This window comes from Rhinopithecus roxellana, chromosome 20, assembly GCF_007565055.1.
Source record: "Rhinopithecus roxellana isolate Shanxi Qingling chromosome 20, ASM756505v1, whole genome shotgun sequence".
Taxonomy (NCBI): Eukaryota; Metazoa; Chordata; class Mammalia; order Primates; family Cercopithecidae; genus Rhinopithecus; species Rhinopithecus roxellana.
Genome location: NC_044568.1, coordinates 13,633,567 through 14,786,999, shown reverse-complemented (window position 1 = coordinate 14,786,999; position 1,153,433 = coordinate 13,633,567). Strand labels below are relative to the sequence as shown.

The 1,153,433-nt window shown below is 42.3% G+C and overlaps 8 protein-coding genes, 2 long non-coding RNA genes and 1 pseudogene across 20 annotated transcripts; 7 read left to right on the top strand and 4 right to left on the bottom strand.

Annotated features, from left to right (window-relative positions):
• Positions 1 to 183,917: 183,917 nt before the first annotated feature.
• LOC115895278 lies at positions 183,918 to 197,165 on the bottom strand. Its single transcript, XM_030925412.1, has 5 exons — positions 197,143 to 197,165; positions 196,975 to 197,111; positions 196,185 to 196,342; positions 192,841 to 193,041; positions 183,918 to 184,179 (listed from the first exon to the last, which is right to left on the bottom strand). The coding sequence occupies exons 1-5, from the start codon at positions 197,163 to 197,165 to the stop codon at positions 184,069 to 184,071; spliced, it is 630 nt and encodes a 209-aa protein (XP_030781272.1). The 3' UTR covers positions 183,918 to 184,068.
• On the top strand, positions 196,450 to 199,907 carry IRX3 (iroquois homeobox 3). The gene is made up of 4 exons (XM_010378499.2): positions 196,450 to 197,430; positions 197,601 to 198,717; positions 198,893 to 198,959; positions 199,464 to 199,907. Exons 1-4 carry the CDS (start codon positions 197,164 to 197,166, stop codon positions 199,516 to 199,518), a joined length of 1,506 nt encoding a protein of 501 aa, XP_010376801.1. The 5' UTR covers positions 196,450 to 197,163; the 3' UTR covers positions 199,519 to 199,907.
• Positions 199,908 to 211,749: 11,842 nt separating this feature from the next.
• On the top strand, positions 211,750 to 238,385 carry LOC104674238. The gene is made up of 3 exons (XR_749615.1): positions 211,750 to 212,111; positions 236,821 to 236,942; positions 238,133 to 238,385. It is a non-coding gene; the product is annotated as an uncharacterized LOC104674238 (long non-coding RNA).
• Positions 238,386 to 362,688: 124,303 nt separating this feature from the next.
• Positions 362,689 to 773,521, bottom strand: FTO (FTO alpha-ketoglutarate dependent dioxygenase). Of its 3 annotated transcripts, XM_030924926.1 has the most exons (10): positions 773,254 to 773,521; positions 665,572 to 665,649; positions 649,509 to 650,136; positions 635,127 to 635,270; positions 601,187 to 601,266; positions 594,769 to 594,912; positions 585,305 to 585,424; positions 539,951 to 540,075; positions 536,415 to 536,460; positions 535,919 to 536,001 (listed from the first exon to the last, which is right to left on the bottom strand). In XM_030924926.1, exons 1-9 carry the CDS (start codon positions 773,404 to 773,406, stop codon positions 536,451 to 536,453), a joined length of 1,482 nt encoding a protein of 493 aa, XP_030780786.1. In that variant the 5' UTR covers positions 773,407 to 773,521; the 3' UTR covers positions 535,919 to 536,001; positions 536,415 to 536,450. The 3 variants fall into 3 exon arrangements, with proteins under 3 accessions (XP_010356591.2, XP_030780787.1, XP_030780786.1); XM_010358289.2 differs by lacking the exons at positions 535,919 to 536,001; positions 536,415 to 536,460 and adding an exon at positions 362,689 to 365,353 and having other exon boundaries at positions 773,254 to 773,516; XM_030924927.1 differs by lacking the exons at positions 535,919 to 536,001; positions 536,415 to 536,460; positions 773,254 to 773,521 and adding exons at positions 362,689 to 365,353; positions 698,141 to 698,153.
• On the top strand, positions 773,485 to 875,327 carry RPGRIP1L (RPGRIP1 like). 3 transcript variants are annotated; one of them, XM_030924923.1, is made up of 27 exons: positions 773,485 to 773,683; positions 773,897 to 773,930; positions 776,763 to 776,854; positions 779,111 to 779,255; positions 783,055 to 783,353; positions 787,441 to 787,543; positions 789,176 to 789,319; positions 800,791 to 800,896; positions 803,194 to 803,340; positions 804,628 to 804,701; positions 811,248 to 811,387; positions 817,646 to 817,752; positions 818,060 to 818,110; positions 818,913 to 819,092; positions 819,970 to 820,087; positions 824,009 to 824,461; positions 828,018 to 828,169; positions 831,099 to 831,477; positions 835,703 to 835,893; positions 836,065 to 836,148; positions 838,260 to 838,361; positions 838,821 to 838,980; positions 840,116 to 840,189; positions 855,945 to 856,128; positions 864,100 to 864,184; positions 869,586 to 869,719; positions 873,040 to 873,778. In XM_030924923.1, exons 3-27 carry the CDS (start codon positions 776,770 to 776,772, stop codon positions 873,150 to 873,152), a joined length of 3,810 nt encoding a protein of 1,269 aa, XP_030780783.1. In that variant the 5' UTR covers positions 773,485 to 773,683; positions 773,897 to 773,930; positions 776,763 to 776,769; the 3' UTR covers positions 873,153 to 873,778. The 3 variants fall into 3 exon arrangements, with proteins under 3 accessions (XP_030780783.1, XP_010356572.1, XP_030780784.1); XM_010358270.2 differs by lacking the exon at positions 773,897 to 773,930 and having other exon boundaries at positions 873,040 to 875,327; XM_030924924.1 differs by lacking the exons at positions 773,897 to 773,930; positions 783,055 to 783,353; positions 787,441 to 787,543; ... (19 more) ...; positions 869,586 to 869,719; positions 873,040 to 873,778 and adding an exon at positions 779,949 to 780,222.
• Positions 875,328 to 911,406: 36,079 nt separating this feature from the next.
• LOC104658284 lies at positions 911,407 to 922,558 on the bottom strand (annotated as a pseudogene).
• A 65,386-nt stretch (positions 922,559 to 987,944) lies between these two features.
• Positions 987,945 to 1,000,214, top strand: AKTIP (AKT interacting protein). 5 transcript variants are annotated; one of them, XM_010358251.2, is made up of 10 exons: positions 987,945 to 988,114; positions 990,910 to 991,021; positions 992,633 to 992,838; positions 995,885 to 995,949; positions 996,038 to 996,138; positions 996,603 to 996,691; positions 996,771 to 996,869; positions 996,959 to 997,066; positions 998,502 to 998,562; positions 998,736 to 1,000,214. In XM_010358251.2, exons 2-10 carry the CDS (start codon positions 990,980 to 990,982, stop codon positions 998,841 to 998,843), a joined length of 879 nt encoding a protein of 292 aa, XP_010356553.1. In that variant the 5' UTR covers positions 987,945 to 988,114; positions 990,910 to 990,979; the 3' UTR covers positions 998,844 to 1,000,214. The 5 variants fall into 5 exon arrangements, with proteins under 5 accessions (XP_010356553.1, XP_030780381.1, XP_030780378.1 ...); XM_030924521.1 differs by having other exon boundaries at positions 987,988 to 988,110; positions 998,736 to 999,560; XM_030924518.1 differs by having other exon boundaries at positions 987,988 to 988,110; positions 998,733 to 999,560.
• On the bottom strand, positions 996,517 to 1,056,888 carry RBL2 (RB transcriptional corepressor like 2). 2 transcript variants are annotated; one of them, XM_030924517.1, is made up of 23 exons: positions 1,056,554 to 1,056,888; positions 1,052,199 to 1,052,329; positions 1,048,500 to 1,048,700; positions 1,044,427 to 1,044,491; positions 1,039,704 to 1,039,832; positions 1,037,946 to 1,038,106; positions 1,037,788 to 1,037,852; positions 1,036,724 to 1,036,910; positions 1,031,620 to 1,031,786; positions 1,029,415 to 1,029,524; positions 1,028,602 to 1,028,705; positions 1,026,900 to 1,027,037; positions 1,025,952 to 1,026,116; positions 1,024,072 to 1,024,183; positions 1,020,884 to 1,021,153; positions 1,020,398 to 1,020,678; positions 1,020,134 to 1,020,310; positions 1,011,839 to 1,011,910; positions 1,011,074 to 1,011,179; positions 1,010,289 to 1,010,494; positions 1,009,262 to 1,009,426; positions 1,000,959 to 1,001,130; positions 996,517 to 996,659 (listed from the first exon to the last, which is right to left on the bottom strand). In XM_030924517.1, exons 1-22 carry the CDS (start codon positions 1,056,791 to 1,056,793, stop codon positions 1,000,960 to 1,000,962), a joined length of 3,423 nt encoding a protein of 1,140 aa, XP_030780377.1. In that variant the 5' UTR covers positions 1,056,794 to 1,056,888; the 3' UTR covers positions 996,517 to 996,659; position 1,000,959. The 2 variants fall into 2 exon arrangements, with proteins under 2 accessions (XP_030780377.1, XP_030780376.1); XM_030924516.1 differs by lacking the exon at positions 996,517 to 996,659 and adding an exon at positions 999,602 to 1,000,744.
• LOC115895200 lies at positions 1,032,778 to 1,055,717 on the top strand. 2 transcript variants are annotated; one of them, XR_004055351.1, is made up of 3 exons: positions 1,032,778 to 1,032,851; positions 1,052,963 to 1,053,105; positions 1,054,231 to 1,055,717. It is a non-coding gene; the product is annotated as an uncharacterized LOC115895200 (long non-coding RNA). The 2 variants fall into 2 exon arrangements; XR_004055350.1 differs by lacking the exon at positions 1,032,778 to 1,032,851 and adding an exon at positions 1,051,440 to 1,051,498.
• A 68,385-nt stretch (positions 1,056,889 to 1,125,273) lies between the features above and the next one.
• On the top strand, positions 1,125,274 to 1,126,644 carry LOC115895299 (U3 small nucleolar ribonucleoprotein protein MPP10). Its single transcript, XM_030925547.1, has 2 exons — positions 1,125,274 to 1,125,871; positions 1,126,300 to 1,126,644. The coding sequence occupies exons 1-2, from the start codon at positions 1,125,602 to 1,125,604 to the stop codon at positions 1,126,438 to 1,126,440; spliced, it is 411 nt and encodes a 136-aa protein (XP_030781407.1). The 5' UTR covers positions 1,125,274 to 1,125,601; the 3' UTR covers positions 1,126,441 to 1,126,644.
• Positions 1,126,645 to 1,129,261: 2,617 nt separating this feature from the next.
• Positions 1,129,262 to 1,145,395, top strand: LOC104658317 (golgin subfamily A member 6-like protein 1). Its single transcript, XM_030925411.1, is given in 14 exon segments — positions 1,129,262 to 1,129,351; positions 1,130,837 to 1,130,978; positions 1,135,655 to 1,135,860; positions 1,138,461 to 1,138,592; positions 1,139,688 to 1,139,738; positions 1,139,827 to 1,139,920; positions 1,140,016 to 1,140,122; positions 1,142,250 to 1,142,308; positions 1,142,638 to 1,142,779; positions 1,143,103 to 1,143,882; positions 1,144,190 to 1,144,304; positions 1,144,307 to 1,144,398; positions 1,144,463 to 1,144,538; positions 1,144,974 to 1,145,395. Coding segments are annotated over 14 exon segments (2,508 nt in total).
• The last annotated feature ends 8,038 nt before the right edge of the window (positions 1,145,396 to 1,153,433 follow it).

Genomic DNA, 1,153,433 nt, shown 5'->3' with positions numbered 1-1,153,433 from the left:
CTCCAGGGCTGGTGTTCAGAAGTCCCTCAGCCCAAAATGGGACATAAGACATTGAGGGAGGGAGCCATCACCCCAGTGGAGAGCCCCACCCTCAGGCAGCCAGGTTACAACGTGGGACCAAGACTGTCCATGTAGAGGGGTGAGCAGTGTCGTTGGAATCAGATAGATCTGAGTTCTAATCACAGCTCTCTTATGGACGGGTTGGTTGACTTTGGGCCATTGGATATCAGTTTTCCCATCTGGAAAATGGGTATAATACATATCTTACATCTTACATGGCTGATCAGAAAAATGAATGTTTGTAGAACGCCTGAAACAGAGTAACCACTTAACAAAAGGTAGTTCTTACTGCTCTTATTAGTGCTGTTTACTTACTACTGTTCTCTTGTGTTTAAAATCCAAACCCATTTCTGTGCCTTCAGCCCCCAAGCAGCAGAGCTCTGTCCCACCTTAGGGCCTTAGCACTCACTGTTATTTCCACTCCACTTGGGATGCTGGTCCCACTTCTTCTGCCTCCCACTGTGGCATGGCTGGTTCTTGTTTCATGATTGGGATGTCAGCTCAAATGTCATTTCTCAAAGAGGCCTGCTCTGATGGCCTCGTCCAAAGGAACTGCACTCTAAGCCCTTTCCACCAGGTTATTCCGCTCTTCATCCTTCATGACTCCTCAGCCTCTGACACTGTCCCATTTGCCTATTTGACATTGATTCTTTTTCCCTTGTGCACCTGCAGCCTATGAGCTTCCTAAGAGCCAGGACCTTCCTCGCTTTTCTCATTGCTGTATCTCTAGCACCTGCCACACAGCAAGTGCACCACAAAGACGTGTTGAATGCAGGTGTAGGTAACAAATACACCTACATGAAAACAACTCCCCAAAAAGACTGACAAGAACCGAGAACAGGACCAGCTATATAATTGGCAGAGCCCAGTGCAAAATGAAAACGCAAGGCCCCTTCTTCAAAAGTATTCTAAATTTCGAAATGATGAGAGCAAAGCGTTAGACCAAGAGCAGGACCCTTCCATGCAACCACACAGGTCTCCTTCCCGTGAAGCCAGCCCCACCCGGAATGCCATGGTAGATAGCTAGAGAAGTTATTTTGAGGTGGGCAAGGCCTGGGAATCACACCATGGAGCCAGCCTCAGCAGACACTGTTCAGGCTGCACTTTCTCCTGCATCTCTTCCTCCTCTTACCCCACCTTCTAGACACTCCAGAAAACTGGTTCCAAGTGGGTCCCATTCCTGCTCCCAAACCCCTCTGTGTGACTCTTCCCATCTCTAGGACCCCTTTCAGGGTATTACTTCTGAGTATAGTCACATTATGAAGAGCTTTCAGAAGGGTAATGAGCGAGAAAGCCTTCACACCACAGAGGACAACAGCTTTGAAACCACTGGGATGGCAGAAGAGAAGGGGAGCCCAGGAACAGGGCAGCCACAGACAGATGTATATGTCACACACTGCAAAAGGCCCTTCTGAGGGATGAGCAAGGACTAAAATCCAGCCTGTGCTGCAGTTACCAAGCAGTGTACCTATTACAGGGAGGCACTTGCCAGGGGCAAGGACACTACTGTTCGCTTGAGAAGCTATGTGTCTGCCTGGAGTGGGGCATCATTTTCTAATTTGCACAAAAGCATGGTATAGTTTACACAAAGGACGCTTTCCAAGCAGCTGAGAGAACTTAAGAGTGTAACCAAAAGCAAAAAAAGAAAGGAAGAAAACAATGCAATAAAAACAAACACTCTTCCATTTCTTCTAATTAGACTGGTCTGCTCACTGCCCAGAGGCAAGTGGAGACACAAACATGAAGATCGTCGGCAAGATCCACATACGGTGGCTATCAGTACATGACGTGCAACTGGAAATGGAGTGGCTCATTTCCCCCTGCTGGCCCCCAGGACACGGCACATATTCCTTCAAACCTTGGCAGAGGGCCCAGTGGTGGCAATTTTCTGGGATCTATTTGGAGGTGGAGTTGGGAGCCAGAAAGAGTGAGAGAACACTGGTACAGATTGAGATCGAAATAGGGCTTTCTGGGCAGCTTGTAGTGTGGGAGCTGATACCCAGGTTTCACTGGCGCTTGCTTTTGTGTGGCTTTGAAGGATTCTTTGAGCCCTGGTGCACTTGCTGGGAGGGATCTGTCCTCTCCTCTCGGCTGGGAACTTCCCAGGACCACTAGCAAAGGGAAGGAAGTCCTCTCTCTGTTCCCCTTGGAAGTCTGGCATGGCGACTCTGTGGACAATGGTAGCTGGTGCCCAATGGCAACTTCCCAGGAACAGGCAGGATTCTTCTAACAGAGGCCCCAGGGACTCTTATCCAATGCCCTTGATAAAGCATTACATCCTCTCCACCAGGAGAGGGTCAAAATGGAGATGTGATGCCTGGATCCCTCCTCAAGAAAGAACTGGCCACCTCTATTAGTCCATTTTTATACTGCTATGAAGAAATACCCAAGACTAGGTAATTTGAGGAGAAAAAGAGGTTTAACGGACTCACAGTTCCACATGGCTGAGGAGGCCTCATAATCATGCCAGAAGACAAGGGAGAAGCAAAGGTACATCTTACATAGTGGCAGGCAAGACAGCATGTGCAGAGGAGCTGTCCTTTATAAAACCATCAGATCTTGTGAGACTTACTATCATGAAAACAGCACTGGAAAAGCCTGTCCTCATAATTCAATGAAGTCCCACCAGGTTCCTCCCATGACACAGAGGGATTATGGGAGTTACAATTCAAGATGAGATCTGGGTGGGCACACAGCCAAACCATATCATCACCCTTTCTTTAACTGCCTTTAAAAAGTCTCTGGTTTTAAGATGGGACTTTTACCCAGATCGCCAGAACTGAGGAAGAAGAAATGTGGATTTTGGTATTTGATTTTGGTTTGAAGTACCCAGTTCCACCAGTTTACAGTGGGATAGAGGGATGACGCGGAAACTGGGGGGATACTCTGGTGTTTGAGTGAAGTGCTTTGCAACCATGGTATCAATGAATTCTCACAGCATAACTACCCAGTGCTTTATAGAAACTGAGGCCAAGAAAGAAACATTTATCTTGTCAACTCTCCCCTGAGCAATACAGTAGGTTGCTCATCTCATGTGTTAAACAACCCTGCTGGATGGCTGTTATTATTCATTTCCATTTTACAGATGAGGAAGCTAGAGTTCTGAGCAGTCAAGGAACAGACCCAAGGTTTATAAAACCAGGAAGTGGTATTCCTGGGATTCAAACTCAAGAATCAGATTCTTTCAATTCTGCTGCTCTCTCAAGGTGAGCACTCCCTACAGCATATGTTCTGGGCTAAACTATAAAGGCCCAGATTCCATGTGAAAGGACAGGGAGCATTTTCCCACTCTGGATGAAGGTATAAATGGACAGAAAGTTCTTTTTTTTTTTTTTTTTTTTTTTTTTTTGATGGAGTCTCTGTCGCCCAGACTGAAGTGCAGTGGCATGATCTCAGCTCACTGCAACTTCTGCCTCCCAGGTTCAAGCGATTCTCCTACCTCAGCCTCCTGAGTAGCTGGAACTACAGGAACGCGCCACCATGCCCAGCTAATTTTTGTATTTTTAGTAAAGACAGGGTTTCACCATGTGGGCCAGGATGGTCTTCATCTCCTGACCTCGTGATCCACCCACCTCAGCCTCCCAAAGTGCTGGGATTACAGGCGTGAGCCACCGTGCCTGGCCTACAGGAAGTTCTTTGTTAACATGTTTCAAAAGTCAAGTGGTAAAACTTCCCAGCCACCATCTGGGTGGGAAAAGCCTTGCCCTCCCACGCCGTCCATGGCAACCGGAACTGAGCAAAGCCAACAAGTCGATGGCAAACACATCCTTAACCTCCTCCCAACCCACACACACCCTGAACCATGAGATTTGCAACTGCCAAGGGCCTCGCCTTGGCTAGAAACCAGCCCAGCATCATGATCCAGGCCTCGGAGGCTAAACCCCTGGGTAGGGAAAAAATCCTGCCCTTTACAAGTTCGTTCCTTTCTCAGTTTTATTAACCAGAAGGCTGAGAGCTGACTGTGGGTTTGCAATACCAGTTACCAGCTGGTGGAATCAGAGAGCGAAGCCCTTTCTCCTGGTACCAGCCTCAAGGCCACGCCAAGCCACCAGATGGGCAGTAAAATCCTTTAAACAGCTGCTGTCTACGGCTATGCCACTACTGGAGTTGTAAGTTGATTTTATAGGGATTGTAGGCAAACAGAGCCCTTCAGACTGAAATCAGAATGACCATCTTACAAAAGCTGGTTCAACTTCCCAGCATCTTAGGAGTGTAGCTGCTCCATGGAGTTTAGCTTGGGGAACCCTAGGCTCTTTTATACTCTGGGGCCAGAATGAGGAACTGTTGCCAGTAAGAGAGAATTGCACAGCAATGACAACATCCATGGATTGAACGCTTACCATGTGTTTAGCAGGTGTTGTCTCATTTAATCCTCATGACAACCGTGTAAGTAGGCAATATTTGATCCATTCAATAGATGGGTATTTTAAGGCTTAGAGGTGTTAAGGATTCACCCAGAATTACACACCTGGAAACTGGTAGAGAGGGAATTTGAATCAAGGTATTCCTAATGATAAAACCTAGGCCTTTACCTTTGGGGATATTTCCCCACTCATAGTGATTCCCATCCATCTGTGGAACAACACCCACCCTTGGAACAAATAAACATAAAAGAAATGAGTAACTCAAATAGAAAAAAGGGTCTAGGGCTCAGTGCTCAGTAACACATGGCTACACAGCCTCCTGGGTCTTCTGACTCCACAGTCCATGTGCTGCCTCAGTTTCCCCAGCTATAAAATGAGGATGGTAAGATTATCCCTTCATTGGGTTATGTTGAGAAGTGATAAGATAATAAATGTAAAATGCTTAGCATGAAGCTTGACCTATATTTAAGAATCCAATCAACGTTGGCTCTTCTTATTATTTGTCTTATTACCATTATCTATAAAAGGATATAGGGCATCCCTTTGTTCTGTTCCCTTAAGACCATTTCAGTGCATGGATCATGTCTGTACCGGGAAGAAAAACGTCTGAGAGTTCTGCCTCGCTTTGTTTTTAGGAGCCAAACTAGTCCCCTCTTTCTTTCACCATATTGGTAGAAAGTTCATAACATTCAAACCAGATCCTGTTTAACCTTTTGCCCAACATAGCTTTAACTACTTCAAACCCCTTTGGCTCTCTGAGGCCTGGCTTCCTTCAGGCTCAGGCTGTAAATGTTTGACTTTGATTTGAGATACATGACAATAAATTAGGGGACATTTATCAAAGCTGCTTTTTGCATAAATTACTGCATTATACAAATACACTTAGCAGGATCCTGCTTCTTTGATGTTGGGAGCAAAGATTTATGTGCAATGGAGTTTTTATTTATCTGCCCTGTTCACCTCTACAAGAGCTGGACATATTCCTCAATTAGTTCCATACTTCTTGAAATGACATGTATCTCTTGCAACTTGAGTAGAGGGAACAAAGACACTTAAACGCCATCTGAGTGGCCGTTTTAAGGAGAGGAGAAGCATTATCTGACCGAGAGTGTCTCTGAACTCTTTCTCCTGAGAGAGGATTGAAAGACATTCAAAAATCTGTTGCTCTGGAATTCTCCCCCACCATTTAAAAAGAAAAAAGAGGAAGGCATTTACTCCTTAACATTATTTATTATTATTATTCTCATCATTACCATCATCATTATTAAGAGGGCCACAGAAACATAAGTATCTATTTTCAAATTCAAGTAGGTTAAGCAATACAGAGATCTCCTTGTTGTGGTCTTCTGGTTTCTGACCCACTGAGTAAATTTCATGGAGGAAAGGTCTGTGTGGCCTGGGGAATGGGCCAAGATTTTTAGGTTCATTGGCCATTAAACTTTTTTCATGCATTCATTAAGGTGATTACCCTAAAATTACCTTTTTTTCCTAAAGAAGAACATTTTGAAAAGGAAAATTACCAACTCCTGTTGCAGTTATTTCACAAAAGATGATGCAGTTGTCAGAACACAGGGCTTGAAGTAGAGACATGGTCATGGCCCGGAAGTGTAGCAGCCTGAATGGAGCGGGACAGCCCCTTCTGTGTAGCTCCTGCCCGTTTTCAGAAATGGGCTCCAGGGTTGCTCCTAGTGGAATTCTAGGAATACCATATGGGTAACCCTCTGTCCCTCAGACAGCAGCCACCACTCTGAAGACAGGGAAGATGAGACAGAGACCTGGGGCGAGAAAGCTTCATGAGTGTCACCCCATGCAGACAGGAGGAAGTCTCTTAGGCTCTGTGCTACAGTGCAAGCAGGCAGGCTGGAAGACAGGGACCCACACCAGCAGCCAGTGATGGGAAGCACTGTCCCCACGCCGACAGCTGTGACTCATGCCCTAGGCAGCCCCCTCTGGCGCTAGAAATCAGGGGGAAAAGCAGTTCTCTACCTTAGCAGCAAAACTACACCTCCATCCTTCCCTCAAGCTGCTGGAGAACATTCCTCACCTTACCTCATTTACCACTTACCTCGTTTGCAGCCCAGCATCTTGTCCTTATTCTCAGTGGAGTCATCCATAGTCCATGAAGCCCCTACAATGTGTAGACAAAGCAGAGAACACAAGTTTAAAAGGCCCAACTTAGGGAAGGATTTGGCTGAGTGAAGATGAGAAGAAATGGCCCTTCAAAATGGAGAGAGAGTCAGATAGAGGAGGCAGAGTTATTTAGGAATAATAATGCTATTATAGTAATGTTTGCATTTATTGAGCACCTGTTCTAGCCATGCACTAATGTACTGTGTCACCTAACTCTCCCACCACCTAAGGGATTGAGACTGTTGTTGGCTCCATCTTACAGATGAGCAAACTGAGGTTCCAAGAGATTACATAGCTTTCCCTATGTTACTCAACTTGTAAACTGCAGAGCTGGGATACAAACCCAGTCTGACTGCAGATATTCCTACTGGAGGAAAACCAGCAAGGCTAGAGTGGCTGTGTGGGCACTGGGATCAGCAACAGCACACGTTCATTACTAGGCAGCTGCACAAACACACAGCATAGAAGGGCATCCATAGAGGCATAATTCCAGTCCCGCTCTCAGCAGGATCACAGCACCTAGTGGGAGAAATGATAGCAAAAGGCAGAGTTTGGGTTTCTAATTAGGAAGGACTTGAACACCCTATTAAAGAATTTGTGAAACTTCATGAGAAACAGTGGCCATGCAAGAGGGGCCTAAGACTTTCTGGCCACACCTATCTGCAGGCAGCACTTGAATGGTCTCCCTTGCCAAAGAGTCTGCTTATGCAGTGACCTTGCGCTGACCGTGCAAAATAATAAAAACAGAAAGGCCCTTCCTATGTGTCTGGGAATCACCTCAACGTTGGCTATTCCGCTACGCCGTGGACTCCACACCACCCTATGTCCAACCACGAGGCCTCCACCTCAAGGGTATTCAGTTGAAAGTCACTGCTAACTCTTTCAGACACTGGACAGAAACACCCTCCCATCCCAGTCCACCACACAATTGGTGAAGAGAGTGGAGGTCAGAGAGTTCACGATAATTTATTGAGTATTTTGGCGGAAATGCACAAAAAGTGTATTTCGAACTCTAGACTTTGTAGAATTCTATTCTTCCCATAATAGCTATCTGACTTTGGACAATTTTCCTACCTTTCCACTCCTTTCCACATCCAAAAAAGGTGGATTACACTACATTTCCTATAAAGCTCTTATAAAGGTTAAAAAGCTCTTGCTCAGGGCAAAGCAAATCTTGCCCAGTCCCTGATACATACTAGGTGCTCAGGTTAAGCTAACATCATTCTCCCCAAGTCTATTCCAACTGGCAAGTCTTGTTCTTTGACGAAGACACATTTTTAAGTAAACTTTATTTTTAGATTTGCAGAGTTATCATGAAGATAGTGAGGCAGGAGAATAGGGTCTGGAGGTAGGGAGCCTAACACTGTTTCACGCTGACTTCCTAGAACTAAATTGAAAGGAAAACTCCAACTTTCCCTGACTAAGTGACAAAAGGATTAGAGGCTACTAATTTCGATACTGATTGCAGGCCACCACTTCACTTACATGAGGTAAGCCCCATGGCCAGGGGGTACTTGGACCCAAGAAGATTCTGTACATGGGTCCCTTGAGCTGCTGCTCAGCCCATTCCCACAGTATGGAGTGTACTTTCACTTTCAAGAAATCTCTGCTTTCATTGCTTCACTCTTTCCTTTCTTTGCCGTGCATTTTGTCCAATTCTTTGTTCAAAACACCAAGAACCTGGACAACTTGCAGTCCAGACCATCTACCAGTAATGACGGTATAGAGAATTCCTACATATTCCATACCCAGTTTCCCTGTTATTAACACTTTAACATTAATATGGTACACGTGTCATAATTAATAAGCCAATAGTAATACATTATTATTAACTAATGTCATTTTTCTGTTTCAGGATCCCATCCAGGACCCCACATGGCATTTGGTCCTCATGTCTCCTTGGGCTCCTCTGAGTTGTGACCATTTCTCAGGCCTTCCTTGTTTTTGATGACCTTGGCAATTTTGAAGAGGACCAGTCAGGTTTGTGCAGAATGTCTCTCAACTGAAATTTTTCTGATATCTTTCTCATGGTTAGAGTGGGATGATGTGTTTTGGGGAGGAGGATGACAGAGATAGAGTGTCATTCCCATCACATCATATCACGGGACCACACTGCCAACATGACTTACCACTGTTGATGTTGACCTTGATCATCTGGCTCAAGTACCATCGTGAAGTGATTCTTTCTTTTCTCACTTTTCACACAGTGCTCTTTGAAAGAAAGTCACTATGTGCAGCCCACCCTTAAGGAGTGGAGAATTGTCCTCAACTTCTTTAAGTGCAGGGTATCTACATAAATTATTTTGCATTCTTCTGCACAGAAGATTAATGTATTCTTCCCCATTTATTTATTTACCCAACTATTTATTTATATCATCATGAACTTGTGGGTATTTATTTTATTCTTTAGGTTATAACCCAATGCTACTTTATTGTAATTGCTCAAATTGCTCTAGCTCTGGCCATTGGGAGCTTTTTGCTGTATCTCTCGGACATAGTCCCATCATTGGGGGTTTGGTCTGATGGCTTGATTTGGGTTTGGTTTTGTCTTGCTTTTAGCACTTTCTTGCTTTCTAGTACTATAAGATGTTTCTAACTTATAGATTTGTTGCCCCAGATCTAGAATCCTAGAATCCGCCATTTCACTAAAGCCTGATTCCATTTATTGGAGAATGGTATTAGAAACCAAGATCAGGGAACTAGACATGGACATCACAACTAGATATGGGTATCACTACTTCTAAGCCCTTTCAGCTGGCAGTGCAACAAGACATAGATATGTATACTAACCTATGAATACACACATACGTATAAAAATGTCTACATGTAAATATGTTTCCATATCAAGCTAAACATGAGTCCACCGTGATGTCTCTAACTGTAAACCATTACTATATGGCTTTATTTTAACCTCAGACCCATGTCTGTAACCAACCACTCCAATCATGAAAATCTTGGCTCCCACCCTCTGCCATTGTTTACTTAATAGTTCTGCTCCAATGCACATGTCTAGTAATTTCCAAATTGCTAACCTCTCCCTTTGTAGGAAACAACTATATCAACTAGAGTACAGTGCTTATGTACGTTTCCCTTGTCTTATAGACTCCCCTCATTTTCAGTTACTTAAGCCAGCATCTTATTCTCCCATCTATTTCAGTGAAGTTGGTTTATACATTTGTAATATAGTTAGGTTCCTTTGTCACATTCGGCACTCTATCTTGGGATTCCCCAACCTCTTAAGTTATTATTTTTTAATTTGCAGACATTAAGTTTTACTCTTTGCCCTGTAAAGGTCTGTGGGTTTTGACAAATGCGTCATATTCATCATTACAATGCCATACAGAATAGTTACCCTCACCTAAAAAATCTACCGTGCTTCATCTCATCAATCGTCCCCCTGCCTCACCATGAATCCCTGGCAACCACTGATCTTTTTACTGTCTCTGTTATTTTTACCTTTTCCAGAATGTCATATAGGTGAAATCACACAATATGTAGCTTCTTCAGATTGACTTTTTTCATTTTGCATTGTCTTTTTGAAGCTTGCTAATTCATTTATTTTTATTACCAAAAACAATAAAACTGTGGTATGAGCATGCCACAATTGATTTATTCATTCACCTATTGAAGGACATACTGGTTGCTTTCAGTTTTGGGTAATTATGAATAAAGCTACTATAAACATTCGCATGAAGGTTTTTGTGTAGCTGTGTCTTCAAGTCAGTTGGGAAAATCCCTAGGGGTTGAACGGCTGGATCATATAATCAGATTAGGTTTAGCTTAATAAGAAACTACTAAGCCAGGTGCAGTGACTCATGCCTGTAATCTCAGTACTTTGAGAGGTCAAGGCAGGAGGATTTCTTGGGGCCAGGAGTTCAAAACCAGCCTGGGCAACAAAAGGAGATCTTAGCTCTACAAAAAATCAAAAAAAGTTAGCCAGGCTTATTGGTTAGCCACACACCTGTGGTTCCAGCTACACTTGAGGCTGAGGCAGGAGGATGGCGCTTGAGCCCAGGAGGTCAAGGCTACTGTGAGCCATGTTTGTACCACTGCACTCCAGCCTGGGTGACAGAGCAAGACACTGTCTCAAAAAAAAAAAAAAAAAAAAAAAAAAAACTACCAAAATGTCTTCCAAAGTGATTGCACCATTTGCATTCCCACTAGCAATGAATAAGAGTTCCTGTTGCTGCATAACCAGCAGTTGGTATCATCAGTTTTTGGATTTTACTCCTCCTCATAGATGTGTAGTGGTGTCTCATTGTTATTTTAATTTGCAATTCCTTAATGACACATGATGCCAAGTATTTTTTCTTACTCCTATTTGCTATCTGCATCTCTTTTTTTAGTAAGGTATTTGTTCAAACCTTTTGCCCATTTTTAAATTGAGTCATTATGTTTTCTCACAATTCAATTTTAAGAGTGCTTTGCATATTTTTAATAAATTATTTTTTTCTTATCTCTGTCATACTTTTGGGGCCAGCTCCATTTGTGTTGTCCCACCTCCCTGCATCTGAATCATTCTGAGTTTAGAATACATGAAAGGTTTCATGTCCCCAACCTTACATACCAAAGCTCAGAGAATTAAAAAGGAGCAGTTTCCCAGCTGTGACCACCACTTAGCTGCCTAAGAGTCCTGGCTGAGCCTGAAAAAGCTCAGTCAGACTGAGCCCACCCCTTTTGGACATCCCCAAGACCCCCAGTAAACTTCAGAAATTGCCCATGTACCTCATGAGATGATATGCGTTGGGGAGCTCCCCTCATCCTCATCCCAGAGCTGCCTCAGCAACAATTTCAAAGCAATGCACCCAAAGGCTATGATGTTTTAAGCTGCAAGTGTCCTTGAAGACCATTTAGTTCATTTTACAAATGAACAAACTGAGGTTCAGCTCATAGACGTTACTAGGTATTGCACCAGATGAAGGCAAACAGATTTTCATATATTTAGGATTAATCACAGTTAAACTCTTCAATTCTTTGCTATTCAAAATGAAAAAATATCAGCATCACATCGGAGCATATGAGAAATGCAAACTCTTTAGCCCCCAGTTCATACCTGTTGAATCAGAACTTGCATTTGAAGAAATGCCCCCTCCACAGTTTATTTGAATGTTCACTGAAGTTTAGGAACTTTGTCTTAAGTCAGTGGTTTCTCAAATCATTATCGAGTATTTACTACAAGTTTTTCCCACCTGTGGCCCATGGGCTGCATGTGGCCCAAGATGGCTTTGAATGTGGCCCAACACAAATTCGTAAACTTTCTTAAAACATTTTGAGATTTTTTGTGTGTGATTGTTTTTTTCTTGTTTTCAGCTCGAGAGCTCTCATTAGTGTTAATGTATTTTATGTGTGGCCCAAGACAATTCTACTTCCAGTGTGGCCCAGGGAAGCCAAAAGATTGGACGCCCCTCATCTACTACATGGCAGGCATTGTGCCGAGCATTAGGGATTCATCACAAGACAGATAATCGCACCTGATCTCATGGAGTTAGTCTTGAGTGGACACCGACATCCACAAATTACTTCTCAAGTAACTGGTTCCTTGGCTACATTTGTGATGTATACCATAATAAAAGAGTGTATTTAAGAATCAGAGACCTGGAGGATGGATGGGTAGGCTAAGCCTAGGCTAAAGACAGCATGGAGGATGAATCCATGTGCATGGCGAATCATGAAGAAAAGAGAGCGTAATGGCAAAGATTCCCAAGGATTTTTGATCCTGGCATCCTGCAGAGCATTGCATAGCACTGATGTTCTGCAGAGCAACACCCTTTAAAAAGCACTGCCCTAGAAGTTACCTGACCCTCCCCAAGACCTAAAAGGATGGTGGAGTGGGAGCTCAAACCCAGTTCTTCTGTTTCCTAAAACTAAGGCCTTTCCGTCACACCAGGCGACCCTGTCCGAGTCACTGAGAGGACCCCAGGATGACAGAGACTGAGGCCCTGGGCATCCGGTTGGCTGCCAGCCAGGCTGGACACACATGCGAGTTATTTTCATGGGGCAGCAAATTCTGGAAAATATGTGGTTTAGAAGCAACATAATTATCATCCTCTAAAATTAGGCTCATAGTCTAAACAACCCCAAGTCTTCCTTCTGCAAAAAAACAAACAATCGCAGGCAGGAAGCCTGCAGTGATGCATGTCATGTTGGCCAACAGGCCTGCTAGTCTCCCTGCTGAGCTGAAAAGGCAAACACCATGCAAAAATGTAAATATTATATTATTTTTCAAATACCACCTTTTCCATTCTCGCCCCAGCTGGCTCTGTCTGTCCACCTCGGCGCCCTCTGGAGACCCCACTCCACCCCCGCAAGCTTTGGCCGCAAAAGACATAGATGCAGTTTTTCAGAAGCCATTATCTAAACTGCTGATGTAATAAGGCCCTAGTATATGAAATTCACTTAATAACTCACGCGTAGTTATTTATTGTGAACCTGGGTGCATTCTCCTTGATTCCATTTCCCAGCGAAATATAAGTGCAGCTTTCATCATGAGCGCCTGAATTTATGGCAAACAGACCAAGTGACATTAAGAAAGCCGCACAATCCCTTCATTCAGTCTTTAATAAGGAAGCCAAGGAAAAATTATCCTAGCTGGTTTGTGGGTGACAGCACAAGAACTTTCTGGAGTCAGAAAGTTAGCACTGCGCCTCCTTGTCAGCCCATTAAAAAGCAAAGCTGGCATGGCATGATATTAGAACCATGTGTGAGAAGGAATTTCTCCTCTGGTAAGACATTCCAAATACTGTCTCCGAGCCAAAGACTTTGGTGTTAGACTAATTTAAGCAGCATGTTGAAATCAGCGCTCAGGACTTTGATCATACGGAGATCGTTTGTTACAAATTGAACTAACCCAGTCTCTATTTCTGGCGGATCAGAACTTTGGATTTGTTGAATTAAATGCCTCATTTAGTGCCGTTTGCACATGAAAAGGAACGCTACACTCAAGAATCTGATAGTGAATTTTTCACCTAACCAACAGGTCTACTTTTTTATTACTTTTAAACCTAATCCATACTCGGTCCACACTGTTCCTAATAACTCCAGGGCTGTTCAGAGTGAAGTTTTAAATCAACTTCCATGTTACTGAGGGCTGGCGGGGGGCGGGCGTTGAGGGGCGGTGGCAGAGTAACAGGGATTTCTGAACCATCCTTGAATTATCAAACCATGTAATAACATATTGAAACCCAGTACCAAAATAACAGAAAAAAAAAAAAAGAAAAGAAAAATAAATTAGTCCTCGTTGTTATTTACTGTCTAAATAACCCAGTTTCCTTTCATGACAACTGTGGGCTAAAAGAGCAAAATGATTTTGCAGACCTGTGATTTTTGTGCTGTTGCCTGTCTGGTCCCGTTGAAACTATTGAGAGAAGAGGGTTAAAAGGGCACAAAATAGACCATTTCCACATATGGCTACACTTTCTTTTCATTTTTGAAGTTATAATATCTTTAACTGTAGATAATGATATTATAAACTGTCATTTAGTGCATTTTAAGTATATTACATACATGAAACAAAGATCTAGAAGGAGCTGCAGCTGAAATCTTAACAAAAACATTGTGACTCAAATCCGCCAAGCAGGAGACAGGTATCGAGTTTGCTGAGAATGTCCCACAGCATATAATCACAAACACAAATTGAGACCTGACTCCTGAGCATAAATTGTGATCCCAGCCAAGGCTGGGTGATGATGATTTAATAGTAATTAACTGTTAATTATTAACACTCAGGGGTCAACAAACTACTACTTTTGGGTAACGTTTTACTTTTGTATTATATGTTTCATCTGTAACTGTTTTTTTCCCATAATTTACTTATTTTTCCCATAATTTACTTCCTGGTGGGGGTGGTAAGGGTGGTGGGGTAGTGGGGATGGTGGGGGCAGAGTGTTTGAGAACTATCTCTGCTTCAGTTGTTAAAAAACGCTGACATCCCCTCAACTAGAATAAAAATAAAAACAAAAACAAAAACAAACACCTATGTTTAGGAAGGGGATTCTTTCTTAAGCCCTGTGTGCAGTTTAATAATAAATATTCACCTGCAGGCTTAAAAAATCCTCTTGAATGAGGACTGCCTTCATATAAAAGAAAAATAATTATTAGTTTTTTAAAATGTTACTGTTATCGCATGCAGAAAAATCAACAGATGATTCCTTAGTTTTATTGGCATGAAAATGAGGTTGATTTTCTCTCCTACTTTGGTGGAAGAATATGGTTACAAAACAGATAACGATAATAAACGTTTTATTGGCAAAAAAAAAAAAGATCAAATCTTTAATGAAATCAGGATGGGCTCAGAGATGAACTCCATCTGAACTCGCCAGGATTCATGGAACTTCAATTAAAACAATTTCAGAAAGACAGCTGACAGCGAGGCGCTTGAAAGTGTAATTAAAATTGAGCAACATTTTAGCACCAGGTTTTCCAGAAGGATCCTGAAACGTGGCCCAGGGGAGGAGGGCAGAGTGGGTGATGGTGTCTGTGGGGAGGGGTAGGGATTCTCTGCAACATAGGTAAGAAATCCCACAGATGCTATTCAGAATCCCCAGGCATCAGCTAACAATATTTATTTTTTAATCTACTATTTTCACCTCCATCCATATAAATGTAGAAAACTGGCTTCGTGGCCTGTAGACTGGCATTTTTAATCTGAAAGATTCTTTCAGAAAAACAACCTTTTGTAAAGTCATGCACAAGAACTCCAGTTAGAAGATCATGAAGACCATATAATAAGACAGTTAAAAGTGTGGACTCTCGAGCCAGCAGACCTGGGTTCCAATCTTGCTTTTCCGTGTGCTAGCTGTGTGACCTTAGGCAAATTCTTTAACTTCTTGGAGCCTCATTTTTGCCAGCTGTGAACTGGGACAGTGATGGCACCTTATTCTTACAGTTGCCAAGACTCTTTAACAAGATGTTCTGGGCAAAGCACTTAACGCAGTGGCCTGGCACCTAGTTTACACCCAATAACCATGGGCAAATACTCTTATTTATTAGGGCTGAGAATTAGGAAAGTTAACTCCTGGAGTTCAGCCTCTCCTTTTAAGAGGCAAAGCCCACTTCCAGATGTGGGAGCAGCACAGTGCAGACAAAATGGAAGTTCTTAGGTGGTGAAATATGGGGCCCCTTAGCCAAGGCTAGGGAGCTTTGTGAAAGGAACATCTTGGCTTCAGGAGTGAGGGCTCATGCTCGCCTCCTAAAGGAGCTGGAGCAGACAAATGTGCAGCGGAGGCCAGGGAACTTAGAGAGACTCTGTCCTGGCCTCCCTCAGTCAAAAAAAAAAAAAAAAGGAGGCAAGAGAAAGGCAGAGAGGAACTAGGAGAAGAAAGGGAGGAAGGAAAGAAGGAAGGAAGGAAGGAGGGAGGGAGGGAGGGAGGGAAGGAAGGAAGGAGGGAGGAGGGAGGGAGGGAGGGAAGGAGGGAAGGAAGGAAGGAAGGAAGGAAGGAAGGAAGGAAGGAAGGAAGGAAGGAAGGGAAAGGAGAGAGGGAGGGAGGAGGAGGGAGGGAGAGGGAAAAGGGGGAAGGAAGGAAGTGATAGGGAAGAGGGGTAGGGAAGTGCTGGGTAGAGAAGGGTGCGGTCCCTGGCTAGGACTTCACCCTGGACCTCTGCCCACGGACCTAGGTGAGGACAGGCATTTCTGTTTTCCTGTCTAAACATTGCATTTCCCAAAACCACCATGGCCTGCCACGCCCCCCGTGCCTATAAAAACTCTGAGACCCTAACAGGCAGAGACACAAGCGGCTGGACGTGGAGAGGAGTGCACCTGTGGAAAAGCACACTGATAGTCGCTGGCAGGCCATTGACTGGCGAAACGACTCAGAGTTTGGCTGGGGCCGTCGGAGGAGAGTCCAGGCCACTGAGCAGCCCGACTCCAGGGAAAACCAACCTCCCTTCCGGCTCCCCCATCTGCTGAGAGCTACTTCCACTCAATAAAACCTTGTACTAATTCTCCAAGTCCACATGTGATCTGATTCTTCCAGTACGCAAAGGCAAGAAACCCCATGTTACAGAAAACCCTGTCCTTGCGATAAGGCAGGGGTCTAATTGAGCTGACTACTGTAAGTTGCCTATAGAAGGCTATACTAAAAGAGCACCCTGTAACGCAGCCCACCGTGGCTTCAGCTGTAAATACTCTCCCCAGACACTGCCATGGGGTCAGAGCCCTATAACCTACCTAGCTACTTGCTCCCCTAGAGGTATGGGCACTGAAGAAGCAAGCCACACCCCCATCACACACCCTACAAGGAGGAGGATGGAAATTTCCTGTGGAAGGAAGGAAGGAGGAAGGGAGGGAGGGAGGGACGGAGGGAGGGAGGGAGGAAAGAAGGAAGGAGGGAGGGAGGGAAGGAAGGAGGGAAGGAAGGAGGGAAGGAAGGAAGGAAGGAAGGAAGGAAGGAAGGAAGGAAGGAAGGAAGGAAGGAAGGAAGGGAGGGAGGGAGAGAAAATGGAAGGGAGGGAAAAAAGGAAGGAAGGAAAGAAGGAAAGAAGGAAGGAAGGAAGGAAGGAAGGAAGGAAGGAAGGAAGGAAGGAAGGAAGGAAGGAAGGACGGGAAGAAGGAACGAACAGAGGGAGGGAGGGAGGAAGAAAGCCATCTTTAGTCTACAACATTCTAGCCCATCTCTGCTCCTTCGCTTTGGGTCCCGTGAGAGTCATATGTCTGCCACAAACCTTCCTCTGACCTGACTTGTCACGAGTGGGCTTCTGTTCCTTGGTCACCAAAAGACCTGTCTCCACCACTCTGAGCAGTCATATAAAGTGTCAGGGAGGGGTTTTCTACAGCATGACCAAGGCAAAGAACCCATGTGCACAGATAGCCAGCTCCACAGAGTGCAGTGGGAAGCAGAGTTTGACACGGCACCCCTAGGATTCCTGAGAATCACCTAGAACAAACCAACAGTGGCCAAATCCAACAGCCAGCACCTGGCCTTTCTCTCTGCCCAGGTTCTGACTTACATGGATCTAAACAGAGGCTTTCTGGGTACCACCCATCTCCTGGAGAAATCTTCTCTCTGACCCCCTGCAAGTGAGTGTTGGGGTCTGACAACAGTTTCCCAAACTTTTAAGTCCCTCTTAAGTTGGAGCTCCATGTTGGCTTTTGGGAACTAGCTCATGATCTTAAGTTAATGCATCCCAATCTGTGAATAATAGGAAAAAAATTAATTACATATTCTTTGGACTGCCTTCTGTGATTTTTAAAAATATGGCTGTAGCAGCAGAAGTACCTTCCAAATTATATTGGGTCCAAGTTATTAAAATGGCTTTCAATTCCCTGAGCACACGGCGATAGACAGCCAGGCAGGGGAGCTGAAACACTGGAATTCTTTCCTTTTTATTATTTTTTTAACTTATTGCAGATAAGCCACATGCAGATAACTGAGAATGGACTGTTTCCATTTCCAATTAATCTATTTCCTCTGGTGTCTGGTATTTACTCCTAGACTTCCCCTGGTTTACAGTACAAGCCAACACTCTTTTAATACTCTAAATCCATTAGACACTTTTCTTTTCCCTTGTGAACAAAGGAGAAATGTTTTCGTGCAACTTTATGGAAGCCATCAATCTCCCTGAGAGGTTTGCCACGCTCAACAGAATCTGCATTATAACTTATGCAAAACAGAGGACGGCAGGCACGGGGGGGGGGGGGGCGGGAATCCCAGTTTCTTTGAGCAGTAGCAATGCATTAAAGAAAACATGCATTTCTGCTGAAATTCATATTGGTAAATGGATTTCCCATCTGAAACATTGTTTTTCACTAAGAGAAGCTTTTAATCCCCTTAAGTTCCTTTCTAATCTGCCTTGGAAGTGCTTGTCTCAGGAATATAACAGTGATGACATAACAGATTTAATTTATTAGAACGAGACAGCAGCCAGCCAGCAGAGTACACAGAGTGCGTGCCCGCCGGCAGAGTGGGGCCGTCATTCCTGGGTGGAAAAAGCCTGTCCAGTCTCCTCCTGAATCCAGCCCCAATTGCACCACCACAATACCCAAGTTCAGATAGCAGCTGCCTGGGCTCTCTCTAGAGCAAACACCTGGCTTCACGAGGTTGAGGTTAAGCCCTTTATTCTCTAAAGGCCAGAAGAGAGCTGAGGAAGGCGGGACCTCAAATGATCGTCCCTGTCCCCTCCCTGCTCCCACTGTTTCATCATCTGGATAATAGACCACAGGGTGGGAGTTGAGACCACTCAGCCTGTGGAGTCCATTGCCTCAAAAACTTGGTGAGGGATCTCCTGGTCTGACGGGCCACTTGGGGTGGCAAATGGCCCCAGTAGGACAAGAGTTGGAAGGAGAGGAGATGCAAACACCACCCTTACCATACCACATACTGTTTCCAACCAAGATGCGGAATGAAATGATACAAAAGCCAACAAGCCTTATTCAATCCAAATCTACTTGATTTCAAGAGGCAGCAAGAAATTAATCCTTTTTTATTTTGGAGCTAGAGTCTCGCTGTTGCCCAGGCTGGAGTGCAGTGGTGCGATCTCATCTCACTGCAACTTCTGCATCCTGGGTTCAAGCAATTCTCCTGCTTCAGCCTCCCAAGTAGCTGGGATTACAGGTGTGCACCACCACACCTGGCTAATTTTTGGATTTTTAGTAGAGACAGGGTTTCACCATGTTGCCCAGGCTGGTCTCAAACTCCTGACCTGAGGTGATCCGCCTGCCTTGGCCTCCCGAAGTGCTGGGATTACAGCCATGAGCCACCATGCCCGGCCAAGAAATTAACTCTTGTGGCTTATCCTGCTTCATTCTGTAATCCAACACATTCAGCATCCTGGTTGACCTGGGACAGTTCCGAGCATGCAATGGCTGAGCCTATGTGGCTGACCAGTGTCCACACCAGCACAATGGCCCCTGGCGGGCGTGTCCACACACAACTCCTTTTCCTCTTCCCCTGAACAAAAAGCTGCTCATTTACCCATTCAATCCCTGCATATTGATGTTCTCACAAGCCAGCCTTTGACTCAGGAGAATAACTCTTCTAGCCCCAGGGAGAAGCATATGACTTCAGCACAAGACCTTGGTGTCACTTTCTAAGTTGGCGCCTCTGCTGTCATGCACAATATCTACTCTAGTGGTTAAGAATGTAACCTCTGGAACCAGAAAAGGCTGGGTTAGAATCCCATCCCCAGGACTTACGTAGCAGGAGACATTGGGTAAGCAAGTCAACCTCACTGAGCTGCTATTTTGTCATCTATAAAATGGAAATAGGACCATTTACTACCAGTGAGGAATAAATGATGCGGTTTTGCAAAATCCTCAGCTGAGTGCCCAGCACATACTAAGTGTTGATTAATTATAGCTATTATTACATGCACAGATTTACCAACAGGCAAATTTACCCTTCTGTTTATTCATTCATTCTCCAAATGTTTATTGAACACCTATGATGGGCCTGGCTCTGCATTAGATACTCTGTTTTTTTGTTTTGCTTTGTTTTGTTTTGCTTTGCTTTGTTTGAGATGGAGTCTCACTTTGTCGCCCAGGCTGGAGTGCAGTGGTACAATCTCGGCTCACTGCAACCTCTGCATCCTGGGTTCAAGCAATTCTCCTTCCTCAGTCTCCAAGTAGCTGGGATTATAGGCGTGCACCACCACGCCTGGCTAATTTTTTTATATTTTTTGTAGAGATCAGACTTTTCCATCTTGCCCAGGCTGGTCTCAACTCCTGGGCTCTCACTTTGGGAGGACAAGGTAAGGTGGGAGGATGACTTGAGGCCAAGAGTTCAAGACCACCCTGGGCAATATAACAAGACCTCCATCTCTACAAAAAATAGGTGTAATAAGTTAGCCAGGCATAATGGTGTGTGCCTGTGATCCCAGCTACTTGAGAGGCTGGGATGGGGGATTACTCGAGCCCAGGAGTTAAAGACTGCAGTGAACTATGATCTTGCCACTGCACTCCAGCCTGGGTGACAGAATGAGACTCTGTCTCAAAAGTAGTAATCATCATCATCATTCTTGATGGAATGCAATTTTGCATTCATTCTTTAATTTGAATTTTATATGCCATCCCTAAAAAAACACACAGTAAATATTTAGAGCAGATATTATTATCCCACTTTACAGAGGAGTGGACTGATGTAGTAAGACTAGAAAGCACGTGGCAATGCTCAAGACAGCAGAGGGTGGGATCTGAGACAAGCCTCCACCCAGACTTTTCCTTGAGTTCGATTTCCCAGAAAATGAGGATCCTGAAACTGGACAATGTAGAACACAGTAACACAAAACCCACGTGTACATGACCCCCACAGCCTCAGGACATACCCCATCCCGCGGCAAGTGTGTACTTAGGTAGGAAACCATATCCCACACTCAGTGGGAGCCGGAGGTCGGCTGTCTTGAGATGCTGAGAAGGAGGCCAGGAAGAAAAAGAGGCTCTGGAACTTGATGCTTATTAAAAGCACTTGCTCACAAGCTGTGTTCAAGCCCACATGGTGCCCAAAGCCTGGAACCTCGGCCACAGCAGGGGTCAGTGCCCCGTCCTGACAGGCATGAGCTGGGGAGTCTGGGCTGAAGATGGATGGGGGCGCGAAACATGCCTGTGACAGCAGTAATCCACACGACCCAGGGAGACAGGCTGGTATTTTGGCCACTTCCCCAACACTTCTTATGTGGGGAGGGAATTTTCATCATTTCAGACATAAATAATTCCAGGAACAGTGTCGAGATCAGACATATCAAAACTAACCACTCCCGGCAACACAAAGCCTCCTACTACTGGGCTAGATTTATTTCTCGGTTGCAGAGCTGCCTAGGGCAGGGCTCCAACGGGCATTGAAACTTGCCTGGCACTTCTATGCTGGGTCCTTGGTGAAGTCCCTGTCCTGCTCAGCAAGACGCTTGCCTCATGCCTTCTCCTCCCTCCTCAGATTTTGTGTCACTTCCTCTCCCCTCACCCTGGGCTGACAACCCTGCCTCATTCTTTATGGAGGGACTGGAAGTGATCGGATTCACACTCTCTCATTTGCCACAAACTTGCCCACACCTGTGCCCCACTCTCCTTTATCCTTCTGGATATAGTGAAAGACATGTTCTTCCTCCCACTATGGGCTACCCTCCACTTGTATCCGGAAACTTCTCCCCTTCTACTAGTCTCCACCCTTCCAGTTACACACTCACATCAACAACTCCCTCTGTCCTGGATCCTTCTCACCAGCAATCACACATACTTCAGTATCTCCCATCTCAAGAAACCAAACCAAAACAAAACATATCCCCTGATCCCTCATCTTTCCCCAGTTAAGTCCTGTTTTGCTATTTCCCATCTTGGCAAAATATCTCACAAGTGTCTCCAAGCCCTGTCTCTCTTTCTTCAACCAAATCCAACTTGGCTTCCTCACCATGCCATGGAAACTGTTCTCGTCAAGCTTATTAATGAGCTCCATTTCCTCAGGTGCAAGAGAATCTTTCTTCTCTGTGTTCTCAGGGGACCCCTTGTTCCCTTTTGAGGCATCTCTTCTCCTTGTTTCTGCTTTCCTGCCCTCTCCTCTCTCTGGCTTCTGCTTCGTGGTCTCTCACTGACCGTCCTTGCCCCCACACTCTAGACGTTGGGGTGCCCCTGGGTTTAATCCTCAGCCCTCTTCTCACTCTTGCTTCATTTTCTCTTTTTTTTTTTTTTTTTTTTTTTTTTGAGGCGGAGTCTCGCTCTGTCGCCCGGACTGGAGTGCAGTGGCCAGATCTCAGCTCACTGCAAGCTCCGCCTTCCGGGTTCACGCCATTCTCCTGCCTCAGCCTCCCGAGTAGCTGGGACTACAGGCGCCTGCCACCTCGCCCGGCTAGTTTTTGTATTTTTAGTAGAGACGGGGTTTCACCGTGTTAGCCAGGATGGTCTCGATCTCCTGACCTCGTGATCCGCCCGTCTCGGCCTCCCAAAGTGCTGGGATTACAGGCTTGAGCCACCGCGCCCGGCCCATTTTCTCTTTAGGTGAGTTCCTTCATTCCATAGTTTTAAATACCATCTATGTACTACTGACTTTCAAATTATAGCCCCAGCCCAGAAGGATCCTTAGAGCTCCAACTTGTATATCTGGTTGCCTTCTTGACATCTCCTTTTGGGTGTCTAACAGGCCTCTCAACTTGACATTTCCATGACTAGGCCGTTCACAGAGCAAGAAATACAACAGGCTTTTTAGACATGCTGAAGGTGTTCAGCCTCACTGGGAGTCAATAAAATGCAAATGAAAACAAAAGTGAGATACTTTTCACCAATCAGTGTAGCCAAGAGAGATCAAAACATTTCAGACACACTGCTGATAAGTATTGGAGGTAAAAGGTGCCTTTGTAAATCAGTGGGGAATATAAATATGTAAAATCCTTTTGTAGAGCAAATTGTCAATGCCTATTAAAATGAAAAACACACATCCTCTCTGACCCAGCAATTCTGCATCTAAGAATTTCTCTTATCTATCTATCTGTAGATAGATATCTCCAATTAATGTTTAATAAATTAATTATTTCCAATAATATTTGTCAAGTATATATATCATATATGATATGATGTATGATATATATATATAATATACATAGTGTCACACATCTGCAAATCAACGTTGAAATCATTCAGGAAACCACCTAATACCAGCAATAGATGGGTGGCATAAGTGAAAATGCAGTTTCACAGAGGAATACCATTTAACTGTTAAAAGAATGGAAGAAAACTTTACCAGCTAGTACAGGAAATTTTCCAGGGTATTATGTTAAACGAAAAACTGAAAGTGCAGAAGGTTGTATGTAATATGCTATTACTGGTTTTTAAATGAAGGATAATAGAGACAGAGATACTGACACATAAATGCTTAGGTAAATAAAAAATACTCCTGGAAGGAGACACATAAAATTTGTGAAGGGGAGGGCAATAAGACTAGGAAACCAGTGTCCCAGGGAATTAGGAATCTTTTCCCGTATACTGTTTTGTGCTGTTAGATTAAAAAAAATGCCATTCCTTACATTTTAAATTTTAAAATAAACTTATTTTTCATATCCTGGTTCCTTCTCATCTTTCAGTACTCAGTTGAAATGCAAAGTCTTCGGCACAGCCTTCCTGGAGGACTCTATGCCAATCACCCTTGTTTTTCCTCTCCCCCTGCAGAGTAGCCCCCCTTTTAAGCTATTGCTTTTTAAGACTGAGTCTCACTTTGTCGCCCTGGCTGGAGTGCAGTGGCATAATCTCAGCTCACTGCAACCTCTGCCTCCCAGGTTCAAGCGATTCTTATGCCTCAGCCTCCAGAGTAGCTGGATTACAGGCACCCACCACCACACCTGGCTAATATTTTTTGCATTTTTAGTAGAGACGGGGTTTCGCCATGTTGGCCAGGCTGCTCTTGAACTCCTGGCCACAGGCAATCCACCCACCTCAGCTCCCCAAAGTTTGGGATTACAGGCGTGAGACACTGAAGCAGGCCTTAAGCTATTTTAAATATTGGAATTTCAAGGAAGATTTCATTCAAGTAAGATCTCCCCCAAAGAGGCTTCCCCGTGCACCCCATCCACAGTAATGCGCTCCCCACAGTCATTCTCACACCCTTTCCCCTGCTTCTTTCTTTTCAATGCATGTGTCACCGCCTGACTTACTATATAGTTTTTCATTTGTTTATCGTTGGCTTTCCCTTATTAGAACGTAAGTTTCAGAAAAGCAGGAATCCTGTCCATCTTGTTCACAGCTCTGTCCCCTGTGGCTAGACTAGTGCTTGGCAAACTGCAGATGCTCATTCAATATTTGTGGAATGAATGAGTAGGTTCCCCTGCTAAGGAAAATAAATAAATAAAAAGACATTTTAAAGGCCACAGATCTAGAAAAGAAAATATCTAATGCCACCAGTTTAGTGCTGGGTCTAAAATCCATGGTTGGGGCCGGGCGTGGTGGCTCATGCCTATAATCGCAGCACTTTGGGTGGCCAAGGTGGGTGGATCCCTTAAGGTCAGGAGTTCAAAACTAGCCTGGCCAAAACATGGTGAAATCTCGTCTCTACTAAAAATACAAAAAATGGCCAGGCCCGGTGGCTCATGCCTGTAATCCCAGCACTTTGGGAGGCCAAGGCGGGTGGATCACGAGGTCAGGAGTTCAAGACTAGCCTGGCCAAGATGGTGAAACCCCGACTCCGCTAAAAATACAAAAAATTAGCCGGGCGTGGTGGCACGCACCTGTAATCCCAGCTACTCTGGAGGCTGAGGCAGAGAATTGCTTAAACCTACAGGGGCAGAGGATGCAGTGAGCCGAGATCATGCCACTGCACTCCAGCCTGGGCAACAGAACGAGACTCTGTCTCAAAAAAAAAAAAAAAAAAGAAAAGAAAAATAAAAAAAAATACAAAAAATTAGCCGGGCATGGTGGCTCATGCCTGTAGTCCCAGCTACTCAGGTGGCTGAGGCATGAGAATCGCTTGAACCCGGGAGGCGGAGGTTGCAGTGAGCCAAAATTGCGCCACTGCATTCCAGCCTGGGCAACAGAGTTAGCGTCTGTCTCAAGAAAAAATAAATAAAATAAAATCCATGGTTGGGTCATACCAGCACCACTCTGTGATTTGTGTTGATGTCAGTTATTTTTGTTTTTGTTTGTTTGTTTGTTTTTCACAGGGTTTTGCTCTATCGTCCGGGCTGCAGTGCACTGGCTTGATCTCAGCTCACTGCAGCCTCTATTTCCAGCAATCCTCAGGCTCAAGCAATCCTCCCACCTCAGCCTCCTGAGTAGCTGGGACCAGAGGCGTATGCCAGGGTGCCCAGCTAATTTTTGTATGTTTTATAGAGACAGGGTTTTCCCACGCTGCCCAGGCTACTCTTGAATTCCTGGGCTCAAGCAATTCTCCCGCCTCAGCCTCCCAAAATGCTGGGGTTACAGATGTGAGTCACCACACCAGGTCAAATGTCAGTTTGCAAAGCAAAGGGCCTGGAGTAGTAACATAACATCAAGTGGCAAAGGGAGGATGAAGAAGATGGGAGGGGGGGACTCTGCAGGAAAAGCCCAGAAGTGTGGAGTGGCAGAAGAAATAACACTGCAGAAAACAGAGGCAGGCAGGAGGGTCCTTAGCAGCTTCCCTGAAGGAAGCGATTTTCCTGGCAGCATCCCCTGTTCACAGGAGAATCAGGGCTGGAGAGAAAAGAGGAACCAGGAAAAACAAAGGGAGGCCCCTGGCCTTCGTGTTATCTTGGGGGAGCTGAGTCCCAGCTTCTGATGGATGACACACAAGGTGTCAGAGCAGATAACTGCCAAGGGAGGGAGGGAATGAATCATTAAATTACTTAAAATCCCAGCACTCTGGCTAAAGGCAGGAAAGCGGTGAGTCAGCAAGGTGCTGGGAATCAGTGATATTAGTGTAAGGGCTGGAGCATGGCAGCGGCCTGGGGAGTGTGTGTCAGGGACCCCGACCTCCAGGTGCCCCACTCCAGACCTATCCGCCCTGGCACCCAGCTCCTCCCAAAGAAAAAGCCCTCTGCCCCTCTTTGCCAGGGAAGGTTTGGGGGCAACACGGTGGCTGGAGCCTCCCACCGACTTCAGAGAACCGTGTTCTCAACCCTGAAGCTCCTGCACCAGCATCGATCCTGCTGGGGCCTCTCGGAACCTCAGGAAACCTCATGTTTTCTAAATTGTACTTTTATGCTCAGCAAGCCCTCAGGCTACCTGGTTAAAAGTTTACGTTAAAAAATCCTTCATAATTGGTTTGTTTGAATGGTGCCCTCTGCAGAGTCATCAAGGCAGGCCGTGTTCATTAGCAGCAGTTCACATAAAATCCAGGCAGTAAAACGTCAATCATTCCAGAGCTTCAAAAACTTCTCCGGGCTTCCCCAAGCCCAACCAAAGGCCAACAGGAATAAATCCAGGCGAGATGAGCTTGGTGCAATACCGTCTACGCTGACGTTTCTCCACCTTGGCATTACTGCCATTTGTTGCCAGACAATTCTTTGGTGTATGGAGGGGGGCAGGGAGTTGTCTTTGCACTGCAAGATGTCTCAGCATCATCCCTGGCCTCTACCCACTAACGCTAGTAGCACCTTCCTACACCAAAAACGTCCCCAAACATTGCCAAGTGTCCCCTGCAGCACAAAAGCACTCTGGACTGAGGACCACGCTTCTAAGCTTCTATCCTCTTGGACAGCTGAAATTTGAGAGAGAAAAATTCAAATAAGGCATTTCCTGCATGTCGACTCTCCGCTGGGCCCTGTGCTAAGCATTGAACAGGGTCAATAATAAGGGGAAGCTGTGGTGTGGTGGCTGGTGCCTATTGTCCTAGCTACTTGTGAGTCTGAGGCAGGAGGATCGCTTGAGCCCAGGAGTTTGAGGCTACAGTGAGCTATGATTGCACCACTACACTCCAGCCTGGGTGACAGAATGAGACCTTGTCTCTGAAAAAGGTGGAGGGCAGTGCATGTGGCCCCTTGCCTTGAAAAAAGGGGGACCAAACACTTAGTTTATCCTCAGTGGTCTAGTTTCAAGTACTAGGTTTTCTGACAGGCAGTGAGGGCAGGGTGAGGTCAAGTTGTTTCATTAGGGAGAGAACGGGTGGGTGAGCACTTGGAAACTCCTCCAAGAGAAGGCAATACTTGTTTTTAGCTCCTCATGTAAATGGATGTCGCCGGCCTTGAAAAGAGCACAATGGGTGTACAGCAGTGAATCATCTAAGTTAATTATAGAGATCATTGCGGAGCCGTGCAAAGCCCGGCTGAGCTTAGCTTGCAACACCAGGCAGCAGCAACAGCCACCGATGATGATGTTCACATTAATAATTGGCAGTGACACAGCCACAAAGCGCTCCCTGCTCCAGGCCTATGCCAGGAAAAATAGAGGAGCAGTCAAGAAAAACACAGTAGCATTTATCACACCCTCTAGTGCAAGGAAGCCACCATTTTCCCCCACTGTAGTCTGGGAGACTGACTGGTGGGCCCAGTGGGGCATTGCTGAGACTGGCAGATGGATTTGTGGCTGGAGCAGGGGGTGGGGAGAGGGGGTGGATTGAGACAGAAGGGGAAATGGAGGCACAGGTATATGCAGTTTCATTGCATTAATTGTTCATTCAAGCAACAGCAAAATGATCCCAAGAACTTGGCACTGACCAAGGCAAGTTCCCCCAGAGAGTGTGGTGAATAAATTCTATAGGCAGCAGGTTTGCAAGACTCTCTCTGGAGCAACCAAGCGTTGTCAGTGTACAATGAGGCAGGAGAATTGTGTTGCCTGGGGGTAATTTCAAGCAGACAGACCTGGGAGTGAATGGAGAGCTAAGAAGAGATGTCAGCTTAGAAGCACTGTTTCCAAAACATGCCACTGTTGTTTCAGGTAGTACACAGATGGTTTGGGGTTTTTTGAGGATGCATCTTTCCTAGTACTGAATCCCATGATTCATGGGATTGGTCCATCTGATGAGGACAAGGACAAAGTCTCAGTTTGGTGCTAAGAGATCTTTAATATCACTTCAACACGTGGTCATCACCTCCCTTTTTGGCAAAGAAAGAACAGACTTTAGGCTCAAGCCTTGGGCAAGCAAGAATACCTGACCAGAATTTAATGACCTTGGTTTTAATTTTTCTTCTGCAAGTCAAGTTTGTCAAAGTAAAATGTACATACAATAAAATTCACCCTTTTTGTAATATGGTTCTATGAGCTTTGACAAACACATACGGTAGAAAAACCACAACCACAATTACGATAAAGAAGATTTCCACCATCAAAATACCTCCCCCATGCTCCTTGATGTCAATTCTCCTCCCTTCCCTAGCCCCTGACACCCAATAATCTGTTTTCTGTCCCTATAGTTTTGTGTTTTCCAGAACTCCATAAAAATAGAGTCATACAATGTGTACTCTTTTTTTTATCTTGTACTTATCTTGAGTTTAGATTTATGAAGTAGCAACTGGTTTTTAATTTAAGGTAGAGTAGTTCCTCCTTATCCATGAGGAATATGTTCCAAGATCCCCAGTGGATGCCTGAAACCATGGATAGTAGACTATGTAGACTGTTTTTTTCCTATACATACACCTGTGATAAAGTTTAATTTATAAATTAGACACAGTGAGAAATTAACAATAATAATCAACAATAAAACAGAACATGTATAAGAATGTACTGTAATAAAGGTTATATGAATGTCATCTCACTCTCAAAATATCTTCTTGTACTGTACTCACCTATTTTTGGACCATGGTTGACTGTGGGTAACTGAAACCTCAGAAAGCAAAACCACAGATAAGAGGGGAAAGACTGTTGTTCTATAAAGTTTTCTTTTTAAATAAATCAACAATTTCAAAGAGAGGTCTGATTTATAGACATATAAAGTAGTAATTGCATAGGTATTCTGCAGACATGCCAAAAAAATCAGAAAGAGTGGATGGGAATAGTTCAGAACTTGAAAGGATCTGAAATTTCATCCTACCTGCAAGTTAAATTCACTTGCCAGTTTCATGGATGCTGGCAGAAGACACAAGACTTTGGGGTCAGAGACAAAGAGTTCGATTACTTATGGCTCAGCAAATTGTGTGAGTACCACATATTTGCAAAAGTTCCTATTGTTCTGAAACGCACAGGAGTGATGCAGATGGCCAGATGGATTTTTGTACATGCAGAGGGTTGCCTCATGGAAGAGAAACCCATAGCTTAGGGAACCAGAATCTTTTATAATGGGCAATAAATATGCCTGCCCTTTGTTTTGGAGGCAGACACTATCTCCATCTTCCAAAGCTGTTTGCTGTACAAACAGCATCTCTTGCTCTCCTTGCAGAGATGACAAAAGCCAGTTAGTACCTCCCTTGCAAGACGCAGAAATGGGAGAGGTCCATGGAGAATTATCTCCCAACAGAAATGACTAAAATCTGGGCCATGCTGGCTTAGATCACAGAAAAAGAAAACCTATGCAGTCAAAAGGTTGTGGGTCCCAAAGGGAGGACATCGGGGCTTGGCAGACTTGAACACTGCATTTCCCTCTAGAAGTCTCTCTGGAGAGGTGAGAGGCCTCAGATTAGTTGAGATTCTACTCCTATTTCTTCCCACTGTGTACTCTCCAAAGTAACCTTCCCATTAAAATTAGTCCTCCCACAAGTAAAAGAGTACACTGCTTTGCCCATGTGACCATACCACATTGTTGGATAGCCATATTTCTGATTGTCATTTAGTTTATAAACATTCAGGTTTACACATCAGACTCCATTCTGGTTAATGTGAGACTATTTCATTCTCCCTTGGCCCATACAATTGAGTTTCTAATCCTAAAAGCTTGAGAACCAGATCCCTAAATTCAGCATGGTGAATTAAATAATAACAAATAGTGTCCAGCGTTTATTATATGTGCTAAACTCTTGCTATTTACAATCTAATTTAATTCTCTACCTAGCCATATACTTGGTAGGCATATCTATGAGTCCCACTTTATAGGAGAGCAAAGTAAAGTATAGAGGGAGTAAATTACTCAACCATGGGCTCACAGGTATGTCAGCAGAGCTGGAATTTGAACCTGATCTGTCTGAAGCCAGAGTCAGTCATCTAACCATGGGTCAATACTGCCTTACCAAGGACATATCGCCTAATTAGGCCTGCTAGGTGAGGAGGAGAGCCAGGCTTCCCCCTGTACCCCTAGACTATACCCGATGTGCTGAGTGTACCAGTGAGTCAGGAGATTCTTGAAGCCTCAGGCTTTCTCTGGGAAGATGCCCTGAGTGCAATTCAAGGAAGGCTGCTAACTCAGGAGGCATGAGACAAAAGCTTCCTCCCCTCCATGCACTTCAGTCCACTCAGCCCTTCCAAGTCAGGCACACTTGAAGATGTTGGTATTGTTTGTTCCTGGAGCCCTTTTCCCTGTCTATATTCCATCTCTAGATTTCCAGAAGGTTCTCAGGAAGCTTTGGTCCTGTTCCAGTTACCACTGTTACACAACACACTGTATCCAAAACCCAGCAGCTTAAAATAACAATTTTATTTTGCTTACAACTTTGTGGGTCAAGAATTTGGAAAGGGCTCAGCTGGGAGGTTCTTCTCACTGGGGGTCTTTTGTGAAGTTGCAATCAACTGTCAGCTGGACTGCACACATCTGAGGGCTTGAGGGGGTTGAACCTCCCAAAAGGCTCATCCACATGGCTTACAGTTGAAGCACAGCTGGGCTGCCGATCTGAGCAATCTCAGCATTTGCATGTGGCCTCCCCAACATGATGATCTCAGGGTAGTCAAACTCCTTGCACCTGTCTGGCTACCCCAAAAGAAAAGTCCCAAGGACCAGGAGGAAGCTGCATAGCATTTTTCTGTCCTCACAACAGAAGTCACATGGTATAGCTTCCACCAGCCCCTGTTAGACAAAGTAGTCCCTAGCTTCACCAGATTTAAGGGACTCTATCTCTTGATGGGAGGAGAGTCACAGAATCTGGGATCTATAGTTTAAAAACTGCCACTGGTCTTAACCAGGTTGCCTTTTCCAGGGTCATATCAGCATCATGGGCCTTCTTGCACTTTCAGAGAAGAAAGTCCAATGTGTGATGCGATAAGGGGATGTATTGGGGATCGTAGAGGATGAAGAGAGCACAATTCACCTCTGAGAACTGTGGGTTGGAAGAAAGACAATGCAACTCTTTACTTCATAAAAGAGTGGTTCATTTGAGGTTCAGCAACCTCAGCTACAACAACCAAGTTTCCAACATAAACAGTGACCTTCAGGAGGGAGCTGAGAGTCATCCATTGTTTGTAAAAATGTCCATATTTCCCAGTGGTGAGCCAGCATGCAGGGCCCCTCTGTACCTTAGCCCCTTGGAGGTCTCTCTGTGCTCACTTCACCCTCCCGTGATGCAAAGACCCAAAGACATACCCAACAGCTCTCCTACTCTCCTTGTTTTTGGTGAAGCACCAGCTTCAGTCTGTAGCGAGAGGTTTTGTGTGTCTCCCTGGTACTTCTCCCAAGCCCCACAACCCCAGGAACACCTTCCCCCCAAGGTCGTGATGTTCATGACCTGAGAATGAGTAGCCACAAATAGAAAGTTGTCACTCAGAGTCACTGTCCTTTCTGGAGCATCTGCACCTCCAGGGAGACCTCCAGCCTCCTGGGATTTTTCCTTGAGCCCCTAAACTAGCTCTCATTGAGACAGTAACCAAATTCTCCACCACGCAAAGGACTCCTTCCTATGTGCAGGAGCTTTGATGTGTAAACCAAGGCATTCCCTATCCCTTGGCAACAGATGATATACCCAGGGTCTACAGAGGGCGCAATCACTTTCACCTATTTAAACACATACTTTTCCATCTAATACATTCCAAATACTTCACACATTCAAACAATTCCCTCCACACTGCTTCAAGCTGCAATTAGGTATGTGACTAAAATCAGGATATGGGACCCAGCAGTCCCAGCAGTGATGGCTCAGGTGTGGCTCTGCTCTTGTCTAGCTATGTGACCTTACTTTAATATGGCATGCCTCAATGCCTTCATGGGGATAATTAAAGCCCCTACTTCACAGAGTCATTGCAAAGATTGCGTGAAGTAACACAATGAAAGCACTTAGAAAAGTATCTGGTATATGGTAAGCACTTCATTTAACTGTGCTTCATGCATTTAAAATGATATTCTCTAAAATAAAACATTAATTAAGTCAACTATTCTTGACTGTCAAAGCTATTACAAAGCATTATGTAACCCCAACAGTTTCTTTCAAAGATTTTGTTTGCAACTATGAAGCCTCTTAATGACCTCCTAAAACCATCACCTGGTGAGAGCATACAGAGTATTCAGTCAGGAGCCCAAAAGTCCTGCAGGAAGTTTTCAAGTGTTGCTCACCTATTTAGGGAAGCCGCTAGTAAGTATACATGAATCTTCAATGTGAGCTTAGCCAAATAATTTTACTTGAAAATACTTGGCATTCCACAGAAGTGTATTTGGTATTTACACTATTTATATAGTGTCCATCACTGTACATGTTTTATGTCTATCCTCAAAACTGCTCAAGACAATTTTTAATAATTTGCAATGATAATTTTAAAAGTACACTATTTTTGGCTTATGTGGTGGCTCTCAGAACCTAACACCCACAGAAGATGAAATTCTCTTGTGTCTCATTTTATCTTCCCAACAGCCCTGATGTGTGGCCATCATTGTCCCAGTTTACAGTGGAGGACGTTTAGTCTGAAGGAGATCAACTATCTAGTTCAATGTCACACGGCTAGTCAGTTGCAGAAGTGGGATGCAAACCTATCCTCCTTGGGATATCCCACCCACCTCTCACAGCAATAACTTACTGCTCTGTAGCCCTTTCTAAGCCATAAGTGAGTCTCACAAGCATTAAGACATCTGAAGCATCTATCAGCCCTTTTAACAGATATTATTACGCCTTCTTTAGAAATAAGAAATTGAGGCTGGGCACAGTGGTGAATGCCTGTAATCTCCGCCCTTTGGGAGGTCCAGGCAGGCCGATCACCTGAAGTCTGGAGTTCAAAACCAGCCTCGCCAACAAGGCAAAAGTCTGTCTCTACTAAAAATTCAAATATTAGCTGGGTTCAATGATGTACACCTGTAATCCCAGCTACTCGGGAGGCATGAGAATCCAAGAATCACTTGAAGCCGGGAGGCAGAAGTTGCAGTGAGCCGAGATCACGCCACTGCACTCCAGCCTGGGTGACAGTGAGACCCTGTCTCAAAAAAAAAAAAAAAAAAAAGACAAAGAAGAAGAAACTGGGACTAGTGAAATAATCATTTACTCACGATCAGAGCTGCTCCCTTGACACTGTTAACTTCAGCCTTTATTTTTCTAGGGCATCCAAGACTTTGTTTTACTCAACCTCTCAGGGTCACATTTTAGGTCCTTTGCTGCCTTCTCACTCACATGCTTATCCCCACATGTGAGGACACTGGGGGTCACTATTATAAATGCCAACAGATGCCAGGCAGGTAATGTCAATGAACCACATGGGTTGTGTGTGAGTTATTAGGGAATGATGGAAACCGTGACAAGCTGAGAGCACAGACTCCTGCTAAGAGGAGCAGCCACATCTCAGCTCCGACCTAGGGATACCACGTGGGAAGGTGGCTCCAACAGGGCAGATCTGCTAACTTTTCCACAAAATTCAGAAATCCAGCATTTTATGATATTTTCCTATTTTAATCTATTGACGACTAATTCTGATGAGTCCACCAGCTCTACAAGAACAGCCTCCCGATCTGGTTTCCAGTATTGTTGACTTCTAGCTATGTGTCTTTCTTCATGGATGTGCTGGGGGTTTACGCATGAACATCCTACCAATTCCCAAAATGCTGCCATTTCTTTAACGTTTTTTTAAAAATAGGAGGCTTGCTATTTTCCCTCCAAACCCATGACTCTCTCATATGTCTCTCTTTCTCCCATCACCCTTCTGGTACCCATGAACCCTAACCCTAGGACACAAGCGTACACTGGAATCTTCTGTGAGTTCTTTTAGAAATGAGGATCATCATGCCCGACTTCAGACCTACTAAAGAAGAGTTTTTAAGAGTGGAACCTAGGAAGCTCCCCAAAGCCACCCATGATCTATCTCTATCGACCCCTATGCCAGGCTCACATCAACCCTCAGAGGATGTATTTCAAATCCCCCCATCGTTAGTTCATCTGTCACTGGTCTTTTCCTGTCCAATCCAGCCCTCTTACCATTGTCTGCTTAGCATCTCTGAAACACAGTTTTGCACGTGACGCGCACATTCCTAAACCTTCAGTGGATGTCCATTGCCCATAAGAAGCATCTTAAAGCTTTAGCTTGACATTCTACCGGCAGCTTCCTCCAAATCTTTCCTAGTGCCTGTCATTCGTATTCCTGATCCTTCCCAGAACGCTGGATTGTCTGTCCCTCTCATTTGGAAACTAGCTAAGTCTGTCTTGGATGGATATAAACATTATTAATATAAGCCCACCTTCTCTCTCTTTGACCCACTTCCTCATTCATTCAATTACTTCATTTGTTCTTTATTGAGCATGCATTTTGTGCAAAGCTACCCTCAACTGGACGACAAGCTCCTGTGTGTTAAGAACATTGTGCTCTCCCCAGACTGAGAGCCTTAGGAGCCAAATGTTAGCTGGCAATGACTTGTTGAGAAGGAGTGGGAAATGACTTACAATGTAGAGAGAAAGGACTGAACAATGAACTGAAAGCGGGATGCGGGATGTGTCAAAGGCAAATTCTAGTGCTATGTGAAGGAAGGTTGCCCAGAGAGGAAAGGAAGGAGAGGTAGGCTGAGGCCACTCTGAAAGTCGTATTTTAGAATGTGGTATCTGTAGTGGGTGATGTGTTTTAGTTAGACCTCTGAGTTGAAAGAAATCCACAAACTCAGTTCAAGATGATTTAAGTAAAAAAGAGAGGTGTATCTGTTCATGTAAATATACATCTTCAGGTATGGGTGGATCCAGATACTCAAGGATATCAGCAGCCTCAATCTTGCCTTTTCTCTCTCTAGCCCCTGTTCTCCTCTGTCTAAGCCATGTCAAGCAGGCTTTCTCTCATGGTGACAAGCTGGCCTCCAACCTCTAAGCTGGCATTCTCACCTCCAGTTACCTCCATGGAAAGAGTGTATCTCTTTCCTAATTATTCCCACATAGTATTCCGGGATCGAATTTCTTTGACCCACCACTGAACTATGCGTCTGTTTCTAAAACAGCGACTATGGCCGATGGATTAAATATTCTGATTTGCCAGACCTGGGTCATGGGCCCACCCCTTAACCAATCACAGGCTGGGCAGGGACTACCCCCTGAACCAATCATGATGGGCAGCAGCCTTGAATACTCTGATTGGCTAGTCCTGGGTCACGTGCAGGGAGCTGGAAGTGGGAACTGTAGAGTCAGCCCTCCCTAGTCACGCAGACTCTGTGTGTGAGAGCTAAAGGAGGAGGCAGGACCCCACACATGTAAACCAGGAGACATCCCTCATAGCCATGGAAAGAAGATTCTGTAACAATGCTGACATGCTGAGGACGGCATTTTAGGAAGACTCATTACACAGACATCTCTGTGCCCCCAGATTCTCTAAAGAGAGGAAGCCACCTCGAGCATCTGCGTCCCATCCCAGCAGACCCCTGACAGCTCTGACCCACTCCCCTGCTCCACGCAAAGTGGCCCACACACCGCCACACACCATGGGAACACTGGGTGCTGAAACTGTCCCCAGCCACCACAGGTTAATGCTCTGAGCTCTGACACTCCCAGTGAATGCCTGCCCATGGCCTCAGAGCACCCACACACCCACTGCAACCAGAAGTCCCGCTTCACAGCTGACCCCTGTCCCTTCCCTCCGGCCCCACAGTCTCTGCAGCACAGCCTAATCTCTGGAACAGGTGGGAGGCCTGAGCCCCGGCTCTCAGCTTTCACGGCCAGGAGCACAGCAAGGGGAAACTCATTACATGGGTTTAACGGGGTTTAAAGGGCGTTAAAGAGTCCTGTGGGCCAAATTAAGAGGCCTCAACTTACAAGCTGAGTTATGAAGAGATCTAAGGCATGTTTAGGCACAGAGCAGGAACCCAAAACTTGGGTCTAGTGCAGTTGCAATGAGAAAAATGTGCACTCCAGGGAATTACTGAACAGAGAAGAAATAACAGGTGCTGGAGGCTGGGGGCTGGCCTGGGGTCTGGGGGATGGAGAATGCCTGAATGCACGACTTTCCTTTCCTCCTCCAAAAATGTCACACACACAAAAACCCAGGTATTATTCACCAAGAGTTAAATAAAAGAAGGTAAGCCTTCATGCTGGAAGACTTCACAACTGTTGAAAATAATGAGAAATGTCTGTAAGTAGTGGCATGGAATATTCTCTAAAAGATATTAGTATGTTAAAAAATAAATAAGATGTAAACAGTGTATATAGCAGGCTACCACTGTTTATACACACACATACCATTTAGATTGAACCATATGAAACTCTCATTTTTGTAGATCAAAAATTGCTATATATGTGTGTGTGTGTGTATGCATGTATATATATATATATATAATTTCCATGTTGGTATATGGAGACCATCTTTGGCATTTTACACGAGACATTGATAACCAGTGTCTTCTCTGTAGATGCCCTCTGTGACTAAGGGGTCAAGAGTAGGAAAGAGTTACTCTTCACTGCATAACATTTTATACTGCTAGAATCCTTTAAGCCTTACGCCAGTTTTACACTTGAGGAAAAAATGTATTCAGGGATACATTAACTGCTTCCATGATGCAAAGTGTTTATATGGACGTCATCATCCCACACAGTCCTCACAGCTGTCCTATGAGGAAAGTACTATCAACAGTCCCATTTTACAGCTAAGAAACTGGAGAAGAGAAGTTAAAGACTTGCTTATGTGGATGTATGGAATGCATAGTCAGGTATGTGTGGCTAAAGGCCAGGTCCTTGACCATAAGGAATGCTATGTTTCCTCTGGCATGGGTGATCAACTCAGACCAGAATCTCCTGGGTTTTTCCCCAGTCCTCCTCCTAGAAACAGCTTCTTTAAGCCCAAAAACCAGCAAAGGGCTCCTCTCTCTTGTTCAGCAGTCACTGTGCCTTTGGAAGGAGGGTCCAATGAAAGACCCATGCCTTCCTGTGATGGAGGCTCACCCCTCAGACAGAGCATCAAGTGTCTACCCCATAGGTCAAAGGAGTGCTGCTTTGTGGTCTCCTGAGACTGCAAAGGCTCCAAATGTACCCCCACCCCAGTGACCATTCTCTTCACAGGCTAGGCCCCAAACATATCTTCAGACCACTGTCGCCTGCTCCTTCTTTGGAGAAGCTGCAGGGCTGTTTACCACAAGGATGGAGTCTGATAATCCCCATAGACTTCCAATAAGAAGTATAGGGGCATACTGTCTGCAGGAACTGTCATAAATGCACAGGCATCACCTCATTTCAGTCTCACAACGGGCCCCTGACATAGATACTATTCATAATCCCATTTCACACATGAAGCCATGGGCACAGACAGGCTGAGTAACTTGCCCATGGAGGCAGAGCCATGCTGCAAGCCTGGGAAGGCCCATGCTGCTAAGCACCCTATAGCACTCTCTACCCAGACCATTGCCTCTGAATGGATCACATCTCACTACATAAGTATGGCTTGATTTGGGGTCAAGGTGTAGGTTCAGGAATCAGTCCCCAACTATTATCTATAAAATGGGGATAATGACAAGGAGAAGACAGATCAAAGAGTCAAACCCTAATCTCCACCTGGTTCCAGAATCACCAGCTTCCCAACATGCCCAGCTTCTCTCAAGAAAAGTAGCAACTGGTGAGGAGACTGGCCACAGAGCCTTCTAGTGGTTGCATGGCTGTGTTTCCCTCTGGGTTCCATGGAAGCTTAGGAAAACATTTCCAAAGCTTGGAAGCTGAAAGACAGGTCCGAGGGATCAGCACTTCTCTGTCTTTAATCCTCAAACCCACCTTCATTGGTCCTGGAGCCCATAAGAGGCCAGGTACTGCTGCCTAAACCTCTGTAGCAAACAGCAATGTCCTTGAACCTCTATGGAAAACAGCAGTGCCCTTGAACCATTTGGTCAACCCAAGGTTATTGGATGGAGCAGGTTTCTGTGCACCAGCCTATTAGACATGTCCTTTCCAGTAAAACAGCTTGTGGGATCATCTAGGAGGCCAAATAAGTATTTACGTACAGTGCCAGTAAAGCAAGACACTACCCTGTTAGTACTGAAAATAATTAAGACTTTGCTAGTTGATTTGTTTTTTAGTGAGAGTAGCTATCATAGGGAAATTGGAATTGTGTTGGACACATTTAATACTTATTTTATACACAACTGGGAAGAAGCAAAGAACATTAACTCTTTTTAGTACCTAGAGCTTCAGTATTAGGATCACATCAGCTGCTGTAACAAACAAGCCCCAAAATGTGTGAGGGTTAAAATACAATAGAAAATTTCTTACTAGTAAAGTCCAAAATGACTGTTACTGGTTAATGTGTAGCTGTCCTCCAAGCAGCAACTCCAGGACCTAGACTTTTTGTATGGTGTTCTCTGCTGTATTTAATGTGGGCCATTCATTGGCCTTAGCCCACAGAAGGGGGAAGCACAGAAGATTGCCAGTGAGGGATGTTTGTGGGCTGGGCTGGAAATGGTATATATATCTGCTCAAATTCCGTTGGCTAAAACTCAGTCACGTGACACAGCTAATTACAAAGGAAACTGAGAAATATGGTCTAGGAAGAGGACAAAGATTTGGTAAAAGCTGGCCAGTCTCTGAAACAACTTCCAAAGGTCTTAATCTGACCCTAATAGAGAAGCTGGTTCATCCTAACTCTAGGCGAGACAGAAGAGGAATAGGAAGGGGATCTCCAACCTCCCACAAAGTAGCTCCTCAATGAAGAATGAAACTACTTTAAATAGAATTACTTTAGCCAAGTGCACTGGCTCATGCCTGCAATCCCAGTAACTCAGGAGGCTTGAGGCCAAGAATTTGAGACCAGCCTGGGTAACATAGCAAGACCTCATCTCCGAAAGAATAATTTTTATTCATTTACAAAATTAGTTGGGCATGGTGGCATGCTACTGTAGTCCAAGCTACTCAGAAGGCTGGGGCAGGAGGATCACTTGAGCCCAGTAGGTCGAGGCTGCAGTGAGCTGTGATTGTACCACTGCACTGGGCAGCAGAGAGAGACCCTGTTTCTAAATAAATTAAATAAATAAATAAATAAATAAAATTGCTTTAAATGTAAAATAATGTCATGAGAGAACTATCAAAGTATAAACTTCTGTTTGATAGAAAGGGACTTTCTACTTCAAATCCTTTCATTTAATAGGTATTTACTTGGCACCTACTATGAGCCAGGCATTCACCTGGGCCCCAGGAATACAATGTTAAACTCATAGGTTTATGAAGGTGACAGACATTAATCAAATAATCTCACAGAGGTACGAACCTCAGGCTTGTCTTGTGTTCCTCCAGAAGCTGTTCTATAGATGAGGATTTAAATGAAGATAGCTGTGCACAGTGGCTCACGCCTGTAATCCTAGCACTTTGGGAGGCTGAGGTAGGATGATCATTTGAGCTCAGGAGTTTGGGAGGAGCCTGACCAACATGGTGAAATCCTGTCTCTACTAAAAATACAAAATAATTGCTAGGTATGGTGGCACGGTTACTTGGGAGGCTGAGACAGGAGAATAGCTTGAGCCATGGAGGCGGAGATTGCAGTGAGCCAAGATCGCACCACTACACTCCAGCCTGGGCAACAGAGCGAGACTGTGTCAAAAAAAAAAAAAAAAAAAAAGGAAAAAAGAAAAAGAAGGTGATATTAAGAAGGGAATCTCAGGATGACTGCTGGGGAGTAAGGATGTGAGGCCAGGAAGAAAAAGGAGCCACTAAAACATACATTTTCAAGGAGGTCGCTACTGTGGGCTCAACCACAGGAGAGAACTCTGGGGATCAGCGTAAAACACCCACCTCAGATTTTTCCCACCAGATAGACAAGGGAACGGTGGTATTGAAACACTGTCATTGGTTGCGAATTTCCCAGCACTTCTACAGTGTTCATTTCCTGGCACTTCTGGTCTGTCGCAAAAATGGGCAGAGTAGACTCCCACGGCAAAAGAAAGCCCTCAAGCAAAAGCATGCAGATACTGGCAGATGAAAGTTGGGCTACCAGTTCACACTGACACAGTAAGAGCTGAGGGCTTCTGTGCAGGGTACTGACAGCACCTGCCACATCACCCAGGTGCCAAGCATAAGAAACACAGGGAGAAGGAAAAGGAGAATAAGACGATCAGGCACAGATGAAAGGGATGTGGGTTCTAGAACCAGATTGCCCGGCTTTAAATCATGGGTCCTCCAACCTCCAGTCATGTGGCCTTGGGAAAGTCTACCACCTTCTGCCTCAGTTTCCTCATCTGTAAAAGGGACATACGATAGTACCCACCTTGTAGGGTGTCTGGGAAGATTGAATGGGACAATCTGCTTGAGGGGCTAATAAGAGTGCCTGGCATGCCCCAGTCAGTGTGCCCCCAAAGCCAGACCCTGATATTTGGTTCTCCTATTTCTCATGAGCAGGTGGCTTCCCCTAGAAGGCAGTTGTCATACCACTGCAAATCAGGTGGCACTTTCCGTCTGTCCTCTGGAAACCAAACTTCCCATGACCTGGGGCCTGGCAAAATCCTTGGCCCGGCCGCCCTCTGTGCTCCATTGATCCCTTGGACATTCGAGAGCTCATTTGTACGTGATGGCATTTACTTCTCCATTTGTTGGATTCCAGTTTCAGGCCAGTTCTGAGCACCCAGCCGCAGGGAGAACAATGCCCTCTCTGTTCCCCCCAGCCATTCATGTCGACTTTTGTTTCAGCCTAAAATAACACCGTGCTAGAGGGTATTTTCTTAACACCGCCAAACCCTGTGGAAAATGTGGTGGGTTGTGGCTGCTTGGGGTCTCCGGCTGATAACGATGTCGTGATGTATAGGTGAACTCCTGCTCCTTCAGGGCCGGGGTGACCCTGGGATTAGAGCTGTGCTTATCTTCCAAGACATCTTGGAGCATCTGGGATTCCATTTCACAACAGAGTCCCTGGGGGCTGAAGTTATGTTATGTGCTTATGAACAAAGTGGACTATTCCTAGGCAGGGCTGGAGTGGATTATGGCTGATCACTGGGCCTAAACCGAGGATATCTGAGAATGTTGAAGAAAGGAAAGGGATTCCACAAACGCAAACAAACATGGGACTTCAAGCGAAGGCTCGGGAACGAAACATTTTAAAAGGCCTGCCTGGGTGAACACAGGTCCTATGAAGAGTAGGTTCCCAGAGTCAAAAGCCTCTTCAAAGTCTCTCACCAACCTGCCGGGAACAGCTCTCAGCACAACCCCTTCACAGTTCCATAAATCACACACCGGCAGCTTTATGCCAAAAGGTGCTATTTTAAAAAATTAAAAATTGACTTGTCCAAAGGGCCTTAAAAAAAAACCCTGAACCCACCACTTTCTTTATTAAAGTTCGCAGAAAATAAATATCAAATTTCTTTCAGCCTGAATTTTCTCTCCAACTATAATCATAGAAACTAGAGACGGAGAGAAAAAAAAAAAAAAGGAGGTTGGGGAAAGGACCCTATTGGGTAACTTTTTCCATCATTTGTTCGGTGAAATTTGTTGCCGAAGTCTGCAAATTTGCTTTCCCATCTGCTCTCAAGAAATCAAACAGAACCCTGAAAACTGATTGTTGAGAGCAATCCAAATTCTAGAAATTTCTAAAAATGTTGCAGAAAAAAAAAATTTAAGAAAAGCATCCCTTTAATTACAGATGAGCTTTCCCCTTCTATTTAGTTCAGCCCAGTCATGAAATAGAATTGAACTTCCTTTCTGATTCATTCTTCAAAACTTCAATGTCGATTTTATCAGAAACAGATCTGACACTCTCATGGCACTGCCTGGGTCAGCCTCAGTCCCAGATCGGCGTCTTCATTAAAGCTCTCTCTGTTTGGTTTGCTTAAGGAGAAATCATAACAGATCGGGTTCGATTTCTTCTTTGTTCATGAAAAAAAAAAATGCACCGACCTTTCCCTTACCTTATTAGGGTATCTGGAGGCGACAAAAGTCACAAAACACAATATTTTCTTAAGAGGGCCCCAAGCCTTCAGCAGAAACTCTAGCAATGAAACCTCCCTGTCTTCTGGATTGCACAGTCCTGGCTACTGTGATGCGTGGGAGAGTTGCTGGCTACCCCCAAAATTTGCCCCATGCTATTGGAAGACACTACAGATGTCCTGAGAGCTGATGACAAACGATGTAAGTGTCCCTTTTCCCCACCCCACGGACCTTGGCATCAGTGTCTCCTTTTCTCACTAACCTTCACTAAGCCACTTAAAAAGAAAGCAGAGGGGAGAATGGCAGAAATCTTTATAGATCACCATCAAAACCTGACCACAAATGGTTCCAATTTGCTGCAGTGATTAAATCTATGTGAGTTTAAGGGTTTTCATTCGGGTCATTTGCTACTTTGGCATTTTGCTGCATGCCTTGCTAAGAAAACGAACTTCTGAGTCACCAGCGAGCATGAAGAAGGAAGAAGGTTACTAAACAAACTCCAAGCAGAGCTTAAGTGGATATAGAAAATAAAGACTCCGAATTCTAAATATGGATTGCAGAGGAGTGTAGAGGGGATTAGAGCTGCCTTTGTGCCCGGTGGGGCAGCCCGGAGCTGGCTTGCCTTTTCAGAGCCGGCAGCCCGGGATCAAAGTAACAGCCACCAGTTTGTCAATATGCTAAGCTGGGTGTTTACACAAAAGTGTCAGTGTGCGCTTTCCACCACAAAGGGGCTCCTACATTCGAAGATTAATTACTTCCAAAACAGAGATTGTGTGTAAATACCGGCTTCTCTGGAGCCCAGCCTCCTCAGGGGTATTTGTTTGGGCCGCAGGCTGAGATGTGCTGCCAAAGACAAGAGAGTTGGGGGACAGCACTGAGAGGTGAACCAAGGCTCGTCTTGATCCCAGGACTTCCTTCTCAGCGCATGAGGTTTCTTGGTATTTTGCTTTCTCTGAAATACACAGGCTGGACTCCAGGTGATGGACCGTCCTATGTGCGATCCCTCTCTTCTCTTCACCTCCCTTTTTCTGTCTCTCTCTCCTATACTTCCATTGTGGGACAGATTTTCTGAGTTGTCTCCATCCTTGCCCTTTCTCCTTCTGCCACCAGCATGTCATGACATGGTTCCCCATGAGTATAGGGGAAATTGGTGGACTGCAGAGTCCCTGGTGAGAGGATCCTGAGACTTGAAACCATTTAACTTCAGAACTGCGTCCTCCTCTGTAGAATGGGGACAAGAAACATGCTTGCCCCATCTACCACAGAGCCCTATTAGAAAATTTAAAGGACAGGAAAGGCATTATAATTGAAAGTGATAGGATAAGGCTGATGACGGCAGACTTCTATGCCAGTGTTCTGATGGGACTTTATCAGACACCTTTATCAGACATTAAAAACTTGCCTAGATATATAGACTGCACACACACACACTGATACACACACACCACACACATACACCACCTCTTCATACCCAAAACCAAGCCTGGGGCCCAAGACCCAGTGTGTGACCCTCAGAGTATGGTGCTCAGACCAAGTATATTAAAGTAACTGGGAATCTTGTTCTAAAGGCAGGATGCCAAGCCCGTCCCCATCTAAGCTTAGATGTTTGGATCTGGGACCTCTCACCCTGGAGGTGAGAGAATCTGGATTTCTCAAAGCTTCCCAGGTAGAAAGCACAAACTCGAGTCAGCTTTAGGCTCTATGAGTGGGTGGTTTCTTGTTCATTAATTCATTTGCTAAAAGGAAAAATGTCACAACAAGAGTGCTGGCAGCAGATTTTGCGGTGTGGCCAACAAGAATCAGCCCTCAAGGGCTGCCCAGGGTTCTAGGAGCTCCTGGCACTGGGGAGAACTTGCATAAAACGTCTTTTTGATGAAAATATGGAGAGAGTGCAAAAGAAAGCTTTCCCCAACCTCTCCACCTGGCATCCCCACAGATTTTCTCTTCTGGTCAACAAATGTGGACATTTGAGTGTAGACGTTTGGCCTAAATCTTCTCTGGGAAGCCTGAAGTCTCACAAGAAAGCCTGTAAGGTCAAAAGATCAAGGAAAAGGATAATATGTTCTTGCTAGTCTCATTCTGATGTCTCAAACAAAGGTCGCTCGCTGGTTCACTCATTCACTCATTATTCAATAAATATTTACTGAAGAGCTGCTGTGTGCCCGGCACTGCTCCAAGCACAGAAGATACTCAGGTGACTACAGATGTCCCTCAGCGCTGTTCCCTGTTAAGAACAAAACTGATGAGACTGATGAGGTTCCTTCCTTCGAGACACTCACAGTGAGGCAGAGTGATGTGGAATTACCTGGTAGTGACATCTCTCTTCTCTCCATCTTTCTCCCTCTCTTTCTCCTATACTCCCATCATCCTGGGGCAAATTTTCTGGGTCACTCCGTTCCCATTCTTTCCTTCCTCTGCCACCAGGTAATAGGAGATAATAATGTCAAGTAAGAAGAAACCAAAAAGGGTGCCACGATAGACTGCGAGAGCCTGGGGACAGCCTTCTCAGGAGTGGGAGTCAGAAGACGCCGTTCTCAGGAGTGGCAGCTGAAGAGCCAGGACAAGTGTTCCAAGCAGCAGGAATGACCAGGGCAAAGGCTTGACAGTCAAAGGCAAGTGTAGCCGCGGGGCAGTCAGGTGGGGAGCCACAGAGGAAGGTGAGCCTCAGAGAGTTGGGTAGAATGGATCGTGCTTTGCCAAGTAGGCCTGGCCAGGTAGGAGTTTGGCCTGCACTCCGAGTAAAAGGATAAGTCATTAGAGGGTTCCAACTGGGGAAAGATGGCATCAGACTGGCATTACAGGACATCCCTCCAGCTGCTGGGCAGAGAGCAGCACCAGTTACACCTGCCCAAGCCACATTGGTCTTCTTGCTTTCTCCCAAATCCCTCAGACACACTTCTACTCGAAGCCTCTTCACTCACTCTCTTCCTCCAGGAAGGCTCTTGTCCCAGAAAGCCACATGACATGTCCTCACCTCCCTCAGGTCTCACTTCCCATGTCCCTCCTTGTGACAGAGGCTATCCTTGTCAACACTCTAAAAAGCTGGGCACGGCCGGGCGCGGTGGCTCAAGCCTGTAATCCCAGCACTTTGGGAGGCCGAGATGGGCGGATCACGAGGTCAGGAGATCGAGACCATCCTGGCTAACACTGTGAAACCCCGTCTCTACTAAAAAATACAAAAAAAACTAGCCGGGCGAGGTGGCGGGCGCCTGTAGTCCCAGCTACTCGGGAGGCTGAGGCAGGAGAATGGCGTGAACCCGGGAGGCGGAGCTTGCAGTGAGCTGAGATCCGGCCACTGCACTCCAGCCTGGGCGACAGAGTGAGACTCCGTCTCAAAAAAAAAAAAAAAAAAAAAAAAAAAAAAAAAGCTGGGCACAGGGCTCCCTGTCCCTCTAGTCTACTTCATTCATCTGTAGCACTTAGATATTATACAGGATATATAGGTTTGTGGTTTTTTTTCTCCTCCAGTCAAATGTAACACCACTGGTACACAGTGAGTGCTCAACAGATAGTCTATAGTCTCAATACACACAGGGTTCTGTGTGTACATGGGTTCCACATTTGTGGATTCAACCAAACCAGTATCAAAAACATTCAAAAAAGCTGTATCTGTACTGAACATGTGTAGACTTTTTTCTTGTCATTACTCCCTAGAGTATAGAAACTATTTGCATAGGGTTTACATTGTAGTATGTATTGTAAGTGATCTGAAGGTGATTTAAAGTATACAGGAGGCTGTGCATAGGTTATATGCAAATATTATGTCATTTTATATCAGTGACCTAAGCATCTGCTGATTTTGGTGTCTGCAGAGGTCCTGGAACATCCTCCATAGATACCAAAGGACAACTTAATTTATGGAATGCATTGAGTGATAAAATGGACTTGGGCCACTCTCTTAACCTCTCACAACCCAAGTTTCTAGTGGTGTCAAAGAGGTTTCATAGTACCCCCTCCAAAGGTGACTCACATCCATCCAATTATTTACTCATGTATTAATTTATTCACCTACTCATTATTTAAGAAGTACTTAGTGAGCATCTTGCTAGTGCCAGGCACCGTACTGGAATTAAATAAAAGGATGCATCAAAGTAGCTAAGTAATAGTCAGTGTGTTACAGTTAATAGATAATGGATTAAAGGAACCAATGTGGCAACTACTGTGTACTACTAGCATCTCCTAGGCAGGTGACACAGGAGGACAGCCAGCAGCATCACTCACACAGCCAAGGGGGACTTCCATCCCAGGACCAGGCAATGATGTCATTGTCCCCCAACTGTGCTGCTCTCCCCACTTGCCATGTATCCCACATCCATTCTCTTCCCTGCTTTGCCCGACCCTGTGTTGTATGAAGCTGCTCCCATGGATGGCACACTCAGACCTCCATGGGCTCTTCCCAGTTGGCCAATGGGATGCCCCAGCAAAAGAATCAGGAAGAGGACGGGACAAGCTGTTCCTCTCTCTTCTTGCTTCAGGTGGTGTTTGCAGGCAGTGGCCATGTCCCTCCAAGGCTCCAGCTCCTGGTGGCCAGTGCTGCTCCATGGTCTCCACCCTCATAGAGCCCTGATGTCCCATTTCCTCCTGTGCCCCTTCAGACCTAGAGGTAGTCACAACACCTTACTAGTTTCTGGGGTTCTTGTCATCCCCTGATCATGCCCTTAATATCCCCCAAAGCAGGCCCTTCCTTAAAGACCTTTGGACCATCTGAGTTGGAATCTATTTCCTGCAGTGACTCCAATCAGTGAACCAACCACATCAAATAACAGCTCAGAAAATGGTCATGTATATTAAAGAAACAATTTATATAGGTCTATATGGATATATACCAACAAATATTTGTGTTATTTTATATCTACTCCCTGCCTTTCCCTCCTAGCTCCTAGTATTTGGAAATACCACAGGGCTGAACTCATGGCACCCCCTCACCCATGACACCCCCTTTCAACCCTGCCCCACTTCTCTCTTCACCAGTACTGCAGCCCCCACATGTCTGCAGAGTGAATGGCTGACATCAGTTCATTAAGAACACCTATGCACAGTGCCCTACAGAGTTCTCTGGAAGCGACAACAGTCACCAGCCTTTATTGCCTTATCTCATCCACCCACAGCAAGAGCTGTACTCACACCTCAGGACTAAACTGCTCAGCTTCCTTTCAGCTTATAGATTGCAACTTGTCCTTAGGCCTAGGAAGGAGGTGGGAGCAGGATAGAAAGTAGACTTGCGAAATAAACTGGCACCCACGGGGGAGTGCTGGGGTGTGTTTGTTCTCTAGAATTTATTCATTCAACATTTGTCACAGGTCAGGAGTAGGCTGAGCCCAGCACCAGGCTTTCTGGGGACCCAGAGGTGAACTGACCAGAGACAGACTGAGGCTTTGAGAAGCTCTGTTGTGGGGAGAAAGAGAGAGGTACAAATACAAACCAGTTTGCTGAGCCCACATTTTTTGGCAGGAGGAGGAATTGCTCGAAGGGGAACAGAAGGTTCCCTTCACTCCAGGATGGCAAGAGCCCCAGGTGAAATTCTGCAGAATTGGGCAGGCCCTGGGATGGTATCTGAGGACCATCACCATCCAGCCAGGAGCTCTGAGTCACCATTGGCTGCTAATTGCAGGGCATTGTTCCTAAGGGGTCCTAGGAGAGCACTGAGCGCTAGCACCGCAGAGAATGCTATTAGCATGGTTAATTACAGGGTGATTGGTAAGACAACTACTGGAGATAGGACATGTTGTTCAACAAGAAAACGGATTTGTATGGCCTTACTGCTGTCCAGGGAGTTGGTTCCAGGTTGCGCCACACCTCTCCCTCGCCTTATCTCCCATCTCAATCATGTCCACCATTGCAAAACAGAGGAGGTATTATCACTCTCATCTGCCCACGGCATCTGAGATATGACCGAACAAATCAGTTTGCTGAGTACAGCTCAGTGCTTGGAAGCTCACTTCTGGGTACAGGGTGCTCAGTAGCAGGGCAGAGCCTGAAAGCCTCACACAGGCAGTGATGGGGAGAGCCGATAAGAGGGTTGGTTCCTGTAATCACAGTATGTTCAGAAACTCCCTGGTGGTCATAGATGTGGAGAAAATTCTCACCCTCCCACGTTGGTTGTAGCAATGTCTCAGGTCATAGCTAGGGAGGAAAACTTTGAAAAAATTTTTACATTGTGAGAGAGGTGTAGTGAAAGCTCACCTAAGACATGGGGGGCTGAAAGCTATGTCAAGAGAAGAGGGAGGTGCCAATGCTAGCAGAAGAAGCAAACACATCAGCCTAGACAGTGGCTCTCTTCTAGATCCTCCTGGCCTCTGTAATTTAATTATTCGTGCAAGTGAAATGTAAAATAGAATAAAGAGATACAGTCAGGTAGGTTTCATACAGCTGCTTGCTTTGTGAGCCAAGGGGCAGAAGGAGAGAAGGAAAAATGATATTGACTCAATAATTAGAAGTTGCGAGTAAATATGGTCAGTGTAAACAACTCGGCTTTTAAAGAGAGCATTTCACCATTCCCTGGGCACCCATGGAAGCTGGGAAGAGGAAAATAGAATGAGCATAAATTGCTGAAGGCACCTTTCCTATCTTCATTCCATCTTTAGGATTTCTTAGCCTGGCACCAAGAGGAGGTCCTGACTACTTTGCAAAAGCAAGAACTTGTTTGCAAATTTATGTCCCTTGTACCTATGTGCACTTGTCTGACTTTTGTAAGCATTCATGACCTTCCCACTAAGATTTAGAAAAGACTCATCTTTAAGAGATACAAAAATCAGTGATATAGAACCAGGTAAAAATAGTCATTTTGGTCAATGAGGGCTAGAACTACATTGTTGTCAGTTGCCACTGAATTTCATGTAACACACAGCCTGGCTCAGAGGAGGTACACAATAACTATAGGAGTGGAAACAAACAAGCAAGCCAACAACAGGCACCACACTGATGTAGCATCAGCCAATATTTCTTGGGCAGCTTTTAAGGACTCCACGAATTAACTCATCCCACTCTCTCTGCAACACTGCAAAGCAGACAATGTTATGCCCATTTTACAGATGAGGAAACTGGCCTGTATTGAGGCTAAATGACTTGCCCTGCCACCAGCTCATTAGGAGCAGCAGGATTTGACCTAGAGCCACCTGCTCAGAAGGCTTTAATTATCCACAGCTGAGAGCAGAGGACAGGACTAAGTTATTCTTTAAAGGAGGCCTCATGAGTCCAGGCCTTTAAAATCTCAGTCCCAGATGCTCAGCCTGATGGATAGGTAGCAGACCACAGGCCAAGGCTAGGAGGAAAAGCCCATTCCTTCTCCATGTGACCTGCTGCTTTCAAAAAAGGACAAGATAATTTCTCAAACTTCACTCTACCATGGGCTGAAGCTAAGGGGAATGGAATGTGCCCCAGGGTTTCCCAAAGAGCTGCCCAGCTCTCCCATAAGACACCCAGGTGATCGTGACCCGACAAACAATGCTGCAACTGCTCATGAAAACCACAAAACAGGCTGGTGCTGAGGGTCATGCCCTCCTGGTCATGGGGGGCGGCTCCGGAGCTGGACCTTGAACTTGCTCCTTACCGACTTCATGGAGAACCTTTCAGGAGTGAGTAAGGTAAGGTGCTTGATGACAGCGAGGCTTGAATCAATGGGATCTGCAGGAATCTGTGTGGTTTTTCTCTCCTCCCACTCTCCTGTCCAACACATGCACACCAAAGCCCCACAGTGGCTGGAGGTGGCAACCAGGTATAAATTATATAGACAGCTGATGGAGCTAAGTCACATGCGTCAGGAGGATGGTGGCCTTGCTTGTCCCACCACCCAGGGGAAGGAAGTTGTCAGGGCTCCAGAATTGGACGGGACACATATATTACACCTCCTGGGCTCAGCAATGCCTAAGTGGGTGCCCAAAACGGGCGGTTTGCAGAAAGAACCAGATGGTACACAGATGAGCTTAAAAAAACTTTGATATGTATATATTATTTGTGATTTATTAATATGACTTAGGAAAAAAAATCAACCTAACCCATATCTGACTCATTCCTTAAGAGGCAGCCTGTTTCAGGGTCTGGTGCCAGACACGGCATGGGTTTGAATCAGTGAGACTTTGAGCAGGTAATTTATAACATCTCTGTGCCTCAGTTTCCCTGTATGTTAAATGGGAGGAAATAACACAAAATAGAACCACCTCAAGGGAGTCGATGTTGACCAGAGTAATCTATTTGATTACCTACAGCAGTGCCTGGCATATCATAAGTGTTCTCTGAGTGTTACGTGTGATTATTACAGATATTACCGCTTTTAAAAATGCTAAATTTATGTTGAAAAAGTGGTTCAAATATATATGTATGTTGTATGAGCATGTGTGTTCATGTGTGTGTGTGTATATATATAATATACGCTAGTGCAGAGACTCACGCCTGTAATCCTATGATCGCTTGAACCCAGGAGTTTGAGACCAGTCTGGGCAACATAGCAAAACTCCATCTCTACAAAAAATGTAGCTGGTTGTGGCAGTGTGTGCTTGTGGTCCCAGCTGCTCAGGAGGCTGAGGTGGGAGAATCACTTGAGCCCCGGATGTTGAGGTTGTGGTGAGCCGGGATCGCACCCCGGCACTCCAGCCTGGGCGACAGAGCCAGACTCTGTCTCAAAAAAATAAAAATAAATACATAAATAAATAAAATGTGAAGGCCAGTGCAGAAGCTGGAGGATATGGGAGGCCTGGACAGGTAGTATAGAAATGACTGTAATCTGGGAAACACTGAACCATCACATAACTGGTTTAGTCAGTCTGCCTCCCTGCCTGCTATGCCCACAATCCCAGCATGATTCTCCTTGAGCTGCATGTCCCCATGTGATACCTTGTGCCCAAGGGCCTTTACCAAAGGCAGCCAGACTCTCCAGGTGGCCTCCCTGCCACCGGAGGCTTGCAGGGGCAGGGGAAGAAGATGTCCATTATTCTCCAGCAAGCTCCCCATGCTATCTCAGCTCCAACTTGGCCCATCTTATCTCTCCTGCCTCCTACCAGAAACCTAGAGGGAGCTGACTGATAAACACGACCTGACTGATCAGAAGTTGAATGGCAAGAGGTTCGTGGAAACATCACCCCTTCCCACTCTCTGCCCACATCTCTGGCCCTGAGAAAGGAGTTTGAAGTGCCTAAATCCGGTGTGCCTAGCACAGCCTTGGAGATAGTCATGGAGACTCTGTGGGCCCACAAAGCTGCTGGCCAGCCCTGCCCCAATGGGCCTATTCTGTCTTCCTTTGGTGCCAGGTCACAGCCTGCAACAGGTGGCCCCAGCAGCACTCCACATACCCTCTGCAGAAATACAGAGGACACTCTATGACTGCCTCCAGGGTCTCCTGCTGCAATGAACTTTGAAGGGATCCTGTTTTGCATGTCAGTACCAAATGTCCTTGGAGGGGAACCAAGATTAACTTGCCTTATCTTGAATTCTGCCTCACAGTCAACTGGGTTATGGCAAAGTTCCACTGCCGGCAGAGAAATTCAAACCATCCCAGGGCACCTTAACCCCCAACACATCTTTCTGAGGCAAGAACAGCAAAATAGCCTCTTGGTACCCCAGCCCTGCAGCAGGCAGAAGGTGCCCAGCACTCTTGGGTTCTGTGCAATCTCACAAACATGGCCTGGGCCTTCTTCACCAACCCAAACTGAGACCCCTGAATGCTAAACTCCCTTGGGAAAAGGAGAGATGGGAGAGTTTTAGGGAGCCTGGGGAGCATCCCCTATCCTTGTAAACAGTTGAAAAACTAACAAGAGCCTGGCACAGTGGCTCATGCATGTAATCTCAGCACTTTGGGAGGCTAAGACGGGCAGATCACTTGAGGTCAGGAGTTCGAGACCAACCTGGCCAACATGGCGAAAAACCATCTCTACTAAAAAATATCAAAAAAAAAAAAAATAGCAGGGCATGGTGGTGGGCACCTGTAATCCCAACTACTCAGGAGGCTGAGACACAAGAGTCATCTGAACCTGGGAGACGTAGGTTGCAGTGAGCTGAGATCGCACCACTGTACTCCAGCCTGGGCAACAGAGGGAGACTTCATCTCAAAAAATAAAAAAATTAAAAAAAAAATAAAAACACTGACAAGGCACTAAGCCAGAGCACAGCCCCTTGCTTAAGGTGGGTGAGGTCTAAGCTAAAGTGGTCAACACTGTGGAACTGGCATAGGAATAAAGAAAACAGATCAAGGGAACAAAAAGGAGGCCCCCAAACAAGATGCATTTATCTGTGGAACACTGAGTATGATACTGGTGGATATTAAATGATTGTGAAAAACACTGTCTCTTTAATAAACAATACTGGGGAAACTGGTTAATCATTTGTCGGGAGGAATAAAATAAAATTATTACCTACACTATACACACACACACAGACATACACACACAAATAAATTCCAGGTGGATTTAATGTCTAATGATTTTTTAAATTATATGAATGTCGCATTTAGTGAAAGCAGTCAGTTACTAAAGGACAAATACTAAATAAATTCCACTTGCATGAGTTACCTAGAGTAGTCAAATTCTTGAAGACAGAAAGTGGCATGATGTCTACCAGGGCCTGGGGGAAATGGGGACAGGAAGTTATTGTTTAATGAATACAGAGTTTCAGTTTTGTAAGATGAAAAGTGTTCTGGATTCAATTGTTACACATTGTATATATGCATCAAAACATCATCACAATGTACCACTATAAATATGTACAATTATCATGTGTCAAAAATATGTTTTTTGAAAAAGAGCTCCAGAAATGGATGGTGGTGACGGTTTTGCAGAACAATGTGAATGCCCTTAATGCCATTGAACTATACTTTTTTTTTTTTTTTTTTTTTTGAGTCTGAGTCTCGCTCTGTCGCCCAGGCTGGAGTACAGTGGCGCGATCTCGGCTGACTGCAGCCTCCACCTCCCAGGTTCAAGCAATTCTTTGCCTCAGCCTCCAGAGTAGGTGGGATTACAGGCGCCCTCCACCACTCCAGGCTAATTTTTGTATTTTTAGTAGAGATGGACTTTCACCATCTTAAAAATGATGAAGATGGCAAATTTTGCATTATATGTATTTTACCGCAATTTAAAAAATAATTTCTCAAAGTCGTATTTTTAAATGTTATATGATCATCAGAGAATATGAGATCCTACTTTTTCATAATCTTAGGGTGGGAAAGGGCTTTTTGTTGTCTTAAGTAAAACATAAAATACAGAATTCATAAAAGAAAAGGTTGACAGAGTTAAAGTCACAATTGCATTAAGACTGACACAGATTGCTAAGGAATGTTTCGATGACAGTTAAGAGAACAGGAGAATAAAGACAGACCCCTTGCTCGGGGCAGTGGAACTCCAGTCCAGGGCTTCCCAAACCTCAGCCATTCCTTTACCGCCTTTATGAGTTTTGCCTCTTCATTCAATACGTACCTTATCGTTTATCTGTTTTTCCTTTAAAGTCTTATTTTAATTAACTTAATTTGGGTGTACTTTACATACCATAAAATGTACCCATGTTAAGTGCACAATTCCACGAGTTTGGACAAACCTATATACCCATGTAACCATCGAGGCCATCGAGAGAGGCCTTTTACATCATCCCCAAAAAGCGCTTCTCAGCTCCTTTATCTCACTCCTCTCTTCTCATTCCAGGGACCAGCAAACTATTGTCACTACATTTTGCCTTTTCTAAGAAGGTCATAAAAGTGGAATAATGGAATGTGCAGTCTTTTTTTTCTAATTTCTCTCACTTAACATATACTTTTTTTTTTTTTTTTTTTTTGAGACTGAGTCTTACTCTGTCACCCAGGCTATAGTGCAGTAGTGCGATCTCAGCTCACTGCAACCTCCGCCTCCTAGGTTCAAGTGATTTTCCTGCGTCAGCCTCCTGAGTAGCTGGGATTACAGGCATGCACCACCATACCCAGCTAATTTTTGTATTTTCAGTAGAGATGGGGTTTCACCATGTTGGTCAAGCTGGTGTCGAACTCCTGACCTCATGATCTGCCCGCCTCAGCCTCCCAAAGTTAACATATACTTCTGAAATTCATCCATGTTGTGGTGGACCTTCATATTTTGTTCTTTTCTATTATTGGGTAGTTCTCCATCATGGGGGTATGTCATAATTTCTTCATCTGTCCACCTGTTGATGGATATTTAAGGGGTTTCCAGTTTGGGGAATTTAAACCAATAGATTTATTATTTATAAATAATATTGCTATGAACATTCGCATGTGTCTTTATGTCGACATATGCTTTCACCTCTCTTGGGTAAACACCTAGGAGCGGAACAAATGTCAAGTGTAATTGTTGTTGTTATAATAATAGTATAAACTACTAGTACAAAAGGTGCTCCATGGACAAAGGAGATTATGAGTCATTCCGTCAACAAATGGCCATTGTCAAATAGCTACTGTAGGCCTGACACTGTCTTAGGCTCTGCATCCCCAGTGGTGGAAAAGGAAAGACAGGTCTGCTCCTTCCCTTCATGAAGTTTCTACTCAGAGGGAGACAGAAAAAAAGACATGGAAACAATAGATCAGCTAATTTCAGTTCCCAGTAAGAGCTAGAAGAATGAACAACAAGAATAATTTGATACAAAGAAATGGTGTATATGTGGTTATATCAGCAAGGGTCTCCCTGAAGATCCTGAAGCTGAGACCTAAACAATAAAGAAGGATCAAAAGAGTCCTTGAAAAGACAAGGGTCACAGGGAGAAGGGTGGAGTGAGTTGAACTTTCCAAGCTGAAGGAACAGCATGTGCAAAGGCACTGAGTTCATAGGTTTGAGAAGCAGAATAGGTCAGAGGTGAAAGGTTAAGGGAAGACCTGATCATGCAGGGCCTGGAAAGTTCTCCTAGAAGCTTGTATTTTATTCTGGTTGGAACAGAAATCTTTTTCTTTTTCTTTTTCTTTTTTTTTTCTTTTTTGAGACAGAATCTCTGTCGCCCAGGCTGGAGTGCAACGGCTCGATCTCAGCTCACTGCAAGCTCTGCCTCCTGGGTTCACGCCATTCTCCTGCCTCAGCCTCCCGAGTAGCTGGGACTACAGGCGCCCACCACCACGCCCGGCCATTGTGTGTGTGTGTGTGTGTGTGTGTGTGTGTGTGTGTGTGTGTGTGTGTGTGTGTTTAGTAGAGAAGGGATTTTACCCTGTTAGCCAAGATGGTCTCAATCTCCTGACCTCGTGATCCACCCGCCTCAGCCTCCCAAAGTGTTGAGATTACAGGTGTGAGCCACCTGAAATCTTTTCCTTAAAGCCAGGGAGGGATGTGATTGGATTTGAGTTTCAGAAAGATCACTCTGTCTGCTGTGCAGAAGACAAACCACATTTGGAGATGAACCCAATTTGGAGGCTGCTGCAGGAATCCAGGCAAGAGATGTTTGCGGCTTAGACTTGGCTGGACACAGTGCAGATGGTGAGACGAGGGCCTATACAGGACATATTTTGAAGGTAGAGGTGACAGACATGCTGATGGATTAGCTACAGAGTGTGAAGGAATGAGGGAATCGAGATGGATCTTAGGTTTCTGGCTCCAGTAATTCGTGAACAAGATCCTGCAGCCAGAATCTGCATCCTCCATATAACTTTTTGTCCAGAGTTCCACACTCTGTCCCTCGCCCAGAGTAGGAATTGGAGGAACTCGCTGTCCTAGTCCATACCAGTCGGTCAGCCTGTGCTCCGCCTCCCCCGTGCCCCATTAGATGAAAGGGAAAATGGCCCCATCAAACAGAGCAGATATGTGAATTAACAAATACCAGTGCCTCCGGTGCCCACAATAGCAAAAAGAGATCCAAGAAAACACTGATATTTATTTATCTTCTGTTTTCTTTCAGATCTAGCAATGTGACAATAACACGTGTCACTGTCAGCCCAGGCCCTGCTGGCAACACCTTGAAAACTACGCAGAGGTTTAGAAAATAAACAGCAGTCTCTCTGATTCCAGTGATAAAATACCAGTGTAAGGAGAGCCTCCTGAGATCCATAATCTGGAATTGTCAGGGGATAAGAATTGTCTGTCTTTTTGATAAAAGATGTCAGCTACCCTTCTGGGTTTTAAACAGAGAGAAATACTTCTGATTATGAGACTGGCTGTGTATCATGAAGTCTGTTGAAAGAATTTGTGTGTGCAATAAATGTGCTTGCCTTGCCCATCAATGTCCTTAAAATTTCCTTATCAGAAGGAAATTCAGCCAAATCAGAGGCACGAAAAGTACACAACTCTAGAGTGGCTTGTTTTTGTCTGGGAGCTTGCTTCGTGAAGGCTGTAGTTTCCTGATTACTATTCAGCTCAAAAAGCCTTCAAAGACCACTCCAGAATTGGCAATTATTATTTTTTTAAGGCTTAGGACTAATTAGCCTCATGAAAGACTGTTTTGTTGCTTGTGGTCTGTGGTTGTTATATGGCTTGTTTTGCCTTGAAAAAATGCTGCAAGTGCTTTATTCTTTCTCAATTGAAATCCAACAGGGGAAAAAATAGCCCAATTACAAATCATCAGCAGACTGCCGCACACATGATAAGCCCCAAATAAATAAATATTTATTGAATGAATGAATGAGTGACTGAATATTAAACAGCCTCACTGGCTAGGGCACACTAAAGATCCAAAATAATAACATAAATAGCCATCAATACCTGTTGATCAAGGCAAGCTAGAAGACTTAGTCTTATTAATACTGGTCAAACTCTCAATTGACCTTCAGAACATAGTGAAAGGTCAGTTATTCAATCCACAAACATCCATGGAGTGTTCGCTTTCCTCCAGTCTGCTTGCTAGGTGCTGGGGGTGCAGCAGGGAGCAGAATGCCACAGTCCCTGACCACCTGCAGCTCCTCCTCTAGTGGGGGAAGGCAGGCAAAATACAAGTACACAAACGAAAGAAAGAATTTAGGTTTAACTCAATACTGCAATTGAGGTTGACAGGAGTTAACCTACTCTGGTTAGGGAAGTCTGTGAGGCCACTCTGAGGAGGTGTCATTTAGTCTGGAGCCCTGGAGTATGAGAATGCATCAGCCAGTCAGGCTCCATGGCTCTTGCCTTTAATCCTAGCACTTTGAGAGGTGGAGGCGGGAATCTCACTTGAGGCCAGAAATTCAAGGTCAGCCTGGGCAACACAGAGAGACCTTGTCTCTACAAAAAATAGTAAAAATTAGCCAGGTGTGGTGGCACATGCCGGTAGTCCCAGTTACTCAAGAGGCTGAGGCAGGAGGATCACTTGAGTCCACGAGTTAGAGGCTGCAGTGAGCTATGATTGTACCACTGCACTCCAGCCTGGACAACAGAGTGAGACCCTGTCTCTAAAAAAATAATAAACAAGTAAATAAAAATAAATAAATAGATAAATAAATAAATAATGTTTTTTAAAAAGAGAACACATCAGTCATGTGAGATTGTGGGTGTTTGTGGCATAGGAAGGAAATGATGCTCAGAATGGATTTGTTTCCTGAGGCTACTGGAAACTACCAGAAACTTTGTGGCTTAGACATGACAGAAATTTCTTCTCTTACAGTTTGGTAAGCCAGAAGCCCAAAATTAGTATCCCCAGCCTGAAATTACAGTGTCTTCAGGATCACACTCCATGGGAGGCTTTCCCTCCCTTGCTCCTCCAGCTTTGGTGGCTGCCAGCGTTCCTTGGCTTGTGACGGCATCGCTCCCGTTTCTGCCTCCATCTTTACTTCCTCATCTCCTCTGTGTGTGTGTCTTCTTCTGATCCCTCCTCAGAAGCATCTTGAATGTCTATTACTTCTGCCAACAGCCTGGTTGAGAGAATCTAGGGGTTTCTTTTTCCCTCATGCACCTTAAAATTCTTCCTGTTTCTATCCATTCTTCAATTCCAAAGCCACTGCCACATTTTTCAGCTAATGTCATGGGGGCATCTCACTTCATTTAGTCAGCTGAAAATCTCATCAATGAATAAGATATTTGTCATACAGGCAGGCTTGGCTATCTGGCTGGCTCAGGGGCCATTTCATCAGAGGTTATGGGATGTGTTCCTTCTTTGCACCAATTTCTTTTTTATCTTAACCATTTTGTTTGGCAATACACCTGCAATGTACTCTATTGTTCAATAGTTCAATATTGTATTTTCTTTGTTTTTTTTTTTTTTTGAGGTGGAGTCTTGCTCTGTCCCCAGACTTCAGTGCAGTGGCATGATCTCGGCTCACTGCAGCCTCCACCTCCTGGGTTCAAACGATTCTCCTGCCTCAGCCTCCCAAGTAGCTGGGACTATAGGCGCACACCACCACGCCCAGCTAATTTTTGTATTTTTACTAGAGACAGCATTTCACCATGTTGACCAGGATTGTCTCGATCTCCTGACCTCATGATCCGCCCACCTCGGCCTCCCAAAGTGCTGGGATTACAGGGGTGAGCCACTGCGCCTGGCCCAGCATTGTATTTTCTAGAACAAATAATGCTTACTATAATTTTATCTTTTCTGGCTAGCCCTGAGGTCATGAGGATAAACTTCTGTTATTGCAGGACAGCAAAACCCGGCCCAAAGACAACGGAGTGTGGTGCTGGTGACCACACACTAAACGTTCCCCCATGCTAGCTTTTGTGCCTAAAAGTCGAGGTCTTCCCCATATTGCTTGGCTCATTCACTTCTTTTGCACTTGGGTCTTCTCCTGGGCTCTTCCTGTTGATGATAAAATGCAGATTGCAACACCCAGAGTCTCAGCCTCTTGAGTTTCTGTGTTGGAAACATCTAGCCCTTGCTTGAAATTCTGCCATGAAAAAAGGAGATTGGGCCGCTGTGATCTTTGCCAAACACAAATGGGTAGGTCACCACCCTCCCCGCATGTCCACTCTCCGCCCCACCTCCACATGCTTAAAATCATGTAATGGCTTCCCATTGCTTTTGTGATCAAGTCCGTCATTGTACATGGTGTTGGCGTCATCAACATGACCCAGCCTAGTGTGGTCAAAGCGGACCTCTGCAGACCCACCCCTGACTCTGTCCTCCAGCCACCCCTCATATCTTCACGCCTCCTTAGTCCTTCACGTCTGCGATGCTCTCTTCTGCCATGGATCCTTTGCACTTGCGGTTCCCTCTGCCGGGAATGTTCTCTTCCTGTCTCTTCCTTGTCTGGTGAACTCTTCTCATGCTTCAGGTTTCAGCCCCAGTGTCCCCTTCCTGGGGAAGCCTTTTCTGACTTTGCTGACCAGGGTTTTTTGCCCTACAGGCTCCCAAAGCACTGGGTTGCTCTCCTCTCCAGTTCTCATGGCAGATGAACATATTTTGCCCTTGCTGATGTGCTGCTGTAACCGCCTCCCTGTCGCCTGGATCATTCGTTCCTGAGAGGCTGCATCTGTTCTATTCATTGCTGCGTCCCAGTGCATTGGAGAGTGCCTGCTCCATACGGGCTGAATGAGTGGGTTAGTGAGTGAATGAATGACCTGCTAAAGTCCTAGATCACCAATGAAAATGATAACCTCATGTGGGGAACGGTGGCTCATGCCTGTAATCCAGTACTTTGGGAGGCTGAGGCAGGTGGATCACTTGAGGTCAGGAATTAGAGAACAGCCTGGCCAACATGGTGAAACCCCGTCTCTACTAAAAATACAGATTAGCTGGGTGTGGTGGCAGGTGCCTGTAATCCCAACTACTCTGGAGGGCAAGGCAGCAGAATCGCTTGAACCCAGGAGGCAGAGCTTGCGATGAGCCGAGACTGTGCCACTGCACTCCAGCCTGGGTGAGACCCTGAAAAAAAAAAAAAAAAGAAGGAAGGAAGGAAGGAAGGAAGGAAGGAAGGAAGGAAGGAAGGAAGGAAGGAAGGAAGGAAGGAAGGAAGGAAGGAAGGAAAGAAAGAAAGAAAGAAAGAAAGAAAGAAAGAAAGAAAGAAAGAAAGAAAGAAAGAAAGAAAGAAAGAAAAGAAAGAAAGAGGAAGGAAGGAGGAAAGAAAGAAAGAAAAGAAGGAAGGAAAAAGAAAAGGAAAGGAAAGGGAAGGAAAGAAAAGAAAAGAAAAGAAAAAGAAAGTGATGACATCCCAGAGCGCAGTCCTTCTCTACTCTAAAAGAAGGTCGATCACCTTTCTTTCCTGGCTCTCTGTTTCTAGGGAAAATTGGGCCCTACCTCCACTTTAGATCAGTCTTTTACAACTCACACAAGTGCCCCTGCTTGAGCAGGCCTAGGTCTGTCATTCTGCAAGAAAATTATCTGACTTCTTCCATCCTATGTTACCCAAGAAGACAGGCCCACAGCTTGTGACCAAGGAACCAGTTCCACCATACCCTGGAGACACCCGGTTCCCTGGAGCTGGGTCCACAGCCTTGTGAAGAAGCACAGCTTCGTGTGTTCCCATTGCCCTCATGCTCCCAGCCAGGCTCCTGGTCTTCCAGGTGGGCTTCTAGCTCCACACACTCCTTGACAAGAACGGGTCTTCCAGCCACGCTCACCGAGGGGCAGGAGCCAAAGCCTCCCAGCTTCCTCCAGCAGAGCAGGGCAGGAGCACCCACACCTGGGGAAGGACAGGGTCTCCGGCTGATCACTGGCTCTTTGGAAGCAGGTTCCTCCGGGTGTCAAGTAGGATAAGCCTCCTTCCCAGAGTACTGGGCACAGCCCAATGCCAGCCCGCAGGACCATCTCCCCAGGTGAAAGGGAAGGGCTTGACTTTGTGCACCAGGCAGTCCCTACTGGGGGCAACACAGGACTTCCATGGCCTCACCCATATCCACAGTTGTCAGGACATAGACTCCAGACTCTGGCTCGGTGGGTCCCCATGCCATGGTGTGACCTTCAGCATTTATTTAACCTCCAGTGCTTTTGTTTCCTCATCTGAAAAACGGACTTTTTAAAAAGAAGTTCCTGTCTCCTAGGGTCGATGATAAGATCAAATGAGTTGATACAGGCAAATACTTCAAACGGGGCCACATAAATAGTATGAGTGCTGCAAGGGTCACTGTTGCTATTACTAGTGGCACTGACATGCTGTAAATACCACCTCCTCTTAAGCATTGGAATGGTCAACACATAAGGTGAATGGATTAATCCAATTTTCTGGGTTACGCCAGATGAAGGGGCAATCCCTGTACATATCAATTTTCAAATAATGCACCATCATAAAATAACAAGCAAGCTGGAGGGAATGGAATCGACCTCTTTGGTGAGTCAGAAGGATGTTTCAGACCCTACAAGGCTCAGGGGTCCCCTGGGAGTCCCTGATGCAGGCAGCACCGTGTGAGGTTAATGTTGCAGACCCCGGAACCAGGCTCACCTGGGTTCAAATCCTGGTGCTGCCTCTTTCTGGCTTCCCTGCACACTTCCATGATCCCCTCGCTGTTCTCATCTGGAAAATGGGAATAATACTAGGGTCATTGTGAGGACTTAATAAGATAATTGACTTAAAAGCCTTTAGCCTCTGTCTCAGCACAGAGTAAGTACTTGATAAATGATTGCTTCTATTTGCTAGGATTGGACAGAATTCAACACTGCAAGGCGCAGGGGCCACCCTCCTAGATCCTCAATGGCTGACAATGTGCAAGATGCATGCTGGATACTGTAGGGTTTTTAACTAAAACCCTGATGTTCTCTTATATTTCTGCTACTTGTCTTGTTCTTAAAAACCAAGAACTAGCAAATACTGGGTGACAGGCGTCAGCTTGCTGCCTGGGTTCTGCCTTAACAGGAGTTGACAATACTGCAGCAAATCAACGCTACACGCTTTGGACAAAACAGCAGCCCTGCCTTGCTACTGTAAAGGGCATTTGCCATGTTATTTGCAGCAGAGGGATGGTTTCCCCTCTCCTTCTGGACTTGCACCTCATTCTGACCGGAGTGTGTACCAGCTGCCTGCCCCAGACTGTCCCAGCAGCCATCTATCTAGATGAGAAGCAATTTCATAAATTCAAACGGGGCACGTTTCCTACACAATTTATTTAGCTTAACAAGTTAATCAGAGTCCACGAGCCCAATTTGTCACTGTGCTGTTTTCTTTTGCCGGCTGCTCTAATTGTATAAATATGCCCAGAGGTTTGATGAAACTTCTAACACCTCAAACAATAAATGGCCCACTTACAGAGTGTACTCGTGGCTATTTTGAAGCAAGGCATTTCCCCTCCTGAAGCTGGCAGCTCCTACCCATCTAACGGCCTGGCACCGTGCTGGCAGCTCCTGCCCATCTACCAGCCTGGCACCGTTTGGTTACTGGTCTTTTGCTTTTTTTTTCCTTCTTTTTTGAGAAGAGGTCTTGCTTTGTCACCCACACTGGAGTACAGTGGTGCAATCCACAGCCTCAAACTCCTGGGCTCCAGAGATCCTCCTACCTCCACCTCCCAAGTAGCTGGGACTCAGTTGTGCGCCATTATGCCTGGCTAATTTTACAAATTTTTTTTATAGACAGGGTCTCACTATGTTGCCCAGGCTTCTCTCAAACTCTCGGGCTCAAGTGATCCTCCAATCCTGACCTCCCAAAGTGCTGGGATTACAGGCACGAGCCATTTCGCCCAGCCTGGCCCTTTGGATTCACTCCCAGCACCCAGGACCTGAATGGCAGCAAACAGGGGCAAGGTGGAAGGATGCCACAAAATGCAGCTGTCTCTGACTCCTGGTCTAATTCCAGAAAACACCACATCATATCCTCCGCCAGGTCTTCTCCCTCTTTGGGATTAGGCAAAAGGGCAAATGGCCAGACTTGGGGGCTAAAGAGCTTGCTTTCTCTGAGATGTGGGCCTCTTCCGTCAAATTCGCATCTGAACTGCTTTCAGCGCCTGATTTATGAAGAGGCACGCAGTGAGGCTGTTCGGCTGGTCCCTGGAAACCGATCATAAATCTGAGGCCTGTATCACAGGTGGTAGACTTCTCTGAGGTGATGGCCGAGAGAAGTATAGGAAACCGAGACGAATGTGTCTGCATTGAGTCCTGGAAGTGTGCATTTCCAGGATTTCCTTTTTATTCATTTTGAATTCTCTCCTCTTGGATTTAAACCTTCTGTCTCCTCTGTGTTCATGTGAACATTTCAACCTATAAATTTCATTTTAATAAAGGAGGTGTCCAGCGAGGAGATAAAACGTTTTTTAAGACAGAAAACTTCTGCCCCTACCCCACCCCCATCTTTCACACATTTTGTCCCTAGTCGCAGATGTTTCCTCTGCCTTATCAGTGTGCAGAAAAGAAACGTAATACGCTGGGCTTTCAAATTTTCCGCCACGGAAACAAAAGACAACAGGAGGGGAGAGGGGCCTCGCTTAACCTGGAGGGGATAGGCTAAGGGGAAATGGAAAAAGGCCGGTGCCCTGGGAGCAGAGTTGGCAGAGCCAATGCCACAGACTCCTGTTTCCTTGGTTCAGTGCTGAAAAGCAGTCAAGTAACAAATGCTCCAACCTCCTGTCCTGCGCCACCGCAGATGCAGCCCTGATGTCACCTTCCTCAGGATCTCAGGGCTCCAGCTTCAGGCTGTGTTGGGCTTGTGCACAGGGGCCTGGTAGAAGCAGCCCTCCCAGCCTTCTCTCTGCTCTTCTGCTGCACTCGCTGGGAATTTCCACGTCCCCATGATGTTAATTGCATGCTTCCTGAGCCATAGCCCTTTCTATCACGTCCAGGAAGTCAGTGACCAAGTCCTCTGCCCCACCCTGCCCTGCTAGCTCAGGTGTAACCTAACTCTCAAAAGCACTTTCTTTAGAATTTTAACTTGAATGTGCACTGTGGACCCTCTCGTGATGCCCACAGCCTGCACCCAGGTGTGTGAACCGTGTCACTAATCATGCAGACCTCAAGCGATTCTGAGGAGGCCATTGCCACATGCCAGCCAGCCACGACATCATCCTCTTGCCAAAACCCCCTAAATGGGTGTCCAGAGTGTCCCCTCTTATCTGTCAGCTACCACCACCTTTGTTCCCACCTTCACCTCTCTTATTAGACTCCCGCATGGGCAAATGTTTTATTTTAATATTACAGTTAGATGTTTATTTTAATGGGCAATAGAAAATAAATTGGGGTGGTGCATGATGGCTCATGCCCATAATCCCAGGACTTTGGGAGGCTGAGATGGATAGATCACTTGAGCCCAGGAGTTCAAGACCAGCCTGGGCAATGTAGGGAGGCCTTATCACTACAAAAAAAAAAATGTTTTTAATTAGTTCAATGTCATGGTGCATGCCTGTGGTCCCAGTTACTCAGGAGGCTGAGGTGAGAGGATAACTTGAGCCCAGGAGGTCGAGGCTGCCGTGGACTGAGATTGTGCCAATGCACTCCAGCTTGGGTAACAGAGTGAGACTCTGTCTCAAAAAAAAGGAAGAAAATAAGTTGCTTTTTCGTTTTATAGTAACAATATAAAGCTATCTTTTCAAGTAAGCATATCTAAATAAAGAAGTAAGTTCATTACTTCATTGCGCCGGGCATGGAGGCTGAGGCGGGCAGATCCCCTGAAGTCAGGAGTTTGAGACCAGCCTGGCCAACATGGCAAAACCCCATCTCTACTAAAAATACAAAAATTAGCTGGGCGCGATAGCACATGCTTGTAGTCCCAGCTACCATGGGGGCTGAGGCAGGAGAATTGCTGGAACCCAGGGGTGGAGACTGCAGTGACCCGACATCGTGCCACTGCACTCCAGCTTGGGTGACAAAGTGAGACTTCATCTCAGGAAAAAAAAAAAAAAAAGAAGTAAGTTCATTTACATTTTGAAAAGTTAAGACAGGCAGCTTGTAGCATGCAGATAGAGCAAAACAGAGGCCACGTGATGTGCTAGTTGAGGACTCAAGCCTGAGTCTGAAGCCCGGCTCTGTAATTGGCTAGCTGTGTGACCTTGGGCAAGTTTCTTAACCTCTCTGTGTTCCTCCTAGGGTTGCAATGAGGTTTAGGTGAGTTACTGCTGGACTGAGCAGGGTGACTGTCGCACAGTGTTGCCTCCTCACCACTGGGGAACTCCAGACTGTTGCACCAGGCTTCTCCGCGCCTCCTGGAGGAATGGTTCCAAAAGCTTATTCTCATCTTGTCATTTCTCTGCTGTAAACTCTCCCCATGATGAAGTCCTAACTTCTCACAATGGCCCCCAGGGGATTCTGTGATCTGTCTCCAGCCGATTTCTACAACTTCTTGCTCTGCCATTTGTCATTTGTCCTCAATGACACAACAATGTCAGCCTCATGACTGCCCCCCAGATGCACCTCGCTCATTCAGGCTCCTGTGCAGTCCCATGCTGCACCCTCTGTCAGTCCTGCCTCTCCCTCATCTTGTCCATTGATGGGCAAACTTCTCTTCCTGTGTCCAGGCTTGTTCAAATATCAGCTCCTCAAGAGAACTTCCTTGATTCTTTCTCCATGGACGGGGTTAGGCACTGAAACAGCAGAAATGTGCTACCTGTGCCTCTACTTAAAATCACAAAGCTCAAACTACTTAAAATTCAAGGTTATTTTTTAAATTATGAAAAAAAAAAAAGGATTAGAGGCCAAGCGTGGTGGCTCATGCCTGTAATCCCAACACTGGGAGACCAAGGCAGGTGAATCACTTGAGGTCAGGAGTTTAAGACCAGCCTGGCCAACATGGTGAAGTCCCATCTCTCTATAAAAAATAATAATAATAATTAGCCAGGTGTGGTGGTACACACTTGTAATCCCAGCGTTGGGAGGCTGAGGCGGGAGGATCACTTGAACCTGGGAGGCAGAGGTTGCAATGAGCCAAGATCACACCACTACACTCCAGCCTGGGCGACAGAGCAAGACTCTATCTCAAAAATAAATAAATAAATAAACAAGTTATGAACAAAATATCATGTTAATAGTGAAAAAGGGTTTGACTTAGATTTCAACTTGATAAATGAATACAAAATTACTTCAAAATACATTTATCTGATTTTTAAGCACATTTAAGTTACCATCACAACTATGTGCTAATTTTGAGAACTAGCAAGGAGTAATTCCTGGCCTCCATTTATAATTCCTATATAATTATGTGATAAATCAATATGACAGTTTGATGTTTGGCTTTGGTAGCAAGATTACTTAGAAAGGTCATTTCGTGAAGCTATCAGAGAGTTTCATTCATTTTCTCAAGAAACTCTCAAGATCTTGATATTCAACCCATCCTCTTGTCATGCAGTTACTGTGCTATTATCCCTGATGATTTTCATCTTTTTCATTTGCCAACTACTCTACCATAGCCAGGTCTTCCTTTAATGCTGGCTTTGAGAACTATTCCAAGTAGTCCTGCAATATTGCTTTCATCTGCTTCATGAAACCCACATCTTTGGCAAGACTAGTGATTTCAGTTTGCCATTGATTTGACTCAGGTGTGTTGAGATGTTTGGAACATATGACAATCACAAAGGACCTGAAGACAAAGAGATTTCTGCAGACCCTGGAGGGGTGTTCTGAGGACATTTGCCTCTCCCTACAACCCGAGACTTCAGAGACTCCAAGACGGAATACTCAATAAGAACCTCCATCTCTCTTATAGCCCCTACAAGTGACTGATTTATAATTGAACATGTGTGCCTTCAGCATGCACCCAAAATGTGCCTTCAGCAGCCTGTATTCATCTTTCTGCATCTGTCCCCCACCTCTCTCTTCTCCAACCTCATGCCTCCATCACCACCCTGACACACGCAGACAACTACACACACCCTTCCTGTCTTCCTCCCATTTTCATTTTCAAACACTGGATGTTGAGAAAGGTGATTCTTACTGATACCATCAGGCAGGAACGGCAAATACATTTTAATTATCACGTTAAACCTTATCAGTTCACATAGCTGCCCTGGAGCTATCTATGGGACAAGAGTCTAAGACCAAGTAATGCTTCCGTGGGAAAGGCCAACACTGTGGTTGATTTCTGTCTGCCCTGAACCCAAGTGGAGAGTGGCAAAGAATGCGGATGGGCTCCCAGTCTTGCTCTAGGGTGGATTTTAAGCACATGGATCCTCTCCGGGACTCTTCACATCAAATTCCTTTGCTCAGCCTGTTTAGTCGTCTAGAAACCATCCCTGAAAACACTTCCGCATGCCGGGACTTAGCCCAGAGCCCTGACGAAGGAACAGCTTGGGCTGCTATCCAGGAATCTCATGTTGCAGATGGGGTTGGGAGCAGGACACAGTCCATATTCTTAACATTTTGCAGACTGTACGTACAAATGGTAATTTTTATTGTTCAAGTCATATGAAACATGTTTCCTGTTTTCTGTTGTCTGTTGGCAAAGTTTTTTTCTCTGCCAGAAATACCTACCACCCCAAGATACCCACTTCTCTAGTCCCGAAGAAGAATGTGAGCCACATCTTCTACTGGGCCCAAAGAGGTCACAGCACCCCTTGAAGCCTCGAGAAATACCAGAAATGGGTCATCAAGGGACAAGATCTTGCTTTGCTTCAGTGGAACCATCCATCTATCCATCCATTCATTTCGTTATTCAGTGAATGAGACCACCAGTCTCTGCCCATGATACAGAGGGCCAAAGTCAGTCAAGTTCACCTTGGGGAAGAGCTGGGCACATCAAAAGAAACTCTTAGAAGGAGCCATATCTCAGTGAGATCATCGCTTTTATAATACCAATTGTATTATTTTTAATTTTAAATTTTTCTTGTAGAGAATGTGGACAAACAAGTTGACAGAAAATAACACACCTCCACGTATCCTTCCTCCAATTCCATCAGTAAATTCACTTTTAATTTCATAAATAGCACAAGAAAACATTCATTTGTAAAAATCGTTTTCAGTTGATACAAAGCTCAATATCTTCTTAACCACCTCCCGCAGTCTCATACCCTATGCCAGAGGTAACTATTATTATTTGGAGGGTTCCCTTCCTGGCCTTTTTCTACAGAGTTTTATGTATCTATGTACTTTTAGGAATACATTATATTGCTTTGGGTTTGTTCTATAATTTTGATTGTATGTTGTATGTTGTTGCTCCTATATAGTTTATTTCATACTGGATCTTTCTGTGTATTGATTATTTTCACCAAACAGTAAGTCTTAGAGAGATTTCCAAATCTGTGCATTGAGTTCCATCCCTTAGTCATCACTGAGAGTTCATGCTGACCACAGGGGACTGGGGACATGAAATCAACCTGGAGGAGATAATGGCTACCACAGGACCGTGCATGTTTGAACTCTGGAGAAAAAGTTAGGTTGTTTCCAATTGCTGGCTAAACAATGCTGCCATGAACATCTTTGTGCCAAGTGTCCTTGTTTCATGTACAAGGACTTTCCTGGGGGTAGATAGTGATAACTAGAGGTGGAATTGCTAGGGGGTCAAGGAGGATCTCCATGCACATTATTAATTTTTGTAAATACTGCCAAATGTGCTCATGTCATATTTCCACTGGAAAAAGAAAATGTGCATTTTCCCACATTACACAATATTGAAATGATTAAACTTTAAAATTATTTGTAATCTTATGAGTGAACACATGTATGTAACTTTTTTTGAACTTTTAAGTTCAGGAGTACATGTGCAGGATGTGCAGGTTAGTTACCCAGGTAAACATGTGTCATGGGGGTTGATTGTCCAAGTCATTCATCACCCAGGTTTTTGGCCTAGGATCCACTAGTTACTTTTCCTGCTGCTCTCCCTCCTCCCACCCTCCATTCCCTAATTGTACTTTTTATTTTAATTTGCATTTCCCTAATAAGTGATGGGTCTCATTTATCTCTTCTTTCTTACTTTCTTTTGGTCATTTTTATTCTCTTATGTTGTTCAATGAAGAGAAGTTCACTTGAGGTAAAAACACACCCCCAGGATGGTCACCACTTCCTCAGAATTCATCTCATGCCTCCTGTCCCTCCAGTCACCACAAAACCTAGGAGATTACAGGCTTGAGCCACTGTGCCTGGCCGAGACCGGCGGATCACGAGGTCAGGAGATCGAGACCATCCTGGCTAACACAGTGAAACCCCGTCTCTACTAAAAAAATACAAAAAACTAGTCAGGCGTGGTGGCGGGTGCCTGTAGTCCCAACTACTCGGGAGGCTGAGGCAGAAGAATGGCTTAAACCCGGGAGGCAGAGCTTGCAGTGAGCTGAGATCCAGCCACTGCACTCCAGCCTGGGCAACAGAGCGAGACTCCATCTCAAAAAAAAAAAAAAAAGTAATAAAAAAATAAAAAATAAAAAAATAAAAACCTAGGAGATGCTGAGTAGTCCCCCTGGTTGCACCTCACCACCTCTGTGGTTGGGGGTTATAATAGGAATGAGGGCAGAGACCCTGCCTTCCAGGACCTGAAGTGAGTTCAGAAAAATGAAGCTTTTCCAACACTTTTAACCAGAGAAGTCTTCTTCAGGGAGAAATTGGAGTGGCTGGGACAAGAGGCTAGGACAATCCTGGGAAGAGCAAGCTGAGAGGTCATGGAACCAACATGTGAGTTCCCAGCCCTTGCACTTTGCCCTCTGTCCAAGACCCTGTGCTAAGCTCTCGGGCCCACTGACAGCCTACCCCATCAGGACTTGGCTTCAGAACCGGCACCAGCCCCAGCAGAGGGCACAGCTGTGAAAGAAGCTAATGTTACAGGTAATTTTGGCCATTAAGACTCATGCCCAATTAAACAGATGTGTATCATGTTACTTGGGAGGCCCAGCAGTCTGGGGTAGGTCCTGAGCAGAATCCAGCCCAGAGAACTCCGAGCTCCAAACCTAGCCCTTCCACGGTCTTTCTCATCCAAAAATTTCTTTCCTACTCCCTGCCTGAGAGTTGCAGCAAGAAACACTTGACCAGGGGACTCCCTGATCCACTTCCCTATGGATCTAAACAGAGCATGGCGCAGCATCTACAGTGAAGATGCATCTTTACAATGACCCTTCCCATTCTGCAGATGAGGAAACTGAGTCTGAGAACTGAAGAATCTTACTAAGCCCACACAGCTCATAAAATAACTCAAACCCGAAGATTCTGATTTAAGGTTTACACCTCTCTCTCATAGACCAGTACTTACAGTTGGTTTTGTTTGGTTTTTGGTTTTTTGCTTTACTTATATGTCATCGGTACCATTATTTACTTCATCTTTTTCTTTAAATCATATGTTTAAATCTATGTTTAAAAACATACAGACCTTACTCTAGCAGGAATACCTAGGAAGTTTGGTGTATAAAGTCTCCATGTTTGCTTATACGCCTACCTATGGAAAAAAAGAGAAAATTTATTTTGTGTACCCCTCAGATGTCACTTTTTGGCAAACCTCCAGGATACTACTTTTGTACCTCACCTTGGAAATGCCACCTGACACCAGGCAGCTTCCTTGTGGAGGGCGGGTCCTGCTCTTCCATCTCTGGCCAGCCTTCTGGTTGGGGGCTGGAGTGTGAGGGAAGCATAGGCTCTGGGGTCAGCCAGACCTGAATTCAAATCCCGGCCTTACCACTTACCAGCTTTCAGAACTGGGCCCAACTTCTTCGTGTCTCTGAGCTTCAGCTTCTGTGTCTATAAAATGGTGCCATTAAGAGCACCCATCCACCTTGCAGGGCTCCCAGGGTAACTGAATGCAATAATGCATATGACGAGCTCAGCGCTGGGCAGCTCGTATAAAGTTCTGTGGCTGCTGGGATGGAGAGGAAGCAGAGCAGTGCCTAGATCCAGCCTGCCAGGGGTCAGGGCAGGGGTCAAGTGCCTGACGCTCTTCTGTGACTGATGGTCACACCTCTGGGCAGATTGCCCCTCCAGATTCTGAATTCAGTGTCTTCAGGCCTTGGGTTCAAGCCTCTTCTTGGTTGAACTTTGAGCTCAATCCAAGCTGATAAAAAATAATGACCCCAGATCAGCAGGTTGGGCTGCTCCCCCAGCCAGAGCAGCAGGAGGCACTGCCCTCCCTAGAGACCCCCTGAACAATCCAGGGCACATCTACCTGCTTTTGTAGTGGGCTCCATCTAGGGTCCCCAGGAAGCTGACGTCTCCATATATACCTAGGAGTAGGAGAGTGTAGATAGAGCCACATTGTAGCATTGTTTGTGGGCCTTGAGCACTTTTGCCCTTGTGAGCATCTTCCTCCATTAAAAAAAAAAAAAAATTAAAACATATTTTACAACTCTGTTGGTATAAAGACAAATGGAAAAATAGGTTCCAGGCTGGATTCATTATTATACCTTTATTATTGTTTTAGCCTTTTTTCTTCTAATTTTAAACGAAATTAACATTAAGATGTTTTCCTGGACCCCTAGAGGCACCATAAGCCTAAACCATGTACCCACCATGCCTGAAGGATGAGCCGTGTCAGGGTGGAGAGGATCAGCCTGGCTGTACCCAGGGGCTGAGTCTGGAGGAGAAAATGTCCTTGGAGAAGAGGCTCCCAAGCTGACTTTCAGGTACTCCAGGATAAGCCCAAGTTTCCAAAACAGCCTGGAAAGGGCAGTCATTACCTGGCATTCATCACCTGGATGGTGGAACCAGACCAGAGACTGGAGCAAACCCCCAGGCTATGGCCTAGGGCACAGACACAGGATTCCTGCAATAGCTTGAATGTCAGGGGTGGCAGGAGAAACCCATGCAAGATGAAGCAGTCAGAGCAACACTCCAGCCCTAGGAACAAACTCCCCACCCAAAGCCCACACAGCCCTTAACAGACTCCCATATTCTCCCCAAAATCATACGCCAGATACAACTTAATGTTAGGATCAGCCTTCAGCACATGCCAGCTCAGTGCAGAGGACAACATTGTTGTTTGAGGCAGAGCTTTTGCTTGAAAATGACAAATCCAACCCAAATTACTTACCTTAAAAGAGGGAATTTATCACAAGGCTCCAGAGTGTCTCGGAGAAGCCAAAGGCAGGAAAACACTGCTCCTCTGGGACAGACTGGAACCTGGAACTAGAGAGCCTCCGAGAGTAGCTCTCTCTCTCTCTTTTCCTCTTGCCTGCCTGTCTCTGCACATATTCTTTGCACATGCCCAGCAAGTTAGCTTCCTCTGCAATCTGGCCCATGCGGCAAAATGCAACTCCCAGGTCTCTGAGTTATCATAGATACTGCCCCATAGTAGATACTGCCATGGGCACCCATAGATACTGCCATCCTGTCTATTTGACTTGAATTCCTCACCTCCAGGAGAGAGGTGATCAGCCCAGCATAGGTCAGGGCTCCTGCCAGGGAGACGGAAACACCCAATGCCAACAGCACTCCCCAGTGTCCTTGCTCTTTAGATTTTGAAGGGCAGTTTCCATAGAAATTTGCAGTGGGGTGTCACAGGGAGCTGGGAGGCCACCTTGATAGGCATCTTTACGACCGGTTAGTCCATCAGAAGCAGAAGGAGTGGAAGTTGAGTGGGTGGCAAAAACGTATCCAGTTTGCCAGTTGATGCTAACCATGGTGGATGGTTGGTGAGCAGAGCATTGTGGCACAGCTGCCATCATTGATGTCACTTACAGTCCCTCAAGCAGAGTGTGATATTTACCCAACAGCTGCCCCTGGGTCTCTGTCACAAACACACAACCAGGAGCAGCCCACACATAGCTCTGGGGCTTCAGGGTTCCCTGTCTGTGCCTGGACTCAACACATTTTCCAAGCTGAGGACGTTGCCTTCCAACACCCCTTCTCCACTGGCCCCACGTGGGAGGCAGCAAGAGGAAAGCAGATCAGGGCTGAGTGGGCCCCAGATCCAGGCGTCCCCACGGTTCCCATCCCATAACTCAGCTCTGGGCAGTGGCGGAGCCCTCGAGCCAAGAGAAGTTGCAGCCAACATACCAGCATCCCAGACGCCGGGCAGATGATGCTGCTCCTCTGCCATCTCTCCCAGGGAGGCTGCCAAGTCCCCAGACCTGGCCAGTGCTGACATTTAAGCAAAGTATGTGTCAACCATATTAAACAATACACCAAGCTGTGTGTTATTAAGTGCAGGGTAAATTGACCACAGCAATTAAACTGAGATTAGGGAGTGATAAAGCCAGGGTCCCAGACTGCAAAGAACGCTGTAACATATGGAGGCCTGACTATTACAAAGTGTGAAAGCCACAGCAGAAGCTTGGTGACATGGCCCTCCAAAGAAACTCGCTGAGGCCCCCACCCCACCCCCGGGTCCCCAACTTTACTTGACTTTTCTTCTTTTGACAATCTGGTATTCTCAAGAAGGCATGTCTCACGCTCGGCATCTAGGTATTTCTGGAGACCGCCAGGTAGGGCCATGGGGATGTGTCCTCAAAGAAATGCCTGGTCCTTGTGGCTGGATGCTGCCTGCCTCCTCCCTTCCCAGTTTAGATAATTCACAGACCTGGGTGGGATGCTGAGAGTTCCAGGGGCAGGGAAAGGAGCCATTCTCGGCTCCCCAATGCCAGGCCCCCTGTTGACACCAAGCAGCCTCAGAGCAACATCTGAAGGCCCCAAAGGAGAAACCAGCAGGAAGATCCCAGAGAGGGATCCAGCCCCATCCAACACAACCACCCAGAGCCTAAAGGCAGAGCAGAGGCGTCCCAGCACTGGGGACACCCACTATATATTTTGAAATGAGCACACACTGCCCTTTGAATCACTGGCTCGAGTCCTCTGGGCACCCCTGCCATCGTCTTGCCAATAGCCCACTGGCCCGTTCCTCAGGCTTTTGGCCAGCTCCAGATGCTCAGATGCTACTTGGAGTGTGGACTGGTGTTCAGAAGAGGCTCTTCCTATAGGTCTTGATCTCATCCCTAAGTCCTGCAAAAGCTGCCTTTTCTTCCCAAGGATTCCCAATGCCAGGAACTGGCTTTGCTCTAGAGTCCATTGCCCCAGGAGCACCAAGGTTCAGGGCTCGGCGGTGGACAGAGCAATTCAAAATTCCAGTCCTGCTTCTTGCTCACCCTATGACCTTGGACAAATGAGTTGCCTTTACTCAGCCTCAGTTTCCTCATCCACACAATGGTCCAATGACAGCCCCCTGAGTAAGTATGCACACATACGTATTTAGAGTTGGGGAAGGCATTCTGTGGTGGTGGTGATCACTGCCATTGTCACTGTTGTTGTTATACTTCCAGGAGAACCTGACACTGAATTTTGCTATTCCCCTTGACCATTAGGGTGAGTTTCTTTCTTTCTTTCTTTCTTTCTTTCTTTCTTTCTTTCTTTCTTTTTTCTTTTTTTTTTTTTTTTTTTTTTTTTTTTTGACAGCATTTAACTCTTGTTGTCCAGGTTGGAGCGCAGTGGTGTGATCTAGGCTCACCACAACCTCCACCTCCCGGATTCAAGCGATTCTCCCACCTCAGCCTCCCAAGTAGCTGGGATTATAGGCACCCACCACCACACCCGGTTAATTTTGTATTTTTAGTAGAGACGGGGTTTCTCCATGTTGGTCAGGCTGGTCTCGAACTCCTGACCTCAGGTGATCCTCCCGCCTCAACCTCCCAAAGTGCTGGGATAACAGGCGTGAGCCACCATGCCTGGCCTAGGGTGAGTTTCTATACTGGGCTCTCATATAACATCTTGTCCAATGATTCCTTCCATGGCCAGTGGCCTGCTTTGCAAACAGATCTATGGATCATCCTGCTGCTCTACCCCATAGTGGGGAGGAGAGAGGGAGATCCTACAAGCTCTTTGTGGATCCTAGACTCCCAAAAAGCCTGGCTTCTCAGTGGAATGAGCTGATAAGAGGCCTCAGTGGGCATCTGCAGGGTGAAAGAAGGGAAAAGTCAGGGTATGTCTCCCACCAGTGTTCTCTCTGCCTTGGGTGGTTTTCAGAAGAAACTGCATCCCCTCTGTGGCTCAGGCTCCTTCCAGAGAGTCAGGCATGCCTGCAGCCTCCACCAGCTGATCCTGATCCCCGGAGTTCAGAGACACAGCCTCACCGCTTTGTACCACCCATCTGGAGGGATGGGTGTGGTGGCTGCATCCAGCTGCTACTGATCTCCAAGTGACTTCACTGTCCCCTCCTTGGCATCTCAGCCTTCCTCTCTCTGTAAGTGATCCCTGTGTTAATTTCCCTCTGTTGAAAATGCTTGAAGCCTTCACCTGTTCCTGCCTGCTGCGCTCCCTCTCCAAAGCACCTTTCTTATGTTCATACAAGCTGAGGTCCTGGAGAATTTCTTCACATTAATATTTTTTTCTTTTCATCTTTTTTTTTTTTTTTTTTTTTTTTTTTTTGAGACAAGGTCTTGCTGTGTCACCCAGGCTGGAGTTCAGCAATGTAATCACAGCTCACTGTAACCTTGAACTCTTGGGCTCAAGCAATCCTCCCACCTCAGCCTCTCAAGTAGCTAGGACTCACAGGCAACTAGACGCATGTGCCACCACACATGGCTACTTTTTAATATTTTTTTAGAGGTGGGTGTTTCACCGTGTTGACCGGGCTGGTCTTGAACTCCTGGCCTCAAGTGATCCTCCCATCTTGGCCTCCCAAAGCACTGGGATTACAGGCATGAGCCGCTGTGCCTGGCCAGCATTTAGCTTTTCATAGATGCTATGCAAACACACAAACTGGATAGTAAGCTCTACCCAGTGAGGATCTGGGACAGTTTTGTTAACCCTTGCATTCCCAAAGCCCAGAAGAGTGCAGACACACAGTAGGCATCCTATAAATATGCATGGAAAGAATAAACCAAAGAAATGAAGAGATAGCCCATTGGGAGGCAGCCTCCTCTTAGGGGAAAGTGGTTCAATGATCATCGTCAAGTTATCTGAGGAAACAAGCACATACCCCTGTCTCTACTTCAGCTGTTTCTTCATTAGTACCAATAACACTGATAGTGTTTGGAGGATTGGTCAGGGAAGCAGATTCCATCAATGTTTCCAGAAAGGCTGAAATTGTCCCCAGGATCAAGTCAAATGTGCATACTGTTAGGTGAGATTCATGAATTAATGGACTGCCCTTTTGGGCCTCAGTCCTAATTGAACAGTCTACCCTACTCTAATTTTTTTTTCCCCTTCCTTTGTTCTTTAAGGTAAGGAGGGTGGGAGAGGAGAGATAGGGAGACCATCTTGTTTTATTTAACTTCTCCTTATAAACTGCCCAAAGTCCTTTCCAGTTGGAGGCAGAGCTGAACTAATGAATGCAATAATAATGTAACCCAGAGATGCTGCGGGCTGGGGACATGGTTTCACCCAATGCACTGGCCTATTTGCAGATGGGCCTCTGAGGTTAAGGCCCCACTGACCACATTTTTAGAGCATTTTTTGGTTCTGAGTGATCAGGAAGGATGAGGAATCGCTGCCCAAAAGTGAATAGATTCCAAATTATAAATGTCTTGGCTGAACTGTAAGGAGGTATGAGACATGTATTTGGTGTCTCTGGAAAGTTAGGAGGGACAGTCCTCAAGCTGCCTCTGGCTTCTCAGCTGCCCTATCCCCACCACACCAAGCTAATTTAGGTAGACCCCAAGCTCAACCTCTACTGTATATCATGATGCATCTGCCCCTTGACCTTCACAGCAGAGCCCTTCCCTCAGCTAGCCAGCACAGTGGAAATCTTTACATAAACAACTTCATACTAAAGTGTGAATGGTCCTATGTGGGCTTAATGTGTTTGCATGGGAATGTGAAAAGTACCTTTATCCAGGTCCATTGGGAAGGATTCTAGACACAAGCAATAAGGCTCTAATCTGGGCCCTTCTTGGAGGAAAGCCTCCCCACTGATGGCCATTGATGAACCTGTCGAGTTGCCCCTTCTTGGTTATAGATCAGCCACAGTAGGGCCTTGAGCAACCTACATTCTCTGCCTAAGACCTTGGTTATACACCCGATGCTTGAGTGAGTTGAATGAAATGGCCTCTTAGGTTTCTTTATCCCAAAAGTTGATTCCTTAAATCCAAATTTCTTAGGTCAACATTTAAATCTTTCCATCATATGACTTTCAACTCAGCATTAGTATCCATTACGTGCCTACAAAAACCAGACAGACCCTACTAACAATGCCAACAGTAACAATAGCAATAAATTACTAGTGTTTCTTGAGCACTTATTATGTGCCAGCCTTTATTTTAAACACTTTTGCCATTTGATCATCACAACTCTAATAATACCATTCCCATTTTATAGACAAGGAAACAAAGACTCAAGGCACTTGCTCATACAGAAAGTAAAGGCTGGGGCTATTGCCCAAAGCTGGGTTGTCCATACCTTAAACCATGACATCATGTTTGGGAAACTTGCTTCCTGAACAAGCCACAGGTACCTCTCTCATTGCACAGATGTGAAAACTAGGCTCAGAGAGGTTAAGTAACTTGGTCAAGGTCATACAGGCAGTAAGTGGCTTCTGAAGCACTTCCCTTGGGCTCCACCCTGTTCCCACTGGATCCAAAGACCTTAGAGCTGCCTTGCAAGTCTCTCCCTCTCTCCTATCTGTTGCCCTCAGCCCAAGACCCACATCATTTGGCTAGAAAATCCGGAGAAGGCCAGTGCAAGAAGGAGAGAAGGACTCTGGGAGATTCAGCAAATGCAACAAGTTACTCCTCTTTCACGAAAATAAAAGTCAAGGTAGCGAAAGTCTTTGAATCTGACCCAGAAAATAAACTTCCTTTCTTCTGGGATGGGGAAAGAGATTCCAAGTTCCACTTCAGGCCTTTAAAAAACAAAACTAAACCAAACACTACTAAGCCTTAAACCCCACTATGATTCCGTTTATAATAAAAACATCAACTTCCCTTCTTCCCTGGTGGGGCAAATTGCTGTGGTTGAAGAAGCTGTTTTCATAGTCAGCTAATTACCCCCTTAAAAGATGGCTGATGATCTCACTTCCTGCCCTTGACTTGGCCTGAAAGTTCCCCAACGTGGCTCCCAAAGGCTAAATGCAGGAGAACTGCGCACTCGGGGAGCAGGGTTTGGTGATGAGAAAGGACAGGGACGGAAGCCCTCGGAACTCTCACCTCTCAGAGCCCAGAACAGAAAACCTACCTTCCACATCTGCCTCTCCCAGCTTCCGGCTGCATGGGCGATTTTATCTTCCTGGGGTTCAGTTTCCTCATCTGTAGAATGGGGACACCACTACCATGAGAAAGTGAGTGGAATGCAAAGGGTCTGGCTCAATAAATGCTAACGATTCATCTCTTGTCTGTCTTATATTTCCTTTCCTTCCTAGACCACCCACACTGAAGAGCCTGACTAGGCAGTCCCTATTTCCAGCATGTTCTTCCTCAACAATACTCCTAATAATCATAATAAGCATGTAGCAAGCACTACCCGCCAGAATGTGCATTTGGTGGTTTAGAGCTGTTATCTCTTGAATCCTAAGAACAACCCTAGGAGGCAAGTCCTGCTATTTTACCCATTTTGCAGAAGGAACAGTGGAGGCTCAGAAATGTTACCATACCAGGAAGCACTGGAGCAAAACTACACCTCAGTTGTTAGATTCCAAAGCCCATCAGTCTCATATGGGGGCTTCCATAGAAGTCAGAAGAGTTTAACCCTTCTCATCTCCCTGGAGGATGGCAGACTGGGGCCTTGCAGAGAAAAACCAAGGCTTCCTTATCCCAAGGCTCTGGGCTGGTGATGAATACAAGAGCACAAGGCAGAGGCTGCATTCTCCACTGAAGCACCAGTTGAGTTGAAGAGAGAGGGCACTGTAGCCCAGCTGAGATATAATTTGGTCTCACTGAAAAGGGTATACACCTGCAGTTTTCCAAGGGTTCCATTTAGAGGGAGAAAGAGGGAAGAATGAGGAGGAGGCTTTTCCTTTATAAGTTCCCGAAAATTACTCATTAGAGTTAGAGTTATAGGGGAAACCAGCAAGAGACAGAACTAGAAAAAAAATATATGGCTGTCTGGTGCTTCCTTCAGGGAAGGCCTCTCTGAAGAGGTAACACTGTAAGTGACCCCCAAAGGCAGAGAGAGAATTAGTTATGGGAAAGTAGAGATGCACATTCCAAGAAGAGGGAAGAACACGAACAGAGTCCCCTAGGATCACAAGAGCTCAGTGTTTTGAGAGGAACTGATGAAACCTATGTGGCCAGAGACAGCTGAATAAGGAAGAAAGGGCAGCTCAGCTCACCCAGGATGCTGGGAGGCAGGAAAGGAGGTTGGATTTTATGCTACGTGCAATAAAAAGCTGTCAAATTTTGGACAGGGAATGGGTATGATCTGAGACATGGTATACTCTTTTATTAAATCAATATTCACATTATTTTGAATTATACAAATATTTTCCAATGAGGAACTAAGGCACGTGCTATGGCTCAGTTTATGACATTTTTATTTACTCAGTGTTCTAAAAGCAATGCTAAATATTCCTTCTTTCCTCCACTGTACCTCTCCCCAACCCCAGCAACCTCTCGATACAGGTTTTCATTCTCAAACTTGTATTTTTCCTGAATATTGCCCTCCTGGAGCCTCCATCCTTGCAGTCTAGGCCAGGCTGCATGCTCTGCAGCCCTGCTACAAAGATGTGTTCCTGGGGCTTCCCTTTGCCTCTCTCTCTGGTTTCCTAGATTCCTTATCTTCCTCTGTTTTGGTTTACGTTGTTATAGAATGAATGTTTGTGTCTCCCCAAAATTCCTATGTTGAAGCCATAATCCTCAATGTAACTGTATTTGAAGATAGGGCCTGTAAGGTGACAAAGATTACATTAGGTCATAAGGGTGTGGGCCCTAATCTGATAGGGCTGATGCCCCTAACAGAAAAGTAAGAAACACCAAGTCATGGTCCCTTCACTAAGTGAGGATACTCCAGGAAGGTGGCTATCTGCAAGCCAGAAAGAGAGCCCTCACCAGAAACCAGCCCTGGCAGCCCCTGATCCAGAACTTCTATCCTCCAGAATGGTGAGAAAGTGAATTGATGTTGTATAAGCCATCTAGTCTATAATTTTTGCTGTGGAATCCCAAAGTGACTAATAACAACCCTCACTTTGCTAAAATAAATCTTTGAGTGGCTTCCTGGGAGATCATTGCATCTTTTAACTTTCCACTTCTTTAAAAAAAAACTTGAATAAAATAGTTGCTGGTTATAGTATTCTAGGATTAGAAAGACCTGTCTCAGGGTTTTCTCAGGGTTCTCCATTGTCTTCTCACTTCTGCTGTAGCAATTGAGATGTCTCATGTAATTCTTATTCCCAGTCTTCAAGTATGGACATTTTTTTCCCTCTGAAATCTTTAAAGACCCTCTCTTTATCTTTGACATTCTTAAAATTTCACCACTATGAGCCTAGTGTCAATTTTTTTTTTTTTCATTCATTGCACTGAAAAACCAGTGGGTCATGTAACTTGAAGACTTCTGGGCAGTATTCTTATAGTTTTTCTTTGATAATTTCTTTGTCTGTATTTTCTGTTTGCATTCTTTCTAAGCTTCCTGATAGTGGGATAAAGAACACATGGATTTGACCTCTATATTTAAAAGCTCTTTTCCTCCTAATGGTCATAATTTTGTTCTTTTTTAAAACTTGATCTTTTGAAATATTTCTTAATTTTATCTTCCAACTTCTGTATTAATTTATTTGTACTTTTGTTACATTTTCAGTTCCCCAAAACTCTTCCTTGTTATGTATTTGTTGACTTTTATAGTCTTTTTTCATAACTATAATACATTATCATATAACTCTAAAGATATTATAGGTTTTTTAAAATCACCTGGATCCTGTGTTGTCTTTATTTCCTGCCTTCATTATTTTTGTGGAGCAGAGTGTCTCTTTTTTTCATGGTGAAAACTTCTCAAATGTCTGAAGATTCTTGCCTGTTTATATTTAAGAGAGAGGTGCTGAGAAGCAAATGGGAAGTTCTTTGTATTTTGATCATCAGTCAGAGGCCATATTTTGTTTTGGGGAGCTCCCATAAGTCAATATCTAGTCATCATTCCTTGGGAGACATTCCTATTCTCCAAAAAAATATCCTCTGATCTCTTGAAGGGTAAGAGTGGGGGAAAAACGGAGAGATAGTCAGAGAGCAAGCAACGGAAATTTAAGCAACGAGAGAGGATCAACAACTGAATATTCTGAATGTAATGTCTTAAGTCAGTCTGGGCAGCTATAAAAAAATATCATAGACCAAGTGGCTTAAACAACAAAAATTTATTTCTCACAGTTCTGGAGGCTGGGAAGTCCAAGTTCAAGACACCAGTAGATTCAGTGTCTGGTGAGGGCCCGCTCACCAGATGGCTGTCTTTATGCTGTGTCTTCATATGGCAGAAGGTGGCGGAGCTCTCTGGGGCCTCTTAGAAGGGCATGAATTCCATTCACCACCCACCCCCACAAAACCCTCTCTTCCAAATACCATCACATTGGGGGTTAGGATTTCAACATATAAAATTTGGAGAGACACACATATTTAGTCTGTGGCAGATGTGTTATTGTGATCTTCTGGGAAGTCACTGGGAACAGGGAGAAGAAAAAAATGGATAGGCAGGGGGGATACATCTTACTGATGTCTTGGCTAAAAGATATTCTTGACTGAAAACGTCAACACTTTAATCTACACATTCTGTGTTTCAATTTCATCTCAGATAGCATCTAGTAGGTTGTTAGATTTCTGCTGCATTCTCCCCTTGAAACTTTTCCTAGAGGTATGAATATTGGACGCAAATATTACTAAATGTTTGAGTGTTATTTCTTTACCTTTTCACCTTTAAAAGGGATAGTTTTGATATTTAAACCCAATAGTTCATTGTTTTCTATTTTAGGCTTTTTCATTATACAAGTAAAAGGTGCTCCTTGTACATAACCTAGACCAGGAGCCAGCAACATTTTCCTGTAGCAAATATTTCAGGTTTTGTGGGCCGTATGATCTCTGTTGCACCTACTCAATTCTGTTGGTGTAGCGTAAAAGTAGGCATAAATGAATAGGCTTGGCGGTGTTTCAATAAAACTTTATTTATAAAAACAAATGGAGGCCAGGTGCGGTGGCTCAAGCCTGTAATTCCAGCACTTTGGGAGGCCGAGACGGGCGGATCACGAGGTCAGGAGATCGAGACCATCCTGGCTAACGGTGAAACCCCGTCTCTACTAAAAAATACAAAAATCTAGCCGGACGAGGTGGTGGGCGCCTGTAGTCCCAGCTACTCGGGAGGCTGAGGCAGGAGAATGGCGGGAACCCGGGAGGCGGAGCTTGCAGTGAGCTGAGATCATGCCACTGCACTTCAGCCCCGGCGACAGAGGGAGACTCCGTCTCAGAAAAAAAAAAAAAAAAAAGGAAGTCAAAATTTGGCTCACAAGCCATACTTTGCTGACCCTTAATATAGAGAATATAGACTAATAAAATGAAGAAAACAAAATTACCTGGAATCCTACCACCCAAAGATAACTAATGTTAATATGTGGGTGTGTTTCTTTCCCATCTTTCCACCATGCATATATATTTTATTTCCAAAACAGAATCATTATCTATAAGTAATTTTAGCCTGTCTTCCCCACTTAATATCGAAACAGTATTTATGCTATTGAGTATTCTTAAATAACACTATTTTTAATAGCTGTGAAATATTTTATTACATAGATGTAAAACGAAGCATTAACTTTTTTTTGTAACATTTTTCACAGCATTGTGAAAACAATTTCAAAAAGGCTATACCAATATTTAATCCTACCAGCAGACTAGGAAAGTATCTCTTTTCTACAAAGGATCTTTTTAATAAGAAAATTTCACCAGTTACCAGGAATTTTTAAACTCATAAGTAATATCCTGCATTAATGCAATCTATTCTCTCTTTCTTGAACATTGCATTAAGTAAACTCTCCCAAACACATCCCAGGCATGTGGACTTCAACTTAGCCTTTCCCCAAAATGTGCTCTCTGGACACTCATTGCAGGAGGTGAGCTGAGCAAAGAGGATTCTGTGGTCAAATAAATAAATGTAGGACATGGCTAAGTACTGTCATCCCCTTCTTTGAGAGTCCCAGAGCTCGCTGGCATGTTAAAAGCATTAAATATACTTGCATCCCATTTAGAACCCCTGAGCTCTTTAACCCAGAATTTGCCAAACCAAATTCTTTCTTCAAGTAATGCCTATTTGAGATTCAACCAACTAGTTCTTCAGAACAACTTTGGAGAATCTGGTCTAATGCAAGGCCAAAGAGCATCATCTTGTCATTGTAAATGTTAGTGTTCCCATCCAATCCAATAACCTACTAAACAGCATGGCAAACATAACTAAAAAAAAAAAAAAAAGGAATTAAGGTTGTTCGCAAATGATATAATAATTTTATATGAGAACAAGCTTTAAAAATGATGACCTACTTTGGGAGGCTGAGGCAGGCAGATCACTTGTGGTCTGGAGTTCGAGACCAGCTTGGCCAACATGGTGAAACCTCATCTCTACTAAAAATACAAAAATTAACCAGGCATGGTGGCGGGCTCCTGCAATCCCAGCTACTCAGGAGGGTGAGGTAGGAGAATCACTTGAACCCGGGAGGCAGAGGTTGCAGTAAGCTGAGATCGTGCCATTGAACTCCAGCCTGGGCGACAAGAGTGAAACTCAGTCTCAAAAAAGAAAAATAAGAAAAGAAAATGAAGACCACACATTCTGGAAGGAGGGAAGATGAAGGGGATACAACACAATGGGCAAGGTGACCACCATATCCTGAAATAAAATAGACAGCCACAGAGCTTGAGGGACACCATTTAACCTTCACAAGGACATGACAAAGTTAAAGAACTCATTATTCCATAAAGTTCAAGGAACATTTAAGCTAATTTGTGGATGTCAGATTCAGAATGGATTATTTGAAGCAAGCTAAGGATCTGGGGGAAGAAAACATTCCTGACCTTTTGGAAGCTGACATCATAGAAGAAAATCACCTTGTTCCTTCTTTCTAAGCAAGTCATCACTTAGTCCCCTCCAAAGGGCGAGTTCCTTGATCCCTTAATCGCTCACCTCATGCTGGTCCATCATTAATTTCCAAGAAAGATTACTCTCATGCCCACCAAAACTCCTTCTTTTCCCCTTCCCACCTGAGCTGAAAAATAATAATCTAGAGTTTTCTCTTCTTTTATTTATCAATGTAAAAAGAGGGGGGGCGGGCAGTTGGAATGTGGGGAAGAAATCTCACTCTTACCGTTGATTTTCAGTAATCTTCCAGGGTAACATTGAATTTTGGAACTTTTAGCAAAACGTGCTCAGTATTCACACTCTAACAACTCTCCAAGATGCCCTTCTGTTTTCAATGATTTCTGAGTACTATAAATTCTATTAAAACAGTAGATATTCAAGATATATGTCCCCTCTCCAGAGGCCTCTTCCATGACAGGACATCCCACACCATTACCAGCACCAAACAGCCCTAAGTTTCTGGGCATCATGGTCACACATTGATAAACTAAGAGACCTCTCTGAAGGTCAGCATCCCAAGGCTTCTACTGAACTTGTTAACTTACTCAACTTTGACAGAGAAGACGGAGCAGGTAGGAAAACTGATCATTCTATCATAGAGAAAAGAATATCTTGTCCAACCCATTCCATTTCATATATGCAAAAAATGAGCCAGAGATAGGGAGAAATTTGCCCAAAGCTGCAAAGTGATTGAGTTGCATGGCTGGGATTAGAACCCTGGGTCTCCTTCAGCAGACAGGTCTACCCGTTTCCTCCTGTTTCTCTCTATACTGAACATTTTTTATCAATCTTATAAAGCATAGTTGATGGGTCAGAAGAGTCTAAGGAGATTCCTCTTACGAAGATGAAACTCCTGAACTTAGAATCTGCAGAAATAATGGATATTCTTTCCTGGATTTTAAGGTCTTTGTCCTATTTGTGTTAAGAGTTAAACCTTTGGCTGGATGTGAACCCTTTCAGAATGCACTCTCCAAATGCCTAACAAGATCCTTCCAAAAATGCCCTCCTTAATCAAACTGAAAGCACCTGAAAGCATCTTTCTTGCTAGGTTGCCAACGAATATAAAATTATAGGAAAAAAAGTAAGAAAAAAAAAAAAAAAAAACCAGCAAAACCGGGACTTGTTTTCTTTTCTTCCACTGACTGTACAGTCTTAGTTTGGTTTTAAATTTCTCCATTCTCCATGGGTATTGGCAAGGCTGGATTAGTAATGCTAAAAAATTTATCTTTACAACCTATTGTCTTAGGTAAGATTGTATCAACAGCTCCAGATGGACCAATCTCTAAGAATAATTTCACTTCCCCTTATCATTGACAGGAATCACATTTACATATTCTACTGGTGAGCGAGATAATGCAGAAATGATTAATGTCCCTTGATGTACAGATACCTGTAGACTGTTTGATCAATGTCTCCCCAAGAAAGTGTCTTTCATTCTGGATGCTCAAAGTCCAAAAATGTTCTGTGATTAATGTAACTAAATGTTTGGGGTCGGCGGAAGCTGCAGGCTTCGTTTCTCGTCCCCGTCACACTAAAGAGAGGTCGCAGGAGACTGGATTAGTCATGTGGAGAAAAAGTCTATGGGGCTCATGTGTGCATGGGATTTCAAATGTCCTTTTAAATAAAGAAGCAGAATCCCCCCTGAAATGTCTCCTCCAGAGTGTCTGTAGAGAGAACAACACGCTTAGTCTTTTAATGCAAATCTGATTTCCATTTAGAAAACCAAGTGGGTCTGATTCTGTGTGTTGTATTGGAGTTGGGATATTTCCTGATTTATTTCACATAGTTTATTAACTGGGAATAATCTGGCTTCTGCAAGATATCCCTGAGAGAGGCACTAGAACCAGCTGGAATAATGGGGAAAAAAGGTATGAAGAACAGATAGATACTGCCAATTGTCTTCTTAATCCTCCAGATTTGTTCAGACATTTTCTCTGAGATGCCTTTGATGATGACTCAAAGTTGGGATGCTAGTGCCTGGAGCCAGGAACGCAGAGAGGTTAACCAGGGAACTTGGGGTCATCCTGACCTGTGTTACATGCCAGCTCTTTCCCCAAGCTGGATAACCTTAGGATACGTTTCAAGCCTCTGTGCCTCAGTTTACTCATCTGTAACCTGAGGGTAATGATTGTAAGCACTCTAGCGTTGTTGAAAAACTTAAATGAGAAAACATTTTTAATGTGATTAGTTCAGTGCTTGGCACTCAGCAAGTATTTAATAAATTCTAGCTATTGTTATTATCATTATTAATTCTAAAAATAGCTTGTTGAAATGTCTCATGCATGCTTAGTGCAAACAATGAAGCTTTCTTCAGGTACTGCCTGGCTGGGTTCCCTTTGCAAGGAGATCTATTTTCCAGTGGAAAATATTTTTAAGGAAATTATATTCAATTCAACCACATTTACATAATAATATGCATATCTAAAAACCGACTCAGCCAGGCTGCCCCTAGCTGTGGGAGCTGAAGAGGCCATATTTAAGAATACAAATTACTTCTGGAATACGTTTCCATGCCCTGGACTGCTCCCAAGGAAGACATGTGGGTCATGATTAAATGGCAAAATTGGAAGATACTAGATGAATTGAAAAATAAAATCCAGAACCCCATACAGTGGTCAAATGCAAAAGATGGATTTGGAGAAGGATGAACCTGAGATGAGAGTGGCTCGAATTTCTCAAAGAATAAAGTAGGTCCTGGGGAAAATCATTAAAACTATTCATTCGTTCATTCATTTATCCATTCAAAAAAACACGTACAGGAAGTCAGATGCAGTTCTAGGTGTCAGGATCATGCAGTAAACAGGTCAGACCAAGTTCCTGCTCTCATAAGTTTTACATCCCAGCAGAGAGAACAGACAGAACAATAACGAAGGTCATTTAGGCCAGGCATAAGTGCTATGAAGAAAATGGAGCTGGTCTTGTTTCTCCCTCTCAGAGCAATGAGGAGATACTTCCCAGAAAAGCAGCTCAAAGACAAAAGCCACTTGTGGAGCCTGTATTGCACCCTTCCCTTTTTTGTCTTGTATGACTTTGGAAAATATCACACATTTGCTGAATCTTTTTTTCTCTTTGGAATATGAGGCCAATAATTCCAAGTCCCCAATATGGAATTTTTTTGAAAGTCAGGTTGTCCAACAGCTACACAATCTAGCCCAGGTTTAGCATATGCTCAATAAGCTCACTGTCCAGTCTCTGGCCTGTTCCCATGGCAGACATCACCAATCTATGGAGATCTTGCCTCAGACTCAGTCTAACTCCAGGCAGACCCAATCAATCCATCAGAGCAGGCGCTACTAAACTAGCCCTTGGCCTTTACACAGATGAGATTATGAAAATCTAAGAAGATATTAGCTTTCTTTGCTCATTGGTACATTCAAAAGATGTAGAGACTGAACTGCATACGAAAGGAAGAGGCTGATATATGGTGGTGTGCATCACATCCGAGCTTGTCTTTCAACAGCCACATCTCTGTTCTGTACACATCCATACCCACCAATGGCAGCACACGGCTTTCCAGTTGGGGCACTCAACGACCTGCAAGGCCGGACATGGTGACCTAGCACCTTCCTCAGAACCACACAAGCATCCCTCCCTGAGCTTTCATCACAGAGGCAGCACTGTACAGACTTTGGAGTTAGGCAAACTCGAGTTTAAATCTTGACTTTGTGTGACCCTGAGCTCTTTAAACGTTAGTTTCATCCTGTGGAAAATGGAGAAAATGATAGTGTTCAGCTGGCAGAGTGAGCACTAAGTGAGCTTATACTTCCAAAGCCCAGCACAGAACTCTCGATAAATGGCATGTATTATTGTTGTTGCTGTTGTTATCTATTTAAATAAGTATACCACCTACCCTGAAGATGAGAAAACACAAATGTGGCTGGCACATAGTAGATACTCAATAAATGTTATACTTTTCCTTCTGCAGCCCTCTCCAGTCCTACCTAGCCAAAGATTGTGAGGAAAGGAAATGAGAGGATGCACAGTTTAAGAAAATTGGAGGGCCGGGCGTGGTGGCTCAGGCCTGTAATCCCAGGACTTTGGGAGGCCGAGGCGGGCAGATCACGAGGTCAGGAAATTGAGACCATCCTGGCTAACATGGCAAAACCCCTTCTCTACTAAAAATACAAAAAATTAGCCAGGCGTGGTGGTGGGTGCCTGTAGTCCCAGCTACTGGGGAGGCTGAGGCAGGAGAATGGCGTCAACCTGGGAGGCAGAGCTTGCAGTGAGCTGAGATGGCACCACTGCACTCCAGCCTGGGCAACAGAGTGAGACTCCGTCTCAAAAAAAGAAAAAGAAAATTGGAGAAAGGAGAAAGAACAGAATCAATTCTGGATGGTAGATCTGAGAGAAAAGAACCTACTCCTACTGCCCAAGTTGAAATGCTTCCATCCAAGAGGGTGCGTCTCAACGTTTCACCAGTGAGGGTTCCCTGTGAGTGCATTCCTTTGCCATGGAGTCCGTCTACTGCAAGAGAGCTTCAGTCAGTACCATCCCTGGGACAAACACGCGTATGGCCTGCTAAATAACGCAGGGGACTTGTCGTTTCAGATGGAGGTTTAGAAGAAAGCTGATATGATTTTGCATGTTTCTCCAACAGAGAGAGCCAGGAAGGAAGGTGGAAACATGAGGGCTTGTCACTAGTAAAAAAAAAAAAAAAAAAAAAAAAAAAATGCACACACACATTCAATAAACAGGAAAATTATTTAAATAAGCAGTCCCCAGGAAAAAAATACAAAAGCCAATTTTATTCATAAAACATCTGATTTACTGCATTCTAGCTAAAAGCAGCTTTTAACTCAAGCCTCTGAGATTCTATTTATTATTCAACAAAATATTCAAGATTATTTAATAAAGGTATCTTTAATACTAATATAGCAGCAAGAGCTAATATATGTAAAATAATTATTATGAAAAGTATTATCAATATTTTGGGGAAATAATGTACATGCATAATGAATGAATTTTGCCCCTGGGTTTATGCTTATATCTTGGCCCGATTTTGCGTGGAGAAATTCTGCATTATAATGAAAAGCAAAATGATCACACATTATAACTGCGAGTTTTTTATCACTGCTTAGAAGAATCCTAAAACTGTCACCTAAACAGGAAAAAATATATATATTCCATATAAGTGTGCATATGGTGAGTTATAATTTTCTGAGTACTGGAAAACACTCGAACACCCAATTGCTTTCAAAATGACAATTATTGGCCTCGAAGAAATAAATGAAAAGTTTTTGATAGCCAACTATCCCAAAAATACTGCTAAATTCTAAGCAAATGAAGGTTTGTGCAGATCTATTTTTCTGTTTAAAGATTCTTGAAGTTGAAGTTCTCAGACATTTCTCAAACAGCATACACAAACTAAATCAGATAAAGAACTATTTTTATTTTCCTGAGCCAATGAGGAATTTTCAAAATTTAAAAGAAGCTCTTTCCCCAGGTTTACCCCCACCCTAAACTTACAGAGTGAAAAATCAAATTCTTTTCAACAAATATATTAGCATTGCTCCTTGTGCCAAAGCCTGTGATAATACAAAGAAAAATTAAGGAGGATTCTTCCCCCTTTAAAGCATAGAATCATAAAATAGAATGTGAAATAACTCAGCAACAGTAATCTATTCTCTTATTTTAGAGATATGGAAACTGGGACTTAAACATAGCAAACTCATTCAAGTCTACATTTCCTTATATCTAATGCAGGGAACTTTCTAGAACCTCCCACTTCTGCCCACCAACTTTACCAGGGCAACCAAAGAAGATTCAGTGTCCACTGATGATGTCAACTATGTCCACATAAAATCTGCATATCTTCCACTGAGGCAGTTCTGAGGCACTTTGGGGACCCAGCTTAAGTTACCCTTTGCCACGCTTAACTTAGACCCCAGTTTGAACAACAACTCAATTGACCATTATCTGGCACCTACTATGCACAAAGCATGATGCTGGTCACACTCAACGTCCTCCGTTCCTCTCTACTGAATTTTCAGGAGTGAAGGTTCCCACCTAAAATGATTCCCAAGATAAGACAGGCATGTTCAGCATCATCTAAAGAAAACAAAAGTTTCCAAACATTTGCAAGCTCTGGAATTTATGCGTAAGAACTAATGTTTGAGAGGGTTTTTTGTTTTTGTTAAATGACTACACTATAAATCTCACAAACTGCATAAATCAGACTTGACTCCAGCCCCACAAGTAAGGCTGGGACCGATTTATGGCGAGGCATGAGAGAAGAACAGTGTGTTTTATTTACCACCTGACATTTACACACAGAGGAGCCTTGTGGGGGTTGGCCTATGAGGGCTGGGAAGTAATCCACAAGGTTACAATAAATCCACCTGTGAATGGCAACCTACCTTGGGTTAAAAACTTGGTCTCAAATAACCTCAAAGTAATTCTGTCTGGTGGAAGATTCTTTATCCTGATCAGGGATAATGTCGAATTGGAAGTCCAATGTGACAACTGCCACGCCTTTCTTAGCTTTAAACACTGCTGATTTATTATTATTATTATTACTATTACTAGCATTAGCATTAGAGAGCATACGTTATGGGTTTTCTCCACCTTCACTGTTGGTATTTGGAGATTTGAGGTCAGTATGAAATGTTTTCAGGGACGTCTTATGAACTTTGAAATTACGAAAATTTGTCCTGAAGAGTTATTTGAAAATGTGAAAATGTGTCTTCAAGAGTCTCTAGTCATTAAAGCTCTCTCAATGAATCTTGTCATGGGGATTAACCAAATATTTAATGAGCATCTATTATGTGGCAGGTATGTCACCTCATGGAGGGGACAGAAAATAAATAAATAATAGATCAGAAAACAAGAAGTGATACAGAGGAAAATTAAGCAGAGTGATGGGGATGCTTTAGTAGACAGGGTGGTCAGGAAATGTCTCTGTGGTAAGGTGGCATTTAATTACAGACCTGAATAGAGTGAAGGAAGAAGTCATGCAGACAAAACAGTTAGAACATTGAAGGCAGTCGGGCGCTGTGGCTCACGCCTCTAATCCCAGCACTTTGGGAGGCTGAGGCGGGCAGATCACGAGGTCAGGAGATTGAGACCATCCTGGCTAACACGGTGAAACCCTGTCTCTACTAAAAATACAAAATATTAGCCAGGTGTGGTGGCAGGCCCCTGTAGTCCCAGCTACTCAGGACTCTGAAGCAGGAGAATGGCATGAACCTGGGAGGCAGAGCTCGCAGTGAGCCGAGATCACGCCATTGCACTGCGGCCTGGGCGACAGAGCGAGACTCCGTCTCGAAAAAAAAAAGGCAGGAGAACAGCCAGGGCAAAGGCTGGAGGTGGGAAGAAGATTTCAGAAACACTAGGGAGATGGGAGTGGATGGAGTGGAATGAGTGAGAGAGAGTCATATGACACAATATCAGAGAGGAAACCAGGAACCAGATCCCATAAAGCAGGGGTGTCCAATCTTTTGGCTTCCCTGGTCTACTGGTCCATTCTCACACTGCTATAAAGCTACTACCTGAGACTAGGTAATTTATAAAGGAAAGAGGTTTAATTGACTCACAATTCTGCATAGCTTGGGAGGCCTCAAGAAACTTACAATCATGGCAGAAGATGAAGGGTAAGCAGGGTATCCTGCAGGAGGAGAGAGAAAAAGGCAAGTGTCAGACACTTACCAAACAACCAGATCTCTTGAAAATTCATGCACTATCACAAGAACAGCAAGGGGGAAATTCACCCCCATGATGCAGTGATGTCCTGCCAAGTCCCTCCCCTGACACATGGGGATTATAATTCAAGATGAGATTTGGGTGGGGACACAGCCAAGCCATATCACCTGGGCCACAATGGAAGAAGGATTGTCTTGGGCCAATGCATAAAATACACTAATACTAATGATAGCTGATGAGCTATTTAAAAATGCATAAATTTTATAACCCTTTAGGAAAGTTTACAAATTTGTGTTGGGCCACATTCAAAACCATCCTAGGCCACATGGAGCCCACAGGTTGTGGGTTGGACAAGCTTGATATAAAGCCTTGCAAGCCTTGGGAGGGGATTTAGGAAGCATAAGAAGGTTGAGCCAACGAGGAATAAGTTGTGATCTATGCTTGGAAGGCCTCACTCTCTTCATGAGGATGGTATTGGGAGGCAAGGATAGAAGCTAGGAGACCAGTTAACATACTATTGCAATAGTCCAAGCCAGAGTTAATAGCAATGGATGACAAATCCCTCACTCACTCTACTTTAATCTCAACTCACTCTGCACACCCCACGTGAATGTCTTACTAGCCATTGAACCTATTTTAAGAAAGACAAAAATCAGTTAAATCTAGAGCCTGGGAGCTCTGGATAATATGGAAAAAGTGCAGTTTCTGAAAAGTTGTAAGTCCAGAGGATATAAATAAGTCCTTTCATTTTTGAGACATGCCAAGGATAGTGCAATTGCTTTCATCAGGTGATCCATTCACTAGGATAAGGTGCATTCTACAATGGTAGAATTCCTTCCGATAATGTACCTAAGGCCAATTTGATGCCCGGTAGTTCTAGCTCCTGGGGAAAAGTCCACTCTAAGCCTATTTACCAATGTGTCAAGAAAATAGTACCAGAGACCTCATTGGACTTAATTAAAGCCAAACTAGACTTCATAGAAAGAAGGGGAAAGAGCGTACCAGAGAGAAGGAGAGAGGCTGGGGGCTGCTCTGCCATATTCTTTTCCAGCAAATTGGTTTCTGGCTATGTGAGCATATTGGGAAGAACACTTGGGAGTGATTATAACAGAGGAAGGTTGTGGGGGGTGCCACCAGCAAGACAGTGAAGAATGGGGCCAAATGGGAGGGAATGGACAAATTAATGATTAAGGAAGATTTCTTTTCTTCTAGGAGTCGTGTCCAGCCTGGCCTCCCAGATTTGAGCAATCTTTCACTGTCAAGAGAGGCTGGGAGATTGATTCAGTTAAGATTAGCAGAGCTGGAAAAATGGCAATGGGTTAGTTTTGATTAGTATTGTCTTCTCTCTCATCTCTTGGTGGTGGTGGCCTGAACACAGGTGGAGTCTGGCTCTATCAGGTCACAGGGAAGGCAAGGCCGACTTCCAGAGTGGGGTTCGTGGACCAGGCTCTGGGCTGGAGGGGTGGCATTTCCCCAGTATTTTCTTCTGAGGTCTCTTCCATTTGTCCTTCCAGGGTATGATTTTCTTATAATTAGCTACTTCTTCTGAAGAAATGCTAAGGGGATGGGAAAAGTCTGATATATGGGGTCAGTGCTGAGTATAATTCCTTGGAGCAAATAAATGTAATTGGAGGTCTCATTAATTCCGAGGCCATGCCCAGGTGCCCTCTGTGATCCATTGGAAGGGTGGGAGAACTTTCCTGGAGAGGTGAGCATGTCTCAAACAAAGAGGGGCCGGCAGCCCCGGCATCTGCTGGCAGAGAATCTCACAAGGCTTGAGGTCCCGGGGTGAAGAGAAGGGAGGGAATAAATCACTCTTGCCTCATCCCACTGCCGCACCAAGAAACCCAGATGCACCCGAGCTGTTGATTTCTGCCCAGTGAGTCTTTGCCTCTGAGAGCAGCTGGCAGATGCTTAAAATAAATGTGCCTTGCAATTTACCACCACCTCTAAATTCATATTCAGACACTGTTTCTGGATAAGTTTAATGAAAGTGGTACTTTCTGCAAGGTCCCTGGTGGCATTAGTTCACATTACAAAATCATTATACATAATTTGACACTATTGTGCACCGTTCGCTTAGAAAAAGAGCTTGTTTTACAGCTCTGGGGACAGAGGTCCCTCCAGATAAGGTTGGGCTTATGAGAGAGTGAGAGGGGAAAGAAATACCTCCCTCTGCTTAGTAATGGGAACTTTGATGTTCAGTGTGGTGACTCCCTTACACTCATCAAGACAGATATTTAGTCCAATGAGGAAAAAAAACACCAAGTTACTCTCTTAAAAGGCAAACACAGACCTGTAATCCTAGCACTTTGGGAGGCCAAGGCAGGCTGATCACGACGTCAGGAGATCGAGACCATCCTGGCTAACACAGTAAAACCCCATCTCTACTAAAAATACAAAAAATTAGCCAGGTGTGGTGGCGGGCGCCTGTAGTCCCAGCTACTCGGGAGGCTGAGGCAGGAGAATGGTGTGAACCTGGGAGGCAGAGCTTGCAGTGAGCCGAGATCGCGCCACTGCACTCCAGGCTGGGCAACTGAGGGAGACTCAGCCTCAAAAAAAAAAAAAAAAAAGCAAAGCAACCACGGACCGTGCACTGAGTCTTAATACTTTTAAAAGCAAATATTTAATCTGCATTTTAAAGGCCACTCCCAACACCACCACCCCAATTGATTTTTGGCTCGATGACATACTGTTCCTGGTGGCTTAGCACAACTTGCCACATGTAGCCCACACAGGGCTGGAATTTGTGGGGTCTGTACAAGTGAAGCTTTATCAAGTTGTCAGAAGCTAAAATATTTCCATGCTAGTCGGTAAATACATTGGTCCACTGCCTGGACACCCTACTCTTCCTAGGATCTCCAGATAACCGTATACCTAATGTCCAGCACTCCAGGGACAGGCAAGCTAACATGGACTGAACTGTGTCCTCCTCAAGATATGGATGTTGAAGCCCTGACCTCCAATATGACCAGATATAGCACTGTTAGGGAGATAATTAAATGAGGTCAAAAGGGTGGGGTCATATGTAAATGAGTCCTATTGGGACACCAACAAGACTGGTGGTCTTATAACATGAGGAAGACTAACTAGATTGTGTACTTTCTCTCTTTCCACCCACCTATAGAGAAAAGGCAGGCAGGATAGCGAAATTATCAGAGTTCTAGAAAAGTTGTGTTGACTACAGAGAGGTGAGTAGGTGGGAAAGAGAAACCCTGGAGTGGGAAGCCCAATTTTTGTTATTGTTTTTGTTTTTGTTTTTGTTTGAGATGGAGTCTGGCACGGTCACCCAGGATGGAGTGCAGTAGTGTGATCTTGGCTCACTGCAACCTCTACCTCCCAGGTTCAAGTGATTCTCCGACTTCAGCCTCCTGAGTAGCTGGGATTGCAGGCACCCACCATTCCACCTAGCTAATTTTTTTGTAGTTTCAGTAAAGATGGGGTTTCACCATGTTGGCCAGGCTGGTCTCGAACTCCTAACCTCAAGTGATCTGCTTGCTTTGGCCTCCCAGAGTGTTGGGATTACAGGCATGAGCCACTGCGCCCGGCCTAGGAATCCCAGTCTTTGAGAGGCTGCCATATGAGGACACAGCAAGAAGGCACCATCTACAAGAGGAGAAAAAAGACCTCAACAGAAACCAACCCTGCTGGCACCTTGATCTCTGGCTTCCAGCCTCCAGCACTGTGAGAAAATAAATTTCTGTGTTTGAAGCCTCCATGGTCTATAGTATTTCAAAATGGTAGCCCGAGCTATTCTGATGGTTTGGCTCGCACACCTTGTACCAATCCGTCAGTACTTTCCTTATCACCTGCTGGCACCTTTTGCTATAAAAAGAGCTCACCCACTTCCCTCTAGCTAACTTCCAGAGGTGACTGTTTCAAAATCAAAATCAGTTCACAATGATCTACCCATGTGAACTTTTGGTCCTCTCTCTTCCTTGAACCTTTGGCCAATCAGTCAGTCACCCAGCACCCTGGTGCTTACCTCCTCTTGGTGTCTAGAACCTGTCCCTCCTCTCTAACCGCACAGATGCCCCCTTGGCTCAGAGAGTGATATCTGTCACCCAGACTACCCTGTCAGCCTCCTAAAGATTGCCTTTCTGCCCCCAGGCTTTCTCCTTCCCATCCACTCACCTCTCCACAGTCAACACATCTTTCCTAGAACTCTGATCATTTCACCGCTCTGCTTGAAACTCCTCCATCACCCTTGGGATGAAACTTGACCCTATGTGCAAGGTCCCACATGGTCAAAACTTGGTCTCCCAGCTTTCACACACGCTGTTCTTGTCCCTAAAACTATCCTTCCAAGCCCTTCCCCTGGCCAGCTCTTAGCCTCTTGGTAGGGGAATTACCTGCACAGATCTGGTAGGTTGTCATTCTGACATCCCTGAACACTTCTGCTGCTGGGGAACTCAGCTCTTCATGTGGAATCTTGTCTCATTGGGATAGCTCTTTTTGTGGGCAAGTCTGATAACTGGTCTGAAAACTGCCTCCCTGTAAACTCTCCTCACTGATTTTCCTCATTCCTTCTCCGTGTCCCCCAACTCTCCTTCTTTCCATCTAGACTTTTAGATTTCCTTACTTCCATGGGAGCTGAAACATTATTCTTATTCACTGATGCATTCAGTGACTGCACTGCCTAACACATAGTTGGTGCCAAGTAAATATGTATTGAATAAATGAATAAAGGAATATTGAAAATTGACTATTAAAGTTATTATAGAAGAGGCCTTAGGGAGTTCAACTTCTTCATTTTACAGAGGACCAAACAAGGGCTTAGGCAAGGAAAGGGAATGGCCCAAGGTCACACAGCAAGAAAGTGGCCAGACCAGGTCAGAATCTATAGATCTTCATCCCTCTGATAGGACCAAGAGCAAACTGGCAAGCTCAGTCCATTTTCAGATTATCCCAAGCAGGAAGTCGATTGGTCTTTTTCCCAAAGGCATCACTGGGATAATGCAAACTTAAGCAAATGTCCATGCCAGGTTCCATTCCCATTTATTCAAGGGAGTAGGATGCAAGATTGATAAGATTTTAAACGGTGTCGTGTTCTGGGCATTCATAACTTGGACTGGAGTGCAGGAAATCCTGTTTGTCTCACAGAGGGAGACAAATGTGCTCTGGAAAATTCCCGGAGGGAAGGAGGACATCGTGGGGAATCTCCATCTACATAGGCAAGTCTGGCCTCACTCAGGCAGGAGAAAGAAGGCCCAGGGTGGTTCCTTAACATTCCAGAAGTTTCCTGGGTAAATCAGTGTGTGGTGGACTAGGCATTTCACATGGCACAGAGGCCCCAGGCTCCCAACCACCAGAGAATGGCTTCACCCCAAAATGCCTCCCCTCTCTCCATCCTTGAGGCCCCACCTCCTACGATGAGGAGGAAGAAAGGTTGCATCCAGAGATTCAAAGGAAATCACACACTCCCCAACCAAGAAAGAGGGAGGAGGGAGATTCCAAGAAACTCAGAGAGGGAAAGATAGTGTCTAAGAGACAGTTGGACACACAGACTCTAAATAACCCAACAAAGAGATAGAAAGTGAGACCGAATCTCAATGGCTCTAAATGTAAAATTAAAAAGGAAAAATTAATTCCAAAAGAACCTTGAACAGGGCAGGGTGCAGTGGCTTATGCCTGTAATCTAAGCACTTTGAGTGGCCAAGGTGGGCAGACGGCTTGAGTCCAGGAGTTTGAGACCTGCCTGGGCAACATAGAGAGACCTCATCTCTACAAAAAAGAAAGAAAGAAAGAATCTTGAACGAAGGAAAAACAAGATAAGAGTGCACATTATTTCTCTCTTTCTTCCTCTTTTTCTTTCTTTTATTTTCTCTTTTATCTTTCTGAATCAAAGAGCAGACTTCATAAGGAACACAGATGAGGAGAGGTGTTCAGCTCTTTAAAGGAATGGTTTTAACTGCAGAGATAAAACACCATGATGATAATAGTCATGATGCCTGATGTTTATTGAGCGTTTATAAGTTCTGTTGTAAGTTCCTTGCATAGATTTTCTCATTTAACCCTTGTGACCCTAAGCAGTGGGCACTCTGATTATTCCTCCAGTACAGATAAGGACACAGAGGTTCAGAGAACTCATCTTCTGCCCAGGGTCTCAGAGCTAGTCTTGCGTGGAGCCAGAATCTCTCCCAGTCCCTAGAGCCCTTCCTCCTAACCCTATATGGAACTTGGGGCTACAACCTCGGGAATCCCCAGCCATCTCAGCTTGGGCTCACCCTTCTGTGTTAGTCTATTCTTGCATCACCATGAAGAAATACCTGAGGCTGGATGATTTGTAAAGAAAAGAGGTTTAATTGGCTCACAGTTCTGCAGGCTGTACAGGAAGCATAGCAGCATCCACTCGGCTTCTGGTGAGGACCTCAGGAAGCTTCTGATCAGATAGAAGGCAAAGGGAGGGCAAGTGGTGTCACATGGCAAGAGCAGGAGCAAGAGAGAGAGAGGAGGGAGGTGCCACACACTTTTAAACAACCAGACCTTGTGTGAGCTAAATGAGTGTGAACTCAGACGTTACCCCAAGGAGACCACCAAGCCATTCACGAGGGATCCGCCCCCATGACCCAATACCTCCCACCAGACCCTGCCTCTAACATTGGGGATCACATTTCAACATGAAATTTGGAGGGGACAAACATCCAAACCATATCATCCCCATTTATGCCTACATTTACAGTTTACAGTGCATTTTCTCACTGATGTCCCCAGTAAGATCTGGGAGCTCCATTTGGAAGACCAAGAGGATCCTTGGTCCTTATCTGTCCTTATCCAACCAGTAAGCTAGCTCAAAAGGATTTCAAGCTGTTCTCATGCCATGCGACTTGGAGGATCCTACACTTATATTCAAAAGCCTCCCTATAGGCAGAGGGGAGGGAACAGTAGCTCCGCGAGATCTTGGGGGTCGTGGAAAGAGCCCAGTGGCATACAGAGCAAATGTCAAACTTCCATAAAGTCTCATTTTTAATCTGAAAAATTCACGGGGGTTTTGTATTCTACTGCAAAATATGTTGCTAAGAAAACAGAAAAATAATTTGCAATTACTTGCCCTGGAATGAAACAGACAATCTCAAAAGATGACCCATGTGTCTCCTGGCTTTATCCCAAGGCAGAGAAGAGCCCAGTCTGAGCAACTCAAAATTAGTCCAAGCCCCATCCAGCCTTACTGTTTTTCAGCTGAGAAGCCTGAGGCACAGAGAGGTAAAGTGTTTTGTCCAAGGCTGCACAGCAGGGTAGGATCTAGGACCCACACCTGCTGAAGCCTAATCTAGGATCCCTATACCGCATGGGACACAATGGTTGAAGGCATAGGCAGTCGAGCTGTCGCGAATCCCAGCAGGGCCACCAAGCTGCACAATTGCAGGAGATGTCACTCACAAGTTAATAGATGTGTTCGGCACCCCTTGGGGTTGGGCCGTGCCTGCATGCCATCCACATCCCCCTTCTTTGCACTTCAGTTTTCATAGTATTAATTCTTATAAAACAGGAATGATAACAGTATCGATGCCACGGGCATGAGGATTAAGTGAGATACTGCATGTGCCTAGCACACAGTAGACTCAAGACAATGAAATTTTTAATGCTACCATCGTATTTAGTTAAGAAAAAAGACACCCCTTCTCTTTCCATGGTTCCTTTCCAAGTCAGGCCATGTGGGGGAAGTTTAACAAGAGTGCCTTTTCTAGCTATGTATCATGCTAACCTACCTCCATGGGTTGGTGTGAAGCTTAACTAAGTTAACACCTGCAAAAAGTCTGGAACAAGGCCTGGTACAAAATGAGTGTTCAGGCCAGGTACAGTGGCTCATGCCTGTCATCACAGCACTTTGGGAGGCCAGGGAAGGAGGATTGCTGGAGGCCAGAGTTCAAGACCAGCCTGAGCAACACAGTGAGATGTCATCTCTACAAAAATTCTTTTTAAAAATTAGCTGGACGTGGTGGCACATGCCTGTAGTCCCAGCTACTCAGGAGGCTAAGGTGGGAGTTGGAGGCTGCGGTGAGCGGTGATCGGGCCACTGCACTCCAGCCTGAGTGACAGAGGGAGACCCTGTCTCTAAATAAATAAATAAAATGAATGTTCCATAAGAGCTGCCTATTTCATTATAGAAAGCTATATACATACATATATGCATGATTGCTATTTTATTTTATTTCATTTTTTTGAGACGGTCTTGCTCTGTCACCCAGGCTGGAGTGCAGTGGCATGATCTCGACTCACTGCAACCTCTGCCTCCTGGGTTAACGAGATTCTCCTGTCTCATCCTCCCGAGTAGCTGAGATTACAGGCATGCACCACTATGCCCATCTAATTTTTGTATTTTTAGTAGAGACTGAATTGCACCACTTTGGCCAGGCTGGTCTTGATCTCCTGACCTCAAGTGATCCACTGCCTCAGCCTCCCAAAGTGCTGGGATTGCAGGTGTGAGCCACTGTGCCCAGCCATGATGAGTCTTTAATCCAATAAGCATTTCTATATCTATGAATAACTTTCACCTCCTTGTATGAAGCCTTATCTTGCCAACCTTCACTTCCCGAAATGTGAATTGGGTTGTTGCTCCTGGTGGATCTCATTTAAGAATGGAGGAACGAGCACTAGGAAGATGACACCAGTAGATCAGTTCTTTCTGATGTCACAGGGGAGACACTTCTTAATCCAGACCAAGCTGACTCTTCCCCTCAGATCAGCTCAAACCCCCTCTCCTTGAAGGCGCAGCAAAGGCAGGCTCCCAGAGCCTTCTGGCTCCATTCAAAATCCCCTTTTCAGAGCTTTGGCAGTTTTATGGCCTTTAATGACCCCCTATTGTACCCTGATTGCCAATCAGGGCACACGTAATGACCAAGCAGCATCACTTAGCCCTTATTCCGATGACAATGGCCAGAGCGGCCAGCTTGCTGTTTTGACATGAGCCGGGTCACAGGGAAAGTTTTCGGGCGGGTGACTTAAAGAGCCCGGACCAGCCAGCACCCTCAACTCCTCAGTTGCTAGGACTTGCACAAAAGAATGAACTCTGAACTTTTCCTTTGACGGATAGAGGTCATTAAAACCACGGAGGGGGCGCCTTCAAAGGCAGGTGTAGACCAGGCCGTCCCTCAGAGCGCCTAATAAAGAGAGAACAGGCGATTGTGTGGGATTCAGAGGAGGGGAACTTCTGAGAGATTCACTCAAGTGGTTCAAAGAAATCAATGGGCTGCCCCAGCCGATTGACAGGGGCCAGAAGTGCCGTGGCCGTCTCTCTGCCACCCATTGAATGGGTGGCTGCTCCAATTGTTCCCAAATAGGGGCTACCACAATAAGTGCTTTGGGTTCTTTCATAGATACCCTGGGCCGTGGGGCTTTAGACCAACAAGAGAATCTGGAAAAAGCTTCACCACCGACTCCCATTTTAAATTCCATCCATTTTAATAAAGTGCCAAGAGACCTCCAAGCAGCTTAAAATATTAAAGGTTTCTTTTAAACATCTGGAAGATAACATCTAATTACTAGATAGTGCTCCAGGTTATTAATATGTAGTCAGAGCTAATCCCACTCAACACAAACAGCAAACAAAAGCACTATCCTAGAAGTATCATCTTTGCAGAATGTGAAGCTCCAGTGCAAAAGAAGAGAGCCCCCAACGTAGCTTCCAGACAACACAGCCACCCCCCACCCCACAAGCCCCCATTCCCACCACAGCACAACCAGCTGGGACCACATGCTGCCCCTGGAGGGGCAAAGCCAGAAATGTTGACCTCCTGGCAGTCAGCAGGACAAGTCAGCGAAATAGATTGACTGCAAATGACTTGAGTCATCGAAGTTCAACCATGAAGGGAAATGAAAGCTTGGGGAATTTCACCTCCCTCTCCTGTTTTTTTCAAAAGGTGTTTTTGCTTTTCACAGAAGGGTCAGGAATTTTGATCCCAAAGGTCTGAGCGGGAATATAAATGGATTTGGATAAGCTGGAAGCCGGGTCTGGGGGGAGTGGTGTGCTGAATGCATCATTAGGATCACTTGCTCGGCACATTACACACGCAGGCACGCAGGAGACGGAATTCGGCACTCCTCTCCCGCCAGGGCGATGGTTATTAAGGGTAACGCGATCGGATGAGAAGGCGGCGAATGGGTAACCACAAAGCCCAGAGGAAGCAGCTGTGGAGACAAATAAGTGAAGGTCCCACCTCCCTGAAACGTACCCACAAGACAGAGCCACATCCTCTGCATTGTCCAAGGACAAATCATCGCGGGTTCCTGGGCAGTTGGTGGTGTCAGCGTGGCTGAAGGCAAAAGTGATGACTTGCAGACCTCCAGGAGGGGCACCGCAAGCGCCTGATCTGGGGCAAGTCCACTTTAACCCTTCCCTACCTCCTTCTGCCACAAGGAAATGGAGGCAATGGAGCAGTGTCATCATCACTGAGCCACATAAAGGAAAGAATAAAGAGGCCACGAGGAATCATAAGGATTTTCCCTCTCCAGATCCCCAAGGAAAATGTTCTGACTCATTCTCATGATTCACTGCAGTGTCACAAACATCTCTTGAGCATCTACAAGCGGGGTCCTGGGTGCTGGCGTGATGGGGTAAGCAAGACAGACAGCCCCCATCTTCACTGGGAAGGTGGAAATTAAACAGATAATGAGTATTTTGAAAGATGATACAAAGGGAACATGAGAGTGCTCTGAGGACCTAAAACAGAAAGATCTGCCCCACAGTCCAGTAGGTCAGGAAAAGCCACGTCCTGGGAGCCTGGGAGGCAAAGAGGGTGCAGATCTCAGTAGAAGTGGTTCTTGCAGCAGAAGGGACACATGGAAAGGCCCAGTGGCAAGAGGGATATGGTTTGGACTTACCCAACAAGGATAAGATGCCCAGGACAGAGTATCAAATGGCAGCACCTAGAACACTGCATGTAGATGCTCAAGAGATGTTTGTGGCTGGGTATGGTGGCTCACGCCTGTAATCCCAGCACTTTGGGAAACCGAGACTGGTGGATCACCTGAGGTCAGGAGTTCGAGACTAGCCTGGCCAACATGGCAAAACCTCATCTCTACTAAAAATACAAAAACTAGCCAGGCATGGTGGCAGGCGCCTGTAATCCCAGTTACTCAGGAGGCTGAGGAAGGAGAATCACTTGAACCCGGGAGGCGGAGGTTGCAATGAACAAGGATGGCGCCGTTGCACTCCAACCTGGGCAACAAGAGTAAAACTCCTTCTCAAAAAAACAAACAAAAAAAAGATGTTTGTAACACTGCAGTGGATCACAAGAATGAGTCAGACCATTTTCCTTGGGGATCTGGAGAAGGGGAAAGTCCATATTCTTCCTCGTGGGAAGAATATTTCATTCTTTCCTTTATGTGACCAGGACAGGGTAGCAAGGAGTGTCCATCCCAGCTGCCTCAGTTCCCTTGCATAACTGGGGTTGGGGAGGCACACAGGGCAGGGAATGGAGGGACAGGCTACTACGTAATGGTGGATTCAGGACTTTGCTGCAGAGCCACCTTAAAAGAAGTACAATGGGCTGGGCACAGCAGCTCATGCCTGTAATCACAGCACTTTTAGGAGGGCGAGGCGGGTGGATCACAGGGTCAGGAGTTCGAGACCAGCCTGGCCAACATAGCAAAACCCTGTCTCTACTAAAAATACAAAAATTAGCTGGGCATGGTGGCAGGCACCTGTAATCCCAGCTACTCGGGAGACTGGGGCAGGAGAATCTCCTGAACCCGGGAGGCAGAGGTTGCAGTGAGCCGAGATCATGCCATTGTACTCCAGCCTGGGCAACAAGAGCAAGACTCCATCTCAAAAAAAAAAAAAAAAAAGTACAATAACAACAACTTGAGAAGCAAACCAGTTTGTCTAGCAGATTCAACTCTGTCAGGGGTTGGGGCAGAAATATCTGAAAGCATCTAGAAATACCTGGAAGATGAAGGTCTGTCCAATTCCTGGGACTGAGGAAAAGCACTGAAGAACAACTTCAGTCATGAGCTCATCAGATGCCACCTCCTTGGATCTGCAGAGCAGAGGGATGTGACAATCAAACCTTGCTGTCACAGCACTCAGTTTAGGGATGGCCTATAACTAGTTCCTCTAACCATCTATTCCTAAGCAGTTTTGTTTACTGAAAGGTAAAAGTAACATTTGATAACATTGTCATCATTATTATGAGATGGTTATTATAGTCTCATAATTATTAACAATTCTAGCATTTTCTCACCATTTACCATGGGTCAGGCACAGGACCACAATGTAAGCCTCTAACGCTCATAACAACAGAACAGGAGATACGTGTTATTACTATAACTATTTTATAGATGAGAAAACTGAGGCTCAAAGGGCTACTTGATCAAACTAATCCAGTTTAGAAAGATGGATCTGGAATTTGTATCCAGGTAGTCTGGTTCCAAGAATTTTTTATTTTATTTTATTTTCTTGTAAAGATATGGGATCTTGCTCTGTCACCCAGGTTGGAGTGCAGTGGCAAGATCCTAGCTTACTGCAGCCTCAAACTCCTGGGCTCAAGGGATCCTCCTGCCTCAGCCTCCAGAGTAGCTGGGACTACAGGCATGTGTCACCACCTCCAGCTAATTTTTGTATTTTTTTTGTAGGTCTTGATCTTCTGTCCAGGCTGGTTCTGAACTCCTGGGCTCAAGGGATACTCCTGCCTCAGCCTCTAGAATAACTGGAACTACAGGTATGCACTACCACTCCCAACTAATTTATTTTTAATTCTCATGGAGGCTGGGTCTTGCTATGTTGCCCAGGCTGATCTCGAATTGCTGGGCTCAAGCAATCCTCCCACCTCAGCCTCCCAAAGTGCTGGGATTACAGGCGTGAGCCACCATACCCAGTTCGGGAATCCTTTCTTTTAACCACTATGCTACTCTACCTTTTTCCTAAAGATATTAAATAAGAGAGATTCTGCTCTTTCCACATCCCCCTGAACTCCGATGTCTGTTTGGATCAAGATGGAGAAATGTGGTTTACCAAGAGACTGCAAATATGGGGTCTCTTTCTGAGCCACATGGGGGGGCAGCCTCCAGGTCATAGGACACTGCTGCTGGCATCTGGAAGGGCCACTGTGCGAACGTGCTCAGGGCAGCCCTGCGTTTTTACAGGAAACATCTCAGTTAAATATGCAAGCGTGTTTAATTGCAGGGGCTCAGGCAACTTGTTTATCTTCCTTAAACACTGCCAGGGTGGCTCTCGTTTGTTATCTGGGGTGTGAAATGGAGGCTGACAACAATTAATACCTCCTCCCAGGCAGCTCGGCGGCGCTCTGACGGGAAGCTGTGTACTTCCGAGCAGGCGGCTGAGGAGGTGGCGGGCTGAGCCGTCACTCAGGATCCGAGGGGGGAAGAGTGACAGCGGCAGCTGACCGCCCCTCCCGCCGCCTCCTGAGAGGCCCCCATGATAAAGCATCCTGCTTTGTGGTGTAATCAACTTGCCATACATGCATTACCTCCTAATGAGCGCCGTGTTTAAACAAGTGTATAGAACACATCTGTCCGGGCCTTGGGACTCGAGGCTGTGTGACCAATTTCAGCATCTGAAAGTTAAATTAATGGTAAAGGGTTTAATTGTGAGTAAACAATACCACATTAAGGAGCAGTAAACACAGCAGTGGGGACCCACCGACCCGCTCTGCCATCACAGATGCGGCCGCCTCCATGTGATCGTTAATAGTCCCCACCGCCTGGACGTTCTGACAGTGCCCTGAAGCCCATTTGTCATCTAAATGGTCCGTCCCCTTCTCAAACATCATTTTGGCCCAGGGTCCATTCATGGGGCCTGCCGGGTGTTCCTGGGAAGATGGGCAGAAAATCCCAAGGCAAGTGGGAAAAGCCTGGTAAAGTTCCAGCTTCTCCATGGAGGTGCGGGAGGCGGGTGAGGGGGATACATATTCCCTGATATCCAGGCAACCAGAGTCGGTCCATAGAAGTGAGTCTGCCTTAGACTCCAGGCTTCAATGGCAATGATTCCAAAACCTGGTTTTAAAACACCCTAGGGTGTCGCCAACGAACAAAGGCTGCCTCAAAACCAAATTAAGTTCCCTTTAATTAAAGATCATAACATACGCCACAGAACACTCTGTCACGGTAGGGGGAAGGAAGAGACTGTCACATAAAATAAATAGGGTTCCGCAACTCACAAAAATTAAGCATCTCACAGTGAGAACTCTGCACTTTGCTGATTTGTGAACAGCCATCCTCATTGCCACCTTGGAAACCGCTTGTGAGAGGCAGAGTGGGGATAAAAGAGAGGATAGGTTTCTTCCCATAGGAGCCAGGCACAGGTCTTTTCCATCACTGTCCAGGTTGGAGGACATCTCCATGGACCAGGCCCTCAAATAGGGAGTTTCCATCCAATCACAGGAGCATGGGCTGTGCCTTCCGAAGAGGGGCTGGCCTGTGCCTCTGCATGTAACTGTCTCCATCTCAGAGGGCCTGTATCTCAGCCACAGAGAACATTCCTCTTGTTTCCCTTCCTTGTAATCTGGGCAAAGGGAGTGTGCCATGCGGCCCAGCCTGTCCCAGCAGAACACTGAACTGGGGCTGCTGGGATTGAAGCCTCAGCTATGAACAGAGCAGCCCTGTGCCTGCTCTCAGTGCACGGTTCCTGGAGACCCCATGAGACAGAGCATTGATCATGGCCAAGATCAAGCCTGGAAGGTTCCAGCCTTCAGGCTTCTCTCTCTTTTTCTCTCTCTCATCCTTTAAATGTAGACTGATGTGGTTACAAAGACAAAATAGTCTCAGGATTACACACCTAGACTCGAGTCAGAATCCAATCCTGGCTCTACCACTTTCACCTGTTTGAGCCTCAGTGTGTTCATCTGTGAAGTAAGTACATGTCAAAGGCTTTGAACAGTGTGCGGCCCAGGGTAAACACTCATTAAATGTCAGAAGCTATTATGACTTGGGCACGGTGGCTCACATTTGTAATCCCACCACTTTGGGAGGCCATGGAGGGAGGACTGCCTGAAGTCAGGAGTTTGGGACCAGCCTGGGCAACACAGCAAGACCCCATCTCTATTAAAAAAAAAAAAAATTCAGCCAGGCGTGGTGGCTCACGCCTGTAATCCCAGCACTTTGGGAGGTGGGCAGATCACGAGGTCAGGAGATCAAAACCATCCTGGCCAACATGGTGAAACCCCATCTCTACTAAAAATACAAAAAAATTAAATGGGCGTGGTGACACATGCCTGTAGTCCCAACTACTCCGGAGGCTGAGGCAGGAGAATTGCTTGAACCCAGGAGGCAGAGGTTGCAGTGAGCCAAGATATTGTGCCACTATACTCCAGCCTGGCGACAGAGTAAAACTCTGTCTCTAAAAACAAAAGTAAAATTCAATTTAAAAATTAAAATAAAATGAGAAGATATTATGATGGGCATGTGACGGATTCACCCCCCTAATCCCCCGCTTTTTTTTTCTTTTTTTTTTTTTTTTTTTTGAAATGGAGTCTTGCTCTGTGGCCCATGCTGGAGTTCAGGGGTGTGATCTTGCTCACTGCAACGTCTGCCTCCAGGGCTCAAACAATTCTCCCACCTCAGCCTCCCAAGTAACTGGGATTACAGGCACACACCACTATGCTCAGCTAATTATTATTATTATTATTTTTGATAGAGACAGAGTTTCACTGTGTTGGCCAGGCTGTTCTCAAACTCCTAACCTCGAATGATCCACCTGTCTCAACCTCCCAAAGTGCTGGGATTGCAGGCGTGAGCCACCATGCCCAGCCTGGAGGCCCCTTTTGATAACACCTAATCAAACTGACTTGTAGAAACAGCTCAAGGAAAAGTTGGACCACTTTTGCATCCGTCTCAACCCAAGGTTGCTGAGTTAGGCCAGGGCATGGATAGAGATTTTTCTCTGCACTTCCAGGTCCACTTATCTCAGAAGCCAAGTGAATACAGCACCCCCAGGCCCTTGGAATACTGGCTGCTTGACAGGAAGGTAGATTCAACATCGCTGCTGCTGGTTATAGGGAGATCATCCACAACTGTTCAGAGCTTCAGGTCTCCGTTCCCACCAGGAGGCTCAGTATATTCCCTCCTCACGAAACTAGCTAACTGCCAGCACCAGCTCTCTAGCTCCGAGTCAACTTTTCAGCGCTACATTTCTTAGAAAGTTTTCCCAACACGTTGGCTGCTTTTGTATGTTCGAAATACAGGTAAGCTCGAATTTCTATTCCTCTTGCCAATGAGATTTTTACTAACCCTTAGTGGTTTTCTATATTTGGGCTGGGCAAATCAGTCTGCCACTCAGAGACTCCAGAATTGCTAAATAGGAAGTGTCTAGTGGTAACAAACTCATAGAAAGAGGCTGCTAGGAGACCTGTCTAGATCTGTGTGGCAAGCCCAAATCTTACTTTGATTTTTTTAGGCGGGTAGAGGTGGGAGTGGCTTTGGCAGAGAAAGATGTCAATGACTGGGATTGCCAAAGAAGACTCTTCTTTCGGCCGGGCGCGGTGGCTCAAGCCTGTAATCCCAGCACTTTGGGAGGCCGAGACGGACGGATCACGAGGTCAGGAGATCAAGACCATCCTGGCTAACACGGTGAAACCCCGTCTCTACTAAAAAAATACAAAAAACTAGCCGGGCGAGGTGGCAGGCGCCTGTAGTCCCAGCTACTCGGGAGGCTGAGGCAGGAGAATGGCGTAAACCCGGGAGGCGGAGCTTGCAGTGAGCTGAGATCTGGCCACTGCACTCCAGCCTGGGTGACAGAGCGAGACTCCGTCTCAAAAAAAAAAAAAAAAAAAAAAGAAGGCTCTTCTTTCTCCTTCCTCTTCTAGGCCACCAGTTAGTGCCAATAAACAGAAGGTCTGGTTTCTTCAAAAGAAACACAAGAAATTGTTTCCCGGTTTTGCACAGAGATTGGGTCACAGAGTGCCACCTAAATGGTATTACCATATTTGTGGTTTGATACAATCATCTCTTGGTTTGAAATTTATTCCTGGTATGACTTGTGTCTCCCCTCGTTCCATCTCTGACACCCAAGTCCATGAGATGACAACCCAGGCTGAGATGTCCCATGTGTCACAAAGGAGTCCTTCAGTATTTCCAGGAATAGTTAGAACCAGCACTCCCTCCCCTACCTGGACCTGGCACCTTCTCTACTCTTGTCAGTTCTACACTAATCACAGGAAGAAGGTGGAATTAGTCCAAGCTGGGTTTTCAGAAATAACTTGTAGACATGCAACAGATGTTTATAACCCTCAGAAGCGGAAGGAAACTTGGAAACCCTCTTTCGGTGATTTTTTTTCTAATGATTGTCTCTGCCATGAAATTCTAACTTGAAATGAAATCTTTGGCAAGAGCCCAGGGCTGTTCTGTCAAGGTTCAGCTGCAGGACCAGAGCCCCTTCCACCTAAACCCCACTCCTATCCTGATGCTTCCTGAGGCACATCTGCTGTGGTTTCTCACCAGAGAACAGTCTGCAAAATCACTGCACCTTGTCCAACTCCATTTTCCAACTGAGAAGACTTGGCCCAGAGAAGTGCACAAACTTAAGGGAAGTAACATAGCAATCAGACAGACAGACATCCCCAAATATACCTGCTACGGTCCTGGGAGAAAATAGAGACTCATCCCCAAATATCATCATCCTCACCATTCTCTGTAGCCCAATCAAATGATGCTCCAGGCCTGAGATTTTATCCAACGAACACTCTGTACATCTTTAAAAGAGATATGTACTTGTCTTCTTCTCCCTTCTTTTTTTTTTAAAAAAAAAAAAAACACAGGCCCCAGATCCAGTCATTCTAAATAGGAAGGAAAAACATAACCCATTGAGGAAATGGATGCTGTTTCTCTCCCTCCTCTGTGACTTCAGTTTGCCTTTAAAGTCCATTTTCACCATTTATTGATTTTAGTTTTCTACTTGTCTATGAATGACAACTTGAATTAAGACAACAGAAACTGAAAAGCCACTAGGCAGTGCTAAATGGACAAGCTGCACTTCGTGGCAGAATGTTTCATGACCGTGCTGCCTTCTGCCTAGCCCCATTCTCTGGAGGGGCTGTGGGCAGACCGACCCCCGCCTGGCCGCCTGGCATGGGGACTGGTTAAGTCAGATCGGAGCTCTGAGATAAGGGTGAGCCAGGCCGTGATCATTACCACTGCGAGCCTCAAAGCCTCTTTACTGACCTGGAGGAGATCTGTGTATCGAAGGGGGCCAAGTCGTTCAATAGCACTTCCAGAAGAGGCCAAAGATCTGTCTCTACTTCAGCCTCCACTGGGCAGAAAACTAAGCCTATTTGCTCTAGGCCCTTCAGACTCACTCTTGGAGAAAGAAAACTCACCGAGTCAGCCCTTATGTAACTCCACTCTCCTCTCTTCCAACCCGCCTTGCTTTGGACAAATATTTGACAGAAAATGCTCTTTTACGATGTCTTAAAAGTTAAAAAAAAAAAAAAAAAAAAAAAAAAGGATGCATCTTATCCTTTAATCTGTATTGTAAATAAAAAATATTAACACAAACCGTTTAACCCAGAAATTCTACTTTTACAAATCCATCTTAAGAACATAATCAGGTAAGCACCTCATGTTTCTATCAGGACACTTATTGCAGCGCTGTTTCTAATAGACAAAAGTAGAAACCACCTAAATACCAAGCAAGAAGGGATTGCCAAATACGGTAAATCTAGTCAATTAAATATTATTCAGTCATTTAAAGTGATGATGCCAAACAATACTTATTCACATGGAAAGATGTTTACAATGTATGTTACTATGTAAAAAAAGAAAAATAAGAAATAATACACATAGTTCCCTTCTTAAATTTTTTTTAATTTTCCTGGATATCTTTCTATTGTTATTTGCATAAGAAAAAGAATAAAAATTGAGGTAGGCCAAAATGTGAAGATTTGGGAATGTTTCACCTTTTTTTTTTTTCTTGAGACCGGGTCTCACTCTGTCATCCAGGCTAACTTGCAGTGGCGCAAACTGATTTCGGCTCACTGCAACCTCTGCCTCCTGGGCTCAAGTGATCCTCCTGCCTCAGCCTCCCAAATAGCTGGGACCATAGGCTCAAACCACCACACGCAGCTAATTTTTTGTATTTTTCGTAGAGACCGGATGTTACCATGTTGCCCTGGCTGGTCTTGAACTCCCGGCTCAAACAATCTGCCACCTAGGTCTCCCAAAGTGCTAGGATTACAGGCATGAGTCATGCGCCCAGCCTTCAATCTTTTCTGACTGATTTATGAATGTATTGATTTATAATCAGGAAAAAAATGATAATGTGATTTTCATGGTGGGTAGGTGGAGTTGAGCAAGTCAAAAACATGACCGTGAATAGTGCTCCAAACTGTCCAAGGTCACCCCAAGAGCATTCCCGTTGGGCCATATTTCTCCATCAGCAGCAGTACAGCCTGTGCAAGGCGCTGCCTACATCCTCATTACTTCTAACACACAGTGGCAGACTCTGTACAAGCTGTGCTTATTTAGAAAGCCCACTCTTACACTAACTACTGGAAGCAGAAAGTTGATGAGCATTTTTTTCTTTTGACCAAATGGGCAGAGAAGACAAAGACCCAGGAAAGGAGGTGAAAAGAGAGAGAGAGTTTGACCCGACATCACACCATGCACCAAGAGCCAAGCTCATCCCAATGGCTTCCTCGCATTCCCAGAATCAGAGACTCCTGCCTGAGAGTCACATTCCCAAAACCAGAGACTCCTGCCTGAGAGTCAAACCCATGAAAGACCTCTGCCATTTAAGAAGCTCCTGATCTCTTGAAGCCAGGAGTTTGAGACCAGTCTTGGCAACATAGGGAGACCCCATCTATACAAAGAAATTCAAAAATTAGCTGGATGTGGCAGCACGTTCCTATAGTCCTAACTACTCATGAGGCTGAGGTGAGAGTGCTTAAGCCCACGGTTCAAGGCTGCAGTGAGCTACGATTGTGTCTCTGTGCTTCAGCTTGGGTGACAGAGCAAGACCCTGTCTAAATTAAAAAATAAAACAAATAAAATTAAAGGTATAAAGGCGTTCTTGAGAAAATAGTTCTAACCCACTCTGGGGTCATGGACAAATTTGAGAATCTGATGGAAGCTCTAACCCTCTCCCAAAAAATACATGTAAACATAATTTTGTACACATTTCAAGGGGATTATGGGTGGTGCATGGTCCTGAGTGATCACAGGCCGGGAACTCATGGGGAGCTCCACTCCCTGGGGTAGGAGGGTGCAGGTCTCCATTTTCAGCCCAGCCCCAGCCTCGGGTTTTGATAAGGGCTTCTCTCCACCCTTCATCCACTCCCATACTCATCACCAAGTTCCAAACTCCTTGAAGACAGGACACAGAGACTCCCTGGAGCAGGCCATGTGATGGGGAGATGGGGGAGTGGGCAGTGAGCGGAAGGTGTGGAGACAGCAAGGTCCCCACCAGGACACCTCCGCTCCAGATAAGGAGGGTGCCATCTTGTGACCCCAAGCCTGCCTGGCAGGACTTCCTCAAAAGCAAGGACATCTTCTGTGTTTTGCAAGGGTGTTAAAGGAGGTAATTAAAGGGTCCTACAAGTCAGACCTCACACACACAGATGGGAGGCCCTGCTTTTCTGATCCTCTCAGCTGGTACAGAACTGAGGCCAGCAACAAAAGGTGTTAATCGCCGGATGAGGAGTCCATGCTGATAGATGACCCCTTATGGTGATCACTCTTGTGCGAATGGCAAATAGGTTTGATCAATTAGATTTTAATGTAAAGTGGGGCCTGGGGGGGAAAAACAGCAACCAGGAGAGGGAAGACCCTTTGTTGCTAATGTGTCTGAAAAAAGCACTTAATTGAGGTCATAATAATATTAGCAGTTCTCATCATCAATAATTCAGCCTTATTTATTACTCCCCGATAAAGTCTGTCAGGTAGGGAATGCAGAGGGCTTTTGTTAGAGACAGGATATGTAGCTTCTCTCTCTCTCTCTCTCTCTCTCTCTCTCTCTCTCTCTCTCTCTCTCTCTCTCACCAGCTTCTGGGCCACAGAATATCAAGATTTCTTTCATTCTCAAAATGTTTTCTGGCTACAGGCTTCATATGTAGAAATAGACGACTGTAAAGATAGAAGTTTGCAATAAGATGTAATTTAACCCTCTCCCATCCTTCCTTGCTCCAGTTTAAAAAAAAAAAAAAAAAAAAAAAATTCTCATTGAAACAGTAGCGAACTACTTTTGCTTAAGAAATCTATCAGGAGAAAAACAATTTTTATTCTTGCATGATTTAGTACCCTAAAGAATGACATAAATTCGGTCTTTTCACATGCCTTTGGTCACCTGTGGTTTTGTTATCTTTTAAAGCAAAAAAAAGACAGCGAGAGACAGTGTGTGCCAAATGAATGTATAATTGTACAATTAAAGATGCTAGCTCCAGTGTTAAAATTTAAAATGTATTAGTCTCATAAAACCGCCTCATTAGTCTCTGTGTCTTAAAGGACATACTTGTCCATAATGAGGCGAATGCAGGAAATGGCGCAGGGTGAGAGCAAGGGGAAGAGGGGACAGCGGAGCTGGCTGCCATTTCGTTTTTCAGAAAGGGGGGAGGAAAAACACTTAATAAAGATAATTGGGCTGGTAGTGTCTGTTCCCATCTGGAATCGCAACTCAGACAGACCCCGGGGCAGACCGTCGGTCATTAACCAGGAAAATAACCTATTTGGAAGGGATCCGTTTGTTTTATAAACGATGCTCCACTTTAGAACAGCTTAACCGCAATCATAATAAAAGTTCCTCGAAACCCCAGCCAGGGGATGGTGCTGAAATATCGATCTGGCTTCTGCTGCTGATGGCCGGACTTGGCTTCCGCCCTGCTTGCAGGAAACAGCTTTTGAAGTTTTGCTCTCCCCCTCCCCACCCCTTTTTAAGTCTAAATAGAATTTAAACTGCCCTTCGGTGATCAGTGGCTATTAGCAGCATTGGTTAGGAAGCACAGAGTCATGGGGTCAGGAGAGGCGGCCCAGGTGGAGGGTGGAAGGGGGGAGAGAGGAGGCCCCGAGCTAAGGGGAAGAGAGAGGTCAGCTGTGAGCTCAGCTTGGTGGGAAAAGGATTGCTGCGATGGGGCCGCCCTGGCCTGCGAGGCATCCAAGGGACAAGGACTGGGAAGAATTAATGCACCCCACCCCCAGCCCCAGCCTGGCCACAGCGCTCCCCGCAAAACACACACACACACACGCGCGCAAACACACACACCACACAAGGCAGAAGCATTCAGAAAAGTCATTCATCAAGGCAGAACTGGAATCGTATAGATTAAGGCAGCAAGGAGAAGTCTAGCGCCTTATCCGACTGCCCTGATGGTGAAGACGAGAGGGAATAATTACTGTAATTGGAAAAAAAGGTTTCAATGGCAAAGCTCCTCTGATCCACCTATTTCCAAGGAAGGTTGCTCTTAGCTGCTTAGGAGGGCGTGTGAAAGTGGGGTCTTCTCAGACAAAGGGAAACGGGGAGGAGGAGCCATAACCCGCATGAAACCTGCCTTTTAAGGAAAATGAGGAATCCAGGCTCTGAAGGATCCATGTCTATTTCAGCGTTTCTCCACTGGGGTGATTTTGTTCCCCTGTGAGATATCTGCCAATGTCAGGGGACATCTGAAGTTGTCATAATTGGGGAGGAAGTACTGCTGGCATCTGGTAGGTAGAGTCTGGGATGGTGCAAACCCTACAACACACAGGATAGCCTTGCTACCCCCACCCTCTCCCCTGAGCATGCGTGCGCGCACGCGCGCGCGCACACACACACACACACACGACAAAGAACTATCCAGTTCCAAATGTAAGCAGTGCCCAGGTCAAAAGCCCTGGTTTACTCCAATCACACTCACCGAGTAAAGATCCTACTCTTTGCTTCACTCTGTTCCCAGAATGTCAGTTCCCACCCTCATACCCCACTGCCTCTCCTCCCCTTTAGTGCCACTGGTTAACATGTTCCAGAGAAACATCTTCCCTTAGAATGTCTTAAGAATGACATTCCAAACCAATTTCTTCCTTTAAGGCATTAGGTCTCAGTCTGCCAGCTAGAGGGAAAGAGAATGAGTGTTTAGGACTCAGCAGCAAGGACTTAGTGGCAAATCCTGATGGAACTTTGACTAGGCTCCCAGGCCCGAAGTTAGCCTCAATGTTCACCTCTGTAAAATGGGTGTAATAATTTCACTGTCTCATAGGGTTGGAAGGAGAAAATGAGAAAACATTTAGCCCAGTACCAGGCATGTGTTAAGTGCTCAAAAAGGAATCGAGCGAGAGAGAGAGAGATGTTTCAACTGGTGTCAGGCACCATGGCGGCCAATGGTCACTGCCACCCCAAACCCCATGGGAAGAGGAGAACATCCATCACTATCAAGAAATGACTGCCATTTTGTAATTAAAAAGAATGAAGCTACTGCACAAAGCTCTTTAGAACTATCAGCCCCCTCATCTGCAAAGCTTAAGTGTCTGTCTAAGCAGAGCCCCAGTCACCTTTCCCCCCATTTCCCTACCTTGATTCTAGAAAGAGAAAGGGGGGCAGGGCAGGGCCTTACCAAATTTCTCCCCGCACGCTCAACTGTTTCCTCCTGACAGCGTTTGACTGTGCTTATTATTTCCAGCAAAGCCCTTATCATTTTCAATGTGAATTTCAAATCACACTGATCCAGCCCTTCTTAGCTAAAGTCAGCTTTATCAACCACAAGAGATGTGGGATTTGAGAGAGATCTGAGTAAATTCACATTGTTTGGATAAACTCATTCAGGGAGCTCAACAAATCAAAGCCGAAATGGATATGTATTCCAAGGAGACTGAGAACTGCTGGGGGAAAAAGGAAAAAAAAAAGTTGCCATTAACATTTTTATTTCTTAAAAAAAAACACACACACATAGCAATCCCTTTTTAATGAGCGTGTTCACAACCTCTCTTTGAACCTTTACCAGGGCTCCTTAGGACAGCAGGTGAAGCGATAGGAGCTGCGAGGTTGTTGACAAGGGAAGCAAGTTGTTGGAGAAAATCGCTTCACCGGCTGCCCCCACCTCCCAGCTTTGGTCAGCGAGGCTGCTATCAAATATGGTAATGGGTGAATTTATGCATTATCCCATAATTTAAGGAACTGTGTGTATCATGTATATTTAAAACTATTTCTCTGTAGTTTTAATTACCTCAGTCTGCAGGGGCAAAAAGAAAAAAAGCAGGCAGCTCCCTTGCCTGAGACCAAAATGAAAGCATTTGCCTGCTGACAGCTAGGACGTCTGTCCTAGCTGGTTGAGATTTCCTATAAAATTTGCATTGGAAAGGCAGCTTTAAGTATACTTAAAATAAAAAGGGGGCATTTGCATCTAATTTGCTACACTTGCAGTATTAGAGTTTTATCTGAATAAAGACACGTCAACTGGATTTATATAGTTAAGCTGATAGCTGAGAAAGTCAACAGCAAAAACATCAGCTAAATTCAACAAAGTTGGAGAGCAGCTAATACTATTTACATGTTGTTGTGGGGTTTTTTCCCCTCCAGTGATGACTTTAAAACTATAGCAAATTATCTTCTTTTTACACAAGTCTGGTAATTACAAGGTTTTAATGAAAGGCATCTTTATAGATGGACCCCTATTCCCCCACCCCCCTCCCAGTGCACCCAAGCGTGTTTATAAAATGGTGTGAATATAAAATGTGGTGTCATTGTGAATTCCAGCAGCTTTGGACTCAGGCAGGTCTTGATTCGAATCCTGACTCAGCTACCCACTGGCTATGTGACCTCAGGCTTAGTACTTCTTGGCCTTAGTTTCTTCATCTGAACAATGGGTACCATGTTGCTTGTTATCCAGGGACACGATAGTTGTGTGGTCTGTGGGCTGCCCAAAGATGCTCAACCAAGGCCACTGGGGGCTGAGATCCAGTCCATATCACTTGACCACATCTCATTCACACTCAGATGTTGTGTGGTTAGCAGCCTGATCCAACCTCAAGGAGGCTATGAGCTTTAAAATCGGACAATATAAGCTAAGGACTAGAGTAGCATCTGCTATATGGTAACTGCTCAGAGAAAGTGAGCGTGAGGTTGCTAATGATGACAATGATGACAAGAATGATGATGATGATGCTGATATGTCAATGAAATGTCACACCGCTGATGTAGCTCCTACTCCAGAGGAAGGACTTCAGCATTCCTCCGCTCATCTTCACCAATTGCCATTCAATTTCACCATCATCAAGGCCTGTCCTATAAGAGGCAGATTCTGGTGCAATCCAGCCCCAGGTGATTCTCTCTGTTCCACAGATTGGCCCCATGACCCCAGCATGGGAGGAGGCAAGGGTGTGCCCGATGCCTTTTAAATTTGGAATGCCACTGCTTGGAGTACAGTAAATCCCAGGCTCTCAGCACAGCCTCGCACAGCTGGGAACAGATTCCTGCATGCCTGGAGGCCTCTTCGAAGGCTACCTTTCCTCTCCCCTCTGCCAGCTTTGAAGGAACTACCCACACAAGAAGGAAGGGGACACGACGCACCCCTGTGTTGTCTCCCCGGCCTCACTGTTCCCTGAGAAGCCCACTCAGCCACTGCCCAAAAAGTCACACTCTCAAGAGCCCTGCTGCCTCTCTCCAAGGGAAAAGAGAAGGAGAGGGACTTCCACCAGGAAGCTCTCTGAGCAGCACCACTGTCCTTGGAGCTCTGCCCCGGACTCCCATCTCCTTCCTTGCCTCGGAGTCACCCTGGCTGCTAACTGGCCTTCCCCTTACCTTCAGAGTCTACTAGGGCAAGTCACTTTCCCATCCAGAGCCTCTGTTTCATCATCTGTAAAATGGGAGAAGTAAGAATACCCACGTGGCAAGGTTGTTGTGGATTGCAGAGCACTTAGTGTGGCATGCAGAGTGTGATAAATAGTAGGTGATGGAAAATCACCGAGAAGAGGATAAGCCAACCTTGTACCAAGTCCCAGCCATGGAGAACCGGCCCCTACCACTCAGCCGAAGACCAATGGCCAAAGTCCTGACCACGGCTGGCTGCGCTAGGCCCACCTCCATCCATTTCAGGGACAGGTCATAGAGCCCCTGCTTGGGTTTGCCTGCGTAGATGGGAGGAAAAGGGCTCCCACCCACTCAGGCCAGCCAAAGCCTACCATCTGGGGACACCAGCCAACTGGCTGCAAGTTTCAGTGTTTTAGCAGAAAAAAAATGTTAAAATTCATTGCCATTTCACAGAGCAAGATCTGCAGGTCAAGAAGTCACTGCCACCCAGCTGGCAGCTTCATGATGGCACATGGGCTGATGTCGCCAGGCAAGGATTCTGCTATTTAAACACAACAAGCAGTATGATTCCAATACTATATCCCTTACCCCAATAAGCCCAGTGTCCTGTTATCCCCAAGCAACAAAGTGACATCTCAGAATGGGGCTTGGAGCATCCCCAAGGCGATGTACAATGGGAAGCAAACCAAAAAGGGCAGGTATTGAGGTGGATGCATGCCAGGGACAGGGTTCATCATAGCTCATTTCCCTTCCACTCCTAGGTTGGGCCTACCCCCAAACAATTCAGACTGAGACAAGAATCCAGGTGCACATGTGGATTTGGAAGGTGACCTCAGGAAGCACAGTGAGACGGCAAGGAAGTGAGACAAGGAGGAAGAAACGTCTTTGCAGGGTTCATTAAGGAGCAGTTTCCCAGGATGGACAGCTGGGCTTAATCTTGCTGGCAACCCTCTGAGAGGCTGCAGAAGACAACACAGGATGGTCCCCCCAAGGGGAAAGAATCTGAGGCATTTACTCACCATCTCCCAGTCCTCTTTGGGTGAGGGTCTTTCTTGAAACTTTAATTTTCCAAACTGTTCCTCTTGCAGTTCTCAAGAATATTCTCAGGCAGAGCCCGAGATGCAAAGCCATTGGCAAGTAGGGGAACTGACAACAGGGGACCTCTCAAGTGGGGCAGGGGGTTATAGTCAGCACCCCAACAATGTCTCCTGCACTCCAGGAAGCTCTGTGAAACTGCTATTCTTCATATCCCCATTTTGCAGGTGAAGAAGCTGAGACTCAGGGAGACTCACAGTCACACAGGTGGAAGGTGGAAAAGCTGGGAATTGTGCTCAGGCTCTGACCTGGTGGGCTACACCACATGTCCCATGTCACACTCTCCAAACAGAATGCAATGAAAAATGATGTAAGATGAAAATGAACTCTAATGGCATTCAAAAAAGAAAAATAAGAATAAAAGAATTATCAGAATAAAATAACTCCTGTCTCATTACCGTGAAACAAGTGCTTGACACACAACAAATGCTCAACAGGAGTTAGTTTCTATGCTTCCAACTCTTTGACCCTCTTTTCTAACTAATATGCAAGCAATCACCCATTGGAGGAAAAGGCACTGGCTCAGAACTAGGAGCCTGGCACACTCCTCCCCAGCAAGTGGGACAAATGCCGCAGAGATGAAGGCACTCCAGATCCCCATCCCTAGTTCCTGTTCACCCAGCTCTGGAACCCAAGAGTCCAGATCCCAACCGGGAAAAGGCTAGAGGGGACTGCACCATGGAGCCCACCAGACCAAACTAGGTTGGGGAGTGGGGCTGGGAGAAAAATAAAGAGGGATCAGGACACCCAAAGGAGGGGAGGCACACCATGGGAGCATTCCCTGGGTGAGTCAGGAAGCCTAGTTATGAAGCTACACTCAAAGAACCTCCCTTTGTAATAGCCTAATGGCCTGAAATGTTCCATCCACCAAGATTTCTTCCCCTGGGATGTTCCCTATGTCTGAACTGGCACATTTATGATATCTGAAGATGCTCAATTAAGCAAATGACACCTTTCCATGTGGCCATCTCTACCTCCCAAGAAGCCAATGAGACAGCCTAATCCTGTGTCCAGCCTGGATCCTAGCTCTAAAGCTTGGCCGTTGTTTGCCTTGCAGGCACCAGCCTTGGCAACTGACCAGGTCCTCTCAATAATGTGATTGCTCTATTGGCCCCGAGACCTGGAGTGAAACCCAAGCCATCCTGGACACCAGCTTCAGCAAGTGTCATATTTACTGACATAGGCACCAGGGTCACAGGACCTGGATCTAAATCTGCTTCTGCCATGTATCAGTTGGGCAACTCTGGATGTGTTGCTCATCCTCTCAGAGTCTCAGTTTCCTCATCTGTAAAATGGGGATTTTCCTGATTACTAACCTTGAGGGTTTGTTTCCAGGATTAAATGAGATATTGCATATAAAGAGCTTGTTTACCTGGCCCAGCATGATAGCAGAATAGATGTTAAGGGAAAACCTTCCTGCTACATAATAGGCATACATACACAGACACGTTGGATATAATATTTTTTAAAATGCATGGGTGAGCTGGTAGGAAAATCAGGTGCAACCCTTGGAGGCCAGAAACAATGAGAAAGTACTCTCAAAAGCGGAGAGTAAGTAAGCATGAACTAGTGTTTGCTTGGGGAGCAGCTGCTAACACCTGGTGGACTTTACCCTTGTAAGGGTCTCTGATGTGTGGAGGGGTGAAGACAAGGCTTGGGAACCTAAGCAAGGTGGCTGTTTAGATTGGGACCCTTTGCATATACCCAGAAACGTGACCCCCTCATTGAGTTAATTAACATGAAAAACATCATCCCGTACCTCAATAAAGATGTTACTAGAAAAATAAAGGGAACAAAAACAAAAAGCCACCATTCCACACAGGAGAGATCATGGGACTTTTGCCAGTCCCCACTGTGAACTCCTACTCACAAGCTTAACTTGGGTTTGGGGTAAGAATCCATTTACCATACCTATATATATAGCACCAAAAGCCCCAAGCCATTTGTTTTAACGTGGTCCTTTGCTGGTGACTAATCAGGAAGTCTGGCAGGAACAAATGCAAATTTTCTCTAGAGTCATGCCCAAGAAACTAGACGTCAAAAAATTTCTACAGATAAAGGGCCAGAGAACATGGCTTCAGAAGCCCCAAATCACAAAACCACAAGGGAACAAACCACCATGAGAGTAAGATGTACAAAGTCTGCAGATATTTAAAGAAACACAAACAGAATACTAAAACCAATCATGTTCCTCATGTTTTAAGAACTAAGTGAAACTCCTAGATGCCTAGATGTTGATAATATACACAATATTTTTGAATCTTAAAAACTTACTATTGGCCAGGTGTGGTGGCTCACACACCTGTAATCCCAGCACTTTGGGAGGCCAAGGCAGGCACATCACTTGAGGTCAGGAGTTCAAGACCAGCTTGGCCCACATGGTGAAACCCTGTTCCTACTAAAAATACAAAAATTAGAAAAGCGTGGTAGTGCATACCTGTAATCCTAGCTACACAGGAGGCTGACACAAGAGAATCACTTGAACCCGGAAGGTGGAGGTTGCAGTAAGCAGAGATTGCACCATTGCAACTCAGCCTGGGTGATAGAGCCAGACTTTGTCTCAAAAAAATAAAAAACAAAAAATAAAAAAAATACTACTGAGTAAAGTCAGACACAAAAAAGTGCAATCATATTATTCCATGTATGTAAAGTTGAAAACAGGCAAAACCATCTATGGTGTTAGAAGCCAGAAGAGTCATTTCTGTGGAGAAAGTAGATGATGATAGGAGGAGCACGTATCAGTTTCAGAGATGCTGACCATGTTCTGTTTGTTCACCTTGGTTAGGGTCCTGTATGTATGTTCATTTTGTGAAAATTCGTCAAGATGTAAACCTATGATTTTTACACTTTTCTCTATGTAACTTACACTTCAATTTAAAAGAAGAAATGGATGGATTAGATAAATTAGACACAGTTGAGGGGAAATTAGTGCTCCGGATGACAAGTTTAAAGGAAGTAGAGTAGTTCCTCCCTATCTGCGGTTTTGCTTTCCATGGTTTCAGTATATGCTCTATAAAACATAGTATACATAAAGTTTGGTACTATTCGTGGCTTCAGGTATCCACTGGGGGTCTTAGAATGTATCCCCAGTTAATATCCCCAACACGGGAGGACTACTGTTCAGACTGTAGCACAGTGAAAAATAGAGGTGAAAAGCTTGGAAGAGAGGTTAAAAAAACAGGGAAGTTAGAGGAAAAACATCTAACATACATCTAATTTGAGTTCCAGAAAGAGACTGTAGTGAGGGGGCACAATATTCAACAAAAGTGGTTTGGGATTTTCCAAAACTGATGAAAGTCAGCAGTCCTGAGATTCAGGAACCCCAAGCTGAATAAATAAATAAACATTGACATCTAGACATACCTTAGTAAAAGAACACCAAAGACAAAGAGAAGATCTTAAAAGCATCTTGAAATTTTCAAAAATTACCTGCTTAGGAAAATCGACTACAATAATAACCAACATCTCAACAACAATATAGTAATGGCACTCAGTGAACATTGGATAAATAGAAACTATCATTATTAGTGCTTGTAACGGTAATGATAGTAGTAGAAGTATTCAAATCAGCTCTGCCACTGTGTTATTGAGGAACATGGAGTAAGTCACTTAACCTTTAAAAGCCTTGGTTTCCTTGTCTTTATTTGTTTTTATTTTTGAGACGGAGTTTTGCTCTTGTTGCCCAGGCTGGAGTGCAATGGCGTGATCTTGGCTCACTGCAACCTCTGCTTCCCAGGTTCAAGTGATTCTCCTGTCTCAGCCTCCCGAGTAGCTGGGATTACAGGCATGTGCCACCGTGCCCAGCTAATTTTTGTATTTTTAGTAGAGGCGGGGCTTCATTGTGTTAGTCAGGCTGGTCTAGAACACCTGACCTCCAGTGATCCGCCTGCCTTGGCCTCCCAAAGTGCTGGGATTACAGGTGTGAGCCAGCGTGCCCAGCCTCCTTGTCTTTAGAATAGGGTTTTAGTAAAAATGAAATAGTATAAGTATCTGGCAGTTAGTAAATGTTCAATTACTGTTGGCTACAAAATCTATCCCCTGTGAGGCCAGAGCAGGAACGATGAGAGTCACGTTCATCTCCAATTACTTATGGAGGCAACTACCCAGGATTCTGCTTTTATAGCTCAATGTAGCTCTTTGCCAATAGAAAAATTTATATGGACAATGCCAGCCAAGGGCAGACATAAAAGGAAGTACCAGGAAAGAAAATTGAATGGAAACTGATTCCAAAGAATTGGTCCCAGACCACTTTCATCGCTAGGGATCACACCTTCCTACACACCCACACCCAATATGCCCATGAGATAAAGAAACATGAATCTAATAATATTCCTGGCAATTATATTCTGCTTATCATTGTACAAAATGACACACTATGACCACAGCGGAGCCTCACAGAGACCTTGTGTAGTTGTGAAGTTGGCAGTTGAAGTTAAGAAGAGACTCAAAAGGATGCATGACCTATCCTGAGATGTGGCACACAGAAACAGCAGGCCAGAGCTTGAATCCAGGGCTCCCGGCTTACCCTGCTGTCTCTTCTGGGGCCTAGCCTTGGACTCCTGGTGGCCTCCCCTGAAATCTTGAAATAAATGTCTCTTTCTCGTCTTTCAGGTGTCAGCTCAAATGTCCCTTTCACAGAGAATTTCTCCCTAACCACTGCCTTCCAATGTAATTTTCTACACCCCTGCACCCTTTTCACTTCTAAAACAGCACTCTTCACTATTCCTCATTACATACTATTTATTGCCTGTTCCATTTAATGCCTTTCTTCACCAGTGCCTTACCCAGTTCCTAGCAGAGTGCCTGGCACATGGTAGCCATTATATAATGATTGTTGAACGAATAAATGTAAGTTGAAGAAACTCACAAAGTTGGGTGACTCATTTATAGTGTTTTCTCTAATTATATAAACAGAGCTTTTTTGTGGGGTTTTTTGTTTGTTTGTTTTGTTTCGTTTTGAGGTGGGGACTTGCTTTGTCACCAAGGCTGGAGTACAATGGTGCGATCTCAGCTCACTGCAGCCTCCACCTGCCAGGTGCAAGCGATTCTCCTGCCTCAGCCTTCCAAGCAGCTGGAACTACAGGTGCATGCCACCACACCCAGCTAATTTTTGTATTTTTAGTAGAGACAGGGTTTCGCCATGTTGGCCAGGCTGGTCTCGAACTTCTAGCCTCAAGCGATCCGCATGCCTCAGCCTCCCAAAGTGCTGGGATTACAGAGATGAGCCACCGTGCCTGGCCTATATAAACAGTTATAGCATCACTTAACAGGGATCAGAAACTAAATGTTCTATTTCTTCTTACAACCCTTCCCTATCCCACACTTAATAATCCCCACCAGACAAAAAATGAATAAAGACAACATCTAATGAATATGACCATAGATCTCTCCTGCCCGCTGCCTTTCCTCATTCTGAACCACTCCTGGAAAGTGAGAACCAAGATCACTAAGAATTAGAATAAATCCATCCCTGGAAGCTTCACGAAGTCATTCAACAAAAAATCCACTGGGCACCTGGGTTGTGATAGGTACTTGTGCTCAGTTCTGGGGATCAAGGAAGATGCAGCCACTGTCTTCCCAGTGGGGATAAGCATTAAACAAGCTATAAATATAAACTACAATGTGGGCTGTAAACGGGAAAGCCACAGAGCAGTGGGGACTGGGCGAATCCCACCTGCCAGTCACCATTCTAAAAGCTTCTTCCTGCTTCTCTGCCTTTATTTTCTGGCTCTAGGACATTGCCAAGCCTCATTCTATCTCTGCGTACCAAGGAGGATACAGGAGAGAGGACAGAGGGGAAGGAGGTGGAAATGCATTAAAACAAAAAAGAGAGAATGAAGCAGTGTAGGATTGGTCACACATTTGTCATTAAGTCAAAGCTGAATGCCAGTGTTTGCGTGAGGTGGAATTATCTCATTCTTTTAGCCTGTGAGTCTCTGTGATCCACCAGTCAAGTATGTGATTGGATTCTGCCTCAACAAAACCTTAAATTACACACCTATTGTGCCTGAGCTAAGCACAGTTTCACAGCGGTGAAGAAGGCATCTCCCAGCTTTCTCAGCAGTGTTCGATCCAGCGCCTGCTCTCATCTGCTGGTTGATGAATGAGTAATAGGATTAGAGAGTCTCATCTCAAGCCACACTGTGATTGTCATGTTGGGTGCAGGCACAAAGGCTGGGGTGATGGATAGGGGATGCACTGTGGAGATGGGCCTGGTTCCCCTCCCCGGTGGGCTATTGGTGGACAGAACACCACTGCATCCTGGGAAGAGGCCTGCTGGCATTTACGAAGGGTTTACCGCGGTCAGTGACTGTGGTCGGCACCTACACAGAAGGTAGTTGTCTTATTGAATGCTTCCTGAGGGGGAGAAGGGGACCTTCCCAGTGTCTATTCCTCACTCCTGGATATAGGACCTCTTACATGATTTGGATACTTGTCCTCTCCAAATCCCATGTTGAAATGGGATCCCCAGTGTTGGAGACAGAGCCTGGTGGGAGGTGTTTGGGTCGTGAGGGCAGGTCCTTCTTGAATGGTTTGGTGCCTGCCTGGAGGTAATAAGTGAGCTCTTGCTCTCTTCATTCACAGGAGAGCTGGTTGTTTACAAAGAGCCTGACATCTCTCTTGCTCCCTCTCTCACCAAATGACACGCTTGCTCCCCCTTCTCCTTCCACTATGATTGGAAGCTTCCTGAAGCCCTCACCAGAAACAGATGCTGATGCCATGCCTCTCGTACAGCCTGTAGAATTGTGAGCCAAATAAATCTTTAATTTATAAATTACCCAGCCTCAAGTATGCCTTTACGGCACAGCAAAATGGACCAAGACAACCTCCCCCCGGCCCCATTTTTCCACTGGAAACCAACCAGTCCCCACTTTCAGGGAAGGTTCTGGTGAAGCTAACTCCAGCTCCCAGAGAGGACATGTGAGCAAGCCAAGCCAGGCAGAGCCACTGACATTCACCATAGAACTGTCGCCAGTGCCACCAGGAGACAAGAAGCTCTTTCCACTGGGCTGAACATTACACAGCAGGGGAAGAAGAAACATCATTCACCTGGGGAAATGGGAGCAAGTTGGGCAGTGGAATTTGGAAAGGCAGGGTCTGTTTTCCCTTTCTACTAACACCCCTACCTCTAAGGGGAAAGCCAGGTCTAAGGCTTAAATTTTTCAGTAAATAAAAGCCCACACATTCCCTCCTTGGCTCAAGATAGCCTGATATGGTGTGTTAGTCCATTTTGCCTTGCTCTACCGGAATATCTGAGACGGGGTAATTTATAAAGAAAAGAGGTTTCTTTGGCTCACAATCCTGCAGGCTCTACAAGAAGCATGGCATCAGCATCTGCTCAGCTTCTGCTGAGGTCTCAGGAAGCTTTTATTCACGGTGGAAGGTGAAGCAGGAGCAGGCATGTCACATGGCAAGAGTGGAATCAAGAGAAAGAGGAGATCCCAGTTTCTAACCATCAGATCTCACATGAATCATTACTGCAGGGAGGCACCAAGACATTCATGAGGTACTTGCCCCCATGACCCAGACGCCTCCCACCAGGCCCCACCTCCAACTCACTGGGGAGCATACTTCAACATGAGATTTGGAGGGGACAAATATCTGAAATACATCGCATGGGTTTTCTGCTCAAATGAGTTCTCATACATTTTACAAATGAAGAATCAAGTTTCACAGACCTTAAGCCATCTACCCAAGGTCACAGGGCCAATGAAGTCCTAGGGAAGAGCTGAGATTCAAGCCCCAGCCTTTTTATTCCAAACCTAGTGTGTTTTCCCCTACAAGATCCCTTCCCAAGAGACTGCTGTGCACCTGCTGTGTGGAAGGGCCCAGAGACTGATTCCACAAGGCAAGAAAAAAACCCAGGAGCCTGGGACACCCAGGGCACATGTTAGGGTTAAAAAAAAGTTGAGACATGTTTTTCCTTTCTGTAAAAATCTCTATCTGGCTGTAGGTCACATATTTTTCCACTCTGAAGCCAGAGTGGGCAGAGGCTTGGAACAATGAAAAGAACAAGGACTTTGGAGACAGACAGACCTGAGTTCAAATTCTGACACATCCAGTTATTCTAGCTGTGTGACTTAGGACAAGTACCTTACCTTCTCTGAACACCAATTATATCATCTAATGTGGAAATAAGTATACCTCCCCCCAAAGCCATGATAAGAATTAATCAGAAAACACACATGTCAGCTGGGTGTGGTGGCTCACACCTGTAATCCCAGCACTTTGGGAGACTGAGGCAGGTGGACCACTGGAGGTCAGGAGTTTGAGACCAGCCTGGCCAACATGATGAAACCCTGTCTCTAATAAAAATACAAAACTTAGCTGGGTATGATGGCAGATGTCTGTAATCCCAGGCACTTGGGAGGCTGAGGCAGGAGAATCGCTTGAACCCAAGTGGCAGAGGTCGCAGTGAGCCAAGATCACACCACTACATTACAGCCTGGGTGACAGAGCAAGACTCTGTCTCAACAAAAAAAAGCAGAAAAAGAAAATACGTGTGTCGATTATGATTTGGGGCTGTAAAGAAGAGAAAATTCCATTTACTGCAACTTAAACACAGGGATATATATTTTCCTCAAATAACGAGACATCGGGGCAGGTAGTACCAGGGTTAACTCAGTGGCTTTGCCATCAACATGGCTTTTCCTTTAGGCTTGCAAGGTGGTTCTGGCAACCCTAAGTGCAGAACCCTCTGTATAAAGCCTTTCATTGCCACATCTCTCTCATTTTTAAAACCCCTTTCCTGTTTAGAACAAAAAAAAAAAAAGTGCTGCTGACTGCCAGTGCAGTATTCTCTGGGAAAACGGAAAACGCCTTAAAAGATCACCCAGCGGGGGGCAGAGCAAGATGGCCAAAGAGGAACAGTTCCAGTCTCCAACTCCCAGCGCGAGCGACACAGAAGACCGGTGATTTCTGCATTTTCAACTGAGGTACTGGGGTCATCTCACTAGGGAGTGCCAGACAATCGGTGCTGGTCAGCTGCTGCAGCCCGACCAGCGAGAGCTGAAGCAGGGCAAGGCATCGCCTCACCTGGGAAGTGCAAGGGGGAAGGGAATCCCTTTTCCTAGCCAGGGGAACTGAGACACACAACACCTGGAAAATCAGGTAACTCCCACCCCAATACTGCGCTTTAAGCAAACCGGCACACCAGGAGATTATACCCACACCTGGCCGGGAGGGTCTCACGGCCACGGAGCCTCCCTCATTGCTAGCACAGCAGTCTCCAATCTAACAGCAAGGCAGCAGCGAGGCTGGGGGAGGGGCGCCCACCATTGCTGAGGCTTAAGTAGGTAAACAAAGCCGCTGGGAAGCTCGAACTGGGTGGAGCTCACAGCAGCTCAAGGAAACCTGCCTGTCTCTGTAGAATCCACCTCTGGGGACAGGGCACAGCTAAACAAAAACAACAAAAAAGCAGCAGAAACCTGTACAGACGCAAACGACTCTGTCTGACAGTTTTGAAGAGAGCAGTGGATCTCCCAACACGGAGGTTGAGATCTGAGAACGGACAGACTGCCTGCTCAAGTGGGTCCCTGACCCCTGAGTAGCCTAACTGGGAGACATCCCCCACTAGGGGCAGTCTGACACCCCACACCTCACAGGGTGGAGTACACCCCTGAGAGGAAGCTTCCAAAGTAAGAATCAGACAGGTACACTCACTGTTCAGCAATATTCTATCTTCTGCAAACTCTGCTGCTGATACCCAGGCAAACAGGCTCTGGAGTGGACCTCAAGCAATCTCCAACAGACCTACAGCTGAGCGCCCTGACTATTAGAAGGAAAACTATCAAACAGGAAGAACACCTATACCAAAACCCCATCAGTACGTCACCATCATCAAAGACCAGAGGCAGATAAAACCACAAAAATGGGGAAAAAGCAGGGCAGAAAAGCTGGAAATTCAAAAAATAAGAGCGCATCTCCCCCTGCAAAGGAGCGCAGTTCATCGCCAGCAACGGATCAAAGCTGGTCAGAGAATGACTTTGACGAGATGAGAGAAGAAGGCTTCAGTCCATCAAACTTCTCAGAGCTAAAGGAGGAATTACGTACCCAGCGAAAAGAAACTAAAAATCTTGAAAAAAGAGTGGAAGAATTGATAGCTAGAATAATTAATGCAGAGAAGGTCATAAACGAAATGACAGAGATGAAAACCATGACATGAGAAATACGAGACAAATCCACAAGCTTCAGTAACCGACTCGATCAACTGGAAGAAAGAGTATCAGCGATTGGCCGGGCGCGGTGGCTCAAGCCTGTAATCCCAGCACTTTGGGAGGCTGAGACAGGTGGATCACGAGGTCAGGAGATCGAGACCATCCTGGCTAACACAGTGAAACCCCGTCTCTACTAAAAAATACAAAAAACTAGCCGGCAGAGGTGGCAGGCGCTTGTAGTCCCAGCTACTCGGGAGGCTGAGGCAGGAGAATGGCGTAAACCCGGGAGGCGGAGCTTGCAGTGAGCTGAGATCCGGCCACTGCACTCCAGCCCGGGCCACAGAGCAAGACTCCGTCTCAAAAAAAAAAAAAAAAAAAAAAAAAAAGAGTATCAGCGATTGAGGATCTAATGAATGAAATGAAGTGAGAAGAGAAACCAAAAGAAAAAAGAAGAAAAAGAAATGAACAAAGCCTGCAAGAAGTATGGGATTATGTAAAAAGACCAAATCTACATCTCATTGGGGTGCCTGAAAGTGAGGGGGAAACTGGAACCAAGTTGGAAAACACTCTTCAGGATATCATCCAGGAGAACTTCCCCAACCTAGTAGGGCAGGCCAACATTCAAATTCAGGAAATACAGAGAACACCACAAAGATACTCCTCGAGAAGAGCAACTCCAAGACACATAATTGCCAGATTCACCAAAGTTGAAATGAAGGAAAAAATCTAAAGGGCAGCCAGAGAGAAAGGTCAGGTTACCCACAAAGGGAAGCCCATCAGACTAACAGCAGACCTCTTGGCAGAAACTCTACAAGCCAGAAGAGAGTGGGGGCCAATATTCAACGTTCTTAAAGAAAATAATTTTAAACCCAGAATTTCATATCCAGCCAAACTAAGTTTCGTAAGTGAAGGAGAAATAAAATCCTTTACAGATAAGCAAATGCTTAGAGATTTTGTCACCACCAGGCCAGCCTTACAAGAGACCCTGAAGGAAGCCCTAAACATGGAAAGGAACAACCGGTACCAGCCATTGCAAAAACATGCCAAAATGTAAAGACCATCGAGGCTAGGAAGAAACTGCATCAACTAACGAGCAACATAACCAGTTAATATCATAATGGCAGGATCAAGTTCACACATAACAATATTATCCTTAAATGTAAATGGACTGAATGCTCCAATTAAAAGACACAGACTGGCAAATTGGATAAAGAGTCAAGACCCATCAGTCTGCTGTATTCAGGAGACCCATCTCACATGCAGAGACATACATAGGCTCAAAATAAAGGGATGGAGGAACATCTACCAAGCAAATGGAGAACAAAAAAAAGCAGGGGTTGCAATCCTAGTCTCTGATAAAATAGACTTTAAACTATCAAAGATCAAAAGAGACAAAGAAGGCCATTACATAATGGTAAAGGGATCAATTCAACAGGAAGAGCTAACTATCCTAAATACATATGCACCCAATACAGGAGCACCCAGATTCATAAAGCAAGTCCTTAGAGACTTACAAAGAGACTTAGACTCCCATACAATAATAATGGGAGACTTCAACACTCCACTGTCAACATTAGACAGATCAAAAAGACAGAAAGTCAACAAGGATATCCAGGAATTGAATTCATCTCTGCACCAAGCAGACCTAATAGACATCTATAGAACTCTCCACCCCAAATCAACAGAACATACATTCTTCTCAGCACCACATCGCACTTATTCCAAAATTGACCACATGATTGGAAGTAAAGCACTCCTTAGCAAATGTAAAAGAACAGAAATTATAACAAACTGTCTCTCAGACCACAGTGCAATCAAACTAGAACTCAGGACTAAGAAACTCAATCAAAACCACTCAACTACATGGAAAATGAACAACCTGCTCCTGAATGACTACTGGGTACATAACGAAATGAAGGCAGAAATAAAGATGTTCTTTGAAACCAATGAGAACAAAGATACAACATACCAGAATCTGGGACACATTTAAAGCAGTGTGTAGAGGGAAATTTATAGCACTAAATGCCCACAAGAGAAAACTGGAAAGATCTAAAATTGACACTCTAACATCACAATTAAAAGAACTGGAGAAGCAAGGGCAAACACATTCGAAAGCTAGCAGAAGGCAAGAAATAACTAAGATCAGAGAAGAACTGAAGGAGATAGAGACACAAAAAACCCTCCAAAAAATCAATGAATCCAGGAGTTGGTTTTTTGAAAAGATCAACAAAATTGACAGACCACTAGCAAGACTAATAAAGAAGAAAAGAGAGAAGAATCAAATAGATGCAACAAAAAATGATAAAGGGGATATCACCACCGACCCCACAGAAATACAAACTACCATCAGAGAATACTATAAACACCTCTACGCAAACAAACTAGAAAATCTAGAAGAAATGGATAATTTCCTGGACACTTACACTCTTCCAAGACTAAACCAGGAAGAAGTTGAATCCCTGAATAGACCAATAGCAGGCTCTGAAATTGAGGCAATAATTAATAGCCTACCAACCAAAAAAAGTCCAGGACCAGATGGATTCACAGCTAAATTCTACCAGAGGTACAAGGAGGAGCTGGTACCATTCCTTCTGAAACTATTCCAATCAATAGAAAAAGAAGGAATCCTCCCTAACTCATTTTATGAGGCCAACATCATCCTGATACCAAAGCCTGGCAGAGACACAACAAAAAAAGAGAATTTTAGACCAATATCCCTGATGAACATCGATGCAAAAATCCTCAATAAAATACTGGCAAACCGGATTCAGCAGCACATCAAAAAGCTTATCCACCATGATCAAGTGGGCTTCATCCCTGGGATGCAAGGCTGGTTCAACATTCACAAATCAATAAACATAATCCAGCATATAAACAGAACCAAAGACAAGAACCACATGATTATCTCAATAGATGCAGAAAAGGCTTTTGACAAAATTCAACAGCCCTTCATGCTAAAAACGCTCAATAAATTCGGTATTGATGGAACTTACCTCAAAATAATAAGAGCTATTTATGACAAACCCACAGCCAATATCATACTGAATGGGCAAAAACTGGAAAAATTCCCTTTGAAAACTGGCACAAGACAGGGATGCCCTCTCTCACCACTCCTATTCAACATAGTGTTGGAAGTTCTGGCTAGGGCAATCAGGCAAGAGAAAGAAATAAAGGTATCCAGTTAGGAAAAGAAGAAGTCAAATTGTCCCTGTTTGCAGATGACATGATTGTATATTTAGAAAACCCCATTGTCTCAGCCCAAAATCTCCTTAAGCTAATAAGCAACTTCAGCAAAGTCTCAGGATACAAAATTAATGTGCAAAAATCACAAGCATTTTTATACACCAGTAACAGACAAACAGAGAGCCAAATCAGGAATGAACTTTCATTCACAATTGCTTCAAAGAGAATAAAATACCTAGGAATCCAACTTACAAGTGATGTAAAGGACCTCTTCAAGGAGAACTACAAACCACTGCTCAGTGAAATAAAAGAGGACACAAACAAATGGAACAACATACCATGCTCATGGATAGGAAGAATCATTATCATGAAAATGGCCATACTCCCCAAGGTTATTTATAGATTCAATGCCATCCCCATCAAGCTACCAATGAGTTTCTTCACAGAATTGGAAAAAACTGCTTTAAAGTTCATATGGAACCAAAAAAGAGCCCGCATTGCCAAGACAATCCTAAGTCAAAAGAACAAAGCTGGAGGCCTCACGCTACCTGACTTCAAACTATACTACAAGGCTACAGTAACCAAAACAGCATGGTACTGGTACCAAAACAGAGATATAGACCAATGGAACAGAACAGAGTCCTCAGAAATAATACCACACATCTACAGCCATCTGATCTTTGACAAACCTGAGAGAAACAAGAAATGGGGAAAGGATTCCCTATTTAATAGCTGGGAAAATTGGCTAGCCATAAGTAGAAAGCTGAAACTGGATCCTTTCCTTACTCCTTATACGAAAATTAATTCAAGATGGATTGGAGACTTAAACGTTAGACCTAATACCATAAAAACCCTAGAAGAAAACCTAGGTAGTACCATTCAGGACATAGGCATAGGCAAGGACTTCATGTCTAAAACACCAAAAGCAACAGCAGCAAAAGCAAAAATTGACAAATGGGATCTCATTAAACTAAAGAGCTTCTGCACAGCAAAAGAAACTACCATCAGAGTGAACAGGCAACCTACAGAATGGGAGACAATTTTTGCAATCTACTCATCTGACAAAGGGCTAATATCCAGAACCTACAAAGAACTCAAACAAATTTACGAGAAAAAAACAAACAACCCCATCAAAAAGTGGGCAAAGGATATGAACAGACATTTCTCAAAAGAAGACATTCATACAGCCAACAGACACATGAAAAAATGCTCATCATCACTCGCCATCAGAGAAATGCAAATCAAAACCACAATGAGATACCATCTCACACCAGTTAGAATGGCAATCATTAAAAAGTCAGGAAACAACAGGTACTGGAGAGGATATGGAGAAATAGGAACACTTTTACACTGTTGGTGGGATTGTAAACTAGTTCAACCATTATGGAAAACAGTATGGCAATTCCTCAAGGATCTAGAACTAGATGTACCATATGACCCAGCCATCCCACTACTGGGTACATACCCAAAGGATTATAAATCATACTGCTATAAAGACACATGCACACGTATGTTTATTGCGGCACTATTCACAATAGCAAAGACTTGGAATCAACCCAAATGTCCATCTGTGACAGACTGGATTAAGAAAATGTGGCACATATACACCATGGAATATTATGCAGCCATAAAAAAGGATGAGTTTGCGTCCTTTGTAGGGACATAGATGCAGCTGGAAACCATCATTCTTAGCAAACTATCACAAGAACAGAAAACCAAACACCGCATGTTCTCACTCATAGGTGGTAACTGAACAATGAGATCACTTGCACTTGGGAAGGGGAACATCACACATCGGGGCCTATCATGGGGATGGGGGAGGGGGGATTGCACTGGGGAGTTATACCTGATATAAATGACGAATTGATGGGTGCTGAAGAGTTGATGGGTGCAGCACACCAACATGGCACAAGTATACATATGTAACAAACCTGCACGTTATGCACATGTACCCTAGAACTTAAAGTATAAAAAAAAAAAAAAAAAGAGCACCCAGCACACCTCCCCCTATATTTCATTGGCCAGAACTAGATCACATGACCACCACTCCTAGCTGCAAGGGATGCTGGGATGGCAAGCCAATTATACTTTATGCTCTGGTCATCTATTAAGAGAAATAAGTAGGAAAATGACCTCCAGGGAGACAACCAACAGAACAGCAGTTGCCAGATTATATAAAGCACTCTGGAACCAGGTGTGGTGGTTCATGCCTGTAATCCCAATACTTTGGGAGACCAAGGCAAGAGGATTGCTTTAGCCCAGGAGTTTGAGACCAGTGGAAAGCATAGTAAGGCCCCACCTCTAAAAAAAAAAATAAAAAATAAAAAAAATTAAATATTAGCCAGGCATGGTGGTGCTCACCTGTAGCCCCAGCTACTCAACAGGCTGAGCTGGGAGTATTATTTGAGCCCTGAAGGTAGAGCCTGCAGTGAGTCATGATCACACCACTGCACTCCAGCCTGAGTGACAGAGTTCTTGTCTCCCCAAACAATAAAAAAGCACTCTGCATTCTGGGCAGAATCTGGCACATATAAAATACTCAGTAACTGGAAGTGTGTTTATGATTAAGCTAAGCTAAATGTGCTGCCATTCACACAGAGGGTGGCTTTTCCAGCACACGCTCCCTCCTCAGTGCTGAGCTTCCAGAAGACACAGAGCCCTCAGACTTCCAGCTCAGCATCTCCCCTGCACCCATGTAGCCATACCAGGAAGAGCCAGGTAGTTCATCCCAGGAGGATGTGCAGCAGGAGACTAGCTGCTCTCTCCCCCGCTGCAGAAAGCAATAGTCACAGCAGTCTGCAAAGAGAGATCTGAAGAAGACAACAGAGAAGAGATCTGAAACTGAGAATTACCATGGAAAGCAGGTTTGAGAAGTCAAGTGTGACAGAAGAACAGCTCAGAGGGCACTGAGGCCTGGGTGGAGCTGTCGTGCTCAGGGTTGTTTTAGCCACAATTCACAGCCTGCTGCTTCCACACTGCAAGCTCTGTCCCTCCCCACTCCTCACTTCTCACCGGCTTCTTTCCCTCATTTATAAGAAAGAAGGGAGGCCAGGTGCAGTGGCTCATGCCTGTAATCCTAGCACTTTGGGAGGTGGAGGCGGGTGGATCACCTGAGGTCAGGAGTTCAAGACCAGCCTGGCCAATATGGTGAAACCCCATCTCTACTAAAAATACAAAAATTAGCTGAGTGTGGTGGCACGTGCCTGTAATCCCAGCTACTCGGGAGGCTGAGACAGGAAAATCTCTTGAACCCAGGAGGCGGAGGTTGCAGTAAGTGGAGATCATGCTACTGCACTTCAGTCTGGGTGACAGAGCAAGATTCTATCAAAATGAAAAGGAAGGAAGGAAAGGAAGAAGGAAGGAAGGAAGGAAGGAAGGAAGGAAGGAAGGAAAGGAAGGAAGGAGGAAGATAGGAGGGAAGGAAGGAAGGAAGGAAGGAGGAAGGAGGAAGGAAGGAAGGAAGGAAGGAAGGAAGGAACGAAGGAAGGAAAGAAAGGAAAGAAAAGAAAGAAAGAAGGAGGGGAGAAGGAAGGAAGGAAGGAGGAAGAAAGAAAGAAAGGGAGGGAGGGAAAGAAGGAAGGAAGGAAGGAAGCAAGGGAAGGAAGGAAGGAAGAAAGAAAAGGAAGGGAGGGAGGGAAGGAGCTGCATCCATCCCAACCACAAAAAGACTAAAGATGTGACACAAAGTGGGTATTTCTTTCGTGGAATGTACAAGAGAGTGACCTGGCCCTTCTGCTACTTCCTTCATGCTCACCAGGTCTCCAGTGACTGGGGCTTACATGCATTAATTCAGTCAATCATTTATTCAACATACAGTGGAGTGTTTACTAGTGTAGGCTTCATGCTGGGTGCTGGGGCTATGAGGCTGCCAAACTCTCCTCACCTTGCATGAGACGTGTGCCCAAATCTCACAGGAATGTTACTTGGGACTTTCCCAACATCCCAATTCCTCCCCGCAATCCACACTCAGGTCATCCTGATTGCATACGTTACCCTGAGTCTATTTCCAGCCCCCCACTTCACTCCCACTAGGATGCCTATAATCAAAACAACAGACAATACCAAATGTTGGTGAGGATGTAGAGAAATTGGAACCCTTGCACACTGCTAGTGCGAGAATGTAAAGTGGTGCAGTTGCTTTGAAAACAGTCTGGAAGTTATTCAGGAGGTTAAACATAGAGTTATCATAGGACCCAGCAGTTCCATTCTCAGGTATCTACCTGAGAGAATTGAAAGCATATGTTCACACAAAAACTTTTATACAGATGTTAACAGCAACATTGTTCATCACAGCCAAAAAGTGGAAACAATCCAAATGTCTACAGACTGATGAAGGGAGAAACACAAGGAGCTCTATCCACACGTGGAATATGATTCAGCCCGAGACAGGAACATAGTACTGGGGCATGCAACAGCACAGATGAACTCTGAGAACATCGTGCTAAGTGAAATAAGCCCATCACAAAGGACCACATAGTGTATGATTCCACTTATATGAAATGAGCAGACAAATCCATAGAGACAGAAAGCAGATTCATGATTATCAGAGGCAGAGGGGATAGGGGAGTATGGAGTAACCACTAATGAATATGGGATTTCTTCTGGGGGTAATGAAAATTCTTTTTGGGCCGGGCGCGGTGGCTCAAGCCTGTAATCCCAGCACTTTGGGAGGCCGAGACGGGCGGATCACGATCGTGGTCAGGAGATCGAGACCATCCTGGCTAATACGGTGAAACCCCGTCTCTACTAAAAAATACAAAAAACTAGCCGGGCGAGGTGGCGGGCGCCTGTAGTCCCAGCTACTCGGGAGGCTGAGGCAGGAGAATGGCGTAAACCCGGGAGGCGGAGCTTGCAGTGAGCTGAGATCCGGCCACTGCACTCCAGCCTGGGCGACAGAGCGAGACTCCATCTCAAAAAAAAAAAAAAAAAAAAAAAAAAAAAAAGAAAATTCTTTTTGGAGTGATGGAATTTGACAGTAATGATGGTTGCATAATGTTGTAACTTTCCTAAAAACCATAAATAATTTAAAGGAGTAGATCTGGCCAGGAATGGTGGCTCATGCCTGTAATCCCAACACTTTGGGAGACCAAGGCGAGTGGATCACCTGAGGTCAAGAGTTCGAGACCAGCCTGGCCAACATGGTGAAACCCCATCTTTACTAAAAATACAAAAATTAGGTGGGCATGACAGTGGGAGCCTGTAATCCCAGCTACTCGGGAGGCTGAGGCAGGAGAATCGCTTGAACCTGGGAGACAGAGGCTGCAGTGAGTTGAGATCATGCCATTGCACTCCAGCCTGGGCAACAGAGCAAGACCCTGTCTCAAAATAAATAAATAAATAAATCTTACAGCATGTAAACTATATCTCAAAAATTTAAAAATAAAAATAAAGGCCGGGCACGGTGGCTCAAGCCTGTAATCCCAGCACTTTGGGAGGCCGAGGCGGGTGGATCACGAGGTCAGGAGATCGAGACCCTCCTGGCTAACACGGTGAAACCCCGTCTCTACTAAAAATACAAAAAACTAGCCGGGCGAGGTGGCAGGCGCCTGTAGTCCCAGCTACTCGGGAGGCTGAGGCAGGAGAATGGCGGGAACCCGGGAGGCGGAGCTTGCAGTGAGCCGAGATCGTGCCACTGCACTCCAGCCTGGGCGACACAGCGAGACTCCACTCTCAAAAAAATAAATAAATAAATAAATAATAAAAAATAAAATAAAATAAAATAAAATAAAAATAAAAATAAAAAACCCTCCCCAGCTCTGACTGCAATAAGGAAACAAGCATTTAGCTGGAGGGGCAGTGACTGACTTCTTTTCTTCCTGTCTCTCCTGGCATCAGCCCAGACTCCGAACTCCTTGGGAAGGCTGGTGCTGCATGCTAAAGCCCTGCCTGCCTCCTGCAGGCCCTGACAGCCAGGGCTAGGGAGGGGCCACCCTGCCGAGGACTGGCTGCTGGCAGCCAACGCCTTGCCTTCCACTTTCCTCTGCCCTGAGTTCATTGCCTGACAAGGGAGCCATGTTGGACAGTGGGCATGTCCTTGGGAAGGACACTGGAGCGGAGGCCTCCGCAGCGTCCTGTCACTGACCAGCTTTGCCTGACTGTGTGATCCCAGGGGGGAGAGAAGAAGAGCCCGGAGCAGCCACCAGGGCCAGTGAAGGTGACTTTTGTCATGACCCTTGCCCCCATCAGAGCCATCACACCTGTGTGGAAGAGTCGCCAAGGGGTCGAGCATCAGTTCCTTTCCCTTTTCTTTTAAAAATTACTCTAGTGAATCATGCTGTCATTAGAGAAGCGACCAGGTGGAATTTTCTTTCATGTAGAAAAACTGGGATGGAAACACCAGGGAGTCCTCAGCCGGTCACTTTTCTAGGAAGCCAGTTAACAAGACCTGTCCTCCATGGACGTCACTAACACTTTTAAGTAGCATTTTGTCCCTTCCTGATAGATGCATCATCTTCGTTTTTTATTCTCTAGCTCTCCTGGGAGCTAGAAAAAAAGCCCAGTCCCACATTCCCAAGGTTAAGGACTTTGTACTCCACGACAGTGGCTCTGCTCATTCCCTCTTCAACGCACCACTGCCCTTCACTGCTCAGCCCTCAGGCTTGTGTGAGAATCTCCCCACCCCTTCAAGGCCATGAAAATCTGGTGTTGTGGGGAAGGTTGGTGGGTGGAGAGGGCAGTTCTAATGACTGACCAGTTCCCTGAGGACAATATAGCCCCAGAGTCTAATGGAGCCCAGACTTAAGGCAGGTGAATGCCATATTGACATGGGCTGTGTTTGAACCTGGGAAGTGATACTGTCAACAATAATTGACAGCGACCCATGAAGGACCCTAAGCAAAAAAGACTGTTGTTCCCCAATGGGACTTGATCAAACTGGGGAAAGGATGCACGATAAGAGTAAAGGGCTCCAGCCCCATGTAGAGAAGTGTAGTTGGCCTTGGACTCTGCCATTGTCCCCAGGCCACCACAGAGCCTCGGTGAAGAAACCTGATCACAAGGGGTGTGGTGGCTCACACCTGTAATCCCAGCACTTTGGGAGGCCCAGGCAGGTGGAACGTTTGAGGTCAGGAGTTTGAGACCAGCGTGGTCAACATGCCAAAACCTGTCTCTACTGGAAAGACAAAAATTAGCCAGGCACTATGGTGGGCACCTGTAATCCCAGATTCTCAGGAGGCTGAGGCAGGAAAATTTCTTAAACCCAGGAGGTAGAGGTTGCAATGAGCTGAAACTGGGCCCCTGCACTCCAGTGGGGTAACACTGAGACTCTGTCTCAAAAAAAAAAAAAAAAAAACCTAATTGACACCTCGCATCTCCAGCACCCAGGGAGAGGGTCCTGGTTGGAGGGTCAGGTAGCCCAGAATTCTCACTGATTCCACATGAGTTCCTGTGAGACACTGACTTCAGAAATGAATCTCCCAGCATCAAGGGGTCCCATTTATAAGATGGGCTCTTTGTACACCTGATTTATTCACCTCACAGGGTAAGTGTGAAGATCAAGAGATATCACAAATGGGAAGCATATGAATGTTCCAGAATGCCATGAAAATCAAAAGAAGGAATGTCAAGAAGGAAACATGTAAAAACAAAACAAAACAAAAACAAAACTATCGTGTTGACTTGGGTCCTTCTCCGACTCTGCTGTCTTGTGGATGTGCTCTATTCTCTGGATGTTCCAGAGTAAATTTCTAGAAGATAAAACCTACAGATACCCAGGCATCCAGCTGAGTTATTACAATTTAAGATGCATTTGTTCTTCAAATATTTATTAAGCACCTACTATATGCCAGTCCTAAGCCAGATACTGACCTATGAATATGAGTCACACACAATCCCTGACACCAGGGAGTTTCCTATCCAGGTTGACAAATAAACAGACACTTAAACAAAATAACAAGTAGATAATAATACGAAAAATTAGCTGGGTGTAGTGACGCACACCTATACTCCTAGCTACCCGAGAGGCTGAGGCAGGAAGATCACTCGAACCTGGAAGGTGGAGGTGGTAGATGACAGTGGCGGAGACCCCGGAAGGCGGCTCAGGGTTTACGGGGCACACAGCTACATGCTAGGAGTGAGGAAAAGCTTCAGCGAGCAGCACAGGACTGTTGCTGTCAAGAAACTGAACTCTGGGGTTACACAAACCTTGGGGTGAACAGCAACTTAACTGCTTGGGTGTCTTGGGGCAAATGACTAGCCTGGATTTACCCATCTGTGAGATAGATATGATATCATTGCAAAACTATTGGGAAATTTTTTTTAAAAAATGCACAAAGCATGCTTACAGCGGTGCCTGGTACATAGTAAGTTCTCAATAAATGGCATCTGAGACATGATGCTACACTGACTCTTGAAAAATTACTAAGGGGAGAGGGGCAATGGTGGGTAAGGAAAAGGTATATGACCAGGAAACACGCAGAAGCCTGGTGCCCCTGGAAAATGGTGAATTATTTAAGGGGACTTCCTTCCCGTAACACTACCTGCCCACAGGCTTCTGTTTGTTCAGTTTTCATACCCAGAAGGCAACAGGTTGGCACCCACCACACTGACCTCTGCCTAAGGAAGACTCCTCCAGAGCTCTGAGTGTGTCACCCCACTGGAAGGGGTGACAGTCCCTGCCTCTAAGGGACTGGCTTCTTGACTCCATCCACCCTGCCTGCACAGTAAACCAGGCCATATACCTCATGGAACAGCTCACTGGCTTAAAGTCCAAACTGGCCCTGCCTCTGCCGGGCTGGCGCATGTGCCCGTGAAGCCCCACCCCACAACCCCTCCAGGTGGCCTGGAAGCCACCACATAATGTGGTCCAGCAAGTGATGTCCAAAGAATGTGACCAGATGGCTGAGGGGTACCTGGGAGTGGCAGGAGGCTAGGCATCCCTCACACACAGAGATCCTCCTTCCTCACAGCTTTCATAGAATGAGAGGCTATTTTCACTGCTAAATAACTTCCCTGAAGAAATTCTTCTGGGATATTTCGCCATCACCAGCTGGTATTTCTTGGCAACTGAAACAGCACCCATGGCCTTGTAGGAACAGGGCATGACTTGTCACCTGTTCGTGCCTGCGCAGCCTCCACCTCTGCTGTCCCATATTTCCACCCCCCTCACCCTTAGGACAGCTCACTCCTGGGCACCTTGACACCAGGCAGAGGGGCCGTGGGATAGTGGGGAGTGGGGCCTCTGAGCCAGCCCCTTGTCAGGTACGAGGACTCCCAGAACCAATAATCACCAGGTGCCCCCAGCCCCTGAAGCACCACACCCCATCTCCTCCCCCAGGAGCCCCGCCCATGCTCCACTCCTCCCAGGTGTACTTAGACACATTTAAAAAATCTGTTTAATAAATTACCACCTTTACATGACCTGACAATAGCCACAGATAATCCACGGCTATTAGAAGCCTTGTTTACAACTCATGTAATTCTAGGTTGTGCAAAGCCCAACAAGTTAGGCAAGGTGTCAACCTTCCCTCTGTTAATGGCACAACTTGTATTCACAAATTACATGTAATTGATCCAAAGATGTTACAGACATTTGAAAAACAAAGGGCATGGGCCTCCACCCTCCCATTCCTTCCTTCTGGGAACTTACCCCCAAGGAAATTACCCTGAACTGTGGGCAAAAAAAAAAATAGCATTGGTATGTTTGGCGGTGTTGTTTATAATAACAAAAACTTTAGAAACAACCTACCTATTCAACAATGGGGAATTAGTTAAACAAACTTCGGAGCATGCAGACAGGGAGCTACTGGGCAACGATTTAAAATAATATTGCAGGAGAATACACAGTAACATGGGGAGCGTGTTAACCATCTGCTGTTAAATGAGGGAGAAAAAGTAAGTTACAAAGCAATAACTGGAATTAACTCCATTAAAAGACTTTATATAAATATATTTACTTGAATAGTGCTAGGGAGGTAGGGTGTGTGATCTGCAGGCAGACAGATGGGTTTGGGGTTCTAATCTTCCCGGCCCTGTGACCGTGTACAAGTTACATAACCTCTATGCTTCAGCTTTTTCGTCTCTAAAATGCAGAAAATACCTACTTCACGAGGCTGTTGCAAACATTAAAGAAAATTACCTGTGTAATGTGCTTAGCGTTGCCCCAGCATAAAACAAATATTCAATTGTTGTAGTTACTGTTATTGTCGTATAAAAATGGTTAACTCTGGGTGGTAGGATTACAAGTATTTTTCTCTTTGAATATTTGGTTGTTTTTCCTTGTCTGTTTCCTAGAAGGTACTGCCATTGCAATGACAAATATATATATATATTTGAAGCTGATAAAGTTACTGGGTTGTGGGGAGGGAGTTGTTGCTTTTAAAGAGGGAAACTTGGATGCATCAAAGGCGTCACTCAGCTGAGGTTTGTGACCTCAGCAGGTGAGGACTACGTTCTGATAGATCCTACCCCCAAGACAAGAAGGGCAAAAGAGGGCAGGACTCTCTTGGATGCATATTGGAAAACAAAGTGGATATGCCTGGCTCCTCCCCTCGCTGTCCCCCCCCCCCCACCACCCATCTCACCCCCCACTGGGATCTAGGCATCAGAGCTCTGGGTGGGTTAAGAAGGGGCTGGGGTGGAAAGAGTTATTCCTCAACTAAGTAAAAGGAGGAGCTGAATTGGGGGAGGAGCTCTGAATGCTGTTCCTGAGGCTTAGGGGGAGTGGCAGTGGGGCGTGTCCCAGAGAAAGGGAAGTGCCAGGAGCTAGTAGAGGCCACAGAGTTACAGAAAACACAGATTTGATGGCCTTGCCTTGTCCAAAGGACCCACAAGGTCAGAGATACAGTCTATGGCTCCACAGGCCTGGCCCATTTGCTGAAAGTGCACCAGCCCCACACACAGGGCCCACCATTTCCCAGAGCCAGGGCAGGTCGGTGGGGTACTGCTGCGTCTCCTTAATTAAGCACGGTCTTCTGGGTTACATAGGGTGTGGCAGCAGCACCTAGGAATTAGGAGAGGGCTTGGGGCCCTCAAATCCAAAACCAGCCTCCACTCAGCACAGGATGGATCCAGTGATGGGACCAGAGGGTTTGTCTTCTCATAGACAGGGAAGCAACACATGGACCAAAACTGGGTTCGAACCCAGACCTGCCTTAGTGGCTGGGCTTGATTCTGAGGCAGAGAAACCCACTGGGCTGGGAGAGCTGAGGAGGGGGCCCTGGCCTGCTGCTTTGCAGGAAGACTGAGGAAGGAGGAGCTGGCCTGAGAGGAGGTTAGGTCCCTTGCTAGGTGAGCATGGCTTGGGTCTCCTTACTCCCTAAGGCGGGAACTCAGCAGCTGCTGAAAGGAGACCCAAGAGCTTTATATCCAAATTCCCGGCAGCTCCAGTGTGGCCTGGCCTTCCAGACCACGTACTGTCTTAGGGACAGCAATATGGTGGAGGAAAGGCAAAACCAAAAGGAGACAGTCCTGACTTCCCTCATAGAAGTTCTTTGAAAGTCGGCCTTTTCTCCAGCTCAGGAATAAGGAAAGGCAGACTAGGATGGGAGGGTAGTCCCCTGCTGCCCTCAGAGGTCCCAGCTCTGAAGGAGAAAAGAGGGAGTGGGACTGAAGAGAGGCACACCTGCCTTCCAGAGTTTGGGGTGCAGTGGAAAGGATGTCCAGGCCACACCTGGGGGCAGGCAGCCCTGTGTACAGCTAATCAGCATGACAGGGCCATTTCTCAGGAGTGTGGACTACCCAGGTCCCCAAAACCATCTCCCTTCATACCACTGCTTAAAAATGAACCATAAGATACTGATGCCTACCTACTTCAATGACGATGAACAAAAAATGAAAAGTGTTGTGAGGATATGGAGTAATTGGTAAGTGCATCCCACACTGCTAGTAAGAATGCAAAATGCTGCAGCCCCTTTGGAAAAGTTTGATGGGTTCTCAACATGTTAAACATAGAATTATTAACCCCACATATCAACCAGCAATTCCACTCCTTGGGAGAGACCCAAAAGAATTGAAAACAGGCACTCACACATGTCCATGCGCATGCATGTTCCCAAGAGAGATATTCGCAATACAGGAGGTCAAGATCAACCTAGGCAGCACAGTGAGACTTCATCTTGACAAAATTTAAAATAACAGCAGGACATGTTGGCGCACACCGATAGTCCTGGTTACTCAGGAGGCTGAGGGGGGAGGATCACTTGAGCCCAGGAATTTGAGGCTGCAGTGAGGTATGAAGGTGCCACTGTACTCCAGCCCGAGTGACAGAGTGAGACCATGACTCAAAAAACAAAAAACAAAAATGAAAATTCAACTATTCACAATAGCCAAAGAGTGGGACCAACCCCATGTCCATCAATGGATGAATAGATTTTAAAATGAAATACAGCCATAGACTAGGATTTTATTCACCATATAAAGGAATGAAGTTCTAATACATGCCACAACATGGATGAATCTTGAAAACATTATGCTAAATGAAAGAAGTCGGACACAAAAGGTCACAGATTGCCGACTTCCACTTATCTGAAATATCCAGAATGGGTAAATCTACAGGGACAGAAGCAGATTCATGGTTTCCAGGGACTGGAGTGGGCAAGTGGGGTGCTGGGGAGTGACTGCTCAATGGATATGAGGTTCCCTTTTGGGAGTGATAAAAATGTTTTGGGACCGGGCACAGTGGCTCACGCCTGTAATCCCAGCACTTTGGAAGGCTGAGGCTGGAGGATCCCTTCAGCTAAGGAACTGGAGACCAGCCTGGCCAACATGGCAAAATCCTGTATCTACTAAAAATACAAAAATTGGCCAGGCACGGTGGCTCATGTCTATAATCCCAGCACTTTGGAAGCCCAAGATGGGTGGATCACGAGGTCAGGAATTCGAGATCAGCCAGACCAATATGGTGACACTCTCTCTCTACTAAAAATATGAAAATTAGCCAGACATGGTGGGAGTCCCAGCTACTCAGGAGGCTGAGGGAGAAGAACTGCTTGAACTCAGGAGGGAGAGGTTGTAGTGAGCCGTGATCACGCCACTGCACTCCAGCCTGGGCAACAGAGGGAGGCTCCGTTTCAAAAAAAAAAAAATTAGCTGGGCATGGTGGCACACCTCCTGTAGTCCCAGCTATTTGGGAGGCTGAGGTGGGAGACTTCCTTGAACCTGGGAGGTGAAGCTTGTCATGCTGCAGTGAGCCGAGGTCACACCACTGCACTCCATCCTGATTGACAGAGTGAGACCCTGTCTCAAAAAAAAAAAAAAAAAAAAAATGTTTTGGGACTAGAAAGACTTGATAGCTCCATAACATTGTGGATGTACTAAATGATGCTGAACTTTAAAGCATAAAATGGTTAATTTTATGTGACTTTCACCTTTGTAAAAGGAAATTCATCATACCCAAGAAGCTTCTTTATGCTGGGCCCTGTGTTTCACCCACATTATCTCATTTTGTCCTCAGGACATGCTTATGAGGCAGAGATTTATTACCCCATTTTACTGATGAGAAAACTGAGGCTCAAAGAGGTCATATAATTTGTCCAAGGCCCCATAGCTCATGCTTTTCTTGGGGCAGGGCAGAGCAGAGCATTCTCTTACTGCACAGAGGATGTCTCGGGATTCCCCAAAAGTTCTTTTCTGTTTTAACATGTATTTTTTGGTAGAGACAGGGTTTAGAGACCAGTCCAGGCTGGTCCTAAACTCCTGCCTCAAACGATCCTCCCACCTCAGCCTCCTAAGTAGATGGGATTACAAGTGTGAGCCACCATGCCCAGAAATTCTTTAGAGTGGAGTGAGATGTCTCAGCAGGGTGCTGAGCACAGACATCCTAACCTGGGAGATGAGGGAACAAGGGGTCTCAGTGATTCCATGCAGCTCTGGGTTGCTGAGATGCTGGCAACGACAGCAGGGACTGGTTCAGGGAGGGATGCCTAGTGTTGAACACAGCCCACTGAGAATTGCAGGGTGCTGTGGCAGGGGACAGGCTGTGGGGTTCTGCCCCAGGGAACCAAGCACTTTGGGTGGCAAACTGTCCCTGATCCTTCAGACTAATGCTGCCTTCACTCTCTCCACTCCTTTCCATGAAAACGACTCATAACAAAGGCCACAGAAGGTTATAAAAAGAGTCCTGGCTTTGATGTCATAGATACTGAGTTCTCTGGGTCTCTGTATCCACCTCCTCCTCTACCTTCTTCTCCTCCTCCTCCATCTTCTAGCCCTCCTTCTCCTCCTCCTCTTCCTCCTCCTCCACCTCCACCTTCTCCTACTCCTCCTTCTCCTCTTCCTCCTCCACCTCCTCCGCCTCCACCTCCACCTTCTCCTCCTCCTCCACCTCCTTCTCCTCCTCCTCTACCTCCATCTCCTTCTCCTCTACCTCCATCTCCTCTTCCTCTACCTCCATCTCCTCCTCCTCTACCTCCTCTACCTCTTCCTCCTCCTCCTTCTCCTCCTCCTCTACCTTCTCCTCCTCCTCCTTTCCCTCCTTCTCTTCCTCTTCTTCCTCCTCCTCTACCGCCTTCTCCTCCACCTCCACCTTCTCCTTCTCCTCCTTTTCCTCTTCCTCCTCCACCTCTTCCTCCTCCTCCACCTCCTCCTCCTCCACCTCCACCTTCTCCTCCTCCTCTACCTCCTTCTCCTCCTCCTCTACCTCCTCCACCTCTTCCTCCTCCTCCTTCTCCTCCTTCTCTGCCTTCTCTTCCTCCTCCTCCCCCACATCCCCAAAGTCCTTACTGCTGTGGCAGCTGCTGCTAGGGAAACGCTTCATGCCAGGATGAGTTGGGTCTTAATAGCTGCTAACTGGTCACAAGGCGAAGGGGGAAAGGTATTAACGAGCAAACCATTTGGCTCCAAGTGAATGGACCATAACCCAGAAGGGTTTTATTGGTCTGTCTCTGCTTTTTAAGAGTTTTCATTAAAGGAGTGTCTTGGTCCTAAAATGGTCCACTGGGATCACAGCTTTGTGATAATGGGGGAATATTTGAGGATTACAGGATTCAGACACCAGCAGTCCATCCCTCTCCCATCTTCCTGCCCTCCTGCTAAGCTCGAGGCCACTCTGAGGCCTGAGATGACCCCACCCCCCCCTGGTGTCTCTGGCTCTTCTTATTCATCTCCCTGACCCTCCCAGGGGAAATTACCCCCACTCTAACAGAGGAAGCCACTCTCATTTCTAGGCGGGCTTTACCCAAAATCGTTAGAAAATGGGGGTTTTCTCTTTAACTGAAAATTACCACATCTAGCATGCATGGGATTACTAATGTTTGTTTTTTATTATTCCTTTTTTTTTTAATCTTTTTTTTCACAAGATGGAGTCTTGCTCTGTCACCCAGCCTGGAGTGCAGTGGTGCGATCTCGGCTTACTGCAACCTCTGCCTGCTGGATTCAAGTGATTCTCATGCCTCAGCCTCCCAAGTAGCTGGGACTACAGGAGCCCACCACCTTACCCAGCTAATTTCTGTATTTTTAGTAGAGACAAGGTTTCACTCTGTTGGCCAGGCTGATCTCAAACTCCTGACTTCAATTGATCCACCGCCTTGGCCTCCCAAAATGCTGGGATTACAGGTGTGAGCCACCACACCCGGCCTATATATATATATATATTTTTAGAGGAGTATCTGCTCATTAAAATTCCCACAATACAGAAATACATAAACTAGGAAATGAAATATACTCTCCCCCATAATCTTCTCAGAAATAACCACCATTAACTTTTTGATATATAGCATTCCAGATGGAGGGATAGATAAATCTTATTTTTTATATTAAGTATTTCTGGTGTTAATTCAATGACCATCCAAGAACACAGCACTCAGCTTAAGAAATAAAACATCACAGACAAAATTGAAAGCCACTGTTTCTTTCTTGCATCATGTTCTCCTTCCCTCCCCAAAAGTAATTTATGTCTAGAGGTTATCATTTCCATACCCATTAATCTTCTACTAGTGTTATTTGTATCTATAATAATATGTAACTTTGTTTCGCATGTTATTCTTTCTGACCTATCATAGTGTATGGAACCTTCTACAACTTGCTTTTTCCCCATCCACCTTGTTTCCAGACTTCCCACATTGTTACATTGTAGCATTATTTCATTCACTGGAACATTGTGTCATATTTCACTGTGTAATTATGCCACAGTTTATCAGTTCTCTTCTTGAGAAGTATTTTGAATTGTTTCAAAATTTTCACTATACAAACAGTGCTGCAGTGAACCCAACTCCTTAAATACATATGCAGGAGTTTCTCTGGAATATAGAGCTAGAGATGGAATGTCTGGGTCATGGCATGAGTATCTTCAACTTTACTAAATATTGCCAAATTGCTCTCTCAAATGCTTGTACTAATTTATATTCCCACCATCGAATATAAATTAGTACAACCACTTTAGAGAACAATTTGACACTATCCAAATTTTCAGTACATGAAAATTTCTGTTGCTGTATGTCCTTGCCAACAAAGTGCTGTCAAGCATTCAAATTGTTGCCAATCTATTGAATGTGAACTGATGTTTCATGATTGTTTTCATTGCATTTTCTTAAGTGCCAATGACATTGAGCACGTTTTCTGTGTTTACTAGCCTTTCCAGGTTGCTCTTGTGTGAATTACTTGTTTATACACTTTACCCAGTTTCAACAGAGAGAGAGAGAGATTTTGTAACTTTAAACAAGTTACAAAACAGTATACCATAAAAGTTTTCTGACATATAATAAACATCATATGTAGTCCATATTCTGCTTGATATTCTCCAACATGCTTTTTAAACTCTTACTATAGCTTCTACACCATACCAGACTAGTACTTTTTTATTTGTCTTATAATTGCACAATATACATATACTGTGATTTATAAACCATTCCTCTATAGATGAACATTTAGATTGTTCTCATTTTTTTCCATTATAAATAATGAATATTTTGGTAGCAATATATTTAGTTACAATTGCAACTGTTCCTATAGAAGATGGGCAATTCTCAGTGAATTATAAGTAATATAAAACAAGAGAAAAATAGAATGCAATACAATTACAATCAACTAAGTTCAACATTCCATCTCTTCCAGAGTTAACTCCTTTTTTTTTTTTTTTTTTTTTTTTTTAACAATTCAAGAAGTAACCTGAGAATAACCACTTTAAATATATGTATTTGGCAAGATCTGATAAAGCTAAACATGCACCTGTTTATGACTCAGCAATTCAATTCCTCAAGTACACAGCTAACAAAAGTAAGTTTATATAGCCATACAAAGATATGTATGAGAACCTTCACAACAGCTTTATTCACAAGTAACAAAGCTATGCACCATCTGGGCATGGTGGCTCACTCCTGTAATCCCAGCACTTTGGGAGGTCGAGGTGGGAGAATCGCTTGAGGCCAGGAGTTCAAGACACCTTGGGCAATATAGCAAGACCTTGTCTCTACCAAAAAAATGTTTTTTTAAAAATTAGCCAGGCGTGGTGACATGCGCAGGTAGTCTCAGCTACTTTGGAGGCTGAAGTGGGAGGATCGCTTGATCCCAGGAGTTCAAGGTTACAGTGAGCTATGATCACATTACTGCCCTCCAGTCTGGGCAACGGATCCTTTCTAAAAAGCAAAACAGGCCAGGCACGGTGGCTCACGCCTATAATCCCAGCACTTTGGGAGGCGGAGGGGGGTGGATCACAAGATCAGGAGATCAAGGCCAGCCTGGCCAACATGGCGAAACCCTGTGTCTACTAAAAATATAAAAATTAGCTGGATGTGGCGGTGCATGCCTGTAGTCCCAGCTGCTCAGGAGGCTGAGGCAGGAGAATTGCTTGAACCCGGAAGGGAAAGATTGCAGGGAGTCAAAATCATGCCACTGCACTCCAGCCTGGCGTCAGAGAGAAACTCCATCTAAAAAAAAAAAAAAAAAAAGCTAAACGAAACAAAACAAATTGTGCACCAGTGGATATGCACAATAACACGATGGATCTGAAGGCATGGTGCTGAACTGAAGAAGCCAGATGCAAAAGTGTACGTACTCTATCCTCCCGTTTATATAAAGTTTAGAAACATGCAAAACTAGTCTATAGTATTAGAGATAAGGATCGTGGCTATCTGTAAGGGGTTGAGTATTGTGGAGAAGGGGTAATAGAACTTTCTGGAGTTTTAGAAGTGTTCTCTCTCTTGATCAGTGATTTATAAAAATTCACTGAGTGCCAGGGGCGGTGGCTTATACCTGTAATCCTAGCACTTTAGGAGGTAAAGGCAGGAGATCACTTGAGGCCAGGAGTTAGAGACCAGCCTGGTCAACATGGCAAAACCTCATCTCTACTGAAAATACAAAAATTAGCTGGATGTGGTGACACGTGCCTGTAGTCCCAGTTACTCGAGAGGCTGAGGCATGAGAATCACTTGAACCCGAGAGGCCGAGGTGGTAGTAAGCTAAGATCACACCACCTCACTCTAGCCTGGGTAACAGAGCGAGACTCCATCTCAAAAAAAAAAAAAAAAATTCACTGAGTTTTACCCTTAAATACTGTGTATTTTATATACATTGTGCTATAATTACAACCTGGGAGTGAGGGAGAAGCGGTCAAAGGATACAAAATGTCATTTAGACCTGAGGAATAAGTTCAGAAGAACTAAGGTACAACATGGTGACTATCGTTAATAACAATGTATTGTATGCTTTTTTTTTTTTTTTTTTTTTGAGACAGGGTCTCACTCTGTCACCTAAGCTATAGTGCAGAGGTGTGATCAAAGCTCCCTGCAGCCTCAGCTTCATGGGCTCAAGTGATCCTCCTGCTTGGCCTCCCAAGTAGCTTGGACCACAGGCACTTGCCACCACTCCTGGCTAATTTTTTGTGTTGTTGGTAGAGATGGGGTTTTGCCATGTTGCCTAGGCTGGTCTTGAATGCCTGAGCTCAAGGCATTCGCCTGCCTCAGCTTCCCAAAGTGCTGGGATTCTAGGCATGAACTGCTGTGCTGGGCCGTATTGTACGCTTGAAATTTGTTAGGAAAGTAGATTTTAAATTTTCTCATCACAAAAGAAGAAGGTACCATTGTCAGGTATATGCTAAGTAGCTTGATTTAATCATTTCACAATGTATACATACAGCAGAACATGATGTATATAGCAAATACATACAATTCTGATTTGTCAATTAAGAATAAAAATAAAAACACATTTTTTAAAGCATAAGTGCAAAAAAGTTTATTTCTTAAACAAACAACCTCGTCATTTTAACTGTCTGGATGATTGAGTTCTGCCTACGTAAAAGAAAAGAAAGTGATTTTATTCAGGTGCTAACCTAGGTGCTAGGTGCTAGGTGCTAACCACGGGGCTAACATTTTCATAAATGTTATTTCACTTAATAATGTTTATAGCTACCTCCATGATGTAGCTATGGTTGTTTCTTTGTTTACAGATGAAGAAACGAGCATGAAAAGTTTGGGTAATTTATCTAAGATCACAGAGCCATTCACACTCTATTAATAACCATTAGGATTGTAACTGAAGCTGGGCACAGTGTTTTGCACCTATATTCCCAGCACTTTGGGAGGCCGAGGCAGGAGGATTGCTTAAGCCCAGGAACTCAAGGCCAGCCTCAGGAACAAAGACTCTGTCTCTACAAAATATCAAAAAATTAGCCAAGCATGGTGGTACGTGTCTGTGGTCCCAGCTACACAGGAGGCTAAGGCAAGAGGATCACTTCAGCCAGGGAGGTCAAACTTGCAGTGAGTCATGTTTGCACCACTGCACTCCAGCCTGGGCCACAGAGCAAGACCGAGCCTCAAAAAAAAAGAAAAGAAAAAAAGAATTGTAACTGAAATAGCTGACATTTATCAGGCACACCATACACTGAGAATTATTCCAAATGCTTTACCTGTTTTATCTCATGTAATCTGCAAAACGATCCTATGGGACAGGCACCAGTATCATCCCCATTTTATAGGCAAGAAAACTGTAGCACAGGAAGTCACTTTCTCGGGCCCCACAGCCAGTAAGTGGAGGAACCAAGATCTCCTCGTTTCCATATGACACAAGCCCCAGTTCTGTCTTTCCTAGCCCCAAGACAGTGTGTGGAATTTGTCTCCTACTGGTTGACCCCAGGGATGCTCTGCTCTGCTTCAGTTATGCAGGCAGCTGTTTGCTTTGTTTCAGGGTCTTCTGGTAGAAGCTTATGTTTGTTTGCTGACTTGCTTTTCACACTCATCTATTTAGAAAGTCAGAAAACAGAGCAATTAAGCACCAAGCCCAAACATTCCAAGATAAATTAGCACGCAGGTCTCCCCAAGGCAGAGGCTCCAGCAGAGGAGGGGGGCAGCGACAGGAGGACTCCCACTGTTATCCTGTGCACAGAGCCAGGCCTGGCCATCCCAGACCCCAGGGACCCTGGCACTGATAATAAGCTAGCAACAAGAGGCTTGTGGCTACATGTTTTTTGCAGAATTGGATACCTCCTCGGGACTACATTTTAATGGGAAATACAGCTTGTTGGATAAACTTCAGGGGTTTATGAAGAAATGGCAGAGTAAGTCGATAAGACCAGTTAGCCACTCCAGGTAAGGGAGGAGGGACCTGGAGGAGAAAAGAAGGAAGGGAAGAGGACTGCCCCGCCAGCAGACTGTGGTCCAGTGCCACCACCAATCCTCTAACCTGACCAGCCATGCTGGGCACCGTGTTCCTCAGCTACTAGGGCTCCAGTTCAGGCCACACTCAACCTATTGCCAGTGGAGAAGTCATTTCTGCAGAGGGCGATAAAACACCTCTTCAGATCTACCCAAGAGAGTGGACCACAGGCATGAGCCCCTCTCTCCATCTCAGCAGGGTAGGTAGTGTCCCCCAGGTGCCTCAGAGGGAAGAAATCAGGCTGAGAAGAGAAGAAAGCAGGACCCCAGGGTAGCCTCAGGGACCCTGGGCTCATGAACAAGGGCAAAAATAACAAGCTCAGCCACCAGGAATTGAGCACCTACTATGTACCAGGCCCTTTACACACATCACTTCTATTCCCTTCAATGACCCTACAGGAGATGGATGCTAGCCCCATTCAATTCCCCATGGAGGAAACTGAAGTCCAAAGTGGGTTAAGTAGTCACTTGCCCCATATCTTGGCCTGGCTGACTCCAGAGTCCTTCACTGGTAAGCCCCCAGCCCACCTCTGCAGAAGAGGAAGAGAGAAAGGAAAGAGAGGGTAGGAGAAGCAAGGGCATTGATGCAATGCTTCGTATGTGGCAAGCATTCATGAAATATTGACTGTTAGCACTACAAGAGCTAACACGATGATATACGCCAGTTAGAATTCAGAGTACTTCTAATCATTTCTCATGAAGAGGGCCCCTTCTGAGCCTACCCTTGTCTGGGGTGTCGCCTAGGCTGCACCCATGGCATTTCCAGAAGAAATAATCGCCCCTGGGTGAACACACACTCACTCAGCCTTCTCTGAGAGTGACATGATGAGGGGGGAGTCTCAGCTCCCCCACCCCCAGAGGCCATTGTCAATGTAATGTAGGGGCGGGGAGCTTGGGTTTGAATCCAGGCTGTGCTAACACCTGCAGAGTCTGGGAATCCTGGAAAGTGGAGGAAAGGAGATCTGCAGGTGGTGCTGGTTCAACCTGAGAAGGGGAGACATTTCTTATGACTGGGGAAGTTGACAACGCTGCCTGGGAGGCTTCTGGGTGTCAGGAAGGTGCCTAAGAATTCAGGTGCTGGTGATTTCAGAAAAGCCATATCAGAGATGACCTCCATCTACACACACCCAGTCAAGTCCCCTTGGGTAGCAGGGAATGTCGTTCAGTGATTATAGTGGAAAAGAGTCAGCCACCACTTCCGCCATGGCCCAGCCCCAAGCCACAGTGGGCCATGCATGGTGGCTGTCTAGAGTCCTAGAGAAAGACTTTGCTCCAGTCCCTAGAGGCCAGCACCTGAAGGAACACCACCAGACTATTCCCTGGAGGTAAAAACCTACGTTCAGTCCCTACAGTGTGAAGAAGGAAGCCCCTTCGGGGACATTATTGGAAAGAACTCCAAGAATAGAAAAGGAAAACAGGATTCTCAGAACTGAACTGGCAGAAAACCTGGATTCTAAATACAGAAGTGTTCATATTCGGCACTTCCAAGTAATTATTTACACACAGCAAGGTCATTTATAGACACACAATCACACCTACCTGTTCAAAGGGTCATTTTCAGTTCTGAGCAGCTGGAGTCTGGACCCTGATTATATTAGCTATGGGACCTTGGGCTAGACCTCTGGCCTCACCGAGTCTCAGCCTCCTTGACTTCTCCCATAAACTGCCTTTCCTCTGCTTCACCCTCTCGGTAACTTGTAATGTTATTCTCTGAGCTGCCCAAGCAAAAATTCTGGGAGTTATGAAAGATTCACTCCCCGTGGCGGACTGATGGCCAAAATGGCCCAAATCTCCCACCTTCTCTGTACCCACACTCTTGGCCCAACAAGATATGGAGTCCATTTCCCCACTCCTTGAATCTGGGCTGGCCACGAGACTGGCTTTGTCCAATAGCATATGGCTAAGTGACAGTGTTCCACTCCTTCTGTGTTTTCGTGTTTTGGCTCACTCCTTTGTACCTCTGCATTTCCATGAGAGCATGCCCCAGCTAGCCTCCTGGAGGATGAGACACGGAGCAGTGCTGAGTCCACCTGGCACCTCAGACTTGAGCAAGCCACCCAAGATGGGCAAAGCTACCTGCTAGCCCGTGGCTAACTGCAGACAAGTGAGTGAGCTCCACCAACGAGCTCAGAGCACCAGAACTATCTAGCCAATCCATAGACTTGTGATGACCAATAAATGTTTATTATTATATGTCACTGAGGTTCTCATGATTGTTATACAGCATCCTTGTGGTCACAGACAACTGATATATTCCAGCATACCCAATAAATCACCAAATTGAAGCACACTTGTTAAAAGGCCAATGTCGGAACCCGACTTTCTGGTTTCAAATCCATCTCCACCCCTATCTATGTGACCTTGGGTGAATTATTTAACCTCTCAGTACCTCAGTTTCCTTATCTAAAAATGAGAGCTGATGGTAGAAGAACCTACAGGAAGAGATGCTGTGATGATTAAATGAGTAAATAGTATAATGCTGCATAAGTAGTTTGCATTAGTATATTATCTGATAAACATACTAAGAATCCATTTTCCTCTCTCCCTGACAGACATCCCCCTAATCCAGGGTGTTTTCTGGATGGTTTTTTGCCCCCATCTTACAGCCATTTATCCACTCTCTATAATGAAGCTAGAGGGATCTTTCCAAAGTGCAGACCCCAAGGGAGTCACACTTCGATTAAAGCCTTCAGTGGTGACCCATTGTCCTCAGGACACTTTAAATTCCCCAGGTGATTAGAGAGACCATGCCCAAACCAGTTCCTATTTAATTCTCCACCTCCTCTTCCCCCATCCCACAAATTATTGATTTGCATCAGTAATAATACTAGTAATCATGGCCCCATGCAGAGTTACTCTATGCCAGGCCAACACTAAGCATTTTTCTTGCATTATATGTTTCTTTGAGTCCTCATAACCATCTTGTAAGATAGATACAGTAATTCCCCATTTACGATTAGGAAACTGAAGTGTGACTTGCCCAGGTTCACCTAGCTCATAAGCAACAGAGAAAGGATGAAAGCCCACAGTCACCTCTAACATGAGCCAAGCTGCTCTGGGGAAACAACATCTCCAGAGATGTTAGCCACTCCTCAGGCAAGTTTTCTTTCTGCTCTGCCTCTGGCCTCAGGCCCAGGCCCCACTTGGGCCTCATTCCAGAAGGCACAGGAGGAGAGAGAAACATCCTTGTCATGGTCACGGAGTTTCATTCCATAAAGTGCAAGGAAGTTGGTAGATTAGTGAGCAATCACAAAGAAAAGCAACAGCCTAGCTGACATGGCAGTACTTTGCTGACCCCACAAACCCCCACCCAAGCCCCAGGCTGTCTTGCGACTTATTTTTCTGGGTATCTTGTAGCCTAATATAGTCAAGTTAAACAATTCTTTTTTTTTTTTTTTTTTGAGATGGAGTCTCTCTCTGTTGCCCAGGCTGGAGTGCAATGGCACTATTTCAGCTCACTGCAACCTCTGCCTCCCAGGTGCAAGCCATCTTTCCACCTCAGCCTCCTGAGTAGCTGGAACTACAGGCATGCACCACCACACCCAGCTAATTTGTGTATTTTTAGTAGAGACGGAGTTTCACCATGTTGGCCAGGCTGGTCTCCAACTCCTGACTTCAAGTGATCTACCTGCCTCAGCCTCCCAAGGTGCTGGTATTACAGGAGTAAGCCACTGCTCCCAGCCCGCAATTCTTAGATAGAGCTTACTGTGCGCCCAGTAACTTTCCTAAGCCTGTTACACATATTCACAATGTCATACTGACAATAACTCTGGAAAGTAGGTGTTATCATTGTCTCCATTTTACAGATGAGACACCGAGGGTCAGAGACGTTAAAACATGTGCTTGGAGCCGAATTCAAACCCAGAAAGTCTGGCTGTAGAATCTGTGCCCTTAACCACTATGTTAGACTCTCTCTCAAGAGAATCAAAGACAAGTTCTTCAAAAGGCAATCCTTTGAGAACTATTGAGGGGCTCCCGAGAAGAGCAAAAGCACCTGGACTTGGAGAGGAATCACAAGACAGGATCAAAAATTAAAGGCTCAGTCTGTACAGGTTACTACAGGTCACCTGAAGCCACTTCTCTTCTACTTCCACACACGTAGAGGGTCATAATTCCTTGTTTCTGTGACTAGTCATGGCTGGTGAGGTATGAGCCGTCTTGACTCTCCAGCCATCTCTTCCCAGGATCTGGAAGCTTTGTGTGGAGATGCCAGTGGCATGAGATGGAGGAGGCTTCCTCAGCCCCAGGACCTGAGTGACAAATGATGAAGGGGTCATTTGTCACTCAGGTCCTGGGGCCCCCTACACCCTGACTTCTGCACCAAGCTCTGCTGGATATGAAGTGCATATGAGTAATAAACCTTTGCTTAAAGCCAATGACATACGACATTTGGAGCTCTTTGTTACCACACTTTAATCTAGGCACTCCTGACTCGTACAAGTGAATCAGTCATGTGAGAAAAGAGGCAATTTCAGGTCTCTGACACTCTGGCAATCAGTAAGAGTAGGGAGTGAGGAGGAGGGAAGGGTTCTTGGAAATTGCAGAGTATTGTTACTTAGATTTCACTGGGAAGAGCGTGTTCTTTCTGCAAGTGAGCAGAGAGACCTTTCCAATCTGGCCAGAACACAATCCAAATGTTAAAATTAAAATTAGAAATGAAACTTATCTGCAGAGAGAAATATCAAAACACAACCCCTCATCAGAGCAGGTTGAAGTAGAAATTCCCCACGGCTTCCGTGGTTACTAACCCCCAAGGTGAGTGTTGGCAGCAATGTTCTGTTCAAATGCAGAGCTGATCTGGCTGGGGCCAGGATAAACTCCTACCTCCTACTTCACCACTGCCCTGTGGCAAGCAGAACCATTCTGACCACAATCTGGTTTCCTTTGTCCACCAAGTCTGCCTTACTAATAAATTTTAAGTTGTGCCTTTCAAAACCAAACCAATTCGGGGATATGTTAATATCAGTTTGGAGATGCCATTTCAGGGCTTATCTCAAACTTCTTAGCTGGATAGGAAGGCCACGAGTCTTCTCTCCCTACTCTCTCTTCTCCCAAGATTTCCACCTGTGTCCAACTGTCAGCCAGGTTGGACCTCCACACCCCTGCTTCCCCACCACAGCCAGTGGCTCTGACAGCTGGTACCAAACAGAGGAGATGCTCTAAGAAAATGTTCTCCGTTGAAGGACTACACATACACGAAAAATAAAACCTGGAAGTTTGCAAAAGCTGAAGAGAAGTCATATTTTGGTCTAATTCATTAGTTTTGATATGAGATTCTGGTCAGTATTAGGCCATCAACTGTTTGTTAATTTGGTCTTAAGTAACTGAGCCATAGTGGAACTGACTGATCCAGAAGACTGCAAATACAGAATAAAGGATACAGAAAGGAGAGATCTGAAAAGTGTCATCAATAGAAAAGCAGTGCATAGACAAGGCCACGCAGTGCTTCATCATTCACCTCCCCCTTTATTCCAAATCCTTCTCCACTTCTGGGGTCAGGGAGCAGGATCCTGGTTCTTTTCATGATTTCACTTTATTTTGCTTTTCTTTCCTTTTTTTTTTTTTTTTTTTTTGAGACTGGGTCTCACTCTGTTTCCCAGGCTGGAGTGCCGTGGCACAACCATGGCTCACTACAGCCTTGAACTCCCAGGCTCGAGCCATCTTCCTGCCTCAACCCTCAGCCTCCAAAGTAGCTGGGACCACAGATACACGCCACTACACCTAGCTCATTTCTTTTAATTTCATAGAGACAAGGGCCTTGCTATGTTGCCCAGGGTAATCTCAAACTCTTGGCCTCAAGCAGTTCTCCTGCTTCAGCCTCCCAAAGTCCTGGGATTTGAGCTAAGCTCTGACTCAGGTGGAATGAAGGGAAAGAAGGCTGGTGTCATCTGAAGACTGCAGTGGCTTCCTCTGGGCTTTAGGCTCCCACTTGACTGGCACCTGACCTGCCCTTTATTTTTGTGGCCACGAAAACATTTGCCTAAGAGAAGTCTAAGCACCACTAAGTGGGAGTGTAGCCACTGTGATGGGCTTGTGTGTGCCCAGTGGCACCCTGCACAGTGAGCTGAGGACACGTTCAAGAATCCGTGCACCACTGGCCACAGTGCAGGCCAGTGCTGTCTTTCAGATGGTGTGGAGGCAGCAGCCATAGCCACCCTCCCACCATCTTGGTTTCATATGAGAGTCTTTGATTAATGGCAGCCTCCCTTAGTAGCCTTGGCTCACCACTGTTTCACCAGTCCCCGAGCATTATCTAGGCATGAAAATGGAGACTCAGCTCATTCCCTCCTGAGAGTAAATGAAACTGGAAGAGACTGCAACAAGAGGAGGCTGAGACTAAACCAAAAACCATGGGACAGTGGAGATGCTGGCTGTTTGTGGAGGTTGGCCTGGCTCCCAGGCATAATTGCTTTCAAGGATAACATGATAATTAAATCTTCATTTACCAATATATGATACCTAAATCTTCATTTAACCAATATTTATTGAACACTTACTATTGGCCCCTAACTACGCTAGTTGCGGTGGCTGATATTAATCAAAGAATCACATGGGGGTGACAAATATATAATTACAAACCAACGTTAGTGTTACAAATAAACGAAGAATGTGCTGCAATTAAAAATAAAAAAAGAGTCAAGCACAGTGGTCCATGCCTGTAATCCCAGCTCTTTGGGAGGCTGAGGCAGGAAGATTCTATGAGACCAGGAGTTCAAAACTAGCCTGGACAACATAGTGAGAACTCCCATCTCTACAACAAATTTAAAAATTATCTGGGCATGATAGTACATGTCTATAGTCCTATCAATTTAGGAGGCTGAGGTGGGAAGATCGCTTGAGCCCAGGAGTTAGAGGCTATAGTGGGCTATGATTGGGCCACTGCATTCCACCCTGAGTGACAGCATAAGACCCTGACTCTTAAAAAAAATCAATGGCTGGGCGCAGTGGCTCAAGCCTGTAATCCGAGCACTTTGGGAGGCCGAGACAGGTGGATTACGAGGTCAGGAGATCGAGACCATCCTGGCTAACACAGTGAAACCCCGTCTCTACTAAAAAATACAAAAAACTAGCTGGGCAAGGTGGCGGGCGCCTGTAGTCCCAGCTACTCGGGAGGCTGAGGCAGGAGAATGACGTAAACCCGGGAGGCGGAGCTTGCAGTGAGCTGAGATCCGGCCACTGCACCCCAGCCTGGGCGACTCCTGAGCGAGACTCCGTCTCAAAAAAAAAAAAAAAAATCAAAACTGAGAAACACCTTTAGGGATAAGTCTCAAGGAAGGTCACTTAAGGAAGGGACATTTAGGAGAAAGCCAGGCCATATTGGACTAAAAAGTATTTTAGGAAGAGAGAACAGTTTGCACAAAGGTTCTAAGACTAGAAAACACCTAAGAATTTACAGCAAGGGAGAGAAGAGTTGGGAGAGAGTGACTACAGGTAAGACCAGGGAAGTCTTGGGGACCCAATCAGGCAGAAGTCTTAAGATGCATAAATCTGGAAGGTATCCATGATGGCCCAAAGCAGGACCAGCCCCAGAACCCATCACTGACCTCAAAGGAACCCTGTTCAGCTGCCCAAGTGAATATGTTTCTTAGGGTTTGTATGTTCATTTACCCTAGGAGCAAAGACATGTATTGAACACTACATGCCAGGCCACGAGAATGCAACAGTGAATTATGCATAACTCCAGTCTTCAAGAAGCATCTCACCTACTGGTGGAAACTGTCCAAGAATCAGGATTACAATATAGTGCAATAAGGTGTAACCATCAGATATCAAAGCTGGGAAGAGCATGGAGGGCTTCCTAGAGGTGGAAACATTTCAACTGTGTCTTAAAACACATTTTGGAATTTGTAAAGAGGAAGAAGAGGCCATTCCAGGCAGAAGATAAAGATATTGATAGGCAATCACACTTTGGCTGTGATCTGGGTTCTCAATCTGTCGTACATTAGAATCTCCTGAGAAGCTTTGAAGATTTGGGGTAGCCAAACTTTACCCTCAAGAGATTCTGATTTAATTTTCCTGGGTGTGGGGCCTAGATGATTCTAAAGTGCAGCCATATTTGGGAACCCCTGCTCTAGTTAATCCTAAATTGCAATCAGAACCTTGAAAGAAGGCCAGGCATAGTGGATCATAACTGTAATCCCAGCACTTTGGGAGGCTGAGGCAGGAAGGTCACGAGGCTAGGAGTTTGAGACCAGCCTGGGCATCATAGAGACACCCCCATCTCTACAAAAAAAAAAAAAAAAAAAATGTTTAATTACTCCAGTGTGGTGATGCTTGCCTGTGGTCCCACCTACTTGGGAGGCTGAGACAGGAGGATCACTTGAGTCCAGGACTTGGGAGACTGTAGTAAGCTACGATCACACCACTGCACTGAAGCCTGGGTGACAGAGGAGACGCTGTCTCTAAAAGAAACGAACAAAAAAATAATCTTGGAAGACCTTACCAATTGTCACCTAAGTAGCTTTGTCATTTTGCTATCAGGGTATTTGGGATCTGTCCCCCAAAGCTCAGAGCAGCCACAGCAGACCTCAGGACAAAGTGAGTGCCCCAGAAGCTTCAGGCTGGGCAAGAGAGGTGCCTGCTCAGCCATCTCCCCAGCCATGATTAAGCAATCCTGACTGGGGTGTGCACAGTGAAGGTAGTCAAGGCAAAGAATCAAGAGGGAGCAGAGTGGATGCAAAGGAGCAGTGTGCTGAAGGCCCTGGCCCAGGGCTGTCCCTCCAGGGTTCAGGTGCCCCACCTGAAGATGAAGCGCAGGCATCAATTTCCCCAACTTCAGACATTCAAGTTCCAGCTTCCTGATGTTGCTCTATTCATGCACTATTATTTCCTCACCATTTCTCCTGGCTTAATTAAATGTATTTCAAAAGGAAACTTTGTATCAAGTGGATATTTGGAAATGGAAAGCCAGTATCCTTTGTGCTAAATAGAAGCCACCTAAAAAGTCAAATTAATTTTTTAAAATAATGTTATTAAAGTCTAGTTAGACACCATTGCTTACTAAAACCTCTGTGCCTGAAGCTTGTTCTGTCTTTGTTTTTTGTTTTTAATTTTCATTTTTAGTGTAGAAAATATACATAATATAAAATTTACCATTCAAACTATTTTTAATTGTACAGTTCAGTGGCATTAAGTACAGTTACACTTTATGCAACCAGCACCACCATCCATCTCCAGAACTTTCTTCATCCTCCCAGACTGAAACTCCATATCCATTAAATCACAACCCCACCACCACCATCCTCCTTCCAGCCCCCGGCAACCACCCCTCTACTTTCTGTCCCCATGCTATTTTTGTTTTAAAGAGAGATTTAAAAGAGTTGGAGAGATGTTAAAGGCTTATTAGCACAAATGGAGACTCATTTTGACTTAGCTCTGATTGAAAGAGAGTGGGAAAGGCAGTACAGTTCACTCTCTGGGACTCAGTGTCACAATGTTACCCGATGCCTCTCAATGCATAAGTTGCAAATATTGCACAAATGATCCCTAGGTTTCTCTCCTAGATCTTTGGTCTTGCAGCAAGCACATGATTCAACATCTGGATCTAACACAGTGAGAAAGCAAGCAGGCAAGAGAACCCTCCCAGTGTCCAGGATTTCATTCAATACCCCCAAAAATGCTGAGAGATGGGGATTACTCCTATTTGACCAAAAAGGAATGTAGAGCTCAGCCAGACAGTGACTTACCCAAAATGACACAATTAGCCCATCCCAGGACTCATGGATCCAATCACCATCTCCTGTTCTTCCCACCCCACTTTATTGATTTCCATAGGGCAAGCAACAGGAAAGGCAAAGCCACAGGATATGAAGAATGACAGGGACCCTCAGCAAAGAGGCTGCTCTGTGGCTCTGCAAGCACAGGTGACACTCAGTAAGCGGACTCATAACAAGTTAATCAAAATAAATCGAAACGGCACATGCCTGGGTAACACTCTTCCTGGTGCATAAATGGCGCCGTCACTGTCTAGCCATGGAGCCACCAAGCTGGCCCTTTAATGAATGCACACAGGAGACGCTGGCCACCCGAGGATGTGCCCCTCTGCACATCCCTAGGGGCTGCTCAGCTCCTTCCCAGGCCTTCACACAGGCAAATGGCTGTGCATACTCACTCCGCATTTGAGCATTTCTGTCCCTGCAGGATTCTGATGCAAATGGATTTGACACACACACAGAGCATCTCCCTCCCAGCTGAGCTCCCCTGTTTGCTGATGGGTTTCAAGCATTCTCCCTGGACTGCTTACCTTCATCTTTTGTGTTTGTTTAAATAACAGCCAGGTAGAGACCTTAGTTAAACATCTTCTGAGAAGCCAAGTTGGGGAAGCATTTTGCTCTATGCCACCCCGTCTCCCTGACAGCTGATTGTGTGTTTGCAGTGGCTTCCAGATCAGTTCTTTGGCTGGTCTCCATTTATTTGTGAGGCTGGGATGGCTCCATATGAATAAAGCTTCCACATTAGTAGGAGTCTCATGTATCTCCGGCTGCAGGATGCAGCCAAGCCCCTGGCCTGACCCCTCAGCTGCCTGCATTTACTTGATCACCAATCACCTCCCCAGCGAAAGGCAGATTGTACACACTGGCCTCAGAGTCAACACACACACAGACACCCCAAAAAAGAGTTTGACCATTTTCCTACTTTAAAAGCAATCTACCATTGCCTTCCATCTTCTTTGGGGACAGAGCTATTTCTTACTATAATGAAACTGACTTTTTAAAATGAGTCTGAGATCTAGGATTTGTGCAAAATGAGTTCACCACTAGGTGTTGACGGAATTGCTCTGTCAACCTGTCAGGCGAACGGGGTGGATGAATGTGGCCCTTGGGAGAAAGAACCAGAAATCAGGTCCAAGTCTGAAGGCTCAGGGTGCCTGGCACAGATGGGGCAACAGGAATCTGAGAGTTGAGGAGAACCACCTTCACATACACTCCCAGGGGCTGTGATGGTCACATAATTACATTCTGGAGTCAAGAGCAGGGATCCTGAGGTTGGACAGATCAAAGATACCCCTCCAGGGCCTCTCTGAGCCTCAGTTTTCTCAGCTACCTTCTAGAGGTGCAAAAATTGAAAAACGAATCTACAGTAGGGCAAGGCAGCTCACACCCATAACCCCGGCACTTTGGGATGCTAAAGCAAGGGAGAATCACTTAAGGCCGGGAGTTTGAGACCAGCCTGTCTCACAAAAAAATATTTAAAAATTATCTGGGCATGGTGGTACATGCCTGTGGTCCCAGTTACTCAGGAGGCTGAGGCAGGAAGATCACTTAAGCTCAGGAAGTCAAGGCTGTAGTGAGCCTGATTGTGTCACTGCACTCCAACCTGGGTGACAAAGGAAGACCCTGTCTTTTAAAAGTGAGAAATGAGAGAGAGAGGGAGAGAGAGAGAGAGAGAGAGAGAGAGAGAGAGAGAGAGACCGACCATGCAAAACCCTTCTTAGTTCCTGATGCACGATAACTGCTATGGCTGTTTGATGCCTTCCCTCATCTCTCCCATTCTTTCTTGCTTGCTGAGAGCACTCTGATTTTGTTCAGGGTGGCTGTGTGCCTGGTGCTCAGTCCAGCACCACAGGTCAGCTGCTGGAGAGTCCTTTCCCAGCCTACCCCCGCAACTAAAGACAGTCTTGTGACTTAGATTTGACCAATGGCACCCAAGAGGAAGTGCTCTTTCCCAGTAAGCTCCTTCTCTTCCTACCTTTAATCTGGCAGCCATTTTGTGACCATTCTGCAAATGCCTAAGAATAAAGGGCCAATATACTGGACAGAACAGAAGAGAATATAGAAAGGGCGTGGGTCTTTGTTGATATGGGTGGACTCTTTGCCAAGCTGAAAGTGCTCTTCCATAGACCTCTCATTCTGGAATATGATTAAATGATTGCATTGCTTCAGCATGTTGTTGGAGTCTTCTATTGTATTCTGCTACTTGCAGCCCAAAGCTTTCCTAGCCATGATTACCTCCCAGCCTGGGGCTCCAGGGAAAACCACAGCAATACAGACTTGCAAAGGAAGACAACCTACATTCTTAGGATAATTATTTTCATGACTCAGTAGTTCCAGCTCCAAGATACCAGCTCCAAAACCCAGAAGAGTCCCCAGCCTGGGTGGTAATGAGTCACCTTAGGGTAGCTGAGCAGGTGGGCAAGCTGTGGGCCTCTATGTGGGAAGCTGGCCTCAAGCTCACCACTGTCTGCCCTGGAGCTCTGAGCCAGTAACCTTGGCAAGTCACTTAACTCTACTATATGCCTTTTTTTCTTCGGTTGTAGAAGTGGGAATCATGACACCTACTTTATCAAGTTGTTGATGAGAACCTTCTCCAGATAAGACCCCTTCTAAAACACAAATCAGGTGCCCTGCTGAACCCCTGAATTTTATTCAGAAGACCCTCCACTGTCTAGCACCAGCCAACTTCCTGAGCCACACCTCTGGTCACTCACACATGCCACTGTAGCCCTGCTGAATGCTCTCTCTCCTCAATGCCCTCACAAATGCTGTTCCCCTGCCTGGAACACTTACTCCCCTGCCTTTCTCCTGGCTAGTCCCTGCTCAGTTTCAGCCTCAGCTGAAAAGTCACTTCCTCCTGAAAGCTCTCCTGAATCCCACTCACACAAGCATGCACACACACACACACATGCAAGAATTCTAGAGGTACAAGAATTGAAACCCACACACACACCCTTTTAAAGGTGCTCTGCTCTAAGGTCCCTTCCCCTGAGCCACAGCTGCCTTCTCCACTGGCCGCTGAGCTGTAGAAGGGCAGAGATGAGATCCTTCAGGCTCACCTTTGTACCTCTCGCCTCTAGCACATGCCCGACACAAAGTAGGCATTAATAGACAGGTATTTATTAAAGGAATGAACATTGCCTTGAAGAGTTTAGGGCAACTCCAGGCACTTGACTGACACAAGATAAATTCATATCTACTGAGAAACAGCGCAATGTAGTGCTTAAGTGCCCCTTGCAGGAGCAATCCTGCCTGGGTTTGAACTCCATCTGAGCCACTATTAGCTGTATGATCCTGGGTAGGTTACTTAACCTCTCTGGGCCTCAGATTCCTCATCTATAAATGAGAATCCTGATAATAACAACCTGACATAGTTGTGAGAATTAAAGAAGTTGATATGGGCACAGTGCTCAATGCCTGTGCTTTAAAAGGCAGAGGTGGAAGGATTGCTTGAGGCCAAGAGTTGGAGACCAGCCTGGGCAACATAGCAAGACCCCATCTCTACAAAATTAAAAATTAAAAAAAAATTAGCTGGGCATGATTGCACGTGCCTATAGTCCTAGCTACTTGGGAGGCTGAGACAGGAAGATAGCTTGAGCCCAGGAGTTCAAGGTTGCAGTAAGCTATGATTGCACCATTGCACTCCAACCTGGACAACACAGTGTCTCAAAACAAGAAAAAAAGTTGACAAAAAGAAAGCACCTGGTATATGATGAGGACTAGCTATTATTATTATCAAAGCAATGACTAGGCTAGAGATGTCCACAATGAGGTCTGGAGCAGGCCAGCCCACTCGGGACACCTTCCTGCAGGTTTTCTCCCTTATCCACCTCCACCAATGCCCACTCTGGCCCCCTCTCTGATCAGTACCTCCACCTATCCAAGATTTGCCCTCCAACCGCTCCCCAGCCAGCCTCCCCGTCCACCAGTGGTCACAGACGCACTCGCCTGATTGATAAAGTCCCTATCTGGTCATTTACGATCTGGCCGCTGAAGAGGCAGCTCCTGCCAGCTCGAAAAGCAATTAATCTGCAAACAAGCTGGGCAACAGCAGGCCTGGGCATTGCAGTCTCGGGCTGAGGCTGCTCCGGAGAGCAGATAAGGCTGTAGTCGGCTATTTATTGTACATTTTAATTAAGTGCTTGTTAACGACAGTTATTTTAACAGTCATAAAATTACTGTTGTAATGCATTTTGTTGGAGGGAGAATAGAGGGGCTGCAGGACTTTATGAAAGCAACCACAGATTGCCTTCACTTTAAATCAAAGAATAAATTCTGAAGAGAAGGGACGGTGCTGTGGTCCAGGCCCAGACGCTAATGGTTATTTAATGTGCTCATCAGTGTTTGTAAGTCCCGAGCATACGGCGCGGACACAACAGCCTCCAAACCCTCTTTAACACTTATTTGAGATGACAGGAAAAATGAAACCGTTTGTGCTTTCAATGGAAAAGCAATCATTGGTACATTATATTCGCCTTGCCCTATCATGCTAATGCATGGTAAAAATGTCACCAAATGTATTTAAGGGCCTGATGGACTGTTAACGTTGGATTCCTGGTACTGGACTGATTAATAAAAATCTTCAATTTGTATGTAAATGCAGCGAAGCCTCATATCATCCGCATACCTGCACCCAGGGAAAATAATAAACTGAAGTTTAATGCAGCAATTATCAGCATTTATGGAACTCTTACAGCGGTGGCAGTGCTTGGAAGCAGGCATGGAGGGAGGTGCTGGGGATGGGTGAAGATGCTCCTTTTGGGATGTGTGGGCTTCTCCTGAGGACCGGCATTGGCTAAGCTGGTCACATCACACCGTGCTGTCATCTGAGGAGGGAGCCAAGTAGAGCGGCCCTGGATGGTGAGCTAGAGCGGCTGGCAGAGAGACGTTCCCGGAGGCGGCTCCTCTCCAGCTAACATCTCCTCCTTGGAACACCAGGGCATGTGCCTGTGACTCTCCTTGCTCTGATTTGGAGGAACCTCACTGAGTGGTCAGCCCACCTGCTGGGCCAAGACACATGTGCAATAAGGAGACACACTGCTTGCTTGAAGGGACTCACTATCTTGGTACAAACAGCAACGGTGACAAGCCATTTACTGTGTTCCTGTGTGTCAGGCCCAGAGCTAAGGACTTTACATATTATCTAATCCTCATAATTCTCTGTGCCAGGGACTGGCTTACTCTTCACCAAACCCACTTCCTTTTCCACCCAGCCGTGCAGCTGAACTACATTTCCCAGAGTCCCTTGCAGTTAGGTATGGTCCTGTGCTTTAGTGCAGGCTGACAGAGAAAGAGACACCTAGATGAGATTTGATTTGCAAGTATTTTGTTGGGGTGGGGGGAGAGCAGGAGAAAGCAGGGAGAGCTTTCAGGCTACCTGAAGTTTGACTCCTGGAGGAGCAAAGCAGGGAGAGAAGAGGGTTGTGTAGCAGAAGTCTCAGACTGCATCACACTTCCAAGAAAGCTTCTGCCAGCCCAGTGGGGAGTCTTTGCACCAGAGTTGCCCATTGAAGGTATCCCAATTCTTGGTGGGAGCAGCCAGGGAGAAGCAGGGCCTCCCTTCACGTGAAAGTGATGGTAAATCAGGGTGATGGCAGTTGGCGCTGCCAGTCGGTCACACTCCCCATGGCAGGAGATCTGAGAGGCCGGTTGTCATAGCTGAGGCCCAGTCAATGGAATGTGCAGAGGACTGATGTGCACCCCGTGTAGGCCTGGCCCATGCAACCTCCCACAGGTGGTCCTCAAGCTCATTCTGCCTCCTCTTCCAGATGTAGGCAAGGTGGGGAACTTAGAAGCTTCTGTGTTGAAGAACCAGAGATGGAAGAAATTGTACTCACCACATGAAGAACAGCTACCCACTCACCAGAAACAGCTTCTATTGTGTTCAGCCATGAGACTGAGGGCCTTTCCATTACAGCAGCTAAGCATTAGCCTAACTGATATCACGTATGCATAAAGCAAGTATTCTGATCTCCGTTTTTCAGGTGAGAAAAGTAAATCCAAACAGGTCAGTGATTTACCAAAGTAATAGACTCAGATGTGGCACAGCTGGGATTCCAGCACAGGACTATCTGATTCTAGACACTGTTTCCCTCCTGATTGTCCAAAAACACATAAACCAACACAAACATGCTTTTCCCACCCCTGTGCCTTCCACAACATTGCACTGGTGCACTCTCCTCTCTCCAAGAAAAAATGAGTTTCTAATGGGGCTTCTGGAGGGTAGGAGTCAGTGATCTGGATTAGTAAGGAAAGGGTGACAGGTACATATTTGGGGTGGCAGAGCCTGTCCCCACTTGCTCCTCTCTTCAGTTCATGACTGCCCTACAATTACACTAGCCTTCCAGGCCATAGCCAGTATCTGAAAACCTCATGAGTATAAATTGTTCAATTATCTTGGAATACAATTAGATAATATCTATTAGTATTTTTAATGTGGGTTCTCTTTTAGTCAAGATTTATTTTCTAAAAATTTATCCCATGGACATGCCAGCAGCAGAGTACAACAAATGTTTGCAAACAAACTTACTGCCCGTTGTTTATAGCAGCAAAATACTAGATGTAACATAATGGTCGATCAATAGGGTCCGAGTTATGTGAAACATTGTGTGTTCTCTTACTGACACACAGGGCATCTACTAAGAAAAATGGGATAGAACTGTATGGACTATATGGAAAAATACATGCTACATGGGAAAAAGTTACAGAATATTAATATAACATTATATTAGTTCATTTTCACACTGCTGTAAAAACATACCCAAGACTGGATAGTTTATAAAGAAAGGAGGTTTGGGCGAGGCACGGTGGCCCACGCCTGTAATCCCAGCACTTTGGGAGGCCGAGCTGGGCGGATCACAAGGTCAGGAGATCAAGACCATCCTGGCTAACATGGTGAAAAAATACAAACAATTTAGCCGGGTATGGTGGTGGGTGCCTGTAGTCCCAGCTGCTCGGGAGGCTGAGGCAGGAGAGTGGTCTGAACCCGGGAGGCAGAGCTTGCAGTGAGCCGAGATTGCACCACTGCACTCCAGCCTGGGCAACAGAGCAAGAATCCATCAAAAAAAAAAAAAAAAGGAGGTTTGACTCACAGTTCCACATGACTAAGGAGGCCTCAGGAAACTTACAATCATGCCAGAAGGTGAAGGAGAAGCAAGTACCTTCTTCACAAGGCAGCAGGAGAGAGAGAGGGAGCAGGGGAAAATGCCATTTTTAAACCATCAGATCTCCTGAGAACTCCCTCACTATTACAAAAACAACATGGGGAAAACTGTGCCCATGATCCAATCACCTCCCAGCAGGTCCCTCCCTCGTCACCTAGGGACTGTAGTTCAGATTACAATTCAAGATGAAATTTGGGTGGGGACACAGAGTCAGACCATATCGAATGTGATTCCAAAAATTGTTATCTTTGCTAAAGTGTGGAAAGGTGCTCATCAAACAATTAAGAATGGTCACGGCTGAGGGGGGAGGGACCTGATATCTAAAAGAACTATCATTTCCTGTGCTATAAATCATGATGTCACCACTGTTTACAATAAGCAAGAATCACTGCTATAATCAGAATGGCATTTAAAAGTCATTTTTTAAGTCTCCTAAGTAGACACCATGACCCCAAGAAGTGTAGTGAAGGAATGCGAGGCAGATAGGGAAGAAAACCTAGAAAAGTGGATAACGGTCCCCATCTCACTGGGGAACTCCTGAGACAGTATGTAGAACATATCTCAGAGCGCCCCACCAAGGGGCAAGGAAGTTGGGGTATTCCTCCAGCATCTCCTATTTCTCAGGGGTTGGGGGTTGCTCCTGGAGGTCTTAGCAACATGCCAGCCTGACCCCCAAAGACTGAAGAGATGCCAGAAAGAACCCTTGGGCTGGGTGCTCCAGCTACGAAGCCACTGCCTGTGCAATTGTCTACAGAGGCAGTAGGGGACCTCTGGCGTGGACACTGAGGCCATGTGCCTTTGCAACAATTTGCTTCTCGTGTACTCTACTGCACCTGTCCCACACAGTGCTTAACCCATGCTGGTAACCCAGGAAACATGACATGAGTCCAACTAAATATATATCAGATATATACATATAATATAGAGACACTTCAACTAAACTAGGAACCCCCCTCTGCCCCTCAAACATGAGGAGGCTTTTCTTTAATCCTTTCTCTCAAGTCTCAATAACATCCAGGACTCCAAAACAAAGACATAATCATAATAACATAATTGAAAAAGCCAATGACCACTTTTGGGGAGCTGTTATGTTCTGAATACTTTACATATAGAAGGGAGTCCAGTCCTTCCAGCCTGACTGTGAGGTGCACACTGTCAGCAGTGGCTGTGGTCTTGCCAGTCAGTCACACCTGACAGGCAGGCTGAGCACACCTGTAGGGTCTGAGCAGAGCAGGATCTGGGATCACTGAGAATTAGAGAGGAAAATTAAAGCATTTGATAGACACTCTTTCAAAAGTCATCGAAGTAGGCCTTTGGGGAAAACGTAGGCCCTCACTGAACCCCCTGACACTTTACATAGCAGTTGTGTGCTGAATTGCATTCCTGTGTGTTTTAAGGCACCCACTATTCTTAGAGCTGGGCCTCTAAAGATCTATACGGGGTAGCTGTTGGCCCACCTCTTACTCCAGCCATGGCTGTGGTGGGTGGTCAGTCCCATACAGCAGGGGTCCCCAATCCCTGGGCCAGGGACCAGTACCAGTCCATGGCCTGTTAGAAACTGAGGGTCACACAGTAGGAGGTGAGTGGTGGGCTAGTAAGCAAAGCTTCACTGTATTTACAGACATTCCCCATTGCTTGCATTACCACTTTAGCTCCACCTCCTGTCAGATGAGCTGCAGCAAGAGAATCTCATAGAAGCATAAACCGTATGTGAATTGCACTTGTGAGGGATCTAGACTGCATGCTTCTTATGAGAATCTAATGCCTGATGATCTGTCACTGTCTCCCATCACCCCCAGATGGGACTGTCTAGTTGCAGGAAAACAAGCTCAGGGCTCCCACTGATTCTACATTATGGCAAGTTGTATAATTATTTCATTATATATTATAATGTAACAATAATAGAAATAAAGTGCACAATAAATGTAATGGGCTTGAATCATCCCCAAACCATTCCCCATTCCCAGTCCATGGAAAAATTGTCTTCCATGAAACTGGTCTCTGGTGCTTAAAGGTTGGGGATCACTATCACCATATGGGCTTTGACTAGCTTCTTGGAGCCACAGGTAGACACCCTCTTGCCTTCACTCCACCATATTCATCTTGCTTCCTGTCCCAGAGCTTCTCTGACACCGTAAGACTTTTCAGGCCTGTAGAAACCCATTCAGCATTCACCAGTGCACCCCAAGAATATAAGGGGGTTAATGCCTATGGGACTGCCTTGACCAACAGGGATGGAAACTGATGGGAAAACATTTCCGCTTTCATCTCCTGGGTGGGCAGTCCTGAGATGCATTTCTGCTGCACTTCCTGCCCATGCCCCAGCACTCCCACCCCAGCCTGCACTCCTGGCCCCTGGGATTTTCCCAAATAAATTACCTGAGCAGCAGCCTTTGCCTTGGCATCTGCTTTTGAAGGAGTCCAGGCTAAGGCAAGGTTTTAATCAGAAATCATCAGAGTTCTAGATGGGCTAGAGGTCTGCACTAAGGTTTTTGAGTAAGAAATAGAAATAGCTTGGCAGAGAGAAATGGGATAAGGAACCCTGGAAAGACAGGGAGAAAAATTAAGCTGAAAGAGACAGAAAGAAGAGGAGGAAAAAAAAAAAAAAGAAACCTCAATTTGCCAGTGAGCTCACTGCTTGCCTCTGTTTCAAAGTTCCAAATTGCCTTCACTTTCTCAGAATTCCAATCAGGGCTCCTCCAGAGGAAGCAATTTCTGCTGGAACATGGTCTCCCACCTGCTGACCTAGGAGAATAGCTCAAAACTTTAGCTAAAAGAATCCCAGCAGACATTAGCAAGTCAGCTAGAGAAAGGATCCACAAGTGATGGTGCCGTTATCTTCACCTGCCCCTAATGAGAAGGTGGCCGGGCCATCTATTGGAAGCTCTGTGACAGGGGAAGAGGGAATCAGGGCTCCACAGCAACACACACGCACGAACCAATGGGGCTGCGCCAAAAACACACGGGATTCCCCTTTCTCCCAACACTGCACAGACAATTACAAAATAAGACTTTTCCTCCACATTTTCAAAATTAATCAGTTTCAAAGACCTCCTGGCTGCCTGAGCCACCAGCTCTATCCGACTCCCTCACACTCACCTTCTTCTCAGCGGGGGAGTGAGGACAGGTCTTGGTCATTCACCCCGGACTCCCAGAAGGAGGCAGTGGTCACTGCTATCATCACTGCACCACAAGGTCAGGGCATAAGCAAGAGATGGAGCTGCTGACTGGGGTAACCACAGTCCCCAGAAAAGCAACAAAAGGACTTAAGGAAAACTGAGTCCCGTCGCCTCTCTTTCCTGGGGCAGAAAGAAGGGAACTCTTTTATTCTATTTTTTTTTTTTTTTTTTTTTTGACAGGGTCTCACACTGTTGTCCAGACTGGAGTTCAGTGGCACGATCACAGTTCACTGAAGCCTCGACCTCATGGGCTCAAGCCATCCTCGTACCTCAGCCTCCCAAGTAGATGGGACTACAGGGACAGGCAACCCCACAATATTTTTATTGCGGTAAAATACACGTAACATAAAATTTATCATCTTCATCATTTTTCCGTGTGCAGTTTAACAGTGTTACGTCCATTCACATTATGCGGCTGTCACCACCATCCATCTCTAGAACGTTTTCATCCTCCCAAACTAATGAGCACTAACTCCCCATGCCCCTCTCCTCTAAGCCCCTGGTGGCCACCATTCTGCTTTCTGTCTCTATGAGTTTGACTACTCTTAAGAAACCTCATATAAGTGGAATTACACTGTACGCGTTTTTTTCCATCTGGCTTATTCCATTTAGCATTCATCCATGTTGCAGCAAGTGTCAGAATTTTCTTTCTTTTTTAAGCTAAATAATATTGCATTGTATGGAATCTCTCATTTTCTTTATCCATTCATCTGTTGAGGGACACCTGGGTTGTGTCCACTTTTTAGCTACTGTGAATCATACTGCTATGAACATGGTTGTTCAAATGTCTCTTTGAGACTCTACTTTGCATTTTTTTCAGGTATGTATATATGGAAGAAACATTTTTGTAACTTCAAGTGGCCCCACAACAAGCCTGAGAGAAGAAGGCAGGACAGTAGTTATGGACACAGATTTTACAGTCAAACAGAACTGGTTTCAAATCCTGATTCTACCTCTAACTCTGCATAGAACAAAATAATTAACACCTGTTGGGCACTCAGCATATGCCAAATGTTCTTCTAACCTCTTCTACTTATGTTAGTAGCAGAGGTTAATCCACACAACAATTTTAGAAGATAGGTACTATTCTTAATCTTATTTTACAGAGGAAGACAGTGCATAACAGTTAAACAGTTTACTTGGATTAGAGTAAGTAGTAGAACCAAGATTTGAATTCACTCTGGTTCCAATAACCATATGACGATAACAATCATGATAATGATAATGATGGTAACAATACATGAAGAAGCGGAAGAGGAGGAAACAGACACTTATTAGCACTTAATCCAAGTCAGGCACTGTTAGAGCATCTAAATGAACTAAGTCATTTAAATCTAACTCTTCTCTCAATTAACTCATTTAACCCTAACTACTCTCTCAGGTAAGTGTACTATTTTCCTTGTTTTACTCACAAGGAAACTGAATCTCCAAATGGCTCCATACCGTGTCCAAAGTCACATGGCGACCAAGAAAAGGATCCAAGATCTGAACCTGGATCCTCTGTTAGCCAAGTCCCCCTTTGTTCACTTCATCAACCATCTCTGCTTGAATTTCTCTGCACAGAGTGAGGACAGGCTTGGAGGCAAAGAGCGTTCATTTTCTCTACTCTTCTGCTATATTTTTTGACCAGAGCAGATGTTCCAGGGACCTCTGGCAGAGAGACAATAAAATGTGGCATGTGGGAAGGAGGAAGTAGAAGCGCCACGCAGGCTGGAGATGAGGAACAGATTTAGGGGCAACCACAGAATGTGGGAAAAGGAGAGAAGAGAGGGAGGGGATTTGGGGAAGTGTCTCTCTAAATCACAAATGGAGCTACATAAAGTGCTTTCAAAGTCAGGAGTAAAGATTAGAATCTTTTTAAAATGGGCCTGGTGCATTGGCGGCTCACACCTATAATCCTACCACTTTGGGAGGCCAAGGTGGGAAGACCACTTGAGCCTAGGAGTTCGAGGCCATCCTGGGCAACATAAGGAGAACCCAACTCTACAAAAAAATTAAAAGTTACCCGAGCATAGCAGTGTGCACGTAGACCCAGCTACTCAGAAGGCTGACGTAGGAGGATCACTTGAGCCTAGGAGTAGAGGCTGCCATGAGTGGTGATCATGCCACTGCGTTCCAGCCTGGGTGACAGAGTGAGACCCCTGTTTCAAAAACAATCAAATTACAGTTTTTACTTTGGACTCTATTTTTTCTAAATACAACATGAAGGTAATACTGCGCCACATAAGACCCCAAGTTATATTTGGATTAAACCAGTTGAATGATAAGATTTGTTGCACACTGTCTATGTGCCAGGCATCGGTTTATGGCAATACGGGAAACAGAGATGTTCCTGTATCAGGGCTGCCCCTGCGCAGACCAAGAAGACCATCAGAGGGGTGGGCTGACAGCAGGAAATGGGACTGATTAGAAATACTTGGGGTTTTGAGGATATTACCATTTCTTTCTATTTTTCTTTTCTTTTCTTTTCTTTTCTTTTTTTTTGAGATGGAATCTTGCCCTGTCGCCCAGGCTGGAGTGCAGTGGTGCCATCTTAGCTCATTGCATCCTCCGCTTCCCAGGTTCAAGCGATTCTCGTGCCTCAGCCTCTTGAGTGGCTGGGACTACAGGTGTGCACCATCAGCCCAGCTAATTTTTGTATTTCTTTTAGAGATAGGGTTTTGCAATGTTGGCTGGGCTGGTCTCAAACTCCTGGCCTCAAGTGATCTGCCCACCTTGGCCTCCCAAAGTGCTGGGATTACAGGCATGAGTTACCACACCCGGCCTTCTTTCTATTTTTCTTTTTTACAAACCATGTGACCTTTTTTTGGTGTGGGTGTCTGTCCTCTGGGCCTCTCCTCTGCCCTCATCAATTCCACGTGGCCTGGTTCTCTCTCCCTCCTTTTCCAACCCCTTCACACTCCTGTTGTCCTTCCACTGTGCTGTTCCAATCCTGATGGAAAGTGCAGCATCAGCCCCTTCTCAGGGTGTGACAAGGAGTCTTGCATCCCAGTCCAAGCTTCCCTGGTTCACTGCAGACCTCTGGGCTCCCAAGTTGCCCCCAGAAGAGACTCATGTTTCTGATCAGTCCCTGGTAGCAGTGCAACAAAATGACTGCTGGTTGCCTCCAAATTCTACTCTCTCTCTTCTTATCTTTCCTCTTACCCAGTGCTCTCCAATCTTTCAAAAAATGTTTTTATTTTCTAACAGCACACACTGTTTTTCTCTGAATTAAAAATATTTACATTTACATCAGGCAAAAATTGGAAAGTACAGAAAAGGACAAAGAAAATTATCATCACTGAAACCTCTCTGCCCAGGAATCATCATCATTAGTGCCATCCTGGGGGTGCAACCCTGCAAGAATGCCCATTTTACAGATGTGGAAACTGGCATGCAGAGGGGTAACTTCCCAAACATCACTGGCATAGAAAGGGGCAGGGCCAGGATCCAGGCCTGTCTGATTCCAAAGCCCCTGCTCTGCACATCTCTATACCCTCATCCTCCAGGGCTCCAACCACTGGGACCTGGTATCTTGTGTGGCACAGATAGAGCAGGTACAGAGAGACAGGCTGAAGCCTCCATCTGGCAGGGCTGTCCATCAAAACAGCAACTGGGTACGTGCCCTCAGCTCATGGGAACACACACCTACTCTGGATGACCATTCACCAAAGAGGTATGAGACCCTCTCCTTCGTCTTCACCCAGAGAGCACCTCCTACCCAGGCCTCATGGCAACATGAGAAAAAACCATTTCCCAATGGCTGATACTGTTTATACATTTGTTTTCTCCCAGTCTCAGATCCTTTGGAGGCAGAGAGCGAGTCTAAGGGAAAGACTCTGGAAACCTGTAAAGACAGGTCGCTAGGAGGCTCTGCCTTCTCCCTTTTGCAGAACTTAGAAAAGTGCCTCAGCACTCACCACAGCAGCCATCCTGGCCATTGGTCATAAGCAAATGACTCCAAAGGCACCAGGCACACATCCTTCCATAAAAGCACTCTGCTGACTGGGGGATCATGGCCAGACTGCTCTGAACACTACCCGGTGCCCTGACACAATCTTCTATTTCTCCCTGGGCTACCCAGAGTGACCCCATCCTTCCCACAACAATTTTACATTAAGGAGCTTATTTATGAGGACCTTAGGGAGATATGTATATGACTTACACATATATTTAGAAAGAGAGATGGACAAAGACAGAGAGAGACAGAGACAAAGAAACAGAGAACATAAATACACACACACAGACACACACACATTAACAACCCCTATCTTTGTCTACGAAATGTCATTACTGTGATGTCTCGTTTGGTGCCTGTTTGCCCCGCTTCACGGTGAACTCTGTGAGGACAGACATGGTGTGTGGACCGCCCTTTGCTGCAACCTCAGTCTCTAGCCCAGAGATCACACAGAGTCATGAGGGAACGAGGGAGCCTTCAATCTGCCTTGCCTCCATGCACTCTCCTCCCCTCCCCAATGCTTCAATCATTTCGTCCTTGCCTCACCACAGCCAACATTCTACTCAGTCTCCCATTAACATGCACCACAAAACCTACTGACCACAGCTAGCCTGGTTCCTGCCTTTAGGGAACTTACAGTCCCCCAAGCTGGGGACTAGCTAGGGAGACAGAATTAAAAATATTCAGCCAAATATTAACCCCCTAACATCTGAGTAGATAAATTTGCTGGGCCTCTTGGTCACAAAGAAACAGAAACTCAACTCAAACAGACTGAAGCAAATAAGGAAACCATGTAGATTTCAGGCATGGCTAGATCCAGGCCCTCTAGCACTGTGTAATAATGTCATCAGGCTCATTCTTTCCTCCCCAACCCCTACTCATGTCTCAGCTCTGCCTTTCTCTGTGTTCTTTTCACCATCTTACTCATTGTCTGCCCTGCAGTGATGAGATAGCCATCCTCAGCTCCATGCCATATCCCCTCAGTTCAGCCACTCCTACCAGGAAAGGAGACTCCTTTGCCCAGTGGTTTCAGAGTAAAACACAATAGCAGCAACAGAGATGAGCATGATGGGACTCATTTGAGTCTTGTGCTCAATTTTGAACCCATGACTGTGTCTTGTGACACCAAGTATACTTAGTATGCTTCTTACCAAGGCCTGAGCCACACCCTCACTGCTGAAGCCTGCCATCCAAAACAAGACCTGAGGCTGAGAAAGATTGCATTCCTCAAGAAGGTAGGGATGCTGTGCTCACAAGTGGGAAGGGAAGCACTGTTTGTGTAGTACACACAGTCAGTGTCCACTAGGGCAGGTATCAGCCAGCCCAGCATCCACACTTCACTACCCTTTATTCTTTCTCCATGCTTTATGGTATCTGACATTGACAAGCACATTGAAAAAGTGGAGACGGGGTGTTACGAGGCTCTTGTTATGGGTAGAAGATTTGAGCCTCTGTCTGCAGATGCCCTGGGTTCTGGGGCTGTGCCTGGAACACAGGGCTCCCTGAGATGCTGGGAGCATCCTTGTGGACAAGTCCAGAATTTGGATATTGCAGGGGTCTCAGATCCTCAGCAGCAGTCTCCAGGCCTCAGCTGTTCCTGATGCAGTGGTTGATCTTCAAAGCACAACAGAGATGACCTGGGGTCATAGCCCGATGACCTGATCCAGGTCACCAGCTCATCTGGCTCCCCAAAGCCACCCCAGCCAGCAACCCAGCCAGGCCCTGTGTGAGAGGTTAAACTTTCCTCCCAGGGGGACTTGAATTACAAGAGCCTAGCACTTGGACACCCTCTCCCTTCAAAGCACTCTTCTTTCCTTCCTTCTGGTTAGCACAATGGAGAAAGCCCCATTATCATTAATCACCCAGGGGCCTCCAGGGATGGGAACTGCAAGATTTCTAAGCCATGAAAAGCCCATATCAAAAGCGACTGCTCCACTCGATCCTGATTTGCTCTCACTGAAGCTCCAGGACCAGGTTGAGAACTTGTAAGATGCAAAGAAATGAGGGTGAAGGGGAAGGGGCAGGGGAAACAGAGGCCGTCCTCATTGTTTAGCCACCGAGGGTGTTTTTGCAGGGCAGCTGCTTTGTTCCCACCCCAGAAGAGATGGTGGGAGTTTTCTTCTTTTCTAGAAACCTGAACAATCTGAGAGGGCCAATTATGTGATTGGCAGAACCTGGTGTGAAATGGAAATGCGGGGCCCCTTGTTCAAAAATTATGATGACCTTTAAGACAGCAACAGCAGAGCATTAGCACACGCACAGGTGTGCACGCTTACAAGGCCAGCCCTGCTCAACCACTATTTCCAAGCTTACAAATATGATGTCCTCAAACTGGCTTTCCCTGGGCTGTCTCCAGTACTGCCTCCCTCTCCAAGCACTCATTTTCCCATCCCCTCATTTTACTCTTTTCATTTCCTTATCATGCTCTGAAAAAAAAAAAAATTTTTTTTTTTTAATTTTTTTTTTTTTGAAACAGAGTTTCACTATTGCTGCCCAGGCTGGAGTGCATTGGTACAATCTCAGCTCACTGCAACCTCTGCCTCCCAGGTTCAAGTGATTCTCCTGCCTCAGCCTCCCAAGTCGTTGGGACTACAGGCATCCACCACCATGCACAGCTACTTTTTTATATTTTTAGTACAGATGGGGTTTCACCAAGTTGGTCAGGCTGGTCTCGAACTCCTGACCTTCGGCGATCCACCCACCGCAGCCTCCCAAAGTGCTGGGATTGCAGGTGTGAGCCACCCGGCCTAGCCTGAAAATATTTTTTTAATTTGCTCATGTTCCTGTTTATATCCCCAGGAGAAGGTAAGCTCAGAGAGGACAGGGACCTGGCCAGCCTTGTATGCTACTTTGTCCCCAGTGCCCAGCACATGGCTGGCCACACGCAGAGTGATCAGTCAGCATTTGGCGAGTGAGTGAGTGGATGATCCACTTGATCATCCGTGGCGGATTCTGGGGCTGTTGGGAGGCGCTCGTGCCTGCCCGCACGCTTCCCTCTGGTAGTTTCTGCACTGGCCCCACTGTTCTTAGCTGACAGCATTGCCTCACAGTTCTAACAGTGACACCACGATGCCCTCACAGTTTGCCCTTTCAGCTCACTTAACAGGAAGAGGATATCCTGCAGAAATTAAAGAAAGGTGGGATGTTCAACAAAACCCCATAAATAAGCTCCTGGCATGCCTTGATGACTCGGCCTTCCACTGGGTCCAAATGTCATGTTTTATTTCCAGTCGATGGCCAGAAACGAGAGAAATCACTTAAAAAATGCCCAACCCGGCCGGGCGCGGTGGCTCAAGCCTGTAATCCCAGCACTTTGGGAGGCCGAGACGGACGGATCACGAGGTCAGGAGATCGAGACCATCCTGGCTAACATGGTGAAACCCCGTCTCTACTAAAAATACAAAAAACTAGCCGGGCGACGTGGCGGGCGCCTGTAGTCCCAGCTACTTGGGAGGCTGAGGCAGGAGAATGGCGTGAACCTGGGAGGCGGAGCTTGCAGTGAGCTGAGATCGGCCACTGCACTCCAGCCTGGGCGGCAGAGCAAGACTCCGTCTCAAAAAAAAAAAAAAAAAAAAAAAAAATGCCCAACCCTCCATTTCACTCCCCTACCCCACTGCTCAACACACTGAAAAGCCTCCAGCAAACTGATTGGCAGATGTATCCCCTCTGACCCAGCGGTTTCACTCCTAGGGACACGCCAATCAGAAATGCACCCATCCACCCTCTGAAAGTCATGCACCAGAATGCTCCTAGCAGCGTTACTCACAAAAACTACCCAAATGCCCCTTGATGGTAGAATAGATAAGATAAACGGTAAGTGGAACACTATGTGGTAATAAAAATAAACAATCTACAACCGTGTGCAACGATATGGATAAGTCACAAACATAACATCGAGCCAAAGATGCCAGAAATGAAAGAATGCATACCTCTTGATTTCATTTTCATAAAGTACAAAACCAGGCAAAACGAATCTCTGTTGTTGGAGGTGGGGCTAGCAGCTACCTTTGCGGGTGAGGGAGTGACCACAAGGGGCTTCTGAGGGGTGTTATCATCTGTGTTGAAGGCTGCGTGATGATTCCAAGGGTGTTTTCATTTGTGAAAATGAATGCATTCTACACTCTTTTTTTTTTTTTTTTTTTTTTTTTTTATACAGGATCTGGCTTAGCTGCCCAGGCTGAAGTGCAGTGGTGTGATCACAGCTCATTGCAGCCTTGACTTTCCAGCTTCAAGAGATCCCCCCACCTCAGCCTCCCAAGCACAGGCAAGTGCCACCACGCCTAGCTATTTTTTTGATTTTTGGTAGAGACAGGGTCTCACTATGTTGCCCAGGCTGGTCTCTAACTCCTGGGCTTAAGCTACCCTCGTGCCTCAGCCTCCTAAAGCACTGGGGTTCTAGACACGAGCCACTGTGCCCAGCCCATCCTATGCTTTTGATACACATGCATTCTTCAATAAGAAGTTTAAATTTTTATTGAAAAAGAAAAAACTCTAAATGTCCAGCAAGGCACAAGTTACACATGTTAACAGAGCACCATGATTAAGAGTGGGGTGCCTCTAGGGCAGCATTTTTGAGTATGAACTTTAACTCTGACACTTACTAGCTGTGTGACTTCAGACAAGTTATTTAACCTCTCTGTGCCTCAGTTTTCTTCATCTACAAAATGGGAGAAACAACAGTCTCTGCCTCATAAGGTTGTTTTGAGATTTAAGCTTGGAAATATTTCTAAAAGGCTTAAAATTGCACCTAGAACATGGTGTTATGTACCTGTGAGCTTTTATCAATGGGGGAATAGGATGGTGGAGGTAGTACTATATCCATTCATAATAATAAATGGAAAAGATGCCTTTAAAATATGTTTAAGTCCGGGCGCAGTGGCTCACGCCTGTAATCCCAGCACTTTTGGAGGCTGAGGTGGGAGGATCACTTGAGATCGGGAGTTTGAGACCAGCCTGGCCAACATGGTGAAACACTGTTTCTACTGAAAATACAAAAATTAGGCACACCTGTAATCCCAGCTACTTGGGAGGCTGAGGCAAGAGAATCGCTTGAACCCAGGAAGCAGAGGTTATAGCGAGCCAAGATCGTGCCACTGCACTCCAGTCTGGGTGACAGAGCAAGATACATATATATATATGCACACACACATATATATGTGTGTGTATATGTGTATATATATGTGTGTGTATATGTGTATATATATGTGTGTATATGTGTATATATACATGTGTATATATATGTGTATACATATATGTGTGTGTGCGTGTATATATATATATACACGCACACACACACATTCCCTTAACCAGATGCATATGTATATATAAAACGTTAAATATACGATTATGTGCCTATGCACTTAATTATGTGTTCTAAGAGCTTTACATGTGTGAAGTCATGTCATTCTTCTCATAGCATTTTACAGATGGGGAAACAGAAGCACAGTGAGGCCAAGTCACTTCCCCAAGGCCCCCCAGAGACTGAGAAGCAGAGCTGGGATTTGAGCACATACCCTTAACCAACAGGTTCACTTGTGGTGGAACCTGGATTCTACTCCACACCCACGTCTTGATCACATGTGGAATTGGGGATGGAGGGAAATAAAGGATTCATGCTGGCATCTGATGAGCCAATAAAACAATTCTCCCAACCAAGAAGTAGATTTAATACAGAGAGAGACACAAGCTGCCGTAGTGGGACGCTGCCGAAAAGGTGAACCCACGAGCTGGGAAGAAGAAGGAAAAAGTTACCCAATTAAGATTTTACTTTCAGGAGCAAATCCCCAAATGCAGATGGCATAGACTGGCAAGAACACTGCAAGAGCCTAGCTTTTGTTTTGGTTGGTTTATTTTTCTCTTCTTTTTCCTCAAAGCTGCAAAGAACCAGGGAAAGGGAAGGTTAGAACCCACACATATCCCAGCATGCCAGCCTGTGCCCTGCGGAGCAACTTGACTTGTCTACTGCTTCTAAACAGCTGGAAAAATGTCAACCTGTCATCAGTGATTAAAGGGGGATTTTCCAAAGGTTTCAAAAGTATTTCAGAATTCAAGGCCTTATTCCTCTTGCAGAAAATAAATCCAAGCAGCATTCCCTTAACCGGATGCATCATGGAACCTGATCTCCTTATCCGTTTTCCTCTCCAGGTTTTGATGGTGGTATAAGACACGCTAGGTCCTTGATGTGGCTTCCTTTGTGGCCTCAGGGAAGTCTCTTTGGCTGCTTCAACCCAGCCAAGAAGCATGGGAGCCAGCCTTAGGCCTGGTGTTCCACCAGAATGCCTGTAGCTCTGTGATGTAAAGGTTGGTGGGCACATTAGCTCCTCCGGGCGGATTTGCAAAGCTCCTGATGATCAGAAGTTTGCCATGTCCACTTCTATAAGCAGGACCAATTACATAATCTGTGAGACCCAGTGCAAAATAAAACTGCAAGACACTTGTTCGAAAATTCTTTAGCATCTCAAGATGGCAACAGCAGAGCATTAAACCAAAGGAAGGTCTCTTGCACAGGCCACATGCCCATGAAGCCAGCCTTGTCTGCCTGCATGGAGCCTAGACCAGAGCCAGGAATCTCGTCCATGATCAATGGACTCTTCCTGGTTGGGAGCCGTGGCTCATGTCCGTAATCCCAGCACTTTGGGAGGCCAAAGCAGGTGGATCACCTGAGGTCAGGAGTTTGAAATCAGCCTGACTGACATGGTGAAACCACATTTCTACTAAAAATACAAAATTTCCCGGGCATGGTGGCACATGCCTGTAATCCCAGCTACTTGGGAGATTGAGGCAGGAGAATCTCTTGAACCCAGGAGATAGAGGTTGCAGTGAGCCGAGATCGCACCATTGCACTCCAGCCTGGGCAACAAGAGCAAAACTCCATCTCAATTAAAAAAAAAAAAACAAAAAACTGACAACTCTTCTTAATGTACTTCTTGATATTATTATGACCCCCTCAGAGCATGTTCTTTTGGCTCCTGGACAGTGATCACTCCTTTTCTAACATTTTCTGAGTGCTAACCAGGTACAAGGCATTACTGTTAGCACATCCCTACCAAAATGCTATGGGGTAGGAACCATTATTGTCACAGAGGAGGAAACTGAGGCACACAGGGCACTGAATCACTGGCTCAAGGTCAACCAGCTGGTAAGAAGTGGGGTTGGATTTCAACCATGAAGGTCTGTGTTCAGACCCTCCTGCCAAGTGAGGATTAGACACACTTAGAGAATCAGACGGCCCCTCTCCTTGAGGATGGGACCCACATCTTGTTCCTCTTTGCGTCCTCTTCCCTGTCCACTCCAAAAAGGGGCAAATATTCAATAGATGTCTATGAATTCCATCATGCAGGCAACATTACTGAGCATCCCTGCTGGACAAGCCAGAAGTTTGTCCTGGAACCATGTGCCAATATTTAATCACTAGCATGGCATGGGAACTGACCAATTAGAGTGGCCTTCAGAATTATGGGTGGCCCTGCTGTGCTATACCTGACCCCTTTGTTTACTGGAGGTAGGGCCTTTGGGGCCCTATATTTCCATAGGGTGGGATGGAAACATTTCCATATTTTAACAACTATCAGAACTTTGCATGGAAATACCAGCTAAATGTCCTCCTGCTCCCTGCTCAGCTCCCCATGATTACAGAGTTATCTGTTACATTCCAAAGAGTGTCTTGCTAATTCCAGTCTCTAAAAGCCAACTTAAATCCACAAATATTTGGCAAATCATGCCATAGACCAAGAAAATGCTGGAGGGGACAGTGGAGAAAGAACTGAATGTGGCATTCTGGAATATGATTGAGACCATGCCTGGCACACAGTAGGTGCTCAGTTAATATCTATTAAACGAAGCTAAACTGAAATTAGATGCCCTACCTCAAGACCTGCAAGCCCAGTTAGGACCACTGTTTTGGATTTGAAAGCTATTGTATTCGTCATCCATTGCTAGGTAATTATTTTTCCCAAACTTAGCAGCTTAAAACAGGGATAGACAAACTTTTCCTTAAAGGGCCACATAGTAAATATTTTAGACCTGTGGGCCATATAGTCTTCTGCTGCAACTACTCAATAGCTACTGCTGTTGAAGTATGAAAGCAGCCATAACAATAGGCCATTAACGAACATTACCAAGGTCCAATAAAACTTTATTTACAAAAACAAGTGGAATGTATTTTGCCAGCCCTTGGCTTTGAACAACAAACATTTATTACTTCACAGTTTCTGTAGGTCAGGAATCCAGGTGCAGCTTATCTGTGTGTCTTTGGCTCAGCCTTTCTCCTCAGGTTCAGTCACATGGTCAGCCAGAGCTACAGCCACCTGAAGACTCAGGACTGGAGAATCTGCTTCAAGCTAACCCACATGGTTGCTGGCAAGTTGCAATTCATTGCCATGTGGGCCTGTCCATGTGCTATCTGAGTATTCTCGTGGCACCACAGCTGTGGACATTAGAGAGAGAGTCAGAGAGGGCCAAGACAGAAGCCACAGTCTTTTTTATAACGTAATCTCAGAAGTGGCGTCCTATTGCTTCATTAGAGGCAAATAATAAGTTTAGCCCATACTCAAAGAAAGTAGGCACTACAAGGACATGAGAGTCAGGAGCTCAGGATCATATTGCGAACAGGCTACTTCAGTCACTCATCTTGTCATCCATTCAGCAAAGATTCTTTATGCACCTACTATATACCACTGAGAATACAGTGGTGACCAGACAGGCTGTCCCTGCCAGCCTGGCACTACCAGTCTAAGTTTTTTTTTTCTTCTTTTTTAATTGATCCTTTTGTTATAAAACAGAGAAAGAGAAATAAAATAAGTAAATAAAACCCCCAAAAATGAGAAAGTTCTCCATATAATTAAAAAAAAAAAATTCCAAGGATTCATAGATATCTAACTCAAGCCAACAGTTCCTATAACAGAGATTTAAAACAAACAACAACAAAAATAAAAAAAAAATAATGACTCCTGGAGCCAGGTAGACAGTATAAAAAAGTGAAGACTTTCCCTCTCAGATAGCAAATGTTGTCAACAAAGAGCTTGGGTCCCATCTCAAGGAAGTCACTGCCCCTATTCAAGTCCAGCCTCTTGTGGACTTGTCAGAATTTCAGTTATGTGCTGCCAGATCTGATTTATCAAGAAAAGCTTAACATTGAAATTTTATATTAAACCTTCTAACTTTGCAATATGGGCAAAAGTGGTAGATTGTGTTACTGTCCACCAATTTCCTGTCTGTCTCAGCTTGGTTTCCCTCCATAGTAGGTCCCCAGGCAAAGGCTTACATGCAGGTGGTTTACTGGGGAAATGATCCCTGGGAGTGAGTGCAGGCCCAGGGAGTGAGACAGGGATGAGAGGGAAGCCACAGAAGGATGGGTAAGGATGGGTAATTGGAGTGAGTGCTGCTCTAGGTGCTAGCATCTCAGAACTAACTGCCTGCCCTGAGAATGGAGGGGGACAGTTAGTCATCCATGCCCTCCCCTTTGGCCAAAGATGGCCCCACAGGTGTTAATTCCTCTGTACTTGCAGGTGGCATGTGTGTGAGTGCTCACAGGTTCCTGCTGCTACCCAGGGCACTGCATCAGAAAAGTAAGAGGTATGTAGTGGGTACTGTCAGGCTAATCCTGCTCAAGGCTTGTTGAAGCAGTGGCTGGAATAGAAGGTGGAGCTAAAAGGATTTGAAGGGATGCACAGTAGATGATCCATAGAGTGCCCCTCCCTGCGTGGGGGCATATGCATCCCTGCCCTCTTGACTTCAAGCACGGTTACACAATTCCTTTGGACAATGAAATACCAGCAGAAGTAGCATGGGTCGCTTCCAAATGGAAACTTCAAGAGCCAGTCTGTGGTATGCCATGCCCTTTTGCCCTTGGTCATGGCATTCAGCAACACTCCAGATGGAAGCTATTCTGTCAGCCTGGATCCTGAAGTGCAGAAGGCATGGAATAATGCCATAGCAAACAACATATAGAGTGGGTGATTACCAGCCATGAAGATGTGAGGCTTATTTTTTACTGCAGCAAAGCCCAGCCCAACCTGACTGATACAGCAATTCAATCACACCTAAAAAGAATTGTGAAATCATGCAAACAAAACATGTGGGAGTTAGCCCCAAGATGCCCTTTTGTAAACTCTGTCTTAGAAAAACAAAATTCTAACTTAATAAATGAACTAACCTGGTCCTTCTAGTTCACTTTGCAAGCTGTGGGTTTGGGGAGTCTCTGCTCTATACTGTAACACCATGGCCTTGGTGCCAGCCATCAGCACACAAGGAGGTTTCCGGAGTTAGGCCTAGCTCCATGTCCTTGACACTGTTGAGCTTAGGGAGACGGTGAAATCGACATCCTAAGCAGGAAGTTTGGAGCTGTCTTCTTTCTCCATCTGAGGTCTAAAGGAGCATGTGAGATTGGCAAGTAAGAAGGAGGCATCAGTCTGAAGGGCTGAATTTCATGACCTTGCTCTCTGCTTGAGAAGAAAGGACAAAGATTCATAGACTCCCCCTGTAAGTTCAACAGGGCTTCCCACATCACCTCTCCAGGTCTAGTGACATTAGCAAGTAAGTATCAACATGTAGACTGAGTACAGAACCACCAAACACAGGAAGCTCAGTCCCTACCACAGGGCCTTTGCATTTGCTGCATCTTCTGTTTAGAATAACACAATGCAGTAGAAATATAATATGAGCCATAAATGTAAAAATTTGCTCATATTTCATTGGCCAAAATCTTCTAGTTCCCACATTTAGAAAAGTAAAAAGTAAAATAAATATTAATAGTATACTTTACTTAGCCCAATATATTCAGATGGCCCCTCTCCTTGAGGCTAGGACCCATGTCTTGTTCCTCTTTGCATCCTCCTCCCTTGTCCACCCCAAAGAGTGACATTCAATAGATGACTCATTTGATACTGTTTGGACGTTTGTCCCCACCAAATCTCATGTTGAAATGTAATCCCCAGTGTCAGAAGTGGGGCCTAGTGGAAGGCGTTTGGGTCATAGGGGTAGATCCCTCATGAATGGCTTGGTGCCATCCTTGTGGTAATGAATGAGTTCTCACTCTACGAGTTCACACGAGATCTGGTTGTTTAAAAGAGCCAGGGGCCAGGCACAGTGGCTCATGCCTGTAATCTCAACACTTTGGGAGGCGGAGGTGGGTGGAACACCTGAGGTCAGGAGTTTGAGACCAGCCCAGTCAACATGGTGAAACCCCGTCTCTACGAAAAATACAAAAAGCCAGGCATGGTGGCAGGCGCCTGTAATCCCAGCTACTTGGGAGGCTGAGGCAGGAGAATTGCTTGAACCCAGGAGGCAGAGGTTGCAGTGAGGCGAGATCGTGCCATTGCACCCCAGCCTGGGCAACAAGAGTGAAACTCCATCTCAAAAAAAAAAAAACAAAAACAAAAAAAATAAGAGCCTGGAACTTCCTCGCTTTACTGCTTTTTCTCTCACCCTCTGATGTGCTTACTCCCCCTTTGCCTTCCACCATGATTGTAATCTTCCTGCAGCCCTCACCAGAAGCAGATGTTGACACCATGCTTTCTGGACAGTTTGTAGAACCATAAGCCAAAATAAACCTCATTTCTTGATAAATTACCCAGTCTCAGGTATTCCTTTATAGCAATGCAAGTAGACTAACTCATCATGCAATCATCTCCATGCATAATCAATATTTTAAAATTAATTAAAAGAGGCCAGGTGCAATGGCTCACATCTGTAATCCCAGCACTTTGGGAAGCCAAGGTGGATGGATCACTTGATGTCAGGAGTTCAAGACCAGCCTGGCCAACATGGTGAAACCCCGTCTCTACTAAAAATACAAAAATTAGCTGGGCATGGTGGCGGAAGTCTGTAGTCCCAGCTACTCTACTCAGGAGACTGAGGCAGGAGAATTGCTTGAACCTGGGAGGTGGATGGTGCAGTGGGCCAAGATCATGCCACTGCACTCCAGCCTGGGCAACAGAGCAAGATTCTGTCTCAATAAAATAAAATAAAATAAAATAAAAAAGATATTTTACATTATTTCTGTTCTTCGCAAGCCTTTGAAATCTGGTGTGTATTTCACATGTTCGGCCTATCTTAGTTTGGACCAGTTGCATTTCAAGGGCTCCATGGCCACATACGGCTAGTGGCTACTGCATTGGACATAGCAGCTCTAAAATACACTTCCCTCAGGTTTTTTGTGACTTGTTCCACTTCCACTAAATTGTTACCTCCTCACAAATGCCTCCTGTGATTGTGCCATTTATCTAAAGCCACAGCCCTCCTGCCTCTTCTCACGTCAACTTGGACATTTGTTTCCCAGAGCTGCTATAAGAAATTACCACAAACTGGGTGGCTTAAAACAACGTCTCTACTAAAAAAATACAAAAAACTAGCCAGCGGAGGTGGTGGGCGCCTGTAGTCCCAGCTACTCAGGAGGCTGAGGCAGGAGAATGGCGTAAACCTGGAAGGCGGAGCTTGCAGTGAGCTGAGCTCTGACCACCTGGGCGACAGAGCGAGACTCTGACAAAAACAAAAACAAAAACAAAAACAAAAACAAACAAAAAAAAAAAACAGAGGTTTACTCTCTTGCAGTTCTGGAGGCTAGAATCTGAAATCAAGGTATCGACAGTACGCTGGTTCCTCTGAAGTCGCTAGGGGAGAAGGCTTTCTCACCCCCTTTCAGCTTCTGGTGGCTGCCAGCAACCCCTTGCATTCCTTGGATTATAGCCGTATCACTCCAATCTCTGCCTCTGTCTTCAGGTGGCTGTCTTCTCCCTTGGGTCACAGTGTCTGTATCTTTTCTCTTCTTAGAAGGACACTAGTCATATTGGATTAAGAGTCTACCTCACTCAAGCATGAGATGAAACTTCAGCATCAGCAATGGCCATGTTTTCAAATCAGATCACACCCTGAGGTTCTGGGAAGGACTTGAATCTGGGGAAGACACTATCCAAGCCAGTATACTGTGTGTTATTGTTTGTTTTGTAGAATGTAATGCTATCTTCAGCTGTCCTGTGTGTGTCCCTTTTCAGTATCTGATCACCCCACTAAAATCTAAGCTCCATTAAAACAAGGTACTTCTCTAATTCACCACTGTATCCCCAGCACTTAGCACTGCTCCTGGCACATGGAAGGCACTCTGTAAATACGTGTTGCGAAGAAAAAAGAAGAGGGGTAGAAAAGAAGGGTAATTGCAGATTTTCTGGCTTGACATGTTTAAGATGGTGATTGGGACTCAAGGGAGGGCTGCGCCTAAGTTGGGGCAAATCAAGAAAAAGTTGGGGCTTCCTCCTAACTCCTGTTGCAGGATCTTTCTTCCCATTCTTTTCCCAGGAGCTTGAGAACAGGCTCAGCTGTGATACCTGGATAGTCTCTGGGGAGTCAGAACTATTCATCCCTGTCACTCTTAGACACCTGCCCTCACCCTTACCCCACCATGGCAAAGCAGCTGCCCAGCTAACCAGGAGCATGACAGAGAGAAGAGTCACTTGCCATGTTGACCTAGCATGTGCTATGTCCCTCACACTGGAGGACAGTGTCTACTTGCAAGGGTGTCCCATTATCACAACTGATGATACAACATAGGGCTAACAAACTCAGCTGCCTGAAAGCAATTGAGAGACGTCGGCCAGATGGGGACTGGAGCAAACTAGAGTGTGTCCAGATAGAAGGGCAGCAGCTATGAACTCTAGGTATTTGTTCTCGTAAAGAAGTCTTGTATTTCTTAGCCTTCCAATTTTTTAAACAAACCCTGAGGCTTGGATTTTTAAATGAAATCACCTAATTAGCAAGTGTTAGCAAGCAATTCAATCAAAAAGGGGGGAGGGAGGGAAAGGCCACTATGGAGGCCAAATCAAAAAAAAAAAAGAGATTGTGATCAGAGGCAACCACTGATTCACAACCGCTGGTGTGCTGCAATCCCTCAGTTTGTCTTTAAGAATCTGCAATTTCCAAACAGTGTAAATGAGAACAAGGCAGAACTCGAGTGCGTAGACTCATACGGATAAGCTGAACAAAAACAACAAAGTCAAGAAACAGTTCCAGACATCCAGAGTTAGGCCTAAGCAAACCAGAACACCTTCTTCCTCTCCCTCAACCTAGCCACTAGCAGGGATAATGGATCCTTGACCCCAATTGTATTTCTGCCCAAATCTTCCCCAATATTTGTGGGAAGTGTGAAGATTCAGGGGGATGTACAGTTGGGCAGCCTGATTGCCCCTTTCCTTCAGTCAAATCAGGGACTAGTCTTTCAGCATCTTTCCCCCAAACTCTCAGCATTACCTCCCCAAGCCCCCAAAAGGACTGCTCTCCCTCCCAAAGGGATCATAGTTAAAAATATCAGACAGTATTCTAGCCTGGGCTTTGCAAAACTCTCTAAGCCTCAGCTTCCCCAACTCTAAGATTAGGGTTAGGTCATAACCCAATTTTGTGCAAATTTTGTATAAAATTTGTGCACATGAGAGAAAGGTGCTGTTCCTCCAGTGTGGCCCCAAGCCAAGGTACACATATTGGTGAACGCAGAAGGGCTAGACTTCACACCCTTTTTGCCCTTCGGTGCCGTTGTTCAGTGAACATCCTGTACTACCCCATATGGCCACCCTGGATAGCCTCTCACTTGCAGACTTATAGTGAGTATTAAATATGACACTGTTTGAAAATGCTTAACACAATTATTTGGTAAATAACAACAAATCAACGTTATGTTTTTAATCTTTTTTTTTTTTTTAGATGAAGTCTCGCTCTTACCCCCCAGGCTGGAGTACAATGACCCGATCTCAACTCACTGCAACCTCCACCTCCCCAGCTCAAGCAATTCTCCTCCTCCTGAGAAGCTGGGATTACAGGCACCTGCCACCATGTCCAGCTAATTTTTGTATTTTTAGTAGAGATGGGGTTTCACCATGTTGGCCAGGCTGGTCTCGAACTCCTGACCTCAGGTGATCCGCCTGCCTCGGCCTCCCAAAGTGTGAGCCACCGTGCGCCCGGCCTAATCTTAATGTTTTTATATGCTCCTCAACTGTCCTAAAACAGTCCCGCTCTTGAGGTTCTCAACATTATTTTAGGTAGTGTGCAGTCTGAGGTCAGAGAATTAACATAGAATTAAATGAACATTGAATAGTGAGAAACATTCTCTTTTCAATTGTCTCATTTCTTCTGAGAAAGATTCAGTATTTAACACTTCCAACACTCTCTAATGACACACACACACACACACACCCCTGAGCCTCTAGGAGTCTTTCCACGCCAGTAAAAAGGCTAAAATGTATTAACACTGCTTGGTTTTAGCTGTGTTTATCTTTTACCATTTCCTTTTCTGGTGAGTAACAGCTACTTTTCAATTTACAGTGGTAGTATCAGGTTTTCTTTCCAAAAATATGTACTTTGGTTTTAAAAATGAGTCAATTTATGGAAAAATGTTAAGTAAATAATAAAGGTGGTAGCAAGAAGCTTGAAGTTTGGGAAACTCGACACCAGACAATTCCAGACAAGGCCAGACCTTGATGTTCTCAATTCCCAGCAAGGCTCACTTCGATTCCCCACGAGCTCAACTCAGAGTTTGCTCCTCGAAGCTCCTGACTTTCATAAACCTTCAGCTTACTGAAAGGCCTGCCTGGGTCACGCCTCCTGAGCGCCTTGGACCTTACCAGGGAGGGGCAGTCAGTCCCTCCTGAATGACTGAAGTGGGCTCTGCCCTGGCTGAGCCCAGGCAGGACCGGAGTCCTGACAGCCGAAAGGCCTGCGTACAACCTCCCCTGGCCAAGCGATGCCAAGGCGCCCTCCAAAATTAACGAGGAGTGAGCAGGGTACACAATGTGGTTGTGTTTGATCCCGCGACGTGTCACTTGGAATCTCAATTTATTGCCAATAGACGACTTTGTCAGGCACTAATTTTCTGGTGGCGCTCCATCACAGGCCTCTCAACACCAGGGGAGGGGCTCAGAGGCCGGTGGGCAGGGGGGCTCGGAGGAGCCGTCGCGAGCCAGCCAGGGGTTCCTGTAACGAGGCTTTAATGAGGGGAGCGCGCCGGCCTTTGTCGAGAAACCGGAGGAGGAGGCGGCGGCTGGGTCAGGAGCTCGGCAAGGTCGCTTCCTCCCCCGGCCCTGAGAGCCCGGGAATCCGGAGAGGGTCAGCCGCGGCCGCCAGGCCGGGTGCCTACTGAGGGGCTGTCCTGGGCCCGCACCACCCTCACCCACTCCGAACTGCGAACTGCAGCAGGAAACACAACATTTCCAAGCAACAATGCAAACGCGCTCATTATCATGTCCTCAATATGCATGAAGAAAATGCACAGCGCTGGCCGAGCCCCCTCACACGGCTCTGGCCTCGGCGTCCAATAAGGCGACAAATTCATCTCCCAGGATGAATGAGGAGGGGGCGCCGGGGAGGCAGATCCATGTGGGGGAGGGGACGGATCCCGGAGAAGGAGAGAAGAAGAGAGAATATTTACGGAGAGGAGAACCTGAGAGACAGAACGAGAAATCCAAGGAGGAAATAGGAGAGGATCCGGATGGAAGTGGGGAGGAAAGAAAGAAAATTAAAAACGAGAACTGCGGATGGGGGAAAGGGACACAGTCACAGACACAAGGAGAGGAAAAAAGAGACAGTAAGAAGGGTGTGAGGGAGGGAGCAGAAGGGAGAAAAGTGAACTGAAAAGTGGTCCAGGGCAAAGGCATAAAAACAGCACAATGAGGGAGCGGAGGAAAGAGTGAATGATCTAGAAATCGAAGATAGAGGAAATGGGAAGGCCAGACGGAAGGAAAGAGAAAAACAAAGGCACGGGGGAGGGGGCTGCTTAAGTCAGGTGGAAAACGGCTGATCCGGAAGAGGTAAAGGAAAAGAAAATCATTCCCGCGGAGGGCCAGGTTCTTCCATCCAGGCCACTCAGGGCGCTGCGCCTCTCGGGCCGCTGAGAGACGCCGGGAAGTAAGCCGGGTCGCAGGAGGCGCAGGGGCGGAGCGGGGCAGCTAAGAGCCCACCGCCCTCACGCCCCACCTTGGGCATTCTGACCCGCTCCCGGGTGCCCAGCCCTGGCCCGGGGCCCACCCTGCGCATCGCGGCCCGCCGCCGCTGTTGCACGATTCGGGCCGGCGGCCTCTCCCGCGCCGAGAGCGAAGTTGGCAAAGTTTACCCCTAAGTTTCCCCGTCGCTTCTCCGGACCCAGGAAGGGCCTCCAAGTCCCTGGTGGCCGATGGGGAGCGGCAGCACGCTCTGGAGAGCTCTGGAGGCCCCCGGTCCGCGTCTCCTGGGATGCTCGGAGTCCGGATTTCTGGCCAAATACGAATTCCACCCTGTGCGGACGCCAGGCCACGCTCTCAGGAGTCCGCGGCTGCTAATAGCGGAGAAAGAGAACGCGAAAGTGAGAGAGAGGGAGAGAGAGAGAAGGAAAAAAAATATTCTCAGCTCAATTTAAGTCTCATGGAAAGGGCTTACAACTGTAATTAAATCATTAAATTCTTGTCTACGCTTCACAGAGCGGAGAGAAATTAACTTCCCACCAACCTCATTTTCTATTTGAACATGAAATAATGATTTTCTGCCCGTCTAATTACAAAGCCAACATCTGATCAAGCCAGCATCCAGAGGGGATTATCGCATGCACGAGTATTAGACCTCATTACCAGCTTGAGTGCAAAATTATTACATCTTGTAATTGGATGGTGAGATTTATATACAGATCGGCCCGGTTTCTGTAAGATTGTAATTACAAGCTTCGTTGGTTAGCTACTTATCAGAACTTTGCAGGAAAACAAAACAAATGACTGAGGAAAACGAGCATTTCATTAACCTGTAACCCGAGCGCGAGGGGGAGGGAACGGTAGGAGCGCGCGCCGCAGCGTCTGCAGGAAGCTCAGAGATCGCGGGTTGGCACCGCAGCCCAGGGACTCAGGGCCTGGGAGGGAAGGACAGAAGATGGGCCGGGGCTGGGAGTCCCAGGGCTGCAGCGGCTCCCCTTGACCGGGACGCATGAGCACCGTGAGGCTGGGTGAGAAGGGGGCAGGAAGCGGGCCTGGTGACTCAGCTCTTGTGAAGTGCGCGGCGCAGCCCCCAGAGCTTGGCGGGCGGCGGACCCCGGGCACACGTCGGGCAGCGGCTCCTGGTGCGCAACTGGCGCACGCGCGCCAAGTGTGTGCGAGGGACAGACACCCTCTCTGAACACTCCCCGCTCCCTAGGCAGCATTGAGAGAGCCTGCAGTGAGTCTCCAAAGCGCTTTGTGCGCTAGGAATGTTGAAAGAAGGCAAGATGATGGAGAAGCTTCTGCGTGAAGCGCGTTCGTGCGCGCGACTTTCCCAAATCTACTTCCATGCACCTGCTTTTCTTCCCTGTGCGAGTGTGTCACTCTGACCATTTAATTTGTTGAATTAAAAATCCCTGGAAAAGGTTCAGCTGCCCTCGGACCCTCGAGTTCAGCCCACAGCCAGGCTCCACTGGCCCGGTCGAGTTGGCGGACCAGCGCCACGGTAGGACGCGGCTGCCTGGGATGCTGAGTCTCGACGTGGCGCGCAGATGGCCCGGACAGACCAGGGCTGTTCTCAGTTGGAAAGTAGGGTAGCCAGGAGGCCGCTTCTGCTCGAGGCCTAGGGAGCCTGGAGGGATCTAATATGCGAGGTTCTTGGGTCCGTGTCTGGGTCTGGAGGCTCACCCCTTGGGCTGTGGGCGTCCCCCACCCCCCAGCCAGCGCGACTGAGTTCCTAAGAGCCGCCTGGCCCTTCCCTGGCCTCTTTCTCGCCGCCTGCAGTCCGACGCAGCCAGGTCGATAGCTGGTTAATGCGGAAGGAGCATCTCCGAGGCTCATTATTGTTTTTCTTTTCCTTCTGAAAAAAGCTGAATTAAATATCGGGAGTCTCACTCGATCACTTACAGCGCAGCCCCATTCCCCCCACCTCAGAATCTCGCTCTCCCCCCTGGTCTGGTGCCACCACTTTGTACAAACACTATGACTTCAGGGCCGTCGAGGCTCGAGGTCTGACACCTAGGAAACATCCCGGAAAATAACGTTACTCTCAATTTTGTAATCCCAAGTTTCTTTGGGTGAAAGTTAGCTCAACATTCTCTGTGCTACTCTCTGAGAGGTGTAATGGGAAACGAAATCAGGCCTCGAGGAGATATTTCAAAGCCAGGGCGGCCCCTGATGACGCCTCCTTCGGCTAGGCTCCTGAGAAGGCACCAGGCTCCCCTACACCAGGCTGAGGCGGGAGGGAAGGTGATAGGGAAACTGCTCAGATGCAGTCTGGGAATACCCCACTTTCCCTCATTGCCACCAAACCTGGTCCTCCTCCATGCTTCCTCCCCGTCCCCGCCCCGCCCCCGCAAGGTTTTTGGCATTCACACCTACTAGGGCTGCGGGCCTGTGCCAAGACCCCCGGAAAGAGGTGGGAAGTGGGAGGTGGGCGGTGGGGGTGGGATCAAAACTGGGTGCCTGCCGTGGAAGTGGAAGCATCTTTCATTCCAGAGCTGGGCTCCCCAGTACTGTGCTCCCCAGAGCTGTGATCAGAGACAGCAGGGGCCAAGACCCTCTGATCTCCTCTAATCCCGCCACTCTGGTGGAATTCGAATTCGATTCCTGGATCCATCCATGCAAGGTGACGGTTTCCGCCTCCGAGCTGGGGCTGGCCACTCCACGGCAGAGTCGCCACCCCCGTTTTGTCTCCGGGGCGTGCCCACTGCAGGCCTGGCTGGCTTGTGGGTCGCGGCCGCGGCCTAAAGCTCTGAGCCCCCAGCCGCGGCAATGCTGGGAATTTCAATGCTGCTGTCCACTGCACGCCCTAATCCGTGAAGGTGGGAGCCCGATCCTGGGATTTCAAGTTTGATTCAGGAAATATCCCATCATTAAACCAAAACTCTTGCCTTCCATCCCCACCGGAGGCGGTGGGAGGATCCTTGCTGAGAGAAAAAGGTTAGCGCCGGGACCGGGAGAAGGGGTAGGGGTCGCGCAAGGAAAGATCTCTACAGACGAAAACGCCAATATAGAAACTTCTCGAAGAGCTCTCCAAAAGTTCCTAGCGCCTCCGTGGCCCGGCGCCCTGCTCCTCCCCCATTCCCAGCCGCCTGGGGCGCGGGCCTGCTTCACCGATTTGTGGCCGCTCCCTACCCTTCCAGCGCCCCCGGATTGCCACCCTTCAGCCCCTGGAGCCAGCCCGCCATTTTTACTAAGGGATTCGCACACGGACCCGGGGGCGGCGTTAAGTGGCTAATCTCAGGGTTTCGTCCTCCTGGGTGGGGGGCTGCCTCGCCCCCGCAGGGCCTCTGAAGACGATATTAGGACGCACTCCCTCGCTCCCCACCCCCACGCCGGCTGCTAGCTCCCTCCCTACGCTGCTGAAGGTGGCTGGGAGTCGAGAGGTGCGAACTGCAAAAGGGGCTCGGGCACAGGGGGGCCCCCGGAGCCAGCCTCGGCCACGGTCCCGCGCCTCGGCCTGGGGACAGGCTCGGAGGGGCGGGAGGCGGGAGGGGCGAGCTGACCCTGCACTCACCCAGTCCCCGCGCCTCTCGCTCCCCCGCCCGGCGCGGGCAGGAGAGGGCGGGCAGGGACTCCCGGAGCTCGGGCTCCCGCCCCTGCCCCGCCCCGCCCTGCGCGCGGAATCCGCGGGGGTGGGCGGCCTCGCCCGTAAGGCGCCCAGGCGATTGGCGACTCGAGGAAGAGACGCGGGGAAAAGTCGAATAAGAGGGCGCGACGTCAGACCCGAGATTTGGGGAAGGGCGAGGGAGGGGGTGGAAGGGCGGGGATGGACACACAGACACGGACACACACCCCCCGCGCGGCACCCTAAGTGTCCACAACTTTTGGCTGCCTTAGTTAGCCCAGGGTGCAGAGGCTGGAAAGGTTGGGGGAAGTATCGTGTGAGTAAAGAGAGAGATTTAAAGAATAGAAGTAGTGAGAGAGGAAAAAGTGAAGGGAACGGACCGGAGAGCAAAAGCCATCGTGAGAAAGGGAAAGGGAAGGGGAGAGGAGAAAGAGTTTCATAGCGTCCAGGGCAGTGCAGGAGCCCGAAGGAGCGGAAGCGATCCTTGGGGGAAGAGGAGTGCGGAGAGGGGAGGGGAGAGGAAGGGCGAGGAGGGGGAGTGAAAACTAGAGGAGGGAGAAGGAAGCGAGGCGCGACACTGCTGGGGAGAGGAGGGCAGTGAGGAGCGAGGCGCGGGCAGAGGCAGCTCCGGCGGCCGAGAGGAGGGAGCGCGGCGCAGAGAGGAGGGGCTTGCGCCCCGTAGAAATGTCAATCAGAGCCCGGAGCCCCGGGAATCTCCGCCAATCTGTTCGGACCTGACCTGGCTCCTCGCCGCCGCCGTCGCCGCCGCGGAGCAGATCAATAGGCGAACGCGGAGCACAGCGCAGCGCGGGCGGCAGCGCGGCCCCAAGCCCGGCCCAGTCCCGATGCGCGCCGGAGCCCGCGGGCTGCGCTGAGCTGGGCGGCCCGGGGGCCGGGCCCCCTCTACGTCCGTGCCCCGCGGGCCACCATGTCCTTCCCCCAGCTGGGATACCAATACATCCGCCCGCTTTACCCGTCCGAGCGTCCGGGGGCCGCTGGCGGCAGCGGCGGCAGCGCGGGGGCCCGGGGCGGCCCAGGTGCTGGAGCCTCAGAGTTGGCCGCCTCGGGGTCCCTGTCCAACGTGCTCTCGTCAGTGTACGGGGCGCCCTACGCCGCGGCCGCGGCGGCCGCCGCCGCCCAAGGCTACGGCGCCTTCCTGCCCTACGCCGCGGAGCTGCCCATCTTCCCACAGCTGGTAAGAGCCCGCGGAGCCAGGGAAGGAGGGGTTGGCGCCGGGGCGCAGGGCGAGCTGAGCGCGCGGGGTTCGGACTAGAGGGGTGCAGGCCAGGAGGGGGGAGGCAGCGACGGCTGGGGCTCACCCGCGCTCCCTCCGCGCGTGTCCCTTCCTTCTCCATGTGCCTACAGGGCGCGCAGTATGAGCTGAAGGACAGCCCCGGGGTGCAGCATCCGGCCGCGGCTGCCGCGTTTCCGCACCCGCACCCCGCCTTCTACCCGTATGGCCAATATCAATTCGGGGACCCGTCCCGTCCCAAGAACGCCACCAGGGAGAGCACCAGCACGCTCAAGGCCTGGCTCAACGAGCACCGCAAGAACCCCTACCCCACCAAGGGCGAGAAGATCATGCTGGCCATCATCACCAAGATGACCCTCACCCAGGTGTCCACCTGGTTCGCCAACGCGCGCCGGCGCCTCAAGAAGGAGAATAAGATGACTTGGGCGCCTCGCAGCCGCACTGACGAGGAGGGAAACGCTTATGGGAGCGAGCGCGAGGAGGAAGACGAAGAGGAGGACGAGGAGGATGGCAAACGCGAGCTAGAGCTGGAGGAGGAGGAGCTCGGGGGGGAGGAGGAGGACACGGGGGGCGAGGGCCTGGCGGGCGACGACGAGGACGAGGAGATCGATTTGGAAAACTTAGACGGCGCGGCCACTGGGCCCGAGCTGTCCCTGGCTGGGGCGGCTCGCAGGGATGGCGACCTCGGCCTGGGACCCATTTCGGACTCCAAAAATAGCGACTCAGAAGACAGCTCTGAGGGCTTGGAGGACCGGCCACTATCGGTCCTGAATCTGGCTCCAGCGCCACCACCAGTGGCCGTGGCCTCGCCGTCTCCGCCCTTACCCCCCGTGGGCCTGGACCCCTGCGTTCCCGCACCAGCCCCCGCCTCCGCCCTGCAGAAGCCCAAGATCTGGTCCCTCGCGGAGACTGCCACAAGCCCGGACAACCCGCGCCGCTCGCCTCCCGGCGCGGGGGGGTCTCCACCGGGGGCAGCGGTCGCGCCTCCAGCCCTGCAGCTCTCCCCGGCCGCCGCCGCCGCCGCCGCTCACAGACTGGTCTCAGCGCCGCTGGGCAAGTTCCCGGCTTGGACCAACCGGCCGTTTCCAGGCCCGCCGCCCGGTCCCCGCCCGCACCCGCTCTCCCTGCTGGGCTCGGCCCCTCCGCACCTGCTGGGACTTCCCGGAGCTGCGGGCCACCCGGCTGCCGCCGCCGCCTTCGCTCGGCCGGCGGAGCCCGAAGGCGGAACAGGTGACTGCGGGGCGCGGAGCGGGGGCGGGCTCTGCGGATAGTGCCGGAGCTGGCCGGGACGGGCAGGGTCCGGGAGGCGCAGGGCGCGTCCCTCTCGGCTCCTGCTTTCTGCGGCCCTGGGCGCCGGAACCGAGCGTTCTAAAGGCCCTCCTTTTTCTTCCCCCGCTTCCCTTAGATCGCTGTAGTGCCTTGGAAGTGGAGAAAAAGTTACTCAAGACAGCTTTCCAGCCCGTGCCCAGGCGGTAAGACCCCGAGGTTGGGGGCCTGAGGGGACTGGCTGGCGGGGAAAGGAGAGAACGCGGAGCACCACGCACGGCCTTTTGCCCCGGAATAGGAGGGAACCCTGCTGGGACGCATTTTGTAAAAGGGGACGAAAGTCATTTCTTCGGTCGCCCCTGTAGGCCCTGCGACAGCTCTCCAGGTACAGCCCAGGCACCCCAGGCGCGGCCGGTGGGTACAGCGCCTGTACCTTCTAGGGGAAGCTTTGCGTGGCTGGGCCCACAGGCCACTGGGGCAGGTGGCGGCTCTCTGACGCTCACCTCTTTCCAGCCCCAGACCTTGGGTCCTGACGCCTCGTGCCCACCCTACAGTTAAACCCCCAACACACACATCTACAACTGGACATAATTTTACATTGCGACACCTTCCTGACTCTCGGCCGCAACCCAAGTAGGATCTCCCCGCCCTAGGCAGCCTCTGCGCTCCTGAATCTCACCTTTTTTGCTATTATTGTCTCTCTCTTCCAGGCCCCAGAACCATCTGGACGCCGCCCTGGTCTTATCGGCTCTCTCCTCATCCTAGTTCTTTAAAAAAAAAAAAGAAAGAAAGAAACAAAAACTTTTTTTAATCGTTGTAATAATTGTAAAAAAAAAAAATCACTCTGTATAGTTACAACTTGTAAGCATGTCTGTGTATAAATACCTAAAAGCAAAACAAAAAAAAGGAAAGAAAAAAGAAATAAAACCAGTCCTCCTCAGCCCTCCCCAAGTCGCTTCTGTGGCACCCCGCATTCGCTGTGAGGTTTGTTTGTTCGGTTGATTTTGGGGGGTGGAGTTTCAATGAGAATAAACGTGTCTGCCTTTGTGTGTGTGTATATATATACAGAGAAATGTACATATGTGTGAACCAAATTGTACGAGAAAGTATCTATTTTTGGCTAAATAAATGAGCTGCTGCCACTTTGACTATAACCCGCCTGTCTGCCCCCTCAACGGATCTGTTTGGTGGTTTTTTGTTTTTTGGGTTTTTTCTCCTCTTGGTTGTTTGAAGAATTCGCGGGAAAGGACGAGAGACGAATCAGGACCGAGTAGTCAAACGACAGCAATAGCTGAGGGGGCGCAGAAGTGGTGGGGCTAGGGGCGCCGCAGCAGGAGAAGTGGCTGGAAAAGCACCTGGGGCGGCGGAGAGAACTGGAGCAGGAGACAGGTGGGAGACCCCGGCAAGATTCCCTGCTAAGAGCCGGGAATCTGGGCCCGACCCGCAGTTCTGCGGGAGCAACCGCGGTGACTTGGTTCCTTCTCTGGCGATCTTGCCAAAATATTTAGATAAGGGTCTGGACACAACGGGGTTAGCCTGCGCGGGTGGCGGGAGCGTGTTCTCATCATTCCCCCCCCCCCCCCCGTCCCCATTCTTTGATCGACACAATTGAGGTTTTCTCAGTGTTACCTATAAGAGGTTGTGCGAGCCCAGATTCCATCCGCCTTCCAACCCGGTTGCACCCCTTCCCTCTTTATAAATGTCAGGGTGTGGGGTGACGGTGGAGGCGGATATGGAGAAGAGGGGAGCCTAGGGGTACATATCAACCCTCTAGATGTTGTGTGACTGCCCAGCTCTAGTTGAGAGTTGGGGAGCCCGGGTCCTGGCAGCATCTGTGCGTCTTGGCACCCTGGTGGGTTTTCCCACGTGCCCTAGAAGAGGCATCCTGCTAAGGTCCCGGCGCAGGGGTTGCGGGGGTGTCAGACCCGCAGCACCTTTCCAGCCGGGATTCCGGCTCCAGGCGGGCCTGGGGTGGGCGGACCGGGGAGGCAGCTGGGAAATTTGGGGCTGGAGCTCCCTCTACAGGACAAAGGGGACGCTCGGCGCCTCGCCTCCCTGGCCTCTCCACCGCGCGCCGCGCCCCCTCAGCACCCTCTTTTTCCTCTCTCAGTCAGCCAGCCAACCTTGCCCAAGTTTGACTTGAAGAAGCTGTAGGGAGTGTTTGGGCGAAGTGACACCTCGGGGTAAGAAGGAGAGACACATTTTTTTGCCCCCTCCCCACGTTACTAAAGGTACGATGTGGCCAGATGCGGGGTGTTTGACCCTCAGAGTGGCGCGTGTGACTATCTCCCGCGTTCCAGGGAGGTATGGGAAGCGCGCACAACCCCCGAAGCCACGGAACAAGACATGGCTCAACATTGCTCAACTTCGACGCTCGGCGGTAGCAGAGCAGAGCCCGACAGGACCGGGCCATGCGGGCCCAGCGGTCAGCGCCGCGCCTCGGGAGTGCCTTCCGCGAAGGGGGCGATCAAGGTGCGGCGGCGCCCCATGGGCGAGTGGGGAGGGGGCTGTGTCGGCCTCTGTGTCACTCTGCGGGCGCACAGAGGGCTGGCGAACCGCTAGTGGACACCCGGCAAAGCCGCTCCTCTGCTGGCTTGCTCCTCCAGCCCCTTCCCCAGAGGCCAAAGAGACGTTTCCTCGGCTCCCCAGCGTTCCCTCTCTTTGTTAACGGTGTTTCTGGGGTTCAGGCTCCTTCCCAGTTCGTAAGCTCAAGCTGAGGTTTCGCTCTGGCCCTGCTCACAGCGCCCCCAGACGTGGAGCCCGCTCATCCTCGCGGACTTGCACCTGAGGCCAGAACGCCAGGACCGGGGCAGAGACTGGTTAGCACATTGAATGACTTTACAAGGACAGCACTCTGACACCTCAACAGCTCACGCCTCACAAGCTTAACTGTGGCACCGACTCTGCTCCCACTTACCCCCTGAGAAACCCAAGGCAGACAATTCACTTCTCTGAGCCCTTATCTCCTCATCTGCAAAATGGGAATAATGAGGGCAAAGAGGAAGAATGTCCAGGGCCGACACGAGGTAGGTGGCAGAAGCAATCTTACTCTTTTTTTCTTTAGAGACAGGATCTCACTCTGTTGCCCAGGCTGGAGTATTGCCCAACCTGTTGTCCAGGCTAGTGCAATCATAGCTCACTGCAACCTCAAACTTCTGGGCTCAAATCATCCTCCTATGTCAGCCTTCTACTCACTGGAACTACAGGCACACACCACCACACCCAGCTATTTTTTTATTTTTGTAGAGACAGGGTCTCTCTATGTTACTCAGGCTGATCTTCAACTCCTGGCCTCAAGCAATCCTCCCACCTCAGCCTCCCAAAGCACTGGGAGTACAGGCTTGATCCTCAGCACCTGGTCATTTTACTATTAAAATTACATTTCAGAACCTCCAACTTCACTTTTTAAACTCCCAGCAGTATTACACTCCACCCTTTTCATTAGCAACAAAAGTGAGGTGTCCGCCTTCAGGCATCCCAGAATCCTTTGCAACTCCAGCTCAGCTAAGCAAGAGAGGAAACTTCCCAGGCAGGGGCACAGCAGAGAGGGGGCTGTGATCATGGAGGTGACAGCAGAAGTTAGGTGGCCTCTCTACACTGAACACCACCCAAGAGGAGGCAGGGGATCTGCTCACAGCCAGATGGGTATGGAGAAGCAGGTGGGGCTTGAAGATGCCTGAGTGCAGGTCTCTAGGTCTTTCTCTGGTGGAGACCGTGGAGTAAGGTTAGCTTCTCAGGCCACATCCCAGGGATAATGGTTCTTGCATGAGCCACCTTCTGTCCCCACTGAAAAAGCAGTATGTTTAGGTACCAGAGGAGACTTGGCATAAACCTAGGAGCAGTTCCCATGCATCTGTATTTTCTCTTATCCCATAGAACACATAAGCCCTCAACTGGTCCCAAGCTGACCCCAATAAGATAACCTAATCAAAACAGAAAAAGAATCTCAGCTTCGCAGCTGAAAGAGGGAAGAGGAGACAGTCCTCTTGGCATCTCTTTCACTTGACTGAACTCCCATTTCTTCTCTTCCTCCCAGAACCTCCTCCCTAAGCCCTCCCCTCATCTCCCTCCCCTCAGGGGTCCCTGGAATGCCTCCATCCCTTATTGTCTGTCCTTAAAATCTTAAAGGGAAACCAGGAGGGAGACAAGGAGAGGGACTATGGGAATCTCATCCCTGGTCCTGATTAAGCTTCAATTAGAAATAAAATATGTCAATCACTCCTCCTGGAAGGGGTTTCTGCTGTCGGGGCTGGTTATGCAAAGCGCTCCAAGGTGTGTGGGGATAATCAATTAGGTCAGAGGAGGAGAAGTGTGGCACTGCTTCCCTCATTATCTGCGTGGAGCTGGGGAGCGGGGGAGCATCCCAGAGCCAGGGAGACGGAGGAGAATGAAATTATCTCCCTAAGTGATTGTCCACCTCTGGGACCAGCATATTAATGGTTTCCAATTGAATTTCTCTCTAGGGGAATACAGGAAGGGGGAGGTGGGGTACAGCTGGAAAACAACATGGAAGGACCAGAGGGCAGGTGCAACAGAAGCCAATCACCTGTCCCAGGTGAGGAATGAGGACAGGGCAGGGTCCCACCTACCAGGCGGGCGTTCTCTGAGCACCCGGAGGACAGCCGGGCTCAAAGACTCCACTGTCTTAGCCCTGCCTGAGTTTTACAAGGTCGGCCATAGGGATTGAATGCTTGGGTAAGAATTGGATATCAGACATTTTCTGTTTTAGTTTTATTGGGAGTTTTTGCTGGAGACTTGCTTTGGGCCTAATTGTTTGTATCCTTCTAGAAATGTCCTCTGTATCCTACAATTTCTGGTTGCAGCTACCCTTCACCCTCATTGAGTGAAAATGGACAATTGTTCGTAAAAATTGTGTCTGTGATGAACTAACACCAGCTTGAGTGGAGGCAGGGCTCATACTCTGTCTAGGCCCACTTTTGACATTCATGCAATGGAGGGCTTGGATTAGATGAATTTATCCAAGCTTTCTTCCAAATCCGGTGTTGTCCAGGATTAGGCATAAAGGAAAGAACTGTCAATTCAAAGATAATTGTGGGGGTGAGGGTGCCCTTTGACCTCTCTGGATACTGCCTGTTGATCCTAATTCGCTGCTGTCCTTGGATTCAGCCAACTTGACCAATTAAAAATGCCCGTCTGGTGCCGTGGCTCATATCTGTAATCCCAGCACCTTGAGAGGCCAAAGCGGGCAGGTCACAAGGTCAATAGATCGAGACCATCCTGGCCAAAATGGTGAAACCCTGTCTCTACTAAAAATACAAAAATTAGCTGGGTGTGGTGGCATGCGCCTATAATTCCAGCTACTCTGGAGGCTGAGGTGGGAGAATCGCTTGAACCAGGGAGTCGGAGGTTGCAGTGAGCCGAAATCGCGCCACTGTACTCCAGGCTGGTGACAGAGTGAGATTCTGTTTCAAAAAAAACAAAAACAGAAACAAAAACAAAAAAATCCCTGTCTATTGCGTGATGAACCTAGCTTTGATGCAGTTGCCCCTCCCCTCTAAAGAGGCTCTCCAAAGGCCATCCCAATGGTCTGAATGGAAAACCACCACAAAGGCATCTCTTCTCGAGGTAAGGGCATGACTGGAAAGGGTCTTAAGAGTAGAGCATGGCCGGACGCGGTGGCTCAAGCCTGTAATCCCAGCACTTTGGGAGGCCGAGACGGGTGGATCACAAGGTCAGAAAATCGAGACCATCCTGGCTAACACGGTGAAACTCCGTCCCTACTAAAAAAAATACAAAAAACTAGCCAGGTGAGGTGGCAGGCGCCTGTAGTCCCAGCTACTCAGGAGGCTGAGGCAGGAGAATGGGGTAAACTTGGGAGGCGGAGCTTCCAGTGAGCTGAGATCCGGCCACTGCACTCCAGCCTGGGTGACAGAGCGAGACTCTGTCTCAAAAGAAAAAAAAGAGTAGAGCAGTTGTCCTTAACCAGGCAATTGTGCTTTTCCCTTGCCCCCTCCCTGGGGACATTTGACAATGTCTGGAGTCATTTTTGATCATCAGAACTAGGGTAGGGGTGCTATTGGCATCTCACAGGTAGCGGTCAGAGGTGCTGCAAAACAATCCTCCACTACAAAGAGTTAGCCAGCCCCAAATTTCAGTACTGCTGAGGTTGAGAAAGACAGAGCTGAAGCAGGGAGAGATGTCTAAGGCAGCCACAGCAAGATTTTCTCCTGCAAGCCACAGCTTTGTTGAGAGAAACATTAAAACAAGGTGCTAAGCAGAGCGTTTTTGTTCTTTAACAACTTTTGGCCCTGGAACGGGGAAGTCAGGTGAGAGAGAAAGCAAACAGAAAATTGTGTGAGCCTGAGGAAAACAGAAGAGTAGGTTTCAACTCAGCCTGGTGCCCAGGGCCGGAGTGTCTGGAGGCAGAACCTTCTGGGGTGAAAGAGTGGGAGTCACCCCCAGTGAGACGTGTGTCTGGAAAGCTGGGGCCTGTCTCCCTTGAATCTTAATGTCAGGTGCAGGTTACTAGAAGATTCTAGCAGATGAGAACTTAACTAGTGTGGCTTTTGCCTTGAATGGGTGTATTTATTTACTTGCTTATTTTTCATGTGTGTATGTGTGTGTGCGCGCGCGTGCGTGCATGTGTGTTTGTGTGTGTCCCGTGTCAGGGTGCAGGAAGGAGACAAAGGAAGGGTAAGCTCACACTCTGGGGCCGGGCGGGCCAGGACTGGAAGGCTGTGATTTCATGGCTTTTGTACTGGGTGGCAAGTCTGCATTCTCTCACTGCACCAGGCCGGTAACAAGTGGGCCCGCAGCCCTCCGGGGCCTTTGGAGTGCACTCATCTGAGAGATTGTGCTTTTCCCCGCCGCTCAGATTTATTTTGCCAAAGTTACAGGGCAATTATGGAAATGCGCCCTTTGAAGCTGGGCTGATTTCTCTTTATTTTCTTCTCCCTGACAAAGCAGAGCTTCCCTGCCTCTTGCTGGTCTCTCTGTCCTCTCTCTCTCCCTTTCCTCTTTTTTTCCTGATATTTATTAGATAGCAGGAGTTTCCAGAGGTTATGTGAAAAAATCTTTTAAATGATGATAAAAATGCAGACAGATTAAAATAATGTTACTATTATTTGTGTGTGTGTGTGTGTGTGTGTGTGTGTGTGTGTGTGTGTGAGAAAGGACTTTGATGACCAGGAGGGGAGAAATAGATTCAGAATAGCAGGAGGCAGACTTCTCCTGCCCGGATGGTGGGTGCACCCTAGTCAAGCCTGAGGCCTGCAGCAGCCTGGCTGGCCCACAGGCTGGCAGTGGACTGGTCTGGCCACCTGAGGCCCCTGCTGTGCCCCTGGAATCCACAGCTCCACAAACTGAGCAGAAGTGCTTGTCTGATTCCTCACACCTCTGGAATAAGAGGCCCAGGCTCCACATAGCAGTGTTTTCTGGGTTTGGTACATTATTTATCACTGGAGAATGGAATCTGGAGTCTCCATGTGAACCGGCCCCACTGATTTCGCTTGGCCGCCCCACTTTGCTTGATGCTGGGGCATTGAGGAAAAGTGTCTGAAGCCAGATGGCATCCACCTCAGTGCTGGTGAGGCCCGTGGAGGGGGAGAGTTGGCCCGGATTGCTGGGTGTCCGGGGGCCTCTGTTTCTATTTCTTAGAGTGGCTTTGAAGTTTTCTTTGTCCATATTTTTGTTTGCCCCTTCCTTCCTCCCTTCCTGTCTTTGGGGTGAACGGCTAGTTATCTGTGGAGAAACACCAACAGGAAGTCTTGTCACCTCCAGGAGCTGGCGTTGGCCCCGGTGGCCTGCGTAGAGTGGAGGCCGTTTCGGTGCTCACTTCCTTGGCCTGTTTCAAAATATAAAATGAACTGAGAGTGGTGGCTCAGGCCTGTAATCCCAGCATCTTGGGAAACCAAGGTGGGTGGATCACCTGAGGTCAGGAGTTTGAGACCAGCCTGGCCAACGTGGCGAAACCCGGTCTCTACTAAAAATACAGAAATTAGCTGGGCATGGTGGCGCATGCCTGTAGTCCCAGTTATTTGGGGGCTGAGGCAGGAGAATCACTTGAACCCGGGAGGTAGAGGTTGCAGTGAGCTGAGATGGCGTCATTGCCCTCTAACCTGGGCAACAAGAGCAAAACCCCATCTCAAAAAACAAATAAAAATAAAAATAGAATAGAGTAAAGTATGTGCTGATGATGTGAGAGACCTCTTCTCTGCACTGTCCATACATTTTATTTAATGTTCATAGCCCCTCTATGGACGGCAGTATTATTATCTCACTTTCACAGATGAGGAAACTAAGGCTTGGAGTTGAGCGGGGCAGAAGGATGGGGGTATCAGGAAACTCTTCTGGAAACACAGAGCAATCTCTATGGATTAGACAAAGTCAAGGCAGAACATTCCATAGGGCGTGATGTCATCTGAACCGCAAGGGGAATATGTGTGTGTGCGCGCACAAGAAGCTGGTAAGAGTGGTTCCCTCAGGGAAAGGAGCTGGCAGCTGGGAGTTGACAGAAGGACTGTTTTCCAGGGTTATCCCTCTGCTCCTTTTGAATCATGCGACAGCTCTTTAAAAAGCTGTTTTGTGTGTATTTTTTATTTTTATTTTTATTTTTATGTTTTTGCACGCAGTCTTGCTCTGTGGCCTAGGCCAGAGTACAGTGGTGGGATCTCGGCTTACTGCAACCTCCACCTCCCGAGTTCAAGCGATTCTCATGCCTCAGTCTCTCGAGTAGCTGGGATTACAGGTACACACCACCACACCTGGCTAAATTTTCTATTTTTTCACCATGTTGCCCAGGCTGATCTTTAACTGCGGGATTCAAGCAATCTTCCCGCCTTCGTCTCCCAAAGTACTATGATTACAGGCGTTAGCCATCGTGCCTGGCCTATTTTCCTTGTTTTAAAATAAATAAAATGCATCTGGGAGAGGAGAGAGAAAGAGAAACGCAAGAAACCACCTTCTCCGGATCTCTCAGCGAAGTTGAAAATGACTCACTTGTTGGACACCACAGATATTCACAAAGCACCTGTGTAGGAACATGCACCTCAGGCGTGGTACTCCAGAAGATGGAACCCAGAATCAGACTGCCTTCGTTCAAATCCCAGCTGCATCACGCTCTAACTGTGGAACCTTGGGGTACCAACTTCACCTCTCTGAGCTTGGCTCCCTCCTAAAATAGAAAGAATAATTATATTACCTTTCTCATAGGCTGCTGAGAAAATGAAGTGAGTAAATTCATGCCAAAAGCAACGCATCATTCATAATGCTTGGCCTCATGCATAATCATTAACTAATACATTACATATGTTATTTTTATTGATTATAACAACCACCCTAGGCCATAAGCATAATTGTCCCCATTTTATAGATAGGTAAATCCAAGCTCAGCCACTTGTTCAGCATGGTCCATCAAGGGTGGAGCCAGCACTGATTCAGGGCTTTCTGACTCTGGAATGGACAGGCATGCATTCGTCTGTGCTGGAATCTACACTGGTTCATGCATCGAGATTTGGAGTGCAGTGTTCTGCAGCTGTGAACTCACTTTAATCCCATGCTATCCCTCTACTTGACCTACCTGATGTTCACGGGCGTGACACTGTCTTGGATGGGCCAGGGTCACGTGCAGCCCTAGCACATTGCATCCACCTGCCTCCACTGTGGAAGACAGAATGCAAGGGCATCTGAGAGCTGTGTCAGGAATAACCTGGAATCTGTTGTCCTCTCTCCTCTCTCTCTCTCTCTTTTTTTTTGAAATGGAGTCACCCTCTATAGTCCAGGCTGCAGTGCGGTGGCATGATCTTGGCTCGCTGCAACCTCTGCCTCCCAGGTTCAAGCAAGTCTCCTGCCTCCGCCTCCTGAGTACCTGGTATTACAGGCACCTGCCAGCATATCCAGCTAATTTTTGTGTTTTTAATAGAGACAGGGTTTCACCGTGTTGGCCAGGCTGTCTTGAAATCCTGACCTCAGGTGATCTGCCCAGCCTCAGCCTCCCAAAGTGCTGGGATTACAGGCTTAAGCCACTGCACCCGGCCCTCTCATTTATTCTTTCAGTAGGAACAGGACAGGACAAAGATCTCTGTCCACTCCTTTAATTGCTTCTCATCTTCACTCCTGGTGGAAGGAGGCTTTGGGGGTAATTGCACATTGAAATTTTGCTGTGAGAAGCCATCTACATTAGCAGGAGAAAGGCTTGCTTTCCTTCTAGATTTTCGCTCCTCAATGTGTGGTCCCTGGACCAGCACCCGTAGCATCAGCCTGGGAGCTGGTTAGAAATGTGAATTCTCAGGCCCCTTCCAGGTCCACTCAATCAGAATTTGCATTTTCCTAGGAGTACCTGTGTGATGCCAGTGCAATCTTTTTTATCTTTTTTTTTTTTTTTTTTTTTGAGATATGGTCTCACTCTATCACCCAGGCTGGAATGCAGTGATATGATTATAACATTAGCCTACAGTTAGGCAAAATCATCTAACACAAAGCCTGTTTTGTTTATATTTTATTTTATTTTATTTTATTTTATTTTATTTTATTTTATTTTATTTTATTTTATTTTTGAGACAGAGCCTCGTTCTGTCACCCAGGTTGGAGTGCAGTGGCACGATCTTGGCTCACTGCAAACTTCTACCTCCCAGGTTCAAGCGATTCTCCTGCTTCAGCCTCCCGAGTAGCTGGGACTATAGACATGCACCGCCATGCCCAGCTAATTCTTATATTTTTCATAGAGATGGGGTTTCACCATGTTGGCCAGGCTGGTCTCGAACTCCTGACCTCAAGTTATCTGCCCGTCTTGGGATTACAGGCGGGAGCCAACACACCTGGCCACAACACCTGTTTTATAATAAAGTGTTGATTATCTCTCATACTGCATATTTCCAGCCTGGGAAAATATTACATTGCAATGGTTTTGCACCATTGTAAAGCCAAAAAATCGTAAGTTGAACCATCGTAAGTTTGGAATTATTATTTAAATTAATTGTATCTGTTTCTTTATAGGTTTTAAATGTAATTATTAGAATTTTTTTGAGACTCTGTTGCCCAGGCTGGAGTACAATGGCACAATCTCTGCTCATTGCAACCTCCGCCTCCCAGGATTTTCTCTCTCAAGTGATTCTCCTGCCTCAGCCTCTTGAGTAGCTGGGATTACAAGTGTGAGCCACCACACCCTGCTAATTTTTGTGTTTTTAGTAGAGATGGGGTTTCACCATGTTAGCCAGGCTGGTCTCAAATGCCTGACCTCAGGTGAGCCGCCCGCCTTGTTATCTCAAAGTGCTGGGATTACAGGCATGAGCCACAGCCTCCGGCCAGAAATTTTTAAATGACGTACATGGCACATGTTGTTCCTAGTGGGCAGCACTGACCTCAAAAGACTGAGGTGCAGGAGTCCATATTCCAGCACCACTGTTTGCCAGTTAATGCACCTTGAGCAAATTAGCTTAGCCACACTAAGCCTCAGTGCTGTCCTTTGTAAATAATCATAACTAGCATTTATTGTATAGCTTGCATGTGTTAAGCACATATAGCAATGTATCCAATCTTTACGAGGTCCAATGAAGTAGGTACTACAATTACCTCCATTTTGCAGCTGGAGAAACGGAGGCTCAGGAAGATATAATTCACCAAAGCCACAGCCCCAGGAAGTGGGGGTAGGTATAATTGAACCCAAGTAGTCTGGCTCCCAACACTCTGTTACAAAATCACTATACTGCCATGAACACAGCAATAGTACCTGTTGCACGGGATTGCCACGGAGAATTTCACTGAGGCAATGATGTATGCAAAGCCCTTAGTATTGCACCAGACACCATATCAGTAAGCTCCATAGTGATAGTTGATATTATTTAACAAAGGACTGTTTACTAAAAAAAAAAAAAAAAAAAAAAAATTGTCAAATGATGCTATGCAAAGCACTGACCTGCTTTGGTGGGAGTTACACATTGAGGCACTGTATCAATTATCCATTGATGCATAACCAATGATCCCAAAGCCTGGTAACATAAAACAACAAACATGTATTATCTCACAGTTCCTGTGCCTCAGAAATTTAGGAGCAGCTTAACTGGGTGGTTCTGGCTTGGGTTTTCTCATGAGGTGGCGGTCATGATGTCACACAGGGTTGCAGTCATCTGGAGGCTTGACTGAGACTGGGACATCCACTTCCAAGATGACTCATTCACATAGTTGTGGGAAGGAGGTTTCTGATCATTACCATGTGATCCCCTCCACTGAGCTGCTTGAGTATCCACACAACATGGCAGCCAACTGCCCCCAGAGCCAGTGATCCAAGAGAGAACAAGATAGAAGCCACAGTGTCTCTTATCACCTAGCTTTGGAAGTCTCATTCTGCCATTTCTGCAATATCCTATTTTGATTACACAAATCAGCCCTATTCAATATGGGAGAAGACTACACAAGAGCACTAATGCCAAGAGTCAGGGGTCACTGGGGCCATCCTGGAGGCTGGCTACTTGTCACTGATACATCTATGTAGCTTAATTTAGCTCCTGCTTTCCTTTCTAGGAAAACACACCTCTGGAATTTCAAAAGACCAGGTGCCTAAGAGCCCAGGACAGAAACCTGATTCAAACCTTCCTTTTAAAAGGATGATTTGTTGGTTTTATTAGTTCACACAGCTGAGGAAAACAAACGTGGAAAAATAATAATATCTGACATTTACTGAGCACATATTACATGCTAAGCACATGCTTCAACTCACCTAATCCTTATAAAGACCTTATGAGGCAGGTGCTGAACGTAAAACAGGAAGCAATCCAGGGATCTGAAAGCACTGGTAACTTCTTTATTCATTTCAGCTTCTGTCCCAGTGCTGATCTTCTCTCAGACTCCTCCAGGTGGCAGGTACACAGTCATCATTAACTCAGTGGCCATGGCCTGAGAGTTGCTGATGCAAAGGGAAAGAAATGGTTTCTCTTGCCTAGTTTCAGTTGTGAAATCCCAAGGAAAACTTCTGATTGGCTCAGCTTCCATCATATGTTCATTACTCGGCCAACCATAACGGCCAGAGGGAGTGACAGGAAGTGGCAATTCCTTGGAGAAACTAGGGGTGATTCTATCATAAAAAGGGGTGGGGGAGAGTAGATCAGGCAGACACAACCACTGAAGGAGGACAGTACAGGAGATTTACAGGAAGAAGATCTGTGAAGAGGTTTGGAAGGAATTAAGAAGGGAAAGCAATCAGTCATTTTTCCAAAGGCCAGTCTGCAGGGCTGGGACTGAGCACAGGCTGAAATCAAGGTTGGACCATCTCTCAGCCCTTCTCAAGCCCTCCAGGCCTAGCAGTCTCCATCTGATCCCATATGGGAAATGGGCATGGAAGATGCCACACCTTCTCAAGCTTTCCCTAGGAAAAGGGGTGGGTGAACTGGCCTGAAGAATCTGAGGTCAGACCCAAAGTAGCCCCTCACTGGCAGGAAGGTTCTTTTTGGTCTCACTTTTTGTCTTAAACGTATCAGAGTTTGCATCACACTCCAGGATACTTTACTGTGTGTCTTGTTATAAAGGTAGTTTATTCTGTAAAGACCTTTAAATAAAATGGTTAATTCAGGGCCTATATTCACTCTGTGGCCTTGGTAGCTGCTGGGATGCCGCTGTGTACCATAGAGCTCTCAGTGCCCTGATTCAAGAAGCTTGGGCACATATGGTTGGCAAATCCAGACCCCAATGGCATGGAGTGCGGCAAAGGGCAGAAGGATGGCATTGATGTGGGATACTCCCGGGGGATTCATACTTTGCCCAAAGCCAGCTTGACATTCCCCCTTCTCTTCATTGAGCCTCCATCCCTGTTCTTCATTCACACTTGAACCGGAACTGGGGAGGGGGTGCATCTTGGGGCCGAGAGACTATCCTGGTGCTGGGTACATCCCAGGACCCAGTATTAATAAACACTCAATAGATATTCACCAAATGCATTGCTGCTTTAGAATTCAGCAATAAAGTTAGATATTTCCTAAAAATGTCTTTTAGGTCTTTATGAAAATCACTTTGGAAATATTTCATAAAATAAGAAAAAATGATCAACTACAATCATAAAAAATAATAATTTTGTAAAAATATTCGAATAATTATCAAATATTGTAACTGTTTATATATAATTATAAAATTTAGCAATTATAAAAGACAGTAAGAGTTGTCCTTTGTTCAGCTTTTCCATGTAACAGACTTGGCATTGTTTTCCTATACGAGGTCAGTTTGAGAGTAAGGTTTGAAAACAGCAGTCACTCTATTTTTTATTGCCCTATATCCTCTCCTTGCCACAACTGAGTGCCCTAAATATATATGCAGCTCCTCCTGACCCCCACCCAAATATTAAGTCACCGTCGACTAGCCTTTTGGGAGGCCAAGGCAGGCGGATCACCTGAGCTCAGGAGTTGGAGACCAGCCTGGGCAACAAAGTGAAACCCCATCTCTACTAAAACACAAAAAACTTAGCAGGGCATAGTGGTGCATGCCTGCAGTCCCAGCTACTTAGGAGGCTGAGGCAGAATAGCTTGAACCTGGGAGGTGGAGGTTGCAGTGAGCCGAGACCTCACCACTGCACTCCAGTCTAGGCAGCAGAGCAAGACTTGTCTCAGAAAAAAACAAACAAAAAACAGGCACGATAGAGACTATGGGGTCAGCCAGCAAGGCTGGGACTGGGGTACCCTGACGTACACTCTCAATGATTCTCCTAAGATGCTCTTTTTTTGCCTACATAGTGGTCAAGCCAGGAGGTCTCCACACCAGGCTCTGTTCTTCTGGCAGGCCCCTGACCTTTTGTGTCCTGGAATACAGCAGAAGAGCAGGATGGCACGGCCCTGCTGGAAACAGCACTTGGGAAAAGGCCACAGACTCAACTGCTTGTTCCACAGCACGCACGAGGGCCACTGCCAAAAATATAATTACCCAGAAATGTGGAACTGAGACAATGCAGCAGAGGAGACTGAGCAGGGACAGTAGGGGAGGGACAGAGAGGCTGGAGGAAGTAGGGCTGGTTCTGAGGGACAGACAGAGTCCCTCTCAGTGGCCCAGTGAGCTGTGGCTGTGGAATAAGAGGCCAGGCACCAGGAAAGATGGATCTGCAAACTAGAAGCTTCTAAGGAAGTTGACTTGACTCTCTAATCTTTCTGGAAAGAGAGAAGCCCTTTCCATCCTGCAAAATTGTGAACGGTCACTTTGTAATGGAAGAATCAGGCCATCTTCCCTAAAGAGAAGTAGAGGAGGAACCCACGCAGCTCTCCTCTGCCCACTCCGTGTTAGGCAAAACTAATCTCCCTGCTTCTCAGAGGGGATGGGAACAAAAGGTGGGCTACAAGCTCATCTGTGGAGAAACTATAGAGGAATATTCGCTGAGATCTTTGACCCAGAGGCTTAGTGCAACTGCTAAGCTCATTTCAGGTCGCGTGACACTCTTGTGCCAGTCCTCACTGGTGTGATTTTTCAGCTTTCAGTCCTCACAGAAAAGCTGGCATTCGTCTTTGCTCTAATAATGCCCCTATCAACGTACAATCTATAATAAATGATTATTAATGACAAGTTGTGGGGCACTTCTGAATTGCTATGACTATCTCCAACCCTGAGAATGTGTCCTAACACACACCAATGCATAGATGTGACATTGGAAATATTTAGTGACTGGGGCCTCAACTGCATCAGAACCAGCAACCAACCAGCAGTAAGAACCAAAGGGACAAGGTTCTGAGACATTATCCTGTGCCTGGCATTGACAGGTTGGTTTATGAGTCATGGGAATCTCCAGGAGGTCCCAGGGAAGCGCCAGAGCAGAAGAGGGGACACTTGGGGATTTCAGGGCAGTGCTATTTACCAATTGACATGGAACTATTTCTTTATTTTTAAAACAGAGAGGCCAGACGCAGTGCCTCACGCCTGTAATCCCAGTACTTTGGAAGGCAGAGGCAAGCAGATCACTTGAGGTCAGGAGTTTGAGACCAGCCGGGCCAACATGGTGAAACCCTGTCTTACTAAAAACACAAAAATTAGCCGGGTGTGGTAGCACTCACCTATAATCCCAGCTACTAGGGAGGCTGAGGTAGGAGAATCACTTAAGCCTGGGAGACAGATTGCGGTGAGCCGAGATCTCGCCACTGCACTCCAGTCTGGGTGGCAGAGCAAGACTCTGTCTTAAAAAAATAAATAAATAAAAATAAATTTAAAAAAATAAAAACAGAGCCAACTGAATATCCACATATGAAACCATGAAGTTGCATCCCTTCTTCACACCATGTGCAAAAATTAACTTAAAACGTACCATAGACTTAATGATAAGAGCTAAAACTATAAAATCCTTAGAAGAAAATATAGATATAAATGTTTGTAACCTTGGACCAAGGAAAGCCTTCTTAGACACCAAAAACACAAGAAACCTGGGAAGAAATAGATCAAAATACAAAACTTGTATGCAAAGGATGGCACCAAGAAAGTAGAAAGATAACCAACGGAATGAAGGGGAATATTGGCAAGTTATATATCTGATAAGGGAATCATATCTTGAATGCAGAAAGAACTACTACAGCCCAGAAATAAAAGACAAACAAATATGAAAATGGCAAAGGATCTCAGTAGACATTTCTCCAAAGATAATATACAAATGGCCAAGAAACACGTAAAAAGATGTCCAACAACATTAGCCATTAGAGAAATGCAAATCAAAACCACAATAAGATACTACTTTGCACCTGCTAGGATGGCTATAATTTTTAAAATGAAAAATCATAAGCGTTGGCAAGAATATGGAGAAATTGTCACCCTCATACAATATTGATGGGAATGCAAAATAATATAATGCCTTTGAAAAGCAGTTTGACAGTTACTAAAAAAAATTAAGCAGTTTCCTTATGACCCAGAAATTCCACTTCTATGTATATATCCAAATGAATAAAAATGTGTCCATATAAAAAAACTTGCACATAAATATTTATAGCAGCATTATTAATAATAACCAAAAATGGAAACAACTCATATGTTTATCAACTGATGAACAGATAAGCAATGTTGGTATAGCCATCCAGTGGAATGCTATTTAACCATAAAAAGGAATGAAGCACCAATACATACTCCAGCATGAGTGAACTCTGAAACCATGCTAAGTGAAAGAAGCCAGTTGCAAAAGATCACATATTATATGATGCTGTTTATGTGAAATGTCCAGAATAGGCAAATCCATAGAGACAGAAAAAAGATTAGTGGTTGCCTAGGGTCACAGGGACTGGGAAGAAATGAGGGTGACTGCTAATGGGTACATAGTTTCTTTTTAGAGTGATGAAAATGTTCTAATATTGACTGTACTGATGGTTATACAACTCTGTGAATATACTACATGCTGTAGAACTGTGCACATTAAATGGGTGAATTGCATAATATGTGAATTCTATCCCTGGAAAGTCATTAGATGTGCCACATTGGCCAATACACAAACATGCTATTTAAAAATGTAGACATGAGTGTGCATGAGTGCATGCACAAATACACCCCAAGCAGACACAAACATGAGAAGAAGAAATTGAGAGAAACTGATCAATACGAATGACTGTGAATGTTTTTTACAAGGGTGGCCACAAAGAGTGAATTCTTGCTGCATAGTTTTGGCATAGGAGGTCCTGCTGAAAATACATATAATTTTACCTCCCCAAAAGAATAAGAAGCTTTTGTGCCCTCAAATAATTATGTTCTGAAACTTTCTTATTTGGGCAGTTTCTAGGCGTTGTACCTGTATCCCTATTATTACAGAAATAGGACTCCCAATGGTAATATTTGAAGAGACATCTACATGAAGCTTATAAAATCCTGGTGCTGTTTCCCCCTCAGAAAGAACAGTCTCCCTGCCATACTAGCAAACTGCTTCTGCCTAACACCAACTGATGAGAGGCAGTGGAAGAAGATGCTCTCTGGGAAATTATAATGCAATGATTCAGTTCCATGTCTGGGAAAGATGGAGGCCTTGTAGCTCACATCCAGGCCACGGCAGGGAGCCCTGAGTTATACACTGTGTGGGGACATGAGGGAAGGCTATTTGCCAAGCAGAATAAATCCATGTCTTTCTCAGAGGGGCCTCCAAAGTAACAAATGCACTCACTGATTAAATGCAATTCCAGGGCAGATGAGTTTGGGTTCAGGAAAACAATGTGGCCTGCTCGATGACTCATCTTTTGTGCTGCTGCACACTGTCACCACACTTGACTGTGCTGCCACTACTGATATCTGACATTTGTTGAGCACAATGATAAATACTTACACGCTTATCTCATTTCATCCTCAGAACCACTCAATGAGGTCAATGCCATCATCACGACCACTTTGCAGGTAGAGAACTGAGGTCCAAGGGGGCAGATGAAGTTTTGAACCCAGTTCTGCCTGACACTATTGCCAAGTCATCAGCACTTGTGCTTCAAAAGCAGGAGCTCTGAACACAGGCTTACAAACCAAGAGGGGAGGAACGGCAGAGGAAGGGAGAAGCTTGTTCCTTGTTTTCTTTGGTCATGGCATTGAATTATTGTTGAAATTCTCGAGAGGCAACATTTCTGAATATAAGAAGCATATGAGAGAAATATCCTCATCCAAGATACAGGAAGAAAAGAAATTGGAGAAATTATACTGAAAAACAAAATCTCTCTGCACATGTTTAGGGAAGACAGAAGGAGCAGGGCCAAGTGAGGAAGATAAGACTACAGAGATGCCAATCAAAGACTGGTCCAGGTCCTCTTACCTTAGTCCACTCCACAACACAGACAGAAACCCCTCACCTCATGTTCCAGCAGCAACCAAAAGGTCCTCCTATGAAGGGCACTGCCTCCTTCTCTTTTCCTTCTCCCTGCACTCCATTCAGGGATCCTACCCATAGATGAATGAGAACAGGTTTAGAAAACACATTTGCCCACTGTAGACTTTACCTGAAGTTTCTCAGTAGATCCACACTGAGCCACTGGGAGAAGTCTGTGGGACAAGAAGGAGAACATCAGCTGGGTGCAGTGGCTCACACCTGTAATCCCAGTACTTTGGGAGGCTGAAGCAGGAGGATGACTTGAAGCTGGGAGTTTGAAACCAGTCTGGTCAACATAGCAAGATCCCATCTCTACAAAAGAAAAAATCTAAAAATTATCCAGGCATGGTAGCATGTACCAGTAGTCTCAGCTATTCAAAAGGCTGAGTCAGGAGGATCACTTGAGCCCAGGAGTTTGAGGCTGCAGTGAGCTGTGATTGCACCCCTGCACTCCAGCCTGGGCAGCAGAGCAAGACCTGTCAAAAAAAAAAAAAAAGAAGAAGAAAAGAAGAAGAAGAAGGAGAAGAAGGAGAAGAGGAAGAAGAGGAAGAAGAGGAAGAAGAGGAGGAGGAGGAGGGAAGGAGGAGGAGGAGGAAGAGGAAGAAGAAGAAGAAGAAAAACATTGACTGGGGCCAGAAGGAGTAACTGAAGTTTCAGCACCAAGTCTAATGGGCCACCACTTTGGTTTCCTTCTTTATTTATTTATTTATTTTTATTTATTATTTTTTTTGAAACAGAGTCTCGCTCTGTTGCCGGGCTGGAGTGCAGTGGCCGGATCTCAGCTCACTGCAAGCTCCGCCCCCCGGGTTTACGCCATTCTCCTGCCTCAGCCTCCCAAGTAGCTGGGACTACAGGCGCCCGCCACCTCGCCCAGCTTGTTTTTTGTATTTTTTAGTAGCGACGGGGTATCACCATGTTAGCCAGAATGGTCTCGATTTCCTGACCTCGTGATCCGCCCGTCTCGGCCTCCCAAAGTGCTGGGATTACAGGCTTGAGCCACCACGCCCAGCCTCCCTCTTTTATTACAGATTTTATTTTGACATAATTTCAGATCTACAGAAAAGCTGCAAGAATTGTAAAAATAATTTATAGGATGCCCCAATTAAAAGACACAGACTGGCAAATTGGATAGAGTCACGACCCATCAATGTGCTGTATTCAGGAGACCCATCTCATGTGCAAAGACACACATAGGCTCAAAATAAAGGGATGGAAGAATATTCATCAAGCAAATGGAAAGTGAAAAAAAGCAGGAGTTGCAATCCTAATCTCTGATAAAACAGACTTTAAACCAACAAAGATCAAAAGAGACAAAGAAGGGTGTTACATAATGGTAAAGAGATCAATGCAGCAAGAAGAGCTAACTATCCTAAATACATATGCACCCAATACAGGAGCACCCAGATTAATAAAGCAAGTTCTTAGAGATCCACAAAGAGACTTAGACTCCCACACAATAATAGTGGGAGACTTTAACACCCCATTGTCAATATTACACAGATCAACAAGACAGAAAATTAACAGGGATATTCAGGACTTGAACTCAGCTCTGGATCAAGTGGACCTAATAGACATCTACAGAACTCTCCACCCCAAATCAAGAGAATATACATTATTCTCAGCACCTCATTACACTTATTCTAAAATTGACCACATAATTTGAAGCAAAACACTCCTCAGCAAACGCAAAAGAATGGAAATCATTACAGTCTCTCAGGCCACAGTGCAATCAAAGTAGAACTCAGGATTAAGAAATTCACTCAAAACCTTACAACTACATAGAAACTGAACAACCTGCTTCTGAATGACTACTGGGTAAATAAAGAAATGAAGGCAGAAATAAAGATGTTCTTTGAAAGCAATGAGAACAAAGACACAATGTACCAGAATCTCTGGGACACATTTAAAGCAGTGTGTAGAGGGAAATTTATAGCACTAAATGCCCACAAGAGAAAGCAGGAAAGATCTAAAATTGACACCCTAATATCAAAAATAAAAGAACTAGAGAAGCAACAGCAAACAAATTCAAAAACTAGCAGAACACATGAAATAACTAAGATCAGAGCAGAACTGAAGGAGATGGAGACACGAAAAACCCTTCAAAAAATTCATGAATCCAGGAGCTGTTTTTTTGAAAAAAATAAACAAAATAGATAGACTGCTAACCAGACCAATAAAGAAGAAAAGAGAGAAGAATCAAATAGATGCAATAAAAAAAGATATAGGGGATATCACCACTGACCCCACAGAAAAACAAACTACCATCAGAGAATACTACAAACACCTCTGTGCAAATACACTAGAAAATATAGAAAAAATGGATAAATTCCTGGACTCATACACCCTCCCAAGTCTAAGCCAGGAAGAAGCTGAATCCCTGAATAAACCAATAACAAGTTCTGAAACTGAGGCAGTAATTAACAGCCTACAAACCAAAAAAAGTCCAGGACCAGACAGATTCACAGCCGAATTCTACCAGAGGTACAAGAGGAGCTGGTACTATTCCTTCTGAAACTATCCCAAGCAACAGAGAAAGAGGGAATCCTCGCTAATTCATTTTATGAAGCTAGCGTCACCCTGATGCCAAAACTTGGCAGAGACACAACAAAAAAAGGAAATTTCAGGTCAATATCCCTGATGAACATCAATACCAAAATCCTCAATAAAATCCTGGCAAACTGAATCCAGCAGCACATCAAAAAGCTTATCCACCACGATCAAGTCGGCTTCATCCCTGGGATGCAAGGCTGGTTCAACATACGCAAATCAATAAACACAATCCATCACATAAACAAAACCAATGACAAGAACCACATGATTATCTCAATAGATGCAGAAAAGGCCTTTGATAAAATTCAACACCCCTTCATGCTAAAAACTCTCAATAAACTAGGTATCAATGGAACATATCTCAAAATAATAAGAGCTATTTATGACAAACCCACAGCCAATATCATGCTGAATGAGCAAAAACTAGAAGCATTCCCTTTGAAAACTGGCACAAGACAAGGATATCCTCTCTCACCACTCCTATTCAACATAGTATTGGAAGTTCTGGCCAGGGCAATCAGGCAAGAGAAAGCAATAAAGCGTATTCGCATAGGAAGACAGGAAGTCAAATAGTCTCTGTTTGCAGGTGACATGATTGTATATTTAGAAAACCCCATCATCTCAGCCCAAAATCTCCTTAAGCTGATAAGCAACTTCAGCAAAATCTCAGGATACAAAATCAATGTGCAAAAATCACAAGCATTCCTATACACCAATAACAGACAAACAGAGAACCAAATCATGAGTGAACTCCCATTCACAATTGCTACTAAGAGAGTAAAATACCTAGGAATCCAGCTTAAAGGGATGTGAAGGACCTCTTCAGGGAGGACTACAAACCACTGCTCAAGGAAATAAGAGAGGACACAAACAAATGGAAAAACGTTCTATGCTCATGGATAGGAAGAATCAGTATCATGAAAGTGGCCATACTGCCCAAAGTAATTTATAGATTCAATGCTATCCCCATCAAACTACCACTGAATTGGAAAAAGCTACTTTAAAGTTCATATGGAACCAAAAAAGAGCTCACATAGTCAAAACAATCCTGGGCAAGAAGAACAAAGCTGGAGGCATCATGCTACCTGACTTCAAACTATACTACAAGGCTACAGTAACCAAAACAGCATGGTACTGGTAGCAAAACAGATATATAGACCAATGGAACAGAACAGAGGCCTCAGAAATAACACCACACGTCTACAACCATCTGATCTTTGACAAACCTGACACACACAAGCAATGAGGAAAAGACTCCCTATTTAATAAACAGTGTTGGGAAAACAAGCTAGCCATATGCAGAAAACTGAAACTGGATCCCTTCCTTATATCTTATACAAAAATCAACTCAAGATGGATCAAAGACTTAAATGTAAGACCTAGGACCATAAAAATCCTAAAAGAAAACCTGGGCAATACCATTCAGGACACAAACAACCCCATCAAAAAAAAAAAAAAAAATGGGCAAAGGATCTGAACACACATTTCTCAAAAGAAGACATTTATGCAGCCAGTAGAAATATGAAAAAATGCTCATCATCACTGGTCATTAGAGAAATGCGAATCAAAAGCACAATGAGATACCATCTCATGCCAATTAGAATGGTGATCATTAAAAAGTCAGGAAACAACAGACACTGGAGAAGTTGTGGAAAAATAGGAACACTTTTACACTGTTGGCTGGAGTGTAAATTAGTTCAACCATTGTGGAAGACAGTGTGGCGATTCCTAAAGGATCTAGAACTAGAAATACCTTTTGACTCAGCAATCCCATTACTGGGCATATACCCAAAGGATTATAAATCATTCTATGATAAAGATACATCCACACGTAGGTTTACTGCAGCACTATTCACAATAGCAAACACTTGGAACCAACCCAAATGCCCATCAATGATAGACTGGATTAAGAAAATGTGGCATATATACACCAAGAAATACTATGTAGCCATAAAAAAGGATGAGTTCATGTCCTTTGCAGGGACGTGGATGAAGCTGGAAACCATCATTCTCAGCAAACTATCACAAGATCAGAAAACCAAATACTGCTTGTTCTCACTCATAAGTGGGAGTTGAACAATGAGAACACATGGACACAGGGAGGGGAACATCACACACCGGGGCCTGTCAGGGAGTGGGGGGCTAGGGGAGGGATAACATTTGGAAAAATACCTAATGTAGGTGATAGGTTGAGAGGTGCAGCAAACCATCATGGCATGTGTATACCTATGTAACATAACTGCATGTTATTCACATGTAACCCAGAACTTAAAGTATAATAATTTTTAAATAAAAGAATGTCTACAAGCCTTTCACTCAGATGCCCCATCTCATCTTTCCCTCTCAATTGATAGACAGATATAGATATATACAAGTACATAAACATACACAAGCATTACAAGTAGAGACATATGCATATATACAAATATATGTATACACAGGTATACATACATTCTCTCTCTCTCTTTGTATGTATATATATATATATATATATATATGCACACATACACATTAAAAACCACTGGTACCTTCAATTCCTATTCAACACTGCAGAGCTCATTAGATCTTTCTCTTTCCCATATTGGTAATTCTCTCCCCATCAGTGAGAAACCTGGCTCCCACTACGCACAATATATTTACTTTTTGTCTAATCCCAGAATACAATCAGTATTTTCAGAATTCATCATTTATTCATCTGCAAAATAGAAACCTCCCATCTAGCATTTAAGACTCATTAGTCCCAGGAATTTGAGACCTGCCAGAGCAACATGGCGAGATCCCATCGCTACCAAAGATTGTAAAAATTAGCTGGGTGTGGTGGCATGTGCCTGTAGTCCCAGGTACTTGGGAAGCTGAGGTGGGAAGATGACTCGAGCCCAGGAAGTTGAGGCTACAGTATGCGGTGATTGCGCCACTGCCTTCCAGCCTGGATGACAGAGGGAGACCCTGTCTCAAAAGAAAAACAAAAACAAACAAACAAAACTCAGAGTTCTTTAGTCCTTATTCCAAGCACTGTGCTCCAGTCACTGGTTCAGTCCCCCTCCCACCTCCACCTTCCTTTCAACGTGGTTGCGTGTCTCATCTGAAATACAGTTGACTTCATTTGTTTCTACTTACATCTCATTTTAAGATGTTTTTTGTTCCTCCTTGTTGTATTTTCCTTCCTTTTTTCCTTTCTTTCCTTCCTTCATTCCTTCCCTTCCTTCCTTCATTCCTTCCTTCCTTCCTGCTTCCTTCCTTCCTCCTTTCTCTGTCTCTTTTCCTTTCTTTTTGAATACATGAAATCTTAACAGGGTTCCAAGAGTCAGAACTATATGAAAAGATATACTCAGAGTAGCAGAGTAGGGTCGTTTCCTTTTCATTCCTTCTCTGCTTTCAGCCTCGTTACCACCTACCCCTGTAACTAACCAATCTCATTATTTCTGTCATATCCTTCTAGTTCTGCTGGGTTTTGTTTTTGTTTTTGTTTTTTTCTTGCACAAATGAGGAAATATTTTCTTATTTCCCCTCCCTTCTTACACAAAAGGTAGCACCCTATCTTAACAGTATGCCCTGGGGTCATCCCACATATGTCCATAGATATCATTCTTATTCTTTTTTACAGCGGCATAGAACTCCATTGGGTGAATACACTGTAATCACTTAACTAATCTCACGTGTGTGGGTGTTTAGATTGTCTCCGGTGTTTAGATTGTGTCCACTGTTTTGCAATTACAAACAATGTAGCAATTAATACCTTGTGCATACATATTTTCACATTATGGGAATGTTAGCTACTTCTAAATGTTATGTATCAGTAAGGATTAGATCCAACTTTATGTAATAGAAAACTCAAAATAACAGAAATATATAATAGGTTATTGCTAGCCACACAAAAAAAAGATCCAGAAGCAAGAAGTCCAGGTTGTCACTGTGGCTCACGAGGGAACCTGACTCCTTCTGTCATGCTGTTCTTCCATTCTTAGTATGTTATTTCCATACTTAATTACCTCATGTTCTAAATGGCTGCTGATACTCCCACCATCACATTCATGCTCCAGGAAGGAAAAGAATGTAAGATCAAAAAGGGCTTTCTTCAGCTGTTACTTTTTTATGGAGACATTCTGAAAGTGTCTCCCAACAACTTTCACTTACATCTTATCTTCTAGAGTTCAGTTACATAGCTACAGGGAGGTTGAGGAAAATAGTCTTGCAGCTGGTCACACCACTACCTTCAGTATTGTATTTATTTATTTATTTATTTATTTTTAAACGAAGTCTCACTCTGTCACCAGGCTGGAGTGCAGTGGCGCAATCTCGGCTCACTGTAACCTCCACCTCCCGGGTTCAAGCAATTCTCCTGCCTCAGCCTCCCAAGTAGCTGGGACTACAGGCGTATTCCACCATGCGCAGCTAATTCTTGTATTTTTAGTAGAGATGGGGTTTCACCATGTGATTTCTCTGTCTCTTGACCTCCTGATCTGCCCACCTCGGTCTCACAAACTGCTGGGATTACAGGTGTGAGCCACGATTAGGGTTCTTTAGTTGAGGAGGAGGGGGAAATTGTGTGTTGGTTGGGTAACTAGCAATCCCTACCACATGTTACTACAATTAAATTTTCACTCCTTCCATCACTGCTATACAACCAGTACACCTTTTGTTTATGAGGGTGTCCTAAAAAGTCACTTCTCTCCCCGGAGTACTTTGGGATAATTTGAGGTGCATTCTCCTAGTTCTGAACCAGTATAAGGCCCTCCCTGCTTGGGGACCAGTGGGAGTGATGGCCACCGGCTCCACGGAAATGTCCAGGAGAATGCATTCACTGGGGCCACCCTGTTATATGAACCACCAGGAGGGACAGGTGTTTTCACAAGAAGGGAAAATACAATGATTGCATTAATCCGTTTTCATGCTGCTCCTAAAGACATATCCAAGACTGGGCAATTTACAAAAGAAAGAGGTTTAATGGACTCACTGTTCCACGTGGCTGGGGAGGCCTCACAATCATAGTGGAAGGTGAAAGGCACCTCTTACATGGAGGCAGACAAGAGATGTGACCTTGTGCAGGGAAAATCCTCTTTATAAAAGCATCAGATCTCGTGAGACTTATTCAGTATCATGAGAACGGCGTGGGAAAGACCCACCCCCATGATTTAATTACCACCCACTGGGTCCCTCCCATGACACATGAGAACTGTGGAAGCTACAATTCAAGATGAGATTTGGGTAAGGACACAGTCAAACCATATCAATGATCCTTCAACAAGCAAAGGAGATAAACCCAAAAGCCAGATGCCACTGTCTTTCACCAGAGGTGAAAGTAACAATGTACTCATGTCACCAAGAGAAGCAAATGTATCAAGAGACTTTAAAAAGTGCCCAGGTTAATCCCAGAGGGAATAGGGACTGTCATACAAAATGACGTTACATACTAAAAGAATGATGTCAGGAGTGCCAGTAAAGGCAAAGCGCTTATGTGTGAGTTTGGGAGCGGAGCCTGCAGAGGGATGAGGTTCAGTTGGGTAGGAGGAGTGGGGACTGAGCTGTTGGATTTCTGCTCCAGAGCAAAGAAAAGGGGACTCTCACAGTGGCTCGGTGAAAAGTGCTAGGGTTTTGGAGTGTGATGGAGCTGAGTTCACACCCCAGCTTTATGAGTGACAACCATAAAGTCACTTCATTCCTCTGGGGCCTCAGCTTTCTCATCCACACTCTGCTTTCTAGCATGGAGCTGTGGGGAGAATTGAAGGATAGATTAAAGATTCAGCAAGGCAGTTATTAATCATTAATAGTTACTGCCATGGTTGGGTGTGGTGGCTCATGCCTATAATCCCAGCACCTTGGGAGGTTGAGACTGGAGGATCGCTTGAGCCCAAGAGTGTTCAAGCTCAGCCTGGGCAATACAGCAAGACCTCATCTCTACACATAATAAAAAAAAAAAAAATTAACCAGGCATGGTGGTGCACATCTGTAATCTCAGCTACTCAGGAGGCTGAGGTGAGAGGATTGCTTGAGCCCAGGAGGCTGAGGCTGCTGTGAGCCATGATCATGCCACTGCACTCCAGCCTGGGCAACAGAGCAAGATCCTGCCTCAATTTTTTAAAAAATAGTTACTATCATATCATTTAGTATGAAAGTTCTCAGCCAGTCCTTCCCTATGTGTTCACGTCTGGTTACCAGACCCTTCTCCCACTTGGATGGAGGATTACAGAAAGGAGGAGAGCAAACACCTTCTTGGGAGATGCCAAGCTACAGTCCCCCAGGGAGAAAGGGTAGAAAACCACACGTAAGGGATTTTCCATGCTTCTTAGGGTTGACCCTCCTAACCGTCTGTTAGGTAGAGCCAGACAGCATGACAGGCCCAGGGGCCCACAAGAGGCCACCGCACATCAAGATATGGAAAGTTTCCCTTTTTCATGCCCTAACATGCTGGATCTAAAGGAGTTTTGTCCCCAAGGGGCTGTTCATTAAGGAATCACTTTCCTTACACTCAGGACTCCCGGGATGTCAACCTATAATTTAGTATTGTCCCAGTGACCACTGGCTGTGCAGCCCTGGACACGTCTCAGTCTCTGGAAATTGCCCTCCCTTTCCCCTCAGGGTGTTCTGAGACGCCCACAAAAGCTCTGCTCTGGATGTTTGAAGTACCAGAAAGTGCTCAGGTTGACAAAACAAATGTGTCTGAGTAAGCACCTTAGTTCTTACTCATTCAATTCTTGGATAAGACCAAAAAAAAAAAAACAAAGAAAACAAAAAAACATCTGCCATTAATTGAACACCTACTATGTTCCTATACTTTATATGCATTCTCTCATCTCACCCTTACAACCATGCCATGGGTGTGGGAAGCAGCTATTATCATCCCCATTTTGCTGTAGATGAGATTCAGAGAGGTTATGAGGCTTGCCGAAGGTCACAGAGTCAGCAAATAGCAGATTTAGGATCCAAATATAGTGCTGTCTGACACCAAATCTATAGTCTTAAAAAGTTGGGTGTGGGCCAGAGGTTGTGGCTCATACCTGCAGTCCTAGCACTTTGAGATGCCATGGCAGGAGGACTGCTTGAGGCCAGGAGTTCGAGGCTACAGTGAGCTATGATTACACCACTGCCTTGCACTGTCCACCTTAGGCAACAGAGTGAGACCCAGTCTCAAAAAAAAAAAAAAAAAAGTCAGGTCCTTTGGCAGAAGGTCTTTCAAAAGCTCAAAAGTGCAGCTTGGATGGGAGGGTGTCCTCTGGTGTGGGTCTTCCACAAGTCCCCAGAAGCCTTCATCCTACAAAAGACCCAATCATGTGCAAAGACAGCTGCTGGCACACAGCATTCCCTGGTTGAGATGCAGATTTCCCCCTTTGCTTCTCAGCCACAGTAAAAGCAAAGTTTATTTTCATTGCCCCGCTTCCCCATGTTGGAAGAAAGCAGAGCCTGGGCCCCACATTCCATTCTAAGTAAGGGACGGGAGGGCTGTTAAACCTGATTAAGATGATTTTTGCATTTTGAAAGAAGTATTACACACAAACACTCACCCATCCCCCTAGGTAGAACCTTTGCATCATTTCCAGAATTGAGCTCGATATCAGCCTAGTGCCACACTCACATCTGCCCACAACCATGAATCCATCTATAGACAGGTGGGCAGTCAGCATGTCATTTCAGAGGCTGCTCATTCAGATTTGGTCCGTTGAGACCAACACAATGCCTCACGCCTATAATCCCAGCATTTTGGGAGGCTGAGACAGGAGGATCCCTTGAGCCCAGGAGTTCAAGACTAGCCTGGGCAACATAGCAAGACTCTGTCTTTACAATAAACAATTTTTTAAAAAATTACCCTGGCATGGTGGCACATGCCTGTAGTCCCAGCTACTCAGGAGGCTGAGGCAGGAGGATTACTTGAGCCTAGGAGGTCAAAGTTGTGGTGAGCTATGATGGTGACACTTCACTCCAGCCTGAGTGACAGACAGAGTGAGACCCTGTCTCAAAATAAAATAAAATGAAATAAAATAAAATAAAATAAAATAAAATAAAATAAAATATAAACAAAATATTTGGTTAGTTTGTTGCCTGGGTATGTCTTCTCCCTCCCCTTTGGAAACTTTTTTTTTTCTTTTTTTTTTTTTTTTGAGACAGAGTCTCACTCTTGTCTCCCAGCCTGGAGTGCAATGGCACAGTCTCAGTTCACTGCAACCTCTGCCTCCTGGGTTCAAGCAATTTTCCTGCCTCTGCCTCCCAAGTAGCTGGGGTTACAGGCACCCGCCACCATGCCCGGCTAATTTTTGTATTTTTAGTAAAGACAGGGTTTCACCATGTTAGCCAGACTGGTCTCAAACTCCTGACCTCAGGTAATCAGCCTTCCTCAGGCTCCCAATGTGCTGGGATTACAGGCACAAGCCACTGCGCCCAGCTGGAACCTTTCTGGATTTCCATTGCTCCCTGACTCCCCCATGCTCCATAAAGGAAGGCAATTGTGACCTGTGAGTAACTAAGATTCAAGTCTTGGGAATGGAATAAGAGGGATGGGACGCCACTCATAATGGGCTGTATCTTCCCACTCTGGCCTGAGCAGTCATTGGCCAATTGAGTCAGTGCTCTAAGACTGTCCTTCTCAAAGTGTGATCTGTGCACCAGCATCATCCACATCACCTGGAAACTCAGAAACCCAGGGCCTTAGACTCCACCTTAAGACATGCACATTCATGTCTGTGAAACTCCGCTCCAAGATCTGAAGACCTGGAGCCCTCCCCAACACCCCACCCTAAATCCAAACAGCTTAGCTTTCAGGAATGAGTACCTTGACAAATGAATAAATAGTTCTTCCAGAAGGAAAGTTGGAGAAATATTACATGCCAGGTTCCTCCCGAGTGCACAAAATACATTAGCATATTCATGGCCCTGATAAGTCCTGCATTAAAGCAACATATTTACTTGTGTTTCACTGAATGCTTCCCAAACTTATCTGGCCACAAAATCTTCTTTTCCTAGAACACCCAACTGTAGAATATATTTTGGGAAGCACTGCCTTTACTTGTAAGAGAGGAAACCACAATTCTTTACCTCATCTTTAGGATTAGGCAACTGTGCAAAATATGAGGTTGCATTTTAATAACCAGTTCCAAGACCTCAGGATGTACAAATCAGAAACGTATTTTAAAGGTGACAGGCAAGTTTACACCAATTACCTTTAACTAGAGTCACACCCTCTTATTTCCAGGATTTCAGCCTCAATTCCCACGGTCCCTCAAACTCAACATGCCTAGCCCAATTTCATTACAGAATGTGGCTCTCTGATAACATCGCCATTTTTTCCCTAGGTTCTTCTCTCCCCTACCTGTTAATCCCCTACTCACCCCTCCCAGCCCCCACCCCACCACGTCCCTGCACTGCCTTGGCCTCTCCATCTAATCAATTGCCAAGTTCATTAGATCTTATCTCCGTTATGTCTTTCAACACTTCCTACCCTGTTCCTTCTCCCTATGACTAACCCAGCCTCTTGCCCCCAGGCACCCTCCTGCCTTTATTTCTCTATAATTCATCCTACTCCCTGCAAATAGAAAGATTTCTCAATGCACATATGTGCTTCTGTCACTCATGGGCTCCAGTCCAGGTACTTGCTTAATTCTAATTCTAATAATATTATTCCCATTTTGAAGATTAAGAAACTGAGGCACAGAGAGGCTACGCGACTTGCCCAAGGTCACATATACCATGAGCGGTGGCAGGAGGATTTGAGGTTGGAAATACGGTGCCAGAAGCTGAACGCTTGGTCCCTGCATAAATGCATTCTGCACCATGGCCTCCTAATAGTCCTGCTCATACCTGCTGCCTCTGCCGTGCAATATGGCACTGTGGTGGAATATGGCAACATTCTCCATCTCTAGCTATCAACACTGTCATGAAATTGCTGCCCAAACACATCAAGTGAGGCACCTGAGATGCAAAATTTCAGAAGGCGCTCTGCACTCTCTCCCCAGGATGCTTTTGGGGGAGGGCATCCTCACGTGCCCTCAGGTGGCCAAGCGCCTTCAGGTGGTGCTTTCATGGAGGACATCCTTATATTTTGCACTTTAGGCACCTCGCTTGCCTCACCCTAGTCCTGGCTCCACTCTGCACACATCATCTCATTTACTCCTCAGAAGAAGCCTGTGTTGTAGGCTGGTATCATGATTATCATCAGCAGCATTTTACAGATGGGAAAACTGGCAGGCAGAGAGGGAAAGTGATTTGATTTGCCTAAGTTGAGGTCCAGACTTAAACCCTAGGCCGTCCAACTTTAAAGCTATACTCTAACCCACAGGGCTCTGTGGGATTCGTTTATGGCCCAAGAATAGCATAAATGAAGTCTGTACTTGGCAGAGTGCTGGGGCATCCGTAAGAGGTGCGCTGGATGGGGATCCATAAGAGGTGCGCTGGATGGGGCGCAGGGGCAAGAGCACACTGGGAGGGAGGAAGAGCGCATGGGGAGGTGGCATTTGAGATGAGACGAGAAGCAGCTAGGATTTCAACAGGTGGCACTTCGGGGGAGGGCATGCTAGGAGGAGGGAACAGGAAGTACACGGTCCAGGGGCTAGGAAAGGGCAGGGGCTGTTCCAGGACAGTGTGGAGCTGGGTTTGGCTGGGGCACAGAGCACGTACACAGAAGCCAGTGTGGAGAGGCACTGGCTGGGGACAGGCCAACACCGGAGCACCCCTGGTGTGGTGGGACAGCTTCATCCAGCTACGACCCAGGACAGGGAGACTTCTCTTGGGGCCAGAGTGGGCTTCAGACCCCCACTGGGTCCAGCACCTGCCCACATCTGTGGAACCCAGACGGGAACAAACCTTTGTCTTTTCTCATTGGAGCTGAGTGCTTTGCCCCTGCATAAAGGAATTCTGCGCCATGGCCTTCTAGGAGTCCTGACAGCATGGGAATGGGCCAAGGGCTCTCAGCTTGCCGGGGGCCTCGCTCTATTGTATCTTGGCCCGACTCAGCACGAAATAAGTAGGACCCAGAAAGCTCTCATGGGCCAGGAGCACAGGCGAAGACCCAGGGTGCACAGAGGAGGCAGAGTCACAGGGGCTGGTGTCTGGGCTCTTGCGGAGGTGAGAGCAAGGAGGCAGATATCAAAAGAGGGCTTGGCCACATGCACTGGGGGAGAGGAAATGGTCCATCTTCTCCCTTCCCTCTGCATGTAAAAACACATCTTGATTGCCACCATGCTAAAAAGCCTGGAAACGTCTTCTAAGGAAGACTGGATTGCCCTGGTTTTAGGGACATGGGCTCTTTCTCAATTACTGATGTCCAGGTTGCCCTCTCTGCAAATCCCACCTGGGGAAAACATTAATCCCTTAATGCTGTGGTCCCCACCTTTTTGACACCAGGGACCAGTTTTGTGGAAGATAATTATTCTAGAGACTGGGGTGGGGGGATGGTTTCAGGAAGATTCGAGTGCATTACCTTTATTGTGTACTTTATTTCTATTATGATTACATTGTAACATGTAATGAAATAATTATACAACTCACCATGATGTAGAATCAGTGGGAGCCCTGAGCTTGTTTTCCTGCAAATAGATAGTCCCATCTGGGTGTGATGGGAGACAGTGACAGATCATCAGGCATTAGATTCTCATAAGGAGCAAGAAACCTAGATCCCTAGCATGCACAGTTCACAATAGGGTTCACGCTCCTACGAGAATCTAATGCCTGCTGATCTGACAAGAGGCGGAGTGCAGGCGGTAATGTGAGTGATCAGGAGCAGCTGTAAATACAGATGAAGCTTTGCTCTCTCACCCACCCCTCACTCCTGCTGTGTGGCCCAGTTCCTAACAGGCCATGATCGTGTGGTCAGGAGGTTGGAGACCCATGCCTGAATGGGCTCCACAGCCACCCAGCTCTCTTCCCACTGGCTCCCATCGTACACTTGGTGTGGCCTCCCAGCATGTCTGACTGGGCTCTTCTAAGACACGTGTTCTCAGCTAAGAGAAGCATGTCAGGGCTAGGGTAGAAGCTGCCAAGTCCACAGCTCAGCCCCACATAGCTTCACTCCCACTCCACATCTCTGTCCACATGGGGTGCTTTCTTGGTCCCCAGGAGAGCTCCCCACTGGAATCACAGCAGAGCAGGCCTATGGGTGCCCACAGCTGTGGCCTCCCTGCATGGCATCAAGGAGGTGGTTGGTAAATACTGGTTCAATTGCCTATTCTGGACATTTTGTAGAAACAGAATCACATAATATGTAACATTTTGTGTCTACTTTCTTTCTCTTAGCCTAATATTTTCAAGATTCTTCTGTGTTGTAGCATAATCAGGACTCCATTCCTTTTTATGGCTAAATAATATTTCATTGTATGAATATACCACAAATCATTGATTCATTCATTATCGGACATTTTTATTGTTTCTAGCTTTTGGCTATATGAACAGTACTGGTATGGGCATTTATGTATATGTTTTTGTTTGCACATCTATTTTCAATTCTCTTTGGATATATCCCGGAGTGTAATTGCTGGATCATATGGTAATTCTATGTTTAACTTACTGAGGAACCACCAAGTCCTATTACCATTTCATTCTGGGATGCATACACCTTTATCATAAGACATCTAGAAAATGCATACACACATAAGAACATTAAAATCACAAATAGTCCTGGTACTCGAAGATAAACATTGTCAACTGTTCTGAATGTTTCCCACTAGAATTGTTTAGAATGCCTAAATATATACATATTACTATATAATTAAAAGTGTATACAGAAGTGGGATTGTATAAATGCCATTTAATGCCACACTTTAATGCCACCTTCTCAACGACAAGCCTGATTAAAACCGAACCTCAGTACTTCCTGCTACTTCCCAGTATGATTTTACTCCCTGGCATTTGCCATCTTCCATCTCGTCTACATCGTGCTTATCATAAACAGGATTGCTGACTGTTTTGTGCAATGCCTGGCACACAGAGATGCAATAAGTATTTGTCAAGTGAATTAATATTTTTAAATGAATGAAAAGGCAACCCATTCAAAATTTAAACCGAATTTCAAATGCATTTGCCAATGTGTAGCAGAAATGGTTGTGCATTATTTCCTGTTGGTGATTATCCGCACTGGAATCTCCATGGCCCTCGTTCTTTCTCAAAATTCTTTATCCGAGGCATAAATGTGGTCCCTGGGAATCCTGTTGGCTAGAATCAGGTCATCACCAATCCTTGAGCTTTCTGAGTTTGATTTTGCAAGGAGGCCCCCTCATTTCCATCCCAGGCTCCCAGAAGGGCAGGGGGCTGGGGGTGGAAAAAATCATCCTGAAAAATCTCCAACAGCCAGAGCCCATTTGGTCCTAATTTCAGAACGGGTTTCTTCCGAACTCCAACCAAAGCCAAGATCCCCAAAGGGAGACCATGTCTCTGCCTCCACCTTCCTGTCCATGTCAGAGCAATTCTCCCAGCCACCTTGTCACAAGCCCGCTGTGCTGCTGATATTAGTTACAGATGATGGCAATTAGAAGCCGAATCTCTCTGGCTCCTGGTAGAATATTGAGACAGAGCTACAGCTATTTTAAGATTTTAAGCAGATTTATACTTAGTGCTTCAAAGAAGGCCAGCCAGCAAGGAAAATATGGTAACTGTTGCTTTAAATTATAGCTATCATTACTTCAAAAGGATATTCAATCAGAAACCACTGAAGACTAAAACTATTTACATCTCCTGACACTTAAAAGCAAGCAAGCAGTTTTAGCCTGTCAGCCCTGGACATGTTGGCTACAAAGAGAGAGGTACCTCTCTGGCCTGCAAAGAAAAACATTTTCAAGGGAGCAGGAACTGAGAAGGTACCTTGGGAGTCCTCCTGCTCGGAACTTACCTGCCATCTCTCTCCCACAGCCTGTAAAGGAAGAGTTTGGGATCTGGGGTGTGTGACTCTGCCCAGGTCTGCAGACAGCAGTCTCCAAACCCCTGGAAAAGCTGGCTCTTTAAGCCAGGATGACTGCCCTTTTCTGCCTGGCCTCTGGCTTTCAGGTCCCTGCCCTGGGGAAATCCTGTCTCATCCCATTAATACAATTCCCAGGACAGGGCTGCCTCCTTCTTCTTCCTGGATTCCACTGCCTGGACTGGACAGCAGGGCTGGGTGATATATCGATCAGAATCAGAGCCAGTGGAGCCCTTTGTTAACAGAGAGTGGTCCAAAGCATGGGCTTTGAGGATAGACTTCTCCAGGTTAGAGTTCAGGCTCTTGAATTTACTAGCTTGTGATCTTGGACAAGCCACTTAACTTCTCTGAGACTCAGTTTCCTTGTAAGTAAAACTGGGATGATTCAAATCTCCCTTTCATATGATTTTTGAGAAACTTCAGTGAGATGATATGCAAAAAGCACTTTATTAGTTAGAGTAATGCCAGATACTGTAACAAATAGTCCCAACAATTTCAGTGGCTGAACACAATAAACCTTTTTCCCTCGCCTGACAATTCAAGGAGGGTGTTTCTAGTCAGCAGGCAGCTTTTCTCCCTGTGATTATTTGGGTGGTTTGGAATCCCTCCATTCCACATCTGTCATCTCCTGGGGTTCAAATGTCCTCTGCTTCTAGTCTCAGGAAGGAGAAAGAAGCAGTGGGCTGGGTCCTCTGAATGCAGAGATGAATAACATTTCACAGGTTACCCCAACTCAGTAGATTTGTTAAGGAAAACCTCTTTTGATCTGTGTGTGTCTATACCCTCCCACCCACCAGAACTTTGCATTTGAAGTTAGACGCCCTCCTACTGGCTGCCATAGCCTTGTGCTTACCCGCATCAGCCATGGCCCCTAGAATGTAATTTTATGGGCAGAGTCTGGACTTCCGTTTTTCACAGAACAGAAGAACTCAGCACCTGGCACACAAGAGAGGTTCAATAAATATTGGCTGAAAGAATTAAACAGTAAGGCCGGGCGCGGTGGCTCAAGCCTGTAATCCCAGCACTTTGGGAGGCCGAGACGGGCGGATCACGAGGTCAGGAGATCGAGACCATCCTGGCTAACACGGTGAAACCCCGTCTCTACTAAAAAATACAAAAAACTAGCCGGGCGACGTGGCGGCGCCTGTAGTCCCAGCTACTCGGGAGGCTGAGACAGGAGAATGGCGTGAACCCGGGAGGCGGAGCTTGCAGTGAGCTGAGATCCGGCCACAGCACTCCAGCCTGGGTGACAGAGCGAGACTCCGTCTCAAAAAAAAAAAAAAAAAAAAAAAGAATTAAACAGTAAAATCCAGGACCCTGCTGCATTCCCCAACAGGGCAGGTACAGATTAGTGAATGTTCCTAAATGGGTGATTAGAAAATGTTACTACTTGGCAATCTGGAGAAAGAATATTGTAGGCATTCCCTATACCAGAGGAAAACTATGGCCTGTGGACCAAACTCAGTCCACTGCCTGTTTTCGCAAATGTTTAATGTTTTGTTATGTGTGTATGCATTTTCTAAACGTCTTATGATAAAGGTGTATGCATCTTGGAACAAAGTGGTAATCAGACTTGGTGGTTCCTCAGTAAGTTAAACATAGAATTACCATATGATTACTAAAAAGTCAGGAAACAACAGGTGCTGGAGAGGATGTGGAGAAATAGGAACACTGTTACACTGTTGGTGGGACTGTAAACTAGTTCAAGCATTGTGGAAGACAGTGTGACGATTCCTCAAGGATCTAGAACTAGAAATACCATTTGACCCAGCCATCCCATTACTGGGTATATACCCAGAGGTTTATAAATCATGCTGCTATAAAGACACATGCACATGTGTGTTCATTATGGCACTATTCACAATAGCAAAGACTTGGAACCAACCCAAATGTCCATCAATGATAGACTGGATTAAGAAAATGTGGCACATATACACCATGGAATACTATGCAGCCATAAAAAAAAAGATGAGTTCATGTCCTTTGTAGGGACATGGATGAAGCTGGAAACCATCATTCTGAGCAAACTATCGCAAGGACAGAAAACCAGACACCGCATGTTCTCACTCATAGGTGGGAATTGAACAATGAGAACACTTGGACTCAGGGTGGGGAACATCACACACCAGGGCCCGTCGTGGGGTGGGGGGACGGGGGAGGGATAGCACTAAGAGAAATATCTAACATAAATGACGAGTTAACGGGTGCAGCGCACCAACATGGCACATGTATACATATGCAACAAACTTGCACATTGTGCACATGTACCCTAGAAATTAAAGTATAATAAAAAAAGAAAAAAGAAAATGGACTACTACAAATAAATAACTAAAACAACCCCTTTCCCCCAAAAAAAAGAATTACCATAAGATCTAGAAATTCCCCTCCTGGATATATACCCAAAAGAATTGGAAATAGATGTGCAAACAAAAACGTGTACACAAATGTCCATAGCAGCACTGTTCATAGTAGCCAAAAGCCAGAAAACATTGCTGTTTTGCGCCGGTACACAAGGGGTCTGGGAAATGGAGACCCTGGCTGGGTTACTGCCTCCCAGGGTGAACTCTACACTACGGCAGAAAAAGCTCAACTTTTTGGTGGACAGGTAGCTGCTCTCTGCCTCAAGTACTTAGGGCAGTGTTACTCATTAATATTAATATTTTAACTGTAATTGTTTTCTAATTCAACCTTCCAATTGTACAAATGAGATCCAGGGAGATGAGTGCAAGATTACGGCTAGTCAGTGACAGCACTAGAATTGGAACAGAACCCTCTTGGCCTCTGACCCACCCTGGGAGCCAGGGGAAGGAAGAAGTTCTGACTCAGGGCTATTTGCTTCAGATAGGCGGGGACTTTGGAAAGTTCATTCCCCAAGTCTTAGGAAGCCAACATTTCACGGGTGCTGATAATTTTGTAGGATGGAAGAAGGTCAGGTTTGCTCTTCTCCTGGGCTCCGGAACGTTCCTAACCTGCTCTGCTCACCTGGAGCCCCAGCCCACTGTCACCCCTGCTCTCATCTCCAAACTTTTCTTCCAGCAAGTAAGAGTCACAGCAGGTACCACTCTGGGCGGAGGCCCATGATCTCCAGGTGGGAGGAGGTGACTGCCTGTCCCTGCTCGGAAGCTGTTAAAAAGAACACCTTCTTCTTGCCTTGACCCCATGGCCCACTCTGCCTCCAGCCTGGGGTGGGTAAGGCATGTCCCTTGTTGTCTTGGGCTCACCTCAGCTCCTCCCTTGCCATACAGGCCTTGGGTGGCCTGAGCAGGTACACACAGGCTGTGCAGCCTGAGAGACAGCAAGGTGGGGCAGGTGGTGGCATGGGAGTAAGGTGGATGCTGTGTGTTACCTGGGCAAGTCACTTCCCTCTCTTGGCTTCCACTTCTCCAGTGCCACCTGTTCTGCCTGGCTTGTGGGGCTGTAGAGGGTGGGGTAAAAATCTGCAGGCATGACAATGTCTTGCACAGTGGATGCTTGTTGATTTTTCAACCTCTCCTACTAAATTCCATCTTCTTTTCGTAACAGTAATTGAATTTGTGTGCGAGAATTACCTAACACTCCCCCACTGTGTGTAGTCTTGAAGGACTGTCAATCAAGTTTCCACACCCCTTCCCTGCCCATCTGGGTGCGTACATGACTCCAGATCAACCAATCGGAATCTTCCCTGGGACTTTGAATCTTGAGTGAAGTCACAGAGGACGGGAGAAAAAGAGAGAACAGCTGGAGTTGTTTCTTCCCAGCAGGGTGGCCTGATCCCACCCACTTGTACACACACACGTGTGCACACTCACACACGCACATGGATACTCACACTCACACTGTCACACACACATTCACAGACACACTCACACAGGTACACACTCACATGCTCACACACACAGTCACACACATATTGTCTCTCACACACCATCACACTCACATATTCACACACTCACATGCTTGATAACACAAGCACACACTCACACACTCACACAATCACACATGCTCACAAGCTCACTCACATGCTCACACACACACTGTCTCACACACACACTCTCTCTCACACACACATACTCGCACACACACTCTCACATACACACACTATCACAAACTCGCACATACACACATTTACACTGACATCTGAGTCCTACAGTACTTGCAAATCCTCCCTAAGGATTTGCTTGTTTCTTCAACAAGGCCATTAGCCCCTTAAGGGATGACCTCTTATAATTCTGGATTTTTCTTTTCCCCAGCTAGGCTTGCAAAGCAGGGATGGAGGCATGGAGCGCCAGCTTGTGTCAAGCAGAGCGGGCTGCACTCCCAGCGCCCCGGTGCCTCTGGCTCTTGAGGCTTGTTCCTCATCTCTAGCTCCACAGAGTTGTCCTGAGGCTCACAATGGGACTACATCAATAAATTACCTATTGCATTAAAATGAGTTGTTATTATTATCACAATTGTTATAGACACTTAAACCTGAAGGCAAATAAATGATTTTTAGCTGCAAAATGGATCCTATTCTTTTTGGGGGTATGGCTGGCATCAAGGAAGGTTTTGCTCCGAGAACTAGCTTTTAGGTCCTGAACTCAGATCCCCCTGATGATTTCTCAGCACCCACCATATGCCAGGAGTCACTCTGGGTGCTTTTAAATAAATTTTCTGGAAGCCAGAAGGTCTAAACGATAATAATTTCCTTTCAGTTCCTATTTTTTCTCAAGAACTAGGAGTGTAGCCGAGTGAACCCCTTTTCTAGAAGGGTGTGGTTATCAACTATTTTTCTGGTGGAACTCCTTCATTCTCATGAGGGCATATCCTCAGACTTTTAGGGTGGGCTTGTAAAGTGAAGGAAGCCTCGAATTCTGGCTGTTAAGCCCCTCTCCACGGTTCGTGCCTGTAATCCCAACACTTCGGGAGGCTGAGGCAGGTGGATCACCTGAGGTCAGGAGTTGGAGACCAGCCTGACCAACATGGTGAAACTCTAAAAAAATACAAAAATTAGCCAGTTGTGGTGGTGCATGCCTGCAATCCCAGCTACCTAGGAGACTGACGCAGGAGAATCATGTGAACCCAGGAGATGGAGGATGCAGTGAATGGAGATCACACCACTGCACTTCAGCATGGGCAACAGAGCAAGATTCTGTCTCAAAACAAAAACAAACAAACAAACAAAATCTGTCTGCCTTCTGGGCAGGGGAGCACCACACATTGTCATCAGATGCCCCTGACAGGCAGCCCCGTTGATCTCCTCTGGAAAGAGCCAAAGCTAGGGATGGGAACGCAGCCCCGGGTCAGGTACCTCAATTCAGTGAGCTGCTGGCCTTGCTGGAGACCCCAGAGGCTGGTTCCCACCCACCCAGAGGAGTGTGACAGGGACCTAGGGCATGGAGGAGGAGTCAGAGCTGTGGCAGGCAGGGAAGATAGTTTCCCAAACAGAAGGGCTCTAGGCAGAAACTTACCTGGAGGACATCTGTATCTCCCCTGCCCCAGATCTGCTCTCCCCTTTTCTCCCACTGCTCCGTGGCCCAGGAGGCTCATCTCTGGAAAGAATCAGAGTTCCTATGCCTCCTCCCACCCCAACTCCTGACACAGCTTACAGGAGAGCCAGCAGGGAGCCCTGATAAGAGAGTAGAGGGAGGCAGAGAGGAAGGAGGAAAGCCAGCGGGTGTCTATTCCTGGGCTTCCTCCCTCTGGGGCACCCAGGACAGGCTGTGGCCTCAGCAGATGGCTCTAGGTGGCCCCCTCTATCTGCTTGTCTCTTCTGGATTCTGATAACTGCTCCCTCCCCTTGTTGCTTTAGGTCTAGAGGGGAGCAACGGTTCTGTTGTCATTGGTTTCCCTGCTTCCTGCCCACATCTTCGTAAACAGTGCCTTTTGAAAGCCTCCTCGAATGATCCTGTCTCCTGCTGAGGGCATGACTGCAAGACATAGCCAGCCCTCTGCAGACAATGTTCTCCATCAGCCCCCAGAATGGAGCACCCCCTCCATCCTCATCAGAGAGGTGGCTATGAAGTATATCCACTTGGAATGGGCTTGGAGGGAGACTAGGAACCTCCCATCTGCCACGTGGCCAGGGACTCCAGGAGTTCAAGGAAAGCCCACCTCACGAGAAGCTGATAACCATTCCATCTATTTTTCTTTTCTTTTCTTTTTTAAGAGGCAAGGGTCTTGCTCTGTCACACAGGCTGCAGTGCAGTGGCATGGTCATAGCTCACTGCAGCCTCAATCCCCTGGGCTCAAGCAATCCTCCTGCCTCATCCTCCCAAAGTGCTGGGATTGCAGACATGAGCCACAGCACCCAGTCCAACCATAGATCTTTCTAGTTAAGATTCTGGAGGTATTTCAGCGACAGTGAATGCTGGGGAAGGGAGAGAGAGAGAGAGAGGCAGAGCTGGGACAGGGTAGGAAAAAGGCTGAAAGAGGCAACTAACCCTTACCTAATCTTCTTACCACCCTGGGGAATTCTCTCCATTTCCAAGCGATCATAAAATACTCACCTAATTTAGGAGGAGATGGTGACACAGATGTTTCTCCATGGGCACTTTGCACAAGACAGTTCTCATGATAATTCGTAGAGGATTTAAAAGGTTGCTGACATTTTCCGTTATGTATCTTTTCATTAGAGGTAACTATCACTTTAAGCAAATTGTTTCAGGGCCTGGAATGCTGCAATAAGTGATCTAATTATTGTAGGTTGTAATTTAGGACGGTTCATTATGTCACAGACATTATGACTCCTGGGTATTACTAAAGGACTCATTTGTAGCCCTTGAAATGATTTTCTCATGAACACATATAATGTCACCCATAGGACGAGTGTGGAGCCTTAAGATGATTTGATATATATAAAACTTCAGCTTTCTTGGGGACTAGATTTTGAGACAGTCACAAACAAATGACCAGATAGGATACTAGATTTATGCCTGGTTAAAGGAAAACCCAGTTCTGACTTGAGCAACACTGGACCCTTCAACTCTGTTACCTAACATCAAATAAATCACTTAAGATGAAGGTGACATTAAATGATAACCAAGAAGCTTATTATGTCTAAATAATTTCCATCCTTTAGAGGTAAAATACACCAGAAATGGCTGGCTTTGAGTTTTATTTATTTATTTATTTATTTTGGATCTCACTGTCACACAAGCTGGAGTGCAAATGGTATAATCATGGCTCACTGCAACCCTAAACTCCCTGGCTCAGGTAAACTTCCAACCTCAGTCTCCCGTGTAGCTGAAGCTACAGGTGCACTATCATGACTGGGTAACTTTTGTACATTTTGTAGAGATAGGGTTTTGCCGTGTTTCCCAGGCTGATCTCAAACTCCTGGGCTCAAGTGATCTTCCCGCCTTGACTTCCAAAAGTTCAGGGATTGCAGGCATGAGCCATCAAGCCCAACCAGCTTTGAGTTTTTGTTATTTTCTTCTGTATCCTCCATCCCCCAAAGAAAGCACACCTGTGATATCCACATTCACAAAAATAAAGCATGCTTTTGACTTAACCACCAGGTTGTAATTTGTGTTGCCATGGCGAGGCAGAGGCTATCTTGTTGCTGTCTACCTATATTTTCCCCTTTTCCTCGTGGGCACCCAGCTAGACTATATTTTCCAGCATCCCTTGCAATTAGGGAGCCATGTGACTGCATTCTGACCAATGGCACGTAGGCAGAATGAATGCATCACTGCCAGTCTTCCCATCAAACCTCACCACAATACTCCAGCATTCTCTTCCTGCCACCTGTTGTCAGAATGCAAAGATCCAGTGGGAGCTCAGCAGGTGCAGGGGATGGTGGAGCCACCAGATGGAAAGAACCTGACGCTGAATGTCTGGGGGAGCAGAGTCCCTCCTACCCACTATCAGCAGGACAGTGACATGAAGAAACACTAAACTTTGTGCATGTAAAGCCACTGCGCATTGTGAACTATATTTTCCAGCAGTATTTATACCCTTGACTAACGTCTCCATGTCCAGGGGATTCTCCATTAAATCAGTGTTTCTCAACCCCACCAGCCAAGACCTTGCGTGGCTCTACTTTCTGTAGTTTATAAAAGCAAGGGATTTCTTTTACAGTCTTCCAAATATTTTTAAAAGAATTACAGAAAATGTATGAACTTCCCAAACTTTCAACTTACAAACATTCACAGACTTGAATGAAGCTGAGCATCAGAGTCAAAACATGTCAGATCTGCTCTCCACGAACAATGGTTGTTTATATGGTGCCAGAAAATTGAGTTTCTTTGTTTCTGATTAGATCTGAACCGATCGCTGGGATTAGAAGGATTCAGTGTTCTGATTGGCCAGGCTTGGGCTACATGCCCATCCCTAGAGCTAAGAGGGTAGCCAATTCTCCCAAACAAAATGGCTGGGAGTGGAGAAGGGATGTTTTCTCCATGGAAACCAAGAGATTGCTATCAAAAGAAAGGAGGAATGGATGCTGGGCAGAGAAAAACTAGAGATATCAATTACATGCACATTCAGATGAGGAAACCAAGAAAAAACCTCTAGGGATTGTGCCAAAATCAAACAGCTTAAGAAGGACAATAGAATAAACCATCCTCTGCTATTTCAGCTTTCTCCCCATCACCCCATGTTCATGGGGCATGTTCATGGGGCATTTGATTTTGGTGCAATAACCCCCAATTGCCAGCAACTATAGATAATTACAACCACGGAGGAACCGTGTTCTCTAATGCACGGACCATAAACCCATCAGTTGTCCTGAACCTGAAGAGGGATTTATAAAAGGCCATTCATCTAATTAATAATTGGTCTGCTTCCAACTTAAGTGGTTTGGTGCTGTTAACTGGAAGTATGTTTTTAATGTAAGGAACTTACTCCCATTAGCTGTCTTCTCCTTTGAAAATATGACCAAGTAAAAGGCTGAGATTTCACAAGCTGAGAGAATCACCTGGCATTAGCCGGCCTCTTAAGAGTTTACCTGTGCAGCCAAGTTTATTTCCAACACCAGGCTCCAGAGGACAAAATGCATCTTTCACGGAACAGACATTGAGGGAGAATCCCACAGATGATGCTGGATTTTTTGCAATGGTTTCTGTTCCAGGCCTGCCTACACATCAGAGGCCAGGTGTGGAGTAAGGTCCCCTGAGCGACACTTCCTGGGTGACAGCATTGCCTGCGTGGATGAATAGAACACGTATCTCCTTTGTGCTTCTTAATGCAGAAAACGTTTCTTGCAGATGGAATTTTTGGGAGGCATTTGTGTCTTGGTTTATTGAATGTTTTGATGGTCCCAAGGGATAATTTGGTTAGGCTCTTTTCCACTTGCCAGTTAACCTGCTGAATGCCTTGCAGTTAGGAATGAAATGAATCCTTTTTTCCTTGGGGAACAATGGCAGTAATTCGCTTCACCAGTCTTGCTCTTGGTGATACTTTCAAAAGATCCTCAAGAATATTCTTCTGGGCCAGATGCAAACCCGAATTCCTCCAGCTGATTGTGATTTTAGAATCCGAGTTCTTGAAATGTTCCATTTGGTCCAAAGCTTGCATCAGTTGCTTGATCTGATAAATTGAAACAAAAGGAAAAAAACTTTTTAAATCCTCCTAGGATTTTTCCAGACTTTCTCTGCTTTTGCCAGGCTGTGACCTAATCCTAGAAACCTCTTCAGGACTGTTTGGGCCTAGTTAGAGTTATTTAAGGCAGGCCGGCTGCGCACTTTGCAATGTGGCACTCAACACCCATCAATAATCAGCTGCCTGGGCCCTAGACGCTTATATTTAAATAGCAGCTGCACTTTAGGACCTCAAGTTTGTTTCATCCATCCTATAAACATTTGGACGTTTCAAGAAAGCCCCTTTGCACGGGGAGAATAGAGCTGGTTTGGGAGAATCAATTCGGATAAATCACTTCTCTAAATGTGAACCGGCTTTATAAAGATGTTAAGCACATTAGACATTTTCCCTCAAACATCCGGCTGTTTCTTCTAACTGTTTCCAGAGAACCTAGACAGAACCAGACATGCTCCAAGAGAAAAGGTTCCAGCATCACTGAAAAAGAAAAACAATCCATCCCCTTGCCCCAACTGGAGGGGCCCAGTGTTTTCCATGGCTCCTTCCATGAGGCGGCTGATACACCTGCACAGATGTGCTGTCTGCAGAGGGGTATATGCACCTCTTTTTGCAGCTGGATTGCCCATCACTCCATTCCGCCCACTCTTGCTTGTCTGCACTCAGACCCAGATGTAAAACAGATTACAGTTTCTGTATTTTTAAAGAAAGAAAACAAAAACACTTGTGTCTCTTCAGCATTCCCCTGCAGTGAAACCAAGCACGTTAAAGAGAACCCATGGGAGAATGTAGCCCAGAGAGTCGGTGCCCGACAGCTCGCTTAGGTGATGATGGCTCTGCAGGGCTGGGAACATCTGGAGTGTGGAGACGAGGCTTGTCTCTCCTCGAGCTGGAAAAACACACTCAGCTGAGCAGGCTGCCAGAGACCTAGAGGAAGGCTCTGAACTTCCCAGTTCACCCCAGCCTCCCGAGGTTAATATTTCAAGGGCAAGGACTTCATTTGAGCACCATGTTCTGTCATAAGCTCTTTGCTGAATAACTCACTTGATGCCTTTTAGCAATTTTGAGGCCGGGGCAGAAGAAGTCCTGCAAACAAATGATAGTAAATCATAAAGCAATGATTCTACACATACGGGATGTCATCTACTGGGACAAATGCTTCCAAACCCATTTTCATATGATCCCTTCACTAAAGCTACCCCGAAAGACAGGACAGTGACTGGCATCCCCATTTCTCCATTTTATGGATGAGAAAACTAACTGGCATACAGAGGTTTCTCTTTTTCTTTTCTTTCTTTCTTTGTTTTGTGAGACAGTGTCTCACTGTCATCCAGGCTGGAGTGCAGTGGCACAACCACGACTCTCAGCAGCCTTGTCCTCCTGGTCTCAAGCAATCCTTTCACCTCAACGTCCCAAGTAGCTGGGACTACAGGTGCATGCCATCATGCCTGGCTAACTTTGTGTACGGGTATGGAGACAGTGTTTCACTATGTTGCCCAGGCTGGTCTCAAATTCCTGAGCTCAAACAATCCTCCTACCTCGGCCTCCCAAAATGCTGGCACCCACCAATGTCTACACTCTCCTCCCCTTCCTGGGTACACAGCCACCCTTACAGTCATATGTGGCCATATGACTGAGTTCTGGTCAATGGAAGGTGAACAGAAGTGAATGTGCACCATGTCTAGAGCTCCCATAGCTAATCCTCACTTTTACTCAATGTACCAGCAGAATGACTAAGAAGGGCTGGGTTTCAGCATCAAAGGAACTTAGACCCCTAAATCATTGCATGGAGGAATGATGTGCATTAATCAAAAACATCTGTTTTGGATCATGAATTAGAAATAAATGTATATTACGTTAAACCATTGAAATTAGGAGCTATCTTTTAAAAGTTAGCCTGCCTCTGACCAATGCAGACTCTAATTATGGCAAACTCTAAGGCAGTGACTTAGCCGAGGTCACACAGGAATTCAGGCTTCGACAGCTCTCACCATTCAAAGTCTATTAAAGATACTGTCCACCTGTATGTGAAGTATAATAAGCTCTCCAAAGTTGACTGGTTAGCTGGTTGGCTGGATAGGCTGGTGAATGAATGGGTGGATGGATGGATGGATGGATGGATGGATGGATGGATGGATGGGTGAATGGATGGATTCATTGATGGATGGATGGATGGATGTGTGGGCAATGACCTTGTGGTCACTTACAGACTAAACTGCCATCAATTTACAGAGAAAGAACCAGAAAGTATTTGTTTATCTTGAAAGGTGGGAAGAAGCAATGCGATCAACCCAAAGTTCTCAGAGAGATGGGCAATCCCATTCAAGGTTGTGAGGCCTGAGCAAGGGCCTCCCAGAGCACAGAGCATCGTGAAATCACTAGGGAAATTAACTACACAGACTCACAGAGCTCCTGATTCATTTCTACAGTGGCTGTGTAGCTCAAGACAAGAAGACTAAAGACAAACACGTCCAGATAGTGGAGGTTGGATCTTGTTAGATGGGGGCCAGCCAAATAAGAATAGGGTGTGTTTATCAAAAAAATAGGGGGCTTAATGCCAGGCATGGTGGCTCATCCCTGTAATCCCAGCACTTTGAGAGGCTGAAGTGGGCAGATCACTTGGGCCCAGGAATTCAAGACCGGTCTGGGCAACATAACGAGACCCTGCCTCTACAAATAATAGAAAAATTACCCAAGCATGGTGGCATGCTCCTGTAGTCCCTGCTACTCGGGAGGCTGAGGTGGGAAGATTGCGTGAGCCTGGAAGGTTGAGGCTGCAGAGAGCTGTGATAGCACCATTGCACTCCAGGCTGGGTGACAGAGTGAGACCCTGAAAAAACAAAGGAAAGAAAGAAAAAGAAGAAAGAAGAAAGAGAGAAAGAGAGAAGGAAGGAAGGAAGGAAGGAAGGAAGGAAGGAAGGAAGGAAGGGAGGGAGGGAGGGAGGGAGGGAGGGAGGGAGGGAGGGAGGGAGGGAGGGAGGGAGGGAGGAAGGAAGGAAGGAAAGGAGGAAAGGAAGAAAGGAAGAAAGGAGGAAGGAAGGAAGGAAGGAAGGAAGGAAGGAAGGAAGGAAGGAAGGAAGGAAGGAAGGAAGGAAGGAAAGAAGGAAAGAAAGAAAGAAAGAGCGGGCAAATAGGCATATCAGCCAGCTGGGGCCAGCCCCGCCTACTTGTTCCCTGCTTATCTCCCACGAGGAGTGCCAGGTCACCATGCTGAAGTGAGGAATGCTCCCAGCCTGCATCCACCCAGGACCCTCTTTCTGCAGGGCTGCAGGAGCTGAGCCCCTGCACTCAGCTCTCCTTGGGGATGGCAGGGATGGCTGGGCTTCCCTCCTCCCAGGGACTTGTGAGCGTCTCTGCCTCTGGCAAGCAGGCCCTTTAAGCCTGTCTTTATGTCCTTATCAGGGCTCCACGGCAGGCCCAGGTGCCAGGCCTCATTCAGTCAATTACCGTCTTCGCAGGACACAATGCTCTCTTCTGTGTGCAGATAGAGACACTTTCATGGCAAGGGTTCAGAGCTAAATCCTCTTTTGATACTGTCAGAAACTCCCTGCCAAGCTGACACTGTATGTTAGAGGGAAAAGAGCTCACCGGCGCAGAAAGCTGAAATTAAATTAAACAGGATATTAATACCTAGTAGTTAAGGAAATGATACTTCCTTTTTTTGATTCCTCTCCTTCTCAGTGCTGAAGCCAAAAAATGCATCCCCCTCTTGGCTGAACCAGTCCGGCCCCGGGGTTTCCAAAGCAAAACAGGGACATGATTCCTCTGGCAGGAGAGCCTTCTGCAGTGTTTCCTCATCACCCCCAGCGAGCACCCCAGGTCCTTCCAGTTTTCCTCTGTTCTTCTGAAACAGAAGGTCTGCTTAATCTGTCTGAAGTAGACGGAAATTGAAACTCAATTAAAGAGGCCAGATTGTGGGTGCAGTTTTTTTTTTCTTCTAGATTTTCTAAATTTTAAAAATTAGGGTCACATTACCGTTTATATTAAAAAAACAAAACTCCTTTTGCCCTCTCTTTGAGCGCCCTGTCCTGTGACATTTTTCTATCAAATGCTTGGCTTACAGATCCCATTCGTAACAAGGGCTCCATGGTCACTGCATCATTGTTGAAAGGTGTTCACTCTGCACTTATGTGTGCCAGGCCCTGTGCTCAGGACTCTGTGTGAGTTGTTTCACCTAATCCTCACCACAGTTGTATCAAGTAGGTAAATGTTCTCACTCCTGTTGTTAACATGCATATATACCATGTTGCAGCAGTATTCCTGACAGCCAAAAGGTGGAAACTTTGGCCCAAGTGGCCATTGATAGATAAATGGATAAACACGATGTGGTCTATCCATACAGTGGAATATTACTCAGCCTTGAAAAGGAAGGATGCTGACATATGCTACAATGTGGGTGAACCTTGAGGATTTACATTGAATTAAACAATCACAAAATGACAGATACTGTAGGAATACCTCATAGTGACTTGAGTGGAGTAAGAAAGAGAGAGAAAGAGAATGAGAATGAACTCAGAGACGCGTCTGTAGGGCAGCGGATAGTCCCCTGTAGACTGTGCAAGATGCCTAGAGCAGTCACTTTCCAGAGACAGAAAGTGGGATGGAGGTTGCCAGGGGCTGAGAGAAGAGAGAATAGGGAGTTCGTGTGCAATGGGTGCAGAGTTGCAGTTTTGCCAGACGAAAGAGTTCTGGAGATAGGTTGCACAACGATGTGAATGCATTTAATGTCAATGCTGCAAAAACTGCACACTTTAAACATCATTAAAATGGTAAATTTTATGTTCTGTATATTTTACCACAATCAGAAATAAATAATTTTAAAAAGAAAAGAAATGAGAAAACTAAGACTCAGGAAGGTGAAAGGACTCATCCAAGGACAGTAGCCCCTGAGTGGCAGAACCAGATCCCACTCATGCAAAGCCCCGGCTCACCTTGCCGGGAATGACACTTCCCTGCGATAAAGTTCAGGCGCTGTCATGACAAGTCCCCCTCAGGCTCCAGAATTGCCTCTGGATTCCTGCCACCACGGAACACACAATCCAAGTCAGAATACCACTGAGCAATAAAAAGGAATGAACGACGGGTGTGTGCCACAGCCTGGATGAACCTCAAAAACGTTATACTCAGTGAAAGAAGCTGGACAGGAGAGACCCCACATTATATGATTCCATTTCCAGGGAAGATCCAGAAAAGGCAAAGCTGTAAAGACGGCAGCAAGTAGATTAGCAGCTGTCTGGATGGGGGCAGAGGAGAAAGGGGATTAATTGTACATGTGCATGAAGGATCGTATCGGGGTGATGAAAATGCTCTAACATGGATTTTGAGTGATGGTTGTACAACTTGGTAAATTTACTTTTTAAAAAAAGCATTGAGTTGTACACTTGAAAAGGGTGAATTCCACAATATGCAATATGTGCCTCAATAAAGTTGTTTGTTTGTTTTGAGATGGAGTCTCGCTCTGTTGCCCAGGCTGGAGTGCAATGGTGTGATCCCAGCTCACTGCAACCTCTGTCTCCCAGGTTCAAGCAATTCTCCTGCCTCAGCCTCCCAAGTAGCTGGGACTATAGGTGCATGCCACCACACTGGGCTAATTTTTTGTATTTTTAGTAGAAATGGGGTTTCCCCATGTTGACCGGGCTGGTCTCGAACTCCTGGCCTCAAGTGATTCACCTGCCTTGGCCTCTCAAAGTGCTGGGATAACAGGTATGAGCCACCATCCCTGGCCATTTTTTTTTTTTTTTTTAAGAAATACAATCCAAGTTCTTGCACATTTTACAAAGGCTTATATGTTGCTCTACAGCTGCGTCTCTCAGTTCATTCTCATTCTCTCTCGCGCGCTCACTCTACTCAAGTCGCTATGGCCTCCTCCCTGTTCCTTGAATATACCAAGTGCACTTATGCCCCAGGGCCTTTGCACCTGCTCTTGCCTATCCCTAGAATTGGATTTCCTCAGATAATCACTTGGCTCCCTCACTCCATCCAGATCTCCTCATCCTATCTCCTCTTCCTATCTCCTCCACTCCCTCCCTAGTCAGGCCGCCTCTGCCATGCCCCAGCCAGCCCCTCAGTATTGGAGTCTCAGAGAAATCATGGACATTAGCCTCCCAGAGAGGGTTCCCATCTACATAGCAGGAGGCCTGCCTTTCTGCTGGGCTGAGCACATTCCTTGGCATAACTAACTTCCTGGGCACTCAAAGTCATTCTCGCTGTCCTCCTCAAAGACTCCTATGCTCAGACCAGGAGCTCAGGGGTTCAAAGATTTCCCAGGTCCTCCAGTTCCACCCATGTTCCTGCAAAAGACATGATGTCACTCTTTTGTGTGGCTGAGTAGTATTCCATTGTATATGTATACACACCACATTTTCTTTATCTAAGCATTGTTGATGGACACTTAGGCTGATTTTATATCTGCTGTTTTGAATAGTGCTGAGATAAACATACCAGTGCAGGTATCTTTTTTACATAGTGATTTCTTTTGCAATGAGTACAATGAACACTCTTTGGGTGATGACTACACTAAAAGCCCAGATTTCACCAGTATGCAGTAAATCCAAGGAACCAAATTACACTTGTACCCCCTAAACCTATAAAAATAAAAATATTTCCCCCGTCCATCTCTGCCTTGGAGGAGATTGCAAAGACCTCCTGTTTGCCCTGGAGAGCCTCCCAGTCCTGAAGGATTCCCAGCTGTTCCCTCACTTCCCTGCCTTCTTAGGAGACTGAGCCATAAGCCCAACAAAGCAGAATGACCTGTACTTGGGCCATCCTTATAAAATATCCAGATGCAGAAAGACCTTGGAGAAGATCTCATGGAGCCCAGCATTTCCCACAGTAAGTTCCCCAAGATGCTCTGCCAAAGATGGGCTCCAAATTCTAGGATCTCAGAAATGCTGGATGTATAAGGGCTCTGAGAAGTTCTGCAAAAAGACTTGGTTTGGCTGTTCATCCTAACCTTGCCTAATCCTATTTGACCACAGAACCCTTCTTTTATCTTCCCTTGCCCTGAAACATAAAACATGATTGCATTCCTAGAGTCCCAGGGCAAACTTCAAGAAATGCTAATTCCAACCCAGGCTTCATCTCCCACGTCCCTGAGTCCCAGAGAGAGGAAGAGACTTGCCCAAAGTCACAGAGCTGAGACTAGAAGTCAGACTTCCCAGCTCCCAATCCCATCTTTTCATTATTAACCTTGTTTCTTGATGCCCAACAGATACGAGGCACTGTGCTGGATGCAGAAGAGAATAAACATGCCTCTGTCTCCCAGAGTTCACTCTTGAGAACGGTAGAAGTGGGGAAAAAGAAACATGTGATTCTTTCTGCAGCACTGTGACCTTTCTGTATCAATCAGCTTTTATTAAACACATACTATACACTCTTCTTACCATTTCACACATGTCAATTCTTTCCATCAAACACTAGCCCAGTGAAGAAGTCCCATCTTATAGATGAGAAAACTGAGCCTTGGCCAAGTTAACTCACTAGTCCAGGGCCACGTGGCTAGGAAGTCTTGGAGCTTGGATGACCACGGAAGCTTTATGACTTCAAAGCCCACGTTTTCAGCCTTCAAGTTGCCATGCCCCCTTGGGACCAGCTGACTCTCACCAGTCCCCACAGGAGCCTTCCTGACCTTCTAAAGTTAAGAGCTTTGCAAATCCCTCTTGTTTAACTCTCCCCAGGGTCTGCAAAGGAACAACTCTGGGAAGTTTCAACTGTTAAAATTTAACATCTTTTTATGTGTTCCAGAGGAAAGGAGAGTTTGGTGGAACCTCGGGTGACCTGGGAAAGACTTGTTCGGAAGATACCCCATCCTCGCTTGTGACTATGTGACTTTTATTTATTTTTATTTATTTTTTTTTTTTTGAAACAGTCTCCCTCTCTCACCCAGGTTGGAGTGCAGTAGCACAATCATGGGTTCACTGCAGCCTTGACCTCAAGCGATCCTCCCATCTCAGCCTCCGGGGTAGCTGAGACTACAGGCATGTGCCACATGACTGGCTAATTTTTTTTTTAATTTTGTATTAGAGATGGGTTTCTTCCATATTGCCCAGGCTGGCCTGGAACTCCTGGGCTCAAGCAATCCACCCACCTGGGCCTCCAAAAGTACTGGGATTACAGGGGTGAGCCACCATACCCAGCTGGCTCTGTGGCTTTGGAATAATTACAGGTATAGGAAGTGGAGCGTTCTTCAGCCTCCACATCTGCAAGTGTGCTTTGCTCTCCATCTTTGTTTTCTGTATTCTAATAAAATAAGCTTCTTTGACAAGCTCCTGGCATGGGACCCTGCAGAACCGAGACCAGCAGAAAGATTGACCTTCTATAAATCAGTACAGATCAGTTCTAACCAGCACTGTCAGAGGGGGAGACCAGGGTCTGTGGTTGTTCTGCTCACCCGGCACATCAGATGGTTTAGATTTGCTGTTGTTGTTTTTCATTAGATTTGTTGTTGTTTTTCAAACAACAATAAATCATCAAAATTCATGAAAAATAAAATAACATAAAGCTCCAACTGAATGTAACAGATGGAAAAGGTGTAGCAATAATGATTGGCTCAAGAGGAAATGGGGGAGGCTGCCCTTCCCTTAGCAGCACCTCCCTAGCCCATGTGGCTGACTGCTGCTTCCCTGCCCTGTGCTCACCCACTCCCCTCCTCGCCAATCCCCACCATATTGGGTGCTGTCTTTTCTAAAATGTTGATATTTTGATCAGTGTAGATTTTTTGTATTAATTTTGATTTTTTGAAATATTTCATTAAAATCTTATTTAGCCTGATGCCTGAGGTTTTCTGGTGCCTATTTAAATTTGGTCTCGTTTGTCTCACCCTGATCTCAGCCCTGGCCGAACGAATGCGTGCATTTGTAGCAAGATGAACAAATCTTAGACAAGTGCAGAGTGCTGCTGTGTTAGGTGCTGGCGTTAAGTGCAGGTGAGAAAAATGGGAGCAGCTAGGAGTACAGGGGTGTTTGCTGTGTCCTCTCTCTTCACCGTGAGTCCAGACAACCTCCAGGAAAATTAGCCCCTCTAGGGATTAATTCTCCATTGAACAAGAGAGGGACAGGTAGGAGTACACATCAGACAGCTAACACTTAGTGAGCTCGTACATGTGCTTTGCACTATTGTAAGTGCTTTCTGTGTTTTTATATTATACATTATAATATAAATTATATCATAATTTATTATAAATATATGTATTTATTTATAATAAATTATTTCTTATAGTCAGGAGGTGATGGTGGAAGTGAATACACCCACTATCTATGTGGTGGCTCACTCGGGACAGGTGACCAGAGGGAGCATGGACCACGTTTGCTTCTGGAGGACAGCAGAACTCTGTAGTTCTCTGGTTCTCCCAACATTTGTAGGTGAGGGACACCCAAGCTTAAATTTTCTGGCCAAGCATTGTGGCTCACGCCTATAACCCCAGCACTTTGGGAGGCCTAGGCAGAAGGATCTGTTGAGTCTGGGAGTTTTAGACCAGCCTGAGCAACATAGTGAGATCTCATCTTTACAAAAGATGAACTAAATTAGCTGGGCGTGGTGGCATGCACCTGTAGTCCCATCTACTCAGGAGGCTGAGGTGGGAGGATTGCTTGAGCCTGGGAGCTCCAGGCTGCAGTAAGCCAAAATTGCACCACCTCACTCCAACCTGGGTGACAGAGCAAGACTCTGTCTCAAAAAAAAAAAAAAAACTCTGACTGAAATTTGCCAGATTCTTTCCTAACACCCCAGAGATTACTAGACAGTGGGTAACTCCAGGCCAGAGTTAAGCCATCAAACCACAGCAATAGAGTCCTTGGATGCCCACTCGGCACAGAACCAAAGAAGCACTGGGACTGGTGCACTTGTGGTGCACTCGTCACTAGCAAAGATACCCACCCAGAAGTGAGTGAGGAACCCAGGCACAGGACCAGGGCTTGACCAGTGGGTGTAGAAGCTTGGAAGGTTGAGGTCCAGATGCTCTTTTTAAAATTTATTTATTTGTATAAATGTATGGGGTACACATGCAATTTTGTTACATGCATAGGTTGTGTGGTGGTCAAGTCAGGGCTTTCAAAGTTCGGATGCTCTTTTTAATTTTATTTTTAACTCTACCAGCTTAGCCATGACAATCGGCAATCAATCCCCAAGGAGCCCTGCACTCAGCCTCTGAGATGTAGAAGACGTCCGTGATGGTCAGTTGTATGTGTCAACTTGGTTGGACCATGGGGTGCCCAGATAGCTGGCTAAACAGCATTTCTAGGTATATCTGCAAGAGTGTTGCTGAAAGAGATTAGTATCTGAATTGGTGGACTGAGTAAGGCAGATTGCCCTCTCCAATGTGCGTCGGCATCCTCCAATTCACCGAAGACCTACATAGAACACAACAGTGGGGGAAGGTTGAATTCACTCTCTGCTTGACATCCACTTCTTCTGCTTTCAGTGTTCCTGGTTGTCAAGCCTTCCGATTCCTGGACTGGCATCAACATCATTGGTTCCCCTGGTTCTCAGGTCTTTGAACTAGGAATCCTCTTTCCTGGGCCTCCCACTTGTACTAGCAGATTATGGGACTTTTCAGCCTCCATGATTGCAGAAGCCAATACCTTACGATAAATAAATAAATAAATATATATATAAATAAAATGAATATATAATATATAAAAATACATATAAATAAAATGAAGAGCATATATGTGTGTCAATACATATATATTCTATACTACATATTATATACTGTGTATATAATACACACATATATACTATTAGTATATATAGCATATATAATATATACATATATGTATACTAATAGTATATATACTAATAAGCATAGATAGTATACATATATAGTATATACAGGTACATAATATATAATGTATCATATATAATATACATATATACTATATAATATATATATGTATATTATATGTGTGTGTATATATAATACATATATGTATATATAATATACACATATACAATACATACTACATACGTATGCTATATATGTATATATGTATATATAATATACATATATACAATATATACTATATAGGTATACTAATAGTATATATACTAATAGTGTGTATATATATACCATTATATATAAGTGTACGTATACACTATTATATATACTGTGTACATATACACAATATATACACTATTATATATACAGTATGTATGTATATACTATATATATTTATATACTACTAATTCTGTCTCCCTGAAGAACTCTAACTAATACAACGCCTTAGCTCCCACGTTCTCATGTTCATCCAAATGCAAGCTGATGAGCACAAGATTGCTCCAACACTCTTTCCCTGGTCCTCGAGGGACATCTGGGCCCAAGCACTCTTATCTGATGCAGTGCAGCCTCCCACTAATACTCAGTGCTATTCACATTTCTGATTCAATAGTTAACACAAGGCCTCCACATGTAGCCTCAGCAAGCAGAGTCAAACCGAAGCAAAACTACAAATCTACAATCACCCTTCTTTCTTCCTTTTCCCCCATTCTGGCAGGTGGATGACATGAGCAGGACGTAGGGAGTTAATATGTGAAGCTCCTTCCCTGATAGCACCAGCTCCCCGCATCTCTCTCTTTTGTGCAAGGTTAATAAAATAAATTTTGAATATCAATAAAGTGCGTTCTATTTTTCTTGGCATGTCCCAGCCCTGCTCTGTCCTTCTATTGCAGAAGTCATGCTACAGAGAGATCGCTTTTCCACAGATCATTGATGTGGTGCCATAAGGGCTGCAGATGATTTGCTAAAATGCTCCAAAGGTATTCAAATTTCTTTAAAGAAGAAATTCAATTTATGTGCATTTATATTACAATGTCTGTCAGGAAGAAAGGTTATAATCACCAGCATATTTCAGATTTACATTTTTCTCTGTACATGAGGTAATGGTATTAGAGGGAAATGATGGAGCTTACAGTTGAATTGGACGCATGGTCCTATTTTCATTGCTGCTAAAAGCATGTTTTTGAAGTTCTTGAGGAAAGCATATGTTAGCATATGTTAGGGAAACATCAAGAACAGGAGGTTGGGTGGTTGAGAAGGAAACATTTGTCTTTCCTTCTGGCCTCTCCATGTGGATAGGCTATTTCTCAGTGCCTCTCCCCCTCGGGAAGCCATTTGAGGTTTCAGCATCTGACACAGACTCAAGAACAGAGCTCAGGCTGAATGGATGTGTTCCAAGGGCACTGGCCTTCTCCACCCTGGAAACCCCAGACAGCCAACTCCAGTAGGCTCCAGTAAGGGCAGGAAGAAGTGAAGCATTAACTGATCCAGAAAGCAATCTTTGGTCCTGGATATTTTTAAATTACTTCCAGTGCTTTCTCCTCAAATATTCATCAGCCGTAGGCACCCAGGAAGCTCTACTGATGGAAGGACCAGTGCAAGCAGGGTGACTGATCCCTGTTCCCTGTAAACAAAAGACTGGGGTCTCTTTTCTTGTCCAAGGTCCAAAGCTGCTGGCAAGAAAAAGCAGGATTCCAATCCAGCAGATTTGCTTCCACGAGCCACGTACTAAACCAGTTGCCTTGGGCCATCCAGGTAGAGACTACATTTAGATTTCATGAGCCATACTCTCTAAACAAGGATATCCAGGAATCTGAGTGAATGAATGTCCCTCAGTGATTCTGACCAGGTCTGTAGTTCACTCTTTTGCCCCACAGCAGAGACTCAGATGCCTGGTCTTACTGCTTCCAAATTATATACGTTGAAAACTTCTCTCCTGTGATTACAAAATAAAATGTTTCCTTGGATAATTTTTTTTTTTTCAGACAGAGTCTCGCTTTGTTGCCCAGACTGAAGTGCAGTGGCGCGATCTCAGCTCACTGCAACCTCCACCTCCTGGGTTCAAGTGATTCTCCTGCCTCAGTCTCTCAAGTAGCTGGGATTACGGGCACCCGCCACCATGCCTTGCTAATTTTTGTATTTTTAGTAGAGACGGGGTTTCACCATCTTGGCCAGGCTGGTCTCAGACTTCTGACCTCAAGTGATCCACCTGCCTCAGCCTCCCAAAATTCTGGGATTACAGGCATAAGCCATCATGCATGGCCTTTTTTTTTTTTTTTTTTTTTTTTTTTTTTTTTTTTTTTTTGACAGCGTCTCATTCAGTCACCCAAGCTGGAGTGCAGTGGTGTAATCACAGCTCACTGTAGCCTCAAACTCCTGGGCTCAAGCCAGCCAAAGCACTGGGATTAGTAGATAGGTATGTTTAACTGGATGTGCCACTACCTCCTTTATTGTGTTTTCTCCTCGATACAAAAGTAATAGCAGTTGAGTGTAGAATATTTGGGAACTATGGACAAGCTACAAAAAAGAGAAAATTAAAATCAACCTTGATTTCACCCCACAGAGGTAACCATTCTTAATGGTTCTCTTTATACCATTTTGGCATAAACCTCTCTGCATTTTTTATACATGTAACTATCATATGTATAACATGTATTGTATATGTTTTTATAAAAGTGAAAGCATACTCAATTATTTTATTGATTGATGATATGGTTTCGCTGTGTCCCCACCCAAAAGCTCATCTTGAATTGTAATACCGATAATCCCCATAATCTTCAAGTGTCAAGGGAAGGACCCGGTGGGAAGTGATTGGATCATAGGGGTGGTTCCCCCATGCCGTTCTCGTGAGAATGAATGATTCTCACGAGATCTGGTGGTTTTATAAGCGTCTGGCATTTCCCCTGCTTGTACTCATTCTCTCTCCTGCTGCCTTGTGAAGCGGTACATTCTGCCACGATTGTAAGTTTTCTGAGGCCTCCCCAGCCATGCAGAACTTTGAGTCAATTAAACCTCTTTTGTTTATAAATTACCCAGTCTCAGGTATATTTCTTCATAGCCATGTGAGAACAGACTAATACACTGATATATTGGTTCACAATAGATTATGAGCATCTCTTTATGTCAGAGTCTTCTATAACATAGTTTTAACAACTGCATAGTGTTCCTGCCTTTGGCTGTACCTTAAAATACTTTCCAATCCCCTCTTGTTGGACATTTAGGTTGTTCTGAATTTTTCACTAATATAATTAATGTTGCAAGGTACATCTGTGTAGCTGCTCCTATTCACAATTACTTACTTAGGGCAATCCCTAAAAAGTGAAATGTAGGGGTCATGAGATATAAATATTTGTAATATTTTGGTCAATGTTGCCAGATTGTCTCTAGAAAGATTGCACGACTGCCTCTCCCCATCATCAGTATGTGATTCCAATTTTCCCTGACCTGAGCCCTAATTTAATTGGTTGAGAAAAAAGCCTCATTTGCTGTAAGTTTGATCAGAAAAATAAAAGTAAGAAAAAAGCCTCTGATAAGTGAGTTGCTGCTCAGTCTAGGAGAAATGTAAACAATGGATTTACAGGGAGGTTGGTCCCTTCTGGAGCAATAGGAAAAAAAATCACCTTTAGTTAATGGAGGAGCTGGGGAGAGTTCACGGAGGGGAGGGAGTCCATAGCTCATAAAAAGATATTCAAGTGACAACTATAAGCTTTTTGAGTGATATTAGGCCTATGTTAGTATCTCTAGGTTTCATTTATTTGTTTTATTTTTATTTATTTATTTTTTTGAAATGGAGTCTCATTCTGTTGCCCAGGCTGGAGTGCAGTGGTGTGATCTCGGCTCACTGCAACCTCTGCCTCCCAGGTTCAAGTGATTCTCCTGCCTCGGCCATGTTGGCCAGGCTGGCCTTGAACTCCTGGCCTCAAGTGATACACCTGTTTCGGCCTCCCAAAGTGCTGGGATTACAGGCGTAAACCACCACACTCAGCCTAGGTTTTACTTTCTGATCCTTCAGGAATCTCTAAAATTTGGTAGGATGAAAACTCCTGGCTGAGATCTGACAATAAAAGGGAAGATATTATTTTGTATTTAGAAGAAAAAAAAATCAAATAGAAGGAATCGGTTGGAATAACATAATATATATCCTCCTGAAATCCATGAACACAATGGCAAAGGACTGGAGAAGAGGAGTGTCTGGGTAACTGGAAGGAAAGCCACCTTGACTGGCTGAAAACAACAATAGTTCATGATTTCTCCTGGTTCTGTGGGTTGGCTGGGCAATTCTCCTGTGGCTTCTGCCTGGACTCAGTCTTGCCACTGAAGTCAGCTAGAGGAGAAGCTGGGCTGGGAAGTCCCAGATGGCCCCACTCACACAGGCATTCCATGTGGCCTCCCAGCCTCTAGAAGTCTGGATGGGCTTCTTTTTTTTTTTTTTTTTTTTTTTTTTTTGAGACGGAGTCTCGCTCTGTCGCCCAGGCTGGAGTGCAGTGGCCGGATCTCAGCTCACTGCAAGCTCCGCCTCCCGGGTTCACGCCATTCTCCTGCCTCAGCCTCCCGAGTAGCTGGGACTACAGGCGCCCGCCAGGTCGCCCGGCTAGCTTTTTGTATTTTTAGTAGAGACGGGGTTTCACCATGTTAGCCAGGATGGTCTTGATCTCCCGACCTCGTGATCCGCCCGTCTCGGCCTCCCAAAGTGCTGGGATTACAGGCTTGAGCCACCGCGCCCGGCCTTGGATGGGCTTCTTTACCTGTGATCTTAGGGTAGCCTTTCACAAGGGCCCAGGCAGAAGTGGCAAGGCTTCAAAACCTACACTCCAAACTCGCCCGCCTTCACTTTTTTCTGTAAATTTACTTGTATGGTGGTAAAATATGTAGAACATAAAATGTACCATTTTAACCATTTTTGTGTGTTTGTTTGTTTTAGAGATAGGGTCTCGCTTTGTGGCTCAGGCTGGAGTGCCATGGCATGATCACAGCTCACTGCAGCCTCAACTTCCTCGGGCTTGAGCCATCCTCCCACCTCAGCCTCCTGAGTAGCTGGAACTACAGGTGTGTGCCACCACATGGACTAATTTTGTTTATTTTTTGTAGAGACAGAGTCTCCCTATGTTGCCCAGGCTGGTCTCGAACTCCTAGGCTCAAGCAATCTTCCTGCCTCGGCCTCTCAAAGTACTGGCATTACAGGCATGAGCCACCACACCTGGCCCATTTTAACCATTTTTTAAGTGTGTGGCTCGCGGCATTGACTTCATTCACATTGTTGTGCAACCATCACCAGCATCCACCTCCAGGACTTTTTCATCTTCCCAAACCAAATCCCTGTTCCCATCAAACACTAACTCCCCATTCCCCCATTTCCCCAGCCCCTCACACCCACCACTATAATATCTATCTATGGATTTGATGACTCTAAATACCTCATAAAAATAGAATTGTCCAGTATGTATCATTTTGTGACTTTTTTATCTTGGCATAATGTCTTTGAGGTTCATCCATATTGTAGCATGTGTCATAATGCCCTTCCTTTTTATGGCTGGATAATATTCCACTGTATGCATACTGCCCATTTTGTTTATCCACTCACCTGTCGATGGGCACTTGAGTGCCTTAATCCAGCCTCATTTTCTGCCATGTGCTATGGGATAAAGCAAGCCCCAAGGCCAGCCCAGACTCAAGAGGTTGGTGATACAGACTATCTGTATAGATAGAGATGAGAGGAGCAGCAACGTCACATTTTAAGGGACAAGGATGCAGGAAGACCTGATTCACTGGAGTCCATTTTATAATCCAGATCTACAACAGAACCAAATGACCACAGGGACATCCAAAAAGACCTTGGCAGAAGTACAATGAAATTTAACTGGTTTTGAGTACAAAGTCCAGAACACTGGTTCAAAGAATAACTTGCCTAGGAAGGGCACAGTGAGTGTGCTTGTGACCCATAGATTTTGGGTGAGAGAACCACTGCTTCCTTCCAACTGAAAGATGTAATGAGTTTAGTGCCATGTTTGTGAGTTTAATACAAACAAACCCTGTGTAATGAGTTTAATTGTCTGTGTAGCAGATGAAACGGAAATACCAGAAACGGGGCAGGAATGAAAGCAGAGGCCCTGCGCTCTAGTCTTCTCCATCCGTCAAAGAGAAACTAGCCACGTTACCATAAGTTAATTCCACATCTTCTCTCTGCTTTAGTTTTTCTCAGTAATAGGATGGAAACCATCATATCTATCTTGTCATGAACAGACAATGAACTAAAGTTTGTGAAAGTCATTTTTAAAAAAGGAAAAACATGATGTGCCCTTCCGTCTGCCGGGCGATCTCTTTCAAGCACCCACGTGTTCTTTTCTGGTGTCCAGTTCTCTCTTTTCTTCCCATCTGGGGTCATGGACAATGGTCTTGTCTTTGCTTTATCTGATTTCTCTCTGAAGTACAGCCAGGTGCCCCCAAAAGACTACACAGCTAAGTTTACAAGACGCTTCCTGGTACTTTTCGATTTCAAAGTACACTGCAGGTTCTTAATGCATGTTAAACAGTAACGACCATCACAGCAGAAATGGCCAGCTGCCTCCGTTTTCTTGCCCTTTACTGTCCCTTTTCCTGTCCTTCCTGTGAGGGATGGATGAACAGAGGCCCTCAGAGCAACATCCAGAGTAGGAGGAAGGCAGCCTGCCTTGTCACCACAGTTAGAAGGCCCTGAAGTACAAGGCGGAGGGAAGGAAACCTCTTGCGCCTCAGTTTCTCCATTTGCAAATTGGGGGTGATGTCAGGCCAGGATTAAGGTGGGATGAGTGAGGTCAGATCCTGCAAGTACAGAGAAGGATGGTGTCTTTATTTTAAACGTTGATAATCTGTTCAAGAGGAATTTTTTTGCATTAACTTTGTTTTTTTTAATTACAATGAAATACTGTCTTCATTATTGAGTTTTGGGGTGCCCCTCTAGATTTTGTATGTGGGGCAAATGTTTCTCTTACCTTGCCCCAGTCTCAGTTCTAGAGAATAGTGCCAATCTCATGGGGGTTGTTTCAAATATACACATATATTTTTAAGATGGAGTCTCACTGTGTTGCCCAGGCTGGAGTGCAGCGGTGCTGTATCAGCTCACTGCAGCCTCTGCCTCCTGGGTTCGAGGGCTCAAGCAATTCTCTTGCCTCAGCCCCCTGAGTAGCTGGGATTACAGGTGCCCACAACCACACCCAGCTAATTCTTGTATTTTTAGTACACGGGGTTTCACCATGTTGACTAGGCCGATCTTCAACTCCTGACCTCAAGTGATTCACCTGCCTCAGCCTCCCAAGGTGCTGGGATTACAGGCGTGAGCCACCGCGCCTGGCCTGTTTAAAAGATTAAATGAGATGATGCATTGACAGGCACATAGCAAGTGCCCAACACAGGTGAGCCATGATTATAATTATTACATTCGTCTCCTCCATCTCCCTGCCCGACAAGAAAACCGAGACAGAGAAGTCATGCAATCTACCCGAGATCACGCCGCAGCTGATGCGGGTCTACCTGACTGCAGAAAAGTCCTTTACATCCCTTTTCTTCCCAGCAGATGGAAACACAATTGCAGAGGGTGTGGATTGGATCAGACCATCATTGAGAGGGCAGGAGAGAGAGTGCACTTTTCACCAGGCTACGTGACATTTTCCATTTTATCTTGCTGTTCCCAAGAATGGACTTTACCCAGGATAAACTGGACTGTCCTCCTTGACAGCAGTTGTCACCAGCATGTGACTTCTTGATCACTGTCACCTCCACCAGGCTGGGTCTGGGACTCCTTTCATTTCACTCATGGTCTGTCCCTAATGCCTAGAACAGTGCCTGGTCCAAGTAGACTCACCGAGAGTGTTGATGGAATGAAAGAACCCGTGAGCAAAGGAATGAGAGAACAAAATTTTCCAGATGAGAAAACTGAGGGTCAGAGTGGTCAGGTGACTTGCTCAGGACCACACGCCAATGAGCAGCAGAGCTGAAATTCCAACCAGTTGGGCCTGACTCCAGAACATGTGTCTTCCCCACGACTCTGTGCTTCAAAAATCTTTCCATCTGCATTCCAAACCTACTTGAATAATCTCTGTCTCACTGCATCTCTCTCCACCTCTTGCCCTCCATCCCCCACCAGATGTTCAAGAATGAAAATATCTGAGAAAATAAGCCACATTTCTAAAAACGTACATTCAAATGTCTGAAAAGCTCTTGCATGGGGGATTAAATTAAGAGAAAGTATGCTTAAACAGACAGTGCCCCTGCCAAATTGAATTTCTTGTTTGCCGTGTTGTTCTTGGACGAATAACTGGGCCCTCCATGTGAGGTTAGAGCCGAGATAAGTCTGTCCCCAAGAGCGATGCACGGGGTCTCTGGAGCCCGGCTCAAGGACACGACCTCTACATTTAATTTCTGAAGCTCTCTTGGGAAAATATCTCCCCTTGTGCCATCCAGGGACATCTGGCCACCCCTCTGCAGGTTCCCGAACCCACCGGTGAAGACAAAGAGAAACCAAAGACACCAAGAGTCTGGTCACTGCTACTCAGTGTGTGGTCCGGCACCAGCAACATCAAAACACCTGAGGGCTTGTTAGAAATTTCCATCCTCAGGCTCACCCCCAGACCACTGTATCCAAAACTCCGGGGGTGGAGCCCAGAAATCTGTGTGTTCTCCAGTCCTCCAGGAGACCCTGCTGTCACCACTCTTGTCCAGCACCAGCCTTTGCTGTTTCCCTTGATGGGATTCAATTCTTGAAGGAAAGAATGCACCCTGATTTTGGTCAAATGAGGAATTCGGGATCCAAGAAGGGGAAGGGAGTTGTCCAAATCTTGGATGGAAAATCAGGTAGGAAGGTAGGGATGGAATGGGAAGAACAAGTAGCAAAATGGGAAACTGAGTCAGAATGCGATGACCCGGCAGTACCATACATCCTCACAGGTGAGCAGAAGGCAGAATGTCAGAACTGAAAGGGGTCAACCAACTCCTCTTCCTCGGTCTCTGATCCTTCAGTTCTGCCTGCAAAGCTGTCAAAGAGATCTAAGTCACAGGCCACTTACACCAGTCCTTTCAGAGGCTCCCCACTGACCTCAAGCTAAAGTCTAAAACTGCCTAGCACAGACCCTTCATGACCTGGCCCCTGCTATCTCCCCAGCCTCATCCCCCGCTCACCTAATGCTGAGTACCCCAAGACTACCAGAAATGTCCAGTTCCCCCATTGCACCTGCTCTCTCTGGTCTCTACATTTGGTCTTGTCCCTGTTAATAAGCCCTTCCTACTGCCTGGGCTTATTCACCTACAGGGATGTCTCCAGGCACCTATTCCCAAGAGGTCAACCCCAATGGTCAATGGCAGTCTGTTCCATCCACCCTACCCCCAACCAACTCTAGTGCAAAAGATGTCCATCTGCCTTTGAGTCTTCCTAACCTCAAGGTCAAAGAATGCAAGTTTCAGCAACTCCATGCCATTCAGTGACTGCCACCAGGAGCTATTCAGAAAAAAACCTGGCACCTTGTGGCACACTCAGCAGATAATGAGCAAAGTCGGGAGGTCTGAGGTCTACACCAGAAGAAAAATGATTACCCTGCATCTTAACATTTCAAGCTGCTCTGATATATCACTAGCGTTTGCCTCTATTTTTATACCCCAACGAATCCCTCATTGTGTCGACTGACTTTCTTAATTGCCACCAGTGTTGAGCCTCTGAGTAGCACTGACCTCATTATCAAAAAGCCACAATGCAGCTGGGCATGGTAGCTCAACGCCTGTAATCCCAGCATTTTGGGAGGCTGAGGTGGGCGGATCACCTGAGGTCAGGAGTTCGAGACCAGTCTGGCCAACATAGTGAAACCCTGTCTCTACTAAAAATACAAAAAATTAGCCAGGCATGGTGGCAGGCACCTGTAATCCCAGTTACTCTGGAGGCTGAGACAGAATCGCTTGAACCCAGAAGGCAGAGGTGGCAGTGAGCTGAGATCATGCCACTGCACTCCAGCCTAAGTGACAGAGTAAGACTCCACCTAAAAAACAACAACAACAAAAAATAAAAATAAAAAACTACAATGCATTTTCTAGAAATAAAAATTCAGAAGTTGTACCCCAGTCCTCATTCATGAATAAAGATGTGTGGTCATTATCACACCGTTTGGTTTAATATTTAGCCAATGTCTTGCTCAGGGAGCCTTGTACAACGGCTCTCCACAATCCAGCACTACGATGACATGTCTTTCTAACTTTCCAAACCACACTGGATACATGCTTTGCAGAGTTCACTCATTGTAGCCCAAAGCCACAAGCTAAGCAGTACTGGGAAATATCCAAGGCAAGTAATGGGCATCAGAGAGGACACTGGGTGGCTGGGAGACTCCCAGAGAGAAGAGCCTGAAGGTGGAGGAGAAGGAGCAGAAGTCGTAAGGAGGACGAAACCAAGAGAAGGCCAGCAGCAGAGACAGAGCCGTCAGTGGCGCAGGGGGCAGGCTGTAGGCACGGGGGTGTGCTGCATCCTCTGCCAACTGAGGGTGAAGTGACACATGTTTCTGCTTTAAGTGATCAGTTTTTACTTTTAACATTGAAGATTAAAATTAAGTGCATTACTGTAGATCAGTTTACAGGGATTTGGTACATCTGTTTTGGAAATGAAAAACAAAACTGAGTAGCATCATTATATGTATTACCAGAATTGGGGTAAAGTATCAGTATCACCCCGGGCTGCCTCCACGCTACCTCCACTTTTCAGCATTCCTCGCACTTGGTAGGGAAGACATTTGGTCGGGCCTGGGGAGACAGCTGCCCTCCACAAATGCAAAGAGGTACTGAGTCACAGTCCAGATTCCCTGGTGGCCAGGTCCCAAATACCAGCAACTGCTTCCACCACAACGAGGGGGTGGTAGGGTGGTCAACTGCGTCAACGGCTGTTGCTAGAACCCAGCAGAAGCCCCAATCGTTGGCCCCTGTTCCTGGCTTGACACCCCATAGCCTCTCACTTGCCAAGAGTTTTACACTGACCTCGGATGTCCAGCCATAAGGGAAAAGGCTGGCAAGTTAGATTACTGCTTCAATAATGAGCGAATGGTTTCTGGTTTGCTATTTACACTGCTCTCTGGGAGAGAAAACAAGTCTTCCAACTGAACTCCTCCAATTTCTACTATTTATCCAAGATTACACATATAATCCCATAATAAAACACCGTGCCTGCCCAGAACACAGAGTGATTGCCTACAGATGTGCCCAAACCAAAACATCTGCACATCCAACATGGCCACCGGCATGGTATTATTATTTATTTTTCAGTCTACTCTGGGTTGATAACTGAAATGGCTAATTAACTTCTGAAACTCTCAGAGTGGAAATCCCATCTAGGGGCGGAAAAGACATACGGGTGGCAGGCTTTCGGACGCGCTGCCCAAAATAGGAGGCCAGGCTGTGCCTGACTTCAAGTAACACCTTGTAGGCTGATGAAGTTTGGCCTCAGCAGCATGCCGTCACTGACACATGAAAATAAAATGCTTTCCTAATGGTGGCTGGCACAGCGTCAGGAAAATACCTCATCTGAATTTTTATTCAGCTGACAAATGACGTGCATCTCTGCCTTTATCCGGCTGCTTATATTAAATATCTGAGTGCAGCAAAGATTTCTTAATTTGCTCGTTTCTTTCGGTACCATGTAGAATGAGGGCTTAGAATGAAATCGTATCAAGAGGCAAGAGAGATGTCTACCTGCTCACAGCAAACCCCTGGAAATTGCTGGGCCTCCCTGGATCATATCACATAATCATCTCAGCTCTACTTTGATTTGTCTCTCAATATACTGTTTAAAAATGTAACCCAATCGCCCAGCCCAACAAGCAGTCTGTTTATTATTACTTTTGATAGAAAGGTTCATAACATCCTATAATGTGTGTGCATTTTTTATTCCGTTTGGCTACTAGACATTGAAACCATTTGGGACATTTATTAAAATGCATTCAGCCGCTCTTTAGCATGAGGTTAATGTGGGATTTATGCCTCTGGTGCACTGTGCACAAAGCGATAACAATGCTTGTTTAGTACTTAGTTCACGTACAAAATGGTCAGCTATAAAAATTGAAGAAATACAAAGATTGGCTCAAAAAAGCACAGAGTGGGGAGGGAATTTTTTCAGGCTGCAGGAGGGGGTGCTTATGTAGGAGACCAGATGAGGAGCAGAAATTTATTTTAATGGCAGATCAAGTTCTCTGGTTACATGAGACAGACCAGGGAGTGGGGGCTCCCAGAAGCCTAGTTTGATAAACCCAAGCCTGACAACCTGCCAAGGGAATTTTATGCCACCCGGCTTGGACAAGAGACGCTTTCCCAATGGCCACATTCCTCCTCATGTCTTCCTAAATCCTGTCTATCCCAAAGGCCCATGGTCTGGTCTTCAAAGAGAACTTAGCCGACAGGAGGGCCAGAGGGCTGAGGACAGAGCCAGTCAGACATTTGGGCTTGAGCTCCTCTAGGATCCAAAGCAGATGGACCTAGCAAGATGGGAGAAACATTCCGAGCAACTTCCTAACAGGCGTCTGGGCATCGGGCAGAGTGTGCATGTTTCCCACACATGTTGGTGATGTGCTTGCTTCCAAGAGCGGAAGTGATCCAGAAAACCCCTGGAAACCAGCCCCAGCTCCATCCCCAGGCAAACCTGCTTGTTCAGGAAGCCGCTTTCTAGGCTGGGCAGTTCAAGGCTGGTGTCCTAGTTCCCTGAAAGAAAGCAGGGGCTTTGGGTGCCTGTAAACAGGAGGGTCTTCCCTCCAGCTGCATCTCAGCTGGCTTCACTGAAGCAGGAGGAGGCACAGTGAGAAGGACTCCCATGATGGGAAGATTGAACGGGATGTTTTGCTCTCTGCTTCTCACTAAGTGAGAGTGGGCTGGAAGGGGAAGTCAACAGGGGCAGCCCAAGCTACCGGCAGGTCCTCGCTCTGAAGGTAGCAGGATCCCTCTCCCTGGAGTCCACATTCCACTCCCACCCCCTGCAATCCATTGTCCCACAGTAGCCTCAGGAATCATCTTAAAATGATAAAACTAAAAATCTATTGAAATAAAAATAAAATAATTTTTAAATGCTAAAACTATAAAAATGGAGAACAGATTCATTGTCAGAGGTTAGGGAGGAGGAAGGGAGAAGGGAATCAGGTGTGGGAATAAGAGGCAACATGAGGGACCCTGGTTGTGATGGAAATGTTCTGTATCTCAACTGTATCAATGTCAATATCTTAGTTGCCATGTTATACTATAGTTGCAAGTATAGTTGTTATACTTAGTTGCAAGATATTGCCATTGGGGGAAACTGGGTAAGGGGTACAAAAATCTCTCTGTGTTATTCTTCACAACTGCATGTGAATCTAAAACTACTCAAAATTAAAAATTGAATTAAAAAATAGAAATCAAACCAAGTCACTCTCTCCTCTGTTCCCTGTTCAAACTCTCCTGTGACTTTCCACTGCACTCAAAAGAGCATCCAATGCCCTTCCCAGAGCCCATGGGGCCCTCCGCCAGCAGGTTCCTGCCTCTTCCCATCATGTCACATCCCTCCACTCTTTCCCTAGGTCCCTCTGTGGCAGCTACTCTGGCCCCTTTCTGTCCCTCCACACTCCAGACTCCAGCCTTTCCACACTGTGGTCCCCCTGCCTGGAATGCCATTGCTCCAGTTACTTGCATGGCTGCCTCTTTATGATGTGAAGCTCAGCTTCCATGCCCCCACCCCTTAGAAACCTTATCTTGCCACCCAGTGGAAAGTGGGCCTCGTCATTCCCTGTGACAGCACCCGATTGTGACGATCAGCAGAGCATTTAGTGTTACCCTTTTCCCTTATTTATTTATGTTGTTGTTTATGCATCTTCTCTGTACCAGAATGTACGTTTTTCGAGGCAGAGGTCTTGCCTGCCTTTGTTCACAGCTGTGTGTCCAATTCCCAGAGCAAGGATAGGCACATATTTGTTGAGCTACACTCAACAAATAAAATGTTGCAGATTGGATGAAGCATAGTAGTTACCAAGCACCAGGCAGGACACGAAGAACTTTACAAACATAATCTCACTGACTCCTTGTGATAACCCTGTCCAATTATTACAGTGTACCCATTTTACAAATGAAACAAACCCAACTAGGTAAGGCACTTACCCAAGGGCACACAACCTATCCAGAGGAGGCAGTGACTCAAGCCCAGAGTCAATTCTGACCCTGGAGATGGCATTCTCCACCACTAGGCTAAATGAGTGGATAACCCACCAGGAGGGTGTCCTGTCCCCCAGGTAACCAGAGGCAAAGGCAAGTCGATCTGTGTTATGAGAGCTTCTGTAAGCACTTCCTTGCCTTCCCCACCCCCAGACTCGCCTTGATTCCTGGTCCAGGCTGTTGCCATGTATATATTTAGCTTAAGTGAGATCCAACGAGGCTAATTCAAGAGAGCACATTCTCTTCCCTGCCCCACCCTCTTGAACCCTGAACTTGCCCCAAATCACCTTCCTGCACTAGCCAGTGTTGCTGCCTTGTCTTGCATGCCATCCTCATGGGCACAGACACACAGCCCCTTTCCCCAGGGTCCTGTCAATCCCAACACCCAGCCACTCCCACCCCCACTCCCTAACAACCCCCAAATGAATGACTTTTTAAAATCTCACACAGCACAAACCACAGCGGGTCACAAGAAAGCTATGGAGAGAGGAGTGAGCTTCACTGCCAGTCACAGTTTTGAAAATGGGTCCTCTGGCATCCAATGGCTTTCACTACGTGCCCGTGGCTCATTTGGGGAATTATTCTCGGGTACCATTTTCACTTCTGGCACTGTACCGCCAGTGTATCAGATACGTCCCAAGGCAGGGTGTTTTGCTTAGTTACACAGGATGACGAATGTTTCCACAGCTGCAAACAAGGCACTTTTGCAAAGAAGTTAGGGCTGTTGGAGAAGGCTACCGACCTGATTATATATGGTGTTTGAATAAAGAAAGAGAAGGAAGGTGGCAGGGATTCCTCCGGCAGGATTCCTCATCAGGGCAAATGGCAGGTCTAAGAAAGACAAATAGAGAAAAACCTCTGCTGGTATCTTAACAGGCAAGGAATTTAGCTGGAAATATACCAAGCAATTAAATTGAAATTGGCAAAGCCCTGCTGTGTGCACCACTCTAAAAACAATACTAAAAGCTAGCATGTGCAGAGGGCTTGCTGCATGCCAGGCATATATATTACTTCACTTGATCCTTACAACGGCTTATGAATTGGACATTCTTACTGTTATAGATGAGGACATGGAGGTGCAGGAAGAACAAGAAAATTGCCAGGGCTAGGAATGGAACTGGAGTGCCAAACGACAGCTGTCAAACTCTTAGCTCCTATGCTAAATGTTTCTGTCCTCTATTCCTCATTTTTAGATTAGGAAATGTGCTCTTAAACCCAGCTGCTCAATAGAATCACCTGGGGTGCTCTTTCGAGAGACACCAATGCCCAGACCCCAGCTCAGACCAAGTAAATGCCTCCAGAAATTGGTATTTTTCAAAAGCTTTCCAAAGGTGATTCTAATGTGCAACTAGAATTGAAATCCACTGTCCAAACTAGAGGGGTGGTTCTCAAAGTGGGGTTCCCTGGGCCAGCAGCATCAGTAGCATTTAGAAACGTGTTAGAAATGCAAAGTCCTGAGTCCTACTCCAGACCTATAGAATCAGAAACTCAAATATTGGACCTCAGAAACTGGGGTTTTTAACAAGCCCTGCAGGTAATTCCGAAACAGGCTAAAACTTGAAAACCACTGCTCTTTCTAGAACATAAACTCTGTGAAGGCAGGGATCTTAAACATCTTGTTCATTCCTAAATTCCCAGGACCTAGCACCAAAATACTTACAAGAAAATGAATGACTGCTTACAACGTGATGTTGGTGCTGTTTTCATTACAGTAAGAAAACTTGGACTGGTCAGGATTTAAATCCTACTTTGCAAAGTTAGTTAAGGATTCAATTAGTTATCTATACTGGCAAGATCAAAATCTTTGCAGTCCAAAATTTTTTGTTAGTGTGTGTGTGTGTGTGTGTGTGTGTGTGTGTGTGTGTGTGTGTGTGTTCCCCAACAAATTAACAGCAACCACAGTGGTAATTGCTGGCCTGGCTCCTGCTGTCCTGGTTAAGGAAGCAGGTAGATCACCTGCAAGGCTGTCTTATTTTCTGCTATCACCGCCCAGAGGGTAGGAGCCAGCTGATCTTGACAAAGACAGGAGAATTTTCCTAGCAGTGAAAAGAGTCAATCCTGCATTTTTCTGCCTAGCCCAACACTCAGACACAGCCATAGCTTAATCAGAGAGAATTAACTATCCTTCCAGCTCTATTCATTAAAGGATGGAAATATGTTTTGTCTCTCTGCAGTAGCATGCTGCTCTCACAATTCTCTTTCTGCATCCTGACCACAAGTTTACTGTGTGTGAAAAATGGCTTGGAATTGCAACAGTACTCCAAGTGAGCAATGATTAAATTTGTCCCCACAATTAATGTGTCTGTGACTGGCAGCAGGAAGGGGGCGTGCGTTATAGAGCAATCAACAATCAATGGTGGGAAGGTGACCTGACACCACAATCTTCTGCAATTGTAATCAATATCACTCTGGCTTTATCGGAGCCCTCCTCAAGCTACGCTGCCTCATCTCGATAGAGTTTATTCTTGTATAAATACCTTAAATAAATAGCACAAGGAGAGCACCCAGGGATACTTTAAATTACATCCATATTATGCAAAGGCAAAAGCAAGTTCCAATGGTGAGAATCTGTCTCTCAGAACCAAACAAGCTTCTCCTTTAAAAACCTCATAATTGGTTATTTAACACGCCACAACTTTGCATCTATGCTGTGTCACGATTATCATAAGCATTTCCAATTTGACAGAACCCGACTACAGTGAATATGCAAGCTCTTCTAATTTCCATTGCAACTAACTGGAGATGGTGAAGAGTGATGATTTATTTGTTTGTGATTTGACTAGGATAATGCCTGCACCATCTGAAAGCCAGGGCTATGTTCTGGGAACATGTGCTGTCTTGAAACCCTGGCCGACACTCTTTCAAAATCATAAAAATTATAGGGGCTAAGAATTTTGTTGTTGTTACAGGGTGCTGTATTTCCCACACTCTTGGTCTGGGAGAGAGAAAGGGGGAGGACTCTGTTGAGTAGTTGCGCTGTGGGGAACAGCACAGCCTCAGTGATACCGGTCCAGTTTGCAGGTTGGCGAGAAGCAACATCAATTATGTGCAGATCGATTTAATCACAAACACCAGAGCAGACCGAAGACAAAGGCAACACTGCTAACTCCGGATGCTGCCAGGGCCTGCAGGGAGGCTGGTGTGGAAGGGGAGGCCGTTACCTTTCGGGACCCTTTTGGAGTTGCTCCTGCTAATAAGAGCCTCCCTAGAGGGGAAGGATCCCAGAACAGCCAGCAGCTCCCCCAATAACACATCCTGAATTGGCTCACTTCTGATGACCGCTGCCACACCAAGCCAGCAACACTCAGCCTGGACACGCGGGAGATCCTCCCCAGAGCCTCCTGGTCAGTCACTCTGCTTCTACTTTCACCCACCTCAGTCTGTTTTCCACAAGGCAATCAAGTGATGTTTGTTTGTTTGTTTGTTTGTTTGTTTGAGACACAGTCTCACTTTGTCACTCAGGCTGGAGTGCAATGGTGCGATCTCAGCTCACTGCAACCCGCACCTCCCAGTTTCAAGTGATTCTTGTGCCTCAGTCTCCTGAGTAGCTGCGACTACAGGCATACACCACCACACCCAGCTAATTTTTGTATTTTTAGTAGAGGTGGGGTTTTCACCATGTTGGCCAGACTGGTCTTGAACTCTTGACCTCAAGTGATCCACCCACCTCAGCCTCCCAAAGTGCTGAGATTACTGGCGTGAGCCACTGCACCCAGCCCCGAGTGATTTTTAAAAATTATAAATCAGGCTGGACACAGTGGCTTATGCCTGTAATCTCAGCACTTTGGGAGGCCCAGGTGGGAGGATTACTTGAGCTCAAGAATTCAAGACCAACCTGGACAACATAGTGAGACCCCTGTCTCTACAAAAAAGAAAACAAGTGATAAATCAGGTCTTCTTACACCTGTGTTTAAAACCCTTCCATTGCACTTGGAATTGCAAGCTTCTGCAGGACTTGGTCCCCTAGGCTGTTCTCACACCCACATGTGCTCTACAGAGGGTGTTCCTTTTGTTCCCTGCACACCAAGCTTATTTTAACCTCAGAGAGTTTGCCAAGTCTATTCCTCTGACTGGACTGCTCTTTGTGGGTCCCATGTACGGTTGCACTGCTAAGTATATCTCTATCTATATTTATAGCTATAGCTAAAGATATCTTTCTTATGCCTGCCTTAGCTCAAATGTCACCTCTTCAGAGAAGCCTTCCCTGACTTCCCACCAAAGTTGCTTCCCAGTCTCTCTCTCCATCCTACCCCAGCCCTTCTCTACCACATCACCATGACTTATTTCTTCATAGCGTGATCTCATTTGTGGAAGAGGACATGCTATTGTCCTCTTCCCACCAGAACATTGGCTCCATGAGGGCAGGGATGCATCTCCCTTGCTCAGTGCTCTACCCACTCATCTAGAGCAGCACAGGGCATGAAGTAGGTGCTCAGGAAATATGTGGTGAATGAATGAATGAATTAACTCCAAGATGGATGCTCTGTGACTGGGCACCCATCTGCTCTGTCTAGGTCCTGACTCTATCCACTGGACTGTCAGTCCTACTGTGGAACCCCCAAGCTGTGCACCTCGATCCTGAGCAAAGATGTCAGTAGTGTTGAACACTCACCTCCAGGCCTGCACTTCTGCTTTGTCTTACCCAGCCTCCTCGCACCTCTATTCTGCTGGCTTCAATCTGATGCTCTTTGGAGGCGAACTTGAGACCTATGCAGTCTCCTATATCACTTGCACCACCGAGGTGTCTGGTCTATTTTAGAAGGCCTGGACCCAAAGCTTCCAGAGTAGTGTATAGGCCTTACACTGCCTTTACTTACATAGTCATCACTGCATAGAGAGTCTACTGCCCACTGCCCCCGTGCGTGGGAGCCTCTCTGGCATCCTCAGCTCTCTCCGGTCATCCTGCACATGTGCATCTCTGGTCCCCACTGCTGATAACAAAACAACCAAAAATGACCCCAAGGGATGAGAGCCACTTCTCCAGCAACAGTTTTTCTGCGTTTGGTTTCTAAATTGTATGACGGTTAAGAGCATGGACTCGAATCAGAGAACAAGCAGAATTCTGTCACTGGTAGACTCAGTTCTTTCCCTACTTTTGTATCAGCCAGAAAGAAAGAACACCCAGTTGGTGGCAGGGAAAGGCAAGCAGGATTTGCTTTTTGGCCAGAGAAAGCAAGTGGGCTCTTGCTCCCAAGACACCTCCTCCTCCCTACGCTGTGGGAAGCTGGAGGATTTTAAGGAGTCAGATATGGGGTGGGGAGTTTTGTAAGTTTGTGCAAGAAGGAACTTCAGATTTGCGGGCGCAAATCATTAACATGTCCCTTCTTATGATTCATGTTCAGAAAACAACAGCGATTTTCTTCTATGGGCAGGGATTTTCGAATTATGATGATATGTTAATGATTTAAAGGTAACGAGGAGTCACTGGCTCCTGTTAGCTCTGGTTTTGAACAGGCCTTATCTTCTTCTGATAATTGGCAGGGGGTCCTGAGGTTCCTGGGCCATCTGCAGTCCTTGTAAGCTAGCACACCCACATAGAGATAAAGAGGCTAAAAGAAACTGTTTCTGAGACAATATTAAGCTTTCTCAGCTATCTTCTGCTTAAGAAAATAATGAGCTCTTGCAGCTGTTCTGTTGTCCCAGCTGTTTCTCCAGGACTGCCCAGGTAACGCTCCCACTTACTAGTCATGTGACCTGGGTCAAATTACTTAACCATTCTGAGCCTCAACTTCTCCATCTCTAAAATGGGGATAATTAATACTTAAATGAAGTTCATTTTCATGATGTTTCTAAAATAATGACCCAATATACTGCTCAGTATAAAGGAAGACACACACACACACACATTCGCACTCACACATACACACACACACATACACACTAGATTTCTATTATTATCTCCTGTTAGCATTGATTTGTGATATTTGGTGTCCCTGTATCAGCAGAACTCTTCTGCTTCCCCACAGCTACAAATTCTCAATCTTTCTGCATTATAGCATTTTTATCTTTGAATTTTTCTTGAGTGGATCTAACTATTTGTCTGTTTATTTAATATCATAGTTATCTTCCGAGGACCTTTTTTATGTGGGCCCTGTGCGAGATACTAAGGACACAGTGGGGTCTTGCCCTCTTGGAGCTTCCAGTCCAGTGGGGGAAACAGACCTTAGAGAAGGAAACATACAAGTAAATAGATAACAAATGGAATGTGTGTCATGAAGGAAACATGCAGGGTACAGAGACAAGGGAAACTGAGGCACTGGGTCAGGAGGGGGTCGGTGCTTAGCTAGAACCTTCAAGGTGGGTCCCCAGGTGGGGTGTGTCAAAGTAAGAAGGGAGTGAAGGAATCTCAACCAAGAGAAAGGCAGAGGAAAAAGTGTTCCAGCGGAGGGAATCATGGTGAGAACACCCCAGTGGGAATCAGGGGTGCCCGAGGAACTGGGAAGAGCCTCCATGGGGAGGGAAACTGGACTGCAGGATCATAAGCATGGGGACCATGTCTTCTTGCTTCTGGACATTCTCTAGCACCCAGCTTGCTGAAAGGACAAAGGAGTAAGTGTGTCCTCTGGGGCCCATCAGCCCAAGGACCATCCCCTGACATCCAGGCATGCCCAGGTCCCTAAATCTTCTTCGCAGCTCACTGAAGACCCTCTGAAGGCCCCAGGAGGTGATGCATGGTCCTGATTTCCAATCACAGGTTGAGCGTTGGAGAGAAGAGAGAGAATGCGTGAGAGCGTGCCCTCAGCAAGCACAGGAAACAGAAGCAAAGATTCACAGCCACCAGATCTTGAGAATAAGGCCTCAAAGATGAGGGGCTCAAAACAGAATCAGAGACCTTTTCTCAGCCTCCATGCAGAAGAAAGCAAAGCAGGAGAAGTACCCATCGTAGGCCCATCAGGAGACGCTCAAGTTCCCATGTGTCCACCCAGCCATCTGAGCACTTGGCTTCTCCAGAATTGGAATGTGGCTCCATGATCCCTAGGCTGGGCCAGTTCCCCCATCCACCCTCACAGACCCACTTTCCCCCTCCTTCCCCCATGCTGACCACAAGACTCTGGCTTAATTTCTTCTTTTCTAGACTCTATTCTAGACATCTTTTGGAAAGATAGGGTAAAGGGTACTCTCAACAAATTCAAGGAGATTGTCTGTCCATGTACCTCAGAACTCTTCCCAGTGAAGAAAAGGAAAAAGCACAGTCTAACCCCTCCCTATCAGGGCACATGCCTTCTAAAGACAGGCAGAAATGCAAATTATGGCAACAAGGGCTTGCCTCATGAGTTGCAGGGGAACATATGCCACTCAAGACATAAGCAAACCATCACCATTCTGTCCAATATACTGCTTTGACTTTCCCTGTATTTCACCATTAGGGATTTATTCCTTTGTGACATCCAGGTACAGTACTAAAAGCTTCCCTGGGAGAAAATGAGTAAGTCATGCACTCACCCACTTAAGGGAGAAGAGGCTACGGACAAAGAGTTCTCAACCCTGGCTGCATATTAGAATCATCTGAGATACTTTTAGAAGACACCCAATATCTGGACCATATTCTAGATTCTAGAGTCTAGAATAATGGAAACTAGCCTCTGAAGACTGGACCCAGGGATCTGAAGTCAGTAAATGCTCTCCGATGCAATGTGAGTGCTGAGAATTTCCATGGACACCTCTTTACCTGCTGAAGTATTGTTCCAGGAGACACCCTGCTGATCAGTTCCTCATAGCAAACTGCCCAAAGGAGAAGTCAGCTGCTGTTCAGACTGGGGGCTGTGCTGGTTTCTCCCATGGCTGAGCTCTCTCTGCCTGGTTTGAGAAGGTACTCTAACCTGTGGTTTCTCAGTGCCGCTGTCAGAGGGGCTGGAGCTAAGGGCTCTGGTTATATGGGGGAAAGAGGAAAAGTAGCTGATGAGAAATAAGGGTGGGTTTGTGGCCAGAACACTGAGCAGAAAAATCCCTGGCCAAATGGTAAGATGTTCTAACTTAGAAATCAGAAGCAAGTCACCACGGTGCATTTCAGTGTAACGTGCACATGCCGGTCCCCACTGCCTCGGCCCACAGCCTGCCTCAAAGGATTCAGGAAAAATGAAAATTAATGGGGTGGGGAAGGTAATCAGCAGTGAGTCCCACTTTTGTTAATAAGCACCTTCCATCATGGGTAGAAGGAGACAGAGCTTTCCATTCAAGGCCAGGGTCACCTTGGAAAAAGAGGGTGGGGGCCTTAGAAGGTCTTTCTGCAGCTTGGAGCCTCCCCAGGTCATCGGACTGTCCCTTTTGAGAGTTCATGATCTCAATGTGCTTAAAGACCGGCTTCGTGGTCTTCAACCCCATTAGAGTTGCAGCCACTGCAAGCCGGTGGGGCAGTCATCAACTTCTGGACCCCCAACATTGCCTCCTGAGGCCTCCATACCTAGTCTGATGCTAACTCCCCACTAGAGCTGCAAAGAGCCAACTATCCCAACCCTGCCAGGTACCTACAAATCACAGATCCTATAGATAAACACCTCTCTCAAGTCGGCTCTTTGTTTCCAAAGCCATTTCCATTTTCCCTTCACTTAGCCTCCCCGCAGCACCCCTGTTGCTTGGTGATGGGCGAAATGGGCAAACAGGAGCCTCCAACAATGAGTCTTTGGTGTGTGTGGCCGGGAGCTGGGAGTTGCAGGGCAGTGTGCTGCCTGCTCTGCCCAGCCTGCCATGGAAACCTTACAATGCTGCGAATCCAGCTCACGTGGACTTGGGGCGTGATGGCCAACCCTGCCTGTGAGGTTGCAGGTCAGCAGAGAGAGGGAGGGATTGCAGACATCCCCTGAGCACTTTCAAATGCCAGGCACCATGATAAGCTGCTTGTGTGCAGTGCCTCATTTATTCTGCACACTAGGCTGGTCAAGTGGGTATAGTTTAGTAGTAGGAGCTTGGATTCTAGAGCTAGACTGCCTGGTTTCAAATCTCAGCTCTGCCACTTTCAAGCTGTGTGGCCTTGGGCAAGTGACTTAGTCTTTCTGTGCCTCAAATTCCTATAACTTATCTGTAAAATGCAAAGAACAGTACCTTGGATCATAGGATTACTGTGAAGTTTTAATAAGGTCACACACACACACGTTATTTAAGGCACACGGCATATTCTATGTTACCCATCATTATTACCATCATTACCCCCTTGCGTGTGAGATGTTGAGCCACAGAGAAGCTACAAAATTTGCCCATGGAAGTGGCAGAGGTGAGATCTGAACTCAGGACTAGCCTAACTTTAAAGCCCTTGGCTGTAACTTGATGCTAAATGTTTTACTCTTCCCATGATATCAAAGGCATTTTCCATTTTCTGCCAAGTGCCCCAAGTGCTCTTTGACCAATGGCCACCCCCCGACCCCAGGCATGAGAGAAACTGTCATTATTGGCTGCCTGCAAGGTGAGGCCAGGACGGGGTCAGGTGAGGAAAAAGGAAAGCACACAGCCCAGCGGGACTCAGATACAGCCACCGCTCCTTGTCAGTGGAGCTCCACCTGTCCCCTCAGGGTTGAATGAGGTTCTTCTAGCCTTAATGGTATCAGAAAGGGCCGGAAACATGCTGAGCCCCACAGCTAGGCTTTGGAGTTAAGGCAGGCAGCAGACATTTCTGCCTGCCCGGCACCCATCCCATTATTCTTAAAGCAATAGATGTTGTTTTAAGGAACCACCCCACACACACTGGGTCCACATGGTTTGAGTAGGGCTGGGTCTCAACAATCATGCGACCTTGGTCTGACCGATCTGAGCATCACATCTTCCCAGATATTAGAGTTGATTTAAGGATGGGTATGAGTCCAAATCTTGGCAAATCAGAGAAAAACAGAGTCTGTTCCAGGATTATCATTAGCATTATCAGGGAAGAGACATTCTCTTCACTGAACTTTAACCTGAGGGTACAGATCAGCCTGGGGCAGCTGGCCACCATCGTGCTACTATGAGAATGGCACCAAGCAAAGGAGAGCAGAGCTGAGAGGCTGTGAGAGAAGGGGGTCAGCAGATCTTAATGGCTGAACTCTGATCAGGTACCCACCCACTGGCCAGTAGAAAGAGGTCCAAACAATAGGAGAATCTCATTGGCTAAGATTGACTCACTGCCCCACCCGTTGGCCAACAACATTATGTTAGCTCCGGAATGTAGCTGCTCCTAAAGCCAGAATTCCAAGTTACCTAAGCCAAAATATTTCCTTTCTTGCTACTTGATTTGGGTTTGGTGACTTGAAAATGGTTTTTACAACAGAGAGAAGAAAAAAATTATAATAGCAATTCTGAAATAGGGTTGGAGGATGTTTAGGAGCCCAGCCTGTCCCATGTGCAGGGGATGAGAGAGTCATGACCTTCTCCCTCTCCTTCATGGGGTAGTCTAGTGTTAGCCATCACCATGTTCTAAAAACAGTGGCGTGCTCCCCAAAGAAGTGGGGAGAAATATCGCATCTGGCTCCCAGCAGGAGCCAAAAAGACAATGGGAATTTCAGCATTGCAGTTTGGAGGCACACGATTCTTTATGGCCCAGAAATCAATGCATCCTCCCAGGGAGTCTCCATTTGAGAGGATCATGGCATTGATTTTGAATGAGCTGGGCCACAGATATATCAGGCAGGCCTGACTGATCTCATGGCTGTGTGCTCACCAGAGCCGGCTGGTCAGGAACATTTGATTCCAAGCAGCTAATGATTCAGGGGTCAATAGGCAATCAGAAGGAAGACCAGCCCCCTCTCGCCCCCAAGCCTCACTCTGAGCCAGGGTCAGGGCTAGTGCAGCTGCCCAAGTAGGTCTGGGTGCCATGAGGATCTGGAAGCCTTCAGAGACCAAAAGGAAAAGGAGTGGGAGGCCCCGCCCACCTACATACACTCTGCTTGCCCCTGAGGGTTTGGGGGAACTTTTGGAGAAGAGGAAAGTCGCAGCAAATCCCCTTGGCCGTGGCAGCTCCCCTCCTCCTACCAGAGGCAGCTTCTGCCAGGAAGTTGCCAATGTCCGAATTCAGTGAATCTTGGGAAATAGCTACTGGGAGATAAGACAGAGAACAGAACAATAACAAAATATAAGTGAAGGCAGGAGGAGATCCAAGATGAATCTTAGCACCAGAGCTTGAGTAACAGATTGGGGATTCGTTAAGAGGGCAAAGCTAAGGACCCTCTTAGAAGAGCCTTTCAGGGGTCTGAGGTTGCTCACACAATGTTCCTGACCCCCTTCCCATGATGACTTCCTGTGGGTCACCCCTCACTGTAGGATGAGGGAGAAGAGGGTGACTGAGGGGACAGACAGGAAGTCAGGGGATTGTTCTTCCTCTCTTCATCATGGATAACCCAAGGAGTGCTCTTCGCCCTTGGTTCCACCTCCTTCTTTTAATACCTGAGGGAGACAGGCTGGGCCTTGTCAGGGCTCTTTGGAGACAAGCAACAGAAACTGACCCTGGCTGGCCTAGGCACAGAGGGGACCTCTCTTGAAAGATGTGGGGTAGCTCTCAGAATCAGCCAAAGTGCTAGGCTCAAAAGGGGCAGCTGTGAGGGACCTGGGCAGCAAGAGCCTGTACAAAGTCTGCTGAGATGAGATTGGAACCAAACATCAACCATTCATTTTTCATCTTGAGGCAGTGAATTTTTTTTTTTTTTTTTTTTTTTTTTTTTTTGAGATTGAGCCTTGCTTTGTTGCCCAGGCTGGAGTGCAGTGGCAGGATCTTAGCTCACTGCAACCTCCACCTCCTAGGTTCAAGTGATTGTCTGGCCTCAGCCTCTCAAGTAGCTGGGATTATAGGTGGCCACCACGCCCAGCTAATTTTTGTATTTTTACTAGAGACGGGGTTTCACTATGTTGGCCAGACTGGTCTCACACTCCTGACCTCAGGCAATCTGCCTGCCTTGGTCTCCCAAAGTGCTGGGATTACAGGCTTGAGCCACCGGCCTGGCTGAGATTGTGGATCTTAATGGCTGAGCTCTGACCAGGTACCCACCCACTGGCCAGGAGAGAGAGGCTCAGACAATAGGAGAATCTCATTGGCTGAGCTTGACTCACTATCCCACCCATTGGCCAGGAGAGAGGTTCAAAGAATAGGAGAATCTCATTGGCTAAGCTTGACTTGCTGCCCTACCCATTGGCCAGGAGAGACAGGTTCAAACAATAGAAGAATCTTACTGGCTAAGATTAACTCACGATCCCACCCACTGGCCAGAAGAGACAGTAGTCAAACAATAGGAGAATCCCATTGGCTAAGCTTAACTCCCTGCCCCACCCATTGGCAGAGCACTTGATTGACAGTCCTACCAAGGAGAGGACTGTGGAAAGGCCATTCATTGTTCTCACCATAAATGGAGTGGGGAGACAGAAGGGATGGATGTTAGGCAACAAACAATAACTGGCCACGACAAAGGTCATCAGTGAGCTCAGGAAAGATGATTTTCCTAAGAATCCCACTTTACTCTGTATCTACTTATGCCCTATCAAGTGACTAGGAAGTATCTCTCCAAGCCCTAAGGAGGGAAATAGGTCAGTAGGAACAGCTGCTGCTGTACCTACATTTATGGAGCCCTCACCTTGTGCTGAGCAGTGAACTAAGCATGTTGTACCCGTGATCTCATTTCAACCTCCTAACAGCCATACAAGGCGATGGACTTCGTAGGTGAGGCTCAGCTAAGGGATCTGCACTGAGCTCACGACTCCCAGAGCCAGGATGTGACTGTAGAGCTGTTGGACTCCAAGGTCTGTGCAGTCAAACTCTCCATAACACGGATTCTTAAGACAGAGTGGAAGCACACACGGGAAGAGGGAAAAAAGCAAGAGAAGGAGAGAGTTTAGGGGAAAACTCAAGGCACCAACATGAGGAAGCAGGAACCCAAAGCCTGGAATCTTGGCTCCAGAACAACATACTCATTGTCTCTTTTGCTGCCAGCAAGCACCTCCTTACCATCCGCTCCCCTCGACCTCTTTCCTTTTACCAATCAAGGGCTCTGCCAGTGGGTGAGGCAGTGAGTCAAGCTTAGCCAATGAGATTCTCTAATTGTTTGAATACTGTCTCTCCTGGCCAATGAGTGGAGCATTGAGTCAGGCTTAGCCAATGAGATTCTCCAATTGTTTGAACACCGTCTCTCCTGGCCAAGGAGTTGGGCAGCGAGTCAAGCTTAGCCAATGAGTCAAGGTAGCAGACACATGCACCATATAGTGACTGAACCACAGAGACTCGATGTCTCTGGGGAGGATTGCATTGCAGGTGGATGTCTCTAATGTGCTTGGGGATGGTAGGGGTTGGCAGATTGCCAGCTATCTATGTGTCCAGGTAACCATCATGGAACTTTTTGGCTGCCTTTTACTTTTCCCCCACCCTCCACGAGGTATCTAAAAACACAAAGGTCAAACCCGGGAAAACAGAATGGACTTCCCACTGATTAGCACTTATTAAGGGGCCAGAGGTTTTCCTATGTCATTGCTAAACGTCAGCATGACCTTGAGAGGGGAACCTGCTGATTTCTATCTTGCACATGAGGACACTGAGGGTCAGAAAGACGAAGATGAGCTGGGATTTTTGCGCGTGTGTGGCTGTCAAGGAGAGACACACACTGCAAGAGCCTACTTGTCCCTCCTGCCCTGGTGCCGGGACCAATGGTACTGGGTGGCCCGGCCCCTGCTCTGTCAGCTGGGCACAGGGTCCCCGACACCTGGAAATGTGCCCTCACTAAGTTATGGCCTCACTTATCCAAAGTTTGTAAAAGGGCACCCTGGGAGAAGAAACGGTCTTATCTAGCCAGAGCCCTGCTGAAATCCCAATAAGCCCATTGCGAGCTAGAGATTGAAGTGCGATTTTGGCATCTCTCCTCTGGTGTGGAAAGAGATTACACTGAGTCATATTTCAAAAAGGCGCGACTGACACCGCATAATCTCTGGTCTTAACTCCCCCTGACCTTGAGAGAGCAGCAATCAAGCGGGGGGTGCTGCAGGGGCTGGGAACACAGGTTTAGACGATCACGGAAAAGCTCCGCTGCCAGCAGAATCTCATCAGGACCCTGTCTGGAGCAGCCCTAAAGCCGCGCAGCAGTGGCCTTTGGAGTCTTCCCCTCCCACCACCCCCATTCAGGGACAGGGGCCCAGCCTTGATTTCCTAAGGCCCCAAGCCTGCCAGCCCCAGGCCCCGTGCCCAGCCTGGCACTGCCCCCTCCCCTGCAAGCTCCTCCCCGCCTTCAGACCCTGGAGGACCCACCAGGACCTCTTCTCATCTTCCCTCCACCCCCATCTCTTTTCCAGTGACAATAATGAAGCTGAAAATGTCGCCAGCAAAGACATCGATCTGTTTATCTATCACTCGCTAATCAAAAGTTTCCTGCCTCCTGTTAAAATACCAATGATTTCCTTTGCGGAATCAAACAGGTCTGTTCCCAGAGACTGAGCGCATCAGCAGAGACAGTTTAATTACCATCTTTGATGCTCCCTTCCCTGAATACCAATCTTTCCTGAGTTACGTGATGAACACACATTAGGGGAAGAATTAAATCAAAAAGCAGGGACTGACTAATTGCAGGGCGTCTTGCATGAAACCAGGCTTCCCTGATGTGTGTGCTGACCCTCCCTGGGACTTAGGCATCTTAGAGCAGTCAGCCCCTGAATGCCAGCACGCTCAGAGAGGGGCCTAGAGTTTATACTCTGAGACCCTCTGACGCATAACAAACATGGTGGTTAGACTTCTTGAGATTGAACGTCTGGTGCTACACTCAGTCTCAGCCCGGGCCACTTACTTTGCAGGAGCCTCAGTTTTCATGTGTGTAAAATGAAGATATTGAATATGCCCATAAAAGGCTACTGTGGGGATTAAAGCAAATGATGGAGGCAAAGCCTTGAACATAATGAGAGGTTCATTAATGAAAGCCATTATTATTATTATTATTACCATTAAATAAAACAATAAATGCTTATGATAGACAATATTCTATTTTATTATAAAATATACTACTCAATACTTGTATTTGTCAGTTCTCATGTGGCTAATAAAGACGTACTCAAGACTGGGTAATTTATAAAGGAAAGAGGTTTAATGGACTCACAATTCCACATGGCTGGGGAGGCCTCAAAATCATGGCGGAAGACAAAGGAAGAGCAACTGGACGTCTTACATGGTGGCAGGCAAGAGAGCTGGTACAGGGGAAATCCCCATTATAAAACCATCAGATCTCATGAGACTTATTCACTGTTATGAGAACAGCATGGGAAAAACCCACCCCTATGATTCAATTACCTTCCACTGGGTCCCTCCCCATTACCTGTGGGGATTATTGCAAATCAAGGTGAGATTTGGGTGGGGACACAGAGCCAAACTGTATCCATATATATTTATAATTTTAGAATATTGCTATAAAATATAATAAGCAGACTGTCTCCTTTATACATCCCTGTCTCCCCAGTGCCTGGAACTGTGCTGCCCATAGGAGGTGTTCCATGAATATGGAGAAGGAATTGCTATGACTGGCACAGTGAATGTTCTGAACACTGCACCTTTGCCACCTGACTCTGCAATGAAAACATAGAATAAACATGGTCACTTACATGGAGGTTCAAATCTCCCAAACCCTCCTCTCCACCACCCTGTCCGGGGTCTCAGAAGAGCCTCTGCCTCCCAGGCCATCCTGCAGAGCAGGCTGGGCATCACCTTGCCCTCAATTGGCCCACTTAATCAGCACGGCTAGAGGGGTGGCTCTCTCTCCCTCGCCCACTGCCAAATCCATTTTGATGGGAACAAATGGCTATCATATGATACCATTTATGGAAAGAAATACACACAAAAATAATTTTTAGATTTTTTTTGTAAGAAAAGTGATAAAAGTATTCATAGAAATAAAAATAATTCCCCTCTTCTGTCTGGAGAACAATAAAGTCTGAGAACCCCATATTCCTCCATCACCATCCCTAGGTGTTCATTTCTCTCTCTCTCTCACACACACACACACACACACATTCACACACACATACACACATGCGTACACACACATACACATACATACACACACATACACCCGCGCATACACACACATATGTGCATACAGACACCACACACTCATACACACACTCAAACTTACATAGATGTACATACACACACCCACACCCGCACATACACAGCTGTCTTCCTGCACTGATAATTTCCCACCTTCTCATATGGAGGGAAACTGGGTTACCCCTGCTATTCATCAGTCCCCTACCACTGATGACATGCCAGGCTTCCCAGTCAGGGGGCCAGCTGGAAGCAATGTCCCCAAGTCACTGGCTCTTGCCTTTTGTCATCAAAGACATCAAGAAGCATCAAATTGTTTGAGGTGACATGTGTCCAGGTCAGCCTCAGTGAAGGGCCCTCTCTGTGATGGTCGCATGACAGGCTCATCCCCCTGTGCAGCTGCCTGCCCTCCCGTCCTGCCCAGGGTCAAGAGCAAGGTCAGTGGGAGAGAAGAGGGAGCCCCTGGGACTCTCCCATTGCTGATGCCCTGGAGCACAGGGAACCTCTCCTGTGGATGCTTTACTTTTCCATCCAAAATATGGCCCAAGGGAAACTGAGGCTCAGCTGGTTTATCCCCTCCCCATATTAAACCTCCAGCAGGAACTAGATGCTCTGCTCCTTAAGGTCTTTTCCCCAAATATAAGAAAAAGGAAGAACACCCTTTTGTGGCGACTCTACTAGAGGAGGTTAAATGGTTTCACACATTTCAACAAATATGTCCTACATGCCAATCCCAGATACACACTGATATGGTTTGGATGTTTGTCCTCTTTAAATCTCTTGTTGAAATGTGATCCCCAATGTTGGAGTAGGGTGTAGTGGGAGGTGTTTGGGTCATGAGGGTGGATCCTTCACACATGGCTTGGTGCCATCCCCTTAGTGATGAGTGAGTTCTCACGCACTCCGTTAGTTCACATGAGATCTAGTTGTTAAAGAAGTTAGGACCTCCTTTCTCTTGCTTTCTCTCTCTTGCTTCCTCTCTCTCCATGTGACACACCTACTCCCCCTTGACCTTCCACCATGAGTAAAAGCTCTCAGAGGCCCTCACCAGAAGTAGATGCAGACACCATGCTTCTTGTACAGCCTGCAGAACCATGAGCAAAATAAACCTCTTTTCTTTATAAACTACGCAGCCTCAGGCGTTCCTTTATAGCAATGAAAAATGGACTAACACACATGCAAAGGTGACTCTGCATGCATGTGATGGTGACTAAGATGGGTCCCCACCCTTGGGCAGCACAGAGTCTCCTTTGAGACACAGACACCTTAACAGGCACTTATAGCACAGTGAGACGTCTCAGACAGGGAGGCTGGCACATAGAGAAAGCTCTTAGGAATCTGGTAAGACTTTTTGGAGGAGAAGCTTAGTCAAGGAAAATGCCAGGGTAGGTCCTGGTGTGCTGGACGATCCAGGGTCAGGTGAACCATGCTGAGGAACTGTGTTTTGGACTACTGAGGTCAATGGGAATCCATGGAACTGTTGAACGAGGGAGAGGGGCACGATCCTATGTGCACTCCACTTTGGCCACGTGTAGTATTTGAAAAATGATCCCTCATGCCCCAGGAGGTAAGATGGACTTCTGTGGTGGGAACACCCACCTGGCCACCTCTCCCCTCCATCCTGCCCATCTCCCTCTCTGGACCTCCTCTCCTAGGCCTGTCTTACCTCCCTCCCTCTCTTGTCACTTTCCCCTCTTGCTCTGCCTCTCTCACTCCCCCTCTGTCATCTCCCCTTCATTTCTGCCTCTTCGAGCTTCTCAGTCCCCCTGGATTCACCATCTCCCTGCCCCTTCTGGAGATGCAAACACAGAGAGCTGGATGTCATTTATTTTTGTGATTTTTTCCTCACCCTTTGCACACACACAATTCCCACCCCGCTCATAATGTAAAGATGACCTTTCTGATATTCATTATCAATTAAGGGAACAAATCCTCTTCTCTGAGCACACTCCAAGCAGCGCGAGAGACCTTTCCAGCTGAAGAACACAGAAGGACCGCTCCTGCTGGCTGCCCTATAGCTCGTCCCACATCTCTGGATGGGCTGTAAGGGTGGGTGGGGAGCCTGGTGTAGGCAGGGCAGACCAGTGTGAGTTAGGGATTACACGTGCTGCAAATGTTTCTGCCCGCATGACAATCATGGAGAGTCTTTTCTTCTTCCCTTGCCAGACAGAGGGGCGTGGCTTCTCAGGCAGGGTGTCTCCAGCTGAGCTCTGGCCACTGAGACCCCAGCAGGCCTCCCTGTGGCCTGTCCCAGGGATCATTCTTTCTCTCCCATTGCCATTGCGCTGAGGCGTTTTTACACTGTGTATTATATTATGGTTTCCAGAAGGTCATCTTGCATGGAGCTGCATTTCCTCTGCCTACGCCCACGCTGACCAAAGCTGCCTCTTCCTCCCTTTTGTTTCCCGTCCCTCCTCTTCTCCCTCCTCCTTCTCCCATTCTTCCTCCTCCTCCTTGTCATTCCATCTGAAAACGCACTCGCACTCGCAGCTCTCCCAGGATACCATTCCCATCGCAGCCACACAAAGGCAGCGGAAGGAGGCCAGCGCCTGTGCAGAGGCTTTGACTGGCAAAACTCCTCCCAGGCCCCAGGAAGGCCTTTCTCTCCCAGTTCCGCGGCCAGGGGCTGGGCTCACCTCCAGGTCTGCTGGAGACAGCAGGTCCCCTGGGGAGCAGAGACAGAGCTGGGAGAGGCGGGGCACCCTGCCTGGGATCAGATTCGGGGCTTAGAGCACGTGGTCTCGGGGAACCCGTCCAGACGGTGTCCCTTGGCCTTTCCCACGGCAGCACCCCCAGCGTCTTATCCCAGATTCCCTGGGGCCTGGGCACACAACCGGCCCGGGAAGAAAACACCCGGCCCACGTCGCTCTCACAGCCTCGGCTTAATTGCTGGGTAGGGAGGGGCAGCGACTCTCTGCTGTGGCCCGTGTGGCCTGGGGCTGCCCACACCCGTCTGGGCTGTCAGGGCACATACTGTGTGCCTTGGGGTCACATTCGCGCATTACTGCATGGGGCTGGCGCCTGCCCAAGTCCTCTTCCTATTCCTCCAGCAGTGCCCAGCAGCACCCAGAAGAGGACTGGGGAGGCCAAATCGCTGGGCCAAAGGCACCTTCTGAAAGGGACGTGAGCACAGGCAGAGTGCGAGGGAGGGAGTGGGCAAAGAGAACACTCAGCCGCAAATCGTTACACATTTGGCCTCAGAGTCTCATGTTACTCGCCTGACAATGAATGGCTTCTCAAAACTCAACCCAACGGAGAAAAAAGGGGACAAGGACGTCTCATGACGTCCGGAACTCCTTCCTGTGTTCTCGGCTCAGAACACCGCCGTTGTGTCCTTGCCTCCGATTCCTTTCCAGGTGCCATGGGCGCCCGGTCCGCGAAGGTATTCCGTGGCCGCTTCTCTAGGGCCCGGGCCGCTTCCAGGAAGAAATGCCCTCTGGTGACACCATCAGGCCGCTCGGGGGCACTGCAGAGGGAAAGGCCGGAAGCAGAGGACGAAGAGGAGGGCTCAAAGCTGGCATCCACGCTCCCTAGAGCCAGGATTGGCAATGGCGTGCGACTGGCAGTCTTGCCCAAGTCTCATGGGCCCCTCCACCTGGCTCCACCCCCTCCCAACAACCTTTGTTTACTTAAAACATGACCCAGAGTTGGGGGCTGGCAATGAGGAAGGAACTCCAGGAAGCCTCTCTGCCATCCCCCTGCCTCAGGGCACAATTGTCCTTCTCTGGAGGAGGTGTCTATCTTCTGTTGCCCTCCCCTTACGACTCCTGCACTGCTGTGAGGGGTGTCTCCCCAAATTCAGAAAGTGACGAACTAAAGCACCCTATGTAGATGTCTATTACAAGAGTTTTACACTTTGAATACACTAGACAAAACTTTTCAGTAGACGTTCTTGGCAGCATTCTTCATAACAGCAAAACAACTGGAAACTACCGTATCATCCATCACCAGGGTCTAGTTGAGTCCGGGGTCATGCACCACCCAAGATTAAGCAACACAGCAGGGTTTCCAGCCGTAAAGAAAATGAGGCTCGGCCCCTACCCTCAAGGAGCTCATGGGCCGGCCGGTGTTGGGGGGCGGCCAGGCAGGCGGACCAAGGGATCCTGGTGGGAATGCACCTGCAGATCTGGAAAAGAAAGGAATTACTTTGCTATCCCATATCTATCCAGCATTATATGTTATCCTTTCTCCATGGATGCCTTCCTCTGGCCCTTGAAGGTTCCCTTCACCCAGAGGACACAGCCACATCTGTGTGAGGCAGCTGGCAGCCCAGAGTGAGAAACCATGAGTTGAAGAACTGTAGAGTACAGTATCAGGAGTGTCAGCATGTAGGAATTATTCTGCGAGCTTCCTCTACTCCTTGCTGGAATGAAATATTCCTTAAGCTTAAAGTTCAGCTACCAATGACCCATGCATTTTTTTCATTCTGAAAGAAACATTATTGTCTAGACAGAGGCCAAAGAATGAATCATTTTGGCTATTACAGTAGCTATTTATTTCATCTGCATTATATAAAATATTACCTTGGGGTAATTGTTAAGCCCAAAATGTAGTAGCTTAAACAAACAATCAACGTTTACTATCTCACACAATTTCTCTAGGTCAGGAATTTGAGAGCAGGAATTTGGAGTGACGTAAGTCCAGGGCTTTCTCATGAGGTTGCAGTCATGATGTCAGTGGGATTGCAGTCACCTGAAGGCTCAACTGGGGATGGAGAATCCATTTCCAAGGTGGCTAACTCCCATGTTTGTGGACAGGATGCCTCAATTCCTCACCAGGTGGAACTCTACATAGGGCTGCTTGAGTGTCCTTACAACATGGCGGCCAGCTGCCTCCAGAGCAAGTGATGCAAGTGGAGGTAAGGTAAAAGCCACACAAGAATGCCTTGTATGCCCTAGCCTTGGAAGTTGTATGCCATCATTTGCCCCATATCCTACTGGTTACACAGAACATCTCCGTTCAGTATGAGAGGGATGTCCTTAAAGGCATGAATATCAGAAGGTGGTACTCACTGGGGCCATCTTGAAAGCTGGCTACCACCTTCAAGATGGCCCCAGTGAGCCCCACCTCCTGATATTATGTGGTGAATATTCATAATCAGCAACACTGAACACCACCACTCCTGACTCTAAACCCTTATTCTCCTAGCCACTGGCCTCCCAATCCCTCACCTGTTCCACAAAGAGTCCCACTTGCTACTCCTTTCCTAACTCCTTTTGGAACAGAAGAGAGTGTAATTTGTTCATTAAAGTTATTAAAATAGTGTCTAACCTATCATCCTATATTGAAGATCCAAGAGAATCTGGCTCTAACACCTTCTTGTCTTGTTTCTACCACTTCCCTTCCATCATTCTATGTTCCTTCTAAGCTCAGTGATCTAAAGATCCCTGAAAATGGAGGTCAGCCCTCACCCCAGCAGCATGTTTGTCAAAACCAGTTGTGTGACCTCTGACAGTTTCCTTTTTTGAGACAGGGTTTTGCTCTGTTGCCCAGGCTGGAGTGCAGTGGTGCAGTCACAGCGTACTGCAGCCTCATCCTCCCAGGCTCAAGCAACCATCTTGCCTCAGCCTCCTGAATAGCTGGGACCTCAGGCACGTGCCACCACACCCAGCTAATTTTTTTCTCAATTTTTTTGTAGAGATGGCATCTCACTATTTTGCCCAGGTTGATCTCCAACTCCTGGCCTCAAGTGATCCTCCTGCCCCAGCCTCCCAAAGTGCTGGGATTACAGGCATGAGCCACCGCATCTGGCTGGTTCATTCAATTATTAAAACAGTGTCCACCCTATCATTCTGCATTGAAGATTTGAGAGGATATGACTCCAATAACTTCCTATATTGTTTCTACCACTTCCCTTCTATCATCTCATGTTCCTGCTGAACTCAATGACTTAAAGTTCCCTGAACACCACCCACCCAACTGCATGTTTGCTAAAACTGGCTGTGTGACCTTTGACAGGTGTCTTAACATTTCTGGGCTTCTCTTTCCTCCTTTGTAAAATGATAATAAATAATAAAAATGCCTGCCTCTCTGAGAGGTTATGAGGATAAAATGAGATAATGCGTATCAAGTGCTAAGAACACCACTTGGCATGGAGAAAGCACTGTTCATATTCTCATTCTTGTTGCCATGTTAACACTGTATCCTCCTCCAGGAATCCCTAACTCCTCTTAGAACACCCTACCCACTCTTTCTGTAAAGCCCTTCTGGATCTCTTTGCCTCCCCACCTAGAAGTTATTCTCCACTTCCCTGCCTTTCCCAACCCCTCTTTCCACCTTCCTCAGCCCTGATGACATTCTGCCTTTCGAGGTACCATCACACCCAGGTCTTCATTCCCCATTCTCCACCACTCTCTAACACACCCCCTGCTAAATGTGAGTCCTTGAGGCTCTCCGAAGCCCCCAGCACACAGTGTGGGTGACCATGTTTTGCATTTATAAGATAATCCGTAAATGCTTGTTGAAGAAGTTCTTAGATAAGGGAGCAAGCAGAGACAAGGAAGACATGCCCAAAACTTCAAAAGGTTAAACTTTTATGCCGTCTCCCTTTCTCAGAGCCTGTTTTCTCAATTATAAAAAGGATAAATAACTTTTTAAAAATAGTGGTAAAATATACATAATGTAAAATTTACCATTTTCATCCTTTCTGAGTGTATGATTCAGTAGCATTAAACACATTCACGTTGTTGTGCAACATGATCTATCTCCAAAAGTAACTCTAAAACTTTTATTTTCCCATATTGAAAATGTATACCCATCAAACAATAACTCCCCACTTCCCCACCCCCGGTGCATGGGGACTACCATGCTGCTGTCTTTCTCTCTGAATTTGACTGTCCTGTGTACCTTGTATAAGTGGAATCATATAATACTTGTCCTTTTATGTCTGGCTCATTTCACTCAGTGCAAGGTTTCCAAGGTTCATCCATGTTGTAGCATGGATCAGAATTTCATTCCCTTTAAGGCTGAATTATATTTCATTATATGTATATATCACATATTGTTTATTCTTTCATTGATGGCCATTTGGGTTGCTTCTACCTATTGGCTATTGTGAATAATGCTGCCATAAACATTGGCGTACAAATACAGGTTTCAGTCCCTGCTGTCAATTCTTCTAGGGATACACCTAAAAGTGAAATTGCTGGATCATATGGTAATTCCATGTTTAATTTTTTGAGGATTGGCCATAATGTTTTCGACAGTGGCCACCACATTTTGCATTCCCACTAGCGATGGACAAGAGTTCCCATTTCTCCACGACTTTGCCAACACTTTTTAATTTCTGTTGTGTTTTGTTTTGTTTGGATAATAACTATCTTAAGGGGTGTGAATTGAATTACTCTTATCCTCTTATGGCTGTTATCACCACTGGCCAAAGAAATACATACTGATGCCCCTATTCTTGTACCTGGAACACAGTAGCCTTCTCATTTATGTTTATAACTTTCATTACTTAAAGCTTCAGCTCAAGTAACAATATCACTGAGGGGAAAGGACACTGAAGGCCAGTCATGGGCTCTAGAAGCAAAGACTCCTTCATGTATGCAAAGGCAGATTTCAATGTGTCAACCAGCACCAGCTCCATCACCTGCCTGTTTGTCTCCATGCCAGGTGACTCACACACTACACCTCTGTAGTACACAATACACTTAGGAAAGTGAAAGAGAAGGTGCCATTTTTCTTTGGAGGCAGTTATAGCCAAGTGCATAAGATGACAGGAGGTTTTCAGCAGCTTTCTGAAGAACTTTGCGAATAACTCACTTTGGTACTATAGAAGGAGGTGTTAGGAGCTTCCCAGACTTTCTTGAGAATTATCCGGCCTTCCTAGCAAGCTATTGGAGAACCACTCACTTAAGTGCTTCCGGCTGAGGATTTCACTTTCATTCTCCCAGCTCTTCCAATGGTTGTGCACCCCTCGAATCCCAACATTAAAGCCTCCATATCTTGAGTACCTAGAATGACTTCTGTTTTCCTGGCTAAGTAATCTGTCTTTGAGCACTCTATTCCCTTAGTTGAGGAGAAAAGACACAGATACATCAAACAATGAAAGAAAGTATCATTGGCTTTCATCAAAATTAAGAAAGTGAAATTCACACAACATGCCAAGCCTCGTGAGAGTTCAAAGTAGAAGACAAACAGAACTTGGTGGCAGATGTTGAAGATGATGAGCCCATGCTGGGGACTGAAACTGACCCATGCAATCTGATTTGTGCAGGCCATGAAGCAAGCTAATGGCTAAAACACACACACACACACACACACACACACACACACACACACAATCAAAAAAACAAAACCAATGGCCTGAGAATCCTTTTTTTGGTATCAAAACACAAAAGTCAATGAGAAAATAGTATAATGTTTTCTAAGAACACAGATGTTATATTTGAGACAATCTCTTTACACGTTCCAGAAGAAGTCACTGTTACAAGCCTGGTGTTGTTTAATCCTGCCTTGTATGAAACATCTTCCTCTCCTGGAGACTAGGGGTTAGGGGCTTCTAGAAACAGGTGAAATGAATGAAGCAGGGCTGCCAGCCACACTCATGAGTATTTTAGACCTGGGTTTCACTATGGCTTTGCTCTAGCCCCTTGACTATTTGGGAAAACATCACGAAATTTGTTTCAGCTTGGCTACATGAAAATTAGGAGCCCTCATGAGTTCTCAGTAAGCTTTAAGTAGCATTTCCCAAATTTTATTCAGAAACATGAGTTCTGGAGGAGATTGATCCTTTGTGATCAATCAAGTATTTTGTGATCAATCAAGTCTGGGAATACTGGCTTTAATAGAATTGAATGGGTTTCTTTATTGCAGGACTTTCCAGAGCTTTCGATATGCCTCTGTCCACAGGCAATATCACAGAGAGGAACATAGTCTGCTGTAAATCCCAACCTTGTTTTACTAGGAAATCCTCTTCCTTCCTACCTCTTTTCCAGAGCATCTTGAGAAATTGGTGTTCCAAACTTTGGTAAATGCTAGTTCAATGGATACAGGATTCTTACAGTCCTCAAAACTTCTTGTTTCATCAACAACCTTAAAAATACGTATGCTCAGGAATGACGCTGGCAAGATGGCCGACTTGAAAGCTCCAGGCACTTATTCTTACATGGAAACATTAAACAATTAGAGATTGGCTACAATAACTTTATAGGAGTTCTGGAAATGAATCAAAAATCTACAACAACCAACCAAATGCCGAATCAAGAAAAATCTACATTCGGATGGAAGGAAATGTCATGGTGTTTTTACTCATTCTTTCCTTACCCCCTCTCTAGTGTGGGATGCCATGGTTTGAAAGAAATGACACCGTAATCCCCAGTTCCTGTCTTTAAACCAGAGAGAGCAGAGTGGATCTAATTTGCAATAGTCTAACCCATCTGGGGGCTGCCTGAGGGATCAGTGGCTGTGTCACCTAATTTGGAGCTCAGAAAGCCAACAACAGTACAACCTGGACCTCAGGCTAGAAGAGGCTGCAGGAAGTAGCCAGAATGTCTCATGAAAACAGCAAGGGAGCAAGCAGCCTGCAGACACCTGAAACAAAGATGACTGATGGGTAAGTTTAATAAAATAGCTAAGGTTCAGAGAAGAAATGGGTGAGACTCTTGGGAAAATTAAGATATTTAAAAGCAACTGTGTATACAGGAGAATTGTGGGAAAAAAATCACACATGCAGGCCCAGGTAAGACATATATTCAGAAAAGGCCTTAGAAGACTTTAAGCCTTTATGCTAGGCTGATTCCAAAGCTCAGAACATGTCCTGCTAATTAGTGAAGGCCTTATCCACAAATCTCCAAAGACTAAGAGAGGTAGCTGATTTTTTTAAATGCCCGATTTTCAACAAAAGATACAGAGCATACAAAGAAACAGGAAAACATGGCCCATTCAAAAGAACAAAGTAAATCTTCAGGAACAGTCCTTGAGAAACACAGGCATCAGACTTACCAGGTGAAGACTTTAAAACAAGTATCTTAAACATGCTCAAAGAGCTCAAAGAAAACACAAAGAACTAAAGAAAATCTGGAAAACCATATATGAACAAATTCAGAATATCAACAAAGACATATAAATTATAAATAACAGAAACAACCAAATAAATTGTCAAGCTGACAAACAATAACTGAGTTGAAAAATTCACTCAAGAGCAGACTCAAACAGGCAGAAGGAAGAATCCGTGACCTTAATGAGAAGTCACTTAAAATTATCAAGTCTGACAAGAAAAAAGAATGAAGAAAGGTAAACGAGCCTAAGGGACTGTGATTCACCATTAAGCAGACTAATATATGCATTATGGGAGCCCTAGAGAGAAGGGAAAGAGAGAGGGAGAAAGAGGCAGAGAGATTATCCGAAGAAATAATGGCCAAAATCTTCCCAAATGTGATGAAGAACATGAATGTATACATTCAAAAATCTCAACAAACTCCAAGTAGGAAAATTATAACATGCTCATTCATCTAGAAATATGACTTCTGGGGAATTTTTTTCTTAAGAAAATACTACAATCTTGAACTTGGGTGAACAGTTACCTACAATTATTTATCACAGCCATTTTGTAATTGTGAAGAGTTAGAATAACTTATGTGTCCAACAATAGAACACTTGCTCAACAAATTAAAACACATATATAAGATGGGACATTATGCAAATTAAAACACATATATAAGATGGGACATTATGCAGCCATCAGAAATGATGTCAGCAATGTATAGAATATGTAAGATAAAAGAGAGGATTACTAAATGCCATGTACAATCTTATTTTTGTGATGAGTAGGTATGTTCGTACATGAAAGAGGATTTAGAAAGAAAACCATGAAAGAATTAAGAGTACCTTGTTTTCTGAATGAGATTGAGAGTGTTTTTCTCTTCTTTTGTTTTTATAAAAAACTACAAAACTTTTGTAATAAAAGATAAAACAATCTATTTTAAAATTAGTCACATATCTAGTAAGTGTCAGATGAGACCTGAACTCATAGTGCTTCCCATTAATCCGTGCTTTCTCCTGTCTCAGCACCAAATGTCTGCTCTTAAGTCCTCACTTAGAATGGGCTCTTTCCAGCCGTGGGCAGTGGCTCACGCCTGTAATCCCAGCACTTTGGGAGGCTGAGGCAGGTGGATCACCTGAGGTCAGGAGTTCGAGACCAGCCTGGCCAACATGGTGAAACCCCATCTCTACTACAAATACAAAAAATTAGCCAGGCATGGTGGCGTGCACCTGTAATTCTAGCTACTTGGGAGGCTGAGGCAGGAGAATCACTTAAACCTGGGAAGCAGAGGTTGCAGTGAGCCAAGATTGCACTACTGCACTCCAGCCTGGCGACAAACGAGACTCCATCTTTAAAAAAACAAAAAACAAAAAAAAGAAAATGAATAGGCTCTTTCCCTGGGCTGGGAACACCCCACCACTACTGGACCTCACTGAGTGCCCTAGCTCATGATTGTAGGTACTTTAACAGATCTAAGGAGGATTAGGTTCAGTTGAAGTTTCATCATTCAGTTGCTTCTTATTCTAAAGTATCTGCTATGTCAGGCTTAGCTTCTCTGCTTACGGACACTAAACCTTAACCATCATTTCACTTGCTTGTAAAAAAGCCACTCATACAAAAAATACTCTGGCTCCATGCCCTGTCCACACCTCCTTCACTAATTATGAGTGTAAGAGTCAAGAATCAGGATGACCAAACAGTTAAAGCTCAGTATTTTCATTTTTGAGTTTGTCAAGGTGTCTTAGCAAATTTCCTCTTTAATTTACATGATTTTAGCTAGCGTCATTTCCCCCCAAGGGGCTTTTGGATATCAAGTATAAACAAAAAATACAAGTCAGTTCCCTCACCTCTGCCAAGGCCAAAATGGAATCACATTTAAAAAGTAATAAAATAGAATGAATGATGGTCATTACCCGCCACAGCTATTTCACAATAGCAAGGCCTGACACGTATTAATTCTCAGTGCAGCCACATACATACCCAGACTCTATGAAGCTCTACTCACTTTCGAGGACTATGAGCTGAGAGATTTCCATCTAGAAGAAACTTCACGATTCAAGTCTATGAACTTTGAACTGTGCAATATCTGCAAGAATGAACTTCCACCAGGGAAGGTATTCAGATAGAAGTCAACTGATATAATGGTTCCACTTGGCATTTGCTACTTTAAACAATAAAACAAATCTTATCACAAATCCAGAAATATTTTGCCATCAAGAGTAGAGAAACAGAACCATTGGAAAGTCATGCATTCACAAAAGATGTTAAACCCTTAAAATCATTAGCTTGGGAAATGACAAAGGACTTCATTTTATGTTTGAGGAACAGGCTCTTTTCTGGCATAGACTCTTTGGAGTTTCAAGGGAGCTCTAACATCTGGAGTATTGATGACCTCGGTTGGAAAACCCAACATGAGCTCGGCATGGTGACTCATGCTTGTAATCCCAGCACTTTGGGAGGCCAAGGTGGGTGGATCATCTGAGGTCAGGAGTTCAAAACCAGCCCGGTCAACATGGTGAAACCCTGTCTCTACTACAAATACAAAAAAGTAGCCGGGCGTGGTGGCTTGCACCCGTAATCCTAGCTACTTGAGAGGCTGAGAAAGGAGAATCGTTTGAATCTGGGAGGCAGAGGTTGCAGTGAGCCGAGATCATGCCATTGCACTCCAGCCTGGGCAACAAGAGGGAAACTCAGTCTCAAAAAAAAAGAAAGAAAGAAAGAAAGCAAACCCAACATGAGTCCAGCAAAGCAAGGAGGGTAATTTACCCTGAGCCCTAAGATTTCCTGGGAAAGAATACGTCCCATAGGAAGTGACAAGTCAGCTGCAGACCTGCAGTGCTAGGACAGTGAGCCAGTGTGAGAGAGGAGGACGGTCTACTACTCAGATTACCAGCCTGCCCAGCCCAGGAATCTTCTTCTTCTAGGAAGAAGAAGCCAAAAGAAAGAGCAATTAAAATGTGAAGAGCTGGTTCACTGGTATCTCTGTGAAATACTGAGAGCACAAGTCAGACCTGTTCTTTAATTGATGCACAGAGTGAGGGGGTACAGGAAGGAGCTAATATTAGAGTGGTGAATGGACTCAGAAGAGGCCACTTAACAGGTGGAGAAATGGGAGAGGACTTCATGGGGCAGCTTCAGCAGCAGCAATGGCTACAAAACATTGAGGGTGGGAAACAAGAAAAATGATGGCCTCTTGATGGTAGCTGAGAAGATTGGAAAGTATATGCAGAGGAGACACCTCCAAGAATGAGTTGGAGCGAGTTTAAGAAGTTGGAGAGAATGACCGGGTGCAGCGGCTCAGGCCTGTAATCCCAGCACTTTGGGAGGCTGAGGTGGGCGGATCACGAGATCAAGAGATCGAGACCATCCTGGCCAATATGGTGAAACCCCGTCTCTACTAAAAATACAAAAATTAGCAGGGAGTGGTGGCATGCGCCTGTAGTCCCAGCTACTCAGGAGGCTGAGGCAGGAGAATTGCTCGAACCGGGGAGGTGGAGGTTGCAGTGAGCTGAGATCGCGCCACTGCACTCCAGTCTGGCAACAGAGTGAGACTCCATCCCCCCCCCGCCAAAAAAAAAAAAAAAAGTTGGAGGGAATTTTTGGCTAGGCATCATGGCTCCTGCCTGTAATCCCTGTGCTTTGTGGGGCTGAGGCAGGAGGATCATTTGAATTCAGGAGTTTGAGACCAGCCTGGGCAACATAGCGAGACCCTGTCTCTACAAAAAGTAAAAAATTAGCTAAGCATGTCGGCTCATGTCTTTAGTCCCAGCTACTCAGAAGGCCGAGGCAGGAGGATCACTTGAGCCCAGGAAATCAAGGCTGCAGTGAGCCATGAGCATACCGCTGCACTCCAGCCTGCGCAACAGAGCAAGACCTTGTCTCAGAAACAGTAAGACAGGCTCAAGAGTCCGCAGAACCGGTAGAAGCAGACTTAGGGCAGCGGATTGTTGTTACTCTTATTGGGACCCTCCTTTTAGTACCTGCCTCATTTGGGCAGCCTGGGAAACAGGAGAGTGAACTGCACATACACCTGTCCACGCTGCAAGATTTGGCGGGGTTCTCCTGGGAGTCTGGCAAGAGAGGAACCCAGAAACCCAATCCATCTGTTTTAATAAAGTACCTCCTGAGATAGGTTTTGAGATGCTTTCACTTTGATGAGGCATGAGACCCAGCAGAAGGACAGCTGGAACGATGGAGAGAAAGGGGAGGGATGTACATAAAATTTGCTCACATCAAGACCCAAAACTGGCAGAAATATTCCAAAACCCACTTATTCCAGACCCTTACCTCTTTTGTATCACACATAGGCCTGTTTTTCTTTGACAGGTCCAAATCTTGAAATAACTTGTGACAGACACAAGTTTGTTTTTCTTTGATAGTTACGTCCACCCCTGATCCTCCCCAGCCTCCCTTCACACCTTCCAGGTAGTCTGATTACCTAAATATTAACTGGAATTTGCATTGTAGTAAGAGATTCTAACTACTGTGGTGTAAAATTGTTCAGAACTCAAAGGAATGCAATTTTTCATGGTTGGAAGTCCATACAGGTTGCAGAGAGAAGAAAGTGAGATAATGGAAACAAATAACTTTATGAAACATCTAACCCAAGACCATAGGAACCAACATCAGGCCCTGAGTCTTCAGGTCCTTGTGCCCTAAGGATTAAGATGTGAACCCCAAACTTTTGTTCTAGGTGTCAGTGCTTGGTGCATGGGATGCTCTCCATGACGTTATCCTCCTTGCTATTAACCTTGGTCTCCTTCCCATCACTCCTGCACCCACCAGTCCCACATTCTAATTCAAATCGTTTCCTAACAGAGCAGCTGAAATGAAATCTCTCTAGTAGGACTTGCCCCTTAGTGATACCAGAGTATGTGTTTGTCAGGATGCTTTTGGTTGCAAGTGACAGCAACCCAAGTCAAGCTGGCTTAAGCAAAGTATTCATGTAACTGAGTATATTAGAAGTGGTATGAGTTTATGGCTTTGGATATGGCTGAATCCAGGGGCCCTCATGATATTTATTAAGATTTAGCTTCTCTCGCTCAACCACTTTGTTTTTCTCTGCATTGACTTTCTTGTCAGGCAGGGTCTTTCTACCTGGTGGTTCTCTTAGAAACTCTATAAGCTAATAATCTCTGTATAAAAAGAAAGCTCCTTTTCCCAAATAGGCATAGAAGTCACTGAACCAATAAATGTGACCAGGGCAATAGGATGCTCCCTTTGGCCAGGCCTGAGTCATGTGCCCATTCATTCCTAGAGACGAAGGGACTGAACCAGTGAGGAAGGATGGCTTTCCCAAGGGAAATCTGAGTTCTATTCAACGAAGAACAGAAGAACATGCTAATGAGGCATAAACAACAGAAGCCTAATATAGTAAACCTCTTTGAAAGAAGGAAAATTAAGAAACGAAGGAAGTTCCAGATTTCCAGGCTAAGGTTGAGGAATATGACCCCCTCTTTCCAGTACTAGTCATGACATATGAAATTGAAGAAACTGTCTAGGTGCAGTGGTTCATGCCTGTAGTTCCAGCAATTTGGGAGGCTGAGCAGGCAGATCACTTGAGCTCAGGAGTTCAAGACCAGCCTGGGCAATGTTGTGAAACCCCATCTTTACAAAAAATACAAAAATTAGCTGGGCATGGTGGTGTGCATCTGTAGTCCCAGCTACTTGAGAAACTGAGGCTGGAGAATCACTTGAGCCTGGGAGATTGGGTGACAGAGTAAGACCCTGTCTCAAAAAAAGAAAGAAAAGAAAAGAAATTGAAGGAACTAAAACCAAAGGCTTGAAAGAGTTTAACGTCCACCAATAAAAACCACTTTTTATATTCCAAGGAAACTAAGACTTATAGAAGGGAAAATATTTGAAGCAAACCCATACCAAAATAAGGCAAGGGGAAAAAAGGTATCATTAGACACCTGAGGTATCAGATATCCGGCTGCAGTTCCTTTCCAGCGGCCTATTAAAAATGTTTGAGACCAAAATATATATATATATATTTTGGTTCCAAACTATAAACTTGAAATCAATTGGTGTGTAATTGAATGTCTAAATGTGTGCAATACTTAATACTGTGTCAACTTTAGTAGTGGCTAAATTTAATATTTATAAAAATCTCATTATATTAAAAACAATTGGAAGGATAGATAGTGTTCCCTTTGCAGAAATTCTGAAGTTCACACAATGATTGCCAAGGAAACTCAGCCACCATCAATGAGATAAGTTACTCACAGCCAAATTGCTTCAAAGATAAAATGGTTTTTAAAAATCTTTTCATCAATCGCAGTGAAAATGAGAGGTGGATGCATTTTAACTCCTGTGATGATGTGATGATATGGGGTAGGGTCTCCAAGAGTCAGGGTGCCTGGGTCTCTAAACAGCTCTGCACATGGGACACGGTGAAGTCAGGGAAGCAGCGGCCAAGGGAGTTCTGCCCTGCACCAGCCCCCAGTCCCAGCTCCCAGCGCCTCCCTGGCTGAGCTCCTACCTCTCTTTTAAGCCTCTATCATAGCAACAGCCCCAGGGCCAGACCCCTAATTGCCAGCTTCTTCTAAGTGCCAGGAAAAAAGCCCTCTGCAGCCCTCCACCCCCTCCCCAACACAAGCCCAGGGGGTCAGGCAGGTTCAAAAGGTGAAATAAATGAATCTTTACACATTATAAGGGCCGAAGCAACATTCTCTATGGCATTAGTGCCTGAAACGGCAGCAAGTAAAAGCAGGTGTGCTGGGCGCCCTGTCAGCTAACGACACTGATAAGCCTGCCATGCCTGGTTCTGCTTCATTTCAAACAGTCTGCTGGAAAAAAAAGGAGGGGAAAGCTGGAGCAGAAATAATTGCTGGAGCTTCCAGTGAGCTGAGAGAGCCTGCAGGCAGAGATCAACGGGCCTGATTTCATCCTCTTCCTTTTATTTCTATAACCTTAAACGTTCTGCTATTATAAAAGTCATCATGTCAGCTTTCTCCCCAGCCTCTCCAGCTGCCCATTTTCAAATTGTATCAATTGGTAAGGCTTTTGGGCTGACGGATTTTCATCTTGATTTATGGTTTCTGTGCTTTAAAGAAGAAGCAAACTCCACTGACCTGATTCAGGCACGCAGACATGCCGTCCTGGGCATGTGTTTATCATCAGATCCTCCCAAAACCGCCTAGGAACGAGTGAGGGCTTGGTGTGTGTCTCTTTTTCTTTTTGTTAAAATAATAGGTATTATGGCAAATTGCAAGAGAATAACATTTGTCATGAATCTGCTGGCTACAGTGGGCGAAGGGGAGTCTCTGATTCTTTACGGCTGTTTAAGTTCTTGAAGTTCTTGGTGACCATTGGCTTCAAAACAGGACAACTAAGTAATAAGAGCTTCACAGGCAGAGCGGGGACGTCACATGGGTCCCTGTTACCCACCACTTTTTAAAAATAGATTCAGGGGGTGCATGGGCAGGTTCGTTGCATGGGTGTATTGTGTAATGCTGGAGTTTGGGCATCTAGCGAACCCAGCACCTGAATAGCATCACCCACCACTTTCGAAGTGACAAGGGCTAAGAAACAAGGGCTATGCTGGCCTTTTTAGCTGGAGAACTGCATAAGCAGTATGAAATAAGCATCTTTAAAAAAATACAAGCATAAACTGCCGATTTCAGCAAGTACACACGTTTGCAGGGAGAGCTCACGCATCCGGTGGTGGGTGCTCTAGGAGAGTGCCTTATTAAAATGTTCAGGCGGATGGTGGGAGGGCTGCGGAACAAATACCAACTTCCACAGTCCTCTCCACGCACCGTCCAACGGGAACACTGGAATAAATGACCTGCTGACTTTGTCATGCAAAAAGATGTGGCCCCGTCCAGCCATCCCGCACTGTCCCCATCGAGACAGAAGATAGTAACCAAGAAGGAAGCCAGGTAGTGGCGGAAGAAGCTAAACCAGACACACCAAAAGAGATGAGGCTCTCCACCAGGTCCCCAGACGATCCTCTTTGGAGAGGGATTGGAGCTGTGGAGTGAGTCACAGGCCGTGTGCTGGAGACACGGGGAAGACCACTGCCAAGGCTAGGAATCCTAGGTCAGAGACAGGGGCCCAATGGCCCGATGCAGCCAAAGGCACATCGAAATTAATCAGACACCTACACCATGGATTATCAACAGGGCTCCCAGGGTGGAGGTGGCAGAGATGTATGAGACCCCATCTATGAATGTCCCCGGGAATGGTGACGGAGGCTCCCCGTGGTCCCCTTCCTAATTCTTTCCAATTAATCTAAGTGTGCAGATCACAGGCCTCTCGAGTTACAGCATCGCTGTTCAGGGCCTAGAAAATCACACTTCGCTGAGACTTAAGCCTCTTTCAAATGCCACTAACAGGAGAGGTGGCTCTCCCCCGGCACACAGGTAAAGCCGTGGTGAGAAATAAGCCTCTGTGTTAGAGTGAGAGAGAGGGAGAGAAGAAAAAGAAAGAAAAAGAGAATGCTAATTGTGCCAGGGATGCTGACAGATTTGACAGAAAGTGTCTTCATTGAGAAATTGCCATCTGAAGCTCCCCCTTGTTCCTAGAGACACAGGAGGGGGAGGCATGAGGGAGGCTGACAGGAAGTGAGGATTCGAAACTTCAAATACAAACATTATGAAAAACAAGCAACATCTGCAAACAGTAAGTACTTATTTATATTTTATGGAGTGTGTGCTTGGGATTCTGACAGGTTTTTAAACAGAGACCATATTAGGCCCATTCGAAGGCGAGAATGTCCCTTTTAAAAATGCATTACTCCTCGCTCAGGCAGGTCGGCCCCGCACCGCTGGCCTCAGGTGAGCCCTGACCCCTGCCGACCTGGCCTAACCAAACACACATGCCTGTTTGTGAAGGGACCGTTTACCGCTGCTCAAGGTCAGCGCAGGCGGGCGCTGGAGGGTTAGTATTCAGCAAAGCTTTTCCCTCTGCTGACAGAGCCGCTTTGAACTTTTCCCTTCTGAACAAATAGGAAGGGAAACTGCAAGGAAACAAGTGCTGGGAATCATAGAAAAAAGCGTGCAGCAAATAAATAAATAAACCACAAATAAACAAGTGGCCAGCCTTGTCCCCGGCAAATAAAAAGGCGCACCCTCCTAGGCTTCCAGCGTTTCCGTGCATTTGGCGCATACGAGAAACTTGAAAATAAAAACAATAGAAGAAACCTTCTATCTTTTTTCTTTCCCCCTCCGAAGGACGAACCCTTTATTTTTGACAACAAATAAGAGGCATTTGGCAGGTACGGTGGGCTGTGCACCATGAAATATTTAGTAAGGCAATAACGACTCCCCGGACAGCTTAAGAAAACCACGATTATATTCAGAGAGAAAGCCATGAGCAAACAGAGAGGGGGGAATACAAAGAAAGATAAAGGCAGGCCTTTCATCAGGACTTCCTGTCCAATAATGCAGCCAGGCTTGATCCATATGTTTTGAGAAAAATCAAAGTGTCACAACTATCCAAAATGTCAATAGCTCCGGTAAGGAATATTGTCTAACATTTTCTATTACACCGTTCAAGAATTTGCCTCCCAGCGCAATTTGGAAGAAGAAACTCTTTCATTTCGAGAACACTCAAAGAAAAGAAAGAAGGAGGGGGCGGGGTGGAGGGGGGCAGAACAAGGCGCATTTCAGTGCAATGTGTAATACAATAATGCTCTGGGCTCCCCGGCCATCCTGAAAGTCGATCCTCTGATGAAAGTGAGTTTTCCTCCACACCTCTCCTCTGTTCTGTCCTTTCTTTGCAGACACTCTTGCTCAGGCACTTCCTGGACAGTTGGATATAACTGAGCAATCTCCATGCAATGGGAAACCGGAGAAGCCCAACTTTCAGCAGCCTTAATATTTGGATAATCCTGCATAATGATTTCAGAGTTAAGTCACAGAATGCTCTAGCAGCTTCTCTATGCACGCTAGGTGCCGGGACTGCTGGGTGACCTGCTTTGGGGGAGAAAAAGCGAGGGTCGGGGGAAGATCCCTCTATGTAAACAAACAATTTCTTGCTGCCTTGGCAAAATGTAAACAGAACCCATGCACCTTGTCCTGGGGATCGGCCTGGCAAGATCTAGTTTGACAGAACTTGCTGTACAGCGTCTCCTCGACATCCTGGAAATTCTAGATGGAAAAATCACGCACGAGTTGCTGCTGTCTGTGCCTTGTGGAATCTTAAATAGAATGAAACAGGCCCCCAACAATCAATATTACTGACAAATTAATCTCAGCAAATAAACTGTTGTTACCTTCAAGGCTGTCCCAGTCCCCAGAATAATTGCTTAAATGAAATTGAGGCCTTTTCACCAGTTCGCGGCTATTTTTTTCTGGTTGTCTACCTGTGGGTAGCACTCAGGTTGTCCAGAGGGACTTGGTTTTATAAAATAAAATCATACAGTGGCCCTGACCTTGCTCCGTTAGCTCCCTCAGTGCTAGAGCTCTGTCCCGGCTTCAGAACAAACACTCTTGCCAAATGCTGAGAAGATGCCTGCCCTTCACCTACCTTGAGGGAGGCAGGAGGCAAGAGAGAAGTGGGCAGTGATTGTCTACCTTGCTGCCCAAACCCTGAAGTTTATCAGAAATAGCTTGGAAGCTGGGGGTAAGCGAGGCACTCAATGTCAAGATTGCAAAATTCTAGTTTTTCTTAAGGAATATAAAGGGCACATATAGTCCTGTGACTTCCCCAAGATCCCTAAATTTGTGTGGGAGGAATTGGGGGAAGGGTGTTCATATCTAGAGGTAAAACTCACCCAGTCTGCACCACTATTAAATATTGGTCTGCTTTGTACCAGTTGAAACACAGTCATCACCCCCATCCCCAAGCCCTCTGCTGCCCACAGCTCTGGCCTTTCCTCGGAACTTCCTCCCCTTCCCTTAATTCAGCACCTAAAGGGTTAACATCTAAGGCAGCAGGAACTCCCAGCACCCAGACCCCAGTGCTGACTGGTGGGGCGGTGGGGGGGGGGGGGGGGAGTGGTCAGTGCCCATATTTTGACTCTACCCCTAGCTCACATCCTCATGGGTGCCCCAGCCTGATGTCATTTGGCCTGTCCTGGGTTCTCATGCTGTGACCCTCTGCAGTGCCTCTTCCTGGGAGTGAGAAAGACAGCAGATGGACCAGCTTTTCTGAGCTCATCCCTTGTTAGAATTACAGTCCCAACTAGTCTAGGATCTGAGACACTCAGGAACAGCAGGCGAAACAGGCGAGACTTTTCCCAAGTCACAAACAGTACACAGCTACAGAAATCAACAGTCACAAGGGTCTAATTGTCATTAGTATGTAAATTTTAAAAGCTCAGTCAAAAATATCAATACCTCCCACTTAATTTATTACTATATGAAGATGGATGGGAGTGAAGCATAGCATTGATTTTCAGAGCCCTTAAAAAAAAAAAGGAAGAAAATAGTCAGAGACAACACAAAATGCTGTGCCTCCAAATTAATCAACGTGCTTTTTAAACACACACACAAATTCTGTACCAATAGCCTGTGCAGTTCAATCTTATTTGATTGCCTTTTCTGAAAATGAAGAAATGGAATAGGCCATTTATGTAAAGAGCCCTCTCAGAATGGATTAAATGTAAAGACAGGTTAGCATTTTTACTGTATCGACAGCGAACCATTAGGCAGCCACACTCCAGCCCAGCCACTGAGAGGAAATCGAAGAGAACAGTTCCCCGGCTGGGCCAGGCAGGACAACGTATCAGCTCCTGGTCGCTGTCACTGGTCATCCCAGCCCGGGCTGCGGCTCCTCTCCCTGCATGGCATGACAATGCCATCACCCTCATAGTTACCAAAATGTTGGAATAGTCGTGACCGCTAAAAAGTAAGTAAATTCATCATCAGGTTGAAAACTGTGCTGGAAAGCCTATAATCTGGGAATCGTGTTTGTGTCTGAAATCACACAGAGATCAGAGCAAGATCATCCCCTGTGCCATGAAAAGATGGGTCACCCCTCTGCATGTGACATTTTGAGATGTTTGCATCTGTACAGAGGGAGAAAGAGGGCTGGAGAGAGAAGACGGCCATGAGAGCAAAAAGGAAAAACAATAAAGACGTTGGAGACATATTCATTCTGGAAACGTGTACGGATGTGCCACTCGTTTTGTTTTTGTTTTTCAAGAATTTTGGGTCCACGTCTTTTGAACATGCAGTTTCCTGATTAAAGCAAATGAACCTTTTTTGTAGCCTAGATAGGGGCTATATTTCTCTGCATCTCCCAGAGAGCCAAGCTTTCCAAAAGAATAGGAATGCCCATGTTTTAAAATAACAAAATACAGATATTATTAGTCTCCTAGTTCCAGAATTCCAAGGCCCTACCTCCCACCCGCCTCTCAGCAAACCCTGTGAACTATGGATGATAGCCCTGGGTTTTATTACGGCATCTAGTGAAACTTATTTTTTATAGTGATGTCCCTCCAATAATCAGGCTGCAAGCCAAAAGCAGTACTTCACATTCATCAGACTAGAAATATGCAGCTTCTATAGAAGCATTTTGTCAAGGGAACCCCAGTCTCCAATAAGGGCTCCTCGTCAGGGTCCCCGCTATCAGAGTGATATTTTTAATTTATCGGGATGCTTCAACTACATTAAGCAGCAGCCTGATTCTCCTCACTTTGCTTATGAAGTGAAGCTGTGGTTCAAAACAAACATCGAGTTACTGGCTGTCTTCCTGCTATAATTGGATTTAATTCATTATCTTTCATTTCAATAAAATCACAGGAAAACACAGGGATGGAAATGTGTAGGCTAATTGCTTATGGAAATTCAGGTACCACGCTTGGTATAAATTTACCCTTTGCAAGAGGAAGACACAGTTGTGTCATTATCATAGAATTTTACAACAATATGTAATTATAGAGAGAAGCAGGTGTAATTAGCAAGTCTTTCCACAAAGCAGGTAGCATTCCTGGTTAAATATTTACAGCTGCACAAACAGCCGGTAATAATGAGAGTTTTCTCAGCCTCACGTTACAGAGCACCCAACGAGTACTATGAAAAGTGGTCATTATCAGCCCGGCAAACACTGCTCTGTCGTCTTGCTTGTGAGGAATGCTGCTGCATGGGTTTCAAGACAGAAATCCAGGCTGAATCAGCAGTGCAGTTTCAATGGTGATGAAAACAAGTAACTAAGATCTCTTCTTCCCTTGTTGCTGCAGAAGAGCAATTAAGGCTGCATATTTAGAGATGACATCAGCCAGGAGTCCTTCACAGAGAGAAAATCTCGTTGCATTTTTTTCTTTCTTCCTTTCCCCGTCCCCTTTTCTGTCCAAAGGAAACCCACAGCAAACTGCATAGATGCCGCAGGCACGCAAGCCAACTCCAAACCGCCTACCAAGGGTCAGCTCAACCTGCAGCTGTTGCACAAAATAAAATCAACGCAGCCCACCCCAGGCAAACACCCTCTGTGGCTCGTTATTACCAAATGATATGAACTTTGACCCAACCTGAACAAAATTTAATATTTTCTCCCAAATATTTAAAAAATTCATTCTGGGGCTTGAGTGGAGTCAGGGAGTCTGCGAGCCGTAATTTGACATCTGAATTATTCTGAGGCTAATACGGAAAGCTATTCAGAAGCTTATTTGGAGATGTGTCAATCAAGATATCACTTGTGCAGGGAAGATGGACTCAGGCTTAGGAGTGCAGATAGCTTTCAGGGAATCGCAAAATAAAAAGCAGGCAGGCTCTGATGAATACGTTACGTCTTCATTCTCGACGATGACATTTTTTTTTTCTTCATAGAGAGTACAGAACTAACAGAGCGATGTCCCAGGGACGTGCCTTTTTCCACACCTGTGAAAACATTTTAACGTTTATTAAAAATGATAACCATAAACAACAAACATGGTGTCAAAACTCGCCTGTGTTCATTTTACTGCACTGATTAAGATTTTAAGCAACGCTTCTGAATTAGACCGTCAGGCAGCCATCCTCAATGCAGAGTTGAGGTTCTGATCTCGAGCTAGCTTGTGTGAACACATGGCCTTTCTGGGTTGATTGTGAGCCCGGCCAGCAGCCTTCAATGTTCTTTCATTCATTTTCGATGAGATGGGGAGGGATTCAATTAGCCCTGATTGTCCACAAGATGTGGTCCAAAATAAAACGGCTGGGCTCTGATCGCCTCCTCTCAAGGTATTTCCCAGCTGACAAGTAACAATGTTAATTACCCATTGTTATGATCTGAAAAGACACTAGAATTTTAATTATGTAAATTCAGAGCCATTTTGTTCACAGGAGCAAAAAATAAGCAGACAGTGTTTTTCTTAGAGGGAGCGTTCATCCATTAGGGATCTCTGCAAACTTAAATGCAATACGTGTGATATGTCAGAGAAGAGTCAACTACACGCCTCCCTGAGGGTCTTGGGATGACTTCTTTCTCAAGAGACAAAGAACAGGACATTGTCTTTGACATTCCGTTTCTCTCCGCATCATTCTTGGGAGGCTCTGACAGCCAGTTTGCTAGACCATGCCTGCTAACACAGAGAATGTCTATAATGAATGTCTTCACAGGAAGCAAACCAACACCTCCAACTTCAATACCTTCGAGGACCAAGCAATTACCAAACATAAATATCATCACGTGCCTTCCATAGATTCCCCAAATCAGTTGGAAATGTTTTTTCTACACTGGAAAAATAAAATCTAATTCTCTTCGAAGCTGTGGAGAATTCACGAATCTTCTCGTTTCCCAAGAGAATTCTTTATTCCACAATTGGGTTCTCTGTGGTTGCCTTCATAGCTTATCATCCCCTACCTCATTAGAAATTTGTCAGATGTCCAAGGGGTCCATGGTACCCAAGAAGAGCATTTGGGTGTTTATAACATTCAAGTTGGATTTGATCTCAAGCTGAGATACTCCCATCTCCTGGGGGTGGTGTGACAGGATCCTTGGGAAAACCAATGGGGGAGGGGCAGACTATACAATTTAGCTAGAAGAGAATAAAATGGTATTATTATTTTCTCTTTTCTTTTCTTTTTTTTTGAGACTGAGTCTCACTCTGTCACCCAGGCTGAAGTGCAGTGGCACGATCTCTGCTCACTGCAACCTCCGCATCCCAGGTTCAAGTGATTCTCCTGCCTCAGCCTCCCAAGTAGCTGGGATTACAGGCACCCAGCACCACGCCCAGCTAATTTTTGTATTTTTAGTAGAGACGGGGTTTCACCATTTTGACCAGGCTGGTTTTGAACTCCTGACCTCAGGTGATTCGCCCGCCTTAGTCTTCCAAAGTGCTGGGATTACAGGCGCATTCCACCATGCCCAGCTAATTTTTGTGTTTTTAGTAGAGACAGGATTTCGCCATGTTGGCCAGGCTGGTCTCGAACCCCTGGACTCAAGCAATCCACCTGCCTAGGCCTCCCAAAGTGGTGGGATTACAGGTATGAGCCACTGCACCTGGCCAAAATGGTATTATTATATTAAAATGAAAAGTGATACATTACTAGGACTTCACATTTATTAAAATTTTAAGATAAGCCAGGAGACTTCAAATAAAATACATTCTTGGAGTACATTGCCAAATCCTCATCCCCATCACACCCCAAACCCTAGAAAGCTGGGTGAAAAGTGGTTCAGGTTTACTGTCCTTTACTGGATAATAGTAGTGAGAAAGTTTAAAAAGATCTGGAATCCTCATGGCCCTCAAAGAGTTTTCCAGTCTGGTACATCATTTCCTGCTTCCTACTCTGATAAATAATGAGCCAAATCATGTTGCAGCAGCAGACCTCATCTGCCAATCAGGTCATCTTTAATACAAAGGACCTTAATGAGGGGGAAGAAAAGGCTGGGGCGTGGGGAGAGGGTGGAAGAAGTTGTTCTTTACCAATAGCATACACGACAGCCTAGGAAACAACCAGCAAAACTGTATCTGTAAGGAAAGGGAGCAGCCAGAGACTTCATCCCAAAACCAGTCCTGTTTTCAGTAGGATTTGGCAGAGTTGAGAGAAGAATAACCTATCGACAAGCCTTGCCAGAAGATGCAAAATGAAAGGAAGAAAAGTACCACTAATTGAGCACTTACCATGTGTGAAATTTATCTTCTTCCTTGATCACCATCCCACAAACCCATTTTTCAGATGAGGAAACCGAGTCTGGGAGGAGTGAGCCACTTGTCCAAGCAAACACAGCTAACAAGTAAGCAAGGAGCCTGGGCTCTTCCCAACCTGCCATGGGCTCTTCCCATCCTGCCATGGGCTTGTTTCATGTGTGGTTCTATATTCCAGGTGCTTGAAATCTGGGGCATCCATAGGTCTCACCTGCAGAAAGAAAATGAAAATGGAAAAAATTTCAACTAAAAGATACAACGATGTGTTCTCTATCACTGAATTCAGTCTCCTAACCAGAGCCGCTGCACCCTGTTTGTTCACATCTTCCTTCTTTCTCATCTGCATTTCTTCCTGCTTCACTAATCATTCCTTCCACACCTACTTGTTTCACCTTAAACGCTAGAGCTTCTCAGGGCTCTGTCTCTCCGTCTGGATTTCTCAACCTCAGCACTGCTGATATTTTGGGGTTGATCACTCTTTGCCACAGGGGCTATCCTGTTTATTGCACAGTGTTTAGCAGCATCCCTGGCCTCTACTCACTTGATGCCAGCTTGCCCCCAAAATTGTCATAAGCAGAAATGTCACCAGGCATTGCCAGATGCCCCTTGATGGTGTGGGAATGTGTGTGCAAAATTGGCCCCCTGTTGGGAACCAGTGCTCTAGATGATTTTATCAATTTCCATCTATTTAGCTACCAGCTACACATCCAGATACCAACCCTTTTCCCAACCTGCTTGTCCAGCCCAGACCTCTCTCCCAAGTTTGAATGTATATATTGTCATTTAAAAATTCAACCTGGAAGATCTCACAATCACCTCAAATTCAACAGGTTCAAAACTGAACCTACCATCTCCCCGGATCTTTAAAGCTATGATTCCTCTTTCACATTCCCCATCCCAGAAACAGCAGCAGAAACCTGGGAGTCATTCTTTATTGCTTCCTTTCTTTCAAACTGCACCCCAGTGCCTGGAATCTCATCACTTTGGGAGGCTAAGGTGGGCGGATCGCTTGAGGTCAGGAGTTCGCGACCAGCCTGGCCAACATGGTGAAACCCTGTCTCTAAAAATACAAAAATCATAAAAATACAAATATTTGCCAGGTATGGAGGCAGGCGCCTGTAATTCCAGCTGCTTGGGAGGCTGAGAGATGAGAATCACTTGAACCCGGGAGGCAGAGGTTGCAGTGAGCCCAGATCCTGCCACTCTGCCACTGTGTTCCAGCCTGAGTGACAGAGCGAGACTCTGTCTCAAAGGAAAAACAAAACAAAACAAAACAAAACAAAAAACAACCTCAGCCCTATCCACACACATACAAGCGTACCCCTCCAATCCGTTACTAAGGCCTATTGGTTGTAATTTCATTATCCTGCAACCACTCACTTCTTCCTGTTTCCATGGCCACCACCCTTGTCCAAACCATCAGCATCTTGTGCTAGAACAACTGTTCTAGACAACTGGCTGTTCTGCTCCGTCCTGCCCACTCTGATCCACCTGTACACAACACCCACCCACGGTGACAGATTTGTAATGACCTGACTATGGTCACTTATGACCCTCTGGTGGTTTCCAATTGCTCTTAGAATGAAGCCCAACTTGTCCACCATGGCTACAGGCATGCATGATCTGGCCCTGTAGCCTTGCCAGATGTGTCAGGCCAACTCTCCTGGGCTTAGGGCTGTTCATCAAGCGTGGCCACGGCCGTTCATACACTCAGTTCTGCTGCCAGGAATGCCTGCCCCTCACTTCACTGACCCCTCCCATGCATCCTTAAAGACTCAACTTAAATTTACCCTAAATTAGGTCCCTCTGCCATGTCCCCTGAGTGTCATGATCCTCCCTTCCATCCCTTCTCTCCACTGTGACTTCCATTGCACTATTTTGTTTGCTTGTTTAATTGAGGTTCTTCTCTGCTATGCTCTAAGTGCTGTGAGGACAGAGGTCCTGCTGGCTTCATGCACCACTGTTTAGACCTGCACCCACTGTTCAGAATGGCAGCCATGAGCCACGTGTGGCAACTGGGTACTTAAGTGAGGCAGCCATGAATTGAGATGTGCTATGAAGGTAAAATACACCTGGATTTCAAAAACTTCAAATGAAAAAAATAATGTAAAATGTATTGTGATATTTCAGATATATTGGGTTAAATAAAATATATGAAAGCATATTACCTGGGTTTTCTTACTTCTTTAAATGTGGCTACTAGAAAATTTAAAATTACACACCAGGCACGGTGGCTCAAGAATGTAATTCCAGCACTTTGGGAGGCTGAGGTGGGTGGATCACTTGAGGTCAGGAGTTCAAGACCAGCGTGGCCAACATGGTGAAACCTCATCTCTACTAAAAAAATATGAAAATTAGGAGGGCATGGATTGGCACGTGCCTGTGGTCCCAGCTACCTGGAAGGCTGAGGAAGGAGAATTGCTTGAACCCAGAAGGTGGAGGTTGCAGTAAACTGAGATCACACCATTGCACTCCAGCCTGGGTGACACAGCAAGACTCTGTCTCAAGAAAAACATAAAATAAAATATATAAGATTACACACATGGCCCACATTATGTTTTTGTTGGACTACATCAGTCTAGACCCAGCACAACACTGGTAAGTAGCGGGAGTTTGTTTTTAAGATGCATTAATAGATAGAATGAGCAAACTCATTCTCCATACAGACGATGGAAAATGCAAGTCAGATCTTGTTGCTTTGCTATTTAAAATCCCTCAGGAGCTTCAAGAAGGAATCCCAGCTCCTCACCAGAGCTGGTTCTTCCAGATCTGGATCCTGCAGGTGGCCCCAGCTTTAGGTCTTGCACCCAATGGGCTCCACATGCCAGATACGCAGACACTGGCAGCTCCCAGCTGTGCCAGGACCCCCCCTGCACCTTCATGTACTGGCACATGCTGTTCCTTCTGCCTAGACCCACCCTTCCTTCACTTTACTGCACAACTCTTTGACCTCCCTTTAAGTTCATTTCCAGGAAGCCATCCTTGAGTTGTATGGGAGAAGTAAAGGGCTCCAGCATATTACAAGTCACCCACTTGTTTATTTATTCGTTTATTCGTGATGTTAATGGCCGGAGATCCAAGAGTGTCCTCAGAGAGCTGGACTGGCTCCCCAGTCAGACTCTGGGCTCCTCACAGCCACAGTGTCTTTCATCTCTGAAGCCTCATCCCTAGCTCAGAGCCTGGTATACAATACATGCTCCATAATTCCTTTTTTTTTTTTTTTTTTAAGAGACAGGGTCTCTCTGTGTTGCCCAGGCTGGAGTGCAGTGGCTCGATCATAGTTCACTACAGCCTGGAACTCCTGGGCTCAAGTGATACTTCTCCCTCAACCTCCTGAGTTGCAGAGACTACAGGCACACACCACCATGCCTGGCTATTTTTTTATTTGTATTTTTTGTAGAGATAGGGTCTTACTATTTTACCCAGCCTGGTCTCTAACTCCTGGCCACAAGCAATCCTCCCATTTCAGCCTCCCAAAACACCGGTATTACAGGCATGAGCCACGGCACCCAACCTACATAACAAAATATTGTACACCTCAATGCAACAGGTCTCACACAGAAGCATTCGCCAGGAGGTAGGCTCTTTCTTCCTCCCCTCCCATATAAACCTGAGCCTGGGTGCTGGGCCCACCATCTCCCTCACTGACTGTCCCGGAGGAGCTGGGCTGGCTCAGCCATAGTTACCAGTTAGGCCGTGCATTTGCTCAGGGATTACTGGGCCCTTCCAAGAGAGGATTACCTTGTGTCCAAACCCACTGGGCATGAGAACAGCCCTCTAAATATTTGCTGAGAGTTCCTGACCTTTACCTTCTGTCCCTCAGCCCCGCAGGGCCAGCAGATGAGCTGGGCCTCTGCAGTTGAGTGGCAGCCCTGGGCTCCCCGCTCCTCCCTTCTCACAGCCCAACTCTTTGGTATTCAGACCAGGCTTGGCTGGAAGGGCAGTGCCTCCACTTAGTCATTCTTAATATTACACAGGGAATGCGCAATGCTCCCCATGTTGACTCTGCTAAGACCATTCATGCCCTTGGTGGCATCACTTTAATTTGTGCTCTTGAAGCAAACTGCTGTCGTAGGAGCCCCGGCTGGGAGGATATTACTTATATTAAAGATCAGAATGGAGGGAGAAATCAGCTTTGACCTGCAGCGGTACAGCCAGAGACGACTGCCTGGATCAGAGAGCTCCAGGAAAGATGAGCCCATGATTGAACATCTGGAAGAACACACAGGAGGTAGAGGGAGGGGCCATGGTTTCTGGAAGGTCAAAATTTCCCCCAACCCCTTGCACCAAGATGAACCACTTAACCAGTCCAAAAGACATTGCTTGAGGTTCTCAGTCATGTTGGGGCTCTCCTTGCAGGCAAAGCCTGGGCCACCATGCAACAAGGCCACTGCTAAGGGTGGGACAAAAACAGAAGAGGAAGAGCTGGGCAGAGTCTCAAGCATTCACCCCATGCTATCCAGACTGCTGGTACAGGGAGGGGTAGAGCAGGAGGGGACACCCTGCCCTGGGGGGACCTCCAGGAAACAGGGGACCCATCCAGTTGACCCTGCCAGAAGACATCAGAGCTCCTTCAAACAGTCCTGTGAGCCATGCTGTGCTGGGGACAGGGTTGCCTGATAAAATACATGGGATTCAGTTAAATTTCAATTGCAGGGAAACGGCACAATTCTTTTGTAGTAGTATGTGTTTACACATACTAGAAAATTGATCATTTTAATCATTTTAAAATATACAATTCAGTGGTATTAGGTATATTCACAATGTTGCATAACCATCACCACCAACTGGTTTTAGAACTTTCTTTCTTTCTTTTTTTTTTGAGACGGAGTCTCGCTCTGTCACCCAGGGTGGAGTGCAGTGGCGTGATCTTGGTCCACTGCAAGCTCACCTTTCAGGTTCACACCATTCTCCTGCCTCAGCCTCCAGAGTAGCTGGGACTACAGGTGCCTGCCACCCCGCCCAACTAATTTTTTGTATTTTTAGTAGAGATGGGGTTTCACCGTGTTAGGCAGGATGGTCTCGATTTCCTGACCTCGTGATCCGCCTGCCCCAGCCTCCCAAAGTTCTGGGATTACAGGCGTGAGCCACCACGTCCAGCCAGAACTTTTTTTATCACCTTAAACAGTGACTCGTTAGACAGTCACTTCCCATTGCCCCTCCTCTGAGTCTACGTTCTGTCTGAATGGATTGGCCTATTCTGGACATTTCGCACTGATGGAATCATATGGTACGTGGCCTTTGGTGTCCGGCTTCTTTCACTTGGTATCATGTCTCTGAGGTTCATCTGTGTTGAAGCTTGCATAGGTGCTTCATTCTTTGGTATGGCGGTGCAGTGGTCAGTGTCAGCATCACAGTTCTTCTGTCCAAGAGGCCTTTGGGATAACCATATTTTGCTTATTGTATGGATAACCATACTATGTTTATTGATCATCCATTAATGAATATTATGTTGTTTTCACCTTTCAGCTATTGTGAATAGAGCAGCTATGAACATTGTACATAAGTTTTTGTTTGAATACCTGCCTTCGATACATTTGAGTATATACCTAGGAGTGGAATTGCTGGATCTTATGGTAATTCTATGGTTAACTTTATTTTTTTTAAGACAGGGTCTAGCTCTGTCACCCAGGCTGAAGTGCAGTGGCACAATCATGGCCCACTGCAGCCTCAACCTCCTGGGCTCAAATGATCCTCCTGCCTCAGCCTCCCAAGTAGCTGGGACTACAAGGTGCACACCACCATGCCTGGCAAATTTTTAATTTGTTGTAGAGATGGGGTCCCGCCTTTTAACTTTTTGATTTTCATTGTGACTGCCAATGGATCAGCATTCCAGTAACCCTGCAGGGGGCAGCAAGATAGAGATCTAAGGAGATAAAGGTAAATTTTCCACAGCAGACAGTGACATCACTGTGACTTGCCGATGCATTGACCCTGGGGAGCGAGGGATAAAGCTGTGTCAAGGACATGCCTGACTTTCTGGGTGGAGAGTGGTACCAGTCACTGAGGCAGACATTCTGCAGAGGACAGTGCTTGCGGGTGGCCCATAAGTTGGGTGCTGGCCATGATAGTATTTACAGAGAGCTCGCCCCGTCCCAAGTGCCATTCTCCAGGGTTGACCTCCATTCTTTCTTTCTTTTTTTTTGAGATGGAGTTTTGCTCTTGTCGCCCAGGCTGGAGTGCGGTGGAGTGACCTCAGCTCACTGCAACTTCTACCTCCTGGGTTCAAACAATTTTCCTGCCTCAGCCTCCCTAGCAGCTAGGATTATAGGCACCCACTACTACACCCAGCTAATTTTTGTATTTTTAGTAGAGACGGGGTTTCACCTTGTTGACCAGGCTGGTCTTGCACTCCTAACCTCAAGTGATCTGCCCACCTCAGCCTCCCAAAGTGCTGGGATTACAGGCGTGAGCTACTGCACCAACCCATTATGTCATTTAGTCCTCACCGAGCCATCTGATTTGGTCTGAATGTGCGTCTCTGCCCAGAACTCATGTTGAACTGTAATCCCCAATGTTAGAGGTGGGGCCTGGTGGGAGGCCATTGAATGATGAGAGTGGATTTCTCACAAATGTTTTAGCACCATCCTCCTGGTTCTGTCCTCGTGATAACGAGGGAGATCTCTTGATATCTAATGGATGAAAACTGTGTGGCACCTCCCCCTCTCTGTCTTGCTCCCACTCTGCCATGTGAGATGTCTGCTCCCCCTTCACCTTCCACCGTGATGGAAGCCTCCTGAGGCTTCCCCAGAAGCAGATGCCACTATGCTTCCTGTACAGCCTGCAGAGTTGTGAGCCAATGAAACCCGTTGTTCTTCCATAAATTACCCAGTCTCAGCCAGATGTCGTGGCTCATGCCTGTAATCCCAGCACTCTGGGAAGCCGAGGTGGGTGAATTGCCTGAGGTCAGGAGTTCGAGACCATCCTAGCCAACATGGTGAAACCCCATCTCTACTAAAAACACAAAAATTAGCTGGGTGTAGTGGTGCACGCCTGTAGTCCCAGCTACTTGGGAGGCTAAGGCAGAAGAATCACTTGAATCCAGGAGGCAGAGGTTGCAGTGAGCTGAGATCATGCCACTGCACTCCAGCCTGGTGACACAGAGAGATTCCATCTCAAAAAAAAAAAAAAAAAAAGTACCCAGTCTCAGGTATTTCTTTGTAGCAATGCACAAATGGCCAAATATACCACTTAAATGGAGCTCAGCGAGGATGGAAAGAGCTAGAACAGTGAAACAGCCAGGATTCGAACACACAGATCTGGGATGCCGACCACTGCACCACACCACCTCTCATCAACCTCACCTTGAAGGAAACCTTATTTGTTTCCACCCTAGATGGAGGCTGCATGCAATTCTTATTATCCATCCTCAGAGAGACACCAACTTTCATTTTTGTTGTTTATACAATCCTGAATTATTTAAAGATTCACCAAGACCAAAAATAAAGTGCTTTATTTTTCTAATTAGTACAAGGGTCGATATTTTTTAAAAGAAAAAGGAAAACAACAGCCAAACAAGAGAAGATGCAGTGAAGGCCCAGGAGTCAAGGGGCTTCTGTTGGATGAAAGACCCAAAAGCAGGTGTCCTCAGTCAGGAGATGCGTCTGAGAGCAGATGTGATCAAAGGATGCAACATCGGAAAACACGTGGCGGTGTGAATACTAAGTCACTCTGCTCACCAACACCACAGGAAGGGCTCCCCCTGAAGCTTGAAAGAGGTTGTTTGCGGACAAATAAAAGCAAGCATTACCTGCACAAGATAATGTTGGGGAGTTTTGCCACAACCTCTCCAAATAAAGGCATTGTTATATGTCCCAGCTGTGTTGAAAAGGCGTAGGTTGTAAAGGGAGCCCCGGTTATGCAGAGAACACTGAAGAGGTCCCTGGGGAGTTAAATGTCACTACCCCAGACTTTATTGGTGGCCAAGAGGCAGTGGTAAGGATGCTCTAGTAGCCTCCACCCCAGCAGCAATCATCCCGGAGCTTGTTGAGAGGGACGCAACAGGCCCCGCTTAGACGGAGAGCACAATCCACCCTCAGTCCTCCAAGGACTTGGTGAATAAGGAAAGGTTAGTCCAAAGAAGAAATAAACACTCCTTCACAAGGTAGCACCTACACTTCCAACACTCCCCAAGTTCAGAGTGGTGTTAGAAGAAAGAATAAATGGGTGCAAGGAGGACATGGGCATGATTCCAAATGCCAGAACCATACACGCAGCTTTGTAGGAAGCCGGACTCTGTCCGGATGTGATGTTAGGCTCAGAGGAGACTCGTGCTGTCCCGTGAGAAGGTGTTCCAGGTCACTGGAGGTCATGTGGCCTTAAGTAGGATGGAGTCTGAGCATCAGAGTCCTCTGCTTTATATCAATTCCAGGAACAAGGATGTAGTCCTTATTTATTGCTGTGAAACAGATTACCCCACAGCCTAGCGACTTAAAACAACACACCCGTGTGATCTCAGTTTTTGCAGGTCGGGAATCTTGGCAGGGCTTAGCTGGGTGCAACGGCTCAGCATCTCACAGGCTACACTCAGGTGTTGGCCAGGGCTGTGATCCCATCTCAAGGCTCGACGCGAGGAGGATCCACTTTCAGGCTCACTCACGTGGCTGCTGACAGCTTTCAGAACCTCACCCGCTGTTGACTGCTCCACACAGCAGCTTGCCACGGGGGTCTGCTGGTTTCCCTCGGAGCGAGTCAGGAGAGAAGCAAGAGAGAGCCAGCAAGATGGGAGTCACCATCTTTTATGACCTAATGTCAGACGTGACATCCACCACTTAGATTGTATATTCATTAGAAGTGAGTTTACCAGCCAGGTGCGGAGGTTCATGCCCAGTGCTTCGGGAGGCTGATATGGGAGGATCACTTGAGGTCAGGAGTTCGGGACCAGCCTGGGCAACAGAGCAAGATCTCACCTCTACAAAAAAATGTACAACTTAGTTGGGCATGGTGGTGCATGCCTGTAGACCTAGCCACTCAGGAGGCTGAGGCAGGAGGATCACTTGAACCCAGGAGTTTGAGGCTGCAGTGGAGTTATGATCCTACCACTGCATTCCAGCCTGGATGATGGAGCAAGACTCTGCCTCTACAAAAATAAAAAGTACAAAATTAGCTGAGCATGGTGGTGCTCACTTGTAGCCTCAGCTACTTGGGAGGTTGAGGTGGGAGGATTGCTTGAAGCGAGGACTTTGAGGCTGCAATGAGCCTGGACAACAGAGTAAGACTCTGCCTCAAGAATAGGAGTCAGTGTTTAATGGGTACAGGGTCTGTATTTGGGATGATGAAAATATTTTGGCAATGGATAGTGGTGATGATTACACAATATTGTGAATGTGTTTAATGCTACTGAATTGTACACTTTAAAATGATTAAAATAGTACATTTTATATTATGCATATTTTACTACAATATATAAAAAGTGAGTCACTAGGTTCAGCCTGGTGGAGGGAATTGCACAAGGGTGAGAATAACTGCAGCAGATACCATTGAGAACTTTCTTGAAGGCTGCTGACTACAAGGGGAAGGTAGATTAAAAACAGTTCAAGCTGGTTTTCAGCATTCATTCATTCAGCAAATATTTGTTGAGAATCCAGCAGCATTCAAAGCACTTGGTACATTAGTGAATAAAGATCCTTGCCCCCCGCAGCCTAACCTCTAGTATGATACTGACAGTGACCAGCAAAGACAACAAATATGAACATCATACAGTGTGGGGATTTTGTTTCTTTGTTTAGTTGGTTTTTGTTATTGTTTTTAAAAGACAGAGTCTTGCTCTGTCACCCAGGCTGGAGTGCAGTGATGCAATCATAGCTCACTGCAGGCTTGAACTACTGAGCTCAATCGAAGCTCTTGCCTCAGCCTCTCGATTAGCTGGGACTACAGGTGTGCACCACCACACCCAGCTAATTTTTTTTAAATTTTTGGTAGGGTAGAGATAGGGTCTCACTGTGTTGCCCAGGCTGGTCTCAAACCACTGGCCTCAAGCGATTCTTCCACCTTGGCCTCCTGAGTAGCTGGGATTACAGGTGTGAGCCACTGCACCCAGCAAAAGTATGTTAGAAAAGTGCTAAGTGCTAGGAGAGAGGATGAGTGGATAGAGGCAAAGGGACCAGGAGCACGGGGAGGGAGAGCAGCCTGCAGTGTGGAGGGTGGTGGTGAAGTCTCCTAGGGAAGGTGGATTGGAGGAAAGTCTTAGAGGTGGCGGGAGCCTCACCCACGAGACAATGTTGAGAAAGGAGCAGCAGGCATAGTGGAGGAAGGTGCAGAGGCCCTGGGATGGGGTGAGCCTGGGTGTTGCGAGGAGCCGTAGGGAGGCCCTACGTGGTAGTGGAAGCAGAATGAGTGATGAGGAGACTAGAAAAGCTCAGAGAGGAACTGATTCAGGTCACAGTGTGCCTCAAGGGCCACTATGCAAGCTCAGCCTTTACTCTGAGTGAAACAGAAGCCACTGAGGGTCTTAAGCAGAGAATCATGGTCAGGCATTAGTGTTAAGATCAGACCATCTGGTGGGGTCAAAGATTGGAGCAGGGAGACCCAAGACAAGGCTGCTGAAGCTACTGAGGTACCAAAGAGTGCGATGGCTGCGGTTCAGACAGGGATGGCCGCAAGGGAGCTGTGAGGAGCGACTGGCTGGTGAGCATGTGTGAAGCTGAGAGCCAGCAGGATTTGCTGATGAGTTGGAAGTGGGAGAGGAGAGACAGGAAGAAGTTGGAGACAACGCTAAGGTTCATAAACTAAGCAACTGGAAGGATGGGGCTGCCCCCACTGAGATGGGGAAGTCTGAGTTTGGCAGACCGGGGAGCTCTGCAGTTCCGTGTGGGACCTGAAGGTTTATTAGACAGCTAAATGGGGACATTGAGGAGGCTGTTGGGTAGATGGCTCTGCAGGCTGGCAGAGAGGTTTGGGTAGAAGACACGGGTGAGTCATCTGCTAATAGAATTTAAAGTCACTTGCCTGGTGCAGGGGCTCATGCCTGTAATCCCAGCACTTTGGGAGGCCAAGGTGGGCAGATCACTTGAGGTCAGGAGTTTGAGACCAGCCTGACCAACTTGGAGAAACCCTGTCTCTACTAAAAATACAAAAAGAAAAAATATTAGCTGGGCATGGTGGTGGGCACCCTTAATCCCAGCTACTCAGGAGGCTGAGACAGGAGAATAGCTTGAATCCAGGAGGTGGAGGTTGCAGTGAGCCGAGATTGCTCTACTGCCTGGGCGACAGAGGGAGACTCCATCTGTAAAACAAACAAAAAAGAATTTAAAGCCACGGGAAGGCATTCAATGACCCAGGGAAAGAATGAGAATGGAAGAGAGAAAGGGTGCAAGGATTGAGTCCTGGGGTCCTACAAAGTGAAGAGATTGGGAGAAGCAGGGCCCATGAAGGGTGCTGAGAAAGAGTGGGCCTGGAGGTAGGAAGAGAACCAGGAGTGTGGGGTCCTGGAAGCCAGGGGCAGGTGTTCTGCAGAGGAGGAAGTGACCCTGTGTGTCCGATGGGGTGTGATAGGTCAAGGACACTGACGACTGAGAATCGGATTGAGCAACATACTGGTCACTGGGTCTTCGGTGAGCATAGTTGCTGTGGACTGGCACAACTGGAATGGATTTAGGAGGAGTGGGAGGGGAGAAATTTGTAGACATTGAGAGTACAGACAGAAATTTACCCACTTCTAAATGTGTGGCATGCTCCTCTCTTGACTTATCTTTCTAGGCTTGTGTGTTTGCATGCGTCTGTGTGCCTGTGTGTGCATATGTGTGTGCATGCACCTGTGTGCATGTATGTCTGTGTGCATGCATGCGTGTGTGTGCATGTGTGTCTGTGTGTGTGCACGTGTGTGTGCATGCATGTGTGTGCATGCGTGTGTGTGCATATGCATGTGTGTGTGCCTGTGTGTACGTGTGTGTGTGTGCATGTGTGCACATGTGTCTTTTCTCACCCCTAAGAGTGCAAGCTGCTGGAAGGCTGGGATCTTTCTCTTAGTTTTCTCCCTCATCCTCAGCACATAGAAGAAGCCCTAAAATTAGTACTCGTCAATCACGTTGGCTTAATATGATGCTTGCATTCTGGGAAGCCAGGTGCTGTGGGGCTCCTTTCCAGTTTTCTGCAGGTGACATCCTGATGGTGCCCCAAGACCTACATGTTCCAGGCCCACCTTACTCTGAGCCCCTCTCTTTCTCTTCCCCAGCCAGTTTTTAGAAGGTCCCATGTTTCTTTCTGCTGGAAGACCTTTGTACATGGTAGTGGATCCTGGAATGCACCTCTGATCTAGTGACTGACAGCCACTTCAAAGATTGTGTCAATGAAAGAGAGTTGCCTTGTTCAAGCTCCCACACCCTCACCAGAGTGGCCTGCATTCAGGGACCAGTCACTGTGGTCATCCCAGGTGATATGGTTTTGCTGTGTCCCCACCCAAAATCTCATCTCAAATTGTAATAATCCCCACGTGTCAAGGGTGGGACCAGGTGGACATAATGGAATCACAGGGATGGTTCCCCCATGTCATTCTCATGATAGTGAGCGGGTTCTCACAAGATCTGATGGTTTTATAAGGGGCTTCCCCCCTCACTTGGCCCTCATTCTCTCTCCTGCAGCAATGTAAAGAAGGACATGTTTGCTTCCCCTATGATTGTAAGTTTCCTGAGGCCTCCCCAACCATGCTGAACTATGAGTCAATCAAACCTCTTTCCTTTATAAATTGCCCAGTCTCAGGCAGTTCTTTATAGCAGCGTGAAAGTGGACTAATACACCAGGGGTCATCCCAGCTTCCCAGCTCTCCAGGGTTGGCTGAGGCCTCCTTTGATCCATTCATATTCAACCTCTCCCTCTGCCCAGCTCTCTCTCCTTCCTTCCTTCCTTCCTTCCTTCCTTCCTTCCTTCCTTCCTTCCTTCCTTCCTTCCTTCCTTCCTTCCTTCCCTCCCTCCCTCCCTCCCTCCCTCCCTCCCTCCCTCCCTCCTTCCTTCCTTCCTCAAGCGCTGATCACTGGTGAACTACCTGATAAACCTCTCTTGCCTCAGAGTCACTCCTGGGGAGCCCAGCCTGCTACAGGAATGCCAATGCCTCTTTCTGGAAATCTCTCCTCCACCCCTTCCTCCACCTGTTAGAATACAGTCAGTCATCAATCAGCTCAATCGCCACTTTTTCCAGGAAATCCCCTGGGACTGTTCCTCCTTCCCACTCAGTCACCGTCCCGTCACAATTCACTTCCATAAGACTCCTGTGTCTTCTCCCTAGGACTTACCTTATGATTACACATGCATTGCTGTTTATTTGATAAGTGTCTGAATCCTGCGTTAGCCTACAGGCTCCTCTGGGACAGAAACAGTGCTGGTTTTGTTCACCCCATATCCTCAGGACCCTCACTGCCTGGCATGCAGTAGGCAATCAGGAGACATCTGTCCCACGAACGAGGTCCCTGCAGGTGACAAGGGTGAGGCTCTGACTCAGGTGGCAATTCCTGCCCAATGAAGGTTCAATGAAGGTGCTGGAGGTTAGTGCTTCAATATAGGAATTGGGAGGTGACACAGTTCAGTCCCTAACATCCTCCTAGGCTAGATGCTAAGCTTCCTGCTAACAAGGAGGGTGTGTCTTCAGATGGTTTTTATGCCCCTCACCCTGTTTGGAATGCTGCTAAGTGGAGAAGTGGATCCACAAAGACTTGTGTCATTAAACCTCAACAAGAGGGCCAAGGATGTGTGAATCATGTTTAAGAGATGTGCCTGTCATCCCTGCTATCTCAGATAGCATCTCCATGGAGACCGAATCCCTCCTGTGGGGAAGACCCTTCTTCAAAGGTGAGGTTTTTCTTCTCACTGAAAACATGCCACTTTAACAGCCCTCTTCCCCATGCCTCTCAGGCCAGGAATCCTGTGTCTCTATCCAGCTGGACGTGGGCCGTCTCACCTGGCCACCACCTCCCCACCATGCCCTGCCCTGGGCTTGGCCCTGACACAAAGGCCTTGTTTTTGTTTCTTTGTACACAGGTTCCGGGGAGGCCCAGCCAGGGCTGAGGACTCAGCACCTCTCATAATGGGAGGTCAAATGAAATGAAAACCCACCTCGCTTGCCCCATCATCTGAATTCCTACATTGGCTATGACATGGCTAAGGGGAAAATATTGGATTTATTTTTATGAGTTACTCATAACCCTAAGGCCCTGAAGAGGAACCGTGCGAAGTGAATCCATTCGGAAGGTTGGAAAGGTCGCAGCTAACTTGTAAAAATAAATCCAATATTTTTCGCTCTGTCTTATTAGATTTATATGATGCAGACTCCGAGAGAGGTTTGGCTTTTTTTTTTTTTTGTTATGGTTGTTTTTTTTAATGGTCATTTTCCAGTGCTGTTTAGAGCATTTCTTCTGAGCCTCAACCAAACAGCCACTCCATTGCCAATCATCCAGGTGCATGGCAGTTTCTTGATTTAAAATAAAAATTTTTGAAATAAGTACATGGACGTTACCCCATCTCCCTTCCATCATTTCATCTCTACAGGAAGCAGCATCACCATTTCAGGCCCTAAAGTAGCCAAGCGTGGAGGCTGGAAATAGCTGGAAACAGTTCATGGGTAATGCTAAGGGCAAGTTCAAAAATTCACTTTTCATCTAAAAAAAAAAAAAAACAAAAACCAACCTCAGCAGTGTAGGATCAAATGAACCCACTGTCATCTCTTAAGAAACAAACTGTGCTCCCCACACGTTCTGCCTCGAGGTCCCCGGGCCGGTTCTGCTCAGCCAGGGCCTCTCATGAGGATGAAGGGGCATCGGTCACGCGAGGATCCGTGGAGGGGAGATTGTGGGGAGACATCAGTGAAGGTCCTTCCCAACTCCAGGATCCTTGCTTAAGCCCACTCCCTCTTTTCTCTCTCCTTCCTCTTTATCCAAACATTTATTTTCTGTCGCAACAGTTTGACATTGAATTATCATCATTTTCCACACCTGAACCCAGCCTCCTTTCTCTATTTGTTTGCTTAGGCTGAACAAAGGACCACAGACTGCATGGTTTAAACAACAGAAATTTATTTTTTCACAGTTCTGGAGGCCAGAAGTCCAAGATCAAGGTGTCCACAGGGCTGGTTTCTTCTGAGGCCTCTCTCCTGGCTTGCAGGCGGCCACCTTCCCAATGTGTTTTCATGTGGCTATTTTTTTTTTTATCTTAGTGCATGCACACGCCTGGCATCTAAATTTTCTCTTCTCATAAAGACTCCAGGGTGACCAGAGGAGCACCCACCCTAAAGAGCTCATTTTAACTTGATCACCTCTTTAAAGACCTTATTTCCAAATACAGTCTCATTCGTAGTCATTCGGAGGCACTGGAGGTTAGGGCTTCGATATAGAAATTTGGGAGGGGACACAGTTCAGCCCCTAACATCGTCCCAGCCTAGATGCTAAGCTTTCTGCTAATGAGGGGGGTGTGTCTTTGGGTGGTTTTTATGCCTCTTACTGTGTTTGGAATGCTGCTAAGTGGAGAAGTGGATCCATGAGGACTTGTGTCCTTAAACCTCAACAAGAGGGCCAAGGATGCGTGAATCATGTTTAAAAGACTTGCCTATCATCCCTGCTATCTCAGAGACGCATTTCCTATTTTATTTGTGCGCACAAGTCCACAAACATCACCTCTCTCGGATCACCTTTCTCTACCAACGAAGCCACTTCGGACAGAAAAAGAAGTAACGGGATTAACTGTGATTTTCATCTGCCACTTATGAGTGGTGGAAACACTGACAGTCCCCATGCTTTGTGGTGTTTTGACCTCTCTAAAATGTCACATCATTGCGTGTTCTCAGGAGAAAAGCCATTAGTCTCTACTCTGAAATTCCAAGACCACTCCAGCCTGCGATGAATAACCAAAGCCAGCCAGACGGCCCGCCCTGGGCTGCACGTGTCTCAGCTCACCTGGAGAGAATGTGGGCAGTAATGTCAGCAAACTCTCTCCCAGGCACTCATCTCCCCGTCTTCTGAAGGATTCAATGAAAAGATTGGAGTAGCCTTGTCAGGACAGGTGGCTTGGAGGAAAGTGGGTTTCTGTGTTCCTACAACATATATTTTCCAGTGTTTCGAATTCTTACCATTGTAAGCTTTTTTTCTCTCAGGGATAGGTCTTTTTCAAGTCAAGAAAGCTGATCTCCACACCACTGCATTCCAGCCTGGGTGACAGAGCGAGACTCCGTCTCAAAAAAAAAAAAAAAGAAAAAAGAAAAAAAGAAAGTTGATCTCAGAACTGAGTGCATTGGCTGATACCTGTAATCCCAGTGCTTTGGGAGGCCAAGGAAGGAGGATGGCTTGAGGCCAGGAATTCAAGACCAGCCCGGGAAACATAATGAGACTTCATCTCTACAAAAATAAAATAGAATAAATTATTAAAATAACTAAAAATTTTAAAAATCAAAGAAAAAATGTGTGTGTGTGTGTGTGTGTGTGTGTATAAAAATAAGCTGGGCATGGTGGCACGTGCCTGTAGTCCCAGCTAGTCAGGAGGCTGAGGCAGAGGATCAGTGGAGCCCAGGAGTTTGAGGCTGCAGTGAGCTATGATCACACCACTGCACTCCAGCCTGGGTGACAGAGCAAGAATCTCTGGAAAAAAATAGAAAAGAAAGCTGATGTTTGCTCTGTGTGACTTTAAAGATGCTATTAAAGCCACTCCTTTGACTTAAGGAACTGTTTCTCAAAGTGGGCTCAAAGGAACACTAGGTTCACATAAAGCAATATCTTGGGAGCAGTGGGAAGAGTTCTTTAAGACAAGGAAGGAGTTACATCTTTCTTTCATACCTTGTTTTCCCAGATCCTAGCACGAAGTCTGCCGCATAGTATATTCAATGAATCTACATAGAATGATGGTTTACATGGCCAGATATGCTTGGGAAACACCAGATAAAAGCCAAAATTAAGTCAGTTTTCTTACTTTGGGCTTTCTCAGAGCTTTAGTCAATGAACATACTTTAAGAAATGTCGAGAAAAGGATCTGCTCTGCAAATGTATTTGTTTGGATCTAAAATTCTGAAATGCAGTTAACCAGCAGCTTGAGGTCATCTTGTTCTATGGTAGAGTAGTTTAATAGATTCAAGAGCTTCATCCACTGTGCTGAAGGACACTAAAGGGGAATTGAAGGAGCATAAATTGAAGGCCTTTGGGGTGACTGGAGGAGCAGCTGTCCAGACATGAAACCTGGAGGTTTTGGAAACCCGGACGTCTTGAAGCCCACTGGAGGGAAATGCTGATTGAAGGCCCTGCCTCGAGAAGGTACCCGAGTCAAGACATTTTGGTTACATCAGGGGTGGAAAAGACAAAGGTGTAAAAAGACAAAGGAGATGCTCCAGAGGAAGTCGAGTTGCACGGGTTTGTCACCAGGTCCCCAGCAGAGCAGCAGATGTCCAGGGTCGTGGGGACAGAGGACAAGCAGGAAAGGAGCCAGTAGAACTGAGAACTGGGGCCCGGCAAAGCCACAAAGGTGGGTGAGGAGTGAGGAGTCGGGGGTTCCCAGAGAACCCCGAAGACAGTGACATATATTCAGTCATGTCCAAGTGCGACCCTGCTCCCCGATGCCACCAAATAGACACCACCTAATCATCAAGCAGCTAAGTCCAGTCCTCTCATTCTGGAAAACAGAGGGAGACACAGAGGCTGAAGAGCTCCAGTTTCTCCGAGCTTCAATTTAGCCCTCCCTTTGATAAGCTGCCGCCACGGTGTGCACAAAACGAGTGCAATTTAAAACTCAGGAAACTCGGCTTTCAATAATTCCCCGCTAGGTTTCCGTCTGCTGAAGAGTAAATAACACAACTGCTACAAACGCTGGAAGCAAAATCTCCAATAACAGCTCCATGCTTATGATAACTTTCCCAATTTTCTGCAATCTCCACCGCTTCTCTCTTGACTTGGGTCTGTATCAGATTTTTTTCTTTTCTTTATTGAACATCTGCCTTGGGAGCCACTGTCACAAAAAGTAATAAACACATCAATCCAAAAGAAAAGGAGAGGATTGAGCAGTTCAAACTACTTAACCAATCAAATTGGCAGCTGGCAGAATGAAATGGAGGGGTGAGAGCTAAGAGACCCACTACTTGGAGAATGTTGCTAATGATGGTACCCACCCATGGGGGATGAGGTACCCAAACTGCACGGGGCTTCCTAATAAGTTAATTACAGTTTCTAACACTAATTATAGACTTCAACCTTTGTTGAGATTTCAAGCCCTGGGATTAATTTGTAAGTCATTCATTCAGCTGAAACTTGACAGCTCTTGCTGCTTCTAAAATATAAGGGAACAAGGGAAAGAACTGCCTTGGAATTAAAAAATTCCTTTCCTTAAAACAAAAACCTAAACAATCACGATGCCTTTTCCACTTATTACCCGTGGACTCTGAAAACGTGTACCGCAGAGAGCAATCATTACGTTCTGTGTCCCTGAAGTTCTCCCCCTGACTCCCCACCTAAAGAACAACAACAAAAAATTATGCCTGAAAGGGAAACAAAGCAATTTATGTTTTCTGGTTATCATCCTGGAAATAGCCAAAGATTACTTGCATACCGAACAGACGAAATCAAATCTTTCACCACTGCTTAAAAAAAAATCCTATTACAAATTACATTTAACTCAGGTGTGTATAGTTTGCCAGTTCTTATCCAGTTGTAAATTAGACCAGGGTTGCCTGTTGGGAGGGAAAAGTGGCTTTTGAAACATGTCTTATTGACTGGGTATAAATTACCTGCAGCAGATTTGTGAAGCAAATTTGAAGCAAGAGATGGCTCCAGGCAACATTGTATTGATTGTAGATTGATATTCCGCTGATTTTAAGGTGAAAAATAAAGATTGTTTTAGCAGCAATTTAATTAACAAATCATTGCACAAATGCTAAGAATATTGTGTTGTCTAATACAGGGATTTAAGCTTTAAAAAAAACAATTATCTGGGAAAAGCTTAGCTTCACATGTAGATTAATTGTCTTTACTTATCACTCTAAGTCTCTCTGTGAATTCACATAAAACAAAATAATGGTTATGAGCACCCTGCTCATTTTTCTTGAGCCATGAGAAGTGAGGTTTTCCCTCCTCCTCAAAGCAATAAACACACTTGTCTTCAGCACTGGCAAAAATTTAGTTGTGCTGTTTTTAGCAGAGCCCTTGGAAGCTGGAATGAGTAGGGAGGCCTGACTGTCAAGCCAGCTCTGTCCCCAAGTTGTCAAGTGACCTTGGGCAGATGACTTCATTTCCCCCAGCCCCCGTTTCTTCACGGTTTAGATCACCCCTAAAGTAATGGTGTGCTGGTGAATGTTTAGCAACCAGCTCTAGAGAGGGGAGTCCTGATTTGTAGCATCTGCTAATTGCCATGGTGTAAATACTGTGACTGTGACTGATTTCAAGCTACCAATCTGACATTACTGAATGCATAGTGGGGAAGAGATGCCGCAAGCTACCTCGAGCCAGCCCCACCTGACCACTGCCTCTAAGATCCTCCAAGTTTCAAGAATTGCATGGGTTTATAAATGTAATTTAAATTTAAGTTTAAATGCACATACAGAGAAGAGAATTACACCTCTTTTTGTAATTCAGAAGTTATTTTAGAAACTTCCAGTGTAACAGGATTATAAAAATGAATATTAATATGATTTATCATCAATACCAAGTCTAGAATATCCAGATATTTCTCATTTTGTTTCTTAAAAAAAAAGCGATAGGAAAATCCTCTATTACAGAGATAATGTCTATAAGTGTTTCCAGAAGTCCTCCAATGAACTGCTTTTTCAAAAATTATCACCTTTTTTCTTACTATTAAAGTACTGCATGTGTATTGAAGATAATACAGGCAAATTCGGAAAACTAATATAAAGGAAAACATCTAAATCTCTGTAATTACCTCATCCAGAAATTAATGTATTGGCATATTGTTGTACAGTTATTTCTCTCTCTTCTCTTTCTCTCTTTCCCTCTCTCTCTCTTTCATGCACACACACACTCATACACTCTTATGAATTTTTTGCTTGTTTTGTTTTCGGGTTTTTTTGTTTTTGTTTTTGTTTTTGAGACATAGTCTCACTTTGTCACCCAGGCTGGAATGCAATAGCACCATCTCAGTTCACTGCAACCTCCGCCTCCTGGGTTCAAGCAATTCTCCGGCCTCAGCCACCTGAGTAGCTGGGATGAGAGGCGCCCACCACCACATCCAGCTAATTTTTGTATTTTTAGTAGAGACAGGGTTTCACCATGTTGGCCAGGCTGGTCTTGAACTCCTGATCTCAGATGATCCACCCACCTCGGCCTCCCAAAGTGCTGGGATTACAGGTGTGAGCCACCGCGCCTGGCCATGAATATTATTTTTTTCAGTGGGATCAAACAAGGTTTTGTGACTCTATTTGCTAAATAATGAAAATATTACCATTTCATTAAATATTCCTACATTATTTTTAAGGGCTGCAAGACCAAGCCTTATTTGATCAATCGATCAATCAATCAATCATTCTCCTTGTCTATTTACAGTTTTTTGGGCCCCTTGCTTGTCTGTTTACAGTTTTATGTTAATGTAAAACAACTCTGCCTCCAGCATCACGGATCCACTGTACACAGTCGCAATTACTGCTGATGGATCAGTTGCAAGAACAGGAGTTGCTGTATCTGTTAATGTACTTTTTTAAAAAAGATTAAACTTTTCATGGAAAGAAACTGGTTATGAATATCTTTGTATGAGATCAGAGACTACCTGTAATCTAGGGACAGGCCCAACATCGATTGAGTGACATTATAAGTTTTATTTTGTGTCTCCCACAAGGCAATGAAAACCCAGTAAGGGTTGGCTGTTGTCATCCTATCAGTCAAATACCACTGCTCTTCTTAAGAGTGATCTTAGCGTGGCAGAGAGGGGTGCAGAAGAGCAGATCAAGATCACTGTCAGTTTCAGAGCAGCCTACCCAGAAGCAAGTGGAGAAGACCTTGACAAAAACCCACAGGACTGTCCTTGCTCAGAGGGAGATGGCAGGAAGAGCCAGGGCTCCTGCTACATGGACAGAGCCTGCAGATGTGGGCCCACGGATCTGCAGAAGGAGGTTGCCTGATGGGCGGTAGAAAACATTTTCTTGCCGTACAGACTTACAGCAGGAAATAGACACAGCCTTAGGAAACTTCTGATTTGCCTTTTCAACAACATTCAAGAAGACATTGAATCCAGAAACTAGAGCAAGCAGGGTAAGAAAGAAACCATCTGAGATAAGGGGAGAGTGAATGGAGAGAAAACACAATTGATTAATTAAAAACCCTCATATGAACAGCAGGTTGGAGACTGAAGAAAACCAATTTAATGAGGTAAAAGACAAATTCAAGACATTTTCCATTATACACATGGGAAAGTTTGATAGATACTGATTTATAGTGATAGAGAAAAATGATCAAAGACACGTGAAAAACGTAAAGGTTGTTGTTAGCAGAACAAAAATGGGATCTGTCCCTCTAAATTATTTTTTAATAAAAGGAAGGAAGAAAACATAGTTCATATTTTTTAAAAAGGAATGAAGGGAAATCAAATAAGCCTAAAAATCAAAACAAAACAATAGAAAACCAAACATTACTGTCACCATACATGGATTAACTATTAAATACAAACCCGTACAAATCAGTTAACCCTGTTAAATTCAGAGAGTCTCAAATAAAGTAAAAAAAAAAAAAATGCTATTTAGGTAGATAACCCTAAAACAAAAGGATTCAAGAGTAAGAATATAGACTTATTTGGATAATATAAGGTCATATGTTTATATATTATATATAATATTATTATATAATAATATGCTATTACATATTATATAATTTGTGATCATATAATATATATGTTTGCGATCATATATGTTATACAATTTGTGATAATAAAATATTATATAATAATATGCTATTATATTAGGTAATAATATAATAATATTTATGTAACAAATTGTATCCCATACAAAGAAGACTATATTTTAAAAATTATTCATAGACTATTTACCCAAAAAATTATCTTTTATGTTCTAAGGATGACCTTAATACATTCAGAAAGAACTATATAACTCCAGAGAGGTGGTTTTAACATGGAGAATTGAGTCTGAATGTTATCTCCCCCTAATTTCCAAAATTATATAGAAAAGACATCCAAGAATAAAAAACAGTCTGTAACTATCCTTGAAAACTGAAAAGACTACAACTAATGGACCCCAAATGTTAAAGTACTTCTGGAAGCTGAAGAAGTAGAAATGAAAAATAATCCAAGGAGTGACAAAGAGTCCATTTTCAATGCCAGACATAGAGGAACCCTGAGAAGGATCTGGAAACTCAAGGAACCCAGGAGAACCCCCAATCCGAGAAGGGCAGGGCTTAGTATGCAGATGGCCTGGGCAGCGCATAGGGTGCTCAGGCATAATCCTCTTTGGCTTTGATCCTGGCTCTTCCAGATGACAAGCCAGCTACTACAAGTGGATGGGAATAGTCACCTGGGTGAAAGCCATGTGCTCTTCCTGGTCTGTGATGCTTTCTGTGGCCCCTGGACACTGGTCCCTTGCCCTGAAGATGATGCATTACTCAGCATCAGAAAGTGCTGGCCTAGTCTCAGCACAGTATTATACAAATTAGAACGTCATCTGGCAAAGACCCACAGAAAAGTTGTCTAGAAAGAGATTTTTTTCAGAGCAAGATTTTGCCACAGTCTCCATATGAAAAATGCAACATATTCTCTGTCTTAGTCCATTCCAGTTGCTGTCACAAAAATGCCATAAACTTATAAACAAGAGACATTTGTTTCTCACAGCTCTGGAGGCTGGGAAGTCCAAGATGAACATGGATTTGGCATCTGGTAAAGAGCTCGTCTCCTCATAGACAGGGCCTTCTAATACAGTCCTCACAAGGTGGAGGGTCAAGGCAGCTCTCTGTGGCCTCTATTATAAGGAGACAAATCCCATTCAGGAGGGTGGGGTCCCCATGATTTAGTCACCTCCCAAAGCTCACCTTGGTGATTCGGTTTTCAACATATGAATTTGATAGGGAGGGGCAGGACACAAACTTTCAGACCATAGCATTATCAGATTCTGAAGTGCTGAGTTTCAGAAACTTTTTCTTTAAAAGTTGGAGGTGGGAGGTGGGAACTGGAAGCCAAGTCACATCTCCATTTTGAAAAAGAGGCTGATCCAGTATTCCCATCTCCTTTTTGGCTTTTTTGTTTTGTTGTGTTTTGTTGTTCTATGTTTTTTCAGGAAAAAAAATAACCATGAAATCTGGGGATATTTTTTGAGTTGTTTTCCAAATTCAAATTGAACAAAAATAATATATTCTAATGTTTTACAAAATACTTTGAGACATACATCTCATATGCTCCTCAAACGAACCCGTTTAATCAGGTAACCTGAGTATTATTATACCCATTTAACAGATGACAGAGGGGAAAACAGGTTCAGAACCTCCGAGTCCAGGTCCCATGTTCTTGCTCTTCACCAACAGCCACAAAACCTTGACCTGATTAATTGACAAACTTTTTGAAGGAAGAGTCCTGGCCATGTTCATGGGAGCTGAGATGGTTCTAAAAGAGTGAACATCGCTAATAGGAGCAGCTATTACACGTGAACTTTTCTGCTGAGAGCATGCCCTGATCTTTGACTCATTCTTCTCTTTTAGTAAATGGAAGAGGATTCCGAGCTTCCACAGCTCTGTCCAGCCCCTTCCCCTGCCTCCCTGTCCACTCATGAGAGCTGAGAGGGGGTGTACCAGGCAGCCTATCCCTCAAGCAGGGGCCGCCAGAGTGACTTCACAGGCAGAGGAGCTGAGAACCAGGCAGGCAAAGGCACTGAAAGCGAGGGCATCTGCCCCTCTACTCCGGATGAGGTCTCAGAACCTTTCCCATGTGACATGCCCGTGGCTGAGGATAAGGCTCTCTGAACTCCGGAGTTAGTTGGCTTTTTCAGTCCCAGGCTTGGCACCAAGATTTATGTTCCTAGTGTGACCACACTCACCATCCATCACGATTAGTTACAATAAAATCTCTCTTCGTGTTTTTAAAAGCCCTTCGAGTTACATTCCATTATGCAGTTAACATCTCGCAGATGGTCGGGCCATTGTTCAATCAGGGAACCATTTTCTGATCTCTGAAAAGGAAGGCAGGGGACTAGCGCTTGACCTTCCCAGAGGCCCTTGAGATCCTGAGCCTGGAGTCGAGAAGAGAAAACAAAGAAGGGGGCCCCTGTTCTCCTGCCAAGAACTTGGTGGTTGGACTGAAATGAGTGGATGGACAAAACAGAAGGGCTTGGGTTAACTGCCTTTTTCTTGAGGGAAGTTAACCTGGACACCCTCCGGTCTCAAGAACACCTGGTCTGTGTTCTCTGAAACAGTTTAACCGCATAGGATCGCCCCCTCAGGGGCACACTGTTCTCAGGCGGTCCCAGGCCTGATGCATTCAATTAACATTTGATCCAAACGCTGCTGGGAACTCAGATGACAAAAGGTGAAAGGATGGTTACGGACATGGACATCACCCCCAAACTTGCTGCTCCAAACCTCCTCTCTCTACCTTCCACCCAGGTCCGTATTAGCCCTGTATTAAGCCCCTCCCCCTACCGCTGTTCACCTGGTGGCCTGGGCCCTGTGGTAAATTTTGTTGCTGCTCCTAAATAATCACTGCCCTCCCTGTGGGAGGATCCCACGTCTCTGCTCACTGCCCTGCAACTTGCCATGCATCCTGTGGGAAGAGTTTGCAGTCCTTCCCCTTGACATTGGGCTTGGCCTTTGCTTTAGCCAAAGGCATATGAGTGGACGTGATGTAGGCAGAAGCTTTTTCTTTTTCTCTCTCCTTCCTTTCCTTCCTTCCTTCCTTCCTTCCTTCCTTCCTTCCTTCCTTCCTTCCTTCCTTCCTTCCTTCCTTCCTTTCTCTCTCTCTTTCTTTCTCTCTTCTTTCTTTCTCTTTCTTTCTTATTTATTTCTTCTTTTTCTTTCTTTCTCTTTCTTTCTCTCTTTCTTTTTTTTTCTTTCTTTCATCTTTTTTTTGTCTCACTCTGTTGCTCAGGCTGGAATGCAGTGGTACAATCAATACAATAGCTCACTGCAGCTTTGAACTCCTGGACTCAAACAATACCCTCATCTCAACCTCCCAAGTAGCTGGGACTGCAGGCATGCACTACTAAGCCAGGCTAATTTATTATTATTATTATTATTATTATTATCATTATTATTGTAGAGATGGGGTCCTGCTATGTCACTCAGGCTGTTCTCAAACTCCTGGGCTCAAGTAATCTTCCCACTTCAGCCTCCCAAAGTGCTGGGATTACAGGTACGAGCCATCACGCCCAGCTGGCAGAAGCTTTCAGAGCCATTGCATGTTTCTGCCAGTTCTCTTCCTGTCTTTCAGTCTATCCAGAATAGAAGCTGCTCCTTCTGGCTGAATCCTGGAATGAAAAAGACGTGAAGCAGATGCCACATGCAGCCCACAGCGAATGGTAACTGACATGTGATCTCAGTGAGAAATGAAGCTTTGTGTTACAAGCTACTCAGGGGTTTGTTACTGCAGCAGAACTTAATCAAATCTGAAGAATTTGGGTGCCACAGTGGGGGCTCATCCCTCACACCTTCTTTCCTTCAGCTTCCACACCAATCTAGACCATCCTGCCATCTCTAGCACCAAACTCTATCTAAATCCATCCACTTTCCCATCCCTGCTGTCCCCGCCAGCTCCTGGACCACTTCTGTACTCTGCTCCGAGTTCACTTTCCTGCTGCTCTCCAATCTTTTCTCCACTCAGCAGCTGGACTGGGTTTCAAACAGGGAAAATCTGAGGATGCTACTCCCTAGCTTAAGCCCCCAAGACTCCCCATAGTTGTTAAGAGAAATTCTCAGCCCCTTGCCCTGTGCACGGCCTCCGTTGACCAAGCTCTCCTGCACGTCTCAACGCTGCAGCTTGCACTTCTCCCCACGATGCTCACTAGTCTCTGCCACCCGGCCACCTTTTTATTCCCCTAATATACCAATTTGTTTGCCACCCCCAAGTCTGTGCCTAGAATGTTCTTCCTCAGATATGACCATTTATCCAGGATTAGTATAAACACCACCTCCTCCAGGAGGCCTTCTCTGCCAACCCTGCCTCCTCCAACTCTCTGTTTTAGTGCAGTAGAGGCACACATCACCATTTATAATTATCTTGTTTGGTGGTTTATTTGCTTCCGTTTCTTTTTTTTTTTTTTTTGACAGAGTCTTGCTCTGTCACCCAGGCTGGAGTGCCATGCTCAATCACAGGTCACTGCAGCCTCAATCTCCCCAGGCTCGGGTGACCTTCCCACCTCAGCCTCCTGAGTAGCTGGGACTATAGGTGTGTGCCACCATGTCCCGCTAAGTTCTTTTGTTTTTTGTATTTTTGGTAGAGCTGGGGTTTCACTATGTTGCCCAGGCTGGTCTCGAACTCCTGGGCTCAAGCATTCCAACTGCCTCAGCCTCTTGAAGTGCAGGGGTTACAGGCATGAGCCACCGTGCCCGGTCTATTTGCTTTCTGTCCTCCTGCTGCACACCATACAGGAAGGTAAGCCCCAGGGGAGAAGTCTTCTCTAATGTATCCCCAGTGCCTTGCACATTGGTGATTGATAAATATTTGTTGAATAAATGTCCAAATAAATGTATTCATGTTAACTTTCTCATTTTATGGATGAAGGAATTAACTTCCAATGAGTTTATACCCAGCCAAGACCTCCTCCACCTGGCCCCCTGGCAGAGCCTGGACAGGAACCCAGGTCTTCTGACTCCATCCAACAGTTTCCTCCACTGCCTCCCACCTGCTGTCTTCTTTCTAAAGATCTTCCGTCTCCTTTCATTACTTATTCCCGTACTTAACATCCAGCGATATCAGAAGCTTCCTCCCGATGTCTACTCTATAGCCTTGAAGCAGCAGCTTATACTCCCATGAACTCAACCATCGACCTACCAGAAATCTTGCACAGCAAATGGCTCTGATTCCATTCCTTATCTGTGAAAGTATGGTAAAAACAACAGCTAATGTTCATTGCGTGTTTCTGCATATTAACTCATTTAATCTTCTCAGCAATCTATGAAGTAGGTACTGTTATTATCTTCATTTTATGAAGCATCAGAGACACAGGATGGTTCTTTAACTTGCCAAGGTCACACAGTTGGGGAGTGGTGGACCCAGGATGGGTGCCTGGCCTGGATCTAGAGCCTGAGCACGCTGTGTTCTGCTGAGCAGGTCAGTGGCTTAGTGTTGTGTATTTCTGGTTGACTGTGACTTAGAAGTATACACATTTGCAAAATCCAACCCATATCTTCCTTCTTATCTCAAGGTTCCTGTGATATTATGAAAAGAACACAGACTCTAGCTGGGTGCAGTGGTTCATGCATATAATCCCAACACTTTGGGAGGCTGAGGCAGGAGGATCACTTGAGCCCAGGAGTTTGAGACTGACCTGGACAATATAAAGAGATCCTGTCTCTACAAAAAAAGAAAAAATTAGCCAGGCATGGTGGTGCACATCTGTGGTCCCAGCTAGTCGGGAGGGTGAGGCAGGAGGGTGGCTTGAGTCCAGGAGTTAAGTGCTGCAGTGAGCCGTGACTGTGCCGCTGCACTCCAGCCTGGGTGACAAAGCAAGACTTTGTATCGAAGAAAGAAAGAAAGAAAAGAAAAAGAAAAAGAAAAAGAAAGAAACAAAGAAAGAAAGAAGGAAGGAAGGAAGGAAGGAAGGAAGGAAGGAAGGAAGGAAGGAAGGAAGGAAGGAAGGAAGGGGAAGGGAGGAAGGAAGGAAGGAAGGAAGGAAGGAAGGAAGGAAGGAAGGAAGGAAGGAAGGAAGGAAGGGGAAGGAAGGAGAGAAAGAAGAAAGAGAAAAGAAAGAAAGAAAGAGAAAGAAAGAGAAAGAGAGAAAGAAAGAAAAGAAGAAAAAAGAAAAGAAAGAAAAGAGAAAGAAAGCGAGCGAGCAGACTCTGGGGGAGTCTGCACTGCACCTCAGCTGTCATTTATTGAGAGCTGACTACATGCCAGGCATAGGGCCAAGGACTTAGCATATCTTATCTCATTTAACTCATAAGGAAACGGAGGCTTAGCAGGTTTGGGTGCCCTATATAACCTCACAAGCAGGGGGACTATTCCAGCTTGGGCAGTTTGATCATAGGACAGTGCTCAAGAGACTTAATTCCTCTGAGTTTCAGTTGACTCATCTACAAAATGATACAAACTAATGATACAAATTCACAAAACATCTAGTATAGTGTCTGTCACATAGCGGGCTGTCAGATGGCAGCTACAAATAGCAACGTGGCTTCTCTACCATTGGGCACAATTGCTAGAAATAACTGCTTAGGTTCAACTACTAAGCAGTCACGGATTTCAGGAACTCCTAAGAGAAGTATTGATCCACTAACAACCTAAATCACTAGAAAGCCATCTGCAAACAAAATACCCTTGAGAAATCATCAGTTGTCACGAGCCCCTTAACCTTCATGGCCAGGAGGGTCAAACAGCAAACTTCATTCCCTAATGTTGTGGTTCCTTGCGTCTCTCCCCCATAACCTCCCCTCCCCCACTTCCTGGGCCTCCGAGCTTGCTGCCTAACAGCTTTGGGGAACTAGATGGATGCTAACCTTTCCAAATCCACCACCTCCCAGCTAAAAAGGAATGAGTCCAGTGCTGACCCCAGAGAGCTTGAGATCAGATTCATTTTCTCTAAGTCCTAATAAATGAGAAGGAGGCAGGGTGCTTCATCTCCCACTTTTCAATGACATGATCCATCCTAGGGATGTGGGCGTGAGGCTCGGGAGCATGACAGATCCATCACATTGGCGGCAAATCCATCAAATCCTCCTTCTCCATTTAAAGTGCCGTCTTGGCCAACCCCTGCTTAGCTCTCCTCTTTCTAAGATCTACTCAATGGCACTTCCCATTGGCCAAGCCACAAGGTAGTGGACTTAAAGGCTTCACTCAAAAACCACCAGGGCTTTCCTCTTCGAAGGCCTTACTTCATTTATTTTCATAGCGAATTTGGAAGTCTGGCTGTGTCCAGGCTGCTGGTTGGAAGCTGGCGGAGGGACTTGGACCAGGAGGGGAGAGAACCAAAAATCTGTAATCCCAGCACTTCGGGAGGCCAAGGTGGGTGGACTGCTTGAGGCCAGGAGTTTGAGACCAGCCTGGGCAACATGGTGAAACCTTGTCTCTATTCAAAATACAAAAATTAGCTGGGTGTGGTGGCACGTGCCTATAGTCCCAGCTACTCAGGAGGCTGAGGCACGAGAATTGCTGGAACCCAGGAGGCAGAGGTTGCAGTGAGCTGAGATTGTGCCACTGCACTCCAACCTGGGTGAGAGAGTGAGACTCTAAAAAGAGGGGGAAAAAAAAGCACAGATAGAAGAAAGCAACCATCTGGTTTTAAACCCTACACATCAGAATGTCAGAATGCAGGGATCTTAGTCCAATGGGGAAAGCAAGATGACTTCCCTGAGCAGGTGACAGAAATCCCCCAAATTCCAGAGTGCTAAGATCTATCAGGGCTCCCGTTGGGTCCTTCCTCCTCTGAGACAGACTCGGTTCCCCAAAGGACCCTGTGAGGACTCTGAGTCATTCTCTGAGTGATATCCACCAGGACCTACAGTTGGGCTTTGTTAGAATCAGGAGGGCAAAACCTATCACTGACACAAGGGCTCAGACAGTCTACCCTGCAGAGAGTGGGACAGAGGAAATATCCTTGAATCACCAAGATTAGCAGAATCTGCTGCAGGAGTAGAGGTAAGGGCCAAGTGGGAAGGCCCTTCTGCCACTTCTGCCCCCAAAGCCTGCTGTCCATGGAGAAGAAGATGTCAGTTGGTTAAACCTCAATCAAATGCAAGCCAAGAGACCAGCCAAATATGCAAAAAAGCCCCCAGAGGAGAGCTTGACGTCTGTCTCTGTCTGTCTATCCTTTAAATGTTTTAAAGCAAATAGGAACTACTTGCTCCTCTCAAATGAAATAAAACAGAGTTGAAATTGGATCTCATCATAGCCCACAATTTGTTGCTTGAATGCTTTCCCACCTACCCCTTGGAAGCAGCTGCTCAGCCATGCCCCCATAGTGTAACCCCTCTATGTCCTCCCTTAAGACGGTTTTGGGAGCCCTGATCAGCACAACCAAAAAGAGGCGATACCTACAGAGATGTGCCATTACCATTGCAATGTCACTCAGTATTGTCTTGGACATAAATAAAATAAAGGGGGCTCATAAAAACCCTTGGACAAATAGGACACCAAAAGCATATGCAACCAAAGGAAACAAAACAGATACCTTGGACTTCATCAAAACTAAAAACTTTAGTGCTTCAAATGACATTATAAAGAAAGTGAAAAGACAACCCACAGAATGAGAGAAAATATTTATAGCTGATAAGGGACTAATATCCAGTATATATAAAGAACTCTTACAACTCAACAATAAAAACAGAAACAACTCAATTAAAAGATAAGCAAAGGGCCAGGTGTGGTGGCTCATGCCTGTAATCCCAGCACTTTGGGAGGCCAAGGCGGGCAAATCACTTGAGGTCAAGAGTTCAAGACCAGCCCGGCCAACATGGTGAAATCCCATCTCTACTAAAAATACAAAAATTAGCTGGGCGTGTTGGTGCACACCTGTAATCCCAGCTACTCAAGAGGCTGAGGCAGGAGAATCACTTGAACCTTGGAGATGGAGGTTGTCATGAGCCAAGATTACGCCACTATACTCTGGGTGACAGAGTGAGACTCTGTCAAAAAAAAAAAAAAAAAAAAGATAAGCAAAGGATTTAAATAGATATTTTTTCCAAAGATTATATGCAAATGGCAAATAAGTACCTGAAAACATGCTGTGAAATATATGTTTGGTCTTCATCCCCATTTCCTATCATACAACTCCTGTGCCAGTTATAGGACAGTTATAATAAAAAAGATGGGCAATAATAAGTGTTGGTGAAAATACAGAGAAACTGGAATGCTCATAAACTTCGATTGGGAATACAAAATGGCACAGCCACTTTGGAAAACAGTTTGGCAGTTCCCCCACAAGTTAAATCACAAAGCTACTATAGAACCCAGGAATTCCACTTCTGGGTGTACATCCAAGGCAAATTAAAACATATGTCCACACAAAAACTTGTACATGAATATTTATATCAACATTATTTATAATAGCCAAAAAGTGGAAGCAATCAAGTGTTCATCTGTTGTTGAATAAACAAAATGTGGTCTAGCCATGTAACAGAATATTATTCAGCCATAAAATAGCACCGAAGTACTGATACATGCTACAGCACAGAGGAACCTCAAAAATATTGTACTAAGGGAAAGAAGTCAGATGCAAAAGGCCACATATTGTATGATTCCATTTATATGAAAGGTTTGGAATAATAAAGTCCAGAGAGACAGAAAATGGATAAATAGTTGCCAGGGGCTATAAGGCAGTGGGTATGAGAAGTGACCTGTAATGGGTATGGGATTTGTTTTGGAGGTTATGAAAATATTCTAAAGTTAGATAACAGTGATGATGTTACAGCTTTGTGAATATGCTAAAATCACTGAATTGAAACAAGTCAGGCACAGAAGACAAATATCACATATTCTCACTCATATGTGAGAACTAAAAATGTTGATCTCATGGAGGTAGAGGCAGAATGACGGTTACATGAGGCTGGGAGCAGTAGAAGGTGGGATGAAGAGAGGGTGATTAATGGGTACAAACATAGAATTAGGTAGAAGGAATGAGTTCTAGGGTTTGATAGTGCAGTAGGGTGACTACAGTTGCCAACAATTTGTTGTATATTTCAAAATAGCTAGAAGAGAAGATTTGAAATGTTCCCAAAACAAAGAATGAAAAATGTTAGAGGTGATGGATATCCTAATTACCCTGATTTGATCATTACACATTGTATGCATGTATCAGAATATCACATGCCTCACAAATATGTACAAATGTGTATCCATAAAAAATTTTTAAAAATCACTGACTTGAACACTTTGAGAGGATGAATTTTTTGGTGTATGAAATACATCTCCATTTTTAGAAAGTAACCTCTTTGGCAGTGATAAAAAGGATCAATGTAAGACTTAGTCAAGGCAAAAAGTGCATCTACTAACTTTAGCAGATCCCAAGAGGGTGGTAGGAGTCACTGGGAGGACTTGAGTGGAGGCATGGCACCGATTAGAGCTGGGTGTGAGGGAGATTGCTGGTGCATTGAAGGGGAGAGGGAGAGGGTGGAGATTAGCCAGGATGCTGCTGGCTTGCCAGGCAAATGATCCAGTCACAAATGAGTCAGGCCTGGGTCTTCAGAAGCAGAGGAAGCTCACACTGCTTCCAGCCAACTTAAGCCCCAGTGAGTTCAGGTAAGATGAATCCTTCTGCATCCTTTAAAGCCTCAGGTGCCAACTCCCACTGAGAGCATCAGTTTTGCCGTGATACACATGAAGAACCAGAAGTCAGCAAACCCAAGCACCAGGCCCAGTTGCGACCTCACTAAGCTGGTTGACCTTGGGCAAGTCATATCACTGTTTGAGATCTCAGCCTCCTTCCTTGAAAATGAAGGAATTAGAATAGTTGGTTTCCAAGATCCTTCCAACTCTGGAATTCTAAGACTGTTACAAATTCCCAGAGCAAATGTACTCTAAAATATGGCTCTATGACACGTTTCTTGCTAACTGAAGTCTCTTTTTCTGAGTTGGTCTTTGATTATGAATCACATTGTATTATTTCTATTGTGTTCTTTCTTTCTACTAAAGTGGGTTTATCTGGGCCAAGGTCCTTCCAGGACATAACAGGAGGTGAGGGTGTTCAATGAAAGCCTGTTGGAGAGTGGATCGGACTGTTCATTGGGATCCAATCTAATGATCTGGTTGCTATCTCCCTGCAGCTGTGGGGGCAACTGGCCATTCTGTAGTTGAGAAATAGGAAGTATTAGCAGGGTGGCTTGCAACTCGACTCCAGTATTTCTAAACTCTTGGCAGTTCCAAGGACAGGTCTTTGGGCTGGACTTTTAGGTAACTCCCACTGTGGGAGGGAACCCTTGTGGGGGGCAAGTTAATTCATGCTGACGTTAGGATAAGACCCTCCCTCACTGTCCTGAGGTAGTACAGTCATCCAGAGACACATGTCATAGATGAGACACTAAGACATCTGCTTCTTCATGTCAAATGCTGGCCTCACAAAGAACAATGCTTATCTCTGCAGAAACTATAATGATGTTATCTGATTTTTTAAAAAACATTTTCTTACAAGAGCTCAACAGTCAGGATTTCGGACCAGGAGTGAGGAAAGAGAGGACCATCAGGAAGAGACTTCTTGTCTGGTTCCTGCATTTGGTAGCAAAGTGGGGGATAAAGAAAGAGGTGGCAGACGTAGCCTCCCTTGTGAAGTGGAAGGACCCCTGGTTTCTAGGGAGAGAGTCTGAATTTTAGCATTAGGTTTTCTTTTTGGATGTTGTAGGTCCCTCTAGTCGTCATCAAACCCTTGCTCAAACTTCAGCCTTCATTGCTGTGTGGTCTCAGCTTTCTTATGAGGAATTACAGGATGGGGTCTTGTCTCCTTTTGGAGCAGGGACCGAAAAGAAAATGTCTTTTCCACATGATGGTTCTTCTTCATGGCAAAGATGTAGCCCTGGAGCCTCAGTAGGTGCCCAGGAGCCAAGTGAGAGGCATCCAAGGTGGAGTGGAGAGAGGAGAAGCAGGCGACAGCGGGGCCACACGGTCAGCATGGCTCTTGCCCACAGTACCCCAGAGGAGAGAGGAGGGGGCACTGCCTATCCTGAGCTGCCAACTGCTTCAGAAATCACCTCCACAATCTCCACTCCTTAGACCCGGCTCTATCAGAGTTATCTCCTGTAACAGCCAAGCAGAGCTACTTAGGACCAAATCACTGACCAGAGCTGGGGAGGCCAACCTTCCTGTAGCCTCAGTCTCACCGGCCACAGCTCCACACCCCGACCTCCTACGGGGACAGGAAGTGGCAGCCCCCAGCTTCCATGCCCAAAGGCACACGGCTAAGTAGCCCTGGGGCCACTCTGGCTGTCACTCTGGGGTGCTTCCAGGGCTAATGAGTGTCCTATTTGAAGATGGAATCTGACAAGGCCTGACAGACCAGACATGCTGAGCCTGGGTCTATATCCTGACGCCTTTGCCTCACGGTGCCCAGATCAAGCCTCCAAGATCCTGCATGTAGCCATCGCTTGGTAGAGCCTAAGAACATTCCAGAATGTCAGAACTCCATTTCAGTCCTATTATAGGCTCAACTCCAGTAAAGCTGCTGAATATTATAGTTGGGCTTTATGGGTTCCCAGGGAATCTTCCGGGTAAAGTCATAGAATCATGCTGTTACTTAAATAGCACATCCAGGAGAGCCTAACTCCAAATACAGTAAATCAAACAGCAGCACGATGAATAGGTAGAGCTGTGATTCAGGATGTGGCTTGTGGGGAGGGGGCATCCTTCTTGGGAGGCATTATTGTCCATGGCATTCAATTTCAGGGGTTCCCCACCCCCAAAATATTTCCTCATGGAATTTTGAACTTGCGCCATTGGCAATGGATTCCTCCCTCCCTGTGTTTAAACAGCAAACATTTCTGGGAGGTCTCAGTCTCTTGTTAGTGTAAATGAGGTCCTCAGTGAGGAACAGGGATTGTTCAAAGGGGCATTTGGAAAGGGGCGTAAGACACAGGAAGAAGAGGTAGAAAAGCCTGAATTCATCCATGTCATAATTTTGTCAAGGGGTGCTTTCCTACTTAGAGTCAAACTGAATGTATATTTCCAAACTGTAGAGACAAGGATAACTATGGTTTCATTCCTACTTGGCAAAGAAAGGGTTGAGAAGACACCATCAGGTCCACAGTGAGATATCACTTCATATCCACCAGGATGACTATTATAAAAAAAAAAAAAATAGAACAGAAAACAAGAGTTGGTGAGGATGGAGAAATTGGAACCCATGTGCATGGCTGCTGTAGGAAACAGTATGGCGAATCCTTAGAAATCAAACATAGAATCACCGTAGGACCCAGCACTTCCATTTCTGGTTACATATACAGAAGAATTGGAAGCAGGGATTCAAACAAGTCTCTGTACACCCATATTCATAGCAGCATTATTCACAGTAGCCAAAAGGTATAAAGAACCCTCAATGTCCATTGAGGATGCATGGACAAACAAAATGTAGAATATGGAACAAAATAGACAGTAGCACATGATTCAGCCTTAAAACGGAATGGAATTTTGATACATGCTGCAATGGAGAGGAACCTCAAAGATATTATGCTAAGTGTAATATGCCAGACACAAAAGGACAAATACTATACAATTCCACTTACATGAGGTGCTTAGAATAGACAAATTCACAGAGATAGGAAGTAGAACAGTGGTCACCAGGGGTTGGAGGGATGGGGGAATGGGGATTATTCCTTGATGGGTACAAAGTTCAGAATGAGAAGATAAAAACAGTTTTGGAGATGTATAGTGGTGATGGTTGCACAACCATGTGAATGTATTTGATTTCATTGAGTAGTACACTTAAAAATATTAATAATGATAATTTTTTTATGAGATGGAGTTTCACCCTTGTCTCTCAGGCTAGAAAGCAATGGCATGATCTCAGCTCACTGCAACCTCCACCTCCCGGGTTCAAGCGATTCTCCTGCCTCAGCCTCCTGAGTAGCTGGGATTACAGGCACCCACCACCACGCCTGGCTAATTTGGGTGTTTTTTTTTTTTCTTTTTTTTCAGTAGAGACGGGTTTCACCATGTTGGCCAGGCTGGTCTTGAACTCCTGACCTCAGGTGATCTGCCTGCCTTGGCCTCCCAAAGTGCTAGGATTACAGGCATGGGCCACTGCACCCGGCCTAAACAAACGATAAATGTTATATTACATATTTTTTTTTACCACAAAACATTTTTTTACAAAGGAAAGAAAAGAAATTTGGTAACTGAAAACTAGGCTTCCTTTTCCTTTCCTCCAGGAACAGTTATAATTGGAGTTCAGATTAGATCAGAAGGTGTGTCAGTTGGGCTAGACTAGGTTATACTAGGTAACAAGCACCCCCCATGTTTCTCACTCATGCTATTGATCCATCATGGGTTGTCAAAACGGCTCCTCCTACTCATCCAGGGACTCCAGCTGACCGAGCAGCACATGACAGAGAAAAGGATGTCCAAAGCTCTTGCACCAGCAAGTAAATTCTTTGGTTTGAACACAACCCACGATACTTCTGCTCAAAACTCTTGGGCCAGAATCCATCATGTGTTCTACCTAAGGCCGGGAAGTGCAATCTTACCACATTCTCAGAAGGTGGAAAGCCAGAAGTCTTTGACAAACAGCACTAATGATTACTGGAGAAGTAAGTGGGATAGTCCAGGGGAAATGATGGCTCCATTCCCTTTGAAATAAAAAATGTCCATCTGTTATACAACTGTTCATTCAGCCATCTAATCACAGCATTCAAAGATAAATAATAGACTGGAAAACAATATTTGTGACACATACAACAGAGAGGGGGATAATATCCACAATATACAAAGAGCTCCCACAAATCAATAAGAAAAGGACTGAGATTTTTTAAATGTTGAAAGATCTGAACAGGCAATTCTCAAAAAAAGAAATTGAAATGGCAAATATGCATACAAAATATGCTCAAAGGCCAGGTGCAGTGGCTCCACAATACACAAAGAGCTCCCACAAATCAATAAAAAAAGGATTGAGATTTTTTTAAATATTGAAAGATCTGAACAGGTAATTCTCAAAAAAAGAAATTGAAATGGCAAATATGCATATGCTCAAAGGCCGGGTGCAGTGGCTCACACCTGCACTCCCAGCATCTTGGGAGGCCAAGGCAGGAGGACTACTTGAGGCCAGGAGTTTAAGACCAGCCTAGGCAACAAGCAATACCCCATTTCTAAAGAAAATAAATTTTTTTCTGTATATTTTTTCTTTCTTCTTTCTTTCTTTTCTTTCGCTTCTTCTTTCTGTCTTTCTTCTTTGCTTCTTTCTTTCTGATGTCTTCCGTTATTTATTTCTTCTTCTTCTTCTTTCTTTCTTTGGCTCCTTTCTTTTCTTTCTTTCTTTCTTCTTCTCTTTTTCTTTCTTTCTTGCTTCTTTCTTTCTTCTTTCTTTCTTTCTTCTTTCTTTCTCTTTCTCATCTCTTCTCTTTTTCTTTTTTCTTTTTTCTTTTTTTTTTCAAGGTCTCACTCTGTTGCCTAGGCTGGAGTGCAGTGGTGTGACCACAGCTCACTGCAGCCTCAATTTTCTGGGCTGCAGTGACCCTCCCATCTCAGCCCCCTGGGTAGCTAGGACTCCAGGCAGGGACCACCACACTGTGCTAATTTTTATTTTCTTTAAAGATAGGGGTCTTGCCGTGTTGCCTAGACTTGTCTTAAACTCCTGCAGGATGCGACCCCTCGGCTGGAGGGATGGGGAGCGTGTGATGAGGACCAAGAAGGAGCTGAGGACAGACCCCGAGGCAGCTCCTCAGATGAGAGCAGCTGTCCCAGTGAGAGCAGACCTCAGGGCTGCGGACACCTTCAGAGATGATCATTCATTCACAAGACCTTCCTGTTAATACCTGGCTTGTTTTCAGATTTTAAAGAAAGACCACGAAAAGAAAGAGCTATCACAAAGTAGCGTGGTTTTTTCTGCCAAGGGTCTGTCTGCCAGTAGACTACAATAAATGGAAACCTAGACGCTTATAAAGTATTATCTGGGAAGATATTAGACCAAAAAATAAATGCAAATTAACTATCTGATGCCCTACAAAATAAGCCTTTAAATATTTTGTAGGATCCCTCTTTCCCCAAACACAACCCTTCTAAGCCAGCAGTCTTCTTTCTGTCCTAGCCCCGCTGTCGGAAGTGGACGCTCACGGACCTGAGGTGTTTTTTCTGCAGCCGGAGTCCTAGTTAATGGTGGGTCTGATTCAAATGGTGGTGGTGCTGGCAGAATGAGCTCATCTTCCCTGCACTGATTCCTCCCTCCACCCCCTTAGCAGCTGGGGGCCCTCCTGAAAGAACAATAGATTTATAATATGAGCAAAACAAAGGAGTCGGGAATGAACAGCTCTTGGAAATAAGTAGGTCAAGACACAATCAATTTCCAAATTTAAAATTATGTTTGAAAAATGTACCTTTAATACAGGAGCCCGCTTCGGCCCTGTGGGGTAAAGCATGTAAAGTTTAAAGTTCCGCAATGGCTGCTTTATCAGGTAGCCCGAAGTTTACCCTGGAGGTTAAGCAATAAAATGGAAACAAAAATAATTTAACAGTTTTGCAGTTAGTTTAACCCAGCAACAGCTCCTTAAATAGCTTTCACCTTCCTGGAGCTTGCCATGCTCATAAAGCTACAAGATGCATTTCAAAGCTATGAATTTGCTAAATAGAACTTCATTTCCTCTTCTTATTAGAGGTAATTAAATTTATTAGACGTCAGTAAAAGCCTTGTAAACAGAAAATATGAATGCTTATAAAAGTCTGCCCTTTCTTTTCAACCTAATAATTAAGATGCAACAAGAAAGCAGCTAATAACAGCTCGTAATTTATCAGGTGCCATTCAACCCCGAATCTGAGACATACTGTAGAAGTATTAAACACTGAAATGAAAACCCATTGAAACACATTATTTATTAAATACATAATCACTCAGAGAAATAAACACATTGCACAAAGAACTTGATGTTTCTGATGGAAACACTATATATATTATCTTCTGCTTTAGATATATTACCCATCAAGTCAGATTCTTAAATCAAAGCTGCAGCTCGTTTAAATGCAAACTGCTTGTGGCAGCCCAGCAAACCCCAAATTTCCACTAGATGTTCACCTTAATATCAGTTTTCAAAGACGGAGTCACTGTGAAGTTTTTTTCCTTATTATTGTTTTTAACATTCTCAAAAGAAAAGAAATCCCCCAGCAAGCATTCGAGAAGCAGGAACAGAAAAGAAGTAATTCTAAAAAGAAGAGTAAGAATTATACATTAATGAAAAAAATTCCCACCATCCAATACACATGAACTTAGATGCAACTGCAGATTCAATACCTTATACCCCACCCCAATGTCATCTAATCCCAAATGGAGGTTCAAGAGTGTACATTACATCTTTATGAACTCTCCAGCTGAAATCTGTACTTGGAGCTCTTGAGAATAAATGATTATGAAGACTTTGGATACCGTATTTCATTGATTCAAAGACTCCTTCAATTGTAAGGTACACCATCATTTTATGTATCACTAAGAAAGAAAAAATGAAACACTGCCAGTTAGACTATGACATGCTATCATTGTAAGCTGCATCCTGATGTTAGAGACGTTAAAACTGCAAAAAGGCTGGGCATGGTGGCTCACGCCTATAACACTTTGGGAGAGCAAGGTGGGAGGATCACTTGAGCCCAGGAGTTTGAGACCAGCCTGGGCAAAAAAATAGTGAGAACCCATTTCTACAAAAAATAAACCAATTAGCCAGGTGTCATGGTTCATGGCTGTGGTCCTAGCTACTCAGGAGGCTGAGACGGGAGTCCAGGAGGTCGAGGCTGCAGTGAGCTATGATTGCACCACTACACCACAGCCTGGGCAACAGAACAAAACCCAGTGTTTAAAAAAAAAAAAACAAAAAACATAAACAAATGCACTTTAGAATCCACAAAATACAGTCCGTAAAACTAGATGAGGTGTCTTAACACTGTTCTCTTGGTTGTGGTATGTGAACTGTATCTCAATAAAGTGTTATTAAAAGTGTTCTTGGGGTTAATGTTGAAAAACCCTAATGCTCACTTTTGTAGAGGGCAGTCAAGCAAGGCTCACTTTGAAGGTAACAGAGGAAAGACCTAAGGTAATGAACCCCTGACTGCCTGGAAAAGAGTGTTCTGGCCAAGGGAAGAGCAGGTGCAAAGGCCCTGAGATGGGTGGGTGCCTGGTGTGGGGAAGCAGAGTGAATGGTGCGGACGGAGATGGCAGGAAGTGGGGGCGGGGCAGGTAGGTCACAGGTGATGAGATCAGAGAGGTGCCAGAAAAAACCAAGAGTTTCCTTCTGTGTTCTAGGAAGCTGAACCACAATCTTCAACATTTTCCTAAAAGGAATATTGGGAGAGAGTAGGATTATCCATCAGTTTCACTCCAAAGCCCTCCTTCGTAGCTTCTTGGATAGTTTAAGAATGAGTTTGCCGTGGCATCTCTGCCATCCTTGCAGGTGATCCTCCCCAGGGTCCCTGTCACACATAGGTAGAATGCTGGAAACAGTCCCCTCCTCCGCCTTGGTTTCAGAGACGACATGTTAATCAGATGGCTTCCAAGCTATGAAGGGCATGGACTTACTTTCAAACAGTGGGACTCCTAGATGGCACTTTTGTTTTTCACCAGGGATCAGAAATCGCCCTCTTTTATACAATAGTGCTCATGCAGAAGCTGCCCCCCTCCCCAATTTACCACCCAGAACCCAAGAGCAAAGTTGCTCTCTCGAAAGGCCAGGTGTCCATTCATTAATCATAATAGTTAACATTTGTGAGCAATGAGCATTATGAGTATTGCACTATGCTAAGTATTTCACTTACGCTAACAGCTTTGTGCACTTTTTTTTTTTTTTTACCCTCAAGCAATCCTATGTTAAAGGTGCTGTTAGTAGCCTCATTTTATACAAGGGAAACGGGCACAGAGAGGTTAAGCAATTTCCCTGTGGTCACACAGCTGTCTGTGTGTGTAGTGGGGGACTAGAATCTAGGTGCAATTTACCCCAAAGCTCAAGTATCTAACCACTTTGCTATGGTGCATTGCTCTCAAATGGCAGTGGCTGGAAAGCATTCTGTCTCCTCCCTCTACCACATCTGGTATCTTCTATGCTTGACGGAACCAATCACATGAATGAAATTGAAAGTGTTGCTAAGGTTAAGAGGTTAAATGCTCAGGCTCTGCAACCACAGTGCCTGGGTTTGAAACCCACCTCTGCCAGATACTAGCTGTGTGGCCTAGGGCAAGTTACATAGCCTCTCTGTGTCTAAATTCCATCACCTGGAAGAGAGAGAAAAAGAGTAACGACCGCATATGGTTGTTGTGAGAGTTATGTGAGACAGCAGTGTGAAGCACTCACGACTTTGCCTGGCACATAGAGAACTCTCAACATCTGGAAGCCTAGTTTCCATCCCTGGGTTTCAAAGGACACTTAGGAACGTAGCCTAGGTCAATGTATTCCAAATATGTTTGGTTAAAAGTCCATTTCACACAGGGTTAGCAGTTGTTGCAGCTGGGTGACAGGTCTATTCTATTATTTTATTTTTATACGTTTAAAAATTGTGCAGTCAAATACTTGTATAAATAGGCACAGTTCACCTACAATGCTAACTTGGTTACCTTTGGAAAGGGAGGAAAGGAGAAAGTTACAGTCTGGGCAGGAGTGAAGCTAGTTCTATTTCTCAGTTACGTGAGTAAATCCCATCAAGCCTTACGTGAATGTTTCCGTGTGCATTTCTGTATGCATGTTGCATACCAATAAAACATTAAATGTAGCTGGGCACGGTGGCTCACGACTGTAATCCCAGCACTTTGGGAGGCCGAGGCGGGTGGATCACGAGGTCAAGAGTTCAAGACCAGCCTGACTAGCATGGTGAAACCCCGTCTCTATTAAAAATTCAAAAATGAGCCAGTCTTGGTGGCATGTGCCTGTAGTCCCAGTTACTCAGGAGGCTGAGGCAGGAGAATGGCTTGAACCTGGGAGGTGGAGTCTGCAGTGAGCTGAGATTGCACCACTGCACTGTAGCCTGGGTGACAGAGCGAGATTCCATCTCAAAAAAAAAAAAAAAAAAAAAAAAAAAAAAGTAAATACTACATGTTTGCCCCAAAATATTTTAAAATAAACTAAAAGGACATTTCAGATTACCAAAGGTCCTTGTGACCAAACATCCTACCTCATCTAAAAAAGTCTCTTCCCAATGAATGGGGAAATGAGTGTCCTCCCAGCAGGATGCATGAGGACACAGCAGCAGCAGCCCAGGGAAGTCAATCTGCTTGAACAAAGCGTGGATATGCACTTGTGCTTCCAGAGAGAAGTCTCATCTTACGAGGGCTCCATGCGTGAAGTTATGCACAGTGGAAGCTACTCATGAGAATCCCCTAGGAAGCTGCCAGGTTGGAAGCCAGTAAGCTCTCTCCCGGTCAGTTTCATTGTTCAGTTTTTTATGTTGGAATAATTATAGATTCACAGGAAGTTGCAAAAAATATACATATAGAGAGGTCCCGTGTATCCTTCACCCGGTTTCCTCAGACAGTAACATCTTCTATAACTATAATGCAATATCCAAACCAGGAAACTGACATTGGGACCATCTATAGAGCTGATTCAGATTTCACTAGTTTCACACACATGGTGTATATGTGTGTGTGCACGTGTGCACATACGCACAATTCTACATGACTTTATCCTATGTGTAGATTCATGCAACCGCTGCTACAATCAAGATACAAACTGTTTCACCATCACAAGGGGCCTGTGCTGCTGCTTCTTTATAGCCACGCCCAGCCTCTCCCTCCTTTTCCTAAGCCCTGGCACCCAGGATTCTGTTCTCCAGCTCCAGATTTTTGTTATTTCGAGGAGGTTATGTAAATGGAATTATACAGCATAAACCTGTTTGAGATTGAATCTTTTTCTCAGCATAATTCCCTTGACATTCATCTAATAGTTTATCCTTTTTTATTGCTGAGTAGTATTTCAGGGTATGGATGTACCAAAATTTAACTAATGACTCAGAAGGACATTTGGGTTGTTTACAGCTTGGGGCTCTTATGAAAGCTGCTATGAACATTCATGTACAGGTCTTGCATGGATACAGGTTTCATTTCTCTGGGACAATGCCTGAGAGTACAGTTGCTGGGTCATGTTTAGTTTTAGAAGAAATTGCCAAATGATTTTTCCAAGTGGCGATATCATTTGACATCCTCCCCCGGCAATGTATGAGTGATCCAGCATCTCTGCATTCTCAACAGAGAAAAATTCTAGCCATTCTCAGAAGTGTGTGTTGATTTCTCATTGTGGTTTTAACTCCCATTTCCCTAATGGCCAAGGGTGTTGATCTTCTTTTCATGTCCTTATTTGCCACCTGTGTATCCTCTTCAGTGAAATGTCTTGATAGTTCTTCGTCAGGTGCAGGAGCAGATCGTTGTTCTTCAGTTGAGCACAACGTGAAGTCTCTGGCTTGAGTTAGAAGCCACGTAGTAGCTTCCCAAATGAGAAAACAGAGATTCTCTGTTCTCACATCTTCCCACACTCCAGGCTGTGCAATCCCCGAGTGCAGTTTGGGGATGGAACCCTTATGCTCTTTTGCCTTTTTGTGTGTGTTTGCTGAGCACAGGTAACTGAATTCGTAAGTTAAATATTTACGATGGGGCCAGGTGCGGTGGCTCATGCCTGTAATCCCAGCACTTTGGGAGGCTGAGGTGGGTAGATCACTTGAGGTTGGGAGTTCAAGACCAGCCTGGCCAACATGGTGAACTCCTGTCTCTACTAAAAATACAAAAAAATTAGCCAGGCATGGTGGGTGCCTATAATCCCAGCTACTAGGGAGGCTGAGGCAGGAGAACTTCTTGAGCTCAGGAGGTGAAGGTTGCAGTGAGCCGAGATTATGTCACTGCACTCTAGCCTGGGTGACAGAGTGAGACTCTGTCTAAAAAAAAAAAAAGAAGTGACTCCACCATCTTAGTAGCACAGTGGGATCTGATGTCAGTCCAGTGCCCCAAGTCCATGTCCACCAAGTTATTCCAGTGTTCCCTCAACCTCCATTGGCCAAAGCAGTTTGTCTTTTGTGATTTTGCTCTCTGAGAGCTGGACTGTGGCCTTGCAGTGCCTTGCTTGGAGTGCTTCCTCATACTCCTTTAATCAAGACAGAACAAGACCTTCTGCAGACCCCACTGGCTGCCATGCCCCAAGCACCAGCTCGGACAACTGTCTATCATACCAGTACCTCCTCAGTTAAGTGTCGCTTTGAGACACTAACTTCGCTGACCAAATTCCCCCCAGCTTTGCCCATTCTCAGCTTTCTCCTCTTATCTGCTGCTAAGGTTCCACTGGTATCATGGTCAACTCACCTTACACAGCACTAGTGACATGAAACAACTCAGGATGTGGTACAAAATTGGGTGTAACTGGAACAAAGGTTAGAAGCAAGTTTTGGGAGGTGAAACTGTAAGAGGTGGGGGAAGATTCCAAACAGTCTTGCAAGCTGTGGTCAGAAAACCCAAAGGGAAGGGTAACTAGAGGAGATCTTAAAGCAGGGGATGCTGAGATCAGATCAATTTTGCTTTAGCAAATAATCAGCTAACAAATGTTTATTGAGCACCTATTATGTGTCAGATAAAAGTTAGCTGGATTGACAGTTGTTGAAGATCAAATAATCTGGGGGACATGAAGTCTTGAGTCCTGTGGGATGTCATAAAATGGAAGTAAAAATTTGATCCAGTAAGTCCTGCCCTTTAGTTCCTCTAGTCCAACATGGAAACCAAATTTGGCAAGTAAAATTGTGTTCATAAACACTCTGGTTACAGAACAAATGAAAATCATCAACGTGGAGTATCTTACAAGTGACTTAAGGATTCGAGTCGCAAGAGAGGCAGTAAGGAAGTAAAGATCCAACTAAGGTGCTCCTGGAGAGTGCGGGCAGCAAAGGCAGAGTGCAGAGAGCTCTAAGCACCCTGGGACGGTGCCTCCATGGACAGCGGGGCTCACTGCGCACCCTGGGACGGTGCCTCCGTGGACAGCGGGGCTCACTGCGCACCCTGGGACGGTGCCTCCGTGGACAGCGGGGCTCACTGCGCACCCTGGGACGGTGCCTCCGTGGACAGCGGGGCTCAAGGCGACGGCGCAGTCTGGGACGGTGCCTCCGTGGACAGCAGGGCTCACGGCGACGGCGCAGTCTGGGACGGTGCCTCCATGGACAGCGGGGCTCCCGGCGCACGCTGGGATGGTGCATCCATGGAAAGTCGGGCTCACTTTGTAACCAGCTCACTCCAGGATTCTTAGTTGCAATCATAACACCAAGCATAAATGAGTGATTTCAATTTTTTTATTTTTAATTTTTGTGGGTACATAGGAGGCGTATATATTTATGGGGTACATCTTAATAGAAACTCTAAGAGCCAGGGGCTTCTGGGTAATAAGCACAGAATAGGAAGCTGCTGTGTTTTACTGCCTTTCATAAATAGGACACCCTTTAGTCAGCCTGTGCCTTAGAAAGCATGACACTCAACCCCATCCCATGCCCCACCGAAAAAGAAACCACAGACCAGATTATCACCTTTCCTAATGAGGCGTTGGAATAATCTTCGCACTGTTCCGCAACGCGAAGGGCTCAGGAGTGCTTCGCCCGTTGAGCAGTTCTAACGCAGGGAAGATCAGGCTCAGCCTGCTTCCCTGCAGAGCTGGCCTCTGTTGAGAGGAGACATCTGAACCTGAAAGCCGGGGGCGGGGGGTGACTCTCCATCCTCCTGGGAAGGCTTTCCATGGTCCTCTCACTACCTTACTCCAGCCTCTTTAATTCAGAAAGAGCCTTAGGTTTTGCTCCTGGGTCGATTTTGCTCCTTAATAGCATCGCTCTTTTTTCCATGTTTCTGTACAGAGAGATGCTGGCATGAGTATTTTGGTTTGGATGCCATGGTGATGTTTATCATCGTAATTGATAAATGCTGAGTCATTACCAAGTACTAGACATGACATTAATTGCTTAACAGGCACGACCACAGGTGATACAACAATCCTTGGAGCTAGGCTACAGGTCAGCAAAATTGTTCTATGAAGGGTCAGACAATGACTGTTTGGGGCTTTGAGAGCCCTGTGGTCCTTTGCAACCACTCAACTCTGCCACTGTAGTTGGAAACAGCCACAGATAATACATAAACTGATGAGCATGGCTGCATTCCAATAAAACTTTATAAGAACCGGGGATGGGCCGGATTCGGCTGTGGGCTATACTTTGCTGACTCTAGCTTTTGATTTTACTACGGTGGTTTGTGCTTGACCTGCCAGTGTTCTGAATGATGCATCTTGGCCTCTTTGACGTTAATATCCTGCATCATAAATTTCAGTGGCTCTAATAATATGTAAAATCACCAGTATCTTGTGGATCTTTGTGACCCATGGAAAAAACAATAGTCCACACACTGTTTTCTAGAGTAACAGAGGTTCTCATTTCTGGGCTCAAATTTTGAGGGAGAGGCTGTTCCTGTTCTTGTAAGTGACCTGGAACCATCTTCTTCTTCAACATGCTTTAGGATGTTGAAGGTGAAATTGGGAAGAGGGCTTAAGAATGTTCACAGTCTTCCCAAATCTCAATACATACCAGAAACTCAAAATCCAATTTCTATGATTCACCTGAAATAACTTCTCCCATCTGGACTTCCATTGCCCCATCTATAAAATGGGTGTGACATATTAAAAACTGCTCTTTGGGGTATGTGCCTTTGCAAATGTGGTAACTATTGCTTCTTTCACCATGCTGCACTCCTATCCTCAGGTTCGGTATTAAAATGAGCAAAGGACAGAAACCAGAAATGCTGATTAACCATAGGATTTTGAGGACAGGGACCTTGTGGTGCTAGCAGAGTCTGATTTTTAGGAAGGAATCAACAAGTGTGTTGGCTAAGACTGAAGCGTCAATACTATGAAGAGCTGGCAATATGGCAGTCCAAAGAGGGCCTGTGGCTTTGGCTACCTTCCTCATCTGGCCCTTCCAAGGTACCTTCAGCTCACCAAGCTATGTCCCAGTGAGGATGCCCCTGACACAGCCACACATCTATTGCTTTCTGCTAGGTACAGAGTTTTGCTGGCTCAAGGCTGTCAAATTCACTTTGATTTTGGCCTCAGCTGGGCTTCATGCTTTCAGAACAATTTCTCCCACCGCCTTTCACTTGAGGTCCTTGGCAGGGATGCCTCTCCCATTCTGCACGCACAGCTCACTTAATGGGCACAAAGAAATGGGAGAAAGCTCAGGGAAAAAAGAAATAACAACCCAACCCAGTCTAAACCTTGGGAAATCGAACAGGGTCTGCATCTCTTTGAAAACTATACACAGACATTTCTGGTCGAAGTGAAACCATGCTTCTCGCAGAGGGCTGGAGACAGCAAATGCAGCCTTAGTCATACACAGTTAGTTTCAAACTTACGTTGCTGCTCACAGGGAGAAATCAATGTACGGTATATTAAAAACAATCACTGCAGCCCTTAAATGATCCAATAGTTTAGCTTTGAATGCATTCAAGCTAATGGGGGCCTTAATGGCTTCTGACAGATCATTCCATTGATCAAGGGGCATGTATGAAATATACTGCCTACTAAACTCTGTTTTGATTTTGAGAAAAGAAAACTAAACGTCTATGGTAAACATGGCTTGATTGTTCACATGTTCACTGAGATCCCTCTCAGCGTGACCCTGGTCGGGAACAGAGGAGGGAAGGATAATGGGAATCCTATATACCTGGCTTGCTTCTCTCCTGACTCTAATCAAGGCATAATCAACTAGAAACCTCTGTCTGCAGAGTTGGGGGCAGGGGGAAGGACGGTGACCAGTGGTCCAGTTTTCTGGGTTGGATGAGTTATAAGCCACAGCTTTGGCTGTTCTGAGAAACTGATTCATCTCTTGCAGGCCTTGGGGGTTTGAAGGTTAACTGTGCTGGTATCAACGTGGAAAGCCAAATTCCCTATTTGAAAGGATAATCAGGTTTTTCAGTTGGGGACAGCAGTTTTGCAAAGAAACAAACGAAATCATGCTCCTCTATCCGTGTGTCTGGAGGCTCCAAGATTGTTTTATGAAGTGCTGAACATACCTCTCCTCAGGAAAGGCAGTTTTCACAGGGTGCATGGAGTCTGAAAAACTTAAAAGAGGCCTTAACATGATTCATTGAGACTATTCTTGTGCAAGGGAGGTTTCCATTTCTCCAAGCCCTGGCTGCCTGCTGTGGCTTTAAGAGTGAGCCATATACCGTTCCTGTGTCAGACTGGTCTTGCCTGATCAGAAGTAATGAATGTATATAGAAATTCTTCCATTATCCACCCAAACTAAATTGGTTTCACAAAATGAATAATAATAATTCCTCTCCCTTGGACTTGAGTAGGACTTTAGCATTTACAAGCCCTTCTCCAAATTTTATCTCCACCTGCTAGCTGCACAGTCGTGGTTTTACCTGTGGGGATGGATCTGGCTTGTGGACCTTCTCTCCTTCTCTCGGAGGCTGGGAAGGGAAGAAGGGTGCCCTTGAAACTGGCACCACGAAGAGAGTGATCACGTGTGGTCTTTGTTTAATCTGTAACACCAAGCAAGGCTGTGTGGAGGGCCAGGCATAGTGGCTCACGCTTGTAATCTCAGCGCTTTGGGAGGCCGATGCAGGCAGATCATTTGAGCCTAGGAGTTTGAGAACAGCCTGGGCAATGTGGTGAAACCTCGTCTCTACAAAAAATTAGCCGGGTGTGGTGGCAAGTGCCTGTGATCCCGACTACTTAGGAGGCTGAGGCAGGAGGATGGTTGAGCCCATGAAGTCGAGGCTGCAGTGAGCCATGATCTCACCACCGCACTCTAGCCTAGGTGACAGAGTGAGACCCTGTCTGAAAAAAAAAAAAGACTGCGAAAGAGCTTCATGCCATTATCACTAATGAAGAGGGTCAGAACTACCCGAAGCACACAGGATCTGGAGCCACTGAACTTCTCCTAAACTTCCTGTAGAATGGTCTTGACCCTTTCGGCCCCACCTGTAGGGCACCTTGCTGTCCTAGACCAGTACTTCCCATCTCTCAGCAGGAAACTACTGCATTTACCAGATCAGAAACAAAGGGAAAACCCGCCTGCTAGAAGTGCTTCATTTGTATTGGTGCCATGTTTAGTCAGTGACTTTTGTAAAATTGATGAATTTTGTCTAAAGGCAAGTGCAGACAGGCAAACAGATCTGTATCTGCTGTTATCCATTTAGCTTGACACACATGTGCAGAGGAACTATTTTACCTCAATTCTTTCAGGATTGATGAAAAGTAAATGCGAGCAAAGTCATGAACTGCATCATTGGAAAAGAATCACTGAATCTAATGCTGGAGGTTAATTAATGCTTCCCTCCCCTTGAAATAGACTGACCCTGGTACTTAGACATTCAGAGTCAATAAACAATTGTTGTACACAGATCATCCATTAGAAGGTGATGGCAAGAATTTTTTTTTTTAAGCAAATCTAAAATTGCAATGGGTGACCTACTCCCACTGTAGAAGTGGGAGTCCTAAAGCATCATTTTTCATAATATCTCATTTATAAAAAGTTCCATGCCATCCGCCTCGCGAAAAATGGAAGCTGTGAAGAGCAAATGGGATAATATATGGGATAGTGACACAATATTCTTCTTGAACAAGCCACAGCTATCTTTAGTCCCTTTGAATATTTTGGTCCGGATACCACAGATCATATTTTTCATCATCATAACGTACATGCGTGGAGTGAGTTTTGAGTACCAGACATGATACGAATTGCTTAACATGGATGGTCGCAGGGGACAGAACAATCCAGTGAGCTAGGCATTATCATCATCTGCATTATATAAGCAAAGCCTGGAGCAGAGAGGGGTTTAGTGATTTGCCCCAGTCACAAGGCGACAACTGTTATCACAGGAAACTTCGTTAATAATGATAGCTAGTACCTCACTGAAGACCTGTATATGCCAGGTGCTGTGGGAGGCATTTTAAATGCACATTAACTTATGGAACCTTCACAGCAACCTTAGGTGATGGATTACTACTATTCTATTTTGTAGACAAGAGAACAAAGGTTTGAAGAGGTGGTAGAGTGAGGATCACACATAGAACCAGGACTTAAACTCAGGAAACCTCTTCTGCCACTCAGGAATCCAAAGATTTGGAAAGTCTGATGAATGACAGTGGGATAGAAAGAGCGGAGAGTGCAGAAAGGCTCAGTTTCCAATGTAGGAGGAGGATTTGGACCAGAGAGCAGGAAGGACTTGGCTGACAAGGTTCCCAGAGGTGGGAATTAGGACCGTCCTGGCAGCATGGGGCCGTTGGGACACAGGACTATGGGAGCAGAGCTGCCCGGGAACCAGGGTGGAAAGCTGTCTGGTCCTTCTAGCCGGGATCTGGGGGTCACTCGTGGTTCTCCTTGTTAGTAAGAGAGAATGGAGAAACAGAACTTCAGATACTTTCCTGGAGTTTCCAGGAATCTATCGGGTGTCTCAGGTGAGTGAGAGAACCAGGTGAATGCCTTCTGACAACCCCCCAAACCTGCCTCCCAAACACAGCAGCGGCCCAGGGGTGCCCTTGCTGTCTTGCAGGAAGTCATTCTTAGCCGGCTCCCCTCCTCCCACCCATCCTCTGCAAGCTGCCCGCTTTCCCTACAGCCGCAATCATCACAACACGCCTGTGCCTTCTCTCCCCTTTATGGTTGTCAAATTGATTTCACCACCGCGATACCTATGGCTCCCAATGAAACTTAATTAAAAATACCATTTAATCACAGAGTAACAAAGGCAAACGGGATAAACGGCATTACCACTTCGGCGCATTTTAATCCGCACCGTTCCTCTCCATCTGAATCTGTCTGGATGAGAATTGCCTTTTCAAACCAGAATCCCCTTGTCTTCCATGCACTTGCCTCTGACAGATCTCCAAAATAAACAGTATTTAGCGTGGCATGGATCCAAATGTATGCAATTTGCCCAGTGGTAAAATCAGCCCTAACTAGAGCAAGAAAAAAAAAGAAGTTGCATTTGAAAATACCTTCCTTCCCTCGAAGCATACAAAAAACTGTCTACTAAACGTGGGATCCATTAAACACGGCCTATGGACTCTCAATTCTGGCATCCCTTGATTCAATGAGTGATGGATTTTGAAGCTGATTACTAAAATTGTGTCATCAATGATGCCATGACCCTGCTCTGTCATGTCTAGAAAGCTCTGAGGGGCTGGAGCCTGCCAGTGAGGGCGGCAGGAATGGATCCGCTGGGGTGTGGAGAGGAGGTGCTGTTTAGAGTGAACTCAGCAGGTGGGCAACCTAGAGGGGCTGCAGACCATCTTGAGATCTCACCCAGCCAGGGGGACATCCCCAGTTGGAAAGCTGCTCCTTTGGATTGAGCCGTTTGCTCTCTGAGAAACCCTCTGGAATCCAGATAGAGCAATGGTCTAAAGCATGAAAGTATCTTACCAAGTTACTTCCACGCCCTTGCTGCTTGAAACACTTTCATGCTTCCTGGGGTGTGTGGAATAAAACCCGAGCAGCTCCCGCCTGCTCTGCCCTACATCTCCCCTTCTCCCCTCCTGGTCTTCTCGGCTTTGGGCTCAGGGCCCTTTTCCTTCCTTGGGCACCCCTCCCAGGGCTCTCCTGCCTGGGCCCACCATCCCCTTTCCTGGGAAGCTCTTCCCGACCACCTTTCTTCCCCACAGCCTGATCGAGGTCCCCTTGGGCAGTCACCATCTCCTCCTGTCCCTCTCCCAGTTGGTTCCCTTCCTGGCACTTACAACCAACTGGAACACTCTAGTTATTGGTTTGCTGGTTACTGTCTATTTCCCCACTATGGGGTAAGTTCCTGTTTTGGTCCTGCATATCCCAGGGCATCCACTAGCCTGGGAGGCAGAGATCTGTCTTGGGTCCCCAGGCTTGCCCCACTGCTGAGGCTGTGGTCAACACCAAGAAAGGTTTGCGGGAGGAAGGGAGGGAGGCAGGGCAGTCAGTAGCACCTCAGTGCAAAGAGATCTCTTAGATCATTTTTCTCAAGATAGCTGGGACCACAGGGAGGACTGGCAGGAAACCAGGAGGGGGCTGCTGCTGATGGAGGTGGTCTGTCATCCACATACATGGGGGGAAGGGTGCGATTTCTGAGCCTGTGCTTCCAGGAAAGTCCTCCATATCACAGGGTAGAAGCAAGCCTTCCCTTGACCCTGCAGGATACGAGTGCATTGTCATTGTCCGCACCAGCCGCCTTTTTATTGGATCTTGCCTACCTCCTTCTACCCACCTGAAACCTCCCTGGAGAGAACATGAAATCCTCAAACACATGCTCAGTGAAACTTAGCATTTCTTTTTCTCTTGCTCCGTGGCCCAGGCTGGAGTGCAGTGCCATGATCTTAGCTCACTGCAACCTCCGCTTCCCAGGCCAAGCGACTTGCCTGCCTCAGCCTCCCGAGTAGCTGGGATTACAGGCACACACCACCACACCCAGCTAATTTTTGTGTTTTTAGTAGAGATGGGCTTTCAGCGTGTTGGCCAGGCTGGTCTTCAACTCCTGACCTCCAATGATCTGCCGCCTCAGCCTCCCAAAGTGCTGGGATCACCATTTCTTTAGAGCAAATGTGATCTCACCTTTCGGATTCACTTAAGGTAGTGATTTCTCCAACCCTGGTGCACATCCCCTGACTCCACCCGGAGGACTTTGAGAACTAATTCCACCTGGGCCCCACCCAGGCCAGTGAAGCTGGCTCATCCATGCAAAAGGAAAAAACAGCAGAATCTCTCTTGGCTTATCTCATCCTTTTAATATTTTTATTGGATATGAATATTTTATGATGCACATGACATTAGTACAAGCAGTCTACAAATAGAGTTCAATAGTCACACATATATTGGGGTGAGCACAAAACATTTTGACTAGAGGGGTGTAAGCAAGCAGGTTTGGAGAGCGCTAACATGAAGCGGTGACACAGGTCAGGTTCACAATTAATGATAAAACGGAGAAAAAGAGGGAGTATGGCAAACCATAGGCTGGGTCATGCCCCAACTCGCAGTGGGAAGATGTTTAGCTTGTTGCCATGCGAGGATGGGGGCCTAGGACTACTGGGTGTTCTGAGTTCTAAAGAAAATGCAGACCTTGGCTGGGCGCGGTGGCTTACGCCTGTAATCCCAGCACTTTGGGGGGCCGAGGTGGGTGGATCACGAGGTTGAGATCATCCTGGCTGACATGGTGAAACCCCATCTCTACTAAAAATACAAAAATTAGCTGGGTGTGGTGGCACATGCCTGTAGTCCCAGCTACTCACAAGGCTGAGTCAGGAGAATCACTTGAACCTGGGAGGCGGAGGTTGCAGTGAGCTGAGATTGTGCTACTGCACTCCAGCCTGGTGACAGAGTAAGACTCTGTCTCAAAAAAGAAAAAAAAAAAAAAGAATGAAAATGCAGACCTTTTAATTTTATGTGAAATCTCCCATTTTAAAAATATTGGCACCTAATGGAATATAACAAAAAATGAACATCATAGGGGCTAAAGAAAACACTGGCTGGATGGCCCGAGGGTGCCCCATCTGTGACTTTCAAGCGCCACGCCCTCCTGGTCTATGTTATTTCATTTAATCTCTGTGATGACCCTGTGAGACAGTTCACTTCTCTTTTACCAATGAGGAAACAAAGGCTCAAAGACACCAGGGAATGAATCCAAGGTCTGAGAGACTCGAGTCTCAACACGATGACATCCTGGTCACTTTGCTTAACAAGACATTTCTGTGTCTATTAACTGCATGGGAATGAGTGCAGGCCGTGAACCACTGCAATTCTGGTGGCAGGAAAGAGTTTATTCTCAGTGCACCTTCAACGGGCAAAAGCTCTTCAACTTCTCAACTACTGTGAACACCTACACGAGAGGGCAACAGGCTGGGGAGAGGGGGGCTAACTATTCTCACGATTTCTTGGGACATCAGTGGGCAGGAGCCAGGTCGGAAAGGGAGAGATGTGTTAATGGCATCACAAGACAAAACTGGCGGAGGGGTCAGAAAGATGAAAGCATCTACATCCAGGTCAGTTCACCCACACATAACAGTACTAGAATTTCCTGGATATTTGACTATGTGCTGGAAATTGTTCTAAGTCTGTAACTAGAATCATCTCACTTAATATTCACCTTGGGAGTGGTGCCTTTCATGTATCCCCATTATACAGATGAGGAAACTGAGGCACGTTAACATACCAAAGGACACAAAGCTAGTGGGAGTCTTAAAGCTCAGGTTTTAAACCCTACTCTCGCTTGTCTCTCTGAGTCTCCAATGTCATCAGGATGGGCCACTGAGGCTCTTCAAACCTCAGTTCCACCTGTTATTACATAAGAATGAGGGACTTAGAGAAAAAATAATACTATGCTGGTGAAATCCGCGGAATAATGTAAATAGGGCTGTGTCTCTTTCAAGAGATCAGGGAAACTCCCTAAAGACAGGCTATCAACTTTAGTTTAATTGTTAACATCTCCTTCCTGTGCGCTGAGCACAGAACTCAAAGCTCAGGCTCTTACTTAGGTTCGTCTTAGAGAAAGGAAAGAGGCCAATCTTCAATGAGTCATTTCTCTTTTAGTTTCTTTGCCTTTGGGGATAGAGGCTACAGAGGAATGGAAATGAGAATTCCTGCTCTCAAACTTTTTATACAACCGTTGTCCAATAGGACTTTCTTCGACGATGAAAATGTGCCATATCTGTACCGTCCATACAGCAGTCACTAGTCACATGAGGCTATTAAGCACTTGAAATGTGCCCAGGGCAACTGAAGAGCTGCATTTTATATTAAAATTAAAACTGAATTTAAATTGAAGTAGCCACAGCTAGCTAGTGGCTACCATATTGGACAGCACTTATGGGTGTGGTGAGAAACTGGGATGTCTCTAAGTTCTGTCTTTCCCCAGAGGGCTGGGTCCACTCCAGAGTCTCTGAAAAAGCTTGGGAAAGAGGAAAGTAGGTTAGGCTTTGTCACATGCTGGGCTTGTTCCTGTCGCCTGCCCTGGACCTTGGGGGCTGAATGGCTCACATTTTAAAATCTGAACAATTTTTGGGGAAGAAGGTCCTGTTTAACACCAAATCAGACTATAACACAGGGTCATTTTTAAACATTTAAAAATTCATGGGCACCATTTCCTAGCTGTTTTGGATTGGGACCCGGGTGCTACAATCTAGGGGCCAAGAGAAGTCTCCACTGCCCTTGCTTAGGCCCATGACAACACCGGAGGAGAAAAGCCGATCTCTTTTTCTCCTCTGCCTGAGACTTGTGCTCCTTCTAGGGTTTTGCTTCCAGAAGCTGACCTCTGAGTTCTGAAACGATGTCTGTGAGATCAAACGGCAGAGGCATCGAAATGTCATCCTTTTCCCAGTATGGCCGACATTCTGGCTTCTGATCAGCAGGTAAAGTTCGGGCAATTCGCGACTGGCACCTGGAAGAGTAACAATAGGAAATTAATCCATGGGAGGAAACCCCCAGAAGACCCCAACCCACAGGAAGCTTGGAGGAACACTGGCCAATGCTCCAAAGACAGTCCACTGGGGTGAAGGTCATGGCAATGACTGAATGAGGCTACAGGGGGAACGCAGGTGTTTCTAAGAAGGAAGGCTGTTCCTGATGGTCCGGACTTCCTGTGCTTTGACTCCCAGATTTGTATCATCTCAGGTGGCTGCGTAGAAGCCAATCATCGGGGAAATTCAGTTACTCTGCCTGTAAAATGGTGAATTATTTTTTCATTATCTCAACTGTTATTTAAAGTGTGTGATTAAGCCATTATCAGATTTAAATGTTTGTGGGATTTCAATGTATTACTAGATTACTGGGAAAGATTAAATTGAATTTACTGCATTAAAACGTCCAAGAATAGATTAAACAATATTACAGGCCGGGATTGACTTTGGAGATCCTGGAGATTTACAAGTGTCCCAGCTCTCTGTGCTCAGAAAAAGGCACTCCAAGGAGAGACCGATTTATAAGGATATATGCAAATAGGGGTTAATAATCATTTCCACTGATGAAGAGGTGGGAAAAACTTCCACAAAATTAAATTAAGAGGCTAGCAAGAGTTAGTCCCTAAGGAAAACACTTAAATCACGGTTTTTATTGAATGGATTATTCATCAATAGTAGAGAAATTAATTATCATATGAAGCTAAATTATAGCCTCACAGGAAAAAAATTGGGGCAACGTTCTCACACCTTGGCAGGCACCTATCTCTCAGAGAGACTGGCTTATTTAAAAGTGACCTGGGAAAACTCAGTGGCTTTAGCCACAATTGCAGATAAATTATCTGCAAAATGAGGATCAGAGAGAAGGAAACAGATTGCAATAAGGAATGAACGATTTCTCCACTCTCCTGGAGTACGTGGCAGTGAAAATGTGTGGACCAAAACCAAACACTATGAGGACATTTGGGACATTGCACATGTGCCTCCCTCCACCCCCGCCTTCTCTGCATTTTTGTCTAAATCAACTAAAAAGTCATGCTCACTATATGTCTTCTGACTGTGTAGGACTGACTATGAAGAGATCAAAGAATGGAATATCCTGGCCCCATTTCCAAGCCTGATGGTAGAGAGGGTTCCTAACTGAAATACATCTTCTTCTCTGGGGAATTATTAATGGTGAGGGGATCCCCCCGGGAAAACATACGTCAACTTTACACCTATTTTCGCGTGTGGTTAATTGCTACACCGGCATCCTATGCACTCAATCCGTCGTACATTACACATAACATTCTAATATATCTTTGGCTCTCTGCATCAGGCCCTGATAATAGCGTCTGTTAACATGCACTAAGTACTATTATGTAGCACATCACTTCATAAATAATAAGATTAGCTGACCCCGGGGCCTCAAGAAGAGTAATGTGTTTAAATGTTCTCATTATTTATTTAAAACAAGAATTAAAGCAACAGAAGCTGCTTTTGACAATCCTCTTAGCATAAATATTAAACTGTTTGCACTGATAAGCTACACACTGCACTGAAGAACAGAAGGTGCGTTCTGCAGACTACTTAATCATAGGTGTTTGAGACCATGCCGCTTGCTGTCATGGTTCTGAGGGTGCATCTCTGTAGTTCTAGAGACCGTCTCTAAACCACTTGAAAGGGATGTGGGGGAAATTAATATTCAAGGAAAGCTGCGACTAATTACAAAGGAACTCTGCAAAGCTTTTAAAATTGTGCTTTCTCTCTGTCTCAGAATCCTGGAGTAATGCTCAATTTACTGGGTAGGGAAAGTTATTCCAAATGGAGCATTTCAATCTCACAGTGGATAAATTATCCATGCACACATTATCCTGGCTGGCAGATTAAAGGGCTATGATAAGTGTCGATCCACCTAGAATATCATAAGGTTTGTAGAAAGTCAATAGAGATGCTTTTTCACCTGTCAAATGGGTTTTGCCTCCGTACTTTGTGAAAGTATTAAACACATTGAAGCCTGCTGCAGAGGTTTGCTTATGCTGTGTTGTACAAGTTTCCCAATCCCGATGGCTTTTCTTTTGGGCAAAGCTGTTGCAGGTTTCGGCTGTTGTTCTTCTCATCAAAGGACTGGCTGGGGCCACGCATGGTGACTCACACCTGTAATTGCTTGCATCCTGGTAGGCCAAGGCAGGCAGACCACTTCCAAGAGTTTAAGATCAGCCTGGGCAACAAGGTGAAACCCTGTCTCTACTAAAAAATACAAAAATTAGCTGCGCACGGTGATGCCCACCTGTAATCCCAGCTACTCAGGAGGCTGAGGCATGAGAATCACTTGAACCCAGGAGGTGGGGTTGTAGTGAACCAAGATCGTGCTACTGCACCCCAGCCTGGGCAACAGAGCAAGGCTCTGTTTCCCAAAAAAATAAAAAAATAAAAAAAAAAAAAAAAAAGGAAAGAAAGAAAGAAAAAAAAGACTGGCTGGTATGGGAAGTGGCTCCTTTGCATTCAAGCTCTGACAGACAAGCTGTACACAGTCACTGCATCCATCTGGGTCAGGAGTAGAACCCTTTGTTGGGTTTCTTCAGAGCCTTCATTCAGAAATTTCAAGATTGCTTTAAAATCTTTTCTTTAATGTCCAGTGTTCCTTGCCAATTTCCAACTGATAGTAATAGGGGCCAGGAGAGGGCTCGTTATTGGAGGTGGTGTATTACCCATGAAAAAGGACAGACATCCCTAACTCAAATGACATTGTGTGATTTAGCATCATGCCAGCCTGCAGAACTGATAAAGAGAAGGCTGGGAATTACTTGAAGGCACATCTGTCCCCCTTTAGGCTTTCATTTCTTTTGCTCGGGTCACTCATTCTTCCTTCTTGGATCTCAATTGCCAAAGATGGGAAGCAGGGAGACTGCAGCATGGTGGTAAAGAGTGTGTTCTCTGTATTGCCGGAGTTGCTGCTCTCCAGGGGCATGATATCTTGGGCAGGTTTTGTTACCTCGCTGAGCCTCAGTCTGTCAAGTGGTGATGGCAATAATAGTATCTTACTTATGGGGTTGATGTGAAGATTACATGAATTATATGCAGAAAGTGCTTAGAACATTTCCTGGCAGGTAGCAAGCGCCCAATACCCATTAAATAATCTTATCACTATGGTTACTTCTACTCCAGGTACCAGTGGCAGATGAGAAATGCCAATGAGAGAGCTGCCTATTATACTTGGGCTGTCTCCTTCCTTCATACTAACTGGGTGCGGAGCCTCTAGACGGACTCCTAGGGGAAGCTCTGGGGATACAGGAGCAGCTCTTTCTGGCTTGAATCAAATTGCACCTAAGGCTGGATCCTATCACATTGTGACATCCCAAGACCCTGAGGCTTATGTATTCAAGCTGCTACGACTTTCCAGTGTCAGGCTACAATGTTCAGATTCAGAAGGGATCAACAGTTGTTCCTGAAGACCTAGGATTGATAAAAGGCACTGGCGTCTGGCCTTCTAAGTGGTGGTTGTTCCAGATTGATTTTTGCATTTACAGGAAATAAAGTTGGATTGTTTCTTAGCACACAATACTCTATAGTCTCTTATAAAATAAAGGGGCCCCAAGTTGTCTTATGAAATGGGTGAGGAATACTGATAGGGATGGAAATTTATTGTCCTGTATTTACTCCCACCTTTCCCACCAACAGGATACTAATTTTCCTGTGGGGTACCTGTTCCTTCTGTATCCTTCATGACTTGATGTGGGTGGGACTAGCTCCATCTCTACAGCCAGAGAGGAGCCTTGACGTAGCCTTCAGCTACGTCAGTACATCATGCTCTCCTAGTCACAGGGAGTGGTTTAAGAGGAGGCATATGACCCAATATGAGGCAAAATCAAGAGACTAAATCAGAGGACTGGTATGGGAGCTAAAGGAAAAGACTTTCTCCTCTCCTGGCCTATGAACAATTAGGATGTGTGATGTGGAACTGCCATCAACATTTTGCTGCCATCCAGCAAGGGGTGGATCCTGGACCATGCTGTTTGAGTATCTGGGTCATGCTTCACTTAGATGTTTCAGTTTCATGAGACTTTATTGTCTGAATTAGGTTTTTCTGTAAAGAATCCTAGCTGATATGCTAGCCATGATTCCTTTCTCTCAGTTATTTCCTGCCTTTTACAACATCCATTGCCTTTGCCAAGTGGATTCAGGTAGTCTCTCTAAATTGAGATGTTGTGGCTGATACAGTGTAGTGTGTGCAGAGAATACCTGGGTGTGAACCCACGAAAACACTGACATTTGGTTTTGTTTCAAACAGTATTTCTATTTGGGACAGATTTCTGCCCAGAAAACAAGAGAATGCTGGTCCATCCACACTGGCCTTTGCATGAAAATAAGCCAGTTTTCAGGACTAAAGCTGGATAATGTTGCTAAAGAAAGTTAACAAGATTCCCTTCTCAGTGTCATTCCCAAGTCCTACTGAACCCAGCTAAACAATAAGAAAGTTACAATTTCCCCCTTTCAATCCTGTCCTCTCTAATCCTATCCTAAGGAAAAATCCCATTTTTAAAAATGTTTGTTGGGTTAGCAAATAAACTTGGATCTGTTCAGAAAATACTGCCCCTTTCATGAAGCAGTTCAAGGACAGCAAAGGAAAATAATACATATATACACATAAAATATTGTATACATATGCTTTATATATATACCTATTACTTTATATATATTTCAAATATAATAAATATTATACGTATTTTATATATACATATTTTATACAATATACTTTATTATATATTATATATAATATGTAATGTGAATTTATAATATGAATTTAGGAGGAAGAGAGATAAAGTATATACATAATATAGTATGTACATGTACTTTTAATATATTATATATTATGTATTATGATATATTTATATACGATAATATATTTATTATATTATATATAATAGATGACATACATAAATAATTACATACAATATTGTATATACAATAAGTAATTATATATTTATTAAAATATACAATTATATATTTAATATATTTAATATATAATGATATAACATATATAATTGTAAGAATTATATAATTTTATATATTTATTATATAATTATAATTATATATAATAGTTATATCATTATATATAATACTTATATGATAAATATAAAACATATAATTATATCTAATATATCATATATAAAATAATTATATAATAAATACATATAACTATATACAATATATAGTATATTACATATTATATGTGTATATAAAGTATATATATAATATATATACTTTCGCCTTCCTAAATTCACATTATTTTGACTCAAAGCACTGTATAAACCACCTCCTAAAACTCTCAGCTACTTAGGAGTGGTTCTCCCTGAATGACCTAGTGACGTAACAGGAAGCAGCCGAAAGGTGTCACACTGGCTGGCTGCCAGCAGATTGTCCAGAAGTCTCCCCGACCAAGGTGTAACTCATGAAGGGCTTCACTGCCCGCTGATTTCCCCCAGGGCTGCACTTACATTTAGATGATCGGGATTGCAGCTACATTAGTGAACACTGGTCACCATGCTAAAATTAACCACTTTAGCTAAAGTGTGTGTTAATTATGGGTATGCAAGCAGTCAATAAAAGGTTAATGCAAAAGTCAAAGGATAAATTTCTTCCCTTATTGCATCACTTCACAGACTAAATGACTAACATTATACTTTGTGTTTTTAATCAATAGGTTTTACAGTAATGTGCTGGCCATTGATTTTAAGAAAACATACACGGTCTTCTTCCTTGTCCCTAAATTTTGCAACAAATAAAGAAGGACAGGTAACATTTCCATTACTCCTGATGAAATGATAAAGAAAGATTTCAGGAGAAATGGTTTCTGCTGAAAGATTCATCAGAATAAGCAAGTGTAACACACACACACACACACACACACACACACACACACACACACACACACAGAGACTAGAACTTGATGGAGAAATATTACCAAGCATGGGCCACTGAAAAGATAACAGAAATGAACTCGTAAGAGGGAATTCGTCAATGGGAAAGAGGAGAACAACTCCTAATAAAAATAACAGTTGCATTTTGTACAATGTTTAAATGTCCCAAATAATGTCGATCCACAGTGCTGCTTCTTACTTTCCTAATAACCTAGGAGAGATGTCAGGGGTAGGTATTTGGATCCCCAATTTGAGTGAGGGCTGCCTTACTCAAGGTTTGATGGAATGGTGCGCAGGGGAGCCAGGGCGGGTCAGACCCCTGGACATCTGGCTGGTTGCCCTTTTCACTTCGTTCCATCTTTTTCATGGATTTCCATTTGGACTAAAATGGATCCTGTCCATTGACTAGTCAGCTATTCTTGTCAAATTTAGATATTTAGGACATTCCAAATCATTTCAGAGGAAAGAAGCAAATGTTGTTTTTACCTCCAGCTTCTAGAAGGACTATTATTATGTTAGATGACTGATAAAACCTAGTTTTCTTTTTTTCTTTCTTTTGATGGTGAGGCTCTTACAGCGTAAGTATCTACAGTCTATAGAAATAAAAGATACATGTTCAGCTTCTGAGGGCATAAACTATCTCTAATTATTGATATATTCCCTGGGTGACCTTGAGAAAAATATCTCAACCTCTTAGTTTCCTCAACTATTACACTGAAGTTAATGCTTCTCTGCTTTACTGGGTTATGTGAAGATAAAATCAAAGAACGTATATAAAAGCACTGTAAAATATGTAAAGTACCACATAAATGTATAATTACGCCTCAATATCCCTTTTCTTATGTGATACAAGTCCTATTTTTAAAACCTAGCTGATCACGCAACATTGGCCAGAGGGCTTGTAACGCTCGCAAATAAAAATGAAAGAAATCACACTTCTAAAGAATAGAGCAGTTTAAACAGACAGCTTCATCAGAAAATACGCAATGTTTAAAAGTCTCCTCTTCTTTAAGTCAGTGCTTTTTCTGGAATTTGAATTTAAGGCGTTGACAGTCACTTGGCCTAACGCTGAGTAGGAGTCTGTTTGAGGGCATCAGCTACGTGATAATGCATTCTCCTAATGCACCATAGCATAAGCCAATACCAAGGCTTAAGAGGCCTCAGGAGCCAGGCGCAGTGCTTCACACCTGTAATCCCAGCACTTTGGGAGGCTGAGGTGGGTGGATCACGAGGTCAGGAGTTCGAGACCAGCCTGACCAACATGGTGAAACCCCGTCTCTACTAAAAATACAAAAATTAGCCGGGCATGGTGGTACGTGCTTGTAATCCCAGATACTCAGGAGGCTGAGGCAGGAGAATCGCTTGAACCCGGGAGCCAGAGGTTGCAGCAAGCCGAGACCGCGTCACTGCACTCCAGCCTAGGTGACAGAGCGAAACTCCATGAAAAAAACAAAAAAACCAAACCAAAACAAAAAACCAGGCCTCAGGTAGAAAACACTGGTGTTACATCAAATCCACATGAACCTGCAAAACCCACCTGCCAGGATCAGCACGGAAAAAGCAGGAAATAATGATGTCATAGGGCAACAATCCTCTCAATGGCCTTATGCTTTAAAGGGAGCGTGAGACCAATATGGGACCTTAATGTCCTCTGTTCAATTCAGTATCTTGAGGGTTCATTTCACTCTAATGTATATTTGTGTGGCAACCGTCTTGCCATACAGAGTGATTCAGGGTTTAAAGATAAGTATTTTTCCTATTAACATGGTATCTAAATCCCTGCCAGTACCTGATGTACAAATTGAAGGGATTTCCATGTATAATTCTCACCTCTACGATGCCTACCTTAAGTGCTACATTTAAAATTTAACCTCAAGGAAGAAGCCACTCCATTGCACTGTTTTTCATAGTCTCACTGTGTTTTGCTCCAAATAATCTGTTATAGTGAGTGGTGACAAAACTATGCAGTCTAGTTTATAATAATCTTTCCCTTGACACTCTAAATCCTCTGAAAAGAGAAGAACAAGTTAATGAATTTGTAATGTGTCTTCTTGGACTTTTGTCACTATCATGGCACTGTGGACAACTTTACAAGTAAATGGCCACCCAGTCATACTTACAGCTATCATAACGCTCTACTCGGACAAAGGTGGCCTTATCAAGTCAGCATGTCAAATAACTCAGTTTACCTATTGCAGAACCACTAAACCAAACCAATTCCTAAATGAGTTTTCACAAAAGACATGTTCACTTTTTCTTTGAAAGGCTTTTAACCTCTTGCCTCTGTTCCTCATGTTAATGTTTCCAGATCAGTAAAGTCAACATACATCAGAGAGTGAGGAAAATCCAGACTTTTGCCCAGGGGTCAGCTTTTTTTCCCCCCGGGTCAATACACCTTTTTAGTAGTTAGTGTTCTTCAACCATGACTACTTGAGAAGCCGGGTTTGGCTTAAATTCTAGTTGTATATACACCTACTTTTTGGCCTCACGCTTCTGGGAAGAGGTGAGAAGTCCAATACAAGATAGGCTGTTTAGGTGCTTTAAAAACGCTTTAACTGCCGAATATACCCGAAGTGCTTTCGAACACCAAGATAACGCCATTCAGCCACATAACCATCCATTTTTCAAGAACTCTTTCTTTCTTTCTTTTTTCGAGACAGGGTCTCACTCTGTTGCCCAGGCTGGAGCACAGTGGCACAGTCATAGCTCACTGAAGCCTCCAACTCCTGGGCTCCAGCGATCCTCAGCCTCCCGAGTAGGTGGGAGTACAGGCATGCATCACCACATCTGGCTATTTTTGTTTTTGTTTTTTGTAGAGATGGGGTCTCCCTTTGTGGCACAGGTTGGTCTCAAACTCCTGGGCTCAAGTGATCCTCCTGCCTTGGCCTCTCAAAGTGTCGAGAATACGGGAAAGAGCCACCACGCACAGGCAAGAAATCTTTCTTCCATTTAGCACAGAGCCTGGATCTTGGCCAATCAGTATAATTAGAGTCCCTCCTATGGGTCTGTGCCATCCTGCTGCCTTGGAGAAGGGGACAGTGCGGGCAGTGCCCAGCTGCTGTCAATGGCTTATGTTCTCCGCATTTGTTTGGAGCTCAAAAGACATCTTCTATATAAACAATGGTTTTCACAGTTCCCAATTCTTTTCCTCAGCGCCTACATGACCTACGGTTTGTCTGAAATGTAATATTAATAATACTATATAGTACAATAGCCATGAATGATCAGGGCTTTTTGTTTTGTTTTGAGATGGGGTCTCACTATGTTGCCCAGGCTGGTCTAGAATTCCTGGACTCAAGTGATCCTCCTTTCTCAGCCTCTTATGTAGCTGAGATTACAGGCATGTAAAACAGTGCCCAGCTTATTGTTATTTTTCATGAGATAGAACATTTAGAGTTTCAACTTGGGATTACAAGAAGAGATTTGTTTTGGTAAAGGTTTCCCATCATCCTGGCCATGGAACCAGAGTATCTCACTGTAAATCATGGTTAAGAGCTCCCCTGCTTTTGCTGTGATTGCTTTTGGTGTGTTTGTCATGAAATTTCTGTCCATTCCTATGTTCAGGATGGTATTGCCTAGTTTGTCTTCCAGGGTTTCAAAAGCAAAAGTTGACAAGTAGTATCCAATTAAACTTAAAAGCTTCTGCACAGCAAAAGAAACTATACACAGAGTAAACAGATGACCTGCAGAATGGGGGAAAATATTTGCAAATTATGCATCTGACAAAGGTCTAATATCCAGCATCTATAAGGAACATAAACAAATGTACAAGAGAAAACCCCATTAAAAAGTAGGCAAAGAACATGAACAGGCACTTTAAAAAAAAAAAAGCATACATGCGGCCAACTAGCATATGAAAAAAAAAAGCTCAATAGCCCTGATTATCAGAGAAGTGCAAATCAAAACCACAGTGAGACGCCATCTCACACCAGTCAGAATGGCTATTATTAAAAGTAAAAAAGTAACAGATGCTGGCAAGTCTGGGGAGAAAAGGGAACACTTACACACTGTTGGTGGGAATGTAATTCAGTTCAGCCATTGTGGAAAGCAGTATGGCAATTCCTGAAAGAGCTAAAAGCGGAACTAATATTCAACCCAGCAATCCCATTACTAGGTACACACTCAGAGGAATATAAATCATCATGCCATAAAGACACATGCATGCAAATGTTCACCGCAGCACTATTCACAATAGCAAAGACATGGAATCAACCTAAATGCCCATCAATGCAAGATTAAATACAGAAAATATATACACCATGGAATACAATACAGCCATAAAAAAACAAGATCCACATACACACCATGGAATACAATGCAGCCATAACAACAAGATCATATCCTCTGTGGGAACATGGATGGAGCTGGAGGCTATTTTCCTTAGCAAACTAACCCAGGAACAAATACTGCATGTTCTCACTTATAAGTGGGAGTTAAATGATAAGAATCTATGAACACAAAGAAGGAGACAAGAGACACTGGGGTCTACTTGAGCAGGGAGGGTGGGAGAAACAGGGGCAGCAGAAAAGATAACTATTGGGTACTGGGCTTAATAACTCGGTGATGAAAGAATCTGTACCTCAGACTCCCGTGATACATGTTTACCTATGTAACAAACCTCCACACATACCCCCAAACCTAAAATAAAAGTGAAAACAAAAAACAAACAAACAAAAAAACCCCCAGCTCCTCTGGCCTATGGTAAAGGCTCTATGAAAGAAAAGAGGACCCTGGGTGAGGGGTAAAAGTGCTCAGATCGCACCTCCAGGAGGTCAGAAGATGAGGAGATAAGGGATGCAAGAGCGCCTTGCTGGTTTGGAAGTCAGGGCCACTTTATGGTAATGAAATAGCTCAAAGGCATCTCCACTCTTTCTTCAGGGGTCCAGAGGAGTGCCCTGCCTTTTCCCTTCTACTGTTAGAATGTGCAGTCTCCACCAGGGCACCTCCCAGCCATGTGATGAGCCTGTGTGATCCTCACAGCACTGCCTTTCTCCTGTCCCTCTCAAAACCACCCCTGTAGGTTTATCAGAGACTTCTGTTGACATGGGAGAGATTATAAAGACATTGTACCTCATGCCAATGCTCTTGCGATGACATCTCCTCTCACACCAAAGGGATAATAAGAATACTAATAAAAATCTTTAAAAGAGTCAATAAGGCTTGGCACAGCGGCTCATGCCTATTATCCCAGCACTTTGGGAAGCCGAGGCAGGCAGATGGCTTGAGCTCAGGAGTTCAAGACCAGCCTGGGCAACATAGCGAAACCCCATCTCTACAAAAAATTTAAAAAGACTACTCAGGCATGGTGGCAGGCACCTGAAGTCCTAGCTAGTTGGGAGGCTGAGGTGGGAGGATCACTTGACCCTGGGAAGCTGGGAGGTTGAGGGTACAGTGAGCCGTGATTGTGCCACTGCACTCCAGCCTAGGTGGCAGAGCAAGACCCTGTCTCAAACAAACAAACAAACAAACACAAACCCATAATAATAAAGACGAGTGCTAGGCATTCTATCCATCTTCTATTAAAATGTTTGTCCTCAAAATTGAAACTGAGGCCCAGAAGATTAACTAACCCATCCAAGATTTCACAGCCAAACAAGGGATAGGGTCAGGATGTGAAGCCAAAATTGTCTGACTCCAAATCTTTTTGCATTCTTCCAAAATACAGACATCATGAGTCTCATTTTGGAACCCTGTTAGAAACTGAGTTTCCTAACGGCACCTGGTCCTCAGTCAGACGTTCCAGATGAGCATCCTGGGAATCTTCACTTTCACAGGTGACTCTTAAGATCAGGCCAGTTGGTGAAAACACTGCACTGTGTTAACCTGCCACAAAGGACCACAAAGATGCTCAAAGTGGGCTGTGGTGGCAGGGACATATGTGTGTCTTTGGGTCCAGAAAGAACTAACATTCAATTCAGCTCCATTTCAGAGGAAACCAGACTCAGGGTCAGCTCCTGCAGAGCGGCAACTTGGCTCCCCAGGCAGGCAGCTGGTGACTTCCCAGGGTCTGGCACATGAAATAGGTCTTCTGAAGTCCTCCCCCTACTTCAGGGACTGTGGCAGGCCCTTGGAACCACTTAATATGTGAGACTGCTTGGCCCACCACTAGGGTGTAAACCCAGGAGGCAGAGGGCTGAGAATAATTTTATCCCTAGGTTCATTTGTGGGCTTGTCAGTTACATAATGATAGTGATGAATGGGCTACCTTGACAGCCGAACATTTAGGAGCTGCTGACCTTTGATCTCTGGTCACATGATAGGGTCACCCGAAACTTGCATGACTTCTACCTGCCCAAGGGTAACAATATAAAGGTCAAATGGGCTGGATGATTATATGTATCAAGTCGGAGGCCGCTTGGTTGGACGCTTTAAGAGAGGCCGGGTTGGGTTCCCCAGCACACAATGCTATGGAACCACTGCAGAAATGTGCTCAACAAAAGATATACAATTTCAAAGCAGTCTAGAGTAACTTTCCTTGCAAGGGAATAGAATGAACTCATTATTTTTAAAGGGCAACAATGAAAACAAACACTTTAGAAGAAAATATATTCTGCTAGTGACTCAGCCATTGGGAGGGAAGGCATATAGGTGCATGACTTAATGAATGATAATCATGCTATACCTGCGACATGGCAGCAGGTCCAATTTGATGCAATTACTGGAACAAAATCCCCACCGGGTAGTATCAAGCCCTCCTTTCAGCCACAGAATACGGTCTCTCCACTGTCCTCTGTCACCACAGAACCCCGCAAAGGATCATGATTGACAAAAGATAACCCTTTCCAAATCTCATGACTTCCTGTTGCTTGAAATTTAAGTAAAGTTTGCATGGGACAGTCTCAAACTTCAGAAAGATTCCAGAATAACTTCTGATTAGAAATCCAAGGTGGCTGTGATTTTTAAATGCACTACAACATTTTAAAAACACATTTCTTCTTGCAAATTGGAAGATTGTGCTTTTTGACTATGTGGTTCAATTCCATTTACTCAGAATCAACTTGATTCTGAGTAAACAACAGCAGTCATGTAAGTAACAAATACAGTTAGGAAAATAAAAGCTAAAAAGGAAAAGCCATTGATTTCCAGAATCTAGAAACTTCACAATCTGCGGGAAGCGGCAGACATTACAGAAAAATCTGATTTACACAAAGAGACTGTGTTTCTACAAAGGATTTTCCCCTGCAAAGTCAAAGACCGACAGACAGACTGCCAGTGAGTATAATCCACTCATACTCCTGAGAGATAAGCAAAGCAAGGGACAATGGCTTACAGAATAAAAGGCCAGCTGTTCTGATTTTGGAATGCTCATTTGAGTTGTAAGCTGTGAAATAAATTTGAGTTGATGGCTCCTCCATCTGCTCACCTGTCAGTCTCCTTCCACGGTACTGCTGTTTTTTAGAAATACTTCCGTGTAACCTGCTTAATTGGTTTTTGGATGCCGAGAAACACCTCACAAGCATTTTAACCTTATTCGGAACATGAGCTTCCCGAGCTCTTCTGGATTTCTCTTCTTTAGAAATATTCGCTAACAGGTCACTTAGGGTAGGGAACTCAGTGGCATCCAATACCAACCATGTGACACAGTTCAAATTCAGGATTAGGGAGAAAATGGTGGATCAAAAGAAAAATGCTAATTTATAAAGGTCATATCAGTCTTCTGATGAATTTATGCTTTGCACTGATTTAAAAGCTGAGTCAAAGTCAAAATTCTTATAGTGGTCCACAAGGCCCTCCATGACGGACCCTTTCCTACCCCTGATTCTCTGCCCTCTCCTTGCACTCATTCCATTGTTCACTGTGCTCCAGTCAGACCGGCTTATTTGCCACCTTGAAGAGGCCAAGAGCAGTCTCAGGGTATTAGAACCTGCTGCTCCTTCTCCCTTGAACACTCTTCCCCTAAAATATCCACATGGCTTCCTCCCCCTACCCCTTCAGGCCACTCCTTAATCCAATCGGGGAGATCTTCCTTGACAGCCTTACTCAGGATAGCTAACATCACCCCTCCCTGTCCCCCAACTCTAACACTCCCCATCTTTCTTCACTGTCCTATTTTTCTCTGTAGCACTTGACACCATTTCTGCATGTGCGTGTGTGTGCCTGTGTGTGCACACGTGTGTGAGCTAAGCTCTCTGAAGGCAGGGATTTCTGTCTGTTTTGCTCACTGCTATATCCTCAAAGCCTAGAGCAGAGTTTGACACATGGTAGCAGCAATAAATACTGTAGAATGCACAAGTGATTGAAAGCATCTTGCATCTGAATTGTACCTCCTTAACAGGGAGCTGATTTCCCTGCTACACAGCACTTTAATAACAATGATAAGCCAAAGTAATAGCTGGGCACATAAAAGTAATAGTACCCTGTAGTATCAGCTATTTGGGAGGCTGAGGCAGGAGGATCACTTGAGCCCAGAAGGTTGAGGTTGCAGTGGGCAGTAATCACGCCACTGCACTCCAGCCTGGGCAACAGAGCCAGACCCTGTCTCAAAAGAAAAAAAAAAAAAAAAAAAAAGAGAGAGAGAGAAAGCTAATAACATAACAAGCCAGATGGTATAGTAGGGAGAACACTGGTCTGTGAGTTAAAGACCCAGTTCTGCCACTACTTTACCCTGTGATCTGGGGCAAAACTGTGACTTTCTGGCCATCATTACTTAGATTTGTACAATAAGGGCTTGAGTTAGACAATCCCTATAGGTTTTCCCATCTCTAAAAAACTGTAAATATACACATAAACATTATGGCTTACGTCCATATGCATTATCCCATATGATTCTCGCTTCTAGGGCAGCAAAGAAAGGTGTAATCCCAGTTTTGAAAATGAGGCCACAGTAGTGCCAAGGCCTCAACACATGAGTTCATCTTGGGGCCTCCAGCCCTAGGACAACACAGCTGACACCACTTGGAGCAGTGACAGTCATCTGTTGTGGACTAAATATCTTTGTGTCCTCCTAAAATTCATATCTTAAACTCCTAGCCTCTAGTGTGAGGGTATCGGCCTTTTGGAGGTATTTTGGTCACGAGGGTGGCACCCTTATGAAAGGGATTAGTGCCCTTAAGTGAAAGTGTTGTTCCAGGTCACACGACATAAATAATAAGTCACATTAACTGGGGCTGAAACTTAGGTCATTCACTAGTCCAACCTTTTCAACTCAACTGAACTTGGTAAAACTGGAATTACTACCAGTCACTCTTAAGCTCTGATTCAAAAGCTATTTTTGCAGGCAAGTTCTAATCCTCTGAGCGATATGTGTCATTGACTCCAGTACTTCCTGGGCACTATTTCACTCTAGCCAAAGAACCTATGTAGTCTTTAAGCTGCCGCTTCATTCCAAGGTTACAGACAATAAACTGCTCCATTTGCCTATGGATGTTTTATGACAGGAGCACAGTTACATGTTGGTGCAGCTGTTTTGCAGAAAGGGAGGAAGTCCAGGCCACTGCAGCATCAGGACTGTTGTGTTAACAAGCCCCTGAACTCCAAAGATGTCATAGTGTCCTGGCCTTAAATCCAAAGCAAGTCTGCCTTTTATACACCTAGGAAATGAATGACACTCTTTCTACAGCTAATATTTGGAAAGTAACATTGCTTTGTCTCACATAAATATCTATGCCGCTGGGTCAGTGATCAAGAAGATGCTTGCTAAGTGTCTACTGAAGCCAGGATTTGGGCAGAAGGACTTGTGACTTTTGTGCTTTCAGTATCCATTCATTCAACAAATATTTACGAGGTGTCAGGATCTAGAGATCCAGTAGAGAACTACACCAAGTCCCAGGTTACATTCTAGCAGGAAAGTCAGGTAATAAACACAGGTATCGGTTAGAAACTGCATTCAGCCGCTAGCAAGTGGGACTGGAAATAACAGTGGTCAAAGTAGATGGGAGCTTATTTTTATTTCACATTAAAGAAGTCTAAGGAGCATCACTCAGAAGCAGACCATGGACATCTGAGACCCAGGCTGTTCCATTCACCTTTCTGCTCTGTCATCCTTAGCACATGGCTGCCATCCCTGAAGTCACCTATGGGTTCAGGACTCTCCAGCCACCATATCTAAGTCCCAGGCAGGGGGCAGCAGAAAAAAAAGAGGGCTAAAATTTCCCCTTACCTCCTGTTTGAAAGGAAGACAGGTAACCTCTGGATCTCACTGATTAGAACTTAAGTCACTGGGAAGTGTGGGATTTTAGCTGGACATTGCTCCCTTTCCCTGTCAAAACCAAGACTTTAAGGAAGAAGGAAACAGTGGGACAGGATGAAAAGCTAACATTCTCTGCCACACAATGTAAGCAAATAAATATCAAGATAATTTCTGCTAGAGTTAAGTGTTCTGGAGCAAATCAAACAGAGAAATGGAAAAAAGAAGAGTGAATAGAGAGGCTGAGGGAGGAGTCTAGGCTAGGGTGGTTGTGATGGACGCTTGTCCTGGGGAAGGGCGTTGTAAGTTAGAATGAGTTAGGCATTAGGGCTGGGCGCAGTGGCTCACGCCTATAATCCCAACACTTTGGGAGGCCAAGGCAGAAGGCTCCCTTAATCTCAGGAGTTCTAGACCAGCCTGGGCAACAGAGTGAGACTCTGTCTCTACAAAAAATAAATAAATTAGCCAGGCATGGTGGCATGAGTCTACGGTCTCAGCTACTTGGGAGGCTGAAGTGGGAGGATTGCTTGAGCTTAGGAGTTTGAAACCACCTTGGGTAACATAGCAAGACTCTGTCTCCGCCAAAAAAGAAAGAAAGAAGAGTTAGGCATACTCAGGGGACAGCAAGGGGGCCATTGTGGCTGGCGGAAGGGGGCGAGGAGAGGGGAAGGAGAGGATGGGGTCAGTGAAGTCTAAGCTCTTGGATGCCACTGTGAAGACTGAATTTGACTCTAAATGAGATGGGGAACCACTGGAGGGTTTTAAGCAGGAGGATGATAGGATCTATGTCATGGTGCTCTGCAGAAAGCCTCTAGATTCCTTTAGGAATGGAGTCATCTCATGGGAGTAAACTTCTATGCTCTATCTACACACAGTATTCGTTTGATGAAGCAAAATATCTTAGGCCTCTTTGGTGGCATCCTAGGCCACTCCCGTTCTGGGGCTGGGAGGGAGGGAAGGCTATAAACCTTATCCTTCAAGGCTTTGATGTATTGTTCGCCTTTGCACTGGAATAGAAAAGAAGGAATCACGCCAAAGCCTCCCTGTATTCCCAAGTCCACCTGATGTGTATCTTCAGAACTCAACACACATCCAATTTATGCTGTTCTTTTTCTTTTTGGTGCCGTGAATTCAGACTGAGGAAGAAGGGTAATCCTATATGCTGAGAGCCACGGAAGACTGAACAGGCCTCTGAGTCAGTGCAGGGTTTGCTTCTGAAATGACTTGGTTTGAAAGGAGTTTTAAAACATTGTAGTTCAAATAGGGAGCAGGCTAAGTTCTGAAGTCCTCCGACTGAAGTTTTTGCAGTGCTGCTAGCAATGCCGCCACTGAATAAAGCCCACTGGAGCCTTGGAAAAGAAGGATGAGTTGCCAAAGAGACCGCCTTAGGCTTGCAGTATGGCCTGCAAACTTCAGGTTAACTGGGCGGACTTATTAATTAATCATCACAACCACAAGTTTCCCACCTGGGCATCTTTAAGGAGAAAGCAAGAGGACAGACAGGCCATTATCTATTTATTACTTACTGTCTTGTATTCTCTGGTCAATGGGCTGGTGCAGTGTCACACTTCCGGGCTTTGAAAGCATGGGTCTGTCGTTCCTTCACTGTCTGGGGGTGACCTCATTCTCCCAGCACTAGTGTTTGCTTGTGGGGTGACCTTGGGAAGGGCACTTAGCAACAGCATTTTCTCATCTGTCAAGCTGAGACAGCCACAGGGACCCGAAGTCACGTCTGGTAAATGCTCAAGCATGGGACGGTCCGGGCCACCTCATCTCAAAGTCCCCTGGCTCCGGGAAGAAGGCTTTTTCCAACAGGGAAAATGAGCAAGGCCATGTCCTTGCCACGTGCCTGGTAGAGATGGGGGTGAAGGTAGGGCGGGGTGGAGGACGACAGTAGCTCATTGTAGGAAAGACACCCTTAGGCCCCTCACTGCGGATCCCAGATGCTTTCTCATTTGCCAAAATTCAGAAGGTCATAAGGAATCAAAGGACGACATCTGCTTGTGCAGAATGTCATTACAGAGGAGTCTGGGAACAAGAGGCCTGTTACAAGTCACCTTTCCAGCTCCTGCAAACAGGCCGATGAATGGAGAAGTTTGGCTCCTCACTGAGCATTACAGGAGAGGGGTCAGCTGGGACTGGGCCAGAGCTCGGCGGTGAGTCAGGAGAACACAGCAAGGACTTGATTAGCTGCTGTGACCTCCTGCCCCGTGCCCGGCCTGCCAGGGAGCCGGACTTCTCGGCAGATTGCTAAGTTAGAATTTACACTTTTTGGAAGAACAGTTCTGCAGCCGAGACCACCTGGGAGTTGGCACAGAATACTTTATGGAGGCTCCATTATGCGTTTTCTGCAGCGCTAGCTGATAGGTTAGCTTGGGTGAGACTGCGAGACCTGGAGAACTTGCTATTCCTAATTTAAACTGTTCTTTCTAGCAGGAGACTGACTCGCAAAGTCCTAGTGCCCAAAGGCATCCGCCAATCCGAGGCCAGGGTTGGATGCGTAAGTGCCATCAGCAGGTGGCCTGCCTGTGTGGCATGCATGACAGGTCCCAGAATAGTGTTCCCTCCAGAAACACTCTTGCTCTGGCTTTCAACTAACGCCAGGTAGTCTACCATTAATTCATTTTGTTCAAATGTATGGGGAAAGGAGGGGAAGGTATTTTACAACGCAACTACCTCTAAGGAGGATAACAGTTGAAGTCACCTCTTGCATAGAGCATGCTGCTTCCTGGTGTGAAGAAGGAAGAATCCCATGACCTCTGCAGTCCCTGGGTGAGAAGCAGAGGTAAACTTCCTTACAGTCTCACCTAGGGTTGATCACGTGAATAGCCTTCTGGGAGAGATGAACAGGAGGCCAGCAAATAAAGACTAGAAGCAATTTCATTGGTTTCAAGTTAATGTCCTTTTTCAGTGGGTCTCATGTAAGCGTCTGGGAGTTATGGTTGCTAACTTAAAGTGATTTATAAAGTTCTTTCCCAGGAGAAAGGTCTTTTGAGCAGGCAGCGAATGGGTCTGTGAATTATTTCTCCAAGGTGCATACAGTGGGAGGATGAAGGAACAGGTTCAACTGTAAAGAATCTAGCACTCTTTCCTCAAAGAGAAGCAATTCTCATTTTCCAGCAAGGTAATTTTGGACAGCCATGACTTGCTCTTTTAGACTTCAGATTTGGTAAAGCCTCTGTTCTTGGGAGGTCCTTATCTTCTTTCCTACCCCTTTAGTTTAAAGGCAAGTTTAATAGACTGCTCAACCCATTTGTGTCAAAGTCAGGAGGCTAGAATCCAGATCTTGAGATCCTTAGTTCACTATGGGCCTGCCTGCAAATTTTCCCTTTTCCTCTTAATGTTTTGTTTTGTTTTGTTTTGAGACAGGTTCTTACTCTGTTGCCCAGGCTGGAGTCCAGTGGCACAATCATGGCACACTGCAGCCTTGACCTCTCAGGCTCAAATGATTGTCCTAACTCAGCCCCCCAAGTAGCTGGGACCACAGGCATGTGCCGCCATACCCAGATAATTTTTTAAAATTACTTTGTGTAGAGACAGTGCTCACTATGCTGCCCAGGCTGGTCCTGAACTCCTGGCCTCAAGGGATCCTCCCACCTTGGCTTCCCAAAGTGCTGGGATTACAGGCATAAGCTATAGTGCCCAGCCCTTTTTCTTTTTTTAATGTTGTAATTGTTAATTACTAACATTTTCTGAGCATCTACTATGTGCCAGATGGCACTGTAAGTGCTTTACTCATGTAATAATGCCAGTAATCCCATCAGGTTGCTATGATTATTATCCCCATCTTACAGATGCAAACAGTGAGGTACTGAGTGGTTATGTACTTTGCCCAAGGTCACAAAGATTGTGAGTGATGTAGCCAAGATGTGAACCCAGGCAGACTGGTTCCAGAGCCCATGCTCCAAACCACTCCCCTATAATATGACGGCAGCATGGCCCGCTCACAGGTTTACATCTAATGACATAGAAGAGTTCATAATGAAAAAGCAAGACTGTTCCATTCCAGTCCACCCAACCTGCAGATTTGTTTCGTATGGTAGTTACCTTCTGTATCTCTAACTAATATGCATGTACGACGATTTCTTTGTTTGCTTTTTAAGAGACAGGGTCTCGCTCTGTCACCAGGCTGGAGTGCACAGTGGTGTGACCACACCTCACCGCAGCCTTGAACTCTTGAGCTCAAATGATCCTCCTGACTCAGCCTCCTGAGTTGCTAGGACTACAGGTGTGCACCACCATTTCTGGCTTATTTTTTATTTTTATTTTTGTAGAGACATGGTCTCACTATGTTGCCCAGGCTGGTCTTAAATCCTGGCCTCAAGCAATCCTTCTGCCTTGGCCTCCCAAAGTGCTGGGATTACAACTGTGAGCCACTGTACCTGGCAGACCATTTCTCGATTGATTAATTTTAGATATTATCTGTTGGTTTCCTGTAATGTTTCATAAGGATTTTGCTCTCACTTGTTCTGTGCATATGTACATAGTGTTTGTGGTAACTAGCCTCCAAACGTGGCCCCCAGTGCACCACACCTCCAGCACTCACTCCTACATTCAGCCTGTGCTGGCCCTTTCTGTGACTTGCCTTCAACAACAGATCACAACAGAGGTGACTCTGGGCCATTTCCTTAAAAAAGCCTGGCAGTTTCTGCTTTTGTGCTCTTAGGAGTCTTGAGCCGCCATGTAAGAAGCATGGCTGCCCTGCTGCAGGGCCCACATGGAAAGGCCACTTGGAGAAGAAGAGGCCCTGAGACTACATGGAGAAAGAGAGGCCCAGAAATCTCAGAGTCACAGCAGAACCAGCTTTTTGGTCCCAGCTGCTCCCTGACTATAGTCATGGGTAAGACCCCCAGTGAACCCAGCAGAAGAACCACCTGTCCAGCTGAGCCCTAGTCAACCCCAGAAGGCCAGAGTCTTAGATGAGGAATAATAAACTGTGGTTGTTTTAACTCACTACATTTCGGGATGATTTGTTATGTTGCAATGCATAACTGAAACAGTGTTTTCCGTATTATAAGATCTTTCACTGGATTCCTTTGTAACTGTCGATGATATGCTTAAATACTATATCTGGTTCCATTAACTTTTTTTTTATTGTGACAAAATATATATAACAAAAATATGCCATTTGAATCATTTTTAAGTATATAGTGCAGTGGCATTATTACATTTACATTTACAATGTTGGGCAACCATCATCACTATCTATTTCTAAAACTTTCCCATTACACCAAAGAGAAATGCTGTACATGTTAGGCAATAAACTCCCCATTTCCCCTCTCCCAGCCCCTGGTAACCTATCATCTACTTTCTCTCCATGGATTTGCCTATTCTAGATATTTTATTTAAGTTAAACCATACAATATTTGTCCTTTGTGTTTGGCTTATTTCACATAGCATAATATTTTCAAGGTTCATTCATACTGTTGCACACGTTTCAATTTCATTCCTTAGAATGGCTGAATAATATTCCACTGTATGCATATAACACGTTTTGTTTATCCATTCCTCTGTTGATGGATACGTGGGTTGTTTCCACCTTTAGACTACTGTGAATAATGCTACAATGAACACTGATGTACAGTATCTGTTTGAGTCCCTGCTTTCAATTCTTTTGTGTATTTATCTAGGAGTGGAATTGCTGGGTCATATGGTCATTGTATGTTTAATTCTTTTGAGGACCCACTAAGTTGTTTTTGAAAGGTGCTGCACCATTTTACACTCCCACCAATAATGGAGGAGCCCAATTTCTCCACATCCTTGCCTTGTTATTTTCTGGTGTGTGGTTTTTTTTTTTTTTTTTTTTTTTTTTTTAAATTGTAGCCATCCCAGTAGGTGTGAAGTAGTCTCTCCTTGAGGTTTTGATTTTCATTTCTCTCTTGACTAATGATGTTAAGGATCTTTTCATGTACTTATTTGTCATTTATATATCTTCTTTGGAGAAATGTCTAATGAAATCCTTTGCTCATTTTAAAAATTAGGTTGTCTTTCTGTTATTGAGTTTTAGGCACTTTACATATTCTGGACATTAAACTTTTATCAGATTATATGATTTGCAATATTTTCTTCCATTCTATAGGCTATTTTTCACCTTCTTGGTAACATTCTTGATGCATAAGAGTTTGTAATTTTGATGAAGTCCAATTTATGTTTTTTCCATTAACTCTTAACCGTGTCCCCCAACTTCCCTTTTCATAAGACACAGATATGATGCTCAATATAGAATGAAAGAGTGAGCCCATTAACAGCACGAATTGGAGCTGAAGAAATATGAGATATCCAGTATCTCTTACACTCTGGAAGGACTGTTTCCCTATCTCTGCCATTCTCAAGTCGGTTGTTGGTTTTCACTAAAGCAAAACCTCTACTGACAACACAATTAACCCAACTTTGAGTTATTCCCCAAACTAAAAGTAATTAGTGTGAACTGTTTTAAAACTATTCTAGAATCTTTAATTAAACTCACTCAGATTGGAGGTTTCCATTCTCTACTTGTGCAAATGCTTAAGATCTGGTTAGGTGACTTACTTCTTCCACGAACCCAAAGGCAATTAACTGGTGAGTATCTCAGCACCTATTCAATTCATGTCCAGAGGAATGACAGTACCTGAGATCCCTAGTGAAAAACTTCTCACGGAGTTCGCCCTCAAAACTTCTTGGGAAAATTTTCTCATTCTTCAAAAGAACTTCCTGCCTTCTCCTATTGGATTTGTAAGAGATTTATATTGGACTGAGGGATGGTTATCAAGGCCATGTATGCATATCTTGACTGGCAAACCATCCTTTATGCAATCAGTGACACTTCTTTATAACACGGGTGTTAGCAAACAAGGTAAATGGAAAACTCAATACTGTGTGGAAGGACGCTACTATGAATGAATGAATTATCCCAGAGTGCAGTGGTGGTTCAAGTGACATGGTCTGATCTTTATAACTGAATTTGTGTAACAAGAAACTTGCCATAATGATGTTTTCCTTTTATAACAACCTTTCCTTGGGCATTTCTGACAACAGATTCTCATTTTCCCCCTATTGAAAAACATTTAATTCACTGCCATATTTGGAATATCTGTTTATTTGTGGGGCATTTAAAATATGAAATGTCTCAAAATTGTTTTTGTCCTTACCATCAAAAAAGAAGTGTGGCTTGGTAGAAAACATTAAAAGAGAGTTTTGAATGATCAGGTCAGTAGAAACATACTGAAGAAAACTGTACTTGCAAAAGCTAGTTGAGCACGCCATTAAGACAATTATATGAACTTAGTTCCAACCAGATAATGATATTTTGCAGAATTGCTTATAACCTGAAAACCTGGAAGCAAAATCCATCACTGAAGGAATGATACTAAATTATAGTATATGGACTTCTCTGAAAGAATTACATGGATTTATATGTTCTAACATGGAAAGATTTCCAAACATAAGGCATATTACTGAGTAAAAAAGCAATGTGGGTATTGATTTGTATGGCATAATTACCACTTATGTAAAACAAATAAGGAAAACATATATTTGTCGTTGGGTACATGTATGTCTGTAAATGCACAGAATATTTGGAAGGGCAAGAAGGTCTACGTTTGGAAACAGTGGTCAAAAGACTTTATCCTTATCTATAAAGTTTTAATTTTTACAAAGTGAATGTATTGTGCATTACTTGTATAGTTAAAAATTGATAAAGATGCTAAAAGTGGTGGTGACTAGAACTAAATACCTTAGCTGGGAACATGAATCAGCTGTTAAAGCTTATAACTGCCTTCAATTCTCATTTTCTTTCTAACAAACAAAATTCTGGGAACTTAGCAAGAAGTAAATTCTTTGAAGTCAACCAGGTGAAACAATTTCTTTGCATCTTGCTTTTGTAATTTGTCTTTTTTTTTAGAAACAGGGTCTCACTCAGTTGCTCAGGCTGGAGTGCAGTGGCATGATCATAGCTCACTGTGAACTCCAGGGCTCAAGCAATCCTCCTGCCTCAGCCTCCTGAGTAGCTGGGACTACAGGAACATGCCACCACATCCAGCTAATTTTTACATTTTTGTAGAGATGGGGACTCGCTATGTTTTCCAGGCTGGTCTCGAACTTGTTGGTTCAAGTGATCTTTCCTCTCTGGCCTCCCAGGTGTGAGCCACTGTGCCCAGCCTCCTCTGCATCTTGAGGGAGAATTTAACTACAACATTCCTTGCCACTATAGTAAATGTAGGGTTGTCTGAGGATTGGAGCAGAAAAAGGGAGTTCTTTTGATTGTCTATCTCACCTTCCCCAAACTTCTGCCATCCCAATACAACTGAAGCCTTGCAAGGGGAAGAGTGAAGATAAAGAACCATTTACTATACTTATTTTAAACACCTAAACTTTAGAAGACTTTTTCCTATCTACATCCCTGTTAAGAAAAGTGTCAAAGCAACAAAGATGCAAAGTGGAAACAGATGTTTTTCTAGAAACCAAAAACGCTCTCAGGAATGGTTTTAGGTATTCACGCTTGTTTTCTAAGTAACTGTACCAACCAACTTTTCTTGTCCACTATTCCAGCCCCTGGCATGTTTCTTGTACCCTGCTGGGCACACATGCTCAAACAGGGCCTGGTCATGGCAGCCTAAGTTCCTGGCAAGCCCTTAAGACAGGGGAAGGCCTGGGGCTCTCAGTTTCAACTCAGCTACAGAACATCCAGCACAAGAAGCCCAAGCAAGGCCAAGAGAAAGCAATGGCATCTCATTCTCTAGCTGAGTTTGTTTCTTCCTTTTGGGGGCCGGCAGCCCACTGAACTCCTTTGGGACTTGGAGGGTCTTGGGAATACAAGCTCTCCCCGTTCAGTTCACGACCCCTCCCCTAAGTGTTTGCTTTTAGGCACCTCAGTTTTTAAAGGCATTTAACTTTAATTCCATTTGACTTCAATTGTGTCCAAATTACTATAAAAATGAAGAAGACAACAAGCTCTAAATTGAAGACAGACAGAAAATCATTGAGAATCCTGCCTTTATGAATATTTGATGAAGAAAGGTTAGATCCATAGCTGGTAAATTATAAGAAATTATGTCCATCATGTGACTCTGTCAGCAAAGGTTAATATAAATGGGTTGGGACTTAGTTGGGATGACAATGCAGATTTAAAAAGATTTGTCCTGTCCTCACTGCAATTAGTTTTGCTCCTATTATTAGTGCAATAGAGTTGATCATTAGGATTATGGCAACAGAACAACTGCTCAGTGAAATCATTTTGTTTTTCAGACTACCATTGCATTTTCACCATAAATTTCTCATCTCTGCTAATCTTGTCCTTAATTGTGTGGTTGCTGTGGGCAGGATCCAATTATTAACTCTTTTGATCCTACAGTGCCCTTGCCAGCAAGTACACTGATTATATGCAGACAGAATGGGCAATCCTGTATTTTTCTGCGGCTGGATACATGGATCTTGTGGTTCATTTAGCACGAGCAGAAAAATGGTTATTTTGTTCCAATAACAGCTCCAGTCAGGTGTGAAATTTTATATAATTGTGTTATAGGATTTTGCCCAGGTTAAGGGGTTTCGTGGGGCTTCTATTATGAACCTCATTTCTCAGGTATTTATGATTTGTTTTCCACTTTAAAAAAATCCAAATTAGGCTCAATGTGCTCTGCCTGGAGGCCTTATTGTTGTTGTTATTATTATTTTGCAAAGGGGATTAAAGTAGTTCTCCTGCATTCTTGGTACTGGGGAATGTAATTGAAGTCAAGCATAGTAAGCTGGGATGTAGAAGAAATGGCACTGTGGACCCCAAAAACTGAAGGCATCATTTGTCCAAGTGGCCTCTGGATGTGCAAGGGTGTCTTTAGACCCTTTCAACAAGGCTGAAGAGCTTGGAGACTGGAGCCAGAGAGAGGGTGGGGTGAATAACCAACAACTACAGAGAGACGAGTTGGAGGGTATGTAGGTTTCTTACTATTCCAGACCAAGCTCTAAACAAACAATTTGCAAACAAATTTCAATGCTTATTTGTCATCACTATGTTTATATATCATCTCTATGCTCCTTACTTACAGAAAGTTCCACTGCCTTGGCCTAAGGTCACCTTTCCTTTTGATATCTACACATCATGAATTATATATCCTTCATGAAGTTGCTATATACTTTAAAAATGAGGGACATGGCTGATGGAATGCTTAAAGATGGTATAAGACAAGGAGAAAGGCAAATATGATTTTGGCCATGGAGGGCATGTGAAGGAGGGAAAGATCTAGATAATGGAATGTACTCATAATAAATTTAAAAATAAAAATCTAAAAACATACAGGTAAACCATGCTAATAAATCAAGACACCCTACGGGCCCAATGCAGAAGATAAAGCATTTTTCCAAAATCTAAAGGAAGGCTAGAAAAAATGGATAACTATAGAAAATTTGTCTTGGGAAGGGTTAAATGTCACAGCCAAAAGAATAATTGGAATTGTCATGCCTGTAGCAATCTCACTGTAGAAGCAGTGTCTTAGCAAGGTCCGCTGAGAGTTCTTTCCAACAGAAGTATACACTCTGCCCATACTTACAGTCCTCCAAAAGTAGGAAATTTAACACATCAGGGAGCCTGCTGGATTATCAGATCAACTAATCAATAGCGTTGACAATATTTCCACCTAAAAGCATGGGGGAGCAGTAAGTAAGTCACCAAAGCAGACAGGATCTTTGCCAATACATTACGTTGGACCTTTGACTTCTGCCAAGGGCCCAAGAGGCACATGACTTTTCTTCCCAAGACCTGGGATTTTCTGCCTAAGTGATTTTGACCTGCTTGAGTTGAGTCAATGGCATCCTTCATCAGGAATGGGTACAGAGGACATATGCAAATGGCACAGACCCAGTCTCCCAGGCATCTGAAGCAGCATGGCGGGTCATGCCATTACCCGCTCTCAGCAGCCCTCCCCGCCCGGCCTCTGTAAATCTCAGCTGTGTATGCACAGCTTCACAGGACTCAGTGGGATACAAATGGCTTCTCCGTGTATCTAGATTGCTCCTGAGACTTGAGCCACCTGAAGAGTTCTGTCCCCTCTGTGTGACCTACACCTGGTGGCTCTGAAAAGACATTTTGGCCACTCTCAACTCACTGAATTTAATGCTTCAGGAAGCAACAAGATTTCATCACTGAAGATGAAGCTAACTCAGAGAGACAAAGAAAATACGCTGTGTAAGTCCCCATGTCTGTAAAAGGGCATCTGGGGCAATACAGAACCTAACTTATCCAATCCACACCAAAACATGCTCTGTGGACTCTGACTGTCTCCCCCAAACTACTCCTTCTGGTATAGCAATCTGTATGTAGGCCAGCCCCCAAATATCAGGATGAACTCCATCTCTAGAAATGCATTTGTCCTTGGAAAAGACTAGAACAGGACTGTCAAAGGAAGGGGAGTAACATTTGTCAAGTGCCTACTACTTCGTTTTATCTCACTTAATTCTCTTTACATAATCATTCAAAGTTTACTGATGAGGAAACTGAAGCTCAGAGGGGTTAAATAACATGTTCAAGGACAGAGAGCCAGTACAGATTGAATATCCCTTCTCTGAAATGCTTGGGACAAGAAGTGTTTCAGATTTCAGACTTTTTAAGATTTTGGAATATTTATATTATACTCACTGGTTGATCATCACTAATCCAAAATCCAAAATCTGAAATGTTCCGATGGGCATTTCCTTGGAGCATCATGTTGGTGCTCAAAAAGTTTTGGATTTTGGAGCATTTCGGATTTCAGATTTCAGATTAGGGATGCTTAACCTGTACAGGGAAAGGCTGGGATTCAAATCCAGGCCTGCCAGGCCCCAAAAGCACTACCCCAAACTCTTGGTACCACCCAATGTTGCCTTGCTTCCACCAGAGGAACAAAAGATAGCTTAGTAAAGGCAAACAGACAAAATGCCAGCTCCTCCAAACTTTCCGAAATCCCAGAGAGTCAGATGACTGGGCAGTGGTGCACTTTGGAAGAATGCTGGTGTTGGTGTTGGTCTCTTCTCAAATAGGCTCCATAATGGCGGTGGGGAGGGCGGTGTTGTGTGTAAAAATGGGACTCAAGGCAAAGTGCAGAACTTCTTTGGAAATGGATCCATCGTAGCTCACATCAGTCACTGGGCTCTCTAACCATGACAAAGCCAAGATTTTCTAAAACTGGCATATTATTGTAGTCTGCCTGGCTGTGCTGTAACTATTTCAAGGACTATTAAATTAAACCCTGGAGACAGTTTCCCTTAAGACAAAGAGCATGCTTTTTATTGTGTCATCAAAGGAGACCAGAAAACCTGAAGCTTTCGGCTTTAAAGACAACATAATGAGATCAGAGATTTTGCTTGCAAAGAAATTAACTTTCGGTTAATTAATGAAAGTAACCTTAAACAGCGGGCGTGTTGCCAACAACCAGGACACTATAATAAAAAGGGGGGAGGCGGGGAGATAATGGGCTGCTTTCAAGGGGCCAGGGCTCAGCAGCCCAGAAAAGAAATTCGATGAGGATGCTGCTTGTAAATTTGATCTCAAATTCTTAAGATGAACAAATAATAGTCTTATCTGTAATAAAGTCTCCTACAAATGCTTTCTTTTCCCCCATAATTTTCTGTTCAATTTAGATAGAAGATTTAATTAGATGTTGGTGAAACACCAGTTATTCAATAAAACCCTTAATAAAAATCTAATCTATGGTACATAGAAACCACTGTAACATAATCACAATTTAAAAAATACATTTTAGAGTATTTACTTTTTACAATTAAGAAAATATGTGTCTGTGCCATGTTCTGCTTTCTACTCAAGATGAGAGCTTGGAAAAATCCAAAAGTAATTTCTAAAAAGCCCCCAAATTGTAACCCTTTTCTCTTCCCATAAAGTTTGTTTCTAAAGGGTTTCTTTTGAAGCAGCACGGCAGGTCAGTTGTAACCAAAAGGAGTCCTCGAACCTGGATGAAAGGAATGAAGAATGATCCCTCCTATCTCAAAGTTTTTAAATTAAAGTTTACTTACCACGAAAACTGACATTAAGGATTCTTAAAATTGTCTGAGAAGCCATATGAGGCCCTACATCTGTTTAACCTAACTGCAATTCTACCATCTAGGCTATCAGCAAACCCTGAAGTGGAAGCAGGACTGTCCTCTAAGTCTATGAGAGTACCTAAGTTATAAAAGTCATGGAGCATGTGTGGTCCATAACACATATTAAAGCAATGTTAGGGACAATCTGAGTAACTCCCTAATCTTCTAATACCTTAACCAAAGGCAGATTTCTGGACTGGACACCCCAAGCCCCAGGTTGCACTTGACATGCATTTCTTAGAGGTCAAGTTTTCTACATACTATAACACTTTGGTATTGGTGGGAATGTTGGTTTCCACGGGAAGTTGCTCCTAAGTTCTCAGCTTCTGGAGCAAGAATCAAGTGCAACTGAGATCCAAACTGTTGGAAACATCTGATGGTCTGCTTTCTACAGGTTTATTGGAGGGAATCGGAAAGTGTGGAGAGAGTGACACCACCCTCATTTCAACAGTTAAACAGAATTTCACAAAAGCCATGTCCCTTTACTTGACATCATATAGTTCTCGTAACCTCTTTATGACTATTTAAGTAGGACAATCTGACTGAAGTAATTTTTCAGATAAGCAGGGTGCGGGGCAGAGTTGAACTAAGGGAGAATTATTGCCCGCTGTCTGAAGGGGCAGGTAGATGCTGAGGAAAATCAGGCTGTATCTCTGCTCTGTCCCCAATGACCTGGCACTAGAACTAAAATGCCTATCGAACGAACTCACTTGCGTCCTCGGCCAGAGCCATGTGACATCTCTGTTCTGTTATGATTTGAGAAGGTCACTGTTTAATGCATCTGGATATTATGATCATCCAGATTTAATCATCAGAATGGGGTTCCAGTGGCTTCCACTGTATATAAATTTAAATAATGGCCCATCCTTTCCTGAAGGAAGGAAAGTCCATAGACTTTGCCCATCTGTTCGGTGAGGCTGTTCATTTTGAATTTTTGATTAGGTGCCTCCTACTATTCCTACACATGCCCTATCTCCAAACAATGCCACAGTGTTTGGGGGCATTTAGTAATCTGTACATAGTGCTTGTTATTTTTGCTTCAAATCCGATTCCTCTTTGGCTACTCACACAACGGTTTAGGGTGGACTGAACATGGCCAGTGTCTATTTAGACACACTGTGCATAAGTGGAAGACAGTGGGAGATTCTGAGGTCACACAGACATTCAAGAATGCATCCTGATTGGGTGTCAGGCTGGATTTCATATCTGTGAGTGTAATGCCAAATACTTGCATGGCTAGTTGAGCCAATCACACAAGCCCAAGAAAAACTGGGGACCCGCCACAGGGTTGCTGGAAAATGGAATTAGGACACAGTGAGAAACTATCTGAAATAATATCTAATTGCCTTCTTTGGAAAGGGGGTAGGGCTGTAACCATAAGCCCCTGTTCTCGTATCACTTTCCAACGTGCTCTGACTCTGTCAGTTACCTCTCTTCTCTCTCCCCTCTGCAAGTTGGCTTCTTTGTACCCTTGCCATACCTGGGGACAAGAGACACATTCTTTTGTTGAAAAAAAATGTTGATGCGATTCCAGGTCTGAAAAGCAAAAGGGGGGAAAAAAATCCCAACTCTTTTTTTGGTATAAAGCACAGAGGCAGCCTCTGAAGCTTTCTTAAATATTAACATTATAATTAGGAGACACGGGGTTGTGCTTCGCTTGTGGGTTTCACACAACATCCTGCCTTAACAGGATCTTTTGGAGCTTGTGACGCCTCCAAGCACGAGCTGTTCTTCCAGAGGGATGTTGACTTTTGTGGTCTGTTAAGCAAGCAATGCATAAGTCAAAGTATACTCTTCCAGGAGCAGAATACTGACGCAAATGCTTCAGGCCAAACGGCTCGAGTCAGTCCCTTTTCCCATGAGTTTTGTTAAAGAGAATTCTTCATAACAGGACAACAGTAACGACAAACTCTGGTGTTGAAACAATTACTGATCAGGTAACAAAAACCACCTAACAAGCCTGTTCATCTTTGCTGTGGAAGCTGCCAAGACTCTTGAGTGATGGGTCCTTCAGCCTGAAATTCAAGGCCACCCAGCCTGTGGTTCCTCAGTTTAGCTAACAGAGTCCCCTAATCATCAGCAATTTAGGCTCAGTCGAAGACAGGCTTTGACTGAAGTCCTGACTGTACAACTGAACGTGGGAAAATAATAAAATTTTGCTAAGTTTCTTTATCTGTAGATGCAGGCACAAATATCCATTTCATAGAGCTACTGTGAGGACTCAATGAGATCATGAATGCAAAACGTATAGCACAATGCCTGGCACTCAGTAACTAGCCCAATGACAACTATTATTATTAGTAGAATATTTTCTGAGGAGGTTGGTGTCTGCAAGCTGTGACTGTTTTGTGATAGTCATTCTGTTACTGTCTGTAATATTTAGGAATGCTTCTACTCTTTGTTTTCTTTTCGGAGATAGGGTCTTGCGTTGTTACCCAGGCTGCTCTTGAATGCCTGGCCTCAAGCAATCTTCCTGTTTCAGCCTCCCAAAGTGCTGGGATTACAGCCACCATTCCTGGCCTACTCCTCTTATGATTATTAAACCTCTCTAATAGCCTTAAGCATGAAAACTATCTCATGATTGGTATGGAGAGCCACCAACAGATTCAACTGGAACAGGTTAAGGCTCTGGCTCAGAGGAGACAAAATGGTGGTTCAGGGGCTACATTTAGCCTACAGATATTTATTTATTTTGGCCTAAACAGTAATGACTCTTGCAATATTTTAAAAATGCGAATTAGTTCTTAAAAAGAAAAATAAATTGAGATCTTAATAAAAAGTCCAGATTTTTGACTCTGCTTGAAAAATGGGTAGATCTGCTTATCTGGGGCCATATCAATACTCTGCCATGACAATAAGTGGCCAGAACCAAGTCACGACTGCCTCCTTAGATAGGACATACACGCTTCAGTTTGAAAGCAGTCCCACCTCTCTCTGTGTGGCCTGCTTCATTCCTATTTATGACCAGGTCCTGCTTAGTCCACTGGGCTGTAATAGAGCCAGCCCATTCAGTGTGGCCCCTCACCCTGTGGGTTGCCCATCTATTGCACTTTCTGCAGTTTTAGTTCAGGGCCTTGGAGTTGCTTTACCAAAGTCTCATGCGTTTCCCAATCCCGCAGCAATTACTTGGGTAGCATCTATGTGTTTTTCTTGTAGTGACTGCCATCAACAATAAGTCTGTTTGTCATTTGTTCCTATTCCCTAACTCTAGTAAAATTTACTTAGATATTTTCTTCTGTGGCTTCAGCCCTGGCTTCACTCTGAGGCCAGTTCAGACCCAGAAAATGAAGGAAGATGCCAGTTCATAAAGCTCAGAATCAAGCTTCATTCTTGATTTGGCCGTCCTGTGCTTATATTACCTTATTACCACTGATTACGTCAGCAGGCACTGAACTCACTAGATCTTCATAAATACTACCCCATCTCTAAGGACATACCTAGCATATCTAACAGCTGAAGCAGATTATTTTTTACCTATCTGTCTTTTATAATAAATTATTCCCAATAACAGTCACATAATAATCAGTAATAATGTTTTCTAAAATTTATTATTTAGTTTTAACAGATTATTAAAAAACAATTTTCTAACTATTGAAAAATAAATTTCAACTTAAAAACGTTATGAAAATTCAGCTAAATATTTTATGTAGAGAACTAACATGTTCATTTACCAAATGAAAATATTACACTGAGTAGTTTATAAACTGTTTCTCTGTTTTAGGTTTTTAATTTTTAAATTTTCTTTTTTCTTTTTTTAGTAGAGACAGGGTTTTGCCATGTTGCTGAGGCTGGTCTCAAACTTCTGGCCTCAAGTGACCCACCAGGTGTGAGTCACCATACCTGGCCTTTCTGTTTTAGATTTTAAACTAAAAGAAAAACTTCAAGTGGTCACACGGTAGGGAAGAGCTGAAATACCCCAAATATTGTTTCTTTGTCTTAATCACTATTGATTTTGAATCTGCTGTTCAGATGCAGAACGATGCGGCACTACAGTGACTGGAGACACAAACTCTATCTGAAGTACGCTCAAACAATCCAAATGGGAATGAATTGACTCCAGAAATGAGCACGTGTAGCTGACTGTGTGTGTGTCAACAGCTAACTGTGTAACTGAGAACTCTGCATCCATGAAGAATACAGTGTTTAGTAAAGGATACGTTACTAAAATGTGTTAACTTGAAGTGTGTGCGTGCAAATATGTGTTTACAATTTATGTATATTATAAATATTTATTATTTTACTAATTATATATTTAGAATATTATATATAATTATGTATTATTTTACTAAATAATATATATTTACACGCACACACTTCAAATTAGCACATTTTAGTAACATATACTTTAGTAAAGTTTATATGTTTACATATACATATATGTGTATAGAATTTAGACCAACAGAAGATTTTGTTAGGATTACTACATTGATCACAACTGATGGTGAAAGGGGATAGTAAAAAGCAGACTGACTCTTAGTGTTTATTGTTTGGAAGCTTTTCGACAGACAGTGCACCCCCTTGTCACCAGCATGGATGGGGGTGGGGCCAGGGAGCTAAAATGGACTGCCCTCACTGCCCCATCCTTGGTATGTCACTCTCTTAAGGGCCCACCTCTTAACCTGGTTTCTACTTTTTATGGTTAAGTCATTCTGGTCCAGGTTCCTGACCCCTTTTGAGTTTCTGATCTTTTCTTCCCAAATCCACTAATCTGGATTCTTGATCCAACTGCCTGCCATTCTGGCCTCCAAGCCTTGCCTACCTCTTCCTTCCGACTCAGCTCCCTACCCCGACCTGCCCCCCTGCCATCCGCTTTTCCCAGCTCGCCATTCTTTCCTCTCTGCATTTGATGATTTCTCTGAACACGAACACTTGCCCGCCTGACCGAGGGGGCTCAGGAAGCTTCCTTTCCTGTCTAGCTGAACTTTTGGCACAAACGTCACATTGTCCTACTGCTGCCTACGTCTCAAAGTGGCAATCATATGATACACATCATTTTGGTGTTAGTAGCCTGATGGGGGAGGTGGCTTCGGGATGACTACTGAGCCTTTAGTGTGACTCACAGGTGATGTCAGAGAAAAACTGCTCCAGGGGCACGGATGTGTTACAAACGACAGCCAAGCCTCACCAATACCAGCTAAAAAAGATAACCGTGCAGGTGTTGGGCTTGGTCTGGGGTTTAATGCTTCACTTGACTCCACAGTGTTTACTGGGCTCCCAAAGGCCACTTTGGCATCTGTGATGTCCATTTCCTAGGACAGTATATTGCCCGACAGAATTTATGGTCTTTGGTTCTGAGCTGTCAGTCAAATCACATGGCCACGTGAGGGCTTCCTCCAGTACAGTCCAATATAGAATGCTTATCTTATCCAGGCAAAACATCAGCTTTCCATATCCCACTAAATCTGCAAATCAATCCATGATTTTTAACATTTCTTTGAGGGCAGTCTTAGCCTGGAGTTCCTTTATATATAATGATGATTATGATATAATAATGACGCTCATTACCTCGGTCAGTTAATCACGTATGTCAAATAATCACATAGGCCGATTAACTGAAGTTGTTTTCCTCAGCTTTTGCTTAAAAATTTGACCAATAATACAAGAAATAAGAGCTTTCAAAAAGAGTGGTGGTTATGCCTCATCATTTGGGAAAAGCAAGCCAGAGGTTCAATATTTAATTCGAAATCCTAAGCATCCATTATTAACACAGATGCCTTTACTCATCTGCAGTAAGGAGTAATTACCCTGGCCTTTCATGCCTTTTCAAATGAAATAACACAGGGATGTATTTAAGGTGTAGCTTTGATAGACTAAGATAATGATTATATCCTGTTTATTTAAGTCCCAAAAATCTAACAAAATATCAGTATCTAATCACGTAAGCTGCTTACACCCATGTAATTTATATGTACATAATATATATATATATAGCATATATGTATACACAAATATATGCATATACACACAAACACATATGTGTACATAAAACGCAAAGGACACTCTCACTATTACAGACAGTTTCAACGGGGGTATACATCAGTGTGTTTAAAGAACAGCATTCAAATGATTTCCTACTATTCTTTTCCCTGTATACTTGCTTTGTGGAACTCAAATGTTGCCCATTTCTGCACAGCTATTATATGTTTCTAGGGTGCTGCTCTGAAAAAGTGACTCCTTTATTCTCATGAAGAGGAGAAGGGCAGGTTAATCACCTATTGACTCCTCAGACCTACTGCTAGCATAAAACTCTGGCTTTGCTAAATTTCCTCTTTTTAGTTACCTAACAAACATACATCACCAGGAGGTGCAGGTAAAGATAGAAAGATTAAGTTTTGTCACTCAAATGATAATTAAAAAGAGTATTTTAAACACACTATAAATATACACAAGCCACCATAAAATCATCAAAACCCTGCCAGACCTCACCACCTATAGAGTATATAGATTATCAGGAAGAGGGATATTGATGTTAAGTCCTGCTTGTCTTGGAGGATTGTCATTAACCATCCCAAGCCTGCACTCAGCCAGCCACCTGAGCTAGGGGAAGATGGGGAATCCGGCCTCACATATTCTAGTGACAGATTCACGGGATTTGGGACAAGCACTTTAATATGCATTTAATTGTGATCCTTTCTACTCAACTCTAAGATTCCTTAAAATATGTTATTCTAAGAACTATAAATAAAAACAATAAGCATCAAGACTCTGTTGTCCTGCCTAAAAACCCAATTTCATATATAGTAAAGATTTAGTAAAACAGATTAACTTCATTGAAAAATTTCATTTATAGCATGTCAAAAAAGACACATGAGTCCATGTATATTAGAAGCATGCAGTAACATCACCTTTCATAAAAAGAAAAGCTTGTCATCACAATCTTATTAGGATGTCATGCATTGTTAAACTGGTAAAATATTTCTGTATACTCCAATTAGTGCAACCATTTACTGGCACAGACATTACAGAGAAAACTATCATCTTTTAAAAAAGTCCTTTCCACTGGGAACTAATCCTTTGTTTGACAATTCAGAGAATGTTATTTAGAGATTTTAATTGCTCAGTTGATCTGTGGCTGGATCTCAATAATCAAAACAATAAAATTATTGGTTTTCTTTTTTCTTGACAACTGTAATAAAATGCTGGTGGCGTCCTGGGATAGTTAACGAGAGCTGGATTGACAATGTCAGATTCTTTTTCATATATCTTTTTTATCAGAGGCGAACAAACCATTTTTAAAAGTAAAAAGTCCGTTAATAATATTGCCATTACCAACAGATACTCCAAGTATAACTTAATGTCCACATGAAAAATCCAATCTAGTTATCTCTAACAATCTAATCTGATTATCTATGAAAAAGGGCCACAATTCTTAATTAAAAAGAAAAAAAAAGTTTGAATCAATTTGAAAAAGCCAAACACTCCCCCAAAATGGGTAAAAGACATGAACAAATATTTCACAAACGAAGAAATAGAAATAGCCATTAAAGATAAGAAAATACTGTTACCTCATTCATTATCAAAAGAATGCGAATTAAATCAATGAGATACTGTGCTGGTTTTCTAAACTATCAGACTAAAACAGTTTACACACACACACACACACACACACACACACACACACACACACACACTCTTTCCAGCTCTGGTTAAAGCTACAGAAAAACAGGTATACTCACTGGCTACTTGGGGAGCCTATATAACTGGTTCCGCCTTTTGGAAGAACATTTTGCAGTATGTGTTAGAGCCTTAACAATGTGTGAATCCTTGGCTCGGTAATTCAATTTCTAGGAATCTCTCCTTAGGTGATAAAGAGTCACACAAAATTTTTAGACAAGGATATTCATCCCAGCATTTTATATGATAGGGAAAAAAACAATCTAAATGTCTAATGATAGGAGAAAAGTTAAATAAATTATGGCATATCCATACAAGGGAATTCTAGTTTCCCTTAATAATCATGTTCCCAAGGAATATTTAAAGATAAGAAAAACTGCTCATGATATAGTAGGTGAAAAGGGGCAAGTTATAAAATATTATGATCCTAATATTGCTTTAAAAAGTATATATACAAGTATATATGCATTGAAAACAGACTGGGAGACAACAGACTCAAATATTCCTAGTGGTACTCAAGGTGGTAGGCTTCCAGGAGACTCCTCCTTTCTGTTTTATACTTCTCTGAATTTTCAAAACATGTCTTTAATGAAGAGAGATTACATGCTAATTTAAAACACTGTTAATTGAAAAAGCAAAACCCAGAAACATTTAGCCTCAAAATTATTTCCTAAAAGTTTCTAAATCACTTGGTTAAGGAAAAGTACACTTAGATCTAAGTAAATCTCTGCTTTTTTTGGAGAAGAGTTTGGGGATATCTGCATGATGTCAAATTTCACAGAAGTATGGAAATAAGCAATAAAAAAGTAGTTTTCGAGGGTGGACTTGGCAGGCAGGATGATCAGCCAAGGCCTGAGTAAACAGTTTATTGTACAATGTTAACTCACAGGACAGACTATAGGACACCCAAAACATGACGTTTAGTGCCAAGGGAAATCAAGCCCTTGGGTTTGGTGCAAACAATCGGTTATTAACAACTGCTGATAGAAGAAACACAAATCAGCCCTGAATTTGCACTAATAAAATCAATTTTGATTTTGATATTCTATAGATAGGAGTCTATAAATGAGTATTCTATAAATTTTCATTCTTTAAATTTATAGAATGAAAATTCTGTACATGAGTATTCTATAAATACTCACATTAGAAAGAAGAGTTCCTGGACTGGGTGCAATGCATATGCTTGTAATCAATCCCAACACTTTGGGAGGCTGAGGTGGGAGGAGAGCTTGAGGCTAGGAGTTTGAGACCAACACAGTGAGACTGTCTCTACCAAAAAAAAAAAAAAAAAAAAAAAAAAAAAAAAAAAAAAAAAAAAAAAAAAAAAGGGAGAGAGAGAGGAGAGAGAGAGAAGAGAGAGAGCTCCTCCCAGTAACTACCAGCTTTCCTAATCCCAAAATACACATGGGGGGAGGTGGGACTTTCTGCCTTCCTTTCTTTGGGACTATTTAAAAAAAGCCACCGACTTTAACTCAGAATCACACACATTCCTGAAAACCCACGCCAAGCCTGATCTTGAAGATGAAGACCATTATAAACTTACTTAGGAGAGATGTTTCAAAGTCTTAGAATTTTTCACTCCAAAAGTAAAACTTAATTTGCCTACTAAAGAGTCAGAGAAGAGAGACATCAAATTTTCTAAACTTAATCTGCCTCCTGCCTGGCACCCTTACTTCTACATTTTCTCTTTCCTGCTGGATTCCATTTGGGAAGAAGGGTGTCCCACCCCTTGAGAAGGCCATTTTCTTGAGCCTACTTGAAGGATGGGAAGGCAGAAAATGCCTGAATAGGGACACAACAAGACACGCAGGAGAGGCATAAAGGTGAATTTTTTGGTGGATCAACAATTATTGGTTTGTTGATTGAGAAGCTACTACGTGCCTAATGTTTTACCTCACTTGATTTCGCACATCCCAGAATACCCAACTACAGCCTTATGAAGTCTTTGTCTCTTTAAACTCCAACTAGAATAATTCTTTGTAACTGTCAATATTAAGGAATACTGTAAAACGTGAAGTCTAAGAACTAGTCCAGCCACAGGTTTCTTCATTTTTAATAGCAGGGGATGATTTAGATGTATGTCCAGTGGCAGAAGGTAAAATCAAGGGCCAGCCCTTCTTTCTGACCGAGTCAGAGGGAAGCTCCTTCCAAACCAGAAGCCCCTTGTGGTACTTCCTAGTTAGCCAGCCGAGTGAGGAGGCTGATAGGATGGGGTACAGTGTGAGGATGGGCAGGGCACAAAACTATAGCCTGGGGACAGGAACACGGAACAGTCAGCCTCTGAACCATGCCTTGCACCTAGATTTCAGAGGCAGCTTTTACTTCAAAGCTCAAGATTTTCAAATTCAGATGCACAGCAGAATTCTTCCCCTCCCCCAGCTCAAGGCTGCCAGTAGCCCCGTACGTACTGTTAGCTAAGTGGCTGCAGTATAAATAACTGGAAGGAAGGCTTTATGCTTGGCCACCCCTCCAGCAGGAGAGAACTGGCTTTCTCTGTGGTGTTCAGTGAGCCACCGCTGATGCCTCATTAGAACACGAGACACTCCTGCCAGCCCTGGGCGCTGGCTGCTGGCTGCCTGTGGTCTGCATCTGTAGTCATGACAGACGGCTGAGGCTGTTGCCTTCCACTGAAGACCAAGTACATGATCCACTGCAGTTAATCAATAGGATAATGGAATGAATCAATAGGAAAGATTTTTAGGAGGTCTTAATTAAAGAAACACTTGCAGATACAAATGATGTCTTCAATCTATTGATAGCGCCAAGGTGAAGGGTTAAACACAAACAAAACCATCAACTTTATTTTGCCGGCATGCCTTCCACAAGAGAACAGCCCAGCAGCCTCCTGGCCCTGGGGTCGGCCCATTAATCAGTCCCTTGTCAATCGCACGGCCACATGGTATGGGAAAATTAGTCTATGATCAAAAATTTTAATTACTAAACGGCAACTCAAAACAATAATGAAAAATAGATGTGGATACCTCGTCTGGCCTTCCTTTGCCCCTAACGTAGGGGCGGCACCCCCTATAAAAACCGGTTCTGCAGACAAACTCCCCTACCGATGTGATGCACAGAATTAGAATAATTAAAGAAAGCCTAAATTGATGGATCCCATTTAGGCAGTGGAATTCTCCAGTGGGCCTTCTGCTCAAACATGTTACATCAATATTTTTGATTCCCCAGATGGTCCTGCACTAGGTACTGGTTTAAAGAGACATCAATCTGTGATGTCAGCATTTATCTAATGAACCTTCAAAAATCAATGTCCAGGATGGCCCGTTACATGCAGGCACCCAATTTGTCCACTCTTTTAGCCCTACTGGCTAAACCTACGGCCATAATAACAGTGAACATGGACTCAAGTGGTCAGGTGGGATGGTTACACCAGAAGAGGCTGAGATGATATAATCAGTTTCAGGCCAGAGAGCTCAAATGATACAAGAACAAAACAAGGAAGCCAAGACACCCTCCTAAACGGTTCAAGGGCCTCCTAAGTCCAGACACGCACATCCTAAAACAGTCTGCTTCTTGACCTCACTCCCCCACAAAACTCATGTTTCCCTCAAACCATTCCCATCCCTTTTACTGCTGCCTGACAGGATTTTGGTCCCACTCCTGACAGCTATGGTAATTCTCTGCTTTTTGGGTTACTCAACTGGGACTGCCATTTAGCTCCACTCAACAGGAGGCCTGTGCTAAGTTCTTCTCTTGTTAGTATTTATGCTCAACTCATCCTCACCCTTCTGCTAACAGGACTCCTTGACACTGATATCTTGACACCCTAACAGGCAGAAGAGAGGGCCTAAGTTTGTTTCACTTCTCTTTTCCTCTTTAAAATAAATTGGCCTGTACTGGCTGCCATGAGGCTGAGCTATTTCAAATGCATAACTTGGGGTGACAGCTATGCCATTCCCAATGCCAGTATTTGGCCTGCCTTACAATCTCTGCTTTTGTTCACTGCAGGTCTAGCTCTCTCTCTTGACCAAAAGAGTCAGTCTTGAGAGCAAGTGTGGAGCTTGGACAGTTGTAAGATGTGTTGTGTGGGCTGAATTAGTTGTTGTACAATTCCTGTCTGTTTCTTTGAATACAGCTTTCAGCAGCCCCTCTTGCTGAGTTTGAGTCCAATTAAACTACAATGAAAGGTACCATGATTTCATTTGCTTGGATTGTCACATTTCAGAAGTTCAGTAGCCTGCAAAATGTTCGCTGTCTCTCATTAAGCAGGATCCAGCAACTGTGTAAACTCTCTAATTTAGCTGCTTTTTATAGTCTGCTTTCGGTTCTGAAGATGGCTGCCTGCAGGGAAGAATTCCATGCCATCCGTGATATTAGAAAGTGTTTTTGACCCTACAAGTAAAAAACGCATGAGAATAGCAAAACTGACTCTAAAACAAATGAGACGATATTCTAAAGATTCCTGATAGGTTTCCAGTATTTTTCTGGACTTGCTTTGGATAGAAGGTGTACATGTATGTGTGTGTTTTGTGGGGAGGAGCACCTTCTATGTCAAAGAGCTATCAGTATGGTGATCATATGTTCAGAACCATGAACAAAGACCTCTAAGGTTTTCTCGTGATACACACATGTATTTATTTATTTTAAAATCCTCAAAAAAATTTCCATTTAGAAATACATTTTAAAATGAATTGCCTTTAATCAAAGAGTGACATATAAAATCAGGATGTCCTGGAAAATCTTATACGTATAAGGCACTGGGGCAGATCTCAACGGAGTCTCATTTGTGCTTAAGGAGAAAAAAATGACCATTCTGTAGACTGTGTTTATGCTAATTATTATGAGTCTAGTTTGAAGAGGAAATTGCTCTACAGATGCCAGTAATGATAATTAACACTTACTGATTGCTTACTAGATGCCAGGCACTAGGTTAAGAGCTTACTGTATACTATCTCATTTAATGAGATAACCTGTTAAATGAGATGGGTTATGAAAAACCCATTTTCCAGATGAAAAAACCAAGGCATAGAGAAGTTAAGTAACTTGCTCAAAGTCATAGCTGGCAAGAGAAAGCACCAATGATCAAACCCAGGCTTATCTGATTCCATGGCCCTTCTTCCTAACCATTTTGTACGTCTGCTTTAGTGACAAGGGCTAGCACAATCCCCACTGGATTTACAAAATGAAAACTGGCAGGTGCACAATGATAGGAGTGATGTCTGTCCCACGTCCCTTGGGGCAGAGATTAGCATGGCCAGTGAGTCAATTTCAACCCTGGCTAATGCATTCACTTTGGTGGACAGGGATCTTCTGGAGCTCCAAGCCTACTAATCTTTCCATTAAAAAAAAATTATACTTATGAATAGATTTCTTTTTTTCTAATTACAAAAGAAAATTAAGAAAATACAGAAATGCCCAAAGAGAATAAATATAAATAATCTGCAATTCTACTGCTCAGATATAATCACTCTTGGTACAGATTCTCTATTGTCTTTTTGTTTTTCCCCATGGAACTTACAATTTCCAGTATTAGTAGTATTTGGTTGGTGTTTGGTGTTTTAAATAAATATGCAAACCTAAACTCTGTGTCATGTCTTTCCTACGTCTGATTGTAATCACTAGATTAGGTAGGCCCTCCCTGAATGTTAAACTTCTGGTTCTTTTAAATACCCTGCCATCTCAACTGACTCCACAGGGGCCAAACATGGGACTTTTTTAGGCCCAGGTGGTGCGAACAGCCCCAGCTGGCTGAGAACTGAAGGTCAACGAGGCCCTGGGTCTGGCCGAGTGTGTCAAATCCTGAATCCCAGAAGCTTAAAATGTAATCGGAGTTCCTTCCACCAGCTCAGGGACCCATGGATCTTCTAGCATTCCTTAAAAACAAAAGCGCAGAAAAAGCCCAACATAAAACTGGAGAGATCAGTTTAATTACGTATGTGTAAAAAAATAATCTTGATCAAAAAATGCTTTCATTTTCTTGGGTAATTTTTTGGAAATATACATGGGTGATATTCTTGCTTAAAAGATGGAAATGATACTTCAGCCTGCAGCCATCAAGGGTTTGCAGAACTGGGGCTGCTGCTCTCTGCCTGGCCCCGAGAAGGGTGTGATGAACACAATCTGAAATCAATATCAGGGAACAGTTACTGCATCTCAATATTATTTGCTGAGATGGGCTGCTGGAAGAAGAGTGGGGAAGAGAGATATACGTCAATAGCCTTAACGAAGCACTCCACAGCCATGCACAAAGGGAGGTCAAATAACTATCAGCCGACCAATCCCCATTGTAAGTAGTAAAAATGATAAAATCAATATTATTAAATAAAAAGTTAGACTGCTATTGAACTCGCTCATGATCTTGGCAGCGCCTGGCTGAAAATGGAGGAGGCTATTTTCTCATCTCTTTGGGGGCAAATGTTTAGGATCATAAACATTTGCAAAACATGGGGGCAGAGAAGTATTTTTCATTCATAAACTGAGCCATGGGGACATATGAACAATAGGGCCAGGTAACTGTCACCTTGCTAGAAAACAATGATTCTTCTCACCCCTGGGTGAACATATATTCTAAGGGCTTCTCAAGGCTGCATCTTTTAGAGCTAGACTTTGCCCTTCTGACTTTCAGGGTGACAGAGGCTGGCCGAGCTCAGGGCTCTCAAAGAAAAAAGTCCTATTTGCTGTCCTTTCAAATCTTGATATCTGGAAATGCACTACAAAAAACTCATGGGAGAGAAATGAAAGAAAAAGAAAAGAAAAATAAGAAAATGAGAAAGGAAAAAAAGGAAGAAAACAAGGGCATTTCAAGAGCTGAGGACTGACCTATTCTTGTTAGCTCAGAGGACCATGAGGAAGCTTCTCAAAGCCAGGGATGTGTTCTTTGCTGCTGGCATTGGGTGGTCAATTGTGCAAGCTGAAGGTAGCACACAGGCAGGTATTGAAAAAGACAAATTTAGAATAAAGATAGTCCAACCAAAAATTCCTATGAAAGCAGCAAGCTCCAGTTATATCTGGAGGAGGAAGAAAAAAAAAAAGAGAGAGAGAAAGAGGAATGCGTAAAACTGAGTGACAGCCCGTCAGTAAGACTGCATTTGCTGCTCTGACCTGCATTTAAACACAGAGCTGCTTAGCCTTTTGAACACCTAAAGTTGGCTCCCTTGTTTGCATTTCATAGAAACTACTATAGAAAGTAAACAAGAACCTTTGGTGAATTATTTAGCATACAAATAAACCAGCAAAGAAGGCTAAGTAGGCCTATATGAACTAACTGGATTGAAATATTCATCTGTAAATAACCCTCCAATCTGGTGCTTTCACGTACAAATACTACATGGAACATTAGACACAACTAGCTTCTAGGGATATTTAGGCTCACTAGAGAGCAATTTTTATGTCTACTGGCATCTGTGGGTAGTGATATGGACTGACTGTTAATATAACCAACATAAAATTTATGTGAACACTCACTGCAATAGCAACACACTGTCAGACAGCTGGTGGCTGATGCGGAGCACATGCGGGTTTTATATGCACTGCGTAAACTAACCTTTGCAATAAAGATTTAGCAGGTTTATTAGTTTAGGAAATCGCTATAATTAAGGATAATTCATAATGGCCGCTTATCCACTCTCCAGCAATAGCTAGCTTAATTTAGGCTCCATTTCTTTGAGCCATAAATAAGTGAGCTGCTATCTTCTGCACAGATGTGGCATTCAACCTGTTCATGTTGGCTGGTTTTTGCTTGTGTTTTAATCAAAAGCATTAGTAGATAAGACTATAAAAAGCAAAAGGTTTGAAATAAATTAACCAGAAACGCATAGGCAAAGTTTTTTTTTAAGTCTACTCTAAAAAAAAAACCACAAAAACACAAAAAGAAGTAACCTCTCCCTCCAGAGGTAAGACGATTAAAAATAAATAATGCTTTTAAATGTACTAAAGGAACTTTCATTTACAAACCCAAGGAGAGAGAAAGTGACAGAGCAATAATATTAATGAAGGCCAAAGAAATATGAGTGTGACCTCTCTACAGTATTTCCATTTAACTGTGCATGTAATTAAAGCCTGACCTTTGCAAATGCAGCACACTTGGCTGTGCAGTAACTTCCCTTGTGATCCAAGCTGGGGCTGCTGACATCTCTGTACAGTGCGGTATTGTGCCTTCAATGTTTGCCCCAAGGGACGGTTGCTTTTGCTGTCTGTCCCCACTGACAGGGACATCTTTCCTTCTGGTCCTGAGCTACACCTGATACTCTTCTTCCAAACATCCACTCTATTTCTGTGTGACAGCCCATACACTGTGCAAATACCTGGGACATGAGTCAGCAAACGGTAGGCAGTGCCAGGATCTGAGTCCAGACTGTCAGCACCTTCAATGCCAATGGGTTGGTGAGCACTCTGCTATGGGTGTGGGCCACTCTGCTAAGCCCTCCCTGGCCTGGTCTGAATAGCTAGCCAAAGCAGACTTTCCTTTCGCGGGATTTTCCCCGGAACTGCAGCTTGATTGGCATGGGAATTTGGAGCCATATGAAGGGTGAAGCTATACACAGACTTCAGAGTAGTTTTGTTTTTGAGATTTTCATAATTGTGGAGTTAATCCTGGTGTAATGGAAGGGTGTTGGTCTAAAAGTCGGAAGGGCTGGGATATGTTTCCAGTTGTGTCACTTGTCAGTTGCCATGTCCCCAAGAAAGCCAGTCAGCCTCTCTGAGTTTCAGCATCCCCATTTGCAAACCAAGACTTCATCACTTGTCTCATTTACTGCATGGACTACCATAAGGACCCAGGAAAACAATGCATATGAAAGTCTCCTGGGACAGCAAAAATGCTATGGGGAATCCCAGTCCCAACACTCACTAGTAGCGGTAACTCCTCAGCTGCTAGTGTCCCCAAGGCAAGGCAGGACCAATAATATCTACCTCATTCATCTCACTGGGTTAGAGGATCAAGAGAAGTACTGTGTGCAAAAGCGGCTAAAGAGCTCTGCTGTGTAAGTTAGTTGAGCTGTATAAGTTAGTAAGTTAGTTAGTTACCAGGTGTCCTCCTGACAGCTTCCAACAGTGCTGCTGGCCTATGGGTTCCGAATATACTAAAGTTCCTCAAAGTTACTCAGGTCAGAGGGAGATGGGGACAAGGACTCCAAGGAGGCTGGGGTAATACCAAATGTTGATGGGCACAGTGCTAAGATCCCTAACAATGGGCTGGAAACATCTTATCACTGAAATAATCTTTCCATTCCCAGAAAGGTCCAAGAGGTGGCCCAGTTTTCTCTGTGAATAGTTTGATCTGGTGAAGACAGGGAGAACCAGTGAGTGACAAGGTAAGCCACTCTCCAGAAGAAATTGCTCTCCTCAAGCACTCTCGTTGAAAAGTAGGGTTTGGTGGTAAAACTGAGGAAGTTTGCATCATTTGACACTTTTTATTGATAAATGCTGGTATCTGATGTCCTGACTACAAAGTTGGAATATACTCAGGAAAGCAGCAATAGAGGTCAGGAGAATGAGTAACTGTGGGCTGGGTGCAGTGGCACACGCCTGTAATCCCAGCACTTTGGGAGGTCAAGGTAGGTGGATCGCTTGAGTCCAGGAGTTGGAGACCAACCTGGGCAACACAGTAAGACTCCATTTCTACAAAAAGTATAAGAATTAGCTGGGTGTGGTGGTGTGTACCTATAGTCCCTAGTCCCAGCTACTGGGGAGGTGGAGGCAGAAGAAGGCTCAAGCCTAGGAGTTCAAGGCTGCAGTGAGCTATGATTGTACCACTGCACTCCAGACTGGATGATGCAGCAAGATCCCATGTCAAAAATCAGTACATTAACAAATAAAATACAATAAAGTGTTATACTACACTCAGCTGTCTGCAGCCTCAGTGGTACTTGCCTTGGTGACCAACTGACAGTGGCCATTGTGGCCAATGAGTCAGGCGGGTAGGGGCCGGACCACTACCAGGAGCTCCTTGCACATCAGAATGAGGAGATCCGCAGCCAGGGAAAGACCTGTAGCTTACATTCCATCGCCAAGGCCCCAAGAAGCCGAATGACCTTAGCTCTCAAGTTAATAAAAACAGCCACCGAGCTCCCTTCAGCCAACTGAGCTCGGGTTATCTGGTGTGCTTCCCTGTCGCCCCGTGATGGCAAGGGGCTCACCCTTTTTTTTTAATTCACGTATACAGGCCTATTTAATCAGGTGTGCACTGGGAGATTTATATCCCATTACCAACGTGTTCTTGGCAAAATAAAAATCGAATGCTGTGGGTTGTAAAATAGCTTTGGATCACAGAATGAGGGAGCAAGTAGGGTCAGGCAATGGTCTCTCCCTGCCCCATTCCCCAGTTCAGACTGAAAGTATTAGCCCAAAATGAGGAACATATTTATCAGGAAAATCTTTTATTCTTTTAAAATAGAGTTTCCTTTAGGAGTCAAAGTTCACAAGAACATTTACCATTCTGGTGCACAAATTGACATCTTTAATAAGGCTTCTGGAAATTCAGAATTTAAATCATGGTTAGAATGATAGGGTCAAAACATGTCAAACTCAGAACCTAGGGTCAAAAAGAAAATGTTTTCATTACAGCTGAACTGCTTTAAAATATTCTTAGTCTCCCAAAATGATAAACTAAAATAAAGAATCTTAAAGCTAACACATAGACCCCAGGGCTTTGGAAAGAAATATTTGGTTGCAAGGGCTTGCCTACATAGAAAGAATAAATATTTAAATATATAGCACTCAAGTAGAAGTAGTAATACTAATAGAAGCAGCAACACTGGTGATAATAGTTTAAAGCTACATGTAACCATTTTTCAGGAACCAGTTCTAGAATTACCAGTACCCTACGTTAAGCTCCTAGAAGTAAAATTAGCAGGATAAGTAAAGCTGAAATAGATGAAGTGCAATTCCACCGATGATAAAGGTAGGTGGCAAAAATAATAACGGAATAGGACAAGAAGACTCACTTGAAAAAAAAGCTTATTACTATAATTGCTTGTTTTTTAAAAATATTACCTTAAAAGCAGTCAGAACAAGGGCTTGATAGATGAGTCTTGGGTCCCACATACACCCATCTTGTTAATGATAGCAATCCTGATCACTGTTCTAGAAGCGGATGCTGGAATATTGGTTTGCTTCCATTCCCAGCTCCCGCTACACTGCACATAGACACAGGACCTATCCTGTGTGAAACCTTTGGATCCCCGATATAGTTACGCATACCTCTGGGGGTCAAAATATTCTATTGAAAAAAAGAAAAGAGCTCTAAATGGCTGTGCCTCTGGGCCATTTAGGGCTTCTGTCCAAATGGCTGACAGTGACCCAGTGAGGTTTGACTCTTACTGCTTATGTTTACTTTTCGCCTCAAATCTATTTCGTAACTTTCCAGAAAGATAATAGGACACAATCAGGCTTTTGTGATCTCAAGGATAATTACAACAAAGATGATCTATTCTGCATAATAACAGTAACAGATTTCAAATCTGTGAAACGCAGTGCTGTTCGGATCTCAAGCCCAAGTGGGAAACGGCGGTTCCAGCATTGTGCTTGTTTTTTCAAACAATACCCTCGGAATTTCTTTCATTGACGAAAAGCAGATTTCCAACCAGAAAGAACAAGCCTTTCCAGCATAAAAGATAAATAAGGCCCCCCCCACCCCCGCCGCTTCCGCCTGTCCCTTGCCTGGTGCCACCGACACCAGCAGTTCAGCAATAGTATTTTGCTTTCATAACTCAGATTCATTTGATTTGCAGATGGGGACCCCTATTGGTATCAGAAAAATTCCGGGGAAAACGGAAAGTAAGCGCAACCTTCTAAACAAAATATGCCTGAACTTACCAACCAAAAGACACAACATTCACAGTTCTACTTCATAAAGGAAAACAGTGTTGAAATCTTCTCATCCCACCTGCACCACCACACCCGCCCTCTTGGAAACAAGGATCTGAAGTTAACCTCCCCGCACACCCTGCGGGGGCGCATGTGCGCACACACACACTTTGCTCCAGCTGCCTGTGTCACTGGGGGTGCAGTCCATCTCTCTGCTGACAGATCTCTGTGTTGGGCAGGATTTCCAATCCTTCATGACTATCTATTTGTCACTGCAGGTGAGTGGTGGCACTCAGCCTGATCCCCAGCCACTTTCACAGTTACTTATCTGTCTTTATGGATTCATCCTGTGTGTCAAGCCAGCGCATAACAGCATTACTGTCAGGGTGACAAAACTGTCCCCAGAGTGCCACAAATGATTCTCTCTCCTTATGGCTGCTAGCAGGGGGAAACACAGTGACACTACCTCGCCTCACTCATCTTTCTCTGGTCCTAGCCTGGTTCAGCATCTCCTCCTGCAGGTAGAGCTGGCTAATGATGGGCTCAGACAACAGCAGCTTCCCAGGTCTCTAAAAATTATAAAGAAAAAAAGGGGGCGGGGCTAGAGTTAACTGCAATGCTTCCTGCAAGCCACCAAGCTCTTGTTACCTGCTCTTAGGTGAGGCACTGAAGTGCGTAGATATCCATCACCGAGGAAGCCAGCGTGTGGGTCCTCCTACCTCTTCAGCTTCCAAGGTCTGTCACTTTCCTGCCCCACCCCCCTGCCAAGCATGCTACAATACCCAGTTAAGAGGACCAAAAAGCTGTTAACTGCCAAGCCTGTAAATCTGAACTATCATGGCAAGCCAATATTTGAATGTTGTCATTTTCAGAGCAGAAATATTAACTGGAACTAATAATAAATAAGAATTTCAAGGGGACTTTAGATTTGCCAAATGACCTGTAATTATTTCCGTGAGTTGACTGCTTCAAAAATAACATCTCATTTCTTTTCTGTTTTTAAACGGAGCCCCAGTTCCATGTTCCTGCACAGGCTTCCTTCAAAATGCAATTTTGACAGCAACGTGACGCCTATGGCCATGTTACTTGGAAGGAAGGTTTCTGCTTTTCCTTTATTTTGATCCCACAACAGCACACCAAAATAAAGGCGTCAAGGGAAACACTGAAATTTTATTGCCACCAGGAACTTGCTTACGGAGTCCACGTTAAGGCGTGCTAGCCCTAGACCAGGTCCTCTGTCATTTCACTGTTCTGCCCAAAGTGACCTTCTGATGCCACTCAATAGTTTCACAGAGAATTCCAAAGTCAAGGTCAGTAGAGCATATCTCTGTTCATCAGGGCAGTCACACTATATTTTGGGGCTTCAGTAAGTATTAGAAAAATAGATAGTCAACAGGACACTGTACTCACCAGGCGGGGCCGGGGATGAAGTTGAGTCGGAAGGCTTTGCTCTGCCTTTGAAAGGTCAACTGAAACACAAGTGCACCTACACACACACACACACACACAAACACACACGCCAGTTCAGGCGTGCCTCAAACTCCGCTTTGTTCTTATCCTGATGAGCACTCACTGTCTGAGTTTTTTTAAATAGGTTCAATCTGATTTCTGACACTGGAAAAACAAACCTAAAAGCAATTTAGAAAACACCTGCCCGTGAAGTCAGATGGCAAAATATCTAAAGCTTCTCTCGAAATCTGTGACCTCAGAGGCTGACATGGTTTGATGGGAAATTTAATGTAATAGGCTGCGAAAGCCAAGAGGCCTGTTGTCAGCAATGAAGTCTGAAAGTTAGCAGAATTAATAACACTGTACAATGGAAGAGCCCTCAAGGGACAAGGCTGCAGAACCAGGGCAGTGGGGAAAAATGACTTTTGAAGTCATTTCACTATGACATTCTGTCATCACTGCTAAACGGAAATAAAAAATCATCCGAATCACCGCATGTTTCTTTGTGTGTCCTTCCCTTATCTAATATAAAGTAATAACACCCCACCCAGGCTGGGAATGGACCCTCGAGGGATTCCGAGAGCTCCATTTTGAATCACTAAATGCAATAAGAATAAATGCAAGTGGGAGTCTGTTTAGCAGAGAGTGATGCCTGGTCTGCTGCCCATCGAAAGCCAATAAATCTCAATGCTTCAACAAGAGATGAAAATGGTTATCTCATCATTGCAGGGCCAGGGCGAAATTTTCTCTGAGCCAGAGTATTTTTTATAGATGATTTATGTCTGGGAAGGATAGTTATTTAGCAAAATGGCAGATAATGATGAATAGAAAGTAAATATGAATAGCAGCAAGGGAGTGGTGCTTTGCTGCCGCAATAGACCAAACAAAATACCTCCATAAAGTACATGCCATAGATAATTGCCATTACATTGAAACCAGCGTCCCGGTATGGCTGGGAGTGAAATACAAATGAGCCGATCTGATTTAGTAAGTGATTGTTTTTTGTTGTTCCAGAATACATGCCCCAGGAGTCTGCTAATTTTCCTTGAAAGCGTACTTTGTGTCCATACAATAGTGTTGGAGAGCACAGGCTCTGAGCTACACTGATTGGATTCAAATCCCAGCACCACTTCCTAGTTGTTAGGCCCTTCACCTTTCTAAACCTTAGTTTCCCCATCTGTAAAATGGAGATAATAGTATTGACCTCTTAGGTTTGTGCAAGGATTAAATGAGGTAATCTGTATAAAGAGCTTACCGTGATTCTTGGCAGAGTTAACATTACACTGATATGAGCTATCACTATTATTTTGGGGCCAGCCACTCAGAGAACAATTTATTACAGTTTTCATTTTATCCAATCTTCTTCATTCACTGAGTCTTTTGGTTGGACCCAGAGTACGATTTGAAAAGAGGAGAGTTAAAAGTGGAAAATTTGTAGTCCACCGATTGGGCAGAGATGAACATTTACGCAGCACATTTTTTGATCATTCCACCATCACTATCCTTAATTCTCAAGGCATATGAAATGGTCACATTATCAGGTTGGAAGAGAAGTAAGGAACAAAAGAAATTATTCATGGAGTTACAATGAAAAGGAAGTCTATTTTAAAAAGAAACAGAACTGAGTTTTTGGAGCCTTTGAATAAAAGATAAGTTGACTGCACACAGAATGTCAAAATGCAATGGAAGGGAGGTATTTTTTAAAACACGTTTTATTTTGTACTGAAGCACCACACACAGAAAGAAAAAAAAAAAAACTAATTATAGTTTTAAATGTCCAAAACGCCATGTCCACCAAAAGCCCGATGCTCATTAGTACTAGTAATTAACTTTACAACTGTCAACACAAACAGCACACAAGCTGACAGATAGAGAGTAGCTCTGAGGGTGCTAATAAATCCGGAAAGAACAACTTGACACACAGATGCACAAAAGGATGCAGGTGATAAAGAAATGTTGACATCAAATCTAATTATCTTCGAAACGGCCAACTCCAGCACGAGCCACAGTAATGCACTCTTATTGCTGGTGATGGGCCCCACTGGAGCAGCGCTTCACTACTGCCTACAACCAAGCTTTTACAGCCCCTTGTCAGAGCTGGTGAGGACAATATCAAACAGGAAATTATGAGTGCCATGACCCCTCCAAGTCAAAAATCCAGTGATGAATATGGGCTCAGCAAGGCATAGCAGATTACCCCCTCACGAGTTCTAAAGCTGGGATGATATATGACATTTTTATCAGGCACTTTCTCAGGAATGTCACCAAGAGGGAAAATAAAGGCCCTGCAAAGAGATGACTAGGTGAATTATGCAACTGTAATTGCCGATCATAACCTGATATGAGTTGAAATTGCTCTGTTTTCATATTGAGATAGCATAAAATTGTCGGGAAATGCAATGGCTCCTTAATGTGGGCTAGATGAGTCTAATATTCTGATCATTTTTCACTCGGCTGCAAGGTAAATCGAGCTTCCTTAACACAGCCACTGTGGCCCAGGGCAATCGAGGGGCCCAATTTTACACTTGAATTGAGCAAATGTGTGTAAACTACGATTTTTCATATTTTCTGCATGCATAAGAAGATGAAACATCTTTATCATCTGTATTGTCTGGCTGAGCTGATACAAAATATTAGTTTATCTCTCCTACTTTGGTTCATTCCATAAGCGAGACACATAGATCTGAAGGACAGGCAATATCCCATATATAAAACAAGTCCATCTTTTATGCAGTCTCATTTCACAAGTTCTCCTATTTAAAACCACCACCACCACAACAAAAATAGACACAGTAGCAGCAGACAAAGGCAGAATTTTTTTTTTTTCTTTAAAGAGAGGAGGGAAAAAAGCAAATAAAGGCCCCAAACACAACCAATTTTTCCATCATTCTCCAGTTCATGCACAGGAGGTGGGGGAAAAGCCAACTAATCTTTGCTGTCTCTCACAGATTGTCTGCCTTTCCCCACTTAAATCAGTTATACCTGCAGGAGGATGGTATCAGCATTTTATTGCTTTGCCACTGCGGCCTGCAGCAGGTGGAAAAGAGTGTGTTGGCTTTCTCCCTCCTTGAAGTCATCTCTAAACCTGGGCACATCATGACGGTATTACTGGGGCTTTTGGTACCTGGTCCTGTTCCTTCTTCCTGAGCCCGACTCCGGAGGGTAAAGGACCCAGTCCCAGCAGGGCTGCTTCTTTACTCACTGGAGTTTCTCCTCCAGCCAGGCGTACTGGCTCACGTCTGTAATCCCAGCACTTTGGGAGGCCGAGGTGGGCGAATCACCTTAAGTCAGGAGTTCGAGACTAGCCTGGCCAACATGGCAAAACCCTGTCTCTATTAAAAATACGAAAAATTAGCTGGGCGTGGTGGTGTGTGTCTATAGTCCCAGCTACTTGGGAGGCTGAGACAGGAGAATCACTTGAACCCTGGAGGCGGCAGAGGTTTCAGTGGGCTGAGATTGTGTCACTGTACTCCAGTCTGGACAACAGAGCGAGACTCTGTTATTTCATTTTTTAAATGAAATAAAAAAAATCCTCCTCCATAACATCTGTCACCCACCCTCAGGTCCTATGTCAACCACACAGTGTCATTCATGTCCAGGGCATGGTGTCACCCAGAGGAAGAGGCTGTGGGAATGAGCCTTCTAAACAATCAGCCATGAGAAGGGCCATGATAGCAGGGTCCCCACGGAGATGCGTTCTTACCACTGTGATTTACTGCTCACCATCAACATATCAGAGCGTTTTGCTTTATCTTCCTGGCGCTCCTTAGAAGTATTCTGTTGGTGGACGCAGCTGGGCCCATGGTATGACTCATATCTACCAACCATGTTCAGCCTCAAGCCACAGTGAAACTTGCATTTATACATCGGGCAGGCATACAAAGCATTAAAATAATCTCACTTATTTTGGTCATTTAAAAAATAAACCATTTGCCCAGCTGCGCAACATGGTGAAACCCCATCTCTATCAAAATACAGAAAAAAAAAAAAAAAAATTAGCCAGGCATGGTGGCACGTGCCCATAGTCCCAGCTACTCGGGAGGCTGAGGTGGGAGAATAACTTGAACCTGGGTGGCAGAGGTTGCAGTGAGCCAAGATCGTGCCACTGCACTCCAGCCTGGGCGACAGAATGAGACCCTATGTCAACAAAAAACCAAAAACAACAAAAAAGTTTGCTTCTAATGAAGACACCCATAGGTAATAGGGTGTTAATGACAGAGAGACCAGGGAAGAGGAAAGAAAACTGATAGACTGGCAAGAATCACTCAAACTGAATCACGTTGATCATGGGATGCCCACAGCCAAGGGCTGAGAACGTGGGACAGTGCTCTCTCTTCCACAGTGGCCAGCCAGCTCCATGAGGAGTCAATGTAACACGGAGCAGTGTTAAACAAGGTTTGCTGGAACTGTCTACAGCTAGACTAAGCGAAAGTTAGGAAGAAAGTGTTATCGGTGATGTATTTGTATGCGTGTCGGGGGAGGGTTATATTAGAGACCACTTTGTCAATTTTACAGCTCCCTCCACTCTAGCTTCCTCCTTTGTATGCCTGCTGCTCATAAACCAACCTTCAGTGTTCTCTGTCTCCGTCTCCATCTCACTGTCCTAGACTGCGAGTTCTTTGAAGGCAGGGACCTTGCTTTATGTGTCTTGGTATCCCCAGCATCTAGCACAGTCCCTGGCAAAGTTGTCATTCAATGACTACTGAATGAATAAATAAATGAACTGATACATGTGGTAATTGGCCAGTATATTCATCACCTAATGCTGGGTAAAAAATTACCTCCAAAATTGAACAGCTTAAAACAACAAACATTATTATCTCACAGTTTCTGTGGGTCAGGAATTTGGGAGCTAGGTAGCTCTGGTTTTAGGGTTTCTCATAAGAATGCAATCAATGTTTCAGCTGGGGCTGCAGTCACCTGAGGCTTGATTTGGTCTGGGAGATAAGCTTCCAAAATCACCTTCCAAAATCACCGACATGGCTGTTGGCTGGAGGCTTCAGCAACTTAAGGGCTTCTCCATAGGGTTGCTCACAATGTAGAACTGGCTTCTCCCAGAGTGAGTAGTCCAGACAGAAAGAGATTGTAAGTGGCCACACGCCTTTTGTAACCTAGTTTATTCCTCCTTACTAGAAGCGTCAGACCACACTGACAGGGAGGGCATTACACAAGGCTGTGAATACCAGGAAGTGTGGATCACTAGGGACCATCTTGGAAATTCTAACAATTTAATTCAACCAATGTTTATTGGGTGCCCTCTGCATCACAAACCCTGCGCTGGGTGCTGGGAATAAACGGTCAGTGGGAAGCAAGGTATATGATCCCCGCCCTTACAGAGTTTACAGTCACAGGGAAGCTGAGTCTTAAACAACTAGAGTTTGAGTGTTACTTAACTAAGGGACAGCAGTGGTGGGACTGTGGGAATGAATTGAGAGCACGGAGCACCCTTAGCTTAAGATATTTAAACTGGAACCATCAGCCATTAGACAGATTGTGATATCATGCACACTATTGTTATGCACTAGTCATCATTTTGGCTTCTTCCCAAATAATTATACATTGTCCTGAAAATACAGTGCTCTATTGTAAGTGAGGGTGAGCCCTTTACAGGTACTAGGCAAGAACCAGAGATGGTTATCAGCTTCCTCTCTCCAGTGGGGAACTTCAGGCCAGGAGGGCAAAGACTTTCTCAATTGAACAATAATAACTTTGTATCAAAACACCTTCATTCTTCAGACAGAAAACAAGTCATTGGTAGAGACAGAAAGCCCTAAAGATATCCTGCTAATCAGTAGACAATGGGGGACTGAACTGTACCCATGAGTAGTCTGAATCAAACTCAACCCAAACAAAACCTTCTTGTGTCATTTAATTTCCTTAATTTTTATTTTTAAAGTAATAGACATGGGCATACATTTTTCTGTTTCTGTTTTGTTTTTTAATCCCAGAATCGACTTGTTTCTTCCTAGGGAATCTTTATTGAGTTGCAACACACTCGAAATTATTAAGAATTCTGATCAGAGGTAAACATGCAAAACACTCAGCCGAGGGGATTAAGACTCTTTGTTAGTGTTTACATTATCTGTTTTTAATTCCTATATATCCTTTCTTTATCTCAGTGTTTCAACACTAATTGCAAAACAGCCCTCAGTAACGTTAATGAGCCCCTGCACCTTTGCAGACCTCTAGACATAGCTCGTTGCCCTAGATAAGGCAGCCCCTTAACAAGGCTCAGTATCTGGATCAAGGTCTTGTGCAGCTTCTCCACTTTCTTTTGCTCATCTGGCCTTCCAGAGGCTAAACCAGCTCACTAAATCATGTAGTTCAGGGTGATATCTTAGTCTGCTGAGAGTCTCAAAACAGCCAAGTCTAATGAAATGAATATGCTGTTCGTGGCCTCTTCAAGATACTTCTCTACTCCAAACAGAGCAAGGCTGAACATCAGTATATCAGAACACTAATTCCACCCGGTATTGCGAGCAGGGCTGAATCAAACCTGGGCTCTGTCGCCCACTTAATCCTAGTTCACTGGTATGAACTAAAGGAAGCTAAATTAATCTTGTTCTAAAGATTTCAAGCCAGTGCAACTTCATTCTCCATCTCTTCCTTCCATGAATTTTTATGCTGCATTTTGGGTAAATAACCCACCCTGAGTTCAGCTAGCATTGAGTTCACAGTATAGTGTCAAAGAAAGAGAATGAGCTCTTGTATCAATGGGGTGGTTCAACTGCCATTTACTCTTATTTTACTTAGCAAGAGAGGTATTTTACTTAGCAAGAGAGGAACTAAGTTCCGCCTTTTCTTTCCTTTAGCCCCAATTTTCCACTCAGTCGTCTCTATGATTACAAATATCTTTCACTCTTTTTTCATTACTGACTCACCTACACATTGAAATGGTATCTATTTCATCTTCCTGTCTTGTCTCTTCCTGTATGCCACTTCCAGAAACTTAATTCAGGGACTGTTGCTAAGCAACTATACATCATAGCAGCCAGTCACCAATTACTAATTGTCCTCAGCACTTTAGCCTTACAAATCTGGACTGCCGGTGACAATGGCAAGTAGTTTTGATGGCCAAAAACACACCAGGAGGTTTCTCAGCTCAGCAAAGACAGAGGTACTAATAACAAGGTATTACCATCATGGCAGTAACAAAGATTTCCAGTCTTATACCGGTGGAATCACGCAGTTTTAAGTCCATCAGCTTGGCTCTGTTCTCTCCTTCCTGCCCAGGAAATAAATTGGAAGTGTGGTGAACACACACACTGATGAAAACGTGGATGCTGGCATTTCACACGCATTCACCTTCCTCTCCATTGGCACCACCCCGTTTCTACAGTTTCTAGTTGAATTGAGGATCTATTAGTAATCAAATTTCAGCCTCAATTTTATGGTTAGTGTAATAGAGTTAATTTCTCTAATGCTAGCAGTTCATGGAAGGAGTCTCTTGTGGCTGTGCAGACCTGGGACTCGTAGCAGCTGTCAGAGATGCCGCTAAGGAATTCCTTATTAGCTAAGATGCAACCAGGCAGAAAACTCATTACACAGTGCTAAATATACTTAATCACATCTATTAGAGAAAAATGAACTTGATAATTACAACAAATAACTAAACTGCAGAAAGTGTTCAAGGAAAAAAAAAATCGACACCAGGATCTAAGTGCACGGGGAATCGGAGCTGCAGGAGCCGAAAGAGAACCTAGGAGCACATTGCTTTGTGCTGAAGGAGAAACCAGTCTCAAGGCAGGTGGAGTTGATTTAAGTTGCTTACGGAAAAATGACAAATTTACATTTCAAAAATGCCCTTGTTTATTTGGCATTTGTAAAATTTTAATTAGAAAGCAATCCTCAAAGGGTAAATGCTTTGTTTGTAGACTGTTTCTTGTAGGTGGGGGTTTGGGCAGGGGAGGGATGTGAGGAAACCCACAGTGAATGCTGGGCTTGACAAATAGAGATCTGAAATAGCTCGGTTACACATGTGACTTCCTTGGAGCCCAACAAATGTTGACAAATTTGTCTTTTTCTCTGTCACAAAACTGAAGTCCCTGAATGGGGGGACCTTTACCATTCCCGACTGAGGAATATATGTGAGGAGCCCCAGAGTGAGTGTCGTCTCTCAATTTTTTGAGTGCCTGACCTCTTTCAGGAAGGAGTCACTGCCACCAAGGGTGGTTTAGAGCAGTTCGACTTCTGTAAGTGAGGCCAGAGAATCAAGTTAACTTTAGGCCAAGATCTGGCAGGAGATGACCTTTGGAAACTGAAAGAGGGAGGGGGAAGAACTGGTCCTGGTTAAGCATGACAGAGATATGGGACATTGGAGAGAGAGACATGGAGTGGGGATGGAGATAGGAAGGATCAGGATAAAGGTTGAAAACAGGTGCTAGCCCATCTGTGGGTTAAGAGGAGCCCCGAAGATGTATGATGAGCAAAGGCGAAAGCTGGCTAAGCCTGGAGGAGCTTCTGACTCTGGCAATTTCATCTCTTCAGAGAGGAAAGATGGAAACAGTTATTAAGCATAGAACTGGCAAGTTGGTTTCATCTCTGTAAAATCTGCTACAGAAAAATATACTGTTGTTACCTTTGGCTACTGACGGCAACAGCAGAAGCAGCCCACCCACTCCAAATACTGGGAAAATCAAAAGTCACGTTCTTGGCCAGGTGCGGTGGCTCACACCTGTAATCCCAGCACTTTGGGAGGCTGAGGTGGGTGGATCCCCCGAGGTCAAGAGTTCGAGACCAGCCTGGCCAACAGGGTGAAACACTGTCTCTACTAAAAAAAAAAAAAAATACAAAAATTAGCTGGGCATGGTGGCATGCACCTGTAGTCTCAGCTACTCAGGAGGCTGAGGCAGGAGAATCTCTTAAACCCAGAGGGCAGAGGTAGCGCCATTGTACTCCAGCCTGGGCAACAGAGTGAGACTCTGTCTCAAAAAGAAAAAAAAGAGTCAAGTTCTTATATTCATACCAATAATTGAGAAGCCCTTTCCTCTTATTATCCGTATTTTAGATGGGCATCGCATGCCTGTCAACCATAATGCTTCATACGGACTCAGTCTGCCCTTGAAGAGGAAGGGATACAGAAGAACGATGAGAGTTAAGAGGAAAGACTTGAGCCAGGTGATTAGCGATTAGTGTTTAGTGCCTGGGAATGGGCATTCCGAACAGCATGGCAGCTCACCGGGTGCTGGCCCTTAGAGCCGGGTAGCGAGATCAGAGGACGTGACAGCATCAACCCAAACCAGTCATCCAGCTGCACTGTGTTTCATCACATATCAATTTTTACTGAAAAGAAAACCATACAAATTTAATCAGCCCTTCATATGGAAATATTTAACTTTTTTCCCCTCGAGTTGTTTGATATTATTGTTTTAAGAGTCAGGATTAAAAAAAGTCAAGATGTGTGATAGTGGTGGACACAGAAAAGCATCCATTTCTGGCAAGAGAGCAAGTCTCATTTCCAGTAGACTCAAGTCTTAAATGCACTGGCGTCTCTGTCAATTGCCTGGCTCAATGAAGAACATATTACATGCCCATAACCATGAAGTATAAGACATGAATGATCCATCTTGCACACCCTCACCCGCAGTCAAGGCAGGATGCTATTATCGGTGAGAATAATACGATCTCAGAAAAGCTCCTGTTGCCCACAAGTTTAGAGAGTGTTCTGTTTTGGCATCCAGTCCTCTGAGGTTTCCGTTTGCTTCTTTGCCCTTCAGAGATGTTATCAAACAACCTTGTTCCAGAACTTCTAATCTCTGAAAACCTATAATGTGAAACTGTCTTACATATCTACCTATTAAAGAACTATGTTCTCTCTCAGTAGTCATAAAATGTAAAACACCTCTTAAAAGAGACTTCCTTTGTTTCCTAGCCAAGGGCACATAAGACAAAAGAAGCTGCCTTTTAAATATGATTTTAAAACACTGTGTTACATAAAATGAAGTATTGATATAAAGGGTGATTTTAAAATGAGGACTGCTTTTGAGATCATGGGCATTTAAAAATACCAAAGTGATGTAAGCTACAGGCCAGGGCCAAGACTTTTCCATTTCAGAAATGGGTCCTCAGAAACTGAGCAGTGAGGAAAATACAGTGCATTGTCATCAACTGTATTGGGACGCCATGTAGATTTGAAGACTACATATCACCTCTGCCAGTTCTTGAGGTGGGCAGATCCACGGCAAAGCCTGGCCCAGGCCCAGCCAGGACAACTGTCCTGAACCGCCCAGAACCACAGTCTCAAATCCTTAGACACTTCTAATCCTGAGATACTTGCAAAGGGAGAAACGTGCACTGGCTAGGCAGCTATTGGGTTGCCAACCCATACTCAGGTTAATTTTCCTCAGGACTATTTCTCCTTATAGTGGAGGATCAACCTATTTACTAGATGCCACGACACCAGCCAGCTGGGCAGAGTTAATCTCCCAGGGTCTTGAGGATTTCTTCTTCTGGCCTTCATATTAGCAACATTTACCTTTTCCCTTGAAGGAGAAGAAATGGCAGTAACCGTTAGCAGTTGAGAAGATGCTCGGCTGTTGTTGAGAAGAGTACTCTTTGGAACCCAAGGCACAGAAAACTTTATGTCAACATTATGGATAACGCTTTTTGTAGAGGAAAAAGAAATCCCATTTCTATTATGCAATCAGGAAATTGAAGATGTCTATCTCCAGATAACCAACTGCTTGTGCTGCGATTTCAGTTGGAAACTTTCACATAGAATGTTTTCATACTGTCTGTTCTGGCGTTTCTGTCACTTCACATTGACTTTTTTTGCTCTCTCTAGCAAATAAATCAGAAAGTTAATAGTTCTGTTGATTTGTTGGAGCATTTTTTTCCTCTTTAAAAAAATAAAGAAAAGAAAAGAATAGCTTTAAAGGGGGAAAAACTGATCCCAGCGTGTTAACAACTCCACTGCGGTTTCAGGCTGTGGTCATGCCAACTGTCTAGTAAAAAGAGAAATTCCACTGTAGCAGAAGTAATAAAATCTTCTTTTAGAGCACAAATACCATGCAGGGAGGAAACGTAAACCCTTGCTTTGGGACAAGAAAGGTGGTTGGGGGTGTGGGTAGGAGGTAAAGTATGGAGTGGAACAGCAAAGATTCCTGGTCACCACACTGCTTTGGATAATCTTTCACCCAAAGCAGCTGTTTCCATGACCCAGAACCTTCTCTTCCTCTTCATCCATCACCCAGAGGATTTTATAAAGATGTAAGCCATTATCTGAAGCTACTTCATTGTTATTCATATGACCAAATATTTATCATCCACTCTGCTTTTTCAAAGAAGCTGATCTCCAAGATGGATAGTTAGAAGATTCTCATCAGCATGACAGAAGGCTTATGGCAAGCAACATGCACTGCTCTGGGAGAATATGACTACTTCACATTCTCAGATCCACTGCGATCTATCCAGAAACCAGAGAGCCAGGCCTTTAACATCTGAGTCCCATATCAGGATTTCCAGGACTCATAATTGACAAATAATTGACTTTCCTTAAAATCAGGGTCAAAGCTCCCCAAATTACCACCCTTGGTGATGAACACACTGGGTCAACTGTTCCCCAGGCAGCCAGGAGGAATCCTGTCTGCCCCACAGGCCCCCACTCAGTTACTCCAACAAAAGGCAGCAGTTGAATGTAGAGAAAAGTCAACTGAAAAGGGCTGGGATCCTGTGACATGAGGCATTCAACAGCCAGATTGTTTTCACACAATCACTCAATATCTCTCTTGATGGCCAGACGTGGATCCATTTGCCAGGTAATGCTTTGACGCCAAGAGCCAGCAGAATGCAAAACCGAACTCCTGCTTCCTCATTTAGGCTCTACAAGAAAACACCCATATCTTGGATCCATGGCCAAATCCTGGGAAAAGAGCCCATGAATCTCAGAGAGGCCACCTTCTGACCGCCCTCCCTCTTCCCTTTGCCTACATTCTGCCTGAAGGGAAGGAGGCGCAGCTCCAGGGGAGGTAAACTGCAGTCCCAGCAGCAGCGGCCCCAGCCACCACCTTAACACTTGAATGAGTTAAATGCAAAGATACAAAGACAAGTATTTCATTTCATCTGGTATTTCCTCAAGCCCTCCCACCAGCAGGAGCTAGATGTAAACATGGCCATTTCCCCCCCTCACCACTTTGAATTTAATTGTATTCCTAATTGAAAATGAAAATTAATTTGCTTTTGATCAATTCCAGGTGGTAGATCAGCCTGAAATGGTAGCAGAGCGTTTTTTCCTCTCTGGGTGACCACACACACATGCCCGTAAACACCAGCATGCGCCACCAGCATAAACAGGCAGCCGCCTCTTTTTGCACAAGGTCTTCCAGGGTCTCTGTCTCTCTTCCCTGTGCTGATTGGCAGCATTCAATTTTTAAGGGAAGATTTACAAAAGTGACGGTACTTGTGGAAATAAACTGCTGACAGGCTTGCTGAGTTAAGTGCGTAATTAAGGCTGTGGAACTACAGATGTTGAACAATGGTGGCTTCCACCAAGATGTATGTGGTAGTATCACAAATAACCTGGCATCTGGTTTCTTTATCTAAGTACCTTTCTTACGGTTTGGATCTTAATTTTTTACAGTTGACAACAGTGTTATTTGAGCCAGTCAGTGACATCTGGCTGGTGGGGGGGGGGGGGGGGGGGGGGGGGGGGGGGCGGGGGGTCAAAAGAAAGAATGAAAGAGAAAAAAAAATCTCCATGCACTTTAATTAATTGTGGAGAAATTACATGGTCCTTCAACCGTGTAGTTTGTCATCAGCGCACATTACAGATTTATATTAGATGTTTCTCCACAGTGTCAGGAATAATTAAAAGGGGGTAGGAAATGATGCCAACCAGCAATGCTTTACATCAGTGGTGAAAGTTTTATATTTATTACAGCCAAACAATTTTAGAAGAAGATGTCAACTCGGAGGCTTGAATGTGCATGGAATACATATCAGGCTGGAGGCAAAGTCAATGCTCTACGGCTGCTGGAATAATGAGAGAGGGCTCATGTTTAATCTATCAGGCCGACCAGAATTGGGATGGCATGCCAGAGTTATTAATGACGCGGCATCCCTGTTTCTCATAAAAACATTCACCCAAAACAATCAGTAACATATGCTTTTTTCTTTTTCCTGAAGTGATCTTCACCCAATTGTTCTTTCTGATCCTAATAAGAACAGAAGTGCCAACTGTATGCAAGTCACTTTTTTTGCTCAATTAATCTGTGCCACATTTATGGCTCAGGCAGCGTTGGTGGAATGATTCAGTAAAAAGACATCAAAACGACTTTTGCCTTCATTGAGCACTGAATACAGTCTCCCTGCTGGGGCCTTTCGTGAAGGGATCCCTACCCAGATGGCAGCCAACCTGAATGGTAATCATCATCTTGTACCTTCTCCACCTGAGGAAGTCAAATCTTAGCTTCTTTATTCCTGATACCATTGAACAAACCTGGGACATATTCTTCCTCTTTTCCAGAGATCACAGCAGGTTCTACATTTAGAAACCAAAGGTCACAAGAAAGCTCTTAGAAACATCCCACGGATCCAGGACAATAGAAACTGCCATCCGCAGGACATCAATCTTCTCCCACGCTCTTCTATTCGAGCAGGTTTCCTTTTGTATCATCAGTGCATTGGGCAGCACGTTTCAGGAGGATTGTTAGACACTCTCAACCTCCATCGTGTGTCTTGTAGAAGGGCCAGCATGCACAACAATCCCTTACTATGCAATGCCTGTCAGTTCTTATTTATTAGCTTCTTGTCCTGGATATTTTCATAATTACCATTTAGCTAATGTGGCCCTAGAAGTGGAGACGTCCTGGGAATCACAAGCCCAGGAAAGCCTCACCTTTGCCCCCTATGGACTCATATGACAGCAAGGCAGCCAGAAAGGATACTGTCCTCAGGGTCTTCCGGTCTAAACAGTGGAAATCTTCCTCCCTTAGACCTATACGAGATGAGGAAAATGGCAACGGAATCCTCATAGCCATGTATTTCTTTGAATCGCTAGTTGGGTCTACTAGGGAGAGTTTGCTTAAAGTTTAACATGTGATATGGCTTGGCTTTGTGTCTCCACCCAAATTTCGTCTCGAACTCTGATCCCCAGGTGTCAAGGGAGGGGAGTGGTGGGAGGTGACTGGATCATGGAGATGGTTTCCCCCATGCTGTTCTCATGATAATGAGGGACTTCTCATGAGATCTGATGGTTTAGAAGTGGTGGTTTCCCCGTGTGCTCTCTCTCTCCTGCCGCCTTGCTTTCCCTTCGCCTTCCACCATGATGTAAGTTTCCTGAGGCATCCCCACCATGAGGAACTGTGACTCAATTAAACCTCTTTCCTTTGTAAATTACTCAGTCTCAGGTAGCATCTTTATAGCAGTGTGAGAATGGACTAATACAGCATGATTCTTTTGTGATAAAGTAATAGTGTCCTTAGTCATTTTGAACCTTTTCATGACAATATTCTTAAATTTAAGGAGAATAGTGCTTTAACATTTTCAAAGCATTTTTGCAAATAATATTTCATTTTAGGCCGGGCGCGGTGGCTCACTCCTGTAATCCCAGCACTTTGGGAGGCCAAGGAGGGTGTATCACCTGAGGTCGGGAGTTCAAGACCAGCCTGACCAACATGGAGAAACCCCATCTCTACTAAAAATACACAATTAGCCAGGCATGGTGGCGCGTGCCTGTAATCCCAGCTACTCGGGAGGCTGAGGCAGGAGAATTGCTTGAACCCAGGAGGCGGAGGTTGTGGTGAGCCAAGATCGTGCCATTGCACTCCAGCCTGGGCAAAAAGAACAAAACTCCATTTCAGAAAAAAAAAAAAAAAGTAGAATATTTCATTTTACTAATAGCTGTACACTCAATGTGGAAGAATAAAATGGGGAGAAGCCTCGGTACTTTCTTCTTCAGTTCCATATAAAACACACCTTAGGCATATTTTTCCTTTGTTGATGACTTTTAAAAGTCAGCATTGCCCGGCGCAGTGGCTCACGCCTGTAATCCCAGCACTTTGGAAGGCCGAGACGGGAGGATCACGAGGTCAGAAGATCGAGACTAATCTGGCTAACACGGTGAAACCCCATCTCTACTAAAAATACAAAAAATTAGCCAGGTGCAGTGGTGGGCGCCTGTAGTCTCAGCTACACGGGAGGCTGAGGCAGGAGAATCGCGTGAACCCGGGAGGCGGAACTTGCAGTGAGCCAATATTGCGCCACTACACTCCAGCCTGGGCGACAGAGCAAGACTCCATCTCAAAAAAAAAAAAAAAAAAAGTCAGCGTTAAGCTTTCTAAAGTATTCTCTGTGCTTGGAATAAAAATCGAAACTTCTTCCTACGGCCCTACCTTCCTCTCTGACTATTCTCATCTCGCATCACTCCTCCACTCTCTTCCTGTTTCTCCAAGACATTAAGCCCATTCCACCCTCAGGGACTTAGCACTTAACCATTTGCCATGCCTGGAACACTAACTCCATGTCTTCATGTGACTGTGGCTGTGTCTTTCAGATCTCAGCTCACATGTCACCTCTCGAGAAGCCTCCCCGATCTCTCTAATATTACCCATTCCCCTACCCTGATTTCCTAGCTCACAATCTGAAATTTGTCTTCTATGTATTTGTTTAACACGGGTGTCTCCCACTGGAATGTAAGCTCCAAGAGAACTTGAAAAAACATCAACTTTAGGGTAGATTTCTCTATGTGCTTAAAAATTGCATATTTACAATTAGTTTCAAATAATCTATGTGTTGATTTTTTTCTTTAACTCAGCAGAAAGTCTTTAGTTAGTGTAACTGAGATTTTGCCATATAAATGATTTTTTCTTCATCCCATTTGGATTTCAAAGCCACTGATAAACCTTTTTTTGGAGTGATCCTAATGGAATTAATCAAATTAAGAGATGTTGACTTAAAACCTTTATTAGTGGAAAGAAAAGAATATTAATAAAAGGCCAAACCACTGCATCTTGCATCCCTAAAAGGATTATTTTAAATTCAATTTTTGCACTGTTATTATTAAAGCAGTTCACTCAACCAGTCACTAGGTTTGAACTCTGATTTGAATCGAGGTTTGCAGAGCTTCCATCAAATCCCTGCTAAATCCAGCTTCGGAGAGGAGCAGTTAAGTGCAACTGCGGCCAAGGTTAGAAACCTTGGCTCACAACACTTGGCCTTGAACAGCAGGTACCAACAGCAATTCTTTACACTGAGGACTAGCCAGGGCCAGAAGAAAGGAAGTTGAAATTAGAACAGGCAGATTTCAATCAAATATAGAGAACAAATTCCTACAGGAAGCAAGAGGCCTAATAAATAATTACAGAAATGATCAAAACCTCTGCAGGAATTACAATCAGGATAAACCTTCCCTGATCCCTGAAGTTCTTGAAGACTGTGTCTGGTTCGTCTTTGCAGCTCCTTTTAACACCTAACACATACTGGGCACTCAAGATAGATGTAGTGGATTGAGTTGGAACAAGTGTGGAGAACAGGCCTAACTTGTAAGCTTCATGAGGGCAGGGCCATGTCTTTCTAGTTCTTCCCTGTCTGCTCAGGACTTAGCATAGTTGAAGATGCTCAGCAAAAGTCTGTTGAATGAAAAACATCAATGGACAAATAAACTGGTCAATGAATGAATGGGCCACATGGGCCCTGTACGACTTAAATAACCCTTCATAGGTAGAAATCCTCCCTCCATCCCTACATCTCCTTCTTGATCTCTATAGCTTCCTTCCAGAAAGCAAAGTATCCTCGTCTCTTTCTCCCACCCCTCTATATCCACGTTGAAACAGAGACTCCTACTTTCAGGGAAGTACAGGCACCTCTGAAGTTGCTCTTGAGAAAATCTCCCTCCTATCAAAGTTCACAAAACATTATCATCATTAAGCCACCACCACTGAGTGCTCTGCTAGATGCTCTAGAAAATGCTAGGAAGAGCAGGTTCCTGGGGTCTAGGAGTTAACGGTTTGAAGACACCTGACAGATGTGGCACATGTAGTGCCCGCTCTCTCTGATCCCTTCCCTGAAATTCTCATTCTCCTTGAAAACCCAGTTTGCTTTTTTCAAGGAGAAAAAGAAAGCAGTGTTAACAGGAGGCCTCCCACCTCTTGGGTGGCTCCTGCCCCCACAAGCCCTACTGGCTCAGCTCTTGTGTCCCTGTCTTGCTTTACATGTGAACAGATGTATTTACACGAGAGCAGATTCGAAGTCAGATGATGTATTAGTTTGTTTTGTGTCGTTATAAAGGAATACCTGAGACTGGATAATTTATAAAGAAAAGAGGTTCATCTGGCTTATGGTTCTACATGCTGTACAAACATGGCACCAGCATCTGCTTGGCTTCTGATGAGGCCTCAGGAAGTTTTTACTTAATGGCAGTTGGTAAGGAAGTTGGTACAGGCATGTCCCATGGCGAAAGAGGGAGCAAGAGAGAGAGAGGGGAGAGGTGCCAGGCTCTTTGAACAACAAGCTCTCTCATGAACTAATAAGAGTGAGAACTCACTCATTACCACAAGGACAGTGTGAAGCCATTCATGAGGGATCCACCCCGATGACCCAAACACCCTCCACTAGGCCCCCCTCCAACAATGGAGGTCACATTTCAACATGCGATTTGGAGGGGACACATATCCAAACCATATCAGATGGGATCTGAGAGAGACACTGATTTTCTCCCCAGGTTTGGCCACCAGAGGTAGACAGTGAGGCTCCTGGGAAGGTCGGGGAGCCAGCCGAGTGGGTGGGGAAGGCACTTTCCAGGTTGGGCATAATCACAATGCAGCTGCTATGGCTGCAGAAAGAACTTCACTGAGAGTCCTCTCTCTGCACTTTAGCCGAGTTCCACCTCTAAACACTGGAAATGTTCTATGCTTCCATTGACAGTTCTGAAGCCCACAAAGGTCAGGTTAGGTTCTTCCCAGCTCCTAGAGTCTGATTCTACTCATGCTTGAAAACATCTTATCCTCTGATTATTGCCTCTAGTGGGTCATCCTGTCTGGGGCCAAGTCTCTACTAAGATCACAATTTAATGCAGCTTTAGACACAGCTATGAGGACTCCATTTTCACGTGTTCACTGCTAGAATAAAAGTTCCAGCTGTGCCCAAAATATATATGGCTTACATTAGAGAAAGTTTGCCTTCGTGTGCAATAACATTAGGTATACAGGTTCAGGTAGCTCTAAGATGAGAAGTAGTATAGGATGTATTTGTATTAAATATGTTTTCTAAAATTAACTGCTAAAATAATTTAATGACGGTGTTAAGGAAAATTTAAAGTTACACGTAATACTACTATTCTAACAAGCCTAGTTGATATATGCATATGTAATTCTTACATATTTTTGAACATAATGACTATATATAAGCATTCATTTGCTTTTTCCATGTAATGGTATATCATATGCATTTCTCCATGTTTCCATGTTGTCTTTGTAAATACTATCTATGTTTTTCTAAAGTAGAAGAGTCTATAAAACTTAAACCACCTATTAAATGAGACTATAAATATAAATCTCTTATAATTGAAACACATCTAGGCAATAGGAAAAAATGACACCTGAAATATGTACAACTGTGAGATGGCAGAAGAAAACTGAATAAAAGATACACTAGATGCTCTTAACTAAAAGCATGAGCACTGGATGCTATTAAGTAGTTTTAGGACCTCTGGAAAACTAATCTCTTTTATTTGCCTTAGTTTCACCAACATGACAAGGAGGGTAGAGTTGGGTGAACTTTAAATCCCTTCCTGCTTTAAAGTTTTATGTTCATTCCTTAAAGCAACTTTTTTCTGAGGAATACAAAGAACTCTGGGTACTTCAACTTACTCCCTAAAGGAGTGGTCCAGTGGAAATACATTGGGTGTGTGCCACATTCTCCATTTTTGGGAACTGACCTCCCCAATATGCATACAATTTAAGTAGCAGGTTCCAGGCAGCCATGCTTGCTCAGTGTGGCCTGAACTCCCTAGCCACAGCTGTAAGTTCCAAAAGTGGGTGAAACAATCAGAATTCTTTCCCTGGGAATCTGGAATTGAGATCCTAAAGAGATTCTGTCTCTACCCAGGTTGTTGGACTTGAGACATGAAAACTCAAAACCCATTGATAACCATCTTTTTGGTCATGTGGCCCAAAGATACAGTGGCAGTTGGTTTGCTGAAAGAGGGGAGCAAGTGGACACGTAGGGAGACGCAGAAATCAAAGACTGACAACTTTCTAATCTATAATTCCTGAGATCGGGTTCAATGAGATATCCTGTATTTGTACAGAATTCTACCAGAACAATCATGTCCCTTATTTTACTGGTATATCTCACATAGCAAAAAGGACTCACAGTTAACAGTCTTCATAAAGTGTCCTCTGTATTACTACATATCTATACCTCTTGGTAAGTTTATAAGACAGAAATGAAACAGTATTATTACCTCCATTTATAGAAGAGAAACTGAGGCAAAGAGTTTATAAAAAGCCAAATGACACAGAAATATACTGGCTGAGCCAGAACTCAATCCACAGACTCCTGCTTAGCACAAAGGCTCTCTTTGTTAACTATTTCTGACCCTAGAGTTTAACTTCTGTTTGACAGTGTGGAAAACCATGAGAAGGCATTTCAGCGTTTTTAGAAATGAACTCATTTTTGAAAGAGTTTGGAATTTTAAGCAACAAGAATCTCAAGGTTTTGAGTTTTGACCCTACAGTCTATCTTTATGACCCAGAGGGATTCTCTCAATTCATTCTGATCTCACTGTTAGGGTCTTGGATTCCCAGGCCCAAGAAATGGGAATTGGTTTTTTGGTGGTTTCCCCTCAATCCAGCCGTAATGAACACCCTCTTATGCATACAGAGATGTTAACAGAGATAGGCGACATGGAAGCTGGGAACTGAGTCTGGCCAAAATGTTTAAAACATTATGGGGCTAAATATTAGATTAGGACTAATCTGGTAAATTCAGAATACTCAGGGCCAATAGGAACCTTAAAATAGGATAGACAGTTGAAAACATGAGCTTTTTTTTGTGCTTTGCCTTAATCCACCAATCTATCTGAAGGTCGAATCTATCAGGTATTTAACGATATACCAGAGATATTTCCTTCACTCCTCAGGGGAAAGACGCAAGGAGAAATTGGTTCCATATGAAATGATGTGATTTCTATTACATTTTGAAATCAAAGCTTATAGGTTCTGCACGTGATAACTGTGTTCGTTCATTATACCACCTCTGCCACCAACAAAAACAAAATCCCGACTTCAAAACCAAAGAAATTAGAAAGGGAAAGAAATGTAGCCAACACATATCCAGCAGCCAGGGGTCTATGTCCAGTTGAGGTTTCATTTCAAGAAGAAGGGGGTGAAAGGAAGACAGAAAAACCGCTGATAATTCTAGTTATTTAATTTAAAAGCACAAACCTGAAGAATATTCTTGGGTTTGTCAGTATCAAAACTTTCCCAAGGTTTCCCGTAAGTGGCAGAGGAAGCTGCTTTGTCAAAACCCTGAAAAGGCCTTGAAACACACTGGGACGATGACCTACAATTAAGTGTTCTCCAGTGGGTCTCAGCGTGACACACCATAACAGCTCCAAAGGAGCCCTTAAAACCGACTATGTCAATGAGCTCCTCCAAGCATGGGGATTTAGAGTTATGGATTAGACCTCTTAACCCTTCTCCTCCCCTCAAAATACCTTAAAGACCTTTTCTCCCAGGGGAGGAGTTGTGCTAGCCAGTGTCTGACTAAAAGATCTTTGTGAAGTCACGTGTAGACAGGACATCAAATGAAGGATCTGTGTTCAGCTGAGATACTCCGCATGTTGCCCTCAACCAAATTGAGGGGCCAGAACCACAATGACCCCATCAAAACGAAGAAGGAGCCTCTTAGGGGTCTCATTTCATTTCTGGATATGAATGGCTATGTGATCTTGGAAACAACTTCTTGACTGTTTTCTCGATGCTTTAGTTTATATACCTGTAAATTACCGATTTAACTAAAAGTAGATTTTGTTTTACAGCAAAAACAACAAGAAGGACAAATCAGATTCCTGTTCAACCAGTGAGGCACTTCCTTGCTGAGTATCAGTCACACTTTGAAAGATGCATGAATTCTTTCAAACCAGCAGGAAAAATTTGGAATCAACTCTGCATTTTCTGAACTGAACAGTTACAGCAACACAAAACAGGTTATCAAAATGGATAATCCCAACCCCTATTTATTTAGAGTAGCAACCATACATCATTAGTTTGGAAGGGATGCACTTTCCCAGTTATGTTTTGCTGGTGACTCAATGTGCTTCCTTCCCTAAAACATACACTGTTAGTGGGGGCTGAGAACCTCATATAAGTAGTTACAGAGACCAGCTTTAATTTTTTATTTTATTTTTGCACAACATTGTGAATGTAGCCAGCTTTTTATTAAACATTCATTCAAGCTAACTTATGTGCAAATGTGAAATATGATTGTAGGAAAGTATAGTTTCAGAACTTTAAAGATTGTTTTGTGACTTGAAAGTGTTAGTGACCCCTTTTAAAACCCTAAAACTACCAGGAGAACAGCTCTGTTACCTGGTCTTATGTTCACACCATCCTATTGGTCTCAAAAGCTCAGTTCATTCCCCACGTGTGGCTAAACAGGTTCCAAGACACGGTACTGTACACAGAATTTGGGAAACTTTTGGGATAATAACTGTAACAGAACTGGAAATGATTATTTCCTAATAAAAGCTTCCTCATTCCAATGCACTCATGCCAACAGGCTACTGTAAGGTAGCAATGTAAGGTACGTTTTTCTTGCAAAAATATTCCAACACTCTTCCTTTTCCTTGCATAGCAAGGGAATTATTTTCATTTTGGAATCATAAAGCTCTTAAACACTGGTTTTAAGATGGAAAAGCAAGTAGGCCTTTTATCAGAAAACTGCTGTTGAGAGCAGCTTTCTTTCCTGGTTACACAAACATCTGCCTTCCCAGAGAAAGGACAGTCAATGTTTAAAGTCTACTGAAAAAAGGTAAATACAAGATTTCACATATACCTTTCAGTAATGGGGGAAATAACCATCTTTAATTTTTATTTTCAGTTGTTTCAATGGCTTTTAAATTTGGCAAGTACTGCTACACTTTCCTGAAGTGACAGTGGGCCCTCGCAGAAACCCTCCTACCTGTACCCTCAGAAGTGATACTTATATAGCCCAGGTATGTACAAGTCTATACAACAAGGAACACATCATAAGTCAGACACTTGGAAAGGTATAGTCAGAAGGACTTTAAAGGTGAATCATATTGTTTGGAGCTTACAGGACTCAGTTCTGACCAATGGGGAACTTTCCCTATTCCCTAGAATGGGATGAATCTGAGCTTTATTTATTTTTTACTTATTTATTTTAAGAGACAGGGTCTTGCTCGGTGGCCCAGCCTGGAGTACATGGCATGAGCATAGTTCCCCGCAGCCTTGAACTTCTGGGCTTAAGCAATCCTCCTACTTCAGCCTCCCATGTAGCTGGCACTACAGGCATGAACCACCACACCCTGTTAAGTTTTCTCGTTTTTGTAGAGGCAGGGTCTCGTTACATTGCCCAGGCTAGTCTTGAACTTCTGGCCTCAAGGGTCCTCCTGTGTCAGCCTCCCAAAGTGCTGAGATTACAGGCATGAACCACTGTGCCTGGCCAAGTCTGACCTTTACAAAGACAAATTTATACCACACAACTGTATGCATTCAGTTCAACCTGTTGGCCAAATCTAGATTCCTCGATCTAAGCAAAGGGTTTGACAAAAGGTACAGTGTTTTTATTTTTTTGCTTAATTTCTCCTCACTTTTCAGACTTGAAGGTATTGCCCCAGAGAATTCCCAGCCCCACAGTCTCAACTTCATTTCTCTGTTGGACACTAAGTGGCCAATTCTGCAAGTATTATGTAAGTCAGTCACACAAATGAAGAAAGTCACTAATTCTTAAGAGAAAACAGTATCTCTTCAAGCAGGTAAAACAATGTCAGTCCAGAACTGACAGGCCCTTGGCAATTTGTCCATTTCTGAAAACCAAGATGATAAGAAAATCTTTTAACCTAAATAGGTGTGTGAGGCCATTCTTGCATGGCTACAAAGGAATACTTGAGACTGGGTAATTTATAAAGAAAAGAGGTTTAACTGGCTCACGGTTCTGCAGGCTGGACAGGAGGTTTGGTGCCAGAATACGCTTGGCTTCTGGGCAGGCCTCAGAGAGCTTTTGCTCATGGCAGAAGGTGAAGTGGGAGCAGTTATGTCACATGGCCACAGCAGGTGCAAGAGAGATCGAGTGGAGGGGAGGGAGATGACACACTTTAAACAAACAGATCTTATGAGACCTCACTCACTATCTCATGGACAGCACCAAGCCATGAGGGATCCACCCCCAGGACCCAAACACCTCCTACCAAGCCCTACCTCCAACACTGGGGACCATACTTCAATATGAGATTTGGGGAGACAAGTATCTAAACTATATCAATAGGAAGAAAGAAGAAATTCAGCTGTTAATTGATGAAGAAATAAGCAAGCCTTTAACTACAAGCTCTGCAAGAAGATAGTCAAGGCAATTACTAACCCATAACAAAAGATCAAAATCAACAAACTGTTTGGATTTTTTTTCTTTTAATTACTGGATGTGTACTTTGGATATCAATATATTTCAGGTGACTGCGTTGATATAAGGATCTAAGTAGTCCTTTGGGGAATAATTTCGTAATTTTCACAGCCAGAAGAATGTTGTGCACTTTAGGTCTTCCCAATAGCTAATTTATGTGGCTGTATCTTTAAAACCTCTTCCCATGCTCAAATTGGTTTTGGAGCCTCCAAATGTCCACTTGTTTCTGGGTTTGATATCAGAGAATCACTTTTGGCTCGTTCCTCTTCTTCATCCTCCAAACCAATTGATTACAAAGCTCTGTCAACTTAGAAGTCCTCTGAAATTCACACGTCTTTTCTGTTATCACTGCTCTGTCAGATGCATGCTCACATCACCTCATTTCAGGAACATTGCTTTTCTCTAGATACAACCCTTTGCCTCAAGCAAGAACAACTCAGATCCATTGTAGACACTGCCCACTAGATTACTCTGCCTATAATATCACCAGCATCATGTCACTGTTAGCCTTGGAAACCTTTGAAGGCTTCCCAGAATGCAGCCATCTTTTGATGCCTCCCATATATTGGTCTAAGTTTCCTGAATTTTCTGTTTCAGTCAGATAGCCTAACACACTAAACCTACTGTACACTACCTTATTCCTACTCTCATATGGAATTCTACCTAACTGGAATGACCTCTTTCCATCTGTCTGTCCATGTCTTATGAAACCAACTTCAAAAAATTAATAAAAGGCCACAAGGGTAGAATTGTGATAAGGACTTAAGGTCTGCTAAGGTATGGGCATAGTAAAATTACAAGTATTTATTGTTTCATAACTTGCTTTTCTTTGCTTTTCTATAATTGGTTACAGCTCAGGAGTCACATAGCTGATGGTCACAGATTTGTAACTTCTCCCATTGTTTCATAGACAACATCAGTATCATAAAACCTAAGACTGGTGTTTGAGGTGTTTTTCAGACTTTGCATTCTGATGAGCCAATGATGCCACCCAGATCTGTGACCCATACCAAGGAACTGACTCACCAGCTCTGTGAGCCCCACCCAGAAACTGACTCGGGCACAAAGACAGTTTTGACGCCCATGCTATTTCATCCCCACCCAATCAGCAGTATCCTTTCCCTAGTCCCATGCCCACCAAATTTCTTTAACAACCCTAGCTTCCAAATTCTCAGGAAGGCAAATTTGAGAAATATCTCCCATCTCCTCACTTGGCTGGCCCTGAGATTCCTAAACTCTTTTTCTGCTGCAACACCATTGTCTCAGTGCATTGGCTTTTCTGTGCAGCAGGCAAGAAGTATCCGTGGGGCTGTAACAAACTGCAGTTTCATTTAGACAAGTAAAAAATCCATTTTTTCCCCTAAGATCTTATGTATGTAGCTTAAAACAACCTCATCATATTTGGAACTTGCTAAAGAAATTATTTGATTACCTCTCCTGGCTCTGTGGGGTTGGTCCACTGGCATTTTCTCAGAGATCTACTGTTTATATAAGAATTTTCACATTTTACACTTTCAATTCAGTGATAACCTAAAAGAATGACTTTACCAGTTACATAAACCAGATTTCTGCTTTGCATTGAAATTTCTAAATTGAAAGGCATTCTTATGGAATAATACTTCAGTTTCTTAATATTTTAAGGATTCATAGGCTGGGCGCAGTGGCTCACGCCTGTAATCCTAGCACTTTGGGAGGCAGAGACAGGCAGATCGTGAGGTCAGGAGATCGAGACTATCCTGCCTAACACAGTGAAACCCCGTCTCTACTAAAAATACAAAAAATTAGCCGGGCATGGTGGCGGGTGCCTGTAATCTCTGCTACTTGGGAGGCTGAGGCAGGAGAACGGTGTGAACCCTGTAGGTGGAACTTGCAACTTGCAGTGAGCCGAGATTGTGCCACTGCACTCCAACCTGGGTGACAAGCAAGACTCTGTCTCAAAAAAAAAAAAAAAAAAAAAGATTCATAAGGATTCATAATGGTTTCTATGAGTCCCTACTATTAGAAGGATTCAAGAACAGTTTTTGTTCTAAAGGAAATCTGTAAATGCATTTGACAATCATGTATTGTCATGTGGCATATCTTTCCTACTGTTATCTTGAACTGCTCTTTAAATCCTTAGAGTTTTACTTTTCAAGTTTTTAATGTCTAATCTTCCCTAACAGATAGTATACTCTCTGGTGATAGGGTTTATGTCTTAGACGTCTTTTGATTCCTGATGCACTAAACATAACCTTGAAGAGAGGAAGTGCTTGGTCAAAACTGGTTGGTCTGGTTTTGACTATAAAGGCCTGATGTAGTCTACGCTGCATGTCAGAGGAAAAACAAACAAGAAAAAAAAAATGATGAGGACTAAGTTTCACTAGATATCCAACTGAAAATTATCCAACTGAAAGAGAACACTCAAATTGTCCAAATGTTCCTCATTTTCACTAGGATGCATTTCTTTGAGGCATTTCCCATATGGCTATAAGGGCTGCCCGATAATGCCTTTTATACAACAAAGCCTTTATTTTACCTTTCTTCCAACAGACAATAAAAATCAAGACTGTTTTAGTACGCAGTTTCTTTCTCATAATTGGTAAGAGGTACTAGAAGAAAAAAATGTTGAATCCTATCTGTTCTTAATGTTTCAGGCAAATCCTTAATCTATGTTAACTGCATGTTATTGTAGACAGAATTCTAGAACTATTATTCATCTTCCATATGAACAAGGTGGTCCTGTGTGTCATTCTAGACATTATTAGTAGAAAACTAAAGTCTGCAGGAGATGTCAAGGTGACAGGATTAGGAGGAAGAGAGAACCTCAAAATGGGATTTTCTCACTTGACAACTGGGAGACTGGAAAATCAATCAGTCACCATCCATACACAGGGCCTAACTGGTTACCTGAAATATTTTCTCATGCAAGTGTTCAGTTGAATTATATAGACTTACGAAGTTTACTTTATTGCATGAATTAAACATTTTTGGCAGCAATCGACAACAGAGACCAGCACAAATGAAGTCATGGACTAATTTAGTGGAAGAAAAAGTATTCTTTAATCAGTGCTTTTCTCACTGTGGCTACCTAGAGATAGGAATGGGATCAACTGAGGCAGTCTATGGCACTCAGTTATTGATGGGATATTAGCTAATCCTGTGGTTCAGTAAATATCATTCTCCCGGTCACTACAGAAAGATACCTGTGGAGTTTAATGGGCAGCAAAAAAAATCAGGATTAGAAGTCACTTGGATTTTTCAAACCAGTAACAGAGTTGTACATAAAAAATACATACACATCTGATTTTTTAAAAGATCACTCCAAAGAATGTTTTAAGAAAATGGAAGACAGTAGGAAGAGAGTTACAGGGACCAATGATGAACACTTCGCAAAGTAGCTTGTGTTTATGGCTCATCTCTCAACTAGAAGAAAGGGGAGCATGAGAGGTTAACTTTAGTAGGAAAATAACTAAAGCTAGGGCAAAGTAAGGAAGCTTTTCTTCCTCCATGAACTGTTCTTTGTTCAGGGGCTACTGCATGTTCAGCATGAGAGTTAATTAACAGACAGCACACTGCTGCCTGGAACGCCTTACATAATTACACCTGGAGTCTAATTAGGTAACTCTCAACTATCCCTTGTCTAAATCATCCAAGCTACAAATCTCTCAGTGTGGCTAGCATTCATTTAGTGAGGCCTGTGACGTGCTTGTGAAATTAAAAAGTTGTCACTTCTAACATGTGGGATACACTAACAGCCTAAATGAGTTTTCCCATCTGGTTTTCATGTAGAAAGTGAAGCCTTGAGAGAAAGTACGATCTTTCTGGATTCCTTTGGGTTGCCTGCAGATTCCAGAACACCGTGCCAGGTAGAATCATATTTTATTGACAATACTGTCAAGCAATTACTAATTAAGGTATTTGTGCTGTTATTTAATTTTAATAGAATGATATAATGTTAATATTGATCATGCTGAGATGACAAGATTATGGCAAATTTAATTTTTTTTAGAGTTTTCTAGAATTTTCCAAGCTTTCTATAATGAAAAAATATCTATATATTAATAACAACGTGGAGAGAGGAAGAAAAATTGGTAAAGGACTCCTCTATAAAATGATCCCATCTTTGTATTAATGACTGCCACATAATATGCAGAGCATAATTATTTCAAAATTTAATATAATTTTAAATACTGTATATACTGTATAAAATAAAATACCAATCTACACCAGAAGCTTTCATTTATCTAATCAAACTGAACAAATGTGCAAGATATGCTATGAATTACTTCCAAGAATGTACAACTTGGTAAAATGGGGCACAGATTATAGTGACATGAAGAGAGTTGTAATCAGTAGTATCTTTTAACAATAGGTTAAGTTTCTCTCTTTTCTTTGACCGCTTTTTGCAAGTGACACCATAAATCACCCTTGAGATTTGTCAACTGGCTTGGCACATCTTTGTTATCAAGTGAAAATGACCAAAAGGAACACCTTGTTACCAAATCTGTTCATTACATGGGCAGGTTCATGAGAGCTGAACTCCACCCAACATATTTTGAAAATGGTGGGAGGAGGAGGGAGGATCCTGGCGAGTGAGAAACAGAACTTAATTAGTTGCAACGCCTGGGTCCACTGCTATAATCAGTGAAGCTACCCAACTGGTGCGCCAAGCCAAAGGGATCAGAAACAGGTCTACTATTGCCAAGTTTGCACTCTGCCTGCAGTGACTGTCAACTAATGATAGATTAGACAAATCTGATTGCTCTATCAAAACATTCATCTCAAATCTTGATTAGTAATCCTATTGAATTATGATTAATTCACAAGGGTGCTGCTGACAGATAAGATACTTCATCTAACAATGTGTATTAGTTGCTTTGCCTGAAGCCAAAATGTAAAAAAGCCCCCAAAACAGAAACACACAAACTCCGGAAGTTGCTAGTAAAATAAACTATCAAGCATTGCACATTGAGAAGGATAATGAGGCTACATGCACCATTTAATTTAATAAAGAGCTTGTTTGTGAGAACTCAGTCTTGATACAAAAAAACAAGAGGGACTTAGGGAGAGAAATGCAGTGAGAACAATACATTGTAAACAAGAGTACACCCTCTGCCTTTTCAGCAAGGAGTATGTAAGACACATTAACTCAGGATTGCTTCAGGGGGTACCATTCTCCGTTTTGGCTACATCCCAGTTACTCAGGCCAGAGGCAGAGCAGAACTTGCATGCTTTTTGCAACTTACCATCCAATTACTCTTCTTGTCTCTGGGATGAAGACATCTGTGCATAGAAATATTCAGCAGACCTAAACTCATAGGATTTTCGGAAAGTGGATTTTTTTTTTTTTTTTTTTTTTAATCTTTAGGGAGTAAAGTGATAGAGAGGAGGGAAAGTAGAAGAAAGGAAGTGTTTAACTTTCCTAAGAAAAGGCATAAAAATGAGGGTTCCTAATGTCTTTTTTCCTTTTCGCTTTGCCTGAAGCAAAGAAACATTCAATGGGATGTATGCTAAGGTTTTAGTTTAGTACACAGCTATGACTCAGGAAAAACCGAATCAGTATTACTCATTCCCTTATCAAGCCAGCTCATGGGGCCTGAACCTAAACCTATCATTCCATTTGTGGCTTTGCCAACCCCAAAAATTCAGCTCTGCTTGTTGGGGTTTGGGTTGGGTTGCTGGGGCAGTCAGAGGATGCTAAGTACTCAAAATCTTGTGTAATTTTAGATGGTATCATTATCTTATCCTGACCTTATGATTTTACAAAAAGCCTAATGTCCTATAATCATGTTTCTCTTTAGCTGGTATTAACCTTTCGGTGACTTCTCTCTTCTCTCTCTCTGTCTCTCTCTCGCACTCTCATAACTATCCTGTTAATCAATTGTGCACTGCAGATGGGGTCAAGGAAATCTACTTCTTCCTTTGATAGCCTCCAATGTTTCTACTCTTGGGGATAAAAGTGCTTTAAATGGAGTTATATTCTAGGAAAATCAATATATGATTACTGCAAAGATTTGTATTGATTGTGCGTTGCATTGCAAAAAGGCTAAAGAAAAATGGCATGGCATATTTTCCTTCAATTCCTACTCCACAGAGTTTGTTGTGAATGTTTTGGGCAAGAAGAAAATGTTGGAACTTTATTTAATGACCTAAAGTTTTCATCATTCACTCCACTTACTTTTTTCTCTACCCTGGAAAGTGCTTCACTATGACTCTCCTGGCTTCTCGTCTATAATACTGGCCGACATCAGGGACCGTCAGGAGAGTTCACAGAGCTGAAGACTGTCTCCTTCACACAAGGGAGCTGTGCCAGAAACTGCAGGTTGCCTTCCTAACATCCATTCTTCCCTTTCTACTCCTTTACACAAGCCTGATTTTGTTGACAGCAGCAATGTACCCAGCTGAAAACGCTTCTCAGTTTTTCCCTTACACATAGAGGTGACTAAGTGATTAGGTTTTAGGTAATGGAGTCTAGGTAGAGATTGTTGGGCAAGGCTTCTGGGGAAGTTCCTTAAAAAGGGGTTGGGGTTTGGCTCAGCTGCCAGGCACATTTTACCCTTCCCTCCCTTTCTTCCTTCTTCCTACCTGTAATGTAGGTGAGCCATTAGGCGCCATAGCAGTTCTTTTGTGACCATGAGGGAAACCTGAAGCTAGAAGCCAAGTCAAAGTACAGCAGAACATAAAGACCACAGGGGCCATGAACATTGGTGATGTTGTGGAGCCACCAGAATAACCCTATTCTTTGGGAACTTCTTTCAGATGAAGGAAAATAAATCCTGATATTGTTTAAGTTACCGTTTTTCCGGTCTTTGATATTTGCAGCCAAACATGAGCCATTTCTCCTGCAAAATGTCTAATTATATGAGTTCTCAATGTCGTGCTGACTAATAAAAACTAATAATTTTTTGAGCCAGAGTCTTGCCCTGTTGCCCAGGTTGGAATGCAGTGGCATGATGTCGGCTCACTGCAACCTCCGTCTCCTGGGTTCAAGCAATTCTCCTGCCTCAGCCTCCAGAGTAGGTGGGATTACAGGCGCCCGCCCCAACACCTGGATAATTTTTGTATTTTTAGTAGAGACAGGGTTTCACCATGTTGGCCAGGCTGGTCTCAAACTTCTGACCTCAGGTGATCCACCTGCCTTGGCCTCCCAAAGTGCTGGGATTACAGGTGTGAGCCACCACGCCCAGTCACTTTTTTTTGGGGGGGGGGATGGAGTCTCACTCTGTCACCCAGGTTGGAATGCAGTGGCACGATCCAGGCTCACTGCAACCCTTGCCTCCCAGTTGAAGCAATCCGCCCACCTGAGCCTCCCAAGTAGCTGAGATTACAAGTATGCGTCACCACGCCTAGCTAATTTTTGTATTTTTAGTAGAGACAGGATTTCACCACGTTGGCCAGGCTGGTCTTGAACTCCTGACCTCAAGTGATCCTTCCCCCTTGGCCTCCCAAAGTGCTGGCATTATAGGTGTGAGCCACCAGGCCTGGCCAAAAATAAGAAACATTTATCTCTAGGGTAAATGTCACAGGCAGTGGTTACTGGGTGACCCAAATACTTGAAGGTGTCTACAATCATTTAGTTGTTTTCCCAATCACTAGTGTTGAGAATACTGGAGTAATAAGAATACTGGTCTTTAAGAAGTTTGGTGTACCTTTGTGATTTTTAGCTGTCCAGCCTCCATTTCTCTCTCTTCTAGTATTAATAGTGCTCCAATTTCTTCTGGGAAATTTCTTCCCCCTATAGTGTGCAGTCTTAGTGGGACTGTCATCAAGGGGCTCTGGCCTCCCCTAATCGAGGAGCAGGTACAAGATCCAGACTAAACCCCTTCAGACTTTGATTAAGGCTTCAAGGCCCATTTAGATGATTCTGGAATAAAAGCTGTTTTATTATAAATTAAGAGATGGAATTTCTAAAAGCCTCTACCTTACACACTGAACATTCCTTACTGTGAATTTTTCCTAATGGCTCATTGCCTAAGTGATTTAAATTTTTTCATTAAATACAGAAGTTGCTGATTATAAAATCTATTGACTACTTAGCTTCAATGAACTATTAAAACATTTACTCTAAAAACTGCAGCTTAAATAGAAGGTAATATTAAACTGGGTGAAAAATTAAATTTTGGGAATAATAATAGCTTACCTTTATAGAGCATTTCCTTTGTGGCAGACACTACTCCCTGATATTTAAATATATAAAGTAATATAATACCTATGATAACCTATGAGTTAAGCATTGCATTGCTATTATTCCCTTTATTCAGATGGGAAAACTGAGGGAGAATGGGTTAATTTGCCCAGTGCCATTTAGTTTGTAAGTGGAAGAGTCAGGATAATTCTCAAAGCTACTGTGATAAAATTATATACTCCTGTATCGCTGGTGGCAATACAAACTAATATAAAACCAGCCCAGGCCGGGCGTGGTGGTTCATGCCTATAATCCCAGGACTTTGGGAGGCTGAGGCGGGCAGATCACAAGATCAGGAATTCAAGACCAGCCTGGCCAGGATGGTGAAACCCTATCTCTACTAAAAATACGAAAAAAAAAAAAAAAAAAAAATTAGCTGGGCATGGTGGTGCGCACCTGTAATCCCAGTTACTCGGGAGGCTAAGGCAGGAGAATCGCTTCAACCCAGGAGGCAGAGTTTGCAGTGAGCCGAGATTGTGCCTCTGCACTCCATCCTGGTGACAGAGTGAGACTCTATCTCAAAAAACAAAAAACAAAGAACAAAAAAAAAACAGCCCAGAAATTTTTTTGGTAACGTCTGGTAAGAGCCATACAAACACTGATATCTTTTACTTAATAATTTCATTTGTAATATTATATTCAAGAGAAACAATCTAACTGAAGAAAACAGAGATTTTTATTGCAGCGTTATTCCTAATAGCAAAACTAAGTAGAAGTAACCTAACTTCAATACTAAGGAACAATTAAATCCAAAATAGCATATAAACAATGCATTATCACTCAGTCTTTAAAATGCATAATTATAAAATTATGAAGCAATGCAGGAACCAATGCAGCATTAAACAAAAAAAGCATGATACAAAATTACATGTATTCAACACCACCACCTAAATTAACCCACACATTCCTATGGTCAATGGCTGGAAATTAACTTTCAAGGTAAAAATAGCTGTATTAGGCGAGTGGGACCATGGGGAAGTCCCACTCCCCCATTTTTCTCTATTATTTTCAAATCAAAAAGGAGGGCGAATAAAGTGAAAACATGCTTTCAAGAAAGGAAGAGAAATTGCACGAAGTTCCCAATGCCCCAGCATGCTTTGGGATCTTGATTGGGAAAGCCCATCGTTCCCCCTTTACTGTAGATTAACAAGAATGCTATGAAGGAAGGGAGGCTTAGCAACGCAAGGCTCTTTATCCAGTCAGTCAAGGTAAATGAAGTTGGGCTGGTCAGAAGAGTCAATAAGATTAGTTATGAGCTCCAGGTCATCCACTCATGGAGGTCAGCAAGTGTGAGATTATTATCCTTGGTAGAAGAGCAGCAAAATAGCATTAAAGAATAAATTAATGAAAACGGTAGAAGATTATTTGAACGAAAGCCCTAATCAGTTTAGAGATTTCACTCAACTGCTCTACTGGCCATCAGTCAAGCTCACAAAACAAATATGCTTGTTCTCTTAAGTAATTCCAGAAGATCTCCCTTTCTTGCTTCAAAGCCATCCAATCTAAGGAAAGTCATGAATAAAGTTACCCCGGTTTGCTGTTACACCTCATACAAAACCCACTCAAGCATCAATGTGCACGCTACAGCAGACTATTTACAGAAGATGCGTAATTGCTAGTCCTGTTTGGACTTTGATTCTGAACAGAACATTATTCCACATCCATTCAGAAACACTGAATTCACCAATGTGCAAACTGCATATTTTATTAAATAAACACAAACTAGGAGATAATGACATACATTTGTTTTCATTACAAGTAGTAATGCAATATTTCTCCAAGGCTTACTGCATTAGCATTTCTCTCCACGTTTCAAATGCCTTTGAACTTTCTGAAAAGCTACATCTGTTAGCTCCCGTGTATACAGCGGAAAGTTACCAAGTGAATTAAGTTTTAATATAAATTGCTTTGTTCACTATTAAGATTGATGTTGGACACACTGTACTGTAAGTTGCAAACTGCAATTACAATTCGTTGCAATTATCTTTGGTTGTTAATAGCACAAGATAGCATGTCACTTTCTACCAAGTGTATAATTTATCATTTGTGGGTTTGTGTGTGTGTGTGTGTGTGTGAACTCTTGTGGTATTCCAAATGTATAATCTTGTTGTATTTATTTCCCAGTGGTCCAACAAAATGCACAGCAAGTGCTGACTAGAACAAACTAAAAAGCACTGCTATTGACAAGCCGTCACTTGAGCAGTAATGAACATTCAGCCTCCACTTTCACCTCAACAAACTAGCAGCTTTAATTTATGATAAAGCAAAGGAGAGACAACCTCCAGGTTTATTATACCCTCACTGCTGTTTCAAATAAAGTAATTAGAAGGTCAAGAGACAGGTCTGGAAAGCCAAATATAAATGCAACCCTTCTGTACAGGCATTAAAAAAAAAAAAGACTAGTGTGTTCAAAGAGCATTTTATCCATCTTTCTTCTTCAGAGCTGGGCAAGTCGGTTGTTGTTCTTTTTTAATACTACCGCAACCAATCAGAAACAGTGGCAGCACCGTTCTTTCACTGTCTAATTTGCTCCATATGGACTACGGGCCGCTCACCTAGGAGACACTGTCCTTAAGATAACATGACTTACTAGTCTCTAAAACTGCTGTCAACTGTAGACTTAGGGCAGGTGATCAGACATTTCATTTTTTTGTTTGTTTGTTTGTTTTTTTCTTCCAATAAAGAAAACTCAGGTGAAGTGATGGAAAGGTTCTAGAGAAATCCTACTGATATAATAGTAGCCCACAAATAAATAGAAATCTATTTGAAAACATCTGCTGTAACATTTTTCTTGAAACAATACCTGCGGAAAAGGGGTTGGCTGGGAGAAAAATTGCTGTTTAAGTATGTTGTGTTTTCAGTGATGAATAAACAGTTATTTATAATAAACTAGCATGCTGTTTTGAAGAAACTACCTATAATATCATATTTCATTTTAAATGCTCCTAATTTTGCATAATTGTGTTCTGCATTTACGTTCCCCTTTTTTCTCCTACATTAGAATCACACCACCCAAGCCAGGTGTGGTGGCTCACACCTGTAATCTCAGCACTTTAGGAGGCCGAGGTGGGCGGATCATAAGGTCAGGAGTTCGAGACCAGCCTGACCAACATGGTGAAACCCTGTCTCCAATATATACAAAAATTAGCCGGGTGTGGTGGTGAGCTTCTGTAGTCCCAGCTACTCAGGAGGCTGAGGCAGGAGAATCGGGTGAACCCAGGAGGCAGAGGTGGGAGTGAGCCAAGATTGTGCCACTGTACTCCTGCCTGGGCGACAGAGGGAGATTCTGTCTCAAAACAAACAAACAAAAAAACAGAATAACACTACCCAAAAATTCCTTGTAAAGGCCATGTAACCTAACAGACCTTGGCTATGCACCCAGCCTACCCTCTGAGGAGTAAGTTAAGACAATGTAAGGGCCTCTTCTAAACCAGCTGCCCTCAAATGTGTTGATCCATAGATTACTACAACGGGAAATTATGTTGCATGAATAAACTCCATTTCTCCCTATTACCTATTGTTTCAAGCCCTTCTCCAAGCCTCTAAATGAAAAGATAAGGAGGACGGTAGAAGAACAGAAAGAGGAGAGTGGAAGAAGCACAAAGAAAAGAAGGGATAGAAAGTGAGGGGAAGAATGACAAAACCAGAACTCACCGAGCTCCTTCACAGGTAGCTATGGTATGTGTCACATATACTACATGCTACATTGTGTTATATGTGAAAAAAGATGAATCTTCCAAAATAGTACAAGTTATTCTTGGTGCCATAAACCTAGGAACATTCTTTTTTTTTTTTCTTTTTTGAGACAAAGTCTCACTCTGTTGCCCAGGCTGGAGTGCAGTGGTGCCACCTCAACTCACTGCAACCTCCGTCCCCCAGGTTCAAGGGATTCTCCTGCTCAGCCTCCCAAGTAGCTGGGACTACAGGCACGTGCCACCATGCCCAGCTAATTTTTGTATTTTTAGTAGAGATGGGGTTTCGCCATGTTGGCCAGGCTGGTCTCAAACTCCTGACCTCAGGTGATCCACCCGCCTTAGCCTCTCAAAGTGCTGGGATTACAGGCATGAGCCACTGCACCCGACCAATCTAGGAAAATTCTAAAAGTGACTTCAAGGCTATTATAATCATCTTGATCCATCTCTTTTTGGGGTCTGTGGCACGTACACTCCAAAACCTTTCTGAAACAGCGTTCTGTTGTGTAATTTTTGATTCAAGTCATTTTTCCCATCATCTATTCAAGCAGTCAGTATAATTGCACTTGATTATATAAGTGGTGGAAATGTATGTAATATCATAGAGCATGTAATTATGTTGTAAAAATCCTTATGAAACTGTAAAACAGAAAGTGCACGAGTACAGTAGGTGCTTCTTTTTTCCTTTTTGTCTCCACCAAGAAAACCTACCGGAAGCAATGACGCTTCATGGTGTATAGGAAATGGATATATTTTGTGTTCTCACCTACCAGGGTGAAGGGATGGGCAGCTTTGGTCCACAATCACCTTGATATCCTTAGTGCCGAATAATATTTATAAATCATGCATTAATAAAGAGATAATATCTGTACTCTATAATCCAATTGCATACAGGAAAGGCAAAATAACATTAAATTTCTGAGGCATACAGTATAATTTCTAGGTTGGTTTCTTCAGTCCAGGAACATGTTTTCTTCTGTTGTAGCCATTTTTGGTTATTGTTTACTTATTATTTTACTCTAAAATGTAATACTCCTAATAATTTTTACAATTAGTGGGAAAATAACTGCAGAAATAAACTATAAACTAGATAATTTTCCAAAATTTTTTGAGGCAGTAATTTTAGCTGTTTCTCTAACTAGATAAAACAAAAAACAATTTGACTAATCTGCATTCTTCAATCCTCCCCTCCCAGCCACCTTCTTTTCTGATCTTTCACTGGAGGTGCTAATGAGTAGTGAAGTGTTCAAAATGCTAGGCTGTGCGGTGGAATAAGATGCACAGAGCCTGAGTAATTCAAAGTGGAAAGTGAGACTTGTTTCATCAGGCTGTAAACCTTCATCTCAGTGGAAGTCCTAACAATGGTATCCTGGATGTAAAATTTCCACCAAACAGGAGATTCTCAAAGAGGAAAGTCAGCTCTCCTATTTCTTTCCCATAGGAAATCTATATGCCAAAGGAATCTAGAAACCAAGGTGTTCCTGGTTTCTACCTGAGGGGCCCAACACTGAGGTAGGTTTTTAGGAAAATGTAAAGGAATTGTGGAGCATGATCACTGCCTGGGAGGACCTTCCACAATGGACAAAGCCCAGTACTTGGTAGGTCTGCCAACAACTTTCGCATATGCCCATTAAATGCATCAACTGTTACTAAAGAAATTTATACGGTTCTATGAGTATGACAGAGACTTAAAAAAATCATGATGCCTATGGGAGGCACTGTGCCTCAACAACCTTCCCTCCTTCTTCCTTGTTAACAGAATCTATTTTATTCAGGTATTCAGTACTCAAAGGAAGCTGACTCCATTGCCAGATGGGGAGAAGATCTTGGTTACTCAGTCAGTAATGGTGCTTCCATTTCCCTTGACAGTCTTGGTTTAGGGGTTTCAGTGGGAGCTACTAGGAAGGATCTCCTCATTCTTGAGAAGGAGACACAAGAATTGATTTCCTTCTGTCTCTGTTGTTTCTACATCTGGATGTGGTGCCTGGAGCTACCGTAGCCATTTGAAGCCCGAAGGAGGCCAGCATGAGGGTGGTGATGATGGCAGAACCTGAAGAAAACAACTCAAGTCTTCAATCATATCATTGGGCCTATGATCGTATCACACCTACAGCTGTCCTATTTCTGAACTTCCTGTGATGTGAGATAACAACTATCATTGTTTACAGTAATATGAGTCAGGGTACAATTTGATACTGTGCCCATTGTATTAGTCCATTCTTACAGTGCTATAGAGAACGGCCAAGACTGGGTACATTATAAAGGAAAGAGGTTTAATTGACTCACAGTTCCACAGGACTGGGGAGGCCTCAGGAAACTTACAATCATGGCAGAAGGGGAAGCAAACACGTTCTTCACATGACAGCAGGAAGGAGAAGAATGAGAACCCAACAAAGGGGGAGCCCCTTATAAAACCATCAGATCTCATGAGAACTTACTATCATGAGAATAGCATGGGGAAACCGCCCCCCTGATTCAATTACCTCCCACCAGGTCTCTCCCACCACATGTGGGAATTATGGGAACTACAATTCAAGATGAGATTTGGGTGGGGACACAGCCAAACCATATCACCATTTGTCCATTAAGGAGGAGTAACACACACACACACACACACACACACACACACGTGTATGTATGTATCTATCGATCTATCTATCTTAGCTGTAACCATGCCAACACAACTGAATTTAAATCCCACTAACATCAAACCAGTATCTGCATATATTACTGGTGGGATTTTAAAAATTGGTATCATCCTTTTGGAGAGAGTTTGTCAATATGAAGAGGCTTCATTTTCACAGCTATGAAGAGGCTTCATATTGATAGCTATGAAGAGGCTTATAAATTTTGACCAAGTATTTTACTTTGGGCAAGCTATCCTAGGGAAATAATCCAAAAACATGGACAAATACATACACTATATTTGGTAGAATATTATGCATCCAATAGAAAAGATGATTCAAACTGTTAGCAAAGTGAAAAAGAGAGTACTAGAAGAATGATAATGATGATGATGATGATGATGATGATGATGATGATGATAAAAGTCAATATGTGTGTATGTGTCAGAGTCCAAAGAATATTCACAGAGGTAGTGCCATGGTGGGGGACCAGGGGTGACTTATTTTTTTCCTGCTCTTTCTTTTCCAAATTTCCTAAATAGGAAATAATATTTATATTTGAAATTTCTACCCTACATTATTCAGCTGCTTAGTACAATTTGCAGGTGAGGCTGATTGAAAATGTCTAGAGAGGGAGAATGGGCTAGCCTGGGGAAAAGACTTGAGGCAGATGCAGAAAGCTCATTAGCTTTCTAATTAGACCAGGATTTCTTCACAACTAGTTTGGATTTTTCTTTTAAACCCTGACTTTTCTTTTCTTTCCTTTTTTTCAAGGAGATGATTGTTCCATGATTTGGGTAAGGTGAACAAAAATAGTTAACACATATGGGATGGTGAGCTAACGTGCCATCACTGAAAGAAGCCCATTGGGGAAAATTCTTATTTCTAAATAAGAAAGAAAATGCGCACAGCTTTGATTCAAGTGTTCTGCTTCAGAATAAATTTGCCTAGAAGCGCCTAAGAGTGCAAGGTGGGGGCTGGAAGGCACTGTATTCTTTTAAATAAGAGCAGGGACATAGATGCTCCTTCTAATGTAAGCCAACAATGGCACTGTTGACAGAGTCCCAAAGAAGCTCATGATATTCCACATAATTAAGAGGAATTGTTGGCATCAGAGGGGCCAGAAATGTTCTGTAGATTAACTGCTTGCTTCGTTGCTAATGACTGCCCAATTTCTTTAGACTAATTGGTGCAATCTACATTTTTGCAGCAAAGATGAAGTATCAACTTGATTTGGTGTCGATAAAAAATTGATGGATGCTTCTGACTGCTACTTCTCAACAATACATGGATTATTACTACTATAATTATCATAAATGACAAAACATGGGCAAGTGGTGATTACAAGTCTAATTCTATCTTGAGGTTTTAATGGCATAAACCACTCAGGCTTTACACTCATGATTTACTGCATCATCAAAATCCCTGAAAGGATTACCCTTGGGTGAATGCCACTCATTATCTTCCCAATAATGCACTGGTTTGGCCCAACATGGAACAAATAATCAAGACTGAGTTCTTAGAAAAGCCCTTTTAAAATACATAAATCTCTGGTTTGAGAAGGAGGCATGTACCTGTCAATATCCTTCTCTTCAATTCTGGATGTTGTAGTTGAATTTTGCTCTGGGATGCACAAAAGCCAGGTGTCTCTATGTCACACAATAGCCTACTGTGATACACAGCAAAGCCGGGAGATGCTCCGTTATTGCTAACCAACCACTACCAGAGTGCCACCAACCAAGAAGAGAGAGAAAAGGCTATCAGCCTCATATCTTCCCACTTGGTTGGGCACAAATACTAGTTCTGCAGAGCTGCCTTTCTTTTGGGGCAAGGGACAGGGAAGAAAATAGGAAAGAGGCATTTACTGCTATTTGGGGGGAATGCTTTTTAGAGAACATTAAACAGCTTGTGCTACAATAAAAAACATAAAACATACAGACATTTAGCTTGTTAAGAGAGGCAGATCCAGTATTAGGGATACCTTAGACTGAGACTGCAAAATGGAATGTCCCCAAAGTTCAGGCCGGCAATCAAAGAGCAAAGCAGCCTAAGTGAGGGGTAGTGGCAACTAGGTAGGAGATACCCCATCTAAAATGGGCAGCTACTCATTGTTACAAGTGACTGTTGCTCTGTCCAAGGGGACAAGTCTGTTTTTTTTTTTCCACGACAAGTCAAAAGCCTTCATTTTTTTGTGAAACATCCAGGTTTGTCATGTTGGCAGACAATTGTATTTGTAGCATAATGGTGAAGAGGGGGAGAATCTGGAATGAGACAGTCTGGATTTGGATGTTAGTTCTGCTAACATTTGGGAAGTGTTACTTCCTCTTGGTCTCAGTTTTCTCATCTGTAGAATGGGGATAATAACTGAAACGTACCTCACGGAGCTGCTTTGAAGATTAAATGAAGGAACAAATGACTGTGTGTAAAATAATCCTGACACATAGTAAGTGTTCAATAGCCATCACTGTTACCTAAGGCTAGGTAAGGCCAGCTGGTTGTCAGTTTCTGACCTCTGCTGTAGGCAGAAATGATCTGTGGAAGGCAGGATAGAAAAATGGCCAAGGGCTTTGGCTCTGAGGCAGACTGCATGGGTTTGAATCCTGTTTCCTGTGTTTGCTGGAGGCTGTCTGAACTTGCAAGACACTGTATGAAGTCTCAGCTTCCTTATCTGGCAAACAGGGATAGATAATAAAGTACCTGCTTCACAGAATGTTGTGAGAATGAGATGAAATAATCTATGGGAAGCAGGTACAATGGTATTTGGCATATGGTAAGCACTCAGGAAATAGTAATAGTTGTTACTCATGTTATTGATTAAGTTGAATTTTCCCCAAAGTCTTTGAATTTTAAATCCTTTTTTTTTTTTCCTCCAAGGCTACTTTTTAAATGACTCTTGTCTTATTTCCTTTTGCCATGGGCATTTGTGCCATGGACGTAGCTTTATTTTTTTTATTGGTTAGTTGTTAACCATGAGTTCACTTTTGAAAACTGATTTCTTCACCTCTGAAAATTGCTCCTTAAGGTGCTACTTCAACTCCTACAACTGTTACCACATGAAAACAACTGCTGCAGACAAACAACTCTGTTTGTGTAGGCGACGCACTTAGGAGTGAAGGTTGCTGTAATCACCCTTGTGGTGACGTAATGTTGATGTTTAATACTTTACATGAAACACAATTGTTTTTGTAATATGTAAATAGCTGACAATGTCCAGTTTAAGGGAATCTGCAGTTCAAATGCCCAGGACCCCTCTCTCCATTAAAAAATGTAGCTGGGCATGCTGGCTCATGCCTGCAATCCCAGCACTTTAGGAAGCTGAGGCAGGAGGATTTTTTGAAGCCAGGAGTTTGAGAACAGCCTAGGCAAGACCTAGAGTGAGACCTTGTCTCTAAAAAGAAAAAATTTTTTTTAATCAGTCAGGTACAGTGGTGTACACCTGTAGTCCTAGCTACTTGGGAGGCTGAGGCAGGAGGATTGCTTGTGGCTAGGAGTTGGAGACTGAAGCGAGCTGTGATTGCACTACTGCACTCCAGACTGGATGACAGGGCAAGACCCCATCTCAAATAAAAAAAAAGAAAGTAGGAGATTTAAAATAATAATAATAATAATAAATACATAAATTTTCAATGCCTGAAAATCTGGGTGCATTTTATAGAACACACTTCAGGCAAGCTAAACATGTGCGAATGACATGAGAACAGCCTTCTGCAGTGGAGTTATGAGGGTGATTCCTTGGTTCAGTCAATCAAAATTCTCACATATGCAAAACTAAAGGAGGTTTCCCAGTTTGCCTTATGGTGCAGCTCACATCTTGGGGGGTGTCCTAGACTGTTTGCATTGCTATGAAGGAAACCTGAGGCTGGGTAATTTATAAAAAAAGAAGTTTATTTGGCTCACAGTTCTGCAGGCTGTACAAGAAACATGACGCCAGCATCAGCTTCTGCTAAGGGCCTCAGGAAGCTTACACTCATGGTGGAAGGCAAAAAGAAGCAGGCATTACACGGAGAGAGAGAAAGGAAGCAAGAGAGACAGAGAGGGGAGGAAGGTGCCAGGCTCTTTTCAAAAGTCAGCTCTCGCAAAAACTAATAGAGTGAGAAGTCACTCGTTACCCAGAGGACAGAAGCAAGTTGTCCATGAGGGATCCGCCTCCATAACCCAACACCTCCCATTATATCCTACCTCTAAAATTGGGGATCAAATTTCAATATGATATTTGGAACAGACAAATATCCAAACTATATCAGGAGGTCATTGTAAGTCTTTTCTCTAAAACAGACAGAGAGCTTCAACCAAAGCACTACAGGAAAACGCATTTCCTGTAAAATACTTATGAGAGAAAGAATACAAATTATACCAGAAGCGTCAACAGGCACACACTGCTAAAAGTAGACAAGCTTCAAGTCACCAGAGTTCCTCTATCACTTACTCATGACTTTCAAACGTCCTTTTTAGTGCAAGGAAAATCTTATACAGGTGCACACTGATGATACTGCAGGTTCAGTTCTAGACCACCACAATAAATATAGCAATAAAGTAGCTCACATGAATTTTTTGGTTTCCCAGTGCATATAAAAATTATGTCTCTTAGACGTAATGCTATTGCATGCATAGCAGACTACAATATAGCGTAAAAAACAATGTACATACTTAATTTAAAAATACTCGATTGCTAAAAAATGTTAACAATTATCTGAGCCTTTAGCAAGTCACAATCGTGTTGCCTTAATGGTGATGGCTGCTAATGGATCAGGGTGGTGGCTGTTGAAGGTTGGGCTGGTTGTAGCAATTTCTTAAAATAAGACAATGAAGTTGACTGCAACGGTTGACTTTTCCTTCCATGACAGATTTCTCTGTAGCATGCAATGCTGTTTGATAGCATTTTACTCACAATTTTACTTCTTGCAAAATTGGAGTCAATCCTCTCAAACCTTGCTACTGCTCTATTAACTCGGCTTATTTAAGATTCAACATCCTTTGTTATTATTTCAACATTGTTCACAGTATCTTCACCAAGAATAGATTCTATCTCAAAAACAAAAACAACAACAACAACAACAAAAAAACACTTTGCTGATCCATAAGAAGCAACTACTTATCTGTTAAGTTTGATCATGAGATTACACAATTCAATCACATCTTCAGGCTCCATTTACGAGTCTAGTTCTTTTGCTATTTCCACCACATTTGCAGTAACTTCCTCCACTGAAATCTTAAGCCCCTCAAAGTCATCCATGAGGGTTGGAATCAACTTCTCCCAAACTCCTGTTAATGCTGATATTTTGACTTCCTCCCATTAATCGTGAATTTTCTTAACAGCCTCTAGAATGGTGAATCCTTCCCAGAAGGTTTTCAATTATCTTTCCTAGATTTATCAGAGGAATGGCAGCTATAGTCTTACAAAATGTTTCTTAAATAATAAGGCTTAACAGCAGAAATTACTCTTTGACCCATGGGCTGTAGAATGGGTGTCGTGTTAGAAGGCATGAAAACAACATTAATCTCATTTATCTCCATCAGAGCTCTTGGGACCACGTGCATTGTCAATGAGCAGTAATATTCTGAAAGGAATCTTTTTTTTTTCTGAGAAGCAGGTCTCAACAACGGCCTTAAAATATTCAGTAGACCATACTATAAACAGATGTGCTATCGTTTAGGCTTTGTTGTTCCATTTATAGAGCACAGACAGAACAGATTTAGCATAATTCTTAAGTACCCTAAGATTTTCAGAAAGGTAAATGAGCATGGCTTCAACTTAAAGTTACCAGCTATATTAGCCCCTAACAAGAGAGTCAGCCTGTCCTTTGAGGCTTTGAGGTCAGACATTGACTTCTCTTCTAGCTATGAAAATGCTACATGGCATCTTCTTCCAATAGAAGGTTGTCTACATTGAAAATCTGCTGTTTGGTGCAACCATTTCATCAATGATCTTAGCTACATCTTCTGGATAGCTTGCTGCAGCCTCTGTATCAGCACTTGCTGCTTCATCTTGCACTTTTATGTTACGGAGACAGCTTCGTTTCATAAATCTCATGAACCATCCTCTGCTACCTTTCAACTTTTCTTCTGCAGTTTCTCACCTCTCTCAGCCTTCACAGAATTGAAGAGTTAAGGCTTTGCTCTGGATTAGGCTTTGGCTTACAAACATTAGGGAATGTTGTGGCTGGTTTGATCTTCTATCCAGATCACTCGAACCCTCTCCATATCAGCAATAAGGCTGTTTTTCCCTTTCTTATCATTGATGTGTTCACTGGAGTAGCATTTTAATTTGGTGCAGGATCTTTATCTCTGCATTCACAACTTGGCTGTCTGGCACAGAAGTCTTGGTTTTCAGACTTTCTTCGCTTTTGATATGCCTTCCTCACTAAGCTTAATCATTTCTAGCATTTGAATTAAAGTGAGAGACGTGCAACTCTTCCTTTCACTTGAATGCTTGGAGGATGCTATAACTTTATTAATTGGCCTAATTTTAATACTGCTGTGTCTCAAGGAATAGGGAAGCCTAAGGAGAGGGAGAGAGATGAAGGAATGACAGCTTGGTGGAATAGTCAGAACACACACAACGTTTATTATATTCACCATCTTATATGGATGAGGTTCATGGTGACCCCAAACAATTACAATAGCAATATGAAAGATGACAGATCACAGGTCACCACCACACATATAACAAAAACAAATTTTTTTCCTTTTCTCTTTATTTCTATTTCCTTTTTGCTTTTTATCTTAATAAATACTTTTGAAAGATTGCAAGAATTACTAAAATATGACAGAGACACGAAGTGAGAACGTGCTGTTGAAAAAATGGCACTGGTAGACTTGCTCAATGCAGGTTTCTACAAATGTTCAGTTTGTAAAAGACATACCATTTCCAAAACACAAGAAAGTGAAACCCTGTAAAACGAGGTATGCCTATTACAGCTATTTGGGAAAAGAAATGATGGATATGACCTGGTATTCTGAGAACCATTAGGCTGATAGATCTAGGGTCTTGCTTTCTCATATCAAGTTCTACTCTGTGACTCACCAGGTAAATCTATGGTTGGGTCCTCTCCAAATCTCAAATCACTGAAAGTGAATTGATACATTATGAAAGAGCTATGCTTTGCAACTGAAAGTCATCAGAAACTTTCTAAAAGAGATTTCTTTGCTAGATAAGACTCTCCATAGCTTCTTGTTTTCTATTCCTAGTTATGGACATTATGACTATATGTAAACTCATTTTGTTTTCTCTGAGTCTGTGTATCATTTAAATATTAAAAAGAGCAATGGTCATAATTCCATTGTCAGTTACTGTGAAGTCATCCCTCCCAAATACGGGGGTTATCTGAGGCACAGAAGTCAGAGGTGGATGAGATTAAAGTGAGGTTCCCTCTGGAAATATTCCAATGTAACTGTCCAGTCTCCTTCCTCTCCCCTCCCCTCCAGAAGGCTCATGATTTTAAAATGCTCAAATCCAATAATAGATATCACTTACTGTTCGGGATGCACATACCAGAGGAAGTGCTGGGGATAAAGGAAATCTGTGAATCAGAGAAAGATGTTGGTATGCAAGATTGAAGATAGACCAGCTGGCCCACTGCTTCAGCTGGTTTCCAGAGGCCAGGAAGAAATTAGTCTCACAGTTCAGTTGAAAGAACACCTGGCCGTTCACACAGGGGCACAAATTCACTGTTGAACAGGGTTACCTTTGCTTCCATACCAAACACACCAGGAATTAAGTTATTTAAAATCCTGTGACTCTCATTGTCCTAAATTGCTCGCCTACATGAAATCAGGAGGCAGAGAAGGGTGGAGAGGAACTTGAGGTAAAAACATTGATGTCAACAGGACTGATTTTAAAGGCTAGAATGGTCTTCTCCTGACTATTACAACTAGGTTTGAGGGTGCCATATTGATTTCCCATATACATTTTACTGAAGATTTACTAATATGAAGAGTTAGGATGGGAGAAATTGCATTTTTTGTTTGTTTGTTTGGCTGGTTGGTTTTTGAGGCAGAGTCTTGCTCTATCACCCAGGCTGCAGGGTAGTGGCGCAATCTTGGCTCACTGCAGTCTCCAACTCCTGGGTTTAAGGGATCCTCCCATCTCCTGAGTAGCTGGGATTATAGGCATGAACCACCACACTCAGCTAATTTTTTGACCTTGTAGAGATGAGGTCTTGCTATGTTGCCCAGGGTGGTCTTGAACTCCTGGCCTCCAGTGATCCTCCTGCTTTGGCCTCCCAAAGTGCTGGGATTATAGTTGTGAGCCATGGTGCCCAGCCAAGAATTGTATTAAAGTGCAAGAAATAGCACCCTGACCACAACTAAAAGGACCTGTTAGAGCTACTGAGGCTTAATGGGATGGCTACATTAGCTCAATGTTCCTCTGTCTTCTGGGGTATGCACAAAGGTCACTATAACAGTCAAAAATAGACTCCAGTTCCTCATTGCTACGTAAGTGTATGAGTGTGAGAAACATCACGGTGCAGCGAAACTTCAACCCCAACACTTATCTCTCTTTCTCTGAAGGGGATCAGGTTGAGTCTTGCCACAAAGTACTGAGGAGTGTGGCTGGGTAGGCTGGGTCACAGAGGGAGTTACATGACAGGAGAGGAGACGACTTCCTGAATTCAAAGCAGAAAAGCCAGATGCGTATCTTGGACGTAGGTGGGACAGGGTAGTAGTGGTGGAGCCAGCAACTTGTGAGGCAGAATGTGCTGGCAAATACTATTGGCACAAGACTTGGTGGAAAGCCTGGGTGACAGAGGCTGGAACGCACCCTGGGAACTGGGCTCTTGGGAGGTATCATCTGGGAACCAGTATCAGGCACTGATCTTTGGAAAAACCCAAACCTGTTGATTTTGATGTTCATTTGTCCTTTCCAGTAAATTCTCACTCCCTTTTCTTGATCCATTTATGGGCATCCACCATTGTGTTCTGCTCCTATCTCTCAGTTTGCCAAGACTTGCAATATGAGTTTTGTTGCTTTTAAATTCAGGTATAGTTTTACACATTTTAAGAGTAGTTTGATGAACTGAAAATGAGTTTTTAAAATTTGGATTATCATTTTAAACTTGCAGAGAAGTTATTAGAATAATACTCCAAAACACTCATATACTCTTTATCCAAATTCATGTATTGTTACATTCCTTGCAGTATTTTTTTCCTCGAGCCATTCACTGCTAGGTTAAAACACCAGTTACAGCAGCAAAAAAAGGGGTCTATGGCATTCCATAGCATTTGCTTAACACCCACCATGTAACAACCCAGTGCTTGGTTCTATGCCGAGTACAGGATGACAGTTCCTTTCCTCAAAGAGTTTGCAATCCCATTGTTAGGTACCATCAAGTTGGCCACTGCCACACTCAAGTTGCTATATTTTGTTTTGTTTTGGGGAGAGGGTCTCACTCTGTTGCCCAGGCTGGAGTGCAAAGGCATGATCATAGCTCACTGCAACCTCAAACTCCTGAGCTCAATCCTCCTACCTTAAGTCTCCCAAGTAGCTGGGACTACAGGTACATGCCACCACATCCAACTAATTTATTATTATTATTATTCTTATTATTTGTAGAGACAGGGTCTCACTTTATTACCCAGGCTGGTCTCAAATAGACTTCTTGAAAATAAAGTCAGAGCCTTGGGAGATACCTGTGTGGATGCTGGAGTGCGGAAGAAATTACAAGAATCCGTAGTTCCTAACAAGAGAAATAATTTGGCAAGCCAGCATTTCCCCAAACCGGTCAAACAGTATCAGTAACTTGGCATATTAAGATGCATTAAGAGGGGAATGCAAGGGAAAGGTATTTCTTGGTCAAATACATTTTGGAAATTTTATTTAGACAATGTTTATCACCTGCAGTTTTCATTGCAGTATGACACTGGTTTACCTCACAGAAGCAGAGTTCCATTGAACATCCTTTGGAAGTATAAAGGAAGTTTATACACTTAAAGAAAAAAAAACACAGAAAAAAAATTGTGAGGTAACATGCAAAATATAACAGCCCAAGTCCATAAGTACTGAGTAGAGACATCAAATAAAAGAGGATGATAAATCAGATAAAAAGCAGGAAACTCACATTGAAGTAGTATAGGAGTATTTCTGTGATAGGGTCGGTGGGTTCATTAGTTTTCAACAGTATCACTATTCCTACTCGGAAACCAAAATTGGCCTTCAAATACTCACTGGATCAGGTCTAGACTTATCAAAGGTAATGGAAGGAGCTGGGACCTACATTTATGGAATATCTATTAAGTGCTAGGTGTTTCTTAATTGCCAACAAATTGTAAAGGAGCAGGTGGCTTCTTCGGATTGTCTGCCTGATTCCTGGGCATGTCCTTAGCACCAGCACAGGGGTGGACACACAGCGGGGACTCAATGGCTGTTTCTGGAATGACAATGAATCCCTGTTTCACGGTGTGACAATAAAGTCATCGGATGAATTTCCATAGCTGAGTTTCATTGTTAGTCCAAAGAGGTCATTCACTGGCGGCCAACAGCCTGGAGACAGTGTTTTATTTAGCTTGTAGAGTATTTTAAAATAAAGCAACCACCTTTACAAGTTGAGAGTTTTGACCAAGTACAGATTTCAAGCTTCTTTGGCAATATCAGAAGCTCTGGCAACACAGGACCAGCATTCCCTTAAGGTCACAATCAATGGGGAGTAGGGTGATGGCTGTCTGCCACTGTCCCTACCACTTTATTTTATCTCCATGCCACTGTTGCCGGTGATCCCTGTACTGGTATTCACGGGCACTGCAGGCATTGGAGTTTGTGACTTCTGATCTATTAATAACAGTAACTAATGATAGCAATAATTCTGCCTACCTTTGTATCTATTAATTCATAAGTCCACCTTATGAGGTGGGTATTCTTACATTTCCAATTTACAGAAGAGCCAAACAGGGAAAGGGCAAATAACTTGCTCCAGGTCTCAGATCTAGTAAGTGGCAGAGTGGGTTCTGAACTCAGAACACCTGGCTCCAGAGTCCTGCTCTTCACCACTGTGATCTGCTGTCTCTATTACATGACCATTCCTTATTACTCTGAATTGTTTTCAAATTTTTCACGTATGTACCTCTCGTGTCCCCCAAAACCATATCGGCCTTAACAATATGAAATGCACCCTATTTCCTTTGTATTTCACTAAGCAAATTATTTTTTAAATACCTTTTTATTTCATTCGATCAGGACGATCTTTGTAAGGAGACACATTTCACAATTCCCCTAACTTCCATCAGGAAACCAGCCAAAGTCTGGCTCACCCAAAAGCAAGCCCGATGTTGACCAAAGCTGCCACAGGCTGGCAGCCCCACACAGTTGAGAATGAAGGTCTGCCTTTGCATTTCTCACAGTGACAAACACCACAGGCTTGCATTACACATACTCCAGGCTGATGACTGGAATACACACGTATTAAGTTTCATCAATCCCTCACTTGGTTCAGTGTGGGTTTACCCAAACAGCTGGCTTGGAGCCTATCCTTTCACTTAAATTAGTTCTAGTTCTCTGCAGTTTTGATTTACTGAGAAAGCACTCTCTTTATCTACTAGTGGCATAAGAGTTTTGTGTAGGCAGAAACTGTGGTTGGTGCAATTGGGCCAGTTGGGTCATTCCGCATTTCCATGTGGGAAATTGACTAGAAAAAGGGATTTTAATTCTCAATTAGTCCATATCAGCAAAGGAAATGTATTTCCCATTATTTCTTTACTGTGGGTTCTGATTCATAAAATATCTTAAGGAAAACACATTTTACGTTACTGAGTCTTTGATTTCCCAAGGAAACTAATAAATAATCAACAAAAATATGATTAAAGACTGCTTGAACTACCATCCGAAAAGGAACTCTAGCCAGCAAAGAATCTTTCTGATCCAAATCTTTTTATTCCTAGAAACAGAATTCTTACTTAGCCTTTCAAAAGCCTGATGAAGGCTTCAGCTAAGTTTTGACATAAGATTTTCATATTCAAAGTATCTGCTGAAATAAGGGGAGAAGGGATATGATCTTGAAACTGCATTAGTCTGAAATAGGGCTTAGTAAGCTGGAAAGGGAAATTACTTCCCTGTAATTGGAATTTTCTCCTAAGAAATCCCTTTGAAATCATGTTCAGCTACTTTCCCGTCATATGTCCCAGAGAAGCTAACCTTAACCCTTCCTGGAACTGCCCACCATAAAAGTACTTGATATTTATCAATTGCTCTAGGAGGAAATTCTTGAACAACAGTCTGTGTCACCAAATAACTTAATAATGAATTAGTAGTTCATAAGAGTCCTAGACATAGTAAAAAAAAAGCTTTTCTAGGATACTTCTTCCCACCAACACATTGATGCTTACCTTTGTATATTACATTAATATTGGTCAAAAAGTCCTAAGGCAGTTGCCAGAAACTCTCCAATCTGGGTTCCTTTGCCTTTGAAATGATAAAACCAAATTCCACTCCAGCCCACTTGTTAACCTTAGACTGTGGCTTCTTTGAAGGCAAGGATTATGTTTGATCCTTTTTGTATCCTTAATGATAGCATATAGTAGTTGTTTGATAAATACTTCATGAATCATGAATGAATGAATGAGAGCTAGCTGAGCAAGCTTGGCATGCTACTTAACTTCTATTCTTCTCGGGTTTTCTCATCTGTAAAATGGTAATCATATCTTCACCAAAGAACTCTCGTGAGGTTTAAATGAGATGACAAGTAATATGTATTACATGTATTTGGGACACAGCTATGTTATACAGCCATTAATATACTAGGTAGGATAAGTAATAATATAACAATTGTACACACACTGTGTATACAGATACATATATGTATATTACATATTTTAAAAATATATTATTTATTTCATATTTAAAAAATTTTATATATATAAAATAAAATATGGTGGCCTTCACAGGACTTGGCTGAATATTTTTATTTTATAAAATAAAAATAAATTAATTTAATAATATAATATAAAATAAAATAAAAATATTAACCCAAGTCCTATAAAGGTCACCAGAAAAATGGGATAGAAAAAGGTTCTCCTTCCTTTAACATCTAACTTAGCTATGAAGACAAGAAACCTGGTGCTGCCTAGAGATATCCCATAATGCTAAGGTACTCCAGTGAATTTCTTTTTTTTTTCTGAGACGGAGTCTCGCTCTGTCGCTCAGACTGGAGTGCAGTGGCGTGATCTCGGCTCACTGTGAGCTCTGCCTCCTGGGTTCACGCCATTCTCCTGCCTCAGCCTCCTGAGTAGTTGGGACTACAGGCGTCCGCCACCACGCCCGGCTAATGTTTTGTATTTTTGGTAGAGACCAGGTTTCACTGTATTACCCAGGAGGGTCTTGATCTCCTGACCTCGTGATCCGCCCGCCTTGGACTCCCAAAGTGCTGGGATTACAAGCGTGAGCCACTGCGCCCAGCCACTCCAATGAATTTCTACTTCATCAAGCTACACAGCTTCATCCTATTAGAGTTGGTGCCTGATACCAAACCAAGTAAGAGGTTCTTTGGCCTATGGGAAAATTCTCATATGTATGTGTGACATGTCCCATTTTGAATCTGTCCTCTTCTTTTACTGATGTAAACTCATTAAATGGCATGTGGTCCCTAGAGCATGGGTGCTTCATAATTACTTGACAGCTATACTCTAGTTCCATGGAATAGCTTAGTTCATAATAATGGTGAGCAAACACCAACTTAAATGTGATTTGAAAGACATTTTTATCCACTCATCCAACATAGGATATTCTGCCACTTTACTTGCTAAATTAAAAAAAAAAAAAAAAATCCCCCATTTATTTATTTATTTATTTATTTGCAGGGTCTTGCTCTGTTGCCCTGGCTGCAGTGCAGTGGGTGCCTTCATAGCTCACTGTAGTCTGAAACTCCCAGGCCCAAGTGATCCTCCCGCCTCAGCCTCTCAAGTAGCTGGGATTACAGGTGCATGTCACCATGCTCAACTTGCTTGCTAAATTCATAATAGGATCTTCCATGCCAAGTAAAAATCATCAAACATTTTCTAAGCTGATTTCTTCATTATTTTTAAAAGTTGTAAGGCAATAATTATCTATTATCCAGAATTGAAAGTAGAGTCAGTTTGGGTACAATTCCTTTTGTGTTTCAACAAAACCTCTGGAAGAAAGTCACTGAAAAACACGAAGTGTCATAAAATATAAGGTAGTACACATTAGCCATATAAGATAACCTTATTTTACCCTATCAAAAATTGAGGTACTAAAAGGACAGAGAGTACTGTTCTCTGTTTCAGCATAATATAATGTTCTCACAAAAATTATATTTGTTCTTAGGAAGTAACAACATTAAACATGGCACCCACTCAAGAAATGTCTAATCACCTTTTTTAAAAAAGAATATAAAATGTAAAATGACTTAAGATCTTTTTTTAATAGCAAGGCTGTCAACCATAGGTTAAATAAGAGTTGAAATGACATACAGCCCTTCTTTTTAAAACCTGAACTATTTCTATGATATTTCCTAGGACAAGATTGCTACAGAAAATCCTATATGTGGAAGTTGGGCATAGTAGCTCTTGCCTGTAATCCCAGAGCTTTTGGAGGCTGAGGCTGGAGGATCACTTGAGGCCAGAAGTTTGAAACCAGCTTGGGCAACATAGTGAGACCCTGTCTCTATAAAAAATAAAAAACAGATTTTAAAAAAGGAAAGTTCTATATGGAGATGTAGCCTAGGGAAATGTAATACCAGAAAAATCAACATAAACCTCATTTTTCTACTATGTGCTTAAAGGATAATCAAATATAAGTGGGTGACAATAATGACAAGCAATGTAAACAAATTAAATTACCTTTTAAAATATAACAACAGATGTTGGCTAGATACTTTCTTCTTCCCATAGTTGCATATGTAGGATCTCATGATCCCATTTGGGACTCATACCAACAGCTCCTGGAGGAAGCCTTCTCTCTCACAAATTTCTGCCCCTTGGCATCAGTACTAGGCCATGAACTCCTGAGGGCAGCCAGTCCCAAGCCCCAGAGTCCCTCCTGCCATCCAGAGTTGATAAAAGGCAGGAAAAGACACCGTTATTTCTTTAGTTCTTCCCAGAATTCCATAAGGGGTCACTGCTGGGGATCTTGGGTTGGTATTTCTGGGAACAGGGAAACATCTATTTCATAGTCTTTCTCTTTCCCCATGGACCCAGTACAGGGCTGCATGAAGAATGGTAGGAAAGCTGGCTTCCCACACCAGAGGCCGCCAGGGGAGGACGCACCAAGGTGAGCGCACCTGGCCCCCAGGGAAAGTCAACACAAGCCTGTGCTTTTTAGGGTAATTCTACATTTAACTTTTAAAAAGGGTCTTCTACACTATTTTCCATAGTGGTTGCACCATTTTACATCCTCACTACTAATGTATGAGGGCTCCAGTTTTTCCCTATCCTCATCAACACTTGGTATTATCTGTCTTTTGTAGACACAAGATTTTACGAGAGCACGTAATTAAAATTTTAAAGTATCACTGCTTTAAAAAATCATTGTAAAAGGCCATCACTGCTTGTTAAAAGCTTTGAAGATCTGAAGTGATTCTGGAATTCTAAGGGGTAATGTGATATCAAGAAGCAGAGATCTCTTTCCATGAAACTGTCCCTAAGTGGCAAAACCTGTGCTGCTTTCCTCACAGGTTTCTCCACTTCTCTAGAAGGTCGGGCAGGTGCTAGGAAGGTAACCTCCAAACACTTCCCAACACTTTTGAAATGAACAGAAAGTGGAGTTACTTTGTACAATAAGCCAAGCATGAAAGTATCAGGTGCCCAGGAGGAGGCTCTCTAAAATTCAATTCGGCATCTTGATAGCTGAGTCATTTGAGTTTATAAATTATAGTCAAGTGTGTATTGTGGCCACGCCTGTAATCCCAGCACTTCGGGGGGCCAAGGTGGGAAGATCACTTGAACCTGAGCCCAGGAGTTCAAGACCAGCCTGGACAACATGGCGAGACCCAGTCTCTACCTCTAAGTGGAACATAAGAACAAAGAGGCTAAAGTGGAACATATATCTTTGCTGAAAACTTGATAAACATGCATTCAGCTTTATAACAGATAAAAGGACTGCTGGACTCTATCAATGTCTTCTCTCAAATCTTCTCCCAACCAATTGCCTTTAGCTGGTAAAAGCATGCATTCAAGTAGCGAGTTGCTGTACCTTTCCTCAGGTGTTTGAAACGAAATATGACCAATCATGTGGCCCAAAGGAAGCCCCTTCGGAGGCCTATAAACAGCTTGAACGAGAAGCTGGTGGCTTGTGCATTTTCTGAGAGTACAACCTGTTGATCACAAACTAAACACCCAGGTCCCAAGGGATGCTGGGACGCACGGAGTCTTGCGAGGCTGTTCAGGGCTTTAAAAGTAGATTGTACTAATAGGCTGTCCCATTTCCAACTCCATTCTGACCATTTCAGAGACCAATTAGAAGAGGAAATGCACAAAATCCAATGAATGTTATAGATGAGATCTATCCTATGCTTGGAGAGTAGGGGAAAGGGGAGGGGGTATCAGGTTCTAAAATCATTAGAGAAAGCAACAGTTAGGAAGAATCAAAATTATATTCACAGACCCCTTAAATGGAACACAGATATTTACCTGTCACTTTGTAACCCACTATATCACTTTCAGTAAGTCCAATATAGCTAGGTTTTCCTCCATCATTAGAATAGATGCTTCTTAGGTTAAGCACCAAAGGAAGTAGTTTCCTTATGTTTAGGGGCCTCATGTTGTACAGAAAAGAAAAATCCACAACCAACACATTCATGGTATGGAATCATACTCAGAACAGGAAGATATCACCCTCTGAGAGGCTTGCACAGATTTCCTGACTCCCGTTTCACACCTACTCCAAGGCAGGTGCTCATGGAATAGAATGGCAGGGAAAAAAACTATTTAAATTGTGGTTGCTATTTCTCTCTTGCACTTTCTCTCATTTAATATAAGCTAGTTAAAAATGTGTAATGCAATTCACTGAAATCAGTCTCAGAAATCCAAAGTTTGGCCAACAATCATCTTTGCTGTAGGACCACAAAGGAGACTCAACTGATAAAGAGACTTAAGATCCCAGAAATCAGTAATTAAATTCACAAGGCTAGAAAAGGTCTTGGAATAGCCAAATTCTGAAGTGAAAAGCTCTTTAGAGCTCATTCAGTTTAAACCCCTCATTTTATAGCTGGGGAAAGTGGGGTCCAGAGAAATAAAGTAACATATCCAAGATCACACAGCTGATGAGTGGCAGGTCCCAGCTCAGAAAACAGACTTTCTGACTTCTATTTTCTGTTCTTAGAAATTCTGATGAATCAAAGAAATACCTTAAAGGTAAAAGTATGCCCAATGGTTCCAACTTTACTATTCATCACACATTATACCAATTAAAATGCAATATATGGGTGATTATTACTGTGCTTTAATCATATTGTGTTGTCTAAGACATACCGATAGACACGTGTTTTAGAAAATCAAATAAAACCACAGGGTTGGTTGTCACTGGCTCTATTTCTTTAATTTACGTAGTCTCAGCTTGCCTTTGGAGAATTTACAGACTAAAGCAAAACTGTCCCTGGAGACACTGTGGAAACAGTTCTTACAACAGTTACTCTCTTTGTTGTTGCAGTCATTTATAATCAGAGCAATCAAAATGTTAGTATAAGTCTACAGAATTACATGGTAACTTCAGTTGGACCAGAATGTCCCCTGCTCAAGCAGTCCCAGGAATCACCATTAGCTGAGAAAACTATCCAGAATCCAGAATCTGACTTGAGCTCAAACGCCAAGAAGATTTTCCCCCTCATAAATATATCTGTTCTCCATTCTCTATTTCAATCCTACTGTTTTTCTTTGAAATGTGAGTATGACTTCTGTGCCTGTTGACCTGTTGGAATATACTTGCATGTTTGCTTTCTCCTATGTTTTTCTTAATGCAATAACTTGAAATGTCAACATGAGGTGACAAGGAAATCCTCAGTCAAAATAAGTTTGCAACCAAACAGGAGAAAGAAAAGAAAAGCCATATAAAAAATCAGCTGTAGAGGCAATTGAATGGTGGCCAAACCCATGGCCAAAGCTCTAATAGAGCATAAACATTTATCATCATTCAAGATCATTCCTGTTCTCTTATTCAGCAGGCTGCATGCTGGATCCTTTCCTCTGGAACTCACCATTTGCCCTGATCTTATATCTACTGCAACACGTAGGTAACGGAAGATCACTGCTCACTGTCTGCATATAGACTCTGGCCTCGTTTCTCAAAACCAGAGGCACCTACACAAAGAATGTCTGTCAATCCAGAGTGGCAAAAAACCAACTGTGCTGGTTTTTAAAACTTCCCTGTGGGGATGAAACCTAGCAAATTAATGATATGCAATGGGGTATGGAGAAAATCCACTTTTCCATTCTTACTTGCCACAGAGCTTGGGAGAATCCAGCCAATTAATGGTACAATCTCTATTAGAGGTGAAATGAAGGTCAGTGAAGTTATAAATGTAAAAGGGGACAATGCCTCCTGGCCAGCATCCATCTGCTTCCATGGGGTCTTTAATAACATCTCAGGGACTACTAAGCAAAAAATGTGGAGTACCACATTCCGAGAAACTCACCATTTTAAGTAGCTTCCTGATTTTCACTATAAATTCTACTTTTCTTTCTTGGTTTGGTTGTGTCAGCCCTATGACAGCTTGTCTCCACAGGACCTAAGCTGGGAGAGATGAGTTACAAACCTAAATCCCAGTGTTTGTTAAGGGGATTTATGCATTAGGTTCTCTGAAACTTTACCCGGAAAGTCTTCCCTGTTCCTCTGCTGGGTTTCCGGAAGAGAGAAATCCCCTCTACGGATCTCCTTTTGACTCAGTGTTGGATACCGGCACATATAAATCCTGCCTAATGACTTCTGCCTGTGGCTGACAGGTTTTGGTCTTGGGTAAAAGCTGGGTTCTCAAGAGCTGCTTTTTGTTTATTTCCAAAGAGGATTTATTGCATGACTTCTTCAGTAAGCATCAGCATTCCCCATGATGGCTGTCAACACCCTTCACTTACTTGGGTGCTCCACATGGAGGGATCTAATTCATCCTGTCAGACCTGGCACCCTAAACATTCCAACATTTAGAGTTTAAAATCACACTGGGTAAAAATCTAAGGGCTCTATTATGGAAGTTTCCTTTTTTGGAGGGAAAGGGTTACTTTCTTAACATAATCCACTCTTGAGATACAATCCTCTTGGTTTTCCTTTGATGATTTGTACAACTCAGGAGAAAGAAGTTGCATACATCGGGACTGTGCCTTATTCCTGGTCATAAGAATTGGTTCAAGGATGGACATACAATTCAATCAGACTAATAGAAAGAAGGTGGGGCTTCTGAGAAACAAGGTGTTTCCTCTTTATAGGACTTGCAGTGTGAGGGCAGATGTGATGTTTATGGAGCTACAACCATCTTGCAACCAGAAGAAGCTAAAATTTCCAGGAGCCATGAGGAACATAAGAAAGGAACCAACTGAGAGAGCTTATGAGCAGAGAAATGGATCCTGGTGACATAGCTGATACCTGGATCAAACTATGCCTGAAGCTAGTTAACCATGTACTTTTCAATTAAACCAACAAACTCTTTTTACGTAAGTCAATTTAAGTTGGGTTTTCTGTTTCTAATAAATAGAAGAACACTGAGGGATACCTAAATTCACTAAGTAGATTCTGGTTTATAGGCTAAGTCTCTGATCGAGAGGCCTACCTTTTCCTGCAACACAGATACACGGTACTGTAAAAATCGTGCCATCTTGAATATGACAAGTAGACACTAGCAGAAGTCCTTTAATAGCTGATCCCTTTTGTAACCTCAAGCACCTTGCTTACCTTGTCAATCATTCTCCTCTGTTGCTGTGTCTTCAACTGGTTTTTGTTTGCTTTTCCTCACTATTACTTTTTGCCCTTGGCAAATAAATACACATGATTTTGACTCTCCCTTCTTGTGAAACGTCTACCTTTCCCCATGTTCTGCTCTGACGCCATCCTAGAAGTGTACTTCCCCTCTCAGTCAAGTTTTCTGAAGGAGCAGTCTGCATCAAGCCTTTCCAGTGCCTCAGTTCGGCAAAGGGTTACATAAAAGAGGGGCCTATGGACAAATCTATCCTAGGAAGTGTGCTAGACAGTGGCCCCATCTTGGACGGTAACAATCAACATGGGAATATTAAGGGTTCTAGGAATTCTCACAGTAATGAACACTATTCAATTTTCTATTATTTCCCACATTTATTTGACTGTGGAAGTCACCTCCTGCTTTTATTATGCTTAAAATCAGAACGATGGTTCATACTCACTGGCTTCCTTTCTCCCTTCTCATTTATTCACTCACAAATTATTATAAAATGTTTTTAAAATAACTATAAATATAGAGAATAACATAACAGACACATTTGTAGCCACTAGCAGCTTTTTCCTAAACAAAAAAGATCCAAATCAAATATGGCAAAAATATTAAGACTGACAGTTTTTGAATGCTCGACTTCTCTCATACCTCTCTGCCTTATAACACGTCCCCTCTGTTTTGTATACTGCTCCCCCTGCCCCGCTTCTCTTCTTTCCTTGTCTTTCTTGGTCTGGCAAAATCCTATCCCTGTTTCAAGATTTGGCTTAGCCATTATTTCTGCCAGGAAACATCTCCTGATTTCTCCTATTCCCCAGCCTATCCAGGTTTTTGTGGTCCTGATCTGATATCTGATAGTACCCTGAACACACCTGATATGGTTTGGCTGTGTCCTCACCCAAATCTCATCTTGCATTGTAGTTCCCCAAACCCCCATGTGTTGTGGGAGGGACCTAGTGATAGATAATTGAATCATGGGGGTGGTTACCCCCATGCTGATAGTGATTGAGGTCTCATGAGATCTGATGGTTTCTCTCTTTCTCTTTCTTCTCGCTCTCTTTCTTTCCTTTCTTTCTTTCTTTTTTTTTTTAGATGGAGTCTTGCTCTCGTTGCCCAGCCTGGAGTGCAATGGCATGATCTCGGCTCACTGCAACCTGTCTGCTGGGTTCAAGCGATTCTCCTGCCTCAGCCTTCCAAACAGCTGAGATTACAGGCACCCGCCACCATGCCTGGCTACATTTTTTTTTTTTTTTTTTTTTTTTTTTTTTTTTTTTGAGACGGAGTCTCGCTCTGTCGCCCAGGCTGGAGTGCAGTGGCCGGATCTCAGCTCACTGCAAGCTCCACCTCCCGGGTTCGCGCCATTCTCCTGCCTCAGCCTCCCGAGTAGCTGGGACTACAGGCGCCCGCCAGGTCGCCCGGCTAGTTTTTTGTATTTTTTTTTTTTTAGTAGAGACGGGGTTTCACCATGTTAGCCAGGATGGTCTTGATCTCCTGACCTCGTGATCCGCCCGTCTCGGCCTCCCAAAGTGCTGGGATTACAGGCTTGAGCCACCGCGCCCGGCCGCCTGGCTACATTTTTTTGTATTTTTAGTAGAGACGGGGTTTCACCACGTTGGCCAAGCTGGTCTTGAACTCCTGACCTCAGGTGATCTGCCCGCTTCGGCCTCCCAAAGTGCTGGGATTACAGGTATGAGACACCATGCCCGGGCTGAGATCTGATGGTTTTAAAAGGGGCTTTTCTCCCTTTTGCTCGACACTTCTCCTTGCTGCCACCATGTGAAGAAGGATGTGTTTGCTTCTCCTTATGCCATGACTGTAAGTTTCCTGAGGCCTTCCCAGCCCTGTGGAACTGTGAGTCAATTAAACCTCTTTCCTTTGTAAATTACCCAGTCTCAAGTATGTGTTATTAGCAGCGTAAGAGATAACTGATACAATACCCCTATCAAAAGAGAGTGATCCTCATACTTTCAGGTAATTGTTTACTCACTAGTCTCCCTTACTAGGCTCCAGGCTCCTTAAGGACAGAAACTGCCTTTTATTTCTGCATCCTCAGAATCCTGCATCATGCTAGGAATATCCAAGATTAAAATGTAATGTTTCTTGAATGATGAATGCTCCAGGGTTACTCAGTGGGTTTTCCCTACAATTAATAGAAGAATAGAGGCCGGCCACCAAATTTCTTAAATATGATGTTGTCAGGACTACCACATAGCTTATTCAGTCACCACCTTTCCTCTTAGGATGCTGTCTCCACTTTTATTTTTCCTTCTAAAAGTAACTGAATTGGTTAGGATGTGTCCTGTTTCAAGCAGCAAAAAAACAACCATCAAAAGCTGAAACCATTGGGATGCTTCTTATTGAACCAGAAGTCTGGAAACGGGAGGTTTCAAGGTTGGTCATCGTGGACCCAGGCTCTTTCTATCCTGCTTCACCAACATCAACGTAATCACTTTTATCCTCCTACCTGTCACCTGGTGGTGGCTGCTAAAGCCCTAGCATCATGTCTTGTCACTGTGTACAAAGGCAGGAAGCCTCTGAAAGCTCAGAGAATCAGGCTCTTTTGGCAAACATGAGGCTCTTTTTACCAAGAAGAAAATCCTTCCCAGAATTCCCCTAGTGGACTTGGCCTGTGTCTCACAGGTCAGAACTTTTCACACATCCCCTGACTTGCAAGGGAACCTGGGAAAATGAGCATCCAGCAAAGGGGAACAGGAATTCGAAGACTGGCTTAGCCCAACCATGATTTACCATCTCAGGCTGGCAGAGGGACTTATCTTCCCCAAAATCAAGAGACCTCTATGTACCAGTTGAATAAAATTTGGATTCTCTCATCAGGGGTGAAGGAGGCAGAGCAGGAACTGTGTTTCATATACACGGTCATCTCCGAAAATTCTCCTCTTAATTGCTCCATGGCATCATGCTTTATTTTAATAACGTTGAGGCCACAGATAGCAGGCAAAGCATGCTTGTCAGCATAACACTGCTGTGGCTGCCAGGGTACCTGGCTGTGAAACCAAAATATCAAGTTTCTAGCCCCAGGTTTCTCACTAGCCAGTCATGGGTTTCTGGTGAGCTCCCGATGGTGTCTGAGTTTAATGTTCATTAGCTCTCACATGAGGCTTCCTCAGTGGCATTGTGTGGGCTGACGAATTAGTTTTAAAATGGTAAAAAAGCTTTCCTTCACTTATCTGCTTATGTTAGGCATCTGTTGGTATTTTTTAAGGGAAGAAAACATTCATTCATTGGCTAGTTACCATGCATCTCCCTGGTGGCAGTTGGGGACACAAAGCCAGTTAAGACAACTTCTGTCCTTAACGGCCTCATTGTTTGGTGAACAAGACAATCATATACACAAATAGCTAAGTTTAACATGATAACTGCAATGCTGAAGATCTGGAGACAGTGCCATTGTCTGGGGTGTGGGCAATTCTTTGGGAAGCAGAAGGATTCCAACAGGACCCCTGCATACGGCAGTATAGGCTGTTTTCCATATGCTGCATGGGTATATGAGGAAGCCCTGGATACAGAGTCAAAGAGACCTCTTAAGAAGAGGCCGAGGTGGGTGGATCACTGGAGGTCAGGAGTTTGAGACCAGCCTGGCCAACATGGTGAAACCCATCTCTACCAAAAAATACAAAAATTAGCTGGGCATGGTAGTACATGCCTGTAATCCCAGCTACTCGGGAGGCTGAGGCATGAGAATAGTTTGAACCTGGGAGGCGGAAATTGCTGTAAGCAGAGATCACGCCACTGTACTGCAGCCCGGACAACAGAGCGAGATCTTGTCTCAAAAAAAAAAAAAAAAAGAAAAAGAAAAAGAAAGGAGGAAACACTTGAGTTGACAGAAAGGAAGGGTACAATTCTGGAGACTAAGACATGGTAAAGAAGAAATCCCTGATGCCAGGCCTGGTGGCTCACATCTGTCATCCCAGAGCTTTGGGAGGCCAAGGCAGAAGGACTGCTTGAAGCTAGGAGTTCACGACCAGCCTGGGCAATATAGTGAAACCCTGTCTCTACAAAAAATAATTTTAGAAGTGGCCTGTCATGGTGGTGCATTCCTGTATCCCAGCTACTTGGGAGGCTGAGGTGGGAGGATCGCTTGAGCTCAGGAGTAGGAGGCTACAGTGAGCTATGAGCGAGCTATAATGGTGCCACTGTACTCCAGCCCGGGGCAACAGAGTGAGACCCTATCCCTTAAAAAAATTAACTAATAAAAAGAAAGAATCCATGGAGAGAACACAACATGAGCAGAGGAATGGAGACTGAAAAGTACAGTGCATATAAAGTTTAAGAGATGCAGCATGTTCTGGAGCAGACCTATATTGAAAGAAAGGGAGTGGGAGGGGGCTGTTCATAGAGGAAACAGGGAGAGGAGGCTGAAACGCAAGTAAGGACTTTTAAAACCTAAACTTTTTCCTGTAGTTGGCAATTGAGAGTCAATGAAAGTTTTAAAGCATTAAAAGGAACTAGTTCCTTCAGAGGTTAGAGAGGCCAATCCCATTTGCAAATTAAATAACTACCAAATTGCAGCACTCCAAAAATTACTATGAACTACGTTTATAAACACAAAGAGCTTATTATAATGCTAGAGAAATGACTGTCAACTGGGTTTCAAAATTTTTAAGCAAACTATGATAAAATGAATCCCTGTATTTTGTCCTTCCATGAAACTGAACAGGTTAGGGATATATCCCATAAATCCTACAATTATTTAAAGCACAAAGCACAGTTTTACTATGTTATCGCTTTTAAATAACACTTCACCAGATTCTGGTTCCTGAAACCACTTTTGGGAAAAATGCTTTCCTAAGTGACATCACCCCATTTTCCAAATAAAATGAAAAAAGAAAGGCTCATATTCAGAAGCAGCAGGCTACAAAAGGAGGATTGGTAGACCTTAAGAGCTTGCGATGGAACCCCTACTGCCTTGAGAGAAACAAAGAAATAAATTAAAAATATAAAACCCCCCAAATACACATAGTTGAGCTTAAAAGAGGTGGGCTGGTTTTCCCCAAATCCATTAATAATATAAATCACGGTATTTCATATTCATGGTCATCTCTGAAAGTTCCCCTCTTAATTGCTCCATGGCATCATGTTTTATTTTAGTAAAGTTCAGATTTTATTGCCAAAGACTAATGGGCATAGAGTCCCTGAAGAACTTGTTTTAAAACATCGACCAGTCAACCATAAAAGAGATATTAAAACAGCTACAGAGGCTAAATAAGAATTAAAAAGTATAGCCACTTATTTTTAAATTAGAATCCTCTTTCACATTTAGGAATATAATAAAATGTGTCATAAACTTTCTACTTTCGTTCCAAAGTATTGTTGTAAGAACCGACAGTAATACAGACACAATCTTTCTATGGTTAAGCAGTACCCATTACAATCAAATGCTGTTTTTAAGCACAACTGAAGACATTTTAAAATTATGAATGATTACAATGTCATAAAAACCTTCCGGGGAGAGAAAGAGAAAAGTAGAAACAGGGAAGGATCTAAATGAATAGGGTTGTTAATAAACTTCTACCATCAACGGGTCAAAATTCCCAGGCTAAGCAGGGTCAAGTCTTACTACAGTCCTAGATAGAACTTGTAGTTCAACAGGCATCTGTAAAATGTGTTCACATGAGATTTGTGTAAATCACTGTTGAATCTTTTTGTGTCCTTCCTTACGGAGTAGATTCCAGTCTTGAACCTTCTTGATCACTATGTAACACCATTCATTTTATTATTATGCTATGTTCTTTACAAAGGTTTGGTGTCAATGATTAGTGATGTCGCCCCATTTTACAAGTGGGAGAGTAGCCAGAGGGGAATAAACCTCCCAGTCTTGCCTCAAGTTCAACATGAGTGGGGAACTCAGGTCCTCAATACTCTAATAATGGGTTACAATCCTTGCCTTCATCTGGTGGGCAAACAGGAGGGTAGGAATTGCTCATCCGAGAGGGAACAACCGTGACAAGCGGGGCAGGGCACAATCACACACAGAACATGGAAATGACTTTTCAGGCTTCCTCCTGAAATAGGGCACCAGGCACGAAGAGAAAGATGGCTTTTCCCAACTGAAGTACTATCTGGCCAAATAGGACAGAGACAGGATGTTCAGCAGAAAGGAACCATCTTTTAGGAAACATGATCTCTGAAAAGACCTGAAACAGAGATCTCAGCAGAAATCCAGGTAGGTGCCAAGAAACCTACAAAAACAAAAAAGAGGCAGCGGGCTCAGGAGCGGGGTGGCAAAGAGGCCCATATGCCACTCTATTTCCAATTCTGCAGCACCTTCCGTTCCTCTAAACAGGCTTAAGCAAAGGCATCTTGAACTGGTTTAGATTAGTCCCCACCAGGCACATTTGTAAAGATAAAAAGAACATGGTTGTTTTCCTTCCTCCGAAAGGGGGTTGGGAGGAGAGGGGAGGAATGTTCAGCTGGTCTCATGAAGGAGGGAAAAGAAGAAGAGTCAAGCATGTTCTTATGTCCACGTTTACAAACAATCTTGCCAGGTTGCTTTGAAACTTCTAACACTCAAAGTCGTCCTTGTAATCCTTCTTGGTTACAGAGGCAGAGAGAAGCAAGGCAAGGGGGCTGGGTGGAGGCGGAGAGAAGTGTGGTTTTCTTCCTCATCCTACAGTTCCTGGCAGCAACTAGCTTGTGTAAACATTCAGTAGCCCAACTGAACCCTACTTGAGAACAAAACAATTTCAGTTTTAAAGTGTTTGAATGACTTTAGAATCTGAGGATGTGCCTATTGAATCTGGAGCTGTTCCCTTTCAACTCTGAATGAAGGAAGAATTATGAGACTGGAGTTATTCAATGAGAGCTATCTGTCCTGGCACTCAATCAAAGGGATTAGGATTTGGAAAGAAAAGCCTACAGGTGATCCTCCAGGAAGCATACCAAGCAGTTATCAAAAACATACAAGTTCAAAGCAGCTCAATTTTCATATATTAAATGTACTTGGATGCAGCCCCAGGCTCCTTTCTAGGTAAAAAATTGTGTTAAAGCTGTTTCGTGCTTGCATACTTAGCAGACAAGGGAATCAAAGCATGGGGTGCAGTGGTGCTGGGTCCACTGCACCCTCGTGTAACACAGTAAATCAACCTTGTTTTCCTGGTGAAACACGATCTGATACTCTGTCCCGCTTCTCCCAGCCATCATGGCAGAGACTCATTTACCTCATCAACATGAAAGAGCTGTCACAGCACAAACCCCGTGAGGTCAGACATCAGCAACAACAGCTTAACAATTAACAGAGCTTATTAATCACGAGGCTTGGGTGTTGTTTTCCCAAGCACCATGATCTGGGTCTAACAGTATATTACCTACTTAATGGCTTCACTCGGACATGCTGAAAACAAGGAAAATAAGGATACACGCTGAGATCTGGGTTACAGAAGAGGGTATGTTTTGGGTGGTCTTCCTATGGTGGCAAGTCATGAAGAAATACAACTTATGTTGCCATGAAAATTCCACAGGGCACACACAAAAAGATACAACTCCCTCTGGGGTGCCCAAAAGGACTCCAGAAAAAAATGAATGTCTGATTTATAGGAAGAAAGCAAAGGGAGAAAATGAAAACCTATACTCAGCCATTAGAAATGTATGAAAAGCACTGTAATCCCAATACTTTGGGAGGCTGAGGCGGGTGGATCACTTGAGGTCAGGAGTTCAGGACCAGCCTGGCCAACATGGTGAAATCCTGTCTCTACTAAAAATACAAAAATTAGCCAGGTCTGGTGGCGGGTGTCTGCAATGTCAGCTACGTGGGAGGTGGAGGCAGGAGAATTGCTTGAACCTGGGAGGCGGAGGTTGCAGTGAGCTGAGATCATACAACTGCACTCCAGCCTGGGCAACAAAGCAAGACTCTGTCTCAAAAAACAAAAACAAACAAAAAAAAACAAAAACAAAAAAACAAAAAACAAAAAAGAAAGAAAGAAAGAAAGAAAGAAAGAAAGAAAGAAAGAAAGAAAGAAAGAAAGAAAGAAAGAAAAAGAAATGTATGCAAAGCATGTAAAAGCATGTGAGACACATCACACATGTTCAATAAATGGCCACAGAAGGTAAGGTAAGTGAAGAGACAGTGCCTGCCTCTGCTATATTCAGCCTCTACGGGAGGAAGGTCAAAGTAACAGCACCAGAAGACTTGGCCTGCCACTGTCTGATGTGAAGGCAGCAAGGGACTTAGAATTGAGGAAGTCAGAGACTGCACCACGAGGCAGGAGCCTGGGTCTCTACTCACCCCTGCCAGCCCTCACTGGCTTTAGGACTTTGGAAAGCTACTCTACCTACTCAAACTTTAATATCCCCATCTATAAAATGGGAATAAAATCCTACTCACCCAAATTAGGAGGCTACTAAGTGATAATTTATTGAATGTATGCTATGAGGCACTGTGCTTTGCATGCTACAGGTATTACCTTAGCTCTAATAACACTATGAGGTCACTACATGCGACCTTTGAACAATGTAGGGCTTGGGGCACTCGACCCCCTGCAGGCTAAAATTTGTGTACAAATTTTGACTCCTTCCAAATTTAACTATTAATAGACCAGCAGCCTTACTGATAACATAAACAGTCAATTAGCATATATTTTGTATGATGGATATATATATATATATACACACACACACACACATTCTATACTGTATTCTTACAATAAAGTAAGCTAGAGAAAAGAAAATGTTAAGAAAATCACAAAGAAGAGAAAATGTATTTACTATTCATTAAGTGGAAGTGGACCATCTTAAAGGTCTTCATCCTCATTGTCTCCATGTTGAGTAGGCTCAGGAGGAGGTGAAGGAGAGAGTGGAGTGGTGGGTCTTGCTGTCTCAGAGGTGGCAGAGGCAGAAGAGGTGCAAGGGGAGGCAGGAGAGGCAGGCACACTTGGTGCAACTTTTATTTTTAAAGATCCACGTATAAGTGAACCTGCACAGTGTAAACCTGTGTTGTTCAAGAGTTAGCTGTATTAAGATTATTCCCACCTTACAGAGGAGGAGACTGGAGTTTAAACAAGTGACTTGCTGAAAGTAATTCTACCAGTAAGTGGGAGAGCACAGACTGCCATCCAGGACCATCTGAATATAGACTCCAAGTTCTTGCCATCTGCCCTATTCTACCTCCCTAACTACAATGAGTGTTCCCAAATCGGAGTTGCCTTTTATGATTAACATTCCTACTATCCTACTGGGTTCGAGACCCCAGTACCTGCCTCCAATGCTCCCCTACCGACTGCTGATCAATCACCAAATCCCATCACCTTGCCTTTGCAATGTCATTTTACTTCCTGCTTTATGTTGTCTGCTGGTGACCAGGTTGAAGGTTTCCCCATCTCTTGCCTGAAATATTGTAATAGGCCACTTTGTGTTTTCTTTCCTCCAACTCCCTGCTCATTCTATTCCTGAAGCCTGAAACACCACCTGTCTCCTTTGCTTACCACAGTCCTGCACATTCTTTCATGCCCAGGTCAAATGAAGCTTCAACTGACCTTGACTGCTGCCTGCACTGGCCTCTCAGAGCACATCAGCCAAGTATCAGCTTAGTACACATGTCATCCTCTTTGGCGGTCTACTTAGCTATACCCCTTTATTTATCAACCCCCCTCACTAACTGAACTGTGAGTACCATGAGCACCATGCCTCATTTCTTTTCATTTTTATGTCACCTAGGTCTCCTAAAAACGGTTTTCTGAATTGGGATAAAAGAGGGAGGTGGCATAAGAATATTTTAAGATTCTTTCCAGGTCAAAGACATTTGATTCAGATGACAAAACCAATACAAAGAAAAAAGAATCAAATCCCTAGTATTATATGAGGTATGATGAGGCATAATGGGTTCAAACCTATGTCTTGGTGCCAGATGGCCAAGGTTAATTAAACCCTTAGCTCTACCATTCACTAGCTATCTTGCCTTGAGAAAAATTCTCAACCTCTCTAGACTTCAATTTCTTCAACTACAAAATAGGAGATAACAGTAGTACCTACCTATGAGTCTGCCATAAGGATCAGATGAGATAATATATGAAGCATTTAGAATGCAAATTGCCACATAGTAGGTGCTCAATAAATGGTAGATATGTTATTACATGGGTAGAATATTTCCTTTCCCTGCCATCTAAGATATTACTTAAGACAGACAGGAAGAGAAATAGGCATTCTAGTCCATGTTCCCTCATTCAGATTTAAAAAACCCTTAAAAGTTGGTGTCGCAAACCCTGCCAGAATTTTTTCTTCATAGCCCAACTTAAGGCCCCAATGTAAAAAATAAAGCTGGCTCCTCCTGGCTTCTTATTGTCTTGGCACTGAACAATCAATTTCAAAGTACATTAAGTTATTTAACAGGTCACCAAGTAGCAGAAAGCTAAAAGTTTAACCATATTTACAAGGAAGAATTATATGAAAATATTTTTATTGATGCTATAAAAACCCCCATTAAAAATGACTGCACTGAAAAGCTGAACATGTATGAAACAAATGGGTAAGTCTTAAAATGTTACCTGGTTCCAGACAGTCCAAATTTTGTGTCTCATTAGCAAATAAGATAAATGACTTTGTCTGAAATGATGTTTTATAAATCCTATTAACAGGCTATAAGGGAGGCAAAGGTTCCCAAAACAGGAGAATTAATTTTCTAAGTTCAATCCCCATTGTACATACAAAAATGTGTGGGTATCTGGGGGGCTTATTGCTTATGCTGTTTTCAGACTAATATACTAATAATACCTTCTAACAATTGCATTTTATACTTTTCAAAGTACCTACATATTCATTATCTCCCTTGAGCCTCACAACATGTCTATGAGGCAAATTGGGCAAATATTACTCTTGGTTTTTTAAAAAATAATACTGAAGAGTAAAATGGCTTTACCAAAGTCAGTTTAAAGCAGAGCTAGGTTAGAATCTCAGCTGCTTTTGACTCTTTCTACTCTATGGAGTTGGAAGAACCAGTGTTTGTGATGGGAGGATGGGTATATTTCTGTGTGCACAAACCCATAGAATGGGGGGAAGCTGTACTGTCATTTTTCTTTCTTTCTTTCTTTTTTTTTTTTTGAGACAAGAGTCTTTCTCTGTGGCCCAGGCTTGAGTGCAGTGGCGTGATCTCGGTTCAGTGCAACATCCACCTCCTGGGTTCAAGCGATTCTCCTGCCTCAGCCTCCCAAGTAGCTGGGATTACAGGCGCACGCCACCATACCCAGCTAATTTTTCTGTAGTTTTAGTAGAGATGGGGTTTTGCCACTTTGGCTAGGCTAGTCTTGAACCTCTCACCTCAGGTGATCTGCCTGTCTCGGCCTCCCAAAGTGCTGGGGTTACAGGCGTCAGCCACCACCCCTGGTTATGTTGTCATTTTAAACACCATATCCAGATAAACTATAAGAGGGAACACAGAACAGAATGCTTGTTTCTTACTTGTTAATATTTTCTTTTTAATTTTCAAAAAATAGAAGTGGTGTACTCTAACCACCATATACATAATGGCACAGTGCTCTGTATATCCTTTATTATTATTATTATTATTATTTTTAAGAGCAAGACGTATTCCAGTGACTGGTACGATTTTGTTTTTGCGTTTTCTTGCCAAAAAGAAAATATGGCTTTAATAGAAGTTTACATCTGCGTGGTATTACATGCATGTAAAACAGATGTAACCTAATTACATTTTCATTTAAATTGCTAAATAGCTACTTAAGTAAAAAGCTAAAATAACATACAAACAACAGTTACTATAATAACAAGTGTACTTAGAATTAAATGAAAAGGATCAAAGCTACAGCAGACAGAATCTGAGTTGGTCTTTCAGAAAGACAGAGTGACATAACAACGTTACCTTCATTTACTCAGTAATTTAATGTCTCTATAGCTCAGCCTAAAGATACAGCTCAGCTCAACCTAGACGCATGGAAGAAAATCCATAGAGTTTATACAAAGACTCTGGGTTTCATAAAGATTAGACACACTCTACTAGAGATTATATAGCAAAACCCTAAATTGGAAATTAGAATTCCAGGACAATACAATCAGCTTGATTATAGTTTTAAGCAGACCTGTCTAGGCTGAAATCAGAAATCAGCTCCCAACTCTGAGATCAGAGTACCCTTTTTGTATTTTTAGCAGAAGACAACATTACATGCCAGTGATTGCATATTCATAATGCACCCCTTCCTGTGTACCATACAAACGCCCGTCAGAAGGATCCAGAGTGTTTGGGATGATATTCAGCTTTGGTGCACAGTGGTGGGGACATATGGTTAGTCCTCACAAAGGAGCAGAGAAACACCATGTTTCTGAGATGGTAAATGGCTTTATCAACGTCAGTTTAAAGGAACAGGAACCTGAAATCCTAAATACTGTGCTCTGGAAAAACTCGAACCTGTTTAACCCAGATTTGCCGGGTAGCGTTCACTCTTAGGTTTTCCCTGTCTATTTCAATCATAATTTTAACAACAATGAATTTCAGCTGTTTGGTGGTCATGGTGGTTATTTTAAACAGAATGAGAAAAAGATTGAACTTACGAAGTGTTAGAGCAATGTGAACTTATTTCAAAAGTAGAATAGTCTATCACTAGAAGCAAAGAATTTAGAGCAGGAATGTATGGTGAAAATACTCCCACATCAGCGTTCTTCTCTAAACTAGACCGGCCAGTTTTTCAGAATTTTACTCAGGAGTGTAGAAAATAAAGGACTTAAATCCAGTCAGCCGTTTTTGATCATGAACCTGAAATGTTGAAGAATGTTTCAAAACTAAAGGAAACATCTCTGCTAAAACTGGGGGTTACACTCTTTAAGCCAAGAACTTCCTTATCAAAGATATGGCAGGATTCTTTTAAAAATTAGCTTCCAGTTATACCCCCAACACATCTGACTTTAAAAATATGATTAGCCTTTAGCTTTGATTTTCATTTTATTCGGGAAATGTCCTCTCTCTAGAGGTGGGGAAGGAGAGAAAGACTAAGAGTCAGAGGTGGGGAACTGAAAGGGGATTTGAAAGAAAAATCACCCAGGCCCTACATTTGGGGTCAACCTTGGCGTTTATTTTCTCGGTGCCACCTCACATAGCATTTTAATAGGGCAGGAAGGAGGGGACTGCCAGTGCATGCTGCCTTTTGTTTATTCTTCTTTTATTCATAAACACACAGGGCTCTAATCTCAGCAAAGACCCCAAAGGGCCCCATGCATTTAAATATTTGTGGGAAAATGTTTTCTTTCTCATATCTGGTCATCCTACACCAAAACTGTGGCAATTCCCTGACTGAGGAATCTACAAATTCCCTGCCTCTGGATCTACAACAATAATGAGGCTATCAGAGATGAGAATGAGGAACGTACTTGGAGAATCTTCGCCACCATAGCTAGTCTCAGGTTGAACGCTATGAATCAGTCTCTTCAGAATGGCTGTTGTTCCTCACTTTCTACAAAGGGTGTCCATTAAGTTTCACAGTGTGTTGAGAACAAGTTTGTAAAAGACAAGTGAAGGCTTGTCATGATTTTGTAACCAATTATTTCATTTGTATTTTATAAATGGGTCATAAATGTCATTGACTAATTGCCACCCTTCTTTCTCCCCAACCCCCAGCCCCTCCCTACACATACTGGAACAAACAGGTAACCTTGTACCACTCTTGCCAGAGGCCAGGAATTAATGGCAGGTTTTAAACTAAACTTCACCTATTTGGAAGGACATCAATGGTAGCTGAGGACACAATGTAATTTCTCTACTCACCACCACTCCTCTCTGCCCTGAAAAACAAACACATTTCCATCATTTTACTCCGTGTCCCGAAACCTCAAATGCCAAGAGAAAAAGTGACAGCTAAACAATCCAAAAGACAACAAAAGACTCAATATTAAAATAATTAAAATAATCATATCCTAGTATCACTGACTTAGTCGAGGACTTTTCTGGTCTATCTGATCATTATTAAACCAGTCATTACTCAGAATTTCTATTTGACCGCAGTAGGGACACCATCTTCAGTTGATGCTTAGGGGCTCTGGGAAAGGCAATGTGAATACTGTCCCGCCTCACAATGTACTTTAAAGAGTAACACATTCTGGCTGGGCACAGTAGCTCATGCCTGTAATCCCAGTGCTTCGGGAGGCTGAGGCAGGAGGATGGCTTGAGCCCAGGAGTTTGAGACCAGGCTAGGCAACACGGCAAGACCCTGTCTCTACAAAAAAATACAAAGTAAAGTAGTCAGGCATCGTGGTGGGCACTGTAGACCCTGCTACTCGGGGGGCTGAGGTGGGAGGATCACTTGAGCTGAGGAGGTTGAGGCTACAGTGAGCCGTCATGGCATCATTGCATTCCAGCCTGGGTGAGAGAGTGAGTCTCAAAAAAAAAAAAAAAAAAAAAAAAAAAAAGACACATTCCAAGGGAGGGATAGAGGAGGGAAAGTAATTACTTTGTGATGGTTAAAAGTCAGTAAGAAAAGGAAGGTGAGGGTGGTTATGCCCTGTAAACTTTTCTGCAACTCGACTCCCTTAAAAGTTGGCCTTAAAGAAGGATCTATGTCACTAAAAAGAAATGATATAAATGAGACAAGCTGCCCTCTATTTCAGAGTAACTCTGTGTTCTTCACAATAGGGTTTTAAGCCACAGAACAGTCATTGTTTAGAATGCACCAGGCTCCAAACACCTCCCTTAGAGAATGAGAAGGTACGGCCACTAAGCCGCTGGCTCTAACTTTTGCAATTTTTGAAAGCTGAAGTTACAACCTAGTGGCCGGTAGGCCAAAGTTAGCCCTCAAATACATTTTCAAACAGTGTTTTAAATTAGATGCTAAAATTTTTATAAAAATACCTTTCATATAAACATCTGGATTTCTGGCTTCTTTTGGGAAAAAAAACAAAAAACAAAAAACCTGAGCTGTACGCAACAGTGGGCCCATATTGTCTCATGGCAGCAGTTGGCTGGGAGCAGAGTGCTGGCTGTCCTCTTAGACCGGGGGGTGTGCTTTCTAGTTCTTTCTTGTCCCCACAACTCCCTAATGTATTATACCAACCCTGCCTCACTCGTTGACATTATCTGCTGGCTTCTGCAGAGATCTGAGCTTACCATATCTGGTGTGTGGGTGTGTGTTTGTGTGTGTGTGTGTGTGTGAGAGAGAGAGAGAGAGAATTTAAATTAATTGCTCAGCAAATAATTATCTTCCCTACTTGAAGGCAGAGAGAAAAGGGTTTCTGAAACTCTAAGTCCTGTTTAGCAATTCCAACAGTCACCCAAATTCCACTCCACTGAGAAAGTCAATGTTTAAGTTTCATAACAATGTATGCCACACATCTTTATGCTTGCCTGAAGACATCCTGGGCCCCAATTCCCTCAAACTGGCTGACCAGCAGGTCAGCGTCTCCTCTAAAAATTATCCAATACTCTACGGGTCTGTTGCATGTTTTAAAGCCAAACTATAAAAATGAACTCTACTATTCTCTAAAGAATAAATACGTTCTATGCTTATTTATTCCTCCAAAATTAAGTTTGTTATAAAAAGTTGAGCATCAGACATGCATTTTCAGCTTGACTCTTTTACTGTTAGGATGGAGAAAAACCATCATTCTTCATGATATATTTTTTATAATGAGGACCACAAAAAGCACAGAGAGAAATCTCAGGATCTTTGGAAATAAAAATGAATGTACATATTTTCCACTAGCTAGCAGTAATTACTTTACCATGTGAGGCTCGGGGTAGGTAGTGATGTGTAATACCTTTAAACTTGGAGCCATCCCAAAAAACACAAACGAAAAAAACCTGACCTCTGACCCTGTTTTGAAGCATCACTACCCGCTTGGGTAGTGTTTGCATGTTGAAATATTTATTTCCTTCATAAAAAAATCTATCTGAATATCCAATCTCTCAGCAGTCAAGAGTCTTATTTTCATGTTAGCAGAAGCCCTTAAGTAATTTGGGGCTATGATCTTAACACTACCAGCTTTACCCACTTAAAACTTTGCCAGCTTCGAGCTGCATATTTTTCTCACCAGCTCCTCATTTGCAAAAGGCATCGTAGAGATTCAGGTGAAAAGTGATGAAGTTTCGACAGCTGCAGAGCCCAGTGAGGAAACGAAGTTTCTTGGGCACAGCTTCCAAGAGGGCAATATTACTGAGCACTCTGTCACTTGAAGCCATCAATTTGTACCAGTGAGTACCATGAACAAGTTCATGCAAGCAGGTATTATAATAGGAACTTTTGGATCTGGTATGAGAATGAAACCTCTCTGAACCCTAAAGTTAAAGTGTTTTGCTGAAACCCCTCAGATGATAACATTAGACACATGAATATCACCAAGGTTTTCATTGGTTCATTGGTTATGTGAACAAAAGGCCTAATCAAGATTACTTCATATTTAACTTACACCATGAAAAAAGAAAATCTAAGTCTCACATAAAGTGCTCCAGGACATTGGAGTCACAAACGTGGGCAGACAAAAGAAAAGAGGTGTATTGGAGGTATACCGTGCCCTCTCATAAGGGTGCAATCCTTCACCTTCATCCACAATAAGGTTGAGAAGAGCTTAAAACACCTCCTTCTTAATGCTTTCTAATAACAGAGTGTGGTAAGGTGAGGACTGAATTTTTCTCTAAGGCCTAGGATGGAGATTTTGAAATGAATGAAAAGCCATTCTTGCTCAGAATGGCTTTTTTTTTTCTTTCTTTCTTTTTTTTTTTTTTTTTAACAGGATCTCACTCTGTCACCTAGGCTGGAGTGCAGTGGCACGATCTTGGCTCACCACAAACTTCACCTCCTGCGTTCAAATGATTCTACCGCCTCAGCCTCCTGGGTAGCTGGAATTACAGGCGTCCACCACCATGTCCGGCTAATTTTTCTTTTTTTTAAAACAGAGTTTCACTCTTGTTGTCCAGGCTAGAGTGCAGTGATGCGATCTTGGCTCACTGCAACCTCCGCCTCCCAAGTTCAAGTGATTCTTCTGCCTCAGCCTCGCAACTAGCTGGGATTACAGGTACCCACCACTATGCCCAGCTGATTTTTTGTATTTTTAGTAGAGACAGGGTTTCATCATGTTGGCCAGGCTGGTCTCAAACTCCTGACCTCAAGTGGTCTGCCCGCCTCGGCCTCCCAAAGTACTGGGATTACAGGTGTGAGTCACTGCACCCGGCCCTAATTTTTGTGTGTTTAGTAGAGATGGGGTTTCACTATGTTGGCCAGGCTAGTCTCAGACTCCAGACTCCTGATTCACCCATCTTGGTCTCCCAAAGCGTTGGGATTACAGGCGTGAGCCACCATGCCAGGCCTCAGGATGGCTCTTAAGCAGGAAAGCTTCAGGTTTTCCTTCATGTTTACTGACATTACTTAGAGGGTAAATGGCTTTGCTTTTTTGTTGCAATGATTTGGGGAATACCAGGGAATATGGGCCTTTGCCTTTGGATGCCATTAGAACTCTGCCCCCATTTTTTTTTAGAGATGGGGTCTTGCTCTGTTGCTTAGGCTGGAATGCAGTGGCACAATCATGGCTTATTGCAGCTTCAACCTCCTGGGTTCACGCAATCCTCCCGCCTCAGTCTTCTGGTTAACTGGGCCTACAGGCACACACCACCATACCCAGCTAATTTTTAAATTCATTGTATGGACAGAGCATTGCTATGCTGCCCAGGCTGGTCTCAAAACTTTTGGCCTCAAGTGATCCTCCTGCCTCAGCCTCCCAAAATGCTGGATTACAGGTGTGAGCCAAGGTGCCCAGCCAAAAATTTCTCTCCAAGTTTAATAATGGCTTGTTGGGTCAAAAATACTGTGGAGAACCCATGTTATCTCTTTGAGGAAAACTGGCTACACTCTGTTTACACTGGCATATAATATGAATCTGTTGGAATTTAGAATTTTGCAATTCCAAACTGTATCAGCAAGTGGTTTTTGCATCTAATCCTGTCTCAGTTATGGTTGCTTTGGGAAAGAAAAACAACGCTGCTATTAAAAAAAAAAAGCCTGTCGTATTTTGAGCTATTTAAATACAGAAGCTTCTTTACTTAGGAACTTTAGATTTACTGATAAGAACAAACCTAAATACTGAAGCAAAAGCCTATCCCTAACAGATTGTACTTCCAGCGGCTGCTTAATGCCACCGTGGATTTACAAACAAGAGGTTTCATATACAGCTTTTTGGGTCCTAACCTGGTTGGAAGGAGAGGCACTTCTGTAAGTTGTTCAGGCAGTTGAGCAGGGCCTCAGTCACCTTTTTCAGCACCTCTGGGCAAATTAGAAAAAGGTGCCTCTGACTGGCAAATACAATCTCCCAGGATTGAAGAGGGGCATATGCATTGGATTTCAGCCCCTTTCCCTCCCCCCGTGTCAGCCTCCTTAGCTTAGAGTCCACATGTAGGCTATAACCTCTTCGCCTAGCATTGAAGATGAAAAATGCATAAACAGGTCTCTTTCCAGTCATTCTGGTTTCCAGGTAGCAAAAGGCTGTCAAACAATCTCATCAGCAAGCAGAGGTTAGTTACTAATTTCACAACTGTTTGAAAAGGAGCCTGATAGCATCAAGCTAGAAGAGTGTGGGAGAAATCCAGGGATTCTTGTCAGAAACAATTAGAAGACACAATAGAAAAGAGCAAAGTCATGTGGTTTCACCTCATGACTAACCAGTTCTTCTTGACTTAAGGGTGGGACTAGTTCTACCTTCTTCTTATTTTGATTCATGAAGGCCACACATGAAGCTAAGCTAAGCAAGCCTGGTTCTCTTCATGGCAAGAAGAGCCATGAGTATTTTACTGGTGAGCATCATAAACTGAGAAGCCAGGTTTTAAGATCCAGACACCCGATTGAATAAGCCAATGTGCTTTGGCTTAAGGCTGCCTATGGAAGCAAATGAGCTGCCAGAGAGGGTGCAAAGTAACAGCCCTCTGGAAGGGTGCAAGCATCCAAGGAGCTTCAAAAATAACCCTAAGAGTTGGCCAGGAGACTAGCACTTCTTAATTAGAGACTGTAATTTAGGAAGGCAGAGTTAGTGCAAGCAAAGTCATGTGAGATGTACAGAGACTTTTTGGTCTCTTTTTGACCTCCAAAGTTAGGTATAATTATACCAAAGTTAGGTATAATTATAAATTATGGAGCAACACTTTGATAATGAGCTCATAGCCACTGTAGTTGTTAACAATTAACATGTATGCCATAAAAGGAAGGGGAAAATGTAGAGGACAAGAAATTCACACACACACATATACAGCCATAAACATAAAAAATGCCCAATCACAGTAGCGATAAAGAAATTCTGTTACTTTTCATCCATAAAATTGGAAAAGATGTTTTTAAATATGCTGCCAAACTTGAGATGGGAGAGGCATTCTAAAAAGAACTCTTGATGAATCTGTAAATTGGTCTACCTTTCTAGAAATCAAATTGGCAATATTTTATTCAAACATCCATTCCAGACATATTTTTCAAGAACTTGTAATTTGTTAGCAACTTAAAATGTACACTTTCCTTCACCTAGTAATTCTATATCTAGGAATCTGTTCAAGAAAGCATCAAAGATTCTTATAAAAGGATGTCTGTCATAATATTTAAAAGTGAAACCCTAAAGAGATATGATAAAAATAAATGATTGTATACATTGAGGAAAATCATTTTTCAGTGACGTATGTAATAATATTCTATGAAAAAGAGTATAACAATTTTAACAACAGAAATATTTCTAATCATACACCAAATGTTAACCATCGAGGTGGCAGGATTATGGGTAATTTTTTGGTGTTTTTTTTTTTTTTTTTTTTAGGCAGAGTCTCGCTCTACCGCCCAGGCTGGAGTGCAGCGGCATGATCTCAGCTCACTGAAACCTCTGTCTCCTGAGTTCAAGCAATTCTCCTGCCACAGCCTCCCGAGTAGCTAGGATTACAGGGCGCCACCACGCCCAGTTAATTTTTGTATTTTTAGTAGAGAAGGGGTTTCTCCATGTTGGCCAGGCTGGTCTTGAACTTCTGGTCTCAAGTGATCCGCCCACCTCGGCCTCCCAAAGTGCTGAGATTACAGGTGTAAGCCACCGCACCCAGTGATTATGGGTAATTTTTATTTTCCTTTTGTGCTTTTCTACAATTTTTAAATTTTCTACAACGAGCCTTTATTAATTTTAAAAGTAAGAGAAAGTACTTGGCCACAAAAGAGAATTAGCTAAACGGCAGATGTATTTACAATCTCAAAATCACAAATGAACAAGAAAATAACAAAATAGTAATAATAAAGTTACAAATATACAGTTTAGTCGAGATTTACAAATCCTAAAATGATGTCTGGCCCTGAAATAATGAAGCAGCATATGTAAACAGAATCAGAAAATCTATTATATTATCCAATTTAATCTCTTCATTGTATAGCTGTTGAAAACTAAGATTAAATTTTGAAATAGCTTGATGTTTCACACTGCAAATTAGAGACTGAAAGCTTAGGAGTCCTGGCTTCCAAAGAGTGCTATGTCCATACTAGGGGGTGCAAATAGGTCTCATTTAAATTGCAAGTGTCAATCAATTGGTACCAGCTATTTGATGTGCTGTGTGAAGAAGGCTATATACAAGTTTAGAAGGAAAATGTGCATCGAGATTAGTGTTATTTGCCATACATACAATGAAACAATACTGTCTTCTCTAACCCCACTGTTTCTCACCATAAAATACTAAACATCTAGCCTGGGCAATACAGTGAGAGCCCTGTCTCTACAAAAAAATTTTTAAAAAATTAGCCAGTCATGGTGGTGCATGCCTGCGGTACTTGCTACCTGGCAGACAGGTAGGAGGATCCTCTGAGCCCAGGAGTTTGAGAGTGCAGTGAGCTATGGTTGCAGCACTGCACTCCAACCTGGACAACAAAGCGACATCCTGTCTCTAAATAAATAAATAAATATCTGTATTTTGGGGAACACTGCATATAAATCAGACTAACTAAAACTATAGTTTTATGCGTAAAGAATGATGAGCAAGAAAAGTTTATTCTTTCCAAATGAAAAGGGACAATTCCAGGTTTCATAAAGGTGTCAAAGAAATATTTATACTCATCGTGCTTCAAAGAAATATTTATACTCTTTCCCCCATAAAGAAGATAGGAGGCAAGAACAAAACAGTTGGAAGAGTAAACTCATGCCTTTCCCAAGGAAAGCTATCAACAGAAATAAACTTTAAAGATTTGAGGGAAATTGCATGCAAAAGCCTTCATGCTAAAATAATCAAAAGCCAATCAAGCTTTGGATAAGCTTCAAAACAGGAACGTCACAGAAATGTTAGGAATGAATGAGTTCTACCGAGACCTGTTAACTAGGGTCAGAGAGCATCAGAAAATACTGTTATAGAAAAATATCACCTACAGAAAATTATATATAAAATATCACCAAATTAAGTTCCTGTGTATATCACATCAAGATACAGTAAGCTCTATTTCAGGAATGGAAAGATGATTCAACAATGTAAGATCCAATAATGTAATATGCCACAATTTAAAAAACAAAGGAGAAAACTCATGTCATCATCTCAGTAGATACCCTTCTACCCTCAAAACAATATCTGATTAAATGCAACAACCATTAAAGAGAATTAACGAGAGTAAGAATTATTTTACTGAATAAAGGATATTAATCAGAAATCTCAGTAAATCTCCAGGTCAACTGCAAAACACTTGAAATATCTGAATTAACAACAGGAAAAAATAAAAAATCAAAGGATGCCTATTATCCCCACTATTAGTTAACATTATTCAAAAAACATCAGCTAAGACAGGAAAAAAGACCAACAAAAGTACATTGGAAAGAAAAAGGCAACATCATTTTATTTTAAATTATTTAATTCCTTATTTAGAAATTCCAGAAGAATCAAATGAAAAACTACCAGAACTAATAAAATTTAGTAAGGTAACTATATAAATGTAAAAACTCAACAGTTACCAGACATATCTATAATTCCATTACAACAGCAATAAACACAAATATCTAGAAACGAAGGAGAATGTCAAGAAAAATTTTAAAATTCGCTTAAGAACACAAAAGATGACATAAATAAATGAAGAAGTAAAACATGTTAATAGATGAGGAGACATTAAAGAAATTATCCAACATACACACTTATAAATTCAATGCATTTATATTAAAATGCCAACAGGATTTAGAATTTTTTATGGCATCTGACTATTGGAATCTAAGATTCATCTGACAAAAAGGCCATGAAAATGGTTAACGAAATTTTCTAAAAAGAAAATGGAGGAGGGCAGGCCCTATTATCTAAAAACACACAAAGTTTTGGTAATTAGGCAAAAAAAAACCCTGACACATAAATTTCTGCAAGTTTAGTATATGATAAAAGTGTCTTTTCAAATCAATGGAGGCAAGAATGGTTTATTCCATAAAAGGTGCCAATTGCCTGTCCATTTGAAAACCTAATAATAAAGTTAATCCCTACTCAACAACCAGTCACAAAGGTAAAGTTCAGGTGGATTAAATAGGTAAACACTGAAAACAAAACTATGAAAGCATCGGAATATCATTAAAGCGAATTTCTTTAAAAACAGAGTTTTTAAAGAAAGTTGATCTTAAGAAAGATATAACGTGCAAAAACTACAAAGGAAAAGAATAATATATTTGATTAGAATAGCTGAAAGGAATACTACATTAAGACATGTAAGATAAAAGACATGATTAAATTTTTGCAGTAAAAAGCACTACATTGGAGTGGGAGAGTGCTTTTTTGGAGAGGTAGCACAGAGTCCTGATAATGAGCAAAGACTCTGGTGGTAGGCTGCCTGGTTCTGACACTTACTTAATCAATCTATGTCCCAAAATTGTCATCTGTAGGCTAGGGGAAATAATAGTACCTACTCATAGGGTTGCTATAATCAGTACATGAATTCATATACATCCAGCACATGTTTGGCATGTAGTAAATATAATATAAATCTTCACTGTTTGGGTGAGCCATATAAAATTGCTCATATGTGACTGTTTGGATCTATAAAAACAGCAATTTTATATGGTACACTCTAATATTATTTATATTGTTTTGATTTTTAAAATATAAATTACATGTCTTTTGTTTTGAGGACTGTAGAATGAGGGGATGACGGTAAGATGAGTAGAGTACAGAGAGACTGAAGGGAGCCACTCTGTATATGCTAACTGAGTATTTTCAATATCTGTATCTAGAAAGATCTTATCTTTAGGGAAGAAAGTCAATATTCAGAGTAAGTTTGCCAAGTAAAATGTGAGATATGCTTTCAAAATCTACTTTGTGCTTCTTTCCACACAAATCCACTGGACCAAACAAATCTTTATACAAATGACTACATTCTGTGTCATAGTAATAATTTTATTAAATTTGGAAAATAAAAAAATTAAAGATAAAATAATGGAGAAATTAGCATAAAATAAATACTAAAACTTCTTTGGACAAAGTATTGCATACTACTTTAGACAAAATAAATAGGTTTAAATTTGTTATGAATATAACAACCTGACAGCCTTTAGGACACAGCTGCAACTGCAACACCAAAAAAAAAAAAAAAAAAAAAAAAAAAATTACAACATTTAAAACCAAAATACATGAATCTTTCTAGTCACAAAATGTTAGTGTGGCCTTAGTTTTAGTTGTTGAATGCTAATATTATCAAGTTTTCAATGTGCTCTCTATGAAAACTAAAGTACAACATCCTCAGCTGAAGTCAATTTAGAAATAGAAATATATATATATACACACACACACATATAAAAACAAATCTCTAGTATTAAATACACAAACAACTCAAGGAGAGTAGAGATTCCTAGGAAATGCTTCTATAAATAGTTTGACATTATTACACAATCTTCTCTGCATATCTTGTAATGGAAACACTGCTACGGGTGATTGAAGAAATAAGCAACTTTGCCATTTCTGGATGTAACTTGAGGAGATTATTTCATCATAAAGGATTGATATAGAATATACTAACCAACAACTCAATATCAAAACTCTCTTTGCAACTCTAAAACAGTGCAGAATGACATTTAAGATAATCCATTTATCACCATCCAATACAGGCTGCTTGTTCACAAAATGTCAGTGACAAGGCTGGAGCATTCCAATTCCTAGGCAGTGGGTGCATGTGACAAAGAATCTTTAATACAGCATCAAGTTCATTTCGTTATATGCTATTGCTGTACCTCGGACTTCAGTTCCCATGGTTTTTGCAATTTATATGAGCAGCTGTACAAATGAAATGCCTTTTCTTTTTGTCACACACAACAGAAACATTCCCCTCCAAGGATAATGAAAGGTTTGCATGATCATTTGCAGGCAAGTCATTTACTCATGGTGAATCTTGATGTTTTTATTAGCCATCTTTACTAAGTTCAGTGCTTCAATTCTGAACAACAACAATTCTAAAAATGGAAATAATTCTTTATAATAATAAAAAAGGTAATAGCGACTTGCATTTTTATGTTACTTATTCATGTTTCAAAGTGGCTTTGTACAGGGTACTTCATATGCTCTTCATCAGACCCCTGTACTGTTAGTCATGGATTATCAACATCTTACAGGTGAAAAAACTGAGGTGTAGGCAAGTTTAATCTTTTTGTCTGAGGTCTCACCACAAGTTGGCATCATTCAATGTTGAAGCTAAAAGGATCCTCAGAGTCAAATTAAGAAGCCCAAAGTTCAGAGATCACAAAACTGGTATTTTGTCTGACCAAACAGGGCCCATAAATCTACATATCCTGAGATTTTATATAAATAGGGGAATTAGTGGCTTTACTTGAAAATGTAGCAACACTGGGCCTATATTCTGAAGAGAAGTCATTGGCTAGAGCTCATCATCGCCCCCTTTAAATGAGGTATATGCTCTGCAGTTTACTACCTAGTCCATTTCACTCATTTTACACTTATTTTACATATGGTAAACTGGATAGATCTTTAGTATAAGTTCTACAAGTTTTGAAAAATGTATATGCCCATACAATCATCATCCAGTCACGGTATACATTTTCACACTCACCGCAACGTTCCCTCATGCCCCTTTCCATTGGGTCTCCCTCTTCCTTTCTCTTCCCTTCTCATTCATTTTTGATACTTCCCTGTTGGCATCTGAATTTGGAACCCCAGACATGGTGCAAATCTCTTCATATTACACACAGTGAGACTGAACTCTAGGGAGAGGCAGAGCCAGAAGCAGAATCCAGGTTTCCACACCTCTGGTCTCTAACACTATCCTCAAAACTAGGCCTTTCCAACCTGTTGCACCAGGGTTCACCTAAAATAAAATGCCAAGATATCATTATCACAGGCTTTCAAGAGCCACCCAGGATAGGTGAACAATTAAGTCTGTGACTTCACCCCAAATGAAACAGATCTGGAAGTGGTATTTAAGTAACAAATGGGAATAAGCTTAAACAGAGACTTATCTGGGAGTCTAACTGTGGCCTAGATTTCATCAGGTCTACTCCCAGCAGCGGAGGTGGGACATGGGACGGCTCCATTTCCGTCAAGGGGAGAGCATCTGGGGTCAGCCTCCTGCTGAGTAGACTTGCCACTGTTAAACTCTGAAATGGCGGGAGCCCAGCAGCAAAAATAACCTCTGCTCTCGGTGCCAGGCCACCTGCTTCTTGTCTATGGCTGATGATCTTTGCTTAGGAGGCTAAGTGCCATATGGGATCCTGAACCCCTATTTTTTTGTGATATGTATGAAAACAAGCCAGAATGCATTTTTGTGTGGAGCTAAGTCAATGCCTTACTTTCTCCGTTAACCCCCTTGGTTAAATTCCTACTGAGGATGAAGTACAAAGAAAAACAGAAATAAGGCGTGTTCCTTTTTTAGAAAAATACATTTTAAGAGGTCACAATATCTCCAGAGCCAAAAGCAAGCAGCTCCATAGGGCTTTACAGTGGCCACTGGACAATGGTATCTCTACTATTCCATTAAGAGAATTTCCCTGTATGCTCCACAAACACTGAAGAGTGAGATTTTTCCTTCCTAAAAGTTTGCACTTTCTTCCTAAGAACACTGGCTGAGAGGGATGGATGTACCTAAAATGTAGAGCTGATTGAAATGTAGGCAGCATGCACAGCCTCTGGGAACCACGTAGGCTTCATCCACCAACATTTGAGTCTGTGGCTGACAGGAAAATGTGATAGCTCAAACTAACCAATGAAATGAATCTGGTTCAACCCCTACATTTAATTAACGAAGAAGCTGAGAGCCACAGAGGTGAACTAGTTAATAACTACAATTTATTACCAATTTATTGTCTTGGATTTCAATCCTCAAGGCAACTTAATATCTACATGGCATCATTTTAGTTCCATGCCACCATTCTGAGTTGAGGAGAAGCAACTCCATTTTGCAGATGGGGAGACAGATTTCTAGAAATAAAAACTCATTTTTAGTTCAGAGAGATGAAGGATATTGGACAAGTATTTCCAATATCTTCAACACAAGTATTGAAAATACTTGTCCAATATCATACTTTCCAATACAAGTACTGGAAATTTCCAATACTCCAAGCCTTAGTTTCCTCACCTAAACGAGGATAATTATATTGTCTAACAGGACTGTTAGGAAGATTCAAGAATACATGAAGAATGCTAAAAGAGCATTTTCTGCGGTTGTTAAGCTATTATTAAACAAAGGGCAGTGCCAATAATAGGACCCCTGTCTCCATATGACTGGCTCAGTGCCTTTCCATTAGACCATGCAACATGAAACTCAGATTATACATCGTTTGTAGTTAAAACATGCACCAAGCAGAGTGGTGAAGAAGGGAAGGGGGGAGGCAATGAACAAAAACCATCTAAGACATGGAGATTAGCTGTTACCAAAATATGGCATCAGGTAATCATCATCCAAATTTGTGAATGCATTTCATAGAACAGCGCGGATGGGATTTTATTAGATGGCTTCTGCCAAAAACATATTGGCAGATATAGCCCTGAGCTTGTGGTTCACCAGACACACAAGAGCCCCTCTTCAGGAAGGGGATCCTGCTTAGGCCCTGGCCCAACTCCAAGTTAACACACAGTTAAAAGTAGCAGCTGCAGCACTGCTGAGACAGAGGGTCCCCTGGAGGAAGGCCTTGCCAAGGGGGCTGTTCCCAAATTATTTATCAATTGTTATAAAGAGAACTTCAAAAATACACACACATACACAAAGCAAACAAAACCTCCACAAAATTTAGCCTTAGAAAATACAGATGTTATAAGAACAAATACAATTGTCCACAGATTAATGGGAAAACCTCAAGAAATGCAAACTCAAACATCAATGAAGTCCAATTTTCATCTACCAATTTAGAAGGAAAAACCTCTAAAATATAATAATGCTTCAAGGATAAATGTATACTTTGCTGACTGCAGTGTAAATTGGCACAACGCTTTTGGAAAGCAATCTGGTAATATGTACCGAAAGCCATAAAAACGTTCATATCTTTTGACTTAGTAATCTTCCTTTTAGATTCTAAGGATCTAATCCAGAAGAAGGAGAAAGTAGTATAAGCAAATATGTAATTGCAGCGTTACTTACAACAATGTTAAATCAAAAGCAACTTAAATGTCCAACAATAAGGACATGACTTTACATATTGTAATACATCCCCTAGATGGAATATCCAATAGCCATTATAAATTATATAAAGAAACTGCTTCTAATGATAAGTGAAAAATCACAGGCTCCTATGATTACAACTATTTTAAAACATGTATATAAAATGTATATGCAGTAAACAAAGACCCAAAGGGAAATATCTAAACATATTAATAGTTGTTTGGGGCTCAGTTTCTTACTATTATTAAGAAAAGTTTCCACACTGTTTGTTCATTATTAAGAATAGTCCCACTTATGTTACTGCATTATGTATATAAGTGTGTGCAAACTAGCAACCCATAAAGTACATCCAACTACAGCTGAGTTTGATCTGCATGTTTTAAAACAGTGAATTATCTGCCAACACTGAAAACTCAAAAAGTGTCACATTTGTGGCTTTCACCGAAAAATCTAGTCTTGTAATCTTGGGCCCACACCTCTGTAAGGTAATAACTATTTGGAGTTGGAAGCAACTGGCCCCTGTAGACAGCATAAGTGCCCACCTGTTTGCCACACCCACCACCATCTCTGTTGTCTTTTTCTTTTCTTTTTTTTTTTTTGAAATGGAGTCTCGCTCTGTTGCCCAGGCTGGAGTACAATGGTGGGATCTCGGCTCACTACAACCTCTGCCTCCCAGGTTCAAGCAATTCTCCCTGCCTCAGCCTCCAGAGTAGCTGGGATTACAGGCATCTGTTACCACGACCGGCTAATTTTTGTATTTTTAGTAGAGATAGGGATTCTCCATGTTGGCCAAGCTGGTCTCGAACTCCTGACCTCAGGGGATCCACCTGCCTCGGCCTCCCAAAGAGATGGGAATACAGGTTTGAGCTACCACGCCCAACCCCTGTTGCTTTTCACCCAAGTCGGCTTCCCTCTTGTATGTCACCTGCTCCATTCCTAGTCCATATGATTAAGGGGGGGGGGCGGGAAATGATGTTGAAGAACTGTAAATAATTTGAATTCCCCTTAAACGGGAATCATTGCCTATTAAACTTGAGCTTTAGTTTGGTGTGTTAGGTCACCAGAAAATTACGGTCCAATCTACTACTCTCCTCACCACGCCACAGGCAATTTCAGGGTCTTTCTTATCAACAAAAGAACCATTGGCCACACCTCGCCTCCTCCTGCAGGACGCAGGACGTGTTCCTCAGTCCAGAGTCTGCTGGTGCACTTTTCCTCTTTTCTTGAAGTCTGTCTGTGGCAAGGCCCTGGCTAGCGCTCCTCCTCCGTGCTTAGCAACTACAGAGGCGAGCACACTTTTAGACAGCAGTTCACAGCCACGTTACCCTAACTGCTTTTCGATATCACAGAGACAAATTATTTTCTGCGTTTCCTGAGACAGAGAGGGAGTAGGTTAAGGGTGAGGCTTTCTTTCTCCCTATACATATTCTAGCTATGGTCTGGCAGAACTCTGGCTCTGTTTGCTGTAAGCAGATGTTTGCCTTTTTCTTTTCCCAGGGGCAGAAGGTATAGGAACAGAGAGTGTGCAGTAGTAAAGAGGTGACACTGGAGGATATAGGTCCTGTCACATCTATTGCATAAAGATGCAGTGTGGTGAGAATGTCTGGGAACTTGCTGTTTGTGAATCGTCACAAAAAAGGCACAAACTACTATTAACAGTGTATATTATGTTCATTTACTTACACCCATGCAAAAGGCCATCATGTTGGTAAATGAATTAATAGAAAACAAGCCCCCGCAAAAAATGTAAGCAAGTAATTTTCTAGTCTACACGTGTGATCTAGTGAAGGCTGAGGGACAGCTACTGGACCAAGGACCTTTAGTAAACATCAGGGCTCTGGGCCAAATGTCCTTACCTGTTTCCTAAGGCTTGGGAAACTGTTATTCAGGCAAGAGATTTATTTCAGATAAAGGACAAATGCTGTCCTTTAATTAACAACATCTATCTCTGGGACAAGCACATCAGGTATACGATACAGAAGATTCTTTTAATATAAAGGACAGATGGCAACTTCACTCCTGGGACTTTCAAGGCTGCCCCAGAAAAACACACAATTTTAAAAGGCTTTGAGAATTCTCTAAGGAGAGCCAGTCAGGAGACAAGAATGCTTCATTGCCCCATTTACAAAGTAAACCAGAAAGTGTCTCAGAATCATTCAGAAACACTTGAAGAATAGTCAGGTAAATCTGAGAGAGGAAAATAATAACTTTTGCCCCACAGTGTAGTTGTGAATATGGTGAAAGTTTCCTTTCCTCTGAGCCAAACAGTACTAGATGCAAAGAAGTTTGAATGTGCTGTACTGCCTAACAGTTTAGGCTTCATGATCACATGACAACAGAGCAAAACAAAACTTTCAAATATCCTCCTTATTCTAATATCGAAAACATCCCACCAGGACACTGCCACCCAGCTGAGCACTGGTTTGCTTGGTAAAAGGATAGGATGAAGTCCCCAGCTCGAGTGAAATGTCTCTCCTTTTATGGTTCTCATTAATCTGACTCAACACACACATGTGTTGGTACAAGATTCCTACAGCATGTGTTATACCTGCCTAACTGGGTGCTAACATTATAAACCACACATCAACACTTCTTGTCCGAGTGTTAATGTCTATTAATGTCCTGCTGGGGAAAAGGCTCTTAGAGCCAGCCCACAGCCACAATTCAAGACTGCCTGCCACAAGGTCCTAGACGTGGCCTGCTGATTTTAGATGAGGTATTTCATTACCAGAATTTCTGGAGCAGGGTGCCTATGATGGGCTGTACTTGGTTTTATGTTGCCGAGATTATCTTCATGTATGAAACTTAAAAAGCTGTATGAATCTGAAGGAACTTAGGACTGAGGAATCAACCATGTAGAATTTGGCTACTGATACCCCTGATACCAAATTAGGCTTTTCTGCTTCTGCACTGTGTTTTACAACACACTGATGTGGCGAGGAAAGGGGCTTGCCACTGCCACAGTGAGCTTCCTTGTCTGTGCATTTTCTACACATCCTATGAAGTCATGCACGTTATCTCAAGCTGGATCTACTAAGTTCCTAAGTGCACATACAATGTGCTTATACATGCAATGTGTATATATGTATATCACTGATAGAGCTGAATCAAGTATATGTGGTGAATTTCTTTTATATACATATGAAGGCTGTATAATATGTGAACACACACATATACATACATATAAATTAAAACAAATTAATTAAATGATAATTTCATAAATTTCATGATGTTTTCTCAAGATTTGCTTGGCAGCACAAAAAGTGCATATTTAAACCACACAACTCCATTCCTGCAAATAATAGTAAAAAAAGACGTACACACAAGCACAACCGTCAAAACCGGATTTGCCCTTCTCTAAATTAATCCAATTATTCAAATGTCAGTTATATCTGTCACAGCCTGGCTCCTTGGGCCGAACCAAACTGTTAAAAATTAAAACTGTTTTACTTCGTTTAGTCTTTCTGCCTTTTTAGTGTAAAACCCACAGTCTCGACAAAAAGTTGTGGGATTTGACACCCAGTGCAACACAACCGTATTGCTGTCATCCATGCATAATTCACTTTGGAAATATGCACTTGCTTTAAAATATTACTAAAATATACATGTAACATATGCTAATTTCACTGCATTGGCTTGTAAGCTCTAGCCACTAGGTTATATGTAAACTTTGCCAAGTGCACACACTGTACATAAAGGGATTATAAATGAAAGGAAATATCTCTGTCCCTAGCTGTCTGTCTCCAGCCTTGGCCAAACTGACAGCCCCAAATCCCAGCACCATCTAACATGCCCTTCCCGTGGAGAAGACAGCCTGTTCTCAGAGTCTTAATTACATCCCAGCTGACTGCCCAGCGTTGCCAAAATCAGGCAACAAACGCTGGCCCTTCACTCACAATATGGTCTGCTAAACAGACTCCTGGTCACACAGAAAGAAACTTTCACAACGTGGAGAAATAAAGGGACAAGCAGGAGATCAAGGGAGAGCACAAACAGTAACCTAGGGGATGGAAGAGAGAGAAACAATTCATCCCCACCGTGCAAAAAAGGGGAAAATAAAAAAGAAAAACCTTCTTTTCCCAGAATCCTTAGGCACCACTGCGCCGCGGAATTTTAACAAAGCTATCCTTATTATAATGAAATCAAAGACCGACTCATCCAGCCAAGAACTGCTGCTCCTCAAGATGGGAGGCTGATACTAAGACTCAGTAGATTAATGATTGTTAAGCAGGACTCACCCACTCCACACGGATCAGGCCATTATAATTACAGAAGAACAGAATGCAACATTCTACCATTGCAAATGGTATCATATGTTTTCTTGGCTGGCTTTCGGGGAAGGGTTTAGCTCATTTGACATGGCAGAAGGTCCTGGAGCCATGCATTCATAGCTACCTGTCTCTCATATCTATCTGCATAAAATTAAGTTTCTTTCTTTTTGTGATTGCATCACTTGCATATGACTGCAAAGATGGTCACTGAACTTGGAGGCTATTCTTGGCTTGGTCCACCTCTAAATAGAATTAGCTATTAAGAAGAAAATTTACTTTAGGAAACTTTGGAAGGTAGTTGTTTTCCAGAGCAACTGAAACCAAGATCAAGAAAAGATCTTGAGAGCGTGCTAATAGAGAAAGACCTGCTCTATGAATTACAATGTTGTAGACTGGGAAAGCAAACTGTGGTTTCAAATGTGGCCTACAAATCAGAAGTTATAAAGGCAGCTGCTTGGAATTTTCCTTGTTGATTTTCGTATTTGAGATTGTGATTGTGGAGATGCCATTTATTCAACACAATGGGAACACTGCTCCCTGGCATTCTGTCATAATTAAACTGCTTTTCATATGGGCAACTCCACACAGGATGTTCCAAGATGAACACCACTGTGGATTTACTTATTTTAATGATGGTAGAAGATTCTCCAGAACAGGGTAGGGGAAGACAGTTAGTTAAACAGTAAAAATAACAAATACATTATAAACACAATTTGCAAAGCACTTAAATATACATCCTCATTAAGTTTCAAAATTACAGCTGGGCATGGTGGCTCACACCTGTAATCCCAGCACTTTGGGAGGTTGAGGCGGGCAGATCATTTGAGGTCAGGAGTTCTAGATCAGCCTGGCCAACATGGTGAAACGCCATCTCTACTAAAAACACAAAAATTAGCTAGGCGTGGTGGCGCATGCCTGTAATCCCAGCTACTTGGGAGGCTGAGGCAGGAGAATCTCTTGAATCTGGGAGGCAGAGGTTGCAGTGAGCCGAGATTGTGCCACTGCACTCCAGCCTGGGTGACAAAGCAAGACTCTATCTCAAGAAAAAAAAAAAAAAAGTTTCAAGATTACACTGTAAGGCTGGCATTATTATTCTGATTTTACACAAGATGGAACTGAAGGTCAAGGAAGTTAAATGGCTTTTCCAAGATAACAGGGGTTTTGACTCCAAAACTCATACTTTTTCCACTGCCCTGTGTCGTTGCTCTAGAAAACAGAGAGAAAAGAGAGAATGAGGGTAACTAAATATTTCACAGGTACAGCATTAGATAAATCAAGAGAACACAAGAACCTTTAGTTACAGTAAGCCGATGGGTGAGGAGGCACTCAGGCAGGCAGCAAAGAAGTTGAGACGTTGAGAATGCAATTTCTGCTGACACCTCTCCTCCATTCCCAGTACAGTTGCCCTTGGGTGGGGAAGGGTGATGACTTTTAAACAGAAAAGCTACCTACCCAAACATGCCACACAGTTAAATGACACTGCTACCCCTAGTGCCACTACTAATTCCCAAAAAGAATTTGATGTCACTAATCCCTACTATATGGAGCTAACATGATGGGATGTTTTATAAAAAGGGGGTCATCCCAGCACTTTGGGAGGCCATGGCGGGTGGATCACGAGGTCAGGAGTTCAAGACCAACCTGGCCAATATGGTGAAACCCCATCTCTACTAAAAACACAAAAAAACTAGCCGGGCGTGGTGGCGCATGCCTGTAGTCCCAGCTACTTGGGAGGCTGAGGCAGGAGAATCACTTGAACCCAGGAGGCGGAGGTTGCAGTGAGCCGAGATCACGTCACTACACTCCAGCCTGGGCAATAGAGTGAGACTCCATCTCAAAAAAAAAGGGGTGGGGGGGGTGGGGGCGGGGTCATCACTACAGTAATGGAGTAACAAGGAAACTGTTAAAATTGTTAGGGTAAATGACTCATAAACTGTTTTTGCTGGTTGTTGTATTTAAGTTTTCCTCATATAAAATGCTGATTGGGGGAAAAAAGCTTCATTATAATATAATCTGTGTTTACTACAATTTAGCTAGAAAATGATAATCTAATACCTCTAATACCTCATATGTAACCATAAAATGAAATCTTCATACTGTTTTATCCTTTGAGCTGATATAAGGCTATAAGACAAGAAAACAAAGAACTCCGTATATGCCTTAACAGTGTTGAGTAATAACCAATTCAATGATTCATCATTTTCTATAAAACTTAAATAATGAAGATTTGGAATACTGTTTCCATTATAGAAGCAGACTACATTCAAATTGCATCTTGAGAATTGATACCAAACATCCTTTGGGGATAAATTCACTGCAATTTGAAGTCTGGGAAAGCAACCAAGATATTTAATGGAAAGAACATGGACACATTTAATATGTGCTTAAACAAGAGATAAAATAAAAAAAAAATTAAACCCCAGCCAATGAAAATGGTTTCAAGTTCTGCTGAGAGAACATCTCTCACCAGCAATTTACATGAACAATGAATGAAAAAAGAATACAACATGTTGTGTTCTGGTTCCCTTAAACATAACCCTTCCTCATGGCCTCAGCTAGGGGTTGGTAAACTATGGCCTGATGGCCAAATCCTGCCACCTGTTTCAGTAAATAAAGTTTTACTGGAACACAGCCACACTTACTCATTTACATATTGTCCAGGGCTGTTTTTGAACTACAACAACAGAGAACAGTTGTGACAGAAACTGTATGGCTCACAAAATCTGAGATATTTACTATCTGGCCTTTTAAAGAAAAAGTTTACTGATCCCTGACATGAACAAAGACCTATAATTCACACGGGAAAGACCATGTCAGCTCAACCCACTCTAAATAATCCACACTTAGGAAAACAGGTTTAAAGTTTAAATTTTAAGAAATACATTGGTAGGCCAGGCACAGTGGCTCACGCCTATAATCCCAGCACTTTGGGAGGCCAAGGCAGGAGGATGACCTGAGGTCAGGAGTTTGAGACCAGCCTGGTCAACATGGTGAAACCCTGTCTCTACTAAAAATATAAAAATTAGCCAGGCGTGGTGGCAGGTGCCTGTAATCCCAAGTAGCTTACTTGGCAGGCTGAGGCAAGGGAATCATTTGAACCTGGGAGGCAGAGGTTGCAGGGAGCTGAGATCGTGCTACTGCACTCCAGCCTGGGAGACAGAGCGAGACTGTCTCAATAAAACAAAAACAAAAACCAAACAAAACATTGGTTTATATCCTGGCTGGGTTTAGTTTTGGCTTTAGTGACCAAAAACCCAGCACTGGGTTGGCACCATTATCAAGGACAACTACAAGGATTTTAAGCAGTCTGCATATTTCCTGCTGGAAGTTCTTCTACTTTCTAAGATAAGTGCAATTAATTTCAGAGACACAAAGTTCTGGCCACTCAAAACTGGTGAAGGGGCTTTAGAAGCAACAGACTCCAGGTTCAACACCCACCTTCCAAAATTTCTTAACAAATGGTAAGTGGGAATCTTTACTTAAGCTTTCAGAGGCCCAGTTTCTTCACAGGTAAAGTGAGGGTATTCTACCTCAACGGAACTGAAACATGACAATGAATGCAAGGTGCTTCAGGTGAGGTCTGATGCTCTCTAAATGTAAGCATATGAAAGAGGAAAGGAATTACTGTATTTCAAGATTTGCAGAAGAAACTTTCTGGAGCAGGAGCCCTTCTTTATGCACCACTCTCACCTTATCCAAATGTTTGCCTTTTTTTTTTTTTTTTTTTTTTTTTTTTGAGATGTAGTCTTGCTCTGTTTCTCAGGCTGGAGTGCAGTGGCACAATCTCAGTTCACTGCAAGCTCTGCCTCCCAGGTTCAGGCCATTCTCCTGCCTCAGCCTCCCAAGTAGCTGGGACTACAGGCATCTGCCACCACGCCCGGCTAAATTTTTGTATTTTTAGTAGAGACATGGTTTCACCATGTTAGCCAGATGGTCTTTATCTCCTGACCTTGTGATCCGCCCAACTCAGCCTCCCAAAGTGCTGGGATTACAGGCGTGAGCCACCGCGCCCGGCCCTAATATTTGCCATCTTCAGACTCTTTTTACTTTAGTGAACTGTCTATATACATACCGATGTTTCCATTCTTAGTACCATGAACAAGGGTCTTTATTTTCCTTTAACTTGGCCTCTTGACAGCCCCAAACTCAGTCATCCTTTCTGCTGCACTCACATTTCAAGAATCTTCCAAATTCTGACCTTTGTTTTATTTATTTATTTTTTGAGATGGAGTTTTGCTTTTATTGCCCAGGCTGGCGTGCAATGGCACAATCTCAGCTCACTGCAACCTCTGCTCCCAGGTTCAAGCAATCCTCCTGCCTCAGCCTCCCGAGTAGCTGGGATTACAGGTGCCTGCCACCATGCCCAGCTAATTTTTTGTATTTTTAGTATAGACGGGATTTCACCATGTTGGCCAGGCTGGTCTTGAACTCCTGACCTCAGGTGATCCACCCACCTCGGCCTCCCAAAATGCTGGGATTACAGGCGTGAGCCACCGTGCCCGGCCCTGACCATTACTTTAAATCAGTTATCCTTTTGTACCTGCAGGGGATTCCTTCCAGGACCCTCCTCAGACACCAAAATCCATAGATGCTTAAGTTCCTTCCATAAAATGGCATAATATTTGCATATAACCTACACACATCCTCCTACGTACTTTAAACCACCTTTAGATTACTCATAATTTGCAATGCAAAATAAACGCTATGTTAATAGTTGTGTTGTTTACGAAATGACAAGAAAAAATGTCTGTACATGTTCAGTACAGACACAACCATCCATTTCTTTTCCTGAATATTTTTGAACCCCAGTTGGTTGAATCCACAGATGTGGAAACCCACAGATACGGAGAGCCAACTCTGTACTATTAAAATAACCAGCTTCCAAACAAGCTCTTGTAGTATTAGTTCATTCTTGCACTGCTATAAAGAAATACCTGAAACTGGATAATTTATAAAGAAAAGAGGTTTAATTGGCTCAGCGTTCTGCAGGCTGTACAAGAAGCATGATGCTGGCATCCACTCAGCTTCTGGGGAGGCCTCAGGAAACTTACAATGGTGGAGGGCAAAGGGGAAGCAGGCAAGTCACATGGCCAGATCAGGAGCAAGGGTCAGGGCAGAGGTGGTACACACTTTTTAACATCCACATCTCACAAGAACTCACTCACTACACAGTACCAAGGGTGGATGGTGCTAAACCATTCATGAGAACTCTGTCCCCGTGATCCAATCACCTCCCACCAGGCTCCTCCTCCAAACACTGGGGATTACAATTTGACATGAGATTTGGGCAGAGACACAGATCCAAACGATGTCAATCAGCTTACATGCTGAGGTCTCCCCTATGTTCTCTGTGCTGTCCACACAAAACAGGTCAATCTAAGCTCCAACAATAATACAAAATATACAGAAAAAGAAGTCCAGGTAAGATTTGGAGAGAAGAGCTTACCACTCCTGCTTGATAGATACAGAGACAGAAACATGGAGAATTAGTTCTGGGTCTGAAATGCACACACGCAGCTATTATATGGCAACTTTTACTTGTGTTATTATGATATCATTAGGATCCTCAAATACCAAAGACAAGAATGAATGTGCAGCTGAAGGACCGCTGGGAGCAAGTTAATGTTTGTCTGTGAATATACTGTTTTAAAATACCTAAAACTTGTATATTTGGCAATTTCAGAAAATAGAACAAAGATTAGTCTTAGTTTAGTTTTGATGAAAATGCCAGTTTTTCCTACTGGATTTGAGGGTGGGAAAATAAATCTTCTATACTTGACACTCTATACATAATCTACCCGTCTCATATATAAACGAAAGACTAATGGTTCTTTCATTTTCTCAGTGGGGAAAGAAAATATACATTTCTCATGCTGAACTTTCCTGCAAACTACAGTAATTCAATTTTAGCAGATTCGAGTTGTTATAAGAGCTTCTTTAAACGAAGCTTATGAATATCAGAAATAATGCAGACCAACATACATTCAGTATATTTGGGGCCTCACAAACTATATGGACTTCAACTTGCAATATAAATCCTCCAAGATAGACACTCTAATACTAGCCATAATCATTCAAATTACAGATGTCTGTCTATGTCAAGAGAGAAAGCACTTATGCAGGATGCATCATTATCTGCAGACTGTCCCTAAATTTGGGGGTAGAATGATGAAACATAGTAACAAAGCCCCATGTCTCTCTTCTAGTACTTTGAGGTTCAAGCCTCTCACATTTGCCTCTAATCAAAATATGGAGTACAGCCTGACGACTGTTTCCTAGTAAGGACTTGACAAAGTCTTGGGATTCTAGAGATGTATGTCCCTGTAATTGACAGAGCCCTGCTATGTCTGTCAGGTGTGGTCTTCAGGTAGAAATTAAAGTAACGTTATGATTGGGGTCAGTGTCTTCCCAAAGCATTAACATGAAAGCAAGCGTAGTACTTCTACCACTAATCAGACCTGAATTCTTATTCTGGGTCCTGTCTGGAGCCTTCACCACGAGCTCTGACCACAAGCTAAGCATACAAATGAATGCTGTAAAAGAAATGATCTTCTATGCAATCTACTACAGAAATACGGGCCTCAGAGATTTCACTAAACTCTGAATATGGTTTATATTGAAAAGTCTAAAATAATCTCTCTAATTCTGGAAGGAGATCTGGTAAAAGAAGTTAACAGAAATTAGGAGATAGGGAACATGAATGGGCAGGGCAGTGAGGCCCAGTGATTCGGATGCTTTGGGAGGCGCTGTACCTTGTGTGGACCTGTTCTGATAGGCCCTCATTGAAGTGGTACTACCTGAGGTGTTCAAGGACTCCCAGTTAGAGCTGTGGATTCCAAAGGTGCCCAGTGGGAAGTCTTATTTCACACTGCCCATTTACCTAAGTGTATACGGTGCCAGAGACTTCCTGATACCAAGAATCTGTCACTGAATCAACCAGACTAGTGCAAATCACTGTCAATGTTGGTCATCATAACTGAATTCCCAGGGTAGATCCCAACATATGCTGACTGAATTAGAAGCGAAAGTGTATTTTAAAACAGATTTCAGGTAAAGCTGATAAATGCCTGGCCAGACCTGAAATTGAAATGTCTCTGATAATAATGAAACACAAGCCAGTGCATCTGGCTAGTGACATCTGTCTTCCTAGGCTTCAACAGAAGTTGGGATCTACCTTGGAAGAATGCACAATAGAACTCTCGTGAATTAGCTCAAAGAATTTAATACTTGTTGCAATTTTCTCCAATTTAGTATATGAAATAATAACATAGACAGCAATTACCATAAAGAAAAACTTCGGGTGCAACAGCATTAGTTCAACAGCTAGGATCAAGTGTCAGCCCAGAATAACAAATTTCATTCATTTTATCTCCAGCACTGGAGACATGCTGCTACTAGCTTTAATAGTCAGGAATGTCTGCTGGCTAAATGACTCTGCAGAGCTAGTCAAGTGAGGGCAGCCTGCGACAGTTTAATTGGTCTGCTCGCTATAACTCTATCTGGGGGCTATAGGCAGTGGACTATAAACAAGCACAAAGCTGCACTCGATGCAGAGCAGAACAGCCTGCAGGAGAGGGGAAAAAAAAGGAGAGCCTCTGATGGCAGGATCTCTCATTCACACTGGCGTCAGGTTGGCTACAGGTGAACTGGAGCAATGTAGGCACTGCAGCAGAAGAAAGGTGGGGTGAAGAGAGCAATCGTTTATCTTGTATTGATTTCTGGACACCATCCTAGATCCAGTCCAAGATAGAATGACAGTTTTCAGTTTTGTGCTTGCAAGAGACAAAAATGACGAGCACCAGCCCTCCTGTTTCTGATCATGTTTCCTTTAGAAACCATGCCACCCATAGAATTTTTTTTTTTTTTTGGACAGGGAAATCCAAACAAGTTTATCACTGAAAAAGAGGGTTAGGGGCTGGTTAATCAGCCATTTGTCTTTGCTCTGGATCTCGGAGTCAAGGGGTCAAAACCAAGCACAAATGGGCCCTTTGGTTTTATCTCAGGTAACCCCCCCCCCAATCTCTGGTAATTGAACCCATTCCTTGTGGTCAGAGTTCCTGTCACTCATATTCAATGTCTGTCATTACTGAGAAATGCTTCATGTCATATTACACTGACAGAACCACTACAGCAAAGCTAGCAAGACTCCCCCAGCACCAGAGGTAAGACAATGGGAGCCTCTTTCAGACCAGTGATGTTTAACATTTTATGTGCTGACACTGTGTCTGTAAGCACAATATAATGAAAGTCTAGTAAATGGGAGATAAAAATTCATACTTTCCCTCCTTCAGGGGCTGCCAAGCACTATCAGAAATAAAACAAGTTGGCAGCTCCAACGATACCATTGCACCAGTGCCACGCACAGCAGGCATTTTCTAAGTGTAGTGTGCGGATTTATACACGGATACACTCACAGCCGGGCACGCACGTTCCCACTGGTTTTCTGATGTGGCTGTGTACAAAACACCCTCTTCCTGGCAGGGCATGATTCACTGTCACAGGCTTCGTAACCTTAGACATTCAGCTCTTCTCTGAACATATTTTGAGACTCTCAACCTACGTAAGGGAGAGAAGAGACAACTCCATTGCATCTTTAACAAAGTATGACTGTCATTCTGTTTGGAAGTCTCAAAAAATGAGTTTTGAGGCTGAGTGTGTCCCTGAAAGGTTCAAAAATCCCCAAGTCCAGTCTTGAATACTGCTGACTCCTCATTTTCAAGGCTGTTCAACCAACCTGCTTTCCCATCCTTACGGTTCGTCATTTCTTGCCATGAAGTTTACACACAAGTCTCCATGTTATTCACTCTCTATCACACTTTGCACCTTCACGCCCCTGAGCCTTTGCACATATCCATTCCATTTGGGAAGCCTTTTTATGGCATCTTCCTCCTTCAGGGCCCAGCTTGTACCCTACCTGCTCTATGGATGGGTGTTTGAGTCCCCTCTTTTCACTATCTTCTTCATGGTTAAAAGCTAAGGTTCCAGAATTAGGCTGGGATAGTTTGAATCCTTGGCCTGTCATTTAGGCAAGTTTGTAAACTCTCTGTGCCTCAGTTTCCTCAGCTGCAAAGTGCAGTTAACACCTCATATGGTTGTTGTGTGGATTAAATGAGATAGCCCACAGTAACAGTTATAATGGTTACATGGTTACAAAAGTGTCCAGTACACTCAATAAATGACAGTTATAATGACAATAATAATGATAATAATAATAAATAATATTATTATTAGCTACTACTGACATTCTCAAAGCACTCTGCTTACATCAGTAACAGGGTATTTCACTTTTTCTTCTTTTATAGTGACTGGTTTCCACTGTGCTCTTCCCACTTGGCATAGAGCTGTGGGCCTCCACATCACCTGAGAATTTGTTAGGAATGCAAATATTCAAGCCCCACTCAGGAAGGGCCTGCGATCTGGGTTTCACAAGCCCACAGGTGATTATGATGCTAAAATTACCGAACCACTGGCCTAGAGCATGGGCTCTGGAACCAAACTTCCTGCTTGGGAATCCCAGCTCCCCTGCCTCCCAGCCTTGTGCCCCTGGGAATGTTACCTGACGTCTTTTGGCTCCAGGTACCCTTTTCTTAAAATTAGAGATAATAAACATACCTACCATTGTAAGGGTTAATTCACATAAAACACTTAAAAAGTACTTGGCACAGAGAGGCACTTAATATGTACTAGTTAGTATTATTATTATTTAGGATTAAACACATTCATAATACATGCAAAGGATTTGGATGCTTTCGTAGGGGTTCAATGAGATTTTTAATTTTTAGTGCTATTCTTCTGCATTTAAGCTTTCCAAGGGCAGAGACCCTGTCTTATTCACCCCCATCAGCTGCTGGAGCTTAACCCAGGCTTTGCTTTAAGCAGGCACTCTGAGAAAGGTTGGCTGCCTGGAGTTCTGTGGTGAATCCACTGGCCTAGAAGTCAGGCTGGGTATTTATTTGGGGTTGTGCTCTGTTGGCTGCAAGGCAAAGAAACAAGACAATTCACTTTGGCTTCGGCAGCTTTCCCGAGGCCACCAGCCTGTGGCCAATAGCGTTTTGCACAGATCTCTCCTTCCCAGTTCCCAGGCTGCTTCCACTCAAGGTCACACCCCTAAGCCTGGTAACTTTGGATTTCAAAATCATTTTGACTTGATATTTTACAGGGAACATGGCAGGCTTAGTGAGCTTAATCTCGCTCTCTCTTTTTTATACACCAGGGGTGGGACACCTTTTAACCTATCTGACAAAGCTTTAAAAAAGCCTCTGCTTAGAAACAGACTGCAGCCTGAAGCAGAATGTAAAAGCCAGCCGCCAGCTTCCCAGGCTGCCCGATGAAGTGTTCCCAAGCTTTCCACACTGGGGGAGGCAACCCACGAAGAGGCACAATCACTCAGCACTCCTCTGGCATAAGAAACTATATTCACAAGTTCATTTCCCTCTACATCCCTTTCTGGGGAAAATCAAAATTGGTCGAGGAAAAGAAACAGCTATCTAGCCAGTGGTTAACCTTCTCTAAGTGGGCCAATTCTCTGATCTCTTAAAATGGCCAGGCAACCCCTATACCAAGAGTATTAAAAAGCTGATTTTGCAGTCAAGGAATGGATTGACCTACTTGGGAAAAGTTGCTATTTTAGACAAGTGCCAGGACCATAATAAATAGTAAATGTGAGCTGTTATTTTATTAGATGAAACCACACTACTATGTTCACTATAAATAATATAATTCATATAGCTAGTCAATATCAAAACTATAAATATTCAGTCCATGAGGGTCACCTATTTATACAACAGAAGATAGGATTCCCCCAAATATATATTCATAAGTTTGCCACATTAGCAGTTAGCAGGAGGTGGTCTCTAAATGCCTAAAGAGGCATTGTTACTGATAGCAAAAAGAAGGTACTTAAAAAAAAAAATACATTCAACTCTAATGAATAAATAAATTCCATGTCTTGATGATCATTTCTACTATCATTCCTCCTAATACCAGGTTACTGATAATTCAAGATTTTCTCCTACTGCCAGTAGTGGAAATTGAGGAAAGAAGAGAATTGAATAAGCTATCCTTTGATTCATGAGAGCAACGTCAAGTAAATGCAGGTAACAGAGAAACTGAAATTAGACTGGTATGAAAATAACTCATGTTTCTCTCCAAAGGCACTATCACTATCACACAGGGCATAATAATATGTCAAATACAATGCCAGCAGTAGGGTCACCGACCCTATTATACTACTACTGGACAAACCTTGGATAGGGTCTTAGATATTGACTAGATGCCCACACGGTCCAATGGTAATCATTTTCTAGTGTTCTACAATGAACCATGAAGAAATTCAGAGAAGACAGTTTCAGATCTCAAAGCAACACGCTCTGAAGAATAAAAATGAATTATATTCACCAAGCCAAGTGGAGGAAGTACGTTGCACAGAGAGTTCTAATGCTGAAATATTACATTGCCAAATGTCCCTGTCAAATCGTGGTTTAATTACCTTGGCCCCCATGCCTCTTATAATCACCTGTCATTAGCAACAATGCTTGCATCTGTTTACACGTCTGTCAGAAATGCCAGCCCCAGAGAAGCCAGGGGATAAGAAAATTTTATTGGGATATGCCCTCAATTGAAAAAAGGTCATCTTAAAGTTGACCTATCTATGCCCAGGCCATCCCTTAAAAAGATAATCTAAGGAAAGGATCCCTGAAGCAAACATCTACATATTATAGAACTACATTTTAAATAGGGTTGTCTTAGTTCTAAAACCAAAGGGGGACCACGTGTGGTGGCTCACATTGTAATCCCAGCACCTTGGGAGGCCGAGGTAGGCTGATCACCTGAGGTCAGGAGTTCGAAACCAGCCTGACCAACATGGAGAAACCCCATCTCTACTAAAAATACAAAAAATTAGCCTGGCGTGGTGGCACATGCCTGTAATCCTAGCTACTTGGGAGGCTGAGGCAGGAGAATCGCTTGAACCCAGGAGGTGGAGGTTGCAGTGAGCCAAGATTGTGCCATTGCACTCCAGTCTGGGCAAGAAGAATGAAACTCCATCTAAAAAAAGAAACAAAACAAAACAACAAAGAGGAAAATTTGGGTGTTTCATGACTGTATTATGCCTCCTTTTATAGCATTTCTGCTTGTCTCTGGGAAATACACTGGTGAGACGTGTTCTACATTGCAATGGTCTTCATGGTCTTTTCACCCTGATGGTCTCCTGAACCTTACAAGGTAAGGAAGAAGTACCTACTTCTTCCACTAATTTTCCTCTTCTCCTCCAGAGACTAGATCTGCTTTCTTCAGCACTTAGTAGCTGCCACCACTTGCTCAATTTGAGAGAATTTTCTCCAAAGACAGGCTTCATAATAGACCATCCACTCCCCAAAGTGCTCTTTCCTCCCCACAGCCCTAAAAACAAGCACACAGATCCTCTTGGTTCTGACATTTAGCATATCAGCTGCAAAAAGGAGAAAGAGACAGGGAGAGAAATATCACAGGGATGCTCAAAGCCCGTCATGTTTTTAGTTAGTGGTCAGTGATTTTTAGGTTCTCAGATGTTAAATGGTTTGAGTTGAAGTTTTGTCAATAGCTATCTTTAACTTTCTCTGAATTCAGTTTCATCATCTATAACATGGGGATGAAACCATTCACCTTTGTATGATTACTACAAGGAAAAAAATTAAAGATACACACAAACCATCAACACATAGGAAGTACAAAATAGATTTTTTTTTCCATTTTTATTTAAAATTTTTTTTTGTAGAGATGGGATCTGGCTATGTTGCCCAGGCCAGTCTCAAACTCCTGGATTCAAGCAATCCTCCCACCGTAGCCTTCCAAAGCCCCAGGATTACAAGCATGAGTCACCACGCCCAGCCTCAACAGTTCTGAGCTCCAATTTTGATGCCCTCTTTCTTTCCATAAAGACTTTCCCAACTCACACTGATTACTTATTTCAAAGAGCTCATGATTTACTTATGGTCAATGTTATTTAATTGGACATTTATCTCACAATCAATTAAGTCTCTTTCCCAACAACTAAACCATAACCTTGATTAGAGGAACTGTGTTTTCCACAGCACCTAACACAGCACTGGCTACACAGTGGAAACTTTCTGTATACTTTGTAAATAGAATTTGGATTTATGTTTCATCTGTCAGCAAACTCCATGATGAAGTCTTTACTCCAACCCTAAAATGTGACCCCTCCTTCCTCTCTCATCCCATCCCTCTGTCATATTGACTGGTTCCTTCTCTTCCCCCTCATCTCAGCTCAAATGAGGCTACCCTAAAAAGCTCCATTGCCTACCTGTTGCCTTTTCTCCATAGTACATATCGTTATCTGACACCCTCTTTTTTACTTGCTTGTTTATTTTTAGTCAGCCTCCTGCCACTAGACTGTGAGCTCTACCAGCACAAGAAACAGGCTGTGGTGTTTTGTTCACTCTTCTTCACCCAGTTCCAGGGACACTGTTAGGTGTTCAATAAATAATTGTGGAATAAATGAATGGCTCTTGGTTTTCTTGTTAACCATCCATCTTCATGCAACTGGATACTTAGACACAAATTAAGGACCCATATGGTCAATGTTAGACTCCAATGGCACTAATGCTTAAAGAATGCTTCATGGGATAAAACACTCTAGAACTGGTCAAGCACTGACGGAAACACGAGAAACTTTCTTATTAGTCCAATTAGAGACGGTGGTAACTTGGCTGAAATTAAGTTTCTGCTCTAAAAATAGAGGCCCACCAAAGAGTTGGGAATGAATCATGTCTTCACAAAGCAGCTCTTCTTTTGCCACTCCCATCTCTGCTACTCTAAATCATGCCACTCACTCTTGCTTCTGCTTGGCCACATTTTCTCAGATCCATTCAGGCTCCTTAAACATTAGCGTCCATTTTCTCCTTTGGCCCACTAACGATGTGAGCCTTCTTAACCAATGCCCCTGCTGCACCACTTAACAGCCCATGGGTTCTATTGTGAAGGTAAAGAGAGGCCAAGGTGAAAACCCTGCCACAGCTGAAACCCTAGTCTCTTTACTCTGCCTTCTAAAATTTTGGAGATTTCACCCTTCTCTCTACCCTGTAGCTACATCAGCACCCTTTCTGAATGCACCCCCTGTGCCCCCAGAGTTCTGCACCTACGTTTTACGTCAGCCACTCCCTTTGACCTTCTTTTCTCTTTGACTTTACCCTTCATTGATTGGTATATATTTTTTTTAATGACAGTGATATCATGAACCCAAGTTTCAGGACTAGTCAAGGTACGCCATTTGCCTTAAATGACAAGGTAACATTGTTGGTTTCATTGTAGATAAAGATTAAAAACCTATGTACCCTCTGAGGTAGGTTTAGGGAAAAAAAATTCTGCCTCCTTTTAAATGAAAGGCCCATCCACAGGTAGCCATGTTAAAAGAAGGTTATTTATTTCTTTGCTCCACAGAGAAATCAAACAACAGTGAATTTGATTTCAGTAACTCTTACTAACTCCTCATTCTTGAGATGTGGTTAAATAGATCCGCCTTTCCCATTTTCCCGTTGTCTTTTTTATATTTCAAAATGGGTAGGTGAGGAAACCGAGAACCTTGCTCATATCTATCAACAACCTATGAACATCTACTCCTTGCCAAGCATTAGGGCCAACTACTGGGCACTGCACTTTCTGCAGGACCCGAGCCTTCGTCGTTAAGTGTGAAGCTATGAGTGAAGGGAGAAAATGTCGTTGTTTTACAGACCTGCATTGGGAGTAGCTTCTGAAGGGTATTTTACTAGTTCAATACGGTAGGAAGAATTCAGCCATAGCTGGCACCACCACACATTGTTTCACAAAAATGCACTGTGGAGAACGGACACTGTATCTATAATTTTAAAAGATTTGCTCATTTAAATGAACCGACAGCATTTTCTGCCACATAATGGAGAAATTCACAGGATGCTGGGCCCCTCATGGCTTCTGTGGCTATAAAAGCCCCCTCATGCTGGATTTTTTTATATTTGGTAAATTAATAGTTTACTGTTCCAAGATTCCTACGTGTTTATATTATTGCTTTTCTAACATAAAAGTTTGCAGTTGTTATGGAAACATATGGTAACATTTGCTGCTAAATTTTAAATGCATTTTCTACCCCTGTTACACACCTGAAATGAAGCCAAAAACTCTTTTTGCTTTACATTAGAGTGAAATTCAAACTGGTCTGGGTGACTATAAATGGTTACTGTTTGTCTTGGCTCCTACCTGTATCAGATTTAGACTGAGGAATCTTAGGGAAGAAATTACACGGGATAAAATGGATATTTCTAAATTACAAGGCCTGCAATTCCAGTGGCTCCAAATATCAGCTTTCTGTTTCATCTCAGCCTGCCAGAAAGAAAATGGTGGGGCCAGACAATAAAAGATAGACAACGTTTACTTTCCAGAGCCAAATGCTTCTTGTTTTGATTATACTGGAGAAGGAGGTTGCAGAGCCTGATCAGTTAAGTCTTGTTAGCAAATTAAATGGTTGTAGATTACCATGGTGTGAGACATGAGTTTTAGCCCCTGGCTTCAAGTCGACAAAGTATAAATTCTTTCAACCCATTTTGTTCTGCAGTTTTCCTCTTTGAGCCCTTCGCAATTCTCAAGTAATTGTTCAGGATGACTCTGGGCCCGTGGGGAGGGTGACTTGGAAATGTTCACCGGACGGGTTTTCTAAGTTCCCCAATTACCCATTTTCTCCATACCTTAACACCTCACCCAAGTCAAGTTTCCTTGTGCAATGTAACCAGTCATTTGAGTGGTATTTATACCACTCAAAAAAGTAGGCACTTTGGCTCAGAAAAATATCAAATGAGAAAGACAGTATGTGAATTCTCGCTTGCTTGAGCATTTTTCTGGAACTTTAAATCAAGGTTAATCGAGAGTCACAGAAGAACTTCAAACGTGTGCATTAGGTCTCGCTCTGGGACCTGGCAGATCCAATTCCCACATACATCTCAGTCTTGTGGGCTGTATTCCTCTACCCATTTCAGCACATTTGTTAACAGTCAAGATTAATTTTCATAGGTTAACTCTGTCTCTTCTTTCTCGGAATATAAACATGCTATTTGCTAGAGAATTTCTCTTTCAGTCTCCCACAAGATTAGATACTGCTTGCATACATTTAAAGTGAATGGGGAAAAGAATTATGATAATTTTCTAAGTACGAAAATAAAGGAAGTTGCCAAAGATTTTTTTTTTTTGCTCCACTGACCCTTGTCATCTGCTCTAGTACATGTCCAGGATGCTACATAAGGAAGCCAAGGGCCCAGCAGGGTCCAGTCAGCTGCACAGCTTAGAGCCCTTCAGAAAACATGGATAATCATGGCATTGTCATACGCTATGTTACATGTTTCCATGTTGCTTCTCCACCTTTCTTCTTTAGAGAACAGACAGAGAATAATATTTCTTAATCTATCACAATACAGAAAAAGGCAGTGGGATTAAGAAGAGGACATCAGAAGCTGACTGCCTGGGCTCAAATGCTGGCTTGACCAATGACAACCTGTGCTATCCTGAGTAAAAACTCCGTAATCTCTCTGGGTCTTAGCCACCTTAAAATGAAAGAAAACAAAACAAAACTACTTCACTGGGTTGGTGTGAGGAATATGGGCAAAACATTTAGAACAGTACCTGGCATACAGTAAAGACTCAGTGGAGGTTAGCTGCCATTATTATGATGATCATGATGATCATGATCATCTCCTTCATAATCAATAGCATAATTATGATTGAAACATATGTTTCTGGACCCTTCCAGTTTATAAGGCCAGCATTTTATAAACTTTTTGATGATGTGATCCACTCTCATGATTTTAGCCATATCCATGAACCACCCACATTACTGTATTTCTAGCATTTTTCTTTAAATCGACTTTAAAAAAAAACAAAAAACAAAAACAAGATTGATGGGAGTTTTGTCCTCAATAACATTAGTTGAGAACCATGGATCCAATATTCTAATTATGCTTTTCTAACCTAACGTAAAATATATTCAGTTAGACAGGAGGAATCAGTTTTTGAGACATACTGCATAACAGTGTAACAAAGTTAATAATAATAGAGTGCATTATTTCAAAATTGCTGAGAGTGAATTTCAAATGTCTCCCTATATACACAAAAAGTGAAACATATAAATTTTCAAATAAAAAGTATTTATCAGTGTCTCACAGAATCATCTTATGTGCCACGCACAGCGCACTATACTTCAGGACTCTCTGAGCTAGGCCTCGGCATATTTCAATAGAGTCTCACTATGCACAAACTCAAAGACACTATAGGTTAGACAGAAACCAACCACCAAAATTATCCACATGGACAATACATAGCCTTGTTAAGGGACTGAACATGGATGACTGTCACTAAGCTTACTTGGCTTAGCACACATTCAGGTCTGAATCCTGTCTCAGCACTAAAAAACGGAAAACAGTTCCGTTATTAGCCTAAGTTCCTAGTAATGTGAGCATTGTGTTGGGGGTAGCTTGGAGACGGGGTGAAGCCCTTGTGAAAGCAAAAAAAAATGATGCTCTATTCAAAGGTCTTATCCAATCTCTGCAGACTGGTTTAAATGTATTTTGACCCTGTGCTAACCCATTTTCATGTGATACATTTGGCATAAGAAAAGATTAATTACTTAAGAAAAACAAGCTAACAACTTTACAGCAAATATATTATCACTATATAGAACGGGACATAAAGGTTTCCACTGGCATCATTAGCTTTGTTATAATAAATGAGATGCTCTATGTGATGTATAATATGGTAAAGCAAACACAGCTGTTTGCTTCTGTAGGAAAGTGCCTAGGTGCACCGCACCTGAGTCTGTTAACACTTAATAAGCCCTCAACAACAAAGCTGCCTCACTGAGAACTCTGGTGGCTGAAGCCATTATCCACGGATAATTAACTATGTCAGGACACTGAGGTCCTAACATGAGGTCCTCATAATTCCGCACTAAGGGAAAGACAGTAAAACATTATTAAAATATATTACTAATATTTAGTAAGAAGACTGTTCTATTTGTGTGTTATTAATGCAAGCTGTAAGTTACCGCATCATTTGAATTACTATTAGTTCTTCTGGGCACTCTCTCACGTGAAGGGCAAAGCAGCCCTCTGCACTTAAGAACGGTAAAGAAATACTTCCATGAGGATTAAAATGTTTTAATGTATTTGCAATTTGTTCTGTTTATTTGTCCTCTGGCTGCATGGATATATCTATGACATTTATCACTGGAAAAAAATATCACTAAAATGACCAATACTAAGGAAGTTCAAAGCTATACAACTGTAAAACATTTCTCGTACACTCATTTGATCTTTAGAAGAATCCATCATTTTGCTTTCTCCAAGTATCGTGGTCATTTTGAGACTCTCCCCTATAATACTAAGTATTTAAATTTCTCAGTAACAAGGCTTTTTGACGCTTGAAGACAAAAGCTCCAGTCCATTTATTAAGACGACTTCCTACTGTGTGGGGCTGTTTTTTTACCTCATAATTAAAATAGCACCTGAACAGGACCATCTGTGAGCATGGATTAAGTTTTTTTTTTTTTTTATGTGAATATCTTTTTTTTTTCTGCCAAATGCCTCTAAACCTCATATATATTTTGTGTTACACACACACACACACACACACAAATACATGTTTAAATAAACCTTTACTTCCACCTCCCCTCAAAAAAGAAAATGAAAGTAGTTAGGGTAAACATTTTGCTCTTCACTGCAACCCTTCATGCATCAATAAATAAACGTACAGCTATGTAATTTGTTCAAAGAATGAATGAACTGTCAGTCTTTGCTTTCTGTTTCTGGATTCTGTTCGTTTATGGCAACCCAGAGACACAGTTTGCCACTTAATTTACCTCTTCCTTTTTCAAATACACACATTTTGGAAAAGACATTATTTATCCAAAAGGCTGCCAAGGCATTGGGTTAGGATGGATCTGGATATACAGACTATTTCACAAGCTAGTCTCATTTAACCAAACTAAAGTCTCATTGGGAGTTCTTTTTTGCACAAACTGCAAATCCATAAATGCAGAGATTATAAACATTGATACCGAAATTTCTTCCAGAGGATTTTCTGACCTTATGTTAACTTTGCCATAGCAATTCATGTTTCTTTGGAAATGTTGGCTTATTTTAATGAAATGGTTCCTTTGGTACAGTTGGGGCTGTGATGTCAACCCGGTTCCATTCTAATAACCCTTATGAAATATTTATGGTGAAATTTAACTACACATGCGTAACAGCTGACTTCAGTGGCAGCCAAGGTTTAGGCTTATCTTTTTATCTTTCTTAAAGGAAAACACGTTTTTATATTTTCCTCTTCTCCAGAAGCTCAAACCCTCTTGTATTTAACAACTTCCCAAATCACACCTCTATGTGACCATCAGTGTGGAGTGGTGAGACTAAAAGATGATTCTGGCCACATAACGTCTTTGTTCAAGCTTCACTTCTACCGTGAAAGAACAGCTGGGTTCCCCCATGGAGGAGCTGGGAGCTAAAGCAGGAGCTCAAGGGTGTAACAGGAGAAATAGTGATTCACTAGCAATGAAGTTCCGGCCCTTCCTTTCTGAGAATTAAACTCTTTATCAAATTCAAAACAGCCAACATTTTTGTGGACACCTTGTTATGGTGACAATGAGCACCATATCCACCTCATTCACTTTTGGAAACTCTCACATACTTTGTTTATAAAAGGACAGACGAAATACTGCCAAGTTCAAGGCAACACACACACACACATACACACACACACACACACACACACACACACACACACACACGCAAGAACCTAGATGGAATAAGACAATGTTACAAGGTCACAAGGTTCACAGAGGCAGATTGTGTCCTGGTCTCCCAGCCAGGGTCATTCCCTCTATTCTTGAGAAGTGTGAGAAGATGGAGAAGGTTTCTAATTCAAAGCAGTCAGGACTTTCATTCTATAGCAGAATCCTGCCCACAACGTCCAGCTCCATACATGTTTTGATTAGCCTGAATAACAGTTACAAATATCTGAATTCATGCTAACATTTAAAACGCTGGGAGACTTCGGAAGCATACACATACAATATGAATGTTCCACTTCTCTTGACAATGTGGAAGACCTACTAACATAGATCCTGCCTGCTTGCAAGGCTGGACAGCAGCTGCCTGGCTGCCCACTTGAGACAGAGTGTGAATGCCTGCTGGCCAGGAGACCAGAAGACAATCTGGGTATTGCCTCTGTGACTTTGTAACATTGTTCTACTCTATGTAGGTTCTGGCATACGCACACACGTGTGTGTGTGTGTGTTTTGCCTTGAACTTAACAGTGTCTCACCTCTCTGGCTTCATTAATACATACATGATTACCAGGCCCTACAGACATCTGAATCTGCAATCCCTGGTCTGAGTTCACTAGCATTCACTAGAAAACTCACAAGTATCCAGCTCTCATGCCCCATCATCAAGAGCTCAGACGAATACTTCCTTCAGAAAGGGCGGTGCCTCTTTGGACATGAATTCCCCGTTCCATGTGTCCTTCAAATCCCTCCAAACCAGGTCTCTTATACAGCCACAGTGTAATGATCTTAGGCATCCTTGGTGCAAAAACTAGTAGATGTGTGGATGCAATAAAGTGCTCAGAAACACACAAGGAGAAATCACCAGCTAAGGGAATGGATCTCTTACTTTACAATGGTGAGTTCTCAACCTGCCACCAAAACCAGCACTGTTTGTGTACGCTTCACTCAGACTCACACTTTGATTTATACATGCAGATGTACTTTCTTAACACACCCTCTCCGACTTTCCTGCCACAGCCTGTTTCCAATGCTACTAGAAGATGCTGTGCTTAATACAGCTTCCCAATTCTCCAAGGCCCCCTCAAAGCTTTTAAAGCTAGCGTAACATGCAGAATTTCAAATGAAGTACCAACAGCAGAAAGATCATTTACAGTAACTATACAAACAAGCTAAATGAAAGACTTGTGTTCAGTCATTAAAAATAATAATGCTAAAGCCCCGAGGGCTGAAATGTAAAGCTTAGACTTTGTGTGAGGAAATAGAAAAGGAGTGTGTTTATTATCCCAATAAGATAACCTGTTAATTTATTTAGTAGGCAATTTTGGAGTACATTCGTTCACAGTGAAATCTCACTTTATCAGATTATAGGAAAAATCACCACCACAAATAAAATGCTCGTTCAAGCCAGGGGCTTTTGCAAGATAGAAATTACCATGTACGAGACCAGCAAGGGGTGGCTGGGAGGTGCTGCCACGAATAGCTTCCGCCCCCTTATTCTCCTCCTCTCCTGAACCAAGCCCAGAGTTAGTTATAGAGTTATCTATCTCACACTTTGCAGATGATGCCTAACATCATGACAACAGAGAAGAGGAAAGGTCTCTGGACCTGCCTACCTACAAGAAGTTTCTGTAAAGTAATGAATACAGACAGCTTGGGGACCATCCACCTGCGCTGCCTGCCTCTTCCTGCCTGCAAAGTGAAACCACCAGGGATTGGCAGAAGGTACTTGTCTGACAGGGCCAGGACAGCCTTTCTCCTCAGTGACAGCCTGGGCCTACCCTCTTAAACTTGACCCACCGTAATTCCTTCACAGTGCAGCGGCAAGGCAGCTGACAGTAGCAGCTGCAGCTCCTAAGCGAGATGGATGGAATTTTCATAACTAGTTCCCCAAGTTACATTTTACCTTCAAGATAATTTATGAGCTGCTCTGGAGCCTTGAAGAGACAATATGCTTGCCATAAAATTAACTGTAACAGTCTTGTAGGTTATAATTAACACTGGGAGGGTAGCACCAACTGGATGAAACACATGGTGTAATTGATGGTGAAACTGGAAATGAAGCAAGCTAACAATATCATTACTGTGCAGGCTGCCTTAGCAAAACCTATGCTTTCTGAGGGTTCATTGCAGTTGCCTCCCAGGCCCGTATTCTGGTAGGAAAGAGGCCAGAGCTGGGCAGAGGGGTGGAGGTTTTGCTGGCAAGGCCATGGGGTACCTGGACAGATACGATGGCTGTTAACAGTCTGGAAAGAGAGCCATAGCAGAGCATCTGGCCGTATGCTTCCTGGAGTTCAGACCAGGCCCTACATAAGCCTTCCTTGTAGATATGACTTCATTTTCTCAGTAAACAGCAACTTTTTCAGTGAAAAAAATATATGAGGATAAAAAGAAGACAATAAGAACTTTCAAAATGCCCCTCCAAGGATTACAACATTTATTTAGCATACATTCTGGAAGCAAACAACTTAATATGAGCATATCTTAATAAAAAAATGAAGATGGTTAACTAAACCTAAAGGTTTATTAAACTAAAAAGTAACGTCCTGAGCACCCTATCCAAAGTTGACTATGGGGAGAAAGCTAATCAGAAGAGTCCTGTCAAACACTCCTTTTTCAGAAAGAAGCACTAACTTATTCCTTTCATGCATGGATACTGAACAGTCTAACCAATACCTGAGAAGTACTGAACATTCTAAACACGTTGGAACGATTCAAATAATTCTAATAAGCATTTTTAAGGTGATTAACCTATTTTTTGTTTTGTTTTCTGATTTGTTTGGTTTTGTTTTTTTGTCCTGGGACAATATACTGGCAAATTCTAATAAATGATGCAACAGTGTCCCCTACAGGCCAGCAGAGCTGTTCCTTCCCCTTCCCCCATCCTCCTCCACCATGACTTCCTCAACTGAAAGCCAGAGTTAAACTTTTATCTGTAACATTACAGAGTAAATTTGTAAAATACACTGGGGATACCCCTGAGATAGAATAAAATTACTACTCTTCATGTGCGGTAAATTGTTTCCCAGATATAAACAAACTGTACAGCTGGTGATTAACCCATTATGGAGTAGATAAATTGCTACCCTTTCACCTTAAGGGCACCTACTGAAATCAGCCTTGACTAACACAGCCCCAAAATTACTTGACTTAGAGGATTTACAGAGATTTACAGATTCTCAGAGGCTAAACTTTGGTGTTCTAATTTTCACCCCTACTCTCCCACCTTCTAAAAGACCATAACAAATATGAAAGAAATGACACAGCATATAAAGGTGATACCTTTCCTTTAAAAGATCAATAGTAAGGAGATTGATAATGCATTAGCTGGATACTATTTCCTTATAGAGATGCACCCACAACTAAAAACTGTAAAACATGCTCAGTACCAGAGGAAATAAATATGTAAAGATACATACCTGCCTATCTCCACACTGAGAAGGATCCTAGAAGGTCTCTAAAATCCTAAGTGAACCATACGAGTGGTTGATAAAAACTAAAGCTTGTTACTGCTCTTGGCCAACCTGGGCCATCTTAGCTTAAATTCCATGTTCACTACTTACTAGCTGTTGCCTTGGGCAAGTTACTCTGCACTTCTATGCCTCGGTTTTCTCATCATATAAAGCATGTAAAACTCTGTCTGGAACATAGTGAGTTCTCAATAAATGCCAGCTGCTATTGTTACTAAAATTAGTACCATTGCAGATTTCAGGGAAAGTGGAAGTAGAGGAGTGAAACCCATCAGGAGTAACACCCACTTTTCCCTGCTCCCGGGGATCTCACGTATGGAGCCACTCCTTGTGAGAGCTGGAAGATGCCTTCCACTTTTGGGGTGATCGAGATCAAGTCGCTTGTTTTTTACATAAAGTTGTTAAGGCACAGAATGTCTATGACATGCCCAGAGTCCTACAGCCACTAATGATGGGATTCCAACTTAAGTCCAGCCCTCCACCTGTCAATTCTGTGTGACAGTGCTGAGCGCAGAACACCAACTCTGTCTGGTGTTTTTCCCTGCACCAGTTTTGCAATATCAGGCCCCTACAAGGAGGCTAGGATATTTACTACATGGGGCATTCTCTCAAAGGAGAGGCCAATTTGGATAAGGGGGGCTGGGTTTATTCCTGGCTTTGTTGTTTTGATCTGAAGATCATGACAGGTCATTTTTATTGAACATCTAATATGTTACAGGTACTTGCTCTGGGTGTTTTACATTTAATTGCTTAATCAACCCTATGAAATGGGTTCTATTGTTATCATCCCCTAGGCAAATAACAAATGAGAAAATTGAGGCTCAGAGGGGTTAAGTAACTCATCTGGCTACAATCCACAATTGTAACTTGCCTGGAGTTACAGAAGTGCATCCAAGATTCAAACCCAAGCAATCTGACTCAGAATCTATGCCCCCAACCATATTAATGAAATTTACTCTGAAAGAAAACCATTTTTCCTTCACAAACTTTATACAATGGAAAGAAGGTAGCACAACTTTTATACAATGACCTATCCTCATGTATAAATTTCTTCCTATTTCTTCTCACTCATGCTTTGAGACAAACAGCTACCTATCCACTGGTAGCCAACACAATTGGGTAACGGAGCAGTATTTCTCACTGTGGCTGGGCACATAATGAGAGTCTTATGAGAACACTTAAGGAGAGCCTGTCTTCTTCCCTGGGATGTGGGTTTCCATGGAACCATGACTCAATCTCTTCCATGGTATTTATTATTCTACATTGTGTAATACATTTCCCCTAATCACATGTTGCTCATCTCTATAACCTCAGGACCTAAGATAGTGCCTCATACCAGGGAGGCACTTAAGAAATCTTTGTAGAATCAACGCATGACTGACAGATCACTCCTAACAACAAAAACCAGCATTTATGAAGTACTTGAGTGTATTATCACAGGTAATCCCCCAACACCTATGAGATAGGTCCGGCTTTGCCCATTCTCTCTTCAGAGAGATCTGTCAATATAATGTGGCCTGAATTTAAGCCTTCCTTCAAGTGAAGACCTTTAAAGTGACACAGGTCTTAGAAAAGGAAATGGGGACCAGGGTGTGGATAACTGAAGGAGAATTAATGTTATGGATTCCCTAGGATGGTGTTCCTAGAAAACTAGCATCCCACTGGCTACTTCCCAAATATGACCCACTGCAACTAGAAATGCAAATTTTACAACAAGTGATTACTTTATGACAAAGCTCAGAAAATAGAGTGGTGTATCTTTATCTCAACTGAATGACTTTATTTTGGTCACTGTTGAGTGCTGGTGAATATACAGGGAATAGCAACTACATGTACATTTTATAAAAGAAATTTTCAGAGTTCCGCTTAGGAAAACAGTTCGTATCTGTCATTCCACTAGCATACAAGCTCCGTGAAAGAACTGCCATCAGTTTTGTTCACTGCTGTATTCCCAGAACCTGGAACGGTGCTTAGAAAACAACAGACATTTAATCAATGTATGTTGGAAAATTAAATGAATCAACATTTTCTCAAAAAGTTTAAGAAGCACTGCCCATAAGAAACAGCCAGCCAGCAACTGATCGCGGTAGAAACCTGCCAGAAACAGAGTTCATGCTAAAGCCCATGTGTTGATTTTATAAATAAGATGCACAGAAGTCAATTGGCTTTTGTCCCCCATAAAACTGTTCAAATAATGACAGTAACAATGGTAATAACATTAACAACACTTGCCTCCTTAAGATAAGTTGCTGTATCTTGGGGGGAAAAAGTAACCCTATCTCTAGACTCATTTAATCTTTGCTCTAAATTTATACAATGTTTCAATTCCTACACATTTATGAGGAGGTTTTATGGAGTTATCAGGTTTTATGGAGTAATCTGGATCAGAGACACAAAGAACTTTCTTCTGCTAAGGGCAGCAAAAAGTTGAGACTTACTAAAAGAGAAGGGACAGATGTCTTAAAAAAGACCCAGATGGCAACTAGCAGGCCAGTGCCTCCCTGCTTCTCCCTGGAATCTCTTCCATTTATTCCTCATGCCCACCCCAACACTGCAAACAACTTTACCTAGTAGCAATGGACAGCTACCCAACTACAGATGTCACAACTTCTAGTTCCCAACTAACTAGCTGTGCCGGAGTAAGCAGCCAGTCTCTTCAGCATGAATGATAGCAGCTGACATGGTCCCATGACACAATCACAGGCTGTCTCAGCAGATAACCGCATCAGTCTCATTATCCCATAGCCCATCCTCAAGGTGAGGAGCTCCACTTTTTGTGAACACAGCTCCAAGTTGTAGTCCACATGCCAAGTCACCAATGCTAAGGTTCATAACTGTGCTGATATCACTAAAGCAGACCAGGACATTAGCAGGTGACCAGGAAAAAATAGCTGTCTACGGACTGGAAGCCATATTAGCCTCAGCTTTGTCCCTATCCCTACTGAACTAAAACCCATCCCTTTATTCAAAGGCATGTCCCAAGGGCAGTCTTTACAACTCTCTTCTTCCCTGCCATGCCAGTTCTTCCTCTTCTCACCCAGCTCCATTCAACTTCCAGGAAAGGCAACAAATTGGGAATGGTGGCTCAGGGAGGAGACCATGTCTTTTTGTCCTGGTCTTAGCCAAGACTCATGGTGTTCTCTTCCTCAAGTACACTGGAGTCAGCCTGTGCACATGGCATCCCTCTTCGCTCATGCTGGAATAAGGGCCTGAGGTACCATCTTGGGGCTTAAGCACCAGAGAACTGCATAATAGAGATTTCTCCTTATTTCCAGTTTCAAGGCTTCCACCCCCTGGCAAGGTTAGACGAATAACCAATGCTTACTTCCAATATCAGAGATCCATCCTGACTTCCAATTTCAAGATTTCCACACCAGGCAAGGTTAAGAAAAAGAGCAAAAAAAGCAACAGGCCAATATCACAAGTGGTCATACCCCTTTAAAATTAATAAAGACAAAGTACTTATAAACACTGGAGTAGATTGAGAGGAAAGTTATTTCATAAATTTGAGTGTCAGGCATTCTTCTAGATGCCAGGGATATGTGGTAAACAGGTAATGAGGTCCTTTGATAGAGGGTATTATTCTAATGGAAGAGATAGCTTAATTTTTACAAAGATCTGGGGTGCAAATTTGTTCTTTTGTTTTGAGACAGGGTCTCGCTCTGTCACCCAGGCTGGAGTATCGTGATGCAATCGGCTCACTGCAACCGCTGCCTCCTGGGCTCAAGTGCTTCCCCCTACCTCAGCCTCCCGAGTAGCTGGGACAACAGGTGTGCGCCACCACGCCTGGCTAGTTTTTTGCACTTTTTGTAGAGATGGGGTTTTACCATGTTGCCCCGGCTGTTCTTGAACTCCTGAGCTCAAGCAATCTGCCCGCCTCAGCCTCCTAAAGAGTTGGGATTACAGGTGCGAGCCACTGCACCTCACCTGGGGTGTATGTTTTACAGCTGGTAAACAAACAAATGTCCTATCCTTACAAAACTTTCATTCTGGAAGAAGAGAAAAAAATGTAAACACAGAATCAAGTCCATATATAATTAATGTCAGGTTACTTCATTTTTAAAGCTTCTATCAAAATATAAGTTCCCTTAGGGCAGACCCCATTGCTAAATTACCTTACGGTTTCACAGTGCCTCACAGTAAAAAGAGTTAAAGTGTGTGTGCTAGCCATTGTATTCTTATTAACTACCACCTCCACATTAAAGTAAATTATTCCACAGTTGAGACTCAAGTCATACTCATCTTGATATTCCCCCACAGTGTCTAGCACAGTTACTTGCACCTAATAAACACTCAATAAATAATAGTTAATTGCTAAACTGGATGGTGCTGACTTGTCGGTTTTGCATACAATCCGTGACTAGCTAGGAGGCAGAAGGAGAGACAGATACCCGTGGAGAACACCTCAATGTGCTAGTTTTAGAACCCAAGCTGATCCACATAAGCAACTTACACAAAGTGTTATACTTGTTGAGCCCAGATCAAAGTTCTAAAGCTGATTAGCTTGGAATAGTAAATCCTATTCATTACACATTCTAGGTTCTAACAACCAGATTTTACAGACTTAACAAAGATGTCCAGAGTGGATCCATTCTGGGGGTAGGTGGTAATGGCTGGGGTCACAGAGAATAGAAAGATGACTAATAATAAGACCGTTGTTTTACTAGTCCAGGAAAAAATGGAAACTTGAAAGTTTTTGGAGCTGTCAAAGCCCAATATGAGGATTATCTGGACCTTAAGAGAGTCACTTTTAACTAGAAGCAAGTAGTTTCTAAAAGCTTTTCTAAGAAACTTCCATAAACATTATTTGAAACGAATCTCAGCACCATTTTTAAGGCTCCTTGGACCCAAATGAAGTTGTCTCCTATGGGAGTACAGTAAGTCCTGTTTGAGCCTAAAAGTTAAAGAGCTATAAATGAACTGAGTTTCCATTTAATCAGGCTACATTCCTATCCAGTGTGCAATGTTGAATGAACTGTAAGAGAATGGTAGGAGAAATAAGTAGGTAATCTCTAGAAAAAAATAAGTGGGGCCACATGCAAATAAATAAAGAGCCAGGTCTGACCATGGTAACGCGGAAACAAGCACTGCTGCAACTTAATGACAGCCCCATTTGGAACCCCACTCCTTCTACAAACCAAATATTCTTAATAGGCTTGTGAGCTCTTTACCACTAACAAGAGGGGTAAGGAAGTCCTTAAGTCCGCCATGTTTTAAAACGTCCTACTGAAAAAACAATAGTTTTCAAAAAGCACAGGAAAAGATGCTCGACACCATAAGTCATTAGGGAAATGCAATTCAAACCACAATAATATACCACTAGGATGTCTATAGTTCAAAAAAAAAATGAAAATAACAGGTAATGACGAGGACATAGAAAAATTGGAAACTTTGTGCATTTTTGGTGGGAACATAAGATGGTGTAAAAGATGTGAAAAACAGCCTGACAGTTCTTCAAAAAGTTAGACACAGAATTACCATATGACCCAGCAATTCCATTCCTAGGTATATACCCAAGAGAGCTGAAAACATGTCACTCAAAAACTTGTACATGAATGTTTACAGCAGCATTATTCATGATAGCCAGAAAGTCAACCCACCCAAATGTCCATCAATTGATTACTGTCCAACAACCCAAATGCCCATCAGTTGATTACCGGATAAATAAAATTTGGCACATCTATATAGTGGAGTATTAATCAGCAGTAAAAAAGAATGAAGTGGCTGGGCGCGGTGGCTCAAGCCTGTAATCCCAGCACTTTGGGAGGCCGAGACGGGCGAATCACGAGGTCAGGAGATCAAGACCATCCTGGCTAACACGGTGAAACCCCGTCTCTTCTAAAAAATACAAAAAAAAACTAGCCGGGCGAGGTGGCAGGCGCCTGTGGTCCCAGCTACTCGGGAGGCTGAGGCAGGAGAATGGCGTAAACCTGGGAGGCGGAGCTTGCAGTGAGCTGAGATCTGGCCACTGCACTCCAGCCCGGGCGACAGAGCAAGACTCCGTCTCAAAAAAAAGAAAGAAAGAAAAAAAATGAAGTACTTATATGCTATAACATGGATGCATCCTACAATCAGTATGCCAAATGAAAGAAGTCAGACGTAAAAGGCTATGTATTGTATGATTTCATTTATAAGAAATGTTACAAATAGGCAAATCTGTAGAGATAAAAAGTAGACTGGTGCTTGCTCGGGACTGTGGAGAGAAGGGGAAATTGAAGGTGGCTGTTAACAGACACAGGGTTTCATTTTGCGGGAAGGAAGATGCTCTGGAATTGGATAGTGGTAATAGTTGCACAATTAACTATACCCTTTAACAGTTAACTGTACACTTTAAAATGATAAATTTTGTTGTATGAAATTTTACATTATATATGACTTGTACCTCAATTTTTAAAAAAATCCTAATGACCTTGCTTTGGTCTCTCTCTCTCCTCTTTTTTTTTTTTTTTTTTTTTTTGTATTTATACCTCACTTAGCAAAAATTTAGGGCCATGGCTTTAAAGTTAAAAAGCATAATTGATTCTCAAGTATTTGCCACCTCCCTGAATTATCCTCTACCTGGCTTTCTGCTCACTCAAAATCCCCACAGACATAAGACAGCCAAGCCAAAACCTTGATGAAAAATATGCTAACTTTGGATAATGTTTAAAAGCCTTCTGTTTTGATTTTTTAACATAACTATTGTCTGGGTGAGGCTTGTGTTACAAGACAATATAGTTCAATATAAAGGGTTTTCAATAACACAACAATTCTAGTCTTCCAAGACATCTACCATTAAATACTTTCCCGAGTGGGTCAGAGAACTTGCCACTCTGTTGTGGTAATGATGGTTCCACTGCTATCCTTGCCACTGCCTCTCACAGCCTCTTTCTAGGAAACTTCTACATTCTCATCCCCAGATAAACCCTGAGATTGGCCACTTAGCTCACTCTCTATTATGCACAGCATCTCATGCAGTAGGTATACAAAATATACGAAAAGATGCTTACTGAATGAAATCATTCTCGTTTCAGAAAGCGGACTCATGGCATGTGCCACTCATCTCTGCAGAAAAGTACAGAGCTGCATGGCCTCCATCATCACTGGTCTGAAATTAGGACTCTATGTTCATGAGAAACTGGGGGAGAGCTTTAAATAGACTAATCTTATCAATTAGTGGTAAATAAATAGACAAATAGTGTACAGTGACCTCATCCATTGTTGGCAATAATTAGCATTGCTATGATGTTTCTTTGAAAAAAGGAATAAAGAAAGAACCAAACATAACTACTCAATTAACATTATGTGCTTTCTTCTTATATTTACAGAAAAACTGCCAGGTTGTAGTAGGAGTAAGACTCTGTTCAAGAGTCAAACATATATTTCATACTAAAGAGTGCACAAGAGTCAGTGGTCAGATGCTGACATGGACACACATTTTTTGGAAAAGCATTTTCTCTAACACTTGATTTACCTACATTACTGAAATGAAGCAAGCAGGCAGAACAAAATCTTTGATTCTCATTCTGACTTCTTCAAGGCAAAGGAAGCCCATTCCATTTCTGAAGCTAAACTATAAATAATTATTCCATAATAAACAACACCCTCAAAATTTTCAGCCATCTAGGAAAGACGCCAGGGCTTTGTAGAAAATAAACAAGGCAGTGATTTTTATTATATTTTATTTAGAAAGACAACTCGAGTGTGGACACTGGACTGCACCTTTTCTTTGGAGCACTTTTCAAATGATAATTTCTTCCACTGTCACCATTAAATCTTAATCCATTCCAGCTCCTTGTATGGGTCATTGAGTCTATATGTACTGCTGTTATTTTAAAACGTTTCCCCTTGGTAGGAAAGAGGGGGAGAAAAGATGTTGAGAGCCAGATGGGCCTCTTCACAGTTCATTTATCAAACCTAATATGCCGGGCCCCACCCTCCTCTCACTCACGATTGCAGTTAAACTTCCATATAATTTGGTAATCATTTTCATTATCAGAGAGTGACCCTAAAGTAGCCTATCCTGGGACACCCGGTCCTTGCAGCTGCTCTTTTTCTGCCTTTTCCTACAGTAGACCCTAAGAACCTCAGAGTTTATTAGCTGCAGACCGACCTTTGGGCTACGCAGGTCAAGAAGGGGTCAGATCAGAGGGCTCGCCCAGTTCTTTAAAAGCTATAACAAGCTGTCCATCAGGCAGAGGGGACTGGATAAACAAAGGCGAATCTTCAGAAATTCTGTCCCACTTCTGTTAACACTTACCCTGCATTCACACAGCTTCTCCCGATGTCCTTTGGATCATTCAACTCTAGGGAAGTGAATAGAGAGCCCTAATAAGCCTATTTGGAGAGGGTTGTTTGTGGGATTATGAAGCTTGGAGAAGGAAACCCGCAGCACTCAGATGTGCCTCTAGAGTCGCTGGGTTGTGTGTCACTGTGACAAACTCGGTTACCCCAAGTCATGCAAAATTGACACTTTCCTCAAGAAGCTAAATTACAAGGAACATATGCTTCAGTTTAAGAGACTTCAGTGAGTCCCAAACAATGGCTTGGCGTCCGACCTGAGAGACAGACAAATATTTTATAACTAGGTTACAAGTTTTACTTTAAAAATTCTCCCTAATATGATCGCAAATGAACCTGCTAAAGAGAGGTAAAAACCTTTATTACAAAAGACTTATACTAAAGTTATTGCCAGCTGCAGCAGCTCCATTGACCTAAATTTCTTGAAGTTGTACAATTCATAATGCACTCTCTAATGTGCAATATAAGGTAATTAGAGTCATCTGTATTCAACTTTCAGAGGAAAAAAAATTTCTATTATCTAATCTAACTGATCCCCTGATAGCTTTGATGAAAGTAAAATACTGTAACCTATTGCTTGGCCTTTGGTGAGTGCTAATTATTTTCTGTCAAAGCACATTTTTCCTTGTGTAATTCCGAAGTACACAATAGGCCAATCTCTAAAACACAGGCTGCTCAGTAAGCACCGCAGTGGATGTTTTATAACTTTCACCACCACCCGTTTGACGGCTACTTGAGGCAATGCCCAATTCCAGACAGCCAGATGACACTTTGATGAGGAAAAGAAAGGTGTATGGTAACCGTCTGTTTATACAGATCGCATGGATGAGTCTGTAGATAGGTCACTAAGATGGGAAACATCAAATGGGGGTGGAGAAGCGGTGGGGAGAAGGATTATGGTTATTTAATACTCTGAGGACACTTCTCCTTCTGAGATCTCAAGACACTAGCCTCTTGAAATTTTCTTTCAGGTGTTTAGTTTTAAGGGGGTCTGCACAGTGTCAGCTGTTAAGCTCTTTCTTTCCTCCTCCCTTAACACAAAGGACTTGAGAATTTTTGTTTCAGTTGCTAGACTACATCAACTTCAACACTGGCTCCAGCTCCTGATTAAATTGTTAGCAGTAAGGGCCAGAAATGCTGAAAGCAGATTCCTTTTAAACAGGCCACTTTGACCATGTTGTCTAATGATTTAGTGTATTAAAAAATTATTGTTAACAAACCAAATGCACTCAACAAAAAATATCCATTTGCGCTCTCACTGGGCCACACGGTCTTTGGGTGGAAGGGAACCGGAGGAGAGATTACAGGGAAATTCTTTCTTCTTCCCATTTTAGTTAATTGGAATCATTATGAGGATGACATACAACATCAAACAGAGACAAAGAAACCCCTTAGATGTCCACAAACTGATATTCCATTCCTTAATATGTATACTTTAATGAATATGCATGCTTAACTTATAATACAAAGAAAATTTTAGAATTAATTATTGAAAGGTAAATTGGAAATCATTTAGTCATTACTTCGGTTGAAACCGTCTGCCACTGGCCAGGTGTGGTGGCTTGCACCTGTAATCTCAGCACTTTGGGAGGCCAAGGCAAGAGGATCGCTTGAGGCAAGGAGTTTAAGACCAGCCTGGGCAACATGACAAGACCCTGTGTCTATTTTTATAAACATTTTTTTTTTAGAATGAAAAAAAAGAAACTGTCTGCCATTTATGCTGACCACACCACCAAAAAGATGGGGGAAGGGGAGGGTGAGTATCATTGGGAATTTTTAAATTACTATTTAAATACAAGTCTGAATTTAAAAATAGTACATATTTGAAAAAGCAGCTTTCTGATATCCAAAGAGAATAAATACTTATATTGTCTCCTTTCTTGGAAAATGCTCATCTTCAACCTTGTTCAGACAAACCTATTTTATGATAATTATTACTAGCAAAGCTATGAATTATTATAAATTCTGTTGCATGAAGTCATTTGGAGAATATTATGTCTATCAATAAATGTTCTTGACTTCCAGGCACATAGAATTTTTAAGCACCAAATAAGACTCTGAGACAAAATATGCCATACCCTTCCTGATTCCTCTCCCTCTGGCTTAGAGACAGATGACAATTCAATAACTTTTACAAACCACGGATCTGAAAGATAATCTTACCATTTGGGAGAACTAGTTCTAGCCTCCCACATATCAACTGTTTTTCAGAAAAGAACAGGATAACATGGTATTTACTATGTAAGCATCAGTTCTGTAAAAACTGATGATTTAAAGAAAGTTTTCACCAGTAACACAGTTTCTAAGCACAGGTAACTCCACGGAAAGAGACCAGGTTGAAACAAGAGTCATTCCTAGTTGGTTAACCCTAAAAATTGGGTTGATAAATAGGCTACAGTCATTGCCACATAACAACATTTTGAGGTTTTGGTCAACGGCGAACCTTACATATGTCAGTGGTTCTGTTCCATAAGACTATAACAGCATATTTTTGTAGTACCTTTTCAATATTTAGCTATGCTTAGATACACTAATACTTACCATTGTGTTACAACTGCTTATAATATTCAGTACAGCAACATGTTGTACAGGTTTGCAGCCCCGGAGCAACAGACTATACCATATAGCCTAGGTGTATAGTAGGCTATGTCATCAAGGTTTGCATAAGTGCACTCTATGATGTTCATACAATGGTGAAATCACCTAAGAACACATTTCTCAGAACCTATCCCCATCATTAAGGGATGCATGCCTATACTTTCAAGTAATCTGCCCTGTACAGAGTGATATAGGAGCACTATATGGATTTCCCAGACATCTGCTCTAATGAAAGAGCAATGTTAGTCTTTTAGACTGTTGATTAAAAAGGGTTCTTCAAGGCCGGGCGCGGTGGCTCAAGCCTGTAATCCCAGCACTTTGGGAGGCCGAGACGGGTGGATCACGAGGTCAGGAGATCGAGACCATCCTGGCTAACATGGTGAAACCCCGTCTCTACTAAAAATACAAAAAACTAGCCGGGCGAGGTGGCGGGCGCCTGTAGTCCCAGCTACTTTGGAGGCTGAGGCAGGAGAATGGCGTAAACCCAGGAGGCGGAGCTTGCAGTGAGCTGAGGTCCGGCCACTGCACTCCAGCCCTGGCGACAGAGCAAGACTCCGTCTCAAAACAAAAAACAAAAAACAAAAAACAAAACAAAACAAAAAAAGGGTTCTTCAGCATCAGGTACTTATATTACATTATGTTCAAAATGCAAACATTTATGCTAAATGTTATATTCAGGAATAAATTGTGTAAATATACTGATGATGTCAATGGATCATTACAATTAATGTAGGTGCTGTGGGTAGGAAAGCTAACTTTAGCTGAAAGCATCTTAAATGTGCTTATTTTTCATGGCCCCTCAAAGGAAAGGGATGAGGCCAGCCGTAAGGGAAGGCTTGGCCAAATATAGTTCTTGTTTGTCAAGAACAACAAATCCCGTTTCATAACAGAACTAACCTGGCATGCCATTCTCTCCTCAGGTTCTGGCGTGCAGTGAGCGAGGCAAGGATGGCAGTCAAGATTTCATTCCTTTGTTCCACGGGGAGCCCCTCTCTTTTAACTTCATGAAGCACAGCATTTGTCTACAAGAAATGATCCAAAACAGAAAGAAAAAGTGAAAAATTAATAATAAAAAAAAGCCCATAAGCAAATAAGGACAGTAAATCAATGGCTTTTTTATTACAGTTCCCCTGCTAACAAATCAATACAGTAAATGATGGCCAAAAATGGCCAGCATATATTTTGTATTTAATCAATGTACATGGCACATAAGGTAAACTCTAAAGCTCCATTGCCTTAAGTAACACATCAAGATACTGCACATTCTTACTCTAATTTTCTCAGCACACCAATGATTTTTTTTCCCTGGGAATTGCCTACCATGAGCTATTATTAGAAATGATTTTCACGTACACTTCACTGTGAGTTGTTTGTTTTGCCTTTTTAAAAAGAGCAGCCTCTGACTTTCACTCTCTGTTTCCTGCCACCCAGCTGAGGCTTTCTCTGCCTCTCTTATTTGAATCATTACTTTAAATTTCTACCCATGCCAGCAACGTTTGGCGGGGAAAGAAGGGAGAAGATTCACTCATTTTCCTTGCTTGTTGCAAATCAAGATCTTGCAAAAAAAACAGGGAACACAAAAATCAGAAAGACCTTTTCTTTGAATGAATATCTCAAAGAACATCTTTAGATTTTATAGATGTTGTTTTTTAATTTAAAGTTAGTGTGGCTTCTTTGGAGATTTTATAACCAAAGCAATCGCTAAAAGGAATGAAATTGTCACTACAATGTCAATGAAATTGTCTGTGTTCTAAGTCATTCAATATATTCCTTATCTAACAGATGCCAATATATTTGTTTACTTAAAGAGCACACCCATAACCTGGTTCTCCTGTAACTTGAAACACTACTCCCTTACTCTTTTATAGCATTTGATAGTGTATATTTAATATCATCATGACAACCTCGAGGAGTAGTGAACATTTGTTTTTTCTATTGCCTAAATCCATACTTCATCCCCTTTGTCTGGCAGCATCACCTAAATCTCCCCTTACAATGTCTTTTCTTTCATGGTATAAAGTCTTAGAGGGACTGTCAACCAAGGTGTCCTATCCTCCCCTATTGAAGGATGTGGGCCAGACCAACCTGATCCTTTTCCAGGACTTTAGACTCTTGAGAGGAATGATATAGAAATGGGGGAAAATGCTGAGGCAATTTATCAATTCCCTTAATTCCTTGCACCCATGGTTCTCAGAGTATCTCTAGTTCCTGGAACCTTCTGAGTCCAGATCATTCGCTTTTCCTTTGATAGTGTCAGTCACCCAATATCCTTTCAATAAAGTCCCATTTTGTTTAAATTCACCAGGGCTGGGCACAGTGGCTCATGCCTGTAATCCCAGCACTTTGGGAGGCTGAGGTGGGCAGGTTGCTTGAGGTCAGGAGTTTGAAACCAGCCTTCCTAACATGGCGAAACCCCGTCTCTACTAAAAATACAAAAATTTGCCAGGCGTGGTGGCACGCACATATAATAACAGCTACTCAGGAGGCTAAGGCAGGAGAATAGTTTGAAACTCGGGAGGTGGAGTTTGCAGTGAGCTGAGATCACACCACTGTACTATAGCCTGGGCGACAGAGTGAGGCTCCATCTCAAAAAAAAAAAAAAAAAAAAAAATTTTCATCAGAACCTGTTTCTGTTGCTTATCAAAAATGTTAACGGATGCAAACAGGTAAGTCAGAAAATAGCACCTCCATTGTGAAGAAGCCTGGATAATCTACCTGACACTAGCCAGGAAAAGGACCCTGATCCTGCCTCCTGGGCCCAGTATTCCATCTACTGTGCTGGAAGATGTGCCCAGTTGGACAGTCAAGCAGCTTCCGTGGTAACAACATTTTCAGCCCTCCAGCACAAGCAGGAACGTTCAGCTTCTCTAGGTAATTCCAGGGCACGAAATCCAAGATCCAGAGGTTGCAAATTCAAATACTCACTAGGCCAGGCACATAACATGAATGAGTTAAGCAGAGGTTACTAAAAGAGAGCACATGTTCTGCCTTAAAAAGGCAGCCATTATTCAGATCCAGCCAGCTCTGCCACTCAGAAAAGCTGGCTCATTGATGCCAGATTCAAGAATTTTCAAAATAAACAAGAAATCTGGTGTGGGGTGTGTGTGTGTGTGTGTGTGTGTGTGTGTTTAATGTGAAAACCAATTTTTGTAAATCTTGTAAACTCATTAAAATTAAACAAAAAATACCACGTGGGTCAAACGAGAAACACCAATGGGCTGAATAGAACTTAGGCAGCTATCAATCTGTGATCTCTAATCTAAGAGATGTCTAATTTCAGAGAGGTCTAAGCATTAGCAGGTATTCTAACAACAGTACTACTCCTTGTCTGTGACACCCTACTTCATGTACTTAAAGTTGAAAGGAACTTCAAGAAGTCATGTAGTTTATCAGCCAGGCGTAGTGGCTCACACCTGTAATCCCAGCACTTTGGGAGGCCGAGGCGAGTGGATCACCTAAGGTTAGTAATTCAAGACCAGCCTGGCCAACATGGCAAAACCCCGTCTCTACTAAAATTATAAAAAATTAGCTGGGTGTGGTGGCAGGCATTTGTAATCCCAGCTACTCAGGAGCCTGAGGTAGGAGAATCGCTTGAACCCAGGAGGCGGAGTTTGCAGTGAGCTAAGATCGCACCATCGCACTCCAGCCTGGGCAATAAGAGCGAACCTCTGTCTCAAAAAAAAAAAAAAAAAAAAAAAAAAAAAGTCACATAGTTTATCGTTTTGTCTATGGGTACATATCATCTTACCAAAATGCAAAAATGCATTAAATGAAAGACAAAGTAGACATCCAGCTAGCTCCAAAAACATGATCAAAACAAAATTATTTCCCTCTGTAATTCTATTAAAATGTTTATTTTTTAAAGTCATTTACCTCTTCCTTGCCTTTCATATCACTTACATTTTATCCAGGGGCCCTTGTTTTCCATAGGCCCTGAACCGTCTCTAAGAGGGGAAGGAACAAGGATGTAAGAAAGAAAGTTTCACAAAGAAAGGGGATGTTGCCTGTTTAGTCAACACTGTATCCCCATTGCCCACAAAATATCTGTTAAATCAGTCAATAAAGAAGGGATTTGAAAAATAAGTATTACAAACACAAAGAACAATGAAGGTTCTCTTCTTTTAAGAAATTACTATTACATAAACGATAAACTCATAAAAGGGATAAACTAAGAAATAGTTATGTGCTTTATCGAACGGATTAAGCACGAAAGGATTCACTCTAAGGTTTCTTTAAATAACCAGATCCTCTAGTTCAAGAGTTTCCTAAACTTCAGTTATTCTAGCACATCTTCATAATTCTTGCCATATTTGTATATGAACTATATAATACAGTATTTAATATTTTTCTTTAAATTGACTCATTTTTCATAGTAATTTCTAGATAAAAGAAAAAAAGAAAAAAATACTATGAAAATTGGCTCATTTTTAAAAATATATAAATTCACTTCAAAAGAAAAATGGAAAAACCAATGGTACTTATACATGAGAAGATAATCATAAAAGTAAATATATTATAAAGAAAACTATATATTTATTTCATTCTAGACGTTGCTTGCTGAAGGCTCTGAGGCTAAAGCATGCTCCCTCTTTGTAAAGGAAGATATTAACAAGTGGTGAGAATAATGATGCAGCAGATTTAAATGAAAACTTCCTTGACATAATCACATAAACAGATGGAGCTGAAGAGAGAATCACTGCCTCAGTGTGGTCCTCACGTGCAGAGTCCCCAAGTGCCACCTTGCATCACCCTGTATCACCTGTGGTCCACATCTCACACTGTGGGTGCACTTCCCTATTGCAACGGTTTTTAAATACTTTGCAGATAAAGTTCTTTTCTCCCCAAATGTATCCTTTCATGCAACTCCAATATATACCACAAACAAAACTGGAACAATTCTCTTTGAAGCTGGTATGGAGGACCTAGAGGTCCTCCCTTTGTCATTGGCCATCTTCTCAAAGCCCCAAGGGACTGTGAAACACAATCCGCCAACACCAACCCAAGAGCATCTAAAATAGCATTCAAGTTTTTAAAAGTTGAGACACTGCTAGGAGGAATGCAAAATACTACCATTCTGACAAACAGTTTAGCAATTTCTTATAAAGTTAAACATACATTGAGAATATGACCTAGCAATCTCATTTCTAGGGATTTATCTAAAGAAATGATAACTTATGTTCAAACAAAAACATGTACACAAATGTTTACGGCAACTTTCTTCATAATCACCAAAAACTGGAAACAACCTAAATGTTCCTCAAAGAGAAAATGGATAAACACATGGTGGTACATCCACACAACAGAACACTACAACAGCAATAAAAAGGGCTGAGCAACTGATGCATGCCACCACTCAGCATCTCAAAGACATGATGCTCAGTGAACAAAACCACTTATTTGACATTCTGCAACAGGCAATACTATAGGGTCAGAGAACATAAGTGGTTTCTAGGGATTCAATTGGGCAAGACGCGGCATGAGGGAATTTTTGAGCATGAGGAACCATTCTGTACCTTGATTGTGGTGGTGGTTACATGAGTTTATACAAACGTTAAAACTCATAGGACATGTGGCTCACGCCTGTAATCCCAGCACTTTGGGAGTCCGAGGCAGGTACATCACCTGAGATCAGGAGTTTGAGATCAGACTGGCCAACATGGCAAAACCCTGTCTCTATTAAAATACAAAAATTAGCTGGTGTGGTGGCACACTTCTGTAATCCCAGCTACTCGGGAGACTGAGGCAGGAGAATCGCTTGAACCCAGGAGGCATAGGTTGTAGTGAGCCAGGATCATGCCACTGCACTCCAGCCTGGGCAACAGAGCAAGACTCCATCTCAAGAAAAACCCAAACAAACAAAAACCATAAAAAAGCTATAGGACTGGCCGGGCACGGTGGCTCAAGCCTGTAATCCCAGCACTTTGGGAGGCCGAGACGGGCGGATCACGAGGTCAGGAGTTCGAGACCATCCTGGCTAACACGGTGAAACCCTGTCTCTACTAAAAAATACAAAAAAAGCTAGCCAGGCGAGGTGGCTGGCGCCTGTAGTCCCAGCTACTTGGGAGGCTGAGGCAGGAGAATGGCTTAAACCCGGGAGGCGGAGCTTGCAGTAAGCTGAGATCCAGCCACTGCACTCCAGCCCGGGCAACACAGCGAGACTCCATCTCAAAAAAAAAAAGAAAAATCTATAGGACTGTATACCAAAAAAAGGCCAATTTTATTGTATGTAAATTTTATAAGAATTTAACTTAAAAACATTTGCATCACATTTTTAAAACAAAGAGTGCAGAAAACAAGTTTCAAGTAAACACATTTAGCATATAAGTAGTAAAAATATAGAGAAATATAACTTGACAAAAAAACAAAATCTGTTACAAAAAACTATTTTAATATTAGAAAAGGAAGGGTGAACTTTGAACATTCAAACTCGAAAAATTAGGGTGAAAAGAAATCATTGCACAAAAGGAAATTTCAGTGTCAAAAGAGCATTCTTTTTACAAGGCAATTAACGTGATATTTTTACTCCTTATAATAGTGTCGGCTTTTCAAGGGTTGACTTCCCCAGGAAATGTTTATAGGCCATTTTCCCATTAGTAGTAACATAGAACTGTCTTCAAACAAGTAACGATTTTTATAAAGTCTCCTATTACCAAAAACACATTCTCCCTCCTCTCTTCCCAAAATACAGAAGAAAACCCCCAGGTTTAGGAAACGTGCACTAGAGGCTAAATTTCATTTCATTAGTACTTTTTTTCAATAGAAATCTACGGAAATGCAGGCCAGATCAGAAAGAACTAAGTATTAATTTTAGAGTGCTGGCTGTTCAAATCCCCGCTGTCACCTCCTAGCTGTGGGTCTTTCCCGTAACTCCAAATGGTGATAATAACAGAACCTCTCCACAGTGCTTGTAAGTATCAGTTGCCTGGTACGTATGCCGTCATGATTATTACTGTTTATTTTCATCTTAAACTCTGCCAATCTATCTACCTTGTGCTAGGTTATGCTAGTTTAACAAAGGGATTCCTGAAAATGTCTATTACTTTAAGTGGAAAAACTTTAAAGGAAAACAGGCAACCACTGAACAATCACAATCATAAAATTTTTATGTACCAGAAGCCAGAGGCATATCTTTTTGCATATCCCTAGTGGTAGAAAATCTTTATCTCTTTATCCTTTGAGGGTGGGTTTTATTTTTAGAACCAGTTCTGATTTTACTTGATCTCTCTCGGTTAGTGGACATCTCTCTCTCCTGGGCCAGTGCCTGACACTAAGCTGGTCCTTCTCAGTCTCCTGTATGCCTTTCCTCATTCTAGGATGAGGAACTGTTGTTATCCCAAGGTCATACCTTTCATCCTCCTCTCATCTCTTCGGCTTGCTGTCTCTGTGGGTGATCTGCCCTTCCAATGGCTTTAAGGGTTCCCTGTAGACTGCTGACATCTCTACGCTTCTACCTTCAAGCGGACCTTTCCACTAAGCTCTGGTCCCATATAGCCAAAAACTGACTATCTTCCTTAAACATGCTGCTTCAAACATAAGATTTTGACCTTCACCTGTCCACATCTGAACTGACTATTTTTGCTTCCACTGTATTTACCTAGAGTGGTGACTGTACTATGATCAATGTAATACCCAAACTAGAACCCTAAGAATCACCCTAATCTTCTTCCCTTTCCTTTCCTGCACTTCCTGTACCTAAACATAAAAAAAATCCTGTGATTCCTCTCTCTTCAATATGACTGAAACTTACCCCTTCCCCACTGCCATAGGCTTAGTTCAGGCCCATCTCTCATCTGGACCATATAATGGCCTCCAAACTGGTCTGTGTCCATCTCACCCCTTTCTTGAATTTTCCTGCTTCAAGTATGATCTTTTAAAAGTATATGTCCAAACATGTTACTTCCTTTTAAATAATTCAGCATCACCTACAATAGTGGTTCTTAGGCTTTTGTCAGCCCTGGCGCTTCCACAAAGTTTCTTAGGGTCACCAAGGAGACAAGGAGCTTTGGCTTCAAAATCCCACCTAAACCAGAGCACCTTTGTTTATATACGCTTCGGTTATTGGCATTTGGAGGACACACACAAAAAATGATTTTTTTGAAGTCCAAATTCCTTAGCCTGGGGGAAAAAAACCCTTTTGATACAGGTCCTGCTTACTTCTCAAATTTTATCTTCTATCATCTGTTTCATTTAAAACTGTAATTCCCTGAAAACACACGACTGTTCTATACTATACTTTGATTTGTACCTTTGCTGTGTAACTTTTCAGTAACTACTCATTCTTTAAGAAACATCTCAAAAACACTTCCTCTGGGAAGTCTTCCACAAACTATGTCCTTCCACCAAATTAGGCGGAGCTGATCATTCTTTTTATGCACCACCATGTCGTACTCCATTGCACTTACATGTTCATTTAAAGTTTTCTCTTCCAGAGTGTGGGTCCCATTAAACCAGAAGGGTCCATACCCATTTCTTAATAATCTCCAAGGTGCCTAGTATAGCAACACGCCACGAACGTGGACTCCTGATGGATACTTTGGAATAAATGAAGCCAAATGACATGCTGAAACATGTCTGGGGAGTGAAGCTAACAATCAGGCCAGAAAGCACTATTCAAGGTCAAAAACAGTATGCGAAACCAGCTTTGATTTGATTCAAACTATTCCTGACGAAGAGTCTAAGAATGGGGTCGGAAAAATTACTCTTAAGCAACAGAATCCAGAAAAATGAGCATATGCCCTTGGTAGGTGATTACCTAAAAGGACAATACTCATTTGGATGGATGTGTCTAAAAATATACCCTCCTAATACGAGGGTATACATAGGAGGAAGAAGTCCCACTTTCTAGATTTCAGTAGAGAAAACTAGTTTGGACTCTGGCAACACACAGTATATTAAGGACCCCTAAGAATTTCCCAGAGTCTTTCATTTCTCCTGGCTCAAAACTTCATGTATAAAACCAAAGCAAAAAATCCACAGCCAGAGAGAGAGAGAGAGAGAGAGACTGAATGCAAATTAGAAAAGAAAAGCCAAGAACTCTAAGAAGCCTTGAATTTTAGGCTTAAGTTTCCTATCTTTCTTGGAAAAAGTCTCCTAATTCTGAATGGATTCAATTAAAACTCAGCAATTTACCTAATTCTTGTAGGGCATACTGCTACAGTCAGTAACTTTCAGTATGTCCTAATTCCACTGTATCATAGCAGAATTTGTCACATGTAGGGTTTTCAGAGAGGAACCACTCTGAGATTTCAAAGGAGACTTACACCATTTACTCTTTACTAATACTTCTATGCAAGTCTTTAATCCTTTTGGTTCCTCTCTGATAAGATGCAACAGCTTCTGATAGGCCTGTAACACCAAAACTCAGACTTACTCTCTCCATCTTACAAATCAAAGAATGTTGTCCAAGGAAATGCATGGAAACAGGATGGCATTCTACAAATATGGCTGGTAATCCCTCTACAGAGCTCATTTAAAAAAAAAAAAAAAAAATCTACTACTGTTCTTGCAATTTCAAAAGGCATTTAAACACCAGGCTCCCAGAACTGCGTACCTTTCTGACCTCCCTCTCTACCCATCCTCACCACCACCACAGAAGTAATACTGTCATTATGGGAAAAATGTCACCCCCAACACTTTTTATATACATAGCTGTCTCATGTTAGGCTTGTATTTCCCCTCTGCACACACAAATTACAAAGATATGCTCTGACTGATAATGAGGGCTAAAGGTTCAACTTGTGAAGAAACTTGGTTTAAGATGTTATCAGCTGGGAAAGCTATTTCCTCACATCAACATTGCCACAGGCTGTCAAAAGCCCCAACCAGGGCTCCCCTCTTCAAAAGTCCAGGAACACTTTTTTTTTTCTTTCTCTCTTTCCGTTTTTTTTTTTTTTTTTAACTTTTTTAAAAAAAAAAAAAAGAAGAAGAAGAAGAAAGGCACAGAACCCACTGAGATAGCCTTAGTCCCATCAAAGAAAGGTCGATCTCAGGTCTTCCTTCATTTAGTGATTGTCAGTTTAAGATGGCTCTTTTGTGAGGCCTCTTTGGCTCAATGCTGAGTGATGCCTTCACATTTTCTAAACTAGACTGGGCACCACCAAAGATTTCCAGCATGCTTGGATCCACAGCGCGGCAGAACAAATAAACATTCCTCCCAGGCCTTCTGCCTACCTTATCTCCCTCTCCGGGAGCAGGAGGTTTTGGGGGTGCCAATGTTTACACAATGTTAAAACTTTCTTTCCTCTGTTTCCTGAATTTGAGAAAACGCATCCTGGATGACCTCGGCTAAAAGATAACACCAAGTCACCACTGGATGCCACGTCTACTGGACTACTTAAGGCTGCTGTCTTCATCCTTCCCTCCCCTCCCCGGCCCTTCACAGTCTACTCACCCAGGAAAGCAGGAGATAAGCTCCACTGTCTTGAAAGGAAGGCACAAAGGCAGAAGTCTTCAAGAGGCTGCCAACAAAGCAGGCTTTTATTCCCACCTTAAGGACACACTTGGTTTAGTTCATCTCAAAGACCCACTTTATTTGACTGAACATCTCTGCAGAGTTCACGACATGAGTCCTCAAAAATGTGCCAGTGAGACATATTTTAGTGTTTTTCCATCATGTACTATTGAGCTATGGGGGCTAGCTGAGAGTAATCAAGAATGTCTGTGGGGAAAGAATTCAGGGAAAATGTTTCTTTGATCAGTTTCCTCATCCATAAAGGGGTATAAATAATAGCACCGAACTCGTGAAGCTCTTGTGAAGAGTCAATGAAATAATCCATGTAAAGTGCTTCACACAGTGCTCAGCATACACTAAATGCTTGATAAATGTCAGAAAGTGGTATCAGGACTATTGGAAGCAGTATTATATGTATAAAGTCTTGGGGGAAATATCACAGAGGAAAAGAAATGGATATTGATTTACAAAACCCAAAATCCTAAAATATCACAGCCATGACTACGAATGACTACTTATTTTTGTTTTTTCCCCAAAGCACTTACACCATATCTCCCATCTCTCTCTTTCTACGAGTAGAGAAATCACTCTGCCTCCTCTGTTTGACAAAAAGCCATGGAGCCGCAGCAGCCTGCCTGCCACTGCAGAAACTCTCGGAGACAGTCATGTGGGCGACCGCTGGAATGTTCAGGCTGCTATGGGAAAAGATGGCCTGCCCCTTAGGTTTAAGCTCGGATGCTGGGGCAATGTACGAAAGCTAGACCTCAGAGCTCCAGTTGGCAACTTTGGTGTTTCAGATGATAGTGAAAAGCAGCCCCATGTACTTGTCAAGGAAAGAAAAAAAAAATAGAAAGAAAGAAAAAGTGGGGGAGAAAGGTAAAGAGGAAAAAAAAGTGTTGTTTATAGAAGCCAGCTGCTTGGGCCTTGGCGCCAGCAGCCCCTCATCCTGCTATTTTACGCCTGCAACCCCACTGCCCCTACTGGCACAGGTACAACTAAATGTTGACTTCAATGCTTCAGAGAGCACTCGACTGATTTTGTACATGATTAATTGCCAAAGACATGGCTGGCCATATGGAACAGAGAAAGCATCAAGTAATTCATACTTCTGTATGTGATCGTTTGGCCCCTGTTGTTTTAATGTACAGGAAAGAGCTAGTATAGCACAGCCCTGGTGTCTTGCCCCTGACAGCCCATTAAGAAATCTCAAAGCACCTAGTCGAAGTTATGCTGTTGGCTTTTCAATAGCAGCCTAATAAAACAGAAGCAGAGTTTTCCAACCAGTCTTAAATCTTTCACATACAGTACATTAACTACTACGGCTGAAACAACAGGCTTCTTATGATAGGAAATGGGATTTGATTTCTAGTCTCTGCATACTTACTGAAAGCCTTTTTTTGGCCTTTATGGAGTTTACAAAATCATTGTTCTTTTTTCTCCCTCTGTTTTCCAAGCAGCCTAATAGATTTGTTTGTTTCAATAGAGTCTACTCTTCGTCACTATTACATGCACTCTATGTAACAAAGCTGATTCATAGACGGGAGCAGGAAACAGCATAATTAGTCTTACGGAGAGAGCCCAGGAATCACTCTAGCTTCTGAAGCATTAGCCTCCTTTACAACCAAGAAAACACAAAACCTATCTGCTGGAGGGAAGAGCCTCAGAAACACACTCTTATTACCCTCACTTCCTCCCCATCTCTGTGAAATGAATTCATTCGATGTGGGAAAGAATATCAATTTATTTCCCAGTTGTTCTACTGTTGGTTCTGGGTGACATTCCACTCCAGGCGCAAGAGAAAGGTGCCACCTTAGGTGCAATTCATCCCAACTCGCAGTCTATTAGCTTCACCCACTACTGAGATCTTTGCAGGCTGTTACTTTCAGTCTCAGGGGAATATGTATGAGTTACCACAATGTTTTCCTTTCAAGGATTTTTCAGATGACAGTACTAAAAGTTAAAACACCATCAGTAGTTTCCTTTGTTGGTTCTGACACGTATTGGGAGGATGACTCTGTTGGCATTTTCTGTTAAAAAATACTTATATGACTTTTTTTTTTTTTGTCTATGGATTTTTAGGTGTTTAAATTATCCTCACACCAGAAGACACCATATAAGGGAATCTCCACTTATCTGCCTACTCATTAGCGGGATTATAATTGCTCCACTGCTAAAATGAGCTAACAACCCATTTACAGCTCTAAGCCAATGGGAAATTCTCTGCCTGCCTACTGCCTCTCCTTCCTTGGGATATGCTGCTGCTTTTCAGGATGAGCAACCCAATTAATAAACAATAGCATGAAACAGAAAGAAAGCAAGAGCAAGACTCTTGGGGGAAAAAAGGAAACAAGAGCATTAAAACTGACTCAATGATACGGCAATGAAGACACAATCCAAGGTCTCTACAAAGACAAGAAAATTGCTGTTGTTGACCATCATCTATAAAACTGTTTTTATTTTATCATGGTATGCTTTATAAAGTAAGATAATCATGTAATTCCCATTTTGCAGATTTTCACTTGTCCACTTTGGGAGGGTCAAATGCCCAAGAGTAATCAGTGATGGAAGTACTTAGCATGCTAGTTCTTTAAATCTCTAGCTCACTGTTACCTCAATAGTAGTGTTAGTAGATTATACATAAAAGTATTATACCTAATACTTTTCTAATGTATTAGTATTATACCTAATACTGTTATGTGATATATATGTAACTGTTATATGTATATACATAACAAAAAGTAATACACATAAATATATCTTTTTAAAATCTCATTGATGAAAATAAACCCATCAGAGCCACAAAAAACTTCAGTAAAGAAAATGAAAATGCTCAAACTGCAGCCATGGCACATAGCAATACTACCTCAAACTAGAATTAAACATGGACATACCTGTACGTTTCACATAATTAATACTAGAATGACGGCTGACTTCTCTCCAAATACTTCCGCAGTGCCTTGCTGTATCTGTATCTTTTTATCAAAAACTATTCACTTTATAAATAAAAGCAAGAATTCTCCCAACTGCACCACAACACACACATGCCCCTAATTCCCAGCCGCTACTTCTAAGAATTCCACTGCACTAATCTGTTCATTGTCTTATCTGTTAATTGAAGGTGAAAAATGGCTAACTACACCAAGTACGAAATAATTGAGCCACTGATGACGTTTGGCCTAAAAGTGGCTTAGCACTTTCTGATCCTTGGACAAGTGAAAAGTTACCCAAGATCTCCATCAGATCAATTCTCTCCTTCCCCTAAACATCAGTAGCACAAAGGCCGAAGTGGTCTGTCGGGCACACTGGATTATATGAAGTGTAAAACACTGGGGGAGAGGGGAAGGGAGGGACGGCCTTTGAAAGGGAACGGGAAAAAGAAATCACACTTTCAAGAGGATCCAGCTGACAGCTCAGTCCCTAACAAGTGAGACAAGGGAATATGTTTGGAAACATTGTGAATGCAGGAAGGGCACAGGGCTTTTGTCTGCGGCCCTACAGTGTGTCTTTAACCCAACTGCTGCCTGCATCACTGAACATATGTTTTCTACACAAGAACTGAAGCAGAAAAGGCTCATTGTTATAATTCACTCCTTTGTATATATCTACCCCCACCCACCTACCCACCCACCTCCTCTTTCAGCAATACCCGAACCAAAGCCCTAGTGGAAATTTTATCTGCTCAGGAGAGTGAAGCCAGAAGGTCCAACTGAGACCTTACTACTGCCCCCAGGCCTAGCGAACTGGTGCCTGCAGAGTGGCAGGAAGAACAACAGCTATGTTTATTTAGTGCTTACGACCTGCCATGCCAACAACCATTTGTCATCAACATTATCTCACTTAATCCAGCGATCACCATATATCAAGCATCTCCATTTTAAAGATGAAAAAACTGAGGCACAAAGACAGTATATCCCCCCTGCCAACTACTGCCAACCCCTGACACTGTAAAGCCACAAGGGACGAGTTCCATACTAGACACGTGGAGCTGGAGATGCTTTGGGACATTAAGCAGGCAGGGTTTTGGAACATGAGAGAAATGTGTATCTAAAAATGAAAGATTTGGGAAAATTATATATACACACACATACAAATTCTACACTTTATAAGTCACCCTATGTAGGCTGGGATCTGGACAGTACAAAATTCAAATTAAAGCAAAGCTGATGCATAAACTTCTCTGCTTTTGGCTGCAATGAAGAAAAAATTATGTTTGGTGATTCAGGAGGTCTCCCTTGTCCCTGAGGACTTTAGCACAGGGAGGAAGAACCAAGGCCCTGAAGGCCAACTGCTTCAGTGACCAAGTTGGCCACAGGCAAGTTACTTATCTTCTCTGGACCTCAGTTTCCTCATGTGTAAAATGAGGATACTTATAGCGGCTACTTCAGAGAGCTCACAGGATTCAGTTTTTACACATAAGGCCCTTACCATAGTACCTGACACATGGCAGCCAGTCCGTAAGTGTTAGCTCCTTTTTCTCCCTAGAATTTTGCTACTGAGATTTAGGATAAATCTAAAGTACTGGCCACTCAGAGTCACATTAAATCTACTAAAATGAGTCATAAAAATGAAGCCTTTCTTTATTCCTCTCTTTCCCCCATTCAGTCTTTTAAAAATTATGATTATATCAATAGGCTTTGGGGAACAGGTGACGTTTGGTTACATGAATAATTTCTTTAGGGGTGATTCCTGAAATTTTGGAGCAGCCATCACCCAAGCAGTGTACACTGTACCCAATGTGAAGTCTTTTATCCCTCACCTTCCTCCCACCCTTTTCCCCACGTCCCCAAAGTCCACTGTATCATTCTTATGCCTTTGCATCCTCATAGCTTAGCTCCCACTTATGCGTGAGAACATGCAATGGTTGGTTTTCCATTCCTGAGTTACTTCAGTTAGAATAATGGTCTCCAATTCCATCCAGGTTGCTGTGAATGCCATTATTTTGTTTCTTTTTATGGCTGAATAGTATTCCATTTGGTATATATACCACAATTTCTTTATCCACTCGTTGGCTGATGGGCATTTGGAGTGGTTCCATATTTCTGCAACTGTGAATTGTGCTGCTATAAACATGCATGTGCAAGTATCTTTTTTTTGTACATTGAATTCTTTTCCTCTGAGTAGATATCCAGTAGTGGGATTGCTGGATCAAATGGTAGTTCTACTTTCAGTTCTTTAAGGAATCTCCACACTGTTTTCCACCCCCTATTCAGTCTTACCCCAGGGTCTCATGGGGTAGCAGAGTGCACTGATATCAGATAAGCTGATATCTCATAACCTCGATACTTTCTGACTCATGATAATGATGATGATGATATAGCAGCCAACATTATTGGGTGCTTTCTATACGCCAGGTGCTGCTCACATACACTATGTTACTGAATCCTAAAAATAAATCTGTAAGATAAAGGTATTATCATTTCCATTTTGTAGATGAAAAAACTGAGACTCAGAAAAGTTAAGTAATTTGTCAAATTTTATATCATTAGTAAGCAACAGAGCCAAATCTAACCCAGACATCAGACATCCGTGCCCGAAACTAACATATATGTAAACCGGCAAAGTACGGAAAGTGCTTTCATTAACTTCATCTCATTTGATCCTCATACAAACTATATGTGTTGGGTAGAGCAAGTATTAATCACATTTTTATAGATAAGGAAACTGAGGCTCAGCTAAATTAAGTAACTCATTGTATCAAAATGAGTAAAGAAGTTGAGCTCAGACTAGAAACCAGGTGTTCAAACTCCAGGTCCAGCACGTTTTATACAGAACACAGGGAATGGAACATACTGAAGGTAAACTGCCATGTGATAAACCAGTCAACGGCAGTTGAGTCTCTGCTATACAGAAGACATCCAGAAGGTCACCATACCTGGCCACTAGGAGCTTACAATCTATGCTGGGAAATACAACATATACACAGGGTGGAGGATGATAAAAGGGGACATAAAATAACTGTTCAATTTGATTAAGCTTTTAGGATTGATTTTGGTTTGTAAAACAGCTACTCTGCTCTACTAGAAAGTCCTGTTCCTTGACTATCATAATCTTCATGTTATCATGTAACACTGATTCGCTAAATAGAGTTGTATATCACATAATGATGTTCCAGTCAATGACAGATCACATATACGATGGTGGTCCCATAAGATTACCATGCCATATTTTTACTCTGCCTTTTCTATGTTTAGGTATCTGTAGATATACGAATACATATCACTGTGTTACAGCTGCCTACAGTGTGCAGTACAGTAACATGCTGTACAGGTTTGTGGCCTGGGGGCATATAGACTACACCACATAGCCTAGGTGTGTAGTAGGCTCTACCATCTAGGTTTGTGTAAGCACACTCTATGATGTTCACACAACAACGACATCACTTAATGACACATATCCCGGAAAATATCCCCATCATTAAGCAACACACGACTGGGCTATTATCTTTTTATTTTGAGACGATGGAACTAAAATGTAGACCTGTAGGAACAAAGATACAACTAACAAATATCACCACAAACCCAGCCCACCCTTAATAATCTTATTTTTCTATTATTATTAAGATAAGAATAATCTTATTTTTCTTAAGATTCCTGAGGTCAAAGCTATGCCTCACTAAGCTCATGCTATTGACGTTGTGACTATTAAAACTTAAATAAAATAACAATCTGGTAGAAAAAGATAATCCAGTGAAAATCACACGGGCAGAGTTGCTGTACTTGTCCTTAGATAACATCTACCTAAGACAAATGCAGTCCCTGCCTAAACGCCACTGTCTACAGAGTCTTCAATGTCAGAACTACCTGCTACTCAGTACATATTTACCCAGAGGAGACGGACGGACGGACACGGACACACAAACACACACACACACACACACACACACACACACACTCAATTTTGTGATATGGCTCTCAAATAGGAATTCAGGACCTATTAATTGGAAATATCAGTGCATTTATTAATGTATTAATAGTAGCTATGAAAAAAAAACCATCACAGTGACTACGTAAAACACATAATCAGAAATGTGTCAACAACAATAACAAAACATAATAATAACTATTACTTATCTTACATTTACCATGTGCCAAGCCCTGTCCTAATCACTTTTCATGTAATCCCAATTTAAATCTTCATAACAATTCAGTGAAATCGGTTTTATTATTATCCCAACTTACAGAAAAGAAAATCAAAGCACTAAGTAACTTGCCTCAGATCACACAGCTGATAAGTAGTGGGGCCAAGAGTTAAATCCAGGTAGTCTGGTAGTACAGTTCACTCTCTTACCCACTAAACTATGAAATGACAAACTATAAGGCACTTTCTGTGAGGCAGGGATACAGCATCTTATGTATTCCCTTTAACAAGCTGACATGGCAGGTTGGTATCTTCAGCAAACTCATTTTCCAAGTGAAGGAATCCAGGCTCGGAGTGTTCAATGAGTGGCCCAGGTTCTCATGGGGTAGCAGAGTAAGAATGGCTGGCAAAATCAGGGTTAATGATGCTACGCCCTTGACCATGGTTTCACTGACAGATTAGGGTTCAGAGACGGTCTCCACTGGTGGAAGAAGTGGTGACTGGACTTCTGGTGACTGAGACTCCAATCAGGGACTCTACCCAACTGGAGCCTCTCTTGGACACACAGACAGAGACCTGAGGTCACAGTAAACAGCATTGTTTTTTAAACTCAGAAAGACAACAACTAAATAGTTGACGAGCCTTAGCTCCATTCCAGATATCCCAGAGATTCTCCCTAGCTATAGTGTCCCAGGTCAAGGGTGAAAATAATGATTTAGGGCTATTTTCACATTTACGAATACTACACATGAAAGGAATGTGTCAGATGAAACGCTAACTTCTGAATGCTAGTATTATCCAGAAGATCACAAAAGTCCATAAGTTTGCAGATACTGCTCTGTGTATACGTTTAGTGCTCTGTGTATATGTTTAGTGCCACTAAAAGAGGCCATAAATCGGTCTAATGTGTGATGTAGGCAGCAGAATCGTAGCTTCTCTCTGGTTAGGAAAGAATACCCGTGTTCATGGGTATTTTTTACCCACAAACATGATTTACGGACCATCTATAAGCTCATTAGAATTTGTGTCTTACGTTTATAAGAACAAGATTTCCAACTCTATACTTCTCACAGATTTATTTTTTTAATTCTCATTATACTGCATTCATTTTCTTGTATCGTTCCAACTGTGATTTAGAATAAAAGAAACGAATGTGGATGACTCAATGAGAACACAGAGGGACCCGGCATATGAACGGGATACGTGGTGCCCTTCATCATGAGCAGTAACAGACATCAGTTCAGTAGCCCACCTTTGCCCTTTAACTCATCTTTTAATGCCTCCCACTTAGGGCGCTCTGAGGTCCAGAGTTATAAACTACATTTCATTCATCTTTAGGGAATGAAAACAATATTCCAACTTCAATTATGAATCCATTTTAAAAGCTGTATCCCCACTGAAGCATCTTGATATAAATAGATACAGACTGTGCAGAGTTTGGCCTTAGCTTTAGAAACCTAATGTGGTTACCACAAAGTTGCTTTGAGCCGCCCCAAGGACAACAAAAGCCACATTTCTGTCTTGATTAAAACAGCCTAAAACCTGCAAACTACTGCTGCGGTTGGCATGAATTCCTACTTAACTCTAACTTGCCACATTCAGAACAGTTTTATGCTTTGATAAGCAGATATTATTGGCTCATCTTAGACAGACAATTGCCTCTCCTGCCTTGTTGAGTGGTTATACATTCCATACCCAAAGATTAAACTGTTGTCAAAAACCAGTGATGGGCACAGCCTTTTCACGCTGAAATTGTCTCCATGAGACTGAGCAGGAACACGTTAACTTTGGGGTTCAGACAATGGATATTCTGAAAGGATTAGAAAAATGGGCAACAACTGAACCTCCTCCTCCCTCCTGTGTTCGAGTCTACCACCTGCTGTGGTATTTTTGTTTCAGTAACAAAGAAGCCTTCATGTTTGAGGCTCATATTTAATGTTTGCTGAACTGGCCCCTTTAGTTTTGGTTAACTCTTAAGGAGCAGAAAAAGAAAGATTTCTTGCCTGACAAATAAATACACCATCCTCTTTTCCCGATTGTTGCCCACCAACCAATACATGCGCAGCTATGGACATATGTGCAATTGTCTTTATATACTGATACCTTTATACACCATACAGAAGCTGGGAGGATACTCTATTTATATTTAATAAAGTGTTATTGGTCAATAAGAGCTGCATTGCATTTGCGATTTCATGGTTCACTACAGTAACAGGTGCTGTGGTAAACAGGAATGTAAAGTGTTAAAAAGAAAGAAGGGATCACTTCAGAGACATTAAGCAGCTTTAAACACTGACAGCAGAAAGGGGAAATTTTTAAGCAATTTGGTTGGGTCAGTAAAAAGTAACACAGGTCAAAAGAACAAAATGGTCCCCTCAAATTCTGCCCATTGACAAGTAAGCATATTGTCTTGTGGTTGGGTGCACAAGGCAAAAGCTAAACAACTGTTGTATGGAAACAAAAATATGCTCTCTTTGTGGCTCTTTTACAATAAGTTACTTCAGCTTGGTGAACGCTTGGGGCCCCCATTCTCCCTGTAGACACGGCTGGGGTATACATTAACGAAAACAAAAGGGTCCATTTTCATTGTAACCATGCAGAAGGGTTAAGCATTTGACCTTCAAGTATGGTGCGCTTGTGCTCAGTGGAAAGGTTCTTGACAATATAAACAAGAATTACTGCTGTTAGAGAAAGGAAACACAATTAAAAACAATCTCAGATGCTTGTTGTACAGCTGTTCAAGTTTCAGCTCTGTCTGACCTCTAAGGATGCTACATGTTTAACGGAGACAATTTAAGATATTTTAGTGAGTCCCCTAAGCATTGGCCATGGCCGTCCTTCCACATGGGAATACCTATCCTTAAACACAAAGCGCTTTTCCAATAATGAGATTTTACGCTGTGGGGTTTACCCTTAAAGCCATTTGCCTTCCCAATCTGTCCTTCTCCTGCTATCTGACCACCCTGAGAAGTAGCCACAGACCAGATCTTATAGGGACTTGGCAGGAGGCAGGAATGTTTGACTTTAGAGGGTACAGTTCTTTAAAAATAGTTTGTTTTTTTTAAAGCAAAATCTTGTACCTTACTTTCCAAAAAAAGACGTTACTGAAGAAAAGTTTCTATTCTGTTAAACAATAATTTATCTGCAAAAAAAAAAATTATTTCGACAAAAAAAGAAAGAAAGAAGTATTTCTTCTGAGACATCACAGAAGATGGTTTTAAAAGAAACAGAAATGCTAAAATCCAAGCTGAGGCAAACCACTGTCTTCCTGTCTTTTGATCTTCTTCGAGTCAGCAAAAGGCTCTGAAACTCTTCCACAAATAAGAGAGTCCCTGGAAAGTGACTGTGAGAAGAAGCTGTCCTCCACTGGGGCAGGACAATGTGAGAAGGCCAAGGGACCATGGCCAGGGCCTACGACCAGCCTTTTTTTTTTTTTTTTTTTTTTTTTTCTGAGACAGAGTCTCACTCTGTCACCCAGGCTGGAGTACAGTGGTGTGGTCTCGGTTCACAGCAGCCTCCGCTCCCCGGGTTCCAGTGATTCTCCTGCCTCAGCCTTCTGGGTAGCTGGGATTACAGGCGTGCGCCATCATGCCCAGCTAATTTTTGTATTTTCAGTAGAGATGGGGTTTCACCATGTTGGCCAAGCTGGTCTTGAACTCCTGACCTCAGGTGATCCACCCACCTCGGACTCCCAAAGTGCTGGGATTACAGGCGTGAGCCACTGCACCAGGTTTATGACTGGCTTTAAATGAACAAACCATGGCCGCCTACTCCAGACTTGAGGTGATACTTCCTACTTCTCAGGAAGAAAGGAAGTCATACCGAGGTGAAACAAAGGCAAGAGACAGGCCAAATCTCGTAAAGAGCAAGGCACAGGGAAAGTTTTGCTTGTCAAATACACTTTAATCTCTAAAGTCACTGGGCTTTGATGTTGCCCCAAACAGAAAACCTACATGGTTTGCAAGATTTACAGCATTTCTAGTGGGAACAGTTTCATGCTCCAGGGTTTTTTCCTTTGGAGATTAAGGTTTATTTTATCCCTGATGTTCAATGTGTCTGACTGTAAGAGCCTCATCAGAGACAAGGACATTCTCCTGCCCTCTGACTCATCAAATACACCAAACTTTTATTCATCAAATCAAATTCGCTTTTCAGGGAACAAAGCTGCTGGAGATGATCCAAACTGTGGGGTAATCACTGTCATTCTGACAAGACAGAAGTGTTTCTTTTGCACAGAGTCAGCTCCTAAGGGAGATGATAAAAACTGGCTAAAAATGGCTACACTAATCTCCATATTATAAAAGACCACACAATTCATTGCTTAAGTTGAAATGAGGCAAAGCAAAATAGAAGGGGGAAGAAAGAAACAAATTACCACCACTGCCCATACATCAAAGAAAATCTACCACAAAAACCCCAGCACTCAAATAATTATAAGTCACACAGAACAGAAGCAGTTTACAGAGGCCACTTGAGGCACAGTTCACTGGAAGGAAGTATTCGTATTTCCACTGACGCTACTTTCTTGAAGCTGCATCTTCTTCTGACCTCAAGGTGAGGCCTGACTTGTAAGGATAATATATACTAGGCCAAGAAGCTGGTAGTAAATTTCAACTGGATGGGGGATCAGACTTAATTAATCCCAGCACTACTCAGGAAAGTGGTAGGTGGAACTGCAGAACAAATGTGCCTGGATGTTGAGAGATCTACTTCTCATCTAAGCATCGTTGCCAGCAGAAATGAACTGGTGAACAAGTCATGTCCTGGTTCTCAAAATCCCCATTAAGAAGAGGCTCCAACCTCAACATTCCCCATGCAATCTGTTGATGATGATTCTTTGCTATGGCGAATGGGAACCATTCGCTTTTATCAAAACAAAAGGCAAAACAAGAAAGAATTTCCCCACACTCCTCTCTAAATACACGGGCTTAATAGAAAAGAAGTCTATTCACTTCTAGGAATGGAAAACATAAACAAACCCCTTTGGTGTAGTATTCATAATGATGCTAATGGAAGACACTCCTTTTTCACCGACGCATGTCAGTGCATCTCTGAAGTTAACACATAAAACCACAAAACACGCCAGGGAGGGGAAGAGGCTAGTCTGACACCAGAATGTGATTAGCAGAGGCTAAAGTGTAACCCAGGTATCTAGACTTCTGACTCACAACGCTCCTAGAGATTACTCCTGGAGGTTGCCTTAGGACACAGGTAACTGTAAGTGAGGTTTTACTCTAAATTGCAACAATTTGATCTTTCTCCTAGTACCCCCAGCTATACTGTAATAATGCCCAACCATTTGCCTCTGCTTTTCCACAACAGACACACACTTGTGAAATAAAGGAAGGTATGTTTGTCCCTGTGGGGGACAGTTTCTTCCATGCAATTTGCAACAAAATGCACCTTGGATTTTAAAAGAGCTATCCTGTAGTTACGATATTGATTTTTCATTTTGCTCCACAAATACTCCCACAACTTTATAACTGATATACAGCATTAACAGTTTCCTTGGCCTCAGAGACCAAATTAATCACAAAATCAACAATCTGTTTTTATGCCACAGAGTTCAATTTTCGTTTTCAACATAAATTGCGAAACCACAGCCAGAGCCCAGTGCAATTTTAGAGATGCATTGCTAAATTGCCTCCCATTTGTGATTTAATACAACAAAGGTTTTGCAAATTAAAATGTTTAAGGCTTTAGGTTAGCCTGTATTTAGTCAGCTACCAGGCAAATGAATGTCTACAGGCTGATTTCTGGAGCACTCAGAGTAAAGCTAGCTGGGACACCCCACGTCTGGCTACAGTGCACTTCCTCTCGGGAACCTCCAGGTTAACCTGTAAACATCAGTGCCACACAGAATGGTTTTGAGAAATGTCCCTTCAGACCAGATCACACAAATGCCTCCTCAGATTCACCTATCTTCCCCCACCTTGTCCTCATGTCCTTAGCATTCTACTGAAATTCTTCCCATGCTGAATGCAACAGTATGGCCATTTCTTAACTTCCCTGTAGGGTTCGACACTATTAAATCCACTGACTTTCCTCCACTCCATTCTACCGCCTACTCCTGGTCCTCTTCTCACCTCTCTGGCTGCCATCTCTGGCTGTTTCACTGGCTGTTCTGTGCGTGTCCTTCAGACTAGGTCACCCTACTTTGTTCTCCCTTACTCTTGAAACTACATGCTCTCTTACTCACTCCAATCGCTCAGCCACTGTCTCTATGGAGATGCCTGCCATGTGCTAAGTACTTTCAAGCCTGAGTTAACATATGAGAGAACATTGCCTGGCACATGATAGGCACGAAAGGAATGCCTACTGCAGACATAAATCAAACTCCCAAATCTACCTTTGGCTCCGATGTCTCTACCAAGCTCCAGACTGGTATTTTCAGTTCTTCTGAGATGTTCGGTATACTGGCTGCTCAAACTCACTTGCCCCTAAACTTCCTTCTTGGGTGTAGTAGGTAAATGGTGTCACCATCCATCTAATAATTAAGACTAGAATAAATCTTGTAAAATTGCCTGTGACTTCATCGTCTCTCAGCTCTGTCATCCAAACTGATGGTGAATTCTATGTACCTATCTAAAAACAAAACAGGCTGGGCGCAGTGGCTCACACCTGCAATCCCAGCACTCTGGGATGTTGAGGCAGGTGGATCCCCTGAGGTCAGGAGTTCGACACCAGCCTGGCCAACATGGCGAAACCTCGTCTCTACTAAAAATACAAAAATTAGCCGGGCATGGTGGTGCACACCTGCAATACCACTACTTGGAAGGCTGAGGCAGGAGGATCACTTGAACCTGGGAGGCAGAGGCTGCAGTGAGCAGAGATCGCACCACTGCACTCAAGCCTCAGTCTCAGTGAGACTGAGTCTCAAACAAACAATAAACAAAAACTCTGAATTTACCGCTCCTTTTAATTCCCTCCCAATTATTGCCCTGGTTCAGAATCTCATTATTTTGCACCAAAATTTTTGCAGTGGGTCCTCATGTTTCCAGCCTCTCCTCTCTACAGTTTATCCACAATGCTACCAGTTTTAATTTAGAAGAATGGGTCGATTGGATCACTTCCCTATTCAAAAATCTTTGAATCCAGCTCCAACAACCATCTCCAAAACAAAGGCCAAATTTCTACGTGTATCATTCAAAGCTCGTCATCAGCTGGCCCCATTCTCCCCTGTCTACTTGTTCTCTAGTTCCACCCCACCTAGGTACCAGAAGTGCTGGTTACAAGGTACCACATACTTTTCTGCAAACATGCCCTACTAATGTTACAGCAGAGCTATCCCTCTTGTGCCTCTTGTTTGTACTGTCTAAAATGGGCTCATCCCAACCTGGGCAACAAAGTGAGACCCCATCTCTACAAATTATAAATTAGCCGGGCATAGAAGCTAGACTGTGTGGTGGTAGAGCTATACTTCCAGCAATTTGGGAGGCTGAGGGAGGAGGAGCGCTTCAGCCCAGGAGTTAGAGGCTGCAGTGAGATACAATTATACCACTGTACTCTAGTCTAAATGACAGAGCAAGATCCTGCCTCTTAAAAAAAAATATTTAAAAAAGGGGCTCTTGGCCGGGTGTGGTGGCTCACACCTGTAATCTAAGCACTTTGGAAAGCCAAAGCAGATGGATCACCTGAGGTCAGGAGTTCGAGACCAGACTGGCCAACACGGTGAAATCCCATCTCTACCAAAAATACAAAAATTAGCCGAGCGTTGTGGCAGGGGCCTGTAATCCCAGCTACTTAGGAAGCTGAGGCAGAGAATCACTTGAACCTGGGAGGCAGAGGCTGCGGTGAGCCAAGATCATGCCACTGCACTCCAGCCTGGGTGACAGAGCGAGACTCCATCTCAAAAACAAAACAAAACAAAACAAAAAACATGGGGCTCTCTGTCCCTCTTTTTCACCCACCAAATCTCTGACTTAAAATCTAATTCACCTTTCAAGGCACAATTGAAAGGTACCTCCTCTTCCATAGTGTCTTGCCCAGTTTTCTGAATCTAACTTCTGCTCTCTGCAGCACCCTCAGAACATGTATTTTCTACCCCTCATTTGACACTGCACATCATGCCTTTCTCATGTATACATCTGTTACGTGTGCTAACACACATGTGAGCAGCACAAGGGCAGCAACTCCGTTTTCTCAAATGCTCGACACCTTAAACCTTAAAAAAAAATTAATAACAGTTGTTAGACTGGACTGAGGACTTCCCTGGACTCTGAGCCCCGCTGGCAGATGCCTGCTGAATATGAGCTGTACTTTTTCAAAAGACTATAGACTCTATTGGAAGAGGATGGAGCAATTAGTAAATGGCAAACTGGGCGTCATCCCAGGCCTGCTAGGAAAAGCAAGAGGGATATGGGATGCTCAAAGAAGGATGCTGAGTTATCTTAATTTCAGCCCATAGAGAAAACAAATGAACATTCTCTTGGGGGCTCAAAGGTTACCACATTTCTCCCTCAAGCTCAAGACATGTTTATAAACACAGAAGGCTATAATAGAACTCACATGAGAGACGAAACTCAACTTTAGCAAGTGTTTACATTCTCATCAGGACAACAAATCACTTCTCACCAGGAGATTCCAACTCAGTCAGCATGAAGATTCTTGTACATGGGCCAAGAGGGTCTACCCTGGGCCAGAAAACCTCCTGGTCCTTCAGGCTGGATTGTGAGTCCAGGCACTCAACACAAGAAAAATAAGAAAGTGGCATCTCAATGACAATTCCAAACCCACTGTCCAGATACTGCATGGCTCTGAAGTGCCAAAGTACCCACAGGCCACGATAGGTCCTGGTTTGTCACAAGACTGCCAACCTAGACAGGCACAGGGCAATATCAAAGAGGATGGCACCAGACCTTCCTGGCAGGAAAAGGCTGGTGGCCAAGGTCCCCAAAGTTGCTTATATCTGGCAAAAGAAGGAACGATGCGGTGACCCCCAGGAATCTGGACCTTTCTTAACATCTGAGGTCAATAATGTTTGGAAGATAATGGAATTAGGAAAGTAGGAAAGAAGAATGACAGAGGCCAATAACTGACGTTCTACCAGAGGCAACATCCCAAAAGAATAACTCCTGTCAATTCACTCATCTACTCATCATTCGTTAATAACTAGACAATGGCTTTACTACAAGTTTGCATGGAATGGTTGGACATTTTGGACTTGCCCCTTACAACGAAAATCTGATGAGGGATGTCTTATTGCAGATAACAGGACCCAAATTAATACTATGGAATTGGCTCATATTCCAATAATTGGGAGAATCTGTACAAAGAAACGGCATGGCCATTTACATTCTATTTTACAATATGATCAACAATTCTCAGTTCTTTGTCAAGCGATGGTTAGTAAGATTCACAAATTAATGACCAAAAACCACTTCAGCAAATTTAATGTCTCTAGAAGCAGTGGACCTCCACGAAACAGGTAAGTGCTCTCAACCTCTATCTGCCATAGAACGTCAGTGCCTCCAGAATAAAACTTGAGCTCCCAAGCATGGCTTTCATGAGAATAATGGTAAAGTATAGTACAGGGACCTGACCTAGTCAGACAGGTCAAGGGAGTCTTTTCTGAAGGAGGAGTAATTGAGCTGGTATCTTAAAAACGAGTAGAAATAATTTCTATGCCTCTCTTGGTGAGAGAAGACATTCCAGGAAGAAGAAATGACATGTGCAAAGGCCTGGAGGAAGAAGGGAGCACAACGAATTGGACTGATTGAGAAAGGGCCAATGTGGTAGGAATACAGGGAGTGAAGGGGTTGGAGGAAAGGTGAGGAGGAAAAGATGGGATGAGGATAAAGGACAAACGGTCCCTGACTTATGACGGTTTGACTTACGATGGTTTGTCTGACTTACAATTTCTCAACTTTACAATGGCGCAAAAACTATATGCACACAGTAGAAACCATACTTTGAATTTTGCATTTCTATCATTGGCCAGGTTAGCGATACACAGTCCCATACTCTCTCATGATGCTGGGCTGTGGCAGAGAGTTTGTGCTCCCTGTCAGCCAAGCTACCATGAGGGCAAACCACCAATATTGTACTCTACAGTGTACTGTATTCAATAACTTACATGAGATATCCAACACTTTATTGTAAAATGGGCTGTGTCTGAGATGACCTTGCCAAGGGTAGGCTAATGTGTTCCGGGCATGTTAAAGTCACTCTAGGCTAATCTATGATGTTGAGTAGTTTGGGTGTATTGAATGCAATTTCAACTTCACAATATTTTCAACTTTCAATGGGTATATCAGGACACAGACCCATCGTAAGTTGAGGAGCATCTATATTTTAGTCTTTATCCTAACAGCAAGTGGAACCCATTAATGAGTTTACACAGAGAGGGGTATGATTAGGTTTGCATATGAAAACATTACCCTGGCTGCTGTGTGAAGAGTATAGGAAACCATAGAGTAAGCTACTGCAATAGCCCAGAGGAAGGCTGGTAGCAGAAGAAATGAAAAGCGGACAACTTTGAGGGGGTATTTCAAAGGTTAGAGTTCTCCCACTGGGTACCTGGGGTGGAGAGAGGGAAGTTTCAAGAAGGATTCCTCTCCTTCTGGCATGAAGACCTGGATGTGGAGTGGTGCTGCTTCTTCAGTTAGGGAACTCTAAAAGGGGGCTAGTTTGGGGGGACTGCCAGCCACTGGTCCATTTTAGAAGTCTTATGTAACCTGCATCTTCCTACTTCTACCACTCTACACGATATTCTCTTCATAGGAAATAGCCACTCTTTTCTCATGCCCATGCCCCTGTTAAAATTCTCTCCATTCTGTAAGAATCAACTCAAAATGCTTCACTGTGAAGCTGTGAAATCTGATCTACCTAAATGTATCCTACCATCTTCCAAGCTTTCATAGTCTGTTTCTACCATCGTTATCAACATCATCTTCCACCTTACATAAGAATCATAAACATAGCTGTTTCCCTCCCGAGGCCCCCATAGAATGAAGGAAACACAGCAGGCACTCAGTACCTCTCTGTTGGCTTAAAGTGAGAGAGCCTTCCTGTTCATTCGCTCATCTGTTCATGTATTCATCCATTCAATCAAATCTAACTTGGTGAGAGGTCAGGTACCTGTTGAACAGCAATTCTCAACCCTAAACACCTGTCAGACCCATACTGCAACTTGGTGAAGCATTAGAATCAAATGGGACCACAGCTTAGACCAATGAAATCTGTATCTCTGGAGGTGGGATCTAACTGATGAAACATTTTAAAAATTGTCCTGGGTGTTTCAAATATGCAGCCAAGATCGAGAGCTATGGCTACTGAACCCCAATGCCTGGAGCTGCTGCTTATGTTTTTAAAAAGTTGCATGAAGTGTCTTTGATATAGATGCTAATGTTGAAAGAGTCTAATGCAGAGAAATTACATTCCAGAGAAAGTGAAAAAGATAAGATTTCTGCAGTTAGTAATGGATAATTACTGAATCTTTTAAAATAAGGGAGTTTTTCAAATGGATTACACCAAAAAGAAGGAACAGCTAGGCATTCAACAAATATCACAAACAAAGCACCACTAGCACAAAAGGGTGCACCTCTGAGAGAGCGTACACTCATGAAGCACTTGCATCTTCACTTGTTCAACCAATAGGTGTTATGTTATGACTTTGTTTCAGGCACCAAGAACACAGCAGTATACGAGACACAGTCCCTGCGCTCAATGTGCTTATAGAATAGCACAGGTAATAGGTGAACACATAAAATATAATTTCAGACAGTGATGAATACTCTCAGGAAAAAAATAAAACATGGTAAAAAGAGAAAGGGCCACTGTGAGGTGACTTTTGAACAGAGAACCAAATGGAAAGCATGAATTATAGATATGCACAAACATAAGATGAGAGCCTAAGGGAGCAACAGGAACTCAGGTGAAAGGTAGGGGTCACCGAAGTAGCAGGATGGCAGGAGGAATAAAAGAAGCAGATTCAAAGCAATAATGCAAAAGATGTCAGGCAATGCACAAAACACTACGTGTATTATCTCAGGGAAATCTCACAACAATCTCCTAAAGGGAGGTACTATTATTATCCCCATTTTACAAATGAAGAAACTTGAGACTCTCCATATGACTGCCAGTGTCATACACAACAAAATGATGAAGTCAGGGCCCAAACCCCAGTATAATTAACTTGAAAGCTAAAGCTTTTAACCCAAGACTATCTAGGCCTGACCACTTCAAAGGTGATAGAGTGGCTGATCACATGGGTCACAGAGCCAGCAACAGATGTTCACTTTACAACATAGCATGAGATAACACAGCAAGAGATGTGGTCTAGTAAGGCCCCCAACTCCTAAAAATTAATGTCTACCCACTCAAATATAGTAAGGGGTCAAAGAAAGCTCTCCACCCCTGCTGAGATCTCTTTTCGTCCTTGCCTTTACTAGAAAATATTGTTCTAACCACTCCCCAATCATCTCAGTTCTCCGCAAAGTCTTCTTGAAATAAAACTCTTACCTAACAAACTGTGTGCAAGGTAAAGGCTTCAACCTGCAGTTCCATAGCCAAGCAGGAAAAGGCCCAGAACAGAGAATGAGTCAGTGTTTAAATGATCCTAATGAAGACTGACAGGTGGAGGAAGAACGAGGCGAGTAGGAGAGGCCAAGGAGGCTCATCGTATCAGAAGGCGGCAACTGAAACTCAGACCTGAATAGATTCCAACAGGAACATAACTTTAAACAGAAAATCAGGCAAAGTGCCACGTTTCCAGGCATGGGGAGCCCTCCCTTCACCATCCATCACCAAAAATAGTTATAGCACAAAGCCCCAGAACTCAGCAGGGTAAATAAAGGGCCACCTACACCCCATGTGGAACTCAACATCACTGCATGTCACACTAACCGCACTCATCACCCAGACTGATCAGTTGATTTGACGCACAAGTCCACGGTGAAAGAGAACAACCTTCCCACATTTACCAGTCAAGGATAGATGAGTGTTCCTCATGGAAACCGCTATATGTATTGGGATTCTTCAGTCGCAGTAACAGAATGGAGCCTGGGTAAAGATTATTGTAGCAATTAAGAGAATAGTTGCTCTCACCTCACTGCAAACCCCAGCTCTGTTGTTCACTACTCCTGTGGGCTGGTAAATCTTTTCATACATCTGAGCCTTAGTTTCTTTCTCGGTAAAACAGGAATGAGAGAAATGCAAATGGAAATCAGGCACCAATTTTCACCAATCACACTTGCAAAAATGTCTGATGACACACTGCACTGGTGAGGATGTCAGGAAACTGGTGTTATATGGACACATATGTACACATGTACATATATGCATATGTATAGATATACACATATCTATATGTACATATAGATATATACACACATGTACATAGATAACATATATGTATATTGCCTATGTTTATATATGTACATAAACTAATCTCTATATATACACGTTTATATATGTACATAAACTCTACATATATACATATAGATAGTATATATATATCTATAAATACACACATTTACACACACATATAAACTCTGCTACAAATTCTATGGAAGGCATTTGACCATCTATCTTAAAATTAAAAATACACATATCCTTTGATCCAACAATTCTACTCCTAGGTATTAATTACCATAGATCTCACTTGTGAAAAATGTTATGTATTAGGATGTTCACTACAATATTATTTGTAAAAGCAGAAGACTAAAGACAGTAGGAGTCTGGTTACATAAGTTATGGAACCATACAATAAAAAGATACACAGCAATTTAAAAGAACATACAAATATGGAACAGTCTCTAGGACATAGTGTTATTCGTGTGGGGAAAAAACAGATAAATGTTTGTAACTATATAGAATATCTCGGCTGGGCACAGTGGCTCACGCCTGTAATCCCAGCACTTTGGGAGGTTGAGGTGGGCAGATCACTTGAGGTCAGAAGTTCGAGACTAGTCTGGCCAACATGGCAAAACCTTGTCTCTACTAAAAATACAAAAATTAGCTTGGTGTGGTGACAGGCACCTGGAATCCCAGCTACTCAGGAGGCTGAAGCAGCATAATCGCTTGGACCCAGGAGGGGAAGGCTGCAGTGAGCCTAGATTGCACCACTGCACTCCAGCCTGGGCAACAAGAGCAAGACTCCGTCTCAAGGGAGAAAAAAAAAAAAAAAAATAGAACAACCCTAGAAAGGTATGGAAAGAACTGGGAATAGTGCTAGCCTCTTGAGAAGGGAATGAGTAGCTGGAGGACTGAGCGGGGAGAAACACACTTTTCACAGCATAGGCTTTTATAACTTTGTTTTTATTTATTTATTTTTTTAAGAGACAGGGTCTCACTCTGTCATCTAGGCTAGAGCACAGTGGTGCTACCACAGCTCACTGTAACCTCCAACTCCTGGACTCAAGTGATCCTCCTGCCCTAGCCTCCCAAGGAGCTGGAACTACAGGCATGCGCCACTACGCCTGGCTAAGTTTTTTGCATTTTCTGTAGAGGCAAGGTCTTGCTATGTTGCTGGTCTTGAACCCTTGGTCTGAAGTGATCCACGCCCCTCACTCTCTCTAAGAGCTAGAATTACAGGAATGAGCCACCATGCCCGGCCACGTTGATAACTTTTGAATTCTGCATCCTGTGTCTATGATATTGTATCTATATTTACAAGCAAAAAGCTCTGAGAAAGCTCATGTGAAAGATCCAGCTCAGGTCACATGCTCATGGAGTAGCCAGAATAAGACAATGCACTTCACCCTCTAGCCAGTGAAGAAAATGGCTCTACAAGGCAACATGAGGATGCTGCCAGAGAAGGAGGAATGAATGCTGGGTGAGCAAAAAGAGTGTCCATCTCAACACCAGATAGCCTAATTTTGATATGCCAGGTTCAGACACAGGGTAGAGAAAAAGTTCCAGAGAAACACTCAGTTTATCTTATTTTGCTATTGGCATACCGTTGAAAGTTGGTGAATGTAGCAGAGAAATATCCCAAGCACAGCCACGGGATATTTAGGGAGTGGTAGAAAGCACTGAACTGGGAACTGAGAAATCTGGGGTTCTATATTATCTGGCTGTATGCCCCCCAGAAAAGCCTACATCCTTCTGAATCCTTCCTTTCCAAAAAGGAAGAGAAAATGATCCTCTCTCGGGTCCCTTCCAACATTGACATTCCTGGATGCCATGGCATTTGGACCTCAGCTTGTCAGAGCCTAGTAGTTTGAGTACCATTAGGGTGAATACCTAATAAATAAAGAATAGAGGATAAATGTTCCAGGCCTTGAAAGAAATTAAGCAATGCCCAATACCACTATGCTGAATTACCTGTGTCTCTGGCATTATGAGCAATAATGAGGTATCAAAGAAGGCATTCTAAAAAGCCTGAAGCCCATTTGTTCTCTAGGGGAGCAATGGCCCTCTGGTGTGACTTTCATCAGTTTCTTTGGTAAAATGAAACCGTAGTCTCATAATATCATTTCTCTATATCACTATCATTTAAGGAGAATGGTGGCCTCTAAATTTACCCCAAGACCTTAGATTCCTAAGCAGGATCAAAGTAAAGGCAATCTTTCAGAAGCCCACGTTTGAAGAACAAACTGAGAGTTATTAATCACTCAACAATTAACATCTTGTGCCTTAGAAGTAATAAAACCAGTCATTGGAAAATAAGAGCATCACATAGAGGGAGAACATGAGAGTCTAGCAGAAACCTATGTGCAAAGGTGGGAAAGACCAGAGTGAACAACAGCCATTTACGTTCTGAACATTTACTCAGTCTTTCAATTGGTGTGACTGACAAGCTGAAGTGCAATGGCAAATAGAGACAGCAGAGAGTGCACAATCACTAACGTGGGACTGTTAGCCAAGGAGTGGAGAGGTATGTGTGGGAAAGAAACCACTCTATTTCAGCAGTGGAAGTGACAGCTGACCACACCCACTCTCTTGAACCAAATCAAATAGCTCATGAATGACACTTTGGCTGTATTTCAAAATAATTTTTATGCAAGTATTGAGTTCACAAGACTGTCACCTGGACAAGAGGCAGTGAAGATGTCATTTCCTCCAAACCACAACTCTAATAGCAAAAGATCAAATGAAATACACTTAGGGTTCCTAACAAGGAAGAGAATCATAAGTGGTTCATACACGGGAAGACCTACTTCTGACCAAAGTCCAAAATTATTAAGCTGGTATTCAATTTATGAGAGAAAAACAAAGAATCTTGGTAGAGAAATTACCTAATCTCATTTGTAATTCTCATTCTAAAAATGTATGGTGTTGTTTGTTTGCTGTACTCACAAAGCAGACAGGTCTTGAAAGTAGTGCAAATAATTGAATTTGACTTGCTTTCAAAGTAAAACCTTTGCAAGTGCAAGATAATCCAACGGTTTTCATTTTATTTTTAGTTGCACATGTTTGGCACTTTGCTTCCCATGACTTTGATAGCAAGCCAGTCATTAAGGGGTGAAAGTGCCATACCTTGCAAAGAAATGCATTAGAGAAAAAAGGGTCCTTGCTAATCTTCCTAATCTTATCTCTAGCTGCTGGACTCACACAAACCAAACTCCATCCAGTCTAATCAAGTTTGAGAGCAGGTCTGTGTTTTCCCACTGCGATGGCCCTGTTTCTGCCATCTTTGAATATTCTCCACCCATCTCCATCTATCAAAATCCTTCGTATTCCCAAAGGCCTCTGTCAGAATCTGCTCTTCTCCTTTTTCTTCCTCTGAATTACTTACTGCCTTGTGCCTTATCAACCTGGGAGACGTAAGTCCTAGCTCTTTGTATAACTTCACACTTACCAGCAAAAAAAAAAAAAAAAAAGGCAGATGATTAAATGACTGGGATGAAGAAAGAGCACTTTTGATGTCACTATATTAAAATAGATTTCAAACATAATTATTGTCCAATGTTTAAGGTTACCTTTCATCAAAATATCTCAGTAGTGTGGAATAATAAAAACTGAAATGCGAGAGAAGAGGATTCTGAATTTTCAGATTTAAAAGACAGAAACCAAGAGTCTTAACACATTGCCCTTTCTATGAGAATATTCTATTTAACTTTCAGGTTTTTCAGACTGTTCATATAAAGATTGAGTTCTTTCAGAGGTCTTATTTGCAACCAAAAATGTAATCAAGGCTGTTTCAATCTAGACAAAAAACAACACTGCTTAATTAACTCAACTAATAAAGCCAGACTCTTTCTCACATTAAAGAAAAAAATAAAAAATAAAAAGACAGATCCTGAGAATCCCAGAAGGCCACCCTGTGCTACTCACGCCAGGCTATGTGGACGCCATATGCATTCAAATTCTGTCTCAGGACAAAAGGGAGATGGGGCACTCTAGAACCAATCGGAAGACCTGAGCATCAGCTGCAAACACAACTGATTTCTCTCCTTCTACAACAAAGTGGTTATAGAAGGGGTGGTTGGTGGGGAGGAAGAAAAATCTTCAGCTTGTATAAGGCTTCGATCTTCCGACTTTACCTAAGGAATGAAATCGGCTTCATGTATTCAGATAAGCAATAACAGTTCTGCTGCTTATAGAATTACAACCAAACTTTTTCCTTTGTTCTGGCAAAAGACTTCCTGTGAGAAAGCAGTCATCCTTTAAAGCTTTCCAGCCCAAAGGTCTCCCCTGGTTTGTATTCCCCCATTCCTGTTCCCCAAAGGAAAAGCTCAACCCACATCACAAGGCATTTCTTGGTTCCAAGCTGTACTGGTTTCTCAAGGATTCCTGGTGAGGAAAGAAAACTGGTCATTTGAACATCCTTTCCTGGGATCTGTCTGAAGTGTAGACAAGCAGCAAAGATGAATATTAATATGCCTTCCATCATCAAAAGCTATTGCATACCCAAAGGATGATAAATATTTTAATCAGTTTTCAGCTTGTCTAGAGGAAGTCAGTTTACTCCTCAGGGACTTCCCTAGTTCTGTGCCCAAAACCTGTCCAGCCCATGCTGTTTTCTCTATATAATTTTGAAAATTTGTAACAAGAAGTCCAAGCTTTGTTGGAGAAGTCATTTAATTTTGTGACAATTTACTAAGTTTTACCAGAAGAGGGAAATCTAAAACATGAAGGATGATAACAAATAAGACAAAACACTATGATTGTAACTTTGAGCAACACTGGTACTCTGGGAAACTAATAACCTACTTAATCCTCACATTAAAAAAAAAAAAAAAAAGATTTTCCATATTTGCATAAGTTGTTTGCCTCTGATTGCTCAATCTTCTCAGCTATAAATGCCAGAGGCATAAAACAAGACTTTCCTCTGTGTCCTCAATATTATTTTGTTTTTAAAAAGAAGTTAAAGATGTTTTGGGTATTATTTTGAGAGTTATATTTGTTTAAGAATAAAACTAACCCAAAAATATTCCTGTGAAGCAGGTAATAAGAGGTAACACTTTAGGAAAAGGTATAAAGTTAAAAAGAATTTATTGGCCAGGTACTGTTACTCACACCTGTAATCCCTGCATTTTGGGAGGCCAAGGTGAGAGGATGACTTAAGGCCAGGAGTTTAAGACCAGCCTGGTTAACACAGCAAGAACCTGTCTCTGCAAAAATAAAAATAAATTAGGCAGGCATGGTGGCTTGTAGTCCTAGCTTCTCAGGAGGCTGAGGTGGGCGAATTACTTGAGCCCAGGAGCTTGAGGCTACAGGGAGCTATGATCACACCACTGTACTCTAGCCTAGGTAACAGAGTAAGACCATCTCAAAATAAATAAATAAATAAATAAAAGATTTAAGGCCACACTGATCAACATGGGTAGGAGGAAAAGGCAGGACTAGAACACAGACCTCACGTGAACTCTTGCTTTTAACAAACATGTGTCGAGTACCTCCTATGCAGCAGATGCTGTTCTAGAGGTTGGGGAAATAAGAGTGACTAAAACAGACCAAGTCCCTGCTGACCTCATGGAGATTATTTCATATAGAGACAGACAACAAATGGATATATAGGATAATCGCAGTTGGTGGAAAGTGTTAAGAGTACAGTAGAAAAGAGTAAGTCCCTGCTACAATGAGAGAGTGCTTGGTCAGAGCAACTCTCTCCAAGAAAGTGACATGAGCAGAGATCTGAATGAAATGAGGGAGAGAGTCATGTAAATTACAGAAGGACGGACATTCAAGACAGAGGCAGCGGCGTACGCAAAAATCCTGGGCAAGAGTGGGCTGGGCATGTTCTAGACATAATACGGCAGACGTTAGGGGAGGGAAAGAGGGGGAGCACTGATGGAGGCCGAGGAATGGACAGATCCTGCAGGGCATTAGGCCATTACAAGGAAGGTGGATTTCTAAACATGATAGTAGGTTTGAAACAGGGGAGTGAAATGACGACCTGCCTTGTATCTGAAAGGAGCATTCTGATTGGGATGGACATAGGGTAGTAGAAGCAGGAAAGCTGGTTGAGAGGCTATTTTATAAACGATGGTAGTTTTTACCAAGGTGGTAGCACAGGAGGTTTGAAGGGTAGTCAGGTCATGAGTATATTTTGAAAGTAGAGCTAACTGGATTCACTGATAAATCAAGAGATACATCAAGAAGACTCCAAGGTTTTAGTCTGGGCAACTGGATGGTTCAAATTACTGAACTGTGAAACACTAGGGATTACAGAAATCAAACCGTGGGTTTTGGGTATGTTACCTTTGAGATATTTATTACTGGATGGCTGAATACTGCCCACCCTTCCCAAACAATGTTCAGGTGTCCAGGACACGAAACTTCAGTATCAGAAACATATGAATGTATTACAGGCATTGGTCTATGCCACCACTCCCAGCCTTTAAAAAATGTCACTGCTAACTGCATGAAAAGTTTATGTCATGAAGTAAAATATGAAACCTCTTAATCCCCCAACATCTGTTAAAGAACATCTGATGCATAATTCTGGATATTTCATAATTTGTCATTTCAATTAATAATATTTAATAAGACGGTTATATATGTTCAAGCTACCACCAGTTCTAAGTCTTTATAACCAATGCAGATATGGCTATGCAGGTATGTGTAAAACATTAAACTTTAATTATGAATAATGCCGAAGACTCCAGATTTTCAGTTGAAAGCTAATTTTGTCAGTGAAAAACAAGATTAGGAGATTCATTGAGTGGTATTAAAAAAAAACAAGTAGGAGATGATCTGCCTGAGATTTTTATACATATGAAGGAAAAATTTACAATTGAGACTGTCACAGGTGGTTACAGATGGACTGAGATCATGCAAAGAAAATGAAAAAAAAACACGTCAATCACATTTAACTTGTTAGGAAAAGATGCTATTAAAAATATCATCTACAATCACAGAGATCCTTTCAGGAATGCAGAAAAAATAGATCATAGTTCCCCTTGGTTAAAAAAGGGTCATTATTTTGCAGATGTCAATGAGGAGGGAACAGGATGGTGGTTATGTTACCCATAAGGCACGGAAGGGCCAACTTAATGTGTTCCCGGGGCTCTCTGGTAAGTCATTTTTTGGCACCGGGAGCACATTTCTCCATAGAGACATTTTTGTACAATATGGAAAGATTCCCAGCCCAGCCTCCCGAAATATTTAACCCACAGTGGATAGACGCATTGCAAGAGGAGCACTGAGTTCCAAATTGTTGTGAGTCCCTTTAGCTCCTGGACTGAACCCCAGCTCCAGAGGAAGGAAAATGAGGAAAGGAGAGGGATGCTGTCACGAAGGAAGACTCGGTCAACCGGCCTCGAAGCAAGGATTCCTTAGCTGAAGACTGTTCACGTTTCCTTCTAAAATCAATACTGGTGATACCTTGTATTTATGTGTTTTATATTTTACAGACTTTCTCACTGGATCATCATAACAATACTCTTCAAAAGGTAACAGGTTTAGCGATTATTCATTAACCAACTTGGGGAAAAAAAGATTCTAACATCTTGATAATATTCCAAATAAATGGCATGACATCCTTTGGAAATCTTGCTTCCCTTTCAAAACTGTAGGTCTGGTGATTATTATTATTATTTTGCAAACTACTTCATTCTTCTAGACTGAGATTCTTCTAGGATATTTCAGAGGTAATTATAATAAAGTAAATAACAGACTAGAGCTGAATTTAATCCCTCTACCATGCTCCCCACCCCCCACCTCCAAAAAAAACCTAGATGAAATAAGGTATATACTTTGTTTTATAGTATATCTTTTCCAGGAAAAATAGAAATTTCTGACATTCGAATCTGGCACCAGGGTTTCTTAATTCATATCTGAAATGCTATGATGGTCTGCTAGTCAAAGCAATCCAAAACAAATTCCAGCAGCCAAGGCTAAAATAGCACCCCAGGGAAAATAGCAGGATCTTCACACCTTTATATCAATTTGAATTTCAGGGTGGTTAAAACTATTTAAAGCGGCAGAATTCATCTTTTTTTCTTTACATATAGAATGTGTGAAATGTGCATATGTGTGTGTGTGCACATGTACGTGTGTGTATTTAACAAAGGTTGTCAAAATTTAGCCAAATCCTACGGAACCAAGGTTAAAACAGAAACCCTGGCTGTTTACTCCAGTTTTTCTCTCCACACACTAAGAGTTAAGAGAGATGGCAAGGCTGTCACTTGGAATTTCCTAGCTCCTGTCACTTTGTCTCAGCATCTTCAGCATTTTTAGTCTTGTTCCTATTGTGTGCAGAGCAGAGGCACTAGGAATGATCCTCTTAACATTCCTGAGATGTACCAGGCACATCCTAGGACTTGGTACCAATAAAGCTCAACTCTCACACAGCTCATGTAAGGGTTAAAAACAGAAAGTCCTACCCACTGGTTTGCTCTGATGTTCCTGGAGATATTGTCACTGGATGTATCCTCAGTAGAATTCTATTCAACACCTCTGTCTTTAAGTACAAAGCTGTAGGCTGTAGCAGCTTTAAGAAACATAAGTATCCCTTTTTTCTGCTGCACAGTATCTGTGTGTGAAATTCTCTAAAGGGGTTTAAGTATTTACCCTGAACACTATCAGACGGTTTCTAAAATTTTCCTTATCCAGTTGCAAAAACACTTCAAAGAGAATCATAAACACAGTCCTTTGTGCTTTCGATGCACACTGTGTTTTTGAGGTTTAAGCCTGAATTCTCTTGGAATTGTATATTCTTTTTTCCCAAAAAGACAGGATACACAACACTTTCTTGTAAAATTCCTTACTAAAGGTGCAGATGCTTAGGGAAAAAAAATGGAAAACTCTGAAATTCATAAGATAATCAAAAAAGGAATCAAAACGTGTAAGAAATTCATTGCTAAACTACATGTAAAATTTCTCCCCAGATGTTTTACTTTTAATAGAACAATATAGCTGTGGGGGAATTGGAGTGGGTGGGGAATTGGAGTGGGTGGGTAGGAAGGAGAATGGAAAGAACCGAGCTTCCCTGAACACTTTTAAGATAACCAAAAACCAAAGATTTAAACCAAAGATTTTAAGCTGCTCCAGCTGCAAGTGACTTTTTCATTTTTCCAAATTTTCAAAACTAAACATAAAGGTCTGCATATAGGTTTCAGAAACTGAATTTTTGGATGCTTATGAGTCTTTATCCACCTCTAATCTGTGCTTATCTTGAGTCACTCAGCACTGCCCCAGTCAAAAAAAGAGAATTTACATTTTAATTTAAAACCACTAGACATCTCACATCGGATCCTAAATTATTATAATATACTCTGCTCCTAAATCAGAAATGCTAACCCTGAAAAAATGGGGAGACTGGATTATGTTGACTGATGTAACTTACTGTGCACATTAACACTGAAAAGAAGGGAGAAAAAAATTATACATACACACACACACACACACACAATTGGTGACTTTTCCATTAATGCAAACAAAAAAAATTCAACATTTATATTTACATCACTTTCTTCTGCACATCCCCAAAAATCTTCAATCCTAGAAGGAAGTTTAAAATAAACTTAGCTAATTGAACTATAATACAATAGCAAATACCAGTATACTCAGTAAATATTTCAGTAAATGGAAAAGCAGCCTTGTTCCTGTATTCAGTTTTAAAGAATTTATTCTAAAGCACTGTGATGAGAGCTTCATTAATCTCTCCAAAAATAAACAAACTACTGCTCGGCTCAATCATTCCCTATGACTGTGTAACCTTACATGAAGTGTAATCTACGCTGAGGAAGACTCATCCACACAGCCACGGGCAGGCTCCTGGCAAGGGCCTTCCCAGATGATTTACACAGGCCAAAATAGCAGGGGAAAAGGCATGACTCATCTTAAAATTAAACTATTATAACTAACCTGTCAGGGACAACCTTTACCTTCTTAAGTACATTTCTCTCTTAAAACTTTAACAACAAGAAACTGGTTGCATTATTAAATAAAACACCTACTCATTTTCCACATCTCTCTGCTCTCCTGTGCCAAATTTTAACATAAATGGATAGAAATAAATGTAGCCTATAGCTTACCTAACATAATTATATGTTGTGTTTTACACTGTTTCAAAACGGATACATTAAAATAATCCAGTCTTGGCTCCTACCCCCTAAAGTCAATAAAGGTTATTAAGGCCAACTGCCATATAAATGCATTGCTGTAACAGCACAAGGAATTGTCAGAACAGGAAATGCAATTAAAAACATTCAAAACCATCAGGATCTACTTTTTCTTCTAAAAGAAAAAACCGAGGAAAGCAGCAAGAATTTCTCTCCAGTATAGAAATCATCAATACTTTTGAAAATGTTTACTCTGGAAACTATTGTCAAATATTTCCATTGGATTATACCAAATTGACCTCTTTTTTTTTTAAGGTCAACAGGAAAGGAATAAATGTCACCAATTTAGAGGATTTTGCACCTAGCATTCTTTTCTGTATCATTGTGAATTTGATAGTGTTAAAACATTTTTATAGGTAAAATAAATGTCAGTTTTGCAAAGAGCGATACCAGACCCTGAGAGACAAATGGCCTATCCGTTGAATCTCTGGCTACAGCAAGACTTCCTCACCTCACAGGAGACTTCAGCTTTTCATATTTCTCTTTACCCAGAAAGCAAAGCAGTTGTACAGTTTCTTTCAAATGGTAACTCTCTCTTATCCTGAAGAGTCTTCTCATAATACAATCATCTTGGATGGCGGGGGCGGTGGCGGGTAGGAAGTGCATCGGGTTTTAAAAAAATTAAAATAAAAAACAAATATTTGAATAGTATTATAGTGTTATAATGCCATCCTCAATAGGGAGCAAAGAGGAGGGGAAAGGCCAGACTAAATTCCTGGGTTATAAGAAAGGGTTATGTTGCTTTGGGCTTAATGGCTCATAAATTCATGAGGTAATATTCAGGGAAAATGTGATATTTTATCAGAATGTCATTCAAATATAAGGTTTAACATTTACATCACAAGAGCATGGACGGAGTAAAACTATCCGCCGGGAGAAAAATGGCAAGAATAAACAGTGTGATAAAAATGGTGTTTGCTGGGACAGGAAATGGGAAGTGGAGGATGGGGGAGTTTTAAAGACAGCTGACTAAACTTTTTGAAATATGTGACTGGTTATGACACGTGAAGCAATTACCATTAATGGAAGAAAAGCGATTTCAAAGCTCATTTTCCATTCTTCTATATCCTTCCTCAGACTACACCTTCCAACCACAAAGTGAAAAAGAACACGACAGAAATCACAGCGCAAGTCTCTCCCCTGGTACAAGGGCCGATAAAGGTTGCTTTACTCATAAGCAAAAGGGGAAAAGTAATGTACATATTCCCTGAGGTTTTTTATTTTATTTTCTCAGCAAAAGAGATCGATGTTATTTTGCAGAACAGACAAAATCCATTGATTAAAGAAATCCTTCCACAACACACACATGATTTTACAATTCAAAAAAAGCATAAAGATAAAAAAGAATCATTTGTCTAAAATGATCATAATTTTGAGTAAGATAGTCCCTGTAAGCAAAGCGAGGACACTCAGAAATTCCATTTGGATTAGTCTAATGCTATACAATCCAAATGTGCACCAAACACTGTATTTTTTATGTTAAATTGCTGTTGAATTTGTTAACCCACAACTGATATCCTGTGTTATGGAATCTTGGAGATTACAGCTAACTTGAAGCAACAGGGATAATTCTTGACAGTTAATGGTATTTTTGTATGCATTTTCCTGAAAGGCTAACATCTTGGGGCCTCAATCTGGTAGCTCAACATTGCCCCCTACTGCTGGCAACTGAGAAAATATGAGGTGGGCTGGTACCAAGTGGAAATCTAACCAGCCCCTGCCAATTCCACCCGAGTATACAAATACCAGATGGCACTGCACGAACACAGCCACAGAACCGTAGACCCATCCAACAATTATTCTGTTCTGTCTTTTCCAATAGAAAAAAGAAATTACTTGAATTTGTAAAAAGTCATTTGTAAAAGGCTTGAAGCAATGCTTACATTTAATTTGGAAGAAACATCCCTTTTATCTGGGCCTAAATCTTCACTCTGCTGATAAAGATCATCCCAAGGCATGCTGAGGAGAGACACTGAGGCCACTGATCTCCCTCAGAACACTTAGGAATGCCATGCCAACTGCTGGGAAACTAGCACCAGAGAGTTCGCAGAATTGCTTTTCCTTTTGGTATTTTTAATACAAGAGCGACAAAACAAAAGATATTTCCTCTTAACGAATGTGCCACCACCTTCAAATTATTTATGCACAAATTTACGTAGATATAACTAAATCCCTTAAATGAATTCATAATGAATATCACTGGTAAGCTCACAATACCAAATATTTTATTGTGTGTGTGTGTGTGTGTGTGTGTGTGCGTGTGTATGTGAGACAAGGTCTCACTCTGTCACCCAGGCTAAAGCGCAGTAAAGCGATCACAGCTCACTGTAGCCTTGACCTCCTGGGCTCCAAAGATCCTCCCACCTCAGCCTCCCAAGTAGCTCAGACTATAGGCACGCACCACCACAGGCGGATAATGTTTTTTATTTCGTACAGATGAAGTCTCACTATGCTGCCCACGCTAGTCTCAAACTCCTGGGCTCAAGCAATCCTCCCAGCCTGGCCTCCCAAAATGCTGAGAAGACAAGGGTATGAGCCACCTTGCTGGGCCAGATTTTACCAAAAAAAAAAAAAAAAAAGCTCTTGAACAAAAACAAAATCAAGGACCAAGCACGGTGGTTCACGCCTGTAATCCCACTTTAGGAGGCCGAGATGGGCAGATCACCTGAGGTCAGGAGTTGGAGACCAGCCTGGCCAACATGGTGAAACTCCGTCTCTTCTAAAAAATACAAAAATTAGGCAGGCATGGTGGCGGACGCCTGTAATCCCAGCTACTCGGGAGGCTGAGGCAGGAGAATCGCTTGAACCCAGGAGGCGGAGGTTGCAGGGAGCTGAGATCGCGCCATTGCACTCCAGGCTGGGCGACAGAGCAAGACTCTGTCTCAAAAAAAAAAAAAAAAAAAAAAAAAAAATCAATAAGAGCGCCTTTCTTATTTGCTCTTCAACTCTAATTCACAGAGTTGTCAAATTGCAACTTCAAAGTCAAGCTGATGTCTTAGAGCTAAGGTTCATCAAGTTAAGAGGTTCTAACTCATATGCAAATGGACAAAATCAGAATTACACAGTAGGAGGAAAAAAAACGTTGCCCTGAAACTGAAGCTGCCTTTATATAAGAAGCCCATAAAAATGGAGAGTACTCATAACAGGCTTAGTTTAGAAACAGAACTGACCAAGGAGATTTAGGCACAGACTTTTCATTAACTCCAATTCAGTTTCACAATGCTCAGTTTTGCATCGATTCAGGTCTTTGGAGAAATCAATTTTTGTGATACTATTAATACATTAAAAGGATTATAACATTCCTTCCCCAGACACATATCCATGAAAAGGTACGATTTAAAGATTTGAGATGTCTGGAAAGCAAGGACTTTTGGATTCTGATCCCGACTTTTAAACTGGGGCCTTCAGAGTTGTGACTTGACATTTTCATTATTATAAAGTAGGAATTAGGGTAGACCCTATGTTAAGTGTTCTTATCACAAAAATAATAATTATAATAAATAAGACAGAAGAAAACTTTTGGAGGTGATGGATAGGTTTATGGCATAGACTGCTGTGATGGTTTCACGAACGTACACGTATCTCTAAACTCAGGTTTTACACATTAAATACGTACAGTTTTTTGTAGGGCAATCACACCCCAATAAAGTGGCTTTAAAAAAATAAAATAGAGATTAGCAATAGCTATCCATTTTTGCAGATTAGTTCATTGTTTCCAGCACATTTCAAATTCTGTGCAGAGGTACTATCTCCAGAGTTTGCAGGCGTTTACCACTTTTCTACTACATTCCAAATCCAATTGTTCGAAGGCAGAACAGTGAGGTGGTGAACAGCAAGGACCCCAGAGGCAGCCTTCTTGAGTTCAAATTCCAGCTCCCTCACCTGTTAGCTGGGTGACCTTGAGGAAGTTATATAAACCCTTTGCGTTTTGGTCTCCTCGTTAGAAAAACGGGGAATACAGGGTCAGGGGCGGTGGCTCACGCCTGTAATCCCAGCACTTTGGGAGGCCTAGGCGGGCGGATCACAAGGTCAGGAGATCGAGCACAGTGAAACCCCATCTCTACTAAAAATACAAAAAAATTAGCCGGGCGCGGTGGCAGGCGCCTGTAGTCCCAGCTACTCAGGAGGCTGAGGCTGGAGAATAGCGTGAACCCGGGAGGTGGAGCTTGCAGTGAGCCCAGACTGCGCCACTGCACTCCAGCCTGGGGGACAGAGCGAGAATCCGTCTCAAAAAAAAAAAAAAAAAAAGAAAAAAAAAAGAAAAATGGGAATACATTACACCTATGTTATGGGGTGCCATAAAAAGTTAAAGAGGATAGAAAACACATAGAATAATGTCTGGTACTTAATAAGTATTATGTAAGTGTTTGCTATTATTATTACTATTATTTAAATTAAGACTTAGTGCAAGACCTCCATGAGGCTTCAACCTGCCTTCCAGCTACATTTCGTCCCACATCATCTGCACTCCTTGCTCTGGTCACACAGGACTTCCTCACTTCTGGCCTTGTTTTTACAGTTCCTGGAGTCTAAAGTTCGTCCCCAGATCCCCCATCCCATCATACTCCTCAGCATTCAACGGCCCCAAAAGCCGTATCTGCCATTTCACCACCATCCCAGCCAGCTCAAGTGGTCTGAATGTAATGCTCCCTCTTCTGGAACTGTGATTTTCTTTTAACATTTAACATATATCACTGGATTTCATTTTAGCTAGTGTCATACCTGGTGATATTCGTGCCCCTCTCCTTGTTCAACTGTTGGATCACAGTGGTTGAGAGCATAAGCTGTGGAGCCAGCCTGCCTGGGTTTCCCCCTTGCTTTGCCACTTACTCAGTGACCTTGGGGGAGGCCCTTCATTTCCCTGTCCCTCAGTTTTCACATCCATAAATTCATACCCTGGAAAAGTTTCTATACCTCTTAGTATTGCTGTAAAATTTTTTAAAGTTAATACTGGGAAAACAGAGTAGCACCTGATGCATATAAAAATGCAAATAAATGTTAAATACTATTTTCAAATTGTTATTCTCTTATCACCACTTCCTAGTATATATCCAGCACATGCCTTATAAGGAGAAAATAATAAATGCTTATTGAACTAAATTGAGGTTGTACTGACAAAATCCTGGCTATATCCATCACCTTACCAAGAAGAACCTAACTTGATAATCAGGAATAATTAAATCTACATTTGCCTATGCAAATGAGGCAGTGGAGGATTTGTATAACACAGCAGTCCACAAAACACGGTCTCAGGCCTCATAGACTTACCACACCCTCCATCTTCTTCCACAGTGCTTCCAACTGAGCCATGGGTTGACACCACCAGTCAGTGCACTTTCTGTATCGATTGCCTTGAAACCAAAACTGCCTCAGCCACTCAAACTCGACCTGTGGACCATAAAGAGAAGATGGTGGTTTTAATTCCCTTGTGATAGACAAGCAAGGACAATGACTTCATCTCTTAATTCTCCTTTGGTAACTTGATGGCTACAGGATGAGAAAAGGTGAGAAAGGTCAGCCTAACCAGTTCCCAATATAAGCTGGCAACTCCAGAGCATTTCTGCAATGCTAAGAAAAGAGTAGTCTTAAAACTGAGGTCTGGCCAGACGTGTTGGTTCATGCCTATAATCTCAATAGTTTGGCAGGTCGAGGCATGAGGATTGCTTGAGGCCAGGAGTTTGAGCCCAGCCTAGGCAACACTGCAAGATGCTGTCTCTACAAAAACAATTAAAAATAAATTGGCCAAGCACAGTGGTGTGTGCTGGTCGTCCTGGCTGCTTGGCACACTGGTGTGTGCTGGTCGTCCTGGCTGCTTGGGAGGCTGAGGCAAGAGGATTCCTTGAGCCTAGGAGTTTGAGGCTGTGATGAGCTCTAATTGTGCCACTGCATTCCATCCAGCCTGGGCAACAGAGCAAGAGTCTCTGTGTTAAAATAAAATAAAATAATTAAAAAGCTGAAATTCTCTTACACAACCCAGCTCACGGCCAGAGAGGGGTTTTCAATCACATTTATCAGTCAGATTTGAGGAAACTATAAGTCAATCAACAATAAATACTGAGATCCTAATCATAAAGCAGGCTGTACTATGTTTGATGGGAAAGGCATAAACCGAATGTGTTTTTATTAAATGTCTTTATTTAAGGCTGGCATTAAAAGCAAAACATGGATACATATTAGGAAATATTAATTATAAGTTTCTTAAATTGCAATAAATTAAAATAACTTACCCATGGGCCAGGAGGAGCTGGTGATAATCTTAACCTGTATATATAAAACTAATTATGGAGGCACACATTAAACCTACAAAGCCATTCAAATTGTTACTTGTCAACTCAGGGCAGGTGACAATAGGTTAAAAAGAAGAGTAGCAAACATATTAGTACAAGTTGAATATCCCTTATCTGAAATGCTTGAGACCAAAAGTATTTCTGATTTTAGAATATTTGTGTTATATACTTACTGGTCAAGCATTTCAAATCCAAAATCTGAAATTCTCCAATAAACATTTCCTTTGAGCATCATGTTTATGCTCAAAAAGCTCTGAATATTGGAGCACCTCAAATTTCAGATTTTCAGATCAGAAATACCCAAGTAACTTACTTTCCTTCAGATGAATCTACTATGGTAAACTTCAACTGTTTGCCACCTTGGCAGTCCTCCTATTCCAGTCAAATCCCACCCACCCCTTCCCCAAAGAGCCCGTGTGGTCTGAAGAGGCTCCAACTCCAACGCCAGGGGTGGAATATGCAACCCAGGTCTAGGCCAATCAGCCCACTAGATTCTGTAGTCACAGAACTAGGATTGAGAGGAATAGGAGTATGTCCAATCAGAATAAGTCTCAAGACTATCAGAAACTACAGGAAGAAGACTCTGCAGCTATTTTACCAGCAAAGGGAAGAATGGAGCCAACATAGTAGGGGGTAACTGCAAGATGAAAAGACAAAAACCACATCCTGATGATATCAACTGACCCTTGATCAAACGATTCCTGAAACTCTTTTTACTTAAGCCAGTTCAGGTTGAATGTTTTGCCCTTTGCAACTAAAATAATCCCAACATATTTAGATGAGAGGCTGAGTTAACCTATGGAAATATAAAAAAATATTTTCTATCCATTTTCTAATTCTTCTATCATTCATCAACTTGAAAATCAAGGTACAATGCTACTGATCTTAAATACTCTTTTTACCACTGCCCACTAAAGAAATGTGGAGCAGGCCGGGCGCGGTGGCTCACGCCTGTAATCCCAGCACTTTGGGAGGTCGAGACAGGTGGATCACGAGGTCAGGAGATCGAGACCATCCTGGCTAACATGGTGAAACCCCGTCTCCACTAAAAATACAAAAAATTAGCCGGGCGTGGTGGCAGGCACCTGTAGTCCCAGCTACTCAGGAGGCTGAGGCCGGAGAATGGCGTGAACCCGGGAGGTGGAGCTTGCAGTGAGCCGAGATTAAGCCACTGCACTCCCGCCTGGGCGACAGAGTGACGAGACTCCGTCTCAAAAAAAAAACAAAAAAACAAAAAACAGAAATGTGGAGCCACCACAGCTTCATGCTGGGTTGTCTGGCTTTGCTAAGGTGATCATGTTCCATATATAGACATGGAGCTATTATAATCTTCACCTGTTACCGCAAAGAATTTTTTTGTGTGTTTATCCATATTGAACTTTCATGAGGCAAACAAAACCAACTTGTGAAGACTTAACAATGGTGAAAATGGCTCAAATAAGTAGCCTGAGAATACCAAGTCATATGAAAAGGTTTTAGTTTACATTAACTGTTTGTTTGCTGTGTAGGACTGATTTTAGTTAAAGCTGTTTAAACAAAACAAAACAAAACAAAACAAAAAAGGAATGTAGACACAATATTAATACAACAGTTGCTAACAGATGTAACAGATGTTACAAGGTTAACAGATGTAACCTTGAGTACGTTGAAAGATGAATGAATACAAGTGTGGTTCAACTTCTGTGAAGATACAGGTTTAATAACATACTTCAAGAAAAAAATGGGTTCCTTTTGATGGATTTCACATAAAATTTGTTCACACTATGGAAAGAGCCTGTTAGCAAAACATCAAGTCCTATGTTAGAAACAGTTGACAAGGTTTTAAAAGATTTTCCAGTCTTTGGGCTGGTTATGCCCATTGAAGAGGCCAGAATGGGTAAGGCTTGGCAACCATGGCGACTCTGGAAATAGACTACCATATGTAATTAGTTCATCCAGTCTATCAGGGTACACTAGAAATGATTTCAGTACATTAAAACTTGGAAGCAAAGAGAAGGCTATATTTAGGGGCTCTGCTATTGGACAAGAGAGCAAAGAGAAAGCCCTGGCTATTTTAATAAATAATGCCTTCATCTTCCCTTGGATGCCCAACTATCTTTTGAGACAGATAGTATCATGGTTAAAAATAAGGGCTCTGGCCTATAATCCCAGCACTTTGAGAGGACATGGCAGGAGGATCACTTGAGCCCAGGAGTTTGAAACTAGCCTGGGCAACACGGTGAGACCTCATCTCTACAAAATAAACAAATAAACAGTTAGATGGTTGTGGCAGCATCTGCCTGTGCTCCCAGCTACTGAGATGGCTGAGGCAGGAGGATCACTTGAACCCAGGAGGTCGAGTTTACAGTGAGCCATGATTGCGCCGCTACACTCCAGTCTGGGCAACACAGTGAGGCCATGTCTCTAAAAGAAAAAAGAATATGGGCTCTGGAGTCAGTTCAAAAGTGAGTACCACTACAGAATAGCTATGTCATCTGTAAGACAGCAATAATTACTGCCTACTCTCTGTCAGGCATTTGCTAGATGTCAAGAATGCACACTAAACAAGACCACAAGGTTCTGGACTTCCTGTCCTCAAGCATCTCACAATCTTACACATTTTCTGACCAGGAGAAGCTTTAATGTCCTTGTCAACTCATGCCCACCCCTTCCCACTAATGCCAGTCAGAAACGTTCAACAACACTGAAGACCTTCTCCCAACTGAATGTTATTCAGGAGTTGAAATATTGCCCATGAGATACAATCTCTGTGGACATCAAATCCAGTGGCATGCCTTCTATTCAACTCCATGACCTGACTTTTTCATTTCGATGTTGTGGGTAAAAACTATTACAGGATTTTAATCAAATGCCACCTTTACCAGTTCCCCCCTGCCAACAGAAAGAAGTAGCTGACTCTCTCCTTAAAATTAAGTAAGAAGGCAAAAAAATATTTCCACCTGCTTGATTCAGAGTCTGAGTTAATAAACTCTGGAAATTAGGAAGGAAAGCTATAGCATGGACACTGCACAAAAACCAGAGTCAGGACTCAAAATATAGCAAGTCCTTATTACTTTGGGGCTAAAAAACCAAGCAAACATCCATGTCTAATCATATTGACTGACTGATGAAGTGGTAACCACGACAGAAGTTGGGTATTCCTCCCTTCTCCAGAGCTGTAGGCCATCAAAGGAGGCTCATAGCTAACAGAGCAGAAATAAGAGGCAAGTGGTCAGGAGAGCAAATGCTGACTTGGGGCCAAGGAACATTCCACGGGTGACACATCCCTGAAGACGTCAACAGCAGGGAGACAATCTGTAGGAGCTCTCAGGGTTCTCTCAAAGTTTTCGTGATACTTACAAACCAAACTCTCTGATTTTGAACATGCACTTAATGGAAATAAGTCTAGAAGAGGAGAAAGGAACAGAATCAACCCACATATCTGGACTTCAGTCACTGGGCACTTAGGCCTTGGAGACAAAAGCTAATAAGATTTCAAAAGAGTATTTCTGAGCCACTTTATCACCATATAGTTGTAAATCATCTCCATCATTCCAACGGGTCAGTAAATGTCACCTACTTTTCTTCTGCTAAGTTTGTTTAGGCTCTTGATTTGGTCCCAAGTCAGCCATAGAGTTCCCTCATGATATGTGTGACTACACCCCTTGGGATTAATGTCTCACTGTAATAACGGATAGAAGTTACTTTGCTGAGAAAGAAATTAGACCAGGAAGACATGGTAAGGCTCTATCTACAAAGAGGTACCCTATGAAGGCCCTTTCGCAGTGGTTATACGGAAGCCACAGGTCTGGTCAGAAGAAAATGAGAGCCAAACAATACCATCAAACATTCCATTCTTCTAGGGGACATTTACTAAGAGAAGAGGCTGAATTCCATATTTTACTATCTTTAAAAAGGAAAATGGGCCATTTAATAACATGGAAGAAGATTCTGCTTATAATTAAACAGGAATCTTTCCTAAGCATCTTAAATTCTCCAATAAGGTACTCCAAAACATATGCCCAAACTTCTGAAAACTGCTTAGTTAGAAACCATCCTAGACAAGGAAAACAAACCACTTCTCAACTCACACAGACTGAGAGCTTGCAGTATGTAAAACCAAGGGTTTCATCCTGTGATTTGTCCAGCAAAGACACATGGCCTTGCAGAAACAGGCAAGCAAGCAAGCAAGAAACTGGGAGAACTCTTATGGACAAGTGGGCTTTCACTGAGCAATAGGACAAAGTAAAGAGCGGGCATGCAACTGCTAAATCCCTGGCCAACTTGTATGGCAAAAGAACAATATCTGACAATGTGCCCTGACATATGGAATTAATTGTGAAAGTAAGGAGATGACCTTGAAGAATCAGAGATCGGGGGAATGGTAAAGACTGGCACACACACTATTTAAAATCAAGATCACTGCATCTACTCAACCCCAGGGGCCGAGGTTTCTGATACAGTACATCTCTGCCCCACCTGCCTAACATATAAGGTCAAAAGCAGCCAGTCACTTTCTGAAGCAGACAATTTTTTTTTTTTTTGAGATACAGTTTTGGCCTTGTTGCCCAGGCTGGAGTGCAATGGCACAATCTCGGCTCACTGCAACTTCCGCCTCCCAGGTTCAAGCGATTCTCCCGCCTCAGCCTCCCAAGCAGGTGGGATTACAGATACCTGCCACCACACCTGGCTAACTTGTTGTATTTTTACTAGAAACAGGGTTTCACCATATTGGTCAGGCTGATCTGAAACTCCTGACCTCAGGTGATCCCCTACCTCGGCCTCCCAAAGTTCTGGGATTACAGGCGTGAGCCACCGCACTCAGCCTGAAGCAGATAGACTTCAATGACAATATTCTGTTAGATACAGAGTGTGATTTTACAGATTTCTCCCATCCATTGATGGTAACAAAACATCACAGTCAGTCACAAAAGATGAGAAAGGATAGGGAAATAAGATAGCCTGTATGCATGTTAAAGAAAGCACCCATTCTGCCAGTCTGACACTGAAAATTGTGAGGTTTTTTTTTGAGACGGAGTCTCACTTTGTCGCCCAGGCTGGAGTGTAGTGGCACAATCTCGGCTCAGTGCAAGCTCCGCCTCCTGGGTTCACACCATTCTCCTGCCTCAGCCTCCTGAGTAGCTGGGACTACAGGCGCCTGCTACCATGCCCGACTAATTTTTTTGTATTGAAAATACAAAAAGTAGAGACAGGGTTTCACAGTGTTAGCCAGGATGGTCTTGATCTCCTGACCTCGTGATCCATCTGCCTTGGCCTCCCAAAGTGCTGGGATTACAGGCGTGAGCCACCGCACCCAGCCCGTGAGATTTTTTGAGAAGGAAATGACCAAATTTCAAGATTAGAATGTCTATACTGTAAATATGCAGAAAGACATAACTTTGCTCCCTGGTCTAATTCAGTGAGGTCATCAGGCCCATAAATGTCTTCCTTCCTGAAGTTCTGGCTATCAGCAATGCCTCCAGCAGGGACTAATAAGACAGAAAGTAGAATATCCATCAGGCACAATGAAGGGAAGCAAGTCAGACCTGAGCTGAGCATTAGAAGTGGTTACCAGTCCCCTGAAAGGCAGAATAGCTTCCCCTGTGGTTCTGGAGATTATGACAATGTTTCACAAAGTGTGGAGCAGTTCACAAGATAGTAAATAACTTATAAAGACATTAAAAAGATATTATGTCACTATAGGAGACAACATTATTTCTCCTTTGCTCAAAACTCTTCAATGGGCCCCCGTTTCCTGCAGAGTAAAAAGGAAAGGCCTTGTCCTTATAAGGGCCTCCAAGGACCTATACAATCTGCTGCTCCCCAGTCTCCTGGAACTACCTCTGTGACCTCTTCTCCTATAAGTAGCAGCCTTACTCCGTCCACTCAAACAGTACTGTTCCTGGACTGTTCCATGGACTCCAGACACTCCCCCACCACACAGTCTTTGCAGTGGCTGTTCCTTCTGCCCAAAATGCAATTCCCCAGATACCCACATGGCTGTCTCTCATGTCCTTCAATTCTCTGCTCAGAGGACATCTTCTCAACAGGGAGACTCTCTAGTTCTCTCAGTTTCCTTCATCTTGCTCTGTTTTTTTTCTGTAGCACTTATCAACTTCTAACATACTGTACAATTTACCAATGTATTATGTTTATTACTTACCATCATCTCCCTGTACTAGAATGTCTATTTTATTTACCAATATATTCTAAAGCACCCAGAAGAGTGTCTGGCACATGCTCAGCAATTAATTATAGAAAGGATACATGAGAACATTTTTTAACTTCAAATTCTCCATCAATCCTTCTTATTATATCAAAAAGAAAGTCTCAGATAGGTGAATGAACTTCAGTTCTCTACCACATTTTAGTGTCTCCTTTTTTTCTTTTAATGGTTTTTTTTTTTTTGAGGTATAATTTACCAGCCATAAAATTCGCACATTGTAAGTGCAGACTCCAATGATTATTAGAAAATGTATGAAGCTGTGCAACCATTACCACTAATCTCCCTTCTTAACATGAAGAAAGGAAACTTGAGGCTCAGAGCCTCCTCCAGACAAGAATATCTGCTGGAATGTAATAACATTACTCTATTTTCATTGGACCTATTTTTCTGAATACTTTTTCTTTTGGCTAATGATACTGGATTTCCACTTAAAGTAGCAATATAAAGCTTCCTTTTTAAAGAAATTTATATATGTTAAAAAAGAGTTGATTTAAAGTAAAATATTAAGTAACTAAACAATGCATGTAGTCCAAAGATAAAGTAAATATTGAGAGGGTATTAGTGGGAAAAGTAGAGTTTGTGAAACTTTGACCCATGGGATCCAGACCTGCTGGTCTCACAGATTGCAGAATTGCAACTGATTTCATCATTGAAAAGCAAGGCATTGACACTTGCTCCCAGGGCCTACCCTCAATTCCCAGCAGTCTTTGCTGGGAGACGATTCTTCCTGAGACTCTTGTGCTTCTGCGTGTCTTGTGAGGAAGCAATGACTGTCCTGTGTTACGGACTCTCATTGCAAGGATGTTTATACAGCAACAACCTTGATAGAGTTTCTCCCTCCAGAACAAAAGCGCAGGTGTGCATATAGGCTTGGAAGATAAAGACAGTGTCTTGACCTACAGCAAAAGACAGGCATGCTTACTATCCTTTGAAAAAGACTAGGTTCCCATAGCTCATGGTTCCTCTCCTATAATGCAACCCCTCAATGTGTACATGTTATCTGGCCTACTTTGCATTGCCCTGTAGAAACAGAAGCTGGGAGAATGCTATGCTCTGTATGTGTATGTCCCTCCAAAATTCTTTTTTAATTAATTAATTTATTTATTTATTTATTTATTTTGAGATGGAGTCTCACTCTGTTGCCCAGGCTAGAATGCAGTGGCGCGATCTTGGCTCACTGCAAGCTCCGCCTCCTGGGTTCACGCCATTCTCCTGCCTCAGCCTCCTGAGTAGCTGGGACTACAGGCGCCCGCCACCACGCCTGACTAATTTTTGTATTATTATTATTATTTTTTTTAGTAGAGACGGGGTTTCACTGTGTTAGCCAGGATGGTCTCGACCTCGCGATCTGCCTGCCTCAGCCTCCCAAAATGCTGGGATTATAAGCATGAGCCACCATGCCCGGCCACGTCCCTCCAAAATTCTTATGTTGAAATCCTAACATCTGAGGCAACGGCATTAAGAGGTGGGGCTTTTCAGAGGTGAGAGATCATGAAGGCTCTGCTTTCATAAAAGAGTTGAGTAGCCTTATAAAAGAGACCACAGGGAGCTCGCCTGGCCCTTGCACCATGTAAGGAAAGTGAGAGGGTACCATCTATGAATCATGAAACAAGTCCTCACCAGACACCAGATCTTGAACTTGATGCCACCTGATCTTGAACTTGCCACCCTTCAGAACAGTGAGGATAAATTTCTATTGTTTACAAGCAACCTGGTTTATGCTATTTTGTTACTGCAGCCTGAACAAAATAAGTTCGTGAACTAACACAAAAATACTGAGACTCTGGTGACTGCTATTGATGTACGTAATAACCTGTCCTCCATCTCTGACCTAAGAGTCTCATGTCTTATACCAATATGAAACTGTGGCAGATTAACTTGTTAGCTTGCAGGTAGGGTAGAATCTCAGATCTTTCACAATTCTTGAAAGTCTTGCCAGGCACGGTGGCTCATGACTGTAATCCCAGCACTTTGGGAGGCTAAGGTGGGCAGATCACTTGAGGTCAGGAGTTCGAGACCAGGCTGGCCAACATGGTGAAACCCTGTCTCTACTAAAAATATTAAAATCAGCCAGGGGTGGTGGCGCACGCACCTGCAATCCCACCTATTTGGGAGGTTGAGGCAGGAGGATTACTTGAACCTGGGAGGTGGAGGTTATAGTGAGCTGAGATCATGCCGCTGCACTCCAGCCTGGGTGACAGACCGAGACTCTGTCTCAAAAAAAAAAAAAAAGTCCTTACCTCATTATGAATTTCTTCTCCTTGTTTCAAAACTGCAGGCTCAAAGGATTTCAAAGAGACATCACCATTGTCCACATCATCACGGACATTCTGCAGAGCCAACTGACAGCGTTGTAAAATATAATCCAAGGTTCCTGTTGAGCACTGTTGAGACAGAACCAGCAATTACAATTATGGGCAAAATCTAAGTTTACTAAGCCGCCCTTCCTAGGATTGTTCATATTTGTCCCTGGCTGTGAATTCACCTGTTGACCCCATGGCTCAGTCTATACTCCTCTTTTTTTTTTTTTTTTTTTAATTTAAAATTTGAGATAGGGTCTTGCTGTGTCACCCAGGCTGGAGTATAGTGGTGTAATGTTTCACTGCAGCTTCAACTTCCAGGGCTCATGCAGTCCTCCCACTTCACCTTCCCATATAGCTGGTACCACAGGCAGGCACCACTCTGCCCAGCTAATTTTTCTAAATTTTCATGTTGTAGAGAGAGACAGGATCTTGCTATATTATCCAAGCTGGTCTCAAACTCCTGAGTTCAGGCAGTCCTCCCACTTCAGCCTCCAAAAGTGCTGGGATTAGAGGCATGAGTCACTGTGCCCGGCCTGTACTCCTTAACTCAAGAATTACTAGAGTGGCCTGTTCCACTGGGCTCTGTGCTGCCAGTTTGGTCTCACATGGGCCACTTAGTTTGCTGGTTTTCTTTTACGTGGGCCTCATATCTCTAACTAAACATTTGGGTCCCTGAGGCTAATGCCCTATTTATATAAGTTAAATACATTTTCTATACATACTACAACATCTAGAACTGAGTCCGACAACTAGAAGAAATTTAATAAATAATTATTGGATGAATAACTGGTTAACCAAGAAGTCAAGGACACTGACTTTTTATCTCAAGTGCCCTGAGACTAACGATAGGAAAGAAAGGTAAACAGGCTGCCGAACTGGTTCAAAAGCACACTAAATAGTTCCGTAATAACAGAGGGGAAAACTGAAGTTATAATCACAAGGCAAAGAACTCATTTCCCTTTTCTGCAAAAAGCATACACTAGGCAGTGGCAGTTTTTGGCAGAATAGATTCTTCAAATAATGGAGAATATTTGGCTTATGCCCTCAAGGCACATTCAAAGGCACAACTTAGTACCCGGGCCTCAGCAAGGACAGAGATAACTAGTTCATCCCTCTCTGAGTTCGTGGGAGCAAAGCAGAGGTCAAATGGACAAACTCCTTTTTATAAAGGATCATATGTTGGAAAAGAGGCCGATGCACATGGGCAGTGCATCTGCTTGTTTTGATATTGAAGTGATTTCCTAGAATAATAAAAAGTCAGCTATAAATACCCTTCAGTCCCAACAAGGAAAATGTATCCCTAAAATACTTTGGTTTTATTATTTGTAATTTAAACTGAGTCCTTGTAAATAACCTTGAAGGCTAATCCTCTGGTATAAAATTTCCTTGCACATTTACTACCATTTTATCCAATGCAACATCAACAAGCCTGGGACAAACAAAGTTTCTGTGCCAAGAAACAGAAGTTTGACTAATACGTATTTTAATATGAAGATCCCAGAGTGCTGGGTGCATAAGGGCAGACAACTCCAATTTCCTGCCCAAAAAACCCCACAAAGAATAAAGGTGAATGACCACTCATTTTTATCCCACAGCAACCTCTACAACATCTTTTTTTTTTGAGACGAGGTCTCACTCTCTGGCCCAGACCGGAGTGCAGTAGCATGGCGTGATCTTGGCTCACTGCAATCTCTGCCTCCTAGGCTCAAGAAATTCTCCTGCCTCAGCCTCCCAAGTAGCTGGGATTAAAGCAGTGCACCACCACGCCCGGCTAATTTTTGTATTTTCAGTAGAGACAGGGTTTTACCATGTTGGCCAGGCTGGTCTCGAACTCGTGACCTCAAGTGATCCACCCACCTCAGCCTCCCAAAATGCTGGGATCACAGGTATGAGCTACCACACCCAGCCTACAACATCTTTTTAAAATGACTTCTATCTAGAAAGTTTTCCTACTTGCACCTTTACTTTCCCAAGTATCGAGTGAGCTACATAGGTTATTAATTGCATTTTTATGCAAGATTGGAAACAACCTAAATTTCTCAACAATAGGAAAACTAGTTTAATGAACTACGGTTGCAGAAAACAAAAAGAGAGAGAGAGTGTGTATGGAATAATTTTTTTCTGGATGTATAGTGTTTTGTTTTACTTAAATAACCTATAATCAGGCCTAGTTTGAGATAGGTGTTTTTTTTTTTTTTTTTTTGGTAACAGCTTTATTAAGCTATAATTCACATATCATAAAATTAAACCATTTAAAGCATATAATGCAATGTTGTTTCATATATTCACAGAGTTATACAAATATCACTGCAATTAATTTTAGAGCATTTTCATCACCCCAAAAAGAAACCCTATACCATTTAGCAGTCACCACCCCCAACCCCGCCTGATGTCCACCAACATTTCCAACCCTGAGCAACCACTAATCTACTTTCTACGTCCATGGAGAGGCTTATTCTAGACACTTCATATAAATGAAATCATATAACATGTATCTTTTGTGACTGGCTGCTTCCATTTCCTATGTTTTCAAGAGTCATTCATGTTGTAACATGCATCATTACTGTATTCTATTTTAATGCCCAATAATATTCAACTGTATGGATATGCCACATTTTATTTATCCATTCATTAAGTGACGAACCTTTGGGTTGTTTCCACTTTTTGGTGACTATGAACATTCCTGTAGAAGTTTCCATCACTCTTGGGTATCTACCTAGGCATGGAATTGCTATGTCACAGGGTATCTTTGGATTTCACCTTCTGAAGACGTGCCAGACTGTTTCCCAAAGTAACTGCACCACTATTCATTCCCTCCGGCAGTGCACACGGGTGCCACTTCCTGCAGGTCCTCACCAACACTTGTCACTATCTTTTTTATTCTGGCTATTCTAGTGGGTGTGAAATGTTATCCCATCGTGGTTTTGATTTGTGTTTCCCTATGACTAATGATGTTCAGCATTTTTCATTTGTCTGTTGGCCATTTGTATACCGTCTTTTTTTGTGTGTGTGAGACGGAGTCTTGCTCTATTGCCCAGGCTGGAGTGCAGTGGCGCAATCTCGCCTCACTGCAACCTCCACCTTCCAGGCTTAAGCGATTCTCCTGCCTCAGCCTGCTGAATAGCTGGGATTACAGGCATGTGGCACCACATCTGGCTAATTTTTGAATTTCTAATAAAGATGAGGTTTTACCATGTTGGCCAGACTGGTCTTAAACTCCTGGCCTCAAGTGATCTGCTCACCTCGGCCTCTTAAAGTGCTGGGATTACAGGCATGAGCCACTGCATCCGGGCTGTGACATGTTAATTCAGTTCCTTTGCCATTTTAAATTGGATCATTTCTCTCTTGAATTATTGAGTTGTAAGAATTCTTTGAATATTTGAGATACAAATGCTTTATGAGATAAATGATTCACAGATATTTTCTCCCATTCCATGGATCCTCTGCACTTTATTTATGGTACCCTTCGAAGCAGAAAAGTTTTTAACTTTGATGAAGTCCAATTTATCTGTTTTTTTCTTTAGTTGTTTATGCTTTCGATGTCATATCTAAAAAGCCATTACCTACTCCAAGATAAGAACTATATATTAATGAGTAATTACTACCAAAGTTTACTGAAACAAAACTACAGAACCATGTACTTTTATATTTAAAAATATTTTAAAATGTTTTTGAAATTACATACATTTTTACTTTTAAATATTACCAAAAGAGTAACAAGAACCTTTTAACACTGGTTGCCTCTGGGGACAGGGACTGGTTGGCCTAAGGAGAAAGAGACTTTAACTGTATACCCTTAGGTATTTGTTTTTATTTTGAACCATTTGCATTAACTACCTATTCAAAATATAATTATGCATAAAATTTAAATTTCTTTAAGAAGACATTCTAGGCCGGGCGCGGTGGCTCAAGCCTGTAATCCCAGCACTTTGGGAGGCCGAGACGGGCGGATCACAAGGTCAGGAGATCGAGACCATCCTGGCAAACACAGTGAAACCCCGTCTCTACTAAAAAATACAAAAAAACTAGCCGGGCGAGGTGGCGGGCGCTTGTAGTCCCAGCTACTTGGGAGGCTGAGGCAGGAGAATGGTGGGAACCCGGGAGGGGAAGCTTGCAGTGAGCTGAGATCCGGCCACTGCACTCCAGCCTGGGTGACAGAGCAAGACTCCGCCTCAAAAAAAAAAAAAAAAAAAAAAAAAAAAAAGAAGACATTCTGTATTGAACCCCAAGAACATTCTAACACAATTATCAAAAACTAAAATCTAAGCTGGGCGCACTGGTTCATGTCTGCAATCTCAGCACTTTGGGAGGCCAAGGTGGGTGGATCAATGAGGTCAGGAGTTCAAGACCAGCCTGGCTAATATGGCAAAACCCCATCTCCACTAAAAATACAAAAATTAGCCGGGCTATCTGCTACCGTCTACTCTGCGCTGTGCATACTATTTAGACTATAAGCATCTTGAAGACACTGAACATGACCATTCCTGTTCACAAGTCCCTACAAGAATAACTTGAATACTACAAAGTTCAATAAAAGTTTGAAGAATGAACAAACTGAAATCCCTTCTGATTTGTAATTCCTGCAATCAAAACTTGCTGATGATTTAATCTCTCTTGCTTTATTATGTATACTCTAGTGTACAAATGAAGCCAGAATCACCTTCCACATAGTGAACTTTAGTTGTTCCTATCTCCTATTAGTTTTTCATCAGAATAAAATGAAAAGACAGTAGTAGCCATAGAAGTAATTTAATAATAGTAGCAGTGGCGAACTTCTTTGAATGTATACCAGTCACTGTTCTAAAAAGACTTACGTGTATTGACTAATTTAATCCTCATAAGAGCACTATGAATTAGGTATGATTATTATCCCCATGAACATATTTCCCAAGCTTTTTATTTATCTTTTTGTACAGCCCTTTGAACCCAGCACTAACGAGACAGTCTACTCTTCCGGCTTAGATTAGGAAAGACATCGAAGGGTGCACTTAAGTAGCCATATACTCAAGTGATCCACAAGAAAGGGATTCTTGGGAGGGTTATAGCTAGAAAGACAGATGCCTATAACTGGGGAAATGAAATCCTTCCATACAACACAAGGCACATATTAGATGTTCTATAAATACTTGCTCCTCCCTCCCTCCCTTCTTTCCTTCCTCTGTTCGGCCTTACCGACCTTCCTCCCTCCCTTCCCTCTTTTCTAACAGAACTCCTTTTAGGTCTCTAAGACAATTATTTCTGTGTTTGTTTAAAATTTGTCCCCCCAACAAAAGTTCACAAAGGTGGTGGGCATGATGGTCATGTTGATGGCTCTATCTCCCAGGCCTACAGTTTTGGACACATAACAGGCACTCAAATATTTAAATGAATGAGTGAATGGAAAAGAGAAGAAAGGGGAGAAAGGAAGAAAGGGGTGCTGGATGGGCTGGCTGGCATCTTGGTTTAAATACTCATTCATTTTCTCTCTACCACACAGCAATATGATTGGTCCACTGGTAAAGCTACTTAATGACCAAAAGACACAACACTGCCGTATAGACTCAGGCAGTACTGCCACTGGAACACCATGCACTTATACCTCTCACCTTCCTGTACCACTTCTGCCCAATTTTTTCACACTTGTCCCCTGTAGTTCCATAAAAGGTCAAGCTATAAAGCAAACCATGCATAGCAAGCTTAGGTAGGTCACTTGTAATCCCTTTCATGCCTTGCTCTCTGGAACCCCTCTTAACTGAGTACATGGGACCCCAACATGACTAATATGAGTTTTTCTCATTTCTTAGTTTTCTATTCTGAACTAGTCTGAACAGCTAACCATTGGCCATTGCAAGTGGTGGCAGAATTTAGCAATAAAGTCGGGGTTATGAACACAGCTGGGAGCTCAGGAACTCCTTGGCAACGCTGTAACTTTCTCTTTAATTTACATTCACATGCCCAGAAGTCTGACCAAAAAGTTAAGGAAAATGAAAATTCTCAACATCCAAACCCAGCCACAGCTAACACATGCACAAGCACAAAAATCTGCCCCAATTCCTCTGGTCATCTCCTGCCCTTGACCTTGACAGATACAACCCTCTAAATAAACCTCTAACTATAAACACTTGTCAATGGCATTTTCCTTCTCCAAGAAACATAACCCCAAGAAGCAAAATACACTTATCATGCCATGCATACGCTTTTTAAAACTGTATCCAACACAATCCAAAGCTCAAAAAGCAAGTAAACAGACGAAAGTCCAGTTAGATGGAAGCAATTTTCCCATCAAATACTCTTCCAAAGCTCTATGATAAATTGCTCATTCAACCACTTCTGTCACATCCAATTAGGTGTGAATCACATTTTTATTTACACTTACCTCTGCCACTCGGTGGGTGGAACTAAATCGAGGTTGTGAACCAGCCAAAACGCAGTGTTGGTGGGTGGCATTGAGATCATCTACAGGAAAAACACCAGAAATGTAAAAAACCATTTTTATTAGTCAGTATATACTATATATTATTTAACTAAAACACAAAGTAAACAGTAAATCCATCTTTTAAGAAATGACAATAACCAAGGAATCAACACTTACCTTGTATTCTTTAATCAATCCCTTATAAGTAGGTGACTATATACATATGTATATATATATGTTCCCTTATATATGTATCTACTTATAAGTAGACATTATATATGTAGATATATAACAAGTATAATAATATAAATATAAGTATAATAAATATGATACACTTAGATATACTTATACATACACAAGTATATGTAAGTGTAAGTAGATATATAATCATATGTCTATAATTAAATATGTATATATTCTATCATACAAGGCATGACACTTTGAAGAGTGAAAGGGGGTGCTATTTACAATTATTCCAGAACAACAGGTATAAACCAGGACTGTCCTCAGCAAACAAGATATAGGGTCACTCTGCTTATTTGTGGTCCTATGATGCCCACCCACTATAAAATTCACTATGTATGGACTGAGCTTCTTTCACCTTCTCATGACACATCTATTTCTACTCTTTAGAATAAACCAGAATTTGGAGTTGAACACCTTTCATCTGAAAAATCTGCCTCTTTCCTTCTGTAATCAAAGTATCAATTTTGCCCTAACAATTTTCCAGGCAACAAACCAACCAATTCAGCATGTTGCATGTTTGGCTCTTAGAACAGAATTCAAGTCTAGGGATTCACGACCCAAGAATGAAGTAGGTGGTGAATTCATCAGTTGAAGAATATTCCTAAAACCACAAGCAGTGGGAGAAAAACCAATGACCAAGTTGTTGCAGATCCTGAGAAATGATACCACAAGTCAGGCAAAATCTATACAACCTCTGCTTAGGACATGACTTCATCTACTACAAAAAAAAGAGAGTTGTAATGTTTCCAGCAATGATATCCTATACAGGCAACACAAGATTTTTATCAAGATACCAAAAACGATAATGACTTAAACTAAGAGGCAAATCCCACCAGGCCCCTTACGTGTCAGCAAAAACAACCTACAATATCATCTCTAAACATAGAAAGGAAATGCAAAATATTAAGGCAGGATTTCCACTTATGAATATTGTGAAGTAACAGTGACAAGATTTACCCTTCTGCCTTAAACAACTACAAAACAAGCCAAAAATATGAATCAAAGGTTTCAGCAAGATATAATCCCATGGAGAAGAGAAACAAAATAGGCGAGAGACACCTACAATTGCCCTAACTTACTCCATGGAAACAGTTTCAATGCCACAGAATAAAGAAGAGGAAGTCAAAATCCAGTCTCTGTTTCTTTCTTGCCAAGTTGAGAAGACAAAGATTGGAGTATAGGGAGGCCAAGGCCACAGGGCGTTGAAAGGCAGAATGCTGAAACGGAAACAGATATACAGAGAGAGAGCACACAGAGATTGCAGAAGGGTTCCCTTAAGTATTTGGAAGAGCACTGACCTGTGCATGTATGAATAAAAACTTCCCAAGGGCCATAAAAAGAAGCACCAGAATGCAGCAGGTGGAACCAATTTCAGATCTCACTCACAGCTAGGAGTATTTTATGATCCCAGCAGCCAAAATGGCTCTCACTACATGAGATACTAGAAAATCCTTAGGAAAGCATCACTGCAGAAGTAGGGCTAAATGAGTCCTAGGTTAAATGTTTCTCTAGTCCCACCTAGCAAGGCTTAAAACTAAGCCTCAAAAGGATCCAACTTCTGGCCAGGCACAGTGGCTCATGCCTGTAATCCCAGTACTTCGGGAGGCCGAGGTGAGTGGATTACCTTGTTATGCCCAGACCGTTTGTTCCCCGAAGAAGACCACCAGAGTCCAGAGTCAAAGCCAAGCGGCAAGGATCTTTAATGCAAGTTCAAACTTGGTCCCTCCGTTCCACAACATACAAGAGGGCCTCGAACAATGCGTGCGCTTGCTTTTTATAGCCTAATGTAAACAGGACTTGTAAAGTTGCAGAGGAACGAGGGAATTCTCTAGGTTACAGCATTACAATTGGTTAACATTTTAAGTTTATACATTTAGCAGTTTTTTATTGGTTCCCGTGCTTTCACAAACGGCTGTGTTCTTATCGGGGACTTTCCAGGTGGTGTCTTTCTAAAGTTGAGATATATGGTAGTCTTTGAGTTGAAAGATATATGGTGGGGAGACATATGGTGGGATGTGCCCAGGAAGTTGAGAGACACATGGAGGGATGTGTTTATACGGGGCTCAGGAAGTTGAGAGATATATGGCAAGCACTGGTAATTAGAACAGAAAAAGAACAAGACAGGGACTTTCACAATGCTTATCTATACAACGTCTGGAATCTATAGATAACATAATCGGTTAGGTCCGGGGTCAACTTTTAACTAGGCTCAAGGCGCCGCCCAGGCTGTCTGCCTGTGGATTTCATTTGATCTCTTTCGACCTAAGGTCAGGAGTGCAAGACCAGCCTGGACAACGTGGTGAAACCCTGTCTCTACCGAAAATACAAAAATTCGCTGGGCATGGTGGGAGGTGCTTGTAATCCCAGCTACTCGGGAGGCTGAGGCAGGAGAATTGCTTGAACACAGAAGGCAGAGGTTGTAGTGAGCCGAGATCATGCCATTGCACTGCAGCCTGGGAGACAAGAGCGAAACTCCATCTCAAAACTAAAAAAAAAAAAAAAAAGATCTAACTTCTTCTTAGCAATTTAATTATTCATTAGAGCAAAAGCCAAAAGTATGTAAAAGTATATAACAAAATCAGGCACCCAACAAATACTATGTGCAATATCCAACATCCATTCAAAAAGTAACAGAGAAATGAAAGATACACACACACACAATATGCGAGATAGTCACATCTCTCTTTTCTTCTAAATGTACATGTCTGCCCTTTCAGATATATATAAGTGAAGCTTCTAAAGGTTAAACATATAGTATCTGAAACAAAACTCACACTGAATGAGATGAACAGCAATTTGAAACTGCAGAAGAAAAGGTCAGTGAACTAAACACATAAAAAATAAAAACTATGCAAAATAAAGTGGCTAAAGAAAAAAGACTACAAAAATATGAAAGAGCAGAAGTGACCTCCAGGACAATATTAAGCCATTTAATGAAAATTTAATTTAAATTCTAGGGAAGGAAGAGTGACAAATACATACACATTTTTATAGAAACAATGGCCAAAATTCACCAAATTTCATGAAAACTATAAACCCAGAGATCCAATAAGCTCAATGAATTCTAAGCCAAAAAAATGATATAAGACTAAACTAAAGTATATCATAATGAAATGTCTTAAAATCAGTTATAAAGTAGAAATGTTAAAGGCAGTCAGAAAAAGAGACATTAAATACAGAGGGGCAAAGACTAGAATGACAGCAGACTTCTCATCAGAAGCTATAAAACTCAGAAGACAACTAGATGACAAAATACTAAAGGAAAAAACTGTCAATCTACTATTCTATACATAGTGAACACCCTTTCTAAAATAGAAGTGAAATAAAGACTTTTCAGAAAGAAATGAAACAATTTATATTCAGTAGATTTACACTATAAGAATTGTTATGAAATTCTACAGCCAAAAGAAAAATAATATCAGAAGGAATTTAGATCTGCTCAAAGGAATAAAAAGTAACATAAGTAAAAAATATCAGGAAAGAATAAATGCCTGTTTAAATCCAAAATAATAACAAAGTACTCTGAGGTTTATAACATCTGCAGACATAAAACACATGAAAAAGCACAAAAGACAGGAAGATGGAACGAAAAGTGGTACAACATTCAAAGTTACATTGTGGTAAGTCAAAGATGTAAAGATATTATAAAACCAAGAGCATGGCTCTCAATGACATGTAATTTTGTCACTCCTCACTCTGGAGAGACAGACTGGAAATAGAGAATGACAATTTATCAGAGTAAAAAACAAGAAGCCGCAACATGCACGGGAACCAGTACCAGGGTAGAAAAGTCGTAACTGTAACTACTGAATTGCTGGAGATTAAATGTAGACAGGACTGAAAGTTAAAAAGTCCAGGGGAGCTCAGTCTTAGGGAACTCCCAGACTTTTGTGAGTTTTATCTCCAAAAGCTCTAACAGGTTCTCACAGTGAAGATCCAAAAACATCTTCTCATGCTTCTGGCAGAAGGAAGGGAAAAAATAGCCACTTTATTTATTTATTTATTTATTTATTTATTTATTTATTTATTTATTTTCTCAGGAGACAGGGTCTCACTTGTCATCCAGGCTGGAGTGTAGTGGCATGAGCATACCTCAATGCTACCTACAACTCCTAGCCCCTGCTAGGCATCCTATCACAACTAAGAATGAGAAAAAAGAAAATGAGAAGCACTTGTGAGGTTCACAATTCACAGGAATAGACTTACTAAAAGACTGAGACTTAATCATAAGATTATAGAATGCTTCCCCTCCCAACATAACTTACCACTGCTTTATTACTGCAGTTCCTTTTATCCAGTACATCTCATCTGCCTATCAAGAAAAAAGTACACGGCCTTCTAAATGGCAAAAAAAAAAAAAAAAAGAAAAAGTTTGAAAAAACTGAGCAAAAATCAGAACCAGAGTCAGAAATGGCAGAAATTAATTATCAGAAATGTATTTTAAACTACGATTACTATTCTAAGGACTGTAAAGGACACCGTAGACAACATGCAAGAACTGATGGGGAATGTAAGCAGAGGGATGGAAATTCTAAGAAAGAATCAAAAACACAATGCTGGAAATCAATAACACTGTAACAGAAATGAAAAATGCCTTTAGTGGGCTCATTAGAGAACTGGGCAAGGTAGATGAAAGATCTCTGAGCATGAGGATATATTAAGAGAAACTTCCAAAACTGAAAAGCAAAGAGAAAAAGGACTGAAAAACAAAAAACAAACAGAAGCATGGGACAACTACAAAAGGTGTAATATATGTATAATGGGAATAACAGAAGGAGAAGAAAGAGGGAAAGGAACAGAAGAAAATTAAAAGCAATAATAACTAAGAAGGTTCTTAAATTAATGTTAGTCACCAAACTAGAGACTCGGAAAGCTCAGGAAAAAAAAATCCTACACCTAGGCATATTACATTCAAACTGCAGAAAGTCAAAGATAATTTTGAAAAAAGCCAGAAGGGAAAAACAGCTTCTCTATAAAGGAGCAAAAAAAAAAAAAAAAAAAAAAAAAAAAAAAAAAAAAAAAAAAAAAAAAAAAATCTGACATTTCTTCAGAAACCAGGCAAGCAATATAAAAGTGAAGTGAAATACCTAAGGTGTTGAGAGGAAAAAAACCAGCAACCTAGAATTGTGGATCCTACAAAACTATCCTTCAAAAATAAAGGAGAAACAGACCAGGTGTGGTGGCTTGTGTCTGTAATCCAAGCACTTTAGAAGGCCAAGGCAGGTGGATCACTTGAGGTCAGGAGTTCAAGACCAGCCTGACCAACATGGTAAAACCCCTTCTCTACTAAAAATACAAAAATCAGGCCGGGTGCGGTGGCTCAAGCCTGTAATCCCAGCACTTTGGGAGGCCGAGACGGGTGGATCACGAGGTCAGGAGATCGAGACCATCCTGGCTAACACCGTGAAACCCCGTCTCTACTAAAAAATACAAAAAACCAGCCTGGCGAGGTGGCGGGCGCCTGTAGTCCCAGCTACTCAGGAGGCTGAGGCAGAAGAATGGCGTAAACCTGGGAGGTAGAGCTTGCAGTGAGCTGAGATCCGGCCACTGCACTCCAGCCTGGGCGATAGAGCGACACTCCGTCTCAAAAAAAAAACAAAAAACAAAAAACAAAAAACAAAAATCAGGTGGGCGCAGTGGCACACACCTGTAATCCCAGCTACTCGGGAAGCTGAAGCAGGAAAATCGCTTGAACCCGGGAGGTGGAGGTTGCGGTGAGCCGAGATTGCGCCACTGCACTCCAGCCTGGGAGACAGAGTGAGACTCTGTCTCAGAAAAACAAAAAGAAAGAAAGAAAAGACTTTTTTTTAAATGTTTAAGACAAATAAATATTCAGGGAATTTGTTGCTAGTAGACTTGTATTGCAAGAAATTTGTCAGAAGAAAAATGATATAGGTCAGAAACTCAGATCTACATAAAGAAAGGAAGAGACTTTGAGATGGAATAAGTGAAGGCAAAATAAAAACCATTCTTTTTCTTACCTTTAATTGATAGAAGAGATAACAATTTATTCACAATAACAACAATGTATTCAATTATGTATGCCACATATATATATATATGCCTATGTATGCTTATTTGTAACTAAAATTAATGATAGCAATGAGTATTAGAGATGAGAGAAAAAATTAGGAATATTTTATTTTACTGTACTTGCCCTATCTGTGAAATAGTATAGTGTTATTTGAAAGTGGACTTGGAACAGTTGTAAATGTATACTGCAACCTCTAGGTCACTACTTAAAAAGTAAAAAAAAAAAAAAAAAAAAATATGTAACTGACATGCTAAGAAAGCAGATGCAATGAAATCATGGAATACTCAAAACTACAGAAGCAGAAAAAGAGTGGAAGACAAAAATGGGAAAAAAAAGACAAAATATAGAAAACTTAACAAATATAGTAGATATTAATTCAAGTGTATCAATAATCACTTTAAATGCTAGTGGTCTAAATATACACATTAAAAAACAAGAGATTATCAGAATGGATAAAAAACAAGGCATATGTTGTCTACAAGAAACTCAATTCAAATATAAAGATACACACAGATTAAACTTAAAGAAATGAAGAAGACAGATACACTCTGCTAACATTAATCTAAAGAAAGCTGGAGTGCCTATATTAATTTCAGACAAGGCAGATTTCAGAGCAAAAATAAATTATCACAGAGAAAAAAGGGTAGTACATAATGATAAAGGGGTAAATTCTCCCAGAAGATGTAACAGTCATTAACATGTATGCACCTAATAATAGAGCATCAAAATGTATAGGGCAAAACCTGACAGAATTGCAAGGAAAAACAGACAAATCCACTACTATAACTGGAGACGTCAGCATCCCTCTATCAGAAAAGGACAGATACAGCAGACAGAAAATCATTAAGGACATAGTTGAACTCAACAATATCATCAGTCAATTGAGTATAACTGACCTACATAGGCTATTTCATTCAACAACAGCAGAATACACACTAGCATCAAGCTCACATGGAGCATTCCCCAAAATAGACCACATTCTGGGTCATAAAACACATATTACCAAATTTAAAAGAATGAAAATCATACAATGTCTGACCTCTGGCCAGAATGGAATTAAACTAGAAAACAAGAACAGAAAGATAGTTGGAAAATCCCCAAATACTTGGAGATAGAACAATATACTTCTAATAATCTGTGGGTCAAAAAAAATCTTAAGAAAAATGAACTAAATGAAGTGAAAATACAACTTATCAAAATTTGTTGGAAGCAACATCAGCACTGCTTAAAGGAAAATTTATAGCATTAAATGCCACAAATGTATAGCATTAATATAGCATTCTGCTTGCTTATGTTAGAAGAAGAAAGATCTAAAATCAATAAGCTAAGCTTCAACTTTGTGAAGTTAAAAAAATAACAAATTAATCCAAAGTAAGCAGAAGAAAAGAAACAATAAAAGTTAATGTACCTCAATGAAATAAAAAACAGAAAACTAATAAAGAAAATTAATGAAAGCAAAAGCTGGTTCTTTTAAAAGATCAATAAAATTGATAAGCCTCTAGCCAGACTAAGAAAAAAAGAGACAAGAAACATATTACTAATGTCAGAAATGAAAGAGGTGACATCACTACAGATCCCATGGACATTAAAAGGATAATTTTAAAATGATATGAACAGTTATTTACCCCAAAATCTGATAACCTATACAAAATGCACAATTCCTTGAGAAATAAAATCTGCCGAAACTCATACAAGAAGAAATGAGTAATATGAATAGGCCTATCTCTATTAAAGAAATTGAATCAATAATTAACATGTTTCCAAAGCACCAGGCCCAAATATGTTCACTGTTGAGTTCTACCAAACATTTAAGGAAGAAATTATGCTACTTCTTAACAATCTTTATGAGAAGGTAACAGGGAATACTTCCAAACTCATTCTATGGGGTCAGCATTGCCCAGACAGACATTACAAAAAGGAAAACTAAAGACCAATATTATCTCATAAGCATAGATGCAAAAATCCACATCAAAATATAAGCAAATTGAATTCAACAATGTATAAAAAGAATTATACACCACAACCAAGTGAGATTTCTCCCAGGTATAAAAAACTGATTCAACATTCAAAAATCAACTAATGTAATCTATCACACCAACAAGCTACAAAGAAAAAAAAAATATGATCATACCAATAGGTATAGAAAAACCATTTGACAAAATGTGATACCCATTCATGATAAAAAAAAATCTCAGTAAACTAGAAATAGGGAAGAACTTCCTCAACATATAAAGAATGTGTAAGGAAACCTGCAGTGAACATCATACTTAGCAGTGTGAAACTAGAAGCTTTTCTGCTCAGAGGAAGAATAAGACAAGGATGTCTCCTCTCAACATTTCTTTTCAGTATCATACTGGAAGACCTGGCTGACACAGTTAAGACAGGAAAAGAAAACAAAAGGTATATAGATAGAGAAGGAAAAAATTAGAGTATCTTTGTTCACAGATTATATTATTGTCTGTGTAGCAAATTCAAAAGGATCAATAATTTAATCTGACTTTGAACAGACCACTCTGGCAGCTTTATAGGAAAGAGGAAGAACTAAAGGGGAAACAAGAATGGAAGCAGAAGGCCAGTCAGGAAGCTGTTGCAGTAAGTCACGCAGGGGTTAACAGTGACTTGAACTGCAGAGACAGGGGAGGAGATGACGAACAGACAACAGATTTAGAATGTTCTAGGAAAAGATAATAGGACATACTAATGAATTAGATGAGTCAAGTCAGGAAAAAGTAAACTCATGAGCAACTCTTGGGGTTTTCACAGCAACAACTAACTGAAGGTAAATAAGTCACAAAACCTTAGGACATTGCAAAATAATACTACAAAATGCAATTAGAGGTGAGGATGAAAACATCAGTGATACATTTGGAGTTTTAAATCCAAATATAAACATAACAATAGAGAGGATCAAAAGCCAAGATGGGCTCAGAAGTGTGACTTTAAGGCCTGATGAAGAAGGCTAAGTGGCCATTCTCTCTTCCCGTTTGCCATCTCTGAGGACATTCCTGAGCAGTTTTGGTTGATCCTGACTATGTTGCCTAAAGGAGGTTTCAGAGTCAAGCAAAATAATAAAAAAGTGGAGTTTGAAGGGGGGCTCCCCCGGCTAGATTCCCATAAAAGACTGGGACAATTTCTAGGAAATACATAAATGCCAGTCTCATCTACCCAAATAAAAGCCTTATTACTCTTATGCTATTAATACTGGGACCCACAGACATAATTAGGGGAAAAATCACCACCTTAATGAGCATGTTTGTTAAGTGCTTTTGTTCCACTGAAGGGAACACTGAGTCACCTAGTGACTCAGGCCAAATGGCAAACACAACACTAGAAGGTATACTTTGAGGCTTCCACCTTCATTTAAATCCTTGGCAACTCTCTAATCAAACAGTTCTTTTGAAATTGCTTCCAACTGTATCTAATCCTTTATGACTTTTAAAAAAGGAACTTGTAATTTTCATTTAAGAGCTTCTAATTTATCAAAAACTCCAAGTCTATAAAAGTGACTCAAGTTTCATGGATTGTGCATCTCAAAGGATATGCTTCAGACCTTCCCAGCTTTAAAAGATTATTCCTAATAATTTTTAGAAAAAATAAATTAAAGAATGTCTATTTACCAAAGCTATCTCAGAATACAGCTGAAACTTGACTGACACTGGATCCAACTGGAGTAAGAGTTTGTAGATGATGTGACAACACACATACAAAAAGAAAGGACGCTCTCACTCTTTGCTGGCTGAATGCTGCGTGCCCTGGCAGTGGTGAAGACAGCTCTGGACATTCACTGCAGCATGAAATCTCATCTCATATATAAAAGACCACAGAAGCAATGCTATAATTTACGCTACGGTGACCAATTCATGTTCAAGACTTTCCTGGTTTTAATACCGAAAGTCCTGCATCCCAAGATCCCCTTGACCGCAGACGAAAAGGGCAGTTGGTCACCCTAAATTTACCCCAGCCCTTATTTCCTTGGGTTTGTTGTCACGTATGTTACCAGGGCCATTTCACCCAAATTTCTTACAGAAACAATCATGACTTTTGCTAAAGGCACTCTTGGGGTAAATAAGCTGAATACTGAAATCCAATTTTCCCAGCTTCAGACAATCACTGAAGCTTTTCATTCTTACTTACCTGTCCATTCTCATCTCTCAATCTTAATATTTATGACCTTATTTTTCCTAGATGTGGGCCATCCATGGCTGAAAACATTTTCAGAATTTGATAGCCAATGAAAGGGGGAGGGGAAGGTTCCTGGCAAGATGCCAGTATAGACACAGGCCCTGTCCCATTCCTAGATTCTCAATGAGTCAATCAATGGAACGTAAAAATGGATCAAAACCTCTTCTGGCACTATATATTAGAGAAAGGTGCTCAATATGCCAGAAGTGCAAATGATTGTGCTGAATATAGTATAGGTGGAATTAGATTAAAGAAGGGCAAAGAAGGCTGACACGTGATTATCTCTCCAAAAGAGCAGCGAGCCTGATAAACATACCAATCAAATCCTAAGTGCAATGTTCACCTCTTAACTCAGAAAGCAGAGAGCAGGAGGGCAAGGGGAGCTTACGAGGCACCCAGAGAGCAAGGCTCTTGCCTCTGTAGTGAGTATTCTATGTACACAACCTGTGATACTCACTGTAGCGAGAGTTCTATGCACACAATCTGTGATACGCATAGACCCCAGGATGTATTGCTGTTATAAGCCACGACTCTGAGTACCAGGCATTGCAGAAACAAGGAACTGCAGCAACCAGCAACGATAGGAGTGGGCCAAAACCTACCATGGTTTGCTCATACTGCAAGCATCCACATAAAGACAAAAACAAGTGCTTAAGCACACTCCAATTTATAAAATCTCTATCTGGCTGTGTAAAGACACATTTTCTTCCACCTTCAAGTAAAGGATTTGGCCAGGAATCCATACTAATCTCTCACAGAACCAATCTCAGCTACTTGCATATAAGCCAGTACTAGTCCACTTTCTATGAGGATAAAGAGGTAAGGAGTCATTGCCAGAACTATGCAAAACTACTACAGTTCAAAGGAATGGAGGCACTTTGATCAAAACTGTCTTTTCTGAAAAAGGTTTACTCGAACTGACATGATAAAATTTTAGAAAATTCTCAGTTTTTCAAGAAGACACTTGATTCAAGAAGGCACTGCATCTGTGAAAATAAGGTAAGCAGACATGAAGCTGGAACAGTATGAGATCAGGAAAAACCACTTGCAATTGATTTTTTTAATACCATTTCTTCATTTAACATGGCAACAGATGGACTGAACAGCAGAAAGCATGCTGCAGAAAAACCAAATTACTGAGCTGGATGAGTGAACTCAAGAGATTCTCCTATAACTCAGGGAAAATATAAGAAATGAGAGATGGAAAACCTAAGACATGAGGAACAGATCCTGGAGATCAAAATGTACTTAACAGGAATCACAGAATGAAAGTAAAATACAGGCCGGGACCGGGCGCAGTGGCTCACGTCTGTAATCCCAGCACTTTGGAAAGCCGAGGCGGGTGGATCATGAGGTCAGGAGATGGAGACCATCCTGGCGAACACGGTGAAACCCTGTCTCTACTAAAAATACAAAAAAATTAGCCGGGTGTGGTGGCAAGCGCCTACAGTCCCAGCTACTGGGGAGGCTGAGGCAGGAGAAGGGCGTGAACCCAGGAGGCAGAGCTTGCAGTGAGCCGAGATCACGCCACTGCACTCCAGCCTGGGCAACAGAGCCAGACTCCATCTCAAAAAAAAAAAAAAAAAAGAGAAAGAAAGTAAAATACAAGCCAGGCATGGTGATTCACACCAGCAATACCAGCACTTTGGGAGCCCAAGGCAGATGGATTACTTAAGGCCAGCCAAGAGTTCGAGATCAGCCCTGTCAACATGGTGAAACCCTGTCTCTACTAAAAATACAAAAAAAATTAGCCGGGCATGGTGGCAGGCGCCTGTAATCCCAACTACTTGGGAAGCTGAGGCAGGAAAATTGCTTGAACCTGGGAGACAGAGCTAGTAGTGAGCCGAGATCACACCACTGTACTCTAGCCTGGTCGACAGAGTGAGACTCCACCTCAAAAAAAAAAAAAAAAGTAAGATACAGAAAGATATAAGAATAATCAAAGAAACACTAGAAGAATGTTTTCCAAGGTTGTGAAAAGACCAGAGTCTGCACTATGAAATGGTTGAGCAAGGACATAAACATATTCTGTTAAGAAATTAAATATAAAATACTACAAATGTCCAAACAGAAAATACAGCTTACCACAATGAAATCCTATATGAAGATGGCCTCAGACATCTCCCAACATCAAATATCAGAGGTCACAGAACAATATCTATAGAGTTGTTGGTGGTGGTTTTTTTGTTTGTTTGTTTGTTTTTGAGATGGAGTCTCGCTCATCGCCCAGGCTGGAGTATAGTGGCACAATCTTGGCTCACTGCAACCTCTGCCTCCCGGGTTCAAGTGATTCTCCTGCCTCAGCCTCCTTATAGCTTGGATTACAGGCATGTGCCATCACACCTGGCTAATTTTTGTATTTTTAGTAGAGATTGTGTTTTGCTATGTTGGCCAGGCTGGTTTTGAACTCTCGACCTCAGGTGATCCGCCCACCTCGACCTCCCAAAGTGCTGGGATTACAGGCATGAGCCACTGCACCCAGCCTCTATAGAGTTTTAAGGGTGAAAGTTTGATGCTCAATAATCCTATAGCCAATCAAAGAGATATTTACAAATGAAAGGATAGGAAGTCGTCACTCTTCCATAATGCAAAGACTCAAAGAATATGCCACGACCACTTCCCTGCTATTAGTCTTCATGAATATTATTAGAAATTACATTTTGGCTGACCAAGAGAACAATCAAGAATTTTTTTTAAATCACAGTACAAAAAGGCTAGCAGTAAGCATAAACGCAGTTAAATAATTTCATATATTGTTATTTAATTTAATGCAAGTATTACAGTTAAGACTTAAATGGAAAGATGTTTCACCTAAAATAAATATTAAAAATCTAAGTACAAAACTGAAAATTGGGTATAAGAAAATACCTGGGAAGTGGGCAGAAAGGTTGGATAAAGTAAATGTTAAGAAAAACACTAACTCCTCAACAGAAAAATGAGCAAAATACGATCAGCCAATGAATAACAGAAAGAAGTAAACAGTGGCCAATAAAAATAAAAAATGTTCAACCTCATGAATAAAGAAACGAAATTTAAAATAATAGCATATTTTCGCCCATCAAATTGGCAAAAATATTTGTAAATTGTAACGCTTAGCACTGTATAGAGTAGGGTAAAGGAGGCTGGTGGAAGTAACTGACGATCACATCTCATACACTGCAGGTAGGAATGAAAATAAAAATGTCTCTAAGTAACAGCCTGACAATAGAATATGTACTGTGTAAATGTTCACACCATAATACCTCACCAAGGCATTCAACTTCTAGCAATATTTCCTGGGGAAATAAAGATATATATACAAAGAGGTTCACTGTAGCAATACACAAAATATCAAAAAACTTGAATAACCAAAGTAGATTATTTTGTGATTTAAAACATTTTCTGAACTTTACTGAAGGATAATTGACAAAAATTTTATATATCTACAGTGTAAAATGTAATGTTTTAATATATATATACATTGTGAAATGACTTCTAAAACCAATCTAATTAACATACCCATGACCTCACAGTAATCGTGTGTGTGTGTGTGTGTGTGTGTGTATGTGCGCTAAAAACATTTAAGATCTACTCTCTTAGCTAATTTCACGTATGTAATACAGTATTAATAAATATAGTTACTGCTACGGTTTGGATCTGTGTCCCCACAAAATCTCATGCCGTACTGTAATCCCCAAGGTTGGAGGTGAGTCCTGGTGGGAGGTGACTGGATCATGGAGGCGTTTTCTCATTAATGGTTTAGCACCATCCTCTCGGTGCTGTTCTCATGACCGTGAGTTCTCACAAGATCAAGTGGTTTAAAAGTGTGTGGCACATCCCCCCTCACTCTCTCTTCCTCCTGCTCCGGCCATGTGAAGTGCTGACTCCCCCTTTTTGCTTTCCAGCATAATTTTATGAGGCCTCTCTAGAAGCCAAGCAGATACCAGCATCCTACTTCCTGAACAGCCTGGGGAACTGTGAACCAATGAAACTTCTTTATAAATGACCCAGTCTCAGGTATTTCTTCAGAGGAATGTGACAGACTAATACAGTTACTATGCTGTACATTAGGTCTCTAGAGTTTATTCATTCTGCATAAACAAAACTTGGTATCTTTTGACCAACATCTACCCAACATCCCTCAAACCCTTGGAAACCACCACTCAACTCTGTGCATTTATAACACTGTTAGATTCCACATATAAGTAAGATCATGTGGTATTCGTCTTTCTGTGCCTCATTTCACTTAGCATAACATATTCCAGATTAATCCACATTGTCACACATGACAGGATTTCCTTCTTTTTTAAGACTGAATAATATTTCACTATGTGTGGATATGTGTGGGTATGTGTGTGTAGATGTAGATATATAGATATACTTACCACATTTTCTTTATTCATTCCTCTGTTAACAGATACTTAGGTTGTTTCTAAATCATGGTTTTTGTGAATAATGCAGCAATGAACATGGGAATAAAGATATCTCTTTTAGATACTGATTTCATTTCCTTTGGATATGTATCCCAAAGTAGAATCGCTGGGTCATATGAAATTCTATTTTTAACTGTTTGAGAAACCTCCATGCAGTTTTCCACAATGGCTGTACCAATTTACACTCCCACCAATGGTGTACAAGTGTTCCCTTTTCTCCACATCCTCACCAACACTTGTTATCTATTGTCTATTGTATAATAGTTATTCTAACAAGTACGAAGTAATATCTCATGGTTTTGATTTACATTTCACTGATGATTAGATGTTGAGCACATTTTCATATACATGTTGAGCATTCACATGTCTTCTTTTCGGAAATGTCTATTCAAGTCCTTTGCTCATTTTTAGGTCAGGTTACTTGTTAACCTGCTATTGAGTTTTATGAGCTATTTACATATTTTGGATAGGAATTCCTTATCAAATGCATGGTTTGCGAATATTTTCTTCCATTGCATAGGTGGTCTCTTCACTCTGCTGCTGTTTCCTTTGTTGTGGAGAAGCTTGATAGTTTGATGCAATCACATACATGTACTTTTGCTTTTCCATAAGTTTTGTATTTCCATATCTTTGCATCCCATAAGTTTTGGGATATTGTCTTTCCATTTTCACTTGTCTCAAAAGATTATTTGATTTCCCTCTTCATTTCTCGCAAATTGATTGTTCAAGAAAATTTCCACGTCACTGTGGATTTTCCAATTTTCCTCTTATTATTGATTTCTAGTTTTATATCATTGTGGTCAAAAAAGATGCCTGATATGACTTCAGTCTTCTTCAATTTGTTAGTACTTACTTTGTGGCCTAACATATGATCTATGTTTGAGAATGTTTCATGTGCACTTGAACAGAATGTGTTCTTTTGATGTAGGATGGAATGTTTTGTATATGTGTTAGGTCCATTTGGTCTGTAGTGCTGTTCAAGTCTGCTGGCTCCCTATATATTTTCTGAATGGATTTCTACTGATTTTCCAAAATGTGGTACTCAATACCCCTACTGCTCCTGTATCGCTATTTGTCCCTTCAGTTCTGTTAATATTTGCTTTAAATATTTAGGTCCCAATGTTGAGTGCATATATACAGTTATCCCTTGGTATACAGGAGGGATCGGTTCCAGGACTGTGTGTGTATCCACAAATCAGTGTATACTCAGGTCCTACTGTTGGCCCTGCCGAACCTGTGTATATGGAAAGTTGGCTCTCCATACATGTGAGTTTCTAATCCCGTTAATATTGCAATTTCGATCAGTGTTTGGTTGAAAAAATCTGCATATAAGTGAACTCACAAAGTTCACACCGATGATTCTCAAGGGCCAACTGTCTTTACAATTGTTACATTTTCTTGATGAACTGACTCCTTTATCATTACATAATGAAATTCTTTGTATCTTGTGACAGTTACTGACTTAAAGTCTATCTTGTCTGATATATGTATGGCCAGTCTCTTTTGGTTACTATTTGCATAAAATATTTTTCAATCCCTTTATTTTCAGCCTATGTGTGTTTTTAGCCAAAGTGAGTCTCTATAATTTAATCTTAGTTTTTAAATCCATTTAGCCACTCTACGTCTTTTGATTGGGAAATTTAATCCATTTACATTTAAGTCATTACTGGTAGGTAAATACTATTGTCATTTTGTTAATTGTTTTCTGATTGTTTTGTCGTCCTTTGCTCCTTTCTTCTCTTGCTGTCTTCCTTTATGACTTAAGGATTTTTTTCAGTGGTATGCTTTGATTCCTTTGTCTTTACCTGTTGTGTATCTACTAATCTACTATGTGTTTTTGTTTTTCCTTGTGGTTACCATAAGGCCCACATAAAACACCTTATAGTAATAACAGTCTACTTCATGCTCATAACAACTTAACTCTGCATATAAAAACTCTACACTTCAACTTGTCCACTCACATTTTATGTTATGGATGTCATAATTTACATCTTTTATATGTTGTGCATCCATTAAAAATTATTGTGGCAGCAACTATTTTTAATACTTTTCACTTTTTACTTTGATAGAGTTACAAATGATCTATGCACCACCATCACAATATTAGAGTATTTTTAATTTGAGTATATTTTTACCTTTACAGTGAATTTTACAGTTTCGTATGTTTTCATGTTAGTTAGGACTTTTTCATTTTAACTTAAAGAACAACCTTTAGCAGTTCTTACAGACAGGTTTAGTTTTGATGAACTCCCACAGCTTTAGTTTGTCTGGGAAAATCTTGCTATTTTATTTCTGAAGGATAGCTTTGCCAGTTTGGTTTTCTTGGCTGGCACAGTCTTATTTCTTTCAGCATTTTGAATACATTATCCCATTCACTTCTGGCCTGCAAGGTTGCTGCTGAGAAATCCACTGATTATCTTACATGGGTTCCCTTATATATAATAATCCACTTTTCTCTTACTGCTTTCCAAATTTTCTCTTTGTCTTTGACCTTGGAAAATTTGATTATAATATGTCTTGGTGAATTTGACTTTATTATTAATTTATTTGGGGTTCTTTGGTCTTCATGGATTTGAATATTCATTTCCCTCTTCAGATTTGGGAAGTGTTCTGTCACTATTTCTTCAAATAAGGTTTCTGCTCCTTACTTATCTCTCTGTTCCTTTTGTAACTCCCATAACGTATATATGAATTTACTTGATGATGTCCCGTAAGTCCCACAAGCTTTGTTTTCTTTCTTTTTGGTGATTCAGACTGAGCAATTTCAAATGTCCTATCTTAAAACTCATTGATTCTTTCTTCTGCTTCATTGATTCTGCTACTGAAGCTCTCTATGGAATTTTTCATTATAGTCATACTGTCCTTCAGCACACAATATTTTAAATTATGTGTCAGCTCATAGATCTCCATTTCTATAGAGTCAATAACTAGTGTTTTATTTTTTTTCCTTTGGTCATGTTTGCCTGATTATTCATGATCCTTGTGGCTGTGTGTTGATGTCTGAACATCTGAAGAAGTAGGAACCTCTTCCAGGCTAGCTTCAGCTGGGAAAACCTTTCAACAGTCACCCCATCCAGAGATTATGTGTGGGCCATCTAGTGGAGTCCATGAGCAGGCTTGTTGCTAGACTCCTTAGGTGAGTTGGCCTGGTGCTTAAATCAGCAGGCAGGCAGCCCTAATACCTGGGTCCATTGGGAGGAGCCTGGAACCTGGGTCCACTAGGGCACACTTGGAGCTTAAGTTCACCTGGGTGGGTGTGGTCCCTGCATCCCCAACGGCAGGCCTAGAATGTTGGTCTGTGGGTGTAAGCCTAGATCCTGGGTCCACTGGGGTGGGCCTGGCAATTGTATCCACAGGGGTGAGCTGGTGCTAACACAGTCCTGAAGCTTAAGTCTGTGAGGCAGGCCTGGATCCTGAGTCCACTGGAGACTGGGTCTATATGGGAAGTCCTGGATTCTGGGGCTTCGAGGGCTGACCTGGAGCCTGAGTCCATGAGGGCATACCTGGTGCTACAGTAGGCTTGGAGCCTTTGTCTTTGGAGGCCACCCTAGCACTGGGGTTCACTGGGGTGGGCCTCTTGCTTAGTTTACAGAGAAGTTGGGTGCTCACTTCATTCTCCTTCCCCTACACAAAAGGTATCCCTCTTGACACTGTGCTGCTCAGGCTTCAGGGAGAGGTGACGTAGGTAATTTGAAACTGTTCTTCCTACTCTCTTCAATGTGTCCTTTCTTATTTCTGTGCTCCACCCAGGCAATGTAGTCTTTAACCTGGATTCCTTTGCTCTTATAAAGATATTCTGTGCATGGATAGTTGTTCAAATTGATGTTTCTATAAAGAGACAAGTGCTATTCTGACATCTTGCTTGATATAAGTAAGGGATTAATTTTTAAACCAGTTTTAAACAATCAAATTGAAGAACTGTTTACTGATAAGAAAAAAAATGCTCAAAATATAAAAGTATCAGGGAAAAAAGATGCAAAATGTTTATACAACATGATATTAATTTTATATAAACAAAGGATAAACACATTACTAAGTATAGAAAAAAAAACTAGAAGGAATTAGACCAAATAATTATAAATAATATTTTCTCTTCTTTACACTTTTCTATAGTTTGCAAATTCTCTACAATGAGCATGTACCCTAATTCATCAGTTCCAAGGTAGACATTTTTGCTTCATATTTAACATCTCTGAAATTGGAATCCATCTTAAACTGATGCCTTCACTGACTGGATGATATATTATTACTTTTAAATTAAGCAATACAAACTTTAAAAATAAGTATATTATGTTTTAAAGCTTCAAATGGAAATGTTCAATGAAGAGATTCTCAGAAAAGAGGTGATTCATTCACCAAATAAATAGGACAGTAAACAGTGATCAGTGAAATTGGTAAGAGCTTTGGCTAGTTTCGTAAATCTTCCCCAAAATAAAATTTTTCCATGGAAGTGAAAAGTCATTAAAACAAGCATGGAGATAAAGATAATCTCAAGGTACATAACTTCCCCTTTCCCCTTTTTTTAAAATTAACTTTTGTGGAATGCTTAGCTTGCTGATGGGTTTTGAAGAGAATAGATTCTTGAGGTTAATAATTGATTTTTGTTGCTTTGTTTTTTTCTTTTTTTTCCTTTTTTTTTTTTTAGAAGGAGTCTTGCTCTGTCGCCCAGGTTGGAGTGCAGTGGTGGGATCTTGGCTCACTGCAACCTCTGCCTCCCGGGTTCAAGCAATTCTCCTGCCTCAATCTCCCAAGTAGCTGGGACTATAGGCATGTGCTACCAGGCCCAGCTAATTTTGTATTTTTACTGATGAGGTTTCACCATGTCGGCCAGGATGCTCTCGATCTCTTGACCTCGTGATCCGCCTACCTTGGCTTCCCAAAGTGCTGGGGTTACAGGCATGAGCCACCTCGCCTGGCCGATTTTTGCTTTCTAAATAAGCAAAAAGATCAATCCACTTTAGCCAGGGCTACCTTTCTCTTTTATTCCTACAAGTTGTAATTCTTCCCAGGAAACTGCAGTGTACAGCGAGTTGGGGAAAAGGAAAGATGAGAAGGGAGAGAGGTTAGATTGACAGAAAAAAAAATGAAAACGGAGAGAGGTTAGACTGACAGAAAAGATGATTAAATGGTTTTCTCCATTTCCCCCTTTGTATGTGCAGAGCTATCACTTCGGCCCACAGTTCCACTAAACTGTGAACCGTGAGGACCAGAATCTCTCAAAGTTAATGAATGAAACAGAAGAAGCCATTCGAACCTCTAATTTCTGTTTCTACGTCTTCTGACCTCCTTCTTTACGCATCCTATCTCATATCCAATTTTGCATTAGCAATTAAGAAAGATAGCTATGGTTTCTGGCTAATACCTGGGAGAGAGAGAAAAAGGATGTTCTCTCCAAATATGTGGTAAGTTCCTATTATGTGCAAGGTTCTACATACTGTGTGTAGTATAAATATATATATATATATATGAGGCTGGGTGTGGTGGATCACACCTGTAATCCCAGCACTTTGGGAGGCTGATGTGGGTGGATCATGAGGTCAGGAGTTCAAGACCAGCCTGGCCAAGATGGTGAAACTCTGTCTCTACTAAAAATACAAAAATTAGCCAGGTGTGGTGGCGGGCACCTGTAATCCCAGCTACTCGGGAGGCTAAGGCAAAGAATTGCTTGATCAGGAGGCGGAGGTTGCAGTGAGCCGAGATTGTGCCACTGCACTCTAGCCTGGGTGACAAAGCAAGACTCTGTATCAAAGAAAAAAAAAAAATATATATATATATATAGAGAGAGAGAGAGAGAGAGAGAGTCAGAAAGCTTAGGTCTACTAGTAGCTTTCTAGACATAAGCAGCTGGAATCCCTTATCCTAAGTGAATTAATGCAGGAAAAGAAAACCAAATACTGCATGTTTTCTCTTATAAGTGGGAGCTAAACACTGAGGAAACATGGACACAAAGAATGGAACAACAGACACTAGGTCCCACTTAAGGGTGGAAGGTGGGAGGAGGGTAACGATCAAAAAATTATCTATCAGGTATTATGCTTATTACCTGGGTGATGAAATAGTCTGTATACTAAACCCCCACAATATGCAATTTGCCCATGTAACAAACCTGCATATGTATCCCCGGAACCTGAAATAAAAGCTGGGAGAAAAAAAAATACTTCTGTACCAATAACTACAGTCCACAGGGGAAAAAGTTGTGGCATCCACAATGAATGGTTGGTTCCCTTGCCATTAAGGGCATTCAATTTTTTTAACATCACCCCTAAATAAATGAGCTATACACATACCTAGATGAGGGGGTAGAGAGAGCAGTGCGAACAAAAATAAGAAAAAATGTTGTTACCCCAACCAATTGTAGGACAGACTACAAAACCACTATAATGAACTAGCCAAGGACTATGATTTATATCTTTGTACCTTTAGGTATGTATCTTATGTACCTTGAGATCATCTTCCCCCCATGCTTGTTTTTTTTTTTTGAGATGGAGTCTGGCTCTGTCGCCCAGGCTGGAGTGCAGTGGTGTGATCGCGGCTCACTGCAACCTCTGCCTCCTGGGTTCAAGTGATTCTCCTGCCTCTGCCTCTTGAGTAGCTGGGATTACAGGCACGCACCACCACACTTAGCTAATTTTTGTATTTTTAACAGAGACAGGCTTTCACCATGTTGGCCAGGCTGGTCTCGAACTCCTGACCTCAAGTGATCCACCTGCCTTGGTCTCCCAATTGTTTTTATAAAAGTTTTCACTCCCATAGAAAATTATATCTAGGGGTAAGATTTATAAAAGTAGCCAAAGCTCTTATCACCTTGACTGATGGGTGTGCGCTGTCCTATTTATTTGGTAAATAAGTATCCCTGAACAACAACAACAAAAAACTGTATTGGGCTTAGATTACAAAGTCTAAGGAACCATCCAGCATGAGGTATATAGTCTGACCTTGAAATGTGCTGCAGGGACTGACTGGATGAGGAAAGTCAAACTAATTCCCGGCCTAGTCCTAAATTCAAACCTTCAATAAGGATCGACTGAAAAAAATAATGGCATCATTCACAGTCATTCTTCCACTGTCTTTACAGGAGTGGCAAGTAACACACACAGGATATACAACCTAAATAAAGACCTAAAACAACAACAACAACAACAAAAAAAAAACATTTCCTGTAGCTCATGCCTTTGGGAATTATGTTCAATAGACAGGTGGCCAAAGAGGGAACATGAAGACTGCTAGCCAATGGGAAAAATTCCACCACCAAATTCAGATACAGAATTACCCCCAAACAGTGTGACTCTAACTGATGAAATATGAGAGAACAAAAACATTTCAAAATGCACAGTAAAACATTCCTCCTCAGCTTAAAAGAAACCAACACATTATTTTTACCTTTGATGGTTTTCTTATAAAAAATTTAGAAGAGAATGTACAGATGGATCCAGATACTGTGTCACTTTAGAAAGTTCTGTGATGTCATGTGGTTAGACTAGATGTAAGGAAGTGAAGCATGAGTTACTGTGAAAAAGAATAGGCTGCCATGGAAGATTCTAAATTCTGTCTCTGGTAATCTCCAAGCATTAGGTGAATGGCCATCTGTTTGAGAAGGAATTTCAAAACCTTTCCCAGTCAGGGGCTTTCAAGGATAGAATTAATACTTCCTTTTGCTTGTATAACAAAGACACACTACAATGAAATGAAAAAAAAAAAAAAAAAAAAAACAACGCCAATCTTCGGTTCATTCATTCACTTATTAGTTCAACAATTACTTAGTAATCACCAGCCATATTCAAAGTACTGTGTTAGGTGCTGTACAGGACACAAAGCTAAAACAGCCCTTGCCTGGAAGAATCTAAAATACGGTATAATTTTTAGAAAATTCTAAGAAAGAGAAACACAAGTGATCCAAGTAAAAGTGGAATTGGTAGGAAGTCTCAGCCAGAGCAATCAGGCAAAGGAAAGAAATAAAGGGCATCCAAATTGAAAAGAGGAAGTCAAACTATCTCTGTTTGCCAGTAATACGATTGTATACCTAGAAAGTCCTAACAACACTTCCAAGGACTCCTAGATTTGAAAAACAAATTCAGTAGAGTTTTGGGTTACAAAACCAATGTACAAAAACCAGTAGCACTGCAATGCACTAACAATGACCAAGCTGAAAATCAAATCAATAACTCAATCCCTTTGACAATAGCTACAAAAAAAAAAAAAAAAAAAAAAAAAAAAGTACCTAGAAATAAACTTGACCAAGGTAGTCAAAGATCTCTACAAAGAAAACTACAAAACACTGATGAAAGAAATCACAGATGACACAAATGAATGGAAATCCACACTCATGTATGGAATCATCAATATCATGAAAATGACCATACTGCCCAAACAAATTAAGAGATTTGATGCAATTCCTATCAAAATACTAATGTAATTTGTCACAGAATTAGAAAAAAAAAATCCTAAAATTCATACGGAACCAAAAAAGAGCCTGAATAGCCGATGAATCCTAAACAAATAGAACAAATCTGGAGGCATCACATTATCTGACTTAAAATTATACCACAAAGCTGTAGTAACTAAAACAGCATGGTACTGGTATAAAAGTAAATACAGACTGATGGAACAAAATAGAGAAGCCATAAATAAAGCCAAATACTTACAACTAACTGATCTTCAACAAAGCATATACTGGAAAAGGGACACCCTATTCAAAACAGTGCTGGGAACATTGGATAGCCACATGTAGAAGAATGAAACTGGATCCCTGTGTCTCACCATATATAAAAATTAACTCAACATGGATTAAAGACTTAAATTTAAGACCTGAGCCCATAAAAATTCTAGAAGAAAACTCTTCTAGACATTGGACTAGGCAAGAATTTATGAATAGGACCCCAAAAGCAAATGCAACAAAAAAAATAAATAAATGGGACCTAATTAAACTAAAAAGCTTCTGCACAACAAAATAAATAATTATCAGAGTAAACAGACAATCTACAGAATGGGAGAAAATATTTGCAAGCTATGCATCTGACAAAGAACCTATAAGGAATCCAAACAAATCAGCAAGAAAAAAAAAAAAAAAAAAAAACAAATAGTTCCATTAAAAAGTAGGCAAATGACATGAATAGATATTTCTCAAAAGAAAATATACAAATGGCCAACAAACATACAAAAAAATGCCCAATATCACAGATCATCAAAGAAATGCAAATTAAAACCATAATGAGATACCACCGTATCCTAACCAGAATGGCCATTATTAAAAAGTCAAAAAATAACAGATGTTGCTAGAAAGGTAGTGAAAAGGGAGTGCTTATACACTGGGGGTGGAAATGTAAATTACTACAACCGCCATGGAAAACACTATGGAGATTTCTCAAAGAACTAAAAGTAACTCTACCATTTGACCCAACAATCCACTGCTGGGTATCTACCTGGAAAAGAAGTCATTATATCAAAAAGACATCTGCACACATATGTTTATTGGAGCACATTTCACAATAGCGAAGATACGGAATCAATCAAAGTGCCCAACAACCGGTGAGTAGATAAAGAAAATGTGATGTGTATACATACCATGAAATACTACTCAGTCATTAAAAAAAAAAAAAAATGAAATCATGTGTTTTGCAGCAACATGGATGAAACTGAAGGCTATTATTCTAAGTGAAATAACTGGACAAACAAATATTACATGTTCTCACTTATAAGTGGGCACTAAGCTATGGGCACATGAAGGTGTAGAGAGTGGTACAATGCACATTAGAGATTCAGAAGAAAGGAGGGTGGGAGGGGGGTGATAGATTACAAAACAAAAACAAAAACAAAAAAAAAACACTTATCAGATGTATACTACTCAGGTGTCAGGTACGTTAAAATACCAGACTTCAACACTATACAAATCATCCATGGAACCAAAAACTGCTTATATCCCTAAAGCTACTGAAATTTAAAAAAAATTTTTTTTTTCTTGAGGCAGTCCTGCTCTGTCACCCAGGCTAGAGTGCAATGGTATGATCTTGGCTCACTGAAACCACTGCCTGCCTTAGTGATTGTCCTGCCTCAGCCTCCTGAGTAACTAAAACAGGCACTAGGACTACAGGTGCCTGCCACCATGCCCAGCTAATTTTTGTATTTTTAGTAGAAACGGGGTTTCCCATGTTGGCCAGGCTGGTCTCAAACTCCCGACCTCAGGTGATCCACCTGCCTCAGCCTCCCAAAGTGTTGGGATTACAGGTGTGAGCCACCACACCTGGCCTAAAATGATGTTCTAATGGAATTTGCAAAGGTGTTCAATGAGAAGAAATCCCAGTATGATAACTGTGGTAGGTGGGGTCTAAAGAAGCCAGTATTTATCAAACATTGAACAAGTCACATGACGAAACATCTAGTGACATTGAGCAATCATTATAGCATGCTTCTTCCATCAGTAAGAGTAAAAAAAGACAATTATAAATTCCAAGGGGAGAGGGAAATTACACAATAAAGTTATGATTCAAATACAAAGCAAGCTAAAATGTAGTGTGATTTTGAGCTTTTGATGAAGTATAAAATCTTGACCTGACATGTGCAGTACTCCTCATTCACTGGCACTGGTTGGATGGTTATAGTAGATTACGTTTTCTACCTATTAATTCCATCACTCTTATCTGGTTTTGCAATAAACAACACTTACATCAACATCATTATGTACCGGCCTTCTAATTTCAGATCAACTTATAAGCATGCTTGTCTTATCAAAATTACAGATCTGTATGTAAAATTGTAAACCTCAATCATGTCAAAGTAATGATATGGCTGAAAGAGAACTTTAATTCCCCATACTACACACTAAAATTCAAGAGAATGTATTTATCAACTGGTCCTAAAGGAAAGTAATTAAGGAAATAAACCCCTAAAGGTAAAGGTTAACTAGCCAAATTTGGCAAGAGTGAGAGGTAGTATCAGAACAGTAATTCCACAACTCTTTTTTTTTTTTTTTTTTTTGAGACAGGGTCTTGCTCTGTCACTCAGGCTGGAGTGCAGTGGTGTGATCACAGTTCTCTTCAGTTTCAACCTCCCGAGCTCAGGTGATCCTCCCACCTCAACCTCCCAATAGTTGCAACTATGGACGGTTGCCACCATACCTGGCTTACCTGGCTTTTTTTTTTTTTTTTTTTTTTTTTTTTTGCATTTTTTGTAGAGACAGAGTTTGCCATGTTGCCCAGGCTGGTCTCAAACTCCTGGGCTCCAGCAATCTGCCTGCTTCCGTCATTCTTAATGGATCAACAAACAAGAGTGCTTTAAGTTATTAGATAAAGAAATAAAAGTACAAGTATATATATGTTTAAGGGTTAGGGAGGTAATCAAAGAATAAAATGCAAATACAGTGAAAAGCAGTTACCTCTAAGGAATGGAACTTGGGGATAGGTGGAGTTTTTCACTTTCCATTTTAGATCTTCCTCAACTTTCCATTTTAAATCTTTCAATTTTCATTTCCTCGTGCATGTAGTATTTTTATAATAAGAATAATATGAATGACATACTACCATAAAAAAATTTCCAGCACATACTAAGTACAAAAAACAAATACTAGAGTAATATTTATAATAAAGTATCATTTATGTTTTTTAAAAATACAGCAGCAGCAACAACATATATTTTAAATATGCCAACATAACTACATTTATGTTAAGGCTTACAAAGGACCAGATAGGAAAGCAAGGTGAAAGAGAATGTCTACATTTTATTTCATATAGTTCCACAAAGTTAGAATGAGAATACATGTGTGTTCACGTATTAGTCGTTTAATTATTTTTTTCCTTTTTTTGGGGGGGCGTGGGGACGGAGTCTCACTGTCGCCCAGGCTGGAGTGCAGTGGCGCAATCTTGACTCCCTGCAACCTCTGCCTCCCAGGTTCAAGCGATTATCATGCCTCAGCCTCCTGAGTAGCTGGGATTACAGGTGCATGCCACCACACCTGGCTAATTTTTTTTTTTTTTTTTTTAAGTAGAGACTGGGTATCACCATGTTGGCCAGGGTGGTCTCAAATGCCTGACCTCAAGTGATCCATCCGCCTCAGCCTCCCAAAGTGCTGGGATTATAGGCATGAGCCACCGCACCCAGCCATTTTTTCCTACATTTTTAAAGAAAAAGGATACCGTGACTATAAAATTAGTAGAGATAGCATGGGTCAGTGGAAGAAAGAATAGCTTTGGTCTCAGAAAAATTTGGACAAAAGCTTCACAACAGGTAGTGTCACCTTGAACAAGACATTATACTTCTCTAAGCTTTAGTTTCTTTTTTTTGGAGTTTTATTGAGATCTAATTCATATACCATACAATTCACTCATTTTAAATATCGAATTCTCCTTTGAGCAAGAGCTGCAAAAAGAAAAGAAAGAAAAAAGAAAGTATATAATTCAATGTATTTTAGTACGTTCAGAGTTGTGCAATCATAACCACAAACTAATTTTAGAGCATTTTCATAGCCTTAAAAGCAGCTCTTACCCATTAGCAATCAATCTCCATTAATTTTTTTTTCTGGAAAAAAAAAAGTGAGTGTCAGAATGAGAGTCTACTATTTATTAGTCCTGTAATAAGGAATAAATAAAAATACATCAAATCTGCCAGCACAATGCCTGGACCTTAGCAGGCACTCAAGACATGCATTTCAGGTAAAGTTCAAGACACCAAATGATAGAGAAATGAGCAAAAACCTGGATGTGACAAAAAAGTATAAGAGGTAGATAAAGCCTTTCAAGTACTCAGGAGCCTGCTCAGATCCCTATCCTTCCAGTAAATTTCACAAGTCATGACCTTCTCCCTATTAAATACAAAAAAAAAAATCAGGTATCAAGTAAAAAAGCACAAGTTTGAAAATGTCAGTATTTGGGGGCATATTTTAGAGTGAAAGTTTCAGAAGGAGAGATACATCCTCACCCCTGGAAAAAAAAAATGAACACAAGAAGCAAACAGTGCAATTCCTGAGAAGATAACAAGAATGCCAGAAGTTCATATTGGACAAGCAATGGAAACTATACTGTCATGTTTTACTTTTCAAAGTGAAAATAAACATGACAGGTGCTCATTTGGCTGTTCGAGCACTTTCCACTTAAATAGCAGTTCCTCAAGCTTACCAACTGCAGCCTGAAGTTATAATTTATTACTGGTTTCTGTATTATTCCCTTGCCTCGGCAGAAAGCAGAACATAGCACCTACATTTCAAGACCCATGAGAGGTAATAAAGTATAATTATTTTAAATTTATGATTAAGCCATAAATTATATGTACTTTTTACTTTAGTTGGTCATTCAGAGGTTGGGGAGGAAGGGAAGGGGGTCAGAGAAAGAAATAACAAAAGCTTTTTCCTTTGAATAAAATGTCTAAATCAGGGCAAAACTGAGGGACACCTGGAGGATTTACAAAGATACCACAGTTTCCATGCTCAGTCCCAAGGGAGCTCCCGCTTACGAGTCTAAACTCCTGGAGGCCTCTGTTCTTCCTGCTCACAGGGCTAGACACTCCAATGAGAGTGGCCATGTTGAGTCAAAAAATAGAAGCATGGCAATTTACAGCTTAGACCACATCAAATATTTCTGTGCTCTGGTTCTTGCTGCCTCTAAGCCATAGGTATTTCAAGGAAGGTGAACTTAATCTGTAAAAAACTACTGGCCAGGCTCTAAAAGTAAAGCTGGCCTCAACCGAAGTAAGACTGATTACTACAGGGCTCCAATAACCAACAGACGAGATGTTAACTCTTCTCACCCTTGAGAATCCATTGGTAAAACTTCCCTTTCTTGTAGTTCCTGTATGTGGCAAATACACATATGGAATGGTATTTTGCGAAGGTGACAAAACTCTGGGCGTGAAGCTGGATAAGAAAACAGCATTCAGCATTCTTCTATCACCCAGTCGTCTCATTGGTTCTCCAATATGCCATGGTCCAGTTCCCACCCTTCATAAGTCTGCACTTTCAAATTATAGCTTGCAAAGCCTATTCCCATACATTTTCTCATTTGTACTCCCAAAAACTCTGAGAAGGAAGAATCATTAAGCTCCCATTTTACAGTGAAGGCAGAGACTCAGAGAGGCACTAGCAATACACAGGCAACTGACAATGTATTGAGTCTGGGACCCAGTTACCTGATAGAAATAATATGGTCCTTTCATTACTCTACCCTAAACTGTTGACAAGGTAAAGAAAAACCGAAAAAGAAGGACTATGCATTTACATTTCTATTGCAGTTTTCTGTTTTCGCAGTGGAACTTTTACCTGGCAACTTAAGTTTTGAAACTGTTGATTGTTATAGTAACAGCAAATACTTGAAAGTGAGATCTAGTTGGGCTTAAGAAACAAAAGTAAATAGAGCAGAGAGAATAGAGTCATCAATGGTGACATGTAAAGAATAACAATAATAAATTAAGGGGGGAAAAGAGGGCTTTTGCCCCAAATGTTTACCTAGCACTCACCTTTGTCCTGAAACATCCCACCTCCACACCCAGCTCCTGGTTAATAAACATAATTTTGTTGATGTCCCTTGAACTGTATAATCTGTTCCACAAAAAACAAACCCACAGTTTGTCTCCAAGCCACTTTTAAGTCCCTAACTCCCTGGTTACATTCAGTCTATGGAAAACATCTGTGGCAAAGTAAATCATCCTACTCTGAGAAAGACCAGAGTGTTTTTTTTTTTTTCTCTGAGTGTGTTTTGAAGTCCTGGTTGGAAAATTAGTGAAAATTGTAAATCTGTTTGCAAATCTGGTCATGTCTAACTCTGAGATTAGGGCAAAGATTCCAATTTAAAAGTAAAACCGTGACAACCCCAGTTAAGCGTGTCCTCAGGCACTGCCAACAAGGACTTCACTCACTTCCATGGGCAGTGGATTTATTACAGGCACCCGACACGTTCCCCATCAGACACCCCTGGAGTATTTACTTGAGACAGCAGGGTTCAGCCTGCACTTCCTCTGCAGACCAATATATTATTATAAATTGAGCTAAACTGTTTCCTTTTCATAAGTGCTATGAAGTTCAGATTTCAGATATCAGCACGGGGCCGAAGTTCCTCCCCCATGGGGCTCCTTGTGCTATTTGGACTTAAAAGTAAACAGAAAAGGCAGCATTAGACCATGGTTGCCTTTACTTTTGAATTTTTTAAAAAAGAATCTTCCTTTAGGAATATTCATTTCAGAAATCAAATATGACATCCTAATAAAAATATATATTCTAAGTGCAGACTTTGAGATATATTGTGCTGTGTTTGGCACAGTTCAGTAGGATACCAACTATTATCACCTACATCTAAAAATAAGACATGGGAAATCAAGAGTGGATTTTATATTATGTCTTGGATAGCAGCTCCTATAAAATAACACTAACTTCTTCTGTTTATCATGCACAATAGCTCAAGGGACCCAATGTATATTTTACAGTGTATACTCATTATAACACAAAAATCCAATGAATAATGTCATTATTTAAAATTTTCATTAAAATCCAGTTCTTTTTTTTTTTTTTTTTTTTTTTTTTTTGAGACGGAGTTTCCCTCTTGTTGCCCAGACTGGAGTGCAATGGCATGATCTTGGCTCACTGCAACCTCTGCCTCCCGGGTTCAATCAATTCTTCTGCCTCAGCCTCCTGAGTAGCTGGGATTACAGGCATCCACCACCACACACGGCTAAATTTTGTATTTTTAGTAGTGACAGGGTTTCATCATGTTGGCCAGGCTGGTCTCAAACTCTTGACCTCAGGTGATCCACCCACCTCAGCCTCCCAAAGTGTGGGGATTACAGGTGTGAGCCACTGCGCCTGGCCTATAATCCAGTTCTTAAACCCCAAGAAACCCATAACCTTAAGAAGAATAGAAAAGAAACAAACAGAATATCATTAACTTCTTTTCTTCCCTTCCTAAACAATTTAGTCTTAAAGCCATTAGGTGAGACAGAGGCATCATGCCCAGGTGGGAAGAAAGCACAGGAACCCTGAGCAGGGTTCAGTGGGGAGTAGGTGAGGAGGGCATCCCTAAGGGAGAAGGAGGGGTGGCCTGACATGGGATGTCAGACTCCAAGTGGGATAAGATGACAAGATACAATCCATGCTTCTTACTAGCTGTGCAGTCATGGTTAAGTAACTACATAAATTTAACCTCAATTTATTCTTTTGCAGTATAGCTAATATTTGCTTCTCAGGATTGCTGAGAAGATTAAAAGAATGTTTGTCATTAATTCCCAGTAAATCTGGTTTTTATTCATATTACTACTATAATTCCAGACATATATGTACAGAAAAAGACTGAAAAGAAATATATTAAATCAGGCCTTAACATGATGTTTATATTCTTTCTTCATTTCAGACTTTCTTTTTTTTTTTTTTTCTAGAGGTTTTCTCTCAAATAAGCACATATTGCTTTTTTAATCAGAAAAGAACACATAAGATGTTATTAAATATACGGAATACAGCTGAATTTTTAGAGTACTTATATACATTTTTTTTTGGAGACTGAGTCTTGCTCTGTCGCTCAAGCCGGAGTGCAGTGGTGCAATCTCGGCTCCCTGCAACCTCCACCTCCTGGGTTCAAGCAATTCTCATGCCTCAGCCTCCCAAGTAGCTGGGATTACAGGCATGCACCACTACACCCAGCTAATTTTTGTATTTTCAGCGGAGACAGGGGGTTTCATCAAGTTGGCCAGGCTGGTCTCGAGCTCCTGACCTCAGGTGATCCACCTGCCTCGGCCTCCCAAAGTGCTGGGATTATAGGTGTGAGCCACAGCACCCAGCCACTTTTATCTTTTAAAAAATTTAAAAGCTATTTTAAAAGATAACATTCTGGCTCTTATTTCTTTGAAAGATATACATTGCTAATAGAAACTTCTGAACAAAGTATCCAAAGGAAAGTGATTTACTGGCTGATACTAATATCTATTAAGACTCACGCCGAATATCTGTATTTGGGTGGTACAAAAAAAAAAAAAAAACGAAATAATGTTTACCTACAAATGAAACTCAATGATGGGGTAGGGACTTTAAAAAATAAACTTACTTCCTGAGATCAGGCAGGAGAGACAGTGGGGAAGAGAGAACCTTAACACTAAAACCATTCCCACATAGAGATTTCAGTGTATTGGGATCAGGTTGAAATAGCCCCATTTAGAGTAGGAAAAACCTGCATAAGATGCCTGCCACCCATTCTGGTCCCTGTTCTATCTCCTAACTGAGTGACTTTAGGAAGATCACTTAAAAAAAGAACAGTCTCTGCCATCTCCCTCACAAAGCTGACAGGAGATTGGGGCTGCCTGTGTGAAACTGATGTGTAAACTGCAAAGCAATGTTCACATGGAAGGCAAGAGATGAAGGGCATACTTAGATCAGTGTTCAAGAAATGAAGGAATCTCCTCATGAGAAGTATTTAAGAGGTAAAGGGACATTGCCTTAAGTGCCATTAAATCACACTACTTGAAAGAGTCCCTACACAATGATCCCCCAATCCTCCTGCAGACGTTAAGAAGAAAGTCTCAGACTGGTACCACTATACAGTTAACACCTCTCTGTTACTAATCTCCTCTCTTAAGAAACACAGAATAGGACTCAGACTCAGGATCTCCAGCACACAAAAGTAGCAGGCCCTTAGTACTGTTTTGGTTTCTCTATATTTATATTTCTAAAGCCCTTCTAATTATTCCTAGTGATACTGGATTTCCATTTAAGATAGTGATGTAAAATCTCCTTTCAAAATAAATTCAATTCAGTGAAAGATTAAAAGTTACTTTATTTAAGCAGAAGCACACCAATGTGACCAAAACCTTGAAGCTGATATGCAATGAGCTAAAATTTGGAAAATGCTTAGTGGCAGAATGGCCTAAAGAGCTATTCCGTACTCCGAATTCCCAAAAGGCAAGAACCAAGATTCATCCACCTCCAATATCTCCCCTGGAACCTTACACAGTACCTGGAATATAGTGGACTCTAAAATACCCAATCAACTGGGAATCAACTCTTATCATAAATACTGGGCTTCAGTCCTGGTTCTTCCTGGCTCCAAAAGCAACATATGAGTAGATTTCTCCAGGTAGACAGGAATGAGATAAACCCCAAATAATCAGGAACTAGAGCCAAGTACAGAATAAACTCTGAGAAGCTTTGTGAGTAAAAAAGGATACTGTTTACATATCGTGCATTGGAAAACAAGTAGAAAGTCCAAAAACAAAATTAAAAACTTACAGCAAAGAAGAAAAAAACAAAGGCTCACAAACTCCACACCTTCAGCTGGCCTAACCACAGCTGAGATACTGCTTCCCAAAGCACTAAATGACAAGTTGAGAGAAAGGCCCCATTGTCAGGTCAGCTGTTCCTGAGAAGAAACAACATTCAAAACTAGGAAAAAAAAAAAGAAAAGAAAAAGAAAAAAAAAAACTCTACTAAAAACTAATACAGCCAGGAAAATATTTTTTAAAGTTATAATTTGACTTGGATAATTCAATACCTTTGATAAAAAATCCAGAAAATTGTTTAGCATATTTGAGGAACTCTGCATCGACATAGAATAAAAAGAAAAACAACTTTTAAAAATTTAGGGCTGGGCATGGTGACTCACGCCTGTAATCCCAGCACTTTTGGAGACCAAGGCGGGTGGATCACCTGAGGTCAGGAGTTCGCGACCAGGTTGGCCAATGTGGTGAAACCTCGTCTTTACTAAAAATACAAAAATTAACTGGGTGTGGTGGTGTGTGCCTGTAGTCCCAGCTACTTGGGAGGCTGAGGAAGGAGAATCGCTTGAACCCGGGAGGTGGAAATGGCAATGAGCAGAGAGATTGCACCACTGCACTCAGCCTGGGCAACAAGAGTGAAGTTCCATCTCAAAAAAAAAAAAAAAAAAAAAAAAAAAAAAATTTTTAGCAATATCTCAAAAAAGAAAAACCTAGTTACATGTTCTTATAAAGAAGTTTCACTATTAATAGAAAATACTCCAAAAGTTTATTTCATAAGACATATTCAAAATAGATATCCAATAATCTAAATGTAGACACTAGAGTCTCAATATAATTTTGATTTTCCAAAGATTACCAAGCATGAAATAGCAGTCTCCTTGGTGAAGGGGTATCGCCAAACCAGGTGTCTCTATGTCCCATGAGATCTTAAAACCAACATGCCAAATATCAGGATCTCTGCCTTCGAAATGAGAGTCATCCTCACTTTCCTCTTCAGGGCCTGCCAAAAGAGAATGATCAGAAAGGAAATGTTTAATCTAAGCTTCTGAATTTTATAACTGTTATTTTAGAAAGAATTGACATTTTAATAAAATACGAATATTAAATGAAATATATCTTCCCTTTATGTCATATTTTTAAAAAGATATTCTAGCTTATTTTTAACATGTCATTAATTTTTTCATCAAGAAACCTTAAATAGGCCAGGTGTGGAGGCTCACGCCTATAATCCCAGCACTTTGGGAGACCACGGGGGTAGGATCGCTTAAAGTCGGGCATTCAAGACCAGCCTGGGCAACAAATCAAAACCCCCATCTCTATTTTTAAAAAATTTTGTTTTACTTTTTGAAAATAAAAAACAGATGTAAAGAGAAATTATGTTCTTAGGAAGTAAGACTGAACATCACAGAAATGTCAGTACTTTCTAAATTCATCTAGAAATTTGACATAATATACATAAAAAGACCAAAGGGATCGTTTTTTAGATGAGTGGGGTTAGTAACTAGAAAAGCTGTTTCTATAATATACATGGAAATATAAACAAGCAAGAATAGCCAAGGAATGTTTTTCTAAATATATGAAGAGCAACAACACATCAATAAGACAAAGGCCAACAGACAAATTAAAAACTGAGCATGTTATAAAGACACAGTACATAAAAGGAAATAAAACTAGCTCATAAACATATACAAATATGTTCCAATTTATTCACATAGAAGATATGCATGTTAAAGCCAAAAAGAGGTGAACTTTCACCTATCAAATCAGAAAACATCAGTTTGAAAACAATACAGTGTTAGTAAGAGTACAGTAAAATGGCACACACTCTCTGTAGAGGACAATTTGGCAATACTATCAAAATTACAAATGCATAAGGTCTTTGACTCTTATAGAAATTGCACTTTTAGGAATGTATACGAAAAGTCCTACTTTCAGGGGTTTAAAATGACTGTTGAGCAAGTATATTTATTGTAGTATTGCTTGTAAGAGCAAAAGATCAGAAATTACTCAAATGTTCATCAGTAGGTTTCTGGTTAAATAAATTATGATCTCTCCAGACAATAAAATTCTACGTAGTCACCAAAAATAATATGACTATATACAGATATGGAACTATCTAATATATTTTCAGAGAAAAAAATAAATAGGCTATACTCATATTGAAAACAAAGTACAGGCTGGGTGCAGTGGCTCACACCTGTAATCCCAGAACTTTGGGAGGCCAAGGCAGGAGGATTGCTTAAGCTCAGAAGTTCAAGGCCACCCTAGACAACATGGTGAAACCCTATCTCTACAAAAAGTAAAAAAAAATTAGTGGGCCATGGTGGCACCTGCCTGTGGCTCCAGCTACTCAGGAGGTTGAGGTGGGAGGATTGCTGGAGCCTGGGAGTTCGAGGCTGCAGTGAGTTGTGATTGCACCACTGCACTCAATTCTGGGCAACAGAGTGAGGCTGTGTCTCAAAATAAATATAAGTAAATAAATAAATAAATATCAAGCACATATAATATTTCTAGAAGGATACTCAAGACTGATTTTTCTGGAAGGATAATAATATAATATTTATAATACTTCTGGAAGGATACACAAGACTGGAATACAACATTTCTGAAAGGATACTCAAGACTGATTTTTCTGGGGTGCAAGAGTGGGAGACATACTAAAAAAAGTAGAAGGTGTACACACTATGATTTGCCTATAATCACAGCCCTGCAGGAATAACCCTACATGAAAACTTTTAAAAGCTAATTTAATAATTATTTATTGAGCACTTACTATTTACTGGGCACTGTGCCAGGCATGTGGGATATGTCAGTGACTGAAACAGAGCTATGCTCCACTGGAGCTTTTCCTTTTAGTGGAGCTGTAAATGTGCATCACTGATTACCATGAAGGGGACATTTTAAATTGAAATTCCATCAGACTTTAAACTGCTGTACTAGACTCTGATCTTCCAGGGCAGAGTCTGTTTTTCTGTTTCATCCACAATTATAGCCCTAGTGATTGGCACAGAGAAGGCATTCAATGAACACCATGGCTTGCTTAAACAAAATGTTCTTTTAGATCACACCATTCACAGTCCTCGTGCTAGATGGCAGGGAAAGAAAATGTTAATTTGGAAGAAAAAAACAAAAATGCCTCAAATTTAAAACCAAAGGACATAAGAAAGCATGGCATTGCTGCTAAACTAGTACAGTCCTCAGTACTAAAGAAGTTTAGAGAAGACAGAGGTTCAACGACAGAATTAGAGCAGAACTCTTAGAGAAGGTCAAACCTGAAAGACAACAGTGTTTAGACTGGCAGAGGGTAGAATAAGAAGTAATGCAGGAAGACAAAAAGATGCAAAGCTTTCAAAATGGACAATAAAGCATGCTTTCCTTGGCTGTATCATGTACATATCACATAAACCATTTAAAAAATACGTGCATCCCAGATGGCACCTAAATTCTGAATGTCGTACTCTACCACCAACTGTGCAGAAGGGTCAAAGGCAGTGAAAGGAAGGAAAAAAAGAAACTCCCCTTTATAACTATTCATTTGCATTAATTTGCACTAGGCATGCTGAAAATGAACAAATCAGAAAGCCAAGCTCATGGTCTCTGTAAGGAAGGAATGCTGCTAAGAGACTTTTAAGGATACATTTTACTTTGGATACTCTTTAGTCCCCTTAGTTTGGTCTAAAATCTAACACTGCCATATTAACAGAATCTTACCTTTTTTCATACCTGCCATTCTAATACATGTTTTCTCAAGTACTTTTTAATTAAGAGCATCTTTTAACTGGGTTTTTCTTTTTTGAAGAATAACAATAAAAGTCCAAAGTCATTTCCTAGGTTAATTAAAAAAACATTTTTTTAGAAACCTCTAGAATGGGAATGATGAATACCTTTATATCAGGGGACATGACTGATTGGCTGGTTGCAGCTTTTTGGAGCCCTAGTGAAGAAATCTGAAACTTGCTCTTAGCTCAGCAGGAAAGAGTGTTATGATCAATTACTGATGTCTGTCATGGGCACTACAAGGGTTAGTGAGTGGCAGCACCAGTGCTAGACATTTGCTATCCATATCTGATGACATTCTACAGGCACTTCTTATTGACACATAATACACTGTTATACTTGAAAATACCAGAATTTGCTAACTAGAGCTCGTGGACCAGAAAAGAACTCACAAAGGTGTGTAGCTTGACCTGAACCATATTTCCTTAACAAATCTAAATGAGTTGCCAACTGATAAAAGGACTTTGCCTAAAAATCCAAATTCCCAGCTACCCTTAAATTACAAGATTTGGTATCACTGAGCCAGTCACAAGTGGCTATAGGGAAGAAGTAGCTGCCCATTTTAGACAAGGATGTGACCTTTGCTAGTCACAGTCCCCACAGCCACTTCACTTTACTCATTTGAGGTACCTGCCTAACAACAGCAAAGTCTGTGACCCTTGCTCAAGAGCTGGGTTGCAGAGATCACAGGCAAATCAGTCCCATGACCTGCTTTTGTAAAATAAAGTTTAACCACAACACAGTCATGCCCATTCATTTACATAAATGGCTGCTTTCATACAGACAGCGAGGTTGCGTAGATAAGACACAGACTGTAAGACCCACAAAGCCAAAACTACTTATTTCTGGCCTTTTACAAAAAAAATTTGCCCACCCCTGTTCAAAAGTCTTGATATTTGTGATTTGATGTCTACTGCACATTTTAGTAAAGAAGTTGAGGCTGCATAAAATAGTTCTGATGTAATGTGACTAATACCTAATAATGTAACATGACTAATGACAGCATACAACATAATTAATGCTAAATTAATTGATATCCAGATCACTTTAGCAAAAGAAAATGATATAAAAATTATCTTTATATTTGTGATAACCCAAGACTTGGCTACTTCGTTCTAGGGGGGCCCTAATGATGACAGATATAGCAAACAGCACAAGAAAATAAAAAGGAAATATTTTAGGAAGGTTTTGCACATGTCCCTTTCTGGTCAAATCAACTATAACTTCTACCATTGAAGTCCACACAACATTAAAAAGAAATAAAAAAGGCCGCACGGTGGCTCACACCTGTAATCCCAGGACTTTGGGAGGCCAAGGGGGCGGATCACGAGATTAGGAGATTGAGACCATCCTGGCCAACATGGTGAAACCCCATCTCTACTAAAAATACAAAAATTAGCTGGGTGTGGTGGCACGTGCCTGTAATCCCAGCTACTTAGGAGGCTGAGGCAAGAGAATCGCTTGAACCCAGAAGGCGGAGGTTGCAGTGAGCTGAGATCACACCACTGCACTCCAGCCTGGTGACATAGCGAGACTCTGTCTTAAAAAAAAAAAAGAAGAAAAAAAGAAAAGAAAGAAAAAGAAAACCATTATAATGACTTCAAAAAGAAATAATTTTCAAACTACAAGGAACAGTTTCAGGAAGTCTTAATGCCACTGCGTGTGGACAGTCTAATAAGTGGGAATCTTTATAGTGTAACAGTCTGCTTGACTACTTTCCCTTCTAACTTTCATCCTGGTACTCTACTCAATGTGGCATCAATAAAGACAATCTGAGTCAATAACTGCAATAAGTCTTTCTTGATGTCTCCCAAAAATCCAGCACTTTTGAAATCTGCTCATTAAAATGATATTTTGGTGAGTTTTTCCCCTCCTTGGGCTGTGTAGGGAAGAGAAAAGTTTTATGTCTGATAAACTTTTTATTGTTAAATATAATGTTCTTACTTCTCAATGAAATCAACTTGTAATTACCTATAGCAAATTAATGCAAATGAATAGTTATAAAGGGGAGTTTCTTTTTTTCCTTCCTTTCACTGCCTTTGACCCTTCTGCACAGTTGGTGGTAGAGTACGACATTCAGAATTTAGGTGCCATCTGGGATGCAAGTATTTTTTAAATTGTTTATGTGATATGTACATGATACAGCCAAGGAAAGCATGCTTTATTGTCCATTTTGAAAGCTTTGCATCTTTTTGTCTTCCTGCATTACTTCTTATTCTACCCTCTGCCAGTCTAAACACTGATATGTTTCATTTCTTGACCAGGGTGCTAGGTACACAGATATGTTTACTTTATGGCAATTCTTCAAGCTGTATGTTTATGATATATGTTATATTTCAATACTGAAAATTCAATAGACGGGCTAGGCGCAGTGGCTCATGCCTGTAATCTCAGCACTTTAGGAGGCTGAGACGGCCAGATCACCTGAAGTCAGGAATTTGACACCAGCCTGGCCAACACGGTGAAACCTTGTCTCTACTAAAACTACAAAAATTTGCTGGTCATGGTGGCCTGCACCTGTAATCCCAGCTACTCAGGAGGCTGCAGCAGGAGAATCACTTGAACCTGGGAGGCGGAGGTTACAGTGAGCCAAGTGCCATTGCACACCAGCCTGGGTGACAAGAGCAAAACTCCATCAAGAAAAAAAAAAAAATCAATAGACAAGTTGGAAGTTAAGAAAATCTCCCAGATATTAAACTAAAAAACAAATATAAAGATTGAAAATAAGGGAATAAACAGGAAAACTAGAGGAAGGATCCAGAAGGTTAACTAAATCATACGGATTCCAAAGAGATGAGAAAACTGGAGAGGAAGAAATAACTAACAAAGCAGTTCAAGAAAATGTCCAACAATTGAAGGGCTGATTGAAAGCCCTACACAATGACAGTAAAATGAGTGAGAAATATCACTGTGAAATTGTAAAACATTCAAAAAAAATCCAACAAAAAAAAGCAACATAAAAGCTGAAGAAAAATTCAGAACTCTTAACATGAACTCTGTCAGATAAAATACAGTAATGCAATGTCACTAAGATTCTGAAAAAAATATTATTTCCTACCAAGATTTTCATACTGGAAGAAGCTACACATGCCAAGGTGGAATAAAGATCATTGAAGACATTTAACGTCTTAAAAATTTACCTCCTAAGCATCCTTTCTGAAGAAACCATTGCAGCACATGCTCCACCAAAATAAGAAAACAGTCAGGAAAGAGCGAGGCCAGGATGCAGGAAGGTGAGGAGTCCACAAAAGAGAGAAGTAAGGGAATCTGCTGGATTACAATGAAGAGATCACAGAAGGGGATCCCCATGCATCAGGCATAGAACACCAGATTGGAGCAGACAAGAAGACTCTGGAAGACATTGCTCCAAGAAAATGAAACGGACAATATCTGATGGTTCTGAAGCTCTTCAGAAGAGGAGATTTGGTGGAAAGCAAGGGATTTAATTAGTCGTAACTATGTAGAAAACTACATAGAAAACTATACAAATACACAAAAAACAAGACTACTATTAATGCAAGAAAAAAAGTTGAAAAGAAAAGGGTAACAGATCACAGGTTCTGGAAGGCATTCTTATGTATGTAATAACTATAAAGGCTGAATAGCGATACAATCAAAATTACAGTAAACCTATAATGGGAATCAGAAGCATGCACATGTGTAGGCAGGCAGGGAGAAAGAAGAGAGCTAAGTAAATCTTCACCCTCCATATCAGGAAGCCAATATATAATGTTCAAAACAATATACATATGTTATCAACTACCAAAAGCATTACCTGAAAGAAAAGAGTAGAAATGATTGCCTGTGGAAAGGAAAATGGGAAGAAAAGGTGTAAATAACTTCTGCATTGTTTTTTCCTTAACAAACCTTATAGAAATTTTTGACTTGCAAAAATTATATGAATAATTTTGATAAAAGCTAAAAATAACACAGTATTGAATGCTTACTACATTCTAATTACTGCTGTTATGTTCTTAGCACTTTACAGGTGTTTAATTCTCACAATCTTGAGGTGGATACAGCTCTGATCACTATTTTACAGACGAGAAAACTGAGTCACAAAGGATTTAAGTAACTTGCTTAAGGCCCCATAGCTAATTAATACCAATACGAATGATGTCATTCGGTAGTACAGAATTTAACTGCCTAATCAATGTCATGGACAGTAAAGTCTATTCCACTGTTCTGTGATCCCTTGCTCATCACATTAATATATCATTAAAAGTTCAGCTATCCTTGAAGAAAATATTTGCAAGTCATATATCTGATAAGGAATTAATATCTAGAATACATAAGGAACTCACAAAACTCAACAACTAAAAAACAGCCAAATTCAAAAATGGGCAAACAACTTGAATAGACATGTCTCCAAAGAAGATATATAAATGGCTAAGAACATGAAAAGATGTTCAACGTCATTAATCATTAGGAAAATGCATATCAAAACCACAAGGAAATACTACTTCATACTCATTAGGATGGCTGTTATCAAAAAACAGGGAACAGTAGACAGGGACAGTAACAGTAACAGCAACAGTAAGCGTTGGCATAGATGTGGAGAAATTAGAACCCTTGTGCATTGCCAGCGAGAATGTAAAACAGTTCAGTCGCTGTAGAAAACAGTATAGCGGTTCCTCAAAAATGTCAACATAGACCTATCATTCGATCCAGCAATCCTACACAAAAGTACATAAACAGAAGTATATACACAAAAAAAGTATATACACAAAAGTACTGAAAGCGGAGACTCACACAGATATTTGTATATACAGATATTTGTATACCAATGTTCACAGCAACTTTATCCACCATAGCCAAAAGATGAGTATTATGAATAGCCAATGGATGACTTGATCAACAAAATGTGGTATATTCATACAATGGAATATTATTCATCTTTTAAAAGGAATTAAATTCGGATACATGCCATAACATGGATGAATCTTGAGGACATTATATTAAGTAAAATGATTGTATTAGTTCATTTTCATGCTGCTCATAAAGACATATCCGAAACTGGAAACAAAAAGAGGTTTAATAGGACTTATAGTACCACATGGCTGGGAGGCCTCTGAATCACGGTGGGAGGCAAAAGGCCTTCTTACACGGCAGTGGCAAGAGAAAATGAGGAAGCAGCAAAAGTGGAAACCCCTGATAAACCCACCAGATCTCGCGAGACTTATTCACTATCAAGAGAATAGTCCAGGAAAGACCAGCCTCATGATTCAACCACTTCCTCCTTGGTCCCTCCCACAACATGTGGGAATTCTGGGAGACACAATTCAAGTTGATATTTGGCCAGGGACGCAGCCGAACCATATCAATAATCTAGACACAAAAGGTCAAATATTGCATGATTCCACTTATATGAGGTACCTAGAATAGTCAAATATAATATAGACAGAAAGCAGAACAGTGGTTACCAGGAAATGGGGGAAGGAGAAATGGGGAGTAATTGTTTAAATGGGTACAGAGATTCGGTGTGGGATGATGCTTAATACCACTCAACTGTACAGTTAATATGGTTATAATGTTTAATTTTATATATATTTTATTGTAATAAAAAAGGATAAAAGGGAATGAGCTATTGATATACATAACAACATGGATGAATCTCAAAATAACTATGCTAAGTTAAAGAATCCAGACCAAAAAAAGTGCACATATATAATTCCATCTGTTTAAAATTCTAGGAAATGCCAACTCATCCAGTGACAGAAAACAAATTCAGGTTGAATGTGTGGCTCACACCTGTAATTCCAGTTCTTTGGAAGGCTGAGCAAGGAGGATCTCTTCAGGCCAGGATTTCAAGACCAGCCTGGGAAAGATATTGAGACCCAGTCTCTACAAACAAATAAAAAACAATAAAAAAAGAAAATAGATCTGTCAGAAAGAGGAATTGCAAAGGGGCACAAGGAAACTTCTGAAATAATGGGTATGTTCATTATCTTGATAGTGGGGATAGTTTCACAGGTGTGTTGAAACTTATAAAACTATAAATGTTCAATATGTATAGCTAATCATATGTCAATTATTCCTGAATAAAGCCATTCACAGAGGGGAGAAAATGTAGCCATTCTTATAGGCTTAGTCTTCTTTTGACAAATGGGAGACGTTACTGCTGGTCATCCTTTCTCACCGGTGCTGAAACACTGCCACTCTCTTTGTTGGTAAAAGGTTACAGGACGGTATTTACGCATTTCTCCCCTGCTCTGCCTCTTCTAATCTAGACCATCATATCCCTAGTCTGGATTACTTTGGTCGCCTCTGTGAGTTCTCCTGTTTCTCATATTGCTTCCCTTCTTCTACTCTTCAGTGGCTCCCCATCTCACTCCAAATCCAAACCTACTACTTTGTATTCTAACACGACAAAGCCCTATCTTCCACCACCCATTTACTTGTCCCTTTGTCTTCATTTCGTTTCCTCTTCTCTCACTCTATTCCATCCACACTTGTTGCTTCTGAAACATCCCAATCATGTTCTATCTTTCCGCCTATCTGCTCCCCCTTGAAATTTCTCAGTGGCTCATTCTCTCCTTCCAATCTGCTCAAATGTTACCCCCTAAACAAGGCCTTGCCTGGCTCTCCTATCTAAAATTGTAAGATTATCCCTCACCCTTGTTACACAATCTACTTTTATTTTCTGTTTTCCCTTGCTAGAATGTGAGCTCGATGAGGGCAGGGATTTTTGTCCGTCTTGTTCACTGCTACATGCTCAGCATCTAGACAACTGTCTAGCAAATAGTAGATGCTTATTGTTAAATGAAAAAATAGTTGCATAGGCATGAAAAAAATGCAACTTTGTAGATCAAATAAGATCCGCCCCCCACCCTTGGTCTTCTTGGTTCTTCATGGGAGACCTTATTGTTAAATGAATAAATAACTGACTGGTCACCCCAAAAAATGTGACTTACAAGACCAAACAAGGTTTACTGAGCAGTATAAGTGATTTCAAAATTCACTGACAAGGCATAGCATGATACAATAAAACAAAGCTAGATCAAATAAGCTTTGAGATTTCAGACAGGGATGCTGGGAAGCTAAGATAACATTAAACATCACAGCATTTTTATGAATATTCTAAAACTCCAAGTTGCAATTATAAACTAGCTTTTCATGGTCTCAGCGATGAACTGAGAAATGAGAGCAAGTCATGTTAAACTAGAGATTCAAGAATTATGGGAACAAATTTCCATCCTTAAGGGGATGCAATTTTTCCCAAATCAAAGACAGGAATGGAAATCCTAGAATTCCAAGAACATTATTGCGAAGTCTCTACTCCAGGCTATCACATAACATGCTCAACAGGAAACATGGATCAGCTCTTCCTTTTGTGAGCCTTCCTGGGGTTTTTGTTTGTTTGTTTGTTTGTTGTTTGTTTGTTTTTGAGACGGAATCTTGCTCCGTCGCCCAGGCTGGAGTACAGTGGCACAATCTCGGCTCACTGCAACCTCTGCCTCCCAGGTTTAGGCAATTCTTCTGCCTCAGCCTCCTGAGTAGCAGAGACTACAGGTACGCACCACTACGCCTGGCTAATTTTTGGATTTCTAGTAGAGACAGGGTTTCACAATGTTGGCCAGGCTCGTCTTAAACTCCTGACCTCATGATCCACCCGCCTCGGCCTCCCAAAGTGCTAGGATTACAGTCGTGAGCCTCCGCACCCAGCTGCCTTCCTGGCTCTTTATGGGAGGCCTGGAAAATAATGTCAAGAATACGCAATACTTGGCACTAGTTTAAAATCTTAAGAATTGCTTTTCTAGAAAGACAATTTCACCAAGAATGTTTCCTTCCAAACAAAGAAACAAAAATGGTAGCCAATAGTTATTGTTGGTCTAAGTGATGTTTCTGAAGGTGTTCCAGTCAAAGAACAAGGTGCTGGACCATATTAAACAATGGGTTTTTAATGCCTTCCCCGCTAAAGTTCGTTTTTTATAGCTAGGAGTAACAAGCAATTGCCAGCAAAGCTGGAATAGGAAAATCAAATATTCTGCCTATTTACATATGGTTCCCCGAAGCCATTCCTGATTAAAACTTGTACCATTTCAATCTTCCTACTGGAGATATCTATTAACTAGAACGGCATGTGAAAGCCAATGAATTTAGTATATAATTACACGTATCCTATACAAATTACTTCTCAATGACCTCTACTCATGAAAATAAACCAAAGAGGGATGACTGGCTCATTATAAATCTACAAGAAGATTTCCCTGGGAAAAGGTATTGAGAGCAGAGTCATGAAAGATCTTAAGCTTCAATTGAATTTAATTTCAGCAGGAAGCAATCACTTCTGTATCTGAATTCCCAATGCATTTTACGTGAACCTCTCCAGTGGCAAGGAACACTTTCCAACTTAAATCCCTGCTCTTGTCACTAAGTAACAATGTGACCTTGGCCAAGCCACTTCCCTTCTCAGTGTTTTCATTTGTAAAATGAGAGGCTAGAATCAAGTGATTTCAAAAGTCTCTTTCAGATCTAATGTTTCATCATTTCATAATTATAATCAAAAGAGCCCCCCTAACCTCACCTATTACCTCTAAGTGAGAAAGCCACGGATTTACCTTTGGAGTTCCCATACTGTCTAGACAAACGAGTTCAAGGACACAGAAAAAAACACAATTCTCTGAAGTGTCCACTCTCTGTGGACCTCCTTAAGTCTTTCTCAACCTCAACCAAGGTTTTAAACCAAATGATTCTCTTCAAGTCCACCTTTACCATGGTTCTGGCATTCTGCCAAGGATTATAAGCCCAGAAAATTAAACAGATATCACTTGTCACTTAGAAGACATGCACCCACCACAGAGTTTCAAGGCACATGCTTTGTACACCATCTGACCCAGACCCACATGCTTTGTACACCATCTGACACATAGCCAGACACCTACAGAAAGGTTCTGTTTCATCGAATAAGATAATCTGATGCATTCCAATCATCTGAGAGTATGTGCTAGAAAGCTACAGCAGATGTGGGTGAGAAGTAAAACTGGAGAAAGGAAGACACCAAGACCTGCAAGAAAAAGCAAGTGGAACGTCCCCTTAACCTTTCCAGAGGTGGACATTTTAAAAACCCAAGTCCCTGGCCGGGTGAAGTGGCTCATGCCTATAATCCCAGCACTCTGGGAGACCGAGGCGCGCAGATCACGAGGTCAGGAGTTCAAGACCAGCCTGGCTAGCATGGTGAAACCCCATCTCTACTAAAATTACAAAAAATTAGCTGGGCATAGTGGTGCGCGCCTGCCATCCCAGCTACTGGGGAGGCTGAGGCAGGAGAATCCATTGAACCAGGAGGCGGAGGTTGCAGTGAGCCAAGATTGTGCCACTGCACTCTGGCCTGGGAGATAGAGCAAGACTCTGTCTCAAAAAATTTAAAAAGTAAAAAAATAAAATAAAATCCCTGAGACAGCTACACTGCTGGGATAAGAAACACCTGTTCATAATGCACACAGCCTTAGGTGTTCAGATTCTGAAATCTGGATATTTGTGCTCAAATCCTAACTCTGCTAATTACTTGCTGCATCACCATGAACAAGTTAATCAACCTTCTGTGACTCGGTTTCCTCATCTGTAAAATGAGGATAGCAATAGTACTTCATTACTATTTTGTTCTTTGAATTGTTGGGAAGATAAAATGAGTCAATGCATGTAAAATGCTTATAACAGCATGTGGCACATAGTAGGTGCTCAATAAATGAGTATTCCCAGTATTGCTATTATTATTAGATGGAGTTCTGAGAATTTCTGAGGTTAAGAGAACAAAGGAGTTTCTACACTGCTCTTACAGATTCAACGTCTGCAGTTGTCTCTTCTGGGTGACAATTGCAAGTACCAACATTTCTATATTTATATGTAATTTGTATTTGTATACTTTATCAGTCTTAATTACTCCTGAGCATAGAAACTATTCATTAGACATTTAAATTCCTTTCTGAAAGATATTCTAGGTTTCAAAAACTACTTGATCACCCACGCGAAGGGAGTACAATAGGACTATTAAACTGGAGGGCTGAGAGTAATTGGGAGCACAAAGACATCTTTGTAGAGCTTTGTACTATCACATACCACTGCTTCAGGTTTGGAGAGTTGTCTCCTTAAGAAAGAAACTAACTCCATTGTTCGTTCACATCAGAGTTCTTGGATGTGATAGTTCTTAAATCCCTGGCAAGTCCTTATTAAAGATCAGAGGATCTCAGTTCTTTCCATTAGGACAGCATTAAATCCCTTCAAGCGATTTTCTTAGGTCAGCATCATTATTTGAGATGCCAGAGAAAGTGGTGAAATTTCCAAACGCTAAACTTGTTCCTTGTTTCAGACTGAAGACACAAGGTAAAGTTAGAAAAAATGAGTAGTTCTGAGGAAATTTTTGAGACTGGGAAATTGTAAGAAATTTAAAGAGTACTTTAAAGATCTTTTTTTTCTTAAATCTCTTTTCCAAAACAGTCATTTTAGTAAACAAAAAACAAATAACAATAACAAAAATCCAGTCAATTAACTAGAGTTGTCAGAAAATAATGACCCTTGAAAGTTCCAGTCATTCCCTGATGGGATATCCAGAATTCTGGTTTTCCAAACATCTTTCAGTAAATCAGACAGGAGAGCTAATACTATGTCTTGTATTCCTTTGCCAAATAATCAGGCACAAAAGAAAGTCAACAGAGGTCATGCTCTCCTCGATCTGTTCAACTACCATTTTTGTAATTCTATTCTAAGGAACAATGAGGGCCATAAACACACAGAAACAATAATAGAAGAAGAGAAATTTGGGTGGGCTACTAAGAGGTAGGCTATGATCTCTGTTTCAAGGGGATTATATATCAGAAAATGCAAGAACAAGTCTACCACAGCCACCCAACAAGGTCTAAAACTGCAGAATTGGGTAGAGGGCTAGGGAGTTTCCTGAAAATGGAGGACTATCTGCTTACAAAACCTACCTCAACTGCTTCTGGCAAGGAAGGACAGTAGTTACCATATTTGACAAATCACACCCATCAAGATAGTGATGTCAACCATAATAAAATATTTTGGCAAGTCTGGAAATGTGCACCTGTGGGAACCTGGAAAGATTTGACAGATTTTTGTTTTCCCAGCTCTTTATCAGCAAGTTAATTATAGCAACTGTACAATCTCCTCTGAGCTGTAGAGAAAGACAGTTGGCTGTACGAAACCAAGAGGCTGCTCTCCTGGGCACACGAGAGACAAATGACAGTAGTGCTTACGTGCGAAAATATTCTGAGTACAGTATAACGATGAGCCAGCTAGCATGGCTAGATGAGAAAGAGGCATATTCTGCAGACATACGGGTGTGACAAGACTAAGAAGTACACATGATACACACACAAGCATATGCATGTACACACGCAAGCACACATGCAAACATGTTTGTGTATGTGTGTATCTCCAGAGCCTAAACAACTCGGGTCATATTATCACACACAGGGCTGCTTTTTCACAGAGCAGACTGTACCTTCACAGCTATAACTGTACACTGCCACCGCTGACCTGTCCACCAGATTTTCATCATGATGCCAGCTCACTGCCATTTTCCCCATGCCAAAATAAGGTTCCTCTTTCAGGTATGGCATTTTCTGAGGATCCATGAAATTCAGCAAAGTTACGTTGTATGCTGCTCTGCTCTTAATGTCCACTTCATCTTGTCCATCGTAGGATGACCCCATCCCAACCCTGGGGAAATCTGCAGACATACACAATGGCACAGCATCCTCATTAGCCTTCTCTTTGGCAGCAAGTTCTTCCAAAGCCTGGATGGTTTCTATCTGCAGGTAGTCATTGAGCTTGAGGAAGGTCTCACAAGCAGCGGCTATTTCAGCCTCGGGGTATTTTATATTAGACCCTTTCACTGGCCAGGGGACCGTGAAGAGCCTGGTGTTCAGGTACTTGTAGGTACAGCCTGGATTACCAATGAGGATGCGAGATACCGGAGTGAGCAGATCTTTGCCTTGGATCCTAACCAGGTCCCGAAATAAGCAGCCATGCTTGTGCAGTGTGAGAAAGGCTTCTTGAACCTCTTTATGGAGCTCCTCAGATACACTGCTGGCTTCTCGGAGAATTAGTTTGGGATATTTCAGCTGCCACTAAAACAAAACCAAAGCAAAAACAGACGTTGATGTATAGTTACAATTGTATTATTTCCAAAGGTGTGTTTCTTTGTAAGCATTTGGGGAGTTGTTGGGGGACTACCTGGTGGTTATTTCTAAACAGGAGTCACATCTTCCTAGCCCAAAACAGAAAACCAAATAAAACAAATGTCATCAAACTCTACAGTCAAGATTTTCAAGTTCAAGCTCAAATTACTAACAATCTTTAATAAAAAACAAAAAATAATAATGTGGGTCCTGATACACCAGAATTATTCTGTGACCGCTTTTTCTCACCCTAAATCTCAACACCATTTTATTAACTGCTTATTATCTAAAATATTTATTAAGCGCTTACTATGTACCAGGTACTATTGTAAATTATTTGTGAGCATTAGCTCATTTTAACTCTATGCATAGCACTATTATCTCAAGTTTATAGATAAGGCCACTGAAACAGAGAGACATTAATTTGCCCAAAGTCACACAGCTGGCAAATATTGGAGCTGGAATTTAAAACCCCTGGACACCAACCCCTGGCTTCCAGGGCATGAGTTCTTAACCATGAGTATGCATTGTCTCTCAATAAATGGCAAACTGGTTTCTGCTTAACACTTTCACAAAAAGAGAACTCACTTCTCTTCAGGAGTCAGACATTAAGTTCCATGAACACAAAAGTCATGGTAATTTTGCTCATGAAATACAAGTGCTCAGAATTTACTCAGTAAATGGTAAAGGAATGAAATAAATGGATTTGTGGATGGATGAATGAGGTGTTATTACATTGCAATTCTAGAAAGTTCTAATAATTTTTTTTTTTGAAAGGTCTAATAATTCTACTGGTGTCACTGGAGAAGAGTAATATTAGCCAATTCCCTCCCCTAATAAAGAAATACATGGAATGATTAATGTAGGTTAGGGCTGCATTAGCTTTTCGGCTACCACTTGCCTTAGGACCTGGCATGTGAATCGGTGTCAGGCTGGAGTTTCCTGATTCTGTACAATGCAACTGATTTATTTGTAACCAAATCACAGAATTTTACATTTACCTCTGTAACGTTTGATCGGATCTGTTCCTTCCTAGTTTTAGGCTGTCTTAAAGAAACAGTCAGACGTGATCAACTCATTAACCTGTCCTCCCTGTATTGTGCTGCACACCATTGTTAAGATACCTTCCTTCTCTGTCTTCATTCAGTAATTACCATTCATATGATAGACAGGGCAAGTCCAGTACTCTTCCATACATTTTTTTTTTTCATGCAACATCTGTTTATTGAGCATCTACCACCAGGTGGAAATAAGGTCCCTGCTCTCACAAAGCTTTCTACCAAATCAAGTAAATAAATAAAGAAAAGCAACCCCAAATTGTGTTAAGTACTAAGACAGAAACAAACCAGTAGGAAATCTTATTAGAGCAGGAAGAATTCTCTAAGGAGACGGGATTTAAGCTGAGATCGTCAGGAAAAGAAGGTACCAGAAATATGACAAGTCAGAGAAAATGCTTCCCAGAAAGAGAGACCAAAGAAGCCAAAGGCACTCAGGAAAAAGACCAATCTATTCTAGGGACCAAAAAAAAGGCTTGTTTTACTAGAGCACAAGAGCCAAAGACAGAGTGACGTGCAATGAGGAGGCAGAGGAAGGCGGAGGCCAGATCACACACAGCCTTAGAGGTCATGGTAAGGAATCTGGAGCTAACTCTAGATGTACTGGAGGATGTAGAAGGGAGAAAAATAACTTGATTTACATCTTATACAAATCGCTCTTGGTTATAATATCAGGCATGGATTGGAAATAGGCACATGTGAGCGTGGAATGTGCTATTACAATCATCTGGGAGGAAAGTGATGATAGTCTGGACTAAAATAGAGGCAGAGATAAGTGGACAGATGAAATACATATGTTGTAGGTAGAACAAAAGGATGTGTTTATGAATTACATGTAAGGGATAAAAAAAGATAGAAGTCTTTTGGGGTTTTTGGTTTTTCTTGAGATGGCGTTTCACTCTTGTTGCCCAGGCTAGAGTGCAATGACGTGATCTCGGCTCACTGCAACCTGCGCCTGCCGGGTTCAAGTGATTCTCCTGCCTCAGCCTCCTGAGTAGCTGAGATGACAGGCATGCACCACCACACCCGGCTAATTTTGTATTTTTAGTAGAGACGGGGTTTCTCCCTGTTGCTCAGGACAGAAGTTAAGGATACATTCCAGATTTCTGGATTTAACAACTAAATAAGTAATTTGCTATTTTGAGAAATAAGGAAAACTGAAAAAAAAGAGAAATAGTAGAAAGAAGGGGGAAATGAAGCATTCACTCTGGAGCTGCAGTCTTGAAGACACCTATGAAACCTCCAGGTGAAAATATGGGGGGAATTAGATGTGCACATCTGGAGCTCAGAAGAGAAAGGAGGGCAGAGGAACGCAATGTGGGAGTGATCAGCACACAGCTTGGTTTTAAAGGCCTAGAAATGAATGAGATCACCTAGGGAAATAGTACAAATATCAAAAGGAGACCAAAGCTATTTCCTGAGTCACAGCAGAAGCCTCAACAAAGGAGAACCAGCAGAAAACCAGCAGAGTGTATTAATGCAGAAGCTACAAGAGGAGAGCATTTCCAGAAGGATGGGGTAGTCAACTATGTCACCTGACACTGAGGGGCCAAGTGAGATGATGCCAGATGATCCAGTGGATTTGGCAGCATGGAAATCACTTATGGCAATGACAAGAGCAATCTCAGTAGAGAGCTGGGGGTGGAAGTCAGATTGGAGTAGGCGAAGACAGAATGAAAAAGGGGGAAGTGAAATGGCATGTAGAGATGTCTCTGAATGGTTCTGCTATGAAGGGGAGTAGAAAAATGGAGCTTTTGATAAAGGAGAAGACTAGACTAAGCGACAATCTCTAATGATGGAAGATGCCAGAGAATACTAGAGTTTCTCAGTACACTCACAAGAATGATACAAGAGAAAGAGGCTGATGACGCAGAGAGAGTGAATAACCAAAGAAGTGGAGACCTTGAGTGTCTAGAGCAGTAGCCCCCAAGTCAGGTATATAGGGATTTGTAAGGCAATCTGGTAGAGTGGTGGGGCACAACGGAGAGATAGAACTGCTTTGTTTTTAATATAAAATAAAAGAAATCAAGCATTCTTAAAATATGTATGCATATACACACACACACACAAATAGGTTTAATATGAATATTATTCTAAAACAGACACAAGTACATAAGTACTACTACCAGCATACTACCGGTGGTGTGCTGGAGTCACGCCACACCGGCTCATGAGAGCTCACTGTGTACATCTCTTTCCAATCAGGCATTCAGTAACACCATGATGGTGCTTGAAACTGTCCACAGTGAGAGTATTTACACTGCGGAAATCAAAAAACACTAAAAATCAAGGCTGGTTCTCTTCCCCTACAGGCCACTTGTTAAACATTGTCTAGGACATCACTGTATGTGCTTATCTACTGATAGCAGTATGTGATCAAAAATATTTGGATAGGAGAGAAGATACTTCTTATATTGGAATAGGCTAGAAGGAGGAAGAAGGTATGAATTCAGATAGGATGATAAATGTAATAATAGCGGGCAGATGAGTAAGTTCTAGGGTTTCTTTTGGAGGGGTGGTGGTTACAGAAAGCTCTGACTTTCTCAGTGAAGTTAACGTGAATCACTAGCTAAGAATGCATGCTGGTCATTAGAGCTGTTTGCTAAATAGTTCTGGATTCCTCCCCTGCTACCCAGCTTTTTGGGCCCAGTATAAAATTATACTTCCTGGCCCCCTCATGATGGATGAAACATGGGATTACTTCTGTCCAGTGAAAAATGATGGTCATCCTTCCAGCCTGGAACATGTCATTGTCACTGCAAGACCCTCCAGCATACTCTGCACCCCTCTGCCACAGCAACCAGCTGGTGGCTGCTTGGAACTCTGAGCTACTTTAATGGGTAGTGACTCTGTGCCAACCCACAAATGATACATAAAATGGACAAGAAATATCATTGTGTGGAGCCACTGAGATTTGAGAGTTATCAGTTACTATATCATAATCCAGCCTGTTCTGACTGAGGCAGAGTGCAGGAGATATTATAGAAGACATGAAGAAAGTGGGAGGAAGTACATGTAAGAAAAATCAATGAGTCAAGTTTGAATGTGAAAAAATGACTTTACTAGGTAAGTGTGGTAGGACTGCTCTGCTTCTCAAAATGCCTATCTGAGGTGTTGACCATGAACTGAAAGTGACAAAGAGAGGAGTCACGTGGCATACCACTATGGACTGTCATTGAGACTGTCAGGGATCCATTAAGGACTTAGAGTTTCCATATTTCAGTTATCCCCATTGGAAAACAGAAACAGTGATATCGTACTTTCTATTTACATAGCTTATGAAGAAAGCAATGCAATCCTGTAGGCAGAGACCAAATATTCTGGAGCCATGAACAGTAACTCTAATTCTATCACTATACTGGTTACTTTCTAAGCAAGTCCCTGAGGCCCCAGTATACTCAAAGCAATGATGAAGAAGTGATGAAGAAGGTAATTTCTTCACACTGTCTTAACACCTCCAGTACTCTCTGAATGGTCTTTAGTATAAAATAATAAAGAAAAGTATGGTAATTCCAAAGAACTCTGTTTCTGAACACACTCCCCTCTGGGACTAGGAAAGGAACACTGAAAATAATGCACTCATATGCACAAGCGCCTGCCCTCCCCCCATTGAAGTCTTGCTGCCCTTGTTCAACATACACTGGGTCTCAACACTATGTAAGATCTATTTAATACAGGGAAATTATAACCCTACGGACCAGGAAAACCATAAAACCACATAAATATCATCTGTAAATACCTTGATATAAAAAACAGCATAAAAAGAAAATAATGGCATGGGAAAATATTCCATTTTTTTCCACTTAGATCATGTCCCTTTTCTCTCTGACCATAAGTGCTTCTATTCCTGCAGTCCTCAAGTGTCCAGCTCTTAAGTACTTTCCCAAGGCTCTTCCCCCAACTCCACACCTGGATGGTCCTTCCCATCCCTGGGTCATTTTCTCATAGAAACCTTTCCTGAATCTCCACCCTCAAATAGGTGCCCTCTGTTATCACTCCACACACTTTACTTCTCTTTCATAGCACTTATCTATTTGTAACTATATTTATTTAAACTATTATTTGTTTAATATTCTGTCCTGTAAGATCACAAGCTCCTAAAAGAAGACAGTATTAGTGGCCAGGAGCAGTGGCTTACGCCTGTAATCCCAGCACTTTGGGAGGCTGAGGCAGGTGGATCACCTTATGTCAGGAGCTCGAGACCAGCCTGGCCAACAAGGTAAAACCCCGTTTCTACTAAAAATACAAAAATTAGCTGGGTGTGGTGGCAGGCATCTGTAATCCCAGCTACTCAGGAGGCTGAAGCAGGAGAATCACTTGAACCCGGGAGGTAGAGGTCGCAGTAAGCCCAGATCGCACCACTGCACTCCAGCCTGGGTGACAGAGTGAGACTCCGTCTCAAAAAAAAAAAAAAAAAAAAAAAAGAACAAGAAAATAGCATTAGTACCCATTATAGCCACAGCACTTGGTTCCACATAAGTGCTCAAGACTCCTTTCTAAGAATAAAAGCTTTAAAAGACTGAAGCAGATGAGTGGAGATCTTGGCTGGGGTAGGAAAGAAAACTAAATGTAAAGAGGCATGAGAGATCTTTTTGGGGTGCTAAAAATGTTCTAAAACTACTGTGATGATGGTTGTATGCCTCTGGAAATTTACCAAAATCAATGAATTATACAATTTTAAGAGGTGCATTTTATGGTATGTAAATTATACACATATACAGTTAATCAATAAACTTTTTAAAAAAGAAGATTGATAGGTGTGAATATCTGAAATTTTAAATTTTTGTATAAAATAAATCATAAAAATAAAAGGCAAACAAACTGGAAACAAAAGTACAACCCATACGGCAGGAACGTAGAACCATTAATGCAGAACCATTAAAAATTTAAATCCACACACACACACACACACATTCACAAGCAAATTAATAGAGAAGCCTCTTAGCACATAAAAAAATTAACTGCCTGGGCGCGGTGGCTCACACCTGTAATCCCAGCACTTTGGGAGGCTCAGGCAGGTGTATTGCTTGAGCTCAGGAGCTCCAGACTAGCCTGGGCAACAAGGTGAAACCCCCTCTCTACTAACAATACAAAAAAATTATCCGGGTGTGGTGACATGCACTTCTGGTTCCAGCTACTTGGGGGACTGAGGTGGAAGGATGGCTTGAGCCCAGGAGGTGGAAGCTGCAGTAAGCCTAAGCCTGGGCCACAGAGTGAGACCCCATCTCAAAGATAGATACATAAATAAATATTAACTGTATCAAAGTAGGAAAATATATAATTGGTATTATATTATACTTAAATTAGTTACTGTCTATCAAATTTGCATTAAAACATTTTATAATAGTAATACATATTGTTGATAATGACAAAATTCAATATTCTGATAGCGAGCAATTAGGAATGCAAATTATTACAACGTTGCTTAAGGCCAATTGGACAAGATCTTTCAGAACCTAAATATGCCCGTGTCTTTTCATGCAGTTATTCTACTTTTAGGAATTTGTCATAAGGAAGTTATTAAACACACAAGATTATAAGAATATCCATCACACTGTTATTGATAATAATTAAAAACTGAAAATCACCGAAATGCCCAAGAAGGGATTAGAAGGGAAAATGCTACAACCACGTGATGGAATATTAAAGTAACAAACTTAACTGTTTGAAAGTCAGTAGGAAACTACAGTCATAGAAGAAGTTAGTAACAGGATAGTCAGACAAGAGGATCTCGGTTTCATTAAAAGAAAAACAGTACGTTACTGTAAAGGCTCACAGAAAAAAAAAAAAACTTGGAGAAAAAGATAGCCAAAAGTTTATGGTGGTTATCCCTGAGTAACGTACTTCAGCATTATTTTAATTTTCTTCTTTAGACATCTATATTATTTTCAAATTTCCCAAAATAAGTGTAAAATATTTTTAATCAAAAAAATCAGAGCGAAGATGCTGCACTAAAAAACTTCTGAATTTTCATGACATTTCTTATATTTGCCAAGAGATTCTTTCTGATGGCTCTAAATGGTCAAAAATCTTCAACAGAACTTCTGGTACTATTTAAATCTGTTGTTCAAGACTGAGGAATTTTCACTGTGCCACAGTGAAAACAAATAATAATAATTGGCTAATTTTGTCACTGTCTCAAAGAAAATGTAAGAGAAAAAAAAATCCCAACCTAAATGCCCTCTTTTATTGTTTATAAAGTAATTAAATTAGTGCCTGACACATAAACGTACTATGTAGCATTTGTTCAATTTTTCTTTAAAAAAAAAAAAGAACAAGTAACTTTGGAGAATAAGTGAACATTAAGTAACTTAATATTAATTCATTCTGTCAAACAAATAAGTTCACTTTCCATTTTGGACAGGTACATGTAGAACATCAGATATCACAAATAATTTGGAACAGCTGTTGGCAGATTTTCAAATATGCTAGACTTTTTTTCATTTAATCCCATTAGAGTTTTTTCCAATGAGTCATGAAATTTATATTAGTAGTTGTCTGGTCACATACTGTATTTCTTGAGATCCACAAATGATCCTGTGGCATAAATGATGATTATATAGTTTAATAAGTATTTGGAAAGGTATTTTAGATATAAAATGCCAGCATGCCAGGCCTTTGTCAAAGGCTGAAAGATGTGGAAAGCTAAGCTCTCTGGAGATCAGGCTTCATTTTCTATTTTAAGCCATTATATAAAAATTCTACCTTTTCCTCCCATATCAAGAGATGCTTCTGAAAGATTTCATCAGACAGAGAAGTCAGACATGGTTTTAAATGAGTAAGATACCAGTTTACCAGGGGCTCACTTAAATGAAGCCCAGTGGAACTCAACCTTGGGTAGAGAGAAAAAAAATTTTTAATCTTCAAGTGACTTGGGAAATGCCCTTCACTTAAAAGTGCCAGAATATTCTGATTTTAGAGGAGCGTATTTCTAATCTAGCTGTTAATAGATTTTGCTCCTAACTCTATTTTGCACTCAGCAATTCGCACCCTATCACTCATTTTCTATACAATTTTTGTTGTAAAATCCTTGCAACTTGGCAGCTGTCTGATGACTAATGGGCTAAACACTCATCTGACCCAGACTCTGTCTGCATGATGCAAACTAGAGCCCCAGAAGGGATACACTTCTGGAGTCACTGTTCAGACTCTGCCACAGCTATCACAAGACTTGAGGTAACATGTGCTTTGCTACAAAATGACACAGAGATTCTCGTTCATTCATTCATTCATTCATTCAATACTTTATTTCATTTTGTTTACTTAATATTTCCCAAATACTTGCTATGTACCAGGTACTGTATAAAGTGCCAGACATATAAGGATTGAAAGAAGATAGGTCCTATTTGACAGCATCTCATAATTTAACAGTATAGACTGAAATGGAAACAAAAACAGAAGAACCTACTACAATAGAAGTGTGAGTATACTGCTATGGGAGCGGAGAATAATTAGGAAGGAAAAGCTGGAAAACCCTTAGGTACTGAATACATATGTATTGAACACTTACTCTTTGCAAAGCACTTGGGTGCTGAGAACATGGAAGAGAGCAAAACGTCTATTTTCTCTCTAGAAGCTCATGTTCTAGTATGCTGAGCCACACAATAAGCATATAAATAAATAAAATAGATGGTATTTTAGATGATAATAAGTCTATGGGGAAAAATAAAGCCAAGGAAGTAGGATAGGGAGTGCTGAGGTAAGTATGCGTATTTTACACAGGGTGGTGAGGGAAGGCCTCTAGATACAGTGACATGAGAGCAGAAGAAAGCAAGAAGTAAGGATACAATCTCTGCAGATGCCTGGGGAGATAAGAGAGTTCCAGGTTGAAGGAACATTCACTGCAAAGGCCTTGGGGCAGGAGTGAGCTTGGTTTATTCCAGGAAGAGTAAAGTGCCAGAATAGGAATAAAAGTGTGAGGAGGGTGGGGAGTGGGCAGGAGCAGGAAATGAGGTGAGGGAAGCAGTTAGGAACCCAAGCATGTAGAGCTTTGTGGGTGCATGTCAGGTCCTGGGCTGATGGGAAGCTATTCAAGGGCTTTGAGCAAGAAAGTGTAACGAGCTGATTTATGTTTTCAAAAGATCACTCCGGATGCCGTGTTAAAATCAACTAGACCGGGGGAAGGAGGCAGAACCAGTCAGGAGGCTGTTGCAACAGAGATGATGGCAGTTTTGGCCACGGTGTAAGCAGCAGAGGTGGTGAGAAGCAGTCAGATTTTGCATACATTTTAGAACAAAAGGGATTTTCTGAAGCCTTCACAGAATATGTAGTGTTTAAGTAAAGTCTTTAAGAGTAGATGCTTACCAGACAGAAAAGGGAAGAGAGTACTAGTGGGCACAAAAGCAAGGAAGGATAAGAGGGCACAGCAGAGTCAGGGTGGAACCAAGAACTCCCTATGACGAGAGTTTATGGTTGGGTGCCATTTTAGGCCATGGAATGAGATTACACCAGAGAGGTTAGTTTAGGGTCAGAAAGTCAATGGCAGCCAGGTATGGTGGTTCACACCTGTAATCCCAGCCCTTTGGGAGGCCGAGGCAGGCAGATCACTTGAGGTCAGGAGTTTGAGATCAGCCTCGCCATGTCCATCTCTACTAAAAATACAAAAATTAGCCAGGCATGGTGACATGCACCTGTAGTCCCAGCTATTCGGGAGGCTGAGGCAGAAGAATCGCTTGAACCCGGGAGACAGAGGTTGCAGTGAGCCAAGATTGCACCACTGCACTCCAGCCTGGGCGACAGAGCAAGACTCTATCTCAAAAAAAAGAAAACAAGAAAGTCAATGGCCTCATAGGGTGGATATGCTGAGGAATTTGAACTTGACCTTGGAAAGAAAGGAGACTCAACAAAATTTACAAAACAAGGAGGTACAAGTCAGTTCTGATGGCACTGGGGAGGGCATGAGGAATGCTAATCAGGAGGATGCTAAAACTGCGGAGGTGGAAGGTGATCAATGCGGCCTACATAGTTGAGGTAGTGTCTGTGGGATAGAAAAAGAAAAAACAATTTGAGAGATTCTAAAGAGGTAAAACCACCAGGAGCCCAGTGACTAAATGAGGGAAGAAAGCAATGGGTAGAAGTAGAGGGTGGTGAGCTTTCTAATTTTAAGAATGGGACTAGGGGATACCATTAGAGAAGAGGCTGAATGGGAGGAGCCTTCTCTGAATAAGGATTCTGAATGAATCCTTATTAAAATGTAAGTCACATCCTGTCATGCTTGTGCTCCAAGCCCTGTCATGCCTCCTCATCTCAGAGTAACCACCAATGTTCTTCTTACAGAACTTACAAACTGTAAGTTCCTATATAACCGGGCCCCTCTCTCTGTCTCTCTGACTGTCTCCCCTGCTGTCACCAGCTCTCTCCCTCTGTTCCAGATATGTTGGCCTCGGGTGCTTTTCCTGCCAAATATACCTCAGAGGCTTTGCTATTCCGTAGGCCCAGAACATTCTTCCCACAAGTATCTACATGGCTTGCTCCTATACCACCTGTCGCACAAGAAATAAGCTCAAAGAAGACATGAATCTCTTGTTAGTTTTCACAACTTCATTTCTAATGCCTAAAACATTACCTGGCACAGAGTTGGGGAGTGAAATCCATTTGTTTAATGGAGTAAGTAACTTAATAAATATGAATCATGTTGAGTTAGAGGTAGCTGGAAGACTTTCAGGTAGAGCCGCTCCATAGGCAGTTGGAAGTGGAGAGCTGGAGGTCACAGGGAGAGCTGGGATGGGGACAGAGGTCTGGAACCATTGAGACAAGAGCAGAGTCATCTCAGAAGGATGAAGAAACACAAGGGAAGAGAGAAGCAGTATAGGACTTAAGAGTAGAGACCCAAAAGCCAACAGCCCAGGCTTAAATCCTAGTCCCAACATATCCTGCATATAAGTCTTGAACAAATTTTTAAACTTCTCTGTCCCTTGGTTTCCTCATCTCTAAAACAGGGTTTTAGTAATACCTGTCTCAGAAGAGTATAGCAAGATTTCAATGAGCCCATACATGTAATGCACTTAAAATAGCAGCGGAACAACCTAGCACACAGCTAGTACACAATCAATGAAAGCAAGGGGGTTACTGAGAAGAGTCTCATTTTCTTTGGATAAGAGGGGCTGCATTCATATTTCTGGAAGCCAGAGTCTGTTTTCTGACTATGTAAGTCCTTGCTTCCTTGTATTCCATGATGAGCTAACAGAGGTTCTCTCTGCTTTTCTGCTTTGACTTTTGGTGGTTTGGTTTTGCTTCTTTTATCTATGGTCTTATTAAAAGAAACTGCAAAACTTCTCTGAAGGTGTTTTGAATTGGAGCACGGTAGACCAAGAGGTGGACAATATAACAGAAAGAGCATGGGCATTCAGAGTAAGATAAATATGGGCTGAACTCCAGCTCTTCTACTCGGATAACTAGTCTCTCCTGATTTCCTCCTTTTTTAGAGAGGGGGCCTTGTTATGACATGCAGGCTGGACTCTAATTCCTGGGCTCAAATGATCCTCTCGCCTCAGCCTCCCAAGTAGGTAGAACTTACAGTTGTGCCTGGTTCCTCTCTTGATTTCTACAACAGAAATAATACCTACCTCAAGTACCTCAAGCCTGAAGAAGAGTAGTTGCTGAATACCTATTTGTGGAATGAATGAATGAGGCTGTTGTGAGGATTACATATGAGAGTACGCATAAAACACGTAGCACAAAGCCTAGCACGCTGTAAGGGTCAATCAACAGACCCAAAACGCAAGCTGCACAGACTCCTGTGTTTATGACTGGCAGCTGGATTGGCATTCTTGTGGTGAAGGCCTGTTTAAGGAACCCAGTGTCAGGTCTGAACTTTCTATTTATTCATGTCATTAAAAAGTATTTTCATTTCATCTTTTAAGAGAAGAGGTTTACTTTTACTAAAGTTTTACTGAAGTACTAAGCCTTCTTCGAAGGTGTACTTTGGCCAGGCGCAGTGGCTCACACCTGTAATCCCAGCACTTTGGGAGGCTGCGGCAGGTGGATGACTTGAGGTCAGGAATTCGAGACCAGCCTGGCCAACATGGTGAAACCCCATCTCTACTAAAATTACAAAAATTAGTCAGGCATGGTGGCAGGTGTCTGTAATCCCAGCTACTCGGGAGGCTGAGGCAGGAGAATCGCTTGAACCTGGGTGGCAGAGGTTGCAGTGAGCTGATATCACACCACTGCACTCCAGCCTGGCCACAGAGTGAGACTCTGTCTCAAAAATAATACTAATAATAAAAAATAAAATAAATAAAGAAAGAAAGAAAAGAAAAGAAAAGAAAAGAAAAGAAAAGAAAAGAAAAACAAGAAGGTGCACTTAGAGTGGTTCGATATTGGTATCAGGGTTTGTTGTGGGCCTTGAAAAGATAACAGAGAAGGCTTGATGGTTGTTCTGTTTGCATTTAGGTTTCCTTTTATCCCTTAGCGGATGGCTGGTTCAGAGCACAGTGGGCTGATAACCTTTTGTATCTCATTCTTCCTGTACCATTTTCACACTACAAAAGCTGAAATGGCTCAGCAGCTGCTTTGTGACAATGCATGTAATCATGTACTAGAAGGCTTATAGCTATGAAAATATTAGTAAGCATTTCAGAACTAATTGCATTTTTGTGGGTTTACCTGTCTTAAGGGAACATTTAAAAATTATTTTTTGCCTGACTGCAAAAGAATATACATTCACTGCAGAAAATTTGGAAAACTGGGAAAGTTCAAAAGAGAACACCCACTCTATCACTATGCGGTATGACATTTCTGTACACATCTGTCAAATCTTTCCAGATGCCCACTCCCTGGGGAGGTGTCTATGTGTGTAGAAGCAAAATTCATATCATACTAAACTCAGTATTATTATATATAACTGGTTTTCCAAATTAGCTATTGCATGCATGCATTTAAGCAAGCTCATTCAGCACCTGATAGGTACCAGGCACTGAACGAAGTACAGAGGATAAGGGAAGTCAGCACACAAAAAAATTCATTACAATTAAATGAGATTAATGCTGGATGTGATGGCTCAAGCCTGTAATCCTAGCACTTTGGGACACCAAATCACTTGAGGTCAGGAGTTCGAGACCAGCCTGGTCAACATGGTAAAACCATGTCTCTACTAAAAATACAAAAATTAGCCAGACGCACTTGCTTGAACCCAGGAGGCAGAGATTGCAGTGAGCTCAGATCGCACCACTGCACTCCAGGCTGGACACGACACAGCAAGACTATCTCAAACACACACACACACACACACACACACACACAATTAAGTGAGATTAAGTGCTAATAAAGGTATTAAGTACAAGAGAGGAAGCACAGACAACTTGTAGAGGTGTCAGGGAAGCTTCCTACAGGAGATGGCATATGAGCTATTACTAACAGGTAAAACAGAAGTTCACCAAGGAAAGAAAGGACAGGCCAGGCATGGTGGCTCATGCCTGTAATCCCAGCACTTTGTGAGCCCAAGGTGTGCGAATCGCTTGAGCTCAGGATTTCAAGACCAGCCTGGGCAGTATGCTGAAACCCTGTCTCTACAAAAATACAAAAAATTAGCCAGGCATGATGGCACGCACCAGTGGTCTCAGCTACTTGGGAGGCTGAGGTGGGAGAATCGCATGGGCCTGGGGGGCAGAGGTTGCAATGAGCCCAGATCTCACCACTGCATTCCAGTCTGCAGATGAGCCCAGATCTCACCACTGCATTCCAGTCTCACTCAACAGAGTGAGATCCTGTGTCAAAAAATTAAAAAAAAAAGAAGAGACAGATAAAGAGAAGGAGGTACGTCAGCAGAGGACATAGCAAGAAGGCCCCAAAGATGAAACTCATACCATATTTAAAGTACTGCAAAAATCCAGTGTGGATAAAAAGGTGTAGGAGCAGGGGAGATGAGGCTGAAAATGCAGGAGCCAGTCAAGGATGTGGGATTTGAAGCAGAGGGTTGCCATGCTCCGATTTACAACTTGGTTAGACAATACTACAGCTTCAAGTATGAAGGGGGGCAAGGAGGAAAACCAGACAGACCTATAAGAGGACTGATAGTGAAGAGGAAAGATGGTGTAAATCAAATGGGAATGGAGATAAGAGACAGTGGCCTAGGAATAATACTGAGCTAGAAGTCACAGAAATCATATTGACCTGGATTCTAGATGGATCAAGTCCTTCTTTCCTCTCTTCCTTCCTTGGTTACTGATGGTCAGCTATGTACATGCAGGTGCTAGAGATACAAAGATGCCGTGACCTAATTCCTATTCTGATTTTCATGGTAACCCTCCGTTTTAAGACTTCACATTCTAGTAGGAAAGAAGAGGTGAAAATTTATTATTTTTACATGCCCAGAGGGCCTACCCTTCTTCTTTGTAAACAGGACTCCGATTTTCCTTTGGGAAAGCCACCCATGTCTAACTCACATAGTGCATGCAGTTTGGTGGGAGTACTCCCACTCCAACCCCACTCCAAGAGTAGGTGCAAGAACTAGGCCAGGCAAACAGGAGCATTTGACTCTCTTGAACATGATGACTAGTTCAATGATAAGCACACGACTCCAACCAGGCCAACAGGATTACTTCCTGGAGAATTTGATGGAACCAGGGAAAAAGAACTCCCTACCTTTTTCTAAGATCCCAGATGCCAAAGACCACATACCCCTTGGGCTGTCAGAGTCCTGCTATGCTCTTAGATGAGAGCCTACTGAGCATGAGATCACAATGAGGAAAGCTAAGCCAAGAAAAACAGAAAGAAACTGATCGGATGACATCTTTTGTAAAGTTGGATTTTGCCACGTACTCCTAGACTTCTAAGGCAAGTCAATAAATTCCCCTTATTTTTTGCCACAGTGAGTTTGATTTGAGTTTTTGTCATTTGTAATTGAAACAGTGGTGTCTAATTCAGAGAGACAGACACGGGATCCTGTAATTGCAATACCACATGTGCTAGGTGATGCAGAGTTATTTACAAGGAGTGCAATCAACTTGACTTGTAGGTAGCATAAGCTGGAAAAATGTTCACAAAGGAGGTGATGTTTAACTGAACTCTTGAAGAATTAGCCATCCGCAACAGGATAAGGAGCAAAAGGAAGGAGGAGGAGCTATGCAGAAGAAACAGCATGAGCAGAGGCAAGGAAGTGTGGAATGTCCGAGGAAATAAAAACAGTCACTATGTTAAAGCATTAAATTCATAGCAAAAAGCCAACTCTGAAGAAAAGTACATGCTCTGTAGGCCATGAGGAGTCATGGGTGATCTAATTTGACCTTTTCACCTGTCATTTAACCTCTCTAGCCCAGCTTCCTCATAGGTAAAATAAGGTTGATCAGAACACATCACTGAAATTGATAAAAATATTAAAACACCTTACCTGCTGATAGAATTCATCATCTTTGGGAGTCAGATAAGGAAGCCAAGTGTCTTCAAGCTCTTCAAGAAGCCTCAGTTTCTGTTTGAAAATAATAATAATTACATATAAGTGAATATACAATGACCCAAAATAAGGCACTTTCTTATTTTTCAAATAAGAGAATACAAACAAATTTTAGCCAACTTTGAATTTATAATCTTTTAGAGAGAGAAATTAGTCAAATCGCAATTATAAAATGTATTAATTAAATTATATATATATCTTTGCTTTTCTTTTCTTTTAGAGACAGAGTCTCGCTCTGTCACCTAGGCTGGAATACAGTGGTGTGACCATAACTCACTATAACATCAAACTCCTGGGCTCAAGCGATCCTCCCGTCTCATCCTCCCAAGTAGGTGGGACTACAGGGGTGCCAGCATGCTTGGATAATTTTTTTTTTAATTTTTAGTAGGGACAAGGTCTCGCTATGTTGCGCAGGCTGGTCTCAAATTTCTGACCTCAAGCAATCCTCCCATCTTGGCCTCCTATAGTGCTGGGATTATAGGCATGAGTCATGGCACCCAGTCAATTTACATACCTACTAAATTACACATGGTATGAAGCATAAACTTAGAAATAATTTTATTCACTCTCACATTTCATGAGACAATTTGATTCACTTTTCACATGTATTGTTGACATCCAGGTCTTTTTCATCACTAGAGCCAGCTTACAAGTCATCCAATACAGTTTTCCAGAGCAAACGCCTGTCTGTACAATCTGCTTGAGACATAGTAGCTTGTAAATCCTTTTATGGTACTATCACTGGAAATACCAAACCAAGCCACAAGTATCTATCTGCATAATGTCAGGATATGTGGAATAGTTATTCATCTTGTAAACATTTATTTGAGATCATATCCACTTACAGCATTGCTTTCTTAGAGTGATCTATCATCTCTATAATAATTACTAAATCTGTGTTAAACATCTTTGTTTCTTTTCTTTTCCAATTCCATGAAGCAGCCTTTTTAAGCACTCAAAGACAGCATTGTCTGAGGCTGTTTCCAGAGACTATGTTTTCCCCAAACAGTACTGTGCTATTCAAACAAAGTAACTGAAAGAGGATCTCATAAAGTATCTTATAAGAAATCAGATACATATAGGGCACCTGCTTCTTTCTGAGGGATATTTTTCAAAGAATATCTGACCTTACATTCAAGAATATATGGAGTTTGTGTGTGTATGTGGCACATAAATGGCATAAATGTGCACATACACTCACAGACACATAGACATGTACATACAACAGACATTATCTGTAAGAAAGAAAGCAAAAACAGCAGAAACAACTGGGTTTCAAATAAAAATGCAATTAAATGCATCATCAAAGCTACTGTCAGCCAGTAAGTCACATTTATAAAAATTAGACAATGGTACACCTTGCTCTGGGCCAATATAGTCCCACTCCATAAGAATATGACTTGGTAAACACAAACTGGATTTCAGGCTCCACCTGCTCCAATGGCCACTGTCTTTACAAAGTGCACAACCTACTCAACCAGACGTGGTGGCCCTAAGTACTACTCTCTCCCACCCCAGGATAGCAGCCTTCTCTCACAAACCCATCACAATCAGAGTAGTCAAAGGAAACGTCCTTTTAGGTAAAACACAAATTCTTTCTGGATCTTTTTTGTATCATTATCTAAAGTGAGGAAAAAGAAAGGGAATAGAAGTATAGCAACCAATTGACCTAAGAGACACAAAACCGAATTCTACTCTTAGGCATAATTCTATTATATTTATTTAGTCAAAGTCTTTGTTTTGACTATAGGTGTTTTCTCATTTATAACAAAAAGGTTGACTTACCAGTTCAACTATGAGTTGTTTTTTTTTTTTTTTTTTGATACAGGGTCTCACTCTGTCCCACAGGCTGAAGTGTGGCCCAATCACAGCTCACTGCAGCCTTGACTTCCTGGGCTCAGATGATTCTCCCAACTCAGCCTCCCAAGTAGCTGGGACTAAAGGTGCAATGCCACCATGCCTGGCTAGTTTTGTTTTACTTTTCTTTGTAGAGATGAGGCCTCAGTATGTTCCCTAGGCTGGTCTCAAACTCCTGGGCTCAAATGATCTGCCTGCCTTGGCCTCCCAAAGTGCTGGGATTACAGAAGTGAGCTCCCATGCCTGGCCTAAATTATGATACTTTTATAGTTATAATACTAATGTAACACATACCATTACAGATAATCGACAAACCAGTTTGGATAACTCTCTATTGGTTAATCAATTTATCTGTTTTTCAGTATTAACCATTATTTGGGCCATAGAAAGAACCAATGATATTTCCATGTGCATACTTATACATTTCTCCACTCCATCATAAATTTAATCAAAATCTATACTTCAATTTTTACTTCAAGCTCAGAAATGCCTCCATTTTCCTATGAATATTTTATCAATTCTTAGTCTTTTTTATAGACACAAAGTGCCAGAATATTTATAAATGCCAAAAAAAGTAAGCCTTGAATAATTCAAATGCACATTTCTCAAACCTTGAAATGGCTCCACCTTGCAAACACCACCTTAAGATCTCTACATGAGAGTCCATCAATAAAGCTAATCTACATATAAAGAGGGGCACAAAAGTACGGATTCCCAAAAGTAATTACATACTCCACCTAAATCAGGTGAAACAGCAACAGACCTGTCCCATAGGTCGACAAGTGCCAATGTAGGCTGAACCTCTGCTTATAATTAATGGTTCAGCTAAATTCTGTAACAACCACCACTTCTTAGTTCGTTTCGGAATTGAGCATCAGACAGGTATAAAACATTGTAACCTAAAAGGCTGTATCAAAAGGATAAAATTTGACAAGATTTTTCCTACTCTAGAGCAAGAAGCATATAACTGATCTTTCACTAGGAATTTTCATTTTAATACTGTGAGCAATGTTGTGTCTACACGACAGCAGAGAATGGGGACCAGAAAATCACCCAACTTAAGACCCTACAGATAAAAATCTGCTCTGAACATCAACACTCACTACTTGCAATTTTACCAAGTAACTGACAAGATCAATCATTAAATAACAATATTTACAAACATAAAGAGAAGTTTTGGTCATGTTTACATCAGTGAAATCAATCAGATATCAATAGTAAATTAAATTGGTAGCTCATAAACATCAAAATTAAAAATTCTTTTTTTTTTTTTTTTTTTTGAGACGGAGTCTCGCTCTGTCGCCCAGGCTGGAGTGCAGTGGCCGGATCTCAGCTCACTGCAAGCTCCGCCTCCCGGGTTTACGCCATTCTCCTGCCTCAGCCTCCTGAGTAGCTGGGACTACAGACGCCCACCACCTCGCCCGGCTAGTTTTTTGAATTTTTTTAGTAGAGACGGGGTTTCACCGTGTTAGCTAGGATGGTCTCGATCTCCTGACCTCGTGATCTGCCCGTCTCGGCCTCCCAAAGTGCTGGGATTACAGGCTTGAGCCACCGCGCCAAGCCAAAATTAAAAATTCTTAACTGCTTTATAAAAATCAAACATTAAGATTGTTTTATGAAAAGCAAGGTCACTATGGGCAAGACTAAGAAAAACAGGCCCTTTCGCTCTGCTATCAGGAGGGCAAAACAACACGATCCTTAGAGAGGGTAACAGTCAACTCCTTTCAAAATGCAAATGCATTTACCATGTGAGCCAGCGATCCTACTTTTGATTTACCCTTCTAACATACTTGTACCATGTTCAGAAGAATATATGCACGAGGATACTCATTACATCATTATTTGTAGAACAAAAGTTTCGAATCACACTAAAAACCACTGAACTTTACACTTTAAAATGGTGAATTTTATGATATGGAAATTATTATCTCAATAAAATAAACAGATTAGAAACAATGCAAATCTCCAGCCACAGGGGACAGTTGAATAAACTACAGGACATCCACGTGATGAAGTATAAAGCAACAGTAAACAAAAACAAGGACGCTCTCTGTTTATGAGCTAAAAAGCTCTCCAGAAGATATTGGGGAGTAAAAAACAAGGCACAAAACTCTGCTTGCATTCACACACAGAAACACAAAGGATGAATGGCAGACTATTAAAGTGATTAACTGTCAACAGAGGTGGGAAATGACTAGAAAGGGACAAAGGCAGAGCCAAGACTACTCAAAATATTTCATTTTATATTGTTTTGATTTTCGCACTATGTAAACGTCTTACCTATTACCAATTCAAACATCTAACCTACTAATTCCTCACATGAAATTCAGTATAAAGATAAAGACAACATGATTTTTGGCATTGTTTTAGAAAGTGCATACTTTTGTCCATGTACAATGAAGTATTTATTTGGAAAACTATTGCAGACTAGTACACTAAAGAGGAGAGGAAAAAAAACAGCTCTGACAATTTTCTTTGTGTCAAATGCCAGCCATGGTAAAAACACACAACATTAAAATGCACTCTGGAGCACAGGTAGAAGGAGCTCACGTTTGACTGTCAGATCTGGCTAACTGCTGCTCCTCGGCCTGATGTACAGATAAATCCACACAGCTGGGCCCTGCAGCACACTGCTCTGCTCACACACTTCTTTGCTGTCACACTTGTGTCAAATACATCAAGCCGTTCACAAATGCCACATGGAGAGCCAGAGAGAGCGTAAAGCCTCAGCTCTCCTACCTGGCAGGAGGGGTGGATGAAGATCCTTCCACGCAGGCTACCACCTATTTCCACAGCTCTGGCAAAGTAAAAGAGGACAAAAGACCTATGTGAAACACACCACAGCCAGTCGCGGTGACTCACACCTGTAATCCCAGCACTTCGGGAGGAGGAGGCAGGAGGATCACCTGAGCTCACGAGTTCGAGACCAGCTTGGGGACATGGCAAAAACCCGTCTGTATGAAAAAATACAAAAACTAGCCGGGTGTGGTGGTGTGCACCTGTAGTCCCAGTAGCTCAGGAGGCTGAGGTAGGAGGATCACTCGAGCCTGGGAGGCAGAGGTTGCAGTGAGCCGAGATCACACCACTGCACTCCAGCCTGTGTGACAGAGTAAGACTCTCTGTCTCAAAAAAAAAAAAAAAAAAAAAAAGCACCACAACTCAAATTCCTAAGGGTTTCAAGTTAAATATCAGAAACTACACCAACCCTAAGCCTCTGCTTTACTGTGAAAAAGTTAAGCTGTATCTGAGCTTGTATATCTTGTCACATAGAGATATGGTTTGAGAGTCTTACAGTAATTACATAAAAAGATTAAGTGGATTATGACTCATCATGTAAGGGTATATCTCACCTACAAATGAAGGATATTTTTCATCCCACTCCTGACTCTTCAGCCGTGTCAAGATTATGCTCCTAAGGACACTTATTCTTTATCCATGTATCATGTTCCACATAATACTTCTTCAACTGTGCATCCTATTGTGTCAGGTTCAATAAAAATTTAATTTTGTTACCTGAGTCTTTTCAAAATACAATGACAAATAATGGCTAATGAACGTTCATTGTGAAAATAACTGCATGGTCCTATGAGGGTTTTAAGTGGGAAAATGACCTAGTTCTTAAGCAGGGTGCTTAGTGGGCAAAGAAGACATATCTAAACTAACACTAGAAAGATCATTAAGAGCCAGGTGCAGTGGCTCACGCCTGAAATCCCAGCACTATGGGAGGCCAAGGAAGGCGGATCCCTTGAGGCCAGGAGTTCAAGACCAGCCTGGCCACCAAAAGGAACCCCATCTCTACCAAAAATACAAAAATTAGCTGGCCATGGTGGTGCACACCTGTAATCCCAGCTACCAGGGTGGCTGAGGCAAGAGAATCGCTTGAACCTGGCAAGTGGAGATTGCCGTAAGTCATCACTGCACAGTGACACAGCAAGATTCTCCCCCCCCCCCCAAAAAAAAAGAAAAGAAAAGATCAATAAGAAGTAGCTAAACCAAAAGAAGTGTAAATAAATATTTCACGTATACTTATACCATATTTGCTTTAGATAAGAAGAAAAAAAGTATTTCAACCATTTCAACAAATTCAGCATTCCCTGTCCTATGAAAAACTTCCCTCTCCATGAAAATATGGCACAGTAAAAGTAAACTGGATTTGGAGGCGAAAGTCGGATTGAATGGAGACTCCTCGATGAGGTACCACATCGGAAGCAAACTCGCTCATTCTCAATTTCCTTATCTGTAAGAGACACTGTTTCATAGAGTTGTGATGATAAAATAAAAATTATTCATATATATTAGTGCATTTTGCAAACTATAAACTATGCAGATATTAGGCAAATAGCATTCAGACAGTGGGGCACGGGTCTGTATAACAAAGCAAACTCCTTTGTTATGTGTTTACAGCCTAAGGCGCTAAACTCTTGAATTCCAGTGCCAGTCTAGGTTTATGATTTGGAACTACTTTCTTATCTCCCTGTGAGATGTAAATGATATTAATACATAAAGCTCTAAGAACAGTGCCTGGTACATAAACAGCCCTCAATACGCTTTGGCAACCATTCGTTGTTATTGTTGTTTATTCATGTCTGGAAAGGACAGTTTTATTTCCTAGTTATAAATTACTTATATAGGAATCTATGTGTAGCACATCAAATTACACTTTAGGCCACAGATTAATGCTACTGGATTAATACAAATCCAGATATTAATTAGCCTCAGTGATCTACAGGATAAATGTATAAAAACTTCCCATAAAAGTTTACACATATAAAATGTGTCAATTAACTATGTGGTGGTGATCGTGTAATTTTTAATATGACAAAATTGCAAAATTTTAGAACATATAAAGAAACTAAGGCCCATCCAGAGCTATTAAGTGACTGGCAAGAGACTATACTGCTGCTTATGAGAGAATCACAACTCACATTCTTAGTTCCCAGGTACAAGGCCACACCCACTGCACCACACCATCCCTGAGGCAAGAGAAATCATCTCTCTTAAGAACTGTTTAATTTTTAACTGAAAAACAACTACACAACATAACAATTTTTTAAAGTTTTTAATTAAAATCAATCCTACTTATAGATTTTTAAAACTAATACTTACAGCCACTGCTCTTGGACCCTCATGTCCTGGCTGCTTTGGTAGCTCTACAAGGCTTTCAAAAGAGATCTTTTTAATTAATATTTAGCAAGTCTTGTTCTGTTTCCAGTAATGGGAGCCAACACTACAGCATACAAAAAAAATCTAGCCTGGATAGAAAATGTCATAATTTAGAAAACATCAGGAAGAATACTCAGAAGGATTTCACCTCAGCAGTAGTGCAATAGCCCTAGACTCAATGTCACACTGTTCCTTTCTAATTAACTGCAATACCTGAAAAGATCCAACTGTTTCCAAGTAACTTAAATGAGTTATTTAAAAGAACAGGAAGTACAGAATCCAGCACTTCAATGTTAAAAATTTACAGTGTTTGTCATTCAATCAAAAGCATCAAGGCATGGAAGTTTCTAAGAGAATACTACAAGGCAAGACAATATGACTGATAATAAAGAGAGAAATCAACTAATTGAAACTGGTGCAAAAACAAAACAGATGACAAAATGAGTAGACAAGTACACTGAAACAGTAAGTATAACTGTAGTTCACAAGTTCAAAAAGTTGGGAAAAGATTGAGCATGGTAAGTAGAGAACCAGAAGTAACGTTAAATCAAGCTTCTAGAGTAAATCCACAATATCTGAGAGGAAAGATACACTGGATAATAATAATTCAACACAAATTAGTTATAATAGAAGAAAAGAAAAATGAACCTGAAGACACAGCAAGGAAAGTTATCCAAAATGAAATACAGAGAGGAAAAAGATAGGAGAAAAAAGGTAACAGAGCATCAGTGAGCTATGGGATGATTTTAAGCAGCTTAATACATGTAATTGGAGTTAACAAAGGAAAGGAGAGAGATTGGAAGACAGAAAAAAAGTGGCCAAATATTTTCCAAATTGGATGAAAACCATCAATCTACAGATTTAAGATGTTCAAAGGACTTCAATCACAAAAAACAAGAGGAAATAACACTAAAATGCATCATAAGCGAATTACTTAAATCCAGTGAAAAAGATAAAGTCTTAAAAGCAGTCAGACAAAAGAAAATACAGTTGGCTCTCCATATATATGGGTTCCCCATTTATGGATTCAAACAACCACAGATAAAAAATATTCCTGAAAAAAAAATGGATGGTTGTAGATAAACTAAACATGTACAGACTTTTTTCTTATCATTATTCCCTAAACAATGAAATATAACAACTATCTATATAGCATTTATATTGTATTACATACTATAAGTAATCTAAAGATGATTTAAAGTACATAGGAAGATGTGCATAGGTTATATGCAAGTGCTACATGCCATTTTATATAAGGGACTTGAGAATCCATGAATTTTTATATTTGCAAGGGTCCTAGAACCACTCCCCCACAGATAGCAAGAGATGAAGGTACTGTGTACACACAAAAAAACTATAAAAATAACACCAAATAAGGCTGGGTGTGGTGGCTCACACCTGTAATCCCAGCACTTTGGGAGGCCAAGGTGGATGGGTGGATCACTTGAGGCCAGGAGTTCAAGACCAGCCTGGCCAACATGGGGAAACCTCATCTATACTAAAAATACAAAAATTAGCCAGGTGTGGTGGCGCACACCTGTAATCCCAGCTACTTGGGAGGCTGAGGCACAATAATCGCTTGAACCTGGGAGGTGGAGGTTGCAGTGAGCCAAGTTTACACCACTGCACTCCAGCCTGGGTGACTGAGTCAGACTCTGTTTCAAAAAGAAAAAAGAATAAAGAATAACACCAAATAGCTCGTTGTAAAAAAAAAATGGTTGCCGGAAGACAGAAGATAGTGGGGGAAATGCTATAATATATTTCAACAATAAAGGAGAAATAAATATTTTTTCAGATATACAAAAGCAGGAAGAATTCAACACCAACAGACCTTCAAGGTAAGAAGTGATAATGGAAGACCTTCAGGTGGAAAGAAAAGGACAACAGATAAAAATCTGAATCTACTTAAGAGAATGAAGAGATCAGAAATAGTAACTATATGGGAAATACAAAAGACTTCTCACTAAGTCTTTATAAAAGATAACTGACTAAAGCAAAAACAAGAGTAGTACGTTGTGGGATTCATAACATATGTAGAAATAAAATGTATGACAGCAGCATCACAATGGCCAGAGAGATATGAAAAGTATATTGTGGTAAAAATTTTTATGCTACATGTGAAGTGCAGTAATACTTCAAGAAAGATTCCGATACGATATAGACAGATACCAGAGACCCTAAAACAAACATTAAAAAAACAAAGAATTACAAGTAATAAGCCAACAAAAGAGATAAAATGGAATCATAAAAAAAATCAATCCAAAAAAAGGCAGAAATCAAGAAAAAAAGGATAAAAAATAGACAAAAATGGTCGCATTGAATTCAACCATAGAAACAACTGCAATAACTGTAAATGATCTAAATAACCCAATTAAAGGGGAGAAACTGTCAAACTGGATTTTTTTAAAAGCAGTATGCAACCATAGGTTGCCTATAAAAAATATTCTTCAAATATAAAGAAACTGGTTTAAAGTAAAATGATGGACAGGACATTGTGAAATTGTATTTAATGCCACATAAGTGTATACTTTAAAATGATTAAAATGATAAATTATATGTTATGTATATTCTACTGCAATAAAAAAAGATTTGTAAAGAAGTAAAAAGTTGGAAAAAAAATTTACCCACTTATACTAATTAAAAGAAAGTTGAAGTGGCTATATTGATATCAGACAAAACGGAATTCAGAACAAAAAATATTACAAGAGACAAAGTCATTTCATAATGATAAAGGAGTCAAATCATTCAGAAGATAAAAATCTTAAACATTTATACACCTAATAACAGGTCTTCAAACATGCAGCAAAAACTGAAAGAACAAAAAAAAAAATAGGTAATTCCATAGTTAATAGTCTAAGATTTCAATATCCTTGTCTTAATAACTGGTAGAACAAGTAGACAAAAACACCACAAGAGACTTAAACAACACCATCAACCAACTTAAACTGACATGTAGATAGCACTCCACCAAACAACAGCAAAATAGACATTTGTTTCAAATACACATAGAACATTTGCTAAGATAGACCATCTCTGGGTCTCAATACATTTATAAGGATTGAAATCATAAAAACTATATTCTCTGACAAAATGGAGTTAAACTTAAAATAATAACAGATATACATCTAGAAAACCCCAATATTTGAAAACTAAATAATTGACTCCTAAATAATACATGAGTCAAAGGAGAAAACAATAGAGAAATGAGAAAGTATTTTAAGTTCAATAAAAATTAAAATACAACATTTCAAAATGTGTAGGATGCCCCTAAACTAGTAAACTGAGGGAAATTTATGGCACTGAATGCTTATAATAAAAAGAAAAATGGTCACAAATAAATTACCTTAGCTTCCACCTGGAGAAACTCGAAAAAGAAGAACAAATAAAATAAACAGGAGAAAATAATAAAAGACCACAATAGAAATCAATGAAACAGAAAATAGAAAAGTTAAAAATAAATGAAGCCAACAGCTAGTTATTTGAGAAAAGAAAATTTAAAATCTCTAGCCAGAATGAATTTAAAAAACACACAGAAGTTTCAACATGTCAATTAAAAGGATAATAAGGGGATGTTATAAACTTTATGCTAATAAATTCTAGAACTTAAATAAAATAGAGAAATTTCTTGAAAGACACAAATTACCTAGGTTCACTCAAGAAGAGGTTAGCCTAAGCTAAACCAGGCATGCACCAGGAACGCTGTCATTTCAGCAAAGTGAGGAGTCTTGCCCAGACAGTGAAAAGACCTCGGCTAAGTAGGAGATGTAGCTCAGAGGATGAGGACTCTGGAGCCCTGAGGCTCCACACTTTTGTGTTATCCCTCTACTACAGGATGAGAATGAGATGCCATCCACAAACAACCCCACGCTGCGCCAAGCACAGACACAGTACCCACTTTCTCTCTCTGAGTTTGCCTCATTCATTCATCCATTCGCCAAACATTTACTCCTGACCCACTATGTGCCAGGGATATGCTTGGGACAAAATGGTGATCAAGATATAGTCCTTGCCCTCAAAGAAAAAAAAGAAAAAGAAAAGGATAGCCCCTTTTTAGTAGACACAGATAGTCCTGTATCTATTAATGCAATTGAATTTGTATTTTAAAAACTTCCTACAAAGAAAACTACAAACCCAAAGCCTTCACTGATAAAGTCTACAAAGCATTTAAGAAAGAAATAATAATAATTCTACATAAATTAATCCAGAAAATTAATGGCTTTCAATCCCAAAGGCAAGCAGAAATGTTACAAGAAAATTACAGATCAATATCCTTCACGTATATAAATGTAAAAAGTATTAACAAAATGTTAACAAACTGAATCCAACAACACATAAAAAGGACAATATAGAATAACCAAGTGTTATCCCCAGAATGCCAGGTTGGTTTAACATTCAAAAATCTGCATAAATCCATCTATTATCAGGCTAAGAAAGAAAAACTAGAGGGTCACCTGAATAGATGTGGTAAGAGCATTAGACAACACCCAACAAGGACCCTGATAAACACCCTCAGTAAACTAGGGAATTTCTTCATCTTAATAAAGGAATCAATGAACCCCAGCCTAGTGGTAAAAGAGTGAATGATTTTACCCTAAGGTGAGGAAAAAAGCCAAGGATGTTTCCCATCATCCCCTCTACGCAAGATTGTACTGAAGGTTCTAGCCAGTGCAACAAGGCAAGAAAAAGAAGTGAAAAGGATCGGGATTGAGAATAAATTTTTAAAAGGTAAAAATGTCATTAAATATGACATAAGCATCTATGTAGAAAATTATACAGAATTTGCAAAACAGCTATTAGAACTAATAAATAAGTTTAGCTACACTCTAGGATCAATATACAAAAATTAGTTTATTTTTATATGCTAGCAACCAACAATCTGAAATTGAAATTTTTTTAAATACTATGAACCTTAACAAAAATTATAAAGTACTCAGAGATAAACTGGACAAAAGGTTTTCCAGACTTACACAAAGAAAATTTAAAAACACTACTGAAATTAAACAAAGAGACATGCCACGTTAGTGGACTGGAAGACTCAATAATTCATTGTCCCCAAATTGATGCAATTGCGAACTAAGATCCCTGAAGGTTTTTTGGTAAAAACTGACAATCTATTTCTAAAATTCATTTAGAAATGCAAAGACTTAAAGTGACAAAACAGCTTTGAAAAAAGTAAAATAAAGTTGAAGGACTTTACTACCCAACTTCAAGACTTAGTATAAAACTACAGAAATCAAGACAGTGCTAAACAAACAGATAAATGGAACAAAACAGAGGTCCACAATAGACCCAGATATCTATATTCAATTGATTTTTGACAAAGATTCAAATGAAGAAAGAACAGTCCTCAACAAATAGTACTGGAAGAATTAGATATCTACACTTTCTAAAGAACTCCAATCCACACCTTGTACTATACACAAAAATATCTCAAAATGAATAAATACATCAATATAAAACCTAACTATAAATATAAAACCCTAAAACTATAAAACTAGTATTAGAAAACACACTAAACTCTTTTCGTATTTAAGTTACGCAAGGCAGAGATTTCACAGATATGAAACCAGAAGCAAAATCCATAAAAGAAAAAAAAAGGATAAATTTCATCAAATTTAAGAAAATCTGCTCTCAAAACTCTCAAAACTAGAACTCTTATACACTGCCCTCATGAAAACAAAATGGTCAACCACTTTGGAAGACAATCTGGCACTTTCTTTAAAAAATATCTAGTAACACTTACAATATGATAGCACATATCTACATAAAAATCTGCACATGAATGTTCACAGCAGCTTTATTTGTAATTGCCCCAAACTGGAAACAACCCAAATGTCCATCAACAAGTGCACAGATAAAGAAATCGCAGTATATTGAAAAAAAGAAAAAGAAATTATGGTATATCCATACAATAATTCACCAATCAGCAACAAAAAGGAATGAATTAGTGAAGCATACAACAACATGATGGATCTCAAAATCACAATGCTGAGTGAAGGAAGACAGGCCTCCGCTTAAACCCCCAAAAAAGAGCACACAGTGCAGAGAATTTTTAGGACAGTGAAACTATTTTGTGTGATACTATAACACAGTGGCAAGTACATGTCACTATACATTTGTCCCAGGCAACAGAATATATACCACCAAAAGTAAACCCTAATGGTTCAGTAAACTTATGGACATTGGGTGATAATGATGTGTAACCAATGTACCACTCTAATGGCGGATATTGACAATAGTGGAGTGTGTGTAACAGAGCATGTGTGGAGGTAGGGAGTATATGGGAAATCTCTGTGCCTGTCTCACAATTTTGCCAGAACCTAAACCTACTCTAAAAACACAGAATCCATTTTGTAAAAGGGAGAGAGAAAGAGCGAGCGCGTGCAAAAGCATATACTGTATGAGTGATTCCATTTATGCAAAATTCTAGAAAATGCAAACTAGTCAATAGCGACAAAAAGCAGATTAGCGGCTGCCCAGAGCCACTGGGGGAGAGAAGGAGAAAAGGATTTCTGAGGGACACAGATTAGGAGTGATAATGAACGTGTCTCCTAAATCTTGACTTTGGTGGTTTAACAAATATATACATACGTCAAAACTTTAAATATGTGTAGTTTATTCTATGTCAACTCTACCCCAATAAAACTCTTTAAAAAGGGAAGAAGAGTAAGTAAGGATTACTTAAATTGGGTTTAACTTGCCTATAAAACTGGGCCTGCTGTCATTTGACAGATGGACTTTTCATTATCATTCAATTTCTTTCATTGTTTTATTCAGATTTTCTACTTCTTGAAGCAATTTAAATAATGCCTATTTTTCTAGGTATGTATCAACTTCATCTTAGTTCTCAGATGTATCGTATTTTCTTAGATATTAGTAATTCATGTAGTATGTCCCCTTTTGTGTCCCTAATATTGGATCACACATAATTTACTTCCTCCTTTCTCACATTCTCATCATTCTCCAGAGTTTTAGTTTTATATTCATTTTAGAACAAAAAGTAGTATTTAAAACCAATAACTTAGTGAATTTTCCAATACACTTTATCAATTTCTATGCCTACCCTTGTTTGTTTGCTTGTTTTAATTAAAAAACCAGGCCAGGAGCAGCAGCTCACTCCTACAATCCCAGCACTCTGGGAGTCCAAGGCGGACAGATTACCTGAAGTCAGGAATTTCAGATTAGCCTGGCCAACGTTGCGAAATCTCATCTCTACTAAAAGTCCAAGATTAGCCAGGTGTGGTGGCACATGTCTGTAATCCCAGCTACTCAGGAGGCTGAGGCAGGAGAATCACTTGAACCTGGGAGGCAGAGGTTGCAGTGAGCATCGTACCACTGCACTCCAGCCTACACAACAGAGTAAGGCTCCATCTCGAAAGAAAGAGAGAAAGAGAGAGAGAGAGAAAGAGAGAGAGAGAAAGAGAGAGAGAGAAAGAAAGAGGGAGAGAGAAAGAAAGAGAGAGAAAAAGAAAAGAAAAAAGAAACGGAAAGAAAAGAAAAGAAGACCTTACCTCTGGTTTCACTTTTCTTCTTGCTGAAGAGCAGCATTTAACAGTTTCCCTGGTGAGGTTTCCATGGATGGTAACTATCTTGGTCTTTCTTTATATCTGAAAGTATCTGCATTTTTCTTTCACTTTTGAATCAAAGACTAACTGGGTTTAAAAATCAAAATTAACTATAACTTTCCCTTAGCATTTTGAATATATTAGTATATTATTCTCCTGTCTTCTAGCATCTATTGTTGCTAATCTTTTGTAGGTAATCAGCATTTTTTTGTTTTGTATCTAAAAAAATGTTTTTTCCCTTAAATTCTACAGTGTCAACCTGATGGTACTACTCAACATATCTAAACTCATCATTCTTTAAATGGGAAAATTCTCAATTCTTGGCTCTTTACATTTTGCTTCTTGACCAGGTACAGTGGCTCATGCCTGTAATCCCAACACTTGGGGGAGGCTGAGACCTCAGGTGGATGGCTTGAGCCTAGGAGTGTGAGACCAGCCTGGGCAACATCGCGAGAATCTGATCTACACACACACACACACACACACACACACACACACACACACACATACATACACAAACACACACTCGTATTAGTGCGGTCTGGTGTCATGTACCTGTAGTCCCAGCTACTCAGGAGGCTGAGGCAGGAAGATCACTTGAGGCCAAAAGTTCAAGGCTGTCTTCTCTTTTTTTCCAGAACTCATATTAGACATATGTGGGAACTCTTCCACCTATCCTTCAAATCTCCTAAATGCCTTTTTAAAATCTTTGGTCTCTTTATCATACATTCTGAGTGAATTCCTTAGTATTCTCTTCTAATTCATCAATTCTCTTTTCAATTGTGTGAGGTCTAAAGTTCATCCCCTCTATTAAGTTTATTATTTTTATGACCATCTTTTTCATTTCCAAAATTTGTAACTGGTTCTTTTTCATGTCGTTATTCCTATTCGTTTCTGCGTATCTTGGGAGTATTTTTAAACATCATTTTTTATCTATGTAATGCCTTTATTTATTACCTTGAGTATTCTGAACATGCTTCTTTTAATTTTTGACTGACTTTTCTGTAAAAATTCATCTCGTCTGGGATAAATTTTTGTTCTCATTGTTAATTTTGTTAGCTATCTTTCTTGGTATTTATTATCTTCCAGTATTTTGGTATTGCATTTTGAAGGCTAATTCTAAGCGAAAGGCTTTTCTTCTTTGCTTCTCTCACTCCCCTTTCTCTCCACCTGTGCTCACCTATCCCTCCATAGCGTTTCTGCAGCTGCCTCCACCAGGATCCCTGTGCTACTGTCCAGAACCAAACCTCATAATGGTAACATGGAACACCACATTTTCTCCTCATTGTCTCCCCACAATCAGTCAGCCTGAGTCAGTTCCTATTCTTGAAATTGAATCTATCTCCTCCTGCCCCTCAAGACCCACAGCTCCATATAAACTAGAGCCTCCAAGTAGAGTCTTTATTTAGTTTCCTTTTATAGGATGGACAACTTCATCCCTGCCCCTGGCTTCAAGCAGTGAGCTTAGTTATGATCCCATTTCAAGTGGTAAACTTTCAGTCCCTAGTACGCTATGGGAGCTAATCTAGCTTTCTGTTTCTGCACCCAGAGCCTCTGTGGCACCATCACTTCAATCCAGCTTACCAGCCCTTTATGTTTAGTTAGCTTTCAGGTCTACAACACTATCTTGTCTATAAGCCCAGCTACAACTTTTTTCTTTCCTTTAATTCTTTTAATGCATTATATTTGCCATTCCTATGAATTTAGAGCAGAAGGTATGTACAAATGGTCAGCTTACTGTACCATCTTGACAAGAAGGCACAGATGACTTCTTTTTTTTTTTGAGACGGAGTCTCGCTCTGTCGCCCAGGCTAGGAGTGCAGTGGCGCGATCTCGGCCCACTGCAAGCTCCGCCTCCCAGGTTCACTCCATTCTCCTGCCTCAGCCTCCCCAGTAGCTGGGACTACAGGCGCCCACCACCGCGCCCGGCTAATTTTTTGTATTTTTAGTAGAGATGGGGTTTCACCGTGTTAGCCAAGATGGTCTCGATCTCCTGACCTCATGATCCACCCACCTCGGCCTCCCAAAGTGCTGGGATTACAGGCGTGAGCCACCGCGCCCGGCCCACATATGACTTCTTTAGGATAAAAAGTCTTAGCAGGAGATTCACTATAGGTTAAAATGTATGCACCATTAAGGCTTCTGATTCACATTGTGAAATTACCCTCCAGAAAAATGCTATGGTGCATGTCCATCAACAAATAATACCCAGTTCTTCACATACTCAAACATTCGCTATCATCAAACTTTTAAATCTTTGGCAAGTTCATAAATGGAAAAACAAGTTTGCTTACTCTGATTTACATTTATTTCATTGTTAGTTAGGGTGAGTAACTTTTAATATGTTTGTGACTTTGCAGTAGCTCTTTCGTGAAATGCCTGTTCATGCCTTTTGCTTATTGTTTTCTACAGTATTTTTCTTTTACTGTTCTGAATCTAAGAATCTATACTTTATTTGCATATAAAGACAATGAATCTGGGTTTTGTCCCATTTGATTAGTTAGAATTTTTATTTCTTATTTTATTATAAGCACTTTTGTTTTTGTTGTTTTTGTTTTTGTTTTGAGACAGAGTCTCGCTCAGTTGCCCAGGCTGGAGTGCGGGGCGCGATCTCGGCTCACTGCAAGCTCCACCTCCCGCGTTCACGCCATTCTATAATGAGCACCTTTCTAACAAACTACTTAGTCCCTAGCAGAGTTCACTTCTCTTGATTCAAGCTGTAATATTATATTTTCCAGCACTTTTAAAATGTTCTCCCTAAGACAGCACCTTTCACTAGAACTCATAGTTTTCCAAATATTCTACGAAGTTAGCTATAGCATTCCTTAATCTCACCAATTTCTCTTCCAAGAGAAATTTTTTTTAAAAAATAAAAACAACAAGTACAAAATAATGTACTTCAGTTCTTCAGATAATTTGAATATCAAATTCTATTTGTCTCACAAACTTGGTCTTCAGTTCTTACCCACAATCGTCAATTTTAAGAACATAGTCCAAGTTTCAAAAGGGAAAAGCAGGTCTCCTGAAGAGAAAAATGTGTATGATGAGAAGCAAAAAAGAAATAAAGGTTAGGGAGGGATTGTGGAAATAAACAAAACTGTGGGGAAGAGTGGTTTATCATATTCTGAAAAATATATTAATATCAAAGACATAAGTAAAAACAAAATAAAATGCTGGATCCTTTACTAAGGGCCAAAGACTCAGATGGAACAGTTCTAACTTCTTTTGACCCTATTCAAACTTCTTTTGACTCCATTAGCTGTAACTCACTTGCAAACTATTAATATAATTTCTTTGAACCAGCTCCAAGTAAATTCTACTGAAAACAAAGATAACAACTTACCCAAGATTCTTCCTCACCATCAAATACTGTCCATAATTTTGTAAGTGAATACATGACCAAAGAAAATACCATTCCAAACCATAAAAGAAAGATAAAAGAACTAATTAAAACTCCTTACTTGCCATTCTACCTACATCCTAGCTCCAAGAACCTAATGATACACCTCCTGACATTTCCAAGAGGAGAAACGCCTCCACTCGGCCACACCTGTTCAGATGAAAAAGCCAAATTCTCTCAATCATATTGCAGGATATTTTCCACCTTGAAATCTTACACTTTGGTAGTCTTCTCAAGGTTCAGAGGATAGAGCCCCATGAGATTTCACCACGTGTTCTGCCTGACTTAGTGTCAGTATGATCAGACTTAGCACTTCCCTGCCAAGCATCCAACTGTAAATAATAACACTTGAGATCAGCAGGATTTCTGGTTTTTTTTTTTTTTTTTTTTTTTTTTTTTGTAATTTTACAAAGCTTTAGCCATTAAGCCATGATCAACCTGCCATGGGAAAGCAGATGCACATGGTGTTGCAGTAAAGTCACTATAAGTGACCTCAGTGACTGTCCATTTAATAATCCTTTGCCCTCTACTGTCGCTGTCTGACTTTCGGCTGTTTCCAAAGCACAGGCTGTATAATCAGACATTAAATACTTCCCCCTGCGTAGCCATAGTTGAATTATACAAGATATGACATGTTACTTTAACAACAACAAAAATCCCTTAGCTACTGACAGAGCTATATCGACTATCAGTTTTGCCTAATAGTGATGAAAACTGAAAGAAAAATACCTAAAAGAATAACTTCTTTCATAACTGTTTTAGAGGTTTATAATACAAAATAGGTATTTCTCTGTTTCCATTTATCCATTCTCAAGATTCCGGAAAGTCAGTATACACGCTTTATTATCATGCTTTCTTGATTGAACTGTTGCATAAAACTCTATAACTTCATCAGCATTGTATTTAATCTCATCTCAATATGTGCATTTTATGTTCTCAAGTTACCTCTTGCAATTATATCACTAATGAAAAATCACCATTGCTGGATTGTCTTATAAAAAGTAAATAGTCATTGTAATAAAGTTATTCTTCTGCATATATTCCAAGACTTGCAACCTAACCTAACCATCATATATGTAATTTCATCATGCTGTAAGATATAAAACTTCAATCTGAGACGTAATAACGAAGGACCAGGCTCTCCACTGAGTTATTTGGATTTTAACTGCAGGTGCACAGGTATCTCTTTAAGTAGCCTACAACCACCTACAACCACAAAGAAAAAAGAAAGGTGGGAGAATATAACCTAAAGTAATGATGAAGAGCACCAGCTCCAGAACCAGAGCTTATCCTGCCTCTGCTACTTAAGGTTACGGTGTGACCTTCAGCAAGTTACTTAACCTCTGTGTACCTGAGATTCCCTATCTGCAACCTTTCTTTCCCCACTAAACTTCCTAAAGAGCAATTTAAGATAAATGCCTAGAATTCCTACTGTTTCTTTTGGCCCTGACCCCTATAAGGATCTGGCTTCGACCACCACCATTCTGCTGAAACTATTCTTCCCAAGGCCAATGGCCAACTCATACTTGCTAAAACCCAGAACTACCCTCTTGGTCATTAGGGAAACACCGGGCACAGTCACTTGCATCTCTTTCTCAAAATCCTCATTTCCCTTGGTTTCTATGACATCCTCTCCCTTTTATTCCTATAACCTAAGTTCGCTTCTTCTCTGTCTCTGTTTCAGGTCTTTCTTCCTCTGCCCTTAATAGCAGACACTATCTGCATCCTTTCTTTTTCTACTAAACTTCCTAAAGAGCAATTTAAGATAAATGTCCAGAATTCTGAAGATCATCAGATAAATCCCACTCTTCTAACTCTACAAAACATTCTTCCTCTAGGCAATCTCATATTCTTAAAATGAGTTCATTACGGATAACTCTGAAGTCCTCATCTCTATTCCAAACCTATATTTGAAACTGTCTTCAGGATATTACAATATGAAAGTCTTCACCTGCCAGCACCTAAGATTCAATAAGACCAAAATCAAAGTCAATATTTTTCTTTCCTGACTGTCTTAAATCTGTTTCTCCTATTTTTTCTTTTCTTTTTCTTTCTTTCTTTTTTTTTTTTTTTTTTTTGCTTTATTTTGGTTTTGTTTTCTTTGTAGAGATGGGGGTCTCACTCTGTTGCCCAGGCTGGTCTCAAACTCCTAGGCTCAAGCAATGCTCCTGCCTCGGGCTCCCAAAGTGCTAGGATTACAGGTGCGAGCCAACATGCCCACCTTGTTTCTCCTGATTTTAATATTAAATTAATGTCATCACTAGTCAGTCACAAAAGGACAAATACTGTATGATTCTACTTATATGCGTTGCGTTACCTAAAATAGCTGAATTTGTAGAGACAGAAAATAGAATGGTGGTTGCCAGGGGCAGGGGGAAGGTTGATACAAGGAGTTATTGTTTAATTGGTACAGTTTTGGTATGGACAACTGAAAAAGTTTTGAAGATGGATAGTGGTGATGGTTCCACAATAATGAGGATGTACTTAATACCACTTGTTAAATGGTTAAAAAAATGGCTAAGGACTAAAATTATAGATTTTATCCTATGTGTATTTTACCACAATTAAAAATATATATAGTAATATATATGTATACATTACAAAATGTATATGTATTCATATATACAAAATACAAAATATGTGTATATATAACTATACATACACAAATATATTATCTATTTGTATATATATGAAATATATGTACATATAATTTGTGTTATAATTTGTGTGTATATACATGTATGTATATTATATATATATAATTCGTGTACATATACACACACATATATAATTTGTATGGAACATACATACATATACATATACATACATATACATATACCCACATACATATATATAATTTGTATAAAACATACATACATATACATGTATATGTACATGTTCCAGACACTATAGACAATTTATGTGAAAGTCAAAAACAAAAACAAAAATAAAAAACCATGTAGAATTTGAAGAAATCAAAAAATTCAGAAAGGCTGGGGGAAAAAAATCAAAACATTCATATGCAATTGATATTATTTCTAAACTACATATGATCTTAAGTGTCTAAGGCTACATATTATTCTCCAAATAGAGCAACCATACATGATTTTTTGGCATCATGAAATTAGAACAGAAAAAAATGTTGACAATTGCCTAATCTGAAATGAGAGTATTTTCTAGCCTCAAAGTTAGGAAACTTTCATCAAATTCCAAGAGAACTGTCAAGTTTTTCTAGGCTGAGAATGCAGAGGAATCTTATTCACATTAAGTCTAAACCACAAAGAGACTTACAGCTCCATGACAGCTCTCTGCAAAGACAAGCAGTACTTGTTGCTTTTGGAGAACAACCTAGCTCATAAGGAGGAAAAAACTGCTCTTTGCCTATATTCTCTGAATATTTTGCAGATCTGAGCTCATGTTGCAGTTCATTAGAGCTCTGTTATTACATTAGACACAAGGTTATGCCAATGGTTCCATTTCCAGGGTATCTCTCTCATCCATAAAATTCAATCCAGGCTGAAAAATCTGGCACATGAAGTCCTCGCTGGAGAGAATATCTTCATGTTTAGCATATGTAGATGAGCATATACAGATAGATAATAACTATAAAAGTAATAATGAATAATTTTAAGGTGCATGACTATAACAGAATTTAAGAAAGCTTTCATCACTTTGCAATATATTTCAGCTTTACAAATGTCCTAGAGTCTTAAACTAAAATATTTCATTTCCAAAATGAAATTTGGCACTTGGTTAATTTATTCAAACACCTGGTTCCTATTACTTACACAATATGTCTGAATGGGAAAATACAGTGTATATACACACTTACTGATAGAGGACAGAGTATGTACAAGTAAGAGACACATAACAAAGGTCTCCTTACTCCCGCTGAGGTAACTACCCCCATGATACTAAAGAAACAGGTAGAAGGAAAAATCAGTGAAGAACAAATGCCAGTACTAAATATTTTCCAAAAAGCTAGGAGATAATGGAGATAGAGGTTGGGCATGAAAAAGATCTTTTTTTTTTTTGAGACAGAGTCGCTCTGTCGTCCACGGTGGAGTGCAGTGGCCTGATCTCAGCTCACTGCAATTTCTAACTCCTGGGTTCAAGCGATTCTCCTGCCTCAGCCTCCCTAGTAGATGGGATTACAGGCGCCCACCACCATGCCCAGCTAATTTTTGTATTTTTAGTAGAGACGGAGTTTTACCATGTTGACCAGGCTAGTGTCGAACTCCTGACATCAAGTGATTCGCCCGCCTCAGCCTCCCAAAGTGCTGGGATTACAGGCATGAGCCACCCCACCCAGCCAAATAAGGTCAATTCTGTATCAAAAGCAGAACAGCATATAGCCAAAGAGGTGGGGAGAAAAATGTTAAGAGTAGAGAAAGAATAAAGACGAAAGAGAAAGAATTCACAAACTTTAGTTAAGGCTTCAGTCTGAAGAAGATGCATCAGATTATAATTTCCTAAACTCAGGAATCTCTACTTTTTCCTCCTAATTCAATGGTCTACAAATGTTGACAGCACATCGCTTGATGGGACAGACAAGCCCATTTTGCTTTTTCTTGTTGATCTTCAACACCAATCCTGCTACTTTAAACTAAACCACGGCATTTCTGAATACCCACAACATATGGTTAAGAAGGAAGGAGACTTGAGCAGGACAGGAAAATAGGGTCAATCCTGGAAGTAGCCAATCACACAGAATCAGCATAACACATATCTGGGTCTGCTCTTCCATAAACCAGGAGCAATGAATAATTCAGTGTCTCTGACTTGTCGGAACCTCCATCACTCACTATGGAGTCTACGCTCATTTGCCTTCTTTCTCATATATTTATTGGCTTGATTTAACTATAATGTCATTTGGCCCACCTAGTCTACTAGAGATATGCTACACAGTCTAAGATGAAAGATGTTTATATGATTAGTTAGATATACCAGACTTACAGATGAGATTTCAACATTAAGGCCTCAAATGTAATCTGCTGAAACTGTGTGAGTCGGCATAAAAGGAACAATCAGGCTTCTCCTACTGACAATTCCTTTGAAACCTAATATAAAATAAATTTTTTTTTAATTTTTGTTTTTAAACTCTAGTTGGCCAATTTAACTTCGGCCAACAGGGATATCTATACTTAATGCTTAAAATCAGGAAAATCCTTAGTATCCTGATCTGCAAAATGAGTGGTAGCAAGGGACCTCTATCTAGGGTGCCTTCTAGGATGGTGTTAGGAGTACCGAAATCAAAGTAAGTTGGCCAATATTGGCTGCATTTTCCATTAAGAAGAACCTATTATCCTGCTTTCCCACTTCCAACAACATCAGAGCCATTTTCACTGGACTCTTTCCCTTTGGCCCATAAGGTGAATAGATAGCGCTACTCCCACCAAGACATACAAGTTGTAAAGCAAATGCTGCTGCCCTAGAAATTGAAGGTGTATGCTCTCTTTACAAGGATGGTGTTTCTTTTTTTTTTTTTTCTTGAGAGGGAGTCTCACTCTGTCGCCCAGGCTGGAGTGCAGTGGCGCGATCTTGGCTCACTGCAACTTCTGCCTCCTGGGTTCAAGCGATTCTCCTGCCTCAGCCTCCTGAGTAGCTGGGACTACAGGTGCCCGCCACTATACCTGGCTAATTTTTTGTATTTTTAGTAGAGATGGGATTTCACTGTGTTAGGCAGGATAGTCTCGATCTCCTGACCTCGTGATCTGCCCTCCTCGGCCTCCCAAAGTGCTGGAAATACAGGCGTGAGCCACCACGCCCGGCCAAAGGATGGTGTTTCTAAGGAACCAATGTTCAAGTCATACTCAGCCTCTCTACCATCTTATGTCCAAACAGTAGATTAGGAATAACCAGCTTAAAGTTAATGGCTTCAGGGTACCAGCTATGAGCATTTCAGTTTGCTTTTATGTTCTCCCACTCCATTTCTGACTGTTACCTATTAAAACTTCAGAGTAACAGAGACTATTCAAGTGCATCATGAATTCACAGCAGTCACAAAGAATCTAGAATAATAATTCAGACATTCTAAATGAATAACTGATGTTAATGTTTCTTTTTAAAAAGGACATTATCTCATAAAGTAGATTTGAGATCACCTCTTCTGAATCCTATTTCATTCACGAGCCAGTTTTGAAGTTTTTTATTTTATTTTCATTATGTTCTGATCTGCCAAAAGATACGGTGTGTGTTGCCATTTTGCATTGAATCCATGCTGTCAAAAATGCGTGGAACTGCAGAACCATCGTAGCGTACCACCATGAGCAGCACACACAATTCACTTTCTCCTCTCCTAGTATTCCTCACAGCTCAAAAAGAGTTGTTTTCTCACTTATGGCCTATAATCTCATATTCCAACAAATGCTTTTAAAGAAAGTTCATCATAAAAAAAGAATGTGTGTGTTTGCATGGGGTAGGGGCAGTGTATCAACTTTCTCATGCAACCCTCTGAAACCACTCAACAGTTTTCTCTATGCCAAAATACATTCCAAATCCATCCACTTTTCCCATCTCCACTGCTACCCTCTTGGGGCAAGCCACCACCATCTCTCGCCTACCACACTCCAAGAGCCTCCTCCTGGTCTCCCTCTTGTCCCCTGCCTATAGTCTATCCTCTACAGCAGTCAGAGCAACCTCCTTTAAAAAGTAGGTGTAATCATGTCATTCCCTTGCTTAAAAACTTTTACCTTCTTAATGAGCTCCCACTTTGCATAAAATAAAATCCACACTCTTTATCATGACTATCTTTCCTTTTTTTTTTTTTTTTTTGAGATGGAGTCTCACTCTGTCGCCAGGCTGGAGTGCAGTGGCGCGATCTCGGCTAACTGCAACCTCCGTCTCCCAAGTTCAAGCAATTCTCCTGTCTCAGCCTCCCTAGTAGCTGGGACTACCAGCGTGTGTCACCACACCCAGCTAATTTTTGTATTTTTAGTAGAGACAGGGTTTCACCATGTTGGCCAGGACAGTCTTGATCTCTTGACCTCATGATCCACCCGCCTCATCTTTCCAAAGTGCTGGGACTACAAGCATGAGCCACCGCACCCAGCTGACTATCTTTCTTAATCGTAGCAAGTCTCTCCCTCAAATCTCTCTCTCCACCATTCTCAAATCATGTAGGCCTTCTTTCTGTTCTTCAAATGATGTTTCCTCTCCCAGATTTGCACAACTTTCTCTTTCTCATCAATTCATTCCCCAAATGGCCCAATCCCCGCCATCCTATCAAAAACAGCACTCTCACCCTAGTTGCTATCACATATTCTGTTTATTTATTTGCACTTAATTTTTGTCTCTCTCCCACTAGCATGTAAGCACCACGAAAGTAGAGACTAAGTATACTTTCCTTTCTTCTTTCATTCAGTAATTATTTTATGTCTACTTCATGTAAGGCATTGTTCAAGTTACTGGGAATAAGCAGTAAACCAAGGAGGCAAAAAAAAAGTCCCTCTTCATATGCACTGGCACTCTGCCCTGTTCCTCACTGACTCCGCAGACAGTGATGTGAGCCTTAGGTTTTACTGTGCTTCAGTATTTTTAAAATCTTTTCATAAAATATTTTCATAAAATCAAGTTACTAATGAATAAAATCGATTGAGGCTGGTCACACAGATATATTATTAATATATAATGATAATGTTAAAAAGCTTAGCTCTAACTATTAGAGCTGATTGAGGTCCAAATGTTGCTTACTATTTGCCACTCCTCTAAGAAAAAAACTTGTTTCCCAATTCTAACCTCTTTTACAGTTTGTCATAAATCACAACCCCTCCCCACTTTTCCCCACTCTGCACCCCCACATGCACTAGACCACCTTGGCAGAGGTAAATGAACTGAGTTTGCTGACACACTGAAACAGCTTTGATGTATATGAACATATCTGTAATATCTGGAATTCTAACTCCAAATATAGTGCAATTTTTTTCTTTAGTTTGGTTTTATTTTTTCACATAAGGAACATCATTTATTTATGCAATGAATGGTAATGAAACCTACTTGGCAATTACCTGTTAGATTTGTCACACTCAATTTAGCACTTCAGCAATTATAATACGTAAAGCCCAAATGTGAAATCACTTAAACCTAGTCTCTTTTTCGCTGGTAGGATGCCCCAAGTCCTACCCAGAGGAGCCTCTCCCTGCCAACACCTTGACAGCTTGCCTATTTTCAGGTGTGCTGAGCTATGCCTGGCTATCTTTCTACCAAGTCAGGGAAAAGGAATCCTGGAAAACCACAAATCCATCTCTCTTGTTCCACAGAAAAAGTATTTACTCTTGAAAATCACCATGTAACCATACATACTCAATTTACATGTTCAATCTGGTTGAAGAGCTAACCCACATGAAAAGACACAAGGAGAGCCAAATGGGAGTATTACCAGTTTAGGTTATTTATTTGATGTTTAGCTTTCATCTGTCTACATGATTTCAAGGAGTTTTCACAGTGGAAACGTACAGACAGCAAGTATACTTTGCAGAGCCCCTTGGAACAGAACAATGTGCTGAAAAGTACATAGAATCTTTAAGGATAAGAAAGATGCTATGAATATAGAATATCAAGTCCAGGTTTTAAGATGAAACCCTCATCCTTAATACTCACCTATAAAGCAGGGGCATCTGGCTAGATTTGGCTGCTCATTGCAAGTGACTGTGGAGTTACTGTTTTTCAACAGAGTTTCCAAGGGCCCACCTCAGCCCTGGTTTAGAATCTCCAAAAGTAGGGTCTGTAGTGTTTCTAAAGCCACTGAGGTGAGGTGATGATCAACCAGGTTTAGAAACCACTAATCTACAGAATCTAAGACCTGGACTTAAATGTCATCAGAAATTAGGCAGTTAAATGAGCAAAGCAGGAAGGTAAAAGACACAGGAAATAATGGAGCATGCATTCAAATTAATTCTTTTTTTTCTTTTTTTCAAGACAAAGTCTCACTCTATCACCCAGGCTGGAGTGCAGTGGCACGATCTCAGTTCACTGCAGCCTCCACCTTTCGGGTTCAAGTGATTCTCCTGTCTCAGCCTCCCGAGTAGCTGGGATTATAGGTACGTGCCACTACGCCTGGCTAATTTGTTTTTTTGAGACAGACTCTTGCTCTGTTGCCCAGGCTGGAGTGCAGTGGTGCAATCTCGGCTCACTGAAAGCTCCACCTCCCGGGTTCAAGCCATTGTCCTGCCTCAGCCTCCGGAGTAGCTGAGACTACAGGTGCCCGGCACCACGCCCGGCTAATTTTTTGTATGTTTAGTAGAGACGGGGTTTCACCGTGTTAGCCAGGATGGTCTACATCTCCTGACCTCGTGATTTGCCCGCCTCAGCCTCCCAACGTGCTGGGACTACAGGTGTGAGCCACTGCACCAGGCCTGTATTTTTTTTTTTTTTTTTAGTAGAGACAGGGTGTCACCAAGTTGGCCCGATTGGTCTCGAACTCCTGACCTTGTGATCCACCCGCCTCAGCCTCCCAAAGTGCTGGGATTACAGGAGTGAGTCACTGCACCCAGCAGTCAAATTAAATTTTTAAAAAATACAGTGGGCCCAATTTAGTCTGCTGCTCTTGATTCTGTTATTTTGGTATTTAGACCATAACTCCGTGAAGCTGAGCACCATATCTCATTCGCACCTGTGCCTGGGATAGTGCCTGATACATAGTAGGTTCAATCGATGTTTGTTAAATTACTGACAAAGATTTCTGTAAAGAAATTCCAATTCTTCTGACATTACTAGAACTGTCACTCATTCAACCAAAATGTATTATACACCTACTACACACAAGGTTCTAAGGATACTGAGGGTGACTAAGACAGACAAGATTCCTGTTTTTATGGTGTTTACATTTTGGGAGAATGGAGGAAGAAACAGGAATAAACATTCATACATAAATAAGCCCATTTCAGACAGTGATGAATATCATTCAGCATTAAAATGGCTGCACTTTGTGTCGAAGGTTTAATGAATTTCAGACACAGAAGTCAGTGGAAGTTATTGGCTTCTGAGGAGCTGAAGAATACTCACCTGATTTGTACAGCCTGAGCTCTGCCACTATACCAGTCGAATGACCTTGGACAAACCACTTAATCAATCTGGAGGAATTAAATTAAATGATCTCTAAGACTTTCTAGCCCTGAGATTGTATATTCTATTAGGAAAGATGCATTAGCAAAATTTCACACAGCAAGATGGTCATGTCCGATCTAGAGTACCCAAACACTTTGAGGAGCCATTCCTCAATAATTGGCTCTTGACATTTACACATTATTATAAACTGAAAAAATTTCCAAGCATTCCATGAGTCCACCTCTACAGTTTACCTAAGGCAAAAACCACAGGCTCAGATATTTATTGCCACAGTGGGCAACTGGCATGCCTAGACTAGGCTATGAAGCTGGCACTGTCACAGGTCCCGGGGAAAAGGAGATCAAATCTTGAATTTAAAGTGATTATGGAAACAAGAAATTAGTTAAATTCTCTCATTCAATAAACATTATTAAAAGACTGCAGAAAGCCAAAACAAAACAAAAACACAAGGTCTTCCTATAAGAACCTTGGTTGGTGTGGATTCTGAATTAAGCTGGGTTTCAGAGGCTTCATGAACCCCATGAAATTAAATACAAAGTTCTGGGTATATGGGCACTTGTTGGGGGGGAGGGTTCCATAACTTTCATCAGATTCTCAAAAGGGTCAAACTGGAGATACCACTACATAAGACACTTTAGACAAGTTCTCTCTTTAATTGTCATATGAATCCCCATTACATAAACAAAGAAACTGAGGTGTAGAGAAGTTCATGTGCCGAAACACAGCCAAGAAGTAGCACAGCAGAAATCTGAACCCTGATGTGCCAGTCTCCAAAACCTGTATTTTTTCCTCTGTGCTATGCTCACTTATGAAAAACAAACAGGGCTGTTAAAAAGAATGCATCAGTGAAGCCCCCACAGACCAAGCACCATAATCATGTTAGTGACAAAAGCAAATTCAAGCCTATTATTTTCTAGAGGCTGCAGGAGCCAACATTTTAATTTTTCAACTTCTGCCTCCACCAACTAGAATAAGATGACAGAAGAAGTACAAGAGCCCACATTAGGGTCGATGACTTTAGGGATCCTGTCCGTTCAGAAGTCAAAGCATAGGAACCTCCTCAGGCAGCCCAAGCCCAAGGTCACCACCCTACACATCTCCAAGGCAGGAATCAGGTCACTTTTCTTCCACCATTGAAGGTGGTGGATGTGCCATATCTCACTTTCCTAACTTGCCTGTGGGTCTAACTCTTGTCTCAGACCTTTCATAGTCACACAAATGGCTGTTTACATTTCATGAGTCATGCCACATTTACATAAAAAGGCAACCTGAAAATCCATCTGCTATAAATGACAGAATCTGAAATAAAGATCCACTTATGTATTGTGGCATAACAGAAAGAATATGGTCTTTGTAATCAGCATTCAATCCAAATACCAAGGACTACTAGCATTTAGTAGCTGCATAGCCTTGGGTAAGTTACTTTACCTCTCTGAACCCTAATTACTCAATTTGAAAAACAGGGATAATTATATCTCACATTTTAATAATCAGCAAAGATTTGGTGAATGCCTACTATGTGCTAAGCACTGTTCTAAGCTCTAGGGAATGTGACAGATAAGATTCTTTCCCTCATAAAGCTTATATTCCTGGTAGAAGAGACAGAAAAATAGCCAAATAAATAAGCTATAAAATATGCAATGATTTTAATAACATTACATTGAAATAGTAATATTTAACAGTTCTTGATTATGTACAATGTGTCAGAAACCATAAAAGATGCTAAGTACTACTTTATTCAGTTCTTAGAATGGAGGGATATAATAATATTTCCATTTTATAAAGAAGAAAATGAAAGTCCTGAAAAGTTAAGTAACTTCTCCAAAATCACACAGCTAGTAAATGACAAGGTCATGATTGAAATCCAGACAGTCTAACAGCAGAAACTCACTCTGCACTGCATCAAGTGATTTAATGACAATAAAATCTAGCCTGAGTGCGGTGGCTCGGGGGCTCATGCCTGTAATTCTAGCACTTTGGGAGGCCGAGGCAGGTGAATCACCTGAGGTCAGGAGTTCTAGACCAGCTTGACCAATATGGCGAAACCCCGTCTCTACTGAAAATACAAAAAATTAGCCAGGTGTGGTAGTGCATGCCTGTATTCCCAGCCACTTAGGAGGGTGAGGCAGGAGAATTGCTTGAACCCAGGAGGTGGTTACAGTGAGCCCAGATTATGCCACTGCACTCCAGCCTGGGCAACAACAGCAAATCTCCATCTCAAAAAAAAAAAAAAAAAGAAAGAAAGAAAGAAAGTAAAATCTAGTGATGCAGTAGAGGGACACTGCTGTAGCTCAGCTGGTCAGGGAAGGCACATTGAGTGGATGTCATTTTAGGCAATACACAAATCACAAGAAGCCAGGCCCAGACTAAAGATCTGGGGAAAGTGTTCCAAGCAGGAAGAACAGCTGGTACAAAGGCCCTAAGGAAGAACCAGTCTGGTGGCTTCCAGGGACAGAAAGCAAGCCAGCGAGTCTGGAGCACAGTGGACGAGCAAGGACAGAGTGGCCCGTGAGCTCTCAGAGCTACAGAACCCAGGCTGTTCTGGTCCTGTCAGCCAGAGCAGGAGAAGCATCTCATTCTGTTTGTCATTAAGTCACTGAAGAGTCTTACAGGCAGTGAGGCGACATCATTTGATATATATTTTTAAAATAAATCCAACTTATGTATGGAAAGTGGATTATGAGAGGGAGGAGACCATTAAAACTTGAAGTAGGGAGACCAAATTGGGGGTGCAGAAGTCTGTGCAAGAAATGATGGTGGCTTGGCCTGCAGTAGTAGTGACAGAAGTGGAGAAAACTGTACAGGTTCAGGATACATCAGAAAGTCACCATGAAGATTACAGGAGGGTGTCTAAAACACCTACTAGAGCATCTAACACACAGCAGGCATGTACAAGTGCTAGTTACCTTCCATGGCTAGCATTAATTAATAAGAGGTTTGAGATAAAACCATAAATTAATGGATATAATGTACATTATTCAGATGATGGTTACACTAAAAGCTGACCCAGACTTTACCACTACACAATATATCCATGTAACAAAACTGCACTGGTACCCCTTACATTTATACATTTATATAAATAAACAAACTCTAAATTGTACCCAAAATGACTCTTTGGCATCTCTGCCCCGATTTCTCCAAGGAAGCCCATAGAAGCTTAGAGTAAATTGGGAGTGCACCAAATTCAAACCACAATAGAGAATTGATCTATTAAAGGAGCTGGACTGTTAAATTAAAACCGTTTCTGTGTGCCAAGCTGAAACACAAAGGGATCACTCTTCTTTAACAATAAAGACCAGTTAAGGGGAGACTCCAGTTACACAATCTCCTCCTCTTCACCGTAAGGCACTTAGATGGAATTTTTTTTGATAGAAAAGACACACTCTTGAGTAAATGTAATAATTGTTTCAATGATATTACCCAACCACCCAAGAAGTTAAAAAAAGAAACTGGAAAATTGGGATTCTTCTATTACATGATCAGTTAATTGCTGCCTCAAGTCTAGGCTATATTCACACCAGCAAAGGGATGATGTTATTTGAGAGCTCTGACAGCCATTCAGGAAGCAGAAAGATTGCCTTCCAAATATAAATAAATAAACAAGCAAGCAAACAAACAAATAAAGCAATCAAAGGCTTACAAATGAGGCCAACTGACTCAGAGAATTTTCGCATGTTGCTCAAAATGGGTTCTTCTTTTAGAGAAGGCTTTTCTTAATGTCCCAAATAGGAGGTCCTATTACCTTCTCAGTCATCTCACAAACAACTGATCCCTGCAGCCCTCGCCATTCATTATTTTTCTAACAGAAACAATTCAAAACAAAACAAAACAAAAAAACCCACAATCACATTGATTTAGGTTAAACATGTATTATCACCAAAGGCAGGTAGGAAAAAAAAAAATCTCCCTGTGCTTCTTAAACTCACAAAATCAGGTCCCAGAAATTCTGACCCTGGGCTAACAGCAATCTCAGGACAGGAGAGAAATTTTCTCCTCCAGGTTGCCTCTTATTCCACTCTTTGAATTTTTAGCTACTCAAATCTTCCTATTTGGTACAGTGCAGAAGTTTGGCAAAGGTTCCACAAGATCAATACTATTTTCGTAACAATACTCTTATTTGCTGTGTGGACATTTCCACTGATGGTTTAAAAGAATGCTGGGTAAAACTGCAGGTGCCTTGTCACTAATCAAGCCAGTGGTACCCAACTAAACTAGTATTCAGTTTTTTTAATATCTATATTTAACTGACAAGTAATACATATTTATGGAGTACAATGTGATGTTTCTGCATTTGTACACATTGTGGAATAATTAAGTCAAGCTAATCAACTTATCCATCACCTCACATACTTTGTGATGAAAGCATTTAAAATCTACCATTTTAGCAATTTTGAAATATACATTATTATTAACTATAGTCAGCAGGCTGTCGTAATAGACCTCAAAAACTTACCAGTCACTGTGTTCTTTACCACGCATTCCATTTAAAAGAGAAAGAAGAAAAAGGAAGTTAGTTTCACTTAAGCATGTCCTCGGTAAAGCAGAAAAATCATCAATTATATTAAATCTTGAACTTTAAGTAGCTATCTTTTCACTATACTGTGTGACAAATTAGGAAACATACATAAAGTACTTCTGATAAATATTAAAGTAAAATGGTCATCTCAAAGAAAAGTACGTGTGTGATTTGAGTTCTGGGCTGAATTTGCCCCCACAGAACACCATTTTTACTTGAAAAAATAGCTGACTGCTATTTTTCTGGTTAATCAGACTTGAGTATTTGACAGACATTTCTCAACAGTTAATAAAGTGAGCTTGCCACTTCAAGAAAAACAACTGACCATATTTGCTGCCAATGATAAACTTCAGATTGTCAAGAAAAATCAGAAATTTAGAAAATTTCTATTTGCTACCTTGAGCTTGGGGCTTTCCAATAGTTAAAGACTTGTACCGTAAGATCAGTGGTGATACTGATGAGTGTGACCTTTTTTTACATTATATAATGAAATGCATCAACATTTGGAAGATCTGTATAACTCAGTGACATGATAATTTTCCAAATGATCAAAACGTAATGTTACAAAATCATCTGAATGTAAAAGATGCATTCAAAGTGCAAAAGAGATAAACAGATTTTAATATAACAAAGTAGGAAAAGTTAATTAAGATAGCTTCAGATTCCACCCTGCAAGTAATCTTTAAGAAATTATCACTTGTCTAAAGAAAATGGAAGAATATTCAGCCTTACAAAAGGAAATTCTGTCATCTGTGACAACATGGATGAATCTTGAATCTAGAGGGCATTATGCTAAGTGAAATAAGCCAGGTACAGATCTCCCTAAAATATGGAGTCTAAAAAAGTCAAACCCATAGAAGTAAAGAGTAGAACAGTAATTGCCAGAGGTTGGTGGGATAGAGCAGAGAAAGGGGAGATGTTAGTCAAAGGGTAAAAAATTCAGTTTGACAGGACACCTAAGTTCTAGTGGTCTGTTGCACAGCATGCTGACTAGTTTACAGTAATGTATATTTCAAATTTGCTAAAATAGTAGATTTTAAGTATTCTCACAACAAAGAAATAATAAGTATGTGTGGCGATAGGTATATTAATTAGCTTGATTTAATCACGCCCCAATGTGCACATGGAACATCACAACATGCCCCATAAATATAGATAATTATTGTCAATTAAAAACAAAAATGTTTTAAAATAGAAGCTATCACTTGACAAGTTTTGGAATAACAGCAAAGAAAAATATCTACATTTAATAGCTGAAGAAGCAATTAAAATACTCCCTTTTTCCATTAATGTCTGTGTGAGGCCAGATTTTGTTCATATAGTTCAACCAAAACAACGTATTACAGCAACTAAACAAAAAAGTGTAAGAACCAAGCATCAAGCTAGACAGTAAAGAGATCTGCAGAAAAGTAAAACAATGGCACACTTCTTGCTAATTTTTTGCATTGGAAAAGAGTTATTTTTCATAAAAAATGTTACGTTAACTTGTAATGAAGGGGTTTTGCTATTTTTAAATCAATAAAGGCTTTTTAGTTCCTAGTACAGTAAATATTGATAGGTATAACCCATATAAACAAAAGATTTTTGGGCCCTCAATAATTTTTAGGAGTAAAAAAGGGTCCTGAAGCCAAAAACTTTGTGAACCTCTGGCCTAAAGCAAATACATAATAGCTGCCTTTTCACACACACAAAAAGCAGAAAGAAGCCAAAGTGAATTTCTTTGGGCTTTATTGTGTAATTCGCTTAAGGCCCATGGGCCCTACTAATTTGCATGTCTGATTTACTCAGAATCCTTCTTCCTCCTCCTCGCTGGCAAGAAACCACAGACAAATTCCATTACTATTTCACAACCCACACTTCAGCAAACTGCAATGCAGGGGTATGGACATGGAGCTCATCCAGCCTGGCAAACGGGGATAAGGAGCTCAACTCCAGGGTTTTCCTTCCCAGGGCCCTTTTCAAACACTAAATCCACAAAACTCAGCATTAGTTTGCTCAAAGCAAATAGTTAATTTGCCCTTTCAATAGTAATCAAAAGGACAAAATCACACAGCTAGAGTACCGCTTCAGCCCCCAGACTGACCCTCCACCATCCCCTTTTTCCCATGCAAGTAGATGTCTAAACCATGAAAAATCAACAAATCAATCCACAACAAATATTTACATTGTCTACATAAAAAGGAGTGGAAGGTATACAGTCATAAAAAGAAAACTAACACTATAGGTAATAAAATTAAAATGCCTTAGTAAACCATGCTGTAAGTATGAAGAAGGAGAAAAAAACTGTGCCTAAGCGATCAAAGGAATAAATAAATGAGAAAAGAAAACAGACTATTATATTAAAAGCAGGCAAAAGGACAGCAGAGCTGAAAAGTGAGTAAAGGACAAGACACTCAGACATCAGTGATTAGACCTTTTGGCTAAAATTCAGTTCCAGCAGGGGGAAAATGGAAGATAAGGCTGGAATGATAGATTGCACCCTGATTATGGTAGGTCCTGAAAGTCAAGCTAAGGAGTCTGGATTCTATCCTGCATGTAATGAGGAGCCTCAAAAAGCTTTTGAGAAGGACAGGGAGCACAATGGAAGCATGTTTGTTATTTGTTGTTCTGATTTTTAAACACCAATCTACTTATAATATGGTTACAGTGAAAGAAACCAAAGGCCAGATAAAGAGACCACTGCAAAAGCCCAGGAAGAGAGGAGCTGGACCTGAACAAGAAGACAGCAATGGAAATGAATAGGAACCAAGAGTCACAGATAGGTAGGTGGATCTGAAATCTAATATGGTACCAAGACACATGACTAGGAAAGGTGGGGCCATACAAAGAAATAAGGAAGTCAATGTCATTAACACATGTACTGAGAGTCCAATAAGCTAGCTGCTGTGCTGGACAGAAAATGCAATACGAGTCAGAGGTAAAGATATTTTATTTTAAACATGCTAGGGGAAGAGGTAGATAAGGTGGCACTCAGCACCCTTCCAATCTCCTCTTATTGTGCCTTCCTGTGCTGCAGAGGATGAAAGGTAAACACTATATTTCTCAGACCCCTTTGCAGCTAGGAGTTCTGGATGAGAAATAAGCTTCATCAATTTAATGGCGGCATGTGAAAATCAGAAGTCAAAAAATAAAATGGAGGCCATCACCTTGCTGTTTCAACTTTTTTCGCAGGCAACATAGTCATGAGGCAGTAACATTCCAGAATCTGGCCATTCACTTTGTAGTTCTCAAATGCCAATTTTAATGGTGGTACCTTCCTAATCCCAACTACAACTATGGTTGTGTGTTCTTACAAATCAACAGTTCTAGGAATGACTCCTGATTCTTAGCCCTTCCCGAGTGTGATGGATGAGCAGCTACCCTGGCAAGCCAGTCTGTGATATTGTTTCGGAAGCCCATCTCTGGAGGGTCCACCTTCAGCCCATTTCTCTGGTCCTCCTGATGACTTTATATGAACCTATTTTCCTATCTCACATAGTTTCTGTTTCCTAAAACTAAATCCAGCCCTATATAAAGGGCTTAAGTAAAAGCAGAATAACCAAGTGAAAATAGTTGATACACAGTTAAAAGAATGGAACTTAAACCTTGGAAACAGGGCCAGGCCAGAAACAGAGCCAGGCCACAGTGCATGAAAATAGGTACTATCTACACAGATGTAGAAGTCTGAGCCCTCCGACTACATTAATCCATCCTCTGGAATTTCTACAACTCACCTTGGAATCAACAAAGAAAAATCCTCTTAGCTTTTTTAGGTAATTATAGCAACATCTTACATTTACCTGGAGTTTTGAATATAAGCAAAGGTATATTGAGGAGCTATTGTTTCACTTTTACCTGATGTAGGAGACACAAAGGGGTGGGTATTATAATCTCCATTTTAAGAAATGAGAGATTCAAAGCACAGAGAAGGCAAACAGTTTGCCTAAGGTCATAGAGGGTAAGTTAGTGGCCCGGCTAAAGTATTTCCTGCTCTAAACCTATTTTCTCCTGTTTGGTCTTCTGTCGGTTAATTCTGACCACGTTCTAAAATAAATGTTAAAATTGTTGCTATAGAAATATTAGGAGCCTAAGAGGGCTTGTAAAAACCACAAAGAATTAAATGGGGCCGAACTTACGATCATGGAAAAAATTAAAATTCCATGTGCAATTTTCTTCTCCGATTTGAACCTAAAATGTGGTGCTTGTGGCAGGCCCACTGTTCCTATGACATGCTTCCAACACTCACAGTTCTGAGTAACAAGTGTCGTCCAATTAATACCAGCAGCTTTTTATTTATTTTTCTGTCATTCTATGAGTTGGAAAATTAACAGTGTTGTGTTTACAAACCTTCACTAGGTCCTTACATAAAAGCTCAAATATGTTTACGTTACACACAATTCTGGTCTGAAGAAGCTCAAAAGCCAGTTAATATAAACCCATTCTGAACAAAAGTGCAAAAACTAGTCCTGTTAGGCAGAGGTTAAGCTTTGACCTTCCCAACTTTCTCCACAGAATGTACAATCCATCACGTACAAAAACACAGTGAAGATGTGAGGCGTTGGTAAGTACCCCTGTTAGCGAGAAATTCTGCTAATTATTACACCAAATAAGCATAGTTAACAGGCCATGGCCACAAGAGGTGCATGTTTCAGGGCATTAAATAGCTGCCTAGGGTGGAGAGGAATATATTACACTATGCCCTGTACCAATAAAACAATTTCCCTGACACCTAGAAATCCAGTCAGCTGGAGCAAGATAACAAAAGTGTTCTACGGCGTGGCTGTGCGGAGAATGATGCTTCAGCGCCACCTAGCGACTTGCACATTTCAACTTAGGAGTTCAGAGAAACTGACAGTATCTTCCACCTATGCTTGGAAGCAGGAAAACAGGAGCAGAAGAAATCATACTTTGAGAGCTCCCCAAACTAAATGCTTGCTTTTTTTTAAAGTATACATATATTTTATTCTTTTCTTTTTCCCCCTACCTTGGCCTTTCTAAATAACCACAAAATAGGTATATCTCAATAAGAACTCCTCAAAAAAAAAAAAAAAAAAAAAAAAAAAAAAAACAAACAAAGGCCCAACTAATCAGCTGCTTCCCAGAAATACATTTACTTTACCAATAATCGTCTGACAGAAAGCACCTTCAAAATTAAACCTTAAGAACATTCCAAGGGAGAAAAGGAGAGAGTAGACAGGTGGTAAATTAGACTGAAAAGAACTAAAGGCTTTGAATCTATAAGACAAACATGAAAAGTAGCAAACTTTATATATTAGCATAATGCTAATGATTTAAAAAGTGGGAACTCTGTACCAAGATTTATATGACAATAAAAGACCATGTAACCTGAGTAGTTCCATTCTACCTTTTGAACCAAAATTACTTTTCCCATGGAGACTGCTTCCAAACTGATGATTTCTAATGTAGCATCTAATAGACACACTGAATATTCCTCCTGCAAATACAGTTAGTCCCAATTCAACACCAGTGCCAAGGAAATCCATGTCTTCCTCATGCTAATGGTCTAATGAAAAGAGGTGTGGTATGTATCACTGCAGATACAGTCATGAACAAAGCCAAGTTACTGCCTCATGGAGTTTACATTTTAATGGAGGAAGACAGACAAAAAACAAACAAGAAAACAGTGTATCACATGTTGATGATACAGAGAAAAATAAAACAGGATGAAAGAAAGAGAGAATGCCAGCAGGCCATGAGGTAGGCAGTGCTATTTTCGGGTAATCAGAGAGTCTCCTGAGAATAGGATGTTTAAATAGAGATCTAAAAGCAGCAAGTGAACCAGCCATGCAGATACCTGGGGGAAGAAAGTTCTACAAAAAGAGAGAAGAGAAAATACAAAGGCCCGTGGCAGGAAGCACTTGCCCTATGAGAGGAACAAAATAGGGGCCAGTCTGGACGGGTTAAAGAGAAAGAGAAGAATATTAGAAGAAGAGGTCAGAAACGATTCAGGGAAAAGATCAGAAAGAAAGCCAAAGAAGTTGTTTTTGTTGTAATAGCAGCTTTATTGAGATATCGTTAACATACCACACAAGTTTCCCCTTCAAAAAAGTACACAAGCCAGAAAGTATATTCATAGGGTTATGCAATCGTCACCACTACTTAATTTCAGAACATTTTCACTACCGCAAAAGAAACCCTGTATCCATTAGCCGTCACCCCCCATTCCTCTCTCCCCAGCTCCTGGCAATCACTAATCTATTTCCAGTCTCTAGGGATTTGTCTATTCTGTGCATGGAATCATGTAATAGGTGGCCTTTTGTCACTGGCTTCTTTTACAGAGCATATGGCTTCAAAGTTCATCCACTTTATGGCATGGTACCAGTACTTCATTCTTTTTATTGCCAAATAATATTCCATTGTATGGTTATGCCACATTTTAGTTGTACACTCATCATTGATGGGCATTTGGGTTGTTTCCACTTTTGGCTGTCATGAATAATGCTGCTGTGAACATTCACATACAGATTTTGTGTGGACATACATTTTCATTTCTCTTGGGTAACTAGGAGTGGAATTGCCAGATTATATGGTAACTCTACATACATTTTGAGGAAACATAAAAGAGTTTGAACAGAAAAGAGAAATGATCTTTTTTTTGTTTTGTTTTGAAGACTAAACTTTGGTTGCTATGTAGAGAAAGACAAGGAAAGAAGCAAGAAGACTAGATAGGAAGAAATTGCAATGATCCAGGAGAGTGATGCTAGTGGCTTGGAGAAGGATGGCAGAAGGAGAGGTTGTAAGAAGTGGCTGGATTCTGAATATATTCTGAAGACAGATGCAACAGAATTTGCTGATGGGTGAAAGTGGAATGGGAAAGATGGAGTCAAGGATGTTTCCAGAATTTTTGGTCTGAACAACTGGAAGGATGAAGATGTCCTGTACTGAGATGGAGATGACTGTAGGACTAACAATAAATATTAATTCCCTCTCTATTCCCCTCCTTCTCTGGAGGTTCCCCGCATTCTACCTTCAGACATGCTTGAAATGTTTAATCATCACAAGCAGTTGCTGTATTTCTTAATTGCCAATCCCTTTCGAGAAAGTCTCTATCATAGCCCCAACCTTTAGCAGAGTCCCTTTAGAGCTATCCTGGACCGTTTGCTTTTGTAATTAACAAATCAAATTCCAGTTGGCAGGACAACAGCAAAGTGTGTAAGAGAGCAAAAAAGAGAAGAACAAAAATCCATCACAGCAAGTGGTTTTTCAAACAACGGCTCGTAAACACCTATTCAGAAGTGCCTTGAGTTAGGAGAATTTAAGAAATCTATCATCCAAGAAGCCAAAAATGACTCAGAAGGAAGACCAAAGCCTAGCCTTGAAACACGATAACTGAAAAAATAGGGCACTTTTCCTCTCTGCCACTGGCATCCACCAGACCAAGCACCTGGGTTATTCAATGCAGTGTCATTCATGTTCTTGGATATCACAGCAGTAAATATTTTATTAGAAAATAAAAGGAAAAAGAAAAGGGAATCTAAAGGGGAAATTTTCTGAGCTCAAAATGTAAAATGTGTTTAGTTACCTGTAACATACACCTTTTCAAAGCCATCGAAATGTGTCTGCATACAATAGGAATCGACAAGACTATTTTAAGACCTCTGTAAGCCATGATCCTGCTACTTATGAAGGCCTAACTCAACATCAAAATAAACATATTAAATTGTATCCATATTTCGCATTAAAAGGTTTCTCTGCAATACAAACTAATTTGAGAAGATTTTTTATTTGAATTTATTTGGCCTTGAGAAACTCAATTATGACTGACTATAATTTCTCAGCAATCACTGGATAGTACTTGGGAATTCTTGGAAATTCCAAACTCCAACTTACAAAATCTTTTCAAATATAGTAGAGAAGGCAAGGAAAGAAGCAAGGAGGCTAGGTAGGAAGAAATTACAATTTTTGCATATAAAATGTAACAACTTTGGAAGCTGATATAAGGCTCCATTTTATAAGCATTTATTAAACATTTATTCATCTCAATTCTGCAATTTTATGTTTGGAGCTTGGAGTCAACACATTTTTTTCAAGTCTCATACATTTTTAGAGGCCCCTGAAAAACTCTGTGGCTGAGATGAGTGGCAGCTGTTTTCCTCCTCTTCCCGCTGAGTTCTGGCCAATGGAATGTGAATAGAAGTGATGAGTGCCACTTCCAGGTCTGGCCCATAAAAAACCCCTAAACACATTTCTGCAGCTCTCTTCCCCTTCTTGCTGGCTGGAATAGAGATAACCTAAGGTGACCTTAGAAGCCATGTGTGGAAGATGGCAGAGCCTCCTTCAGCTTATATCCCTAAATGAATACAGAGAGGAAAATGTCCTACCACCCTGTTTACCTACTCATTACTGTTACATAAACAAGAAATGCATTTTATTATGTTTAAGCCATTATAGACTATTTTGATATGATTTTTGCAGCAAAAATAATATCAAGTTAGGGTAAGTTGCAGCAGTAACCTACCCTAACTAATATAAACCCACAGGGCTAGACACAATGCCTGTAGTGCCTCATAGATAAATGGTCCTGATTAATAATTTCGACTTTCATCTCTTTTATTTATGCAATTACTAAACACTAATAAAAACGATATCTAACACTTGTATCGCAGTTGGTATGTACTAAGTTCTGTTCTAAATATTTTACATGAATTAACTTATTTGATCTTCCTAACAACGCTCAGTGGTGGTTACCATAATTATTCCCACTTGAGATATTATGAAACTGAGGTACAGAGAAATTAAGTACCCCACCCCAAGTTAAACAATGAGTAAGTGACAGAGCTAGTACTCAAGCCCAAGTAATATGGCTCTGGCAGCCATGCTTTCAATCAGTATGCTATAAATGCGGAGAAACAAGGTGAAAACTTGAATTCCAAGGTAGCTTCATTTTCATCTCTCTCACCCAGAAGAAGGAAAGATAAATGGACATAATAGAATATTCAATACCACTTCTGCATGTTTGTCACAGATACGTTTATTATTAGCCTTAAAGAGAACTTGAGCTAACTCAGGACAGTTCTGATTTACTCTGAATCCTGACTTTCAAAAGGTGCCCACCACATATGTGGGTAGATGAGTCCAAAAGTCAATGGAATTACATACTCGCTTTCATGAAAATGCAGATGTCTCTGAAAGCAGCTAATAAGTAAATCTGTACTTTTCCAAAGAAGCAAGGATTAACTTCATTGTGGGTTAAATTAGCTGAACATCAGAAAAGGACATCCAAAATAAACAGTCATGTACTGGTGGTAGCCAGGGGTGATGTGACCAAACGCACACTCGAGGAGGAATTCCAAGGGTGGTTGTGAACATTTTTCTGATTCAAAGTAAACAAAAAAACAAGGCAAGTTTTGACATGGACAAGACTCTTGAGATCATAAAAAGCAGCAGCCTCACCAGCAGGCCACAAATCTAGATTAAATGCATATTTCAGATGACTCATAAACCACCCCCAAAATGACTGTGCTCATAAGCTAAACAGAGGCCATTTCTCCACTTACAAAGCTGCCTATCCATCCCACCAAGGTCCTGCTACACGGAGTTGTCCCTTTGTGCATCAAAAGGGAAATTTAAAAGAAGCATTAGATCCCCCTGACATCATCTTCTACTTGGGTAAGTAATATCTATTTCATCCCCTACATCAAAAAGAGCCACAACCCCACTCCTTAGTTTTGTCTCCCTGGAGGCAGAATTGACCAGCAGTCATGTTTCCGAATCAAATGATACTTACACATTCTGTGCCAGGCACTGTACTAGGAATGTTAACATTTATTGTCTCTTTTAACTGCAAAGGATTTAAAACCTGAGCTCTATCTGGCAGCTAACCAAAAAGAGAGGCAGAGGTGCAAATGGTCAAAATTCATATGGCTCCTTTTGAGTGTAACCATATGAAGGATCAAAGGATGTCAGGTACCCAGACCATTTTAGAAAAGACATAAAACAAGCTATGCTATGGCAAATGTGGAAGGAAATCCCAAATGTCTGGAGACATCGATCAGTCACTAAGCATCTACTTAAATATCATACTTGTGCCCAGGCCTATGCTGGATAATGTAAAAGGAGTTTGCAACTAACATCAGGCTAAAGGAGCTAACAGTAGTTAACATAAATTGAGCATTTACTATGTGTCAGGCATTATATTATGCACCTGAGCCTATATTAACTCATTGAATCCTCGCATTAACCCCATGAACAATCCAGCCAGAATTAGACACGGGAGAAAAAATATATCAATCTTATTACGATAGAAAGTCAAAATGTTTTATATGAAACAGTTATTTTTAGATGATTTCTGGGAACTCTTTCTATACTTCAGGCCAGTGAATAATATATTCCTTGATTGTTATTACATTTGATTGAAGATATCTTCAGAATCTGATCTGTAAATGATATAAAACCTTACCTGCAAGTTGAATGCATCATATCACAATAACCACAAGAAATTTGCTCTCCTTAATGTAACATTAAAATTGAAGAGTCCTATGGGCTTAATAATGACACCTTGAAAAGAGGTACCTTCCCCTGTTTAAAAAAAAAAAAATTCATAAAGCCAGCCTCCAAAGTTAAAAAGTAAAAATAAAAAAGTCAGATTATAGCATTTTAATAGGAAATTTCATAGCAGAAAACTCATGAAATCTACTGCTACTGATAAGAAAATAATTCTAAACAATGTCAAAATTAGTCTTCACATTTACTAAGAACAAAAACATTAGGTTCCCATCTTTAAGGTCAGATTAAGGTAATAGGTTGGATTGAGCCATCCATCAGGTAAAATAAATGCTTCTGGACAGTGCGTAGACTAAACAAGGCTAAGGATTCCTAAGAAAAACACCACTTATAACAGTGGAGGTCAGCACAGAGGCCTGGTCCAGTGGGGAGATGCCCTGTAGCTGCAGGTCTGGGAGGCTACCCTACAAATTCTCATCAGACACTTAATCAATATCATGCCTTAGGACCTGAACTGCTACTATAAAATCAATATTACCTTTATTTTAAGTAGCAGAAGGAACAATGAGATTATCTTGTTCCTTACAAGTCTGTCATGGAAAATCTGGCTCATGGTGTGTGTCATCTTCTGCTTTTGCCTGGAAGGAATGCGTTTGTTGGGCTTACAGACAGTCTGGCAATGCAACTGAGAGACCGGAAAAGGTGAAGGAAAAACACTCCAGTTCAGGGAAGCTGAGGCCTAAAACGTCATTACAACCTAAAGAACAACAACGATTCATGAAAAGAAGAGTTCTAAGGCTTTAACCCATCAGCTCTATACCGGATGACTCCCCAGATTCCTCTCTCTGGCCCTGACCTTCGGATTCCCTCTCCACAACGGCCTCTTTGATGGTCCCTTGGGTGCTGAACAGACACCAGTCATGTGATTGTCCAAAGGGATAGCACTTGATTCACCCCAGACCTGCTTCATCCTGTTTTCTTATCTCAGTAAATGGTCACAATCTAGTTGCTCAGCCCAGGGCAGTGGCTCACACCTGTAATTCCAGCACTTTGGGGCACCGAGATGGGTAGATCACTTGAACCCAAGAGTTGGAGATCAGCCTGGGCAACGCAGTGAGGCATCTTCACAGATAAAAAAAAAAAAAAAAAATAGCCAGGAGTAGTGATGCATGCCTGTAGTCGTAGCTACTCAGGAGACTAAGGTGAGAGGATCGCTGAAGCCTGGGAGGTCAAGGCTGCAGTGAGCCACGATTGCACCACTGCATTCCGGCCTGGACAACAAAGTGAGACCCTGTCTCCAAAAGAAACAACAAGCAAACAAAATCAATCTAGTTACTTAAGCTAAAAGCCCAGAAGTTTTCTTTGATTCTTCTTTTCTTTCAAACTTCCTTATCCTGTCTAAAAGTAAATCCTGGCAGCTTTGCCTACAAAATATATCTTAAATCCTTCCCCTTCAGTCTACCTGCACAGTCACCACCTGGGCCAAGCCATCAGAACATTCCTTTCCCAATATTTCTCCCTAATTCTACTCTGGCCTTCCAATATTCCCCACACAGAGCCACAGTGATCTTTATAGAAATCAAATCAGAGTAAGTCACTCCACACACACGCTCCCTGCCTTAAAACACTCCAGTGATTTCCAATGGGACCTGCAATAAAATTGACATCTTCACCACAGCCTAAAGTCCCTACCCTCATGATCTGGCCTCATTCCTCCATCCTTTCATTTCCTTCTCTTTAAGTTCTGGCCACTGAGCACCCCTGTTCCTTCTACATGCTAGGTTTTTAGCACCTCAGAGCTTTGTCCCTGAGGCTGAAATGAATGCCCTTGTCATCCTTTGGAGTTCACATCAAAGGCAACCTCAGACCACTGTATCTAAAGCAGTCCCCTCCCCTCAGTCATTGACACAACATACTGTTTATCACTGTTAGACATGGTTGTATTTACTACCTTAAATACTGTTTATTCTTTTTCTTTTTTGAGATGGAGTTTCGCTCTTGTCACCCAGGCTGGAGTGCAATGGCGTGATCTCTCGGCTCACTGCAACCTCCGCCTCCCAGGTTCAAGCGATTCTCCTGCCTCAGCCTCCTGAGTAGCTGGGATCACAGGCACCTGCCACCACGCCCAGCTAATTTTTGTATTTTCAGTAGACGGGGTTTCGCCATATTGCCCAGGCTGGTCTCGAACTCCTAACCTCAGGTGATCTACCTGCCTTGGCCTTCCAAAGTGCTGGGATTACAGCCATGAGCCACCATGCCCTGGCCACTGTTTACTTATTTACTGGCCTTCTTCCTCTAATAGAATATTAATCTCCATGAAAAGAGGGACTCTGGTCTGTTACCACTGAATCCCCAGAGTACAGTACAGCCCTGAGCATATATAAGCCTCAGTTAAAATCTGCAAAATGAACATGCAAGAAGCAACTGGAAATCTCATACTGGGACCCATCATGCTAGAAGTATTAGTAATGTATTCTCCATTGAAGTACTACAGTCAGAGGTAGAATTTAAGAACAGACAGGTTGGGCATGGTGGCTCATGCCTGTAATCCCAGCACTTTGGGAGGCCGAAGTGGGCAGATCACTTGAGGTCAGGAGTTCAAGACCAGCCCGGCCAACATGGTGAAACCCCATCTCTACTACAAATATAAAAATTAGCCAGGCATGGTGACATGCACCTGTAATGCCAGCTACTCGGGAGGCTGAGGCACAAGAATTGCTTGAACCCTGGAGGCAGAGGTTGCGGTGAACCAAGATTGCGCCACTGCACTCCAGCCTGGGTGACAATGAAACTGTGTCTCAAAAAATATATATATAAAAAAAAGAACAGACAAATTTTTATTTGCCCTATATTGGATCAAACATTTCTAACATTTTGCATTTTTTAAAAGAGAGATGTTCAAGTAGACAAGAAGAATAAATTCTCGAGTTTGCACATGCTCTCAACTCAATTTTGAGAAGCAGATAATGACAGTGGAAGTTCAGATAATGTGTCCCAACATCAATATCACATTTGCCTCTACAAGTCAGTTAATTCAGCCCCTCTTTTCTTTTCTTTTCTTTTTTTTTTTGAGACGGAGTCTCGCTCTGTCACCCAGGCTGGAGTGCAGTGGCAGGATCTCCGCTCACTGCAAGCTCCGCCTCCCAGGTTCATGCCATTCTCCTGCCTCAGCCTCCCAAGTAGCTGGGACTACAGCCACCCGCCACGGTGGAGCTAATTTTTTTTTTTTTTTTTTTTTTTTTTTTTTTTTTTTTGTATTTTTAGTGGAGATGGGGTTTCACCGTGTTAGCCAGGATGGTTTTGATCTCCTGACCTCGTGATCTGCCCGCCTCGGCCTCCCAAACTGCTGGGATTACAGGCATGAGCCACCGCACCCGACCAGACCCTCTTTTCTTTATCTGTCCATCTGTCCAGCCACACTCTCCCATCACTACACACACACTTCTCACCTTCTCACGTGGTTATCCACAGGCCTTAAGAACTCTTCTTCTAGTTCACTGACTCATTCCTTCCATCAATCAAGAGTTTCTACAAGTCTCACCTCCTAGATAAAGCCTTTTTAGTTTAGCTGAAAGGGAAGGAGAAAGGAGCTAATATTCACTGAGTGCCTCCCACACTCTGGATGCCGTGCTAAATGCTTACAAGCTTTAACAAATCTGCAAAGTAAATCATCATGAGCCCCATTTTGAAATAAAAAAAATAAGTCTTAGGTTCAGGACTCGCTGGAAGTGAAACCACTAAGTGGCAAAGACAGGATTGAAATCCACATCACATCATTCACACTCAAAACTCTCGATTCTTTCCAGGGCATCATTTTGGCAACAAAAATAATAAACCTACAATTAAAATCTTGCTTCTGCTGTTTCAACTGGGTACACCCTTTCACAAATGGATCTATGTCACATTTCGCTAATACTGGGTCCTTAGACTAAAAATTTCTTTGTATGCAGTGGGTTCCTGATAATAATAAAGCCTTCATAAAATTCCCTCATTTGCAATCTACAGACAAAACACTACAGTTGCAAAGGGGAGTCTCACTAGTTTCTCTTCCAACATTACTACCTTGACTTTACAAGTGACAGAAATTTGCCAATTTAGGTCACTATAACCATGGGGTCAATGTAATCATGCATTAGGTTAGCATAATGCATACCAAACATCCAGGGTACTCAAAGGAGACTAAAGCCTCTAAAACCAGATGATCCCCTTGAAAGGCCAATGTCTCTGGCCAATCTGAGACTCCTTATTAATACATAATTCGATTCTTTCTTCCATAACTAAAAACCAAAAAACAGACACACTACATTAAAATATCTCCCAAACACAACCTGTGGGTTTTTAAAATAAATCATGAGTAAAATTAAATTCAGTAAAGCACATTATTGTCAACCTTTATTTATCATCAACAATAATTACTTTTAATAACGTTAGATAACACCATGAAATCTTAAAAGGTTCCTCCTTATTTTTAAAAATGGATATACAAAATACTGAGCACAGGGGCAAAACAAATTGGCTGGCACATTTGTTTTAGCCCCTTTCTATGCTCTAAGATATTAGGCATTCTCTAAATATATTAGCTAGGATAAATATCTTCCAAACCTTTCCTAAATAATTAGACATTTCTTCATGTTAATTTTCTCTGTGGATCATTATTTAAAAAATCACAAGTCACTTTAAAATAGAATTCCATGAAAAAATAAATAAATTGCATATTCTGTTTAAAAGTAAGATCGTATCAGGCTATTCAGTTCTTTACTCTTCAAATCTCTAGTTTTTATAGATAATAAAATGACAGCTTTTGGGGCATGGTAAATCATGAGATATTGATTAAATTAAAACTTTAAACTTGTAGTGGCAAGAAATCGCCTCAGATACATTCAGTTTCTGTTAAAGACTGATTAAAACTTGACTCTTAGTAAGGTTCCTGTCTACAAAAGGAGCCTTGCTTTTATGATAAGATAATGCAAACAACAAAATATCACCAAATCAATATTCATCATTTCTTTATTTTCCTTTTCCTTTCTTCCTTTCTTTCTCCCATTCTCTTTCTTTCTGTTTTGCTTTTAAGATCATAGAGTGGTGAGTTGTATGGCATCAGGTTCAACCCAAAATGATAAAAACCCACACACTCTCCTCCCCACCCTAGCATGCTCTATGGATGTAAATATTTCATGGTATTACCATCATTCACTCGGTGCTTATATTGTCTGATCAAGCCTCTATTTCTGTCTGTTAGATACTCTGGAGGATAACGTTTTTTCATGTCTGCTGCTCAGTCACATAAAGCCCTTGCTTCTCAAAGGTTCTTCAAAGTTCAATAATTTATTAAACACTGTGCTGGGGTCAGTAAGCACTCACAGAAATGCATAACTACAGAATATGTGGGACTATTAAAGGGCTTCTTTAATAAAAAAGATGACTTTAGAGAAAATGACAGCATTGTTATTTATACAAGAGAGGCATACTCTGAACAATTGTAGCTATCCTGTGCTGAAAGGCAAGAGCTGAAAACAAACAGGAGTGCCTGTTTACTGGTAAAACATTAAGCAAAGCCACTGTGAAACAGGCTATCTACAGAAAACAGATTCAGAACTCAAGTTCCAGGTTTCCCAACCTCAGTATAATGACTAGTCAGGTTTCCATTTCTCCTCTTTCTAAATATAATAGAACATTTGCAATTTCAGTAAAATACCCTTGAAGCTATAAACCAATGACATTTTTAACTTATCAATATTACCCCCAATGTCTACTTGTTACATTTATTCCTTCCCACTAATCTCTGAGCAATAGGCTGAGAAGGCATAAAAAGAATCACATATAACACATATAAAAACAAAGTAATACAAAATTGAGTAGTATACCTTGGTCAGCTAAGTATTTATTCAATTTATATTCATAAGCAGCCATAAGGTAATCAATGAGCAGACTAAGATATCACCCTAGGTTCACAGAGACTCCATAATCTAGTTGAGTGAAAAGCACATATCCAGTGCTTACAGTAAGACCCAAAACAGTAGAGAATTATTTGCTAAACTGAGAGGAAGTCTCCTGGGGCCATAGTATTTCAGAGAAAGTAGAAACAAACCAATTTGAGTGAGGATAGTCAAAGGAGACTTTAAGAAGGAGGAAATTATTTTCTCCATATTAAATTTTGTTTTCTTACGTTGATTTTCAAATAAACCTCAGGAAAAGAAACTCTGACACACAAATTAATGATTAACACAACAAATTTACTTCCATTCTAATGTGGTGGATTCAAAACACGCACTTGGCTCCTTCCCAAAACCTCACTGGAATGCCTGTAAAGAAATTAAAACAATATACTGGGTGCAGTGGTTCACACCTGCAATCCCAGCACTTTGGGAGGCCAAGGTGGGAGAATCTCTTGAGCCCAGGATTTGGAAACAAGCCTGGGAAACATAATAAGGTGCCATCTCTACAAAACCGAAAAAAAAAAAAAAATTAGCTGGGTATGGTGGTGCACACCTGATGTCCCAGCTACTTGGGAAGCTGAGGCAGGAGGATCCCTTCATCCCAGGAGTTGATGCTGCAGTGAGCTATGACTGTGTCACTGTACACCAGACTAGGCAACAGAGCAAGACCCTGTCTCCAGAAAAGCAGAAAAGAAAGAAAAGGAAGAAAAGGAACCAAGGAAGGAAGCAAGGAAGGAAGGAAGGGAGGGAGGGAGGGAGGGAGAGAGGGAGGGTGGGGGAAGGAAAGGCAAAGGGAAAGAAAAGAAAGAAAAGAAAAAAGAAAAGGAGACAACAATAAAAATAAACTGTCAAAGTCAATTGAAAGATAAGAGCAGATGAGGTGCAGAGGCTCACACCTGTAATCCCAGCACTTTGGGAGGCCAAGGAAGGCAGATCACTTGAGGTCAGGAGTTTGAGACCAGCCTGGCCAACACAGTGAAACCCTGTCTCTGCTAAAAATACAAAAACTAGCTGGGCATAGTGGTGCATACCTGTAATCCCAGCTACTTGGGAGGCTGAGGCAGGAGAATCACTTGAGCCCAGGAGGCGGAGGTTGCAGTGAGCTGAGATCGCGCCACTTACACTCCAGTCTGGGCAACAGAGCCAGACTCAGTCTCAAAAAAAACAAAAAAGCAGATGAGAGACGTCAAAAGATGAAAAAGGAATGGCAAGTAATGTAACAGCAAAAGCCAAATCCTAAAACCGGGTGTGGTGGCTCACACCTGTAATCCCAGTACTTTGGGAGGCCAATGCAGGCAGATGGCTTCAGTCCAGGAGTTTGAGACCAGCCTGGGCAACATGGCAAAACCCCATCTCTACAAAACATACAAAAATCAGCTGGGCATGATGGTACACACCGGTAGTCCCCGCTATTTGGGAGGCTGAGGCAGAAAGATCTTGAACCTTAGAGGTCGAGGCTGCAGTGAGCCAAGATTGCACCACTGCACCAGCCTGGGTGACAAAGTCAGACCCTGTCTCCAAAAAAAACCAAAAACAAAACACCAAAGCTGAAGACCAACTGGTAGGCAGGACTGAGGGAGAAAAGGGGAAGACCAATAAGAAGTGAGCTCCCATGCCACCATCTCCAGAAAGGCTCAGGAATACAAGAACCAGGAACTACTGAAGGAAGGTGTATTTCAACAGTGAAGCTGAAAACAGGAAGACTAGCTGGAAGTCAAGAGCAGAGGTTAGACCCTAGATTCTTTCTCTCAATCCCAACAACCAGGCAACCACCACATCCCTGACCAAGCAAAAGATGAGTTTAACTGTCTGAAGCATTGGCCCAAGGAAGCCCTGGATCCTAGAGCACCTGGACCAGCTCAGGACGCCAGTGAGAGCTCTTAGAATCTTCTCTTTTCCTCTGGGGTTATCATGAAATTAGGAAATTTCATGATAAAATGCCATAGTGGGATCATTTTTCATCAGTTGTGCTGGGCGGTCACTGGGCCCTTTTGATCTGGAAACTCATGTCTTTTAGATCAAGGAAATGATCCTGTATTATTTCTTTTTTTCTTTTTTTTTGAGACAGAGTCTTTTTCGGTCACCCAGGCTGGAGTGCAGTGGCATGATCTCAGCTCACTGCAGCCTCCACCTCCTGGGTTCAAGTGATTCTCCTGCCTCAGCCTCCCAAGTAGCTGGGATTACAGATGCCCACCACCATGCCCAGCTAATTTGTATACTTTTAATAGATATGGGGTTTTACCAAGTTGGCCAGGCTGGTCTTGAACTCTTGACCTCAGGTGATCCTCCTGGCTGGCCCTCCCAAAGTGCTGGGATTATAGGCATGAGCCACTGCACCCAGCCTGTATTATTTCTTTGATAATCTCTTTCCTTCTGATATTTTGGTTCTCATTCTATAACTCCCAGAGTTAAACACTGGACCACCTGGACTGATCCTCTAATTTCATATTTTTCCTTTCCTATTTTCCATTGCTTTGTTTTGGTCTGACTTCCAGACAAATGTCTTCAACTGTATTTTCTAACTCTTCTGTTGAAATTTTAATTTCTGCTATCATATTTTTAATCTGAGAGCTCTTTCTTGCTCTCTAAATGATCCTTTTCTTTTAAGGTTGTATAACGGAAAATTTCAAACACACAAAAGTACAAATAATAATATAATAAACTCCTATGCACCCATTACACAGCTTGCTTCAACAATTATCAACATTTTGCCAATCTCATTTTATCTATCTCCCACACAACTCTGTCCGTTTTTCTGAATTATTTCAAATCACATCCCAGACATCACAATATTCAAATTGTAATTATTTAGCATAAATCTCTAATACCTACGGACAACTTTTTTAAAAATGTATAACACTTTTAAAAATGTTTAACAACACATTATCACAACTAACAAAATTAACAGTGTGAAGGTTCCTTTTTATTGGTACCTTGTTCCTGTTTCGTGTATTTTCTCTCATCTCTCTGGGAATATTAATTATAATTTGTTATGAAATTGTCTTCTGCTCTCCACATCTTCCTATTTCTCTGGGTTCCTTTTCTTCTGTTTCTGTGCTCTGTATTTTGTCATTTCTATTTGAGGCATTCCGCGATGTTCAATGATCTTTGCCTATCAGTTCATAATTTCAAGTGAGGGAATATGAAACAGATCAGAAGTTGAATGTGCAGAAGCTCCGTTTGTCAACTGGTGGGCCTCACTACAGAGTGATAGGATGGAAACCTGGCCTTCTCTTTAGACATCTCCAAATGTCAACCTATATATTTTTTATTAGGCTGGTCAGCTTCCCTGAAGAGGAATCCTCATGTATCCTTCCCTGGTTACAATGGTTACATAACCTCTCCAAATAACAGAGGTCAGAAACGGCAGGCCCTCTACTCCTTCCAGCCTGTAGATACGGTCTATTTGGACTACACAGGTTTTAAATTTCCTTTTTTTTTTTTTTTTTTGAGACGGAGTCTTGCTTTGTCGCCCAGGCTGGAGTGCAATGGCAGGATCACGGCTCACTGCAAGCTCCGCCTCCCAGGTTCAAGCCATTCTCCTGCCTCAGCCTCCTGCGTAGCTGGGACTACAGGCGCCCCCCACCACGCCCGGCTAATTTTTTCGTATTTTTAGTAGAGACAGGGTTTCGTCATGTTGGCCAGGATGGTCTCAATCTCCTGACCTCGTGATCCGCCTGCCTCAGCCTCCCAAAGTGCTGGGATTACAGGCGTGAGCCACCGCGCCTGGCCAGGTTTTAAATTTCAGTTAGTCGATGGCTCATTAAAATAAAGAGCTTTCAAATAAAAATCTACGCGTCCGGCTTCTTTTGAAAAATCAGAATATCTGCAACATTGGCCTGACATTCACACGCTGAACCAGAGTCCCTTTAAGCAGCATATGTACTTCTTACTTCACCACTGGCACCACCAGTCCCTGCTGTCTCCTCTAGACTGACACAGAGTTTCAGCTTTCATTAATCATCTTACACCTATCTGGCAGGTGGGCAAAGCTTACGATTACTATTGTATAATAAGATGTGACTGCACAAAAGGAAAAAGTCCTTGATTATGCCTTTGATTAATTTTATTTTTTTGTTATCCTAAAAAAAGGCTGAATACTCCAACGGAACAGTCAACTAAAGCAGAATACACCCAGCACTCTGCAACAACAGACTAGTAAAACTCTATATGTTTCATATCCCAGAAAATAGATAACACTCAACATCTAAGCATCCTTACCACAACTGTTTGAGCTCTTCTCAAAGAGTCATATGCCAGTTTTCAGCTGCATAAGATGGACAGAGAGAGAAAGAAAGAAAAAGAGATTGAAATTTATCCTTTGAATTCCCATAGGGACAGAAAATTACCAAAAATGCCTTTCCTCCACCAAATCAGGTAAATCATAATACTTTAGAGCTGTAAAGATGGACCTAGTTCTGAAATCATAGACTTATAAAAGCCCCAGTGGCTCTTTTCTTAAACAATATACTTAGGCACTTTATATATGCACATATTACACATATAAATATATGTATTATGTATTCATATATACACACATATTATATATAGCATGTATTCATATATGAATATATTCAGATATATATGTGGATGACATGGCCAAGCTTAGCAAATACAGCAAAGAAATCCCTACCAGTTTCTAAAGACAGTTTAGTCATGTTCAAATGATTGTTAAAACACAAAATAATCAGCCATAAATATGTCCAGTGATGTTCAAGAGATCTCTTGTACAACATGGTGACTATAGTTAATAATAATGTATTATATACTTGAAAATTGCTAAGAAAGTAGATTTTAAGTGTTCTCACCACAAAAAAGTATGTGAGATAATGCATATGTTAATTAGGTTGATCCAGCCATTCTACAATGTATACATGTCAAAACATCATGTTGTACACCATAAATACATAAAATTTTTGTCTATTTTTTTAAAAAGGTCCAGTGGCAACATTTTTTAAACTGGTTGAAAACACAGACTTCACTCAGTTTCAGATTTAAAAGTCATCACCGTGACTCCTGGCTATATACCTATTAGCTAAAAACAACAATGCTACGAAACTTGCTTTCAGATTAACAGGTCTGTCATTTATCCTTTAAATGTTTATCTCCTTTGGTCACAATTTTATTGTAGTTAAACAGCAACTAGTGTGTGACCGAAAGCATTCAAATGCTCCGAGTACACAAAGAGTGCACTGTTCTTTTTCCAGCTGAATGGGCTTTTACTCATGTGAACAAAAGACAAGATCCTGCTATTCTTCAAATTAAAAGGCAAGAAACGGCAAGGAAAAACACTGCACAGAAAACCTCTCTCTTAGTTCACTATATAAATGCTAATGAGAACAGCGAACCAAACTGGGGCTTTTCTCTTTCAAAAGTTTTGAAAATCACGAAAAATAATTACACATCTCTGCAACTCTTTTAAAAGGGTTGTGTTAAGAATCATTTGTAACCCACTATAGCTACTATAGTACATGTTATCTAATACACACAATGTTAGAGAAAAGATGACGACATGCCAACTTTATGGCCGGAAACCAAAGAGTCAGGCCAAAACATAAACACTCTCACGCAAGGGGCCCAACAGCACTGAATAGAGACTTGACATTTGAAATCTGAAATTTTAAGAAGCTTCCTATGGCCTTAACAATGCAGGTGAAATTGAACCCCTAGGGCCTCTCATAATCTAAGAAAAGAAGCTGTTGCTGCCCCCAACACTAGAAGGGAGAGAGAGAGAGAGAGAGCTGACCTATTACAGAAGGCCATGAAGGCCAGTCCTCGTTACCATTTTCCTAAATGTGTTATTTTCCGTTCTAGCCTTCTTGTTAATCTCTCCCTTGTATATCTCTCATACTGACATCTCTCTCATGTCTTTAGTTTTTAAATAAATTACTGCACGATCTTTTTGTAGGTTGTTTTAATTTGGAGGAGTTGAAAGAAGAAGGGGAAAGGAACCTGTTTAAGTTTTGATATTAATACTTAGGACGGGAAAAGGCAATCCAAGGGTTTGGCGTTTTCATCTTCTGCAAGTGTAGAAACAGTGTATTATGTAAGTTTAGATTTGCCTACAAGTGACAGAAAATCCAAAATAACAGTGGCTTAACCAGGCTGGGACAGTGGTTCTCCTGAAGTTCTCAGAGACCAGGCCCCTTTTAGCCCGTAAGGCTTGGGCTTCACCTTCAAGATCCAAGTCCAGCATGTACATTCCAGGCAGTGGGACAGAAGGAAGGGCCCAAGAAGCAAAGGGCAAAGAACATACACCAGCTTTCTCTTAAAGAAACACCTCAGAGACACCCAAAGAACACCTTCTCTCAGTCACATGGCCACACCCAGTTGCAGAGGAGGCTGGGGAAATGCAATCTGCATTTTGGGCACCAGTCCAGCCTGAAAAGTCCATGACTCAAGGAGGCAAGAAGGGATCTGTGCAGTCTCCACCACAAGGAGACTTCCAAGTTTTACAAAACTAGAAATAGTTGATGATTTCATTCAAACAAATGGTCTTCAGAATAAGAAACTTCCAAGTGCTCCAAACTGAAGAGCCACTGAAATACATGGACTTGACAACAGAGTGTTTGAAGTACGCCTTGTAATCTCTCAAGTACACCTCGATGGCCTGGATCAGACAGCCGAATATCCTCATATTCTTTCTCCTTCAGGAGGGGGAGTCCCGGTCCTCTGACTCCCACAGACCTGGAGCATCTCCTCTGGGTCACGTCAACCGTCCAAGCTCTCCAGCCCTGCAGCCCAATCGCCTCCCATCATTAAGAAAGAGAGGCCTTTCACATCCAAGGGGCAAATCTCACATAAATGACATTTGGCTGGTGCCCAAAGGTGACAGGGATGAGAGCGGGATAAATAAAGAATAATGTAGAAGCCAGTTGGGGCAGTCTTTCATTACAGCCCTTTCAAGAGCTATTAATCTTGGTCATAGTCAGTCAGCTAAACATAATTACTTCTTCTAACACATGTTTTACACACAACTAGCAATGGTAACAGGTCAGCCCTTTTCCCTAGGAAAGATGTGGCTTCTGGCTTGCCTATAGCCATGAGAAATGGTGTTTGTACGGTTGTCCTAGCACTGTCTGTCTTCTCCAATACTGTTATCAAAAGGAAGAAGCACTATAAGCATATTGTCATACGATCTGTTAAGTTGCTACAGAAGTACCTGGAAGAACATTTAAAGACTATCAGAAATAACCTAAAAAAAAGATTTGTTACTTCTTTGATGATAATGAAAGTAAACAAAATTTTAAATACCTCAGCATCACCTCTTTCCAAAGTACTTCATTGTTGAGGTATTTTCATGGAGAGTTGTCTGGTGCATTGTGTATCATGCGTTTCCTAACTCACCATTAATTTACCCTTAAATTCAAGGTATCATGGAGCTTTTTTTTTGAGACGAAGTCTCGCTCTGTCATCCAGGCTGGAGTGCACTGGCACGAACTCAGCTCACTGCAACTGCCACCTTCCAGGTTCAAGTGATTCTCCTGACTCAGTCTCCCGAGTAGCTGGGATTACAGGCGTCCACCACCGCGCTCGGCCAATTTTTGTATTTTTAGTAGAGATGGGGTTTCGCCAAGTTGGCCAGACTAGTCTTGAACTCCTAGGAAAACTCAAGTGATCCACCCACCTCAGCCTCCCAAAGTGCTGGGATTACAGGCTTGCACCACTGCGCCCAGTCCGGAGCTTTTACATCAGTTCAGTTTATGGAAAAAGCTCTGGACCTGGAATTCTGAATTCCAAATTCAGCTCTGCAAATTATCTTTTTAATCTTGAAGAAGTCAATAAACTCTCTGGGCCTCAGTGTGCCTCAGCTGTGCTATAGGAAGGTCTGACTCAAAAATGCCATACCATTCATGACAGCTTTAATAGTACAAATGGATGGGTTTACATCATTTAATAATAAGAAGTCATCTAAATTTACAAAATTTGTAAATAGGGCCTAACTAAAAGAAGGATCATAAAAGGGTTAACTGTGGGGTTTCTATAAGTCATGAACACCTCCAAACCCTGTTCTCTAACGATACAGGCGAGATACAAAAATGAAACAGAGATGTCAACTGTATAAAGCCAGGTGCCATGTAATGCAATTGAAAAACCTGCAGTGGGAGCTGCCTCTGGCTGTGGGTCAGTAGGTAGAAAGCAGCAGGAACATGAAGAAAGTGGGGTACGTTTTAAATGAAAACGCAGCCCCCTGAGCAGGTAGTTCTCCTGCAGCTAGCAAGATAGCATGGAAATCCTAAATCCTAGCTTCATGTGACAGGACAAAGCTTCAGATGTGGGGAGAAGTGAAGCAGCTTCTACAATCCCACACTTCCCAGCTGAGGAAATGGTGCAAGAGGGCCCAATGAGCTCTTTGTCAGAGATAGCTAAATGATGGTAGTAGGTGCTGTGTTAAATACTGCAAACAACAACAGCTCATCTCTCAAGGTGGCAGTCTTACTGAGTGAATGTGGGGACAGGCTAGAGGATTTGCAATAATTAGGAAGGACACAAGCCACAAGTGGCACCAAATAATAAAAAGCAGGAGTTATAAATTACGGGTCCTCCTAGGGCCAGAAAAATGCCAGCAAATATTTTGTAAGTTACATGAGGTTAGTGTTATAAGACAAGCAACGCAGATGCAAAACTTGGAAGAATTTCTTCCAATTATACCAACAACAGCAAAAAAAAAAAGTGTAAGTTTCTAGAGAAGCAGCTATAAATCCAATAACATTTTCATATTTTAATCACGTTTATTGGGCTGCATCAAATAAATGCCCACATTGAAAACCTATCCCTGGTTTTTCTGGTTTTCCATTTTGGTTTTTTTTTTTTTTTGAGACAGGGTCTTACTGTGCTGCCCATGGTGGAGTGCAGTGATGCGATCACAGCTCACTGCAACCTCAACTCCCTAGGCTCAGGTGATCCTCCCACTTCAGCCTCCTGAGTAGCTGGGACTACATGTGCATGCCATCATGCACAGCAAATATTTTGTAGAGACAAGGTTTCACCATGTTGCCCAGGCTGGTCTCGAACTCCTGGGCTCAAGTGATCCACTTGCCTCAGCCTCCCCAAGTGCTGGGACTACAGGCATGAGCCACCTATTCCTATCCCTAGCCCTGATTTTTTTTTTAAAGCCCTCAATGAAGGATTCTTTTAAAAAAAAAAAAAAAAAAAGGGCAGTCACATCTGACTATGTAAATTTTACACCTTTTATACCTTAGGGGGAATGGGTTTACTTTTTATCATAACTATAAAGTTCATTTGTCATTTCAGAGGAGACATTAAAATAATTGTGGGCAGTGTGATATTGACCCTTGCAAGCCACATTCCTACCCTGCAGATACACTGCTGCCACACAGCTGGGTTAGAAGACAGTGTTAAAATTACAGAGGAACCACATAATTGCTGCATCATTAGTGGTTGGAGGGTGAATTGAAGGGATGAGTCTTAAAACAAATTATTCCACATAGACTGAAAAAAAGTATGCAAAAAGAGATGCAAGATTGGTTGCTGAGATATAATCTAGGAGTCAACTTTTTTAATTTTAAAGATAATATTTGAACACTACCCTTTTGAATTAAGATTTCCTCAAAATGAAATTGATTTATATTCAAATCCCCTTTGACCCTACTTATGTGACTGGATGGCTGTACCATATTTGGTTTATCCATTCATCAGTTGACAGTCATTTGCATTGGTTCTGCTTTTTAACTATGAATAATGCTTCCATGAAAAGAAAGTACATTTTTTTTAAAGTGTAACCCTGCAATAGGCTGTCCCTCTCCTATTACTAGATCAGCCCAATCTTTGCCTCCCAAAAAGGTAGCCACTGTTGAATCTTTGTAACATATTCTGTTCATATGCAAGCATTTTACACAAATAGTAAGAGTATTCTACGCCTTGTTCTTTTAATTGTCTTGAAGACAGTTTCATCTTCACTAGCTTCATCTCCCTTATGTATTTAACCTGTTCCCTACTAATGGATACTTAGATTGTTCCTGTTCCGCCACTACAAAAAATGCCACAATGAACATTCTTATACAAAAGTCTTTGTGCCCATGTGCCAGTACAACAAATGGAGTAAATTCATGTAAATAGAATATTGCTGGGTCAAAGAGGATTTGACTGTAAGTCAATTTTGTTTTCAGAACATCTTATTTCAAGACAGTAAAATGTAAGTGATTCAAATTCTGACTGTTGCTTGAAATAAAAGAGAAAATAACCAGCAACGTCACTAGGAAATAGGCAATCCACTGCATAATTATTTTTGTTAGTATCTTTGAGATGTAACTCACATAACATAAAATTCACCAACTTATAGTATATGATTCAATGGTTTTTAGTATATCCACAGAGTTGTACAACGATCACCAAATTCTAAGTTTAGAACTTCGTTATCACTCCGAAAAGAAACCCCTGCACCCATCAGCCCTCATTCCTGATTCCCACCCCACCCCTGGGCAATCACTCATCTACTTCCCATCTTCATAGATTTGCCTGTTATAGACATTTTATATAAATGGAATCATACAATATGTAGTCATCCGTATCTGGCTTTCACTTAGCATAATGTTTTCAACATTAATCCATGGGGTAGCATGTGACAGTACTTCATTCTTTTTAATTTTTTTTTTTTTTTAAATGGAGAGAGGGTCTCACTATGTTGCCTGGGCTGGTCTCAAACTCCTGGGCTCAAGTGATCCTCTTGCCTTGGCCTTCCAAAGTGCTGGGATTACAGGTGGGAACCACCACGCTCCACTCTTGATTCTTCTTATTGCAGAATAATACTCCATCATATGGATATACCACACTTTGTTTATTTACTCATCAGTTAATGGACATTTGGGATTGTTTCTGGATTTGGCTAACAATGCTACTATTTGTGTGCAAGTTTTTGTATAAACATGTTTTCACTTCTGTGTGTATATACCTGCAAGTAAGTGAATGAGTGAGTAAACAAACAGAAACCTGCAAAAGGTATATTAAAAAAAAGCGAATGTTGTCAGAGAAAAAAAGAGAAAACAAAATATCAACACCAATAGACTAACAAGAAAATTCTAACAATACTTACAAGTTCACAGCTTTAAAACAAGCTCGTCCAACCCAGGGCCCTCATGCGCATGTGGGCTCAGGAAAGCTTTGAATGTGGCCCAACACAAATTCATAAACTTTCTTAAAACGCTATGAGACTTTTTTGAGATTTTTTTAGTTTTAGCTCATCGGCTATTGTGTTAGTGTATTTTTTTTCTCATCAGCTATCGTGCTTTTATTTTTTTATTTATTTTTTTGAGACAGAGTCTTGCTCTGTCACCCAGGCTGACTGCAGTGGTGCGCTCTCAGCTCACTGCAGCCTCCGCCTCCCAGGTTCAAGCAATTCTCCTGCCTCAGCCTCCTGAGTAGCTGGGACCACAGGCATGCACCACCATGCCCGGCTAATTTTTATATTTTTAGTAGAGACAGGGTTTCACCATGTTGGCCAGGATGGTCTTGATCTCCTGACCTTGTGATCCACCCACCTCAACCTCCCAAAGTGCTGGGATTACAGGTATGAGCCACCACACCCAGCCAGTGTTAGTGTATTTTATGTGTGGCCCAAGGAAATTCTTCCACTGTGGCCTAGAGAAGCCAAAATATTGGACACCTCAGCTTTAAAACCTTCCTTTAATTTGAAAGTGAATATGGGAAAATTAAATAAATGTCCATACTTAGGTTTACACAAACCAGGACTGTCACCACCCACAAGAACAGAGGAAGAACAGTTCTATTTCTTTAGACCTATGATCTTCATAATTTGTGTTTGGTTCTCATCCTCTGAACTGTCTTCCATATCGCCCATGTTCTGTGTGCAATTCAATCAAGTAAAATTGCTCTGATCTTCTACTGTGTTGCCATGCACCATGAGAGACTGAAAGACACAGGGATTAATAAAACCAATGAGTTCCCAATTCTCCAGGAACTGACAGTTTGGTAAGTGTGATCCTTTTTGATAACAGTTTATAGAGATGGTAAGGGTATAAATTCAAGGTCGGCAAACTTTTTCTGTAAAGGACTAAATAGTAACATTTTAGGCTTTGCAGGCCACATATGGCCCCTATTAAATATTCTTCTTCTTCTTTGTTTTTCTTTATAATCTTTTAAAAATTTAAAAGCCATTCTTGCCCGGGCACAGTGGCTCATGCCTGTAATCCCCGCATTTTGGGAGGTCAAGGTGGGCAGATGTCCTGAGGTCAGGAGTTCGAGAACAGCCTGACCAACATGGCGAAATCCCATCTCTACTAAAAATACAAAAAATTAGCCAGGTGTGGTGGCGCACACCTGTAGTCCCAGTTACTTGGGAGGCTGAAGCAGGAGAATCGCTTGAACCTGGGAGGCGGAGGTTGCAGTGAGCCAAGATCGTGCCACTGAACTCCAGCCTGGGAAACAGAGTGAGACTCTGTCTCAAAAAAAGAAAGAAAGAAAAAAAGAACAAAAAAAGAAGCCATTCTTAGCTCAAGGGCCAGAATTTGATATATGTTATAAGCAAAGAGAAAAATTACAGGTTCATAATCTTACCAATTAAACATGCCAAATGTAATTTAAAATTAATTAACATCAGTTATGATAGCCTCAACTCAAGTCTGTCTCTTCGTATTACTTATTCTTTCACTTCCATGACTCTGTTTTCACCAGTGTTATTTCTCTCACAGATTCTTTGATAACTGATTAAGCAAACTCTCTTTCTGCCCCTAAATTAGACCTGCCATTTGATTCCCAATTGAAATTACATTCTACATGAAGGACAAAAACCAGATGGTCATCTCATTAGATGCAAAAAAAGCATTTGACAGAATTAAATATCCTCTCCTGATAAAAACACTCAATAACTTAGGTATAAAAGGAAAGTGCCTCAACATAATAAAGGCCATACATAAGCCCACAGCTACCATTATACTCAATGGTAAATAATTAAAACCTTTTCCTCCAAGATTCAGAATAAGACAAAGATACCCACTCTTGCCACTTCTATTCAGTACAGAAGTGGAATACAGTATTAGAGTACTGCCAGAGCAATCAGGCAAGAAAAAGAAAAAAAAAGCATCCCAATAGGAAAGGAAGAAGTAAAACTACTGCTGTTTGCTGATGATATGCTCTTACACTACATATAAAAAACCCTACAAATTCCGCCAAAACACTGTTAGAACTAAAAAATGAATACAATTAAGTTGCAGGATACAAAATCAACACACAGAAATCAGTAGTGTTTCTATATGCTAACAGTGAACTATATAAAAAAGAAATCAAGAAAACAATCCCATTTAAAATAGCTACAGGGCTGGGCATGGTGGCTCATGCCTGTAATCGCAGCACTTTGGGAAGCTGAGGTGAGTGGATCACCTGAGGTCAGGAGTTTGAGACTAGCCTGGCCTACATGGTGAAACCCTGTCTCTACTAAAAATACAAAAAAATCAGCTAGGCACGGTGGCATGTGCCTGTAGTCCCAGCTACTGGGGAGGCTGAGGCTGGAGAATCACTGGAAGCCAGGAGACAGAGGTTGCAGTGAGGTGAGATCGCACCACTGCACTCCAGCCTGGGCAACAGAGCAAGATCCATCTCAATAAAATAAAATAGCTACAGGTCAGGCACAGTGGCTCACGCCTGTAATCCCAGTACTTTGGAAGGCCAAGTTGGGTGGATCACCTGACGTCAGGAGTTCAAGACCAGTCTGGCCAAAATGGCGATACTCCGTCTGTACTAAATATACAAAAAATTAGCCAGGCATGATGGTGCACAGCTGTAGTCCCAGCTACTCGGGAGGCTGAGGTACGATAATTGCTTGAAACTAGCAGGCAGAAGCTACAGTGAACCAAGATCACATCACTGTCCTCCAGCCTAGGTGACAGAGAAAGACTCTGTCTCTAAACAAATAAATAAATAAATAAAATAGCTATAAAATACAGTTCTGTGAAGAGTGAGTTGTGAAAAAAAAAAATACTTAGGAATAAATTTAATACCAAGGAGGTAAAAGACCTATACACTGAAAACAGTAAAACATTAATGAAAGATACCGAAGATGATACAACTAAGTAAACGATATCCCATGTCATAGACTGGAAGAATTAATATTGTTAAAATGTCCATACTACCCAAAGCAATCTACACATTCAATTCAATCCCTATCAATGTTCCAATGTCATTTTTTATATAAACAGAAAAAATAATCCTAAAATTTATATGGAACCACACACACAAGAAAAAACCCAGAATATCCAAGACAATCATGTGCAAAAAGAACAAAGCTGGAGGTATCACACTACCTTATTTCCAACTATACTACAAAGCAATAGTAATTAAAACAGCATGGTACTAGTGAAAAATAGGCTCATCAACCAATGAACAGAATAGAGCCCAGAAATGAACCCATGCATGTACATAGGTTTGACAAAGGTGCCAAGTATATACTTTGGGGAAAAGACAGTCTCTTCAATAAACAGTGTTGAGAAAACTGGATATCCACACGCAAAAGAATAAAATTGAACCCTTATCTTACACCATATACTAAAATCAACTCAAATGGACTAAAGGCTTAACATAAGACCTGAAACTGTAAAACTACTAGAAGACAACATAGGGGATAAACTACAGGACACTTGTCTGAGCAATTATTTTTATATCTGACCCCTAAAAACACAGGCAACAAAAGCAAAAATAGACAAATAGGATTACATCAAAATAAAAAGCTTCTGCACAAGAAAGGAAACAATTAACAAAGTGAAGAGACAACCTACAGATTGGGAGAAAATATTTACAAGCTATACATCTGATAAATATCTAAACTCAAACAACTCTAAATTAAAAACTTAATAACCCAGTTAAAAAATGGGGAAGGTACCTGAATAGACATTTCTCAAAAGAAGACAAATGGCCACCAGATACATAAAAAACATGCTCAACATTACCAATCATTAAAGAAATGCAAATTAAAACCACAATGAGATATTCCCTCACACCAGTCAAAAGGGCTACTACCAAAAAGATAAAAATACGTTTTAGTGAGGATGTTGAGAAAAGGAGCCCCTGAAATCTGTTGGTGGGAATGTAAATTAGTAGAACAATTATGGAGTTCTCAAAAAAACTAAAAATAGAATTACCATATGATCCAGCAATTTCACTTCTAGGTATTTACCCAGCATACTTGAAATCAGTATGTCAAAGAGATGTCTGCATTCCCATATTCACTACAGCACTATTCACAATAGCCAAGTTATGGAATCAACCAAAGTGTCCATCAACAGATGAATGGACAAAGAAAATGTGACATATATACACAAAGGAATATTATTCAGCCTTTAAAAAGAAAGAAATTTTGTCATTTGCAGCAACATTGGATGGAATGAGAGAACATTATGCTAAGTGAAATAAGCCAGGCACAGAAAGACAAATACTGCATATTCTCATTTATATGTGGAATTGAAAACAACTGAACTCAAAGAAGCAAAGAATAAAATGGTGGGTAACCAAGGCTAGGAGGGTTAGAAGATTGGGGAGATGATGGCCAAAAGGTACAAAGCCTCAATTAGACAGGAGGAGTAAGTTTGGGAGGTTTTTTCTACTTTAAGATATACATGGCCAGGCGCGGTGGCTCAAGCCTGTAATCCCAGCACTTTGGGAGGCCGAGACGGGCGGATCACGAGGTCAGGAGATCGAGACCATCCTGGCTAACACGGTGAAACCCCGTCTCTACTAAAAAATACAAAAAACTAGCCGGGCGAGGTGGCAGGCGCTTGTAGTCCCGGCTACTTGGGAGGCTGAGGCAGGAGAATGGCGTAAACCACGGAGGCGGAGCTTGCAGTGAGCTGAGATCCCGCCACTGCACTCCAGCCTGGGCGACAGAGCGAGACTCTGTCTCAAAAAAAATAAAATAAAATAAAATAAAATAAAATAAAAAAATTTAAAAAAGATATACTGCAGTATGATGAATACAGTAAGTAATAACATATTATATATTTCAGAATCACCAAGAGTTCATTTCAAATGTTCTAACCACAAAGGAATGATAAGTATTTGACGTGATATATATGTTAATTATTCCACATTGTTTTCATAAATTATAAATCACTTTGCATCCCATAATATTTACAACTATGATTTGGCAATTTATAATAAAAAATGATTAAAAAAAAAAAGAAACTACATTCTCCAAAGCTGGCTAAATCATGTTGAGTATGAGGCCCTAGATAACAAGCACACAGCTCTTCCTGTACTAATCCCTTTATATTAGTGACAATGGTCCAGGCTACACTGTGGTAATAAATAAACCCCCAAATCTCAGGGACTTAATGCAACAAAGGTCTTTGTCTTGCTCAAGTTACCTCTCTAATATGTTGATGGGGGAAGGGAATGGACTCTACTACACACAGTCATTCCTGGACCAGCCCAGTGGAGACCACACCATCTGAAACACAAGGCCCCCAAGGCCATTGTGGCAGGGAAAGGGAAGGAATGCAAGTGGCAACACTAGCTTTTAATGTCTTGACCAGGAAAGGATACCCATCACTTCCACTTCATTGGCTAGAACTAATCACATGATCCCACCTAACTGCAAGGAAGTTGGGAACTGTAATCTTCCAGTGTGCTCAGAGGAAGATTACACTCCTCTAAAGGAAAATTTAGGAGTTGCATAGAGAAAACTGAAACGGATACAGGCTGCCAGGAACAACCTCACCAAGGCTGAATGCACTCACTGATCCCAGGGTTATACATTACGCAGTATGATTGCTAAGGTATAAGTATAAGACCACTCAGGCATAAATAAATCCACGTTCACCATCCTTAGATTGTCCAGGCTGGTAAAGCCAGGTCACACCACATTCCTGACTTCAGAGCAACAGAAATGAACAAGGGCCACTCAGTCATATCTGGATCACATTATAGGGCTTATCCTTTAAGCAGTTCCAAGATTAATCAAATCTTAGATTTATCCAAAGCAACGGAAGCCTCACCCAACACCACAAATGGCAAATATGCATTTAAGTGTATACCTGAGAACATGGTGAGAAAATGGTAACTGATCATTTTGACAAAAGACCCTGAGCATCCTCCTCCAGGATCCTATGCCTCTCCTATACACTCTACACTTTCTACTTTCTTTGAGGATGTTGCACATAAAAATCTATCTTATCTTTGTGGACATGCAAAGGTGCCCAATAAACATTTCTTTATATGAATGAAACAATGAAGGAACTGAACCAATGCAATCACAGTGGAGCTGAATTCTGTTATTTTTATTTCCTCTTCTGTTACAGTCTCTTTCATAGCAACATTCTGGGGCTAAAAAAGCTGGGACGGAGAGGAGTTGCATGTTTCCCAGAAGAATTGGAGAAGGTATGTGGAGTGGGCAGCCAAGTTGGGCTTTGGCTCGCAATGCCCCAAGGACACTGACAAATAGCCCAATAATAACTCATCTGAGTCTCAGAAGTCATTCCTTAGAGCTGGCCTATAAAAGCCAAAGGGAATTATTCATTAGCAAGTGTGAATAACACTAGATACCACCAGCAGATTGTATTTGGCTTTGCTGAATTATTCATAAGCATTTGTAAGAAATGTACAATCCAATGGGTGTTAAACCAATCCAGATTGTTTGGCAATATTTGTTTTCCTTTAAAAATATTTTTTTAAATCACCTCCAAGCTATAGTTCTTATATTGAAAATCAGTTATCAATCTGGCAAAACAAGTAGATGAAGAGTAGAAAGCCAAATAAGAAAGGGATATCAGTGATCTTATTTAATATTCATCGTTATAATGACAGGCAGTAGACTGAACCAATGTTTGTTTACCTGTCCACATCCTGCCTTTTTTAGATGCTGTATGGTCAAAGACAGTAGGAGCTCTACAATACGTGAGGGAGGAAGAAAACTCCTTTGAGTCCTGTCACAGAGCAGATGCAAATTTAATTACTGCACGTTAAGCTTTCCATCTTGTCTAGGTGTCCTTGGAAAGCAACTGTAAACAAGAAGCACTCAGCAATCAGGTGTCAGGGACTCATTTGATCAGCTATGAAATATGTCACAAATCACTGGCAGGAAGTGAGTCGGGAAGGGGAACAAAGAGGTAGAAGTGACAGTGTAGGAGGCAGATCTTGTGGGTGTGCCTGTTAGTGCTGGGGACTGCTCCCACTGCCAGTTCTGACTTCCCAGAGTAAGTGCCCCCTGCCTGACAAGGCTCTCTCATCTCACATTTGTTATACATTTTCCTATGGTCTGCAGAAATCACCACCACAACTGGGGAGTCAACTAGAGATACTAAGCACAGTTAAATTATTCGTGACTAAAGAAAACCTAGCATGAGCTGATTTATTTTTTCAAGGCAATTGGAGAAATCTGGAGATTAATGCAGAATCTAAATTTGGGTAAAAGAGAATACATCAGTCAGCAGTCTCAAAGAAAACCCTAGGCCTAGGTGCCTTCCCATCTTTTTACTGTGTCTCTAATTGAAGAAGAAGAAGAATGTTCCATTCTATGAGCTCCAAGTCTAAACCTAAGCTGTCAAATGCCCTGCAGTTTCTATGATAATGGGTGCTGCATTTGTAGGCAAGAGAAAGGAAGTGATCCCTGAGTGTATACAATTTGTAATTCTGCAAAGATCCTGTAGCCTTCCTGAAGGGAGCCCACTTCCAGCTACTGCTCACTTACACAAGACAACCAGAGAAAATGACGTCTGTGCTTGCAACCAAACTATGGTTCCAGAAGTACTTTCTATGAATTATTTCACAGGAATTTTAAATATATTGACTTACGTCAAAACTCTCCCCACAACTACAATGAATTAACAACTTCCAAACAGACAGGAAAAAAAATCTGAAAGCAACCAAACTCTATTACACTTGGAGCAAATTAACCTATCTCTCTAAGCTTCAATTGCCTCATCTCTAAAATCAGGGAAAAAAAATGGTAACTAGGCAGGGTTCCTATGAGGATTATAGGAGATAATACATGTAAGTTAAAGCTTGTATTATTAAATTAAAGAATAGGGAAATTAATATTAATAGTGCAATCATTATCTGCCTAGTAACACAAGTATTCCCACGATAATAAGCTGTATTAAAAAATTGTGCCTAAAATTATCTGCAAACATGTTACAATTATTTTATTACCTAACATACTAGATGAGGACAAAAGTTCTTTCCCCCCCACTTTCCCATTTTTATAAGTGAGAAAGAGATATCAAAGACTCATCTGAGGCTCCAGGGACTAGATCTGTTACCTAAACATCAGCCTATGAGCACAGGAGGAGCAGGAGTGGAAAGTAAAGGATGAAAAGGAAACTGGAATCATCAGAGTGCATGTCCCATTCATTTCAGATCTCCCTGTTGTCTAGTCTTCCTTATATCCAATTTAGGTTCCTTCTAAGACAGTGGCACAGGACAAAGCCACACCTATCGACTGGGAGAAAGAACCAAAACGCGCCACCTAGTGGCCAAATAAGTTTCCATTCAGACCACAGTGAAGCTGCAAATCACGTTAACTTAAATCACTTTATAATCCAAGAAAATGAAGAAATATAATATTTTTGTAGCAAATGAAGGGGCATTTCAACTCCTATTTTAGACTAATGGAAGTTCAAGGCTTCTATAGATTGGTGAGAGCCTGACAGTGGAAAGGAGACAGGCAACTGGAATTATACACACTTGGATTCAAATTCAAGTTCTGTCACTTACTCATGGATAGAGTTATACACTCTAACCTTTTCCACATCATGGAGCGTGCAGAAAACTATATTTTCAAGACACACTGGAGTAATCAGAAGAAGCTGCCCAGTTAGAGATGAAGAGACCAGGGGCTCCAGTTACCCCTGTCCCCATCTGCCCATTCCAAGAACTAAGGGAACCAATATCTCCACGAACTATAACCCACTCAAGGCACACTAGTGGAAAGTGCTCCTTCAACAACCTAGTTAATATTATTGGGCCTTGTTTTCCTTATCTATAAAGTGTGGCAAACAATACCTACTTAGGTTTATGATGAAGATTAACTCAGATACTGCATATAAATAAAATGCCTGGTACACACTATGTACCCAATCAACGTATTTTTTCTTCCTTTTACGCTGCCTCTTTTAGTATCAACACATAGGGATCCTGTTTTGTCAACAAGCTAATTTTCAAACCTATATTATGTGATTTTTAAGTAAGAGCAATAATCATAGCTCGTGTTTGCGTGAATATTTTAAGCCAGATCAGTGCTGGATTGCCTCACTGAACCTTTATAACCACCTTAGAAGGCAGGGATTGTAGATGCCTTCTGTTGTCCACCCAGTGTCCATTATCGAAATTTTTCTTATCAACAAAATCCTGATTCTGACCTGGGCAACAATGTGCCACTCAAAAAACTTGCTTTCCCAGACTTTCTTGCAGCTAGGGGTGGCCACATGGCATTGCTCTAATTGAAAAACTGGAAGGGCTGGTCTTGACCCTTCCTGCCAGGCCAATGCCTGAAGGTCCACCCACCACGTTTAAATGAAACCACATAGTAAGCAGCCTCCAAGAAGGCCCTCAATAATCCCCGCCTCCTGATATTCCCACCCTCCTGTGAGTATAGGTTGGACCTGGAAATCCACTTCTAACAGAATACCGCAGAAGTGATGGAATATTACTTCCCAGAGTAGGTTACAAAAAGTCTGTAACCTACCCCCACTCTTCCCAGATACTCTGGCAGAAACTAACAAACATATTGTGAGCTGCCCTAAGGAGAGACCAACGTGGCAAGGCATTGATGTCTCCAGCCAACAGCCAGTATGGGTCTGTCACTTCCCAAAAGTACATGAGTGAGCTTGGAATCAGATCCCCTCCACCCCAGTCAAGTCTTGAAATAAGTGAATTCCCAGCCAACAGCTTTGTGAGACCCTGAGCCAGAGACAACTAGCTAAGCTGTATCTGGATTCATGACCCATGGAAATTGTAAGGTAATTAACATTTGTCTTTTCAGATTGCTAAGACTTGTGGTAACTTGATACACAACAATAACAGAGTTTAGTCACCAACTTTCTATGAAATTGCATGCTGAGAATGGCAGGACACTGGAAAGATCCTGGTTCCTCAATGACCTTCTTGGGCAGCTTGACCACTACCTAGCTCATGATTCAGATTATGTGAAAAAAATAAAGCTTTATTTCATTAAACAATTAAAATCAATTTTAATTCATATAGTAAGTACTACTACTACGATTATTACTGTTCCCAGGTAACATCTAATGGGTTTGTACAATACAAATAAAAGCAACAGAGTGGTTCATAGATTATAATCCAATGGAATAAACAAACAATGCAATAAAAGTTACTTGTAAACAATATTCAGTAAAAAGGGTAAATTACAAAAGCACATAGAATAACCTCATTGTTTCAAAATGTACACACACACAAACGCACAGAAAAAGTCTTGAAGGGTATAGACCAAGGGCCAGCAAATTTTTTTCCTGTAAAGGTCCAGATAGTAATAATAAACACTTCAGGCTTTGAAGGCCTACAACTAACTACTAAACCTGCCATTTTAGCATAAAAGCAGTCTACATAACATGTAAATGAATGAGCATGGCTATGTTTCAATAAAACTTTATTTGCGGAAACAATGTTGAATTTCATATCAATTTTCTCATGTCACAAAATGTTACTGTTACTATAATGTTTTTCCTATTCAAAAACGTAAATACCATTCTCAGCTCAAGGTCCATAAAAAAACAGGTGGCAGGCCAGATGTGGCCCACAGGCAATTGTTTGCCGACCCCTGTTATAGGCCAAAATGTCCATAGTGATTATGTTGTTTGGAAAGTAAAATTAAGGTTGACTTTTACTTTCTTCTTTAAACCTTTCAACCTTGTCTTAATTTATGGTTTATGTATTTTATTATTAGAATATACAGTAAAGTTGTGTTCATCTGGGGTGTGCAGGGGAGAGAGAAAAGCTTCTTGTGCGGTATTGGGACATTGAAATGCTCTGAAAAAACCATAGACCTGGTTCCCACCAGATCATCAATAAAAACTGTCAGCTGAGCCAGAGATAACATTTTCAGCGCCCCTAAAGTGGAAGGTAATCATGTAGCTATTTGAAAGGAAGCATTACAAGATGAAGAATTGAAACAGATGGGGAGAACCTACTGTAAAATGTGCATGTTTTCCCTCAAAAAATAAGATAATGACACACTAAGCAGAAAGGCAAGAAAAACCAGAAAATATTCTATAAGCACGTCTTCAATCCTGTATGCACATTAGAAGTTTCATATTTTCAGAAAATATTCTCTTCACTTAGCAGGAACATAACACAAAGATACAAGTTAGAAAATTCTAATTTGCAACTGTTTTCAAAATATATGTAAAATTTTTAGTATGATAAAACAGATGTAACTGATGACATCCAGTCACTGTGTCCTGCTCTTTAAAAAAAAAAAAAAAAAAATACATTCTACACCTACCCAGGTAACTACACATGTAATATTCAGCTTTGTAGGCACAATGTCACAAAGCCACTCTAGCTGTCAGCATTCTTGTAGAAAAACAATAGGACAGGGAAAACACAAGTTCTGGTGCTTCTTGTTAACATTTACCGTATGATCCTAGGGTTACAGATGGCACTGCTAAATATTCATGTCAGAATAACAAGGAAGACATAGCCTTCTAATTTTGAAAAGGCTATACATAAAGTATGGAGAAAAGTCAACATGGTTATCTTAATCACTTTAAAACAAGTGACTTTTGGTTTGCCTCGTGGTACTTCTACTCTTGTTCCCTATATAGATCTCTCTATAGATCTATGATGGCTCCTTGGGAGATCAAACTTCATATTACTGCTTCTTTCTTTTTAAGTGTTTTTAAGTACATGCAAATTTTTTGAAGACAATATCACTATTGCAATCACTAAAAAATAGGCATCCTCAGAATAATAATTTCAAACGCTTTAAAATGGTTCATTTTATATTAGGAGATTATACCTCAATGATTAAAAAAACACAGACAAAAAAGATACAATCATACTAATTGTCTTTTAATGTGGGAGTGGGAAACATGATCTCCAACATCAAACACACTCAAAAACTTCTAAATTACTTTTGGATAAACTGTGGTTTTGAATTATCCATACCACTTCTTTCTTTCCATTCACACATATATGAGGCATCTCATTTAATCTGTTGTCTTGGGGATTTCATCTAAAAAATAATAGTAGGAATATTTTTCTTTGGCTAATAGAATTATGAGAATTAAATGAGAGAGATTAAAAAGATAGACAAGGGCCAGATGCAGTGGCTCACACTTGCAATCCCAGCAGTTTGGAAGGCCAAGGCTGGAGGATCACTTGAGCCCAGGAGTTTGAGACCAGTTTGGGCAATATAGGGGAGACCCTGTCTCTACAAAAAATTTTAGAAAGCATATCTGTGGTTACAGCTACTCAGGAGGCTGAGGTAGAAGGACTGCTTGAGCCCAGGAGGTCGAGGCTCCAGTGAATCATGATCTTGCCACTGCATTCCAGCCTGGGTGACAGAGTGACACCCCTGTCTCAAAAAAAAAGTTTTTAAAAGATAGGCAGTAACAAGTGTTGGCAAAGATGTAGAGAAACTGGGACACTAATACACTGCTAGTGGGAATGTGATACGGTGTTATATAGACAATAACAAGTGTTGGCAAAGGTGTAGAGAAAACGGAACTGTAATACATTTCTAGTGGGAGTCTCACTCTGGAAAACAGTTTGGCAGTTCCTCAAAAACTGACAAACACAGACTTACCATATGACCCAGCAATTCCACTCCCAGGTATATGCTCAAAAGAAATGAAAACATATGGCCACACAAAAACCTCCTTACAACTGTTCATAGCAGCATTTTTCATAATAGTCAAAAAGTGGAAACATAATAGCCAAAAAAATAAAAAATAGCAGCATTTTTCATAATAGCCAAAAAGTGGAAACAACCCAATGTCCATCAACTAATGAATGAGATAATGTGGGATGTATCCATATAATGGAATATTATTCAGCCATAACAGAGTATTACCTGTAATCCCTGCACTTTGGGAGGCTAAGGAGGGAGGATGGCCTGATGCCAGGAGTTCAAGAACAGCCTAGGCAACATAGCCACACCTCATCTTTATAAAAAGTTAAAAGAAATTCATGCCTGTAATCCCAACACTTTGAGAAGCTGAGGCAGGTGGATCACCTGAGGTGGGAAGTTTGAGACCAGCCTGATCAACATGGAGAAACCCTGTCTCTACTAAAAATACAAAATTAGCTGGGTGTGGTGGTGCATGCCTGTAATCCCAGCTACTTGGGAGGCTGAGGCAGGAGAATCGCTAGAACCCAGGAGGCAGAGGTTGCGGTGAGCCGAGATCACGCCATTGCACTCCAGCCTGGGCAACAAGAGCAAAACTCCGTCTCAAAAAAAAAAAAAAAAAGCTACAATCACGCAACTGCATTCTAACCTGGGTGACCGAGTGAAACCTTGTCTCAAAAAAGAAAAAGAAAGAAAGAAAGAAGGAAGGAAGGAAGGGAGGGAGGGAGGGAGGGAGGGAGGGAGGGAAGGAAAGAAAGAACTTATACATTCTACAACATAGATGAACCTTGAAAACATGCTAAGTGGAAGAAGAAACCATTCACAAAGACCACACATGGTATGATTCCATTTATATGATGTTAAGTTACATTTCAATAACACTAAAAAAGACTAGTCACCTTTAATTGGGTAGACTGGGGGAGGAATAGACTGAAGGGTACATACTCTCTCTTCATAAAGTTAATCTAAGGGAGCCAATAAAAATGTTTCCCAAAAGGGCACTATATAGGCAAAATAAGTGATGGCTCATATTACTGCTGGGTGACAAGGAGCATCCTTCTTACATCCACATATGCACAGTCTTGCACTGCAGAATGGCATTTCAGTCAACAATGGACCACATATACAACAGTACTTCCATAAGATTACAATAATGTATTTTGACTGTACCTTTTCTATGTTTAGATACACAAATACCACTGTGCTACAAATGCCCACAGTATTCAGTACAGTAACTTGTATAGCAAGTTACTGTACTAAATAGCAACTGTACTGATACAGTAGAGAACAGGCTATACCATATCTAGGTTTGTGTAAATGCACTCTATGATGTTCACATGATGAAACTGCCTAACAATGCATTTCTCAGAATGTATCCTTGTCATTAAGCAATGCATGACTGTACATGTGTGTATATATATGTGTGTATGTATATAGAGAGATATACGTACTTATTCATGAATCTCCTTCCCACAAATAGATAAAATGTATCCACCATGCAAAATTAAAAACATATTCTCAGGACATCAATCAACCCTTCCATAAGTATTATGATAGGCCCTCTGTTAGCAGAAACTGCACTGTGCTCTACAGAAACAGGGGCACACAGGGTTCCTGCCTTCTAAGGACTCACCATCAAAGAGACACCAAGTATACCAACACAATGGCCAAGTACAAAGTGACCAGAAACTGAAGTGATAAATGGGCACAGTGGAAGCGAAGGATTTGCAGAGGCAGAATCTTTAGAGCTAAATCTTAAAAAGGAGTTCCCCCACATAAATCTGGGGGAGGAGGGGAGTGAGTGTGGAAGACAGCATCCCTGACAAAATACACAGCAAATAGATGGAGCTGGTAGCGGGGAGATGGAGAATGTCAGAACTGAGAGGCGAGGCTGGTTACATCAGATAGTGCTCTGGAAACCTGTGGCACTTGGACTTTTATCCTACAGCCAATAGGGATACATTTAAGACCTACATGGACTCAAAGTCAAACCAGAGTTAAATAATAAGAAAAACCACTCGTCAGCAATGTGAAACATAAATTGTCAAAAAGAGAGGATGTTGGGGAGAAGGGAAAAATAGAGGCAAGAACATTAGTTCTGAGACTATTGCAACTGTGCTGGAAGGAGGAATTTTGAGACGCCCTCAACTTAAGCAGAGGCAGTGGAAATGAGAAGGAGGGGTCAGATTTCAGAGCTGCTGACAGATTGAAAGACTTGGTGAGTGACAGAAGATAGGTAACAGAAAGGAAGGATGACCCCGAGATTTCCAGAGAGAACTCGATATTGACTTGGGTGAGGGCAGACACTACAGATTGACAGTGGAGCATTTCGAAGACACTAAGGTAGGAGTTTGACCTGGTTTAGCCCAAAATAGGAGAGTACAGAAGAACACAGATGACGTACCTCAGTACAATACAGGGTTCTCAGTAAAATACAGAGCACAGATTCAGGAGCCAGAAGTTCAGCCTATGTTCAAACCCCTAACTCTACCAGCTGCTAGCTGGAGCAGTTTGAACACATTACTTAACATCTCCATCCATAAAATGGACATAACAATAAGACCTATTCACAAGGTTAACATGTATTAAAAAATGATTAACGCTGTAAGTGCTTGCTATTTCTATTATGGCATCTACACAGTGATGTATTATCTCCATTTTATAGAGTAAGAAACTAAAGCAGAGGCAGTAAGAAAGAAAAGGAAGGGTCAGATTTTAGAGCCACTAACACACAGAAAGACTTAGTGACTAAAGATAGAAGGTGACAGAAAGGAAGGATGACCCCAAGATTTCCAAAGAGGATTCGATATTGACTTGGGTGAAAGTAGAAATATGAATTGATGGTAGAGTATTTCGAAAATACTTTCAAAGAAACCCTGTTCCTTACACAGATAGATTGAGGCAGAAACCTCATCCGACTAGGCTTAAAGATGATGCTATTTACACTCTGCTATGCTGTTTCCTGAGCTGCTATTGGAATTACCCACTCCATGAAGAGAAATTACCCACTCCATGAAGAGAAATTGAGAATACAATTCTCAAGTTGCCACAGATTCCACATGAAGAGCAGATTTGTTTTTTGCTTGGATTTCCAAGAATACCTAACAAAAGGAGGGTGATCAAGAGCGGAATCCTGTGTCTCTGGAGTTAGCGGCCCTCCCTAACTCCCTGAGTCCATGTTAGCTGATTTGCATTCACTGCACAGCAAACTGTGCCTGCCTCATATCTATTGAAACTCTTTCCTAATCGCTCAGTCCTACTAGAGTATCAACCCTATGAGTTCAGAGACTGTCCATCTTATTCACTGCAGTATCTCCTATGTCCAGCAACAACCTAGAACATTGTCAGTGTTAATTAAATGTATTGGATGGATAATTCGAAGTTCCAGTCCTGGTCTTAAATGTATTTGTCTCAAAGGGTTATATTACACGGTAACAGAGGCCATATCCCTTGGCCAGTGTGGAACAAAAGATAAAGATCTCATTTCCAGTCATATGTTAATTGAGTATGGCAGAAGCCATTGGCTGCCTACTCAACAGCTATTCATTCTGCTTCCCTGCTAACAGGGGCAGCGGGGAGCCCAGTTCCAAGGAACAGATCATAGGCTCTCTAAGCCAAGCATAGGAATCTCATTCCCTTTTGCCAGATACTTCTTTTCCCAGTCTCCCTTGCAACTAGGAATGACCAACAAATCCAGATCTGGCCAATAGGACATAATAAGGAGTGTGCTAGGGGACTTACAGGAAGGATTTCCCTCCTGATATAAAAACTCTCTTTTATCTTCCCATCCTCTTCTTCCTGCCCTGAACACAGTTACATGAGGACATGATATCTGGCACTGTTATAACCCAGCGATCACTAGGTTACAAGTCAAAAGACCCAAACGCCTATGTGCTAAAGAATGGCAGAGCAGAAAACTAGAAAGTACCTGCATTTGATTGCATCATTAAGCCACTGCTCGTTGAGAACTTCCTCCCTCCAGACAGCTTATGATGTGGGAAAAATCATGTCATTACTGTTTAATCCACTGTTAAATGGAAATTCTGTTACTTACAGCCAACATTTTTCAAACTCATATACTGAGCAAAAAGGCACAAAACTCTTTCATGTGATACTGGCCACCCAACCTCAGGTGTAGACATTTGGGATTTGCAATTAGGTGAACGCTATACCTTTCTATTCTAGGTGAAGAGAACTGTCGTTTTGGAAACATTAAAGATTCTCCACATCATCAGAGCATGTCTGTTCCTCTCAAATTTTTGTACAGAGAGTTTATAACATTCAGAACAGAACTGACAGTGCTACGAATCTAAATTACTTCCTTTAAAGAAAAGATTGAATCTCTTATTCATAAGAAAACCAAATAATAGACCAGAAATCCAGAATCTGAAGTTGTATCACCTAGCTTCTTGACCACTCCCAAATTATATTAACAAGTGCAAAACTTCATCTCTTAAGAAAAAAGAAAAGGTCTGGCAGAGAACTTCCTTAATGGATTTGACCTGGGTAATACCATTAACCCAAGAAATGCTTTTTTGGTATTTTTCCATTCTACTTACTTTGTAAATATGTTCTGTCATGAGTTGATTCAAATGAGAGAGTTGAATTTCTACAAATACCCTCAATTTGTAAAATTTGTGTGCTTATGTGCATAATTTGTAGAACTGTGTACTTTAGTGAAGTTTTTGCTGTGTTATTGTTGTTTGTTTTATATCTTCCTTCCAGTCAGTTTCCCATTAATTTAAACCTCTTTTTAGTCAGGCTAAAGTAAGTTACATTTTAAGATTTAAAAATTCTAGAGGAAATCCTTACATAATGTTCTTTATAACAACTCAAGAGTGTTGCCATGGTAGACATGAGACAAACTCAAATCTTTTTCTGAGACACCTAGAAATGTCACATATAACCTTTTTTAATGTTATTTCTGTATAATTCATATTTCAAGATGATAGGTTAAACCACACAATTACTGTCTTTAAAAAGCCTTAAATTATTTCGACCATCTCAAAATAACTACTTTTGCCCAGATTATCAGACTGTGGTCTCAAAGCCAAGTGAGCAAATACATTTAACTCCTGACCTCAGGTGATTCTCCCACCTCAGCCTCCCAAAGTCCTGGGGTAACAGGTGTAAGCTCCTGTGCCCGGCCTCAGTTCATCTTTCGAAAAGTCAGCCAAGCCATGTCAGAGATCTTGGCTCTAAACAAATACATGTTAAATTTAAAAAGACAGAAAAGGGGGCTCCCTCTATGGTTTGAGGTCTTAGAGCTCCGCCAATAGATGGCTACAGGGCTGGGATTTAAGGCTCTTCGTGGCTTCAAACGTCTCATGTGACCCCAGATTCCTTTTTTTGATTACTCATTCATTCCTTCCCTGATGCCAGATTCCTTTTTTTGATTACTCATTCATTCCTTCCCTGATGCCAGATTCCTTTTTTTCCTTATTCATTCATTCCTTCCCCGGCTACAATGCTCCTTTTTCCCCTCTTCTTAGCACATTTCATCAGGAGCCAAAAATGTCAAGCATTTCCATGGGTAAATAGAAATCTGCTGGCCTTTCCACACCCCCTTCCCTTATGCCTACTGTTATTATGAGAGGTGACAATGTAATCTGCCTCAGGCACCTCTCTCCATCCATGCCAGGCAGGTCATTCTTCTTTTATCAGAAGGGAAAGTGGGTCATCACATTTTAGTGCATGTTGACACGACTGCTAATAAAAGCAAGATAAGAAGTTCCTGCCCTTAAGGTACCTTAACCTCTACTTTGCCTAAAAGATACTTCACAGTTCCCATACAGGAGTAGTAACTAGAAAGTGACTTGATACCACATTTCCTTAACCATACAGAGGTGAAGGAGGTAACAGGATATTTGTAAAGTACAGTAACAACACCTAATTCAGGAGGTTACTCCTCTCTCATTTGGGTTAGCAACATGGTTCCTTTAAGAAGGCCACAATGGGCCTTTTAATGGCCCATTAAGGTCACATATAACGTTTTTTAATGTTATCTCTGTATAATTCATATTTCAAGATGATAGGTTAAACCACACAATTACTGTCTTTAAAAAGCCTTAAATTATTTCGACCATCTCAAAATAACTACTTTTGCCCAGATTATCAGACTGTGGTCTCAAAGCCAAGTGAGCAAATACATTTAACTCCTGACCTCAGGTGATTCTCCCACCTCAGCCTCCCAAAGTCCTGGGATAACAGGTGTAAGCTCCTGTGCCCGGCCTCAGTTCATCTTTCGAAAAGTCATTTAGATAAAAGTTCCTTCATATTAATACTTCCAAATTTGAAAAGTTTGAAAGCCACTTGGTAGGTCTCTATGTTTACTACTACCATTTTCACATGATTCAAACGGGAATTATCTTGTTCATGCCTCTGCTGTTTGAGATGTCAGCCTCCTAGTTCATTGTTACCTTCTTTTTTAAAAATTTAATTTAATTTAATTTTTTTGACATGGAGTCTCACTCTGTCTTAATGTCTTAATGGCCCAATGGGCACGGTGGCTCACACCTGTAATCCCAGCACTTTGGGAGGCCGAGGCAGGCGGATCAGGAGGTCAGGAGATCAAGACCATCCTGGCTAACATGGTGAAACCCCGTCTCTACTAAAAATACAAAAAGAAATTAGCCAGGCGTGGTGGCAGGCACCTGTAGTCCCAGCTACTCAGGAGGCTGAGGCAGGAGAATGACGTGAACCCAGGAGGCAGAAGTTGCAGTGAGCTGGGATCACGCCACTGCACTCCAGCCTGGGCAACAGAGTGAGACTCCATCTCAAAACAAAAAATAAAAATAAGGCCACATGAGGACTGGGGGGCGGTGGCTCACGCCTGTAATCCCAGCACTTTGGGAGGCCGAGGTGGGCGGTTCATCTGAGGTCAGGAGTTTGAGACCAGCCTGGCCAACATGGTGAAACCTTGTGTCTACTAAAAGGACAAAAATTAGCTGGGCGTGGTGGCGCAGGCCTGTAGTCCCAGCTACCCGGGAGGCTGAGGCACGAGAATCACTTGAACCCATCAGGCGGAGGTTGCAGTGAGCCAATATCATGCCACTGCACTCCAGCCTGGGCTACAGAGTGAGACTCCATGTCAAAAAAATTAAATTAAATTAAATTTTAAAAAAAGAAGGTAACAATGAACTAGGAGGCTGACATCTCAAACAGCAGAGGCATGAACAAGATAATTCACGTTTGAATTACGTGAAAATGGTAGTAGTAAACATAGAGACCTACCAAGTGGCTTTCAAACTTTTCAAATTTGGAAGTATTAATATGAAGGAACTTTTATCTAAAAATACAAACAAATATATCAACAGAAGCTAAGCTGTTCTCAGGCCCCCACCTGGAGAAGCAGATCCCTATAGGTGGCCAGCACAGCCTGAAAATCACGAAAACACAGCCTACACACCATTTGAGAAGTTCAAAACGAGGTTTCGTTCTTCCTTTCCTTCTATCTCTTTCTTCTGTTTATGCCCATTACTGAACTCTCCTATGTCCTCTCAAATATCAAATTCCCAGTTAGATCCCAAATTCATATACAAGTAATCTAAGAAACACATTCCAATGCAAGATCCTTTTTACAACCTATATCTAACATTTGGACAACTTTTCCATAAGGTAACTTGGCAATATTCATCAAGAGCCTTAAAAAAAATCCCTATCTTTAACTCCGTTGTTCTGTTTCTAGGAATTTATTCATTTAAAAATGCACATACAAATGTTTAAACCCACTGACTCAACACAGCATCATTTGTGCTGATAAAATAAATGAAACAAGCTAATTGGTCAACAATAGAGGAAACTTTAAATAAATGATTGTCTTCATATGACGAATCTACTTTGGTTTGGCATTAAATTGCTTCTAATAGGCTGGGCTCAGTGGCTCACACCTGTAATCTAAGCACTTTGGGAGGCCAAAGCAGGCAGATCGCTTGAGTCCAGGAGTTCGAGACCAACCTGGGCAATAATGGCGAAACCAAGTCTCTACTAAAAATACAAAAAATTAGCCGAGCATGGTGTTGCACACCTTTAGTCCCAGCTACTCACGAGGCTGCAGTGGGAAGATCACCTGAGCCTGGGAAGTCGAGGCTGCAGTGAACCGTGATTATGCCACTACACTTCAGCCTGGGCAAGGAGAGTGAGACCCTGTCTCCAAAAAAAAGCCTTCTAAAATAATGAAAATTACAAAAAAAACATGACAATGTTATACAATATAATTGGGAAAATGTAGAGATAAATGGACAGATAGAAAAAATACGAAATTTACTTACTGAATTGAAATATGAAATTTAATACCATCTTCTTTGAAAAAAGATATACCACATGTTGGATTATAAAAAAAAAAAAAAAAACAGCAACATAAAAGTTTATCTGGAGCTAACTTGCTCACTGACACTATATCCTGGTGTTTTGGGGAAGTTAGTATTATAATATTTCTATTAGTTGCTAATGTTTTCATGCATCACTCTCCTTTCAATATGCTTATTTAAACTAGGCCTAAGGAAAGAAGTCCCTCTATCAATCATGGAATATTTTGACTGAAGAGCTCTTCAAAATATATTGTCCAATCTGATTATATTTACATTTGAAGTCTATGGTAAATCTATCCCTAAATATTTCTAAAGATTAGGTCATGATAGGTGAGAGTTTATAAAGTGCTTGTTGTATGCCCGACACTCAGCCAGATATTGCAAATACAAGAGAGGAATAAAAGCACACTTCTTGTCTTCAAAGAGCTCAGGGACTGAGCAAGGAATGGACAAACAGCAATAGTGAGATGAAAGCTAAGGAAGTATACACAACATTGAGGATGGCAGAATCACAGAAGTCTCAGAAGAGGTGGCATTTGTGGACCTTGTTGAAAGATACATCATTCTCTAGGTGCCGATGAGAAGGGAGGAGAAGAGCCTGGAGAGAGAAAAGCACAAAGGCATATGTTCAGGGGACACCACTTTCCAACAGTAGGAGTATAAGATATAAATTATGGGGGTGAAAGCTGGGGTTGGGGCGTGGTTAGCAGCTGACAAAAAATAAGGCTGAAAAAACAGGAACCTATACAGCAAGCCCAGGAGTCTGAATTTTAACATGCAGCCAGTGGCAAATCTCCACGAAATTGTGAACAGTGGAGTGACAGGGTCATTTTACTTTTTTAATTTTTTTCCCCGAGACAGAGTCTCAGTCTGTCACTCAGGCTGGAGTGCAGTGGTGAGATCTCGGTTCACTGCAGTCTCTGCCTCCTGGGTTCAAGCCTGCCTCAGCCTCCCAAGTAGCTGGGATACAGGCACGCACCACCAAGCCCAGTTAATTTTTCGTATTTTAATACAGACAGGGTTTCAACAAGTTGGCCAGGATGCTCTCCATCTCCTGACCTCGTGATCTGCCCACCTCAGCCTCCCAAAATGCTGGGATTACAGGCGTGAGCCACGGCACCCGGCCCATTTTATATTTTTTAAGATGGCAAGGAAGAAGTGGGTGGAAAGGAAACAAGCCAAGAGCCTTGGGAAATCTACAGGGGCTGAACACAGCAGTGGCCTGAAGATGAAGAGATGAAAGAAGGAAAGACATTAGGCCAAAGGCCAGAACTTGGTGCCCAACTGGAAGAGGAGCAGGAGACAGAAGTGTAGCCTCCTGGCCAGGCGCAGTGGCTCATGCCTGTAATCCCAGCACTTTGGGAGACCGAGGAGGGCGGATCACTTGGGGTCAGGAGTTCGAGACCAGCCTGGCCAACATGGTGAAACCCTGTCTCTACTAAAAATACAAAATAATTAACCAGGCATGATGGTGGGCATCCGTAGTCCCAGTTACTCAGGAGGCTAAGGCAGGAGAATCACTTGAACCCAGGAGGCAGATGTTGCTATAAGCCAAGATCACACCACTGCACTCCAGCCTGGGTGACAGAGCGAGACTCCCTCACAAAAAAAAAAAAAAAAAGAAGTATGGCCTCCTTTTGTCTGGAAGACTCCGTCCCCATCTTCTCAGGGCCCTCTCCCTCCTTCAAACAGTTCTCTGCTGGAAAGAACTTTACAGTGAGAGCTCTTCTGTGACCAACCAAAATAACTCTTTATCTTCTTAACACTAATTTTTTATAGTATTTAGAACTATCAAAAAATCATTATTTATTTGTTTTTTTTTTTTTTTTTTTTTTTGTCTCTCTCTCCAGAAGGTAAACTCCATGAAGCCAAATGATATCTATTTAGTTCATGGCTGTATCCTAAAACTTAGACCAGGGCCTGGCACATAGTAGGAGCTCAATAAATATTCGTTGAGTGAATGAATGAATGAAAGGGAGGGAAGGAGAGGAAAAGGAAGGAAGGCAGGCTACTCAGATTGGTGGTTTGAGTGCTTGACTAAAATATGATGTCATAAACGAAAATCAAATATGAGAGAAAAAAAGAGTCGGAACACAAAGATTGACTGTGTCAGGCTCTGGAATGTTTATTCAGCTCAAGTATCATCTTGTGACTTTTTTTTTTAAGAGACAGGGTCTAGCTCTGTTGCCCAGGCTGGAGTGCAATGGCATGATCAGAGCTCACTGTAACCTCAAACTCCTGGGTTCAAGGGATCCTCCCGCCTCAGCCTCCCAAGTAGCTAGGACTACAGGCACACACCACCATACCTGGCTAATTTTTTAATTTCATGTAGACACAGGGTCTTACTATGTTGCCCAGGCTGGTGCAGAACTTCCAGCCTCAAATAATCCTCCCACTTCAGCCCCCCAAAGCACTGGAATTACAGGCACGAACCACTGTATCTGGCCCCTTACTACTGTTTGTTATCTTTCCTGCTAACACTGAATGTAAAAGAAAAGGATAAAAAGGAGATCAGGGAATGCCTACTAAGTGACTACAGTACTTAACAAAAGCAAGTACTTTATAAACAGTACCTCCTTCCATCCTCACCATATTAGTATCTCTATTTTTCCATATGAAGAACTGAGACTAAGGGGTTCAGTGACTTATACACAGTGACACTGCTGGAAAATGGCAGAAGCAAAACTAAAACTCAGGTCTTGTGACTCCCAAACCATCCACTGCACAAGGCTAGAAGCAAACCAACACTTTCCACACAATTCCAGAATACTGTTAGGTTCATCCTCTTCCACTTCAAGATGTTTTTCAATACAGAGTTACAAATTTACAGGAAAAAAAAAGGCTTTTGCTGTCATATTTTTCTATGTCTAAAAAAAGATTGCATAAGACTGACCTGTTAAGTTTCCAAGACTTGATCAGATCAATTAAAATTCTAGTTTGAACTCTACCATGTGGAAAAAAGTCTTAAATGAGATAGTAATCGTACATCCAAAATCAGCCCTTTCATTCACAATCACATACACAGACCTCTGCACCCCTTTGCAACACTACATAAAGACCAAAGTAAACGTTTCATCCTGTGAGCTAACCCCAAGTACCACTGGACTAGCATCTAGTCCCTTAAACTAACAGCTGAAAGCTGACAGAACATGCCAGACAAGTCAGAGAATTTAGCCAGCAGAGCTGCTCAGATTTAAATTGTGCTATTTGAAACTTAGACCACTTGAGACAACAGTTCACTTTTCTCACCACAGCAACAGATTCAACCTCTTGGCCCTGTGAAAGTCATCTGAATATATTTAGCCAAAAGAAAAATAAAAAGAGAAAGAGAGAAGGAAAGAAAAGAAGAGGGGAAACTTCTATCTCCTGATTGAAGATATATTCAGCACTCTGATTTTTTTATGCACATTTGATCATCCTGTTGACAGCCTTGGAAGTTAAGTAATATGGACTGCTGCACAGAGGTTTCAAACCTTGATGGAAACCAATGGCAGGCTCCTTTTGACAGTCAAATAATGACAAGCACGTTGCAGGCCAATGCCCGTCATTCACCAACATCTCCAACCTGCTCCAACTGCTGCACAGTGACTAAGTGGAGGGTCAGAGGTTAAGCTCCAAGAAGCCAGCAATGAAGGGCAACTGTCATGCACCACTGCCTACTGTGAAGCAGCAAGGAGTGGCTGTCTCCTTCTGAACATGCAAAATGTTCTCATTCTGTCCAGGCAGAGACACATCTGAAGGTCCTAAATGAGACCATTGCCAATTCATGAAGTTCCAAACTGACAGCATGCCATTCAAGCTGTCTCAAATTTGACTTTTTTCCTATTTCAAATCACAAATGCATGCAAAGTATACCGTTAAGCATAACTCCTCAGTCATGGTTTTAAGCATGCTCTGCTTTTAGACACAGAGGTAGCCTCAGACACACATACATTCTCAAATTCTAAAAAATGAAAGAAAATGCAAAATTAATTTATTCTTCTTTAGGGAGTTTCTGATAAAGTATATAATCTAAAATGGCACAGAAAAAAACTGGATACAATTTTCTAGGAAAGTTCCTAAATGTCTACAAAAGAAAATAATCTTAAGAAGGACTAATTTCATCATAATATGACCATACTATTATGAGAACTAAGAATATTATTGTGTATATATAGAATTTTATTTAATGAAAATAATGTAATTTAAGTACACAGTTCATCGACACATTTTATATTATTTTAGAGTCTGTTTATAAAATTGTAGTCCACAAATGATTCAGAGTCCAGCATATGACACAAACACCTCCTTACACAATTCTAAGTTTGGGCTCTTATTGCTTTTCTGTGTAGTGGAAATGCATTAAGATGTGTATGCATTAACATATAACCTGTAAAGAGGTTTCTTCTTTATCTTAATTGAATAAAAAGAAATGTCTTATCTCATTTACAGGCCACATGATTGTCACTAAGTGACTAGCTAGGATCAAGAATTAAGTTGGACAGGTCTTCTTATAGCCTTTTCATCAACAATAGGATTTCTAAGAAACAGAGCCCTAAGTGGCCCTCATCAGACACAGCCTTTAGAGGTGTGAACTCGAAAATGATTTTATATAAAGGTGTGGGTCTACACCAGAGACAACACTAGTCACTCTTTAACTCCTGATCACTACCACCCGCCCGTCCTTAAGTGAGCCTGGGGAGAGGAAATAACCCATCGTCTACAAGGAACAAAGCCAAGACACCCCACTATCAAAGCTTGTATGAACAAAGGTCAACTAATTGCCCTATTCTCTACCAACAAGAATATAGCAGTTTCTAATATACATCTGCAGACAGCAAAACATAAATTATTTTAAGAAATATATGAGCATGTAGCAACCTTCCACTCTTAGGCAAAAACAGAAATTATGGTGCATAAATCCAGATTACTACATATAGTTTTGATCCAGAAAAATATTCCAAGCCATAAGTACACACATACTATTTGGATAGCTGATCAAATAATGCTGTTCACAGTGAAGAGCATTCCACAATACAAAAGACTTGATAAAGATTTGAATATGAAGTGACTTCTCTTTTCAGCAGCATAATCTGAGTGGGAGAATTCCTTATCTAATATTCAAGTATATATGTACACAAAGACTGAATTGAGAGACAGGAACATCTTTCCCAAATCCTATATTTAGGCCTGAGTTGCAAACCTCACGGTATAAAGTGAACTAATACAGGAAAAATAAAAGAAGGTTCTCCATCAGACACCACAGGACAAATGAAAAGGAAGTACTCCTTTAGACATCACAGAGTATTAATGGTACTCATATTCCTAAAGGATAATACAGAACAAAAATTAAAAGGACTTCAAAAACAGCTTAGCTGATTAATTAGTCACCGATCCATAATGAATAACAAAACTAACCCAAGAATTTAGGAGAGGCAGATCCCTGAGCAGATCTTAAGAAAATTTTTCTGGGCTTGAATAAGTTCAATGCTCAAATTATTAAATTATCAGCAATTTCCTATACTACAGAAAACAGAGGGTATCGTGCCTCAGTTTGTTGTTCTCAATCCCAGATTCAGAGGACCAAGCTAAATTTCTTCCTTGGGGCTTCCAGCTCTGTGACTTTACATGAAGAGTTCACACTTCATCCTTTCATGCAGGAGGAGAAACTGACCGGACGTGAAATGGTCATAAAATCCACCCATTATTTCCCCTATTCAAATATCTTACTGGGGGGAATAATGGCAATTGGCCAAAACAAGGCAGGTACACACATTCTGGATTTGCTAAAGCCCAGCATGACAGTTTCCCATGAACATTCAAGAGAAGGAGCTAGCCCTCGTATCTGTTCTTTCTAACCCAGGACACAGTAATAATCCTCAACAATAGGATTTCTAATTACAGATAGAGCCCTAGTGGCCCTCATCAGAGACAGTCTTTAGTGGTACAAATGAACTTGAAAATAAACATTATATAAAGGTACTGGTCTATACCAGTAGCAGCACTGTAGACTGGTCTCAAACTCCTGACCTCATGGCACCACTGGTGTAGACCAACATCTTGAAGCTCTGATCACTATTACCCACCCTTCCTTAAGTGACCCTGGGGAAAGGAGATAACCCATCATCTATAAGGAATAAAGCCAAGATACCCTATTATTCAGACATTATTCATCCAATAAATGTCTGGGAAATGAATTAATATGTGAACTCCCTAATACTCCTTGTCAAACTTTCTACTGGGCTGGTGGACAAAGGAGTATATCAGGATGGCATTTCTTAGAAAGAAATAGATTTGATTCATATCCTCAAAAGATCAGGATGACAACTGCTGGGTTCTACTTTGCCTGTTCACCCACCATCACCCGGTTCTATCTCTCTATATGTCCCAAATGTCAAGTTTAATATCTAAAACATCTTTCATCTGAATGCACGATTCAGCAAGAACTTTTCAAGATGATGCTGAATTCAGCAACATCCAAAAGCAGGCAAATGAGTGGCTCCTGCTATTTCAGTGTTCCACAGATCAGTGGAGGTGAGTAGGAACTTCCACAAATGGAAAATATGGCCCAACAACCCTATCCTGGTATCTGACAGCAATCAAGAGTCCCCTTAGACCTAAACCAAAGTTACCACTCTCCCTCCTTCTACCATGTGTCTTTTCGTTAGATCCTTGGTGACAGAGTGACAAAGCATCTAGTTTTGGGTTTTTGTCTTTCTTTTATAAATGAAAGCAAAAGCCTATATGATTAGAGCTCAAATAATTTTAGAAACGTTTGCTACATACTTGTGATGAGGCATGGGGAATAAAGTTAAATGGGAGTCTTGCTCTTCTCTCTGCCTGATTCTGTAAAGTGAGATGCTTAACTGAAGTGCCTAAGTGTTTTGAGATCATTAGAAGTATGAGCTGACCCAACCAGGTGACCGGTTTTCCTCCTTTCAGTAGAACAAAGGCCAGACACACTCATTTTACCATATTCATTGTACACTGAACTGTCAGTGCAAGGGGTACCAGTTGCCTCCAGGTCATGAAATAATACTAAAAACTTTATAATCATTCATTGATTTAGTTTTCAGCATACTATATCATTTGAATCCAATGGGAGCATAAAGAGCTATTTGTGAGGTCAACCACGGTACAGACAGATGCTGACATGCTATTGATGGCAAGGTGGAAAGAAATTGCTAAATACAGCAGATCAATACCTCGTTTCACTGTTACAGCCTTCTGCAGACATAAAATATATATCTTTACAGCTACAAAAATAATAATAATGAAAGTGGGAGATAAACGCTTCCCTCAAGGTAAACTATTTGATTAGCTAAGGGCAAAGGTGACAGCAGCAGTTACACTAAAGTAACTTTATAGTCTTAAATAAAAACAGGAGGAAGAGCAGTAGATGAAATGGCAAAATGAATCGGGACACATAGGTGGTTGAGACATAACTCTTTTAAAAAACACAGTGATAGGTAAAGGGCCACCAAAATCTACGATTTCTCTTATGGCTACAAATGCAGTTTCCTTAGATCTATTCTGGCATACGGTTTTACACAAAACTTTTTTTTTTTTTTTTGAGATGGAGTCTCACCCTGTCACCCAGGCTGGAGTGCAATCGCACAACCTCAGCTCACTACAACCTCTGCCTCCCGGGTACAAGCGATTCTCCTGCCTCAGTTTCCCAAGTAGCTGGGATTACAGGCACACACCACCATGCCTAGTTAATTTTTTGTATCTTTGGTAGAGATGGGGTTTCACCATGTTGGTCAGGCTGGTCTCGAACTATGATCTTGTGATCTACCTACCTCGTCCTCCCAAAGTGCTGAGACTACAGGCATGAGCCACCACACCTGGCCTATACAAAACATTTTCTAAGCAAAATATTTTCTATTGGTGATGAAGAGCAGATTGAGAGTTAAGGTTAAATAACTGTTCAGTAAAGTAAAACAAACAAACAAACAAACAAAAAAACCCAAAGTCTAACTTCCAGTCTATATATGTTTCCATTTGACAAGAAATACTGAGAGTCAGCCACATTTGTAGCATCTTACTAGACACAAAAAATAAATTTATAGCAGTGTTGTCAGCCAGAGGGATCTTATAATCCCCATAGGGAAAAGAGAATTACTGTGTATAAAACACTACTATGTATAAGCAATCATAAAATGTAAAATTTAATATGACTTAATGTCAACCATACACCAGTAAGTGTACCATACACAAACTTACTGTTAGTATCATACTTCTTGACACAGGAAATAAAGTCAGTAAGGAAAGAGATGAAGGGAATAATCCTCAAACGCTTCACAAAAGAGGAGGGACTTAAGAAAAGACCTCAGGGTCTGGTGGATCATACAATCATTAAAATAGTTTTTATTTCTCAGATGAAACTCTTTTTGTAGATCTCCAAAGTTTGAGCTTATAAACAACCAAGCAGAATTTACCATCAATTATCTGAGATATGAAGTCTCCCAGGAATCTTTAAAAGCAGCGTAAAGGGTAAGTATCTCTGTTTTCAAAAAATTATAGTTTTTCCTACTGCAATGAATGGTTTAAAAAAAATATGGGGGCAGAGGGTGAGAAGAGCACATTGCTCTTCATAATGCTGAAATGTCATAATGCTGAAATGTCAGTGGTTTGTGAAATCCTTCAGTGACCAATATTCGAAAAGAGAGTATGTAATACCTACCCAGAAAATACTATCACTCTGCATTTAGACAGTGTTTAGCAATTTTAAAACAACCTGTTAACCTAAGACTGACTCATATGATGATATTTATTTCCCCAAAGAATGTGGGAACTCTCAGGTAAGTAAAAGAGACTTACTTGATACAATTATCACCCTTCCATAGCAACAAACAAAATAAATTAAAAATAAAAATAAATCTCAGTGCAAGAGAAACAATGAAAATGTAACTGCAATTGAAAGGGAAGGAATAATCATACATTTATTTTTCATCCAACTGAGAAAAAAATTTTAAAAATATTAATAGCTGTACTGAATTGTATAAAAATAGAAAATTTTTTTATCAATTTTATAATTTGTTATCAATCTGTATCAACTCCACTATTTTATTAGTCTATACTTCAGGAACAGAGTATAATGTCTCTAGCTGATTTTCTGCAGAGGAAATGAGATGGCGCCAAAAGGTTGACATCCTCAAGTTACATATGTGCATTTCACTAGACTGTGTTGATGTAGCTGTCTAGGTCAACCCGAGTAAACTGGGAGAAGCAACGTGATTGGGGCAAGGCTCCTAGGTCTTGGTCCAATTGAGGATCACTTAGTAATTCATGTTTGAAAAGTAGGTCTCAGGCCAGATGCAGTGGCTCATACCTGTAATCCTAGGACTTTGAGAGGCCAAGGCAGGCAGATAGCTTGAGCCCAAGGGTTTGAAACCAGCCTGAGCAACATAGTGAGACCCAGTCTCTATAAAATGTACAAAAATTAGCCAGGTTTGGTAGCGCACACTTGTAGTCTCAGCTACTGAGGATCCTGGGGTGGGAGGATTGCTTGAGCCCAGGAGGTCAAGGCTGCAGTAAGTTATGACTGCGCCACTGCACTCCAGCCTGGGTGACAGAGCAGGACCCAGGATCCTGTCTCAAAGAAAAAAAGAAATGGAAAAGAAAAGTACATCTCAGAAAACATTCAATCGACAAACATTTACTGTATATCTGTCAACAAAGTTCTGTGCTAGATACTTCAGATTACACAGATATATATATATACACATATATATATATACATCTTTTTAAGTTTCTGTGTTTCTAACACAAAGAAATAATAAATGAGATGATGAATATGCTAATTATGCTGATCTGATCTGATCACTATACACGATATGTATCAAAACATCACTATGTACTCCATGAATATGTACAATATTGTCTACTTAAAAATAAGTTTCTGTTTCTAAGAACTTGATAATTTCTACATGGTGGAGAGGGGGAGAAGTGGTAGATGAGATAAGAATGCTAAAAACCTATTTTAAATCATATTTATATCTACATAACATTGTTAGTATTCAAAGTTCTTTTACATTTATTATCTTATTGATGACATCTCAGATGAAGCAGGGAAGAGAGTTATTATCCCCATTTTACAGATGAAACATCATAGAGATTGGAGGACTCATACAAGGTAATACCTAGTAAGTGGCATATGTGAGACTCCAAGTTTAGCCCTCCAGCTACCAGTGATGTGCACTGGTAGCTGGAGGGCTAAACTTCCACTAACTATAGCAGGCTACTTACTACTTGTGTGGAGTGAAATGGGGGTATTCATGGTGTTCATTCAGGAAACATTAGTTCAGTGCCTATTGTGTTCAAAACTCTGTGGACATTAGGGTACAAAGAAAAATAAAGTACAGTCTGTATACATAAAGTATGAGAACGAAAATGAAAAAACTCATTAGAATACTGAATAACTGCTACAAAAACATGCACAAATTGATACAGAAACAGAAAAGAGAAAACTGCTTCAAGATTTTGAAATACTTTCCATATTAAACAAAAAAAGTAAGCATTCATCTCAAGATGTTGCCAAAAGCAGCTTAGGCAATGCAGGACAAAGAAAGCAATAAAAACAAAGGTAGAAATTAATGAATTAGAGCATAAACAAATTCCAGAGCTTGTTTAAAAAAAAAAAAAAAAAAAAGACTACCAGCAAATACAGTCAATTTTTAAAGAGAAGACATGAATATACAAAGTTATAATTTAAAAGAAGATGGAAAAAGTGAATATGAAATTTTTAAAATTATAAAACTATACACAATTCTATCCTAGTAAACCAGAGAATGTTATGTTCAATGCCATGTCAATAACTGTAAAACTCTGCCCTGCTAAGATATAATGACAAAAATTTACTCAAGAATTAAACTAAATAGACAATAGCCAGGCGTGGTGGTACATGCCTGCAATCCCACCTACTCAAGGGGCTGAAGCAGGAGAACTGCTTGATTGAGCCTGGGAGGCAGAGGTTGCAGTAAGCCAAGACTACAGCCTGGGTGACACAGCAAGACTCTGCTCAAAAAAAAAAAAAAGGCCGGGCGCGGTGGCTCAAGTCTGTAATCCCAGCACTTTGGAGGCCGAGACGGGCGGATCACGAGGTCAGGAGATCGAGACCATCCTGGCTAACCCGGTGAAACCCCATCTCTACTAAAAAATACAAAAAAAAAAAAAACTAGCCGGGCGAGGTGGCGGGCGCCTGTAGTCCCAGCTACTCGGGAGGTTGAGGCAGGAGAATGGCGTGAACCCGGGAGGCGGAGCTTGCAGTGAGCTGAGATCCAGCCACTGCACTCCAGCCCCAGGCGACAGAGCCAGACTCTGTCTCAAAAAAAAGAAAAAAAAGAAAAGAAAAAGAAGAAGTAAAGTTCAAACTCCCAACAGGCAAATAATCCTGATGCTTTGTAAATGGCTCCCAAGCAGAGAAGGAGGAGGAAAATTCTGCAAGTCATTTTATGACACTAGCATAATACGATACCAAATTTGACAAAAAGAAAGCACACAAAGGAGTTTCTCAGTATTTTTACTCATTTTACCTTCTTCTACTGTGATCTTATCCCCATCAGCCAAAAATGCTTTATTAGGCTTTACAAACTGTAGCTTGAATTATGTTCAACATGTATGTTATACAGGACCCATTCAAAGATTCTGATGTACCCTCAACCCCTGGAGTACCACTCTGCAATTTCCATAAGAATCGTTGTACTGACCCATCTTACTTTCCTAATTGAAATACTAAAAAGTTGAATTCAGCAATATATTAAAAGATCTATATAATACAACCAAGTAGGCTTTATCCCAAGGAACCATAATTAGAAAGTCTAATAAATGACATTCTATCAGGAGAAGTAAAAATACTACCATCTAAACAGATATCCAAAAAATGTTCCTAAAATTCATTAAAATTCAACCTCAGCCCCTGGAAAAAAAAAAAAAAAAAGTAAGAATCAAAGATAACTGCCAACAACTACCACTTTACTTAATATTAGAATCCCAAAGCATAACTGTTGAAGACATGACTATCTGCTATAACTGCTACCGACTGGAGGTTCTAGACAAGGTAATAATAGAAGAAAAAAAAGAGAGGAGAGTATAATTACTGAAAGAGGAAAAAACAAATTATATTTGCAGATAATTAGATGATCTACCTCGTATATATCCAGAAAATCCAAGAAAATCATCCAAAAATATTAGAATGATAAGGACGCATTCTGTATTGTGGCCAAATACAAAAATAGCACACACATAAAAAACTTTCTTATCATTTAAAAACACAATTTTTAAATATCCCATTTGCAATAGTAACCAAAAAATAGTAATCAAAAATATAAAATACCCACGTATTTGACATAAAGTAATAAATAGTTCCCAACTGAACAAAATTACAAAACTTTCTGAAGATCATAAAACTTAAATAAATGTAGAGACAGATAATTACTGAATGAGAAAAATTATTTACCATAAATATTTCAGTTATTTCCAGATTAATGTATATTTTTAATGCAATAACAATTAAAATAACAACAGACTGGCAGGGCACATGGAGGACCTTGACAAAGTGATTTTTAAATTTACCTGGGAAAAAATTTAGGTTGTCTTCTCAATGCAAGAGATGAGCCATGGAATTTTTTAAAGTAAAGACTAATTATAGGGGCCTTATGCTGCCAAATATAGAAAGACATTATAAAACTATGGCAATTAAAATGATGTATCAAAGTAAAAACAAACAGGATAAAAAGCAGATCTGATTATTTAAGCATTCAAATCAGTACGTAAAAGATAAGTCAGTAAATGCAAGCAGCAATATCTGATCGGCCTTGGGGAAGAAAAATTTCCACATCTATTCCATACCATAACACCAACAAATTCTAGACACATTTTAACAATTATATGAAAAAAATATAAAATATTAATAACCAGAAGAACATGTAAATGACTGTTAATCTAATACTGAGGGGGAAAATGTTTTTTTAATTATAAATGAAGAAACTTCTGAATAACAAAAATATAGTCAGGCAATAAACAAACTGGAAAAATCTTTCTATCACATGATTAGTAAATAACATCCCTAATCTACAAAATATGTTTCCAAATCAGTAAGAAAAGACAAACACGTTAGCGAAATGAACAAAGCCTATATGAGTAAACAAATCACAAAAGAACTATATTTTGCCAATATAAATGGTGGGAGGACATTCAACCAAATATAATAATTAGGAAAATACAAATTACCTCCACAAGTTCCCACTTCTCCTCCAAATTGGCAAATATTTTTGTTTTCTGATAATTCCCGGTGTTACAGTGGATGTACCAATAAGCACTCTCACATATTGCTTCCTAAATTGGAAACTGGCATTACCTCCCTGGTAGCAACTTGACAATGAGAAGCAAAAATCTTAACAAAAGTTAGCCCATACAATTGTCCATTTAATTTATCCTATGAAACATTCCAAAGACTTGCAGAGATTTATGTACAAGAATGTTCACTAAAGGATAACCTATGATAGAATGGAAAAAAACCATATGATAAAATACTATACAATTGGAATTATATGAAAAAATATTCATTATATACTGGATGGTAAAAAAAGCAGAGTAAAAAATATACACATTATCATTCTAATTTTTGTTTAAAATACATCTTTGTAAACAGTATTTATCTCTGAAGAATTATGAGACTTTTTTCTGCCTCATATTTTTCCATATTTGTTAGTTTTTCTAAAATAAAAAATTATTATGTAATCAGAAAAAAATTCATTAAGAAATTTAAGAAATGCTTCTCTATCTCATATACCATATACTTATATATACAGTGTGGTTCTATATTTACGAAGCTGACTTTCATAAGCTGCACATGAAAAATAATTTCATTATTTTAATAGTCATATGCATAGTAATAATAACTAACCTTATACAGCACTTACCCCAACAATATTCTAAATGCTTTACATATATTAAATCATTTAATCTTCACAACTACTATGATCCCCATTTTACAGATGAAGGTTGAGGCTCAAGGAGATTAGGTGACTTGCCCAAGATCACTCAGCCAGTAAATAGCAGAGCGAAAGGAACCCATGTTCTTAACCACCACTGGCTACCGTTTCTCCTCATAAACTATACTCTAAAGCATTAAGACTGATTTATAACATAAATGCCAGAACATAAACAACATAAGCACTATCTCCTTTCAAGTAGCCTCTTTGGGAAACTCTATACATATCCAAAGATGTGGTCATTGATCAAAACATTTTTGGAAATCTTTCCTTTGACTATGCCCCTAGGGTAGTAAACATGTCTCCAGTGAGGAAGGAAGAGATTTCTTTCAAACAGCTACGAGTCATTCAGAAACAAGTCGCAAAGTGGATGTCAGAATTCTGCTTTTGATAACACAGCAAGAAAAACCAGTGAGGCTGATTTTACTACTGCGCCCATGCTCCCAAGAAGTACACATTCACAGTAGACTAGTATTTACTATACTGCATTGTTATAATTATTTGTTTACATGCCTGTCTTCCTCCTAAACTGAGGTCCTCAATGGCAAAGATTATATCTTAGTCGTCCTCAAGTCTCCAGCCTGTAATCCAAGTCCTGGTACACAAAGGGTGCTAATTAAGTATTTCTGAATGAACTCTACAGAGAATGTCACACAAATGCTTTGAGCTGTAACAACATATTAGAATAAACATACTGCCAAGAGGGCATCTGAGTCTATATACAAATAAACATATAAGGTATGTAGAAAGAGATTATAATGAAAAAAATGGAAATTTTACAAAGTTCCCAAAATTCCAAATATTCAGGAAGACAGAAATCAGTTTTTAATGGGTCTTCTCATAATAATGTTTAGCTGTAGTCATTTCTCACAGGACATAAGAGGGGGAGCGGATATGCCTCATTGTCTAAAAAGCAATCTACTGAACCAAGGATGCAGAAATAAACATAAACTTGCTTAGACAACAATGCAAAAACACATCTCCTCCACAGAAGACACCAGGATGCATCCTGCCTATGGGTTCAATCGACAAACCACAACCTGGTGCCTGAAGTATAAATCAAAGTCCCTGGTACTTATTGACATTTGCTACCTGCAAATTTCTAATATGTGCTAGATGGGCCTATTTTTATTTACAGCACAAACCACAGACTGAATGTAAAACAAGATGCTTAATAAATCCAGAGGAACATAAAACACCAGCATAACTCAGACAGCAAGACAGACACTCACTCCTTAATTAAGTGGGTGATGTTCTGTTTAAAACAAAAAGACAACCCTGGGCTATAGCTAAGATTAAGCACTCAGTGTTGCAAGGGAAAAGGCAACCATTTTCAGGGCAGAGCCTTTAAATCATGAAAAATAAAGCATCTAATAGTCTGTATTCAATAGTAAGTAGACAGTCAGGACACAGACTGATTTGGATTAACACATTTTCAGTTATAACAAGTAATTTTACAGAGGATTAGTATCTTGATGGTCTGATCAATATGAGTCACCGCTGCTATTACACATGAAGAGAAAATTGCCCCTCTGGTAATAAAGTGTGCGTGTCTTCGTTCTCCTTCATTTGCTGAGTCCATTACTGTAATGGTTCCAGCGTTAACAGCTGGGGCAATTTAAGCAGCAGGGGTCTGATGATTTTAAAAGCTGGGAACACTGGCTACTCATCCTTTCCTCCCTTGCAGTCTGCATATGCAACTCCTCTGCCTGGCTGTGGTTCCAACACAAGGATCCTGTTTTATGAGAACAATGACTACTATTTCCCAATTATTGTCTCATTAATAGTGTTACCAGCCAATAATGGAACTAAAACAAAAATGGCTCGCAGCATATTGGCTGCTGATTCGGCGAAAAATTGCACACTATTTACCTAAATAACAAGATTGACATGACAACAGGCTAGAGTCCACATAAACTGTAATGTTTGCATTCATTTGCCTGGTGCTATTCTCATATTCTTAAGCCAAAAAAATGCTGTTGTGCTGACAGACAAAAAAAAAAAAATTCATCAGCAGAATTTTCCATCTTTGTTTTCAAAAAATGGCAAACTGGAAAATAGTGAGATAACAGACTGCTGTACATAGAAATAGAAAATCCATATTAAGGCAGCCTTGAGACTTTAATCATGCCCAATTCAGCAGAGTGAGTTAAGGTTGCAACATCAGCCCATTTTATATTATTACTGGAGAAATGCTGGCCCTTGAGGCTCAGCCTTGAATGATCCAGTCACTAAATGAAGGTGCCAAAGGGCAGACTTAGGGCTAATGCAGAAATCAGAGCTCTGAATTTTCTGATCACAAACAATTATGAAAACACTCATGCTCTGGCAACAAATCTCCTCCTCAGAGCAGCTGAAACATAATTTGGTCCTTCAAACTGAATTTTCTACTTGGTTTCTACCAGTTGTAAAGGTCTTAACTGCCCTTTATCCATATGGCAGTTTTTTAACATAAGGAGACGCATGGTCACTTTGGAAGCAGGTCATTTCCAAAACTACAGAGTAAATAAACGATCGGCATAGCAACAGGACAGATGCTTATAGCAAAAACAAAAATGCACGCCTAAGAGTCAAACTCATAGAATCAGAGAGTAGGAAGGTGATTACCAGGGCTGGGAGGATGGGAAAGAGCTAATCAAGTGGCATAAAGTTTCAATTATACAAGATGAATCAGTGCCAGAGATCTGCTATCCAACATTGTACCTACAGTTTACAGTTCTTTATTGTACACTTAAAAATGTGGTAAGAGAGTAGATCTTATGTTGTACTCTCACCATAATAAAATACATTTTTTAAAATGCAAACCATAGCATCAATTCAAGGTTTAACTTTCAAACATGTGATGGCTTAACAAACAGCATGCCAAGGACAAAAGTTTGGAAACAAGCCCTTATCGACACAAATCTTCATCTCTTGAACCTGTTCTAACCCAACCCAAGGAATCCTAAGTATCCTCCCAGTTTACATTGTGAAATCAACCAGTGAGACAATTTTATAAAATATTACAAAATCAGTTTATAATAGAAGATTAAATGAATGTGCTTAGCAGAACTCTAAATTCACCTTCTCTAAGGTGTGTTTTTTCATTAAGGTTCCAAAAGGACCATCTTAACAAAAGTTCCCCTCCCCTAAAAGTTAGGAAGTCACACTTTAAATACAACTTTAGCAAGAAATCTACCATAATAAACTAACAACAACAAAATACTCCAAATCTGAAAGGTGAACTGGCATTTTAAAATTGGAAGAGAATACTTGAAAACAAGTGTCGATAGTTGCTGAAGTATGTGTTGAACAGAAGAGTCTTATTTCTCAAAATTGATGCCCACATCTACGATATATTAAGTAACTTAAAATTCATAAGATATTAACCATTTTCCATTATTTCTTTCAAATTCCGGTTCCATCTCTCACTATTAGAAAGTCTACTGACCAATAACAAGTGATGCTCTTGGGAATTCATTCATTATTTTACAAGTATGGAATAGACCATGTGTCTGGCAAAATCTTAAGGGCTAGAGATAAAATGGTGAATGACAAAACTGAAAATAAAAACACGATCTCTACATTTTTGGAGACTAGCATCTACATGCCAAAATCTGTATCGCTAAACTCAGCCACAATAAATCTCATCAGCAGCCAAGGATCCAGAATCATAATTATGAAGGGTCACATGTATCACATAGCAGATGCTGGCCGCTCTCAATCATTTAATCTTTCACCAGATACTTATTAATGTCTCCTTTGTGGAAGACATCCTGCCAGGTACAATGGAGAGATGAAAAGATGAATTAGACACAAATGCTATCTTCAAGGAAGCTACTGTTTGCTCAAAGTGTCTAAGACTTTTTTTTTTTTGAATGGCTAATTTAGTTTTCAAAACCAATACGAGGAGGGTTAGGAAACAGGCCTGGAAATAACAGAAAGTAACAAGAATTCACTGTTACTTGGTAGTTTAGCTGGTTAATTTTCAAGTAAGTTACAGTATTTAAAGTGGTTTGGAAATTATGATCAAATACACTAACTCTTATTCTATTTACAGAAGTCAACTGAACCTCCAAAACAGTGATTAAAGGCTTACCCATATATTGAAGAAGAGATTAAGCAAAAAATAATAATGGATTTTGGGAAGAAGGAAAACAAACATAGAGTAGAATCTGTCAGGTGAGGTTTTCATTTTTCAAGTCCCCTGGTCTTTGGTCTAACACCAAAACCGTCTTATATTTAGTGTCCAGTTTAGATAAACTGGTGACATAATCTAGAATGTCCCATAATAAAAGTAGACTCCAAAAGAACATTCTCAGGACCTCAATAAAACGCCAAATTTGAAATACAAAACAAGGTAAAAATACCCAGTCAGTATAAACATAAATAGCAAACTTTCTTTTGTTGAGTTATTGTTATTATCATTTAGAGATGGGGTCTCACTCTGTTGTCCAGGCTGGAGTGCAATGGCACAATCACAGTTCACTGTAACCTCCAACTCCTGGTCTCAAGTGAGCCTCCTCCACCTTGGCCTCACAAAGCACTGGGATTACAGGTATGAGCCACTGCATTTGGCCAAGTTATTATTTTTATAACTCAATAAACCTTATCATGTAAAGTTTATAAGACAACTATCACCAAAAGCAGAAGAGTTTTTCAATCACGTTACTTAAAACGGTAGGTTATATATTCTGGATATTTTCCTTCACTGATAAAAATGTACATGACTCAAACAAAACTATTAAATGTTCTTAGGTATATAACCGTTTCCTTAATAAACTTAAACTAGTTCTATTTTTAATAGTTTAAAAGATGATCTAACCTAAGCCAGCATAAGAGTCTTTGAAGCTAACTTGGAATTCAACATTCATAGCTTTTTATTCTATGACTAATGAAACAGTTTTAATGTTTCTGATAAACCCCGTAAGGAATCCCAGGCCTCTCATAAGGATACACCTTTAAACAGATCTTCTAAGGAAGGAATTCCATGACTACTAGGCCATGTTAGATCCTCTTTGCTACCATGTCCTCCCGTGATAAAACTCACCACTCTACTGTTGGTACTTATTTACCTTCCATGGACAGCCAGCCAGTTCCATGGGACTGTGTCTGCCATCTTTACCCTGGTGCTGAGTACACTGCTCAACACTTAATCAGGTTCCTTATCTGAACCACAGAACGTAGAAAATGGTTTGAGTGACTATATTCTCAATTTTCTGAAAGGTGGTACAAAACTAGTACCATTCTGGCTGCATGGGAAATAAGTTAATGGAACCCCAGTTGAGAAAATCCACTTGACTAGACACTCAACATAAGTTTACAGAATAAATGTCCTGGGATCAGAATACACACACACATATATATATACAGAATATATATCTACTGGAGTCAGATAGGCAGTAGTGCAGGTGGTGGTTATGATGGTGATGATGATGATGATGATGATGATGATGATGATGATGATAAGAAGATGGTGATAATAACAATGTTTATTTTTTATTTATTTATTTTTTTTTTTTTTTGAGATGGAGTCTCGCTCTGTCGCCCAGGCTGGAGTGCAGCGGCGCCATCTCAGCTCACTGCAAGCTCTGCCTCCCGGGTTCACACCATTCTCCTGCCTCAGCCTCCCGAGTAGCTGGGACTACAGGCGCCCGCCACCACGCCCAGCTAGTCTTTTGTATTTTTTAGTAGAGACGGGGTTTCACCGTGTTAGCCAGGATGGTCTCGATCTCCTGACCTCGTGATCCGCCCGTCTCGGCCTCCCAAAGTGCTGGGATTACAGGCTTGAGCCACCGCGCCCGGCCACAATGTTTATTTTTACTGTATGCCAGCAATGTTTTATGTGCTATATAATATCTCAATCCCTACCAGAACCATATCACTCCAATTTGATAGATGAGGAAACGGAGGCTCAGAGAAGTTAAACTGCTTGCTCAAGTAAATGAGGGAGCAGAATTCAATTTCAAGAGTCTGTGTCTAAGGCCCCACACTACACCACTATTTTGTAACTGAAGGGGCAAAACTGGATGACAGAAAAATGGAAAGCGTATTTCCTGCCTAAAAGGGAAGCCACTATTCAATTCTAGTTAGGAAAATGCATGCCCAGTGTTACCAGATACTCTAGTTTTTCAAGAGAGTCAGACACCCAGATGTTTATGCAAAATCCCTCAATTTTTAAATATTAGAAAATAATTCTGAAACAACTTTCAGTTTGTTTGGGCCGAAACTTACCTACAGCCAGGATGCGTATGTGGATTATAAATATGTGACCTCTAGAGGTCCCATCTTTCCTCAAAAATATACATGCAAAAATGTAAAATCTGGGCCAGGCACGGTGGCTCATGCCTGTAATCCCAACACTTTAGGAGGCTGAGGTGGGTGGATTAATATGTCAGGAGTTCAAGACTAGCCTGGCCAACATGGTGAAACCCCGTCTCTACTAAAAACACAAAAATTAGCTGGGTGTGGTGGCATGTGTCTGTAATCCCAGTTACTCGAGAGGCTGAGGCAGAAGAATCCCTTGAACCCGGGAGGCGGAGGTTGCAGCGAGCCGAGATCGCGCCACTGCATTCCAGCCTGGGCAACAGAGTGAGACTCCATCTCAAAAAAAAAAAAAAAAAAAAAAAAAAGCCAAATCTGAATCCAATCATAAGGAAACATAAGACAAATAAGAATGCAGGGCCATTGTACTAAATAAATAAATAAATAATAGCCTGCACACATCACAAATGTCAATGTCTTGAAAGAAAAAGGATGAGGAACCAATTTAAAGGACACGAAAGGACACCAGATTAAAGGAGAAGGGACCAAAGGGACCTGACAATGAAAGGTAATATGCGATCCAGATGAAACCTGGACCAGGAAAAAATGCTATAAAATTCATTATTAGGACAATTAGCAAAATTTGAATATGGACTTTGGATGAAATAATGGCATTATATCAACGTTAACTTTTTCTGAAATTAACAACTGACTGTGTTTATATTCGTATGTAAGAGAATGTCCATGTTCTTAGGAAATATATGCTGAACTATTTAGAGGTAAAGAGTAATGGTTCATTAAAAAAAATTGTTCATATGGATATATATGGCAAGAGAGAGAGCAATCAAGTGAACACAGCAAGATATTAACCTGTGAATACGGACAACAGGTCTATGGGAGCTCTAGATTCTACTCTTGCTCTTCAATAAGTTTTAAATCATTCAAAATAATAAATTATAACATCTGAGAAAAAATGCATAGGGCCAGCCCCACCCCAGCAGAGGAACCCTGAAGCCACCAAACTCAATCAAGGGCATGCTACTCTATTCCTGGGATAGCAGCTAGACCTAATCACACTGGGTCCTCACACCAACCCACAGAAGCAGCTATTCTTAACCTCATTTATGACTGGAGAAACTGAGGCACAGGGTATGAATCCCCTATCCCAATAGTAAGGAAATAGTAGACGCCATGGTTCTATCTCAAACCATCAGATACTAATCTGGACTATTCTACTATATGCCTTATAAGAAAAGTTCATTTTAAAAATGCATGAATACCATATAGTACTCGCATATGCTGAACACAAGTTAGATAAATGTTAATCATAGGAAGCTATTTGGTCCAACCTTCTTATTCACCCTCCAGACTTGGAAACAGCATAAAAGTCTATAGCATAAGCAATCACAAGGAAGAAACTACGATCTAAGTTACTTCAAAGAGAAAAGAAAAATAAAAACTAAGTACCCATTATGGAGATGACAAAGTTTAATTTGAAAAGCAAACAAGAAATCTTTGTGACTTTGGGATAAAGACTGCATAGATATGACACAAAAAGCACAAATCATAAAAATAAACATTGATAAATTGGACCTTTCTTAAAAACTATTAAGTAACCTAGATGAATGGAAAATAACGTTTGCAACACACATAGTAAACAAAGGATTTGTATCTAGAAAATATAAAGAACTCATAAAACTTAACAATAGGAACACAATCCAACAAAAAAATGGGCAAAGATTTTGAACAGATACTTCATAAAAGAAGATATATACATGTCCAATAAGCACATGCGAAGATGCATAACATTATTATCCATCAGAGAAATGCAAATCAAACCACAATGAGATACCACTTCTCACCCACTATGATAGATCCAATAGAAAAGACAGACATTAACAAGTGTTAACAAGGATGTGACAAAATTGTAACCCTCAAAATGGCTAGTGGGGAATATAAAATGGTGTAACCACACAAGTAAACACTTTGTCAGTTTCTTAAAATTTTAAACATAGATTTACCATATGAACAGTAATTCCACTCCTAGGTATCTACCCAGGAGGAATGAAAACACATCCACACAAAAACTAGGGTGCAAATGTTCACAGTAGCATTTTTCATAATAGTCAAAATGTAGAAACAAATCAAATGTCCATCAACTGGTGAAGAGATAAACAAAACATGGTATATCCTGACACTGGAATTCTTCTTTTTTTTTTTTTTTTTTGAGACAGAGTCTCACTCTGTCACCCAGGCTGGAATGCAGTGGCACAATCTGGGCTCTCTGCAACCTCTGCCTGCCAGGTTAGGTGACTCTCATGCCTCGGCCTCCTGAGTAGCTAGAATTACAAGCATGTGCCACCACTCCTGGCTAATTTTTGTATTTTTAGTAGAGACAGGGTTTCACCATGTTGGCCAAGCTGGTCTTGATGTAAGTTATCCTGACCTCAGGTGATCCACCTGCCTTGGCCTCCCAAAGTGCTGGGATTACAGGCATGAGCCATTGCGCTCGGCCCGACACTGGAATTCTATCTACTGTGTAATAAAAAGGAACAAAGTACCAATACATGCTGTAACATGGATGAACCTCAAAAACATCCTGGGTGAAAGAAGCTGAATATAAAAGACCACATATTGTATGAGTCCATCTATACAAAAATGTCCAGAAAAGGCAAATCTAAAGAACAGAGTAGATTCGTGGTTCCCTAGGGATGAAGTAGAATTGGGAAATAACTGCAAATGAATACAGTTTCTTCTGGAAGGGAACTGTTCTAAAATAAGACTGTGGTGATAGTTACACAACTCTGCAAATATGCTACCAACCATTGAGTCCTACACTGAAAACAGGTGAATTTTATGGTATATAAATTATACCTCAATAAAGATTTATAAAAAGAGAGATATGCAATATCATTAGACATCACTGAAATGCAAATTAAAATCACAAATATCACTGCACACGTACTAGAATGGTTAAAATGTAAAAGACTGACAAGCATTGCAAGGATATGAAACAAGTAGAACTCTCATTTTACGTTCCCACCAACAGTTGATAGGAGTGTAAAAGGGTGCAGTGCATTTGAATATTGTCCCCCAAAAAGGTATGTCCAAATCCAGAAACCCAGCACGTGTGAATATAACGTTATTTGGAAAAAGTGTCCTTGCAAATGTAATTAAGTTGAGGCTCTTAAGGACCTCAAGAGGGCATCTTGGATTTAGGATGGGTCCTAACCAATAACGGGCATCCTTTTAAGAGAAAGGAGAGAGAGATTTGAGACACAGAAACAGAGAGAAGAAGGCCATGTGAAGATGGAAAGCAGAGAAGTTATGAAGTGATGCTACCACAAGCCAAGGAACACCAGGGACCACCAGAAGCTGGAAGAGGCAAGGAAGGAGTTTCCCCTAGAGTCCTTCAAAGGGAGTATAGCCCTGTTGACACCTTGATTTCAATGCCTCATCTCCAGGACTGAAAGAGAATAAATTTCTGTTGTTTTAAGCCTCCAAGTTTGTGGTAACTTGTTGCAGCAGCCATAGGAAACTAAAACAAATGGCCAAATCACTTTGGAAAACTGGCAATTTCTTCATAAGGTTAAACAAAGAACTCCCCTATAACTAAGCAATTCTACTCCTGGGCATTACCCGACAAATGAAAACGGAAAGACTCTTACATGAATGGTCATAGCAGCTTTTTTTGACAGAAATGAAAATGGAAAGACTCATACATGAATGGTCAAAGCAGCTTTTTTCATAAGGGTCCAAAACCAGAAACAATCCTAAGGTCCAGCAACAAGTGAATGAATAAACAACATGTGGTATCTCCATACAGTGGGCCACTAATCTGCAATAAAAAGGAACAAACTATTGATACATACAACACCATGGATTAATCTCAGAATCATTATGCTGACCAGGCCCAGTGGCTCACGCCTATAATCCCAACACTTTGGGTAGCAGAGGCAGGAGGATGGCTTCAGCCCAGCAGTTCCAGACCAGCTTGGGCAACATAGCAAGACACAATCTCTATTTAAAAAAAAATAATAATTATGCTGAATGAAAAAAAAGACCCAAAAGTATACACTGTATGCTTCCATTTATATGAAATCTAGAAAATACAGATGCATCTACAGAAACAAAAAACATATCAGTGGTTGCTTGGGGGCTGAGGTGGAGGGAGAGACCACAAATTAACGAGAGGGAACTGAGAAGGAGAGAAATGTTCGCTATTCCCATTGTGGTGGTTTTGCAGGTATATACATTTGTCAAAAGGCATCAAATTGTACACAAAAAAATGGTTGCAAATGACTGTATGTAAATTATACCTCAATAAAATTGATTAGAAAAAGAGAAAATAATTCCATGAGCCATTGGACATTTTACATTTAAGATTTAAAACAACTACTTATACTTTGTTCTAACCAATAATATTAAGCAAAGAAATTTTAAATGAAGAGCAAATTTGTTAAAGAAAAAAGGAAGACAACTTGCTCTACTAATTCAACATGTTTCACAAGCAGAAAATGGAAAAAGCCTTGAATTTGGAGTCAGAAGACCTGGCTTAGAGTGCTAGTTCCACTTAGCAACCAAGTGGCCTTGAGCAAGTCACGATTTACCTGCAAGTCTCAATTTCTACATCTCTAAAATATAGATGACACTAATAACTACCTCACAAGCAATAGTTATGGTTTCAATAGAGTAAGAGCTCCTTTCGTGCAGGGATTCTATTTTAGCCAAAATTATAATCCCAACATATGTCAAATAATAGGTGCTCAATAAATCTTCACAGAATAAATGAATTACTTTAAAAATAAACCTGAAAGATGAGAAAGACATCGTGCACAACACCATGAGGCGACATTTGTTTCTTTGCACTGTGTAGACTAAAGCAGAAGAGTCACCCTGTTTGTGCTTATCTTTAGCATATTGTCCACATCATTTGCAGACTCAAGCATGAAAACTTCCAGTCCCTTATGAAATACTGTGATACCTCAAGTCAATATAGAGCATATTTTAAATTTTAAATACTTAGGTGCATTGCTCTAAAACAGACTCACTTGTAGGATGAAATTCTATGAAAGCAAGAACTGTGTCTATGTTATTTAACACTGATATTCACTGCCAATATCTGCCTAACATATAGTAGGCAGCAAATAACGTGTGCAAAGGCCCTGAAGCCAGATGAAGTACAGGAAAGAGTGACTTTTAAGAGGCCAAAGTGACTGGGAGGCAGACAGCAGAGTGTCATGTCCAATGGGGTTGTGAAAGCAGGTAGGGTCCACACCACGCAGGATCTTGTAGGCAATGTGAAGTTTTGTCTTTATCCTAAGAGCAACAGAAAGCCATGGAATATTTTTAAACAGGTGGTTGGCAGAGTAAGGAGAAAGGAAAGGGACATAATTAGATTTGCATTTCATGAAGATCTTACTCTATGGTGTGCAGAAGAGAATGGTAGTTGGGGGAAGGGAGAGAAGGTGGAAGAAGAGTTAAGTTAGGGTGTAGAGTAGGTATAGGCCAATCAAGAGGCTATTCCAACAGTCCATTAAAAAGATAATGGTAGCTTGTTCCAAGGTAGTGGAGGTGGGAAAAAAAAAGTGGACGGATTCCCAATACACGTAGACAAATCAACAGGATCTGACTTTGAGAATGAGAGAAAGGAAAACACTCAATGCTTCTGAGTCTCAGTTCTTCATCTGTGAAGCAGGGCTGTTGTTTATACTCCATCTGTATAATACCTACCTTGTAATCTGCTGTGACAATGATATGAAATAATTTAAATATTATGCACCTAACTCAGTGCCTGACAGACAGTAAATGCTTTTTAAAATCGCTGTTGCCATTATTATGGTCATCCCATGGAATGGCAACTACCGGAAACTGAACACCACAGGTAGAGAGGAGCAATGTAGTTAAAGATTCATATCCACATGGCTGAAAGACACAAACTGTTATCAGCCGGTCACTGAGACAATTGTTCCAAAGAAACACAGCTGACCGCACAGATATTTCATCTAAGCTGATCTCAGTCCTCAGAGCCCATTATAAGAAAGCACAGCTGGTATGATCACCGTCACCTGAGAATCCGGTAAACTGAGGCACAGAGCTGGCTACAAATTTAACCAAGGAATAGGTGCAGAGGAAGGACAAGGAAATAGGTATCCTGCTTCTCATTTCTGAGCCGATCCAACAAGACTCGGCCTGCATCCTGAAGAGGAATTTGTAACACCCCCTCCAATGTCTCCAGGTCCCTTGCTGACAAGGCCCTGTCATCCCTTAGCTTAACACCGTGCATCCGCTCGCCATCAAACCAAGCCCTTCCGGTTCCCTGATCCTAGCTCACAGCGCACGAAGATCCCCAAGCCCCGGGAGCCCCACATACCTTAGCTTCGCGCTCTCGTTCCTCGGCGGTCGGGGTGCGCTTCATGCTGCCACTAAAGCCGCCTTCGCCACCGCAAGCTGCGTAGATCCCCTCGCCCTGGACCCCGCCTCCTGCATGTAGTTCTCTCAGCGTCCTGCTCCCGTCCGGAGCCATTCTCCCTCACAGTGGAAAAAACTACAACTCCCAGAATGCACCGCGGCGACGCCCGCGAGCGCCTCGGGATTTAGAACAGGAGAATTTCCCAGGTCCGACAGCTGGAAGAGCGTAGTCCGCTACACCGCGAGCAAACAGGCTGGAGACCAAGGAGAACTACATTTCCCAGGAGGCAACGGGTGCCTACCATGTTTCTCCCGTGCTCCTCTCGGCCAGCCGCCTGCCACGCTGTCGGCGCTATAGCAACGGTATAGCTAGCTGCAGGGCCAGTGGAGCGGTGAGTACTCGGGAGGATGCGGGAGCATGGGGGTGGGTGGAGGTTGCGGACCCTCCCCACTGCAGCGCGGGCCAGGGTCCTAGGGTCCGCTCTGCGGTCTGGAGAAGGCCCTGGAGTTGGCCCTGGAGTTCTGCTCGCGGAAAGCAGCCGAGCCCGAGACACCTCCACATCCTCAGGCCTGAATCACAGCCCGCTCTTTATCCTCACATCCAGGACCAACTTGAAATGTTGTATCCCAGCCATGAAGGTGAGAGTTGATGCTGCTAATTGCCATCTCTATCCAGATCCTGCAAGTTGTAGGTCCCTAACACAGTTTGCTCATTTGCCCTGGATTAGAAATTGGTTGGAGACCCTAAAACTCCTGAGTGTTCTATTGTTTGCTTAATTATATATTATTTGTTTATCATCTGATTATCTCCATAACTTGCTAGCTTCATAAAGGCGGGGATTTTGCTTGCCATTTTAATCTCAGTGCCTGGTATTCATTTATTCATTCAAATAAATATTTTTTCTTTATTCTTGTGTGTGTGTGTGTGTGTGACAGGTTCTTGCTCTGTCGCCCAGGCTGGAGTGGAGTGGTAAGACCTCAGCTTACTGCAACCTCCCCCTCCCGGGTTCAAGCGATTCTCCTGCCTCAGCCTCCCGAGTAGCTGGGATTGCAGGCGTGCGCCACCACACCCAGCTAATTTTTGTATTTTTAGTAGAGATGGAGTTTCACCATGTTGGCCAGGGTGGTCTCGAACTCCTGAGCTTAAGTCATCCGCCTGTCTCGGCCTCGCAAAGTGCTGGGATTACAGGTGTGAGCCACCGCGCCCAGCCAATCATTCAATATATATTAATGTTGGTTCCCACCCTGTACCAGGCACTGTTCCTGAACAGCTGTGAACAAGACTAATACCCGTCTCAAGATGTTTATCCTTTTTTCATGGAGACAAACAATAATTTATTTGATAATTTCAGATAGAGACAGTTGCTAAAAGAGAAACAAGCCAGGCGTGGTGGCATGCACCTGTAGTTCCAGCTACTTGGGAGGGTGAGGTGGGAGGATCACTTGAACCCATGAATTCCAGGCCAGCCCGGACAACAGAGCAAAACCCTGTCTCAAAAAAAAGAAGAAAAGAAAAGAAATAAACAGTGAAGAAATGTAAGGAAGACTACTCTAACATAGGATGGTCAGGGAAAGCCTGTCTGAGGAAGTGAGCTGAACTCCAGAGATTGAGGAGCCAGCTAATGCAAAGGCCTTGAGTACACGAGGGTGTGGGGGGTTCGAGGAAAGTAAAGAATAATGTAGGTGAAGCATACTGAGCAAAGAAGGATAACATGAAATGGTGTTGGAGAGGCATTGCAGCATTGTGCAGGATTACTCAGCTTCCACACTATTATTAACATTTTGGGCTGGATAATTCATTATTATGTCTCCTAAGCACTGTAAGATATTTAACATCATCCCTGGCCTCTACTCACTAGATGCCAGTAGCATCCCCCTTCCTTGTTGTGACAACCAAAAATATCACCAGATACAACTATTAATACTTCCAACTACTACCTTAAGTGAGTTAACTAATCTGTGTCTCAGCTTCCTCATTTGTAAAGCGGTAATCATTTGAGTAACAACCTCACAAGGATATGGCAAGACACTTCATTAATTCCTATAACAGAGCACTTAGAACAGTACCTGGCACATAATAAGCATTCAATGAATGTTAACACCATCAACATCATCATCATCATCATCATCATTCTCATTATTTTTAAAGTGACCTTAACTCTGTCATGGAAAACTAATCATTTTCATACATGGGCCTGTGTGTCAACAGGATCCTAAAAATTGACCTTTTCTATAGCAGTACTTCCAAAAGAAGTAGATGATCTCCCAAGGATTTGTCTGTTAGCTGTTTCTGTAACAGCAAAATGCAATGGTTCTCCACCATTTGTGAGTTATAATAAAAGTTATGAACCCTCCTTAAAAGATATTGCATATATACGTATACATACAAAATTTGGTAAACCATCTCTGGGTTCACAGACCCTGAAACCCCACGGACTCCATTCACTCACTCAACAACTATTTAATGAATGCCTGCTCTCAGAATGCACCAAGCTTTATGCTAGCCTCAAAGAATACAGAGGTGAACAAGACAATGAAGCTTGCTACTCTCTTGGTCTTTACATTCTAGAACCAATATTCTAGAGCTTAAGAACTCTGCCCTTTAGAGTATCTTCATTCACAGTTTGCATTTAGCTTACTAGGTAGATTGAAATGAAAATATAAAATCCTTTATTTTTGCATACTAGATACTGTGTGGACCACTCGTATCCACATTCAAAATAAAGCTACTGTGGTGCATTTCTGTAACGAATAGAAACTATAAAAATACCAGAATTAGCTAGACAGCCTATATGTCGAAGTAGTTGAACTCTGCATGGGACCTAAGCCTCATGGCAACAAAGGCAAGACACACACACACACAAAAAAACGTAAACCAGTTGGTAAATTTATGCAACGAAACCTCTTTCACAAAACTTAGAACTGCCCACTCATTTGCGCATCAAGCAGACAATTAATATTTGAGTAATATTGACATCTCAGGCACATGTGATCAGTGCTTTTACTTTACTCATCCCATTTACCATTAGAATAACTCTGAGATAGGTATTATTTTCTCCTTTTTAAAGCTGAGAGACTGAAACTCAGAGAGTTTAGGTGGCTTGACTAATTCGTTAATGATAGAGCAACTATTTGAATCAAGTTCCTGACCTGAGTGTTTTCCAAGATACCTGCTCTCTTTTGGAGGCTGGGGAGAGGAAAGGGATGGAGAGGAGGTATTTCTTAAACGATAATCTTACCTCATTTCCTAAGCAAACTGTAGGAAATATACTGTTGAAAGGAACACTGTCTCCATGATTGAATGTAGTAGTACTTTTAGAAGAGAAGCTTTCATCTTCTCCAAGCAGCACATATGGACAATAAGATGCCGATTAAAGTTCTAGTCCCTTTTTCATTTTATTTGATTCATTCCATTACATAGTTAATGTAATAACTTGGAAAGAGTTTATTTGAATTTTCTTTTTTCCACAGCTAGGCCATGTCTGGTCCAACTGATGAGACTGCAGGAGACTTGCCTGTGAAAGATACAGGTCTAAACCTCTTTGGAATGGGAGGGTTACAAGGTATGGCCAGCTGTTATTTATTACAGTTATGAACTTTGATCACTGACTTCTTTACTTTTAATTTAAAGTATTTCTGATACTCATACACCCCAAACCATTTAAGTAACTATATAGTCCTTGATTGTACTAAACAAAAAGATGGAGAGTTTAGAACACATATGGTATTTTACTACATGTGTCAGTTATCAACAGCTCATAGAAAATGTACAGTCCCCCCTCTGTTCTGATAAAAAATTAACATAAATCATCTTTTTAAAATTCCTTACATCAGTAGAAACTACATAGAGAGTATCAAGCCTCCAAACCGAATTGCCTGGTTTAAATTACATTCAGTATTAAAACATTTCTTTGTGTTTAAATTTTATATGGGAGGAAAGGCCATATTTTAAGTGTTTTGCCTTTTAAGTAGAGTATCTCATGTGATAGTGACTTTTTTTATCAAATTGATATGGATTAAAGGTTTTCTTTATCCTTTTATCACTTAGTAGTTGCTGTAGAGCTAAAAAGCACTTTCAAATTGAGAAAGAAAAGCACCACATTAAAGAACAATTTAGAACAGAGAGCTTTGTTTATCTTTGTTTGTCCATTGTGTCAGCTATGCTGTCATGCATGTATCAATTATCAACAGCTCATAGAAAATGTGGCCGGGCGCGGTGGCTCAAGCCTGTAATCCCAGCACTTTGGGAGGCCGAGACGGGTGGATCATGAGGTCAGGAGATCGAGACCATCCTGGCTAATACGGTGAAACCCCGTCTCTACTAAAAAATACAAAAAACTAGCCGGGCGATGAGGCGGGCGCCTGTAGTCCCAGCTACTCGGGAGGCTGAGACAGGAGAATGGCGTGAACCCGGGAGGCGGAGCTTGCAGTGAGCTGAGATCCGGCCACTGCACTCCAGCCTGGGTGGCAGAGCAAGACTCCGTCTCAAAAAAAAAAAAAAAAAAAAAAAAAAAAAAAGAAAATGTGAAATCCCCCTCTAGCCTGAGAAGGCTAGGGATTTAAGATACTTTCCATTTAGGAATCTACATACACTTTTTAATCAGAACAGTGTAAATGGCCACTGTGAAAACCAGAAAAGTGGTCAATCTATTGTTTATTGAAAAAGATAAAATTTGGCTACACAGAATTATTATTATTATTATTATTTTTTTTTTTTTTTTTGAGATGAAGTCTCACTCTGTCACCCAAGCTGGAGTGCAGTGGCAGGATCTCCACTCACTGCAACCTCCGCCTCCCAGGTTTAAGCGATCCTCCTGCCTCAGCCCGCTGTGCAGCTGGGTTTACAGGAGTGCGCCACCACGCCCAGCTAATTTTTGGCTACACAGATTTTATTGTTAAAAGTAAAAAGTATGTGTAAGCTTTGCTTTGCAGCTATCTTTCAGAGAGCATCGAGTATTAAAATACAAATAAATTTTAAGTGTGCAAAGGGCTTTATTGGGTTTTGATACTCTGTAAGTACAATTATTGTCCTCAGTAACCTATCACAGGACCTTAGTCTCTATTAGTTTGTTCTTTGTTTCTATTGGAGAATTGTTGAAAATCGACCTACTTCACAATGTTATGGAAAATACCAAATTTAAGCGTCTGTAAAAAGATATCATATATGCATGCTAAAGAGTATAAACATTCTTAAAATTTATATAAGGTAGTATATAGAGAAATTATTTGTGAAGCTTTCAAATAATAATTTTTAAATTTAGGGTTTTTTTGATTTGATCTTACAACTTTTATAGTTTGTTTTCTAAAACACCCATAGTGCAGAAAAATATCTTAGTCATATTATGTTTACCAAATTACTCTTACTCTTGCCTTTGTAAAAAAATAACTTTCGGATACTCTTTTAGTTGTCACAACATTCAGCATGTAAATTCGAAAGTCTTTATTGAATCAGAATTCCATATTATATTCGTAAAGAATGGCTACTTGAATACGTTTTTGAATGGATACTATTATTGTTCAAATTCCTAGTACTGTATGTAAATTCCTAGTACTGTATGTAAATTCCTAGTACTGTATGTAAATTCCTAGTACTGTATGTAAATTCCTAGTACTGTATGTAAAGTATTAATAGCAAAGATTTTTATTCTTACCTTACGTAATTGATGTAAACAATACTACAGCATTTTCTAAAGCAATCTTAACTGTAGGTCCCAAAGGAAAAAATCTAAGATTAGTGCATCAGAGGTGATATTAATATCGAGAGTTTTTAGAGACTATTTTAAGTAACCTCACGATTAATTATCTTGGCATTTCTGCAGAAGCTTCAACAACACGGACAATGAAGTCTCGCCAGGCAGTGTCACGTGTCAGTCGTGAGGAACTGGAAGACAGATTTTTGCGTTTGCATGATGAGAACATTTTACTTAAACAACATGCCCGCAAGCAAGAGGATAAAATTAAAAGGTTATGATAAAAAGCTTTTAGCTCTTTTTCTTGACTCAGTAAAATTTGAAGGGTATGGTATTTTATAAACTTAATTGAAAACCCCACCTTGAATCTTTTTTGGAACAAGGCAGGATGTAAATAAGTACAATTTTTAAAAATGGAAAATCTTGCAAACTAGAATAATAAACCAAAAAGATAATGAGTGTTTATTATGTCTGAATTTGCTGTTTAAAAGAAAAAAGCTAATAGCTAAGAGTGCCAGGAGTATATCATATCTACAAATAACTTTTGGTTTAATATTTATAGTTTAATAAGCAAATGGCCAAAGCATCTGTGTTTTAAATGTCTTGATTTTAAAATGAAAGTTTTAAAAAGTAACTAACTATTCTAACTTGTTAGAATGCACATTCCCTTAAGATTTGGGGTTTACTAATGAAAACATCACTTCAGTCTCTGGAACATATTTAACTTTGCTTGGGTTATACTAGATTCTATATTGATTTCAAAGAGTACTGTTTCTGAAGAAACAGTATTGTCACTTTTGATTTATGTGCAAAAAATCTTGGCAAAAATGATTTCTTAAGAGTAGATACTCTTTCATTCTTTTTTATTCAGAAATGCTGTGCCTATCTTCTGAAGGGACAGCATTAAAAACAAAGTGTGTTCAGATGTATAATCATGAGCAGGTCTGTATTCATATTTATGTTCTAGGTTCAAAGAAAAGGTGAGACAGCCATTGAAGAATGAAAATAGGGTTTTTCTGCTTAGATTCCATCCTGAGGAGGTGGTTCCAGTTCAGTTTCTACTCTGTGGACTTTAACAACCCACTGACCTGCTATGTGCAAGCCTTTTACTTTGAGTTGGGTTTTAGTCATGATGAGGGCTGTTTTCAAGATTTGTGACTCACTTGCCTGAGTCCTTTTCTGACCATTATCCCACACACATCAGCCAGTCAGAATGAGGCATGTAGTATGCTCTGACCACCTAACAACTTTTTTCTTTGTAAACCTAATTGGTCAGTAAAAGAATTGAATTCACATATTTGACCTCATTGGTAATTTGTCATAGCCAGAAAATAAAAAACAACTTAATAATGAGCCATGTAGTTTAATGGGAAAAAGACTGAGCTAGGAATCAAGTTGTATGTATGCATTCTGTTATCTCTCTGCCACTAGCCTATGGTATGTTCAAGCCATTTAACCTCCTGGAATTTTCTTTTACTTAACTATGAGAGTAATGATCCAATGAACAATATGGCCCAAAAGCTCTAAATTCCTCTCAATCTCACACCACTGACTGTGACCTAGATACATGGGTAGAACTGTCTTTAAATTTATCCTTAAGAAGTAAATAGGCCGGGCGCAGTGGCTCACGCCTGTAATCCCAGCACTTTGGGAGGCTGAGATGGACGGATCACTTGAGATCAGGAGTTCGAGACCAGCCTGGCTAACATGGTGAAACCTCATTTCTACTAAAAATACAAAAAACTAGCTGGGCATGGTGGCGCAAGCCTGTAATCCTAGCTACTCAGAGGCTGAGGCAGGAGAATCGCTTGAACCCGGGAGGCGGAGGTTGCAGAGAGCCAAGATCGCGCCATTGGACTCCAGCTTGGGCAATAAGAGCGAAACTGTGTCTCAAAAAAAAAAAAAAAAAAGTAAATATTATTATTTCCTATAAATGTAGATTTTATAAACTACCTTTTTATTTATTTTTTTTTCTATTTTTTTTTTTTTGAAAGGAAGTCTCACTCTGTTGCCCAGGCTTGAGTGCAGTGGCATGATCTCGGCTCACTGCAACCTCCACCTGCCATGTTCAAGCGATTCTCCTGCCTCAGCCTCCCGAGTAGCTGGGATCACAGGCGCCTGCCACAACACCTGGCTAATTTTTATGTTTTAGTAGAGACAGGGTTTCACCATGTTGGCCAGGCTGGTCTCAAATGAACTCCTGACCTCAGGTGATCCGCCTACCTTGGCCTCCCCAAGTGTTGGGATTACAGCCGTGAGCCACCACGTCTAGCCAAAACTACCTTTTTAAATAAGCAATCAGACTTTGTCAGATCATGTATGATTCATTAATATGATAAAATAATCAAATCCAACAAATGGAATGTATGGCTATTACGAGACAAACACATGCAATCATGTTTCTTGACAAAGTTTATTTGAACATCATTTGAAGAATTTAAAGATCCCCTATTGATGTGCTTTTCCTGCCTTAAAAATTAGGGTCGTTTATTTTTCTCTGGTTGTTAACTGCCTTTTTATATTAAATCTGTGTCTTTCTTCTGAATGTAATCTATATCTCTGTGTGAAAGTCTCTCTGTAACAGAAAATTCAGATATTTAGGTTGACATCTCATTTGTATGACAACCTTACTTTTATGCACAGGCCATTGGGTGGGGCTCAGGACCCTAAACTCATTAAAGGACTAGGTAGGGTATGTAGCCCTCTTGGACTGTGGTACCTGCCCAAATTTCCCAGTGATATATCATTCTCAGAATTAGGTGGAAAAGGAACTAATCCATTGATTATTTTACTAGAGTGTTTGTGGTACTCTTGGATCTTGGTTTTTATTATCCTATATCCTTTATAAAGCATGCTTAATGGATGTGCCTCAAGGGAAGGAGAAAACAATCTTAACTGATTATGTTATGCATAGCTCTCCCTGACACCACATGCTGTAGGCCGAGTAGCCAGAAGTGTAGATAGACATGTATTACTACCGCATTTACAGCGGACTCTGCTTAGGGCAGAAAAAAGGTTGTTCTGTGACATCCCAAAGCTATTAAGGATTTTTTTATTTCACTTTTGTTCCCTTAAGTAAAAGCTTCTGTCCATAACCATGCTAAAATAAAGCAAAACCCATTTAAAGAAAAATGAAGTGTGTTTTATTTTCAATCTCCTGTCTGGGTCTTTATAAAAATAGATTCACTATAAACTAGAATCAGCTATTGAAGATGTGCGACCAATTTTGTAAAGTCTTGAACTTGTGTCTCTCATCAAAGCCACCTTTTCTTTCTTGTCCTGCCAAGATTTTTCCATTCACTGTCAGGCATGTTTTCCGTACGTGTATATTACATCACCCCCATGTGCCCTTTCTGTCTTTTGTTCTTTCTAACCAGTTTTTATCAAAACTTAAAAGAATCAAGATTATAAACTCCTGATATGTCAAAAGCACAATTTATGTCCAAATTTAAAGATAGCATTAAAATGATGCTTTTGCATCTAATTATTTTTTACCATTAAACATAAGTGTTTCTTGAGCACTAAGCAACATTTATTGGTGCATTTTGGTTTCCTTTGGATTTTTCATTGGGCTTTATATGTGTGCATTTATGCATTCTAACATTTTTGTATTTATAGTGTGTCTTAATCCTGGAGAAACTGAAAACAATATATTACCTAAATGCTGCACAGTCTTAACACACTTTTCAAAAGTTTTAACTTACTGTGGATTGCGGATATAACCCACCACATCCACAATCTGTAACTACACTCAACTGCATACAGCATTCCTATATAAGGTCATGCGTTAAAAATTTCAGGAACATATGGAGTAAATATGTGTCCTCTCTTTACTAACCTTAAATGATAAGCCTTAGGAAACTGTTATTTGTCAGTGCTATAAAGCAGATTGTTGCCCAGTGGTTTCAATTATCATCAAAGGATTCTTCACAGGCAGTAATAGTTACATCAAAACCTGAAATTTATTATTCAGGTTCTGCACTGAAGTCTTCACAGTGATTATGTTCCTTTCAACAGAATGCATTTTATGCTGACTTCTCACATTCCTTTTCATCTTTTTATTATTTCCCCAGAATGGCCACCAAGTTAATACGGCTAGTTAATGACAAGAAAAGATATGAGCGGGTTGGTGGCGGCCCCAAGCGGCTGGGAAGAGATGTGGAAATGGAAGAAATGATTGAGCAGCTGCAAGAGAAAGTTCATGAGCTTGAAAGACAAAATGAAGCCCTCAAAAACAGACTGATTTCAGCCAAACAGCAACTTCAAACCCAGGGTTACAGGCAAACTCCATACAATAATGTACAATCTCGTATTAACACTGGGCGTAGAAAAGCAAATGAAAATGCGGGCTTACAGGAATGCCCCAGGAAAGGTAAAACAAAGCTTACATTAAATCTAAACTGAAGTCTTATTAGATTGTTTAACAACAAAAAAAAAAAAACACAAAGTTTTACTTCTGTGTTGTTCATGCTTTTAAGCGTCTTTAGGAAGAGAAAAATAATTTTTTACTTTCTCTTTGATAAAATAATGTCAAAGAAGATTATTTAAGAATCACTATATCAGTCTCAAATTTAGTAAAAACATTCCGCATAACCTTAATGTAAGAGACATGTATGAAACTAAGTAAAATGAGTTGAATTGAGTTTGGGTTGGTTAAATACACTGTACTTAGGCAGGTAGAGAAACTAGTTTGCTTACATATGACCACATTTACTGTATTGAATGATCACATTTAAGTTCTTCATCCAAAGATCATTTCGAAAATTTGCAAAAGTATTGAAATCTTTCTCGTTGGATGGCAGTAGCATGACAGTGGCATGTGCATGTAACCAGAGGTTTAAAAAGTTGAGTCCTTATTTCTCCACTTACTAGCTGGTGACCTTAGACAAGTCTCCTAATCACTGTGACCCTGAGTTTTCTTTACGTGTAAAGTAAAAGGCTTGAAACAAGTGACGATAAAGGTCTCTTCCATCTCTAAAAATGATCATAGGCCAATCACTTTATTCACTTTAAAAATTAATAACCTAAAAGTACCCAAGTTGCAAAGTAATTCAATTGTGTAGAGAAGACTCAATTTAGAACATAAATATTTCTAATAAAAATTTTCAGTTCTCTTCACCCACAGAGAAACTTTATTATAGTGGAACCACAATTCAATAAATATCTTAAGTAACATTTTTAAAATTTCAACTACTAGGAAAGGAAATTAGGTTTTAGTTCTAATTGGTTTTTGTTTGCAATATACTTTACATAAAGACCAAACATTTTTAGGGATATAAAGTAGCATGTAAAACTCTAGTTTAAATTCTTTGAAGAATTAAAACAAAACAAAACAAAACAAAAAAAACCATGAACAGAAAGGGAGAAAAATTTGTTGTAGTTTGCTCTCCAAGCCAAAATGTTAACACTATCTTTTCCCTAGATAGAGTTCTTTTGACGTCAATAAGGCCTCCACACAGGCAGGAGGCAGCTGCAGGATGAAAGGGCTTAGCTACTCCTAGCTATGTGAGATTGGCAGTAGACTCTGAATACAACTAAAGTAAGCATAATAAATTATAAATCAGAAAGTATATTCTGCCACTGCTTAACTTTTTTACTTGGAAGATAATACTGACCTCAGCCTCATTTTCCCCATCTATAAAATGGAGTGATAATAATACAGCTTGGATAAGAGATCAGGAGATGGTAGCTCGCACAATAATATATTTTACCTTTAAAGTGACCTATCCTCTCTGAACCTTAGTTTTGCCATCTGGAACTGGAACTGGGCAAGATGATCTCTAAAGTCTGCAAGATCTTTTATACTAAATAAAAATAATGTTCACGCTAGGCACAATGGCGTACACCTGAAGTCCTCGAGAAGCTGAGGTGGGAGGATTACTTGAGCCCAGGAATTTGAGTCCAGCCTGGGTAACATAGTGAGACACTGTCTCTAAAAATAAGTAAGTCTAGGCCGGGTTCAGTGACTCACACCTATAATCCCAGCACTTTGGGAGGTCAAGGCGGGCGGATCACAAGGTCAGGAAATCAAGACCATCCTGGCCAACACGGTGAAACCCCGTCTCTACTAAAAATTAAAAAAATTATCTGGGCTTGGTAGCATGTGCCTGTAATCCCAGCTACTCAGGAAGCTGGGTCAGGAGAATCGCTTGAACCCGGGAGGCAGAGGTTGCAGTTAGCCGAGATTGCGCCATTGCACTCCGGCCTGGTTGACAGAGGAGACTCGGTCTCAAAAATAAATAAATAAGTCTAATGCCCAGATTTTATATTAAATCTAAACTGAAGTTTTATTAGTTCACTTAATACAAAAAAACACAAAGTTTTGTTTCTGTATTATTCATGCTTTTAAGTGTCTTTAGAAAGAGAAAAATAAGTTTTGACTTTCTCTTTGATAAAATCATAATATTGTCAATGTTAATTAAAATGGCAAGCTAATCTAGTGCTATAAATTGCTGTTCAGACAGGAGAGTTTGCTGGAAGTTTCTCCCTATAGCGAAATTAAGAGCCACAGATCAGCAGACTCTTAAAAACATGACTACATAGTTTAAATTTCTCCTTACATTTGTACTCTGTTGGTGATTCAGACCTTTCTCACTGTTCAGGATAGAGTTCAGGACATGGAAGTGACACAAAACATTAAGTAGTGATGAATACTTTCTTAATCAGTCTTTATGAGTAAACCTGAGGCATCATTACCAAAACTGACACCTTAACAGGCTCTTCAGGACTGCCTTTGAGGCTGAGACAGGCCAGACTTGTCAGGAAAATATCTCAGCCTGGGATGGCTGGCTAAGAACCCTAAAACCCCTCTCTGGTCACAAGCAGCCTTTACCATCAAGCTGCTGTACAAATACTACTGTTTTCTGTTTGTGCCTTGTCAGGATAAAGGATAGAAAGCACTGGCTAAATGTGTGATCAATGTAATATAGAAACAATACTTATTGTGAGGAACCAGTGGAACAGAAATCTTTGTAAAGCAAAGGTTTTAAAATGTAACCATTGGTAGAGAGTAGAATGATAGTTACTAGAGGCTGGGAAGGGTATGGGGTGCTGGGGAGGATGAAAAGACGTTGATTAATGTTAATGGGCACATAGATACAGTTAGATAGATTAAAAGTTCTAGTGTTTTATAGCACAGTATAGTGTCTATAGGCAACAACAGCATACTGAATATTTCAAAATAACCAGAAGAGATTTGAAATATTCCCAACACAAATGATAAATGATCAAGGTGATAGATATCCTAAATACCCTGATTTGATCATTATACATTGTATACATGCATCAAAATACCACATGTACCCCACCAATATGTACAAATACTATGTATCAGTCTTTAAAAGGTTATATAGCCATTGGCAAATCGACATGAGACTGTAAGTTTTAAGATATGTTTTGAGTATTTTTTATTTCCACTAGTAATGTTGAATTTTTTCATGATGTATGTAGGAAAAGTGTAAGAATTACCATTATTGCCAAAATAATATAATTGGCAAATTCTAACACAGACAACTATTTTAATGTTTTAGGGAGAGCCTTTTCTATTTTTCAGGATTACAGCAATAGGTATTGACTGCTTTGGAAAGAGCAAGTAATAGTTCCATTATTCTTGTTAAAATTCTCTTTTCTTTTTTTAAATTTTCTCTTTACTGAGAATATGCAGAGCAATTAAATCTCACTTTTAGAAAGTTAACTTTTCTAAAGAGAATAAATGTGTTGTTTTGTTCTCAATTTAAAAATCTTAATCATCTGTGATGCTTTATCTACCTTAAACTCTAGTATTTATTCTATGAATGTAAAATAACTCACATAATTAAGAATATATCTTATTTTTAACAATGAGACTGTCTCTGCAAAATTGTACATAGTTATTTCTATAAGAAAAAACATATTTTAAGTGCAACAGGGAAATGTTTTATTTAAAGGAATTCTAGTGATGATCCATTCTCAAAGTACCTTTTCATAAATAGGGATTTTTCTTACTGGGTTGGAATAAATCAAAATGCAGAAAACATTTTTACTTAAACATTTAAGGGCAAGGAATATAAATGAGTAATTTAAAAATAAAAAAAAAAAACCCTTATCACAAACACTGGGGAAAAAATCAAGCTTTTATAACCTATTTACATTGTTAAAGCTTGGATAGAAGAGTGATTTATTTCAGAAATTACTGCAGGAGTCTAAATCTTAAGTTGAATAAAATTATTTCTAGGTAATTTGATTTCTACAGTAGATTTGCAAAATGAGCAATACTTGCTGCTGTGTTTTATTTAATGCCTTCTGGTGGCTGAGATCATATATTCCCTTTGGCAGTGTATTTATAATTCTGTGTACTATAAAACACATACCTCTTAATACTTAATAAGAGATTTTATTATAAATACCCTTATTATAGCAAATCAAAGATCCTTCTTTTCTAACTTCAATTTTATAATCATATTTTATTACTTTGTTTTTAGGTATAAGATTCCAAGATGTAGATGTAGCAGAAACTCTACATCCCATGTTTACAAAATATGGCAACACTTTACTTGAAGAAGCCAGAGGAGAAATAAGAAATTTGTATGTGTTCTTTTTTTGGTCACTTGAGAACTTTGGTTATTGATAATGTCTTTTTTTTATCCTTCCCTTTCCTTTATTTTAAACCAAACTGGGCTATATATAAACAGTTTGCTCCACTGAAATACAGCTATGTTCTGTAGGGTAACAACAGATATTGTATAACATGTTCTCAGAAAAATGAGGAAAATGAAGAACTTATCCAGCTGCCTCAATGGAAGGATTTATCGAATAGTCTTCTTTATTGTAATTTTACCCTCAGAGGAATGACATAAAGTCTAGTCAGTTAGAATAGTGTAAGCTTTAAAGACAACATTTTTATTCCCAGAAAATCACAGGTAATTTTTTTAGATCCTGAATCAATTAACCCTTTTCTTGGTTAAAAAAAAAAATAAAGAATTGGGGAGTGGCATAAAAGTTTGGAGTTATCAGATACATATGGATTTCAGATTTTGTTTTCTTGTGAGTCTGTAGCACTGCATTCTTCATCATATCATGGTTTCAAAAAAGTTACTTCTACCATATTTAGCTTACTTTTCTAGTTAATCCAAGCCTCATGGTTTCAGTGTCCGTGAGTCACACAAATGAAGGTAAGGTTCCACTTTAAGCCTTCACCTGGATCATCAAAAAGTAACAATACTTCATGAGAAAGGAAAACATGGCACACAGTATCCTACTTAAGATAGTTGCTTAAGAATAATATGGTCGGGCCGGGCGCGGTGGCTCAAGCCTGTAATCCCAGCACTTTGGGAGGCCGAGATGGGTGGATCACGAGGTCAGGAGATCGAGACCATCCTGGTCTACACGGTGAAACCCCGTCTCTACTAAAAAAAATACAAAAAACTAGCCGGGCGAGATGGCGGGCGCCTGTAGTCCCAGCTACTCGGGAGGCTGAGGCAGGAGAATGGCGTAAACCCGGGAGGCGGAGCTTGCAGTGAGCCGAGATCGCGCCACTGCACTCCAGCCTGGGCGACAGAGCGAGACTCCGTCTCAAAAAAAAAAAAAAAAAAAAAAAAAAGAATAATATGGTCTTCAAATGTTTCATTTTGAATATTTTAAGTAGCAATTACAGTAATGATTAGCCTGCAGGAAAATAAAAGACTAGACATAACCTTGTTGCCTGATGATCACCTGAAAAGCCAGTGTTTATACCAGTTCCTGAGGCTCATTACAGTATGATGCTGCCAGACATGATAGAGTCTGGCATAAATGCTTGCCAGAGACCACTAAGTTATACTTGGCAAATTTCCTGCCACCTCTCTCTGAAGTGTTAATTTGGGTGTTATAAGCAGATGTGCATATATGAAAGAACAAAGGCATATAAATATTCTGAAGACCAGATTGTGGCATACATAGTAGGTGTACTGCACAATAAATACTTACTTAATTGAATCAAACCAAAGTCCAATCCATTGCCCAGGACCTTATCATAAAAAGCAGTATCTTGCATTGTTCCATATGTATTTCCAAATCATCACATTTAATCTGCTACTATTTCACTGTGTGCAGAGGCACTTAAGCTAAATTTTTTAACTTCTGCTTGCTCTTTTTCATGAAGAACTTTCTTTGCACTGATCTTAACTACTGAAAATTTTTCCTCAAACTACAAGTTCTTACAAAGGCCCTTTATTTCAGGGAAAATGTTATTCAGTCACAAAGAGACAAGATAGAGGAGTTAGAGCACTTGGCTGAGATCCTGAAAACTCAGTTGAGGAGAAAAGAAAATGAAATTGAGTTATCTCTTCTTCAGCTTCGAGAACAGCAAGCTACAGATCAAAGGTATGTTAAAACAGAAATATCACTTGGATAAGGTCAAAATTAGTTTAAAATACTTTATCATGTGCCATAAAAGGATAAGTTTATCTAGTCTGTTTAAAAATCATGTTTCTACTTAACATTCTTCATATAAGCCTATGCTCGACCTACCAACTGCTGTCAAGAACTCTAGTCTAAGGACAGTTTTCCCTAACCTGCTGTGCTTTTAAGCAGCTTCTGATGGGTGGAAATCACCCTCATATTGTTTTCTCTGTTCATTTACCCCATTTGCCAAGATTGCAGGAAGTTCTGATACCATTTGATTGTAACTACTGAGAGAAGTATGGGTGACAAGCACTCAGCTGTTGGCATACCTTGTACGTTAAGTCCAGCATTAGTTTTTTCAACCTTAAAAGATGGTAATTCCATAATATGCTACCAGTTTGTAATCCTAAAAAGATCCCTAATATTCCAAGTTTGGATTGTAATCTGTTGGCTGTGATAAGATGACAGTAGGACCTGTAGATAGTATCCTTGCTGCCTTTTCATCTATGACATTAAAAAACATTTTTTTAATACTTTCCAACTTTTAAGTTAAGGGGTACATGTATAGGATGTGCAGGTTTGTTAGGTAAATATGTGCCATGGTGGTTTGCTGCACAGATAATCCCGTCACCCAGATATTAAGCCCAGCTTCCACTAGCTATTCTTCCTGATGCTTTTCCTCCTCCCACCCCTCACCCTCTGACAGGCCCCAGTGTGTGTTATTCCCCTGACCTTGTGTGTCCATCTGTTCTCATCATTTAGCTCTCAGTTAAAGTGAGAACATGCAGTGTTTGGTTTTCTGTTTCTGCATTAGTTTGTGAAGGATAATGGCCTCCGGCTCCATCCATGTCCCTGCAAAGGCCATGATCTCATTCTTTTTTATGGCTGCATAGTATTCCATGGTATATATGTACCACATTATCTTTATCTAGCCTATCATTGGTGGGCATTTAGGTCAATTTCATATCTTTGCTATTGTGACTGGTACTGCAGTGAACATACCTGTGCATGTGTTTTTATAATAGAACAATTTTTATTCCTTTGGGTGTATACCCAGTAATGGGATTTCCTCATCAAATGGTATTTCTGCCTATAGTTCTTTGAGGAATGGCCACACAGTCTTACATAATGGTTGAACCAAATTACACTCCCACCAACAGTGTAAAAGCATTCCTTTTTCTCCATAACCTTACCAGCATCTGTTGTTTTTTGACCCACCATTCTGACTGGTGTGAGATGGTATCTCATTGTGGTTTTGACTTGCATTTCTCTAATGATCAGTGATGTTGAGCTTTTTTTTTTTAATATGTTTTTTGGCCACATGATGTCTTCTTTTGAGAAGTCTGTTCATGTCCTTTGCCCACTTTGTAATGGGGTTGTTTGACTTTTTTTTCTTGTAAATTTGTTTAAGTTCCTTCTAGATGCTGGATATTAGACCTTTGTCAGATGGATAGATTGCAGAAATTTTCTCCCATTCTGTAGGTTGTCTGTTCACTCTGTTCATAGTTTCTTTTGCTGTGCAGAAACTCTTTAGTTTAATCAGATCCCATTGGTCAATTTTGCTTTTGGTGCAGTTGCTTTGGCATCTTTGTTGTGAAATCTTTGCCCATGCCTATATCCTGAATGATATCACTTATGTTTTCTTCTAGGGTTTTTGTACTTTTGGGTTTTACATTTAAGTCCTTAAATCCATCTTGAGTTGAATTTTGTATAAGATGTAAGAAAGGGGCCCATTTTCAGTTTTCTGCATATGGCTAGCCAGTTCTCCCAGCACCATTTATAAAATAGGGGTTGCTTGTTTTTGTCATCTCTGACATTTTATAATGTACGATATTTTATTTCCAATCCTCTTTTGCCATTTTTTGGTTCCTAGTACCTGTTCATTCATTTTCTGCTTTGACATTGTGCTTTCAACAATACTTTATCTTTTTAACATATTCTTCCTTGAATTATGTTTTCCCTTTATGGATTTTTTTCGTTTGTTTTTTTTTTTTTTTTGAACTAAGCATACCCAAAAGTAGAGAATAGTATATTGAACCCCCACATGCACATCACTCAGCTTTAACAACTATTAGCGTCTTGCCAATCTTGTTTATCTGTCCCCTCACATTTATTTTCCTAATTATCCCCAGCCAGATATCATGTCACCTCACTCATAAATACTCAACCTCTATTTCTGTCTGAAAAGGAATTTTTAAAAACGTACCTACCATGCCATTATCATCCCTAATAAAAATCACAGTAGTTCTTTGATATTGTCTAATAACTAGTTTATATTCAAACTTCTGTGAAGATGTCTTTCTGCTGTTCATTTGAATTGGAATCCAAATAAGGTCTACACGTAGCATTTGGTTATAATGTCTCTTTTATTTCTCTGGATTTTTTTTTTTAAACCAGACCTAGTTACTCTATTTGTTTTTCTCCTTTCCAACAAGTGTAATATCATACTTGTATGGCTAGGTTCTTATTAGAAAAACCAAGTAAGATTTTCTAGCTTTTCATTTCAGATTCAGAGTTTATTCATCTTTTAACAAACTAAATGTATGTGGTAATATATAAGGAAACTAAGAAAGGATGCTTAATATCAGACTCGTTAAAAAAAAGTGGACTAAAATATATAAAAAGCTTTATATTTCATAGATTTATCAGATTATTGTTACCTCTAAAAATTCTATTCCTAAAAAACTATGTGTAAAATTAAATTGTATGAGAAATCCTTTATGTCTAGTGACATTATATACCTTTCTAAGTGCAAGGCAAAAGAAACATGAATATTTTCGAGATTCATATTTAAATTAGGGGATGTAATTTGAACTCTGGCTAAAGCATAAGCTTGAATACCTCCGAGTTATTCATATTTCTGTAGGAAGAAGATTTAGATTTGGCCTACTTTAAAAACCAAGAATGGTTCCTTGTGAGAAGCAGTGCTGAAGGACCAGACCTCAACACTGAATATGGTGATCTTAATAAATGCCAGCAGCCATGTTTAAGACACAGTCTGAATGTAAAAATTCACATGGGGCCAAGCTCAAGCTTGGGTCAGTCCCCATCTTTACTCAACCACTGAGTACAAGGTTGTCAAGGATTGCTTTCCCTATTACATTTCTCAAGTTCATATAGAGTAAAGCGGACACTGTGTTGGCCATTCCCTTTTCCAAAGGGATGTGATCATTTAGGAGCTGGTGTTAACTGAAAGGGAAATCCAAAAGTCCTTCAATCCTAAAACTAGAACAACAGAAGAAATAGAGTGATAGACAAGGATACATACTTTCCTACTATAAATATTACCAACAAGAGACACCAACATATACACATAGAAGAGGTAAGTCCCTTCTTAGGGGGCTATATTATTTACTCTGTAGCAGTCTGTTTTTGTCACATCAAGAATTAAAAGCAGAGACAAAATGAGTATTACAGGCAAAGGAACTTTTATTGCAGAGACCAGAGAAATAAATCAGTGTGTCACCTACCTCACTGATTTTATAAAATTGAAAATTTACATGTTATTTGCTTAGAAGGAAAGATACCTATAATGAATAGCATATTGTTGCTTGAAATACAGTTGTTGAAACTGAGGAAATAGCTTAAAATAAGGATCTTCAATGCCTTTTTTACATGTTTACACATAGCTTATAATTTTATATGTAACAGCAATTTTTTTGAGACTAATGGAAAACTTGAAAAAAACATTAGGGAGAATATAAAACTTGGTATAATTTACTGTAGAGAAAAATCACAAAATGGGAAACATGTTTAAACTTTTCTTTCACAGATGCATTATTTCAGATTTGAAATTCTAGAAGCCTGATCTGGATGTTGGACTCCTTGTTCTCAAACATGAACCTAACGTAGTTGTAATCTTCAGAGTGGCAGCGCTTGATATTTATGGCAAAGAGCCTTTTCATAGAATATTACAGAAACTCTTCATAGTATGTGTTTAATAGGCCAGTTTGGTTTGGCATCAGCTTGACATAAACTTTTGGTTATCCAAAGCCCTTAATTGCTTTGAAGTCAAAGCCCAGTGCTGCTCTTTTTTATTAAAATCATGTTTTTTCCTGTTGTTGTGGTCTATTTTGGAAGACTGAGTTGTGATTTTTGCATATGTTCTACATAATGCCTCATTAGCAAAAAATCTTGTATCATTTACAAGTAGCCTGAATGTCTGTGTTGTTTTGAAGAAAAATCCATATTAAATTTAAACAATATAAAAATGCACATTTTCTGCTTATTAAAAAGGCCGTCTTAAATTAAATTCAAAGCAGTAACCAGTGAACATATGTACATGAACATTAAAATCAGAATGATTTTACCATTTATTGACCTTTTTCAACTCCAAAAATATTTATACTCTTACAAATGTGTAACTAGTTTGTACTAAGTGTTTTTTTAAAATAAATGTTAGGGTGTTTACCTTCTTAATTAGAAATCATGTAACTACCATAATGTCCCAGTGGAGGAAATTTAACCCATAAGTATTTCAGACACTCTGACTTGCCTTCTTCCCTTTGGCGGACAGCCGACTGTCAAATCTCGCAACAGAGAGGCCTTTCGCGCCATGCATTATAAGAAACAGTTTGGCTTTAAGGGCTCACTCTTTCCGCTGTGCACAGATACAACATTACTTTCTAGCACTCTAAGTTATTCCCAACTTTTCATTTTGAAAAATTGCAAACCTTCAGAAAAGTGGAAAGAATAGTTGAGCACTCACATAACCTTTCATCTGTTAGCATACTTTTTGAATGGTACAACAAGCCTATTATTGCACTCAGCCTGCTCTTGCGTAAGTCTTCTTTCACTCAGCCTCTTTTCTTCTCTCAACATCTCTCATCTCCTCTTCTCTCCTATTTCTCCTTCTCCCTCTCTCTCTCTCTCCTCTTCACTCATTCCTCACTTCCCTTCTCTTCACCTCTCTCCCTTCCTTACTCCCGTTAGGTGCATATATCACTTCACCCTCTGTACAGTTACAAGTAAGTATCTTCTAGGAACAAGGACATCCTCCTATATAACCACAATACCGCTATCACATTCAGTACACTTAACAATGAATGATACAGCCGCAGCATCTAATATACAGTCCATATCCAAATTTCCCCAATTGTCCCAATAATATCTTTTGCAGCTTGGTCTTTTTGTAATAGCCGTTTTTGTTTTGTTTTAATCTAGGATCCACTCGAGGGTCATGTGTTGTTGCATTCAGTTATCCTGTCTTTTAAGTATCCTTTATTCTTTAATGGTCCCCCACTCTTTTATAGCCCATTGACAGTCATATGCAGAATGTCCCTCACTTTGGATTTGCCTGATTGCCCAGCCCCCTAATATAAAGGGCACATCTGGTTCTCTGATGGGTTACTGGGAGCAGGGATAGCCATGCAGACCTTATTACACAGGGGAGTGATCTGTCATTTTTTAAAATATATTCACCATGCTCTGACTGTTATTTTGAACAGCTTAGAGTTCACCCAATGAAAATTTTCACACTCAAATACCATTTCTTTTATCCTCGTGTTTTTATTATATTATCTAAGATATGTCCTTGACAGTGACTTAACATACCCTCCTGCCACTTTATATAAACCACAGAAATTGTCACAGCTAATAGTTACTAGTATGTGAGTGTATGCATGATAGTGGAGGGAAAGTTAAAAACTTAGGAAGATCTAGGCCGGGCGCGGTGGCTCAAGCCTGTAATCCCAGCACTTTGGGAGGCCGAGACGGGCGGATCACGAGGTCAGGAGATCGAGACCATCCTGGCTAACATGGTGAAACCCCGTCTCTACTAAAAAAATACAAAAAACTAGCCGGACGAGGTGGCAGGCGCCTGTAGTCCCAGCTATTCGGGAGGCTGAGGCAGGAGAATGGCCTGAACCCGGGAGGCAGAGCTTGCAGTGAGCCGAGATCCGGCCACTGCACTCCAGCCTGGGCAACAGAGCAAGACTCCATCTCAAAAAAAAAAAAAAAAAAAAAAGGAAGATCTTAGAGGAAAAAACTTAGAAGCGTGGGAAGAATTTAACTTTGAAGAATGGGAAGAATTTAACTCTTAGAGCAAGATTTGAGTGTTGTCTTCATCACTTAAGGTCTCTGGCCAAATTCTTTACTTCTGGGAGCCTCAGTTAACCACCTGAACTGTAAAACAATTAGGTTGAAGTGGGTAAATGGTTCCCTGCCTTTAAACAACAGCTATTTTTCTCTCTAGGGACCTTGTATTCAGAAAGATTTGGCCTACTAAATTAACTGTATTCATCAAAGACTTGTATCATGCCAGTCACTCCTTCTGCTAATTGTTAAATAATCTGTGTTATGACACTGGATTGGCATAATTCTATAAAAAATGAAAACAACACAAAACCATTAGTTCACTTTTGCAACTTCATTGCCAGTAAATCTACGTTTCTTTTTTTTTTTTTTTTTTTTTTGAGAAGGAGTCTCGCTCTGTCACCCAGGCTGGAGTGCAGTGGCCAGATCTCAGCTCACTGCAAACTCCGCCTCCCGGGTTTACGCCATTCTCCTGCCTCAGCCTCCCGAGTAGCTGGGACTACAGGCGCCCGCCACCTCGCCCGGCTAGTTTTTTGTATTTTTTTAGTAGAGACGGGGTTTCACCGTGTTAGCCAGGATGGTCTCGATCTCCTGACCTCGTGATCTGCCCGCCTCGGCCTCCCAAAGTGCTGGGATTACAGGCTTGAGCCACCGCGCCCGGCCGTAAATCTACGTTTCTTATTGGGCTTTTTGAAATATTGACTGTAAGGTTCAGATTCCTGCCAGGTGTGGTGACATATGCCTGTAGTCCCAGCTACTCCAGAGGCTGAGGCAGGAGAATCGCTTGAACCGGCAGGCAGAGGGTGCAGTGAGCCGAAACCTTGACACTGCACTCCAGCCCTGGTGAGAGAGTGAGACTCCGTCTAAAAAAAAAAGGAAAAAAAAATCAGATTCCCATTTCTTTTACTGTAAATCTCAAGTTGGAATCCATTAACCTTGATCGTAAAAATGGTCCGTATAAGAAGATGAGCCAGGATTTGAGTTCTTCCTGTCCCCAACCAGCCTTTGGGAGGGCCCTTCACTGAGTGTGATTTTATGCATGTAGAGAGCCGACAAAACTGTCCCCTCCATTCCTGTGGGTGGTAAGAGTAAGAAAATACTCAGTTCTGATTTATAGTTTGACCCAACACCACAGGAAAGTAATGATTCAGAGGCAAGTAAACGTACACAGACAGTGTTTTTCCTTTGAGCAATCTTAAATCAGAGAGCACTGTTTTCACCTGTGAAGTCAAGTAGCAATTTTGAGCAAAATCATTATCTTTCAAATAGACTTTGCTCAGCTATTTCAGTGAAGCTTATTCTATTCAGTTTACTAGCAGCCTTCTGTAGCCCTAGTCCTAGGGGGTAGCCTTGCTGGTGATTGTTATCTGTGTATCCCTAATAAAAACTATGAATGACCTACCTTTCCTTCAACAATACAGCTACAGAATGTCTGCCACTGTTTGAAAAGAAAATCTAGCACGCTTTTTTTAACCCTAAGGTTGTTTTCAACCTTATGCCCAAAATTTGGGCAGCCTATGACTATTACTCAAAAGCAGTCTGTCCATTCTATCTCATAAATATTTGACCTAACTACTTCCCAGAATCTCATAGCCTAGCTTCTGTGTTTTAAAGCCTTCTCTTCTAAATGACGTTAAATACTATGACATTTTTATCTCAAAACTTCAAGAAACGTTTTTTAGCTTTCATAATACGGTAGCAAGGAATGAAATGTTGGCAAAGGGTGGGGGAGGGGAGTTGAATGCCTGGGGAATAAAGTATACGAAACTTTCACTGGAGCAAAGATTTTTGCCTCTTAAGCTTTCATATCAGACTATACATTACATAGCTCCACTGAAAGTTTTTACTTCTCCAGTGTATCTGAGGTTTTAGGTTTCTGGATTTATTATGGCACCCAGTAGCAAAGCTGGAGTCAAGTGTTTTCAAGGCTTCCATTAGAAATTCCTTTTTCAGAGTTTATTGCTTGACTGTTTCAAATTATATGAGAGAAACTTGGCACACAGGTTGTTGAGCTGGATTACTTTTTTTTGACATAAAATCTAATTTATTTCAGTTTGTTTTTAATCTAGAGATGAGCCAACAACTCTTCTCATAGTTTTATAAGATTTGATCCTAATTCTAAATCATGGTTTTTTTTAAAAAAAAAAAAAGGAAAAAGAAAAGAAACTGCATTTTCCAACTTAATCATTCCTGGCTTTTTCAAAATCCTTGATGAAAATTTTGAGAAATTTATTTTTACAAAGCACTTAATTAGTATGCTTGATATCTGTTTGCAGATCGTTTCACCATGTGTAATGCAGCATGTATGATTTGGTACATGACTGTCAGAGTTCATCTGAATGTCTGAATGTTTTTACCATGCATTATTCTTTCTGTCAAAATGTCTTCATCCTGAAGATTTGGTATTCCTGTTGTAGTGTGTAGAAGAGGGCAAAAAAGTATTGTGTGGAGGTCACTTAAAATATTACTCATAAAATTAGCCCTAAGTCTGTTCTTCAAAGACCAACCTGAGGCCTTGCTCCGCAAACACAGAGGTCTAGTACTGGTCACTTAGCTATGCACCCTAGCTCCATCTTGCCTACAGCATCCTTCTCACATTTCTTGTCATCTTTTTGTGTCATCTCCCTCCCTGTTTCTCTCTTACTTCCCCCCATTATTCTTGTACCATATTTCATCTATATAAAAATGTTGATTTGATTGTCAGGTTTGAGGTAATTTTTACTGCACATCTTCATAAAGGCTAGACCACATTTATCACATTGCTGATTTGAACTTTTATGTTATCACTGACCTAGCACTTTTAGTTTAACAGATTATCCTCTTCTCATTGTTACATGAAAAAAAAAAGGCATAATAATAAAGCCCCTAAAACTGATACATAAAAGTAATTAATAAAGACTTACAAGTTTAGCATTGTCCCTGGAAAGATGTACTCTGCAGCAAACTGACTTTTTATTTAAAGTACATTATTATACCACATTGTTACTTAAGGTATTGTTTAAAGTACATTACTGCTATTTTCTAAATACTACGTAAGTTGTATATATGCCCACCTATTGGGCATTACCACTGTCGCTGTTTTTGGCAGTATTTTGAAAAGTTTAAACTCCAAGGAGTTTAGGAAAATATTCAGGAAAGCACCCACCAATTAAACCACTGAAAGTTTTTTTTTTTTTTTTTTTTTGAGACAGAGTCTCGCTCTGTCGCCCAGGCTGGAGTGCAGTGGCCGGATCTCAGCTCACTGCAAGCTCCGCCTCCCGGGTTTAGGCCATTCTCCTGCCTCAGCCTCCCAAGTAGCTGGGACTACAGGCGCCCGCCACCTCACCCGGCTAGTTTTTTGTATTTTTTTAGTAGAGACGGGGTTTCACCGTGTTAGCCAGGATGGTCTCGATCTCCTGACCTCGTGATCCGCCCGTCTCGGCCTCCCAAAGTGCTGGGATTACAGGCTTGAGCCACCGCACCCAGCCCACTGAAAGTTTTTGACATATGCTTACTGGTTTTTGCCTTACAAAAAAAATTTAAAATTGAAACTGTTATTTCTGTCACCCTATGTGCTTGAATGGATTATAGAGATTTAATTCTGTGTTACTTTAATTAATGGTTATTATTCAAATATATCTGAATCTTAAAAATATCAACATACTGTGGCGGGGCACAGTGGCTCACACCTGTAATCCCAGCACTTTGGGAGGCCAAGGCGGGTGGATTATGAGGTCAGGAGATCGAAACCATCCTGGCTAATACAGTGAAACCCTGTCTCTACTAAAAATGCAAAAAATCAGCTGGACGTGGTGGCACACGCCTGTAGTCCCTGCTACTCAGGAGGCTGAGGCAGGAGAATCGCTTGAAACAAGGAGGCAGAGGTTGCTGTGAGCTGAGATCGCGCCCCTACACTCCATCCTGGGCAGCAGAGCGAGACTCCATCTCAAAAAAAAAAAAAAATTGTCATACTTTAAAGCAAAAATAAAATATCAGAGACAACTGGAAATATATGAAAAGATTTAAAAAGATTTGAATCACATTCTGTCCTTACATATCAATAACTGTGATTCGCTGCTGAGTGGTCAAATCAAGTAATGCTGGGGCAAATAAGTAAATTATATTTTGGCTTCTAAATATGAAAAAGAAATAATATTTTCTATAGACTTTAAGATATATTTTTCTCTTTGTATTATATATATTGTATTTTTAGTGACTAAAGGTAATAGTGAATAATAGTGAGTATATTGTTGAATATGTGCTCAGAACTACTAGATTACATGTTTTAGATATATAATTATTTTAACGTTATGTTAAGACTGTACCCTGGGCAAGATTCGGATCCATGAACTTGTTTATCTTCTGTGTGAGGACAACTAACTGTCCGATGCCAAAATACAATGAACTTTCAAATATCAAAGAGGAAAATTAAGTATTTCAAGTCCTCAGCTGGTTTACAGATGTGTGAGCTTTGTAGTCCATTTTCTGGTTCCAGTAGGGCATTGTGACAATTTTTCCAATATGTGTAAACTAGATGAGTTTTAAAAGTAAAGTCTCTTACTTTAAATATTGAACTCTGATTTTAAATTTTTTACATTTATTTTTCCTAAAAGTGAACTCTGTAATGAAACTTCAAAATTAACAAAATTTTTTTAATATAAAATGTATTAAATTAAGGAACTTTTCTCCATCAAGAAAATGCCTTTTGAAAACAGGTACTCATTTAGATCTATGATTAACCTTTAACTAGATCTTCCTGTTAAATTCTGCATTTGCTTTAATCTCAGTAGGAAAAATACAAAATAGTATTGTAACATATAAGGTTTCTGTATACCCTGTGGACATCAAATGATCTCTTACAGCTAAAGGCACATCTGCAACATATTTAAATGCCAGCTTTGGGTATTATTAGTGTAAAATGCTAGGTCACTTTTTTTGCAAATATTTTAAAAAGTGTAAAACTCCAAGAGGAAACTCCAATAAATGGTAATCTTATGATGCCATTTGCATCGAGAGAGTTGTAGAAAGATGAATGGCTGTATTGCATATTTTTCATTTAGGGAAAAGTAGCATGATAGTCCTCCTTAAAGTAAGTGTGAAGATTGGTAATGGTATCATTGATGTACTAAAAACTATTGTGTTTTTGTGCCATCTTTCAGGATACTATAAAATGATTTTAAATCCATATTATCAATTGTAGAGGTAACATAGTCATGAAGTTTGGGGAGCTCCCTTCATACTTTGTGAGTTCGAGGTTATGAAAGTTCAGGAATGATTATTGGTTTGTTTTAAATAATCTGTCCTGCATTATAATAATCCAAAAACCTCATTGACTGATGTACAAGTATATAAATAAAAATTGTGATTCCACCATAGCTTTTCTTTCTTCTAACTTGCATTTTTTACTTCTGTCTCTCTTCTTAAACACAACTCTGAAGGTCAAATATTCGGGACAATGTAGAAATGATTAAGCTTCATAAACAGCTAGTGGAGAAAAGCAATGCTCTTTCAGCAATGGAAGGAAAATTTATTCAGCTTCAAGAGGTACAGTGATAATTTATTTCATTACGTTGTTACAGAGATGCAAAGGATTCAAAAGTAGTTTTCAAGTTGTTTTTTTAAACATAGAATGATCATAACACTAAAACGTAATTTTTAAAGATTGTTCTTTGTATTCATAAATGTGTATCCTTTCCCTTAATATATTGTTTATTATTTATAACTCAAGTACTAAAGAAATAATTAACTGTTTGGACTTTTTATAAATATCTGTGTCATCTTAAAATAATAAACATATTTATTATAAATCATCTTCTACCAAGGAAATTTATTTTTAACTCCTTTTATCTGAATTTATTATGGACACATAGCACTGAAGTTTTGCTATATTTGCATATATCTTCAATTTTAAGCATTTATAAAATTATTGGTGGTAGACCAAAGTGATGAATAGGTCAGTAATCATGTTCTGTTAAAACTTTCTTTGATTTGGATTTTTTTTCTTTTTTGGTCACTACCATTACTTCAAAATATTTGATTACTCTTAATGTCAGCTATCAGTGTATTTATTTTAAACCTTAACCTTTCAGGTTGACAATACTTGGGGTTCTTTATGCCCATGGTTGTTTTAACAAGGACTGTGACCCCACAGGAATATGCCATTTGAGGGCTTCTGTTTGTTGGCACTGCATAATTAACATAGATTCTGGAATTAATGAACTCCAAGACATTCCAGTTGAACAGAATTTATGTGAAGTAATACTGTCTTTGAAGTCCCAAGACAAGGAGAGCAGTAGATTGATGCAAAGCAAAGGGTCATCTGAAGCCTAAATTCACTGTTGAATTCAATAGTTAAATATTTTTCAGCCATGCTCTGGGGATTTTGTTTTCCATCCTGCAGGAACCTCTTTAAATGCCAAGTGGTAATTACTTCTGCATAAATGTGAGAGTTTGTAAAAGAGGAGACTGATTAGAGAGTGAGAATGATAGTGCTATCTACAGATGTTAGAAGGAGGAAATTTTAAAAATCCCTATGGTTGAAAGCCATTTCCAAGATTAAGAATTAAGAAAGGAATTGAAAAATGATTTTACATCCTCATCACTTTGACAGTTTTGATTTCTATTTAACTGTGAACCCAGGTATTAGTTTAAATACCAACAATAATAGGTGTCTGCTGTGGTACAGGCAGCTCTTTTGGAAGCTGACATATTGAGAGGTTAAACCCAACAGCCTCAGTGAAGTGTGGAGCCTAGAAGAAAATGGCTGAAGATACTGTTCTTTTTTTTTTTTTTTTTTTGAGACGGAGTCTCGCTCTATCGCCCAGGCTGGAGTGCAGTGGCCGGATCTCAGCTCACTGCAAGCTCCGCCTCCCGGGTTTATGCCATTCTCCTGCCTCAGCCTCCTGAGTAGCTGGGACTACAGGCGCCTGCCACCTCGCCCGGCTAGATTTTTGTATTTTTTTAGTAGAGACGGGGTTTCACCGTGTTAGCCAGGATGGTCTCGATCTCCTGACTTCGCGATCCGCCTGTCTCGGCCTCCCAAAGTGCTGGGATTACAGGCTTGAGCCACCGCGCCCGGCCCGATACTGTTCTATAATAATACCAAGATTAACGAAAATTGACCTGAATGGCTCAATAGCCATGTTTCATTTAAATGAGTGAAGAAAAACTTCAGTAGGACTTGAGAGATTTTAGTTAGCAGGTGAGGCAATGCATGTTATGGTTATATGGTCTCTATGAAAAGACTTTAATGTGATTACCTTTTTTATTTAAAAAAACCATGTGACATTAAAGTATACAAAATTGAATTTACAGCATGGTCATAAATAGACCGTTCTTTAACAATTAAGAAAAGTTCGTAATTTTACTAAATTGGAAATTTTAACTTAATTGTATGCAAATTAAAAGCTAACTATCCAAGGCTCTTTATACGATGTGGCGGCAAATCCCTTCAGTTCAAATATCTGTGGTCAGCATTTTTGACCCATGCTACAGCATTTTTAGACAGCACGTCCAACCAATGTAGCCACAGCAAAAAGAAGAAAAAAGTTATTGTTAAAATAAATTTACGTGCTGGTCACCATCAATAAGTCAAAAACTAGAGGAAAATAAAATATGTGACTCTATGCTAACATAACCCTGTATTTTCTTCCTCATGCCACACACATGTTCAGAGTGTCTCCTATGGATAAGTAGCACCATACTCATCATTTGTTATGAAAAAAATAATCTGTATAAGGTGAACTTCAGGAGTAAATTCATTTATAGAATTGTAATCATTTAGTCAAATGATTAGTCATAACCAAAAATAATGTTTAAAAGATGTTCTTTTTATCTTTTAGAAGCAAAGAACTCTCAGAATCAGCCACGATGCTTTGATGGCGAATGGGGATGAGTTAAACATGCAACTTAAAGAGCAGCGTTTAAAATGCTGCAGTCTTGAGAAACAGTTACATTCTATGAAGTTTTCTGAAAGAAGAATAGAAGAGGTAAGCTCCCAAACAGTTTAGCCATCTGTTGCATTACAACTTCTTGGTAACTGTTTTGGAAAAGTAAAATAGAGACATTTCAAAATTTTACTTATTTAAAATTATGAGCTATATACATGGTGTTTTGAGCACAGTAAAATATAGTAGTTAATATATGAATGGCAAATCAGTGTTTAACTGTATTGCAAATGTGGCAAGATCCACTGTTTACCCAAAGGATTAAAGATCCTTGAGTAAAATGAAACCAACATTTTGAAACTGATACCAGATTACCTATGGAACTTAATTTTCTCAACCATAACAGCTTATTAATCGTTTGAGATACTAAGACAAAATAACAGGACTATATCTGTTTCTGAGGAGGTGGCTGTTGTATTCTGCATTATCAGTAATTTTATGAAATTGTCTATTTTTTTTTAGGGAGTTGTTTGAAAACTCATCTTCCTATTATCGTAGTATTTTCTGTAGCCTGTTAAGTTTATTCCCAGGGAGAATGGAAGTGAAATAAGATGCCTGCATTCTATTCTGATCTTGGGAGAATCCTTTACTGTCTCATACTAGCATCAAAAGAGAATTTTGAAAATGGAAATAAAGTTTAAGAGTACTCTGATCCACAGGGAAAAGTTGTGACTGCAAAATATACTTATGAATAAAACTTAAAAATAAATGCTAGAGTACGGAAATCTACATTTTAGTCATAGAGATGTAATTATTACTCCGTTTATTTCTGAAAATACTATTCATGGGCTAAAACAGTATATAACTTTGTTTATTCATTTATTCACAAAATGTGTTAGTGGCTCTTTATAAATTTCAGATAATGTGAGAAATCGTATCTTCAGAGTAAATTGTGATTAACAACACAGTTGAACCATGTACCTAAAAAGAATTCAATCCTTTTAATTTTTTATGGGCCAATTGTAAATTAATACAAAATGAATATAATGACAGAAGTTATCATGGTGAAAAGTAAAAAAATATTATGTTTCCCGGGACTTAGCAAGCTCTTAACATATTCTTTACTGACTTCTGGCACATGTTGCATAAAGCACTGTGTACGTTTCTACTAAATTAAAACAGGAATATTAATTTCACGTTTATTTAACAACTTAGAAAGAATCAGTGCTGAATTAAATGCAGGCAATATAAGTGGTCTGGTTAGCAACTACCATTTAGCAATCAAGATTAAAACATGTTAACCTCTTCTCATATAGTTTTTATGTTTTTTTTACCCCCAAGTAGTTTTATGTAATATTTACTTAACATGTAATTTTATTTTCATTTTAGCTGCAGGATAGAATTAATGATTTAGAAAAGGAACGGGAACTTTTAAAGGAAAACTATGATAAACTTTATGACAGGTAAATCATGATTCCATGTGTTCTTTCATTGTCTTGTTTGTGCTCTTTTATATGAAAGCATTTGCTGTTGTCAGAATAGATCATGTTGATCAAAGAATTAGCAACAAATGATAGCAAGAAATATACAGACTTTATAAAGGAAATACAAGCTTTTTAAAGACATTGGTAATAAGTTGTTTAACCTGAGCAGTAGCCTATCACTACTAAGAAAACCGTATCACTTTGTTGCCAGTAAACTGCTATCAATTATTGAACACTAACTATAAACAGACAGCATGCTAGATACTCTACATTTATTGTTACAAATTGTTCACAGCACCTTGAAATGTATGTATTATAAATTCTCATTTTGCAAACAAGGAAGATAAAGCAATTTAAGTAACATTAAGAGGCACTTCCTACCTCTTTTTTTCGAGACAGTGTCTCAGTCATGCAAGCTGGGGTGCAGTGGCACAATCATGGCTCACTGCAGCCTCAACTTCCTGGGCTCAAACAATCCTCCCACCTCAGCCGCCTGAGTAACTGGGACCACAGGCACATGCCCCCATGTCAGACTAATTTTTTAAATTTTTTGCTAGTGACAAATTCTTTCTATGTTGCTCAGGGTGATCTTGAACTCCTGGGCTCAAGTGATCCTCCTGCCTCAGCCTCCCAAAGTGCTGAGATTACAGGGGTGAGCCACTGTGCCGAGCCAATACCTTTTAAATGTATAAAGTAATAGAGCTTGTATTTGAACCTCTTTTGGTCTCTTTCCTAGACTCCCCAGCCTATTAACTGAGAGTTATTCTTTTAGGGAAAAACAAAGGTGTTCACTTAGAGTTGTCTCTCTTCCTTATAAAGAGAAACACAAGCATCTTTATCTCAAGGTACATTTTAAAGGGCTGCTTCAATTTTGTTTCTTAATCTACTTCATAATTATGGTATTTTAGAAATTAGTGCTTTCTGGTAATATTAGAAACAAAATCATACTCCACATCTAGGTTTGGTTAAGTGATACAGATCTCTCTCTCTCTCTCTCTCTCTCTCTCTCTCTCTCTCTCTCTCTCTCTCTCTCTCTGTGTGTGTGTGTGTGTGTGTGTGTGTGTGTGTGTGTAGGCAATTTTAAGTCTTTTTAGCATATGATACTGGTAAATGATAAATACAGGTTTACATGAAAGCAAATGTAATATATACTTAAATACATATGTTATAGCTGATATTCAACAGCTACTTCTACTGGTCATGTGCTGAAACCTCAGAAAATAACCATTTGAGCTACAAGTGCATCTGTGCATCTTTAACTTTTTAGCTCTTTGTCTTATTTTTTATAACTTAAATTTACATTTTGTAAATTAAACAAATTATACCCAAGGAGTGTGAGGATAGGCTTTTATTTTTATTTACTTCGGGAAAGTTACGTAAATTAACGTAGGCATTATTTCAGTAGTTTGTATCATCTATGTTATTTACCTACTTGTGGGGACTATCTTTGTACAGTGACTCATTATATTAAGAGTTACCAACAGTAGATTCAGACAGCAGTTAAAATCATACGTGTGTTTGAAAAGTTTAAATGTCAGTATACAAATTGCACAGCACCCTATTAGAGAAGATATCATCTCTCTTTTGTAAATGAGGAAATTGAGATTCCAGAAAAATTAAGACTTGTGCAGAGTCACACAGCATTGCTGAGACTGTAGTTTAGAACTAAAACCCAGATTTTTTTTTTACTCTAAAACTTGAATTCTTTTTTTGTTATGCTTCACTATCTCTCTGATTTTAATTGCATTGGCAAATTGTATATGCAGAAGGGAAACATTCATGGAATAACAGAACTGCTATAAATCCAGAAATTCTTACTGATTTACATGTATCTTCAGTATCTTGTAATTTCAAATAATTTACATAGTCCAAATAGAAGAAAATAGTGCCATATGGCAATTACTTCCAAATTTTCTACTTCTCCCCAGTTTGAAAATTTACTGAACATACTTACTTGGAATAAAAAAAAATCGAACTTAGCCGGGAATAATGTATAGATGAAACTTTGAGAAAGTCATGTTTTTCTCATATTTACTTTCCCACCATAAAACTTTATCTTTCCATATTAGAAGATGATCTAAGAGTATAAATTTGAAGGGTTTTTTTTTTCAATGTTTTATGCTTGCGCTAACATTTTTTTCCTGTCACACTAAAAGCAGACTTCATTATGCTGCTCACACGTGAAGTTTATGTGAGATATATGCAAGGAAATGTGTGTAATGAGTGTCAAAACATTTAATGTCAAAAGAAGAATTAATGTCACATAAGCACAAAACCCAGCAAACACACATAATAGTCAACAGAACTGCAGAATTCTCTAATATAGTGTTTTTGAAATATATGATACATTTTAGAAGTATAGTTGGAGAAATTCGACAAAAGTTGACATTGTCTCTGAGATTTTTTACAGCTCTTTTGTTTCATGACACTGTTATTCATTATTGCCAACAACTAATGTTCATCAAAAACTACACATACTCCGTTTGCTTAGTCATAACGATAACATGTTTTTAAAAGGACAGCATTTGTTTGTTATTCAAAATTGACTAGTTTTCAGGAGAAAAATATGATTTGCAGATTGCATTCTCGTCTTCCTTTTTCAAATGAAATTTTGAATGTGTTTATTACTTGACATATGACATATTAGAGAATCATCTGGGAAGATAAAACCCTCATGTTACTTTTTAGTATGAGCCTTTTTTAATATGCCAAAACACTTTTGATACACTGCCAAGAAATAAGTATAACTTTAAGAAATGTTCAATTTAAAAGTTCAGAATACATTTTTGACAATTATATCTTTCTCTCGGGTCAGAGAGAACCTCTATACTGTGGTATGTAATACAGTATTATATAATTATGCTATAATTTGGTAATGCTGTGCTTCACTTCTGAAGTTAGTTAGTGTTGGGGCCATGTAACTGATAAATGCAATGGTTCCTAAACTATAATGTATGCGAATAACCTGGAAAACTTATTAAAATATAGGTTTCACCACCTCTTCAGAGCTTCTTCACCTATCCGTCTGCACCCTTCCCTCTGCCCCGATACCATCCAGCTGTGATTCAGTTAATTTGAGACTGGGTCTAAAAAATCTGTTGAATGTGATTTTGAGGTATTAACTTCTTGAGAGACCCTAATATAATGTCTATTTTAAAAAGGTATTCCTCTAGTTTTTAAGATGATATTAACCTTTTAAAGAATTGGGTGGATCAAGTTTTTATGATGTGATAGTCATCTACTTCTCAAAATGTAAAAGAGCACTGCTGACACCCATAGATGCTCTGTGTTCTGTTTCCATAAAGTGAGCATCTGTGCCCTGTAACCTTCTAGAAACCATAAAATCTCGTGTGATCAAATGTGAGCAGCTTATGCTTCCCAGAAATGAAACTCCAAGTACATTTGGGTCATCATCTTCTTTCAGTAAGTGAAATATCCTGATGTGAATATGAAATTAATTTTCTTGGGCCCTAAATAAAGTAACTGTGACTTAAAAAAAAAAAAAAAAACAAAGAGAGAGAGACAGGATCTTGCTCTGTTGTCCAGGCTGGAGGGCAGTGGCGCAATCATAGCTCACTGCAGTCTCGACCTCCTGGACTCAAGCAATCCTCCCACCTCAGCCTCCCAAGTAGCTAGGACTACAGGCATGTGCCACCACACCTGTCTAATTTTTAATTTTATTATTATATTTTAATTCTTTTTTTGAGACAGAATCTCGCCCTGTCACCCAGGCTGGAGTGTAGTGGCACGGTCTTGGCTCACTGCAACCCCTGTCTCCCAGGTTCAAGCGATTCTCCTGCCTCAGCCTCCTGAGTAGCTGGAATTACAGGTGTATGCCACCACACCTGCCTAATTTTTGTATTTTTAGTAGAGACGGAGTTTCACCATGTTAGCCAGGCTGGTCTCGAACTCCTGACCTCAAGTGATCCATCCACCTCGGCCTGCCAAACTTCTGGGATTACAGGCACGAGCCACCACACTCAGCCTTTAATTTTATTTTTTATAGAGATGGGATCTCTCTATGTTTCCTAGGCTGGTCTTGAACTCCTGGGCTCAAGCCATCCTCCTGCCTCAGCTTCCCAAAGCATTGGGGTTACAGGCATGAGCCACTGTACCCGGCCACTATGGATTTCTTTATGGATGATTTAGAGTTTGTTCTTTCCTATCTCTCACATTAGGATGCCCTTGAACATTGAACAAATGGAATTTCTTCTGTAAGAGGAAAGATCTTAGGAAGCAGATGAACTCTTTGGCTTTATTTAGATCTTTATCATGTTTTTGATCAAGGGTGTGTATTTACAGTATGCTGACCCATGTCTGCCAGTGTACATGCCGTTGACCACAAGCAGCAATGGGCATTCCACTGCAGGCTGACATTTGATCAGTCCTGCAACATCACATAACAGTGAAATGTGTACAAAGACTAACTATGATCCCACTTCAGTTTTCACTATAGGCAATATACAAAAACATTTTCATGAATCAAACGTTCTCAAAGACTGTTCTCATACGCAGATTTAATCATGTGCACAGCCCTTACAAAGAAAATGGAGCCAGATGTGGTTCACCATTTATAGTTACACAGATGGCTCTAAGCATAGAGGAATACAGTAAATTCAAAAGGAATTCCTCATGAAACTCCAGTGGAATGTAATCCTAAATTTAGAGGGAAGATAGCAGTGGACTAAATTCAGATTGACTTATGCTGATTTACACTAGTATTTTGTGGGTTTGGAAAACCCAGGCTGCTAAATTGTTCTTAATTTAAACACATACAGCTTCTGATGTTTCTGCCAGATTAGCCGTTGGTGATCTTTTCGCTGGTACTAATGCTATTGGAACACTACTGTTTCTAATTTTTGGCATCTGATATAATGTATAGTTGTGCCTATTTCATCATGCTAATTTTTTTTCCGGGTGGTACATGTTTTTAATAAAATAAGAGACATGCATACACATACATACACACACACACACACATATATATACACACACATAGATGTACTCACATTCATGCATATATATGGATGTGTTTGATATATACAATTTGGCCATACATAGAAATTATATTTGTTCTTTATTTTAAAAACAAACATAAAAAAGAAAATTATTTAGTATTTAAAATGCATATTTTATTTGGATTTCTTTTAAGTCTAGGTCATTGTACCTTTGATAAAATCAACTTAAATACTTGGTATATAGATTCTATATTTTTTTAAGGTTCCATAAGTGAAATGAGAACACTAATAGAAGAAACAGATGTCATATTTAGAGAAGCTTCCAGAATTCCATTTATTTTCAAGGTCGTGTTATCTTAAAGGCAGTAAAATATTCAAAATGTGAAATGAATACACAATTTTGCTCTTTTGAAAAGCTATGCCTCCCAGAAAAGTATCTTTTTTGGAATAAAAACTGAAGACTAGTTGGGAGCAACATTAAGGGCAATTTCCAGTAATATGTTTCTTTTCCATTTACTTCATCATCAGTATAAAACCAGATTTTATAAGTTTTTGTTGTATTTACTGGGCTTAAAATAACTAGATGGTCAAAGCTGCTGATGATTATTCAGTCATATCAAGCTTCACAGATAATGGTTTTCTGCTGAAATTCAGATCAAGATCAGTTTTTCCAAAACCTGGCTCTCATCTGGGGAGCTTTATAAAAATATGAATACCTGGGCCCTGGAATCTTCATTTTAAAATCTCTCTAAGTGTCCTTACTGCAGCTGGCCTACTACCAGTATTTCGGTCAGTGTTTGGGAATCACTGGCATAAACAAATGTTTATGGTATCCTTTCTGTGCATGGCTTAGTTATTTTTCAACCGGTTCTTTCTTCTAATATGCTGATTCTTGATCATTAGCAAATTTTAACCATGTTTTAAACTGCTGTACTTTTATTGGGTAATAGTAATTCTATTTTCATCATTCTTATCAGGCACAGAGCACTGGTTTTCATTCCAATCATGTGTTACAACTAAAACTGTTTTTAGCCTATTGTTTTTTGTTTTTTATCAAAAACTGTATTATCACTACTTCATTTCAATATGCTATCATTCTGTGGCCATTATTTTGTGAACATGTTATTATCACAGACTCTTTAAAAGTTTCACAGAATTAAAGATCAGGTGGAAAGTCCGTTTTCTCTGTATTAAGAGGTTTGTATGTGGGAGAAAATGGTTTTGTACGATGTCAATTGCTGAGGTTTGGAATTGTGGATTTCTCTGGAGTATGTACAGTATCTAAATTCCTTTACTAGTCCCACAAAAGCAGCACACTGCCAGCTTTTCTGACTTTAGAGCTCTAAATTAAGGCCAGTTCCTTTGCTCATCCCACAAACTCTTTCATGTTCCCTAACCGCAGCCTGAGAAAGGCGCCTTGGTTTCAACAGCAGCAGACCAGCATATGTTTACTTAATTCCTAAGACATGATGACAGTGGTCTCTGTGCCACTAAAAGCTTTTCTCTTTATTATTTTCGGTTGAAGCTGATTTCCAAGCTTTCCTTGCATGTCACGTGTGTTTTGCAGTGCCTTCAGTGCTGCCCATGAAGAGCAATGGAAGTTAAAGGAGCAGCAGCTGAAAGTACAGATTGCTCAGCTCGAGACTGCCTTGAAGTCTGACTTAACAGACAAAACTGAAATCCTTGACAGATTAAAAACTGAAAGAGGTACATTTAAAATAACCACTGCCTTTCTCATTTCAGACATCTAATGTTTGTTCATTGAATCAGTCAGTACTTACTCTGGTGCCTACTGTTTGCTACTCACCCTGCGATGTGTGAGGGGCAAACACAGTCATCCACTCTCATGAATTCAGTGGTTGGTCAAAATTTCTCATACTCGGCCTGGTGTATATGCCAAAAGAATTACTTTTTCTCATAGCTGTTCTTATTTAGGTTGTTTTTAATTGTTCAATTTTCCTAAATTCTAAGCCTTTCTTTACTCAACAGTCAACAAGTATTTATTGAGCACCAGTTAGTGCTAGACACTGTTCTAATTTCTGGGGATACAGCAATGAATAGAAACAAAGGTCTTTCCCTCATGAAATATAAATTTAATAGGAAGAAACTACAACAATTAAATAAATATGTAATATATGAGGTGGTGGCAAGTGTAATGGCATAAAAACACTAGTATAAGATCACAGAGATTGGCAGACATAGTAGCTTGCCGTTCTGAGAGTTCGAATAGGGAAAATCTCTGATGAAATGTCTAATTCTGCTCTGTGACAGTGAACTTAAATGCCAGGAAGCTTTGTGCCCCCTGCTAAAATAATAATCACTAATAAGTTTCAGTATAAGTCACAGATCTCATAGAAGTAAAAGAATTATAATTAAAGAAGTCTGAATTTTACTGTGTTACACACACATAGATATACACACAAATGCACAACAGGGGAAATGAATTATTTGCTTTAAGTGTCATTATCTGTTTGCTCATGCCCTAGATAAACCGAGTCATATGCTCCTTTTGAACACTTGCAATTCAGTTGCGTGAGAATGTTTAAAAGTTTAATACAGACTCACTAAAAAACAGTTATGTTTCTAGTTAGTATTCTTATGTTTTTATTTAGACCACAATGCCATATTTCACTGACTGTAAGGAACATTATCTTTTCATATTTTAACATCTCTAATATTGAGTTGCATTTTATAAGTGATAGCATTTTTAAATTTCAGTGTTACATTATTTTCACATTTTAGCAAGTCTGAAATTGGAACACATAATCAATGGAGTCTTAATTTCAATGAAACACACTAGTACAATGTTTATTCACCAAGTGACTACATTTGATGATAGATTTTTTTATGACTTTTTCTCTAGAAGACTGTGAGTGGAATAAAATGGTGATGACAAGTTTTCTGACCTGGTGAATTTTTTTTAAGTTTTCATGTCAAAAATACATATAGTTCCTGACTTTAATGTGCAGTATCGAATACCTAACAGAGTGCTTTGCCTTAGTAATTGCTCAATAAATTATTGTTTAGGTAAAAAAAGTGGAAGTGCTCTATATTCCCTCTCTCTTTTCCAAGAGCAGATAAATTGCTCATTCTTGAAAGGAAATGAAGTAAACTTTTTTTATTTCTATGCTTTCTGTATTTACTTAGATATCAAGAATTCTAAAGCTGTTATTTTTTGGATATCTGAACTGATCTTTGTAAAGAAGCTTTTCTTAAGGGGGGTAGAATCTTAATTTTTTTGTTAGACCTGTTTATTGTCGTTGAATTAATTCTGAGGGTTCTTACTTTGTATTACAGTTCTTAAGTTATTTTAATTTATCTAATTTATTCCTCATCTTTTTTACTGGCTCTTGTATTGTTTGGGAATTTTTTTAATAATAAACGTAACTCATGTACATTATGAAAAAAGTTCAGTATGTAAATTATAAAAATCAATCCCACAACCCACAAAATATTAGCAAAATAATCACTGCTAATATTTGATTTATGTCCTTTCGGAGTTATTTCTAAATGATATAGTTTTATAATATGCTTTTTTTGCTATATTGTAAAATCATTCCTTAATATAAATCTACATCAGAATCATTTATAATGGCTGTTACAGTTTTCCAGTGTGTGAATGTAACATGGATTATTTAACAATCTTCTATTGAATATTTAAATAGCTTCAGTTTTCTTAAGTATTATAAACAATTCCACACAAATTTTTACATGTTTATCCAATTATTTCCTAAAGAAAAATTGCTAGAACTGAATCTTTACTTTTAATGCAACTATTATTTTCCAGTTATTTTTGTTTGAATACCTCAAATTTACAAGTCTAAGGATTTAAGTTTTCATTTCTTTGTGGAAATGGGTTATGAGAAAAATATTACAGCCTTTAACCATTTCTTCCAGGGAAATAATACACAAAAAAACTGTAACCGTCTATTTAAGAAAATCTTTTAATATTTAGAAAGTTCCATTTTGTGTTACAGATTTTGAAATTGTTTAATTTTACTTTGAAGTGTCTTCATACATTTACCTTCTCATGTATCAAGTGTTCTTTGCCAGAAGATGTTTCCCTGGCTTCTTGTAGTCATTCATCTAACTGGTAAATTATTTTTAGAGAATACTCACCTCTTTATTCAAGGTACAAATTAGTTTCAGATTGTGTGAATCTGTGGGGGAAGGATATGTAAATGCAGTTTGCATTTGGTTAATGCTTAAATTAACTGCATGTGTTTAAGGGCTTGCTTTTGAAAGTTCCTTTCTATCTGTAGCTGAAATGCATAATTCAGCATAATGCATATGGTTATATTGATCACAGCTGAAGATATTAGCACAAAGGCGCTCTGAAAATTGTTTAGTTGAATTGTTCTCTGCCCTCTGCTTATTAATGGTGTGCTGGAAGAACATAATTTTAAAAGAGTGAAATGTTATCTCATTTGAATAAAATGCTGTTTAGCTTAACCTGCTTTTTGTCAAATCATAAGGTAAAGAGGTTATTTTTCATCTTGTACAGAGTGCTTTGATTTTGCCTATTATAATTCAGCAAGTATATTTCCTCTTTGAGCTATAGCATTTTAATACTTTTTAAAGACCCGGGAGTTATGTCCCAAATGAACAGTTTTAGAAAGGAAAAATGTAGTGGATAATTCTAAATAAAATTCAGTAGAAGGTAAGTTACCAGTACTCAGTAATGTCTTCTCCCACTAAGTTATTTTTCTACTAATAATGCCCTTGTTTAAAAAATATCAGTGAATGGAGATATCATTGTTGAAACAAATGTTAGGAAAGTCTGGAAACATTTAAATAAACAAGTTTATTTCTACCTAATAACATATAGGAACCCTGCTCTGAAAACTTGAAAGGAAAGGAAGACTAGAACATAGAAATAATAATCAAAATACGGCATGTCTGGATAAAGATGGAACAGTCATGTCCTTCACACTTTAGCACACCCTTAGAAACCCTAAAACGTTTTACTGGCCAGAGAATGAAATTATATTATCCTCAGTACCTTTGTTTTTACATACTTCGGACTATATTTGCCTTCTTTTTGTTACCTAACCATGTTGTCTAGATGTTGTTTTAACTTAACATAAAGAGTCCCACCCACGTTCTTACTCTGTTCTCTGACAAAAAAGTTTATCTCATAAAAATCCATATTTATTATTCATCTGAATTTTTAGTTTAAAGACAAGTATTTAACCTATACCTTCAAAATTTTCAAGTATTGTTCATATTTGGATATTGTTTTCTTTTTTTTTTTTTTTTTTTTGAGACAGAGTCTCACTCTGTTGCCCAGACCAGAGTGCAGTGGTGCAATCTTGGCTCACTGCAACCTCCGCCTCCCGGTTTCAAGCAATTCTCCTGTCTCAGCCTCCTGAGTAGCTGGGACTACAGGCGTGTGCCACCATGCCCAGCTAATTCTTGTATTTTTAGTAGAGATGGGATTTCACCATGTTGACCAGGCTGGTCTTGAACTCCTGACCTCATGAGCCACCTGCCTCCGCCTCCCAAAGTGCTGGGATTATAGGTGTGAGCCACCATGCCTGGCCTGGATATTCTTTTCTTTAGTTAACTAGATATAAGCAATTTATACTCTAAGATAACCTTTTAACCTTCTAACAATAAGACAAAAGTGTTTATACAGTATATTTGATTTTTTTTTCTTTGAGATGGAGTCTCACTCTATCGCCCAGGCTGGAGTGCAGTGGCGCAATCTCAGCTCACTGCAACCTCTGCTTCCCAGGTTCAAGCAATTCTCCTGCCTCAGCCTCCTGAGTAGCTAGGATTACAGGCATGTGTCACCATGCCCAGCTAATTTTTGTATTTTCAGTAGAGACGGGGTTCACCATGTTGGTCAGGCTGGTCTCGAACTCCTGACCTGGTGATCTGCCTGCTTCAGCCTCCCAAAGTGCTGGGATTACAGATGTGAGCCACTGCGCCAGCCTTGATATTAAAATGTCTTTGTATTGCCTAGGATCACAGGTTTTTATTATTATTATTATTATTTTACTTTTAAACTGCCAAGAATTATGTGACATTAAAAACATCCAAATTTATTCCTAACTGTGTAATTTAACATTTTTATTTATATGTAGTATTTATAGCTTGAGAACACAATGCCTTATAAAAGAAACATATTTTTGTTTAAAATGTAGTCAGTATGCAAATGCATTTGTTCAAAGAATTCTTGGCAAATGTGTTCATTTTTTTAAGAAAAGGAAACAAAAATGTACATCATAAATTGAAGACTTATGATAAACATAAATGGTTGAGAGCAGGATGAAATTGGTAGAGATACTTTAGATGAAACGGCTTAGAGTTAGTCCACAGGGAGTCAACAAAGGAGGATACCTGAGTGCCACAGTGAGCTCTAGCAGAGTACACTTAAGAACGTGAGATTGGCCGGGCGCGGTGGCTCAAGCCTGTAATCCCAGCACTTTGGGAGGCCGAGACGGGTGGATCACGAGGTCAGGAGATTGAGACCATCCTGGCTAACACGGTGAAACCCCGTCTCTACTAAAAAAATACAAAAAACTAGCCGGGCGAGGTGGCGGGCGCCTGTAGCCCCAGCTATTCGGGAGGCTGAGGCAGGAGAATGGCGTAAACCCGGGAGGCGGAGCTTGCAGTGAGCTGAGATCCGGCCACTGCCCTCCAGCCTGGGCGACAGAGTGAGACTCCGTCTCTAAAAAAAAAAGAACGTGAGATTATCAAATACTATGGATTTGTTCACTAGCTATTATGCTTTTTTTAAAAAAAAAGCTAAACATGTTTAATGCAGGGAGTGAAAAATTAGTCTCTTTATGAAAAATTTGCTGTCTTCTAAATTCTGCTCTACCCTCCTGTTTGTGGGTCCTAGCAACTGAGGACCTAGACAAGCATAACCATTATTCCATTTCTTAGCACTAGCTCCAAGTCCATTCCTACTGATTAGTAGCATGAACTCAGTGAATAAAGAGCACATATGAATTTATTTATTTTGGGGGGACAGGGTCTTGCTCTGTTGCCCAGGCTGGAGAGCAGTGGCACAATCATGGCTCACTGCAGCTTCAACTCCCCAGGCTCAACTGATCCTCCCGCCTCAGCCTCCCAAGTAGATGGGACTACAAGCATGGCCAGCTAATTTTTATTTATTTATTTATTTATTTTAGAGATGGGATCTCCCTATGTTACCCAGGCTGATCTCAACTCTTGGACTTAAGGGATCCTCCTGCCTCAGCCTCCCAAAGTGCTGAGATTATAGGCATGAGCCACCATGCCCAACCCGTATGAATTAGTGTTGATACCACCATGCGTGGCTTAAGAATCCGTTCCTCCTATTGTAATAGACCTGTTGGAAGTATGGTTGACTACATATGGATTCAGAATTTCCTTTTTAATTTTTTTATTATGGATTTAGAGGGTACAAGTGCACATAGATAGCTGTGAAATCTGGACTTTTAGTGTAACCATCACTCAAATAATGTACATTATACCCAACAGGTAATATTTCATCCCTCATCCCCCTACCATGTTCTGGAAGTTACCCTGTTTTAATAAAAATACTATATGCTAAGTTGGGAAAATAAAATTCGAAGATATCGACTAAAAAACTAAAAGACAATTTTTTTTTCACATGCTTTTCAGGACCCTTAATAAGTAAGTAAAAAATCATAGATTTAGAAACACATTTTCTCAGGTATTTTAAATAGAACATTCCTTTGAAGTCCCAGAGGCCACAATTTCCTTATATTAATACTGTGAACTTATGTCTTGGGTTTTTGATAAGCAAGTGATTCATATGGTAGACACATGATAGTATTCATTTATTCCTCATTCCCCTGCTGTCTTTGTTGAAGGACTAGCTCAGTTTCCTTTCTGACCAGAACAATACTAGATCAAGACTGGTATGTAACAGGAATTAAAGTAATTTGAAATGTGTTCTTAAACCTGATTTTTGCTTACCTTTCCAATTGTGTTGACTTTATTTTTAAGATCAAAATGAAAAACTTGTTCAAGAGAATAGAGAACTACAGTTACAGTATCTGGAACAAAAGCAACAACTTGATGAACTTAAAAAACGCATGAAATTGTACAACCAGGTGAATTATTTCCTTATTTAAGAAATAAAACTCAGAATTTTTATCTCAATATTTTATGCATAGAGAAAGCACTATACTATAAAGCAAAAGAATACGGATATATTAATTACTCAGTTTATTAACTGAAGCTATCAGGTAGTTTATGTTCCATAGGGACATTTTGAAGTGCTGGAACGTCTTGTAGACTTAGTTTGTTAGTTCATGGCATCAATCAGTTTATGTTTCATGAGGATAATTTGAATACTTGGAATGTCTCTTGTATTTTTCATTCATAACTCATTGTGAGCTTTTACTTAATCTATTGCAGGAGAATGATATTAATGCTGATGAATTGAGTCAAGCTCTCCTACTTATAAAGGTAAGGTTCTGAAATTCATTGTGATTTTCATGTCTGCTTACAACTGTTTCAGCATAATGATGACCCTTATCTGTAGCCCTTACATTTGGAGAATGAATTATTCTTGCATCTTCTGAAACTTAGTATGTCCTTTACAAATATATATGTAACGTATCAACACTACTAAGATTCAGGAAAGTGGTCAGGTGACCTTTAGTTATAGCGTATACATATATCATAATGACATCAAAGTTACATTAAACCAGACCTCAAAAACTCTCATTTAAAACATTTTCTTTAATTATAACAAACATTTTACTTTTACCTGCTTCACTATTTAACTAATCAACAATTTTCTGCCCTAAGAGACCTTGATGCACACCCTTTAAGTAAAATATTGAATTATAAATATCTCAAGAAGATAGTTTTTAGTTCTAGAATATTCTGTTATTTACAAGAAGACACAAAAAATACACTTCCTTCCTTTTAGATCACAGTGTAGATTTTAATCAAATGAAGAAATAAAAATAAATGTGCATGTTTCTTCTATATGTTATAAAGTAACAAACTATTTTTTGATTTCTCTATAACTGTTTCAATTGTCTATCCAAATATTCGAATTTGATTAACAGGTAAATTTCATTTTTTCCATCAGGAATGAAGCAGTCCTGATATGTATATATCAGGACTACCTCTATCTGTTTTCAATTAATGAATTGAAAATTGATGAATCAATGAATTGTTTATTGATACATCTATATTAATTCATAAAATCACATCTTAGAAATTTTTGTTTCAGTCATAAAGCGTGTTTTTATTTTAGGCTCAAAAAGAACAAAAAAATGGAGACCTTTCCTTTTTAGTGAAAGTAGATAGTGAAATTAATAAAGATCTAGAACGCTCTATGAGAGAGCTGCAAGCAACTCATGCAGAAACGGTGCAAGAGCTCGAAAAGACAAGAAACATGCTAATTATGCAACACAAAATTAATAAAGATTATCAGGTAATGTAATACACTAAATGGGGAGGGTACATTTTCTATAATATTCTGCTGATGATTTACTTTTCTAAATACCATGTTATCACCTGTTATATTATCTATTATCATCTATTGTAATCTATTAACATATCACATCTCTCCAATGTAGCCTCATAACTAGGTACTTAATTAGAATAAATAGTTTTAAAACAAATAATGTGGGGTGTTTTCTGTTTTTTTTGTTTTTTTTTTGAGACAGAGTTTTGCTGTTGTCGCCCAGGCTGGAATGCAGTGGCGTGATCTTGGCTCACTGCAAATTCCGCCTCCCAGTTCAAGCAATTCTCCTGCCTCAGCCTCCCAAGTAGCTGAGATTACAGGCGCCGCCACCACAGCCAGCTAATTTTTATATTTTTATAGAGACAGGGTTTCACCATGTTAGCCAGACTGGTCTCTAACTCAGACCTCAAGTGATCCACCCACCTCGGCCTCCCAAAGTGCTAGGATTACAGGCCTGAGCCACCATACCCTACCACAAATAATGTTTTTAAAGTCCCTGATTTTAGAGAATGAGTAGTGGCAATGAAATCACCTTTGTTAGCATTAGCACATTCTGCAAGTGAGTTATAGTTATCCTGAAGTCATGCCATAACCGTATTGTCTTAGCTTTTAACAAAATGAAAACACATCTCCATAAAAAGGAATCCGGAGTTTTTTCTTTCTTCTGATTTGTGAATATTGCCAAGCATAATTTTCTAAAGTGTAAGCTATTTGAGGTCAGGAAACCGTGGTTCATAGCTCCTACTGTTTCCAGGATCTAGAAAATGCTTGAATCATAGTTGCTTTGAATAATGAAAATAGAACTAATCACAAGTGTTAAAACTTATTATCTCTTATTTTTTAGATAGAGGTTGAGGCAGTGACCCGTAAGATGGAAAATTTGCAGCAAGACTATGAACTCAAAGTGGAACAATATGGTCATCTTCTTGATATCAGGGCTGCACGTATCCAGAAACTCGAAGGTACAACATACATGATTTTTTGGTCCACAGTAACTAGAGGAATGGATTTTATAACAGTTTATAAAGTCATCCAAATCTGCACTTACCATGTATTTTTGCTGTGTTTACCCCTAATTCATAGCTAGCTCACTCCAGCTTTGACCTCCTGGGTTCAAGCAGTACTCCTAATTTTTAATTTTTTTGTAGAGCCTATGTTGCCCAGGCTCATCTCAAACTCCTGGGCTCAAATGGTCTTCCTGCCTCAGACTCTCAAAGTTTTGGGATTACAGGCGTGAGCTACCACACCCGGCCTTGATTCTTTTCTACTCAAGAATTTTTAGTAATTCCCTACTGCTTTTTAAATTCAGTGTTGCAAGCAAGATTTCAAAGTACTTCATAAATTACTATAGATTCAAATTTACCAGCACTTTCTAATTTCTCTTCAAAGCAACCTGGGCACCTCAGCCAAACAGGTCCTCTGCCTGCTCTTTGCAGATATGTCGTGCTCAGGCCCACTGCCATGCCTTTGTTTTTGCTGTTTGCTTTGCCTAAACCTCCCTTCTACCATGATTCCAAGATACACACTTCCCTGCTTTGAAACCTAACACAATACTCACCTGTGCTAGGAAGCTGGTTCTGGTTATTCCTAGCTATCCCTCTACTTGAAATGTCCTTACAGTGATTTTTGGACTTCAGCAAGTAGAAAAATCACTTGAGGAACTCGTTTAAAATGTAGTTTCCTGGGCCCCACCCCTAGAGGTCCTGGGGCCCATTCTTTTTTATATTGTATTTAGAAATAACTGCAAGCTATTCAGATGCAGGTACAAGACTACATGTTGAAAAAAACTAGCTCAGCACTTACCAACCCAGTTTTCTTCTCATGCACTCAAAAGCTGTATGTTTGGGGAGCATATAAGTGTTCTTCAGTTGTTGGAGTTTTGCATATTCTCCGTAACCACAATGTTAAGTTCTACACTGATAAGTATTTTGTCTGTCTTTCATGTCCATGTCCACTACATACCATACTTATTTGAGTGGTCTATGCCGGCAGTAATTTTACACTCTTAAAACTTTGAGGTTCGAGAAGGACTTTATTCATGAGTTATACTTAATTGATATTTATCATAACAAATTAAAAGTTAAAAAAATTTAAATATTCTTAATTTGTTAAAATAATAATAAACTTATTGCATGTTAACATAAATTACAGTACTTATTTTTTTAAGTTATATTTTCCAAAACAAAAAAATACTTCAAGAAGAGGGACATTGTTTAAAATTTTTTAAATTTTTAACATTTCACAAATCTTTTTAGAGACTGGCTTAATAGAAAACAGCTGGATTTTTATATCTGCTTCTGCATTTAATCTGTTGTGATATCACACATCATGTAACCTCTAAGAAACTCCATTATACACTTGTGAGAGGATAAAAATGAAAAGGGCAGATTACATATTAGCATTATAATAAAAATAGTTGTGACCTCACACATCCCCAAAATGGTTTCAGAGACCATCAGGGGTTTCCAAACCACACTTTGAGAAACTCTGATCTGGGTAGAAGAGCTCAATAAATGTCTTTATCTGATGAAGCAGCGTTTTCCAAAAGTCGAGGAGCAATGTGTACCTTTTATTCCAAGTAGTACTCAATAAAAATTTGCTTAATGGAATTTTCTTGGTTAAAAGGAAGGTCACAATGTTTGGGATTTTTATTCCTTTCAAGTCTTACTAAATTTTAACCATCGTATTTTATCCCCTCAATTCATTGATTCACTCCATAAACATGATCAAGCCCCTAATGCATCCTAAGCAAAGTGCTGGGCAGGGAGAATACAAATAGGAAAAATCAAGGCACCATCCTCATGGAACTCCTAAGATGTTGACAAGTAAATAAATGGTTATGTTTTACTATGAATAGTGTAAAGCTAAGAAAATCTAAAGGTATCAAGGAAACATTGAGGAGAGAATGCCTATTCCTGCCTCAAGATTCAGGGAAGACTTCACACAGTAGGTATGGAGTCTTTAAAGATGACAGAATTCACTACTAAGTAAAAGTAATATATGGCATTACAGGCAGTAAGCAAAGCAGGGAGAGATGCCCTAAATATGAAGTGTTGCAGTACATTTGAGAAACTGCACTGTAGATCCATCCAACTGGAATTCAGGAAAGTCAAAAAAGGAGGAGAACCTGGAGATAAAGCCAGAAGGAACAAAATTGTGAAGGCCCTGTTTATACCCTGATTGATGAGGTAGAACCTTATTAACCTGGAGAACCACAGAGGGATTTTAAAGTAGGGAGTGATACACTCAGAACTGCATTTTGGAGATTATGCTACAGGTATTGAGGAGAAAGAGGAAGATATGAAGGAAGGAAACATTTTGAGTTCCATAATAATCTGGATAGTAAACTGGAAATATAAAATTAGGTACAGTGGAAATGAACAAGAACAAATTTGTTGAAGAGTTAGGAAACAGTATTCAATAGTAGTGACCCTATAGATGTGAGGCAAATAAAATAAAAAGAGTTACTGTTTTATGATAGTCTCAAAAAAAGAAAATGGGGAATTGAGGCTGACTCTCTGAAATCTAGCTTGGGCAACTGGATGAATGAATGAATGAATCATCACTTGAGCTTTAAAGTACAGAAATAGCTAGAAGACAATATGGGCTGGGCACGGTGGCTCAAGCCTGTAATCCCAGCACTTTGGGAGGCCAAGGTGGATGGATCACTTGAGGCTAGGAGTTCAAGATCAGCATGGCCAACATGGCGAAACCCCATCTCTATTAAAAATATTTTAAAAATTAGCCAAGTGTGGTGGCAGGTGCCTATAATCTCAGCTACTCATGAGGCTAAGGCAGGAGAATCGTTTGAACCTGGGAGGCAGAGGTTGCAGTGAGCCGAGGTTCCACCACTACACTCCAGCCTGGGTGACAGAGTGAAACTCCGTCTCAAAACAAACAAAAAAACAAGACAGTATGATACATTCTGTTTTGAGTATGTTGTGTGGGATACCTAGCTACATAGAGGGTTAAACAAAACATTAGAAATATAGGAATGGAGTTGAGAAGATAAATATGAATTTAAAATAGTAATATGGAAGCCTTTAGCATATTAATAATGACAAAAGTCATAAAAGTTGATGAGATCACTCATGAGAATATGTAGACTAAGAAACTAATTAAAAACAGAAGCCCAGAAAACCAGCAGAGAAAGAGAAATCCCAAAAGAATGAGAAGAAGGATAGGAGGAGAAGCAGAGAAGATGATGACATGGAAGCCCAGGTAAGAAAGACAGAGTGCACTAATAGGAGATCCTCATCAGTGTCAAATGTAGCAAAGAAATCAAGTAATACAAGGACCAGCGTTCATTGCGTCTAGCGATTAATTGATTATTGGTGACTTTCTGGAGCAGTTTCACAGAAAAGTAAGGCAGATATTCACGTTGGTGATATTTGGTTGGCCTATGTATATAACAGTGAAACCATCATCATGATCAGGGTAATAAACTTATCCATCACCCCACAAAGAAGAAAAGTATAAATCTCAGTAAGTTAAAGGAAAGGAGGCAGCAGAAAGAGAGACTGACTTTATAGGAAAGAAGACAATGGGTGGAGCAGAGACAGGGAAGCAGGTGAAAGCCAGGTAGTTACCTCAGCTGTTCATTCAGAGGGCTTTTTTTCTTTTGATGTTTTTCTCCCCTTTTTCATGGCTTAGACTGTATTACAACTGAGGTTGCAATTTTGTTGTTGCCTAATAGATAATGTCAAAACAGAAATGATAAATTTTTGTATGATAAAGTATTATTTACAGAAAAACAGTGTAGTCATAGAATTTAAAATAGAGACTATTCACCAGAAGTACTCATTCCTACCACTTCAAAAGCCAGTTTTCATTTTCTTATGTCAATATTTTGAAATCTCTAAACTGTGTGTCTTCTCTTGCAGCCCAATTAAAGGATATTGCCTATGGCACCAAGCAGTACAAATTTAAACCAGAAATCATGCCAGATGACTCTGTTGATGAATTTGATGAAACCATTCACTTAGAACGAGGCGAAAATCTATTTGAAATCCATATCAACAAAGTAACCTTTTCTTCTGAAGTTTTACAGGCATCTGGAGATAAAGAGCCTGTCACTTTCTGTACCTATGCTTTCTATGATTTTGAACTACAGACAACTCCCGTAGTGCGAGGCCTTCATCCTGAATATAACTTCACTTCTCAATATCTTGTTCATGTTAATGACTTATTTTTGCAATATATTCAGAAGCATACTATCACCCTTGAGGTCCACCAAGCTTATAGCACAGAATATGAAACAATTGCAGCATGTCAATTAAAATTTCACGAAATGCTTGAAAAAAGCGGCCGAATATTTTGTACAGCAAGTTTGGTTGGTAAGTACAATGTATAAGCTTTGGGTGTTTGAATTACTAATTTGGTTTATATATTGATATGGTACTCTACATTACTGTCTTTTCTTACATATTAAAGGTGCCTTTAGAACACAGACAGCGTTCTTTACCCACAGTTAATTGGACTATCTTAAATGTCACTGATACAGAGCACAGTGGCTCACTCCTGTAATCCCAACACTTTGGGAGGCCATGGCAGGTGAATCACTTGAGGCCAGGAGTTCAAAACCAGCCTGACAGACACAGTGAAACCCCATCTCTAGTAAAAATACAAAAATTAGCCAGGCGTGGTGTACATGCCTGTAATCCCAGCTACTTGGGAGGCTGAGGCAGGAGAATCGCTTGAACCCGGGAAGCAGAGGTTGCAGTGAGCTGAGATGGCACCACTGCATTCCAGCCTGGATAACAAGAGCGAAACTCCATCTCCCAAAAAAAATGTCATTGATGATGTCAGTACAATGGCTATTAATTTTTTAAAACTTGTAACTTCGGATGTTTATCGTATTGATACTCTGACTAAATTATGTAATTTATAAATAAATTAATTTATGTATTGAACTATAGTTTAATAGTTTATAATAATTTATAGTTTAATAGCTATAACTAATATAAATAATAATATAAGCTATTTATAAAATTATTACTTTTTTTAAGACCTTATGTTATCACTATTAGTAGGCACTGGGAATACGGTGGTCAGTGGTAAATATGACAGACAAAACTACCCCTTGTAGCTTACCTTCTAGAGAGGATTATAGGCAATACAGAAAAGTTAATCAGAGCAAGAGGCTAAAGGGAGAAATGGCAGGTTGCAAATTCAGGTAAGGGCTTCTCTGAGAAGGTAGCATTGGTAAAGAATGAAGATCCATGCCAGGATCCAGGGGAAGAATGTTTCAGGCAGAGGCCATAGCAAGTGCAAAAACCTGAGGAGGAGCAAGCCTGACAGTGGGAGGAACAGCAGGAAGCCCAGTGGCTGTGGCAAAGGGGGGATTCAAGTGATAGGTGGGGCCAGATCATGTTGCAGAGCCTTGTAGGTCAGAGTGAGGAGTTTGGATTTTCTGAGCTTTTAGAAAAATCACCCTGAGTGCTGTGGAAAGAATAGTCCGAAGCAGGCAAGAGGGAAAATAGGACTGTTCTCAGGCTATTGCATTGATCAAGGAAAGACGATGGTGGCTTGGATTAAGATGGTAATGAAAGTGGCGATAAAAAGTAGTCATATTCAGTACATATTTTATTAACTTCTCCTTCAAGACTTGCTTATCAGTTGAATGTATGATAATGAGGGAAATGGATGAAGTAAGAATTTCTGGCATGAGGAGCTAGAAGAATGGTGATACCATTTACTGAGATAGGGAAAACTGGGAAAGGAGCACATCTGATAAAGAAAATCACGAATTCTGTTTGGACAAGTTAAGATTGACCTGCCTATTAGACATCCAAGTGGTAATGTCAGGCTGTTGGTTGGACACACCAATCTGAAGGTAAGGGATAGAGATATGAAAGTGGGAGTTGTTAGCATATAGAATATATTTTAAGCCGTAAGCATAGATAAAATCACATAGAGAGTGAATGTAGACAAAGGAAAGACGGTGGCCAAGGACCAAGCCTTTGGAAACTCCAAAAGTAAGGCCTCAGAAAGAGGAGGAAGAGCCAGCAAAGGAAACTGAGGAGTGGCCAGTGATGTAGGAGGAAAACCGAGAATCTGTGGTACCCCAGGGACCAAGTGAAGAAAGTATTTGAAGAAGGAAGGAGGGTGACTTAGGGTCTTGGGACGGATTTTATTTTATTAATTGAGTGGTCAAATGCATAGGTAATATATTCACATGACTCAAAAATCAAAAAGACGTCAATGTCTACCTCCTTTCCCTTTTCCTTAGCCACCCTGGGTCCCCTCACTGAAGGCTACAGATTCTTTCAAAGATATTTGTTTATTTGTTTGGGGTGTTTTTCCATAAAGACAGGGTCTCACTCTGTTGCCCAGGCTGGTCTTGAACTCCTGGACTCAAGCAGTGTGCCCACTTCAGTCTCCCAAAGTGCTGGGATTATAGGCATGAGCCACTACACCCAGCTTCAAAGATCTTTTATGCATATACAAGCAAATATATATTACATTAATATTATTCTTTTAGGACTTATTTTTTTTTATTATTATACTTTAAGTTCTAGGGTACATGTGCATAACGTGCAGGTTTGTTACATATGTATACTTATGCCATGTTGGTGTGCTGCACCCATCAACTCGTCAGCACCCATCAATTCATCATTTATATCATGTATAACTCCCCAATGCAAAGGACTTATTTTTAAATGATGACTTCTGTCGTACTGTGTCTTGTGCTGCTGTAGCAGAATACCTAAGTCCAATATCAAAGTGTTCACATCTGGCAAGGGTCTTCTTACTGCATAATAGCATGGCAGAAGATTAGAGGGTGGGAGCGAGCAAGAAGGGGCCAATCTCAGCCTTTTATAATGGTACCAGTCCTACCCATGAGGGTGGATCCCCCGTGGCCTCATCACCTCTTAAAGGTCCTACTCATAATACTCTTAACGATAGTTAAATTTCAGCATGAGTCTTGGAGGGTACAAGCATTCAAACTATAGCAGGCAGATAGTAAGTCACATTTGTATGCTGATGAGAATGATCCATTAGCAGGGAAAAAAATTGATAAAGTAGGAGAGAGTAGGGGTAATATTTGTAATAATCTGGTGTGTTCAGAAAAGTTTATGTATAGAATATTCTCTATTTGACAAATATTAAGTAGCCTTTATATACTAGTTCCTCTGGTAGGAATATATTGGTGGAAATTATGGCCCTTGCTCTCAAGAAACTTACAGCGTATTAGAGAAATAGACTGGTGAACAGATGGGCCAAAGCAGTCAGTGCCCTAACAAGGACATACTCTACTCTCCTGGGAGCCATACAGAAAGTCTCCCCCGCAGAAGACAGATGAAGAACTGCCTGAGTTGAGAGGAGTATTGAGGGTGTTAGGGCAAACGTCGTGCAAGGGTATACTGCATGCGACATGTGTTTGGCATAGCTATGACATTTTCCCTTATGCTTGTGATATAGTATACAAATGGTAAGGTGGCAAAGATGTCTTGAAACTTGAATTAGAATGTGGAACATCATATTTATAATTTTGAGGTTTTGTATTGTAAATGTCAGACAACATTGAGTGCAACTTATTTTTAAAAAGTATTATACTATAACATCAAAAAGAATCTGTGGAGTATTTGATTCAGTGTTTAGGTTTTTAAAATATATTTCAGAAGGAATGAAATAGTACAAATTGGAATATCTCAAACATAGTTTGATGTCGTTCTTTAATAATATTTAGTATACAATGAAACTCATACTTCAGAAGTAACTATTTTCTTCATCTGCTGTTTGCCAATCTCACATCATTTGTGCAAGTCATATTATTTTACTCAGCATAAAATGTATAGTTTTAATGCATAATGCCATTGATGTATTTTTACTGGTACATATTTTAATGTATGAAACTATTTTAACCTTGGGTTATGTATTGATTTGTAGGAACAAAAGGAGGCATCCCAGATTTTGGCACAGTGGAATACTGGTTCCGATTAAGAGTTCCCATGGATCAAGCAATTCGACTTTATCGAGAAAGGGCAAAGGCTTTGGGATATATAACATCAAATTTTAAGGGGCCAGAGCATATGCAGTCGGTAAGCTCATTTGGCTTTAAGACCCTTTTATAACATAGAAATTTTGTAATATTTATTTATGTGTCATGCTTTAAACTGAAATCGTTTTCTTTCACAGCCATCAAGTGGCTTTTTTTAACTTTTATTTTGAAGTAATCATATACTCACAGGAAGTGGTAAAAATAGTACAAAGAGATCCCTTGTAACCTTCACCCAATTTCTCCTAATTGTAACATCTTGCATAACTATAGTATAATTTCAAAATCGGGAAATTGACATTGGTGCAATACTATTAATTAGGCTACATACCTTACTCAAATTTCATCAGTTTTTACATACACTCGTGTGTGTGTGTGTGTGTGTGTGTGCACATATGTGTGTAGTTATTCTTTGCAGTTTTATCACATGTATAGATTCATGTAACTACCACCAAAACCAAAATACAGAACTGTTCTAGCAACACAAAGAAACTCCCCTGTGCTATTCAGGACACTTTTGAAAAATTAATCATCACAATACTGCTGTCACACATCAAAAGACTTTTGTTAAAAATTCTACTGTTAAGGAAATAAACAGCTGTTATTGGACTATCAGTTACTGTGCTTTCAAATTATTTCCTCATGTTAGGTTTCTGAAGTGCAAAGTAGAATACAAAATTAATATTCTCTTTCTGGGAACTGGGAATTTAAATGCAACTCCTTAGGGCAGCATTTCCCAAACAATGTTTCGTGGAGTCTTAATGACCATATTTTCATATTAGTTCCGTGATCCAATAAATGCAGAAGACCTTGAATTGAGTAAGGTTAAATATGATTCTTGACTTTAGGGGTTCCCATATATAACATGAATCTTTTTTTTTTTGAGACGGACTGTCGCCCAAGCTGGAGTGCAGTGGTGTGATCGCTGCTCACTGCAAGCTCCACCTCCCGGGTTCACGCATTCTGCCTCAGCCTCCCAAGTAGCTGAGACTACACGCACCTGCCACCACATCTGGCTAATTTTTTGTATTTTTAGTAGAGACAGGGTTTCAACATGTTAGCCAGGATGGTCTCGATCTCCTGACCTTGTGATCCACCCACCTCGGCCTCCCAAAGTGCTGGGATTACAGGCGTGAACCACTGCGGCCAGCCTATATAACATGAATTCTAATAGGCAATGTAAAGTATGCACTCACATTGAGTAACAGAGGAATAGGATATAGTAGAAACATTTGGTATGTCTGTTCAAGTCATAATTATCTTACCTCTTTTTTTATTTGGAACTCCCTCACCTCCAATCCATGGAGCTAGGTTCCCAGTGGCCAGGTTTGTGTTAGCAGATCCCATTTTCTTTCACTCCCCACCATATTATAACTAATGATTTGAGAATACCCACTTGACAGCAGTTGAGCCAGTCAGATTCTTCCCTCTGAGATCAAGAGAAAGCAAGACATATCTGGAACACCGTAAAATTGGGGGCTGTAGGGAGCCATCATCTACCATATTAAACAGCGAAGGTTAGACAATGGGTCTGAAGAAAGAGAGTAATGAACAAACATACAGAAAAAAATGGAGACCAGATGGAGAGGACATTCTGCTGGTTTCTAGGCCACTGCCTTCCGAAGGCCCAACCACATTTCTAGTCTGTATTCCATGAATTATGCCTGTAACCTTAAAGTCCCTTTTTTGTTGTTTTTGCTAGATAGAATTAATTTCTATGACTTTCAGTTAAAGAAGCATGACTAATATCACGCTGATTTCCAAACTTAAGAAAGAGTGCACCTGCTTCCAGAGACCATCTTTCTGGCCAGTATTCCTTACAACACACTTTGGGAAATGCTGTTACGGGGATGGGAGTTAGAAATAAGGAGACCACATTGTTTGGTTTTGTAGTGTAAAGCTTTTTAGACTCCCAGATTCTGACTTGAGTAAGTTGTTTCCTGGTGGAATTTCAGCTCTGGTAGGTAGATTGAGGGGAGAAGTGGAGGTACTTTTTCAGTCATTCCTCTCAGCCTTCTATTGCTGAGGGCAAACTAGCCCTGGGAAAGCAATATTGTGATTCACTTCTTAGGTTTCTCCTCTCCACACACCAGATTTCTCCACTAAGGAGATTATGACAACAGCTTTATTTTTTCCTCCTCCAATAAACTTCGCATGGAGTCAGGGTCCCAGATGCTCAATCCAGATTGAGAAATGCAGAGGGATGCCTTTGTGGAAGGTAGAGACTCCAGCACTAAACCAAACAAAGCACAGAAACACTAGCATTTTTTGTTCCAGATCACATCAGCCATGGAATATTTAACAGTCAGCACAATTCTTTTCTAAAATACTTGTGTGCTGTCCATCTCAGTAATGGTTCCAAAGGAACCACAGAGTAGTTTCCGGCTCTACCTAATAACTCCTTTTGTTCATCTCTCTCCCGAAGTATCCTCCCGGTCCTAACTGTTTTTCCCTTCAAGGTTTATTTCTGACTCTGTTCTCATTTTCTCATAACAGTTTGACTTTGTTATACTGGCTAATTTGGCCTCAGGTATCTGCTTCCTCAAAACCCAACAGTTCAGGATGAGGGCCAACCCAAATATAACAGAATCATTACTCTGGGTGGGCAGGTGAATGTCTTTTAGTTAGGACATTCATCTTTGGACCCATTGCTAACTATAGTCTTTAGTTATCAAATAGAATTGAAGAACATCAGATTATCATTTTTCTTGGTTTTATTTGATTTTAGCACCAATCTCTACATGTATGCTCAGTCTCTAAGGTTTATTGCTAATAACACAGGATCATCTATTCGCACATGTTCTAGGGAATACTGATTTTCCATTAGAATCAAAGTTTATTTTACAGAGAAATTATGAGGTGAAAATACGCAGCTTTTGTCGTTGACAAAATTATCTTATTTGGGGCTTGGCAGCTGCTGTTTATCTTTTAACTGTATTGTTTCCGTAATATAAATATGTATGTTTTTCCAGTTAAGTCAGCAAGCACCCAAAACTGCTCAACTCAGTTCTACAGATTCCACAGATGGCAACTTAAATGAACTTCACATTACAATAAGATGTTGCAACCACCTGCAGTCCCGAGCAAGCCACCTGCAGCCACACCCGTATGTTGTGTACAAGTTTTTTGATTTTGCAGACCATGATACAGCCATCATTCCCAGTAGCAATGATCCACAGTTTGATGATCATATGTGTTTCCCAGTGCCAATGAATATGGATTTGGATCGATACCTTAAGTCAGAGTCTCTGAGTTTTTATGTTTTTGATGATAGTGATACCCAGGAGAATATTTATATAGGAAAAGTCAATGTGCCTCTGATTTCGTTGGCACATGACAGGTGTATCTCAGGTAAGCCTATGTTCTTGAATCTATAAAATTGTAAAAACAAAACAAAATTATATCTTACTGTTATGGATATGATTTATAGCTAATCATCCTAACCTCTTCTAAGTCTTTAAACTTTAGGCCTATATTACTATATTTTAAAAATTATTTTCTTACTAGTTGCCCTAGGGATTACAATGTGCATCTTATCCCAGTCTACTTAAAATTAATACTAACTTAATGGAATTAAATACTTAAGGTATTTAAATTAAATACTTAATTCAATTAAAATATAGAAAATCTAATATAATTTCATTCTCTCTCATCTCCTTTTTGCAGTTATTGTCATATAAATGTATATATCGTATATATGCAATTATATCGTATATATGTATTATCGTATATATGTAAACATATATACATATCGTATATATACATATCGTATATATGTATATGTTGGGTATGTATATGCTATATACATACCCAACAATACAATGTTGTAATCATTGCTTTATAAAATCTGATATTCTTTAAAAAACTTAAGAGAAGTAAGAGATGGGAGAAAATATATAATTATAGAAGACTTTGATATTTACCTACATATTTGCATTTTTGGTATTCTTTACTTCTTCCTGTAGGTTTGGGTTACTGTCTGATATCAGTTTCTTATTCCAATATAGCTCTATTTCCTTCCCCTCCTTTGTGCTATCACCGTATATATTTTGTCTTCCTAGGTTATGAGCCCAACAATATAATTTTACAATTATCATCGTATGCAGTTATCTTTTAAAACAGTTAAGACCAGATAAAATGTATATTTATACTGTGTTTTGTAATTACCTATGTAATTACCTTTATTGGTCGCTATTCTTTTGTGTGGACTTGAGTTACCATAGGTGTCTCTTTCCTTCAGCCTGAAGAACTTCTGTGATATAAGTTAGGTCTACTGGCAGTGAATTCTCTCAATCTGGGAGGATTCTGTTATCTGGGAGTGTTTTTATTTTGCTTTTGTTTTTTGTAGGATAGCCTTGCTGTATATAATATTTTTGGTCAACAGTTTAGTTTAGCTTAGTTTTTAACTTTCTGCACTTTGAGTACATCAGACCACTTCTGGCATCCATTGTTTCAGATAAGAAATCAGTTGTTAATTTTATTGTGGTTCTCTCATACTTGATGTTGTTTTCCAGGTTTTTCTATTTGTTTTGGCTTTCAACAGTTCTTCTGATGTGCCTAAATGTGGATCCTTTTGCATTTATCCTACTTAGAATTTGTTGAGCTTCCTGTATGTGTAGTGTAATGTTATGCACCACATTTGGGGAGTTTACTGCCATTATTTTTTCAGTTATTTTTTCCTCCTCTTTTTTTCTTCTCCTTCTTGAACTTCCAGTACATATACCATATGTTGGTATGTTTGATGGTTTCCCCACAGGTCTCTGAGGCTCTATTCATTTTTGTTCATTTTTCCTCCCATTCTTCAGATTGGATATTCTGTTCTGATCAACATTCACGTTCATTAATTCTTTCTTCTACCAGTTCAGATTTCCTACTGAACCCTCTATTGAATTTTTTCATTGCAGTAATTATACTTTTCAGCTCCAGAATTAGGGATCTCGCTCTGTTGCCCAGGCTGGACTTCACCTCCTAGGCTCAAGCGATCCTCCTGCCTCAGCCTCCTGGGCAGCTAAAACTACAGGCACATGCTACTATACTCAAGCATTATAATCTCTTACTATATTCCCTATACGATAAAACATTATCATTATACTTTCTTTTTAATTCTCTAAATACACTTTCTTTTAGTTCTTTGAACATATGGATAAGAGCTGCTTTGAGATCTTTGCCAAGTCTAACATGTGGTCATCCTCAAAAAATGTCTATTGATGGTTTTTGTGCTGTGTGTGCAGTACATTTTCCTGTTTCTTTGCATGTCTCATAAGTATTTTGTTGAAAACTGGACATTTTTGGAGAATATATTGTAACGTCATTTCCTAGGTGGTTATTGTTGCTATTTTTGTTTGTTTGGTGACTTGCCTTGACTAATTCTGTAGAATCTATTTCCCCTGCTGTGTAAGCCACTGATGTTTCCACTAAGTTTTGTTTCTTTTTTTCTTTTTGTTTCAATTTTAACTATAAGTCAACATAGCTTAGTGGTCAGCCAGTGATTGTTCAAAGGTGTGCTTAAACACCTTGAACCAGTAGGTTTCCACCCTTTGCCTATGGGTCAGTGTGTGGCATGGAGGATGCATTCAAATCAAAGTTTGGTCTACAAGCCTGCCTCAGCTTTTACTTTCCGAATTGACTAGACCTCTCATTCAATCAGGAACAGATAGCTTACCAGGGTTTCCCCTGAGCATTTACACAGCTTTGTGCGTGCCCATAGCCTTCCACATCATGAGCTATAAATAGGATCTTGTCAAGTCCCACTTCTTTTTTTTTCTTTAGATGTAGTCTTGCTCTGTCGCCCAGGCTGGAGTGCAGTGGTGCCACCTGGGCTCACGGCAACCTCCTCTTCCCACGTCTCTTCCCATGTTCAAGCAATTCTCCTGCCTCAGCTTCCCAAGTAGCTGGGATTACAGGCACCCGCCACCACACCTGGCTAATTTTTGTATTTTTAGTAGAGACAGGGTTTCACCACCACGTTGGCCAGGCTGGTCTCGAACTCCTGATCTCAAGTGATCCACCTGCCTCAGCTCCCAAAGTGCTGGGATTACAGGCATGAGCCACTGCACCCAGCCAATGCCCACTTTTGATATCTTATTCCTTGGATCACCCTTTTAAATTGTTGGCTGGCCTTCTGGTGTTTTGGCTTGCCCCAACCAGTATTGAGACCTCAGACTGTCTGTGATGTTAACCTTCTCTAATTGTTTGCCATTGAGGTTGCTGTTGTTTTTAACAATACCTCTGGGCATGAAATTATCTATATTTTGTCCACATATAGTCAGTGCCCTACAACAGAGGCTGCCAGTCCTCTTAGCCTATCCTAGCCTGGGAGAACTTCTGCAAAATGGGACTAGGGGATCAAGGGGAGGATGAGAGCAGTCCCACAGATTCCTACTGTTCTTACTAAGGTGCAGTAGATTTTCTTGAATAAATGCTTCTTGATTTATCCAATATCTTTGATCAATTTCCAGAGTCCTTAAATGGTTGTTTCTGACCATTTTGTCTGGTTTTTAAAATCATTTTTTAAGAGAGGATTTGCTGAGCTTTTTACTTAGCTATTCTGGAAGTCTTGCTATGCCTATAAAAGTTTATCACCTCATGTTCTACTTACATCCTTTTATCCTACCCAAAGTCTAGAGTTTGGGAGGTTTTTTTTTTTTTTTTTCCAGCCAGCCATTAAAAGGAGTATCAACACTTGAGAGCAAAGTAAAGGATACTCTTAAGCAAAAGCTAACGCTTGAAATTTAGGTTTATGCTGGTGCCTGTAGTCCCAGCTACTCCAGGGGCTGAGTAGGCAGATGGCTTGAGGCCAGGAGTTCAAGGTGGCCAGTGTGCTATGATCGCATCTGTGAATAATCACTGCACTCCAGCCTGGGCAGCGTAGTGAGACCCTGTCTATTTTTAAAAAATTAAAAAGATAGATTATTTTTTAAGTCAGAGATTTTTTTTTCATACCCAGAAATCAAGTGCAACTATTAAAATTTGAGACTCAGTATAACAGATTCATGTTTCTTTGGTTACTGCTATTTGCTGTAGATGGTCCGTTTATTTTATGGACTTTTTCTGTGCTACTGTTAATTTGGAGTGATTTAACAAATCCCAACAAAATATATTTAAAATTATAATAGAATTATATGGTAATGTAAAAATTTCTTTAGATGTGTAAATTAATTGAAATTTTAAAGTATTAATATATTTTTCTTTAGAGACAAGCCTTGCAAAAACTTTCAAGTCAAAATGGAGGATACTTGAGCCTTCTCGAAGGAAGGCTAAGAATTCTGAATAATCTCTGAATTTAATTTCAGTGAATTAAATTATTTATAAATTGATTTTCTCAGTATTATCTTTGAGGCCTTAACTTCTGAAGGAAGTCTACTTGAGGGATGAACCTGTCATAGATCATTTTGTCTTTGTTCTACTCTCTAAGCCTTCTGAATTCTGAGTAAAAGCCAAAATTAGGGGGTACAACTGCCTGGCTAGCTCAGTCGGTATAGCATGAGTCTCTTAAAGTAGAGAGTTCTTTGTTCTTTAATTCTTACAGTAATAGAAATTCACCCTAGCATTAATTAAAATTGTTGTGATTTGACAGGAATATTTGAGTTAACAGACCATCAAAAGCATCCTGCTGGCACCATCCATGTTATATTGAAATGGAAATTTGCTTACCTTCCACCAAGTGGATCAATAACAACTGAAGACTTAGGAAATTTCATTCACAGAGAAGAGCCAGAAGTTGTTCAAAGACTTCCTCCAGCATCCTCTGTTAGTACACTAGTTGTAGTGAGTAACAGTGACTTTTAATTTTTTTAACAAGTATAAAATTTTGAATATAAAACTTAAGAACTAAGCCTGTGACCCCCACCAAAAAATAATTAATAGTAATAGCTAAAGTCTTATCTGAAATCTAATGGTCATCATACTCAGTCTGACATATTGGTTGGTTTGTCTTAGGCACCAAGACCTAAACCAAGACAACGTTTAACACCTGTAGATAAAAAGGTATCTTTCGTGGATATCATGCCACGTCAGAGTGATGTAAGTAGTCAACACTGAAAATAGTGATTTTTTTCATAACAAATATTTGAAATAAATTATATAGGCATACTATTCCCTACCTGATTTAAATGGAAACAGGTGAATAAAGTATGTCTTTTCCCATTAAAATGATCGCTTTGTGTTTTGGCACTATATATAAGTGTTAACTGTTCAAATTTCTTATCTAAACCCTTTTTTGGGTCCTTACCTCTCTCTAGCTTCTGCCCCAATCCTCTGCTCCTATTTATTTTAAAAAAAAAAAGTCTTCAAAATATTTTCTAAATTCTGTCTCCTTCACTTCACATTGTTTCTTGGACTCACTTCAGTCAAGCTTTCATCCTGATAAAACTACTCTTAACTAAGGTCTCAGTGACTTTCTCTCTGCCATATGCAGTCAATTCTCAGTGCCTGTCTTAGTCTCCCAGGAGCATTTGACACAGTGGAATACGGGCCTCTCTTCTCTTGGCCTCTGGGACACCATGCCTTCCTAGCTTTCCTCCAAGTTTGCTATTATACTTCTCACGCTCCTTGACCATACGTTTAAATGTCGACGTGCCTCTGTAGTCAATCCTTAGACCTCTTCTCAATTCATATCTACATTAAGAGCTCTCATACAGCCCCATTGCTTTAAAAAGCATCTATATGCTGACACTTTCATATCTATAATCTTTAGACCTCACTGCTGAATTTCATATTCATTTTCTTACTACCTATTTAATGTGCAATGAATGTTTAATAGGAATTTAAACTTAACATGTCAGAAACCAAACTCCTGATTATACCAACCCTCTTCCAAAATGTTTGCCTCTTTCACTGTTTCCCATTCTCTGTAAATGACATAATCATTCACTTGATTGCACAGGCATGAAATTTTGGAGGCATCCTCTTGACTCCTCTTTTTGTCTCACCCCCACACCCAGGTCATCCACAAAAGGTGTCAGCTGTACTTTAAAAATGTCTACTGTATTCAGATTGTTACCATTCTCTTTGGCGGACTTTTTAGAAAATATGTCTTCTTTGTAATTTGCATATAACTTACATAGTAAAGGACATAAGTCATAAGCATAGAGCTCAATGGATTTTTAAATATGTATACACCTGTGTAACTACCACCCACATCAAAATATTCTGTCTCTCCATAGCTTAAAATAATACCTGGCACATACAGAGCATTTAATGTGTATATGATAAATAATGAATTCAATAATTATAATTCAGTAGATGTTTTATCACTAGTATTTATGGAGTGCTTGTTATGTGCTTTATATACATTGGACTCATTTAATCCTCACAACAACCCTATATGGTTCATACTAGAATTATTCCCACTTAAAGATGGGGAAAGTGATGTTTAGAGAGGTTAAGTACTTGCTCATGGCCAAAGTATTAGAACTGGGATTTGAACACAGCCTGATTCCTGAGTAAATGACCACTAACATTAAAAAGACACAAACATAGAGGTGTTTGTTACAATGTTAGTCATAATACCTAAAAACTGTGAACTAGTTAAATGTCCAACAGTAGTAAAATGGTTCATTAAGTCATGGCACACCCATCAATAAAATATTCTCTTGTCATTTAAAATTATGTTTTCGAAGTTTCGTATCAGGAGAAAATATTTATGTTCTCATATTAAATTTTTTAAAATGTAACAGGATATATTGTATTTATAATGCAGTTATTACTGTGTAACCAAAATTTTTATTTCCATCAAAAATTAGTTTTAAAGAAATAGAAATCTCTGTAATGTTAATAGACAGAGATCTACATCATATTTTTTCATAGTAACTCAGAACTCAGGTATTTGGATATAGCATATTTTATTTAACTAATGCCCTATTGGACGTTTGCATTGCTCTTAGTTTTTTTTGCTATTGTAAACAGTGCTTCAATGAACTAAACTTGCAGTTCTTAAATTACATATATATATTATATATATTTATATTTAAAGAATATAAATACCATTTTATTGAAATTAAGTAAATTCAGTGTCAAATGAGTATTATATTTGCTGCCAGTTTTTATTAGTTCAATATGTATGTAATAGAATGATTTGGGATTTCGTAATAAATACAAAATAACATATATGCATGTTTTCACATTAATATAAGGAGACTTCTCCTCATTCTGAAGATATGAAGGAAATTTCACCAGAGGTAGAGCATATACCAGAAATAGAAATTAATATGCCAACTGTTCCACATGTTCCCGAGGTATGTGTTTGTGTTAAAATTATTTTGGAAGGTTTAATTTGGTTCTTAAAGACTTTGTCTTACAAGTTTTGACATGACTCAGGAAGTCATAACATTTCTCCTATTTTTATATATGACTTCCTTGGAATAGAAAGTCAAAAATATGACAAGGGTAACAGCTATAATTATACTGCTATTGGCAGGTAACAAATGGATATGTGAATTAAAGTCTTAATGTAAAATTCATTTTGAGATTAATACATTTTTTATTCTTAGTACATATTCAGATTTCCATTTATCTATATATTGTCATTTGTCTGTACAAATTGAAGTGGTTGTTTTCTGAGTCTCATACATATTACATACGTGTATATTTAAGTCTCAAATTTACATGCTTTATTATTCAATTGTTCCAGTAATAATGCTATAAAATGTGATCTAAGCAATAATAAATATACCACTGTGCTTTTATTTCTTCAGGTTTCACAAGAAAGCAGTGTAGATGAGGTAAAAGAAAATACTGAGAAAATGCAGCAAGGAAAAGATGATGTGTCTTTACTATCTGAAGGTCAGCTTGCAGAACAAAGCTTGACATCTTCTGAAGATGAAACAGAAATAACAGAGGACTTGGAACCAGAAGGTGACTTTCTTATTTAAACTAACATTGTTTAGTTAACTCTGTGCTTGTTTTGTCTGTTAGAGTGTACATCATGGAACATCTTCATTTAATGGTAGCATCTACTTCACGATACCTGTTTCTTGACAGAAATGATATAGTTCTACCTGCTTAGTTGTAGTTAGGTGGAATTGTTGTATCTCTTCTTATTTCAACTTGGAGCTCCACAATAGAATACAAGTGTTGTTGCTGACCATGTTCCCAATTTATGTTTTAAACAGTTTTATTTTCTCTTTGAGTTCAGTATTATTGTCTGCGTTAGTGTAGAGGTCTTGACTTTTATAAAAATTGAAACCCAGCCAAAAATGACCACTTACTGTATTTTTTAAAATCTGGTAAAAGCAAACTAATCTGTAAGAATAGGAATGGGGAGTGGCAGAAAGGAAGAGATTACAGGGGACCTGAGGAGACTTTTTGAGGTGAAGGACATGTTCACTATCTTAACCGTGGTGTTGGTTTCGCAGAGTTACACTTACGGCAAAACATCTCATTTTAGCCAGGCATGGTGTTGCACACCTGTAGTCTCAGCTACTTGGGAGGCTGAGAAGGGAAGATTACTTGAGCCCAGGACTTCGAGGCTACAGTGTGCTGTGATGGTGCCTGTGAAAAGCCTCTGTACCCCAGCCTGGGTAACATAGCAAGACCCTGTCTCTAAAAATAATTAAAGTGTGTGTGTGTCAAATTTTGCAATTTAATTGTATGTAGCTTGTCTGTCAGTTTTATTTCAATAAAGCAATAAAAATTTTAAAACTCTAAAATAGAATAGCATTGACTTACATAACATTACTGGTCAGACTGTTAAAAAACATCTATTACCCTATGCTTCTCTTTTTAAAAATTTTTTCTTAAATTTCACAATAAGCTGTATTTGTATTGGCATTTCCTTTGCTTCTACCAAAGTTAACCTTGAAATTTTTAGTCTTTTTTTTCCCCAAAATGTAATGTGTCTGTAAACAAATTTGCTACTAAAAAAGATCTAGATATAATTACCATGTTTCTTAAGGTTATCTTATGGTGTGTGCTTGTTTCTCTTTATTTTACAAGGTATAAGTAGAATTGGTTTAACTTGTGTAAATGTTACCCTTTTATTTTTTAACAGTTGAAGAGGACATGTCAGCTTCTGACAGTGATGACTGTATTATTCCAGGTCCTATCTCCAAGAATATCAAACAGGTCAGTAACTTGATGCCAACTAGAAATGTTCTGAAATAAGGCTGCCTTTCATTCACAGTACATGTGCAGTCTTCATATCTAAAAATCTTAAGGAAAACTGTTTCTGGAAAAACTTTAATGTTTATCATAATCTTAACCAAATAGTCATCTAGTACAAGAAATTTTTATTTATGGTTTCATTATGTAATGGACTATAACATATAAGTATTATTTTCACAAAGAGTACCTTAAATCTGTACCTACAATAGTTATTTGCTTAAAACTAGCTGACTTCTTGACTCCCTTTCAAGACTAGCATACCAAGATGTGTTGAAACAGATTTGAACTTTAAAGAACTTAAAATGTGAGGTGCCCTTTGAAACTATAGTAGTTTGCCTATGTGAATTCATAGACTACTCTTACCTAGACATATCCACTGATAATATGTTACAGTTATTTCATTTCTGCCAAAACAAATGAAGGCTTCATAGAAAGCAATTAATCTTGCACTGGTATACTTTGCTTTTCTTGTAGCACATGGCTGAAAAGTAGTATGTAAATTGAAATTTTGAGAAGAGAATTATATTTTTTAAAATATTTATGGGAGGTATACTATTTACCAGAGCATTTTTTTATTGTAAGAGGGAAAAAGTTTTTATGAAGTAAATGTGAGTAAAAAGCTCTAGCTTTTTCTGTGCATCTACATTAATTTTTCTTGTGATTAATTGTACTTCTTTTGTAGAATTTTTACTTTATTGATAAGAATTGGAATATTTCTTTTAACTCTTCCTTCACACATTCTTAGCTTAGTATCTCTTTAAAACAAAACCACAGACCAGACACAGTGCTTCACACCTGTAATCCCAACACTGGGAGGCCAAGGCGGGAGGATCACATGAGCCCAGGAGTTCAAGGCTGCAGTGAGCTGTGACTGCACCACTGCACTGCAGTCTAGGTGACAGAGTGAGATTCTGTCTCTAAAAAAATAAAGAAATAAAACAAAACAATAGAGCAGAACATTTCAGTTGTCACAGATTCCTCCATGAAATCGAGATATCCATTGTTTCTGTGCATGATAAATACAAATAGAACATTTTATCTGTCCAAAGTTTTATTATCATTATTATTATATATTTATTAATTATAATAACAGCATCTAATGTATGAAAACTCCTACTTAGACCTGCAATAGAACCATGTGTATGTTGGCAACGTTGCTAGCATCTCAGTGAAGTGGGTACATTGCTCTTAACTAAGGTGTAGTAAACCTTAACAAAGAAGTTTAGCAAAAGAAATAACTATTTCTCTAAAATATTCACATAATTCTGACATACATATGTATTTTTTCTTTGTAATAAACTGGATTTTTTTTCTCATTACTTAAGGGAAAATAATTTGTATTACTTTGCTACAGCCTGATACAGTCTTCACTACCATTCCAAAATTTGATTTCCTATAATGGTTTCAGATGCTATCTCAAATGTGAACGTCATTTAAAGCAAGCAATTCTTCATGCTTCAGCTCCCATGGGCTTTAAAAAATTCTATTTTCAGCAGCAGTCACTGACCAGCATCCTATGTTTTCTTAGTTTGTTTTGTGTTATTATAAAGGTACACCTGAGGCTGGGTAATTTACAAAGAAAAGTAGTTTATTTGGCTCACAGTTCTGCAGGCTGTACAAGAAGCATGGCACTGGCATATGCATTTGGTGAGGGCCTCAAGCTGTTTCCACTCAGGGCATCAGGATAAGGGCAGCCAGAGCATATGTAGATCAAATGGCAAGAGAGGAAGCAGGAAAGAGAGAGGTAAGAGTTGCCAGGTTCTTTTTAACAATCAGCTGTCAAGGGAACTAACAGAGTGAGGGCATTAATCTGTTCATGTGGAATTTGCCCCCATGGCCCGAACATCTCCCACTAGACTCCACCTCCCCACACTGCCGCACTGCAGATTAAATTTTAACATGACTTTGGTGGAGACGAACAAACCGTATTCATACCATAGCATATTGTTAACAGGTGAAATTTAATTTTGGTAAATTGTATACCAAATATAGTAAAATGACATCATCTGAAAGCCTGGGAACAAAACTCGAGCAATCATAGTGGCTAATGATATCACTTGAATGATGGCGTCCCCTGCAAAATTCATGTTGAAACTTAATCCCCGATGCAACATTATTAAGAAATATGGCCTTTAGGAGTTGATTAAGTCATGAGGACAGAGCTCTCATGAATGGGATTAGCACCCTTATGAAAGGGCTTGATATTGAAGAGAAGTTCTCTTGCTCTTCTGCCATGTGAGAACACAGCATTCCTCCTCTGTAGAGGATGCAGCAACAAGGCACAGTCTTGGAAACAGAGAGCACCCTCAGTAAACACCAAACCTGCTGACACTTTGATCTTGGACTTCCCAGTCTCCAGAACTCTGAGAAATAAATTTCTATTATTCATAAATTACCCAGTCTGTGATACTTTGTTGTAGCAGCACAAATGGACTAAGACAATGAAATACAGGATTTCCTATTGATTTTTACCAGTTTTTGTGTGTACTACTTTAGCAAGTCATTTAATATGAATAATAGAACCTTTCTCTTTAAAGATTGCGGAAGTGGTACAAAAACTTCTGTGTATTCTTTACCTGGATTTGCAAATTTTAAGTTTTTACTCTATTTGTTTTATCATTTCTGGTCTGTCTCCTGTATATGCATATAGTGCACATACTTACGTATTTACTTATAAACATACATTCTTTCATACATAATTGTTATGAACCATTTGAGTGTTGCAAAAATCATGCCCCTTTAATTCTAAACACTTCAGGACAGTTACATAATATTGTTATCTAATCTACAGTTTTCATTAGAATTTTGTCAGTTGTCCTAGTAATATCATTTATAGCATCTTATTCATATGGTCCAAGATCCAATCCAGATCACACGTTGCATTTCGTTTTCATGCCTCTTTAGCCTCCATTAATCTGTAATGGTTCTTCAGGCTTTCTTGTAGTCTTTTATAACAGTGACACTCCTTAATACAGGCCATTTACATTGTAACATATTCTTCATTGGATTTGTCTGGTGTTTCCTCAAGATCAGATTCCAGTTATGCATTTTGATAGGAATACAGAAGCGATACTATGTCCTCTTCATTGCGTCATATCAGGAGGCAGAAAATGTCATTTTGCCTAGTTATTGATGGTGTTAACTTTGGTTGTAGTATTGTTTCATAAATCCTTTTGTAAGCTTACAAGTACTTGTGGTTCATTAGTTTTTTCTTTTGTCTTCTCTTTAAGAACTGCTTCTGGTAAAAATCTCAGAACAGTAAAACATAGCTTTCATAGGAAGGAGTGTATTACTGAATGCCTATTATGTGCTAAGTACATCCTATGTTAATATTTCCTCACAACAGTTCTTCATTTATTAGCATCCATTGTGTGTCAGGCAGGCATACAAGAAGCAGTTCCTTCCCTCAAAGAATTCATGGTCTGTAGGGGAAACACAATTAAAATGTATAGTGGTCTGCGCCAGGAGAATGAAATGCATGGGGTACTATGGGAGCATTCAGAAGGGGTCCCTAAGTCAACCTGAGAGGCCTTCCCTTCATCAAGTATGACTTCCTAGAGTCAGTAAAGCTGGAGCCAGTGTTGAAGATGATTAGGAGTTCATGAAAAGGGTGAGAAAATCATAGGCCAAAGGAATGAAAAGCGTGAGAATCTTGTTCTGGAATTCAGAATGGTTTCCGGGTGGGCCAAGCCGTTATGGTATGCTTAGGGAGCCCAGGAGAATAGGCTGAAAAGGTAGGCATAATCCAGAGTATTGAGGCCTCTGAGATTTTTAAGGAATGAGGATAGAAGATCACTCATTCATTAAACAGATATATATGTAGTGAACATTTGTTGTGTTCCTAGCCTTGTTCTAGGGACTGGGAATAGATCCACGAATATAAAAAAATTAAGCTCCTGATCTTAAGGAGTTTGCATGCTTAGATCACATTTTGAAAGATCATGCTGTCAATAATGTAATGTAAAAAATAGATTAGAGGCACAAACTAGTTAAAAAGGAATTAGATAATCCTACTCTATAGTTATCCCCACTTTTTAAAAAATTGCCTCTATTTTATAACGTCACAAAATTAGCTCTAGAAGTAGTGTCCTAGATAAGTATCATTTATGCCAGTTACAGTGTGAATTCAAATTATCTGATATACTGTGTAAGCAATTTAAGTTCATTCAGTTTCTGTTCTTCATGTTACAGAATCTGACAGTTCGTAGTTATTTCTTAGAAATGTTGATCCTTAGAAGGAATCTAACAGATTTCCCAGTACTTCTACATATTACATGGTTATTTCTGTTTTCTTCATGTCTGTGATGTATAATTAATCATAGATTACTTCATTTTGTTTCATTTCATTTACAACATTTATGAGTTTCACTTTGTCAGTATGAAATGCTTGTCCCCTCCTTTCCTTTCCAAAGTGGCGTAATTAGTGTTAGCATCTTTTTTAACAGGCTACACAAAGTTTAGTGGCTGGATTAAATCAAGTCATTAACATAATGTGCCACCCAATTTGCCCCTATCTCTCTTCGTTTCCCGGACATCAAAGTGCCACACAGCGCAAGTGTAATTGGGCCTTGCTGGCCTGTCAGATTCCGTCAGCCTGACAACTGCTGCTTTTACTAAAAAGCTTCTAGGCATGATAATTAATGGCGAGGGTGGGGGGACAGAAGTCTGAGAAATGTAAAACTTTGGACATTTCTCTATGAATATTTTATTAATTTGAATAATCAGAAGTTAACAGTATAAATTTGATGTATAATACATTGATTAAAAGCCTTGTTTCAGGTCCTCAAAATAGACATCAAAACTGAACATTTGCATCTGCCATGGCATTAAAAAAATTAACAATCTGTCTTTTGCATTATTTCTAATTTTATTCAATACTGCAGCTTTCATTTTTCACAACAAAATGTATCGCCATGAACTCACAGCTGTCTTAAAATGTGCCCACAGGTGAGAATGGGAAATTACAGACTGAAAGACAATGGACTTTTCTGTGCAGTCCATATTTACATCATTCTCTTTCTCTGTTCCTACTCAGCAGTTTTGTAAAAACTGCCATATTCAATTGGACTAAATTGCAATTCTACCTGGAAACTAGGTTCTCTGAACAATAAGCTGGCATTCCCAGGTGATTACAATAATGATATTCAGCAAAATATGTTTAAAACTTTGAAAGGCACAATGCAAAAAGCACTTCACTAGCTTTAGAATTCACATATGAAAAATTATTAAATCACTTAGGAATCAAATATGGTATCAGTGGATAAAATAAGCCACTCTCAATGTTTTACATGTGGAAGCTTAAGCTAGATAGAAAGTAGGTTTTAAAATATATTTTACTTGGCTGGGCACAATGGCTCATGCCTGTAATCCCAGCACTTTGGGAGAGTGAGTTGGGCAGATTACTTGAGGTCAGGAGTTCCAGACCAGCCCAACCCACATGGTAAATCCCTGTCTCTACTAAAACTACAAAAATTAGCTGGGTGTGTTGGCAGGCACCTGTAATTCCAGCTACTCGAGAAGTGAGGCAGGAGAATCCTTGAGTCTGGGAGGCGGAGGTTGCAGTGAGCCGAGATCGTACCACAGCACTCCCGCCTAGGCAACAGAGCAAGACTCTGTCTCAAAAATAAATAAATAAAAATAAAATATATTTTATGTAAAACCAGAAATGTTGACATACTTTCCTGGTAGAAATTGCTTTTAAAACTATTTTTTATGCTTTGCAATTTAACTAACTCTTACTAACATACCATCAACATTTTTTCATGACAGCATACTCTATTTCTTTCAACATACCCATAATATTTCATTATATGGCTGTACTATATTTATTTAAATAAGCCCCTTTTGGTGGACCCTTAAGTTTCTATCATTTTTTTGCTAATACAAATATTTCTGCTTAAAATGAACATTGTTATACATAACAATGTTTGAAAATTCATGTTTTCTCCTATTTGACACTATCCATTAGCCAAACTAATGGATAAATTATGCCTCAGTGATGATTTCATTTAAAAAGAAATAAATGGGGCCAGATGTGGTGGCTGACACCTGTAATCCTAACACTTTAGGAAGTCCAAGGCAAGAGGATTGTTTTGGGACAGGAGTTCAGGACCAGCCTGGGCAATGTAGCAAGATCCCCATCTCTACAAAAACAACTTCTTTACATTAGCCAAGCCTGGTGACACATGCCTGTAGTCCTAGCTACTCTGAAGGCTGAGGTTAGAGGATCACTTGAGCCCAGGAGTTCAGGGCTGCAGTAAGCTGTGATCATACCACTGCACTCCAACCTGTGTGACAGAGGAGAACCTGTCTCTGCAACACACACACACACACAAAAACAAAAAGGTCTATACATATATTTTTATTTGTGCATGCAGACATGACCTTCAGCTTTATGTAAGCAAAGAAAATGTCTGGGAAGATGTACATGACACAGCGTTAGCAGTGAATATCTCTAGGGCAGGAGTCAGCAAACAATGACCCATGTGCCAAATCCAGCCCTCTACAGTTATTGAAACCCAGCCACTCATTCGTTTAGATATTATCTATTGCTGCTTTCACTCTACAAGGGCAAAGTTGAATACCATATAGCCTGCAATGCCAAAAACATTTGTATTCATCCTTTTACAGAAAAAAAAAATTGCCAACTCCTGAGTTAGGTGGTAGAATGAAACAAGGAACTTCTATATTTGACATTTGGTAATTTATATTGTTGGATTATTTTTAATGGTGAGCTTGGATTGACTCAAAAAAGGAAGTAGTTAGCTAATTCTGTACTAAAATGTTGAATAATAGCAAAATAACAGTTTAACATGAATATTGTGGAAGCTTTCTATAAAGATGTTAGAAGTCTCCATCGGTGGAAGATGAATCTTTTCTGGTTTAGAGCAGTATTTCTCAAAGTGTGATCCCCAGAGCTCAACATCAGCATCTGCATCACCTGAGAATTTGTAAGAGATGCAAATCCTTGGCCCCACCGGAGACCTAATGAATTAGAAGTTCTATGGAGTCCACCAATCTGTGTTTTATCAAATGATTCTGGGGTATGCTAAAGTGCAAGAACCATAGCTTTAGAAAAAAGCAGTACTTTTCACCCTTGGCTGCACATTAGAATCATCTGGGGAGCATTGTTAAATGCCAGGGCCCAAGCTCCACCCGGATAAATTAAGTCAGAAGTTTGTTTATAGCTCCCCTGGTGATTCTAGTGTGCAGCCAGAATCGAGAGCCACCAGACTACAACATCTGTTCTCAATGATGGTGAAAGGAGAGTAGCAGATCAAAATCACCTGAAATTGAGGGTGATTTTTAAAATTCTCCTTGCTTCACATTGCTGCCATAGTAAACCGCAGTTAATGATGGAAATGTGTCATGTCCCTCAGGTTTGTATCTATTTATACACACACAGACACCATTTTTATGGTGATAAAATAATACCAATTTATAATTATTTGGCATAATTATATTGAGATTAATTTGATATTAGGGTAGGAAAAAATAATCCAAGTCACTGCATGGACATAGTAATTTATAGGGCATATAAGGACACCGTGACAATGTTCTAAAAGTAAGCACTCTTAAAGCTAGCACTGTTTTGATCCCCATCACTGAAGTTTGCAACATTTACCTTATTTGTTTAATATAGTACATTTTAACAGAACATGTTAGAAAAGATAGATTACTGCCACTGATGACAATTGGGTGGTTTTCTTTTGTTTGTTAAAAACCTTATTGCCTTAACAGTTTGAGATTCTGGAGACATCACCTTTCTATGTATTTATCTCCCCTAAAAAGTTATTGTTTAAAACAATCAAAATGCTTTAACCAGAACTCGTATGAAGAGTGGATTTGATGCACAATGTAAGAGGAAGCTTTGGAGCCTGGTGTGAGGGACTCAAGGGGACTTTTTTGAGTCTTTGAGATGATGTCTCTGCCCATGCCCAGCCTGAAGAAGGGAACTTGTAAGAATCACCATTAATTAATATGCATTCCTACCCTACTTACATATGGCTCTGTCAATACCAGTGGTTGAGTCTGATTGTTTTAACCAACTGTTTTGAGCTTGTCTTAGAGCTCACCCCAATTGAAATTTGTACTCTTCAAGAGCATTGACGTAGATCTTGGCCTTCTAGTTCCATTTTGTCTCTGTTGTTTTGTTACAAAGTAACAAGTTCTACATACTGTGGCTCCTACAGGTAGGCTTTATTTGTATCTATGTACACACACACACACTATTTTTATAAATATAAAATATATAAAATACTCCAATTTATAGTTATCTGGAGATTAATTTGATAATCCTTTATGGTTGAAATTCTCTTACCTATTACCCAGCAATTCTGCTCCTAAGGGAATCATGCATGTATACAAGAAAACATAAAAGGATATTCAATGCAACATTGTTTGTAATAGCAAAAAAATTGTAAACAATGTAATTGTTCATCAGTAGGTAAATAAATGTACTGTAGATTATATATGCAATATAAATAGGATTCTGTACAACAGTTAATATGAATAAATTGGATTTGAAAAATAAATATGAATAAATCTCAAAAATATAGTATTGAGTATAAAAAAACAGAAATTGCAGAATGATTAATAAGAGTATGATACCACTAATATAAAACCAAAAAACAGAAAACAATACTGTATGTTGTTTATAGATATACACATATGTAGTAGGAAATATAAAGGCATGTTTGGGAATGATACAACCAGCTTCAAGATAGTGGTAACCGTGGGCGAATTTGGCAGCTGGTAGCTTTACCTGTATCTGAAATATTTTATTTCTTCAACAACAATAAAAAGACTTAAATCAGTTATAGAAAAATGGTAACATCTGTTTGAGATGGCTGACTACTTGAATATGCCAAATTATTTTCTCTACTTTCTCATGTTTGAAATGTTTTATAATAAAAAGTTAAAGAAATGCCTATTCATTGCAGAAACTTGGAATGCAATTAAGCTCACCTGTAATCTCACCATAACTAGATTTAAATATAACTGACTGAAACAAGTTGCAAGACCTTTATCATGGGCCATTCTCAATTATGCAGTACTGTTTTTAAGGGTTGTCAGGTTGAATTAGTTTTCAGAAGCCCAACAATTCAACTCCAGGGTGGCTGCTGTGAGGGCTGAAACCAGAGGAAAAATTCCGCACAATCCTGTGAAGTAGGACGTGAAAATTTTAAGCACGCCAATAATAAGCCTAAGTAAACACTTTAGATCACATAGAAAAATATGATCCAAAATATGAATTATCATCAGTCAGGAAGCAGTAGTGGAATTGAGCCAACATCACAAGAGCTGTAATTTATTTTTTTAGAGTAATATAAGCTGTCATCACATTTCTAGATCATTTAATCACATAATATATAGTGTCCATCTATACAGACAACTAAAAATAAGTTGCGTGCAGTTCTTACTTGAATGACTTCTGTTCACCACAATAAAAAAAATTTTTTTTTTTTTTTTTTTGAGAGACATGGTCTCTCTCTGTCACCCAGGGTGGAGTGCAGTAGCACAGTCTCGGCTCACGGAAACCTCTGCCTCCCATGTTCAAGAGATTCTCGTGCCTCAGCCTCCGAGTAGCTGGGATTACAGGCACATACCACCACGCTTGACTAATTTTTGTATTTTTAGTAGAGATGGGGTTTCACCACGTTGGCCAGGCTGGTCTTGAACTCATGGGCTCAAGTGATCCACTTGCCTCGGCCTCCCAAAGTGCTGGGATTACAAGCGTGAGCCACCACAGCCAGCCCACAATCAAAATTTACAAATGTTCTTCTTACATGGTGATACTGACATCTTGCTGACTGAGGACGCTAATAGAGTAATTGGTGAACAAGAAAAAAAGAACTGAGAAGCATCTTACCTGGTAACAAAAGTTCATACATGTAGAGGGGAAACAAAACAGGAAAAGTCTAAAGCCTGTGCTGTCTGGCCAATTTCCTGTATCAAAGGATGCTGATAGCCTGCAGAGGAATGACCCGTTATGTTGCTCTAGTAATTCTGAACAACCATTATTATTCATCTCTTTAAAAGCCTTTGCTTCAATTACTGTCATTTGAATCAGTATATTATTTAGGACCTCTTCCAATTCACCTGAGTGAAACTTTTCCCCATTTTCTTATGATGAAAAATTTCAAACATGCAGAAAAGTAGAAATAATAGTACCCTGCCACTTAGATTCAACAATATTCAGCTGTCTTGCAATAGTCTTATTTCATTAAAATCTAGAAGAACAAGAGTTCTATATATTTGTCAGCAGTTAATAATAACCACTCCCCAAAACATAGAGGCACACAACATCCTTTATATTTTAGGTGGAGTCTCACTCTGTCGCCCAGGCTGGAGTGCAGTGGCACGATCTCAGCTCACTGCAACCTCCTCCTCCCAGGTTCAAGTGATTCTCCTGCCCCAGCCTCCCAAGTACCAGGCACGTACCCCCATGCCCAGCTGATTTTTTGTATTTTTAATAGAGACGGGGTTTCATCGTGTTAGTCAGGATGGTCTTGATGTCCTGACATCGTGTTCTGCCTGCCTTGGCCTCCCAAAGTGCTGGGACTATAGGCACAAGCCACCGCGCCCAGCCGTAATAAATATTTTTTAAATGAGAAGGCAATAATACCTGCAGCTTCACATAGTTCTGGCAATAAATAAAATATATTCTAGGCTGGGCACTGTGACTCACACCTGTGATCCTGGCACTTTGAGTGGTCCAGGTGAGAGGATTGCTTCAGGCCAGGAGTTTGAGACCAGTCCAGATAACATAGTGAAACCCCATCTCTACAAAAAAAAACTAAAAATTATCTGGGTATGTTGACTTGCTCCTCTAGTCCCAGCTACTCAGGGGACTGAGATGGGAGGATCACTCGAGCTTGGGAGATTGAGACTGCAGTGAGTCGTCATCTTGCCACTGAACTTCAGCCTGGACAACAAAGCAAGACCCTGAAGAAAAATATAAGATATTCTGAATATATAAAAGATATATAGTCTCCACTATTTCATTAAATATTTATTGAGAGCCTATGTTGGGGAGGATGTGAAGTAGCAAAAAATGAGTAAGATATTGGTCCTGCCCTCCTGAAACCCAGAGTCTATAGAGAGAGGCAAATATGTGAACGGTTCCATGTAGTACAATGTGATGGAGAAGGGCAGTGAGGGCCCAGAGGAGGAAATAACCAACTTGTTCCTGGAGATCAGTATTGCTGCCATAAAGGAGAGGATGTGTGGTTCAGGGCCTCACAAGAGTAGAATTTTGATGGAAAAGAGTTCACACAATAAATAACAGATGCAAAAACAGCAATATAAAACAGCACACCGCGAGTTTAAAGGAGTGGCTAGAGTGTAAGGCAATAGGAAGACTTTTCAGATGGAAAGATGATATTTGATTGGTTTTTAGGAAGATAATTCTGCTACAATAAGGAGAATGGTTGGGACTGCAGACCAGAGATTAGAGATGAGTGCCTCACCTCTCTCTTGTCATGAGAGTAGATCCACTTGTTTATTGTATACTGCATAATGCAGTGAGCAATCTAATAGTCCCTACCGTCACTGAGCTTACAGTCTCATAACGCTCATCAATCAGCTACCAGTTCGCTCTCAAATCTCTTATGTCAGTTCCTTCTATTTTCTCCCTCCTTGTTCTGTCAGATTTCTACCTTCTAATAATTAGGAAGCTATTGTATTAGTTACCCCCATGGGAACTTAGCATTTTCTCTTAAGATAAAAAATAGGAAAGAAACATCTTATTTTTCTTTATATCCCCAACAGTTAAAACAATGTCTGAAATATCATATGCTTTCAACAATTCAGTGAATAATTGATTTTTTTTTTTTTTTTTTGAGACAGGGTCTCACTCTGTCACCCAGGCTAGAGTGCATAGAGTGCAGTGGCTCGATCATGGCTCACTACAGCCTCAACCTCTCAGGCTCAAGCGATCCTCCCACCTCAGCCTCCCAGGTAGCTGGGACCACAGGCACATGCCACTCCAAGGCCTGGCCAGTTTGTGTGTGTGTGTGTGTGTGTGTGTGTGTGTGTGGTTTTTGTTTTGTTTTTTGGAGAGACGTGTTTTTGCCATATTGCTCAGGCTGGTTTCCAACTCCTGGGCTCCTGGGCTGAAACGATCTGCCCCCCTCAGCCTCCCAAAATGCTGGGATTTATAAGCATGAGCCACTGCACCTGGCCAATTGTGAATATTTAGAAAGTATAATGAGCAGGAATGGGTGACCTTTAGGATATAGTGGGTGTGAAAAAAAATGGAAAGGCAAGGATGCTGCTATGTCTCCTGGTTGTAGGGGACTAGGTGGATGGTGATGTCATCAGCTGAGGTAGGAAATAACACAGGATGAATAGGATTGGGGGAGAGGAGTGAGAATGAGTTCATTTCTGACATGTTGAGATAAAGTTTTCTTTTTTTTTTTTTTTGAGACGGAGTCTCGCTCTGTCGCCTAGGCTGGAGTGCAGTGGCCGGATCTCAGCTCACTGCAAGCTCCGCCTCCTGGGTTTTTACGCCATTCTCCTGCCTCAGCCTCCCGAGTAGCTGGGACTACAGGCACCAGCCACCTCGCCCGGCTAGCTTTTTGTATTTTTTAGTAGAGATGGGGTTTCACCGTGTTAGCCAGGATGGTCTCGATCTCCTGACCTCGTGATCCGCCCGTCTCGGCCTCCCAAAGTGCTGGGATTACAGGCTTGAGCCACCGCGCCCGGCCGAGATAAAGTTTTCTATTATGCATTTAATGTGCTTCTTAATCTTAAGATAGATTTATTTATTTATATATATATATATATATATATATATATATACATATATATATATATACATATATATATATATATATATATTTTTTTTTTTTTTTTTTTTTTTTTTTTTGAGACGGAGTCTCGCACTGTTGCCCGGGTTGGAGTGCAGTGGCGCAGTGATGCAATCTCAGCTCACGGCAACTTCCGCCTCCTGTGTTCCAGCCATTCTCCTGCCTCAGCCTCCCAGGTAGCTGGGACTACAGGCGCCCACCACCACGCCCAGCTAATTTTTTGTAATTTTAGTAGAAATGGGGTTTCACTATGTTGGCCAGGCTGGTCTCAAAACTCCTGACCTCGTGATCTGCCCGCCTCAGCCTCCCAAAGTGCTGGGATTACAGGCATGAGCCACTGCGCCTGGCCAGTCTTCAGATCTTTATACAAAATCTGGTTGAACTTTTTAATCAGAGGGGCTTGAACACAACCAGAATTGTTCCAGTGTTGAAAAATAAATTGTCTAGCTTCGTTTGTCAAAATTTATGTTTGGAAAAATTCTTTATTTAGAGCTTACTTTCTTAGGTAAAAGCTGCTTAAAATTTACCCCTTTTTGGATTTATTCCAAGTTGATTCATGTAGCATTAAATGAATGAAGAAACAGTAACTGATCATTTCTGCCAGGTGTATTGGTCAGAGAATTAAAAAGGACATTTGATCGAAGTAATGGCAGTAGTGTAGAGATACACAAATAAATATAAAAAATTGACCAAACATAAGATGGACATCATGAAAAGAATTTTAAAGTTCTTGACTTTTTTGATAATACAGTGAGTTTTCTTTTTTGTTGTTTTGGTGTTTGGGGTTTTGTTATTTTGTTTTTGTGTTTTGGCTGGGATCCAAGTGAATACTTTTATCTAGGATTGTATTTTAAACTTTAAAGAGTTGCATGTAGTCTTATTTGACAGCCTAAATTGGTTCTTACAACAATGCAAGTTTTCATATGGGGATTGTATAGCTAATATATTATTAATAAAATAACCACTTAGATAAATTTGATTCCCCTGCTATTTACAAGCTCGTTTACTTCTTTATCAGGTTCTGTGATAAACAATTTTAAATTCCTATTTTCACAGAGTAGAAATAAGTATGTATACCACTTTTTTCTTTTTGTGGCTATTTTCCTTTAATTCTTTTGTGCAGAAACATAAATGTTTTATAAGATGTTATTGCTATAATTCTAAGTTTGTCAAATTCCAACTTACGTAGAAGAATTAACTATACAGTATGCTGCACTTAGACCAGAATTATAAAATAAATGTATTACAGTATTTTCACAACCGTAATACATTTTAAGAAAAAATATATCATTTAAAATATTTTCTTTACCATGTAGTCTTCAACGAGCAGAGAAGGGGTTTTCTGAAGTGAGATTAGACAATAGAGCCAACTTCATTTTTTATGCACGTGAACGGAGAGGGCTTGAGGTTATTAGTTGAAACCGAGTAACCTTTCCAGGCTTTCATCTCTTTCTTTTCAAATTTGAATATGAAAAGCATATTCAAGTCAAAGACCATCACTTTAATGACATTTGGCAGTCATTTGATTTATTAGGTTTTAGAAAAAATTTTCCTTTAAATATTTCATCATACTATGCTAATCCTAGTAATATTGCCAGCTGCAGCCTTGTACCTGTATTAGTGGAGACAGAATGGTGTGGAATTTTCTCTGTCATCCTAGTAAAATTTCCATGAATCTACTGAATAATAAAATAACCTTATTGAAATATTCAGATTTGGGTTTTTAGTTAAAGTGTCTTAGAATACATAATAAAAGAAAATGTCTTTTGAAAGAAGGGGGTAAAATTACTTCATCAAATATTGAGGGGGTTTGACAGCAATGAAAATTGTTCTTTATGGTAATATTTTTACAATAGGATACTTATACTTTTCAATTTGATTAATTATATGCTTTGAAATATCTAAGTAACCACTATGGTGAATTTACACACTGATTTACATTTAACAATGAATTCGTAAAAGCTGGTCATAAAAACAGGTCTTATTTTCAGGTTTTTCTAATTATTATTTGAAGTTATATAATTTATAGCATGTCTCTAAATTTAGTAAAATAGGATTTTGATACTAAAAGACAAACTTTAAATTGTAAAAAACAGATTTAACTGAGGAGCTATCTTGGAGTGTGATACAATTTCTAATCCTAGTCTATTAATTATTTGAAATCATTACTCAAGGAAACATTTGTAATTCCCATGTTAATGTCTATAACACCAAAATCTATTAAGCAAGGATTAAAGTGAAAATTAAATAAACACCATTTTAGTTGTTAATTTTGTAAAAATAAAATTAAAAATAAATTGTGAGAAAATGTTCAAATTAGACATAAAATTGTTTCTTTTGCTTGAAAATGTATTATTTATTGAACAAAATATATTATGACAGAATATGAGAGAATGAACTGTAGTTTCTGCTCTAGTCAATATTGATTCATATAGCTACACGTATTAGCATAATACCTATAAAGTGTTCAACAGGCTTTGATCTCTGAATAACTGAAACTTTCTCAGGTACTGTAGATTAAGTAAAAGCAGTGATAAACACGTACTTCATTACATAGTTTGAAACAAGGACAACTTGTCATTCTGAAAGCAATCGGAGATGAAGATCTCATAATCTTCACTCCTGATAGACTACTAGTGGGGTATTTATAGCCTCAAATGTAAATTAGGAGACTATTGCCATGACACTGTTAACTTCAAACCCCGGGGCATTAGAATCTCATTCTCGCTCTCTGTCGTGAATAATCTATCATGTGTAACATACAGTAGTGTACATTGCATTCAAGAAAAGAAGCCCATTGGCCTTCGTGTTTTATTTAAAATTGATAGTGGAAAGTAATAGTGGATCTTTTTGTTCAATTATTTTATTTATTTTTGTTTTGTTTTGTTTTTGCTCTTTAAACAGCCATCAGAAAAAATTCGGATTGAGATCATAGCTCTAAGCCTTAATGATTCTCAAGTAACCATGGATGACACTATCCAACGGCTGTTCGTTGAGTGTCGATTCTACAGTCTTCCTGCTGAAGAGACACCCGTGTCACTTCCAAAACCCAAGAGTGGGCAGTGGGTCTACTATAACTATAGCAATGGTATGTATGATTCATTTGTAATATAGACTTTTATGTTTGTCTTTTTTATTTATGAAAGAAGCAGAAAGAACAGAGAGAAAGTTTATTTCTCTAATGTTCACATAAATTCATGGAAGTCTTGTCAGAATTGATTAATAAAAGTCAAACCAGTAGCATAAAGATTAAGAAAATAAAGTTGGGCCAGGCACAGTGGCTCACACCTGTAATCCTAGCGCTTTGGAAGACCAAGACAGGTGGATCGCTTGAGCTCTGGAGTTCCAGACCAGCCTGGGCTACATGGCGAAACCTCGTCTCTACAAAAAAAAAAAAAAAAAAAAATACAAAAATTAGCCGGGCATGGTGTTGCACACCTATAGTCCCAGCTACTCAGGAGGCTGAGGCAGGAGGATTGCTTGAGCCTGGGAGGGTGAGCCTGCAGTGAGCTATGATCTTGCCACTGCACTCTTGCTTGAGTGACAAAGTGAGACCCTCTGTCAAAAAAAGAAAAGAAAAGAAAGTTGAGGTAATACCAAAGTTAAGAGAAAACAAAACAATGTGAAAAAATATTTCTAAGATGGTCCTGCTATGTAATAGTTCAATTGAAAAATGTCAGCTGGGTCTATAATTAGGAATTTAATTTAAATATATGATATTTCAAAGAAATATCTTTCAAAGAAGTAGTTTTTTAATCATATGATTCAAAGCTTTCAATGTCCTGTTTTTTGTCTACCTTTCTGATCAATGTCATCACTTGGATGTTTTTACAATACGTGTGTATATCTCTCTCAGTGTCTAGATGTTCAAGATTTTAATTGAGTGAAGCGTAAGTTCTTACTACACCTTTCATCATATAGCACACACATCCTTTCATAGCAGCAAGCAGGTTTTCTGTCTTAGGGCTTGATCTAGCAGCCAATTGACATGTAAGTTTACCGGACCAGCACAGACCCAACAGGTACCCTATAAATTCTGAGATCAATCAACTTTATTATGTGATTGTTAGTATATAATTGGAGAGAAATAAAAAATATTATCAGGCTACCATGACCCTAAGCTAAAACAGCTTAGTATGTTCTCCTAGAGCTCGACATTAAAACAAACCATAAAAATGGAGTGTCGTGCTATTTTTAGCAAAATAGGCCATCTCATGCTAGTTCATCACTATTTTTTCCTTACTAATCTTAGAAATTGCATCACTGTTTTTTCCTTACTAATCTTAGAAATTGCATTTTAATCAACAGTATAACCATGCTGTTGTATCAGCAGGATTACAAATGCTCATGATTACCTTTTTTTTCCCCATCTGGCAGTTTTAGAAATATGTTCATTCCTCAAGACAGTAGTCTTAAGTATCCAGAGATGTGGCCTAGTGGTCTAGTCCTCCCTCTATCCCCAGTTTTTACTATTATGTGAACTAAGGCAAGATGTTTAAATTTCATGATTCCTTGGTTTCTTATTTGAAAAGTAAGGTGCTTTCTAAGATCCACTCCAGCTTAAATTCTACAATAACAGGTGTGTTAAGAAATCACATGTGAAGTAAGTAGTGTGGACAGGACAAGAATCTGATTCCTCCTTCATTTCATGCACTTAATATAAAGAAAACATTTCCAAAAGTATTTTCTCAGGCTTCCTGGAAATCCTCAATTGCAGAGTACCAGAAAAGAAAACCGTATCAAAATATTATTAATAATGAAAGAACTGTTCAATCAACTAGTTTTAAGAAAGATACCCCAAGAAAAATGACAAACTCTTTGGCTTTTGTATTATTCTTTGTAAAGGTCAGCAGTAGAATATTTGGTTGGACTGGCAACAACATTGTTTTTTAGAGATTAATTGTGTATTGAGAAACTTGGCCATGTCAAGGAATAGATGTTTCCATTTGCTTGAAGAGCAATACAGATCTTTCTTTAGATCAAACTGTGATATATGCTCAAATGGCCCAAATTTTGTACATTCTCACATGGTTAACTCTAGGTCTTGGGGTCTGGGGCTATTGCCCAGGTGGGAGTGTAGTGGTACCATCTTGGCTTACTGCAACCTCCACTTCCTGGGTTTAAGCAGTCCTTTCACCTCAGCCCCCCAAGTAGCTGGGATTAGAGGGACACGCAGTCACACCCAGCTCATTTTTATATTTTTGGTAGAGACGAGATTTCGCCATGTTGCCGAGGCTGATCTCAAACTCGTGACCTCTAGTGATCCACCTGCCTCAGTCTCCCAAAGTGCTGGTATTAAGGTGTGAGCCACCATGCCCAGCCTGTTGGTGCATTTTGGTTTGTTTTTTCCCTTTATTGCAGGGTATTTTATTGTCTAATTGGTATGTTAACAGTTACTTATGTTTCTAATGAATTAATCTTTTGATAGCAGCAAGAAAACCAGTAATCTGTTAGAAATGAGTTCAGTAAAAGTGTTTACTATACCTTTTTTTGGTTTATTTTCCTATCTAATGAGATTTGACTGTGTAGAATTTTCAAGATTAATTGAAAATAATTTTAAGGATATTTTTCTGGGAGGAGGGGAAAGGAATGTACTCCGTGCTTAGAAGCAAACTAATGCTGTTTTATGTCTGTTATATCTGAAAAAATGAGCTCCTAGGTCATCAGCAAATTTGAGAAATAATTAATATTAAGCTTGTTGAATGTTTTATTTTTCATTTAAGTATGACATAATGAAGATGTTTATTTTCAAATTATTATATTTGCATCTCCATTTCAGGGGGGATCTTCTTGAGTCTTTGGTTAATAAGTAACTATCTCATGTAATTATTGTAATGATTTACCGTTCACTTGTTACCTGATACAGAACGTCAATGTAATGTAGACTTAGATCTTCCAAATCTCATTAAATATTAATGAAAGTAATTTTATTTCCAAACTGACTTTTTAATTCAAATGGATAATTTAGAGGACAATTAGTACATGCTATCTCCTGTTTGAACACCATGCAGTAGAGAGGTTAGCTGAACCTAGCAATGATTTTACCCTACGTTGTGACCTGAATCTGTGCAAAAGAGACTTGTGTGTTCAGGCCCAAATTAAGTACATAAAATGAGAGATGCAGACTAGTGATCCCCTAGATTATTCATAGTTGAATTCAGTCTTTATTAAGAGGTATTAAAACCAGTGTAACCTACACACAAAGAAAATATATATCTCCTGGCTGGGCATGGTGGTTCACATCTGTAATGCCAGCACTTTGGGAGGCTGAGGTGGGCGGATCAAGAAGTTGGGAGTTGGAGACCAGCCTAGCCAACATGGTGAAACCCCGCCTCTACTAATAATACAAAAATTGGCCTGGCACGGTGGCTCACACCTGTAATCCCAGCACTTTGGGAGGCCGAGGCGGGCAGATCACAAGTTGAGACCAGCCTGTCCAACATGGTGAAACCCTGTCTCTACTAAAAATACAAAACTTAGATGGGCATGGTGGCAGGCGCCTGTAATCCCAGCTACTCAGGGCAGGAGAATTGCTTGAACCCAGGAGGCGGAGGTTGCAGTGAGCCAAGGTTGTGCCATTGCACTCCATCCTGAGTGACAGAGAGAGACTCTATCTCAAAAAAAAAAAATATATATATATATATATATACACACCCACACACATATACACACACACACACACACATATATATATATATATATTTTAGGAATACCAACACTGAAAAACTAAAATTGAATTTACTTGCCAGATAGTGGTATCAAGAACAAAACATTTGTATTTTATTGGGCCTGAAAATTTTGCTCAGAGAATGCTGAAAAGGCAAGAAAATAGTTTGGGAAAAAATAAGATTAATGGTAGGTCTGAAGAATGTTGTCTGGGCCGAATAAAACCTACAATGGAATTGACAGTGGGAAGAAAAAGATTAATGAAATCATCCAAAGTTTTTATGAGACTTATACCGGTCTGGACCTTTAGCCTCTGAACAGTCTGTCTTTTGGAACAGTCTGTCTTTTGGAACAATTGAAGTTTAATTCAAAAGATGAAGATGATGTAAAACATCAGATTTTATGACTAATAGGAGGAGAAATTTGACAAAGATAAGGATGATAGGGATGATAACTCTTTAATACAAACATTATCTGAGATTCAAGGTTATCAACTCCTTATAATTAAGCCATCTGCATTTCTTCTGCCATATGACATTGATAACAGAATATAGGGATTTATCCAGCTTGCAGAAGTAAAGGATATGTTTTTAATGGTAGATGACTGAAGGTCAACTAAAGTATTTGGACTACTAGTTTGTATCCTTTTTGAGACATATGCTTTCAGTAAGTTTATGTCAAAATCATACAAGTCCTAAACAAATATGATTTCTGAGGGGAATGAAAGGTAAATACCTTAACTTTTGGAGAGTTCTGATACTTTTAATAATCACCAGAGTTACTTTTTATAGGATGTATTTCAGGTTTTGAAATTGTAAGTTTTTTTAACCGTCTAGGATTTTAGTATACCAGATGAACCATGGTTAGTCATAGGATATCATGACATAATCAGAGGTGGCCAAAGTGTTCCTCTTTCCCACAGTATTCAACCCGAAAGGGTTCACTATCTCCTGATCCCATTTAAAAATTTGGCAAATGAATATTGGGCCAAACAATGGTTCTCAATGTGTAGAACCCTCACCACCAGCAGCAACAGAAGCTGGAAACGTGTTAGAATTGCAAATTCTCAGGCCCTCATCCAGACCTACTGAACCAGAAACTCTGGGAATACAACTCAATAATCTGCATTTTAACAAGCCCTTTAAGGGGTTGTGATACACAATGAAGACAGAACCATTGGGCTAGATAAAGATGCCCATTCTAGGCCTCGTTTGTGGAAGCAGGAGAGCCATAGTTCCAACTTGGTACACTTTTGGAGAACTAAGCTTATTGTTAAGTAGCTGGAGTATTTTCAAAAAGAATATTTTGAAAGTTTTCTGCCAAGAAATATGATTTGACATACCTAGACAAGGTATATCTAAGCAATATTCCTTTATGAAACAAAAGAAAATGAGCTGACTTCCCTTGATACTGTTACGAAACATTCTCACCCTCTAGCCTTGTGTTAACAAAATGACTAGAGCTTTAACAGGAAAACTTTGGCTGCACATGGAAGAAGGAGAGGTTATGTAGCATGGAGGTTAAGAGAGCAGACTCTTGAGGCTGATATTGCTGGATTCAAATTCTGGCTCTGCCGCATTCTAACTAGGTGGTCTTGGGCAAACTCCTAACCTTCTCTGGATCCATTTAATCATCTGTAAAATGTGGGTCGGGTTCTTAACCTACATGATGACAGTAAAAGTATTGAGTGTAGTACCTAGCACATAAATATTACCCAGTAAATAGTGGCAGTTATTTTTATCTTTATTAAGAGAATAGGAAATATAGTATGCTGGCCAACCGGATAAAGCAGAAGCATAGGGAATCCCCAACAACACCACTTTTTAAAACCAATTTCAATGGTAAGAATGTTTTGAAAAGAAAAATTAGGCCAGTCATGGTGGCTTAGACCTGTAATTCCAGCACTTTGGGAAGCCAAGACTGTAAGATCACTTGAGGCCAGGAGTTCAAGATCAGCCTGGGCAACATAGGGAGACTTCATCTCTACAAAAAATAAAAATTAGGTGGGCATGGTGGTGTGCGCCTGTAGTCCCAGCTACCGTGGGGAGGCTAAGAGCTAAGGTGGGAGGATCAGTTGAGCCCAGGAGTTTGAGGCTGCAGTGAGCTATGATCACACCACTGCACTCCAGCCTGGGTAACAGAGCAAGACCTCCATCTCTAAGGAAAAAAAAAGGAAATTTAGAATGACCCATATGGTCTAGCAATTTCACTTCTGGGTATATACCAAAAAGAATCGAAATCAAGAACTCAGATACTTGTATGCCCATGTTTAGAGCAGCATTATCCATAATAGTCAAAGGTAGAAACAATCCAGATGTCTGTCACAGGATAAGTGGATAAACAAAATGTGGCATATACATATGATGAAATATTATACAGCCTTAAGAAGAAATGAAATTTGACATATGCTACAAGATGTATGAATCTTGAGAACACCAAAGTTAAATGAAATAAACCAGACACAAAAGGACAAATACTGTATGATTCCACTTACATGACATACCTCGGGTAGTCAGATTCATACAGACAAAAAGTGGTTACCACGGGCTGGGAGGAGGGAAGAATGGAAAATTATTGATTAATGAGTGTGGAGTTTTGGTTTGGGAAGATGAAGAAGTTCTGGAAATGGATAATGGTGACGGTTGTATCACAATGTGTAGGTACTTAATGCCACTAAACTGAATACTTAATTGTTAATTTAAGATGGTAAATTTTATGTTATGCATATTTTGCCACAATAAAAAAAGTTTTAAGCCATTGAAATTTATCAAATCTGTTCTAGGTTTAATTGGAAGACCCTTTATTTGAATACTGGCATTTGAAATTCAGTCTTTTTTTTTAACCACTGAGATTACCCTTGTCTTCAAACAATGGAAGCCAGTATGACATAAAAGCTTTACAACTCTGAAGTCAAAAACAATATGGTGTACCATATCTTGAATTGGTAATTAACAGCCAAAAAAAAAAAAAAAAATCCCATTTGGAAAAAAAGTTCCCCTTTAGCATTGTGTAACTAGCAGCTTCTAAAAAACAAAGTACTATCTTCCAGTGATCTGTTAGCATGACTTTTTGGCATTGAGAAATAAAACAAAATACTCTGAACCTTTGAATCTGTATTGATTTCTATAAACTTCAGTAACCTATATAACTAGCCACATTTACTAATATGATATCATGCAAAGAGCAGTAAGCTAGGAGCTCGTGTTTGACTTTGGCTATCCAGAGTTGATTATTAACTTGGTTATTATGTCTTGGATGATTCTTCTCTGACACCGCTAACCCACCCCTATACCTGTACCTTTATGTCTCTCCCACTATGTGCCTACTCAGTGCCTTTGGCCCTCAGTTAATATTTGCTCAACTGAGCCAAACAAATGAGTTGATAGCATCATAATTTGGAATTGAACTAAAATTGTTCAGGGAAACATTTTCAACATAAAAGATGTTTGTTCCTGGCACAGCCTAAGGAGAAATGGCTTTAGAATTATCATGATATCTTTCACCCTTTGTGTGCTTTTGACCAGGGATAATCTCTAAGTTGAGATCTGGTCACAGGGGAGCCTTTACATCCAAAATGGCATATGAAAAAGAAATGCCTTCAGAAGCTAATGCATGGCTGAAAGGCTGCCGAACTGAGAAAAAATAATCAGGAGGAAAATTGTAGTGTTCACACATTGAGGTGCCATTTTCCCAAAGTGCAGACGCTTACTTACAATGTCAAGAGTTTACCATCTTCGTTCTGTTGAGACTTGAGGTCAGTTATCTAATCTCATGCTTCAGCCAAGTGAAGTCTGGCCACATTCCTCGAAGCCAGCATGTGCCTTTAAAACCAAAAACCTCACACCCTAAAAAGCCTTTCTCTCCCTGCACCTTTCTCTCCCATACCCCTAACCAGCAGGCGTCAGCCTGTGGATTTCCTCAACCCAATACACTAGACGCCTCTTTTATTGCATGTTGTGGCAGGAGAGAAGGATTAAATTACTGAGGCTGTCAGGAAGGACAAGCACTCTGCCATACATTATCATTATCACTTGCTTCTTGGGTGAAAGAAAATGCAGTAAATCCCTCAAATACAAAGCAATAAAGACTGTTGGCTTTTACTGTCATGACTGCCAGTGCCATTAACAGGCAGTGACAGTGATGTGGCACTCGTAGATGTTGCTTGTATCTTTTCTGACAGTGTGCACATAAACCTGCCAGTGACATGACATTAGATCACATGACTGTTCAGATTTGATTCTGGTTTCTGGAGCTGTTTTCTTTTCCCAGGCATACAAGTGAGGTGGCATGACTTGTGTCTTTAAAAACAGGTATTTTTAAAAATACAGAGTGGGACTAATGTAGCCTATTCCTGAGTGACTTCCCTTTTGGAATTTTTTTTCTTTTGGTATAGTGATCTACGTGGATAAAGAAAACAACCAAGCAAAGAGAGACATCTTAAAAGCTATACTACAAAAACAAGAGATGCCTAATAGAAGGTACATTTTGGCAGTCCAAATTATCTAATGGTTTACGTAAAGTAGATCTCTGTAGCAGGATGTGGTTAAAATAAAAGGCACAAGATAAGGAAGCAGAACACTGGGGTTCTGTGACTCACTCTGTGTCCTTGAATGAGTACGGGATCTCTGTAGATCGCTTTCTTCCTGGAAATGTAATGGCCCTTCCTACTATACAAAGTAATTGTAACGATCCTATAGGACTTTGAACACCAAAGACTGGGCAACGTGTATAAAGTATCCTGTTGCCACTCCTGTAGTTGTAAAGACTAACAGGTTGAAAGGTGGGTACACTCTGGAGTCACGTGCCTTGGGTGTAAATTCTTGTCTTATTGCTTTCTAGCTGACTGACCTCAGACAAGTTACGTAACCTTCTTGCACCTCTCTCTCTTCAACGTTAAAATGGAGATGATACACCATAGAGGGTTGGTGTGAGGATTAAATGAGATATATATGTAACACAGATAGTATAGTACCTGACACGTAGTGCACAGTGAGTGTTAATTGCAATCATTGTGAGTAGTGACATTAATATTATTGTTTGTAATGGCTCATCAGCCTTTCAGACTAATTTGCATCTTACTATCACTGTTTAATAAGCCATCATTTCATTATTATTTTTTGAAGGCATTTTTTTCTGATTTAAATAGGATACCTTGCAATTCTGGTTCAGTAGAGAAAATACATGTATATAATTTTCAGAAGAAAAAAAACTGATCTTAAAAACTTAGTGCTTCTGTGTGAGCTTCTGTCGCAGAGTTTGAGGAGTTACCCCTGTGCTGCTTGTTAACCGCAAGCTGGTTTCTCCAGTGCCCCTTGCTGGCCCTCCTCCCTCGGCCTGAGTACACCTTTTCTGTCTCCATTGCCCACTTCTCCTTGCCTTATGACCTACTGATGACACAGCCTATCACTGCCTCAAAAACAGCACTGACTCTGCTGCCTTAGGAGACTCAAGTTCTTTCCTTTCCAGAGGGCCATGCTAAAGACATATTTTTCAAAAGAGCTTCCAAACTAGCATTTTATCTTCTGTTTGAAGAAGAGAGACTGGAATTCTTAGCTCTTGGGATCTGATAATATAGCTTTATCACTATTCTTTCACTAGCTCCTGAAATATATCATTTTTTTGGATCTCAGTTTTTATTTCTGAAGGAAAGGTAAAATCCTGTTAAGCCTGAGGCTCTACTTTTTCCAGGATGGTAATCACTCCGGTTTGACTTGCTTCAGCTTCTTTCAGGGCCCCCTTCAAAACCACCAGTCCCCCAGGGTCACCCCAGGTCATGAGTGACGAGGGAATAAACAGCAGTGGCCATGGCATCTGCTTCCCTATGGTCAGCGAGCTGCACCATGGCTGTCTAGGATGGAGCTCAGTTCCCATGGACAAGTCCTGGGCTGCGATTCAGTAGCCTATTCAGTCTTATTTGTCTGCCTCTGTGTTCGCTTTGTTTCTGAAATGGGAGATCATATTGTAACATATTGAGAGACAATTTTTTTTTACCACAAAAGTGTTTATTTTAAAAATTTTAAAGCAAGTTCTGCTTTCATGTTAGACCTGCCTTTCCTCAGAGGACCCACTTATTTGTACCAGAATAGATTAAGAAATTTAAAAAGGCCAGGTGCGGTGGCTCATACCTCTAATCCTAGCACTTTGGGAAGCCAAAGCAAAAGGATCCCTGGCACCCAGAAGTTAGAGACTGGCCTGAGCAACATAGTGAGACCCCCTATCTCTACTAAAAATAATTTTAAAAAATTAGCCAGGCATAGTGGCATGTACCTGTAGTCCCAGCTACTGTGAAGGTTGAGCAGGAAGGACCGCTTGAGCCCAGGAGTTCGAGCTTGCAGTGAGCAATGGTTGCGCCACAGTACTCCAGGCTGGGTGACAGAGCAAGACCCTGTCTCAAAGAGAAAAGTCCACAGTAACTGTAATGACTCCCACTCTCCCATGGTTGTTTCTGTCAACACCCGCCAAAGAAACAAATGTTCATGTCATTTTTTAGAAAGATAGAGAGGTGTTGCAGGTGCCAAGTGACTGGCTCAGGGCTTCCAACCATGGATGAGTATTTGAGTGCTGGCCATGCACTCCTCGAACCACCATGGGAGAGGATGGCCCCATTTACTGCTCTCCCTCAACAGTATCATTTTCCTAAGGGAAATAGGCATTTGCCTGTATATTTTTCCACAGCCAAAAGCCAATTGTTATTCCAGCAAACGTTCTCACCTTTTTTAAATACTCAGAGGTCACATTATTTAAAGTAGCTCCTAGTTTATGAGAATTCACTTTCTCAGACAGCAACCCTGTTGAATATTGGTGATAACCTACAAAGCGACGGTTGGAGAAGTTTGACGTATCTTCCCCGACATGTCTAAAGTTATAGACATTGTATAATAAATTATATCTAGTACCTTTGCATGCCACCCCATGCTGTATCTGCAAATATACATGTGTCACTTTAAAAGGGAGGTAATATATTGAAATGTGCCTTCAAACAGTATTTATTTGAAGTCATAGTTTAACACTGACTTAAGGTCCCTTTTTGGTTTCAGTTTTTTCTTGTTAACAGTGTTCTGTTGAACAGATCCACCCCTGAGGAAGACAGACTATGATAATAAATAGACAGATAAACTAATTACATTTGCAGTAAGACTAAGAGAAAACCAAACAAGTTAAATGCCAAAATAGAAAATAACAGTGAAAGCTGAATCAAATTCAGTGAATCCTCAGCATTGAATCTGAGGAGGTGACATGTAAGCTGGTTCATGAAGGATGGGAGGACTCAGTCAAGTCACAAAAAGCTTAGAGAATATCGTTTCGGGCAGAGGGAACTCCAGGCATGAAGGAGTATAGAGAGATGTGTTCCAGGACCAAGCAGAGGTGGTTAACAAGTCTGGTCTCACTGAGAAGTAGAGTGGCAGGAGAAAGAGGTGGGAAGAGGAGGCAGAAGTAGCTCAGGTAGCACTTCCTGTGTTTCCTTCCACCTGAGTGCTTGACATCTGCTCCCTGTGTTGATCCAGGTCCTCAGACTAGACTGTAAGCATTCTTCCAGACATGGAACAAAGTTTTGCCTTTTTGTTTTGGCAGTGTTGGAAGTAAGATGTAAGATTCTGTGTGTGTCTTTTCGTTATTTTTTTAAAATTAGTTTTAATTCTTAAATGATTTTAGTGTACTTTTCCTCCCTTTTCAGCTTAACTTTCTGGTGTCTTACTTTTGTTTTTGACATCTTATTTTTCTCTATATAGAATTTAAAGCCAGAAATATTGCATTTTTAAATTTCTAGTTCTTTCTCTGGCATTTAGAAGGCTTTCTTTTGCCACAGAATTCTCATATATTCAGTGGAGGTAATTGTCTGCATTTGTAAAGTGATACAGACATGATCCTTAGATATGAGACACTGTATGAAGATAACACTTAACATTATTATTACAGTCTGCATAGCCTCAGTCTTTTCTGTAAGTCTTGTGTTATAATATGTGCATTATATATTACTTTTAATTCCTCCTCTTCCAAGCAGTTTTAATTCTTCCTCTTTTCCTAATTCATTTTAGGAAAACTTATTTCATCATCATTCATCTTACTTAATTGAATGATATAGTCAATGTATAATTTGGGAATCTAACTAAAATTTCAATTGAAACAAGCTTTTCCAATGCCACGTTTTTCTTTCCCCTTAGAAATGTAGAAGCATAAGCAGCTCTATCTATATTTAAAATACTACTTAAAAAAGAGCAAACATTTACTCAGTGCTTACTGTGTTCCAGGCAACAGTTCACTTGTATCATCTCATTTGATCCTCACAAGAGCCCTGTAAGATAGGTATAATTATCTCCATTCCACTGGTAAGGAAACGAGATGAGAGAGGTTAAGTAATTTGTCTAAGGTCACACAGCTAAGCAGTAGGAAAGCAGGAATTTGAGCCCAGAATGGATGCCCTTAACCACTCCATCTTAATCCCTCTGTCTTATACATGTTATAAAAATTCCTTTGTACCACATTGAAGGCCAAGATCTGTACTCTTTATAATTATTTTATGAGTAGGCATTAACTTTGATTTTGACCTAAAGGATTTCTGTTTTCTAATAAAAACTTATTGCAGGCTGGGTGCGGTGACTCACACCTGTAATCCCATTACTTTGGGAGGCCAAGGTGGGCAGATCACCTGAAATCAGGAGTTGGAGACCAGCCTGGCCAACATATAGTGAAACTTCATCTCTACTAAAAATACAAAAACTAGCCGGATGTGGTGGTGGGCACCTGTAATCCCAGCTACTAGGGAGGCTGAGGCAGGAGAATCGCTTGAACCCAAGAGGCAGAGGTTGCAGTGAGCCGAGATTGCATCATTGCACTCCAACCTGGGTGACAAAGTGAGACTCTGTCTCAAAAAAAACACAGAAAACAAAAAAATTCTTGTTGCTAGCTAAAAACAGAGACTTAGGAAAGGAATTCAATATAGAATACTTACTTTCAGCAAGTTGGTTAAATGTATTGTCACGTTTACCTATAAGCGTTTGGAAAGGATTTTATTTGTGTTTTTCAAGGCATGATTTCTCAGAGATGTAGATTTTTATGTTTTTTATTTTGTTTCTGATTTGGGATGGATACACTTTGAAAAGTTTAAAATGGTAAAGTTTACAAGCATCTATGGTTTAAGCTATGCTGCCAAGACATATCAAAAGAGTACTTAACTGTAAATTCCTGTCATTTGGTCAATCCAAGTGCATTTGGCCTCCACAAAAGCCACTAATTCAAATCAGTTCCATCAGAACCCTACAATTATATGTCTTAAAGTAAAATAAAACTTGGATGCTATGATTGTAAGTTAAAGATTGCTGAAGTAATACAAACATTTGATATAACTGTTGGGCAGAGTTACAACATTTATCTAACATGATTCAAATGTTACCCTGGGAGCATGATCTCTGCGTTTTGTAGAATACATACAGTTTTGTTAAAGTCCTTAGTAGCCACTCCAAAGTTGTGTGTTTCTATAGGAAATGTTACGTTTCTATGGAAAATGCTGACCATTGAACTTCCATGGTCTTTATTCACTTCATCCTTTTAGCCTTAAAAGTAGAGGTGTCAAAATACAATCAGTATGTAATAGAGTGAACATCTGGTTCTTCTCTTTGCCTAGTAATTTTCTCAGATTATAGAGATAAATGTTAATCAGTGCTTAGAAAGTGGATTAGTGTTCATTTGAAGGTTGGGTGTTTTATAACAATTCTAATAGTTCATATAATAACTTATCTAACCTAGTGTACCTTTCTTTTTATTGGGATAATTGGAAACTTTAATATTTTATACCTAGTGATAACACCCCATTTGGGAGTTTTGTCTTGTGGTGATTTCTTCTCACTTGGTGATGACTTTCTCTGATCTCTGCCTTACCAGCATTCGCTTCACTGTGGTCAGTGACCCTCCAGAGGATGAGCAGGACCTGGAGTGTGAGGACATTGGCGTGGCTCACATTGACCTTGCCAACATGTTTCAGGAAGGGAGGGACCTCATTGAGCAAAACATCGATGGTATGGGTGAAAATGTTACTCAGTTTGTGCAACCAACAGTTGCTGAACTCCCAACTCTTTATTGAAACCTTCTTTTTGCTGGCTCCAAGTGTGCTGAGTCACACGTTACTTGAATCCTTTACAACTCAAGTTGACGCCTTGTTGAAGCTGAGGTGTCTTCCAACATCCTTTTCCTGCCTTCCCCACCTGCTTTCCTTTGAATGAACAGAAATTGTAAAATAATTAATTTAGCTTCACAAGGAATTATTCATTTTTTAGTATTGGGTGAAGGTATGAGAAAAAGTTGGCCATTGTTTGTTTGTTTGTTTTCTGAGACAGAGTTGTGCTCTGTCACCCAAGTTGGAGTACAATCTTGGCTCACTGCAGCGTCAACTTCCTAGACTCAAGCAGTTCTCCCACCTCAGCCTCCCAGGTACCTGGGACTACCTGCGTGCATCACCACGCCCAGCTAAATTTTTTGGTATTTTTTATAGAGACAGGGTTTCATCATGTTGCCCAGGCTGGTCTTGAACTCCTTGGTTCAAGTGATCTGCCCACCTCAGCCTCCCAAAATGCCAGGACTACAGGCGTGAGCCACTAAGCCTGGCCAGATGTTTTTCCAAGGTTGTTTATGGAAGCCACATTTCAGTTAAGACTTAACCTTAAGCATGTTATTCTGTTAATGTTTATGGAAGCCTTATTTCTACTAAGGTACTTAACCTTAAGCGTGTTATTCTGAGTGATCCTGACAGTGTCTTTCTCAAGGCTTCTCTTTAATTCAGTGTTGCAATGTAGTGATACAGTCACAACAAGGAAGTAGTTTTGATCCCTTACTTCCCACCAGGATTTTGTGAGGAGTAATGACATTTGATCTGTTTCTGACAAATGTGCTGTCCTGGATTTTTACCTCACTAGTTGTGATTCCCAACAATGCTTAATTTCTATTCTCTATTCTTCTGTTTCTAGAACATGCTAAATTGTTTTATTAATCAGACTTTTTAAAATCATAATCAGAGATGGCCTAGGCTTTATGTAGTAAATAGAGAAATAAAGCTGATTCCTAGTCCCATTTGTTGAGTTAGCAGAGCCATCTCTGGAAAAATGTGCACGACTTGTTTACATATTCACTTGTGCATTCAACAAACACTGAAGTGAGCACCTCTTAAGTGCCAGGCATTCTGCTTATGCTGTAGTTCAGCCCTGGTTCATTGTCAAGCTGCTTGTCCTAGGTGTGTGTCAAGTGCTCAAAAGTCAGGCTCAAGCCAAATAATTAACCAAATAGACCAAATAACCAAATTAGAAACTTCTTCTGGGAAATCTTTCTAAACTGTACATTTCTAACCACGTGGCAGTTGGTCCCAACTTTGGCACAGAGAAAAAGATGAGAGGATTGAAATATTAACCTGAACCCTATTAAAGACTACCAGGACCAAGAAAGTCTGACAAAAATACCACAATTATCTCTACTTTATATTCTTGGTATTTTTTCCAGACAGTTGTTTAGCAACCCATCTTCTTCTGTGAGATCACGTATGACCCACTGATCTGACATGGCCAGCTATTGTGGCCATGTTTTGGGAAAGAGCCAGAAGATTAGGCATAGGTGAGGTTGGGATTTTACGGCTTTGTTCTGTGGCAAGCATAGAAGTGAGAAGTCCCAAAGCAGAGATGACAGCTCCAGAGAATGAGCTGGGGACCACTCGTGCCATTTTGACTTCACCAATGCTCAGTTTCTGCACCTAACTCTTTATGTATCAAGTTGTAAGGCTTTCTAACAAATTTTCTTGGAATTAAAAAAAAAACACACACACATACATTAAAGTTCAAGGAAAACCACAAGGAATTATAAACTGGAAACTAAGCCAGTGTGGTAGCTCACACCTGTAATCCCAACACTTTAGGAGACCAAGGCAGGTGGATTGCTTGAGCTCAGGAGTTTTAAGACCAACCTGGGCAACATGGCGAAACCCCATCTCTACAAAAAAATGTAAAAGTTAGCTGGGCATGATGGCGCCCAACTGTAGTCCCAGTTACTCAGGAGGCTAAGGTGGGTGGTTGGCTTGACCCTTGGAGGCAGAGGTTTCAGTGATCTGAGATCACACCACTGTACTTCAGCCCGGGTGACAGAGCCAGACACTGTTAAAAAAAAAAAAAAAAAAAAAAAAAAACAGGAAACTATATAAAGACTCATAAGTGATAAGTGTTATCAAACTTAGAAAGTCCAGGTTTTCAGCCTTGAGTCACTAGACACTATCGTTGTCCACAAGGGATGGAGTCTCAGGGGTTGAATCAGCATCCCATCTGGCTCCCACCACTGAGCCCAGAGAATGCCCTTGGCTCCAGTCCAATAGTCCACCTTCCGGGCTGGGTGCAGTGGCTCAGGTCTCTAATCCTAACACTTGGGGAGGCCACAGTGTGGGGATCACTTGAGCCCAAGTCTACCTTTGGGACACCTCTAAAAGGAGTGGCCCCTCTTCCAAGAAAATCCCACGTATACTCAAACCCACAGACCTTAAGATTCTTGGGTCTGCCATTTTAATCTTTTCTAATTCCACATAAAATCTATTTTAAATGGAATGTTTTCCTGAAAAAGATAAATAACTAATTCAAGCTATGATCATGTAACATCTATACAGCGGTTTGCCATTCTGAAACACTGTATAGATTATCATAAATTCCCTTTAGACCTTCTGCTTACTAGCTTAAAAATTCTTTTCTTTTCTTTTTTTTTTTTTTTTTGAGAAGGAGTCTCGCTCTTGTCGCCTAGGCTGGAGTGCAGTGGCATGATCTCGGCTCACCGCAACCCCCACCGCCTGGGTTCAAGCAGTTCTCCTGCCTCAGCCTCCTGAGTAGCTGGGACTACAGGCATGCGCCACCATGCCTGGCTATTTTTTTTTTTTTTTTTTTTTTTTTTTTTGGTAGAGACGGGGTTTCTCCATGTTGGTCAGGCTAGTCTCAAACTCCGAACCTCAGGTGATCCACCCGCCTCGGCCTCCCAAAGTGCTGGGATTACAGGCATGAGCTACCACACCCAGCCACTAGCTTAAAAATTCTGATTGCATGTGAGGGTCATTATCTTAGAGGCTTTTACTAGGTAAACTTCAGAATTAACTCGTTAGTTTTAGCTCCACGAGCAATATGTACAGGTCCATGCAGTACGTCTCAATGCTCATCTCCATGCACACGTGACAAGGTTTATTCTTTAAATACCCAAGACGCCAGTGAACTTTGGACTTCTGTAGAACTATTTTCATCTTTTCAACTACTGTTTCTGTCTGCGAGCCTTTCCAAAGAAAAATCTATTGAACAACATTAACACTTTCCTGATCTTTTCTCCCTAGTTTTTGATGCACAAGCAGATGATAAAAGTATTGGCAAGCTCAGGATAACAGTCGAAGCTCTCCATGCCCTCCGGTCTGTCTACGAGCAATACAGAGATGACTTGGAGGCTTGAAAGCAACTGCTCCAGAAGCATCTCCTACTCCTGAGTAAATGCTCACATGAAAGCTCCTACATGAGATTTTTGTAATTACTCTGGTGTATATAATCTATAATTCATGGGAAGCTAGGAGTGGGGAGACCTGGGTTTGAAGTGTTGAAGTTTTGTATACTTTTTCATTTGTTTATTTCTCTACTCCCTCTTTCTCATAACTGCCAACCCTCAGGACTTAAGTTCTCCATAATGGGCAGTACCTTCTCAATAATGTATACCTACATGATAGCATGAGAAAGTCTATTTGCATTTGCAACATTTTCTTAGGAAGAACTGAAATGTAATTCCCATTTTTATTTTTAATAAGCAAAAGCATAAATCTTAGAAAACCTGTGAAAAAGAAGTACTTTTATGTTATCCCTAATTGTCCCACTAAATGGAATGCCTATGATTAGCCTCATTAAGAGTTTTATACTGTGAAGATTTTATTAGAAGCAATATATGAAAATTACTTGGATTAATGTGTTAATCTTCCTCTTTAAAATGCTAATATCCATTTTATGCACATTAAAGCTCAGTATGCATTTTCTTTGATGCATGCAGTTTCTATCAATTAAATATAAAGAATGAAACTTAGCACCAACTTATTCAATGACTGCAAGTTTTTTGTTTTCTTTCGTAAAAGTTCATTCTATTTGTATTATTTTCATGTATTTGTAATGGTGATATGGGATCCAAGGCTGTATATATAAAAAGGAGATAGGTATATAGATAGACATGAAATTTACACGTTGAAAACAGCATATGACATAGAAACAAATTATGAAAAGTATAACTCAAATTCTGATATGCTTAGTTAGACGTGAAAGGAGTATCTTTTTATCATTATTTAAATTTACATCAAGCCAGTACAGTGCCGAGGTGTATCTGGGTAACCAGATCCTCGAAAAGCAGCTCCAAAAGTTAATTTTCTAGCTTTTACCCAATCTCACTGAAGGATTTAATTGATATTTTTAATGGAGCTGTGAATCAATGCTGCAAAGGAATTGTCTCTAGAGGTCTAGGATATAATGTGTTTCATTTTTTAATTTACTTTTTTATTTGTCATTTTCTTCAAAGGATTTTTATAGGCTGTGGGTTTTCACTGTTTGCAAACAGGCTATGTTCCTTCTTAAGCATATGTAAAGTATTCAGGGAGATAAGTAATTTATTAAAATCTACCTAATTTGCCGTGATATATTAAATCTCTGCTTCAGTGATCACAGACCATTTCATTTAGAGAATTAGGCATTCCCTCTTTGTGTGATTAAAGCTCTGGAAAATGAGTTCTTTGCTCCTATTTGTGAACATTCAAAGCCTGCTAATGGCAAGAAGATGGAATAGATTATGAGACAATTCATTACAGTTCAATAGAAAAAAAAAAGCAGCTATAATGCAAAAATGCAAGTATGAATATCTGCATATAGTTTGAACCATCTGTGCTCTAATGGCTTCAATAATGACTCTCGTCTTTAGGAGGCTTTGAAATGACATCCGTACAATATTAATTTGTTGATGTACATTGTGGGACCAGTAGAGTATGATCTGACCACAGAAATCTATAAATTCTGTCTATACCACTGGGCCTGTCTGTCCTGGGGCCTGCCATCTCCAAGAAGAATCTTGCTCTCATCCAACTCGGCAAATCTTCATAATAACTCATTCCTCTGGAACCTTCTAGAGACCACAAACATCTGCAGACTAAACCTCTCCAATCCTAGTAAACAACCACATGTTTGTTGTCACTTAGGCTGGCTCTGAGCTCATTTTTTTGGCCCCTCTTTCTAGCTTTCTTTGGCTTTATGCAGTTACAGTGTCATTAAGGCCCATAATATTCCCTGCAGTAATTTAAAACAGCCAGATTATACCCTGGGATTAACGGAGTGGTTTTTGAGACATTTATTGTGGTATTCTCCTAGGAGGTTTGTATTATTGTTGTAAAATGTTATATCCCAAACTAAATAACCCTTCTGCAGGGAGAAGAACCAGATTGCACTGACTTCTTAGGTTCATTAAGTGGAAAGGAAAAGTGTTTCTTAGAAAACTTCTGGGACCCAGTCACCTGTACTGAATGCATATCTTAGACAAGATTAGAGAAGCAGCCATGTTTCTGTCACATTGTTTACTGTCATATTAAAGATTTCTAGTTTTAAAATATTCAGTTTCAAACTATTGCAAATTTTCACAACACATTTTCATAGCTAATTGCTGCTGACACATTTTGAAGTGGCGAGGTAGTATTAAATGCTGTCGTGTGGATACTTCAGTTGGGTTTTATAGTCTGTTTGAGAATTGTGTTTGTTTTATCTTGTGGTAACCTGAGGCCATTGAAAAGCTTACCACCTTTTGGGTTAAAGAGCAGTGGTTTTCTCTTGGTGAGCCAAACTGGATCCATTGAAGAGGGCTTGGCGTCAGGGGCCACCAGCAGTGGCCTTACCACACAGATACCAGCTTAAGGTGTTGCTGGTGTGAATGTACAGTTCTTGGTGTAACTGGACCAGTGCACTCAGCACTTTTTTGGGCTGTAATGCGTTTAGTTTGGAAATATAAATAGAGATGTGATGTGGTATGTGGGAGAGTGTATTTTACATGTTTTTTTTTGCCTACTGTAGTAGAAATGTCAAATTCCCAGCCACTGTCATGAAAAGCAGTTGACAAAAATAAGTTTTATGGTTTACAGTGTGGTTTACGTAAAGAACATTTCTCTTCACTCTAGTTTCAACATGTTTTCTAAATTATCATGGTTTACTGCCATTTAACTTAAATTAGTTTTTTTTAAGAATAAATAGAGAATATGTTTAATCAAATAAAGAAAGGCCACATTGAAATTCTGCTGTTCCTGCCATTCATTCGTTACCACAAAACACAAATAATTTCTATGTGTTATGAAGACGTGTGGGCAGAGAAGTGGTCATGTGATTGGAGAGGTTTTGCGTGCACTCATGTTCCCACAACAAAACATAAATTATTTTCGTAATCTGACATCAAGAGCTGTGAAAATGAAAACCAGTTCTTACACATGTTCTAACAAGAATCTGATTAACATTTTTGTGGATATGGAAAATATTTTTTTTTTTAGTCAAACTGGCACTATTGCTGAATGCAGAATGATTTCCTTATGCACTAGATAGAAATATGTGAATCATGTCTGTGAACAAATATGAAAATAAAATGTCATCTTTGTGTAGGACAAAACAACCAAGAGAGAGCTTTTGGGATAAAAAATTATCGAGTGATTGACAGTATCAGGATGATAATTCATCCCCAACGATCAGAGTACATTTTAATAAGTCACTCATGCCTGAAGGCCTCTGACTACCTTAACAAAGAAAAACTAAACCCGTGATTTATTAGAGATTGGGCAACATGCCTAATTAAATCCATGAATGGGAGCAAACACAGATTTACATCCCCTTTGTTCAGAACAAAAACAACCTCCAGGTCAACCAGAAATAGAAAATATCAAAGCAAGAGAAACAAGTGTTTTGAAAACTAAAAATATAGAATTAGAAAACATCTCCTCATCCTAATCTCTTTTATCTTACAAGGTAGAATTTTCACTTCCATTTCAAAGTGCCACCAGTGGACTGCACCTTCCAGCCTGACCGCCTGGAAAATTGGGCCCATATTACTGGTATTCTTATACCTTTTGTTCTTGCCCTTTCATTTTCCATATGACATTCGCTAATATATCAAGTTATGTTTTTCCTTCAGGCTTTTGGAAGTGCAATCTGGTACTCTTAGACTTCGATCATGACCTCTTTTCTGAGGTAGATGCTGTTTGACTTTTCTGCTTTTTGTCTCTTCTCATTCTATTGAGATTCACTTTTGTCATCCCTAAAACAGCATTACCTCTTTCTTCACTGTGCACCATTTTTCTTTTTAAATAAAATTTAACATCTTGATTTTTATATCCCTACTATCTAATTTGTTCACATCTATATTCAACTGAACATCTCCTCCCATCTGTCTGTTCTCCTACTTATTTTTAGCTAGTCAAATCACATTTTTTTCCTTCCCCTTTGCTGTTTTTTTCCTTTCTCTTTACTGTTTCTTTTCTTGGTAAGACAGCCACTTCTTGAGATACCGGCATCTGTGACAGCTCCAGTGGCCTTCCCAAAACGTTCCTTTGTGTTAAGATTTGTCTTAATTTAACATGACAGGGGCACTCTTAGCTATTATGAAACTGAGGAAACAGCAAGCTAATTTTTGTATCTTTGCTTCTTGTACCTTTTTATAGTGAAGTGAAAAAAGAGGCTGGAACTCTCAGGAATCACTGGTAAGGAACTGAAGCATAAGGAAGTTTTTTAAAAATTCAAGGATATATGTCATTAAAATGCAGCTTGATTTGGTGCAAATGTTGTTTTGTCATAGGTAAACATGTCATCATTAACGACAATGAAAATAAGAGAATTTTTTACGTATTTTTTAATTTTGTTCATCAGGTTGGTGGAAAAAAAAGAGAAATTTTAGAAGAAAATGTAGAGGCCGGGCGCGGTGGCTCAAGCCTGTAATCCCAGCACTTTGGGAGGCCGAGACGGGCGGATCACGAGGTCAGGAGATCGAGACCATCCTGGCTAACACGGTGAAACCCCGTCTCTACTAAAAATACAAAAACTAGCCAGGCGAGGTGGCGGGCGCCTGTAGTCCCAGCTACTCGGGAGGCTGAGGCAGGAGAATGGCGTAAACCCGGGAGGCGGAGCTTGCAGTGAGCTGAGATCTGGCCACTGCACTCCAGTCCGGGCGACAGAGCGAAACTCCGCCTCAAAAAAAAAAAAAAAAAAAGAAGAAGAAAATGTAAGACACTGTACATACAACCTAAGGTTGGGAAGACTTTACTAACAAAGAGAGGAAAGACAGCTATAAAGCAAAGGCATATTGACTATGTAAAGATTAAGACAGGGTAACAATTTTAATATCAGACAAAATAGAGCTCAAGGTCAAAAAAGACAACAAAGAAGGATATTCTATGCTGTTAGAGGGAAGAACAAGTTAAAGATATATGGATGTAAACTTATGTAACACCAAACAGTATAGCCTCAAAATACATGAAGCAACAACTGACAGAACTATGGAAAAATACTATGGCTGCATCCATTTTAGTAATAGCTTTTCACTGTCAGTGGCAGATCAAAAATGTGAGAAAAAGTCTAGATTTGCTTAACGTGATTGCTAAAATGAATATAGGATGCACATGGAACATGGAAAGAAAAAATCAACTATGTATTTAGCCATAGAGGAAGTCTCAATTTCCAAAGAATTGAAATCTTACAATATATATTTCTCTAAGAAAAATGCCACAAAATTAGAAATCAATAGCAAAAGGATAGCTAAAACAATCCTACCTAAAAGGTAAAAATATTTGTGTTTTATATTTTTAGTTGACAAAAATTATATGTATTTATGGAGGTATTATTACTATTCTGGGTCCTAATAGTACAAGAAATAACTCTTTTCTACAACATAACTAGGAGACAAAATTCTACACGCATTATGTGTAAGTGGGGGATATACACATCAGCTCAGAAGCCCACACCAGATGGAGAGGCAAGGTAAGGATTGAGCATAAGAGGAGAGTGTGGCAGCATTCTAGTGATGGCAGAACACAAATAATATCAACTAAGGTTCCCACAGAAGGAGACGGGCCACTCTGAGTGGGGAAATCCTGAGAACTGATCTGAGGGCTGGTGGACAAGAGCATTAGCTACAGGGGAAGTAAAAGGAAGGGAATTGAAAGATAGATTAGGACCAGAGGTGGCAGCTTTGGAAAGGTACTTCTGGAAGAGAAAGGGGGCATTTTAGAAGGTGAATCTATCTCTAGAGACATGGTAGTGAAATGAAAGAAGGAACCACCAGAAACTATGGGCCCCAGTGTGACAAGATAATATCATTAAGTGGTATCAATATCAATAAAAGGCCATTTATTAAGGAAATGGCCCTAGGCAGAGCAATCCGACAAGAGAAAGAAAGGGCATCCAAATTGGTCAAGAAAAAGTCAAACTTACTATTTGTTGATGATATGATCATAGGCCTAGAAAACCCTAAAGATTCCTCCAAAAAGTTACTGGAATTGATAAATTAATTCAGCAAGTTTTAGGATACAAAATTAATGTATACAAATCAGTAGCTCTGCTATACACCAACAGTAACCAAGCTGAGAATCCAATCAAGAACTCAACCCCTTTTACAATAGCTAAAAAAATAGATAAAATACTTAGGAGTACACCTAACCAAGGAAGTGAAAGACCTCTACAAGGAAAACTACAAAACACTGGTGAAAGAAATCATAGACAACACAAAGTAATGGAAACACATCCCGTGCTCAAGGACAGGCAGAATCAATATTGTGAAAATGACCATACTGCTAAAAGCAATCTACAAATTCAAAGCAGTTCCCATCAAAACATCACCACCATTCTTCACAGAAGTAGAAAGAACAATCCTAAAATTCATACAGAACCAAAAAAGAACCCACATAGCCAAAGCAAGACTAAGCAAAAAGAACAAATCTGGAAGCATCATATTACCTGACTTCAAACTATAAGGCCATAGTCACCAAAACAGCATAGTACTTGTATAAAAATAGGCACATAGACCAGTGGGAAAGAATAGAGAACCCAGAAATGAAGCCAAATACAGCCAACTGATCTTCGACAACGCAAACAAAAACAAAGTGGGGAAAGGACACTACTCAACAAATGATGCTGAGATAATTGGCAAAACAGAAGAATTAAACTGGATCTTCATCTCTCACCTTATACAAATACCAACTCAAGATGGATCAAAGACTTTAAGACCCGAAACCATAAAGATTCTAGAAGATAACATTGGGAAAAATCCTTCTAGACATTGGCTTAGGCAAAGACTTCATGACCAAGAACCCAAAAGCAAGCGTAACAAAAACAAAGATAAATAGGTGAGAGTTAAACTAAAGAGCTTTTGCATGGCAAAAGGAACAGCATAGTAAACAGACAACCTCCAGAGTGGGAGAAAATCTTAGCAATGTATATATCTGACAAAGGATCTATACATCTATCCAGAATCTACAAGGAACTCAAATCAGCAAGAAAAAAACAATCCCATCAAAAAGTGGGCTAATGACATGAATAGACAATTCTCAAAAGAAGATATACAGATGGCCAACAAACCTATGAAAAAAACTCAACATCACTAATAATCAGGGAAATGCAAATCAAAACCACAATGCAATACCACCTTTCTCCTACAAGAATGGCCATGATCAAAAAATAATAGCTGTTGCTGTGGATGTGGTGGGAAAAGGAACACTTTTAAACTGCAGGTGGGAATGTAAACTAATACAACCACTATGGAAAACAGTGTGGAGAATCCTTAAAGAACTAAAAATAGAACTACCATTTGATCCAGCAGTTGCACTACTGGGTATCCACCGAGAGAAAAAGAACGCATTATAGGGAAAAGATACTTGCACATGCACAATTCACAAGATAGTAGCACAATTCACAATTGTGAAAATATGGAACCAGCCCAAATGCCCATCAATTAATGAGTGGATAAAGAAATTGTGGTGTGTGTGTGTACACACACACACACACACACACACACACACACCATGGAATACTATTTAGCCATAAACAGGAATGAAATAATGGCATTCACAGCAACCTGGATGGAATTAGAGACCATTATTTTAACTGAAGTAACTCAGGAATGGAAAACCAAGCATTGTATGTTCTCACTTATAAGTGGAAGCTAAGCTATGAGGATGCAAAGGCGTAAGAATGATACAGTGGACTTTGGGGACTCAGGAGAAAGGGTGTGTGTTAGTTATCACACTGCTCTGAAGAAATACTTGAGACTGGGTAATTTATAAAGGAAAGAGATTTAATAGAATCACAGTTCCTCATGGCTGGGGAGGCCTCAGGAAACTTATAATCATGGCAGAAGGGAAAGCAAACATGTTCTTCTTCACATGGCAGCAAGAAATAGAAGTATAGAATGAAGAGGGGAAAGCCCCTTATAAAACCATCAGATTCCATGAGACTTACTCATTATCACAAGAACAGCATGGAGGAACAGTCTGCATGGTCTGACCACCTCTTACAAGGTCCCTCCCTCAACACATGGGGATTACAATTCGGATTACAATTAAAGATGAGATTTGGGTGAGGACACAAACTTATTCAAGTTTGCAAACTTATTCAAGTAAGCGAACACCACTTGTTCCCCATAAACCTATTGAAAAAAAGTAAATAAATAATAAAATAAATACAATTTTTTATTAAAGGAAGTGGCCCTTCACTAACAATAGCAGAGGACATTGTTGAGCTAGGAAACTTGTAAGCCTCTTGGCCGGGCATGGTGGCTCACGCCTGTAATCCCAGCATTTTGGGAAGCCAAGGCAGGTGGATAACCTGAGGTCAGGAGTTCAAGACCAGCTTGGCCAACATGGTGAAACCCTGTCTCCACTAAAAATACAAAAAATTAGTTGGGTGTGGTGGTAGGCACCCATAATCCCAGCTACTTGGGACACTGAGGCAGGAGAATTGCTTGAATCCAGGAGGTGGAGGTTGCAGTGAGCTGAGATCACGTCATTGCACTCCAGCCTGGGCAACACAGCAAGACTCTGTCAAAAAAAAGAAAGAAAGAAACTTGTAAGCCACCCAAATCCTTCCATCACCCATGTGATATCTTACCTGGTCCAGAAAAATTCCAAATCAAATAAGTTTTAATAAAAAAGAGAATCCTACATCCATATTCTGTAAGAAAACAAAATGAAAGTCAAAACTTTTCAGCAGTTGTCAGTTATACTTCAATAAAGCTGTGTAAGAAAATTGGCTGGGTGCAGTGGCTTATGCCTGTAATCTCAACACTTTTGAAAGCTGAGGCGGGTGGACCACCTGAGGTCAGCAGTTCAAGACCAACCTAGTCAACATGGTAAAACCCCATCTCTACTAAAAATACAAAAATTAGCCTGGCATGGTGGCACATGCCTGTAGTCCTAGCTACTCGGGAGGCTGAGGCAGGAGAATCACTTGAACTTGGGAGGCAGAGGTTGCAGTGAGCTGAGATCACACCACTGCACCCCAGACTGGGAGACAGACTGAGACTCCGTCTTAAACATATAAATATAGAAAAAAATTTTTAAGTGACCCCCATAACCCCACCATCCAGAATTAGCCATTAATATCTGGCATGCTTGCTTCCTGTCTTTTCCTTATGTATGAGTAACATTTTATAAAATAACACAAGTGGCTAAGCACATACACCTGTATTCCCAGCTACTAGGGGGCTGAGGCAGGAAGATCACTGGAGCCCAGAAGTTCAAGGCTGTAGTGCACTATGATCACACCTGTTACTAGCCATTATATTGCACCCTGGGCAACATAATGAGACTCTGTCTCTAATAATGATGATGTTTTTAATAAAAGAAAATAGCAAGTAATACGTGACCATATTTTCACTAAAAATCAGAATAATACAGATGTAAAATCCCCTTGAATAATACCACCCTTAATCCAGATCTGCTCCCCACCAAGAGTTTACCATTCTGTGTATGTACATGGACCCACAGAATAGGCATAGAATTGTTTTGTTTTTTATTTATATAAATGTCAGACTGCAGGCATTATTTATACAACTTGCTTTTTTTCATTCTTGTTTTTGAGACAGATTCTCACTCTGTCGCCCAGGCTGGAGTGCAGTGGCACAATCTCAGCTCACTGCAACCTCCACCACCCGGGTTCAAGCGATTGTCGTGCCTCGGCCTCCCAAGTAACTGGGACTACAAGCGTGCACCACCACACCCAGCTAATTTTTGTCTTTTTAGCAGAGACAGGGTTTCACCATCTTGTCCAGGCTGATCTCCAACTTCTGACCTCAGGTGATTCGCCCACCTCGGCCTCCCAAAGTGCTAGGATTACAGGCATGAGCCACCACACCCAGCCTTTTTTCACCCAATTTTTAAAACAATGTTTTTGAAATGTACCATTGTTTCCAATGTCTCACAATATCTACAACAAATTAGTTCATGTTTCTTTTTAAAAAGAAAGAAAAACCTTTTCAGCAGTTTGGAGCTCTCCCTTAGTAATGGTAAAGTGATGGTTTGAACCAGCTTTCCTGTTGAAAACAACTAGAAAAACCAGAATACACATTATATATAGAAGGGTTTGAATGCCCACAAGCTATTTAAGTCAGTATTAAGTTTCAGGAACAAGATCTGGGAACAAAGAAAGCCCAGAGGGTGAGCCAGATACTTAGGCTGATTTTCCCCTTGAGACTCTGCCAATCTGAAAGCAAGGGTGAGAGAAGCTGAATGGAGCTTCCACAGACTCATGAGACTTTGAGGGACAAGATTGGAATTTAAGGCACACCAAAGATGGAGACCCCAGTAAATCCCCAGGCTTTAAGCTGTGACTTTGAAAGGCTAAACCATGAGAATAACAGTGAATAGGAAATAGACTAGCACTCACTGACACTGAAGCCCTGTTCTGAACCTTCTCAATCTCTGAATGGATTAAGGTGATCTGAGATTGCTGGAACAACTAGCCTAGCCATCTGTCAGAAGCAAAGACAAATCTCCTCTAGAAGAAGATATCCAGGCCTTCAAATTATCACTACACTAATGTATGATGTTTGCTACACATTTTAACTATAACTAGGCACATAAGGAGACAAGATCACATGAATGAAGACTAAGATAACAGACGAGTGAAACATCCGTAAGTAATTCAGATAATAGTCATCGTCTATGAACTTCAAAATAACAATGTTTGATATGTTTATGGAATTCCAAGACAATCTTGAGAAATTTGACATGAAATTAGACATTATGTTTTTAAAGATCCAGGAGGAAATTTCTGGGTTTTTTTTTTTTTTTTATATATGGACTCTTGTTCTGTCGCCCAGGCCGGAGTGCAGTGGTACAATCTCAGCTCACTGCAACCTCCACTTCCCAGGTTCAAGCAATTCTCATGCCTCAACTCCTGAGTAACTGAGATTACAGGCACCTGCCACCATGCCTAGCTAATTTTTGTATTTTTTAGTAGAGACAGGATTTTGCCATGTTGGCCAGGCTGGTCTCGAACTCCTGACCTCCCATGATCCGCCCACCTCGGCCTCCCAAAGTGCTGGGACTACAGGCATGAGCCACCATGCTGGGCCCAAGAGCTGATGTCTTAACTGCAACAGTGGAAGCCATTAGAAAATAGTATGAAACACCTCTTGGAGCCTACCTCACATCCCCCTTCCCCATCTTTATCCAAACACAATGGAGAAAACATCCCAGGGATCCTCTTCACCCATGAGACCAGGAGCCAGTGGATAAATACTCTTCCTTTCCATCCTTTAATGGACAATTAAGGTGCATTCTATATTCAGAGGGTCTAGCAGGATTAAGCCACACTCACAGAGATGATCAACTTGGTAATACAAGTTCCTGTTGGCTTTTCCATCTATTCTGTTTTCTTCTTCCCAGTGCCTCACTCTTTCTAGAATCATTTCCCAAATAAGCCATCTGCATGCAAGCTCTTTTTTCAGGCTCTGCTTTCAGGAAGCCCAGGTTAAGAGAGTAGATAATCAGGAATAGCCCTAGAAAGTAGACATCAAAATGGGACTCGAACCAGGGTCACTCACTAATCAGATGGCAAAAAAAAATGACATTATTTATAGTAAGTGGTGTTGAGAGTATACCCTGTCATGTGATAGATTCTTAATGGTGGAAGATTAATAAATGGTAAAGTATAATAAATGCAGGGGGAAAGTGAAGCTTTGTGTTATCAGCTATTTACTTTTCTGAATTCATTATACTTTAATTTTTTTTAAGTTTAAAAAAACTTGGCAGGTTGTGGTGGTCCATACCTATAATCCCAGCACTTTGGGAGACCAAGGCAGGAGGACTGTTTGAGGCCAGGAGTTCATGACCAGCCTCGGCATCATAATGAGACCCCATTTCTACAAAAATAAATATAAAAAAAAATTATCCAGGCATGACAGCACATGCCTATAGTCCAAGCTACTCAGAAGTTTACCATACTCGGGAGGCTGAGGCAGGAGAATCACTTGACCTTGGGAGGCGGAGGTTGCAGTGAGCTGATGTGGGTCACTTGAGCCCAGGAGTTCGAGGCTGCAGTGAGTTTGATCATGCCACTGCACTCCATGGAGCCTGGGTGACAGAACAAGACCCTGTCTCTAAAAAATAAAAATAAACTTTTCAGTAGATAAGAAACTCCAGAAGAAATAAAACTAGCCCTTATGGGAAAAAAAAGATGTAACACAGTATTCCCAAATGAACTAAATAAAATTAAGCAGTTGCACACAGGGAAAAACACATCAGGGATTTAAAAACTCAAAGTAGAAATGGACAAGCTAGAACTTACAAAGTGGGAAACTGATATTAGGAAAGAAGCTGAAGAAAAAGAAATAACCTTGGCCAGGCGTGGTGGCTCACCCCTGTAATCCCAGCACTTTGGGAGGCCCATGCAGGTGGATCACCAGAGGTCAGGAGCTCGAGACCAGCCTGACCAACATGGTGAAACTCCTTCTCTACTAAAAATACAAAACTTTAGCCAGATGTGGTGGTGGGTGCCTGTAATCCCAGCTACTCAAGAGGCTGAGGCAGGAGAATCGCTTGAACCCAGGAGGCAGAGCTTGCAGTGAGCCGAGATCACACCATTGCACTCCAGCCTGGGCAACAGAGTGAGACTCTGCCTCAAAAATAAATAAAGCAATAACCTTGAAATTATTAAAGTATAAGGTGCTTAAGAGAAAGTAAGTATGATCAAAAGTAGACTAAGGAAGAAGGAAGATAGATAGTGGATAGAAATGAAAAAAAAAAAAAAGCCAAGAAAATGAAATTAAAGAAAGAGGTAGAAAGAATCAGTAAGAAAATGATAGATGTAGTAGTTAGACAAAACATAATATAATTGGAGATGCGTAAGAGAAAAAAACACTGAAATAGAACTAATATATAAAACTATAATTCAAGAAAATTTTCCTGAAATAAAAACTGAATCTATATATTTAAAAGGCCCACCATGTAGGAAAATTGCTTCAAAGCAATCAACTCTGAAACAACCTATTAAAACTACTACTAGACATTACAGTTTAAGGAAAAATAATTATCTGCTACTTCAGACAAAAGATCAAGACATTTGCAAAGAAAATAAAGTCAGGTGAGCATTAGATTCCTCAAGAGTAACTTACAAAGCAAGACAGTAGTGAAACAATCTTGTCAAAAAATGTGAAGCAGGGATTTTTTATCTAACTCAACTATTCTTCAAATATCAAGAGTATAGAAAAAAATTTGTTTTTATTTATTTATTTTTTTTGAGACGGAGTTTCGCTCTGTCGCCCAGGCTGGAGTGCAGTGGCCGGATCTCAGCTCACTGCAAGCTCCGCCTCCCGGGTTTACGCCATTCTCCTGCCTCAGCCTCCCGAGGAGCTGGGACTACAGGCGCCCGCCACCTCGCCCGGCTAGTTTTCTGTATTTTTTAGTAGAGACGGGGTTTCACCGTGTTAGCCAGGATGGTCTCGATCTCCTGACCCCGTGATCCGCCCGTCTCGGCCTCCCAAAGTGCTGGGATTACAGGCTTGAGCCACCGCGCCCGGCCAAGAAAAAAATTTGTTATGAAATTCAGGTAACATAAAATTAACTATTGTAAAACAGTTTTTAAAATCAATTTGGTGGTATCAACTTCATTCACAATGTTGTGCAAACTTCACATGTATCTATCTAGTTCCAAAACATTTTCATCACTTCAAAATGAAACCCCATAAACATTAAGCATATACTGCCTATCACCTCTCCCTTCAGCCTTGGTAATTACCAACCTGTTACCTGTTTTTCTGTATTTATCTATTCTAGATATTTCATACATATGGAATCATACAATATACGACCTCTGGTTTCTTTCACTTAGCATAACGTTTTCAAAGTTCATCCACACTGTAGCATGTAACAGTATTTCATTCCTTTTTATGGCTGAATAATATTCCATTGTATGGATATACCACCATCTGTTTATTCACACACTAATGAACATTTGGGTTATTTCTGCCTTTAGGCTATTATGAATAGTGCTGCTATGAAAATTTGAGTACAATGATTTGGTTAAGTACCTGTTTTCAACTCTGAGGGGTATGTATCTAGAAATGGACTTGCTGGGTCATGTGACAATTCTATATTACCTTTTTGAGGAACCACCAAACTGTTTTCCATAGGAATTAAACCATCTTACATTCCCACTAGCAATGTATGCGAGTTCCAATTTCAACACATATTTGCAACACTTATTTTCTGTTTTTTTAAAAATAGTCATTCTTATGAGTGTAAAGTAGTATCTCATGTGATTTTGATTTGTAGTTCTCCCTAATGGCTAATGATGTTGAGCATCTTGTCGTGTGCTTAGTCATAGAAAAATAATGTTTTTTAAAAATGTGAAACATGAAAAAATTCAGTGTATATTGTTCTAATAAGTCCTTCCTGAAAAAATTGCCAGAGGTGGAACTTCATCCAACTAAGAGATGAATGTGGAAACTGTTAAAAGGACTGGTCTGGTAGTGAACATTGACTATATTTAACTATAGATCTTAAACAAATCAAAGATAGGGGTAAGGGTGAAAGAAAAGATTGTAGTTGTGTACTCTGACAAAGTACAAACATAAATTTTTTAAATGAGAGGAAAAGAAAAAAGAAATGGGAAATTGAATATATTCACTGATTTTATATAAACCATAGGTGATAGTCAAATGTCTCGTTTCAAGCAAACCATATCATAGGAGCCTAAGTAAAGAAAATGAGAGCATTATATAAATATGTTAGTGGAATGATAATTACTAAGACAAAATCACAAATCATTCTAGTCACCAAAAATTCTTTCAATTAAAAGAAGCAAAGAAAAAAAACCCAGACTACAGAGTGAAAAACACATAGTAAATTTAACATGCATAGTAAATATAACATAGAATAATAGAATATATCTAAGACCAGGCATTTAATGTGTAGCAATAAATGTAAATGGTCTTAACTAACTTATGAGAAGAAAAAAGATTTTCAGATTGGCTTACAAGGCAAAATCCAACTCTGTACTTTAAGAGACATTCCCAAAACAAAGATAAATACAATTAAAAGAAAGTATAAAACTATACCAGGCAAAAACACATAAAGAAAGCAGGTGTTGTGAACTTGATATCTGACAAGTTGAAATATTCATGGAAGGAAAAAAGTCCTTAATGAGACAAAGAAGGATGCTTTGTACTACTAAAGTCCACAATTCATAGTGAAAATATAAAAGTTAATAATTATGCATCAAATAACACAGCAGCAACCTTCATAAAATATAAATACAGGTGATAAGAAGAGAAACACATGGAAGTACATTAATTAGAGAAGACTAAGATCCACCCTCAGTTCAAGACGAGGAAAATGGGGAAATAAAAAGAATAAAAAACGTAAGCAACATAACCCCAAAGTAGATCTTATGGCTATATATTGAACTCTTCAGCCTTATCAAAGAGAATATATTTGCTTTTCAAACATATGAAAATTAGTCATATATGAGATAATCAAGAAAACTTTAATAATTTCAACTAAGTAGAACTAAAGCAAACATCATTTTACCACAATGCAATAAAATTAAATTAAATTAAAAGGTGAGAAGTCTTTTCCATCTGGAAATTTTTTCAATTATTAAGCAACTCTGTAGTCAAAGACGTGAAACTGTATAATTTCTTTCAAAGATAATGATTATACATATCAGAATCTTGACATATGGTTAAAGCATAGGTTTAAGCTGAGTGTGGTGGTGTATGCCTATAATTCCAGCTACTCAGGAGGCTGAGGCAGGAGGATCACTTGAGCCCAGGAGTTTGAGACCAGCCTGGGCAACACAGTGAGACCCCATCTCAAAAAATTAAACATTAAAACTTAAAAAAACAAAGGTTAAAATACATAGAATATTTATAAAAATAAACATGAGGCCAGGCGCGGTGGCTCAAGCCTGTAATCCCAGCACTTTGGGAGGCCGAGACGGGCGGATCACGAGGTCAGGAGATCGAGACCATCCTGGCTAACACGGTGAAACCCCGTCTCTACTAAAAAATACAAAACACTAGCCGGGCGAGGTGGCGGGCGCCTGTAATCCCAGCTACTCGGGAGGCTGAGGCAGGAGAATGGCGTAAACCCGGGAGGCGGAGCTTGCAGTGAGCTGAGATCCGGCCACTGCACTCCAGCCCAGGCGACAGAGCGAGACTCCGTCTCAAAAAAATAAATAAATAAAAATAAAAATAAACATGAAAGTGTGACAATAGATTAATTAAGCATCTATCTCAAAAGTGAGAAAAAGAACAAAAAGTAAATCCAATGAAAGTGGAGAGAAGAAAGTAATAAAAAAGCAGAAGTTAATTGAGTTTATTTATTTATTTATTTTTATTTTATTTTATTTTATTTTTTTTTTTTTTGAGACGGAGTCTCACTCTGTCGCCCAGGCTGGAGTGCAGTGCAGTGGCACGATCTCGGCTCACTGCAAGCTCCACCCCCCGGGTTCATGCCATTCTCCTGCCTCAGCCTCCCAAGTAGCTGGGACTACAGGCACCCGCCACCTCATCCGGCTAATGTTTTTTTTTCTTTTTTTTTTTGTATTTTTGGTAGAGACGGGGTTTCACCGTGTTAGCCAGTATGGTCTCGATCTCCTGACCTCGTGATCTGCCCATCTCGGCCTCCCAAAGTGCTGGGATTACAGGCTTGAGCCACCGTGCCTGGCCTGTTAATTGAGTTTAAACCACATAATAGAACTTAGAACTAAAAAAAAAAGTTCTTTTAAATAATCAACATAATATATCTAACCATGATAAAAGAGAGGACACACACAAATTCAAACATGATAATGGAGCTGGGCATGGTGGCTCATGCCTGTAATCCCAGCACTTTGGGAGGCTGAGGCGGGTGGATCACTTGAGGGTAGTAGTTCAAGACCAGGCTGGCCAATACAGTGAAACCCATCTCTGCTAAAAAATGCAAAAATTAGTTGGGAGTGGTGGCATGTGCCTGTAATCCCAGCTACTTGGAAGGCTGAGGCATGAGAATCACTTGAGCCCGGGAGGTAGAGTTTGCAGTGAGCTGAGATCATACCACTACATTCCAGTCTGGGTGACAGGGTGGGACTGTCACCAAAAAAAAAAAAAAAAAAAAAGATAATGGGAGAGTAACCATTGAATCAGAGGATATTCTAAAATATCATATGTCTCAGTTATATAGTCCTATACAGCTTACCAAAACTGACCCTAAAAGAGAGAGAAAATCTAAAAGATCAATTTCCATGGAAGATAGAAAGATATTAATGAGCTAATCCCAAAAAAGCACCAGGCCCAGATGGATTTTTAGGGGAATTCTAACAGGCTTTTAAACAACAGATAATCTTTTTTAAGAGACAGGTGTCTTGCTTTGTTGTCCAGGCTAGATTCTATAATCTTTTAATAAAATGACTATATCATTGGTTTGAAAACCCAATAAACACTACACATACATACACAAAATAGATCTATAGACTAAACTCATTTGTGAATATTGAAGCAGAAATCTTAAGTAAAATATTAACAAATAGAATTGAACACCTCATTAAAAATAGAATACATCATGATTAAGAGGTGTTTATTTTAGGAATGCCAACAGCGTGGCCCAGAAAGTCTAGAAACAGATGCAAATGCATACAGAAAATTGGAAAAGTGGCATATCAAATTAGTGGGGAGAAGTAGACTACTCAATAATGGTGTTGGAACCATTAAAAAGACACCTAGAAAAAAACAAATTGGATCTCTACACCATTACTTAACACAAAATAAATTTTATAAAGATTTGCATGTAAAAAATGAAACCATAAAAGCCCTAGATATAAACATAATTCTTTACAATCTCAAGTGAGAATGACTTAAGTAGAAGACAAAATCCAGAAGCAATAAAGGAAAATAGTATTAAATTTGACTACGCAAAAACAAAATCTTCTTCATGGCAAAAAAGAAAGAAATTATAAAGTCAAAAAACAAAAAAACTTGATAAAATATTTGCTAAAATTGGAACAAAAGCTAATTTTCTTAATATGTAATGAGCTCCTAAAGAAAACAATAAGCAAAAGAGCAACAACCCACAGAAAAACGGGTAAAGGATATGAAAAAAATTTCAGAAAAGAAAATTCAAATGACTTAATGAAGTGAATGTGACGTTAATATATTGAGTGTGATGATATTGATCAATGATATGAAATATATAAAAGATGCTTAACATGCTCCTAATGAGAAAAATACAAATTAAATCCACAATGATATAGAATTTTCAACTACCTGATTGACAGGATCAAAAATTATATGACACATGGTATTAGCACAGCTGTGGGCAAACAGGAATACTCATACATTACTGGTGAGAGGGTAATTTCCTACAAACATTATGGAGATCAATTTGACAATTCAAATGATAAATACAATTGTCTTTTTTTCTTTCTTTTTTTTTTTTTTTTTTTTTTTTTTTTTTGAGTCTCACTCTTACCCAGGCTGGAGTGCAGTAGCACAACCTCAGCTCACTGAAACCCCTGCCTCCCGGATTCAAGTGACTCTCCTGCCTCAGCCTCCCAAGTAGGTGGGATAACAGGCATGCACCACCATGCCTGGCTAATTTTTGTATTTTTAGTAGAGAAGGGGTTTCACCATGTTGGCCAGGCTGGTCTCAGACCTCAAGTGATCTGTCCACCTCAGCCTCCCAAAGTGCTGGGATTATAGGCATGAGCCACCACGCCCGGCCTAGAAATATAATTATCTTTTAATCCAACAATTCTACCTCCAAGAGTTTGTCCTGAAAGTATACTTGCCAAGGTAAGAAATTATGCATGGACAAGGTTATTATTTCAGCATTGTTTGAAAAAGCAAACATTGGAAACACCCCAAATATCCAATAAGGAACTCATCAAATAAATTATGTAACAATCATGAAACTACACAGCTGTTAAAAGAAGGTATCCACCTTAAATGTGCTGATATGGAATAATATTTAAAATACATTTTTTGTCTGCTTGTTTTTTGGCTTTAAACAACAGAAATTTATTGTCTCACAGTTCTGGAGGCTAGAAGTACAACATCAAGGTGTCACGGGTCCGTTCCCTGTGAAGGCCGAGAGGAAGATCTGTTCCAGGCCTCTCTTCCAGTTCTGATGCTTGCTGGTAAGTCCTTTGCACTCCTTGATTTGGAGCCATCACTCCAGTCCACCTCCATCTTCACAGGGCATTCTCCTCTCTGTCTGTGTGTGTCTCCAAGATATATTTTTAAGGGAAAAAAGTAAGGGAAAAAATAGTGTATGGTACATGTAAGAAAGTATGTAAACCCACCTATGAGCATGTGTGTGAATATAAATAAAATACCTCTGAAAGCATAGCAGGAAGTTAGTGAGTGATCACCTCTGGAAAAGACAACTGGGTAGGTAGGGGAAGAGATAGAAGAGAAACTTACTTTTTACTGTATTTCCATTTAAGCCTTTTTTACAGCTTTATTGAGATATATTTCACATACCATAAAATCCACCCATTTAAAATGTACAGTTCAGTGGTTTTTAATGTATTCACAGACTTTTGCAACCATCACCAAAATCTAATTTTAGAACATTTTCAACAATCCAAAAAGAAACCACAAACACATTAGCAGTCATTCTCCATTCCCAACTCCCAACCCCCAGCCCCAGGTAGCCACTAATCTTTCTGTCTGTATGGATTCACCTATTCTGGACATTTCACATAAATAGAATTATACAGTATGTGGTTTTTGTGACTGAATTTTTGTACTTAGTATATTAGTCAGGGTTCTCTAGAGGGACAGAACTAACAGGATAGATGTATATATGAATGGGAGTTTATTAAGGAGTATTGACTCACACCATCACAAGGTGAAGTCCCACAAGAGGATGTCTGCAAGCTGTGGAGCAAGGAAGCCAGTCCAAGTCCCAAAACCCCAAAAGTAGGGAAGCTGACAGTGCAGCCTTCAGTCTGTGGTGGAAGGCCTGAGGGCCCCCGGAAAACCACCGGTGTAGCTCCAAGAGTCCAAAAGCTTAAGAACTTGGAGCCCAATGTTCCAGGGCAGGAAGCATCCAGCACGGGAGAAAGATGGAGGCCAGAAGACTCAGCCAGTCTAGTCCTTCCATGTTCCTCTGCCTGCCTTATTCTAGCTGTGCAGGCAGCTGATTAGACGGTGCCCACCCATATTGAGGGTGGTCTCCTTCTCCCAGTCCACCAGCTCAAATGTTAATCTCCTTTGGCAACACCCTCACAGACACACCCGGGAACAATATTTGGCATCCATCGATCTAATCCAGTTGACACTCAATATTAACCATCACACTTACCATAATGTTTTCATTGTTCATTTATACTGTAGCATGCATCAATATTTCATTCTTTTTTATTGTTTAATAATATTCCATTATATGAATATACCACAACCTGTTTATCCGTTCATCAGTGGATAGACATTTTAAGTTTTTCTACTTTTTGGGCATTATTGATGAAACTGATAAACATTTTGTACGAATGTTTGTGTATAAGTAATGTGTTTTCATTACTCTTGGGTATATACCTACACGTAAAATTTCTGGATTATATGGCAACTCTATATTTAAGTTTTTAAGGAGCTGCCAAACAGTTTTCCAAAGTGGCTGCATCACTTTCCATTTATACATTTTGAATTTTAAACCAGGTTCTGGTATTACCTATTCAAGATAATCAATAAAACATTGTTTAAATAATAAATTAGAGCTATACTCACTGACTTGGAGAGATTTCCATTACAAATTATAATCTGAAACAAGGTACTATACAGACAAATATATAAAAATATAATGAGTAATATGGCCATATTTTTGTAAATTGAACACCAGACAACTTGTGTGTGTGCATTCATATGCATTTTGTATCAGTTATAAGTGCTTCCGGATACAAAATAATAGTAAACCACACTAACAGTGGTATGAACAAATAGGGGTTTTTTCCTATGACTGGTACCCTAAAGATTTCTGTTTCTGCCACTGGTTCAGCAATTCAGTAGGACCCTGAAAGACTCAGATTCTTTTCATATTTTGACTCCACCATCCTTAATGTATTGGTTTGTCATTTCGTGGTCACACGCTGCCTGCAGCACCAACTAAGCATCATCGATGCATTCTAGGCAGGAAGAAGAGCGAAGGGCAAGAGATCCTGCTAAATGAGTCAGCAAAAATGTCCACTCAGCTAACTTCCACTGATATTTCATTGGCCAAAACTGGGTCACATGATTACCACTAGGTGCAGAATAGGCCAGGAAATATGGGGTATAAATTATCAGTATTGACTTGAACCAGTCATGACCCATTGCCAGGGCTAAGCACCTTGCATTCCAAATCAGGATTCTACTAGCAAGGAGGAATGGGAAGACTGCCTGACACCATGTACATATAAATGAAAGATGGCTGTATGAGCATGGAGAAATGTATGGACGGATGCATGTAAGAGTGCTAACAATGGTTTGGAAGGGTGGAGGGAACACACAAGGACAGGTAAGAGGGAAGAAGTAAAACAGTGATGCATTAATTAAAATATCAACTGAGGACTCAGCAATTAAGCCCTGAAAGCAGGACACATTCTAGCATACATTGAATAGACTGAGGCCAATGTGAGACCCACTAAAGGAAGGTGCATAACCAATCTCCTGGTAACACAGGTTTAGCGTTTTATCAGTTTCTTTGTCTTTTTTTTTTTTTTTTTTTTTTTTTTTTTTGAGACAGAGTCTCACTCTGTCGCCCAGGCTGGAGTACAGTGGCATGATCTCTGCTCACTGCAACCTCCGCCTCCTGGATTCAAGCAATTTCAAGCAATTCTCCAGCCTCAGCCTCCCGAGTAGCTGAGATAACAGGTGCCCGCCACCACACCTGGCTAATTTTTGTATTTTTAGTAGATACAGGGTTTCACCATATTGGCCACACTGGTCTTGAACTCCTGACCTCAGGTGATCCACCCTCCTTGGCCTCTCAGAGTGCTGGGATTACAGACATGAGCCACCGTGCTCAGCCTGCTTTTTCTTTTTTTAGCCAACCAAACAAACAGCAGTGATATCAGTTTCTTAAGAATGAGGAATCGGAGAGTTGGACATTGATGTCAGGAACCCTCTGAATATTCACTGGCTTATATTGGATAATATATAATAATATGCTGATAAATATAATGATATACAGTAAATGGAACAGATTGCTCAATTTTTAAAAAATTCATAGGAACTTTATTTGAAGCTCTGAAATCATTTTATAGAGATACAGAACTGGACATATGTATAGAAAGAATAGCCTTAAAAGAAGGGAGCCACAAACAGCAAAGTAAAACTTAATATCAAGTGTTTTAACAGAGGGTGCGGTCTAGATACTGGGTGTCATGTGGTCCTAAAGATCTGCCAAGGTCTCTCGCTCTGCTTCCCACTCTGATCATTGTGTTTCCTCCAAAACTTGGAAGAGAATGAGGGCAGAGAATCTAAATCAGTTTTGGATAATAGTGATGGAAGCAGCAACCCATCTAGAGTGGCTGCTGCCAAGATGCCGGCTGCAGCAGGGCGGCACGACCCAGGCCTCCTGCACCACAGGGCAAAGCAGAGCATGCAGGAGCCCCACCCTCCCTGGGTGCTGCTGCAGCTGCCTAAGTCTGGCTGTGGACCAGGGCATGTTGGTGCTCTTGGTAGCGGGTAGGGGACCCCAGAAGGTCCCCTACCCCCTACGGGCTCAGAAGTGCCTGCTGCCACTGCCTGGCCTCTCCCTGCTCACAGAGTTCACTCTGATTGTGGAGCAAGGGTGGGGCTGAGCCCAGGTATTGTCGCAGCCTGGCCAGGTGGACGCACGCTCAGGGCAGTGCTGACATGCTAGCCCCCTGCTGCCTCAGCACCTTCTGGACTTTCGGTACCAACAAGCACGGGAGGGAAGCTGGGGGATGGGAGCACTGAAGGCAGCTCAGTGGTGACCTGCAGGTGCCTCTGGGCCCAAGCAGCCTAGGCACCATGGACTGTAGCAGGAGGCAGACAGGCTCTTGGGCAGAAGCAGGCAGGTCTCCACTGAAGCTCCACCTGCAGGGGGAAGGCCTGAAACCTGGGGGCCAGGCGACCATTCCTGCAGACTGAAGAGGGAACTCTGTTGCTTTTTCTTGGGCCCACCCATGGCAGCACGCACCTCCCTTCTCTGAAGACCATAAAAATTCTGGACTCAGCCAGAGCAGAGCAGACATTGGGATGACCAGCTGCAGAGAGGAGCTACACTCTCCAGGGCCTCCTCTCTGCTGAGAGCAGCAGACATCAGGATGACCAGCTACAGAGAGGAGCTACTCTGTCTGCTGAGAGCTGAACACTTGTTGGGATGACATGTCTGCAGAGAGGAGCCACCCACTCCAGACTTCCTCTCTTCTGAGAGCTGACAGGATGACCTGCCTACAGAGAGGAGCTACCCACTACGGGTCTCCTCTGGGCTATTCTAACCTCAATAAAGCTCCTCTTTGTCTTGCTCACCTTCTACTTGTCTGCATACTTCATTCTTCCTGGACACAAAACAAGAACTTGGGCAAAGGCACCACCAGCCACAGAGGTTTCCAGCCAGAAAAGCAACACCCAAAGATCCTGTAACCAATAGAACCGAAACAGATGGGGGATATATTAGATACTGCTAGGGGCCTACTTCATCCCCTCTGCCACATCTCAGATTCCTGCTGTGGCTTTGGTAGCCAGTTCTGCAAAAGTATCCATTTACTTCACTCTAACAACATCTTGCCTCAGGTGCATACTGTGTTCTTTGCTTTCTACACTGGGACTTCTCTGAAACTATGCACAACAGTAGAAGTTTACTCAGCCTGTACACATGCCACAGCCAGTTATTATGTGATGGAAATGGAACATTCTAGGATCAGGTCCAACAGCCCAATCCAGAGAGAAATCCAGAGAGCGCTGGTAAGATCAACAAGCAGATGGCTCACACTGCCATGCCACCTGACTATGTTATACCAATGCCATTTTCTCATCTCACACCTGTGGTCTCATGGGACAGGAAAGGTATTACCCACAACCAAATATCAGAGGAAGAAAAACTCAGGCTTTGTTTATGGATCCATAGTCTTGATTTGCTGGTGTAAGTTGAAAATGGATTACACCACACAACAGCCTCACTCAAGGATGGCTCCAAAGGACAGTGATGTGAGGGAGTGGAGAACAGTGGGCAGATCTGTGAGTAACACCCTTGGTCATTCACTCTGATGAAGGAAGAAGTGGCCTGAGGTACACAGACTCCTACAGAGTGACAGATGGCTGGTTGATTGGTCAAGGACCTGAAAGAGGCAGAATGGGAAACAAATAGGCAGACTGGAAAAAAAGAGGTCTGGAGAAAAAGCATGGGAAGGGGCACAAAGAACATCTATTTTTGTGTCTGGTGTCCATGCCCACCAGAAAGTATCTACCATGAAGTAGGCCCTCAACAACCCAGTAGATGGGATGACTGGTCTAACTTGTCTCTTTCTTTGGCCACTCTAGTGCTAATTCCACACACCCGTGAACGGAGTGCCCACAGTAGCACTGCTGGAAGACATGCATGGCCCAATATGATGGTCTCCCTCTCCCAAGGCTGGTCTCAACTACCACACTGCTGAATGCCCAGCCTAACTCAACTAACACTGAGTCCTTGCTTGTATGGTACCACTCCTCAAGGAGATCAGCCAACCATCTGATGCCAAGTTAATTACACTGGACTCCTTCTACTTTGTAGAAAGCAGTAATTTGTTCTTACTGGAACTGATACCTCCTCTGGATATGTGTTTGTCTTCCAGGTCCACAACGCCTCTACCAATACCACCATTAGAGGGATAACAAAGGCCTGATTTACCCAATGAGATCCCATGTAACATTGCCTCAGATCACTGGCCCCTGTTATGAAAGAGGACATGTGATTGATTCTACCCTATACTGTCATTCCCAAAGCAGCCACCCTAATAAAATGATGAAGTGGTCTTGGGCGGGCACAGTGGCTCATGGCTGTAATCTCAGCACTTTGAGAGGCTGAGGCAGGCAGATCACTTGAGGTCAGGCGTTCAAGGCCAGCCTGGTCAACATGGTGAAAACCTGTCCCTACTAAAAATACAAAAATTAGCTGGGTGTGGCATTGTGTGCCTGTAGTCTCAGTCACTCAGGAGGCTGAAGCAGGAGAATCACCTGAACCTGGGAGGCGGAGGCTACAGTGAGCCGAGATCACACCATTGTACTCCAGTCTGGATGACAGAGCAAGATTCTGTCTCAAAAAAGAAAATAAATGGGCTGGGCATGGTGGTTGATGCCTGTAATCCCAAGACTTTGGGAGGCCCAAACAGGAGGAGTGCTTGCGACCAGGAGTTCAAGACCACCTGAGCAAAATAGTGAGCTACAAAAAAAAAAATTAAAAACCAGCTGGGCATGGTGGCACACCACTGTACTCCCAGCTACTTGGGAGGCTGAGGTGGGAGAATCACTTGAGCCCAGTAGATCAAGACTGCAGTGAACTGTGATAAGCCTACTGCACTCCAGCCTGGGCAACAGAGTGACACTCTGTCTCAAAAAAAAAAAAAAAAAAAAAAAAAAGACAATGGTGGAATGGCCTATTACAGGCTCAGTTGAAATGCCTGCTCAGATACAACTGAGCAAGTTGAGGCACTGGTCAGTTGCCAACAGGATGCAAGTTTTGTGCTGAGTCTATAGCTGGTAAGGTGCTTTGTCTCCAGTAACTAAAATATATGGGCCCAGAAACCAAAAGTTGAAAGGAATGCCCCTTTTACCACCACTCCCAATTAGTTACTTGCAAAATATGTGCTTCCCGTCCCCACAATCATAGGCTCTGTAAAGTCCTGGTCTCTGATAGGAGAGCCATTTCACCTAAGAGCCACCAAAGTCACAATGAGTGCGTGATCACTGGACTCCTCACGCCAATGGAGCAATAGGTTAAAAAAGAAAAGAATAAAAGACTTTCTGCAGCCAGTGGGTTACATGTGGCCACAAATTATTTGTCACTGCACCCAACAAGAGGTGGGATCTATGTTCCCTCCACCTTGAATCTGTGCTATGTGGCTGCTCTGACCAAGAGAACACAGTGGAAGTGGTGCTATGAGAACTCTTGGTGTAGCCCTCAGGAAGTCCCCCATTTCCTTTCCGTTCCTTTGTAGTTACCTGCCCATCCGAGCATATTGACTGACAAACACACAGGCCTCAGATCAACAGAATGAAGTGGTATCTCGTTTTGTTGTTGCTGTTTTATTTTTTTGAGACAGAGCTCACTCTGCCACCCAGGCTGGAGTGTAATGGCGTGATCTCGGCTCACTGCAACCTCCACCCCCTGGGTTCAAGCGATTCTCCTGCCTCAGCCTCCTAAGTAGCCGGGATGACAAGTACCTGCCACCACACCCTGTTGTTTTTTATTATTATTATTTTTTTTTTTTGTATTTTTAGTAGAGGTGGGGTTTTGCCATGTTGGACAGGCTGGTCTTGAACTCCTGACCTCAGGTGATCCATCCGCCTTGGTCTCCCAAAGTGCTGGGATTACAGATGTGAGCCAGTGCGCCCAATCTGAAGTGGTATCTCTTAAACAAGACTATCAGTCCCCTTTCCCAAAGGTCTCCTGAGACATGTTTCATTGGAGTCCACCTGCCTGGAGCATGATTGTCTTGCTCCACTCGTTGTCATTACTTGCTATGGCAGGCAACTCTTGCTACAAACCCTAATGTTCAACATGTCTACAGTCATTAGCAGCAGTAGTCTCTGCTTCTTCTATGGAACACCATTACTAGACTCCGACGGGATGGAAAAACACCTTTGTTAATCATTCCTGGCTTTGAGTCAAGCAACACGTCAGGAGCAGCAGCTTGGGGAGTGGTTGCTGCCTGCTAGTCTCCAGTCAGGACTGACATATGCAGTCTGGTCTGTCTGTTGCTACTGTAGACATTTCATTTGGAATAGCTACACTGATAAAGTAATTGGAAATACTTATGTTTTTATATTACATGTCCATGGAAATGATTTGCATAAAAGGATCTTTACATGCCAAATAAAACATTACCACAAAACTCAGGTTGATATCAAATGACTGCTTTTGTGGCAATTAACATCCCACTTTGGGTCAGTCTTGTTATTGTCCTTGTTTTTGTTATTAGAACCAACTATACAACAGCAACGCCAGGATTCATGAAAAAAATAATTGATAAGCTGAACTTCATTAAAATTAAAAGCTCCTGCTCTGTAAAAGACACTGTCAAGAGAATGAGAAGATGAGCCATAGACAGAGAAAAAGCACTTACAAAAGAGGTATCTGATAAAGAACAATTAAACAAAATAGACAAAACACTCTTAAAACTCAACAATAAGAAAATGAACAACCTGACTGAAAATAGGCAAAAGACTTGAACAGACATCTCGCCAAAGAAGATATAAGATGGCAATTTGCATACGAAAAGATGCTCAACAAACATATGTCATCAGGGAAACGCAAATTAAAAAACAACAAGGCCAAGCATGGCGGCTCGTGCTTGTAACCCCAGCACTCTGGGAGGCCAAGGCAGGTGGCTCTCTTGAGCCCAGGAGTTCGAGACAAGCCTAGGCAACATGGTGAAACCCTGTCTCTACAAAAAACAAAAATAAGGCCGGGTGTGGTGGCTCATGCCTGTAATCTCAGCACTTTGGGAGGCTGAGGCGGGCAAATCACGAGGTCAGGAGTTTGAGACCAGCCTGACCAACATGGTGAAACCCCGTCTCTACTAAAAATACAAAAATTAGCTGGGCACGGTGGTGTGTGCCTGTAATCCCAGCTGCTCAGTAGGCTGAGGCAGGAGAATTGGTTGAACCCAGGAGGTGGAAGTTGCCATAAGCCTAGATCGTGCCACTGCACTCCAGCCTGGGTGACAGAGCGAGACTCTGTCTCGAAAAAAAAAAAAAATTAATTAATTAATAAATAGAATAAAAAAATGAGATACTACTACACCCCTTTTTAAATGGAGAAAATCTAAAACCCCAAATGCTGGTGAGGATGTGGAACAACAGGAATTCTCATTCACTGCTGGTGGGAACACAAAATTGTACAGCCACTATAGAAGACAGTTTGCAAAATTAATATACTCTTATCGTCTGACCTAGCAATCATACTCTTTGGTATTAAATATTTACCCAAAGAAGGTGAAAAATTATGTCCACACGAAAACCTGCACATGGATGTTTATAGCAGCTTTATCTATAATTGTCACTATTTAGAAGCAACCACGATGTCCTTCAGTGGGTAAGTGGATAAACTGTGGCATATCCAGACAATGGCATATTATTCAGCACTAAAAAGAGAAGAGTGGTTGGGCGCCATGGCTCACGCCTGTAATCCTAGCACTCTAGGAGGCTAAGGCTGGCGGATCACTTGAGGCCAGGGGTTCGAGACCAGCCTAGCCAACATGGTGAAACCCTGTCACTAAAAATACTAAAATTAGCTGGGCGTGGTGGTGTGCACCTGTAATCCCAGCTACTTGGGAGGCTGAGGCATGAGAATCACTTGAACCCGAGAAGCAGAGGTTGCAGCAAGCTGAGATCACCCCACTGCACACCACCCTGGGTGACAGAGTGAGACTGCATCTCAAAATAAATAAATAAAAATAAAAAGAGATGAGTTATCCAGCAATGAAAAGACGTGAGAAACCTTAAATGCATATTACCAGGTGAAAGAAGTCAATCTAAAAAGGCTACATATTGTATGATTCCAACTACTTGACATTCTGGAAAAGGCAAAACTATGGAGACAGGTAAAAGATCAGAGGTTGCCAGGAGTTGGGGGAAAAGAGGCATTTTAGGGCAGTGAAACTCTTTCATATGATACTATCATAGTGGGTACACATACACCAAGAGTGAACCCTAATGTAAATTATGGACTTTGAATGATAATGGCATGTCAATGTCGATTCACCAATTGTAACAAATGTACCACTCTGGGGTTGCATGTTGACAGTGGGGGAGGTTGTGCATGGGTAGGGGTAGGAAGTTTATGGAAATTCTACGTACTTTTGTACTTTCTTTTTTTATGAAGCAAAGTCTTACTCTGTCACCTAGTCTGGAGTGCAGTGATGCAATCATGGTTCACCACAGCCGTGACCTCCCAGGCTCAAGCCATCCTCCCACCTCAGCCTCCTGAATAGCTGGGACTACAGGCACATGCCACCACACTTGGCCAATTTTTGTATTTTTTGTGAAGACAGGGTTTCACTGTGTTGCCAGACTGGTCTTGAACTCCAGACCTCAGGTGATCCACCTGCCTTGGCCTCCCAGTGTGCTGGGATTACAGGTGTGAGCTACCACTCCTGGCTACAAACTTAAAACTGCTGTAAAAAACAAAGTCTACTTTAAAAAAAAAACAAAACTGCAGAAGAGCTTTATGTATGTCCTCACATGCCTCCTCTTTGAAGCACTGAAGCAGTTTGGATGTTAAAAAGCTCTTTCATATAAGATTCTTGGCTGACAGTAGAAACATGTGAATTCAAACCATATAAAAAGAGTTTGAAACAGCTGAGTCCACTGACTGAGGTTCACTGCTAACTAAGTGCATGTCCATAATTAGGCCAGCTTTCTTTGATCTTGCACCTCAATGTGAATATGAGAATATTGCACCACCTGCACCTTGAAAATATGATTTATTTTCATTTTCCATTTTTTATTTCCATAGTGATAAAGTGGTAAGTTTTCAAGACTATTGTCACAGTGGATCCAGTGATGCTAGAGGGAGCATAACTTTGGAAGTCAGGTAGTGACTTGTACTGAATAAACAGGAGGAAAGAGATTGCAGGCCCAGAGACTTGTGCAAAAAAAGTGTATTCAGAATCAGGACACTTCAGGCAGCAAACTTGGTGGTATTCTGTCCTTCACAGAAGATGGGTCCAGAGCTGATGGAAGGTCCATGTGATTCACACAGAGAGGGTCTCAAGGCCAGATTTCTCCCCAGTATGGAAGACTCAAACGAATGATTCAGTGTGGATATTCTGAAGGGACGCAGCTAGAACCAAAGGTATGTGAAGAAGATTTTTATAAAATAGAAGAAAACTTCACCTTTGTCCCCTGAAGGTTCACTGAAAATCAACTGACAAAAGGGAGGTTGATAGGAAAAAAGGCATACAAATGTGTTAACAAGCACAGGGGAGAATGACAGAGTCATTGCCCCACCACACAATGGGGTACAGATGGTTATATACCCTTCTTCTTAGGGGAGAGGAAGATGGGGAAGTGTGGATGATTTTAGAGGGATAGTAAATGATTTTTAGGTGAATTTAAGTGGGCTTGAAGAACATACAGTGGCCTGAAACAAAGGCTGCTGGGCCAAAAGAACAGACATAGTTTGCCACAAGTCTGTCCAGATGTGTTGACAGACTTGTCTTTCTTCCTGAGATATGACTTTAGTTAATGATAAGGAAAGTGACCAGAGGTAACTGTTTTCTTCTTTGGCAGGTCCAGACATTAGGCAGATAAGAGAACTTTAGAGAACCATTTCATCCTGTGCTTTGGGAGAGACAGAGAATTGAGACAGGAGTAGGCAGAGGTCAGAGAGACCTGGGGAATTCTTCAAGTCAGCAGGTCAAAATGCCATGTTTTGGGGGTATTGGTTTCTAAGCCCCAGCTCTCTTATTGGTTCTGTTTCTCAGGAGAACCCTAATACGATGATTTTTAAAGCCAGAAAAAAAAGGCAGTGAGGCAAATTGCATCCTCTGACAAAGTTTCTGCCACATCTCGTTTACTAAAGCAATCATATGGCCATGCCCCACCCCAGTAAGTGGAGTGGCAATTCTACCATATGCCTGAAAGAAGGAAAACCAGACATATTTGGTGAACAGCACTAGTGATTACCTCACACTTTACTACCTGCGTAGGGGAAGAAATGGGCCCCTGATAATGTTCATTTGTAACTCTTTTACCTTATTAGTGGCAGGTTTAATGGAGTTTCTCTCCAGTGTTGTTTCCCTTCAGCCTGAAGAACTTTCTTTAGCACTTTTTGTAATGCAGGTTTGCAGCAACAAATTCTCTTACCTTTTATTCACAGAAAGTGTTCTCATTTTGTTTCACTCTTGAAGGCTATTTTTGCTGGGTATAGAATTATGCACTGACAGGTTTTTTTTTTTTCTTTTCAGAATTTAAAATATATGTTTCCAGTGTCTCCCTGCCTCTGTGGTTTCTAATGATGAAGTCATTTGTGGCAGTGCTCCCTATATGTGACATGTCATTTCCCTTCGGCTGCTCTTTGTCTTTGGTTTTCCGCAGGTTGACTGGGACATGGCTAACTATGGTTTACTTTGTTCTTATCCTTTTTTGCTTTCTTGAAATATTTTTTTCCCAGCTCCTCTTTTTAGAATTCCAATTGCATGTATATCAGACCTTGTCGTATTTTCCCCCAGATCACTCAGGATCTGTTCATTTTTAAAATCTTTTTTTCTCTGTACTCTTTGGGTTAGCTAGTTCCTCTTGAGGCATCTTCCAGACATGCCATTTTTTGGTTCTAAAATTTTCACTTGGTTCTTTTTAATTGTTTCTGTTTCTCTGCTGAGATTTCCTATTTGGTCATTCCCTGCAAGCATATTTTCTTTACATCATTGAGCATAGTTATAGTAGCTGAATTAAAAATCCTGTCTACCAGTTCCAGCATCCAGGTCATCCTGCGGTTAGTCTCCATTGGTGACCTTCTCTCTTATGTATGAATATTGTTTTCCTGTGTGTTTCTATGTCTAGTAATTTTGGATAATATCCTAGATACTAGAAATGATACGTTGTAAGACTCTGGATTCATTATATTTTTTTAAGATTATTGACTTTTTTTGTTTGTTTAATGAGCAGTTAACTTGGGTGTAGTCAAACTCCAAACTCTATCTCCTCTGTGGTGGGCAGCAACTGAAATCTCAGTTCGGTTCTTTTCTCCTTATGTTGGACTTCTTGAAATCTGCCCTATGAATGTGTAGGTCAGGGGATAGCCAGTATATACATCGAATTTAGGGCTCCCCATTTATGCATCTCTTTTGTCATATTTTCCCCCCTTCGTTTGTTTTCCAGCTGCTGTGGTCACCCTAAACTCCTCTGCATATTCGTGCCTCTTAGGTTAAGAGTTTCTCTGCTTTAGTCACCTGGGTGGTGGCTGATTGAAGCCTGACTTCAGGCAAAAACCTGAAAGAGAGAGAGGAGACCGGGCGCGGTGGCTCAAGCCTGTAATCCCAGCACTTTGGGAGGCCGAGGTGGGCGGATCACAAGGTCAGGAGATCGAGACCATCCTGGCTAACACGGTGAAACCCCGTCTCTACTAAAAAATACAAAAAACTAGCCGGGCGAGGTGGCGGGCGCCTGTAGTCCCAGCTACTCGGGAGGCTGAGGCAGGAGAATGGCGTGAACCCAGGAGGCGGAGCTTGCAGTGAGCTGAGATCTGGCCAGTGCACTCCAGCTTGGGTGACAGAGCAAGACTCCGTCTCAAAAAAAAAAAAAAAAAAAAAAAGAGAGAGAGAGAGGAGAGAGAGATTATAAGGAAGTGGCTAATGCAATGATGAAGACTGAGAAGGCCCATGATCTGTCATCAGCGAGCTGGAGACACAGAAATCCAGTGATATAATTCATTCTGAATCTAAAGGCCTAGAGGAAATGGTGTAAATTTGTATCCAAGGTCAGGAGGGGATGAGATGAGACATCCCAACTCAAGCAGTGAAGCAGGGAAAAGTGGAGGAAATTTCTTCTTCTTCCACCTTTTGTTCTATTCAGGTCCTCAAAAGATTAGATGATAGCCACCCACCTTGTGTAATGCCATCTACTTCACTGAGCCCACTGATTCAAACACTAATCTCATCCAGAATGACCCTCACAGGCACATTCAGAAATAACATTTAACTTGGGCACCCTATGGCCTAGTGAAATTGACACATACAACCAACAATCACAATTATGAAAGCACAGAGACAGCATAGACCCAGCCAACCTTCAATGAACATTTAGTCTGAGTGAGTTTGGGGGCTTGTTTTTTCCCACAGCATAACTTAGGCTATCCTGACTGATACCAAGATGAGTACCTAGAAAATGGTGACAACAAGAAAAGAAAATAGATAGCACAGGCTTAAATGCAGGCATCCGACTTTATGGAGACTTCCATTGGTGCCTGGAAGGTCGCTGATCCAGGTTTGCAATGGCAAAACTTGGTAAAACTTGGAAGGTGATAACTCCGAGATAACTTGGAAGACAGAAAATTCACCCGATGAAAACTCTTTTTCCTCCCGACATGGAATCCAGCAGGCAATGTTCAAGATAGTGAATGTGCTATCAACATGTGTTCCAAAGTCAGAGCATGTACAGCATGATGGACATGAGGGAGAAGCCTTTCTTAAGACACTGAGATTTGGAGGTTTGTTACTTTAGCAGAAGCCAAACCATTCTGGCCACAAAAAGAGGCATTACATACTCCCTTCTTGGGACATTTTGTTACCGGAAGGGGGTCCCGATTCAGACCCCAAGAGAGGGTTCTTGGATCTCGGCACAAGAAAGAATTCAGGACGAGTCTACAGAGTAAAGTGAAAGCAAGTTTATTAAGAAAGTAAAGGGGCTGGGCACGGTGGCTCATGCCTGTAATCCCAGCACTTGGGGAGGCTGAGGTGGGCAGATCACCTGAGGTCAGGAGTTCAAGACCAGCCTGGCCAACATGGTGGAACCCCATCTCTACTAAAAATACAAAAATTAGCTGGGTGTGGTGGCAGGCTCCTATAACCAGCTACTCGGGAGGTTGACGCAAAAGAATTGCTGGAACCCAGGAGGCAGAGATTGCAGTGAGCCGAGATCGCGCCGTTGCACTTCAGCCTGGGTGACAAGAGTGAAACTCTGTCTCTCAAAAATAAAGTAAAGGAATAAAGAATGGCTACTCTACAGACAAAGCAGCTCTGTGGGCTGCTGGTTGCCCATTTTTATGGTTATTTATTGATTGTATGCTAAACAAGGGCTGGATTATTCATGCCTCCCCCTTTTAGACCATATAGGGTAACTTCTGATGTTGCCACGACGTTTGTAAACTGTCATGGTACTGGTAGGAGTGTAGTAGTGAGGATGACCAGAGGTCACTCTCGTTGCCGTCTTGGTTTTAGTGGGTTTTGGCCAGCTTTTTTACTGCTGTTTTATCAGCAAGGTCTTTATGACCTGTATCTTGTGCCGACTTTCTATCTTGTCCTGTGATTAAGAATGCTTTAACCTCCTGGGAATGCAGCCCCTCAGGTCTTAGCCTTATTTTACCCAGTCCCTACTCAAGATGAAGTTGTTCTGGTTCAAATGCCTCTGACAATTTATCCAGTCACATTCATGGAGTGTGGCTGTGAGTGGTGGACAAACTATACTGTGTTTTCCCTTAGTACTGATAGAGTGGAGGCAGTGGGAGATCCAGGACTGTGTGGATATCTATGGCTGCTCAAGGTTGGATATAATCCCACTTCCAGCACAAGGCTGAAAGCAGTGCTTTGCATTGTCATAAATAGGGCATTAAGGACTCAGAAAACAATACCCCAAAGGAAGTCCTCAGAAGCTGAAGTTTTTCTCTGATCATCTTCTGCCCTGCAACAGGCTCTCTTTTGCCCATTGTGCCTTTTTGGTGTTCTTTTGAAAAATGTGTTCACTATATGTACATTGGGGTTGAGTATTTGGTTTACTCATTCTGAACACTTCCTTAGTTTATGCCAATAAAAGATTGTTTGGATAATTATAAGTTTGTGTTTTTCATTCATTGTTTTAGCTCCTAAGTTTGTATTTTTTTAACATAATTTCTACGTTTATTATAGCCTGAAAGGTACAAAGGCAAATTAGTTACTGCCTTTGGTATATTGCCTGATACTGAGACTTGGGGTCCCAGAGAGCTTATCACGCAGGGAGTGGTGGATCCACCAGGTAGGTCTATAGCCCATACTCCATCCCTTCTTCCTTTTTTGTCTGATAGTCAGCCGTGTCTGTTGTTTTCGCTTTTATCGTAGGTTGTATTCAATGTTAGCTCCACCTTAGAAGTGAGGACATGTGGCATTTGGTGTTCTGTTTTTTCCTTATTTCTCTTTAAATAATGGCCTCCAGTTCCTTTCATGTTGCTGCCAAGGAGTGGATTTGCGTCTTTTTTTTTTTTTTTTTTTTTATAGCTGCTTAGTTTTTTGTGGTGTATATGTACCCCATTTTCCTTTTCTGATCCACTGTTGATGGATACCTAGGTTGGTTTCACATGTTTGCCATTGTAAAGTGTGCCACCAAGACCGTTTGTGTGCATGTGTGTTTTGGACAGAAGGATTCATTTTCCTTTGTGTATACCCCAGTGGTGGGCTTGCTGTGTCAGATGGTAGTTCTGGTTTAAGTTCTTTGAGCAGTCTCTGAAGTGCTTTCTATGGTGTCTGAACTACTTTGCATTTTCACCAAAAGTGGACCAGTGTCCCCTTTCTCTGCTGCCTTGTCCGTGTCCTTTTTTTTTAACTGTGTAATTGCCATTCTGACCAGTGTGAGATGATATCTCATTGTGCTTTTGATTTATATTTCTCTGATAATTAGGTTTAGCATGTTTTCACATTCGTTGCTTGCTTTTACATTATCTTTTGAGAAGTGTGTGTTTATATCCATTGCCTATTTATTAGTTATTTGGGGAGTTTTGCTAATTGATTTCTGTAAGGTCTTTAAGGTAGCTTCTGGATATTAGGCCTTGGTCAGGTGCATAGTTTGGGAACATTTTCTCTCATCCTGTATGTTGTCTGTCTACTCTGTTGGTAATTTCTTGTGTTGTGTGGTGGCTCTTTAGTGTATTAGATGTGGGAATTTCCTGGTCTCACATAATACTTGAGCATTGTTTCTTTCTATGTGCTTAAAACCAATTTGCTCTATAGTAAAGGTTTACAATTAAAGAGTAGAGTGGGACATTTTGATCTATGCATATGTACCTTGTGTAATGATGAAAGCAAGGCATTGACTGTCTCTGTTACCTTGTGTAGTTATTGTTAGTTCTCTGTGGTTGCAATATTCAGAATCCTTCTTTTCAGTCTTTTTTGGAAAATATGGTAGGATACTGTTAACTCTGGACACCTGCTGTGGAGTAGAATAGCTGAATTTATTCCTGTCATCTGAGTGTAACATTGTGTCCCTTTCCCAGTCCCTGCCAGGACTCCCCAACCCACAGCCTCTCTTCACCACTGTGGAACTTTCTACTTCTAGGGGATAAAGTCGTTTAGAGAGGAAGTTGATCTCATTCTCACATGCATGAAATCATGCCATGTTTGGCTTTCTCTACCTGACTTATTTCATTGAAGGTCATGTCCTCCGGGTTTCTGCACGTTGCTGCAGATGACATGGTTTCATGAATTTCTGTGGCCGAAGAGGATGCCATTGTGTACTGCAGTTTCTTTATCCCCTCATCTGTGCACGAACAGGTAGGTGGATTGAATACCTTCGCTATTGTGAATAGTGCTTCAGTCGCCATAGGAAGGCCGATATCTCTTCAACATAACAGATTCTATGTGGTTTCTGTGTAAAACCAGTGGTGGGATTGCTAGGTGAACGGAGTTGTAAAATGTTTAAGACACCTTCAACTGTTTCACTTCATGTGCATAGTAATGTACATTGCCAGCGATAGTGTATAAAAATGTCTTTTTCTGCTGTTCTGCATTGGCCACTACCTGTGAACGTATGGGTTTTCTGTTGTTTTTGGTAAGTTCCGTTCTAATTAGAGTGAGACACATCTGAGCGTGGTTCGTACTTAGACACTTGTGTGAGGATTAGTGAAGTTGAGCAGCTTCTCTTTGACCTGTCAGTGAATTTCGTGTTTTCTTTTCAGATGTGCCTGTTCAGGATCTTCGCTCAGTTTTAGCTTGGGTATCAGGTTTTGTTCATTTTCTCAGTTAGAGTAGTGTTAGTTTCTCATGCATGTTAGATAACAACCCCTTTCACGGATAAGATTCTGCTGAACTTTCTCTCAATCTGTAGGATGGTTTCTTTAATGGTTCATTGTTCTTCTTCCCCACGCGGAAGCTCTGAAATGATGTCTAGTCCCATGTGTTTGTGATCACGTTTGTTAGCAGTGATTTCTGTGTCCCATCCAAAAAGAACAAAAAATAAGAAAAAGTATTGCCAAATCAATTGCGTGGTCTAAGGGTTTCTTGCCATAGATAATTTTTGTTTTTGTTTTCTTTCTTTTTTGCAAACTGCGTGCATAGATACAAGTTTTGCTGAGATACAGACTCCCACTTTTCTTATAGGAGCTTTGTGGCTCCAGGATTGGGTTTAGGTTTTAATTTTGTGTTGATCTGGGGGTATTACATGTTTCAGAGCCTGAAATGTTGACTTCTTTGGCTTGTTTTTTCTCTGTTATAACACACTGGGGGTTGTGTTCAAATTAAGCCGTGGGACATCCTTTTCGATTCTGGGCTCAAATGATTCTCGCCTTCCTTGATATTCACTTAGGGGAGAGGTGTCAGAAAGTCTGGGAAGATCTATAGTGGAAAAATTTTATCTGTATTTCGTGGAGACTGATGGCCAGCTCCCTTCTGCCCAGGACTTCTGGAGAAGGCCAGCCATACCACTTGCTTAAATACCTCCCATCTCTAGCTCTTCAGTAAATATTTCAGTGATTCATTAAATATTTAAACTTCAAGAAAGTAGAGTAACCTAGTGGAACTCGAATTTAACTAGAATTTAAATTTGAGAGTTGCTGGTCAGTAGAACAAGTGTGGTAGATTGGGTAACATGCTCTGATTTTTAAGGATTTTGCTTTGTTGTTTTTTTTGTTTTTGTTTTCCTTAAAGAGTTAACAATAATTAATTAGAACAAAGAAGGAAAACATTAAGTGGTTGGCATGTGTAACATAAATGCTGTTGCATGACTTGTTCAGCCATAGCCTCAATTTGACATACTGGGCTATGAATCCTGAAGACTGGTATACGGTTACTGCACTGCGGTTACTTTTCTCATTCCAACAACTACAGAACATTTTGAATAGTGTTTTAAAATTTTATTTTAATGAAAGTTAAGGAAAAAAGCCTTACTTATACACTAAAGAAAATAAACATAAAATGGTCTCCCGCCTGCCTGGCAAAAGTCCCATGGCCTGATCCTGGCCAGCAGGAGCAGCTGGTGTTACGCGAAGAGCAGGGGCCAGATGCAGCTGAGCTGCCAGCCACCTAGATGTGGTTCCCTGGTGTCACGGTCTAGGTGAAGGATGGTGCAGAGCCGGTGTTCTGACCAGCATCCCAGTGGGGTCCCAGCCACTGCAAGATGTTACTGGCCTACTGTGATTCGGGCTCCAGCTGGCAGGACAGCTTGTAGCTACAGGACAGTGAGGCAGCTGTGAGGCCACCATGAGCCACACGTCAGGTCCCCTCTCAGTGCCTGCCCAGCTGGAATCCTGGGTCCCCAGCGGTCCCCATGCAACAGGGCTTGATGCTGGCCGTGGAGTCATGGCCATAGGCTCTCTGCAGCTTGCCACAGGGAGAGCCTCCTCTAGGCCAGGTGGGGTGGCTGACACCTGTAATGTCAGTACTTTGGGAGACTGAGGTGGGTGGATTGCTTGAGGCCAAGAGTTTGAGACCAGCCTGGACATCATTGTGAAACCCCATCTGTACCAGAACAACAGCAGCAGAACAACAGGACATGGTGTCTGTACATGCTGTACCATGTCCTGGGACATGGTGTACCACAGTAGTCCCAGCTGCTTGAGAGGCTGAGGAAGGGCTTGAGCCCAGAAGGCAGACGTTGCAGTGAGCAGAGATGGTGACACTGCAGTGCAGCCTGGGCGACAGAGCCAGACCACATTAAAAAAAAAAAAAGAAATGGAGAGCCTTCTCCCACCCTCTGCCCATCACCTAGGCCCTCACCTCTCCTTGTCACTGAGCTGCTCCATTCTTAGGAAATAGGTGACAAATTTCTCAAGAGGCCGAAGCCTGTAATTCATGGCAGCCACTTGGAGCAGCTGCATTTCCTGCAGAACTCGGACCTCCTAGAGACAGAGGAGAGGATGCTGACAGGGCCTGGGTGGAAGATGCTGAGAGCACCTTTGGTAGGCAGGGAAAAGGGGCTGATCCCTGGGGCAGTTTTCTGAGGGGGCCCCATGCAGCCCCCAGCCTGTTCTCAGAGTTGGATATAAAAAGCCCCTCCTGCAGGAACTGGTCTTTGATTCCATTCCATTTCCTGCTTTCTCCACTGGGATAGGTCTCCTCCTCCTGTGTGTGTCAAACCCTCCCAGTAAACCTAAGATGTAGAGGATGGAGCCAGGGAGTGTCCTGTCCAGGGTGAACTGTGACGTCCACATCCCCACCCTCATCCAACGTGAGTGCCCCAGCTGCTTACCTTCCTCCTCTTGTTGGTGTTGCCCTGGAAGGCAGACAGAGTCCATCAGAAAGGTCCCTGGCCCACAACTAGCCCCACCCCACCCCTTCCCATGCTGCATTACTGCCAGGGCCACCAGAGTCAGGGGATTTGCACATGACAGGACTTGGATCTGCCCCAGGCTCCTGGCTCTAGAGCAGGGGCATAGGAGCTGAGGCTCAGGGACTTTCTGCCCCAGCCCTCTGTGATAACAGACAGGGAAACTGAGTTCTCTCATAGAAAGAAAGCACTCAGTGACTGTGGAACTGCCTGCCCTTGGAGAGGCTCAATTTCACTGGCCTGTTACGGGACTACCCTAGAGAAAGGCTAAGTCCAGCTCAGCCCACACCTCAGCAGCTTTGCAGTCAGGCGGCTCTGCAGCTTCACCACTCAGGAATAGGGACTGGTGGCTGCTGTGGAGCCTCTATCAGTCAGAGGTAATGAGATGGGCCTGACACCCCCACCCACAGGAGCAGCTGTGAGGCTTTCAGGAGAGGAGGTTTGCCAAGGGCTGAGATCTAAGGGCTCCGTCCAGGACCCTCTCCTCCCTCAGGATCCTGGTTCCCAACAGCCTGCCCCAGGCTCACTCACATCCAGATCGTCTGGGATGGCCGTATCCAATCTGTGTAACTCAGTCAGAAAATCCTCCAGGAAGGGGACCACTCCCTGTGCCAAGGAGGGGTGGGAGGGGGGAGGAGTAGTGATGATGAGTATTGGCCCTCAGGTACCTGCCCAAGGTCCTGTCTCATGAAGTCCCACCAGCCCCTGTCTCCCGGAACTCCCCTCTTCAGGTCTCCCTGTTGGAGCAGCCAAAGACCCTCCACTGCCTTTCCCAGTTCTCTGCTTCCTCTATCCCACCTGACCCCCAAGTCTAGCAAGCACTCCTAGTTACCTCTATGGTGGGATTTTAACAATTCACAAGGGCATGTGGTCCCAGCCTTACCCTTCCCCACATCCACTCTGAGTCCAGCTTTCCCAGACCCTTGCTCTGGTCTCTCAAATGGAGGTTTTCCAGGCTCAGTGTCCACAGGAGAACAGGACTGGAGAGTAAGTCCTTGCAGTCTTCACATGGAGGCCTCCAGCTGGCAGGGAAGGGAGCCCTGTCCTCTGATCCCCTGCGACCTCTCCACGCCAAAGGCTCACTCACCTTCTTCTGCCTCCGCAGCCTCATCTGGGCTCTCTGGGGGTTCCTCTCCTGGGTGGCCACCTTAAAGCTCCCCGCCTGCCAGGTGCCAGTGACGGAGACAGTGAGGCTCTCCTCTCTCCCCCCAGTTACGCCCCAGCCACCCCACACTTGGCTCCCCAGGGACTGGCGTGAGTCACCTGGCACAGTGCTCATACCACCGGCCAGCTCCACGCTCCCTGTGTGTGTCACCCACTCATGCAGCTGGGCCTCCCTGAGACTGTTTCCTCTTCTGTAAAGAGCCATGAAAACCACAGCTACCTCACAGGGCCTCCTGAGCACTGTTTCCTATAGCTGTTGCCATTGTTCCCCCCTCATCCCTCTGAGGAAGAACCAGGCATGAGCACCAGCAAATTATTTTCTTTTCTTGAACCTCATTTCCATCCTGTGAGGGCTGCACTACAGGCTCAGCATCCCTTCATTTTCCATGAGGAAACAGAGACCCAGAGCAGGCAGTGACTCCCCAGGGACCTGAAAGAGAAGGCGCCTCCTCCCCATCCTGGAGGCTCTGTCCCGCTGCCTTCTCCCGATATCCCAGCACCGCTACCCATCAGGGTCATGTTCTCTGGAGTCTCTGAGTGTCTAGGTCTCCAGCCAGGCACAGTCGTGATGGGAAAGGGACAGGGTGTTTTAGGAGACCTGGTTAAGTGGCACCTGCCTATCTGAGCCCCACTGGAGTCTGTGCCACACAAATTGGGTTGGAGCCATGCCAAAGGTTTGGCCTCGCCAGTGATCCCCCAGGGGAGTTCCGTGCACAGAACTCTCTTCCTCCACTCAGGAAGTGGCCTCCTGAGACGCCATCTCTGACTGACATGGCGGGGTTTTCCAGAATCCTGGGTGGGGTGACAAGTTATCTTCCCGTTTGCATGGAATATTCTGAGATCTGGTCAGGGAGGATCCCCTGGGAATCCATGAATCCCCCAGATACTTTTCATGAGCATGTGTCACTGCTCACTGGTGAGAATCCTGTGACATGAACGTTTTCGGGTGTCTGCAAAGGGCAGAGCAGGGAGTCCCAGGAAACACGTACATCTGTCCCAAGTATGCCCATTGGTACCCAAAGCTGGGCGGTCCACTGGACTCCCTGGCACATGAGCTTCCTCTGTTGTTGTTCCCCCCTCCCCCAGTGTGGGCAGAGGCCACTGCCTTTGGAGATGCGCTGCAGACAGAAGCAGCAGCAGAGGCCTGGCTTCCTGAGGAATTGCTTTCCAGTTTGAGGAAGAAAGAAAGTCCCACCTACCATGACCATCCCCCAGCCTGGAGGCAGCTCCATGCCAGCAGCACTGACAAGCACGGGAACCAGAGCCCTGCTAATGCTGCAGCTCATCACCCCCGCTCCGCAGCCCAGCAGCCATTGCCACAGCCCATTTCCAGGGCCTCCTGCCGCCATGCCCCCACGTGCCTGTGGACCCACACACCTCTCTTTCTGTTTGCCCAAGGTAGGCGTGGAGGGAATTTTTCAAGTCCACTTTTAGTAGGTAAGTCAAAAGAAAATAACCACTCCACACCGGGTCCAATGCCCTTCCAAACTGTCTCTTTCCTCTGACTCTTAAACACTTCTCCTGCATCTCCCAGACTCCAGTGTACCTTGATCAGCAGGTCCCTCTTCACTGCAGTGTCTTTTTTGCAGAGTTGTTTCAGATGTTTTGTGCTTTTGCTATGGGCAGAGGAAAGAAAGAAAAGCAAATTTGGGAATAAGCGGAGAGATTTGTGAGTTCCAATCCAATCCCTTGTGTTTGAAAACCCAGAGAATCCCAACTTCGTGGCTGAGAGTTTCCAGTAGGGTCCTCTGATGACAAGGGCTCCAGGGGACCAGGGTGGGACCCATCATGCTCCTCCCCTGGTCCATCTCCACTTCAAATGAGCCCCTGCGTGTTCACAGTTAGCTTCCAGCTGGACACAGTTCCACTGCTGGGTACAAACACCTGAAAGCCTCCAGTTGGCTCCAGTCCATTCCTGATGGTTAAAAAACCTTAGTCCTGAGTTGGAAATCCTTGCTTAGTAGTCCAAGGCAGCTTAGTGACCACACCCACCAGGCCATCCCTGCCTCCAGTGTCCCTGGTCTCCAAGAACCTTTCAGAGTCATTGAGGGCACATGGGGAGGCCTATGGGTCCCTAGGTCAACCCTGGTGCTCCCGTGGAGGGAAACCTCCTCACCTGGACACTGCTGCCCATGTCTCGTGTAGCCGATATATTGGTTTGCTGCACAGAGCAGAGACGATGGCATGCACCGAGGAGAAGTTGTTGAGGCTTAGGCACTCCTGGAGAGGGAAGAGTGAGCTGTGAGGTCCACAGTTGGAGCCCGGCCCACTTAAGCCACAGCCCGCTGTGCTGAGATCTCCCTGCCTGGATTAAGCAGAGGCCCAGGGAGCCTCAGGAGGGCACAACTGGGACCGAGTGAATGTCACTCATCTAGGAGGATTTTAGTTCAACCCAAGGAAGAGCCCAGGTTAGAAGTGAGCAGCCACCACTGGGCCATGGGAGTCAAGGTCTGTGACAAGAAGGGGCTAGGTGATGTCCAGGGCTGAAGCCAGACGTACAGATGCCAACCCTGAAAGCCGATGGAGGAGAAGAGGCAGTTCCCCATTTTTAAAGAGGAAATTCTCAGGCCCAACCATGGCTTACCCTGGCCACCTTGATCCAGTGCTCCACCACCCTGGCCCTGTCCCAGGCCCTCATGCCATGGTTCCCGAGGCAGGAGGTGGTGACGCAGTTGGTGAGCCTGTTGAAGTGTGCGATGGTCGCATGAACTGTGGGTGCCACGTGCTCATTCCCCTCCTTAGCTCGTTGACCCCAGATGGAGCCCAAGCAGTCGTAGAGCTCCACCTTCTTGAACAGCTCCTTTGGGGGAGGAGGAGAGTGTCATGGACAGAGCACACCCCAGCTCAGAGTCACCCACAGTCCCAGGCAGGGACTGAGCTCACAGTCATCCACGGTCTCTGGCAGGAACCGAGCTGGAGTTCAGAAAGCTTTAAAATGGGCTCCAGACATGTGGGAGTCTCTGGGTTTGATTTTCTGCCCACCAAGGGCCCTGAGTGCATCATGGCCCAGAATCCAACAAGAGTGGGAAGAGAGAGTGACATTTTCTCCCAGGCCATCCGCACTCCAAGGAGTAGAAAGTGGCTCAGGCCTTCCCGTCCTGAGACCTCGTCTTCCTCCCATCCCAGTCAGCCCTGTTCTCCTTCTTTCCATACTGGTGCACTTTCCTTGTGGCAGCTGCAACTGTGGGCTCTGTTTGGGTGTCTGCCATAGAATCTAGTATGCATCAGGCACCTAGCTGAGGGTCGTGAGGCTCCTGAGCAGCTGGGTGAGTGACCCATGGCCCTGCCTGCCCTCAGTGAGCACCTGCCCTGTCCTGCTTTCTGTCCATCCCCTGTCATTCGGTCTGCACACTCTGTGGAGCTAGCACAGGCGACATGCCATCTCTGCTGTCCATATGCAGTCAGGGAAGGCTTGTGCGTGAGGAAACTCATCCAGATCCCATGTTTGGTAAGAAGTGGGGATGACATTCGACCCAGGGCATTGGCGACTCCTCGGGTAGAGGCTGGTCTGAGACAGCTAGTGCCAGAGGCACAGCCTGCAAAGCCCAGCTGCTCACCACATCCATGAGGGTCAGCTGCTCTGCCAGCAGCCCGGGAGGGAAGGTGGTGATGTCAGGCATCTCCTCAAGAGGTTGGTTCTTCACAGTCCCGGAAGAGGGACTGGGGGACTCTGAGGCGGACTGTGGCTCCAGCAGTGTTGCTGGAGGGGACCCTTCCCCTGGTGCTGGTCTTGGTGCTGAATATAGATATCCTGGTGCACCCAGGGCTGCACCTGACTCTGGCTCCAGAGCAGGCCCCAGGTCCGCCAGCAGTGGTGGTGCTGGCTCCAGGGCCGGCATTGTTAATGCGTGTTGCCCAGGAGGTGGAGCAGGATCTGGAAAAGGAGAAAAGGTCATGACACCAGTCACTTTTCACTGGGCTTTCCAAGCACAGAAATGACCGGATGAAATGTAAGGGAATTGTAGCCCCACAACACCACCCCCGGAAAGTCTTCCAGACTGCAAGCCACCTCACCATCTGGCTTGGCCTCGTTGGGCTCCAGAAGCACCAACTGGCCTAGGACAAGTTCCTGATGGTCCTCCATGCCCAGTCCAGGCCAGGCGAAGTTCCTGAAGGCCAGCTTTATCCGGAAAGATGACCGTTGTGGGGGCTGATAGCAAACTGAAGTGTTTTCAAGGGGCCAGGTGAACAAAATGGAGGTGGTGGGGCTGGTGATGGAGTGGACAGCTGAGTCAGAGGCCTGGCCTTCTCCCACACAACCCTCCAGGGCACACTTGCGTGATTCTGGGTGCCTGGCATGTTGCTGCCTGTGTAGAGGACAGCCTCACCCTTCCCCAAGCTATCAGTGCTGTCCTGGAAGGGGCAGACCTGGCCATGCAGCAGGACTGTACAGACCCTTGTGCGCCCCAGTGTCCCACTGACATTCTCTTCCCAAAGGCCCTGGAGCACAGCCCTGTGCACATGGGCACTCAAGACTGCAGCTCCAGGCTGATTTGTGAGCAGGTTGCTCATCAAGCTCCAGCTCTGGGTCCTCTGGTCCTGGGGTTAGGAGGGTAGGGGCAGATGTTGGCTGGAGGAGGACAGGTAGAGTTGGGAAGCCACGGCGTGGGGTATGGGTCTCTCAGTGGCCAGCTGAGACCCCAGCCTCCCTTCTCCTTTGCAGGGCACCTAAGTCTCCATATACAGAACTCACTATTTGCCTCTTGTGGGGGACCCAGATGTCAGCCTTCTTGTGGGAATTATAAGAAGTATGAACCCTAGGACTCCTTTAGGGTCTCCCCAGGCAGAGGCCACATCTTTTACCCCATGTTTTCTGGATGAAAAGGCTCTTTAGAACCCTAAATCCACCCAGTTTATACTTGTTGCTGGACTCCATCATTCTAGTCAGAATCTGGGAGGATGCCACCATACGTAGAAGAGGCCATGAGGGTTTCACCTCTAACATTGTATAGATATGACCTGTTTATTCTGTCTCGTGTGAGCACCTGACTCTCAGTAAGTCGAGACCCAGGGATTGTCATCTGCTTTAATAAATTTTGCCAAGTCACAAGAAGAACGAGGCACAAATGAGGTGTTTTGTATATATGTGTTGAATGAGTGAACCCCAACCATTGGAGAACCCCAGTGAGCCTCTCCAGATATCTGAGTGGACCTGTGGGTCCTCTTTCAGCACCAAGGGACCCCTCTTCTGTCTGTGTCAAGGAGAAAGACCAGCCAGAAGGAATCTCAGACATCTTTTACCAATGCCATCGTAGACTTGCTTTCTATGTGCTTTTCCAAACAGTGAGGGATATGGGCCATTGAGGCAGAAAGCTGAGAGCTACTTCAGTGAGTGGGAAGGGAAAAGTAATAAACGTGAACCACAGCACCCCCAGCAGATATCCAGAGTTGTAGGCTCTAGGGACCCCTTTTTTTGCCGCGTCTTAGATCATTCAGTCCCCACAAGAACCCTGTGAGGTTCATCATCTCACTACTCCCTGTTCCAGAGGAGCCAACTGAGGCTCAGAGAGCTGCATCTTCAAGACATAGCCAGTAGGGGACAGAGGCACCTCCGTGCCTTGGAGGGGATGGACACTCACCTTCTAACCAGTAGTTCCAAAAAGTGTGGCATGGTGATAAAGTCCCAGGAGGGGCCCAGGCAGGTGGCATAGGAGGAGATGGGTTTAGTTAGCAAGGCTGGAACCAGGGAGTCCAACAGCTTCTCCCTTGTGCCGGGCTGGAAAGTTGGCATCCTGCAGATCTCATTTTCATACTAGGGGGACAAGGAGGGACATGGGAATCAGTGGTAACACCATGAACCACCAGAGGATCGGGATCTGGAACTCACACCAAGAAGCATCAACCCTTCAGGGACCTGTGCATGTGGTGCCCGTGTTGAAAAGGGTTCTAGGCTTTCAAAGTAAAATTGCATGTGAGGATGGAGAATTGATAAAATGATTCACTCCTTCAAGGCATCGTCACGGTGTTTGTCAGCTGTGGGGCAACGGCACCTTGTGTATCAGCAGCCTGCATGAAGAGCATCATCCCTGCAGTCCTCACAAATCATCCTCATGATAGAGAAGAGACGCAGGTTTTTGGATGTCACATGGCTGCTGAGCAGCAACCGGGTCAGAAGTGAGTACCTTCCACATTGAGGACTGGATGAAATTCCCTGTAGGCCACCTGAGGCTCCACTTCTGATATGGAGGGGAAGGGCCTGGGGAGGTCTCGTCCCCTCCTCATTTTAGCAACAGCACACAGGACAAGATGCTCTAGAAGAACCCTTTGTCTTAAAGGGATATGATTGTTTTTGTTCCTTTAACATGAACGTGAGTCTGGAGAAACAGCTACGGCCATCCCAGCCCTTGGCAAGGGGAAAATGCCAGAAGACTCCAGGGTGGGAGGAAGTGTATCCCAAGGCCCAGGATCTGCCACGTGACTCGGGGAAGAGAAAACGCGGGCAGGTATGGAACCCGTGAAAGGTTACGCAGTGGAACCCGTGAAAGGTTACGCAAATGTACGTTTGAAAGTGGAAATGAAACAAAGGTGATTTTCTCTGCCACACAGCTGGGTACAGCTCCTGCCTGATGGGGATACAGGGATGAGTTCTGTGAAATGACACTTTAAAGACAAATGCATAGTGTAGCTTCACCTACTTTTGTTGTAATCAATGTCCACCCCCACCTTGTTTGTGTAAAAGTGTTGGATTTTAAGTCCTGGAGGAGGTCTGGCAGGGCAGTGGAGATACCTGTTGCCGGAGATACACTTACGGTGGGGAGTTAAAATGATAACGGTATGAATATGTTGCTATAATTTTACCATTATACTCACTTCTTGTGGCAACACAGACAGCAGATTGGCAAAAAGTTGAAAGCATGTTAGTATTCAGGGGAGGCCGTATTCAGAGAAGCAGCTACCTGCAGAGGCTGAGGCTGCTGGTGACCGTGTGAGCAGCTGGAGCCCTTTTGGAAAGTCAACTGGCTAGAGCTGTTGAAACTTGCTATCTGCATATAATTTCACCCAGATATCCCTTTCCCGGGTGTCTGTGTTCCGCAGGGGATTTGTATATTTTATGGGTTGAATTTTGTCCCCTCCCCCAAATGTAACTGTTTCTATTCTCAACCCCAGAGACTCAGAATGTGACTGTGTCTGGACACAGAGTTCTCCAAGAGGTAATTCAGGTGAAGTGAGTTCGTTAGTGTGGCCCCTAAGTTAATATGCCTGGGGTTCTTACAAGGAGAGGTGGTCAGCGCACAGAGAAGTTGAAGAGAAGACCCTGTGCTGACCGAGGAAGAAATCAGCCATCTCCAAGGCAAGGAGAGAGGCCCAGAGAAACCACCCCAGTCTGACAGCTTGACGTTGGACTTCCAGTCTCCAGAATTGTGAGGAACCAAATTTCTGTGATTAAGCTCTGCAGTCAGCATGCCGTGTTATGGCAGCCCTGGGAAACTGCTCCAGCCTATTAGGACACACATTAGGATTATGCTCCCTGTAGAAAGACTTCCTAGAAAGGGAATTTTATCACTACAGGCTCCACCAGCACTGAGAGGCTGACCCGCTGTGGAGCATGGCCTCCCTTAAGGAATATTACAGTGAGATGCGAGGGTACAGCTCCTGCCTGATGGGGATACAGGGATGAGTTCTGTGAAATGACACTTTAAAGACAAATGCATAGTGTAGCTTCACCTACTTTTGTTGTAATCAATGTCCACCCCCACCTTGTTTGTGTAAAAGTGTTGGATTTTAAGTCCTGGAGGAGGTCTGGCAGGGCAGTGGAGATACCTGTTGCCAGAGATACACTTACGGTGGGGAGTTAAAATGATAACGGTATGAATATGTTGCTATAATTTTACCATTATACTCAATTCTTGTGGCAACATGCTGAGATACTCCTGTCTTAGCATAAAGTGAAAACAGATGGATTTTCTCTGATCTTCCTCTGGTAGATGAAAGGGACTTTGCCTGTAACCAAGTTGCCACTGGGGACTAATGGGAGCCAGATTCCTTTGGAAGAGAACACTGGGCCACTCAAGTGGGAAATTCCTAGGACAGAGTTTAGGGAGTTCCCATATTCATGTCTGAGTCCTGGGCCCACCCTGGTTTTCTGGAGTCCCTGTCTGTGGAGACCCTTCTGTGCCCCATCTCACCCCAGACCAGCACTGGCCGTGGTTGGTGGCGGTGGGCCCGTGCCCTTCTTTGAAGAAGATGGAGAAATGGAATCCATCCAACAGCTCCTGTTTGATCTGCTGTGTGGAGCTCTGCAAAGAGAGTGCCCGAGAGCCGGGCCAAGAGGTGTCAGTGGCTTGCCTGGCTGACCCCACAGTGGCACACCCCCATTAGAACTCCTTCCTGGTGTCCCCATCCCCAACAGGATTTGGCACATAGGAGCGTCTGCATAGACCTCCAGCCAGAGAAGGTTGAGGTCTCCGGCAGATGAATTGCGATTCACATCTGAGCAGCAAACTGTGTCCTCGACACTGAACTTCCCATCCTGCCAGGCATAGTCTGGGCTGTGAACCTGACATACCTACCAGGCTCCAAACACCTGACAACCTACCTGCTCCTGTTCAGGGAGGGCCCCTCATCTCCTGTTTCCCCCAAACATATGGGGAGGGACTCGGTGCTGCCCTGATGGGCACAGCTGAGGCCTGGCCTGGACGGGCCTGCCCTGGGCCCTGTGTTACCTGTGGGTGCCTTCTGGCAAAGGGCCAGAGGTGTCGAGGGTGAGGGTTGAACCAATGTCTATATTCTCGAGAAAGACTCTCATTTTGGCCTCTTCTGCGACGAGGAGGTCGGCAGCATGTCGGGACACAGCAGGAGAACATGTTCTCCGGAGCGTCGCCTACCAAATGAACTGGAAATGAGACTGTGTGTATAATATGGGTGCCTAGTGACCAGAATTCTAAGTTCTACTGGGGATCTGTTAGCAAGGAAGTGAGGTCACGTCTTGTAGGTTCCATCCTGTAAGCGCCGCCTTTCCATAAGACCTACTCAAAGGCCCCTCTGGGTTTCTGAACACTCACCCTCCCCCGTCAACTCCTTACCTGTTCACCATTATGCAAAAGTGTGCCCCTTCAGCAGCTTGGGAAGACCTGGATATAACTGGGGTCCCAGGTTTGAGGAGCCAGTGCTGGGTCAAACAGGCTTTATCTTAGCAGTTGTGAGACCCTAGAGAACTCCTTTGGTGTTTTGGGCTCTCCCCACCTTGCACAATGAGAGTTATGCTAGCATCATAACCCTTCCTAGGGAGCTCATGAGGTGTGTTTGAGAGAAATCTTAAAAAACTCATGGTGTGGTGGTCCCTGTAGATACTGCACACACTTACAGATGGAAGAAATACAAGAAGGGGTGAGAGGTAGCATGGAATACAGCTCCAGTGGGCCTGGGGTCCACAGTGTGATCTCAGGAAAAGCCTCTTTTGCTCTGGGCCTCGTCTTTCATGCTGCACCAGTAGAGGTTGAGAGTAAATAAAATTCAGACATCCTCCTCCTCTGACATTGCACCTTCCAGTGCCTTCCCATTTTATTTAGACCCAGACCCTGTGCCTCATCTCAGCCTTGGGTGGGCAGCATCCACAAACACAGCACTGAGGGGTTAGTGACTCCCTTCTGAATGATGGAATAGGACACAGATGATGGAATAGCACTTCTGGGCCAGTTCAGTGTATTACAGCAAAGAGCCATAGCCTGGGGAGGTCATCAAAAACAGAATTGTACTTCTCCCAGTTCTGGAGGTTGGAATTGGATATCAGGGTACCAGCTTGGTAGGACCTTAGTGAGGGCATTTTTGCCCCATTCACTTAGCTTTTACAGGTGCTGTCTTTTCCTTGGAGGACGGCTCAACTTTAGGAGTTTGGGTAGACCTCCCTTCAAAGCCCCGCTCCCATTTTTTGCTTGGTGGTCGTGAGGAAGTCATAGAACATCCCTGTGCCTGTTTTCTCCTCTGAGAAATGGCGTTAGTGAGAATTGCTTCCCTTTTTACTCACAGAGAATAAAGCATGGAAAGAAGTTAACTTACTGCCATTGGGCAGAGAGTGAGAGCCCAGCAAACCAGAGAGATCAGCTTGCCCACAGCAGTGGTGAGGAGTGCGGAGAGTGGGTGAGGCTGGGGCAGGAAGCAGGCCAGCCTGCCAGAGCCCAGGAAGAGGTGAAGGGCAAGAGTGAACTCTTCACCCTGAATTCTCAGGGGACACAGGCATGCAGGTACTGTCTGGAGCACAATCCTCATTCTCCCCTGATCCTAGTCATAGAAACTGGAATTCCTCTTCACCAAGGTGGGTCATAGAAACCAAAATCGCTTTTCCCCAAAGCCAGCCATAAAACCTAAAATTACTACTTTAACTTTCCTTCTGCCTCTCTGTGTAAAAACTGGCTATAAAGATGTTATCTGACATTCCTTATTTGACTGTAGGTCATAAGATCCCATTCCAGAGAAGGTCCTCCCCTAGACCCAGAAGGAAGAAACGCTTGCTCAGAGAGGCCAAGAAGAATCTAGACAGGCCTTGCTGGGCTTCCCCATGTGGTCCGTTAGCACTAGATCAGACTCTTTGGTCCAAGTATATTTCTGTGTGGCTGTCCAGACTTCATTGAACTTACGCAAAAAAAAAAAAAAAAAAAAAAAAAAAAAAGGAAGGACACTGTTATCTTTGGGTCTTAATTTTGAAGGCTCCCATGTGTACACCATTAAATAGTTTACATGCCTTTTCTCCAATGAGTCTGCTTTTTGTGAGTTGCTTTTTTCAGTGAAACTTTGGAGGGCAAAGGGAAAATTTTTTTTGGCCCCTACCAAAGGCAAAGGGTAGAAGAAAATCTACCTGATGGGTCCCTGATTCTTATACGTGGAAACTTCATTCTCTTTGTATTGAAACAAATTAAAAGCCTAGCCCAGAGAGAAGTGCCATTGCCAATACTGGCAGATTCTAAAACAAGGGTACAGTCTGTGAAAAGAACAGCGGTGCAACAGTGGGCACTGGATAATCCCATCTTTGTTGTTGAAAAGATACACACCTGCATTAGGACAAGGGCTATTGAAGAAAGAAAAGAAGAAAAGAGGAAAAGAAAAAAAGAAGAAAAGAGAGAAGAGGAGATCACTTGAGGTCAGGAGTTCCAGACCAGCCTGGCCAACATGGCAAAACCCCATCTCTACTAAAAGTACAAAAAAATTAGCTGGACGTGGTGATGCGCACCTGTAGTCCCAGCTACTCGGGAGGCTGAGGCAGGAGAATCGCTTGAAACCAGGAGGCGCAGGTTGCAGTGAGCTGAGATCGCGCCATTGCACTCCAGCCTGGGTGACAAGAGCAAAACTTCGTCTCAAAAAAAAAAAAAATAAATAAAAATAAAAATAAAAAAATGGAAAGAAAGAAAGAGAGAAGGAGGCCGGGCACAGTGGCTCATGCCTGTAATCCCAGGAGGCCAAGGTGGGCAGATCACCTGAGGTCAGGAGTTCAAGACCAGCCTGGCCAACATGGTGAAACCCTGTCTCTACTAAAAATACAAAAATTAGTTGAGCATGGTGGCAGGTGCCTGTAATCCCAGCTACACAGGAGGCTGAGGCAGGAGAATCACTTGAACCCAGGAGGCAGAGGTTGCAGTGAGCCAAGATTGTACCATTGCACTCCAGCCTGGGGGACAAGAGTGAGACTTTGTCAAAAAAAGAAAGAGAAGGAAGGAAGGAAGGAAGGAAGGAAGGAAGGAAGGAAGGAAGGAAGGAAGGAAGGAAGGAAAGAAAGAAGGGAAGAAAGAGAACATAGACCTTGAGTGTGTACAAATTAATACCAAAAGGCTAGAAATAATATTCCAAAATGTCAAAGTTGACTGACTACTCTAGGATTATGGCTGATTTCTATTTCTTGTCTTCCTTTTTCTGTATTTTCTGATTCTAAAATGAATACATCTTATTTGTGAAATAAAAGTTTTTAAAACAAAACAAATAAGCCCAGCAACAAAAGATAGGAAGGGGAAGAAGTCTGGAAATGCAGGAATCAAATGAACACTATCAAGAAAAAAGGCAGAAAACCATGATATGTTGAATCACCTGGTGGGCACTGAAGGCCATGCCTCAGAGCATGGGAGAATTCTAAGAATACAAGTAGGAACTTTTTTTTCTCTGGTCCTGTGTATTTACTCAGAGAAGAATATGTGTTATTGCAGCAGGAAGCAGTTGATTAGCATAACATTTTCAAGACTCAACAATATTCAAGACAAACATTTTTGGAGCTCTCTCAGGCCCAGGACTGCAGAGAGAAAGATAGTCTTCCTACTTCATCTTGCCTTTTAGCAGTATGCAGCATTTTTAAAAAATTGAGACAGGGTCTTGCTCTGTTGCCTGGGCTGGAGTGCAGCGGAGTAATTATAGCTCACTGCAGCCTCCATCTCCTGGTCACAAGTCATCCTTCCACCTGAGCCTCCTGAGTAGCTGGGACAGGCACGTGCTTAGGCTGGTCTATAACTCATGAGCACATGACCCTCCACCTCTACCTCCCAAAGTGCTGGGAGCCACTGCACCCAGCCAGTATGCAGCATTTTATCATCCATTTGGATCACCATTAGCAACAATTAGAGTTCTTCCTAAGGCTCCTTGCAGCCCTCTGTGTGCACTTTAAGTGTCTGAAAATGAAAGATCACACCACCGCACTCCAGCCTGGGTGACAGAGCAGAGAGCTTCTCTGAACAAAAAGAGAAGAAAAGACAAATATAATAGAACACTAACTTGAATAAGGTAATTCTTGGAGGGAGACGAAGATTTGATTGCTTCCGGGTAAGCCACATTTACTATAATCAATAACAATGAATGAAATTGATCTTTCACGCAGTACTTGAGGAAAAAAATTAAAGGAAAGAAGAAAGACCAGAACTCTAGGTTTTGAGTCTCCCCCTACAAAGCATCTCTTTGAAAAATGATCCATTTTCACCACCAGCCAACTGTGTGATTCTGGCTTTAATCCTTTTCCCTCGAGTCTCATTTTCCTCACAGCAAAATGGGGACGGATATAGATGTGGTCAAGGTGGGAATTGTAACGTTGGACCAGTCGACTTCCAAGACACCATATGCAGCCCTAGCGTTCTATAATTTTGGAATTCCGGGAGTCCATGCACATCATTCAAGTCCCGCATGCTGGTTCTTCTGTCTGTTTTGTGGTTTGCTGACTGTAATATATGATGGACCCAACATAAACTTTAATAAATAAAAAGATAGGGGATGCTGACGTTGACTATGGTGCAAAACAAAACTCACTTATAAAAGAAATAGGCCTCGTTCAAAGAAATAAATCATTCTCCCTGTTAATATATTTCCTGCTAGTTTTCCTTGAAGCTTTGTTATTCATTTTTCTCACCATCAATAAATAAGAACTGTTTCTTACACATGTAACTACATAGTGTTTTCCTTCTAAACTATTGTACACTGTTTGGTAGGAGGCACATATTTTTCCCACCTGTTCGGATTGTCATTGGTGTTAATAAAGAAAAAAAAAGGCTTTCCACTCGGGTTTATTCAGAGAGAGTTAACATCTGATTTTACATGGACGCCTTTAGAAGAAAAAGAACAACATGGCCTGAAGCGCTTCTAGCACAGGGTGTGGACGTATTTGATGTCCTGGTGCTTGTTCATAAAAGAATGTTGTTTTGAAATGTACAGTGAAGTCAGGGAAAGAGATCCAAAGAAAGTTCCCATTGAGACAAAATCAAATCAACCCGCCACCCCCAAACACTTCCCTCCTGGACCAGTGGGTACCTTGGCGCTGTGCCCACCATCTGGGTCCAGAATCCCAATAAGGCCCCAGCATTGCTGCCTGCAGTGATGTGTGAACACAGGGCTTGTCCCCAGCCAGGGGCACTCACTGGCAGGAAGAGAGACATATTTTGTCAAAGGTGATATAGGGTCTCTGAAGGTATTCTGTGAAAGTGTCTTTACTCAGGTATCTGTATCTGCCCCTCCCCACAAACCTATCGGCTCAAGGATCTTCTTTTTCTTTTTCTTTTTCTTTTTCTTTTTGAGACGGAGTCTCTCTCTGTCTGTTGCCCAGGCTGGAGTGCAGTGGTGCGACCTCAGCTCACTGCAGTGGCACCATCTTGGCTCACTACAACCTCTGCCTCCTGGGTTCCAGTGATTCTCCTGCCTCAGCCTCCTGAGTAGCTGGGATTACAGGCACGTGCCACCATGACCAACTGATTTTTGTATTTTTAGTGGAGACGGGGTTTCACCATGTTGGTCAGGCTGATCTCGAACTCCTGACCTCAGGTGATCTGCCCACCTTGGCCTCCCAAAGTGCTAGGATTACAGGTGTGAGCCACTGCTCCTGGCCCAGATTACTCTTTTCTTTATAGTTAGATAAAATGTGTTGAGTCCCAATGCAGGGCCAGAACTAGGGTGAGACAAGTGAGATGTAATATTTAGGGGTATGGCCCAAAACTTGGCAATCAAGCTAAATCATGTTGTACTGCAATATTTTAAAGACCAAAATTAACACAAAACACCATAATGCATAAACTATTAGAATATTAAATAAAGACAGGATTTAGAGCATAGCTCAGCCATGTTGGAACCTGAGGTAAAAGGAAAAATCATTAATGCCAGTCCTCTCTTTATTTAACATTTTGATAGTTTAATCGCAGATTATTTTGGCTTCTTTTTTAAAATATTGCGTTAAAATAGGATCATCTGGCTGCATGAGTTTTTTGGCACACACCAAAAGTTGTGCCTGAGGCAAGTGCCTCATTTCCTTGCCCTAGTCCCGGCACCGCAACACACACTAGGCACTAACAGGATCTAGCCTCCCCTCCTCCATCCCACACTTTCTTTCTTCTGGCTTTTTTTTTTTTTTCTAAGACAGAGTCTCACTCTGTTGCCCAGGCTGGAGTGCAGTGGATCTGGGCTCACTGCAACCCCCGCCTCCTGGGTTCAAGTGATTCTCCCACCTCAGCCTCCCGAGTAGCTGGGTCTACAGCCACCCACCATCATGCCTGGCTAATTTTTGTATTTTTCATAGAGACAGGGTTTCACCACGTTGGCCAGGCTGGTCTCAAACTCCTGACCTCTGGTGATCTGCCTGCCTTGGCCTCCCAAAGTGCTGGGATTACAGGCATGAGCCATCATATCCCGCTCCATCCTACATTTTCAAGATTCACCTTTCCAGGGCGGTGGAGAAAGACAGGGTTTGTTACAGATCTGTTCCTCACTCTGTGGGCACTGTTCCTTTTCCTTTACTGTTATTTATCTCCTAACCATCTTGCCTGGCCCTGCCTCAGGCCTCCTATGCCTATCGCTGCCTGGACTTCACCATCAACTCCAGTGCACGTGACTGCATATGACTGACTTGTACTTCAGATCCTTGGGATGGGGATCAGGAAGGCAGTGGGTGACTGTAGTAAATAACTGCTGTGCTAGCAGGGAACAGCTTTAGTTGCAAGCTTCTAGTACTCTCCTAGATCTTATTAGCCAACGGCTCCCTCCTTGTAAACCAAAAATAAAACTCCAAGCCCTTCAACTGACAGATGGACCCTCCTCAGCCAAGGCCATTCTAAAGTTAACCTGAAACACGAGTTCAGGCCATGATGGAAAGCGAGGACGTGCCTCATGATACCCTCCTCCCTTTGGAATTCAGGCACAGTTGACCCACTGACATTAAAACAGAGACAGTATGGCTGATAGACTCTTTCCGTCTGATAAGAAACATTTGCAGTCTGTTCTTTCTGAAGCTTGCTGCCTGGAGGCTTCATCTGCATAATAAGAACCTTGGTCTCCACAATCCCTTATCTTAACCCAGACACCACTCCTTTTTATTGATGCCAGGTCTTCCAGTAAACTTTCAACCAATTGCCAATCAGAAAATATTTCAATGGGCCAGACATGGTGGCTCACACCTGTAATCCCAGCACTTTGGGAGGCCAAGACTGGTGGATCACTTGAGGTCAGTTCGAGACCAGCCTGGCCAATATGGTGAAACCCCGTCTCTACTAAAAATATAAAAATTAGCCAGGTGGGGTGGTGGTTGTCTGTAATCCCAGTTATTCGGGAGGCTGAGGCAGGAGAATTGCTTGAGCCCAGGAGGCAGAGTTTGCAGGGAGCCGAGATTGCACCACTGCACTCCAGCCTGGGTGGACAGAGCAAGACTCCCTCTCAAAAATAAATAAATAAGTAGAAAATCTTTTAATGCACTTATGACCTGGAAGCAACCCCCACTTATGTCTCCCTAAAATAGATAAAACCAAGCTCTAGCCTTACCATCCTAGGCTATGTTCTCAGGACCTCCTGGGGCCATGTTACAGGCCATTGGTCACTCATACTTGACTCAGGATAAATTAATTCCTTTAAATGTTTTACAGAATTTGGCTCTTTTCATTGACATTCTAATAATATAAGTCAATATTGGAGAACCCTTCACTCGTATCTTTTTTTTCTGAGACCTCAAACCCCATCTCAAGGTCTATGCAGATAATTCCAAAGCTTCTTTCTCTTTTCCATAATGCATAATTGAACACCTCTTTATCTAAATTCCTTCCTCTGGGTCATGCCCATGGGCCATATGCTTCTCTTAGTCAAGCAGGCCCATTAAAAATGTCTCTCCAGGCTGTGTGTGGTGGCTTACGTCTATAATCCCAGCCCTTTGGGAGCCCAAGGTAGGCAGATCACTTGAGCCCAGGAGTTCAAGACCAGCTTGGGCACCATGGCCAACCCGGTCTGTACAAAAAAAATTATAAAAATTACCTGGGCATGGTGGCACGTACCTGTAGTCCCAACTACTTGGTAGGCTGAGGTGGGAGGATCACCTAAGCCCAGGAGGTCAAGGCTACAGTGAGCCATGATTCCACCACTATGCCCCAGCCTGGGTGATAGATGAGATCCTGTTTCAAAAAAAAAAAGGTCTCTCTCCAAATATAGGAGACCCTCTCTCTGTGGAATTTTGCCACAAAGCCAACTGTCAGCAACTGCTACACTTTAACGCAAACCCTCTTCTCCCTCCCTATCACGCACAGGATTTAGTCACCTATGCACAGGTCCTGAGGTCACCGTTGTAAGAGCTGTGTCTTTTTCATCTTCATCCTCAGCCCTGAGAGCTGGTCCTGGCACAGAGCAATTTCTGGGTGAAAATGCTCAAAGCCACCATATCCATCATTGCTGGGCCGGGGGGTAGTCAGTGGGGTGGCCCAGGGGACGGTAATAGAGTGGGAGATTATGGACAGGCACACAGCTATGATGTGGCTCATTCTGAGTTGTTTGGTTCCAGAGCCCCAAAGGCCTTCCAGGAAGAATCTAGTTCTACTCCCTCCTGCCTGGGTATGCTGCTGCCCCAGACCCCCCATTAACCACCACACTGAGACTCCTCCCCAGAAGATGTTCCCAATTCCACAGCACAAAACCAAAGCCCCTGAGTTTGCTGAGGTAGGGAGAGAAGCGAGAAGAGCCTGGGCCGGAATCTATAAACCAAAAATAAAATCCTAAGCACCACAACCAACTAAACAGACCCCCTGTGGGCCAAGAGGACCCCTGAGAAACCCGAAAAACTGAATTCCTGGCTGTGATGGGACACGCGTTGTTATATATTCCCTCCCGTTTGAGGTTAGGCACAGCTGACCAGCATTAACATTCACATAGAGCTCCATCCTAAGACTGGCAAAAACAGACTCTTTGTGGCAATAAGATACCAAATTCCAACCTGACTCTGGTATAGCATCATATGACAGATAGCAGATCCTGAAGGAAATCAAAATAGTTTGCTGCAAAATTTGTTCCTTGGGCATCTTTTGAAATGGCCCTCAAAGCCATCTTCTGTTGAGGAAACTTGTGTCTGTAGAAAATCTCCATTAATGTAGCCAGGGCTTTTCTTTCTAGGTCTTTGCTGGATCTCAGAGCGATGACCTAAGAGTCTGACACCTTTCAAGGTCTGAAAAGAGACATTTACCATCTACTCTCTCTGAAGGCTGTTACCTGGAAGCTTCATCTACATCATAAGAACCTCACCTCCACATCTCCCCTAACTTAACTCAAGCATTTTTTCCCATTGATTTCAAGTCTTTAGACAAAACTTAACTCTTTCAACCAACTGCCAATCAGAAAATCTTTAAATCATGGGCGTGGTGGCACACGCCTGTAATCCCAGCTACTCGGGAGGCTGAGAATGACTTGAACCCAGGAGGCAGAGATTGCAGTGAGCCAAGATTGTGCCACTGCACTTCAGCCTGAGCAACAGAGCGAGACTGTCTCAAAAAAAAAAAAAAAAGAAGAAGAAGAAAAGAAAAGAAAAGAAAGAAAAAGAAAAAAGAAAAGAAAATCTTTGAATCCACCTATGACCTGTAAACACCACCCCCTCACCCTCTACCCCACTAACTCCCCTGCACTTTCAAGATGTCCCACCTTTCCAGCTGAACCAACGTATACCTTATGTGCACTGATTTATGTCTTTACCTGTAACTTCTGTCTCCCTAAAATTTATAAAACCAAACTAATCCAGCTGCCTGGGGCACACTTTCTCAGGGTCTCTTGAGACTGTTCTCCAGGCCATGGTCACTCATGCTGGCTCAGAATAAACCTCTTTAACTATTTTACAGAATTTGATTTTTCTATTGACAGATCCTTGCTCCCTGGCCAGGCTTGGTGACTTAAGCTTATAATCCCAGCACTCTAGGAGACTGAGGTGGGAGGATCACTTGAGGTCAGGATTTTCCAGCCTGGGCAACATAGTGAGACCCTTGTCTCTACAAAAAAAAAAAAAAAAAAAAGTAAAAATTAGCCGGGCATGGTGGTGTGCACCTGTAATCCCAGCTTCTCAGGAGGCTGAGGAAGGAAGATTGCTTGAGCCTGTAAGGTTCTTGTATCAGTTCAAACCCTGAGAACATGCCAACAGACATGAGGCAGTGTGGAGCAATATGCTGTTTTAATGAGCAGACACACTGGGTGCTGGCGGGCTGAGGCCTAAAATGGTGTCAGCCCCAAGTGAGGACGGGGCAAAGGTTTTATAGTCTCCTGTAAACAGGAAGTGTCCTGGTTGGATGTAACTGCTACGTTGTACCCGGATGACCTCTTTCTCGATCTTCAGGGGTATGTGTCTTCCAGCCGGGGTAGGTGTCTTCTGCTCTCTTCCTGCTTAGATCACACGCTGCTGATGCAAGTGGCCTTGAGCCTTGGGACTGGGCCTGAGAAGGGAGGAGTTACTCATCCCCTTAAGCTTTCAGGCCCCGGGGAGAATCTTACAGAGCCCAGGAACTTGAGGCTGCAGAGAGTTATAATTGTGCCACCGCACTCCCGGCTGGGCAACAGACTGAGGCCCTATTTTTTGTTTTGTTTTGTTTTGTTTTAGAAAAAAAAGAAAAGAAAAGAAAAAAAATCCCTGTTCCCTTGCAGCACAACTCTGTGTGTCAGACAGTCTCTCCAGGCTCAGTTCCTTCCTCCCTGGAATAGGATCGTAAATAATACTATCTCCAGTGGTTACTATTATGAGGGTTAAATGAGATATGACATGCAAGGCACTTAGAAGAGTGCCTGGCACGAGATAAGCACTCAGTGGACATCAGCCACTCTCATTTCCTCGTGGCCTGTGGGGCGTTTATCTTTCAGGGTAGAGAAGGCAGGCAGAGCGGCGGATTGGCTCAGCGTGTGTGAGACACTGGGCTGAGGATGCTCTGTGATTCACTCTTGGTTGCCTTGGGTGTTTTCATTCCTGGTAGCATTAGAGGAATTGGAGGGTCCTGGAAAGAGATCTCTTTGCTCCAAAGAAGGAGAAACTTTACATGCAAATGACCTTTAAGACCTGAGCAGTGGGAGTCAAGTGTACACAAACATCACTGGAAACAGATCCATGGCTTCAGAGGCAAACCCCAAGCTCCCTCCACCGAGGCCGGGCCTGGGGTGGAGGTGTGTTAAAGTGATAGTAATATAAAGAGGCAGAAAGACTGCCTGCTTCAGGGTTTGCATTAAACTTGGGCTTCAGTGCATTTTTTTTTCCAGGAAGCAGGCTTTGTGGGGATACTGGGGTTATGGAGGCCTTTTCAAAGCATGCATCACACCCATGGGGAAGATCCCCGTCCCCCCAAGGAAGGGCCTAAGATGCATGCAGAATCCTTCACAGTAGGAAGGGAAGAAGCAACCTTCCCTGTCTAGCCTCCAGGTCAGTAAGAATTCCTTCCTGCAACAGTCAATGACTCACTTAAGCCCTGAAGCCCAGCTCTGGCTGTTAGATCCTCTCTACTTTCCATCCCCAACCCTACCTTCCTGTACCCCTTCCTTCACTGGCTTGAAAGAACCTATCAGACTCCTGAGCCTCCACATGGGCCCCCCAGGGAACTGCTGGGACTCAGCCAGCCAGCATCATCACCTCCCAGGCAGCAAACAAGACCCCAAGACGCAGTCTGACATAAGCTCTACAAAACTCCAGAGCCAGCTGGCCTTACCTACTTCGGAACCAAATGCCAGGAAACTCTGGCTGGCCCGCCAAGTCCCCAGGACCGAAGGGATGGAGGACTTGCTGACATGTGCCTTTGTCCTTCATTGCTCTGCTCTCCGCCTCCCCTTCCCTGCCTGCATGCTACACTGTGTCTCAGCATAGCGGGCTGGATCCGTGCGATGCTCAGCACTACACTGAGAAAACCAGCTCCAAAGGACCAGTGCTTTCTTACAGGGCCAGGTCTCCAAAGGCGCTTGGAATGTGCTGTGGGGTCCTGGATCCAAGTGCCAGGAGCTAGATGAGAGGGTCCGTGATCCACTCCTCATCAGAAAGGAAAGAGGTCTCTACTCTTCCAACCAAAGACCGCAGATCATTTATCTCTTCTTTTCTCTTTTGGAGACAGTATCTGGCTCTGTCGCCTAGGCTGGAGTGCAGTGGCACAATCTCAGTTCCCTGCAGCCTCCACCTCCCAGGTTCAAGTGATCTTCCCACCTCAGCCTCCTGAGTAGCTGGGACCACAGGCGTGCACCACTATGCCCGGTTAATTTTTGCTTTTTTTTTTTTTTTTTTTTTTTTTTTTGTAGAGCTAGGGTTTTGCCATGTTGCCTAGGCTGGTCTCGAACTCCTGTTCTCAAGTGATCTGCCCACCTTGGTCTCCCAAAGTGCTGGGATTACAGGCATGGGCCACCACACCTGGACCCACAGTTTATGTTTTAGTGACAACCAGTCTCCCAAGGCTACATTTTGCTCTTCTCCTCCCTTCTTCAAGAAGGGTGTGCCAGCACATCTTCTGTAACCCAAATATATCTGGACCACCTCAGGCTTCCATCAGCATCACAGTCAGTCAGTGTCACTATGGCAACTGAGAGTCGTGGAGAAGATCCCTCTCAACAGGAGTCCCTCGGGAGACACCCAAAGATTCCAGGCTTTTCTACAGCAAAATGTGTTAACAGTCATTCCTCTGTCTCTCCAATCCTATCACGATCTTCCCTTGAGTCCCCACACTCCAAGACAGCCTTAAGTCTCTTTTTTCTCTTCTCTCTACACAAAGTTTGTCCAACCCATGGCCCATGGACCACATGTAGCCCAGGATGGCTTTGAATGCAGCCCAACACAAATTTCGTAGACTTTCTTAAAACATTATGAGATTTGGCGAGGTGCGGTGACTCACCCCTGTAATCTCAGCACTTTGGGAGGCCAAGATGGGCAGATAACTTGAGGTCAGAAGTTCGAGACCAGCCTGACCAACATGGCAAACCCCATCTCTACTAAAAATACAAAAATTAGCTGGGCGTGTTGGCATGCACCCGTAATCCCAGCTACTGGGGAGGCTGAGGCAGGAGAATTGCTTGAACCCGGGAGGAGGAGGTTGCAGTGAGCTGAGACCACCCCTCTGCACTCCAGTCTAGGAAACAGACTGAGACTCCGTCTCAAAAAAAAAAAAAAAAATTGAGATTTGTTTGTGATTATTTTTAAGCTCAACAGTTAGTGTATTTTTTGTGTGGCCCAGGACAATTCTTCTTCTTCCAATGTGGTCCAGGGAAGCCCAAAAATTGGATATCCCTGCTGTATGCACATTCTCAAACCACCACCACCCGCTGGTCAGAGAGCAGGGTCTGCTTCCATTCTTTCCTTCACCTGAAAAATTCCTTTAAAATCTCTCTACTGCAGTCCCTTCTGCAGTTAATCCTAATCCCCACACAAAAGGCTCATGAACCCCTCAAAAGCAAACACCCAATTTTCCAGCTCCCCACCCTGTGACTCCGCGCCTGTGTGAACGATCTCGTCTGTCTTTTCCGCTGTCACTTGTCAATGTGCAAGCACATGTTTTCTAATGATGCAGACACCTCAATTCTGGAATCTTACTGAAGGTCAAACATTTACTCAGCCATTAAAACTGTCTGTGCTAGAGTAATTTACATTTGTATTTGCAAGGAAAATATAGTGCTCCTGGTAGACAGCATTTAATGACTTTTTTCCATTAACTCACGTGGGCAAAAAGGAAGTACTACAGCCAAATCCAACAAATCCTGGTGGTCTTTCTCTGTCCACCAAAAGAAACACCTGCACCATCACCATGCCCTCCCCCATCCCCCAAATTCAGGCCCCATCTCATTTTGTAGAGTTTTTGTGAGCACCAGCCTCAGTGAGGAGGGGGCACCATGGGCCTGAAAGGTTCCATGGCCTGGATGCTCAGCTAAAGTCCCGCGTTCCTATGAATCCCAGTTGTGCTGAGGTCAATGCAGGATGAAGGCGGGAGATGTACTTACACGTTGACTGCCAGAAAAGGTCTTCTCCATTTGGTAGTGATCAGACATCAGGCAGACCATCCCCGGGGATGAGCTGTAAGCGAAGGTGAGTCTTTACATATGTCTCCCATGAAAATTGAAAATGATTCTCTAAAGCACTCCAGAATCTCTCCAAAACATTTTTATTGTTTCAAAAAAGGAAAGGAAAACGTAAGCCCAGTTGAACATCATGGGGTTTCTAATCCAAATGGACAAGGCAGGAGGACAATTCCGGCCTGATATTAAGGTGAAGAGAGAGCCCAGTGGGCAACAGGTAGGGCTGTGAGTCCGGTGGACATTAGCTGAGCACAATTTGACGAGGGGGATGGCATGCTATACCCGCGGCAATGCCAATTTTCCTACCAGGACTGGAACTGCCCAGACGAGTAGCCGACGATATTCCCCTACTCACTGCTTCAAAATACAGCCCATCCCATAGAGATTGGCAATTCCACTGTTAGAGATTCTTTCCTTTGGATTAAACTTTTTTTTTTTTTTTTTTTTTTTTGAGATGGAGTCTCACTCTGTTACCCAGGCTGGAGTGCAGCAGCACAATCTTGGCTCACTGCAGCCTCTGCCTCCCGGGTTCAGGCGATTCTCATGCCTCAGCCTCCCCAGTAGCTAGGACTACAGGCGTGTGCCACCACACCCTGCTAATTTGTTGTTGTTGTTGTTATTGTTGTTGTTTTTGTTGTTTGAGATGGAGTCTCACTCTGTTGCCCAGGCTGGAGTGCAGTGGTGCGATCTCTGCTCACTGCAACCTCCACCTCCCCTGTTCAAGCGATTCTCCTGCCTCAGCCTCCCGAGTAGCTGGGACTACAAGCATATGCCACCACACTCAGCTATTTTTTTCTATTTTTAGTAGAGACAGGGTTTCACCATGTTAGCCAGGCTGGTCTTGAACTCCTGGGCTCAAGTGATCTGCCCACCTAGGCCTCCCAAAGTGCTGGGATTACAGGCATGAGTCACTGCACCTGGCCTAAACATTGTTAACAAACATGGGCAGAGAACACATTTTTTCCAAATCCCCCAAAGATGAAGAGCTACATTTTATTTCCAGGCTGTTCTGGAGCTTCTACAGCAGAGTGTGAGGTATGGAGTTTCAGGATGAGTCAGGTAATCTTTTTTATTTCTAACTATAAAACTGATATATGCTTTACTGAATATTTGTGGATGAAATAATGTGATGTCTTGGATTCACTTTGAAAGAATGTAGAAGATAGGCGAGTAGGTAGCGGTACAGATGAAATGAGACTGGCTATGAGCTGACCATCGCTGGGGCTGAGTAACCACTGCATGGCAGTTATTATTTCCATGCTGTGTCTTCGTATAGGGTTGACATTTTCCACAACAGAATGGAGAATATTTGGTTACTTTCCCAGTTCACCATCTTTCTGTATTAACCAGTGAGAGACATGAAAGTCAACCCTCAGTATAAGGGTTTTCCATCCCAGACAAGTAGATTCCACAGAGCTCTGTGATTACCAGCTCCCACTTCCTCCATTTTGGGGACTGGAAAATGCTATTTACCTTCATTGCAAAGATCAAAGTGTGAACTCCTGTCCCTACCACAACCCCCAGGACGCATATGAACAGCTCCAGTTGGCAGCTGTAGCTACCATTAGCTTGAAATCTGTTGAAACAGAAAAGTTTTATTAAGGAGGAAAATCTGATTCCAACCCTGAGTTCCAAGTATCCTTTGCTTGGATGAAGAGGAGCAAAAGAGCATTAGTGAACCTGAAGCTGCACCTTGGCCCCATCGCACCACCCAGACCAAGAAACGAATGGGACAGGGCACTGTCAAACATGCTCATGGGAGGCTGCTTGTGTGCACGCAACCAGACTTCCCGGCAAATCCCAGGGTCCGCATCTGCCAAAAGCCACTGTGTAGTCAGTCATGGTAGCATTCATCAGACTGTGTGATGCAAAAGTCATCCCAGTGATCACCTCATCCCCACCTCACCTCCAGATCATACCAAACCTACCTAAAGCCATCTTAGATGTGTAGCCATTTCTGTCCCCTTAAGATCCAAAAGGGGTCTGGCTCAAGCCTGTAATCCCAGCACTTTGGGAGGCTGAAGTGGGCGGATCACGAGGTCAGGAGATCAAGACCATCCTGGCTAACATGGTGAAACCCCGTCTCTACTAAAAATACAAAAAACTAGCCGGGCGTGGTGGCGGGCGCCTGTAGTCCCAGCTACTCAGGAGGCTGAGGCAGGAGAATGGCGTGAACCCCGGAGGCAGAGCTTGCAGTGAGCCGAGATCGCGCCGCTGCACTCCAGCCTGAGGGACAGAGCAAGACTCCGTCTCAAAAAAAAAAGAAAAAAAAAGAAAAAAGAAAAAAAAAAAAATCCAAAAGGAGTCAATTTTCTTCATTCTTCTTTATGTTTGTTTGTTTAGAGACAGAGTCTCGCTCTGTTGCTCAGGCTAGAGTGCAGTGGCACCATCATAGCTCACTGCAGCCTCAAACTCTAACCCTTGAGCCCTGCAATCTTGGAGCACTCAAGTGATCCTCTTGCCTCAGCCTCCTGAATAGCTAAGACCACAGGCAGGCACCACCATGCCCTGCTAAATTTTTTGATTATTACTTTTTGTAAAGATGGTCTTACCATGTTGCCCCAGCTGGTCTCAAACTCCTGGCCTCAAGGGACGCTCCTGCCTCAGTCTCCCAAAGCTCTGGGATTACAGGCTCAAGCCACTGTGCCCAGCCTCATTTGTTACTCTTAGTAAGCTGTCCTGATAGGAAGTTCTCCATAACTGACCTACGTGCTTCTTAGGATGGAGAGAAATGGAAAGGGCATTTCTAGAGCTTGCATTTCAATGTTTTAATCAAAGTTGCCACAAATTGTGGCCCTCACTGGCCCTAGCCACCTGTTTATTAGTTTCTTATCGCTGCCGTAACAAGTTACTCTAAAGTCAGTGGCTTAAAGGAGCCCAAATTTGTGATCTCGCAGTACTGTAGGTCAGAATGCTATTTGGGCTTGTCTGGCCTCTCTGCTTAGGGTCCCCCAATGCCGAAAGCGAGGTGTTGGCCAGCCTGGGTTCTTAACTGGAGACTCTGGGAAGAAGCTGCCTCCATGCTCACTCAGGTTGCTGACAGATTTCAGCTCCTTGCCAGTCTAGGGCTGGGGTCCCATCTCCTTGCTAGCGGTCAGCTGGCCGGGGGGAAAGGGGGGACTCTCAGCTCCCTAAGGGCCATCTGCCTGCTTTGTCACATTGCCAGGTGGGCTGAATTTGGCTCAACTCCCATGGAAGACACTAGTGTATGGGAGGCCACAGACTGAGCCAGGCCCATTCCCTGCCCTCGAGCAGCTAAAAGAAAGGGCAAGATGAAGAGAGACATGGATGGAGGAGGAGCCCACAAAATCCGATTTTTTAAAGTGCAAGTTTCCTCTTTCCACAAATCAACTTAATTTAAAGCACATGCCCTCATTCCCTTTCTCTCTAGTTGTTCTGAAGATTCTTTGAGGGCTTACCAGATGCGAGCTCTGGGAACTGGGGCATAGATAGTCTCACCCATTATCTGTCTGTGATAAAATCAGCTGAGAGAGTTCTGCTCCCACCCTGTCATCAGTCCCCATGAGTTCTGACGATGGCAGCACCCTTGGTTCCTCTCCAGGAGCCTCTTTTGAGTTTATATCAGTTTGAACCAGAGCATGAGATAGTTTACATGGAAGTGAACCCCCAAATGAACAGGGGTGTGAGAGAGAGAAGGGAAGGAAGAGCCAGCAGAGAGAGTGTTATTCAGCAAGTTACCTGTGGCCAGCTGAGCATAATCTCTTGGGGGAGCTCTGGAAAACAGTGCAGAGCATGCGTGCATCTCAGTTATCCCACATGAGGAGCGAGGGAGCTGGGGTATTTATACACCAACTCCCACCAGTCATTGGATTAGGACTGCTGTTCCATCAATTTCCCAACACTTTGGCCTGCCACATGCTTGGGCAGGGCTGGCCCTGGCAATGAGAGAAACCTCTCTGGTAGACAGACCTGGGTGCTGGCAGCTGATGTCAGGCCAGCCAGCAAGGAGAAATCACAGCCCCAGGGCCATGGGGACTGGTAGGACCTCCTGCCTCTGCTATAAGACCTGACTCTGTGTCCCTGAGTCCCTCTGTGCCACCATGGGAGATGGAAACTCTGCGAGGCTAAGGCCTTTTCTACCCAGACCCATCCAGTAGCTGGGTTGCCTTGAGACTCTGTTCACCTCTCCAAGGCCTACCCAGAAAGCAAGACTCCAGAGCTCTCTACTCAGATCCAACAAAGTTGTCTGGGAATCAGTGGTTTCCCAACCCACTGCCCCTAGGTTTAGGTCTATGGGGCATGTACAGGGCACCTTCTCAAGGACCCAGCAGCATCTGCACTATCCTCTTCAACTCACCCTCTGCCCTCCTCCTAGCCAGCCCAAGGATGTGAAGACATCCTCTTTCTTTTCTTTTCTTTTCTTTTTTTTTTTTTTTTTGAGATAGGGTCTCACTCTGTTGCCCCGGCTGGAGTGCAGTGGCATGATCTCAGCTCAGTACAACTTCTGCCTCCCGGGTTCAAGCAATTCTCCAGCCTCAGCCTCCCCAGTAACTGGGATTACAGGCGTATGCCACTATACGCGGCTAATTTTTGTATTTTTAGTAGAGACAGGGTTTCACCACGTTGGCCAGGCTGGTCTTGAATTCCTGACTTCAACTGATCCACCTGCCTCAGCCTCCCAAAGTGCTGGGATTACAGGCGTGAGCCACCGCACCAGGCCTGACATCCTCTTTCAAGGCTCACAGTCACCTAAAGCTATATGGAGTCACTATGGCAGCTCCAATGCCTTTGTCTCTGGTATAAATTACTTGCTCACTTCTCTTGCAACAATGAGCCTCGCAAGAATGCACCAAGTTAACAGGAAAGACTGCAGTGCAGATGAGATGACCTTCAAATGGTCATCTCATCACCCAGATGCGCACCCAAGTAATCAGAATCCAAGGTGAATCTAGAACACCATCAAGTGCCATCACAAAGTCCTTCCACAGGAGAGAGAAATTCCCACCTGAGGCAAGCTAAGAGGGCTGCTTGAAGGAGGCAGGGGCATGTGACCTGGTCTCAGGGAATGAGTAAAATCTCAGTTGGTGGAGGAGGAATGGGACCCAAGGCACGAAGCATCCAAGTAGCCTGGGTCGGCCTCATCTCCCCAGCCTGGGATTGGGGAAGGGAGAAGGGAGATCTATACCCTAGAACCTCAACCAAGGAGATTGGACTTCCCCAGAATGAGGGCAGAGAGGAAGCCATGGAATACTTCGGAGGAAGGAGTGACATGATGAGACACCGCAGGCCAGTGGGGAGTCATGCAGAGTCACATGTGGAAATGTCCTTTGTCTCAAGACTCTGGCTGCAGGGCTGTGTGTGTGGAGAGAGTGGGGAAGAGAAGAGGGAGGAGATGGGGAAGAAAGAAGTGAGGGAGGTGGGGGTAGTGCAGAAAGAGGAGAGATGGAGCAGAAGGGGGAGAAAGAACAGATGTGGGGAGACAGTGGAGTTTGCACCCGCCCAGCTCGCAGAGGCCCCCATTTGCGGGTGTGAAAACTCACCCTGAACTTCTCTGGCCCAGGAAGTCTGGGGAGCCCCAGGCACCTTGCTTGTGACTGGCTCTTGTGAAAAGAAGGCAAGACAATGTGAGGAAAAGTTGGATTCAGGTCTGATTTTTCTAAACAAATTCACCAGCTGAGGCACGACTGACAGCCCCGAGATGCCCTCAAGCAGAGAAATTGTCAGAGAAGAAGGTGAGAGGAGGTGATAATTGCTGGGAGAATGAAAGCCGAAGCCACCCCAGCGAGTCTCTTGGCTTCTCCAAGCCCAGTCAGCGTCAGAGAAAATAGACGTCTGAGTTTTCTGGTTGTTCACACTCAGAAACTAAAGCCAGAAAAGTTCCAAACATCTGGCTTTTACAGCACAAAACCCCCAATGCACGTGGTAGGATCGTATTTAGTAATGTTATGGCTCCATCTACAGCCGGAGGAAGGACCGTCACTGCTAGATTTCGCCATGAGCAAGAATCCGGCCTTTGAGCTGCACAGGCTCATTGCAATTAACGCTAATAAAGCTCGTTCCTGTATCTGTGCTGTTTATTCAACGCAGACTTGGAACCACACTGGAAGTTATTTATTTCAGACTGTGTCTACAACAGCAGCTGTTCAGAATATACTAGCATCTTTTTAGCCAAAATTGGTTTGGAATTTCTATTTTAAACCACTGTTTGTTATGAACTGAGTTAAATGGTTTTTTTTAAAAAACACATTTTCCCTATTTTAACAATGGAAAAAATAAAAGCCCTTAAAATACTAACATTGCATTTTCTTTCGTTCATTCAACAGCTAATTAGCACCTACTATGTGTCTGGTTCTGTGTTAAGTGCAATAATGAAGTCAGATCTGAATGCATCCTATTATTTACTCATCAGAGGGTATTTTTGCTACTTGTCCTTTATGTCTGGAACATTTCCACAGGAATAGTGAGAGAGGAAGAACCGAGACAACCGTGAATACAGTGTTTGGGACAAGTTAGAAACACAAGGAACATACTCTTTTCATGACAAAGTGGAAACTGGAAGTCAGTCCCACAAAGGCCAGTAAGATTTTTATCTTGTTCTATTGCTTTTTTCCTCCTCAGAAGTGGAATTAGCTTCTTCCTACTTAAAAAGTTACCAGCTGGGGTCAGGTACGGTGGCTCACGCCAGTAATCCCAGCACTTTGGGAGATCAAGGCGGGCAGATTGCTTGCACCCAGTAGTTCAAGCCCAGCCTGGGCAACATCGGGAGAGCTCCATCTCTACAAAAATACAAAAAGTAGCCATGTGTGGTGGTGCACACCTGTAGTCCCAACTACTTGGGAGGCTGGGGTGGGCGGATCACTTGTGCCTGGGAGGTTGAGGCTTCAGTGAGCCAAGATCACACCACTGCACAACAGCCTGGATGCAGTGGCTCATGTCTGTAATCCCAACACTTTGGGAGGTTTGGGTGGGGGGATCCCTTGAGCCCAGGAGTTTGAGACCAGCCCAGGCAACATAGTGAGACTCTGTCTCTACCAAAAAAAAAAAAAAAAAATGTAAATAGCTGGATGCAGTGGCACACGCCTGTAGTCCCAGCTATTTGGGAGGCTGAGGCGGAAGGATTGCTTGAGCCCAGGAGTTCAAGGTTGTTGTGAGCTACGATCGCACTACTGCACTCCAGCCTGGGCAACAGAGCAAGACCCTGCCACTGAAAATAAATAAATAAATAAATAAATAAATAAATAAATAAATAAATAAATAATATTTGCTTTGTGCAGAAAACTTGGAAAACAAGACAAAAAAACAAGACAAAAAGGAATTCTAAAGATCTCGGTTATAATCCTATCACCCAAAGATGACCGCTGTTAACTCTCCATGGTACTATAATTCTCATTAACCCATAGGAGAGGAACTTTCTTTCATGTCACTGCATATTCCTCTATATGATTTTGAATGGCTACAGAGTGTTCGTTCATATGAGCATACCATAATTTATTTATGCCACTCAGGATTACTGAATTTTAACAATGATAAGGTTTGTATTGATGACATTTCTTAAGATACACTCTTAGCTCTGGAACTTCTGGATCAAAGAGGGCGTGTAGCTTCAAGGCCTCTGAGACATATATCAAGTTGCCATCCAGGGTCAGCCTCCTAGAATTTAACATCACATCTGAAACCAAAATCTAACTTCAGGAGCCCAGAGCATTCACTGTTCCAGAAAGAGTGTGATGGTAAGTGGTGATCCTTGGTGTTCGGGGAACTTTACAGGGCATCCCAGCTGGAGGTAGTCAAAGCTATCAGAATGGTTTTTGATAAATTCTGTACCTTGTAGATGATTCAGGCTGGAGTGCCTCCAGGAAAGCAGGAAGCAAGACATGTTTTTAACCTGGTAAGTATTTAGTCAATAGAGCATTACCAAGTGCTCAGGAGATTAAGACAGACAGGATTATTTTAATGTATCTTCATCACCCAAACCACATCACTTGTCATGATTAATATCACCCCTGGATTATTTTTCCTGTTCCCACATTCTGTCCACAGTTTGTGCCCACAGATACTTTGCCCTGTCCTCTCCTGCATGTCTTATAAGGTGGAGCTGGGTCCTCTGAGGTCACAGAGCAGTGATAACTACATCCAGTGGGTGTTAGAAAAAACCCTGGCTCCTCTCGGATGTGAGATGTGGTTTAAGGACTCAATACACTGACTTGGGGAAGACTTGGCTTTTTTCTTTGGAATTGAAACATTTTCCATATTATCCCTTCAGTCATTGGGTTCATATAGAGTTCTGGCAACAACTCAAGGGATATGAAAAGCAGATTTTACAAGAGTATGATTGCCCAGCAAAAGTCAGTTTTGGGTTAATTTTGGAAAGAGAAGCTTTGATCTTACTGTGTGCCTAGTAGACTGTGTCCCGTCAGTCACACGCAAAGGAAGAACATCAGCAGAGAATCCCATAAAGTTAGCACCTAATGTAACTAGCGTGACTGGAAGTTGAGGCAGAGACAAGGGCTGCCCAAGGTCATGGTCATGGTAAGAGATGGGTGTAAGCTGTCTTTCTAACTACTGGCTCAGTGATCATTTTAAAAGAGGGTGACTTAACTACAGAAGTAAAATGTGACTGCCTTAGTTGTTAGAGAGCAAGAAAACACTCAACTGCATAAGGGGAACCAGCAGCAGGGCTCCTTCTAGAGGCAGGAGTCTCTTGGGAAGAAACAATTTCCTGCCATGTGTTCCCTTGTGTGCTTGGCCAGGGTGACACAGATCATGGAGGGTGAAATCAGACCTCATTCTTTTCTCTGATTCATCCTTCTGCAAGCAAACACCTCTCAGGAGGAGACAAATTGTTGACTTGAAACCCAGTTTTCCTGCCCTGGCAGTAAACTGCGCAGAGCAGGGTAGGGTGGATATAATCCTGGGGCCTCTCTGTATTGAATGTTCTCATCACCCTGACATCCTTGCAGTTTCCCTTTAGTGCGCATGTGTCATGCTGCAAATGATTATCTTGAGAGTTCTGTTTTTCCTACTTGTGCCCGCCTTCCATGTGTGTCTGGGGCCCATGGATGTTCAATGGGACAGGGGCTAAAAGTGGCCGCCAGGGTACAGAATTGCTCACCTGCGTAGCACCTTCCCTCCACCCTCCATGCTCTGATGGATGGAACTTCTCATGGGTTTTTGGTCCATCACACTCTATTTTTTTATTCCAGGGATAAAAACATGGAGAAAACTTGAGGTCGGGAGGATCTCCTTACTGCAGATAAAACACCCAAGGCAGAGGTAATCAATACCTCATTCTTTAATAGCTCCCAGCGGGACCCCTGGGCATGCCAGACAAAATAGCAAAGACCATAATATGCTGATAGAAGTAACTTGCAGGGTCAGATGCCTCCTGCCTGTCCATCTCTTAACCGTATGATCTTTTACTTCACGTGGCAATGAAATAAAATATTTTGAGGCTGGCATTTCAATCGGTCCAAGTTACAAATACAGCTGAAAATTTTCTAAGCCATGATTTCCCCAGATGAAAGTGACGGTTAATAATTTTGCCTCACCTCTCAAACCCCATCACCACTTGCTTCTCAGGGACATAGTGACAAGAGATATTTGCGATATTTGCAGTGTTTTCCAAACTTTTCTTGGAAACTTGTCCAAATACAGACTTCCAGCCTAAACCCTGGGCTTACTGAATAAGTAATTGTAGGATGGGCCTGGGCATCTGTAGTTTTATTTATTTATTTTGAGATGCAGTTTCGCTCTTGTTGCCCAGGCTGGAGTGTAGTGGCGCAATCTCACCTCACTGCAATCTCCACCTCCCAGGTTCATGCCATTCTCCTGCTTCAGCCTCCCGAGTAGCTGGGATTACAGGCACCCGCCACCACATACCCAGCTAATTTCTTGTATTTTTAGTAGAGATGGGGTTTCATCATGTTGGCCAGACTAGTCTCACACTCCTGACCTCAGGTGATTCACCTGCCTTGGCCTCCCGAAATACTGGGATTATGGGTGTAAGCCAGCGTGCCAGCTGGGCTTTCGTAGTTTTATAAGGCTCCCAGCTGATTCTTATGATTGAGTGATCATTGGCAAGTTTGGGAAACGTTAACTTAATCACCTTTAATGTTTCAGAAGATGTCAAGCTCTGAACATTTAAAGGAGCATTTATTGCAATTCTTATTGCAGGCCAGGGTTTCCAGTTTAGCTAATAAAAATATAGGATGTCCACTTAAATTTGTATCTCAGATAAACAAGGAATTTTTTTTTTTGATATCCCATGCAATATTTGGGATATATAAAAAATTTGTTTTTATCTGGTGACGCTGTCGGATGCTTTGCACCCCATTTATTTTATTCTATGGGAGAGCTATGAGAAAAGTCTAATCCTTAGAGGAAGGAAGTGTGCCAATGGTAGAAGTGTGCGCATCTTAGATTCCCCTCCGCCGGCTGCTGGGCTCCTCATTCTTTTCCCATGGCCACTACTCGCCTGCTTGCCAGGAAGAGGAAGCAGCTGGCTCTTTATCATGCCGACAAAAAACGCTGCTGTTACTGAAGAAGACAAAGAAACCACTTTTAAAGATAAAAAAGAGATTTTGAAGCATTAGTTCGCATTCTGCTTGTTCAGATCTCATGAGATAGTGAAGCAGGTATGCCATTCATTTGCCAATGTATTTGCCGATTTCAAAATAATTTAAGTATTTCTAAACTATACACCAGGGGTGTCCAATCTTTGGGCTTCCCTGGGCCATATTGGAAGAAGAATTGTCTTGGGCCATACATAAAATACACTAACACTAAAAAAGTCTCATAATGTTTTAAGAAAGTTTACAAATTTCTTTTGGGCTGGATTCAAAGCCATCCTGGGCCACAGGTTGGACAAGCTTGCTATACACATTTTTTTCCTCTGGCAAAATTTTCCAGGCCACTCAGTCCCATGGTGTGGATGCTGCCTCTGTCCCATGATGCCTGACACCAGATCAAGGGTTCTTCCCAGTATAGACACCTCTCAGTTGGAAAGGGTTACAATCGTCCCAATTTGGAAATCCCATCATCAATTGTAAACCAGACCTCCCCAAGGTGAGAGGAGGCGGGGGAATGCAGAACTGAATATGAAAATCCGAAGGACTGCATGGTCTAAGAATGAAATGTTTTCTAAATCAAATTAAGCTACACGGTGGAAATTGAGGAGGAAGTCCTTAAGGTGACTTTTAAATGAAAATGAAATGTCTGTTAGTAAGTTACAGAGGTGCAGTGATACCAAGTGGCAGGCTTGTGTCTCATTAATTTCAAACATAGATTTTTATGTGAGGCTATTTGATTATAATTTGATTATCTGACCCTGTAATTAAAGTTTATTGCCAATTTGGAAGCTTACATGTAAAATGAACTGATTTTCTTCAAAGCAATATACAATCTTTTGGACTCATTGACTTCTGGTTTTGCATTTAAATGGAAAAGTCAGTTATAACGTGACAAACAGGTTGGGGTTTTGATCATTAATCCTGCTAAAGCAATATTCATAAATTCAATTCTGAATCAGTTGGAATACTTTTCTTTTATTAGTTTCTGTGTTATTAAATGAGATTGTTTCTGACTAATATATTTCTGGACTCAAACTGTAGCTCCGAGCTGTTATTCAAATCAAATAACATGCCCCTTACTTGTGCCTCGCACTAATAAATGCCAACTTGTGATACATTTGCAAGAGACTGTCAGCAATATTAAAGGAGGCAATAATGGCATGGAGGTCTCAAAGTGAGCTGATTTTTCTAACAGCTGATATGCGTCGTTTTTCTTAAATACACACACAGACACAAACCAGATATTCGAAGCTTTTAGTCTTAAATCCAAAAGTATGCTTTGATTCACATAAACATAATTTGCTGGCACTTTAATGACTAAGACATTGGAATTAGATAACTCATAACTGTAGGATCCTGAGTGAGAGATCCTAAAGTTTGATCCTGCTCTGCCGATTTCAGAGCAGAATCAAAGTTGTAATTAGAAAGAAAAGTGCCGCTTAATTTGGGAAAGGAGATGGGTCCTTCTTTTCAATATTTGGGTGGGATGGAGAGGTTACTTTTTTTTTTTTTTTTTTTTTTTTTTTGAGGCAGAGTCTTGCTCTGTTGCCCAGGCTGGAATGCAGTGGTGCGATCTCAGCCCACTGCAACCTCCACCTCCCAGGTTCAAGCAATTATCCTGCCTCAGCCTCCCGAGTAGCTGAGATTACAGGCATCTGCCACCATGCCTGGCTAATTTTTCTGTATTTTTCGTAGAAACGGGGTTTTGCCCTGTTGAACAGGCTAGTCTCGAACTCCTGACCTCAAGTGATCTGCCCACCTTGGCCTCCCAAAGCGCTGGGATTACAGGCATGAACTACTGCACCTGGCACGTTGCTTTTAAGTTAGAAAAACTATTCACAGATCACCTTTGGCTTCCCAGAGCAAAAAGGGGTCTCAGAGACCCCTTTCTTTGCCCTTTTACAGATGAAGAAACGGAGGTCCAAAAAGACGTCAGCTGCTCAGTTACACAGCAAGTTGGGGGCAACTCCCGAAGAGGAACCCTCTCTTAACACTCGCTGTAATATTTCCCTGATAATTTTCCCACCAACCAGCCCACAGCAAGCTCATAAATGTTCATGGAAACTTCGCAGAGGCCCAGCTCCACCACTCTTCCTGTCCAACCTCCAACAAATCACCTGAACACCAGGAGTCTCCACCCTGCGGTGTGGGTCACACCTGCCCTTCCTCCCTCTTCAAGAAGTCAATGACACATGAACCTGATACCTAAACTTCAAGGGGCAGGTCGCTAATAATATCTTTTTTTTTTTTTTTTTTTTTTGAGACAGAGTCTCACTGTTGCCCAGGCTGGAGTTCAGTAGTACAGTCTCAGCTCACTGCAACCTCCACCTCCTGGGTTCAAGCGATTCTCCTGCCTCAGCCTCCCGAGTAGCTGGGATTACAGGCACCTGCCACCACACCCAGCTAATTTTTTGTATTTTTAGTAGAGAAGGGGTTTCACCATGTTGGCCAGGCTGGTCTCAAACTCCTGACCTCGTGATCCACCGGCTTCGGCCTCCCAAAGTGCTGGGATTACAGGTGTGAGCCAGCACGCCCAGCTAATATATTTTAAAATTTCAAGTGCTTTATTGAGGTATGATTGGCAGACAATACACTGTGAATATTTAAGCATGACATCTTTCCTAAGTAATCATAGTAGCATTGAAGTTTTTGTGTGTGGGGCAATGTTTCCCTGAATACCTAGATTTGAGCCTTGGAGATCATCCTCCAGACTGAAAGGCTGGTTATTCTCTCTTCCTCTGTCCTGAGAGCCGACACATTTTCCAACTCTTCTCTTGATGGATTTGGGTTAGGTGTTGCTAGATTTCCTTCTTATCACACAAACAGTATGAGCAGGAATTGTCTCTCCTACCCCCGAAGGAAATAGTTCCAACATATTCACGAAATTCCGGTCTCTGGGTTACAAGAAAATTTCGAATCCGTCCCCTGCTCACACCTCCCACCTTCCCACAACACCTGCCAAATACTCTCCGCACCCAGCCCTCCCGCTTGGATCCCGGGCTTGAGCGCCTCTGAGTGACCCAGGCAGGAAATGCGTCCCGGTGCTGTGTCAGCAGCCACCAGGTGGGGGGGCGTGGCCCACGCAGATGCTGACCTCGTGGCGCTGCCGAAGCAGGTGCTGCCCATTCTTGTTAACACCATGAAGCAGGTGTCCCTTCTGAGCATTTCCTTCAAGATGGCCGAGCCCACTAAGGTGATCGGCACGGTCCCACCTTCTGCTCGAGCTGTCTTTCAAGGCCGGTGTTAGCCCTGCTTAGAAGTGAGACTGGGATTGCTGGTTCGTGGCTGATCTTTCTCCATCCCTCTTGCCCTGCAGGTTTATCCTATGAACCAAGGTAAGAAGGGATTCCAGGGACAAGGCAGGGCAGAAGCTGGAGGTGGTGTGTGTGAAGGTGGAAGGGGCAGGGAGATTATGGATTTGGGATGTTGTGAGCCTGCTTCTAGTTCAGCAGGATCCCCCACACCCCAGGGGTTTCTGTTGGATTTTGCCAGTGGAAGGTCCGACTCCACTCCTCCCTTTCAGTAGGTAACTAGAGAGTCAGGTATGGCTGGCCCGGAGGCTGTGGTGGAAACAGGCAAGGGCAGGAAGTGACTGGTCCCCCATTTTCAGAGTTTGTTCATGAAAACAAGCCACCTATCATGCATGGTGCCTGCTGGCAGGCAGGTGTTGACACCGTTGTGGCTGCTAATGTTGCTGCCTGGTCAGAGGCGACCTCAGGCTCAGGCTGGCCACCTTTCCAGCCAACCGAATGTGTGGCAGGTATCGACCCCCACAGGTGGCTAAACAGGCGTGATATCCTTCATGCCAGGCCTGGAGGTTCCGAGGCGGCTGTCACACGCGTTGCAAGAGGATGGGTCCATGCTGCGGCTTCTTGTTTTGCTGAGAGAACAGAGATGACTGGGCCTCCCAGGGTCTGAGGCCGGCTGCTCTCCGACACCCCCAGGGGAGCTCTTACAAACCAGCAGCATTTAAGCCTTTCTCTGCTATGCTGGCAAATCGCCCTTGCGTGCGGTGTCCATGACTTTGAGGCTTAGCAAATACGTACCCGCTCCCTACACACAATTCTGTCTACATCACAGAAAACTTTACATGACTATATAATCTTCCTTGGAAAAAAAGATATAACTTATGTACTAGAAAATCCACTATTTTAAAGCATACTACAATTCAGTGGGTTTTAGTATATTCAGAAGGTCGTGCCACCGTCACCACTAACTAATTCCAGAATATTTTCATCACCCTCAAAATGCATCCTGCCTTTGGAATGGAGATCAGGGTCAAGGTAGACACTTCACTATAGGCATGGGTGATGACAGTGGTACTAGTAGCTATTAATATCATTGAGCGCTTACTGGATACCAGCCACTGTGCTGAATGCTTTACATATTTATGTATGCCTGTTCATGCAATATGAATACATATTTCACTCAGTTTTGTTACATACCAAATAGGTGAACAATGTTGGTATCCTCACTTTATTAAGAACACTGAGGCACAGAGATCGAGAGAGCAGCCTGCATCCATGGGATTTGATCCCAGGAGGTGCATACTGACTCTATGGGTCTCTCCGCTGACTTTATGGGTCTGTTCCCTGTGGAGTTTGGAAAGATCTCCCTATACCTAGAGAGGCCTATTGTAACTGGCTGTTCTTTTTTCCAGTTCATTCCTTTTTTTTTTTTTTTTTTGAAGATTGTGATTAAAATGTATATAAGACTTATTTCAAGCGGTGATATGGTTTGATCTGTGTTCCTGCCCAAATCTCATGTCAAATTGTAATCCCCAATGTTGGAGGAGAGGCCTGGTGGGAAGTTATCGGATCTTGGGGGCTGATTTCCCTCTTGCAGTTCTTGTGATAGTGAGTGAGTTGTTACACAATCTGGTTGTTTAAAAGTGTGTAGCACCTCCACCTTCATTCTCTTCCTCCTTCCCTGGCCGTGGAGGACGTGCCTGTTTCCCCTTCGCCTTCTGCCATGATTGTAAGTTTCCTGAGGCCTCCCCAGTCATGCTTTCTGTGCAGCCTGTGGAACTGTGAGTCAATTAAACCTCTTTTCTTTATAAATTACCCAGTCTCGGGTAGTTCTTGATAGCAATGTGAGAATGGACCCATACAAGCACATTTACAATTTCATGTAACTATCACCACTACCCATTTCCAGAGCTTTTTCTTTATAGCAATGTAGGATGGACCATACAAGCACATTTACAATTTCATGTAACTATCACCACTACCCATTTCCAGAGCTTTTTCTTTATAGCAATGTAGAATGGACTCCTACAAGCACATTTACAATTTCATGTGAACTATCACTACTACCTATTTCCAGAACTTTTTCATCATTCCAAACGGAAACTCCAAACCTGTTAGACACCAACCTCTCCCAGTCCCTGCTAACCTATTCTACTTCCTCTATGAATCTACTTATTCTACATATCTTGCGTAAGTGGTATTGTACAATATTGTTCCTTTTGGGTCTGGCTTATTTCATTTAGCATAACACTTTCAAAGTGTGCTTATTTGTAGGATTCTCAGAATTGCATTTCTTTTTATGGCTGAATAATGTTCAATTTTTGTGGCTGAATAATTGTATATGTGTATGCCATTTTGTTTATCCATTTATTTGTTGATGAACACTTGAATTTTTCCTACCGCTTGGCTACTGTGTGTGTACAGGTACTTGCCTGGGTCCCTGTTTTCAGTTCTTCTGAATATACATAGGTGTGAAATTGCAGGGTCATAGGCTAATTCTACATTTAGCTTTTTGAGGAACCACCACATTTTCCATCACAGCTGCACCATGTACGTTCCCACCAGCAATGCACCAAGGGTTCCAATTTCTTCACATCTTTGCCAACACTTGTTATTTTTCATTTGATAATAGTCATTCTACTGGGTGTGAAGTGGCACCTCATTGTGGTTTTAATTAGCATTTCCCTAATGGCGAATGATGTTGAGAGTATAGCTGACTTATTTTCACAGGTCACAAAATGCAGATGAGGTGTGTGTTTTGGGGCACAAGGAGTTATCTGGTACGGAGGGGGGCCCATGTGGTAACGAGCAAACACATTCATCTGGGCCAAGTTTTTCTCTTTATTTGTGAATTTTCTGATCCAGTGTTCTCAGCCTTGGCTGCCTGTCAGAATCACCTGGGAAGGTTTTAAAACTGTGGAGGCCAGCTGCACCCCCACAGCGCCTGCTGTGAGCTGTCCAGGTAGGGTCTCCATTTGTCCCATTGCAGGGGAGGCTCGGCTCTAATTTTTCATGAAAAAACTATGAGAGACCCTAAACCTCATGTTTTTCCATTTAAAAAATTATCTAAAACGTTTACTTATTTTAAGCATTCATTCTATAATTATTGTTTTGTAGACTTATACCCACTGAGAGACTCGAGTATCTCTGAAAATCATCTCAAAACAGCTCTTGAACTCAGGCCTGACTCCTCCTTTGCTGTACCCCTTTCCCCCTTCTTTAGAACTTCAGACAAAGCTCATTAATTTAGTGCAACAGCAACCAGGACTGAGATCCCCCCTTGCTGGTGACTGTGGCTGCCCCTGCTTCATTCCCTGGCTCACTCTTGTCACACCTCCGTAAGGCTTGACCTGCTCTAGATGCCGCCAAGCCCTCTGCCAGGAGGTCAGAAGGGGCATCTGGTAGGGCTGCAGAGATAGAGGAACCAGAACCCACCTGGCCTCCGGGAGTTCAGTCAGGGGAAGCAAGGGAACCAGCTCCTGTATAAATTATTATAATGCACGCCAAACTCAACGTTTCTCAAAGTGTGGGAGGTGGACCTGTATGTAATGGGAAATTGTATTACGTAGCAGGTAGACAGCATTAACACTGAGTCACCAAAGGACAAAGTTATTCCCTTTTCAATTACCTTTTAAGCCTTCAGAGAAAGCAAGGAGAAAGTCTCAGTTTGGAGCTAATAGGTCTTTAACACCTCTCTTCAATCACACCTCCTTTTTTTTTTTAAAAAAAAAAAAAAAAAAGGCAAGCAAGCAGACAGACTCAAGTCTCCAGCTGTAATAGTATCATACCAGAAATTGGCAACATTGCTTTGCTTTCATGGTATTTATTTTTTTTAGTTGGCTTCTAATCGGCTAGTCTCACTGATATTTTTTCCCCCATTTATCATTGTGATATAAAGTTTACTTCTAGGCCAAGTGTGGTGGTTCATGCCTGTAATCCCAACACTTTGGGAGGCTGAGGCAGGTGGATCACTTGAGGCCAGGACTTCAAGACCAGCCTGAGCAATATGGTGAAACCCCATCTCTATTAAAAATACAAAAAATTAGCCAGGCATGGTGGCACATGCCTGTAATCCCAGCTACTCGGAAGGCTGGGGTAGGATAATCCTTTGAACTCAGGAGGCCAAGGTTTCAGCGAGCTGAGATCGCATCACTGAACTCCAGCCTGGGTGACAGAGTGAGACTCTGTCTCAAAAAAAAAAAAAAAAAAAAAAAAAAAAAAAAACTTTTATTTATATATTTTTTGAGACACAGTACTTCTCTGTCACCCAGGCTGGAACACAGTGGTGCAATCACAGCTCACTGCAGCCTCAATCTTCCAGGCTCAAACAATCTTCTCATCTCCACCTTCTCAAGTAGCTGGGACTACAAGCATGTGCCACCATCCCTGGCGTGTGTGTGTGTATTTTTTGTAGAGACATGGTCTCACTATGTTGCCAGGCTGGTCTCAAACTCCTGGGCTCAAGTGATCCGCCCACCTTGGCCTCCGAAAGTGCTGGGATTATAGGCGCGAACCACTGTGCGCTGTCAAAAGTTTACTTTTAAAATAAACCCATTTAAATTTGTTTTAAAAAGTGAGTCCATTTGAAGGAAGAGGATAAGCGACCAGTAGAGCAGGTGGCCAGCAGATGTGGCATAAATCACACAGGTGGCATCCAAATGACCCTGGAAGACGCATGGGCATGTGCTTCAGGGATTGAGGGCGCTCCCAGCTTGTTGCACAAGGAGCAGTGTGTCATTAAATCACAGAATGATGACCAACAGTTTATAGATGGAAGGGACCTTAGAGATCCTAGGCACAACTTTCGCAGGTGAGGGAAACGGAGGCTCTGAAGTGTTGAGGGTCTGGGGCCGGGCTCAGTGGCTCAAGCCTGTAATCCCAGCACTTTGGGAGGCCAAGGCAGGCAGATCATCTGAGGTCAGGAGTTCAAGGCCAGCGTGGACAACACGGTAAAATCCAGTCTCCACTAAAAAAAAAAAAAAAAAAAAAAAAAAATTAGCCAGGTGTGGTGGTGTGCACCTGTAATCTCAGCTACTCAGGAGGCTGAGGCACAAGAATCACTTGAACCTGGGAGGCAGAGGTTGCAGTGAGCTGAGATGGTGCCACTGCACTCCAGCCTGGTCAATAGAGTGAGATTCTGTCTCCAAAAAAAATAAAAATAAATGAAGTGTTGAGAGTCTGGGGAAACATAGGTGTCAGTGGGAGAACCAGCACGGGACTCTGTGGCTGTGCAACCCTGCATTGGTCACCCCAGTCCCTGCCATCTCACTGCCTGTCACAGCTTGTGCTATGTCACGGGACACTTCTCTTTCACCAGCTGACTCAATACAATAGTACATTTTGCTTCCAGTAATGTGAATAATGAGTAACGTGAATAACAAGTACTGTGAATGGCGTGCTTCTGTCTCTTCCACCTCGCAAAGCGCCAAGGAGGTGGTGCATTTGTGAAAAATCACAGGACTCTCCCTAGAAGTAAGACAGAGACACGGTTGTAACTTTTTTTTTTTTTTTTTTTTTGAGACAGTCTCACTCTGTTGCCCAGGCTGGAGTGCAGTGGCGTGATCTCGGCTCACTACAACCTCCACCTCCTGGGTTCAAGTGATTCTCCTGCCTCAGCCTCCCAAGTAGGCAGTTACAACTTCTACAACAGGCTGTTGTGCTGTCCTTCAAGTTTTCCTTCCAAATACACAGTAGGATTGTACTTCCCTGCTCCTGCCAAGTTCAGGAATAGTTTTGTTGGCAGCAATGGATGACTCCCACAAAGTCTGGCTTTTGTTTCTTGGCATAACGCATCTGAAATTCACCCATGTTTTTGCATGTACCCATAGTTCATTTTCATTACTGAGTAGTAGGCCTTTAAAAGGGTGTACAGAGTTTGCCTACCCATCCACCAGGCAAGGAACATTTGAGTTTTTCCCTGTCTTTTGGCAATGAAGAAAAAAGCCACTATGCAATATTTAACTTCAAATTTCTCTAACATAAGACTGACATGTCTCACTGTGATTCTGGAGGCCTTGTGTGATCTGACCACACGTACCTGTTCTCAGGCCACCCCTCCCCCTCGACTCACTCTGAATAGGCCAGGTACTCCCCTTCCTAAGGCCTTGGGACTACCTGGTCCTTCCCACAGCTGGCCCTCAGATCCCATAGCTCCTCCCCAGGGCCTCCGTGACATCTCTACCCAAAGCCACCCTCTCCCATCCAAAGTGCTACCCGTCCGTTTTTACCCTGTGTATTTCCTTCACAGCACCTATCATTATCTGGAATTTTTTTTCCCTCTTGTACAGGTCTTATCTGTCTTGCCAAAACCTAGCATGTATTCTGGAACGTAATGCAAATGAGTCAATAAGATTGGGGAAGTAACAAAGGTTCAACTTATATGTGTCTTCAGCACCAGGTTACAAAGTCTGCACTGTGCGTAGGAAATAGGAAAACAGTATTGAAAATGGTACTTTGGGAAAATTGTCTGTTCATTTAAAATAAGGTTTTAGTTATTGTAGGCCATAAAGCAAGGATTAGAATACATATATCTTATAGACACTGAATATCCTACCATTGTGGTTTTCAATCCTGTTAAGAGCACAGGGAAATGGCAGTTAGCATTTAAGATATATCTGACTGATTTTATCCCTTGAAATTTTGTAGAATTTAGAGACCTATTACTCCAAAAAATATATAGCCTTGTTTACCTTCCCCTCAGACTAGTATTCAAAATTAAATAGGGAATGATGTTATCGTTGTATGTATTCCTGAACAGAAGGGCATAAAATATATTGATGGGTGTGTATCTCACTTTTACTAGCAGTAATGGTAGTATTTAAAGACACAAAGGATACACAGTGCTCCGCTGTGGTGCACAGTGAGCTATACATTTACTTTAAATGATGGGCTCTTAAAATACTCTTCTGAAACAACAAACAAAAGTGATAACGTTTTATAAAAAGATGGGCACACCAGAAATCACCTAATTTGTCTCTCAGGTTTCTGCATGTTTGCAGATTTGTAAAAGAACACACAAGAAGTGTTTTGGCCTTATTGTTGTGGCATGGTTGAGACACCAAATTTAATAATAATCCCTGGAACCCATTAGAGCAAGCTCGTCCAAACTTTGGCCCACGGGCTGCATGTGGCCTAGGACGGCTTTGAATGAGGCCTAACTTTCTTAAAACATGAGATTTCTGGGGAATTTTTTTAAAGCTCATCAGCTATCCGTAGTGTTAGTGTATTTTTTATGTGTGAGCCAAGATAATTCTTCTTCTGATGTGGTCCAGGGAAGCCAAAAAATTAGACACCCCAGCATTAGAGAAATACTTTAAAGGAATATAGAAGATGTGCCACTTCTCCCACATAAGTTCACATTCATTTATTCTTTTTTTTTTTTTTTTTTTTTTTTTGAGATGGAGTCTCGCTCTTGTCGCCCAGGCTGGAGTGCAATGGCGTGATCTCTGCTCATTGCAACATATGCCTCCTGGGTTCAAGTGATTTTCCTACCTCAGCCTCCTGAGTAGCTAGGATTACAGGCACCCACCACCCACACCTAGCTGATTTTTGTATTTTTAGTAGAGATGAGTTTGGCCATGTTGGCCAGCCTGGTCTTGAACTCCTGACCTCAGGTGATCTGCCCGCCTCAACCTCCCAAAGTGCTGGGATTACAGGCATGAGCGACTACACCCATCCCACATTCGTTTATTCTACACAACTTCAATACCAAATGCCTCAGATGCTCTGTTAGGACTGAGGGTGAGGATGAGTTAAGCAGACACATTCTCTACCCTCCTAAAACTGACCCTCTAGAGGGGAGGGGAGGTGGCAAAAAGTGATTGCAAGAACAACCTGGCTTAGTCCTGGTGGAAGGAACCTCTGAGCCACTTAACTCGGCTTTTGCACAATCGCACATAGATTTGCTCGTTAAAGCCAAGTGTGGCTCATGGCATTGGCAACAGGATGGACAGCGGAGGCTTCTCAGATGCAGATCAGTTTAGCTCTGAGCACCTCTTGAGAAACTGTAGCTCAGTGTCCATACAGTGTCCATCGCTACCCTGAGAAACTTCACCACTGGTGAAGCGAGGAGGGCCCCATAGATGGGGGGTCAGCCTAACAGCCTCTTATACCATTAGCATAGAACAAGAGATGTTGTTTGAAAAAATATATTAATTCCTTTTTTCTTTGGCCTTTCTGAAAATGAGCCTCTCCCCAGTTGGCCAGAGGCATTGGTCATCTTCAAGGAGTGGAAGGGGTCACGCTTGTTTACAGTGGAAATGCAAGAGAAAGAATTATGCTCAGGTTTTGACATTCATAAGTGGACTTTGCATGGCAAACCAGACTTGAAGATTTCCTTTTTTTTCTTCTTTTTTTTCTTTTTTTAAGAAAAATATCCTCAGCAAGTCAAGAGCTAGGCTAGGGAGCCTCAGTGCTTGGAGATCTCCCATGTGGAGAAGACAACCCTGTGTCCCTTGGGATATGCAGCCTGTCACTCTGTGATAGAATATCATGCAGAAGAGTGGCTGCCACATATTTTTTCCATGACCCACAGCAGGACATTCGTGTGTGCATACAGACACGTACACAAAACAAATTTTAGAAAACAATTCTTAGCCTTGTGACAATTTATCATTTTTTAAATTCTTTTTAAATTTGTATTAATGCTGGTCATAACCCCTTGACTTCAGTCCCTCTCCCAGGAATGGGTCATGACTGGTAGCATGAAAACATTGAAAATCATTGACCTTGGCAGATGCAGGAGGAGGAAGGTGGGAGAGACAGAGATGGATGAGAGGTGAAGTTGGACATGTGTCCTGACCTCTCTCCTTCACATCTTGGCCGGGAAAGGGAAAGGTGTAAGATAAAGGAATAAGAGGAGACTAAAGGAAGAGGTTATCTCTGCCCCAACTCCCCTTGAGAACCTGGAAATAGATCCCCTGCTCGCTATCCATCCACCTGGATAAGCAAAGTAGTGTGGGTGGTCGTGGTCCAGCAGAGGAGCTGCATGGGATTTCTGAGCGGCCTTCTGCTCCCTGGAGGTGTGGACACAACCCAGGCACTTCCCCCTCAGCATGGGCCAGGTGACTCAACAGCAGATGAGGGAGGCCTAACGAGGCCAGAAGGCTAGGGGAGGGCGAGGCTGAGCCAGGCCCAGAGAGTGACCAGGCCGAGGGAGACCAGAGCCTGAGTTCACCCGTTTAGGATACCAGCAAGGTCAGCAGTAATCAGCAGACAAGGACACCTTCCATAAGACCCAGGCATTTTCAGCAACACCCCCACGTCCCACCCCATTTACTCCAGCGCTGCCTTAGAGAGGAGCTTGGAAGCCAGAGTACCCGAATTCTTTCCCCAAAAGAGGTAGAAGATCACCTAGAGAAGTTGTTAGCATTATTGTATAGGCTGAAGTGAGTTCAGCCTTTTTCTTCCCTCTTGTTTTGCACCAAATTGGCTTTCATAAAGACTGTCAGTTCTAGATAAAATAGCCAGGTGTCTGTGCCCTGAGTCAGCCAGTGGGGTGCTGTTAAAATGTTTTAAAATGAGCTGTTGGGGAGGAGTCCTGATTTATAGTGCTTGCCAATTTCCATGGTGTAACTACACCCACAATGGCCAGTTTCCATGGTGTAACTACACCTACAATGGCCAGTTTCCATGGTGTAACTACTCCCACCAATTTCAAGCTACTGTAGAGGTCACTGGATGCAGAGTTATCTTAAATGAGGCATAGTGGGCTCTGAGCCTGGACAAGCTGACTCTAGCCACCAGGCTCCCTGGCCACCCAGTCTCAGTAGGCAAGACCTCTGAATCTGCCCATGAGTCTGAGGGCCAGATCAACTTTCCAGCATAAATATTCCTTTCTCTCACACTGGTTTCACTTACTCTATGGAAATGGTTGTCTGCTTTGCGTGAACAGCACCTCAATGTGGACGAGCAGACTGCCCTTGTCTCCATTTTCTTCTTTAAGCCCCTCTTCCAGGAAAATTCTCAGGGTCTGTCCACCCACCCAGGACAATCTTTTGTGTGAGCCAGCTCGACTGACAGAATGGGAGCAAACCACCCCCTGAAGGGAGCTCCAGAGGTCATCGTGGCCAGCCCCCTGCCTCCAGGCAGGTCTCCCCCTAAATCATCCTAGACAGAGCCTTCCTCACGCTGGGCCGTTTGCTCGGAGCACCCTGAGCAGCTGAGTAAAGTTTTGTGCTGACTCCGTGGAGCTCTGACGATGGCAGGCACTCCTCCAGCTCATAAGGGAATCATTAGTGAGACGTAGCCCTGTACGAGGACCCGAAGGCCTGTGGCAGTTAATCACCTTTCCTCGCTCGGCAGCACCAGCTGTCTCAAATGCAGCCATCCTTGAGGTAGCCCTTTAATTGTCCCCGGAGAAGGCAGGTGGGTGAGGGGCCACCTGTGCTAGCGTTAGCCAGCAATCCTTCCAAATTAAAAAAAAAAAAAATTTTTTTTTTAGAGTATTCATATATTTCTTCCTTACTTTCTAGAGTCTGTTATTGGTATAAAGGTTGAAGCTCAGGCAGCTTAACTGTTACGTGGAATGACCTTTAGTTTTAATATTAATATATTATCGTAAAGTCTATGTGAATCATGAATGCAATTTTGGTATTCATATAAAATGCCACGCGCTGAACCCATTGCAACTTTTTTTCCCCCTCTTGTCTTCCAGTAGGCTGCAAACTGGGTGAATTAATATGCGTCATATTCCTCTCCCCTTTATTTACTTAGAGAGGGTGGCCAGGCAACTTTATCAAGAGTAACATTATCAAGAGCTTTGCTGCAAGCTTCTTTATCATATTCACATCCGCGTCTACTCGACACTTGTCAGTGTCAATCAAATCGCAATAATACGCAGATGATTTGCTCATTTGGTTTAATAAAATCTTTCTGCTTATTTGCGCTGCCTCCATTACACCACATAATTGCTGTGCCGCGGAGGTGAAAGGCAGCCAGTTGCCTGGGGGATAAGAGGAGCCGATTGCTATATGAAGGATTTGTTTCTTTGCCTCTGTCTCTCCCCAGTCACTCATATTCCTAAAATTAATATTGTATTTGAATCCAGCCTTGCTATTCTTATGCAGGCTAACATTGTTATTACTTATTATTTGGATGTGAAGTCATTTATTTTTAGTTTTATGTCCAAGCTGTCAAGCTAAATTTCATTGTGAACTGCCACATACAATTTTTAACTGCCATTTAAAACGAGATTCAAACTCGAAATTATGGAGTGAGCTTGTTCAAAGAGCCGTCCTGACAGGAAGTGCAGCAAGAAGCCCCAGTTTCCCTGGAAATCAAAGGGGCTCCCAGTGATGATTTTTGTGGAATGGAAAGCGCACAGCCTTAAGTACTTCACAGTCACCTTGATGGTGGCCGGACACCCGGGTTGGCATTCAGAGAGAGGGACGTGCAGGTGGCTGCGGAGCCCAGGACTGTGCTCAGAGCCCACTCGGCAGCTGCACTCGAGCGTAGCCTGCTTCTTGGGAACTATCAATTGCCAGTCAGGAGGGTGGAGACCCATGTGGCCTACCCCCATGGTGTGCTAAGGCAAGCTTGCAGACAGGATGCCAGCCTGCAGGGACAGGAGGGGCCAGCCAGCTGGAAGCTGTAGGGTGACTTGATCTGGAGCCCTGGGGCTGCTGTGTAACCCTTCAGGAGGAAGGGCAATGCCAGGGCGTGGCTGGGGAGAAGCCACAGTCTACCTTAAAGTGGCTAAGGGTTATACTTTGGTATTCATAGATGGAGGGCTCTTTCTGGAGCACGGCCAAACATTCAGAAGGAGGGAGCAGCACCCAAGACCTTGTCTCGCCAGCTCAGCTAGAGACTGGTCACATTGGGGTACCATACTCCTCTCCAGTGTAACATTCAGGTAGGAACAAACTTTCTACCTATTGCAGCCTCTCACTAAGCCCCTGTGGTTAGTGCTTCCCGTGAATCCGCTTATTGAACATCCATAAAGACAACTGTCTCAGGTAAGTGTCATTCTTGTCCTGCTGATGAAAAGTGAAGATGCTGAGATTTAAGGAGACTGAGGTGATGAAGGCTCTGGAAGCGGCTGGTCAAGGCTATAAGGGGACACAGGGAAGGGGTGTGGCCAGGAGCAGGCCCCGAGAGTACAGCAATGCAGAGAAAGGCAGCAGCCACAGCAGCTTGGACTGCTGCTTGTCACCAGCAGTCTTGTCACCAGGTTGTCACTGAGGATCTAGCCTTGCTTTGCCTTCCAAGAAGGTCCAGTATTCAAGGAAGCCAGTGACAGACCATCCTCAAGAGAATGCGTGTCATCACCCCCGTCAGTAGCACTTTAACATTTGCAGCCAAGCCCTGGGACTCCAAAATGCTTCCTATGTACTTTGTTCAAAGGCGTCAGTGCTCAAAAATCGACAGAGGATCCCTGAGTCCTGTGTCCTGACCCTCATCAGTCTCTACCAAGCTGGGCTGTTTCTGATCAAACCCACGGCTGCAGTGGTTATGCTGCCACAGGTCCTCAGGTTTGTTTGGTGGTGGTGGCGGTGGTTTTTGAGACAGAATCTTACTCTGTCACAAGGCTGGAGTTGCAGTGGTGTGATCTCAGCTCATGGCAGCCTTCAATTCCTGGGTTCAAGTGATTCTCCTTCCTCAGCCTCCTGAGTAGCTGGAATTAAAGGTTCACACGATCACGCTTGGCTAATTTTTGTATTTTTAGTAGAGACAAGGTTTCGCCATGTTGGCCAGGCTGGTCTCAAGTTCCTGAGCTTGGATGATACGCCCATCTTGGCCTCCCAAAGTGCTGGGATTACAGACGTGAGCCACCACGCCCGGCCAGGCCCTCAGATTTTAAGGCACATGCAAGGCAAGACAGGGGACACTCAAGTCCCTCCTCTTCCTCTTGACTGATTTCTGTTCCTCCCATCTCTAGTATTAAAAAGGGCTTAATTCTAAGCACGCACATGTTATCTTGGGTGCTGACATGAGTTTATAAAATACAGCATGCATGCAGGGGCTGTGGAAGGTTGAGATGAGGCCTTCTTGGCTGTTTGGGAGAGGGTGTTGGGGATTCTTTGTTCTTCCATCCCTTCCTTGCTTTGGTACAGATGAAGAGGCTGTTGTTCCATCCAAGGGTTGTGGAATCCCAGAGTTGGAGCTGAATCTTGGTCAGGGAGAGAGTTCTTTCTGAAAGCTTCTAGTCCAGGCCCTCCCTGCACCTGAGCGTGTCTCAGACTGTGGTTTCCAGTGGGCGTACCATGCCACGTGGTGTTTTGTGAATCATCCACGGGTGTGCCATGAACTTTGACATTTTTAAACAGCTTTATTGAGATATAATTCACATACCACACAATTTTTTTTTTTTTTTTTTTTTTTTTTTTGAGATGGGATCTCATTCTATCACCCAGGCTGGAGTGCAGTGATGTGATCTCAGCTCATTGCAACCTCCACCTCCTTGATTCAAGCAATTCTCCTGCCTCAGCCTCCCCAGTTGCTGGGATTACAGGCATATGCCACCACCTCCAGCTAATTTTTGTATTTTTAGTAGAGACGGGGTTTTGCCATGTTGCCCAGGCTTGTCTCAAACTCCTGGCTTCAAGTGACCCACCCTCCTCAGCCTCCCAAAGTCCTGGGATTATAGGCATGAGCTACCGTGCCTGGCCAATTCTCCTATTTACAGTGTACAATGCATGAATTTTTGTATATTCACAGAGTAGTGTAACCATCACCACAGTCAATTTTAGAACATTTTCATGACCTCAAAAAGAAATTGCTTACCTGTAGCTGACTACTACACCCATAGGCCCCCACCTAGCCATAAACCACCACTAACTGACTTTCTGTTTCTATAGACTTGCCCACTCTGGACATTTCAGAGAAAGAGAATCATGATAGGTGGTCTTATCACTTAGCATGACATTTTCAGGGTTCATCCACGTGTAGCCTGTATCAGAATCTCATTCCTTTCTATGGCCAAATAATATTCCATTGTAGAAATACTGTTGGTCCTTGAACAACGTGGGTTTGAACTGTGAGGGTCCACTTATACGCAGATATTTTTCAACCAAATCAAAAATACAGTATTTGTGAGATGTGAAAGCTGTATATATGGAGGGCTAACTTTTCTTATGGGTTCCTCAGGGCCAACTGTAGGACTCGAGTATGCACGGATTTTGGTAAACTTGGGGTTCCTGGACCCTAAGCCCTCACTTATACCAAGGCATGACTGTCTATCACGCTTTGTTTAGCCGCTCATCTGTTCATGGGCATTTAGGTGCTTCCCAGCTTTGGCTCTTGTGAATAGGGCTGCTGTGAACACTCGGTACACGTTTTTGTTTGAACACCTGTCGTCAATTCTGGATATATGCCCAGGAGTGGAATTGCTGGGTCAGTGCCACTAACTTCTGATCAGTATTTAAAACTAATTTTTGCCACAATGGCTTATGTCAGTGGTTGCCTTCCCTCCCCATTCAAGTTCCCCCCAAGGTGAATTCCACTGGGACAGACATTGAGTCAACTGCGTACATTTTACTGAAGATTTTGTATGAAGAGCAAGGGAGGGGTCGATACTGAACACCCTGCAGTTCTCAGTGAATAAAAATCTCCATTTCACCTGCCTCATTCTCAGTCTCTCTTCCCTCCTGCATCCCCAACCCATCGTCCACCTGCCTCCCAATCTTCTCCCCAGGTTTTATTCCTTTCCACAAAGCAGTAAAACTCAGTCTGGGTCTTCCAAGCCTGACTCATTCACATTTTCTTCAAGCACATAAAAGGCCATTGAAGGCCATGCAACAAAGAGGGTGGTCCTGAGCTCCATGAACAAGATTCTCCCGGGATCCACCCTCCTTAGAAAAGTTTGGGAGAGGCCGGGCGCAGTGGTTCACACTTGCAATCCCAGCACTTTGGGAGGCCGAGGCGGGTGGATCACCTAAGGTCAGGAGTTCGAGACCAACCTGGCCAACATGGTGAAACCCCGTCCCTACTAAAAATACAAAAATTAGCTGGGCGTGGTTGTGGGTGCCTGTAGTCCCAGCTACTCAGGAGGCTGAGGCAGGAGAATGGCTAGAACCCAGGAAGTGGAGGTTGCAGTGAACCGAGACCACACCACTGCACTCCAGCCTCAGTGACAGAGCGAGACTACCTCTCAAAGAAAAAAAAAAAAAAAAACCTATGGAATATGATAAAATAGAATTTTTCCTACCAAGTTATACTGCAGAAAAACTCTATCACTGGACATCTCCTCTTTACCCAGTCAGAAGGTCTCAGCTTTCTGGTCAAGGTCTATAAAGATGCCACAGACTAAAGACCTTGAAGATGTACATCGTTTATTAAACTCTCAGTGTTGAAAATTTTTCTAACTTCATATAACAAAATTTTGTGGATACGTAGTAGGTATATACATGTTGAGAATGTTTGTCTTCTGCTTTGAAAAGCTAGGAGCCATTTAATTGTCTATTTATTTATTGAGATACCATATCACTGTGTCTGCCAGGCTGAAATGCAGTGGCGTGATCTCAGTTCACTGCAACCTCTGCCTCCCGGGTTCAAGTGATTCTCGTGCCTCAGTCTCTTGAATAGCTGGGATTACAGGCATGTACCACCACACCCAGCTAATTTTTGTATTTTTTGTAGAGATGGGGTTTTGCCATGTTGGCTAGGTTGGTCTCAAAATCCTGACCTCAAGTGATCTGCCTGCCTCAGCCTCCCAAAGTGCTGGGATCACAGGTGTGAGCCACCATGCTTGGCCTCTTTATTATTTATGAAATGGAGTCTAGCTCTGTCACCCAGGCTAGAGTGCAGTGGCACAATCACAGCTCTCTGCAGTCTCGGCTGCCTGGGCTCGTGTTCCTCCCACCTCCTGAGGAACTGGTACCACTGGCATGCGCTGCCACATGCAGCTAACTTTTAAAAAATGATTTACAGAGACAGAGTCTTGGTATGCTGCCCAAGCTAGCCTCAGACTCCTGGCTCAAGCAGTTCTCTCATCTTGGCCTCCTGAAGCTTTGGGATTACAGGCATGAGCCATGGTGCCCAGCCATCCCATTTTTAAAAAAAAATCCAGATTCCCAGTTTCCCTGGAAAAACCAGACTTTTAATGACTGTAAAACACATCTATGCCTGGTACCCACTGGCCAGAGCTGAGCAGTGGCCGTCCCTCGGGCTGGGCCTGTACCTTCCCTCGCCAGGCCCGAGTCCCTCATTTCTGTGCCCTGTCTAGCCTCCATGGGCATCCAGACATCTGGTCCATGCTCCAGGGTAACTTCAGAGCAGACATTAGGACTCTGCCTGGGAAGTGCAGTCAGGGTGGTAGCCCATGCATGGGTGTGATGCCCAGGCCTGCAGTGTACACCTGTCAGAGAAGCCCCTGAGGGCTGTCCACGGTGCAGCACAGACACAGGCAGGCTGGCAGCCACTGACCAGGAGCCGAGCAGAGGACTCACTCATTCCACACATAGTCATTCAGCACCCACTAGGTGCATTGTTCCAGATGCTAGGACAGCTGTGAGCATTCCTGTTCTCATGGAGTGCCCTTTCCAGGTAATATACACAATAAGTAAAGCACATGGCTTGCTGCATGGCAAGAAAGGCTAGGGAACAGCGGGAGACGGAGTGTTGGCATGAGGTAGGCAGAGAGAAGGAGGCCGAGGGCGGGAGGCTCGCAGCTGTAGATACAGGGGATGAGGAAGACCTCTTGGAGAAGGTGCTGTTTGAGTAAAGGCCTGAAGGAAGTGGGGAGGCAAGCAATGTAGTTGTCTGGAAGAATTTCAGGCAGAGGGAATGGCAAGTGCAAATGCCCTGTGCTCGGTGCACCGGAGGCAGAGCCAGAGGGGACTGGGACTGTGGCCGCCACTGCAGGAGCCCGGGAGGAGAGTGGCAGGAGACGAGCACGAGGGAGGAGGAAACTTGGACAGGGCCTGATGGCACGGCACAAGCACTCTGGACTTTGAGATAGGAAAGCTCTGGGAGCCTAACAGAAGAGTGGCCTGAGTTAGGCTTTAACCAGATTGGATCACGGTGGCTGGGTTTGGGGGAAGAATGTGGAGAAGTCAATCCACAGGCTCTAACAGTCATCCAGGTGAGCGGAGGGAGTGGGGAGGAGGGATAGCTGCAGGCAAGGTGGCGGGAAGTGACTGGATTCTGGATACAGACGAAAATGGGGCTCCTGCATCTGCTGACAAGTGCCGTGTGGGACACGAGATGAGAGGATTACCGTAGGGTTATGAACCCGAACAGCTGGAAGTGTAGCATTGCCATTTACAAAATGGGAGGCCTGTAGGGGTGAGGTACACTGCGGCAGGGGGACGTGTTGGCTTTGAGATGACCAAATTCGAGTGAAGATGAGGCAGCACTGGTTACAGGAGCCTGGAGTTCAGGAGTCAGAAGATCAGGCGAGGGGTCCTGGCTGGAGCCCAGGGTGTGTCACCAAGCAGGTGACCGTAGGTGAGGTGTCAGGCTGAGCCCTAAGCTCGCCAACGTTCAGAAGCCAAGGACAGTTGGAGACACCGGGAGGTCAGCGAAGAGAGCAGCGGGTCAGTTAGGAGTTGTTCCTCTCGAGTTTATCTTCCATAGGGAAGAAAGTAGGTAAAAAAGTTTCGGGGCTGGGCGTGATGGCTTATGCCTGCAATCCCAACACTTTGGAAGGCCAAGGTGGGAGGATTGCTTGAGCCCAGAAGTTCAAGACCAGCCTGGGCAACATGGCAAAACCCCATCTCTACAATAAATAGAAAAATTAGCCAGGCATGGTGGCATGCACCCGTAATTCCAGCTACTCGGGAGGCTGAGGTGGAAGAATCCCTTGAACCCGGGAGGCAGAGGTTGCAGTGAGCTGAGATCATGCCACTGCACTCCAGCTTGGGTGACAGAGCGAGATCCTGACTTCTTTATATAACTAAACTAAAAGAATTTTCTGTCTCCCAAGGGATTTTGGCACCCTAGATTGGGGCCAAGTCTATAGCTGTAAAATATTTGTTTGTTTTGTTTTTGTTGTTGTTGCTTTTTTTGAGATAGTCTTTCTCTGTCACCCAGGCTGGAGTGCAGTGGCACAATCTTGGCTCACTGCAGCCTCTGCCTCCTGCGTTCAGGTGATTCTCCTGCCTCAGCCTCCTGAGTAGCTGGGATTACAGGTGCCCACCGTCACGCCCAGCTAATTTTTGTATTTTTAGTAGAGACGGGGTTTCGCCATGTTGGCCAGGATGGTCTTGAATGGCTGGCCTCAAGTGATTAACCCGTCTCAGCCTCCCAAAGTGCTGGGATTACAGGCGTAAGCCACCATGCCTGGCCTAGCTTTGAATGTTTTAATATAATTTTTGGATAGGAGATATACTCACCATAGGGTTCACGTTCAAAAAGCACAGCAAACAGTCTTCCCCTCACCCTTGCTCCTCAGCCCCCTGCCCTCTTGCCCAGAGTCAGGCAGGTCCCCAATTTCTTATAGTCTTCCAGAAGTGTTCTTGGTGTATGCTGTGTATGTTTTGTTAAAGACAGTGCTATTCCACTTAAAAGGTTATAGTATATAAGGCTGGACACAGTGGCTCATGCCTGTAACCCTAGTACTTTGGGAGGCCAAGGCAAGAGGATTGCTTGAGTCCAGGAGATCAAGACCAGCCCCGTTTCTACAAAAAATACAGAAAGTAGCTGGGTGTGGTGGTGTGTGCCTGTAGTCCCAGCTACTAGGGAGGCTGAAGTAGGAGGATCGCTTGAGTCTGGGAGGTGGAGTTTGCAGTGAGCTGATGGTGTCACTGCACTCTAGCCTGGGAGACACAGTGAGACCCTGTCTTAAGAAAAAAGAAAAAAAAAAGGGAATATAAATCAGTTGTACCATGTAAATGCAACTTTTTTTGGGGGGGGGGGGGGAGATGGAGTCTCCCTCTGTCACCAGGCTGGAGTGCAGTAGTGCGATCTCAGCTCACTGCAACCTCCACCTCCCAGGTTCAAGTGATTCTTCTGCCTCAGCCTCCCAAGTAGCTGGGACTACAGGTGCATGCCATCAAGCCCAGTTAATTTTTGTATTTTTAATAGAGACGGGGTTTCACCATATTGGCCAGGCTGGTCTCGAACTCCTGACCTTGTGATCCACCTGCCTCGGCCTCCCAAAGTGCTGGGATTACAGGCATGTGCCACCGCGCCCAGCCTGTGAATGTAACTTTTATAGGCACTGGGAAGCCAAAAAAAATGTATGTGAGTTGCTTTATCTCAGTGGTCTGGATCTAAATCCCTCAATATCTCTCAGGCATGCCTGTACAAGCATGGTGGTGTGGGGGGTGGGGGTGCAAGCACACACTCCTCCCTTTGCCCTTCATTTCACAAATGACAGCATTATACCCGCTGTTCATTTAACACATCTTGAAGACCATTCCTTGAAGATCGTGTACTAATATACAAATAAAGAACTTCCTCGTTCTCTTTTTTCTCTTTTGTGCATGTGCCATAATTTGCTTAACTAACCCCTTACCCAGGGACCTTTATGTTGCTTCCCATCTTTTGTTGCAATTAATAACCTTGCTCTTCATTTTGCACCTGTGTGAATATAAATCAGTTGGATACATTCCTAGAAGCAGAATTGTTAGGTCAAGGGGGATGTGTATTTGCATTTTCAATAGCAATCCCCAAAGGTGGCACAGTGTAAGCTCCCACAAGCCACATATAAGAGTTCACGTTTTGATACATTTTCCAGCATAGTCTGTTACCAAATTCTTTCTCTTTCATCTGAGAGTTTTAAAGAATGGAATTTCACACCAGGCGCGGTGGCTCACGCCTATAATCCCAGCACTTTGGGAGGCCAGAGTGGGCGGATCACGAGGTCAGGAGATCGAGACTATCCTGGCTAACATGGTGAAACCCCGTCTCTATTAAAAATACAAAAAATTAGCTGGGCGTGGTGGTGGGCGCCTGTAGTCCCAGTTACTGGGGAGGCTGAAGCAGGAGAATGGCGTGAACCCAGGAGGCGGAGGTTGCAGTGAGCCGAGATCGCATCACTGCACTCCAGTCTGGGCAACAGAGCGAGACTCCATCTGAAAAAAAAAAAAAAAGGAATTTCAGTCTGCACTTCTCTTGCCATTGGTGGGGCTGCCTGTGGTTTTTGTTTTGTTTTGTTTTGTTTCTTTTTTGAGGCAGAGTCTCTGTCACCCAGGCTGGAGTGTAGTGGTGTAATCTCGGCTCACTGCAACCTTTGACTCTTGTAACCTCTGCCTCCTGGGTTCAAGTGATTCTCCTGCCCCAGCCTCCTGAGTAGCTGAGATTACAGGCGTGCACCACCATGCCTGGCTAATTTTTGTATTTTTAGTAGAGACAGGACTTTGTCATGTTGGCCAGGCTGGTCTCGAACTCCTGACCTCAGGTGACTCACCTGTCTCGGCCTTCTAAAGTGTTGGGATTACAGGCGTGAGCCACTGCACCCAGCCTGCCTGTAGTTTTTGACAGGGCACCGGGAAGTGTCACTCGACAGAGGAGTTACTGGGCTGGGTTTGCATGCAAGGCCTCTTTTCATTGCTTAGCCTCTTCCAGGGCTGTTCTGGCCCCTTTCACCCAGGAGGAGCTAAGTAGAGAAACGTATTCCCTTGAGGGGTTTAGTCACTAAAAGTGGGATATTTTCTGAAATTACTGACTTAGAGGACAGAAATGGAGGCACACTGCTTACCTCAGAAGGCTGACTTGCCCATGGTCGTGTTTGAGGATCTGCACCATTTATTCATTCAGTTCAGCAACTATTGATGGAGAGTTTAGTGTGTACCAGGGACGGAGCTGGGCTTGGAGGAAATGAGAAATTGAAGGCCCCACACTCAAGGAAGTTTTGTGTTCTAGCATGACATACAACAATCAAGCAAATGAGGATTTTAAGGAGGGATAAAGGCCAGGTACAGTGACTCATGCCTGGAATTCCAGTGCTCTGGGAGGCTGAGGTGGAGGATGGTTTGAGGCTAGGAGTTCCAGACCAGCCTGGGCAACATAGCAAGACCCTGTCTCTACAAAAAAAAAATGAAATAGTAGCCAGGTGTGGTGGTGCATGCCTGTAGTCCCAGATACTCAGGCGACTGAAGTGGGAGTATCCTTTGAGCCCAGGAGTTCAAGTCTGCAGTGAGCCATGATTGCACCACTACACTCCAGCCTGGTCAACAGAGCAAGACCCCATATATATTATACATAAATATATAATCATATATATAAAAGGAGAGATAAGTGCTGTGAAGAAAATAAAAAGATGATGTAACAGTGACAAAAAAAAAAAAAAAAAGACGGAGTCAGAGAAGACCTCTTGGGGAGGTGACGCTTTAGCTAAGGCACGAAAAAGAAGAAGACAGGCAAAGATCTGGGGAAGGAACATCCAGGCAGAGCAGACAGGCTGTCTAAGAGGGCGTCCAAGAAGCAGAAGTAAAGCTTGTGAGTTAGTTCACGGTAGGTGAAAGGGGGAGACATAACAACTGAGCGTGGAGAAGTGGCCCCAAAGGCCGCATTGAAGAATCAGATGGTCTTTTGTTGCAGTTTGAAGCTCGGAGAAGGGACTGAGGGTGTTTGCCGACTTCTATGATGTAGCTGTTCCCATGATGACCAATTTCAAATTCCCAAAGTGTTCACTAAACTCAGAGTTAAAAAGAGATGTGTACAGACAGATATCCGTGGGTAAAAGTGATGGCTCCTTTCTTCTCTGGATTGGTTTTATTGAAAGTATGCGGCTTTACACACTTAAAAGGCATTTTATAAAACAAAACATTACAAGCTGATGAGTGGCTCCTCATACCTCTGGGTTAAGCCAGAGAGTGGTGTGCTTTGATTGCTGTTAAGACCATCTGGCTGCTCTGTAGACTTTCTTGAGCCTTTCGAATCAAAGGTGCCTACCCCACCGTCACCACAGGGCCAACCACATCACTTCCTTCCGTTCCCTTCCCACATCCTGCCTGCCTTTCCTGCTAGGGTGCAAACCACAGTCTTAGGTCTTAATCTGATCTCAACAATAGACTTGATCTTTTCTTGAGGCTGATAGATTCCAGTGCCAAAAGTGACTTCTCTATAACTTCTCCTGCCATTGTGTGGAGAAAGTCCAGAGCAGGGAAGAAAACCCCTCCTGACTGTCTACATTGTTTTGATTTCCCTCCTGCCATACATGGAGATATTGGTTCTTGTAGCACGACCTGGGATCCTGCCCTACCTCTCTTCACTTTTGCTCCTGAAATTGTCAGACGCTCGGGAAACTACTCTTATTATTAGTCAGTTGCCTCTGTACTTGGCATAGCACGCGTGGGCACAGAGAGGTCTGTTTGTTTTTCATTTCCACATCTAATTTAAAGAGGGGGTAAAAAGTGTAAACACTTTTATGATGTCTCGCCATCCTTAAAATTCTGAAATTACTTTGGTCTTTGTTGGTCAGCAAATAAATTAATTTTCACTTGAAGAAACATCATTTTTAATGGCTTTCATTCTGGCCTGGCCTCATCCCACGGTCCAATTACTGAGGTAACTATCGCCAGCGAGGAGATGGTGGGAGCCGTAGATCAGAAATTGTTTACCAGGCTAGCAGGCATCGATTTATTCAAGTTATCCGACACAGCTGATCATATTTTATTTTCCCAAATCTTCCCTCTCAAATTGATTTCTCAAAGTTTTTAATACAGGTTTATTTACCTAGCTAATCCATTTATCTTCAGTTCCACCGGTAAAGTCAAGAAAATCTCTACAGGGATCTGTAAAAAGAAAGGCATTCTCTCTGCACCCCTCTCTCCCCTCCCCCTTACACACAAAAGTGCACACGCTGCACGCTCAGGTCCCACACTCTCCCAAGTACAGCTAATTATCCATGAGACTCTCAAAACTTCTCATCTTCCTGGGCCTCCATTTCTTCTGCAAAATTGGAGATTTGTACCATTTTGGCTTTAAAGTCCTTTCTAACTTGAGATCTTGTAGAATCAGAGTTTAGAGTTGGGGAGGGATGAGAAAGCTCAGTCTCCACAATTCAGTTTTAGAAGAGAAGGCTCTTCCACCAGCAACTGGACAGGTCCCAGCTAATAGCAGCAATGATGGGGGGACAAGGACTGAGACTGCATTCTTGACTACACCTCCCATCCCTGCAGCCTGGGGTTAGTTTTCTCTGTCCCAAGAGCAGAAAGATTTTAAGGCATCAAAGGCCTTTCTCTGGGGTACCCCAGCAAGTGGCTGTGCTGGAAGGTGTCTTCCTATTGTTGCTGGAGCAATGGGTTGGGTAGACAGACCCTGAAGGAGTCTTCAAATGTCTTGAAAAATAATATAAATTGGCCAGGCAGGGCAGCGGCTCATGCCTGTAATCTCAGCACTTTGGAGAGGCTAAGGCAGGAGGATCACTTGAGGCCAGGAGTTGAAGACCAGCCTGGGCAACATAGACCCTATCTCTATAAATAAATTTATAAAAATTAGCCAGACACGGTGGTGTACACCTACTATAGTAGGTTCTAGCTACTCAGGAGGCTGAGATGGGAGGATTGCTTAGCCCAGAAGGCCAAGGCTGCAGTGAGCCATGATCATTCCACTGCACTCTAACCTAGATGACAGAGTGAGATCCTGTCTCAAAAAAAAAAACAGAAAACAAAATGATAATCCACGAATGAGGCAGACGGCTGCATGTGCTCTCATGAAGGGTGTGGACGTCATAGAATCTGAAGCGTGAGTCCAGCTCTTCTGGGCTCCTAGAGGTGTAGGTGTGCTGGGAACCGTATCAGGTACTGACAAAACGCGTATGGTGCAGCAGCAGTGCGAGGTTAACTTAGGTCTGCATCTCAGAGGTAGGCACCTGTTCCTAGAGTCCTCACCCCTCTCTAAGTCCCAGTTGCAAAGTTAAATGACTTGTTGGCCCCGTCGAATTATGCAGAAATGGTTCATGATCCTTCAGCTCATGGTTCTCTGGATCCAAAATGTGTGTCTTGTTTCATGATCTTATTTCATTTTTATTTAATTTTTTAGAGACAGGTTTTCTCTCTTTTACCCAGGCTGGAGTGTGGTGGCATGATCATGTCTCACTGAAGCCTTGACCTCCTGGGCTCAAGCGATTCCTCCCACTTCAGCCTCCCGAGTGACTGGGGCTGCAGAAACACACTCAGCTAATTTTTAGAGTTTTTTTTTTAGAGACAGGGTCTCACTATGTTGCCCACGCTGGTCTCAAACTCCTGGGCTCAAGCAGTCCTCCCACCTCAACCTACCAAAGTGCTGGGATTACAGGCATGAGCCACCGTGCCTGTCCTCACGATCTTATTTCAGATGAGGCTGCTCTTTTGGCATGTCTCTGCCTTTTCCTCCACTATTGGATGTGCTTCCTGGGTGGATAGTTTACAGAAGAGAAGAGACAAGCAGAGGTATTTGCTGTAATCAAAGACTTCACATTGTCCCCAGGGCTGTCAAACTAAACCCAGTGTCGCCAGGAGTTTATTGTTCTGCAGACTGTTTTTGTGCTGAAACCCATCTTTCTCCAATTCCTTTTTCACAGTGTGCAGTCAGATGTCCCGTGTGTGAGCAGAGCTAAGAGCTGTGACCCATGCAAGCAGAGGCATGCATGGCAGTTGGAGGCCTCCCCAGGTCCCACAAAGGCTTTGCCAATGCGCCACAATATTCCCATTAACTCCCTGCAATATGGGCTCTGAGATGCCCCCTCCTATCAGGTACAGGTGGCAGAACTGCACAGAAACGGCCATCAATGCACAGAAGGCCACAGCTGGTGGACAGACCCTCTATTCCTGAGTGGGCTGTTTTCTCATTGTTATAAGCTGTGTTTTAAATACTTACCCTGGCACTTTGCCCATAGGTTTGCAAAGTGCTAAATAATAATAAAATGTGGTCCTTCTCCTGAATCAATGAGACAGGTCATGGGTGCCTGTGGACCATGCCAAGAGGATCATGGGGGAGAGTATTTTTCATAAAGAGACACCTCTTGCTGGGTATGGTGGTTCACGCCTGCAATCCCAACACTTTGGGAGGCTGAAGCAGGTTGATCATTTGAGGTCAGGGGTTTGAGACCAGCCTGGCCAACATGGCGAAACCCCATCTCCACTAAAAATACAAAAATTCGCCGGGCGTCTTGGCACACACCTGTAGTCTCAGCTACTTGGGAGGCTGAGGCAGGAGAATCACTTGAACCCAGGAGGCGGAGGTTGCAGTGAGCCAAGATTGCACCATTGCACTCCAGCCTGGGTGACAGAGCCAGATTCTGTCTCAAAAAAAACCTTGGTACAATCATGCCCTGACAGCCTCTGATGGGGCCCGTCTACACTTTGATACAAACTGGGAAAACCTCCTAATCACAGTGTGGCTCTTCCTGGGGTCAGCAGATTCCTCAGGAGTGAGGACTGCACAGTGGATGCTCATCTTAATACAGGAAGAAGAAAAACAATGAGGCTTATCCGCAGCTGTAGAGGAGGCAGTCATTTCCAGCTTTCCAGTCAACAAATAGTTATAGGGCCCTATTGGTCTGTTAGGGCCACAGTAACAAAGTACCACCCACTGGGTGTCTCATGCAACAGAAACTTATTTTCTCACAGTTCTGGAGGCTGAAAGTCCAAGATCAAGGTACTGGCAGGGTTGGTTTCCTCCCCTAAGACCTCTGTCCCTGGCTTACAGATGGCCACTCTCTCGCTGTCTCTTCCTGTAGTCATCATTCTTTGAGTGCAGGTCCCTTGTGCCTCTTTGTGTGTCTAAATTTCCTCTTGGGTTTTGATATGGCTTGGCTGTGTCCCCACCCAAATCTCAACTTGAATTGTATCTCCCAGAATCCCCATAGGTTGTGGGAGGGACCCCGGGGAGGCAATTGAATCATGGAGATGTTTTGTTTGTTTGTTTGAGACGGAGTCTCACTCTGTCACCCAGACTGGAGTGCGGTGGCGTGATCTCGGCTCACTGCAAGCTCTGCCTCCTGGGTTCACACCATTCTCCTGCCTCAGCCTCCAGAATAGCTGGGACTACAGGCACCCGTCACCACGCCCGACTAATTTTTTTTTGTATTTTTAGTAGAAATGGGGTTTCACTGTGTTAGCCAGGATGGTCTTGATCTCCTGACCTCATGATCCACCTACCTCAGCCTCCCAAAGGGCTGGGATTACAGGCGTGAACCACCGCGCCCGGCCATGGAGATGGTTTTTACTGTGCTATTCTCATGATAGTGAATAAGTTTCATGAGTTATGATGGGTTTATCAGGGGTTTCTGCTTTTGCTTCCTCCTCATTTTTCTCTTGCCGCCACCATGTAAGAAGTGCCTGTCACCTCCCACCGTGATTCTGAGGTCTTCCCAGCCATGTGGAAGACCTCTTTTTGTTCCTAGTTTCAGGTATGTCTTTAACAGCAGTGTGAAAACAGACTAATACAGTAAATTGGTATCAGTAGAGTGGGGCACTGCTGAACAAATACCCGAAAATGTGGAAGCAACTTTGGAACTGGGTAATAGGCAGAGGTTGGAACAGTCTGAAGGGCTCAGAAGAAGACAGGAAAATGTGGGAAAGTTTGGAACCTCCTAGAGACTTGTTGAATGGCTTTGACAAAAATGCTGATAGTGATATGAACAATAAGGTCCAGGCTGAGGTGGTTTCAGATGGAGATGAGAAACTTGTTGGGAACTGGAGTGAAGGTGACTTTTGTTGTGTTTTAGCAAAGAGACTGGCAGCATTTTGCCCCTGCCCTAGAAATTTGTGTAATTCTGAACTTGAGAGAGATGATTTAGGGTATCTGGTGGAAGAAATTTCTAAGCAGAAAAGCATTCAAGAGGTGACTTGGGTACTGTTAAAAGCATTCCATTTTAAAAGGGTAATAGAGCATAAAAGTTTGGAAAATCTGCAGCCTTACTATGCAATAAAAAAGAAAACCCCATTTCTGTGGAGAAATTCAAGCCAGCTTCAGGAATTTGCATAAGTAGCAAGAAGCCTAATGTTAATCTCCAGTCCACAGTGAAAATGTCTCCAGACCATATCAGAGAACTTCCAGACATCCCCTCCCATCACAGGCCTGGAGGCCCAGGAGTAAAAAGTGGTTTCGTGAGCTGGGCCCAGGGTCCCCATGCTGTGTGCAGCCTAGGGACTTGGTGCTCTGTGTCCCAGCTGTTCCAGCCGTGGTTGAAAGGAGCCAATGTACAGCTCAGGCTGTGGCTTCAGAGGGTGGAAACCCCAAGCCTTGGCAGTTTCAACATAGTGTTGAGCCTGCGAGTGCCCAGAAGTCAGGAATTGAGGTTTGGGAACCTGCACTTAGATTTCAGATGTATGGAAACGTCTGGATGCCCAGGCAAAAGTTTGCTACAGAGGAGAACCTCTGCTCAGTGGAGAACCTCTGCTAGGGTAGTGTGGAAGGGAACTGTGGGGTCAGTCAGAGCCCCCCCACAGAGTCCCTACTAGGGCACTGCCTAGTGGAACTGTGAGAAGAGGGTCACCATCCTCCAGTCCCCAGAATGATAGATTCATCAACAGCTTGCACTGTGTGCCTGGAAAAGCCACAGATACTCAATGCCAGCCCATGAAAGCAGCCAGGAGGGTGGCTGTACCCTGCAAAGCCACAGGGGCAGAGCTGCCCAAGGCCATGGGAACCCACCTCTTGCAAAGCGTGACCTGGATGTGAGACCTGGAGACAAAGGAGATCATTTTGGAGCTTTAAAATTTGACTGTCCTCCTGGATTTCAGACTTGCATGGGCCCTGTAACCGCTTTGTTTTGGCCAATTTCTCCCATTTAGAACACTTGTACTTACCTAATACCTGTACCCCCACTGTATCTAGGAAGTAACTAGCTTGCTTTTGATTTTACAGGCTCATAGGCAAGAGTGACTTGCCTTGTCTCAGATGAGACTTTGGACTGTGGACTTTTGGGTTAATGCTGAAATGAGTTAAGACTTTGGGGGACTGTTGGAAAGGCAGGATTGGTTTTGAAATGTGAGGACATGAAATTTGGAGGGGGCAGAATGATATAGTTTGGCTGTGTCCCCACCGAAATCTCAACTTGAAATGAGAATTCCCACAGGTTGTGGGAGGGACCCGGGGGAAGTAACGGAATCATGGGGACTGGTCTTTCCCATGCTGTTCTTGTGATAGTGAATAAGTTTCATGAGATCTGATGGGTTTATCAGGGTTTCTGCTTTTGCTTCCTCCTCATTTTTATCTTGCCGCTGCCGTGTAAGAAGTGCCTTTCACTTCCCACTATGATTCTGAGGCCTTCCCAGCCATATGGAACTGTAAGTCCAATTAAACCTCTTTTTGTTCCCAGTTTCAGATATGTCTTTATCAGCAGTGTGAAATGGACTAATATAGGTTTTTTTTATTTTGTTTTGGGAGGTTTTTTTTTTTTTTTTAAGACAGAGTCTTGCTCTGTCACCCAGGCTAGAGGGCAAGTGGCACAACAGAGCTCACTGCAGCCTCAACCTCTGTGGGCTCAGGTGATCCTCCCACCTCAACTGGGACTACAAGCATGAAGGCATGAGCCACCAGTCCTGACTACATTTTTATTATTTTGTAGAGTCTCACTATGTTGCCCAGGCTGGTCTCGAACTCCTGGCCTCAAGTGATCCTCCCATCTTGGCTTCCCAAAGTGCTGAGATTACAGGAGTGAACCACTGTGCCTGGCCCCCTCATAGGCTTTTAGTCCATGTGAGATGGGGAACCTCCAGAGGGGTCTGAGCAGAAAGTGACCTGTCCTGACCCGGGTCCAGCATGGTCACTCTGCTGGCCAAGCTGAGGGCAGATGAGAAGGATGGAGGGGAAGCAGAGCCCAGCAAGGAGTCTGGCACCCTCATGCAGGCCAAGGGGCATAGGGCACGGTGTTCAAACCAGGGTAGTAGCAGTGGAGGTGTAGGAACAATTTAGGGGTTGCCTGTTTTGTGGGGTAAATTTGCTCCCCCCACTGCCCTCCATCCGTGCGTGACCTTGCCCTTTGCTGGAGAGCGATATTTCTGGTCAGGAAGCAATAGCAGCACACCCTCTAATCGGCTCACATTTCTAGAAGGGCTGCCTCCGACACAGGTGGCTGGTGGCTGTTCCAGAAGGGAAGATAAGCTGAGGCTTAACGGGGTCACCTACCATGCCCCATGCCATGTGACTCAAGGTAGAGGCACCCCAGGAAACACTGGGGCCCATTATGAGGATGTGGACAGGTGGTAGTTGGGGGCTGAGGGAGCTCTGCCACACTCTCTTTGGCCCCCGAGGGCTCACCACCTGGCTTCATCTGTTTTCCTGCCTAAATCCACTAATACCGACAGCCCAGTGCAACCCATGAGGCTCTATTTGGCCAGTGACTAAATAAATATTTGTCCTGAGAAGCTGGGTCACATGAGCCTTGGGTGATGGCCTGGCTCCTCAGTGACTTGTATCACTAGAAATGTTGTACCTCCCCAGTGATTTCCCTGATTTCCGCCTAAACACACCTTGCTCAGAGATGCTATGTCCTCATTTACACACCTCATCCTTAATCGCATAAGCAGATTTGGGGCTGGCCTTCAACCTAGGCCATGTTGCAATGCTCCTACATGGTGTAAGCGTGGAGCCTCGGGAAGGGGTGTGGTGATCCCCGCTTCTCACTCACAGCCCCCAGCCTCTCCCCAGTCCCTTCACCATCCCCTCATTTCCTCGGACCGTCTGTGATGGAGGAGAGAATTCACCATTATGCTCTGGGCCGGTACTGGAAACTCCACCATTATTGATTGATCTCTTCAATGTAGGGATTGAAGCCCTAATGTATGTGGAAGGGTTAAACTCATTAGTCATTTATATTTAGGGAATGAAGATTCCAAGGTTTGCTTTTGATGTGGAGGGAGAGATGTAGTTGTAGATGGGGAGATTCTGGGGACTAAAGGCATGCATTTCCTCAGGTGGGGCAGCCCTGCGGAATGACTTCTCACAGGAGCTTTAAGGCGTCTTACGTGGAAGGCTCAGTAAAAATGTTTTCCTTGAATCCACCCCTCATGTCCATGTACTCAAACCTTTGGTGGAGACGCTACCCTGCTTGAGACTATTCAACCCTTTGGTTAAGGAAAATATAAAACTTTTAGGAATGATTTTTAGGAATGCCAATGTAGACTCAGGATTTTTTTCTTTTAAGGGAATGAGTTTGTTTAAAATCTCTATGAGCAACTTGAGAAGTTAATTTCGGCTTTGCTACTTGCATTCTTCCTACTGCCCACCAGAGGGCACTCAAGCACCCGTCAGCCGGAGTTCCCTAAACCGTGAGTTCCTCAACCGCACCCAGCAGGTTGAGTTAGAACAGGGGCTGGAAACCATCATTCTTAGCAAACTATCACAAGAAGAGAAAACCAAACACCGCATGTTCTCACTCATAGGTGGGAACTGAACAATGAGATCACTTGGACTCGGGAAGGGGAACATCACACACTGGGGCCTATCATGGGGTGGGGGGAGGTGGGAGGGATTGCAGTGGGGAGTTATACATGATATAAATGATGAATTGATGGGTGCTGACGAGTTGATGGGTGCAGCACACCAACATGGCATAAGTTTACATATGTAACAAACCTGCACGTTATGCACATGTACCCTAGAACTTAAAGTATAAAAAAAAAAAAAAAAAAAAAAAAAAAGAACAGGGGAAAGTTGACCCGTTAAGTGTCTCCTGAAAGAGACATCTAGAAGCTGCTGCCTGTGACTGAGAAAAATACAAATTTTCTCAGTCATGCGAGCGCAGTAGGATGTACAGCCACCGTCTCTCTGCGGTCACGTTTGCTGTGTTACTCACATTCCCAGAGAAAAAAGCTGTGTGCCTGGCTTTAATATCCTTTCCAGTAGTCTTTATTTCCTCTTCTTGGGCACATTAAGGAAAGTTTCGTACCCTGTCACATCAGAGGGAAAAAATGAATGTTCTGCAGAGCGAGTTTACGGCATACCAGTTATCAGGGACCCGAGGCCTGACTTGGCCAGAGGTCGGATGCGGCAATACCCGAGTGCGGAGTGTGTAATCACCCACGGGCCGGGGCTTCCCTCACTTAAAGTTCAGCAGCAGGGCAACCGCAGTTCACCACCTCGTGTCTCCCGCACCGCATCCGGTGTATTTTAAAACTGGATTCCACTTGGCTAGCATGAAGTAGGCAGCAAGGGCCATGAGCATAAAAGTCTTGGTTATGGACTTCAACATTCATAATAACAAAGTTATTGACAGGAATTCAGTCTTAAAATTAAGTGGGAAGTAGGAGGAACCCTAATACCCTCCTGGAAGCCTCATTATTTACTGACTATTGTACAGTTCCAGATGTTCAGGTAACTTTTCTTAGCAGAGTACGTTTCTGTTTTTAATCGTTGGTTCATGCAGAACCATTAGGATGCAATTCTTACTAAATCAGTGGCTTCAGCAAGGCACGATGACTCACACCTGTAATCCCAGCACTTTGGGAGGCCAGTATGGGAAGATGGCTTGAGGCCTGGAGTTTGAAACCAACCTGGGCAACATGGCAAGACCTCCATCTCTACAAAAAAAAAAAAAAAAAAAAAAAAAAAAAAAAAAAAAAAAAAAAAAAATTAGCTGAGTGAGGTGGTACACACCGGTGGTCCCAGCTACTCAGACGGCTGAGGCAAGAGGATTGCTTGAACCCAGGAGTTTGACATTGCAATGAGCTCTGACCGCAACACTGCACTCTATCGTGGGGGACAAAGGGAAACCCTGTAGACAGCTCCAGGAGCCACAACAAGCTTTTCACACATGAAGCACTCCTACCAAAAATGATGAATCCAATCAAGCCTTCACACCTGACAGTTAATGAGAAATACAAGGATAGAGGATCAAGTTAAATATCACAAGAAAACAGCCAGCCAAATCCAAAATGCAGAATACTCTGATCTGTCGATCTGTTCAAATTGTCAATATTATTGGGGGGAAAAAGGTGGGAGGGCTGTTCTAGAATAGAGATTAAAGAGATATAACCAAATGCAATGACTGAATCTTGGTTGAATCCTGGTTTAGAGAAAAAACTGTCTTATTCTGTTTGGACTGCTAGAACAAAATACCATAAACTGGGCAGCTTATAAACAGCAGAAATCTATTTCTCATAGTCCTGGAGGCTGGGAAGTCAGAGCAAGGTGCTGGCAGGTTAGGAGTCTGGTGAGTTCTTGCTTCTTCAGGGATAGCATCCTCTCACTGTGTCCTCATGTGGTGGAAGAAGGAAGGTCGCTCTCTGGGGTCCCTTTTATAAGGGCACAAATCCCATGTATGAGGGCTCCACCCTCATGACCCAGTCATCTCCAAAAGGCTTCACCTTCAAATACTATTACATTACTTATTAGGTTTTCAGCATATAAACTTTGAAGAGACAAACATTCAGTCCTTAACTATAGAAGTATTTTTCTTGGTGTGTGACAATTAGGGCAATTTTAATAGGTCTGAAGGCCAGGTGCGGTGGTTCATGCCTGTAATCCCAGCACTTTGGGAGGCAAAAGTCGGCAGATCTTGACACCAGCCTGGCCAACATGGTGCATCCCCGTCTCTACAAAAAAAAAAAAAAAATTAGCCCGGTGTGGTGGTATGCACCTGTAGTCCCTGTTACTCAGGAGGCTAAGGTGGGAGGATTGCTTGAGCCCAGTATGCTGAGGTTGCAGTGAGCCATGATTGTGCCACTGCACTCCAGCAAGGGCAACAGAACAAGATTTTGTCTCAAAAAAACAAACCAAAACAAAAGCATACAAAAGTCTAGGAATGTGAATTTTCTTAGGGGTGACTGGCACTGTAGTTCCGTAAGGGAGTGTCCTTGCTCTGAAGAGAAGCACCCTGGGAAGCACTAAGGAGTGAAGGGCATGATGACGGCAACTTATTTTTAAATGACTCAGGAGGAAAAATAGGAAGATGAAATACGGCAAAACATTAACATTGCTGAATCTAGATGGTGAGCGTAAGGGAGTTCGTTGTCCTCTACTTTTCAGTATGACTGAGCATTTTTATAGTAAAATATTGGAATAAATGATGGTCACAGTGTCATTTGCTTTGGGTGGGTGACTCAAGATCACTGAGCTTCCCTGTCTTTCACGGAGTCACCATTTACCTATTGCAAGAAAGAAGAGGTGTCTGTGCCTGGAATCGCACCCTTCCCTGAATGAGTACTGCTTTCTCTCTTTGGTTTTCTGAGTGTGCCACTCTAGATAAAACGAACTCAAGCCTTTATCATCATTCCAAATGCTTTGAAACCACAGAGTGAGGTGGTTTCCCAATCAAAGAGAACATTGCTTTTATGACTGTGGGTACAGTCATCAGTGTGCTGAGGGGGAGTGGGGGTTGTGGTGTCAGGCCATGTTCAAAATGCTATTTGATTAGAAAAAGAAATCAGTTCTCTTCAGCCCTGAATGAGCAGCAGTATCATATATTGGTTGCTTTTCCTTAAGACATAAATATTCACAGTGGTCCATCAGCTACTCTGATTTCATTCTGAAATTTTGTAGTCCCTCTGTAAAATTCATTCTTCCACCCATCCATCCACTTACTCAGGGATGGGAGCTATGGGTAATGGGGCAGGGAGGAAAACATGATGCAACCAAAACCTGGAAGCACATTTGTGATGTTATTACAAGCAAGAACTGCATTGCCCAATGAGGATATGGGAAGGAAAAAAGCCACATCATCCGTCTATAGCAGTATTTCTAAACCTTCAATAATTCTTTAAAATGTGTGATTTCTGTCATGTCTGAGGATCATTATTAACTACAGGACAATTATCTGATATCCTCCCTTAAATCCATTTACTTAAAAAAAAAAAAACACTAAATGCCTACTTTGGTCTCATCCTAAACATTATTACCCATAAAGTCATGGCTTTAAGGTGCTAATTATATTTTTTCTAAGACATTAATATGCATAGCTAGATTCTCTCATATTTTGAACAGTATACATAATCAGTCACATGTATACAGGAATCTACTTTTCAGAAAAGGACTTGGGGGCAAATGGATTGAGCTAAAAACACTGGCTTATATGTGTGCCTGTGTATAAAACATATGCATTTTAACTAACCTTCGTCATTTTATCCTTTCCTTCTTTCTGTGAAGGCCTTTAGTAGTAAGTCAGTGATTTAAACTGCTTTGTACAATTACTTTTCCAGAGTCTGAAAGATGTATGATTCAGGGAATATTTTGCTGATTAGAACATGGGCAGAAGTCCTGAATACTCAGAGATCACATATCTATGAAGTCCAGATGCAAAGAGAACCTTTTGATGTAAACATATCAAATATGCTTCAAAAATTTAGAATAGTAAATGTAATGTGAAGCGACTGAAGACGTTTTATAGGTAAGATTTTGGGTCCATTGAGATTTTTCTCAGCACTTTGTTTTAGTCTTAAAGAAGTGGTACCTTGAGGCCACCTCCTCATTTCCCTTTGAATAAATCATCCTGATTTTCATAATGAGTTGCTTTCTTGGTGCAGAGCTGTGGGCGTGCAGGTTGGTGTTTCAAATGTACTTTAGTTGCTTCTGTCCTTCGTTTGGCAAATATTTATGGCGTGCCTATAACATCTAGCTCTGGGTGCCAGGGAGACAATAGAAAGTGAAAACATGGTTCCTCCCCAGGAGCTTACAGTGTGGGAAATAGACACTAATCATCTCCCAAATCAACAGCAAATTGCCCCCAAGGAAGTGGTGTTAGAGCTGAGATCTGTGTAGGGGAGACAAGAGGATGGACCAGGCAAAGGGAACATTCACAGCAAAGGCCGCTTTTGTGGTAGGGAGGTGGGAGAGCATCTCCCTTCCAAGGACCTGGAAGAATGCCAGAGTGGCTGGAGTCTGTGGCCACCCGGGGCTGGACCACAGCCATGGTGAGAAGTTTTGTCTTTGCCCATTGGGGAACCACTGAAGGGCTTAAATTCCTCAACAAAGTGGAGGTTCTGTCAGTAATGAAAAAGGCAGAAGTGGGTATCAGGTACACAGGCAATAGTGCTTACAGAAGCACCCCAAACATACCTACCCAAAACAGAACCCAGATTTTCCCATTTCCCACTGCTCCAAACCTGCTTGTGGTTCACTGTTTCTCACCTCAGTGAATGGCCTCACCATCCATCCTGTAGCTCATGCTAAAAATCTAGGTGTCAGCCATATCTGCCTCTTCATCCCCCATACCTAGTCCACAGCCAAGCTCTGTCCATCCCACCTGTATGAGTCCATCAGTGTTGCTATAAAGGAATACCTGAGGCTGGGTCATTTATTTTTAAAAAGAGGTTTATTCGGCTCATTGCCCACTTCCTTGAGGCAATTAGCCATTGATTTGGGAGATGACTTGATTAGCATCTATCTCCCATAGCTCCATGAGGAGGAACAATGTCTGTTTTGTTCTCCATTGCCTCCCCAGCATTCACAGCCTAGATGTCATAAGTATGCAATACATATATGTCAAATGAAAGACAGAAGCAGCTAAGTACATTAGTATAAGAAGCATGGCACCAGCATCTTCTGGTGAGGACCTCAGGAAGCTTCCACTCATGGCAGAGGAGAGGCCAGCAGGAATCATTTGGCAAGAGAGAAAGAAGGGGTCGGGGGAGGAGAAGGTGACAGGTTCTTTTTAACAATCCGTTCTCTCGGGAACTAACAGAACTCACTACTGCCAGGACAGCACCAAGCCTTTCATGAAGGACCAGCCCCCATGACCCAAATACTCCCACAGGCCTCACTTTCAACATCGGGGACCACATTTCAACATGAGGTTTGGAAGGGTCAAACTATATGTAAACGATATCATCCCATCTTAAACATCTCTGGAACTCATTCAATTCTCCATCTCTACCTTCAAATTCATGCGACTGTCTGTTGCCTGAACTGCCATGGTTTCTCAACTGCTCCGTGACCCTTGTGCCTCTACAATCTGTTTTCCACACAAAGCGATGTTTTCAAAATACAAATCTGATCATGGATCTCCTCTGCCTCAAGTCCAGGCAGAGATCCAGGGAAAATCTCAGCCCAAGCCGATCATGGCGGACTCACTCCACTTGCCGTTGACTGGTTTTGTTGCAGCCAGAGACTTATTTCTGGCCATTGAAACCTGCGGGCATTTCTTCTGCGGAGCTTCTGGGAAAAGTATTCATGTATTTCAAAAGGGACCACTGGAAGAAAGGGATACTTTTAATTTTGTGAGATCCTGGGTGTGCTTGGAGTGCCGTAGCCATCTTGCTACCAGCCTGAAAGTACAATTCCAGGGACTGCAAGGAAAGCAGAGCCTGAAGACCAGGGCACCACCTCTGGAGACAAGCGTCCCATGGGAGAGAAATCCCCTTGCTAAGTAAGCCGGTTTAAGTTGGCTTTTCTGCCATGTGCAGTCTGATGCTGGTGTGTCTGAGGCATCCGGTGCCAAGTGGGCAGTTGACGACATGCACTGGAAGCTCAGTGGATAGATGTGAGCTGGAGAAATACCTATGTGGGTCCTCGGTGAAAACTGAAGGATGGGGAAAGGATGAAAGCAGAAAAAAAGCTCTGAAGAGGATAATGTGCTTCAAAGAAGACTGGGAGGAAATGGGCCACAGAGGTGCCAAAGACCACCTGTGGCCTAAAAAAGGATTTCCTGCTCGCCTGCCTTTCTGTATTAAGACTCGTATTAAAAGGCATAACATTTCTAAATGTGTCCTAAGTGGACAAAAGGAAGTGGCTCAGAAGTGTTTTCAGCTGGGGGAGGAAGCTGGGTTTCAGAACCAAGTCCCAGGATTAACATCAGGAGAATCTGGCTTCCTGCCCTTCAATAAGTCACTTACCCGAATCTCGGAGGCAACCAAAAATGGACCAAACAACCCGGCCAGAGAATGTGTCTTCTCTTATGAGTGTAAGACACTGAGGCGGTGTCACAGACAGGTCAGCGCCTCTGGTGTCTAGAGAAGGGGGAGCGGCTTGCGGGGAGAGGGCTGTCGCCCAAGTGTGGAAGTGGAGTGCTGAGATTGGAGGGACTAACCACAGGGAGGCACCGTTGGTAAGAAGAGGCCTGGAAAGCCGCTGGCAGCGATCACAGAATCAGGCCAGAGAGAGACCTCTATGGGAAAGGAGACAGGAGATCCAAGTGAAAGCGTGTGAGTTAAAAGAAAAAACTAAAAAAAAAAAAAAAAAAAAAAGAATGACCAGGAACTACGTTGCCATAGGAGAGGTTCTCCAACTTCAGTGTGCGCCAGAATCAGCAAGGGAACCGTGACAAATGTGGATTCCTGGTCCTCAGCCTCCCCCCTCCCCCCAGCCCCTGGCCCCCACTCCGATGCTGCAGGCTGGGGCGACAAGCACAGGTTTACAAGGCTCCTCTGGTTGCTGTAGTGCCCAGGGCCGACTTGCAGCTGAGATCCCTTCAGCTCCTGCACTGATCAAGCGAACGGGCGTTTCTTGGCCCCACGCCAAGCGTCCTTCCGACCCCTGCAACCCTGTGGGCCCAACGTGGCGGCCTCGGGCTTCGCAGCGCTGCCCAAAGCAGTAGGACCCTGCGCTGGGAGCCACAGAGTAGTCTCGCGGCCCGGCCCTCCCACAAAGCTTGGCTCAGGGACACCATCCTGCAACCCAGCCCCTGTGCATGGCGATTGCGCTGTGGCCTGACCGCACAAACCTCTGGGCGGGTCTCCATCGTGACTGGCAGACGCCCTGGCCAATTGTGACCCGACGCTTGTTTGTCTCTGCCCATCCCTCCCGGCAGGGGGGGCCGATACTTCCAGGACTGACAGGTCGTCCCAGGCGCTATTACGTAAGGGGAGGGTAAAGTGCAGCCCCACCCAAACTGGGGTGATTTGATTTGCAGGACGGAGTGTGGTTTTTCCAACGCCCCCGGAAGAACGTCCTTGACGGGCAGATGTGAGAGCCAGTTGGCGCCGGGAGGCAAGGCGGAAGCCTCGGGCCCCAGGAGCGTGCACCACGGGGCGGAGCCTGGTGCGGAGGGCTGGGCAGGGTGGGGCGGGGCGGGGATCAAGCAGGGGTAGGGCTGGCGCTGCGGCCGGAGATGCTGTCGGGCTGCGACGGCGCTCGGCAGCCAGGAGCTCTGCATTGAAGGCACCGGGAGGAGGCGCACTGCCAGGCAGGCTGGTAGGTACGTGAGGACTGAGGTGTTGGTAAATCTGGCCGCCAGCTTCCAAAGACCCGGCATTTGTCCATCCTGGGCACTCGCGACTCGGCGGCGACGGCGGCCGCAGTGGGACACGGAGGCGGGGCCGGGCACCTGTGCGCGTTTGCAGGCACCTGCTGCGTTGGCCGCCTCGCAGCCCGGGACCACTGCTGGGGACTGCGGCTCAAGCTGGGCAGGCCCGGCCCGAGGGAAAGAGGCAGGCCCAGCTGGCTCGCCCCGGCCCATGCCCACCCTCCCCGGCCAGGTCCCGATCCCGAGCTCTGGTTAAGGGGGCGTCGCCGGACCCCAGAGCCCCCCACTGGAGGGGCCCGCGGCTCCCGGGCCAGCTTCGAGCTAACTGCGAGGCCAGGACAGGGCCCCCGCCTTGCATCACCTCGAGACAGGTTTGTCCAGATTCCCTGAGTGCTCAGAGACGGGTTTCCGCCCGCGGTGAGGGTGCCGGTCCGAGGCCGCCGCAGGTCCCTGCTGTCCCCAGCAAGCCTGGCCTGGGCCGTTTTCATCTTTTTTCTGGCCGCTGCTCTGTCTCCTCTTAACGTGTAATTTCTTAAGTCCGATTCGGGGTGATGTGAGTGCGCTGTGGCATGAAGAGTAACAGCAGCACTCATGTTTTAGCCTAGTTTTAGCTCTGCCTATCATTCGCGCAGGCTGAAGACCCAGACTTCTCAGCTGGGTGATGTAAAGGAATGCAGCCGTGGCTGAACAGGCAGAAATTCTAAAATTGTTTCCCAATGACAAGGATGTAACCTATGTCGTGCTTCCATCTATGTCATTCTTCTCAGAACATGTATGCTGTGCTTGTCCTAGACTAGACCCTGAAAAGTGTACTACACTTTCTCGTGATTATGTTGCTGCTGGAAACATTGGATTAAAAGATCCATGGCAAAGTTAGGCAGCAGAAGACAATATCTCCTGCTTAATGATAGGCAGAAGTGGGGACAAAATTTATTGGATTTTAAAGGAGAATTCTTAAAGAGAATCCTAACGCGTTTCACCTGAAAGAGACTTTACAGGTTTGCACCAACCCATTAAATGTATGTGGTGGAGTGCACCACTGTGTCCCAAGGGATGGGGTCCCATGTTAGGTGTGTCCTAGAGGACACTGGGGTGCTGCACATTACTGCTAGATCTGAAAATCAGTGTCTTCATTTGAGCCAAACGGGAACATTCCCCCGCACATTATTGATATCCCAAGTATATTCACTGTGTCATACTCACCTTTAAAAGCAGATTTGCGGAGAGCTGTTGTTACTTATTGGATGTTACCCATGCTAGTAGAAGAACCAGGATCTTCATTCCTCTGATTTAATTACTGGGTGGCATTTTCTCTTCGAAAAGAAAACAGCAATAATAGGCACTGACAAGGTATGGATGACCTGGGTTGAGTAGGTCCCTGGATGTCACAAGCTTATCAGAAAAGACAAATTATTGCTGACTGGGGACAGTTAGTACATAGTTTGCTCATGACCTGCTTAAGAAATTAGGAAAACGTTGCTTAGTTTTGACCCTTTTCACCTTCAGCCTTTTGACTGGTACAAGTAGGAATTCAGAGAAGGAGCTCTGCTTTAAAGGTAACAGAGCCTGGGGGAAAATCACCAGGGCAGAGAAGTTGCTGTTCTTACAGCTGGGCTTGGTTGCTTTTCCTTTGCTTCTTTGTATTTTTAGTAAATGACCCCGACTTTATGAGCTTTGATACATGCTTTCTTATCCACGACTTGAAGCTTCCGCTGGAAGATCTGTACTTGTGAAACGTCTCTCTTGCGTGCCTCGTGTTGTATTTGTCTGGATTGCTTGGCAGTTCCTTAAGTACGTGATCCTGCAGTTTCTGTATGTTTCGAAGTTGTAGAAGGCAATTTATTGGGGGATGGTACTGACAGGACTCAGGTAACTTCTTCTGTCGTCTTAGTGACATACGTGTGCTCTGCCTTCCCTGTTTTCTCTTATTTCTTTGGCTAATACTTTGCTGGAGGAATCATTTTGTACTCAAGTGAGTTGGGGCAGCTCTTAAATCAGCCTCCTTGTATCTTTATTGTTTGTTCCCATAACCCTGGGAACAGTGATACAACTTTTGTGTATGTGGGTACAGTGCATTCTGAATCTGGCTTTCCTGTTAGTTAAATGCTGAGATGTGCTAGTAGCAACTGTTGTCCATATCTTCTGAACTTCTGGCACCAAGGCTCATCTGTGTCACTGAGTAATCTGAATCCTGGCCAAGGGACCTGGTGCACAGATTCTTATAGACATCTAAAAGTGTGAAAGAAATTAGAACCAGAAAAGGAAGTGGGTATAGAAGGAAACTATTTCTGAAGATGCCTGAAGACCCTTTCCTAGGTTTTTGCAACCCTTTGTTATATAACATATTGTATATCCAGGGTATCATAGTTAGTTATTCATCATTTCAGAAGTCTTAACAGTTGGCCGGGCATGGTGGCTAACGCCTGTAGTCCCAGCACTTTGGGAGGCTGAGGTGGATGGATCACTTGAGGTCAGGAATTCAAGACCAGCCTGGTTAACATGGTGAAACGCTGTCTCTACTAAAAATACAAAACTTAGCTGGGCATGGTAGCAGGCACCTGTAATCCCAGCTACTCAGGAGGCTGAGGCAGGAGAATCACTTGAACTCAGGAGTTGGAGGTTGCAGTGAGCTGCAATCACACCACTGCTCTCCAGCCTGGGCAACACAGCGAGACTCCATCTAAAAAAAAAAAAAGTCTTAATTGTTGGTGTTGACTTGTTTCTATGTTTCCCCATCTTGTTTTAAGGTAGAGTGAATGTTGAAGACAGAAGATTTGGATGACACGCCACTGAATTTCTTTGTTTGGAATACACGTTATGAACCCTTTCTGGAGCATGTCTACAAGCTCTGTACGCAAAGTAGGTATAGTGATAAATTCAGTAAGGAAACTCATTTTCTTGTGTCTGAAAACAGGGTCAGAATGAAGGCTAAAATAATCTGTCACGGTCCCCTGTAATCTTGACAAAATTACCTGAATTTTTCTAGTTAAGGTCTTACACTCTTGAGAAGTAATTACTTTGTTGGTTAAAGTGTGTTTCTGAGACTGGGATTGCATCTCAAGTAGAAATTGTTCTGGTCATCACAATTCTAAGATGATTGAGGTTATATTTACACATGATGAAATTTGTGACATATTGTAGTTTTCTACTAAACTTCAAGTTTCTACGGTTAGAACAGCTGTGGGAAAGGCTAGTCTGATATCAAGTCAGACTTGAGGGGCACTAGTTTAATTTTTCTAAATAAAATGATTTTTTTAAAAATATTTTTTCATTTTGGGAAAGATTAAAATAGGCAAACAATAAGAAAATAAAAACCGGTTGGGCGCAGTGGCTCACGCCTGTAATCCCAGCACTTTGGGAGGCTGAGGTGGGCAGATCACGAGGTCAGGAGATTGAGACCATCCTGCCTAACACGGTGAAGCCCAGTCTCTACTAAAAATACAAAAAAATTAACCAGGCGTGGTGGCGGGCACCTGTAGTCCCAGCTACTTGGGAGGCTGAGGCAGGAGAATGGCATCAACTTGGGAGGCAGAACTTGCAGTGAGCTGAGATTGCGCCACTGCACTCCAGCCTGGGCGACAGAGCGAGACTCCATCTCAAAAAAAAAACAAAAAAAACCATAATCCCACCTCTAGGAGAATAAACACCACTATTACTTTTTTTCTATGTACATGACATACATCTCTTCCTTACTTGTATGTAGTAATGAAGTACAAGTGCAGTTTTGCTACATTGGCATATTATATTGTGCTAAAGTCAGGGCCTTTAGATGCACCCATCACTAGAGCAATGCATATGATATACATGTTTTTATATAGCTAATTAAACAGCCTTTGGTTGTACTTGCGCCAAGGAAGTACCTATGAGATGGTAGTTTAGTCTCTGACTCATGTCGACCTATGTCTTTGATGAAGGATGACGGTTTATGCTGGTGATATTTGAAATGTCAAAACATACCTAGTAGGGACAAATCAAAATCAGACCCAAGCAAGTGAGAGAATAGCTTCACTCTTTGTTTCTAACCCAAGTGCTAACAGGCAGTGACTAATTTCATCCACACTATTTTGAGCTTCTTAGCACCTAACCTTCTGTAGCATCTAAGTGCTGGGGGACTTTTCTAGCCTTGTACAGTTGTCTAATTGCTTAGAAACCCCTTGCCCTCTTTTTGGGGCCACTAGGAAAAACCATTTCTTTGTGTGTTTCAGTTAATCCTGTACACACTGATTGTATCATCCTTATAGGATGAGTTTCCCTATATGAAAGAGTTTCTCTAATGCTTTGGTCTCGCTTCAGCTTTGTCTTCTCTTTATATGACCTGCCTGCCCAAAGGACTTTCTAGTCATCTTGGTCATGGTGTTAGAATGTGCTTGTAAAGGAGCAATTCCAGCATTTAGGCCATGGAGCTAATAATGTACTCTTGTGATTTAAGAATCATCTTAACAGATATTCTTACAACTTCATCTTGTATAGCGATCTGAAGGTGAAGAGAAGACATTAACAGGGGACGTGAAAACCAGTCCTCCACGAACTGCACCAAAGAAACAGCTGCCTTCTATTCCCAAAAATGCTTTGCCCATAACTAAGCCTACGTCTCCTGCCCCAGCAGCGCAGTCAACAAATGGCACGCATGCGTCCTATGGACCCTTCTACCTGGAATACTCTCTTCTTGCAGAATTGTAAGTTCTTAACAAACTATTTGGTTAAATTAGGAACGATCCTTTAAAGTGAAGAATGAAATTTATTCTGATGGGCGCAGTAAAGGGCAGACATTTAATCTCAAAACTCAAACCTGTCCCTTTCCAGTATCAGACTGAATAAATATAAAACTAGGCTATTGCTGGTGATAAAATCTTTCTTAACCAAGAGTTAGGTAGAGTTATAAAAATAGCCTCTCTTAAAGATTCTTTAGAGCTCGGGTGAATATGATTTAAAGGCAGAGGGTACTTTCATTTCCATGTCTGTGTTGGAGAGTAAAAAAAGGAAGAAACTAAGGTTTATTAAGAACCTACAGTAGACTGGCCGGGCACGGTGGCTCACGCCTATAATCCCAGCACTTTGGGAGGCTGAGGCAGGTGGATCACGAGGTCAGGAGTTCAAGACCAGCCTGGCCAAGATGGTGAAACTCCATCTCTACTAAAAATAGAAAAATTAGCCAGGTGTGGTGGCGGGCACCTGTAATCCCAGCTACTCAGGAAGCTGAGACAGAGAATCACTTGAAGTCGGGAGGTGGAGGTTGCAGTGAGCCGAGATTTCGCCACTGCACTCCAGCCTGGGCGACAAAGCGAGACTCCATCTCAAAAAAAAGAACCTACAGTAGATTGGGAACTTAATAAATGCGGTCTTGGTTTATGTGAGGTGAGGAACCTGCCTCCTGGAGAGATTTTTCTGGAGAGCAGGACAGTGGGAGAGTGGCCGTCTCTGCCTTCTTGGTCAGGCCTGTCTGGAGGGTGGTGCTCCATTTGGTTGTCGCCTTGTAGTCAGCCTCCTGACAGATGGAGGACAAGGCCTAGCAGGGAGGGACCAGGAAGCCAGACCTTAGGGATCAACAGTTGGAGGAACTGGAGAAGTTTTCTTGGAGAAGAGAAAGTTTAAGCACGTATTAAAGCTGTCTTAATATATTTGAAGGTCTGTCACAAGGAAGGATCTGACTTACTCTATATGACCCCCAAAGGCAGGACTTGGCAATTCTAGGGAAGAGACAAAGATGTGGGCTCCATGTAAGGAAGATGCTGACTGGTCACCGAGGTCTGCAGCTGGGCTGCAGTTGCGCATGGTTGTGGAGTGCAAGAAGCCAGGGTGCAGAGTGCTGGCAGCGACCCTGTGGTGCCTGGCACACACGGGGGCTCCAGCACTGCACAGACGCAGATGGCATTTCATTTGAGAATTTGTTAAAAGGACAGAAAGTTTGGAGAATTCTTAATTTCCATAATTTAAAAATTCCTTTGTATACAGTTATTTTAAAAGCATCCTTGAGCCAGGCACAGTGGCTCATGCCTGTAATCCCAGCTGCCTGGGAGACTGACGCAGGAGGATCACTGGAGCCCAGGAGTTCAAGCCCAGCCTGGGCAACAGAGTGACCACCCTGTCTTTAAAAAACAATTAAAGATTTCCCAGCTGTGGACCTATAGTCCCAGCTACTCAGGAGGCTGAGGTGGGAGAATCACTTGAGCTCTGGAATGTGAGACAAGCGTAGGCCATATAGTGAGACCTCATCTTTTTTTCTTTTTTTTTGAAATGGAATCTCACTGTGTCACCCAGGCTGGGGTGCAGTGGCAGAATCTCAGCTTACTGCAGCCTCCGCCTCCTGGGTGCAAGTGATTCTCCTGCCTCAGCCTCCTGAGTAGCTGGACTACAGACATGCGCCACCACATCCCACTAATTTTTGTATTTTTAGTATAGACTGGGTTTCACCGTGTTGGCCAGGCTGGTCTCAAACTCCAGACCTCAAGTGATCTGCCTGTCTCGGCCTCCCAAAGGGCTGAGATTACAGGTGTGAGCCACCACACTCAGCCTATGAGACCTCATCTTTTTTTTTTTTTTTTTTTAAACCAAAAAAAATTAAAAAAAAAAAAGGCATCCTTGACCCTTCCCTCAATGTATTAATGTTGGTCAGAGGGTCTGAGGCCCCAGTGTAATTGGCTGGGTGTGATTTGGTAGTAATGGCCCCTTTGGCTCTATAATGGAGGCCTTGTGTTTGAGGCTGGGCAGCGAGTTGGATAGGCCTCTATTGTGGTGATTAAATCTGTATTAGAACACAGAACTGCCTTTTCTGGCAAACTTCACTGTAGTAGAGACATCTGCTAGCCATGTTGCTATTGACATGCTGAATTTTAGCAACTTAAAAATGAACTAGATAATAACTCGAAAATGATTAAAAATAAGTGAATGGAAAGTAGGTAATAAAAATGATAAACTTAAGGCCTGATAAACTAGTTCTTCATAAAATCCAGGATTGGCAGGTTAGTGACCAGAATGGCTGTGAGTGGGTAACTGGGTCCCGGAAGAACCAGTGTAGGCTTTGTGTCGGTACACTTGTTGTTTCTTGTTTTCAGCACCTATTTTCCCGTTCTCTGGCAAGGCCCACAGAGTTCAGGTGTCTGCATCAGGTGTCCGTTTGAGAGCAGGGCGTGTGAGAGCCACACAAGGATGCCTGCCCTCCCCAGGCAGCACTGCGAGTCTGAACATTGCCCTCTGCTGTGGGATCTTGTGATTAAAATGTAAAATGACAACTTTGTGACCCGATTCCAAGAAATCTTAATTTATCTAACATTGTATTTTAAAAGTTTTTGAATGATCATCCACAGTCACAAAAGCATAATTTTACAGATACTCTCACTGACCTCAACTGTACATAACTGACCTCAGGTTGCATTATTCGGAATTACCTATAGGCTGGTTTCCAAGATGATGTTTTGGAAGAGCAGATTTCTGGGAGGAAACTTGATTCTTCATTTTTCCCTGTTTGGCTTTAGTTCTTACTGTGGGGCCCCTGCTGGCCTGCTTGTTTCTCTGTGAGCTGCTGCTATGAAGCTGGTAGTGGGCAGCGGTCAGGGCCAGGGCTCTGATCGTGTCAGGTGAGAGATTGTGAGAACTTGGCTTGCAGGGTTTGGGTATCAGCTGCCCCTTGAGGGGCCATTCATTGTCTCAAAGTGAATGTGGGGTGGTTTCATCTTCATGTGTCATTTGTATCCACACAAATTAATAACTCTGCTTTTGTTGTAGTACCTTGGTTGTGAAGCAGAAGCTACCAGGCGTCTATGTGCAGCCATCTTATCGCTCTGCATTAAGTAAGATGAGGATTCATTCTTAATTTATGGGCACATTTAGTTCCTCCCACACAAATTTAGGCCTTAACTCTTTTATTTTTTCCTACAGTGTGGTTTGGAGTAATATTCATACGGCATGGACTTTACCAAGATGGGGTATTTAAGTTTACAGTTTACATCCCTGATAACTATCCAGATGGTGACTGTCCGGTAAGTTGGAGACACAGTCTGGCTTCATTTGTGGATCAGCAAGAAGGGCTAAAAGGGCTTACAGCTTTCCTGGTTCTTTTCCTGACCTGGTACCTTTATGATTTATCTACCCAGTAGTTGTCCAGGGGGACTTCTGTGCTTTGCAGCAGCTTCCGGCATGCCATCAGAGCTTTGTTTCTCTGCTCAGGGTCTGCAAGGGAGGCTGGCTGCCTGCCATCCTGCAGCACTCACCAGGTGAATGGTGGCCCTCAGGCTCTAGTGGAGAGGGAGTTTTCCCCGCTTCATCTCAAAATTTAGTTTTTCAGGAAAATGGTAGAAGTAGTTAAGTATCCCTCTTGAGGCAGCTCTTTAGCTTTAAATAACGTGACTGCCTTGTCCTGAAGCTCTTTTTATCACGATTCCTATGGGTCTCATAAGTGCCATTGCTTCCATTAAAGGACACGTCTCTCTTTATTTAAATACAGCGCTTGGTGTTCGATATTCCCGTCTTTCACCCGCTAGTTGATCCCACCTCAGGTGAGCTGGATGTGAAGAGAGCATTTGCAAAATGGAGGTAAGTAAGTAAATGGTTTCTTTTAGTGACATAATACTGCAAAAGGACGCCTCAGTAATCACGCCATGTTTCCCTTTAGGCGGAACCATAATCATATTTGGCAGGTATTAATGTATGCAAGGAGAGTTTTCTACAAGATTGATACAGCAAGCCCCCTGAACCCAGAGGCTGCAGTACTGTATGTAACTTTTGCTTTGTTATTTAAAATAAATTTGAAGATGCAGCTAAGTAGATTAAGTAACTTTTTGACTTAAACTTTTAACACAGGTATGAAAAAGATATTCAGCTTTTTAAAAGTAAAGTTGTTGACAGTGTTAAGGTGTGCACTGCTCGTTTGTTTGACCAACCTAAAATAGAAGACCCCTATGCAATTAGGTAAGTAGTGCATCTCCCAAATGAATTGTCTACTGTCCTTTCCAATACACTGCTTCCTTTCTCCAGGTGGTCTCAGAATAGGGATTTTAAAAGGCACATGCATAAGCTGTTAGCCTACAACCTTTATAACTTGGTGCCAACTCGATTTCTGATGCCTCTGAGGCTCTTAAACATCTGACAGGCTGTGCTGACAGCACATTCTCTGGTGACTTTGGTTTCCCAGGGATCCTTATGATGTATTTATTCATTCACATGTCAGGACTCTTTTCAGCTTGCAGTTTTAGCTGGAGCCCCTCTTAAACTGCCACACCCTCATTGACATTCAGATGTGGTAAAAGGAGGGAAACTGAATAGCGTGAGAATGGTGGGTTCCTGAAGCACTATGACATTTGATTTAAGGAACAGTGTCTGGAGGAGTATTGGGAATGGACGAATTGGTGATTTTGCTCTTTGGCAACATTGGTACTGCTTGCGAAGGCAGTGGAGTATAGCTGTTAAAGAGCTTGGACTCATGGCGAGGCGTGGTGGCTTATGCCAGTAATCCCAGCACTTTGGGAAGCCAAAGTGGGTGGATCACGAGGTCAGGAGTTTTAAGACCAGCCTGACCAAATGGCCAAACCCCATCTCTACTAAAAATACAAAAATTGGTCGGGCACAGTGGCTCACACTTGTAATCCCAGCACTTTGGGAGGCCAAGGTGGGGGGATCACCTGAGGTCGGGAGTTTGAGATCAGCCTGACCAACATGGAGAAACCCCGTCTCTATTAAAAATACAAAATTAGCTGGGTGTGGTGGCGCCTGTCTGTAATCCCAGCTACTTTGGAAGGCTGAGGCAGGAGAATCGCTTGAACTTGGGAGGCAGAAGTTGCAGTGAGCCAAGATCTTGCCGTTGCACTCCAGCCTAGGCAAGAACAGTGAAACTCCATCTCAAAGTAGTAAAAAAAAAAAAAAAAAAAAAAGCCGGGCATGGTGACTCGCACCTGTAGTCCCAGCGAGGCTGAAGCAGGAGAAGGGCTTGAATCTAGGAGGCGGAGGTTGCAGTGAGGGGAGATTACACCACTGCATTCCAGCCTGGGTGACAGAACTAGATTCAGTCTCAAAAAAAAGAGCATGGACTCAGCAGATGGACTACTTGGCTTTTGTACTTTTTAGTTCTGGTAATCCAGAGCAATTAATTTTGCTTTGCTTTCTTAATCTTTAAATAATAGTACTTCAGGGGTTGGTGTGAGGCTTAAATGAAATCATTCATGTATGAAGGATAGTTATGTGAGAAAATTAATTAGATAATGTCTAAAACATACTTGTGGAAAACAAAAAAAGTACTGTTCTTTATTAAGTTAGAGGAATTGGCTTAAAACTTAATTACTGCAAAATGAATGTTATAGAAATTTAGTGAGCCAACAAATCGTGTTTAAATACTTTTCTCTTCCTTAAGCTTTTCTCCATGGAATCCTTCTGTACATGATGAAGCCAGAGAAAAGATGCTGACTCAGAAAGTAAGTGGATAACTACTTATGAAATGGCCAACTCATTGTTTCTTTTCTAAAATATCTTCATTTGGAGACTGCTCATTACATACAAGTAATTTTTTTGGGAAACAAGTTTGTACAGTGCTGAAGTCTCCTCATCAGTAGTTTTTTTAAATATCTGTTTTGATTGTGCCTAGAAGAAGCCTGAAGAACAGCACAATAAAAGTGTTCATGTTGCTGGCCTGTCATGGGTAAAGCCTGGCTCAGTACAGCCTTTCAGTAAAGAAGAGAAAACAGTGGCGACTTAAGAGATGGTGAATCTGGTGCACCATGCACTTTCCTGCTGGACTATGGCCTAGTTCAAGCTGACCAATGGCAGAGGACTGCCTGAAGAGTAAAACTGTGTGAACAATGACTGACTGCCAGTGTTTTCCTTGTATGCATAGGTTCTAACAGCAGGGTTTGGAAACCTGTCTCTAAGTAATGCATTACTTCTGTCAGAAGTGTCTTAGGGTGGTTATCTAGTTCAGTACTCCAAATTATTGGGGACCTTGAGGCTTAAGTATTTTTCTGAATATAATGCTAAAGGTAAGTTGCATTCATTTAAACTAATAGAGCAGACAGAATTCAGCACTACTTAAATAGTTTTTAAATCAGTGGTTTCAGTTGTATATATGTTAGGAAATGGAGAGGTATAGAGAGAGCAGGTTCCATAGCTCAGCACTTTTCAGTGGAAGATCATTTGAATCTCAGTCTTCAGCCTGCACTGATTTGTAGCCTGCACTGTGTTACTGATTTACAAACTGAAATCACTGAGAAATGTCTTTAGTTGGGGGAGAGAAACCAGAACACTTGTTCCTAGTGTTGTGTTGTTTTTTTAAGCAAATTACTTACTGTATTTTTATGGCAGGAGGGAGAAAAAGTGTTAAAACGGTTTCTAATGAAGTCTGGTATTTAAATGATGAATGACTAATGTGTTTAGTAGAGACAAAATAAACCAATAAATGATTGTTCTTTGCCATTTATGCAGGAAACTACCCTTTTCTCAATATAACCAAACAAAGGCTAATTTATAAATGCTTTATTGAAAAATACACTTATCTTCATATAAAATTACAGTAGCAGTATCTTGAGAGGTTTTATAAATATTTTTGCAGAACACTATTCTAATTGAACAGTGTAAGTTCCATATTTCTCTCAGAGCAATATGAAGTTACCTAGTAACTTTGTTTATACTGATTCAATTTACAATTGAATTTTCTCCCTAATAAGATGATTAATTTGACTTGAAAACTGCTGGAACAATAGTGATTAATAAAGGTATGTATAGATAATTCAACAGCTGTTAAATAACATTTTCTAATTTGTATAAATGGTACTATGGTACTAATAAAAACCTAAATTCTCCAACCAATTTTTTAAACTGCCAGGAACACCCAAAAATATTTTAAAATATATCACCTTAATAGACATTTCTTTTAGATAACTCTCCTAAAGCAAGAGGTCATAATTTTTCATATTAATCCCCTCAATTCAACTTGATTTAAAATCTTTTCTTAGCCGATTGATCCCTATATAACAAAAAACTGGAGAATTTAAAACATATTCCCAAAAGGTGACTATAGGGGCTTTAACAGTTTAAAAAAGTACAAAAGCATTAAAGAAAATATTGGATGTTTAGCCTGGAAGTTTTGTACTTAATAAAGTTCACATTGTAGAAAGTGCTATCACAAATATACAGCAAAATCTGGGTTACAAAATCATGCATTTTACAGCCCTAAAGTGCCACCCCTTATACAGGTTCACTCAGACATTGCACACCCGAACAATCAAGGACTTTTCACACTGCACCACACCGAATGGGGAGAGGGAAGACGTGCACAAAGGGAATGGGAGACGAGGATTAATGACCTAGGACCTCCAAACCTGGGTGCGCTCTCCTTTGTTCTGTTTCAGGAATGTAAAAATCACACTCCTACCAGGTGTTTTAGGACAAAATACCTAATTTTTGTTTTGCTTTTTATGAGGACTACAGCTGACCACAAAACAGGTAGGAGTGAACTTGAAACACAGTTCTTCTGTTGGAGTATGTCAACAGAAGCCTCGTATGCTCACATTTGGGTACACATCATTTTCTTGCAGTACTTTTAAAAGCTTTGTCAGAGTCAAAAATCCAAGTTTGGATTCTAAGCAGCCTTGACAGTAATCACTGAATGGTAGGGAAAAAAAGACAGTTGGGATGAATTAAAATGTTCTAAGGATACTGGAAGGAGTTAAGTCCCATTTCTCACCAAAATATCCCCTCATGTTACTAACAGGCTGTAACTGATCAGCTGGATTAAGGGAAAAAGCTCCATAATCTAGATGCATTAAAGGATGCGGCTAAACATGTTGTGAAAAGAATTCCAATACAAGAGACTAACCTCAGTGGGAACCACGGTCATTAGCTACATCTTGGAGACGGCGTAATAAGGCAGAATGATTTTCTGGGCAAATTCTTTTTGCAGGTGATTCACTTCCATCTTCCAAAATAATTCCTCTCTTTTTAGTTGGAGTTTCTCCTGTGCGTATCATACTATTAATTTCTCTCAGTCTCTATGGTAGGAAAAAGATACAAAAATTTTAAAATGCAAATGCACCCAGCCCAGTATTAAGTCAAAGAATCTCAAATGAGTTAAGCAATTTATCTGGAAGAGTTTGAACATATCTACAGAGAAAACAAATACTAAGTTACATAACCTGCCAACTTTCCTTTTCAGCTGGCTGAGGCTGATGGCTATTTGAGAAGGGGCTAAGTAGTTCTATTTTTAACAAGCTTTTCCACAGGTACTTTTGACCTATACATTTCTGTAATTTGTGAGTTCACAAATTTGTGATTTTTTTACAATTATGGAACATTACGTTGCTATCCGATAGTCACTTAGACACATCTTTTTCTCTTTTTTAAAGTACGATTTTATACAATACTCTCTTTTTTTCAGTCTAATGTTAGTTTTTAGCAGCCATTCTCAACTGGGATTTCACTAGAAAAGTAGGCCTTAATTCCCTAAGGTATCCATTGTAGGTAATAAATTAGTAAAATCGAGAATGATACTAGTTAGCTATATATTATCCTTGGGACAATTGAGGAAAGTTACTCAATTATTTTCTGGACAGTGGCTCAGATGAGGAGCTGCAGTTGAGAAAGACACTGCCAGAATACCAGAAAAACTGGCTGTACAGTGCCTTTACCATTCAGTTTCTCCAAAGCCTCTAAAAGTCATCTGTCACATTATTTTCTGGTAGTTTGTTGGTTAAAATTCTTTTTCATATGCTGCTTCATCCATGTTTGCTTACGGAAAGCATACTAAGCAAATTCACAGACATATATTACAGGAAATTGTAAACATACAAAAGTAGAGAAGAAGCATAATGCATCCTCACATACCTATTCCTCTACTTCAGCATGTTTGGCCAGCATGTTTGATTTATACTTTCATTCACTTCCATTCCTCAGATTATTTTAAACAAATCCCAGACATATTTTATCATGACACTTGTTATTTTTATTCTTTAAAACGTTTTGGGGGTTTTAATGAAAATCAGTGTTCTTTATTATCAACAGATGTACCCTCACAAGTGGTTTTCTTTTTTTTTTTTTTTAATTAACAATAGAAATGGGGTTGCACTATGTTGCCCAAGCTGGTCTTGAATTCTTGGGCTCAAGCAATCTTCTTGCTCTGGCCTCCTAATGTGTTGGGGTAACAGGCATGAGCCACTGCACCTGGCCACAAAATCTTAAGTATCTGAAGAAAGCTTTCCTTCAACTCTTTCTCTTCTAGCCCCTTTTCTGCCTTCCTAACAGTCTGGTCTGCATTTGCTATCTCTGCAGTCTCCCATTTGCTTGAATATTTCTTACACTGTTTATACATTGTTAATTTGTGTATAAGCAGTGCTACCATAATTTATTTTTCAACAGGTCATACCAATGCACTGACACTGCTCTGTCAGGTATCACTAATGATCAGTCTTCATCTTAACTGATCTTGTATAGTAGTTGATAATTATTTTCTCATGGTAGTATAAATGTTACTACATTATAGGTTGGTTCTAGACATAAGCTACTTCTTGCTTTGTAATATTCTCCCCCTAAGTTTCAGCTATCACCTGTTAAGTCAAGATGACAAATCTTTCTCCAGCCAACAGTCTAATAATCACTATAATTTTACTGCACAGACTCCCGATTCTGTGCTAGAAATACCTACAGTCGTATAAAACTGTTCTTTTCCTCTGAAAAATTCCCTCATACTCCCTTGTCCGCCTATCCCAAACCACCACTGATGTTCTTGTCCAGTGGTTTTGCCTTTTCCCGAATGTCACAGAAATGGAATCATAAGTAGCCTACTGAATCTAGTGTCTTTCACTTAAGCATTGATGCATTTGAGATTTATCTACTTTGAATGTATCAGTTCCTTTTTATTGCAAAGTAGCAGTCGATTGTCTGGATGCACCACAAGCTTATTTATATGCATTCACCAGCTGAAGGACGTTTGGGTTGTTTCCCATTTTTTGGCAGTTAGGAAGAACGTCATTATAAACAGTCATGTACATGATTTTGTGTAAACATAAGCTTCCATTTCATTTATGTAAATACCTAGGAATGAGATTGCTGGTTGTACGATAATGGCATGTTTAAGAAACAACTTTCCACAGTGGTGATGCCATTTTGCGTTCACACCACCAATATGTAAAATTGCTCCACATTGTTGCCAGAACTTAGGATTTGTCACTTTTTAGATTTTAGCCATTCTAACAGGCATGTAATGGGTAAAGTGTGTTCAAATCTTTTGCCCACTTTTACATTTGGTGGTTTTCCTACTGAATTTTGAGAATTCTTTAGAAATTGTAGATAAACAAATGCTTCATCAGATATGGAATGTGTACGGATTTTCTAATAGTCTATGGCTGGTTTTTTAATTCTCTTAACAGTGTCTCAAAGAGCAGAAATTACTCGTTTTGATAAAATCCATTTTAACAGTATTTTGTGGATTGTGCTTTTGATGTTGTATATAAAATTTTCCCATAAAACATGTTCACCAAGATTTTCTGTTTTCTTCTAGAGTTTTTGTAGTTTGAGATTTTACATTTATGTCTGTGGTTCATTTTTAGTTATTGTGTATGGTGTAGGGCATGGGAACAAGTTTACTATTATTTTGTTAAATGCATATCCAGTGGTTCCAGCACCATCTGTTGAAAAGGCTATGCTTTCTCTATCAAATTGCCTTTGCACCTTTGTTGAAAATCAGTTTACCATATACGTGTTGTCTGTTTCTGGACTCTGTTCTGTTCTATTGATCTCTGTGTCTATACTTCCACCAACACTACTGTCTTGATTACTGTGGTATTATAACACAGATATTTTGTCTAGCTTCGTAATTAGTGTGAATCCTCCAACTTTGAGTTATTTTAGCTATTCGAGTTCCTTTGCCTTGTAAATTACAAATTTTAGAATCAGTTTTTTATATAAATCTGGATTTTGACTGAAATTGGTTTGAAATTGGGAGAAAACCGCTATTTTCCATGAATTGGAAAATAAGGTATCATTTTCATTCAGTGTCATGAACACACTTCTCTATTTTCTCAGGCTTTAATTTCTCTCACCAAGCTTTTATAGTTTTCAGGATACATGTCTTGCATAGTTTTTATCATACCCCTAAGTAATTTTTTAATGTTACGGTATTCAATTTTTTATTTTACTTCTGATTGTTCACTGCTAGTATACAGAAATACATTTGATTTTTGTATATTGATCACATAACCTCCCTTATTAGTTCCAGTAGCTTTTTGTGGATTCTTTGTGATTTTTCTATGTAGGCAATCCAGGCTGTATGGCTTCTTTCTCTTGTCTTATTGCACATGCTAGGACCCCCAGTTACAATGTTGAATAGGGGTAGTGAGAGTGGACATTGTTGCCTTGTTCCTGATTATAGGGGCAAGGCATTGAGTCTTTTACCATTAAGTATGATATCTGTAGGTGCTTTTGGTAAATGTTTACCAAGCTGAGGAAGTTCCTTGAGAGATTTTACATTAATGAATGTTGGATTTTGTCAGATGCTTTTCCTTCAAACACTACGATGATTTATCACCTTCACTTTTTGTAAGAGTTTCTATAGAATTGGCATATTTCTTCCTTAAATGTTTGGTAGCATTTACCATTGAAGCCATCTGGGCCTACAGTTTTCTGACAGGAGGTTTTTAAACCACAAATTAATTTATTTAGTAGATACAGGGGCTATTGAGACTACTACTACTTGAGTTTTATTAGTTTATGTCTTTCAAGAATTTGTCTATTTCATGCGCATTGTCACATTTATTGGCATTAAGTTGTTCTTTAAAATTTTTTTTGAAACAGGGTCTCACTCTGTTGCCCAGAATGGAGTGCAGGGGGGCCATCACAGCTCACTACAGCCTTGACTGTCCAGGCTCTAGCGACCCTCCCACCTCAGCCTCCCGAGTTGCTGGGACTATAGGCACACCTCACACACCTGGCTTCTCCCCCAGCCCAAGACAAGTTCTTGCTATGTTGCCCAGGCTGGTCTCGAACTCAAGCAGTCCACCCGCCTCAGCCTCCCGAAGTGCTGAGATTACAGGCATGAGACATGGCACTCGGCCCCCAAAAAACCTAGCTTTTGTTTGCCTTGGTTTTTCTCTACTTTCCAGTTTTCCATTTCAGTGAGTCCTACACTTTTTCTGCTTTCTTAAGCTGAAATCTTAGGTCACTAATTTGAGACCTTTTTTCTTTTCTAACAGGTATTCAGTGCTATGTATTTCTCTCTCAGCACTGTTTTAGCTACATCCCACAAATTTTAATATTTTGGGTTTTCATTGTCATTTAGTTCAAAATATTTTCTAATTTCTCTTGTGCTTTCTTTGACCAATAGAAATATATAATTTAGTTTCCAAGAATTGGGGGATTTTCCAGGTATCTTTTCTCTTACTGATTTCTGATTTAATGCCATTGTGATCAGTGAAACACAGTATTTCAACCCTTTAACATTTATCAAGACTTGTTTTATGGTCCAGAATGCAGTCTATGTTGGTAAATGTTCTCTCTGCACTTGATAGTGTTCTATAAATGGCAGTCAGTTGATTGATAATGCTACATCTTCTGTATCCTTACTGATTTTCTCTATTTGTTATACCAATTATGCTGAAATCTCTTGACTATCATTTTTTTTTTTTTTTCTATTTAGGGTTATATGTCCTCTTTATAATAGGAAACAACCCACTTTGTCACTGATAATATTTTTTGCTCTGAAATCTACTTTCTCTGATACTAATACAGCCACTCCAACTTTCTTTTGATGAATGGTAGCATGGTATAACCTTTTCCACCCTTCCAGCTTTATTGAGATATAATTCTTACACTGTATTATACAACAATTTGAAGTGTACAGCTCCATGGCTTTTAGTATGTTCCCAGAGTAGCTATCACCACATTCTATTTTTGAATTATTTCATCACCCCAGAAAGAAACTTCTTGTCCATAAGCAGAAACTCTATTCCCCACAACCCTTGGCAACCATGAATCTTCTTTCTGCTTCTAGATATTTGCCTATTCTGGACAACTCATATAAATGGAATCATAAAATATGTATTCTTTTGTGACTGACTTCTTTCACTTAACAGTGTTTTCAAGGTCCATTCATATTTTAGCGTGTATCAGTACTTCATCCTTTTTATTGCCAAGTAATATTCCATTCATGAATACACATTTTTATATTTAAAGTAGATAACTTACGAACAACATACAGTTTGGTCCTGCTTTTTTGTCCAATCAGATAAATTCTAACTTTTAATTGGTACATTTATTAGACCATTTACATTTAAATGCTGTTTTCCTGTATGTTCCTTTTTTCCTCCTTTTTAAGACACCTTTTGAGTATTATGATTCCAATTCATCTGCTTTGTTTATTCTGTTTTTTTTTCCATTTAACTCTGTAATCCATTTAGAATTTATAGGTTACAGGCCGGGCATGGCGGCTTACACCTGTAATCCCAGCACTTTGGGAGGCTCAGGCGGGCGGATCACGAGGTCAGGAGATTGAGACCATCCTGGCTAACAAGGTGAAACCCTGTCTCTATAAAAATACAAAAAATTAGCCGGGCACGGTGGCGGGCACCTGTAGTCCCAGCTACTCAGGAAGGGAGGCTGAGGCAGGAGAATGGCGTGAACCTGGGAGGCGGAGCTTGCAGTGAGCCAAGATTGCACCACTGCCCTCCAGCCTGGGCGACGAGCGAGACTCTGTCTCAAAAAAAAAAAAAAGAATTTATTGATTTCAGGATGAGAGTCTAATTTAAGCCATCAGAATCATTTCCTCCAACTCCAGTTGCTTTTTGGCGCTGTTACTGCCAATTTATGTTTCCATGTTTCATAACCAGTCCTACTAGGAATATCACTGGAATTAGACTAAGCCTATGTAACGGAGAAAGTATATCTTTTAAATATTTGGTCTTCTTATTCAGAAACATTGGTATCTCTTCATTTATTCCAGTTTTCAAAAGTTATAAATTTATTCCAAAGCATGTGTCACCTTTACACCCTTTTTTTGTTTTTACTATGATAGGAAAAGTTTCTCCATTATTACATTTTCTGTTTTTCTTTGGAGACGGAGTCTTGCTCTTGTCCCCCAGGCTGGAGTGCAATGGCAAGATCTCAGCTGACTGCAAACTGCCTCCGGGATTCAAGCAATTCTCCCACCTCAGCCTTCTGAGTAGCTGGGATTACAGGTGTCCGCCACCATGCCTGGCTTATTTTTGTATTTTTAGTAGAGATGGGGTTTCACCATGTTGACTAGGCTCATCTTGAACTCCTGACCTCAGGTGATCAGCCCACTGTGGCCTCCCAAAGTGCTGGGATCACAGGCATGAGCCACCATGCCCGGCCCATTATTACATTTTCTAACAGATTTTTGCTGTTCTTGTTTACTTGTTTTCCTCAACTTTTTTTTTTTTTTTTCCCCAAAGAGACAGGGTTTCTCACTTTATCGCCCAGGCTGGAGTGTGGTGGCATGACCATAGCTCACTGCAGCCTTGAACTCTTGGGCTCAGCCTTCTGGGTACCTAAGATTACAGGTGCATGGCACCATGCTCAGCTAATTTTTATTTGTTGTAGGGATGGGGTCTTGCTATGTTGCCTGAGCTGGTCTCCAACTCCTGGCCTCAAGCAATCTTCCCACCCCAGCCAGCTAAAATGTTGGGATTACAGACATGAGGCCCTGTACCCGGAATGTTTTCCTCAACTTTTTAAAAGATTTCAAGCCTACAAAGAGTTGGAAAAATAGTACATTGAGCACCCACTTATCAATCATTAATGTCTGAGAGTTGTTTGTCACTCCCTACCTAAATATATTGCAACCAACCCGTTTGAAAGTAAGCTGCAGACACTGAGTCACTTTACCTCTGAATAGTTGCAGCACCATCTCCTACATAATCTACTAGGCATCATCAACACCAAAGAAACTTAAAAAAAAAAACACACACTGAGGGCCACATTCAGTTTTTCCTCAAAATGTCCTTTATAGCAGTGTTTTCCTATGCAGGATCAAAAATCATGCATTGCATTTGGGTGTCATGTCTCCCTAGTCTCCTCTATGATACCCTTCCCCATCCTCTACCATTTTCTCATGATACCTTTATTTTTGAAGAGTTCAGGCCCTATATATGTGTGTGTATTTCTAAGCAATCTTTTTTTTTTTTTGAGACAGAGTTTCGCTCTTGTCACTCAGGCTGGAGTGCAATGGTGCGATCTTGGCTCATTGCAACCTCTACCTCCCGGGTTCAAGCAATTTTCCTGCGTCACCCTCCCGAGTAGCTGGGATTACAGGCGCATGCCACGATGCCCAGCTTATATTTTTGTATTTTTAATAGAGATGAGGTTTCACCGTGTTGACTAGGCTCGTCTTAAACTCCTGACCTCAGGTGATCTGCCCACAGTGGCCTCCCAAAGTGCTGGAATTACAGGTGTAAGCCACCACGCCCAGCCTCTAAGCAACCTTTATCAATACAAATCTCATCATGTAAGGGCCTTCACAATCCAGTTCCACTCGCTAACACAGCATGATACCTGTATTCGAGCTTTGGATCACTGTCTGCCTCAAGGATACTGTTTTCTTCCCCTTACCTGCTTCCTACTGAATGCCCTTCCATACCTCAGCAGCTCCCTGACTTTTCAACATTAAGGCCTGACTCAAGCTTCCTTCCCCTTCTTAGAATGAGGCGGCTGTTGCCACATACATCTGTGCTAATATGACTATTGCACTGCAATGTCCAAAATGTCAACTTCTCCCCTTAGCCAGAGTCCAGAGGACACTGCCTGTCCCAGAAACAGGCCTTTGGTAAGGAATCCAAAATTTATTTCCCTAACACATATGGAAAATTGTTACAAATGGGATAAACACAAACTTCAGGTTTATAGCAAAATGTTCAAAATGTATAAATAGAGGGGATAAAAAGAAATCCAAATCCCTTACCCTGTTTCCAACTCTCAAATTCCACCCTCAAAAAAGGCAAAAAAAAAAAAAAAAAAAAAAAACCAATCCTGGGTTTTGCTGCATGGGAACTGACTGATCACTGCTCCCTGGTAGCTCTCATCACTCTAATGAGTGCCTAGGCTTAGCACAAACCCTCTTTCTAGCATCTGAAGCATTTTGGGGTTAGTAAAGGCCAAGATTGATGTTAGGCTCACCTTTGAAGGACTGTTGCTGAAGTAATAGAAAATCTTTTCTCGAGGAGAAAGCATTGTTTCATTTTTATGTGGGGAAATGTAGACAGGATGATTTTGAGACAACTGTATTCGGCGAGGGGAGCCTGTTCTTACAAATGGATAGGGAGAGAGTGGAGGAGCATCCATCTGTTAAAAAAAAAAAAAAAATCAGTAATTCTAAGAAAAGAAATTTACAATGAGGTATTTTTATTGAGAATGATAGTGATATATTAGCAATAATGTAACCTAAAGAAAAACATTGTAATAGCAAACCTTAAGTGCTTAATTTGTGCCAGTTATTATTTTAAGCAATTTTTATACATTATGTCATTTCATCCTTACAACTCCATATGCTAAGAACTAGTTATATTCCCATTTTATATATGAGGAAACAAGGTACGGAGAAAATTTAATGATTTGCAAGGTTACCACTACTGTTAAGTACTAGACAATTTGAACCCATGTAGCCTGTCTCTTGTACTACTATACTTTGTAGGGACTCCAAATACAATCTTATTCTTGTTTAAGGATTAACAACAGAACTTATGTTGGTTAGGTAAATTACAGACCTCCTCAGTTTTACTTAATAGAATTATTTGTAAAACTAGCTTATTTATTTAAGAGATGGAGTCTCGTTCTGTCGCCCAGGCTGGAGTGCAGTGGCGCAATCTCAGCTCACTGCAACCTCTATCTCCCATGTTCAAACAATTCTCCTGCCTCAGCCCCCAGAGTAGCTGGGATTACACATGTGTTTCACATGCCTGGCTCATTTTTGTATTTTTAGTAGAGACTGAGTTTTATTTACCACGTTGGCCAGGCTGGTCTCGAACTCCTGACCTCAAGTGATCTGGCCGCCTCAGCCTCCCAAAGTGCTGGGATTACAGGTGTTAGCCACCACGCCTGGCCAAAACTAGTTTATATATGGACTAGGTGAATGGTCCATATATAAATCATAAATAATTCCTCAATACTCATGAAAAAAGCATGAAATGATCCTTGTCATACTTACTACATTTGCCTGGGAGTACTTCATGGCAAATGTCTTAATCTGTTTGATGTAGATGTTGTTGTAGAACTGAATGAGGTCTCCCCTCTCTTCTTCTTCCATATCACTGTTGGCACCTGTGAGGCGAGTAGGTGTGGGAGGAGCACTGCTGGGCTGTGGAACTGGCAAGGTGCTGCTTGACCTCATGACTGGACTGGAGTCTCTACTGGCTGCAGCCAGGAGAACACAGGGTGTCAATACAAAAGCTGCTAGTATAGATTGTTTTAATTTTTAAAAAGTAGGAGAAAGGAAACAGCTACCTGCATTACTTGCTAATAACAGTGAATAGGCACTCTGTTCTTCACACCAAAAAGCAAAGCTCAGCTAGGATTTTAACTTGATATCCCTATGCCATAACCATAGCAAGGGCTTTCTGAGTAGTGTCCATTAATAAGTTACACCAAGTTTTCTAGGACCTAAGGCCTTAGGACAAACCAACAGGTAGGGGATGGTATTTCCATAGCATGGCTCCAACTGACATGTCAGACCTTTCTGGAACTGAGGCAAGCAGATTCCTCACTGAAAGCTCTAATTCTCCTGGAGAAAAATGTTATAGAATATGTGCCCCAAAGCTATGGAATGGACAATTTTGCCACCCAGAATTTGGTTTACTGATCCATTAAACCCTTTGCTTACACACTTTCATAGTTTCTATAGTTATTTCATTTAGTAATGGTTAGTTACTTCAAGTCCTAAAAAGTAAGAAAAGCTCCTAATTTTGTCTTGTAGTTCACAAAGATCCCACTTACTTCTATCTTTGTTTAGTTCTGTTGGAGAATTCTGATGGCTTCTGCTGTCACTGCTGCCGGAATTTCTTCTTTTTCTTTTCCCTTTTATCAAAACACTTCTATACACCTTTAGAGAAACAATGAGAAGGAGATGTAAACTAGTATTTGTTGAGCACACCCTTGGTGATAGGACCTTGACATATGTTACTTTTCACAATAATCTATGTAGCAATAGTTGTCCTCAGAAGAGGTTAAGAAACATAACTCAAATTATAACAGATCCAAGATTCAATCAGAGCCCATCTAGCTTCACATGCCAAGTACTACTTGCAGTACCACGCCACGGTAACAGCACCCAACCATAAAGTCAAGTCATTCTAAGTCAGATACACAGATCTGGCCAATTTGCCTCTCAGAGACAAATGGTAATAAAGACAAAGTGGGTTTTAGATTTCCATGTGACATTCTCTTGGTTAAACGTATAGTATGTTTACTAAACCAGAATGGTGACATAGAAACCAAGTAACTTCTTAATTCCTATCTATCTTGTGATTTTTCTGAATTAAGAAGGCAATCAAATATTTAACATTGTTGCCTTCTGAGGAAAAGAGAACTTAATCAACATGTGACATCAAGAATAAAGAAGATTAAAGCAGAAATTTCCCTTAAGTAGAGTCCCAGGTGTTTATCTTGGAAAAAAAGGCCACAGAGTCAACTATGGTTAATTTTTTGTATTCATCACAGACTTTAAGCGTTATTTTCAGCCCATAGAGAAAATGTAGTTACCTGGCTCCGGGCCTGTGGCTGAGTCCTATAACAACGCATAATGTTCTGGAAGGACTTATCTTCTTTTGTGACCTGGCAAACAATAAGAGTGCTCTGAGAGATACAGCAATTTCTACCATAATAGTGTGAGGAGCTGTGTGAACCTGCTGCCCAGTAAAAGGGGTGAAAATTATATAAAAGCTATTTCAAGTCTCTGGAAATGGTATTAAAGGCATATAGCAAATGAAGATACATCGATTCAAGAATTTCTATTAAAATTCAATAATAATAATATGTGAATCAAGACTTAGAGGTCGGTTGCGGTGGTTCACACCTGTAATCCCAGCACTTTGGGAGGCCGAGGAGGGTGGATCACTTGAAGTCAGGAGTTCAAGACCAGCCTGGCCATCATGGTGAAACCCAGTATCTACTAAAAATACAAACATTAGCCAGGCATGGTGGCATGTGCCTGTAATCCCAGCTACTAGGGAGACTGAGACAGGAGAATCACTTGAACCCGGGAGACGGAGGTTGCAGTGAGCTGAGATTGAGCCACTGTAGAGTCTGGGCGACAGAGCAAGACTCTGTCTCAAAAAAAAGACTTGGAGTAGAAAATTACAGTAACTGAAATGAAAAAGTCACTAGAAGCTAGGGAAAATAGATTTGAAGTAGCAAAAAAAACAAAAGGAAACATGAAGAGATTGTGTGATCTGAGAGCAGAGAAAGAATGAAGAAAAATAAACAGCCTCAGAGAAATGTGGCACAGCATTAAGGAAATCAACATAAGTGTAATGGGAGAATCAGGAGAGGAGAGAAAGAAGCAGAAAAAAATGTTCAAAGAAATACTGAAAACTTCCCAAATTTATTAAATTACATATCCAGGACATTCAGTGACTTGCAAGTAGGATAAACTCATCTATAACCAGGTATATCATAGTAAAAATGCTCAAAGCCGAAGAAAGAGAAAATATTGAAAGCGTCAAGAGAAAAATAACTTTTCAGTTACAGGGAAACCCCAATAAAATAAAGTTTGACTTCTAATCAGAAACTACAGAGGCCAAGAGGCAGTGGAATAACATTCAGTGATGAAAGAATAAATATTAAGCTAAGAATCCATTATTAAAAAGTTACTCAAGATTTTTATCTGTGAAATATCAATATTCACAATTTTTGCAAGTTATCTTTCAGAAATGAAGGTGAAATAAATGTACTCTCAGATAAACAAAAACAGAATTTGGTGCTAGCAAAACCCCTTACAAGAAACACTACACAAAATTCTTCAAGCCAAAAAAGCAAATGCCCCTGGACAATACTATACGTGAAGAAAGCCAAGAGCACTGGTAAAGATAATTATGTAATCATAAATAGAGTATAAATGCAATTTTTTCTCCTTTCTTAACTGATTAAAAAACCAGTTGTATAAAATAAATGTATAATGTATCTGTAACATATAAAAATGTAATATATTTGCCAAAACCAGTACAAAGGACGTAGGCAGGAGCAAAGCCATATTGGGCAAAGGAAATTACTCCAGATGGCAACTCACATACACAGGAATGAATAACAGCAATAGAAGTAGGCTGGGTGTAGTGGCTACACCTGTAATCCCAACATTTTGGGAGGCTGAGGCAAGTGAACTGCTTGAGGCCAGGAGTTCGACACCAGCCTGGGCAACATGGCGAAACCCCCTCTTTACAAAAAAATACAAAAATCAGCCGGGCATGGTGGCACACGCCTGCACCCTATAGGCCCAGCTACATGGGAGGCTGAGGCGGGAAGGATCATTTGAGCCCGGGAGGCAGAGGTTGCAGTGAGTTGAGTTTGCACCACTGCACTCTAGCCTGGGCAACAAAGCGAGACTCTGTCTTAAAAAAGAAAGAAAGAAAACCAGAAATTATTAATAAGGTTACTATAGCAAAAGTTTTAAATACACGCTTACACTGCTTTCCTTTCTGCTACTTTAGAAGTCATAAAATTATATCAATAATTATAACAATGTACTGGTGGAGTTGTACATTTATGGATGTAATATGTGTAACGAAACAGTGAACACTTCTATATCACTGCAATTAAATTAGTATAATTTGAAGCTGATTTTTGATAAGATATATATGGGAAGCCCTAGGGCAACCACTACACACACACACACACACACACACATACACACACAATGAACACACACAATGAAAGAAACCTGACATGAAAATGCTACTTTAGAAAATATTGACCCTAATGCAAAAGCAAAGCTGAAAAGGCAAAGGGAAAGACATGAAAACAAAAAGTAAAATGGCAGATATAAATCCAATTATATACATAGTCAAAAGGCAAAAGAAATCCAAATGTATTTTATCTACAGGAGACATTTTAGATTAAAAAATACAAATACATTCAAAAATGAAAGGATGGAAAGAGATATACAGACAGCAACTGTAAGAAAGTTGGGTGACTGTGTGTGTGTGTGTGTGTGTCTATATATAACATTATAAATCAGACTTTAGGACAAAAAGTTACTAAAAAGGGATATTCCATAATGATAAAAGGGTCAAGCCATCAGGAATCTATAACAGTTATACACATACTTCATAACACAGCACAAAATACTTGAAGTGAGAAGTGACAGAAGTGAAGGGAAAAGTAGACAGTTCAGCGATAATATTTACAGATTTCAGGACCTCACTTTCAATAATGGAGAGAAGATCTAGGCAGATCAACAAGGAAACAGAACACTTTACTAACAATATAAAACAATTAGACCTAACGGACATCTACGGAACACTCTCCCCAACCCCCACAGAATACACAGTGTTCTCAAATGTACTTTGAAATTCTCTAGGATAGACCATATATGCTAGGCTATAAAACAATTCTTAATATATTTAAAAGAACTGAAATAAAACAAACTGTGTTTTCAACCACAATGAAAGTAGAAATCAATAACAAATTTGGGAAACTTACAAATACGAAGTTAACAACATACTGCTACATAACCAGTAAGTCAAACAGAAGTCAAAAACAGAAATCAGAAAATACTTCTGAAATGAAGACACACTGTACCAACACTCATGCAGCTAAAGCAGTGCATGGAGGAAAATTTATAGTTGTTAATGCTTACATTAAAAATGAAGAAGGGCCAAGGGCAATGGCTCATGCATGTAATCTCAGCACTTTGGGAGGCCGAGGAGGGAGGACTGCTTGAGCTCAGGAGTTTGAGACCAGCCTGGGTAACAGCAAAATCTCATCTCTGCAAAAAATTAGCAGAGCATGGTGGTGCACGGCTGTGGTCCCAGCTCAAGAAGCTTAGGGAAGAGGATCACTTAAGCCCTGGAGGAAGGGTGCCGTGAGCACTACACTCCAGCCTAGGCGACAGAGCAAGATGCTGTCTCAGAAAAAATAATAAAAGATATTGAGATATCGGAAAGATATCTTTTAAAAGATACTCAGATCTACGTAAAGGATTTGGGGAAAAAAGATATTAAGAGAAACAGTAAATGAATTACCTAAACATCCATCTTAAAACAATAGAAAAGAGCAAAAAGTAAGCCTCAAGTAAGCAGAAAGAAGGAAACAGATAATATACTAATGAATAAAGAACACAAAAATAGATAAATGAAACCAAAAAGCTGGTTTTTAAAAGAAAAAGATCAAGAAAATTGACAAACCTTTAGCTAGACCAAGAACAAAAGGGAGACTCAAACTACTACAAAGAGCAGGGCACGGTGGCTCACGCCTGTAATCCCAGCACTTGGGAGGCCAAGGTGGATGGACTGCTTGAGGCCAGGAGTTGGAGACCAGCCTGGGCAACATGGGGAAATTCCATCTCTACTAAAAATACAAAAATTAGCTGGGTGAGGTGGCACAGGCCTGTAGTCCCAGCTACTCAGGAGACTGAGGCACAAGAATTGCTGGAACCCAGGAGGCCAAGGTTTCAGTAAGCCAAGATCATGCCCCTGTATGCCAGCCTGGACAACAGAGTGAGACTCTGTCTCAAAAAACAAAACAAAAAGTACAATCAGAAAAGGAAAAGGACATTACTACTGACCTTAAAGAATAAAAAAGAACAGAAGGAAATATAATTATTTGCCAACAATTTAGCCCAGAGGAAACAGACAAATTCTTAGAAAGACATACATTATCAAAACTGATTCTGGAAGAAACAGATGATCTGAATAGACCTGTAACAAATAAGAGACGGAATTATTCATCAGTAAACTTCCCACAAGGAAGAAGATCTCAGGTCTCAACAGCTTCGCTGCTGAATTCTACCAAACTTTAAAACATTAATACCAAGAAGCTCATATCCATGGGTCTTTCAGGCAGCTGTAAATTAAAAAAAAAAAAAAAAAAAAAGGTAAAGGGAAAAAAAAATACCTAAATATAGAAGAGGAGAGAACACTTCCTACTCAATTCTATGAGACCAGTATAGCCCTGATAATAAAACCAGACAAAGCCATAACAAGAAAACTACAGACCAATGCCTCTTATGAATAAGGGTAAAATTCCTTAGGAATCACTGCTGCATGTGGAAACTTGAAAAAATAAGTTTTTTAATTGAAAAAAAAATTCCTTAACAAACTGTTAGCAAACCAAACCTAGCAACATATAAAAAGAATTATAGGCTGGGCACCATGGCTCATGCCTGTAATCCCAGCACTTTGGGAGGCCGAGGCGGGTGGATCACCTGAGGTTGAGAGTTCGAGACCAGCCTGACCAACATGGAGAAACCCCGTCTCTACTGAAAATACAAAATTAGCCCAGGGTGGTGGCACATGCCTATAATCCCAGCTACCTGGGAGGCGGAGGCAGGAGAATTGCTTGAACCTGGGAGGCAGAGGTTGTGGTGAGCCAAGGTCGTGCCACTGCACTCCAGCCTGGGCAACAAGAGCGAAACTCCATCTCAAAAACAAAAAAGAAAAGAATTATAGCAGCCGGGTACAGTAGCTCATGCCTATACTCCCAACACATTGGGAGGCTGAGGCATGAAGACTGCTTGAGCTTAGGAGTTTGAGACCACCCTGGGCAACATGGTAGACCCTGTCTACAAAAAAACTTTAAAAATTAGCCAGGCATGGTAGTATGTGCCTGTAGTCGCAGCTACTCAGGAGACAAAGATGGGAGGACTGTTTGTAGTGAGCTATGATCTCACCATTGCACTCTAGCCTCGGTAACAGAGCGAGACACTGTCTCAAAAAAAGAAAAAAATAAGAATTATACACTATGACTGAGAGGGATTTACAACAGAAATGCAAAGCTGGTTTAACATAGGAAGATTAATCAGTGTAATATACTATATTGATAGAATTAAAAACAATAAACACACAATCATCTCAATGGACACAAAAAAAGCATTTGACAAAATCTAATGCCCTTTCATGGTAAAAAACACTCCATGAACTGGGAAAAGAAGGGAACTTCCTCAACTTGATAAAGGGCATCTATGGAAAAAATCGTAATTTAATAGTGAAAAGCTAGATGCTTTCCACCTAAGATCAAGACAAGGATTTCTGCTTTCGACACTTCTGTTCAACTGTACTGGAGGTTGTAGCAAGATAATTAGGAAAGAAAAAGAAATAAAAGGCATCCAGTTTGGACAAGAAGTAAAATTATAAGCAAATTCCATGATTTCCTACATAGTAATCCTAAGGTATCTACTAGAAAACTATTAGAACTAATAAGTTCAGCAAGGCTGCTGGATACTAGATCAATATACAAAAATGTTTTTCTATACACTTGCAATGAACACGTTAACAATGAAACAACTACACTTGGAATAGCATCAATAAGACTAGGAATAAATTTAACAAAAGAATTGCAAACATACTCTGAAAAGTACAAAACATTGTTGAAAAAAAATGGAAGATCTAAATAAATGGAAAAACATTCTATGTTCATGGATCAGAAGACATAAAATTGTTAAGATGGCAATACTCCCCAAATTGATCTACAGATTCAGTACAACCCTATCAGAATCCTAGCTGATTCCTTTGTGAAACTGATAATCTGATTCTAAAATTCATTTTTCAAGGGACTCTGAAAATAATCTTGAAAAGAAAAAAAAAGTAGGAGCACTCATATTTCCCAATTTCAAAACTTTATAAGAAAGCAACTCTCTAATCTAGAGAATATGGTATTGCATAAGGATAGACATACAGTCCAATGGAATAGAATTTAGAGTCCAGAAGTAAACCCACATGTTGTCAACGGTCAACTAATTTTCAAGGAGGCCACCAAGGCCATTCAGTGAGGAAGGAAAACTTCTTTTCAATGGTGCTGAGACAACTGCACAGCCACATAATCAGAATGGAAATGGACTACTACCTCATACAATACACAAATTACTCAAATTTGATCAAATACCTAACTATGAGATAAAACTATAAAAATCAAAAGAAAACACAGGGATAAATCTTAGTGACCTTGGATTTGGCAACAGATTCTTAGGACACCCAAAGTGCAAGTAACAAACCAAAAAACAGGTAACTCGACTTCATCAAAATTAAAAATTTTATGCTTCAAATGACACTACCGAGTAAGTGAAAAGATACACCAAATGGGAGAAAATATTTGCAAATCATACGTCTGAGAAGGTAGTTATATCCAAAACAAAGAACTCCAACAACTCAATAGTAACACAATTTAAAAATGGGCAAAGGATTTAAAGATATTTCTCCACATAAGATATACAAATGGCCAGTAAGCAAATGAAAAGATGCTTGACATCCTTAGTCATCAGGCAAATGAAAATCAAAACCACAATGATATACCACCCAATACCCGCTAAGAAGGCTATAATAAAAATAAGTTGGCAAGGATGTGGAGAAACTGGAACTCTTGTGCATTACTGGTAGCAATGTCAAATGGTGCAGCTTCTGTGGAAAACGGTATAGTGGATTCCTCAAAAAAGTTAAACATAGTATCACCATATGACCCTGCAGTTCCACTGCTAGGAATAAACTCAAAAGGGCTGAAAACAGGCACTCAAACAGGTACATGATATACCTGTTCACAACAGCGCTATTCACTATAGCCAACAGGTGGAAACAGCCCAAATATCCATCACTGTATGAGTGGAGAAAAAAATTGTGCCTATCCATACAATGGAATATCATTCAGTCATAAAAAGGAATGAAGTACTGATACATGCTGCAACATAGATAAACCTTGAAAATAGTATCCTAAGTAAAAGAAGCCATACACAAGAGGTCACTTATTGTACCATTTCTATAAACGATTAAGAACAGATAAATCCATACAGCCAGAATGCCAATTGCTGATTGCCAGGTGCTGTGGGAGGTAGAATGGGGAGAAACTACTTAACAGGAAAGGAGTTTTACTTTGCAGGTACAGAAATGTTCTGGAACTAGATAGAGGTGGTGAGTATACAACCATTGATCACACTTAGTACTGTAAATGTGCTAAATGCTCCTGAATTGTTCAATTTAAAATAGTTAATTTGGCTGGGCCCGGTGGCTCATGCCTATAATCCTAGCACTTTGGGAGGCTGAGGTGGGCGGATCACCTGAGGTCAGGAGTTTGAGACCTGCCTGGCCAACATGGTGAAATCCCATCTCTACTAAAAATACAAAAATTAGCCAGGCATGGTGGCACATGGCTGTAATCCCAGCTACTTGGGAGGCTACGACAGGAGAATCGCTTGAACCTGGGAGACAGAGGTTGCAGTGAGCTGAGATGCACCACTGCACTCCAGCCTGGGTGACAAGAGTGAAACAATATCTCAAAAAGCAAACAAACAAAAAAACCCAAAAAAAAACCCAGTTAATTTTATGTTATGTGAATTTCTCTTCAATAAGTAATTTAAACAAAGTAAGATAATAAGTGTCAATGAGAAAGTGGAGAAACTAAAATCTTTATTATACTGCCTGTGTAAGTGTAAAATGGTACAGTACTTTGGAAAACAGTCTGGCAATTCCCTAAATGGTTAAAACATAGTTAATGTATGACCCAGCAATCCATTACTAGGTATATACCCTAGAGAAATGAAAATATATGTCTATACAAAAACCCAAACACAAATGCTAATAGCAGTATTATGCATATAGCCAAAAGTAGAAACAACTAAAATATACATTACCTAATAAATGGATAAAAATACTCTCATATAACTATATAATGGAATATTCTGTTTTAAAATTGTGGTGAGTACTGCACATATCTGTGAATATACTAAGACCCATTTAGTTGTGCATTTTAAATAGATGAATTATAGAGCATGTAAATTGTATTTCAAGAAAGCGGTTAAAAAATGTTCTCAGTAATGAAGACCTATACTTGCCTTTACAGTTCAAAAATGGTACTCACCTTTGCCATCACATAAATGGCACACATTAATAATTGGTCCAGATGTCTGTCCATCATAAGTTCAGGACACTGAATTATGGAGAATTCAAAGCAGGTCCAGATTTTTTTCCTCAGTTCATCTGAAATATCTAGTTTGGCACAGAGATCCCGAAGGCGGACAGCTGCTAAATGGTATACCTAGGAGACAGACAAAAACATTTCAAACTTTGTTTAACACTTGTATTTCCCAAGCTCATGCTCTGGTAAGAGTACGTGAAAAATTACCTTTCTAAAGAAAAGTGATAAAGAGCTGGTTTTCCTGGGTCTATTACTACTGCTGGTTACAGACTGGCCTTGCTTCTGCTGTTGGCCACCTGGGGAAATCTGTTGAATGGCCACTTGACCAGGGACTTGCAAAGTTGTTCCTGCCATCTGTTGAGAGCTCAGACTTCCAGCGAGGGCCTGAGCACTGAGGGGCTGGATGGAGCCTGTCACAGCTTGTGCCTGCCCCCCAACATTGACTTGGACAGGGAAGAATGTTATCCCTCCATTTTCATTGGCAATACCTAGTTTGTGACAGAGAAAAAAAGCATGAAGAAAATGTTGATAATAAGAGGTTCTCCGGGCAGAGGTTTACAATTTCTCCTCTCCCAAACAAACCCTGTCTCCCCATCACTCCTCTGTCCCCTATGTCACTCTAGCCAAACCTCGGGTAACTTTTCAATACATGCCACAGAGAAGGAACTCAATATCCAACTCTGCCTTCCTTACCTTGCACAGGAATGGTTACTGTTTGCCCATTGTTGGCTGTGACAGTGGCGGTTGCCATGGTGACCAAAGTCTGTCCAGGAACCGGTGTGACAGAAACAGGCTCCCCAGATACATTCTGCACAGGGACGGCATTGACTAGAGGCTGTGGGGGCATGCGCCCAGGTGTCCCTCCATCAGAGGGGCTATCATTCTCAACAAATAGCCGCCTTCTGGTAGTGCTGGCTGGTGGGGAGCTGTATCTATCGTATAATGTGGTTGGAGATGTTATGCCTAGGTTCAAAACAAATCAAACAAAGCATTTCACTCAAGGAGACTCAGATCTGACTTCCATCCAAGCTGTTATGTTCAAAAATAACTACAGTGTTTGAAATACTTCATAATTCATAAAGCAAACAAGAATTACAGAAGTCATCTTACCTATATCCATTAGTAAGTTTTCATTAGTGTTCAGTGAACACAACTGAGAGCAAAATTTTAAAATGGAATTTTTTGTCTTGCAGTGTTCCTTTCTCCACTCCCCCTTTCCCAAATCAGACCCGACTCTGTCTTCCACTACTAAAGAACCTTCATGATTTAAGGAATTACCCTTTTTTTCTGTACTACATTTTTCTGTAATATTTTCTGCCATATTTAGTTTCCATCTACCACTCACGTAAGATGTGATTTTACTACAGAGCCACTACTTGATAAGGGGACATGATTGGTAGTATGTAATCTAGGAGCATTCCACCACCAGTTTTATCAATTTTGATCTTTGTCTTTTTCCACATATAAAAATTATTAAAACTCAATAATGTTCTCAAGCAAGGTAGACATGCATGATTTGGATTCAATTAAGCATAATTTTTTTTTAAAAAACAGTTTATATACCATAAATTTCATCCACTTAAATTGTACAATTCAATGGTTTGAGGTAAATTGTTATTTTTTTTTTATTTTTTGAGACATAGAGTCTTACTCTATCACCCTGGCTGGAGTGCAGTGGCCTGATCTTGGCTCACTACAACCTCTGCCTCCTGGGTTAAAGTGATTCTTGTGCCTCAGCCTCCTGAGTAACTGGGATTAGAGGCATATGCCACCAGGCATGGCTAATTTTTGTATTTTTAGTAGAAATGGGGTTTCACCATGTTGGCCAGGCTGGTCTCGAACTCCTGACCTCAGGTGATCCACCCGCCTTGGCCTCCCAAAGTGCTGGTATTACAGGCTAGTTTTTTAAAATTGTGGGTTTAAAATATATATAATATAAATATATATTTATATATAAATATATACTTATAATTTATAAATACATAAATATATATTTATATATATTTATATAACAAAATTTACCATTTCATCCATTTTTAAGTGTGTGATTAAGTGTACGATTCAGTGGTATCAATTACATTTACAATGTGGCCACAACAGTCACCACTGTTTGTAAAACTTCTTCATTATCTCAACAACCTATTAAGGCTTAGTCTATTTTTAAGTATTCACAATAATGTATGAATTTTTGAGAAGCATTTCTTCCTCCTTCTGTGTCCACCTCTAAGAGCTGTGCATCAGTGTGTTTTTAAATTTTAAAATATATGTAGGAAGTTTGTAAGAAGTATTGATAAGAGTAAATACTAACAAACTGTGGCTTAACATTTCTATTTCCAGATGATACAAAAGTAAATAAACTTACTAGATTTGTGTTTGATACAATGCTGCAGAATCAGAAAGAATAGATTATGATCATGTTTTCTTATAAAATATCAAGAGATCTCAGGAAAACTGAGAAGTGATAAGTACAAAGAAAATGAAGTTTAAAGTCAAGTCTTCCTAATCTGTAGATTAGGGAAGGGAAAATTCTACAAAAATAGACTAAGAAAGACCAACTGTCAGATCTTTCAAAAATGAGGACTTTTCATAAGGATCATCCATGTCTATTAAGTATACACTGACCTAGAGTGATTTTTGTTTGTTTTTTTTGGGGGGGTAGAGATGGCATCTTGCTATGTTGCCCAGGGTGGTCTTGAACTCCTGGGCTCAAGCGATCCTCCCAACTAGGTCTCCCACAGTGCAGGGGTTACAGGCATGAGCCACCATGCCCAGCCTAGAGTGATTCCTGACTTTAAAAATGGTATTTCTTCTGTAGCCAGTTCTTAACCAATTACATTATAAAAGTGATCTAGAAATAAGGATATTCTTTGAATTGGATCCAAGGATTTAGAACTCTCTGGATTTACTGAATTGCTCTTTAAAAAGCAGTTCTATCTCACATATTGTAAACTAAAACCTTTTACCTTGAAGATCTTCTAAGCAGCTGCCTAAAAAATATAAACCAGATGGATACCAAAACTGCCCTTTTCTGTATTTCTTGGGCCAGCACTAATGTCATTAACTAGGGTAGCACAGCTCAACACAGTAGAACATACTCAGTTGTCTTAACTCACTGCCTTGTCTATACCTAACTGGATCACGCAGCTCTATCTTTAAGAAGGCTTTTCTATTTCTCCTGATTTTAAAAGTAATACGTATTTGCCTTAAAAATTTTACAGAAATCACCAGGAATTCTATCACCCAGCAATGATCTTAGCAGTTTGGTTTTTCCATTTCCACCATTTTGTATGCTCATAAATAAACATACACTTTAAAAATAGGGATCATATTAAATATATAGCAGTCGGCCAGGCGCGGTGCCTCATGCCTGTAATTCTAGCACTTTGGGAGGCCGAGGCAGGCGGATTGCTTCAAGTCAGGAGTTCGAGGCCAGCCTGGCCAATATGGCAAAACCTCTCTACAAAAATACAAAAATTTAGCTCGGCATGGTGGCGCATGCCTGTAGTTCCATCTACTCAGGAGGCTGAGGCATGAGAATTGCTTGAACCTAGCAGGCGGAGGTTGCAGTGAGCTGAGATTGGGCTGCTGCACTCTAGCTTGAGCAACAGAGCGAGACTCTGTCTCAAAAAAAAAAAAAAAAAATTAAATAAACATAGCAGTCTATCGTCTATCCTTTTTAAAAGATACCTGTTATATCATGCATTTTCCTGTGTTCTTAAATAGTCTTTAAAGGCCCTTCTTTTAAGTGATTCATGTGGCACAAAAATGCATGGAATATTTTCTTCTAATATATACCCTATTAACTTCACTTATAGGGTTAAATAAAATTTAAATTTCCAGATAGTAAGCCCCAAAATATTCCCCTAGTATTTTAAACTTACTCCTTCCAAGACCTCCAGTATCAGCACGAACTTCAGTCACCCTTCTGGGAGTCAAAGGGGAGCCCGCAATGCAAATTTCATCTGCCCTTTCCAGGTTCTGAGGTGGCATGACCTGTGAAGAATTGGTTACACAGAATGCCAGGATCCAAAACAGCACTTTAATTAGAAATCCAATAGTAATCTAAGGCGGAAAAAGTCTCTTAACAATTATTCCATCTAAATAAAATCAGCTGTCTTTCCCATTTTCATAATAAAGTTAAAAAAAAAAAAACTTTTAGCAGTCAAAAAATGCAAAACCTTGTAATTGGATACTAAATATGAGTCAACCTTCATTACTGGTTTGGAGAGTTTGAATATCAATCACTCTAAAGCAGGGGTCCCCAACCCCTGGGCCATGGACCCTGTTAGCAACCGGGCAACATAGCAGGAGGTGAGTGGCAGGCAAGTGAGCAAGCGAGCAAAGCTTCATCTGTATTTACAGCTGCTCCCCATCACTCACATTGCTACCTGTGCTGGCCTCCTGTCAGATTAGTGGTGGCATTAGATTCTCATAGGAGTGTGAACCCTATTGTGAACTGCACACGTAAGGGATCTAGTTTGCATGCTCCTTATGAGAATCTAATACCTACTGATCTGTCGCTGTCTCCCACCACGTCCAGATGGGACCATCTAGTTGCAGGAAGACAAGCTCAGGGCTGCCACTGACTGTACATTTTGGTGAATTATGTAATTATTTCATTATATATTACCACGTAATAATAATAGAAATAAAGTGTGCAATAAATGTAAGGCACTTGAATCATCCCAAAATCTCCCCCACCCCCAACCCTGTCCATGGAAAAACTGTCTTCCATGAAATTGGTCCTTGGTGCCAAAAAGGTTGGACCACTGCTCTATGGGAGAGAAACTTGATAAGGAAATCAAGAAAGAACACTGAATTTTTACTCTGTCACCAAAATCTTAGGACAACTACAAATTATCTGACTCGTTTCCTCTTTGACATGGGGTGAAGTATGACAGGTCACTTACCTTACTTAAGGGTGTATGTCTGCTGCCTAAACCCTGAAGGCTGGGTAGTGAGCCAAGGCCATGATGCCCAGCCAAGGAGCAGGTGTCCCTGATAACCCAAACATCCCAGAGAGGATCTGAGAAACTACCAAGGAAAACAGTCCCATCATGCACACACATGGTAGGCAAAGAGCCAGAAAATTAGCAGCTTAGCGATGGGAGGTGGTGAGGATCTCTAGAGCTGTCCTGCTGCTACCTAGGAGTACCCTGTATATAAGTATTTTATTTTTCCCCACCACCTCTGCCTCCTCCATATGTAAGTCTTTTTTTTTTTTTTGAGACAGAGTCTCGCTTTTGTTGCCCAGACTGAAGTGCAATGGCACAATCTCGGCTCACCGCAACCTCCACCTCCCGGGTTCAAGCAATTCTTCCGCCTCATCCTCCCAAGTAGGTGGGATTACAGGCATGCATCACCACGCCTGGTTAATTTTTTGTATTTTTATAGAGACAGGGTTTCTCCATGTTGGTCAGGCTGGTCTCAAACTCCCAACCTCAGGTGATTCACCGGTCTCGGCCTCCCGAAGTGCTGGGATTACAGGCATGAGCCACTGCGCCCAGCCCCTACATATCTAGATCTTAATAAACATATCTACTTGCCAAGCTGGACTTGTCTGAGTCATTCTTTGTCTCTTGGCACCTTCCCAATTTGCGGGTAGAGAGGGACGACGTTACAGTCCCAAGTTTTTCTCATAACAAGGTGTAATTAATTATAACATATTAAACCCAACTGCCACCCTCCCATCCCCAAAAGGATTATTAATAGATTAGATATTGATGTATTTTTCTCATAAAAAGATGTTATTTTCACAAACCTCTTCACATGTAGGAACTCTGTTTTCATTGTCTCTAATTTTTTCCCAGAGTGGAGACTCTGGTTTCCATGCCAAATGATCTAAGATCTGTTCTTCAATCTGATTAAGGTGTTTCACCACCTCTCTACAAAGGCCATCTTCTGCTCTAATGAATACTTCTATCACCTGAAATAAAAAATGTCCTGGTTCACTGAATAATAATTATTAAATATTTTTAAATATTTAGACAAGAAATTAGTCAAAAATTACAAGTTGAAATATTATTTTGAAACAGCTGCTCTTCCTTTTACTGTCTTTGTAAATATAGTTCAAACCATGTGAATTACATAAAATGGTTTACATTGTGATGTATTTCAAAAGTTTTTAATGAAAATACATGTATATTGAGGTTGAAAAACATTACTCTGAAAATTTCATATAAAAATCTCTAAACATTTAATCTATGCCACTATAAAAATTAGTTTTGACTATCTTATGAGAGTTAAGATAAACTCATATCCTAACTCAGTATCAAGAAATAGCTACCAAATCAATGCTTTAACTCTATGCCTCTCTGTAACACATGAAAGAGAACTTTTATTTTTTTCTGACATTTTCAGTGGTATTTAATTTTCATAAAATAAAAAAAGGCTGCTATACAAGATTAGCTAGTGACATGTGTGCTACTTTTTTTAAGCCTTCTCATCTCATAAAAATCACAGTATTCTAAAAACTGTTATTACATAAAGAAAGGAATCAAAGCTTTTACCCAAAATGGATCTTTCATACAATATTAAAAAATTTACATAGGTCTTAAGATTCTATTTCTTTTCTACTCCACAAATAGTGATTAATTATGTAATTAAAAACAGAAAAATATACTTAGATGTTAACTTGAACTAAATGACTAACAACAGGAAGTTGGTCTCATTTACAATCTCCACATTAGTATCATATTTTTAAAAATACCTTATAAAAATGATAAAGAGGCACTTCAAATATTTCAGTAATAAATGGAAAATTCCCAGGAGGCTTGTAAGAAAAAGTGACGACCTCAAGGCAGCAGGCCAACAGAGATCTGTGGAAGGCATCTTGTTCTAGAATACCCTATAAAATAAAGTTATTAGCATTCAGAAACATTTACTTAGTCTAAAAAGTCATCTCATACCCAGTGAATTTAAGTGAAAATACCAAAGAAAGTCTCACTTTCTGACTGAGTGCAAAGTGTGTGCTTATTTTCTTACAAAACCTTTCTTAATTATATAAATAAAGCCCATTTTTTAGTGGAGGAAATATATTAAAGGAATGTATGAGACTTTTAAAACCTTACCTATTATATCTTAAAAGAGATTACATCTCTAACCAAAATACACACACCCTGATGCTTAGAAGAACAATGACAGGGAAAGATGTTTCAAAACAGTATTTACAGTCAGTGCTATAAAAAACTGAAAGGGGGGCCGGGCACGGTGGCTCACACCTGTAATGCCAGCACTTTGGGAGGCCAAGGTGGGCAGATCACCTGAGGTCAGGAGTTCGAGACCAGCCTGACCAACATGGTGAAACCCCATCTCTACTAAAAATAGAAAATTCGCCAGGTGTGGTGGCACCCACCTGTAGTCCCAGCTACTCAAGAGGCTGAGGCAGGAGAAGCACTTGAACCCAGGAGGTAGAGGCTGCAGTGAGCCGACATTGCACCACTGCACTCCAGCCTGGGCAACAAGAGCGAAACTCTGGCTCAAAAAAAAAAAAAAGAAGAGAAGAAAAAGAAAACAAAAAAAAAAATTGAAAGGGGCCAGGTGGGTGGCTCATACCTATTATAATCCCAGCACTTTGGGAGGCCGAGGGGGGCAGATCACCTGAGGTCCAGAGTTTGAGACCAGCCTGGGCAATACTGTTCAAGAATTGCTTGAATCTGGGAGGCAGAGGTTGTGGTGAGCCAAGATTGTACGACTACACTCTAGCCTGGGCAACAGAGTGAGACTCTGTCTCAACAACAAACCCAAAAAAACAGAAAGGCAAGCAGGCAGGTGACTGGCTAGATGACCATGTACCAAAAGTCAGTATGTTTATCACAGGATGACATTAATCATAGGTGGTTTTTATTTTCTTCTTTTTGCTTATAATTTTCCAACATTGTAAACAATTATTATTTTTTAATTAAAAGCTACTGAGGCACCAAAAGCACAGGCAACAGGCCAGGTGCAGTGGCTCACGCCTGTAATCCTAGCACTTTGGGAGGCCAAGGCGCACAGACCACCTGACGTCCGGGGTTCCAGACCCGCCTGGCCAAACATGGCAAAACCCCGTCTCTACTGAAAATATAAAAATTAGCTGGGCATGGTGGCGCACGCCTATAATCCCAGCTACTTGGGAGACTGAGGCAGGAGAAATGCTTGAACCCAGGAGGCGGAGGTTGCATTGAGCCGAGATTGTGCCACTATACTCAAGCCTGGGCAACAGTGCAAGACTCCGTCTCAAATAATACATACATACGTATATTTAAAAAAAAAGCACAGGAAACTAGTGAAAAAATAAATTGGATTTCATCAAAATTAAAAACTTTTGTGCATGAAAGGAGACTATAAAGTAAAAAAAACAACCTACAGAATGGGGCAGGAAGGAAATTATGTTTTATTGTGCTGATCAATACATTGGTTATTTTACTCACAGATAAATCCATGTCTCCTAGTCTTTTTTGTTCCTGCTCAATAACAGATTCTAATACTTTATAGTAAAGCATCTCCGCAAAACGAAAATGTTTGCTGGCAATTTCTGTAGAAATAATAAAAAAAAATCCACAAAAATGGCACACAAAGAAAATAAAGGCCCATTCCTCCTTCTTTACTCACAAAATAAAATGTAAAAACCAACCCAATACTTTAGATACGCAAACTTCTTATGACTGGTGTTTTAATTATCCCTAAGATACCTTAATTTTCTTCATGGTAACAGTCACATTTTTCTAAAATTATTAAATGAATTTGCACATAAAGAACTATAATATCATTTAAGACTTAAACCCTTTTTTCCCCTCTATGGTTGAACAAAACAAACCCACGCTAAGAGGTATATAACTGGCTTAACTATTCTACACCTACTTAGTTCCAATTCCTGACATCAAACAATTCCTAGGCCAGGGCCCATAACAGTGATATCTTCTGTCCTTATTCTCAATATGCCGAAGAATCACTATGCTTCTATTTAATTTCCAGTTTACAAAAAAAAAAAAAAAAAAAAAAAACTAAAGATTTGCAGATAAAAAAGCATCAGAAGTCCATTAAAATAAAAATACCACTCTAAAATTTCTATCTTACTGAGAAGGGCTCAGAAATCACTTGGTTGACCAGAAAAACTGGACAGCCATATCCTAGCCCTCAGTCTAAAGTCATAAATCTTTTCCTCATCTTTCTTAGTTAGTAAGAAATGACTCCATTTAGTTAAACTTCAAACATAAGAGCAGAATAACCATATTAAACCTTACCTTTAGCACAATTACTGAAATCCTCATCTGGCTGGAAATGCTGAGAATATATTTCAAACATTTCTTTCAGTCTGTTAGCAATAGCCTGGGTTGGATCTCTGGAACACGTCCTAAAAAGGTAATGAGAAATAACATAATTTAAAGGTCCTGGCAAGTCACAAGGGGATAAAATGTTTCTATAATTTCACTAACATGTAAATATAAAACACTCTGAACAGAAACTATACACTTCCCAAATTAATCCAAGAGATCCTATACTTTCTTTTCAAAGGTGGTGGTATTACCAGTTGGAATAAAAAAAAACTTTTCTTGTGTGGGGCTACACCTTTTATTTTATATATTTATTTATTTATTGAGACAGCTCGCTCTGTCATCCAGGATGGAATGCAGTGGTGCAATCTTGGCTCACTGCAACCTCCAGCTCCCAGGTTCAAGTGATTCTCCTGCCTCAGCCTCCAAGTAGCTCGGACTGCAGGCACCTGCCACCACGCCCAGCTAATTTTTGTATTTTTAGTAGAGATGGCCATGTTGGCCAGGCTGGTCTCGAACTCCTGGCCTCAAGTGATCCACCTGCCTCAGACTCCCAAAGTGTTAGGATTATAGGAATGAGCCACCTCGCCCGGCCGGGGCTACACCTTTCACTGCAGGAAGTTTAGCAACCTTGGCCTCGACCCATTCGATGTCTATGACTGTCCCCCACCTGTCCTTCACATCCCCCAGTCACTGATGATCCAAAATTGCCCTTAACTACTTCCGTAGAAGGCAGTACAACTCCCATTAAGAACACCTGGAAGAAAATAGAATGAAGGGGTGTAACACCCATACTACAGACTCATATAATCTGTTCCTGGCATTCTACATTTTTTCCCACAAATGAGGTTTATTTCAGTCTTTTTATTATTAGAAAGGAATATATGTTCAATGCAGAAGCATTATACAAATTATCACCATGTAAGCTTTTTGTAACAACTGTTTTTATCTTGATCACATATATATATATAATTATATACATATTCTTTGTGAAAATGAAGTTCAAAAAATTATAAAGAGAATAAAATCAATTATAGTCCTGCTAGACGTAACTATTGAATACATATATAAGCAGAAGTTTTCTGGGAACATACACACAAATACCTTTCTACAAAAACAGGACCCTTTATTTTACCTAGTATTTACTGGTAATATTTAACCCCACTAATGGTACCTAAGATTTAAAATGCTGTTATGCCTAGTTAGAAACTGTAAAGAGATCTGGAAGATACAGAGATTAAGATGGCTTCTGAAATGTATTTACAAAATGCTTCTAAATTCAAGGCAAACAAGGTGCATCTGAAAAACATGACTCAGGAAGAGGCCACAGAGATATAACTTGTTAAGTATAAATCACAATCAAGTTTATGAATAAAGTAGACTTCACGAAAATGTAAAGGAAAAGTAGTTGGCATTTAAGAAGCCTGGCTATGAGTGGGAAATTACTTATGTGTCCATATAGGGTCTTCTTGATATACCACCATCAGAAATAAAATGGGGTCCTTTTGGGTCTACGTCATCATATCACAAGGTTTTAGGACTGAGAGAGACCTTGGAGGTAACTTTTCAAATCAGCTTGCCAAAGGTTATGCGTAAGAGGATGAGATTCAGCCTACTGGGCTTTTAACTAAAACTCAGTGATATTCCTACCAGTCTCAGGGAGATCAAAGAAACTAAATGCAGTGAACTTCCTTTCCAGGATAAGGATGTTTTATAGAGTTTACAAAAGTTACAGTGGTTTTTGTCCTGCTTTACGAACATGTGGAACTCCATTAATCTTTTCAAATCTGAGTCACCCTTCAGAACTTACCTCAGGTTCAACCCTCTTCACAAAGGCCTTTGACAATTCCCATCTTCACTGAGCTTCCCTCTGCCCCCACCCACCACTCTCTGAAATCTTGAAAGAACAGTTGGCAAAGACAGTTCTGTGCTTTATTCTACAGTGTCTGGTGTTATCAGTTACTGGGTCTTGTATTATATTAAAAAAATCTGAGGAAAGAAGATCTTCCACTTATACATCTTATTTCTAGGTCCTCTACAGACTCACAACAGGACTCAGTATACAATTGATACAAAATTATTCATGGGTGAATTAAGGCATTAATAATGAAAAAATAGGAAACTGGAAAATGGTCAATAACCAAATCTTAGAAAGCAGACAGGGCTCAAACTAACCTGAGAATCTGTTCCAATTTCTCACTTGGTGCATTCCTGAGGCCTGTCAGCATGGTGTGAAGACGACTCAAGCTATGCGTAGCTGTAGAAACTGGGGTCACACAAGGGCTGTTCTCCTTAATGTACCTAACACCAGTTAGCGGTGTGGAGATTCTAAGTGCTTTGGACTAAAGAAAAAAACAGTTACATAGAAAAAAATTTCTAAAAGAACATTATTTTAGGCCAGAAAGACTTTAATTCACTTCACAAATGGGACTTCAAGCGAGTAAAACTTTATCTTTACAATATCAATACATTTGACTGACTCAAATGTCACCATTCTTGGAATTTAAACGTAACAGCATTAAGAGCTGCCAATATCCATAAGATGAAGGCGTGAAAGAATAATTTGTATTTTAGCTAACTAAAAGTTTGTCTCTTAAAAGTTAAAACTCTAGGCCGGGCGCGGTGGCTCAAGCCTGTAATCCCAGCACTTTGGGAGGCCAAGACGGGTGGATCACGAGGTCAGGAGATGGAGACCATCCTGGCTAACCCAGTGAAACCCCGTCTCTACTAAAAAAATACAAAAAACTAGCTGGGCAAGGTGGCGGGCGTCTGTAGTCCCAGCTACTCGGGAGGCTGAGGCAGGAGAATGGCATGAACCCAGGGAGGTGGAGCTTGCAGTGAGCTGAGATCGCGCCACTGCATTCCAGCCTGGGCGACCGAGCAAAACTCCGTCTCAAAAAAGTTAAAACTCTAAAATAAGATATAGCTCCCTACATTCCCTCTTGTAAAATTTATGCTCAGAGGCAAAGATAAGCATTCTGCTCACCTGAAAAAACTAGGATTACTCTCAGCTCTGAGAAACAGAATTTCACAGTTCCCATCTACTGCTATTTTTGCACACACTCAAAGATAAAAGAAAATTGTGAATTAAATTTGGTTGAAAAAAATCCATTTAAGAAAAGCCTGCTGATGTGGTTTGGCTATGTCTGCATCAAAACCTCAACTTGAATTGTATTTCCCAGAATTCTCACATGTTGTATGAGGCACCCAGTGGGAGGTAAATGAATCATGGAGGCCAGTCTTTCCCGTTCTATTCTTGTGATAGTGAATACATCTCACGAGATCTGATGGGCTTATGAGGGGTTTCCGCTTTTGCTTCTTCCTCATTTTTCTCTTGCCACCGCCATGTTAAGAAGTGCCTCTCGCCTCACACCATGATTCTGAGGACTCCCCAGCCACGTGGAACTGTAAGTCCAATTAAACCTCTTTTTGTTCCCAGTTTCAGGTATGTTTTTATCAGCAGCGTAAAATGAACTAATACACCCACTATCCAAATATTCAAATTTGCTTCAGAGAGAGAGAATAAAATGAACATTCCCTAAAAAGGCAACTTGATGCAGAACAGCCTTCATTGGTCTTCCTAGCCCTCCTCTACCTTTGGTTACAAGAATCTATCACAGTTTTTCCCATTAAAGTAGACAGGTCTTCAGAGAAACAAGTTAAAGTCAACACTCTTGACAATAAATATAGAAAAGACGTGACTTGGTGTCAAAGGAGCTAGTAAAACATCTTTCTGATTTTTCAAATAAACTCTGAAAGGTTAAGATAACTTAACAGTGTCTTTTAATATTCAAGATAAACCAAATTTCCCTGTGTATTACATGTACTTATTCTAATTTTTTAAAAAACCTAGCAAAATTTTCACCTGGCAACAGAGCCAACTATTCAAGTTTCCTAAGATATAGAAAAGCACAGAAATTTACTATATATAGAAACAAACCTACATGTTTTCTCTGTCTTAAAGTGCAATACAACTAAGACTTCCACTTTGTTTCAAAGAAATTCATTCTATAATTAAATCAATAAAATGATCTGGGTAGATGGATTGCATTCAAAAGGCTGCTCCCTGCCTTACAAGGTTTCTTGCAGCCACCTACTTCACTGTGCATGAACCAAAACCTACATTGGGAAGCACCGGGAGGGAAAAACACCTTGTACATGAACAGGAGAATCAACAGCAGCCAGCTGCATATAACCACATCACCCACAGGCAGCAATAGTTTCACAGAGGAAACTAGGTGTGACAACCACAAACAGCTTCCTGCCAGAGTCCTCAAGGTCAACATGGTGTTTCTTGGTAGCACTGTGCTTAGCTTAGAGCTTCCTGTTCATTCTGATCAAGAGGAATCTTTAACTTGGGTGCAAATATTAAGTCGGTATCTTAAAAATATTTGGATGTTCCTTCTCCAAATAAAGACTTAAAAATTTGGAGTGACTCTGAGCTTTGCCCTTAGTCCTCTTTTATTCTCTCTTATTTCATACCTCTAAGTAATCTCTCCTCATTTTAGAGCTTTAAAAGCCATCTACAGTTGGGCGCGGTGGCTCATGCCTGTAATCCCAGCACTTTGGGAGGCCAAGGCAGGCAAATCATGAGGTCAGGAGTTCAAGACCAGCCTGACCAACATGGTGAAATGCCGTTTCTACTAAAAATACAAAAAATTAGCCGGGCGTGGTGGCAGGCGCCTGTAATCCCAGCTACTCAGGAGGCTGGGGCAGGAGAATCGCTTGAACCTGGGTGGCAGAGGTCACAGTGAGCTGAGATTGCACCATTGCACTCCAGCCTGGGTGACAGAGTGAGACTCTGTCTCAAAAAAAAAAAAAAAAAAAAAAAAAAAAAAGCCATCTGTATCCTGATGACCCTAGGACATATATACACAACCCCTAACCTCTACTGTGAACTGTGAACTCCGGTCTTCTATTCCACAACTGTCTATTCAACTTCTCTACTAGGATGCTTAAAAGACATCTCAAATTTAACATGCTAATAACCCTAACCTTTAATTCCCCTTCCCCCAGACTTGCTCTTCCCTCTTAATAAATTTCAGTAGTAAATGTTCCCGGAATGTCTACTATGTGCCAAGCGCTGCATACAACATTGGTCACAGCCTTCGTGAAGCTTATATTCTAATGCAAGGAGACAGGCAATAAATAATTCTTTCTACCTACCTCCCTACTTACTGTCAGACAGTGATAAATACGAAGAGAAACACTAGCAAGCAGAGTCAGGGGGAAAGGAAGTTGGGGAGGATGTTGTGGTTATTATTGACATAGCAGTCAGGTTATCAGAAACCAGAATGAAGTGAGAAGGAAGCCACATTAATATCTTGAAGTAATACATTTTAGGCAAAGGGAATTGCAAAGGCAAAGGCTTTGTGTTGCAGGCATGCTTGGCATATCTGAAGAACAAAAAAGGAGGTTAATGTGGCATTAGTGGGTGAGGAGGGAGGATAGTAGTAGATGAATTCAGAGAGAGCCAGGGCCAGATAACTTACGACCTCACAGGCACCTGTCAGGATTTTAGCTTTTATACCATTCACCCAACTGGAGACATCACTGTTCTCTTTTTCTCAAACCCTAGATCCAAACCATCAGTAAATCCTGTGGGTGCTATCTCCAAAATATGGCCCAGATACAAACCATTCTCTGAAGCAAGCCACCATAAACTATTGCCAGAATCACTCCAATAGCTTAACTCCCTACTTCCACCCTTGTCTCGAACCCCACTTTCCCACAAGACCTTTAAAAATGTAAATCAGTCACTCTTCTTAATAACACCCTTTTAATGGCTTTCATCTCAATCACAGCAGAAGCAAAAGTTCTTATGATGGCTTCCAAAGCTTACATGGTCTGTCTGGCTCTCTTGTTCTTCCCTCTTCCTTGCACTTCTTTTTCTTCTCGTTTTTTCTCTTTTTTTGAAAGACAGGCTCTTGCTCTGTCACCCAGGCTGGAGTGCAGTGATGCGATCACAGCTTACTGCAGCCTGCAACTCCTGGGCTCAAGGGATCCTCCTGACTCAGCCTCGCAAGTAGCTGAGCCCACAGGTGGATACAACCATGGCCGGCTAATTTTTTGTATTAATATTTTATGTAGAGACAGGGTCTCGCTTTGTTGCCCAGACTTGTCTTGAATTCCTGGGCTCAAGCAGTCCTCTGCCTCAGTCTCCCAATGTGCTAGGATTACAAGCATGAGCCACCACACCTGGCCTCCCCTCACTTCTTACCACTTTTTCCCCTCACTGTATTCCTACCACACTGTCATTCTCACTGTTCCTCCAAAAAGCTACTCCTGTTCCAATCGCACAGCTTTGCATTTGTTATGCTCTCAGCTTCGAATACATTTCCCCAGCTATTCATATGGCTTGTTTCCTTGCTTACTTCTGGTGTGTGACACCCTTATCAACCACCTTACCTACAACAGACCACCCATCCCATTCTCACCTCCCCTCAATATTTTGTATTACTACTGTTTACTTTCTTCATCTGTCATCACCCAACATACCATGTATTTACTTGGTTATCTCCTGTCCATCTCCCCACACTGGAATATAAGCTTCTTTAGAACAGGGTTCTCGTGGCTATTTTGTTCACTGCTGTATCTCCAGTGTCCAGGACACAACCTGACATATAAAATGCTTTAGGAATATTTGTTGAATGAATAAGCAGACCAGTCTCAAGTCTGAAGCAGCTCACTTCCAGGTGAATTGGCTCTTGGATTACCCAGTGTCTCTGGGGGCACTTGCCAGAAGTTTAGTGTTTTCTGTTACTACCACATAGCAGAAGGGAAACTCATGGCCTGCATCACCCTAAGTGTCTGTTTGAAAAAATACCATGTGGTCCTGAAATTCAGTTTAAAATAATTTCCTTAAAGACTGTAGATCCTCAGTTTCTCCAGTCTCTTAAATGAAGGCCCCAAGCAGGTCAATTATCACTTTCTAAATGCCTAAAAGTAGTACATATAAGACTATATATTACTGTGTTCACTACATATAAGACTATATATTACTGGCCCATCTTTTTAAAACCAACAATTATCAGCGTGACACGTTTGTTTAAATTTATATTAATTTCTCTTTTTCTCAGACCTCAGTAAAATGAATGAAAGTTGATATTAACAAATCAAATATCATAGAGATACCTTTTTCAATTAAGAGAAGTATGATGAGAATTTTCTCCTTCATACTGTAGGCAAGTAAAACACAAACATGAAATTACCAAAATAAAAAAGAACCCCTGGCTTAACTCCTCCTGTATTTCTACTCTTCTGGTGTGGCTAAACTCACCTTGTCAAAATGCTGCTGTAAGATGTTTTTCATCTGCACCCTTTCAGCAGTCTCTGTTCCTGAACCAGTGTTCAGACACCTTGAGAGAGTCCCAATTTCCTCTTCAGCATCCTCTCCGAGAAATATCCGCTCATCTAAATTCCCAACAGATAAAACATACTCCTCATAGGCCTTATTGATGGCTTTACTATAGGAAAAACAAATACAGACAAAATGTACTCTCTCACAGAACTGCCATTTCAATTAATTATTTCATTTTTTTATTTACTAAAAGTTCTAACAATTTTTTGAAAGTTAAACTTTGGTAGGGTAACTTGTAGTTATAAAAACTGGATAGTATAGCTGGGCGCAGTAGCTCACACCTGTAATCCCAGCATTTTTGGAGGCCGAGGCAGGTGGATCACGAGGTCAGGAGTTCGAATCCAGCCTGGCCAGTATGGTGAGACCCTGTATCTACTAAAAATATAAAAATTAGCTGGGCATGGTGGCACGCGCCTGTATTCACAGCTACCCATGAGGTTGAGGCAGAAGAATTGCTTGAACCCAGGAGGTGGAGGTTGCAGTGAGCCGAGATCGTACCACTGCATTCTAGCCTGGGCGACACAGTGAGACTCCAGCTTAAAAAACAAAACAAAAACTGGATAGTATCACATGTAATCTTGCTATCCCCATGCTCATCCATCTCACAGTACAAGTATTTTGCTGACAGTGTTTCAGCTGCTGGTAGGTGCAGCTTCTGGTGAGAAGCTTAACTGTCTAGCTGCTCTAGCCATCCCTGGAGACTTCCACACTTACACATCATCAATTTTCACCCATACAGTTCCAAAATAATTTATTTCAAAATTTATAATCCAGAAGCTTAATGAAACTTCAAAGAACAGCCATACAATTTTGAACACATTTAAAAAGTGTGCTTATATTAGGTGACAGAATTTTTGCTTCCCCGTATTCTCTCACAAAACATATTCTCAGTTTCCAGAGTACAAACAATAAAAACACTAACCTCTGAAGTTTCCTAAGTATACAATTTAAAATATTAAAACATTTTATACAGAAGTACTTACAAACTCTCTCCAAAGTTTCCAGGTTCTAGAAACCCAGTAAGATTTTCTTCTTTTCCCTTAAGGAGCTATGATAAAAGAAGAGATCCTTAAGTCGTCATGTTAAATCAAGTTTTTCTCCAGAAAACATTTTCACGTTATTTCTTTGCTACTTAACAAACCTTTTTTTCATAAAGTTTCCTAATATAGGGTTTCCAGAAATGTTCCTTTATCCCCTTTGCTTCCAAAACTAGGCCATCATGTAAGGAACACAGTTTTTCAATGATACAAGGGGGGTCAGAGGAAGGTTTAGAATCCTTAGCATGAAAATCTTCAGACAGGCCTATGGTGTACAGAATCAAAAACAGAGATATCAGCATACAATAAGCCAATTTGTAATAAACTTAACATTTTATTTATAATCAGTATACCACTTAGCATATGAATGTATAGGAAACAGTATATATGCGTCTATTTTAACCCTGAGAATTTGTCAAAAAATGGCAAATAGAAGTAAAGTGTATCATTACTCGAAAGATTTCAGTTATTCAATTATCTATGTAGAGATGGTTAAGGGAAACTTAAAACTTAAATTTTAGGATATTAAATTTTAGGATACTAAGATTTAAAAACCACAAAAATAAAATATAACTTTGCAAGTAAGTCTACTTTTAAACAAAAAACACCACTTTAAAAAAATTACACTGTTCAGAGATTATACACTTTAATTTGAATGTATTAGATGTATTTCACACTAATTTACAGTTTATTCTTGCCCTAGACTCAGCACAAAAGAAAAAAAATCAAATGAAAATAAAAGAGGTAAAGGTCGGGCATTCCTATAATCCACTTTGGGAGGCCAAGGTGGGTGCATTACTTGAGTCCAGGAGTTTGAGACCAGCCTAGGAAACATGGCGAAACCCCATCTCTACTAAAAAATACAAAAAATTAGCTGGGTGTGGTGGTGTATGTCTGTAGTCCCAGCCACCTGGGAGGCTGAGATGAGAGGATCATCTGAGCCCAGGAGGTTGAGGCTGCAGTGAATTGTGATTGCACCACTGCACCCCATCCTGGGTGACAGAGTGAGACCCTGTCTCAAAAACAAATTCTTTTTAATTAAAAAAAAAAAAAAAAAGGTAAAAGTGAAAGGGAATATAAAAGGGAATTAGGACAGAAATGCAAGAAAGAACAGAAAAGAATATGAGGAACATTAAATTTACCATACCAGGAGCAACTGAAGTAACTAACTCCACTAATTTTAAAAATCTACCTTGATAGACAAGCTGAAATTTTAACTGAAATCACCTCAAAACTGAGAATCACCCAGAATCCTATTACAATATTACTCCAATAGCAGCAGCAATATTTATTTTAACTCTATACACACTTTTTAATATTTGCTTTGAAAATCATAATTTGGGCTAACTACTTACCATTCATAGAAATTATATACCTAAGTTCTATTAAATGCAATGCCAAAATCATCATTTCCATATATGTTAGTTTAAAAGATGAAAGTTCATTTTATTTATTTTAGAACCATAACTATTCTTCCGTACCAAAATTTGAAATACGATTCTTTCAGCAAATTCTTTTTGATCTCCTACGATGTGTCAGGCACAAAGTTTGCCAATGTAGAAAAACACTATCGGCTTTAATGTCATCTTTGCAACTCTGAGTTTCTAAATGCCTTCTCCTTGTTGAGTATATATTTCAGAAATTTCTAAAGTTGTCATTTAAGACTTTAAACTTCGTGGTATCTGCAAATGTTTTTCCAAAAATATTTTTACAGGAAGCTTGACTCTTAGTTATAAGTACCCTGGATAACTGTAATGACAGGAGCTTTTCAAAATACTGATGATAGGAAACCTGTACAACTCCAAGGGTAAACATAACACAGAAATGCAGATGGCCCAAAAATCTTTGATTTACAAACCTACCTTTAAAATTAGGGTTCACAAGTTCTTTACGATTAGAACACTGAAGTGCATTTCCATAAACTAAGTCCAAAGCACACAGCAGCAGGTGATAAGAATTGACCAAATCATCACTTATCATGGGGAAATTACCTGAAGGATTATAAGCACTTATAGAGTTAAATTAGCATTGAGTTTATAACATTTTAAAAACAATTTTTTCCTTTAATTATTATGACATTACAAAACATTGTACAAAATTGACTCATTACAATAAGTGTTTTGGCAAATTTAAATTTTGAGATATTACTCTTATATCTTAATAAATAAATATATATATATGTATGTATGTATGTATTTTTTTTTTTTTAAGAGACAGAGTCTTGGTGGGTCACCCAGGCTGGAGTGCAGTGGTATGATCATGGCTCACTGCACCCTCAACATCTTGGGCTCAAGGGATCTTCCTGTCTCAGCCTCCTGGGCAGCTGAAATTACAGGCACACACCACCACACATGGCTAATTTAAAAAGTTTTTTTAGAGATGGAGTCTTGCTATGTTGCCCAGGCTGATCTCAAACTCCTGGACTCAAGTGATCCTCCTGCCGTGGCCTCCCAAAGTGCTAGGATTACAGGTGTAAACCACTATGCCTGGCCTTTAATAAACAGCTTAGTGAAAACTATAACTTTACTAAAAATGCCATTCATTCATTCATTGTTTATTAAATACCTAGTAGCTGACTAAAACTTTATCATTGGTCTTTGAAAATTCTGAACACTAAAAATTCAGAAATTATCTCAAACTGTAAGAAACTGTTTTGCATGAAGACATTTTTCTGTCATGAAAATTATTAGAAATACTTAGGAGACAGCCAAAAAAATCATTCATATAATTATTCTCATATACATTTTTTTTTTGAGGCAGAGTCTCGCTGTCGCCCAGGCTAGAGTGCAGTGGCACGATCTCAGCTCACTGCAAGCTCTGCCTCCCAGGTTCATGCCATTTCTCATATACATATTTTTAAAAGACCAGAACTTTTGATCAGACTCCAACAGTAACATTTTTAATACTTTTCTATATAATCTCAGACAAATTAATGCAACAGGAGTACCATTAAATATCTTTCAATTCCAGAGTTAATAATCCCAAGAATAATTTGCCGATGCTTGGTAACAAGGAAATAAGAAATCAAAAACCTAAACTGACAGAAACATGTCATTTCTGCAGTGCTGGTTGAACTCTAATACTGAACGCATTTTTACATGTAGTTAAGCCATTTTATTATTATCTTAATTTCCTAGAAATTAAGATTTCTAGTTATTTTATAACTTCAAGCCCATCCCTTTTTTGGTTAAACACCGCACATGCATGCTTCATGGTGATTTTACATTCTTGTAACATCAAATTCAATTTAAATAGCTAACATGCATATGAAGAATTATTTCCAAACCTTAGCGTTTTCACACTTAATGCCTACCCAAGTGTATATGTACACACACACACCGCCGCAGCTTTGTTTCAGGTTTCCCTTTCTCTCTGTTCCTCCAAAGAAAGTTACTACTTACCTCAGCACATACAAAACAATTCTTTTTTTTGCATAGATGGAAACATTCAACAAATCAACTTAAATGAATTAAAGAGAAAAAAAATTCTTCTGTTGCCAAAGAGGCAAATGATAATCAACACATTAAACTGTGCATTGATATAGCCAAACCAACTTGCTTGGTTCTTCTATAAAGAGGTTTACTATTAAAATATACTTGGTTTCTCATGTTAAAAAAAAGGAAGTAAGTAGCACCTATCGATTTCAAGCTACAAAGCCCATCACACCAACAAGCCTAAACTTGTTACTGGTGTGCACTTGCCATAGAAGGCAAAAGAAAACAGCAGCACTGTAACGTCTAATAAAAAGCTGAAATGCCCCTAGAGACCAGAATCTAATTTAATTTAAATTCTAGGACTCTCTCAACATGACGTATTTTATATTTCAAATCCTGACCTTACAAATAAATCTGACTCTGTGTGAGATATTTTATCTTTTAATCAACAAAGATAACAAGTAAATAGAAATGTTTCATCTCCGGCGTTGGCTTGTCATTAGAAAGGTGGCTACAAAAGAGTAACCCTTTCCCCAAAATAAATAAGAACTGAATTAAAGCAATTAAATGACTGTTAGAAAAGATCACTGTGCATTATAAAAGATCAGCGGTGGATTGTGAGAGGACAAAGATTCTTTGTTTTTTGAGACAGGGTCTCGCTCTGTCGCCCAGACTGGAGGCGCAATCTCAGCTCACTGCAGCCTCCGCCTCCCAGGTTGAAGCAATTCTCCCACCTCAGCCTCCCAAGTAGCTAGGATTCCAGGCATATGCCACCATGCCCAACCCACAAAGGTTCTTAAGGTGGAATTACTATAAACTGAATTAATGAGATAAAATTCAAACACTGAGCTAATTACAGAGAAAAAACCACCCCAACGGGTCCAGTGAGAACAAAATAAGGACAATGAAATTATTTTTTATTGTATTGTACATATTATATACAGTACCAAATATATTTACTTCTAAGTACACATATGCCATAAGAGACAAACAAAACAGATAAAAATCCTAGAAGTCAGACATACTTGCCCAATACAATCATATGAAAAGATTACCATCATATATAATAGCAGTCACACATTCTAAAATTTGTAGCCACTGTAAAAATGGTTTATATACTCCAAAACCTTTATTTCATGCCACTGATCATGTCGCCTTTGTCATCACTAAAGAAACATGCCAGTGTCATGTATAACAGAAGATTTTTCTCTTGAATCAAGCATGCAGCTTAGGGAAGGAAGGACGGCAGCTCTCACCCTAACTAACTAGAGAGGGACCAGCTGTAATTAAGATAAATCAAACCTGGAGACCAACAATATCACACATTCTTCCCAGAGGCCTTCACAGCCAGTATGAAACTAAGAACCAGGAACCAGGAGATCTGAGTTCAAATCTTAGCTTTGTTGCCAGCAGCTAGTTTCTGGGCTCAGCTGCCTCATCTTTAAAGTAACTAAGCTGGCTGAGCACGGTGGCTCACACCTGTAATCCCAACACTTTGGGAGGCCGAGGTGGCGGATCACTTGAGGTCAGGAGTTCAAGACCACCCTGCCCAACATGGTAAAACCCCAACTCTACTAAAAATACAAAAATTAGCTGGGTATAGTGGTGCATGCCTGCAACTGCAGCTACTCAAGAGGCTGAGGCACAAGAATCACTTGAACATAAGAGGCAGAGGTTGCAACAAAGCAACCTGGGCAACAAAGCAAGACCCTGTCTCAAAAATAAGAATAAAAATAAAAAATAAAGTAAGTAAGTTAAGCTAGGCCAGGTGCGATGGCTCACACCTATAAGTCCAGCACTTTGGGAGGCCGAGGCAGGTGGATCATGAGGTCAGGAGTTCAAGACCAGCCTGGCCAAGGTGGTGAAACCCCGTCTCTACAAAAAACTATAAAAAATTAGCTGGGCACGGTGGCAGGCACCTGTAATCCCAGCTACTTGGGAGGCTGAGGCAGGAGATTGCTTGAACCCGGGCAGCAGAGGTTGCAGTGAGCCAAGATTGCACCACTGCACCCCAGCCTGGGCGACAGAGTGAGACTCCGTCTCAAAAAAAAAAAAATTAAGCTAGTTAATCTAATAATGAGAATCTCTCTTATATTTATGAAACTCCTTCCAGCTCTATGATTCTTTGTTAACTTTGCATTTTATTGAGCTATCTTAATGGCAAAGGCATTCCACATAGTATAAAGAAGAAACCTATGTAATAATATAACTGCACTTTCCTATCTACTTTAGATTACTAAAAATTATTTCTACATAGAAATATAAAAAGGAACCGGGTGCCATGGCTCATGCCTATAATCCCAGCACTTTGGGAGGCCAAGGTGGGCAGATCACCTGAGATCAGGAGTTCGAGACCAGCCTGGCCAACATGGTGAAACCCCATCTCTACTGAAAACACAAAAATTAGCTAGGCATGGTGGTGGGCACCTGTAATCACAGCTATTCGGGAGGCTGAGGCAGAATTACTTGAACCTGGGAGGTGTAGGCTGCAGTGAGCCGAGATTGTGCCACTGCAATCCACCATGGGAGACAGAGTGAGACTCCATCTCAAAATAAATAAATAAATAAATAAATAAATAAATAAATAAATAAATAAATAAATAAATACAAAAAGGACAAAAAATAATAGAGACGTGTATTTCACTGAATGCAGACCTTGCGTAGGTCAAATGAGATGAGAAAATGAAAAAAGGAAAGAAAATAAGTAGTATATAAAAGTATTTGACTAAGTATACTTATCTGAAAAAGATACAAAAAGAAAAAAAAAAACTGAACTGTCCTGAGGTAGATCAGTAATTGCACTCAAGTAAATAAGATACGTCTCATGAAAAATAGAGTTCACAATACAAGCATATACAGAATAATGTGTTTTCAGCTCATAATTTGAAAGAGTCGCTTTGGGTAGTAAAGATGTTGTATATAACAAAATTAAAGGACTTTCCATTTAATAAGAGAAGATTTGGATATTGTAAAGAAATCCAGTAGATTCTTTGATAAAAAGGCAATACTTAAAAAAGAATCTAGGATTAAAACCCTTGAGAAAATTTTCAGTGAAAACCTTTTCCTGATACATGTTAGAAGCTGACAAAATTAATACCTACAAACGTAAACAGACGCATTAATATCTAAATAAATATTACTATTTTCTTACCTTTTGCATATATAAAAAGCACCCAACAAAAATGGAAAATTTCAGACACAGTACAGGGCTGTCGCCTTTGGGGGAAGAAAAAAAAAAGTCATGAGACAACAGAAGAATCAGAAAAAAAACATCCCAAATGACTATTATAAATTAGGTGTCAAATAAAACCCACAGTTAAAGGAGAGAGACCACATTCAGCTTCACATGGAAAACATGGACGTTCTGCCTCAACAAAATACTGGTAGGAAATAGCTGGGATCCAGGGAAAGAGCCTATTTCAAAGAAAAGAAAATTCTTAAAGAATTTTTTAAAGTTTTTTGAGGGCAAGATAGGTAAGGTGGAAAATAAAATGAATAAAAATAGTACTTTTGATGACATAGCAATGCTATGCTGCTCTAAGACCACTATATGCAGTCAGATACATCCTCATTTTTTCTCCTTTATCATAGCTAATGACCTGTATCCCTCCCTCCCTCCCTAAAGATATTCCAGACGATATCAAATCACAAAAGGCCTTTTTAATGTAAATTATGAGCTTCCTATAATTCCTTATACTTCCATCCATTAAGAGTACCTGTTGTATATTGCCAAGTTGTCTGCTAAAGTTTCAGACCTGCTTTAAGCTTGGCTTTTCTACCAAAACCTCTGACAACTTTTAGACAAGAAATCTGTGGTTTCCACATCCCAACAGCCTTATTCTGACAAGGTGCCGAGAGGAACGAAATTCCGTGGAGATTAGATTAGATTTAGTTCAGCATTACCATTAGCTAGGGTACACTTGCTCACCTGGACTTAGTCATTTCATCTGTCAAAAGATTATTCTATTTGGGTACAATACTGTACTTAATTCACCAGTCCATGGCAAGAATTAAATGTCAGTGTTCTGCTTTTAAAAGCAGCCTCTCTACCATAGGCGCGTGATAAACTATTTCTAATTTGGTTGCCTACCAAAATAAAATTCAATTTTTTTTTTTAGCTTAACACTTAAGCTACTCTTAATTCTGGCTGTACAACTTGAGAATTCTAGGAAAAAAAAAAACTTGACTAACCTCCCACATTTTCTCTTGTTTTACTGCTTTTGTGTCTTTTTACATCTCTATTCCCTCTTGTAGTCATGGGACTTTTATAACACACTGCATTGCATGCACTGGAATCTTCATACCTGTCTCATCTCGCCGACTGTACTGTAAGCTCTCAGAAGACAGAGACTGTGGGGTTTGGTGTTTTAAAAATGCCTGTGTCCTAGGAAAATATCTAACTGTATTTCCTGTAGATATGTGCTAAACAAATAGTGACAAATTTTCAAATAGTGTGTGAGAGATGCAGGATACAGTCACAGTAAAGCACATGGGTTCTGCAGTCAGTTTCAACAAAAGCTCCACACTTAGTTGTGCGACTCTGGCCAAATTACTTAACCTCTCAGTGGCTTATTTTCTCTATCTGTAATAACAGTATGAGCATCACAAGGTTGTCAGAGGGATTAACTGAAGTAATACATATTGAAGTCTTAAGAGTCCCTGCCCCAAAACAAATGCTCAGTAAGTGCTATACATCATGACTACAGGTAGCAGAAAGAGCTAATAGAAAGTATACAAAGTGATAAAAATGTAAAATCTCTAATAAAGTGATTTACTTTTTTTTTTGAGATAAGGTCTTGCTCTGTCACCCAAACTGGAGTACAGTGGTATGATCACAGCTCACTGCAGCCTCAACCTCCCAAGCTCAAGTGATCCTCCCACCTCAGCCTCCCCAGTAGCTGGGACCACGGGTGTGAGTCACTATTCCAAGCTAATTTTTGTATTTTTTGTGGAAATGAAGTTTTGCCATGCTGCCCAGGCTGGTCTCAAACTCCTGGGCTCAAGTGATCCGTCTGCTTCAGACTCCCAAAGTGCTGGGATCAGGTGTGAGCCACTGCACACGGCCTTTTAAAATTATCTTAATTAGAATTAGGTAGTATACACATCCTAAGAAATATCGAAACAAGTGCAATCTGAAATTATTTTCCAGATACTCCAAAAAAAGAAGATATCTTCCTATAAATGATCACACTGGCCTCACTCAGACTCAACACAAAGCTTCTATCCAAACTTTAGAATACTTCATTATTTATTTATTTATTTAGTGATGAAGTCTCACGACCCAGGCTGGAGTGCAGTGGGGCAATCGCAGCTCACTGCAATCTCCGCCTCCTGGGTTCAAGCAATTCACCTGCCTCAGCCTCTCAAGTAGCTGGGACAACAGGCACATGCCACCATACCTGCCTAATTTTTGTATTTTTAGTGGAGATGGGGTTTTGCCACATTGGCCAAGCTAGTCTTGAGCTCCTGACCTCAAGCAATCCACCTGCCTTGGCCTCCCAAAGTGCTAGGAGAATATGTCATTTTATTTATTTATTTATTAATAAAACGGAGTCTCGCTCCATTGCCCAGGCTGGAGTACAGTGGCGTGATCATGGCTCACTGCAACCTCCACCTCCGAGGTTCAAGTGATTCTTCCACCTCACCCTCCCAAGTAGCTGGGATTATAGGCACTCACTACCACACCCTGCTAATTTTTATATTTTTAGTAGAGATGAGGTTTCGCCATGTTGGCCAGGCTGGTCTCAAATTCCCGACCTCAAGTGATCCACCTGCCTTGGCCTCCCAAAGTGCTGGGATTACAGGCACTCAGCCAGAATATCTCCATTTATTTATTTATTTATTTGATGGAGTTTCATTCTTGTCGCCCAGGCTGGAGTGCAATGGTACAATCTTGGCTCACTGCAATTTCTGCCTCTCGGTTCAAGGCATTCTTCTGACTCAGTCTCCCGAGTAGCTAGGATTATAGGTGTGCACCACCACGCGGAGCTAATTTTTGTATTTTCAGTAGAGCTGGAGTTTTGCCATGTTGGCCAGGCTGGTCTTGAATTCCTGACCTCAGGTGATGTGCCCGCCTCAGCCTCCTAAAGTGCTGGGATTAGAGGTGTGAGCCACCCCACCTGGCTCAGAATACTTCATTTTAAACAGTCAATTCCCCAAAACTGTAAGTGAGCTAGACCAGATGCTTCTGTATCAGTGGTGCCATCTATATTAAAATGTAAATAGTTTTAGTTTTTAAAAATTTTTTTCCTCCTGCTTTGTCATTCCCCCATTTTATTTTTAAAAGGTTACACTTACTGTAAACATCCTTCACAGTCTGGGAAAACTTTTACATTTTAAGAGAAGCAAACATTATCTATTCTAGCCAAATAACTTTAACTCCTTTCCCTTTACATTTCTTGTCAACACTTTTCTAATTGTTAGAATTTTCATTTCTCCTTTATGAAAAAACTTTCAATGATAAAGAAGGAAAATGTGTATCCCATAACTGCCTTTATCTATGAGGAAAGGTAGAAAACACTGAGTCAGAGCATGCCTATAGACTTTGCAGAAGTGATCAGAAAGCACAAATTCATAATAGTTTCAGTTCTCCTGTCTTTTCCCAATCCAGTCTCTCTATTCATTAGAGACATCAAAATACTAGAGAAGTCATTTCAAGGGGATTATTTATTACTCAGTTTGACATAAAATAGTCTATACAGTCACTAGTAGAAAATATAGTGGTTAATATAGTGATCTGTATCTCGGGCAGTGCTCCCTTTGGCAGCACATATACTAAAATTGGTACAATACATTGATTAGCACGGCCCCTGTGCAATAAAAAATATATATATCTAGATACAGATACATCTCCAAGGCAGCTAAAGGGTGAAAATCCCTGAAGTCTGACTTGTACAGTTTGCATTTTTTGTTGCTTAAATGAAAAAGGAAGGTTTCAGAACAAGGATCACTGAGGGAAAAATAATAATAAAATAAAATAAAACAACAAAAATGAAAGTTTATAGAAACAAAGACCCGTATACATTTAGCAACATGAAAAAAGCCAAACTCTTCATGGCTAACCCACAATGAAAAGCAAAAAAAGCATCATTAAAAGAAAACTATTGCGGAAAAAGATTTTTTAAATCTCCTTTCTTTTTTAAAACGAAAAAGAAAAACTAGCAAAATATTAACACTGCAGCACAGACTAATGTGTATTCCCGATGAACCAACATGAAAACCTACCGCTGTTTCCTTCCTCGCTGCTGACGAGGTTGCTCCTCTTGAGGGTATTTAAAGATGTCCTGAAAAATGGGTTCATATTTCTTAAAAATTACAGCAGAAACAGTGAAGTTTCTTTCTAATCTCTCAGTACGTTCTCTGAAATGTGGGGGTAGATTTGCCATATCTTCCCACTTCTTCATCTTATTAAAAAATTCGATTAAGCTGGTATTAAAGACAAACAATAAGATATTTCATAATTAACATAAAGGTAAAGTATACAAAAGTATTCAAAAGTAAATCAATATTATCTCATTAAATTATATTACTTTTAGACAGTGAAATAAAATCATAACTGGTGTCTCTGACTAGCTTAATTTCTTACAGATTGGTATATTCCTCTGATCCTCCAAATTAATTTTGTTTAGCTTACCTAAAGTATTTGTTAACTATGAAATATTTGAAAATACAAACCAAAATTAACAAGAGTAACCTAACCAACATTCACATTGGTTCACTGCCAGATTTTTAAAATGTTAACATATTGAATAAATTTTGTCATTTTTGCTTCAGTTCTTTTTTTTTTCTTTTAAGAGATAGGGTTTCGCTCTGTCACCCATGTTGGAGTTCAGTGGCAAGATCACAGCTCATTGCAGACTCCTGGGCTTGAGTGATCCTCCAACTTTGGCTTCCCAGAACACTGTGATTATAGGTATGAGCCACCTCCCCAACTCCCCGCCACTTCAGATTTTTTTTTAAACTAGCAACACTATAAAAACAGCCAAGACTAGGCACAGTGGCTCACACCTGTAATCCCAGCACTTTGGGAGGCCAAAGTGGGCGGCTCACAAGGTCAGGAGTTCGAAACCAGCCTGGTCAACATGGTAAAATCCCGTCTCTACTAAAAATACAAAAAATTAGCTGGGCGTGGTGGTGGGAACCTGTAATCCCAGCTACACAGGAGGCTGACGCAGGAAAATCACTTAAACCTGGGAGGCGGAGGTTGCAGTGAGCAGAGATCGCGCCACTGCACTCCAGCCCGGTGACAGTGCAAGACTCTGTCTCAAAAAAGAAAAGGAAAAAAAAAACATCAGAATTCCCATTTTATACTCCTCCCTAATCCTATCCCTACCCTTCTTCCCCAAAGATAAACACCATTCCAAAGTTGGTCTTAATCCTTCCTATGTTTTCACACTTACTACACATACACATGTATGCGTAAACAATAAGCAATATCTTATTACTTATTACGTGTTTTTTCATTTTATATAAATGGTATCATACTTCAGTGGTATTCTGCAACATGCTTTTTCACTCTCAATAACGTTTCTGACATTAATGTTTATACGTAAGATATATTCATTTTAATTGCTAAAAACATTCTTTCATATGAACACACAAGGATTTTTTGCATTCATCCCCCAACCTAAATTTAGGTTGTTTCTAATATTCCATGATAACAAAAAGTGTTGTAATGAAAACATCCTTATACACGTGTGCAGGAGTTTCTTTAGGGACTACTCCAAGAAGTAGAGTAAGAAAATGTGCACCTTCAATGTTACTAGATACCACCAAATTTCCTAGTAGTTATGCCAATTTTGACTTTCACCAATGTACACCAGCAATACAGAGTTCCTGGCTGAGCGCGGTGGCTCATGCCTGTAATCCCAGCACTTCCGGAGACCAAGGCAGGCGGATCACTTGAGGTCAGGAGTTTGAGACTAGCCTGGCCAACACGGTGAAACCCGGTCTCCACAAAAAATACAAAAATTAGTCAGGTATAGTGGCGTGTGCCTTTATCCCTGCTACTCTGGGAGGCTGAAGCATGAGAATCACTTGAACCTGGGAAGTAGAGGTTGCAGTAAGTAGAGATCAAGCTACTGCACTCCAGCCTGGGCAGCAGAGTGAGACTCTATCTCAAAAAAAAGGAATTGAAAAATAAAAAACAGAGAGTTCCTGTTTCCCTGTACAGGGACCAAACTTGGCATAACAGACTTCAAATTTTCCCAATGATAAGAATAAAATGTTGGCCAGGCACAGTGGCTCACACCTGTAATCCCAGCACTCTGGGAGTCCAAGGTGGGTAGATCACCTGAGGTCGGGAGTTGGAGACCAGCCTGGCCAACACGGTGAAACCCCCTCTCTACCAAAAATACAAAAAATTAGCCAGGTGTGGTGGCGTGTGCCTGTAATCCCAGCTACTTGGGAGGCCAAGCCAGGAGAAGCGTTTGAACCTGGGAGGCAGAGATTGCAGTGAGCTGAGATCGCGCCCCTGCACTCCAGCCTGGGTGAAAGAGCAAGACTCCACCTCAAAAAACAAAAAAAAGAAATGTTATATTTTTACTTTGAAAGTCTTTATTAGTGACATTATCTTTTCTTGTATCTATTAGCTATATGAATTATAACCTTTGTGAAGTCATATTCTTTATTCCTTTTATTAACCCTGTTAGTAGTTCCTTATATAATTCTGGATACTGATTCTTTGGCCAATGTAACTCAGGATGGAGTTAAAGGTTAAAAAAAGATTACTAAAATTGACAATGTCAGCTAAAACATGACGTTGTGAATTATTTTATTTTATTTTATTTGGGATGGAGTCTCACTCTTGTCACCCAGGCTGGAATACAATGGTGCAATGATCTCGGCTCACTGCAACCTCTGCCTCCCAGGCTCAAGTGATTTTCCTGCCTCAGCTTCCTGAGTAGCTAAGATTACAGACGCACGCCACCACACTCAGCTAATTTTCGTTTTTTTTAGTTGAGACGGGGTTTCACCACGTTGGCCAGGCTGGTCTCCAATTCCTGACCTCAAGTGATCCACACACCTCGACCTCCATAAGTGCTGGGATTACAGGCGTGAGCCACCGCGCCCAGCCTGTTAATTATTTAAACAGTAACCTTTTTTGTTTTTTGTTTTAGAGACAAGGTCTTGCTCTGTTGCCCAAGCTGGAGTGCAGTACTGCTCCAACATTCAGGACTCAAGTGATCCTCCCGTTTCAGCCTCCCAAGTAGCTAGGCCTGCAGGTATGCACAACCACACCCAGTTAATTTTTTTATTTAGTGATTTTTTTTTAACCATTAAATCCATACATTTTGACAGTCGTAATTTCCCCCAAAATGCTAAACATCATTTTTCCACTTATCTTTAATAAGCCATGTAAGAAAATTCACCTAAAAGGCACAAAAAATTAATGTAATCAATTTAACTACAAAACAGATAAAGCAATTTCTGCCTCTTTTTTTAAACGTATTTGACCCTTTCTAAAATGGATTATAATCATGTCATTTATCCTCCAAACAGGAAACTGAGAAATACTTACACATTCTATTTATATTAAGACCACAAGTCCTGTGCACATATTTCTAAGTATAATAGCAAATAATATTTTATTTACCTTTTCAACTTAGAGTATCTCCTAAAGTTTCTCAATATCCTTCATTTCTCCCAATATTATACAATGTCCTAACCTTTAAAAATAAATTCTTCCATACAAGTGCCTAATACATAAAAATTTAAATATTTTCACCAAAGAAGTAAAATATAAGGGATACTAACTTTGATATAAATAAAGGAAAATCATTAGATGCTAGTTTTAGCATCTAATTTCACCAGTCCACAGGTACAAATGCTCAGAAAATGATGAACAGACATAATTCTTACTATCGCTATGATTTATGAGCTTACATTAGCCACACTCTACTTCTCAAACTCTAACATAGTTACCTCTGCTCTGAACATTTCAGGATTCTAGTTAAAGATACATAGTTTCCTTCCACTGTCCCTTTGCTTACAGTTGGAACAGATTTTCTGCAAGCCACATACAAGGCACATGCTAACCAATGAAGATCGTTTCCCTGTAAAAGAAGAGAAAATTGATTTTTAGTTAATAAGCTACATATATACATTTCAATTTTTTTAAAGTACATTTAAATTGAAAGTGTTGTTTATATTTTTGTGGGAAACTTATTTTCAATGATGACCCTATATCACATGCTCTTTTTTTTTTGAGATGGAGTCTTGCTCAGTCACCCAGGCTTGAGTGCAGTGGCACGATCTTGGCTCACTGTAACCTCCACCTCCCAGGTTCAAGCAATCCTCCTACCTCAGCCTCCCAAGTAGCTGGGACTACAGGCACGCACCACCACACCTGGCTAATTTTTGTATTTTTTGTAGAGACAGGGTTTTGCCATGTTGCCCAAGCTGGTCTTGAACTCCTGGCTTCAAGTGATCCATCCGCCTTGGCCTTCCAAAGTGCTGGGATTACAGGTTTGAGTCACTGTACCCAGTCCCAAATGCTCTTCTTATAATGTGACATTGACATTATTCCACTGAAAGGTAGAGAGGGTTCCCTCACCTTGGACCTGGGCAAGGGTCTGCATCTCTCACATTGATTAACTGTCTCTATCAACAGCAGAGGTGGAAGTGAAACTATGTAATTCTAAAGATTATACAAGGCAATATAGATTCCACTTGGTTCTCTCTCTTAGGACATGTGCCTTGGGAGTCCTGAACCACCAACAAGAATTTGGCTACCCTGGATCACCATGCTGGTGAGACCACATGGAACAAACATACAGAGATGCCCAATGAGCTCCAGTTCTGCCAGTACCTAGTTGCTCAAGTCTTCCAAGTGAGATACCAGTCATTTTGATGCAGAAACATGACATCCACACTGTCCCCAGCCTGAATTCCTTACTCACAGAAGCTGTGAGCCAAACAAATTGTTTTCTGCCCCAAAGCCTTAAGGCAATTTGTTACATGGCGATAGTAATGGAAACAATATTATTGTTTTTGTTTTTGTTTTTTTAATTTATTTTTTTTGAGATGGAGTCTTGCTCTGTCGCCCAGGCTGCAGTGCAGTGGCACCATCTCGGCTCACTGCAAGCTACACCTCCCAGGTTAACACCATTCTCCTGCCTCAGTCTCCCGAGTATCTGGGACTACAGGCACCCACCACCATGCCCGGCTAATTTTTTGTATTTTTAGTAGAGACTGGGTTTCAATGTGTTAGCCAGGATGGTCTCGATCTCCTAACCTCATGACCCGCCCACCTCGGCCTCCCGAAGTGCTGGGATTACAGGCGTGAGCCCCTGTGCCTGGCCTATTTTTTATATTTTTAATCTTGCACAAAATCTAGAAAAGTGATAGAAATACAAAATTAAGCTTGAATGGATATTCAGCCACTAATTTCATACCTAATCAAAACACATACATGAATACATAAAATTTATTTTTATAACCAAATGAGACTATTGTGGATCTCCTACTAGATATCATTCAAAAATAATAATTTTTAAGGCACTATTTCTAAAAGATCATCTTCACAATCCTTTTTTATTCAAGAAGTGATACAACTTTCCTCTTCCTATAAAAGTGAGGAAGGATGGAAAATGTCCTTTAGCTTCACTGTATTCATTACTGGTCTAAATGAAAATGAGAAAAACTGGAAATTCTTCATTTTTCACATTTACACATAGACTGTCTTACAAATCCACTTACATGTATCAATAGCATAGATGTTCTATTGTGAAAAAAAAAAAAACAGCCAAGATTTATGTATTATATATGTCTCTGGGAGATGGTTTCATAATATTCTTGATTTATGATGTAAAAGCAAATTTAGATGCATAACTACTGCATTTGTCTACTCTATCAAGATCTCTTAGAAAGTATCAAGTTAAGTCAGTCACAGTATTATCCTGTGCTTCAATAAAGGGTTTAAAAGATAATCTATAATGTTCTATTTTGGCTCTAGAAAATTCACAACTACTTGGATGGTGGAGAGAGAACAACAACAACAAAAAAAGAAAGTCTACAACTATATCATTCCTAAAAAGAAGAAAAGAATTAGTCTTGTGAGAATTTTACCGTGCTTAGATGACAAAACGGAGTGGGAAGCTCTTGTAAACAATTTATGCAAAGAGTAGACTCTGCCTAGGTTATCTTTGGTCCTAAAAAATATTTGTTGAAAAATTCCGTAATACTAAAAAATAGTTATCCTCAAAATTAATATCTCATATCTTATAGGGTCAAATAGATCTGGTTTCAAATTCTGGCCCTGCCATACAGTAGCTATAACACAGTGGGAAAATTACTAAACAGTCTCAGAGGCTGCATTTTTTTGGCTGAGGACTGTAAGAATGAGTTACAGGTTAAAAATGCACAGAAAATACAATAAATCAAGTTAAATTTCCATAACCAGTATTCTGTATTAAATATCATAAGAGCTTTATTTCCCCTTACACTCCCATGAGAATGACATCCCACATTATCTCACAGCGTACCTCACTATAAGCCCCACAAAGGCAGGTATTTTTAGGCTTTGTTTGATACTCTATATCCAGCACTGAGAACGGTGTGTAGCAAGTAATAGGTGCTCAAGAAATATTTGATGAATATTTTACTGAGTAAATCATTTACTGAATAAACTGGGCTAAGAAGCTGAAACTAAAGTCTCAGTAATCAAAAGAATTGAGTAATCAAACATGTGTTTTCAAAAATAATTTACTAACCAGCTTTTATGTGGTATTTGCTCATGTATCACTGGACTTCATACAACTTAACCGCTATGAGTTGAAATATCTCAACTAAATGGTGATAATGTTTGTTCTATCTAATTTACAGGATCATCCTGAGGGTAAAATAAAAACTTGTTTAGAAGACTTTAAGGCCCTTTATCAAAGAAAAAAAAAGCAAAAAAAAAAAAGAAAGTCAACCAGTCCTTCTCTTCGCCAGACTACAGAAAGGCACCAAGAGATGGACAGGAACATAGCTTACTCAGCCAGATCACGTAAATATACAAAGAGCTTAGGAAACTTGAAAGCACCGTCCATATGGGTGCTTTATGTGCCAGAAACTACATGATTGCCTTATTTAATCTTCAGAACAGCTCTGTGAGGTAAACACAAATATCTCCAGTTTAGAGATCACAAAACTCAACTTTCCAGCGGTTAAGTAAATTGTTCAGTCACCCAAGTCTGTCGGGTTCTAAAGCCACCATACACTATCTTTCTTCTGCAGATATAACAATTCAAAGAGGGAACTTGTAATTGAATCAAAATTCTATTAATGCAAATACAAATTAAAAATAACCTCACTCATCAGTACACATAGCCAAAAACATCATATTTAAATAATACCTTGATTAGGCTTTGCATCCTGGGCCTATTTGCCCCACTCTTTATACAAAATAATTATAAAACTACTTGAGAAATTAAATGGCCTCAGGTTTAAACGCCACACACACAGTCGAAGAGCTGATAAACAATCCGTACTTCCGTGTCACTTCCCATTGGCCCATGAAGGGGAGGTGCCTACGGAGCTGACAGTCACTGGCTAGAATGGCCATTTTTCTCATCTGCAAGCCCTGTCCGAAGGCTGCGACCTAACACGCCCGGATCGCGACAAACAGGAGTCCTGTGCAATGCCCGGGGTGACCAAAAAGCCCTCGAGGTAGCCACAATCCTGAGCCTAGTGACAAATGGGGGCATGTATCTATACCCAGGTCAGCGGAGGGCTCATTTCATCTGGCCTAGAGGAAAGAGTCTTAATTTGTTTACACAGACGTAAACAGCCCAAAACGCATCAGCTCGTTGACTCAAACGCCAGCAACGTCTGGGCAAAGGCAATTTGGTTAACACGGGGAAGCGAACAGACGGAGACGCCTGGAGACCCAGGTGCCACAGCCCGGTGAATCGTGGTGCAAATAAGCGCAAGTCCCCTCCCCTTCTCCGTACGGTCTTGACAACGACATTAGTTCATTCTACTAACAAGGCGGGCGGGGGTCAGACGGGCCACACACCCATCTTCCTCATCGGGACCCCAGCGCGATCTCAGCTTCCCTGTGTTACTTTAGGGCAAAACGCGTTCCCCATTCGGAAGCCGCGGGGAAGCGCGGCGAGAGCAGGTTCGCCCTCGGAGCTGCTAAGTGCCTGGGAATAGCGCACAGGGGGTCCCCACCCCTCTCCCGGCTGGAAGCCCGCAACCCGCCCGAGGGTCTCTCGTGGCGCGCGAGGCGGCTCGCACGGCACCGGTTCACGCCGACTAGGCCGGAAGCGCCCCTCCGCCCGCGAGCGCACCTCCAGAGTGTAGCTCTCGCTCATGCTGCGGTAGCTGTCCCAGGCCTCGGCCCGCGCCGCCTCGTCCATGTTGAGGCGGCTGCACAGGTCGTCGAACCGCTGCTGGATCTGAGGGGTGGGCGACTCATTAGGCGGCGCGGAGTCCTCCGTCTCGCCGTCGTCCTCCTCCTCCTCATCCGAGGCTGCCGCCGCCGGAGGGGGAGGCGGGGGCGGCGGCGACTGGTCACCTCCCGACGGCATAGCGCACCCCTGGGCAGCCGGACCTCAGGTGAGGTGAGGGCCCGGGCCCGCAGCCATTCAAACCGCGAAGCGCCCGCCCGTCCGCCGCCCGCTCCGCGCCTGCGCCTGTGCCGCTGCCAACGACGCTGACCTCCTGCAGGTACCCGTAGTCTTGAGCACGGCCTGCTGGGAAATGTAGTCCAGACCGGCGGTTCAAGGGGGCCAAAAATCATGTTTAAAAAAATTAGCTCGCCTAGTTTCACCAGGGGTGAAATAAAAGCACCTTCCCCGCATTTTAAGCACATACCCTCGCATCGTGAGAACATTCAACAGGGTTGTACTGACGAGAAAATGTCCAAAAGACACTGACGTGTGAAGGTTTCGTATCCAGGCTGTTCCCAGAAGTAAAACTTCCTCATCGCCTGGATATCTTTATCTAAAAAACAAGGATAATAGCAAGGGCCTGTCTGTGTACCTTCACGAAACTGCCTTTGCAAAAATCCTAACAGTGAGAAAGTTACCACTATGAAAGGGATCTGACCTAAATGACTCCATGCTTCTCACCTCCGAGCTGCACTTGTTCATTCCCCGGCAAAGACCCAACTAACTACAGGAGGAATTTAATTTGTAGTTTCACTTTGAAGTAAAGATTTTTACAGCCCTTTCCCAAAACAAACCCCCTTTCTTGCCTGGGGATCAGTCTGCCTTTGTGGAACTAACAAATTAGCCACAAGATTAGAAATTATGATTTAGGAGTCTTGCAGCCAGAGGCTACAAGATTCCTAACCTCCCCAGTTGCTCTCAGGGATAACATGACTATTGTAAAACCTAAGATTGGTGCTGGAGATACTTTTCAGACCCCGCATTCCGATGCATGAGCTGGCGCCGCTCAGACCATAATCTGGCTCAACCAGTTCTACAGTCCCACTCAGGAACAGAAGACAGCAAGAGCCCACTTCAACCCCCTAAGATTTCACCTCCCACCTGACAAATTAGCATTCGCCACTCCCTGGCCCCCTACCCGCCAAGTCATTCTTTAAAAACCCCAGTCTCCGAATTTTCTGGTAGGCTGATTTGAATAACCAAACTCCTGTCTGCCCTTCAGCTGGCTCTGCGTGAAATAAACTTTTCCTTTTTTTTTTTTTTTTTAGTTTGAGACAGAGTCTGGCTCACTGCAACCTCCGCCTCCCGGGTTCAAGAGATTCTCCTGCTTCAGCCTCCTGAATATCTGGGATTACAGGTGGGTGCTACCGCACCCGGCTAATTTTTATATTTTCAGTAGAGGCAGGGTTTCACTATGTTGGCCAGGCTGGTCTCGAACTCCTGACCTCAAGTGATCCGCCCGCCTCGGCCTCCCAGAGTGCTGGGACTACAGGCTTGAGCCACCGTGCCCGGCCAATTCATTTTATTTCCAATTCTCCTTTCTTTATTTCAATTTTTAAAATTGCCAATCCTTGATTTATAAATGAGCTTGATATAAAACATTTTCCAGATTGAGGAGCTGTAAGAAGGCATTACTGTTTTCCTATTTTTGTTTTGCTTGGTGGGGTATGTAAACTGACAGAGGGAAAACTGCTGGGACAAAAGCAGGGCCTTATGGAAGGTATAATGACAGGCGGGAGGACAGGAAATGGAACCCTGAAGATGGGAGAAAATCAGGTAGAGACAGGTAACAGGATATCTCGGGAACAATTTTGAGACAATGAAACCCTCTTAAGAAAACCTTAGTAAAATTCACAGTAATCAGCAATGCTTTTGGAATTGGCTAAGTGATGAGTCTCAAGGATGGGGCAAGAACAGAAGTTGAACACAAATGGTTTAGAAGTATCTGAAAATAAGTACATACGCTGGGCATTGGAGCTCACAATGCCCAGCACTTTGGGAGGCCAAGGTGGCTGGACTGCTTGAGTACAGGAGTTCAAAACCAGTCTGGGCGACATGGTGAAACCCTGTCTCTACGAAAAATAGAAAAATTAACCCAGTGTGGTGGTACACACCTGTAGTCCTAGCTACTTGGGAGACTGAGGTGGAAGGATTGCCTAAGCCTGGGGAGGCTGCAGTGAACTGTGACCATGCCACTACAGCCTGGGCAACAGAGTGAGACCCTGTCTCAAAAAAAAATAATAATAAATAATAAATAATTTGGCAAGGCGTGGTGGCTCATGCCTGTACTCCCTACACTTTGGGAGGCCAAGTCGGGCAGATCATTTAAGGTTAGGAGTTTAAGACCAGCTTGGCAAACATGGTGAAACCCCATTTCTACTAAAAATACAAAAAATTAGCTAGGAGTGGTGGCTGGCACCAGTAATCCCAGTTACTCAGGAGGCTGAGGCAGAATTGCTGCAACCCAGTAGGCAAAGGCTACAGTTAGCTGGGATCATGCCACTGCACTCCAGCCTGGGCGACAAAACAACTCCATTTCAATAAATAAATACATAAATAAATAAATAGTAAGTTTATTAAAATCTTAGTATTTTACCTGTATATACACTGGGGATATTGATTTTAAAATAATGACATTGCTTCCTTTGGAAATCATTATCAACACTACTATGTCAAAGCAAATAAGAAGGCCATGAGCCTGATATCATCTGTCTCTGTAGCTGAAGCTTGTATGTAAGCAAACCAGAATTCAATGTAAACAGTAAGATAACAGTAAAACAAAACTTAAGCTTAACCAATCAGAAACTGCCAACTAACCTCTAATTAGGGATTTTCCTTTTTTTTTTTTTTTTTTTTGGTGACAGAGTCTTGCCTTGTCACTCAGGCTGGAGTGCAATGATGCAATCACGGCTCACTGCAAACTCTGCCTTCTGGGTTCAAGCGGTTCTCCTGCCACAGCCTCCAGAGTGGCTGGGATTACAGGAGCCCACCACCAAAACCGACTAATTTTTGTATTTTTAGTAGACAGGGGTTTCACCACATTGGCCATGCTGGTCTTGAACTCCTGACCTCAAATGATCCACCTGCCTCGGCCTTCCAAAGTGCTGGGATTCTAGGCATGAGCCACTGAACCCAGCTTGCACACCCAAATAAGGCAAACACCCAGCTGTAGCCAATCAAGTAATTGTTTTAGTTTTCTATTAAAGCTTACTGCTCACCTGCAGGGTGAAGCTCTCTGAATCTCTTGTTGTAAGTGCTGCCCAATTCATGAATTGTTCTTTGCTTAAATAAACTGTTAACTTGTCCAAAGGTTTTCTTTTAGCAACTAAGAGAACAATTTAAATTGTTTTAACAATTAAAGTTTAACTTCAAATCATTTAACTTAAATAAATGATGTGAAATTATCTTCACTATTTTTAGTAAAAATGTAATTTAAATAATTATTGCAATGTAAGTAAAATTGGTGGCAATAAACCATCAAATAAGTATTTTATTAAAATATCCTTTGCTTGTTAATACCAATGTTTTCAAAGCCTTTTAGAATGGGGGTGGGATGGAGGTATGAGTATTACCTGAAAGGGGTCCCCATCCAGACCCCAAGAGACGGTTCTCGGATCTCATGCAAGAAAGAATTCAGGGAGAGTCCACAGTGCAAAGCAAAAGCAAGTTTATTAAGAAAGTAAAATGATGAGAGAACAGTTACTCCATAGAGAGTAGGATGTTCCCGAAAGTAAAAGGAGGAATGCGTCCACCCTAGGTACAATACTTGTTTATATATAGGATTTTAAAAGATCATGAGGAGATGTGCTCTGCTACAAGGATTTGTGATAAAGGATTAATCTTCCTAATTACTATATTTTGCAAGAATTGATATCATTATCTTTAAAGCAAAATTAGGAATGCTTCTATTCTCAAGATATCAGGATATCAGGACACTCCTAAGTCTGGGTCTGTTTAGTAAATGTTATCAATGTGTTTCCTTAACTATAAACATCTAGAGGCTAGGAATACCTAACTTTCTGGGAATGCAGCCCAGCAAGTCCCAGTCCCATTTTTCCTAGCCCTCACTCAAGATGGAGTCACTCTGGTTTGGACACCTCTGATATGGGGAAGTTAAATTTCCTTGAGGTTATTATTTGACTTATGAAGCTTAGTCATAAAATGTAAGAGGTCTTTCACCTGACTGGCACATGTGCTCTCTCTGTCTCTCATTCTCTCAGTCATTCTTCATTCACCCTTTGAACCCAGCCAAAATATTGTGGGAAAGACCAGGTCACCTACTGTCAAATATAAACAAAGCCAAACGTTATCACCTATTGTCAAATATAAACAAAGCCAAAGGTTAGTTAAAGTGTGGAAAACAGATTTTACTCAGTAACTACTGACAGACAGCAGGGGAAGAGCTGAGCTTTGTTTGGACAAATGGAGGCAAGATGGCGCAGTTCCGGGTTCTTCACCGTCAACTTTCCTGCGCCTGGGAAAGACAGGGGTCCACTGCACAGGCGCAACCCGACCTCCGACGGAGAAAAACCGGAACCCGCCTAGCCACGCCTACCAACCCGCCCCTGACCCGCCTATGTCCCGCCCACTGCCCTCCCACTCCTGGGCCCAGGACATAAAAGCTGCTCCCCGCGGGCGCGCGGTGTGAACTTCCTTGGCCCCTCCTCATATGCGGGACCCAGGAACCTCGCCCGAGAACGCTGATGCGAACTTCCTTGGCCCCTGCTCCTGTGCGGACCTAGGAACCTCGCCGGAGAACGCCGGAGCGACTTCATGGGCCTCCACCGCCAGAGACTGGTGAACCTCGCTCCCTCCTTCACATTGGCTTGTAAATAAAGTTTTTTTGCCTTGCCTACTTGCCTTTTCTCTGGCATTTGCACTGGGGGTCGCATTAAAGCAAATCAGCTGGTGCCGAAACCCGGGAGGAGACCCCTCCTCAGGGCCCCCCAAGGTCCGAGGAGCCTCCTCCTTCCACGCCCCAGACGGACCAGGACCTGGACATTGCTTTCCCCACCTCCAAGTCTCCTAGGGGTGAGTACCTTCTGCCTCCCTCTCATATCACTTGGCCAGAAGTCCTGCGCAGGCCCAAGGCTTTTTTTTTCCGGTCAGCAGGTGACCCAGGGAAGTTCCCAAAGGCAGAGACGTCTGCCCAAAGGAACTCCATTCCGTTCCGTGGGAGACCCGTCCGGGACGGAGACGTCCGCCTGGAGGTAATCTCCATTCCGGCTCCAGGAGCCTCTCACTGGTCTCTGGTGGCTCCAAAGGACGCTTTGTAGCCAGGTAGAGTTTGGTTTCCGTTTCCACCTATTGGCGAGAGGAAGGCAATGGGAAACCCCCAATCCAAAATACCTAGAGACTCCCCTTTAGGGTGTCTTCTTAAAAACCTCAAAACTTTGCAATTAGAACAAGATCTCAGGCGAAAGCGACTAGTGTTCCTCTCCACTGTGGCGTGGCCACAATATAAATTAGACAATCAGTCTCAATGGCCGCCTGAGGGCACTCTAGACCGTAACATTTTAACCGACCTCAGTAGTTTTTGTCAACGCTTAGGCAAGTGGTCCGAAATTAATTATATACAAGGATTTGGGGCCTTGTGTTCTCGTCCGGACCTGTGTAGCCAGTGTTCCTTGGCTCAAGTCATGTTGGCTAAGGACGCAGGCCTAACAAAGTCCAAAAAAGAGGAGTCATCTTTCCTGTCTGAGTTGCCCAAAGACCTTACTTCCCCTCTCTCCCTTCCACTCCCACCGTATACTCCACCTCCCCTGCCCGCTTCGGCCCCACCTCCTCTTTCGGCTCCACCTCCCCCTCCCGCTCTTGCAGTTGTCCCGCCTCCCTCCTCAGCCTCTCCCACCATTGTTGAGGCTACACTTCCCTCCGACCCCTCGGCACTTCCACCTGGTCATCTTAGTTCGCCTATCTCTGCTCATACCCACTCTAAAGATTGCCTAACTGCCCCCGCTCCTACTCCCACCCTATCCAACCCCCCTGCGGTCTTAGCACCCTTGCGTGAGGTGGCCGGAGCAGAGGGCATAAGTAGAGTTCATGTTCACTTCTCACTAGCAGATCTTTCAAAGATTGAAAGGCGCCTAGGAGATTTTTCTGCCAACCCTACAATTTATACCAAAGAATTTAGATACCTTTGCCAGGCCTACGATTTAACCTGGCATGATCTCCAGGTTATTCTTACCTCTACTCTAAACCCTGAGGAGCAAGAGCGCATCCTAGTGGCCGCCAGGCAGCATGCCAACCAATTACACTTAACAGACCCTGCGTTCCCACTAGGGGAACAAGCAGTCCCCTCTATAGACCCAGACTGGAACTATCAAGTAGGCCAGCCAGGCCACCGAAGACGAGATATGATGACTCAATGTCTTCTGGCTGGTATGCGGGCGGCCTCAAATAAGGTAGTAAATTTTAATAAACTAAAAGAAATTATTCAAGGTGCAGATGAGAACCCGGCCACATTTTTAAACAGGCTAACTGAGGCTTTAATTCAATACACTCGGTTAGACCCAGCTTCCCCAGCCGGGGCCACTATTCTAGCATCATATTTTATTTCACAATCGGCCTCGGATATTCGGAAAAAACTCCAAAAGGCAGAGGATGGACCTCAAACTCCTATTCAAGACCTAGTCAAGTCGGCCTTCAAGGTCTATAATTCAAGGGAGGAAATGGCTGAGGCCCAATGACAGGCCTGCCTAAAGCAGAAGGTACAGCTCCAGACTCAAGCCTTAGTTGCTGCTTTGCAGCCTAGCCGTAACCCAAAACTGGAGAGCAAAACCCCCGGAGGCTCAAAGACAATAAAAGGGGCTTGCTATAAATGCGGTAACCCAGGGCATTGGGCTAATAGATGTCCCCAGAGTCCCCAACCACCTGAGCCAGTGCGGCCGTGCTACAAGTGCGGAGTAGCTGGACACTGGGCTAAAAAGTGTCCTAACCCTCGTCTGCCAACAACTCCTTGTCCAGCATTCCATGAAGTAGGGCACTGGAAGTCTGACTGCCCCACCCTGAAAACGGGCATGGCACCTCAACGTGATGTCCCTTCTCAGGACCCTGGGAGCTCCTTCCAGCTCTTACATCTAGATGACGACTGAAGGTGCCGGGACTTGGGGACCCCCATCACCCTCGCCGAGCCGTGGGTAACTCTCCTGGTAGCGGGTAAGACAATTAATTTTTTAATCGACAGTGGGGCTACCTACTCTGTTTTACCGACTTTCGAAGGGCCTAGCCTTCCCTCCAATATTTCTGTTGTAGGAGTCAATGGCTCCCCATCCAGCCCTCAAAAAACCCCACCCCTTAATTGCTGCCTGGCCAACAACTATTTTGCACACTCGTTCCTCATTATCCCCTCATGCCCCACTCCCCTACTGGGCCGAGATGTTTTAAGTCAACTGAAAGCCTGTATCTTCATCCCCACTAGCGCCCCCCATCCTACCCGCCATCTGCTTCTAGTATTGACTAACTCAAATGACTCCAACAATCCTACTAACCCTTTCCCCGATTTCCCCATTCCTATGGATCCCCAAGTGTGGGACACCTCCACTCCTGTCATGGCAGACCATCATCCACTAATACTTATAAAACTTAAGAAACCATCTCAGTTTCCCACCCGCCCACAGTTCTCTCTCTCTCCACAGCACTTACGAGGACTAAAACCAATCATTACTAGGTTACTCAGCCAACACATCCTCATCCCCATTCATTCTCCCTGTAACACCCCAATCCTACCTGTAAAGAAGGCAGATGGAACTTTTCGGTTAGTGCAGGATCTTCGTCTTATCAACGAAGCTGTTTGTCCCACCCATCCGGTAGTTCCCAACCCCTATACCCTTCTTTCTCTCATTCCACCTAATACAACACACTTTACTGTACTGGATCTAAAAGATGCATTTTTCACTATTCCCCTGCACCCAGATTGTCAGTTTCTTTTTGCTTTTACATGGGAAGACCCAGACACCCATACCTCCACCCAACTGACATGGACAGTGCTTCCCCAAGGGTTCCGAGACAGCCCCCATTTCTTTGGGCAGGCCCTAGCAAAAGACTTAGCCTCCTGTCCTCTTGCCAATAGTAAAATTCTCCAATATGTAGATGACCTTTTACTCTGTAGTCCCACGGGACAGGACTCTCTTTTAGACACTGCGATCCTCCTTAATCATCTAGGATCCAAAGGTTACCGAATATCCAAACACAAAGCTCAACTCGCACAACAATGTGTCATATATTTAGGTATTGAGATCACTCCTATGACGCACTCACTTAGTACAGACCACTTAACTCTAATACAAAATCTTTCTCCTCCTCAAGACGCTAAGGAAATTCAATCCTTCCTAGGCCTAGTAGGATTTTTCAGACACTGGATTCCTAATTTCGGAATCTTGGCTAAGCCTCTATATGCAGCTGTCAAGGAGACTCCCCAAGGACCTTTGTCTAACCCAAAGTTAATCTATAAACATTTCACTCACCTGAAAAACTGCCTTCTCTCACATCCTACTCTCTCATTCCCAGACTTCCAACGCCCCTTCCAGCTTTTCACAGATGAAAGACAAAAAGTTGCAGTGGGTCTTTTAGCCCAATCTATAGGCGCCACCTACCGCCCCGTGGCATATCTATCTAAACAATTAGACCCCACCGTACAAGGGTGGCAGCCCTGTCTTCAGGCCCTAGCAGCAGCAGCCTGTCTAACCCAAGAAGCAAAGAAACTCATTAGGGGTGGTAATCTAACAGTCTTCTCTACTCAATGCCTTCAAGATCTTATTGCCCACAGAAGTATTAGCCATCTAACCCCATCCAGACTCCAACTCTTTCACCTCTTATTCATAGAAGACTCCACCATTGCCCTAGGAGTCTGTTCCTCTCTGAATCCAGCAACCCTACTTCCTGACCCTCTCAAGCAACCTAGTACTGAACACTCCTGTCCAGAACTTTTAGAGGCCCAACCACCTAGTCACTTACATTTACATGACCAGCCATTGGAAGGCTCACAGTTAACCCTATTTGTAGATGGCAGTTCTTTTATAAATTCTCTAGGAAACAGACAGGCAGGATACACGGTAGTTACATCTTCTGCTGTCCTAGAAGCTAAGCCTTTACCACAAGGAACAACATCACAGCAGGCAGAACTTATCGCACTAACCAGGGCTCTCCTCCTATCCAGAGGAAAAATGGTAAACATATACACAGACTCCCAAGTATGCCTTCTTGATTGCACACACCCACTCTGTCATCTGGAAAGAGAGAGGGTTCCTAACCACCAGTGGTACCCCTATAGTCAACAAAAAACAGATACTCAAACTGCTAGACGCTTTATCAGCACCTTCCAGAGCAGCCATCATACACTGTAAAGGTCATCAGACTCCATGTAACTTGGCGGCGGCTGGCAATAACTTTGCCGACACCACTGCCAAGTCGGCAGCCGGATTCTCCACTCCCACACTTCCCTCTATTTGTTTTCTCTCTCCTCAATATACCCCTACTTATACCCAAGAGGAAAAGACCGAACCATTACAAGATTCAACAGCCAAACTAGCCGCAGACAATTGGATTTACCTCAATAATAAATTAGTTATTCCTGAAACTCAACTCCACACCATTCTAAAAGACATACATAATTCCCTACACATAGGACCCAAAGCTTTATATAACCTCCTAAGCCCCCTCATTCACTGCCCCACACTCATGAAACACCTAATTATAATCAACCGACAGTGTTCCACATGTCTCAAGTCAGACCCTCAAGGCACATTGCGCAACCCCCATCCGAGCTATCAACTCAGAGGGCACCAACCAGGCGAAGATTGGCAAATTGACTTTACCCACATGCCAAGGCATAAAAAATTCAAATATCTCTTAACCCTCGTTGATACTTTTTCAGGATGGATAGAAGCCTATCCTACTACAGGAGAAACCACCAATATAGTTGCCTCCACACTCACTGAACACATTATTCCTAGGTTTGGCCTCCCGCTCACTCTTCAGTCTGACAATGGCCCAGCATTCATCTCCAAGGTAGTCCAACAGGTGGCAGCCCTCCTACACATCACCTGGAAACTCCACATCCCTTATAGACCTCAGTCTTCTGGTAAAGTAGAGAAGGCCAACGGGCTCATTAAGCAGCAACTCACCAAACTCTCCCTCAAGACTCAACAATCGTGGGTAACTCTCCTTCCCCTGGCCCTAACCCAGCTGCGAGCAGCCCCACGGAGTCCAACAGGCCTCAGTCCGTTTGAATTAGTTTACGGCCGGCCCCTCACCCTCCAGCAGTTACCCACCCTTTCTTCCCCGCTGGCAACTTATCTCCCATACCTCACCCTCTTGAGACAACTCCTGAGACAACATGCAGAACTAGCACACCCCTCTCCAACAGACACCTATAGCCCACATCTCTCTCTCAGCCCAGGAGACCAAGTATACTTAAAAGATATCCAAGCCAAAGATCTTCAGCCTAGGTGGAAAGGCCCCTATACTGTCCTCCTATCCACATACACAGCAGCCTTCCCCTAGTCATCGGAGTCTCCATGGCCGCCTCCTTAGTGGCGTCAGGGCTTGGAACTGGGGCACTTGCCCACTCGGTACAGTCTACCCAATCTCTAGCAGCTCAAATCCGAGAGGCCATAGAGGCTTCAGCTGAAAGCCTGGCCTCTCTGCAGTGTCAAATTACCTCAGTGCCCCAGGTAGCAGCACAAAATAGGCGAGCATTAGATTTACTTACTGCCGAAAAAGGAGGAACCTGTCTCTTCTTAGGAGAAGAATGCTGCTATTACGTAAACGAGTCAGGCCTAGTAGACACTAACATCCAAACCCTAAACAGGATTAAAGCAGAATTAAAAACCTACAATACCCCCTTCACCCCCGGACCACCGGTATGGCTGCTGCCCGTAATACAGCAGATGCTCCCGTTCCTAATTCCCATACTAATCCTCTGTTTTGTCTTATGTCTCGCTCCTGTTTTAATCAAATTTCTCCGAGCCAAAGTTCAAGAGATCACGCGCATCACCTTCAACCAGATGCTGCTTCATCTGTACGTCCAAATACCAACCGTAGACCCCAACCTCAACGACGTCCCTTAACAGCAGGAAGTAGCCAGACAGACCACGGCGCCCCTTATCACTATTATCAATAAAAGGTTGGACTGTTTGGACAAACGGAGGCAAGATGGCGCAGTTCCGGGTTCTTCACCGTCAACTTTCCCGTGCCCGGGAAACACGGGTCGACTGCACAGGCGCAACCCGACCTCCGATGGAGAAAAACCGGAACCCGCCTAGCCATGCCTACCGACCCACCCCCGACCCGCCTCTGTCCCACCCACTGCCCTCCCACTCCTGGGCCCAGGACATAAAAGCCGCTCCCGGCGGGCGCGCGGTGCGAACTTCCTCGGCCCCTCCTCGTATGCGGGACCCAGGAACCTCGTCCGAGAATGCCAGTGCGAACTTCCTCGGTCCCTCCTCGTACGCGGGACCCAGGAACCTCGCCCAAGAACGCCGGTGCGGACTTCCTTGGCCCCTGCTCCTGTGCGGACCTAGGAACTTCGCCCGAGAATGCCGGAGCGACTTCGTCGGCCTCCACCGCCAGATACCGGTGAACCTTGCTCCCTCCTTCACATTGGCTTGTAAATAAAGTTTTTTTGCCTTGCCTACTTGCCTTTTCTCTGGCATTTGCTCTGGGGGTCGCATTAAAGCAAATCAAGCTTCATTCCAATTTTTATAGATGTGACTGGGTCTTTTAAAGAAAGAGTAAAAATACAAAAAACTAGCCGGGTGAGGTGGCGGGCGCCTGTAGTCCCCGCTACTCAGGAGGCTGAGGCAGGAGAATGGCATAAACCCGGGAGGCGGAGCTTGCAGTGAGCTGAGATCCGGCCACTGCACTCCAGCCTGGGCGATAGAGCGAGACTCCATCTCAAAAAAAAAAAAAAAAAAGAGTAAAGGAGGAGGGGGAGAGAGTAGAGCTTGAGTAAAAAATTACAAAGGGTGGGTCAATGTTAATGTCACTAGGCTAGTTGTGTCTACTAGCCAGTAACTATGAAAATCAGGCTACTGTCCCCTACACAGACTGGAAGACAGAACCCCTATTCTTCCTGATGATTTCAATGGGAGGGTGGGGGCAGGAAGCCTGGGATTCCAAAGAATTGACCCTAAGCTCCCAGAAGCAATGCAAAAATTTAATCCTGTCTCTCTTTTTTCTTTTCTTTTCTTTTGCTCATGAGATATGGTCCTCTCTTAGGTGCAGAGGTTTGGAAGGAGTCTTATGTGCCAAGAATTCTGCAGTTATCACCACATGGATTAGACCCAAGGCCTTTGGCCCTCAGCTGTGTTGAATGAGCCAGTTTGGAAGCAGAAGCAGATCCTCCAGCCTTCAGTCAAATTGCCCCAGCTGATACAACAGAGATGAACCTTCCCACTGAGCCCTGCCCAGCTGAAATCTGTGGGACAAAAAATGATGTTTGACATTAACATTCCTTCAAAGAAAGAGATTTTAAGTCACAGCCATTTTTGATCATGGAAGTTAACTGATTCATCTTAGTTTTTGAGCAAGATGCTAGGAGTTGAAATTGTAACTGCCCAGTGAGTTTTTCTGGCCTGCTGCCCAGACAGAACCGATTTATCAAGACAGGGGAATTGCAATAGAGAAAGAGTTTAATACACACACAGCCAGCTAAATGGGAGACTGGAGTCGTATGACTCAAATTGGTCTCCTTGAAAATTTGGAGAGTAGAGTTTTTTAAGGATAATCTTCTGGGCAGGGGTCTAGGGAGTGGGAACACTGGTGGAGTTGGGGATGAAATCACAGGGAGTCTAAGGTTCTTTCTGCTGTCTTCTGTTCCTGGGTGGGATTGCAGAACTGGTTGAGCCAGATTACTCATCTGGGTAGTGCCAGCTGCTCATCAGAATGCAGGGTCTAAAAATATCTCAAACACCAATCTTAGGTTTTACAATAGTGATGTTATCCCTAGGAGCAATTGGGGAGGTTAGGAATCTTGTAGCCTCTGGCTGCAAGACCCCGAAATCGTAATTTCTAATTTTAGGGGTAATTTGTTAGTTCTACAAAGGCAGTCTTGTTTCTAGGCAAGGAGGGGGTTTGTTTCAGGAAAGAGCTGTTATTATTTTTGTTTCAAATTAAACTATAAACAAAATCCCTCCTATAGTTAGCTTGGCCTATGCCCAGGAATGAACAAGGGCAGTTTGGCGTTTAAAGACAAGATGAGATGGTTAGGTGAGGTCTCTTACACCATCGTCATTTTCTCACTGTCATAATTTTTGCAAGATGGTTTCAAAATAAGAGTCCTAGACTATGCTAACCCAACAATTCTTTCCCTTATCTTACCTCCTTGTCCTCCCAGAAGCAGGAATGGTTATCTTAATACACAAATCTGACCATGTCTTCCCCTACTTAGCTGGTTTCCTTGCTGCTCTTGGCACAAAGTCTACCCCTTCCATACCATGAGTTCCCTCCCTCTTGCCCCTTTATCCTCACTAAAATTGCACTCCCACACTTCCCCCACCCCTTTTTCCATCACCCTTTTCCAACAGTCAGGTACAACCTTAAATGTCTCTTTGGTATTTCTATTGAATACTCTCATGATGCTTATTATAACCATAATAAATTATTTACATGTTTAACTATTTCATGTCTATTTTCTTCCCTATGCTTTAAGTACTATGAGATTATGAGAAGTGGCTGTTTGGTTCTGGGCTATAACTGCAGCGCCCAATATGGGGCCAAACATGGAGTTGACTCGCCGTAACACTTGTCGAATAAGTGACTGATTATAATCAAGATATATCTTGTTCTTATTGAAGCCTCAGATTTGTGGATGTAAAATTCTTACTCATGTTGTGATCTGATAGCACAACAGAATGCCAAAGAACTTATGTTTCAGTCATCTAAAAATGAATTTTTCCTTTGCATTATAAAGTCATCCCCAGTATCTGCAGGAGATTGGTTCCAGGACCCTAAGGATACCAAAATCCAAGATTGCTCAAGCCTCATATAAAACAGCATAGTATTTGCATATAACCTACTCACATCCTCCTATGTACTTTAAGTCATTTCTAGATTACTTATAATACCTAATACAATGTAAATGCTGGGTAAATAGTTGTTATGCTGTATTGTTTTATTTGTATTTATTTATTTATTTTTTTTTTTGAGACAGAGTCTCACTGTGTCACCCAGGCTGGAGTGCAATGGTGCGATCTCAGCTCACTGCAACCTTCGCCTCCTGGGTTCAAGCGATTCTCCTGCCTCAGCCTCCCAAGTAGCTGGGACTACAGGCACCCACCACCATGCCCGGTGTATTTTTAGTAGCGATAGGGTTTCACCATGTTGGCCAGGCTGGTCTCAAACTCCTGAGCTCAAGTGATTGCCTGCCTTGGCCTCCCAAAGTGCTAGGATTACAGGCATGAGCCATCACACCAAGCTTGTATTTTATTTTTTAATTGTATTTAATTTTTTTTTCAAATATTTTTGGTCCATGATTGGTTGAATCTGTGGTTGTGCAATCCACAGATATGGAGGGATGACTGTATATATCACCTTAAAATAAATGGCATAATTGTGAAACCGCAAATAAATATTTTATACAATAAAACAAGTGGTCTACAAACTTTTTGGTCATATTTTCCTAATGGAATTACCTCCTGGCGTATTTTAACATCTAAAATTTTTCATTAAATTATAAAATTTGGCTTTTAAAAATTCACTGGGATTTTTGTGTTCTACCCCTTTGTTTCATTTTTCTTGCATGCTTAAGTAGGAAAAAGTTGTTGGCTAAGTTAATCAAGAGAACCTGAGAGTAAAGCCAATATTTTAGGTAAAAATGCGACCCTTAATTTCTGGAAAACTGAGTTCCTTTTGGCTTATACATTAGGCCTGGAAGGCAACGAAGTCTTACAGAAATGGCAAAATCTTACTAAAGATAACTTACAGGGGAATATTTCAAATGAACAACAACACATTGAAGTATACATTTAAATATACATTGAAGTAATTTAAAAATGACTATATTTAAAAATGAAATATATTTAAAACTGTGGATTGCTCTCAGCAAAGTCTCTTTTGGCTAAGAATGGGATTGGCACTATGGGATGTTACCTGCTATTTGGATTAATCTGTCTTACACTTTTTGCTGATGGCTATGGATAATAACAGGATTAGGCATGTACAGAACCATGGGACGTGGGGAACTTTTTCCTCCCCACCAGGGAAACTTAAGAGCTGATGGTACTGCTAAAAAAAAAGATCCTTTCACTACTGAAAAGGAGCCACCTGAACTTTTCAGTGTTGCTGCAATGGTTGGGTCTTTCTCTGACCTCCCTAAGCTTTTCACCTTCCCCACCCTGCCATAGGCCATGGTTTCCTCTCTCCTTTCCCTTTCTTATCTTTTCTATTACTCAGGGCAACCACCTTGCCCAGAGACCACATGTTGAAACTCCTAGTTGGAGATGGGATTAAAGATAACAGGGCTCATCTGAGGGCATATTTAAGCCTTGTCAGTTTTATACTGGGGGCTAAGGAGTGGATAATGTCTATGTTTTATCATATGCATTTTGCTCCGACCAGAACAAAAAGTAATAATAATTGTCCTTCATGATGTGGTTTGGCCCCCAGGGCAATGGTGTTGGATCACTAGGGCCACACTTAGGGACAACAACCCCAGTAGCCTGGCATGCTGGCAAAGGGTAATGATTTCTTACCAGTCAGATTTCTGGCTTTTCTTCCTCTTTTTCTCTGTGCAAACTGGTTACATGAACAGTAAAAATCACTGCTTATCTCCTCTGTAAAGTTTTAATTAATACAAAAAAGAATTCTGAGGCTGGTCTTAAGCTGTAGTGAATCTGGTGTGGTTTGTGTCTTTCTGTATCATTCTGTCATAAAAGAAGGATACCTAGGACCCCCATAAGCCCACTGTTCAAGATGCCCTAGCAAGCTGAATGAGGTTTCCTTCTTGTCTTGTATGTCCTTGGGAGCTGGACCTTGTAACCATGTGGCTGTGCTTTCTCTTTTCACATTGGTGGCCCATTTCAACCCCTAGCTTATGGGATGAGCCTTTCTGATTCATATTTGGGTGACCTTTGCATTTTTTATTTTCTTCCCCTCCATGAACTGTCTTGAATTTTCCTTTTTCAGAGCACCTATGAGGTTACATTCGGTAAAGTTTAAAAGCCAGAAATATTGGCCATTTTACCTGGCTAAAGCTGGGTAAAAAGAAATTTTAAAAATTTAAAATAACTTTATTAAATGTGCTATGGTTAAAAGTCAGATTAATTAAAAGTAGATATTCAAGATCTAATAGCTTGGGACACCATGGGAAAAACAGGAGGCACCACAGACCCTTTCTGGGCTCTGTTCTTCTGAGGACTCCACCCTAAAGCCAATAACCAATTAAAAAACTAAAAAACTGGCAAATAAAAAAATCTTACAACTACTGTAGCAATCTTCTTCTGTCTGTATAGTTATATATGTGTTGTGTGTGTTATGTTTATATAAAAGCTAATTAATTGGCTTAAGCAAAAATAAGCACTTAAATGTTTTAAAAGAAAAAAATGTTAATGCCTTTTAGTTCATGTAACTTTAGTAATCTTTAGGAAATAATAATAGCTTTAAAGAGTATTAATAAAATAAGGACATTAGTCTAAAATATGCAGGTCAGATATTAGGTGTGCTAAATGCTTTAAGATCATAAATTGCTTTAACTTTAAAAAATCATTCAATTTATTTTGGAGATATTACATTCTAAATAAGGCCTGGGGATATATGAAATTAGCCATGCCCCTAACTATGCAAGAAGGTTATAAAGAAAATAAATTTTATACAAAAAAGGATCTGGTATGGTAAATTCTTGTCCTAAAGTAAAATGACTGGTTGCTTAAAAAGAGGGATGTTTAGGACAAGTCAGAAAGTCCAAGCATGTCATAGATGTTCTGTATAAGTCATGAAAGGATTCACAGAAGCTGGGCCCCACACTCAGCTGGCCACGATTGCAGGTCTCCATCTCTTTCTCACTTCCCCTCTTTTCCTCTTGGTTGTCTGGAACAAGCTCCCTCTGGGCTGCTGGAGTGCCCAGGCTAGGTACCGCAAAGTCCCATGGCGAGCACCAGTGATAGGTGAAGCTGGTTGGGCTTCTGGGATGGGTGGGGACTTGGAGAACTTTTCTGTCTAGCTAAAGGATTGCAAATGCACAAATCAGCACTTTTTGTCTAGCTAAAGGTTTGTAAATGCACCAATCAGTACTCTTTGTCTAGCTAAAGGTTTGTAAATGCACCAATCAGCACTCTGTGTCTAGCTAATCAGGTGGGGACTTGGAGAACTTTTGTGTCTAGCTAAAGGATTGTAAATACACCAATCAGCACTCTGTCTTGAGCTAAAGGTTTGTAAATGCACCAATCAGTACTCTGTCAAAATGGACCAATCAACTCTCTGTAAAATGGACCAATCAGCAGGATGTGGGTGGGGTCAGATAAGGGAATAAAAGCAGGTCACCCGAGCCAGCAGCAGCAACCCGCTTGGGTCCCCTTCCACGCTGTGGAAGCTTTGTTCTTTCACTCTTCGCAATAAATCTTACTACTGCTCACTCTTTGGGTCCATGCTGCCTTTATGAGCTGTAACACTCACTGCGAAGGTCTGCAGCTTCACTCCTGAGGCCAGCAAGACCACGAACCCACCAGAAGGAAGAAACTCTGGACGCATCTGAACATCTGAAGGAACAAACTCCACACACACCATCTTTAAGAACTGTAACACTCACTCTGAGGGTCCGCAGCTTCATTCTTGAAGTCAGCGAGACCAAGAACCCACCAATTCTGGACACATTTGGGTGACCCAAATGAGACAATCACCTATCGCCAAGCGGTGAGACTACTGTGTATTGCCAAGCGGTGACTACCATCGGACCCCTTTTGCTTGCTATTCTGTCCTATTTTTCCCTAGAATTCGGGGGCTAAATACAGGCACCTGTCAGCCAGTTAAAAGCGACTAGCACAGCCACCAGACTAAACACATGGCTGTGAGACTTTCTGGGAAAGGGCTTAGGAGTTGGAAGTGTTGGTTTGCCTGGAACCAGCTTCTGCTTTTCCTGTACTTCTGGGCTGAGCCAAGGGTCAACAGAGAGGAAAGTCATTCAGCTCTGGGGTCCCGACAACAAGTTGGTTGACCCTGCGGCCGTGAGCGGAACTGTCAAAGGCATGTCTCCCAAGTAAGACTCACCCATCTATCCTATCTATCCTGACCCTTGCCCCCTGGGTCCTAATGCCTGCCAGACAAACTTCCTCTTGCCTCTTTTCTCCGAGGCTAGCCCCACTTCTGAAAACCACTCCCTGTCTCTGGTGCTTTTCTAGTTTTTCCTGTAAGAATGACTTCTAGTATAAACTCTAGGAATCTGTTCCCTTCTTTAGGCACCTGGGCTTACCAATCAGAAAGACATAATTTTTGCCCAAAGCCCCATTGTAGCGGGGACTATCTGAAATTTTAGGATCCCTCCTCAGACTAGAAGGTCTAACAAAAGCTATTACTGAAGCTAGGATATGGGGAGCCTCAGAAATTGTATCCTTCCTATTCATATAAGTGAGGACAAAAGGTGTCACTCTTCCAACCCTGGAGATCCCTCCCCTCCCTCAGGGTATGTCCGTCCACTTCATTTTTGGAGCATAACATCTTTATAGGACATAGGTAAGGTCCCAGTACTAACAAGATAATGGTTAGGATTCTAACAGGTTTTTGAGAATGCATCAGTAAGGGCCACTAAATCCGACCTTCCTCGGGCCTCCTTGTGGTCTGGGGGGAAAACTAGTGTTTCTGCTGCTGCATCGGTGCAACTATTCTGATCAGCAGGGTCTAGGGACCGTTTCAGGTTCTTGAACAGGGGTTGTTTCTGCTGCTGCGTTGGTGAGCACAACTATTCTGATAAGCAGGGTCCAGGGACCGTTGTGGGTTCTTGGGCAGGGGGAGAAACAAAACAAGCCAAAACCATGGGCAGTTTTGTCCTTCAGGTGGGAAACACTCAGTCATCAACAGGCTCACCCTTGAAATGCATCCTAAGCCATTGAGACCAATTTGACCCACAAAACCTGAAAAAGAGGTGGCTCATTTTTTTCTGCACTATAGCCTGGCCCCAATATTCTCTCTCTGATGGGGAAAAATGGCCACCCAAGGGAAGTATAAATTACAATAGTATCCTGTAGTTTGACCTTTTCTGTAAGAGGGAAGGCAAATGTAGTGAAATACCTTATGTCCAAGCTTTCTTTTCATTGAAGGAGAATACACAACTATACAAAGCTTGCAATTTACATCCCACAGGAGGACCTCTCAGTTTACCCCCATATCCTAGCCTCCCTATAGCTCCCCTTCCAATTAATGATAAGCCTCCTCTAATCTTCCCTGCCCAGAAGGAAATAAGAAAAGAAACCTTCAAAGGACCACAAAAATCCCTGGGCTATTGGTTAGGTCCCCTTCAAGCCATAGAGGGAGGGGAATTTGCCCCAACCCAGGCACATGTCCTCTTCTCCCTCTCTGATTTCAAGCAGATCAAGGCAGACCTGGGGAAGTGTTCAGATGATCCTGATAGGTACATAGATGTCCTACAGAGTGTACGGCAAACCTTCTACCTCGCTTGGAGAGATATCATGCTACTGTTAGATCAAATCCTGGCCCTTAATGAAAAGAATGCAGCTTCAGCTTCAGCCCGAGAGTTTGGAGATACCTGGTATCTTAGTCAAGTAAATGATAGAATGACAGCCAAAGAAAGGGACAAATTCCCTATCGGTCAGCAAGCCATCCCCAGTATGGATCCCCACCTGGACCTTGACTCAAATCATGGGGATTGGAGTTGTAAACATCTGTTGACCTGTGTTCTAGAACGACTAAGGAGAATTAGGAAAAAGCCCATGAATTATTCAATGATGTCCACCATAACTCAGGCAAAGGAAGAAAATCCTTCTGCCTTCCTCGAGCAGCTACGGGAAGCCTTAAGAAAATATACTCCCCTGTCACCCGAATCACTTGAGGGTCAATTGATTCTAAAAGATAAGTTTATTACCCAATCAGCTGCAGGTATCAGGAGAAAGCTTCAAAAGCAAAAGCAAGCCCTGGGCCCTGAACAAAATCTGGAGGCACTATTAAACCTGGCAACCTCAATGTTCTATAATAGGGACCAAGAGGAACTGGCCCAAAAGGAAAAGCAAGATCAGAGAAAGGCTGCAGCCTTAGTCATGGCCCTCAGACAAACCTTGGTGGTTCAGAGAGGATGGAAAATGGAGCAAACCAACCACCTAGTGGGGCTTGTTATCAGTGTGGTTTACAAGGACACTTTAAAGAAGATTGTCCAATGAGAAACAAGCCACCCCCTCATCCATGTCCGCTATGCCAAGGCAATTGCTGGAAGGTGCACTGCCCCAAAAGACAAAGGTTCTCTGGGTCAGAAGCCCCCAACTAGATGATCCAACAACAGAACCGAGGGTGCCCGGGGCAAGCGCCAGCTCATGTCATCACCCTCACTGAGCTCTGGGTATGTTTAACCATCGATGTCCAGGAAATCAACTTCCTCCTGGACACTGGTGCGGCCTTCTCAGTGTTAATCTCCTGTCCTGAATGGTTGTCCTCAAGGTCTGTTACCATCCAAGGAATCCTGGGACAGTCTGTAACCAGGTATTTCTCCCACCTTCTCAGTTGTAATTTGGGAGACTTTGCTCTTTTCGAATGCCTTTCTTGTTATGCCTGAAAGTCCCATACCCTTACTAGGGAGGGATATATTAGCCAAAGCTGGAGCTATTATCTACATGAATATGGGGAACAAGTTACTCATTTGCTGTCCCCTATTTGATGAGAGAATCAACCCTGAAGTCTGGGCATTGGAAGGACAATTTGGAAGGGCAAAAAATGCCTGCCCAGTCCAAATCAGGCTAAAAGACCTCACCACTTTTCCTTATCAAATGCAATATCCCTTAAGGCCTGAAGCTCATAAAGGATTACAGGATATTGTTAAACACTTAAAAGCTCAAGGCTTAGTAAGGAAATGCAGCATTCCCTGCAACACTCCAATTCTAGGAGTACAAAAACCAAACGGTCAGTGGAGACTAGTGCAAGCTCTTAGACTCATCAATGAGGCAGTAATTCCTCTATATCCAGTTGTACCCAACCCCTATACCCTGCTCTCTCCAATACCAGAGGAAGCAGAATGGTTCACTGTTATGGACCTCAAGTATGCCTTCTTCTGTATTCCCCTGCCCTCTGACTCCCAGTTTCTCTTTGCTTTTGAGGATCCCACAGACCACACCTCCCAACTTACATGGACAGTCTTGCCCCAAGGGTTTAGGGATAGCCCTTACCTGTTTGGTCAGGCACTGGCCCAAGATCTAGGCCACTTCTCAAGTCCAGGCACTCTGGTCCTTCAGTATGTGGATGACTTACTTTTGGCTACCAGTTCCTATAATTATAACCTATAATTAAAACCTATATACCTATAAGTAAAACCTATAATTGATAATTGAAGGTCTTCTCTATAACACTCCAATACCACCTTGTTGTCAGTGCCAGTTCAGAAGCCCTGTGCCAGCAGGCTACTCTAGATCTCTTGAACTTTCCAGCTAATCAAGGGTACAAGGTGTCTATGTTGAAGGCCCAGCTTTGCCTACAGCAGGTCAAATATCTAGGCCTAATATTAGCCAGAGGGACCAGGGCCCTCAGCAAGGAATGGAACAGCCTATACTGGCTTATCCTCACACTAAGACATTAAAACAGTTGCAGGGGTTCCTTGGAATCACTGGTTTTGCCAACTATGGATCCCTGGATACAGCAAGATAGCCAGGCCCCTCTATACTCCAATCAAGGAGACGCAGAGGGCACATACTTATCTTGTAGAATGGGAACTAGAGGCAGAAACAGCCTTCAAAACCTTAAAGCAGGCCCTAGTACAAGGTCCAGCTTTAAGTCTTCCCACAGGACAAAACTTCTCTTTATACACCACAGAGAGAACAGGGATAGCTCTTGGAGTCCTTACTCAGACTCGTGGGACAACCTCACAACCAGTGGCATACCTAAGTAAGGAAATCGATGTAGTAGCAAAAGGCTGGCCTCACTTTTTATGGGTAGTTGTGGTGGTGGCCGTCTTAGTGTCAGAGGCTATCAAAATAATACAAGGAAAGGATCTCACTGTCTGGACTACTCATGATATAAATGGCATATTAGGTGCCAAAGGAAGTTTATGACTATCAGACAACCACCTACTTAGATACCAGGCACTACTCTTTGAGGGACTGATGCTTCAAATACATATGTGTGTGATCCTCAACCCTGCCACTTTTCTCCCAGAGGATGGGGGACCAATTGAGTATGACTGCCAACAAATTATAGTTCAGACTTATGCCGCCCGAGATGATCTCTTAGAAGTCCCCTTAGCTAATCCTGACCTTAACCTATACACCAATGGAAGTTCATTGGTGGAGAATGGGATACGAAGAGCAGGTTATGCTATAGTTAGTGATGTAACCGTATTTGAAAGTAAGCCTCTTCCCCCAGGGACCAGCACCCAGTTAGCAGAACTAGTAGCACTTACCTGAGTCTTAGAACTGGGAAAGGGAAAAAGAATATATGTGTACACAGATAGCAAGTATGGTTATCTAATCCTACATGCCCATGCTGCAATATGGAAAGAAAAGGAGTTCCTAACCTCTTGGTGAACTTCCATTAAATATCACAAGGAAACCATGGAGCTATTGGACGCAGTGCAAAAACCCAAGGAGGTGGCAGTCTTACACTGCCAAAGCCATCAAAAGGAGAAGGAGAGTGGAGAACAGCAGCATACGCAGCTGGCACAGGCAGGGAAAGACCAGCAGAAAGGAAAGAGAGAAATACAGAAAATGAGAGAGAGAGACAGAGATAGGAAGAGACAGACAAAGGGGGAGTCAGAGAGAAAGAAAGAAATAGACAATGTCAAAGAGATAGAGAGAGAAAGAGACAGAGACAGAAAGTCAAAGAAGGAAAGAGAGAAAGAGACAGACAAAGAAGAAGCCAAAGGGAGAGAAACAGAGAGATAGAAGTAGTAAAGAAAAAACGGTGTACCCTATTACTTTAAAAGCCAGGGTAACTTTAAAACCTGTAATTGATAATTGAAGGTCTTCTCTATAACACTCCAATACCACCTTGTTGTCAGTGCAAACAAGGGCATACCCCTAAAGCACTGAGGCCACTGACAACCCATAGCCTTCCTATCAAAAATCCTTGACCCAGCAGGTTTCCTAACAGGGGATCTAAATCTTAATTAATTACCATACAAACATGCGAGTTGTTTGCACTCAGCCAAATCTTAAACTACTTACAGAATCAGGAAGGAACCATCTATGCCAATTCTAAGTTAATATGGACTGAACGATGTTTTATTAATAGCGAAGAAAAATTAAAATCCCAAACTTACACGGTTTTCAACAAAAGTAAAGTTTGCTAAAAGTTAACAGTGTAGCATGCATTATCCTACTACCACACACTCTCAAAGGCTTCCTCAGAGAGTCTGCAAGAAATAATGAAATCTATCCTTACTCTACGATCCCAAATAGACTCTTTAGCAGCAGTGACTCTCCAAAACCGCTGAGGCCTAGACCTCCTCACTGCTGAGAAAGGAGAACTCTGCACCTTCTTAGGGAAAGAGTGTTGTTTTTACACTAACCAGTCAGGGATACTACGAGATACTGCCCAGCATTTACAGGAAAAGACTTCTGAAATCAGACAATGGCTTTCAAACTCTTTTTTTTTTTTTGAGACGGAGTCTCACTCTGCCGCCCAGGCTGGAGTGCACTGGCCAGATCTCAGCTCACTGCAAGCTCCGCCTCCCGGGTTCACGCCGTTCTCCTGCCTCAGCCTCCCGAGTAGCTGGGACTACAGGCCGCCACCTCGCCCGGCTAGTTTTTTGTATTTTTTTTTTTTTTAGTAGAGATGGGGTTTCACCGTATTAGCCAGGATGGTCTCGATCTCCTGACCTCGTGATCCGCCCGTCTCAGCCTCCCAAAGTGCTGGGATTACAGGCTTGAGCCACTGCGCCCGGCCCAAACTCTTATACCAACCTCTGGAGTTGGGCAACATGACTTCTCCCCTTTCTAGATCCCATGGCAGCCATCTTGCTGTTACTTGCCTTTGGACCCTATATTTTTAACCTTCTTGTCAAATTTGTTTCCTCTAGAATCGAGGCCATCAAGCTACAGATGGTCTTACAAATGGAACCCCAAATGAGCTCAACTAAAAACTTCTACCAGGGACCCCTGGACCGACCCACTGGCCCTTCCATTGGCCTAAAGAGTTCCCCTCTGGAGGACACTACAACTGCAGGGCCACTTCTTCACCCCTATCCAGCAGGAAGTAGCTAGAGCAGTCACTGGCCAAATTCCCAACAGCAGTTGGGCTGTTTTGTTTAGAGAGGGGATTGAGAGGTGACAACATGCTAGCAGCCCCCGCTCGCTCATGGCGTCTCCTAGGCCTCATTCTTGAGGTCAACGAGACCAAGAACCCACCAATTCCGGACACAATAAGACTCTCATCTTAGAATATTTTTTCTTGTTTATGCCTCTATGAACAACAGAAATGAAAAGGGGGTCTATTATGTGCATTTATAGGGTATAGTTTTATTTGTGAAGGATTTTGCAGTCAGCCTTATACTTGAGTAATTTTATACTTTGATAGATAAAAGATGAAGACCCAATGTAGGTAAGAAACTTTTTTTTTTTTTTTTTTGAGACGGAGTCTCGCTCTGTCGCCCAGGCTGGAGTGCAGTGGCTCGATCTCGGCTCACTGCAAGCTCCGCCTTCCGGGTTCACACCATTCTCCTGCCTCAGCCTCCCGAGTAGCTGGGACTATAGGTGCCTGCCACCACGCCCGGATAATTTTTTGTATTTTTAGTAGAGATGGGGTTTCACCATGTTAGCCAGGATGGTCTTGATCTCCTGACCTTGTGATCCACCCGCCTCGGCCTCCCAAAGTGCTGGGATTACAGGCATGAGCCACTCTGCCCGGCCTTAAGAAACTTTAATGGTATATATGACGCCTCATTTTCAGTCAAAACTGCTCTTAACCCACATCATGGGTTAAAGAGAACTTTGCCAGGAAGCCTTCACTCTTATAGAAGGACATCATTTGTTAGGTCCTTCTTTCATGGCTTACAATAAAAAAGGCAGTAATTAAAAATGTATCTCTCAGGCTCTACAGCAAATTCTACTGTAAAGGCTATGGTTACAAAACAAACTTTCAATTCTCTTGTGAAAGTTATGCTAAATATTAGAATTGGCTAAAGAGAAAAGTACCTATGCAGCTGCTAACACTTGTAGCCTGGGGAGAAACAGATCAAATGTAGATTATAAAAATTCATTTGTAGGGGATTAATGAAAAAACCACTGAGTCAAGAGAATAGACTGAGTCAAGTGAATAGACTCTTCATCTAGCTCATTTTTTAATCTATGTAATTTTAGGTGGTTAGGTTTATGGGGACCCTGCATAATAAGCATACTCCAAACTCGTGGTATTATCCTCCCAAGAGTCATAATAATAGTCTCCCTGGTGAGCTGTATTCTCTCAATGTTTTTTTTTTTTTTTTTTTTTTTTTTTTTTTTTTTTTTTTTTTTTTTTTTTTTTTTTGAGACGGAGTCTCGCTCTGTCGCCCAGGCTGGAGTGCAGTGGCCGGATCTCAGCTCACTGCAAGCTCCGCCTCCTGGGTTCACGCCATTCTCCTGCCTCAGCCTCCTGAGTAGCTGGGACTACAGGCGCCCGCCAGGTCGCCCGGCTAGCTTTTTGTATTTTTAGTAGAGACGGGGTTTCACCATGTTAGCCAGGATGGTCTTGATCTCCTGACCTCGTGATCCGCCCGTCTCGGCCTCCCAAAGTGCTGGGATTACAGGCTTGAGCCACCGCGCCCGGCCTCTCAATGTTTTTAAAGCTTGCATGCAGCCATCTCTAGAATGTCAAATGGTCTCTCTTCAACTGGAATGACAAAGGCTGAAAAACATGTGCAATCATGAGGATACTATAGCCTGTGACACACTGAGACCAGAAACCCAAAATGATGGTAACAGAGAGTGGTACTAAGGCCCTAAGTTTTGGTCACACTCTCACCTAAATGAGAACCTAACCAAAAAGGGGGGATTTTTAAAACAAAATATTGGAGGCCATTGTTTTGGACTAAGCTCATGCACTAGGACCCAACAGGCCAAACCAAGCTAAAATGGTTGCTCATGCTAAATGTGACATAATCAAACTAAGACTTTGAGGAAACACATATATCTTAGAAAAGACCAGGTTTTGTTTTTCTCCTGTAAACAGGACATTCCAGCATAAGGAGATCTCCTCTACTCAGTCCTTGTTCCTACCTTTGCAAAACTCACTGTTCTAATCTTTCTCAGTGGGTTTCAAGACCAAATACGTACATTTACAATGGTGATAGTGACATCAATAACTAAAGTTTTGGTCAGTCTCTCAATATTAAGAAATTTTTTTTGTCTATAAATATTCTTCCACCCACGTGACTGCACTGGAGGCTTTGAATCTGTTGTGATTCTGGGGGCTGCCAGATTTGTGAATTGTCCATTATTCAATTAAATTCCTTTAAATTTAATTCAGTTGAAGGTTTTCTTTGATCAATTTCAATTTTTTTACTTGCTGATGCTATCTTACTCAGGCAAGGTTGAGGCAAATTTACATTTTCCCTGGTATGTGAGGAGTCTCTTGTGGAGATTTCAGTTAACTAGCACCTTTTCTCTGATGAATTCCATTCAGGTATTTGTGGCCCTTATGGACTGATACTCTGAGCCCAGCAGGCCTACCCCTCAAACCAGCTCTTGCTATTATGAACAAGAATCTGTCTGCTAAAAATTCAACCCTCAGTATAAATTACAAACAAATAGCTAATTTTATACACAGGGAAGCACAGGCAATTGGTAATAAATACACACTGCCCTTTTAGCCCTCAGTGTCATTATAAACAACTACTGTGGCTGGGTGCGGTGGCTCACACCTGTAATCCTACACTTTGGGAGGCCAAGGTGGGTGGATCACTTGAGGTCAAGAGTTCAAGACCAGTCTGGCTAACATAGCCAAACCCCATCTCTACTAAAAATACAAAAATTAGTTGGGTGTGGTGACGCATGCCTGCGGTGACGCATGCCTGCAATCCCAGCTACTCTAGAGGCTGAGAAAGGAGAATCACTTGAACCTGGGAGGCGGAGGTTGCAGTGAGCCAAGACCGTGTCACTGCATTCCAGCCTGGGAGACAGAGTGAGACTCTGTCTCAAACAAACAAAACAATTATGGCCAGGCACGGTGGCTCACGCCTGTAATCCCCGCACTTTTTGGGCAGATCACGAGGTCAAGTTAGAGACCATCCTGGCTAACATGGTGAAACCCCGTCTCTACTAAAAACACAAAAATTAACCGGGCACGGTGGTGCGTGCCTATACTCCCAGCTACTTGGAAGGCTGAGGCATGAGAGTCACTTAAACCTGGAAGTCAGGGGTTGCAGTGAGCCAAGATCGTGCCACTGCACTCCAGCCTGACGACAGAGCAAGATTCCGTCTCAAAACAAACAAACACAAAAACAAAAAACAATTATTGCCTTATGGTGCCTACAAGGATGTTGGAGTGGTATGGTATTAGGATATGGTATTATCTACCCTCAACTGCTTTGTAGCACTGAGGTTTCAGACACTGATATAGCTGAATATTTGTCCCCACCCAAATCTTCTGTCTTATGTAATCCCCAATGTTAGGGGTGGGACCTGGTGGGACGTGAGGTCTGATCTGGTCGGAGCCCTCCTGGCTTGGTGCTGTCCTCCAAATGGTGAGTGTGTTGTCACGAGATCTGGTCAATTAAAAGCGCATGGCTCCTCACACCCTCTCTCTTGCTCCTGTTCTTGCCATGTGATGTGCCTGCTTGCACTTCGCCTCTGCCATGCTTAAGAGTTCCCCGAGGCCTCCCCAGAATCTTAGCAGACACCAACGCTGTGCTTGTGTTACAGGAAAGGGATTCCGATCCAGACCCCAAACCCCAAGAGAAGGTTCTTGGATCTCTCACAAGAAAGAATTCGGGGAGAGTCCATGGAGTAAAGTGAAAGCAGGTTTATTAAAAAGATAAAGGAATAGGCCGGGCACTGTGGCTCACGCCTGTAATCCCAGCACTTTGGGAGGCCGAGGCGGGAAGATCACCTAAGGTCAGGAGTTTGAGACCAGCCTGGCCAAAATGGTGAAACCCCACCTCTACTAAAAATCCAAAAATTAGCCAGGTGTGGTGGTGGGCGCTGTAGGCCCAGCTACTCTGGTGGCTGAGGCAGGAGAATCGCTTGAACCTGGGAGGTGGAGGTTGCAGTGAGCCGAGATCGGGCCACTGCACTCCAGCCTGGATGACAGAGCAGGGCTCTGTCCCCCCACAAAAAAAGGAAAAAAGAATGTAAAGAAATGAAAGAAAAGAATGGCTTCTCCACAGGCGGAACAGCAGCATGGACCGTTTACCTACTTATACTTATTGTTAGTTCTAGATTATATGCTAAACAAGGGGTGGATTATTCATGAGTTTTCTGGGAAAGGGGTGGGCAATTCCCAGAACTGAGGGTTCCTCCCCTTTTTAGACCATATAGGGTAACTTCCTGACATTGCTGTGGCATTTGTAAACCGTCATGGCACTGGTGGGAGTGTCTTTAGCATGCTAATACATTATACTTAGCATACAATGAGCAGTGAGACCGACCAAAGGTTACCTTCATAGCCATCTTGGTTTTGTTGGGTTTTGGCTGGCTTCCTTACCGCAGCATGTTTTATCAGCAAGGTCTTTGTGACCTTTATCTTCTACTGACCTATCTCATCCTGTGATTTAGAATGCCTCACCTCCTGGGAATGCAGCCCAGTAGGTTTCAGCCTTATTTTACCCAACCCCTATTCAAGATGGAGTTGCTCTAGTTGTAACGCTTCTGGCCCTGGTATAGCCTGCAGAACTGTAAGCCAATTAAACCTTTTTTTTTTTTTTTTTTTTTTTGAGAAAGAGTCTTGCTCCGTTGCCCAGGCTGGAGTGCAATGGCACGATCTCAGCTCACTGCAACCTCAATCTCCTGGGTTCAAGCGATTCTCCTGCCTCAGCCTCCCAAGTAGCTGGGATTACAGGTGCCTGCCACCATGCTGGCTAATTTTTTTTTGTATTTTTTTTTTAGTACAGACAGGGTTTCACCATGTTAGTCAGGCTGACCTCAAACTCCTGACCTCAGGTGATCCACCCGCCTAGGCCTCCCAAAGTGCTGGGATTACAGGTGTGAGCCACCATACCTGGCCGTAAACCTCTTTTTACAAATTATTCAGTCTCAGCTTGGTTTTTTGTTGTTATTTGGTTGGTTCTCTTTTTGTTTTTTTTTTCTTTGAGGCAGACTCTTGTTCTGTCACCCAGGCTGGAGTGCAGTGGTGGGATCCTGGCTCACTGCAACCTTTGCTTCCCGGATTCAAGAGATTCTCCTGCCTCAGCCTCCCAAGTAGCTGGGATTACAGGCGTGCGCCACCACGCCTGGCTAATTTTTTTTTTTTTTTTTTTTTTTCTTTGAGACGGAGTCTCGCTCTGTCACCCAAGCTGGAGTGCACTGGCCAGATCTCAGCTCACTGCAAGCTCCGCCTCCTGGGTTCACGCCATTCTCCTGCCTCAGCCTCCCGAGTAGCTGGGACTACAGGCGCCCGCCACCTTGCCCGGCTAGTTTTTTGTATTTTTTAGTAGAGACGGGGTTTCACCATGTTAGCCAGGATGGTCTCGATCTCCTGGCTTGTGATCCGCCCGCCTCGGCCTCCCTAATTTTTTTTTTTGTATTTTTAGTAGAGATGGGGTTTTACCATGTTGGCCAGGCTGGTCTCAAACTTCTGACCTCAAGTGATCTGCTGCGTTGACCTCCCAAAGAGCTGGGATTACAGGCATGAGCCATTGTGCCCAGCCTCAGGTGTTTTTTTTTTAACAGCAACTCACAAACGGCCTAACACACTTTTACCTATTGTTGTCTTCCTTCTTGCATTCAGCCTATAAGATGTTTCTTTTCACTGGGCTCACCATATGATCTCTTGGTAACCCTTTTTTTTCTTTCTTTCTTTCTTTTTTTTTTTTTTGAGACAGAGTCTTGCTCTGTCACCCAGGCTGGAGTGCAGTGGCATGATCTCAGCTCATTGCAAGTTCCACCTCCTGGGTTCACGCCATTCTCCTGCCTCAGCCTCCTGAGTAGCTGGGACTACAGGTGCCTGCAACCACGCCCAGCTAATTTTTTGTATTTTTAGTAGAGACGGAGTGTCACCATGTCAGCCAGGATGGTCTCGATCTCCTGACCTCGTGATCTGCCTGCCTCGGCCTCCCAAAGTGCTGGGATTACAGACGTGAGCCACCACACCTGGCTTTTCTTTCTTTTATTGTGAGGAGGGCTACTTGCAAACAGAGTAAGTAAAGTGGCTGGGAATATATATCAAGTTAAGGATTAATAGGCCAGGAGTAGTCAGCGCAGTGGCTCACTCCTCTAATCCTAAAACACTGGGAGGCTGAGATGGGAAGATCACCCAAGTCCAGGAGTTTGAAACCAGTCTGGGCAACATCGCAAGACCCCATCTCTACAAAAAATTTTAACAATTTGCAGAGCGTTCTGGTGCATGCTTGTGGTCCCAGGTACTTGGGAGGCTTAGGTGAGAGGATTGCTTGAGCCCAGGGGTTCAACTCTGCAGTGAGCTATGATTGCACCACTGCACTCCAGCCTGGGCAACAGTGAGACCCTGATTTAAAAAAAAAAAAAAAAAAAGGCCATGGGTGAGAGCATTGCCTTGAGTAGAGAGCATGAACATTAATGATTGAGTTTAAGAGGTTTGGTTCTTGGAGTCTGATTGGTAATTTATTCATTTAACCAGAAAGCCTGCCATCCATCCATTAAAACATTCAACAAATGTTTAGTAAGTGCCTACTATATGTCAAATACTTTGCCAGACACAGGATATAGTAGTAAATTAGACGAGTATGGTCCCTGCCCTTATACAGTTGTGATCTCATGGGGAAAACAGACCTAGAACAAGAATTGGCAAATGCGAATATGACATATCATAAAAGTGAAACTTCAGGGAGCTATAGGAGTGCATCACAGAAGACCTTAACCACGTGTATGTGTTTGCGAGACAGAAAGAGGGAGGGAGAGAGAAGGGGTGAGGTGGGGGTGATTGAGTAGGTAGGAGTGGACAAAGGTTTTTCTTTCTTGCCCTTCATTTCCCTGGGGAAGCATCTGAAAGTTATAGCTAAAGGAAGGGAAGGAGGATTTGTTTCAGGTAGAGGAACATGCTTATTATGCAAAGACCCTGAATCAGGGAAAAGCATGGCTGGTTCAGGGAGTTAAATGAATGTGAACGTGGTTTAAGTGTAAAAAGTGAAAGGAAAAAGGCACAACATGTGGGTAGAGATGAAGTCACAGGCCTGGGGAAAATATCGGCCTTGATTCCAAAGGTGATTAGAAGCCACTTAGGGTTTTAGGCTAAGGAGGGCAGTAAATTCCTCTCTCCCAAGAACTGAGAACGGTGCTTGGCGCTAAATAGTTGCTCAACTGATGAAGCTAAACACCTGGCTTGACTGACTTCCAGGCCACAGCTGAATTCTGTGCTCCTGAGATTAAATCTACCATGCTGGTAGGACGGATTCCTCAGTCATCATTCAAAATGTAAAGTCTTCTACCTAAGTCAGGATGAAATCTTTCTCTCCTTGCTATCAGCCAGTCCCTTCCTTGTGCCCCTAAGGAGGCACTCCCAGCTCCTTTTTTATTTCTTTTTTTGAGACAGAGTCTCTGTCACTCAGGCTGGAGTGCAGCGGCGCGATCTCGGCTCACTGCAACCTCTGCCTCCCAGGTTCAAGCAATTCTCCTGCCTCAGCCTCCCAAGTACTGGAACTACAGGCGGGTGCCACCACGCCCGGCTAATTTTTGTATTTTTAGTAGAGGCGAGGTTTCACCTTGTTGGCCAGGATGGTCTCGAACTCCAGACCTCGCGATAAGCCCACCTCGGCCTCCCAAAGTGCTGGGATTACAGGTGTGAGCCACCACGCCTGGTCTGAGATTGAATTTTTAAAGTTTAATTCCTTTGAGGTCATTGCAAATCATTCAATAGTTCATTCCTTTTTTATTACTAAGTACTATTCCATTGCATGACTGTACCATGGTTTGTTTAGCCATCCATCTGTTGAAGGACATTTGGGTTATTTACAATTTGGTTGCTAAAAATAAAGCTTCTTTGAAAACTCATGCACAAGTTTTTGCATGAATATCAACTTTTATTTCTCTAGGGCAAGTGGCTAGGGGTGCAGTTAGTGGGTAAACAGTTAAGCACATTTCTCATTTGTGAAAAAAACACACCAAGCTGTTTTTCGGGATGGTTGTTCACCATTTTTGGATGACACTATTCAGAGACCTGTAAACCTGCACTTTCCTGTGCACTGTTCATCCTCAAGCAGTGAAAGTAGCATAGCAATTAGGCCACAGCCACTGAATTTATGAACTTATTTCAGCCTCCCCAGTAGCTGGGATTACAGGCGTGTGCCACCATGTCCAGCTAATTTTTGTATTTTTAGTAGAGATAGGGTTTTATCATGTTGGCCAGGCTGGTCTGAAACTCCCGGCCTCAGGTGAACCACCCGCCTCTGCCTCCCAAAGAGCTGGAATTACAGGCGTGAGCCACTGCACTGGACCTTAAATGCATTTTCGGCTTCTATTTTCAACCGATGATGGGCATGTACATTGTAAAGACAGTAAATCTTTCCATTAAGTTAGTGGGAAAGGAGATCAAAACCCAGCCTGGTGATTCATTATTTAAATGACTTCCTGCTTTACTGCAAAACCTCTCTCCTCATTCGGTGTTGGCAGTTTGAGCCCCTGTTAAGGATTTAGGCTCATAATGAAGCTTCTATAAATTTCTGGGTATCTGTCATGTGGCATGTAGGTCATTCTCCTTTAGGAATGATGAGGACATTCCAACCGCTGGAAAGCGGTTGCTCCAAGGGAAGGGGGAGTTTTTCAAACCTGAGCTGTCCATGCTCAGTATGAATTGGAGCGGACTGTTGACTTAGGGGCTAGCAGAGGCAGCTAGGAAACATGCAAATCTGCAATCCCTTCTGCAAGGTCTGTCCCAGCAGGTGTCACTAAAAGGCAGCCTTGTGTGCTTCTGTCACTGTCGCAGCCTTGTCAAGGAAAGTGGAAGGGAAAAGAGACCCAGTGCTGAACTCCAAGCAGAGATGGAGTTTTATATATCTTGATTTATATTTGTACTATGAAACAAAAATGGTTGTAAGTAGCTGTTCTTTCCTTTTAAATACAATGCTAGCTCCTATTGACATTCCTAACTGAATGTCTAAAGAGGTACTTAAACTGACATAAAACGCAGACGATCTTATGACCAAATACTTAGTGCAAAAAAGTAAAACTTCAAATTGCAAGTAGTCCCTTCAAATATATAAAGGACCAGTATTTTAAGAGGTATGTTAACTAAAATATGGCAGTGTAAGGAGCAGAGCAGGAAGAACTTTTAAGTCCGAAACGTACAAGTCAATTTCATAGTCAGTTTCCATGGTCCTTCCACAACCACCTCTGGGATCTTTTTCTCTACAATGGAGGTAACAATAATAGCTATTTCGGAGTAGGAAAAGGCTTACAGCAGTGTTAGAATAGGGTCATTGCTATATAAAGTTCAGCTATTTGTATATCGTAACAAACCTGCAAGTTTTTTTTATTGGTAGTCAATAATAGATTTCTTCTTGGAAAAGTAGCAGCCTCCTGTCCCCGGAACACCTGCAGTTCCCACTAAGTGAACACTGGTGTCTGCTAACCTTTGCCTCTATTTCTCTCTAATATATTGTTAAGCTGTTCCTTGATTTAGAAATTTCATTTACTTTCTTTTTCTTTTTTTCCTTTCCCTTTTCCTGAGACAGAGTCCTGCTCTGTCGCCCAGTCTGGACTGCAGCAGCTGCCATTATAGCTCACCACCAACTCGACCCCCAGGGGCTCAAGCAATCCTCCTCTACATCAGCCTTCAGAGTAACTGGGACTACCTGTGCGGCCCACCACACCCGGCTAATTGTTGTGGTTTTTGTTTCGTTTTTCCCTTAAGAGTCCCGGTTTCCGGCCAGCCTCGGTGGCTCCTGCCTGCAATCCCAGCACTTTTCGAGGCCAAGGTGGGCGGATCACCTGAGGTAGGGAGCTCCAGACCAGCCCGACCAACATTGAGAAACCCCGTTTCTACTAAAAAAATACAAAAATAGCCGGGCATGGTGGCTCATGTCTGTAATCCCAGCTACTCGGGAGGCTGAGGCAGGAGAATCACCTAAACCTGGGACGCGGAGGTTGAAATGACCCGAGATCGCGCCTTTGCACTCTAGTCTGTGCAACAAGAGCGAAACTGCGTCTCAAACAAAAAAAAAAAAAAGAGAGAGAGAAAAAGAAAAGAAGGGAGGCAGGGAGAAAGGGGGGAGGGGGAGGGGGGAGGGGAGGAGAGGAGGGGAAGGGGGGGAGAAGAGGAGAGGAGGGGAGGAGGGGAGAAGAGGGGAGGAAGGGAGGGGACTGGGTTTCACCATGTTGCCCAGGCCGGTCTGGAACTCCTAGGCTCAAGCGATCTGTGGCTCGCGCAGTCCAATGTCCTGGGATCACAGGCTTGAGTCACCAGGCCATGCCGATCTATTCCTTTCTGATTAATAAATTAGGGCGGGCGTGGTGGTTCACGCCTGCAAGCCCAGCACCCCAGGAGGCCGAGGCAGGCAGATTACCAGAGGTCAGGACTTTGAGACCAGCGGGACCAACACGAAGAAACCCCGTTTCTACCAAAAAAGAAAAAAAAAATACAAAATTAGCCAGGCATGGTGGCTCAGGCCTGCAATACCAGCCACTCGGGAAGGTGAGGCAGGAGAACCACCCAAACCGGGGAGGCAGAGACCACCGCGAGCCGGGACCGCACCCCTGCACTGCAGCCTAGGCAACAAGAGCAAAACCACAGCCTCAGGGAAAAAAAAAAAAAAAAAAAAAAAAAAGATGGGGTTTCACCATGTTGCCCAGGCTGGTCTGGAACTCCTAGGCTCCAGTGATCCGTCGCGCCCCGTCGTCCAAACTCCTGGGATCACAAATGTGAGCCACCAGGCCAGGCCGATCTATTCATTTCTGATTAATAAATTAGGCCTGGCGCAGTGGCTCACGCCTGCAATCCCAGTACACCGGCAGGTCGAGGCCGGTGGATCACCTTGGGTCTGGAATGGGTGGGTTCTTGGTCTCACTGACTTCAAGAATGAAGCTGCGGACCCTCGCATTGTTACAGTTCTTAAAGATGGTGCATCCAGAGTTTGTTCCTTCAGACGTTCAGATGCGTCTGGAGCTTCTTCCTTCTGGCGGGTTCATGGTCTCGCTGTCAGGAGTGAACCTGCAGACCTTCATGGTGAGTGTTACAGCTCTTAAAGGTAGTGAGTGCCTCTGGAGTTGTTCCTTCTTCCTGGTGGGTTTGTCGGTGGTCTCGCTGGCTTCAGGAGAGAAACTGCAGACCTTCCGGTGAGTGTTACAGCAGCTCATAAAGGCAGCGTGGACCCAATGAGTGAACACCAACAAGATTCATTGCAAACAAGTAAACAACAAACCTTCCATGGTGTCAAACACCACCCAAGCTGGTTGCCACTGCTGCCTGGGGCGGGGTGGGGGTGGGGGGCGGGGGCAGCCTGCTTTTATTCCCTTATCTGACCCCACCCACATCCTGCTGATTGGTCCATTTTACAGAGAGCTGATTGGTCTATTTTACAGAGAGCTGATTGGTCCGTTTTGACAGAGTGCTGATTGGTGCTTTTACAATCCTTGAGCTAGAGAGAGTCACAGAGGGCTAGTTAGCTAGATACAGAGTTAGCTAGATACAGAGTGCTGATTGGTGCACATACGATCCTCTGGCTAGATATAAAAGTTCTCCAAGTCCCCATCCAGTTTAGGAGCCCAGCTGGCTTCACTCCGTGGATTCTGCACCAGGGCTGCAGGCGGAGCTGCCCCCTAGTCCGGAGTGGGGCTTGCACTCCTCAGCCCTTTGGCTGTCCATGGGACCTGGCGCCATGGGGCAGGCGCCGGAGCGCGTCAGGGAGGCTCAGAACTCATGGGAGCCCACTATAGCGGGGAAGCTCAGACATGGCGGGCTGCAACTCGGAACCCTGCTTCGTAGGGCGGCAGCTAAGGCCGGGTGAGAATTTGAGTGTGGCACACGCGGGCTGGCACTGCTAGGGGACCCAGCAACCTCAGCAGCTGCTGGCCCAGGTACTAAGCCCCTCACTGCTCTGGGCCAGCGGCTCCAGCCGGCTGCTCCTGTGTGCGGGGCCCTCCGAGCCCATGCTGGTGCCCACCAGAACTTGCACTGGCCCACGAGCCCTGTGGGCAGCCCTGATTTCCGCCCGCGCCTTTCCCACCACACCTCCCTGCAAGCAGAGGGAGGTTGCTCCAGCCTCAGCCAGCCCAGAGAGGGGCTCCCACGGTGCTGTGGCGGGCTGAAGGGCTCCTCAAGTGCCGCCAGAGTGGACTCCGAGGTTGCGGAGGTGCTGAGAGGGAGGGCTGCTAGCACACTGCCACCTCTCAACCTGAGGTCGGGAGTTTGAGACCAGCCTGACCAACATGGAGAAATCCCGTCTCTACCAAAAAAAAAAAAAAAAAAACAAAAACAAAATTAGCAGGGCATGTTGGCTCATGCCTGCAGTCCCAACACCCTGGGAGGCCGAAGCTTGTGGATCACTTGAGGTCGGGAGTTTGAGACCAGCCTGACCAACATGGAGAAACTCCGTCTCTAACAAAACAAAACAAAAACAAAAAAAATTAGCCAGGCATGTTGGCTCATGCCTGCAATCCCAGCCACTGGGAAGGGTGAGGCAGGAGAACCACCCAAACCCGGAAGGTGGAGGTGAGTGGAGACCATGCCACTACTGCACTCCAGCCTCCGCAACAAGAGCAAAACTCCGACACACACACGAAAGAGACCAGGTTTCACCAAGCTGCCCAGGCCAGATGGAGTCTTGCTCTGTCGCCCAGGCTGGAGGGCAATGGTGCCTTCTCGGCTCACAGCAACCTCTGCCTCCTGGGTTCAAGCAATTTTCCTGCCTCAGCCTCCCAAGTAGCTGGGACTACAGGTGTGTGCCATCTTGCCCGGCTAATTTTTTTTTTCTAGTAGAGATGGGGTTTCACCACATTGGCAAGGCTGGTCTCAAATTCCCAACCTCAAGACAACTCACCCACCTCCGCCTCCCAAAGTGCTGGGATTACAGGTGTGAGCCACCGCACCCAGGCTTTATCTTTCTTTTGTCCTTCAAATCTCTGGCAAACAATGATCTTTATAGTTTGCCTTTTCCAGAATATCATATAAATGGAATCAATCATTCCAATAATTTATGTATGTAGGTTTTTCAAACTTCCTTGTTTCACCTAGAAATATGCATTTGAGATTCATCCATGTTTTGCATTATGCTCCTTTTTGTTAATGACTAATATTCCATTGTAGAAATGTACTGCAGTTTGTTTATGCATTCACTTATTGAACATCATCTTATTTGCTTCCAGTTTTGGGTGAATATGAATATGGCTGCTATAAACATTTGTGTACAGGTTTTGTGCACACATAAGTTTTCAAATCAGTGTGCAAATACCTAGGGACACTATTGTTGGATCATGTGATGAGACTATGTTTTACTTTGTAAGAAGCTGCCAAACTGCTGTCCTAAGTGGTTGTACTATTTCGATTTCCCACAAGCAATACGTGAGAGTTTCCAGCACCCCACAGACTGTTAATAGCAATTGCAATTTTCCTGATTTTGGATTTTAACAATTGTGATAGGTGTGTAGTGGTATCTTCATTGTTGATTTAATTTGAATTTCCCAAAAAAATGATATTTAGTAAATTTTTATATACTGATTTGTCATCTGTATATCTTTGTTTTGTTTTGTTGTTGTTGTTGTTTTTTGAAACAGAGTCTCTCTCTGTGGCCCACGCTAGAGTGCAGTGGTGTGAATTCAGCTCACTGCAAGCTCCGCCTCCCAGGTTCACTTCATTCTCCTGCCTCAGCCTCCTGAGTAGCTGGGACTACAGGCGCCTGCCCCACGCCTGGCTAATTTTTTGTATTTTTAGTAGAGATGGGGTTTCACCATGTTAGCCAGAATGGTCTCAATCTCCTGACCTTGTGATCTGCCTGCCTCAGCCTCCCGAAGTGCTGGGATTACAGATGTGAGCGACTGTGCCCAGCCTGTATATATTTTTTGATGAAGTGTCTCTTCAGATATGTTGCCCACTTTAAAAATCAAATTTTTATTTTGAGATAAAATTTTGCAGATTCACATGAAGTTGTAGGAAATAGTACAGTGAGATCCTCTGTAGCCTTTATTGAGTTTCCCCCAATGATAACACTTGTAAAACTATGGTACAATATCACAACTTGATATTTAAGTTGATGCAGTCAAGGCACAGAACATTTTATCTTTGTAGGGAATTGCCAAACTCATCAATAATGTATGGGTGATCCAGTTTCTCCACATCATTGCCAACATTTTATTGTTACTATTTTTTATTGTGATAGGTAATGATATCTTATTGTCACTTTAATGCATTTACCTAAAGGCTAATGATATGGAACATCTTTTCACCTGGTTACTGTTGTACCCTGAACGAAGGGACCAGCTGAAGCCGCGGCAGAAGAACATAAATTGTGAAGATTTCATGGACATTTATTAGTTCCCCAAATTAATAATTTCTTATGCCTGTCTTTACTGCAATCTCTGACCATAAATTGTGAAGATTTCATGGACACTTATCACTTCCCCAATCAATATCCCTGTGATTTCCTATGCCTGTCTTTACTTTAATCTCTTAATCCTGTTATCTTCATAAGCTGAGGAGGATGAATGTCGCCTCAGGACCCTGTGATGATTGCGTTAACTGCATAAATTGTTTGTAGAGCATGTGTGTTTGAACAATATGAAATCTGGGCACCTTGAAAAAAGAACAGGGTAACAGCGATGTTCAGGGAACAAGGGAGGTAACCTTAAACTGACTGCTGGTGAGACGGATGGAACAGAACCATATTTCTCTTCTTTCAAAGGCAAATAGGAGAAATACTGCTGAATTCTTTTTCTCAGCAAGGAACATCCCTGAGAAAGAGAATGCGCCCCTGAGGGTAGGCCTATGAACTTCCCCCGTGGGGGTGGCCACCTTTTACGGTCAAAGCCGAAGGGATGAAATAAGTCCCATAACACTCCCAGTCTTATTAGGATGAGGAAATTCCCACCTAATAAATTTTGGTCAGACAGGTTTTCTGCTCTCAAACCCTGTCTCCTGATAAGATGTTATCAATGACAATGCGTGCCTGAAACTTCATTAGCAATTTTAATTTCACCTCATCCTGTGGTCCTGTGATCTTGCCCTGCCTCCACTTGCCTTGTGATATTACCTTGTGAAGCGTGTGATCTCTGTGACCCACACCCTATTCATACACTCCTTCCCCTTTCGAAAATCGCTAATAAAAACTTGCTGGTTTTACGGCTCGGGGAACATCACGGAACCTGCCAACATGTGATGTCTCCCCCGGACACCCTGCTTTAAATTTCTCTCTCTTGTACTCTTTCCCTTTATTTCTCAAACCAGCCGAGATGCTTAGGAAATAGAAAAGAACCCACGATAAATAACGGGGGTGGGGTTTTCCCCCCGATAGGTTACCTGCCATCTGAATATCCTCTTAAGTGAAATATCTCTTCATGTCCTTTTCACATTTTCTAATTGGATTATTTGTTTTTCTGCTGTGGTTTTAGAGTTTGTTATATGTTCGATACATGAGTTCTTTTGTGAATATTGGCTTGCAAATATTTTTAGTGGTCTGTAATTATTTTTATTTCTATTCATAGTCTTTCAAAGAGCAAACACTTAATTTTGATGGAGTCCAACTTGCCATTTTCCCCATTTTCCCTTCAATGATTCATGCTTTTGGTGTAAAATAACAGAACTATTTACTTAGCCCCAGATGTAAAGTTTTTTCCTATTTTTTCTGAAGTTTGGTAGTTTTAGTTTTGCATTTAAGTATATAATCCATTTTTTAGTTAATTTTTGTAAAAATGTGAGGTTCAGGCTGAGGTTCAATTTTTTTGGCCTATGGATGTCCAGTTGCACCACCACCATTTACTGAAAAGGCTATCCTTCCTCTATTGAGCTGCTTTTGCACCTTTGTCAAAGATCAACTGTTTTTTCCTCTCATTTTTTTTTTTTTTTTCTGAGGCAGTCTCGCTCTGTCTCCCAGGCTGGAGTGCAGTGACGTGATCTCGGCTCACTGCAAGCTCTGCCTCCTGGGTTGATGCCATTCTCCTGCCTCAGCCTCCCAAGGAGCCGGGACTACAGGCGCCGGCCACAACGCCCAGCTATTCTTTTGTATTTTTAGTGGAGACAGGGTTTCACCGTGTTAGCTAGGATGGTCTGGATCACTTGACCTCGTGATCCGCCCACCTCAGCCTCCCAAAGTGCTGGGATTACAGGCATGAGCCACCGCGTCCGGCGTTTTTTTCTCATTTTATAATTAGGTTGCTTAATTTCTTATTGTTGAATTTTAAGAGTCATTTGTATATTTTGAACCCAAGTCTTTTGTGATTTGAAAATATATTCTCAGTCTATGACTTGCCATTTGACCTTCTTAACATAATATTTCACAAAGTAAAAATGGTTTTTTTCTTTTAATAAAGCTTTTGTCAATTTTTTGTTTCATGGGGTTGTACTTAAAATTTCATCAAGGTACAAATATCCAACAAGGTCACATAGATTTTCTCCTGTGTTTTCTTCTACAAGTGGTACAGCTTTGCATTTTACATTTAATTTATAATACATTTTGAGTTAATTTTGCGTAAGGTATAAGATGCGTGTCTAGGTTCATTTTTTAGGGGAGAGGACGTATGTATGTCTAATTGTTTCAGCAGCACTTCTTGAGAAGACTGTCTTCTCTTCATTGAATTGCCTTTGTGATATATATATATATGTGTGTGTATATATAGAGATATATGTGTGTATATATATAGATGTGTGTGTATATATACATATATACACGTGTGTGTGTATATATATATATATATATATATATCAGTTGACTATATTTGTGAGTCTGTCTCTGGGCTTTCTATTCTGTCCCATTGATCTGCGTGTCTGTTCTTTCACCAATACCATGATGCCTTCATTGCTCTAGATTTATAAAACATTGTAATGTATTTAATGTCAGGTAATGCAAGTCCTATAACTTTGTTCTTCTCTAATGTTGCATTGGTCTTTTACCTTTCTATAAAAAAATTTAGAATAAGTTTGCCAATATCTTCAAAATAGCTTTCCTGAATTTTGATTAGGGTTGTGTTGAATCTATAGCACAAGTTTGAAAGAATAGGCATTTTAACAATACATTTCCTCCAATATATGAATACTGACTACATTTCCATTTAATCAGATCTTTGATTTCCATCATCAGTGTTTTGTAGTATTTCACATACAGGTACTAAAATAATGTTTCAGCTTTATACCTCAATACTTCATTTTTTTGTGTGTGTACTGTTTTAAATAATGTTTTCTAAATTAAATTTCAAATTTTAATTGTTCTTTTTTGTTATATATGACAATTGACTTTTGTATGTTATACTTGTATCTAGTGACCTTGATATACCCACTTAGGTCCAGAAGTTACATTCATTTCAATTTCCTACATAGACCATCATTTCATTTATGAATAAAAATTGGTCTCTTCCTTTCCAATCTATATAATTTTTCTTCTTATTTCCCTGGCTAAGACTTCCAGTATGATGTTGAGTATGAGGAGTTAGAGAGGACATATTTGACTTTCTTTTTTTTTTTTGAGACAGAGTCTCACTCTGTTGCCCAGGCTGGAGTGCAGTGGCACGATCTTGGCTCACTGCAACCTCCGCTTCCCAGGTTCAAGGGATTCTCCTGCCTCAGCCTCCTGAGTAGCTGGGATTACAGGTGCCTGCCACCACGCCCAGCTAATTTTTTGTATTTTTAGCAGAGATGGGGTTTCACCAAGTTGGTCAGGCTGGTCTTGAACTCCTGACCTTGTGATCTGCCCACCTCAGTCTCCCAAAGTGCTGGGATTGCAAGCTTGAGCCACTGTGCCTGGCCTTGACTTCTTAATAATCTTAGAATGCAAATACTTAAGTCTCTTGCCATTAATTCTAACATTAGCCACAGACATCATACACATACTTTATTCGGTTAAGGAAGTTCCCATCTATTTGTAGTTAATGGGTTTCTTTAGATATTTTAATTACAAGTGGTGTTGAATTTTGTTCAAAGCTTTTTCTGCATCTGTTGATAAGATCATACAGCTTTTCTTAGTCTGTTATGAGGAATATACATATGTATGTGGTGTATATATATCCACATTTGTATGTATGTATGTATACATTCTCATGTATACATGAGAATACATATATTCTTTGCTGCTACAATGTATTAAAGGCCTTTGATAATTCTTGTTCACTACATCCCATCCCCTTTCACTCACTCAAATACTTTGTTTCTATAATAGTTTCCCTTTCTCTGGCATCTTTATTTTTTTCTCTTCCTGCACCATTCCAATCACCTCACAAGCATGCTGTATGTACTATCTCCACCAAAACACACAGGTGTGCATGCACAAACACACACATTCAAATGTACCTCTCTGTATTAATCCAAGTGATCAATTTTTTACCCCACTTCCCTCTGTAGAAAAATTTATAGGACTCATCTCTCAATTCTCGTGGATCTACTATAAGATTTTTTTTTTTTTTTTTTTTTTTTTTTGAGACGGAGTCTGGCTCTGTCACCCAGGCTGGAGTGCGGTGGCCGGATCTCAGCTCACTGCAAGCTCCGCCTCCCGGGTTTACGCCATTCTCCTGCCTCCGCCTCCCAAGTAGCTGGGACTACAGGCGCCCACCTCGTCGCCCGGCTAGTTTTTTGTATTCTTTAGTAGAGACGGGGTTTCACCGTATTAGCCAGGATGGTCTTGATCTCCTGACCTTGTGATCCGCCCGTCTCGGCCTCCCAAAGTGCTGGGATTACAGGCTTGAGCCACCGCGCCCGGCCAAGATTTTTATCCCCACAACTCATCTGAAATCATTTTTGCCAAGGTCGCAAGTGACCACCTTGAGAAATCGAATGGACAATTCTTTTCCTCTTAAATTTGTTGGCAGTACTTGACATGACAAAATTGCAAAAGCAACTCAATAGAAGAAGGATAGCCTTTTCAGTAAATAGTGATGGTACAACTGGACATCCATAGGCCAAAGACATCCCTGTGTCTTTATCCTTCATTTAAAGGAAAGAGGACAGGGGAACAGGAGGCAGATATAACACTCTCCAAGTTTTCATACCTTCCTTCTCAGGCACTTTGCCGGGCTTGTTCTTCTTCTTTCACCTCCTAACATAGGAAAACGTTAACCTTTAGTTCCTGTTAATGATCTTTCTGCTATTCATATTCATGTTAATAAGTGATTCCATCTGGTCACAGGCATTAGTTAGATAGCATGTATATGAACAGAACACGCCCCAAATTTATCTTTCCTTCCCTGTATTCCATTGTTGAATTCCCACCAAAACTCAAAATTTCCACTGAAATCTCTAATTGGAATCTTATGCCTAATATGCTCCCAAACAAATTCTTGATTACAGCCATCCATTTCCACTAACATTCTCCTCCTTTAGTCCTACCCATCTCAGCTGATGTCAGCTTCTAGCTGCTGAGACAAAAATACTTAAAAACTACAATTCTTTCCACTTTCCTATACCCCTGCATAGCCAAGCCATGAACAAATCTTATTTGCTCTAACTTTAATATATATTCCCAATCTTGCCACTTTTCACTATTTCTGACACTCACATCCTTAACCAAGCTATAATTACCACTTGCCTGTAATAATTAGAATAGTTTAATTGGTTTTTATTTACTTCTGTTCTTGCCTCCCTGCAGCCTATTCTTCACACAGCAGCTATTGTGATCATTTAATGTAGAACTCAGATCTAATGGCAAAATTTCTATACCACTTGGAACAAAATTCAAATGCTTGCAGGGTTCTGGTGTCTATGCACTTTGATGCTCATTTCCTCTTGCGCTGCTCACTCTCCTCTATTCTGGCCTTCTAACATTGCTTACTCTTCTCCTAGATTTTCCCTTGGTTCCTTCATTTACTTAATTCTAGTCTATGCTGAAGTATCTCTTTAAAAAGCACTTCCCAGAACACTCTAGCCAAAAAAAGAAAAAAACCTAAAAACAAAAAACAAACAAACAAAAAAGCCCCTCTGCCATACCCAATCTCTTCATTCTGATTTCTTTTTCTCCTTTGCACTTATTACTACCAAAAATTCTATCACATATCCAATTATTTCCAATTATTTACTTGCTTACTGTATATTGTCTCTCATTAGAAAACATGCTTCATCTGGATGGTGGCTTTACCTGTGTAGCTTCATAACCATATTTCCTGAAGGGCTCCTGTCATTCAGGTGGCACTCAAATATTTACTGCATGACTAAATGAATGAATCAAAGGAGGGGGCAAGAGACACAGGTGTGTTCCCATTCTCCAGAATTTTTAAAATATAATGACACTACTTGTAAAAACAACAAAACACCGAAAACACAGTTATAAAGAGTGTAGAAATTAGTAAATAATAATTGTGTACCTCCCTAAAAGATAAGAGTTCTTTGGGAAAGGTGGGGAACCTGTTGTACACAAGTTATAAGAAAATGTGTCAGTGATGGTGGACAAAAGGGAAGTATGGCCTACGGCCGCAATGCCTATACATTGTTATTAAATTATTAAAGTCCTGGAGTACTCAGATATATGGAGTCTTATTCAACCGTGGATGAAACATACACAAAAAATATTTCTGATCCTATATTAACACATCCATAAGATGGTGTTATATTGAAAATTATTGTAGAATTTCTGAATAACTAAAAAAGAGTCATTTGCTACATGCATATAAGCTCTTTCAAAGAAAGCACTTTTTAGGTCTTCTTCACTGTTACATCTCCAGATGCAAGACTCATTACACATTTATTGAATCAATTAATGGAAATACAGCACTGGATAAAGATGGGATCTCAAATCAGGAAGAAAAAAATAGATTCGACCAATAACTGAGACAAGTTGTGAAGGATGCAATAAGAAAAATCTGAAGAATGTTAGGGGAACTTTTCCTAGACTGACCCTTATCAGCTCAATCCAAATTCCCATCACCCACATAGAACCTGAGATTTCTCCTGTGCAATAGTGGCAAATGTGTGTTCTAAACCCATCCCTTAACTGTTTCACTTAGGTGGCAAGGTCTTCTCCATAGTAATGAAACAACCAATAGCAGGTGCTTCCTTATCTGTGACACAGTCTATATGATCCTGACCAATAGCAGACTTCTGTCTTTACAAGCACACATGTGAATGTATGTTGTTTAAATTACAAAATTAAAGCTTGGAATTTAAATCAACCACATTGAACAACAGATCCCTGTGGAATAAATAAACTAAACATACAAACCAATGCACAAGATATAGTCACCACCAATACAATATCACTTCAACTGAGTTAGCAGTTAGCTCAAGCCTAGGACAAATTCTTGGAAAGACAGAAGCTTCATTTTTAACAGCACATAACTGTGATTAGCATCAGCAAAGTCCCAGATGAGTAGAAGACTCAACTTGGTATCATTAACACAAATAAGTAGTGTTTCACTATTGTATTAGAAAAAAATTGTCTATTATAATAAAATCGCTTTTTTCTGAAAAAAAGAAGGCCATTACTTTTCAAAATTTAGAAATCCCCATGGGGCTAAGTGGCCTATACAACCTAGGTGGAGGGAAGGAATAATTCAGAAGATAGGGCTGAGTTTTCAGTCCTCTGGTAACTGCAGGCTGAGGGTAGAAAATTAGGGATAATGTGGCTTCACACATAAACCTTATGATAAGCAAAACATATCCCAGATTCTGTTCTCAATGGCTTAATACTGCTATCATTGGAACTACAGAGGGATGAAAGATTTTTTTTTTTTTTTTTTTTTTTTTTTTTTGAGACGGAGTCTTGCTCTGTCACCCAGGCTGGAGTGCAGTGGTGCGATCTCAGCTCACTGCAGGCTCCGCCTCCTGGGTTCACGCCATTCTCCTGCCTCAGCCTCCCGCGTAACTGGGACTACAGGCTCCTGCCACCTCGCCCAGCTAATTTTTTGTATTTTTAGTAGAGACTGGGTTTCACCGTGTTAGCCAGGATGGTCTCGATCTCCTGACCTCGTGATCCACCTGCCTTGGCCTCCCAAAGTGCTAGGATTACAGGCGTGAGCCACCACGCCTGGCTGGGATGAAAGATTTTTTATAGCGGATTTGTATTTTTAAAAATTTCTATATGGTTTGAATGTTTTAATCAAGCATGTTTTATTTTTGTAATAATAATGAACTCAAAAAAAGCTAAAAGAGAAAAGTAGTCAAAATATAGAGGAATCTACTATTTGTATCACTGCTTTTCAACAGAAATATGAGAGCCACAAGTGCTATGATGCACACATTTATTTTTAAGTTTTCCAGTAGCCACATTTAAAAAGGTAAGAAAATACAGGTAAAATTAATTTAAGAATACATTTTATTCAACCCAACATATCCAAAATATTATCATTTAAACAGGGATTCAGTATAACAAGTATTGAGATATTTACAGTCTTTCTTTTCTTACTAAGTCTACAAAATCTGGGATGTATTTTATACTCATAGCATATCCCAATGAGAACTGGCCATGTTTCAGTTGCCTTAAGAGCCAAATGCATTAGTACTATACAGTGCAGATCTGTATCCTGAAAACATATTTTCACATTAATGAAAAAATGGGTTGATGAGAAGATCAGATAATTTATAAAACATAAAAAGTAAAGGGTCAGTAACTACATTGAAAAATGTAAAAAATTCAGCAGTAATAAAAATGCAATGAAAAACCATGAACTGTAACGTGTTCCAGGTCACATGCAGGTATGACTGAGGGATAGAGAAACAAACTAGTATTGCCCTTCTGAAAAAAATATCAACAACATGTTAACAAAAGCTTTAAGTGATTGTTATTTATCATCTTGGCTGCAAAAAGTTCATTTTCTAAGAATTTTATACTAAGCTCTGATGGAACAAATGTGCAAGACAGTTACAAGGATGTTTAAATCTGTATCATTTATAAAAGGAAGAAATTGGCAATAACCTAAATGTTCAATCCCAGGTACCTAATTTAATCAGTAATGATAAATCCATAAAATTAAATGTCTGTCAGTTATTTTATATGATGACTAATGATTATTCTAGATATTAGATAATAAACAAACATATCATATGCCCATGAGCTATCTCTCTCCAAGACATGAAATCACTGATTTCAAATTTTAGTTTTTGCTTATTTGTATTTTCTAAAATTTCCACAATACACTTTTATTATACCCAAAGTCAATAATCAAAATGGCAAAGTATGTCAGAAAGACTGAAGATGAAGAAAGCTGGAAAAAGGTTAGCCTGTTTTTAGAAGAAATCTAATGGTTGCCTCTGAATAAGTGATTTCAGCAGGACAGTCTTTAGAAACCAAAATAATGGTTGAGAAGCAAAAACAAATTTAATCAGGAAGGAATTATGGAAAAACGCACATGGTATATATCATACAGAGTGTTTCTTTCTGTTGGATTTTTAAATGAAAACATGCCCATTGTGGAAAGTTTAGAATAAATGAAAGAGAATAAAGAAGGAAAGAAAAATCACTTGCAGCTTCAACAGCAATCCCTATCCTCAACATCTTGGAGTGCTCCCTTTAGATCCTTTCCTGCATGGTGCCCAATAAATGTTTGTTGAACAAATGGGGGCAAAAGAGCCAAAATACACAGGGATGTCAGTACACTGAAGTAGGAAGGAGGGACAGAAATAGCAAGTCTTAAGAAATGCCTGGGGGCCAGGCGCGGTGGCTCAAGCCTGTAATCCGAGCACTTTGGGAGGCCGAGATGGGTGGGTCACGAGGTCAGGAGATCGAGACCATCCTGGCTAACACGGTGAAACCCCACCTCTACTAAAAAATACAAAAAAAAAAAAAAAGGCCGGGCGCGGTGGCTCAAACCTGTAATCCCAGCACTTTGGGAGGCCGAGACGGGTGGATCACGAGGTCAGGAGATTGAGACCATCCTGGTCTACACGGTGAAACCCCGTCTCTACTAAAAAATACAAAAAACTAGCCGGGCGAGATGGCGGGCGCCTGTAGTCCCAGCTACTCGGGAGGCTGAGGCAGGAGAATGGCGTAAACCCGGGAGGCGGAGCTTGCAGTGAGCCGAGATCGCGCCACTGCACTCCAGCCTGGGCGACAGAGCGAGACTCCGTCTCAAAAAGAAAAAGAAAAAAAAAAAAAAAAAAAAAAAAAAGAAATGCCTGGGTAGAAAATAAGGAGAAAAATTACACTTAATAGCCTATCATAATAACTGCATTTAAAGGTGGGAGGAGAGTCAATATATAATAAGTGTTATTTGATTTAAATATTTCCCTCTATTGCTAAATTTAAGTGTAGTTAAAATTTCCTATCTTACTTTCTTTACATAATGCACTATCCGCATCATTGAAAATTTCTGTGAATATCATGTTTCTAATAACATAATTTTTCAATGTTTAGATATTTCATAATTTGCATAAACAATGCCATGATATTGAAATCACTTACTTACAATGCCAAGGGAACAGAACTGTTCATGACTCATTATTGACCTCTATGATATCTACAAGACAGGGGTCCTGTCAGAAGAATGACTAAAAGGGTATTATTAAAACTCTTGATACATGTGGCTAAACTCCTTTCTAGGAAGTTTTAACCAAATCTTGCTCTGAAGCAGTGAGACTGATAATGTACAGTATGTGTATTTCTATTTATTGGGTGAAAGAGTCATGAAAAGCTAAATGCCTAAAGAAAGGAGGCTGTGCAAGACAAAGCTGAGAATGCTGGAGTGAGAAGGCGTCATCATGCCTGCAAAGCCATAGAACAGAGATGAGTGGAAAGAGATGGGTGAGAAAAGAAGGGAAGGAAGTTTGAAAACAAAAGGAAATGTGAACTTAGTTAAGGAATAACACATCTTCCTCTGAGAAACATGACGGAGAAACCGACAGGATAGCAACGTAAAGAATAAAACAGATATGACTATGAGATGAATTCCTCAGACAACATTGTAAGAAATGCCTTCTTCATTGACCAATTCCAAGAACTTCATGCTTCTATTTCTCAGCTGGACAAGTGACTGTTAGGGGTGCCCAGCCCATCATCCACAATTCCTCTTCTAGCTCCAGCTGGGAGATAACACTGGCTTTGAAGGGATGACAGCCCACCCATGGGGAGAGAAAGATATAACAAATATCTGAAAATTCAGCCCTAACCCCTTAGTATTTGGCTCACTGAATGACAGCTACTGTGAGGTTTAACAGAGGAGTAGTATAGAAAGCTCCTAATATCAACTCTTCAAAATAAAGACAATTTACCTGGGGGAAAATGTATTCGGAACATCTTGTGTCTTGAGGGCCAACCAGACTTTAAAACCTTTGGTTTTGGGGACTATATAAGCCCAGCAGAGTAAAATGCTATGAAGATGCATGGCTGTTAATAACTGAGGAAGCAAAGATCCTCAAATAGGAAGATTTTCAATTACAAAAGAAAACGGCTCTTACCCACATAGATTAGATTCCTACAGTTCTCCAGCGCCACTTCTCTGTACAGATTCCTCTGTGGAGGGCTCAGTTGTCTCCACTCCTCCTCAGTAAAGTCTACAATAATATTCTTGAATGTCACTGGCTCCTAAAATATAAGCACATTCACCCTCTATTAGCTATCCAGAAAGTGTTACTGACATAATGTGTAAAGCTGATAGTCATAGGAAAGGTGGAGGAGAAACCAAACAGAAAGTTTTGGTTTTTTTGTTTTGGTTTTTTTTTTGAGATGGAGTTTCACTCTTGTTGCCCACGCTGGAGTGCAGTGGTGTAATCTTGGCTCACTGCAACATCCACCTCCTGGGTTCAAGCTATTCTCCTGCCTCAGCCTCCTGAGTAGCTGGGATTACAGGTGCCTGCCATCACACCCGGCTAACTTTTTTGTATTTTTAGTAGAGACAACTTTTCACCATGTTGGCCAGTATGGTCTTCAACTCCTAACCTCAGGTGATCCACCGGCCTAGACCTCCTAAAGTGCTGGGATTACAGGCACTGGCCACCATGCCTTTTTTTTTTTTTTTTTTTTTTGGAGACAGAGTCTTGCTCTGTCACGCAGGCTGGAGTGCAGTGACATGATCTCAGCTCACTGCAGCCTCCACCGCCCAGGTTCAAGTGGTTCTTGTACCTCAGCCTCCCAAGTAGATGGGATTACAGACACACGCCACCATGCCTGGCTAGCTTGTTTTGTATTTTCAGTAGAGATGGGGTTTCACCATGATGTCCAGGCTGGTCTCGAACTCTTGAGCTCAGGCAATCCACCAGGAGTCCATGCCTGGCCCACGAAGTATTTTTGACAGTGCTCAGACTTTGTGGTTACCTGAAGAAGAAGCCATCGAGAGGAAATTCCAACTCTATATAAATTCACTCATTTCAGCCATATGTCTCGCCCTTCCTGTCTCAAAGGAAAAGTTGCCCTTCCATGTATCCTCCTATTGCACGTTCTAGGTGTTCTCTGATACTCTCCAGGCATTCACTCTCACAAATTATCCCCATTTTTGTCAATCTTCAAACTATTCCTCTGTGGAAACCCTTCTTCGGCTTTTAAACAAGAATGTTCAAATGGATCTCTTCCTAAATGATTTATCTGATAGAAAAAAAAAGAATCCTTTGAAAATCAGTTTAGGAATGACAGTAACAATGCTGATGGGCCATCATTTAATAGGCACTGTTAAAAGATGGGGAGATGCAGGTAGAGTAGGCAGCTTGAGAGGAAAAGTCAAGGAAATACACCATCAAGAGCAGAAGCCCTTATACACTACGCTCCTGCAGACACTGGGAGGGGCTGCCAGGGGCCTGCCAATTTTTGAGGCAACAGGTAGAGTTGGGAGAATGAGACCCCAGGAGTATTCATTCAAACTTGGGAGGGGAAAGAACAGTTTTCAGGTCTACAACAAAGAGCTAAAGGTTTTCTCAGACAGGTTCTCCCCTACCCCAAGGCCTCTGCTATTAAAAAGGAACAGTGAATGCAACATCAAATGCATTGGATGCAGCTTAGAAGAGAAGACAAATGTCACAAATAGTTTTGGAGGAGTGTCTACAAGAACCCATCTGTACTAATCACAGCCAATTAGGGGTCTGGCTAAAACCAGCCACGTTAGGATCAACAGTATTTTTAAAAAAGGATCCTGTCGTTATCATTATGCACAGAAATGACAACAATACAGGAGAGAAAGAACATGCTATGGAAAACATCAAAGGATGAACACATTCTGGGAAAACTAAGATCCAAAGAATACAAGAAATCTTCTAAAAATGCTTGCACTATAGAGTAATTCAATAAGGACATGAATTCAATGAAATACACACACCACCCAACATGATTTTTTATAAAGAGAGATGGAAAGCTATGAATTATTCTGAGAACAAAAATGTATTATGGAGCTAATAAATTTAGTAGGGATTCTTAAACATGCAAAGACACAGAGAAGAACATTTTCTTCTCATTATTCAAGACACAGGTTGAGAGAAGAACATTTTAACTACTTGATACTGAAATCTACCACCCCACCCAAGAAAAAAGGAAGGATCACAATGAAGAACTAGGGAATAAAATTACTACAGGATGAATGGTAATGAGGGCTGTTTTTTCCCCCGATCTTTATACATTTTATTTTTCTTTCTTGGCTTACTGCATTGTTATTAAGACCAGATATATTTTTCTTTTTTGTCCTTGCAAGAGAGTGGTTGGAACCACTTAATTCATCAATGTAGAACACATGGTATAATGAGACTTTAGATGTTAAATTGAGAAAAACAGTTACAGGAATAAATATGGGTCCAGAACAAAAACTTAAATAAGTAAATCTTGACAAAGTAAAAATAATTTTACAACAATTTAAAAAACAGTCCATAGAGTACAATAGTGAGGGAGAATAAATGTAAGCAAGGTTGAATGTCTAATCATGTGGACACAAACACAGTGAGTCTCTCATAACTGTCTTACCTTTTTTCTTTCACTCTTAGAGAAATATTACAAAAACAAGAATTTTCTGTTGTTCAATATAATTCTCTTGAAGAACAGCAATTTCTTTAGTTCTCTAGTTACTTTTTCTTTTTAAATTCGAGTAACATTAATTTTTTTTGTTATTAAACCTATTTATTACTAAGCAATGCCAGTTTTCTTTCTGTCTCTTCATTCATTCATTCATCTGTTCATCTCTTTTTTTGCCTTACTACAATGCCCAGCACTTATCTCCATAAATATGCATGGAGAGAGACAGCCAGGTGTTCAAAGTTAACACTGAAAGGGAAATGCATGCACTTTCTGCTTCGTCAAACTACTATGTACTTCTGATTGTTAAATAAAATAATATACTTTAAAAAATAAAAATAAAGGACTTCCACTTCCAGACAAAATGGAGTAAACACCTTTCTCTGTTTCTCCTATAAGTGTAGATAACCATCCTGGAAGTTATATTTGAAACAAACATAAGATGAATATGAAAGGTGGAGAAAGGCAGGCTGGCTAGGGCCCCTGAGACTTGGGTGTTTTTGTCATCTCATGTATTCTGTAGTTGGAGCTGAAGAAGAATCAACCTGGAAATGGTAATGGAAATAGAAGAAAAAAAATAAAAGCCCCAGTAAAGGATCAGCCTAATAAGCCAGAAAACTTTTAGACAGTAACCATCCAACTCTAGGAAAACACCATAGGAAAAAATTAAAATGTGGCTCCATCCCCACCACCCTCAGCTAAGGAGGGGGCAGGGAGGAAGACTTCCACACTCACCCCACCACCCAGGGCTCTCTAACAAGAGAATTTTAAACAACATCCCATAAAATGGCACCAGTGAGCAATTACATAAATGCTTGAATCAAAAGAAAAGGTAGAAAAATAGAAGCAAAATAGAAGACATAATGAAGAATCAAATAAAAATTTTAAGAATAAAAACATGAGGCCGGGCACGGTGGCTCATGCCTGTAATCCCAGCACTTTGGGAGACTGAGGCAGGCGATCACAAGGTCAGGAGATCCAGACCATCCTGGCTAACACGGTGAAACCCCGTCTATACTAAAATTACAAAAAATTAACTGGGCATGGTGCAATCTACTCATCTGACAAAGGGCTAATTTCTAGAACCTACAAAGAACTCAAATAAATTTACAAGAAAAAAACAAACAACCCAATCAAAAAGTGGGCAAAGAATATGAACAGATACTTCTCAAAAGAAGACATTTATGCAGCCAACAGACACATGAAAAAATGCTCATCATCACTCGCCATCAGAGTAATGCAAATCAAAACCACAATGAGATACCATCTCACACCAGTTAGAATGGCAATCATTAAAAAGTCAGGAAACAACAGGTGCTGGAGAGGATGTGGAGAAATAGGAATAATTTTACACTGTTGGTGGGACTGTAAACTAGTTTAACCATTGTGGAAAAGAGTGTAGTGATTCCTCAAGGATCTAGAACTGGAAATACCATTTGACCCAGCCATCCCATTACTGGGGATATACCCAAAGGATTATAAGTCATGCTGCTATAAAGACACATGCACACGTATGCTTATTGCGGCACTATTCACAATACCAAAGACTTGGAATCAACCCAAATGTTCATCAATGACAGGCTGGATTAAGAAAATGTGGCATATATAGACCATGGAATACCATGCAGCCATAAAAAAGGATGAGTTCATGTCCTTTGTAGGGACATGGATGCAGCTGGAAACCATCATTCTCAGCAAACTATTGCAAGAACAGAAAACCAAACACCGCATGTTCTCACTTATAGATACGAATTGAACAATGAGATCACTTGGACACACGAAGGGGAACATCACACACCAGGGCCTATTGTGAGGTGGGGGGAGGAGGGAGGGATAGCATTAGGAGATATACCTAATGTAAATGATGAGTTAATGGGTACAGCACACCAACATGGCACATGTATACATATGTAACAATCCTGCACGTTGTGCACATGTACCCTAGAACATATGTATAATTAAAAAAAAAATAAAATAAAAAATTGACATTAAAAAAACCAAAAAATAAACATAAGATGAATATGAAAGGTGGAGAAAGGCAGGCTGGCTAGGGCCCCTGGGACTTGGGTGGTTTTGTCATCTCATGTATTCTGTAGTTGCAGCTGAAGAAGAATCAACCTGGAAATGGTAATCAACCTGGTAATGGAAAAAAAAAAAAAAAAAAAAAGCCCCAGTAAAGGATCAGCCTAACAAGCCAGAAAACTTTTAGACAGTAACCACCCAACTCCAGGAAAATACCCCAGGAAAAAAAATGTGGCTCCATCCCCACCGCCTTCAGCTAAGGTGGGGGCAGGGAGGCAGACTTCCACGCTCACCCCATCACCCAGGGCTCTCTAACAAGAGAATTTTAAAGCACATCCCATGAAAAGGCCCCAGTGAGCAATTACATAAATGCTTGAATCAAAAGAAAAGGTAGAAAAATAGAAGCAAAATAGAAGACAATGAAAAATCAAATAAAAATTTTAAGAATAAAAACATGAGGCCAGGCATGGTGGCTCACGCCTGTAATCCCAGCACTTTGGGAGGCTGAGGCAGGCGGATAACAAGGTCAGGAGATCCAGACCATCCCGGCTAACATGGTGAAACCCTTTCTATACTAAAAGTACAAAAAAATTAGCCAGGCATGGTGGCTGGCACCTGTAGTCCTGGTGGCTCAAGAGGCTGAGGAAGGAGAATGGTGTGAACCTGGGAGGTGGAGCTTGCAGTGAGCCGAGACTGCGCCATTGCACTCCAGCCTGGGCAACAGTGCAAGACTCCATCTAAAAATAAATAAATAAATAAATAAAAAATAAAAACATGAAATAATTGCACCTGTAATCCCAGCACTTTGAGAGGCCATGGTGGGCAGATCACCTGAGATCAGGAGTTTGAGACCAGCCTGGCCAACATGATGAATCCTTGTCTCTATTAAAAATATAAAAATTAGCCAGGTGTGGTGGCAGGTGCCTACAATCCCAGCTGCTTGGGAGGCTGAGGCAGGAGAATCACTTGAGCCTGGGAGGTGGAGGTTGCAGTGAGCAGAGATCATGCCACTGCACTCCAGCCTGGGTAACAGAGCAAGATTCCATCTCAAATAAAATTTCAAAACAAAATGAAAGAATTGAAATAAATAGCTCAATAGACAGGCTCTACAACAGAGTGGAAAGGAGTGAGGAGAGAACCAGTGAACCTGAAAATAGAAACTACCCTGACCAACAGAGAGAAGGGAGACAAAAACAGAAGAGAGAGGTCCACAGGGACTTTTGGGATTATGTCTTGTGACTTTAAAAAAACTGAAATCATACAGAGTATGCTTTCTAACCAAAATAGGATCAAATTAGAAATCAATAGGAAAAAGGTAACAGGAAAATTTCCTAACACTTAGAAACTAAACAACTCCCTTTTAAATAATCTGTGGGTCAAAGAAGTCTAATCTCATGAGAAATAGAAAAAGAATAACAAAAATATCTACCCAGAACCAAATGAAAATACAGCATATAAAAATGTGTGATACACCAGTATACAAGAGCTGTGAGGGAAATTTATAGCACTAAATGCTTATATTAGAAAACATTTCAAATCAATACTTGAAACTTCCACATACAGAAAACAAAAAGAAAAATAAAATCAAAGTATTGGGGGTACCAGCCCCCAATATTTCAATGTAGGTTCTTTTCTATTTTCCCTAAGTGTCTGCTGGTCTGAGAAATAAAGAGAAAGAGTACAAAGAGATAAATTTTACATCTGGGCCTCTGGGGGTGACATCACATATTGGCAGGTTCTGTGATGCCCCTTGAGCCACAAAACCGCAAGTTTTCATTAGAAATTTCAAAAGGGGAGGAGGGTAAGAACAGGGAATAAGTCACAAATATCACATGCTTCAAGGGGCAATAAAAGATTATAAGGGCAGAAGGGCAGAGTGAGATCACAAGGCCAGGGTGAAATTAGAATTACTGATGAGGTTCCATGTCCCACTGGGCACGCATTGTCTTGATAAACATCTTAAAAGGAAACAGGGTTCTAGAGCAGACAACCAGTCTGACTAGAATTCACCAGGCTGGAATTTCCTAATCCTAGCAAGGCTGAGGGAGCTGCAGGAGACCAGGGCATATTTCATCCCTTATCTTTAACCACATAAGACAGACACTCCCAGAGCAGCCATTTTAGAGATCTCCCCCTGGGAACGCATTCCTTTCCCAGGGCTATTCCTTGCTGAGAAGACAATTCAGTGATATTTCTCCTATTTGCTTTCTGTAAGAAGAGAAATATGACTCTGTTCTGCCTGGCCCTGTAGGCAGTTAGACCTTATGGTTATCTTCCTTGTTCCCTGAAAATCACTGTTATCCTATTCTTTTCAAGGTGCCCAGATTTCATATTGTTCAAACACACATGCTTTGTAAACAATCTGTGCACATAATGCAATCATCACAGGGTCCTGAGGCGACATACATCCTCAGCTTACAAAGATGATGGGATTAAAGTAATGACAGGCATAGGAAATTAAAGTAAAGACAGGAATACGAAATTTTAAGAGTATGGATTAAAGTAAAGACAGGCACAGGAAATTATTAAAGACAGGCATAGGAAATTATAAGAGCATTGATTGGAGAAGTGATAAATGTCCATGAAATCTTCACAATTTGTGTTCAGAGACTGCAGTAAAGACATGCATAAGAAATTATAAAAGTATTAATATGGGGAACTAATAAATGTCCATGAAATCTTCACAATTTATGTTCTTCTGCTGTGGCTGCAGCTGGTACCTCCGTTCGGGGTCCCTGACTTCCTGCAACACCAGAGCAAGCAAAAAATAATACAAATGAGATCATGAAATTGAAAACAGAAAAATAGAGAAAAATGAAAAAAAAGCATTTTTTAAAAGACCAGTAAAATTGATAAACCTCTAATATGACTAATAGAAATAATAAGAGAGAAGACACAAATCACCAACATTAGGAATGCACCAGGGGATATAATCACAGATCCTGAAGATATAAAAATTATAGTAAGGAAATATTATGAATAATTCTCCAGATATAATAAACCTGACAAGTAAGATGAAATGGGCTAATTTCTCAAAAAACACAAATAACCACAAACATCTATGATTAGGAAATAATTTAAATAGCACTACTCAAATAATTATTAAGAAATTATTAAGAAAATTATTAAGAAAATCAAGGCCAGGCACAGTGGCTCATGCCTATAATCCCAGCACTTTGAGAGGCTGAGGTGAGAGGGTTGTTTGAGCCCAGGAGTTTGAGGCTGCAGTGAGCTATAATCCCATCACTGCACTGCAGCTTAGGCCACAGAGCCAGCCCCTGTTTCTAAAAAACACAACAGGCCAGGTGCAGTGGCTCATGACTATAATCGCAGCACTCTAGGAGGCCGAGGCAGGCAGATCACTTGAGGTCAGGAGTTCTTGACCCACCTGGCCAATATGGGGAAACCCCATCTCTACGAAAAGTAAAAATAATTAGCCAGGTGTGGTGGCGCATGCCTGTAGTCCCAGTTACTGAGGAGGCTGAGGCAGGAGAATTGCTTGAACCTGGGAGGCAGAGGTTGCAGTGAGCTGAGATCATGCCACTGCACTCCAGCCTGGGTGACCGAGTGAGACTCCATCTCAAAAATTAAAAAATCAAATAAAAAAGCAGGTCAAATTCATAATTTAAAAACTCCCACAAGAAAATCTCCAGTCACAGACAGATTTACTGCCAATCTCTACCAAATGCTAAAAGAACTAACACCAATTCTACACAACGCCTTCCTGGAAATAGAAAAGGAGACTGGGCCGGGCGCGGTGGCTCAAGCCTGTAATCCCAGCACTTTGGGAGGCCGAGACGGGCGGATCACAAGGTCAGGAGATCGAGACCATCCTGGCTAATACGGTGAAACCCCGTCTCTACTAAAGAATACAAAAAACTAGCCGGGCGACGAGGCGGGCGCCTGTAGTCCCAGCTACTTGGGAGGCGGAGGCAGGAGAATGGCGTAAACCCGGAAGGCGGAGCTTGCAGTGAGCTGAGATCCGGCCACCGCACTCCAGCCTGGGCGACAGAGCCAGACTCCGTCTCAAAAAAAAAAGAAAAAAAAAGAAAAGGAGACTGCTTCCCATGTATTTAATGAGACCAGTAACCTTAATACCAAAATGAAGCAAAGACCAGAACAAAAACAAAAAAAACCACACAAAACAACAGACCAATATCTCTTTATATTTAGATGCAAAATCTCTTAGCAAAATGCAAGCAAATGTTCAACATTTTATAAAAGAATCAAATGGCATGACCCAAAGGGATTCCTTCCATAGATTCAAAGCTGGTTCAATATTTTAAAAATCTATGTAATTAACCATAAAAACACGTCAGAAAAGAAAAATCACATGATCATATTGATGTAGAAAAGGTGCTCGATAAAACTCAATACTTATTCATGATAAAAATGCTCAGAAAATTATCAACAACGTAGAACTTCCACAACTTGATAAAGAACATGTACCCCAAATCTATAGGTAACATAATATTTAAAGAAAGAGTGTGTGTGTTCCGCCTAAGATAAAGAAAACACAAGGATGTCCACTTTTCACCACTATTATTCAATATGGTACTGGAATTTCTAGCAAGCATGGTAAGTCAAGAAAAAAAACATACAGATTATAAAGGAAGATGTAAAACTGTCCCTATTTGGAAATAATATAAGGAACTATGGGGAAAATCCCAAAGGATCTTCAAAATAATTCCTTCAACTAATAAGTGATTTCAGCAATATGAGCATACAAGATCAACATGGAAATAAACTCAGATTCAAGAAATCAATCAGAGGCATATATGAATTGAAAAAATATAACATAAAGCAATTCCTTTTTGCAAGTGATGTGACAGCATATCTAGAAGCCCTAACAATAAAAAGATAAAAGTAGCTCAAACAATAAAATCAGTAAAGTAAAATGATAAAAAGTTAACCAACAAATATCAATAGTCTTCAAACATATAAGTAATAAGTTAGAAAAAATAACACTACAAAAATCCCATTACAGTAGCAAAAAATAATTTAGGAAAAAGGTTAATTAGAAATGCACAAAAACTTTGTGATGAAAACTTAAACACACTTCTGAAAGGTACAGAAGCAGAAAGGCACACATCGAATAATATGAAAATACATGTGGACAACATGCAGTGTGTCTAGAATTTCAGAATATTGAAAATAAGCTAAATGCTCTTCTATAGAATGGTTGAATAAGGTATGGTACATACTTGTTATGGGTAGACTATGTCTTCCAAAAGGATGTTAGAGTCCTAACACCCAGTACCTGTATGTGTGACCTTGTTTGGAAACAGGGTCTTTGCAGATGGTTAAGATGAAGTGATCAGGGAGAGCCCTAATCCAATATGACAGGTATCTTTTTAAGAAGGTGAAAACTGGACACAGAACAGCCACGCACACAGAAAAAAAAGTCACGTGAAGATAAAGGCAAAGACTGGAGTGATGTGTCTACAACCCAAAGAATAGTACTGTCAGCAAACCACCATAAGCTAGGACAGAGGCACAGAACACATTCTCTCAGAAGGACCTCAGAAGGAACAAACCCTCCTAACACCCTGGCCTCAGACTTCTAGCTGCAGAATTATGACAGAATAAATTTCTGCTAAGCAACCCAGTTTGTGGTACTTAATTATGGCAGCCCTAGCAAACTAATATCATTCTCAATGCATACTATAATACTATAAAAATGAATATGCAAAATTTCATAGAATTCATACCCAGTGATGTCTAGGATATAGTTAAGTGAAATAAGTAAAATGCAAAAAAATTACAGGATGCTGCCTTTTGTATGAAACGAAGCATCAACAAAATTTACATGTATTAGCTAATTTTTGCAAGGAAAAATTAAAAAATGAAACTGAATCTAATGAGACTACCTATAGGAATGGATTGGATGAGGAAGAAATGGAAGGAGAAAGGGGGAATGATAATTCCATACGAATTGTTTTTGTGTAATTCTGAATTGTGGATTCTTATTAATGTCACATATAATTTTAAAAAATCATGAAGAACAGAGGGACATTTCTAAAGAGAATTGTATTAGTTAGGCTGGGCTGTTGCTGCTATAACAGAACACCACAGCCTGGGTAGCTTAAATAACAGTTACCCAGTTGTGTCACAGTTCTGGAAACTGGCGGTACCAGCTAGGGTGTTGGCAGGCTTGGTTTCTTCTGAGGGGTCTCTCCTTGGCTTGCAGATGGTCTTCCCTCTGTGGGTGTCTGAGTCCAAATTTCCTCTTATAAGGATACCAGTCAGACTGGATTAGGGCCCACCCTACCAGTCTCCTTTTAATTTACTTACCTCATTAAAAACCCTATCTCCAAACACAGTCAGATTTTGAGGTACTAGCGTTTAGGGCTTCAACATATGAATTTTGGGGTGATACAATCCAGCCCATAACCAGAATATGAACAAAACTATATTACAGGCCAGGTACAGTGACTCACGCCTGTAATCCCAGCACTTTGGGAGGCCGAGGCAGGTGGATCATGAGGTCAGGAGATCGAGACCATCCTGGCTAACACGGTGAAACCCCGTCTCTACAAAAATACAAAAAAAAAAAAAAAAAAAAAAAAAAATTAGCCAGCACGGTCCTGGGCACCTGTAGTCCCAGCTACTCAGGAGGCTGAGGCAGGAGAATGGTGTGAACCCGGGAGGCGGAGCTTGCAGTGAGCCAAGACCAAGCCACTGCACTCCAGCCTGGGTGACAGAGCGAGACTCCGTCTCAAAAAAAAAAAAAAAAGATGATAAGAATCATACACAAATACTAAATTATAGTTAGTAGGTTTGCTTTCCATAGGCCAGGCATATGGGTTAAAAGAAAAACTAGGATTCTACGATTGAGCAAATGAGTAAATATATTTAGGATAATGGGAGCCAGGTTCTCCATTTTGAAGAAAGGACTAAGACATGCAGCCAGGAAAGAGAGGAATGAGCTCCATGGTAGTAGACTAGTCTCAGTATGAATTAATGTTTTTTATAGACAGACATAGATATGTGTGTATACGTATGTATGTGTGTATGCATGTTTATACAGATTTGCCCCTGGGAGAGTCTATAAGCAATGATACCGTAGTAGCAATGTGTACATCTAGCACCCAGATTTGGTTTCAACAATTCCATTCACCACAAAAAGGAATCAAAGCTCTTTGGAGAAATGGCAGATTCCAGGGCTGGGATAGGGAAAGAACAAAATAAGCCTAAAATATCTCGATGTGCAAAAAAATAAAATAAAATAAAATAAGGAAACAATAAAAATGATAGGTATATGTCAATAGGATACAGAAGCCAATTTGAATGGACTCCCATGGAAGAAATCTGGGTAATTTCAGCATCAAAATCAGTAATAATAGTAACGTGTCATAACCTATTGAATAAAATAAAGATCCATGAGTGCCTACCGATATAAAAAATAAATAAATGAAGTAGAAGGGAAAGTTGTTACTCATAGAAGAAATAATTACAAATGCAGAAAGAATAATATTTTAAAAGTCACCATTTTTCAGTCTTCATTGTAATAACTGGCTTATACAGGAATCATTATATCGGAATGCTACAGGTAGTGGTTAAAATTTTGATAAAAAGAAATTTAAATATCTTCAAAATATTTTCCCACAAATTACTTATTAATTACAACTTAACATCTTGTGACCATGAGCACTTAATATCTCTAAATTTTCCCTCACCTTCAAAACAGAAATAATTAACTACTTTTTACAGTTCCCCTAAGACATAAATACAGGAAGTAATAAAGTCTCTAGAAGTACCTAACAGTAGATGCTTATCAGATGCTAATCCATTTTCCCTTTTCTAAAAACAAGCACAAATCAGCTGAGTAATTAAGATAGAATTTCAGAAGTTAAAAAAAAAAAAACACAATCCATGTGTAATTGTGTCAAGGCTTCCTCCTCCAGAGGAAGCATAGAGAAGACAGAGCTGACATAGAAGAAAGAAGCCTCGAATGACCAAGGCACCAGATCAACTTACAGCAGCCAGTCTGGGTTTCAGGAATAAAGTGAACATTTTAATCCACTAGGCCCATTAGCTGCCCTGTTACCTAAGCCCTTGTTTTCCCCACTGACCTACGTTAAAAGGCATTTTGTACCTATTTTTGCATGTTTCCCTCCAAGAGCCTTCTGTAACTTTCACCTTTTGACTCAGGATTTTAGGTTAAGCTGTCCATGTTAAGACATGTTTTATGTCCATGTTAAGACATATTAAAACATGTTTTAGACAAATACTCATGTGTATGGGCAAAAAACTGGAGGACTCTATTTTCAACTTACTGTAAAACAGGTTATTTTAGTTTCTATTATGTGGAAAGTATAAAACATTCCAACGAAGGGTTTTAACGTAGATTTTTTTTTGCACTCATGCTGTTGATTGCTAAATGTAATAGTCTGATCATGACTCTGAATAAATGTGTCTTTTTTTTTTCAAATGTGCTGTGTAAAGCTGGTTTACTCTGAAGCCATCTTGGTAAATTTGTGATGTTGTGTTGACTTGACACTCAACAGTGTGAAGTCAGAATTCCTCCAGGGTGATGCCAGATTCTATCTGGAATTTATTTACAACCTGCTTGGGTGGAGACACCATTGTCTTCAGAAACCTTGGTGTAGTTGAACTGATAAGTACTGTCATGACCTGATATCTAAAAAATAAGAACAAAAATGGGCAAAAACATAAGGAAATGAAAACATAGTTAATTAAAGCTGGAAGAGAAATGAAAGAAAGGAAGAAAAAGTTACCTTCTAAAGAAAAAGAGAACCACGAGGTCACAAAAGAGAATAGACTCAAATGAAAAAATAACGACTAGCATTGAAGAAAGGTAGAAAAACAACCGAGAGAATGAAAATGACATAAGGAAAAAAGAGGTCACAGAAAAGTGTTAGAAATCAAAGTTAAGCAAAGGCACTATTCACAAAATTGGAGTCCCAGGATAAAAGTAATACAACAATGGCATAAACTAATAAGAGATAATATTTAAAAGTATGTTGCAAGAAATTTATGCTGAAATAAACTTGAGTCAACTGAGTATTTGGGAAAATTCTCCTGAAACAGTAAACTTTAAGTCATAAGCTAGTAAAATCATTAGCCTTTATAGATTTTTGAACCAAACAATATTGACAAGAATGCACATCAAAACTTGCTATGGCTAAAAACAAATATATCAACATAACTATCCACGTACTAGGATAAAAAAAAAAAAAAAGATGAAGAGTAAGTTACAATTGTGTAGTTAAGGGCACATGAAGTAAAATGGGACATTTAAAGATAAACTATTCCTGGTCTTCAAGAGAAAAGATCACACAAAACACACCTTTTTTTCTTTTTTTTTTTTAGACGGAGTCTTGCTCTGTCGCCCAGGCTGTAGTGCAGTGGCACGATGATGGCTCACTGCAACCGTGACCTCCTAGGTTCAGGTGATCCTCTCACCTCAGCCTCCTGAGTAGCTGGAACTATAAGCATGTACCACCATGCCTGGCTAATTTTTGTATTTTTTTTAGAGTCGAGGTTTTGCCATGTTGGTCTTGTCTTGAACTCCTGGCCTCAAGCAATCCTCCTACCTTTGCCTCCCAAAGTGCTGGGACCAGAGGTGTGAGCCACTGCACTTGGCCAGTGAAAATGTTTTGAAATAGACAAAGGTGATGGTCGCATGAACCCAGTGAATGTGATCATTGCTGTTAAATTGTACATTTTTAAAGGGTTAATTTTGTCATGTAAATTTTATCTCAAAAAAAAAAAGAAAGAAAGAAAAAAAGAAGAGATGATCCAACAATAAAAATCCAAAGGTGAAACTGTGTAGACCAAGCAAACTGGGTAGAGAACCCTGAATAAAGGAGTTAAAATGAAACAGAGCTTTATATCTGATAAAAATGTGTTCTGAAAAGTTTGTTGTGAACTGAACTCTTAATTATTATATTTTCTCCTTTGACTTGTAGTAACATTTTTCCAGCTTGAGGTATGAGGACTCACAGAAATTATGTATCTTCAATGAATACAATGTATGCAATGTATGCTTTAATATATGTATAAATTATGAAATGATTACCGACAATCAGGCTAACTTTTTAAAGATATTTTTATTTCAGGTTGGCCCTCAATTGGTAGAAATTCGCAACTCTTCAGTTTTAGGTCTCTCTGCCTCCCATTTCAGAATGGTACAGCAGAATTGCATTATTTTGAATACTGTAATGTATAATTTGTGATTATTCCAATTATTCCAATAAAGGTTACTTTGCATGAATAAAATACAGTGTACAACCATATGTGAATAAATGCATAAGATACTTAAGAACAGAAGTGTTAATAAAAAAGGAGTGTAGGCGGGGTGTGGTTGCTAATCCCAGCAACTTGGGAGGCTGAGGCAGGTGGATCACCTGAGGTCGGGAGTTTAAGACCAGCCTGACCAACATGGAGAAACCCCGTCTCCACAAAAAGTACAAAATTAGCCAGGTGTGCTGGTGCATGCCTGTAATCCCAGCTACTTGGGAGGCTGAGGCAGGAGAATTGCTTGAACCGGGGAGGCAGAGTTTGTGTTGAGCCAGGATGGTGCACTCCACCCTGGGCAACAAAAGTGAAACTCATTCTCAAAAAAAGAAAAAAAAAAAAAGAGTAAATTCTGATACATGCTACAATATGGATGAAACTTGAGGGCATTATGCTAAGTGAAACAAGCCAAACACAGAAAAGAAAAACAGTATGTGATTCCACATTATATGAGGCACCTAGAGTAGTCAGATTCACAGAGAAGGTAGAACAGTGGTTGCCAAGAGCTAGGTCAGAGGAGAGTGGGCAGGTGTTGTGTAATGGGAACAGTTTCAGTTTTGGTGAGATGAAAAAGCTCAGGAGAGGGGTGGTGGTGACTGTCGCACAACAAAGTGAGTGTAGTTAAAGCCACTGAATTATACACTCAAAAATGTTAAAATGCTAAATTTTACTTTACGTATATTCAACCACACACACACAAATGGAACCATGAAGTTTCAAGTATCTTAATAGGAAAAATCAAAACCAGTTTTTGGAATACACTATTTTCATTTTTCCTTTACTTTATGCCAAGAAGTGTAAGTAACAAAACAAAAATGCATCTTTATCTGCATTCAGTCCTTGCAGTAAGTATATGGCCTGTTGGAAGTCATACTCTTCCCAAACCGTCAATCATTAAAGTGTGCAGTTCTAAAAATACAGATATAAGAATACCTTTTCCCGAATATTCATTTTTTTATTTATATTTTCACCTTCCGATTTCGTGTATCACCTAAGAAGTGAGTATGCCTCATGGTTAAGAATGTGGGCTCTGGTGCTAGAAGGATTTATCACGAATGTCCCGGAGTAACTCTGGGCCTTTAACACTTGGCGCGTAATCTCAGATTAAGGGAAACACTTGCCTCTCATAAAAGGAGAAAGAGGGAAAAAAAAAGGATAAAAAGAAAGAGACAGAAAACTCGAGTTTCTGTCATAACTTATTTTATCAGACAATTAAAAAAATGAAGGAAGAGAAAAATCAAGGAAGTTTCTAAATCCACATGCTTTATCTTTCCATTTATGCACGCGATGATAAACTTACTAGGGCACGTGGAAAAGTAACTCCTGTATTCCTCACAACACTGACCTTTGAGTGTTCCCAACAGAATGCTGGTCATGCTTGCAGTTCAGCTGAATTTTTTTTTTTTTTTTTTTTAACAAGACTTGCTCTCCTTTCTGGTTTCTCCCCAAACTCTTTATGGGTGCCCGGTAAAATAACACTTACCTACCGGCTTCCATTTACTTCCGTCCCTGCCCTGCCAGACCTGCTGGGCAAGATCCCTCGCCTCTCCCGCCCACATACTGGAAGGTGCAGCGCCCAGGGCGCACAGCTCCCAAGTGGCAGTGGGACTCACGCACAAGGCCATCCCCGAGCTAAGCTGAGGTGTTTCTGGAAGGTACCCTCTGCCTAGGTGCCGGCAGCAGCCGTGGAACGCGCCCCGGGGGACAGAATGCATCATCAAGGTGCTTTGACCACCTTGAGGCCTCCTTCTCCCCCTGGCCTCCGTTCCCACATGCCCGACTCACAGCGACCTTCACTGGCGCCCAGTATTCACCTAAGGCGTTGACGGCCGCAGGCTTCAGCACGCCCGCCATCTCCACTGCGTCCACAGTAGCCGCTGGCTGCGCCGTGGAGGGCCGGGCGCCGCGGGGCGCGGCGGGGCGGGGCGCGGAGGGGCGGGGCGGGGCGGGGCGGGGCGGGGCGGGGCGGGGCAACCCCACCCGGCAGGGGGCGTGGCGAAGGCCGCTGATTTCCTACTGCATATAACACACCCACTTTACCTAAAGCACAAATTAAAGCTAGGAGGCGCCATCACCTGTGGGCCCCTGAAAAGTACAAAACGAAGTTTGGGGACAGTTCAAAGGCGCGTAGGTTGACCAGTGGCAATTTTTGTTTCCCGCCCCCCTGCACACGCGAAGGCGCTTGCGCTGCCGTTGGCTCCCGCTGGGGGTGAGTCCGGAACCTGCGAGCCCTAGAACTTTCCACTCTGAGCTCCAAGTTGCGCTAGGCGCATCCTTGCTGTGCGTTTCCTAGTGGCTCTCTTGTCTTGCTTGCAGCTTGTGTCCGGAGTAGCAGACAGCCATGGCCCCGCGGGCCTGGCGCTGACAGATCCTGGAGGGTGTCTCAAAGAGGTCGGCAAAGCCACCGGCTGGCACCAGTGCATCCTCACATAAGTGCGCAGATCCCGAGCTCGGGTGGGACTGGGGTCGCACGTGAAGGCGAGTTGCAGACCCCTGGCAAACTGTGGAGCTGAGGGAAAGTAAGGGGAAATGTAAACCACTTTTCCCCACATTTCGGAGTTTATACTTTCCTAGGCTATCAAAATTTTCAAAATGGTTAAAAATTTTTACAGTATGGCTCTCTCAGTTGAATGTTATTAAAATGAACCTAACCTCAGTTATTAACGCCTAGAAGCTCCCCTTGAGGCTTATTACTGCCCCCATCCCCCTACACACAAACTGTGTTGGTTTCTCCTTCCGCCTATGTGCTCCTAAAGCACTCAGTGTTTACCTGTCATCTTACTTTATTGAAAGTACAAACTTGTCACTTGTCTGTCCACCCCAACTAAGCTTCTTGAAAATTAGAACTTTCATGTCTCTTCCCAGCACAAGCGTTTTATGCGTACTTTGTTGAAGAACTTCAAATATGATCCATAAAATTATGACTCATTTAACTCCAACCTCTCCCTTGAGTCCCTGGCTCACAGCAACTACAGACTGAGCTTAGTTGGAATTCAGTAGCACACAACTGGGATATCCGCACTGTAAGGCTTTTAACAATTTTTTAAATTTTGGTACCCTCAGCATCGCAAATTCAGTGTCCAAAATAGAGTAGAATGTTGGTTCTACCCACCTGTACTCTGCCATCCCCTGAAGTCCTTTCCCCATGCTCCACCACTCAAGCCTTGCCTATCGCAGTAAATGGCAGTTCTGTCTTTCCAGTTGCTCACACATAAAACCAGGCTGCTATTTTGATGTCTTCATTTTTCTCTTATTCTGTATCTAATTCCTTAGCAATCCTGTCAGTTCTACCTCTAAACTGTACTCAGCATATTCACTGCTCTAACTCCAGCTTAAATCACCATCATCCTTTGCCTGGAATGCTTCATCAACCTTCTATTTACTCTACTTTCCTCCTCCTCCTTCCTCCCTTTCCTCTTCCTTCGTGTAAATCATCATTTCGTCCTTCTGCTTAAAATCTTCTCATGTTTTCTTATTACACTTAAAATGGCAAACTCTTACCCTGAGCCCTGCAGAATTTGGCTCCCTTCAGTCTCTCCAGCTTCGCCTTCTGCCTCCATCACACTCTAGCCATGCTCATTTGTTTATTCCTTTGGCTTACCAAACTCAATTGCATCTTAAAGAATTTGTTCTTGCTGTTTCTTCTGCCTGGAATACATGTTACCCAATCTGTGTAAGACTATCCTTATCTGTAGGTTTCATCTGAGATGTCACATCTAAGAGAGGTTTTCCTTGACCACTGTAGCCAGAGCAAATGTTGATCACTGAAGAAATAAGGGAATGAATGAATGAATGGAGTGATGTATAATGTAGCAGAGTTGATAATTTAAGGCTAATTCACTATATATCTCCAAGCAAGTCGATTTATAATGCTTTTCCTGCCTAAAATCTGTACAGCTGATTCACAAATCCTTGGTTGACGGGTTTTATATATCATTGTGTCTCATCAGCTTAATCAGCTTATGTGTTGGGGCCAGCATCTATACTTACACTTCATTCAAATTTGATTTTACAGAAGAGTTGGAGTTTTTATTTTTCTTTTAATTAAGAGGGCTGTGAAATTATTACCTATAATTCTAAATCTCATTTAATTCCTCCCAATAGGATTCAAGATGGACTGGCATCAAAGTTCACTTCTTTAACAAAAGTACTTTATGACTTTAATAAAATATTAGAGAATAGTGGGATCCATGGAAGCCCTTTATAAAAACTTGTGATAGAAAGTTTTGATGATGAGCAGACTTTGCAACAACTGGAATTGCAAAATGAACCAATTTTACAATGCTTCCAAAATGCAGTTAGTGAAACAGAGATGAAGATATCAGTCTTCACTCCCAGAGAGTGAAGAACAGGAGCGTGAAGAGGCTGGTTCAGAGACAGAGGCGGGTGGCCAGGAGGACCTAGAAGATTTAGAGGAGAAAGAGGAAGTGTCAGATATGGGTGGTGAGAATCCTGAAGTGGGTAAGAAAGCTGAAAACTCAAGCAAATTTGAACTGAGGAAAAGCCCAGTTTTCAGTGATGTGGATTCTGACCTTGACTTTGATATCAGCAAATTGGAACAGCAGAGCAAGGTGCAAAATAAAGGACATGGAAAACCAAGAGAAAAGTCCACAGTAGACGAGAAATTCTCCCAGCTCTCTGAAATGGAGGCCTATTTAGAAAACAGAGAAAAAGAAGAGGAACGAAAAGATGATAATGATGATGAGGTGGAAGATACTGATTTTTTTTTTGAAGATATTGATTCTGATGAAGATGAAGGGGGACTGTTTGGAAGTAAAAAAACTTAAGGTAAAGTTTTGAGAGAGGAGAGAGCACTTTCCTCCTCTTCAAATTAGCTTTTGTTCTGTTTTTCTAGGAGAGATGTAGTTAGAAGATTTAGAGCTAAGAAATATTATGCTCTATCTTATCGGTTATAAATGAATCTGTACTTCCATTCAGTTTATGTTACAGTTGTTCTTATAATAGTTTTATGGTAGTGTTTTTAGTTGCCAATTTCACCTAGTAACTATTTTTGACTTGTAGTGTTACTAAGTTAGTAATGCAGACATACAGTATACATACAAATATATATGCATGTGTTAATGATGTATTTTTCTATTCCTAATTAATAGTTTTAAAAATCTTTTTATTTTAGTCAGGTAAAAGTTCCAGAAATGTGAAGTACAAAGATTTTTTTGGTCCAGTTGAAAGTGATGAAGACATAGCAAGTGATCGTGATGATAAGCTGGGTTCAAACAAGATGATGAAATTGCTGAAGAAGAAGCAGAAGAACTAAGCATTTCTGAAATGTGAGTATTTTGAACCATCCTTTACATTGTGAGCTAGAATTGCCCAATCATGTGTTTGTACTTGTGGTTTTCACATACGTTTGTTTTTGGAAGTTAGATTCTCTCCTATCAGATATTCTCAAGATAGCCAGAGGAAAGTCACTGGATTTAAAGGGACATTAAAGATCACTTAATGAAGAAAAATATTACTGGCAGTAGCAATCAAACCTTTCTTACCAGGAACTTTGATTTGGTTTTGTGCCCCAAAAATCCTGTTATTTTTGTGAGATAGGAGGTTTGTGTTATAGATTGATGAATAATTTATTTTCTATATATTAGACGCTTTTTGTTCTGTTTCTTACGTAGTATTTCACTTAAACGATACCTTCTCTTTAATAACTGAATGATTTTGGAAGTTCTGAGTATTTGGTTGCATTAGGCATATAAAAGAAGAACTTTATTAAGGGAAATATGCTTCCCTTGTTTTTCTAATGGAAAACAGTTTATTTCTTTTTATAAGAGTTTTGGTAGTGTAGGAATGAAGATGATGACCTGGAAGAAAGTGAAGACAGTAAACAATGTAAAGAAAGCTTGAAGAGAGTAACCTTTGCTTTGCCGTGTAATGAAGCAACTGAAAATGCAGGTGTTTTAAATGTAAAGAAAAAATTCTGATGAAGTTAAATCCTGTTTTGAAAAAAGACAGGAAAAAGTAATTAGGAATTTAAGGAAATTTTACACCAGGTGCGGTGGCTCACGCCTGTAATCCCAGCATTTTGGGAGGCGGAGGCGGGAGGATCAAGAGGTCAGGAGATTGAGACCATCCTGGCTAACACGGGGAAACCCCGTCTCTACTAAAAAATACAAAAAATTAGCCGGGCATGGCAGCGGGCGCCTGTAGTCTAGCTACTTGGGAGGCTGAGGCAGGAGAATGGCATGAACCCCGGAGGCAGAGCTTGCAGTAAGCCGAGATTGCGTCACTGCACTCCAGCCTGGGCGACAGAACAAGACTCTGAAAAAAAAAAAAAAAGGAATTTAAGGAATTTTTAATATGCTTGACATGATTGTGGAACTCACAGACTACTAACAAATCTTCCCTATTATTTTTCTTCTTTTTTTTTTTTTTTTTTTTTGAGATGGAGTCTTGCTCTGTCACCCAGGCTGGAGTGCAATGGCGTGGTCTCAGCTCACTGCAGCCTCCACCTCCTGGGTTCGAGAGATTCTGCCTCAGCCTCCTGAGTAGCTGAGATTAAAGGTACATTCCACCATGCCTGGCTAATTTTTGTATTTTTAGAAGACATGGGTTTCACTGTGTTGGCCAGGCTGGTCTCGAACTCCTGACCTCAGGTGATCCTCCTGCCTTGGCCTCCCAAAGTGCTGAGGTTACAGGCATGAGCCACTGTGCCCCAGCCTTCCCTATTTTTCTTATTGTAACTATTAACCATCCTTTGAAAACAAGTATCTTGGTCAGGTACGGTGGCTTAACACCTGTAATCCTAGCACTTTGTTAGTCTGAAGCAGGAGGATCACTTGAGCTCAGGAGTTCAAGACCAGTCTGGGCAACATAGTGAGCCCTTGTCTCTACAAAAAATACAGGTGGCTGAGGTGGGAGGATCACTTGAGCCCAGGAGGTCGATGCTGCAGTGAGCTATGATCACATCACTGCTCTCCAGCCTGGTCGGTAGAGCAAGATCCTGTCTTCAAACAAACAAACAAACAAATAGAAAACCGAAAATCTTGCTGCTAGTCTCTAAAGCAAAAGTACACTATATGGAGATGCCATATGGAAAGCATCTGATTTGCAAAAACCAGCGCTTGCACTACCCAGCCTGTAGCTTTCCATTTGGGGCCTGTGTGTAAAATAGTTGTTTCTTTTCTCTCTCCCTTATATCTCTATACATATAGTATGTCTCTCCTGACAAAGCTGTCCTGAGAGCCTCTTCTTGTAACTGTTTTGACTGCTCTGGAGGATACAGCCTATGTCTTTAAGGTGCTCCACAGATTTTGGTGAGTGCCAAATAGCCGTAATTTTAATTAATGCCATGACAAACATATCTTCCAAAGTATGTCATGATTTCAGATAAGTGAAATTTCATTTAATTTTAGTAGATGTAGTCTGGCTGCAATAATTTGGCTATATTATTTATCCAGTCTTAAAATTTTATTATAATAAAAATGAGAATAGTGCCAGGCACAGTAGCTCACACTTGTAATCCCAGCACTTTAGGAGGCTGAGGAGGGAGGATTGCTTGAGCCCAGGAGTTCGAGACCAGCCTGGGCAACATGGTGAAACCCCGTCTCCACTAAAAATGTAAAAAATTAGCTGGGCGTGGTAGCGTGAGCCGATAGTCTTTGCTACTTGAGAGGCTTATCGAGGATGATTGCTTGAGTCCGGGAGTTCAAGGCTGCAGTGAGCTATGATTGGACTATGGCACTCCAGCCTGGGCAACAGAGCTGGAGAGCAGGCAAATAAACTATACCAAGAATATCAAAAGAATTATTTTTAAAATCTGTGAATCTAAATTAAATTCGTCATTGTCAGATTGTCCCTAGAAGATAAATTCTAAAGGGGGGAAAAAAACAACAACATAGTATCAATGAGTTAGTGTTCTCCCTTCCCACTCCTTCCACCCTCCCCCCACAAAAAAGAAAAAAAGGTTTGGTTTTGCTTTGAAATTATATCAGACCTTCAAGTGAAGTTTTCAGTAAATCACAAATAATTCATTGCAGTTTTCACATACAAAGTAGAACTTTCAAACTTTTTTTTTGAAACTATTAGAACATGAAAACCCAAACCTGACAAAGGTAGCATTAAAACACAGTCTCTCATTCATGACTAGTGATGCAAACACAGCACAGTGGAAAAATTATGCCACACAACCACGTGAACCTTATTCTTTTGAATTACTGTTAGAAGATCTGGTATGATTCCTGGTTGCAAGACATTAAGGAGAAAATACACGGTTCCCTCCATGTATGTTAGAAAGACATTTGATAAAATTCAATATTTATTTCTACTTTATTTTTATACCTAGTGGATTATAAATACATCTAACCAAAAGCTGCCATCATGCATGATGGGTGAAATTCTACAAACATACCTTTAAGATCAAGAATAAGACAAAGTGTCCAGTATTACAGTTACCCCTGTTAATTAACACTAACAGTTAATAACCACATAAGCAAGTGCAACTACAAAAGATAAAGATAAGAGATTAGGAAAACTGACAGGAGCTGTGGTGCACACCTGTAATCCCAGCACTTTGGGAGCTTAGGAGCTCTCAGAACTTGAGCTCAGGAATTTGAGACCAGCCTGGGTATCATGGTGAGACCTCATCTCTTCAAAAAATACAAAATTAGCTGGGCGTGTTACCTGTGCCTGTGGTCCCAGCTACTTGGGAGTCTGAAGTGAGAGGACTGCTTGAGCCTGGGAGGCAGAGGTTGCAATGAGCTGAGACCGTGCAACTGTACTCCAGCCTGGGCAACAGAGCGAGACTCTGTCTCAAAAAAAAAAAAAAAAAAAAAAAAGATTAGGGATACAAAAATGAAAATATTAGTGTTTGGAGAGAAAACCAAATGGATAAAGTGAATTGATATTAGAAAAATAAGAGAATTCTCTAAGGTAGCTGAAAAAGCTGGCATTTTATGCACTGAAGTCATAATTGTTGTCTTTTAGAAGTTAGAGATAATAAGAATTTGAGTTTAGAGTCAAAAGGGTCAGGCTCCATCAAATACTAATATCCTAATCAAAGAATTACTTGGCTGGGCGTGGTGGCTCGTGCCTGTAATCTCAGCACTCTGGGAGGCCGAAGTGGGCGGATCACGAGGTCAGGAGATCAAGACCATCCTGGCTAACATGGTGAAACCCCATCTTTACTAAAATTTCAAAAAATTAGCTGGGTGTGGTGGCGAGCGCCTGTAGTCTCAGCTACTCTGGAGGCTGAGGCAGGAGAATGGCTTGAACCCGGGAGGCAGAGCTTGCAGTGAGCCAAGATCATGCCACTGCACTCCAGCCGGGGCTAAAGAGTGAGACTCCATCTCAAAAAAAAAAAAAAAAAAATTAACTTTAGGATGCTCTAATCAAAATTAATAGTGGCTTGTGAACAGATAGATCACTTGAATAGAATAGAACCCAGAAATAAACCCAAATGCTTCTGAGGGAGTTTAGTATATTATAAACATGACATTTTAAATCAACGAGGAAAAGAGATCGTTTGCAACTCACCCTACCATAGGTAGCAGGAATAGGAAGTCATTGGCAGAATAAAAAGATGGTAAGAACAGAACAGAGTTGTAGAACAGTACGTTTCTTGCTTCCCCACTTTTCAAAGTATTTTTTGTTTTTACACAAGTATAAGTGTAATTTTATTTTCTAAATGTATACTAATTATTTTGTCTCTTTCTTAGATGAATGACAAAAATTACATCTTTAGAAAAAGAGTTATTAGAAAAAAGCCTTGGCAGCATCAGGGGGAAGTGACAGCACGGAAGAGACCAGAGAATAGCCTTTTGGAGGAGACCCTGCACTCTGACCATGCTGTCCGGATGGGTATGCTGCCCTCTTCTGCAAAGTGTTCACTTCTGTGCTTTTTCTGTGGTTCCATTTCATAGATAGATTTGGGGTGGTGTTTCTTTTCCCTCAACTTTTTATTTTAAAAGCTTGCAAACACAGAAAAGTTGATAAAATCATACAGTAAACATCTGTATGCTATTCACCTGGATTCACTAGTTAACGTTTTGTCGTATTTGTTTTCTCTCTTCCACGTATGGAAGATTGTATATTTGCCCTTTTTCCCCCTGAATCATTTCAAAGTAAGTTGCCAGTATCATAGCATTTCACTGTTAAGTACTTTTGCAGATATCTTCTAAGAACCAGGATATTCTCCTATATAATCACAATACCATTAATCCACCCAAAAAAATTAACATCAGTATACTAATGATACCTAATGTATAGATTATAATCAGCTTTCTTGCAGTAATCTATTTAGAAGGCTTGCATCCTGTCACTGTCCACTGATTAAATTTTGAAACCTTAACTTGAAAACCTGGTCATCTCATTGCCTTCTTTCTTATACCCATTAAGTCAAAATGAGCTCTCATTTTATTTCAATGGAAAAGAGAATGGAAAAGAGGGGAAGGGTCCCTAGGTATCTCGGGTAAAGTATGAGCACTTACTACTGTATGTATTCTAGTTCTGTAGTTTTCAAACTTCAGGGAGCATCTCAAGGCTTATTAAAGCACAGTTAGCTGTCCCTCTTCCCCACTTTGTGATTCAGGAGGTGTGGGGCTGGCCCAGGAATTTGCATGTCTAACAAGTTCCCTCATGTGGCTGATGCTGAGGGTCTAAGGACGACAATGCGAGAATCAGTGGTTTAGTGGATATCTACCTAATGAATACATGTTGCATCTCCTTTAGTGCCTGTAATTACAGAGGAAACGCCTTTCAACTGGAAGCTATCATTAAACAGAGGATAAGGGATCAGGTCAGTAAGAATTAAATTTAATTTAATTGAAATGTCACTGAAATTTTTAGAAATAATGTGACTGGCCAGGCACAGTGGCTCATGCCTGTAATCCCAGCACTTTGGGAGGCCAAGGCAGATGGATCACTTGAGGTCAGGAGTTTGAGACCAGTCTGTCCAAGATGGTGAAACTCCCTTTCTACTAAAAATACAAAAATTAGCTGGGCATGGTGGTGCATGCCTGCAGTCCCAGCTACTCAGGAAGCTGAGGCAGGGGAATCACTTGAACTTGGGAGATGGAGGTTGCAGTGAGCTGAGATGCGCCACTGTACTCCAGCCTGGGCAACAGGGTGAGACTCCATCTCAAAATCAATCAATCAATCAATCAATCAATATAAAAAATAAAGGGAAGATGTGTCAGCTTTGTGTACTGCACATCCTGAAAATGGGCTGATTTCCCTCAAGAGGCAGAGATTTAAGCTCTCTAGCCTACATGGGATACATACAGGAGAAAAAAGAGAAAAAGAAAAGAAATGTAAATATAAATAAATGAAAATAACACTTCTCCCTGATTACAAAGGAAATTACATTCTTTTTGTAACAATTTGGATGACAAAATATAAAGAAAAATCTTTAATTTTGCCACTCAAAACATTCTGGTTTGTTGCTTTTTACACTTTTTATGCATATAAACATAAACATATGCATATAAACATAAATCATAATATATGGTCTTTTGTCACTTACTATATTTTAAGCATGTTTCTATGGCAGAAATATATCCTGGCATCATCATTTTTAATAGCTGGATGCATGTTAAGTAAATCATTGCCACTCCAGAAGTGAATTTCCTTCTATATGTATTTTAATGGACTCAAGTAAGGATTTTGCACTGAATTCATAGAAGTAGAATTTCTAGAGGAAAATAATATAAAACAGTTTTAGGATTTTTAAAAGGAATGTTCAAATGATCCTGTAGGAAAATTGGTTGAGTTTATACTCCCACCAACAGGGACAGAGCTCCAGTTTCCCCTTCCATTTGTCATCTTTGCTGGTCTTTCAGCAGAAAATCTCATTGTTTTCATTAATTTGTTTGATTTCTAGTGCTTTTGAGTCTTTTTCATATGCTCATTGGCCATTTTTATTCTTGTGGGAAGTGCTGGTTTCTCCATTCCTCATTTTCTGCTGGAAATCATTCATTTTTTTTTTTTTTCTGAGTAATTTTAAAGATTTCTTTATAGGCTAAGGATACAAACCTTTTATCTGTCATTGAGGTTACAAATACTTTCTTCCAGTAAGTCATTTGTCATTTCACTTTATTTATTTATTTTTTGCTAGCAAAGCACCAAAGTCAAATTTCACTTAATTTTTATCCTGCTGAATGAAAACATTTTAACTTAGTGATTTTAGTTGAAACAGGAGCAGGACAGAATGTAATATCTAGATCTCACTCTGTCACCCTAACTGGAGTACAGTGGCATGATCTTAGATACTGTAGCCTCAAACTCCTGGGCTCAAGTGATTTTCCCACCTCAGCCTCCCAAGTAGCTCTAGGACTGCAGGTGTGTGCTGCCATGCCCAGCTAATTTTTAAATTTTTTTTGTAGAGATGTGAATTTGCTATGCTGCCAGGCTGATCTTGAACTCCTGACTTACCCCACCTTGGCTTGCCAATATTCTGGGAGTACAGGCATGAACTACTGCTCCCGGCCAAGAGCTTACTTTTGTTTGCTAGTGGTGTTCTTGGTATCTTTTTATATTTGAGGCTTTTGTGCTAGTGCTGAAGTGTTACACTCACCATCTGAGGTTTACAGGACTTTTGTTTCAATATCGAACAGAGGGAACTGTTTAGTTTTGCATCTTCGCAGGTATACAAAATGTGCCTACCAGGACTCTGCTTTATATCCATTGAAAAGCAAGAAGTAATACAGTAAAACTTTGCCTGGCTAGAGGCTTTGGAAGAATGGAGTATTCTGGTTTAATTCTATTAACTTGGAAGAATGAAGGTGAAAAAAATTCAAAACTTTAATTTCCTGTTGAATGCAATTTGAAAATATTTAGTCAGTGATTCCACTTTTCTTCTCTAGTAAGTTTGGACATTGAGATCTACTTGGTCTTTTATCATAGAACTACTAGTGTGCCTGAGTCTTACATTGTGAAGATCCTTTTCTAAAACTTTAGATGTAAGAGGATATAAATGATACTGGATGAGATCAGGATGAATGAGAACTGATGCCTGTAAATATACTTTTTAGATGAAATCTCTGATTGCCACTTGTTTTCTTGTTGAACTCATAAAAATAAAACACATTGGCTGGAGGGTGGAAGTAGGAAGGAGATTTATGTCTTTTAATTGCATGTCATTGTTTCATATCAAGACAGAACATACAGTATTCTTGGCTTTGGAGCTACAGAAGGAAACACATTTTTCTACCTGCTGTATGCCAGAGGTTCCTGAACACCTGGAGGGCTTATTGCAACATGGATTGCTGGGCCCTACTTCAGAGTTTCTGATTCACCAGGTCTAGGGTTGGACCTGAGAATTTACATTTATAAGAAGTTCCCAGGTGCTCCTGGTCCAGAGACTATATTTTTGAGAACCACTCTTGTATATTAACTAAATTGTAGAACTGTAGAAAAAAGCTTAGTTTGGTCTGGGATAAGAAGCACACAGGTAATGGAGCAAATCATGAAAAAGTCAACCCTTGATCTCAGGTAACAAGCAATACACAGTGACATAACACAATTCTTGGTTTTCCTCATTGCAAGTCATAGCCAAGTGTTGAGTGAGAAATTCAGTTTCATTTGCAGGGCTTAGAGAGGCCAGATGATTCTAGAAAAATAGGATTTAGTGATTAACCTCATGAGAGTAGGAGTTATTTATGACCTTTTTCTCTCCCCCATCATTTAGCATTTAGCCTTACTTTAGAAGGGTCCTGTATTTGTTTTAAATTTGTAAAGAACTTTGAGTGCTTATTAAATGGAAAGCTATGTGTGTGTGTGTGTGTGTGTGTGTGTGTGTGTGTGTGTGTGTGCGTGTATGTATGTATTTAGAGACAGAGTCTCGTTCTGTAGCCCAGGTTGAAGTGCAGTGGCACGATTTTGGCACACTGCAACCTCCTTCTCTCAGGTTCAAGGGATTCTCCTGCCTCAGCCTCCCAAGTAGCTGGGATTACAGGGACCTGTCACCATGCCCAGCTAGTTTTGTATTTCTAGTAGAGACAGGGTTTCATCATGTTGGCCAGGCTGGTCTTGAACTCCTGAACTCTGGTGAGACCATCCCAGCCTCCCAAAGTGCTGGGATTACAGGCATAAGCCACTGTGCCTGGCTCAAAAGCTTTGTGTTTTTAAAGATATTAGACATGTTTCTTGTTTTTTTTTTTTTTTTTTTTTTTTTTTTTTTTTTTTTTTTTTTTTTTTAAACTTAACAATAAAGTAGGAGAATCAGAGAAAGTTTTTCCAAAAAAGAGAAATCATTGTGATTATTTTATCTTAGTGGAATGTTGGATAATATAGTCTGCTTTATCAATCATCAAGCACACTATAAAATTTCCATTTTAATAGGATTTGTACCTCAATTGAGATAATAAAGTTTTAAAGTTTTTAAAGTGAAAGCCAGCCCCGCCCCTCTCCAGGAGTGGGTGGGGACAGCAGTTGCATGGGTGTCTTTCCTTGTGACACCACAGGTCCTTCATGACGTGCTGCTGTCTGGCCACGCCTCCTTTCCCTTTCATCTTTCTCATTGACCAATGGGCTTGAAGCATTAAGGCCACACCCCTATTCTACATTCTACTGCAGCCCTGGTTACGCCTCCTCTGGCTCAGTCACACAGCTACATGTAGGTGACTGGAGGTGTATAGTTGTCCTCGCCTGGATTGTGCTGATGTGGCCCCAACCCTATCTTCCTACCTGTCCGGTGATGTCCAAAGAAATCCGAAAGGGCAAATTGGCTGAGGCCAAGGAAAAGGTAAAATGCACCAGGTTGCAGCACCCCAACCCAGCCCTAGGCCCCCTCTGACAGCCAAACTGCTGCCAGAGTCCGTGCCACTCCTGAAGCACACTGGGCTGGGCCCCCCCAGTGCCTCTGGACTCACCAAACCAAAATCTTTTCAGCCAGCCCAACCCCCTCATGAGTCTGCCCCTGCCCTCGCCAGTCACCCCAGGGCGACTTTGAGCTGGTGACTCCTGGAGCTTCCCACTCCGTACTCCACCCTTATCTCCTGCTACCCCAAACCCGAGCACCCTAGGCTCTTTGGGCTCACGTCTCCAAGGACCTGGGTGCCCCAGAACCTCCCCTCAACAGTTGCTCCAGGGTGACTTTGGGCAGGTGACTCCTGGGGCTCCCTGCTCCATACTTGGCCCTCACGTCCTGCCCCCACAAGCCTGACCTCCCTGGGCTCTGTGGGCTCGTGTCTCCAAGGACCTGGGTCCCAATCCTGTGACCCCCTCCCCAATCTCAAAGTGGCAACTTGGACATTGCACTCTTGTGTCCCCCCTGCCACTCCACCAAGGAGTGGAATGTAGTGATGTCACAGTCCCTCTAGAAACTGTCATTACTGCCACCAGACTGGCCTTTGGTCTTAGGACCCAGTACCCTAAGTGTTCTTGTCCATTTCTGGTTCCTCTGGTTGCAGCACAGGTTTCCAGCTGGAAGGGGAATGGGGACTGTGGGACCTAGGAGAGAGAGGTTTCAGGCTGCCTTACTTCCTTAACACAGACATTGACAGTGTGAAAAGCCTACACCTCCCCCATGAGCTCAACACATTGACAGTGTCTCTGGGTGGCAATGGGAGAATGGGTTTGGTTTGGTTTTCTCCCAGGCTTCTACTCTCCAGAGGGACTTTAACATTGTTTCTGAGTTCTCCACCTCAGATTTGAATTCTCCATTGTTCTGGGACCAGAGGGCCCCTCAGTCAGTAGTTTCTAGAGTGAGATCTGCTTATCTTCTGTGGAACAGATCTTGGGAAACTGAACTTGACAGCTTGAATCTTCCTCATCTCATCTCAACCTGGGGTACTTTGAGTGTCACAGGATAAATATGGGGCATCTTTCTGAAGCATCAGTTTCCCTTGATTCTATTGAGAGACAAAACATTAATGTACTTAGGGATGACAGTCATATAGATCTATGAGTATACAAGACTTCTCCCTGAAATGAGGGTTGGGTTGTCCTCTTTCTGTTAAATTCTCAGATTTAATAGAAAGGCTGTCTTCTGCCATGAGGATACATTGATGTAAAAGCTTGAGAGATTTTGGTGCACTTCTTAACACTAACAGACGTGTGAGGATATATGACTCTAAACCACACAGTGTACAGTTCCTGCCTACTTAATATTTGCCTTTCTACCTCTGGCTGTGGTTTTGGTCCCTGGCAGTTGCTGATTTGTGGCAAAATCCTGGAACTCAAAATCAGAAGACTGGGTTTAAGTTCCATTACTGCCTTTTTTTCAGCCGTGGTATCAATCCCTTTCAGTCACTAAGTGATTGTGACAACACTTTCCACAGTTGTTGGTGGCATTAAATCATATGCTCTATAATAGTATTTTGTATAAACTGTAAAGCAGGATGTGACTGAAAGAGATCAAATGAAAAAAACTAAAAGGCAGAAATGAAGTCCACAGGCAAACAGCCCGGGTGGCGCCCTGACAGCCCGGGCGGCGCCCTGAGCCTAGTTAAAGATCGACCCCGGACCTAACCGATTAGGTTATCTATAGACTCCAGACATTGTAAGGACCAACGTTGTGAAAGTCTCTGTCCTGCTCTAATTACCGGTGTCTGCCACATATCTTAGTCCTGGGCCCAGTACAAACACAATCCTCTATTTTGTCCCAACTTCCTGAGCCCAACACAAACACATCCCCCCCCCACACATCTCAGAAACACCACCTAGAGAGCCCCTGATAAGGTCACAACCGTTTGTAGTTTTACTAAATGTGTGGGAACAAATAGAAAACTGTTAAGGCCGGGCGCGGTGGCTCAAGCCTGTAATCCCAGCACTTTGGGAGGCCGAGACGGGCGGATCACGAGGTCAGGAGATTGAGACCATCCTGGCTAACACGGTGAAACCCCGTCTCTACTAAAAAATACAAAAAAAACTAGCCGGGCGAGGTGGCGGCGCCTGTAGTCCCAGCTACTCGGGAGGCTGAGGCAGGAGAATGGCGTAAACCCGGGAGGTGGAGCTTGCAGTGAGCTGAGATCTGGCCACTGCACTCCAGCCCGAGCGACAGAGCGAGACTCCGTCTCAAAAAAAAAAAAAAAAAAAGAAAACTGTTAATTGTATTAACCAATTACCAGTTGTAATGCTGCAACCAAAAGAATTCCTTTGTACCTCTGTAACCTTACATATCCTGTATGCATCGGGCTATAAAAAGCGGGCACATGCATCATTCGGGGCCCTCTTGTAAGTTGTAGAACGGAGGGACCAAGTTCGAACTTGCATTAAAGATCCTTGCCGCTTGGCTTTGACTCTGGACTCTGGTGGTCTTCTTCGGGGAACAAACGGTCTGGGCATAACATGACTGTAGGAGCTTGTAGTTCTCATGAGTATCACTGCTCTTCCTTTACACAGTTGAGAGACTATCATCCCCAGACCAACCCTAGTGTTGGTAAAGGAGCAACCAACACCAAAAAAAAAAAGAAAATAAATAATGGCACTAACCCTGAGACAACTACTTCTGGCGGTTGCCACTCACCTGAGGATGTGGGTCTTGGCTAGCCAGGCTCCTGGGGACAGAGGGCCCAATGGGTGGTGGAGGGTAATTGTTAAGATTGTGGAAGAACTGCCAGGTACTGCTTGAGAATTCTGGGTTTGAATCCTACCTCTCTATCTGCTAGGGATATGATTTAGGGCAAATTGCTTGAGCCCTTTGGGCCTCTCTTTTCACATCTGTAAAGTAGGAGTGGTATTGTTTTACTTACATTTGTGAAGTTTAAATGAGATTTGTCATTGTTGTTTTTATGTTAATCTCTAGTCCAGGGCCTGCTGTAAACTCTCCTTCTTGGGCTTGCATTTCCTGAAGTAGTTAGAGAGTATCAGAGGTTTCTGTTAGCTCTGAGAGTCTGAGAGTTGAAGGCCCACTAGAATGGAAACCTCAGGGCCAAGGGCTCCTGTCTGCCTTTTCCATCCTATATCCTTGCTGTGAAGAACCATCCCTGGTCAGTATGTGCTCAGTCAGTGTCTGTTGAATGATTGCACCTTTCTAAATCACAAGCTGACAGAAGGGTGGGCTTCTCTCACACTCCATCTCTGAAGGTTTATGTTACTGTCTTTTTGAGAGAATCTGGTTTCAGACTTTCAATTCTGTGGCTGTGGGCAAAACCCAACAAAGACCCAAATCCTTTTTCTTTGGGAGTTGAGGAGAGTTTACCAGTTCGTATTCCCATTGGGTCTGAGAACTTCGCCTTTAAAATCCATTCCTGGCCCCTGCCTACCGCTTCCTGGCCTGGGGAATAGAGTCAAGGGGGCCACCCTCAGTCACCTTCCTTTGACTCTCTCCACAGAAACAATGGAACTGAGCTCAGCTGGAAGAAGTAACGTGATTTCTTTGTTTGCTCATGACATGACTGCTGGGTTTGGGGGGGCACTCAGATGTAGAGGCCCCAGTCTTGTCCTGCCCACTCCCAGCCTGAGGAAGAAGGCTCACCCCCTAGATTCCACCCGTCCCCACAGGGTCCCTGATAACTTGGTCCCATGGGTGGGCCTGTCCTGGGGCAGTGGTGCCATTCTGGGGGCATGTCTCTTTCCGTGCCATCTCTGCCTCCTCCTAGTAAGAGCTCTGTCTTCCTCTTTCTATAGGAAAAGAAGGCAAGCCACCAACATCAGGAAGCCCTAAGGAGGGAGCTAGAGGTGAGTGGAGGGTGTGAAGTTCCCTCCTGTCCTCCGGAGAATGTTTCTTTGCTTCTCTTTCAGCACTTGCTTGTCTTTTCTCCCAAAGGCCCAGGTTCATACCATACGAATCCTTACATGTCAGAAAAGTGAGCTTCAGACGGCACTCTGTTACAGCCAGCATGCTGCCCAGCAGTTGGAAGGTCTGAATCTGGCACCCCATCATCCTTCAACCTGGCACTTTGACAGGCCTTTAGGGGGAGTCCTTTGGGCCGCATCTGAATCTCTCTCATTCCAGGAGAGTCCAGGGATCTGGTCAGCCACCTGCATGATTCATGGAAGTTTGCAGGAGAGTTAGAGCGGGCTCTCTCTGCTGTCATTACACAGAAGAAGAAGGCGGACAGGGTGAGTCCAACCACCTGCCCCGTCCGTCCCCTGGGACCCTGGCTTCGCAGATGGAGGAGTGAGCCTAAAGATCCCTTCTGTAGGATGGAGTGTCCTGCCCAGAAGGTAGCATGGCCATTTCTTGCTGCTTTTGTGTGTGGTTGTTAGAGGCAGACTGGGGCTGAGTCGGCTGCTGTGGGTGAGTTGGGGGGTACTTTGGGGAGCGAGCACTGGACATAGAGCTCAGAGGCCAAGTGCCTGCCCTGCCCATACTTGGCTGTGGCCTTGGCCAAGTCCTAAATGGTGGTTAGGGTACTTGTACCATAAAGGTACAGAAGAGTATCTTGAGTATGTTATTATTTGTGTTGAGAGACGGAGCACGCGTATGTGTGTGTGTATGTATTATGGTAATATACATAAAACATGTTTGTAAGGTTTCATAAAAAACTCAGGAGAGAGGAACAGTGTTGTAGGGGAGATATTTCCCTTCTGTACTTTCTGAGTTTTGGACTATGTGAACATATCATCCTTTTAAAAAGTCAATAAAAGATTAATTTCCTCCTCCTTGTCTGTGCCCATACCCTCAGTGAAAGAATGGGCTTAGAGAATCAGATATACCTGGGTGTTGAAATCCCAGCTCTAAGTGATCTTAGGCAAGCACTTAACCTTTAATACCCCATGTTTTTCATCTACACAATAGAGGTAATAATGGTAACCGTCTCTGTGGGTAAAAGAGAGATCAGCCTGTTACTGTGTCTATATAGAAAGAAGTAGACATAAGAGACTCCATTTTGTTCTGTATTTGAGATGCCGTTAATCTGTGACCCTACCCCCAACCTTGTCCTTGCAAGAGACATGTGCTGTGGTGACTCAAGGCTTAATGGATTTTGGGCTGTGCAGGATGTGTCTTTGTTAAACAAGTGCCTGAAGGCAGCTTGCTGGTTAAAAATCTTGCCTGTCCCTGGGCAATGGAACATCTCGGTGTAAAATCCGATTGTATGCTCTGTTTACTGAGATGGGAGAAAACCGCCTTACGGCATAAGGTGGGACTTGCTGGCGAGACTTGCTGGCGCAATGCTGCTAAGAGGTTCATGGAGATGTTTGCATATGCATCTCAAGGCGCAGCATTTTCCTTTGAACTTACCCATGTCACAGAGATCTTTATCCATATGTCTTACTGCTAATTTTCTCCCTAAAACGATCCTATTGTCCTATCACTCCCTTCTCTTTAAGATGGTAAAGACAATTATCAATGAATACTAAGGGAACTCAGAGACCGGTACCAGCGTGGGTCCTCTGTATGCTGAGCGCCGGTTCCCTGGGCCCACTTTTTCTTTCTCTATACTTTGTCTCTGTGTCTCATTTCTTTTCTCAAGTCTCTCGTTCCACCTAACGAGAAACGCCCACAGGTGTGGAGGGGCAGGCCACCCCTTCAGTCTCCTATGGAGGTTGTGAGGATTAAATCGGACTGTTAGCACAGTGCCTGGTGAAGCACTCAGAAAAGGTTCCAACAGTGGTAGCAATAACAGTAATAACAATAGCAATATTATCTGATCTCTCTGGGCCCCTGTTAGCCAGCTATAAATTCAATCTCTTTCCCTGTCTCTTCCACCTTTACTGAGTTCTTTGAAAAACAAATGAGGGCCGGTGCTCTGACTCATGCCTGTAATACCAGCAGTTTGGGAGGCTGAGGTGTGCGTATCACCTGAGGTCAGGAGTTCAAGACTAGACTGACCAATATGGAGAAACCCCATCTCTACTAAAAATACAGAATTAGCTGGGTGTGGTGGCACATGACTGTAATCCCAGCTACTTGGAGGCTGAGGCAGGAGAATCGCTTGAACCCAGGAGGCAGAGGGTGTGGTGAGCCAAGATTGTGCCATTGCACTCCAGCCAGGGCAACAAGAGTGAAACTCTGCCTCAAAAAACAAAAAACAAAACAAAAAAGAAAACAAAAAGAAAAGAAAGAAACAAAAGAAAGAAAGAAAAACAAATGAGACCATGGGCTTGGAAATGCCTTGCGAACATGTCAGGTGTGATTGGGAGTGAGGAAGTGTTACTGTGGAGTAGTCACTACAGCTGTTGTTTCTGGTTGGCCAGCTGCTCCTCTGCCTGCTGTGTCCTGACTTTACCTTTCTCTATTTGCAGTACATTGAGGAGTTAACAAAGGAGAGGGACGCTCTGAGTTTGGAGCTGTACAGAAACACGCAGGATGGGGGAAGGTGGGATGGGAGGTCTGGAGGCCCTTAGCGTGGGTGGTGTGCTGGGAGGTGGGGGGTACAGGTGAGCATGGTGAGAGGCTCATACAGGTTTTCATGTGTGTGCAGGGAAGCTCTAGTGCCAGCTGTGCCACTGACTCATGGGTAGCCTCAGGCAACTCATGTCTTCTCTCTGGCCTGCCACCTGGGACTTTTAATTCCTGGGGTGCCTTCCAATGCCACAGTTCTGTGGTTGTGGGGCAAAAGTAGAGGGTTGATCACCAAAGCGGTCCTTTCTGTTCTTCGTTCATTCCTTTCTCTACTGCCTCTGGCCATAGCATAACCGATGAGGAGCTGAAGGAGAAAAATGCCGAACTGCAAGAAAAACTTCGACTTGTAGAATCTGAAAAGTCTGAGATCCAGCTTAACGTAAAGGAGCTAAAAAGGAAACTGGAGAGGGCCAAGCTCCTACTGCCACAGGTGAGTGGCTGCAGCCCTGGGGGTTGTGGGAGCCCCATCCGGCTGGGACCTTGGTCTAGGGATCATGCAGGTTATGGGGAGGTCCAGCCAAGAGCTCAAAAATTTGGGTCCTTGTTCTGGTCCTGCATAGAATCCTCTAGAGTGTGCTAAAAATCTACAAATTGGGGTCCTGCCTGGGGAATCAGAATCTCAGAGTTAGGGCTTAAAAAAATATTTTTTAAAGGATTATGGATGAAAACCATTATTTTATAGATTACATTTATATGGCTAGCTCATGAGTCTTCTTCCTTCTGAGGTTCAAACCAACACTTTCACTATTCCAGCAGCAGCTGCAGGCGGATGCTGACTACCTGGGTAAGGAGCTGGAGAGTGTGGCAGCAAAGCTCCAAGCCCGGGTGGAAGAGAACGAGTTGTGGAACCACATGAACCAGCAACAGGAGGAGAAGTTGTGGAGGCAGGAGAAGCTGCAGGAGCAGGAGGAGAAGCTGCGGGAGCAGGAGGAGAAGATACGGGAGCAGGAGGAGAAGATACGGGAGCAGGAGGAGAAGATGCATGAGCAGGAGGAGAAAATACGGGAGCAGGAGGAGAAGATGTGGAGGCAGGAAGAGAAGATGCATGAGCAGGAGGAGAAGATATGGGAGCAGCAGAAGATGTGGAGGCAGGAGGAGAAGCTGTGGGAGCAGGAGGAGATGATGCAGGAGCAGGAGAAGAAGGAGCAGGAGGAGAAGATGTGGAGGCAGGAGGAGAACCTGTGGGAGCAGGAGGAGAAGATGCGGGAGCAGGAGGAGAAGATGTGGAGGCAGGAGGAGAACCTGTGGGAGCAGGAGGAGAAGATGTGGGAGCAGGAGGAGACAATGTGGAGGCAGGAGGAGAAGCAGTGGGAGCAGGAGGAGAAGATGCGGGAGCAGGAGGAGGAGATGTGGGAGCAGGAGAAGATTCGGGAACAGGAGGAAAAGATGCAGAGGCAGGAGGAGAAGATGTGGGAGCAGGAAGTGAGGCTGCAGGAGCAGGAGGAGAAGATGCAGGAGCAGGAGGTGAAGCTGCAGGAGCTGGACGAGAGGCTGGGGGAGCTAGGGCGGAAGGCTGAGCTCTGGGGGGAGCAGGTGGAGGCATGTGCAAACCATGGAGATCATACAGAATGACCTCACCACAAATTAGCAGATGGTGGTCGGCTCCCTCTGCTTTTCCACCAGTATGTGGCCTACAGTTTGAATGGTGGGAGGTAGGGTGTGAGATTTGAGGCTGGGGAGGGAGGCGTGGGCCTCTAGGCAAGGGAGGCAGTCACTTAGGCCTGGAGGAAGGGGCCAGGGACCTGGGCAGGCGACAGAGTCCCACAGTGCTCTCGTTACCCTGTTTATGGGCCTAGAATCTGGAAGCCAGCCACTAGCTACCCTGACATCTATCCTGCAGGTAGAGCTGAAGAGCCAAGAGGCTCAGAGTCTGCAGCAGCAGCGAGACCATTACCTGGGTCACCTGCAGCAGTACGTGGCTGCCTATCAGCAGCTGGCCTCTAAGAAGGAGGCACTGCCCAGCAGCAGCAGCAGGAAGCTCAGGGCAAAGTGGTGGCCGAGATGGCCCACCAATAGTTGTAGGAGACCCAGTTGAGGGAGTTGATGAGGGTGGGGCCCCGAGGGCGACAACCTGGCAACCTCCGTGCCTTCTCACTCTTTGCTGGCCTCTTAGGAACACCTGGAAGCTGCCATCCAGCAGAACCAGCAGCTGCAGGCCCAGTTGAGCCTCATGGCTTTCGCTGGGGAAGGTATGGGAGACCGCTCAGAGGAAGAGGAGAGAGCTCCAGGAAGAAGGGGAGACTGTGAGCAGCGTAGGATTGAGGAGTTGGAAGAGCTCTTTAGAACAGTTGGTCGTTATGCCTACCGGGTATCCACACTAAGTTCGGCATAGATATGGTGACCTCCTGGGAGTGGGTACCACCAGGGTTGCCTCTGAATGGGTGAACTGGCCCAGGTGGGAAATGGAGCCTGTCAGAACTCCTGTGTTGATTGGTAGTGGGACTGCACCTGGGCAACACAGGGGGACGTTGTCTCTTCCAAAAAAATAAAATAAAGAACAGCTGCTGATTTCCCTCTGGGGAGGGGCTGGCCCAGGGTTGCACAGTGAGGGTGGGGGCAGAGGTGGGCCCACTGTTACCTCCTTTGTTGCGTTGTCTGAGGACCCCTCTGGCAACCCCCTACAGGAGATGGACTGGACAGGGAGGAGGTGGAGGAGGAGGCACCTGGGCCCATGCCAAGCATCCCAGAGGAACTGGAGAGCCAGGAGGCCATGGTGAGCCTGACTCTTCCTGCCCCTCCTTTGCTGCCTGCCTTGGTGGTCCCTCCTAGACCCCCTTATGCTCTTGGTTTCCCACCTTCTGATTTCTCTGGACCCTCTAAGACATGCAACACCTCTGCAGGGGTGGGGGTGGAGGTGGGTGCGGGCATGGGCGTGGCAACAGACCACCTTTCCCTCCAGGTGGAGCTGGTGTTTCCGCTTGTGAGTGACCGTAACCAGGGGCATGGCGGATTGCAGGCAGCTGCCCAGAACCCTGCTGATGAGTCCGCACCAGGGACCCCAATCCCTCAGGAGCTTGGAGCTGCCGACAAGCAGGGTGGTGAGTAGAGCCTTTGGGTGAGGTGGTCAGGTAGGAGCAAGGGAGGGCTTGCACGGTGCTGAGTGCCCTGCCTTTCTCCCTCCAAAGATCTTTACAGCAACCCCTGCATGCCGTTCTTCTACTGAGGAGACCACAAGAAGGCAAAGATCATAAACATCTAAAAGGTGGCAGCAAGGCCTGGAGAAGAGTAAGCTGCCATGTGACTGTTTAGAATATTGTCTGAGCACAAACCTGAGAAAAAAAAAAAAAAGTTTTTATTTTAAATTGTGGCAAAATACTGGCCAGGTGCAAGGGCTCACGCCTGTAATCCCAGCAATTTGGGAGGCGGAGGTGAATGTCAGGGGTCAGGGGTTCAAGACCAGCCTGACCAATACAAAAATTAGCCAGGCGTGGTGGCACATGCCTGTAATCCCAGCTACTTGGGAGGCTGAGGCAGGAGAATTGCTTGAACCTGGGAGGCAGAGGTTACAATGAGCTGAGATCGTGCCACTGCACTCAAACCTGGGTGACAGAGCGAGACTCCGTCTCCAAAAAAAAAAAAAAAAAATAGTTTCTTCCTTACATGTATGTTTCTGTTGGTTTTTTTCTTGGTCTTTCTCATTTAGTCCTGTCTTGTCTTATGGCATTTCCTAGTACACTTTTACCTGCCTCCAGAGAGTATTGACTTTGACTTTATGGCACACAATTGGAGTAAGGGCAGATCACCTTCATCTAGTTTGGGACTAAGCTGGTTCAAGGTTTTAGTTTTTGTGATGGGTGGTCTATTTTTTATTCACTTGGACTCCTAGGGGTGGCCCTTCCAGGGTCCCATCTCCTTACTGGGACCCAAATTCTCATTAGGTCATTTCAGCCTGTGAGAGTGCCAAACATTCAGCTAGGCTTTCCAGCCTGTTAACTACAACTTCACACTCACTTTCTCAGCCTCTTAGTCCTCTACTGTTTACCAATCACCAAATGTGGGAAAAGCGCTACAGACTCTCAGGGTCACCTCCTAGGACTGGTCACGCAAGTCCTGGCTGAGGTCTCCAATTACCTTCAAACAATTGTTTTTGCTGGGGCACATTTTTGTCCAGTTTTTCTAACTGCTCTTGTGGGGAGGCTAATCTGTAAAAAGCTACTCTGCCTTTAGTGAAAGTTGAAAACCTTCATCTGTCTTTTTTTTTTTTTTTTTTTTTTTTGATGGATTCTTGCTCTGTCACCCAGGCTGTAGTGCAGTGGCATGATCTCTACTCACTGAAACCTCCGCCTCCTAGGTTCAAGCAATTCTCCTGCCTCAGCCTCCTGAGTAGCTGGGATTACAGGCATGTGCCACCATGCCTGGCTAATTTTTATATTTTTAATAGAGACAGGATTTCACCATCTTTTCCAGGCTGGTCTCGAGCTCCTGACTCAAGTGATCTGCCTGCCTCAGCCTCCCAAAGTGCTGGGATTAGAGGCGTGAGCCACTGCATCCAGCCCATCTGTCTTTTAAAACATGTTTTTAATTTGAGGCATAATTTATATTCAGTGAAATGCACAGATCTGGTTTACATTTTGATCAGTTTTAACAAATGCATTACCCATGTAACCCACCCCCTTTGAATATATAGAACATTTCTGTCATCCAGAAACTTCTGTGCTTTAATCCTATCTGGCACTCCCCCAGCAGCTGATGAACATGCTGAGGACATTGGTACAGGATTCTGGCCTCCCCAAAACAGCTGCTTTGACAAGCCTGCTTGCTTTACCCAGCACTAAATCCCTGCCTGCTCTCTCAAAATTTCCATCTTTAAACTGGTTGTACCTACAACCCTCCCTCATCAAGTCAATAGATAAATAAACCCTGAAAAATAAACACCCCTTCCTGGCCCAGCAGCCCACAGCCTAATATTTACTGTATGCCCACGCTTTCAGAAATGGAACTCGCCTGCTTGTTCACCCTCACTAGGGTGGCAACTGCACAGGATCGGCTGGGCTCACCCATTAAGCAAGAAGCCAATAGCTGGACAGTGACACTCAGACCCCAGCCTGGGTGAGCCTGGCTGAAAGCCCCCTTCTTTCCGGTCCAACTGTGGAGAGAGTGAGTGGAGTACACACAACTCTACTGCCTTCCACATCCTTCAGTTGTGCTTCCTCCTGGGAGAGGGAGTCGCTCATTAATTTGGCCAAAGCCTTCTTGGGGTCTGTAGGTTTGACAGGCTGGGTGTGTGCGGGCCCCCATGCTAGAGAGAGAGGCTGGTGTGTCAGAAGGCAGCAGCCACCTTGGTGACCTCCTTCCCCCTGCAGGACACAAGCATCCGGCACTCTTCACTTGTGACTGCTCCTCTCAGAGCTGCCTCCAGGGGAGGGCTTCTAGCCCTGTGGGTGGGGACATTGTGTTAGTTTATAGTGGGCCATGGCTCCCTCTGTCATCTCCAACTCAGAGGCAGTAGAGAGAAGATGAGAAATTCCCTGCACCTCCTTCCTCCTCAGCACCCCCACCTCTGCACACATCCACACATGGAGACCCTGACAATGGTCCCTGGGAGAGCCGCCATCTGCGCCTCCTTTCCATGCCTGCAGCAGCCATGCCCACTCTCCACACCCTTACCCACCTGGCTCAGTAGGTGCTGCACTGCCTGTGGTCCCGCCACTACACCTGGGTCTCTGTACCCGTCAGCTCCCCAAGTCTGGTTCTTATTTCCCCCAATAAATAGGGAGACTGTAAGGTCACCTGCTGAGCAAGCTGGGGGAGAGAGTAGGGCGGGGCTGGGAGGATGAGGAGGAGGAGCTTATGGTTGTGCTGGAGACTCAGCGGAGCAGAGTTTATGCAGGCCCATTGGTTGCCTAGCCAGTGGTGATCCCGCTCCCACCCTCATTTCTTTCTTGTTAACAAAACCATGACCTCATTAAATATTGGATACCTATAAACCTCATGGACTCTCCTCCAGCCTCCCCGCCCTGTATTGATGAGTCTAAGTCAACTCTAGTCATTTCATTCCTCTGGATATTGATTGCTTGGGGCTTGGGCATGAGCTGCCTCTTCACCTGAGCCTGAGCCACAGGTTCCCTCTGCACCTACCACGCTGATGCACTGGGCCAGGGAGAGCTCCGTCTCGATGGAGTCGAGTGGAGTGCAGTGGCCAGATCTCAGCTCACTGCAAGCTCCGCCTCCTGGGTTTATGCCATTCTCCTGCCTCAGCCTCCCGAGTAGCTGGGACTACAGGCACCCGCCACCTCGCCTAGCTAGATTTTTTGTATTTTTTTGTAGAGATGGGGTTTCACCGTGTTAGCCAGGATGGTCTTGATCTCCTGACCTCTGTCTCGGCCTCCTAAAGTGCTGGGATTACAGGCTTGAGCCACCGCGCCCAGCCTCAGACTGGTCTTTCTACAGCAAACTGGACTAGGGCCCTTCCCACCCACAGCTCTCAGAGCTGGAGGTAGAGTTGAAACTCATGTTTTGGCTTGGCATTCAGAGCTCTTTCCCCCTCGGCACTGGCTCATCCAGAGTGCTCACAGTGCAGGGCAGGAGCCCCATGACTCAAATGTAGGTTTGGTGCAGAACTGGGTCTGAGGTGGTGCTTTCCCTAAGAGACAGGGCTGAGATGGGGGGATTTTCTGGGTTCAGAGTTAGACCTACAGAGTGCAAGGTTTCTCTGAGGCACCAAATAGAGGGCTCCAACTGGCAGCTGGCTCCTGGTCTGGAGCTTCAAGAAGAGCTCTCAGCTCAGAGCCACATTCAATAGCCAGCTTCAATGCAGCTTCCAGCAGGGAGCCCCTGGAGCTTCTACAAGCTCAGATCTGCCCCTCTACACACCCCAGATCTCTTGCCAAGTGGTGTTTGGGTCTTCATGTCATCTCCCTCCCACGTCTGGGAGTAAAGGTGAGGTGCAGGGACTTGAGCTTGTGTACTTTGGTGTCTTAAGGGAGAGTGTGTCAAGTACAGTGGAGGTGGCTTGGAAAGAGGGAGACTCAGAGGATAGTGAAGGACACATGACCAGGCGAGCCTGGGAGCAGGAAAGGTGATGAGAGTGAGCAGAGGAAACTGCTGGGGCAGGGGAGCAGATGTGTCCCTACAAAGGACAAAAACTGATCCTTTTTTATGGCTGCATAGTATTCCATGGTGTATATGTGCCACATTTTCTTAATCCAATCTGTCACTTATGGGCATTTGGGTTGATTCCAAATCTTTGCTATTGTAAATAGTGCTGCAATAAACATACGTGTGCATGTATCTTTATAGCAGCATGACTTATAATCCTTTGGGTATATCCCCAGTAATGGGATGACTGGGTCAAATGGTATTTCTAGTTCTAGATCCTGTTTTCCACAATGGTTGAACAGTCCCACCGACAGTGTAAAATTGTTCCTATTTCTCCACATCCTCTCCAGCACCTGTTGTTTCCTGATTTTTTAGTGACTGCCATTCTAACTGGTGTGAGATGTTATCTCATTGTGGTTTTGATTTGCATTTCTCTGATGGCGAGTGATGATGAGCATTTTTCATGTGTCTGTTGGCTGTATGAATATCTTCTTTTGAGAAGTGTCTGTTCATATCCTTTGCCCACTTTTTGATGGGGTTGTTTTTTTCTTGTAAATTTGATTGAGTTCTTTATAGGTTCTGGATATTAGCCCTTTGTCAGATGAGTAGATTGCAGAAATGTTCTCCCATTCTGTAGGTTGCCTGTTCACTCTGATGGTAGTTTCTTTTGCTGTGCAGAAGCTCTTTAGTTTAATTAGATCCCATTTGTCAATTTTGGCTTTTGTTGTTGTTGCTTTTGGTGTTTTAGACATGAAGTCCTTGCCCATGCTTATGTCCTGAATGGTATTCCCTGGGTTTTCTTCTAGGGGTTTTTATGGTTTTAGGTCTAACATTTAAGTCTCTAATCCATCTTGAATTAATTTTTGTATAAGGACTAAGGAAAGGATCCAGTTTCAGCTTTCTACTTATGGCTAGCCAATTTTCCCAGCACCATTTATTAAATAGGGAATCCTTTCCCCATTTCTTGTTTTTGTCAGATTTGTCAAAGATCAGATGGCTGTAGATGTGTGGTATTATTTCTGAGGACTCTGTTCTGTTCCATTGGTCTATATCTCTGTTTTGGTACCAGTACCATGCTGTTTTGGTTACTGTAGCCTTGTAGTATAGTTTGAAGTCAGGTAGCATGATGCTTCCAGCTTTGTTCTTTTGGCTTAGGATTGTCTTGGCAATGCGGGGTCTTTTTTGGTTCCATATGAACTTTAAAGCAGTTTTTTCCAATTCTGTGAAGAAAGTCATTGGTAGTTTAATGGGGATGGCATTGAATCTATAAATTACCTTAGGCAGTATGGCCATTTTCACAATATTGATTCTTCCTATCCATGAGCATGGTATGTTCTTCCATTTGTTTGTGCCCTTTTTTATTTCACTGAGCAGTGGTTTGTAGTTCTCCTTGAACAGGTCCTTCACATCCCTTGTAAGTTGGATTCCTAGGTATTTTATTCTCTTTGAAGCTATTGTGAATGGGAGTTCATTCATGATTTGGCTCTCTGTTTGTCTGTTACTGGCGTATAAGAATGCTTGTGATTTTTGCACATTGATTTTGTATCCTGAGACTTTGCTGAAGTTTCTTATCAGCTTAAGGAGATTTGGGGCTGAGACAATGGCATTTTCTAAGTATACAATCATGTCATCTGCAAACAGGGACAATTTGACTTCTTCTTTTCCTAACTGAATACCCTTTATTTCTTTCTCTTTCCTGATTACCCTAGCCAGAACTTCCAACACTATGTTGAATAGGAGTGGTGAGAGAGGGCATCCCTGTCTTGTACCAGTTTTCAAAGGGAATGCTTCCAGTTTTTGCCCATTCAGTATGATATTGGCTGTGGGTTTGTCATAAATAGCTTTTATTATTTTGAGATACGTTCCATCAATACCGAATTTATTGAGAGTTTTTAGCATGAAGGGCTGTTGAATTTTGTCACAGGCCTTTTCTGCATCTATTGAGATAATCATGTGGTTTTTGTCTTTGGTTCTGTTTATATGCTGGATTACGTTTATTGATTTGTGTATGTTGAACCAGCCTTGCATCCCAGGGATGTAGCCCACTTGATCATGGTGGATAAGCTTTTTGATGTGCTGCTGGATTTGGTTTGCCAGTATTTTATCGAGGATTTTTGCATCGATGTTCATCAGGGATATTGGTCTAAAATTCTCTTTTTTTGTTGTATCTCTGTCAGGCTTTGGTATCAGGATGATGTTGGCCTTGTAAAATGAGTTAGGGAGGATTCCCTCTTTTCTTTTTCTATTGATTGGAATAGTTTCAGAAGGAATGGTACCAACTCCTCCTTGTACCTCTGGTAGAATTTGGCTGTGAATCCTTCTGGTCCTGGACTTTTTTTGGTTGGTAGGCTATTAATTATTGCCTCAATTTCAGAGCCTGCTATTGGTCTATTCAGGGATTCAACTTCTTCCTGGTTTAGTCTTGGGAGAGTGTAAGTGTCCAGGAAATTATCCATTTCTTCTAGATTTTCTAGTTTATTTGCATAGAGGTGTTTATAGTATTCTCTGCTGGTAGTTTGTATTTCTGTGGGGTTGGTGGTGATATCCCCTTTATCATTTTTTATTGCATCTATTTGATTCTTCTCTCTTTTCTTCTTTATTAGTCTTGCTAGCAGTCTATCAATTTTGTTGATCTTTTCAAAAAACCAGCTCTTGGATTCATTGATTTTTTGGAGGGTTTTTTGTGTCTCTATCTCTTTCAGTTCTGTTCTGATCTTAGTTATTTCTTGCCTTCTGCTAGCTTTTGAATGTGTTTGCTCTTGCTTCTCTAGTTCTTTTAGTTGTGATGTTAGAGTGTCAATTTTAGATCTTTCCTGCTTTCTCTTGTGGGCATCTAGTGCTATAAATTTTCCCCCCCACACTGCTTTAAATGTGTCCCAGAGATTCTGGTATGTTGTATCTTTGTTCTCATTGGTTTCAAAGAACATCTTTATTTCTGCCTTCATTTCGTTATGTACCCAGTAGTCATTCAGGAGCAGGTTGTTCATTTTCCATGTAGTTGAGTGGTTTTGATTGAGTTTCTTAGTCCTGAGTTCTAGTTTGATTGCACTGTGGTCTGAGAGACAGTTTGTTATAATTTCTGTTCTTTTACATTTGCTAAGGAGTGCTTTACTTCCAATTAAATGGAAGTGGTCAATTTTGGAATAAGTGTGATGTGGTGCTGAGAAGAACGTATATTCTGTTGATTTGGGGTGGAGAGTTCTATAGATGTCTATTAGGTCCGCTTGGTGCAGAGACGAGTTCAATTCCTGGATATCCTTGTTAACTTTCTGTCTCGTTGATCTGTCTAATGTTGACAGTGGAGTGTTGAAGTCTCCCATTATTATTGTATGGGAGTCTAAGTCTCTTTGTAAGTCTCTAAGGACTTGCTTTATGAATTTGGGTGCTCCTGTATTGGGTGCATATATATTTAGGATAGTTAGCTCTTCCTGTTGAATTGATCCCTTTACCATTATGTAATGGCCTTCTTTGTCTCTTTTGATCTTTGATGGTTTAAAGTCTATTTTATCAGAGACTAGGATTGCAACCCCTGCTTTTTTTTGTTCTCCATTTCCTTGGTAGATCTTCCTCCATCCCTTTATTTTGAGCCTATGTGTGTCTCTGCATGTGAGATGGGTCTCCTGAATACAGCAGACTGATGGGTCTTGACTCTTTATCCAGTTTGCCAGTCTGTGTCTTTTAGTTGGAGCATTTAGTCCATTTACATTTAAGGTTAATATTGTTATGTGTGAACTTGATCCTGCCATTATGATATTAACTGGTTATGTTGCTCGTTAGTTGATGCAGTTTCTTCCTAGCCTCGATGGTCTTTACATTTTGGCATGTTTTTGCAATGGGTGGGACCGGTTGTTCCTTTCCATGTTTAGTGCTTCCTTCAGGGTCTCTTGTGAGGCAGACCTGGTGGTGACAAAATCTCTAAGCATTTGCTTATCTGTAAAGGATTTTATTTCTCCTTCACTTAGGAAACTTAGTTTGGCTGGATATGAAATTCTGGGTTTAAAATTCTTTTTTTTAAGAATGTTGAATATTGGCCCCCACTCTCTTCT

Bases quoted from the DNA above. Each gene is read 5' to 3' on its own strand.
- IRX3 (XM_010378499.2), top strand. From the start codon at position 197,164: ATGTCCTTCCCCCAGCTGGGATACCAATACATCCGCCCGCTTTACCCG. The intron at 197,431-197,600 runs GTAAGAGCCCGC...ATGTGCCTACAG, and splicing joins TGCCCATCTTCCCACAGCTG to GGCGCGCAGTATGAGCTGAA. The intron at 198,960-199,463 runs GTAAGACCCCGA...TCTCTCTTCCAG, and splicing joins TTCCAGCCCGTGCCCAGGCG to GCCCCAGAACCATCTGGACG.
- FTO (XM_010358289.2), bottom strand. From the start codon at position 773,406: ATGGCTCCGGACGGGAGCAGGACGCTGAGAGAACTACATGCAGGAGGC. The intron at 540,076-585,304 runs GTAAGTCTATGA...CATTTCTTGTAG, and splicing joins GGAAGAAGATGGAGGGTGTG to ACAAATGCTGTGCTTCATGA. The intron at 365,354-539,950 runs GTTAGTTCTGTT...TTACTCTTCCAG, and splicing joins AGGAGAGAATGGCATGCCAG to GTGCCAGTCGCGAATTGCCC.
- LOC115895299 (XM_030925547.1), top strand. From the start codon at position 1,125,602: ATGGGTGGTGAGAATCCTGAAGTGGGTAAGAAAGCTGAAAACTCAAGC. The intron at 1,125,872-1,126,299 runs GTGGAAGATACT...TTTTTATTTTAG, and splicing joins AAGATGATAATGATGATGAG to TCAGGTAAAAGTTCCAGAAA.
- RBL2 (XM_030924517.1), bottom strand. From the start codon at position 1,056,793: ATGCCGTCGGGAGGTGACCAGTCGCCGCCGCCCCCGCCTCCCCCTCCG. The intron at 1,037,853-1,037,945 runs GTTTGTTAAGTA...CTTTTATCATAG, and splicing joins GGAAACTTTATGAAAAAAAG to CTCCTTAAGGGAAAAGAAGA. The intron at 1,021,154-1,024,071 runs GTAAGTTTAAAA...TTTTGAACCTAG, and splicing joins TACTGGAGGTCTTGGAAGGA to GCATAACATCTCCAACCACA.
- LOC115895278 (XM_030925412.1), bottom strand. From the start codon at position 197,165: ATGGTGGCCCGCGGGGCACGGAC. The intron at 197,112-197,142 runs GTAGAGGGGGCC...CGGGCCGCCCAG, and splicing joins GTGGCCCGCGGGGCACGGAC to CTCAGCGCAGCCCGCGGGCT. The intron at 184,180-192,840 runs GTAAACTTTGCC...TAATGTCCACAG, and splicing joins AGCGACGGGGAAACTTAGGG to CTGTGGTGCCACGAGAATAC.
- RPGRIP1L (XM_010358270.2), top strand. From the start codon at position 776,770: ATGTCTGGTCCAACTGATGAGACTGCAGGAGACTTGCCTGTGAAAGAT. The intron at 820,088-824,008 runs GTACAACATACA...CTTCTCTTGCAG, and splicing joins ACGTATCCAGAAACTCGAAG to CCCAATTAAAGGATATTGCC. The intron at 869,720-873,039 runs GTATGGGTGAAA...TTTTCTCCCTAG, and splicing joins CATTGAGCAAAACATCGATG to TTTTTGATGCACAAGCAGAT.
- AKTIP (XM_030924518.1), top strand. From the start codon at position 990,980: ATGAACCCTTTCTGGAGCATGTCTACAAGCTCTGTACGCAAA. The intron at 997,067-998,501 runs GTAAGTAGTGCA...CTCTTCCTTAAG, and splicing joins GAAGACCCCTATGCAATTAG to CTTTTCTCCATGGAATCCTT. The intron at 998,563-998,732 runs GTAAGTGGATAA...GATTGTGCCTAG, and splicing joins AAAAGATGCTGACTCAGAAA to AAGAAGCCTGAAGAACAGCA.